This window comes from Bos grunniens, chromosome 5 (assembly GCF_055505025.1).
Source record: "Bos grunniens cultivar Pamir isolate PY7600 chromosome 5, Bosgru_T2T1.0, whole genome shotgun sequence".
Lineage (NCBI taxonomy): Eukaryota > Metazoa > Chordata > Mammalia > Artiodactyla > Bovidae > Bos > Bos grunniens.
Window position 1 is genome coordinate 43,231,800 of NC_141169.1, and position 1,049,854 is coordinate 44,281,653.

General features: G+C 39.5%; 5 protein-coding genes, 1 non-coding gene and 2 pseudogenes across 34 annotated transcripts; 5 read left to right on the forward strand and 3 right to left on the reverse strand.

Moving 5' to 3' along the window:
- Positions 1-137,336: 137,336 nt before the first annotated feature.
- On the forward strand, positions 137,337-413,109 carry PTPRR (protein tyrosine phosphatase receptor type R). Of its 3 annotated transcripts, XM_086399966.1 has the most exons (15): positions 137,585-138,042; positions 163,353-163,651; positions 177,857-177,918; positions 287,714-287,827; positions 292,083-292,238; positions 300,418-300,528; positions 313,107-313,369; positions 360,554-360,740; positions 363,679-363,763; positions 370,822-370,901; positions 371,328-371,465; positions 384,704-384,814; positions 386,128-386,285; positions 391,016-391,129; positions 411,928-413,109. In XM_086399966.1, the coding sequence occupies exons 3-15, from the start codon at positions 177,898-177,900 to the stop codon at positions 412,019-412,021; spliced, it is 1,632 nt and encodes a 543-aa protein (XP_086256092.1). In that variant the 5' UTR covers positions 137,585-138,042; positions 163,353-163,651; positions 177,857-177,897; the 3' UTR covers positions 412,022-413,109. The 3 variants fall into 3 exon arrangements, with proteins under 3 accessions (XP_086256090.1, XP_086256091.1, XP_086256092.1); XM_086399964.1 differs by lacking the exon at positions 177,857-177,918 and having other exon boundaries at positions 137,337-138,042; XM_086399965.1 differs by lacking the exons at positions 177,857-177,918; positions 287,714-287,827 and having other exon boundaries at positions 137,337-138,042.
- A 592-nt stretch (positions 413,110-413,701) lies between these two features.
- PTPRB (protein tyrosine phosphatase receptor type B) lies at positions 413,702-543,669 on the forward strand. 5 transcript variants are annotated; one of them, XM_086399958.1, is made up of 34 exons: positions 413,705-413,841; positions 415,082-415,477; positions 425,711-425,961; positions 449,716-449,989; positions 463,051-463,326; positions 464,007-464,258; positions 465,834-466,097; positions 469,333-469,602; positions 470,966-471,226; positions 475,982-476,248; positions 480,196-480,459; positions 484,937-485,200; positions 485,734-485,997; positions 486,806-487,069; positions 490,449-490,718; positions 494,402-494,665; positions 498,118-498,381; positions 499,348-499,629; positions 503,642-503,920; positions 504,452-504,601; positions 507,156-507,399; positions 512,731-512,837; positions 516,106-516,205; positions 517,533-517,616; positions 517,717-517,734; positions 517,855-517,936; positions 518,539-518,629; positions 519,346-519,422; positions 521,682-521,816; positions 523,927-524,049; positions 524,456-524,619; positions 526,150-526,285; positions 535,974-536,094; positions 538,297-543,669. In XM_086399958.1, the coding sequence occupies exons 1-34, from the start codon at positions 413,787-413,789 to the stop codon at positions 538,317-538,319; spliced, it is 6,636 nt and encodes a 2,211-aa protein (XP_086256084.1). In that variant the 5' UTR covers positions 413,705-413,786; the 3' UTR covers positions 538,320-543,669. The 5 variants fall into 5 exon arrangements, with proteins under 5 accessions (XP_086256088.1, XP_086256084.1, XP_086256085.1 ...); XM_086399959.1 differs by lacking the exons at positions 535,974-536,094; positions 538,297-543,669 and adding an exon at positions 531,357-531,686; XM_086399960.1 differs by lacking the exons at positions 413,705-413,841; positions 415,082-415,477; positions 425,711-425,961 and adding an exon at positions 449,055-449,311.
- A 22,171-nt stretch (positions 543,670-565,840) lies between these two features.
- KCNMB4 (potassium calcium-activated channel subfamily M regulatory beta subunit 4) lies at positions 565,841-647,949 on the reverse strand. Of its 2 annotated transcripts, XM_086399968.1 has the most exons (3): positions 646,998-647,631; positions 611,807-611,934; positions 565,841-569,270 (listed from the first exon to the last, which is right to left on the reverse strand). In XM_086399968.1, the coding sequence occupies exons 1-3, from the start codon at positions 647,331-647,333 to the stop codon at positions 569,102-569,104; spliced, it is 633 nt and encodes a 210-aa protein (XP_086256094.1). In that variant the 5' UTR covers positions 647,334-647,631; the 3' UTR covers positions 565,841-569,101. The 2 variants fall into 2 exon arrangements, with proteins under 2 accessions (XP_086256094.1, XP_086256093.1); XM_086399967.1 differs by lacking the exon at positions 611,807-611,934 and having other exon boundaries at positions 646,998-647,949.
- TRNAR-GCG (transfer RNA arginine (anticodon GCG)) lies at positions 588,311-588,382 on the forward strand. Its single transcript has one exon. It is a non-coding gene; the product is annotated as a tRNA-Arg (tRNA).
- On the forward strand, positions 640,716-643,050 carry LOC147371819 (protein Mdm4 pseudogene; annotated as a pseudogene). Its single transcript, XR_015163776.1, has one exon. The product of XR_015163776.1 is annotated as a protein Mdm4 pseudogene (transcript).
- Positions 647,950-661,490: 13,541 nt separating the features above from the next.
- On the reverse strand, positions 661,491-793,413 carry CNOT2 (CCR4-NOT transcription complex subunit 2). 21 transcript variants are annotated; one of them, XM_086399973.1, is made up of 18 exons: positions 793,366-793,413; positions 748,829-748,941; positions 745,649-745,791; positions 719,346-719,403; positions 703,564-703,686; positions 692,554-692,620; positions 682,964-683,111; positions 682,030-682,212; positions 679,716-679,795; positions 676,872-676,997; positions 674,966-675,090; positions 673,879-673,999; positions 673,626-673,782; positions 672,423-672,484; positions 672,284-672,333; positions 670,389-670,489; positions 668,526-668,670; positions 661,491-662,643 (listed from the first exon to the last, which is right to left on the reverse strand). In XM_086399973.1, the coding sequence occupies exons 4-18, from the start codon at positions 719,364-719,366 to the stop codon at positions 662,557-662,559; spliced, it is 1,596 nt and encodes a 531-aa protein (XP_086256099.1). In that variant the 5' UTR covers positions 719,367-719,403; positions 745,649-745,791; positions 748,829-748,941; positions 793,366-793,413; the 3' UTR covers positions 661,491-662,556. The 21 variants fall into 21 exon arrangements, with proteins under 21 accessions (XP_086256099.1, XP_086256100.1, XP_086256098.1 ...); XM_086399974.1 differs by lacking the exon at positions 748,829-748,941 and having other exon boundaries at positions 745,649-745,721; XM_086399972.1 differs by lacking the exon at positions 748,829-748,941.
- On the forward strand, positions 768,803-808,259 carry LOC147371821 (uncharacterized). Its single transcript, XM_086404319.1, has 5 exons — positions 768,803-768,847; positions 792,532-792,738; positions 792,855-793,679; positions 793,941-794,010; positions 806,321-808,259. Exons 1-5 carry the CDS (start codon positions 768,803-768,805, stop codon positions 806,419-806,421), a joined length of 1,248 nt encoding a protein of 415 aa, XP_086260445.1. The 3' UTR covers positions 806,422-808,259.
- A 63,321-nt stretch (positions 808,260-871,580) lies between these two features.
- On the reverse strand, positions 871,581-871,884 carry LOC147371822 (large ribosomal subunit protein eL36 pseudogene; annotated as a pseudogene).
- Between the last annotated feature and the right edge of the window lie 177,970 nt (positions 871,885-1,049,854).

Consider the following 1,049,854-nt stretch of genomic DNA (forward strand, 5'->3'; position numbering starts at 1 on the left):
GAATATCACAGCCTTAGATCAGCTCCTCAGAGGAGACACACACCACACCTGGGGCTGTGCCCTCATGGCACACCCAGGAAACTGAGCAGCCAAGAATGGGGAGGTGCATAAGACTTCACAGCCCACCTGGGACAGTGCGCTCATCAAGCACCCAGTTGCCTGAGCAGCTTGGACCTGGGAAGGGCGAAAATTGCCCAGCCCATCTAGATCTGTGCTCTTGTGGAGCACCTGAGAACCTGAGTGACTTAGACCTGGGAAATGCACAAAACTCAGGGCTCACTTGGGACAGTACCCTTGCAGAGCACCCTGGAGCCTGAGCAGGGTGGACCTGGGAAGCACACACCACCTTGGACTGTAGCAAACCCACTATAGTACCACACATGCCAGTGGTATTTGTTTGCAGAGTCCATCTCCACAGCATAACTGAACAAGTGAGCCTAAATAAGGGGCCACATTTGTCCCCTCTTGTGAGGGCAGAAATTAGACACTGAAGATACTTGCAAACAGAGGAATCCAAAATAAACAAATAAGGGTGAACTGCCCTGGAAGTGCGGAGAAGGCAATGGCACCCCACTCCAGCACTCTTGCCTGGAAAATCCCATGGATGGAGGAACCTGGTAGGCTGCAGTCCATGGGGTCACTAAGAGTCGGACACGACTGAGTGACTTCACCTTTCACTTTTATGCATTGGAGAAGGAAACGGCAACCCACTCCAGTGTTCTTGCCTGGAGAATCCCAGGGATGGCGGAGCCTGGTGGCCTGCCCTCTATGGGGTCGCACAGAGTCGGATACGACTGAAGCGACTTAGCAGCAGCAGCAGCAGCCCTGGAAGTAACAGGTGCAGCAGATTAAAACCCTGCAGTTAATGCTGGGATTATGCATTTAAGGGGCAACTATAGAACTTTAGAACAAGTACAAGCCAGAACAAGGGACTATCTGCCGCTGAATTGACCCCACACTTCCCACAACAGCTCCAAGAGAAATTCCTAGATATATTTTTGCTATTATCACTTTTTAATTTTTTAAAAATTTTAATGCTTTATTACGCCTTTAACTTTCATGTTTATAACCTACTATTGCAAGGAGATCCAACCAGTCTATCCTATAGGAAATCAGTCTTGAATATTCATTAGAAGGACTGACGCTGAAGCTGAAACTCCAATTCTTTGGCCACCTGATGCCAAGAACTGACTCATTTGAAAAGACCCTGATGCTGGGAAATATTGAAGGCGGGAGCAGAAAAGGACAACAGGATGAAATGGATGGCAGCACTGACTTCATGGACCTGAATTTGAGTAAACTCCAGGAGTTGGTGACAGACAAGAAAGCCTAGCATGCTGCAGTCCATGAGGTCACAAAGAGTCAGACACGACTGAGCAACTGAATAGAACTGATTACCTTTCTTAAAAAATAACCTTATTTAAAAAAAAAATCCAAATATTTTTATTAATCTTTGTGACCAATTTTGTTTTGTATTTTTATATTGTATTTTTGAGAGTCTAACCTCTATTCTAGGTTTTTAATCTTTGCTTTTTGATATTTATTATCAATTTTGTACCTTTAAAAATCTAATCTTCAGTATCCATTTTCACATAAGGATTTGATTACTAACTTGATTGTTCTCTTCCCTTTTGACACTCCATTTTCTCTTCCTGGTCACCTCTGTCTCCCCCCTCCCTCTTCTCTTCTCTTCTCTTCTCTTCTCTATGAATCTCTCTGGGTGTTCCTGGCTGTGAAGAGTTCTTTCACCATTAACCTAGGGGTTTTATCTTCAGTGCTGTATGGATGGAGAAGTCTCAAGGCTACTGTAAAAGGAGGACCAAAGCCCAGAGGCAAGAGGCTCACTCCAGAATTTTAGAACATCAGACAACTCCTGTCTATAGGGAGCATTAATAGACAAGAGCCCAAGCAAAAGTCTCCATACCTACACTGAAACCAAGCTCCTCCCAAGAGACAGCAAGTTCCAATGAAAGACACACCATACTAATTCTCCAGTAAAACAGGAACACAACCCTGAACATTAAAAGATGGGCTTCCCAAAGCCATATCAAAACCATATACAACCAAAAGTCACTACTGGACACTTCACTGCACTCCAGGGAGAAGAGATCCAGCTCCACCCACAAGAACACAGGCACAAGTTCCCCCAACTAGGAAACCTTGAGAAGCCACTGGTCCAACCCCAACCATAAGAGGCAGACTCCACAAAGAAGAGGAACCACAACCTTCTAGCCTGTAGAAAGGACACCTCAAACACAGCAATCTAATCAAAATGAAAAGGCAGAGAAATATCCAGTAGCTCAAGGAACATGATAGGTCAGTTCAGTTCTGTTCAGTCATCAGTCACGTCCAACTCTTTGCAACCCCATGAACTACAGCACACCAGGCCTCCCTGTCCATCACTAACTCCTGGAGTTTACCCAAACTCAAGTCCTTTGAGTAGGTGATGCCATCCAGCCATCTCATCCTCTGTCGTCCCCTTCTCCTTCTGCTCCCAATCCTTCCCAGCATCAGAGTCTTTTCCAATGAGTCAACTCTTCTCATGAGGTGGCCAAAGCATTGGAGTTTCAGCTTTAGCATCATTCCTTCCAAAGAACACCTAGGACTGATCTCCTTTAGGATGGACTGGTTGGATCTCCTTGCAGTCTAGGGGACTCTCAAGAGTCTTCTCCAACACCACAGTTCAGAAAGAATCAATTCTTCAACACTCAGCTTTCTTTAAAGTCAAACTCTCACATCCATACATGACTACTGGAAAAACCTTGACTAGATGGACCTTTGTTGACAAAGTAATGTTTCTGCTTTTTAATATGCTGTCTAGGTTGGTCATAACTTTCCTTCCAAGGAGTAAGCGTCTTTTAATTTCATGGCTGCAATCACCATCTGCAGTGATTTTGGAACCCAAAAAAATAAACTCAGCCACTGTTTCCCCATCTATTTGCCATGAACTGATGGGACCAGATGCCATGATTTTAGTTTTCTGAACGTTGAGCTTTAAGCCTACTCTTTCACTCTCCTCTTTCACTTTCATCAATAGGCTCTTTAGTTCTTCACTTTGTGCCATAAGGGTGGTGTCATCTGCATATCTGAGGTTATTGATATTTCTCTCAGCAATCTTGATTCCAGCTTGTGCTTCATCCAGCCCAGCATTTCTCATGATGTACTCTGCGGCTAAGTCGCTTCAGTCGTGTCCAACTCTGTGCGACCCCATAGACGGCAGCCCACCAGGCTCCGCCATCCCTGGGATTCTCCAGGCAAGAACACTGGAATGAGTTGCCATTTCCTTCTCCAATGCAGGAAAGTGAAAAGTGAAAGTGAAGTCGCTCAGTCGTGTCCGACTCTTAGCGACCCCATGGACTGCAGTCTACCAGACTCCTCTGTCCACGGGATTTTCCAGGCAAGAGTACTGGAGTGGGTTGCCATGATGTACTCTGCGTATAAGTTAAATAAGCAGTGTGACAATATACAGCCTTGACGTACTCCTTTTCCTATTTGGAACCAGTCCGTTGTTCCATGTCCAGTTCTAACTGTTGCTTCCTGACCTGCATACAGGTTTCTTAAGAGGCAGGTCAGGTGGCCTGGTATTCCCATCTCTTTCAGAATTTTCCACAGTTTATTGTGATCCACACAGTCAAAGGTTTTGGCATAGTCAATAAAGCAGAAATAGATGTTTTTCTAGAACTCTCTTGCTTTTTCAATGATCCAGCAAATGTTGATAATTTGATCTCTGGTTCCTCTGCCTTTTCTAAAACCAGCTTGAACATCTGGAAGTTCATGGTTCAAACCCACCAAACCAAACAAAATAGGGGGAAATAAGGAGTCCACCTGAAAAATAATTCAGAATAATGATAGTATAGATGACCCAAAGTCCTGAAAATAAAATGGAGTTACAGATAAATAGACTAGAGACCAGGATTGAGAAGATGCAATAAATGGACCTAGAAGAAGTAAAGATGAGTCAGTCAATAATGAACAATGAAATAACCGAGATTAAAAACGCTCTGGAGGGAGCCAACAGTAGAATAACTGAGGCAAAAGAGAGGATAATGAGGTGGAAGATAGAATGGTGGAAATAAAGGAAGCAGAGAAGAAAAAAGAGTAAAAAGAAATGAAGACAATCTCACAGACGTCTGGGACAATTTTAAACGCCTCAACGTTTGAAACATAGGTGTCCCAGAAGAAGAAGACAAAAAGAAAAGCCATAAGAAAATACTGGAGGAGATAATAATCAAAAACTTCCCTAAAATGGGGAAGGAAATAGCCACCCAAGTCCAATAAACCGAGAGAGTCCCAAACAGGATAAACCCAAGGTGAAACACCCCAAGACACATATTAATCAATCTAACAAAAATTAAACACAAAGAACAATTATTAAAAGCCACAAGGGAAGAGCAGCAAACAATACACAAGGGGATCCCCATAAGGATAACAGCTGATCTTTCAATAGAAATTCTTCAAGCCAGAGGGAATAGTGAGACACGCATGAAGTGATAAAAGAAAAAAACCTAAAACCAAGATTACTATAACTAGCAAGGATCTCATTCAGATATGAAGGAGAAATCAAAAGTTTTACAGACAAGCAAAATCTGAGAGAATTCAGCGCTACCAAACCAACTCTCAACAAATGCTAAAGGATCTTCTCTAGACAGGAAACACAGAAAGGGGTTATAAAAATGAATCCAAAGCAACAAAGTAAATGGTAATGGGTTCATTCAGTTCAGTTCAGTTCAGTCACTCAGTCGTGTCCGACTCTTTGCGACCCCATGAATCTCAGTACGCCAGGCCTCCCTGTCCATCACCAACTCCCAGAGTTCACTCAAACTCACGTCCATCGAGTCGGTGATGCCATCCAGCCATCTCATCCTCTGTCGTCCCCTTCTCCTCCTGCCCTGAATCCCTCCCAGCATCAAAGTCTTTTCCAATAAGTCAACTCTTCACATGAGGTGGCCAAAGTACTAGAGTTTCAGCTTTAGCATCATTCCTTCCAAAGAACACCCAGGACTGGTTTCCTTTAGAATGGACTGGTTGGATCTCCTTGCAGTCCAAGGGACTCTCAAACTTATCAATAATTACCTTAAGTATAAATGGGTTAAATGCTCCAACCAAAAGACAAATTCTGACCAAATGGATACAAAAAAAGACCCCTATATATGCTCTCTACAAGTGACCCACCTTAAACCTAGGGACACATACAGACTGAAAAAGAGGGGCAAAAAAAGGATATTTCATGCAAATAGAGACAGAAAGTAGGAATAGCAATATTCATATCAGATAAAATAGACTTTGAAATGACCATGACAAGAGACAAAGTAGGACACCACATAATAATCAAAGAAACAATCAAAGAAGATGTAACAATTATGGATGCAACATATATGCACCCAACTTAGGAGCGCCTCAATATGTAGTGAAATGAAAGTGGCTCAGTCGTGCCTGACTCTTTGTGACCCCGTGGACTATTCAGTCAATGTAATTCTCTAGGCCAGAATAGTGGAGTGGGCAGCCTTTCCCTTCTCCAGGGGGTCTTCCCAACCCAAGGATTGAACCCAGGTCTCGCTCGTTGCAGGCAGGTTCTTTACCAGCTGAGCCACAAGGGAAGCCCCATATGTAATGCAAATGTGAACAAGTATGAAAGGGGAAATTAACAGTAACAATAATAGTGGGGGACTTCAATACCACACTCACACCAACAGAGCAGAAAATTAGCAAAGAAACACAAGCTTTAATTAGTACAGTGGACCAGTTAGACCTAATTAATATCTATAGGGCATTTCAGCCAAAAACAATGGATTGCACCTTTTTCTCAAATGCACACAGAACATTCTCCAGGATAGATCCCATCCTGGGCCACAAATCTAGCCCTAGTAAATAAAAAATAAAAAATAAAAACTGAAATCATTTCAAGCATCTTTTCTGATCACAATGCAGTAAGATTAGATATCAACTACAGGGGGAAAACTGTAAAGAAAACATACATTTGCAGACTAAACAACATGCTTCTGAATAACCAACAGATCACAGAAGAAATCAAAAAAGAAATCAAAATATGCATAGAAACAAGTGAAAATGAAAACACAATAACCCAAAACCTATGGGATTCAGCAAAAGCGATGCTAAGAGAGAGCTTTATAGCAACACAAGCCTACCTCAAGAAATAAGAGAATCTTTAAATGACCAACCTAACTTTACACCTAAAGCAACTAGACAAGGAAGAACAGAAAAACCTCAAAGTTAGTAGAAGGAAAGAAATCATAAAAATCAATGCAGAAATAAGTGAAAAAGAAACAAAGGAGACTATAGCAAAGATCAACAAAACTAAAAGCTGCTTCTTTGAGAATAGGAATAAAATAGACAAACCGTTAGCCTGACTCATCAAGGAAAAAAGGGAGAAGAATCAGATCAATAAAATTAGAAATGAAAATGACAGAATCACAACAGACAACACAGAAATACGAAAGATCATAAGAGACAACTATGAGCAACTATATGCCAGTAAAATGGACAACTTGGAAGAAATGGACAAATTCTTTGAAAAGTATAACATTCCAAAAATGAACCAGGAATAAATACATAATCTGAACAGACCAATCACAAGCAAGGAAATCAAAATTGTAATCAAAAATCTTCCAACAAGAGAACAAGATGGCAGAGGAGTAGGTGGACATGGGGTAGGTGGACATGGAGTACATCTCTCTCCACGGATACATCAGGAATGTGCATTCAGACACAGAAGTGCATGCATGGAGAACACCAGTTGAAAGCGAACAGGAGTACCTGATCAGCGGAAAAGAATATATAGAACCAAGCAAAACTCGGTAGGATGAAGGGACTAGGGGGGAAAACAGGAGCGTTGCTAGAACTGGACCTGCCCTCAGAGGACTGGGGAACTGAAGGAGGGGTCGGATCCCTACATTGGGGCAATTGTCTGAGTCAGAGGAGAAACATTTAAGGCTAAGAGTAAAACAGCTGATCTGTGGCAGCCTAAATGGAATGAGAATTAGACAGACCTTGCCACAATCATACATACCCTGGACAGGGATGCAGGTCCCCTAGAAGGTGCAGTGGCTGGGAGCTGGAGCTTAGGGATTGTGGAGCAATCCCAGGGTGAGGGATGCTGTTGACTGCAGAGAGCCAGACCAAGGGGACATGAGGGAAGAGATGTGGTGGAAAATGCCTGTGGAGGAAAGCCAGGCAGCCATGGAAGCAAGGTGATACTGCTGAGTCATGTATATGGGGTGAAGCCATCACCATAACCTCTCTCTTCCCACATGCCAGCACCTGGTGGCTGAACAATGGAGAGGCTGGCCCACCAAACACCTGACACACTGATCTACAGAGTAGGACCCACCCAGGCAGCCCCTTTAAGTACCCAAGGCACTGATCTACAGAGTAGGAAGTCAGCCAGAAGGGCCCCTCTATGTGCCTGACGTGATGAACAGCAGAGAAGGACCCCAGGCAAGGGAGCCCTCTAAGTGCCTGAACAGGTGGAGCTACGGAGAAAGACTAGCCAAAGAGGCTAAGTCATGTCTGACGCTTTTGTGACCCCATGGACTATAGCTCATCAGGCTCCTCTGTTCTTGGGATTTCCCAGGCAAGATACTGGAGTGGGTTGTCATTTCCTTCTCCAGGGGATCTTTCAGACCCAGGGATTGAACCCAGATCTCCTGAATTGTAGGCAGATTCTTTACCACTGAGCCACCCAGGAAGTGCATTCATAACATATCACAATTTGCTGGATTTTTTAAACCAATGATTATTGGAGTTATTTTAAGCTTTAGAATATAATGAAGAAAACTTTAAGACTAATACTGTATATGACTTTTGATAGAAATATGCATCTATTTCTTTACTTGGTGCTTCCCTGCTGGCTAAAAGATAAAAAAAATCACAAGCCAATGCAGGAGACCCAAGTTCAATCCCTGGGTTGGGAAGATCCCCTAGAGGAGGAAATGGCATTCCATTCCAGTATTCTTTCCTGGGAAATCCCATGGTGAGCTACAGTCCATGGAGTCACAGAGTTGGACATGACTTAGTGACTAGACAGCAACAATTTTTATACTTGGCCTAAAATTATAATAAAATAGCTAAGCTACACTTCTTTTGCTAAATGTTCTCATGGTTTACATTGTTTTGCATTTTATTATTCAGTCTTTTGTATCTTTCCTTGCCAGGGTCCAGCCCTGGTGGATCCAGGGAATTCGAAGCGGGGACGGCGTAGACATCAATCAGGAAACAATAGCTTAATTAAATATTAACTAGAAATATTAAGAATGGTTAAGTAAGGATAGCTCAGTAGGAAAATTCAGTGGAAAAAAAGAGGCTGAATAACTTGGTTTACGTGGAAAGCCAGTAAAATCCCAAGACAAGGAATCTGCGTCACCTACGTAGGCCACAAGCGTCCTCCCGTTCTCCCGAAGGAGAGGAGACACTAAGGCCTCCCCGGTCAGATCTTAGAAGCCCAGGCATAATTAGTAGGCTTGACAAGCCTCCACGTTCCAGATGGGAATTCAGCCAGAAGGTGAGAGAAACAACAACATGGGGAGACCAAGCTTCGGTGAACAAGGCCCACACTTTATTTTCCAAAGTAGTTTTTATACCTTAAGTTGTGCATAGAGGATAATGGGGGAAGGGGTAGAGTCGTGCAAGGTCAGCAGTCCTTGATCCCTATCGAAGCCAGGCTTTCAAACTTATCATATGCAAAAGTTTAGGTGATTTACATTATCTTCTGGGCAGGAGGCCCATTAACATTTTAAGATCCTTTCTTCAGAAAACTTATTTTTCTCTAAAGGTGATTATTCTAAAGTCAGGCGCCACCCTCCGAAAGCATATCAAAAAGTTGCATTCCTATAGGGCAAAGGTGTGGTGGGCTATAACAAGAAAAGAATTAACTCAAGGATCCAAGGTTACAAACATTAAAGCTACTACTTACATTCTTATACACCAATTATATTAATCAGTACACTCCCAGGGACACAGTAGGTAAGGGATATGGAAATTTAGCAGCAAACATTGGCCCAACAAGTGAAAAACCCTTCACCAATACAATTTCTAATCAATCTTTTAACTGCTCAAAGGAATCTGCATTTTAGACAGTTTAGAACATCTCACGCCTCTCACGGTTGGGAGGCTGTGAACAATCACATGTGGCCGGAAGAACCTGTTCAGGCAGGCTAGAGGACTTCCAAAGGAGTTTGTAGGTTGAAACACTCTTGTCACGCCCGGGAACTTTATTAACTGGAGCTGTAAGTTAACTCTTTTTCAGAGAGAGGTGGTGGGGGACAGCCCCCCATAAAGTCAGAGGTGTAGGTGAGAGCACAAAGCAGTAAAGTAGGCAGACTCTGGTTTTGGGGATAGATGCTTGAGAATTTCCAGGGGGACTCCTGAAGCTCGATCCTGCCTTTGCGTATGCTGAGCCTCCTTCCTCATGACCTTTGCCACGGGCAGAGTTCCTCACACTGGCTCCTGGCATTTCCTTATATTTAAATTTTCTCTTTTAATATCAGTATCTACTTGGGTTTAAATTTGTGCTATTCTCAGTACAGGCTTTGAATTTTCAGTTGGGAGGCCTGCCTGGGTTAGTGCTGTGGATAGGTAATTCTTTCTAATTCTGAGATTAGGGAGTCCTCCTGCCGGAAGTCACTTTCTCCAGTGGGACTGATAATGTTATCAGTTATAAGGGTACACTTTGAGTTTCCAGATAAATACATTATGCTCAGTGAAGTTAAATTTCAGATATAAAATAAATGATGTTTTAGTATAAAGATGTTCCAAATATTGCATGGGACATGCTATGCTAAGTCACTTCAGTCGTGTCCGACTCTGTGCGACCCCATAGACAGCAGCCCACCAGGCTCCCCCGTCCCTGGGATTCTCCAGGCAATAACACTGGAGTGGGTTGCCATTCCCTTCTCCAATGCATGAAAGTGAAAAGTGAAAGCGAAGTCGCTCAGTCGTGTCCGACTCTTAGCGACCCCATGGACTGCAGCCTACCAGGCTCTTCTGTCCATGGGATTTTCCAGGCAAACTTATACTAAAGCATTATTTAATATTTATCTGAAATCCAAATTTACATGAGTGCCCTGTACTTTCACTTGATAAATCTGGCAACCTTAGGTATTTAGCCTGACAAACATATGTCTGTGTTTTGCCCATACTAATTATTGTAATTACTGATGTATTTAGATTAATATCTGCCATCTTACTACTTTTTAACATTTGTTCCACTCATGTGTATAATTTTCTGTTTTTATCCTTACTTGACTTGCTTTGAAGTGAAAGTAGCTCAGATGTATCTGACTCTTAGTGACCCCGTGGACTGTAGTCCACTGGGCTTCTCTGTCCACAGAATTCTCCAGGCAAGAATACTAGAGTAAGTTGTCATGCCCTCCTCCAGGGAATTTTCCAGACCTAAGGATTGAACCCAGGTCTCCTGAATTGTAGGCAGATTCTTTACCATCTGTCACCAGGATTTGCTTTAGATTAATCAAATATTTTTATTATTTCATAATAAAATTACCAATCTAATAGTCTCTTAGTAATATATTTTTTACTATTCTCTTAGTGTTCCTAGAGACTATGTTTCCTGATTTATTAGACTCTAAAGAAATTAGTATATATATGATATCCCCGCTAATGTCAGAACATAGACTCTTTTAACTTTGAACTTTTGTGATTTACTTGAAATGTACTGTAAGTCTACATATATGCTAAACTCCACAATAAACTGTGTTTATTTTGTAAAATTAACATTGTATTTACCCACAAATCTTTTCCATTTTTCTCTATAATTTTATGCATTTCTGTGTTTCCATCTGGGGCAATTTTCCTTTTGCCTTAAGAATTCTCTTTATTTTTTCCTTTATTGAGTCTGCTGATAAGCTTTTTTGTTCGTTTTTTCTCAGTTTTTGTTTTTCTGGAAAGGTCTTTTTATAATCACTTGTGGAGGGAGTTTTCTCTGTGCAAAAATGTTTAGGTTAACATTTTGTTGCTATTCTCCTTAAAGTGGTCATTTTATTGTCTTCTTACTTCCATTATTAAGAAAATAATTATCTAGAACTTATAGTTTATTTTTAAAAGTGATATGCCTCATTTACCACATAGAAACATATTCTTTCCTTTGGTATTCAGCAGTTTTACTGTGATGTTCTTAGGTGTGGTTTTCTTTGTATTTATTTTGTATGGGTCCATAGAGCTTCTTAAAATTGTGGATCAATATTTTTGATAAATTGGGGGAGATTATTATTTATTATCCATTTAAATATTGCTTCTGCATCATCCTTTCTCCCATTCTGGGATTTTTATTTACATGCCCTATATTGTGCCTCAGCTGGTAAAGAATCTGCTTACAATGTGGGAGACCTGGGTTCGATCCCTGGGTTAGGAAGATCCCCTGAAGAAGGGAAAGGTTACCCACTCCAGTATTCTGGCCTGGAGAATTCCATGGACTGTATAGTCCATGGGGTCACAAAGAGTTGGACATGACTGAGTGACTTTTATTTCATACATTATTATGCAATTTTTAAGTATACTCCATTTTTCTCTATGTACTTCTGCTGAATATTTTCTATTAATCTATTTTCAATTTTATTAATCTTCTCATGAGTCTAATTTCCTGTTAAATGTATCCATTACATTCACAATTTTGATTATTGTACTTTGTCTTTCCATTCAATTAGATTTTATAAATTCCAGTTGTTCCGTGAAAGCTTCCAGCATCTTCTCTATTGTTTGAGCATATTAACCACAGTTACTTTGAAGTTATCTGATAACTTTAAAACCTGGCATGTTGTATTTTTTGCTTAGTATCTTGACCTTACTTTTTATTTCATTGAAGTTTTCACTTTTCTCTTTTCATGCACTGGAGAAGGAAATGGCAACCCACCCCAGTATTCTTGCCTGGAGAATCCCAGGGACGACGGAGCCTGGTGGGCTGCAGTCTATGGGGTTGCACAGAGTCGGACACGACTGAAGCGACTTAGCATAGCATAGCATAGCATAGTTAATTTACAACGTTATGTTGAAACTGAACTGAACCGAACTGGTTGCTCGAGAAAAGAGGTGGACATAAAAATGCTGCCTCCTTGTGGACATTCCCTGTAACTACAACATGACCACCAAGGCTCACTGCCACCTCTAGAATTCTGTTAATGACAGCTATTCTCAGGTAATGTCCTGGAATGGGAACTGCAGAAATATATTCCAAATTCAACTGACTTTCAGGAAGCTAATTGCCAAAAGTAAGTTTTTTTCAAACCCTTTAAGGAGAAAAAAGAACTCAAACATTCACCACAGGACAAGATGCTCAGCATTCCTAATTGCTGTAGGAATGTCAACAAAATGACAATGAGATATCAAAACCCACCAGTCACAATGGACACACTCACAACAATTGTCTGTGGCAACAGCCAGTGTAATGGACAGTCTCTGAATGCCTGGGGTGGGGGGGAATGGTCAAGGGGAACAAAGCCTAGAATTTGCATTCCCACACTGAGGCCTATATAAAACCATCAGTGAAAAGGCACATGAACCCCAAGGAACACTACTACAGAACTATATCCAGTAGCTAAGACACACAACCAGCAAAATCTCCACCGAGAGATTAAAGCTCAGACTAGATGTGGTACAAGTATACAGTGAGCTATTTCTCATTCATAAAAAGCTGCCACTGAAATCAGGGAATTATGACACTGGTAGCCACAGGGATGAACCTTGAAGGATCATACACTAAGCATAGTCAGTCAGGCAGATGAAGACTATAGTATGTGAAGTACCTTCCAGGCAAAGTAAAAATAGACATACAAGGCAACAAATTTACAATCCAAAAAGAGATTCTGAAAATTCAAAGTCAAACAAAGGGTTCCCCAGCCCCAAAAAAGTGAAAGGCCAACCCACTCCAGTGTTCTTGCCTGGAGAATCCCAGGGACCGGGGAGCCTGGTGGGCTGCTGTCTATGGGGAAGCACAGAGTCGGACACAACTGAAGCAATTTAGCAGCAGCAGCAGCAGCAGAATGAATTAGGATCTCCAGACTAACATAAACATAGAAACCTGTATCTGTAATAGATAACCCATAAGAATTATCCTCTTCCTTTCTTCCTTCCACATATATACAAAAATCTGTATCGCTACCTATACATAGAAATCTGTATCTCTAAGAGATAATCTACAACAATTATTTTGTCCCTTTCTCCACTGTATACACAGAAAAGTGTATCTGAGATAAATAATTCACAAGGACCTGATGTTTAGCACTCTGTTCAACCTTCTATGGCAAAAAGTCCAAAAAAAAGGCTATCCCATGGATAAATGATACCTGAATTTGGTGTCTATACACTGAGCACAATATTGCAGATCAGTTATACTCCAACATAACATCAGCATAATGTTAAGGACAAAAAAGCGGTCCCTACTCTATTCCAACCTCCCTGACTTGGGCTGCCTTCCCATTCCTGGAGTCTGGGCAGGCTTGGGTTCCATGGCTGCACTTGAGTGGTGTCAACATGTCAGGCTAGGTGCACTTAGTTGAGCTCCCTCTTAAACCTGTACTGTCTGATTACCTCTCTGGGACCAGAGTACCTAATGCACCCAAAGGATGGTGCCCCGACCCTCTGGCCTTAAGGACCTTGGGGGAAAGTCACCCATCCTCAGTCCCCAGCTCAAGCCTCCTTCCTGCCAGTGCATCCTCCTAGGCACCTGAGCATACTAAGTTGGGTGCTGTGGCCCCGGTTGGAATGCACCTGCAAATAAGGTGTGAAACTTTATGGGGAAGAAATATGAAGACACAAACCTAGGCACATTCCACTCTATTTTGCAGCCAGGAAGCTGACTTTCCCTAAGGCTCTGGTTGCCCCAGTAACCAAAGCTGGTCATGAAGAATTGCTGCTGACTTGTGGACATTTCCTGTAACTACAATTTAACCACCACAGCATACTTCAGTTCAGTTTAGTCACTCAGTCACTCTTTGGGACCCCATGGACTGCAGCATGCCAGGACATCCCCTGTTTGGGTGGCAGTTACTGGGGCACAGTGGGCTGTGGGCCTTTAGAACACACCAGAGAGTAACCCTGGGCAGAGTTCCTCAGTTGTTTCTGTCATGCCGGGCATGGGTTGGAAAAGAATTTCCCGAAAGGAGACAGAATGAAAGAAGGATAAAGTTTATTAGAGTGGGAGACGCTATTAGAACAGCAGGCCAGCTCAAGGGAGAACTGATGTGAATGGGGGGTCCTGAGTCCACTTTTATACCCAGGGTACAAGGAGTGGGACAGGGGTCTTGTGGGTCATTTGCTGATTGGATGAGCCATGTATACTGGGTGGGGGGAAAGAGTAAGGCAAATACCTCCTCCCTATGGGGTAGGAGGGGAGACAGGTTATACTGCTCAGGAGGACCTGAAATCCATTAATTGTTACAACACGGGGGAGGGAAGGATGATAGGGTCTGGTTTTTCTGTTCCTGCATTCCAAGACCCTCCTTGGTTTTATCGGCTCTTTCATCCCTCTCTTTATTTTTAGGGCCAATTCTTTGGCCCCTTTAGATACCCTGTTCATGTCTAACTATCTACTTATTTCCCTTCTCAGGCATTTGGGAACCCAGTCTCAGGGGAAAAGGAGTGATGACCACTCTGGCTTCTTCAGGCTGTACAGAGGCCTTGTGGGGCTCTGGGTTGGTTCCCTTTGCCTGCTCTCTGTCAGGGTGAATTTACAGAGGGAGATGGGAGTGCATGGAATGATAAGATGGCTTGTTTCAGCATTGTCTGGGTGTTGGCCAGGGAATTTTCCTGTCGTACTACCACTTGGAGATTTGTTGTATTCTAGAAGAAACAAACTTAACAAGAAAGTTAAAGGTAGATGGGCCAAAGATTAATAGAAGTAGAAAAGCTGCTGAGCAGCTAGTCAGGAGAATCAGAACTAGACGTGGATTTGTGACATTAGTGTTTCTCTAGATATGAGAAGATGCAAGAATTTGGGCTCAAAAATCTTTACCTGAAAACATCTGATTATCTGAAGGCCAGTTCTCATGGGTTTCCTCCAGAGCACAGAGTGCCTTGTTTCTGATCTCCACCCTGAACTCCTTTCAGGGGATGTTGAAGGTCAGCAGCTTGCAGTGGTCAGGATGTAATCCTTGTAGAGGCAGCCAGCAAGTGCCAACTTCCAGTCAGCAGGGTCCTTTCAGAGCCACTTACTTGACCATGTTTGGGGGCATTTCATGGCCATTGTGTCCCGCGGTGCTGGGAAGGCTCATTCCCAGGTTTAACGAAGATTCCATTGACAGGCCACTCAGTGTACGGTTATTGGACCAGGCCTTGTGAGTAGCAAAAGTCTCTGGACCATACCTGTCTTAATAGCCTCTTGGTCCAGGAAAATGTTCCCTCTTGTTGCTTCTTCCCATATCTAGAGTTACATTATTACAATCATTAACGTCATATGGAAAAATCATTAACCTCATAAAATGCATATCAGCATTTTATCAGAGGCTCAGTCACACATTTGGTAATGTAAGAAACAATCTTCTGAAACAAGTGACATAGAAAATAATACAGCGAGCAGCTATTAGTAAGGTCACAAGCAAGAATTATAAGTCAAGACCTTTCATTGGGTAGAGCCCAATATACCCCAGGTCATCTGACTTCGTTTGTTAAATAGCTATGCTGTGCTATGCTAAGTCACTTCAGTCGTGTCTGACTCTGTGCGACCCCATAGACGGCAGCCCACCAGGCTCCCCCATCCCTGGGATTCTCCAGGCAAGAACATTGGAGTGGGCTGCCATTTCCTTTTCCAATGCATGAAAGTAAAATAGCCTGGTGTTAATCTCCCGGTTGTACATCATGGAGCATCTGATCTTTATTCAAAGATTGGTTACTGAGATAAGCTTTAGAAACAAACTTAGAGTGTCCTTTTTAATAACTTAATTAAGTCTTTTAGCAGTATAACATAACAACAGGGAACTAGCTCAGAAGTGAGCCTTAGTAAACGCTAGACCTTAATAATACTAGAAACTCAGTTTAACAATTAACAAAACTTAGTATTCAGTGAGACATGACATTTTTCATTATGAGGGCATTAACTCTGTAGCCAGGGAAGGCTTTAACTCATCAAATAAAAATGAGGTTTTACAGGGAGCTGTGAAAAGCCCAGCAGTCTTGGATTTCCCATAGACTTGATTCTTTGATTTACAGCTATTGTTCACCCATTTTTAATTCCCTGATTTAGTAGTAGAAGACTGTTGGCATGTTTTAAGGACTTCGGGATAGTAAAAGTCTAAGCATGAGAGCTTATTTTTGTAGAAGCAGAATGAACTTGTACCATAATGTATGTATGGTACATACATGTACCATAATCTTAAATAATGCTTCTTTACTTTACCAAAGTAACAAAAGATTTTAAAAACAAATATAAGTCACTTAAAGCCAAGGAAATTCATAATCTGTTGTTGAAAACGTCATTCTAAGAAAGCTTTGTTCTCTTAACAGTGAGTAGACTAAATTCCAGTCTATTACCAGTTTACCAGACAACAAATGAATGAAACGAATGAAACAAATGAAAATTTGTTTATCGCTTAATCTTAGAAAAGTCTTTTCCATAAATCTTGAAGTAGCAAAATTCTTGAAAAGGCATCAGAGTGAAACCATAGAAGGCTTGATTAAAATCCAACTAAACTGGTAATCTGGTCATTGCTATGACTTGTAACACTTTAACATGATAACTAGAATTATAACTGACAACATTTTATCAGGGCATATCAGATCTATATGAATTCCACATAATTTTAGGATATCTATATTAGTAACATCAACCATACAGTATAACCTGAAATGTTTCACCCCTTCAGTAGTACTTCCCATGTAATTTAACATGTCCAATGAACCCAGGTAGTTTAACAGCTCTTTGGGATGTCCCCGGGGCCCTCTGAAGCATCCCAAAGTTAGCCAGAAGTCAAGTTATTTAGAAAGTTTCGTTGATAAATATCAAAAGGGTTTATAACACTCAGTCAGATAGAATCATATAGATCAGTGTGAGACTATATATTCACTCAGCCAAAGCAACAAAGATTTCAAAGGTAAACACAGAACAGATCACTTCAGAGGTAAAGAAACTTAAAATCCATTATCAAAGGCAGTTCAATATCTCAAGAAAGCTTGTATTGATGCACAAAACTCTTCCCTTGGGGTGCACTTTCCATAGAACCTTCTCATCACTTTCTGTACCCATTACTTTGTTCTCCCATCCCAAAACAGCCACCTGTAAGTCAGACCTACTTCTTTTTCCCTTTATAAAATGTAATTTCATTCCTCATACCTTCTTTACTAAAAAAACACATCGTATTTTCCTTAAGCAACCAAGAACTGACCTTTATATTAGCATTCTATAGATTGGTGAACATAAATACGTGATAATTTCTAAAAACACATTTGCTTTCTTATAGAGAACATCTCAGGATGGCATCAAACGTTATTCTTTAATAGTCCAAAATCTTCAGTTTCTTTGTAAGAGGAAGTTCAATTCAGTTCAGTCTAGTCACTCAGTTGTATCCGACTCTTTGCGACCCCATGAACTGCAGCACGCCAGGCCTCCCTGTCCATCACCAACTCCTGGAGTTCACTCAAACTCACGTCCATCAAGTCGGTGATGTCATCCAGCCATCTCATCCTCTGTCGTCCCCTTCTCCTTCTGCCCCCAATCCTTCCCAGCATCAGAGTCTTTTCCAATGAGTCAACTCTTCGCATGAGGTGGCCAAAGCATTGGAGTTTCAGCTTTAGCATCATTCCTTCCAAAGAACACCCAGGACTGATGTCCTTTAGAATGGACTGGTTGGATCTCCTTGCAGTCTAGGGGACTCTCAAGAGTCTTCTCCAACACCACAGTTCAAAAGCATCAATTCTTCGGCACTCAGCTTTCTTCACAGTCCAACTCTCACATCCATACATGACCACTGGAAAAACCATAGCCTTGACTAGATGGACCTTTGTTGGCAAAGTAATGTCTCTGCTTTTGAATATGCTATCTAGGTTGGTCATAACTTTCCTTCCAAGGAGTAAGCATCTTTTAATTTCATGGCCGCAATCACCATCTGCAGTGATTTTGGAGCCCAGAAAAATAAAGTCACCCGCTGTTTCCACTGTTTTCCCAACTATTTGCCATCAAGTGATGGAACCAGATGCCATGATTTTCGTTTTCTGAATGTTGAGCTTTAAGCCAACTTTTTCACTCTCCTCTTTCACTTTCATCAACAGGCTTTTTAGTTCCTCTTCACTTTCTGCCATAAGGGTGGTGTCATCTGCATATCTGAGGTTATTGCTATTTCTCCTGGCAATCTTGATTCCAGCTTGTGCTTCTTCCAGCCCAGTGTTTCTCATGATGTACTCTGCATATAAGTTAAATAAGCAGGGTGACAATATACAGCCTTGACATACTCCTTTTCCTATTTGGAATCAGTCTGTTGTTCCTCATCCAGTTCTAACTCTTGCTTCCTGACCTGCATATAGGTTTCTCAAGAGGCAGGTCAGGTGGTCTGGTATTCCCATCTCTTTCAGAATTTTCCACAGTTTATTGTGATCCACACAGTCAAAGGCTTTGGCATAGTCAATAAAACAGAAGTAGATGTTTTTCTGGAACTCTCTTGCTTTTTCAATGATCCAGCGGATGTTGGCAATTTGATCTCTGGTTCCTCTGCCTTTTCTAAAACCAGCTTGAACATCTGGAAGTTCACGGTTCACATATTGCTGAAGCCTGGCTTGGAGAATTGTGAGCATTACTTTACTAGCATGTGAGATGAGTGCAATTGTGCGATAGTTTGAGCATTCTTTGGCATTGCCTTTCTTCGGGATTGGAATGAAAACTGACCTTTTCCAGTCCTGTGGCCACTGCTGAGTTTTCCAAATTTGCTGGCATATTGAGTGCAGCACTTGCACAGCATCATCTTTCAGGATTTGAAATAGCTCAACTGGAATTCCATCACCTCCACTAGCTTTGTTCGTAGTAATGCTTTCTAAGGCCCACTTGACTTCACATTCCAGGATGTCTGGCTCTAGGTGAGTGATCACACCATCATGAGTGTTTAGTAATTGATGTTTCAAAATCTTATTTTATTTGGAAATGACCTAGGTATTCAATAAACTTCTGTCACTTAGTTTAGCACAACCCTAGAAATTCAGGTTACCAAAATCTAGAGAGACTGTTTTAGACAGACATTTCTAAAATATAATTATTCTTAATAGAGTTTATCTAAAAGCTCATATCTTATTTATATTTTTTTTTGAAGTTTCTTCACTCAAGGTACTTTCCTTGCTGACAAACTTGTAACAGATATAACAATATAACAACATTTAACTTATAATAAACCTAGGCACAATGAAAATATGCTTAATGTTAATGACTCTTAGACATGTCAATATTAGATTAGCAAACAAACATTAATACTAGATATTTAATATCGAATATTTCCCAGTTCACGTGAATCTGATATTCATTTAGGTTAATTTCTCTTGTATTTAGAATTGTTTGATTTGTAAGTGCTAACTTTTCTTCAGGCCAATTAAATTAGAACTCATTTACAACTTTATCAATATTTTAAAAAGAGGGAAAAAAAAGCCAAAGACACACACTGAGACATACATAAATCCAGACAGATAGAGATCTCATAGTTTTCCACTTGAGATTTAAAATGTTTCTTTGACTCCCCATGCCGCCCCCAACCCCCTTTTTTTAAAGTTCTAATTTGCCCAAGGCTGAGGTCTCAGGCAAAGTGGGCTGTGTATTTCTGGGACAGGGAAAGGATTAACTTCAAGCTTTTCTTTAGGCAGGCTTTTTAACAAGCTAGTTGTTTTTACTTGCATATGCAAAAAGAACTGGTTTTGAAGCACAGAGGAGAGTTTTTGATCTTTCGGGCTTTTGAATATAGAAGGAAGACCGGGACCAAAGGGAAGCTCAGAATCCTTTCCTAGAGATCATGTGGCTATGAAAGGTCTAGGAGGGGTCGTCTAGGAAATCTGATGGAGAGAGACAGAGGGGGACAGGAAATAGGGAAGCAACAGAAAGACACAATGCAGCATGAGTCCCTCAAGTCCGGATTCTGACTGAGGACCATAAAGGACTGAACGTAAGGCAATGCCCTGCTTTTGGCAAAAGCTAGTGTGCCATTCAGAGGCCATTTGGTGGGGGGAGGAATCCCCAAGTTAGTATTGTGGCCAGGAAATTTTCCAGTTTCTGGGAATATAGAGGCTTTGGGATGTACCAGAACCCATCCTTAGCCTATATGCCAAAGAATGGGGGTACTGAGAGTCACTGACTGGCAAAAAGGCATCCCTTTTTGTCTCAGTGACATCTCTGTGCAACTAACGGCACAAAATGGCCAACCATCCCAACAGTCACATCCAACAGTGACAGGTGACCCCTGAGAACCGTGCAGCTAAGGCACCATGGGCAGAAAAAGACAGAGATTCCCAGGAGCAACCAGGGAACCTGACTCACCATTTGGCGATTCCCTGAAACATGGAAGGCACTCTTGGGATGGCTCAGAGGCAACATCTAGGCTCCTATAAATCAATCCAGACCAAAAGGGAAAGAAATGAAAGTGACAGGGAAGAAGGCTGAGGAATCCGCCTTACAATCCTATTGGGGAGGCGGTGGCCAGGGGCTGATGGTCTCTGTTTTGCTTCAACCACTATGCGCCTGACACGGTGCATGGAAGTTGTCTTGCTGGGGGTGGATGCCTTTGTGGCCTGATCTGTTCATATCCCCTTTTCCTCACATGGGAGTCTTCATGTGACAGGCTCCTTAATGGCTTTTAAATGCCTGACCCATACCCACATAATATTTGTTGGCTTAGTTCTCAGTTGGAAAGAAGACAAAGGAGACACCCTCACCTGTTCAGGCAGCAGCTACTGGGGCGCAGTGAGCAGTGGGGCCTTTGGAATACACCAGAGGGTAACTCTGACCAGTTGCTTCCACAGCACTTGCCTATTTGCAGAGGGTCCCTATGAAAAAGGAGAAGTGCCGGGGACCAGCCCCAGCTGATCCAGGGTATTCGAAGGAGAGACGGCCTAGGCGACTATTTATATGCTAATTAGAGATATAAAGAATAATAGAATGAGGATAGCTCAGTAGGAAAATTCAGTGGAGAAAAGAGGCTGAGTAGCTTGGTTTATGCGGGAGACCAATAAAACTTCAAGACAAGAAGTTTGCACCACTTACGTAGGCCGCAGGCGCCCTCTCGAATAGCGGAAGGTGCCCCACCCTAGACACCTTCTCGAGTGGGTCTTAGAAGCCCAGGCATAATTAGTAAGCGTGGTGGGTTCCGCGCTCCAGATGGAAACTCAGCTGGAAGTTAAAGGGAAGAATGACATGGGGAGACCAAGCGTTGGTGAGCAAGGCCCGTAGCTTTATTTTTAACAGGGGCTTTTATACCCTAAGTTACACATAGAGGATAATAGGGGATGCAAAGTCAGCAGTCTTTGATTCTTATCAAAAACCAAGGTTTCTTTCCTGCAAATTTATCGTATACAAATGGTTTAGGTGATTTACATCATCTTCTGGCCAGAAGGCCTACTAACATTTTATGACTCTTGACAAGGACTTATCAACAAAGACTTATTTTGTCTAAGAGTAATTATTTTAAGGTTTGGCACCATCTTCCAAAGATAAAATTGCATTCCTATAGGGCGGATGTGTAATGGGCTTACAACAAAGAAAAGAATTTATTACCTTAAGGGTCTAAAGTTACTAACACCAAGGCCACTACTTATTTTTTTCTATATACCAACTATTAATTAATACATATTCAAGGATACAATTTAGGGGATGTGAAAACTTGGCAACAAGCATTGACTCATCAATGAAATCCTTTACTAGTTTATTCTGACAGTTTCTAACTCTCTGAGAGGCTCTAAGCTATTTGAATATCTTAAGCTTCCCGTGCCTCTGGAGGCTAGGAGACTGTAAACAATCGTATGCATAGCTGCAGGAGTCCGGGTAAACTTGTCAGGCGAGTTAGAGAGCCATCTGAGGGGTTTGGATTTAAACACTCCTAATTGCCCAGGAACTTTATTAATTGGAGCTGTAAGTTAACTCTTTGACAGAGAGAGAGCGAGATGGTGGTAGGGGACAGCCCCCAGTAAAGTCAGAGGTGAGAGCACAAAGCAATAAAGTAGGCAGACTCTGGTTTTTTTGGGGGGGGGGGAAATGCTCGAGAATATCCGGGCGGACTCCTGAGGCTCGATCCCGCCTTTACGTATGCTGAGCCTCCTTCCTCATGACCTTTGTCACGAGCGGAATGCCTCACCGGCTCCCGGCAGAGAAGCAAGGAGGTAGGGGAAGAGACCCCAAGTTCCCTGTACAGGCCACCAAAAATGTCGTGGTCCGGGTGCAGGTTGGAAAAGAATTCCCAAACATGAGACAGAATGAAAGAAGAATAGTTTATTAGAGTGGGAGACACTGTTAGAACAGCAGGCCAGCTCAAGGGAGAACCAACGTTGACCTTAGTCCACTTTTATACCCAGGGTACAAGGAGTGGGATAGGGGTTTTGCGGGTCACTTGCTGATTGCATGAGGCACGTATACTGGGTGGAGGGAAGAATAAGGCAAATACCTCCTCCCTATGGGGTAGGAGGGGAAACAGATTATACTGCTCAGGAGGATCGGAAACCCATTAATAGTTACAACATGGGGGAGGGAAGGATGATAAGGGTCTGGTTTTTCTGTTCCTGTATTTCAAGACCCTCCTTGGTTTTATCTGCTCTTTCATCCCTGGGTCACCAGTTTCCACAGTCACTCACCATCACAGAGGGTTTGAGGAGAAAGAAATGAGAAAACTGTAGAGGAAGCCTTAGAGTAAGCAGTTAGTTCCAGATGTCTGCCCATTACCAAAGTAACCAGAATAAACCAAAACCTAGCCAGCCATAAAGTCACATTAACATGACTTTCCAGTCCCATTAAACCAGTAACCTTTCTCCAAACTGCCTTATAAACCGAGTTTCCCTTCACAGGGAGAACACCCCTAACTGGAGTCAAAGCCCCCACATGGAAGCCAAAGCTCCCCAGATTGGACAAAGTCAAAAAAGGCCCCAGTGGGACTGTGATATCAAGTTGTTCTGGGGAAAATGTTATTTGAGCATTTGATTCACAAAGGAGAGTAGTATCTATCACAGAGTCAATCAACTTGTTCCCCACTGTCAAAGTTATCCAGGGCTCCTGTAGGGGAAATTAGAATTGGATGCCTCATGTTCAAGGGAGCCTGCAGGCCTGTTCATTATCAGAGTGTTCCTCATCTTTGTGTAGCACTTCTGACTGCCAGATTAATTGTGAGCAATTGCACTTCTGATCTTAACATATCTAATATGCACCCCAAAGATCTTTCCTTCTGGATAGATGAAATATTTCCCATGTTTATAAACTTTGTAACACAAAAGACACAGACAAATTCCAACAAAGACACCAGCAAACAGATTCCAGCACTAATGCATCCAGATGAACCGATTCCCAGAGATGGTAAATAAATCTACCCCGTAAAATAAATAAACTAATTCCAACTAGGCTACCCACCCCCACAAGAACTAGCTCCCAAATGAACCGGTTCCAACTGGACCAGTTCCCAAAACAGGGAAATAAATTTACCCTACAAATGAGCTAATTCCTACTAGGGAAGGATTGCCTCACAAGGACTAGTTCCCAATGAACAGGTTCAGGATTGAGTCCAATAACACCTCCCCTCTTCGAATGGGTAGCCCAACCAATTTGACTTATCCTGTAAAAGAAAAAAGGGGAAAAAATGTTCCCGGTGTGCATACTGGGTGACTTACCCTCCAAAATCAAGCCCCTTGGCTTTTAACACAAAAGGACACACAAAACAAGCAAACTGGCTTGAACCAGCTATGGAGTTGGGTAGACTTACCCTAGAAACTCCGGGAGTTGGTGATGGACAGGGAAGCCTGGTGTGCTGCAGTCCATGGGGTCATAAAGAGTCGAACACAACTGAGCGACTGAACTGAACTGACTACAAGCAAAACTGAGTCCGTTGACTCTAGAAGTTTGTCAGTTCCTTGTCTCAACTGCCAAGAACTGGAGACAGCCGGTACCAATTCAGGAAATCTCGAAGCAAAGAACCTCAGGACGACAAATTGTCCCGGAAGCTGCTAGAGTCTTGCCCCAATATTCCCTCATCAGGGCTGGCTAGACAAGAGCCGCAAGGCTCCTGGCTGGCTAAGCCAAATTGTTACTGAGTCCAAGCACACTTTGCTCACCATAAAATAGGCTAATGAATCCAAGAGATGAACTGTTGAAGCAAGGAAGAGACTTTAATCAGGGAGCCAGCAGACAGAGAAGATGGCAAAATAACCATCTTATTGGGGCCTCGATGCTAAGTTCTTTTATAGGTCAGAGAGAAGCGACAGGAGCTAAAGTCAAAATGCTGAATAGAGAGGGAGATGCAGTGGGGAAGTAAAATAAAAGGGTCTTCAGTCTTGGAATGGAGAAGGCAATGGCACCCCACTCCGGTACTCTTGCCTGAAAAGTCCCATGGGCAGAGGAGCCTGGTGGGCTGCAGTCCATGGGGTCGTTAAGAGTCAGACAAGACTGAGCGACTTCACTTTCACTTTTCACTTTCATGCATTGGAGAAGGAAATGGCAACCCACTCCAGTGTTCTTGCCTGGAGAATCCCAGGGACGGGGGAGCCTGGTGGGCTGCCGTCGATGGGGTCGCACAGAGTCGGACACGACTGAGGCGACTTAGCAGCAGCAGCAGCAGTCTTGCAAAACATCTCCAAGGTAATGTCCAGCCTTCAGAAGGAGTGTGTTAATTTCTTCTACTCACAGATGAGCAGGGACAAACTATCTCTCCAAGAGCTGAACAAAGGCACTTTAGTTACAGTCAAGCAGAGGGCAGGGTCCTCCAGGCAAGCCATTGAGTATGATTACAATAATAAAAGCAAGTCAAAGAAACAGTTTCCATCATGGAGTCAGAATTGGCTTCCTCCCTACAACACCTTGGCGTACTCCTTTTCCAGTTTTGAACCAGCCCGTTTCATGTCTGGTTCTAACTGTTGCTTCTTGATCTGCATAGAGGTTTCCCAGAAGGCAGGTAACCCTGGTCTGGTATTTCACCTTTCTTTCTTCCTGTGAGAGATCTCATGGCTTCATTTAAAAGCTTAGTTATGAATTAGGAATTACCATATAAACTCATTAGTTTATAAGCAGTTGGTATACATTAAGGTTGCATGTTCAGATGACTGAGGCCAGCTATCTGTAAGCTTGGGTGAGGAACATTTTAGTCTTTTACATTTAAAAATGTCACTTTTATCCTGGGTTGCAGGTCCTTGAGGCCTATATTTATATTCTGGTTTAGACATTTACAAGACAAAGACACTGTTTACTTTTTCAAAGAGCAGTTCTGCTGCCTAGAGTTACTAAAATCAGGGACAAGATTTTTAATCAAACTGAAATTTACTTAAGGAAGTTCTATGTTCTATAACTTCAGAGTTAAATTATCATGCCTTCAAAGTTTGTATAAGGCATTCAGTACAAGTCTTTTTGAATTTATAAACTGAGCCAAAGCAAAATTCCTATTTTTTATATAAGAGGCTCTGGGATCCCGAGTCAGGTAGAACTAAGGAAGTCGGGTCCTTTTTGCCTAACTGTTCCAAAATTATTGCTGGACAGATATCTCAGTATAAATTTTTCTAGCCCGTTAAATATATAACTTAAAACTAGGATAAATAGAACACACACACTTATTTGGCTTTTACTATTGGGGACCAGTAAGGAGCCTCTCTTGGCTCATTAACTTTAGGTAGTGTAGTAATGTCAAATCTTGTTTTAATCACATAATGCCCATTCTATTTATCCCATACCAAATAAACATACAAAATTTTGTTTATTTATTAGTGGAGTTTTTTGTTTTTTTTTTTTACTTTACCTGTTTGCAATAATTGCTAGATTTTCCTTCCAAATTCTTCCTGTTGATATTTTTAATTGTTCTTAATCACACCTGTAAGAGACATTCAGGAGAACATCACAATGATACTTCCTAAACCAGTGTCTCTCCTTCTCAGGTTAATTTGACTTTTGCTTTATCAGTCAGTTCAGTTCAGTTGCTCAGTCATATCCGACTCTTTTTGACCCCATGGACTGCACCATACCAGGCTTCCCTGTCCATCAGCAACTGCTGGAGTTTGCTTAAACTCATGCCCATTGAGTCAGTGATGCCATCCAACCATCTCATCCTCTGTCATCCCCTTCTCCTCCTGCCTTCAACCTTCCCTAGCATCGGGGTCTTTTTAAATGAGTACGTTCTTTGAATCAGGTAGCCAAAGTTAGAGTTTCAGCTTTAGCATCAGTCCTTCCAATGAATATTCAGGACTGATTTCCTTTAGGATCAACTGGCTTGATCTATTTGCAGTCCAAGGGACTGTCAAGAGTCTTCTCCAACACCACAGTTCAAAAGCATCAAGTCTTCAGTGCTCAGCTTTCTTTATGGTCCAACTCTCACACTCATACATGACTACAGGAAAAACCATAGCTTCGACTAGACAGACCTTTGTCAGCAAAGTATGTCTCTGCTTTTTAATATACTGTCTAGGTTTGTCATAGCTTTTCTTCCAAGGAGCAAGCATCTGTTGGTATCGTGGCTGCAGTCACCATCTGCAGTGATTTTGGAGCCTAAGAAAATAAAGTCGGTCACTGTTTCCATTGCTTCCCCATCTATTTTCCATGAAGTGATGGAACGGGATGTTCGTTTTCTGAATGTAAGGTTTTGTTTCTTTTTTTAAGTTACTTTTAGTTAAAACTGTTACATATGTTAACATTCGTGTGTTCCAGTCTTTTTTTCTTTTTTTTTTTAATTTTATTTTATTTTTAAACTTTACAATATTGTATTAGTTTTGCCAAACATCGAAATGAATCTGCCACAGGTATACCCGTGTTCCCCATCCTGAACCCTCCTCCCTCCTCCCTCCCCATACCCTCCCTCTGGGTCGTCCCAGTGCACCAGCCCCAAGCATCCAGTATCGTGCATCGAACCTGGACTGGCAACTCGTTTCATACATGATATTATACATGTTTCAATGCCATTCTCCCAAAACTCCCCACCCTCTCCCTCTCCCACAGAGTCCATAAGACTGATCTATACATCAGTGTCTCTTTTGCTGTCTCGTACACAGGGTTGCTGTTACCATCTTTCTCTCTTACACTGTTGTGTAATACAGTGTAAACTAATTAGTGTAAACTAATACAGCCACTATGGAGAACAGTGTGGAGATTCCTTAAAAAACTGGAAACAGAACTGCCTTATGATCCAGCAATCCCACTGCTGGGCATACACACTGAGGAAACCAGAAGGGAAAGAGACACGTGTACCCCAATGTTCATCGCAGCGCTGTTTATAATAGCCAGGACATGGAAGCAACCTAGATGCCCATCAGCAGATGAACGGATAAGAAAGCTGTGGTACATATACACAATGGAGTATTACTCAGCCATTAAAAAGAATACATTTGAATCAGTTCTAATGAGATGGATGAAACTGGAATCTTTTTTTCTTTTTAAGTGTTTATTAGTATATGCATTCAGAGAAGGCAATGGCACCCCACTCCAATACTCTTGCCTGGAAAATCCCATGGATGGAGGAGCCTGGTAGGCTGCAGTCCATGGGGTCGCTAAGAGTCGGACACGACTGAGAGACTTCACTTTCACTTTTCACTTTCATGCATTGGAGAAGGAAATGGCAACCCACTCCAGTGTTCTTGCCTGGAGAATCCCAGGAAAGGGGGAGCCTGGTGGGCTGACATCTATGGAGTCGCACAGGGTCGGACACGACTGAAGAGACTTAGCAGCTATCACCTTCATCAAGAGGCTCTTTAGTTCCTCTTCACTTTCTGCTGTAAGGGTGGTGTCATCTGCAAATCTGAGGTTATTGATATATCTCTCGGCTATCTTGATTCCAGCTTGTGCTTCACCCAGGCTGGCATTTCACATGATGTACTCTGCATATGAGTTAAATAAGCAGGGTGACAATATACAGTCTTGTCATACTCCTTTCCCAATTTTGAATCAGTATGTTGTTACATGCCTGGTTCTAACTGTTGCTTCATGACCTGCATACAGGTTTCTCAGGAGGCAGGTAAGGTGGCCTGGTGTTCCCATCTCTTTCAGAATTTTCCTTAAAGACTTTGAGCTTCCCTGATTGCTCAGCTGGTAAAGAATCTGCCTGCAATGCAGGAGACCTGGGTTCAACCCCTGGGTTGGGAAGATCCCCTGAAGAAAGGAACTGCTCCCCACTCAGTATTCTAACCTGGAGAATTCCATGGATTGTATAGTCCATGGGATCGCAAAGAGTCACACATGACTGAACAATTTTCACTGAAGTATTTTCCACAGTTTGTTGTGATCCACACAGTCAAAGGCTTTACATAGTCGATGAAGCAGAAGTAGATGCTTTTCTGGAAATCTCTTGCTTTTTCTATGATATAGAGTATGTTGGCAATTTGATCTCTGGTTCCTCTGCCTTTTCTAAATCCAGCTTGAACTTCTGGAAGTTCTCAGTTCACATACTGTTGAAGCTTAGCTTGGAGAATTGTGAGCATTACTTTGCTAGCATGTGAGATGAGTGCAATTGTGCCATGATATGAACATTCTTTGGCATTGCCTTTCTTTGGGATTGGAGTGAATATTGACCTTTTCCAGTCCTGAGGCTGCGTGGATCATAACGAACTGTGGAAAATTCTTCAAGAGATGAAAATACCAGACCACCTTACTTGGCTCCTGCGAAACTTGTATGCAGGTCAAGAAAGGACAGTCAAAACTGGAAATGGAACAATGAACTTGTTCAAAATTGGGAAAGGAGTATGTCAAGGCTGTATAATGTTACCCTGCTTATTTAACTTATAGCAGGGTACATCATGCAAAATGTCAGGCTGGATGAAGCACAAGCTGGAATCAAGACTGCTGGGAGAAATATCAATAACCTCAGATATGCAGATGACACCACCCTTATGGTAGAAAGCAAAGAAGAACTAAAGAGCCTCTTGATGAAAGTGAAAGAGGAGAGTGAAAAAGTTGGCTTAAAACTCAACATTCTAAAAACAAAGATCATGACATCCAGTTCCATCACTTCATGGCAAATAGATGGGGAAACAATGGAAACAGTGAGAGACTTTTTTTTCTTGGGCTCCAAAATCACTGCAGATGGTGACTGCAGCCACGATACTAACAGATACTTGCTCCTTGGAAGAAAAGCTATGACAAAACTAGACAGCATATTAAAAAGCAGAGACATTACTTTGCCAACAAAGGTCTGTCTAGTCAAAGCTATGGTTTTTCCAGTAGACACGTATGGTTGTGAGAGTTGGACCATAAAGAAAGCTGAGTGATGAAGAACTGATGCTTTTGAACTGTGGTGTTGGAGAAGACTCTTGAGAGTCCCTTGAACTGCAAGGAATCAAGCTAGCCGATCCTAAAGGAAATCAGATCTGAATGTTCACTGGAAGGACTGATGCTGAACTTGAAGATCCAATACTGTGGCTACCTGATGCAAAGGGCTGACTCATTAGAAAAGATTCTGATGCTGGGAAAGATTGAAGGCAGGAGGAGAAGGGGACGACAGAGGGTGAGATTGTTGGATGGCATCACCCATTTAATAGATACGAGTCTGAGCAAACTCTGGGAGATAGTGAAGGAAAGGGAAGCCTGGTGTGCTGTAGTCCATGGAGTTGCAAAGAGTTAGTCGTGACTGATTGACTGCACAGCAACGACAAAGTTAATGACCCGTGAGGGACACCCTACTGGCCTTTAACATTAAAAGCTAAACAACTTTGTTTTATTTACCCCAGTTCCATCTATTTAAGGGACTAGAAAACTTTACACTGAGATATCTGACCAATTATTTTGGGACAGTTAGGCCAAAGGGCCTGACTTCCGGTTCTTTACCTGACTCTGGGGATAGGATATCCTGCATAAAAGTAGGTAAAATAGACAGGGAACAACGACAAGAACAACAAAGCCTTTTAAACTCTCTCCTATCTCCTATCTCCAATCAAAGGTTGGTGATTGGATCCTTATGAAAACTAAAGCTAAAGGTAAAGAATTTGGTGGAATTTAGATAGAAGTATATAAATTGGTATATTTAAATAGGCTTTATATAAGGTGATTACTGCTCTTAATAAATTATATTTTGGGAAAGACAAGGCATATAGATTGCCACTAAGGAAATATTAACTAAAGGTGCTGAGGATACCAATAGTTCCCTGTAAACTGGGAATTAACATGCAAGGGTTAATTTAAAAAAATAGTGGTTTTGCTTTGGTTTAATTTATAAACTCAGAAAAGTCTTTGCTAAATGCCTTATACAAACCTTTGAAGACATGATAAATTAAAACTCTTAAATTCTGAAACAGAATTTCATAAATTAAATTTCAGTTTTATTAAAAATCTTACCACTGATTTTAATAACTTTAGGTGACAGAACTGTTCTTTGGAAAGCTAAACTGTCTTTGTCTTGCAAGTATGTAAACCAGAATATGAATACAAGCCTCTAAGAGCTGAGACTAAAGCAAATTAAACAGGTAAGTCCTGGGAAACCAAGAAAAAAAATGGCAGCTTTAAATCAAAACTGCTGAGAATGCTCCCTCAGCCAAACCTTACAGATAGTAAGTCTTAACCATCTGAACAAGCAACTTGAAGGTATTTCAACTGTTTGTTAACTAGTAAGTTTATATCAATATTGTAATACCTGGTTCATATCTAAGCTTTTAGTAAGTCATGAGATCTCGTAAATCTCTGCAAATTGTAGCTCATGTACATCATAGCTACCATATAAAGAACACAACAATCGGGGGAATAACAGTAGGTAAGGTATTATTTTGGGGTTTCCCAGGTGGCACAAGTGGTAAAGAACCCACCTGCCCAAACAGGAGAAAAGAGATATGGTTTCGATCCCTGGGTTGTGAAGATCCCTGGGGAACACACAGTACAGCAGTTTGGTTTGCCACACTAGTAAAATCCTGTGTTAACTACACAACCCTCTGAGCTTCCATCTCACCCTCTAGAAAATGTGATTAATAGTGTCTACATCATAGATACGAAATTTGAAAGGGAGAACTACACAGAAAGCACACTGTGCTGTCTGGGAAGAGTATATACTCACTAATGCTAGTGCTAAGTGGCTTCAGTCATGCCCAACTCCCTGCTACCCTACGGGCTGAAGGCCACCAGGCTCCTCTGGCCATGGAATTGTCCAGGCAAGAACACTGGAGTGAGTAGCCATTCCTTTCTCCAGGGAATCTTCCTGACCCAGGGATTGAACCTGTGTTTCTTAAGTCTCTGGCATTGGCAGGCAAGTTCTTTACCACTAACGTCACCTGGAAGCCCAGATGCCCACTAAGTCATAATATAATTTGAATTCGGTTTTTTTTTTTTTCCTTTAGGAGCAAGAAAACATATTGAACCACTATTTCTAATAGATGGCTCACAAGTTCATTTTTAAAAACTTAAAGAAGTTCAAGAGGCTGCCTTTATCATCATTTTTATTTTTCACTCAGAAATCATGTTATTTCAGACCAATGGGATCAATACAGTAGCAGCACCATAACTAGAAGCACAGAGTGGAGCGCCTCATTTCCATAATGGCCATATTGACCCCCTACACTCAGGGCCACCAGGAAGAGCATGCCAAAGGGGGTGAGGTGGGTTGCTTGGGCAGAAAGAACTCTGACTGAGGCCTCCAGTCCTATCTAGTTTATATTAGTATTCTTCAGACACATCACCATTTTCTGTAAGCCTTATGTGGAAAAGGATGAAAGATGAGAGTTTCCATTGCAATTCTGCCTTTGACCAGTGGGACAGTATATGCATATTTGGAGAGAGAAGCCAGGATAGACTGATTATGAGGAATTGACCAACACAGGTATGAAGGCTTAGAAGCACCATGATGTGCCATCTGATTCTGGACAGCCAGGGAACTATAGAGCCGATGATGTAAATCCCAGTCTGAGAACAGAAGATGACATGAGATGAGCCAGCTCATCAGAGGAGGGAATCCTCCTTCTTCCATCTTGTTATAGTCAACCCCTCAATTGATTGGACCATCCCCACCCACAAGGAGTGAGGGAGGTTTACCAAGTCCACCAACTCAAACACCAGTCTCCTCTGGAAGCACATCGAAATAATGTTCAATCTGGGTAATGCATGGCCATCAGTTGCCCCATAAGATGAACCATCACAACTGCACATTGTTGATGGAAGTGTAAAATGGTACAATCACTTGGAATATTTGTTCTGCAGTTTGTCATAAGATAGGCTCAGCAACCCTACTCTTAGATATGTCCTCAAGGCATGTGAAAATATAAGCCCATAAGAAGACTATTACAAGAGTTTTTGATTCACAACACTTCAAACTGTTCAAAACACTGCAAATAGTTCAAAACTGGGAACAATTCCAATTCCATCAAACAGTGAGTGTATCTACAAAGTGTGATACAGTCGCATAGTAAAACACTGTGTGTGTAACAAAAAGTAACAGTAACAAGAAGGAATAACTGCACTCAGTAGCTGAGATGAACCTCAAAACCACTGCACTGCATAAAAAACAAAACAACAACAACAAAAAAAACAGACCTGGAGCAAACTCTCTGCCCCAAACGGTGTGTCACTCTCTACCTAAATGACCACTGGAGTGTCTGCAGGTGCATGCCCTCAGCCCAGAGCCTGGACCAGAAAGGCTGGTGGTGGAAGGGTCCCAGCACCCGTGTCCTGATACAGGATCTCCTCCATTACTGTCACATTCATCCTTCAAGGGCTTGCCTAAAGCATCTCTACTTCCCACCCTGCCCCCACCCACACCCCCTGTGATGGCTGACAGGCAAAGGGGACACTTCAGGGGGTGGATGGGGGAAGCAAAACGGGGGAAGCAGAGAGGAGGCAGAGGAACCCAGGGAGATAAGTGAGGACGGGGTCACGCAGTGCTGGCAGTCACTGGAATCTGGAAGGGGAGAAGGAAGCATTGTTCCAGGCTGGAATTTCAAACTCTTGTTCCCAGAGGGCTTGCGACAAGGACTAAGCTGCTTTCTTGCTTTACTCTATCTTCAGTGAGGGGAGGTGAAGGGCAGGGCTCTGGGCAGGGAAGGCAGCTCCAACCAGCCTTGCAGATTTGGAGGCATGGGGGGCTCGGGGCGGGGGCGGGGGTGGGTAGGGGAGGCTGGATAAGGCCCTCCATCTCAACGTTTCAGGGTCACACGCAGGCTTCTAGGGGCCAGCAGGTGACACCCCGAGATGTGAGGGCCCCTGGGGTGCGGGGGGTGTCTGTGCTCTTCCCTCCCTCCTTCCCCCTCCCCTCCTGTCCTCTAGCAGAACAGTTCAAAATTTGGGGATCTCAAACTGGGAAGGAATGTCAAAGAAGGGACAAAGAAAGAAGGACGGGTGATCCAGAAGGCTCTTTCTTGCTCTCCAAGTCGTGGTCCTGCCCAAAACAAGCTCTGATTCTTGGCAGGGTGGGTGCAGGGTTCATCGGTACCTTGCAGATATGTAGTCTGGAAGGTGCCATGGCTCGAGGAGCCCCAAGAAACGGCCAGCACCCCACTGCTGTGTGTAGATACATCCCTTTTTCTGTCCCTGTGGCCTGAGGGTCTCTGCTGGTGAAAAGCAAGCATCAACCCCGCGCCGACCCCCTACCCTGCATCCAGTAATAAGCCAGCACACCTCAGAATTGGGCAGTCAACACCTTCACCTTGTCATCCGGGGACCCACTAGGAAGATCCGGGTCGGGGTGGCAGGGAGGGTCGGGTCTGGGCTCTGGGAATTCTATGCTGAGCCTTCTGAGCCGCGGAGCAGGAGAGGGGAGGAGAGGGAGGAGCCTGCAGTGGACAGAGGGGCTCAGCCCAACCCGACCGACCGCATTCCCTGCTTCAGCTCCCTGAGGTTTCTGGAGCTGTGACCCCACGCCCCCTCGTCAGGATGCTTCCTTTGCCCAAGGTCATTCCCACCCACTCAGGGAAGATGGCAACCCTGACCAATCCATTGGGCTGTTCACCCACCCCTGACCGCTGCCTTTCCCTCTCAGCAGGACGCTGATTCCCACTGTATCTAGAACTGCGGAAACGGGGTGACCGCCCGGTGTCCACTTCCATTCACACCAGAAGGACGTGAACGCCTTTCTGGGCAGGAAGAGTCCCCACTCCTGCCCAGGGACACCTCGGCTACTTTGTAGTCTCTGCTGCCACAACCCGCAGACCCACCTCCCCGACTTCCAGACCCTCGACAGGGCGCCTGCAGGCGGCCACCTCTGCTCCTGGGACCCTTCACGCGAATTTTGCACAAATTCTGGTCTGTGTCTGCAGAACTCCAGCTGAGATGCGCGCGCTTCCACTTCCCAGACCTCTCCCCGCTGGCTGTGGTCACGCAGCTGTGACCCAGGGGACAGAAGTGTATCTGCTCCAGGGCCTTCCCCAGAACCCCTCAATCCTGTGGGGTTTCCTTGGTGCTGGGAGCGCCTTTGTTCTAATGAAGTGGCTTCAGGACACGGGGCGGCGCGGGGGGTCGGGGGGTGGTGGGCAGGGGGCGGAGGGAGGCGCTCCAAAATTACTGAGCCGGGATTAGAGGAAAGAGGCTGGAGGCTGAGTTCGTGATGGATCGTGACTGTGCCTACGTGATGAAGCCTCCATCAAAGCCCAAAAACTACGGGGTTCAAAGAGCTTCCAGGAGCGTGGGCATAGCCCAGCTCCTCCCGGCGGCGGAAGCTCCTGTTCGCTCCCCCCTCCCCACCAGACACTCCCAGACCTCACCCTCTGCGCCTAGTTATCTGACTGTCTGTATCCTTTAACCTCATCTTTTCTTGTATTAGGTAACAAACCGGTAAACGTAAGTACTGTTCCCTGAGTTCCATGGTTCCCAGAGCAAAATACTGAACCCAGGGAAGGGAGGATCCCGGGTCAGTCAGAAGTGGCAGAGAGGTCTGGGCTAGTGTGCGGAGTTGGACATCTGTGGGACCCAGCTCGTAACCACAGTGTCCCTCTCTTCATCCTAATTGTAATCCTCCAAAAAATAACCCTGCTGCTGCTGCTAAGTCGCTTCAGTCGTGTCCGACTCTGTGCGACTCCATAGACGGCAGCCCATTGGGCTCCCTAGTCCCTGGCATTCTCCAGGCAAGAACACTGGAGTGGGTTGCCATTTCCTTCTCCAATGCATGAAAGTGAAAAGTGAAAGGGAAGTCGCTCAGTCTTGTCCGACTCTTAGCGACCCCATGGACTGCAACCTACCAGGCTCCTCTGTCCATGGGATTTTCCAGTCAAGAGTACTGGAGTGGGCTGCCATTGCCTTCTCCAAAAATAACCCTAGTCTTTATTTAAAAGGAGATGTTTGCTCTGGAGAATGAGAAGGTGGTGAATTCTGACAACACCAAGTGCTAGCAAGACTAGGGCAGGGGCGGTGACTGGAATTCTCGTGTTGATTTTGCGGGTGCAGATAGAACATTTTATCAGGAACATCATCTGTAGTCTCATAAATTAAGCGTGTAATCTGATCCAGCAACTCCACTAGGTATTTATCCCGACTGCATAAAACGTGCATCTACAAGACTTGTACAAGGAGTATTCTAGGCAGCTTTATTCAAAACAGCACCTACGGAGAGACACCCCAACAGCAGGTAACTAAATAAACAAATCCTGTTACATCTATGCAGTGCAATGCTGTTGCTGCTGTTTAGTCGCTCAGTCGTGTCTGACTATTGCAACCCCATGGACTGGAGCCTGCCAAGGCTCCTCTGTCCATAGGATTTCCCAGGCAAGAATACTGGAGTGGGTTACCATGCCTTCCTCTGCTACCTGGTATTTTAAAAAGAACAACGTTGATAAATCTGAAAGAAATAAAATACCTAGACTTTCTATTCCCATGTATGTGAAGTTCTTGAACAGGCAAAAATAATCTTCAGTGAAGCCTAGGATGAGACGCAAGATCTGGGAGGAGCCCTGAGGTCATTTGGCTGTTGGAGATTTTGGCTTGGCAGCTGGGGAGCATTTGTGTTTTTCTAAACTCATCTCACTGTGCAATTAAAAGGGGCCCATTCATTTGATAGTACGCGTATTGTCCCTCAAAAGAGTCTTCCCCCCCACCCAAGGGAGTTGGATATCCAGGTAAAGAAGCAGAATTTGAAGTAAGTTTTGACATGATCGAAAAATACTGTGAATGTCCAAGTCCATCATTCCTTTGGGTTCTTTCAGACTCTCAAGGTTCTCCTCTGTCTTCTTTAATTGAACTTACTTGGGCGGGGGGTGGGGGGGAGCAGCAACATTTAATATAAAATTTAATAATTTGACAGAGCTTCCCTGGTGGCTCAGAGGTTAAAGTGTCTACCTGCAAAGTGGGAGATCTGGGTTCCATCCCTGGGTCGGGAAGATCCCCTGGAGAAGGAAATGGCAACCCACTCCAGTATTCTTGCCTGGAGAATCCCATGGACAGAGGAGCCTGGTAGGCTACAGTCCACGGGGTCGTAAAGAGTCGGGCATGACTGAGCGACTTCACTTTCTTTCACTTTCACTTTAAATAATTTCATGTTTATTTCTACTATTTTCAATTATTTTCACTTTGGGCTACTTGTGTGTATAGAAACAGTGTGTTTCATATTATAGTTCTAAATGCATGGTATTATAGCTTTGTTAGGTTTTGTGAGCTTGCCTGGATAGAAGGCAACAATCAGAGCAATACTGTCACAGATATTAACTTCATCTAAGGCTCAGGATGTGAAGTTCTGTGTCAGGAGCCACTCTCAGGTTAGGGACACTCAGTCCATCAGATTCTCCCCGATACGGTGCCAGTCCTCTGGCAAGCCCTCAGTAGCAATAGATTCAGTTTTCTTCCTACATCCAAAACCAGACCTTTAATTAGCTTTTATAATTTTTTACCTTTTTGGATTTCACTTAATTGTCCCCAGATTTAATCTGACTGAATTCTTCAATAAGCAGACAACAAAGAATCTATTCTCAAAAACAAAGAGCCCCGCCATTTCTAGCTCCTGGCCCCTAGTGGGTCAACTACAGCCAAGATTTGAAAGCATTTGTGGAAAAGCTATGATTCAGTGTGTGCTCGCTATATTGTTGTTTTCCGGTTTCCTTCCCAAGTGAAACTTAGGACAAGACCACCGTGTTGAAGATGATGAATAAAATGAAGACACTAATTTGAGGTGGGGAAATGATACCACTTTCTAAACTCTGAAACATTTCTTTCCTTTATTTGTACTACTATTTATTACTTGTATCACTATTTATTGCTTGTAGCACTATTATTTTCACCGAGGACTTGCTGAGAGATTCCATTTTGCCAGACACTGCAGCAAAGTGAAGCAGATTCCTATTTCATTTCTGCTGAAACTGGCCTCCAGTCCACTTCCCCAGTCTGCTCCCTTCTCCCTCCATGAAGCCTCAGTTTCTAGAGCATGGTCCAGCCCTTCTCCCTAAATCCACACTTATGGAGTCTCTTCCCTATACAAGGTTCATCACTGTCCTTCTTGCAGTCCACAAAGTGGAAGTACAGGGCTTGGTGAGTGGAGCTCTTGGATTTCAGCTGCCACAAGTCCCCTGTGTAGTCATCAATCTGCACATCCGAACAGGGCAGACCTGTGCCCTCAGGGCTCCCATCTAACTCCAGACTTAAGTCTTATCTGCTTTGTAGCCCCCACAGCCTGGCGGTTTCTTCTTCCTCTAAACTCCTTTGAGTCAGGTTGCTTACTTACGTGACACTCTAAAAAACATTTTAAACTTTGCTTGTATGAGTTTTAAAGCCACTTTTGTTCCTGAGATTCTGATCCTCAAAAATGCTGGCTGTCAATTTAAAATAAAAGATTAAGTCCAGGTATATTCTGTACTGGATTCAGTTGGTATATTCAGTTCCAACTCATTCAGTACTCCTCCGAGGTTGGATTATAAAGAAAGCTGAGCACCAAAGAATTGATGCTTTTGAACTGCAGTGTTGGAGGAGGCTCTTGAGAGTCCTTTGGACTGCAAGGAGATCAAACCAGTTCATCCTAAAGGAAATCAGTCCTGAATATTCATTGGAAGGACTGATGCTGAAGCTGAAACTCTAATACTTTGGCCACCTGATGCAAAGACCTGATTCATTTGAAAAGACCCTGATGCTGGGAAAGATTGAGGGCAGGAGAAGAAGGGGACAACAGAGGATGAGATAGATGGTTGGATTGCTTCACCAACTGGATGGACATGAGTTTGAGCAAGCTCTGGGAGTTGGTGATGGACAGGGAATCCTGGCTTGCTGAAGTCCATAAGGTCGCAAAGAGTCAGACACTAGTGAGGGACAGAACTGAACTCATCGGAGGCATTGCTCCGGGTTGCCATAGAAGAAGGCAGGCAGGAGACACAGTCTGTTTCCTCACAGAGTCTGTTAGTAGTGAGGCCAGGTCTCAACCTCACAAACCAATGTCTCTTGGTGGCTCTAGTCCCTTGATCAATGCCATGTCTAACACCTCCTTGGGGGCTCACCTGCCTGGTTTGGGGTGAGATGGTTGAGCCTGGATAGAATCACTGATCCTTTAGCTGGGTCCGCACAGACCTGGAGACCTTGTGATGTTTGGAGGCCTGGAGCCTAGTTGCTCCTGCACACAAGGACCACTAGGCACCTTTTTACAGTCGGGATTCTGGCCCTCCCCCGGCTACCTGTGCCTCCCAGGTTCCCCATGACCCCCAGGTTCCCCACACCCTGAGTCCCCACCCCCATGCTCTGCCTTCACACATCCATGCTCCCCCACGCCCTGCCATCCCCGGGTCCACATCCCCCCGCTCTGTGTTCCCACGTCCACACAGCTCTTGTCAGCTGTCAGCCACCTGTTTCCGGTCACTTCTCTGGGTTTCACTGAGTGAGGTGTTTTGGAAGCTTGTCATCCTTTCTCGTCGTCCAGTTGTGAATAGCCCCTTTCCGTGCTTCGCCTGTTTGTTTGTGTCGAACAAAACTAACTTGGTGATTCATTTGGTGATAAATTTGGAAGCGGGCTGAGAAGGAGGGGGTACAGGGGACTTCGGCCGAGGACTTGGCCCCTCACGGAGACCGAGAGGCCTAGCCTGAGCCTTGGGTCTCTCTGCTCCAGGGCCGCCCCCCAGATCCCTACCCTGTACCCTGACCTCCTGTGCTCGTTTTTGTTTTGTGGCAGAAAAGCAGTTTTGGTGTTCTGGTAGGAAGACGTCTTCTGGGTGTGTAGCCTAGTTAAAGAGACGCTCCTGTGCCAAGTCGTCTGATGGTCCTGACAGGGGCAGGGCTGGAGGCCGCCTGGAGGGGTTTGGAGACAACTGGGGAAGGTCTGGCGGCTGAGGGGCTTCCTGTGGGCTCAGGGGTAAAGAACCTGGCTGCCAATGCAGGAGAGGCAAGAGACCCAGGTTCGATCCCTGGGTCGGGAAGATCCCCTGGAGAAGGAAATAGCAACTCACTCCAGTATCCTTGCCTGGAGAATCCCCATGGACAGAGGAGCCTGGCGGGCTACAGTCCATGGGGTCGCGAAGAGCGGGACGGGACTGAGCGAGCACACCGCCGCTGAGGCTCTGGGGCTGGAGGCCCAGGCACTGGTGTTTGGTCTCCTGTGTTCACGTCTACGTCTGACTGTCCTAACTGTTGAGAATTGGCTTCTGGATTATTGGTGATAAAAAATGGCCCCAGATACTGTTTCTGTGCAAGAAACAGTTATCCAAAATGGTAATAAACTGAATACGCCCCTCAACTCTGAAAGAGATAAAGTTTAGTCAGGCGGTCCAAGGCCCTTTAAGGCGGAGGTGAACATTCTGGCTCATACTTTCCTTAAGCCTTGTGCACCAATGGATCTTGCCCTAGAAGTGGCTTTTCTTTAGGAGCTGGTGATCACACAGCTTAATGTCTTACTAATGGAAATGCTTATCTTAGGCTCTATATTAGTAATTATAATTGTAACAAATCTTGCCTGGGAATCTCTTTCTCAAGACTTGTACCCATGATTACACAACAGTATATCTTGCCCAGAGACATTGCCCGGAACCCGTTCTCCCTGGCTAATGTTGTGCCAAAGTTATCTCAGGATGTATATCTTGCAAAAGGGTCTGGTGGAACTCCTACAACCCTGAGGTATTCTTTTCATCTATTCTCAGTAGCCGGTTGAGAAGTATGTAATGCCCTGCTTAACTAGTGAGGGTGGATATCCTCCTACCCACTTCTGATGTCTATGTCATAAGCTTCTTCTGTCGCTTTCACTTTAAATAAAAATCTGCACAAAGCTGTAAGTGACTGAGACCTGACTTTGGTTCCAGAGTTAAATCTTCTCCTTTGGAGACCATGAATCCGGTGGCACCAAACACCTTAAGCCATCAACTCTAAGAAAACTATACAAATTAAGAAAATACACTTTAATCTGAGTGAGGTTGTCTAGAGTACAGAAGTGTGTGGATGAAAGGGCTGATGTGGAGAACTTCTTTTATTAATCTTTGTATTTGTGGATAACTGTTGAACAGTTGAAATAATACGGAGATCCTGTATGCCCTTTACCCAATTTCCCTCATAACACCCGTGAAAACCTATAGTTAAACATAGTAACTAGCATATTGACCCTGATACAGTCACATGCTGTTGCTTCAGTCATGTCTGACTCTTTGCAACCCCATGGACTGCAGTCCGCCAGGCTCCTTTGTCCATGGGTTCTCCAGGCAAGAATACTGGAGTAGATTGCCATGCACTTCTGTGGATCTTCCTGATACAGGGATCAAATCTGTGTCTTTTTTTTTTTTTTTTAGGTTCATAGTATATATATATATTTTTTTTTTTAATTTAATTTAATTTTTAAACTTTACATAATTGTATTAGTTTTGCCAAATATCAAAATGAATCCATCACAGGTATACATGTGCTCCCCATCCTGAACCCTCCTCCCTCCTCCCTCCCCATACCATCCCTCTGGGTCATCCCAGTGCACTAGCCCCAAGCATCCAGTATCGTGCATTGAACCTGGACTGGCATCTCGTTTCATACATGATATTTTACATGTTTCAATGCCATTCTCCCAAATCTTCCCACCCTCTCCCTCTCCCAGAGTCCATAAGACTGTTCCATACATCAGCGTCACTTTTGCTGTCTCGTACACAGGGTTATTGTTATCATCTTTCTAAATTCCATATATATGCGTTAGTATACTGTATTGGTGTTTTTCCTTCTGGCTTACTTCACTCTGTATAATAAATCTGTGTCTTTTATGTCTCCTGCATTGGCAGACAGGTTCTTTACCACTAGCTCTACCATGCAGTCACATACAGAATATTTCAGTGCCCGCAAAGATCTTCTTTCTTGGCTGCCTTTTAACAGCTACACTTGCTTTCCTCCTGTCCCTCCTGCTACCTCATTCATCCTTATCTCCATTTCTGTAATTTCCCCATTTCACAGATGCTGTTTATAAGCAATCATATGGTATGTAACCTTTGGCTTTTTTCACTCAGAATAATTCTTTGGAGATTCATACAGATTGAGGGCTTCATTAGTCTTTTCATTTTCATTGCTAAGTAGTGTATCATTGTATGGACGTATTACAGTTTATTTACCTGATGAATGACATCTGCATTGTTTCCTGTTTTGTGTTATAATAAATAAAATTTCTGTAAGAAAAACAAAATTTGATACTGGGGACTGAGCTTCTTGGTGACCGCGGCAAGGACCCTTACACTTCATTGCTGTGACCACTGGAAACAAAGCTTTGCAAGGTTCCCCCTTGTGATTCCCTTACACACACACAGACACACACACACCCCATCCTTTAGACTCCAACACACACACACACACACACACACACACACACACACACACCATCTTTTAGACTCCAACAGCCTGGAAATGGATTCTTAAGTTACAATACAACTTTTCAACCAGATTTATGTTGTAAACGGGAAGGTGAAATGCTTTTTTAAAGTCTCCTATGTTATATCAGAATAAACCTGTGCCAAGAAGATGTAAAGTCTCACAGAGAAGGAAAGAAACCTATTTCGCTTGGTCCTAATGAAAAAGAGAATGACTTTCTCTCAGTCAAACCCACCTGGGCACCCAACTGGGCCAGAAAGCTACCCAAACTCACGTGGAGCAACATCCATTAAGGCAGGTTCCTCTTGGGGGTGTGAATGTGAGGTGGATGGGATGGATCTGAGTCCACACTTCTGCAACTTTGGATTTATTTGGAAGAACAGTATGCCAACTTACAGAGATGACCCCAAGGGGATAGAAAACATTTTTTGAATCTTTTTTTTCCTCTTGTAACCTGCAACCTGACGTGGGCAGTTGTTCAAGGTGTATTAAACACCTTTCTCACTTCAGAAGAACATAGAATAGTGCAGAATGAAGCTCAAAAGGAGGCAGATGGGCTTCTTACAGAAACGCCTGGTGACCCAGCTTAGATTGCAGCAAGTGTAGCTGTGTTAACAGCAGATCCCAGTTGGGATATGAATGCTGAGGACAGCCTGAAACATGGACATGATAGAGATTGCATTCTTGCAGGGCTGTGAAGAGGGGGCAAAACAAAGAAGCCTTAATGAACTATAGATGGTAAAACAGAAACCGAAAGAGGAGCCTTCAGAATTTCTGGGCGGGGTCTGTAAAGCCTACTGGCAGTACAGATACAGACAATGAGGACCCAGAGAATTTCAAATGGTCCCTATGATTCTCATTGGTCAGAACAACTCTGACAAGCGGAAGAAGCTGCGAAAGATGGGAGGAGCTTTAAGGATGTCAATGTCCCAACTTGTTGGAATAGCCCTCAGTTTGTAATTGCAGGGACCAGTTTCAGGAGAAAAGGAAACCACGAAGGATAAAACAGGCCATTGTGCTGGTGGCTGCCTGAACCCAGGGAAGAGTAGACCAAATCGAGGCCCCAGTGAGGGGCTTGGCAAAAGGTAGGAAGCCTCAAACCCCAACTTGAAGGGGGCACCCAATAGTGGGACCACACTAATGTGCATACTGCAAGCAGGAGGGACCCTGGAATAGTGTCCCACACTGAGACTCTTAAAGAAAGTAAGCAGGCAGCATACCCGGTGCCCCAGGTAACTACAATGACAGTGACCAAGGGTGATGCTGCCTAGTCATCACTGCTCCCCACATGGAGCCCTGGGTGACCTGGCAGAGGGAAGTCACTACTTGGGAGTCGGGGAACTGATTTTAAATACCCAGCTTTCTAAACTTTCTTTTGAGACTGTTAGTAGCAAGGGCTGTCAGAGGACCCCAGGGAAAAGCTTTTCTCCAGTAGGGGAAGAGCCCTTGATGGCTTTCTCTCTATGCCTGATGGCCTCACTTCCCCTCTGAGGTGAGACTGACCGAACTAAGTGTCAGGGTAGCCTCTGCACCTGGATGCTGGGTGGACGTTAAAGCACCACCAGAGCAGTTCTGTGAGTGGCAGGCTCTACCGCAGTGGTTCTGGGAGAGAAACTCCAGAGGATGAGTCTGGGGGATGGGCAAATGGGGGTACTGGGAAGACGGAAACGACCACAGCTGTACAGGTCAGGCTCTGCAGGGGGCAGGCATCTAGATTTTATGCAGTATCCGTGAAAAGGAGGAAGCAAAGCTGGGGGTTGACTCCTAACAGCCTTCCTTCATTGTGACCCATATGCTCCTGCTGGTCACTTTGTGATTGGCTGGTCCGCAGCTGAGTGTTTGTACCTAACTGAAGAACACTCAATAGGTTATAGGAATACTTTGCTGTCCCTAACCAGTACTCTGCTCATGACTTTGTCCAGGGACTCCTGTCAGGTGACTGTTTTGGACTTGAAGGAGGCCTTTTCTGCACACTCTTGAGTTTTGAATCCCAAGTCTACTTTCGAGTGGGAAGATGGAGATAAAGGAGTTAGACTACATTACTGCTGGACAGTGCTTCCTTGGGGACTTACACACTCACAATACTTGAAGAAGTCCTGGCCAGACTCAGGAGACCTTGAACTAAACAGGGAGGCCCTGCTCCAGGACATGGACGATGCTCTGATTACCAGTGAGACAGAGGACACCTGAGACTAGGGTATAGGTTTGACTTCAGATTTCATGGCTGAATGAGGCTGTAAGGTGTCTAGGAAGAAGGCAGACTCTCAGCCCTTATTAAATATTTGGGGTTTTGAACTCAAGGACAGAGAGCTGCCCACTGACCTGGGAGGTGGAGCTCTAACCAGGATTGCAGTTGCCACCAGAAGACACTGTTGGGGTCCTGGGAGTGAACAGGCTCTACCACATCTGGACCCCCAACTTCAGACTCACAGAAAACCCTTCTAGTGATGCTTTTAAAGGAGGAGACAGGGAACCTCTAGGCTGGAATCTTGGAAGATGACCATCCAGAAGGCTGGCTCCATCCCTGCTGTGGGCCCTCAGGAGAACTGGAATGGCAGATGGAAACCATGCTGCAGAAGAACCTCGACCAAAGTTGCCCAAACCTTGCTGGTTCCAGCCCCGCCCCTGGCATTGGCTGCTCCCAGGGCGGGGCAGCTCTAACAGATCTCAGGTTGCTTTTCAGAAGCTACAAGAAGGGGAAAAAAAAGCTGAGAGAAAGAAACCGAAGTGAGTGGGTTTGCTGCAGTGGTGCTTTGTTCACGTCAGACCATTCAGACGGCAACGTAATGACTTGCTAGGTTATGAGGAGGATGTGTTATTTTGGGAGTCCTTTGTTTCTAACCTCCCAGACTTCATCCTGCTTTGGTAGAAATAGGGAATGATGAGGATTTCTGTTGCTTTGGTAGAAGAGGGTAATCTCTCTGGCAAGGGTTCTGTCTTCTAAAATCTGTTTCTGGACCAGATTGTGGTGACCCCTTGGTTGTGCTGGTCAACTTTCTGACCACAGCTAACTTCACTGACTTCAGATGTAACCTATCAATTGGTCTGATCACCTGTTTCCTCCTTTCCCTGGATAAAACCCCTAAACATCCTGAATATTAGCCATGGCTGGCATTCTGTGTGCCACTTGAGGGTACATCTGTGCAGTTTCAGTTACCAGCTTTGGGCCTGTGCCTTCCTTGACAGCTGGTGCACAGGAAGTATTTGTTTGTTGGGGTCAGTTTTAACATGAAACCAGAAGTAAGAAAATACACTCAGAAGAGTGCTGAGCAGTTTGACTCTTCAAGCCCTTGTTGGGTCTACTCCCCTTACAGCAGAAAGTAGCCAGAGCTGTCCTCACCCCTCTCCCCCAGACTGAGGCACAATCATAAGATGAGGGGAGGAGACTGAACCCATTCTACCTGCCATCCCTAATCAAGGTTGTGAAGGCTTGCATGTCCTCCAAGCAGTTTGGAATCTAATCAATAAGCTTTTTACTTGAATTGTCCTGTAGGAACTTGGAGGCGGCTCTGTGGAGTTTGGGCTGAGTTGGTTGACATGGGATAGGACCACCAACCCCTCACCTGGGTCTGCATGTGTGCTGGTGACCTTGTGAACATGCAGAATCCTGGAGCCTAGTCACGCCCATGCACAAGGATGGTTAGGCACCTTTTTAATCACGGTGCCCATGGGCCACTGTCCCATCAGTACCCCAGCCCCGTGCCTCCTGGGAGGCAGACCTGAGATTTGTTCTCCAGTCTCCTCGCTTGGCTGCCTCATGATAAGCCCTCTTTGCTGGTGACCTTGGCATCCCAGCGTCTTGGCTGGCTGTGCACAAGGAAGAACACACCTGCTCTATTAGCAGTGACAGTACTTTATTGTGACGTGTTGTCTAGGAGGGAGTCTGCATGCTCCATCCCCAGAAAGCCTCTGATGGGTAACCTGGTGCAGCTGGGCTCAGCATCCTCAGACACCAGGCCTTGCCAATCAGTCCTGAAGACCATGTAACTCGTTATCAGAAGTGGCTAGTCTTCCAGGTGTTCAGAACTTGGAGGCAGGTCTGTCTTCCTGAGGGGGGGTGGAAGGTCAGGGAAGCCCAGGGCAGCCGGAATTCTGTGTCCAGGATCCAGGGGGTGTGGACAAGTGTCAGTAGTGCTTTTCCAGACCCAGCTGTACAGAAAGGGTGGGATCTGAACTTGAAGGACAAGGGCCGAGTCCTCTGACCACTGTGGGAAATGCCCACAGTGTTTGAGGGGCCAAGCGGTGAGGGGCTGTCCTGCAGTGAGAGTGGATGCTCCTCAGGGGAACCTGGGTCAGTGAGCAAATGTCTCTCCTGAGCAGCTGCTGCCCACACTGGGGGTTTGCCATGGATGTAGACACCATCTGCTCTGTGCTCTGCAGATGCTGTTTCTTACTAATTGAAGGTTCGTGGCAAGCCTGCATTGAGCAAATATGGTGCCAGTTTTCCAACAGCATTTGCTCACTTTGTCATATTTTAGTTACATCTTGGAGTATTTCAGACTTTCATTATTTGATTTGTGATCAGTCATCTCACTGTTCTGACTTGGAAAGCTCAGGTGCTGGTTAGCATTTTTTAGCAGTGAGGTATTACGGTGTGTGCACTGTTCAGATTTAAGTCTATATACATAACAGACCAAAATGTAGTGTCAGCAAGCTGTATATGCACTGGACACCAACCAGGTCACATGACTCACATTCTGTGATCAAGTCCTGGTGATAGACTTGAACCCAAGTTCTCTCCCATGTTTGCTTGTCATTCGCCTCAGCGGGAGCCTGTGGAGTTCTGTGAGCAGGACTGGGGGTTCAGGCATACTGTGGAGCCCCCTCCACTGTGGAGAATGGACAGTCTGGGCCAGTGTGATGGTGACAAGTGGGCTGGAGCAGGGGAAGGTCACAGTCTCCCGTGGACCAGACTCTAGTCGGGCTCCTCTGAGTGGCTCCCAGCAAGGTCCTGACTCCTCAGGCTTCGGGGTCTGTCTCTTTATTGTCCAATTTTAGCAAGAGTCCTGTTTAGTCAGATTAGCCAGAGCTCCCCAGCCTCAACATTGACCACACTGCTCATCCACCTTCCCCCACTCATGAGGTCTGATCCCCTGTCTGCCCTCAGCATGAATCCTGTACGTTGGTTTAGTGGGGTCTTTCTGTTACAGTCTGAGGGTGTATCTCCCCCAAACTCAGGGTGAATCCAATTGTCCAGGGTGATGGTGTTGGCCTTAGGCGGGGTAATGACGTCATGAGAGTGGAACCCCCCATGAATGGGATCAGAGTGCCCCCAGCCCTTCGGCCACTTGTGGACAGAGGGAGATGGCACCATGTGTGAACTGGGAAGGGGTCTCAGCAGACATCGAGTCTGTGGCGCCTTGATCCTGGACATCTGTCCTCCAGACTCTGAGGACTCAGCTTATGGTTCTGTTGTTACAAGAGCCGGACAGACACTCCCACACCTGCTATTTCTTCTCATTGACTTCCTGTTGGTGGCCCCACCCTGCTCCTGGCTGTCACCCTCAGAGTGGGAGGTGAGCCTGACCTCACCCCTACGTCAAAGTCCACTGCAAGAATGAATCCCTCTTGCCTGGATCTTCTACTGTCCTGACAAGTACTGGAGGGTGGACAAGGATGGGATCCAAGGATGGAGGGGCGGCTGCCATGCGTCCAGTCTGGCAGCATCCTCACATGTCTGCTGTCAGACCGGTCGCCTCCTGACTTCACAGAGTGAAGTCAGCGTGGGGCTGAGATTTGCTGGGCTCTGTCCATGCTTGTCTCGGTTTTCATTTGTGCTGCTGCATTACTTCAGTCGTGTCCGACTCTGTGACACCGTAGACGGCAGCCCACCAGGCTCCTCTGTCCCTGGGATTCTCCAGGCAAGAATACTGGAGTGGGTTGCCATTTCCTTCTCCAATGCATGCATGCATGCTAAGTTGCTTTAGTTGTGTCCAACTCTGTGCAACTAGTAATCATTAAAATATAGTAAACCCATTATATTTTGGCATAACATTTCCTGTCTTATGAGAACTGCTTTCTAAAACCAACCATTCACTGATCTGTTCCTCTGCTTCAATCTGTTGATTTCCTCTACTGTATTGATTTCAGTTATATTCTTCACCTCTGGTGGGTTTTTAACATTTTCTGTTTAAAACTTCTGTCTTCTTACTCAGTTAATCCATTCTTCTCCTTAGTTCTTCAGTCAGCTTTATGATCATCATCCTCAGGTAGATTCCCTGTCTTCACGTCACTTCTACAAAGAAGAAGAACTGATTTCTTCATTTGGAACACATTCCTCTCTCTCCTCATGTTGCCTAAATTGCTCCCCTTTGTGTCTGTGATGTTTGGTTCAGTTTCCCAAACTTGGACAAGTGGCCCCTGTAGGAGACACCCTACATGTCCAAGAAGCACACTCCCCTCTTGCGGCCAGAGCTGTCTGCTCTAGGGTTCCCCCTGAGGGCTGCATTGGTCCTGTGAATAGTGTTCACAGGCTGAATACTATGGGTGGTCTGGTAGACGTGGCTGGCTGTCCCATCCATTTGGTTGCCAGGCCCTGCCTTGCACAGAGGTTGCTAGATTCTGGTTGGAGGGGAAGGTCCTGAGAAAGTGGCTGCAGAATCACAGGGGGTCCCCAGGGCTAGTGCTCACTCACACCGATGAGATGAGTCGGGGTCCAGGTGGTGACACCAGGTCCTGGGGCTAATGCTGACCCACTGGAAGAAAGGGTCTGGATGAGGGCCCATGGATCCAGTGGCTCATGTCAGACTGCTGATGGGTTAAGAACAGGCATCCTGAAGCTTGTGTTGGCCTGCTGGTGAGTGGGCTGGCTCCTGTCACAGCTGGCTGTGGCTGTCCTGGGGCTGGTGTCTGGTCCACTGTGGGTGAGGATGGATTCAAGGCTAGAGCAGGCTTGCTGATGGGCAGGACTTGGTCTGGGGTCTCTGGATACTGGGCTCTGGGTGTCCATGGTCTAGGGACTGTGCGCTGCATGTGTATGGGGTCAAGTCCTGGGGCCTGTGGTTGGGAGGGCCAGGGCCATCTGTGGGTGGGGTTCAGGGGGTGGAACTTAAAGCAGCCTGTCTAGTGGGTAAGGCTTGTCCCTGCTCAGTTGGTTTCAGAGCCTGAGGATACCAGTCATGGTGCCCACAGGCTGTTGGATAGGGGCAGGGCTGGGTCCTGAGGCTGACCAGCTAGAGGGAGGATCCACAGCAGTGCTGGCCAGCATGCATCCATGTGATAGAGTGAGATCCCAAATGGCTATTGCCAGTGGCTGTAAATCCAGGGCAACCAGTTTCCTGAAAGTAAGCCCCACTGGCCTTCAAAACCAAATTGTGTAGGGTCTTATATTCCTATTACAAGACCTGAATTTTGGGGAGCCTGATGGGGACCCAGACCTCCTGCTTCTTGGGGAGAACCTCTGCAACTGTAACTATTCTCCCATGTGTGGGTGACCCACTCTGGGTTCAGTTCAGTAGCTCAGCAGCTCCTGTCTGGCTCTTTGCAACGCTATAGACTGCAGCACACCAGTCACTGTCTCCCAGAGTTTGCTTAAACTCATATCTATTGAACGGGTAATGCCATCCAACCATCTCATTCTCTGTTGCCCTCTTCTCCTCCTGCTTTCAATCTTTCCCAGCATCAGGATCTTTTCTAATGAATCAGCCCTTTCCATCAGGTGGCCACAGCAGTTGGAATTTCAACTTCAGCATCAGTCCTTCCAATGATTAGGAATGATTTCCTTTAGGATTGACTGGTTTGATCTCCTTGCAGTCCAAGGGACTCTCAAGAGCCTTCTCCAACACCACAGTTCAAAACCATCAATTCTTCAATGCTCAGCTTTCTTTTCGGTCCAACTCTCATATCCATACATGACTACTGGAAAAACCATAGGTTTGACTAGACAGACCTTTGTTGGTAAAATAACGACTCTGCTTTTTAATACGCTATCTAGGTTTGTCATAGCTTTTCTTCCGAGAAGCAAGCTTCTGTTAGTACTGTGGCTGCAGTCACCATCTGCAGTAATTTTGGAGCCCAAGAAAATAAAGTGTCTCATCATTTCCTTGTTTCCCCATCTATTTGTCATGAAGTGATGGGACCAGATGTCATGATCTTCATTTTTTGAGTGTTGAATTTTAAGCCAGCTTCACCATTCTCCTCTTTCACTTTCATCAAAGGGTCTTAGGTTCCTGTTAGTTTTATGCCATAAGGGTGGTATCATCTGCATATCTGAGGTTATTGATATTTCTCCTGGCAATCTTGATTCCAGCTTATGCTTCATCCAGCCTATCATTTCGCATGATGTACTCTGTATAGAAGTTAAATAAGCAAGGTGAGAATATGCAGCCTTGACGTACTCATTTCCCAATTTGGAACCAGTCCCTTGTTCCGTGTTTTGTTCTAACTGTTGCTTCTTGACCTGCATACAGATTTCTCAGGAGGCAGGTAAGGTGGTCTGGTATTCCCATCTCTTTAAGAATTTTCCACAGTTTGTTGTGATCCACACGGTCAAAGGCTTTAGCATAGTCAATGAAGCAGAAGTAGATGCTTTTCTGGAATTTTCTTGCTTTTACTATGATCCAGTGCATGTTGGTATTGGAGAAGGAAATGGCAACCCACTCCAGTGTTCTTGCCTGGAGAATCCCAGGGACGGAGGAGCCTGGTGGGCTGCCGTCTATGGGGTCACACAGAGTCGGACACGACTGACGTGACTTAGCAGTAGCAGTAGCAGTGCATGTTGGTAATTTGATCTCTGTTTCCTCTGCCTTCTCTAAATGCAGCTTGAACATCTGTAAATTCTTGGTTCATGTACTGTTGAAACCTAGCTTGGAGAATTTTGAGCTTACTTTGCTAGCATCTGAGATGAGTGCAGTTGTGTGATAGTTTGAACATTCTTTCGCATTGCCTTTCTTTGGAACTGGAATGAAAACTGACGTTTTCCAGTCCAGTGGCCATTGCTGAGTTTTCCAAATTTGCTGGCATACTGAGTGCAGCACTTTATTGGCAGCATCTTTTAGGATTAGTAATAGCTCATCTGGAATTCTATCACCTCCACTAGCTTTGTTCATAGTGATGTTTCCTAAAAGGCCCACTTGACTTCACACTCCAGGATTTCTGGCTGTAGGTGAGTAATCACACCATTGTGGTTATCTGGGTCATGAAGATCTTTTTTGTATAGTTCTTCTGTGTATTCTTGTCACCGCTTCTTAATATCTTCTGCTTCTGTTAGGTCTATACAGTTTCTGTCCTTTGTTATGCCCATCTTTTCATGAAATGTTTCCTTGGTATCTCTAATTTTCGTGAAGAGATCTCTGCTGCTGCTGCTGCTGCTAAGTCACTTCAGTCGTGTCCAACTCTGTGCGACCCCATAGACGGCAGCCCACCAGGCTCCCCCGTCCCTGGGATTCTCCAGGCAAGAACACTGGAGTGGGTTGCCATTTCCTTCTCCAATGCATGAAAGTGAAAAGTGAAAGTGAAGTCGCTCAGTCGTGTCCAACTCCGTGCGACCCCATGGACTGCCACCTACCAGGCTCCTCCATCCATGGGATTTTCCAGGCAAGAGTACTGGAGTGGGGTGCCATTGCCTTCTCCAGTCTTTCCCATTTTATTGTTTTCCTCTGTTTCTTTGCATTGATCACTTAGGAAGGCTTTCTCATCTCCTTGCTGTCCTTTGGGTTAGTGATACCATATAGTATTTGTCTTTCTCTGACTTGTTTCTCTAAGCATAATATTCTCTAGCTCCATCCATGTTGCTGCATGGCATTATTTCATTTCAGTCTTTTTTTCCATTGTGTGTATGTACACATCCTCTTTACCCATTCTTATGATAATGGACACTTAGGTGCCTTCCATATCTAGGCTATTGTAAAAAGTGCAGCTATGGACAATGTGGTGCACATATCTTTTCAGATTAGTGTTTGTGTTTTTTTTTTTATTTTGAAATGAGCCCAGGAATAGAAATGCTGAATCATGTGGCAGTTGCATTTTGGGCTTTTTAAGGAACCTCTGTGCTGTTTTACATAGTGGCTACACCATTTTACTTTCTCATAAGAAGAGTACAAGAGTTCCCTATTCTCTACATCTTCCCTAACATGTATTATTTGGACATTGGGATAATACCTCATTGTAGTTTTGATTTGCATTTCTCTGTTAATTAATAGTCTTGAGCCTCTCTGCATGTGCCTCTTTGACATCTGTGTGTCTTCTTTGGAAAAAGTGTCTGTTGGAGTCTTCTGCCCATTTTTTGGATTGGAGTTTTATTTTTTTGGTATGCATTTTTACCAAAACTGTTGGTACATTTTAGATATCAACCTCTTGCTGGCCGTGCCATTCGCAAATAGTACTTTCCATTCAGCACTTTTTCCTTGTTGTTGATGGCTTTTGTGCAAAAGCTTTTATGTGTACTTTAGTTTCATTTTTTTATTAGTTTGTTTTGTTTACTTTAATTTCTTTTGCATTAAGCAAATGAATCAAGAAGTAGTGCCACCATTTATGTCAGAGATTCCTATGTTCTCTTATATGAGTTCTATGGTTTTATATCATACATTTAGATTTTCAAATAATTTTGAGTTTAGAATGTTCTGTCACTTCACATAGTAGAATAACCTTTCTTTTACATGTGGCCTTTCAGCTTTCCCAGCACCACTTGAAGAGGTGGTCTTTTCTCCACTGTATAGTCTTGCCTCCTTTGTAGATTAATTGACTGTAGGTATGCCCGTTTATTCCTGGGCTCTATAGTCTGTGACATTGCTATATGTGTGTTTTCCTACCAATACAACACTGGTTTGATTACCGAGCTTCATAGTATAGACAGAAGTCTGGGAGTATCATACTTCCAACTTTGCTCTCTTTAACATTGCTTTGGGAATTTGGAGTGTTTTTTAGTTCCCTGTCAGTTTGGGGATTTTTTTTCTAGTTCTGTGGATAATATTCTCACAGTTTGATAAGGATTGACTTAAATGTATAGATTGATTTAGGTATTATGGCCATTTTAATATTCTTCCAGTCCAAGAGCATGGGGTATCTTTCCATTTCTTTCGATTTGATTCCATATCTTTCAACAATGTTTTATATTGTTTTTCGGAGAAGGCAATGGCACCCCACTCCAGTACTCTTGCCTGGAAAATCCCATGGACGGAGGAGCCTGGTAGGCTGCAGTCCATGGGATTGCTAAGAGTCGGACACGACTGAGAGACTTCACTTTCACTTTTCACTTTCATGCCTTGGAGAAGGAAATGGCAACCCATTCCAGTGTTCTTGCCTGGAGAATCCCAGGGACGGGGGAGCCTGGGGGGCTGCCATCTATGGGGTCACACAGAGTCGGACACGACTCAAGCGACTTAGCAGCAGCAGCAGCAGCATATTGTTTTTAGCATATAGTCTTTTCACTGCCTTGTTTAAGTTTATTCATAGGGTATTTTTCTCAATGCGATTTTAAATGGGATTGGTGGTGATTGTTTGTTGTTTTTTTTTTAACTTTCGCATTCAGATATTTCATTATTAGTATATAGGAATACAACTTATTTCTGCATATTAACAAGCCTTCTGAATTCATTAGTTGTCATAGTTTTTAGGTGGAGACTTTAGGGTTCTTGATACAGTGTCATCTGAACATTTGCACCTCTTTGCTTCCAGCTGGATACCATTTACTTCTTACTGCATCTGATTTGCTCTAGCTAGGGCTTCCAGTACTGTGTTGAATAGAGCTGGTGACAGTAGGCATTCTTGTCTTGTTCCTGAATTTTGCAGAAAGGTTTTTAGCTTTTCACCATTGAGCAGTATGTTGACTGTGGGTTTGCTTTAGTAACCTTTTTTATGTTGAGACATGTTCCCTCTATACCCACTTTGTTGAGAGGTTTTAGCCTGGATGGATGGTGAATTTTATCAAAAGCTATTCTGCATCTATTGAAATGAAGATGAGGTTTCAGTCTTTCTTTTTGTTAGTATAGTTATCACACTGTTTTTGTTTTCATTTTGCATATATTGAACCATCCCTGAAACCCTCAAATGAATCCAGTTTGAGAGTGGTATTTGATCCTTTTTGTGTATTATTGGATTTGGTTTGCTAATATTTTGTTGAGGATTTTTGCATGTATGTTTGTCAAAGGTGTTGGTCTGTAATTTTCTTATTTCGTAGTGTCTTTGTGTCAGGATGATGGTGGCTTCGTGGAATGAATTTGGGAGTATTCCTTCTTTAGTTACTTGGAAGAGTTTCAGAAGGATAGATGGAAGTCCTTTGTGTGCCTGGTAGAATTCCCTTGTGAACTAGACTAGGTTAGATTTTCCTTGCTGGGAGATTTTTGTGAGGTTTTTTTTTTTTGCTTTTTGTTTTTTTAATTACAGATTGAGTCACTTCGGGTGATCAGGTCAGATGGTCCAATTCTGCTTGACTCAGTTTTTGCATTTTTACATTTTCTAAGTTGTCCAATTTGTTGGTCTATTCAACGAATATGATTTTTTTCTTTTTTTGGATTTTCATGGTACCTGTTATGTACCCTTTCATTTCTCTTTTTTTGGGGATCCTTTCTCTTTTTTGTGAGTCTGGCTAAAAATTTTTATCAGTTTTAACTCTTAAAATACTGCATGCTTTCTTTGATCTTTTATTTTCTCTCTGGTCTTCATTTCATTCCTCTGTTCATGTTGTGTTGTTTTTTCTTTTGCTAATTCTTTTAATTGGTAAGTTAACTTGTTTAAGTGTTTGTTGTTGTTGTTGTTTTTCCTTGAAAGTCTGCATTGCTATGAACTTCCCTCTTAGAACTAATTTGGCAGAGTCCAGTAAATTACATAGAGTTGTGCTTTCCCCTTCATGTGTCTGAGGTATTTCAGTTCTTTTTTGATCTCACTGTTGACACATTTATTCTTTTCAGCAGCATGTTTAGTCTCCAGGTGTTTGTTCTTTTTTCAGTTTTTTTCTTCAGTTGATGTAACAGTCAGAAAAATGCTTGATATAAGTTCTATCCCCTTATATTTGTTGAGGCTTATTTCTTGACCTAGTAGATGATCTATCCTGGGAAATATTCCATGTGCACTTCAAAAAAAATTGAAATTCTGCTTTGTTAGGTGATATAACCTACAGATATCAAGTAAGTCCAACTGATCTATTGTATCATTTAAGACTATGATTGACTTATTAATTTTTTATTGTCTTATCTGTTTGTTTGTTTTTGTGTCACTGGGCTGTTAGTCTCCACCTACTATCAATATCTGTCTTCATGTCTATTCACATTTGCTTTATGTATGTTGTTGATGTTTAGTTGTTAAGTTGTGTCTGACTCTTTGCAACCCCATGGACTGTAGCCTGCCAGTCTTCTCTGTCCATGGGATTTCCCAGGTAGGAATACTGGAATGGGTTGCCATTTCCTTCTCCAGGGGATCTTCCCAACCCAGGGATCAAAGCAGCATCTCCTGCATTGGCAGGCAGGTTCTTTACCACCTAGCCACTGCTGCTGCTGCTGCTGCTAAGTCGCTTCAGTCGTGTCCGACTCTGTGCGACCCCACAGATGGCAGCCCAACTGGCTCCTCTGTCCCTGGGATTCTCCAGGCAAGAACACTGGAGTGGATTGCCATTTCCTTCTCCAATGCATGAAAGTGAAAAGTGAAAGTGAAGTCTCTCAGTCGTGTCCGACCCTTAGCGACCCCATGGACTGCCACCTACCAGGCTCCTCCGTCCATGGGATTTTCCAGGCAAGAGTACTGGAGTGGGTTGCCATTGCCTTCTCTGACCTAGCCACTAGGGAAGCCCTTTTATATGTTACATGATCTTATATTAGATGTGTCTATAGTAACAAACATTCTCTTCTTGCACTGATTCTTCAATCATTATATAATGCTCTTTTTTTCTTTTTTGTCCTTTGATTTAAAGTCTGTTTTGTCTGATAGGAGTATTGTTACTCCTGCTTTCTTGGTTCCACTGGATGAAATCTTTTTCTATTGCTTTCTGTCTCTTTGTCTTTCACCATGAAATGAGTCTCTCGTGGGCAGCCTATTGAAGGGTCTTGTTTTTTTCAGTTCAGTCAGCCACTCTATGTCTTTTTGCTTTTCAAAGCTATTTTTTTAGCCACTAAAGAGCATATAGCTATTTACTGACAGTAATTAATTCAATGTACATAAAATGACTAAATTCCACAACTCTTGCTAGTTGTAACAGCAGAATGTGTTGAATAATGTTGATTCCAATTGTGCATGCATTGATGCATATTTTAAGTAGAATTGGCTTACCTGTAAATAAACTATTGCTGCTGAAGGTAAAAGAACATTATTAACCCAGGTCTCTTGCATTGCAGGCAGATTCTTTACCATCTGAGCCACCAGGGAAGCCCAAAGAATATAAAACAGCATCAATGTTTGGGCTTCTCAAGTGGCGCTAGTGGTAAGGAACCCACCTGCTGGTGCAGGAGACCCAAGAGATGTGGGTCCAATCCCTAGGTCAGGAAGATCCCCTGGAAAAGGGAATGGCAACCCACTCAGTATTCTTGGCTAGAGAATCCCATGGACAGAAGCCCTGGTGGGCTACAGTCCATAGGGTCACAAAGAGTCGGACATGACTGAAGAGTCTTAACACACAATATCAAAGTTAAAAGAATATAATGATTTGGGAATTTGGGGGCAGTTTTTCTTTTTCATTTAATTTTTTATATTCGGGTATAGTTTATTATCAATGTTATGTTAGTTCAGGTGTACAGCAAAGCATTCAGGTATACATACACATATATCCATCTCTTTCAGATTTGTTCCTTGTATAGATAATTACAGAGTATTGAGTAGAGTTCCCTGTGCTACACGGTAGGTCCTTGTTAATTATCTATTTTATATATAGTAGTTTATATGTATGTTAATCTCAAACTCCTAATTTATCACTCCCCTGCCTGCCTTGCCCATTGGGAACCACTAGTTTGTTTCCAAAATCTGTAGAAAATCCCATGCACAGAGGAGCCTGGCAGGCCAGAGTTCATGGGGTCACAAAGAGTCAGACACAGCTTAGCAACTAAACAACAGAAACAATTACAACCTTATTTACTGCTAAATGATATTTTTAGAGTAAGTAAGAATCTATATTTCAATTAATTTTCTAAACACCTTGGATTTTGACCAAAATTAATTATTCATTTAAGTGGGCAGTAAATTTTCTAGTTGCCATTGGACAAAAATCAAAGTATATTTTAAAATACACCTTAATCTGTGTATTTTAGTTTAAAGGACTGCTCTTTTAAGGAAATTTAATATATTATCTTAATAGTATGTCAGTATGTTTATTTTAAAGCTATGATTTCTAAATTTCTATACATAATTACATACATGCATGCAGAGGAGAGTAGATAGATAATAAATAGATGATAGATAGACAGATGATAAATAGATGATAGGCAGAGACAGAGTAGGAGGAGAGAGCCAGCACAGGTTGGGGGTCAGGAGGAGAGAGAAATGACAACACCAAGGCTTCACTGTGCTGTAAGCTGCAGAGAGCAGAATGTCAGTGATCTATAAAGCTCCTGTATTCTCAATTTGAAGTAGTAAACTAACTTTATAGTTATTTCCAACTCTTTTGCTCTATTTCCTTAGACACACATTTTTAGGCTACAATGGACTTACTAATGGACTAAATCCCATTTCACCACATGTCTGCCATGAGCCTGAAACACCAGCCAACACAGACTTTGTGAGCCATTGACCCTCCCTCCTTTGGCTACACCGTGGTATACACCTGCCATCTGGTATTCTTCCTCTGAGGTGGATTTGAGCACAGGACATGTAAAGCAGACATGAAATGGACAGGGAAGTCCCCTGTCTACAAAACTAAGTCACTGTTGAGAAGTGAGATTGGATCCCTGCAGAGCAGGATGAGTGTCAGTTGCCCACCAGGCTCATGTCCAGGTGGAAGACCCCAAGTAGTAACCTCTTGAAGGTGCTCTTGTCCGGCAACCCCCCACAAGCTCAAATCAGTGCTTGCTGTGTGTGAACTGTGTGTGAATATGTGTGCAATCTGTGTTGGATGCAGAGGAGGTACAGGCTAACGAGAGGTGCAGATCTCATTATTTGTAAATTACATTTTAAATCAAAGAGAATCTCACTATGAGTTAAAAGGAAAATAAAATACAGTATGTCTTTGGAAAAATGTGTTTTTTAATGAAATTGGGCAAATATCACCAGTGTTGGTGAATATATAACATAGGCCTGTTATTTTTGAGACCATAGCTATTTAGTGGTAGAATATAAGTTTGTGTCCTTGACATTGGTTCTGCTTTTTAAACTTACAAATCTATGAATACCAGAATGATGCACTAATGACTAACGAAGTTGTGTATTTACAAATAAAAGTAACACCAAGTCAGAGCTGACAGCATCACACCTTCAGCTTCTCCACCAAACCACGCTTATACCTGATGGCTAAGCAGCAGAAACAGACATGACAGAGTGTGACACAACCCATGCCTTTAGTGGTAGCTTCTTAGAGCTTCTTTTAGTTCTCACTTCTCAATTCTGAAAGAAAGGATTCTCCTTCTGTGAGTTAGAATGCAAAGATGGGCTCAATAAAGGACAGAAATGGTAGGGACCTAACAAAAGCAGAAGATATTAAGAAGAGGTGGCAAGAATACACAGAAGAACTGTACAAAAAAGATCTTCACAATCCAGATAATCACGATGGTGTGATCACTCACCTAGAGACAGACATCCTGGAATATGAAGTCAAGTGGCCTTTGGAAGAATCACTATGAACAAAGCTAGTGGAGGTGATGGAATTCCAGTTGAGCTATTCCAAATCCTGAAAGATGATGCTGTGAAAGTGCTGCACTCAATATGCCAGCAAATTTGGAAAACTCAGCAGTGGCCACAGGACTGGAAAAGGTCCGTTTTCATTCCAATCCCAAAGAAAGGCAATGCCAAAGAATGCTCAAACTACCGCACAATTGCACTCATCTCACACGCTAGTAAAGTAATGCTCAAAATTCTCCAAGCCAGGCTTCAGCAATATGTGAACCGTGAACTTCCAGATGTTCAAGCTGGTTTTAGAAAAGGCAGAGGAACCAGAGATCAAATTGCCAACATCTGCTGGATCATCAAAAAAGCAAGAGAGTTCCAGAAAAACATCTATTTCTGCTTTATTGACTATGCCAAAGCCTTTGACTGTGTGGACTACAATAAACTGTGGAAAATTCTGAAACAGATGGGAATACCCGACCACCTGACCTGCCTCTTGTGAAATCTGTATGCAGGTCAGGAAGCAACAGTTAGAACTGGACATGGAACAACAGACTGGTTCCAAAAAGGAAAAGGAGTACGTCAAGGCTGTATATTGTCACCCTGCTTACTTAACTTCTATGCAGAGTACATCATGAGAAACATGGGGCTGGAGGAAGCACAAGCTGGAATCAAGATTGTGGGGAGAAATATCAATAACCTCAGATATGCAGATGACACCACCCTTATGGCAGAAAGTGAAAAGGAACTAAAAGCCCCTTGATGAAAGTGAAACAGGAGAGTGAAAAACCTGGCTTAAAGCTCAACATTCAGAAAATGAAGATCATGGCATCTGGTCCCAGCTTTGTCCTCATCACCTTGTGGTCACAAGTGCATTTGCTAAAAAACACACTTAAGGAGACAAGCATCTTTCTTTCTACCTGCTGCTGCTGCTAAGTCGCTTCAGTAGTGTCCGACTCTGTGCAACCCCATAGACGGCAGCCCACCAGGCTCCCCCATCCCTGGGATTCTCCAGGCAAGAATACTGGAGTGGGTTGCCATTTCCTTCTCCAATGCATGAAAGTGAAAAGTGAAAGTGAAGTCACTCAGTCGTGTCTGACTCTTAGCAACCCCATGGACTGCAGCCCACCAGGCTCCTCCATCCATGGGATTTTCCAGGCAAGAGTGCTGGAGTGGGGTGCCATCGCCTTCTCCATTCTTTCTACCTAGGAAATCCAAAAATACAATCTGACCAGTTCCACTCACAGTGGATCTCATCCAGTTAAACACTTTACACATATCATGAGACGATTTAAAGCAGAGAGAAATTGAGTGCATTCACTGATGTAGATTTACATCAGTTTCCCTGTAAATTGTTATAGCAATATTGTAAAAAAAAAAAAAAAAAAAAGGCAGGATTTTATATATGTTAGCAGAAATGTGAAAAAGTTTAATTTTTTTTGTACCCAGTGAAAAGAGAGAATAGCTCAATAATCTTTGTAAGAAATCCCATCCCAGATGAATTGTAATGTTTTAAGAAGGTTTTTTGCCTTTTGTTTTTGACATTTAGTCTAGCTTTCTTACCAATTCTGGACTATTTCTTATAAGGGGGATTAGAGTAGAGCAGAAGAGCTAGATGAGAGATTGGCTTTACTTACAAAATAAAGACCTAGAAAAAATAAAGCACCTTTGTTTCTATAAGCTGGGTCTGTGCAGACAGAGTGGTGCTATGAAATGCAGGCTTTCTGAGGGCAGAAGCCCTGGCAGATGTCAGCTCCTCTGAGCCTCCTAAGTCTTCCCACAGTAAGTGGTCTTGGATATTGAGTGAAGGAGTGGTAGTGATTTTCCAGGTCAGCCTGACTGATGAGATCTTACCTAGTATCCGCAGTCCCAGATCACCATGCACCCTGGCCCTGCTGGATCTGGTAACACAGGTGCGCTGGGTCCACCCCAGTGACAGATGTGTGTCTGCATCTCACAGCAACCTGCAACCTACCTGCTCCTGGCTTGGCTCACCTGACTCCTATAAACTGCTGTGAGGCGACACGGAGACAGGTCATCTTTGTCGTCACCGTCACTGTCATGATGTCTTACTGAGCAATACTATGCCTCTGTGTATTAAAATATCTAAGTGTAATTGTTTGTGTGCTAATATTCATCTCTTTCCCCCTCATAGTTCCTTCAGATGTATTTTTCATCCTTTCAGTGTGGAAGGGATATTATGAATATTTAGGGAAAAGACAACCCGCGATCTTAACTCTCAACTGTTTCAACTCAACGAGGAGCAAGGAGAACCTGACCTTCACTGAAGCCTCCCAGTGGGAGCTGAAGTTGACAGGTAGGCACCCAGTGGTCTCCCTCACCAGACCCTCCCTCAGTCTTCTGACCAAGAGGGCGCCAATGCCGGGCCAGGTGCTGGCCGACGTCACCTGGGCTTTACACCTGCTCCCTCTCACTAGGTCATCTCAGTGACCGGAGCAGGACGGTCCTGTTTCCTCACTTTGAAGGTTACGAAACCAGTACAGAAAAGTGAATTAATTTATTCCAGATTACACACAAATCATGTTACATAATGTAAGATTTTCGTCCATATATTCACATCTCCAAAATTCAGTTTTGATATCCTCTCTCTGTCTTTCATTAAAGCTGTTTGCTCCTGGTGAGCTTTTATTGATGTGTCTCAATTTAGAAAAGCAATTAAAAAAAAAAAAAGCACCAGCTCTGGTTTATTTTTAAGCAACAGACGCTATTTTAAGTGCTTTATATGTATTGTCCTTTTCCTTCTTACATCAATCTTATGATTTAAGTATTATTATTAAACATATTTTTTTTTACTGGTTAAAAAAGAGAGACACCCTGGAAAACTAAGCAGCTTTCCTAAGTGACAGGACAGGAGTAAGATTTGAGTTCTGGGCTCAGAATCTCAGCAGTTAGAATCTGGAACCCACACTCTCAACCCACAGGACACAGAATCACCTTGAGACTGAATCTACTGCCTTCTGTTTTTGTTTTTTTGTTTTGTTTTGGTTTTTTAATTATCTCACTTTTTGTAACAATGTATGCTTTTTTATAGACTAACTCCTAAAGGGTTCAGTCTCTGAGTTATCCACAAGCCCCTGCCCTAGTTCTGAACATAAAGGTCCCCAGGGCCCTTTATGACTAGGCAGATGCATGGTTTAGCTCGAGCAAGTATGAGAGCTGCCCAGGACTCCTCCCATCCCTCATTTCTCACTTTCCTGCTTCTCTGTCTGGGGAAACATCTAAAAGTCGTGCACGTACTCTAGGTTTAGGAAAAGAAAAATAATTCATACTCACAGTTTTTTAACAGGTCCTTATTCATGAATTTATGCTCTAGGGTCCCCAAAATTGCCCTGCACCTTGACCCTGTGAATGTGTAAATGTGACAGACCAGGTGCTCAGATCTAATCCTGTGTCGGAATAAGCTGAGACTTTATAAAATATTCAGATTTCTTAAGCTTACCTAGGTCCTTTGGATAATATGTCTCTTCATGGAGTTAGGATTTATTTTCCCCAAAGGAAATGCTCTCCAGTGTGACTTTGATGCAATTAGGTTTGGATTTGGGAAAGAGGTTGGATCAAGAGTTGTTCAGATTGAATCCCAGTGGACAGAAGTCCCCCTGCCATGTACAGCCTGATTGGGAAGGATGTTAGAGGAGGAAGCGGAAGTCCTGCTCATGGAGGACCAGCCAGGACCTGGTGTCCTGTGGGGTGCTGTAATTTAATCACCATAAAAATCTTCTGAATACATGTATCTTACCTCTACTGATACACAGCCTGACCCCCTGGACAAAACCATTCAGCAGTCATTCTGAGGACCTTAGTCCACCATGCCATTCACTTCATTTTAATAAGTGCAGCTCATCTGTATAAGTAGCTATATTTGGGGCTATATTTATGGTCTCTCTCTTTTTTTATATTGAGAAATACTTGTTTTAAATTTTATAAGAATTTTGTACAAACTCTCCACGTTTTTGACATAGCTGTCTTTATGACAGCTTTTTAGTTATTCATCTTTTTTTTTAGTTATTCAGTATTTGTATAGATTAGTCTCCATTTAATATTATTATAAATATTTTGTATATTCCCCTGTGCTATATAATATATCCTTGTAGCTTGTTTATTTCATACACAGTAGTTTAATCTCCTAGGCTATGTCTGTTTTTCTTTCCTACAGTACATACCCCTGTCCTCAGAAGTGAGTAAAAACTGAATAAAAACATTGGACTTAAAAAATTAATATAACTGAACATATATTACTTTTGTTCCTTCTGTAGAATAAAAATGTTGAATTGAGTGAAGTAGGTGGTACTTACTCGAGACAGATGAGGACTTCAGTAAGAGGTGATTTTAGGAAAAAAGGATTGCAACTAAACTTTAAAAATAAAAACATTAATCTCTGTTATTGAAAACACTGTCCTCTCTGTATCATATTCCACAAAATGGGCCAAGTGCCTACTTCCCTGATCATGACCTTTCCTATGATGTAAGAATAACCCCTGATCCTTTCCTAGGTGTTTACAAGGAGGAGGAGGCCCACTTACTTCTGAAAGCTTTTCAGATTAAAGGCCCAGTGGGTATCTTCGTCAGCACCTTTGAGTTCAACAGCTGGGGACTGGCTGGTTATGTGAGTACTTCCTGGAGGGTTATCTAATCATCATGTCTGCACATGAGGAGGGTACCAACAGAGAGGTTCCTTCTAAGGCAACCTGGGTCCTGTCTGCACCATGAAAACTCAGGGCCCTCGTCCTGGCCTCTCAGCCACATCACCCCTTCATCATCTGATGAAAGAAAGCCATCTCTGAGATGAGGAAGAAACTGTCCAGGAACGACAGTCTGTTCCTTCTGGACACGCAAGAGCTTAGGTGCAGACCACACCGCACTGTTAGAGTGGGGCCAGACTCTTCGCAAGGCCATGGTAACCACCCTGCATACGCTGAGAAAGGGAGATTCCAGATGTCCCTTCATAGTCTCTTTGCAAGTTAACCCTTTGCTTCTGTGCTAATTCATCATCAAACTTGAGCATAAAGGGCCTCACGTGATACTCAAGAGACAGTAGCTGTGACACAGTGAGTTTTACATAATGTAGGCTCTGAAGTAATTCATACATGTGTCCCCCCTTTACAAAGGATACTCAACCTATAAATTTAGTGTTAAATTTACTACTGTTTTTCAGATCAAAATGAGACAGAGTTTGTTAGTTGAAGTTCAAGTCTGTATTTTTCAATTTTAACTGTAAATGGAAAACTCCAAAGAATGACAAATTTTTAAAAGAATTAACCATTAATGTCTGGGGCTTCCCAGGTGGTGCTAGTGGTAAAGAACCCACCTGCCACTGCAGGAGACACAAGATACGTGGGTTCGATCCTGGATCAGGAAGATCCCCTGGAGGAGGGCATGCATGATCTCATGGATTCTCTCCAGTGTTCTTGCCTAGAGAATCCCCATGGACAGAGGAGCCCAGCAGGCTGCAGTCCACGCGGTCTCGGAGTCGGACACAACTGAGGCAAGTTAGCATTAATGTCTAACTAGGAGAAATAATATTTATATCATGATAAAGGAAGAGGTTATGATTAATCCTTCTTTTCTTCCTGTTCATGTGTATCAAGTATCATCTGGACTTGAAAGGGGAGGGTTTACTTTGGGAAATTCAAACTGGAAAGGCATTGTATGCTGTACTTATATGATTTTGCAAAGCAAATTATCAGGTTGGTCTGCAGATGACTGAGCTGAGAGTGATGGAAAGGATGTGACACAAAAGAAACAGAAACAAAAATATGGGAGAGACTCGTGTATTTTACAACTGGCCGAAAAAAATCCCCTTCACTGGCAAGCAAATTGGAAAATATCAGCTGGCATAAATGCACTAAATATGCCAGACACAGAATTAATATCCTTAATTTACAAAGAGATATTATGAAAAACAGGGGAAAAAGCAAAGTGGAAACTCAAAGAATAAACTACATTACCCTAAGAATATAATTAATTATAAGTAATTAAAAATGGGCTAATAAATTATGAAAAGATCTTAACTTGAAAAATATGTATTATGACAACAAAGATCATTTTAAGCTATGAGAATATTGAAGTTTCTTAAAAATGATTTGGGGTGGATTAGAAAAAGCACCTGAGTGTTCATTTTTGGTGAGTGTGTGAGTAGATATGTACAATTTGACAACATTCTTTTATCAACAATTGTACCTCTGAAATGTTTCATCAGACAAGTGTGATCATTATTTTTTGCATATTCAGGTAAATGTATAGCAGGACTATTTTCAACAGTTGAAATTAGAAATAACCTGGGTATCTTACATCTATCATAAATGAATTGCTTCTTATATCAATCTTAGACAATGTGTTACATTAAATAGAAGACAGTTAATTCAGTATATGTCATTAGAGAACAAAGATGCATAATGATGTAGAAAGGTCTTCATGACGTATATATGAGAAAGAAGTTTGTTCTAGATAGAAGAGACGGATGTGTCTGCCTGCCTTCTTTCTGTCTTTCTCAAGCGCTAGACAAGAAAAATGTCTGAAAAAAAAACCCCTAGATGTGATGTTTACATCATCCACTTCCTAGTTTTGTGATCCAGGAGGAATTAAAACATTCTTGAGCCTATTTATTCATCTGAAATGTCAGTAGCGTTCCTGGTTGCTGTGAAGATTGAGAGTCAATGTGAGGGTTTGCTTTGTGCTAAAGCTCTTCTCACAGACGTCTTTACTCATGTTGGGACTAACACAGATGAGAAGAGGCATCTCTCATGGAGATGAGATGATGAGCACCACGTTTTGTAATGAGACGAGCACCACGTTTCTCTTGAATAGTATCGGCTACTTCCTACTTTACTTACAGAATGCTGCTCACATACGAATTGTACACACAGGGGTACTGCTACGTACAGTTTAACGCTGAGCAGCCTCTCATGAGTGTGTTACTTGGTGATGGGTGTCACTGATGTACTCATCTCACAAAACTTTATCAATATCCTGAGGGATTCCAAAGGAAATATATACCACCCTGGATAACAATCACACTTGAAAAACAAAAAACTTGACCGAAAAAGATAAGTAATCGTAAAGTATTCTAAACCCACCTTTCCAAACTAAGACCTTGTACATAGAAGAGTTTCAAATTACAATGTCAGCCATGGCCAAGATGGTGCTTTCAATGGGGTTATATTATTTTGAGATAATGAAAACAGGCCAGATCTAATATTGGTGAAGTTTTCTCTTGCTCTGAGCCAAATCCTGTGGTTATCTGCCCTCCTTTCTCCGACGCACACACTCTAGTAATTCTGTCTAAGGACACCCCAACCAGCCTTGCACTGTACTCAGTGAATGTCGGAGTTTACTGATCCAGTCAGCCTGACTGGAACCATCACTCTGCTGTTGAGAATTTTCTTTGCACTGCCCCATTTCTTTTTAATCTAACAAAATAACAGCTTGCTTTAACAAGTAGTCTTTCTTCTCATGTGATAATGAGCTTACTGTCAGGGAAAACAATCTGCCTCACAAAATAATTTGAATCACAAGCAAGTCTCCCATTCAACTAAGGAGAAAAGGCTATGTGTAAGTAATGCTTCAACAACAGCCATTCATTTCTGAGTCATGGCTATACTCTGTTTTTATGGATATAAATAAACAACCTCTTAATTGTCTCCAGTCAGTAAATAAACTGTAAAAAACAAAACAAAACAAAAAAACACTCAGTAGATAAATAGAAACTTTGTGCTCCAGGTTCCCAGGCTGAAAGAGGGAAAAGTTCCTATTTCAGGCTGGCAACTGTGGGCTGAAAGGTGAACATTGGGTCATTTCACATTATACTATTCCTGAAAACTGTACTTCTTGAGGGAAATTTATGTACATATTCGCATCTAAGTCAAAGTTGTCAGAAACACAGAGAAAACTGCCATAGGAAATCACATTTAAGTTCCATCTAAAATAAGACACAAATGGATTTACCTATGAAACAGGAAAAGACTCACAAATCCAGAAACTAACAGATGCCTGTGGGGATTTGGTTGTGGGTGTTGCCAGGTTGAAGCAGAAATGAAGAAATGAAAATCACTGTGTATAATGTAAGAAAAATAATAGGATATTGTATGCAGCAGAGAGAAATATAGCCATGATTTTTCAATATCCTTAAATGGTATATATTCCATGAAAATACTGATCACTCTGTTGTATCCCAAAGCAAACAGAGTAATGTGAATCAACTGTAGCTCAACTGAAAAACAAAGAGTGGATGGATGGCTACAAACACAAGAAATAATCAAGGATGAAGGTTCACAAAATAAAAATGGGAAAAGTTTAGGAATAAAAACTCCCATCAAGAAATTAATTTGGATGGGATTACCTAAAATCTCCATTGGTTCATCCACTAGAAAGCACAGCATGGAGGATCTTCAGAAAAAGAAGCATGGAAGTGCCGGAGGAAGCAGCAGTCACGCCTGGGCACACAGTAGGGGAAAGACACATTTTTTAAGAAAAGGGCACCCATGCCATCCCTGCAGGACCAGTTTCCAAAGGAAGGACACTGCTGCAACCTAAGTGCACAAGAACACAGAAATGAATACAGAAAATGGGTTCTATATACACAGTGGTAAATGAATCAGCCATAGGAAGAATGAAACAGTGCCAGGTTCAGGCACAGGCAAGAAGGTAGAGATGATCATAGCAAGTGAAGTGAGGGAGACAGGGAGCGACAAAGAGAATATGATGTCACTTGTAGGTGGCATCTAATAAGGGTTACATAGGCGTTCTTTGAGCCAAGATAAACCGTTCACAGACTTAGAAGAAACTTGTCTCCCTTACTGTTAGCAGAGAAGAAAGGTGTTGGGCACATACAAATAAGGTACTTGTGTGACATGTGCACACTACTACTTAGAAAATAAGCCCCAAAGACCTACTGGGTAACACTAGAAATGATACTCCACTTTCTGTCATAATCTGTACAGGAACAGTTCCTGAAATACAGCATGTACACATCAATGTGTGCGGGAATCAAGTGACTATGGATTAAAAAAAAAAATCCACTGCCTTGTAATTCACCTATATACTCAAGTTCAAATAACTAGGTAAACACAGCAAATATAGAAACATATGCTGACTCTATTCCCCTCATCCCATGGCTCTCATTTCTCTGGAGACTGAGCAGGCTTGGGTCCCAAGGCTGGATTGTTTTTGGGCTCTGGGTCCGGGAAGGATGTGGCAGGCAGTGTGACCCCACGATGTCCCTGGGGTGCCTCTTGCCCTCTGCGGGAGCCTTCAATCTCTACCTACAGGCAAAGTATATGAAGAGATTCGAATTAACGTAGACACACATATGGGTATGCAATAGATGATCCAAAACGACCTACTGAGTAGCAGGTGGAAGTTTATTGAATAGTGGAATAGGTGGAAGTTTATTCAATAGTTTATTGAATACCTAGAAGGGAACAAGAACTTGAAAGAGAATAGATAAATGTTCATCCATGAATGTATCAACTTCCTGTACACCTGAAGCACACGTAAGATCAGAAATCACTTCTATTCCAATATAAAATCACACTGAAATGACGGCCGGGGGCGGGGAAACTTGTGGGGCTGGGTAATGTTGCCGCCTTGTGGCCATTTTCTGTAACAACAGCTTGAAAACCTGTGCGGATGAGCATTGAGTATTCTCAAGGCCAAAAGGTCTGCAAGTCAAAAACTGCTGATCTGAACAAACGACGTGAAGGAGTCCTTGGGCCTAGAAAAGAAAACAGAGGGTCTCAAAAGCCCTTGTTGAATCATCTAACTTCGGAGAAAACAAAACCGAACTTTAATCAGGCCCTCCCTGATGCTCGGGGCCTGTTACATCTACCTGGGACTTATCACCCTCTGCCCAAAACCTCCCACCCGCTGTTCAACTACAAATGCCATCTCAACTAAAGATTACCCCAAACTTCCCACCTGGCTAACGTTTCCCTTATCGCTTCCACAAACCCACCTTTGAATATGAAGTTTCCCTGATCCCTCTCGCGCTCGGCCTGGTTGTCGCCCCTCCTTACCTGAATAAAGGTATCCTACCTCCATTGAGGTCGTCTCTCCTTTTCTGCCTCAGTCGAAACTATTCTCACAGGGGTGGTTATCAGAAAAGAATTTAAAACAGGGCTAAGTTACAGGAAGCTGCATTAAGAGGTAACATGAACTCACCCTTGAAAAGAAAGCACATGAAAAGAGGTCAGTTTCGCTAAATAAGAGAAATGCAAATCAAAAGAAACCACAGGAAGGAATCATATCACAGCCCTCAGAATGGCCATTGTCAGAAACTTGATAAACACTAAAGAATGGAGAAGGTGTGGACAAAAGGGAATATTCCTCCCCTGATGCTGTCCTCTTTCACTTTCATTAAGAGACTCTTTAGTTCCTGTTTGCTTTTTGCCATAAGAGTGGTCTCATCTACATATCTGAGGTTATATATACTTCTCCCAGCAATCTTGATTCTAGCTTGTGCTTCATCCACCCTGGCATATTGCATTATGTACTCTGCATAGAAGTTAAATAAGCAGGATGACATATACAGTCTTGATGCACTCCTTTCCCAATTTGGAACCAGTCTATTGTTCCATGTCTGGTTTTAACTGTTGCTTCTTGATCTGCATACAGGTTTCTCTGAAGCCAGGTAAGTTGGTATGGTAGTCCCATCTCTTTAAGAATGTTCCACAGTTTGTTGCAATTCCCTCAGTCAAAGGTTTTGGTGTAGTCAATAAAGCAAATGTTTTTCTGGAACTCTCTTGCTTTTTTTATGATCCAGTGGATGTTGGCAATTTGATCTCGGGTTCCTCTGCGTTTTCTCAATCCAGCTTGAACATCTGGAAGTTCTCGAATCACGTAGTGTTGCTTCGAAAATTTTGAGTATTACTTTGCTAGCATGTGAGAGGAGTGCAATCGTGCGATAGTTCGAACATTCTTTTGCATTGCCTTTCCTTGGGATTGAAATGAAAACTGACCTTTTCCAGTCCTGTGGCCACTGCTGAATTTTCCAAATTTGCTGGCATATTGAGTGCAGCACTTCCACAGCATCATCTTTAGGACTTGAAATAGCTCAGCTGGAATTTCATCACGTCCACTAGCTTTGTTCATGATGATGCTTCCTAAGGCCCACTTAACTTCAGACTCCAGGGTGTCTGACTCTAGGTGAGTGATCACATCATTGTGGTTATCTGGGTCATTAGGATTTTTTTGTATAATTCTTGTGTATTCTGTGTATTCTTGCCACCTCTTCTTAATATCTTCTGCTTCTGTTAGGTCCATAACATTTCTATCCTTTATTGTGCCCATCTTTGCATGAAATGCTCCCTTGGTATCTCTAATTTTCTTGATGAGATCTCTAGTCTTTCCCATTCTATTGTTTTCTTCTATTTCTTTGCATTGCAAGAAAGTCTCTACTTTCCTTTTCTCCTTTGCCTGTTGCATCTCTTCTTTTCTCAGCTTTTTGTAAGCCCCCCCTCAGACAATCATTTTGCCTTTTTGCATTTCTTTTTCTTGGGGATGGTCTTGATCACTGCCTCCTGTACAATGTCACAAACTTCCATCCATATTTCTTCAGACACTCTATCAGATCTAGTCCCTTGGATCTGTTTGTCACTTCCACCATATAATCATTAGGGATTTGATTTAGGTCATACCTGAATGGTCTAGTGGCTTTCCCTATTTTCTTCAATTTATGTCTGAATTTGGCAATAAAGAATTTAAGTCTGAATTTGGCAATAAGGAGTTCATGATCTGAGCCACAGTCAGCTCCCAGTCTTGTTTTTGCTCTCTGTATAGAGCTTCTCCATCTTTGGCTGCAAAGAATATAATCAATCTGATTTCAGTGTTGACCATCTGGTGATGTCCATGTGTAGAATCATCTGTGTTGTTGGAAGAGGGTGTTTGCTATGACCAGTGTATTCTCTTGGCAAAGCTCTGGCAGCCTTTGCCCTGATTCATTTTCTACTCTAAGGCCAAACTTGCCTGTTACTCCAAGTATCTTCACTTCCTACTTTTGCATTCCAGGCCCCTATGATGAAAACGGCATTGTTTTATGGTGTTAGTTCTAGAAGGTCTTGTAGGTCATCATAGAACTGTTCAAGTTCAGCTTCTACGGCATTAGTGATTGGGGCATAGACTTGGATTACTGTGATATTGAATGGTTTGCCTTGGAAATGAACAGAGATCATTCTGTCATTTTTGAGATTGCACCCAAGTACTGCATTTGGAACTCTTATTGACTATTCTTGCCCACAGAGGTAGATATAATGGTCATCTGAATTAAATTTGCTCATTCCAGTCCATTTTAGTTCACTGATTCCTGTAATGTCGATGTTCACTCTTGCCTTCTCCTGTTTGACCATTTCCAATTTATCTTGATTCATGGACCTAACATTCCAAGTTCCTATGCAATATTGGTCTTTACAGATAGGACTTTACTTCCATCACCAGTCACATCCACAACTGTGTGTTTTTTCTGCCATGATCTTAGTTTTTCTTATTAGTTTTAAGCCAGCTCTTTCACTTTCCTCCTTCACCCTCATCAAAAGGCTCTTTAGTTTCTCTTCACTTTCTGTCATTAGAGTGGTGTCATCTGCATATCTGAGGTTATTGACGTTTCTCCCATCTATCTTGATTCTAGCTTGTAACTCATCCAGCCTGGCATTTTTCATGATGTGCTCAGAGTATAGATTAAATCATCAGGGTGACAGCAGCCTTTCTCAATCTTGAACCAATCAGTTGTTCCATACAGGGTTCTAACTGTTGCTTCTGGACCCACATACAGGTTTCTCAGGAGACAGTTAAGACGGTCTGGTATTCCCATCTCTTTAAGAGCTTTCCAGTTTATTATGGTCCACACAGTCAAAGGCTTTGATATAGTTGATGAAACAGAGGTAAATGTTTTTCTGGAATTCCCTAGTTTTCTCTATAATCCAGTAAATGTTGGCAATTTGATATCTGGTTCCTCTTCCTTTTCTAAATCCAGCTTGGCCATCTGGAAGTTCTTGGTTCACATAATTCTGGAGCCTAGCATGCAAGATTTTAAGCATGATCATACTAGCATGAGAGATGAGTGCAACTGTCCGATGGTTAGCACATTCATTAGTATTACCCTTCTTGGGAATCGGGATGAGGATTGATCTTTTCCAGTCCTGTGGCCATTGCTGGGTCTTCCAGATTTGCTTGCATATTGAATGCAACACGTTGATGGCATCCTTCTTTGGGGTTTTTAATAGTTCTACTGGAATTCCATCACATCCACTAGGTTTATTAGCAGCATGTGCTTCCTCAGGCCCACTGGACTTCACTCTCCAGAACATCTGGCTCTGTGTGGCTGACCACACCATGCGGTTCATTTGGATCTTTTTTTATGCAGTGCTTCTGTGTATTCTTTCCAGCTATTCTTAATCTCTTCTGCATTTTTACTAGGTCTCTACCATTTATGTCCCTTATTGTGCCCATCTTTGGGCAAAATGTTTCCTTGATAGCTCCAATTTTCCTGAAGAGATCTCTGGTCTTTTTCCTTCTGCTGTTTTCTTCTAGTTTTATACACTGTCATTGAAGAAGGCCTTCTTGTCTCTCGGTGCTGTGCTTTGGAAATCTGCATTTAGTTGGATATGCCTCTCCCTTTCTCCCTTGCTTTTCACTTCTCTTCCATCTTTAGCTATTTGTAAGTCCTCCTCGGATAACTACTTTGCCTTCTTGCTTTTCTTTTTCTTTGGGATGGTTTTGTTCTCTGCCTCCTGTACAATGTTGTGGACCTCCAGCTATAGTTCTTCAGGCACACTGTTAACTAGAGCTAGTCTGTTGAATCTATTTGGTACCTCCACTGCATATTCATAGGGGATCTGATTTAAGTCAGACATGGATGCCCTAGTGGGTTTCTCCACTTTCTTTAGTTTAAGCCTGAATTTTGATATGAGAAGCTGATGATTTGAGCCACAGTCAACTCCAGGTCTTGTTTTTCCTGACTGTGTACTGATTCTCCATCTTCAGCTACAAAGAATGCAATCAGTTTGATTTGGGAATTGGCCATTTGGTGTCGTTGCATGTGTCTGGTGCTAGAAGTAAAGTATGGATTGGGGGCAGGAGGAGAAGGGGACGAAAGAGGATGGGATGGGCTGGATGGCATCACCGACTTGATGGACATGAGTTTGTGTAAATTGCGGGAGTTGGTGATGGACAGGGAAGCCTGGCGTGCTGCGATTCATGGGGTCGCAAAGAGTCAGACACAACTGAGCAACTGAACTGAACTCATGATGCTGTAAAGGACAATATTGCATAGGGACCTGGAATGTTAGGTCCATGAATCAAGGTAAACTGTGTCAACTACAAACTGGCACTTACCAACAGCATTGCCAACGAGTGAACAGCAAAGGCGTTTGCTGCCTGCTTCTATGGAGATTGAACCCCATGCTGCTATAGCTGCTGCCCTTCAACAACCCAAGAGGGTGTTCAGGGTGGACTGAGGCACTCTGTGCTGCAGGGAATCTGGTGGGGCAGGTCTTTAGATAGTTGGATGATTTTAGGAACAGATTTTGTGATCTCCATCCCTGCATCTTCTCATATCTAGAGAAGTACTAAATCCCTTCATGGTGACATCATGTCCTCATGACTAACAAAAAATCTTTTGTAAAATGAATGCTTCACGATACTGAATTTCCCCTTCACCAAAGCCTTATATATTGACCTTCCCCTGCTGCTGCTTTGGAGCAGTCTGTCACAGCTATCTGAGATGCTGCCTCCCAGTCTGCAGCCCTCATTTTGCCCCAAATAAAACTTAACTCACAACTCTCAAGTTGTACATCTTTTTTAGTCAAAAACTAGAAGTGGTCAAACAGGAGATGGCAAGAGTGAAAACTGACATTTTAGGAATCAGTGAACTAAAATGGACCAGGATGGGTGAATTTAATTCAGAAGACGATTATGTCTACTACTGTAGATGAGAATCCCTCAGAAGAAATGGAGTTGCCCTCATAGTCAACAAGAGTCTGAAATGCCAGATTACCTGCCTCCTGAGAAACCTGCATGCAGGTCAAGAAGTAACAGTTATAACTGAACATGGAAAAACAGACCGGTTCCAAATTGGGAAAAGAGTATATCAAAGCTGTATATTGTCACCCTGCTTATTTAACATATATGCAGAGTACATCATGTGAAATACCAGACTGGATGAAGCACAAGCCAGAATCCAGATTGCTGGGAGAAATATCTATAACCTCAGATATGCAGATGACACCACCCTATGGCAGAAAGCAAAGAGGAACTAAATAACTTCTTGATGAAAATGAAAGAGGAGTGTGAAAATGTTGGCTTAAAACTCAATATTCAGAACACTAAGATCATGGCATCCGGTCCTATCACCTCATGGCAAATACATGGGGAAACAATGGAAACAGCGAGAGACTTTGTTTTCTTGGGCTCCCAAATCACTGCAGATGGTGACTGCAGCCATGAAATTAAAAGATGCTTGCTCCTTGGAAGAAAAGTTATGACCAACCTAGAAAGCATATTAAAAAGCAGAGACATTACTTTGCCAGCAAAGGTCTGTCTAGTCAAAGCTACGGTTTTTCCACCAGTCATGTATGGATGTGAGAGTTGGACTATAAAGAAAGCTGAGTGCCAAAGAATTGATGCTTTTGAACTGTGTGTGGTGTTAGAGAAGATTCTTGAGTGTTCCTTGGAGCAAGGAGATCAAACAAGTCAATCCTAAAGGTAAGTAATCCTGAATATTCATTGGAAGGACTGATGCTGAAGCTGAATCTCCAATACTTAGGCCACCTGATACAAAGAATGGACTCAAAAAAGACTCTGATGCTGGGAGAGATTGAAGGCAGGAGGAGAAGGGGACGACAGAGGATGAGATGTTTGGATGGTACCACCGACTAGATGGACAAGAATTTGACCAAGCTCCAGGAGGTGGCGATGGACAGGGAAGCCTGGTGTACTGCAGTCCATGGGGTCACAGAGAATCAGACCCGACTGAGTGACTGAGCAACTGAACTGAACTGAACTGAACTGAGGGTGCGCTTGCTCCATGAGAACTCATTCCCAATGAATCAGTTCAGGATGGAGTCCAACAACACCTCCCCTCTGCAAATGGGTACCCAAACCAAACTGGCTTGTCCTGTAAAGGAAAAGCCCAGATTGAGGAGGAAAAAAATGTTCTTGGTGTGCATACCAGAGCGACTTACCCTCCAGAATTGAGCCCATAGGCTCTTAACACAGAAGGACACACAAAACAAATGAACTGGCTGAACTGTCTATCGAATTGGGTAGACTTACCTTACAAACCAAGTCTGACTCTAGAAGTCGGTCTGTTCCTTGTCTCGACTGCCAAGCGCTGGGGGCAGCTGGTGCTTCTTCAGGGAACCTTGAAGGAAAGAACATCAGGACAACAAGTGGTCCCACCAGCTTCTGGGTCTTGCCCCAATATTGCCTGTTCGGGGCCAAATAGCCACAAGTAACAACGCTTCTGGCAGGCTAAGCCAAATTTTTACTGAGTCCAAGCTCACTCAGATCACTGCATGACAGGGCAATGGATTCGTTGAGAGATGGGGTGTTGAGGCAGGAAGAGACTTTAATTAGGGAGCCAGCTGACTGAGAAGAAGGCAGGCTAGTGCCCCCAAATAACCATCTTGTTAGGGCCTGGTTGCCAGGTCCTTTATAGGAACAGAGATGGCAGGGAGGTGAGGTAACAAAGAAAAAAGACTATCCAGTCTTTGCAAATGTCCCCTAGAATGGCAAGCCTCAAGCAGGGGAATGTGTTAGTTTCACTCCTCCAGTCCTTCACAGGAGGGCGGCTCAGGTTGCAGGCCATTTTGTTTGCTTACAGTAACAAAAAGGGTTAGAGTCACAGAAGCAGATGCAGTGTCAATTTAAAATTAACCCTTCCGGGTTACAATTCCAATAGCAAAGACGCACAACCAGAAAAATCTCCAATGAGAGGTTAAAAGCTGGAACAAGACGTGGTACATATATACAGTAGACTATTTCTCACTTGTTAAAAACAGCTACTGAAATTACAGAATTAAGACACTGTTAGCCATAGGGACGGACCTTGAAGGATCATAGGCAAAGGGAAGTCAGGCAGAGGAAGACTATGGTATAGGGTGTACCTTCCCAGCAGAATAAAATTAGACATACAAGGCCAAAATTTTACAACCCAAAAAGAGACTCAGAGAATTCAAAGATAAACAAAGGATTCCAGGAGAATAAAATATGTGAATGGCCTTGAATGAATTAGGACGTCCTTACCCTCATAGACAAGAAACATGAATCTGTAATGGATAATCCACAAGGAATATTCTTTTCTCTCCTTCCATCTGTTAGGTAGGTAGAATAGGGAAAAGGAGTCCAAAATGGTGATGGCTAAAAGATAAGGAAGGGAAAAGCCCACGAAAATAGAACAAAGGAAGGTCCGAGGACCAGAGTGAGGACCTCAGGTAGAACAAACAGCACTCCTGGCTGGCCCAGTTACATAAGGCAGCCCAGGGAGAGATAAACATATAAAATGAGGAGCCAAAGCTAGCTGTCTCTCTCTCTTTCCCCCATGCGCTGGGGCGCTCTTCTCTTCTCATCTTTGGGTCGACGTGCCCTCATGCCTCGAAGATGGATTTTCCTGCTATCTTCTAAATAAAATAGAGCTGTAACACTGAGCTGTAACACTGTTTTGTCTAAGAGCCATAACATGGTCCATTTGAGACCCGAGAGCTATAACATGATCTATCCAAGACCTGAGAGCTGTGACAGGCCGAGGGGGCTTTAATGTCCATCACTCCAAATCTTTGTTGTGACATGATAAGGAACCGAGGAGCATACACTCACGTGACACATCCTTGCACAGATACACAGAAACCTGTAACTCTAAGAGATAACCCACAATAATTATCTCCTAAGTTTTTTCTATCAGTTCAGTTCAGTCTCTCAGTTGTGTCTGACTCTTTGTGACCCCATGGACTGCAGCATGCCAGGCCTCCCTGTCCATTACCATCTCCTGGAGTTTACTCAAACTCATGTCCATGGAGTCGGTGATGCCATCCAACCATCTCGTTCTCTGTCATCCCCTTCTCCTCCCACCTTCAATCTTTCCCAGCATCAGGGTCTTTTCAAATGAGTGCTCAAACTACTGCACAATTGCACTCATCTCACACACTAGTAAAGTAATGCTCAAAATTCTCCAAGCCAGGCTTCAACAGTACATGAACTGTGAAATTCCAGATGTTCAAGCTGGATTTAGAAAAGGCAGAGGAACCAGAGATCAAATTGCCAACATCTGCGGCATCATGGAAAAAACAATTGAGTTCCAGAAAAACATTTATTTCTGCTTTATTGACTATGCCAAAGCCTTTGACTATGTGGATCACAATAAACTGTGGAAAATTCTTCAAGAGATGGGAATACCAGACTACCTGACCTGCTTCTTGAGAAACCTATATGCAGGTCAGGAAGCAACAGTTAGAACTGGACATGGAACAACAGACTAGCTCCAAATAGGAAAAGAGAATATACATCAAGGCTGTATATTGTCACCCTGCTTATTTAACGTATATTCAGAGTACATCATGAGAAACGCTGGGCTGGAGGAAGCACAAGCTGGAATCAAGATTGCTGGGAGAAATATCAATAATCTCAGATATGCAGATGACACCACCCTTATGGCAGAAAGCAAGAACTAAAGAGCCTCTTGATGAAAGTGAAAGAGGAGAGTTAAAAAGTTGGCTTAAAACTCAACATTCAGAAAACTAAGATCATGGCATCCGGTCCCATTACTTCATGGCAAATAGAAGGGGACAGTGGAAACAGTGGCTGACTTTATTTTGGGGAGCTCCAAAATCACTGCAGATGGTGACTGCAGCCATGAAATTAAAAGATGCTTACTCTTTGAAAGAAAAGTTATGACCAACCTAGACGGCATATTAAAAAACAGAGACATTATTTTGCCAACAAAGGTCCATTTAGTCAAGGCTATGGTTTTTCCAGCAGTCATGTATGGATGTGAGAGCTGGACTATAAAGAAAGCTGAGCACTGAAGAATTGATGCTTTTGAACTGTGGTGTTGAAGAAGACTCTTGAGAGTCCCTTGGACTGCAAGGAGATCCAACCAGTCCATCCTAAAGGAAATCAGTCTTGAATATTCACTGGAGGACTGATGTTGAAGCTGAAACTCCAATACTTTAGCCACCTGATTAGAAAAACTGACTCATTTGAAAAGTTTTTTCTATGTATACACAGAAAAGTATAACTGAGATAGATAATTCAGAAGGACCTGATGTTCAGCACTCTTCTTATCCTTCTATGGCAAAAAAAAAAAAGAGAGAGAGAGAGATAGGCCACACCATAAATACTTATGCCTGCGTCAAGAGGCTGTATGCTGACAACAACCACAAGATTTCAAATTCAGTGTACTGCACTGCAGCATCAAAAAGATGGTAAGAAAAGGAGAGAAAAGCAGTGCCTACTCTCTCATCTCTGACCTCCCTGGCTTGGGATGCTATCACTTCCCTGGAGCCTGGACAGGCTTGGGTCCCACTGCTAAACTGGAGTGATTGACACCACCCGGCAGGGTGCTCTTAGTTGACTCTTTTAAAGGTCTACTGTCTCCTGCGTTCTGGCTGGGACCAGAGTCCTGCATGGCATCAAGGCCTCAAGCGATTTGAAAGCACATTTCAGCTAGCCTCGATCTCTCCTAATGCTGGGGATCCCCGCTCAAGCCTTGTTCCTGAGTGCAGCCTCCTAGCACTAGCACCTAAGCACCATCAGCAGCATACTGTGGTCCTGGAAAGATTCGCCAGGGCAGGCTGTTTGTGTGATGCTTCAGGGGGAAAGATTACTGAGACTCAAGCCCTTTCAGGTTAGCTCATGAGCACTCATCCCTATTTCGTTGCCAAGAAGCAAACTTTCCCTAAGGTTTTGGTCACCCCAGGAACCAAAGGTAGGCCTGAATAATACTGCCGCCTTGTAGACATTTTCTGGAACTGCATTTTCTCCAGCATTCACTGGCAACTCAAATCACGAGGGCTGGATTTCTGTTGATGACAGAAATTAACATTACCCACCTCAGGAAATGTCCTGCGGCAGGTAACGGAAAAATTCCAAACACAGCTGGCTTTCAGTAACCCAACTGTCAAAGGCAAGTTCTCCTGACAAGCTTTTAGGGAAAAAAGAAAAAAAAAAAGCCAAAACAACATCAAACCTCCACAACAGGACAAGATACTAAGGATCCCCAATTGCTGGAGGAATGCCATTCAAAACGACAATGGGAAATCAAATCCCACCCGTCACAGAAGTCATCATCAGCAATCTACAGCCACTAAATGTGGGAGAGAGCCGGAGGAAAAAGAATCCCCCTAAGCTGTCTCTGGGACAGTCAGATTGGCAACAGTCAGTATAATGGACAGTTTCTAAATGCCTGAAAAAAGACTCTCAGATTAAAACTAGGGTCTGACATTCCCACACCTTGGCCTATATCCAATGAGAAAACCATTGATCAAAAGGCTCGGACACCCCAACAAAGCTTCAGCACTGCTTCTTATAACCTAGACACACTACCAGCAAAATCTCCACTGAGGGATTAAAGCTGAAACAAGGTCTGGTACATATATACAGTAGACTATTTTTCACTCATAAAAAGCCATCACTGAAATTAGGTAATTATGACATTAGTAGCCACAGGGATGGTCCTTGAAGGATCACACACTAAGGGAAGTCTGTCAGGTAGAGGAAGACCATGGTGTATGAGGTACCTTCCAGGCAAAATAGAAGAAGACATACAAGGCAACAAACTTACAACCCAAAATGAGACTCTGAGAACTCAAAGTCCAAGGAAGGGTTCCAGAGAAACATAAGTGAGGGCCCGGGAATGAACTAGGATGTCCATGCCTGCATACCAGAGAAGGCAATGGCACCCCACTCCAGTACTCTTGCCTGGAAAATCCCATGGTAGGCTGGTAGGCTGCAGTCCATGGGATCTCAAAGAGTCAGACACGACTGAGCGACTTCACTTTCACTTTTCACTTTCATGTACTGGAGAAGGAAATGGCAACCCACTCCAGTTCTCGCCTGGAGAATCCCAGGGACAGAAGAGCCTGGTGGGCTGTCATCTCTGGGGTCGCACAGAGTCTGACACGACTGAAGTGACTTAGCAGCAGCAGCATGCCTACATACACAAGAAATCTGTATTGTAATATATAATCAACAGTGACTGTCCCCTTCCATCCTTTCTATCTTCCATATATAGGCAGCAATCTGTATCTCTAAAGACAGAAATCTGTATCTCTAAGAGATAATCCACAAAAATTATCTCCTAAATTCCTTTCTTTATGTACACAGAAAAGTGTATCTGAGATATATAATTCACAAGGACCTGGTGCTTGGCACTCTTCTCGACCTCCTATGGTAAAAAGTTCAAAAATGCAATAGAGATACACCATGAATATATTATACCTGAATCCGGCGGCTGCACACTGAGGACAAGCACAACACTGCGAATGTACTATCCTCCAACATAGCATTGGCATGATGTTAAAGAAAAAGAAAAGCAGTGCCTGCTTTATTCCCTCCCATCTCCCTGACTTGGGGTGTGATCCATCCTGGAGCCTGCGCAGGCTTGGGTCTCCAGGCTAGACTGCTATGTTTTTGAGACAGCCTGGCAGGGTGTTCGTTGAACCCTTTTTAAGCCTATATAGTCCGCTGTGCTCTGGCTGGGACCAGAGACCCGAGTGGGATCAAGTCCTCGGAGACCTTGGGGGCAGTAGTCACCTAACCTCCACGTCTGCTGATGCTGAAGTTCCCAGCTCAAGCCTCCTTTCTGAGAGTGCAGACTCCCTAGGCACTGAAGCATAGTCAGCAAGGTGCTGTGGCTCCGGTTGGGATTAGTCTGGAAGCCGTCTGTGTGTGTGTGTGTGTGTGTGTGTGTGTGTGTGTGTGATGCTTTAGGGGAAATAAGTAATGCGACACAAGCCCTTAAATGTTCGCTGAGGTACATTCCACTCTATTTCACAACCCTGGAAGCCGACTTTCCCTAATGCGCTGTTTGCCCCAGGAACCAGAGTGAGCATCAAAAGTGCTGCCACCTTGTGGAAATTTTCTGTAACTACAACTTGACCAAAGGCTCCTCCAATTCACAAGGGGGCGGGGGTGCTGTCAGTGACAGCTTGCCTCAAGAAAGATCCTGAGGTAAATATTAGAGAAATTGCAAACACGCCCAACTTGCAAGATGCCAATAGAAACGTAAAATTTCCACATATGCCTAACTAAAAGAAAAAGAAAGAAAAAATACCCTAACCACCATAAGACAAGATGCTCAGCATCCCTAATTATTGCAGTAAGAATGCTAATCAAAACAACAAGAAATCAAATTCCACCAGTCAGAATGGCCATTCTCACAAGTCTACAAATGATATATGTGGGAGAGAGCAGAGAGGAACAGGAAACCCCCCACGTGGTTGGCGGAAGGATCTACTGGCAACAGCCACTAGAACTGACAGCCTCTGCGCAGCAGGAAAAACAAAATTTAAGAGAGCTAACCCTAGGATCTGACATTCCCACATCTAGGCCTATATCCTGAGAAACCCCTTATTCAAAAATTCACATCACCCCAACATTCACTTCAGCACTACTTAAGAGCCAAGACAAAGACCCCGCAAAATGTCCACTGATAAATTAGCTTTAAAAAGGCCTGGTACTTATAGACAATAGATGGTTATTCAGCCATGAAAAACCGGCAATGAAATTATGAGATCATTCCACTTGTAGCGATAGAAATGGACGCTGGAGGATCACATACTAACTGAAAGCAGCCAGACAGAGGAAGACAAGAGCATATAACGGCCCTTCTAGGCAAAATTTTAAAAAAGATAAAAAGGAACTAAATTACAACACAAAAATTGACTCAGAATTCAAACACAAGAATTTTTTAAAAATAAAAAAGGAAAGGCCAAGGAATTAATTAAAATGTTAGGAATAATACATACACAGAAATTTGTGTCTATACTAGATACTCCACCAGGACCTGATGATCAGCACAGGGAACTATGATGACCTTCAGCAGAAACCTCTATGGCAAAAGAATATAAACAACAGATATGCTGTATGTATATGTCATAAATGAATCAGGCAACTGTACACGGACGGCAAACAGAAAACCACAAAATTAATATACTCCAACATAGCATAGACATGGAATTAAAGAAAATAAAAGCATCGCTTTGTTTATTCCCTCCAACCTTCCTGATTTGCACTGCTATTCCATCTCTGGAGCCTGAGTAGGCTTGGGTCCCATCACTGGATTGGGGTGGAGTCGAGACAACCAAGCAATGAGCCCTTAATTGAGACCCCCTCTTAAACCTCTTCTGTCTGGTTTTCCTGACTGAGACCAGAGTCCCTAGTGCTCCCCAATAATGGGGACCCAAACCTCTATCTTCCAGGATCTTGGAAATGTTACCTAGCCCCCAGGACCTCTGGGGCTGGGATTCCCAACTCAAGCTTCCTTTTTGAGAGTGCAGCCTCCTAGGCCCCTCAGCAGGGTGCTGTGGACCTGGTTGGAATGAATCTGGAGGGAAGGGGTGATGGAGTTTTAGGGGGAAGAAGTGAGACACAATCCCTTAATTTGTTGCTCAGGCACAGTCCACTCCAATTCACAGCCAAGGAAGCCAGGTTGCCCCGATTCTGGTTGCCTAAGGAGAAGGCAACGGCACCCCACTCCAGTACTCTTGCCTGGAAAATCCCATGGACAGAGGAGCCTGCAATCCATGGGGTCGCTAAGAGTCGGGCACGACTGAGCGATTTCACTTTCACTTTTCACTTTCATGCATTGGAGAAGGAAATGGCAACCCACTCCAGTATTCTTGCCTGGAGAATCCCAGTGACAGAGGAGCCTAGTGGGCTGCTGTCTATGGGGTCGCACAGAGTCGGACACGACTGAAGCGACTTAGCAGCAGCAAGGAACCAGAGGTGGCCCGGGGAAAGTGCTGCCATCTTGTGGACACTTTCTGTAACTACAACTGCACCTCCAGCGCTTGCCGCTGCTGCTGCTGCTGCTGCCAGCGCTTACTGGCACCTCTATCCTCAAGCGTTGGGGTCTGTTAAGGACAGCTGTCCTCAGGACATGACCTGAGGCAGGAATTGCAGAAATAAATTCCAAACACAACCGGCTTTCAGGAAGCCAACTTCCACAGGTAAATTTTCCTCAAACTGTTCACGGAAAAAAACAAAGACCCAAACTTCCACCACAGGACAAGATGCTCAGCATCCCTAATTACTGCAGGAACGCCAATCAAAATGAAAACAAGAAATCAAGTCCCATCAGTCCCATCAGAGCATCCTCAGTTCAGTTCAGTCACTCAGTCGTGTCCGACTCTTTGCGACCCCATGAATCGCAGCACGCCAGGCCTCCCTGTCCATCACCAACTCCTGGAGTTCACTCAGACTCATGTCCATGGAGTCAGTGATGCCATCCAGCCATCTCATCCTCTGTCATCCCCTTTTCCTCCTGCCCCCAATCCCTCCCAGAATCAGAGTCTTTTCCAGTGAGTCAACTCTTCGCATGAGGTGGCCAAAGTACTGGAGTTTCAGCTTCAGCATCATTCCCTCCAAAGAAATCCCAGGGCTGATCTCCTTCAGAATGGACTGGTTGGATCTTCTTGCAGTCCAAGGAACTCTCTAGAGTCTTCTCCAACACCACAGTTCAAAAGCATCGATTCTTCGGCGCTCAGCCTTCTTCACAGTCCAGCTCTCACATCCATACCTCAGGAGGCTACACACACTAAGGGCAGGGGAGCCTGAGGAAAGGGAACGCCCCTGCACAGCAGGTGGGAAGGCACACTGACAACACCCAGTATAATGGACAGTCTCTAAATGCCTAAAAGTATACTATCAAGACAGGCTAGGTCTAGAATCTGACATGCCCACATCTGGGCCTAGATCCCAAGGAATCCATCATTCAAAGAGGTACATGCGCCCAGACTAGCACTGAGACAGCAGAATCTTTATCGACAGATTAAGCTTTAAACAAGATGTGCTACATATATACGATGGACTTATTAGCCATAAAAACCAAAACTGAAGTAAGGAAATTATGTCACTGGTAGCCACAGGGATAGATCTAGAAGGATCATACCGTAAAGGAACTCAGCCAGACAAAGGAAGGTAATAACACAAAATGCCCCTTCTAGGCAAAATCAAAAAAGTGAAACAAAAGAAAGAGTTTACAACCTGAAGACAGGCTGAGAATTCAAATTCAGACCAAGAGTTCAAGAAAAAAGTGAAGGGCCTGGGTTGAATTAGGAGGTTGTGACGAATATATACACAGAAATCTGTATCTGTAATAGTAATCCACAAGAATTATCAGCTTCCTTCCTTCCTTCCTCCCTTCTGCATACACACAGAAATCTCTCTCACCTATAAACAGAAACGTGCATCTCTAAGAAATACTACACACAGACTATTTTCTTCCTTCCTTCCTCATATACACAGAACACTGTATGTGAGATAGATGATAACCTGCAAGGACCAGATGCTCAGCACATTTCTTGACCTTCTGCAATAAATTCTATGGGTAAAGAACCCCAAAAAAGATTAGATATACTCCGCGGATACGTCATACCTGAATCAGCCGACTGTACGCTGACGAGCACAGGGTGGCAGATTGCCTCTACTCCTACACAGCATCGGCATGAAGTCAAAGCAAAGGAGAGAAAATCAAACCAACTTTATTCCTTCCAACCTCCCACACTTGGGCTTCTATGGCATCCCGGGAGCCTGAGTAGGCTGGAGTCCCAAGCTGGACCGGGGTGGGGTCCAGACAGCCTGACAGGGTGCCCTTCATTGAGCCCCTTTTTAGTTTTATTATTATTTCTGAGCCCCTTGAAAATCACTGTCTCCTTGTCTTGGCTGGGACCAGAGTCCCGAGTGGGATCACAGCCTGGAGGACTGTGGAGGCAATAGTCACCCAGCCTGCACATCTCCTGGGCTGGAGCTCCCAGTTCAAGCCTCCTTCCTTAGAGTGCAGCCTCCTAGCACCTAAGTACCTTCAGCTGGGTTCTGTGGCCTCAGTTGGGATTAGTCTGGGGGTCAGGTGTGTGAAGCTTTAGGGGGAAGAAGCAGTGAGACACAAGGCTGCAGGTATTTTGCTCTGGCACATTCCACTCCAATTCACAGCCCAGGAAGCCCACTTTCCCTAAGCTCTGGTTGTCTGAGGAACCAGAGGCAGGCAAGAGAAAGTGCTGCCACCGCCTTGTGGAGACAAGGCGCACCACCTGTGCTTACTGGAACTTCTACTTCAAATGTCCTTGTTGTTCAGTCGCTCAGTCGTGTCCGACTCTTTGGAACCCCATGGACTGCAGCACCCCAGGCTTCCCTGTCCTTCACCATCTCCCAGAGCTTGTGCAAACTCGTGTCCATTGAGTCAGTAATGCCATCCAACCAACTCACCCTCTGTCGTCCCCTTCTCCTCCTGCCTTCAATCTTCCACAGCATCAGGATCTTTTCCAATGAGTCCGTTCTTTGCATCAGATGGCCAAAGTATTGGAGTTTCAGCTTCAGCATCAGTCCTTCCAATGAATATTCAGGACTGATTTCTTTTAGGATTGACTGTTTGGATCGCCTTGCAATCCAAGGGACTCTCAAGAGTCCTGAGAATGGGGACACCTTTTCTCTCGGACCTTTCTCCTTGCTTTCCCTCGCTCTTGTCTAATCTCCCTATGCGGCCGCAATGGGAAATTCTCAGTCCCTGTCCTCAAAATCTACTCCTCTAGGATGCCTTCTCCAAAACCTAAAAGCCTTGGGCTTCCAAGGGGAGTTTCGACCAAAAAGACTTATTTACTAATCTAACACTGTCAGACCACAGTACAGATTTGATAATAGGTCCCAGTGGCCAGAAAACAGAACTCTCGATTTCTAGTACTCTACAGGACCTCAATAACTTCTGCCGTCCAAACAGCAAGTGGTCAGAGATCCCTCATGTCCTGTGAATCCTGTTCTACGTCTCAAATACTCTTAGCCCACTCTGGGTGACATATTCCTAACACAGTATCTCCTGATCTCTGTTCAGACTTTTCTTCTTCTTTCGACCCTTCCGATCACAGCCCACCCCCTATCGCTCCCAATCCCCTTGCCGCCGCTCCAGATCTAGTTCGACAACCTCCACCTTATGTCCCCTCTTCCCTGTCTCCTCCTCTAGAGCAGGCCGCTGCTGCTCCCAACCCCAGCCCTAAGACCTCAGCCCCACCCTTTACCCCAAGGGTCCCAAGGCTTTACCCCAAGCTCCCTAGAGCCCCTCCCCATACCGGGTCAGAACAACTTTAAAACAGGAAACTTCGCAGCAGGACTGCGCTCCTTTTCCTGCTCCGCTTCCTAAGGGAAGCAGCCGGAGCAGGAGGCATTGTCCGGGTTCATGTCCCATTCTCCCTCACCGATCTATCTTAAATCGAAAAGCAGCTTGATTCCTTCTCTTCAGACCCTAATTATCTAAAAGAACTCAAGTACCTCATCCAGTCTTACAACTTAACCTGGCATGATATTTACATCATATTTTCCTCCACTCTTCTCGGAGAAGAGAAGGAACGAGTATGGCAAGCCTTGCAGATGCATGCTGATGAGATACACAGGACTGATGACACTAAGCCCATGGGGCCACGGCTGTCCCCCTAGATGATGCCAACTGGGATTATCAGGGGGGGAGACCTGGAACAGCAGTCCATAATCATATGGTTGCTTGCCTCATTGTGGGCCTTCAAAAGGCAGGACATGAAGCCATCAACTTTGATAAGCTCCAGCTAATAATTCAAGGACTAGATGAAAACTGGGCACAATTTTTAACCAGGTTATCAGAAGCCCTACAAAAATATACAAGATTAGACCCCACTTCAACAGAGGGCACCATTGTCCTTAACACCCATTTTATCTCCCAGTACTCCCCAGATATCCGAAAGAAACTAAAAAAGGTAGAAGAAGGCCCTCAAACCCCTCAACGAGACCTTTTAAATTTAGCCTTTAAAAAAAAAAAAAATAGTTCAGCAAACGTTAAAAAAAAAAAAAAAAAATTTCTATAACCAGGAAGAGCAGGCAAATCTAGAGAAGGACCAAGGAGATCAGGCTAATGTCATCTTTGGCTAAAAGCCACTGTCCTACATGGCTCCACATTTCCATCAACAAAGACAGGAAGCAGGTTCGATGCAGGATACAGGAGGCTTGGGGCTGGTGCACTGGGATGACCCAGAGGGATGGTATGGGGAGGGAGGTGGGAGGGGAGTTCAGGATGGGAACATGTGTACACCTGTGGCGGATGCATGTTGATGTATGGCAAAACCAATACAGTATTGTAAAGTAAAAAAGAAATTAATTAATTAAAAAAAAAAAAAAAAAACAGACAGGAAGCCACCTGGGCCCTGCTTCAAATGCAGCAAAGAAGGTCACTGGGCCCGCTCATGCCTAAAGCTGAGGCCCCCACCAGGTCTGTGTCCCAGCTCTGGCATAAAGCGACATTGGAAGGTCAACTGCCCAAATCTCCCTCTAGGGTTCTGGGCATCCTTTCCGGGTCCTGAGCAGGAGTCCTCTGACCCAGCTCTGCCCAGCCTTCTCAGACTCGCTGCTGAAAACTGAAGGTGCCCAGGGCCCCAGGCCTTGATGCTCATCACCTCTACAGAGTCCAGGGTAACTCTCACTGTGGCAGTTAAGCCAATCTCTTTTCTCATCAACCACGGGGGCCACTGCTATGCCTGCCCACTCTGGAAAAACCAAGGTCTCTCAGGTCTCTGTTATGGGGGTTGACGGTTTAATATCTACACAAATAACCGAGCCTCTACTTTGCACACTTCAAGATACCCCATTTTCCCATTCTTTTCTCCTACTCCCCAAATGCCCCACTCCTATTCTTGGAGAGACCTTCTCTCAAAATTCAAAGCCTCTATTACTATCACAAACCCACCTTCTGATCTGTAGCCTGGCTACTGCTCCTCAACCTCAACTTCTCTTCCCCCACCCCATTGCCTCCTGATCCATAAACCCCATAGTTTGGGATACAGACAACCCATCTGTCACCTCTCACCATGCTCCAGTTCATATCCGCCCCCAAAAGGCCTCTAAATCCCCCAATCAACCACAGTACTCAATCTCCCAAAAACTCAAGGGTTAAAGCCTATCGTCACTAAACTCCTACATCAGAGCCTCTTGCACCCAAGCCACTCTCCCTATAACACCCCTATCTTACCCATCAAAAAGCCAAATGGCTCCTATCAACTGGTTCAGGACCTGAGACTTATCAATGCAGCTTTTATCCCCATACACCCAGTAGCTCCAAATCCCTATACTCTTCTCTCTCTCATTCCCTCTTCCACTGCCCACTTCACTGTTCTATACCTCAAAGATGCCTTCTTTACCATTCCTTTACACCCAAACTCTCAAGACCTCTTTGCCTTTATCTGTACTGATCCAGACAATCATTGCGCCCAACATCTGACAGGGACAGTCCTCCCACAAGATTTTCGTGGTAGCCCTCATTTCTTTGGCCAAGCTCTAGCATCAGACCTAACCTCTCCTGACCTTACTCCGAGTACTGTCCTCCAATATGTGGTTGAGCTTCTCCTTTGTAATCCTTTGTTTACACACTCTCAACAGCACATTATACAACTCCTCAATTTTCTAGCTGATTGAGGCTATTGAGTGTCTCCCACCAAGGTCCAGCTCTCTCTTCCTAGAGTCACCCATCTTAGAGTCCTTTTATTACCAATCAAAAGATATACTACTACCGATAGAAAGCCCCTTATATCCACCCTATCAATCCCAACATCAAAAACAGAGATCCTGTCCTTCTTGGGGTTAGCTGGATATCTAAGCCTCTGGATTCCTAATTTCACCCTCTTGGCACAACCCCTATATCAAGCCACCCAAGGAGATCTTTCAGAATCCCTAGAGCTAAAATCAAATATCCATTCAGCCTTTAAGACCCTTAAGCAAACTATTCTCTCAGCTCCAGCTCTCACACTTCCTGACCTTTCTTGCCCCTTTATACTCTACACTACTGAGAAAGACAAAATTGCCCTAGGAGTTTTGGGACAAAATCAGGGCCCCTCCTTCACCCCTGTCACTTATCTATCAAAGCAACTAGATACCACAATTCAAGGATGGCCAGCCTGCCTACACACTCTGGCAGCAGCTGCACTCCTCACTCAGGAAAGTAAAAAGCTTACTTTTGGAGCATCCACAGTCATTCTTTCATTACATGACTTTAGGGACTTACTTTCTCACAAATCCATGACCCTTCTATCTCTTTCACTCATCCAACTAATTCATGTCACCCTTCTTGAATTTCCCGAGTTCTGCTTTGAATGCTGTCCTGCTGTCAACCCCACCACCCTTATCCCTAATTCTTCTGAGCCTCCCCATCCATACTTGCAAAGACGCATTAGAAGACCTGATGCCCCATTTCTCCCACATTTCCTAACCCCCTTTAAATAACCCTGACTTTACTTAGTATATTGATGGCAGTGCCTCTATGACATCAAAAGGAGAATGGTAGTTGGATGTGCAATTGTCTCTGACACCGAAATTATTGAATCCCAACCTCTTCCCTTGGGAACCTCTTCCCAAAAGGTGGAACTTTACCAGAATAATAAACAACCCAAACAAAAAGTGGGGAAAAGACCTAAACAGACTCTTCTCCAAAGAAGACATCCAGATGGCTAACAAACACATGAAAAGATGCTCAACATCACTCATATTAGAGAAATGCAAATCAAAATTATAATGAGATATCTCCTCACACCAGTCAGAATGGTCATCATCAAAAAGTCTACAAACGATAAATGCTGGAGAGGGTGTGGAGAAAAGGAAATGCTCTTGCACTGTTGGTGGGGATGTAAATTGATACAGCCACTATGGAAGACGGTATGGAGATTCCTTAAAACACTAGGAATAAAACCACCATATGACCCAGCAATCCCACTCCTAGGCATATACCCTGAGGAGACCAAAACTGAAAAAGACACATATATCCCATTGTTCATTGCAGCACTATTTACAATAGCTAGAACATGGAAGCAACCTAGATGTCCATCAACAGATGGATGGATAAAGAAGTTTTGGTACATATATACAATGGAATATTACTCAGCCATAAAAAGGAACATATTTGAGTCAGTTCTAATGAGGTGGATGAAACTAGAACCTATTATACAGAGTGAAGCGAGTCAGAAAGAGAAAGATAAATACCGTATTCTAATGCATATATATGGAATCTAGAAAAATGGTACTGAAGAATTTATTTACAGGGCAACAATGGAGAAGCATACATAGAGATTAGACATGGACATTGGGAAAGGGGAGGAGAAGGTGAGGTATATGAAAAGAGTATCTTGGAAACTTACATTACCATATGTAAAATAGATAGCCAACGGGGATTTACTCTATGGCTCAGGAAACTCAAACTGGGGCTCTGTATCAACCTAGAGGGGTGAGATGGGGAGGGAGATGGGAGGGAGGTTCAAAAGGGAGGGGATATATATATACCTATGGCTGATTCATGTTGAGGTTTGACAGAAAACAACAAAATTCTGTAAAGCAATTATCCTTCAATAAAAAGTAAATAAAATTTTTAAAAGGCAGAATTTATTGCACTAACTAGAGCCCTTACCCCCACAGCTAATAAGAGAGCAAACACATACACTGATTCTCAATATGCTTTCCACATCATACATTTCCATCCTGCCATCTGGAAGGAATGAGGCCTCCTATCTACTAAAGGCTCTCCCATAACTAACACTCCCGCTTATACTCCAGCTTTTAAAGGCAGCTAACATACCAACTGAAGTAGGCATCATACATTGCCAAGGTCACCAGGTGGCCTCAGATCTCATTTCACGGGGCAACAATACCACAGACAGAGAAGCAAAACAAGCCTCATTCCAATTATCAGCACAACAACTTGTAGTAATCCCCAACATAAAGCCCCTTCACCTCCCCGAAGAAAACACATGATTATTACCAAAGGGAGCACAACCACAAGGAGACTGTTTACAAAAACAGGGTGTTATATCCCTCCCCAATCTCAGGTCACACAGATGCTTACGGACATTCATCAGGCCCTACACATACGCACTAAACCTTTGTCATCTCTTAAGACCTCTTATGGCGTCACCACTTGATGGACATGAGTTTGAGCAAGCTCTGAGAGTTGGCGATGGACAGGGAAGCCTGGTGTGCTGCAGTCCATGGGGTTGCAGAGTCAGACATGACTGAGCAACTGAACTGAACTGAAGACCTCTTATCACCTACCCTAACCTTCTTTCACTCCTACAACAAATCACTCCCTTTTGCATTATCTGCTCCTCAGTCTCCCCTCAGAGAGCCCTAAAGCCTATTCCTTCATTTCCAACACATCAGGCTCGAGGGCATATCCCAGAAGAGAACTGGCCAATTGACTTCACTCATGAAAATTAAAACTCATGCTCACTTTCAGAGACACTTTCTCAGGGTGGATTGAGGCTTTTCCTACGAGATCAGAAACTGCCCCAGAAACTAAGCAACACAGTTTCTCATAGGAGCAACCATCCCTCGCTTTGGCCTCTCACTCTCTCTCCAATCGGATAATGGGCTAGCTTTTATCTTCCAAATCACTTAACAAGTAATCCAATCCCTTGGCATAACCTGGAAACTACATATTCCTTACAGACCCTCCCTATCCGACTAATTCATAATCGACCTAAATAGGCGATTCAATTCATTCCTCTGTTAATAACTATAGGAATAGCGGCTGGATTGGAACAGGGACAGCAGGACTCACAACTTCTTTAAATTACGACCAAAGGCTTTCTAAAGATCTCACCGAGAGCTAGAAGAAATAGCTACCAGCCTTATCACTATCCAGAGCCAGCTAGATTCCCTGGCAGTTGTGGTCCTCCAACATAGAAGAGGATTAGACCTTCTCATGGCAGAATAAGGGGGCCTGTGTCTATTTTTGGAGGAAGCTTGCTGCCTCTAGGCCAACAAATCAGGCACTGTAAAGGAAGAGAGTGAAAGTTGCTCAGTCATGTCCTTCTCTTTGCGACCCCATGGACTATACAATGCATGGAATTCTCCAGGCCAGAATACTGGACTGGGTAGCCTTTCCCATCTCCAGCGGGTCTTCCCAACCCAGGGATCAAACCCAGGTCTCCTACATTGCAGGCAGATTCTTTACCAGCTGAGCTGCCAGGCTGTAAAGGATGCAGCCAGAAATCTGACAAACAGGGCCTCAAGAATACATCAACACCCCAGTAATTCATGGGAAAACTGGTTAAGCAATTGGAATTGGATGCCTTGGGTCCTACTTCTTCTAGGCCTTCTTCCTCTACTTACCCTTATTTTAATTTTTAGCCCATGTTTCATGCATCTTTTTTCAAAATTTCTTCAGGACCGCTTATGAGCCTTCCCCAACTGAACTATCCATGAGCTACTTCTAACTCGCTCAAATTAACAAAAACTTTGACCCCACACAAATCCCCTTGACCCACGTTCCAGGCTTTTCTCATCTCACCTCCATGACACCCCTGTTCCATGGGAAGCAGTTACAGAAGATTGACCTTCAGCCCTTATCCCAGATCAAAAAGGCTGAATGATAAGGGTCTACATATGGGCTGATGGTAGATATGGCTCATGATGTTGACCTCGCAAACAAAGAATAAAATCGCAGTGACCCTTGAGACTGACCAAATTGCCCAAACAGCATTCTTTTTCCTGCTGATGCCTACCTTCTCAAGGCTACAAGACCACTGGATTCCAGACTTCCACCTATGTGACCACAGGACTCAACTACAGGCTAAAAATCAACCTCCTTTCAGGGAATTTTTCATTGGTGGGGTGTAAGAAAGACTCTGTCAGAAAGGGAGGACAATGTTCTCCTTAAGGGTCAGTTACCTTCCCGATTCCCTCCAATAATTTCCCTTTTCTTTGCCGGACTGCAAGCTTACTCTCTTTCCTCTGTCTGCACTTGCCTTACGGTAGCCACAGGGACAGATCTAGAATACTCATACACTAAGGGAACTCAGCCAGACAGAGCAAGACAATAACTCAAGATGTCCCTTCTAGGCAAAATAAAAAGAAAGTGAAAAAAGAACTAATTTACAACCCAAAGAGATTTTATTGAGTCCCAGATTGTTCTGCTCACCACAAAGTGATGTCTCCGCTTTTTAATATGCTGTCTAGGTTAGACACAGCTTTTCTTCTAAGGAGCAAGCATCTTTTAAATTCATGGTTGCAGTCACCATCTGCAGTGATTTGGGAACCCAAGAAAGTGAAATCTGTCACTCCTTCCACTTTTCCCCCTTCTATTCGCCATGAAATGATGGGACCAGAGTGATCACACCATCGTGATTATCTGGGTCATGAACATCTTTTTTGTACATTTCTTTTGTGTATTCTTGCCATTTCTTCTTAATACCTTCTGCTTCTGTTAGGTCCCTACCATTTTTGTCCTTTAAAGAGCCCATCTTTGAATGAAATGTTCCCTTGGTATCTCTGATTTTCTTGAAGAGATCTCTAGTCTTTCCCATTCTATTGTTTTCCTCTATTTCTTTACATTGATTGCTGAGGAAGGCTTTCTTATCTCTCCTTGCTATTCTTTAGAACTCTTCATTCAAATGGGTATATCTTTCCTTTTCTCCTTTGCTTTTTGCTTCTCTTCTTTTCTTAGCTATTTGTAAGCCCTCCTCAGAGAGCCATTTTGCTTTTTTGCATTTCTTTTTCTTGGGGATGGTCTTGATTTCTGTCTCCTGTACAACGTCTCGCACCTCCATCCATAGTTCATCAGGCACTCTGTTTATCAGATCTAGTCCCTTAAATCTATTTCTCACTTTCACTGTATAGTCATAAGGGATTTGATTTAGGTTATACTTGCAAAGAGTCGGACACGACTGAGCAACTGAACTGAACTGAACTGAATGGTCTAGTGGTTTTCCCCACTTTCTTCAATTTAAGTCTGAATTTGGCAATAGAAGTTCATGATCTGAGCCACAGTCAGCTCCCGATCTTTTTTTTTTCTTTTTTGCTAACTATATAGAGCTTCTCCATCTTTGGCTGCAAAGAATATAATGAATCTGATTTCAGTGTTGACCATCTAGTGATGTCCATGTGTAGAGTCTTCTCTTGTGTTGTTGGAAGAGGGTGTTTACTATGACCAGTGAGTTCTGCTTGGCAGAACTCTATTAGCCTTTGCCCTGCTTCGTTCTGTACTCCAAGGCCAAATTTGTGTGTTACTCCACGTGTTTCTTGACTTCCTACTTTTGCATTCTAGTTCCCTATAATGAAAAGGACATCTTTTGAGAGTGTTAATTCTAGAAGGTCTTGTAGGTCTTCATAGAGCCATTCAACTTCAGCTTCTTCAGCATTACTGGTTGGGGCATTGACTTGGATTAGCATGATAATGAATGGTTTGCCTTGGAAACAGAGATCATTCTGTCATTTTTGAGATTGCATCCAAGTACTGCATTTTGGACTCTTTTGTTGACTATGATGTCTACTCCATTTCTTGTAAGGGATTCCTGCCCACAGTAGTAGATATAATGGTCATCTGAGTTAAATTCACCCATTCCAGTCCATCTTAGTTCGCTGATTCCTACAATGTCCATGTTCACTCTTGCCATCTCCTGTTTGACGACTTCCAATTTGCCTTGATTCATAGACCTAACATTCCAGTTTCCTATGCAATATTGCTCTTTATAGCATCGAACCTTGCTTCTATCACCCGTCCCATCCACAGCTGGGTGTTGTTTTTGCCTTGGCTCCATCCCTTCATTCTTTCTGAAGAATGAAAGAGTCCTCACACTCACCTAGAGCCAGACATCCTGGAATGTGAAGTCAAGTGGGCCTTAGGAAACATCACTATGAACAAAGCTAGTGGAGGTGATGGAATTCCAGTTGAGCTATTTCAAATCCTAAAAGATGATGCTGTGAAAGTGCTGCACTCAATATGCCAGCAAATTGGAAAACTCAGCAGTGGCCACAGGACTGGAAAAGGTCCGTTTTCATTCCAATCCCAAAGAAAGGCAATGCCAAAGAATGCTCAAACTACCACACAATTGCACTCATCTCAGACGCTAGTAAAGAAATGCTCAAAATTCTCCAAGCCAGGCTTCAACAATATGTGAACCATGAGCTTCCAGATATTCAAGTTGGTTTTAGAAAAGGCAGAGGAACCAGAGATCAAATTGCCAACATCTGCTGGATCATCAAAAAAGCAAGAGTTCCAGAAAAACATTTATTTCTGCTTATTGACTATGCCAAAGCCTTTGACTGTGTGGATCACAATAAACTGTGGAAAATTCTGAAGGAGATAGGAATACCAGACCACCTGACCTGACTCTTGAGAAACCTGTATGCAGGTCAAGAAGCAACAGTTAGAACTGGACATGAAACAACAGACTGGTTCCAAATAGGAAAAGGAGTATGTCAAAGCTATATATTGTTACCCTGCTTATTTAACTTATATGCAGAGTATATCATGAGAAATGCCGGGCTGGAGGAAGAACAAGCTGGAATCAAGATTGCTGGGAGAAATATCAATAACCTCAGATATGCAGATGACACCACCCTTATGGCTGAAAGTGAAGAAGAACTAAAGAGCCTCTTGATGAAAGTGAAAGAGGACAGTGAAAAAGTTGGCTTAAAGTTCAACATTCAGAAAACTAAGATCATGGCATCTAGTCCCATCACTTCATGGGAAATAGATGGAGAAACAGTGGAAAACAGTGGCTGACTTTATTTTTAGGAGGGTTCAAAAATCACTAAAGATGGTGATTGCAGCCATGAAATTAAAAGACACTTACTCCTTGGAAGGAAAGTTTTGACCAATCTGGACAGCATATTAAAAAGCAGTGACATTACAAAGGTCAACAAAGGTCCATCTAGTCAAGCCTATGGTTTTTCCAGTGGTCATGTATGGATGTGAGAGTTGGACTATACAGAAAGCTGAGTGCCGAAGAATTGATGCTTTTGAACTGTGGTGTTGGGGAAGATCTTGAGAGTCCCTTGGACTGCAAAGAGATCCAACCAGTCCCTCCTAAAGGAGATCAGTCCTGGGTGTTCATTGGAAGGACTGATGTTGAAGCTGAAACTCCAATATTTAGCCACTTGATGCAAAGAGCTGACTCATTGGAAAATACCCTGATGCTGGGAAAGATTGAGGGCAGGAGGAGAAGGGAACGACAGAGGATTAGATGGTTGGATGGCATCACCAACACAATGGACATGGATTTGGGTAGACTCTGGCAGTTGGTGATGGACAGGGAGGCCTGGCGTGCTGCGGTTCACAGGATCGCGAAGAGTCAGACACGACTGAGTGACTGAACTGAACTGAACAGATGGGACCAGACGCCATGATCCTGGTTTTTTGAATGTTGAGTTTTAAGCCAGCTTTTTCACTCTCCTCTTTCACCTTCATCAAGAGGCTCTTTAGTTTCTCTTCACTTTCTCAAGTGAGTGGCTTATCTTTAGGAATGCAACCAGTGCGATTTATCACATTAAAGATCGGAGGGGGGAACCACTGTAATTTCTATCAAGAATTACACTTGAACCAGTGTAATTAGGCTACAAAGAAGAGATGAAAGTCGTAGGGATTGAAAAGTAAGAAATACAAAGCCATCATGTATTGTATACAATATGATGATGTCAAAAATCCAAACCATTTTTAAAATAAATTTGAATTTAAGATGATCACTGATTATAGGCCAGTGATCCATTGTGTTCCTTTATAAAAATAAAAAGAAACTGAAAAGAAAATAATTTCAAGGACAAACACCAATACAGTATACTAACGCATATATATGGAATTTAGAAAGATGGCAACGATAACCCTGTATACGAGACAGCAAAAGAGACACTGATGTATAGAACAGGCTTATGGACTCTGTGGGAGAGGGAGAGGGTGGCAAGATTTGGGAGAATGGCATTGAAACATGTGAAATGTCATGTATGAAACGAGATGCCAGTCCAGGTTCAATGCACGATGCTGGATGCTTGGGGCTGGTGCACTGGGACGACCCAGAGGGATGGTATGGGGAGGGAGGAGGGAGGAGGGTTCAGGATGGGGAACACATGTATAATTTTTTTTAATTAAAAAAAATAAATAAAGAAATAAAGAAAATAATTTAAAATATAATTTACCAAAAGTGTGTAAAAGACCAAACACTTAGGAATAAATCTAGTACAAGTTAGACTGCAAACTACAAAATACTATTTTGCACTAAGAAAATTAAAGGGGAAACATTTAAAGACATAAATAGAGGATATATCAGATTTGTGGATTAAAATTTTCAATATTGTAAAGCTATCAGCTGTACCCAGATTGATCCACAGACTTAATCTTAATTAAAATCCCTGTAGAATACTCCAGTAATTTTTTTTAAATCCCAGTAGAAGTTGTTGTGGAAATTATCAAGATGGCTGTAAAATCATATGGCAAGTCAAAGGGTTTAGCATGTTCAAGCAAGAACAAAGCTGGAGAATTTACATCATCATCTATGGAGAATTTTTATTATAAGATGATTAACACAGTAGGAAATTGGGAGAGAAAGCCCAACTAAGGGAACAGAATTGAGAATTTAGAAGGAAATACACACATACAGAGAATTACCTGATTTATGATAACAGAGACAGTGTAATGGAATGACTTTTTAATGATGGTTCTGGGTTGATTGGCTCACTATAAGGGAACAAAATGCCTTGAAACCCAGCATAAAAAAAATCAATGTCCAATGTATTCCAGGTGTAAAAGTGAAACATGGAATCATATGACTAACATCCTGGGAATATTAAATATGCCATAAACATTGTTGTATTACATTGCTTCTCCATTTTTGTTTATGAAGTGTGCATGGGTGCTCAGTCGTGTCTCTTTGAGGTACTTACTAACTACTTGTTAACTGCATGAAACAGTGGTTTAACTCAAAATATGAATTGAAGGATTACATTCTTTCTTTGTAGAAAATATTTATAACTCCAACTATAACATTATAAGTCTTTTTGCTATAGACATCTTTTCTGTGTGGTATTTAATGAGGTAAGCCATCCATTGATGTAACACCTGCAAAAGATAGGCATTCTACTTTAAATTACATGTTAATCACATTAGAATGGTTTAAGAGAAAAACGTTAATGCCTTTACAAATGTTGCCATTTTTATACGTTTCTGTACACTTAAGAGGAATTCAGGAATGCTGTATTTTCCCCATCTAGAAAGGTCTGCATTCTCTTATCCCTGTACGGTATCCAAGAAATCTATCAAGGTTATCCTTTCCTGAATAACATCAAGGAAATGATTTTTGCTTCCTCCCTGAACTTCTGTACTCTCTGTACTTATTGGTCACCTATTAAACACTGCCTCTCTTTGTTAGAAAATTAAAGTGTTAGTCTCTCAGTCATGGCCAACTCTTTGCGACCCCATGGACTATACCCTGCCAGGTTTCTCTGCCCATGAGATTTTCCAGGCAACAATACTGGAGTAGCTTGCCATTCCCTTCTCCAGGAGATCTTCCCAATCCAGGGATCAAACCTGGATCTCCCACACTGCAGGCAGATTCTTTATCAACTGAGATACCAAGTGTAGTATAAAGCTGTGTGGCTCCAGATGAATTTTAAACCCTTTTGCTGGAGATAGAAATCACACCTATTTACCAATAATCTAACATAGCATAATTTAATTAACTAGTTACAAAGACTGATCAAGATTGAGCTCTCTAATATATAATATATGAAACAAATCTTCAAATATTAAGAATAATATCTCTTGAAGATATAATAAAAGTTATAATTAACATCCAAGTAATGGAATTCGCAAGGAAGTCTGGGGTTGAAGAACAAAAACAAAACCTATTCAAGGAAGTCTGGGTTTAAAGAACAAAAATAAAATCTATTCAAAAACAAAGGTCTTGTAGATCTAGAAGGTCTTGTAGGTCTTCGTAGAACAGTTGAATTTCAGCTTCTTTGGCATTTGTGGTTGGGGTATAAATAAAACTGCTTATAAACCTTCAGAGATGGTAGAATGCTAAAATATTGTGAAAAATCAAACCTATTCCACTTAGTTCCCAACATATTCAGAAAAGGCAAAGAGGAGATCCAATAGTTTTCATCAACCAGTCAGTTGCTAAGCAACTCATCACTAAGATGGATGTAAAGTGCCTTGATAATGATAATGGGCATCAGGGGATGTCCTTGCAGTAGTCCAGTTACACAATCATAGGGAAATACAAAAATAAAGAAGGATAAAGCCAGGTAGCCCTCAGATGCTAACCTCAAACAACTGACCTTTGAAAAGGTCTTCTGTCATAACACAAACATAAGTACTGAACACTTGACCATTTCACAGCAGATATTCTTCATTACAGAAGTACTTCATGAGTCACAAGAGTACTACGAAAATAATCTGATTAATGATGTGCTTAAAATAAAAGAAAAATCTTCATTTTCATCTTCATTTTCATCTTTTCAATTTATGTTGTAAAGTAGTATGCTTAAAATTAAATCCCAAGTTCTCAAGTTATTATCACTGTCATTTTCACTGCTGATGAGTAAAATTTCATTTATGATTAAAAAAAAAGTTCTAAAAAGTACTAGTTGCATGGGAAGTTTCTTGAAAATGCACCAGGTACCTTTTATTAACTAGTGGCAATTAAATTTTTTATAATTAGACAGTCATGCAGAGAAATAAGAGCATACTGAAATTAAAGAGGATAATAAAATAGTAGAGGTAAAATAAAGTCCTAATTGTTGAAAATCTCAAAAATGACAGAATGATTTCTGTTCATTTCCAAGGCACACCATTCAATATCACAGTAATTTAAGTCTGTGCCCCAATCACTAATGCCGAAGAAGCTGAACTTGAACAGTTCTATGAAGACCTACAAGAACTTATAGAACTAAAACCAAAAAAAGATGCCCTTTTCATTATAGGAAACTTGAAGGGCAAAGTAGGAAGTCAAGGGATACCTGGAGTAAAAGGCAAATTTGGCCTTGGAGTACAAAACGAAGCAAGTCAAAGGCTAACAGAGTTTTGCCGAGAGAACACACTGTTCATAGCAACACCCTCTTCCAACAACACAAGAGAAGACTCTATACATGGACGTCCCCAGATGATTAATACTAAAATCAGGTTGATCATATATTTTGCAGCCAAAGATGGAGAAGCTCTGTACAGTTAGCGAAAACAAGACCAGAAGCTGACTGTGGCTCAGATCATGAACTCCTTATTGCCAAATTCAGATTTAAATTGAGGAAAGTGGGGAAAACCACTAAACTATTCAGGTATGACCTAAGTCAAATCCCTTATGTTTATATGGTGGAAGTGACACATAGATTCAAAGGATTAGATCTGATAGAGTGCCTGAAGAACTAAAGACGAAGGTTCGTGACATTGTACAGTAGGCAGGGATCAAGACCATCCCCAAGAAAAAGAAATGCAAAAAGGCCAAACCGTTGTCTGAGGAGGCCTTATAAATAGCTGTGAAAAGAAGAGAAGCAAAAAGCAAAGGAGAAAAGGAAAAGTATACCCATTTGAATGCAGAGTTCCAAAGAATAGCAAGGAGAGATAAGAAAGCCTTCTTCAGTGATCAATGCAAAGAAATAGAAGAGAATAATAGAATGGGAAAGACTAGCGATCTCTTCAAGAAATTTAGAGACACCAAGGGAACATTTCATGCAAAGATGGGCTCAATAAAGGAGAGAAATGGTATGGACCTAACAGAAGCAGAAGATATTAAGAAGAGAAGGCAAGAATACACAGAACAACTGTACAAAAAAGATCTTCATGACCCAGATAATGATGATGGTGTGATCACTCACCTAGAGCCAGACATCCTGGAATGTGAAGTCAAGTGGGTCTTAGGAAACATCACTATGAACAAAGCTAGTGGAGATGATGGAATTCCAGTTGGACTATTTCAAATTCTAAAACATGATGCTGTGAAAGTGTTGCACTCAATACGCCAGCAAATTTGGAAAACTCAGCAGTGGCCACAGGACTGGAAAAGGTCAGTTTTCATTCCAATCCCAAGGAAAGGCAATGCCAAAGAATGTTCAAACTACTGCACAATTGCACTTATGTCACACACTAGTAAAGTAATGCTCAGAATCCTCCAAGCCAGGCTTCAACAGCACATGAACCGTGAACTTCCATATGTTCAAGCTGGATTAGAAAAGGCAGAAGAACCAGAGATCAAATTGCCAACATCTATTGGATCATTGAGAAAGCAAGAGAGTTTCAGAAAAACATCTACTTCTGCTTTATTGACTATGCAAAGCCTTTGACTGTGTGGATCACAACAAACTGGACATCTCTTCAAACAAAAAAATCCATCTCTTCAAGAGATGGAATACCAGACCACCTGACCTGCCTCCTGAGAAATCTGTATGCAGGTCAGGAAGCAACAGTTAGAACTGGACATGGAACAACAGACTGGTTCCAAATTGGGAAAGGAATAAGTCAACACTGTATATTGTCATGCTGTGTATTTAACTTATATGCAGAGTACATCATGAAAAATGCTGGGCTGGAAGAAGCACAAGCTGGAATCAAGATTTCTGGGAAAAATATCAATAACTTCAGATATGCAGATGACACCACCCTTATGGCAGATACCAAAGAAGAACTAAAGAGCTTCTTGATGAAAGTGAAAGAGGAGAGTGAAAAAGTTGGCTTAAAGCTCAACATTCAGAACACTAAGATCATGGCATCTGATCCCATCACTTCATGGCAAATAGATGGGGAAACAATGGAAATAGTGACAGACTTTATTTTCTTGGGCTCCCAAATCACTGCAGATGGTGACTGCAGCCATGAAATTAAAAGATGCTTGCTTCTTGGAAGAAAAGTTATGACCAACCTAGACAGCATATTAAAAAGCAGAAACATTACTTTGCCAACAAAGTTCCATCTAGTCAAAGCTGTGGTTTCCATTAATCATGTATGGATGTGAGAGTTGGGCTATAAAGAAAGCTGAGTGCCAAAGAACTGATGCTTTTGAATTGTGGTGTCGGAGAAGATTCTTAAGAGTCCCTTGGACTGCAAGGAGATCAAACCAGTCAATCCTAAAGGAGATCAGTCCTGAATATTCATTGGAAGGACTGATGCTGAAGCTGAAACTCCAATACTTTGGCACCTGTTGCGAAGAGCAGACTCATTTGAAAAGACCCTGTTGCTGGGAAAGATTAAGGCAGGAAGAAAAGGGGACGACATGAGATAATTGGATGCCATCACCAACTCGATGGACATGAGTTTGAGCAAGCTCTGTGAGCTGTATGCACCTTTCCTCTTGATCATAAATTCTCAGGAGCTACAGATAACGACCCTCTACAAACTGATGACAGTAGATAATCTTGTGATTTTCCTGTTGGCTCAGATGGTAAAGAATCTGCTGCAATGCAGGAGACCCAGGTTCGATCCCTGGGCTAGGAAGATCCCATGGAGGAGGGTATGGTAACTCACACCAGTAATCTTGCCCTGAGAATCCCATGGACAGAGGAGCCTACTGGGCTACAGTCCATAATCTGGTTGTGTGAGCACACACCATTAATGTCATGAGCTGTTTCTGCTTTCAGGTTCAGCCCAGAGTGTTCTACATGTGAGTGTCTTATGTATAACAGAGCAGACTTCAAAGGGAAATGAATGGTACTCTTCAATTTTCTTCCTCTCAGGGTAATTTTAAAATTATGTTCCCTCTGTTTCATTTATGTCCTCAAAGTAAGTTAGACCATCTTACTACTGACAAGACTTGCCAAGAGCTACACAAAACAAGGTTGAAAAAAGTTGGGACTAAAAGAAAGTGCAATATTTTTTGACTAAATACCTTTCACTGAACGTTTTCTAAAAGTTACATTTGTATCTCAATTTCTGAAGATAAATTTTTATAATTTAACAAAAACCTAAATTAAAAGTAAAATGTCTTTGATAAATTCTATATGAACCCTTGAAATGCATAAAAGTGATAAGCTAGTTCATGGTGCTGATTGAATTCACATGTCAACTGTCAGGTGCGGTGTGAGTGGCTCTGAGCTGAGAGCTCTGTTGTTTTTCAGTCGTTCAGTCATGTTCGACTCTTTGTGACCCCATGGACAGTAGCTCCCCTGGGTCCTCTGTCCATGGGGTTCTCTAGACAAGAATACTGGGGTGGGTTGCCATTCTCTTTTCCAGGGTATCTTCCCAACCCAGGGATTAAACCCACATCTCCTACATTGGCAGGCAGGTTCTTTACCATTGAGCTACCTGGGAAGCTCCCCCCACTCACCCCAACTCCTTTAAGCCAAGGTTACTGGCCTGCTGTTTATTCTGTGGAAGCTGAAATAGAAACCACAGCCAGCTCCCTGCCCCTCCTCAGCACAGACCAAGTAGGCAGCTCACCCCTCCCACCATCATGCCTCACCGAGCATCCTCTGGCCAGTATTTTTCCAATGGAATCACTGAACAGGCCATTTTCATATATTCTGTGTAGATTAAGTACAAAGAGCATTGTGTACCTTCATTAAAATAGAAACCTAATTGTTCCGACATAACAAACAGAAATGAAGTGTTATTATTAACAAATAAAAAGACCAACACCTTTGGCAGTTGCCAAGGGTTTTCACAGATGTCTACCTTCAAAGAGTCAGTTCTTTCTCCTTTTCCACTCCATTTAATCAATCGGAAAAGGCAAGTCTGCTTTTTTTAAAAGCCACATTTCCCAATAGGAAGTCAAAAGCCCAGGAAACAACTATGGAAAATGGGGCAGAGCAAAATGCAACAGCCATTCATGCTGTTTAAAGTTTTCCTGAACATCCGGAACACGATAGATCAGTTTACAACAAAGCTGCTAAGGGAATACAAGGACAAAAATGGAAAATGTACGTATCAGCAACTCCAGATGACATGGTTTTGAAGATTAACTGATAGCCAAGAGAATAAAAACAATGGGTCAAATGACAAGCTAAAGGGAAAAGGGAAGTCACTGAGTCGTGTCTGACTCTTCGTGACCGCATGGACTGCAGCTTACCAGGCTCCTCCGTCCATGGGATTTTCCAGGCAAGAGTACTGAAGTGGGATGCCATTGCCTTCTCCCTTTGTATATATACCCCCAGGTAATTTTAATTTCAGAACTACTGGTATAGAAAATATTAATAACATTCTTTTCAACTCTAAGATACCAAGATTTTAACTAAGTGGATGTCTAATAATTGCTAATGCTTTAGAAGTCAAACAAAAACCAGGGGAAGTAGAAAACACAGGTTCAAAAAAAGAATCAATGTGGCAAAACAGAAAACAAGTTTATGGTTGCCAGAGAATGGGGTGGGGCAGACAATGATAAATTGGGAGACTGGGATGGCATATACACACTACTGTATATAAAACAGGTAACTAATAAGAGCTTGTTGTATAACACAGGGAACTCTACTCAATACTCTGTGATGGCCTATATGGGAAAAATTTTTTTTAAAAAAGAGTGGGTATATGTATACATACAACTGATTCAATTTGCTATATACCTAAAACTAATACAACATTGTAAACCAACTGTACTCTGTTAAAAAATTTTTAAAAAAGGAAACACGTACTTTTGGAATGACTATTAAATGCTTCCCCGCTAAAAAGAAAACAAATGAGAAATCCTGCTATACCTCTTTGAATAACTTGGAAAAGAAGCAAATAAGCAATAAAGGCCCAAGGGCCTTTAGTATGTTCAGCTATGCAACTTGTAAATAAGGAATCTTACAGTTAATACTGTTCACATATTAAAGCACTTAATATAATGGACAACATTGCTGATCTATCGATGTATATAATTATTGGGCGTTAGAAATTGGTCATATCAAAGTTTCTGGAATAAATTTAAATATGACCTTTTTTCTTGAGGTAGAAAATAAATTTATAGATTTTTAATGTCTGGAACCTCATGGGAAATAATAAATAATAAGATGCATGTTTAAGGAATGTCACTCCAGATAATTACCAATGCCTTTCTTTAAAAAAAATGATCTATCATAAAATGATGATATGAAACCTTTACTAATTGAGTATTGTATTCTACTGGAAATTAGGCAGCTCAGGTCACTTGCTGCTCATTATTATGCAAATTGTGCAAGTAACTTAACCTCAGATCAGATCAGATCAGATCAGTAGCTCAGTCGTGTCTGACTCTTTGCGACCCCGCGAATCGCAGCAGGCCAGGCCTCCCTGTCCATCACCAACTCCCGGAGTTCACTGAGACTCACGTCCATCGAGTCAGTGATGCCATCAAGCCATCTCATCCTCTGTCATCCCCTTCTCCTCCTGCCCCCAATCCCTCCCAGCATCAGAGTCTTTTCCAATGAGTCAACTCTTTGCATGAGGTGGCCAAACCTCAGTGAACCTCAATTTCCTCATCTATAAATGGGGATGATAAAAGTATTTGCTCCATAGCGTTACGTCAGGGAATAGCATTGGCAGAGTGCCTAGATCATGTCTTGTTAACATGAAACACTGGGTAAAGTCAAACTTTATGGACTTTGGTGTTATGGTTTTAAATATTGGCTTAAATATTGAAATGAGACTATTATAATATCAGTAGTTATCAGGAAATTTATAGAATCTGACCCAAGATTCTATGAAGAGTTCTTTTACCTAGTGGGAAGGTTAGGTTCAGCATAGGATAGTGGAGGGCAGCTACGAGAACAAAGAAATCTATTTCATCACAATACTTCAATGGACTTAAATTCTTCAGTCAACTTCTTACAAATCTGTTAAATTAATAAATGCTTTAAATAATATCAACTTATCAAGTTATTCAGTACCCCAAAGAATAAAACAGGTGCCTTAGAGAAAACTTAAGCTGTTCTTTAAAGAATATGTTCCAATTATACTTTATATGTTTCTGTTCTTTAAAAAGAAATGCTTAATTTTTTCATCTAGAGCATTGCATAATGACAGATGGGCATTTTTTTCTGTAATTATTCTGATACAGTATGAATAACCAACAGGTACAGAAATTAGTTTCACTCAAAGGGAAGAAATTTAAATTGTGGTAAGAAGAATGAAAATTTTGTTAATTTCCATTTTCTATTGAAAATAAGAACAAAAAAGTGAAAGCATCCAAAAAATTGCCATTGTGTCTTCTGCCACAGAGATAATTCTTTGAAAATTCTGTCTTGATAGCATTTATTCAACAGCATTCTCAGAACTTTGCACAGTAAATTCTCTGGAATATGGAAGCAAGGGAATGACAGTAATTTGCTGTACCATTATGTAAGACTCCCACTGTTAACAACAGCTTCTCTTCCCTTTCTTACTGGCAGAGAGTATATTGTGAGTTTTACTCACGATCCCAGTAATGCTTAGCCCACACAACCCTATTTCTTTGTAAACTCTGAGGAATAAACACCCTATTGACCCCCTCACATCAAGACTTCCTGCAAGAAAATCTAATGAAAAATAAACCATTGATTATTCTTTTAGTGTTATGCCAGTATCTCTGGTTCGGAGAAGGCAATGGCACCCCACTCCAGCACTCTTTCCTGGAAAATCCCATGGATGGAGGAGCCTGGTGGGCCACAGTCCATGGGGTCCCCAAGAGTCGGACACGACTGAGTGACTTCACTTTCACTTTTCGCTTTCATGCACTGGAGAAGGAAATGGCAACACACTCCAGTGTTCTTGCCTGGAGAATCCCAGGGACGGGGGAGCCTGGTGGGCTGCTGTCTATGGGGTCGCACAGAGTCGAACACAACTGAAGCGACTTAGCAGCAGCAGCAGTATCTCTGGTTATCTGTTTACAAAGTACATTGGCTAGTGGATTATGTCTTTCAGACTGTTTTTCTGAATGGCTTAATGGTTCAATCTGGCCTCGTTGAGGTGGATTCAAATCAAAGAAAATGTGAATTCAGATTACCATCTTTGTCAGTTTTTACATTCTCCAGAAATCGACTTTACGTTAGTGCTGATAGCATGTCTCGTTGCAGGGCAATTTCATGCATTCAAAACAAATTCTTAACCTTTGTCATAAAAATATGAAGGGCTACATATAAAACAAGTTAGCTTCGCTTAAGATCCTAAAGCTGGGATGAAACCATAATCAACCAGTCCTCAGAACTGATCTGAAAAAGGTAAGATCCTAATGGGTAAATAATTTTGTTAAGCTTCTAGGAATAAGAGATGCGGAAACTTCTGACACCACAGGAGCTTCTAAGTCTTAAGAAATCTAGATTTAGAAACATGGAAAAAAATCTGGTACCTGGTATCCATTAGTAAGTAAAGCATTCTAGGATGAAGTCTAGCCTAGATTAGGAACAGAATAGATACACATTAACGACACATGAATGCATGCTAAGTTGCTTCAGTTCAGTTCAGTTCATTTGCTCAGTTGTGTCCAACTCTTTGCAACCCCATGAACTGCAGCACGTCAGGCCTCCCTGTCCATCACCAACTCCTGGAGTTCACTCAGACTCACGTCCATGGAATCAGTGATGCCATCCAGCCATCTCATCCTCTGTCGTCCCCTTCTCCTCCTGCCCCCAATCCCTCCCAGCATCAGAGTCTTTTCCAATGAGTCAACTCTTCGCATGAGGTGGCCAAAATACTGAAGTTTCAGCTTTAGCATCATTCCTTCCTAAGGAATCCCAGGGCTGATCTCCTTCAGAATGGGCTGGCTGGAACTCCTTGCAGTCCAAGGGACTCTCAAGAGTCTTCTCCAACACCACAGTTCAAAAGCATCAATTCTTCGGTGCTCAGCTTTCTTCACAGTCCAACTCTCACATCCATACACGACCACAGGAAAAACCATAGCCTTGACTAGATGGACCTTTATTGGCAAAGTAATGTCTCTGCTTTTGAATATGCTATCTAGGTTGGTCATAACTTTTCTTCCAAGGAGTAAGTGTCTTTTAATTTCATGGCTGCAGTCACCATCTACAGTGATTTTGGAGCCCTGAAAAATAAAGTCTGACACTGTTTCCACTGTTTCCCCATATATTTCCCATGAAGTGATGGGACCAGATGCCATGATCTTTGTTTTCTGAATGTTGAGCTTTAAGCCAACTTTTTCACTCTCCACTTTCACTTTCATCAAGAGGCTTTTTTAGTTCCTCTTCACTTTCTGCCATAAGGGTAGTGTCATCTGCATATCTGAGGTGATTGATATTTCTCCTGGCAATCTTGATTCCAGCTTGTGCTTCTTCCAGCCCAGCGTTTCTCATGATGTACTCTGCATAGAAGTTAAATAAGCAGGGTGACAATATACAGCCTTGACGTACTTCTTTTCCTATTTGGAACCAGTCTGTTGTTCCATGTCCAGTTCTAACTGTTGCTTCCTGACCTGCATATAGGTTTCTCAAGAGGCAGGTCAGATGGTCTGTTATTCCCATCTCTTTCAGAATTTTCCACAGTTTATTGTGATCCACACAGTTGCTTCAGTTGTGTCCAACTCTGTGGGACCCAATGGACTGCAGCTTTCCAGGCTCCTCTGTCCATGGAATTCTCCAGACAAGAATACTGGAGTGGATTGCCATGCCCTCCTCCAGGGGATCTTCCTGACCCAGAGGGCAAACCTGCATCCCTTACATCTAACCTGCATTGGCAGGCAAATTCTTTACCACTAACACCACCTGGGAAACCCATGCTTTAGTGAATGAGATAGCAATTCTATGTGTTATACATAGATTACATACACAGAGTAGCATGCATTCAGTTACTCATTCATTCAACAAATATTCATTGACTTTATATCAAATGCCTTTCTCTCTATGCTGCATTAGGGCAATGCCAAGATATTCACCTTTGCACAATGCCTATACTTAAGAACTTAATAGTTGAGGAAAATAAAGACTCTGATGTACCTGATTTTAGTGTATCATTAAGTGCTGAAAAAAGTTACACAAAAAGAACTCTAGGGTAAACCATCTTGTGGGTCTCCATTCATAACAGCAAGGGATTGAGTCAGATAATCTCTTTTCTTTCAGCTCTCAAAATTCCATGATTTTGTTTTACATATACAAATAATCTGTAAGGCTGCAAACCCATTTTAAATCATAAAAATTATTTGTCCCAATTTGTTAATCATAGAATATGCCTTGTTTTTTTTTCAATGTCATAAAGATAATGCTTTGTAAAGCATTCCTCAATATCTTGTTATAAAGTCTGTTTGTATTCTTAATTATAGTTACTGTTTTACATAAGACTGTTTATTTTAATTTTGATATATGCTGATATGACTTCCCTCATAACTCAGTTGGTAAAGAATCTGACTGTAATGCTGGAGACCTAGGTTCTATTCCTGGGTTGGGAAGATCCCCTGGAGAAGGAAATGGCAACCCACTCCACTATTCTTATCTGGAGAATTCCATGGACAGAGGAGCCTGGTGCTTATATTGTTATCACTTTTAAAACCGATTGGTCCATTTAAAAATTGAAACTGAGAAATGTGTAGATATCACTGATCTTCCACAATTTTGGTTGAGCTTCCAGAGGGTGGGGTGGGGTGGGCAGGGTGGGGAGGCAGCATTGGAGGGCTCTTTCATTTCAGTTCAGTTCAGAGAATATCTAGTCTGGGTACTATAATAGGACTTGATATATAGTGACAATCTGAAAGATAATTATTTCAAAATGATAAGATACCTGTATGGCTAGTTCAGTTCAGTTCAGTTCAGTTGCTCAGTTGTGTCCGATTCTTTGTGACCCCTTGAACCGCAGCAGCCAGGCCTCCCTGTCCATCACCAACTGGCGGAGTCCACCCAAACCCATGTCCATTAAGTCAGTAATGCCATCCAACCATCTCATCCTCTGTCGTTCCCTTCTCCTCCTGCCCTCAATCTTTCTCAGCATCAGGGTCTTTTCCAATGAGTCAGCTCTTAGCATCAGGTGGCCAAAGTATTGGAAGCTTCAGTTTCAACATCAGTCCTTCCATTGAATACCCAGGACTGATCTCCTTTAGGATGGACTGGTTGGTATGGCTAGTAAGTCATTCTAAAAAACTACCTGCCCTTAGAGATTCTTGGTTCTAAGTTGAATCATTGCCTATGGGTACGTAGGTAAATAGACAAGAATCTGCCTGCCAATGCAGGACATGCTGCATTGTGTGGGTTCGATCCCTGGGTCGGGAAGATCCCCTGGAGTACGAAATGGCAACTCAGTCCAGTATTCTTTCCTGGAAAATGCTATGGACAGAGGAGCCTGGTGGGCTGCAGCCCCTGGCGTCATAAAGAGTCGGACAGGACTGAGCATGCACATAGATAACAATCACAAACTCTATTGAGACCCTCCTGTGTGCCAGAGAATTTGTCCACTGTGGATCATCAGGCTAACTATGTGTAAGCAAACTGCCAAGAGCGCTGCAGCATCCCACCGTGGGATGGTTTTTCAGCTTCCTCCAGAATTGATCCTGATTGATACCAATTTGCCTGTTCTGTCCTCCTGCTATTTGCACTCATCTGTGTAGTTCTGATTCCCATTTGGCCTTGGATCTTGGCTTCTCATGATTGGCTCAAGATCTCCTGCTGCTTTTAGACAAATTTCTGGCTCAAAATTTGCTGGTCATTTCCTCTCAAGGATGATTCTGGCATTTGTTCTTGTGACCTAAGTATTGCAAGCCACGGATAAAAGACACTATTGACATCTGCTGCTGTGCCAGGAAACAGAGAACCCTGGAGAAAGCCCTCCAGAAGGAGCTAGACTCCAGACATATTTGAATCACTTTTTTATACAAAGTGGGTCCCTGTTATCTTTCTACAGCCATTCTTCTACTCAACACAGCATGTTCTGCAGTGAAACACTGATTGTTATCCTCCTCATCTCCTCTCTATTCTTGTACTTCTGAGTCTTTGTGTATTAAAATGTTTTCAATACGGTCTTCTCAGTCTAGGGGTTTGTACATGTCTTTCAAAGTCAGCTCAAGTGTCATTTCCTCTTGGAAGCATTCTGACTTTGCCACACCAAGTGTGAGGTGATCCTCAATGATGACTCCGCATCAGCTGAGTCCCTGTTCAGTAACTGTTTGACTCCCCTGAGTGCTGTCACCTTATGCAGCATCATGTTCATCTCTGAATCCTCGGTGCCCAGGACAGGGACTGGAACAAAATACATGCTTCATTAAGTGTGGGTTGCGTGTGTGAACGCATTCTTAACAATGGCTCCTTGATTGCTAAATGTCACCTTCTTGGGATAGTATCACCTTGTGGAATAGTGTCAGGTTCAGAAATGTTTCATCTTTTCCATTTAAAGTTGAATTATATTTTCCTGCTGCTGCCTGCTTTTTTCAGGCTTTCATTAAGAATAAATAGTGAATATTTGGATTTTTCCCTCATGGTGCTTCGGGGATTTTTGTTGTTGTTTTGTTATAAACACTTGTTTTGGCATTTGTCTCTTCTGGTGGATTACCAGCATGCATCCAGTCAATACCTTTTTATACGAGGAAAGTATTTTTCAAAGTATCCAAGGACTGTATCATGATTGTTTACCCATTATTTTGACAATACCTTCTTTCTACCAACTAACTTTATCATATCTTCCACTGGAGTCCTTCAAACTTAATGTACTCCATTATTGTTGGAGATTTATAGTTTACTCTTAAAATCAGCCATCCTCATACATTAGCTTGGGGTTTCTCAATTTTGTTCAGGTGGCAGAACGCCTGGAAAAATGATGCATGTTGATGTAATGAACTCTTACTTAAAGGAGAAGCACTTTAAGTTACAGAAAATGTGGCTATATTCTATATACATGAAGTAAAAGTCACAACACTGAATGCACGTATCCTTGGAAAAGAATGAGGTTAGTGAACTATAATAATAAATAATTATTGCAGTAATTTATTTTTTCTTTCTTTCTTTCTTGTGGAAAAAAAATGCAAATATTCTACATTTTTCTATGTGAAGACTTAATACTTATGGCAGACCAGAATTTCTCCCTGGATGGAAGGTAGTTTGTGTCTTTCAGGGGGTGTTAATTACTCTGTATCTTATGAAGTGCCTTTTAAAACTATGTTTCTATAAAACACATATTTCTCCACTAAATTGAGTATAGACTTGATGTATAAATATATAGATATAGAATATATATATTTTATAATATTTTTTCTAATTTAAAATAAAGTTAATGAATATTATTTAGTCCATTTTTTGTTTTTCCCTCATTATTATTCTTTACTTAAAAAAATCTTTTTTATTGGAGTATAGTTGCTTTACAATGTTGTATTAGTTTTTTCTCTACAGCAAAGTGAATCAGCTATATGTAGATGTATATCCCATCTTCTTCGGATGTCCTTCTCATTTAGGCCATCACAGAGTGCTGAGTTCCCTATGCTACACAGTAGGTTTTCATTAGTTATCTATTTTATACATAGTATCAACAACATACATATGTCAATCCCAATCTCCCAATTCATCCCACCTCCCATCCTTCCTTGGTGCCATATACTTGTTCTCTATATTTGTGTATGCGTTTCTGCTTTGTAAATAAAATCATCTGTACCAGTTTTTTTCAGATTGCACATATCCATTAATATAATTATTTTTCTTTCTGACTTACTTCACTCTGTATGGCAGTTTCTAGGTCCATCTACATCTTTATAAATAACCCAATTTTGTTCCTTTTCATGGCTGAGTAATATTCCATTGTGTGTATAAATATATATGTCTCGATTATTCATTCCCCTGTTGGACCTCTAGGTTGTCTCCATGTCCTTCAGTTTTTGATTCTTTGCATGTCACCTGCTAGTAAATGACAAAATGAATTTACAAGTAGTGAATCAGTGTAAATTCAAACTCCATAATAATAATAACAATAATAATAATCCTGTAACCACTCTTAATCATCTGTTCTATATAAATTAAGCTGCATATTGGATTTTATTTATATTCATTATATAATGTAGTTCTCCTACTAACAACAGAGAATTCTACTTTGCAAATGAGGAAACTGAGATTATAGAGAATAAATAACTCATTTAATGACTCTTGAAGTTTCTGCTGCTTCTTTATTGTTCTCTTGCCCTGAATTTCACATATTCTTTGGGAATTCTATTGAAGTGAACAGAAAAGAATATTCTAATCAAATCTTTTTATGATATTAGTGTGATGGAAAAAATTAACCCAGAACTTTAGGCAGCGTTTCATAAAGCTTTCATTTTGTTTCTATTTTGATGGGGAGGGGCTCATTCTTACTTTTATAAGGTAGCAAGGTAGAAATTGAATACCTTTAACAATGGTCTGCTGCAACCAGGATTCTGTAGCATTAGAAGGTTTTCTCTGTGAATTTTCATTTGACCTACCTTTTCTCGAACTCTGAATCCATCACTGGTGTGGTGCTGACTTGAGTGGCTTTGTTCTAACATACAAAGCCTGAATAAAAAGCAAATACATTCAGAAATATATAAATTGGAACTCAGTTCATGGAATAATATAAATTCCCCCTTTGAAAGAAAAATACAGTTCTCTGGATTTATAGCCACCAAAGAGTTTTATTGACACGTTAATTTCTGAACATCATTTAGATAAATCACTGAGTCCTGCCAGTCCCGTCTTACGATTTGTGATGCTTTCCAGTGTGTCTGGGTCCAGAAATCAATGACTGCTTTGTGCTTATCAACATATGCCGTTCTTCATCTATGACAGACAGAGCATGGGAAATAGACTGTTGTTAATTTTTAATAAGATTCACAAATAACATCCCTTTGGGGGTACAGAAAAGAGTATAGCTGTGCAGAGACTTTAAGATACATTAAAAACTCACATCAAATATACATCAAGACACAGTATTAAGGTCCTCACAGGTATAGTCAAAACAGCCATCCAGAAGAGCATCAGTTTGCTTAAAATGTCTCAGGGAGAGTACACCCATCACGTACAGCTCACCATCTGTGACTTTCCATTAATTGCGATGGCATGACCTCTTTGGTAAGTGTACCTCCACAGGCCTGCTCTCTGCTTTCCCAGCATGACTGGAAAGGTTGCAGTTGTGAACAAATGCTCCTACTTCTTCTTCATTCTGTGATGCCTTATGATTTAGTGCACCCTTAGTGACTTACGGACAGTCTCATTTTTATGAAGCTATTTATGAGAAATAGGAACTGTGTGATGGCAAGGTATAAGAGGAAGTGAAAGTGAAAGTTGCTCGGTCACGTCCAACTCTTTGTGACCCCATCGACCATATAGTCCATGGAATTCTCCAGGCCAGAATACTGGAGTGGGTAGCCTTTCCCTTCTCCAGGGGATCTTCCCAGCCCAGGGATTGAACCCAGGTCTCCCACATCACAGGTGGATTCTTTACCAGCTGAGCCACAAGGGAAACCCAAGAATACTGGAGTGGGTAGCCTATCCCTTATTCAGCAGATCTTCCTGACCCAGGAATTGAACTGGGGTCTCCTGCATTGCAGGAAGATTCTTTACTAACTGAGCTATGAGAGAATCCCAGGTATAACAGAGAAATGTCACAAACGCTCACATTGAGCAACAAAATCTTACTGCCTAATGATGTTGTTGTCATTGTTTAGTCCAACCCCATGGAATATGACTGCCTGGTGATATTGGTTTTTGTTAGTGATGCTGTCTAAGACTTGACATTCATCTTACATTAATGCCAGGTAACGTTTCCCTCATTAACTCTCTTCTCCTTAATATTGATGTTACTCAGACTTCATTGTCTTATCCATTGCTTTTTGGTCTTCACATACTGCTCATCAGTTACCTGATTCAGTATGATGTCTTTATCCTTTACCTGTATGCTTTCGCCTTCAGCTTTAGCCTCTTCCCTGTGATTCAGTCATAGAAGTCTAAATATAGGCTGTACATTTGCACTTGACAGGACCCATTATCTCTGCTCTCTCTACTCTTGTTTTCCTGGTGGGTGCTCTGATACTCTCCAGGAGCACAGAAGTCATTTTTGACTCATCTCTCTCCTATATATCTGTCCTTCAATCCTTCATCAGGTGATACCAATTATATCTTCAGATGTTTTTTAGAATGTGCACCTTTTCTGTTCCACTGTATATCTACTTCTACTAACCAAGTAGAGGCTTTTATCATCTCTTCCTATACAATTTCAGTGGCTTCCTGTTTTCTTTTACTCCAGTCGTGCTCCAAGTCCGTAATCAATCCCTCTCACAACCGAAGTGATGTCCTTACAGTGTACACCTTAGCACATCACTCCAGCCCTCAAGACATCTACAAACTCTCCATTGACTGTGGGATGAAGTTTAAGTTCCTTAGTACATACATGCTCAGTTGCTTAATCATGTTCAACTCTTTGTGACCCCCATGGACTGTAACCTGCCAGGCAAATCCATGGACTGTAGCCCACCAGGCTCCGCTGTCCCTGGAATTTTCCAGGCAAGAACAGTGGAGTGAGTTGCCATTTCCTCCTCCAGAGGATCTTCCTGACCCAGAGATTAAACCCAAGCCTTTTGTGTCTCCTGCATAAGCAGGTGGATTCTTTACCACTGCACCATCTGGTGAGAGTGGCATGTAAATAATTATATGTCTTGATCCAATCTTCCTCCACATGCAATTTCTTTTCACTTTTAAGCTCATATTTCATACTCTAATTAACAAGCTTTATATTCCTTTAACGTTTTGTGTGTTCATTTGCTTTGATCCATTTAAGAAGGATGTCCATCTTTCTTTTCTTGGCTACTACTTACTCATCTTTCAAGGTATTATTTTCTTTTGGGAGTCATACATTAACCCAAGGTTGGAATAAGTGGTCCTCCATGCTCACAAAAATATCAAGTACACATCTGTATTATCCTTAGTACTTATGACAATATCCGATATGTCGTCTTACCCTAATATAAGCTTGTTAGGAGCTACCTGCTTATTTTATTCTTTGACTTCATTCTTCTAGCCAAGTGACTAGCATAGTGCCTGACAACTGTTAAGAGCTCAGTGTTTCCTGATGTGAACCGAGACGTATTTTGAATATCATTATGGACACATGAATCAAGACTTAAATTCTGAGGTTTTTCATAATTACATGTCATTATTCAATTTTCAAAGTGTTTAGTGGATTTATTTCTGATACTTTTTAGGGTAAGGATACAGAAGGAGGGTGAAGCATGGTTCTTAATCTGAAGGAACATACTAGTGCAACCAGTATACCAGGGGTATAAGATATTTCATAGTCTTTATTTAATTGCCTATATTGCATGTTTCACAAAATTCACATATATATTTTGTGAATTTGTATACATTAATATCATGTATAATGTATACATTCAGAAGATAGGTATGATTATTAATTATATACCAGGCATTAAGACAGGCACTGAGAATTTTACAGCTATAAGACATGATCCTTACCCTCAAAGAGTTTACAGTCTAGTTTGGGATTAAACTGAGCAGCGATCACTGATTCATAAGGCAGTGTGATGAGGGTTTTATGTGCACCAGGAACATGCATGAATAAAAGAGTGCACTTGCCCTTGATTTGAGGGGTTCACTCAAGAACTAGTATAGTGAATGGTGTATGCAGTTCAGGGGGGATCAAAAAGAATTAAGGAAGGAAGGGGTGACTATATGTTGAGAAGTGGGTAAAGATTTCATGCACAATATGGAAACTGAGTTGGATGTTAAGGGATTGGTTAGGTGGTGACTATGATCTGACTCATCAGACACCATTAAAATTACTCAGCATAGATAGGGTATAATTGTAATCAAATAGCAATATATATTTTTATTTCCTCTCTTATTTTGAGAAGGGAAAAACCCAAGTAATTTCTTGTTATGCTATGCCTATCATATGGTTATTTCCTTTCACTCATAGTCAAGTTTCATAAATGAAATTCATCTATAAAAATCATGCATGATATTTAAAGAATAGTTGAAACAATATTTCAAAGTTCATTATGGGGAAATACTGTAACCTGCCTCTGGCAAATTTTGTGCAGCAATCCATCTTACATATGAGAATTCTGGGAAGAGATTATCTTTACGATCCTTTAACAATAGGTGGGATAGGATGGGGAAATAAAGAAAACACTCAACATATCAGCAATGGAACATCAGCACCTACTTGTATTTATATTTCTTGGTTAGACTTTTCCTGGATTGTGGTTTTTTAGAACTTTGTAAAACATCACATCAGCAAATCTCAAAGAATCATAAGACATGAGTTCATTTTCCATCTGATCAGTGAAAATAGCATTTTAATCTTGAAACTTACAAAGCATTGAGGATCTCCAGTTTCAAGAATTTCAAAAATCAGTCCCTAAAGCATAAATCCAAATATCAAAATGCTAAACGGTCCTTTTACTCATTTAACAAGTTTTTTAAACCAAAACTCAAGATAAAACTTTCCTCAGAAACCTTCCTCAAGTAATGTGTAGTGTAACGCCCAACAAATGCCTACTTGTGAAGTGTTCCCAAATGACCAGTAGATTATTGCATCACACACTGAAGATCACAGTGGCTGCCAGTGGTCAGGTACATTAACCTCAAGGCAAGGCTCATGCTACTCTTTTTTCTTCCAGCTTTATTGAGATATAATTGGCTGCCAATGGTCAGGTACATTAACCTCAAGGCAGGGCTCATGCTACTCTTTTTTTCTTCCAGCTTTATTGACGTATAATTGGCTGCCAATGGTCAGGTACATTAACCTCAAGGCAAGGCTCATGCTACTCTTTTTTTCTTCCAGCTTTATTGACATATAATTGCCCTACAGCACTGTGTAATTTTAAGTTATATACAACATAATTACTAGACTTACATACATCATGAAATCATTATCACAGTAAGTTGCTAAACATCCAACATCTCATACAGATACAAAAATTAAAGGAACAGAAAAAAATTTCCTTATGATTAAAAACTCTTAGGATTTACTCTCTTAACCACTTTCCTATATTAACACACAGCAGTATTAATCATATTGTACACTACATCACTAGTACTTATTTATTTTATAACTGGAGGTTTGTACCATTTACCTGCTTTCATTCAATTCCCCCTCCTCCCTACTTCCCACAGGTGGAAACCACAAATCAGATCTCATTTTTTGTCAGTTTGTTTATGAAGCCCACTTGAACTACATCCTATGTTAGCTTATGTCACACAACATAGTGGTTCAATATTTCTATGCATTTTAAAGTAATCGCCATGATAAGTCTAATTATGACCGGTCAACATATAAAGATATTATATTAAATAAATATAACTACTGACTATAATCCCCACACTGTACATTTCATGTATGTGGCTCTTTTATTTAACAACCTGAAGTTTGTATCTCTTTATCTCCCTCCTCTGTTTCTTTTCTTCTCTTACTCCCTGCCCTTCTGATAAATACCTGTTTGTTCTCTGCATCTATAATTCTATTTCTGTTTTGTTATGTTTCTTCATTTTTTTGTTTTTAGATTCCACTTATAAGTGAAATTATACAGTGTTTATTTTTGTCTGTCTGACTTATTTTAATTAGCCTAACAGGTCCATCCATGTTTTATCACAAATGACAAGATTTCATTCTTTTTCATGGCTGAATAGTGTTCCATTATACACACCACATCCTTATCCATTCATCTATTGATAGACACTTAGATTGCTTACATATCTTGGCTATTGTGAATGATGCTGCAGTGAATATTTGGGGTGCATACATCTTTTTGGATTAGTGTCTTTGTTTTCTTTGTATAAATATCCAGGAATAAGATTGCTAAATCATATGGTACTGCTATTTTTTAACTGTCTGAGGAATTTCCATATGTTTTACATAACAGTGGTACCAAATTTACATTTCTACCAACAGTGCATGAAGGTTCTCTTTCTTTTCTCCATACTTTCACCAACACTTTTTATTTGTTGTCTTCTTGATAATAGCCATTCTTACACATGTGAGGTGATGTCTCATTGTGGTTTTGATTTGCATATCTCTGATAATTAATGATGTTGAACATCTTTTCATGTGCCTGTTGGCCATCTGTATGTCTTCTTTGGAAAAATGTCTGTTCAGGTCCTCTGCCCATTTTTAAATCCAGTTTTTTAATTTATTTTGAGTTGTACAAATTCTTTGTATATTTTGGATATTAACCACTTATTGGATATACTTTTTATGTAAGGTGATTACCCTGCTTTGAAAGGTTCTTCTCTTCTGGAAACAAAGTGACATTTTGTTGATCCATGTCTTCTTGCTTATGTGGTCTCCCAGTGACAAGAAACACACATATTTATGAAATAGCTGACAAAGGCAAATGATGTGTTTGTGGTGATAGAACAGAGAGAAACAAACTGGCAAGCACAGACAGTGAGAAGGGCATCAGAAAATCAAGTCCTGATTCACCAAAAGCGAGATCAGCATTTTGGTATATTTTATAGACATGGAATTTCACTTTTTAATAAAACAGGAATGGTAAAATTATGGAAGAAATACAGTTTAATATTGAGCATTTCCATCCCCCAAATAAACATTCCCAGTTATTTGCTCTAGATTTTGAAAAGTTCTTTGGCCTCTTTTAGCCAAACACACATAACTATGATTGCGTGCCTGCTAAGTCACTTCAGTCATGTCTAACTCTTTGCAACCCTATGGGCTGTAGCCCACCAGGCTCCTCTGTCCATGGGATTCTCCAGGCAAGAATACTGGAATGGGTTGCCACGCCCTCCTCCCGGGAATCTTCCGTTCCCAGACATCAAATCCATGTCTCTCGAGTCTTCTGCATTGGCAGAAGACACTAGCGCCACCTAGGAAGCCCACTATGATTGCAGTTATAACTAATTTTAGAAGCCATTTCGGGCCTACTAAATAAGCAGAAGGTAATGATTAACTGAGTTCACTTTTATATGCTTGTTCAGTGTATTTAGAGTTGTTGAGGACAATTCAAGAAGAGAAACAGTTCCTGATTCAGCTGCCTAATACTGAGTGAACTGTGCCTGATTTCATGCTAGTACTTATGTAACAATGCACTGCTGATGATATGAACTAGTGGTAAACCATGGTGATTGCACTGAGCTGTACCTATATGTTGCATTTTGTAAAACAGCATTTGGATAGAGGCAAAGACTTTTGTTTTAGTAGAAGTTATAATCACTAACATCATCATTATTATATTTTCTACCAAGTTACAATGCCTATTATGACAAATACATATGTATATATCTATATATATATATATATATATATTCATCTATGTATAGTGCTTCTGCTTTATAAGATATCTTTAAGATATCTGCTTTATAAGATAGAAGACAAAGATCATGTTCTCATTCTGACAGAATGATTGATTAAACTAAATTCTTCCTAATCCTTCTGATAGAAAATGCCTGGAAGTGATGAAAAAATTGTGACAAATAAATTTAAAGTACTACCAAATTTAAAATAAAGAAAGAAGTATCCCCAAAGAACAAAACTCAATGGGGAAATGGAAGTCAATGTACTAAGTACAACTTGACATTGGGAAAGAAGTTTAGAATGATGGTGGATATGGTGGTATGGAGTAGGAGGGAGATTAGGAATGTTATTATATTCTGCAGTTGGGCTTTAATTCCCAATATAGACAAATAATAAACCTTGAGTAAGACAATGAGTTGAAAAGTGAGAGATTGCTACATGTGTTTGGAACCACTGAAGGACTGTCATAAATACACAATGTAAAGATTCTGAGTTATGTTTCTGGTTTGATCCAGGTGTTACTGGACCACTGCTCTCACCGATACTATTAACAGTGAAAAAAGATGCAAAAGAAGTTGAATTTACAGCACCAAAGAAAAGATAAAACAAGGTATATTGTGGAAGAGAGGTGACATTTTGAAGGGAATGGCATAGACAGCATAAAGTACTCACTTTTGTAGCAGTTAGCAAAGAAGGCACCATGAACTCCATTAAGAAAACATGCAGTTCTTCTGGAACAAAGAACTACTGAGTGGAGTTTGCTGCTATAAAGTTACAGTAGAAAAACAGATACAATCTAAAGAACTGAGAGAAAAAAAAATATGAGCAGAACTTCAGGAAAAGTGAAAATCGTTCAGTCGTACCCAACTCTTTGTGACCCCACGGATTAAACAGTCCATGGAATTATCCAGCCCAGAACAATGGAGTGGTTAGCCTTTCCCTTCTCCAGGGGATCTTCGCAACCCAAGGATCGAAGCCAGGTCTCTGGCATTGCAGGAGGATTCTTTACCAGCTGATTCTTTATCAGGTGGATTCTCTATCAGGGAAATGTGGGGTCAAAATCAAAAGTACGAATATTCATATATTTGGAATTGCAGAGAGAAAATGGGTGCAGACAGTGTATATTAACAAATAATTGCTAAATTTTTCCTAAATGTGGACAAAATTATAAATTTATAGATTCAAGAAGCTCACTGTCTCCAAATATTATAAACTAAAACAAACAAAAAAACCTTTGCCAAGAACCATCATTGCTAAAATTCAAAAGTAAAGAAAATAATCTTGAAAGCAAGAAAAAAAAACAACGCACATTACTTAGAAGATTAACCATGAGCAGTTTTTTGTACATCAATTAAGCATCAGTAAAGCTGGGAGACAGAATGTGGTCCACTGGAGAAGGGAATGTCAAACCACTTCAGTTTTCTTGCCTTGAGAACCCCATGAACAGTATGAAAAGGCAAAGTGATAGGATACTGAAAGGGGAACTCCCCAGGTCAGTAGGTGCCCAATATGCTACTGGAGATTAGAGGAGAAATAACTCCAGAAAGAATGAAGGGATGGAGCCAAAGCAAAAACAATACCCAGTTGTGGATGTGACTGGTGAAAGAAGCAAGGTCTGATGCTGTAAAGAGCAATATTGCATAGGAACCTGGAATGTCAGGTCCATGAATCAAGGCAAACTGGAAGTGGTCAAACAGGAGATGGCAAGAATGAACACCAACATTCTAGGAATCAGCGAACTAAAATGGACTGGAATGGGTGAATTTAACTCAGATGACCATTACATCTACTACTGTGGGCAGGAATCCCTTAGAAGAAATGGAGTAGCCATCATGGCCAACAAGAGTCTGAAATGCAATCTCAAAAACGAATGATCTCTATTAGTTACCAAGGCAAACCATTCAATATCACGGTAATCCAAGCCTATGCCCCGACCAGCAACGCTGAAGAAGCTAAAGTTGAATGGCTCTATGAAGACCTACAAGACCTTTTAGAACTAATATGATGTCCTTTTCATTATAGGAGACTGGAATGCAAAAGTAGAAGCTCAAGAAACACCTGGAGTAACAGGCAAATTTGGCCTTGGAATACAGAATGAAGCAGGGAAAAGGCTAATAGAGTTTTGCCAAGAGAATGCAGTGGTCATAGCAAACACCCTCTTCCAACAGCACAAGAGAAGACTCTATACAGGGGCATCACCAGATGGTCAACACCAAAATCAGATTGATTATATTCTTTGCAGCCAAAAATGGAGAATCTCTATACAATCAGCAAAACAAGACTGGGAGCTGACTGTGGCTCAGATCATGAAGTTCTTATTGCCAAATTCAGACCGAAATTGAAGAAAGTGGAGAAAACCACTAGACTATTCAGGTATGACTTAAATCAAATCCCTTATGATTATATAGTGGAAGTGAGAAATAGATTTAAGGGCCTAGATCTGATAGATAGAGTGCCTGATGAACTATGGAATGAGGTTCGTGACATTGTTTAGGAGACAGGGATCAAGACCATCCCCATGGAAAAGAAATTCAAAAAAGCAAAATGGCTGCCTGGGGAGGCCTTACAAAGAGCTGTGACAAGAAGAGAAGTGAAAAGCAAAGGAGAAAAGGAAAGATATACCCATGTGAATGCAGAGTTCCAAAGAACAGCAAGGAGTGACAAGAAAGCCTTCCTCAGTGATCAATGCAAAGAAATAGAGGAAAACAACAGAATGTGAAAGACTAGAGATCTCTTCAGAAAATTAGATATATCAAGGGAATATTTCATGCAAAGATGGGCTCGATAAAGGACAGAAATGGTATGGACCTAACAGAAACAGAAGATATTAAGAAGAGGTGGCAAGAATACACAGAAGAACTGTACAAAAAAGAGTGTCATGACCAATACAATCACAATGGTGTGATCACTCACTCAGAGCCTGATGTCCTGGAATGTGAAGTCAAGTGGGCCTTAGAAAGCATCACTATGAACAAAGCTAGTGGAGGTGATGGAATTCCAGTTGAGCTATTTCAAATCCTGATATATGATGCTATGAAAGTGCTGCACTCAATATGCCAGCAAATTTGGAAAACTCAGCAGTGGCCACAGGACTGGAAAAGGTCCGTTTTCATTCCAATCCCAAAGAAAGGCAATGCCAAAGAATGCTCAAACTACTGCACAATTGCACTCATCTCACACGGTAGTAAAGTAATGTTCAAAATTCTCCAAGCCAGGCTTCAGCAATACGTGAACCGTGAACTTCCAGATGTTCAAGCTGAATTTAGAAAAGGCAGAGGAACCAGAGATCAAATTGCCAACATCTGCTGGATCATCAAAAAAGCAAGAGAGTTCCAGGCAAACATCTATTTCTGCTTTATTGACTATGCCAAAGCCTTTGACTGTGTGGATCACAATAAACTGGAAAATTCTGAAAGAGATGGGAATACCAGACCACCTGACCTACCTCTTGAGAAACCTATATGCAGGTCAGGAAGCAACAGTTAGAACTGGACATGGAACAACAGACTGGTTCCACATAGGAAAAGGAGTACGTCAAGGCTGTATATTGTCACCCTGCTTATTTAACTTCAATGCAGAGTATGTCATGAGAAACGCTGGACTGGAAGAAGCACAAGCTGGAATCAAGATTGCAGGAAGAAATATCAATAACCTCAGATATGCAGATGACACCACCCTTATGGCAGAAAATAAAGAGGAACTAAAGAGCCTCTTGATGAAAATGAAAGTGGAGAGTGAAAAAGCTGGCTTAAAGCTCAACATTCAGAACACTAAGAGCATCTGGTCCCATCCCTTCATGGCAGACAGATGGGGAAACAGTGGAAACAGTGGCTGACTTTATTTTTTGGGCTCCAAAACCACAGCAGATGGTGATTGCAGCCATGAAATTAAAAGACATGCTCCTTGGAAGGAAAGTTATGACCAACCTGGATAGCATATTGAAAAGCAAAGATATTACTTTGCCAACAAAGGTCCATCTAGTCAAGGCTATGGTTTTTCCAGTGGTCATGTATGGATGTGAGAGTTGGACTGTGAAGAAAGCTGAGCGCTGAAGAATTGATGCTTTTGAACTGTGGTGTTGGAGAAGACTCTTGAGAGTCCCTTGGACTGCAAGGAGATCCAACCAGTCCATTCTGAAGGAGATCAGCCCTGGGATTTCTTTGGAAGGAATGATACTAAAGCTGAAACTCCAGTACTTTGGCCACCTCATGCGAAGAGTTGACTCATTGGAAAAGACCCTGATGCTGGGAGGGATTGGGGGAGGAGGAGAAGGGGACAACAGAGGATGAGATGGCTGGATGGCATCACTGACTCGATGGACATGAATTTGAGTGAACTCCAGAGTTAGTGATGGACAGGGAAGCCTGGCGTGCTGTGATTCATGGGGTCGCAAAGAATCGGACGCGACTGAGTAACTGAACTGAACTCAACTGAACTGAAAGCAGGATAAATGGTATGTATCTGGGTAAATATAAAGGAATGTATTTTTTAAGATCTTTAAAACATGTATTACTACTAAAAGCAAAAATTATCATTTTTATAATGGATTTCAATATATATAAAAGTAATACATATGAGAATTAGAAGGGCAGGTTTAAGGAACCTATATGGGTATAAATCTTCTTCTGTACTTAAAATAGCAGCAGAATAATAACTTTAAGTAGGTTGTGAATGGAAGGTATGTGCATTTTACTACCTAGAGTAAGTATTGAAGAAATGATACAAAGAGAGTTAGCCAAAAGACCAGTGCTGTTGTTGAGTTGCTAATTCATGTCCAACTCTTTGTGACCCTATGGCCCACCAGACTCCTTTGTCCATGAGATTTCCCAGACAAGAATACTGGAGTGGGTTGCCATTTCCTTCTCCAGGGGATATTCTCGACCCAGGGATTAAATCCATGTCTCCTGCATTGTGAATTCTTTAATGCTAAGCCACCAGGGAAACTCTAAAAGGCCAACAGGTAAATTTAAAAGGAGTTTATATTTTAAAAATTTAAATAGAATATTAAAAATAGTTCAGTAATCCAGAAGGAAGAAGGGAAAGAGGCTTAGGCTCAGGTCAGTCGCTCAGTCGAGTCTGACTCTTTGTGACCCCATGAACTGCAGGCCTCCCTGTCCATCACCAACTCCCGGAGTCCACCCAAACCCATGTCCATTGAGTCAGTGATGCCATTCAACCATCTCATCCTCTGTCGTCCCCTTCTCCTCCTGCCCCCAATCCCTCCCAGCATCAGGGTCTTTTCCAATGAGTCAACTTTTCACATGAGGTGGCCAAAGTATTGAAGTTTCAGCTTTAGCATCAGTCCTTTCAGACCCAGAACTGATCTCATTTAGGATGGACTGGTTGGATCTCCGTGCAGTCCAAGGGACTCTCAAGAGTCTTCTCCAACACTGCAGTTCAAAAGCATCAATTCTTCAGCACTCAGCTTTCTTTATAGTCCAACTCTCACATCCATACATGACCACAGGAAAAACCATAGCCTTGACTAGACAGACCTTTGTGGACAAAGTAATATCTCTGCTTTTTAATATGCAATCTAGGTTGGTCATAACTTTCCTTCCAAGGAGTAAGTGTGTTTTAATTTCATGGCTGCATTCACCATCTGCAGTGATTTTGGAGCCCAGAAAAATAAAATCTGACACTGTTTCCACTGTTTCCCCATCTATTTGCCAAAATCTGACACTGTTTCCACTGTTTCCCCATCTATTTGCTGTGAAGTGATGGGACAAGATGCCATGATCTTAGTTTTCTGAATGTTGAGCTTTAAGCCAACTTTTTCGCTCTCCTCTTTCACTTTCATGAAGAGGCTCTTTAGTTTTTCTTCACTTTCTGCCATAAGGGTGGTGTCATCTGCGTCTCTGAGTTTACTGATAATTCTCCTGGCAATCTTGATTCCAGTTTGTGCTTCCTCCACTCAGCATTTCTCATGATGTACTCTGCATATAAGTTAAATAAGCAGGGTGACAATATACAGCCTTGACGTACTCCTTTTCCTATGTGGAACCAGTCTGTTGTTCCATGTCCAGTTCTAACTGTTGCTTCCTGACCTGCATACAGGTTTCTCAAGAGGTAGGTCAGGCGGTCTGGTATTCCCATCTCTTTCAGAATTTTCCACAGTTTATTGTGATCCACACAGTCAAAGGCTTTGGCATAGTCAATAAAGCAGAAATAGATGTTTTTCTGGAACTCTCTTGCTTTTTGAATGATCCAGCAGATGTTGGCAATTTGATCTCTGGTTCCTCTGCCTTTTCTAAAACCACCTCCAAGGTAAGGAGCAGCATCTGAGCTTTTCTGGAGCAGCTGTGAGGAGATACCCCATATCCAAGGTAAGTAATGGATATATCTTTTGGATATATATCCCATATCCAAGTAAGATGGTACGCACTGAGAGAGGGCATCAGAGAGCAGACAGACGGAAACCACAATCACAGACACCAGGCAAATCTGATCACACGGACCACAGCCTTGTCTAACTCAATGAAACTAAGCCATGCTCTGTGGGGCCACCCAAGATGGACGGGTCATGGTGGAGAGGTCTGACAGAATGTGGTCCACTGGAAAAGGGAATGGCAAACCACTTCAGTATTCTTGCTTTGAGAACCCCATGAACAGTATGAAAAGGCAAAAAAGATAGGACACTGAAAGATGAACTCCCCAGATCGATAGGTGCCCAATATGCTACTGGCGATCAGTGGAGAAATAACTCCAGAAAGAATGAAGGGATGGAGCCAAAGCAAAAAGCAAAAACAACACTCAGCTATGGATGGGACTGTTGATAGAAGTAAGGTTTGATGCTGTAAAGAGCAATATTGCGTAGGAACCTGGAATGTTAGGTCCACGAATCAAGGCGAATTGGAAGTGGTCAAACAGGAGATGGCAAGAGTGAACGCCAACATTCTAGGAATCCCTGAACTAAAATGGACCGGAATGGGTGAATTTAACTCAGATGATCATTACATCTACTACTATGGGCAGGAATCCCTTAGATGAAATGGAGTAGCCATCATGGTCAACAAAAGAGTCCGAAATGCAGTACTTGGATGCAATCTCAAAAACGACAGAATGATCTCTGTTCGTTTCCAAAGCAAACCATTCAATATCACGGTAATCCAAGCCTATGCCCCAACCAGCAATGCTGAAGAAGCTGCAGTTGAACAGTTCTATGAAGACCTACAAGACCTTCTAGAACTAACACCCAAAAAAGATGTCCTTTTCATTATAGAGGACTGGAATGCAAAAGTAGGAAGTCAAGAAACACCTGGAGTTAACAGGCAGATTTGGCCTTGGAATACAGAATGAAGCAGGGCAAAGGCTAATAGAGAGTTCTGCCAAGAGAACGCACTGGTCATAGCAAACACCCTCTTCCAACAACACAGGAGAAGACTCTACACATGGACATCACCAGATGGTCAACACTGAAATCAGATTGATTATATTCTTTGCAGCCAAAGATGGAGAAGCTCTATACAGTCAGCAAAAACAAGACCGGGAGCTGACTGGCTCAGATCATGAAGTTCTTATTGCCAAATTCAGACTGAAATTGAAGAAAGTGGAGAAAACCACTAGACCATTCAGGTATGACCTAAATCAAATCCCTTATGGCTATACAGTGGAAGTGAGAAATAGATTTAAGGTACTAGATCTGATAGACAGAGTGCCTGATGAACAATGGCCAGAGGTTCGTGACCTTGTACAGGAGACAGGAATCAAGACCATCCCCAAGAAAAAGAAATGCAAAAAAGCAAAATGGCTGTCTGAGGAGGCCTTAAAAATAGCTGTGAAAAGAAGGGAAGGGAAAAGCAAAGGAGAAAAGGAAAGATATACCCATCTGAATGCAGAGTTCCAAAGAATAGCAAGGAGAGATAAGTCTTCTTTAGCAATCAATGCAAAGAAATAGAGGAAAACAATAGAATGGGAAAGACTAGAGATCTCTTCAAGAAAATTAGAGATACCAAGGGAACATTTCATGCAAAGATGGGCTCAATAAAAGACAGAGAGAGTGGGACCTAACAGAAGCAGAAGATAAGAGGAAGCAAGATAAGAAGAGGTAGCAAGAATACACAGAAGAATTGTACAAAAAAGATCTTCATGACCCAGATAATTACAATGGTGTGGTTACTCACCTAGAGCCAGACATCCTGGAATGTGAAGTCAAGTGGGCCTTAGGAAGCATCACTATGAACAAAGCTAGTGGAGGTGATGGAAAGAGGCCTAGAGAAACATAAAAAGAGAGGAGAAACAAAAAATGAAAAATAAAATGGTAGTGCTAACTGCCAAGAAAAGATGTTTTAAAAATCAGATACTATTTAATATGTATTGATTTGGCAAAATAATTGGTAAGTATGACACTTATGTGTGGGTGTAGCAAAACTGTGGCTATAGCAAAATTGATTCTCATACATTGCTATTGTGAATGCAAATTACTATCAACGCTACATAGTGATAACCTGTACATGAGCAATTTAACTTTTATGTGTGTGCTTTAGAGAAACTATGGTAAACATGCTTGAAAAACATGTGCAAAGATTTATTGAAACATTTTTAAAAACTCATTTTTTAATAGAGGGAAAAATGCAAAAATATAGTTTTATAGAATTTAATTCTGACAAAATATTCAATATAATTCTGACAGAATATAGTTCTGACAAAACATGATGCACTGGAGAAGGTAATACAAACCATTTCAGTATTCCTGCCTCAAGAACTCCATGAACAGTATAGAATGTAATGCCAGTTAATTAACATTAAAATTTTAAAAATGCTGCCTATTGTTTATGGATACTACAGTAAGTTTAAAGCTCTGATTAGGAACTACAAAATCATGAGTGTCATCACATTTGAGCAGGAAGGTAATAAGCATGAGAAGGTAGCTATACTGTTCAGATTTTTAAAAGAAACCAGAAGCAAAAATAATTTTTTGAAATAAAGGAAATACACAATTACTTATAGCGCCTATTTATACAATTCACTTTACAGGCCTTTTTACCCCATAGTACTTTTTGTTATGATAATTTCAGTGTCAGTTGATTGAGTTATCCAGGGATAATGAAAAAAGGAACAAATACTGATCATTCATCTCCTGCTTTATTCATCATTCTTAGGAAAGGCAGTAGTCTGATTGGAATGTACACATTTTGATTCCTCCTAATTTGCTAGGGGTTGAAGTAGGACTCACAATCTGTGATGTCCCATTCCTGACACCTGGTTTTGACACTTTAGAATTTCCTTTTTTACTGGGGCAGTGGCTTAACCAGTGCTAGCACTGCCATGGCTGTGTTAGAAGTATTATAACTTTCAATCTCCTGTACATGTTTCCAAATATTTTACAGGTTAAGCAAGCATCATTTCTTACTCTCTAAGCAGCTCACAATAATTGAGGAAGAACTCTAAAAACTGAGAAGTCAAAAATGGAATGTCATAGTGCAATGCTATGCAACAATTAAAAATAATCACGTGGTAATATGCCCCCACGATACTATTAGGGAAAAAAACAGTGTCCAAATCCATAGTTTGATGCTACTGATGAAGAAATTTTGTTAAAGTTAGTAATAATTATAAACACCTGGATGCATAGATTCATATTTCCCCAGGGTGGGAGTGGAAGGGAACTCCATGTACCAAAATGTTACCTCTGTTTATCACTACTTAATGAAATCTATCAGAGAAGGCAATGGCAACCCACTCCAGTACTCTTGCCTGGCAAATCCTGTGGACGGAGGGGCTGGTAGGCTGCAGTCCCTGGGGTCGCTGGGAGTCGGATACAACTGAGCGACTTCATTTTCACTTTTCACTTTCATGCATTGGAGAAGGAAATGGCAACCCACTCCAGTGTTCTTGCCCGGAGAATCCCAGGGACGGGGGAGCCTGGTGGGCTGCCGTCTCTGGAGTCACACAGAGTCAGACCCGACTGAAGCGACTTAGCAGCAGCAGCAATGAAATCTATGACTACACCTTTTTCTTTCTTTCTGTATTGTCTATTGTTCAATGGATGCTTTTACTTTCATAATTTAGAATGTTCAACTCTAAAGACAATTAATTTAAACTTTATTTAAATTTAAATAAATTTCAGAAATTTGGTAAATTTCAGAAGTATGGCATCTGTTTTTACCCACTTCCTACAAATAGTGTGTTTAAAGTTAGATGCTGCTGCTGCTGCTAAGTCGCTTCAGTCGTGTCCGACTTTGTGCGACCCCATAGATGGCAGCCCACCAGGCTCTGCCGTCCCTGGGCTTCTCCAGGCAAGAACACTGGAGTGGGTTGCCATTTCCTTCTCCACTGCGTGAAAGTGAAAAGTGAAAGTGAAGTCGCTCAGTCGCGACTGACTCGTAGCGAACCCATGGAATGCAGCCCACCAGGCTCTTCCATCCATGGGATTTTCTAGGCAAGAGTACTAGAGTGGCTTGCCATTGCCTTCTCCGGAGTGCTATCTAATTGCGGCTAATTCAAAGATAAATTTAGTTCTATTTCCACATTTGTTATTGAGGGCTTCCCACGTGGTGCCAGAAGAAAAGAATCCACCTGCCAATACAAGAGACAGAAGAGATCCAAGTTCAAACCCTGAGTCAGGACGATCTTCTGGAGGGGAAGGAAATGGCAACGCATCCCAGTATTCTTGTTTGGAGAATCCCATGGACAGAGGAGACTGGCAGGGTACAGTCATGGGGTCGCAAAGAGTCAGACACAACTGAGCGCCTGATCACAGCACGTCTGTTATTGAATTTGGTTTTGAAAGGAGTATACTTTTCAATCTTTGTGATTATCAATTTAGAACAGATCAAATATAAAATTTGATTTAAGTTCTGCAGTCAAAATCTAGGCTAGATTATTTACTTTCTTTTCTAAAGCACAGTACTTCTAAGATCAGAGGATACAGATGATTTCTTTCAAGAGAGGTTATTTATATTTTTCTCCTTTTGTATTGACCATGAAGTAGTATTTGGATGAGCCCTTGTCATATGGACTTGAATGAAAAAGATATTTTATTAAAATGTAAAGTGAGGTTACCTTGTAGTCTATCTATCCCAAACAACAAAAAATCAAAATTAAGCTACTCTAAGAAACAGGACATTTGCAAAATCTTTATTCTCCAGCATTTGGATAGTATTTAGCTCAAGTATTTTGATACCATTTGCCAAGGAAGAAGCTGAGAACACAAAAATGCTTGCTAGGGTATTTTTCTCTTTTTTTTTCTGCTTAGATTTCTCATCCATAATACATTGGATTGATTCTTTTGTTGGTAGTCTAATATAAGGGTAGTTCACAAATTTTTTTCACTAAGTCTCTTAGGATAAAGTATCAACATATGCATTTCTAATTAATACATTTCTAATTAGAAATGCACCCACATTTCTAATTAATAAGATGTTTATTTTACACTAATAGCATGAAATAAAGAGTGGAATTTCATATGATCATGTCCATTGGGTAGTTGCAGTCTCTTGAGTTTTTGTTATTTGCAGAGTTATATTACTGTAATTTGAAATCAATGCAACTAGAATTAATTTAAAAATTCTTATGGAGAAATTTTCATTTCATTTAATTTTGCATTTTTCTTACTGTGTTTCTCTTTACATACATAGTATATTTAAAGGCATGCTGGAAAATTTTTTTGACCCAGTGTGGTTTTCCAGGTTGGTTAAGATATCTATGGAATTACAGAGCCTTTCACTAGTCCCTCCTCCTGGAAAGTTCTTTAACCAATTATCTGTTTTGATGACTCTTTCACCAACTTCAAGTCTCAGCTTCAATCTTTGCTCAGCTTCACCATGTGGCTTATCTTGAATATCCTATTAATTTGGTAAACTCTTTGTACTCATTTTGACCTCACCCTCACTCTCCTAATTTCCCATACTTCAATCTACATTTTCCTTCCCCCCAAGCACTTATCAACTTTCACCATATTATATAATTTACTTCTTTCTTATATTTACTGTTAAATGTGTAATTCTTCCACCTAGAATGCAAGCATTTTGAGGGTGGGAATCTTTGTCTTTGGGGCTTAATAATATATCCTAAGAACTAAAAACACCAGGATCATCACAGGTACTCAATGTGTGTTTTCTTTAAATTATTTGAAGTCAAATGAGGTATCAATGAAATATCAGCAGGTTATTTCATTGGGGAATGAATGTGATGCAGCCTATCCCATTGTAACTTGACTTTAAATACTGTTTCCTAGTATATTCACTGAGCAATGATCCTGGCACACTTGGATTCTGTTGAATAAGTCAAAATCATGGCCATGGACGGATGTCTGACTGCTTATTTGAGGACACTAATGGTCATATTACAGTCAGTTTTACCAAGCTTTCCTCTAATTCTCCCCTCCATGTGTGGAGGTGTAGGTTTTTTACAAAGGAATATTTTAATCTAAAAATGTTTCTCAACACTAAATCTTAGACTGATAAATTACCGTCTTCTCTTCTGTAGGCATACAGCTGCAAGAATGAGGGGAATAAGGAACTATAAGACAGAGAGAACCATGGCTTTTCACTTCTAAGAGTGAGCAATCAATGAGAAAGGCATGGAGGCCCATGCTTGGGAGATATTCTTTCACATCATCTTACAGTTATGGGAGAAAATGATTAACAGGGATGGAGTCGGATTAAATGATTTAACCAAGCCATAGCTACATTCCTTGAATCTTCTTAGTGTCTTGGGCTTTTGGGTGAATGAATTGTTCCAAAATGGCCTCATTCAAGGAAATCTTAAAGAATGATCAAACAATGTAGAAAATGTATTTGACTGGCCCCAAGTAGCGGGTCTAAGCTGACACTGGGGGTTCTCACATCTGTGTGCTGCTCACGATGATGGATGGGTAAGTGCATCCTGATTAGTGTCTTGGGATGGACAGAGAGCTAATGCAGAGAGTCAGCAGTTTATAAATCTATTACCGACATCTTGGCTGAATCTGACCTTTGTTTGCAGTGCCAGAGTAGATGACAGTACAATACACTGGTACCAAGGGCTAGCTCCCAGGAAAGCTTATACTTCATCTTGAATAAAATTTTAATGATGAACCAATAGCAGAATCTATCAGTACTTATAGCCTTTCTACTGTGACTTTTTGTATTATACTGGAGTGGGTAGCCATTCCTTCCTCCAAAGGAATCTTCCCAACTCAGGGATCAAACTCAGGTCTCATGCATTGCAAGCAGATTCTTTACCAGCTGAGCCACAAGGGAAGCCCATGTTATACTAAGACAGCTATAGATGACTATATATCTTATTTTGGGTATCTAATTTTTTCTTACAATACATATTGCTGTCTTTATGTATTTGTATATATGTGTGTATCAAACATTTGAAATAGCTAAAACTCAAAAAAACTAGAGCTCTGTTAAGATGTAACATTTAATTGTCATTAATCCTCTTGATGAAATCTGTTTCTTGAGATGTTCCCAACTCAGGGATCAAACCCAAGTCTCCAGTATTACAAGCAGATTCTTTACCATCTGAGCCACCACGGAAACCCCTTGAAAATACTACATTTTCCATTTAAGTTTTGAAGTTAATTCTTTCCATTAATCAGGGAATCAGTACAACAGAGTTGTTAAAGCCTGGTACTAAGGTCACCAGTCCTGAATTTTAATCCCAGCCATATCACTTACTAGCTGGATGACCATGGGTAAATTACTAGCCTTACTGAGTTTTGGTTTCTTCTTTCCTCAAAGAGGAGAATAACATCTCCCAGAGCTCTTGTGAGAGTGTGAAAATATGTATTTTGTAAATTTTAGTCATTTAGTCTTCATTCCTGGTGCCCTTTCTATCTCGCTATTTTCTTCACTGTGTGCTTACACAAAAGGGTAGATTGTTCTGCTTTTTCACAGTTGGAAAACTATTTTTAAAAATGAATGGTGAAGCCACTCATCTGAATGTACCTTTGCCCCAAAATTTCTACTTCCTTCTCTTGGATTCTGAGCCGTTCTACTCTGAATACAGCTTAATTCACCTCCAGTCCTTTAATTTGTAGAAATAAATTATTACTCTTCTTTTCCCCTCTCATCTATAGATATCTCTCAGGCAAAAGAAACAAACTTTGTGGCTGAAAAAATGACCATAAAGCATGGGGCAGGGTAAACACATTACAGATTTCAATAACATGTTGGTCACTGTCACGTGTCGCTCCTGTACACATTCAGAAGTTCCTTGAATTCATTTCACTACTTCATGTCTCTTCTCCCGGCTCACACAATCCCACAACCTCTCTCTTCATATAGAACAGTTAGAACTTATTTATCCAGCGAGACTTGGCTTATTTATTGTTTTCCACTAATAGTTTCTTGCCTGCTACACATCCTTGCCTCCACTTCCCCCCTTCAAGGAGAGATAATCTCTCTCCTACTCTACTTTACTGTAAGCATACTTCTTACGAGTTCTTCTAAGCGTGATTGTATGTATTGTCTATCTTTGTTCACTAGATGCTAGACCTTAGAGTCCACGGCCACAGCATTGCCGCATCGTTTGTAGACAATCTCCTACGGGGGTTTCTCGCTACAGAGCTTTACTGCCAGGTGTAGGATCAGTGTCTTCTGCTCTGGCCCTGATCTAATTCTAATGAGTCGACTACAACTGCCACTATTTACATTGATTATATGTGAAGTAGTATATTGTAGTGGTTTGGTAACAAATTATCTGATTGTACATCCTAACTCTACCAATTTGTCTTTTGGTTGATTACCTACTACTTGAGTTTGGGCAAGGTGCTTCTCTGATGTTTGTCTATGTGCGCTCAGTCGTGTCTGATTCTTTGCAACCCCATGGACTGTAGCCCGCCAGGCTCCTCTGTCTATGGAATTTCTCGGGCAAGAACACTGGAGTGGGTTGCCATTTCCTACTCCAGGGGATCTTCCCAACCCAGGGGTCAAACCCATGTCTCCTGCATTGACAGGTGGGTTCTTAACCACAGAGCCACCAACAAAGCCCTACCATCTCTAAACTGAGATGATGATAATACCTCCTTGTAGGGATATTGTAAAGTTTAAGTGGGAAATCCATATGCTTAGAATGCAGCCTGGTACATAGACGCACTAATCAAGGTTAATGCTCATATTTAAATAATAATCATAATCTAAATAATTTAAAGAAGAAACTTTTACAGTCAGTAGATCCAATTTCTTTAAAGTGTCCTAGGGAAAGATGGCCAGCATGAATGGTTTTCATCCATTTATAGACATGTTAATGTGGAGGCTCATAGTGGTTATATTCAGTTTGAGGGCATGTTCTGAAAGGCTTCTTTCCTGTATAAATTCTTCCTGACTCTCACCTCATAGGAAAAAGAGATGGTGCATTTTCTGGTGAAAAGATTTCACATGATAGTAATTTTATGTTTCTCTTTCAAAATGTAAATGATTTCCTTTAGGACACAGTTCTGTAATCTAGTATTATTAATAATTTGCCTGGCTCTCTCATAGTAATTTCCGTACTTCTTTAAGTTGGAGCTAATTTTCTGAAACTGGGTGTACTTTACTAGCACAGGCTCTTCTCTAAAACACCAAATTGCCTTCACTGGTGTTAGATCACCAAGTCAAGGGAAAGCAGCATCTGTGAACTCACAGAGAATCTGTCTCAAAGAATTAAGGGGTTGACTTTTCATTGATCGGCTGATTTACTTATTATACTCTGACTTCACATGTCACGGGATCAGATCTCTTGAAAGTATATTAGGTCAACTCACCAAGGAATATGAAATTTTTTCTCCTTTATCTTTTTCAAGTAAATTAATAATTACTGTCCAGTCACCAAAATTACATCTCACTTGAGGTTATTTTTACTGTACTGAACTATTCTAGCGGTATATCTTGAATTAGAAACTGGGAATTTTGCCGTGAAGGGAATTTTCATGCACAGTTTAGTAATTCAGCTACCTCCACCCCTGGGCAAAATAAATAGCTAGCTGAATGCTTGTTGGCAAAGTCACAGCGAATTATATTATTTGAAACTCTAAATATCCCCCCAAATAAATGTTGGAATTATCTGTGGGAAAGCAAAGGGTTCAGGGCATTACAGTAATATTGCTTCCTTACTGTACGTGCATTTTCTTCTTGGAGATCTATGGAGTTTGGTAATTTTTTTTATTGGAATAATAGAAGTACACCCATTGTACTCGGGCTGCAATTACTCCCCCTGACTCTCAGCCCTGCAGCAATTCTAGGACCTGATGTTGGATGGGAAGAGTTACTCCTCTGATTTTTAAACATAGATAAATAAGTTATCTCAAATATCTAGTAAGAATTCCAAAGAGTTGGGATAACTGTCACTATTGAATTTTATCAACTAGTTGTTTTTAATTAATTCATTTTTGAGCATTTATTTTGTGTGAGGCACTATTAGAGTCAGTTGGCATACATTAATGAATACAATTGTCAAAGATAACTGCCATTGTAGAGGTTGGATTCCATTGTGGGAAGGGGGTGGGGTTAAGGAAAGAGATAATGAATGATAGATGCCATTAGTAATTCTTTTGGTATGTTAGAAACCGATATATGCTATGGGAAAGGAGACAGGGGAAAAGTGAATCCGGAGTAAGGAAAGAGGTTGCAGCCTAGGGAGGTTTGGGGTGAAACAGTTATACCACAGAAATGGTACCTAACACACCCATGTGGGGAAGTGGTGGAGTGGGGAGAGTAAAGCTGCATAGAGCTCGATTTTCAGCACAGAAGTCCTGACAAGGTATCAAAAATACATTTCATTCTCTGCTTTTTTACAACTAATGGAGTGAATTCCTGGCCTCATCTGTCAGTGCTAGAGATGAAATAAATTATAAAGGAAATGATACTGCCCAGGCTCAGATCCTATGACATCCTGTCTAATTGAAACTCTTGTGGGTAGCATGTTTCCCATTAGTTGTCCCAGTTCACAGGGGATGGAGGAAGAAGGCATTGAAGAGATACGCAGTTCAATTCAACAAGCACTTATTCATACATCTTATTTACCCAGAATGACTTTATTCAATTTCAGTGATACAAAGATGCAGACGTTCTTAAGGCCCCTCAGCTGGGTTGTAAGATGAACCACAGATGAATGAATATAAAAGAAAAATATGTGATGTTGCTAAGCAAAGGTTGTGTATACATTCACATGTGGAAGAGAAATACTGTAATCTGGAGTTAGCCCAGGGCTTTCTGGAAAAATGAGATCAAGGTTAGACCTTAGCAAGCTTGAGTGTGGTAATGAAGCAAGTGGGAGTAATCCAGGAAGGGCCACAGTATCCCAAGACACAGAGGTAGAAAAGTCAGAGCTCCTGGGTTAATTAAGGGAGAGAAATCTGGCCAAGGGACTTCATGACCAGGAGTAATGAGCCCCTGGACTAATAGAAGGATTTCCACACTCAATGTCCTCAATGAGGGGGATCAACACCTATATTAGACAGACTGCTACAGCCTTCCTAGGGACTCAGACTTGGACAGGAGGAGCCCAGTTACAGTGGTGATTCCATTACATTTTACCTTAGTAAAGTGGAGACAAAGGATAATTATCTCTAAAAAACAAAAAGATGTCTTCTTCTCTTCTGTTACATGGATACATCCTACTAGTCTCTAAGTATGGCCTAACTTAGGTCACTACGGTGGTCATAGGCTTTGAGCTTGAGTCTGGAGAAAGTTTAAAAACAAGGACCCCGCTGAAGACACGGGAGACGGGGATCGTGTTAGAAAGAAGGCACCCCCAGGATGCGTGTTCACTACTTATACTCAGCAGGCTGCCTCATGACCTCTCCCCCTGGCAACCCTGCTCAGCGGAAGACACCTGTACTCTGTTCCCATGGGCAGCCTGGACAGGTTGGCCCTTGGAGGCCCAGAGAACGTCAGCTCCCGTCTATGAGCTATGTCCACGTGTAAACCAAGATTTGGGGAAGGGACAGGGTGAGTTGGGAGGCTGACACTTTCTTAGGCCGTCTCCTCTGGTTCCTCAGGTCGGGCCCTCATCTGGTCCCACTCCCAGGTTTTGGACAGATATTGGATCCCTGATGACAGCCTCAACATGCTTCCCCCACACCCCCGCGCGGTAGAGCCTGCTCCCCTCGCAGCAACCGCTAAGACCCGGAGGAGTGGAATTCCACTTTGAAACTCTGTGCGTGCGGCGCGAGGGCCAGCACCGGGCATGCTCAGTCGCCGCGACGCGGTGGGGCTGCTGCTCGCACAGCTCTGGCCCCGGGCTCCAGGGCTGGCTCCCTCCACCTCCTCCCCCGCTCCCCCCGCCCCGCGGCTGCGGAGCTTCCAGAAGGCCGAGCTGTAGCGGCTCCCCGCGATCTCGGCCCCCGCCCAGCGCCGCCCGGCTTGCCGCCGCCTCCCACTCCTCTTTCTCCCCTCCTCTCTTAAGGTGGAGAATCTGGTGCTTGCTTCTGTTCGCGCCACACACCGCTCTGCCAGCCCCAGCCCAGGACCTGCGAATGCCTCCCGGAGACCAGAGGACTCTCGGCGGGGGCTCTTTCCAACACCTCTTTGCCTGAAGTGGGATCGTGGCGGAGTTGCTGCTCCGCCGCTCAATGCAAACACTATGCGGAGAGCGGTCGGCTTCCCTGCGCTGTGCCTGCTTCTTAGTCTTCACGCTGCAGGTAAGGGGTTGCCCGGCAGAGCTGTGGATGCGCTAGGAGACTGCACATGCTCCAGGACTCTAGGGAAAGCTGGCTTCGCGAGGAAACCCTTAGAAAGGCAAAGCAGGACAGTGCTGAAACGGTAGGGGCGAGGGAGTCCAGCACCTGTTGGAAGACTGAGGCCGAAAACTTAAGCTAAAATCAGCCCTTGATTTTTCCTGACCTCGTATGAACATTTTCAATGCGAATACAGGTTTGCTTCTTCCACCCCTCCCCTCCATCTAGACTCCCAGATTTTGTTTCTAAGCTCCGCACTTGACTGCCCGTTTTTCAGGAGGGCAGACAAGACTCCCTACTGGATGTAATATTTTCTACTGCAGCGGCTACTTCCGTAAGGTCTCTCGGTTTAGCGAGAGCTTACAGGGATCCATTGGCTGTAACCTGATGGACCACATCTCTGCCCCAAAGATCGAAATACACGGTTCCCATTAGCGATGCCACTCCAGGATCCTTTGGCCCCAGCTCTTGTCAGTCGAATATTCTAAACCAGTAAGACGGACGAAAGCTTTAAAATAGGACCCTCTCGTCTCTTTCAGCATCATGGTCAGGTTCCGAGGGCACCAGACAGAAAACCAATCACAGTTTCAAAGCTGACAACCGCAGGGTAGGCACTATCCCTGGGACGGGTTTGATGAGGTATAGAAAGGAATGACAGTGAGACTGGTTCCCAAATATAAATATAGTTGATATCAGAACCAGTATCAGGTTTCGTTTGGAAGCAAACCTTGGGAAGTACCTGGGGAATTTTACATAAAATGTCGCTATACACCCTGCTTTTTGGATACAAGCAGCCTCGATCTGATGCAGGGACTTGCTGGACTGAATCCTTTATCATTTTTACACACACATGAACCAAAATAAAATATGGTAGAGAGATTTTGGGAGCCCTACTGCGACAGCAGTTGTCCGTGCAGTATCCCTGTAGCAATCAAAGACCAGGTATTTTCCCCGAGGTTGCCTGTCATCCGATCACACGTATTCATTCATTTTTCCAAGCAATATTTTATTGAGTATATACTACAGTCCGGAGATAGTGTGTAAAGATAATGGATACAAAATTGAAATTTTAGGGTATCTTTTAAAAAGAGTGTGGGTGAGTCCTTTTCTGTGTAGGCAATAGTGAGAGTGAAAGATGGTACCTCCGTATTTCTAGCTAATGCTATTTTAATGTATTGTGAATCTCTTGAACAAGTAATGTATAAGAACATTCAGGCTATAATTAAGTACCCATGTTAATTGTTATAATTATGATGTTATATTGTGGAATTTTCAGTAGTTCTTTAGCACTTTGAAAACTAGGATGTAGCTATGACATGGTCATTAAATTATTTGCAAACAGTTATAGTAAATCCTTTTATTACTGCATACAATTCTTTAATGTCAAAATATGAAATGAAAACATACACATTGGGTTGAATTTTATTTACATTATTGTTTTATTATACCCCTGACACAAATAGCTATTACCAAAAATATCCTCAGTTCCTATCAAATTTAGGAATGATTTGAACGGATCTATGAAAAATATTAGTGTTGTTATTTTTAAAACTAATATATAACATTTCTAAAGATAACATTTAATGTATCTTGAGTAATTATAACTTAAAAGCTATAAATAACCTTAAAACTAAGCAGGTGGAAAACATTTATAAATTTGTTGTAGGTGAACATTTGGGATGAGGAAATAGAGGACTTCTGTTCATCAAAAGAGAAACCTAAAAGTCTGTAGCCCTAGATTATACCTGGAGCTCTGCCAAAGGGTGTATTACCAAGACAAACCAATCCAACTCTACTTTGACTTCTTAATTTGAAGAAAAAAAAAAAAAGGAAGATGATTAATCAATTGAATTTAGTCACAAGGCATTGAAGGCTGTCTCCAGATTTAAGTTGCAAGATGCCATATAGAAATTAATTACATTCATATTTTTAATGTAGTGCTTTTGATAGGTGTTTTTTTCACAGCAGATTGCAAGTTTAATATTGTGGTTGTCTTGCCAGTTTCATTTTGAATGCATCTTAATTTAAACAGCAATTTGTGGGTCACAAGCTGTCATCAGATTAAAATTCATCACAGTTATCTAAATAACATTGTTAGGACTTTTCATTAGAACTTAGACGAATCAGCTTTCTAGATCTCAGCTCCTGTAGATTTGGGTAATAAAAAAGTGAGTGAGTGGAAGGACAAAGATCAAGAAGTCAGTGATAGTCTCTACTTGTTGAATGTCTCATTTGGCTTCTCTTACAGAAGGCTCTCTTCTCAGGAGGAAAGTGGGCTTTATAAAGAAGGAGAATGAATTCTATGTAGTCAAGCCTCTTTGGCTGAAAAGCTAATTGATCTGTTTGGTTGTGCCCCGGGTACCAGCCACTACTTTATGCTGGCAGAACTGATGATAGGTTAGACCTCTTTCAGGATGGGAGAAATTGGCTGCCAGGATGTGAGTGCTCTTCGTAGCTATACTAGAAACCGTTAACTTCCATAGTCATTCTCCTAATGGTAAAGTAGCAAACTGTTTTCACCTTGAGTGCCCTCTCCAACTGTTGGGTCATGATCGCCTGAGTCACTATGCAAGAAAAAAAAAAAAAAATTCTGACCAACCCTGAGTTCTGATGACTTAACAGGGACAAGTATTGCAATCTGTTTGCAACGTCTATGGGAGCAAAAAGAGGAAGAGGGGTACAATGCTGTGTAATTAACATCTCTAGGTAAGATAACTGTAATGAATTACTGAGCATGGAGTTTATCAGAGAACCTGGACTTAACTCTATCCATGGCAGCTGATTTTTGTAGACCTTCTTAACAGAAAAAGTGATAGTTATTGTTCATCCAGCTGCTTACTATACAGGGGAGAAAACTATGATTCAGTAAATAGTAGATATTATTACTTTAAAGTGCCAGTTAACAGTATAGTCAGGGTAAAAACCCCATGTTTTCAGGCCTGTGATTGCATTCTATATAAAATCCTACACTCTTTGGGAGGCCACCATTGAGATAGTGGTGCCAGATTCTTTTTCCCTAATTGTCCTCATTCCTTACACCTCTGTGAAGCAACATAACGTATCAACTTTACTAGAAAAGACAACTACAAGCTACCCAATGATTTGGATGGTAACATAATTATGTGGAAGAGCCACAGATAGCTTATTTCCTTCAGTGTTTCTTCTCTTTCTTTGCCCAAAGAACTATGGGAGATGATATTTATTGATAATATTTTAGTTACAAAGGAGTAAAAGTCTTGGGATATCTTGAAGATTCTCATGGGAAAGCTTTCTTTTACCTAGTGCATGTCTTGCTAAAAAAACACAAGTTGATTTCAATGCATTATTCTCTCTTCAAGCTCTGGAAATGGTTCTTTCAAATTTCTGTATGGTTCTTACTACCTGATTTTCTGGGCACAGGGACTACCTTCAATGTATATTCTGACGATGCTTCTTCATTCTCAGAGAAGTGCCTAGTCAGTTTCTCTAGTCTTTGAGAAGCAAGAGTTCCTGTGACGAAACTAAGAGGATCAGGGAAGTCATTGGCAGAAACACCATCCTCAAAAGAAAGGATAGGAACTTCCCTGGTGGCCCAGTGGTTAAGAATCTGCCTTGCAATACAATGAACATGGGTTCAGTCCCTGGTTGGGGAACTGAGATTCCACATGCCATGAAGCGACTAAGCCATGCACCGCAACTACTGAAGCCCGTGTGCTCTAGAGCCCCTGTACTGCAGCTAAGACCCAATGCAGCCAAAATAAACGAATAAAATATTTTTAAAAAAGAAAGGGTAGACAGATAGGAAAATGATATTTTAAGATATCTTTTCTCAATGAAGAGTCCCTTAGAGTTCCAGAATCAGTTTTTCACTCAATATAGTTCTTATACTGGCAAGGGGTCTGCTCTATCCTTTCCCATATTACCTCTCTGATATCTCTCTGCTTTCCTCTTTTTTGTCTCTCTCCAGCTACAATGGTCTCCTCCCTATTCCAAGAAGACAACAAGTGCTTGCCCATCCTCCCGAAAAGTTTTATTTCTTTGCCTGAACTATCCTTTCTCCATATTTCCATGGCTTAATCCCTCAATTTTCAGTCTTTGTTCAAAGATCACTTTCTCAGTGAAGCCCTCATTGACTATCCTAATTAATATTTCATCACCCCTGAAATCTTCCAATACCCTTCCTTGGTTACATTTTATTATTAATTTTATTGAAGTATAGTTGATTTACAATGGTGTGTTAATTTCTGCTTTATAGCAAAGTTACTCAGTAACTCATACAGATACTCTTTTTCATATTCTTTTCCATTCTGGTTTATCACAGGATATTTAATATATACAGTTAAAGTTCCCTGTGCTATATAGTAGGACCTTGGTGTTTCCCCATTTTATACATACTAGTTTGCATCTGCTAATTCCAAGCTCTCAATCCTCTCCCCCACATTCCTTCCCCCTTGGCAACAACAGATCCGTTCTCTATGTCTGTTTCTGTTTCCTACATATGTTCATTTGTGTCCTATTTTAGATTCCACATATAACCCATGATAGCTCAGTTGGTAAAGAATCTGCCTGCAATGCAGGAGACTCAGGTTCAATTCCTGGGTCAGGAAGGTCCGCTGGAGAATGGATAGGCTACCCACTCTAGTATTCCTGGGCTTACCTTGTGACTCAGCTGGTGAAGAATCTGCCTGCAATGCGGGAGACCTGGGTTTGATCCCTGGGTTGGGAAGATACCCTGGAGAAGGGAAAGGGCTACCCACTCCAGTATTCTGGCCTGGAGAATTCCATGGACTGTATAGTTCATGGAGTCACAAAGAGTGGACACAACTGAGCGACTTTCACTTTCACTTTTCATAAGTGCTATCAGGTTTTTTTCTATTTTGTTTACTGCTATTTCTATAGCAGATCCTGCCCATCCTAGCACTGGGAGAGGAGCAGTGCCTGGCATAAAAGCTGCTGAAGATTAGATAAATACATTGAATAAATAAAAACAACACAGTAATATTTCTAGTCTCCTCTTTTTGCATTTAATTTCTTCTTGGCACTCATGCAAGGCACCTAGTCAACTTAGCCACTTCCAGAATGGATTTCAGCAGAGCTCATTTACCCAAAAATTAAGTTGCTCCCCAGAAGTCTCACATACCCAAGGGACATACAATCTCAAGCAGACATTGCTACTTTGGGAAATGAAGAGCAACTGGGGATGGGCTTTAACTATTGATGAACTCAGTGGCAAAGTCCTTCCAACTGATTGCCAGATGCTGAAAGAGCCCAAATGCCTTGTTGATTGGCTATATTTTTAATTCTTTGTAAAGTGCTTTATACCTATGGGAATGACTATGGTAATGTCTGCATCTTTAGCATATAAGAAGATAGATGTATGTATATTTGAGACCACACATTCCTAGAACCATGGAGACTGCTTATTCTATTGGAAATCACACCCTGACTAGCACCTTGTAAAAATTCTGGGTTGTATTATCCACAACCCAGATAATGATAAATGTGTTATCTATCATTCAGATTTCTTCTCTGTTTCTCATCTACTTTTCTACCAACTTTAATCTTTTTTTTCTTAATTTTAAATTTATTGATTGATTGATTGAAGGACAATTGTTTTACAGGATTGTGTTGGTTTCAGCTGAACATCAACATGAGTAAGTCATAGATAAACATGTGTCCCCTCCCTCCTTCCCATCTTCCCTATCCCACCCTTCTAGGTTGTTACAGAGCCCCAGTTGAGTTCCCTGAGTCATACAGCAAATTCCCCAACTCTAATTATGGTTCAACATAGTTAAGGTGGTAATTTATCTTTTCCTTATCAATGAATATTGAGATTAGATTAAATCTAATTTTGAAAATTCTTCTCATTGATTCCCATGGATAGCCACTGGTTTCCTCAATAGCTTCTCTCTTATCTAACTAGTCATTTCTCAGTTGCACTTTTAGGTCTTTCTCTGAGCATTCTTTAATAGGTTAGTGCTCTGTAGACTTTATGTGTCCTAGGTCTTTTTTCCTCTCTTATCCCTGTATACTTTCTCTGTGGATGTTTATATTCAGGCCTACATAGCAAAGTTGAAATTCATATTTCTATCTCAGATATCTCTCCTGCTCTCCAGTCCTATCACTACAATTACCTAGGAGTCATTGGAGATCCCACAAGTATCAGGAATCTGGCTGTTAATGCTCAGCACTTCCCATAACAACTTCTTTTATTTCTATATATTCTATCATTGTGAATAACATGAGAGTCCCCCACAGTCACCCAAGCCTGGTAAAACTGGAAAAAAGCATACTTGATCACATTCTCACTTTGTATTCTCTAATACAGCCATTTCTTTTTCCCTTAGGGTAAACTCAAACTCATTAGCATGGGGAAGTCTTTTACTATCAGGTATTTCCCAACTCCATCCTTATTTCCTATCATCATGTTCTGCTTTGCCCACTGTTATACTAAAAGCAAATTTCATTGATTGGTTTGCCATGCCTCTCATCCTTTTCACATACTGTTCTATTTATTTTAAGTATCCAACTCTGCTTCGTTTTCTAGATAATTTTTCTCCAACTTTAAATCATAGTTGAGCATTGCCTACTTTGAGAACCCTTCCTTGAAGCCCATCTCATCCAACTAGCTTTCCTAGGTTTTCCTTTGAGGCCCTGTGTATTTCACTATTACTGCTCTTAACCTGAGTTTTTTTTGAGGACAATAAGAGAATTGTAGCTTTTATCTCTGTATACTAATAACATATTAATAGAACTGTGCATGTTATCCAGTATACCATCAATAAATGTTGCATTCAATAAATATATTCAGGATGTATTTGGCAAAATAAATTCTGATTAATTTATATTTACAAAGAGATTATATCTCACTTTCATGATCATAAAGAGTAGAATTGACTTTACTACTGCCCTTTCAATCCAATATATATTTACTGGTTACAAAGCAGGGGAAATGGGACAGAATAGCTTTCATTTAAACATATTCTGTTTAAGGTAAGTTTGTGTTCTGTGAGCATGATGCTTATTCTAGTGGTGTGTGTTGAACTCCTCCTAGATGGATAGATATTCCTATATGATTTTCTAGTACTACTTTAGGATGGGAGTGAGATGAATGAGTTTATTTTAAAGAGATAAAATAATTAGACAAGATACATAACATGATAGCTGTGCATTAAAGAATGAACCCAGAACCCCTAACTCTGATTACTGATCAGCTATCTTGAAATAACAAACATGAGCCAACTACACATTTAAAATCAGGTGGGAGTTTGAGGTAGTGTATTCAATAAGCAGAAATAAAAAATAATCCAACCTTCTTTTGCTCCCCCTACCAAAATCCAAACCATCACAGAAAATTTCTGAGTATTGGATGGTTTTATACAATTTTTCTCTTTTTTATGTATAGATAAAGTCTTTATTAAACCTTTATGGGAGCTATGCTTTTACTTGAAGAATGGAGAGTGGTTGATGAATAATAAAAAGTCACTTCTTCTGAGATGATGGGGTCACACATCAAAAACTCATTTATTGCCATTATTATTAGTGATAACATGGTTATGTTTCATTGTAAGTATATTGTTAAATCTCTTAAAAGCTATTTGTTAAGTCTAGTTCAAAAGGTAGAGAAAGCCATTTTTCCCTTTAAAGATCCTACTTGGCCATAAATGCATTCTTCATCTTCAAAGCACTTAAAATGCTGACACACTTAGAGTAGCTTTGATATTTCTCAACACAAAGGATTTTAATAGCTTGAAACATTTTAATGGTAAAATATTATTTTAAGATCAGGTTTCCTAATTCCTGCTCACCAAATAATGTAGCTATAAGTGTCTACTATTGAGATATTTGCCACAGAATGACAATTAGCAAATTTATGTTGTGGATAGTAGCACTTTCCATTTAGACAATTTTCTACTTATAATGACAATCTAGACTTTTCTCATTGATTTCATTTTATTAAGTTGTTGATATCCATGAAAATTTCAACCACAGGGACCAACAACAAAACAAAACTGTTTACCTGAAACAGCAGTCTAGATCAATGTGTCTAATTACACTGAAGTAGATGCTAAGTTCCGGAGAAGGCAATGGCACCCCACTCCAGTACTCTTGCCTGGAAAATTCCATGGACGGAGGAGCCTGGTAGGCTGCAGTCCATGGGGGTCGAGAAGAGTCGGACACGACTGAGTGACTTCACTTTCACTTTTCACTTTCATTTGTTGGAGAAGGAAATGGCAACCCACTCCAGTGTTCTTACCTGGAGAATCCCAGGGATGGGGGAGCCTGGTGGGTTGCCATCTTTGGGGTCGCACAGAATCAGACACGACTGAAGCGACTTAGCAGCAGCAGCAGCAGCAGATACTAAGTTCAGTAGGGGCATGAACTATTTTCTGTCTTAGTTCGGACGTGAAGCAATGTCCATTTACTGGCTATGCAGAAGGGCTTAAGACAGCCTAAACTACTGTTTCTTTGAAAAAGAGCAGTGAATGAGCACAGAGTAAGATTATCTCACAGTGATTTACTGGCCTATACAGCAACGTGTACAGAGTAAAACTCTTCTGCCATATCACTACAGTAGTGATTCAATTCCTGACTGAGACTGGAGGGGAAAATAGGCGATGTGTATAACTACACAAAGTCAGCTCCCAGTACTGGGATACTTTCACTTACCTGGGGAAGAGGCTCAATACAAACTATGCCAAACATTATATCATGATGAGTTAGTCCGCAAGGCCATCAATCTATAAATATAAATTTATAGTTTGTGATTTTAAAGTAATTCACTTTCTTGGTCTCTTGTTGATTTAAGACAGTATTTTTATTCTCCCTGGAAGAAAATGAAATAGCTTAAGCAGAAAAGTAAAGAGAAAATTGAAATAAAGGAGAAAATGCCATATTTTTAGATAATGCTTAGCAATGTACTGTAGCAGTTAAGAGCATGTATATGGTGATCAGTTTCAAATGCAGTCATGGTCACTTACTGTCTCTATGGTGGTTTAGTCCCTATTTTGTGTCTGACTCTTGCGACTCCATGGACTACATTTCCCAAGGCTCTGCCCGTGAGATTTCCCAGGCAAAAATATTGAAGTGGATTGTCATTTCCTTCTCCAGGGAGGATAGGATCTTCCTGACCCAGGATTTGAACCTGGGTCTCCTGCATTATAGGCAGATTCTTTACCAACTGAGCTATGAGGGAATCCCTACTATCTCTCTATAACTTGGAGTAAATTGCTTGATCTTTCCACATCTCAATTTCTTCTTTTAAAAATGGAGACCATGTATTATAGAGTTGTTGTTGTGTGTTAAATAGGATAATGTAAAATAGACTGTGCTGTCTTAGTAAGTGCCATGTAAGTGTTAGGTATTATTTGACTAGGGGTGGGAGAGGTCAGATGCTAAATGATCAACCAGTATCTTGGAGCAATTTCTCATTCTTTTTGTATTTGAGCCAATGCTAGAGAAGCATACATGCCCAAGAGAGATTCTGCATTCCAACCTCTTTTTCAGTTGGATCTTATCTGCATAGTTCCTCTCTCTTTGGTCTGAGCCTACTAATGGGCAGGTTTGTGATGGATTTTGAAGCTTCAAAGCATCCACCTATTTCTTCTGGCCACTGAGAGGCTGAAGAGAGCCTGGCCAGGCCCAGGATGTCAGATCTCATTCTCCTAGTCCCTCTTCTACACCCCACACCAAACCCCTCAATAAAATAGTTTAACATACTTCTCCTCCTCCAAATTCACCTCTCCCCTAAGTCTCTCTCCTAATGCCTTACCTATAAGCATCTAAATGTATTATCTATCTATCATGTCTTCAGCAAATCCTTATTTAAGTGAATATATTAGTAAAATGCAAATTTTGGGGGGCTTACCTCATGGTAATTGAAAATAGATAACCTTTTCACCTTTTCCTAAACACCATAGGTCTGAAATATCTAGTTCTTATTGCACTGTGTTGCTTAGCAGATAGCCCAGACTTGTCCTAGAAGCTGCCTCCCTAACTAGTCTCACTAGGCACAGATGCAGAATGAGAAGTTCAGACGTGTGACCAAGGCTGAAACTCATAGCTCTAAGAACCTCTTTTAGGACTGCTGCTCTAGTCTTTTAGGACTGCTGCTCAGAAGACTTCTCCTCTTCTGACTGACTGACACTCTCCTACTTGCTATTTGTAGCCTATGGAACTTCTAGATCACTGGGCTCTAGTCCACATGGAAGGCTGCCCATGGTTCAGTGGGCACTGGAGAAGATAGGAGTGTTTGAATGTAAAAGGAAAGCAAGCAGGGACATGGAGGTGGGAAGACCTTTTATTGGGGATTATCAAGCACAGCCTTCGCCTGTTCAAGGGACGACTCATCACTCCCTAATACCCCGACCTTGCTACCCAGACCCACTTGATCTCAGGATTCTATCCTGCTGATTTTATCTCAGGTGACCTACCATGTATAGCTCCAGTCTGGCTCCCTGGGAGAGCTGCAACCCATCAGAAAAATCAGAATTCAACTATGAAAACTTTTTCATGGTGCTAACCTCCGATATGCAAAGTTAGGTTCGTGGTGGGTTGGCTGTTTCAGTACCTCTGAACACTCCATGGCAGTTAAGAAGCTCCCTAGGGGAATTCTCACAGATGCTCACAGGTCTGGTCCAGTTGGGCAGGGCTCTTGGCATTCCTGGGTCCCTCTGTATCTACAGAGCATCAAGATTCCCCATCAGGTGTCCACTGGTCCTTTCTGAGTGACTTATTTCTTCAAAATGGGAGTGGCTGATTCTTAGAGAGCTTGGATTATAACATTTATCAGGCTGTTTGTAATTCCTAAATCTGAACATTATCTGAAGCTATGAAAATGTAACAAAAGGGTCTCCTCTCTAGATAAACATTGGATTTATAGGGAAGAGACAAATAGATTTCATTATAAGAAAAGAAGGGAAATACAAATGACTATTTCCTAAATTCCTGTGATGTGCTAAGTGTGAAAGTGTTAGTTGCTCAGTCATATCCAACTCTGTGTGGCCTCATGGACTGCAGCCCAGCAGGCTCCTTTGTCTGTGGAATTCTCCAGGCAAGAATACTGGAGTGGGTAGCCATTCTCTTCTATTGAAACCAGGTCTCCTGAATTGCAGGCAGATTCTTTACTGTCTGAGCCACCAGGTCTATTTAATCCCTATGACGTACCAATATCTATCCCAAATGCTTTCTATAGTATAATCATCTCACCCTTTAGGATAGAAAGTTTGTTTGAAACGGTATGCTTGTACTACAGAAACAGCAAAAATATACTCTAACTCATGTAGCAGAGTAAAAATAAAAAAGTTAAGCTCTAGAATCTGACTTCCTGGGCTGGAATCCCATCTCTGCTATTTACTGTTTAAATTCTCTGTGCTTCCCTTTTCTTATCAGAATAAAAGGCTAATACCATGGTAACTACCTCATAGGGTGGTTTAAGGATTTAAGGAGCTAATTCATAAGGCCCACAGCATGGGGCTGGAACACTGCATATATTCAACGGCAATAGTTGTGAGAATTAGCATGTGAAAACTTTCATTGGTCCTGTATTTCAGGTTCCATACTTGAAAAGGAAAAAGTGTGCACACTGACTATTGCCCATTAAAAAGAAATTCACTCTGAAGCCTTTTTTTGTGAAGAGTCCCTGCCATGAAAATCTAATTTTTGTACCTCCATTAAAAAGAAAATACTAATAGAACTTTTGCCTTATGAATTAAAAATTGCTCATAACTAGTAAGCTTGTGTTGGAAGCAATGAATGCTGTTTTCCAAACTGGAGAACATAAGAGAAAAATAACTCCATAGCCACCAGAGGTGCTGCAATTATGGGCAACCTCCCTTCTGGTAAAGACCTTAAGTTTTAGGTTTGGGGTAGAATTGGTAGTATCACCCCTCCTGCTGTCTCACTCTACAAACTATCTGAATTCACAACATCCAACAGGAGCCAAAATATCCCACTTCTAATGTTGAACCTTCTGCGTGTCCACGGACACCTTGCAAACTCTGTGCATTGCCTGGTTTCCATACTCCACTGTGAGAGCCTTGCCCACACCTTTGAGGTGTGTATGTGGGAGGGGAGGGAGTGGGCTTCATGAAATCAGATATGCATTCTGTGGATCAGGCAACCCACCTCCCCTAGCATTAAGTTCTGCTGAGTCGACCATAAATTCACCATGGGTACAGAGTCTGTGCCTCCAAACCAGTCCTGCCCTGAGCCTGAAGCAAAAGTGCTTTGGGTCTCCCATACTTCAGCCTAAGGCATCAGCCCCCGCTGCTGGCAGCCCCTTCCCTGCTCCCCGAACCCTGCCCTTGACGTCTTGAAGCTCACTCTCTGGAGCTCTGTGCTCAGGCTGAATCTCAACCTCCTGCCTTCTCCTTCCTCTCCACCCCAATTAAAGAGTGTTCTTTTTACTTCCCATTGCAAGAGAGGTCTCTCCTCCACTAGCACTATTTTAGGAAAGATGTGACACAGTGATCTACTCCTGATAAAAATAACTGTTAATTGTGTGGTCTTTCCCTAGCAAATGTTCATTTTTTTTCAAAGAACAGTGAAAAAAAAAAACAGTGTCTTCTGAGGAAGCAGTACCTTTGACCAGTGGTGTTAATTTCAAGTGATGGATGAAGGGACCAGGACAGGATGGAGTAGAGGTGTTGACCTGAAGGACCTACCAAGTGCCCTGTGCTCCTCAAATCCCTAAATACAGGCAGAGGAACACAGGACAAGATTTCTTCAAGTGGCCACCATGGACCTCCTTCCTTACTCTCTATAGTATCATTACTGGGGCTTCCTAGGTATAGCTAGTGGTAAAGAACCTGCCTGCCAATGCAGGAGACTTAAGAGACACAGGTTTGATTCCTGAGTCAGGAAGATCTCCTGGAGGAGGGTATGGCAAGCCACTCCAGTATTCTTGCCTGGAGAGTCCCATGGATAGAGGAGCCTGGTGGGCTATAGTCAGTGGGGTCATAAAGAGTTGGACACGACTGAATGACTGAGCACAGCATACGATAGTGTCATTACTATGAAAATATTGTAATTTTTATATGTTCTAATATTCATTTTGCTATTTTTAATATAATTCTTAATCTACTATGAGAATTATCCTTAAAACAGATATTTTTCTTTTTCTTGCAATTGAAGTACAGCTTTCAAGTCATTTGGAGAATTCTACTATAAAAAAGATGATAATAGTTTATAATCTCTATATTTATAAATAGCAATATTTTAAATGCTTGCATAACAATGAGGCATAAAAATTATATTTTACAAGTATATTTAGAGCTTTATCACTCTATAAATGCATATGGAACTCAATTTCTATGATTTCTGCAGAGGCTAGTGTTACTTAGCTTTCTAGCTGTATGATCATTTTTCCCCACTTCTGCATTTCCCAAGAGGGCATATCTTGATGAAGATCTTCTCTTAACTGCTGTGTAGAGTTGAAGAGATAGTAGCTTTCACTCTTGTCAACCTCTCCTCCAAGCATCTTTCAACTCAGTTCTTCAGGAACTGGGGAGCATCTGACTGCTTCTCTTGAGCCAATATAAATCTCACTTCCTCCAGCAGAGTCCGAGGCCGTGGTCTTAACCTCACTTCTTTATGACTTCTGTCTAGTCACACTGCCCCAAAGGGTGCTGTCCTAACTGTATTAAATTTCACTCTGTAATACTAATTTATCAGATGAAACATATGGCTACTAAAGCTGGGCAAAACCCAGGAAGCATGAAGTCCTTTCATTATAATTTTACCACGGGCACATGGCACACAGTGGATATTTGCTGAAATGACTGTCTATTTCTGTGGCTTCCAGATAGAGTTTTCTGTCGTGCAGCTCAACTTTGGATGGAAGAGATAAATAGGAAGAATGGAGGGACTCCCAGAGTAGTTACAGTGGGCTCTAAGTGGGAGTAGGAACCACATTAGTTCTAACAGGATATTTGAGGAAATATGAAGGAGTGTTTATATCAAAGAGCATGCAGAAAAAGTTGCAAGATGCCTTAATAAAAATCTTTCCTTATTGTTGTAAGATTCAGGCCCTTTCCTACATAGAAAAAAATAGAAGCAGTTCTATAAAAATAAGACGAGTTACTGTGGTGTTTTTTTTTTAATTTTTATTATTGATATACTAGATATATCACTGGTCAAACACTTGAAGCATTTAAATAATATTAGAAGAAGACATAGAGCTTCCTCATGGAATTATGTTTTTATATCCTAGAGACTAAGGCATATACTAGATTTTAGGAAAAAACATTTCTGGAAGGGAGTGTTCTTTTGGTAACAAGCTCTTTTACCGAAAGGGAGGGCCTTTTGGTAAATCATGGTAATCATGGGAGGGCCCATGATTGTTTAAAATTTTTATATATATAATTCAATTAAAATTTATAATTGTTATCTTTTAGAAACAATGGCTCAGTGGGTAAAGAATCTGCCTGCAATGCAGGAGACTCGGTATACACGAGTCTCCACCCCTGAATCAGGAAAATCGCCTGCAAAAGGAAATGGCAATTCACTCTAATATTTTCGCCTGGGAAATCCCATGGACAGAGGAATCTGGAGGGCTCCTCCATGGGGCTGCAAAGAGTCAGACACGACTAATAATGCAGCACGCACACATTATTTTACTTTTTATGATTCATTTACTGGTCTGAAGATGAACTTTTTTTTTAATCAAATTGATTATTTGGTATCAGGATACAAAACAAGTGTGTGCACATATAAATATATGCATACATAATATAACACGTGTTGTAAGAACATAACTAAGACACAAACTGAATTTTGCAAAATTAGCTTTATGTTAATATATATAGACAGAGCCACAATGGAATTTTCAAAACACTAATGTACCTTGCTAATAAGACATGAGTGAGTGCCTGTTATACCTGGAAGGTTATCCTAATGCACCTCAGTTGCCGCATCTTGGGAAGGCTGTGTTTGTTCACCAGGAAGATTCAGTGTTGGTACTGTGGGTGCTTCTAACTGGAGATCCGTGCCATTGTGACTTCACGGGTTAGCATTAACAGTAGTGAGTAGTATTACAGAACAACTGGAAGAATTGTTTTAATGTTAAACTCCTTCCATCCAAGGATAGCACTTCTGAAAATCCTCCTTTAAGTTCCCAAAGAGTCCTAGATTGTTCTTATGGAAAAACTTACCTCTTTAGAGAAAAATCAGTGCCATGTGAAATCTAACTGAATTGAGGCTCGCTTTAAAGAATGTACTGTACTCTCTTGTAAAGTACATTTCTAATCTGGTTGTAGACCTGTAATACAAGAACCACCTTCATTTTCTGATGAGAAAACAGGCTCAGAGAGGTTGAGGACCGTAACTCAAGTTCCGATAGACGGGGTGTGGTGGGTGTTAAAGATACAATCTAGGTCTCTAATCTCTTAAACCACTGCTTTTTTTTTTTTTTTTAAAGCATGTTTCTTTCCTTTCTCAGTTCTACTAATTGGCATTTTCTAAGTAAACTTTTACTGGTACTTATGTATTTTTAACTTTTCCTGAGAGGCATTTACAAATCAAATGAGAACCTTGTCATAGCTCATGTAGAAATTCCCAAGGGACTTCCTTGATGTTATCTATTTGCATCTCCTTTCTAGAGAAGAAAGTGCTGGCAATCTTTGAAAAACAACAATTGTCCTTTTACAAAGTAATCAGAAAACAAAGTTGCCCTTTTTTGATTGTTCACTTTTTCAGGTCTCTTTGGTGACCACTGTTTCATCCTTTGTTCCTTTTCCAAGTCACTGACACTGATTTAAACAGCTGCAATACATAGGACTTACTCTGAGAGGGTGTATGTGAGGCCATTCTACCTTATGCATCCAGAGTTACCAAAGTTGAATTTGAAATAATGAATCATAATGTACATAATCATAATATCACATTGTGATTTTACATATTTTCTCTTTCCTTTGTTATGCATCTCTTCAGAGATTATCAGGGTCATATCCAGAATGAAATTTCAATTGTGGAATTTTATGACCATCAAAATTGGTTATTGTCCTGTAAATGTCATTCTATGATAAACGTACTTTTATTTTAAATGCAGTTAAGTATCTTCGACAAGCTAGTCACTATTCTGTGAGGGAGCTCTGTCCCTTAGAAATTGAAAAAATTGTCACTGAGCTCTCAGTGAAGATGAGGAATCCTATTACTCATCTCATATCTACTTTCTTTTTCATTTCTTACAAGAAGTTTTTTCAGTCCTTCTCAGTTCTCCTGGAATCTCCAATCTTTGCTCTCTTATCCTCTCTCTGTTATGAGATAGCTTCATCTCCTTCACGGAGAAAATAGAAACTGTCAGAAGAAAACTAGCTCAACTTCCACTGCCAAATCCATTAACATCCTTCATCTTCCTGCCTCTCCTGTATCCCCATATTATAATGGAAGAAATACCTCCCTCCAATCCAAGGCTCATCCTTCTGACTACTCTGGATCCCAACTCCTCCAGTCTTCTGGGGAGGCTCAGTCTATTGATTATTCCATCTGTTTTTTCTTTTAGTGGTATTTCAAACCACTCCTTCTCAACTAGCTCTTTCCCTTTATGGATTAAATGTAGTCAGACCTCTCCTATAGTGAAAAAAAAAAAAATCCCTCAACCCTACTTTCCCTTCCTGTTAATACACTGCTACTCTCTTATCACACTGAAGTTTGTTGTAAGAGTTGTTATACATATTATTTCTCATTTATCTCCCACTTGATCCTCAATCCAATTACATCTAGCTTTCTTCCCCCTCAACTCTGAAATTACTTTCTGTACATTTATCAATCATTTGTGAATGAGATAGATAAACATTTAGTGATGAGAAAAGATGTTTTGATACAGTATTGAGTGAAAAGGTAGCTTACAAAGCATAATATAGCATAATCTATTGCCTTTATTTGGAATATAGTGCAATGAATTTTAACTTATCTATAGATTCATGTAATCATATCGTATACAGAAAAGTTCAGTCACTCCAAAGAACTCCTTCATTCTACTCCCCCTGCTTCTCAACTGATAACCTAATAATCATTGATCTAGTTTTTTCTTTTCAGTATTAGTTTTTGCTTTTCAAGAATGTTCTATAAATGGACTTTCTGCAAGTGTCTTCCTTTCCTCAGCCTAATGCCTTTGAGAGTAATCCAAATTGTTTTGCAGATCAATACTTCATTTTTTTAAAATTGATGAGCGATGTTCCATTGTATAGATGTATCAGTTTGCTTTCCATTCATCAATCGAAGGACATTTGAGTTTATTCCACTTTAGAGCAATTATGCATAGAGTTGCTGCAAAAGTTTGTTTACTATCTGAGTATCATTAGTATTTTTGATTTTAGCAATTCTAAGAGGTATGTAGTGTTATCATATCACAGTTTTAATATGCATTTCATTACTGGGGTAATATTCATGTGCCTCTTTGCCATTCATGTATCTTTGATTTTGTGTCTGTTCAAATCTTTAGCCTAGTTTTAAATTGGTTTGTTTTGTTTTCCTACTGTTAAATTTCTTGAGTTCTTTATTTTTTCTTATTACAAGTCCCTTGTTGGATATGTGATTTGCAATTACTTTTTGCCACTCTTTAGCTTGCTGTTTCATTCTCTTAACAGTGTCTTAAACAGAGCAAAAGTTTTTCTGTTTCAATCCAGTCCAATTGATCAATTCTTTTTCTCTTATGGATTGTGATTTTGGTGACATCTTTAAGAATTTTCTGCCTAACCCTAGTTATAAAGATTTTCTCCTGTATTTTATTCTAGAAGTTTTATAGTTGTATATTATATATTTGGATCTGTGAACTTTATTAAGATCATTTCTATGAAGTTTGTATAGAGATTCATTTTGTTACAAATGGATGTCTGATTGTTCCAATATGATTTTGAAAAAAACTATCCTTTATTGTTTTTACATCTTTATAAAAAAATCAAATGGTGACATTTTCTCTGGATCTGTTTTAATTAATTAATTAATTAATTTTAATTGGAGACTAATTACTTTACATTCTTGTGGTGGTTTTTGCCATGCATCAATCTGTTTTTGAACTCTGTTTTGTCTCATTATCTACCTCTTTCTTTGCTAATACTCCACTATATTGATTACTGTAGCTTTATCGCAAGTCCTAGAATAGGAGAGTAGTATTCTGTCACCGTTATTCTTCATTTAAAATTGTTTATTCTACTTTAGAATCAATCTATTATATGTGTAGAATTTTGCTTGAATTTTTATTGTCATTGGGGATAATGAAATCTTCATTATATAAAGACTTCCAATTCATGAACACAGTATGTCTATTCAGTTCTTCTTGTTTTACTTTCTCAGCGTTTTGTAATTTTCAGTATATATATTTTGTACATATTTTGTTAGAATTATACCTGAGTATTTTATTTTTTGTAACTGTTGTAAATATTTTTTAAAATTCAGTTTTCAGTTGTACATTGCTAGCTTGTAGAAATGCCATTGATTTCATAGGTTAATATTACAGTCTATTCAGTTGCTAAACTCACCTGTTGTATCAAAATTTTGATGAGTTCCTTAGGATTTTATACATAGACAATCATCCTTTCCACAAATAGAACAATTTTATTTTTTCTTCTCCACTATGTGTGCCTTTTACTTCTTTTCTTTGTTTACTGGCAATAAATAGGACTTGCATTCAGTAGAGTGTTATATAAGAGTGATGAGTGTCATTGTCTTGTTCTCTATTCTTAAGAGAAGGAAGATAAACCTGTTGTTAGCTGTGAGTTTTTGTGTAGGTGTCTTTTACAAGTTTGAAGAAGTTCCCTTCTATTTCTGGTTTGCTTTTTTTTTTCACTGTAAGTTGATATGAATTTTGTCAAATGCTCTTTCTGCATCACTTGGTATGATAATATGATTTTCCTTCATTAGACTGTCAATATGATGGATTAGGTTGATTGCTTTTTAAATATTAAAGCAGCCTTACATTCCCAGGATAAGCCTTACTTGGTTACGTATTATCTTTTATATTTCTGCATTCAATTTGCTAATATGCTCTTGAGGATTTTTACATATATATTCACAACCAATATTTGGTCTTTAGTTTTCTTTTTTAGTAGGGTCTCTTTCTGGTTTTGTTATCAGAGTAATTTTGGCCTCATAAAGTGCTTTGAGGAATGTTCCTTTTTCTTCTATTTTCTGGGAGAGGTTATGTATAAATGAAGTTAATTTTGTCTTTAAGTGTTTCAATTTGCCAGTGAAACCATTTGATCTTGAAGATTTCTTTTCCATAAGAAAACTTAAGTAGAAATTCAATTTCTTTTATAATTTTAGGACAATTTAGGTAACATATTTCATCTTGTGTGAGTTCCATTATTTTCTAGGGTTTCAATTGGTCATTTCATCTAAGTTGTTAAATGTAGATGCAAAGAGTTGTACACATTTATTTTCTCATTATCCTTTTCATGTCTGCTGGGTATATAGTGATATTGTTTCTTTCATCTGATGTTGGCAATCTGTGTCTTCTCTGTTTGTCAGTCTTGCTAGAAATTTATCAATTTATTGATGTTTTCAAAGAATAAACTTTTGTTTCATTGATTTTCTTTATTGTTTCCTATTTTCAATATAATTATTTCTCATTTTAACTTCTTAATTTATTTTCCTCTCCATTCTTTACATTTATTTTGCTCTTTTTTTTTTCTGGTTTCCTAAAGTAGAGGCTTAGATTATTGATTTGAGACCTCTCTTCTTTTCTAATACAAACATTTATGCTGTAAGCTTTCCTCTAGGCACTGCTTCAACTGCATCTCACAAATTATCGTGTTGTATTTTGGAGCTATCCTTGTCTATACTCTGGTGTACACTGTGGGTTGGCTAGAGAATACTGGAGGCAGGGAGAAATGGTAAACTTACTGCTGGTGTTGTGCAATTTTGAATTCTGTTCTTCATCCCTAATCGCTCTGCTACTGTTTACTTCCCAGAGTCCTCAGAAAGCTGTTTTATGCATTTTGTTTAGATTTTATAGCTCTGTTTATTATAGTTAACAAGGCAGAGTGAGTCTTACCCAGACTCAGAATCTTCCTTAACCTTTTAAGTCCTTAAAAATTACTTTATTTTTGTTTAAAGACTCAACAGTGGAGGATGGTTAGCTTTGTATTTCTAATGCTATACCCAGAGCTTTTCCATGTTGAGTCTGATGCTCTGAATATCCAGGGTCAGCTGTCCATTGATGAATTTTAGGTCAGTAAATCCTATGCAAGTGTTCAGAGTTGTTTCAACTCTCAGACTGTCAGTGACACTGGACACTGCCAATCACAGACTCCTTGGTACACTCTTTCCACGACTTCCATACTTCCACAATCTCTAATTTTTCTTCTTCTCCCGCCAAACATTCCTTTAATGTGGCTTCTTCTGGATCTTTGCTGTAGACTCATAGTTTTTCTCATTCCACAAGGCAGACTCATCATTCTGGCACTCACTTTTCCTTGAGTATGCTTATGGTTTTTCAGTATTTATCTTTAGTCCAGCACTTTCTCCTGGGTTCCATATAAATGTAATTTCTTTCTAGATGTTTCTGTTTCTATATATTGTAGGCACTACAGAATCACATTTCCCTGTCTCAATAAAGGACACCCCTATACATTGAATTGCCAACTAGAAATAGAAATATTCTTAAATATCCACTGTTAGTTCCTTCCTACAACATTAACTCAATTACTGAATTTATTCCTTTTTATTTTTGCATCAATCCCCATATCTTAAGGCTTCCGGAATTCACCTCTGCTTTGTCTTCCTACTGCCTGCCACCTTGTCTGGGCTATTCTACTGTCTTCTAAAATATTTTACCCAGTTCATTTGCACTTACTTTTGCTTCCTCCCAGTCCATTTTATTGTACAGCCAGAGTGATCTCTGAGAAATATAAATTTTACATTATCACTTTCCTCTCTAAATTTTATAAAATGTTCAATTGCCTAATGTTTCATTTCTTAAATGCTATTAAAGGTATTTTGCAATGTACCATGTTATCCTCAAAAATCACTCAGTCTCTTGGCATTAGTTTCCTATCACTGCATAACAAACTGCTATAAAATTTAGCAAATTAAAACAATACGTATTTAGTATTTCTTAGTTTCTGTGAGGCAGAAATTTGGCCATGGCTTACTGGAGACTTCCGCTTCAAGGCCTCTCATTAGGCTTCAGTTAAAGTGTTGGCCTGAGCTAGGCTCCTAGGTGAAGGCTCACCTGAGGACAGATTTGCTTCCAAGCTTATTTACATGATTGCTGACAGGATTCAGTTCCTTAATTGTTGTTGCAACTGAGAGCCTCAGTTCTTCCTTGGATTTTGGCTAGAAACCTCCTTCTTCACGTGGACCTCTCCAACAACTTGCTTCATCAAAGTCAAAAGGAGTCTCCTGGCAGCACAGAAGTCATCTTTTTTTAGCCGAATCACAGAAAGGACATCCCATCACAGGCGAGGTCTCACTCACTCTTAATGAGCATGAATGCCAGTAGGTATGGGTCTTAGAGTCCCAAAGGAACCTTCTTTTTCTAATTTCTTCTCTTAATTTCTCTGTGCTGCTTTCTGAATTATTACCTAAACTTTTCCAACTTACCAATTCTCTATTCAGTGGTGTCTAGTCTACTGTTTAACCCACATATTGCATTTCTTCAGTTACGATATTTTTCATTTCTATGATTTTCACTTGAAATGAAACATGCCAATTCTCTTTTCCTCAAATCCCTTATTCTTGTTTTCTTTTCTATTTGGATGTTTTAATTAACTTATTTTGAAGCCCCCTTCAATTTTCTCTTTCGTTTTTTTTTCTTAGTTAAGAATCTACCCACTTCTCCATCTTCTGACCATCTCTCATGGCAGTAATCCCTATGTGCTTTGTAATTTTTTTATGTCTATAAGTATGTCTTCAGTGGGACTTACCTTACTTGGAAACACATGGAAATTCCATTTATATTCAAGTTTCTAGAGACATCACTGTAAGATTGATTTATCAGTTGCTCCTAAGACCTTATAATACATACAGGTTCTAAAACATTTTCTTTCTTAATCTTCTAGGAACTACTCTTCCTTGGTTTTCCTCCTTCTTTACTACCATTCCTTCTCATTTGTCATTATTGGCTCTATTTCATTCAGCTTCTTGACTCTAAATATTGTAATTCTACCATGAGCTCTGTCCTATATACTCTTCTCTTTTCAAGGAATCTCCAGTCACTTGGCTTTAAATTTTATCCATACTGGATGATTCACAAATCTGTCTCTCTCCAACCATAAAGTATATACTTATTAAATTTCTAATTCAACATCTCCACTTTGATCTTTAATAGGCATCTGAATCTTAAAATTTCCGAAATGTTTACCTGAATATATTCATAATGTTGAAGTGAAGAGGTAACATTTGAAGACAAAAAAATAAAACTTATCCCAAAGTTAGGACCACTAACTCAGTGGTCCTCAACTTCAGAGTTGGAATGTGAGAAAATTTTGATTAGAAATCCAGATTTGTAAGCTACCTTTGCAAAGAGTCTGCTATGGTATTTCTCAGCTAAGATATGGGGATCTGAGTCTTAATATCCCAGGTAATTTTGATGCAGGGATCTAAGCACAACACTTTGAAAAACTTTTTCTTTCCTAATGTCTTTGGTAGGGTTCCTAATAGTGATGCCAACTTGGTTCTCATTACTCAGGGACAAGGCAGGACTGAGTCTTTTCACATATACAACTGGATAGGGCTGGAAATTCTAGTTGTGTTTCAATTGCACTTAAAATTAGATTTTTTTCATCTTTCTCTATAGGCCTATTTTCGTACAAGAGACCTTATTAGTTGGACTCACCTTTTCTATTTTTTGGGGATTGATATCACATGTTGTATGTTTAGCCACCCAGTCATGTCCAACTCTTTGCGACCCTTTGCACCATAGCCTGCCAGGCTCCTCTGTCCATGGGATTTTTCAGGCAAGAATGCTGGAGTGGGTTGCCATTTCCTTCTCAAGATCGAACCTGCATCTCCTGTGTCTTGTGCATTGCAGGTGGATTCTTTACCCACTGAGTCATCGGGGAAGCCTGATATCATATAAAAAGAAAGATTGAAGATAAATGTCTCAGGTCTTCATTAATTTTTCCCCTTCTCATAAATCCGTGTTTTCTGATCTTCTGAGCTACTTCGTTTTCTTAGTGAAACTCTTTGCCATCCCCTACCATGTTTTTTTTTTTTTTTCCTTTTTCCTCTTCTCAAATCTTGCAAGGACTTCCAGTCTTTTTTGCATGTTAATTTTTTAATTAACACGCCTATTTCTATAGCACTATCTTGTCAGATAGGGTTATAATCCCTCTTTTTGGTAGGAGATCCAATCCCTCAGGTGAGAAACGTAAATTCATTCAAGTGTGCAATATGCATTTCTGAAACAAGGGACCATCTTTAAGTGAGGCATGTTTACAAAGTCAGCTAAGATAAAAATAGTATCTCCATTCTGTTTCTTAACCTTAAGGTGACCACTCCGTTGTTGCTCTTTACAATGTCAGACTCAGTCCTGTAAGAGGGGAGGGAGGAAACTGTTCACCTATAGTATAGAAATACTGTGGGACAGTGGCCCCAGCCTTTTTGGCGCCAGGGATCAGTTTCGTGGAAGAGAGTTTTTCCATGGACAGGCCTGACAGGGGATGGTTTGGGGATGATTCAAGTGCATTACAGTTATTGTGTACTTTATTTCTGTTATTGTTACATCAGCTCTACTTTATATCATCAGATATTAGACCCTGGAGGCTGGGGGCCCCTACTGTAGGACACTACAATATAATTTATTAAATCACTTTTAGTAAAATTTAAACAAACATTTGTGGTCAGAAAGTTAATATATCTCTAAAACATTTTATCACCATTCTCCATTAATAAAACACAGCAAGAATATTAACAGTGGAGGACCATATTCATTTATATATGTTCCTAATGACAGTGTCATTTCCAAATCTGAGGAATTCCTACTTCATTCAGAGAAACAAAGTTTATAGTTATTTCAAGGTCACACTATCTAATCATCATTGTTGGTGAATGGTTATAGTAAATTGATTTCTTTTTCTAAAAAGTTACAGTCTATTCAGCATACTGAGGATTGAAGACATGAGGACTAGTTTCTATTACTGTCTCAGAATTCACGTAGAATTTAATTGTGATTGGAATGATCTAAAAGCCTAAAGGCACTGGGACCCAATGGTCTCCAAACAATTACATCACGGTGAATGCAGTTGAGCTTACTGAAAAAAAATAACCTGTCTTCTTATCCCTAAGTGAGAGTTGAGAGCATATTGGTAAAATAACGTTACTGAAAGTGATGTAAATATATGCTGGTCACAGAGGCTTGATGGAGGGGAAAGCTATAAAAACTAGAAATTTCTCTACTATAAATATTTGGTAAGAATTCAAGGCACCCCAGAATTCTTATAAAAAGAGGTAAGTCATCTTCTGGGGAGAGCATTTTTACAGCTTTTTGTTGCCATAGGCATCCTGAGGGAAAATCTGTGGTGCCTAGGTTGCCAGGTACAACGTGGATGGCATTATTATGTTGTGATCTGTTCAATCTGCTTGTCGTCTTATATAGAAGACCTTATTTGCTTTTCTATTTGGCATGTGACCTAGTGATACTCTTTAGACTTACATGTATATGTTATCTGTTTCCTTCTGTGGCCAATGATAAAAAGAATAAAAGAGCTATTCAAGTCAATGGATATTTACCTAACAGACAAAATAAAAGAGAATGTATTACTTTATCGGGATGGCTAAGTAAGAAGGGGAGAATGGATATTATACAACTGGGAGTTGCTACCACAATGAGTATACTCAGCCTTCTGCCCTTAGTCAGCTTCAAATAGTATACAAGTATTAAAAATTACACATAATTGATTATAGAATATCAGCAGGATAAAAGAAGTATGAAATAAGAATTGTATGAAATGCTATTGATTAAAGGGAGGAAAGCTTGAATATGATATAAAGGGTTGTCATTTGAGGAATAGGTAGGACATCCAGGAAGAGTTGATCAACAAGGTGTTAGAGCCATGCATTTAGATAAAGGAGGAAATTCCTGACTAAAAGATGCATTAGAATATCTGAAATATAGGACTTTTTCAAACTATACCCACTTCTGTGTACCCAAAATCTCTGACATGCCTCCATGCCACCAAGTGTGTTCTCTTTATTGGGGATAATGGAGTAGGGATGAAAATGGAGAGTAACTGATCTAAATCCTTCACAAGTCTTAAAGCTTTCTAAGAACAGGTAATTCTCTTTATCAGATAATCTATTCAGCTCAGTGAAGAAGGTCTTTGATTTTTGCTTCTTCTTCTTCCCCCTTTCAGGATGCCTTGCAAAAAATAATGATCACTTCTTGGCAATTCGTCAGAAGAAGAGTGGGAAGCCAGCATTCATTTATCACCACTCACAAGACATTGAGAAGAGCCTGGATATAGCTCCACAAAAGATACACAAACATAACTACCATTCCTCTTCTGAAGCTCAAATAGGCAGACACCACCAAATTGTTAATTCAGCATTTCCTAAACCCGCATATGACCCATCTCTCAATCTGTTGGCCATGGCTGGTCAAGACCTTGAAGTGGAAAACCGCCCAGTCCCAGCAGCAAATGTGATTGTGGTGGTAAGTATTGCATTTAACTGATGCTGATGCTTTCCTCTGTGGTTGATGCTTTCAAACAAATGAAACCTAATGGTGACAAGTTATCACTGGATCTCAATGACTATTTACCATAGCATTTCTTATTCTCTGGTGTTTCCTTTTTGTTAATTGATTATTATCTGTTGGCTTCCTCTTGAATGTAGGCCCATAAAATAAGAAACTCTGTCTGTATCTTCTCTGCACAGCCCAATGCAAGGTGCACAGTAGGTGCTTAATAATTTGAACAAAAAATTATATCAGGAAGTCTTTACTTATGTTGATTCATATCCTGCAGTTTTGGATCATATCCTGCGCTTAGCCTCCTGCCTTCTGTGATAATTTGCTCTAAGTAGATTGGCTTGAGTCTCAGTTTATATATATAAATTGTTGTTGTTGTTGCTTAGTTGTTAAGTCATGTCCGACTCTTTTGCGACCCCATGGACTGTAGCCCACCATGCTCCTCTGTCCATAGGATTTTCCAGGCAATACTGGAGTGGGTTGCTGTTTCCTTCTCCAGGGGGTCTTCCCAACTTAGGGATCAAATCTGCATCTCATGCATTGGTAGGTGGATTCCACCACTGAGCCACCAGGAAAGCCCATATATATACATAGTATTTATTAAAGATAATCTGGTCACTTGATTCAAATGGTAAGAAATGAAGGGACCCTGAAAGGGAAGAAGTGATGATGAAGGAGGGGAATTCTCTAACTGGAGTAGATAAAGTGGTTGGGAAGTAATTGATGGATAATATTCCTAATATCAGTGAACAAGCATCACCTTTTATTAATCAAGGTGATGTAGTGGGTCCATTGTTTGCATTCTTAGGATTTGTAACCTAGACCAGAGGGTCCCAATTTCTGGAAGTATCATAAACTTATGCTAAGGTTGACAGAGCATTTGGACTACAGTCCCTCTCAAATTTAAAATTACGATAGGAGGATTCACATTAAAACTACAAAGCAGTAGCTAAATGAGTGTTGGTCACATTTCTGTCTCCAAATATAACCAAGTATGTTGACTTTTAAGATGATTCAATGAAACCATGTTTGCATTTTGGCAACCTCTCTATAAGCCTAATGTAATGAAAATTAATAACCTTTTTTTCCTTTTCTTTACTTTTTTATCTACCACATATATGACAACTAAGTATGGAGAATCAAAGATCCATTCATTGATGTTTTCAACTAGCATGCACTTAATATTTATTATGATCCAGCCATCATTTTGATTATCTAGAAATACCCATCATTTGAGGTATCTACAAGTGAAATGGAGTCTTTTGTTTTGGTTGGGAAATGTCTGGGAGGAATGTTGGTAACCAAAAAAAAATCATAAATTGAGAACATAATATGAGCTTTTGTTAAGGAAAAATATGTGGGTCATTTTGCTGCTTGAAAAACTCAGACAAATTTTCTGCATTTACATGAGTAACAGATGTTCTGAAGGTAAAAGCCATGCACTGTGTCTATTGAGTGAAGACAAATGATATTAATGTTGCTGTATCTCTATATGACTGTGCTAATGCTCAGACTCAGGAGAGATATTTCCTCTAGTGACCATCATACACTCATCGTTATCAACTCTTAAAGTCATTATGAATTACAGATCAAGAGGTTTGTTCTATCTTCTGATGTCATGTACTGTCGAGTTAATTTAATATTATGGAGGATAAAAGGCATCAGTGAGGAATTCTGGCAGGTCATTTCACTTTTAGTCCATCTGTGGTTTAGAGATTCATGAAGAAGCTGTGCTTTTTCTTTGGGGTGATGATGACATGGAGGCAATAGGCAATTTTGCTGCATTAGCCTTCACTAACCTCTCTTGGTCTAGACTCTAACCATTCTGTGGCTCTGATAGCTGGCAACAACAATTACTAGTGCTAATGTTTCCTGTAATCCACTTACATTACTTATGCACATGATGATTTACTAGGAAAACCAGGGAAGTTGGGTTATTTTTAAATAAATCAATAATTTTCAGCTTGCTCAAAAAGCAGAGTGTCAACATTTAATCAACTATCAGCTGGTTTGATGGTTCATTCTATACAGAAAGGAGAGTTAGGAATGGAACATACGTAGTGAAAGGGAGATATTTCAGCTGCTAAATGACTTTGGTGGAGTAATTGGTATGTGTTTGCACACGTGTGTGTGTGTATGTGTATAGAAAATATTGCAGTGATACCAAAGAAATATTTTGTGGCTTAATTTATACCAAAATGAGTAGTATCAATAAGTATTCATTTCCTGAATTGGGGAAAATTATTGCAGTCTTTTTCAGCCAGGGTAAAAAACCTACTCCCAACTTCCAAAATATACATGTAAATAACTTTTAAGACTTCCTAGCTTAGAGGAGAGATCACTTGTTTCTTTCTCTCTCACTTATTCCTGACGTCTTTAAGACCATGAATTTTAAAATAAAAAATTTAACAAGGACTTGAAAGTTGCATGTATCCTTCTTATTTTCCTGATTCCTATTGTTGGCACAAAGCATTTCAGAAAACATTTGTCCCCATATGATTTTTTTTCCTTTTTTTCTTTCCTTTATAATCAGGAAAATCTGTAGTTTATTTATTCCAGGGAGAGGACAGCACAATTAAAATGTTTATCCTAAAGCATGCTAACTATGTTCCAGAAGCTCAATTAAGAAGCTGTTCTGATTTTTGTACAAAGAAGAAATATGAATATCCTCAAGGTCAAGGCTGTGGTAGGAGTTAAAAAAAAAAAATGGCTCTAGCCAAACATGTGCTGAGAATTCCATCAATATACATCAGGTCACAAGGCTACCATGTTAAGAAAGAGGGAAGTCAGGGTGTGAGGGAAAATGGAAGCGTAGAAGACGATGCAAGCTTTTCCAGTTCAGGAAGTTCAGCGTAGATTGCTGAGTGAAGAAGGCTTTAGCTTGGGCAAAATATGAGAAGACTGGGGAATAGGAAGGTTTTGGAATATAAAGGGTGAGGATTATATAGTAAGATTATAGCTTACTCCACAGAATGGATTTGAGAGAAGGAAAAGGGATAGGAGGAGGAGGAAGAGAAGGGGATGAAGAAGGAAAGGGAAGGAGAGAGGACAGGAGAGGAAGGAGGGGAGAAAAGGAGGGAAGAAAGGAGGGGAGGGAGGGAAAGGAGAAGGAGAAGAAAGTAGAAGATATAGCAGCAGTTCTTAGGGCAGTGGGAAGACTTTTGTGAGCACATAAGACCATGGAGAGTCTCCAGGAGCCCAAGATGGTCTCTATGGGATTCCTTGAATCCCAAAGCTTCTTGTCTCACTCACCACTCACCCAGACCATTACCCAGACTATCAACTAAATTAAGTTACTTACTTACTTCATCCATGAACGGTTTGTGGCCAGCTAATAAAATAAGGCACATTATCTCAAACTAAAACCATATGCCTCACCTGTAGAACATCCCTAAAAACCCACCATCTGTTTACAAGAGGGGAGGTTACCTGAAAAAACATTGGGACACTATTAACAAGTAAAGGCAGAATAGATGCCAGAGAGCAGCTAAATGTATGCAAAAGCAGAAGATCTGGACTTCAGTTTTTATTAAGATGTGATAGTGCCTTCAAGAAATAATGAGGATATGACAGCTTACAACTTGTCCTCAAGAATATGATTCTTGTACCAAAAAATATATGACTAAAGTCATACTGACAGTAGCCCAAACAAGCAGCAAATACACTCTGATACAGGATAAAATTAAATAAAGGTGCTTGGGCTATGTCCTAACACTCAGACTTTTTGCCTATGAGGACTACGATTTAGCGCAATCTTTTGGACCCAGGATATTTTATCCCAAGAAAGTTCTGAACTTATGAAAACCACTCTAGCCTGTATACTTCTTGGTGCATGTATGCATGCTTGGTCTCTCAGTAGTGTCCAAGTCTTTTGCGACCCCATGAAGTGTAGCCTGTCAGGCTCCTCTCTCCATGGAATTCTCCAGGCAAGAGTACTGGAGTGGGTTGCCATTTCCTCCACCAGGGAATCTTCCTAACCCAGGGATCAAACCCGTGTCTCTTGGGTCTCTGGGGTTGGCAGTTAGATTCCTTACCACTAGCACCATCTGAGAAGCCCATACTTCTTGATGTTGCTACTGCTGCTGCTAAGTCGCTTCAGTCATGTCCGACTCTGTGCGACCCCATAGACAGCAGCCCACCAGGCTCCTCCGTCCCTGGGATTCTCCAGGCAAGAACACTGGAGTGGGTTGCCATTTCCTTCTCCATACTTCTTGATAGTGACTGCTTATATGGTGGGGACCAAGATGGCTGCATTCATGCGTAGGCTAAGTGATTGCAGACAGTGGAGTGATGGTCATTGTGGGCAAGCTCACGGAAGGTGGGAAGCAAATGCAGGCTTTGAGAAAATTACGAATTATTGTGTGTCAAGCATATTCAGGATCTGACAGTAAGTACCAAGTCCAAAATATTAAATAGATGCAAGAAATAAGCCTAATGCAATGTAATGTCTTCCAATGCAGTCCTGAGAACTAGTCCCAAGTTCCTAAAGAAGATGAATATAAAAAACCTCAAAGAAAAATCTCTACCATTGTTTTTTAATGTTGAGCTTTTGTTACTTTATTTTTAATTGAGGGATAATTGCATTACAATATTATGTTGGTTTCTGCCATACATCAAAATTAATCAGCCATAGATATACATATGTCCCCTCCATCTTGAGCCTCCCTCCCACCTCCTACCCTATCCCACTCTTCTAGTTTGTTACAGAGCCCTGATTTGAGTTCCTTGAGTCATACAGCATATTTTTACCAACTATCTATTTTATATATGGTAGTGCTGTGTTGTGCTGTGTGTGCTCAGTGGTGTCCAACTCTTTGCACCCCGTGGACTGTAGCTCACCAGGCTCCTTTGTCCATGGAATTTTTCAGGCAAGAATACTGAGTGGGTTGCCATTTCCTTCTCCAGGTGATCTTCCCAGACAAGGGATCGAACCCATGTCTCCTACATTTCCTGCATTGGCCAGCAGATTCTTTACCAATGAGCCACTGGGAAGGCCAAAATGTAGTTACATATAGTTAATATAGTATGTTTTATATTATGTGACTTTTAATGAAATAAAATTTTTTTTTAAACGGGTTGCTAGGTCTTATCCGCCTTTTAATGGATAAAACTACAGAGGGCTTGAAATCACTGGAGACTGTCTTGGAGCTTGGGTGCCACAATCTTCAAAGCAAAACTGGAGTATCTTTTTATTACGCTATTGCTTATTATGTACTTCTACCTGTAAACTTCTGGGAACATGACATATAAACTTCAGGAAAGGTAGCTGTGTGCTAAAACCATATTACTGCAGAAATTGCATCATATATTGTAAAAGGGGAAGAAACTGTGTCAATAAAGAATCTTTGAGCCTTAAGAAAACCCTCATGATTGGTGGCAATTTACAGGCAAAAAAATCAAAACCCTAAATCAATGTTTCTCCAAGTTATACAATAACTAAAAGGTGCTACAGGCAAAATTCAAATTTGTCTGACTTTAAAACTCAAACATTTTCATTTTTAACAGAAGTTATTTGGTTTGCTTACTCCTTGGAAGGAAAGTTATGACCAACCTAGATAGCATATTCAAAAGCAGAGACATTACCCTGCCAACAAAGGTTCGTCTAGTCAAGGCTATGGTTTTTCCTGTGGTCATGTATGGATGTGAGAGTTGGACTGTGAAGAAGGCTGAGCACCGAAGAATTGATGCTTTTGAACTGTGGTGTTGGAGAAGACTCTTGAGAGTCCCTTGGACTGCAAGGAGATCCAACCAGTCCATTCTGAAGGAGATCAGCCCTGGGATTTCTTTGGAAGGAATGATGCTAAAGCTGAAACTCCAGTACTTTGGCCACCTCATGCGAAGAGTTGACTCATTGGAAAAGACTCTGATGCTGGGAGGGATTGGGGGCAGGAGGAGAAGGGGACGACAGAGGATGAGATGGCTGGATGGCATCACTGACTCAATGGATGTGAGTCTCAGTGAACTCCGGGAGTTGGTGATGGACAGGGAGGCCTGGCGTGCTGTGATTCATGGGGTCGCAAAGAGTCGGACACGACTGAGCGACTGATCTGATCTGATCTGATTTGGTTTGCTTTGGGAAAGTACTGTAAATTTTCCTAACAGAGATTGTGACTTTATGAATTACATTTTATTTAAGCTAATGATAATGTTAATTTTTATACTCTGAAAATACATTCATTGATAGCTAGATGTTCATGTTGGAGCCAGAGGTTAAAAGGTAAAAGATCCACTCCACAGATAATAATATAAAATGAATTATAATGTGACATTAGATTTTAAGAAAGTTTAGTAAAAGAAATTCTGCAGTCTACTTCAGATATTTAGTTAACTTTTTATTCTTTTCTGAAACAAAAGCCTTCATATTAAACTATAAGATCTTCTTACATAATCACCTTTCTTTTAAAATCCCAAACATTTGCATTTTGGAAAGCTTTGTGCCTAGATTCTCCAGATATTATTGTACCCCTGCAAAATCATCTTGAAGTAGAAATTCCATTCTCAAGGTTGGCACCCTGACAGTCACAGCTGTCACCATCTGTTGCTTTTCTCCATTTCTAGCTACTAAAGCAGCAAGGAGAATGCTGGAACACACTTTGGAAATGATAGAGGTCAAGCTTAGGCAACGTCTATGTGAAGTTTCAACACTGGGCCACTCAGTACATCTGTTTGTTTTGGATCATTTAGACCCAACATTAGAATGATGGGAAGTCTTACAGGAACTGATTTAATTATCATACTAATTGGACATTGGATATTTAGTAATGTTTTTGTTTTAACTCCAGAAGTAATGTATTTTCATAGTGTTTCAAAATATTTAGAAATATAGAGAAGGAGAAAAGAGGAAGTAACAATAATCCTTAGCAGATAACAGTGTTGTCTTGATATATGTATCTATCTATATGATCTTTTCAATATATATGGATATATATCTTTTTTATCAAATATGCAATCAAGATTGAGGGCAGAAAGAGAAGGGGACGACAGAGGATGAGATAGATAGATGGCATCACTGACTCAATGGACGTGAGTCTGAGTGAACTCCAGGAGTTGGTGATGGACAGGGAAGCCTGGCGTGCTGTGATTCATGGGGTCACAAAGAGTTGGACACGACTGAGCGACTGAACTGAACTGAACTGAAGATTTTGTCAAATTTTTTTGCTTAGTTTATATTGCATAAACTATGAAATTCCGTCGTATATCTTCATATTATTAACTATACAGCATTATTTTTGTTGTTGTTGTTGTTCAGTCACTCAGTTATGTCTGACTCTTCGCAACTCCATGGACTGCAGCACGCCAGGCTTCCCTGTCATTCATTATCTCCCAGAGCTTACTCAACCTCTTGTCCATTGGGTTGATTATGCCATCCAATCATCTCATTCTCTGTTGTCCCCTTCTCTTCCTGCCCTCAATCTTTCCCAGCATCCAGGCCTGCTAAAAATTCCATTGTGTAATAGATTTCACAGTTTTTATGTATTGATGTATATCCCCAATACATTCAGTAAGTTAAGACAAAAGGAGAGATAAATGTTGAGTATATCAAATATAGTACTTGTTTCCATTGCAACTGCCTCCTTAATAATCTTGAGAGAATTTTCAGAGTTTATCTTAAGGGAAACTGCTTTCTTTATGAACTCTATATGTAATTGTAATATAGGATCGATTTTTTTCCACTTGGCCAAATTATGTGTTCCATAGACCTTAAATCTTAAGCAAGGGAAATATTTAAAGCAGTCAATGAAGTTAGCAGGACAAAAAAAAAGGATCTCCTGTTAAGAGCATATTAAAAAATATTCTGTTTCAGGAGTTTTCATTGAGGAAGATGGAAAGTGCTGAGTCTCATTGTGTTGAAACCTAAAAACTCTTTTCGTCAGTCCAAAATTTTCAGTAATGTAAAAACAAATAGAATCTGCAGATGAACAAAGAGATTTATATTTTCTTTTGAGCAAATATTTACTTGTCAGGTCTCTCTCTAAGAATTGCCCTTTGGTTTTCCAGTTGTTAAGAACTGTGCTCTTGCACTCTCTGGGAGTGACTTAGTCCTTTTTTCTTTCTTTCTTTGTTTCTCTCTAATTATAAATGCCTATATATCATGCTTATTTGTGTGTTTGTTTTGTTTGTTTTACTGTACAATGCTTTATTTAAAATCTAACTGCTGATAGATAATTCAACTGGGCTTTCTGGGCATCTGGCCTTGCCAGTGAATAATGAGATTGGCCCCATTTAGCAAATGAGTTAGTTCTTTGACCATGATCCCTGTAACTCAGAGGGTAGAAGCAATTTGTTCCTTTCTCTTGTTTTAAGAAAACATAAGAGTTAAAAGTCTCTGGAAGGTTGTCTCCTTGAGCAACATTATGAAGCTTACTCATTGGTAACTCTTATCTTTAACAACTGAGCACAGAACAGCTGCTGCTTCATTCTGTGGGTGACCACATGGCCACCAGGGAATCAGTGGTCATTGTCCCCTGCCCTTTGATCCATTCCCCCCTCCCCACAAACCACATGTTTTTGTGAACCAGGACTGAAATGAAAAATCCCACTTTTTTTTTAGATTTTTTTTTAATGTGGACCATTTCCAAAGTTTTTATTGAATTTGTTACAATATTGCTTCTGTTGCTTATGTTCTGGTTTTTTGGCCAAGAGGCATGTGTAATCCTAGCTCCCCAACCAAGGACTGAACCCCCCCAACACACATACCTCACACTGGAAGGCAAAGTCTTAACCACTAGACCGCTAGGAAAGTGTCGTAAATCCCACTTTTAATATCAAAATGCAAAGGAAAAAAATCTTCCTCTGTTACTCCTCTACTCTTCACATTCTCAGTACTCTGGTTATGATATTTCTGGCCACCAAAACCGAGAAGAGGGCAGGTTTTCCACACCAAGCAATTCTGCAACACCAGCTGGGTGTCCTCCAGTTTAATTCAATTCAGACACTCTGTACTTGGAGAGAGCATCAGATCCCACAGGCTAAGGGCTTAGTCCTATAAAAGTTCAGGTGCCAATCACAAATCCAGGTTGTTACCTGTGTTTTGATCAACTGTCTGTGAATTTTCCTTTGAACCCTTTATTGGGTTTGATCGGTTTGCTGGAGTGGCTCATAGAGCTCCGTATGACATTTTACTTAGCAGATTACCAGTTTATTATAAAAAGATATAACTTGCGAAAAGGCAACTGGAAAGATACAAAGGGCAAGGTATGTGGGAAGAAATGCAGAGCTTCCCTGCCCTCTCTGGGTGCACTGTTCTCCAAGCACCAATCTCTCTGAACACTTTTCTTTGGGGTTTCTATAGAGACTTACGTAAGCATGACTGACTAATTCATTGGTCATGGGTAATTGATTGAACCTCCTAGCCTCTCTCCCTACCCCAGAGGTTTGGGAATTGGACTGAAAGTTCTATCCTTCTCTCCCTGAGGTTATTTCTTCTGGAACCTGCCTTCATCTTTGGAGGGATGGGTGGTCTAAAAGTAACCTCACTAATGTAAACCCAGGTGTGGTTTATATGAATAACAAAATATACACATTTCACATTTATAACTTGAGTTAGTTCAGGAACTGGAGACAAAACTAAATAGTGTAACAAAAGACGTTTCTGCTGCTCTTATATAGGGAACTGTAAGGGTGCCAGGAACTGTGGATGAAGACCAAATTACTTTTTCTTATTATAAATCACAATGTCACATCACCTTAGCCATTTATCATTGCACTTTCATCTTGTGCTTTATACATTTTTCCAGATTTTCTTTTTGAAGAGTGAAAGTACAACCCAGCCAGTATTCATATCCCAAGTTGTTCTTTCCTTACCTATCTGCTGTATTTGGACCATATGAATCCAGAAAAATAAACCAAGAGGAAATCATCAGCTTTACATCTTTCAATTTAGCCTGTGTTTTCATATAATTTAGTCATTTAACTGAAACAGTAAGTTAGCAACAGAAACTTCAAATAAAACTTGAAATAAAAAGAAAAAGACCCACTTTTGAGGGCTAGGACAGATGTTCACAGTTCCTAAGACTGCAGGAAAGATGTGTTTGTGAGATTTGTCTGCCCTTTTTTTTTCTGGAAATGGCAGTCATACGATACAAATTCCAAGAGAGCTGGAGAGAACACTGAGATATACATCAAGATAATCATGGCTAAGAGTCTTAATCCCAGATTTCCTGGATTGCATTTATGAATGTCATTCAATTATTTTGAATATCTTGGGGTTCTGTATGTTTGTGTGTCTGTAGTTCAAAAAGGCCTCTGATTTTCTCATGCTTTCATTATTGACCTAGGGAAGCTGCGCGGTTTAAGAATTTGTCTATTTTTCCTGCCTGAAAGCATGGCAACTAGAATTAAGTCTTTAACCAGAACAAGTTATTATAACATGTTGGTTTATTGTGCTTTAACCCATCAAGTTGCTTAGAGCTGGTCTGTATTTTAAATAGAAAGTATTGAGCAACAAATGGCAAAATTTGTATGAAATGGGCCTCTGTGCAAATTCTTTGAATTTAGACTTTTAGAAATCAGTGGTCTTTGTTTTATGGGCAAATAAATGTTTCAAAATTTCTTCATGTATGACAGGTGATGGTATCATCTTTGTACTTAAATGTAATTTTTAAAATTATAAGATCAAATTAATTAAATCAAATCTATAATAAGCTGGATTATGAAAAACAGCCAGTTACAGAAAGCGATATATTTCTCATAACTATTATAGTATAGGTAAGTCATGGAGACAAGAGAAGAGTAGGCAGTATCTGGAAGGAAATGAGAATAAGCAGGGGTAACTGGATCCTCAGACATGCAAAAGGTTTGAATGAACACCTAATGCTTGCTCCTTGAAATATTCATTCATTCAAAAAAATCACTGAGTGCCTCCTATGTCCTAGGCAGGAAAGTAGGCTCTGGAAATGCAAGAGTTGACAAGGTAAACAGTATCATTACAGCTGTGTAGCTCGCATTCTGATATGAGAAAAACAATAAAAACCAGTGAGCAATTGAACATATTTCAGATGGTGATAAATGCAGTGAATAAAACAAAATGAAGTTATGTGGCAGGGAGAGAGTGGTGGGACTAGACTGGACTGGACATTTAGGGGTTCTAGTGTATATCCAGAAATACTTAGGGATTGGATCAAAGTATAGCTCCCAAATGGAAGCTGCATGTTAGAAGCATAACTTTGGAGTCAGCAGAATGGGGTTGGAATCCCAAATTAGGTACTTATTAATTGTATTTCCTTTGGTGACTAAACATCTCTGTATTTCACTTTCCTCATCTGTAAAAAATCGATACTAACAATACCCATCTTATGGAATTCATGTGGGAATTGAATGAGATAAAACATTCAAAGCACTTTGCATCATGTCTGACACATAGTAAGATGCTTCATTCACCTAGAGCCAGACATCTTGGAGTGTGAAGTCAAGCGGGCCTTAGGAAGCATCAGTACAAACAAAGCTAGTATAAGTGATGGAATTCCAGCTAAGCTATTTCAAATCCTAAAAGATGATGCTGTTAAGGTGCTGCACTCAATATGCCAGCAAATATGGAAAACTCAGCAGTGGACACAAGATCAGAAAAGGTATTTGGGATTTCATTCCAATCCCAAAGAAGGGCAATGCCAAAGAATGTTCAAACTACCACACGATTCTACTCATTTCACATGCTAGCAGAGTAATGCTCAAAATTCTCCAAGTGAGGCTTGAACAGTACGTGTGAACCAAGAACTTCCAGATGTTCAAACTGGATTTAGAAAGGGCAGAGGAACCAGAGATCAATTGCCAACATCTGTTGGATCATAGAAAAAGCAAGAGAATTCCAGAAAAAACACCTACTTCTGTTTCATTGACTACACCAAAGCCTTGACTGTGTGGATTACAAGAAACTGTGGAAAATTCTTAGAGAGATGGGAAGAACAGACCACTTTACCTATCTCCTGCAAAACCTGTATGCAGGTCAAGAAGCAACAGTTAATACTGGACATGGAACAACAGACTGGTTCCAAATTGGGGAAAGAAGTACGTCAAGACTGTATATTGTCACCCTGCTTATTTAACTGTTATGTAGAATACATCATGCGAGATGCCAGGGTGGATGAAGCATAAATTGGAATCAAGATTGCCAGGAGAAATACCAGTACTCTCAGATATACAGATGACACAACCCTTATGGCAGAAAGTGAAGAGGAACTAGAGCCTCTTGATGAAGGTGAAAGAGAAGAGTGAAAAAGCTGGCTTAAAACTCAACATTCAAAGATCATGGCATCTGGTCCCATTACTTCATGGCAAGTGGATGGGTAAACAATAGAAACAGTGAAACACTTTATTTTAGATGGTGACTGAGCCATGAAATTAAAAGACGCTTGCTCCTTGGAAGAAAAGCATTGACAAATCTAGACAGCATATTAAAAAGCAGAGACGTTACTTTGCCAATAACAGTCCGTCTAGTCAATGCTATGGTTTTTTCAGTAGTCATGTATGGATGTGAGAGTTGGGCCATAAAGAAGGCTGAGCACTGAAGAATCGATGCTTTTAACTGTGGTGTTAGAGAAGATTCTTGAGAGTGCCTTGGACCGGAAGGAGATCAAACCAGTCAATCCTAAAGGAAATCAACCCTGCATAGTCATTGGAGAGACTGATGCTGAGGCTGAAACCCCAATACTTTGGCCACCTGATGTGAAAATCTGACTCCTTAGAAACGACCCTGATGCTGGGAAAGATTGAAGGCAGGAGGAGGAGGGGATGACAGAGGATGAGATGGTTGGATGGCATCACCGACTCAATGGACATGAGTTTGAGGAAGCTCTTGGAGATGGTGAAGGACAGGGAAGTCTGGCGTTCTGCAGTCCATGGGGTTGCCAAGAGTCAGACATAACTGAGTGACTGAGCAGCAACAACACAGCAAATTGTTAGTACTGGGCTTCTCAGGTGGTGCTAGTGGTAAAGACCCACCTGCCAGTGAAGGAGACATGAGACATAAGGGATCGCAAGTTCAGTCCCTTGATTGGGAAGATACCCTGGAGGAGGGCATGGCAAACCACTCCAGTATTCTTGCCTGGAGAATCCCAAGGACAGAGAAGCCTCTCAGGCTATAGTCCATAGGGTCACAAAGAGTTAGACATGACTGAAGTGACTTAACATATACACATTATTAGCATTATATAAAACAGTGGAGAAATACAGTTTTCTAATCAGTACCAAGAACACTTGTATTGCTCCTGAGCCCTTGGTTGGCTTATATCATTTAAATACTGTGAATCATATTTCCCTCTTTCTCTTGACAGCTGGAAAGCTGAGGGCCAAATTTGTGGTCCACCTCTAGCAAATAGAAGTTTATTGAGTGCCTTATTTATTTTGTGAACTAACCTCATTCTTGGCTGGATGTTTACTTTTTCTCACTCGTTTTCTAATCCAATTTCCTCATTTCCTTAGTTTTTATTCAATTTTATTTTGTGTTATTTGTGTTTTTGTAAGCTGCCATAAATCTTTTGTGTAATATATTGTCTCTAAACAAATAGTCACTACAAGGAAATAGCCAATCAGTATGGACCAGTTGAGTCTGAATGTTACATGTTCTCCCTTACAGGCAGAATTTGTTTAACCCTTCGGCTTGAAAATATAAGGAAATATAATTTATGTTAAAAATTATAATATGCATAATGGTCTGTTTGGCTCACTGCTCAGCAGGCCCTTAGCCTCAGCCCAATCCAATATCATGGGCCAATATTCATTCTTATCATGAGTGGCTTGAGCCAGTAGGAACACAATGCTTTTACTTTTTATTTTTTTAACTTTTCATTTTATACTAGAATGTAGTTGGTTAACAATGTTGTGTTTATTTTTAAGATGTCCAACAAAGTGATTCAGTTATATATATACATGTATCTATTCTTTTTCACATTCTTTCCCCATTTAGGTTGTTACATAATACTGAGCAGAGTTCCCTGGGCTATCCTTGTTGGTTATCCATTTTTAATATAGCATGACATGTGTACATGTCAATCCCAAACTCCCTGATTCTCCCTTCCTCCCTTAGAAGGAGATGTCCTATGTTTACATGACTGTTCTGCCACTGACCGCCATTGAGATCTTGGGCAAGTCAATGAACATTTCTGAGTCTCTGATTTTTCATTTTAATGGCAATTTTAATATGTGACCTGGCTACCTTCTTCTGCTTTTTTCCAGGACCAGTGAATGTATTGTGTAAAGCATAACACATTGTCATCATGTCTGCTGTTGCAATCATGGTAATGATAGTGATGGGATGATGATAATCAGTAGGTTGTCAGTTTTGTTGCTGATCTACTCTGATCTTGGGGTAAAATCCCAGTACTGTAATGGGCTTCTTGCCTTGCTATACAAACCTAGAAGGTATCCCTCACACAGTAGTTGAAGCCAACAGCATCACCCAAAGCTGTGCATCACACAGCCCACCCAGCCACATGTGGTTACCCTACCTTAACTTCCATTGCTAATTACCTAAGTTCTTGACATTATCTTCCTTCCCCGAGTGTCTGCTTTGTTCAGTCAACTGGTACTTCAGTTCCTCTGAGCCTGGAAACCTGTCATTTTACTAGGTTTGTCTTTCAACTCCAGTCTCTCAGCCAGCCCACACCTCTCTCCTGCTGGTAGCTTTTCATGTTGCCGTGGGCCATGTCTTATGAAACTCCCACCTTCTATTCTTATCTGCAGAAAGCCTAACCATCTTTTCTGTCAGCCAGAATGTGCTAACACCTGCTCCACATTCACCTCTCATCACCTGCTCCCAGATGCAGTGACTTCTTTTTGCCTAGAATTTTCTGAAGAAAATAATGTATTAATTGCCTTCAGGATCTTAACATTTGCTGTATTATCAGTAGTTTCTGTTACAGAAAAGATTTTTTTAAAGGTGTTATTAATCCAAATGCAGAATGATTTATTGACAAATTAATAATTTATTAATAACCTCATAATTTATTCCCAATTTATTAGGGAAGAACAGGTAATAAGGACTCCATACATATAAACACATACTCTAGGTAACTGAAAGTTACCTTTATAATTATTAAGGATGTGAATTTTTAAAATTTATATTATGCATTTCTCTATTTTTAATGGGTATATAGTGCTTTTAATTACTTTTTAAAAAACTAGGTCATACTCTAGAATTTGTTTTTCTTAACAGTAGCAGGTCACAGATATACCTCAAAGCCTTTAGATATAAATTTGACTAATTATAATAAATATTCTAGCTAGAAGAAAAATTCTAAATAATTCTAAAGTTTGAAAGTTGCATCTACCATATTTTCTTAAACTATGCCTCAGAGTCAGTGTACAACCAGTTGTTCTTTATATGTTTTGTATTTGCTGCAGCAAAATTGCTGCAATAAATGTCTTTAATATACACTCTTAGAGAAAAAAGAATATATAATATGTATGTGTGTATATAATATATTTATTATAATATGTATATAATACATGTGTTCTTATATATATAGTATATATTTAAATATATTTTGTTCATTTATATATATATATATGAGATTTTCAAAAGAGAGATTGTTACAAGAGTATTTTAGTTAATATATTATCAAATTATTATTTTCTGAATAATTGTAGCAATTTACCCTCTGACTAGTAATGTATCTTGACTGATTCAAAATCTCTCTGGTAGCAGTTGGTTGCTGAATTTTTTTAATTTTTGCTGACCAGTAGGGGAAAGAATTGCACCTCATGGTTGCTTTGCTTACATTAGCATTTCCATGACAGTGTAAAATATTGAGCATCTCTCATGTGTATTGATTATTTGGATTGCCTCTCATGCAATTGCTTATTTGTAACTTGTGTATCAAGTTAATTATCTTTTTCTTAACAATTTGTAGAAGCTCTGTTTATTGGAATATAATCCCTTTGTCTGCCATATGGGTTGCACAGATTTCCTTCTAGACTCTCATTTCTCTTTTTTATGATGTTTTTTGCTGTACAAATTTTTAATTGTTTTGCATTCAAACGTTTATGTTGGCCTTCTTTAAAAAATAACTTTCTTGTGGCTTTTTCTTTTCCACTTAAGAATATATCATGGTCATTTTTACAAGGCAGGTTTAATTTGTTCATTTACCTTTCCCTAGTTTCTTTGTATGGAATAACCTTATGCATGCATAGTTCTGTCTAAATGAGAAATCATTTCATTTTTTATTGTAATCATTCTTATTTAGGATTTTTGTGTCTTCCTTCTCCTCTCCTCCTTCTTTTCACCCACTTCGTCTCCTGTTGAACCTTCTTTTTCTCCTGGTCATTCATTCTAAGAACTTAGTGGGTGTCCTCTTATTAATTTTTTATACTCATAGAATTCACACACACATACATATGCATGCACATACACGGTCAACACATATATGTACATGTAGACATATACCTATGTTGAAATTTTTGTCATTTTATGTTCCACAAAAATGGTATAATGTTATAAATATTTCTTTGCTCTTTTCTCCCTTCTTTCCCACTGATAATTCATGAAAAACTTTTCTACTCCATGGTCATACTACTTCATGATGTGGTTATACCATAATTTATTCAGTCCTTCCTCTATTCATAGTAATTCACATTGTTTCCACCTTTGTTTTTGGCCCTATGAATAATGTTATAAAAAGATCTTTGTACATATGCTTCTACACCCTAGCCCTTTTATTTCTACAGACTAGATTCCCAAAAGTGATATTGCCAGGCTGAAGTAATGTACAGCAAGATTTGTTTCCCAAAAGACAATAGTAATTTGCATTTCTACCCATAAGTACACAAGTACCACCTTTCATCCTTATCAACAACAATGTTACCAGTCTTAATTCTTGTGACTGACAGGTATAAATTTATATCTCATTATTACTTCTGGTTTCTTAAAGAAGCTATCAAGTATAACTTGCCCTTTCTGGATGACTCCAGATCCTTTGACTTCCTTTATTACATGGTGTGATATGGTAGCTTTGTGAGTTTCCTGATTCCTCTCTGAATGTCTTGGAGTCACTGCCTGTGCCTGCTTCTAGGGGTCACGCCTCCACCCCACCTACTGGGTTGTCTCTGATATGTTTGAAAAGTTTGATTTAAAACCAAAAGACGGTATTTGCCTGTAATATTTAAACATCAGTCAATAAACTCTCAGTGAAGACCCAAAGAATACCATTTATGAATTTAGTTCGATACTTCATAATCATTCAATTCTTAAGAAAAATTTATTTTCCAAAAAGTTAGTTAATGAGGGTCAGTTAAAAAGCTTGGATTCCATGATTTTAAATTGCTGGACACCATTGTCAGTCTGCTTAGAGTATTAATAAACTCAGAACCTGCTTATCACCTAGCAAGAAAAATGTGTAACCTCAGGTCACCAGCTTAGAGAAGGATGATCACCTCCATCATGACATACTGACAGCTTCTTTAATGACAAATTCTGTTTGTCACTCACTCTTCCTGCATCCTGCCACTGCATCACTGAAATTTATAGACTCTGGTCTTTATATGTTCTGAATGTTCCTGTCTGGGAACATTTATTTTCTTTCCTATCATGTCCCTGGGATAGTCTCATGGTAAAATTGTAGCCTAGATAAATGACCTCCCCCCCACACACACCATGGAAGATAGCAAAGATGGCTCACAAAAGGAGAGAGAAGGCATGCTGGGAGTCACGGTCCTATACACCCAGCAGTCTCCCATGGAATGGAGTCTTTGTCAAAAGATTCCAAACATTTTGGTTCCATAGGTTCATGCATAGTTAGAAAATCCTTAAGCTGTCCTAAAGACTTTTCTTTTTTTCATCGATCATTTCAATTCTTTTTGCTTTGATTTTAGAGTCAATAAAACTGACTTCTGTTCAAGACTAGACCTCTCATCCAGCTTAACTACAGGATGCAATTACTCCAAAGAAAATGGTTTTAAGAATTCTAGTTCCCAAGAAATGTATTAAAAAAAAAAAAAAAACACAACAAAAAGGATTCTGGCTCCTATGCAATCAGCAATCACTTCCCTTTGTAAATTAAATCACTAGACACCCAGCTGTCCCAGGCTTCTTGATTGGCATGCATTCGCTCATGGTTCCATCACACTTAGCAAGAGGGAGTAAAATCTCAAAACTCCACAAGTTGGCAGCCTAACCCAGTGAAGTCTGAGTTATTTCAACCACTTGATCTTTAAATTTACACAAGTACTAGTAGAGGAAGTAGTCTTACACACTACCTACCTGTCTAACACACTTATTTCACAGATAGGCCAGAAATATGAGATGTCTTGCTGGAGACTTAAAGTTCATCAAGGACTAAAGCATCTTGAACCAGATCATCTGAATCTCAATTTCTCTCATGAAAAATTATGACATTAATGTCTGTTCTGTTTCCTTCACAAGGATTTTGGTGATGAGCAAATGAATCAATACGTATGAAAACACTTTGAAATAATTGTGTTATGCACAAATGTCAGATATCAAAAATTGTCTTATTTTTATTTTTTATTGATTTATTTTTTGTCCACATCATGTGGCATGTGGGATCTTCATTTCTTGACCAGGGATCAAACTCGCATCTCCTGCAGTGAAAGCAGAGTCTTAACCACTGGATTGCCAGGAAGATTCCCACAAAATTGTTTTAAAGTTGAGTGCTGAATTCCTTGTAGTAGGAATTTCTGGATGGATTATAATAGCCACCATTTATTGAGATGCTGTCTATGAATGGGCCCTCTACCAAACTTATTTTGAGATTTTTATTGTCACACCTCTAGGGTTCCCCAGGTTGTGCTAGCAGTAAAGAATCTGCCTACCAACGTAGGACAAGCAAGAGACACGGGTTCAGTCCCTAGGTTGGGAAGATCCCCTGGAATAGCAGTATACTTGCCTGGAAAATTCCAAGGGCAGAGGAGCCTGGCAGGCTACAGTTCATTGGGCTACAAAGAATTGGACACGAATGAAACCCTCTTCCCCCCGACACACACACATTGTCACACCTCTACCCTTACCCAAAAGGAATGGGATAGTTGATTTGTTAACATCAGGATGTTTCTGCCATCATTTTTTCTGAAAGATATTTAAGATGGGCAATATATCATGGAGAAAAGAGTCAAATTCAGGCAGATCTTTTCCAGTGTCTATGCACTGAACCCACCTGTCTCCATGAAGCCTATTTTATGTGCCACTATATGACCTACAGAAATAAGAGTAAATATTTTACAAACACAAAATAAAAATATTTATGTCTGAACATAGTTTTACTTATACCCACCTTTTAAATAATCTTAAAGAAATAAATCTAACTTAAAAAAATTAAATATCACTCCAGTCAATTCTGTTTATGGTCCTTATGAAACAGCTATATAAATTCAAATTTTTAAAAATCAGATTATTCAACTTATATCCATTGTTTTTCGTTCAGAAAGATGAAGTCTGTGTTTTCAAAAATAAGTGCAAAAGTGCCACTCTGAAAGCTCTGTTGTTACCTCTCTGAACTCTTTCAGGCTTCTCTACTGACCATTATTATTGTCTTTATGAAAATGAAGCCAAGGTGGTGATAGAAGGTGATAAAATAATCCCTCCTCCAAAATATATACAGTAGCATCTATCACAATCTACACTTCCACCAGTAGAAAAAAAAATTCTTTAATGCACTGAATTCCCAGGATATCTGGGGTAAATAATGTCTTGATATTTTAGCATTATGTAGGTAACTGAGATATTCCCCGTATACATTTTCTAGATAGCACCACCAAATAATTTATTTATGCAGCATGCTTTATTGATCCTGACTTGATGATGTATACTGCTGTACATGTGGGGCTGTGGATTCCTAGCCTTGACCTCGAGGAATAAATGAGGCTTCAAATACATAATCTCGTCCACAAGAGAGTGACCTAGGCTTGGAATATTCTTTTGTTGTTCTTCAGTCACTCACTCATGTCTGACTCTTTGTGACCCCATGGACTGCAGCATGGTTAGGCTAAAATGGGCCTTCGGTTGGGGAGGTCTGAGGAATCAGAATAGGAAGTACAGGTGTGGACACCTAAGAGGAGTGATGGTGATTTCTTGTAGGGGTGGCTCTGAAAACAAGTAGCCTTCTTTTCCTTTAGACTGAGTTTGTTACTGTTGACTTTTTAAGCAAACATCCGTTAGCCACAGGGGTCACGTGCTCCAAGTCTTTGAACTGAAGTCAGCCTAGAGAGGAGTCTGTTGGTTCCAGGGTTTTGATGGAAACCCCAGGGCAGAGCTTTCAAGCAGGATCTGCTGCTCAGTCTGCACCAAGTCCTGCAGATGGCAGGTCCCTCATCCTTAACACCTTGGGTTTGCTGCTTGCCTTCTAAAATCTTTTGGGTTTGTAACATTGATTTTAGATTTCCAGATCCACTGAACCTCTGTATCCCAAGTGTTGGTTGTATTTTTAATCTGTTCCAAAATTTGTTCACGTCCTTTACCTGTTTTTTTTCCAGCATCAAATCTGTGAGTGCACCCTGCTTTACATATCCTCTGCTCAGTTAATGCAATAAAACTGTGAAAACCTTGCTGGAAATGTCACTGTGAATCTTTGCAAAGCCTAAAGGCTGCTGAATGCCATAAGCATGTAGTCTGAAGCTGCAATAATTAAATCCTTCTTTAACAGGTGCTAGTAACACACTGTGTGTATTGGACATGATGGTTGTCAGGATGGCTTAAGGACAGTGGACTTTTCTAGAAGCCTCTCATGCTTCTAATATTCTAGTGACAGGAGGTTGTACTATAAGTGTACTATGTTCACAGTGATGGCAGTATCTGTTATCCCTGTCTTTGAGAGAATAGAGTATGAAGACCAGAATTAAAGTTTTTTGTTGTTTCTATTGAGCTGCTAGTTGACTAAGGATATGTAGAAAACTCAACGTTGTGATCATGATGAATCTAGAGAATATAGGGTAACAATAAAGGAATAACCATGTATTGGGCTCCCACTATTTGTAAGGCCATGGTAGAGGCTTTTCATCCCTCTCAGTTCAGTTCAGTCGCTCAGTCGTGTCTGACTGTTTGTGACCCCATGAATCACAGCACACCAGGCCTCCCTGTCCATCACCAACTCCCAGAGTTCACTGAGACTCACGTCCATCGAGTCAGTGATGCCATCCAGCCATCTCATCCTCTGTCGTCCCCTTCTCCTCCTGCCCCCAATCCCTCCGAGCATCAGAGTCTTTTCCAATGAGTCAACTCTTTGCATGAGGTGGCCAAAGTACTGGAGTTTCAGCTTTAGCATCATTCCTTTCAAAAAACACCCAGGGCTGATCTTCAGAATGGACTGGTTGGATCTCCTTGCAGTCCAAGGGACTCTCAAGAGTCTTCTCCAACACCACACTTCAAAAGCATCAATTCTTCGGTGCTCAGCCTTCTTCACAGTCCAACTCTCACATCCATACAGGACCACAGGAAAAACCATAGCCTTGACTAGATGGACCTTCATTGGCAAAGTAATGTCTCTGCTTTTGAATATGCTATCTAGGTTGGTCATAACTTTCCTTCCAAGGAGTAAGCGTCTTTTAATCTCATGGCTGCAGTCACCATCTGCAGTGATTTTTGAGCCCAAAAAATAAAGTCTGACACTGTTTCATCCCTCTAGTTCTTCCTAATTCTGTGTCATATTATTAATCTTATTTTACAGATAATGGCATCAAGGCTCACAGAAGTTGTCACACAGAACGTATCTCGTTTGACTTTTAAAGATAGTGTTCTTTCCACCATGTGGCTCTGGGTTTCCTCTCATCTGGGGCTTTGGGAAAGGTCTGATCAGGATTGGAGATGACTGGTAACTATCTTCCTTAGGCTTTAGCAAGAGAATTATTTGTGCAAGGAAAATCAAGGGCTTTCTAATAGATAGTAGGTTCCCTTAGTGCTAGGAAGCTCTGAAATTCATGACCTGGATCTGTGAAAAATTCCATCTCTAACTCTCCCACAGCATTCTCTTTGGTCCAGAAGAGAATGCCTGACTCCTTGGGAAGTTCCATGTTGCTGTATTAGCTGCCTATGGGTGCTGCAATAAATCGCCAAAAACAGTGGCTTAGAACAACACTCTTGTATTATCATATAATTCTGGAGGTCAGAAGTCTAAAATCAGTCTTACTGGGGTAAAGTCAAGGAGTCTACAGGGCTGGTTCCTTCTAGAGGAAGCTCTAGGGGAGAAATAGTTCCTTGCCTTTTCCAGCTTCTTGTGGCCACTTGCATTCCTTGACTGATGACCTTCTTCTAGCAATGGTATCTTTCTGACCCAGCCATCCATCATCTCATCTCCTGCACTTTCCTGCCTGTCTCTTATAGAGCTCTTGTAATTACACTGATCTCATCTGGAAAATCCAGAATAATTTCCCATCTCAAAATATTCAACTTAATCATATCTGCAAATAACCTTTTGCTCTGTAAAGTCGCATTCATAGGATGAAGATGTTGGCATCACCGGAGGTCCATTATTCAGCATACCACAGCCGCTATTCCTGGTGATTGCTCCACTGGTAATGATATCCCACTTTGGACAGCTCAGGACTGCCCCAGCATCTCGCAAGACACAGAATTCAGAGTTGCCCTTGTGCATACCTACTCAAGGCAACAATGTGAGTGGCGAAGCCAATTTGGGCTTCTTGCTGTCAAACAGGACTTGCAATTTGGCAACCTCAATCTGGATGAAGCTCATAGATAAATTTTGAATATGCATTTTTTTCTTAAGTTGGGTGTTCTTTACAAAAACTGGCGTTTTGAGTGTTTAAAAATTGGGAGATCTGGCATCACAGTGCCATGTTTTCAAATGGCTGTGTAATGGCTTACACTTTTCCACTTTAGACAGAGTATGTCTCGCCCATTTATCTTAGTCCCTGTCACTGTCTGATGATGAATTACACTGGCCTTTTCACTCATTTATTTTAACCACTTGGACTGTGCAGTTTGAGTATCTGAATGTACAATAATGATTCTCAAACCACAGCATTAACATACATATCAGAGAACTTCTGTTCAGTAATTTAAGGCAGGGAAGTAACTTTATTTGTACTAGAACACTTTGTGTTAATCCCTGGGTATCCATGCAAGGTAGAGAATGATCCTTGTCCTACAACAGCATCCTGACATTTGCAGATTGGTTGGATCCTCCCTTTGGATGTTTATTTTTTCAGCCTAACATGCAGCCTTTGATCCACCAACACCTGGGCCAAGCATTCCTAATCATCAGTTTAATATTTCCATTTCATTGGAGGCAAAATTTTCTACCTGTTACTGGGAAAAGTGACCCTCGCTTTCTTCTTCCTAATACTGTTTCATAAGTATATCAGTTTCTTAAAATTTAGAATCTACTTTATTCCACAAAAAGACTGTCATTCTCTTTATGTCCACAGTCTCAGAGAGTGGCTGGTGTATAATGAGTTATTTAGAAATATTTACTGAATGAATTAATAAATGATGATAATGAGTGACATTGATAATGATAGCTAACATTTATGTGAACTTAGTTATGAATGAATGTTTATATCTTTAATGAGTTTAAATCTTTAATATCTTTAATGAGCATCTTTAAATGAGTTAGCAATTGCAGTCCTGATAGAGACAAGTTCACTGTGAGTGCATGCCCTCCCACAGGCCCTGGAAAAGCTACCTTATTTATCATATGATGCTCTGTTCCTGGCTACAGATGATGGGACCACAGAAAGATTTCTAAGCCAAGGATTCCCTATCCTTAACCTGACCAGGAACCTATGACATGGCCAATTGCAAAGAGCATTCCCAAGAAATCAACCTAGCCCTCTAGGGTGTTTTTAAGAACTCAAATCAAGAGAAACAGTCTCTCTACAGTTGGCAGCAGATGCTGGAGCAAATGGATCATGCTGGGATTAGGGACAGACTCCCAGTCAGGCTACATGCAAGATGATTAGGCAGAAATAATGCAGCCACTGAGAGATGGAGGAGAATCTCAGTGCCTGCTTTTCTAGCTCCCAGTTAACATTTTACTGAGGCTTAGCTATTTTGGGAGGGCTCTGAAATTACCTGTTGTACCCTTACAACTTTGCTTCATCTGTCTTTAACCCAGAGAGACTATCATTAAAATACTTGCCCAGAATGTTGCCTTAATCTGGGATCCTAGCATGACAGCAGAATTTAATGAAGGAGGGATTGTCGAATAGCAGTGTGGCCAAAGTGAAGATCAAAGGAAACCAAGAATTCTGACAGCTTCAGGTGCTACAAACTCCCAGCGAGCAGAACTGGGACTCAACAGTTTTTAGTGTTGAATGTTTTTCAGTATGTGAATGTGCCTGAATCCTTCCATTCTAAATGGGAAAAAAAGTAATAAAAACACCTGGAGATACTTCACGCTATTATAAAGCAAAAAGAAATGATAGCAATCGGTTCATTAGATTCATTGGACTGAAAAGGATGTCAAATAAAAAGAAACTGTTAATATTTAATTGGGCATTTTAGGAATTAGCTTGCTAAATTTGTAAAGATTGCCTTCTTGGTTTTTTAAATATGCTTCCTGGAATAACTACCTTCAAAGTGGGTATAATCTTTATGCAATAGCCTTGGCATTAAATTTTTATGAATTAAAAACCATGCTAGGGGATTAAAGTAGAATAATAGATGTAACATTACATGAGAGTAGGACACTCATAAATCATTTATGACTTCCTTGCTCATCAGGACTTGACTTTTTGAATCTTAATTGAAAACTGGCATGGATTTATTGTTGAAAAAAAGTAAATTGGTAATTCTGATAGCAGACAACTTTCATTAGGGAGTTAATTAATTTTAGGAGGCTGAGAGCCTGGTTTTTTAAACATACACAGTCATGTTGAGTCGTGGGACTTTATTGAATTATAGTCATCTTCTGGTCAGTGCACATTTTTTATCTTTTATTTTCATTCTGATCAATGCTAGTAAGATACAGCATAAGCTATTGTGAGCTATAATTGTATAGAAAAACAAAAAAATAGTGTTAGGCCCCAAGTAATCTTAGATGTGCACATGTGCTCAGTTGTGTCCAACTCTTTGTGACCCCATGGACTGTAGCCCATCAGCTCCCCCTTTCATAGAGTTTTCTAGGCAAGACTACTGGAGTGGGTTCCATGTCATGCCCCAGGGAATCTTCCCAACCCAGGGATTGAACCCATGTCTCTTGCATCTCCTACACTGGCAGGCAGATTCTTTACCACTAGTGCCACCTGGGAAGCCCAGGCCCTAAGTAGGGCACAGGTCAATTGGTAGACAAAAAGACATCTTCTGTAGCAATCTTAACACTAGACCAGTCCTCATGCCATCATATTTCTATCTTCCTTTTATGTTTACTTACTCATCAATTGCTGTGATAAAGTTGAACATTTTTTAGATCCCAAATGAGATACTATTATAAAAGATCAATTAATTGATTTTTTAGAAAGAAAAGATCAATTAATTTCTCTTTTAATTAATTGATTAATTAAAATAATTTTATTAAGAAATAATACAATCCTTTGATAAATAAAGCAACAGATAGACTGGCTGGTATACTTTATTGTTCTGAAGTTAATTATGTAATTTCTTTAGTTTTTACCCTTTGAATTCCCTAACCATCTTAGTTCCCTTCTTTAATACAAATGATTATTCTACTAGTTATTGCACACTGAACAATGCTAGTTGTAATACTGTTGTAACACTAGTTATAATACTGTAATACTGTAATCTGTGAAAAAGGCATCACTCTCTTCATTTTACAGATGAAGAAACTGAGGCTCATGTATGTCACCAAAACGTAACTTTCCCAGGGCTGTGAAGTTCTGAAAAAGACTGCTTTTTTAGTAAGCCCTGGAGAGTTTTCAAGCACTTATAAATTTTTGCACACTGCTTCACCTCTCCCATGGGGACTGTGGACAATTGCCCTACTTTCTCCATCACTAATCATGAACTTTGTCATGCTGACTGGATTGGTGTGGGAAAGAAAGGTCCGATCATGAGCAATCCTGATTTATTTGCCTTGTGCCCCCACTCTCTGGCCAGATGTCATTCTGTTTAAAATTCTTCCCTAAAAGAGCATGACAGTCTGAGGATCACCCTATTCTGAATTTAAGTTTACAGCCTGGTTTTGAAATCCAAATTTTATTCCTTAAGAACTAGATTTGGAAGGCAGTAGCCAATTAAAGCCACCTGTTTATGGGCATAGTGATGTGTTTGGAGGAGTTCTTGTACAATGAGAGACCGATGGCCCTTCAACAGGATCATAACTCCTGTAGGCAGAGGACCATAATTTGCTTACCCAACCCCAGACTAAACAAAGGTCTCTGTGTGACCTAAAGGGGTTCAGTGTAACCCAGAACATAGCCCAGACTGAGATCAATCCCAGTCATTCCACAAGGCCTTGGGAGATCTGCATGGATGCCATTGGAATTCAATCTCCGCAAGGATATTTGGAGCAGAGCAGCCCAGCCTTATGGTTTTATAGATTTCACAACCTGACTGATGACCTCTATAAAAGCTTATCCTATTTTCCATTTGCCAGGCAGTTTCTCAAGCTCAACTTTAAAGACACTATATGAAAATATTTGAGAATTTCAAAATTAAATACTTATCAATTCCAGGAATGGGAAAGACTGACCACATGTGAAAATAATTTTACAGAAACCCATGGCAAGGAAATGGTTTAACGGTAATGTTAACAAATGCCCTCAGAGACTCTGCTGTGAGATCTCTTTCAGTCTTTCTTTCTAGCTGGCATTTTCTCCTCATGTGGATATCTCACCTTTCATTTCCTACTAGGCCAAGAGGAGCTTCTTGTATGGAACTTTCTTAGTTTGCTGTAGTCTTGTCCTAAATCCTACCACATCAGAGCTTCATTTATTTGATGAATATTTATAAAGCATTTTTATGTGCCAAGATGAATACACTGACCCCCTGTCTTGTCCCCCTGAAAGTAGGAAATAAATCTCTCCTGTGAAAGGTACCCTTCTTCACCAGGAGATAGAAATACATTCTTATCACCAGACAGATAGACAGTTCAAGGTCCAGAAGGCTGTGTTAATGAACTTCACCTAGATTCTTCATTAATGAGTACCCAAGCCTAAGTTTCTTTATCTTGTCAGTTCTTGACAAATGTATTATTCCTTTGTCTTAAATGTATAAAAGCTGCCTGCTTTGGCCATTTCTCTGTGTCTCATATTTTTACATATGAAATTAAAGTGTGATTTTTCTCCTATTAATCTGCCTTATGGCAATTTAATCTCTAGACTAGCCAGAAGAACGTAGAGGGGTAGAGGAATCATTTTTCCCAACAAGATTCTAATAAAGAAAGGAAAGCAATCATGAGAGGTGAAGAGATTAAGACTGAATCGAGAGAAAGGGGCTAGTGCAGCATTTCTGAGAAGCCAGCGCTCTCGGCAGAGGGTTTGTTCCTCTGTAGAAGAAAGAACCAGAAAAGGCAATGGCAACCCACTCCAGTACTATTGCCTGGAAAATCCCATGGACGGAGAAGCCTGGTAGGCTGCAGTCGATGGGGTCTCGAAGGTTGGACATGACTGAGCGACTTCACTTTCACGTTTCACTTTCAAGCATTGGAGAAGGAAATGGCAACCCATTCCAATGTTCTTGCCTGGAGAACCTGGTGGGCTGCCGTCTATGGGGTCACACAGAGTTGGACACAACTGAAGCAACTTAACAGCATCAGCAGAAGAAAGAACATGATTTTGATTAGAACCACTATAAAAGACCAAGGAGAGCCCACAGTGGATGATAGGGCACCAGTGTGGTAGGATAGTGGGATTCTGGGCGAGTTCTGTCTGATTTAATATCACTGATGAGAAGAGAACTTTTGAGAACAACAAAAGAATTTTAGAAATAGTCTTTGTGGAAAATTGGAGTGAGAATTAACTAGGAAACTAGAGTAAAAGAACAGAGCAGTTTGTAGGACCACTCCTGTGAAATGAGAGAGGGTAATAAGGCAAGATTGGCTAAGAAAAGCCTCAGACTGAAGTGCAGCTCTGAGAAAGGCTCAGCCAGGCTGATGGGGAATGAGCACCTGTAGAAAAGATTGTCTAGAGAGTGCCGTGTTGGACAGGTAGGGCCTGGCTTTTTTGCTCCTGCTGAGCTCAGTGGTTGATTGGGAGTGGTAAGGCAAGAAAATATCCTCAGCATGAACCTCTGGTGAAAGCACAGCAGCTGGAGACGGTCAGCAACAGGTTTTCTCTTGAAGGGAGATCTGAGCAGCACACCCCACAGCTGCCATGAGGTAAGTAAATGCCACCAACCTCTGGCTCCTTCTGGTCCCTCTTCTGTGCCCCATTGGCTTTTTTTGTTTTTTTTTTTTTAGTTTAATTTAATTTTATTTTTAAACTTTACAATATTGTATTAGTTTTGCCAAACATCGAAATGAATCTGCCACAGGTATAAATGTGCTCCCCATCCTGAACCCTCCTCCCTCCTCCCTCCCCATACCATCCCTCTGGGTCGTCCCAGTGCACCAGCCCCAAGCATCCAGTATCGTGCATCTAACCTGGACTGGCAACTCATTTCATACATGATATTATACATGTTTCAACGCCATTCTCCCAAATCTTCCCACCCTCTCCCTCTCCCACAGAGTCCATAAGACTGTTCTATACATCAGTGTCTCTTTTGCTGTCTCGTACACAGGGTTATTGTTACCATCTTTCTAAATTCCATATATATGCCTTAGTATACTGTATTGGTGTTTTTCTTTCTGGCTTACTTCACTCTGTATAATAGGCTCCAGTTTCATCCACCTCATTAGAACTGATTCAAATGTATTCTTTTTAATGGCTGAGTAATACTCCATTGTGTATATGTACCACTGCTTTCTTATCCATTTATCTGCTGATGGACATCTAGGTTGCTTCCATGTCCTAGCTATTATAAACAGTGCTGCGATGAACATTGGGGTACACGTGTCTCTTTCCCTTCTGGTTTCCTCAGTGTGTATGCCCAGCAGTGGGATTGCAGGATCATAAAGCAGTTCTATTTCCAGTTTTTTAAGGAATCTCCACACTGTTCTCCATAGTGGCTGTACTAGTTTGCATTCCCACCAACAGTGTAAGAGGGTTCCCTTTTCTCCACACCCTCTCCAGCATTTATTGCTTGTAGACTTTTGGATCGCAGCCATTCTGACTGGTGTGAAATGGTACCTCATAGTGGTTTTGATTTGCATTTCTCTGATAATGAGTGATGTTGAGCATCTTTTCATGTGTTTGTTAGCCATCTGTATGTTTTCTTTGGAGAAATGTCTATTTAGTTCTTTGGCCCATTTTTTGATTGGGTCATTTATTTTTCTGGAGTTGAGCTGTAGGAGTTGCTTGTATATTTTTGAGATTAGTTGTTTGTCAGTTGCTTCATTTGCTATTATTTTCTCCCATTCTGAAGGCTGCCTTTTCACCTTGCTAATAGTTTCCTTTGATGTGCAGAAGCTTTTAAGTTTAATTAGGTCCCATTTGTTTATTTTTGCTTTTATTTCCAATATTCTGGGAGGTGGGTCATAGAGGATCCTGCTGTGATGTATGTCAGAGAGTATTTTGCCTATGTTCTCCTCTAGGAGTTTTATAGTTTCTGGTCTTACGTTGAGATCTTTAATCCATTTTGAGTTTATTTTTGTGTATGGTGTTAGAAAGTGTTCTAGTTTCATTCTTTTACAAGTGGTTGACCAGATTTCCCAGCACCACTTGTTAAAGAGATTGTCTTTAATCCATTGTATATTCTTGCCTCCTTTGTCAAAGATAAGGTGTCCATATGTGCGTGGATTTATCTCTGGGCTTTCTATTTTGTTCCATTGATCTATATTTCTGTCTTTGTGCCAGTACCATACGGTCTTGATAACTGTGGCTTTGTAGTAGAGCCTGAAGTCAGGTAGGTTGATTCCTCCAGTTCCATTCTTCTTTCTCAAGATCGCTTTGGCTATTCAAGGTTTGTTGTATTTCCATACAAATTGTGAAATTATTTGTTCTAGCTCTGTGAAGAATACCGTTGGTAGCTTGATAGGGATTGCGTTGAATCTATAAATTGCTTTGGGTAGTATACTCATTTTCACTATATTGATTCTTCCAATCCATGAACATGGTATATTTCTCCATCTATTAGTGTCCTCTTTGATTTCTTTCACCAGTGTTTTATAGTTTTCTATATATAGGTCTTTAGTTTCTTTAGGTAGATATATTCCTAAGTACTTTATTCTTTCCGTTGCAATGGTGAATGGAATTGTTTCCTTAATTTCTCTTTCTGTTTTCTCATCATTAGTGTATAGGAATGCAAACTCATTCTATGAGGCCACCATCACCCTAATACCAAAACCTGACAAAGATCCCACAAAAAAAGAAAACTACAGGCCAATATCACTGATGAACATAGATGCAAAAACCCTTAACAAAATTCTAGCAATCAGAATCCAACAACACATTAAAAAGATCATACACCATGACCAAGTGGGCGTTATCCCAGGGATGCAAGGATTCTTTAGTATCCGCAAATCAATCAATGTAATACACCACATTAACAAATTGAAAAATAAAAACCATATGATTATCTCAATAGATGTAGAGAAAGCCTTTGACAAAATTCAACATCCATTTATGATAAAAACTCTCCAGAAAGCAGGAATAGAAGGAACATACCTCAACATAATAAAAGCTATATATGACAAACCCACAGCAAACATTATCCTCAATGGTGAAAAATTGAAAGCATTTCCTCTAAAGTCAGGAACAAGACAAGGGTGCCCACTTTCACCATTACCATTCAACATAGTTTTGGAAGTTTTGGCCACAGCAATCAGAGCAGAAAAAGAAATAAAAGGAATCCAAATTGGAAAAGAAGAAGTAAAACTCTCACTATTTGCAGATGACATGATCCTCTACATAGAAAACCCTAAAGACTCCACCAGAAAATTACTAGAACTAATCAATGATTATAGTAAAGTTGCAGGATATAAAATCAACACACGGAAATACCACTGGCTTTTGTCTAGCAGCCTATTGTCAAAAAACAGTGTTCTTGCTTTATAGGTTTTGAGTAGATTTTTTCCCTGTCTCCCTAATTTAAGTCTTATCAATTTAACTAGACTTTTATGTGTTCCCAAACTTTCGGTGACTCAGACAGAAAAAAATCTGCATGCAATGCAGGAGACATGGGCTCGATCCCTGGGTTGGGAAGATCCCCTGGAGGAGGGCATAGCAACCCACTCCAGTATTCTTGCCTGGAGAATCCAGCGGACAGAAAATCCTGGTGGGCTGTCGTCCATAGGATTGCAAAGAGTCAGACACGACTAAGGCAACCTAATACACATGCACATCTCCCTATTCAATATGATTTTCACTCAAGATGTATGGGTGTATATGTGTGTGTTCAGTCACTCAGTCAGGATAGAGTTTCAGTAGGAAGGTGAAAAATCTGGGAGATGGATGATGGTGAGAGTTGCTTGACAATATATCTGTACATAGAGCCCCTGAAAATGTACGGTTTGTTTAGTCGCTGAGTTATGTATGATTCTTTTGTGACCCTTTGGACTGTAGCCCACAAGGCTTCTCTGTCCATGGGACTTCAGTGCAAGAATACTGGAGTAGGTTGCCATTTCCTTCTCCAGGGGATCTTCGTGACCCACAGATCAAACCTGTGTCTCCTGTGTTGGCAGGCAGATTTTTTACCACTGTGCCACCTAGGGAAAGCCAAGATAACAAATTCCTATTTGCTAATGGCTCTCCAAATGTATGTCTCCACAGCAGATTCTTCTCTACAGCCCCAGAATGAACCACTGCTTACAATTATTTGATCATTCGACTCCTTCATTGAAATCTCCCTTCAGATGTTACACAAGCACCTCAAAGGTCGTCAGTCCCATGTATTTCTAAAATCATATCCCTTGTATTTCTCCCATTTTCCTATTATTCCCTGTTTTGATTTTTTTTAAAAATCCACTCAGTTGCCCAAAACATAACATAGAATGACAGTAGATTCTTTCTCTCTCCTCCCCACCTTGCTTGCTAACTCCATCTCACATTGAACACCAACCCTAAGTAATTCCAATCCATATATGCTTTGCCATCCTAACTGCAATTTTAATGGTTAAGGACTTATAATTTTCTGCTCATTTAGAGCTATAACCTTCAAACTGGCATTCCTGACTTCAGATATGATCTCTGTTATTGCTGAAGAGATTATTCTCATGGGCAATCTGTTCATATTATTCAAAAGTCTTCAGTAGTTCACCATCAAATACTGCTTATATACCACATGTAGCTTTCTACCATTTTGGCTCTGAAAACGTATCCAATTCCATCCCCTCTAAGTCTCACGTTCCTGTGCTCTATTTGAACTGAACTACTCATGGGGAGAAGCCATCACGCTCCTTTTTACCTGCCCTTTTGTATACATGGCTGCATCTACCAGCCTGGAAAATGCCTTCTCACTCTTCATACCCCAGGCAGGTTGATGTCCTTTCTCTGTGCTCCTGTTCTTTCTTTCATGCACCTTCACTGTAGCCATTGCAATTGGCCTGCCGTTGCTGGCAAAGCCAACGTCTGTCTCCTCACCATGCTGCTGCTGCCGCTGCTAAGTCACTTCAGTCGTGTCCGACTCTGTGCGACCCCATAGACGGCAGCCCACCAGGCTCCTCTGTCCATGGGGTTTTCCAGGCAAGAGTACTGGAGTGGGGTGCCATTGCCTTCTCCGTCTCCTCACCATAAATGACACTAATTACATGCAAATGTTATATCTTTTAATCAATATATTCCCAGAGCCTGGGCCTTTAAGTGACTCATGATACTTCAGTTTCAATGAGCACATGAATATGAATGAATTCAAAGAATTGAGTCTTGAAAATAATGTTTTAAAAGTATGTCTTTTCTTAAATTGTTTTAAAATAGTTACCTGAAGAGATAGCAGATAAAAAATATTGAGAGTGAAAAATACTGTAGGTTATGAATGAAAATTTTCCTCTTTTTACTGAAGTACACAGATTTCATTCTACTACAAGCAACTTCAGAGGATTATCTCCAACTGCCTGTCATAGCTTCGGTTGTATCAAGTATTTCCAGTGCAAGTAGGACATGGAAGTGTCTTAAAACACATTGTTCTAGAAGGTTTCCACAGGCAGTGCTTTGTTGTTGTTTAAGTGGAATTTGGCCTGAAATCCTTAAAAAAAAAACAAAACTATATTCATACAGTACTTAACAGTTGCCAAACCATTTTCACACCCTGATTTTACTTGATATTTAAAGCATCTCAATGAAGTAGTCAGGAAAAAACTGATCATCTCTTTATAGATAACAGATGCTCGGAGAGGCAGTGAGGCTTACTCAAGACTGACCGTTACTGGAGCTGGAATGCACGACTTCTGGTTGCTAAACCCATGTTCCTCCTCTCCAGCCTTGCAGCCTTCTTGGTGGTTTCTGTCTGCAGAGCAGATAGAGCTGTGGGCTGTTAGTCACTCCCCAGATCAGTTTGCATTCCTACAGTGTTTCTCATGGCCCCAAGGTTACCGGTCACTGTCGACTGTGGATGTTATAGAAGTTACTTCATTTCAAAAGTGCTTTTCCTCAACAGCTTTCCCAGCTGCCCTAGCTAAGGTTGGCACTGCCAGCTCCAGTTACACTAGCAAACCCCTTTACTGATATTACATAATGATTATTGCTCTTGGGTTGGTGTCTAAACTGCAACCCTACATTTGATGGTTTTATAGTTTCATCTTCCTGAATGTAAAAACAATCATCACAACAATTTTTTTAAAAGTTTAAACTGAAATTCTTTAATTCTGCAGAGGGCTAGAATATTTTTTATAGCCCTCATGGAAGAATTTATTAGCCCACATTTCTCTACACAAGGCTAAGTTTAACAGCAGATGTGTTTTGTTTGGATTTTACAGTGCTTTAAAACACAGTTAGAATTTGGAAGATTTTAGGAGAGTATGTACCCTTCAGTTTTTCCCTGGGCCCCCATCCTAAGTCCTTTATTTTAAGTTTCTGGCCCCAGAAGTAGTCTGAGTTTGCACCCCATCTGTATTAATATACATCATGGTTTAAAAATAACAGCTAATATTTATGTACTGTATATCTATGTACTGTTTTTTCAATATTTTACAAATATTAGTTTGTTTAATTTTCACAAGAGACTCTTGACATGTAGATAACTCTTAGCTGTAGGAGGTATCTCACCATCTGCATTTTATAAATAAGAGCATAGAGGCACCAAGAGTTAAGTAACTTGCCCAGTCATATAGTCATCAAGGGGCAGGGCTGAAACTCAGACCAGGCACTCTGGATCCAGAGGCGAGCCCTACACTCAAGGGACCAGATACAATGTCAGCTTTTGTATGATTCATAAAAGGAAAAACAGAAAACAAATCATTGGTTGGTAGTCCTTACCAAAGAAATGTGAGCTAAGGAGCTTGAGTAAATGAGCTGAGAGTGCTTTGTCTGCATATGCAGCAGTGAGCATATGCTTGCTTCTGTGGACATTGAAGACTCTGAGGGTCTCGTGAAGATACATCTACTACAGTCAAAAAGATGTAAAGGGCACTTGGCACAGAGTGGACCCATGAAATTGAAACGCAGTGTGTGTCCTTGTGCTACTCCGATTTTGTATAAATGTAGATTGCCAGATTACATTGGTAGGAGCAGCTGGTTTTGCTCTGCATTTTCCTTGTTAGTAATTCCACTTCTCTTTGCAAGCTTGTAATATCACTCAGTATCACACAGAGGTTGAATGAGATTCCTAAGAAATCCTTACCAGTCAAGCTGGGGAATTGTATGTAATCAAGGCAAGGGAAGGGGAGGGTAAGTAATTCCTTCCCAATATATGGCTACAAAATAATTATCACTAATCACCAGTATGCAATTTTATTAATAGAATGGAAAAGAACAGAAATGATTCAGATGTTTCCAAGTTTTAAGATTTGATAGAACTCTTAATTCCAGTAGTGATAGTAATGACATTTTAGCTACTGGAATTTTAGAGGTTTATTGTTGAATCACTCTGAAAAGACAGAGATGGAGAGAGAGAGAGTGAGCACTGTATTTTACTTTCTGATATACAAAAGTGAAGGATAGAAACACTTGTAAACTTGGAATGTTATGCTTGTTATCATCCCCCCTTGTTGGTCTATAGTAAATTTTGTTCATAAACCTATGTGATCAATATGTTTCATATTTGGTAAGGGCATTGCTGGCTGACTTGACTTTGGTCCTATAACAAGCCTGATAGCCAAGAACTGTCATGCTATGTTAGAAACAGAAGCCAGGGATCGGATAGAATGCCATCTTGTTCTGGGGTGAGCACAATGGACGACAGAGTCCTGTACAAGAAGCAAAAGCATAACTGGGTTTGGTGCAATGTCGTAAGTCAGGTCAGACACCAAAACTGAGTAAAGGTGGGTGAGAAGCCCAGTGTGTGCGCTTAGTCACCCAGTGGTGTCCAGCTCTTTGTGACCCTACGGACTGGAACCCTCCAGGCTCCTCTGTCCATGGGGCTCTCCGGGCAAGACTACTGGAGTGGGTAGCCATTCCCTTCTCTGGAAGATCTTCCTAACCCAGGGAGTGAACCTAGGTCTCCTGAATTGCAGGTGAATTCTTTACTGTCTGAGCTACTGGGGAATTTATATGGGAAGGCCAGAGACACAGACAAATTAGAAGGAGAAGAATGTGGTCTGGCAAGGAGGCAAGGCAGTATTGCTTAATAGAAGTTAAAAGTCTATATTTTGGAGTCAATTCTGAATTCCTACTTTTCTTATCATGTGTTTTAGTTGCTCAGTTGTGTCCAACTCTTTGTGACCCCATAGGCTGTAGCCCTCCAGACTCCTCTGTCAATGAGACTCTCCAGGCAAGAACACTGGAGTGGGTTGTCATTTCCTTCTCCAGGGATCTTTCCAACCCAGGGATCAAACCCAGGTCTCCCGCACTGCAGGCAGATTCTCTACCATCTGAGCCCAGGCTTCCCTACTTTTCTTATTAGTTGTCTGCCTATTTGTAAGCAGAACGTGCAGTGGGTGGGTACTAGATTCTGTGGTTGGATTGCTGAAGTTTGAATCCTGTTTCTTTACTACCAACCGTGTGACATTGTTACCAACCCAGGTTCTTGGACTCTTTATGCAGCAGAAATTGATAAGAGGCCAGATGAGAAATTCAGGCAAGGCTTTACTGGGACTCGTGCTATAGCACGAGGGAGGGAATCAAGTAACAGGTGCCCTCGCTCACTTCCTCACAAGGGGCAAACAAGACCCTTAGAGGGGGTGAGGGTAAGGGTGATAGGCAGTCAGATAGGAGGGTTGGCTTAAGTGGTCTGCCTAACACCTTCCTGGTACTGTGTGCAGCAATCATGCATGGTACCAGACTTTTACTCCTGGCACCTGAGAAGAAGCAGGTGGATTTTGGCCCTTTTGTGTCTTATTGTTCGTACTTTGCCCCCACTGTACATGCAAGCAGTTGCTTTTAGTCCCTTATAATTTCTTTGTATTTTGTTGCTCCAAGAGATGTTTGTCCAGGCCCCAGTGATTCAGTAAAGGGTGTCAGGTCCCAGGACCCAGCCTGTCTCAGATGAGTAGATTATTTAATCACTGGATGTTTCAGCTGTGAATCTGGGAATTAGAGAAGACCCTTCTTCTTCAGAGGCTTCTCTGGTGGCTCAGACGGTAAAGAGTCTGCCTGCAAGACCTGGGTTCGATCCCTGAGTCAGGTAGATCCCCTGGAGAAGGAAATGGCAACCCACTCCAGTATCCTTGCCTGGAAAACCCCATGGATGGAGGAGCCTAGCAGGCTACAGTCCATGGGGTCACAAAGAGTCAGACATGACTGGGTGACTTCAGTTTTCTTCCTCATAAGGTGGGTGTGAGCCTAGCAGGCTACAGTCCATGGGGTCACAAAGAGTCAGACATGACTGGGTGACTTCAGTTTTCTTCCTCATAAGGTGGGTGTGTTAATATATGAATAATCTTTAGTGCAGTCATTGCAGATAGTAAGCACAAATAATTGTTACTATCATTATTAATAATCTTTTTTTGTTTCTGCATCTCCTTTATAAAATGAAAGTCATAACACACTGCAGAGGGCTGTAGCAAGGAATAAATGAGATAAGGCGTGGAGGCAGCAGGCTCCAGAACAGTGGTCAGGAATTGTTATCAGGTCCATAGAGGATGTGTTTGCCAAGGTAATATCCCATGAGGACAGACCTTCTTTTAAGAGCCCTAAGATCCTACCAGTAAATCAGATAAATCATAAAGCATGTACTCCAAGCCTAGCATCTGACAGCAGCCACTTTCCTGCCTCTCTCATCCTGTAAAACAATATCAGAAAATTGAAGAGTGCTAAATGGAAGGGAATTTAAAGTCCTAAATTCAGTCTGTGCTTTGTATGAACAAAGGGACAGAAGCCCAGAAAGATAAGGTAATTTGCAGTGACACAACTAGCTTGTTATAAAGCTGCTCCTTGAATTTACTTATAATACTTAGACTCCTAGTCTAATATCTATTCCACTCCGCCACGCTGACTCTGCCTCTTCTCAATTCTCACAACCTAACTGGCACTTCCTCTGGGGCTGACTTGAGTTCCATGAAGGACCTTAGCTTAACTTCAATATGGAGTGAGCCTCTCCTGAGTAGGTCCCCAATTTCTGCTTAACAAATGCTAAGTATTTCTGATGGTAATCACGTGTCCGACTCTGTGCAACCCCACAGACGGCTGCCCACCAGGCTCCCCCGTCCCTGGGATTCTCCAGGCAAGAACACTGGAGTGGGTTGCCATTTCCTTCTCCAATGCATGAAAGTGAAAAGTGAAAGTGAAGTTGCTCAGTCGTGTCCAACTCTTAGCAACCCCACGGACTGCACCTTACCAGGCTCCTCCGTCCATGGGATTTTCCAGGCAAGAGTACTGGAGTGGGGTGCCATTGCCTTCTCCATTAAAGGAAATAATATACTATTAATCAGGAAAGCATTATGCTAGCAACAGGAAAGCTATGTTATGGTCACAGTTAACTATGTTATTTTTAAACACACTGTTAATTTCAAATTTCTCATTGGTATTTTTTCTTCCTGTAATAGGTAATGCCTTATTTGTTTGTTTGTTCTTTTTATATCTTTCACGTACCACATAAAACATCTTGAGTTCACATTGGTTAACTTAATATCTGTTGAATGAATAATTTGATTAGAGGGTTTGTCTTAAGTCTGACAACTCATTTTGATTTTTTTTTCAACCTCTTACATTTTTCTGATTCTCATTTTTGATTGAATTTTTCAACCCCTTACATTTTTCTGATTCTCAGGTTTGCCAGGTAGTTTTGGATACCGATTTGAAAAACCTAAGTATCCGCACACTCTTCAACTCTTTACCCCTTCACATTCACACACTCAGACATTGCCTATGGTCCTTCTAGAGCCTTCTGTCTTTCTTCAGAGGATTGAGTACAGCAAGTAATTTTGGCAGGGGGCAGGGAGGTAGTGGGGCGCACCACAAAGCATGGAAGATCTTATTTCCCAGACCAGGGATTGAACCTGTGCCCCCTGCAGTGTAAATGCGCAGTCTTAACCACTGGACCAGCAACCAACTTTTAAATCTAAACAAAAATAGTATTCCCACAACAATGAGACTAAAAGCTGATGGTCAGGCACAAAATATTTGAAAAAATAATGAAGAGAAAGTAAAAATTAGTATTTTTAAGAAATACTAAGAAAATGTTAACGTACTCAAACATTTAATTCTCTCAAATGGCTTCTTTTTTCTTCTCTATTCTGTCCATAATAATAAAATGGTGTTTCATCAATTTTAAGACATACTTTTTTACAAAACATTTCAACATCTCTAACATTATGATGTGTTTCCAACGTGATGGCATCGTGCATTTTATAATAAACACTTTTTCTATCAGGTTACACAAAAAATATGTCATTGTATGATGGAGGGCATTTTTAACATGATGAAATACAGCAATAACAGTATCAGTGCTATTTTGTGCTGGTCATCTTCTGAGTATTTGATACATATTAACTTCTTTAATCCTCACAAATACTTCCAGAGTGGGCTGTCTTATTATTCCTCTTTTTAGATTAGAGAAACAAGAGCAGATTAGAGTTAAGTAGTTGCCTATAAAGTTCCACATCTAGTCAGTAATGGATCTGGAATGTGAACCCAGACTCCTTCCCAAGACTGCATTCTTAACCTCTCTACCTGCTACATTTTTCTGGCTTTTCTTATAGGACTTTGAATGCTCTTCTTGTTTCCATCTCCTGGATTGTCTTTTAGAATACTTACATATTTTTGTAAAATAACTATACTATCCATTTTCATTCTCACTGGTATTTAAAATTAATTAATTTGTACTTTTGTGTCTGCGTGTTTTTCCAAAGGGCCATTAATACAGTTATGATAGATACAGTAGTTACAACAGCCATCTCTGGGACTGGAAACTACCTGAGTTCAAACACTGGCTTGGCCACCTACCAGTTTGCTTACCTTGGACAAATTACCTAACTTCTGTTTCCTCATTTTAAAAAATAAGTATTTAATGTTTTTAGAAATTCCACTTTATAAGGTTATTTTGAGTATTAAATCAAATGACTTATATGTATTTAGGACATAATACATATAATGTTGGGCATAATGAATGCCCAACAAATGTTAAATGATTTTTATAACTTTTATGAAATCAGTATATGAGACTGGAGTAAAAAGGGAGGGAATGAGGTTAAAATATGTTAGGAAGAAATACTCAGAAAAATTAGTAGTTTACTAACTTATTCATGTATTCTACAAAATACATTTGAGGTTGTATTTTGTCCAAAGCAACAAAGGGACAGTATCTTCCTTCCTATATCTGAAGATCTATAGAAGGAAGATACCTTGCCAAATACATTTGTGTTCTGCACAGAGCCTGCACTGAAAATAAATGAGTGAATGAGTGAGTGAGGGAATGAATGGATGGGAAGGAGAGGTACATCAATTCTTATTCCCCAAAAAAGTATAGAGTCATAGAGTTCTGAGTGCTCAAGGAAGGGTGAAATCACTCCCAGGTAAGATGGATGTGAAGAGATTCACTCACCATATATTTAAGTGCCTTCAGTATTCTCTCTTGTGGATACAGAGAATAGAATGTCAGGGGCTTCCCCGGTGGTGCTAGTGGTAAAGAACCTGCCTGCCAATGCAGGAGACATAAGAGACAGGGGTTCGATCCCTAAGTCAGGAAGATCCCCTGGAGGAAGGTAGGGCAAGCCACTCCAATATTCTTGCCTGGAGAATCCCATGGACAGAGGAGTCTGGTAGGCTATAATCTATGGGGTCACAAAGATCCATACAACTTAGCACATAGCACACCGCTCTCAAGAGTGATGCTCCTAGCACTGCCTTATTTATGTGTAGATATTACTGATGAAAAATATCACTAAAGAATTGGGTAGTCATTTTAGTTAGTAGAATTGGATTCATTTTATTAATTCAGGCAAGCTGCCTCTAAATTGCTGCTATCTTGTTCTTTCTTGAATGGTTACAAAATTACCTTATTCCCATAGAGAAATGTATTACTCTATTTGAATATTTAAATTAATTTCAAATTTATGAGAGCAAAAAAATCACATGAATAGCTCGGTAAAGACAAATTAAACAATTGTATTTATAGTTTAGACAATTGGGTATTTTCTGTTTGTGTGTATGCCATTTCTTCTGTGGAATGACTAAGCTTAAAAACACAAATCTTAATTGGTAGCCAAGAAGATTACATGCTTATGTTTTACAAGAACAAGCAACTCGTCCTCAAAAAGCCTAATTTGAATTGATGAAAGAAAAATTACTAAAAAGGCATTAATTCGATAAATATTAAAGGACTAGATGAAACAATTATCTTACCCAAATCACCTGATTATAAATAGTTATTGCTACAAAGGAAATCAGTCCTGAATATTCATTGGAAGGACTGATGTTGAAGCTGAAACTCCAATACTTTGGCCACCTGATGTGAAGAACTGACTCATTTGAAAAGACCCTGATGCTGGGAAAGATTGAAGGTGGGAAGAGAAGGGGACAACAGAGGATGTGATGGTTGGATGGCATCACCAACTCAATGGACATGAGTTTGAATAAACTCCAGGGGTTGGTGATGGACAGGGAGGCCTGGCATGCTGCAGCCCATGGGGTCACAAAGACATGACTGAGCGACTGAACTGAACTTGTAAACAGTGTATTTATATAGATAGATTGATAATTTTTTTCCATGGAAAAAATCAATGGAAATGTCAAAAACAGTTAAAATATGAATATGAAATTAAAACCTCTCTTCTTTTGCTTATTTCATCCACCAGATGTCCCTCTTCTTAAATGTGGTGATGTGTTACTACACAAGTAAGTGTCAATGCTATGTTAATGAAAATAACTGGTAGTTGAGTTGAATAAAATCCACAGACAATCCCAAAGGCTTATTCTGGCAACTGCAAAATGGCAAAGCCTTAGCAACTAAGTCTAAATGCTCTTTCCAGACAGAGTTTCTCTCTATACTGTCATTGCTAAGAGGCTATCTGGCCTGTTCTTAAGAATCTACTTCAATGGGGAGCCACTCCTATCCAAAGCAGTGGGTTTAACTCTGGTCAGCTCTGCCTGTTAGGAAATTCTTTCTTACTTTGATCAAAAATTTCCTTCTTATACTTATCAACTACTGTTTGAATTTCTACCTTTGGAAATTTTATGTCATAACTAATACATGTATTCCAATAACATGTAACTAAATAATTAAGTAGCTATTAAATAATATCTGTGTATTCTTTTCTTCAGGCTAAGTATGTTATGTCCCCAAAATTCATTGATGAGTTAGTTGTTTAGAATTAGAGGCATATTTTCATATAAGCACAAAATTATGGATGGTGATCACGGTTGTGGACTAGGTCACAAAATTTTATTTAACTTATACCAAGATGAAATAGTCAGAGGTTATCTTTATTCAGTAAATATTTGTGAAATACCTGATTAAGAATTCCCAATGAGGGTTATTTAATGTTAATTATATTTATTGAATGGACACTACACAGAAATTTATTTGAAAATTATTTTCTCAGATTCAAATCATAATTCTAAGCATCTACAACATATTCTGCCCCAGTGTTTTGATGTAGCTGTAAATAATCTGAATTGTAAATGATTATTTTACATTATTCAAACTAAGAGTAACTAAATAGCATTCAAAGTACATTTCCATTCTTAAATTATCAGACAAGTCTCTAATCTGATCATTACAATTTAATATCCATTAATCTGCATGAACACAGATGAGCATATAAATATCCAGAGGGAATAGTACTGAGAGAAGGAAATTTGATCACAGAACCGGGTAATTATTGCAAATGGAGATTACTCAGCGCCAGTACAGCTGTCTACACACTAAATCATTATATTTTATTTTTAAGAGTTGTTTGATGGTTGCTGTAGTCAACATCTGAACTCTGTTAATTTTAAAGACATTTTTCCCCATTATATGTAATATGAGTGGGCATTTCTTGTAACTCATTTAATGACCCCATGACACATATACATTTTTAGTTCTAGGTAATAATAGTTTATGATCACACTCATTTGAAATAATTTTCTCTTCAGAATCTCAGTGAAAGGATGGAGTACTCCAAAAATCAACTGACTGCAAATTATCTTCACTGAAAATCATTATGTTTATGCAAATCAAGTAACACAAATTACATGTTCCGACTATTTCTAAACTGTTCTTGGGGGAAAAAAATAGAACAAATACTTCTTAAAATGAAAATCCAGCCAAATTTCCCAGTTCTGCTGAGTCTTTCTAGGCTCTCGAGACGTCCATCCGGTACTTGAAGCCACAGAGTTTGAAATTCAGAAATTCTCAGCTTCCAAGCATTATGGTTGTGGGAGGTTTAGATCTAAAGCCCATTACTGACAAATCCTGTTAATTGGTGTTTCATCTCTTGGTGAGGCAGGAACAGGGAGGCAGATTCATAAGCTTATTCTAGAAAATCATAGAAAAGATAGGCCACCAGACAGTTCATCAGTGATGTTGACTCCACAGGGCAAGATGCCAAGATTAAGTGAATTGCTTTCTTTTCTTTCTCTACTTTCCATTTTTCTCTTAGCTCCCTAGGCTCTATTCATGTGGTCATTTATAGAACTACTAGGCACAAAGCCTAGGAGAAGGAAATGGCAACCCACTCCAGTATTCTTGCCTGGAGAATCCCATGGATGAAGGAGCTTGGTGGGCTATAGTCCACGGGTCGCAAAGAGTCGGACATGACTGAGAGACTTCACTTTCACTAGGCACAAAGCGCAGCACTGGATTTCATACTTTTCTTGGGCATTTTAGCCAGTGAAGACCTAAGATTCATGGTGTGGTTGGGGTAGTCCTTAAAGGAAATAGTGCACTTTTAAGGTTAATGGGAAAATATTAGCATTATGTGTGTGGGTGTGTGTGTTAAAGATAATTAAAGTAGAATACAGGTCATCCTCAAGGGATACAGAAAAGCATGCTAAATGTCATTGCTCTAAGCCCATAGATGAATCCTTTCTAAATTGTCCTGCTGTGATTCTGACTTTTCAGTCTCCTCTTTTAGATGATGTGTTATAAATATATATTCAGATTCTGTCCAGTGCAATCCCTATGATTCAGTTTTGTTTCTTTCCTTTTTTTTCCCCTTTGACTTGTTTTTCTAACCAAGATAAGTGCTTCCAATGTTTCCACTCATTTTTATTGTGAGCTCTGTGTTTGGGGGGAAATTTCCTGTGCACACCTACAAGTTGCTTTCTCTCTGCACCTTTCTATTCCTTCAACTTTCACCTCCCAGTGAAATTTTCCTAGAAGAAGGAAATGAGCTTCCTGAGCTTTCATGATCTGCTTTCATGATTTTCAGAACTTTAAATGAGAGCCTGAACCAAATGCATTCATTCCAGCTGGGCCCTTACTGCTCTTTCATATACTATCCTCACTTTTATGGGGGGCCACGCCATGCAGCACATGGGGTCTCAGTTCCCCGACCAGGGATTGAACCCGTACTCCCTGCATTGAAAGTGTGGAGTCTTAGCCACTGGAACACCAGGAAAGTCTCTAATATCCTCACTTTTACCTCTTGACCTTTGCTTTTCCAATTCCCTCCAGCTGTCTTCCCTAACTTCCCCAGTCTTCCTTCTTCACTGTCCAATTCAGATCCAACCTCCTTTTTGAAACTTTGTCTGATTCCAGTAGCCCACAAAGTCTTCTATTTTTTTCTTCTTTTTATTATGCTTGAAAAAATGTAACTCAGAGTTTTGTCCTCTGTGTATTGATTGTTGTTCTTTTTTATGTTATTGTTGTGGTCTTACCCTCAACTAAATTCTACTTCCCTAAAAGTGTACAACATGATTTATGCTGCTGCTGCTGCTGCTAAGTCGCTTCAGTCGTGTCCAACTCTGTGCGACCCCATAGACAGCAGCCCACCAGCCTCCCCCGTCCCTGGGATTCTCCAGGCAAGAACACTGGAGTGGGTTGCCATTCCCTTCTCCAATGCATGAAAGTGAAAAGTGAAAGTGAAGTCACTCAGTCATGTCCGACTCATCGCAACCCCATGGACTGCAGCCTACCAGGCTCCTCCGTCCATGGGATTTTCTAGGCAAGAGTACTAGAGTAGGGTGCCATCGCATTCTCCGAACATGATTTATACTTATCTGGTATTTTCCTACCATAGCTAGTAGGAAACATAGGTATGTATTGTACATATAAACTATTTACTTTTTATTTTGCATAAATATTTGTCTACTAGTTACTCTTTCCACAGGATTTGAATGAAAATTTTTTAAATCAACTAAAATTATCATGTAATTCAAGTCCAAATCTAGTATGAACCTTCTTATGTAATGTAATCAAAACTGATAATTGGTTAACTAATTTAGTTCAACTGCAGTAGATAATGATAAAAACGATGTACCTTTTAGTCTTATTTTATTTTATTTAGTTTCAACTTTATAACCTTAGACCATTTTTTATTATGAATATACTGATTAGGGTACAATGTCATCTTATAAAAACCATGCTCAAATTTTATATCTAATTTCCAATTTTAGTGTTTTTAAAAATGGAATGAAAACCCCATTTGCAAAAATAAACTCAAAATGGATTAAACACCTACCTAAATGTAAGACTGGATACTACAATAAAACTCCTAGAGAAAAACATAGGCAGAATACTCTTTGACATAAATCACAACAATACTTTTTTGGCTCCATCTCCTAGAGTAGAGTAACTAAAAACAAAAATAAACAAATGGGACTGAATTAAAGTTAAAAGCTTTTGCACAGCGAAGGAAACTATAAACAAAACGAGAAGACAACCTACAGAATGAGAGAAAATATTTGCAAATAATGTGACCAACAAGGGCTTAATTTCCAAAATACAAATAGCTTATACACCTTAATATCAGAAAAACAAATAACCCCCAAAATGGGCAGAAGACCTAAATAGACATTTCTCCAAAAAAGACACACAGATAGCCAATAGGCACATGAAAAGATGCTCAACAACACTAATTAGAAAGATGCAAATCAAAACGACAATGAGGTACCCTTCACATTGGTCAGAATGGCCATCGTCACAAAGTCTACAAATAAGAAATGCTGGAGTGGGTGTGGAGAAGAGGAAACTCTCTTACTGTTGGTGACAATGTAAATTAGTGCAACTACTATGTGAAAGAGTATTGAGATTCCTTAAATTTTTTTTAAAAAGTTACCATATGATCCAGCAACCCCACTTCTGGGCATATATCCAGAAAAGAAGAAAACTTTAATTCAGAAGGATACATGTACTTCTACGCTCATAGCAGCACTATTTACAATAGCCAAGACATGGAGCAACCTAAATGTCCATCAACAGGTGAATGGATAAAGAAGATGTGGTACATATATTCAGTGGGATATTACTCAGCCATTGAGAAAAAAGAAATAATGCCATTTGAAGCAACATGGATGGACCTAGAGATTATCATACTAAATAAAGTAAGCCAGGGAAAGACAAATACTGTATGATATCACTTATATATGTAATATTTAAAAATTATATAAATTTTATATAAATAATATATTTATTATTATTTATATATAATATATATTATATAAAATATATTATATATTTATATAATATATATTTACATATATATTATATATTTTTTAAATATATTATATAAATTATTTACAAAACAGAAATAGACTCACAGATACAGACAACAAAGTTGTGGTTACTAAAGGGAAAAGAAAGCGAAGGGATAAATTGAAAATTTGAGGTTAAGGATACACACTACTCTATTTACCATTATACATAAAATACATAAACAAGGACCTACTGTATAGTACAGGGGATTATATTTAATATCTTGTAATAGCCTGTAATGGAAAACAATCTAAAAAAGATCGTATCTCTCTATCTACCTAGTAACTATCTGTGACTGAATCACTTTGCTGTATAACTGAAACATAATAAATCAATTATGCTTCAAACAAAAAGGAGTGAGAACCTTAAAGATGTAATGTGAGTACAGAATCCTTCTAGAATTCTATAATTTTTCCTATTGTAGTACAATTGTCTAACCTAAACCTAATTCGACAGGGATTCTTTTTAGCAACATATGTGTCTTGAATCTTTCAAAGATTTCAGCGTAGTTTTCATAGAAATAACAGCTATCTGGGTTTCAGTGCTCATTTTAACCATCCTACATAAGAGTTCCTAAATTACAGCAGTAACAAGAATAAATGCATTTGGCATATACAGGTTTGGAAACACACCCAACTGACTTTTAGTGAGCAGACAATGAGTTGGTGTAGAATCACACAGATCTGCTGGAACCGAATCCACTTATCACCAGCATCTAGCAGACCTTGAGATTTGCTCCATATATTTTACAGAGCAATTGGGGAGTTTCTTGAAGAGCACTTAATTATGGAGATAATGTTTGAGAGCTTTTGTGAACACATAATATTCACATTGCCTTTTTAGACATTCATGTTCACCTCCAGAGAGGCCTAGCACTCAATTAACGTTCAATAAACATTAGCCATTCCATGTTTCATTAGAAAGTTAAATATTTTTAAATGTGTTAAGTCAATAAAAACTTTTATAGACTGTTTCAATTCTGTTCAGTTTCTCAGTCATGTCCGACTCCTTGCGACCCCTGACTGCAGCACTCCAAGCTTTGCTGTCCATCACCAACTCCCAGAGCTCACTCAAACTCATGTCCATCAAGTCAGTGATGCCATTCAACCATCTCATCCTCTGTCGTCCCCTTTTCCTCCAGCCTTCAGGCTTTCCCAGCATCAGGGTCTTTTCCAATGAGTCAGTTCTTTGCATCAGGTGGCCAAAGTATTGGAGTTTCAGCTTCAGCATCAGTCCTTCCAATGAATATTCAGGACTGATTTCCTTTAGGATGGACTGGTTGGATCTCCTTGCAGTCTAAGGGACTCTCAAGAGTCTTCTCCAACACCACAGTACAAAAGCATCAATTCTTCAGTGTTCAGCTTTCTTTATGGTCCAATTCTCATATCCATACATGACTACTGGAAAAACCATAGCTTTGACCATATGGATCTTTGTCAGTAAAGTAATGTCTCTGCTTTTTATTTATTTTTTTAAATTTTATTTTATTTTTAAACTTTACATAATTGTATTAGTTTTGCCAAATATCAAAATGAATCCATCACAGGTATACATGTGCTCCCCATCCTGAACCCTCCTCCCTCCTCCCTCCCCATACCATCCCTCTGGGTAGTCCCAGTGCACTAGCCCCAAGCATCCAGTATTGTGCATTGAACCTGGACTGGCATCTCGTTTCATACATGATATTTTACATGTTTCAATGCCATTCTCCCAAATCTTCCCACCCTCTCCCTCTCCCACAGAGTCCATAAGACTGTTCCATACATCAGTGTCTCTTTTGCTGTCTCGTACACAGGGTTATTGTTACCATCTTTCTAAATTCCATATATATGCGTTAGTATACTGTATTGGTGTTTTTCCTTCTGGCTTACTTCACTCTGTATAATAGGCTCCAGTTTCATCCACCTCATTAGAACTGATTCAAATGAATGCTTTTTAATGGCTGAGTAATACTCCATTGTGTATATGTACCACTGCTTTCTTATCCATTCATCTGCTGATGGACATCTAGGTTGCTTCCATGTCCTGGCTATTATAAACAGTGCTGCGATGAACATTGGGGTACACGTGTCTCTTTCCCTTCTGGTTTCCTCAGTGTGTATGCCCAGCAGTGGGATTGCTGGATCATAAGGCAGTTCTATTTCCAGTTTTTTAAGGAATCTCCACACTGTTCTCCATAGTGGCTGTACTAGTTTGCATTCCCACCAGCAGTGTAAGAGGGTTCCCTTTTCTCCACACCCTCTCCAACATTTATTATTTGTAGACTTTTGGATCGCAGCCATTCTGACTGGTGTGAAATGGTACCTCATAGTGGTCTTGATTTGCATTTCTCTGATAATGAGTGATGTTGAGCATCTTTTCATGTGTTTGTTAGCCATCTGTATGTCTTCTTTGGAGAAATGTCTATTTAGTTCTTTGGCCCATTTTTTGATTGGGTCATTTATTTTTCTGGAGTTGAGCTGTAGGAGTTGCTTGTATATTTTTGAGATTAGTTGTTTGTCAGTTGCTTCATTTGCTATTATTTTCTCCCATTCTGAAGGCTGCCTTTTCACCTTGCTGATAGTTTCCTTTGATGTGCAGAAGCTTTTAAGTTTAATTAGGTCCCATTTGTTTATTTTTGCTTTTATTTCCGATATTCTGGGAGGTGGGTCATAGAGGATCCTGCTGTGATGTATGTCAGAGAGTGTTTTGCCTATGTTCTCCTCTAGGAGTTTTATAGTTTCTGGTCTTACGTTGAGATCTTTAATCCATTTTGAGTTTATTTTTGTGTATGGTGTTAGAAAGTGTTCTAGTTTCATTCTTTTACAAGTGGTTGACCAGATTTCCCAGCACCACTTGTTAAAGAGATTGTCTTTAAACCATTGTATATTCTTGCCTCCTTTGTCAAAGATAAGGTGTCCATATGTGCGTGGATTTATCTCTGGGCTTTCTATTTTGTTCCATTGATCTATATTTCTGTCTTTGTGCCAGTACCATACTGTCTTGATAACTGTGGCTTTGTAGTAGAGCCTGAAGTCAGGTAGGTTGATTCCTCCAGTTCCATTCTTCTTTCTCAAGATCGCTTTGGCTATTCGAGGTTTTTTGTATTTCCATACAAATTGTGAAATTAGTTGTTCTAGCTCTGTGAAGAATACTGTTGGTAGCTTGATAGGGATTGCATTAAATCTATAAATTGCTTTGTGTAGTATACTCATTTTCACTATATTGATTCTTCCAATCCATGAACATGGTATATTTCTCCATCTATTAGTGTCCTCTTTGATTTCTTTCACCAGTGTTTTATAGTTTTCTATATATAGGTCTTTAGTTTCTTTAGGTAGATATATTCCTAAGTATTTTATTCTTTCCGTTGCAATGGTGAATGGAATTGTTTCCTTAATTTCTCTTTCTGTTTTCTCATTATTAGTGTATAGGAATGCAAGGGATTTCTGTGTGTTGATTTTATATCCTGCAACTTTACTATATTCATTGATTAGTTCTAGTAATTTTCTGGTGGAGTCTTTAGCGTTTTCTATGTAGAGGATCATGTCATCTGCAAATAGTGAGAGTTTTACTTCTTCTTTTCCAATTTGGATTCCTTTTATTTCTTTTTCTGCTCTGATTGCTGTGGCCAAAACTTCCAAAACTATGTTGAATAGTAATGGTGAAAGTGGGCACCTTTGTCTTGTTCCTGACTTTAGAGGAAATGCTTTCAATTTTTCACCATTGAGGATAATGTTTGCTGTGGGTTTGTCATATATAGCTTTTATTATGTTGAGGTATGTTCCTTCTATTCTGCTTTTTGGAGAGTTTTTATCATAAATGGGTGTTGAATTTTGTCAAAGGCTTTCTCTGCATCTATTGAGATAATCATATGGTTTTTATTTTTCAATTTATTAATGTGGTGTATTACATTGATTGATTTGCGGATATTGAAGAATCCTTGCATCCCTGGGATAAAGCCCACTTGGTCATGGTGTATGATCTTTTTAATGTGTTGTTGGATTCTTATTGCTAGAATTTTGTTAAGGATTTTTGCATCTATGTTCATCAGTGATATTGGCCTGTAGTTTTCTTTTTTTGTGGCATCTTTGTCAGGTTTTGGTATTAGGGTGATGGTGGCCTCATAGAATGAGTTTGGAAGTTTACCTTCCTCTATAAAATTGACAGACCATTAGCCAGACTCATCAAGAAACAAAGGGAGAAAAATCAAATCAATAAAATTAGAAATGAAAATGGAGAGATCACAACAGACAACACAGAAATACAAAGGATCATAAGAGACTACTATCAACAATTATATGCCAATAAAATGGACAACGTGGAAGAAATGGACAAATTCTTAGAAAAGTACAACTTTCCAAAACTCAACCAGGAAGAAATAGAAAATCTTAACAGACCCGTCACAAGCACGGAAATTGAAACTGTAATCAAAAATCTTCCAGCAAACAAAAGCCCAGGTCCAGATGGCTTCACAGCTGAATTCTACCAAAAATTTAGAGAAGAGCTAACACCTATCCTGCTCAAACTCTTCCAGAAAAATGTCTCTGCTTTTTAATATGCTGTCTAGGTTTGTTATAGCTTTTCTTCCAAGGAGCAAGTGTCATGGCTGCAGTCACCATTGACAATGATTTTGGAGCCCCAAAAATAGACTGTTTAGCTTGCAATATACATTTCTGGGGTAAGATAACCATAACTGAAAAGCGTTAAGACTATAACAGTAGTGAGACTGCAGGACATGTAAAGGCCTAGTTTATTCCTTATATTCCTTAATTCAACAATAAAGACAGTATTTTTTTTTAATAACTCAAACACATTAATTTTTTTGCCAGCCTCTGCCCTCAGTATAACTGTCAATTATTCAAAGACAGAAAATTGTCATATTTTAATACAAGTATTTCATCTTTTTTCATTAATTTTGTGAGTGATTTCTTTTACCTCCTGAAGTAAAATATGTTTTCCAAACTTAATCGAACAAATTTCTTTAAATATTTAAGTAGAGTATATATACAAAACTTTTTCTAGAATTAGTTCTAGTTCTTTAAACAAACTGAAAGAACAGTAAAATTATAAGGCAGAAGACTTAGAATATTTCAAGCAAAATAGATTTAAAAATCTGCCATCAAAGGCTAAATAATAGCCCTCCAAAAGATATCTGCACCAAATCTCTGAAATCTGTGAATGCTAGCTAATTTAGAAAAGTGGTCTTTTCAGATGTGATTAAGAATCTCAACTTGAGATAATCCTGGACTACCCTGATAGGCCTAAATCCAATGATAAGTGTCCTTGTAAGAGAAAGACAGAGGTAGGTTTGAGCCAGACAGAAGAGAAGACACAGAGAAGAGAAGGCAGTGTGACCACAGAGGCAAAGATAAGAGTAATCAGGCTACAAGTCAAGGAATGCATACAACTGCCAGTAGCTGGAGGAGGCAAAGAATAGATCATTGCATAGAACTTTTGGAGGGACTGCAGTCAGACCAACCCCTTAATTTCAGAATGCTGAACTCCAAAACTATGTGAGAATACATTTCTGTTGTTTTAAGCTACCAAGTTTGTGGTTCCTTGTTACAATAGCTACAGGAAATTAATATTCATAAAATAAATCCAGTAAGCATGTCATCTAATCCAACACTGGGAACAACTCAAGATTAAATAGATACTAAGGTCTTCATTAGATGAAGATTTCCCAAAGAATGGTATTTGAGCAATTCAATGATTTTACAGATCTGGTTATGTTCATTATAATCTGTTGTGCTCCTTATAGAAAATTATAGGGAAAAGGTAAAATATATTCATATAAAAAAGCAAAATTCAGAAGTCTTACATAAAAAGTGGTAGCAGTTGTTTACAAATACAACGTATTTTCATTTCCGTAGGAATTTCTTTGCTGTGCTTTTAAAGAGGAAATTTGGTTCTAAGTTCCTTCAGGGGAAATATTAACATTGTATTTTGTTTTTGAAAACTTGTAAAATTAAATTTGAAGCTAGGAGACTTGAGTATTGATAAAGAAAATTGCAATGCTAATACTAATAGAGCACCAGGGGAATGTTAACAGAAAGGCTTATCCGCAGAGTATTAGTAAATTGTTTTATAAATACTATGTGCCCATGCATATACTCTCATTAATAAAATGTTAATTGGATTTTAAATTTATGGTGAAAACTAATGCTGTGAGCAATTAAATGAGTAAGTAGTAATCTGGTATCAGAACTTTTTATTAAATTGGGAGGAAAGTTTTCTTTTATTCAGCTTACATGAAACATTTGGAATGTGAATGTTTTACATTTGAATATTTTAAGATATTATTGTGTTGTGTAAAAATCAGAATTATTTTACACTTTCAATCCTTACCTTATTTTCAATAGGCTTTCAACTCCATGACTAAGGTTTTCTTACTTTACCCAATCTTAAGCATCACATCATGCAATTATGTCCTAATTTTCAGCTTTTCCTATGGACTCTGGTACTCAGAATCAGAGTCATGTTGCAAGAGTTACCTTGTAGAGATACTAATAATTTGGGGAGATCACCCAAGTCATGGTTGAGAGAATCAGCCAAGGGATGAGGGATATTCAGTTTGTGATGCAAATGGAGATAAGTCTATGGCCAAAATGGCAACCCACTGCAGTATTCTTGCCTGGAGAATACTGTGGTCAGAGAAGCCTGGTGGGCTGCTGTCCGTGGGATCACACAGAGTCAGACATGACTGAAGTGACTTAGCATACATGCATACATTGAAGAAGGAAATGGCAACCCACTTCAGTATTCTTGCCTGGAGAATTCCAGGGACGGAGGAGCCTGGTGGGCTACCATCTGTAGGGTCGCACAGAGTCAGACACGACTGAAGCAACTTAGCAACAGCAGCATACCACCCTGAACGCGCCTTGTCTCCTCTGATCTTGGAAGCTAAGCAGGGTCGGTCTGGTTAGTACTTGGATGGGAGACCACCTGGGAATACCGGATGCTGTAGGCTTATGGAGAAGAAAATGGCAACCCACTCCAGTATTCTTGCCTGGAAAATCCCATGGACAGAGGATCCTGGTAGGCTACAGTCCATGGATAGTGTTCCACTATCTTCTGCCATTTTTGAGGTGGCTCAGAGGGTAAAACGTCTGCCTGCAATGTAGGAGACCTGGGTTCGATCCCTGGGTCGGGAAGATCCCCTGGAGAAGGAAATGGCAATCTACTCTGGTACTCTTGCATGGAAAATCCCATGGACGGAGAAGTCTGGTATGCTACAGTCCATGGGGTCTCAAAGAGACAGACACAATTGAGCAACTTCATTTTGGGCTTCCCTGGTGGCTCAGAGGTTAAAGCATCTGCCTGCAATGAGGGAGACCTGGGTTGGATCCCTGGGTTGGGATGATCCCCTGGAGAAGGAAGTGGCAACCCACTCCTGGAAAATCCCATGGACAGAGGAGCCTGGTGGGCTACAGTCCACGGGGTAGCAAAGAGTCGGACATGACTGAGCGACTTCACTTTCTTTCTTCTAAGAAATATGGAAAATTATGTGATACCTCTACAGGAAATTGAATTACCCGTATCATATTAATAAGTTTAACATTAGATCTTCTTGTCATCCAGCATATTGAGGCACTGCATCTTAACTCTACTGCTGATTCACAGGTAGTTCAGGTGAAGGGTGGCTGTAGCTGTTTATGCATTATGATATTTTGTTGGTACATTGCAGTCTGAGTCCAATTGAGCTGAGATAGAATTTCCACTGAATGGCTCTTCTGTGGCAGAGAAAAGGCTCAGTACAGGGATTTCTCTAAAACCAACCAAAGAAGGCTTAGTTACTGAGAGTACAAAAGAAGTTGATTGTAAGGGTCTCTTATCTCTGAGGTAAAACCAATTGTAAAAATTCGAGATAAGAAGATAATCTGACCATATTGATCATAGTATATTTGTATGCATAGTGACTTCGTGGTATCTCTGTTAAATCTAACCCCTGTTCTGATAATTCTGGTGGAGGAATTATGCTGGAATTAGATTAACCTTAATCTCCTGTTATGTAGCAGAAGTGAAAAGTGAAGGTGTTAGTCGGTTAGTCGCTTGGTCATATCCAACTCTTTGGGACCCCCATGGACCGTAGTCCATCAGGCTCCTCTGTCCATGGAATTCTTCAGGCAAGGATACTGGGGTAGCCATTCCTTTCTCTAGGGGATCTTCCCAACCAGGGATCAAACCCGTTCTCTACATTGCAGGCAGATTCTTTACCATCTGAGCCACCAGGGAAGATATGTGGTGAAGGATATTCAAATGCAGACACAAGGACAATGCCTGCCTCCCCCACAAGGCCTCAAACATTCTTAAGGGGGGAGGAATTTGCAGTGGGTTCTCCCCACAGTTTTCGACGATGACCCATGTTTCACTGTCCTGTGTGCTGTCACACCAATTGTTCAGAATCATGTAAATCTCTATCCTGTGTTGGAAAGACTCTAGTGGATGAAGCAGCTGGCTACAATCAAAGATTCAGAAATTAGTCCATTTAACTCAGAAATGCTTATGGTAGACAGAATAATACCTCAAAAAGTCCATGTCCTAATTCCTGGAACCTGTGTATGTGTTACTGTACATGGCAAAGGGGAAATAAAGTTGCAGATGGAATCAAGTTTGCTAATAAACTGACCTCAAGATGAGGAGACTATCCTGGCCAATGAAATCACAAGGGTCCTTAAAAGTGGAGGAGAAGCAATGTGAGAGTGTTACAGTGTGAGGAGGACTCAGTGTGCTATTGGCACCCTTGAAAATGAAAGGAGGAAACCACAAGACAAGGAACATGACATCCTCTAGAAATGGGAAAAGGCAAAAGAAATGAATTCACCCCAGCCCTAGCACCTGCAGAAAAGAATGTGGTCTGGTAGACACATTTTAGCCCAGTGAAACCCATGTCAGATCTCTGACCTACAAAGCTATACGATAAATTTATATTATTTCAGGCATGAAATTTCAGTAATTTGTTATGGCAATAGTATTACATGAATTCAGTGGCATTCAGGAACAAACAGAAAATCAGAATCCAGTGACTGTAGTTACTTAATTCACATTTCAGAATCCAAAGACTTGATCACTTTTTATGGGACAACAGACAAGCCAATAAGAGGGCATTAATATTGCAGGATGGCATAGGCATGTTGGTTTTGAATTGGTAGTGGTTTATATCTGCTTCTAGGAAAGATATTTTAAGTACCAATAAGAGTACCAACCAGTGTCCCAGTGGAGGGAAGCCAAACTCTATGCCTTGCTCACATGTGAGCACAATCAATCAGTCATCAAGTGGGTAAGCTCAGAACCATATCATAACCAGGTTCTTTCTACCTATCACAAGGTTGATAATTCAGTAATCACTTCTTTTACTCGCTAACTGTCCATGGTACTCTAATATCATTAAAAGAAAGGAGTTTGCAGACCATAAAATGATATCTCATGGAATGTTTTATCCCCCTGACTTAGATACCCCAAATCAATATCGACACAATTACGCTAGAGTATAATAGTTTAAAAATAGCCTGTATAGCTTCAGAGATGAAGCATGTGTTGCAATTACATATTCCTAAGGTTTTTCCCCGTAATCTTTAGCAATTTAAGCCATTTGACTTGTGGTAATCATGTTCAATGATCAATGATGTATCAAATGTCTTTTAGACATATATGTTCACACACACAGAATAAAGAGGAGTAAAAAAAGTTTGAGTGAATTAGGATATCAGTTCAGTGGTTTTACTTTTCTTTCCTATAGAAATCTAGCCTGATAGGTATATCAAGTGGGCAGAAAAGTTCTGATCTATGAGCTCATCTGAAAAATTGATGCTTTTGAACTGTGGGGCTGGAGAAGACTCTTGAGAGTCCTTTGGACTGCAAAGAGATCAAACCAGTCAATCCTAAAGGAAATCAACCCCGAATATTCATTGGAAGGACTGATGCTGAAGTTGAAGCTCCAATACTTGGCCCCCTAATGTGAAGATCCAGTGCATTAGAAAAGACCCTGATGCTGGGAAAGATTGAGGACAAGAGGAGAAGGGGAAGACAGAGGATGAGATGGTTGGATAGCATCTTCAACTCAAGGGATGTGAGTTTGAGCAAACTCTGGGAGATGGTGAAGGACAGGGAAGCCTGGCGTCCTGGAGTCCATGGGGTCCCAAAGAGTTGGACACGACTTAGCGACTGAACAACAACAACAAATGAGCTTATCTGAGACCCACGTTGTGTCTTTCTTGCCATCCCACCCTACTTTAGGAGATAATTCTATACATTCACATCACAGTGTCATAGCATCTTCAGCATCACAGTATCCACATTCTGGTCCATAAGCAGGGAATGAAGCAGAGGACAGACAGCTTCTGTTCAAAGGTATGCAGAAAGGTGCAGACTCTACTACTGACTTCTCATTAGCTAGAGTTGAGTCACATAGCAAAGCTGCAAAAGAGGCTGGGAAATGTAATCTGTAGACAGGTGGCTACATGTTCAGCTAAAATGTGAAGGATCCTATTAGTTAAGGCAAATGGAGAGTCTGGATATTGGGGGAGTAATCAGCAGTCCCAGTGCAGAGAGCTAGAACAATCCCTACCAGTCAAACTAGATTTGGCCCAGACCTTTGTATGTGTATCTTCACCTTATTCCTGTGCTAATGTGCCTGGTTTTTATCTGTTTCTGGCTGCCTGTTTCTCCCTTTGTATTCCTTTATGTATTTCTGTTTGTGTGTTGTCACTTTACTTGCCTTTGCTACCAGTTTACAGTCATTTTCCACTATATTCTTGGGATATCATTTTTGGTTTATGGTTGCCTACATTCTGTCTTTAAGTGGTTGCCTTTCTGGCCAACCAAATAATCTAGGATCTCAAATAGCCCAGAATTCTTCTCTTTCACTCCCAGATAATCTCAACCAATAATGTGTGACATAAATCACTTTTATGCAGACAGCATCCACAAGCTTTATCCTTTGCCAGAATGCATTAAGAAAGAATGACGTCAACAGGTTGTATGTTTTATTGACCTTTAGAGTAGATAAAACTTGTGCTAAATAGTTAGTAGCTCTACTTAAACAAATTAGATTGATTTGAGACCAAATCTACATTAGGTAGTCAATATGCAACCTCATTTACAATAACACATCAATCATAATGTAGGATTAGCAGTCATGTGGATGAACCTCTGAAGCTACCACCTTCCATGGATTACTTATTCTCGATATTTTTAAGATGTTTTGTTGGTATCTTGAAATTTTTTGTTTCTTTTTTAAAGGAATTTTGAGAAAATGAGGCCCAGACTCTAGGAACATAGTGAAGAAGGGGCATTTCCAAGTCAATAGCTTTCTTTGTAATAGTCAGCAAAAGAAATATATAAATTGAACTTATAATGGAGAAATCATAATATTCCATCAAATTAAGGCAAATAAAGTAACTGATCAGTGCTTAAAGACATCGAAAGTAACTGATCATGAAGGCAGTCAATGACTTCAGCAATGTAAAAGATAAAAAATAGAACACTCAGAGATTACATAGCCCAGCATCTTTTGTCTTACTGATTGAAAGACATATCCAAGTGGGGGGATTTTCACTTGAGAAAGCCAGAACTGGAACCAGGTATAAATGCTTGGGCAAAATACAGTGTCTTGGATTTCTGACTGACCTACATTTAGAGCTACATCTCTTTTTATCTCTTCTTACCTTTTTCTTTTCTTTCTTTTTTTTTTTTACTAACAAAGTTGCTTTACTTTGGAAAATGCTGAAGGAAATAAATTAAATACTCTGGTCATTTGGCTAACCAGTTCCACAAATTCCACATACGAGATGAGTTTGTACCAAGTCAGAGGAAACAAAAATACATGCATATTCATATACAAGAGTGGGCTTCTCTGGTCACTCATAATCTGCCTGCAATGTAGGAGACCTGGGTTCAATCCCTGGCTCATGAAGATCTCCTGAAGAAGGGAATAGCAACCCACTCCAGTATTCTTGCCTGGAGAATTCCATAGACAGAGGAGCCTGATGGGCTATAGTCCATTGGGTTGCAAAGAGTCAGACACAACTGAGTGACTAACACACATACAAGAGTAGAAAGAGAATTTTTAAACTTTTAAGACTTTCAGAAGTTCACAGATTGAAAGTCTTTTAGTAGTACAAAATTAAATGAACACCAATATGTTTTTTAAAGGTAGTGAAAAAAATAGTTCCAGGTCAATCTACTGACATCAGGTTGTGGTGAAGGGAAGTGCAGTGTTTATTACAGGGCACCATGCGAGGAATTTGGGCCTGTTAAGCACTAGTTACCTGGACTCCTTGCTTGGTGTGCTGCAATAAATGCTGTACTTTTCTTCACCATAACCCAGTGTCGGTAGGTTGGCTTTACTGCACACAGGCAAGCAGACTCCAGTTTGGTGTGGTAACAGTATCACTAGCTTTTGTTCTAGCATTGATCAAACTTACATATGAGCTTTTAGAAGGTGAATTGGATCTAATTCTTAGAAAATTTACTTTTCTGAATGAAAGAGGCCTGAAAGCAATAGGATTTCCTAAGTGAGTGGAGAAAAGTAGGGGAAAGAGGCCCCACATGTCTTCACTCAGGCTCCTTCTCTCTGTCTCCAGATTCACAGTGGGCAGAGCTCCCAGTTTCTGGCTTGTTTACCCAGGAGTAGTTAGCCAGATTCATAGGCTACTTCAGCCAAGGGTCTGTGGCCAGCTTCTCCAGGATGGTGCACAGTTCAGGGGCAGCCTTGTCTTTGACTACAAGCCAATGCTGTTTTCTCCAAGTCATCCCTGCAACTAACTATTGACATATGTTTGACTGTAAATTAACTTTTAGCATCAATTACTCCAGTAAGAGATGCTAAAGAAATATTTTCTAGCTAGGAAGCAAGTAATCAGGATAGATACCTTGTATGCAGAATGACAAATGTAATTTTCCTCCTTTAAAAATGTTCTTTTCCTATGGTTTACTTTTAAGGATTACCTGGGAGTAAATTCATTCTATTAGTTAACAACTGTACATCAAAGACCTGCTGGGTCCTAGGCATGATTCCAACCACTGAAGGAGCAGCAATGAATGAAAGAAAGGAAAACCCTGCCCTGATCAGTCTTACATTCCCATCACTTGAGTTCTTGTGGTTTGAATCACTCAAATAGTTAGGTCTCTACTAGGTGCCAACATCAAACTAATTTGAGAAAATGAGCTAATTCTGCACTTTACACTACCCATGTGATTTTGTCAGTTGAAAAGACTGAACAAAGATCTTCATGTATCAAAACTTTCAGTTAGATGGCCCTAGAGATTTGAGGATATGCAGAGAGAGATGGTTCAGAACATCGTCATTCAGTGGGGCTTTGCTACATACATATATAAGCTTGTCACGATAAAAATGGGGCAAAAGCTTGCAGCCCTACAAAACTTTAAAACATTTTTTAAATAAAATAGATTTTAAAAAATTATAAAAGATAATATCAGTAAATGTAAATACATTTTTTTTAGAAATACATTTCAAAAATATGGCGGCCATATTCTAAAGGCCGCCAAGGTGCTATGGAACTACTGGAGTCCCACAGTAATAGCATGGGGACATCTGGCGCCCCAGTGTCAGGTGATAATTTGCAGTTAACTTTAGCCCACGCTCCATGATGCTGACATCTGTGGCAGAAGACAAGGTTTCTGTTCCCCACAATGTGCCCACAATTTCTGAATGCAGACTCAAAAGTCAATAACTGCCTGAGTTTCTAGAAAGCCTGCTGATGGAGTCAAAGCCAAAATCATTGTACATCCTTTTCCTGGTGTGATAACATTTGTAGCTGCAGTGACTGTTTGAAGAAGAAATGCATGGGAGGGATTGAGCAGTCCCAGGAAAGCTTCTTCCATGTATTGAGTCTGTCCTGTCTGGGGCCTTTTCAGGGACCATTCTAGATGTCACATTTGTTCCATCAGGGGTTTTCCATTGGATTGCTACATGCAAAGTGAGCTTGCCACTTGTCAGCTTAGATATCCAAACCACTGCAATGTGTAGGGGCAGGGAAGCATTGCTTTCTCCTGCCTACTGAGGCTTTTTGGTTGTAGGATCCAAATCTTCAAGGGTACATGTGATGTGAGTAAGATGTCTTCATTGATTGTCTTCCTTAAACCCCTAAGACATCATCCTCAACTCCCCACCTTAAAGGCTGTTGTGCTCCAGCTTCTGATCCCAAGGTATTTCCTGTCTCACCCTCCACTCCCAGGACTTCAGGCAGTCTTTACAGTGATGTCTCCCCAGAAATTGTCTCCAGCCCACCTGAATACCTCACAGCATATCATACAGAACTTGTCAAAACCTGAACTTGTTACCTCCACTTCCCCACACCATGAATCCACCATGCTTACTCTTGTCCCCATATTTCCAGCCTCAGGGAATGACAGGAGTCACTCCCCACTCATTTTTCCAACCTAGAAACTTGACTGGCAGCCTGTGTCCTTGCTTCTCCCTCGTTACCACTCTGACCTTCTTCCTGCTGCTTCTCTTCCTACGAATTCTTAAGTCCATATGTCCTCTGCATCCCTGTGTATGTTAGATCCTCGACATGTTTCCCAGAAATGGTGTGGCATCCTCCTGACTTCTGCTCCAACCCCAGTTTTCTCCTCAACTCATCCTCTTAACCACTCAAATATAAAGGTGAATCTGCACCATATAACCACTAACATCCTTCCATATATTCTCATCACCTGCAGGATAAAATCCACGTGACTTTCCAGCCCACTTTCCATTATTGCCTAGCATGCACTACTCCCAAGTACATGAAATTGCTTTAATTTCAGACATACCACATTCTCTCAAATTCTCTCTGCCTATAAAGTCCTTTCCCCATAATATTTTTCAGCTTCAGGTAACACTGAAAAATCAGAGGCTTTCCAGACTCACAGACTTAGAGAATGAACTTATGGTTACCATCAGAGTGGGGATAGTTAAAGGGTTTGGGATGGACATGTACACACTGCTATATTAAAATGGATAACCAACAAGGTCCTACTATATAGCACAGGGAACTTGGCTCAATGTTATGTGGCAGACTGGATGGGTGGGAAGTTTGGGGGAGAATGGATACATGTATTTGTATGGCTAGGTCACTCTGCTCTTCACCTGAAACTATCACTACACTGTTAATTGGCTATAATATAAAATTAAAACTTTAACAACAAGAAAAAAATAGAAAAAATTTAAAAATAAAAATCAGAGATTTTCACAGTTTTAAAAATCTGAGTTTTAAACTTCTCTAGAAAAATCATCTCTGGCAGCATGGAGTCTGCTTTTGCACACAGCAACAATTGGCCAGAGCTCCAAGCTGCTGGCCCTGTAGCTAGAACCTCAACTCTGTTTCTGACTACTACTCTCCAGCCCTGCTCACTTTATTCATTGTTTTTACTTGTCTGCTCACTGTTGGCATTTGAATTTCCAACCCCTGATCTACAGAAATGCAAAAGCTTATGAATTCATTTACCAATGAATCATAAAGCTTCCAGCATATGGGACAGTTGCCTTGCCATGACTTAAATAAACAGTGTTGCTGTAGTGAGCAAGACATTCTGCCCTCTTATTCTATTCCAGGCATTGAGAATAGAAAATTTGGTAAGATAAGGTTATCCTGGCATGCCTATTACATTTTGTTTTATTACACTTTGCAGATACTCAAGTTTTTTTTCTTTACAAATTGAAAGTTTGTCGCAACCCAGCATTAAGCAAGCCCATCAGTGCCAGTTTTCCAACAGCATTGGCTCATTTTGTGTCTCTGTGTCACATTTTGGTAATTTTCACAATACTTCAAACCCTCCACCAGCAAAATGATTGTGACTTGTGGAAGGTTCAGATGATGGTTAGCTGCTGCTGCTGCTAAGTCGTGGCAGTCATGTCCGACTCTGTGCGACCCCATAGACGACAGCCCAACAGGCTCCCCCGTCCCTGGGATTCTCCAGGCAAGAACACTGGAGTGGGTTGCCATTTCCTTCTCCAGTGCATGAAAGTGAAAAGTGAAAGTGAAGTCGCTCAGTCGTGTCTGACTCTTAGCGACCCCATGGACTATAGCCTACCAGGCTCTTCCGTCCATGGGATTTTCCAGGCAAGAGTACTGGAGTGGGGTGCCATCGCCTTCTCCGATGATGGTTAGCATTTTTTAGCAATAAAGTATTTTATTCATTGAGGTAGGCATATTGTTTTTTAAAACATAATGCTATTGCACACTTAATAGGCTACAGTATAACATAAATACAACTTTTATATGCACTGGGAAACCAAAAAATCCATGGGACTCACTGCATTTCAATGCTTATTTTATCATGGTAGCCTCAAACCAAACCCAGAATATCTCTGAGATCTGCCTGTATCTATTTAGGTCTTGGAGGAGACGCTAAATTTGGGCAAGAAAGATTTTGTTTCAGAATGTGAGCATTAAAACTAAAATGTTGGTGAGCAAGAGCAGGCAGAGTCAGGTTTGAATGGCATTAGGGTGCTACTAGAAGAAACGTTGGGATTTAAGTGGGAAGATCCATGTTGGAAGACTTCCTGATCGTTAAGACTTTAAGAGATCTAGGAGGAGCAATGAGGTGTCAGGAACTATAAATATGACCTGAGAAAAGAAATACTTTCTTAAGAAACAGAAAGCTTCATGTGGCTACATGCAGGTGAGCCAAAAAGCAGGCCTGAAGTGACAGCTTGCCATCTGTCCTCCGAGAGCCAGCTTTGCAGAACACCAGCCAAAACGAAAATGGTACCACTTGTGTGGGTTGCTCTATTTTGTAGCATTTGTAACAACAGAATTCTTCACCCAGAGTGAAGCCAGAGCATTCCGCAGCTGAAGGGAGGGTTGGGAAACCCTCATTTCCTCTGATTCCATCTTCTCCATGGGTGGGCTCAGAGAACCTCCTTTCACTTTTCTCTGCAGTTTGGCTCCTTGTAACAGAGAATGCCAAAATAATATCTGAAAGAGCTCAACTGAGACTTTACCTAGGCTATTGATTGGTGATTATTAGCCCATTAAGTCTGCTGGGTCCAAAAAAATGAGATAGTGCCTTCTGGTGAATTGCCAACAGAACACATTTAAACCTACTCCTATCCCCCAATTCACAAATTTAAAGTGAAGAATTAATTAATATATTCAACATTTATCATTTTCAGCTTTACACAGTGGGGTTAAAAGTGTGGGCTTTCTTGATTCAAATCACTATTCATTAGGGGAACTCGAGGTTAAAGTGATTTAACCTGTCTGTGCCAGTCACCTTTTCCTCATCTGTAAAGTGGGGATAATAACAGTAACTTTTTCTTAGAGTTATGAGAACTTAAAAAAGCTAAAACAGGTGAAGTCTAAAAGGAGGCTAGGTGTGGATTAGCTATTATCAACACTGTATATATTAGACACTGTGCTAGGTACTGAATATCTTTCACAGAGCTTAGCCTAGTGGCTGGCTATGTGTAAAATGTTTCATAGTTACTTTGATTCGCCATTCCAGACAGTGCATTTGGATACAAAAGAGACCTTAGAACCCCTGATGACAGCTTTTTCTCTCTGGCAAAGTGATCATATCCTTGCACAAAGATGACCTCTGGCAGAAGCACAGAATGTTGACAGCCTGGTCAGGTGAGAGATCAGTGATTGCCTTTCAGATTCAGAGGTGCCAGTTTGGCAAAGTTGCTATCCATAGATGTTACAGTTTTAAAAGATAACAGAAGCTGCCCGAGCAGCTGTAGTAGACTGAACTACCCTTCAGGAGATTGCTTGCTCTTCCCTGGGAGAGTATTGGTGGCAGACTTGGCCATGCAACTTGCTTTAGGCGATATAATCCACTTCTGCTCTAAAGCTTTAGAGCCTTTGTACTGTAAATTGTGCTCTTTTTCTTGCTTCTGAGATTATGGAAGCATGTCACATGAAGCCTCCTTCAGCCTGGGTCTCTGAAATGTTATAATGAGCATCCTTTGTACATGGGGTGCATCTTTTGTACATGAGGTGCGTGAGTGATAATAGTTCTTTATCAATAAAGCTCCTGAACATGTGGAGCCCTTTGTTACTGAATCATCACCTATCCTACTTTAACTAATACATCATCCACAGTTATATCCAGTTGCTATGACGGCCAGAATACCCTACTGCATAGATCTTTTAACCTCAGGACGTCATGCTCCTCTTTTTTTCATTTTATGTCTTTGGTGGCTCCATTGGTACCTCCAGTCTTGCTGTTCCCTTGGAGGGAACACAGAGTGGGACAATGAGCACTAGACCCGAACCCAAATTCTGAGACCAAGGTCCAGCCCCTCCACTGTCTAACTTTGTGGTCTTCAGCAAATCAATTCATCAATCTGAGCCTTAATTTTATTTGCTTAAATAGGAGGAGTAAAATATCTGCTAATTGTAACACAACTTTGTTCTCCAGAAGCACATTATAAGTTTTATGATAATATACAAAATCATTTTTAGTTCTTAAGAAGTCATGGGTGAGACTTCTCTGGGGTCCAGTGGCTAGGACTTGCCACTTCCACGGCAGGTGACATAGGTTTGATCCCTGACTGGGAAGCAAAATTCCCACATGCATACAATACAGCTGGAAAAAATAAAATTCACACCAATTTTATACAATTTTTTTAAATTAAAGAAAAGAAATCATGGATAGGCCTGATCACCATCAACCCATGAACCTCTCAGTCAATACCAATTGACTGATAAGGGTGACCACAGAAAGCAGGGCACCTTAGAAGATTGGTTTATGAGTGAGAGGTCAAGGTCCTCATCTGTGTCCTTACTCAAAACACACTTCTCTGTCCAAAAGTGCCATTCAGAAAAGGGAGACTTGATGACAACTTTTCATAGTTTTTCAAGACACATTTTCTTATGCCATGTAATACTGCAATTGTCTTTGAAATGCAATATGTGAGGGAGAAAAGCTTAGACTCAACCATCGATATACACCGAATTCAGATTTAAAGAGAATGTAAATAAATGTATATATACCCAAGTTGTTCTCTTAGATGCTTACATCACCACACACAGTGGTTTGTGATAGCCTGAGGGTTTCCCCCAGCCCTGCATGACTCAGAGCAAAGTAAGAGCAGGGGAAGTTAGAATGTTCTTACCTATCATTCTTTCTCAAGATGACTCCTTCTCAATCTTCCTTCTAAGTAATCTTACTTGACTGCACAATCTGATTTAGATTAATTCATTCTATAATGTACTGTGACTATAATGTAATGTGACTATAATGTACCAGTTCTAGACACTATATACAGAATAGACAAGTCCCTGCCTGCATGGAACTTACATGCCTGAGGGGAGCTGACGTTCTGTGTTTCTATAGCTCCTGACACTTGTCTCCATCTGTCTCCATGTGCGACAGTTGTTGGTTTGGACTACAAGATCCTTGAAGATATGGGGAACACAAATCTCATTAGACTTTGTGTCTTCAGGGTCCCCAGCCCTGGTGCCTGGAAGACAGAAGGAATCCAAAAATGTTTCTTTCAAATGAGTAAATATCAGGAGTTAGAAGAGCTAGCTTTCAAGTTCCCAAAAAATATGAAAAATGAAGGATTTAGTCACAGTGCACAATCAATAGTTATCCTTAACTGGTTTGTTTTGTGAAAATTTATAACAAGATTAATGTTGCTTTTGGTGCCACTGTGCATTTGTTGACAGACTTAGAGGAGATCAAAGTGAATAAATGCAGAAAGCTAGCTACATTCTTCTAGGTTATAAAAATTGTTAGGAAGTACTTTGCAAACAGTAAGTGTCAGAAAGTACTTCAGTTCAGTTGCTCAGTCATGTCTGACTCTTTGCGACCCCATGAACTGCAGCACACCAGGCCTCCCTGTCCATCACCAACTCCTGGAGCTTACCCAAACCCATGTCTATTGAGTCGGTGATACCATCCAACCATCCCATCCTCTGTCATCCCCTTCTCCTCCTGCCCTCAATCTTTCCCAGCATCAGGGTCTTTTCCAGTGAGTCAGCTCTTCGCATCAGGTGGCCAAAGGATTGGAGTTCCAGCTTCAACATCAGTCCTTCCAATGAACACCCAGGACTAGTCTCCTTTAGGAGGGACTGGTTGGATCTCCTTGCAGTCCAAGGGACTCTCAGGAGTCATCTCCAACACCACAGTTCAAAAGCATCAATTCTTCGGTGCTCAGCTTTCTTTATAGTCCAACTCTCACATCCATGCATGACCACTGGAAAAACCATAACCTTGACTAGACAGACCTTTGTTGACAAAGTAATGTCTCTGCTTTTTAATATGCCGTCTAGGTTGGTCATAACTTTCCTTCCAAGGAGTAAGCGTCTTTTAATTTCATGGCTGCAATCACTATCTGTAGTGATTTTGGAGCCCAGAAAAATAAAGTCAGCCACTGTTTCCACTGTTTCCCCATCTATTTCCCATGAAGTGATGAGACCGGATGCCATGATCTTAGTTTTCTGAATGTTGAGCTTTAAGCCAACTTTTTCACTCTCCTCTTTCACTTTCATCAAGAGGCTTTTTAGTTCCTCTTCTTTGTGCCATAAGGGTGGTGTCATCTGCATATCTGAGGTTATTGATATTTCTCCCAGCAATCTTGATTCCAGCTTGTGCTTCCTCCAGCCCAACGTTTCTCATGATTTATTGTGCATATAAGTTAAATAAGCAGGGTGACAAAAAGTACTACAGACTAAGAAATAACACCAAGGTGGTCAAAGCTAAGCATGGGAATGCAACCATGTGAGCAATCTGTCCTGTGTACAGCCAGTGGTGTATGGGTGTTATGCAGAGAGAAAAAGAAAACCAAAGTGCATATTTGAAAGCACTTTCTTCTCCTGAGAGAGAGTCACTTAGAGATAAGCTGTGAGTACTGCAACAGTTATACAGCAAACTCTGTGGGCTTAAGAAATGTTTTCCCCAAAAGGCACTATTAGTTCAGAGTTGAGAAACTGTAAAGACAAGAGGAAATATGGGAGGGACTTCCCTGATGGTCCAGTGGCTAAGGCTTCCCAGTCCCAATGCAGGGACTGGGGTTCGATCCCTGGTCAGGGACCTAGATCCCACATGCCATAACTAAGAGTTCTCATGCTGCAACTAAAGATCCTACATGTCACAACTAGGACCCAGCACAGACAGATAAACAAATAAATAATTTTTTTTTTTTAAAGAGTAAGAAAGGGAGAAAAGAATGGGCAAAGGATGTGGAGACAGAAATGACCTTGTTAGTGATAGTCACATGCTAGGCTACTCTTACCCTCTTCATTTACTTCTGTGGCATATTATGTACCTTACAATGTGTTTAATTACCAAAGGAAAAGAGATACACCTTTATTTAGTCATTTATTATGCAAATATTTATCAGTATCTGCTCTTTTATCTTTGTTTCTTAGGTACCTATTTTGAATCGGATACTATCTTAGATGCTGGACAGAAAAGGACCCTGTCCCTACTGAAACTAACATTGTGATAGGGAAAACAGATAATCAACAAGTAACTATGTAAATAAGATGATCATAGGCCATGATAAGGGCCATGGAGGTGATATTAGAGGGCCATACCCAAGAAGGTGTCTGGAGTGGGGTGCGTTAGTGCTAGTTTAGAAATGGCTACAGAGGAAGACATCCTAAAGAGCTGATGATGAATCAAGGTCTGAAGTATGAGAAGAAGCTCACCATGAAAAGCTTCAAATAGCAAAACATTCTAGCCAGGGGAGAGAACAAGTGCCAAAGCCCTGAGGCAGGAATAAACTTGGCAAGTTCACAGAATAAAAAGCAGACCAGTATGACTAGAAGGTGGTGATGAAAGGGTAGAGGAGGTAGAGATCAGATCCTACCCGGCCTTGAGAGGTGTGGCAAGGATTTTAAGATTTTCTTTTGGACCTAATGAGAGTCATTGGAGAGTGTTTGGCCGAGAATTGAACATGATCTGGAGCAAAGAACTAGTGAACTCAAAGTGTTACACAAACCAAATAACACTGCCTTCACTGCTTTAAGGCAGCCCAGGCCTCTTCTCTCCATTAGCACTAAACCAAGGCCCATGCACCCACGTTTTAGATGGTTGGTGACTGATTCTGACCCTGTAGAATTATGAGGCATATATTTGAAATTGGGTGCAATTTTGTTAGTAACAAGATAATGCTCATTTCTTTAAGCATTCATGTGATCAGTCTATGTTGACTGTATTTTTTCTCAAATCAAAATTTTCGGCACATGAATTGACAAGTTTAAAGTATGCTTTTTTTTCAATAGCTGAGTAATATTCCATTGTATATATGTACCATATCTTCTTTATCCATTCATCTGTTGAAGGATATCTAGGTTATTTCCAAGTGCTAGCTATTGTAAATAGGTGCTGCCATGAACATTGGGGTGCATATGTCTTTTTCAATTATTATACACAGTGAAGTAAGTCAGAAAGAGCAAAACAACTATCATACATGAATGCGTTTATATGGAATCTAGAAAGATGATACTGATGAACGTACCTGCAAGGCAGCATAGGAGACAGAGACGTAAAGAACAGACTTGTGGACACAGTGGGGGAAGGAGAGGGTGGGACCACTTGAGAGCAGAACTTTGAGACATATATATTACCATATGTAAAACAGATAGCCATTGAGAATTGGCTTTATGATGCAGGGAACTCAAATCCAGTACTCTTGGACAGCCTAGAGGAGGTAGATGGAGTGGGAGGTGGAAGGGAGGTTCAAGACGGAGGGGACATATGTCTATATATCTATACCTATTGCTGATTCATGTTGCTGTATGGCAGAAATCAACACAATATTGTAAAGTAATTATCCTCCAATTAAAAAAATGATGTAAGTTTTGGAGACACTACATTTTGGAACGATCCCCAGTGTTCTCCCTACTTGCTACAAGTAAAAATAAAGCCTTCCTTCTCCCGCAAAAAAATAAAAATAAAAAAATAAAATAAAACGTGCTTTTGAGATCAAGAGGACAGAATATGTTAAATCGGAATCGTTTGTGGAAAACTTATTGTGCCTAGCCATATACATCTTGTTATGCGAAATAAAAAGACTGGATTCTTAGCTCTTTGTGATTTGTGGAAGGTGTTTCTCAAGTGTTATTAAACAGAAATTTCAAGGAGTTCCCAGGCAGGAGTCAGGGAGCAGATGACACAGAAGGGCTCATTAGTGCGAGCTGTTCTTAGTGTTAGCACCACCCCTATGCTGGTGTGAGAGAAGGGGGATGAGTGCCCAGCCCTTCCCACCCTCTTCTCACCTTCTCCTTTATCCCTGCTCCATTTGCACCTCACTCCTTCTCTTCCACACCCTATTAGCACTACTATTCCATTTCCAGATGAATTGATAGAAAGGTGTTACCAAAATTTCAGCCTCTTTCTCAATAGTAACCTAATATTTTGATACCACTGACAGTTTCTCTCTCCTGCCAATTCCTTCTCTCCTTCATCACCTCCTTCCTCTTCTTTTCACCTCATCTCTCCCACTCCTTCTTTTCTAGTAGGGATTCATCCAGGACTTCAGAAAGTCTCAGATGAAAAATATTTAAAATCCTTTCTGGTAGGAAAATAGTTTCTGAAGAACAAGATTGATCATTAATATTTTTAAATCAAGGGATATATACTTATAAAAGCTTATTATTTAAGAAAAAGAAATGAATGATATCTTTTCTATATTGAAAAAGAGCTGGGATTGCTAAAGTATCAACTATAAAGGTTATTTTGGGGGGACCTTTTGTGTGCCAAGCACAGTGTGAGACGATGAAGGAGATATACACACGCTGCCTGCCCTCCAGAACAAATATCCAACAGGGCAATGGGACCCCACGAGGGCCCACAAGGCAGGAGAGGCTGTAACAAGGTCTTTTACAGGGGTGTGGTTTTCCACGGTAGGACCGAGAATAAATGGGAGGTTTATTCCAATGGAGGTCTGATAGGGAAGGGATTTGATGAAAGACCAAATAACACTACCTTCCACTGCTTTATGGAGAAAAATGACAACCCACTCCAGTATTCTTGCCTGGAGAATCTCATGAGCAGAGGAGCCTGGCAGGTTACAGTTCATGGGATGGCAAGAGTCGGACATGGCTTAGTGACTAAACCAACCACTGCTTTAAGGCGGTGCCAGGCTTCTTCTCTCCATTAGCACTGAACCAAGGCCCATGCATCCACATTTTAGATGGTCAGTGGCTGATTCTGACTCTGTAGAATTATGAGGCATATATTTGGTACTGGATACAATTTTGTTAGCAACAGGATGATACAGTGATTTGTGAGTGAGCACTCTTAAACCAGGCTGTCTGGAGTGGACTGGCTGTCTAGAGTGAGTGCTGCCTCCATCATTTACTGTCTAGGTGCATTTAACCAAGTAACTTAGCCTTTCTGTTCCATTTCCTTGGCTGTAAAGTAGAGTAATAATATTGTTCATATTGTGTGCTAAGTCACTTCAGTTGTGTCTGACTCTTTGCAACCCTATGGGTTGTGGCCTGCCAGACTCCTCTGTCCATTGGATGCTCCTGGCAAGAATACTGGAGTAGGTTGCCATGCCCTCCTCCAGGGGATCTTCCTGACCCAGGGATCACACCTGCATCTCTTATATTTCCTGCATTGGCAGGTGGGTTCTTTACCGTCAGTACCACCTTTGAAGCTCATTGTTCATATAAATTCCATGAAAGGACTTATTACAATATTTGATACACCATTAGTCCTTGATGGGTCTTGTATATATGAGAACTAAATGCATACAATGCACTTAGAATAGTTGAAGAAAACTTAATAAACACTGAATGATGCTAGTGAGTGTTAATTCTAGTGGCCTACTGTTAGGGCTTTGAGTGAGAGCCATCTTTGGTCCTGAGGGAGTGGTGCTTTTTCATCTTTACTTGTGCACAGACGCCCCCTCGTGGAGGCAGAGCCAAATATTTGCGTCCAGTTCCTCTCTCCAGTTCTAGGAGGACATGAAAACAGTAAGACTCAGCAGCTGACATCACCAGCCACACTGCCACCCGTGGCTTCTCCCAGGCCAGGCCACCACTGAGATCAGGGGAGAGCCTACCCTAGGGGAAAGCCATCCATTTGGGAACCAATCATTGTGTGGAAACCAGGCTCAGTCATATACATGGGAGAGTACTTAAAACAGTATGTTCATTTTTTGAGATGAAAGAAAGTGAAAGTGTTAGTAGCTCAGTCATGTCTGACTCTGCGACCCCATGGACCGTAGCCCACCAGGCCCTGCTGTCCATGAAATTTTCCAGGAACGAATACTGGTGTGGATAGCCATTCCCTTCTCCAGGGGATCTTCCTGACCTAGGGATTATTTTTGAGATAATCAAATACAGTTTTACATAATACCCTTCATGGTTGCTTTTAGCCATGAAGGTTTCCCAATGGAAACATTAAAGTTTATTGTATGATCATCCCTTACCTTTTTTAAAGATTTAAATTACTCAAAGGTATGTATTCCATCAAATGAAAAAAAAATCTTTGCTGAGTAACTACTATATGCCTGGCACAGATGAGACCTTGGGGCACCAGAGAAAATAAAATACAGCCCCTGGTTCAAGAGACTCATCAGACAGTACCGCAGAGAATGCTGAGTAGTGAGTTAGGACTAAGCTGGAAAATACATTGTGGCTCAGATGGTAAAGAATCTGGCTGCAATGCAGGAGACCCAGGTTTGATTTCTGGGTCGAGAAGATCCCCTGGAGGAGGAAATGGCAACCCACTCCAGTATTCTTGCCTCGAGAATCCCATGGACAGAGGAGCCTGGCGGGCTACAGTCCATGGGATCACAAGAGTCGGACACGACTTAGTGACTAAACCACCACCAGGGACGCTATGAGGATGCAGGGGAAGGACATGGAACCGAGGAGTTGCTTGCAAAGGGCAGTTCTGTCTGGTATTGGGAGCTCCAGGGATGCTAAGGGTTACCGAGGACACTTGTGGAGGGAGGTGGCGTTAGCTTCTCGCCTGTAGAGGAGTGCACTGCTGTGTTGCCTCCACTGCTTGTCTCTCCACAGAGCCCTGCCCCTCATCCACATGGCCACCTAGACAGTGGAACTGGGGCCCACAGGCTGAATACTACATCCAACTCCTGACAGGACAGCAGGGCCAGCCCTTTTCTGGCTAGCCCTGCCTTCACTGGCCCTCTCTCAGGGGCTGCTGGCCTGGCCTGCTGGCCTCTGAGACCTCTGAGTGGTGTTATCTGTGCTGGGCAAGGCCCTGGCCCCAGACAGGCAGCCGCCACTTCCCTTAGGTGGGGTCAGGCCTCTCTGATCCTCTCCTGGAGATCCTGGCCTTCACCGTTGCCAGTGGGAACTAGAGGGAGGGAGATGAAGCTTCAAGCCAAACAGAGCTCGGAGAGAAGTATGGTAAGTGTAAGTTGTGGAAAAAAAAAACAAAACTACCAACAGAAAATAAATACGGGATGCTGTGGGAGTATGAAGGGAGGAGCTGATTACTCTGCCACTGGGTCAGAACTAGGTCAGGACAGTTTTCCTGCAAATCCCTTTTTCTATTTTCTTTGAGATACTGTGGTCCGTGAGCTCAGTTGCTAAGCCATGTCCCAACTCTTTGGGACATGAGGTCCCCCCATGGACCTCTTTGAGCCCGACAGGCTCGTGGAATTATCCAGATAAGAATACGGGATTGAGTTGCCATTTCCTCCTCCAGGGGATCTTCCTGACCCGGGATCGAGCCCTCATCTCCTGCATCTAAGGCAGATTCTTTACCACTGGTGCCACCTGCCTACTCCAGTATTCTTGCCTAGAGAATCCTGTGAACAGGGGTGCCTAGTGGTCTGCCATCCATAGGGCCGCACAGAGTTGGACGTGACTGAAGCGACTTAGCAGCAGCAGCGCCACCTGGGAAACCTTATGAGGCTGCAGGCTTTAGCTTGACAAGTGACAGCAAGGTCCAGGTTTCCAGACAGTGGTTTGCATCCCTGATCTGCCCCGTCGGTGGGTCGGTTTTAGAATGTGTTTCAGTACCTCACCATCCTTTTCTTTTGTCATATGCAATTACAGCATCACCTCTGCTGTCCCATTCTTTTTCTAGCTTAACAAATAGTCTTAAACGCTGGGGAATTCTATAGCATCAGCCATGTTATTTCAAAAACAAAACAACACCAACTCCGTATGTGTGTGTGTGTGTGGTTTTGCCAGTGGTATAGGCAGGGGGAGGGAAAATTAGGGTAAAAAGGAAGTGAGCTCAAAACGTTTTTACTTTATTATTTTTTTGAATTGGGCTTTAGGGGAAATCCTTTAAACCCAAGGATAAAAAAAAACACACACCCACAAAATTGGTCTAAAGAAGGATCAAGCCCCATGACCTTAATTTTATTGGTATTATGCTCTAATCAGCCAATGAATTAAGAGATGAGAGAACATTTCAGTCAATTACAGTCACATGAAATCGGTGCCTTTTTCATGGTGGCAGTTTTCTAAAGGCCAAAAGAGCATTTTTAAAATGCTTTTTTTTCAGAGACTATTTATTGGCAATCCTGCCTCGGTATTGATGGAGGAAGTCATTAAATTTCCTTCCTCTGTGTCATTCAGATGGGCTCTGAAAGGAGGGAGGAGCTAGTTATATAATCATGAACTGGAAGAAAAGAGGCACCACACTTGGCTTCTAATTGCATGCAGAATCCTGGCATCTCTTGCTTCATCCTCAGTTACATCCCCACCATGTGTCTGATACCAGAGACATGAAATTATGAATTGGCTCAGCCTTTACAGTGCATGACACATGTTTTTCATGAGCATTAAAATTCATCTTTTTTTAACTGAGAGAAAATTAAACCTAGGTTCTGGCACTAATCTCCACTTGTCTTTCTCCTGGCAGCAGGAATTGTTTATTTCTGTGATGTAAAAAAGCATAACTCTTGTTTGTTTGTTTTGCAAACTCCATGCATTTTCTAGGGAAACATTTGCTGTCTTTACCACTCACTTGTATGGATACCAATGGATAATTCAAGTCTGTTCAAGTTTTATGCCACTTCTTGGGCTCCAGTGTTATACTGTCACCTTGTCAAAAGCAGCCTTACCAATGTATTTTCTGCAGTGCTCAGCACCATGCCTTGTATACAGTGATGCTCAATGAATGCTTATTAAATAAGTGAGAGCTTTCTGGAATGTAAATATTGATTTTTCTATTAATTTTTGACACATTAACCACAGAAATCAGATATGTCAATAAATACTTTACTCAATAAATCTACAGATTTTCCCTTACTATTCTCCCCTCATCAAGTAAGCTCCAGCCTCACTAGTCTTCATGATCATTCTTAAGTATACCAAATTTATTATTGAGTCAGGATTAAAGCATTGAAAGAAGCAGTGATCTCTTTCAACATATTTTTCATGTATATGAGCAATGTTGACAAGTATTGAAATGTCTCTTAAAAGATAAAAATCTCCTCCTTTGATGGAAATAGTCTAGTATGGATAATGCCTGGTATCTTGCTTAATCTTTTTGAACTGACTTTTTTTTTTTTTTGGACTGTTAAAGAAAAAATTCTTCTGACACTTGGTAGAGCAGTTAAGGAAGACTCTATTTGGGACTACTGTGATACATGGCAAGACTATTGCCATAGGGGAGAGAAACCAGGCTCAACTCCACATACAGCCAAGACAACTGAGGATTTATGGCCACCAAGCACAGTGAAGAGTCAGTGGATAGAATGTTACTACTAGGAGACATCAAAGATAGAGGGACTCTTGCTAAACCTATTTAACAGGATTCTTGCTGAAGACGTTGTGGGGGTGAAAAAATGGATCAGATGCTGAGGGTGATGATGTATCAAGGGTGGGAATTCTCTCTAAACCGACACAACAGGATTCTCGCTAAAACTGGATGTGGCAGGCTAAGGACAGAGCCCAAGAATGAGGCCTAGCTGTAAAAGAGCCCAGAGGAGCTATGATGTAGAAAGTGTGCACATTTATGTTCTTGGACTGTTCAATTCTAATGCGACTGTACAATCTGACAGAAAGCAGACTATGAAGAGGCCGCAGGAACTCTCAACCATCCTTTCCTCTGTGGGTCTCTGAACTCTGTTTACTCCGGGGCTCCACCGAGTTCTTCCATCCTATTCCCTTAAGTGACCTGCACCTCCCCTATCAAACTGCCTTGGGCTTAAAATTCTCTTCTAAGATCATAAAGAGGAAAAGATTTTAATGTTCTTACCAGGGAATGATTACTAAAAGGTCTACATCCTATAAAACATTGGCATTATGTAGTAGAAACCTCGAGCAATGTGAAATAAATTGAAGTGACATTTTTAAACAATTCAAGTTTTCCAGGAACCCCTCTTATCACAGCTCATTGGTGTATCTGCTTGGATGGTGACACTACTTGTGACCTTGACATAAATACTTCTCAAAAATTACTGAAAATACTTTTCAAAAAGTATTGGCCAATGCCAAATTTTTTTCCTGCTTATTCTTTATCCTATTTCATTTTTCCTTTTCTGTAGAAGACTGTGCTCTCCTTGAAGTCAGGGTTCATGCCTCTTCATTTGTGTATTCACTACATAAAGGAGATCTTGTTCAATATATGTTTGTACAATTAAATCAAGTTGCAAGCTTGGATAAAGCCCTATCATGTCTCATGTTCAAAAGTGAAGAATAGGCAACTAATCTAAAATTGGTCTTTGTTTTACCAATCAGATCAATGAGGTATTATATTATTATTATTTTATTTTTATGAAAATGTCTTTAATACACATATATTAAATTCATTTAATATGTTACTTTTGGGATGGGGCTTCCCAGGTAGCAATAGTGGTAGAGAATCTGCCTGCCAATGCAGGAAACGAAAGAGACTCAGATTCGATCTCTGGGTCAGGAAGATCCCCTGGAGGAGGGCATGGCAACCCACTCAAGTATTCTTGCCTGGAGAATCCCATGGACAGAGGAGCCTAGAGAGCTACAACCCATAGGGTCGCAAAGGGTCGAACACGGCTAAAGCAACTTAGCATGCCAGCACACCCACACTTTTGGGGTGACGACACAGATTCTTGGTAAAGTGTTCCAAAGGCAAGATGAAACAGGCCTTAGGGCAGCATGAGGGCTATGAAGCCACTATAACCCCAATCACTGTAAGATGTAAGTAGAGAAACTTCAAAATCTTAAATCATAGCAACCCCATTATGTACCAGTCCCTCCTAGATGATCAGTTTCAGTCTTCTGTAACTATTCATTTGCAAATCATTTCAGATTTCTTGAAAAGTAGAACAGTGCTCACATATACCCTTCACTTAGTTTCCCCCATTGTTAACATTTACACTGACTTTATCACACGCTCTCTCGCTTCTCTTTCCTCCCTCTCTCTCTCTCGCTTACCCTCTCCTTTCTCTTTCTAGGTAGATAAACAAAGATATGTGTGTGATTCAAATATATCCTTTGAATCTATCTCCTTTGTTAGAGAACATAGTATTCTATGAACAGCCTGGCCGCCTTTAAATCAATCTGGCATTTGAACTGGCATTTCCTTTGAAATCCTCCTCAGTCTTTCCTCAGTCTAGCAGGCATCACTGTGTACCAAAACAATAGAAGAATGATGTCTGATGGTTATTTCTTTGAGCAAACAATTCATGCTAGTTTCAGTTGTAGATACAACTTAAAAAGATATTAAACTTCTTGGAGCCATTTTAGAATATATTGCAGTCATGTTGAACTCTTTAACCCTAAATAGTTCAGTATATGGTCTCTAAGAATAAGAACATTATCTTTCTTAATCATAGCCTAATTCTTAAAAGCAGGGAAAATAACATTAATACTATTACCTAATATATCATCTTATTCGTTGCTAAATAGGTCTGTAATGTTCTTTATAGCAAAGAAAGAAAGATGAAAGGAGGGAAGAAAGGGAGGAGGGAAGGAAGGAAGGGAGGTGGGAAGGAAGAAAGGAAGGAAGGAAAAGAAAGAAAAGAGGAAAGAAAGAAAAAGAAAGGAAGGAATCTTCAGACTAGTGGGCTTTTTATTGCTTTCCTTGGAAAACTAGGGCAGAGGGTCAACACGTCTTTCATTTTTGCTTTTTTCATATACTTTAAGCTTTTAAAATACATTTTAAACTATTTTTAAAGACCAGTACATATGCTAAATTTGACACTTTGCAGCCCACAATCGCATTAACATGTGCGGCCTGCTGGGCTCTTTTTGTGTAGATGTTAAAGTTTCTCCTGCTAAATCTGTTGAATTAAAGACATCCCGACATTCATTCATCCATGGTTCATCCACCCACTTAGCAGTGCCAGTAGTATTGAGGATCTACCAAAGACCTGTGCTGGATGAGATAAGCTGTTAGTCTGTGATCATTCATAGCTACTTGTCTACGAGTACTGCAAAATCCATAGAAATAAATCCAGAAGCTGAGACTGATAAAATGCTACAACTATCCATAATCCTTCACTTCAAATCAAATAGTTCCATCGGTTTCTTGATTGATTTTGTCAAAATCAAATGTTAGAATTTTTAAATTGGAAAATAAACAGTTTTTATTTTAATATGTTTAAAAATATTTATATTATCCTTACCTTTTTATTTGGGGGGTTTAAATATGCATTTGTATGAAAAAAAGGGTAATGGTTCTAATACTGTTTAAACATAACTTGTCTAGGCCTGAGTTTCCAAATATTTTTTGTCACACATCCATAAGTTTAAGAATTAATATATTCCCTGAGGTATGTTTATTTATATAATAGAGCTTTCCTGGTGGCTCAGCAGTAAAGAATCCACCTGCAATGCAGGAGATTTGGGTTCAGTCTGGATCGGGAAGACCACCTGGAGGAAGGCATGGCAGTCCACTCCAGTATTCTTGTGTGGAGAATCCCACGGACAGAGGAGCCTGGCAGGCTGTAGTCCATGGGGTCACAAAGTCAGACACAACTGAAGCAACTTTCACACATGCATATTTACATAATAAGTGTATACTAGTGTAGTAGTGTTGTATATATATTATACAACTTACCCAAAAAACAAAATTCTAAGAAAAAAAACAAGTAAAATGGATATAAATGAAATTCCTAGTAACCTCTTCCTTGACTCTGTTGGCTCATCTTGTTGATCCAGTTGACTCCACTGGATCCCTCACTCGTCCTTGTACTGTACTTTTCCGTACTTTGAGGCTGGACTCTTTCCTGCTTTATTATCTATTCTTGACTATCATTTTTATGGTGATGACTAGTACTGCACTGTAGAAGTCTGTTTAAAGGTCATTTTTCTTGAGGAATGCTAATTCATTTTCACATTTGTATATCACCTCTATAAAGGTCATTTTTTTAGGGTATGCTCATTCATGTCATACTTGTTCGTAAATATTTGTTCTCTCCCACATGACTATTACATTTTTACTTGTAATAAAATTTTAGATAAGAAGCTTCAGGAAACATTTGTGCTAGAGATAAAGAATGATAAATTACAGAAGTGACTGAGCAGAAAACTGTTTTTACCACAAGCAATACCACCCACCTCATGCGCCTAGAGAATGATTTCACACATTAAGAAGATATAGATAACTCAGGAAAAGAGCACTTCTTCTAAATTAGCAATAATTCCATGTTCAGTGCAATATGTGATAAGGAAATGAAGAAGAAACAGCTAAAACCGACATGTGTGTCTGTCAAACAATTTTAAAATTGTTTTAACCATAACACTTGGAAAGAAATTAGATTACTAGATCTCTGAGGACAGGGCTAGTGTTCATTTTTATGTATTCTTAATGTGCTTTTGCAAAAACAGAGCTCAAATGTTTGTTGAATGAATGTTAGTGGATTAATAAGCGACAACATTTCCGCAGCTTCAGTACCAATAATTTTGGTCAGAATTAGCAACCTGAACTGCTTAGCTCATACAAATTACCAGAATTTCTATGTTCCCCTTGAAGTCTTAATTTTCATGATGCTAAATCTGTATAAAATATACAGAGAATGGGATTAAAAGCAAATTAGACCAGGCAGAAGAATAGATTAGCAGACTTAAGGCCATAGCAATAGAAACTATCCAAAATGCAACACACAGAGAAAAAAAATTGAAAAAAAAAAAGAATAGAGCCTCAATTAGGTGTGGGACACCTTCAGGTGGTTTGATATTTAATTATTGGTTTGATATTTATTTATTGGAGTCCCTAGGGGGAGTCAGAAAAATATTCAAGGAATACATATATTTCATACCAGACACTGTAATTTTTTTCTCTAGAAGTGAGATTTGCCTCTTTTTTATACCTTCAGTTTCTGTCCTCAGAATGTTCATGCTGTCCTCTACCTGACTGTTGTTGAGTCACTAAGTCAAGTCTGACTCTTTGCAACTCTGTGAACTGTAACTAGCCAAGCTCTTCTGTCCATGGAATTTTCCAGTCAAGGATACTGGAGAGCACCTCCTAAAATCATCCCATGAGGGCTATGCATTTGGGGAGGAAGGGACCAAAATATTCAGTCCATAACACTGCACACTAAACAGACCTTTCCTCTCAGGCTAGTGTTTTCATCCTAAGAATGTCTCCGGCAAATGGCAATTAGACATAAACCATGCCTACCACATGGGATGGCCCATCTTGGTCAAATAGGGAGTGCAGTGAGGAGTTTTGTCTCTTGTTATGTAAGGATGTACAAAATATATTTGGTTTTGCCTCTGTCTATAAAGTCTAAAATATTTACTATGTGAACTTTAATAGGGAAAGTTTGTGGACCTTGATCCAAGACTAATCTTGCCCCACCGCTGAGGTAATACCATTCTAAATACTCTGTCCAGTTCTCAGTGTATTTTAAGGTTTTGCTGCTCTAGCTGGTGGAAACAGGAACTATTCCCATCCTGTGTGAGCTCTGAAAACTATTCCTCCTATGTTTTTATGGTGGTTTTTCCTTCTGCCTCAGGAAGTTTCATCCTTTCTGAGGTTCCACAAAAAATTAAAAATAGAGCTATCATATGATCCACCAATTCCACTTCTGAATCTGAAAAAAACGAAAACACTAATTTGCAAAGATATATGCATCCCATGTTTACTGAATCAGTATTTGTGATACCTGAACCATGGAAACAACTTATGTGGGTATTAGTAGTTATATGAGTAAAGACATTGTGGTATATGTATATATTATTCACCATAAACAAGAATGAAATCTGTCATTTGCAACAACATGGATGGATCTCAAGGGCTTCATGCTAAGTGAAATAAGTCAAAGAAAGAAAATACTCTATAATCTCTCATATAAGAAACTTAAAAAAAAAGAAAATAATAAAACACTAAGGTTATAGATACAAAGAACAGACTGATGGTTGCCAGAGAGGAGACGATGGGGTGGAATAAATGGGTGAATTGAGTGTGTATGTGTTTTAGTTTAAATAAATTGAGTAAAAATTTAAGTGCTCCAAATTATATCAAAGAATAGGCTGAAATTCTTTCTCCCAGATTCTAAAATTTAAAATTAATTTGTACCCAAATAATTATTTTTAGAAAGAAGAACATCTAAATAATGAAGCAATTAAACTAGGGGTTGATTTATATATGTATAACTGGATTGCTTTGCTCAGTTCAGTTCAGTTACTCAGTCGTGTCCAACTCTTTGCAACCCCATGAACTGCAGCATGACAGGACTCCTTGTCCATCACCAACTACCGGAGTTCACTCAAACTCATGTCCATCGAGTAGGTGATGACATCCAGCCATCTCATCCTCTGTCGTCCCCTTCTCCTCCTGCCCCCAATCCCTCCCAGCATCAGAGTCTTTTCCAATGAGTCAACTCTTTGCATGAGGTGGCCAAAGTACTGGAGTTTCAGCTTCAGCATCACTTCTTCCAAAGAACACCCAGGACCGATCTCCTTTAGGATGGACTGGTTGGATCTCCTTGCAGTCCAAGGGACTCTCAAGAGTCTTCTCCAACACCACAGTTCAAAAGCATCAATTCTTCCGCGCTCAGCCTTCTTCACAGTCCAACTCTCACATCCATACAGGACCACTGGAAAAACCATAACCTTGACTAGATGGACCTTTGTTGGCAAAGTAGTATCTCTGCTTTTGAATATGCTATTTAGGTTGGTCATAACTTTCCTTCCAAGGAGTAAACGTCTTTTAATTTCATGGCTGCAATCACCATCTGCAGTGATTTTGAAGCCCTGAAAAATAAAGTCTGACACTGTTTCCACTGTTTCCCCATCTATTTCGCATGAAGTGATGGGACTGGATGCCATGATCTTCATTTTCTGAATGTTGAGCTTTAAGCCAACTTTTTCACTCTGCTCTTTCACTTTCATCAAGAGGCTTTTTAGTTCCTCTTCACTTTCTGCCATAAGTGTGGTGTCATCTGCATATCTGAGGTTATCGATATTTCTCCCAGCAATCTTGATTCCACCTTGTGCTTCTTGCAGCCCAGCGTTTCTCATGATGTACTCTGCATAGAAGTTAAATAAGCCAGGTGACAATACACAGCCTTGACATACTCCTTTTCCTATTTGGAACCAGTCTGTTGTTCCATGTTCAGTTCTAACTGTTGCTTCCTGACCTACATATAGGTTTCTCAAGAGACAGGTCAGGTGGTACTCCCATCTCTTTCAGAATTTTCCAGTTTATTGTGATCCACACAGTCAAAGGCTTTGGCATAGTCAATAAAGCAGAAATAGATGTTTTTCTGGATGTTTTGCTTTGCTATACAGCAGAAATTAACAAAATATTGTAAATCAACAATATTCAATAAAATATTTAAAAAAAACTAAGACTGCAGCCAAGAAATTAAAAGACCCTTACTCCTTGGAAGGAAAGTTATGACCAACCTAGATAGCGTATTCAAAAGCAGAGACATTACTTTGCCAACAAAGGTCTCTCTAGTCAAGGTTATGGTTTTTCCTGTGGTCATGTATGGATGTGAGAGTTGGACTGTGAAGAAGGCTGAGCGCGGAAGAATTGATGCTTTTGAAGTGTGGTGTTGAAGAAGACTCTTGAGAGTCCCTTGGACTGCAAGGAGATCCAACCAGTCCATCCTAAAGGAGATCAGCCCTGGGATTTCTTTGGAAGGAATGATGCTAAAGCTGAAACTCCAGTACTTTGGCCACCTCATGCAAAGAGTTGACTCATTGGAAAAGACTCTGATGCTGGGAGGGATTGGGGGCAAGAGGAGAAGGGGACGACAGAGGATGAGATGGCTGGATGGCATCACTGACTCAATGGACGTGAGTCTGAGTGAACTCCGGGAGTTGGTGATGGACAGGGAGGCCTGGCGTGCTGCGATTCATGGGGTCGCAAAGAGTCGGACACGACTGAGAGACTGATCTGATCTGAAGGGCTGATTTTATAGATCCAGAAAGTAGGTGGTATAACTTTCTCATTGCTGACTCTATTCAGTGAATTTTTTAATCTGTCCATGATCTGAAAATGCATCTGCAATAATAATGGAGAAACCATTTAGCTCTAGTTTCATCCATGAGAAGGGCACTTTCTGAAAAGTATGCTTTTCTTACCCCTAACATAATATCCTTTGGACATATACACATACCAAACTGCCTCTCAAGCTGCCAACTCATTGTGATAGACTGCCAAGAGAAAGCCTATTTTCTTCTTGCCATTAATAGTTAATTGTTAGTGCGGTTTCTCAGATGGGAGATGTGGGTTACAGAAATCATATCCATCCTTTCTAAAAGTGCTGCGATATTATTAGAGGTGATCATGTAGCAGAAAATAAACCTGTTCCTTGGAGGATTAAATGTAGTGGGCTTGCAGATTTTTCTTTCTCCTCTCCTCTGAAGCACTTTAGAGAGTCACTCATTTTCACAAGTAGTCTGCCTGGGATACTAAATCAATGTTAATGTTCCATGAAAGCTCTCCTGTTCCGGAATGATTTGCATTGGTATATATATAGAGCTTGCCTTTTGAGGGGTAACATGCGTACCCATAGTAATGCTTCATGCATCACTGAAGCATCTCATTTACCCTCTCTGCTGCCAGGGTCTCTTATACAATTATACTGACATTTGGAACATCATTTTACAATACTGTGAGCCAACTTTTCTAATATATCACCTCTGGGATTCTGTGGCTTCCGTAATTGGGGAAAAGAATAAAACAAAAAGTGACCAAAAAAGGTTAACCAATTAAGAGAAGGAGAATTTTAAACTATCCTTAAAACACAGTACAGAGATCACTTTGATGATCCCTCACTGGACAATGTATCTTATTAGAGGATCTTGATTAAAATAAATTGAGCTGAAAAGCTAAAATGAAATAATGCCTAAAATAGGAAAATCTTGATGTAAATATTAGTCAATGCTAGATGAACCCGTTGAAATTTTGCTATATTTGCTGCTTTGCAATGAGGCAAATACAGGTTTTTTTAAAAATCAGCTAAAATTTCTGTAGGGCAATGTAATGGATAATGTTCTAGGAGCAGAGTCGGGCCCTATGTCCACTACTTATCGCTATCTGACCTTGGGCAAGTCATTCACCTCTACTTCATCTGTAGTTTCCTCATTGGCAGGGGGACATGGTAATGAAACCTGTTCAGTAGGAGTGTTGAGAAACTTCAGTGAACTAGTGCCTGCAAAAGTGAAAGTGAAAGTTGCTGTCATGTCCAGTTCTTTGAACCCCATGGACTGTAGCCCACCAGGCTCCTCTGTCCATGGAATTCTCCAGGCAAGAATTCTGCAGTGGGTAGCCATTCCCTTCTCAAGGGAATCTTCCCAACCCAGGGATCGAACCCAGATCTCCCTCATTGCAGGCAGATTCTTTACCATCTGAGCCATCAGGGAAGCAATGCCTGCAAAGCATTCCATGAATGCTAATATTGTTATTAATAATCAAAAATATTGAGCACAATCTACACTTGCTTCAATTATCTGGAAATATACAATGAAAATGGCTTGAAGACAAGAATTACCTAGGCTGACAAGCTAATATTTCTGTCATGTTTTGCATGGAGGCCAACCTCTACCTGAATTTTGCAATAATTTGCAGAAAGCTAAGAGGAACTAAAGAGCCTCTTGATGAAAGTGAAAGAGGAGAGTAAAAAAGTTGGCTTAAAGCTCAACATTCAGAAAACTAAGATCATGGCATCTGGTCCCATCACTTCATGGCAAATAAATGGGAAACAATGGAAACAGTGACAGACTTCATTTTCTTGGGTTCCAAAATCACTGCAGATGGTGACTGCAATCATGAAATTAAAAGACACTTGCTCCTTGGAAGAAAAGCTATGACAAACCTAGACAGCATATTAAAAAGCAGAGACATTACTTTGCCAACCAATGTCTGTCTAGTCAAGGCTATGGTTTTTCCAGTAGTCATGTATGGATGTGAAAGCTGGACTATAAAGAAAGCTGAGTGCTGAAGAAGACTTGATGCTTTTCAACTGTGATGTTGGAGAAGACTCTTGAGAGTCCCTTGAACTGCAAGGAGATCAAACCAGGCCATCCTAAAGGAAATCAGTCCTTAATATTCATTGGAAGGACTGATGCGGAAGCTGAAACTCTGGTACTTTGGCCACCTGATACGAAGAACTGACTCATTAGAAAAGACCCTGATGCTGGGAAAGATTGGGGGCAGGAAGAGAAGGGGACGGCAGAAGATGAGATGGTTGGATGGTATCACCGACTCGATGGACATGAGTTTGAGCAAGCTCTGGGAATTGGTGATGGACAGGGAAGCCTGGCATGCTGCAGTATATGGAGTCGCAAAGAGTTGGGCATGACTGAATGACTCAGTTGAACTGAACCTCTGCCTAACAATGTTGTTCAAATGGGAATACTTTATAACAGCATAGCATATGCTTTTGAATGTTTTCTAGGTAGATTCCACCCCCACCAAAATAAAAAAAAAACCATAGAAGTATATTAGAAAATGCATACTTTCAGTTATTCAGTCAGTCAAACTATATATATATATAATTTCTGTTTTCATTTTTCCTTTAAAGCTGCCTGAAGAATTTCACATTTGGGGGCAGAGTCACTGAACTTCTGACATAAAAACCAACCAAAATTAAATTGAAGATATCATATTTTGTAGGCACTTGCCAGTTCATACTAATGTCCCATGAAATTATTATTTCAGAGTAGAGCCTCTCATTATCAGTTTTGCATTGGTTCCAAAATGGTAGTTGTGTCCATCAAATGCAAATATCTCCCATCTATGCTGAAGATACCCTTTTCATCTTGTGCTTTTATTGATGTGAGGTTTAAATATAGTGAATCTTCATCTCCCCATCCTACTGTCTCTGACATATCTTAATAATACCGGGCACATTGACTTTTTTAAAGATGCCTCATTGCACATTCACTAACATCATTACCCTTTAGAAGAATAATACTAGTTAAAACTGACAAGATATGCAGTCATAGAATTGCCAGAGTGCATTTCAATTAAGTTTGATTTTCTTACCCATAAGGTCTTAAATCTAATTGGCTCAAAGAGCTTTTGTCTTTCTGTGAAAGACAGACACATAATTATGCTATTCGTTAAGGGAAAAGAAATATGCCTGGCACTGAGATTTCCATTGTCATTTAAATGATAAGTACTTTGTAACCACAAGACATTCTCATTAGACTTGAGAAAGTACTTAAATCCCAAATACATTGATCAGAGAAATGTTTTCTCAGCAACCATTTCCAGGCAACATGCATTTTGTATAGAGTATACAGTTCATATTAATTCTACATAAGAACAGCATTGTTGCATTAAGTCAACATTCAAGAAAACAATCCCTTAAAATGTATATTCAAGTAATTGTTGAAAAGTTAGATGATTATTCTAAAAGATGTTTATGTATTTTACCACTAATTTTTGTGCATACTTGGAAATGAAGGGAAAAGACCTCCATGGAAGTAATGATATTATATCCCTAATGACTAAATTTTTTAGTATTACTACTCAAAATTAGAAAATATACTGGGCAGTTCTCTCTTTGAAATTTAAAAACTGTTACAAAATAAATTCTAGGGACAGCATGTGCTTTGAATCATCCCATTCAACCACAGAAATTGTTCATTAATTTTAGATGATATTTTTATTGGAACAGAATCTGAAAATAACTTCAGCATGGATCCTTGGGGTTTAATGAATGTAGCAGATGCTTACCTGGATGTATGTATAGGGGAATACTGCAAACAAGAAGGAATTCCATTAAGAATGCCTCAGCAGCAAAAAACAAAACATTCAGCTTAACAGAGGCTCACACAATAAATCATTTTAGTTTCTCACATGTAAGAAGTTTATGGATAAGCAGTCTTGGTCAGACACAAAGGTTTAACAATGTCCCATCCCTTCACTTTGCCTTCCATGGCATATGTTCTGGCCTTGTGCTTCCCACCTCATGATTATAAGGTAACTGCCCCATCTCTGAGTATCACATCAATGTTCAAAGCATGAGGAGGACACAGAGAGCTCCCCTCTGGTGCCTCAGTCTTTTATAAGGAAGCATAAGGTTACTTGTTATGCAACCTGATTGTGTATCAGAAATATGCTCACTTAGCTGTACAGAAGACTCAGATACGAGCACTTAGTTTTTCCAGTCCCTCTGTGGGACGTGGTAGGGGAGAAAGAAGAGACTTGAGAATTGCTGCTGGGTCAGTCTCCCTATAATATCCCCACATAGACCAACTAGACACGGCAGACAGAAATCAGCTATAAGGAGAAGAAAAGAGCAATTTCTGATTTGGAGTAAGGATATCGTGAAAGTAGTACCTAGACCGGGACTTTTAGGATAAATAAGATTTGGTAAAGGAGTTGCAGGCTACAGAACAATTCAAAATAGAGTAAACAAAGGAAAGGGAAGAAGTACAAAATGACATGACATGTATGGGCATTGAGCAAAAAGTATGGATCTAGGGATGTGTAAATGTGCTGATTGGGAAGTTGTATGCTAAGAATTTACAAAGGGATTTTAAGATTCATTTATAAACTACCAAATAGTTTAACTTTCAATGGTTTCCCAGAACTACAAAATCAAAATCACTCAAACTGCATAGCCTGCCAGTAAGGCTCTCAGTTATTTGGACCTAACCTGCTTAGGTAGTACATTCTTTCCTTCCACTATACCTGCATATATGAAGATATCTTTGGTCAAACTGGATTTCTTAGCACATCCACCTGCTGCCCCCAAACAACATGCTCTTTCTATACCCATTAGTCTCCTGCTACAGATTCTACTGAAATCTTCTGTTCACCTCTTTCCAGACTGAAGTTCTACCCCTCAAGTCCCCTCCCATCAAGAGGTGTAGTGGGATCATCTCCAGTCACCTTAACTATATTAAGTCCCTCTTTTGCACTCTTGTGTGTGTGTGTTAGTCACTCAGTTGTGTCCAACTCTTTGCAACCTCATGGACTATAGCCTGTCATTTGTCCATAGAATTCTCCAGGCAAAAATACTGGAGTTGGTTGTCATTGCCTCTGCCAGGAATCTTCCCTACCCCAGGAACAAACCTGGGTCTCCTGCATTGCAAGCAGATTCTTTACCATCTGAACCACCAGGGAAGCCCACTATTTTAAATGTTGTTGACCTGTATTGGAAAGGATAAGGTAAGAGAGACCCAATCTCCTAGCCTACATGCAAAGACTGGCAAGAATGATGACTTCAACTCAATTCAGATTTGCTTTCATTTCAGAGAACTCCCAAGCAGGCAGTCAAGCAGATCAGGGATAGACACAGGATTAGGAAGCAAGTGAGTGGCCATAGCTCCCCAGTTTCTCCCTAAACCTTCATGAAATCATGTGTGTAGTTGTTGGTCAACTCAAGCCTTTTGGGGTAAGAAACTTACCAGATCTGAGGAGGCCAGAACTACAGGTTCAGTGCCTTTTATATGCTTAGCCAGGGGAGGGACCACAACAGCATCAGGATTTATTTATTATGTAAATAAATTTTGGCTTCAGACCAATTACAGTCCACATTCTATTTCTGGCCAGAACCTACACACACTATCTTACCACATATTTTTCTAACATTGGAGTTAACTGTGTATATCTGTTACACCTTGTATGTGTGTATCTATTACACATGTTTACTTGTTATTGTTCAGTCACTCATTTGTGCCCGGCTCTTTGTGATCCATGGACTGGAGCAAGCCAGACTTCCCTGTCCTTCATTATCTCCTGGAGTTTGCTCAAATTCATGTCCATTGAATTGATGATGCCATCCAACCATCTCGTATTCTGTCCCCCACTTCTTCTGCCTTCAGTCTTTCCCATCATCAGGGTCTTTTCCAGTGAGTCAGCTCTTCTCGCAAGGTGGCCAAAGCTGAGCTTCAGATTCAGCAACAGTCCTTCCAAGGAATATTCGAGGCTGATTTCCTTTAGAATTGACTGCTTTGATCTCCTTGCAGTCCAAAGGACTCTCAAGAGTCTTCTCCAACACCACTGTTTAAAAGTATCAGTTCTTTGGCCCTCAGTCTTCTTTCTGGTCTGACTCTCACACCTTTACATGACTACAGGAAAAACCATAGTTTTGACTATACTGACCTTTGTCAGCAAAGTAATGTCTCTGCTTTTTAATACACGGTCTAGGTTTGTCATAGCTTTTCTTCCAAGGAGCAAGTGTCTTTTAATTTCATGCCTGCAGTCAACATCCACAATGATTTTGGAGCCCAAGAAAATAAAGTCTCACTGTTTCCATTTTTGGCCCGTCTGGTCACCATTTATTACACATATGTATATCCATTACAGGGGGTGCCTGGTGTGCTGCAGTCCATGGGGGTCACAAAGAGCTGGACACGACTTAGTGAATGAGCAACAAATATCTACTACACATGGAGAAGGAAACGGCAACCCACTCCAGTATTCTTGCCTGGGAAATCCCATGGACAGAGGAGCCTGGCAGGCTACAATCCATGGGGTTGCAAAAGAGTCAGACATGACTTAACCACTGAACAGCAGTTACACACTGCAATGTGAAGGTTAAGAGCACAAGCTCTAGAGTCAAATTACCAGAATTTAAATCTCATCTCTTAGTGGCTTTATTTTAGGGAAAATATGATCTTAATTTTTTTCTTTATACTAATTTTTAATTATTTTACAATGACAAAAAAGCTTTCTTCTTGTGAATGCAATCATCTTGAAACGTCAGTTTTGGCAAACACAGCGCGATGGCCCGTGGTTCCCCGCCTGTTCACACATCCATCAGGGATGTCAACAGTCTGTCTTCTGATGTGGAGGTGGTGGGTGGTATGGTGAAAGCAAAGACCCAAAAAGCAGACTGATTCTAATCCCATTTCTGTTGTTAATTTTCCGTGTGGCCTTGAGCAAACTTTGTTCAACTGTCAAGACATACTGATAATCATATCATATTGGTATTAAGTGTAGGTAAATTTACTTTTTTTCTAAGTAGCTAACATCAAAGGTCTTCAGATGCTAAAATAAAATAGCTCTGACCCACCTAACTATAAAGAGCCTACTGCTAATTACAGACCCAGATTTTGAGTTAGGACACACACACACACACACACACACAGTGCCAGGTCCAGGGGCAGGCATGTGAGGCACTCTGGGCACAAAATGTAAGGAGACACTCATTCTCGGGGTCATGCAAGCTGACTGTCTGATTCTAAACCCATTTCTAATCCCCAAAATGCCCAATGCTTGACCTCAACTCAGCCCTGACTGTGAATGCCTCCTTATATTTTGTACCTTAAGTGCCTCTTACCCTAGTTTTGGCCATGCATGTAAGTGTACACACACACACACACACACACACACACTTTAATAGTAGTCAGAGAGAAGGATGAAAAATTTTTCTCTAGAATGCTTGTCAGTTCTATAAAGTTTATCAAATATATAGAAACAACTTAATTGCACTTAGAGAAATGAAACTACCCTGTTTTCTGATAGATGATAAGGAATGGTAGAAAAATCTCTCTTTACTCAGACAGTATCCTGTCCTTTTTTTCCTTCCACGTGATTCTCATTCTGTTTCTTCACAGCCATTATTGTCTGCTTGGCATGACTCCAGAATTCCCACATTAGAATCCATAGGAATAGTATTTTTTTGTTTTGTTTTCTTTCTGACCACACTGCACAGCATGCAGGTTCTTAGATCCCTGACAAAGGATCAAATCCATGGTCCCTACAGTAGAAGTATGGAGTCTTAACCACTGGACCACGAGGGAAGTCCCGATAGGAATTGGGTTAAAAGTATCTATCCAGTCATCCAGTGAATCTTCTGGAGATCTTACCATGAGGTTCAAGCTTCGCATGTGTGGAAAGAAATACATGTTGGCCTCTGTCTACTTTAATTTATATACTGCCTTTTCTTAGGGCTTCCATTTAGATTTAGTCTCCAGCTCTGGACATTTGAACATGCTTTATTGGCTATACTGAAGCCTTTGACTATCTGGATCACAATAAACTGTGGAAAATTCTTCAAGAGATGGAAACACCAGACCACCTGACCTGCCTACTGAGAAACCTATATGCAGGTCAGGAAGCAACAGTTAGAACTGAACATGGAACAACAGACTGGTTCCAAATAGGAAAAGGAGTACGTCAAGGCTGTATATTGTCACCCTGCTTATTTAACTTATATGCAGAGTACATCATGAGAAACGCTGAGCTGGAAGAAGCACAAGCTGGAATCAAGATTGCCAGAAGGAATGTCAATAACCTCAGATATACAGATGACACCACCCTTATGGCAGAAAGTGAAGAAGAACTAAAAAAAACCTCTTGATGAAAGTGAAAGAAGAGAGTGAAAAATTTGGCTTAAAGCTAAACATTCAGAAAACTAAGATCATGGCATCCGGTTCCATTACTTCATTGCAAATAGATGGGGAAACAGTGTCAGACTTTTTTTTTTGGAGCTCCCAAATCACTGCAGATGGTGATTGCAGCCATGAAATTAAAAGACACTTATTCCTTGGAAGAAAAGTTATGACCAACCTAGATAGCATATTGAAAAGCAGAGATATTACTTTGCCAAGAAAGGTTCGTCTAGTCAAGGCTATGGTTTTTTCCAGTGGTCATGTATGGATGTGGGAGTTGGACTGTTAAGAAGGCTGAGCGCCGAAGAGTTGATGCTTTTGAACTGTGGTGTTGGAGAAGACTCTTGAGAGTCCCTTGGACTGCAAGAAGATCCAACCAGTCCATCCTAAAGGAGATCGGTCCTGGGTGTTCATTGGAAGGACTGATGCTGAAGCTGAAACTCCAGTACTTTGGCCACCTCATGCGAAGAGTTGACTCATTGGAAAAGACCCTGATGCTGGGAGGGATTGGGGTAGGAGGAGAAGGGGATGACAGAGGATGAGGTGGCTGGATGGCATCACCAACTCGATGGACATGAGTTTTGGTAAACTCTGGGAGTTGGTGACGGACAAGGAGGTCTGGCGTGCTGCAATTCATGGGGTCTCAAAGAGTCAAACATGACTGAGCGACTGAACTGAACTGAACTGATTGACCTGGAAACTTCAAAGAATGCTTCTTTTGGATATTGCTTCATTATTCTTATCTCTGTGATCTGAAACTGCTAACTCCCCATGCCCAGAGTAATTATTTGAATTCTGTTTGTCAGAAGGTACATTTGCACAGTACTGAGTGACTGTAAGGACAAAGCAGCAGTTTAACATGACCATACTCCTTGGCACACAGGCAGACAGCAAGTGCTTCTGTGACAAAACTTCAACATGACCCCAAATCAAAAACTTACTTTTATAAGATATGATAGATATCCTTTCTAAATGTTTAGTTTGGAGACAAAATTAACAGTTTAGCCTTATGAAATTAGATTTTACTCTGTGTAGCTACGTAATATAAACCAAATCTGCATGGTGCTAATTCACCCAAACATTAATTCATTCGTATGAGTTGAAGTAGGTCATTTTGCCATATGTAGTTACATTTATATTTTCTATTTCAGGCTTTTTTTTTTTTGTAAAATAATACATTTTCATGCCTTATTTCTTAACTATTACCTAACAGGTATTTACAAAATGAATAACAGTACATGTGAAACTAATTGCAAATTCACTGCCCAGTCATTGCTGTTGACATGCAAATCCACTTTAAGTGTTGTGTCATATACCTAATTCCTATAACTATACATCAGTTCACAAAATATGGCTTCTTCTACACAACTCTTCAGTATAATTTGCTTATCATTGCTTAATGGAGTAAATGAAACAATATTTTGTCCATCATGAAGAGACATCTGTGAAAATATTATTCTTGGTAAAACTGTATCAATTTAACAAATAATGCTTGCAAAAGTTGATGTTGCTTGTATTTTGTGAGTAATTCAATAGTTGTTTAGTATTATTTAGTTCATTTCAGAGAGAAGCTCATGTAACCTAGTATTTTTTCTTTCCTGTCAGAAAAGTAAAGTAAAGGGCGACAGTTATTTTGGTTGTATAAGTATTCTGTTCAGCATTATGGGTTAAAGACAAACTGACTCTTACAGGTTTTTGATAAATATTCTCTCGGTTTGGTAACCACAATCTACTTTGCTACACCCCCACACCATCTGTTTTTATCCTCATAGTCAATAGGATGACAGCCAAAACTTTCTACAAACTCCAGGAGGATGTGCAAGAAAAAGTTCAATCATAAGAAATCTGAAAAAAACTTTTTTATCATTGAGTGTCATTGTTATTATATGGGTGTGTTAGTGGTGGGTTCTCTGGAAAAAAACCGAACCAATAGGAAGCATATCTAGATTTATTATAAAGAATTATCTCACATGGTTATGAAGGCCAGGAAGTTCAAAAATCTGAAGTCAGCAATCCGAGACCTAGAGGAGTTGATGGTAGTTCCAGAATGAATGCGACGTCCTAAGAACAAGGAAAACCAATGGTGTAAGTTCTAAACGTCCAAGTCCAGGTCCTAAAGCAGAAGATGACCAATGTCCTAGCTTGAAGCTTATAAGCAGAAAGAGCAAATGCTCTCTTACTCAGCCTTTCTGTTGTATTCAGGACTGCACTGGATTGGATGAGGCCCATCCATGTGGGAAAGAGCAATCTGCTTTACTCAGTCCACACATGCAATGTTAATCTCATCCAGAAACATCCTTACAGACATACCCAGGGTAACAGTCAACCAAATATCTGGGTACCTTGTGACCAAATCAAAATAACATGTAAAATTAACCATCACAATGGGTGATCTAAAAGTATAGAGTCAACTCTATCCATTTAAACCTAAGAAAACTGAACTCCAGAGATATAAAGTGACAAAGTGACTATCCAACTCATATAATTAGTGGGAGATCCAGGATTATAACCTAAGTCTTTATATTTTATAATATATAGTATTATATATATTCGACTATACCACAGTAGTTCTTTTTAAAAATTGCCTTTCAAACTAATTTAAATATAGTCTATGTTAATGAATCCCATCTGTGTGTGTGTGTGTGTGTGTGTGTGGAGAGGGAGAATATGCATGACTTAATAACTATGTGATCTTTGGGAAATCATTAATACTCTTGAGCCTCAGTTTCCTCATTAGTAAATGAGGACAATAATTGTACCTACCTCATGAGTTTATTGCAAAGATTAACTAGGTCACTGTATTAAGGGTAAGCACTTCTAGTTACTGGAACATAGCAAGTGCCACCTAACCATTAGCTATTATTGGTAATGTTGATATAAAACCTTGTATTGTCGAGTTTTGCCTTATTTCTCCCCTTAGCACCATCCTTCTCTGCCCTAATCACTAGGCCTCGTATGTCAGCTAGTTCCTGTTTCTCTATGATACTGTATCTCATTCGTAAGCACTCAAGGATTTCACAAGCAAACTGGACCGCCACAGCACGGAAAGAATAGCATGTCTGAAAAGTACTGGGCAAGGAGACACTGGTTTAGACAACTTTGAAGAGGGAGGCAGTGTTCAGGTATTTTATTATTCCTGTTCTTCTGTTGCTGAAGCTGAAGCTCCAATACTTTGGCCACCTGATGTGAAGAGCCAACTCATTGGAAAAGACCCTGATGCTGGAAAAGATTGAAAGCAAAAGGAGAAGGGGGCAGCAGAGGATGAGGTTGTTAGATAGCATCACCGACTCAGTGGACATGAATTTGAGCAAACTCCAGGAGATAGTGAAGGACAGAGGAGGCTGGCATGCTGCAGTCCATTGGGGTTGCAAAGAATTGGACACAACTTACTGACTGAACAACAACAGCAATTCTTTATTAGGTTTTGGATTTTTGCTTTAGCAAAAACAGCCAAACCAATGTGTGTAACCATATTCGCTGAAGTTTCCAAATGTGCAGTTTAGCAGCATATTCTAATCTGGGGATCATTTTCCAAATACTTGCTATACCTCCAAGTGGGTGGGTAACCTGGGCATTTAGAGAAACAAGAACTTATTAGGCTTTCCTTTATTTTGTTTGTATTGATGTGACCCTCAGCTTCTTCTTAATCACATGTTACAATGTTATTTACAATGAGCTGCTTGTTAAAAGGACTGGCTGAGTGATCTGATGAGCTGCTCTCTGAGATTTTGCCTCATGACAAAGTGCTCGTGACGTCAGTTATTTGGGGTGCTGTAAATTTACATACGAGGGCTTGAACTGGGTTTATTTTATGAAAACCTACCTCTTTTTTAAAATGACTTACATGTAAAATATTTGAATTTTTTTTTCTTGTCAACAAGGATATTTTCCAATGTTTATTTCTGACAAAGAGTTGACTTCTGATTACTTAGCAAAATGTTAAGATATTTATGAAACCTATACATATCCAGGAGAACATGTGTTAATATATCCATGGTATGAAAAAATTAGTGCTATATCATCCCTAGTGTGGAGAAGGCAATGGCACCCCACTCCAGTACTCTTGCCTGGAAAATCCCATGGATGGAGGAGCCTGGTAGGCTCCAGTCCATGGGGTCGCTAAGAGTCAGACACAACTGAGCGACTTCACTTTCACTTTTCACTTTCATGCACTGGAGAAGGAAATGGCAACCCACTCCAGTGTTCTTGCCTGGAGAATCCCAGGGACGGGGGAGCCTGGTGGGCTGCCATCTGTGGGGTCACACAGAGTCGGACACGACTGAAGCGACTTAGCAGCAGCAGCATCCCTAATGACAAAGAAATATAAATATCACACCTGGACATTGTTTATTAAAAGAAGTGCATATTTAATTTCTTCAATGGCTCTCAACTTCTTTCATACATGATCTTACTGAGATTCAATATACGAAGATAAACTTTTATTTTAGAGGGACTAAATTTGTGATGCTTGACCTCAGTCACAATCTTTAACTTCTGGTAAGGAATTAAGAACAACAATTATAAATAATACCTGGTGTGCTGTGTCTAGATTTGTGTGTGTTTTATTTAATGCAAGTGCATATAACATGGACTTCCCAGCTGGCTCAGTGATGGAGAATCCACCTGCAAATGCAGGAGACACAGGAGACATGAATCTAGGTTAGGAATATCCCCTGGAGGAGGAAATGGCAACCTGTATTCTTGCCTGGAAAATTCCATGAACAGAGGAGCCTGGTGGGCTACAGTCCATAGCGTCACAAAGCGTCAGACACAATTGAGTGACTGAGCATGCATGCATACACATATAACATATATGATGTGCATAATATTCACTACATATAGACACAGACTACATGGCTAAGTTGTGTAATAGGGTCTATAAGTACACTGGAGTGCTCTTTGAAGATAAAATTAGTGTTCAGGTGTGGTTAGAATGATAAATGGACCCTACACTTTTATTCTCCTGATTGAAAGTTTCAGTTCAGTTCAGTTGCTCAGTCGTCTCTGACTCTTTGTGACCCCATGAATCGCAGCATGCCAGGCCTCCCTGTCCATCACCAACTCGCAGAGTTCACTCAAACTCACGTCCACTGAGTCAGTGATGCCATCCAGCCATCTCATCCTTTGTTGTCCCCTTCTCTTCCTGCCCCCGATCCCTCCCAGCATCAGGGTCTTTTGCAATGAGTCAACTCTTCACATAACGTGGCCAAAGTATTGGAGTTTAAGCCTTAACATCAGTCCTTCCAATGAACATCCAGGACAGATCTCCTTTAGGATGGACGGGTTGGATCTCCTTGCAGTCCAAGGGACTCTCAAGAGTCTTCTCCAACACCACAGTTCAAAAGCATCAATTCTTTGGTGCTCAGTTTGCTTCACAGTCCAACTTTCACATCCATACAGGACTACTGGAAAAACCATAGCCTTGACTAGACGGACCTTTGTTGGCAAAGTAATGTCTCTGCTTTTCAATATGCTGTCTAGGTTGGTCATGATTTTCCTTCCAAGGAGTAAGCATCTTTTAATTTCATGGCTGCAATCACCATCTGCAGTGATTTTGGAGCTCCAAAAAATAAAGTCTGACACTGTTTCCACTGTTTCCCCATCTATTTCCCATGAAGTGATGGGACCAGATGCCATGATCTTTGTTTTCTGAATGTTGAGCTTTAAGCCAACTTTTTCAGTCTCCTCTTTCACTTTCATCAAGAGGCTCTTTAGTTCTTCTTCACTTTCTGCCATAAGTGTGGTGTCATCTGCATATCTGAGGTTATTGATATTTCTCCCTGCAATCTCGATTCCAGCTTGTGCTTCTTCCAGCCCAGGATTTCTCATGATGTACTCTGCATATAAGTTAAATAAGCAGGGTGAAAATATACAGCCTTGATATACTCCTTTTCCTATTTGGAACCAGTCTGTTGTCCCATGTCCAGTTCTAACTGTTGCTTCCTGACCTGCATATAGGTTTCTCAAGAAGCAGGTCAGGTGGTCTGGTATTCCCATCTCTTTCAGAATTTTCCACAGTTTGTTGTGATCCACACAGTCAAAGGCTTTGGCATAGTCAGTAAAGCAGAAGTAGATGTTTTTCTGGAACTCTCTTGCCTTTTCGATGATCCAGCAGATGTTGGCAATTTGATCTCTGGTTCCTCTGCCTTTTCTATAACCAGCTTGAACATCTGGAAGTTCACAGTTCATGTATTGCTGAAGCCTGGCTTAGAGAATTTTGAGCATTACTTTACTAGCGTGTGCTGCTGCTGCTGCTAAGTCGCTTCAGTCATGTCCAACTCTGTGCGACCCCATAGACAGCGTGTGAGATGAGTGCAATTGTGCGGTAGTTTGAGCATTCTTTGGCATTGCCTTGAAAGGTTAGGTGCCCTTAAAAGATGCTCTTGGAGCCTTTTATGGTTTCTATACCAAGGTCTTTAGATAACTGTTTGTTATTTTTTATTTCCTTTCACTCTTTGGTATCTACTGTTTGCTTCCATTTGTCTGCTTAACAAAAAAAAATGTTGAGTACCTACTTATGTGCAAGGAACTATGTGGACACTGGGTTGAACACAGCCAATCTGACTTACTCCTCAAATTTCTAACATTCAGACAAATATATAAAGTGAATACATAAGTGTAGTCATTAGAGATTAGAGTAAGACCTATGAAAGAAACACAGAGACTGTGTTGAGGATGAGAATGAAGGGCCTCTCTAGATAAGATGATGAAAATAGCCACCATGAAGATGGACACTTGAACCAGACCTGAAAGAGAGTAACTCAGAATTTCAAGATTTGGCAGAACAACATTATAAACAGAAGGAAGAGCCAGTAAAAAAACATCTGCAAAGCAGAGAGAATGCCAGTGTGGTGGGCGCAGTGAAAAAAGAGGAAGATGAGATTAGTGAAGTGAATTGAAGACAGTGTAGGGCTTGGTAGGCCAAGGTATGAAGTTGGAACTTTCTTCTGAAAAGAATGGGAAAGAAGCCCTAAAGAATTTTTGTATGGAATAGATGTGATCTTATTTAGAGTTTTAAAGATCTTTCCTGATGCTCTGTGAAGAATGAATTGGAAAGAAGCAAAAATGGGAACAGGGATATTATGTCAGTGTACTAACATACAGATAATGGAAGTTTAAACTTGGTGCTGACAATAGAGATAGATCAAAATGGGAAGATTTCTTGTGTATCTGGAGGCAGAATGGAGAGATCTTGAGGACAGTGTGTGTGGTGGGTAAGAAAGTATTCACAGGTTCTTCAAGGTGTTACCTTGTGCAATTGGATGGTTAGTAGTTCCAGTTACTAAGATGGGAAAGTTCGAAGAATAACAGGCTTAAGAACAGTCAGAATCTGAAATTCGGGATATTACGTTTCAGATTCCTTTTGGATATGCAGATGGAGACACTGGGTAGCAGTTAGATATCAGAGTCTGTAGAACTCAGGGTAACGAGCTGGGCCGGAGATAGGCATTTGGTAAACATCAACACATCAAGTGGAGAAGGCAATGGCACCCTACTCCAGTACTCTTGCCTGGAAAATCCCATGGATGGAGGAGCCTAGTAGACTGCAATCCCTGGGGTCACGAAGAGTCAGACACGACTGAGCGACTTCACTTTTACTTTTCACTTTCATGCACTGGAGAAGGAAATGGCAACCCACTCCAGTGTTCTTGCCTGGAGAATTCCAGGAACAGCAGAGCCTGTTGGGCTGCCATCTATGGGGTCGCACAGAGTCGGACATGACTGAAGCGACTTAGCAGCAGCAGCAGCACATCAAGAGTGTGCAAAGCCTAGGGCTAGATAATAGTTCCTAAAGGAAGAGTAAGATAGAAAATAGAAGGTGTCCAGGAAGGAACCCTAAGGTTCATCATCATTTAGAAGCTGGGCAGAAGAAAAGTCAGCAAAGAAAATGAGAAGGAAAATCATTGATGTTGAAGAAAAGTTGAGAGAATACGATGCCACAGAAGCTAAGAGAAGAAAGCTTCAAGAAGGAAAGAATAGTCAACTGTGCCAAAAAGCTTCTGAAAATTAGCTTAGGATATATAAGTGTCTATTAGACCTGACAATGTGGAGGTCGTTGATGATCTTAACAAGACTGGGTTTTTTCAGTTGTTGGGGTCAGTGTTAGATGAGAGCGTTTGAAGAATGAAATAGAGATAATAATGGGGCAAAGACTACAGAAGATTTGCTTGAAAGTATTGGGTTGGCTGAAAGATTCGTTCAGGTTTTTCCATAAGATTTTATAGAAAAACCCAAACAAACCTTTTGGCTAACCAATGTTTCATGTGATGGGGAACAGAGAAATGGGACAAGCAGTAGAGAAAGATATGGACTCTATGAAGATTTAATTTTCAGGATACATATTTCTATATATGTATCTTATACACATTTATATGTTTATAGGAAAAGTCCAGTACTGAGAAAGGAACTGATAATGCAGAAGATGGAAGAGGAAAAAAATTCTCAAGAACACAGCAGGGGATGAGAGCATAAGTGGAGGGATTTGCCTTTGGAGCAGGAAAGGACTGCGGGGGACGGAGATGGAGCCTTAGTGACCATCAGATGTCCAGCGTATCCAGTGCTTGGCATATGTTAGCAGTTCAGTAAATACTTACTGAGTGAACCAAGTAAACATCCGCCCTAAGACTGGGAAACCAAATAGGCAGCAGACGCAAAGACAAAGTGGAGAGAAAGAAAGCAAAGAGGACATGACACGTTCATAGTCCTTCATCAGTTATTGCTTATTTTATAATATGTTCTTTATGATTCAGGTTAGACAACTTAGCCAAAAATTTTAAGAATTAAACTAAAATTCTTAAAAGTGGAGACTCAGCCTATGTAGTGTTTAGCTACTTTAGTTCTTAGTGTACTTAGTGCCTAGTATGATCCCCTAACAATGTGAATTCTCAAATGCAAGAGGTGTGTTCTACCTCAGTAATTCATTTCCAGATGCGTGGCAAGAGCCTAACAAATTTGTTGTTCTGCATGCAGTTTCCCTTAGTTTTCATGATTGTCTTCAGCACTGATAAAATTACAGATCATATTGAACAAAAACATATTCATAAATCACATAACCATTTTTACTTTGGAGGTACAAATTGGCACTTCATAAGATCTAATTCATAGTCACAGAGTCAATGTTTTTCACAAGCCTAAGAAAACTGTCATAAAAAAATCTGTATACTCTGATGAGGTTCAAATAAACATATTTTTATTGTGCCTATGTCAGGATGTTCAGATGAACTAGAAGACAGATCATTTGTAATTACAATTTTTCTAAACACATTTTGAAATACAGGACTCAATAAAATATTTTTGGATATTTGTTGTTTAGCAGTTGCCATCCTCAAAATACATGGCAACCAGCAGTAGTCAAAAACAACACTATAAAGAAAGCACATCAAATAAGATACATTTAGTACTTCAGATTTTTGTTTTCTTTTTATATTAGGAATGATTCTTTTGATGTTAATAAATCATGATACTTTGTCAGTGCATTCGGAGTAAAGGAAATAGTAAATTTTGAGGTTCTCATTTTAGTTCTCTAATTTAACATAATGCAAACAAATTATATATACACTCTAATGAAGTGTATGGATAATAAATGATGTGGCTATATTTTTACCATATGATAAAAACAAAATTGAAAAATAATATAGTCAGAAGAATTCTGATGAGTTAATCACAAATATCAGGCTTCCCTCATAGCACAGTTGGTAAAGAAATCTGCTTGCAATGCAGGAAACCTGGGTTCGATCCCTGGGTTGGGAAGATCCCCTGGAGAAGGAAACAGCTACCCACTCCAGTATTCTTGCCTGAAGAATCCTATGGACAGAGGAACCTGGCAGGCTACAGTCCATGGAATTGCAAGAGTTGGATACAACTTGGCAACTAAACTTACCACCAATCACAAATGAGAATTTAGTCTCATACATTCAGTGGATGAGAATTTAGTTTAATTTATTCTGGAGTTACTGTGAAATTTTCATTTGTGGTCTGTTAGAAAATCATCAAAGATTTATCTCATCTCTTATTATTCTGTTGGAAGCTATTCCAACATACTGATTATTTGCTTGAACTTTCTAGAGACTTTGAGTAGTTCATTATAATAGTTGTCATATTTAGAAACAATTTCAGCCTGGAAAATAAGTTTAATTTAATTTATATATTTGGGGAGTGTAACAAAAGAACCCCTGAGGAAATATCACTTAAACTGAGATCCAAATGATGAAAAAGAGTGAAGTAATTGAAAAGTGACAGAGAATTGCATGTTGGAGTTTGTGGCAAAGCAAAAATGTCTGAAGAAACCTGTATTGCCCTCACCTTACCAGCACAGTGATAAGACCTGCATTATAACAGTGATAACAGAGATTACTGATATTGTACTTGCTGCTTGCCCCACCTTACACCTAAACTCTGACTACCACCTTAACTCCAATTTCTTCAGTTCTCCCACTTTCATATTTACTGAGACTCCCCAGAAGACATCAACGTTTTCTCATAAGTACAGTTCTTTTGGTTTTGCATAACACATGCAGGACAGATGTCTGCTGCCCTCACTCCTGGGGTCATCTGCTCTGGGGTTTCCTGGGCCTCCAAGTAGCCATAGCTGTTGGCAGTGGTGATATCTGCCTGTGTCTATATCGGGACTTCCTCTACTGATGCTGATGCCATTGATAGCTGCACTGAGGACGCTGTTGTCGGATTGCTACTGATACTTAAGGCCCCGTGTCTCTTGACTGAGGATGCGTGTGACCTGATTCGCTACATGAGCCCTCCGTGGGCTGAAGCTCTGTTCTGTGTGACACCAAAGGAAGGGGATTTCTATACTGCCTCTCTTCTACCATGTTTGTGTGTTCCTTGGTAATGTATGTGCCCAAAATGATGTTCTGTTTTGTTGTTGTTCAGTCACTAAGTCGTGTCTGACTCTTTGTGACTCCATGGACTGCAGCACACCAGGCTTCCCTGTCCTTCACCATCTCCCAGAGCTTCCTCAGACTCATGTCCATTGAGTCAGTGATGCCATCCAACCATTTCATTTTTTCAAGCTTAATTTCCCCAGAGTTCTGGAACAAGTCTGCCTAAATTCTTCTCTCCTCCTCTTTCATTTCACCCAAGTCCATTGCCCTTAAATCCCTCTCTTGAGACCCAACCCCCCTTCCCCAACTAAATGTTTTTTTTTTTTTTTTCCCAAGAAGCTTCTTAAGCTCTCATGTAAATAAAGAAGACACACAGTTATTTCTAACTCTTCAGTTTTCTCATTAAGCCAGATTTTCCTGAATCCTCAGATGCACACATCATTATTTGAAGCTGTGGTTCCTCTCATGTTAGTTCTATATTTTTGGCAACTAAGTTCCTTGACCAACATCTTCTAGAAAAGATTTTTCAATAATATGATTACATGTGGATTTTTAAAATTACATGTGTGCTTCCAGAATCCTCATTTGGTGCCTATGAAGTGATCTAAAGACAATATATCTGGTTAAATTAGTCACCCTCTCCTCCCTCATCTCTCCACTTTTAAATCTTTCATTAGTAAGGAAATGTGATTATCTTGTGAGATATTAGAGGAGTTAGTATGTGTATAAAACCCAGTATAAATTATAATCTTAATAAGAGATATAGCAAGAAAGTTAACAAAGAGACAAATCATCATTTTCCATAAGCAGAATTGATCTACCTTTGCTTGAGTCCTGTAGAACAGCCCCATGACATAATAATAGAACAATTGAGGTTAGAGTAGGAGGAAGTCCTGGCTATGAGCTCTGATTCTGCTACTTTTTGTTCATCATTTAAGTTTTTTGAATTTTAGTATCCTTACCTGTGAAATAAAGACAAAAATATCTGCTCAGCTTAAAAATAGCAAAGTAATTAATAGTAATATTTATTGAATGCCTACTGGGTTCCAGACAACATGATAATCATAGAAGCTTTATCTCAATCGGTCCCCTTAACATCCCTCTAGGATGGGTACATGGAACATAAAACGCTGCATATGAATGTTTATAGCAACTTTATTCATATTTGCCAAAACTTGGAAGCTAACTTGGAAGATATCCTTCAGTGGGTGAATGGATAAATAAAATTTGGTACATCCAGACAATTAAATACCATTTAAGCCTCCCCTAAATATAATTGCCTGCAATGCAGGAGACCCTGGTTCGATTCCTGGGTCGGGAAGATCCCCTAGAGAAGGGATAGGCTACCCACTCTAGTATTCTTGGGCCTCCCTGGTAGCTCAGATGGTAAAGAATGAGCCTGCAATTTGGGATCTCTGGTATCAATCCCTGGGTTGGGAAGATCCCCTGAAGGAGGGCATGGAACCCATTCCAGTGTTCTTGCCTGGAGAATCCCCATGGACAGAGCAGCCTCCATGGGGTCACAAAGAGTCAGACACAACTGAGCGACTAAGCACACACACACAGCACAGTGCTAAAAGGAAATAAACCAGCAAGTCACGAAGAGACATGGAGGAAATTTAAATTCATATTACTAAATGAAATAAGCCAATCTGAAAAGGCTACAGACTATGATTCTAACTATATGAGATTCTGGAAGAGGAAAAATATGGAGACAGTAAAAAGATCAGTGGTTAGGAATATGATAAGGATGAATGGATGAAGAACAGAGGATTTTTATAGCAGGAAAAATACTCTGTGATACTATAATAGTGATTTCATGTCATTATTCATTTGTCAAAACTCATAGAATGTACAACACCAAGAATGAACCCTAATGTAAACTATGGACTTTAGATGATAGTGATGTGTCAATGACCTGACTGACCTGCCTCCTGAGAAATCTGTATACAGGTCACGAAGCAACAGTTAAAACTGAACATGGAACAACAGACTGGTTCCAAAGTACATCAAGGCTGTATTTATCATCCTGCTTATTTAACTTACATGCAGAGTACATCATGCAAAATGCCAGTCTGGATGAAGCACAAGCTGGAATTAAGATTACCAGGATAAATATCAATAATCTCAGATACACAGATGACACCACCCTTATGGCAGAAAGTGAAGAAGAACTAAAGAGCCTGTTGATGAAAGTGAAAGAGGAGAGTGAAAAAGTTGGCATAAAACTCAACATTCAGAAAACTAAGATCATGGCATCTGGTTCCATCACTTCATGGCAAATAGATGCGGAAACAATGGAAACAGTAACAGACTTTATTTTAGGGGGACTCCAAAATCATTTCAGATGGTGACTGCAGCCATGAAATTAAAAGACGCTTGTTCCTTGGAAGAAAAGCTATGATCAAACTAGACAGCATATTTAAAAGCAGAGACATTACTTTGCCAACAAAGGTCCATCTAGTCAAAGCTGTGGTTTTTCCAGTAGTCATGTATGGATGCAAGAGTTGGACTATAAAGAAAGCTGAGCCACAAAAAATTGATACTTTTGAACTGTTGTGTTGGAGAAGATTCTTGAGAGTCCCTTGGATTGCTAGGAGATCCAACCAGTCAATCCTAAAGGAAATCAGTCCTGAATATTCATTGGAAAGACTGATGCTGAAGCTGAAACTCCAATACTTTGGCCACTTGATGGGAAGAACCGACTCATTGGAAAAGACCCTGATCCTGGGAAAGATTGAAGGCTGGAGGAGAAGGGGAAGAAGGGGAAGACAGAGGATGAGATGGTTGGCTGGTATCACCAACTCTATGGAAATGAGTTTGAGCAAGCTCCAGGAGTTGGTAATGGACAGGGAAGCCTGGCGTGCTGCAGTCCATGGGGTCTCAAAGAGTCAGACACAGCTGAGCGACTGAACTGAACTGAACTGATGTGGTCAATGTAGGTTTATCAGTTGACAATCAGTGTACTATTCTGGGGTTCAAGTTCAGGGGAGAAATGTTTTTAATTGGGGAAGCTAGGGATGTGTGTGGGAGTAGGAGATATATGGAAAATCTTCACCCCAATTTTGCTATGAACCTAAAGCTGCTCTGAAAAATAGTCTTAAAAGTACTGACCTTGATAGTAGTTAAGTCACTACAGCAAAGTCTTCTGGTTATTAAGTGGAAGAGCTATGCTTCAGATTCAGACCCTCTAACTCTGAATTGCTGTACTTATCTGGTGTGCTGTGCTGAATACGAGATAATGTTCAAATGTACATGAATGATATTAACTCTGAAATCCCTGTGGTTTTTTTCCTCTGAGATATGTGGCTGAAGCTAGTCATTTCTCAAAAAGAGCAACTGCATTTTCTGTAACCGTCACTGATGTCATTTCCCAACTACACATGGTGATTTTATATTTTAAAAATCTTGGGGATTAAGGATTTCAGTGGGTTCAGGGGAGGGAAGGCCTATTAAAAAATCTTGGGAATTAGTGCAACATTATAACTTTTTGTTCAAAAACCATTATTCACAATTATTTTAATGTCTTTGTACCACTTTACAAATCTTAACGTACTTACGTAGTTCTAAAACATACATACTTTGCATTTAGGGCTTCCCTGGTGGCTCAATGGTAAAGAATCCACCTCCAATGCTAGAGATGTGGGTTCGATCCCTGGGTCAGGAAGATCTCCTGAAGAAGGAAATGGCAACCCACTCCGGTATTATTGTCTGGGAAATCCCTTGGACAGGAGCCTGGTCCTTGGGTCCATGGGGTTGCAAAGGAGTTGAACATGACTTAATGACTAAACAACAAGAACATTTTGCATTTATGCTTATCTAATCTTAAATTATGAATCCGCTTTATTCATTCAAAAGATATTTATTGAGCTTCTGCCATAAGCTAGGCATTGTCTAGACTGTATGGTTAATCAGGAAGCAAAATAGCTATCTTGATTAATATTTCCTAGTTGGGAGAGAGTATTATATATCAATGATGAAAAGTGTTGCAAAATAAAAAGTAAGACAGGATAAGGAGGCACAAGTAACAGGCAAGATGATATTTTAAAATAGTCTGATTTAGGGAAGGCATCTCTGAAAAGGTAGTGTTTGAGTAGAGACCTAAGTAAAATGAGGGTGTGAGTCCTACATATATCTCAGGAAAAGAGTTTCTAACAGTGAGACAACAATGCAAAAGCTGTGAGCGGAGGAGGAGTTCTCTGTGTTGGGAGATCAGCAAGGAGATAAGAACGTCTAGGGTAAGATAAAAGGAAGAGTAGTAGAAGACGGCAGCTGGGGTGGAACAGATGGGGATGGAGGGGGGAGGAAGGTTGCTATTAGGGAGCTCAAGAAGGAACTCTAGACGGTTTTTATTTTTCCTCACAAATTTTTGGATGTATAATTGAAAAACTGCACTGCATAAGTTTAAGGTGTGCAACATGATAATTTGACTTACATACATCATTAAATGCTTGCCATAAGTTTAGTGAACACCCATCATTTCATATAGGTACAAAGTGAAAGAAATAGGGAAAAAATGTCTTCCTTGCAATGAGAACTAAGATTTACTCTCTTAACTTTTGCATATAACATACAACACTGTTAATTATGTTTACTATGTTGTATATTACACCCCTATATTATCTTATAACTGGAAGTTTGTACCTTTTTACTACCTTTATTGAATTCCCCCTCTCCCTGCCCTCACCTCTGGTAACCGCAAACTCAATCTCTTTTTTCATGAGTTTATTTGTTTTTTAAGTGTAGTTGACCAACAACACTATGACAGTTTGTGGTACACAGTATAGTGAAAATCGCTCAATTGTGTCCAACTCTTTGCGACCCCATGAATTGCTAGAGGCATCAGAGGGCAGACACACAAACCATAATCACGGAAAACTAGTCAATCTAATCACACGGACCACAGCCTTGTCTAACTAAATGAAACTAAGCCATGCCATGTGGGGCCACCCAAGACGGGCAGGTCATGGTGGAGAGGTCTGACAGAATGTGGTCCACTGGAGAAGGGAATGGCAAACCACTTCAGTATTCTTGCCTCGAGAACCCCATGAAGACAAATTAGAAAGACACAAAAGAGGGTGAGCTAATGATGCAGAAACTAGAAAGAGAATTATGCAATAATTACCTCCCATTGAGGTACCATAATATATTTATCCTTTTGCACCAGTGTTCATTTAAGTTGCTTCTGATTTTTTACTATAATACTGCAAAGAGGGCTTCGCCGGTGGCTCAGCAATAAAGTATCTGCCTGCAATGCAGGAGTTCCAAGAGACACAGGTTCACTCTCTGGGTTGCAAAGATCCCCTGAAGCAGAAAATGGCAACCCATTCCAGTATTCTTGCCTGGAAAATCCCACGGACAGAGGAGCCTGAGGGCCCTACTCCATGGGGTTGCAAAGAGTTAAACACAACTGAGGGCACACACACACATACTGCAAAGAAAATCTTTGTGTCTGTTTCTTTTTTATTCATGGAAATCATTTCCTTAAGATAAATATGCAGGGAGGGAATTACTGGATCAAAGATCATGAGCATTTTTAAGAACCCTGATGGTGCCCCATTGCTTTAAAAAATCAATTTCCTGTTCTACTCATAATGTATAAATGGTTAAGATTTATTTCAATCTTGCTTGCATTATCTTGTGGCCATAGCTCATGGAATCCCCATACTGTTGCAACAGCATTTTTTCTAACAAACTGTTAGCTTCTTAAAGACAGAGATCATACCTTAAAATTATCTTCATTCCCTCCTATTTTTTAAACCAAATATTTCACTTATAATAATAAAAACAATCATTTATCTGATATCCCTCTGCATAAAGGTCTGCATGTGGTATAATGGGAAAAAATAATCAGTTATGGAATCAGACCAACCTATATTTGAACACCACATTCATTACTTGGTTTTTTTTTTAAATCACTTTAATTTCCCTATCAATTAAAAGATTAATAACAATGCCTGGTCTCTAAGTCCTGGTGAGAGCTGAAATGAGATATCTATGAAGTCCCTCACACAAGTAGGAAATTTTACAGAAAACAGTGGAACTTTTAGAAGAACTTTCTCATGAAAATACCTTGTGAACATATATATATATTTTTAAGGGCAGAAAAAAATAAAAACCTTCATATAGCTTGTCTGTAGTCCATAGAGTTCTCATATTATAGTTTTGCTAAGGGTTATAAAAAAAAAATCCCTATGCATTTCATTCTTATAAACTGTTGAAACAGAAAGCACCTGAGGTATCTCTTGGGAATGTACAGGCTGCTACAGTAGGCCTGGGATCTGCAACGTCTCGAAATAGCGCCAGGCAGTTACCTCCAGGTGACTAAATGGGGCTTCCTCTCAGTACACCAGGTTAGAAAGCTTTGTGATTAGTCCGGCTCTCCGAGGTGAGGAAATAACACAAAGAGGAGTACAAATGGAAACCGAACTTAACACAGCATCAGGCCGATTTCCAAACAGGTAAGAGAATCTTTCGTGACATTAACAGTGCTAGGTTAAGAGGTTGAATATTGAGATTTCTGTCTGTAGCTGTTCTTGTGCATGCATATGAGTGAGTCAGCAGAGAATCTTTGTGATACCTAGGGAAATAGCTTTAGCCTCAAAGTTTGAAATTAAAAGAAAATCCTATGCAATTATTCAATATCTCTCAACAGTAAATACCTTACCACCATTACAAGAAATTTCTTATAAAAAATTTGTATCCAGACCAACAAGGACCTACTGTATAGCACAGGGAACTCTGCTCAGTGTTGTGTGGCAGCCTGGATGGGAGGAGAATTTGGGGGAGAATGGATACATGTATATGTATGGCTGAGTCCCTTTGGTGTCCACCTGAAACTCACAATGTTGTTAAATATCAAATAAAAAGTTAAAAAAATTATTAAGCTAAAAGCCTTTCCCTCAGTTTTAGATAATATTCTATGGGAAATACATATTTTCTTTATATGAAGTGATATAGAAAATAAAGATGTGTGTTTCCCCCAAAATATTGTGTCTATAATAAAAAGAATGGAATTACAAATACATCCACTTGGAAAATTTTCATAAAAGGTATTGAGTGGGGCAGCTATTTCCTTGGTTTTGCTTGGTGTAGTTCCCACACTGGGGAAAAAGATGACCCCTTGCATTTATGGTAACTAGAAAATAAAAGGCGAGCTTACAGTGGGTTTAGTCACTAAATCTAGACACATTATCATACTGCATTCTTGGGACCCTGCCTTTGTGTGCAGACTTCACGAAAAGACTAGTCAGTATCTTCCATTGTAATCGGATGTGGGGGACCAATAAACGACAGTTGGTGACAGGAGATATCCTCTGTCTAATTCCCAACCGGGACCTCAGCTTTGTTGTTTTCTACCAGTAAACCAAGAACCTTATTATGAAAGCCGGGCTGTCCTCATAAGAATTAGGGCTCTCATTAAAAATTATGTATGAATTCATTAGCTAATCTGTACAGAAAGTGCTATCCTCAGGTGAAAAGACTCACAAAATATTTAGTTCACTTAAGTTTATTTCAAAAAAATATGTATCACGTTCCCATTGTATTCTAAGCATTGTACAAAGTTCTGGGTGTACAAGGATTAAAAATAAGAATTTATGTTGAATGTTTAAAGATAATAGAGTGATTTTGGTGTTGGTACAAAATTATGGATTATTCTGATTTTATCTGTGGTCTGTGATGATGAATAACAATGTCAGAAAACAGTACATCTGGTGTTTCCATCCATCTTAATCATAAAATTGGATTAACTTCCTGTCTGATTCAATGTTGCAGAAAACAATCATCAAGACGCCCCAAATATATCATTTGATTCAAGAAATCAACCTTTATTTGCCACAAAATATAGAGCTGTCAGATTTTTTTTTAAAGTATGTTTCTAGCGTGAAACATGAGGAGATTATAATGCCGAACGATGGTTTGGCAATCATTTCAAAGAAGGATTTAGGGTTTAGCAGCAAGATTTTAGATTAAAGAGAAATAAAAGTTTTTAGTGATTTTCTTTTAATGTCTTCTAATACGAGGAGGATAACATGTTTAAATCTGCCATTTAATAGAAATTGAAGCTTTAAAGGAGACATGGCTTCTTAATTCTGCACACCAAAATATTGTTCCCTACAGCTTCCACAGTCCTAAATTTATATTTTAAATTGCTAGTGTGAATTATCCAGTTGATAATTGATGCTAGATTGTGTTGTATGAAATATAGAAATCAGCCGTTTCTATATTTAGCTGTAACAAGGAGGAATAAGATATATATAGTTTCCTTTGTTTTTCTGAACAATCCATGTACTTCTATCTAGCAATTTAATAATTAGTTCAGAGATATAACAATCCTAATAAATATCTGACCCCAATTATGCTTAAAGGGAAAAAAAAGGAGTATCACTAAGAAGATTGAGAAGTAATAACAGGATGAAATTGGCACAGTCATGCTGTGCATTAAAGTTATGCTGCAGACAACATCACTCAGAACCTTTATTTTCCAGAAATGAGATGATTCTCAGCATTCTAATCACCAAAATAACACATTGTGGGAAATTATATGCTTATTATTTTGCCATCTCCTTCCACAGATGAGAAAAAAACCACAAGAATATTGAGTAAAACTTATTCCACCTTCTCTCTTTATTCATTTTTAGTTATGCAGAAAATTATTACTTCCCACTGTGTCAGAAAAATCAAGATTCCCGAGAATAAAAGTTTTGAAAGAACACTAAATCATAGATTTTTTATTTGCATCCCAGAACACATGCCAATAAACCTCGCTTTATTTTACCATACTTCTTGGGAAATTGGGTGGTTCACCAGAAGAGTGAAAAACAGAATCCTGTTACAGTCATTGAAGTGAAACATAAACTACTTCATGGAGGGAATGGAAATAAAAGTAAATTTATAACATCCTTCCAGGGATGTTAGACCACAAACCACCCTGTTGATCAGACTGATATTTCAGAGCCTGTGTGGTCCTCCCTGCCACTCACAGCTCAAGATTTCACGTGTGAAAAAAGTCAAAAGTCCCCAAAGAATATATTCCTGTTGATTGCACATAAGCCCATAAAAATAAAAGGGGACAGTCTCCCTATTTAACCCACAGATGGATAAAGCACCCGGGGTCTATAACGATTGATAGTTTCTTCATTTTTTAAGATAATATTTATATGCTTGATGGCTTGGGAAGCATCACTTTCTGACTGGGAAGCAAAGTGCTTGAGGAGTTAAAGGATTATTACTTTGCCTGGAATGTCTATTTCCAAGCATTCCTAAATGCCACTTAGAAATCAGCCTGATCACAATTCTTACTGCATTCAGTGGTCAGATGTCTCCGTCTTTTCAGAAAAGCTGCGTGAATGGAGCGGTCATGGCTGTGATGATTAGAGTTCATCCTGACGGGGTTGAATGTAGAAACCTGAATTAGTCTGACCTCATTTTTCAGGCAACATTCGTCTGAGCATTGGGCTTTTGTCTGTAGAGTTTCTGCCTGGCCTTGATTCTAGCCATTTTCCATTCAAGCTTTTGGTTACTGTGCCTGCCTGTAGCATAAGAGATGCTGAAGGACAGGGAGAAGAAGTAACAACAGAGGGGAGATTGAAAGACAACACAGGAATAAGAATAATGGAGAAGAAATAATAATCAGTACAAGGTAGAAAACATTATCAGGGGAGTTGAATATGGAAATTTCTGTTGACTGGAGCATATAATAATGAGACTTGAAAATTCTGTTAAAAGCAAGTAACTTGCTATTATATTTGTTTACTGTACTCAGAGTAATATCTATTTGTGGATAAATCGTGATTTTTCTCCTGTCTCAAAGAACTTTGTGTTAAAACTGTATTTTCTTCTATCTTACCCATAGATGTGTCTGTGACTTTACGAGACAGCAAAAGAGACACTGATGTATAGAACAGTCTTATGGACTCTGTTGCAGAGGGAGAGGGTGGGAAGATTTGGGAGAATGGCATTGAAACATGTATAATATCATGTATGAAACGAGTTGCCAGTCCAGGTTCGATGCACGATACTGGATGCTTGGGGCTAGTGCACTGGGACGACCCAGAGGGATGTTATGGGGAGGGAGGAGGGAGGAGGGTTCAGGATGGGGAACACATTGTATACCTGTGGTGGATTCATTCTGATATTTGGCAAAACTAATACAATTTGTAAAGTTTAAAAATAAAATAAAATTTAAAAAAAAGAAATAGGTCATAAACCTGACCACAACAACAACAACAAAAAAATATTGTTGAGAATTTGCTGAATGACAAAAAAAAAAAAAAAAAAATTTTTTTCTAAGTCTAAACAGACACCAAGTCACAAAGTATAGGAATGATAGTATCATAAAAGTATATGAAGTGTTATTTTGTGATTTTGGGAAGCCTCATCTCCTCCATTGACTCAGAAAAGTCAAGACCTTCACCATTTTATGATTTTTTAAAATAGCTTATTATAAAGATTGGGGCTTCCTCCAAATTAAATAGAATTTAAAGTTTTAAGAACAATGTATTAAAATTCTGGAGGGTTCAGGATGGGGAACACATGTATACCTGTGGCAGATTCATTTTGATATTTGGCAAAACTAATACAATTATGTAAAGTTTAAAAATAAAATAAAATGTAAAAAAAAAATTCTTAACTTTATTGCTAAATTATAGGAGGCTTTTTTTTTCTTTTGGCCACAATGAATATGAAATGAAGGATCTTAGTTCCCCAATGAGTAATTGAACCTGCGCCCCCTTCAGTGAAAGCTCAGAGTCTTAACCACTGGACAATCAGGGAAATTCCAATAGTAGAGTCTTTAAAGGCAAAAGAAAAGATTTTTTTACAAGAATTTTATTAGAGGATGTGAAAAGGAACACTAAGTAAGAGATAATATTAAAATAGAAAAGGGTGATTAATGAAATGAAGAAAAAATTGGTTGTAAAAAGCTTTTCAAATGAGTAGGATAGAGATTCCAATCTAAATCACTAGATTCGACTGTTTCAATATTAATATTTAATTTGTAGTAGTAGACAGAGAAACAAGAAAAGGATCATGAATATGAATTTGATTCAGTAGCTATAAGGAGTCTTTTATACAATTTGGGTCTGAGTTGATGGTTCACACAACCATGGTTAGAGTGGAGTAGGGAGCGAATGAAAGTAGTGATTCTGAAATCAAAGAACCCTTCTTAAAATGTGCTATTTTAACCTTAAACCTCACGCATGTATTCTTCCAAAATTATGTCACTTTTGCAAAACCAAATTATTTGACCATTGCTTTTTCCTCTGACCTAGATTTCCTAATTGAGTTTCGGCCAAAGTCCTTTGATTGTTAAATCAGTAAATGTAAGCACTGAAAATCCAATCAGGCCACTTCTTAGTATATTAATATTATTACTGTTCCAGGAAATAAGTATAAGAACTTCATTTAGTCAACAGATTTGCTCCTCATCCATGTGCTGAGTATCCAGAGTAGATCACTTCGTTGTTTTTAACATTGATGTACAGTCAATCCATATTTTTAAGCAAAGTTTATGGAGCACATTTTATCTATCAGTTTTAGCTGTTTTATGTTTGATAACAGGTGATCTTCAAAAGCCCTGTGAAAAGTATGCCGTTAACAATCGATTTGACAGATGAGGAAACTGAGGCTCAGAGAGAGTTAGTAATTTGACCAAGGTCACTCAGCCCAGGATATATCAAAGTCTGTCTTACTAACCATGCTCTTAACTATTATATTATACTGTGGCAAAGTTTTCTTATTTGGTATTTGCTTACCTTTGTGCAACTTCCAAACTCACAATTATTTTAAGTCATATTCATTCTCTCTAGCTATTAGAAAACCGAGTACTCCAGAGCTTTTAAATGTGTGAGAACGTAATTCGAGAAGCTCTTGAATATCTCCCTGGTCCACAAGGTCTTTCCTTTCTAAATAAGAATTTAGATACATTTTCTCACTCTCTACCAATTTTCATTTAGCTCCTTCAGGAATTGCTTTAACTAATTAGCTAATCAGTTGTTTTAGCAGCCCATAGCTCTAACAGAGTCTAGGATGTGAGAAATTCATGAAGCTGGCACTGTAATTGTTTTCAAAATCTCACAAAACATTACTCTGCCTAAAAGTAGCATTGGCATGTCATGTGTTAAAAGAGGTAGCTCATCACAGTGTAGAGATCTTAAAAAGAAAGATTAAGTCACATGATGCATGATTGCTGTAGTATAAAGGTCAAAATTCTTACCACCTGAAGGGAAAAGATTTTTCTATTTACCATCTTGTCTTCATTGTTCTCAAAAAAAAAAACTGGCCTTGGTGTTTTGCCTGTTTTTTTCAGTATCCAATCACATCTTAACATCCCAGCTTCCCTACCAAAGTATCAGTATACACTCATAACACACTAACTTTAGTTTATGAGTATCAAATTGTACTAACCCTTAAAAACTCATTAAGGGACCCTTTAGGACAAAAGAGGGCTTCCCTGATGGCTCAGCAGTAAAGAATCTGCCTGCAATTCAGGAGATGCAAGAGACTCGGGTTCTATCCCTGAGTCGGGAAGATCCCCTGAAGGAGAAAATGGCAACCCACTCCAGTATTCTTGCCTGAAGAGACCATGGACAGAGGAGCCCGGTGGGCTATAGTCCAAAGAATTGCAAAGAGTTGGACATAACCGAGCAACTGAACACAGATACCTAGGACAAAAGAAAGTCTGTGGGATTGTACCCCAGTGGTCCCGCACTTTCAAATAAGTTCCAGTAAGGATTCACTTGGCCTCCCAATGGACCGTGGACCACATTTTGAGATTCATTACTTGAAGGTCACCAATTATTTCTCATCAACAAATCCAAGAACCTTTCCTTGGTCTGCATTTTTCTTAACCTTCAGCAGCATCCAGCAGTATTGACAAACCTCTTTCACAAACTGCTCTTGACTCCACAGCACCATATACTTGATTTTTCTTGAACCCTGCCACCCCTGTAAATATCCATGCTGAAATCAAGGCCAACTAACAAAAACAGTGGTTGAGCCTTTTTGCCTTTTGTGGGTGTGGGCAATGGGGTGCAATGTAATGTCTAGCTTTGATGCACCATGTATTGGTGTTTGAGGGGGACAAGAAATAGCATCTCCCTTCTCCTGCCTGAGGAAGACAGAGGAAACAGACCTGTGAAGATACAAAATGTAATTTTATTGCTGATGGAGCTGCTGGACTGTGACTTAGGAGCATGACAGTATACTTCCCTGCCTGCCTCTCCTTCTGTAGCAGATTCACCCACCAGCCACAAGAGTACTGGGCAACTGGGGCCTCTGGAAGGGACAGAGTCTTCCCAACTCACTTTGCTATTTGCAAAGAGTATACCAGGTTGTATTTACAGGTAAGCAGACCCCAAAAGGAAGTACAGAGCTACATATGCCCCAGTGTCTCATTCCAAGTGCACCAATTACATATCACTTACCCTCCCCTGGGGAGATTGAGGAGGGGAGGAACCAGGAATATTATATATTTGAGATGCCACCATACAGAATAAAACATCAGGGTTGGGGAATAGTGTTTCCTCCTAACATTATGGGAAGAGAAAAGGCATAGAGACATGGCAGTTATAGCATCACGTTAAAATGGATACATATTTGTATGATTATATATTAGATATATAATATATATTTGATTATATATTAGATATATAATATATATTAGATTATATATTAGATATACAATATATATTAGATTATATATTAGATATATAATATATATTAGATTATATATTAGATATGCACGTATATATATGATATATGTGCATATTAAATTATATTACCTACATGTTAGAAAAAAGCTAACACTAAAACACCACAAGCTTTATTTCAGGGTGATGGAATAAACTATTATGAATAATATTTATTTCTTTTTCCTAGTTCTTTTAAGTTTCTAATCTCCTATCATGAGCATATTTAGTTTTTATAATTAGAAAGATAAAATTTAAAACTCTTCAAATTAGTCACAAGAAATATACACACTGATTAAGTGCTGTTTACAAACAGTATAACACACAACTCAGGAAGCTGATATTGATTTTGTGCGTTAGAAACAAGTTTCAAAGAATTGGTTAGATGAAATAAACTGATTCTTCCCCCTCCTGAATGGTGCAGTAGTCAAAGTGTGTGTGCGTGTGTGTATGTGTGTGTGTGTGCGTGTGTGCTTGTGCGCGTGTGCACGTGAAAATCAAAGCCCACCAGGCTCCGCTCTCCATGGGATTCTCCAGGCAAGACTACTGGAGTGGGTTGCCATTTCCTACTCCAGGGGATCTTACCGATCCAGGAATCGATTCTGTCTCTAATGTCTCCTGTTTGGGCAGGTGGGTTCTTTACCACTAGCACCACCTGGGAAGCCCCGACATTGAAGCCCCACCCAATTACAGTTTTCGACCTTTGAACAATGTGAGGATTAGCTGAACCGACCCCAGTGTTCAGTTGCAAATCCAAATGTAACTTTACAGTCGGCCCTCCATACCTGAGGTTCTGCATCCTTGGATTCAACCAACCCTTGCTTTGTGTAGTGCTGTGGTGCATATCCAGTGAAAGAAATGAGTGTCTAAGTGGACCCATAACTTTCAAGTGAGTACTACTCATGGGCCAAGCATAGTAACTACACAATGTTGAGTGTGATGAGTTACATATTCCTTCACTTCACAAAGAGTTATTAAACACCTACCAAGTGCCAGGCACTATTCCAGGTCCTGAGGATATAACAGAGAACCAGAAAGGCAAGTTTCCACGAGGGCGGTGCTCACGTTTTAGTGAATGCATGCATACTAGGTCGCTTCACTCATGTCCGACTCTGTGACTTTATGGACGGCAGCCCGCCAAGCTCCTCTGTTCATGGGATTCTCCAGGCAAGATCACTGGAGTGGGTTGCCATGCCTCCTCCAGGCTCATTTTAGTGAAGGGAGGTATATAATAAGCAAACAAACAAACAAAAAAAAGAAGCAAGAAACTACAAGATAGTGAGGAATGCTATCCGGAAAATAAAGCAAGGTGATGTGATAGGGATTGGCCAGGTGGGACAACCCCTCTGAGGAGACGACACTTAACTGAGAGCAGAAAGATCAGAAGGACCCACCATATAGTGCTGTTGAATGACTATCCAGTGGGCAGGCAGATGCCATGGCCATGATGCGGGAATGAGCACAGCTTGTTGAGGAGCTGGAAAAAAGGGTGGAGTGACTTGAGGGAGAGATATGAGATGAAATTTAGAAGGAACGGGAGCCAAATAAAGTAAAGCCTGGTAAGCCATGTAATTGAATTTAATTCTAAAAGTAATAGAAAGTCATTGGAGGATGTTAAAAAAGAAAGGAAGCTGAGCTCTTTGGGAAAAAATAGATTTAAAAATGGATAGAGAAGATTAGGAAACTGTAAACGAAATTTTGTGCCGTTTCCTGTCTGAAACAGTTAAGAGAGAACGTATCTTATCTGAAGTATCGCAAAGAATACACTGACAGAACTCAGAAGATAAATGAAGATAATAAACATACTTTACAGAATCAAAATCACACTAGAAACCAAATAATTAGATTAGATTCTATTGAAAACACATAAAAACACAGAGTAGACCTGAGAAATTTTCGATGAACTAAAGATAAAGAAGTGGTAAGAAAAAACAAGTACATAAAGTGGTTAAAAAGAAAGAATATAAAATTGTATAATTAGTATCCTTAAAGTTGAACCAAAAAATATTTAGAAGAAAGATCATTCGGATGTGTAATAGGAAGAAATACTTCTGAAACAAGACATCTGGGATGTGTAGACATCAAGAGCATACTATGCTGCAAAAACTATCAAATCAAAGAAACATCCTGGTGAAACTTTTTAACTTTAAAAAATAAAGATTACTATGAGATTGCAGGCAGAAAAGCAAATTATCTACAAGACAGGCTGGCCTCAGGCCAGAGCATTTTTCACAGCAATTTTCAATGCCAAGAGGCATTGGAATAACAGCAGCAGAGTTCAAAGGCAAGAAATAAAAATGGGGATTGAATCAAGAAGTTAATATTCAGCCAAGTTGTAATTTATTGTTAAAGGCACCATAACTACATTTTCAAACACATAACATGGGAGGAAACATAGCGCTTATGAAGCCTGCTTTAAAGAACCTACTTGATAATGAAATACGGCTAAATAAGAGATACATCAAAATAAAGAATTCAGGAATGTATGCCCTTCTAAAAAAGAGCTGATAATGATCTTGACTATGAATATGTAACTAACACTATAGAGCCTTAAAATTTTTAATGACAGAATATATTCGTTAGTGTAAATAATGCTAAAACAATCCCAAGGGCTTCCCTGGTGGCTCAGATGGTAAAGCGTCTGCCTACAATGCAGAAGACCCGGGTTTGATCCCTGGGTCGGGAAGATCCCCTGGAGAAGGAAATGGCAATCCACTCCAGTACTATTGCCTGGAAAATCCCATGGACAGAGGAGCCTGGTAGGCTACAGTCCATGGGGTCGCAAAGAGTTGGACACGACTGAGCGACTTCACTTCACTAATGCAATAAAAGTTTGTTTTTAACTCATGTTGCTGTTTAACAGGGAGGATGGGACCCCTGCTTCATGCAGTGATCAGGTCCTAGGCATCTTCTTTTGTATGGCTCCATAATTTTATTACAGTCTTCAGAGTCATGCTGGACCCATACAGCTTATAGACAGGGAAGAGAGAGGGTAGAGAAGACTGCCTCAGACTGAAAATGTCACTTCACTTTAATTTACATTAATTGGTGAGCACTATTGCATGGCTCCACCGAGATATAAATGGGCTAAGATACCAGGAGGAAACAATAGGTTTAGTGAGTAGTCTCTATTACATAAAAACATAAATATCATCAAATATAACAATACAAAAATAATAATGTAATTATAAAAACTGGAAAATGATAATTGATGGGAAGAGATGTACATTTCCTCACTTTTCATAGCAGCAATTAATAAATATTTGTTGAAGTTTTCAAATCAAGAAATAAAGATTTAAATATATTATCATGCAATATGTATATTATGAACATAGGCACCTGAAGAAAAAAAATTTAGAATGACCAAAAAAGAAAAAAAAAAACCACTTAACAAAGGACAGAAAACTAAGGAGGTATAGAAACAAATTTTAAAAGATAGCATAACATAAAACACATTTAGATCTACTAAGCCACTTCAGTCGTGTCCAACTCTATGCAACCCCATAGACGGCAGCCCACCAGGCTCCCCTGTCCCTGGGATTCTCCAGGCAAGAACACTGGAGTGGGTTGCCATTTCCTTCTCCAATGCAGGAAAGTGAAAAGTGAAAGTGAAGTCGCTCAGTCGTGTCTGACTCTTTGCGACCCCATGGACTGCAGCCTACCAGGCTCCTCCATCCATGGGATTTTCCAGACAAGAGTACTGGAGTGGGGTGCCATTTAGATCTATTAAAATAATAAAAGTCAAAAGGATCAGCTAAACTATAGTAAGAAATTATTAGGTGAGACTCAAAATATTATATTTAATGACAATATATATTGTAAATACAGAAGTATATTTGGATATATTTAATAAATTAAATATAATTAAGTGGAATAAAGCAAGCTATGGACAATATGTGTATTTTAATCATATTTGTATTTAATAATAATAAACATGGTATATAATAAATATACATTATTTTACATTCTATACACATAGAAAATATTTGCAAGAGTACACAAGAAATAGCAATGTTGTGTCTGAGGATTGGAATGAAAAGTTAGGAGAAGGAAAGCATGCTTCCATTTTTCACTCTATATCTTTCTGTAACTTAAAATTTTTGTAATATGAATTTTTATTATTAAAATGTAAACAAAAATAACTAAAGTTCAACATAGAATACTGTCAGAGAACTGAAAGATGCAAGCAAAGGGAAGGGAAAGAGAGGTCATGGAAATCCAGCAGCATTATATTTTATTAAATATGGAAAGAGAAGTAAATTTGGTTGTGGATGAGGAGAGGGAAAAAGTTAAGTTCAGTTTGAGTAATATTGTGTTTGAAGCATAAATGGAACAATCAGGTGGAAGGCTGCAGGTGTAGGACTCTAAGAAAGGTGGGAGCATGAAATATGGAAATAAAAATGGTTAGTGTGTGAGTGACAGTAGAGGACAGCTCAGGGAGTTAGAAGAAGGGGTTGAGTGATGGTATAAATTCCTCCAATAGGTCAGGGTTTTCTTCTCTGTTCAGAGACAGAGAAACTTTTGCTTTTGTTCTTGGGAATCACTTGACATTCCAACTGCTGGTCAAAAAGGGAAAACTCCTTGCCAAGAATGAGCTTAGAGATCCTGCGGAGCAGTGAGCACACATTAAAGTTAGAAAGGGGAGAGTGGAGTCTTCCTGACAGGCTTGGTCCTAAAGGAAGCTGGGATCATTTGTGGCTGTTGGGAATTGAAACTGGACTTCTTTGAGGGCTTTGAGGACATCTCTTTGGCCCTCCTCTCCCTATTAGGGTCATTGGAGAAGGAAATGGCAACCCACTCCGGCGTTCTTGCCTGGAGAATCCCAGGGACTCGGAGCCTGGTGGGCTGCCGTCTGTGGGGTCGCACAGATTCGGACACGACTGAAGCGACTTAGCAGCAGCAGCAGCAGCAGGTGTGCTCCTGACTCTTACTGGGGGTGATCAGATGACAGACCAAGCTGCCTAATAGCTTCAAGAGGTGACGAACATTTAGAAAACCGACCCCCCCAGGCAAAAATAATTCAACTGCCCTTTAAATATAAATAACTAAAAGCCAGCCACATACTTACAACTTAAACATAATGCTGGTACATAAATTCAGGTGCTGCATTTTAATCAGTTTCCTCAAATTGATTTATATCTAAGACTCATAGGCTTCATATGCTTTAGTAGACTGTCTAGTGACCAAAGAAAGAAAGTCATATTACACAGGGGTATTTCCTTTGTGGGAAGAAGTAGACCTGGGGGAGGGGACATGGGTCCCAGATCAAAGGAACTGACTCAGGAATCTCTTTGCAAGGCGGAAGCCCAATAAATTTAAATACAAATAGAGCTTGAAATCTTTGAATTTTTACCATGTTCAATTTTTTATATGTTTAGATATTAATAATATCAATAATAATACTCAGTTGTTTGGGATAGTAACTCTATTTGCATCATTCATTACTGTGAAATGGCTTAACATTTGCACTTGAAAAGAGCATGGTAATTTCTTTTAAACTTAAAATTTTCAGTCATTTGTATGTTAAATAATAGAAATGACCAAATGGGTTTAGAATAAGACTGAAATATATCTTGCACTGTTATATGGTAACTTTGAAGTTGTGACACTGTTATTGTCATGGAAATTTATATTCTGTCATAGCTGTTATGATCTAACAGAATAGGATGAGAAAAAGCTGTGTGTTTCTAGCATCTCTCCAGAAGGAAGAAGTAACATATATTCTCTTATTATAAGAAGTCATATTTATTTTCCCTGAAATAAAATTTTCATTTTGCCTAGAACCCTTTCTTTTCCTCAAATTGTAATTGTATATAATGTCAGGCATGTATTAGGCTTTCCGATACATCTTTATTGTTGTTGTTTATGCTGTATTTTAGCATTACTGTTTCATGGTGAATAGTCAGAAATACATGCATGTGCTCTGAGATCAGTTCAGCTTTTCACAGGCAAGCAGAGAACTGAGGTAAATTATTCAAATATTTGATCCAATGAACCAGATGATTGGAGTTTTAACCAGTTACTTCAACTCACTTCTTCATTTTAGTTAGGGAGTCTAAAATTTCTGTTTCAAAGGCACAGTTTTACCTTCTTGGAACGTTGCCATCTTGAGTGATTTTAAATCTTGAGTTCCCATTTCACATCCATTTGCCATTTCAATCTGAGAAACTTTAATACTGTTTCCACAGTTACAAGCCTCAAGTTAATCATGGCCCTGGGAATTGAGCTCTCAAGTGTGTACACAACCCCCTTGGCTTGCAGTTCTCAGCATAGACTGTTGGCTCCAAATCATGCCCATGGGAATCAAGGGCTGTGCCTGCTTGCTCACCCTGCCTGACAAACACTGTTGGTGAGCCAGAAGTCGGTGGTTCCTCATCAGTGTTTGCAGTAACAGAGGAACCCATCTCTGGGCTTTCCAAAGGAAGGGGAGTAAACAGTCTCCAATACAAGGTCCAATATCTATTGGCAGCTTCCACAGCTTTGCAGAGCTGAAAGTAAGCTGTTAGATAAAAGGAAGTCTCTGTTTCTCAGAGCCACCAGATGGATTTAGTTTTTCTAATCTTTTGGATTTTCCATAAAGCATGTTTTCATAAAATATAAAGTGTGCTTAAAAGTATTAGTTTTTTCTCATTACTGCATTTCTATATCCTACTCATCCTTCAGTTTTACTTTCTGCATCAAAGTGTGTGCATTCAGTCACTCAGTCATGTCCGACTCTTTGTGACCCCATGGACTGTAGCCTGCCAGGCTTCTCTGTCCATAGGATTCTCCAGGCAAGAATACTGTAGTGGGTTGCCATTTCCTCCTCCATGGGATCTTTCCCACCCGGGGATCAGACCCGCATCTCTTGTGTCTCCTGCATTGGCAGGTGGATTCTTTACTACTGTGCCACCTGGGAAGCCACTGCATCAAAGTATATTTTTGTATATAGGAAACATTTTTAAACCATAGAAAAGCACAGAGAATAACATAACAAACAACTGTGAATCATTGAATGGCTTTCGTTTGATTTTTTTTTAAGTGTTACTGATGGCATTAATGTAGCTTTCCTACATACTCCCAGCAAAATTCTCCTTTTCCCCTCCCCAGAAGCAAGTTGTACCTTATAGTTGGGGTTTTGGATAGAGTTTTTCAATAGTTCTTCCCTTTTCTGGATTTCTGGTTTTTTTCCAGGAGTCTTCCAGCTACCTAACATGACCAAGCTCTATGGCCCCTGCCCCTATGCATGTGTTAAAAGACTCTAAGGTGCAAAAGCAGTACAGACTTCAGCTGGGTGTACATTTTGATTGGAAACCATTATACTTCTTCTGACCTCACCCACTCCCTTTGATTTCTGTGTATGTGTGTGCGTGTATGCTCAGCTGTGTCTGACTATTTGCAACCCCATAGACTATAACCTGATGTGAAGAGCTAACTCATTTGAAAAGACCCTGATGCTGGGAAAGATTGAGGGCAGGAGGAGACAGGGACGACAGAGGATGAGATGGCTGGATGGCATCATCCATTGAGTAATGGACATGGGTTTGGGTGGACTCCGGGGGTTGGTGATGGACAGGGAGGCCTGGCGTGCTGCAGTTCATGGGGTCGCAAAGAGTTAGACACGACTGAGCAACTGAACTGAACTGAACTGAGACTATAACCTACCAGGCTCCTCTGTCCATGGAATTCTCCAGGCAAAAATACTAGAATGGGTTGCCATTTCCACCTCCAAGGATCTTACTGACCCAGAGATTGAATCTACATCTCCTGCATCTCCCGCATTGGGCAGGCACGGTCTTTACCACTGCACCACCTGTAGCAATGAGTATTTGGTCCAGTTTCCAATCACTTATTTTGTACCAACTTTATGTATAGAGAAGTTACTATTTCCTAACAAAGCTATAAATTATTGAAGCAGTATTAATTCTTCTTCCACAGCAAACTGGGAGAAGGACCTCTAAGAGTTCTTACACTCCAGTAGATCACACTTAAAGCCAATCGCTTAGTCACAAAAGTGTGTACATAGACCTGCACCTCACTTTATAGAACAGATGGTATTGCAGTCATCTAACAGTTACCATTAATCTTCTATGGTCAAATCAGGGAATTAAGCGTTATAAAATAAGAAATGCCTAAAGGTTTAGTTTCCCCACTTTGCAAAGCATCTATTTCAAGTGATTATGATGCATTTTTGAAAATACATAGTTAACTAATTTTGAATGTATTAACAGCACCCATGGCTTAAATTAAGGATGTAGTATTAATTGCATACCTTGGTTTACATTTTAGGAATTTTTAAATAGTTAGTTGTCTTTTTCCAAAGCTATTTGAAAATTAAGAGTGCTTGCCCAAGCAATTGAATAAGAATTATTTACCTTAGACTGAATTATCAGTTCCATTGATTTCTTTACCAGAGTTTGAAAACGCATCATTGCAGCTCATTCTTTTGCCTTGCGCTGGCAGCAAATTGCTCTATAGAGAAACTGCCAAGTCTGGTGTTATGGAACTTACACAGAATCTTCCTCTCTGTGACTGTGTGTGAACACAAATTAAAGATGTCCTCTGGCTTGGATTACTGAAATGTACTTGGCTGCATGTTCCATTCTATCATCTGGACTTAAAGCAAAATAAATCAGTACACATTTCAGTGAAATTCTTTGTGAATTGATCATTCATATGAACTCTTGATTATAACTAGACAAATCGCATTGTTATACAATGTACCATCTTAACTAACACCATTTAAAATTTCACGTAAAATGTCCCTATAATTTTATCTCCATTAAAAATGAAATAAAGCACCACGACTGTGAATTTCTTAGAGTCACAGGAATTTTTGTGGTCAGTCATCCATCAGGAACTGAATGTTGAAAATCAAAGATTTACTATAATTTGAATTTTTTATTTTCCAGACACTGCAAATGGATATAAACAGGCTGAACATAACCTTGCTTCGGATATTTCGCCAAGGAGTAGCTGCAGCTTTAGGACTCTTACCCCAGCAAGTGCATATCAATCGCCTCATTGTAAGATACCTACATTTTGCATTTCCAGAGTATAAGCTTTGATCTTTATTGCAGGGCTCAAGAATAATGAACAATAATAAAGAACACCCATGCTGTAGTTTTATGGCCCATGAACCAAATCTGGCATAACACTTGTTTTTGTCAAAGAAGTTTTATTGTAACAAACCATACCCATTTGTTTACATATTGTCTAAGGTTTCTTTCATGCTACAATGGCAGAGCTGAGTATTTGTAACAGATCGTCTGTCTAAATTGAAAGTTAAAATATTTGTTATCTGGTCCATTACAAAAAATGTTTGTCAACTTTCTCATAGTTCAGCACTAGCTACCCTGGTAGGTATAAATAGAAAGGCCCTGAATACCTGTCTCACCAACCTGACACTCCTCCCAAAATATTCTCCCTAAGACAGAAATGTTTTCTATCAGGTAAGACTCTGTCTCCAGACAGCATCTATTAAAATCCCTTTAGGTATAAGAGGATGAAGGATAGTGAACACATAGGCAGAGGATTTTGAATAAAGAGTGAGTAAGAACCATCCTTAAGGACAGCAGTCCAAGGAAAATGCAAGCATAGTCTTGAAAAGTCAAGGGAAAACTTGGATGGGTAATCGAAGTGGGACGAAGTAAGCCCAAAGGATCTTTTCCATTAGGCCCACTTTAGACCTATCAATCACCCATATCCTTTCCTTTCCTCCTCTCCTCAATATTTAGGGACCTTGATATCATCCAACTACATGTTCCCATCTGTACTTGAAGGTGGGTGTGAGCAAACGCAAAGAAAGGCAGATTAAAATATTATGATTTTCTCTTTGTAAAAAGCATATTATCAAAGCTTCCTGTGAAAAGGGACTTTGGAATAATCTTTTACAGTTTTAAAGTTGTTCTTCATTTCTGCTGCCTTAGAAACTCAAGCAAGGACTTCTCATTCTCCTTGCCCTAAATTCTTAGGCTCCTGCTCGGGCTCAGTTTTATACTGCATCAATATCTGCATTTCCACGTATGGAGAAGAATTTGCTTTTAATTTTGGTTTAGAATTGTTATTTCTTTTCCTTTTTCCTGTGTGCCAGGTGAATTACTTTCATCCCCATAATAACTTTTATTCTGTGAGTCAGCTAATCTCTGGGACTAAGACTTTTTAAAAAACAAAGTTTTTAACAATGCCATAGAAGAAGAAATACAGCATTTCCCATTATCTTGAAAGAAGTTATTTGTATCCAGAGTGTACCTTACTCAAGTGAGAAGTGAGGTATTATAGATGTCTTAGATCTAGATTATATATATATATATATATATGTACTTAGATATCTTAGATATACTTTTATATGTGTAGATTTAAAGAGTATAATGGCTCTTTGAAAGGGTAAAAGAGGGGTTTGCCACACCTAGAGAGGGATATGCATATCTTCAGAGAATGTTAGCAGCATTTATGCATGTCTGTGTCTAAGAGTAGTTTTTGTAATAGTTTGAGTTATGATGGAAGAGGGTGTTTGCTATGACCAGTGCATTCTCTTGGCAAAACTCTATTAGTCTTTGCCCTGCTTCATTCCGTATTCCAAGGCCAAATTTGCCTGTTACTCCAGGTGTTTCTTGACTTCCTACTTTTGCATTCCAGTCCCCTAGAATGAAAAGGACATCTTTTTTGGGTGTTAGTTCTAAAAGGTCTTGTAGGTCTTCATAGAACCGTTCAACTTCAGCTTCTTCAGTGCTACTGATTGGGGCATAGACTTGGATTACTGTGATATTGAACGGTTTGCCTTGGAAATGAACAGAGATCATTCTGTCATTTTTGAGATTGCATCCAAGTACTGCATTTCGGACTGTTTTGTTGACCATGATGGCTACTCCATTTCTTCTAAGGGATTCCTGCCCACAGTAGTAGATATAATGGTCATCTGAGTTAAATTCACCCATTCCAATCCATTTTAGTGCGTTGATTCCTAGAATGTCGACATTCACTCTTGCCATCTCCTTTTTGACCAATTCCAATTTGCCTTGATTCACGGACCTGACATTCCAGGTTCCTATGCAATATTGCTCTTTACAGCATCAGAACTTGCTTCTATCACCAGTCACATCCACAGCTGGGTATTGTTTTTGCTTTGGCTCCATCCCTTCATTCTTTCTGGAGTTATTTCTCCACTGATCTCCAGTAGCATATTGGGCACCTACTGACCTGGGGAGTTCTTTCAGTATCCTATCATTTTGCCTTTTCATACTGTTCATGGGGTTCTCAAGGCAAGAATACTGAAGTGGTTTGCCATTCCCTTCTCCAGTGGACCACATTCTGTCAGCCCTCTCCACCATGACCTGCCCATCTTGGGTGGCCCCATGGGCATGGCTTAGTTTCATTGAGTTAGACAAGGCTGTGGTCCTAGTGTGATTAGATTGACTAGTTTTCTGTGAGTATGGTTTCAGTGTGTCTGCCCTCTGATGCCCTCTTGCAATATCTACCATCTTACTTGGGTTTCTCTTACCTTGGGCGTGGGGTATCTCTTCATGGCTGTTCCAGCAAAGCGCAGCCACTGCTCCTTACCTTGGACGAGGGGTATCTGCTCACCGCTGCCCCTCCTGACCTTGAACATGGAATAGCTCCTCTAGGCCCTCCTGCACCTGTGCAGTCACCGCTCCTTGGACATGGGGTTGCTCCTCCCAGCCACCGCCCCTGGCCTCGTGCATTGGGTAGCTCCTCCCAGCCGCCGCCCCTGATGCTTCTGAACTGTGGTGTTGGAGAAGACTCTTGAGAGTCCCTTGGACTGCAAGGAGATCCAACCAGTCCATTCTGAAGTAGATCAGCCCTGGGTGTTCTTTGGAAGGAATGATGCTAAAGCTGAAACTCCAGTACTTTGGCCACCTCATATGAAGAGTTGACTCATTGGAAAATACTCTGATGCTGGGAGGGATTGGGGGCAGGAGGAGAAGGGGACGACAGAGGATGAGATGGCTGGATGGCATCACTGACTCGATGGACGTGAGTCTGAGTGATCTCCGGGAGTTGGTGATGGACAGGGAGGTCTGGAGTGCTGCGATTCATGGGGTCGACTGAACTGAACTGAGTTATGATGGCACCTGAGGAAGCACAGTATAGTGATTAAGAGCAAGTGCTGTGGAGATAGACCCAGAATTCTATTTCATTTCCAGTTTGGCCATGTCCCAGCTCTATGACCTAAGGCAGGTTCCTTAGGTTCTTTCATTTACAACATGAAATGACCATAATACCTCTGTCCTGGAGGTAACAGCTTTAAGGCACAGGGGAACATGACAAGTACAAAACAAGGGTCTCTCCCTACTGTCGTTGCTATTAGATCATAAACTATTTGAATTATTATCCACATCTTTCACATCAGCATTATGTGATATCCAGTTGTTTTCTGTTGTTTCTGCAAACACAGAAACATTTTTTCCTGGATTGCTAGCTGTCCTCCATTTTATACCTGACTGAACATCTGATAAATTGCATTCAAAGAAAATATTCTTTAAAAAAAAGAAAGTTTTCTAGCAAGATAAAACCCTGTGTACTGAAAAGAAAAGCTAACCACAATTTTCTTTGTAAGTGTTTTGTGTAAGTTGTGAAAGAGAATCTATCAGTGACAGCATCATTTTGTGTAGCGTTTGTTTTTTATGGGTGTGTGGCACATCAGCCATTTATGGTAAGAAGTCCTCTCACCCTGCCTCAGCAAATGAGGTCAGACTAATAGGAAAGTAACATGATATCATTGCATAACACATGCATTTCTACCGAACAATAGATCTTTAGAGTGTGACATATTTAAGGTGAAAAACAGGATCAGGGAAGTAAGTTCAAAGACAGCATCACCTTCCTTAGTTAGTTCAGTCTTCACATTAATGCAAGTTATAAGATGGGGTGATGATGTCAAATAATTGTACTGTTAAATCAGATTTTGCTTAGTTCATTCAATTTTAAAATACTTCTTTAAACACAATTTCTCAGGAAACATCTGAACAATGTATCTCAAAAATTATAGTATCGAATAGAAAATAAACCAGCATCTAGTGAAATATAAAATTAGAAAACTAGACATGTTAACTCATTGAAAGAAGGCCATTTGAAGATTTGGGACTTTGGGCTGGTAATTTTAAGTGTACAAGAGAATACTTAATAAAAGTGATCTCCAAGATACCATTTAGGACTCTAAGGTTCTGGTTTTCTTTAATATTTCTAGAGGAAAAGCAAAAAATATTTTCCAAATTTGCTTCACATGTCTACTAACATATACAAATAATCTGCTTTTACTAGGAAAAGAAGAACAGTGTTGAACTATTTGTGTCTCCCATAAATCGGAAAGCAGGATTTTCTGATGCTCTGCCATCTGAAGAAGTGCTGCGTTCACTCAATATCAATGTTTTGCATCAGAGTTTATCCCAGTTTGGAATTACAGACGTCTCCCCTGAGGTAGGTTGTTGCGTGGAATATTTCATTTAAAATTTGCACAGTTAGTGTGACACAACCCAATTCTAGGAGACTTTGAGATGAAAGCTGTTGATTGTGTGTTAACTGATAATATAAAAATCTCCCTGAGGGTCAAAATTCTCTTCGCTCTGTGTATTTTTATTCCTTAAGGAAGTTCATTTTCATATCAAAGTTTCACTTTTTGACACTTTCTTCTCCAGTCTTTATGGCCTTATAATTTATTTTGACTTATTCAACAAAATGTCCAGAAGAAAAGTCATTTAGATATATTTGTCAATTGATTGCTTATTACTGAGCTGTTCCAAAAAACACCCTGATATCTTTCCTCCTCGACAGTTTTGCTTCTCATTGTTTTTGCCATCAAATGGTCAATTTTCCCCACTATTAAGTGAAAGTCACTCAGTTGTGTCTGACTCTTTGCGACCCCTTGGAATTCTAAATAAAATAAATTTATTTATTTTAGGCTGTGCTGGGTCTTTGTTACTAGACATGGGCTTTCTCTAGTTGCAATGCCTGGACCTGTCGTTGCGGTGGCTTCTCTTTTTGGGGAACACAGGCTCTACGTACATGGGCTTCAGCAGCTGTGGCTTATGGGCTCTAGAGCGCAGGCTCGGTAGTTGCCGTGCACAGGCTTAGTTGCCCCAAAGTATACGAATCTTCTCAGACCAGGGGTCAAACCTTTGTGCCTTACACTGGCAGTCAGATTCTTAACTACTGAACTACCAGGGAAGCCCACATGTATGTGAAAGTGAAGTGAAAGTCATTCAGTCGTGTCCAACTCTTTGCAACCCCATGGACTGTATAGTCCATGGAATTCTCTAGGCTGGAATACTGGAGTGGGCAGCCTTTCCCTTCAGGTCTCCCGCATTGCAGGCAGATTCTTTACCAGCTGAGTCACAAGGGAAGCCCAGGAATACTGGAGTGGGTGGCCTATCCCTTCTCCAGTGGATCTTCCAAACCCAGGAATTGAACCGGGGTCTCCTGCATTGCAGGCGGATTTTTTACCAACTATCAGGGAAGCCTACCTTGAAATTAATATGAAATGTGGTTTTTCAATTGGTGAGAAACCCAGTCTTTAGAACTATGAATATTTCCTTTACAGTGTTTTCTAAATTTGGCACTTTTCAGATTTCCCCTACCACCTCCACCATTTTCATTCCTAAATAAACCCAGTCTCATTTTTATTTCACCTTGCTGTGTCCCACTCTTAACTAACTTACTAGAATAAACATCATCCCAAATAAACATAATTAAATTCACAGAATCATAGAATTAGACCTTGAGAGAACACATGTGGACATTTCAAAGATACAGAGAGTAAGGCCCATAGAAATTAAGTGATTTCATCAAGATGACAAAGCAAGTGAAGTATTAAGCAGTATTTAGCATCTAGACATCTTATTCCTAGTCTATCTCCCTTGGCAGTGAAGCATACCCCCTCTCATTATACCAAATGTCAGGTGTGGTATAAAAAGCTTTGTTACAAGATTGAGTTTGAATCCCAAAGCCAGCATTTAAAATGTGTGTGTGTGACCTTGGGTAATTTAGTCTCTGTGAAATTCAGTCTGTCTTTACCTAGCATCAGCCTCTCTGAGACTCAGATTCTTCATATCCTACATGAGTATAGAGAAAGAAAAAAGAAAGAAAGAAAGGAGGGAGGAGGAAGAAAGGAAAAGGAAACAAAAGAAAACAGAAAAGAAAAAATTGGGTATAGTCCTCATCTTATAAACTTGAAATAAGAGTAAAATTTTAAAATGTAAGAAAGTACATGGAAGTCATCACACAGTAGATACTGAACAAATATAATTTGAATGCAGAATGAAAATGTATTTCATCACTGAACCATGACTGTAACAACAACCTCCAGCTGGTCTCCCTGCATTTAGTGTTGTTTTCTTCCCTGCTCTCTCCACCACCAACCCCAACACATACACACACACACACACACACACACACACACAGTGTTTTCTTTCTTGCCACCAGACTAATCATCCTAAAAGCAAATCCGGCCATGCCCTCCTAATGTCCTGATTCTCTGTCGGCTTCCTAAATCCTGCGGGATCAAGTCTGAATTTCTTACTGTGATATATGGTTCTTTGTGTACAGAGCTTTATTATTGTTGAACAACACTCTCTTTGGTTTACGCTTCAGCAAATCCAGACTTAATAGGCACCAGGACACCGCACACCATTTCTTCTCTCCATGGGCTTGTGTGCATGTTGATACGTCTACACATATTTCATGTTTCAAGATCAGTCTACTGTATGGTGAAGCCTTCCCTTGTGCCTCCACAGGCACAGCTGCTGGCTTTGTGTTCTCATTGCGTTTAGTACCAAGACGTATCCCCTGTTGGCCTGCAGGGCCATCTCTACACTGTTGTTCCTTGAGAGCATGTGCCATTTCATCTTCTGTGTGTATCCAGTGCCTTCATTCAGGGCCTGGCGTACAGTGGATGTAAAAATAGCCAAGAACTGGGCTAGGTGGTGTCCAAAGTCAGAAAAATAAATGCATAAGCAAACAAACACACAAATAAAATATGATTTTTGCTTTTGGTGAGTTCTATTCTTAACGGGTTGACAAGCAGATAAGGAGAATACAGGGCTACAAAAACATAACCGTACTGTGCTGTGGGGGTTTTTAGAAAGAAGAAGACACTTCATACTTCAGAGAGACCAGGAGAAGGAATCAACATGAGCTCAAACACCCAGACCCCTCCCCAGCCCTCGCACGTGACCCTGAAAAGGCTCCCTTTTATACATCAAACCAAACTCCATGCCCGTAGTCCAGGCCGCTCACAGACTGACTTGTACACATTTTGCTCTGAACAACTCATCTCTAAAATTTAAAAAAGACCATTAGATTAATTTATACCACTACCCATCCTGGGTTGGAAAGATCCCCTAGAGTAGGACATGGCATCCTGCTCCAGTGTTCTTGCCTGGAGAATCCTGTGGACAGAGGAGTCTGGCGGGCTACAGTCCATGGGGTTGCAAAGAGTCAGACACGACTGAGCACGCGCACGCGCCCACACACACACACACACACACACCCCCATAAGCTTTCAGTGAATAAGTGTGTTTCTTTTTGGTGCTTTATTCTGCATTTAAATGACATTCTGAAGGCTTTAGGAATATGGCAGCTTAGCGAGTCATCTAGATTTCCGAACCAAGGGAAGCTCACCATACCAAAAATTAGTTAAAGTCAAATATTTGAGGTGCAACACACCTCAGGCTGGTGAAGGCAAGCAGTCTAGCCTGAATGCCTGTCACAGAACTGTCAACTGTTAGTAGACCTCAAGCCTGTACTGCATTTGAATAATGAAAGTGTATTTGATGATCAAAATATGATATTGTCTGAAAGAATTGGGGGAGTCTAACAATCTAGGAAATCTAGAATATGGGAATTTTTATATTACAGGAGACTAGGATGTGTTTTAATTGGATATAAGGAACATTTCATCAAGGACTGGGGGATTGTTGCAGCCTTTTCTTCTGGCACTTCTAGAATGGGCCCAATGATACCCTCTGACCAGAAGCTCTAACTGCAGCCAGGAGAGAGCCATCTTCAGTGTTCACAGGCCCTTGCTGGGAGCTTCAGACACAAACAGTCCAAGAGGCTCTGCAAGAGCATTTGTTGATAGTTCTTTAAGCTGATAGGTATTCTGCGAATTTCCCCACTTCTTTATTCATCGTTGTGGTTCAAGTATAATAAACAGCTTAAGCCTCAACCCATTCTTTCACGTTTCTAATCCCCAAATTATAGCCCTGTTATGGTAACATGGTTACTACCAGAACAAAAAAAAGGAATACTGGTATTTGGGGTTTTCATCCTTTGCATTGATTACAGAACATGATGAATGCTGTCTTGAAGCATCCATTTTTACACTTTTATTAATTACTTCTAGGGAAGGATGTGTTTTTTTGTTGTTGCCATTTATTTATTTGTTTGATTTTATTTAAATCAGAAATGACCCTTGGGAAACATAGACAAATATCAAATAGAATTCCTCTCACTTATTCATCTGTGTTTATTTCGAATTTAAGTTTCTTGAGTGACAAAGACATTTTTCTTTTATATATTTTCATATGATACTTATAACATTGTAGGACCTCAAGTATTATTTAAAGATGTTCATAAAGATTGAAAACCAGACTTACTCTTTCCTAATAAGTTAAATAAAATTAAATTCAGGGAAATAAAATTAAATTCATTATTTTAGTTTCTATTTTTAAATGTGTTTATAAATTAATTAACTGCCTATTGAAGCAGTACATTCTGCATTGATAGTGAAAAAAATGATTTAAGATTTTGTTGTTATTCAATTGCAAATTACCCTAGTTTCACATGTCTTATATTTCAAAGGAGGATGTTACCTTCTTTAAATAAAAAGTCAAGGTAATGACTGATACCTTCTTGGAATGTTTACAAAGAGAAAAAATCATACCAAATAAATACAAAACCTAATTCATGAGTTTGGTGATTGTTCCTTTAAACATTAGCCAGTTGTCTAAACAGTTATATAGTCCTAGCCATACAGTGACAAGAAGGAATACAATCAGTGTTAACATGGGTCAGATCATGCATACCAAATTGTTTACCTTGTGCATGATATGGTGGAAGTTTGGCATTTATCTAACAAAACCATATTGTTATATGATCAGTTCAGTTCAGTCGCTCAGTCATGTCTGACTCTTTGTGACCCCATGGACTGCAGCATGCTAGGCTTCCCTGTCCATCACCAACTCCCAGAACTTGTTCAAACTCTTGTCCATCGAGTTGGTGATGTCATCCAACCATCTCATCCTCTGTCATACCCTTCTCCTCCTGTCTTCAATCTTTCCCAATTGGGGTCTTTTCTAATGAGTCAGTTCTTCACATCAGATGGCCAAAATATTCAGCTTCAGCTTTAGCATCAGTCCTTCCAATGAATATTCAGGACTGATTTCCTTTAGGATTGACTGGTTGGATCTCCTTGCAGTCCAAGGTAATCTCAAGAGTCTTCTCCAACACCACAATTCAAAAGCATCAATTCTTCAGCGCTCAGCTTTCTTTATGGTCCAACTCTCACATCCATACATTACTACTGGAAAAACCATAGCTTTGACTAGATGGACCTTTGTTGGCAAAGTAATGTCTCTGCTTTTTAATACGCTGTCTAGATTGGTCATAACTTTTCTTCCAAGGAGCAAGCATCTTTTAATTTCATGGCTGCAGTCACCATCCGCAGTGATTTTGGAGCCCAAGAAAATAAAGTCTGCCACTGTTTCCATTGTTTCCCCATCTGTTTGCCAGGAAGTGATGAAGTATTATATGATACATCTCATTAATCTGCCTAAGTCAATTAATTAACCAGCTAATTTGTAACATTTCCATTTTATTCTTACTCTGTATGCTTCACCTTTTTAAAAAGATATAGCTTTTAAAGTCTCTGTATTATCTCTCCTAGCAATGGAGATATTTCCCAGTATTTGGGGTCAGAATTGGTTTTTTTTTTTAAAAAAAAAAGGAAATTATAATGCATCAAATTATTAAACAGGATGTAGAGAAGTCATTGCTGTCAGTATAGGAAACCGCCCACTTTTTAAATAATCAAACCAAACAAAACCCAGCAGCTTCTTCCACTGCCACAGAGTTAAAGGGAAAGTGATATGGTTGTGAAATAAGACGTGAAGATAATACAGTATGTTGGTGTGACCTGGCCATGGAGCCTTTGAATCATTGAACCCTCAGTCCCCTGTCAAAATGTAAAAGGCATCACAGTAACCTTATACAAAGGTTAGACTGGAGATTTTGTGAATTACAATCTTATGATTTGTGGGATCTTAACTACAAACTTTTGCATTTACTACCCTGCCCTTATCAAGGTTTTTAGATCTCTGTACAAATATAGTAGTGCTCAGTAGGACCAGCATGACTCAAAGGAAATCTGTTTACCAAGAAAGTGCAGTGACTAAGTTCTAGGAGTTCAAAACATGTGTCCTTCTAACTAGGGGTAGGGGGATGGGAGGTGGGAAGTTCATTCCTCCATCATTACTGCTTTGGTTAAAAGAGAAATCATAATTGATTTGTCTTAAGCAGAAAAGAACATGTTGATGTTCCAGGAGGTGTTGAACTATAGCAGGAAAAAAATGAACCAAATCAGGTTAGGAACACAAAATCTCTTTCCACCCACCTAACCACTCCTTTTTAATCCAAATTTTATATGAACTAAAGCTCAAATCCTCACACTTAAATTTGACAAGTTTATGCTGCCTACTTGAAGGCTTAAGTGCTTTGCTTTTATAGCAAGTAATAGATGCTATTTAGTTGCCAAAAAAAAAGCTTATTTCCATATTTATACTTGATTTCTACAAGAGTTTTCTTTTCTATTAGTTTCTAGCTATGTTTACAAAGACATTGGAATAAAATATGGTCTGGCTAAGACAAGTTGTCACTTGAACCCAAGATTTCCTTTTTAGGAGGACATATGAGTTTCTACTTATCTGACAAATAAGCATTTTCAGATTCTCCATCAACTTACCACTCATGTATTTTTAAAACATGCATTAATCATTTCTTGCATCTATAAATTTGTCTCTGTCTTAAAGAAGGCAAGGTATTACATTGAATTTAAGTATATTTTACAAGCAAAAGAAAGGGAAAGTAAGCTACTTCAAGCAATAGAAGTCTTCCTCACATAGTTATCACCACAACTGAACTCAAAGATCCTTTCTGTTCTGTTTTGTTCAACTTGCCACCAAGACTCACTTGAGTTTCAGGACAGAAGTTTTTCATAAAATATTTTTCAAAAGGCAAATATTTCTTTTTGTCTAATTTACAAATGTGGAATGCATTTTTTAAGTCTTGAAAAATAATTAACAATGATTTCAAAATTCAGACACCTACAAGAACAGGTTTTGCTGAAGACTTTTTTTTTTGAGACAATTACTATTTCTTTCTCAGGATTCTGTAGGTTGACTAGGATCAGCTGGGTGGCTCTTCTTTTCCCCATAGTATAGGCTGAAGTCATCACAGTGGTTGCATTAAGTTGGGAATTCATCTGCCTCTGGAATGCTCAAGATGACCTCTCATTCTCCAGAGCCACTCTCTTTGTGGTTTTTAATCATTCACTATCCTATTGTTTAGGGCTTTCTTAATCACTGGAGACAGTTCAACTAAAGGGAAGAAAAATCAGACTTCAACAAAATGTAATTTTAGATGAGTGGGAGCATTCAACTTGATTTAGCTTTATATGTTTTTCCTATTTGTGGACCATTTGGTTTCCAGCTAAATTTTCTTTAACCTAAATCTGTAAATTTCACTGAATTATAAAACTTGTATAAAATTATAATTTATATAAATTATAAAACTCCATTGCATTATAAGATGTGATATTAGTAGATGCATTTTTTAAAAGAATAGGTAAAATTAAACTAAATCACTCATTGACATTTTATTCATGCTATTTCTCTACCCTTTCACCCCTCAAATAGTAAGCTAAGTTAATAAACAAACAAACAAATAAAACTATTTTCCTTTTATTACCTACCAAATAATTTTAGATATTTTGATGCTCCCTGTTGATTTCAGTAAAATATAAAGTCCTAACAATTTATATGGCTAAAGTGGTACATTCATCAGATTTTGACAAAATAGACTGGATTTTTAAAAAAAGATTTCATAAAAAAAGGAAGGAAATGATCTCGACATTGTTGCTCTGTTTATTAATGCATCATGAGACTGCACCTGTTTCACTTTTGTTTAAAAGTTGAGAGCAGTATTACAGCACATAAATCAGGGTGTTGGTGTTGTGGGAGGAGTCTGAAAACAGAGTAAGGAAAGCTTCAGAAACAATTTCCTCAACACAGAAAAGAGCAGAACTCTCTCACCTACGAACCAGGTAGTTTCTGAGAGAGAGCGTGAGGGACATTAACAAAGGCTGGGGCCCAGTATGCCATGCTGGGCATGCTTGCTCCTATACAGGAGATAAAATAGTCTTAATGTATGAGAACAGCAATCTGATGTCTCAGATCAGTTTGAGAAGCAGCTCTGGCAGCGGGGGATGTAGGTGTGTTCTACTACACTGGATGGAATCAAGCTAAAAATATGTTTAGTGTCTGATAAGAACGCCAGTCTCCTCAAGCTCTCATTTAACGTCGGACTTTCTGTTTTGCTTTCAAAGAAAAACGTTTTACAAGGGCAGCATGAAGCGGACAAAATCTGGAGCAAAGAAGGATTTTATGCTGTTGTCATTTTTCTCAGCATCTTTGTTATTATAGTAACGTGTTTGATGGTAAGTTTGTTTCTTTATATATTTCATCTTTTACTGAGCCCACCATTTGATATTACTGGATACACTGCCATTAAAAAGAATGTTGGAAAGACTGGGAGAAGCAAGGCTCTGATCCTGCTAGGTTGCAAATATTTCACATCTAACAGCAGAGTGAGAGCTAAAGGAAAACCTATGGAATTATGGATTCTGACCTGCAGAATAAGGCTATAATTGCACTGAGGCTTTTAGTAACTTGATCAACCCTGAGAATGAAGTTTCAGAAACTGATTTGCCGAGGTCACTGAAACCCTCAAAGTCATTTAAATCTCATGGGTGCACTTTGGGCTTGCTTTATTTCTTCTTTTATATCATCTTTATGCAACTTGGGAAAAATTTTTAAAGAAATATGTCTTAGGGGTAAATTTACTTCTTAATGAGAAAAATTAAGGTTTTCTTATTTTTAATGCACCTTGAAAGCACTTGATGAAATTCCAGTCATGAAAAGGAGATGATTATAGGCTACAAGGCTAAACAATCCATAATCAACTAATTCTTAGGTGAAAGAATAATGTAAAGTATAAAAGCATACACTGCAAATAGCTCTGTAAATGACAAGTTATAGATATGAAGCCTTTAAGAGTATATTTCAAAATTTTTAAAATAGAACTCCAAATAAACTTAAATACACTAAAACAGGCAGTGCGTCTTGGTGTTGAATGAATTAACAGTTACCTTTCTGACATAATGATAAAATATTCTGTTCTTTTGAAAATTCTGTGATATAACTTAAAATATTTGAAGTTTATAAATGGGTTTTAATATATTTTTTCCTATGTGCTACATTATTCTTAATTTTGCACATTTCTAAAAGCATTCCCTCCTTAGTTTTTAAATGCCCCCTGCAAAAGACATCACTCCAATTATGCTTGCGGCAGTCAACAGTGTTGCTGAGTGTCTTAATGGGTTTTGTTTATTTGTGCTCCTTGTCCTGGAAAGGGGTTTATATTAGAAAGATTAAGGCTCCGTTTGGAAAGATAGAGGCTGAGTGGGTCTCAACTTCAAGGATATAAAACATTAAGGCCTTAAATAGGCTAAAGATTGGCATATTTCCTAGAATCTAAGCTTTAGAAAGTAGCAAGTTTCCAGTCACCCTAGAGTTCCCATCATCATGAATTCAGCAGCATCTTCTATGGGTCAGGCAGTCAGAAAGAAAATTTCTAAAAATTGTGACATGATCAACAAAAGAATAATTTAAGAGTAAGAATGCAGATTTTTATAGCTAAATAGTGGAGATTATGGGTAAAAAAATTTAATGAAATTTGGAGGTTTTATGGAAATTTTGACAGACACCTCTGGACATTTTTTAGGTAGTATATGATATGGTTCTTGTTATGGTTAATTGAGTTTTAAAATATGTGGTTCTTTTTTTCTTTTTGTAATAGAGGAAATCTCAAGTGTTGTCCTCTGTCTTATAAGTCACAATTACAGTGTTTTTCTGCTTGGAACATTGGAAGGAAGAGGAAAATAGAAAGGGATACAGAGAGATTCAAGTGGAGATTGTATCATGTCTGACTCTTTGTGACCCCATGGACTGTAGCCCTGATAGATCAGTTGGTAAAGAATCCACCTGCAATGTAGGAGACCTCAGTTAAATTCCTGGGTCAGGAAGAACCCCTGAAGAAGGGATAGGCTACCCACTCCAGTATTCTGGGCTTCCCTTGTGTCTCAGCTGGTAAAGAATCTACCTGCAATGCAGGAGACCTGGGTTCGATTCCTGGGTTGGGAAGATCCTCTGGAGAAGGGAAAGGCTACCCACTCCAGTATTCTGGCCTGGAGAATTCTGTGGACTGTATAGTCCTTGGGGTCACAAAGAGTTGGACACAACTGAGTGACTCACTTCATTTCACTTCACTTCGGACTGTCGCCCATCAGGTTCCTCTGTCCATGGGATTTTTAAGGCAAGGATACTGGAGTGGGTTGCCATTTCCTTCTCCAGGATCTTCCCTATCCTGGGATCGAACCTGCATCTCCTGCACTGGCAGGCAGATTCTTTACCACTGTGCCGTCTGGGAAGCCGCCTTGTACAGCAAGTAAATACTTAAGATCCAGAAGAGCAAAGGCAAGGATGAAAGGAAGAAAGTGGGAAAGCAGATTCCTTAGCAGCTCGTGAGCACTAGAAGGCTGAGGGAGTCAGAGCAGAGGTTGCTATTAACTTGTTAGATATGCTCCAAATTCTGTATCTATAGCTCAGAGTGGATCCCCATGTATCCAACATGATTGGATAAATTCCCACCCTACATATTGGTCTCCAGTAGCAATAGAACCTGTAGTCACCACACATTAAACTACCTGGAGCCAGGGAACAACTGACCCCTCTTTTCCCAAAAGCTGCAAAGCATCCATGTAAAATCCAAAAATCTAAGTCTGCTCCAATGTTGCTGGAAGAAACCGAGAATGAAATGTTTCAAAAGTGTGTAGGCGATTGCTCCCTTCAGGGCTGGCAGGTAGATTCATCAATTCATTTAATCCAGAAATTCCTGCAGTGGGTTCACTGTGAGCCTGTTGGACCTTTGGGCAAAGGAAGGAACAAAACAGATAAGGTCCCTGTGCTCATGGTGCCTATTCTCCAGAAGAAGACAGAGACAATAATTTACTGTTTTAAAAAATTAAATAGTGTTCATATTCTATGATTCCTAGTATATGACATTCTGGCAGAGGCAAAACTATAGAGACAGTAAAAAGATCAGTGGTTGTCAGAAGTTGTGGGGGAGAGATGAGTAGTTCAGACTTTTAGGGTAATGAAACTTTTCTGTGCGATACTTTTACAGTAATGCATACATGACATTATGGATTTGTCAAAACCCATGGAACGTACAGCATCAAGAGTGAGTGAGCCCTAATCTACGTTCTAGACTTCAGTTAATGATAACATAGCAATGTTGAGTTAATTAGTAACAAGTATGCCACACGAATGCAAGATGTTAGTAATAAGGGAAGTTGTTGAGGGAGGTGGGGGAGGGGGCAATATGAGAGCTCTGCTCTCTGCTCAATTTCTAATAAACCTAACACCACTTCTTAAAAACAAAGTTTGCTTATTTTGTAAAGAATCAAAAGCATTAAGTGCCATGAAGAGTTTATGGTGAGATAATAGTGAATGAGTGGAGCAGAGCAATCAAAGACAACTGAGGTATCTGAAAAAGTAGGGACAGGGCCTCCCTGGCAAAGGATGTGACAGGTGGAGGATGGAATGGAGCAGCTGACGCTGAGGCAGGAGTCCTCTCTGGCTTCCAGGAGAAGGGCAGAAGCTGTTTCAGGCAGAGCTTTGATGTGATCTGATTTGTGAATTTAAAAGATCAGAGTCTCTGCTGGTGGAGAGCGGTTGGGGATAGAACTTGGGGTGAAGTGTTGGAGCAGCTATTGGATTAGCCTGATGAGAAATATGATGGTGGCCCTGAGTTAGGGGGTGGGGGTAGAGATGGAGAGGAGTGAAGGATTGGGATTTATTTGTAGGTGGAATTGAAAAGACTTGCTGTGTACTGATTCTCTGGGAGGAAGAAAGAGAAAAACGAAGGATGACTCTCAGGTTATTTGACTGATAATCCGGATGGTTGTGTTTCCATTTCCTGGGAGAGGAATCCATTCAAGATGGGGAGTAGTGAGACAGAAGAAACACTTTTGATTTGTATCCCAATAGATTTTGAATACATGAAAGAAAGTAGTAGAATGATATGTTTCAAACAGGATCTTCCATTTTACTGTGAAAGGGTCAATTTAAAAAATAGAAGGGGAATCAGCAGTATAGAAAGGAATTAATATTGATAGAAAAATAACTACTACCTGTTACACAGGAATACGATGAAGTTAAGTTTATCTGATACAACTTAACCACTGACAAGTTCACATGGAGGACTGGTCAAATGTGATTCTCTAAAATAAGCTTATCTTTGTACATGTTCAAGTGTTTTTGATAATGATCTTGATTTAAAGTAAGTTTTTTCCTCGGATCTCTCTGTAATAGTTACACTCTCACTCTTGTGACTTCCAAACAAATATATTCTGGTTTCTGTTTCCCATAATTTTGTTGATTCCATGGCAAAGGAAAAGATATAACTCAGAAATTTCCCTCTGGCATTAATTATATTTATGAAAGATCAAATGCCATTATTTGTGTCCAAGCCTTCCTCATATCATAGAAATGAAAAGCATGTGGTTTTATTATGAAATTATATAGGTAAATTACTGTCACGGAGGATTACATGCTCTGTAACAATAACATAAGGCTTGGCAAAATTTTTGAAATATGGCATATTGTTTACTTTCCTTAAAATTAAAAAAAAAAAGTATGTTGCCAGGCATAAAATTAGACACGCATGACATTTTCAAATGTGTGACTTATTTAGCACCTCTCAAATGTGAACGCAGAGTGGGTGGCGCAGCAAATAGACAAATACAATTTTCCAGGGAAAAACGTGTGGGCAACTTCCAATCCATTCAGTCTGTTTTAGGTGGAGGAATATATTACTGAGAAGAATTAAAACTGGAATAAATAATAGAAAGAATGTGGTTTATCACCTGCATTACATCTCCAGTGCACTTAGAAGTTTATTAACAAGTGCAGAAGTATTTATGGAATTAGGTAGAGCTGTCTACAGACCAGATTGCTACTGGAAAGCAATTTGATTTTATTTGTTTTTGGCTGTGCTGGATCTTCCTTGCCACATGAAGGCTTTCTCTAGTTGTGGCGAGCTAGGGCTGCTCCGCATGCTGGTGCACGGGCTTCTCATTCCATGGCTCCTCTTGCTGCAGAACACAGGTTCCAGGTGCTCCGGCTTCAGTAGTTGCAGCACATATGCTCAGTGGTGGTGGTGCACAGACTTAGCTGCTCTGCAGCATGTGGGATCTTCCTGGACCAGAGACTGAACCCACGTCCCCTGTGTTGGCAGGTGGATTCCTGTCCACTGCACCACCTGGGAAGTCCTGGAAAGCAGTTTTAGAAAACACATAAAAAGTAGATGTTTGGGTCAATAAAATCTCTGCCCGTGGAAGAGCCATCAATATGTCATTCAAAATGTTTGTCTAGTCATGGTCTTGGTAGTGGACAAAGCAAACTCTCTATTGGACTACCTAATGTAGCCTGAACATCACAAGGAAAATTCATGTCAAAGGTGAACATATACAGCCACACTTTTCTAATATGTTATAGGTAATTCCTAGTGGTTCAGGAAATGGGACTAGATTCCGAGCTGGAATGCTTTGGTTACAGAACCATTTTCCAAAGTAGACATATCTCTCAAACTAATTTTCTGTTTTTTTCTGTATTAATAGAAACCATTCAGCTCAAAATACAACCCTCTCAATAATAACAAAAATAATATAACAACTATAATAACTAGTTTCTTCCAGGCAGTACTAAATGTACTGCCTGGTACTAAACAATATATTTTTAACACACTTCATTGACATACAAAAATCTGTACATGTTTAATGTAAACAATTTGACGAGTTTGGAGACAAGCATACACCCATGAAACCATCACCATAATCTATGTCATAAATATATCTATCAGCTCCAGTAGTTTCTCTTTTCCTCTTTATTATGATTTGTGCTGTGATAAGCACACTTAACGCAGTATCTGTCCTCTTAGCAAATTTTAAGTATACAGTACAATAATTTATTAATTATAGACTTTGTATATAAACACAATGTATTTTAGTTTCCTAATTTTACTGACAAGGAAACCAAGATCAGAGAAGATAAGTGACTTGACCAAGAACAAGCAGTATGTGGGTGTCTGAGAGCAGAGGTGGGAATTCAAATCCAAGTCTATCTGGATTAAAAGTCTGGGTTCTTTCCCGTGATTTTATATGTAAAGGGATCACACTGTAGTTTCTTCAAATCCTGTCACTCTGTCTTGTGAACATCTATTTCTGGCCACGAAGGAGTCTAGAAATCAATGACAATGTCTGTGTTAATTAGAGACATTCAACTCAGGCAGACGTAATAAATGTGTACTACCATACCTGCTGTCGACACAGCTCTATTTTACACCTAGTGCCTTGTACTGGACATCATTTTTACACATCTGTCTCTTCTGGAAGCCTGTGAATCCCCAGAAGCGAGGACTGTGTGCTATCTTTGCCCCCACAGTGTTGTTCCTGCAATGTAGTAACAAGCGATTCACATTTTATTCAACTAAAAGAAATGAATGAACTGTTTCAGAACTAACTGTAAACTACTGCAAAGGAGAAGTGCTATGACTGTTAGTTGGTGGCATCCTCTTGAGATCTGAACATATTTTAATCCAAACAGATGTTTTTTGTGTTAGTCACCTATGAGTTTTATTGAAATGTATTTGATGTCTGACATTGCATAAGTTTAAGCTGTACAACTGAATAAGATTTTTAAAATGAAAATTATAAGCTGCAAAATAACTTTATAGGATTATTTTAAGCTTCCTCTCATTTGTTTCTCTGGTTTCTCTGGTTCTCTTCCTCCTGTTATTTTTTTGCTCCTGCAATAGTTTTGATTTTTACAGATTCTTTCATTCAATATTCCATTCTCTTTCTTTTTTCAAATGATCAAATGAGTGTGTTGATAATCCCAAGATTTAAACAGAAAGTTCTTAAAGGGAAAGTTATATTGACTTGCCACTCCAACAGCAAGCTTTTAGGTAGAGTTTGGAAACAAAGTCCATTCATATAGAGAAACATACATATGGTATATTCCAGATCTCGATCTGCACAGAGAAAAATTTCTGACAACACTTTTTCAGAGGCTTTGGGAAAAAGATGGGGAAGAAGATCTGTGGGGATTTAAAAGACACTGTAGTGGAGAATGATTATAGGAATACGTCAGGAAGCCTGGATTCTAAACTTCATTTCTAACTTGCCATAAGTCACTCAACCACGGATTTAAATGTGAAGTGACTGACTATACCAGGTGATTTTTAAGGTCCTTTATACCAGTTTCTCGACAGCAGCACTGCTAACATGTTGGCCTGGATAATTCTATCAGGAATGGGGGTTGTCCTGTCCATTGCAGGGTACTTAGCATTCTCTCCAGCCTCTGCCCCCTGGAGGCCAGTGTCCCCCTGCACACACCCTAGTGCACGCTGTATGTGTGTGCATGCTAAGTTGCTTCAGTTGTGTCTGACTTTTTGCAACCCCCTTGACTGCAGCCCACCTGGCTCCTCTGCCCATGGGATTCTCCAGGCAAGAATATGGAGTGGGTTGCCATGCCCTCCTCCAGGGGATCTTTCTAACCAAGGATTGAACCCGTGTCTCATGTCTCCTGCATTGGCAGACAGGTTTTTTACCACTAGCATCATCTGGGAAGGCCAGTACCATGACCAAAAGACATTTCCAGATGTAGCCAAATCTCCCAGGAGGGCAAAATTCCTGCTGGGAAGTGTTGGGAAACACTTCTGTAGAGCTTAATTCCATGACAACTGCTCTATAGGCCAAGTACCAACCTCTCCAGTTCTTTTCACATTTTGTCAGACAGACCAGCTCTCTCTGTTGAATATTTAAACAGTTCTTAGGAGTATTGTATATTCTCCAGGTTCTGCTTCCCCTAATTAAAGATGTAGAAATCAGCTTTTACACATACTGCATAGATATAGATTTAAAAAGTGACCTCTAACCAGAGATGAAGTAAAGAGATGATTGTAAAATATGTGGCGAGGTTCACCACCAAGAACATAAGCTCATGAATGGTATAGAAGGACTTTGAACCAGAGCTTGATCCAGCAATCCCACTGCTGGGCATACACACTGAGGAAACCAGAAGGGAAAGAGACACGTGTACCCCAATGTTCATTGCAGCACTGTTTATAATAGCCAGGACATGGAAGCAACCTAGATGTCCATCAGCCGATGAATGGATAAGAAAGCTGTGGTACATATACACAATGGAGTATTACTCAGCCATTAAAAAGAATACATTTGAATCAGTTCTAATGAGGTGGATGAAACTGGAGCCTATTATACAGAGTGAAGTAAGCCAGAAAGACAAACACCAATACAGTATACTAACGCATATATATGGAATTTAGAAAGATGGTAACGATAACCCTGTATACGAGACAGCAAAAGAGACACTGATGTATAGAACAGGCTTATGGACTTTGTGGGAGAGGGAGAGGGTGGGAAGATTTGGGAGAATGGCATTGAAACATATGAAATGTCATGTATGAAACGAGATGCCAGTCCAGGTTCAATGCACGATGCTGGATGCTTGGGACTGGTGCACTGGGACGACCCAGAGGGATGGTATGGGGAGGGAGGAGGGAGGAGGGTTCAGGATGGATTTTCTTTTAAAAATTAAAGAAATAAATCAAAAGAAAAAAAAAAATGAACCAGAGCTAATTTTCCACTAACACCTGTCAGTGGAACTAGGGAGAAGGCTGACATTTTCTTGGCTTTCTCATTTCCATTTTTAAAATATTTATTTATTTATTTGCCTGTGCTAAGTCTTTGTTGCAGCACGTGGGATCTTTAGTTGTGGTATATGAGATTTAGTTCCCTGACCAGGGATTGAACCTGGGCCCCCAGCATTGGGAGCTCAGAGTCTTAGCCACTGGCCCACCAGGGAAGTCTCTCTCATTTCCATTTTTGAAATATGCTTCTCCAAAACTCTAATGTAAACAGACAAGTGAATGTTTTGATTTATGTATTATAAGTGAAGTGAAGTCACTCAGTCATATCCGACTCTTTGCGGATGGATGGAGGAGCCATGGGATTTTCCAGGCAAGAGTACTGGAGTAGGTTGCCATTTCCTTCTCCAATATGTATTATAGTTGACTGTGAAAAAGCTTAGAATATACAATATATGCATTATCCTTGATTAAATAGATTTTTGTAAATATATGTCTGTTTCTTTTCTCATTCAGGAAAATAACTTACTATTAAAAAATGAAAAGCTGTCTCAAATTCTAATTTCTTCATCTTCAGTAATTACGTATTTATCTTAATACATACATGTCATCTAATTGATATTGTTCTATTGTGGGTTTTGTTTGTGCAGAATGTTGACAAAGTGCTTTTTGAAGGTTATAGAAACTGAAAAGAAGCAGCAAGTCGAAAAACATCTCCCCATCCTTAGGCATTATCTTCAGTATTTTCTATCCTACAGAAAGTAGTTACATGCCACTTAATATTGAACATCATTTTTCCTTATGCAATAATATTTGTCACAGGAATATTTAGAACCCATTGTTTCAAAAATTCAAGATTTAGCTTTACCGTTCCATAGTCAACTTTTATACCACCAGTATAAAAGTTACCACGTTATACAAAAGTGAACAGACATAAAAGGCAAGAAGGACTCTCCTTAATTTCCTGGCAGTTTGATTTATAATATGCATTTCTAGTTATACCTCATCTGTGCATAGTCCTTTTCCTTAAAAGAACTTTATTTTTTAATATTTCTATTTATTTATTTATTTGGCTGTACAGGGTCTTCATTGCAGGATGCGGGATCTTTAGTTGCAGCTGGATGGCATCACTGACTCAATGGACGTGAGTCTCAGTGAACTCTGGGAGTTGGTGATGGACAGGGAGGCCTGGCATGCTGCGATTCATGGGGTCGCAAAGAGTCGGACACGACTGAGCGACTGATCTGATCTGATCTGTGAACACTTAGGTGCAGCATATGGGATCTAGTTCCCTGACTAAGGATCGAACCTAGGTCCCTGGCATTGTGGGTGTGGAGTCTTAGTGACTGGACCAACAGGGAAGTCCCAGAGAGAACGTTCAGTGTACAAAGATGTACTCCTAGATTTGGTGATGTTCAAACCCATTGCTAGAATCACATGGGCAGCAGATGTGATTTCAGAGTTGATCTTTAAGAACGATGGTGTGGCAAAGAGCATGCACATAAGGGGTGGGAAGTGATCAGTCCTTTGAAGCAGAGGGGCCTTGAGTTTGGCTCTCCCACAACTAACTGCTGACTTTGGAGCAGCCACATTAGTTAGCTAAACTTCATTTTCTTTCATGTATAATTAGGTCAGAAGGACCTCTATTTTATATATATAAATATATAAAACCTGTATATGTGTTATTGACACACTGATAATGTTGCATTTAAGAGTTGAATATTGTGAACATGTAAATTATCTCATTTAATATTCACCAAAGCTTTATGGGATACTATTATAATCCTCATTTTATTAGTGAGTGATGACCCTCAGGTTGGGAGGGGTCAAGAAATGAATGTGCCCACTACACACAGCTGCAAGATACAACAGAGAGAGAAACATCAGGAATAAAGACTTTAAGTAAATCTTCCAAATTAATGTTGTGACTTGGGAGTAAAATGTTTGAGTCCCAATTCTCAGGTTCTAATATCATAGAGGTCTGCTCTAGATGTGAATCTCTACCATAATTTTGTGCAGTGAGGCTGGGACGGTGGTGACCTTTTCTTCCTTTTGCCCCAAGCACACAGGTGGGTGGGACAGCTGAGGTTCCGGACTCCTTGGAGGAGCCTGTAGCCAGAGAAAGAAGGAGGTCTTTCTTTCCTAACCTCCTAACGTCCTAACTTCCATTCCCTCTGTATCCCTAACTAAAACTATATTCATCCATATTTTTTTCTTTGCCCTCTTTCAACTTATTTCTTGTTATTACAATCTGAGATGTTGGAACTAAATAAATTTATTTTTCACTCTACATTTAAATAATTCCAGGGCTCCCTTTCATATTACAGTTTCTATTTCTTCAGTTCTTCATTTGGAGTCATATCTCTCATGACTCTGAGTAATGTTTTTTCAGGAAGGGTAGACAGGTAATATATCTTATGAAACCTTGTGTCTTTGAGAAATTGCTCCTGCTGGCTTTATTCACATGAATATCAGTTTATCTAGGTATGGGATTCATATGTCCTCTGTAATATGCATTTTTTCTCAAAGTCATAAAAATTGCTCCATTTTCTTCTCACATTCACTCTTCTTTCAATCGACATACTTTAAAAAAAAAACTAAGAATTTTTTTCATTCCATATCCCTAAATTCCATAGAAACAGGATACAGACTATTTTGTCTATTTTGTACTTCACACAAGGCACTGAAAAATAGTTTTGGATGACTTGCTTCTCTCTCTTATTCTGGTTTATTATTTACCATAACTCTTCTCTGAAGTCCATATCCCATCTTTTCTCTTGTTTTCATCTTCATTTGTTTCTCCTTTGCTATAGATTCCATGCAGACTCTCAGTTTTGTCATATCTAACTGATTGTATTTTCTGCATTCTCAGTTCTGTTCTTTATTGCTTAAAAGAAGATTTACACCCTGCTGCTGAGTTTTCAGTTCTTTGAATTCTTTTCTTCTTAATTTCAGTCTAATACTTTCTCATCTTAGATTGTTGTGTTTTTGTTTCATCCTGATTCTTTTTTTTATAACTGAAGTAGAAGAGTTATCATCAAGAAAGGAGAAAAAACTATGAAGCCATTATACTGTACATCTTAAACTTTAAACGTATACAATGTTATATGTCAATTATATCTCAGTAAAACTGAAAAAAGACTATATTAAAATATATAAAATATAAAATTAATATTTTTAAAAGAAAAGAAAAAAAAGGGGAAAGGGGCTTATAAAAAGGAAAGCCTGAGGACAGGAAGGACAAACCTTGATCTCTTCACAATTTGGTCCACTGGCGTGTCCCAGCAAAGTCAGTCCTATTCTTTTAAAAGTTTTAAAACTTTCTGAATTGAGTTAGCCATTCCAGAAAGAACTCTGAGAATGAAGAAACGTGACACTTTGGCTTTTTTTCAACACACATTAAAAATTTTAAGGAGCAAGAAGTAAATAAGAAAATTCTGATTGTCCAAATTATTCTTTAACATGGGCCCTAAATTTTAATTTTTTCAAGTATTTACTAGATACTCAAATTAATGTGACTAATGCATTTCTTACATTAAGAACTTGTGGCTTATTGCATTGCTATGCTTTAATTAATACTTTATGAGACTTTCTTCTTACACATTGTAGTGGTTGCAGATCTCTATTTCTATAGAAGTCATAAGTCTCTATATCATGGCTATTCTTTCTATAAGTTTTCCATGTCAGTCGTTTTAAATTAGAGTTTACATGTGATCAAACTGACATCTGATACTTTTATAAAATTAGCCATATTTGTTTTTGAGTTCTATTCGAAAAGCAGACTCATGTACATATATGTTTAATATGTTTGTACTCCTTGTGAGGGCATGTTTGCTCAGTCACTTCAGTCGTGTCTAACACTTTGCAACCTTGTGGACTGTAGTCCACCAGGTTCCACTGTCCATAGGATTCTCCAGGGAAGAATACTGGCACGGGCTGCCATTTCTTCCTCCAGGGGATCTTTCTGACCCAGGGATTGAACTCAAGTCTTCTGCATTGCAGGTGGATTTTTAAACACTTGAGCCACCAGAGAAGCCCTTTGCACTCCATAACTGGAAACAAACCGTATCTATTTGAAGAAAATCCTCAATAGTATAAAACTGAGAAATTTTCCTAGGAAGCTTTGCTCACTTACTTTGGTTTGTCTTCTAAGTTGGGATAGAGATCATATTCTGTTGTTGAACATGAAAAACTGACGGAAATTTTTTGTGTCTCCTTCCATAGATTCTTTACAGATTAAAAGAAAAATTTCAGCTTTCCCTGAGACAAGATAAAGAGAAAAATCAGGAGATCCACCTATCACCCATTGTGTTACAGCCTGCACATTCTGAGGACAAGACAGCCAACAGCATGGTCCAGCCTGAACAGGCTCCAAAGGTACTGAGTGTGGTTGTGGACCCTCAAGGCCGATACACTCCTGAGATCAAAGCTACCACCTCTGTCTGCCCTTCTCCTTTCAAAATGAAGCCCATAGGACTTCAGGAGAGGTAAGAACTTTTTCTAGATTCCCCTGACAGGTTGCTTTTTCTTTTTAAAGAGTATTCCTAACTGAGAAGGATAGAACTAGACACGATTGGCATACTGGGTAGAATCGTTCATCACCAAATGAACACTAGGAGGAAGTGGTTTTTGTTGTCCCCTAAAAGAGTCTAGCTGTGTTATCAATAATCTTTCAGTCCCATCTGATTTTGATAAGACTTGGGTCTGGTGTAGACCCAAGTCGAGTCTTCTTCAACTACAGGAGAGCTTCTATAATCATTTATTGAGTGCTTTTTTTTTTTTTCCTTGTTTTTTTTTTTTAATTTTATTTTATTTTTAAACTTTACAAATTGTATTAGTTTTGCCAAATAACAGTATCACGTTTAATTGTCATCAAAACTCTAGTAGATAGAAGGTATGGGAATAAGAATATTTATTAGACATAGTAGAGTATTTCCCACCAAAGACCACATTCTTGTAAGAAGGTAGAAAGAGTCTATACCACAAGTTAATTTTTATAAAGTTTTGCCTCTGCTTCCCTTGAGCCAAACAAACAGTAAATATCCCAAGCTTCATGACGTTATTTTTGATGTTTACCTGCCTTTGTGATATACTTGTACTGGTATGTTCCCATTTAAAGCAAATTTAAATAGGAAAACTAAAATATGCAAAATATTTAAATAAGGGGCTAATTCTTTGCTTCCTCAAAATTTTAAGTAAAGCTTTCCTGTGGTATGTCTTAAAATAAGAAGCTTTGTGCTTACATTTGAAATATGATTGATATTATATCCAACACTGCACATCAGGGTAGTGGGGAACTGAGAGTGTCTTAAGGTTCTTTCTCCCAGGTTCGTCCTCTGCTTGTTTCCCTGGGTCTCCATTTTCTATCACTGTCCTTGTTGTTGCCTTAGGTTTTTAGATCATGTATGTAAATTTTGCTTGTATTTTTTTATCACATGTGCACACATACACCCCACATTTCAGAAAATATATTTTGGGGCTTTAAGAATTGCAAAAGACCAAGTGGGTAATTCAAATTTCTTTGAAAATATTATCAAAGAACAATAAATGAAGTGAAAAGAAAGGAGTTTGTTGCAGTTATCTCCAACGTCCTATAAGAGTACTTTGACTCCATCATGGAAGGGAAATGGAGAACAATCAAGTCATTCTTCCTACCTCCTCCCCCAGAAGCCTTGGTTTCCTTATGAATCTACTTGGGTCTACATGGACCATTCTCTTACTTAGATGCCACCAAATTGCTGTCTGGGCTGCAATCTTAAAGGGCAGACAAGATGAACTTTCTCCCTAAGGCCAACCGGAAGAATGACTTCCAGACCCAGCTCAGCCATTTCTGGATTGAGTGATTTCTGTCTATCTGGGTCTTGCTTTCTTCTTCTGCAATATGAAGGAGCTAAACTTGACTTCTTCATTTCCTTCAGGCTCTTTTATGCTTGTTGCCTAAATTAGTTTCAGGCCTTTATGTTTGCTTCAAAGAGAAACCTTGAAGAAGGTGTCTGAGCAGCAGTGGTGTAGAAAGGACAGGGTGGCAGAAAAGATCTGGTCAGATGAAAGTGATAAGGGTGTCACAAAGATGATTTAAAGTTGATAATAAAACTGACTGAAAATCAGACTAATTTTTATTAGCATCATGCACCACCAGTTCTGAGCAAGGTCAGCAGTTTAGTCCTCTGGGGAGAATCTATTTCCAGTATCCTGCCCTTTGTTGGCTACTTCTGGGCATGTTTGAATTTCAAGGGGCAGAAGGTTAAGTATCCATTAATTCATTGAAATGAAGTGAATGTTTAAGAAAGGATTGCATAGTGATGGTGTCTTGCTCCTCTTTGTGGTCTACCTGGGGGACTCTGGAGAGTAAGTGTGTGATCCGTATTAAGTGGATTCCCTGCCTCCTGGTCTACAGACTTCCCTGCATCCCCACTCATTGCCTTCCACTTCCTGCCTTGAGCAGGAAAAAACTCTTCTCTCCACAAGGGCTCCAGCTCCTCCCTCCCCACCCTGATAACTTACTCTATCAAATTTCTTCGTCTATATTCAATGGCAACCTTTTTGCTGATGCAATGCCCTCAGCATGAAAATGGTTTTCTTTTGTATCAAAGAAACTCCCTTCATCCAGTCCCTCCTCTGATTTTTGTCTTTTCTTCCTTTCTCAGATGTGTCTTAAATAAGCAGTTTATTTGGTGCCTCTATGATCTTCTTTAAGTCTCCATCCTCACTGTTTCTCTCACATCTTCTTGCCAAGTATGTCAGTGGTCTAACCACCGAAGTCAGAGCACATGTTTTGTTTCTTTTTACATCCAACATTAACACCCACTTCCTGTTTGAAACTCTCTCTTCCTTTGGCTTCCAAGACATTAGTTTGCCAGTTCTTGAGTGGCTTCTTTTAGGCACTGATAAACTTTCTCCCCATAACTTCAGAGTTTCATCAGAGAGGTAGATTGAGCTGAAGATACTTCTTTAGGAATCAACCATGTAAAAGGTAGTAAGAGAAAAAGAGGAAGATGGTCTTGGATTACCTGTGTGTGGTTGAACTACCCAGAAAAGAGACAAGTGGTCCTGGGGTGAGGAGTGGAGGTAAGGAATAGGCAAGGGATATGGAGAAGGCAATTCAAGCATCGCTTTCTCTTGAAAGTCATTACCTCCTTCTGCTTCTTCCTCTCACTCACCTTCCAACCCAGATTCAGTTCCTTCTCCCCCATGCCCCTCTATCCTAGTCCCATAATCTTGTATGCATACAGTATTTATAAACTTCTTAGGTAAAATTTTTAATAATCTGTCTTACCCCATAAACTCTAAGCTTCTTTAGGGCACATATATGCTTTATTTGTCTCTTCCATATAAAACATAATTCCTAAAAAGCAAGAGCTCCTGTAAATAAATGCTGTAATGAATGTGTGAATGTTATATTGAATAAGCCTCAGGTTAACAGCCAGTTCTTGTAGGGAAACACCTTATTTATTCCATCATCCCTATTCTCATCCTGTGTTTCTACCATAATTCCCTTGCCAAGATGTCATAGTAATGAGGGTTTTAAGAGTGGTAAAAGATGAGAGATATACAGTGTTCCATATAGAAGAAACTTTTCTGAGAATTTTAAGCCTTAAAATATAATTTATGTTTATATGTTCTAATGGTGCCTTTAAAACAGCCTTGTGTTTTATAGCCTTCCATCTCCTGATCCCAGAGTGAAATAATAATCCTCTGTTTATTGCATGAAAGTCTGGCTTCATTAAAATCACCGTGAGATCATAAAAGCTGCATTATGAGTCATTTGTCCCCAAAAATCTTTTGGGTCATACCATATAAATCTCTCATCCCTTAGGGGGAGAATCTATCCCTCTGACATAATTGATAATAGAATATAATTTTAAATTAAAAATAAATAAAGGAAAATATAGAGACTAACTGAATATGCTTGACTGAGTACAAAGGGTATACCCTGAAAATTATGCAGATTAAAGAATTATAAGGGGACAGAGCAGTCCCCTTGTTTTCCTCTATTTCCAACTAGTCACCAGGTCATATGGATCCTTACTACTTGGATTTCCTCATTTTCAATTCCTCTCTTTGTAGCCATCACCCTGGAACTAGCTCTCATTACTTTATATTTACATTATTATGTCCTATGATTATAAAAATGGCATTAGGACTAATGGGATTATATATTTCACGTATATGACTTTATTTCATCATTTCTGTCTGATCTAATACTCTTCCCTCCCTCAGTTCATACTATACACTCTTCAGATTTATCTTGCTATAACAATACTTACATTATGTTACATTGCTGTGAATGAATCCTCAATAGCTCCCCTTTGCCTGCAGGATAAGGCACAGACCACCTTGATGAGCCTTAGAGGTCCTGTACCATCTGGCTCTGAATGTTCTATTCACCACAATGCCCCCAAGTAAACCCTGCAGTCTGTTCTCAGTGGGCCGTGTCCCTGTCTATGTGTGCGGCTTTGTTCACCTGGTTCCTCCTCATCCTCTTTACCGCTATCTCTAGTCTCCAGGTCCCAACATGAAACTTACCTTCTACCTTTGGCCATGACCCCTACTGAAGCCCACAGTGTTTTTTAACACCTCTGCATTCTCACATGTACCACACTTCTAGCAGCGATTTTAATTAAAAAATCATTCAGAAAAGGACTGAAATGGGTTTTTGATAGATTGTACTGTCCCCTCACCAGCTTGTGAGAGTCTTAACGACAGGTACAGGCTCAAGATATTTCTGTGTGTTTCATATTCCCGTGTGTTCCGTGGTTCCTGTAAGCACAATATATTGTAAACACTTGAAAACTATTATGGAGTTAATTAAGTAATGCTCCTTTACATATGAGGATCTCAAATATTTATTTTAAAAATTCCATAAAAACAGATAGTCTAATGATAAACTATGAGCTGGGTCTCTGTGCTAATACTACTTGATATTTACTAAAAAAGTGACTCAAAAGGTTAAGTCCTTTTGGTACAGTTTTCCCAATCTACAAAATAGGTATGATAGTATCTGTTCGACCTTTTTTCAAAGGATACCATAAAATTAACAATCAATATAGGGACCTTCCCTGGTGGTCCAGCAGTTACACTGCTTCCACTGCAGGGGGCGTGGGTTCAATACCTGACTGGGGAACCAAGATCCCATGTGCAATGTACTGCAGACAATTTATTTTTTTAATTTTTAAAAATTTTTTGAATAAAATTTAAAAAACCCAATCAATACAAAATGATATTCTTCTTTTAAGAAGGAAAATTAAATCTAGTACTGTTTTCATTTTTCATTCTCCGATCTCATTCCATAAGCCTGTATTAAGTGAGTTTTATTTTTGAACTTAAGAATGTTGAAACTTCTTTTAAATTGATTTGATACAGTTGAACCTGCTATCCGACATCATAAATATTTTTAACTGTTGCTTGACTTACAGGTTTTCTCATCCTGTTTATAAATTTGGATATTTAATACTATTTAATAATTATTAATATCAAATTAAATCAATTTTCATCTAACAAAGAAATTCATTTCCCACTTGAGTCCATGAATCTGAGAGCTACATTCAGGTGCTTGCTCCACACCTTCTACATGTATAACTTGCTTGTTCACCAGTGATGAGAATAGCACATGCTGTGCAAAGGTCTTGTGACAGTTAAGCCAGACAACCAATGTCACAGGCTGGCTCAGCAGGAGGCCACAGTTAGCTCCTATTCCTTCTTCCTTTGTCCCACTCCTGTCCTCCTCAAATTCTTCTCTTGTCCCTCTCAAGGAAACTGTATTTTATAGCTGGTTTTTGCCAGCTTCCAAATGCCCAGTAAACAAGAGATCACACTCAGACCTTAGAATGGTACACTTTCTTCTGTATGAAGACAGAGAACTTGTAAATAGAAGTTTCTGAAGATTTCCCCTTTAGGCTATTGTGTGACTAATGGAGCCAATTTTATAGGAAGGAAATCAACAGGTAGATTCACATTATTTCCTCATTTTTCTCATCTGATTTTCTATTAGAAATAAAAAGCGAGCAAAGGCAATTAGAAAACTGTCCAGAAAGGAAGGATGGACTCATTATAACAAGGCACTCTCACTCCTGACTTAAATTTGCCTCAGAAATGAGTGAATAGGCGTATGGCATTAATGAAGATTTTCTTCCTATCATAATCAAAGTCTCCCCAGACCTCCCAGGGTCACTGATACCCAATGACATTCATTCTCTAACTTTTCTTACACTGTACCACAGCATAGTTTGTTCTGGTGTCCATAAATACTGTGCAAATGATGAAAAAGCACCCAGGTATGTGAGTTTAAAGGTTTTGTTAGGGGTTGCAACCTGGCTGAGCCTGGGAGATTTCTTTCAGAGCTGGAAAGATGTCTGCAGTGGAGGAAGCAATGGAAATGCAGGCATCAACAAGAGAATGCTGAGTATTCTACACCTAAACTCAAAGCCTTTGTTTACTGTCATTTCCTTGGGGCAAGGGAAATGTCTTGACTTCCATTCCCCTGCCCTCCCTTACAAAGAGACATTTCAGTGCTCAAAAATTTTAACTTAGGAGCGCTGTGCAGTGTTTAGTTGCTCAGCCGACTCTTTGTGACCAGTCCATAAGGACTGTAACCTGCCAGTTTCCTCTGTCCATGGGGATTCTCCAGGCCAAGAATACTGGAGTGGATTGACATGCCCTCCTTCAGGGCGTCTTCCCAACCCAGGGATTGAACCCAGGTCTCCAGCATTGCAGGCAGATTCTTTGCCACAAGGGAAGCCCAAGAATACTAGAGTGGGTAGCCTATCCCTTTCTCCAGCAGATCTTCCCGACCCAGGAGTCAAACCTGGGTCTTCTGCATTGCCAGAGGATTTTTTTTTACCAGCTGAGCTACCAGGGAAGCCCTTAACTTAGGAGATACATACTTAATTGTTCCTCAACTGATCTCCCTTTGGAGATATAAAGTAAAGGAAAAAGTGTAGAATGTGTACAACTGAGCATCAGGGTACAAAGCATAAAAAATACTCTAGAAATTAATATCTGTATTCACCAAATGGACCCATGGGTGAAAGAGGGATTGAACTCCCTCATTTTCTGTTTAGTGAAACTGAGACCCAGAATCTCCTTTCTTAGTTGTTTCTTAGGTGTTAGATGAGGTTCCTTCCCAGGTAGCGCTAGTGGTAAAGAACCCGCTTACCCAGTGCAGGAGACATAAAGGACGCGAGTTCAATCCCTTGGTTGGGAAGATCCCCTGGAGGAGGGCACGGCAACTCACTCCAGTATTCTGGCCTGGAGAATCTCCATGGATGGAGGATCCTAGAAGGCTTTATGGTCCATAGGGTCGTAAAGAGTCAGACATGATTGAAGTGACTTAGCTATGCCCTAAAAGCAGCCTGAGACAAGGATTCTTGTCCCAAGTGATTTAGAGAAAGCTTCTGGGAGAAGCCTAAAGATAAGTAGGGGAAGCAAAGAGATGATTTCCATTGACGTCTGGCCTCAGCCTGATCACACAGGGAAAGCTGGAATGTGAGACGTTCCACCTTGAGGGCATCTGTACCCCCATGTCAGTCAGCCATTGACTTCAGGCCACCTGAGGATGGTGGAGGCGTTACTCCCCAGGTACTGCGGGACTAGGCCACTCCCACAGCCGGGGGCGATTCTCCAGAGAAGTGGCAGCTGCGTGCCATCCTCGGTCAATACTCCCAGCAGCGGGGGAGGAGAAGGTGCAGGCACCGGTCTAGTAAAGGTGATCTGGGTGGGGAACCAAAAGCATTACTCCACTCACCAAAGGTGATGACACCAGTTATAACAGAGCCAAGTTTATATTCCAGATTTCCTTGATCTTTCCAGGCTGTTGTGCACATACCATAAAGCCTCCTTCAAATAAACACTATTTGTTCTAGTGGAATTTAGAACCCGGCACCATGGAACACTATCAACCACGGTTCATTGGCCCAGCCTGACAATATGAGGATAATAATATAACAAACAACCCTTTAGAGATCAATCCTACTGAACTCCAAGTAACGTCAATGAAATTAACTCAGTGAGATGTAGTGACCCTTTATATGCACTTTCTCATTTAATCCTCACAAGGGACTTATTATCCCCTCCTTACAATCAGGAAACAGAATTTACATTATTGCCAAAATAGCAGAATAGTAAATTTCTAGGGATGAGAAAATGACAAACAGAATTCGAACCCATGCAGTCTGGCTCCAGAGAACGTTCTTCCAACTGGTACTATATTGTGGGGGCGGGGGGAAGAAATTTGGGGGGTGTGGCACATTCCTGTCTTTTATGGAAAATATGTGAAAAACATATTATAAATCAGTATGTTTATGGAGTGTCATGCTGTTATTCCTCTTAACAAATTTCATGCTTGGCTTTTGGAATGCTTTTTGGTTTCTAAATCAAGTAGAATTCAGCTTTATTGTGTATGCATGTATATATATATATATATTTATTGGCTGTGCCTTGGCAGTTTAAACATGGGACCTAATCACTGGACCACCAGGGAATTCCTCTAGATATCGGTTTTATGAAATTAAGTTTCAAAATGTTCAAGGCAGATAACGATCTCATGGCCCATCTAGAAACTCACTGTCAGCCGAAGGTTTTTCTCGCATCTGGTTGCTCCCACTCCAGAAGCCTGGTGGTAATCCAACATGAAGGACCAAGATGGTGGCAAACACAAATATAGTAAAGAAGGCAGTCTGAAAGGGAGACATGAGGCAGCAGCTCAGAAAATTCAAGTCAAAACTGCTCTCAAGGGTTGTGGCAGGGAGGTCTCTATTGTTCAAACAGCCTGAATAATAACTAAGTCCATGTCACCAGCCACTGTGCCTGCATGGGAAGAGAAGTTGAATAACGAAAGGTAGCATACTGACCACTCATCTACCACATGCTGCCTACCACCAGGCTAATGTATTGATTTCATCTCCTCCACTCTTCACAGCATCCCATGAGGCAGGTACTATTTTTATTCCTTCTTGCAGGCAAGCTAACAGAGAGAGATTGAATATCATGCACAATGTCACAAAGAAATAAAGATGGAGTGGAAGGGTTAAATCTGAACAGTCTGGCTCCAAAATCTGCACATATCCACTCTGTTCTACATCCTCCTAGATAATGCAGATGATAACACTTTAAACTTCTCTTATTTTATAATCATATCCTTACAAAATGTTTTTATGAGGATGTCCATGTTTGGGGAGGCTTTGGAAACATGCTGCAGCCCTTCATTAATGAGGAACATCAAGCAGGTTTTTTCTTTATTTGTAGGATAGGCACAATCACATTTTTCTAAAGGGGAATGAGATTCTGAAGGGTTAGAACAAAGCTTTATATGGTTCTTTATTATTTTTTTAAAAAAACACTGGAATTGAAAGGATGGAGGCGAAAGTTTTTAAATCTGCCTTAAATTTTTTATGGTAAATGAGGCAAGTTAATAGTGGTAAATGAAAGAAATGACAGTGGCTACAACCCAGGAAGAGTAGAACAGAAATCAAAATATATTTTTAAGGAATTAAATGTAGCAGTGTTCTGCCTAAAAAGGTTAAAATTGGCCATCACTTATTGCAAGCACAGACCTAGCTTCTCTCCAAGCAGACTGAAATGTTTGAGCCTGTGTGAATAAGTCCCGAGAGTGCAGACGTGGAAGTAGCTCTACTGACAATCACTATAATAGCTCCTTTCCCCTCTCCACCTTCCTTTCTTCCCCACTCATGGCCCTTGGCAGAGTAACAGAGTAAGTCCCATTGGGTCCTCTTACTGCCCTTTCTTCCACCAGACCACCCTTCCCACAGGTTGCCTCATCCTGAGATTCAAGTAAAAAGAGCTTCTCAGAACATCATCCCACCCCATTCTTCAACATCTATGAACTTGAAACCTGATCCTGACACTGGCTTCCAGCTTTACGAGGTGATCTCTGTGTCCACTCACACTATGGGATACAAATTTCAGCAGGCTTCTGGGAAGTCTTAAGGCCATTCTGTAGCGTCTGACCTATTTTTTAAAGAGAATTATGCACTTCCCCCAAACAGCATGATGATAGCATTTCAACAGAGTTCTTGTCCTGACCTTCAAGGAGAGGTTGTGTGGTATAATTGTTTGAGGTTCATATTGACCAATTCCTCTTTCCATGATTAAACTAGAATTTCACTGTGGAGAGTTCTAAATGCACTGCTTTTTAAAAAAATTTATTTTATATTGGAGTATAGTTGATTAACAATGTTGGCTAGTTTCAGGTGTACAGCAAAGTGATTCAGTTATACATATACATGTATCTATTCTTTTTAACCCTCTTTAGGGCTTCCTTTATGATTCATTTGGCAAAGAATCTGCCTGCAATGCAGGAGACATGGGTCCCATCTTTGAGTCAGGAAGATCCCCTGGAGAAGGAAATGGCAACCCATTCCATTATTCTTTCCTGGAGTATTCCATGGACAGAGTAGCCTGGCAGGCTGCAGTCCATGGGGTCACAAGAGTCAGACATGACTGAGTGACTAAACCACCAGCACTACCTTTCAAATTGCTTTCCGTTTAGGTGATTACAGAATATTGGGCAGAGATCCATGTCCTATACAGTAGGTCTTTGCTGCTTCTCTATTTATGTATAGAGAACTCTCAATCTATCCCTTTCCCCTACCTTTCTCCCTTGGTAACTGTAAGTTTGTTCTCTAAGCCTGTGAGTCTGCTTCTGATTTGCCTGATGAGACAAATAAGCTCATTTGTCTTATTTTTTTTAGATTCCCCATACAAGAGATAACATGATATTTGTCTTTCTTTAAAGTCAGATTTCTAGTCTTTGCTAGCAGACCATGTTACAGATCTTGGTGTACAGGTTGACAGAATTAGGTAAAATAGCCCTTTTTGGAGAAGTGTTTTAATCAGGGCAGGCACAGACAATTCCCAGAGTATTTGGCTTCCTATTTTGAGAGAGTCCAGCTCTGAATCTCGGTTACTGTGTCAGGAGATTTTAGCTTATAGGCAAAGTCGTTAGCTTTTGGAGTTATTTGAAATGTGTCATAAAGCTACAGTTCGGGGTCCTACTCTCTGCATTTAAAGGACTGTATGAATATTTGTTTTCCTGTAAGGTGATGTTCTACTCTGTTCTCATCAGATTTTCCAGCTCTTGATACATGACCTCTTTTAGAAACACACTGAAAAATCACAGATCACTCACAGGAGATGACTTTAGCAAAATTATTTTTCAACCGATGGATTGGTTTGGTTTTTCACCTGTAAGTATATTACAGACATAAAAGTGTCATTTCCATTTAGCAATTCATCATGATTTGTTGTTCAATCGCTCAGTCATATCCAGCTCTTTGCCACCCCATGGACTGTAGCACACCAGGCTTCCCTGTCCTGTACCATCTCCCAAAATTTGGTCAAACTAATGTCCATTGAGTTACTGATGCCATCCAACCACGTCATCCTCTGTCATCCCCTTCTCCTCCTGCCTTCAATCTTTCCCAGCATCAGGGTCTTTTCCAATGAGTTGGCTCTTTGCGTCAGGTGGCCAAGGTATTGAGGCTTCAGCTTCAGCATCAGTCCTTTCAATGAACATTCAGGGTTGATTTATTTAGGATTGATTGGTTTGATCTCCTTGTAATCCAAGGGACTCTCAAGAGTCTTCTCCAACGTCGTAGTTCAAAAGCATCAGTTCTTAGCTCTCACATCCATACATGATTACTGGATTATCTGGGTATAATTTAAACAGGGTAGCAAGGCTCTGTTTTCTGATAGGTTCTGAAGTCCGCCCAGTCCATCTGATTGTATTGATAGTACTATGGGGAAATAGTGCCCTCCAGTGGATAACTGCATGTTGAAGCAATTATTAGTCTCATCTAGTCTCTAAGAATTGGGCAGGACTGAGCGACTTCACTTTCACTTTTCACTTTCATACATTGGAGAAGGAAATGGCAACCCACTCCAGTGTTCTTGCCTGGAGAATCCCAGGGACAGAGGAGCCCGGTGGGCTGCCGTCTATGGGGTCGCACAGAGTCGGACACGACTGAAGCAACTTAGCAGCAGCAGCGGCAGGGAAAGGAAGCTGGCTCTTGTTTTTGTTAAAAAAAAAAAAAATCCATAATGACTTCAATGTCCTCTCTGTCAGATGAAGCCTAATCTTTTTTGGCAGATACTTTAGAAAAAGGTCTCTGTAACTTGAGAGCAAATTGGTGTGAACATTCTCAAATATGATATGCTTTCTAAAAATGCTTAGCTTCTAATCATTTTCATTTCTCATTAAATCCACAAGTAATTTTAAAGACAGTGTGTCAGATGGAATTATTATTGCCTACTATGTCTTATAATATATGAATTCTTATATTTAGGAGCCATTTCCCTCCCCTAAATCAGAGGTTTGAATATAAGCCTCAGTATTTCTTCCCTTTTCCAGCCTTTTCACCCTGCCTGCCTCACTCCTCATTCCCCCCCACCCCCTTTTTCCTCTGGATTCTGATTTCCCTACTTGGTGGTGTCGATAGCACAATGCCTGATACATACTACACGTTCCTTAAATATTTGTTAAGTCTCAATATGGAAAGGGCTTTCCTGGTGGCTCAGATGGTAAAGAACCCACCTGCCCAATACAGGAGACGCAAGAGACTCAGGTTCAGTCCTTGGGTTGGGAAGATCTCCTGGAGAAGGGACTGACTACCTACTCCAGTATACTTGCCTGGAAAATTCCACGGACAGAGGAGTCTGGCGGACTACAGTCCACAGGGTCGCAAAGAGTCGGACACAACAGAGCATGCATGCACAATGTGGAAAAAGAAATAAGTTCTTAAAATTAGGTTTATTCTATGGAAAGAAATACTTCAAAAAAAAAATAATAACAGATGATCCCCATCATTGCTCCATTGCTTCCAGACAGAAGTCCTCTGTGATTTCTGGCCTCATGAACCACCACGAGGGGCTGAGAGACTCCCCTTGTCTGTCCTGGATCTCACACTGCATCACAGGGCATGAACAGACACTTATAAAAACCCTCATTCTCCTGCTCTGAGTATGGTTTCCTGACTCATTAGTTTCACTCTTGTTACATTTTATTTGCTGTTGAATTTTGGTCCCTGAGTTAGCATCTTGTTACTAAATATTCAAAATAATATTCTTCTCCTGATAGAATCTTTAGTCTACCCACAGATTCTAAAAGACAAATTGGAATTTTAAACCCACTTGAAGCAATAATGTGAGTAGAAATGATTAAGTGCTAAAGGACCTATAAGAGTGAATACATTAAAAGTACAGCAAAGACCTGCTATATAGCCTGAAGGAATAGACCTCAAACCTGTATCTTTGGCCACGTTAGTCTCTGACAGACACTCAACACTGCATCCTTTTTCCAGTCTGTCTTTTTTTCAATCATTCTCTTTCTCATTCCTCAGGGCACCTTTTATAGATCTGTACTGTCCTCCTTCTCCACTCCAGTACTCTTGCCTGGAAAAATCCCATGGGCAGAGGAGCCTGGTAGGCTGCAGTCCATGGGGTTGCAAAGAGTGGGACACAACTGAGCGACTTCATTTTCACTTTTCACTTTCATGCATTGGAGAAGGAAATGGAAACCCACTCCAGTGTTCTTGCCCAGAGAACCCCAGGGACGGGGGAGTCTGGTGGGCTGCCGTCTATGGGGTCGCACAGAGTCGGACACGACTGAAGCGACTTAGCAGCAGCAGCAGCAGCAACTGTCCTCCTTAAATTCCCTTCCTTCTTCCCCCACTCTATCCACAGAAAAAAATAAAGACCTCTGGGAACAAAATATCTTTAAACATACCACACACACACACAGACAGACCCATATCGAATCTCCTAAGAGCTCATTCATCTGTTTCCTTACTTCCTAGTTTCACAGGTAGTAGGGGTTCTTTAAATATTGGTTACGTGATCCAATGTTAGCATTATTCATGTTTCAGCTGTGAAATGTCCCTTTAGTTCTAGAAAGCCCCAGCACTCGCCATTTCATTCTTGGTGCTTACTTTCTCCAACCACTTATGGTGACCAATGAGCTTTTTCAATTTTTTTTTTTTTTAGGCCTATCTGCTCCTGTTTAATGAAGAGTCTTATAAAATTAAAAAGATTCTATCCCAAACTTGTTATTGTAGCATAAATATGCATCAAAACACTTGAACAAGAAACATTATGCAGTTGAATGAGTCTACATTTGTGAAGTAACGGGTTACAAATCTGAGGGCTCAGATCACAAGATTGAAAGTTTTTCCAGGAGAGGCAAGATTTCTTCATCTTTGAATATTCTGTACAGCTTGGATGGGTGACTATCCTTATCCTTGTCTTTACTTTCTTATTGCACATTTTAAAATGCCAACCTTCTTTTTTAAAAGTAATCATAGGCATTTTGCAGAAGGAGGTGACCCTTATGATCTCAACCATGGTGATAATGGCTTGATTTGCCATCACTGTTTTGTAGAAGACAGTTTATTTCTTGAACCAGCCTTTAAAGTGTATTATCTTTTAAAATGTTTTATTGCCCACTCCATCCTCATAATTCATGGAGGGTTAAATATATCATGGGCAGAAACTAATAGGAAAAAGCTCTTATTTTAGCCAAAATTTGTACAAGAGAAGGACTTAGGTAACTGGAGCAGTTTAGAATAAAGTAAATTTCCTTCCAGTTGAATGGGTGAGAATTCAAGAATGCAAGTGATAAAGCCTTATGCATATGTAAGGTATGGGGGCAGATTTTATGTATTTTGTGATTTGGGCAGATTGAGTCCAAGAGCTTGGTTGGTACGTATTCTGGAAGAATGCACACAGAGATATTATTAGAGCGATTGGTTCCTCCATCAAATGTGAAATCCTTGACAGCCATGCTCTCAGCAAATGTGTGAGTAATGCCCCCAAATTTTCTAATTTCTGTTTTAAAAACCCTTCCATATATGACCTGTAGGGGGAGCACTGAAACAACAATATACTTACAGAGTGAAAATGTACTCCTCGGTGTATAATAGAAATTCCCAAGCAGTATTCTGCAGCTATACAGATCAAGGTGGGGAGGGTGTCTCATGAAATCTTGACTATGGTGTCAATAAGAGTCATTCCGAAATACGTTTGTTATGGGTTATCCTGCCCTGAGGTGGGAGCATATGCCCAAAGTCAATTGGCATTAGAACGTTAAAACCCTAAAAATATTAATAATAAGTAAAGTAATAAAACATGGCTTACACATGATTATATGACCCCACACATTATCATCCTTCAAAATACTACACTGTGTCGTTTAGTGAACGAAGCTGTAGGCTCCTTGGGATAAGGATGATGTCTTACATCATTAATACTTGTATTGCTTATCAAGGTACCTGGGGCACATTAGACCTTAACAAGGGCTGACTCCCCCCTCTCAGGTGATGCAGTTGGTAAAAATCTCCCTGCCAATGTGGGAGATGTAAGAGATGTGGGTTCCATCCCTGGTTGGGGAAGATCCTCTGGAGAAGGAGACGGCAACCATCTCCAGTATTCTTGCCTGGGAAATCCCATGGACAGAGGAGCCTGGCGGGCTACAGTCCATGTGGTTACAGAATCAGACGCGAATAAGCACACATGCGCTGAGCTGTGCTGTAATGCACCCCTCTCTCATCTCCACTCGCTGTTGGTGGTGGTAGTCATGTGGTAGGCATGGTGGTAGTCTGGAAGTAGGTGGTGATAATAGTAGAACTAGGGCATTCTTGAAAAATCAAAAATACCACATTTTAGAGTGGTAAACCTTAGAACAGTGGTTCCCAAACATAATTTTACATCGTATTCCCCTAAGGGCTTGCCAGGTAGCACTAGTGGTAAAAACCTGCCTCTCAATGCAGAGGACATAGAGACATGGGTCAGGATCCCCTGGAGGAGGGTATGGCAAGGCACTCCAGTATTCTTGCCTGGAGAATCCCATGGACAGAGGAGCCTTGCAGGCTACAGTCCCTAAGATCCCCTGGAAAAGGCAATGGCAACCCACTCCAGTATTCTTACCTGGAGAATCCCATGGACAGAGAAGCTGGCAGGCTACAGTCCATGGGGTCACAAAGAGTCAGACACGACTGAAGTGACTCGGCATGCAGTGTGCACACAGAGATGTTTATAATGAATATAAATCCAAAAATAACTCCTAGAAAAACTGTTGCTTACTCTCAGATACATTTTTCATTGGCCACTTGGAAACCTGATTGCAGTAAAAAAAAAAAAAAAAAAGTGATAATTTCTCTTAGAAGTTCTTTTGTGAAGTTTTCTTTTGTACTTCTTTATGATTAATTTTAATACATTATGTATCATTTATGCTGAGAAGTTAAATATTCTGATTTTTATCATTATAACCCATTCTAAAATTGACATTTTATCTTATCATTATAATTAAAGTCTTTAATCACCTTTTCTCAAAAGTAATTCAGTTTTTTAATGTTCAGCAAATACTCCTCTCCAGGAGGACTTTTATATCAATAAATGTCTGAGTGTTTTAATCTTCTGAGAAAGGAAAAATTAAGACTGGGACCCAGAACTCAATATCACCCAGCATGGGGCCCTTACAAGTTTATGAGACAGTTTCAAGATTTCTTCTTTACTATATTGCCACCTGAAGCCTTTTGTATGATCAAATATACAGCAATAAACATGTGGCATCTTTAACACCAGGTAGGAATTTTAATATATATATTATTTCTACCAAAAACCAATCCCACCCTGCCAACTCTTCCCCATGATCTTCCCTATATGTACCAAAATTTTGAAAAAAAAAAATTTGAAAAGAGGAAATGGAAATAGTAGGAAAGAACCTTATTTTTTAAATGCAAGCTATCCCACAATGACAATAGTAATAACAGTTAACATTATATTGAGTGTTTACTACATTCCTGGCACTGTTCCAAATGCTTTACGTGTGTAGCTTAAATAAAAAACAGTCCTGCAGTTATTACCCCTGTTTAACAGGAGGAACATGGACCCAAGAAGTTTTATCACTTGCTCAAGCTGGTCGTGGGAACCATAAAAAGAATATAGGTGATCTGGCCTCAGACTCCAAGCTGTCAACTGTTGTACATACATTTCTAGGGCATTAAATTTCTACCTAGATTTGAAGCCTGATTTTTGTGTTATAGTGTCTTGCTCACAACAGACACAACACATAGATATTTGTTGCATCGAATTGGATTTCTGATGAAATGTTCCTGAATTCAACTGACCAAAATACAAGCAAAAAGATAGAGTAGACCTTTTGAAAAAGAAGTGGAAGGATGAGGAGGGGGAGAGGGAAGCAGGGAGGGGTAGTGGGTTGGGGAAAGAGGAGAAGCAAGAGGAGGAGGAAGGGTGAGGGCATCGTTCCTTACTGGGCTTCAGCGTGGGTCCCCTGGACAGTGTCTAAAAGTTATGTTGAAAACATCACCTGTCTTCATGATCAGTCTCTGATATGAGTCTACACAAGAAGCAATACTATTTAATTATGATTTTCTTATTTAGGCTTTGGTCCTAGAAGACCCTACCTTAGCAAAGAGAGAGAAACTCATTGAGTTTGCCTTCAACCAGAGTTTTGTTGGAGTCCTGAATGGTGAATCCATTCATCCTAGAACTTAAGAGATAGTCCAGAAATAAAGTCATCATTTGACTCATCTGTCTCAGAGTCAGATGTTTAACCCTTTAATATTTAAAGTTTCAGGACAGTTGGTAAGGGAAACAATAAATAAAGTATTGCTATGTCATTATTATAAAAATAATCACTTTGTTCTGATTGTTTTCCATTCTTTCCCACCATTTTCTCTATTCTATTAAAATGGTTTGTACCACAAGGACAATTGTCAGTTTATATAAACTCACCCAACTTAGCTGTTGGTACATTTTTTTTTTTTAACCAGTATTCAGTTCCCAAATCAAGAACTGGGGAATCTGAAAATATTTAGTGACAGAAGCATAAAAATGTAATACATTGAAAAGATTTAGATTTCCTGACTAAAATTTAGAGCTTTTCCTAGATTTAGTGGATAATTTTACTCCATTGTCCTTTATTTATTCTTAGCATAGCTTGAGGGGATTGTTTTCAGGATAATGTCAGGATAATTGTTCAAAACTGAGCTATGGGCCAACCCAAGGGCATTCTCCTGGGAGCAGTTAAGCTAAAACATACAAAAGATCTCTCCTCCTATCAAAATTATCTCTTCTTAAAGATAAATGAGGAAAGGTTTGACATGAGATAAAGATAAAAGCAAAATAAATCAGTGACTAAATGTCTTATGTGATCTGAGGACATAGTTAGATGGCAAATACATTACGTGTCCCAGTCTCTTCATGCTGGCTTTATAACGGGATAATATATAAGATGTCTTTTGTACACAGTTGACAACCTTCCTTTCTCAGAAAGATAGTGTTGACCATGAGGCTGTGCAAAATGTTGGTAGATATGAGAAATCAATGTTTATCCAACTCATTAATTTTTTTCAATTTTTAATGTACTATACAAATAATATGTTCTTACTGCAGAAGTGTTGAAAGCATATTTAAGCCAAAAAAAAGCATAGCAGTTATTTCATGGTCAGTTCCACCACCAGAGGGAACCACCATGAACACTTTTTATATATCCCTCTAGACTTACATGCACACATACACATCCTCACACACACCAGACCTCTACTAATCGCTGGTAACTGTAAGAACAAGCATCAGCCGTAGTTTTAACAGTAGCAGTAGCAGTGTTAGCTATCAAAGGTGAGCTAGCAATATCAGTAACAGGAGAATCCATAACCACAGTAGTTGTAAATGCAGAGAAAGCTGTGATGATTGTAGCAGCTGTCTTGGCAATGGAAATGGCATCAGTAGCAGCACAGTAGCATAATAATATTAATAATATCAGCTAAGAGTTACGTAGCACTTACCATGTACTGAGCACTGTTCTAAGTGTTTCACATGCTATGCTATGCTAAGTCACTTCAGTCGTGTCCGACTCTGTGTGACCCCATAGACGGCAGCCACCAGGCTCCCCCGTCCCTGGGATTCTCCAGGCAAGAACACTGGAGTGGGTTGCCATTTCCTTCTCCAATGCATGAAAGTGAAAAGTGAAAGTGAAGTTGCTCAGTCGTGTCCGACTCCTAGCGACCCCATGGACTGCAGCCCACCAGGCTCCTCCATCCATGGGACTGTCCAGGCAAAAGTACTGGGGTGGGGTGCCATTGCCTTCTCAGAAGTGTTTCACATAGACTGTCTCAATTAATTTCCACAACAACCTGATGAAGTAAATGTATTAGTGTATCCCCATTTTTACAGATGAGAAAACTGATGTACATTCCAGTTAGAACTTGGCCAAGATCACACAGTCTTCATTTAATCTTAGCCAGAAGGCCAAGAAGAGATCAAGATCACCCAGTCTTAAGGGACAGAACCTGAATTTGATCCCCAGCCAGTCTGACCCTGTAACCCACTTTAACCAGGATGCTGGTAGTAATAACATGAATTCTAAGATATAGTATGAGTAGTATTTTACAATTTACCTATTTATTTATATTATGAATGGATGAATTTTGAGAATGATCCTGAAATTGGAAAAATAGAAGAGGAAGATATGAACTAGCTTCCCAAAAAACATCTCTTTCAACTAAAATGATCATTTCTTACAATTTTCAAAGTAAAGTGTCTTTCAAAGATAATATATTTTGCAAACATTTCTGCCCCCTTTTCCATTAGCCCTCAACAATCTGTCCCTATCCTTTTGGGTGCCTGTCTAACATTTTAGAGTCTCTGATGGCAATTTCTTAAAAATAGAAAGCAAATGAACCATACTGCCTAATTTGTTATATCCTCAGTTTATAGATGAGTCTCCATATATTTAGATATATGGAGATATATGGAGTATTTATGTTTAATAAGTATTTGTGAGTAAATGAATAAAGCAATAAGAAATAAAATTTTAGAATACACACTAGAGGCAAACAGAACTTTATTGGACCAAACACATACAAATGCAATAAGAATAATATTTAATGCTGATGGCAACAGCAGCCAAGGGAATGAGAAAAACTTACACACAAGCAGAAAAGGTAAATGACGTTGATGCTTTGGTTCTGAATTGACTCTGTTTCACCTTCCATAATTCCAGATTTTGGACATTTAAGTTACAAATAATATTAATATTTAATCTGCCTGTACACTTGGACTGTCCTTATAGAAAAGATTTCCTTTGCTCCCTGAAAACTATAAATATAAGTCAAGATAGAGTCAAAACTGAAGCAAAAATTGACTTTGGTGCATTAGTAAAATTTTATCTTTTGTATGATGAGAAATATTTAATCTTGGGCAAAATATATGGCCCCTAACATAAGTTTTCATTTTTGTGTGCTTTTTAATGGTTTCAAGCTGCCAGCAATGGCAAAACTGGAAGTCAATGTACTTCAAATATAAAGTAACTTAAAAGAAAAAACAATCCCCTCAAAAGTCATCTTAGGACTTTTCTGCTCAGAGTTTCAAGCTGAAGTTTCAGTGATATGACTTGATTTAATTTCCAAGACTCTTATCTGTAGTTTATTCTTGTTACTGCAGTTGCTACTGGTTTTTAACTTTGTACACAGGAAACCAGTGCCAATCAATTTTGTTCCCAAGGTGACAGGAAGCCCTGGTTGGTCAGATGTTGATTGTGCTTGCTGTTCATGCTCCACCCATCATATTTTATTCCCTTTTGGCTGAACTTAAGACAAATTAATCCGTGATCAACATCTGGCAGACAGTTTTGGTGTCTTCTCGGTGATTTGTTTGTTGACCTGCATGGTTAAAAAGTAAAAATCCAGTGCATAAAACCTGCAGACTCTAAAGAGAAATGCTGGCAAGAATCCCTTGTAAGGGCATGCATAGAAGGCCCATCTTTTGGCTTTTTCATTGAAAATGTGAATTTTCTCAAGTAATGAAACATCTGCTGAATAAATATTTCACCTTTTTTGTGATGGTCAGCTGCTTACCTCACCCTATTGTAAATTCCAGAGATGAAATGTGGAACAGGGAACAAGGAAGGACTTGGAGAATGGTAAGCTTTTTAGCAGGTCTCCGCTGTTGGTGATCAACCACCTGCATCTTTCCTCCATAGTAAGTCCTGTTCCATATAAACATACCCCTTATCACTAAGTACACTGAAAGCAAACGTTGGTACCCAGAACATGACAAATAACAGAACTCACAATTAGAAGCTAGGTGTAAAATCAAGCCCAGTGACCTTCCCTTCACTCAAAGCCTGTCTTCTTTGCAACTTCTTCTTTCAAACTCACAGTTTATGATTCTATGAAAAGAAAAATTGTCAACTGTCTACTTGCTTTGCAAACTGCTTTTTAGAAATCATTAAAGATGGCGATACTAAAATGGATGTCAGATATTATCATGTCTAGTAATAGTAAACATTTCTCATGAGAAATGTACAAGAAATTCTTTTTTTTTTTTTTCCTGTGCAGGAAAATGAAGGAAGGTAAAATGCAGGAAGGTGAGATTAAGATAAACCTAAAAAGGGCAGGTATGCTGGACCGGATAGGCATTTCCTGTTCCTAAAATGTCTTGTGTTCTTACACAGGAAAAGCATTCTTATCCACCCGAGGCATTTGCAAGTCCTAGCCACAAGACCTAAAAGTACCCTGGCTTGTGGTGGTAAGAAAGCAGGAAAGAAGTGGGTGGGAGAGGAAGTGTCCGTGGTAGGTCCATAACCAGGACAAGTTTCCCAAAAGGTAGAAATACATCCATGTCTCCTTTGAGAACAAATTCTGCTAGTTTGTGCTTTCCTAATACTTCCATACCAAAAATTGGATACTTTTAAAATTGGGGTTGGTTCAGGCAATTGAGTCACCACAGAATTGGTAAGCCTGCCCGTTGCGAGTTCACTCCCCTTCCTAACCCTCCCACTTCAATGTCTTCCAACTCCCCTCCCAAAGATTACTTTCCTGATGCATTAGCAGGAGGAGTTTCGATCCACTTGTTTTACTTTTTCACTAAAATATCTTCCTTAGAGAGGGTAGGTCTATGAAATAAAGTTGAAGGGCTAGAAATATTTTGCAGTGTTTTGAATTCTAACCATTTTGCAGAGTCATAATCCTGGTTTTTTACCAATAACCAAATAGAAGGAAAACTCAAGAAATTAAGTATTTTAAAGCACTTGCCAAGGCCCTGTAAGAAAGCTGGTTTTTGTTGTTTAGTTGGTAAGTCATGTCAACTCTTTGTGACCCCATAGACTGTAGCCTGCCAGGCTCCTCTGTCCTTGGGATTTTCCAGGCAAAAATACTGGAGTGGGTTGCCATTTCCTTCTCCAGGGGATCAAACCCAGGTCTCCTGCATTGGCAGGTAGATTTTTTTTTTTTTTTTTTTTTACCACTGAGCCACCGGGAAAGCCCCAGCTGGTAGAGACCCCTAATAGAATCCTGTGGCAAACCTAAAATGCATTTGAAAAGCATTTGCAATTCTCTCCCCTTTTGATTTGCATGACAGTCTAGTTGAACAGGAGCAAACTGCTGTATACCTGGTCTTCTTTCCATCTGCATTTCCAACAGCAGTGGAAAGGAGTGTGCCCAAGGGCGGAGGGTGGCTGCCCACAATAGTGTCGGGTGCCCCTCCTCAGATGCTAGATCAGGATAGAGGAGTGTCTATTCCTGGGCAGCAGTATCACCATGTACAATGCCAGCTGACTTCGACCATAATCAAAACAGTTCCCTTGGCTCTTTAGCATCATTTCTAACCTACTAAACTGGGAGCTTTAGGATGTTTGGCGTAGTGTGCATAAGTAAGAGCTTTTGTAAGGCATCCAAACAACAGAGATAGCGATGGGTAAATATCTGCAAATGCATTTCTTTTGGGAATTTATGGCAAGTGTGTTTTTCTGGATGATCCTGTTTACGTAACACATGCATTTTAAGTAACGAAACCTCTCTTGGCTTGCTTAGAATAGAAGTCCTATTGTGGAGTGGCTCTCTGTATAGGCAAACCCTAGCTAGTGAAGAACGCTACCTGAGCTTTCACCTGAACCAAGATAGAAAAAGTTGTTGTGGCAAAGATAAGGGGGTGGGAGAAGTAAGATCACTTACTGGATACATTTATGTATAGGATAACATTTCATGGTCTAATGTTAATATCAATTTAAAAAATATCCCAGAAACTAGAAAAGCCTGGATATGGCTCCGTCAATACCTCAGATTTGTTGAGCAGCTGCTACGTACTATGTACGTACAGGATGCCTCTCGACCATGTAATATCATTTCCTTCTCATGACTGTCTTAGAGAGGTGGGTTTTATGGTCTCAGTTTTAACTGAAACATCTGCATGTGCATGCTAAGTCACTTCAGTCATGTCCCGCTCTTTGTGACCCTATGGGCTGTAGCCTTCCAGGCTCCTCTGTCCACGGGATTCTCCAGACAAGAATACTGGAGTGCGTTGCCTTGCCCTCCTCCAGAGGATCTTCCTGACCCAGGGATCAAACCTGTGTCTCTTGCATCTCCTGCATTGGCATGCGGTTTCTTTACCACATGTGACACTTGGAAAGTCCTGAGATGCAGACACATAATAAATGTCATAGAGCCCACAAGCTGCAGAAATGGGACTGAGCCCAGGTCTGTGCACCACCACCAAAGCTCATGCTCTTTTTTATCACCTACCTCCCCTGATGCTCCAGGTATCCCGTAATTCTTCTGTTTTTGCCTTTTCTGTATTCATGGTTGGACTGTATTCAGTTTTGTCAGTGGAGAAATATAAACATTCTGAATCATTTGTTCCTCCCAGCCTTCATAAATGCATCCCACTTGGAGAAGAGCTGGTAGTGCCTCTTTCCACCCCTAGGTGGCACCTGTGTGCCACCAACAGACAGAAGAACATTCTGGGTCAATAGCAGGTTGACCTGCTCTTGCTTTTGTTCAAAGGACATTTAAGCAGATCATTTCTCTGTCTTCAAAAATCCTGCTTGAGGAATATGTAGCATTTTTTATGATTTTATTTTATTTTATTAAAGTATAGTTTATTTACAATATATGTTGCCATTTTAAGATTTAAAGCCAAATCAAATAAACAAGGAGAGGACCAGATCCTCTCTTTAGGATCATCCGACCCTAAAGCTTATGGAGTCTCAGCAGTCTTCCTTCCCAGAGGTACCTTATCACCTACTGTAGAAGGCAGTCCCTGAATTTGTTCAGACAGCAGATGCACTCAATAGGGTTGCCCAGCTACAGTGTCCATGACCTTTAACAGATTCTGGTTTGGAATTAACTGGAAGGGATTTTATTTCTTCTTCATTAGCAGTGATAAAGATGTGTGTTGTATGGAAGCAATAGAACGTGGATGCCTGTGCCTTTGAATTTTCTATTTTGAAAAAGAGAGGATGTGTTGCTCTCTCACACGACCCATCCAACAAAACAGTAATGCGATTAAATCTGGAAGATTTTCATGATTCATTAGGATTTGCATTTAAAAGGGATTTCTGCGATAAAAGCACAATTTCACTGTAGAAATGATCTGCAGGAAAAGATGGGGGTGGGAAGCCTTGAGAAGTTTGCATTTGTGAACCCTGGATTCCCGTAATGCAACAGGCCTTATCGAGGGCAGCCCAGGAGTGAATTGGCAGTACATTAGAAAGCATGATTATAAGAGGGAAAGCTGAAATGGCCTTCATGTCAGCTGTTTTCCTCCACAGGATACTGGGTGATTCCTGTCCTAAGCAGATACTGATTACTTAAAGCTTAGCCCAAGAGTTCTTGTCACAAATGATTTCCGTAGTGTATTTTGACTTGCTGAGGTCTGAAGAACTTTTGGAATTTGTTAGGTGTGGACCTGAACTCCAGGAACAGATTGTCTTAAGTCCCTCATTTTTATCTCATGACTGGTTTTCTGTCCTCATTTGACATGGAGAATTATTGATGGAAAATGCATACATTGATAATTCAGACAAATTACAGTTAAAAAAAAAGTTCAAAGGACTTCACATTTTTAAACAATATATCAAACAAATGCAAACTGCTTATAAATGTTTTAATCTACAAAATTATATATTCTTTTACTTCCCCATTATAATTGCATTTCTTATATTTCATAAATATTTCACTTCATCTATCATACTGAAATTCGAACTCAAATATTTAAATTGCTGAAGACTATTTTTAGAGTGAATAAATTTTCTTTTCATGAAGAACAAAGAATTAATGTGCCATCCATCTTTTCAAAATATTCTACCAAATATTCAACCCAAAATGGTAAGATACAAAAAGGGTGTATGTTTGTATATAAAGCAGTGGACCATTTGTCTTTTTTATATAACTCTTTCTTAGCAGTGTTAAGGCTTATAGTACTTTATAGTTCTAAATGTCCAACAGACAAGAATTCCAAATACTACAAATAATATAAATTCAAGTCAAAATAACAGATTTTCTAGAACTCATTCTATTCTGAGTCAAATAATTTGTGGGACATTTCAAGTACTTATAGCTGTGTGGGATTTTTAAAAAGAAGATTTTATTTTTCATTTCTTAGCATGGATCCCTATTGATATCAGAAATCAAGAAGCATTATTACAGGTAAATCAAGTTTTATATTATTAGGTTACAAATTTTATATTACCATTATTACATTTTATAATTGTTTAGAATACCAGCAAAAGCAAATTCTACTTTTTTTCCCTTTAAAATCAATGAAAAACATTATGATAAGTACAAAAAACATTTTGTTTCTAGCCAGTCTTAAAAATCTCCCAGTACTTAATTCTTATTTCCCTTCCCACATCTATAGATCTGACGTGCACAGAAGGGATCAATGGATGCAGACAAGGAACAGAAATTGGGTCAATTATGTTCTGCCCTGGTAGTGTAGGCAGGCCTTCTGTATATACAAGATATGTCCTATATTGTAATGTTTTTGTTCTGGGATCTTGTAGTAACTTTGTCAGGACACCCTAAATGTCAGTATCCATTTTTTTTTCATTAAACTACAAAAATTTGACAGTTAGAGCTATTTTTCAAATCTAATGGGCATCCTGTGTTTTCTTATTTGCTAAATCTGGTGACTTTATACCTTGTTATCCCTTGTTAAACATCTTTTAATGAGCAGACTCATTCATATGTTTCTTAAGTCCTCTCTAACCATTAGAAATGACCATTTTCAGAATAAAGTGTCACTGATGTAGGACCATTTAGCATGCTCAGATGACAGAGTTAGTTGGTATTTAAAGTCATTCGAGTCTTTTGCCATACTTGATCTATAGTAGACACATATTAGTTATACCTCTCATAATTGTTCCTACAAACACATTTGCACAAATAAACAAACATATAGTTCAAGATTGTCCATTTTAATATTGTTATTAATAGCAAAAAGAATTTGAGGTATCTATCATTAGATGTTCATCAATAAATCTATACCATTATATATTTATTATTTGTGAAATCCACATTGTTACTCTAGTTGGATAAGCTTTCTAATATATAATGGAAAATGGAAGAAAAATTGAAAAGCTATATGGAATTTTATGATTCAATTTATATTAAAAACCATACATGTGTTTATCTTTGTAAATGCATTGATAATTTCAGAAATCGTGTATAAGAACCTGAATAAGGGAGAGCTTTGAAAAGTAGATCCAAAAATTAGGAGATGGGAAGAACCAAGGAGGAAGGGACTTTTTTTCTCTTTTTTTATTTGAAAACTTTACTGTAAGTACACATTAATTTTATCAATATTTTAAAAATTAAAACAAATAAGTTATTGCTTTCTTTGAATTAATAGATATGTAAAGCACAGATAGTCTGTGCGTGCTAAGCTGTTTCAGTCGTGTCTGGTTCTGTGCAACCGCATGGACTGCAGCCTGACAGACTCCTGTCCATGGGGATTCTCCCGGCAGGAATCTAATTCAACATAAAATGAGTGTGAGTAAACAGTAACCACATTATTTGAAAAATAATGTAAGTAGACACAGCCTTTAAGACCCAGAAAATAACTTTGAGTGTCTACCTAAGAATAACCGAGCAATGACAAAATAAATTTCAATCTATGCCGCGTAGTGCTTGTGGCTCAGACGCTCAGTCGTGTCCAACTCTTTGAGACCTATGAACTGTAGCCAGCCAGGCTCCTTTGTCCCTGGGCTTCTTCTGCAAAAATACTGGAATGGGTTGCCATTTCCTCCTCCAGGGGATCTTCCCGACTCAGGGATCAAACCCATGTCTCTTATGTCTCCAGCATTGGCAAGTGGATTCTTTATCACTACTGCCACTTGGGAAGCCCCATGCCAAGTAGACACAGTTATAAGTTAACATCCCTCATGTGATTCTTGATATTACACTGGCTTCTTTATTAGGATATATTTCATTTACAGATGTATACAATACTACAATATGAACACCTATGAACATCAAACTTAGTTAATAAATCATTGTATTATAAATATCTAGGAATGTTGTTTGCTTTTAACTTATCTAATTCCTCTCTGTATCCCTCAAAGACAATCAGTATTCTAGACTTGATGTTTAATCATTCCTGTAGTGATTCTAATGCTTTTACTTAATATATATATACCTCATATAAAGCATAATGTATGGTGTATATTATAGATAATATGTAAATATGTAAACAGTGTGTAATATAATTTTGCATAAACTCTATCTATAAAATGGTGCCAAAGTATATATTCTTTTGCTTTACTGCATCTCAAATATCTGAATGTAAGAACTAAAACTGTAAAGCTCCTAGAAGAAAATATAGGTGTAAGTCTTTGTTACCTTGGATTAAGCAATGATTTCTCAGTTATGACTCCAAAAACACAACCACCAAAGGAAAAAAATATGTAGCTTGAACTTCATCAAAATAAAAGTGTTTGTGTTTCAAAGGAGACTTTATAAGTCAGGGTTCTCCAGAGAAACAGAACCAATAGGATGTGTGTGTGTGTGTGTGTGTGTGTGTGTGTGTGTGTGTGTGAGTACATATACATGTGGGCTTCCCAGGTGGCGCTAGTGGTAAAGAACTCACTTGACAATGCAGAAGACATAAGAGATGACAGTTTGATCCGTGGGTTGGGCAGATCCCAAGGTAACCAGATCCCCTGGAGGAGGGCAACCCACTCTAGTACTCTTGCCTGGAGAATCCCATGGACAGAGACGCCTGGGGTCTCAAAGAGTCAGACATGACTGAAGCGACTTAGCACCCAGGCATGCATACATACACATGTATTTATATAAAGAGATTTACTGTAAAGAATTGGCTCATGTGATTATAGAGCTGGCAAGTCCCTAGACCTGTGGGGTGAGCTGGCACACTGCAGACCCAGAGAGCTGACGTAGTTCCAGTATGTAGGCTGGCAGATTTGCAACCCACGAAGTGTCAGGGTTTCAGTTCAAGTTCGCAGGCAGGAAAATATTGATGTTCTAGTGCAAGGGCTGTCAGACAAGAAGAATCCTCTATTAACTGGGGAAGATAACCTGTTTGTTTTATTCATACCTTCAGTTGATTAGATAAGGCCCACTTACATTATGGACTTCCCTGGTTGCTCAGACAGTAAAGCATCTGTCTACAATGTGGGAAACCCATGTTCGAGCCCTGGTTTGGGAAGATCCCCTGGAGAAGGAATTGGCAATCCACTCCAGTACTATTGCCTGGAAAATCCCATGGATAGAGGAGCCTGGTAGGCTACAGTCTGTGGGGTTGCAAAGAGTCGGACATGACTGAGCGACTTCACTTTCACTTTCACTTTACATTATGGATGGCTATTTGCTTTACTCAGACAACTGATTTAAATGTTAGTCTTACCCTAGAACACTTAGAATGGTGACTGACCAAATATCTAGACATTCCCTGGCACAGTCGAGCTGACACATGAAATTAATCAGCACAGATACTGTCATACAAGTGAAAAAACAATTCAAAAAATAGAAGAAAATATTTGCAAATCATATATCTGATAAGGGGCTCATATCTAAAATACATAAACAACTTTTCAACCCAAAACTAAAAAAAAAAAATCCAATTTAAAAATGGGCAAAGGACTTGAATAGACATTTCTCCCTAGAAGATATGTAAATCACCAATAAGCACATAAGTAGATACTCAGTATCATTAATCTTTAAGGAAATGCAGTTAAAACCAAATGAGAGACCACTACATACCTACTTCAGTTCAGTTCAATTGCTCAGTCATGTCTGACTCTTTGTGACCCCATGAACCACAGCATGCCAGGCCTCCCAGTCCATCACCAACTCGAAGAGTCTACCCAAACTCATGTCCATTGAGTTGGTGATGCCATACAGCCATCTGATCCTCTGTTGTCCCCTTCTCCTCCTGCCCTCAATCTTTCCCAGCATCAGAGTCTTTTCAAATGAGTCAGCTCTTCGCATCAAGTGTCCAAAGTATTGGAGTTTCAACTTCAACATCAGTCCTTCCAATGAACACCCAGGACTGATCTCCTTTAAGATGGACTGGTTGGATCTCCTTGTAGTCCAAGGGACTCTCAAGAGTCTTCTCCAACACCACAGTTCAAAAGCATCAATTCTTTTGGTGCTCAGCTTTCTTTATAGTCCAACTCTCACATCCATACATGACCACAGGAAAAACCATAGCCTTGACTAGATGGACCTTTGTTGGCAAAGTAATGCTGTCTAGGTTGGTCATAACTTTCCTTCCAAGGAGTAAGCGTCTTTTAATTTCATGGCTGCAATCACCATCTGCAGTGATTTTGGAGCCCCAAAAATAAAGTCAGCCACTGTTTCCACTGTTTCCCCATCTATTTCCCATGAAGTGATGGGACTGGATGCCATGATCTTTGTTTTCTGAATGTTGAGTTTTAAGCCAACTTTTTCACTCTACTCTTTCATTTTCATCAAGTCGCTCTTTAGTTCTTCTTCACTTTGTGCCATAAGAGTGGTGTAATCTGCATATCTGAGGTTATTGATATTTCTCCCAGCAATCTTGACTCCAGCTTGTGCTTCATCTAGCCTAGCATTTCTTATGATGTACTCTGCATATAAGTTAAATAAGCAGGGTGACAATATATAGCCTTGACATACTCCTTTTCATATTTGGAACCAGTCTGCTGTTCCATGTCCAGTTCTAACTGTTGCTAACATACCCGCTAGGATGGCTTTAATCAAAACTATAGACAGTAACAAGTATTGGAAAGTGGGCAAATTAGAACTCTCATATATTGCTGGTTCAAATGTAAAATGAGGCAGCCACTTTGGAAAAACAGTTGACAGTTTCTCAGAAAGTTAAACCTAGACTTACCATATGACCAAGAAATGCCACTCCTACATGTATACCCAGGAGAAATGAAAGCATATGGCCACACACCAAAAAAAATTTTGAATGTGCCTAGCAGAATTATCCAAAATAGCCAGAAGTGGAAACTATCCAAATGTCCATCAACTGATAAATAAATAAATGCCATGTAGCCATACAATAGAATATACTGTGCCATAAAAAGTAATGAAGTACTGATAGTTACTATCAATACAGTATGGATGAACCTTGAAACATTTTGCTAAGTGAAAACAGTCAGATACAAAAGTCCATATGTTGTATGATTCCATTTATAAGAAATGTCCAAAATAGGCAAATTTCATAGACACAGAAAGTAGATTAGTGGTTTCCAGGGACTTTGGAAAAGGAAGAATGGGGAGTAACTGCTAAGTGCATAGAGGTCCTTTTGTGGCTGAGGAAAACATTATACACTTGACTACTGAATAACACAGATTTCAATTGCACAGGTCCACTTACACATGGATTTTATTTTCAATAAATACACGGATTCTCCTGTGTTGTTCAAGGGACAGCTGAAAAATTGATTTTTGTGCTATTTATACAACACACAAACTATACTAAAAACTACTGAACTGTACTCTAAACAAGTTAACTTTCATACTTGAAGTTTGAAAAGTATACCTCAATAAAAAAGGAGAAAATATATAACTTTAATTTTATATCAAAGTGTTGGTTATTTCTAGAAAATTAGTTAGATGGTGCTTCTGACATTTTTTCACTTTATTTGAATTGGTTGAAATGTGCTAATTTAGAACATTCTTATTTATGGAAAAGGAAAGGGATGTATTTCCTACCACAAGTATAAAAGTATCCTTTACATGACAAATTTCAGTTCACTCTTAAAAATGTGTATGGCATTTTGCATTCCAGAAATATTTATTTTTTACCAGTCCATCTGCTCCTTGAACATCATGAAGATAATAAAGCACAGTATCCAAAGAACTCTTTACTTCGTCTGATATGCATGATATCTCTTCTTGGGTGAATGGCTATTCTGTTTTTAGGCTCTTGCACTTACTCCATCTGACAGTAGATAAGAGAAGGCCCAGAAATAAAAATGAATTATTATGAGTGGCATCAGATCAACAAATCCCAGTTACTTGAAGGGGAAAGTCTTATTTTAAGTTTTAGCAACATGGTTCAATCACTGTTTTTCAGTCGCTCAGTCATGTTTGACTCTTTGCAATCCCGTGGTCTGTAGCACGCCAGGCTTCCCTGGCCTTCACCAAGTCCCGGAGCCTGCTCATACTCATGTCCATTGAGTTGGTGATGCCGTCCAACCATCTCATCCTCTGTTATCCCCTTCTCTTCCTGCCTTCAATCTTTCCCAGCATTGGGGTCTTTTCTAGTGAGTCAGTTCTTCACATCAGGTGGCCAAAGTATTGGAGCTTCAGCTTCAGCATCAGTCCTTTCAATGAATATTCAGGACAGATTTCCTTTAAGATTGACTGGTTGATCTCCTTGCTGTCCAAGGGACTCTCAAGAGTCTTCTCCAACACCACAGTTCAAAAGCATCAATTCTTCAGCACTCAGCTTTCTTCACAGTCCAACTCTCACATCCGTACATGACCACTGGTAAAACCACAGCTTTGACTAGATAGGCCTTTGTCAGCGAAGTAATGTCTCTGCTTTTAAATATGCTCCAGGTTTGTCATAGCTTTTCTTCCAAGGAGCCAGCATCTTTTAATTTCATGGCTGCAGTCACAATCTGCAGTGATTTTGGAGCCCCCCCCCCCAAATAAAGTCTGTCCCTGTTTCCATTGTTTCCCCATCTATTTGCCATGAAGTGATGGGACCAGATGCCATGATCTTCATGTTTTGAATGTTGAGTTTTAAGTCAGCTTTTTCACTCTCTTCTTTCACTTTCATTAAGAGGCTTTTCAGTTCCTCTTTGCCTTCTGCCATAAGGGTGGTGTCATCTGCATCTCTGAGCTTATTGGTATTTCTCCCAGCAATCTTAATTCCAGCTTGTGCATCATCCAGTCCAGCATTTTACATGATGTAGTCTACATATAAGTTAAATAAGCAAGGTCACAATATACAGCCTTGACAAACTCCTTTCCCAATTTGGAACCAGTCCATTGTTCCATGTCCAGTTCTAACTGTTTATTCTTGACCTGCATACAGATTTCTCAGGAGGCAGGTAGGGTGGTCTGGTATTTCCATCTCTTTAAGAATTTTCCACAGTTTGTTGTGATCCACCCAGTCAAAGGCTTTGGTGTAGTCAGTAAAGCAGATGTTTTGGGAATTCTCTTGCTTTTTCTATGATCCAACAGATGTTGGCAATTTGATCTCTGGGTCCTCTTCCTTCTCTAAATCCAGTTTGACCATCTAAGTTCACATACTGTTGAAGCTTAGCTTGGAGAATTTTGAGCATTACTTTGCTAGCGTGTGAAATGAGTGCAAATTGTGTGGTAGTTTACACATTCTTTGGCATTGCCCTTCTTTGGGATTGGAATGAAAACTCACCTTTTCCAGTCCTGTGACCACTGCTGAGTTTTCCAAATTTGCTGGCATATTGAGTGCAGCACTTTTTCAGCATCCTCTTTTAGGATTTTAAATAGCTCAGCTGGAATTCCATCACCTCCACTGGCTTTGTTCATATTGGTGAACAAAGGCCCACTTGACTTCACACTCAAGATGTCTGGCTTTAGGTGGGTGATCACACCATCATGGTTATCTGGTCATTAAAGTCTTTTTTGTATAGTTTTTTATTGTTAGTGACATTGTTCAATAATTTATTTTATTTTTGGAGGTTTTTTTTAGATCTTGTTTTTTTGATGTGGACCATTTTTAAAGTCTTTATCGAACTTGTTACAATGCTTGTTTATGTTCTGGTTTTTTGGCCATGAGACCTGCAAGATCTTAGCTCTCCGACCAGGGATAGAACCTCTACCCCCCGCACTGGAAGACAAAGTCTTAACCACTGGATTACCAGGGAAATCCCAGTTCAGTAATTTATATTTAAACATCTATCCTTATACTAGGCATGACTGATACCATAACTGTGTATTTACATTGGCAAGGATGAGATCATCGTGATCAAGTGCGACTCCTCTTCATTTCTCACTAACACAATGCTTCCAGGTAATCGAGGTGTTCCTTCCACCTGAGAAATGGTGACACTTTAGATACAGTCCATGGCCCCAGAGTAACCCTGCAAAGTCATTTACTCTTCTCTGGCCAAGAGGAAACAACTCCCTACTCCGAAATTCCAAGGTGAAAGGCCAGTGATTTTAGATGGCCACCGTCATCCTGGTTTATTCCTAGAACATTTGAACTGACCAAAGCCCATGACTGCATTGCTGGGTGGTGCACTTTTAAATGAACACTGAACAAACACAGGAATATATATTTAAATAAATTACTGTTCCTGGATAAACATTTGGGGAAGCTCTAGAGGCAGTAGATTTTCATAATTTTGACTGAGTTCACTTTAGGTAAAAAGAGACCATGATGGGTTCCAGTGAATGGTTTAAAACATCTGCTTCTTACATCAAATAACTGAGAAGGACTTCTGGAAGCTTTCAGATAGGCTTTAAATTTAATTACTTTTTCAATATATCTAATTCCTTCCATTAAATGTGAAGCTTTTCTTTGTGAAATTTCAATTTTACAAATGTTCTCCTCCAGTGATTAAAAAGAATTTCAAGGGTTTGGCATAAAGTAATGTGTTCTTAAATAAATATTTTCTGCCCCTAAAACTTCCTATGCATGATACTATTCCATAACAGACAGCAAAATATTTGAATATTCTATGTAAGTTTCTTTCCTGAGATGCACTATCAACATTCACTCTAGGGGACTTCCATGGTGGCTCAGTGGTAAGGAATTCACCTGCCAATGCAGGAGATGTGGGTTTGATCCCTGGTCCAGGAAGAGCCCACATGCCACTGTGCAACTAAGCCCGTGTGCCACAACTACTGAGCCCGTGTGCCACAACTACTGAGCCCGTGTGCCACAACTACTGAAGCACAAGTGCCCTAGAGCCCATGCTCCACAACAAGAGAAGCCAGCGCAACGAGAAGCCAGTATGCTGCAACTAGAGGGTAGCCCTCACTCTCGCAACTCGAGGAAAGCCCATGCAGCAACAAAGACCCAGAACAGCCAAAAGTAAAATAAATTAATTAATTTTTTAATTAGAAAAAAAGCATTCACTCTAGCTGCAGTCAGAAGTGAAAATACAGTCTTACTACATTTTTGCAGTTAGATTCTCTTACACACAGACTTAGCAGTGTCAGATATGTTGGTTTATAGTTTTATTTCATAGTGTACCACTGAGGTATACAATTATGCCTTCATCACTACTTAGAACTTAAAAAGTAGTCTTCAACTAGAAAGCAGCTGATTTCCATCAGGATTGTAGAGTTTGGTTTTTAAAACTTTAGGTTGAACCACCAGATGTTGTTTACCAAAAAAGCTGAAGATACTGAGAAGTTGTATATTTTTTGATGATTGGCATTTCAGCTGGGCTGAAATGGAATCATGTGGGTCATTTGAGATCTTGAAAGTAAGTGAATCTATTTAATTCAGTTGTAATGTTCTTTACTGAAAGAGTTCTTTGGTAATTGGTTGCTTTAAAGCGACACAGAGTTATTAATTGTACTATGTTACTTAGAAATCATCATTGTGTGAGCGTGTTGTGTGTGTGTGTTTTTGTACATAAATCTGCTAAAATTCAAAGAAACATATTTCATTTCAAAAAGAATGGTTTATTCATTGAGGCTTATTAATGTTTCCTCAGCATCATCTTTTTCTTAATATATGAGCTTGGAAAAACTAAACTTGGGAACTAAAATTAGAGCTACCATCATTTTGTTCTTTTGTTAAAAGGGAAACAGCCTCCTCACCATGAGTGACAGTCAAAACAATAACAAATGCCAAAAAAAAAAGAGTAAAAAAAATTAATCATACTTGGATACAAGACAAAGCACTACTTTTTTTTTTCTTTTCTACCAACAAAATCACCATAGCACATTAGGATATTAATGCTCAGACTTCATTGATATTCATTAAGACTCAAACTAAATATCTACTGTAATATTTACTGTACCTAGATAAGCTTGGCTTCTCCATTCTAAATTTTCAAACTCCTGTCTAACATGATTCCCCACCTCCTTTGTTTTCAGGGAGTTGGAAAAGCCAGGGGCGCACAGTAACCACACATAGCATTATCCTCACCAATTCACTTGCAATATTTACACAGGCATATGACAAACATGTTGCGTTCCATATGTTTAAGACTAGATACAGAGGGAAGAGTAAAGTCAAATTCTTTGCCCTCAAGGAATTCACACTTCAGGGGAAATCCTTTCCAGGGAATATAATATGACTAGAGACATTTTGGGGAAAAAATTTGTTAAGAGGATTCCAAGGAAACAGACCATAGCATTTGGGCAGTTGGATCTGAAACAGGTGGAGCAAACCCATTTCAGGCATAGAAAGCAGAGTTGTAGGTTGATTGACCTGCCTGGACCACAGATCTAGATAAGGATGCGAGAGGAGACGAGACTGGGAAACGCACAGGGAATAAATGAGAAAGCATTTTATGTCCAAGGGCAGCTATGTGTGGGTTTTATTATCATATTTTCAGGGTGTCAAATATCATTTTGATGAAATCTGGAAGAAAATATATTGGACTAGGAGATTTTAGTTAAGAAAGTTTGCTAGGAATCTACTACATAGATCAGAGCAAGCTATGAAGAGGGTCTGAGCTAATTCAATTAGCTCAGTGAGTGTGAGGTAATTGAGTGAGTGTGAGTCAGTCTTCATGCTTCTTCCATGTTCCTTCTATCCAGTGTTCCTATTTATCCAACCTCAGAGATTTTGAGTTAGTTTTTAAGGCTTCTTGACCTAAAATATAATCATGAAGTGAAGTGAAGTGAAAGTTGCTCAGTCATGTCCAACTGTTTGTGACCCCATGGACTGTATAGTCTATGGGATTCTCTAGGCCAAAATACTGGAGTGGGTAGCCATTCCCTTCTCCAGGGGGTCTTCCCAACCCAGGGATCGAACCCAGGTCTCCAACCTTGCAAGTGGATTCTTTACCAGCTGAGCCACCAAGGAAGCCCATGGAAATACACAAACATTAGATTTAAAGATGTTCATTTGCAGTCCAGTCTATAATGGTGAAAAACTGAAAACAACTTCTTGTCCAAAAACAAGGTATTGGTTAGAGAGAGAGAAGTCACTCAGTCGTGCCTGACTCTTTGCAATCCCATGGACTGTAGCCTACCAGGCTCCTCCTTCCATGGGATTTTTCAGGCAAGAGTACTGAAGTGGGTTGCCATTTCCTTCTTCAGGGGAATCTTCCTGACCCAGGGATTGAACCCTGGACTCCCACATTGCAGGCAGATGCTTTACCGTCTGAGCCACCAGGGAAGCCTCTGGAATTGGTTAAGTAAATTATTATACATCCATCCAGTGGAGTACTATGGAGTCTTTGCAATTAGTGTTCAAGTAAATTTGAAAACACAAGACATTCAAAATATGTTTAGTTAAATAAAAAGCAAGTCATAATGAATATGTAGACAAAAAAATCTAGACTTTTTCATGCATTTTACATGTATAAAACTTAAAGGACGGATACTTAAAATGTTATTAACAATTACTCTTAGTGTTGGTATTATAGGATAGTTTCCTTTTTGTTATTTATATTTTTAATTTTTATAGTGATTATGCATTATTTTTGAATCTGAAAAAAGTTATTAATTTTAATTTTAAGGATAGGAGGTAAGAATTTTAAGGGCTTGCAGAATGAAAAATGGTCCCAACTTAGGTGACCACTGACTTTGCATATGTAATGCTGCTACTGACTTTCCATCACTAACCAGCTTCCTGAGCTTACCTTCTTCAAACGTTAATCAGTGTATGCCATTTAGCTCCCAGGCAGTCATGGCATGGAGTGCAATAAGAATTCCCATGTTACCATTTTTGAGTATTATAGTCATTCATATATTATGTGCCAGTTAGTAGGCTAGAAATGTTTGTATATTTTTGCTTCTTTACCGTTTATCTTGTGAACCAATCCCATGTGTTTTATTATTATCCCCATTTGCAAATGAAGGAGTCTGAGGCTGAAAAAGCTTAAGTGAAGTGCAGAGCACAGATTGAAACTCAGATTCCAAGGTCAGTGCTCAAAGAACAATGTAATGAGTTCAATTTATTTTTTTTTACTGATTGTTTTGATTTTTACTTTTTATAATAATAAAAAAGGGTGTAGCAAACTTTGCCTCATGCTGTACATATGTAAAAGGTCAGATATCATTGTATGAATTAAAAATATTTATTTAATCCCTCAAAAAGAACAAGAATGTTCTACCTAGTGAAATAGGTGCTTTCAAGCAGGGAAATCAATCATTTCTCACACCAAAAAATACTCTCTACATTATAAGATTTTTCTTTTTACTTCAGAGCAAAAGTGATTTGTCATCTTCTTGGGTCTGGTGTCTTTCATACTTAACATATGTCTTTCCTTTGGGGAATTTTATTATAAATGGTCACAATACCTAGTCATTCATTTCAGCTTGTAGATATTAGTAATACTGTATTTAAGTCACCATTTAATTTTCCAAGAGCTTTGAATTTAATTCACAGTTTAAATTGGGTCAGGAAGATCCCCTGGAGAAGGAAATGGCAACCCACTCCAGTATTCTTGCCTGGAGAATCCCATGGACAGAGAAGCTTGGTGGGTTACAGTCTGTGGGGCCGCAAAGAGTCAGACACGACTAAGTGACTTCACTTTCACTTTAAATTAGCATTCCATATCCTCTTTTGTTTTTAGTTGCCTTCACAATCCAGGATGGGGGTTTTGAAGGTAAAGAGATGGAGGGAAACAGCAAACTATTCATTTAATATCATAACCCGTGGAACTTAAAAATCATAGAATCTGGAGTTTCAGAGAACTGTGGAGGCCAGTCAATCTAAAGGAATTCTATTTCTTTATTTCCATGTTTTCCTTTGCTATTCAAATGAGTTAAAACTTTTTTTTTCATCTTTATTAGAAATCTTCTTGAAAACTAAATATGTGGACAAATTTGATGAGCAAAATGAACTAAGAAAAATCAAGTTGGTGGTTATGGATCTTAAGATCACCTTTACAATCAAGCACAGTTTATTAGATTTGTGATCACTGTGATTATAACACATGACGAACAGATTGGCCTGAAGGTCTCAGACTCGAAACATTTCAGATTTGGAGAAGACTTCAGTGTTCAACTTCTTGCTTCTCACCAAGTTGAATTAGGTGTATATACTGATAAAGACAGCTCTGAAAAAAATCTTGCTTATTTTTGACAGGACTAAGAGAAAAAATAAGATTGAGAAAGCTCTCAAAGAGCTGTTTGCCTTCATTCTGTACTAAGTTCTTATAATCTTTTGATGCATATTTTTCCGTTCCCATTTCAAGTACTTTGAGATAAGCAGCTGCCACCATTTCCCACTGAAACATAATTTCATAATCTAGTAGTTTCAGAAGTACATCTTCCTGGACTCCAGGCAAAAGGATCACTGTCTCTTTTTGTTCTCTTACTCCCATTTCCATTCTTTACTGGGTATGAAATGAGGGACCGTGCTTGAAGTTTAGTGTTCTTGGTGGTCACAATACTCTTTTTAGAGCAGCCATATGTGAGGGGTAGAGTCATGGTCACAACACTGGAAACTAGCTTTTCTGCCTAAATCCAGCTTCTAAAATCCATCATATTGCCCCAACTACCAGGAAAATAAATGCCTAGTTTCTGAGTTAGTCCAACACTCAACTTCTTGTATTTTTAGCTTGTATTTTCTTTTCACCTCTTGGTCGTTAGGAGCAGCAAGGCAAAAATTGAAAAATCTCAACAGAGTTGTTTATATTCTCTTGTTGAAATGAATGTGTAGCTCTGGTCCATAATATTTATACAAGTTTTCCTTTTTACTTAATTGTAATTAACATGCTGTTTATTGCATTCCTTTTACCTTTCCTTAAGAATTTGCTTTTTCCTTCAATTGTTTGCATTGGTATCTTTTGAATTTCCTCCCTCTTATTTATTTTTTGGCATAAATAAAAATTGGTGCTACAGTGGGAGCTTGATAAAGCTTTTTATTATGTTCCCTTTTGTCCAAGAGCAATCATGAGACATAGAAAAGGTCTAAACAGTTTGTCCAGAGTTATGTTACAAAAAAAGAGACAAAGTTTTTAATAAGACTTTGTGTTCTTAGTTTTCCGCATCAGTTTTTATTAAAGGACCAGATTTCCTTCAGTTATTTCTGTTGATTCTGTTGATTTTTTTTTCTCTAAATCCTTTCGACTTTTTTCCTGTCCCTTAATTTAAATTTTCTTTTAATTTCTTATATCTGTTTTGTCTTCTTTTTGAAATGTCTTTCTGATTCTGGCCTCATGTCTTACCATTTGGCTTATGGATCCTGTGGAACAGATGTACATTCTCTAATTCAGTAAAGTGGTATTTTCTCTCTCCTCCAGATCATTAGTCAGGGATAGCTAGTTAAAAGGCTTCCCAGGTGGCTCAGTGGTAAGAAATCCACTTGCCAATGTAGGAGATACAAGAGACGCGGGTTCAGTCCTTGGGTCAGAAAGATCCTGTGGAGGAGAAGATGACAACCCACTCTAGTTCTCTCGCCTGAGAAATCCCATGGACAGAGGAGCCTGGCAGCCTACTGACCATGGAGTTGCAAAACAGTTGGACATGACTTAGGGACTCAGCACACAGCTGGGTAAAAACCTAATATTTGCATATTTATAAAACACATCCTTTCTCTAGATTGTTTAGTAAATTTTGTCAAAAACATTGGTAACCTATTTGAGGGGGGAAAATCCTAGGTTATTCTCACCTTTACCACACTTCAAAATCAATTACAAATAGATTAAATGGTTAACTTTTTAAAAAACAATCCAAACTCCCAGGAGAAGAATTTTTATGGATTTTAAATCAGTGCAAGAAAATACAAAAGAAAAGGGTAGCATCTTTTCCTCTTTAACTTGTTTTAATATTTAATTTATAAAATTTAATGTTGGACTAGATGTAAACGTACTTTTAAAAAATCCTTTGTAGTTTATGGTAACAATAAGCTGTGTATATGCAACAGATATGTCTGAGAAATAATTAATATCTTATATCATCGAAATCTGTAAGTACATTAATGCCAGAATATAAATTTAAGAAGAGCATGAACGGACAGTTGTCCAAGGTAAGGACCAATAAATGAACAATAGTCATATGAAAATGTGTTTATCCTCATCTCTAACCAAAGAAATAAAAATTAAAACAATGTCACTGCCCATACTGCCTATAAAATTGCAAAACTGAAACATCAGTTTAAATATTAGTGACATTTATATGACTGAGTCATTTTAGTTTCTTTTTTTAAAACCCCTAAATTTTAAATTTTCTACAATGAACATGTGTTACTTTTACAATAGAAAAATTAAAATAGATATGTATGCATATTTAATCTCTTCTCTCCAACCCAAGACATGACTAAGAAGTGTACACATTTTTAAGTTGATTCTATTGATTTTATTTCTTAATTCCTCTATATTTCAGTTGACCTAAATATTGTTTATTCCTCAAAGATAAGAATTAACCAAAGTAGAGATTTTTCCAAGCTTGTGACATCCTCTGGCAGTATTTTATGGCCAGGGTATAAGAGCCCTCATGATAAGGCCTGTGTTTTATGGAAAGTGTTGTCTATAAGGTCAACAACCTGTGCCAGTTTGACTCCATAATTAAACTTTGAGACATGTCTGAGATATTGAGGTAAAATGTTCTGGAACTGCTTAGGGTTCAGGGGAAACAGATTTACCATAATAAAATGAAATAAAGAAACAGGTTATCAAGAAAGATGTATTTTGCTATAATATAGATTCTATCTATTGGTTTCAAAATGTTAAAGTTAACCCCAGTAAAACAATTTTTGAGTTTTTGTGGTGATCTCTTAAAATGAATCCCTTAGAGAAGTATTAGAAGGTGAGAGTTATACAGAACTTTATTCATTATGACCCAAATTTAACACTGGCCAAGCATCTCTTTTTATAAGCAGTTTACTTAAGCTATCTGATTAACCCTTATAATAATCTTCTGAAGTTGGTACACTTAATTGTTTATTTCACAAAAGAGAAGGAAATTGAGATGTACAAAGTCTAGCCAGACCAAAGTCCAACAGAAGCTCATGGGAGAAGCAGGATTTGAGCCCAGACAAGCATGACTGTAAAGATTGAATTTGTGACTTGAAAATTATACTGTGTCCACAATATACATCAATAATCCTATCTTTGGGCTTCCCCCAGTGGTTCAGTAGTAAAGAATCCACCAGCAATGCAAGAGCCATAGGAGATGTGGGTTTGATCCCCGGGTCAAGAAAATCCCCTGGAGGAGGGCAAGGCAACCCACTCCAGTATTTTTGCCTGGAGAATCCCATGGACAGAGGAGTCTGGCTGGCTACAGTCCATAATGTCACAAAGAGTCGAACACCACTAAAGCGACTTAGCAGCAGCAATCCTAACTTTACTACCAACAACCGACCCCAACTCTACATCGGGCACTGCACAGACTAGCATAAAGTGCCCACCTTACCTTGCTTTTGTGTGGCAAAGCAGAAAGAGCTTGGATTCTATGTTCTAACATGGGTTGAATCTTTAGTCTGCTATCGTGTTCCTATTAGTTATTTCTTCACCTATGAAACGAGGGAAAATAAGACCTCAGAGAGCTGCTCTGAAAGTTGAGATATCATATGTGAAAGTGCTTAGAACAGTGCTTGGCAAGTAGTAGATGTTTAATAAATAGTATTTGTTTCCTTTCTTCCTTCCCTTGCCAAACAAAAGTCATTCTTCCTGACCAAGTCAGTTTGTATGAAAATGCTTTCTTGGCTCTCAGTTTATCACAGAATCCTTACAAAAATTTTTTTAATTTATTTATTTTTAATAGAAGGATGACTGGTTTACAATATTGTGTTGGTTTCTGCCATACATCAACATGAATCAGCCGTAGTATACAAATTTTACACATTAGATCAAAAGCACCTAAAACAAGGATCCCAAAGACTTTTAATCCTCCAGGTTTAGGCAGAGTATGCCGCAAGAAGCCAAAACAGAAGCTGATATAACTCGATGCTCTGAATTCTCTCTTTTCTGGATTTGGGCAGTCTTTTTATACTCTTGTTTCTATGACTCTTGCTTCTGTTTCAGCTCTCCTACATGACCCTGCCCCCCAGTTCCAAAATACATCTTACACAACAGAACTCTAGCTCAGACTGCTGATATATGATTTCTCAAAGATGCCTTATCATTTCCTGCTCCCACACTTTTGTTTTCCTGCCAGACTCTGTCTCTGAAATAACTGTCTACTCAAAATTTATCTTTTATCTTTAAGACCAAACTCAATTCATTCTCGTTCATACATCTGCTCTGATCACTCTTGATAGAAGAGACCTTGCTTTCTACTAAACCATCATCTAATAGCACTGAGTGTTCCTCAGTTGGCAGGTTGCAGATACTTCTGTGTTTTAGTGCTGAAAATGGACTGAACAGAATAGTGGTTTTAAATGGCGTCTGATTAGAAGTCCCTTAAGCCACCTCTCCCAGCTCCTTACTCAACTATCTGTGTAACCAGCAAAGCCAAATTCTTACCAATACAGTAAAATCTAAGGCCAATAGGCAAACTATTATCAGAATTAGGAACTTCTGCAATTTAAAGGCCAAAAGAACTGGACTGAGAAACTTTAAAAACCACTTTCCCACTAGAAATAGATTAAAATTCTTGGCCTGAATGTAGAACCACCCTTTGTTCCTCCTCAACTACTTATCTCCTACTCAGAAACACAGGAGGTCTGTCAGTCACCACTGCCAGGCACCAAAAAGGAAAACCTGGTGGGAGCACCATCCCTCTTCTCAGGTAGGTGATTATTTTATGGGGTGGCCATTATGCTATCCCCTAATGCCTAATACAATGATTCAGAAGAGTTAAAAATAATAACAGGAACTACAAAAGTTTTTTTAGGAACATGCTCAAAAAAGGCAGGTAGTCAATATTAAATTTTGAAGTCGGATGTGGGGGTTGGGGCAGTGTGAATTGGATCAGTTCAGTTCAGTCTCTCAGTCATGTCCAACTCTTTGTGACCCCATGGACTACAGCACACCAGGCTTCCCTGTCAATCACCAACTCCCAGAGCTTGTTCAAACTCATGTCTATTGAGTCAGTGATGCCATCCAACCACCTCATCCTCTGTTGTCTCCTTCTCCTTTCAGTTATAACATGAACATATACTAGGGATGTGATGTAAAATATGATGACTGTTAACACTGGTCTATGGTATATTTGAGGGCTTCCCTGGTGGCTCAGAGGTTAAAGTGTCTGCCTCCAATGCGGGAGACCTGGGTTCAGTCCCTGGGTGGGGAAGATCCCCTGGAGAAGGAAAGGGTAACCCACTCCAGTATTCTTGCCCGGAGAATCCCATGGACAGAGAAGCTTGGTAGGCTACAGTCCACGGAGTCGCAAGGAGTCAGACACGACTGAGAGACTTCACTTCACTTTTCACTGTGGTATATTTGAAAGCTTTTAAGAGAGTAGATCCAAGAGTTCCCATCACCAGGAAAAAACTTTTTTTGGTGTCTATTCGAGATAATGGATGTTAACTAAGCTTACTATTAATCATTTTCTAATATATGTAAGTCAAATCATTATGCAATATGCCTTAAACTTATATTAATACAATGCTATGAGAAGGGGACGGCAGGGGATGAGATGATTGGATGGCATCACCGATTCAACGGACACAGGTTTGGGTGGACTCCAGGAGTTGGTGATGGACAGGGAGGCCTGGCATGCTGCGGTTCATGGGGTCGCAAAGAGTTGGACACGACTGAGTGACTGAACTGAGCTGAACTGATGTATCAATTGTGTCTCAATAAAACTGGGGGGAAAAGTCAAATGTGAGGCTAGACATAAAATTAATGAGAAATTATTTATTTAATGTTGATAAACTTAGAGTGAAACTATATTTATGAATCTCTTCAAACAACATGGGCTTCCCTGGTGGCTCAGAGGTTAAAGCGTCTGCCTCCAATGCGGGAGACCTGGGTTTAATCCCTGGGTTGGGAAGATCTCCCGGAGAAGGAAATGGTAACCCACTTCAGTATTCTTGCCCGGAGAATCCCATGGACAGAGAAGCCTGGTAGGCTACAGTCCATGAGGTCACAAAGAGTTGGAAACGACTGAACGACTTCACTTCAAACAACATAATAGCTGAAACATATAAAGTAAAAATTATTAGAAATATAACAAGAAATAACAAACACAATTCTGTGACTCACTATCTATTTCAGGCTATGAGAAATCCAGTAGGAAAAAAGTAAGAAAAAAAATAGATTGAAATAGTATTTTTAATAATATATCAGAATATAATATATAATGTGATAGATATGTATATATGTACATAGATATGATATGTAGACATATTTATCAATAGATCCATGGATAGTAGCCAAACCAGCTGCCGGCAAAAGCATGTATGAAATATTTAGAAAATTTTGTTATAGTTTTTGTCTCAAAGAAAACATCAAGAAATTCCAATAATTAGAAATCTAGTCCATTCTGATTTCTATGTACATTTCATGTACTAGATATTAATAAGGAAAATGAGTGGGCAAACAGCTAAATTACCCTCGAGTTAAAGCAAGAATTAAAGCTACAACTACAAACCATTTAGAAATTAATGAAAATGACAGCATTATATATCAAAATGTAGAATGACACCAAAGCTGCAACTGGAAGCAGATTCGTAAGAGGAAAGAACTGATATATTTTTTGTTTAATGAATTTTTTGTTGTGTGTTCTAATAATTTTCTATTTCTTAAAATTAAGCCCTAACCACTTCAGTGTTTGTTGATGTAGTACTTCATACATGTTAAACACAATTTAAAGGAATTAATATGCTAGACTGAGCCAGACTTGCCTGTGAGTGTCCAGGAGTCGCTGGCAGAGACATGGGTCAACAGTGGCCTACTGCGGGGTCAGGGGCACTGAATACAGTGGTATGACTGAAGACTGAACTGAACCTGAACCGAACTATCTGCTTGTATTCTCTTTGCTTGGGTTTATTTGGGCTCGTATATGCCAGCTTTCCATTTTCCTGGGACAATAACCACTTGGCACCAAATTTGATCACCTGACACACACCTCAGTCCCCTTTAAATTTAAAAATTCTTTAAATTGACCCTCAGTCAGTTCAGTTGCTCATTCGTGTCTGACTCTTTGTGATCCTGTGGACTGCAGCATGCAAGCCTTCCCTGTCCATCACCAGTCCCCAGAACTTGCTCAAACTCAAGTCCATCAAGTTGGTGATGCCATCCAACCATCTCATCCTCTGTCGTCCCCTTCTCCTCCTGCCCTCAATCTTTCCCAGTCTCAGGGTCTTTTCCAAAGATTCAGTTCTTCACATCAGGAGGCCAAAGTATTGGACCTTCAGCTTCAGCATCAGTCCTTGCAATGAATATTCAGGATTAATTTCCTTTAGGATTGACTGGTTTGATCTCCTTGCAGTGCAAGGGACTCTCAAGAGTCACCTTCAACATACAGTTCAGAAGCATCACTTCTTCGGTGTTCAGCTTTCTTTATTGTCCACCTCTCACATCCATACATGACTACTGGAAAAACCATAGCTTGGACTAAATGGACCTTTGTCGGGAAAGTAATGTCTTTGCTTTTTAATATGCTGTCTAGGTTGGTCATAGCTTTTATTCCAAAGAGCAGACGTCCTTTAATTTCATGGCTGCAGTCACCATCTGCAGTGATTTTGGAGCCCAAGAAAATAAAGTCTGTCATTGTTTCCGTTGTTTCCCCATCTATTTGCTATGAAGTGATGGGACCAGATGCTATGATCTTCATTTTTTGAATGTTGAGCTTTAAGTCAGCTTTTTCAGTCTCTTTCACCTTCATCAAGAGGCTCTTTAGTTTCTCTTCACTTCCTGCCATAAGGGTGGTGTCATCTGCATATCTGAGGTTATTGACATTTCTCCCAGCAATCTTAATTCCAGCCTTCGCTTCATCCAGCCCAGCATTTCACATGATGTAGTCTACATATAAGTTAAATAAGCAGGGTGACAATATACAGCCTTGATAATATACCTCCTTTCCCAATTTGGAACCAGACCATTGTTCCATGTTCTAACTGTTGCTGGTTCTAACTGTTGCTTGTTGACCGGCATACAGATTTCTCAGGAGGCAGGTAAGGTGGTCTAGTATTTGCATCTCCTTAAGAATTTTCCACAGTTGTTGTGATACACACAGTCAAAGGCTTTGGCATAGTCAATAAAGCAGAAATAGATGTTTTTCTGGAATTTTCTTGCTTTTTCTATGTTCCAACAGATATTAGCAATTTGATCTCTGGTCCCTCTGCCTTTTCGAAATCCATCACGTATTGCTAAAGCCTGGCTTGGAGAATTTTGAGCATTACTTTGCCAGTGTCTGAGATGAGTGCAACTGTGTAGTAGTTTGAACATTCTTTGGCATTGCCTTTCTTTAGGATTGGAAAGAAAACTGACCTTTTCCAGTCCTGTGGCCACTGTTGAGTTTTCCAAATTTGCTGGCATATTGAGTGCAGCACTTCAATGTGCTATTTGACCCTCAACACATGCTATTTGATAGTTACTCCTTGATTCCATACAGCTGCTGTTATTAGTAAGAGGCACTCACACCTTCTGTTCAGGACACAGGGAGCCTTTATATGTTGGAAGAACCACACCTTGCCTCCCAACAAGAGGGAAATCACAGAGAGAGGTTCAATTGTAATTTAGCATAAGGGTCTGTGGTCTTCTTGTTGTAAGTTTATCACAGGATTAAATACATACATATGTAAGTACATACATATATGCATAGATACATATAGGACAAAACATATACATATGTATACAGAATGAAAAAGTTATCTTTTAAGAATTTACCAGAAACTATAAAAAAATACATTTTGAACTTTTAAATTCTATTTTAATGGCAATCATTTGAACTAAAATAAAGAGATTGTTTTTCTCCTCTGAGCTTCCTGTGTTTAATAAAATCATAAAGTATAGTATATTGATGTCAAAAATATTAGCTAGGGTGGGTACAGAATTTTTATACTGGACTCTCAGATACACAGATAAAGTAGGTTTGTGTCACATCTTAGTCCTCAATTCAAATGCTATGTTTACTTTTCCTAAATTTTTCACTTAATTTGTTAGCCATCTTATTCATTTATTAGCCATCTTATTATTTCCATAGCAGCTATATCCCTTAATAAACTATAGTTCATTTTCTCAGTTCAGAGTGGTTTCTCCAACAACAAAACTGTCCATTTGCTGTAGAGAAACTACAGTAATTGCTATCATCAATTATGGTACCCTAAAAGAAGGTCCTTATTTCTATCATAGTTCTCGTTGAATTATGTGTATATACAGGAAGACAAACTGATCTGCTGAAAACAATCCATACAGTGTTTAAACCTAATAGCATTTTCCTCCAATGTAGGCGAGGGTCCAACGTATCTCTTACATTGGACATGAGTAGCTTGGGCAATGTTGAACCCTTTGTGGCCATACCAACCCCACGGGAGAAGGTAGCCATGGAGTACCTGCAATCAGCCAGCCGAATTCTCACAAGGTCGCAGCTGAGGGACGTCGTGGCAAGTTCACACTTACTCCAAAGTGAATTCATGGTAAGCCTGCTGTTTGTTATTCACTCTTCAGGAGGCATTTTGATATTCTAGCCACTAGAGGCACATTCTAAATGACACTGTCAGCTCATAGTAAAATGGTTACAGTTCTAAAGGTTACCAGTGCAAAGATTTCAGGTCCACCCTGCATTTCATCAACTACTGGTGCGTGTTCAAACTAGGACGTGATACCTAAATTAAGGCAGAGGGTATAGAAGCTGGCCAGGCAAAGAAGTGGCACGAAGGAGCTGACCATTCCAGGATGACAGAGCAGGCTTGCTTGTCACTATTTGGGGAATTAAATTGTTCAGTTTGACAGGAGCATTAAAATTAAGGTGGGAAGTAACAAAAATTGAGCCTCAGACATAAAACAAATCTAAGACTTAATATGTTACTAAAGGTTTGGATTTATCTTGTGTTTAAAAAAGATTACTATCCAGTTAGGGAGTTTGGGATCGAGAGATACACACTGCTGTATTTTAAATGGAGAGCCAACAAGGACCTGCTGTATAGCACAGGGAACTCTGCTCCATGTTATGTGACAGCCTGGATGAGAGGGAGCTTAGGGGAAAATGGGTACATGTATATGTATGGCTGAGTCCCTTTGCTGTCCACCTGAAACTATCCCGACATTGTTAATAGGCTATACTCCAATATAAAATTAAAAGTTTTAAAAAATTACTATTGGCAGTAGAGTCTGCATTAGAAAGAGGTATTTTGGAGACTCTAGAGATTATCCTGTGAAGCTGTGATTAGTCAAAACTAAAGAAGTAGCAGTGAAAATTGGAAGGGTCTATAGGAGTCTATATTGGAGTCTATTGGAGAAGGAAATGGCAACCCACTCCAGTATTCTTGCCTGGAGAATCCCATGGACGGAGGAGCTTTGTGGGCTACAGTCCACGGGTTGCAAAGAGTTGGACACGACAGAGCGACTTCACTATAGGAGTTTACAAGAAGTGGCCTTAATGAGGTAAGTCTGCCAAGAAAAAGGGAAGGTAGGAACGACACTCCCATTTTTAGACTTAGCAACAGGGTACATATAGTTTCTTTTAATGAAATAAGAAACACAAAAGGAAGACTAAATGTAGGCTAAGAATAATGGTGAGTTTCATATAGCTAAAGATGATGATGACCCATCATTGTTGCTAGTGATAATACATAAAACACATTTTATCCAGAGAGCATGGAGACACATTAGACCTTCTTAAGTTGTCCAACTGTTTCCCAAGGGGAATATCCATTTTATAGAACCACTTGCATCTTAAAGCAGATGTACATTTCAAGCCATATCCGTTGGGTATAATAAATTGAACACTGAGGTGTTAGTCAGGTGTTTGCAACCACCCTTTCCTGAGCCAGCCATAGGTTTGATCTATTACTTTCATCACCTGTTAAGTATCCAAAGTAAAGTACTAAGCATGCAGTTGTAAAATTAGACTTTGTAGCATGTATTCTCTTTATGTATGAAGAAAATGAAACCTGGGGGATTAAACAAGCCAATCAATGGTCATGTAAGTGGCCAAAGGTTTGTTTCTCGAACTGCAGATAGCTCTTTGTTCAATAAGACAAGCCTTTAACATGGACTACTTCCCTGAAAGGGAAGATGAGGTCAGCAAGGAATAGAGAGAGAATGCTGGAAGATGATAAATTGTGTGTGTCAGACAACAAGAAAGATGGGAGGAATAGAGCTAATCACAGCTTTGCCAAAACAGACTAACCTGTTTGAATTACTAAGCATGAACAAGTGGTTTCTATTGAACAGTCAACAATTTTGCTTACTTTGGTAACTTGAAACTGTGAACTTATTCAGTTGGCGCAAAGAACAAGAATAAATTATAAATATCTAAAATAATGCAAGTTTCAGAAATGATGTTTTTAAAGTAAGCTACTCCTCTCTATGGACCGAGTCTTAAATTCATAGTATAGTCAGGCTTTTCTTGAATTTTCAGATCGCCTGAAAACAAGGACAATTTAAATACATTTGTAGATAAGTTCTTCCATTTCAATGAATCCTAGGCTGTCAAGTTTTATTTTCTTTTGAGAAAGTGTAGGTAACAAAAATATTGTTTTATGTGATCCAGGGATAAAAGGTATTTTAATTCACATTTATCTAAGCAATCCTTTGCAGAATTTTAAGTTAGAGAACATACCATTTTGTATAATCAGCTCCTTAAATACTTGTTTAGAACCTTTTGAAAACTTTGGCTTACTGTTTCCTTTGTTCCAGTCAGCATCAGATGCTCACCTTTTAGGTCTAATATATAGAGTGACTCCTGCTCTAATTGTTCCTTCCTCTATCATTTGGCATATATTCTGACTTAATAAATATATTTGTATTCTTGTTAATTGCTAGAAGACAGTGTCTAAATGCCCTTCACTACAAATATTGCACTTACAAACAGAAATGGGACAGTAAAATTAAAAACCATTTCTTAATACAAAAATGCATCATATCATTATTACTTAGATCAACAAAAATTCCCTTTATATTTACCATTTGAGGGGAAGTTTTTCATAATCCTAAAAGAGTCACAATTAATGTTAAGACAGAATCTATCATAATAAAAAAATTTAGTATTAAATCTACAGATTGGAAGAAATCTAAATACACTGTTGAAAAAAATTTCAGCCACCTGTTTATAAATTCCCAGCAATTATGTCAGAACAGGATTCTTAAAACCTAACCAAACTTTTCTATGTCTCTTTAAAAACTACATATCAAATAATACTATCTAACACACAAAGCCATTTCTTAGAGTCAGCTTGTCAGGGTGCAGCTGATGTGTTTAGGAAAGGAAGGGTGTTGGCAAATCAGAGGTGTTAGTCTGTTTTTTTATAAATGACTTTGAAGTCCAATAGAGCTCTGGATCAGATGGCCCCCCGTGAAGATTTTCTTTGTGGCAGCATTAGATACAGTATTTGATATCACTTATTTTTTCAGGAAATACCAATGAACTTTGTGGATCCCAAAGAAATTGACATTCCACGTCATGGAACCAAAAATCGCTATAAGACCATTTTGCCAAGTAAGTTTCTTGAATTAAATAGTTTATGTTGTACCCCTCCCTCAACATTTCCCATCCTCACAACTTCCATATACACACCAAATTTGGAATTGCAAACACAGCTCAAGACTAATAATCATTAAAGTGGAATTCCCTGGAGGTGGAGTGGTTAGGAGTCAGTGCTTTCACTGCTAAGGCCAGGTTTAATCCCTGGTCGGGGAACTAAGATCCTGCGAGTGGTGCAGCCAAAAAAAGAAAAAAACTAATAATCATTAGAATGGGCTAAGGTTAATAATTTTATCTTGTATTACTCTTATTACATTTCTCACAATTCCAGTAGACACATGGTTCTAAACTTTACATTATGGTCAATTAATTTTCACAAAGGGTGTCAAATAATTCAGGGGAAAAGAATAGTCTTTTCAATAAATGATGCTGAGACAACTGGATAGCCACCTGCAAAAAATAAAATGCCTCACACAACATACAAAAATTAATTCAAAATAAGATCAAAATGGATATTCTAAATGTAAGAACCAAAACTATAAAACTTTTCACATAAAACAGATGTAAATCCTCATGACCTTGAATTTGTCAATGGTTTCTTAGATACGACACCAAAAGTATAAGCAACAAAAGGAAAAAATAAATTGAACTTGATCAAAATTAAAAAGTTTTGTGCTTCTAAGGGTACCATCAAAAAACTAAAAAGATGACACTGACATAAAATGGCAGGAAAATTTATAAATTATACACTTAATAAAGGATTTGTATCTATAATAAATAAAGAACTATTAGAACTCAATTATAAAAAGACTAATAACTCAATTTTAAAATGAGCAAAGGACTTGAATAGACATTTTTCCATAAAAGATATACAAATAGCCAACAAACATATGAAAAGATGCTCGATACCATTAGGCATCAGGGAAATCAAAACCGCAGTGAGATACCACTTCATATCCACATGATTATAATTTTAAAAAAGACAGTAGAAAGAGTTGGCAAGGATGTAGAGAAATTGGAAACGTCATACTTTGATGGTAGGTACAGCTACTGAAGAACAGTCTGCTAATTCCTCAAAAGGTAAAACCTAAAGTTACTGTATGATTCAGATATTTTACTCCTAGGTATATATGTAAGAAAAATAAAAACATGTGTCCACACAAAAGCTGTACACAAATGTTTGTAACAGTATTAGTCATAATAGCTCGAAGGGTAGAAACAACCAAAATATTCATCACCTAATGAATAGATAAATAAAATGTTGTATATTCACATAATATAGTATTATTCAGCAATAAAAAGCAATGAGGTACTGATGCATGCTACGACTTGGATGAGCCCTGAACACATATACTAAGTGAGAGAAGCCATCACAGCCTCATATTGCATGAGGCCATTCATATGCAGTGTCCAGTTAGGCAAATCTGTAGAGATAGAAACTATAGTTGCTGTCAAGTGTTGGGAGGCATGAGAAAAGAAAAGAAAAGGGTATTGAGTTTGTTTGGGAGATAATGAAAATGTTGCCTTTGCTAGAAATATTTATCTCGCATCCTTACAGAAAAGTCTATAGGGCGCCTACAGAGCCAAACTGTTGGGGCTCATATCCAGCTGCAGCACTTACTCTATGGCCTTGGGTAAATTCCTTAACTTCATCTGTGAGATAAAAGTAGTAATATCCACCTCACAGGGCTGTTGTAAAGCCCAGTGCTTTGCACATGATTAAGTGCTCAGCGTTACTCTCATAACTCAGAAAGATATTATTGTTCCTTTCTTACAGAGGATTTGTAGATATTAAAGAAGCAAGATTCAAACCCAAACACATCTGCCCACATGCCTTTCATCACTGATGGCTGTACAACTTTGTGAATTAAACAAATAAAAATAAACTCTGTGATGGTACACCTCACACAAGTGAATTGTATGGTATATGAATTATGTCTCAAAAAAATGCTTTTACAGAAAGACTTCATTATGCATAGCAATCACCTGAGTCCTTGTTAAAAATGTGGCATCCTGTGCTCCACCCTGGGGATTCTGTTTAAATGGGTTCTGTTGGGCCCAGAAATCTGTACTTCTACCAAACAGGTGATTCTGATGTAGGTGATACCAGGACCACACTTTGAGAAACACTGCTTAGACTATTTTAAAATTAAATTTAACTCTGTGAAATTTCGGAGAAGGCAATGGCAACCCACTCCAGTACTCTTGCCTGGAAAATCCCATGGACGGAGGAGCGGTAGGCTGCAGCCCATTGGGTTGCTAAGTCAGACACTGCTGAGCGACTTCACTTGCACTTTTCACTTTCCTGCATTGGAGAAGGAAATGGCAACCCACTCCAGTGTTCTTGCCTGGAGAATCCCAGGGATGGGGGAGCCTGGTGGGCTGCCATCTATGGGGTTGCACAGAGTCGGACACGACTGATGTGACCTAGCAACAACAACCGTGAAATTTTTCGATGTCAAGCAGTGAGCTAAATGCCAGGAACCAGGAAAGAATAAGGAAAATCATATAATATCAAAGAGGTCATGGACCAGAGAAGACACATGTAAATGAGTAATTATGTCCAATGTAAGAGTCCATGGAGTTGCAAAGGACATGACTTAGCAACTAAACAACAACAACAGCCAGAATAGAAATGTTGCCCAAGTGCTGTAGGAGGATGGAGTAATTAATTCTGCCTAGAAAGACAAAAATACTTTGGAGAGGAAGCAATATTGTCAATACCTAAACAAACAGATGGAGTTGGGATCTTGACAAAGCCCATAGACATCTCAGGGCAATAACTCTGGAAAGATGGAGCCCCAAAGGTTTGTTTCAAAGTATTAACATGGAAATAGTAGAGTCTTCATAATTCAGTTAATTATTTCCTTCATAAACCTCCAAATTCTCCATATTTATGCTAATAGAGCAAGAATTACCATTAATAGTGTTCATGGAATTCCCCTTCTGTTAGAGTTGGAAACACATTGTAATAGTTACTTCACAGTAACATATTTTTAACTGGTCTTTATAGTTAAACCTGTTTACCTAAGATACAGTTATTGTTTAAAGATATTTTGTTAACTATAATTGGCTGAAGGGAATGAAAGTGCTGTGTGTTACATCTAGTGTCTCTTTCTCAGGCTTTTTCATCTCAAATTTACCAAACATAAGTAAATAGGGCATAAACATGCATTGCAATTATTATACTTAACCACCTAATCTCAGAAGGACTTGGAAATTATTAGGACTGTTTTAAAGTTCAGGCTTCTCTGTTTCCTGCCCAGATGCTATCAGACAACTGCTTCATAGTCCTGTGTCAGCTTTTCCATTCCCAGAACTGGGTGGGTCACTTGAACCAGGGCACCTGTGCTGACAAATGATGTTGCAAATGACGGATTTTCTGTTGAAAATGTCTGTAGCCTGAACACCCCACCCAACCCCCTGTCGTGCAAGACATAATCTAGTAAATATAGCATGGACAAGTCACATCATTGGTTGGAAAATCATCAGAAAAGATGGGAATGAATATGAAAATCTGCTATTTATGGTTTATTTTAGACTGTATGATGGGATAAGTTTGAAACATTGCATAAAATAATTTTTAAATGAATAAGCTTTTAAATATTATAATTGTTTTTATTTTTTAACCTACAATAAACTCTTAAGTTTAAAAGCTTCCAGCTTGTGCATATTAGTGAGACTGCATAATTTGGAGGATGCTTCGCAGCAGAAATATGGATGGCCAAGAACTAATTAAAATGTAGCTTTTTTTTTGTTCTATGTACAATGTCAGCCTGGCTCTGAATATTCTTAAGTGGCAGATTAAAGTGCTTATGTCAAATTTATATCAAATTATTTTATAATATAAACAAATATTAGTGATGAGAATATCTTTATGTCTTAATTGCAAGAGCAATGGGAAAAAAACTGATATCAGTGTGAAATTTTTTGTACAACAAAGAATTTTTATGTATATTTTGTCCATGCAGTTTATTTATACAACTATAGAACAATATAAATCAAATTTTAAAGTCCTAGTTACTCTAGTCTTCACTTTTTATTTAAAAATGTAAAGTCTAGTAATGTTTCCTACTTACATTATGTTTTCTCTTTTATTTTATTATGTGCCTAAAACAGAGTAGATATGCAAATCAGTGAACCACTCATTACGGCAACAAGTTGTATGACTCAAGCAGAATGTTGGAGTTAGACTTGATTTCCTATCCTGGCGAAAATATTTACAATTTATGGCAGGCTACTTCATTTTTCTGTGCCAGCCTTTCTTTGCCCTTAAAAATAGTAATAGTCATACTACCCTATAAGGCTGTTGAAAGAATTACATAATCATATGTGGAAAATGGCTTGGAAAGTTCCAACAAATAGTAAACCCTCAGCAAATGTTCGTTTCTCCTTTCTTTATCTTCCTAGTGAATTCATCATTAATCCCAGAAACAATTCCAGACAATAAGAACACTGACTATGGGAACATTTACAGTTTCAGAAACAGAGTACTAAAGAGCCCTGTTTTCACATAATAACCATCACTGCATTGGCAAAATCACCACTGTCCACAAAAGCTCTCTACAATGAGGGAAATGTTCCCTATCTCCCATGGATGCTGAGTGCTCAGTCACTTCAGTCTTCTGACTCTTTTGTGGCCCCGTGGACTGTAGCCTGCCAGGCTCCTCTGTCCATGGGATTCTCCAGGCAAGAATACTGGAGTGGGTTGCCATTTCCTTCTCCAGGGGATCTTCCTGACCCAGGGATGGAATCTGTGTCTCTTAGGTCTCCTGCATCGGCAGGTGGGTTCCTTAACACTAGCGCCACCTGGCAAGCCTGTGTCTCCCATGAGATAGTCATTAGCTGCATGTGGCAATAAGCATTTGAAGTAAAGTGAGTGCACCCAAGGAACTGACTTTTGTTAAAAAAGAAAGCAGCTTATTTTTATTTTTTAATATTTATTTAATTTGACTGTGCTGCATCTTGGGTTGCAACCTGTGAGCGCTTTAGTTGCAGTATGTGGGATCTAGTCCCCTGATCAAGGATAGAACCTGGGTGGCCTGCATTGGGAGCGTGGAGTCTTAGCCACTGGAGCACCAGGGAAGTCCCAAGGAACTGACTTTTAAATTTTGCTTTGTTTTCATTAACTTGAATTTACCTACACTTGGCTAGTGGCTACCATATTGGACAAAGCAGGCCTAGATTCTTCTCTCTCTTCCACAACAACCTTGAAGATGATTCCCAATCACCTTGAAGGTGTGACCAGTCCCTGCCCTTCCGTCCGTTTCCCACGTCTCCTGAATTCATCTCTGAGAACTATCCTATTCCTCTCATCTCTGCCTTTGTCCATCACTAGCAGTGATACACTTTTCCCTTATCTAATAGCTTCCTCTCTGACTTCAAACCTTAAACACATTTCTTCCTGAAGAGGAAATCTTCAGACCAGTATGTTGTTCAGTTGCTGTCATGTCCAACTCTTTGCAGCCCCAAGAACTGCAGCACGCCAGGCTCCTCTGTCATCTGTCTCCTCGAGTTCACTCAAATTCATGTGCACTGAGTCAGCCCAGTATAACCTTTGACAAAATCTGATGTGATTCTAATCAAAATATCAGGATCCATGTATCATTTTGTCTATTAAATAGAAGACTTAAGATCGCCAGAGGTAAAGAGATGGAGAAGAGGGCAGACTTTCATGTGCTCTGTACACCAGACCTATGTGTGTGTAATACTTTGTAGAGAGGAAAAAAGAAACAAGAAGGAAAGAAGAAAGAAGAAGAGAGGGAAGGAGGGAGGAAGGAAAAGGGTGTAAGGAAGAAGGGAAGGGAGAAAAGAATGAAAGGAAGAAAGCAAAGGAAATAAAAAGAGAAGAGCAGGAGAGAGGAGCAAATGTGATCAGTGTCCAATGTAACATTGAATTCATGCACTGCATGAATAAAATTATAACAGTAAAGATGAAAGCAATAATACATGATGACAGTAATGACAAAATTTTGCTTTTTAATACTTAGCTTTTTATTAGACTACACTAGCTTTAAAAAGGCTTCAGTTCATTTTCATTTTCTCCTATTCATCATATATTATATTCTTGGTTTTTTTTAAGTATTTCAAGATCTCTAAATATTTGGAAATACTGTAAATTATCAGTTTTCAACATAAATTTAGTTTAGCTTGACAAGAAACCTGCTTCTAAGCAATTTTGGGGTTGAGTTCCCAGTAAATAATATACATCATAGGCATTATAAAAACTGAAGGAAGTGGGCCTCTTTTCAAGTGTGAGTGGTTTAGGCCATTCGTGGAAACTTTTAATAATCAGTGGATACTGAAAAGAAATTGAAGTTTCTCGTCCCCTTTGCTATGAAAAGAGAAAAATCTAGAAGAAAAGCATTATTTTAACTCTTTATAATTGAAATTAATTCAATATTAAACCCACTCTGAGCCACATATCAAGTAAAAATCACAAAAGATATAAAAGTTAATTAAAGACAGTCTTTGTTCTCAAGGGGCTCATTGCAATCCATTGAGGGCAAGAAAGAATTGAAGCACTTAAAATACAAGATGTTAAATACTAAAATAAAGTTCAAGCAGCCTGAGCAAAGAAGAGAATGCCTAATTCTGCCAGGAAGACAAGGGAGGGCTTCAGGAAGAAAGTATCTCTTGAACTGAGCCCTGAAGAATGAGGACAACTTACCCATGCAGAGACGGCAAGGAAACAATATGTGCAAAAGCACAGAATCTGCAAGAATGTGGAGTAGTTGGGAGATTGCCCTCGACCCTTGTGACTAGAGTATGTACTCTATGTACACACAGAAAACTGATGATAGATACATGCGTGCTCAGTCATGTCTCTTTGTAACCTTATGGACTGTACCCTGCCAGGCTCTTCTGTCCATGGGATTCTCCAGGCAAGAATACTGGAGTGGGTTGCCCTTCCCTTCTCCAGGGGATCTTCCTGACCCAGGGGTGGAACCTAGGTCTCCTGCATTGCAGGCAGATTCTTTACCATCTGAGCCACCAGGGAAGCCCCACTGACATTCTAAGAAACTTAAAAGAGTAAATCTGGCTAACCTATTCTTTCTTGTTTTCTTCATTAGATCCCCTCAGTAGAGTATGTTTAAGACCAAAAAATGTAACTGATTCTTTGAGCACTTACATCAATGCTAATTATATTAGGGTAAGTAAATAAACCTAAATTTCTTTCTGATAAGCATGTTGATTTACTGTCTGGAATTGTTGGGGGTTTTTTTTCACCCCTCAGAATAGATTAATTTTGTTTTAACTTGGTTACCAGCAAGTTTTGTTTTGCTCACTTGGTCATAATCCATGTCGGTAAGTCTTCCTTTCCTGTGTGTCTGTGGCCACAGTGCTCCCTCTGAGGTGCTCTGGGGAGGACTGCACTTGACAACCCTCAGTACCATGTGCTATGCTCGACTTGTTGAGAGAATAACCACTAGAATGGTGGTGCTTGAATCAATGAAGCCGTGAAAGTATGTAGCTTTTGGACCTGCAGAATTGTTTTGTTTTGAAGATATTTCACCTAAACTTTCAGTGCAAGGCATGGACTTCAGAGCCAACATTTTTTCTTTTTTTCTCAAACTAGGGCTACAGTGGCAAAGAGAAAGCATTCATCGCCACACAGGGCCCCATGATCAACACCGTGAATGATTTCTGGCAGATGGTTTGGCAGGAGGACAGTCCCGTGATTGTTATGATCACAAAACTCAAGGAGAAAAATGAGGTATGACCTTTTCCCAAGTGCAGAACATTGTATTTTTTTCTGTTACTCTAGAACAGAGATTGTTTAAGGACAATTACCATATACTTCCTAACAAATTTAATGTTAAGACACTTAAAGGCTAGGTCAGTTTATGCTCCCCCAAAATGGTAATTGGTGTCCTATGAATGATAGCTTTCTTTCAGTGAAATCAATGTGCTTGGCATACACCATTCACGTTTGTATCCATGTATCTATGTAAGGAAATGAGGGGCCCTGAATCATCACTCTGATTTATAACAGGGAAATAAAAAATTGTTCATTTACATCATGAGCAATTTTTGAGCACCTACTAAGTGACAGATACTATTCTATTTACTTATTTATTTATGGCTGTGCTGGGTCTTCATTGCTGTGCAGGCTTTTCTCTGGTTGTGGAGAGCAGGGGCTACTCTATAGTTGCGGTTTGCGGGCTTCTCAGCATGGACAGAGGAGCCTGGTGGGCTACAATCTGTGGGATCGCAGAGTCGGACAGGACTGAGCGACTAACGCACACACACACACACATGCACACACTGTGGGGGTGTCTCTTGTGGTGGAGCAGGGGCTCTAGGGTGCTCGGGCTTCAGTAGTTGCAACTTGAGGGCTCAAGAGCGCAGACTCAACAGTTGTGGTAGACGGGCTTGGTTGCTTCACAGCATGTGGGATCTCCCTGGACCAGGGACTGAATCCACATTTCCTACATCAGCAGGTGAGTTCTTTACCACTTAGCCACCAGGAAAGCCCCAGATACTATTTTAGTTGCTGGCAGTTTATTAGTAAACAAACACAAAGATTCCTGCCCTTGGTAGATTTTAACTTTCTAGTGAGGGGGAGACAGACAAAAAGCAAGAAGCAGAATTTCATAAGAGTATAGCATATTAGAAGGGATAGATGCTGTAGGAAAAAACAATAGAGTGGGATAAGGGGACTGGGTGTCTGAGATGCAGGGAGCAGTAGGAGAAGAGCAAGCTGCAGTATTATACAGGGGGATACACCTCACTGAGAAAGTGAAATTTGGAGAAAGGTTTGAAGTTAACCAAACCAAACAACTTTCTCAATATTTTCATAAAACAAAATCTAAGAAAGAGACAAAATTAGACCCCACATGCATACTAGTAAACTTTTCTAAGGATCTAGCTTATAGAATATGCTTTCTGTATTTTGCATCATAAAAATAAAACTGTGTAATTCCCAAAGAGTGCTATCCTAGGCACTGCCTACATTTCATGACATCTTATTGAGATAATTTACAGTCTGATTTTAGCCAGCATTTGTCTTTGTTTTCTGATCAAAATGACTATGCCTGCATCTCACCCTGACAATAAGAATTTAAGAAAATGGAAATTTCCCTTTTACTCCTTTGGTGAGTTGCAACCACCAACCATAGTATAACCATGCTGCTAATGCAGAAAACTCAGGTACACAAACAGCAACTTAAAGTTCTTTTAAAGTTTTGTTGTTTTCTTCCATTTTTGCTACAATAGACAAAGAATCTTTTTCTGAAATTTATCCTGGGAAAAAAAGTATATTTTTGGCCAGTAGATGAAGTTGTATACTACATTAGCTATATGCTTACTAAATAAATGCATTTCTATGAATCTTATATGAAAGCCTAAAGTAGCATAATAAAATAATCCTTAATATTCTTAGCTATTTCACCCAATATCAACTTGTCAGCATAATAAGCCACTGACAAGTCCTGCACAGTTGTTTAATATCTGTGACAATTTACCTTCATGGCAGGAAAAAAAATTCTTCAAGTTTTAAAGGTATATTCTCTGTGTATTTATACACATGCATGTATACATAGAACTTATGTTAATATGGCAAGCTAAATAATCTGAAAAACCAGTCATACTGAGTGAAATACGATACGGCATGCATAGCAGAGCTTGGGGGAGAAAGTAAATTCTAGTAGTAAAAAACTGAATAAAATTCATAAAACCAGAGAATTACAGGTTATTTGTGTTTTCATGACAATATAAGAACTGGAGACAAAGCCTTGGGCTTGCAGGAGCTAGGACTTAGAACTGAGACCTTCCACGAAGTGAGCACCTGCAAGGGCTATACCTTCAGTGAAAGGGTGAACCACAGAAATAAACCTGCCTACCAAAATAGGATTATAACAGGAATTAATCTATCAAAGTCTGGCCTTCTCATGGGATCAATAGTAAGGTACTCTTGAGTATTCAGAATTCAAAAACCAGGAAGCACCAAGTGGTAAGTAATTAATACAAAATAGTATTTTTTAATGTATATAAATCATTTATAAACTAGTTTATATTCATTTAATTAAAAAATTAAAAGTAATACTGCATTGGTAAGGCACTTTACAAAAACAAAGTCTTCTGCTATCTGCACAGCAAACACTACACAGAATTTCAAAGGAAAAAGCCCAGCAAATATAAACCCAGAAGTCAAACTTCTGAGAAACACATGTAAATAACCAACATAAGTAAAAAGCAGAAACAACAAATAGTAGAAATAGACCTATAAGAAATTGAAACAATAGAAACTGTAAATATAGGCTTTTTTATAATTAAACATACAAAATATAAAATTAAAAACTTGACAAAAGAACAATTTACTATCAAAAAAGACTAGGAAGATTTAAAAACAAACCAAAGGGGCCTAGAAATAAATATTATACACATTAAAATGAAAAAACTTCATAAGTTGATTGGCAAGCTGGACACAGTTGAATAAATAATTACTGGATTAAAAAGCAGAGCTAAGGAAATTACCTAGAAGATCAAAATGACCAAAAATGTGAAATAGAATTTCAGAGGACAATATTTAGATGTCTAATATATGTCTAATGGATATTTTAGAAGAAAAGGGAGAATATAAAAAAAGAAGTAATATTTGAGGAAATACTGGCTAGGTATTTTCCAAAATTGGTGAAAGACTTGATCTCTCACAGTGAATCCTAGACTGGATAAATAAAATAAATCCACAGCTAGACACATCTGTGGAACTGAAAAACACTGCGGAGATTGTTTTAACAACCAGAGTGACTAACAATTGGCTTCTCAGTAGTAACAGCAGAAGCCAAAACTCGGTAGAATAATACCCACAAAGGAATGAGAGGAAATCACAGACACCTTAGAACTCACACAAGATTTAGCAATGCTTCCTGGATCTGAATAGACTGAACTACACCTGCCCACTTTGGTTGGAATTACCATTTTCTGAATAGATTGTCACGATGTATTTTCTCTAAGAACATTCATACCTTTATTAATTCTATTTCTTTTATTAAAAGTAAAATCATACAAAATTGGCATGGAAAAAGCACTGTGATTTATGCGATTACATAAACATAAGGATGTAAATGTTTTGAAACAAGTTTTTTTTCCACTGAAAACATTATTTGTTGCATATTTATTAAGGATAAATACTTGGCAAAGCATATATCCCACAAGGATCATAGGTTTAGTAACTGTGTAAGATAAATTATAATTTTTGTTGTCCTGAGCATTTCATTCCTCAAATGTTATGATATATTTGTTTCCTTAGACAAAAAGACAGAGATACGCCAATGGTGCTGTAACTTGTTCTTGAGTCAGGTTTCATCAGGACAGGACAGAAGAAGCCAAGATTGTTGGTTAGTGAGTAAGGATTCCCTAGAAGTTAAGTAGGATGTGACATATTTTAAAGGCCAACAGAGATAATATGAATAATTGGTGAATATGCCAAAGCCCTAACAGACAGTATTCTTCCCTTCTGTCCCCAAGACCAGAGTTTGTCATTATAAGAGAACTGCTGTATGAGATAAACATGTATTTCAAAGTGACAATGAGTTGGTTAACTGACTATGCTCAGACATCTCTGTTCTGAATGTGAATGTGCAAATAGAGCCCGTCTTGTTCTTTCCTTTTCAAGTGCATTAAACCTGAAGCTAATCTGTGGGCTTCCCAGGTGGCACCGTTGCTGAAGAACCCACCTGCCAATGCAGAAGATAGACAGGGTTGGATTTCCTGGGTCAGGAGGAGTCCCTGGGTCGAGAAGATCCCCTGGAGAAGGAAATGGCAACCCACTCCAGTATTCTTGCCTGGAGAATCCCATGGACAGAGCAGCCTGGTGGGCTACAGTCCATAGGGTCACAAAGAGTCAGACACAACTGAAGCAACTTAGCATGCAAACCTGTTGGTACCATTCTCAGAATTCTTGTTCTCTATAGGAGAGTCAAGTAGATCTGTTGAAAGCCAGAATTTTTGAAAAAATAATGTCCACATAAAGGATGACTGAGGTTTTTATTTTTCACTTTGGCTGCATAATTCAGAAATGGAAAAGGTATTATTTTTTCTTACCATTTTTAGCCTCTTGCCTTTTTAAGTGTCTGAGATATATATTCTGGAAATATCAAAGTAAATATTGATACATTATGTTACACTTCTGTGTGCAATTTGCTACATGTATTTTCCCATGGCCAGTCATAATTCCAAATATTGCAATAAAGATTTTGACTTCTGTTATTATTGATTACTCATTAAATTAAAATGAAAATTCCTTTCCATCCAGATTCTCTAAAGATGTACAAAGAATACTATGGAAGAAACTTTAATGTTTTACAAATCAAAATGATACTGAAAAGTCTGGCTCAAAAGAAATAGGCAGTAGACTTCACACTGCCAGGAAGATGCTGTTTACCAAAAATGTGCCAACTTTCAATTGTGTTAAGCGTCATTGTTTGAAATAGACAAAAATCATTTCCTCCAAAAATATGTGAGGGTGGAGTTATCTTTAGAAATTCCCAGGCTTTGTATTTTCATGAACCTTTCTACTTTCTAATAAATAAATAAAAGAATAATTGCCAGCTCTTATTAAATCATCACAATATTCTCATAGTTACTTTATTAAATAAGAATAGGCAAAAAATTTTAAAATAAAGCTGACAAATTAGTTCTCATCTATGGTGTGAAAGGAGAAGCCACTTTTATTGTTGGTAAGTTTGATTTCTTCATTTACGTAAATCTCATGAAGGAATTCCTCTTGAAAGAAATAAAACATTGAAAACACAGTGTTCAAACTTTTAACATGAACTATTGCTTAACTAGAGAAGACACAGCAGCTAAAACCTGAAAAGCTAGAGTAGGATGAGTCTAAACAGGACAAGAAGCATTTCTATATTTCCAAAGTCCTCAGACTAGCTCAGACTTTCTGCTAAGAAAGAAGTGGCTATGAATGTCGGTCATATTATGTGTACAGTGGAAACTATTTTCCACAGACTGCCATTTGTTGAATGTATATAGTACGCACAGTTCATATGTTAATTCAGTTCATTTTCACTCTATCTCTACAAAGCAAGATTTACTATACCTATGTTATGGATGAGAAATGAAGGTCAGAAGTTAAATCATTTGCCTATAGTCTCAAAGTTAGTAAGTGATGGAGTCCCAATTTTAGTCCAGGTTTATTTGATTCCAAAGCTCACATACTCATTATGCCCCAACATAATAAATGGGCTAAAGAAGGATGTAAAGTAAAGTAAAGTGGTAGTTGCTCAGTCGTGTCTGACTCATTGTGATCCCATGACTGTAGCTCACCAGGCTCTTCTGTCCATGGGATTCTCCAGGCAGGAATACTGGAGTGGGTTGCCATGCCCTTCTCCAGAGGATCTTCCCAAGCCAGGGATCAAATCCAGGTCTCCTACATTGCAGGCAGATACTTTACCATCTGAGCCACGTGGGAAGCTCATAAATAAAGATGCAAGACATTAAAAGACAAAGTACCCGTTGTTGGCTTCACGAAGGAATAAGACACCGAACTATGGTTCACGAAGTGAGAGCATTACTTGGTGATCTGGCCTAATGAAATACTTCTCTCGAGTACTTAATACTGCCATATTCTGTCTTAAAATTTACATCTTTCATCTGAGTTCACCTATGTGACTTAAATACTTAAAAAACGCATTTTGCCCATTGACCTATTCAGCACTTTGCAAGCGGTTTAACCTCAAAAAGCAAAATAAAGAAATTGTATTTTAAGTATTCCCCAATTTCATTTTCTTCCTTTCTCTAGCTGATAAAATTATGGATAAGATTTATTTTAATTACATTTTTTTGTCCAAATAGCTCTTATGTGCCTTACAGTTTTTCAGCAGGGACCTGCAGAGGAAGTAGGTGCACGAGGAACATAAACCTGGCGAAGCAACAGCACAGAGGCAGACACGACACCACAGAGCATGCTGAGCACTTTGATGTGGCCTGAGCATAGTAGGGAGCGAAGGGAGATGGGCCTGGAATGGTACATTTTGCTGAAGACTATAGAGAATGAAAGAGGGTTCTGTATTCTTTGTATATTCTGCTTTTAACATTATGAGTGTTCTCCGTATCATTAATAACTCATCAAAAACATGATTTTTAAATGACTGCTAGAATTTCACTGTATGGTTGCTAAAATGTATGTAATCATTTCCTTATTAATAGATAAAGTCATTTCCAATCTTTTTATCCACATCTTCCATTATTAATTTATAATTTTAGATGTGAAATGACCTAAGTGATAAGAACTTTTGAAAAAATATATTCCCAATGTTAGAAATACATCTAACAGTGTCATCATCTTTGAGCTTCCCTGTAGCTCAGGTGGTAAAGAATAGGCCTGCAATGAGGAGACCCAGGTTTGATCCCTGGATTGGGAAGATCCCTTGGAGAAGGGAATGGCAAACCCACTGCAGTGTTCTTGCCTGGAGAATCCCATGGACAGAGGAGCCTGGCGGGCTAAGTTCCATAGGGTCGCAAGGAGTCGGACAGGACTAAAGTGACTAAGCACTCCAATATTTTTGCTTGGAGAATTCCATGGACAGACACTACACTATTACCATTACCTTTAGCATCTAGAATTCTCCAGCTAACCTTGATGACTTTCAGTACTTAGTTCTTCTTTATAAAACATCCAGTGGTGTGTGTGCATTCATTCAACAGATATTTATCCACTATCAACCATCAAGCACCAGTGTAGGCACTTGGATTATATCTTTATTGACAAAATAGTCAAAGATCCCTCCTTTCATGGAGCTACAATCTAAAAGAGTAGACACGGTAAACAAGAAACAAAAATTTTTAATATTAGATATAGGTACAGTGTTAGGTCTTATGAGGAGTGGAGAAAACATATGGTAGAGTAAGAGAGATGGAAGACAGTTTACACCAAGATCAGGAGAGCATTTTAAAATTTATATATGGCAGCCTATAAGAATCTTATGAATTTATGCAAGTAATGACTTAAATCACAGCTACTATAGATGACTTTATTTAATTAAATACATCCAAAACAAGTGCTTCTTTACAATATAAATATTAATCAAGTATATCCCATGTTTACCTTAAGTTTCATTATGAAATCTGATGGGTATTCAGGTGGAAATGATTGATTTGTAAGTAAATTATAGTTAAAAATAAAGTAGATCTTTTTAAGCTGCACATTTAAAGAGAAAATAAATTTTCCTGATAAAACACTAGTAATTAAATTTAATTATACTATGTTATATTCTAAATCCATAAAATAAAAGTACATCTTCTCAACTATTTAAAATTAGCTAAAAAAATTAGAGTTAGATAATCTAGAAAGTTCATCAAATATACCTAGGAAGTGTAGAAACTGGGCTGTTTGATCTTCCAAGTAACTAATGTTTATTGAACACTAACAGTGTGCTTAGAAATTAATCTTTACAATAAGCTTATTTGTAAAACTCAGTGAAAGAACACACTGACGTCCAGGGCAGTTAAGCAACCTGCCCAGGCTAAACAGCCAGTGATCTGACTCCCAACTCCTCCTTCTCACCTCTCTACATACCCTCCTCAAGTCTTCTTCCTAGTTAAGGTGGGAAGGGAGAAAGTTCTAATCCAAGCAGTGATTGCGGCCAGAGAGCAGTACCTGGGATTGCTTACAGTCCTGGTTTAAAATCTCTAACCTTTCTAAGAAGGAAAGAGGGGAAGGATAAAGCATTTTGACTTAAAAAGTGTAAGGTCTGTTCGTTCAAAGTAGTGGACAATTTGAAAGTGTGGATTGAAACTGTGATGGGGGAGTCATGCTCAAGTTAGAGGTCAGTCTGTGAAGTGTGGGGTGGACAAGAGGATTCACTCTGTACCAAGCATGAAAATAAATGAGCAAAGTCCCATAGTCAGAGTGTCTGTCAACAAGGTCAGGGAGGGTCATGTTGAAGGACAGTGGAGACCCATTGACCGGTATTCAGCTGTTCTGGACGATCAGAATTAGATATTTGGTTTCTAGAGAAGCAGCCTGACCCAGCACTGCCCAGCACTGCCCAGCAGCCTCAGCTTATTTCCTGAATGACCGGGGGCTGGACAGTTATGCTGCACAAGCAATTAAGAGTGGCCAGGAATTCTGAGGCTGACAGTCCCTAAGAAATATTACTCACCTGTTCTTTCAAACATGCTTACATTCGAGGTATAATTCGGCACCCTAATTTGTAATTCAGCTGTTCTCCATTCAATTGCTGTAACTTGGTTTATTTCTAACTATAGTTAGAAGCCCTCTTATTTGACACATATAATCCAAAAACGTCGGAGTGGAGACTCAAACACAGCAAAAAGCTCTTTTATTTTGTCTTAAAACAGGTACAGTTGTTCCTATTCAGATTTGTTCATTATTTTATTATGGGACAGTCTTTTATTATTTTTAATATTGGTTCCAGGTCATGTAGTTTGTGTAATTCCTGCCCTTTATATATCATTAAAATGTCCCATTTCAGTTTCTTTAAAATGAGAGAACATAGAAAAGTTTATAAAACCATATGAATGCAGAATTCTGTCTGTATTTCCAAACTTTGCCCTTTTCTAAGTCTCACCTGTACCTGATTTGCATGCAGTTTTCTTTACTGATCCACTTCCCCCGCCCCCCATGAAAACCTAATTAACTCACACAATTATTTCATGGAAAAGTTCTTTTTTTCTTCTTACCCTCATGTTTCATGAATTTATGTAAAGTTTTCATTAAATGAATGCAGCTGTCCTTAAGAGGTTTGGATACAAATACCACTTAGAAACATACAGCTCAGCAGACAGTGACAGAAGTACTGCACTTAGTAAGAGAGTGGATGGAGGGCATTCAGTGTTCCATTGAGTATCAGTGTGTATTTCACAGAGGGAAGGGAGAGTATTGGTTAATGGTAATGAAAAGAGTTGGTTATTGGAGCAGAAATCCAAACACCAAAGCTTGGATTTATAAAGTGATATTTGCTCAAAGGGTCTTGGCTCCAAGAGAATGTTCTCAGAGACCCCTACCAAAACACCTGAGCTTCAGTATTCTCAGCTGTAAAATTATTAAAAAAATTATAACAATAACAATATCTACTCTCTTTTCTACTTAACACAAATGATCGTGGAAGGGATTCAATGATATATTTTGGTAAAGATGCTTTTAATATTAAATTCTGCATCTATGTTAGTAATATTAGGTGGAATACTAAGAATTAGAGTAACTAAAACCATAATAATTTTAGACAATCTGATCCATTCTCTTTTACGCAAATATAACCCAACTGCAACTAAGTATCTCTTTGTTTATATAGAGCCATTTCTTTTGTGATGATACATCTTTAGCTCATAAAGCAAAAATTTCTTTGATTTTAAATGCATAGAATTTTTTTAAAAAGTAACTTAAAAATAGATTTTCTTTTCAGGCAGCTAATATACTAGCTAGACTTGCTTCTTCTTTATACACAAATAACCCTAATGTGGTGAGAGTGAGAGGGATGATCAAAGGAAAAAAAAATAGATTACAAAAATATGGGTTTGCATTGCTTTGCACTGCATTCTACTTTTGCTGTAAACTGCTGATGATGAAAAATTGGTTGATGTCCAGGATCTTTACAGTCAAGGTTCACTAATTACTTGTTTGTACAAGAGACACATAACCTTCTGGAAACCTCTTTGTCCTCCAAGTTATGAATTCTTGGAATTAATAGACAATTTTACTGAAAGAACTGGCCCAGCTAACAGAATAGTGATGATTTGGGGTTATATTCTGCTACATAGCGTGCTATTTCGAATTACACACAATTAGTGTGATTTCACAATATTATCTTTAAGAGAGCACTTTCCTTCCTTGCATTTTTCTTTTTCATATCATTGTTAACACCACAATGAAGAAACCGTAAAAAGCTACTCACAAAAATAATTCAAATGTGAACTGATGCCCTTAGAAACAACCACATTTGCAGCTCTCGCTCACCTCATATTCAAAAGCACCCACACTTATCTGGTCTCTTTTTCTACATCCTCCTTAAAGAGGGGAAAAATGTATTCAGTGTGTAAAAATAAGCTATTGTATCTCAGAAAGGAGATGGGATGCTAATTAAGGGTTGTTTGAACGAACAAGTCACATTACATTGTCTACTGGGAGCCGGCTGCCAATTGCATTTTTGGTAAAGAGTCAAGAAAAACATTCGAGAGGGCCCCGGCAAGCTCAGGAGAGAAGCAAGCAGTGCTTCCATTTATCAAGTAGGTGCACAAGCCTGGATTGTATTGTTAAGAGTCAGGGTACAAGCTGAGAGCTCCTGCCTGGCAGTTTTTCTTATCAGTTTCAAGAGCCACCTTCTTATTGAGGGGCCTGCTACTCAGGCCAGATCCTGGACAATGGGGCACATATGCCTGACTGCTGGGCCACTGAATGCCTCTTTCTTTGTTCAATACCTTTTGCAAGATTCTTTGTCGCTCTTCTTGGATTCATCCAGGAGGCATGGGTTTTAAGTCACACAATAGTTCGGGTCTTGCAGCGAAATAATTGATGCTCCATTGAAAGCAACCAGGCAATTTGGTTAGTATGATTATCTTTAACAAATTGGGGAAATTTCAGACATTTGGCAATTCGTAAATGAGGAGGGAAAGAAATTGCTTTATTTTTTAAAGATTGCTATTTTTTTAAAAAATTTATTAAAATATAGTTGATTTACAGTGCTGTGTTAGTTTCAGGTGTACAGTAAGGTGATTCAGTTATACAGATATATGTATGATTCTTTTTTAGATTCTTTTCCATTAGAAGGTATTACAAGATTTTGAGTATAATTCCCTGTGCTGAAGGTTTCTCTTTTTTTAAATGTTAATGTTATATTAGCCAGACTAAGCTTGATAGCCTGATTGCTTGATAGTCTTGGGGGTGGGATAGCATGGAAATAGAGGTGAAAATGATTTACTTTGTTTGGAAAAGGACCAGAATGTAGAGTAGGCAAATGTGTTTTTATTGTAGTGGATGAAAAACAGTGATTCCACTAGATGAAGTGACTTCCTTGTGGCTCTGTCACATAGAGCATTTGGTGCTTAGCATGATAGAGCCCCAGAGGTGTGTTTCTGATATGTTACATGTCTTTTCCTTTAGTTCTGTAATTCTGTAATTTTTTTTGCTGTTGCTCTTTTAAATCTACAAGAACTTAACTATTTTATTAAATATAGTTAAGAAAATATAACTTAACTTTGACATAGACATAAAAAAACAAGCGTCCTGAGGACTGAAAGGTCCCTAACCGAAGGCAATAAGTGAAAGAATTTCTTTATCAATATGCATGTGTGTTTGAAAGAAAATGATGAATTCTGGTTAAACAATATTTCTAAAATTAAATTACTTCCCTGGCCACTGAAGATAAAGCATTAACTTTCACACTTATTCTTAGACATTAAAATATGTGGTAAAAAAGTAGTAGTTCTTTTGTGGTTGTTTAAAAGGCAAAAGAATAAATAATATGCATTTATATGTATGTTTGAAACTCATTTTGTAGTTTTTTAAATAATGTGATGATATCATAAAAATAATATATTTGATGCATGATCTAATGCATATTTAAGTAATGATCTAATCACTTTAGATCAAAAACCCATCCCATAATCCAGTATTGTAAAATATAATAACAATAATAATATCAAGTTTTGAATGCTTACTGTAGGCCTGGCTTTGTCCTAAGTGCTTTCCATGTATTAAATCTTGAGGAAGCTGAGGCCAGAGAGAGTTTTTGTTCCCTGTTTATGGACTCACAGATAAATGGTAGCACCAAAATTTGGTCCCAGGCTCTTAGACTCCAAAGCTTGCACCTTATCCATCATATTATGTTTTCTTGCTTGCAATATAATTGTTATTACTTCTATTAAACCCTTCAAAGAGGATCCTTCATAAAAACTTTAAAAATAATTTTGCTACACATTTATTTCAATGGATCCTGTAGGTGAAAAGGCAACTGGTCCTGGCAAATACAATACCACAGATATATTAATGGCCATTATGTCTACTTTACATACAGGGGAGACTGCATTCTGTGGCATCTAACACATTACAGATACTCTTACTAGAGACTTTAGTTTGATGGAGAAGGAAATGTGTGAAAAAGTGAAAGTGTTAGTCACTCAGCTGTGTCCCACTCGTTGCGACCCCATGGACTGTAGCCAACCAGGCTTCTCTGTCCATGGAATTCTCCAGGTAAGAATACTGGAGTGGGTAGCCATTCCCTTCTCCAGGGGATCTTCTCGATCCAGGGATTGAACCCTTGTCTTCTGCACCGCAGGCAGATTCTTTATCATCTGAGCCACCAGGGAAGCCCCAAGGAAATGTGACTTGCCTCAATCATAGGGGAGAACATTTTATTTTCACCTTGTTCATCTCATGATAAACTCTAATATTTGGATCTCCTAATTCTTAATTCAGTTCTGAATTAGCCCTTAATTTCTCTGTGGGGATTTGAGAAATTTTGCCTTAATTATTTTTTTGTATGGGATTAACAGCAATAGTGCTGGTTAAAAAAAAAAAAAAAAACTTGATTGAGGTATAATTTATACTATACATACTATGGGCTTCCCAGGTGGCACTAGTGGTAAACAAACAAACAAACCTTCCTGCCAATGAAGGAGACAGAAGAAACGTGGGTTCTATCCCTGGGTCGGGAATATCCCCTGGAGGAGGAAATGGCAACCCACTTCGGTATTCTTGCCTGGAAAATCCCATGGGCAGAGGAGCCTGGTGGGTTACAAAGAGTTGGGCTGCATAGAGTTGAACACAACTGAGTGCCACATGCATATATATATACTATAAAGTTTATCCATTTAAAATGTATAGTTCGGTGGTTTTAGCTCATTTACAGAATGTTTAAAATTGATACTTGATTTATTTTATTTAACTAAATAGAAACTTTTGAGATGCTTGAATGAAAAATGCTTCCAGGCCAATGAAAACCGTTAATATTTGCCGTGTTCTTCTTTCCCCTCCTCCAGAAATGTGTGCTTTATTGGCCAGAAAAGAGAGGAATATATGGAAAAGTTGAGGTTCTGGTTATCAGTGTAAATGAATGCGATAACTATACTGTTCGAAACCTTGTCTTAAAGGTAAGAATATGGAGCTGTAGCTGTCTACAAAGTGGAAGGTGTTAGAGGATTGCATTTTTATTTTGAACTTTTTTGTCCTAAGAACTGCAGATTCAATTTAAACAAGTTAAATAACGTCAAGATCAAGAAGAAATTCCAATTACTCCCTTATGTATTTTGTTGTCAGCTGCTATCACTCTGTGGAATAATTAATTTAAGTAGACATTAAAGAAATCCACTAAGTAGGGTGCTATGGTCTTCTAATTTGCATATATATAACACCTCTGATTTAACCTTTTGAACACCTTTAACTAAAGGACTAAAGGCTTGTGCTGGAGATGTTACCATGATTTCTTTTTTTAATGTCACTTTGTCTCAGCAGATTTAAGTAAGGCCTGGAAACTGTGAAAGGGAAAATCTGCACTTGTGGGTGGTTGTGGGAGGCAAGAAAAGCCTGAAGTGTTGTTGAGATCTTCCAAAACTTGGAGTTACAGTCATTTATAGGGACTTTCCCAGACCAGATTATGTCATAGAAAATTTATCTTATTTAAATTTTGGACAGCAAATGCTGAGGGATGTTGCCATGGTATTGTTGCTATTGTTTTTACTTCTAGAGAGCAAGCATCCCAAAGATTCCAGTCCTATCTAGAACCCCACTGCTGGGACAGAATCATCACAAAGAAGAAGAAAGTTGAGACAGAGCTGCATTGATGGGTTTTAATGGGAAATTCATGATAGGAAGGCACTTAGAGAAATCTGTTCTTCAACATGTATTCTCTAGTGCCTAGTCTACGCCAGGCCCCAACCTGGTTTTGAGATGATGTGCATGGACCCTCCCTTGTCACTCCTTTACTACAGGGATTCCTCACTACTGTTAAAAACTGGTATTTAGGGTGAGTGTAGAATCATTAGAGTGGGTATAAAATTAAGCATATGTTTATATGGTCAATATGTTTATAATAATCTGTCTGGAGCATTCAAAGAACAGGAAACACACTATATCCCAATTCTTGGCCATTTATTCATCTACCATTATGTTCGTGATCATAAATTACAAACATATCTAGCATATATATGTTTTCTATATTAAATATATATCATGTATATATTTCTCATTTAATTGAAGCAAGACTGTCAGATTTTGACATCAGCATATTTACAGTAAATTTTTCTCAGGTTGAAAGAATATTCTTCAAAAGTCTCCTAGATTTTATGGCCACCTAGAAGTGAGGAGCAAGCAAGATGGCAGTGATAGAAAGCGTTTAGTATTGTGGTTTGGATGCCTTTTAGTTCCACAAGTAAATGAAGCACTTGGTGGCTATTTCTATTTTCAGCAAGGAAGTCACACCCAACGTGTGAAACATTACTGGTACACCTCATGGCCCGATCACAAGACTCCAGACAGTGCCCAGCCCCTTCTGCAGCTCATGCTGGATGTAGAAGAAGACAGACTTGCCTCCGCGGGCCGAGGGCCTGTGGTGGTCCACTGCAGGTAAGGGATGAGCCGTCCTTGCTGCCTCAGCAACGGTCTATTCTTTGTAAAGTCATGCAGCAGGTGGCAGTTGGGTTTGACTTCCTGGTTCTGACTTTGCTGGCAAATTGAATAGATACTGAAACTAATTAGCCTCCCCCTTGATTCTTGACCACAGTGATACTTGTCAGAAATGAAGTGCCATGATTAGCATATTTTTAGCCATGGTACAGTGGAGAAAATTTCACTTATGAATCACTCAGGGAACAGGAGACTTATTCATTCAGTCCTCGACCTTGAAATGTAGGTGGATTCATTTAGTCTCATTAGGCTCATGTGTGCTAGGAAGGACATATGATTTTTTTAATTATCAACAGCTTTTTTCTTGTTTTGAGATGCCCCTGAACTTTTCTAGGATTGTATCTTGATAACATTTATTATTATTCGAATTTGGTGAAAACCAGTCAACTGTTCTAAAAGTTCCCTCATGAAAAACAGATGGAAATAAATTTATGAAACGTTAAATGGCAAGTGGTAATTCACCAAGAGGAAAACAAAGTGCTGTTACCAGAACATGGGGTCCTGGAGGCTGGGCTGACAAGAGGCACTGATGTTCAGTGGTTCCCTTGACTCGTGTCCAGTTTAAAGATCTTATCCTTTAACTTGTACCTCTTCCCTCTGTTTTCCTGCTAGTGTGCCCAAAGCAAAGTACAAATTTTAAAGTTATTTATATAACTGGTCATTTATTCTCCATACTTTCTCAAAAAAATTTGCATTACTTTATTGATCCCCTTATGTCTTATAAGATAGACTTTGGTGATATTTTTAGTAAACAAAGTATATTACTTTAAATTATGATTTTAGCCTTCTTTTGAACCTTTGTGGTTTAATTAAGAGTAAAATTTACTGTATGTCTATTTGCCCAACATGTCATTATCTAGTTTCTAACTTTAGGCCTTATCCTAAACGTTACTTACTTTAGAGCTGGAACTGTCCCCCACCCAAAATCATAAAACAGTCAGGATATCTAAAATGAACTAACCATTTCCCCTCTAAAACCAGCTCCCCTTCTGATTGCTATTTCTAAGAATGAGACCGTCTTTTTTCCAGCCACTCAACATCAAATGTTGACAGTTATCTTTGGCCCTTTTCTCAATTCCAGCCTCAGTATCTAATCAGTCACCAGATTGGCTTTCCCTTCAAAGCTTCTCCCATAATCATCACTTCCTGCCCAACCACCCAAGTTCAGGCCCTTATGACCTCATCCATGTATTTTAGAATTCAGCTAATTGCACATACACACCCCACTTCCCCATGTTCCACCCCCACTACAGTCTATTCTGTGTACTCCTCGTGGATGATGTGCCTAAAACCCTCTTTCATCACACAGAGTCTCTGCTCAAAGCTTCACACAGGCTTCCCATTGCCCAGAGCAAAATTTCTTAATCTTGGATTTGTGGATTAGCTACAGAGGCCAGTGAACTTGAAATGACTTGAAGAGATTTGAGTACATTAAGTTAAGTGAATTTTCTGGGGAGTAAAAACTCATTGTTTTTAACATATTCTCAAAAAAAAAAAAAAAGAGTACCATTCTTTTAGAGGATGAAGTCCAAAGTTCTTAGCTTTCCATAATCCTTTATAGACCCCACTGTACCAACCTAGATAGCATACTGAAAAGCAGAGACATTACTTTGCCAACAAAGGTCCGTCTAGTCAAGGCTATGGTTTTTCCTGTGGTCATGTATGGATGTGAGAGTTGGACTGTGAAGAAAGCTGAGTGCTGAAGAATTGATGCTTTTGAACTGTGGTGTTGGAGAAGACTCCTGAGAGTCCCTTGGATTGCAAGGAGATCCAACAGTCCATTCTAAAGGAGATCAGCCCTGGGTATTCTTTGGAAGGAATGATGCTAAAGCTGAAACTCCAGTACTTTGGCCACCTCATGCGAAGAGTTGACTCATTGGAAAAGACTCTGATGCTGGGAGGGATTGGGGCAGGAGGAAAAGGGGACGACAGAGGATGAGATGGCTGGATGGCATCACTGACTCAATGGAGGTGAGTTTGAGTGAACCCGGGAGATGGTGATGGACAGGGAGGCCTGGTGTGCTGCGATTCAGGGGGTCACAAAGAGTCGGACATAACTGAGCCACTGAACTGAACTGAACTGTACCTTCCCAGCCTTCTTTCCCACTATTTCTCTAATGTAACTTTCTCTTTCTAGCCAAACTAGTCTACTCATTGTCACACATCTTATTTTCTGTTCTGCTGCAAAATTTTCCCTATACCAGTATCACCTATGGAACATTCTCTCACATTGATGATAACCAAAATGCGTGCCATTCACAAGGTACAGTTCAAGTACTATCTCTTTACTGACACAAAGTCTCTATAGACACTTACACTAAAAGGGGTGCATTCCCCTTCTGAATTCCTCTGCACTCATACTCAACAGGAAACAAGTGCCAAGTCTGAGAAATAAGTGCTATTTGAGTGCTGCTGTTGTTGTTCAGTCGCTAAGTTGTGTCCAACTCTTTGTGACCCCCATGGACTGTAGCCTGCCAGGCTCCTCTGTAATGAGATTTCCCCGGAAAGAACACTGGCATGGGTTGCCATTTCCTTCTCCAGGCCATGTCCCCAACCCAGGAAACAAACCCACATCTCCTGCATTGCCAGGAGGATTCTTTATCACTGAGTCATCAGGGAAGCCCATATTTGAGTGCTGAAAGGGGAGCTATTCACTCAAACTATGAGATTTGAAGAAAGTCTCTAAAAGTTGGAATAATGCTGAGCAGGATCTTGAAAAAAGGACCAATGTTTGTGGTTTTAAAAGGTGGTAGGGTGGGCATTTCTGACTGGAGAAATATCATTAACTCAAAAAGGAAATTTCAAAAAGAAAAGGGTTTTATTTATTTATTTTTGCAAAGATTCAAATGAAAACAATGGCACAAAGGGTACAAAGTCAACAGCAGAAAGACAAAAAGCTTGAAAGTTCGTGCAGTCATACTACGTAAGGCGTGAATACCATGGAAGCGTGCTTAGACATTATACTGTGACCATCTGCAGTTTTTGCTGGTGCTCGTGTATGTTCAGTCATGTCCAACTCACTGTGACCCTTTGGGCTATAGCCCACCAGACTCCACTGTCCGTGGAATTTTCCAGGCAAGAATACTGGGGTGGATTGCCATTTCCTGCTCCAGAGGATCTTCCTGACCCAGGGATCGAAGCTGTGTCTCCGGCATCACCTGCATTGGCAGGTGGATTCTTTACCACCAAGCCACCTGGGAAACTCCTACAGTTTTTGAGTATTGAGTAATATGACCAGGTTCCTATTTCAGAAAGATGAACCTAGCAACTGTGTATATCATGAATTAGCCTTGAGCCTTGAGACTGGGAAACCATGATGAGATCATCGTTAATCATGAAGTAAGATTTCAAAAACGTGAGCACAGTTTATAGAAAGAAAAGCATGGATCCCAAAAGCTCAGTGGAGGTGGAAAACATAAGAATTGGTAACAGACTGGATGTGGGAAGTGAGAGAGGGGGAGATGTTGAAGACGGATCCAAGATTTCTAGGCTGGAAAACTTGTGGCTGCTTGGTAATGCCATTGAGGAAAAAGATAATTAATTCTGTTTTAGATACATTGAATTTAGAGACACTGAACTGCAGCAAGTGTAAAATAGCAACAGCAGAAGTGCCAGCTAGGAGGTGGAATGCTAATCTAGAGTTTAGGAGGAACTTGGGGAACTTATGTGTAGATTTGGGAGAAATTTACATAAAGATGGTTGAAATTGCTGAAAGAGAGAAAGAGACAGACAGACAAAGTTTGTAAAGTTGATAACTTGCCATCTAAAGAGATTCACGAGTAAACCTTCCATGACAGGTAATATTTCTGTTCAGCTGTTACCTTGATTAAAAAAAAAAAAAGACTTGGAAATATGTGCCTTTAGCCACAGCCTCTCTCCTAAACTAAACTGAATCTTCAGCTATTCACTAACATCTTTCACATCAGTATGTGTATGTGCTTGTCGCTCAGTCTTTTCCAACTCTTTGCGACCCCATGGACTATAGGGTGGACTATAGGCTGGACTATAGAAGACCAGCCTCTTCTGTGGAATTGGCCAGGCAAGAATACTGGTGTGGGTTGCCATTCTCTTCTCCAGGGGATCTTCCTGACCTAGGGATTGAACCCAGGTCTCCCGCATTGCAGGCAGATTCTTTACCCTCTGAGGCATGAGGGAAGCCCCAGCCACATTATTATATCCAGGACCAAAGCCCCCACTCTCTTCCTCAAATCTGACCTCATTCCAGAACTCCCACTGCATCTCCACGACACTGCCATTCTTCCAGTCCTCTGGGCAAGTCACCTTTGACTTTTTGCTTTTCTCACTGTTCAGCTCCACTCCTCCATGCTCACTTTTGTGATGTATGTAGGTCTTTCCCCTCCTTGCTACTGCCCATACCTTACTGAATTTCAGGCCCTAATTCTTCTTTGTAGAACAGCTGGTACCTTTTTCACTATTCTTTCCACCCACCACCTCCCTCCATCCCATTCATCCTACTTCTCAGATCTAAAAGGAAGAATGCTGTTGCAGCACTTAGCAGAGGGCCAGGTTTGTACACTCAGTACACGAGAGCTGCTGCTGTTATCATAATTATTATTATTGATCCTAATGGTTGTTTTCAATGTTAAAGGAATATATTTTATCTCTGCTATTTTTCCTGCACCTTTTAATTCACTGTCTGTTCTTTTCAGTGCAGGGATAGGCAGGACGGGGTGTTTTATTGCTACATCCATTGGCTGTCGACAGTTGAGAGAAGAAGGAGTTGTGGATGCGCTGAGCATCGTCTGCCAGCTGCGTGTGGACAGGTGAGTGTTGGCGGGATGTAACAAGAGACACTTCAGAGCAGCAGCAGCAGCACAACCTGATTTAATCACACGCCTAACTCTATAAAGATTTGTGTAAAATGCTTAAGAATGTACATTATATTAAAAAGTCATCAAAGAAAGTGTTATTTGCAACACTGACCCTCAGGAACTCAAAACCAAGAGCTTGTGCTTAACCCTCCTTGTCTCTGATGCAGGTTGTTTATAGTGGTAGCTCTTAGACTTCCACCTCTGTTCCTTCACAGGGACTTTGCATTTTCATTTGAATTCACTGAGTCCTTCACTTTAGGATCTTGCTCCTTTAGAATGAGGCATATGCCATATTACCAAGAGTCATCTTTTTTCTCCACTCATCCTTTTTTAATTGTGAAAAATGCACATGACAAAATTTACCATCTTAACCATTTTTAATAGCACAATTCAGAGTGTTAAGTATATTCATATTGTTGTGCAACCAGTCTCCAAACTCTTTTCATCTTGCCAAGCTCTGTGCCCATTTTCTTGGTAACCACCATTCACCTTCTGACTCTTTGAATTTGACTACTCTAGGGGCCTCATATAAGTAGAATCATACGGTGTTTGTTACTGGCTTATTTCATTTAGCATGGTATCTCCAAGATTCATCCATATTGTAGCATGTGTCATAATTTCCTTCCTTTTTAAGGCTGAATAATATTCCACTGTATGTATATACCATATTTTCTTTATCCAGCTACCTGTTCATGGACTCTTAAGTTGCTGCCACCTTTTGGCTGCTGTGAATAATGCTGCTTGAACATGGGTGTACAAATAGCTACTTGAGATTCTTTAGGGTATATACTCAGAAATGAGATGGCTAGAGCATACGGTCATATTTTTAATTTTTCAAGGAATGCCACACTGGTTTCCATAGAAGCTGCACCATTTACATTCCCATCAACAGCATACAGGGATTCCAACTTGTGTGTGCGTTGTTTTGTAGTAGTAGTCATCCTAATGGGTGTGTGGTGAAAGAGTCATTTTCAGGTATAGGTGATTTGATAACTTTTGTGATGGTCTCTGTTTATGCACTGAAAACAGAGCAAACAAGCAATTTCTTTTCTTGCTCGCTGCAAAACTAAACCTGGGGAAATGAATAGTTGAGGGAATGACAGGTGAGTGACCGAGAAAGTGAACAGATGCTCACTGAAAACAGGCACAGAGAGGAAGATGCTTGCAATCACATGAGCAGAGGACCTGCCTGCTCTGGAGTTCACTGTGCTGTTGTGGGAGAAGAGTTGTCCCCAGAGCTCAGCTGTGGGTTCTCTTCATTCATACGGCAAGTGTGTATCAACTTCAACAATGCCTTCTAACTGCAAGGCATTGTTCTGGATGCTGCAAGTACTGAAACAACATGAGTGAGGCGCTGCTCTCCTAGAGTTTACATGCTAACAGTGAGAGGGAAGAGATAATAAACAGCAAAGAAATAAACAGGATAACTTCAGACAGATAAATGCTGTGAAGTAATAAACCACGAGAGTCACAGAAGCTGAGCCTCCTGGAATTTAGCCCTATGACCTAGAGTTTCCTAAAAGTGAGACCACAAAAGTCACATTTTAAGAGTCACGCAATAAATATTTATTGAGCTGCTACTCTGTACTAGGTCCTGCAATTTCAATACAGACAAAAGAATTATTCTGAAAATTCAGTGAGAAAATAGATATAAAGTCACATAGGAAGCCTTCCAATAAATGTTCACTTTGTTACTGTCATCTTCATTATTACTAAAATCATCAATAAAGCCTCTCTGATCTCTAAAAATTAAACATTCAAATTCCCTTTCAGGATGAGGTTTTCCCTCCTCATCGCTATCCTTCTTTCTTTCCTTTTAAATAATCATTTCTCCATCTTTGTAAGTGTATCTTCCCTCTATTTTCCCTCTTAACTCTGACCGGCTTTAATAAGCCAGTTACCCATGGTGATTACAATTATGGACTCTGTAAACAGACTGCCTGGTTTTGCATCCTGGCTCCCACCATTGCCTGGTTGTGTGCCCTTGGGCAAGTTACAGGACTTCTCCTTGCCTTGATTTTCTCATCTGGAAAATGGAAGTAATAATAATATCTAATTCTTATGTTTTTATAAGGATTAAAAGGTAATCTGTAAAGTGGCTGGCACATAAGCATGTAACCAAGGTTAGCCACAGTTATTATCAATAGATACAGCGAGAACCTGGGCATGCATCTGTAAAATGGAAATAATAATATATATCCCACAGGGTTGTGGTAAGAGTAAGATGAGATTACACCTGTGATGTACTGAGTAGAACACTTAGTCTAGGTTTCTTTTTTTTTTTGAAATCTTACTGAATTTGTTATAATATTGTTTCTGTTATTTACATTCTGGTTTTTTGGCTGTGAGGCATGTGGAATCTTAACTCCCTGACCAGGGATTGAACCCACACACTCTGCATTGGAAGTCTTAACCAGTAGACCACCAGGGAAGTCCCCTAGTCAGGTTTCTTACCCTCTCTCTACCCTCTTCCTCACTTCTGCCTTTCCATGTGTGCTAAGTTGCTTCAGTCGTGACTTTCAGTCAAAGAGTCGTGACTCTTTGTGACCCCATGGACTGTAGCCCACCAGGCTCCTCTGTCCATAGGATTCAGGCAAGAATACTGGATTGAGTTGCCATGCCCTCATCCAGGAGATCTTTCCAACACAGAGGTAGAACCCGAGTCTCTCCTGTCTTTACAACTAGCGCCACCTGGGAAGCCTCCTATGTAATTGCTTCCAAAAATGTTTTTGTGCGTTAGATCAGCTCCAATTCTCTGTCCCCTCCTCTTATATTTACTGTCTCAGTTTCCTGAAGCCGCCTTGTTTCTATCCACTACTACCCACCCTAACTGGAATAGGATTCATTTGCTTCACTTCAGACTCTGGGACCTACCTTCACCAAGAAGAGGGACCCTACATTAGAGAGTGAGGGACAGCACCCACTCAGCCTGGAGGCGCTCCTGCAGTGACCTTAATCTCTTCTGCTTTGTGCTTCTGTAAATAAGGCTCCTTCATGGGACCCACAGATCCCTAGGGACTCCAGTTCATATCCGTGCACTGGATCTGACTCTATTTGAAACAACACCTTGAAAAAAGGGGGCTTGGTTTGTTCATTGTTTAGGCTCTTGTGCCTCTTAGATCTTGTCTAGTCACCCACCCCTATATCGCTCCTCCCCTACCTGCTTCTGTAGCCTGACATCCACCTTGGTTTCTACTTTCCAGTCACTTTACTCTGTCAAGTCTACCAAATTGTCCTCTAACTTTGAAGAAAATCACAAATACATTTTTTAAACCATATCACAAGGCCTCCTCTCATCGACTCCTTCCTTCCTAAAGCAAATAGGCAGAAAATTTAGCCTTGGCCTGCCATCAATACCAAGGTCTTCCCACAAGGCTTGTCATTTTGCCCCAGGTAGGAGTTTCAAAACATTCCACTTCTCTGCTGATCTATACTCTATAGGTTCCCTACCCCTTGGATTTGAATTACTGCCAATCCATGTCTCAAAATCATACTAACTGATTTATTCATCAAGATCCCTTCTACATAAATCCTAAACAGCTGCTTCTGTTGTTTATGAAGCAGATCATCTCCTTGAAATTTTCCTTGGAAAGTCTTTTCTTTGCCTTCCTTCCTTCGCAGGATTAACATTAGTTGGTTCAGTCGCTCAGTCATGTCCAACTCTTTGTGACCCCATGAACACCAGGCTTCCCTGTCCATCACCCAACTCCCAGAGCTTGCTCAAACTCCTGTCCATTGAGTCAGTGATGCCATCCAACCATCTCATCCTCTGTTGCTCCCTTCACTTCCTGCCTTCCATCTTTCCCAGCATCAGGGCCTTTTCCAGTGAGTCAGTTCTTCACATCAGGTGGCCAAAGTATTGGAGCTTCAGCATCAGTCCTTCCAATGAATATTCAGGACTGATTTCCTTCAAGATTGACTGGTTTGATCTCCTTGCAGTCCAAGGGACTCTCAAGGGTCTTCTCCAACACCACAGTACAAAAGCATCAATTCTTTGTCACTCAGCTTTTTTTATGGTCCAACTCTTACATACATACATGACCACTGAAAAAACCATAGCTTTGACTAGATGGACCTTTGTTGGCAAAGTAATGTCTCTGCTTTTTAATATGCTATCTAGGTTTTTTAAAGCTTTTCTTCCGAGGAGTAAATGTCTTTTAATTTCATGGCTGCAATCATCATCTGCAGTGATTTTGGAGCCCAAGAAAATGAAATCTGTCACTGTTTCCATTGTTTTCCCATCTATTTGCCATGAAGTGATGGGACCAGATGTTATGATCTTACTCTTTTTGATGTTGAGTTTTAAGCCAACTTTTTCACTCTCCTCTTTCACTTTCATCAAGAGGTTCTTTAGTTCTTCTTCACTTTCTGCCATAGGGTGGTGTCATCTGCATATCTGAGGTTATTGATATTTCTCCCGGCAATCTTGATTCCAGCTTGTGCTTCCTCCAGCCCAGCATTTCGCATGATGTACTCTACATATAAGTTAAATAAGCAGGGTGACAATATACAGCCTTGACAATATACCTCCTTTCCCAATTTGGAACCAGTCTGTTTTTCCATGTCTGGTTCTAACTGTTGCTTCTTGACCTACATACAGATTTTTCAGCAGGCAGGTAAGGTGGTCTGGTATTCCCATCTCTTGAAGACTTTTTTACAATTTGTTGTGATCCATACAATCAAAGGCTTTAGTGAAGTCAATGAAGCAGAAGTAGATGTTTTTCTGAAATTCTTTTGCTTTTTCTATGTTCAAATGGGTGTTGGCAATTTGATCTCTGGTTCTCTGCCTATTCTAAATCCAGCTTGAACATCTGGAAGTTCTCGGATTCACATACTGTTGAAGCCTAGCTTGGAGAATTTTGAGCATTACTTTGCTAGCATGTGAAAAAAATTAGCATTACTTTGCTAGCATGTGAAATGAGTACAGTTTGCACTTCCTTAGTTGTTATAAAAAGCAAAACAGAAAACCTCACTCCTTTCTTTGACCCCCATCCAACTTCTTCCAATACTTCTTGTGTCTTGCTTCATTATTTCATCCATTTATTGTCATATTTCTTTTCAAAATTCCCAATTTATAGGTGACTGCTGCTGTTGACCACGTTTTAACCTTATGCCAGTAAATGGAAAACTGGCTTTAGAAAATCTGAATGTCTGCCCTCCTGCTCTTCCAGCTTATTGTTCTTCATCAGTTCTTCAAACCTGTCTGCAATCCTGGTCTCTGTGGTCATCCTTACCTTCAGTTTGGAGTGTGCCTTCAGACATTCCCAAATGTGCTATTAATTACAGAGATTTATTTAAGCATGGCCATTCCACCATGGCCTTCAAAGCACATCTCATTTAACTTCAAAAATGAACCCAAGAGTCAGAAAAGAGATACTCTTTAGCCTCATTTTTTAAAAATAAGTAAACAAAAAATTCAAGATATAAAATATCTTGTCTGATAACATTTAGCTAAGAAAACTGACAAAGTAGACCTCTTTGGCATCTGAGACTTCTGATTTCTAACTCAAGGTATGACTCTTGATTAAAAGTAAATAAGTTTTTGGAATATGTTTATTGCAAAATTCTAGACAAAAACATAGCTCTTTGAAAATTCTTTGTCAATGAAAAATGCAGTGACACCACAATTTTTAAAACACTGGTTAACATGAAGGACAGCTGTTTCATGAATAGAGTGATATTTTCAGCAGTTGTCTTAATATAATATGAGGAACATAGAGATGTTGCCTCATTCCAAAATATCTATCTATAGACGGTGCCTAAAATGTCTCTGTGTGGCAAATGGCTAAAACACTACTATTAGAGAGACAATCTTTTTGTCTAAAGAGCTATTCTTTTCAAGTTTCTGGAGCCTAGAGTTGAGAGGTGAGAAGTGTGTATGTATTAGTCACTCAGTCATGTTCAACTCTCTGAGACCCCATGGACTATAGCCCACCAGCCTCCTCTGTCCATGGGGTTCTCCAGATAAGAATACTGACGTGAGTAGCCATTCCCTTCTCCAAGGGATAGTCCCAATTCAAGGATTGAACCCGTGTCTCTTGCATTGCAGGCAGATTCTTTAGCTTCTGAGCCACCAGGGAAACCCCTATATCTTCCTGGCTATTAGCACATTAAACAGGGTGACCTAGCCTTTTCCAGCTTAGGGTATGTTAGCTAGACAGTGTAAGTCCACACATCAGGAAGGCATTCAGAACTGAGGTTTTGATGAAGGGGAATTGAAGAGAGGGCCCCAGAAGAGGCTCTGCCATTGAAGAGACTGCCAGACAGCTCTGTGCACTGCGAAGGTGAGAGGCAGAAGACACCTCTGGCAAGAGCAGCTACCTGATTTGCAGGGACCAGTAAAAATGAAAATGTGGAGCCCTATTTTAAAAAATGATTAACTCAAGATGGTGACAGCAGAGCATGAAACCAATACAGGGTCTTCCCCAGCACAGGGAAAGAGGTTGACGTGACTGAGCGTGTCAAACCGATGGAGTCGTCCCTGTCAAGGGATATTTCAGGGTGGGTGTTTGTAAGTGGGTGTGAATTCTGTGTGCTGTGGAACATTCACCCAAGGTCTCTGCTCCGAGAAGTCCCCCTGAATCACACATGCGTTCATGTGTTTGACAAAGATTTACTGAACGTTACTGCTGAACATGCATCAGGTGCCTGGGGAGCATGCGTGCATGCTGAGTCACCTCAGTCGTGTCCAACTCTTTGTGACCTTGTGGACTGTAGCCCGCCAGGCTCCACTTGCCTGTCCATGGGATTCTCCCAGCAAAAATACTGGAGTGGGTTGCCATGTCCTTCTCCAGGGGATCTTCCCCACCCAGGGATCAAATCTGTATCTCTTACATCTCCTGCATTGGCAGGTGGATTCTTTGCCACTAGCACCACCTGGGAAGCCCCTACTTTGGGTAGAGAAAGATGGATTTCTTAACAGACTTTTCCAGACTGTGGTTCTCAGGGCCTCTTTTTTTTGGTAAAGTTTTTTTAAAATTATTTATTTTATTTTTGGCTGCACTTGGCCTTCGTTGCTGCTCCAGGACTCTCTCTAGTTGTGGTGGCTGGGCTTCTCATTGTGGTGACTTCTCTTGCTGCAGAGCACAGGCGTTAGGTGTGCGGACTTCAGTAGCTGCAGCACGCAGGCTCAGTAGTTGTGCTGCACAGGCTTCATTGCCCTGAGGCATGTGAAATCTTTCTGGACCAGGGATCGAACCATGTCCCCTGTATTGGCAGGCAGATTCTTAACCACTGGACCACCAGGGAAGTCCCTCAGGGCACATTTTAATGATTAGTTAAACTCTGAGAACCTGCTGCATGTCAGATTAGCTACAGTACAGATTAGCCTATATTCAGGCAAAAAATAAATAAATAAATAAAAGTTTCTCAATTTTGAGGGAAAAAATCTGTATACTATGTTTCTTAGAACCCGTCTCCACCTGGATAGTCACAAAAAGTATTAAAGTGTTAAAGGATACAAAGCATCCCCCAGCATGGTAATCCATTTCACTTAGTTGAAGCACTCTTTCACATTTATTTGACCACATGACACTTTCCGAGACTATCTAAATGAAAGGGAAAGAAGTTATAAAGTAATAAATATAAGCTGTTCTTTCCAAAGTTTGGTGCCAAAGAGAAAACTAGAGATGGCAGAGGAATGTGAGCCTGGGAGGAGACCATTAAAAAGGTGAAAGGGAAGGGCTGCTGCTGCTGCTAAGTCGCTTCAGTCGTGTCCGACTCTGTGCAACCCCATGGACGGCAGCCCACCAGGCTCCCCCATCCCTGGGATTCTCCAGGCAAGAACACTGGAGTGGGTTGCCATTTCCTTCTCCAATGCATGAAAGTGAAAGTGAAGTCACTCAGTCGTGTCCGACTCTTAGGGACCCCATGGACTGCAGCCTACCAGGCTCCTCCGTCCATGGGATTTTTCAGGCAAGAGTACTGGAGTGGGGTGCCATTGCCTTCTCCGAAGGAAAGGGCAGGACTGACTAATTGGAGCATCTAGCTTAGTATAATAAGGGCTACGAAAGATGGAGTTAATGTATCATAAAGCTAATATTTTGAACTCTTCAGAGTTCAAGCTCCACCAGATTTTTCCTATCTTCTCATACCCTTTTTAACAGCAGCCTCTATCCACTAGTGATCCAAAGCTGGACACTACATCTTCTTTATAGTTTATCCCCCACCACTTTTACCTGCCTCCTCTGAGAAGCCCAAGGCCTGGCTAACAGCAAAGAAAAACAGTGATTTAGATACTGGAGATGGGTTACATAACTGATAAATCAAGAGTCTGAGCATTGAGTAGGATCAAAAACCTAATCCAAAGAAAACAAAAAACAAATGACAATGCTTGATCATTGTTGTTCAAGATAACATAAACCGGCAATTTGTACTCAGATCACAAGTCTGCATTTTAGCAATAAATTCAAATGGTCTGATTTAGAAATGAGTGTGTTATGCTGAATGGATGCTTCCAGTGTAACAACAGTGGTGGATTCCTCATTCTCTGGCAAGACATTATTTTTATTGGCTTTTGGGCAACATCTATTAATAGATGCTATAGTTCTCCCTGAAGATTCATGAGTCTGTGATTCTCCTATTAATAATACTTTTGAGCATATTTTGAACTAAAATAGGATTTCTTTTTTTCCAAATAGGAGTTCAAATTCAGTGCTGGGCACCCACAGGTGTTTTATTTAGAAGTGCATTCATGGATCATTCCTTCATTGCCACTGTGTTCATTTTGATTAAAAGATAAAGTCGGTAACAGGCAACTGGGACAGAGCACTGGCTGGTGCATCTCAGGGCTTCCCGGGTAGCACAGTGGCAAAGAATCTGCCAAGGCAGGAAGACACAAGAGACAGGGGTTCTATCCCTGATTTGGGAAGATCCCCTACAGTAAGAAATGGCAACCCGCTCTACTATTCTTGCCTGGGAAATCCATGGACAGGAGAGGCTGATGGGCTACAGTCCTTGCGGTTGCAAAGAGTCAGGCACGACTGAGGGACTGCGCGTTTGTGTGCGCGCATGCACACACACACACACACACACACACACATACTGGTGAGACTGGGAAGCAGGCAACAACTAGAGAAACAGGTGGCAGGGATCGCTGGAGCAGATGTCAAGGAGCCTGAAGCTTGTCCTAGCTCTGCCCCTAATTTCCTGTGTGACCACTTGTCACTCTAGGCCTCTGAGTCTCCATATGTAGAAGGAGAAGTGGGGTGTCAGAGGTATCCAACCTGTTTCTGGTCCAAAGATCTCTTTTTAAGAGTAGAATGTTTCATGGACCTCAACCTGATGGTTATACTTTGAATCCGATAGTGCTTTAAATTATCCTATTTTATTACTTGCTGCTGCTGCTGCTAAGTCACTTCAGTCGCGTCCGACTATGTGTGATCCCATAGATGGAAGCCCACCAGGCTCCCCCGTCCCTGGGATTCTCCAGGCAAGAACACTGGAGTGGGTTGCCATTTTCTTCTCCAATGCATGAAAGTGAAAAGTGAAAGTGAAGTCGCTCAGTCATGTCCGACCCTCAGTGACACCTTGGACTGCAGCCTTCCAGGCTCCTCCATCCATGGGATTCTCCAGGCAAGAGTACTGGAGTGGGGTGCCGTTGCCTTCTCCAAGGGAAGCCCTGCTGCTGCTACTGCTAAGTCACTTCAGTCGTGTCCGACTCTGTGCGACCCCATAGACGGCAGCCCACCAGGCTCCCCCGTCCCTGGGATTCTCCAGGCAAGAACACTGGAGTGGGTTAGAAAGCCCTTATTATCTTATTTAGATATCACTAAATTGTTGTGACAATACCACCTAATTAAAAATTCCAGTTGCTATTAAAGCTAAACCAACCAGATTTCACCATATTTAGAGCCTGCTATAAGAGATTCATTTAGACTTGTTTATACCATGTTTTGGGCTTCCCTGGTAGCTTAGCTGGTAAAGAATATTCCTGCAATGCAGGAGACTCCAGTTGAGTTCCCGGGTTGGGAAGATTCCCTGGAGAAGGGATAGGCTACTCACTCCAGTATTCTTGGACTTCCCTTGTGGCTCAGCTGGTAAAGAATCTGCCTATAATGCAGGAGACCTGGGTTCTGTTCCTGGGTCAGGAAGATCTTGTAAAGAAGGGAGGAGCTGCCCACTCCAGTATTCTGGCCTGGAGAATTCCATGGACTATATAGTCCATGGGATCACAAAGAGTCAGATATGACTGAGCAGCTTTCACTTCATACAATGTTTTTGTGGTATGAGATAGTGAGGAAGGTCATTTACACATTGAGTATGAGAGATATTTGTCCTTTAAAAGAAATAATAATACATAGTAATAAAATGGCCTAGGATACTCAGAGACCGCCTCATATGCATATGGAGAATGACTAAGGAGCCATATGTGACCATCAGAAGACATCTAGGCAGGGAGGGAAGGAATGTGCTCCATTGCAGGCTGACGTCAGGCAATTTTTTCCTCATTGTATTTCTTTTCATCCCACTTGGCACCTCTGAACTCTGGAAGAACTTGAAAACAGAGTTTGGGAAGTGAAACACATAAAATAATTTGTGATCTCAAAGCCTTTTTTTTTTCTTCTTCCCCCTCTCCCCCCTTTTTTCCTTCCCCAGAAACAGGAAACAATCTGTCTAATCCTCCCTTTTGAGAGTCAGTAGTGAAATCTGCAGTTGTCTTTGTACATCCTTACCTTGGGGACCTTAAATTGTAATGACATCCAAAGTCCTTACTTGCGGCTTCCCAGACAGGATAGAAAAATGCTTCCAGTGTGCGTCATATCATTGTTTAAATGTTTTGATTAATCACTTTAGTTTGATGGGTTTTTTTAAACTATAACAACCTAAAAGGAGGAATACATATGCCATCAGTTTCCTTAGCTAATATGTGTCCCCAGAAAATTCTTTGTTTCCAAAACTTGGTTAAAATAATTCCAAAGCTAAAATTTCCACCTCTTGGTATATATTTTTTTTAATTAACTTTTGTCTTGCATTGAGCCATATCCTTTTACAATCCCGACTCATCACAGAGATCCCCTTAATTAGTGAATTTCAACAATCTCATTGGAAGATCAGGAATTGGACACTTTAGTTTACTTATTTTAAGAACACTTGAAGATAAAGCTTAAAAATTGGTTTGGATTTCCTTGACATCACAGTTCCTAGGCCGTAACAAGATGTCCTCTTGTAAAACAGATTACGATAACTGAATCTTCCAAGTGGTTGTCAGGACAACCTTTTCCTTCTTCTCAGCTAGGATTCAACTGAGTGTTAACCTGGATGTTCAGAAGAAAATTGACCAGCTTTAAGGAAAAAAAAAAAATATGGGCAACTCAAGATCTGCTAGGGCATTAAATTATCATTTGACTTGTATCATTTCAAGGACTGAGAATGTAAACTAAATGTTTTTTTTTTTTTTTTAAACTAAATGTTTTGATTGATTCTGACCAGGTATTTTGGGAATGTGGACATACTCTGTAGAGAAAATGTCCACATTCAAAATACCTGGTCAGAATCAATCAAAACATTTAGTTTACATTCTCAGTCCTTGAAATGACATGGTGTTTAGACATGGAGAAAACGTCTGTCCAAGATACCCCGAGTTCAGCTCCAAACGTTAGCTGTATTTGACTCATGCCCAAGCTATCGGAGCTTTACCCAGGAGGCACATTATCATCCACACCTTTTGTTCTAAATTTACTGTACCAAACTTTACCAAAAGAATTCCAGATTCGAAAATAATAAAAAGCCAAGGAGCGTCAGTTCCATTGTTAGCCCAGAAATGAGTCACTGCTGCAGAATTTCTTCTGTCTACTGATTAGACCGGATACGCGCTGGGCGGTACAGCAGGAAAGGTTTGTTGCTCTTTGTATGTGTGAGTTAATAGTCACAAAAGGTCACAATTTTAACATGTTAAAAACCAAATCTCTCTCCTGGGCATCTGGCAGGGTTTTTTTTTTTTTTCCAACACAACCTCCCAGGAGCAAAGGGGAAAAAAAAATATAGTTTTTTCCCTTCTAACCTGAGATTACTCTCTGCTGACATGGCTACGTGCTTTTGTGCACGGAGACCAAGATGACATGGATTTTTGTGTTTGGCGGGGCTGATGTGACTTGAGTTATCTGACATTTCTGGAAGAGCAGTTGGTCTGAGTTCTTTCTGGCCTGGCCAAGCACACTGTTCATATTCTGTGGCCACAAAGAAATCAGAGCCTTGCACCCAACACCATTTTTGCAATAGAAGTGACTTTCTTCCAAAGCATGAAATGGGGCATAATTAGAGTGAAAAGATAGTTTGTCTAAACCAACATACTTCTGAGGGTGAAAAGGAGGCTTTATTAATAATTAGACCAGGACAGCAGGAGTAAACTGGGTCTGTCCCAAGCAAACCAGGTGCATGATCACCCTAAGGGTTTGTGTTAACCAAGCATTTACCAAAAGAATATGAAATAGAATATGTGACATTTATTTAATACTCGCTGAGTGACAGCCACTGTGTCCACTAAAAAATACAGTCACAACCTAAAAGTAGATAGTTATTTTATTTGGTGGGAATGTTTAGGACTCCCAGCCCCACAGAGACAGAATCTCAGTAGCTCTGAGAAAACTGTTCCAAGAAGGTAGAAGGGGGAGTCAGGCTATATACAAGTTTACAACAAAGGGAGCAGGTAGTCCGAACATCAAAGATCAGATATCAAGTTAAGGAATTTAGCAATTTATATATAAGAAGATGCAAGCCTCTGCTGCTAAGTTACTTCAGTCATGTCTGACTCTTTGTGACCCTGGGGACCGTAACCCACTAGGCTCCTCTGTCCATGGGATTCTCCAGGCAAGAATTCTGAAGTGGGTTGCCATGCCCTCCAGTGGATCTTCCTGGCCCAGGGATTGAACCCACATCTCTTATATCTACCTGCAAGCCTCTGGGCTCACTGAATTCATTCCTTTATTATGCACCTCAGCTATCTGGGGCCAAATCCTGTTTCCTTGTTCATCTTAAGGAGTGGTAGATAGCTGCTTCTTGCATTCCCCCCAGCTCCTCAGTGGGGCAGGGAGTGAGGTGGGGGGATTGGCTAGGTCACAGTTTTAGGAGCCCTCATTCATATTTGGCTTCCTTGGTGGCTCAAAAGGTAAAGAATCTGGTTCAATCCCTGGTTTGGGAAGATCCCTTGGAGAAGGGAATGCAACCTACTCCAGTATTCTGGCCTGGAAAATTCCATGGACAGAGGAGCCTGGTGGACTACAGTCCATGAGGTCGACTAACACTTTCACTTTCATTCACATTTGGAGGCCAGAAATTGCTGTTGGCTATGATATTTCCTGTTTATTTATATGGCAGGAGATGTTTTCATTTCACAACTGTGCTAAGCATTCTATGGATTATCTCATTTAAACCTTGCAAATTTTGAAGCCTATTAGGTAAACACTCTTTGCCATGCCAGGGGTTTTTAAACTTTTGGGGGGGAAACAAAACGTTAGGAAGACAAAATCTTCCACAAAACACTGATAAGGAAAACCAATAACAATAATTTTAAGAAGAAAGAGTAAAGAGAAATGCCTTGGTCAAAACTGGGATTAGGAACCAGTCCAGGGACACCCTCCTTCCCCACACAGACACTGTGGTAGAACCTGGGCTCCTGGGAATTCTGTGAATAGCCTTTGGCTAGACGTTGACAGGCTCTGACTCATTTAATCCTCACGATCTTAATGAGGTTTGTCATTAACTTCATTTTACAGGTCAGGGAAATTCAGCTGTGTTAGAATAAGTGATTTGTTCAAAAGCGTGTAGCTGGTAGGTTCAAAAGCAAGGATTCAAACTTGAATCTGTCTGACTCCAGGCTTCCTTCTTTCTACTAGGTCATCTACCTCCACTGTAGGTGACTTCACTAGAAGGTGACTTCTAGGCTGGTTCATATTTAAAAACATATTTGAATTTTTCCATCTAGGCTTACCCACTCCAGTATTCTTGCAGAAAAAATCCCATGGATGGACCTGGTGGGCTACAGTCCAAAGGATCACAAAAAATTGGACATGACTGAGCAACTAAGCACATCTAGGCTTGCCCAGGCTGAGCAGTATGGCAGAGCAGTCTTCTGCCCGATGTGCTCTTAGTTCTGTAAGGTCCTCAGAGGACTCATTCCATAGCCTACCATCCAGCCCTGTTTGACCAGATAGCACCAAAGAATAGCTAACACTATGATATCTTCAAGTGCTTAGCTGTAGAGTAACAAATATTTTTAAATGGACTGTTCATTTATATCTCACAACAGTACTATAAAGCAGGTATGGTTAGATGATTATCTCATCATTTTGCAGTTGAGAAAACAGTGCAGCAAAGATTATGTAATAAGGGTAAAGCAGCTAATAAGTGGTGGAGACAATTTGTCTTGACAACAGTGTATGATGTCTTTTTACCTCTTAACGCTCTTTGGCCCCTACTGGTAATGAACCTGATGCTCTGGCATCTCAAGTTTTTTCAAACTCACAATGACTCTCATGGTTAACTGGGTTGCCTTGCCCTGCTTTTATATGCACTTACTCATTTTTGATAATCTAATTCCCATTTGGCAATAGGTATTGTACCTTAATGTGTTATACCCCCAGGAAAAGATTTGTATATAAACAGGATACTCCAAGGAGAGATAGTGTTTTAAATACAGTATGTTGGGTAATGGTGGTGATTTTGGCATGCTGCCTGACTGATGACAGCCTTTCTCCACTGAAGCATCATCTTGATCACCATGGAACTTTAAAAATCTTAACCTTGGTTGAGTTTTTAACTATGATCTGTTGGAGATCAAGGATTATTTAGTGCCTTGATAATTGAGTTTGCTTATGCCTTTTATGTGGTGTTGGAGAAGATGCTTGAGAGTCCTTTGGACTGCAAGGAGATTCAACCAGTCCATCCTAAAGGAACTCGGTCATGGATATTCATTGGAAGGACTGATGCTGAAGCTGAAACTCAATACTTTGGCCACCTGATGCAAAGAACCGACTCACTGGAAAAGACCTTGATACTGGGAAAGATTGCAGGTGGAAGGAGAAGGGGATGACAGAGGATGGGGTGGTTGGTTGGCATCACCGACAGGATAGACATGAGTTTGAGTAGGCTCCAGGAGTTGATGATGGACAGGGAAGCCTGGCGTGCTGCCATCCATGGGGTCACAGAGTCAGACATGACTGAGCAACTGAACTGACTGATGCCTTTTAACGTAATAAAAAGAAAATGTTGGATGATGCCTTTTAAAGTAATAAAAAGAGAATTCCTGCTTCTTACCTTTAAGAACCAGCTTTCTCAGAAACTTTACATCAGTAATATAGATCCAGACCTCAGCAAGTCCTTGGAGCCCTGTCTGACCCAAAAGGTACCTGCAATCTGAGTCAGAGTTCTCCTGGAGGCTGAATTAGTACAGGGCTGTCTTAAGGGTTCATGATTAATCTTGCTATGTTCATTTATTCCATAAATATATTTTGTTTTAGGCACTATGGTCAGCCTATAAAAGACTGTATTTGTCCCATATCAGGATAAATAAAACCTGCAGGTTAAATTATTAGAATTTAAGTTCTTACAAAGATCAGCAGTGTTCTACATACCAATATACGTAATTGGAAATAATATTTTAAAAGATGATTGTAATGAGTTCCTGATTTTGAGTCAACTTCCAGTTAATGCATTCTGTGATGCCTGTTCCCTTCTTTTAGCCTAGAGCTTATATGTTTTCATACTACATGAGACAGCCTGGCCTTAGTAACCTACTTGACAAGTATTTACTTCAGACTAGTAAATGTTTTCCACTTTTGCAAATATGCATAAACTGTAACATCATGCCTGCTCTCAAAGGACCTAAAACCTAGTTAGAAATAATTTTGAAATGGAATTAGTATATCACATGATATAAAATTACTTGTAGTCAAGACCCTGTCTTAGCCCTGTCTTTTTCTACCCCTTTATAAATGACAGATAAAAAGACACAAGGCATGCTTGTTAACTATCTGGGAGACACCAGATAGTTAGGGGATGAGAAATAAAGGCTAATATACTGAATGATAGAAATGGTGATGTCAGTAAATAAGAACTTTGTGCTGAAACCAACAAGTTGAATAGGAATAAACAAAGTTCTGCACTAAGTTTGAAAAAAATATGTACAGAATGAAAGAGAGCTGTGATTTCCACATTCAAAAATCATCCTGTGGGCTTTTTCTTTAACCCAAACCTTAACTCAATATCCTAAAATACTTGCCGAGCACCAGGCACTCGGTAGGCACTGCAGGATCTTTCTACCCAGTGCACCTGCAGAAGCAGACTCTTTGGCTTATAACATGCAGCTAGAGAAGGAAATATTCCCACTGACTTGATCTCATCTAGAGTAGACACAACACTCTAAGAAGGTCATACTTGATAAAACAGCCTATGGAAAGGGGAGGCTAGACTGGGGAGTGACAGGGAAACCAGGCTGCATAGAAATATTGAGTGACCACAGGATGTTTAGTCTAGAGAAGAAAAGATTACAGGACTTTGATGGTTGTTTTCCAACACTTAGAGAGCTATTGTGTGACTCTTAAGAGGAACCTTAAGGCTTTTAGGGTTATTTCAGTTTGACCAGTGGGGCGGGTGAAAGTTAAAGAGGAGCAGATTCATTCTGATGTCTTCAAAAGTTTTCCTGCCAACTTTGGCAAAGGCTAACTACTCCCTGGCAGAAACTAGCTGACCATCTACCATGTAGACCTCTCCCTCCTGGAAAGGCGACATTTTGTTGGCAGTTGGAATGCATGCCCTCTGAGGATCCCTCAGATGCAGAATCTTTCCCTTTTATTTTTCAAAACAAGTGAGAAGTAACCTCACTTTTCATACACCTCCCTTAAGCCTTGATATCCACAAGAGTTTTGTTAGTTTGCAGGTAATGAATTTGCTTCCACATCTTGTCCACCTTCACTGGCAGAAACAACATTTGACTTAGTTAACAGAATGTGATAGTAAGTATACTCCAAGCATTAAAATTACACTGCTGACTTTTCTGGGGTAAGATGGTGATTAAACCTAGTCTTCACCTTCATTCATTCAACAGTCGGACATGTAGATACCAATGTTCACCGGAACATATAAGAAGGGGAAAATCTTGTCTCAAAGTGAGGTAAATGGTGAGAGGAAATTCACAGACCAGAGTCCAGGAGACTGAGCACTTGTAAGGCTCTATAGACTGTCTGCAGCTTAAGGAGGGAGCCTAATGAGCTGTGCAGATGCCAAAGGAAGGGAGGTACCTCTCAACTCCCTAGAGCGGCCTCAATATTTCCTGTGGCTGGCTCTCCCAAGCCTCACAGTCAAAACCAGCATCTTCCGGACACCTGCTGTTTTGGGGTGTGCCCAGATGTCATCGTCCAGCTGAGAAAAGTCATCACCTCAGCTGGCCACTCCTGTTGTCGACTTAGGATCAAGGAACACTTTGACCAGAGAGCTGCCTTTAGTACAACAAAATGTGCAGTTCTATAGAAAAGCAATGATGATATATTTCTGCCAATGAGTTGCAGTTGCCAAAAAAATCATGTATTTACCTCTCTATTACCAAGTACATCATTTGGGCATCCCATTGATAAAGCGAGAGAGTTCCAGAAAAATCTATTTCTGCTTTATTGACTATGCCAAAGCCTTTAACTGTGTGGATTGTAATAAACTGTGGAAAATTCTGAAGGAGATGGGAATACCAGACCACCTGACCTGCCTCTTGAGAAACCTGTGTGCAGAACAGGAAGCAACAGTTAGAACTGGACATGGAACAACAGACTGGTTCCAAATAGGAAAAGGAGTACGTCAAGGCTGTATATTGTCACCCTGCTTATTTAACTTATATGCAGAGTACATCATGAGAAACGCTGGGCTGGAGGAAGCACAAGCAGGAATCAAGATTGCTGGGAGAAATATCAATAACCTCAGATATGCAGATGACACCACCCTATGGCAGAAAGTGAAGAAGAACTAAAGAGCCTCTTGATGAAAGTGAAAGAAGAGAGTGAAAAAGTTGGCTTAAAACTCAACATTCAGAAAACTAAGATCATGGCATCCGGTCCCATCGCTTCATGGCAAATAGATGGGGAAACATTGGAAACAGTGGCTGACTTTATTTTTCTGGGTTCCAAAATCACTGCAGATGGTGATTGCAGCCATGAAATAAAAAGACACTTACTTCTTGGAAGAAAAGTTATGACCAACCTAGACAGCATATTGAAAAGCAAAGACATTACTTTGCCAACAAAAGTCCGTCTAGTCAAGGCTATGGTTTTTCCAGTGGTTGTGTATGGATGTGAGAGTTGGACTATAAAGAAAGCTGAGTGCCGAAGAATTGATGCTTTTGAACTATGGTGTTGGAGAAGACTCTTAAGAGTCCCTTGGACTGCAAGGAGATCCAACCAGTCTATCCTAAAGGAGCTCAGTCCTGAATATTCATTGGAAGGACTGATGTTGAAGCTGAAACTCCAATACTTCGGCCACCTGATGCAAAGAGCTGATTCACTGGAAAAGACCCTGATGCTGTGAAAGATTGAGGGCAGGAGGAGAAGGGGATGACAGAGGATAAGATGGTTGGATGGCACCACCAACTCAATGGACATAGCTTTGGGTGGACTCCAGGAGTTGGTGATGGACAGGGAGGCCTGAGGTGCTACAGTTCACGGGGTCACAAAGAGTCAAACATGACTGAGCGACTGAACTGAACTGAACTGATTGACCTGTTTAGTGTTAGTTCTGAAGGATGAAGTGTTTCTAACTTAACACTATTGTTTAAGAGAGTGAAATCTTACTGCTTTTAATACCTTGTAAGCTTATATTTATAGAAGTGGGCAAGTAAACCTAGATATAAGCCCAATTTTAGTTATTACCATTAACTAGAAGTCACATTATAGTGAGGCAATATACCTCATTTTTAAAGTTGAAGTGCTGAAAGTCCTAAACACAATTATTTTGAATGGTAACAACAGCCACTGGGAAGAATTAATAAGTTTAAAATTGGTTGTAGTATTGGTTACAGAGTTATGTAGACTTTATAAGACTTCACATAGTTACTAATAGGGATGCAGTTACTCAGTGAACAGGAAAAATAACATTTATACAACTATAGTAGCTTTGCTAGGTAAAGGAACCATTATAAAAAAAATTCAATATACCTCCTTTATGTATAAATGTATAAGGAGCAGTGTTATTACTTCTCATGAAGTTAGGGACCTTCTAATTAGTGAAGATTAGACCTTCACTAATCTTAAACATATGGTACATGGAATAACTAGTGATGATAGTGAAGAGGGGAAAAGCAAGAACCAATTCTCTTTTTCCAACTCATTTAAGGATCTCCTGCTATTGTGTTTAAATACCCAGCACACCACACCCAAAAGCTGTTTCCCCATTAGTTCAGTTCAGTTCAGTTCAGTTGCTCAGTCGTGTCCAACTCTTTGCAACCCCATGAATTGCAGCACACCAGGCCTCCCTGTCCATCACCAACTCCCGAAGTTTACCCAAACTCATGTCCATCGAGTCAGTGATGTCATCCAGCCATCTCAGCCTCTGTCGTCCCCTTCTCCTCCTGCCCCCAATCCCTCCCAGCATCAGAGTCTTTTCCAGTGAGTCAACTCTTTGCACAAGGTGGCCAAAGTACTGGAGTTTCTTTTTTTTTTTTTTTTAATTTTATTTTATTTTTAAACTTTACATAATTGTATTAGTTTTGCCAAATATCAAAATGAATCCGCCACAGGCATACATGTGTTCCCCATCCTGAACCCTCCTCCCTCCTCCCTCCCCACACCATCCCTCTGGGTCGTCCCAGTGCACCAGCCCCAAGCATCCAGTATCGCGCATCGAACCTGGACTGGCAACTCGTTTCTTACATGATATTCTACATGTTTCAATGTCACTCTCCCAAATCTTCCCACTCTCTCCCTCTCCCACGCTTTAGCATCGTTCCTTCCAAAGAACACCCAGGACTGATCTCCTTCAGAATGGACTGGTTGGATCTCCTTGCAGTCCAAGGGGCTCTCAAGAGTCTTCTCCAACACCACAGTTCAAAAGCATCAATTCTTTGGTGCTCAGCTTTCATCACAGTCCAACTCTCACATCCATACATGACCACTGGAAAAACCATAGCCTTGACTAGACGGACATAACATACTCAAATAAACCATTGCAAGGTAGTTCTTTTAACTTGTAGAAAGAGCAACATTTTACAGTTCAGTTTTGTTCAGTAAACCTACATCAATCAAATCCAAGTGCATAAATCCGTATAACATATGAAGAATGATAAGGCACCCTAGAAGTAATACTAACACTCCAAATAGAAGTGAATTTATTTAACCCTAGCAATAATCCTGTGAGAATAATCCCGTTATTCTCCTACTTTAATAGCAGATGAAACTGAGACAAAAGCATTTTAAGGAACTTGCCCAAGATCAATTTGCCCTCGCTAAGACTAGGCATTGGAGGGATTTGAACTCAGACAGTCTGGTTCCAAAGTCCAAGTACTTAACCACAAGGCTGTACTGCCTCCCCAGTAATGATGTTGGTTAAATTAATCAAATGCCTACTGTGTAGCAGACACTGTGTTAATCCCTTCATATATATTAGCATATTAAAATCATCTATCAGGTCATCTGGACATAGGAAAGAGGGACAACAAAAGGATTACCATGCCAACTGTTCTGTGTGTCTTTGGCACAGCACTTTCACTTGAGTGTGGTCTCTGTGTTACTTGAGATGCTGGGATGTTAGCAATAAGTTATATTATCTCTTCCTTGCAGGGGTGGAATGGTCCAAACCAGCCAGCAGTATGAATTTGTGCATCACGCTCTGTGCCTGTACGAGAGCAGACTTTCAGCAGAAACTGTCCAGTGATTCTCTGAAGACTTACCAGACCTTTGATCTCTAGGGGTGATTAGCTGATTACCCACTCAAGGCTTCTGGAAGGAGCTTCCCGCAGTGGAAGGGAAGAGAAGCCATGAAGCCAAGTCGGGGCATGGATTGTGGAAGATGGCAACATATTCAAGTCCTCCAGCCTCTTGTGTATATGAATGCACTTGTAAGCATCCCTTAAATTATTTTGAAGGTCCTCTGCTGATGGAGGTATGGTCGATTTCTCACACTGCTAAGGAGGAATTTGTTTTGTCTGTATTGACTATCTGCCACACAGAATATATGTATGAAATATATGTCATCAGATGATACCTTGAAGAGCTGCTGAAGAAATTATTATTGTGTGTTTAGATGCTTTAATGTTTGCAAAATCTGTCTTGTGAATGGACTGTCAGTTGTTAAACTATTCCTGTTTTAAGTGCTAATTCCTTCTCAGTTACCAGAATCTTGCCGCTAAAGTTGCAAGTGATTGATGATGGATTTTTAACAAATAAGTCTGTGTTTTTGAAAAAAAATCAAAAGCAGTAACTATTTTATATGGAAATGTGTCTTGAAATATTACCTATTAAATGTGTATTTATCAGTACCTCCTATCAAACAATTACAGAGCACAATGATTGTCATTGGATATATATGTATTTACTCTCTACTATTGAACATAGAGGTGGTTTCTGCTCCAGAATTCTATCCACTGTATTTCTACATTGTGAGTCATTTTACTTTCAAAGGGAAAAACAAATTTGTAGCAACTATGATGTATTAAGAATTTTAAATACTTGTCTCTCTTTTACTAAGAAAGAATTTTTGAATACAATGTCTACCTAAAATCTCTCTCCCAGTAAAAGGCAGATGCCTTTGAAATTGATGTAACCTGTCCCATTTCCAGTGGTTCTTTAAAAGGATGCTGCCATGGATATCCTTAAATCTCTGAAACGATTTAATCCTCAAGAGACAAAGTTTTAAAAAACAATCTACACTCAGCAAACACTAGATGTTCTGCTCACATATGAATTTTTAATGCAGCTATGTTGATTTTGTTTCCTACTGCCAATAAACTACTCTTAATACTACATGTTGAGTAAGGCATATGCTTTTTTTTCTTATTTGGAAAGAGACCATTATCTTTTAGGGAAAGCCTGCAGTCAACAGTGTAATGGGTATAATTTTAGTCTGCCTCTCCCCAGTAGAGATGGCGATTTCAAAACGTAGTATTGTCATCACTTGAGTGATAATGATCTAGAACTGCCATCATTATGTGGTTTTCCTCGATAGACTTCCAGCTATCATTATACACACAGTACATGTTTATGTCTTCATATCCCTTGTCACAGACCCTCATAAATTACATGGTTGGTGTTTGTTCGGCAGAATCACATCACCTGAAGAGATGTAATGCTGTAGGAACACTGAATTACCTAAAATTACAATTCTTTTCTTCCTTCTTGAGCTTAGTCGTGTGGCAAAGGGATGGTAGACGAAAACTTACACATTTTATTCTGCTCCTGGGGGCTGGAATTTTTTTCGACATTAAAAAAAAAGAGAAGTAATCATAATCCCTTCTTTCTAAGGAAACAGACAAAAGGACAACTGGTGTAAAACTTCCCCCAAACAATTCAATAGGAGGAAGTGCTCGTCACTGACTTTTCCCCCCACCATGAAGGCACATTTCCTTCCTAGTCTTTGCTTCTCTTATCTGGGAGAATTTTTTTTTCCCCCAAGCAAAGCATGAACAGTCGTTAAGTGGAAAATGGAGGCTGAATTTTACATGGCGATTCTTACCTGCTTCATCTTCGTGAACTCAGGTGAGTGGGTCTGCCTCAAGTTTCCTGAGGCATTTCTTCAAATAGCCAGCAAAGGAGTCTCTGTCCTTAGAAAAGTGTGTGAAACAAAGCGGAAATGGAGCCAGGTCTCCATGGCAGTTTAGCCAGAGACGATGAGGAGGGGGAATAAAAGGAGCCTGTGATGCCCACACTGTTGAGATTTCTCCCTAAAAGAAAATAAATGGCCTCTTCTGGTGTCCTCCAAATGCCTCAGGCAGCTCCTGAAATGGCATCTGAATAGTAGAGACTAAAGCAACCCCAAGGTGGGGAAAACATATTATTACGCAACTGTCTGTGGCATCTTTCTGCTTTTTCTCTGTCAAGTTATAGTTTGGTTTCCTCTGTGTTAAATAAAGAAAACATAAGAAATATAATTAAAGGGAGTTGAGGAACTGTGGTGGGTTTTATTTGGAAGTTGTTATTTGGAACGTCTGAATATTTTAATAGAATGGCTGAGAAAATTAAGTAAAAGCACCTTGAAGATGGTTTTTGAGCCTGAATATTTCACTTTTTAATCTGATGTTTAACAACTGGGTATTCAGTTTTCTCTTATTAGCATTTGAAGGAAGACTGCAGATACTGTCACAAAATAGAAAAATACTTCTTTATAGTATTATAAAAATTTAATTTGTGATAATCAATACTTTAATTACTTACTATTAGCTAGGAGAATGTGCTTAGAAGAATGGAAAATTTTGTTTTATTTTGGGATAAATATACCTAATTTTCAAAAACTGTATTCAAACTCATCCATTTGTATACAAACACTTATTGCAGTGGTAACTTAAGAATTGGAAAATGGAGTGTTTCTTTAGAGTGGAGAATGGAGGTGAGGTGGAAGGAATGAAATGGTTAAAATGGGAATTGGATTTTATATAACTTTAGCATTTACATATTTGGGCTAAAATATCTCACCGTATTCTTTGGATGGTTTAGTTTCTTTTCCAAGCTTCCTTTCATTATTTCAGTGGGGGCATATTTTCTTCCCTAAACCATGTGAAAGGAAAAGAAAAGAAGCTAAGTGTGACATTTTTGCATTGTTTGTTTTGGGATTTTTAAATCACATGTGTTGACTCTGGAACTATTCACTTTAAATGATAGCAATTGCAAAAGATAAGTAAACCTTGTATTTTGACCAGGCTGATTTGTGGGTGGGTTGCTTTGCTTTCTGGTGGGTTTTATGGTTTGTTGCATAGCACTTGATGAGCTTCTCATCTTCCAGAGGGGTTTCAGATTGTCCATGTCCAGAAACAACAATGTCTTTTCAAAAATGGGAGAGTGGTCATGGACTTGTGCAATAGGACAAACCAGAACCAGCAGTGGATGTGGACTGAGGATGGAAAGCTCCTTCATGTTAAATCTGCTCTATGCCTGGGCATCTCCAATTCCTCTGGTGGCCCTGGCCGAGCCGCCATCTTTGCCCCCTGCTCCCAGGCTCCTCGATGGACTTGCTATGAGAAGGAAGGGTTCCTTGAGGTGGAAAATGCCTCTCTCTTTCTCAAGAAACAAGGCGTCAGGGTAGTGGTCAAGAAGGGCAGAAAGTACCTCCATAGCTGGATGAAAATAGATGTCAACGAGGAGGGAAAACCAGTCAATGAAAGCCTCTGCTCTAAAAAAGGTGAGTTCTTCCTTTCAGAATTGATTCTGAAAGTTCTGTTAAATATCTTGCTGTTTTGCATTTAAGGGAAGTCCACATGCTCCAACAAAATTCCAGTGGAAGATTCATAAGCTAATGGAAATGGATTGTGTGGTACACACCAACTTGGAAAACTTCATTATCTTCGTTAAAATAAGCCCAACTTTCCTTTTTCTGTCTATCTCTCATGCTTCCTTCCTTTTTTTTCCTTGCTTCTTTTATTAATTCAACAAATATTTCTTGAGCTTCTCTTTTGTGTCAAACATTAAGCACTTTGGCTAAATACTAGTAGATGTGGGAATGTAAATGTCTATACCATACACAGGTAATGACTAAAGGCAATGATAAGGAAATTAATAATTTTGCTGATGTAGACACTTCTGTTCTCGGATTATGAGGAGCTATTAGAACATCAAAATGGTGCTTTATAAGACTGGGAAGATAATAAGTTATGCTTTTGTAAATCTCTTGTACTAATGTTAGAGGTAGATTTTTTTGGAGGTAGTATCTTTGAAATGTTAAGAACCAATGTGCAGCTATAGAATCTTCTAATTTGTTGATCATTGATGAATATAACCTAGATGATGAACATATAAAAACTTGTATACACATGCATAAATTTCTGGTACAACATACAGTTCAGTCCTAGACTAGGAATATTTATTTGTCGATACAGCTTAATTTTCTATTTTACTTAATCATCTTATTGCTTATTTACTCCTTTATTAGAGGTTTGCTTTAGGAAGTCATGGAGGATAAAAGAATTGCTACATACTAGCTATAAATAACTGGAGAATTTTCTAGAAATGAAGCCCTTCCTTAAGATTAAAAGTTGCAAGGTAAAGTGAATTGTCCCAAATAATTAAATAGCAGAGGTATAGATTAGAACCCAGGGTTTTGGTTTGTTTGTTTGTTTGTTTTACCTTTCTTTTGTATTAGACTATAGCGGATTAGCAAACAGCATCATGATAGTTTCAGCTGAACAATGAAGGGACTCAGCCATAGATACACATGTATCCATTCTCCCCCAAACTCCCCTCTATCCAGACTGCCACATAACACTGAGCAGAGTTCCATGTGCTATACAGTATGACTTTGTTGAGAACCTGTTTCTTGATTCCTTGTCCAATATATGTTCCATTTTATAGTAGTTTCCACATGCTCATCTGTAGGATTCTTGCCCAATTGGCTACATTCAGAATCACCTGGTAGAGAGGAGTAAAATGAATTATTGCCATCATTTCTTCCTTTACTGTTGTTTCCAAGATTTGATTCCAAGAAATCTATATTTGGGCATGATACTGGATGCTTTTTAAAAATTTCCCCAAATAATTTTAATTCATAGCCTCATTTCAGGATCAGCATCCACTGTACATTTAACTCTTTTTATTAGGTCTTTATTTTTGAGACTTATATGAGTTTTTTCACCACACTGATCTTTGAACAATTTTACGTCACTCTAAGAGTCGGACACAACTGAGTGACTTCACTTTCACTTTTCACTTTCATGCGTTGGAGAAGGAAATGGCAACCCACTCCAGTGTTCTTGCCTTGAGAATCCCAGGGATGGGGGAGCCTAGTGGGCTGCTGTCTATGGGGTCGCACAGAGTCGGACACGACTGAAGTGACTTAGCAGCAGCATTTACTTTAAGTAGGTGCCAATTAAATGGGCTCTTCTATAGTACAAGAAGAATCTCTGTTCTAATAAAGACTTCTGATATGAGAATAAGATAAAAAAATATAAAATTTAATTATGAAATTCAACTTTATCAGGGAGAATACATCACATAGCACCATCCAAACTGTTCCTTTCCTGTAGTTCATCTACCTAGGCCTATCCTAAACAACACAGAAACATTGTAAATATTTTGGTTGTATGGTGTATGGTTATACCCAAGCAGGGAGATTCCTCCCCAACTCCCAATCAAACCTTAGAAAAATGTTCTTTCATTAGAACTTTTAAAAAGCACATATGAATTCAATAGATATGGATTATTCAAGATAGAAGATAATTCATGGAAAAACTATTTCTTTTAACCTTCACACAAAACATGTCTAATGATATACATTTCAAAAGTAAAGTAGATATAATAGACTACTTGCAGGTAACCACTGAACATGCCATATCCAAAATGCCTGATAATGTGTGTTGGGGCGAGAAAATGGACCTCTAGAAAAAGCAGAGTTAAAATTTGAACAATTCCAATACAAAAAAGTATCTTATATTTGAATATACATAGGTGCAACATATACTTTTGCCAACAGACTTTTTCCTTCTCTAACTGCACAGAATGATATTGGTTGACCCATAGCATGAACACTCACTGATTTTCTAGAGAGTTCATTGTGAAATGTTAAATTTCATGTAGATGTTTGTAATGAATGAACTCCAAATGCCTTTTCTTAAGAGTTAATAAATACTATACTTTTAAGTGGGCTTCCCTAGTGGCTCAGACGGTAAAGCGTCTGTCTGCAACGCAGGAGACCCGGGTTTGATCCCTGGGTTGGGAAGATCCCCTGGAGAAGGAAATGGCAGCCCACTCCAATATTCTTGCCTGGAAAATCCCATGGATCATGGAGCCTGGTAGGCTACCGTCCATGGGGTCACAAAGAGTCGGACACAATGCATGTTGTTCATGTAGAGGATATATTGTTTTTATTAGGCTCATCAGTAAAAGCATACTTGTGAAGGTCAAAACCTGGGCTATATATTTCATATTTGTTTCATAGAAGAAACATTCATAATACCATTCAAATATTTAAGTAATATTTCTCTACTACTACTAGGTGCCATAACTTGTGCTAGTAACTGAAGTACCCTACACTAGTGATTTACACCCAGGCTTTACATCAGAATACAATAAACGTGAAATAGTATTAATATTCTGGCTTCATCCTGTAGGTCAACTAACTCAGGAATTATATTTTTAAATACTTCCAATATGCAGCCAAACCTGAGAATCAGTAAATATGTCTTGCTCCTTAGGATAATGGGAAGGCAAATAAGGAAATAGTTATAATGAGTGTGAGTAGAAAAAAAATATCCCTTCCTCCAATATATATTCTTGCCAGTGTGTCACATTAAATGATAGTTTTTTTTAACTCGATACTTCTTAAATTTTTTAAACATTTCTTTGAATGTCCACTGAATTTTGTCATAGTTTAACTGTGCTTCATTTTCACTAAGATGTCTTTTTTCTTCTTCCTCTCCTTTACTCAAGCCCCTCTATAATAGGATGAATCAAATAGGTTTCCAAAGTGGGTCGAAATTTGATTCAAAAGTTAATAAGAAGGTTTTTAATAGAAGAACCTGTACTAGGGTCAGATTTCCTCAAATAATCAGTGCTACTGCAATGATTTTTATTAGGAGAGGAATGTAAAATTAACCTATCTTTTCAAATTTTCATATAATTTATATTTCTGTAAAACCCCTTAAAACAACCATTTAATGAAACAAATAGAATAGAGTTTGTGAGTGAAAGTTGCACAGTCCTGTCACTCTTTGCGACCCCATGGACTATAGAGTCCATGGAATTCTCCAGGCCAGAATACTGGAGTGGGTAGCCTTTCCCTTCTCCAGGGGATCTTCCCAACCCAGGGATTGAAGCCAGGTCTCCCACATTGCAGGCAGCTTCTTTACCAGCTGAGCCACAGGGGAAGCCCAGAATAGCGTTTAATGGGACATAATTCGTGGGAATTCAATTAAAAAGAATATATAGGTTATGTAGAACCAGGATCATAGTAGATTACCAAGTTAAATAAAAGATGGATTTAGATTTTTTACCATTCCCTCTGAATTTTAAGTTTACCCTTAAAGAATATACTACACAAATTCATTTTGGATCCCCTCCCCCAACAAAAAACATAATGTATATGGTAGACAGACTCTTATTTTTAAAAAAACTTTTAAGATCAATTTTTAAAATTAGAGCCTTATAGCTATTATTCTGAGTAGGGAGTAATAAAAAGCATTGCTTCCAAAATGCCAATATATCTGGCTGAAATGACAAAATTTCCTTTTCCCTATATATTCTTTTGTCAGTCAGTTGCCAGATATCCAGCTATCTGGAAACCATCTTACCTTTAGCAATGTGTCAATAAAACAAGTGATTGACAGATTCAAATATTTCCTCCAGATAGCCACATCTTTGGAGTCACTGTATTGAGTATAGCTTTTAGAAATATTTTGTGTATTGTTTCTCAGTCTCCATAAATTCACACAAGGCAGTCATCAATAAGGCAATAAGGAAAAACCAAATTTTATTCTATTCCCAAGCATATAGCAATTTTATATAATGACACATTTGATTTTTTTAAGATTATTATTGCTTTAAGAGTAAAAATGCATTCTGAGGTCCAAATTTCTAATTTACAAACTCTTGAAACATGGCACTCCTAAGGGCTTCCTGCTAGGAAAAATCTTTTAAGCTAAAGGGAAAATTATATCAGCCTACACTTTGGGGGAGGGGTACTTGTACATTTCTAGGAAAGTTCACTTAAAATTCAGTTAAACATTTTTTTTCTCCATGACTAAGTTGTTTGTATATACAGGAGATGCAAAAGAAAAAAAGTTAGAAAGACTCAACTATTATGCTATAAACCTCTTCAGAGCAGGAATCATAACTTAGAAATCTTTATCTCCTTTAAAGGTAATCTTGGTTCCCATGGTCAACAAGTGCGGCTAAATGTGTTTCAACTTCTAAAAGGTGTTAAATATCAGAATTACAGTGATTCCCAGGTGGCTCTTCTGTGGTAGAGAATCCAGGAGACAAGCATTTGATCCCTGGGTTGGGAAGATCTCCTGGAGGAGGAAATGGTAACCCACTCCAGTACTCTTGCCTGGAAAGTCCCAGGGATGGGGTCACAAAGAGTTGGACACAACTGAGTGACTGAGTATGCACATCAGAATAATAGGGAACAATTAAGGAAAGCTAAGGACTATTTTTATACCACTATTGAAGTCCTGATTATTGGTTTTCTCTTCTTCCCAAATCAAGCAGAATTTTTAAACCCACCAAGCCATTAACAGTTACAGTACTATCTATTCCAACAGGAAAAGTCTTATCCCCACAAACAGACAACACAGGTTATGGGGACCGAATTATTGACATTTTATGGACCTACACAATATGGAAAATAACCCATTCATTGGGCCCCCTCTTTTACATGAGAAACAGAGAAATCTTCTCAAAGGATATTACATATTTGCAAGCATATCTAAGCAAATAATCCTTAAGACAGGAAAATAAAAACATTCTAAACTTGAAAAGGGGTTCCACAACACCAGCACAAATCTATTGACTGTAGACCATACTCAAATAGTTCTAGGACTTCCAAATGAAGAGTACAAAATTCTGTCTATGGTTTGGATACCTATTCCAAGGAACTCCAAGTCTCCTTACAAGTATAAACACCCAGGATAACTGTCTAAAATTGTTACTTTCACTAAGATGTTTCATATTGTATGAAGAGTAACATTGTATATGTCAGCCAACCATTCAACATTTATTGCGGATCTGCTACAGATTCATTCATTCAGATTTCATTTTTTTGTCTGAGGATAAGCAAATTTTTCCAGACATATTTTCAAGTGTCCCTGATATGGCTGAGTTAGTAAAATTACTACGAGATCTCACTGCTGAAGTAAATCATACTGTTGGCTGGCTTGATATACCTGCTAGTTAAAGTAATTGTTTAATTGTAGTCATATGGGTGAGGGAATAAAATCCATAAGCATTGTAATAGGTAAGCAATCATATATGCTCTTGGGGCACTGAGTTTTAGCAGCTATTTCCTCTGGTGATTGGTAGTAGTGCTTGTAAATACAGACAGCTTGATGGGAAATGAACAAACCAAAACAGAAAGTGTCTTTGTATACACAGACTCTGACCAAATTGGCTGTCACAGACATTTTAGAGTTTCCTCCTTGCATCATTATAACAACATGGACTTTGCAATTAACCATTTATTTACATGATCATTGAAAATCGTCTGGTCATTGAGTATTAATATATGCTTTCTATGATCACTGAAAAACATCTAACATAGCATCCGGAGTTGCTCAACGATTTTCAGCCTGTGACACATCATTAAACTTATCAGGGCACACCCAAGGCTGCATATGACTTTCATGGGCCCTGTGCACATATCTTTGTGGGTTCCTTCCTCCACTTGGAAAAAAAATAAAATAAATTAATAGATTATCTTGGTCCTAGCATTCTCATTTATTCACAATGTGTGAAAAAAATTTAACATTTTATTTGACCCTGAACGTGAAGAGATAACCCACGCCCAAGGTAAGAGAAACCCAAGTAAGATGGTAGGTGTTGCAAGAGGGCATTAGAGGGCAAACACACTGAAACCATACTCACAGAAAACTAGTCAATCTAATCACACTAGGACCACAGCCTTGTCTAACTAAATGAAACTAAGCCATGCCCGTGGGGCAACCCAAGACGGGCGGGTCATGGTGGAGAGATCTGACAGAATGTGGTCCACTGGAGAAGGGAATGGCAAACCACTTCTCTTGCCTTGAGAACCCCATGAACAGTATGAAAAGGCAAAATGATAGGATACTGAAAGAGAAACTCCCGAGGTCAGTAGGTGCCCAATATGCTACTGGAGATCAGTGGAGAAATAACTCCAGAAAGAATGAAGGGATGGAGTCAAAGCACTGACTTGATGGACGTGAGTCTGAGTGAACTCAGGGAGTTGGTGATGGACAGGGAGGCCTGGTGTGCTGCGATTCATGGGGTCGCAAAGAGTCAGACACAACTGAGCGACTGATCTGATCTGATCTGAATGTTCTTTGTTAAAAATTATTTTCAAAGAAATTAAATCATTTCATGAACCCTAAAAATCATGAGCCCTAGGCAATGTTTGTGTTGTGCCTAACAGATGAGCCAGCCCTGGGCACACCAAGTTATTCACCCACTTTCCACCTGCTTTTGCCCTAACCTTGTTGAGGCTCTGGCTGAGCATGTCTCCCCCAAAGCCTCGTAGCCATGAACTAATAAACCATTCTTCTCCCTCCATCCTTCTACACCACCATTTCATCCTTTTCCAATGTTTGTGTGTGCATTTTTCCAAAAGAAAACGTGGGACATTAGGATAAACCAGGCTCATCGTCATATAACAAACCATAGTACAGTAGTTGAGTAGTAATTGGCTATTGAAAAGCATTTCTTTGATTGGCTAAACTTTCATTTTTTAATCTAAATTTTTTTACTATGCTATGCATTGATGTTTTACTATCCTATGTCTTGGTATCAATTTCCATTTATTAATTTTACTTTTTCCTAATCTTGCATCTTTTTTAAGTTTCTTAAAAAAAATTAACCCCTGATTATGCCTTCTTGGTTGTTATGCCTCCTATTGTTTGTAAATTCTCCATCTTTGGTACTCTTTTCAAAAATTTTTCACTTTCTAACTCACTTTTTCAAATTTTAGGCATGTGTATTTTTAAATGTATTCTTTATTTCATTGACTACATTCTCTGAAATTTTAATTATTCATTTTAACATTTCTAATAATTATTCAGAATATTATAATGCCCAGATCTTTCACTTTATTCTAGTCAAATCTGATTTAATAGATCTTTTATATTAATTTAAATATTTATGTATAAATATATATATATACAAATCATCATTTTTCTAAGGTATCTTCTGTTTCATTTATCTCTTTTCCAGATTGCTTTCCCACTTTTAAAGGGCATATTACATTTGGCATCTTCCTACAGAATAGAAAGTATCAATATAGTTTAAATTTTATATCTCCAAAATGAGTTTTATTCAAGTTTTTGCTTTCAATATGCTTGAACAGTTTTTTAATCATTTAAAAGAGGGAAACTAACAAATTGTGTATTGTCTCCACTATCATTATACAAAAATTCCATTTCTATTATTGATTATCTCTAAGGCAATCATAGATGAATTAATAAACTAAAATGCATATTGCTTTTTAAAGAAATGTATTTGAAATATGGTCTTGATATGACACAGTCATTGCAAATCATTTTATAGGTGAGCTCTAAGTGCTAAGCTTTGTTTTTTCTACATTAAGTACTAAACTTCTTAGATTGGACCTAGGATGGTCCGCCTTATTTTGAATTGTGTTCTAAGAGGAATTGTGTATAATGTGGAAACAATGTAATAGCAATGGTACAATAAAGCTTTTTAAAAATAGCTTCAACATATTGTTCCATTGTGTAGGAACTTTTCCTTGCATTTGTCAAAACACATCTTGTTCTTTCATAAACTGTAAAATATATATACCTTTAAAAGAACATCAGAAGAATTGTAGAACCCAGAACACACAGAGATCTACTAATTTTAGTATAATTTCATAACACCCATTTCAACAAAGAGTTCAGGCAATGGAAAGGTAAAATTATTTTAATCACCTTATATATTTCTATGATGGATTTTTCTTTCTTTTCATCTACTTCATAATTCTTCAATTCCCACATAAGACATGATTAGAATTCAGCTTTGGCTCATATTGTACATGTGGATAAAATTATATATTTAGATGTATATTACACCTGAGAAATGTATTAGAAATGCAGGTGCTAGATCCCACACCAGATATACTAGATCATAATTTGGGGGTAGGGAGTGGGGCAGTAAGGCTTCAATATTCCAACAAGCTCCAAAGGAGATTGTGATGCCTAACAAAGTTTGTTTTGAAATTCACAAAATTTGGAAATTAAATGTTAAGACTAAAGTTTCCTTCCTGTTTTTTAAATAGCACAAGTTAAAACATAGACACAAAATGAAGGGGTACCAGACTTGAATATTCTGTAGGTTCTTTCTTTGGAAAAAGGTGGTGTCCTAAACTGGAAAATGAACTTGTTTGGTTTAGAGTGTTTTAAAAATACATTTAGAAGGTTAATTACAGACAGTTACAGAAGAGTAGAATTTTTTCCATAAGATATCCCAAAGCTACTTGCAATGGTGATAAGCTATGTTATTTGCAAAAGAAATTTCAAGAGTGCTTTGATCATTTACCTAACTTGGGGAAAGTCTTGTTTCATCCATTGAATTAATTCTATAAACTGACTAAAAAAAATAGTTCTCAAGAAGAGAACTTACCAACAGCTTAGTGAAGAAGAGTAAACATAGGTTGACATGTGAAGACACATAATTACACGCTAGGTATATGGAAGCTTGTCTCTGCCCTCACCTCACCATTGAATCTTTTTTTTTCTGAAGATATGAGAGCTAAAATTGTCTTAGGTAGTAATCAACTCAGGGGATTGACATTGGCCAAAGCTCGAAATAGCCAAAATACTAATCTCCACGTATAGAATTTTTTGCATCCCAACAATAGATTAGTATCTGTGTAAAAGGACATTCTAGCACCTAAATCAATTAAGAATGCAGAATTAAGACTGCTCCTTGTAGTCTGTTGTAAAGGCATATTACTAATAGTACAGTTGGATCTGTCCTATAGAAGACATCCCAGGAATGAGTACATCTCTAGATATGCCAGGCACAATGGCAGTGATAGTTAGTGGCACCGAATTCAGGAAGATAAAAGCAGACAGAAATCAGGGAGAATGTCCAAACATTTATCAAAGCTTTAGTAGATGTACAGGTAGGGTTGCTGGATAAAATATACCATACCCAGTTACATTTGAATTTCAGATAAATGACAATTTTTAGTAAAAGCATATTCCTAACATACAATATAATATAATCTTTGTAATGTTGTATATTGGGGATATATTAAATATACTGAGTCTTTGGTCATTTATGTGAAATAGTAATTTAACTGGGCATGACATTTTTATTTGCTATATCTGGCAACCGCATATACAGGGTACCCTGAACAATCCTCCACATCTCAAGGAAAAGATGCTTAATGGTCATGGTTATTTTATTAACATTTAAGAGAACAGCTGATATTTACATCTTGCTAAATTATAAAAAGACCTTTTCCATCTTGAGCCTCTTTTTGTGCTTATCCCTGATAGCACAGTTTCCATAATTCTCCCTGCACCTTGTAAATTGGATAGATGGATAAAAGATAGGTGACACAGACAGGGCAAATGAGTATGGTCACACTCAAACTATCTTCTATTTTTCCTGTAACTGAAATTTATCTACATGCCTATTGTTAAAGCGGTCTTTTTCTAAGAAAAACTGTTTTTATATGAAGACTGTATAGAACATGAGGGTAATTTTAGCACCTGTCCTTTCTTTACCTCAGCTGGCCCGGGAACTGAAGTCTCAGTAAGGAGCATTAGAAACACAGCTCCTCCCCAGACCCCCACTACTTTTAATGCACTTCCATATAGCCTGGGACACCTTATTAGAAATACCACCGAGGCCTTCACCAGAAGTACCCCGGAAAACTACAGCCAGAACAGCAGCCAGAGTCAGCACCTCAGTCTATGGATGGCTGGAATGACATCTTGGGTTCCCTGGACTACTCCACCCTTCTCCAGCACCACGGAAGAGGTAAGTGAGGAGAAAGGAGTGCATGGAGTGTGTCTTGGGAAGGCCTCAGAAAGCCCATTGCTTGAAAAGACTGGCTTTGCTGGAAATAATGCTACTTAAGTGGGTGATGAGGCACTCTGTGTCTTTGTTGTTAATTGTACATGAAGGCATTTTGCATAATGAGAAAATCTTGGAGGTAGAATTTAAATGGCTACACCTTTATAAGCTGAAGATAATTATAACTCCTGTAGACTGGCCACATTTCTGAACTGAAGTCAGGGTTCATAGTCTTACAAGAATTAAAATCAGGAAGTAAAAATTACAGTCAGTAATTTGCAGGTCCCCCTGCATATAGGTCACAATCATTTATGCTTATAAGGGAGGGGAGAGAGTCACAAAGCAATGCAAGATTCAGGAATCATTATAACAGATTTGTAAAGATGGACAAGGATAAGCTGAGTCATATAAAATTCTACATCGGCGTCCACAAGACAGGGAAAAGGCTGAGAAGCAGCCAGGACACGGCTGTAGAATCTGTTCACATAGCGTTTCTGTTTCAGGTGTTCACGCCTTTGGTTTTGCTTTCCATTCAGGGTTTTAGGCCATCATTTTAGACAATAGCTGTAATTAAAGCACATTTTAAAAGCTAAGGTTTCATTTGGCAGTATTTAGCTGTTTCATAATAAGCAATCTGAGGGCTTCCCAGGGAGTGCAACAGTAAAGAATCCACCTGCCAATGCAAGAGATGTAGAGACCGCTGGTTCAATCCCTGGGTTGGGAGGATTCTCTGCAGGAGGAAATGGCAACCCATTCCAGTATTCTTGGCTGGAAAATTCCATAGACAGAGGAGGCTGGCTGCCAATAGTCTGTGGCATTGCAAAGAGTCAGACGTGACTGAGTACATCCACACACACAAAAGCAACCCAAGTAATTTAAAGGAAGTAAAAGCTCAACTCTATGCATGTGACTTAACCATTTTAGTGCTCTGTTTTCTTTTGCATTGTGCAGAAATTAAAATTGCACATGACTCCTGGCTAGTGAACCCATACCTCATTATTGATTGCAAAACAAATAGAGCCAGTGCTATAAATCTGCCCTCCAACCTATTTCTTGCCTTGTCTCTGAAGAGTTCAGAAGGCCTCATGACTTTCCTGGACACTCTTTAATCAATTTAAAGCTCAATATTCACTATCAGCCTATTAGCAAAAATACCATTTCAAGAAATAACCCAAACTCTAAATTCAATTGAAATGTTAGCTTCTCCCTTCCATCACCCCACCAAGCTTGGTCTTGAAATAGGGGAAAATGGAATGTGTTCAAATTCTCTCACATCTCACCAGCTATATACCCACCTCTCCAAGCTTGATCTTCATGGTTTCAGATATATCTGGGCTTGGAAAGTGGGAAGGAAAGACAGGAAAAAGGAGCAGGAGAGCTGTTACTTAATGATGTCATCATGAACTGGCCCTGTGGTCTCCCTAAATCTCCAAGCCCTGAGCCCTTTCAACCACTGATGTCAGGGAGAGTTTCACCACTTGCTTGTGAAATTGAACACTTCTTGGTGGAGCACCTTCTCATTCTGGCTGAATGTACCTTGACTAAAACTGCATTCTAACACCAGTTTATAAGAGGATTCTTATAGCTGAGCTTAAATATTTATATTTACTTTTTTTTGTACTGATGTGTGTATTTTGTGTATAGGTTGCTGTTGTTCAGTCCCTAAGTCATGTCTGACTCTTCTGAGACCCCATGGACTGTGGCACTCCAGGCTTCCCTGTCCTTCTCCATCTCCCAGAGTTTATTCAAACTCATGTCCACTGAGTCCGTGATGCTATCTAACCATCTCTTCATCTGACACCCACTTCTTCTTTTGCCTTCAATCTTTCCTAGCATCCAATGAGTCAGCTCTTCACATCAGGTGGCCAAAGTATTGGAGCTTCAGCTTCAGCATCAGTCATTCCAATGAAGAATCAGGGTTGATTTCCTTTAGGATTGACTGGTTTGATCTCTTTGCAGTTCAAGGGACCCTCTAGAATCTTCTTCAGCACGACAGTTCGAAAACATCAATTCTTCAGTGGTTACCTTTCTTTATGGTCTAACTCTCACATCCATACATGACTACTGGAAAAACCATAGCTTTGACCATACGAATCTTTGTCAGTAAAGTGATGTCTTTGCTTTTTAATACACCGTCTAGTTTTGTCATAGCTTTCATTCCAAGGTACGGTGTCTTTCAATTTCATGGCTGCAGTCACTGTCCACAGTGATTTTGGAGCCCAAGAAAATAAAATCTGTCACTGCTTCCACTTTTTTCCCTTTCTATATGTCATGAAATGATGGGACCAGATGCCATGATGTTAGTTTTTTTAATGTTGAGTTTTAAGCCAGCTTTTCACTCTCCCCTTTCACCCTCATCAAGAGGCTCTGCGTGTGTGTGTGTGTGTGTGTGTGTGTGTGTGTGTGTATTGATATCAGTATATATGTACTAATTTTTATCAGTATATATATAGGCTTTTTCCAGTAGCCATGTATGGATGTGAGAGTTGGACTATAAAGAAAGCCGAGTGTCAAAGAACTGATGCTTTTGAACTATGGTGTTGGAGAAGACTCTTGAGAGTCCCTTGGACTGCAAGGAGATCAAACCAGTCAATCCTAAAGAAAATCAGTCCTGAATATTCATTGGAAGGACTGATGCTGAAACTGAAACTCCAATACTTTGGCCTCCTGATGTGAAGAACTGGCTCATTGGAAAAGACCCTGATTCTGGGAAAGATTGAAGGCAGGAGGAGAAGGGGACAACAGAGGATGATATGGTTGAATGGCATCGCCGACGCTATGGACATGAGTTTGAGTAAGCTCCGGGAGTTGGTGATGGACAGGGAAGCCTGGCGTGCTGCAGCCCATGGGGTCACAAAGAGTCAGACGTGACTGTGCGACTGAACTTACTCAGAACTTATAGGCTTCCCAGGTGGCTCAAATGGTAAAGAATCTGCCTGCAGTACAGGAGACGCAGGTTAGATCCCTGGGTCAGGAAGAACCCCTGATGAAGGGAAGGGCAACCTAATCCGGTATTCCTGCCTGGAGAATTTCATGGACAGAGGAGCTTAGAGAGCTAAGTTCATGGGGTTACAAACGAGTTAGACACAACTTAGTGGCTAGACAACAACAACAGCAAGCATATATGTATATATATAGAGAGAGACAGAGAGAGAGACAGAAAGATCAGTACCAAAAAAAACCACAAAACTGCATCAAATAAAAAGCATGCCAAATAAAAACTATAATCAATAGAAACATATCTGCCTGAACACTATAAGGCTGTATTTTAGCAAAAAAGAATATTGCCTCATTTTTGCCCAAGTTTTACCATTGTGAACAAACATATAGGAAGCTCTTAGATGTGGCTGGGCTCTACCGGGATGGATCAAGGACAGCCAGCTCTAGAGTTCGAGGAGCAGCCCAGTCCTGTGTTACAGACCTCATGTGGTCCAGCCCAGAGCTGGGTTTGCAGCCTTGGATTGTGATAAATACTCTGTTGGGTTTTTTTGTCTTTTGAGTTTTAATTTTTTCTAAGAGGAGATTCATGCTAAGGTTTATATGAGCTCCCAGATGAAGCATCAAGTGTCTGAAGTTTGTGTGAATCTTGTTCAATATGTTTCTATTATATATATATATATATATATATATATATATATATATATATATACACATAGAGAGAGAGAGAGAGACAATTTTATTCAGGGACTAATTATATACACATACATATTTTTTTCCTTTGTAATTTCTCCTGTTTTATCTCTTAATCACTCTTCAACTCCCCACCCTCATCCACCAAAAAAAAAAAAAAATGACAGTCCAGTGACTTTGGAAAATGTTCATGTATTCAACAAATAATAATATTTCTTGAGAACTTAACTAGTATCAAAACACAATGGTTAAGAACTCAGGCTTTGAAGTCAAAGGCCTGAATTCCTCTTGCTAGCTAGTGACCAGCTTCAGTTTCCTCATCTATTAAAATGAACCTCTACCTCTTAGGGCTGTTGTGAGGACTGGGAGAGACAAGGCCTATAAAATGCTTAACACAGTACCTGATCCTTAGTAAGCGCTTAAGAAGTAATAGCTGTGGTTGCTGTATTTACTGGGACTCAAAGGTGAATGACAGGTTGTTGCCCTGAAGAAACTCACCATCTGCTGAGGTGCTGAGGGGGATGGAGATTACTTGGGTTTGGGTGGAATACAAAAGAGAGGTTCTTGACCTTGTGGAGGTTTTAAGTAATGTCTTCTGGTGGACAGAATATCTGATTTGAGCTTCACAGAGTACAGGAATTAACCCAATAACAGGTGGGGAGGAGGGAGGGAGGGATGGACATGGAACAGCTGAGATGGGACAGGATGGAAAGTTGGACATAATTTCAACTTTCACCCAAGATTAGTATTTTAAAGAAACTTGGGGATTATTATTGCTTCAGTCCAATCATGGATTCCATACTAATTCATTGAGCATCTACTATCTGCCAGACTTTGGGGGGAGTATGAAACCAAAGATGGTGTTACAGAGGCACATAGAGAGCATGATGTAGTCAAAATCATTGAGCACAGGATCAGTACTCTGTTGTTGTTATTCAGTCGCTAAGTGACTCTTTGTGACCCCATGGACTGTAGCACACCAGACTTTCCTGCCCTTCACTATCTGCTGGAGCTTGCTCAGACTCATGTCCATCCTGAGTTGGTAATGTTAACTAACCATCTCATCCTCTGCTGCCCCCTAATGAATAAATGACTTAGACAGTATAAGAAAGTGAAAGTGAAGTAGCTTGTGTCCGACTCTTAGCGACTCCATGGACTGCAGCCCACCAGGCTCCTCCGTCCATGGGATTTTCCAGGCAAGAGTACTGGAGACAGTATAAGAGCTCTGTAATAATTTTCACATGTGTGGAAGTTGGATGTATATTGATGAACATCTCACATTTTTAAAGCAGTCTTCATCCAGAAACAGACACTAGTTCCTACTTGTTATTTTAATTAGTGACATGCTTAGATTATCTGTCATTCCTCTTGTTTCCATACATATGTAGCCACCAGGTAGCAGTTAGCACACTTGACCTGAAGGAGATCTAGCAAAGAAAGAACAAGAACTGAAATATGAGATTTTTTGCTTGGAAAGGCAATGACATCACTATAACTCCCATTTATGAAGTGACCATATGTTCTAGATCTACAAGCAAAGGACGAGTTGGGGTTAGAACACAGGACTGGGAATGGAGAGTAGGGTGTCACAGAAAACTTAAAATGAGAAAGTGGGATGTTTTTGTGTTTTTTCTTCCATCAAGAGTTCCTTTGAGTAATGAGGAAGGAAATATGAAGAGATGCTATACTATCTGCAATGAAGAGAGTCCAGGGGATAACAAGTAATAGCTAAAATTTGTGTGCCAGCAACTATGCTAAGCACTTCCATATATTCTGGGAGGTGGGTACTTGTATTTATTTTCCATCACTGTGTAACAAACAACCCCAAAATTTAGTAGATTAAAACAATGAGAGCTTACTATTTATCATGGTTTTGTTAGTTGGAGGGTGGGGTGGAGGCGTCCTTTGCTGGTTTCACCCAGGCTCACTCTTGCAGTTGCCTTCAGCATGGGGACTCAGATGACTTGGAAGCTTCACAGTAGCCTCTTCCATGGCTAGCATTTTGAACTAGCTGCATGCTTCGGAGAAGGCAATGGCACCCCACTCCAGTACTCTTGTCTGGAAAATCCCATGGATGGAGGAGCCAGGTGGGCTGCAGTCCATGGGGTCGCTAAGAGTCGGACACAACTGAGCGACTTCACTTTCACTTTTTACTTTCACGCATTGGAGAAGGAAATGGCAACCCATTCCAGTGTTCTTGCCTGGAGAATCCCAGGGACGGGGGAGCCTGGTAGGCTGTCGTCTATGGGGTCGCACAGAGTCGGACACAACTGAAGTGACTTAGCAGCAGCAGCAGCAGCGTGCTTGCTTCTCTACCTGGCCACTCAACCTCCATTAGATACCAGCTTCTTTACCGGATGGTTTTGGAAAGCTTTGCAAGAGAGGAAAGGTGGAAGCTACAAGCCTACTGAGGCCTAAGCTCTGTGACCACACATTACTTCTGCCACATTCAATCAGTCAATGGAATCCTGAGCCAGGCCAGACTGAGGAGGCGGATAGGTAGAAATCACTTCTTAATGGGAAAGAGCTGCAAAGTCTCCTTGAAAAGGGGCATACGTATTGGGTGAGATGAATCTGTGGTCATTAAACAATCTACCATAGTATTTATTGGGCTTCCCTGGTGGTTCAGATGGTAAAGCATCTGCCTGTAATGCGGGAGACCCGGGTTCAATCCCCAGGTTGGGAAGATCCCCTGGAGAAGGCAATGGCAAGCCATTTGATATTCTTTCCTGGAGAATTCTATGGACAGAAGGGCCTGCTGGGCTATGGTCTATGGGATTGCAGAGAGTCGGACATGACTGAGTGACTTCACTTTCACTTTTCACTCTCATGCATTGGAGAAGGAAATGGCAACCCACTCCAGTGTTCTTGCCTGGAGAATCCCAGGGACGGGGGAGCCTGGTGGGCTGCCATCTATGGGGTCCCACAGAGTTGGACATGACTGAAGTGACTTAGCAGCAGCAGCAGCAGCTTAAAGAGACAAGGACTCACCCAAGGTCACATGGTTAAATAGTAGCAGAGCAAAGAGGAGAGAAGACACACACACATACACTCCTGCCCATCTAGTCACCTTATTCTCTTGCATAGAGCTCCTATTTATGAAGATAAAGGCCAAGAAAGAAATGATCTGAAGCCCTACATCACTCACTGATGCTCCTGCAACTGCTACTGCTAAGTCACGTCAGTCATGTCTGACTCTGTGCGACCCCATAGATGGCAGCCCACCAGGCTCCTCCGTCCCTGGGATTCTCCAGGCAAGAACACTGGAGTGGGTTGCCATTTCCTTCTCCAGTGCATGAAAGTGGAAAGTGAAAGAGAAGTCGCTTAGTCGTGTCCAACTCCTAGCGACCCCATGGACTGCAGCCTACCAGGCTCCTCCATCCATGGGATTTTCCAGGCAAGAATACTGGAGTGGGGTGCCATTGCCTTCAAGCTGTCCTAAATTGGCTCTTTTCAGAGCAGATTTTTCCCTACCCTTGTCCTTTTCCTTCTCTTTCCTCACATCCTCTTATGTCAGTTTGGAGGACTATGAACCTGAGCCAGTACTTGGCTTCAAGACTCTCTTTCTCTCATCCTGGACATGAATTAAGGGAATCAACCTGTATTACGTGCCTACAGTATTTCCTGGAAAATAGTGTTCAATTAATATTAGCTATTGCTATTATTGTTACCATTACAGTATTATGTGATTGTGCGTATGTGTTTTTGTGTGTGTCTTTACAAGGAAAAAGTTGGTGGAATAAGAAGCTTGCCTATGGTATGAGTCAAGAAATATCTAGCTCAGTGGTACTCAAAGTATGGAGCCCAGATCCAGAACTCGATAGGCATGCAGTGACTATGGCCCTACCATAGACCAACTGAATCAGAATCTCTGAGTGTACGGCCCAGCGATCTTTGTTTTAACAAACCCTCCATGTGACTACATGGAGGTACTTTTAAATTCCAGAACAACTGATCTAGATAAATCTCATCCTTCATCCACAATATCTCTCTAGTGGACTCACTAAATGCCTTATTTTCCCACCATTGATGGCACTTTTGTGCGTGTGTTATGACGGGGTGAGAGGAAAGTGAAAGTAAAGTGTTAGTCGATCAGTTGTGTCCGACCCTTTGCGATCCTATGGACTGTAGCCCACCAGGCTCCTCTATAGGATTCTCCAGGCAACAGTACTGGAGTGGGTAGCCATTCCCTTCTCCAGGGGATCTTCCTGACCCAGGGATCAAACCCAACCCAGGGATTGAAACCGACCCAGGGATCGAACCTGGGTCTCCTGAATTGCAGGCAGATTCTTAACCATCTGAGCCACCTGGGAAGTCAGTGGGTGGGAGGGGATGGTGCCATAAAAGTTAAATAATCAAGTAGCAGAATTAATGCATCTAATTTCAGTCTTCTGCTGTAACTTAGCAAAGTGTACAGTCTTGAAGGAAGGGGGCCCAGGATGGATAAGTAGAACCTGAGAAGATACTGAACTGCTGCTGGACTCCAGGTTCTTTGTGTTCATTAAAAAAAAAAAAAGGCATTTCCAGGCACATGGTTCTATCGGGCATGCATGAGGCTCCATATTGGAACATTGGCTGGATTTCAGCCCCTGCACATACCTTCATCCAGGCACCCCTGTGTGCCACATCCACAGAGATATACTCTGTCCTTGTACACAAGCCCAGTTGTAGATCAGGCCAGAGGTGGGTGTCAGAGGTTCACCCTTCGTGTATTAGCCATTTCCTATGGGCAAGGAGAGACAGGTAGGAGTGGAGGTAGCAGGAAGTCAATCTTCTGGGGCCCTGAGCATGGGGTGCAGGCGGAAATTACATGTGCAGAAATGGCCTCCAAAGGAAGAGAAGACAGGCCACGGAATTGTGTGTCTCTTCAAACTCTGAGCAGAGTTCATTTATCATTTGAGTCATGGGCTCTCAAGAAAGGACTGATCTGGATCATCTCTCAGCCATGTGACCTTGGGGGAGATGGTTTGAAAAAGTGATAAAGAGCCAGGGCTTTCGTGTCAGAGAAACCTGGTTTAAATCCAAGTGGTATCAACTAGTAGTTGCTCAAGTCATACTTGCTTCCTCTTTAAAATAAGGATAATTAAGGTACTCTATCTGCCACATAAAACAGCTGTGAAGATTGCAATCTAATTAAGAAAAGTGCTTAGTGCATTGTCTATACACAGTATGTATTCAGTAATGTTGACTAATTTAGAAATTAACACTAGCTTCTTGTTTTTGTCTCATTTTTGCTACCCTGCCTATGTCACAGGGTTGTGGTAAGAACCAGATGAGCAAGCATTATCACGTGACAATGCTTTCAAAGGAATGAAGTATTGAACATGCATTAAAAATGTTACTGGCTGGTTCTACTAAACACCCATCAGTTTTGTTTGGAGACACACCCCCTTCTTCCCCTCACCGCCATCCTGCCCTGGCCAGGCCTGCAAGAGGGCCCACGTTTCCTCAGTTCATGAATAGCCATTGTGGTGCTGGTGCAGGTTTAATGGCTCTGTGCTTCCTTTCATTTGGCCCTCAGAGACATCACCGCCCAACATGAGTCTCCAAATAATTGAGGAGACAAATGCGAAAAAAAAAAAAAACCCCACCCCTAGCAAGTCTGGGGTCAACTCCTTTATCATGTTACATAAACACAGGGACGTCTCCCCACTGCCCACTGCTCTGTGGCCAGAACTAAAAATGGGACAGCATTCCCCCTTTCTGAGACAAACACCTAGAAGCAGAAGTGCAAACACAACAGTAAAAAGAAACATTCCAAACCATCCCCTAATGATTCCTTGGGATCAAGAGAAGATTTTTAGATTGTCTAGAGTGAATAGGATAAAAGATAAACAGATGATAAGACTGGTCATAGCACAAAGAGTTCATGCAAGGGGGTGCAATATTGCGGGAGGGATGTGTCCTTGACAACCTTAATTTATAATTGGCATCATTTAAGTCTAATTCTGACAAAGGGCTGTAGTTCTCTCAGATTGCCCACTAACGTGGACTATTATGTGCCAATAGCATATAAAATGCAACCCATAAAACAGAGCGTGTGCATTGACATGGGCTCTTTCACCTCCCAGTATTTGTCTAACATGGGTTCCCTTTGGCAGATGAGGTGGAGCCCAGGTGAGGGTTGATGCAGAGGGGAGAGAATGTAGCAAAGGAAGGAAAATGAGATTGAAGGAGAAGCCAGGATGTGCAAATTGAGATAGGAAGTCTGTGGCTCTCAGTCCTGGTCTTACACACATCAGAATCACCTAGGAAGCTTTTTTAAAGATACAGATTCCCAAATTCTCCCTCAGACCTATTGAATTAGAATTTACCAACATAGGACCTCAGCATCAGAGTGTAAAAATCTTCTCATGGATTCTAATGTGCAGTTATATTTGTGATCCATTGGGAAATAATTGAATAATTAATCTGTTAGAGAAAAAACACTGAACCCAAGAGAAGAGGAACAGTTCTGTTGACAAGATACCTATAACTTGAATCTAATCATAAGGAAGCATCAAACAATTGCAAATGGAGGGAAATACATACTATAGAGATAACTGACTTATATCATTCAATGAGGTCAATGTCATAAGGATGGTTTTAAAGACAGGAAATGTACCAGATTATGGAAGATTAAGAGACTTGACAACTAAATATAACACAGAATCCTGGGTGGGATCCTTGTTAGAGAAAAAAATAGCAACAACAAATGCCAAAAAGAATGCTTGAGTCAATTGGTGAAATTGAAATATGGATTATAGATTAAAGCATTATATCAATTTTGCATTTCTTAAATTTAATGTCTTTATTGATATTAAACAATTCATTCAGGAGATATGCAGTCTACTCTGAAATTGTGGCAGAATGTTAGAAAAAGATAAATGGGTCTTGGTAAGGATATGTCATAGCACTCACTCTTATAATTCTTACAGCTTACCCATAAGTTTGAAATTATTTTGAAACAAAAAAAGTTTAAAAAATAAAAGGAGTGATTTGCTTCAGGGCTTGTATAGGGCAGAATCCAAGGGATGCTCTTGAGTTAGGGGTAAACCAGTGGCTCAGACCTAAGAAGATCTGTCCATCTTCTTCAAGGACCAGGAGGAGAGAGGGTTGGGTGGGGGGAGAGGATAGCAAACATCATGAGAAATGATGATGAATTTGCAAGAAAGAACAGTAAATCCAGGGGTCAGAACTTGTGGGTGAGCCAGCTGATAAGTATGAAGATAAAGATGCTCTGGAAAAGACTGCTAAGTTCTTTAAATCTCTACAATTTACCCCAGTTACATACTGGTTTTATTCACATGGTTCACTCACAGGATAACAGCTTTGAAAACCAATTATTACGAAATATGGCAAAAAGTCACTGAAAGGGGAAACTATGAATTCTAGGGAATGTCTCTGAAGGGAAAATTTTCTTGATTCTTCCCACTCTTTTCGTGAGCTGGCAACAGAATCCTACCACTGCTAAATCCAGACGAGGTCACCACTGGGGTACTGTCTGGGAAGTATACAGGAGGTACCTGTTTTCTCATCAGAGCTCTTTTTAGCTGGATCTCAAGTAGACCTGGGTCGATGAGCACACACTGCCAATGCATCTTTATCAGGTGCTTGCCCTTCATCTGTATCTGTGAACATTTACACTTGCGCCTCTTTGCACGAGGCTGTAATTCCAGCCCAGGACGGCAGAGTTGAAGAGAGAATGCCACGATAGATGATTTGCTAAGAGTTTTGATCTTGGTGGTCTGAAACCAATGACCTCTGGATAATTCCAGAAGAATTAGATCTTTCGTGGAGTCAAAGGTTGCTTAGGCACTAGTTTATCTGAAGGTTTAGGTACTAGGTATTCTTGAATTCTATCATGCTGAGGGTTCCACAAACCTCAACAAAAGAGTCCGAAATGAATTACTTGGATGCAATCTCAAAAACGACAGAAAGATCTCTGTTCATTTCCAAGGCAAACCATTGAATATCACAGTAATCCTAGTCTATGCCCCTTGAAGGTGAAGTTGAAGGTGAAGTCGAACAGTTCTATGAAGACCTACAAGACCTTCTAGAATTAACACCCCAAAAAAGATGTCCTTTTCATACAGGAGACTGGAATGCAAAAGTAGGGAGTCAAGAAATACCTGGAGTAACAGGCAAATTTGGCCTTGGAGTACAGAATAAAGTGGGGCAAAGGCTAATACAGTTTTGCCAAGAGAATGCACTGATCATAGCAACTCTTCCAACAACACAAGAGAAAACTCTACACAGGAACATCACCAAAATCAGATTGATTATATTCTTTGCAGGCAAAGATGGAGAAGCTCTATACACTCAGCAAAAACAAGTCCAGGAGATGACTGTGGCTCAGATCATGAACTCCTTATTGCCAAATTCAGATTTAAATTGAAGGAAGTATGGAAAACAACTAGACCATTCAGGTATGACCTAAATCAAATCCCTTACAATTATACAGTGGAAGTGAGAAATAGATTCAAGGGACTAGATCTGAGAGACAAGGTGCCTGAATAACTATGGACAGAGCTTCGTGACATTGTACAGGAGGCAAGGATCAAGATCATTCCCAAGAAAAAGAAATGCTAAAGGGCAAAATGGTTATCTGAGGAGGCTTTACAAATAGCTGTGGAAAGAAGAGAAGCAAAAGGCAAAGGAGAAAAGAAAGATATACCCATTTGAATGCAGAGTTCCAAAGAACAGCAAGGAGAGATAAGAAAGCCTTCCTCAGTGATCAGTACAAAGAAATAGAGGAAAACAATAGAATGGGAAAGACTAGAGATCTCTTCAAGAAAATCAGAGACACCAAGGGAACATTTCATGCAAAGATGGGCACAATAAAGGACAGAAATGGTATGGACCTAACAGAAGCAGAAGATATTAAGAGGAGGTAGCAAGAATACACAAAAGAGCCATACAAAAAAGATCTTCATGACCCAGATAATCACAATGGTGTAATCACTCACCTAGAGCCAAACGTCATGGAATGCAAAGTCAAGTGGGCCTTAGGAAGCATCACTATGAACAAAACTAGTGGAGGTAATGAAATTCCAGTTGAGCTATTTCAAACTACCACACAATTGCACTCATCTCACACGCTAGTAATGTTCAGAATTCTCCAAGCCAGGCTCCAGCAATACGTGAACCATGAACTTCCAGATGCTCAAGCTTGTTTTAGAAAAGGCAGAAGAACCAGAAATAAAATTACCAACATCCAATGGATCATCAAAAAAGCAAGAGAGTTCCAGAAAAACATTTATTTCTGCTTTATTGACTATGCCAAAGCCTTTGACTGTGTGGCACAATAAACTGGAAAATTCTGAAAGAGATGGGAATACCAGACCACCTGACCTGCCTCTTGAGAAACTTGTATGCAGGACAGTTAGACCTGGACATGGAACAACAGACTGGTTCCAAATAGAAAAAGGAGTACGTCAAGGCTGTATGTTGTCACACTGCTTATTTAACTTATATGCAGATTATATCATGAGAAATGCTGGGCTGGAGGAAGCACAGGCTGGAATCAAGATTGCCAGGAGAAATATCAATAACCTCAGATATGCAGATGACACCACTCTTATAGCAGAAAGTGAAGAAGAACTAAAGAGCCTCTTGATGAAGGTGAAAGAGAGAGTGAAAAAGTTGGCTTAAAGCTCAACATTCAGAAAATGAAGATCATGGCATCCGGTCCCATCACTTCATGGCAAATAGATGGGGAAACATTGGAAACAGTGGCTGACTTTATTTTTCTGGGCTCCAAAAATTACTGCAGATGGTGATTGCAGCTATGAAATTAAAAGATCCTTGGAAGGAACATTATGACCAACCTAGACAGCATATTGAAAAGCAGAGATATTACTTTATCAACAAAGGTCCATCTAGTCAAGGCTATGGTTTTTCCAATGGTCATGTATGGATGTGAGAGTTGGACTATAAAGAAATCTGAGTGCCAAAGAATCAATGGTTTTGAACTGTGGTGTTAGAGAAGACTCTTGAGAGTCCCTTAGACTACAAGGAGATCCAACCAGTCCATCTTAAAAGAGATCAGTCCTGGGTGTTCATTGGAAGGACTGATGCTGAATCTGAAACTCCAATACTTTGGCCACCTGATGTGAAGAGCTGACTCATTTGAAAAGACCCTGATGCTGGAAAAGATTGAAGGCAGGAGGAGAAGGGGACGACAGGATGAGATAGCTGGATGGCATCATTGACTCAATGGACATGGGTTTGGGTGAACTCCGGGAGTTGGTGATGGACAGGGAGGTCTGGCGTGCTGCGGTTCATGGGGTCTCAAAGAGTTGGACATGACTGAGCAACTGAACTGAACTGAACTGAAAAGATGATGCTGTAAAAGTGCTGCATTCAATATGCCAGCAAATTTGGAAAACTCAGCAGTGGCCACAGGACTGGAAAAGATCAGTTTTCATTCCAATCCCAATGAAAGGCAATGCCAAAGAATGCTCAAACTACCGCACAATTGCCCTCATCTCACATGCTAGCAAAGTGATACTCAAAATTCTCCAAGCCAGGCTTCAACAGTATGTGAACCGTGAACTTCCAGATGTTCAAGCTGGATTTAGAAAAGGCAGAGGAACCAGAGATCAAATTGCCAGCATTTGTTGGATCATCGAAAAAGAAAGAGAGTTTCAGAAAAACATCTACTTCTGCTGTATTGACTATGCCAAACCCTTTGACTGTGTGGATCACAATAAACTGTGGAAAATTCTTCAAGAGATGGGAATACCAGACAACCTTGCCTGCCTTCTGAGAAATCTGTATGCAGGTCAGGAAGCAACAGTTAGAACTGGACATGGAACAACAGACTGGTTCCAAATTGGGAAAGGAGTATGTCAAGGCTGTATATTGTCACCCTGCTTATTTAACTTATATGCAGAGTACACCATGAGAAACACTGGGCTGGAAGAAGCATAAGCTGGAACCAAGATTGCCAGGAGAAATATCAATAACCTCAGATATGCAGATGACACCACCCTTATGGCAGAAAGTGAAGAGGAACTAAAAAGCCTCTTGATGAAGGTGAAAGAGCAGAGTGAAAAGCCTGGCTTAAAACTCAGCCTTCAAAAAATGAAGATCATGGCATCTGATCCCATCACTTCATAGCAAATAGATGGAGAAACAATGGAAATAGTGACAGACTTTGTTTTGGGGGGCTCCAAAATCACTGAAGATGGTGACTGCAACCAGGAAATCAAAAGACGCTTGCTCCTTGGAAGAAAAGTTATGACCAACCTAGACAGCATATTAAAAAGCAGAGACATTACTTTGCCAACAAAGGTCCAGTTAGTCAAGGCTATGGTTTTTCCAGTAGTCATGTATGGATATGAGAGTTGGACTATAAAGAAAGCTGAGCACCAAAGAATTAATGCTTTTGAACTGTGGTGTTGGAAAAGACTCTTGAGAGTCCTTTGGACTGCAAGGAGATCCAACCAGTCCATCCTAAGGAAATCAGCCCTGAATATTCATGGGAAGGACTGATGCTGAAGCTGAAACTCCAGTATTTTGGCCACCTGATGTGAAGAACTGACTCATTTTAAAAGACCCTGATGCTGGGAAAGAGTGAAGGCAGGAAGAGAAGGGGACGACAGAGGTGGAGATGGTTGGATGGCATCACCAACTCAATGGACATGAGTTTGAGTAAATTCTGGAAGTTGGTGATATACAGAGAGGCCTGGTGTGCTACAGTCCGTGGGATCACAAAGAGTTGGACACAACTGAGCAAATGAACTGAACTGAGGGTTCCACATCTGCATTGGAACAACTGAAGAATACAATTATTTAAAGATTCCCCAATACTTAGCTGTGTCCTTGTTGAGTGGTGAGGTATGAATATTTACTGTTAGCTAAATGAACAGTCATTGAGTCCTAGAACATGGGCATGGGAAGATAACAAAGAGCCAAGACTTCGTCCTTCAAGAGTTTTCTAATGTAGCTGATGGTTTTATCATTGTATTTTTGAAAAACATGGTAAGACCCTTTGATTTTTCACTATGGTCACTGTCAGCTCCAACATTCAGAGGACTCTAAGATGCCCTGTGTCTGCCTCATCCAATAGAGAAGGGTGGAATGGGAAAGCTATATGGAAGAGGTGGGCAGGATCGGGGCCCAGCAAGCCTCCATTTTTAAATTTTTTTAAATGAAAAGTCAAAATTCAGACTTTTTACCATGAAAAATCTATTTTTCTCAAAATTATCTGCTTATGCCATTAAAAAAAAAAATTAAGATCACACTATAAAAGCAAAAAAGGAATATGTGCTGACTAGAGTCCTCTGTTTACAACCTCCAGAGAATTCTTGGGAAATAATGTTCTAACATGATGTGTGTTCAGTTGCTCAGTTGTGTCCAGCTCTTTGCAACCCCAAGGACTGCTGCCCACCAGGCTTCTCTGTCCATGTAGTTTTTCAGGCAAGAATATCCGAGCAAGTTGCCATTTCCTACTCCAGGGGATCTTCCCGACCCAGGGGTCAAACCTGTATCTCTTGCATCTCCTGTATTGGCAGACAGATTTTTTTACCACTGTGCCACCTGGGAAGCCCCCATACTACACTTGATCTTAGTCAACAGTCTAATATGATACACAGAAAAAAAGAATCTTTACCCTCCAATCATCCCTTTCTAAGGGCAACGAGATGTGTGATTTTTGCTTTTGTTCTCCTTTTCCTTAAAGCCAGTGTTAGCCATCTTTTGTTTATTTACTATCCTAGGGCTTGGATAGTCGTGAGAATCATGACCTAGCTCCTGACAGTGGAATGTATAGCAGTCACACCCATATAGACATCCCCACTGGCCACATTAACCTCTTGCTTTGGTGCATATGTGAGCCAATTCATTTGCTCGGGTGGGGGTGACAGCACGTGAAACGTGGGAATGAAGATGCAACAGATCGCTTGAGACTGGAAAAGTGATTCGTTTACAGTCACATCTGGTTTTAAGTCATTCTGTGTACAGTTATAAAGCTCTGACAAAAGCTATGCAAAGCCCATTTCCTCCAGATTAAAATTAAAAAGTGGGGGAAGGGAAGAGGGTGAGAAATTTATGTAGAGAAAAAAAATACCAGGAAACCTTAGAGATGTGTCTGGGAGAGATGGTGGGGCTGCTGCTAGTGACACATCCGGCACTCCCACCCCTCCCTTCCAGGATTTAAAAAAAATCTTGGCACGGCCAACAGTCAGAGCAGCCAGTGAATGTCTTTTGTGTCGATCTACTGGAGAGTTCCTCTTGGGTATGGGATTGACAGAGAGGGTAGTTTATTATTATTTGGATGTGCTCAGAAAGACATTCTCATTCATGGACTTTGTCATTCTCTAGCATTGCTGGGTGCTCAGCATCCATGATTTATTGCTTTCATATACTATTATTACTACTCACACTGTCTAACACTTGTGCCCTTTAGCCAGGGAAGTGCTATTCATAAAACATGTACCTTCTCATTTAGTCCACCCCCTCATTAAACCACCTCCAAATGTTTGTATTTGTTTCCATTTTCCTGGAGACCTATGACCTAGTAAGGTTACGATCTAGGAAGCTAGAAAGCTTCCTTGAAATGTATCCCAAAATAGTATCTCTAAATACAAAAGTCACGGTCCTTTTTAGAAAACTGCTTATCAAAATTATCTTACCTTAAATTTTTATAAATCCCTTTTAAAATGCATGACACCTGTGGCAGGTTAAAATTGTATTCACTTCTGCTGTCATTTACTTATAGAGCCAGTCCAAATTTAAACAGAGAAAAGGATTTGCCATCCTGTAATTGTTTTTAATTGACACATTCCCTAATTGCTAGGCTTTTTTCTTTTTAAAAATCTCTGAGGAAACAGACATAAGAGCTGCATAAAAAAGGCATCAGAATTGGCATGTCATCTATTGTTTGCTGCATGTTGATCATTTTCCCTTTAGCATCTGTACTTTATGGAGAAGTGTTAAATATCAAAATGTACATATAATACATATTGTAAATATACTATATAAAATATATACTATGTTATATATTATGTCACCACTTTACTTGACAACTTCTAAAACTGTTCAAAACCTTTTAAATCATCAATGTATTTCTTGTAACTGGAGAGCTCAGTGAAATTTAAAAGAATGAAGTATCATTAACTTTCTTTAATATAAAATGATCTGGTTCAGGATTCAGGGTTTGGGACTGACAATCTAAGACTTCTTACTGGAATTTGGATAGCTTTTTCTCACCAACTAAAGCAGGAAAGCTTGTTAAACACCACACACACATTATTGAGCTCCACCAGAACATTTCAAATTCTTCAGATTGTGGTAGAGCCGTAAGATTTTATGTTTCTAGCAGGTTCTCAGATGATGCTGATTCTAGCCTTTGAGAACCACTGTCCTAATCCCAGGGACAGGGGAGCCTGGTGGGCTGCCGTCTATGGGGTCGCACAGAGTCGGACACGACTGACGCGACTTAGCAGCAGCAGCAGCAGTCCTAAAGATTACTCCTTCCCTCCCCTTTCTTCTTTTTCTCCATTTTCCCTCCCACTCATCTTTTCCCACCTCTTTCTCTTCAAAATCAATCTTCTCTTCTTCTCTCCTCTCACCCTCTCTCCCTTTCAAGATGATCTCTGAGGTATACAGCAGGAACATGTCTAGAAGGGCTTGTTTAAAGTATTTATTCAGATGACATTATTTATTGAGCAGCTACAAAGACTCACTCATTCATTCATTCATCTATGCATTCAAAAAATACTTGTTGAAACTCCACCATACTGCCAAGTTCTGTGCAGAGAAGCAAGACAGACAAAGACTCTGCCCACAAGGAATTCTCTGCATAGCCAGAGAAGACAGATAGTATACAAATGTATAAATAATTAGATTATTACCAAGTGTCATTAATGTGCAGAATTAAATAAATGGATTGCTGAGATGACGATTGATAACGGCACACTTAACCCCAGGAGGTCAGAAAGGGTCTGGCCCCACAGGGATGTGTTTAGGCTGAGATCTAAAGACTGAGAAGATAGCTAAGCAGAGGCTGTGGGCAGGAGTGGTCCAAGAGAAAACTGCAAGCACAAAGGCCCTGGAGCAGAAAAGAGTCAGCTCCTTAGGGTGTCTCCATAACTTATACAAGTCTTGGCACACAGTAGGTGCTCAGTCAGTATTTGCTAAATGAATGAGTAAATGGATTATTAGACCCAGGGTGCTAGAGCATAAGAGCCAAGCAAGAGAGAGGCATGCGGTGAGCAGAGGCCAGGTCATGAAAGACCTTTTAGGTCATGAGTGAGAAGTTTGAATTAACCAATCAGATTTACCAATCCACTCTCCCTGCATCCCCTCAAACTTCTCTGCACCCTGCTCAAACTTGGATGTAAAGTAACAATTCTCAAAACCTGGCCCGGGACCCCTGATGATCAGTTGTATCATTCAACATGTATGTTCATAACATGAAAAGAATCATGCTATCATCTATGAATTCATAATTAATGAATGTCACTTAGAGAAATTATTCATTAATTGTTATGACTATTTGTTTAAAAGGCAGTTGTTTAACCATCAGTTTGATTTTAGACACATATCTAATAAAAAAAACAGCCCCACCCTTCCCATGCAGTCTGGAAAAGATTTCATAGTGGCAAAGAGAAGTTATCCTTGAAAAGTTACAGAGGCTGACTCTAAATTTCTGGAACGCAGTAACTTATAAAGCAAATGCAGTGGCATTAAACAGGATTTGTTGTTGTTTAGTCGCTAAGTCCTGTCTGATTCTTTGTGACCCTATGGACTTCAGCATGCCAGGCTCTGTCCTTCACTAGTGAAAGTGAAGTTGCTCAGTCGTGTCCGACTCTTTGCAACCCCGTGGACTGTAGCCCACCAGGCTCCTCCATGGGATTCTCCAGGCAAGAATACTGGAGTGGGTTGCCATTTCCTTCTCCAGGGAATTAAACAGGATAAATAGGTTCAAAAGAAGTTGAGGAATTCCAAACAACGATGAGAACAAAGAACAAAATGAATTATTTTATTTATACTTTGTACAGTAGTTTCAAATAAACTCCTTTTGTAAAAGATGTTATCTGGCAGATTTTCCCAGTCCCTTACTGCCTTGAATCTACTACACATCTCTCTAATTTTTCATATTCATACAAGTGTTTCTAAAAGGAAAATCAGCCTTTAAAATGTAATCAGTAAAAACCTGAGTTTAAACTTTCTCTCATTTCATAATATATTCATTCTTATGGGTTATTTAGGACCCACTAATTAATTGGGGGCTTTGCCATGAGCCTTAAGATTCTCAACAAAACAAAATAGTAATTATATATCTTTGGAAAAAAAAAATCTCTGACTCCTAGTCCTTCATAGATTGCTGTAATTCTTCATACACATTGGTATCAAAATAGATAAAAGACACACAATCTTAAATGTATAATGTCTCTCTGATAGATCAATAATAAAATCATTGTACTTAAAAAAATTGCTCCTCCTTTTCCTAATTCCTATCCCCAGGGTTATTATTAGCAGGTCACTATTAATTATAGACTTTAGAAGCATTTGAAGAGTGTGGTGGGGATATTTTGTTATTGCCTTGTTTGACTAGTCCTCTTCACTTCTTTTTGTGTGTGTAGTTGCCTCTATTATAAGGCAGTATATTGCATTATATTCAGACAGTATATTATATATAAAAAATATAATTTTGAAGTTAACTGATAGGGTACAGTAAGTTGGTAATGTAACATTAAAAAAAAAAAAAGAATGAGAAAGCTTGGAGAACAGAAAAAATAAGATTTAATGAAGTTTTGTGCAAAGGAAAGAGGAGTATTTAGTAAATTAGAGTGGAAAGATTCCAAACTGGGGGGCCAATCTATGAGGGAAAAAATGCAAAAACCTCACTGGAAAAGACAGAGAAGGATGGCCAGCAGAAGTTAGGTAAGTGGATCCTACGAAATGGATGAACTTAAAAAAGAGTGAAGTGTGTGATTTAGATGCAGTCTGTTACTAGGTTAACTGGCACTTGGACAGCACATTAAAGTTTGCAAAGGTGCTTTAAAATATGTAATCTTATTCTTCATAATCTCTCTGGGAAGTATTTAGAGTAGGCATTATTCCAGTTTTACAGACAAGGAAATCACATTGCTTTCTGAAAACACCAGAAAGGGAAATGGTGATGTTAAAAAGGAATAAAGCTGAAAAAGACTCCTGTAAAGGTCAAAGGCAGCTTGTAGGTTTACAGTATCTAAAGCAGAGAGAAGAGGAGTGTCTCTGATGATGCTGAAAGGCATGCTAGGCTGTGAATAGCCATTGAATTTGAGGGGTAAAATATGGAGGATAAAGCGTTCTTTATTAAGACCAGTGACCTGGGCAAATAAATAAGAAAGATTCCATTTTCCTTAAAATACATACATATTTTAGGTTTGACCTTCTTTGAGTATTTGTGACTTGAAAAGGAGATTTGAGATCTCTAGTCTAGCTGCTGGAGAAGGAAATGGCATTCCACTCTAGTACTCTTGCCTGGAAAATCCCATGGATGGAGGAGCCTGGTAGGCTACAGTCTATCGGGTGTCGAAGAGTTGGACAGGACTGAATAACTTCACTTTCACTTTTCACTTTCATGCGTTGGAGAAGGAAATGGCAACCCACTCCAGTGTTCTTGCCTGGAGAATCCCAGGGACGGAGGAGCCTGGTGGGCTGCCGTCTATGGGGTCTCACAGAGTTGGACACAACTGAAGTGACTTAGCAGCAGCAGCAGCAGTGTAGCTGCAGAGTAACAACCCATAGAATCTTCCAAGGAGTAGAAACTTCATTTTTTCATTAATTAAACAAAACAAAACATGATTTCTGAAAGAACTGAAATAATTTTCACTTCTTTACTTTTTTTCCTCAAAGTAGATACATTTGATATAGTATTCAATAATATACCTTTATGTATAATCTATTTGAAAAAGAAAAGAATGTCATCTTTCCAATTAATGTAGCTCTACCATTCTGTTTTGAAAATCTCCTCTCTTAGCAATTGAGAAGGCAATGGCAACCCACTCCAGTACTTTTGCCTGGAAAATCCCATGGACGGAGGAGCCTGGTAGGCTGCAGTCCATGGGGTCGCTAGAGTCGGACACTACTGAGCGACTTCACTTTCCCTTTTCACTTTCATGCACTGGAGAAGGAAATGGCAACCCACTCCAGTGTTCTTGCCTGGAGAATCCCAGGGAAGGGGAAGCCTGGTGGGCTGCAGTCTATGGGGTCACACAGAGTCGGACACGACTGAAGCGACTTAGCAGCAGCAGCAGCAATTGTCAGAGATGGCACCCAAAGAAAAGTAACCAAACATTAGAAGCTTGTTGCAATACTTTGCTACTATCACCTCAGTCCTGTCGGACTCTTTGGGACCCCATGAACTATAAATCCCCAGGCTCCTCTGTCCATGGGATTTCCCAGGCAAGAATACTGGAGTGGACTGCCATTTGCTCTTCATTTATTGGGAACTTTAAAAATTTTCAGATACATGATTACTCAGGTACTGAGGCAACTGCTAAAAGTTAGCACAAAGTTAGTGCTTGAAACTAAGTGAATTTTGCTTTTTTGTAATATATGGGGAGCTGGGCCATTAAAGGTATTTCCCTCAAACCAGAGTTCATATTGCTTTCTTATATTCAATTATAGATGAAAACGACTTTAACTACTGAACCGTCAGTAATGAAACTGCTTTGCTTGTGGGCTGAACAAATGGTGGTGATTATGTATGTTCTTGGTTAGGACTATTTGCATAACATTTGGGGAGGGCACAGACCTCTACACAAGAGAAAGTGGAAAGTGAATGGCAGGAAAAAATGAAGGCCAAGTTGACAATGGACACCACCATTTTAGGGTCTTTCTCTTGGTGGTGTCAGGGGGATGCGCGTTGAGACAAATGAATGCTTTGAGGTGAGAAAGGCAGTAGCACTCTAATAAAAGGCTTTAGGAAAGCGTGAGGCGACCTAGGAAAATCTGCTGTGGTCAAGTTTAATCCTGGGAAAAGAGACCCTGGAGAAAGCAGATGAGGAAGATAGGAAGGAAGACAGGGAGGGGAGGCGCAGGGTGTGAGGGGAGGCGCAGGGTGTGGGGGGAGGAAGAGGGCGGGGTGGGGAGCTGGAAAGTGAGAGGGGGCAGTCCAGATTGTGTGAAGACGGTGGGGTTGAGGACCACAGGGTGGGAAAAAAGTGAAATTCGCGCAGAAGGAGGCAGACCTCCGCGGACGCGGCCGGGACCCCTGGAGGGGGAGGCGGCGGCGAGGGGCGGCGGGGGTAGCTTGGCCCACCTCGTGCCCCCTTGGCAGCCTCAAGCCTTTGCTCCGCGGGGCTCCCTCCCTCGCCGGAGCATTGTTCCTTTGCCGGGAGACGAGGAAATTGCCTTTTGATTGCGGAAGTCCGCGGCCGGGGCCCGGGGCGAGGCAGCGCGGGTCAGAATGGCAGCGTGGGAAGGGCGGCGCGCTGCCGGCCCCAGCCGCCTCTCGCGTCGGCAGCCCGCCCGGGGCGGCAGCAGCAGCAGCGGCTGCGGCGGCCCCCGCGCGTCCCCAGCCCGGAGGCCGGCGCTCTGCGCCCGCGGGGCGCGCTAAGCGCGCACAACAAGTGGTCCGGGCTCCGCCGGCCGTCGGGCCGCGCGGCGCGTCCCAGCCCCGCAGTAGAGTTTGGGGGAACCGCCGAGCGCCATGCGGAGCCATGGAGCCGGGCTGGCCCTGTGGACTGCGCTGAGCCTGCTGCAGGTGAGGGGCCGCGAAGAGGTCCCCGCGGGCGGCCGCGCCCCTCCCCTCCGAGGACCAGATTCTCACTCCGCTCTCTGGTCTCCTGGGCTGCATTTTGGAGAGGGAGGTGGCAGAATTTCTTCCTCTGCTTGGGGAACGGTGATCCTCTTCTGAGTCCCCAGCCAGACTGACAACTCGTGCCACAGAAGGCAAAAAGCCACCTTCTCTCTCCAGCTGCTCGGGAGAAAAAGCAGTTAGGGGAAAAGTGGCCACGCACTTCTTTTCTCTTGACTGGAGGGCGAAAGGATGCATGGGCTGAGGCTGGGGCCAGGGGTGAGTGGAGGCAGCTTGGGGAGCTTGCTACGGACTCATCCCTGAGCAGGGATAGATGGTGGGCTTCAGCTATTGTTCTGGTTCCTTTGCAGACTGGACTGGGGGAGCCAGTGAGATGCAACTTCACCTTGACAGAGTCCAGGGTCTCCAGCCGGTCCGTGTCTCTCCAGTGGAGAACTTTGGCGTTCCCCTGTAACTTTAACCTCACCTACAGCAGTGACACGTCGGGGGTCGCGTGGTGCCACCCTGTACGGATAGACAACACCACCTATGGATGTAACTCCGAGGATTTACAAGCGGGAACCATCTATAATTTCACTATTATGTCTCTGGATGGAGAAAAGAAAACTATGGTCTTGCAAACAGGTAAAAAGTGACAGGTGCAGCTGGAAGTCCAGGCCACTCCTGGCTGAGACCTACCTTTTCAAGCCAATGCTTCCTTTGAGTTCCAGGCATACAAAATAATGATAATAAAGGTAAAAACATCTGTAAGATTATTGACAAAGATTTCTACTCTCCTCAGATCTGGCAAGAAACAGCTTGGCTGACTTTCAGAGATGTCCCTAGTGCTGAAAACAGCGGACTAGCCACTTAAACAGGGAGAGCAGCAGAGAGAATAAGTGGGCTGTGGAGGGAATTTGTTAAAGTGATGGGGTTTGAACTTCCAACACAAGAGTCAAGTCCTGGAATAATTTTAAGTCAGTGTTTTTAGAATAAATAACGGAAGTGCAATGATTAGGGATATGACTTTCCTCAACGTAGTTTTATTTTTGGAACCAGGACATGAAAATCATCAGGGATAGAATCATTCTTAGGGGGAAATTAGAAAAAGTCCCTCGAAATGAAGATATGAAATTTTTAATTTTTTTATCACTTGAGTAACTAAAACCATACAATATCAAAGAACATCTTTTGGTTACTCTGCAACCTAAATCAATCATTTTCTGTTCGCTTTTGGTTAAACCTTCCATGCATGGTAAGAGTATCTTTCCTGCCTCGGTTTTCTTATCTGTAAAATGAGAGTGTTAGACTTGGTCATTGAGGTCCAGGTTCCAACCAACAGCTTACTTAGGCGGGGGCTGTTGTGCGTGTTACCTCATTAATCCCCAGAGTCACCCCCAGATATGCTGTAAATCCGCTAATGACTTCCATTTTTTATGACCTTATTAGTCTTCCTTTTAACATTATCTTTATTTGTTGCCATAGAGAAGCCTGACTTTCATCCAGAAAGTCAAATTTAACTGAAAAATTCCAGAAGTTAAATTTAGAAATGTGTTGTGCTTGCTAGTCTTTCACTTTCATCCTGAACCAAGATCACTTCTTCAGCTATAGTTCTTTGAGAGGTGTGAGAATGGTGAGTTATCAGGGCTGTCACAACAGAGTCAGGAAATGTAAACAGATTCATATGATAAGCCAATTAATTATTCTCTTATTAAGAATGCCCAGTTACTTCAGATGAAAGATAATTTCTGAGATTTGCAAGAACCTGAATTGAAAAGAGACACCACTTGTTAAGAACACAGTTGTGTTCTTATATAGAATCAAAGAGAGTCCAAAATCATTGACATAATAAGAACATTTTACAGAAGTTTTAGTGGCCGGGTTTTTTAGTTATAAAGTTCTTAATTTCTTGGTATATGAAGGTAGTTCCATAAACACTCAGATTGCTAATATTTATGACAAAACTTCTAGATGTGTTGTTTACATTTGATAAGGTGTCTGTATTGAATGGAGCAGAATGATTTTTAGAAACAGATGAGCCTTCAGAAGCTTAAGGGAGAAAAAATGAAGACATTAAGCAAGAATACATTGATTTAACCCAGAGGTTTTACTTTTTTGAAAAACAAAATTGATAAAAATGAACTCACTGTGGTGTCACTAGTTAGAATAAGTTTAGAGTTAATTAGTGCGTGTGTTTCAAGTCCAGAGACATTTGTGAAATGTAAGAAATATTTGCATTTTATTGACTATGTTGAATTAAAAAAAAGACAATCAGCATTCACAGTTGTTAGCATTCAGTGTCTCATCATTTTCCTTAAGGATTCATCTTTTACAGTACTACAAATAGACTTTTCACCACAAATTTTATGAGCTCCGTGCCAAATGTGAAGAATGAAATTTGATCAACAGTGATGTTTGTATAATGATAAGTTTTTCATAGTTATTTGTATGATGGTATAACCTTAGTTAGGATTCTCTATATTTAAAAATAATTTACTTAACTAAATATTTTTTAATTAAGATATTTTTACAAATGTTTCAGAATATTTTTGGTTGATTATTTATTTTTTGTCAGCACTTTTTGTGCTTCCTATATTTTAAGGACATATGTGAGTTTTTATTCTAAGTTCAGAGAAAGTACTGGTATCCCTCTAGTATCAATTGGTAAGCTACAGAGATGAATGCCACAAATCATATTTTATTGTTATAAAAGTAGGATCAACTAGTCACATAATATTGAGTCTGAGATATAACTTCAGACCAAAAAAGTCATTCAGATATGTTGTCCTTTTCTTATTCCGTTATGCCTGTGTTATCATTACAGAGTAAAATAGAGTGAGAGCAAGGCATGATATGGCTGGAGATATAGCAGTTGCTTAGATTATCTCTGTGTCATTCCAAGTGGGATTTGTCTGGTTATTTTTCCTGGTAAATTATCTAAAAATAGTTATTTTAGTAATGTAGACATGACCTTAAAATAAAATTTAACTAAATAGGAACTATTTCAGCAACAGTCAGTTTTCACTCCAGATTTAAAATCAGAATTGGAAAACCTATGTGGATTCAAATTCAGTTCAACAAACATTTATCAGGCACAGATACTATAGGGAATTAGGCCAGGTAGTGATTAATAAAGATGACAAAGCATGGTCTCTGTCCTTGTAGTCTTCCATAGAGGTGAGAGAAGTTGAGGATAAGGGTGGTGACAGAGCCTTACCACTTCTTCCCGTTGAATACCCTGCTCTGCTTCTCTTGGATATATTTGGTCATAAACCATCAATGCAAGAACTGTAATAATTTGAAAGCCAAATTATCTAGTTGTAAATTATTAGAAACAGATTATAAATTTGAAAACCTCAACACTTCTGTTAATACTCTGTCCTCGAAATACAGATCAGAGACTGCAAACTGGTAGCCCCTGGGGTGTTGAAACATTACGTGAGCCAAACAAAATCTATTATTTAAGCTCCTTGACACCCCCAGGGGCCACCAGTGCACAGCCTCTGATATAGACTCTGAGGACCCAGTGTTCACAAAAGTGTGGAGGTTTTCAATATTTGTTATCTGCATAATTTATTTCGATAGATCTTGTTTGGTTCATGTAATGTTTGTGAAAAATTCAGATTATTTCACCAGCATTAAGCTGAAAATTCACATAAATACCAGATATATTGATTACCTTAAAATATTGGAAGATTTGGCAAAACTTGATCATTCTGCCTGGACCTCTCTAAAGCTGAATTGTGGCTTTTCTCCTTTCAGGTACCAGTTCCCCCGAATCCCCTGGACTGGGGATTATTTATTTCCTTACCTTAAAGTATCCTAAGGACATTAGTGTTTGCTTACATGAACCTGTAGAGTTTTCATTTAGAAATTTGGGGGAATTTTTATCTTTCCACGAATAAGAAGTAGTTCTTCAGGACCTAAAATGGCATCTAGCCCATGGTAGGTGTTCAGTAAATATTGATTAATTGGATGGAAAGATGGATTGATGAATGGAGAGATGAATGGGTGGACCTATGAATGAATAAATAGATGATAGACAAATATTAATAAATGAAATTAATACTTTAGGGGGAAAATGTATGTAAAGAAAGTGAAAGTGAAGTTGCTCAGTTGCATCTGACCCTTTGTGACCCCATGGACTGTAGCCTACCAGGCTCCTCTGTCCATGGGATTTTCCAGGCAAGCGTACTGGAGTGGGTTGCCATTTCCTTCTCCAGGGGATCTTCCCAACTCAGGGATTGAAGCCAGGTCTCCCACATCACAGGCAGAGGCTTTACCGTCTGAGCCACCAGGAAAGCTGAATGTATGTAAAAATATGGTCCATTTTCCTTGGGTTATAGGTAAGTTATGGAGCCCAGGGAAGTAATGTGATGGTAGGGAACTTTACTGATAGGAAGAATATCTTTGTGTCATATACTTTCTTGTTAGTCACTGTCAGGTTCTTATCAATCAGCCTAGTGTGCTTTAGTCCTGTCCAACTCTTTGTGACCCTATGGACTGTAGCCTACCAGGCTCCTCTGTCCATGGGATTCTCCTGGCAAGAATACTGGAGTGGGTTTCCATGCCCTCCTACAGGGGATCTTCCCAACCCAGGGATCGAACCTGAGTCTCTTAACATCTCTTGCATTGGCAAGTGGATTCTTTACCACTAACACCACCGGGGAAGCCCTGCTAGTCAGCCTAGAACAAAAAGGCAAAAAAATTAGCTCTTTAACGTTAGCTCATGTGTTTTTAACTTTTAAAAAACTTTAATTACCTAATTACTATGTCAGTTATTATTTCCACCTCAACATGTTTTATTAGTTTACCAGGGCTTCCATAACAAAATACCACAGACTGGGTGGCTTTAACAATAAATTTATTTTCTCATGGCTCTAGAGCCTAGAAGTCCCAGATCAAGTTGTCAGCAAGTTTCTTCTAAGGCTCCTCTGACTGTCTTGCAGATGACCACCTCACTATGTCCTTACTTGGTCCTTCATCTGTGTCGTCTATGATCTAATCTCCTCTTCTTATAAGGACACCGGTCATATTAGAGTAGGAAGCACCTTAAAGACCCCATTTTAATCAATTACCCCTTTAGAGATCTTATCTTCAAATACAATCACATTATGAAGTATTGGTAGTTAGGGCTTTAACATATGAATTTTAGAGAGATGCAGTTCAGTTCATAACACTCACGTAGCTCTAAACACAGGTCATTATTTTTCAGCACTGTCTGTAACCTATGGCATCAACATCTGTTGCAGGGTTTGTTATAAAAGCATATTGTTGGCTTCTACCTCATATGTGATGAATTTAAAAGTAGAGGGTGGGAAGATTTGGGAGAATGACATTGAAACATGTAAAATATCATGTAAGAAACAAGTTGCCAGTCCAGGTTCGATGCACGATACTGGATGCTTGGGGCTAGTGCACTGGGATAACCCAGAGGGATGGTATGGGGAGGGAGGAGGGAGGAGGGATCAGGATGGGGAACACATGTATACCTGTGGCGGATTCATTTTGATATTTGGCAAAACTAATACAATTATGTAAAGTTTAAAAATAAAATTAAAAAAATAAATAAATAAAAGTAGAGCCTAGGGTATCTGATTTTAAACAAATATCAAAGTGAATCATTGCATACTGAAGTTCAAGAGATAATGATATAGTTTTTCTATTATTCATTGGCATTAAGATTTTGGTAACCATTTCCTCTTATGCCTGGTTAATTCTATAATGCTTAGAAGTATTTATTGTCTTTCCCAAGAAGAAAATAATACTCTAATATTTGTCTTGTACTCCTGTAGTATTTAAAATACTTTCATCTACCTTGTTTCATAAGTAAAAGTATAAAATATATATATTTAACTGATTGTTTATATATATGTTACATATATTGTTTATATATATATTTAATATATTTAAACATATATTGTTTAATTATATCCACATGGCAATCCTGTGGAGGGAGTGTCATGAGGCACAGGTTACATAGTGATTTAGAGATGAGTTCTGAAAGCAGCTGCCTCCATTCCTTACTAACCAAGTTGCCTTGGCCTAGTTATTAACCTTTTCTAATCTCTAAAATCGGGACAATAATAAAAGTAATGCTCACTTCATAGGGTTTGAGGTTTTGATTCAGACATAAATTCTACAACCGTTTTTGTTACATACTAAGTGTGAAATGTTTCCTGTTGTTACTTTCAGGTTGGAGACGAGATTGATATTCATAAGAATTAACTAATCACAAATCCATACTGTTAACAAACATAGACCTCGAACCCTGACTTACTGGCCCCAACTCCTACTCTTATTCTTTCTATTACTCTGTAGAATGGATATAATTTTTAAGTTGGCTTTTGTTCTTTCAAATTACCTGTGATAGTTTGTTGTTACTTTTCAACTCAACTTTTAAAGAGAAGAAAATATATTACAAAATACTTTAAATCTATAGATACTTAGCCTACTCAAGGGTAGAATAATGATTAAAAGTGTGTTAGTGTGATGAAATAATATTGATTTTGATTGTGTTGTACTTCTGGTGATGGGCTTCAGTATTTAGGAATCAGCGATTTGCAAGGTATTTATTTCAGGAATTTTAAGGTCAAGTTGAGTTCCATATATGAAATGGACCAACCTAGTTCTCTGAATGTGACTTTGTGTGTGTTTGGAAGCTTCTGCCATTAGTCTGACTTCTGTAGGTGGGCATGGCATTCTGCACATTACCAAAAAGTAAAATCTAATTTGCCCAGATGAAATGGAAGAAAATTTATTATGTCTTCCATTCCCAGACACCAATTCCCTGGAATCCCCCTGGGGGATAGAGGATAATGCTGACTACTTTCTAACATTGTAGGAGAAGTCAAGGCCATTCTATATGTAGGAATGTATATAAACAAAGATGAATCTATGCAACTGAAATTAACATGGTAGATAGACATACAGATTTCCAGGGATTGGGGGTTTTGCTTTTGTTCTTATTCCTTCTAGACGGAAGAACCCAAATACATAAAAAATAAGCAGAATAGTATTATGAATGACCATGTACTTACACATTACCTACTGTTAACAGTTACCAACTGACAGACAATCTTGTTTCGTCTATATCCCCACTCACTCCCTAACCATGTATCATATCAACACAGCCCAAGTCATTATTTAATTTCATTTATAAATATTTCAGTATGCATTTCTGAATGATAAGCATTATTTTTAATATAACCACAGTATCAATATCGGACCTAACATTAACAGTAATTCCTTGGTACTAAGATGTCCAGGTTCAGAAGCACACATCAAGCAACAGCACATGAATTTCTACATAAGAGAGACTTCTGGGCAGCAGTCTGTTTGGAAGAGGAGGCCAAAGGACTTCCCTTTATACTGCATTTATATAATATTGAGAAAATCTCAATTGGTTTTGCTTTTCTGGCACACCGCGTGGTGTGCAGGATCTTAGTTCCCCGACCAGGGATCAAAACCAGGGCCCCAGCAATGAAAATACTGACTGTTAACCGTTGGACCAGCAGGGAATTCCCAAGAAAACCTCCACTGTTAATATCAAAGAGAAGAGTGGGACTGCTGAAGGATATCCTGGGCCTGAGGGTATTAAAGTCTCTATCAGCTGTCAGGGTCCCCTCGGTGTTGACACAGTTCTCTAACACTCGACGGAAATGAGCTTTTCAGTGCTGTAGTTCTTGCCTGGAGAATCCCAGGGACGGCGGAGCCTGGTGGGCTGCTGTCTATTGGGTCGCACAGAGTCGGACACGACTGACTTGACTTAGCAGCAGCAGCTGAAGCTTAAACTGCCCTCTCACTCTGCAATGGCCTCTCTTTGATTTCTAAATCCTGCTTGACCTTCCAACTTGCTCAAGTTCATTTCCTTCATGAAGCCCACCTCTGAGATCTTCATCCTTGAACGTCATTCCCCTTGTGCATTTTCAGCATTGACACTGACCTGTGTTACCCTGAACAGCAAGAACAGTAGCAGTGCTCACACCAAGTGGCATTTTCTGAGGCCTCACCACATGCCTAGGCTATACTTAACACTTTGCCTCCATTACCTCTTAACACTGCAACTCTGTAAAGCAGGTGTCCCATTTTACAGATGAGGAGACTTAGCCTCGATGCAGTTAAGTGACTTGCCTAAAGTCACTGTTTAAAGTGACATCGTTGGGATTTGAACACAGGTATAGTGTGACATCAAAGTCAGCCTCCCTGATAAGTCACCTCTGTGTTTACTTTTTTCACAAGTCCTATGTGCCTGAGTAAACTGTAGACTCTCAGAGGCCAAATATGGTGACCTGTAAAATAATATGGTATCCCTCACTGTTGTTAATCATGATGCAGTGATTGTCTAACCTGATTTAATTTCAAGGCTGTCAAAACTTTGAAAGTTCTTTGCTACCTGAACTTTATGTCTAATGTATAAAGTTGATAAATGAAATGTATTATTAGCATAATATGGTATACATCATCTTATAAATCAGAAAGCTGACTATAGTCAAACTGCAACAAAGTAAAATAAAATCGTTGTTGTTTAGTCACTAAGTCTTGTCCGACTCTTTTGCAACCCCTTGTGCTGTAGCCCAGCAGACTCCCATGTCCATTGGATTTCCCAGGCAAGAACACTGGAGTGGGTTTCCATTTCCTTCTCCAGTGGATCTTCCTGATCCAGGGATCGAACCCATGTTGCCTGCACAGGCAGGCGGATTCTTTACCACAAAGCTACCAGGGAAGCCCTTTGAAAGAGATTTGCCTCTCTATGCATGTGTGCTAAGTCACTTCGGTCGTGTCAGACTGTTTGCGACCCTATGGACCGTAGCCCGCCAGGCTCCTTTGTCCACGAGATTCTCCAAGCAAGAATATTGGAGTGGGTTGCCATGCTCTCCTCCAGGGGATCTTCCTGACCCAGGGATCAAATCTGAGTCTCTTATGTCTCCTGCATTGGAAGGTGGGTTCTTTACCACTACTGCAACCTGGGAAGCTCTTCCTCTTTATAAATGTATTTAACTACAGATTGTGAGAGCAGTGGCTTTCTCATTTTCTTCTTCTGCCCATTTTCAAAAACCCATACCAAGGAATGGTTTGTGGCTTTTGCCTCACCCTGACTGTGTTTCCATGATAAAATTCCCAATTAGTTTATATGAATAGTTGATGTTCACACCGTTTTATGTAGAGGGCTACTAAATGCAGCTTCTGGTCTCCTAGCCACCCTGCTTTTAACTAGAATAGTATCATAATTCCTGTAAAGGTACAGAAGTTGACTCTGTAATCACATAAAATCACATAGATCTCTTGGACTGAAGTTAGTGCTGAAACGTAAGGTCTGTGTTGGAGAGGTGGGTGGAGGATAGTATCCTGCTTGAGGAGACCTTGAGTTTCTGTGGAGAAATTCAGACTTCATCTCATGAAGAATTCTTGGTGCTTCCTAGGAAATCAGGATGGCAGATGGGAGAGATATACAAAGCAATTATTTGGCAATAGTGGGAGAAAGACAGAAAATAAGAAAGACACTTGGAGTAATCCGACACAACACAAGAACACCAGGTTAAGACAGTAGGAGATAAAAAGGAATAGACAATAAAAATAATTTTAAAAAATCGATAGAATGTTCCTGGATGTGGAATTAGATTTAGCTTTTATTAATGTTGTTATTCATTTATCTGTATTACAGTGTCCAAACCATCATCAAAGCTTCATCAAATGAAGCTTCTATAAATTTGTCTATTATTTTTCTTAGACATCTGGTTTGATTTTTTGTTATACTGACCATGAGACTCATGGTCATCATTTTCCACCCTGGAACAAGTAAGGTGTGATACAAAAGAACTCACTGGGAGCCAGATGTTAGAAGCTCAGCTGAATTACCTGTGTAATGTAAACGAGTCACTTAATGCCTCTTATCGTCTTCTCCAAAGCACATTGTAAATGACCAGATCCTATGCATGTATACTCTGTGCTATATGATTTCAAAAAAAGCTTTTGAAACTAACTTATGAATTGTCTGCTCTCTTGTTATAAGGCTAAGTTTATTTCCAAAATACATACTAACATTTTGAATTCTAAACACTCCTCAAATTCTTATAGCAATAGATAATAATGCTTTAATGGCTATACAAAAGAATTTTTAAAATATTACTTCCATTTTATACATGTGGGTTTTTCTCTATCCTTAAGTCAATTAAAAAAAAAAAAAAGGAAGAATCTGTTTTGGTTCAGGAATTTGACTAAACTTTATCAGAAAAAGCAAATCGACAGCAAACCTACTTATGAAATTCTAGGGCTTCCTGATAATGAAATTTACTGAAACTGAGCAGCTGAATACTGCAGAATTTGCATTTGGCACTCCACATTTCAGGTCTGTCCGGAAGCAAGAAATACAAACAAAAATATCTTAATTTTATGGCTAATGATAAATTTTGATATATTGGTTGAGATTAAATTATTGATTTATGGTTTCCAATAGTTCTCATAGCTTAATAATACTTCACTGGTTACTGTATGTATGAGAGCTGTGGATGGAAAAACAAGAAAGGCTATAAATGCACACATGTGTACATTGGTAACTTTTAGCCATCAGCATAAATTATATAAGTCAAGTAGGGTTTTCTAATTACATATGATCTTCATATGATAATATTACAGACATATGACTAAATTTTCAAATAGCATTAAAACTCTCTTTCATATGTCTATCTAGGTATCTAGATAGATACCTATCTACATAGGTAGATGATATATAGATGGATAGGTAGATAGATGGACAGACAGAGAAATCGTTGAAATTAGCATCCTGATGGAAGTACCTAATTTGTTTCTAATCAAATATTGAAAACTTTAAAAAATTTAATACAGCAGAATTTTCCTTGGTCTTAGACTGAAATGTCTGAAAACTATTGCACTCCTGCTGCATGCATAGCAATAGTGGATGTCTGCCAGCAAAGGCCTTTATCACAGCATAAATGGGGTTTTAAGTGTTTGTTTCCAGTGCAGGTTCTTGCAGCCCAGGCACTTCCCAATCTCATTGTTCCTTTGTTCTAGCGGATGTACAAAGGGTTGACTGTTTTGTTTTCTGGCTCAGAGAGATTAGATAAAGCCTGCATTTCTGAACTTCACCCTCTAGGCACGCAACCTTAAAATTCATTTTTTATAGCTTTTATTTTGCAAATTATGTATGTTTAGATCATAAGGATCATAACGTCACTTTCTTTAACCTTTACCTGGCTGCGCTGTGCATGTAGGTGACAGTATTGATTCCATTTGAACAATCACTGGAAAGCATCTCTTTCTCTCGTTCTTGTCCTTAAAATGCCTCTTCAGCAAAAACGCATCACCTCAGTTGGCTATGACAAGGTTGCTCTTGAGTTTCTCGGGTTATGAGAACCTCATGATAACAAGGAAACTTTCTGTGAGGGGAAATTGTGTTCTTTCCTTTTATTATGGCATCTATAATTGTAGACTGTTATGTAGGATAGAAAATTTAAATAATATTGCCACACATACACACAGACACAAACCCATACTGTTTTTCCTCAAGAACCCATAAATGAGAATCATCTTGGGAATTTTTTTATTTATTTTATCTTAAGGGTTAGAAAGTTAGTTCATGGGAATAAATTGATAAGATTTTTCCAAGTTTTTTTTTTCTTAAGAAAAGCGATTAATGCCATTATCAGTTTAGTCTCTAAAAAATATGGTATTCCAGTTTTGCCTCCATTCTGTCAGTGATTCGGAGGAAATTTCTTTTTTATGATCTCACAGACAGAATACGTTGTATATCAGGTGAAGTCTCTGATATATCTTGTTACTCCTCCAAACATTTAAGAATATAGGTACTGTTGTTATGTTCACCAGACAGGGGGAGAAATGGAGGCTTAGAAGGTTAAGTAACTTCCAGAGGGTCTCATGACTGATACATGAGGGAGCCAAAATTTGAATTGAGTTCTGACTCCAAAGCCCACTCTCTCTGCCACTACTTATATAACGAGATTGTCCCAACTAGAAGAGGAATAATAGTAATAATAGCAAACATTGAACACCACATGCCAGACACTTTTGTAAGTTCTCTAGATAAAATACTCAATTTCATCTTCATAACAGATCTACTGAAAAGATAGTATTGTTATCAGCATTGCATAGAGGACACAGCTGAGGCACAGGGACGTTACAGAATTGCTATACAGCTACAAAGCGGGAGACCCGATTCAGGACTCTAGAGTCTACACTGTTTAGGTGAACCTGTGCTGCTAGGGTATAAACCACAGAACCGTGTCCTCCTAGCTCACCTGTGCTGTGGAGTCCCAAAGTTTGCTGCCTTGACTTAGCTGTATTTAGCCTATGTGTGGCATCTATGGGGAATATAGAGTAAGATTACCTTGTTCCTATTTATATTTATGCTAATAACAAGTGAAGACTTTCTTAAAACATATACTGTTCTAGGAAGATGCTAGAATTTCTTATTTCGTGAGTAAAATATAATTTACCAGGTTGTAGATAAGAACTGAGATCACTATGCCATGCCACTAAAACAGTTAACCTGACTCTTGAAATTTAGTCTCCAGTATCTGGGGCTCATTTCTTAAAACAAAAGCCAGGTTGGATTTCTGAAAACTATGTATATGTTACTGTCAACATTTCTTCTCCCCATATTCAGGGTGAGGAGAGCCTCGTTGCTCAGATGGTCCCACAGCATCATCTGCTCTCTAATCTTATTGACTTAGTTCCTAACCTGGAGATGTAACAGTCATCCTAGTTCAAGTTCTACAGTGAAGATTCAGGACACAGGAAACAGGACTCCTCAAACTGACCCATGGCTTTGAGAATTGAAACTAAGTGCATAGCCAGGTGCAGGGCTAACCCATTCCCGTCTGCTCTAAGAGTTTTGGCAGCTCCAAAATGTCCCAGAACTCAAGTTTAAAAAAATCTAGGGACATAAGGAATCCCAATTTCTAAAAATATTTATTTGGCTGAGTTGGGTCTTAATTATAGCACATAGGATCTTCACTGCATAATGCGGGATCTTTCCTTGCTGTGCACAGACTCCCTAGTTGTGGGGCATGGGCTTAGTTGGTCCAGGACATGTGGGATCTTAGTTCCCCAACCAGGGATTAAACCCACATCCCCTGCATTACAAGCAGATTCTTAACCACTGGACTACCAGGGAAGTCCCAGGGAATCCCTGTTGTTGGGAGTATTCATTTTGGTGAACATACCTAACCTTGGCTTCATTATCAGGTTTGTATCTTTTGTGGCTTTCTGATACCTAAGAACAACCCAAAGTTTTGTAAATGTAACCCCCTAAGCCCCACAACCTAAAAAAGAGAACATTTAGCAGACATTTTAAAATTATTTCTTAATATCTTTATTTTCTGCTGAGATTTTCAGTATTTATCCAGGAAGAGCCTGGATGTTTGTCAGTGTTTGAAAAATGCAAAACCTGCAAGCCAAAGAAAATGTAACCTTGCTTGGATCTCCAAGCTCAGAGATGTCGTAACAAAAAAGTTTTATTAGAGAAAAAGGAGTTTATATGACTAATAGCTAAGGTAGATTCCTTTTTTAAGTACAGTGGTTTGGAAGTAGTGTAAAATGCCCATTCATATCATGGGCAGCAGAGTTCTGAAAGCGTTGAAGGAAACTGAGTCTGGATTGTAGCAAGGTAAGAGTGCATCTGCAAAAGTCCTCAAGCCACCTTCTCTTTTTTGGTTTTTGCCCCACAGATCCTTTACCTCCTGCTAGGTTTGAAGTCAGTAAAGAGAAAACTACTACCACCAGTTTGCATGTTTGGTGGACTCCTTCCTCGGGAAAAGTCACCTGGTATGAGGTACAGTTACTTGATGATAACCAAAAGATACAGACGGCCCAAATTCAAGAAAGAGCTTCACGGAATGAATACACATTTTTCAACCTCACTGCTGGTAATAAATATAATATTGCCATCACAGCTGTTTCTGGGGATAAACGTTCCTCTACAATGTATGCCAATGGATCAACAGGTAAGATTTGTTTACATGTAGTTGGGTATTTAATAGTCTATACTCCTTTTGAAGTTATATTAGATTCAGGAAAAAGGAGTAAGAATGCTGTGAGATCAACAATAGACAGACAGACAGACAGACAACGAAACTGTTTGATAATAGAGGAAAGACTGGACTGGAAACAAGGAGGTGGGATTGGGCTGCCCCCTTGCCAGGTGATTTTGAACAAGTTGTGGAACTTCTCTGGGACCGGAACTTTCTCCAGTCTTTGCTTGTACCCATGCTTCCCAGTATCTGTGGCACATTACCATTTCCTTCCATAACACACTGTCTTATCATTCACTCTCCACTGATTTTCTCTCCTGCTTTATTGCTCTTTCAATTTTTCATCTTCTATAGTTCTTTCTTTTCTCTTTTCCTTTTACTGCTATGCCACATCATACTTCATTGGCAAAATCTACCTTGATACCTGTTAAATGGGGGAGATAGACAGGTAAACTATGATGTAGCTTTAGGCTGTGGGATTTGAAAAGAGCGTTAATCCAGATCCCAGTAAAATGTCGAGGGTGCTATTTTCATTAGTTATTACACAAATTACAGAGAAGCAAAAATGAATGTGTGGTTTCAAATTAAACGTGTCTATATATTTTATAAGGAAATTATGAATAACACTTCGGAAATGCATTTTATCCCACTAGTGCCATCCCCAGTGAAAGATATTGGTGTTTTGGCGAAAACTAATTCGCTTCTGATTTCCTGGTCACGTGGCTCTGGGAACGTGGAACGATACCAGCTGATGCTAATGGATAAAGGGATTCTAGTTCATAGTATTGCCGTGGACACTACTTTCTACACTTTTCATGGACTGACACCTGGTCACCTCTATAATGTCACCATTGTTAGCGAGGCTGCAGGGCTGCAAAACTACAGATGGAAATCAGCCAGGACAAGTAAGTTTCCCTAGCTTTTCTGTACAGTAATAAGCTCAATTCAAGGAAATGTTTAATAAACAAGGTTTATTATTTGAATAGTGGTAGTATAGGACAAATTAAAATCCATAAATTATAAAGGACCTTAATATGTATCCATATTTCTACTTAGAGAAAGAGGGATTCCCTTTTATCTAAACTTTAGGCTAGCCCTTGGCAGCGTTATGAAATAGCAGAATTAATCATGGATATAGTCTCAGCTTCTCTTTTTGTTTAAGGATTTTTACTTCTCTTAAACCAGCATTACTGCCTTTGTGACATCACTCACAATGAACCAGGATTACTGTTCTCAGTGCTATACAAACACCTACTCCTGTGAACCAGCCATTTTCCAAACCTTCTCTTCTATGAAGCATCTACTGAGACCCAATTCTATAGCTGTTCTCATAGGCTGACATAGCAAGAAAGCTAATCTGTGCTATGCTAAATCTTAATGAATCGTGTATATACACACATACTCATTCGTTCTTTTAATCAGTATTTGTAAGGTGCAAACAATATACTCAACATTGTAGATACAACAGTGTCCAAGAAAGACAATGTCTTTGCCTTCATGGAGCTTCCATCCAAGTGGATTCTAATGCTTCTAGTCAGTCTACTGTATTAATAAATCCCCTCCTTTGGGAAGCTATGTAAGTTTAAGAGAAACTCTAAAATATGTAGTGCCTTAGACATTATTCTAGGGAGAGAGTTCCTGAAACTATAGGAGGTTGGTAGGAAAGATATTTGAAGACATCTATATATTTACATATTTTTATATAACACTTAAAAAATATGTATATATATATAGTAGCAAAAAAGTACCATATATCTTATTATTTATGTATATCAAGAGCAATTACATTTCTAATTGGCCTGTGCAAAAACAGTGTGCTATATCCATTATTTTAGTGAAACATGATTAATTTATATTGTACCATTAGTGAGGCTCAAAATTATAGCATAGGCAAAAGTTAGAAAAAATATTCACCAAAGTGTCTCTTCTTTGTAATCATTTCCTTTGATGAAATAATAGCACAACTCTTAAGCTTTAGCTTTATCATGATTTAATATGAAAAAGAAAGTACTTGCACAAAAATTTACGATACCCAATCAATCAACCAGTCTATTTATTATGTACTTGTTGTTATTAAATACATGAAAAAAGATGGGTAGAAATTAGGCAGATGACTGACTTCTTTCAGGAGTCCACTTAAAGAATTTCAGAACTGGAAAAGACCATTTTAAGTTTTTTTGACCCAAGCCATCATTAAGCTAAGGGCCCCTAGGCTTAGTGATATAGAGCTGTCCAGGGTTGCCCAGCCAAACTATGGCCAAATTTGAGCCAGAATCTAGGCTCCTGACTGCCATGTTTGTGCTCTCTCCACTAGCCAGACAACCTTTCTTTGGTTTTGTAGTATTTTTTTTAACGTCGTGAAGTCATTTTCTTCAGAGCAGAGACTGTGGCTTATAGAGATTAAAATACAGGTCAGAATGTGGCCATAAGACTGATATGACATCCTGAATTAAAATCTCTTTCCTGTTCTTCCTAATTAGCCCCCATGGAAGTCTCAAATCTGAAGGTGACGAATGAAGGCACTATGACTTCTCTAAAAGTCAAGTGGCAAAGGCCTTCCGGAAATGTGGATTTCTACAACATTACCCTGTCTTACCAAGGGACCATCAAACAATCCAGAACATTAGCATCCCAGATTACTGAAAGTCAATTTAAAGACTTGGCCCCTGGACGACTTTATCAAGTCACCGTCAGCTGTGTGTCTGGTGAATTATCTGCTCACAGGACAGCAGTGGGCAGAACGGGTGAGTCTAAGGCTCCACAAATTCCTTAGTTGCTCAAATCACTCTCTGATCCATCTTAGAATGGGATAAAATAGTTCAGTTCAGTCGCTCAGTCATGAGCACTCCAGGCCTCCCTGTCCATCACCAATTCCCGGAGTCTACTCAAACTCATGTCCATTGAGTCGGTGATGCCATACAACCATCTCATCCTCTGTTGTCCCCTTCTCCTCTCACCTTCAATCTTTCCCAGCATCAGAGTCTTTTCAAATGAGTCAGCTCTTCGCGTCAGGTGGCCAAAATATTGGAATTTCAATTTCAACATCAGTCCTTCCAATGGACATTCAGGACTGATTTCCTTTGGGATAGACTGGTTGGATCTCCTTGTAGCCCAAGGGACTCTCAAGAGTCTTCTCCAACACCACAGTTCAAAAGCATCAATTCTTTAGCACTCAGCTTTCTTTATAGTCCAACTCTCACATCCATACATGACTACTGGAAAAACCATAGCCTTGACTAGACAGACCTTTGTTGGCAAAGTAATATCTCTGCTTTTCAGTATGCTGTCTAGGTTGGTCATAACTTTCCTTCCAAGGAGCAAGCGTTTTTTTAATTTCATGGCTGCAGTCACCATCTGTAGTGATTTTGGAGCCCCCAAAAATAAAGTCTGACACTGTTTCCCCATCTATTTGCCATGAAGTGATGGGACCAGATGCCATGATCTTAGTTTTCTGAATGTTGAGCTTTAAGCCAACTTTTTCACTCTCCTCTTTCACTTTCATCAAGAGGCTCTTTAGTTCTTCTTCAGTTTCTGCCATAAGGGTGGTGTCATCTGCATATCTGAGGTTATTGATATTTCTCCCGGCAATCTTGATTCAGCTTGTGCTTCCTCCAGCCCAGCGTTTCTCATGATGTACTCTGCATATAAGTTAAACAAGCATGGTGACAACATACAGCCTTGATGTACTCCTTTTCTTATTTGGAACCAGTCTGTTGTTCCATGTCCAGTTCTAACTGTTGCTTCCTGACCTGCATACAGATTTCTCAAAATAAGTTAGAAGGAAAAATTTTTCCCACCTTGGGAAGTATAGTCTACATAATTCCTACATAGACTGAGAGTGTCTATGAGTGAGGACCCCCTGTGCAGAGTCAAGCAGAGGGTTGATTGCATTCATATGAGTTTTTTAAGCAAATGGATTTGGGTTCATTTCTGAACAATCTGTATTACTGGCTCTGCCCTGTGCTCTTTCATGTCACACTACTTAAGTAGCATAAATGAATTAGAACTGATACTAATCAATAAAATATTTCTGTTCAACTCTTATAATGAGGGCTTTGTTGTTGTTTATTGTTCAGTCACTCAGTTATGTCCAACTCTTTGTGACCCCATGCTTACCAGGTTTCCCTGTCCTTCGCTATATCCTGGAGCTTGCTCAAATTCACGTCCATTAAGCTGGTGATACCATTCAGCCATCTTGTCCTCTGTCGTCCCCTTCTCCTCCTGCCTTCAATCTTTCCCCGCATCAGGGTCTTAACCATGTTTCCCATAAATTATTTTATTATGCCACCAAACATTTATTCAGTGCCTTTCTTGTATAAATTATAGTATCATGCACTTTCAGAGTTATTAAGATGGTAGAGTTCAGCAAACTACATCCTTCAACCAAATATGGTCTGTGACCTTTTTTTGTGCAACCCCAAACTGAGTGGTCCTTACATTTTAAAGAGGCTTTAAAAAGAAAGAAAGAAAACAAAAGAAAAATAGAAATATATGGCCTGACAAATCTGAAATATCAATATTTACTTTGCTAACTCTTATTTTTAAAGAAGTTACATTTTAATCACATGAATGTAGAATATGCACACAATTTTAAAAAAATATTACATTTTAATGATGTAATTATATTGATGTTTCCATGGATCAGGCACTGACTGAACACTTTACAGCATTATTTCATTCAGTTTTCACCAAAATCACTAGAGGTCTTATTGTTATCACCAGTTTATAGATAATTCAGAGAGGTCAAATAACTTGTCCATAGTCATCCAACCAGTAAGTGGTGGGGTTTAAACCAGACTGTCTGATTCCAGGGTCCATTGTCTGTGTTGTTGGAGATGCCAGGTAAAAACCATAAATATGGTCAGAAAGAAATGAGAAGCTCTCTTTCAGAAGATCAGTAAAGATTTTGGGGAGGCAATAACCTTTAACTGGGACTTTTAAAATATGAAGCTCTTGCCAAGTTAAGAGGGAAAAGAGGGAAGGGCATTTGAGGTATGCTGCTGCTGCTGCTGCTGCTAAGTCACTTCAGTCGTGTCCAACTCTGTGTGACCCCATAGACGGCAGCCCACCAGGCTTCCCCGTCCCTGGGATTCTCCAGGCAAGAACACTGGAGTGGGTTGCCATTTCCTTCTCCAATGCGTGAAAGTGAAAAGTGAAAGTGAAGTTGTTCAGTCGTGTCCGACTCTTATCGACCCCTTGGACTGCAGCCTACCAGGCTCCTCCGTTCATGGGATTTTCCAGGCAAGAGTGCTGGAGTGGGGTGCCATTGCCTTCTCCTTTTGAGGTATAGGGAATAATAAAAACAAAGACACAGTGGCAGAGGAGCCCAGGCGATCTAAGGTCTAAGGATGAGAAACTGGAGGCCAGCGTTCAAGAGTGGGGAATGAGGGAGGAGCCCTGCATGGAGACTTCAGAATGAAGACTGTCAAGATCTGGGCTCTGATTTAGGAGAGCTACAAACTCTGCATCAAAGACTTGATATTTTATTCTGGTTATCTATATTTATCCAAGGTTAATGGAGAAACTTGAATGTTTTGAGCAAAGGAATAATAAGATCAGAGTTATATTGCTAGAAGATTAATCTTTTCAATTGGAAAAGAAAGAAAAGTTTTGTGACCACTGTCTTCCAAAAGATACCACATCCATCAATGTCACTGTCATTAGAAGCAACATCAATATTGTCTCTAGGGCTGTTGTATAATTAAAAAAAAAAAAAACAGAGCATTTGTATCACCAGGTTATTAATAGTGTTACAAAAGATCGCATTACTGATATATTGCTAAAATGATTTTAGCAAACATTTCTCACATGTCAGATGGCTCCAAATTACTCATTTGCAATTCACAAACATCAGGAGGAGATAGAAATGTTTTGAATTGCTAGTATTAGATTTCTTATCTACTGTTGCCCATGAAAAGTGAACAAGTATCCTTACCTTTGGATTTTAGTATCTCCTTGTGACATCATTTCACTATTTAGTTCCACAGAAAGTTGGGGACCTGGAGGCAAATAGCAATGGTTCTACGAAGTCCCTGGTAGTAAGCTGGTCGCCCCCTGCTGGAGACTGGGAGCAGTATCGTATCCTGCTCTGGAATGATTCTTCGGTGCTACTCAACATCACCGTGGGAAAGGAGGAAACACACTATGTCATAGATGACGTGGGGCTTATACCGGGAAGACGGTATGAGATAGAAGTCACTGTGGAGAGTGGAAATCTGAAGAATTCTACGCGTTGCCAAGGCAGGACAGGTAAGCAAATATTATGGTGTTAATGACTGACAGAACCTTAATTTGGACCTTCGTCCAAGTAACTCAGGTAACCATCAATATCTTACCCCAGCATTCCCTAGATTTGAGACATTTTAGGCTGGTAGACTGAAATAGGTTGGTAATGTTTAATTTTGTCAAATTAGAACAATAGAAATCACTTCCGCTAGTAAGTCCATTGTTGTATAAAAGAAAGACCTTTTTTAACATCAAAAGAATAAGGAAACAATCTGGGTGAATCCTCCCCACAAAGTAGATATTTGATAACTATTTCTTGGTAGTTAGTATTAAGAGAACCACTGGCTTGACCCACTGCTGACTAATGGGGGAGTTTCAGGTACCCCAGAAGAGTTGTTAAAGCAATGAGGGATATATTCAGATTTTAGGGCAGAGGAGAGTTTCTGAGACATGGATTTCGGTGTTCTTGCTGTCACCATTACACTGTAATTCCATGGGCAAGTCACAACCTCTCTGAGTCCATTTCCTCAATTCTCAAATAAGAAAGTTGACCTCTAAGCTCAACATTTCTATGCAAATCCCTGTGACATGGAATATGCCACACATAGAGTGAAATTCAAATATATTCTCTCCTAGTCTTGCCTGATAATAAGGAAATAACTACACTGATGCAGTGTTCTTAGAAGAATGTCAAAGAAAAGGACCAAGACATGTCTTTAGCTTGCCAACTGTGTCTTCCAGTCATCTCTTCATTTTCCAACTGTTAATATCTCCTGGATGATGATCGAAAATAAATGACCCAGTAATTTCCAAGAGTACTCTTTTGAATCCTTATTTCTGGTTATGTTACACAAACAATGTTTTTTGTGATTAGCTTTCTTTTTTTTGCTAAATGCTTATAAGTATTCAGAAAAGAAATGTTCGACTAGAACACTTCTGTGGATGGAAGGGAGCAGGTCTCTAAAGAATACTCAAATGTATCCGAGTAAATCAATGACCCAGACATTGCTGTTGTTCAGTTGCTGAGGCGTGTCTGACTCTTTTCTACCCCACGGACTGCAGCACACCACGCACTGTCCTTCACCATCTCCCAGAGCTTGCTCAGACTCATGTCCATTGAGTCAGTGATGCCATCCAATCGTCTCATCCTCTGTTGTCCCCTTCTCCTCCTGCCCTCAATCTTTCCCAGCATCAGGGTCTTTTCTAATGAGTCGGTTCTTCATATCAGATGGCCAAACTATTGGAGCTTTAGCACCAGTCCCTCCAATGAATATTCAGGATTGATTTCCTTTAGGATTGACTGGTTTGATCTCCTTGCAGTTTAAGGGACTCTCAAGAGTCTCCTCCAGCATCCAAATGACCCAAATGTCTACTGCTTTTTCCTCAGTCCCCCTGGCTGTCCTTCACCTCCGTGTCAAACATGCCAATGAAACCTCGCTGAGCGTCATGTGGCAGACCCCTGCAGCAGAATGGGAGAGATACATCGTCTCACTCATCGACAGAGACCTCTTATTCATCCATAAGTTGCTTCCCAGAGATGCCAGAGAATTCACTTTTACTAACCTGGTGCCTGGACGAAAATACATAGCTACAGTCACCAGTATTAGTGGAGACCTCAAAAATTCATCTTTAACAAAAGGAAGAACAGGTAATATTTTAAAATAAATTTTAGACTTTAAAAGTATCCTGTCTGCTGAATTATGTAGCATTCATCTTATAAATGTTCATTAAGAGCCTATTCAGTACTGGGCATACTGGGCATTGTGTGTGTGTGTATATATATATACATATATATACACATACATTCATGTTTCATGTTTTCCATATATTTGCTCTCTGGGCTATAGTCTGGATAATTTCCTCAGATCTTACTTTTAGTTTATTAATTCTTTTTTTCATTTTATCTGATCTGTTTGAAAGTCCACCCACTGAGTTTTAAATTTCAATTGTTATGTTCTTCACTTTTAAATATTTTCTTTGGTTGTCTTTCAAATCTGTTTTGTATTCTGTTGCTCTTTCCATTATCCCCCCTCTATTTCTTTAAGTAAATTAATGGCTTTTATTTTCAATCTATGTCTGATTAGTGCAATATCTGAAATCATCAGTTCAGTCCTGTTGTTTATTGAGTTGCCTGCCTTTGCCCATGGTGTTTACTTCTTCAAATGTTTGGGATAATTTACTTTAAACTCATATATCTTGGATTTTTATTTTGTGGGAATTTTTTTGAGATAGGTTTCAGAAGGAATTTTCTTTTCTTGAGATTCTTTCAGGTGCACAGGATTTTTAGCAACTCAGACATTTAATCATAATTATCAGCCTGAGGTTTTTGATCACCCAGGTTTTATGAAGTTGGGTTGCAAACTCACTGAAAATGTGATGAATTCTCAGTGGAAGTTTTTTTTCTCCCAATAGTAAGGAGGCTGAAGTATATGGGGAACAGGAAGGAAATATTTATTTCACTTACATTTAGAATGCAAGCTTTCAGGATTCAGTATTATGCAGAGTCACCTATGAGGTTCCTCACCCTGGAAAAGTCCTATTCATAGTTCCAGCAAAGCTATAAAATCAAAGCTTAGATTTATATTTGAAAGGTGCCCTCATGATGAAAGTCTGCTTCAGCTATCCAGTTACCTCTCTCACCTTATTATGGGTTTCTGAGAATTCATTACATCCTTGACAGCTCATTCATATATTTACATTTTTATGTTTTATCCAGCATGTGCATTTGTGCTTATTGAGGGCATTTTCATGGTTTGTGCCAGAAATGAAAGTGTTTTTGTAGTGATTTCCCTTGCTGTGCAAGAGCTTTTAAGTTTAATCACGTCTCATTTGTTTTTACTATTATTTCTCTTGCATTTAGGGGACAAATCAAGAAAAATATTATTACAATTTATGTCAAGAGTGTTCTGCCTATGTTCTCTTCTAGAAGTTTTATGATTTCCAATCTTACATTTAGGTCTTTAATCAATTTTGAGTTTATTTTTGTGTGTAGTGTGATGAAATGTTCTAATCTCATTTTTGTACATGTAGCTGTCTAGTTATCCCAGCACCACTTGTTGAAAAGAATATCTTTTCTTCATTGTATATTCTTGCCTCCTTTGCCATAGATTAAATAGCCATAAGTGTGTGGATTTAGTTCTGGGCTGTCTGTTCTGTTCTATTGATCTATGTGTTAGTATAATCTGAACTGTGGCTTGATATCTCCAGCTTTGTTCTTTTTTTCTCAAGATTGCTTTGATAATTCATGGTTTTTGTGATTCCATGTGAATTTTAGGATTTTTTTTTCTAGTTTGTAAAAAATGTCATGGATATTTTGGTAGTAATTGCTTTAAATCTATAGATTACTTTGGGTAGTATGGCCATTTTAAACATTATTAATTCTTCTAGTCCAAGAGCATGGGATGTCTTTCCATTTCTTTGTATGATCTTCAGTTTCCTTCATCAATGTTTTTATAGTTTTCAGACTTTATATTTCACCTCCTTGATTAAGTTTATTCTTTGATATTTTATCCTTTTTGATTTGTGGTTGTCATGGGATTCACATATACTGACCTATAATTATATCTACTTGGTTTAGACTGGTAGTCATTTAAGTTCTCATGCATTCTGAAAGACCTACATTTTTTACTTTCCTACCCCACATTTTGTGGGTTTGATACCATATTTTACATCTTTTGCTTATCCCTTAATTGTATATTGTTATTGTAGTCGCATTTACAATTTTTTGTCTTTTAATGTATGTACTGGTTTATTTAAGTGGTTGATCCTTCATTCTTATTATATATTTGCCTTTTCTAGTGGGAGTTTTTCATTTCCTATAGATTCTTACTTCTTTTCTATTTAGAGAAGACCCCTCAACTTTTCTTTTAGGGTATATGTAGTATTGATGAACTTTTAGTTTTTGCTTGTCTTTAGTTTTTGCTAATCTCTACTTGTATTTTAACTGATAATCTTGCTGGGTATTTTAACTGATAATCATCCAATCTTAGGTTGGATGTTTTTCCCTTTCAGCACTTTGAATGTATCATGCCACTGCCTTCCGGCCTGGAATATTTCTGCTCAGAAATCAGCTGACAGCCTTATAGGGATTCCATTGTGTATGCGTCTTTGTTTTTCTCTTGTTGCCTTTAGAATTTTCTCTTTAGCTTTTGCCACTTTAATTATGCTATATCTTGTGGCTTTATTTGGGTTCATCTTATTTGGGACCTTCTGTGCTTCCTGAACCTGCATATCTGTTTCTTTCTTCATGCTTGAGAAGTCTTCAGATGTAATTTCATCAAATACATTTTCAATCCTCTTTTCTCTCTCTTCACCTCTGGGACCCCTATAATGCAAGTATTGGAACACTTAATGTTATCCCAGACATCTTTTAAATTGCTTTCATTTTTTAAAATTTGTTTTTCTTTCTTTGTTCTGATTGAGTTAGTTTACATTATTCTGTCTTCTAGATCACTTATGTGTTCCACTAAGTCTGCTCCTCATTCCTGCTTAGTGTGTTTTTTTTTTTTTTCTTTTATTTCAGCTATTGAGTTATTCATTTCTGGTTGGATCTATTTTCTGGTTCCTTGTTAAAATGTTCTCTGTTTAGATGAACTTTTTCCCTAATTCAGTTAACATTTTTATTACCAATGTTTTTAATTCTTTGCCTGGTAAATTGTTGATTTCTGTTTCATTCATTTTGGGGGGGATTTACTTTTTCTTTTCAGTTGAGAGTAGTCCTCTGCTTTTCACTGTGCTCTCTGTCCTCTTGTTCTACCATCTTGATCTCCCCCTCTGGCTTGTCTTTTCCTTAATTTATTAGTGTGTCTTGCAAAACATGAGTTTTTAACTTTGGTGTCCAATTTGTCAATTTTTTATTTTATGAATATGCTTTTGGTGTCATATCTAAGAAGTCTTTGTCTGACACAAGGTCATCAAAATTTTCTCCTAGAAGTTTCATAGTTTTAGGTTATAAATTTAGGTGTATTATCAATTTTGAATTTTTGTATATATGTGAGATATGAGGCAAGGTTTCTTTCTTTGCACATGAATAGCCAGTAGTTCTAATCCTCTTTGTTGAAAAAGACTCTCCTTTCTTTACTGAATTGCCCTTGCATCTTTAAAAAAACATCAGTCTACATGGTTTATTTCTGGATCCTCAATTTTTTTCCATTAGTCTGTTTACTTTTTTTCCAACATCACACTGTCTTCATTACTGTAGCTTTCTAGAAGTCTTGAAATCAGATGATGTTAGTCTTTCAACTTTATTTTTGTTTTTCAAAATTATTTTGGCATATAATTTCTTTGCTTTCACATGTAATTTAGAATTAGAATTGAATCTTTCAATCCATGTACAGTAAACTATTTTACTTAATATGTTTATATTTTAATCAAAAAGTCAGTGATTTCTGAGAAAGGTTGTGCCAAGATTCTAATCCCTTTGCTTATCTCTCATAATTCTGGGAAGAGGCACAAAGGAAATGTTGATCAAGTGCCAACTTCAAGGTCTGTGTAAAAAGATTTGTTAATGGACAGGTTAAAAATCACAATGGTTGTTAATTAGGTAAGGGACACAGGCTCACAGGTGAGACAGATCAGGCCTTGGACCCCAGAATGACTCTTTCCTATCACTGTTGTATAGGCCAATTACATTTTTTGATAATTGATTCAGTTGTTATCATTATTATTATTATTATTTGATACTATATCTTATATTGTTGTAGCATTTTCATGTATAATAGGGCTTCCCTTGTGGCTCAGCTGGGAAAGAATCTACCTGTAATGCGAGAGACCTGCATTCAATCCCTCGGTTGCAAAGATCCCCTGGAGAAGGGAAAGGCTACCCACTCCAGTATTCTGGCCTGGAGAATTCTGGACTGTACGGTCCATGGGGTTGCAGAGTCAGATATGACTGAGCGACTTTCACTCACTCAAACATGTATAATAAGAATGGGCCTCTTGAGAATGTGCCAGTAAAGAATTACCAGTTTCCTACACTATAATCTAATCATCAGATTGAAGGGATTTCCCAGTACCACCCCATAACAACCATCCAGTAAATAATGTGACTTTCAGTTCTCATTGAGTAGGGACAGGTGAAATCCCATTAGGTAAGCAATTTTCAAAAATAGCACCCTTTATTATTTAAAATTTAAAATAAAAAATACTTAATAGGCATACATCTTATCCTTGGATATGAAATAATTTTGATTTTCCACATAAGCAGCTTTTTCAGAATGGTGGAGTCTCTCTAGGGGACTAGTTCTCCATATGTCACAGGATATAAAGCTGACTGTCTATATCAAAGTATATGTATATATTTTAGCATTTTCAAAACTGCCTCCATTTTTTACTCCTTTTTGTCACACTTCCTTAGGGTAATGAAGTGTCATCTGTTTTTTCTTCCCTCTCTGCTCTGTTTCAGTGCCTGCCCAAGTGACTGGTTTGCGTGTGGCCAACCAAGGGACAACAAACAGTCTGTTTACTAACTGGACCCAGGCCTTGGGAGACATAGAATTCTACCAAGTCTTACTGATCCATGAAAATGTGGTCATCAAAAATGAAAGTGTCTCCAGTGAGACTAGCGGATACAGCTTCCACTCCCTCAAATCAGGCAGCCTCTACTCCGTGGTGGTAACAACAGTAAGCGGAGGGATCTCTTCCCGACAAGTGGTGGTGGAGGGAAGGACAGGTAAGAAGAGTGTGACCTACAGATACCTGAGCACATGGTACCTCCAGAGTATATCCTAGAAGCCTTAAAACATCCTAAAGACAGACCCAACTCAGACCTTCCTAAAAGCCAAGTTTCAATGCTATTTAGATGGTACATAGTGATCTCCCAGGAATGGAAATTGGAGGATGAGTGAGAGAGGAGAGAATGAATACTAAATTTTCTAAAATCTCCAATACTTGTGTCAGAACTCCTAGAAAACCTTAATGATGACACAACAGTCATTTGCTGCCTAAGTTTATTCCTTCATCCAGCTGATTTTCTTTGAAATTTTTATGTCAGATTAAGGTAAGCAAGTCATAAACTTTAAAAAAAAAACAACCATATCTTCCATTCTTTTTCTTATTCTTAGTTTTAAGACAGAAAAAACAATGATCTCCAACTTCTATGGTTGAAAGTTAATAAAATTCCCTAATCCCATATATTTTCATGGGCAACATTAAACAGTGTTTAATACTGTATGCCCAGAGAAGGCAATGGCACCCCACTCCAGTACTCTTGCCTGGAAAATCCCATGGATGGAGGAGCCTGGTGGGCTGCAGTCCATGGGGTCGTGAAGAGTCGGACACGACTGAGCGACTTCACTTTCACTTTTCACTTGCATGCATTGGAGAAGGAAATGGCAATCCACTCCAGTGTTCTTGCCTGGAGAGTCCCAGGGACGGGGGAGCCTGGTGGGCTGCCATCTATGGGGTCACACAGAGTCGGACAGGACTGAAGTAACTTAGCAGCAGCAGCAGCAGCAGTAATACTGTATGCCACCTACAGTAAAGAGTGTTCCTTGACCTTAAAGAGCTCATAGTCAAATAGGGCAGAGAGCTAAGTAAGCAAATAAATATCTTATGGCAATATGTGTCAGACAGAGGTGTAGCACCAAAGAAAGGAATATAATTTTCTACACAACACAAAGAAAGAATGTAAATACAATATAAAATGTATGTTCTAGTTTCTTAGAAAGGAAAACAGTTAAATAAATCCAATAGAAGCTTTAATAATTATTAGTGACCTCAGATCAGGTCAGTGACTTTGCCTATTTAATTTCATATGATTATAAGAAGTTGGATGTCAGGCTCATCCCTCTATATTCCCAATGCTCAGATTCTGAGTATCAGCAGCCTATATCCACAGTTATGTCCTTTTCTAAAATCATGAATCTCATCTGTTTATTGAATCCAAGGACCATTAACTTCATTAACTCTCCCAAAAGATCAACTAAGTTGCTGAAAAGATATTTCTTGTCTAGGTAGAAACTCACTGATGTCTGCTCATTTCTGTCATTCTGTGGCAACTGTGGCCAAAGATGCTGTTCTTCCTGATATCTTCGTTCTTCTCCTTTAGTGATTCTTGGCACTATCCATCAGTGTAGCATAATTGGATTGGGGGACCCAAAAGATTAGTTTGGGATCAAGAGGCCTAGATTCTGGCCCTAAGTCTCCATTAACTTATCTCTCTAAGCTTCATTTTCTCTTCCATCCCCAGTAATTCATGCCAACACCAGGTATCAGAGTGGGGAAGGAGAAATAAGTTGAGGAGAAGAGTTGAGAAGGAATTTGCATCCATTTCCCATTGAGTTGCAGTCGCATTAGTCAGATTACGCTGACTTATTTCCTGCTTATACAACTGTACAATGTAGGTGTTCCTGATTGGACAACTCTTTTGGTTGGTTCTTCTCCAAGCAGTAATTTAGGGACCCAGGGTCCTACCATCTGTGATTCTTCCTTCCTCTAGATCCTCGGAGGTCTCTTCATTTCTCCAGAGGATGGAGGTTATAGGGAGGAGAAAGACTACCAAAGCTGGAAGTAAACACATCACTTCCACCCACATTCCTTTAACGGGAACATTTGTATGACTACACTGCACTGCAGGGAGTGGCTGGGCAATCTAGTCTAGCTGTGTGTCCAAGAGGAAAAGGAAATGGTTTGGTGAGCAAGTAGTCAGACTCTGCTACATAGGTTAATTCCATCTTAAAATACCCCAAGAGCTACCCAGCTTATTGTGCTATACTAAAATAGTTTGGTGTCTGAGATCACTTGATAAACAGGACTTGTAATTATTTTATACTGTATTTTAGTGGCAACAGAGGTATCAGTATTTGGCCAACATTATATAATAGAAGTATGCAAAAAATAGACAAGAAATTCTTTGAAAAATGATTGTAAAGTTTTGAGCAGAGGACAAGATATGAATAAATATAAGCATCAGTTATTTTATTCAAACACATTGAGTGCAGACATTATAATGAAAAAGGAGAAAAATGGAATATTACTATGGAAACACAATAATGAGAATTTTGAAAGGTGCTTTGGTTAGTATATTTTGAACATGGTAGATTGTAAAAATAATTCAGTGGCTAAAGCCTTGATAATCATTACCATCTACTCAAATTGCTGAAGTATTAGTCAAGGTTGAAATAATTCATTTATACTTCTACAAATTTTAAACATATATATATAAAAGCTCCCAGCTTAGATAATGTGGCAAAATATTTAAAATTTAAAATATTAAATGTATTTAACAAATCTAGTTATAACCTGAAAAAATGCTAATTCTAAAGAAAAATAAATTTTATATCTGTCTTTTAATTTTTTATATGTCTTCTTAAACATGAATTTATATTTTGGTAATATTTTTGATAATTATATCTTTTCTAATAAAATGTTAGTAGTTGCAAATTTTTCCAGCAGTTTTGAAAAACAAGCATAGTTATTTTGAGAGCTACCAAGGGATGTGAAAAAGAAGGAAGGGAAGAAGGAGGGAAGTCATCAATACACAAATAATATGGCTAAAAGTTCAATTTATATCTAGGAAATGTCCATATACATGGAACAGCATCAGCAGAATTATTCAATAGAATGCTGTTTATATCTTCAGTGATAGATAAGTGCTTATATAGATGTAAAAAATACTGGGGCTTAAATCACAAAGTCAGAGCATATTAGATAAGAAGGATTCTCCTAGGTCATCTAGCCAAATCCCAACAATTATATGTGATGTACAGATTTTATGAAATTATATGAAAATATTTACCTGAAGTCAGTCAACCAATGATGAAAACTGCAGTGGAGTTCATATATACTATAATATTTTATTCTGATACTCACTACTGACAGTACTATTTGTTGTGCACTTATTTCTAATACAGGGAATAACTATTATTCAGCATCACAATGATTAATTTCCAGACTGTACTAGTAGCTGGGGAACTCCTGGAAGGCATCCGCATCTTTCCTATTTTTGTACGATTATGGTGGACACCAGAGAAGTCATTATCTCCATGACAGGTCTTTGGGCCCGCAAGTCTGGTCTCCAGACTAGTTGCTTACGGAATAGATGTTTAAGTTTATTTCTCACCACTAGAGGGCAGAAAATGCTTTGCAAAGAGAAATACACCCCTTTCACTTGTGTTCATGATTAGACACCCCAGAAATAAATAACTTAATCACAAGAAGATCGAAGCTATCCAATGTCTGAGACTTTTAGAAAAGCCATTGTATCTTGAGTACCTTTCCCCTCAAGCTTCTTTTCTTTATCAATGGGTTTGGATTCAAGCTCATACATTTAAGATGTTAATGTTTGTTCCCTGTCCTACAAAGGAAACCTCCTGACACACTCACATATAAATGCCTCCACTTAAAATACTCTGCAAACAGTCACACCATGAAAATTCAATAGCAGTATCCTTATATTAATGAGGCATCCAAAATACTTCTTGCGTTTTCATTTTGGTTAGCCTTCTGAGGTAAGAACTCTGAGCTTCCCAAAGCTAACGTGAAATCCTTACACTTCCTTGACACTTCCTAGGTAATCAGATCTTCTGAGTCCATGCCGTTTGTGCTGACTGCAGTAAATGATTCACAATTTGACTGTACTTTTCTTTTTAAATATTCTCCCCCTCTTTAAAATCCCAGTCCCTTCCAGTGTGAGTGGAGTAACGGTAAACAACTCTGGCCGCAGTGACTACCTCAGCATATCCTGGCTGCCGGCTCCCGGAGACGTGGATAGCTATGTGGTGACACTCTCCCATGACGGCAGGGTGGTTCAGTCCCTTGTGATCGCCAAGTCTGTCGGTGAATGTTCCTTCAGCTCCCTCACCCCAGGCCGCCTCTACAACGTGACCATAACTACGAGGAGTGGCAAATATGAAAGTCATTCCTTCAGCCAAGAGCGGACAGGTGAGGCTTTCATGAGATACAGACTCTCTTAGAACCAGCCGCCTACGTGGTTCAGGGCATCAGGCATGCATGTGTGTGTGCTACGTCGTTTCAGTCATGTCCAACTCTTTGTGAGTCCATTGACTGTAGCCCACCAGGCTCCTCTGTCCATGGGATTCTCCAGACAAGAATACTGGAGTGGGTTGCCATGCCCTCTTCCAGGGAATCTTCCCAACCCAGGGATTGAACCCACATCTCTTACGTCTCCTGCACTGGCAGATGGGTTCTTTACCACTAGCACCACCTGGGAAGCTCCTCAGAACATCATAGATCTGCAGCAATTCTGTAAGGACGGGATTAAAGACTGCTGAGATCACAACACTGTTGCACAGTCCTCATATTTTGACCCAACAAGTTCCTTATGTGAGCAGATGATACCTTCAGAATAAGATGAACACAATTTTTGTGGCTAGAGTTCATAGTATAGAAGGCAATGGCACCCCACTCCAGTATTCTTGCCTGGAGAATCCCATGGGCGGAGGAGCCTGGTGGGCTGCAGTCCATGGGGTCACAAAGAGTCGGACACTTACTGACTTCACTTTCACTTTTTACTTTCATGCATTGGAGAAGGAAATGGCAACCCATTCCAGTGTTTTTGCCTGGAGAATCCCAGGGATGGCGGAGTCTGGTGGGCTGCCATCTATGGGGTCGCACAGAGTTGGACACGACTAAAGCAACTTAGCAGCAGCAGCAGCAAGTACTTCTGTTTAGGGAGTACTTTTCGGTTGCTAGACCCTGGCTTTATATATGTTCACTAATTTAATCCTTATAAAGTCCTTATTGAGGTGGTTGTTATTATTCCCATCTTACAGGTTGTGATAAGTGTTGAACCAAAGTCCAAGGTAACTTGCCCAGTTATTTAACTTGTTAAACAGCCGGGGCATTTCACATCCTGGATTTTAAACTCAGTTCTGAATGACCCAAGAGCCTATAATGTTCTCTGTCCTGAAATTCTTCCTGAAATGTCTGTTGGTCAAGACCACTGTTCATCCTTTTTTAGTGAAGGTGAAAATTTGAAACTTTATAGTTCTGCGGCTAGAAGCAAAATCTTAGCAAAGGCATTGAAGCCCTGGTCTTCAATGTGCTATAAAGAACTAAATTTAGACAGCTACCATTTTCCCAATTTACTTATACCTCCTGGGACTTACATCTGTGAGTACTGCTTAAGGTGCTGTTAATGTTCTGTCAAATCTTTCCTGCTGAGCTATGGGTTGATATTTACATTTTAAAATGTCAGTTTTCCATGAGGATCTGGGACAACTAATATCATTTAATGCCCCAGCACAAGATCTGAAGCCTAGTAGTAGGCACTCAGTGAATGTTTGAAGAATGAATAATCAGAAATCACTTAGACTGGAGGTTTTTACCTAGTGTTTCATTAGGTAGACTTTTGGAAAGTAGTACCCCCAAAATTTTCTGTGAAGTTGTTGGGGACAGGGGAAGTATGTGCATTTCTTTGGAAAGAGAGTGGATGGCTTTTTATCAGAGTCTTACAATTTCTATAACCTCAAAAAGTTAAGAACCACCAATTCACATTGTTGCAGCATGCTAGCTGCTAGCATTGAAGGTGTCCATAGAGTGGTCTAATTCCATCTCATTTGAGATAAAGCCCCAGAAAGAAACTGTGGCTTCCTAAAGGTCACATGGCTGACCAGTACCCAAGCTCAACCATACTCAAGGGCTGTTTCCATTACATCATGTTCTTTCTGAAAGCACTAGTCAGAGATATAAAGAGATAGTCCTTACCCTCAAATGATTTAAAGTTTAATTATGCTGATAGCACAATACTGTCTTAGATCTGAAAAGCAGATTTCTATTTACAAAGCAGGCTCATGTCAGCATTTTATGTTGATTTAACTTGGAGCCTAAAAATTGCCAGAAATTAAAGGATATGTCATCCAGTCACTCACCCTTTTCTTTCCCTTGGTGTTAATTCATGACTGTTCCCTGTCCACATGACTTTCATATTGCAAGGTCTTGTGCTCAGATTGTTTTTAAATGCAAGAGAAGTGAGTCTTTATTCAAAGCACCCTTTTGATTCTTTACCAGCATGAACTTGGATTTGGCGCATGACTAATCAAGGCAGACCATTGCCCCTGACAAATCAGTTTAACTGGAGTGTCGTGTCTGAGTTGTTGCCTTGTTGATTTTGGCTGATTGTCTCAATGCCCTTTTCCTTTTCTAATGCTCTTCTTCTACATTTCTGGTCATAATGTCAGTATTTCTAATTCTGTACCACATCATCTCACCACGCATCAAGGCAACTCTCACAAATTACCCTCAGTTCCACCTGGAGAGCCCCTTTTTTGACTTAGCATGGTATTCAGCCAAATTTTTCTCCCTGGAAGAGTTGCTTTGTCTTTAGTAAATTGCCCTGATCATCAACCTTTCTTAGCTCATACAATGGAGAAGGCAGTGGCACCCCACTCCAGTATTCTTGCCTGGAAAATCCCATGGATGGAGGAGCCTAGTGGGCTACAGTCCATGGGGTTGTGAAGAGTCAGACACGACTGAGCGACTTCACTTTCACTTTTCACTTTCACGCATTGGAGAAGGAAATGGCAACCCACTCCAGTGTTCTTGCTTGGAGAATCCCAGGGACGGGGTAGCCTGGTAGGCTGCCGTCTATGGGGTCACACACAGTCGGAGACGACTGAAGCGACTTAGCAGCAGCAGCAGCCCATACAAACAGTGTCACTCTGGAATGTATTCTCTGTAAGTCTGTGATGACTAAATTCTAGCAACATGCTGATTGGTTCCAGGTAAACATCTTGGGGAAAAAAGCATACCTGCTCTTGCTCCACATCTGGATTGTGATATATTCCAGTATAAAGCCCAGCACACATAAGCCAACAAAGGATAGTCTTGCACCTTGTCGATGTGAGAAGGATCATGAAAAATGTAGCTTAGATACCAAAATATTAAAGTTTCTGGGTCATTTCACGCTTGGGGAAATGTGGGAGAGAAAACCTGGACATAGGCTTAGCATGTGATCAGAGCAGAAATCCCTTGACATACACCAAACACAGAGATTGCCGAGATCCAGAGAACACGGTGGCATTGAGATAGAGCTTAGCACCCTGGATCCGACTGAGTTCATATCTCGTCTCAGTTCTCCTTCTCATTAATATTTATAAAACCCAGTTATGCCAAATAGTAATTCATCTGGGACCTACTTTTGAATTAAAATACAGCCCCAAATTAAAAAATAGAATATCCGTGATATCATGCTCTAAGTAAGAATTGGCTTATTTTACAGTGCTCCTGTTAACAAGCATTCATGGATTGATTGATCAATTGAGAGGAAAACTATGGGTTCATAGAATTGTTTATTTATATAGTTATGGGGAACGTCAGGTGCACAAAATTGAATTAATCGTAATTCTTGGCTCAGGGTCCTATGTGTCAGTTGCCACTTTGCCAGTTTTGTGTTTTAGGCATTTAATTAATAATTTTTAATAATTCAATATGTACATCAGAAAGCACTATCCAGAACAAAAGCTAGGGACTTAATAATCTACATCAGATCATGAGATTCCCTCCTCACTAATCCATCCCACAATAGCCATCATCTTGACTCCTATTTTTCTCTCTTGCCTTCCTTGTTGCAATTTTATTATTTATATAATCCTAAAATTATATATTTTTTAAATTTTCAGTTGTTTTGATATAAAATAGGTATTTTCATGCAATCTGTAATCTTCTGGGACTTAGATTTTTTTCACTTAATATTAAATTCATCCATATGTTGTGTTTTGCTATTAAGGGCAAGAAATCCGGATTTTTGTGTTTTGAGTTAAAGAATAACTAATTATGACTTCCATATACTGTTTCACTGTGTTTATTTACCAGTTCGTTCATTCAGTCTTCTGTGAATGAGCACCCTCTCTCACACTGGGTTTTATCAGGTTTTTAAATTTTGTCAACCACATGTATGTAAAATGGTACTTTACCACGGCCCTAACTAGCATTTCCTTGATCACCAATGATACTGAACATATTTTCATGTATCAATTACCACATGTCCTTCCTCTTCTTCCACTTTGTTTTGGATTGTTTATACTCATGTTGGTAACTTATTGTCATATATTGAGTTGCCAAGGTATGCTGGAATTATTAATGTTATCACCGTCATTCACATTAATCATCAGTTATTACATTTAATGTTCCATCTTGTACATGACACTTTGTATAGGCTAACAATAGGATTAGAATTCATTCATCAGGTTCTGTATAAAAAGATCCATTTAATCACTCCAAATAGTGTAACCATCTTTCCTCTCCAGAAATTTGTGATCTGAAGGTCTAAGATTTTTTCTTTTAAATGCACACAGTAAAAATCTACTCACTTTCCTTTATCATCTAAGATTGTCATCTGTGATCAGTGGCTCCCTCAGAATCATCCTATATCTAGCTGTTTTCTGTTCTCTTTTTTCAGTGCCTAACAAGGTCCAGGGAGTCAGTATCAGCAACTCGGCCAGGAGTGACTATTTAAAGGTATCCTGGGTACATGCCTCTGGAGACTTTGATCACTATGAAGTCACCATTAAAAACAAAAACAACTTCATTCAAACAAAAAGCGTTCCCAAGTCTGAAAATGAGTGTGTATTTGTTAAGCTAGTCCCTGGACGGTTGTACAGTGTTACTGTTAGTACAAAAAGTGGACAGTATGAAGCCAGTGAACAAGGGAATGGAAGAACAAGTAAGTGGAAAGATTGCAAAATGTGATGGTTGGTTGGGACTTTAAAGGTCATTGAGTATATAATTTATCTGAACCTTGCATTTTATCTACTTACTGATCAGTAAATTATATTCCCAGTTAGTCTCACTTGGAACTAACATCATTCAGCCAAGCCAGGACCTTGTAATCACAGAATATTTATTGACAGATAAAAGCAAGCATAGTGGACAAGCAGGAAGGCCAAATTTCACATTTTTCTTCCCTGTCCTCCTGCATCATGCATTTAAAGTTCTAGACATCTTATTTTATCTTATGATTGAAATCATAACTCATTTTATAATTATATCCTACCAACACTTAGCATATAAGATTTATGTAAGGAAAAAAATTACAATTTTAATAGTGGCTTCCAATTTTTCTTGTTTAATTATGCGTGAAGTTGCTGACGTGGTTTATTTGGGGAAGAGAGATGTTTGCCAGTTCTGTGAATGTGATTCATAAATTATTGTGGAGTAAACTCTAATCAGTCACTTTCTCGAAATGTCTTCTTGTAGTCCCAGAGGCTGTTAAGGATCTCACGCTGAAGAACAGGAGCACTGAGGACCTTTGGGTGACATGGACAAGAGCTGATGGGGATGTCGACCAGTACGAGATCCAGCTGCTCTTCAACGATATGAAAGTATTTCCTCCTTTTCACCTTGTCAGCACTGCAACTGAGTATCGATTCACCTCCCTCACACCAGGGCGCAAGTATAAAATTCTTGTCTTGACGATTAGTGGAGATGTCCAGCAGTCGGCCTTCATCGAGGGCTTCACAGGTAATTGGAAATTCAGCTCTCGAACCTGACTAGATAGAGCAGTGTATTTAGCATGTTGGGTAGCCAAGTATTTTGGTTGAGGATTTGAAGGGCTAAGGGGTGAGGAAGGAGTGGCAAGAAAGGAGTTTATCTCGATAGTGACAATGATGTTGTCCAAGCTGGTTTAACAAAACTGAAGTATAACGTAGGGAAGAAGAAAAAGTTTCTGAAAAAAAAAGCATTGAACTGATGTGAATAGCTGTTGCTGTGAGTCATACAAATTAAGTAGAAATAACTGGGTTGGTTGGTTGGTCAGTCGGTTGGTTGGTTGTGTATACCTTCTTTGGAATGCTATTGGGGGTGTTGCAATAACAGCTAACATTTATTGTGAGTTTACTGTGAACTGGACCCACAGCAAAGAACTTTATGTGTAAATTTTGTTCAGTCCTAACAATTTCATGGACTGGTTACTATAATTATCACTGCTGTTTTTCTGATAAGGAAATTGAAACTTACAGGGGTTGAGTAATTTGCCTATAGTCCTACAGCTAGTAAATAAGGAAACCAAGACTTGGGCCAAGACAGTCTCACCCTCTGTATAACTGGCATTCTTCATTTCCACTCACTGGCCCTAACGTCCCTCTAAATTTCCCCTATCAACTTTGGTTCAAGCAGAAAAGTCAGAGAAAAATGGTAGACTGATAGCAATTTTTTCATATGTATTCTTTCAGTAGATGCCAAAAGGTAGGAAGCATGAAAATTTTAGTTGAAAATTTCCACAACTCATTCTCTAAGTGATTTTTTTTTTACATTTACTGTCTTTTCTTAGTTCCTAGTGTGGTCAAAAATATTCACGTTTCTCCCAGTGGGGCGACAGATAGCCTGACAGTGAACTGGACTCCTGGTGGGGGTGATGTGGATTCCTATGTGGTGTCAGCATTCAGGCAGAATCAAATGGTCGAGTCTCAGACTGTCCTCAAGCACATCTCTGAGCACACGTTCCAGAGGCTGGAGGCTGGAGAGCAGTACCGGATTGTGATCGCTTCTGTCAGCGGGTCCCAGAAGAACCAGATCGATGTGCTTGGGCGGACAAGTAAGTGTCCACCTGGAAAAGGGCCAGGTAGTTCTCCAGGGCCGTTCACAGATGGACAATATCCAAATTCAAAACCACAAAATTTATACAGTTCAATGTGGTTTCAAGAGCTTTTCTCATATTTTTTCTTTTCATTTTCCTTTTTCAATAGAGATGTTCAAAGCAAATGAAAGGTAATTAGAAACCAAATCATATGAATAGATTTTTTTTCTCACTCAAGGAATATAAATAGCTGATTTTCTAACCTATGCATTTTTCAAAAGTTTACTCCTTTCTATAAATTCTTTAAAGAAAAATACACTTATGTCATCTATTTCATTTGTGATAAATTAAAAATATTCTGTTTATTTATTATTAATGCATGCTAAGTCACTTCAGTCGTGTCCAACTCTTTGCGACCCCATGAGCCATAGCCTGCCAGGCTCCTCTGTCCATGGCATTCTCAGGCAAGAATACTGGGGTGGGTTGCCATGTCCTCCTCCAGGGGATCTTCCTGACCCAGGGATTGTACATCTCTTACATCTCCTGCCTTGGCAGGCAGATATATTAATCAGTTCAGTTCAGTCACTCAGTCGTGTCCACCTCTTTGCAACTCCATGGACTGCAGCACACCAGGCCTCCCTGTCATCACTAACTCCTGGAGCCTGCTCAGATTTGTGTCCATCAAGTTGGTGATGTAATCCAATCATCCCATTCTCTGTCATCCCCTTCTTCTCCTCCTTCCTTCAGTCTTTCCCAGCATCAGGGTCTTTTCCAATGAGTCAGTTCTTCACATCAGGTGGGCCAAGTATTAGAGTTTCAGCTTCAACATCAGTCCTTCTGATGATATTCAGGACTGATTTCCTTTAGGAATGATTGGTTTGATCTCCTTGCAGTCCAAGGGACTCTCAAGAGTCTTCTCCAACACCACAGTTCAAAAGCATCAATTCTTTGGCACTCAGCTTTCTTTATTGTCCAACTCTCACATCTATACATGACTACTAGCAAAACCATAGCTTTGACCAGGCGGAACTTTGTCGGCAAAATAATGTCTCTGCTTTTTAATATGCTGTCTGGGTTTGTCATAGCTTTTCTTCCAAGGAGTAAGCATCTTTTAATTTCATGGTTGCAGTCACCATCTGCATTTATATTAATAACACTATTCATATAGTGCTTTCAAAACAAAAATAAGCTAGAAGCACCCTGTAAATACCAGGCATCTAAAACGATCCTTAGGGACTTTCCTGGTGGTCCAGTGTTTAAGACTTCACCTGCCAATGCAGGGGTGCAGATTTGATCCCTGGTCAGGGAGCTAAGATCCCACATACTTTAGAGCCAAAAAACCAAAACATAAAACAGAAGCAATATTGTAACAAATTCAATAAAGACTTTAAAGTGGTCCAGTCCACATCAAAAAAAAAATCTTAAAAAAAATAATAATAATGATCTTTAGCCACACTACAAAGTAGAGATCATTATCTTCATTTTATAGATGAGAACAGTAAGGCTCAGAAACTTTATGAAACATTATCAAGGATACATGTAATAAGACCTAGAACTATAATTCACATCTAAGTGTCTCTGACTCCAAAGTTCATGGTCTCTCCACCACGACACAATATGTGCTAGGTATCTTCTACCCTCATGACCATTTATTTAGTTGTGGGGCCTGGGCCTCTGTACTGTGCCCTGCCTGTCTCTGTTTCATATGTATCTCCAACTATATGTCAAGCACTATGTTAGAAAATGGAAACTTAACAGCATGATAGAGCCCTTGACCAAAGAAGTCTACAGTCTAGAGAAGGAAGCAGAGAAATGAAAAGGCAATTACAGTACAACACAATACTTGTTCAAATAAAAGTAAAAATGGGATATTATAGAAGCAAACAAAAAGAGTCAGGGGGACTTGCCTTGTGGTCCAATGGCTAAGACTCCAGACCCAGGGGGCCTGGGTTCAATTCCTGGTCAGGGAACTAGATCCTACATGCCACTACATGCCACAGCTAAAGATCCTGCATACTGCAACTCAGACCTGGCACAGCCAAATAAATAAATAAACATTTTGGGGAAAAGAGAGTCAGGGAAGGCTTCCAGGAGAAAGTAACATTTAAAAAGATACTAGGAGATTATCCTGGTGAAGTATGTTGATCTGGTTCAAGCAGAAAAGTGAAGGCCTGGAGGGAAGAGGATGCATGGCACATTTGAGGAGCTACACACCATTATTTCTAGAATAAAGATGTGAGCCATGTGGCCAAGTAGGTAGATGGACCTAATTGCCAAGGGCCTCATTGTTAAGGTTATAGAATTACAGAGAGCAATGAAGGGCCTTCAGCATTGTGTGCTATGAGAATCTGCCAAACACTGCAGTTTGGAGCAGTGGGACATGAGGAAACTCTGGTCAAGAGACACTTGCAGTGCTGTGAGTGAGAAAGGACAGTGTCCTAGGCTAGTGCAGTAGAGGAGGAGAGAAATGGAGAGACCCAAGAGATGTAAGATTTAAGGTTCAGGAATGACAGGACTCATGCTTGATTATGTAGAAGGCTGAGGGTGACACGTCAAGTTTCTGACTTGGACCAAGAGATAGAAACAAAGAGCACTAAGGAGGTGGTGGAAGGGCGATGAGGAGTTCGATTTGGGCATCTTGAGAGTTGGGAGTCTGTGGAACATCCAGAGAGGAATGTCATTTGCAATACTAGAAGAGAGATCTGAACTGAGTTTAAATCTGGGAGTCATCACCATATGGGTGACAATTCAAATCATGGGAGTGGATGAGATCTCTTGAGGAGATGGGGTAGAATGAGAAAAATATATAATCATAGAACACTAAATATTATTGATAATCAATACTATCTGGCCTTTCACATCAGAAGCCATAAGACAAAGACTGTTATATGCTAGTGCTTAGGTCAAGGCTTGAAGCTTTGACCTGAGTTAATCTTGGGAAGGAAAGTCTAAACAAACAACGTAATTCAGTCATCCAAACTATATTCATTGAATGTAAGTTTGTGCAGCGTTCTTCCACTTCGTAAATACTTAGATACGTATAACTCTGCATATCTCTTAGTGTCACTCTCACTAATTTTTCTACTTGTTTGACTTCAAGATCCTTTCTAAATCAGAGGGGGTAAAAATAGAGAATCTAAGCAGTTATATGGATAATTCAGGTCAAGAAATACTGGGTTGGCCCCAAAAGTCCATTCCATAGGGTGTTACAGAAAAAGCTGAACAAGCTTTTTGGCCAGACCAACACTTTGTCTGAAGGGCACATGAAGAGTGTCAATGCAACCATGAGGTATCATCTTCCATCTGCAGTTGATTTAGGGAAGTTTTTCTCAATTGATTACTTTGCCCTAAGTGATGGAAACTGCTTCTCTCTAATTTTTTTTTTTTTTTTTTGCAGTCCCAGCATCTGTTCAGGGAATAACTGCAGACAATGTATACAGTAGTCATTCCTTAATAGTAAGTTGGCAAAAAGCTGTTGGCATGGCAGAAAGATATGATATCCTACTTCTGAGTGAAAATGGAATCCTCCTAAGTAACACATCAGAGGCAGCCACCACGAAGCAGCACAAGTTTGAAGACCTAACACCAGGAAAGAAGTACAAGATACAGATCCTGACTGTCAGCGGAGGCCTCTTTAGCAAGGAAGCCCAAACAGAAGGCCGAACAGGTAATTCGCACAGCTTACTGTTTTGTGCAAGATACAGCCTTGTCTGCCATTCCTTAAGAACCGCAGACTCAAAGGGATGAAGTAACCTTGGGAGATGAAGTCTATTTCTTGGTACAGCAGGAACATGCACGGTGATCTTCCACTTCCACACCAGCTGGCCTGTTCACACAGCCTTCAGCTCACCACACTCCAATTCAAGATTCTTCATCAAAACTGGCTCTGTTCATTTCTTACTGTTGCTGTAATATATTGTCACTAACTTTGTAGCTCAAATAACACAAATACATCATCTTACAGTTCTGTAGATCAAAATCGGAAAATAAGCCTCATGGCGTCAAAATCAAGGTGTCAGGTCACAGAAGGGTTGTGTTTCTATTCTAGAGACTTTATGGGAAGAATCTATTCCTTGCCTTTTCAGTTCTAGAGGTCACTCACATTTCTTCCAGGAGTGACTCCACTCCAACTTCTCTGCTCTTCTACCTCCTTCTTCCATCTTTTACAGACTCTTGTGACTCCATTGGTCACCACCTGGACAATCCTGAATAATCTTGTCACCTCAAGATCCTTGACTCAATCACACTTGCAAAGTCCATTTTGTCACAGAAAGTAACATATTCACAGGTTCCGGAGATCAGGACATGGATGTCTTTGGGGGCCATTATTCAGACAGCACCACTGGTCTAATGATTATTTATTAAGTACCTAGTTCGGAAAGGACTTTCCTGGTAGCTCAGAGGGTAAAGAATCTGCCTGCAATGCAGGAGAGCTGAATTCGATCCCTGGGATGGGAAGATCCCCTGGAGAAGGGAATGGCTACCCACTCTAGTATTCTTGCCTGGAGAATCCCATGGACAGAGGACCCTGGTGGGCTACAGTCCATGGGGTCACAAAGAGTCGGACATGACTAAGCAACTTTCACTTTTCACTGAGAAGAAAATTAAAGCAGGAAAGTGGGTTAGCAAGTGTTAGAAGCTTAACATTTTAGATAGTACAGTCCTGAAAGGTTTTGTTGAGAGGGTGACAGTTGAGTAAAAATTAAAAAAAAAAAAATTGAGAAAGAGGATGGTATAGACATTTGGGGAAGAGTATCCCCAAGTAGCACCACCACCTGGGAAGCCCAGGCAGTGGTGCTGCTGCTGCTGCTAAGTCACTTCAGTCGTGTCCGACTCTGTGGGATCCCATAGACAGCAGCCCACCAGGCTCCCCCGTCCCTGAGATTCTCCAGGCAAGAACACTGGAGTGGGTTGCCATTTCCTTCTCCAATGCATGAAAGTGAAAAGTGAAAGGGAAGTCACTCAGTCATGTCCAACTCTTTGCAACCCCATAAACTGCAGCCCACCAGGCTCCTCCATCAATGGGATTTTCCAGGCAAGGGTACTGGAGTGGGGTGCCACTGCCTTCACTTGCATTGGCAGGTGGGTTCTTTACCTCTGGCAGGTGGTGCTAGAGGTAAAGAACCCACCTGCCAATGCAAGTTAGATGTAAGAGCTGCCGGTTCAATCCCTGAGTTGGGAAGATCCCCTGGAGAAGGGAATGGCAATCCACTCCAGTATTCTTGCCTAGAGAATCCCATGGACAAAGGAGCCTGGCAGGCTATAGTTCATAGAGTCACACAGAGTTGGACATGACCGAGCTACTTAGCCCATCCCCAAGTAGAGCAAACAGCAAGGCAAAGATCCTGAGGCAGGAGGGTGGAGGCCAGTTGGAGGAACAGTGATGAGGCCACTGTTGGCAGACAGTGAGTGACAGCAGAGTGGGAGGAGGTGGTTAGAGCGGTGACTGGGATCCTAAGCTGATGGCAGTCATAGAAACAATAAGGGTCCAAAGCTAAACTAACTCAGGGGCCTGAGGAAGAGTAGTAGATACAATGAAGAAATAGTCCTGTGTTAGATAAGATGGCACCGAGTGGCTGAGTGGAGTGTAAGAGGAGGAACAGAAGAAGATTCTAGAGTTTCTCCATGGGGTATCGGGTGGAAGATGATTCTGTTAACTGAGATAAGAGAAGCTGGAAGAGAGAGTGTCAGGGAAGAAGACACAGGGCTCAGTTCCGGATTGAGTTTGAGATGTCTGGATGATGTGTAGACAGAGGCGAGCAGTAGGTCATTGAAAATAGAGATCCACCTCAGAAAAGTGAGCTAAGGATAAAGACTGGGATAAAAATTCTAGTTAAATTCTCCATGTTTTAGTCTGTTCAGGATTCTGTACTGAGCATATCATAAACTAAATGGTTTGAACAACAGACATTAATGCTCACAGTTCTGGAGGCTGGAAGGTCAAGGTCAAGACTCCAACAGATTCGGTGTCTGGTGAGGGCCCATTTTCTGGCTTACACCTCCTCACTGTGTCCTCACGTGGCGGGGAGGACAAGAGCACCCTCTGAGGTCTTTTTCATAAGGCACTGATCCCACTCACAAGGTCTCTACCCTTAAGACCTAATTATCTCCCACTGGCTACACCCGCTAGGTTTCAACGTATGAATTTGGTGGGGGGAGGGAGGAGCACAAACTTGCAGACCATAGCAATCTATAAAGTGACTGGGATTGATTGCTGAGCTAATATTATGGATTATGAAGGGGACAGAGGATGATACCATGGGAAATACCAACTTTTAAGGATCTGGTACACTGCTACTGCTACTGCTAAGTCACTTCAGTCGTGTCCGACTCTGTGCGACCCTATAGACGGTAGCCACCAGGCTCCCCCGTCCCTGGGATTCTCCAGGCAAGAACACTGGAGTGGGTTGCCATTTCCTTCTCCAATGATCTGGCATAAGGAGAGGGGAAAAGCAAAAGAGCCCAAGAAAGTGTATGGAGTGGAGAACCCAAGAGAAACTGAGACAGGTGTCCTGTCTTACTTCCACTGGCATCTTAAGACTTCTTGGGTGTCAGGCAGCATCTGTGCCAACAGCCTGGAAGCAGGTTGTTTCTGGTGGCACTCGATCACCTTGCCAGCAGGTAGCATGGAAGGGCAAAGGGGTTGCAAAATCCTAATGTAAATCTTTATATATATATATATATATATATATAGTTTTGGCTTTTCCTCTTCCTTCTCTTTCCCTTTGTTGTTGTTCAGTCATGTGCAACTCTTTGTGACCTCATGGACTGTAGCACACCAGGCTCCTCTGTCCTCTACTATCTCTTTCCTATATCTCTAATAGAATTTTCTTCCTGCTTGATTTTCCTTTCCTTGTCCGCTCACTCTCTCCTCCACTCTGCCCTTCCCTCCAATGGTCACTTTTTAGCTCTCAGATGGCACTCAGAGATAGTTTTTTTTTTGTCTCTGATCTAGCTCTTAGTATGGGAAAAACATTTAGTTACACAGGTCAGACTAACATTTATTTTATAAATGTAATAAAATATATAAATATATTTAAATTATATATTATAAATATATATTTATATAAATATGAATATTAAAAATGTCTTTGAATATAGTATTCCATTAGTGTTTTTTTTCCTGTCCTCTTGAGGTTTTGTTTTTTAACATTAACAGTTCCAGCATCAATAATTCACAATATTCAGATTTATTTGCTTTGGGGTCTCCATGAAGTCAAGTGTTTTCAAAAGCAGGGACCACGTGTTTTGAGCTTCTTGTTGGACTGTGGCCATCCAGACGTCAGTCTGGGGCTGTGTCAGAAATGTGCCAAAACTCAGTCTCACTCTGTTGCTTCCTGATTTTTCTAGTCCCAGCAGCTGTCACCAATCTGAGGATCACAGAGAACTCCACCCGACACCTGTCCTTTAGCTGGACCCCCTCAGAGGGGGAGCTCAACTCCTACAACATCTTTCTGTACAACCCAGATCGAACTCTTAAGGATCGAGCTCTAGTTGACCCGCAAGTCCAGAGCTTCTCCTTCCAGAACTTGCTACAAGGTCGAATGTACAGAATGGTGATTGTAACTCACAGTGGGGAGCTGTCGAATGAGTCTTTCATATTTGGGAGAACAGGTAAGACCTGGACTCAATCTGTAATGAACTGCAGGGAAATTGTCACAGTACTCACTGGCTTTTCCTTGATTTGATTTTAGTTTCCTACTCTACCCAGGGTGTAGCTTTATATGAAATTTGTGACCTTTATATGAAATTTCTAACCCTAAATCAGACATTTGATTTATATGTCAAAATAGTTTCTGCATTGGTTTCTGCTTTGTTTCCACCGTGTGTTTACCTCATAAGAGTTTGGTGGAAAAATGAATCTGGCTCCTCCACTTGCCAGCAAACCACTACAAGAGGGTTATAATACATCAGGTTCAATTCAAACTGTGCCTTTCAGCTTTCTACAAGAAATAGATGGAGTGGGGAGCAGGTGCAAAGGAGGGCAGCTACAAACGAGACAAAAAGCAATGACCACTGTGAATCAGAAACACAGCACTAGATGCAGTGAACACAAGAGTTCCAGGAAAATGCAAAAGAAGCATCTCTGGCTTTCACATAAGAAACTGAATCTACTCTTTCTCCACTGTTGTTGTTCAGTGGCTCAGTCATGTCCAACTCTTTGTGACTCCATGGACTGCAGCATACCTGGCTTCCCTGTCCTTCACCGTCTCCCAGAGCTTGCTCAAACTCATGTCCATTGAGTTGATGATGCCATCCAGCCATCTCATCCTCTGTTGTCCCCCTTCTCCTCCTTCCTTCAATCTGGGAAAAGATTGGCTGTTTGCATCAGGTAGCCAAAGTACTGGAGCTTCAGCTTCAGCATCAGTCCTTCCAAAGAATATTCAGGATTGATTTCCTTTACGATTGACTGGTTTGATACCCTTGCAGTCCAAGTGACTCTCAAGTGTCTTCTCCAACACCACAGTTCAAAAGCATCAATTCTTCCACGCTCAGCCTTCTTTATAGTCCAACTCACATTCATACACGACCGCTGGAAAAACCATAGTTTTGACTATACTGATCTTTGTCAGCAAAGTAATGTATCTACTTTTTAATATGCTGTCTAGGTTTGTCACAGCTTTTATTCCAAGAAGCAAGCATCTTTTAATTTCATGGCTGCAGTCACCATCTGTAGTGATTTTGGAGCCCAAGAAAATAAAGTCTCTCACTGTTTCCATTGTTTCCCCATCTATTTGCCATGAAGTGATGGGACTAGATGCCATGATCTTAGTTTTTTGAATGCTGAGTTTTAAACCAGCTTTTTCACTCTCCTGTTTTACCTTCATTAAGAGGCTCTTCAGTTCCTCTTCACTTTCTGTCATAAGGGCGGTGTCATCTGCATATCTGAGGTTATCGATATTTCTCCCAGCAGTCTTGATTCCAGCTTGTGCTTCATCCAGCCTGGCATTTCACATGAAGTACTCTGCATATAAGTTAAATAAGCAGGGTGACAATATACAGCCTTGACATACTCCTTTCCCAATATGCAACCAGTTCATTGTCCCGTGTCCAGTTCTAACTGTTGCTTCTTGACCTGCATACAGGTTTCACAGGAGGCAGGTAAGGTTGTCTGGTATTCCCATCTCCTTAAGAATTTTACACAGTTTGTTGTGATCCACATAGTCAAAGGCTTTAGCGTAATCAATGAAGCAGAAGTAGATGTTTTTCTGGAATTCTCTTGCTTTTTCTATGATCCAGTAGATGTTGGCAATTTGATCTCTGGTTCCTTTGCCTTTTCTAAATCCAGCTTGAACATCTAGATGTTCATGGTTCACATATTGTTGAAGCCTAGCTTGGAGAATTTTGAGCATTACTTTGTTGGCATGTGAAATGAGTGCAATTGTGTGATAGTTTGAACATTCTTTGGCATTGCTCTTTTTGGGGATTGGAATGAAAACTGACCTTTTCCAGTCCTGTGGCCACTTATGAGTTTTCCAAATTTACTGACATTGAGTGCAGCACTTCCACAGCATCATCTTTTAGGATTTGAAATATCTCAGCTGGAATTCCATCACCTCCACTAGCTTTGTTCATAGTGATGATTCCTAAGGCCCACTTGACTTTGCACTACAAGATGTTTGGCTCTAGGTGAGTGATCACACCATCATGGTTATCTGAGTCATTAAGATCTTTTTTGTATAGTTCTGTGTATTCTTGCTACCTCTTTTGAGTCTATTGTCTCATTTTTCTATTCAACTCTCATTCTCAATTGATAATCATTTTTGAGCACTCTTGTGTGCCAGGCACTGAGCTCACTTCTGGACTAGGACAGCAGACAAGACTTACATGGGTCCCTGACTTCATAGGGGTCTTCCTTACCAAAGAGGGAGAAGGGGCAGGATGGCAGATTTTAAAGGCAGATGATTCTGGAATGCCTTCAATCCTCTGAAGGAAATATGCAGTACATTGTGATGGAGAGTAACTTAGCAAGACTAGACTTAGAGACCACTTTATACAGAGAAGGCTTCCAGCTGAGACCTCAAGGTGGGAGGAACCATGGGAAGAGCTCATTCTAGGCACTCAATAGGATTTCTCAGTCTGTCTTCTGAGGGAATGAAATAGAGCAGCAGGAACTTCCTGGTGGTCCGGTGGTTAGCAATCTGCCTGCCCGTGCAGAAGACATAGGTTCGATCCCTGGTCTGGGAAGATTCCACATGCCATGGGGCAACTAAACCCATGCACCACAACTGCTGAAGCCCACACACCCTAGAGACAGTGCCCTGCAACAAGAGAAGTTGCCGCCATGAGAAGCTCAAGCACTGCAGAGAAAGTGCACGTGTAGCGACAAAGACCCAGCATAGCCCAAAATAAATAAATAAATAAATAATTTTTTAAAAATAGCAGCAGATGAGCCATAAGTAGAATTGCCTAGGTGTTACTGTTTTCAGGGCCATCTGCCTATGCACATGTTCCCTGATCTGCCCGTTAATATTTAAAGTTCCTCCAAAAAGGAACAACAGTCTTCACTCTCCAAGGAATCATGAAACTTACATACCCATGGGACAGGTACCAGTCTGACTAACTTACGCTGTGGTAGAAATGACTGTCAACACTTCTTTTCCTAATTGAGTTTCCGTCAGGATAGGTTTTTGGGAAGAAAGAACTGAGAGCCTAAAAGAGGATGGAGAGGAAGTAAAGTGGCCCAAAGAAGGGTATTATGGGATGGTGGCCATGAGTAAGATGAGCCAGACGGGAAGAGGCAGGAACCTTTCATGAATACTTTCAGGGTCTTTGGTAAGCTAAGTTATAAACTATTTGACCTGTCTTAATTAATCATTTCTGAAAATTTATATGTTTATCAGAGGACATGTAGCAAGCATATATTAATAGAAGTCATCTCCTATTGTGCTTTTTTTAATTTGATTTTAATTTGTGCCAGGTCTCTAGACCACATGCTCTTAAACTCAGGTGACCTGAAATAGAAGCAAGATCTGACTCTACAATAGGTGCTGCTCATCATTACACCCAGCATAGCTCCTGTGTTCATCTGTTTGTTTTCAGTAAAGGTTTTCCCTCTGTTTCAGTCCCAGCCACTGTGAGTAACCTCAAAGGATCCAATCAGAACATGACAGACAGCCTCTGGTTCAGCTGGAGTCCAGCCCCTGGGGACTTTGACTTTTATGAACTGATTCTCTATAACCCCAATGGCACAAAGAAGGAAAACTGGAAAGACAAGGACCTGACACAGTGGCGTTTTCATGGCCTCGTTCCTGGAAGGAAGTACACTCTATGTGTGATAACTCACAGTGGAGATCTCAGCAACAAGGCCACGGGGGAGAGCAGAACGGGTAAGAAGCTCAGTTACCAGTGGCCAAGCACTGGCAGGAAATAGCTTCCACAGGCATGTTTTAATTGTGATCTTATTAACAAGAAATAAAATCAGTGATGTGCTGTGTGCTCACCCCTGAACTTGGGAAGGGTCTATGGTAGAGTGAATAAAGGAGATAGACTTCGGGTAAAAAACAGCTGGGTAGTTGACATAGCTCCTCCACTTACCTATGTGAAACTGGGCAGGTCACTGAGACCTCTAAGCCTCAGCTTTCTTATCTGTAAAATGGGGATGGTCATATATATCATCATTAGATTACTATGAGCAATGGTTTTTTTTGTTTTGTTTTGTTTTTTGGCTGTGCTAGGTCTTTGTTGCTGCACTCAGGCTTTCTCTAGTTGTGGTATGAAGGCTTCTCAGCTTCTCATTGCGGGGGCTTCTCTTGTTGTAGAGCACTGACTCTAGGGCCCACTGGCCTCAGGGCTTAGTTGCTTCTCAGCATGTGGAATCTCTGCTGACCAGCGACCGAACCTGTGTCCGCCTGCATTGGCAGGTGGATTCTTAATAACTGGGGAAGTCCAGCAGAGCTTTCTAAATATTTCTTGGGCACACACAGATAACATTATATCTGTGTGCCACCCTGGAGTCAATGAACAAGGCTCTCTCAATTGGATGTAATTGTTAACTCCAGCCTTCACTTTCACTTTCACACTTATAAACCATTCAGGGCACACTCATGCTCCATAGCACCCTGGTTAAAAAAAAAAAAAAACTGATTATAAAAATTAAACAAAATGTACATAAAACATTTGAGGACAGTATCTTACACATAGTAAAGACTATAAATGGAAGCTTTTATTATTATGGTATCATATTACCTCTTCCTACAAAGTACATTAAAAGTATGTCTGATGTCACTCAGCTATCTTATTTGTGTATGGTGCAGAAATAATTGCATGATTTTTTCACTTTCTCGTACATATAGCTCCAAGTCCTCCCAGTCTTATGTCATTTGCTGATGTTACAAACACATCATTGGCCATCACATGGAAAGGGCCACCAGACTGGACAGACTATGATGACTTTGAGCTGCAGTGGTTCCCCAGAGATGCCATCACAGTCTTCAACCCCTACAGCAACAGAAAATCAGAAGGACGCATCGTGCATGGTCTTCGTCCAGGGAGATCTTATCAATTTAGTGTCAAGACCGTCAGTGGTGATTCCTGGAAAACCTACAGCAAACCAATTTTTGGATCTGTGAGGACAAGTATGACATGTTTTGCTACTCTTGGTTCTCAAATGAAATGGGGAGGAAGTATGTGTTCCAGCATCTTATTGCATTGGGGCTTGGTTTAAATCCACATTTTTACCTAGAATTGGTTAGATTTGAATTCAGACAGAAGTCCTACATAGATTTATTCATTTATTCAGCTTTAACAAGAATAAATCATCTCTACCTTCATGGAGCTTACAACTCAGTGGGAGGTACTATCATTAAAAAGACATTTTGGGTGTGATGAAGCATTTGGCCCTGGAAAAGCACATAGCAAAGACATCTAACCCAATACAAGGGAACTTCCTAGAAGGAGAAGCATCCAAATCAAAACTTAAGGAAAGAATAAGACTTGCAGGTGGAGATGACGAAAGAATTAAAGAATATTCCAGGTAGAGAGAATAGAGATTCAAAAACCAGGCAGGAGACAGAAATAGAAAGGAGTTCAGTTGACCAGAAGATAAAAGGTGAGGATTAGGAAAATCAGGTCATGAAATGTCTTGTGAGTCATGGTAATGACTTTGAACCTCAATCCATTGGAGCCACTGAAGGCTTTTTGGCTGAGATATAATAGATTTGCATTTTATAAAAGTCACTGTGGGGGTGGTACAAAGAATGGATTGAAAGGGGCAAACTAGAAGCAGAGGGACTGGTTACAGCATAATGCTGTAAATTCTAAGGATGAAAATACCTCAGTGATAAAATATATATCAGTTTCTTCCCCAAGGCATTTTGAGATAAGTACCACAAATAAAGAAACAGAAGTTTTTGGTATAGGAATCTCAATCCAAATATTTATTGCTCAATGATACCCAGTAAATGTAGATTCAGAGATCAGGCCAGAGAGTTATTGGTTATTGATAAAATACAAAGCTGAAAATTAGAAATTTAAGCCAGTAGCTATTTTGTTAATTCAACAAACATTAATGCTACAGTAGTTTTAACTTGTGTTTTATATTTTATCCAAAGAGTAGTTTGGGATCAGATAACTGCATGTTGAGAGAAACATGTGAAAAAGAACTAAAACTTTACATTTATAGCAAGATCAGGAGGAGTTTTCAGTGGCTTACTGTCGGCTGTGGAATTGAATCCCAGGTGTTCAGACTAAGAACTCCAGTTGAGGCTGGTCTGGAAAGTTATATCCGGTCCTAGATGCTAGAATGTAAGAGAGGGATTTACCAAATGGGGCTTCCTCAAGAGGAGAGCAGCCAACACCAAGAGGGACTTGATAATGAGTTTTAGGGAGAATGGCAGAGTGAACTTTGAGGATTGCATTAGTTAGAATCAGGTTTGGCTGTGGGTAACAGAAAACCCAAGATAACAGAGGATTAAACAAAACAGACGTTGAGAATTCTCATGTAAAATCTTTCCAGTGCCCCATTTCTTGCAAAAACATTCCAGCCATGATAAAAACACTGCGCATGGCTCCACCAGCCATGCCTCCTAACCCTACCCTTGATGCCCGGGTTCATGCTTGTCTCTGCCTAAAATGCCTCTTTCCCAGTATCTTGGTGAAGTGTCATCTCTACCAGAAAGGCTTTGCTGAGTCCTGCCCAGCACTAATGCCAGCAACAGGAAGTTGTCTCTTACCCCACAGAGCATCCTCTTCCTCATCTCATTTCTACCTTGTATTATGTTTAGGACTCATCTCACTTTCCGAGAGGTTACAGCTAATATCTTATTCATTTCTATACTGTTCACAGACACAGAAGGGCACTTTGTATGCAGTAGATACTCATTTCTTAGTGAATTGGAGACCTGACCTGAGTCTTGGTAGACAAGCAGGATTTAGAGGAAGAGATTGAATTGAAACAAATTTCCATATACTTCCATACTTGGTGTAAATTATCAGAATGATGGATTAGGCTGGATGTTTTAAAAGACTTTCTCCAAAGCTGAAAGAGAGATGTCTTTAGATCTCAACTGTGACTTGGTTTGAAGGGAGTTCAAAGTTGTTTGCCTCAAAGGCCAATTCTTCCTCTATTCTGAAAAATTCTCAGTTTGATTGTTTTTTCCTTAAATCATCCTCATCTGACCTGCTGTGACTCAGCTCACATTTGTAGACTTTGATTGTTGTTGCTCAGTCACTAAGTTGTGTCCAACTCTTTGTGATCCCACGGCCTGCAGCACGCTAAGACCCTCTGTCCTTCATTATCTCTCAGAGTTTGCTCAGACTCACATCCTTTGAGTCAGTGATGCTGTCTAACCATCTCATCCTCTGCTGCTTCCTTCTCTTGCCTTCAACATTTCCCAACATCAGGGTCTTTTCCAGTGAGTCAGCTCTTTGCATCAGGTGGCCAAAGTATTAGAGCTTCAGCATCAGTGAATATTCAGGGTTGATTTCCTTTAGGATTGACTGGTTTGATCTCCTTGCTGTCCAAGGGACTCTCAAGAGTCTTCTCCAGCACCACAGTTCAAAAGCATCAATAAATAGGCCCTGATATGAAACAGGACTTCACTCAGTGGTACACCAATGCTGTGTGTTTATTGAGGACAAGAACTTCTGTAACAAATTAGGAGTCAGGGGAAGGTGGGCTGTCCTCCAAATCAGAGCAATGGGTGTGGCCATGGGAGTGCCAAGTTAGGTCTACACATAGTTCCCAGAAGATCTTATATAACAGGGTAGTCTTTGTTAATAACAGTTTGGTTATTAACCTGCACAGTTACATGACTGGTTTTCAGACTGAATCTTTCTTTATGGGTGTGTCACTCACAAGAACAGATAAAATCAGCTGCCATTCAAGTCCCCACTGAGTCAGGCACTGTGTCAGGCAGAAGAAAGTGGATGACCATAAGCACAGGGCTGTGAAACAGGGGCGTGGAAGAGTCTGGTGTATGCGGGGAAGCACAGGGGTTTCAGTGCCTGGAGTACGGCATGTGAGTGGGGAAGGGCAGGCAAAAGTGGAAGAGAGGGACAGAAGCCAGACATAGAAGGTAGCAAGGCGGCAATGCCATTTCTTACTGTCCTTATTGTAAGAACTAACATCTGGACTTCCCTGGTGGTCCAGTGCTTGGGAGTCCACCTGCCAACACAGGGCACATGGGTTTGATCCCTGATCTGGGAAGACCCCACACAAGGTGGAGCAGCTAAGCCTGTGCACTGTAACTGCTGACCCAGTGTGAGAGCAGCCACCACAATGAGAAGCCTGTGCAGCACAACTAAAAAGTAGCCCTCACTTGCTTCAAGGAGAGAAAGCCCGTGTGCAGCAAAGAAAACCCAGTGCAGCCCAAAATAAAAGAAATTCTTAAAAAAGAACTAGAATTTATTGAGCAATTACCATGCAAGCCCCTGTGCTAGGTGTCTGTGCACATTTGAACTCATTGAGTCATTCCAGCAAGCACATGAAGTGTTTGTTCTTTAGTTGCTAAGCCACGTCTGACTCTTTTGCAACCCTACGGCCTGTAGCCCACCAGGTTCCTCCATCCATGGGATTTCCCAAGTAAGAATATTAGAGTGGTTGCCATTTCCTTCTCCAGAGAATCTTCCTGACTCAGGCATTGAACTCACATGTCCTGCATTGGCAAGCAGATTCTTTACCACTGAGCCATGGTGGAAGCTCAACCACGTGAAGTAGATAGTCTTAACTTCCCCACTTTACAGATGAGCCACAGAAATGTTAAATCACTTGCCCAGGATTGCATCGCTGATAAACAGAATTTGAATTCAGGCAGATCGAGCTGCACTATTAACCTCTAGGCTACTCTGCCCCACCTTCTGTCTGACTCCTGCCTTCTATCTGATGCTTGGTTTCAGTGTCCCTGTTTACATTTCTGTTTGCAATCACATTGGCACCTGGTGGTTTTTTCTAAAGGGACAGCATTTTAACTTTCAGTGTTTCTCAAAGTGAGGAGGCCTAGTAGGCAGAAATTGCCTTGGAGACCTATGAAAAGCAGTTCACATGAAGATCGAGAGTTATTTATTTAGATCTCTGAGCTAGCTGGAGTCAAAGGAACTAAAAACGTGTCTCCCAGAGTTGTGAAGTGTCTCTCCCTCTCTTTTATTTAGAGCCAGACAAGATACAGAACCTGCATTGCCGGCCTCAGAACTCTACAGCCATTGCCTGTTCTTGGATCCCTCCCGATTCTGACTTTGATGGGTACAGCATTGAGTGCCGGAAAATGGACACTCAAGAAGTTGAGTTCTCCAGAAAGCTGGAGAAAGAAAAATCTCTGCTTAACATCATGATGTTAGTGCCTCATAAGAGGTACCTGGTGTCTATCAAGGTGCAGTCGGCCGGCATGACCAGCGAGGTGGTTGAAGACAGCACCATCACCATGATAGACCGTAAGTGTCCCTGGAGGTGTGTGCCTTCCTCTGCGCTCCCATCACCCTTGTTCACATGTGTATGGCTCATTTCCACATTAGCGAGTCCTGCTGTCACTTGAAGAGGACTAAAAGGCTCTGAGAAGTATAAACATTTCTCTGTGTAAAGCATCCTGGCAGCAAACAAGTTAAATGGTCTTAAAGAACCTGAATGAATTAGTGTTTAAATACATCTCTTTGCCTGATGTAGAAAGAGCCATAATAGAGCTTTTAAGGAATTTGATGCTAAAACTTCAGGAAATCCTGCTGAGGAGCTAGCTGCCTCTTTCATTATGTTTAATGTGCTACCGGCAAGTCACTTCCTCTGCCTGCTTCCCTTCAGGAGAGGAGGAGGTTTTCTTGATTCCAAGCATTAGAGACACACACACACACACACACACACAACACACGTGCAGCCTGATGTAGGTGAGTGAAGACCTTCATCTCACTAATATTTTATATTCAAAAGCATAATTGTGACCCTTCTTGGTTCCTTTCCCATCCTTCTTCCAGGCCCCCCTCCTCCACCTCCACATATTCGTGTGAATAAAAAGGATGTACTAATTAGCAAATCTTCCATCAACTTTACTTTCAACTGCAGCTGGTTCAGCGACACCAATGGAGCTGTGAAATACTTCACAGTGGTGGTGAGAGAGGCTGATGGTAAGTGATCATGAATTAACTCCAAAACACAGGATTACTTTCTCCAAAGTCAGCTGTGGGAGCTCCTTCTGTGACAAGTTTTTAAAAGAAGAAAACTTAATTTTTATATCATTTCACTGTATCTCTGCTGGATGCAGCGAGATGTAACAAGAAAAAGAAAACCTACTGGAAGCCTATTATTTGCAGGATTTAATTATTAAAGGGGTAATAATAGCAACTATATCAACAATCACAATAACCATCATTTACTTGTTGCTGTTGCAGGCACTGTTGAAAATGCATTGCGTTTGCTGACTCATTCAGTCTTTACTACTCATTCAGTCCCATTCAGCTCCATTATTCTGCCATTAAGCAGCAACGTGCTTTGTCTGTCTTCCCCACTCCCTGTCTCAAATCCCTCTACCAATCATATACTCCCAAGCCACTCACCAATTCACAAAAATGCTCAAATGCTTGAAAGAGGGAAAAACTGAGCATGAAAAGCATCCCTCCTTTCTGTACTGAATTTTCAATATGTTTCATTATCGAGTCTACTAAATTATTCAGTGTTACCTAACTCTTATGTAACAGGCAAATTCTAGGTGATTCTTATAATAACATTCCATTCAACCAAGTAAGAGCTCTAGTGCTTATGACATCAGCATCTATCAGATCATCCTCAGGAGTTTATATCTGGGGACACACATTTCCATATGTGTTTTTGCCACTGAGGTCCTGTGTGTTATTTCTCCACAACAGATGTTTGTGTCTGGAATGATATTAATATATCCTGCATGTCATATATTTTTCATAATTGTTTAAGATGCTGCACTGGAGTTTCTCAAGCCTCCCTGACTATTTTAACTCATTGGTGGGCAATGGGAAGGTTTAAACCTGCCATGACAAATGTTGGAGCTAAATGGTATTTTTAGTCTCGCTAGGTACTTTTAGGGCTTCTCAGTTGGCACTAGTGGTAAAGAACTTACCTGCCAATACAGGAAATGTAAGAGACATGGGTTCAATCCCTGGGTTGGGAAGATCCCCTGGAGGAGGGCATGGCAACCCACTCCAGTCTAGAGAATCCCATGAACAGAGGATCTGGGCAGGCTGCAGTCCATAGGGTTGCAGAGAGTCAGACACGACTAAAGTGATTCAGCACATGTGTACTTTTGTATTTTATTTAATTGTACTAAAGCCGGTTATGCATAATTAATTCAATAATTTCAAGGGTCAGTGTTGCATCCCAGATTTCCTCACACATAGTAGTTGGAGATAAGTAGGTGGACTGTGAAGAGATTTTAAATTTAAGTAGGCTGCAATGAAGATAGTGTTTTGCTACCTAAATATTTCAGCAGCCAAAAAAAAAAAAAAAACACCCCAAAATTTAGCCTTGTGTTCTCCAGCCAGGTGGGTTTTAATGACTGATGTCCATGGAGATGGGCTGTGCTCCCCTGGTGATCTAAGATAACAAACCGGCTCACATTAATGTCATTTATAGCATATATACTCTCCTTCAAGGCAACCTTCCTTTTAACTACATCCAACAAGATGATATTTCCAAGAGCCACTCATTTTGAGCAAATTTTATCAAACAAGAATCCAGGACGCAAAGAACCCCCACCATATCACTCCTTAGAGTTCACTGTACATGGTATCCAATCTCTATAATAGTTTTCTTCCTAATTATGCTTTCCTCTGGCCAACATCAAAGTGAGTTTGCCCTGCCAAAACACACAGCAGCTGGGTGGACAGGAGATGAGTTCTGGGAAGTGTTCTGCACAAGGGCCCAGAATTGAGCCAGGATTAAATTGTACTCAAGATAACAGAGCAGGACAAGGAGTAGTTCAGACTGGGCGTGGCGCAGGAAGCATGCATGTAGGGCGACTGCTCTGGCCTCAGGCCTGATTTCTCTTATCTTTTCCCCGTTTCCCAGGTCACAGGGATTTCCTTATTCGCTCAGCTACAATGGTTATTGGCAAGTAGAGAGCTTGTTGAGTGGGTTGACTTTCACGATGGGGAGTACCCAACTTTCTGGAGTTGTGGCACGTGACCATCTGATGCATGAGCCCCCCTTTCATATGTGCATATTTTATTTCCTAGAAAAATGATAATGTGCTGCTGCTCTTTAGTAGTTCAGTTGTATCTGACTCTTTTGTGACCCCATGGACTGTAGCCCACCAGGCTCCTCTGTCCATCGGATTTTTCAGGCAAGAATATTGGAGTAGGTCGCCATTTCCTCCTTCAGGGGGTCTTTCTGACCCAAGAATTGAACCTATGTCTTCTGCATTGCAGTCATATTCTCTACCACTGAGCCACCCAGGAAGCCCCTGTGTTTGGCATATGCATATATAAAATGTTGTATATACACTATTTATGTTTAATTTTTTATTTATTTTAGAAAAAGTGAATTAGATTAATTTCCCTGGGAGAATTTCACAACACCCTTGGGGATCACAGAGTCTGCACTCCAGGAATGACTAGGGATAGTGGGTGGGGAAGGTAACCTCAGAAACTAGTTAGAAATCCCTGAAGTCACAAGAAAGTCAGTCCCTCACTGTGGGTGTTCTTCCTCCAGGCAATGATGAGCTGAAGCCAGAGCCACAGCACCCCCTGCCCTCCTACCTGGAATACAGGCACAACGCCTCCATTCGGGTGTATCAGACCGATTATTTTGCCAGCAAATGTGCTGAAAGTCCTGACAGCAACTCTAAGAGTTTCAACATTAAGCTTGGAGCAGAGATGGAGAGCCTGGGTGGAAAATGTGATCCTAATCAGCAAAAATTTTGTGACGGGCCGCTGAAGCCGCGCACGGCCTACAGGTTAGATGTATTACCATGATTTCACCAGTAGGGACGTGCTCCATCACCGGGCGCTCAGCTGTCGGGGCGTCTGATGCACATGAGTTCCTGTAGATTAATAACCTATGTTACAAGAGTGCTCTGCATTTTACTGGCTAATTTATAAAGGTTGTATTCCTGCCTCCATTCACAGGGAATGGGTAAAGAGGGCCTTTGGCCTTGTACAAAAGCTGCATTCATTATGTGAAGAATTGAAGATTCTTAATAGGTTGTTCTTTCTCCTAAAACTTCTCTAGGATGAATCAGGTGATTTATTTACCATGTTAACACCTATGAAAATGTCCAAGTAGAAAGATTAAGTTTAGGGAGACTCAAGAAATATGAGATTTTTTTTTCCCACTTTTAGTGAGGACTGGAATTACACTTATTTATTTGCCTGCTAATAGGCATAACAAGATGGATATTCTTTTTGGTCCAGATAGAACTGTTGAAGGGAAAGGCCCCTTAATGAATGGAACCACCCTCTCCTCCCAGTAAGATGGCAGATGAAAAGGAGCAGCTAACTGGTTTGGCCTCAGGGAGTACTCCTGCAGCCAGCAGGCCCTTCCAGCTGTAGGAACTAGCAGTGCCCTTCATGTACACCGTGTTCCCAGAAAGCAGAATAAGTATACACAGCATCCCAAACCTGGGTCCCCAAGAGATAGAGAACCTAGGCTGCCATCTTGGAAACAAGGCTGCAGGAATCCAGGATTAGTGCTTTTGCAGATGATGTGCCTTCCATTAGGTGTCAGCAGACCTGGTGTCCAGCCAGATGGCAGCCAATCAGGTTCTCTATGGGCCAGTCTCCATTCTGGTTGGTCAGTGCCCGGTTCTTATTAACCCTTACAGGTTTTGAGTATTACCCCTGAACTCAGCAGACACCTTTCTGCCAGCTCCAAAAGGAGACAGTGACATGGCATCATACCCGAGAGCATTCTTCACCCCTCCCTTGCATCAACACAGTCAAGCCGACATCTTCCCTAAAACCGATGGCTCCCTTTGGACAGGAATTCCGCACAGATGCCTCCACCCAGGACTCACCGCATAAGTGCTACCGCGCCCCAAGGTTGGCACCTCCAGAGTGAACACACACAAACTCACTAGCGATGTTTGCTTCAAGAAGAAGCTATATGAGCCTACCTGAAGGTGACAAGATCTCAGAGCAAAGAGAAATATAAAAGAGATCAGAAAGCCAAGATACTTTAGTTCTTATTAGATTCAAGAAATGCCTCAGCCCCTTGGTCAACTGGGCTCCGGGAAATTTGAGGAAATCTCTCGAAGGGCTCTTTTCTCTTCGTGAGTTGGAAAGCTGAGCTGTTTTTATTTGTTTGCTTTTTGAGAGAGGAGAGAAGATGAGTGATTCCCACATTTAAGAAAGAGAAGAAGAAGCTAGAGAGAGTTCACGCATGGACCAGGGCCCCAGTTACCCAGCACACTCTTTCCTGTCCATCACAGCAGCCAAGGTCCTAGGAAGAGCCCCTGCACTCAGGTTCCAGTGTGGCCACTGCTTAGCTGTGTCACCTTGTAAACAGCATTTCAGTTCTCTGGTCCTCACTTTTCTCATCTGCAAAACTTCACAGGACTATCCTGAGGAGTCATATAGATGACAGATCAAACCTAGTCATGTCCCTTCTAGATTAAGTTCCTTCAGTGGCTCCCATTCACTTCTAGGAGCAAGTGAAGATCGCAGAGTAGGGTACACAAAGCCCCAGGCTTCTCGCTCCCATCTGCCCACCAGCTTTGTCCCCCACCATTCGCTCCAAGTATTGATACACTCCACCCATTTACTACTCCTCCCTCCTCAGAGTTCCCTGAAATCTGACGTGTCTCTCTTATACCTCTGAGCCTTTACACATTCTTTTCACTCTATTTGGGAAGCTTTCCACTCTCTTGTCTGACTGATGAATTCCTTCATACACTTGAAAAGCCAGCTCAACCCACAACTAGCCCTGAGCTACCCCTGTTAACCCACACCTGGACAGTGGGGCCCTCAGCTCCACTTCCAGTGTGCCCAGTCTCTGTGTCTGCATGCTAAGTCGCTTCAGTCATGTCTGACTCTGTGCAATCCCATGGATTATAGCCCTCCAGGCTCTTCTGTCCATGGGATTTTCCAGGCAAGAATACTGGAGTGGGTTGCCATGCCATCCTCCAGGGGATATTCCCAACCCAGGGATGGAACGCACATCTCTTGAGTCTCCTGCAATGGCAGGTGGCTCAGACGGTAAAGAAATCACCTGCAATGCAGGAAATTCCTAGATTCGATTCCTGGCTTAGAAAGATCTGCTGGAGAAGAGAATGGCAACCAACTCCAGTATTCTTGTCTGGAGAATCCCATGGACAGAGGAACCTAGCAGGTTACAGTCCATGGGGTCGCAATGAGTTGGACACTACTGTGTGAGTAACACTTTCACCTTCTTCACTAGACTGCAAAAGCTCACAGACTAAATCATGGAGACAGACATGACATTGGTTACAAAATGATATGGGAAGTACCTGGCACAAAAGAGATGCCATTAAATGTTTATGAGCAAATAAGGGAATGAGCCAAGATGTTCTATGAAAAGTTAAACATTCTGATTATAGCTTAATCAACTCCTGCTGCATTAATGTGTTTTCTAGGATACGGCTTTTCTCTCTCTGTATTTAGTTCACTCCTGTGAAAAGCATACCAGGCAGATAATACCTGATATGAGCATGGAGAACCATATGCCAAGCAGCCACCTGTGTGGTAGCTGCTGAACCCAGGCTCTGTGCAGGCAGAATTATGCCTGTCTCACAATGATAATCACCATAGTGACCCTCAGTGCTATCAGGCATCTTTTTCCCAGGGAGACTAGGTAGACAGGAAGGAACACGGAAAAAGAAAAATTAGGATTGCCAAGAAATGGAAAATGCTAGGTTTAGCTGATATGCAAGTTTATTATACCAACAAATATTTAACGTCTTCCTGTTCATTGTTGGGTTCCTGTTATCCGGGTATATAATAGTGTTGTTCCATATGGGAAGAGAATGGGTAGATCATGATGGGCGAGAAACAGCGCAGAGGTTGGGGAAGTGCTGATCTGGCTTTGTTTTCTATTCTAAATAGAATAGCAATGTGACCACGATCAGATAATCTGCTTCTGTTGACCTCATTTTCCTCAAACAAAGGAAATTGAACCACATGATCTATAGCTTTGTAGAATTCTGATTCTGGACATATTTAAAGTTGAAAAACTTACCATTACATATCAGTTCATTAAAATAATCTTATATGCATATAGAGAAGACCTGTCTATAAAATATAGCAGGAATGTTGAAGGACCTAAGAGGGCTGTAGGTAAATAAATGCTCTGAAGGTCCAAAAGTCTTCTTGAAGGAGGTATCATTTTGGCTGGCTACTGAAAAGTAGGGAAGGGTTTGCAAACGTGGATATAGGGGCAAAAGGAGATTCACGGTTCAGGAAACAGTCATAGTGCAGAGGCAGAAATACACAAATTGCTTAGAGAAGAACAAACCCAAATAATCCAGTTTCAAAGTGAGGGTCATATCAAGGGGTAGTAAGGAAGACAAAAATGAGAAGATAGGATGGGACAGGATTCCAGATGCGTGCTAAGTGCTGGGCTGGGGAATGTGGTTGTGACATCCATTACTGGAAGGGTTCTAAGGGCAGAGTTCCTGTTGATAGCCTAATTTTAAGCCAAGCCTACAGTAACTGCAAGAGCTGTAGTAAATGCAATGAGCTCTTGCATTATCTCCTTCCTGGGTTCCTAAAGGCCCTAATTCATCTGGACCCATTCTGTGTTTTGCATTTGCACCTTTGAATCTTAGAATTCCAGAGCAGAACCTGTCAAGGTTGTTACAGCCCCAGTGCTTTTATTTTCACAGATGAGAAAACTGAATCATAAAGAACTTTAGGAACCATTCATCTAATCAGCGATAGTGAGAACTAGACCTCAGACTCTCTGTTTCCCAGCCCAGGCCCTTTTACAGCCCTCCAACAGAAGTCACTGCTGTTAAACCACAATTAAGCCAAGAGAAAGAGATCTGGACTGCTGCTGCTGCTAAGTCGCTTCAGTCGTGTCCGACTCTGTGCAACCCCATAGATGGCAGCCCACCAGGCTCCGCCGTCCCTGGGCTAGGAGTCAGAAAATCCTGAGTTTGGTTATCTTTCACCAGCTTTCTTTACAGTCTTGAGTGAGAAATGCAGTCTTCCCAAGCTTCAGGTTCCAAATCCCTGAAGTAGTATCATAAGTTTCTGATACTGGAGAGGTTAGAGATGGTCAAATAGAATCATGTCTGTAAAAGTTCTTCACACTTACAAATCACCATACAAATAAAAGAAACTCTTTTCATTGGAGAGACTCTTTTCAATGTCCAAAGCTACGATACACTAGCAACGCCCACCAGCTCCTTCCCTTCCATGTAGTACGTGTTGACTGCTTGTTACTCTCCGGGGACATTGCATAATACCTCCACCAATAGTCTGTTATTCCTGGAAGTACCACTTTTGGCTTGGAAGGTGTCTTTTAGACGTGGAAATCATAGACGAGGTTGATCAATATAATCTTGATGATATTGAGGAGATTATACTTAGACCTAGACATGAGTTAGAAGGAGAGGGGAAAAGGTCAGAACAGTTTGTCCTGGCTGGCTAATGCTGGTAATAATAATGCTTCAGCATTATTACAGGATGTGCCCAGATACTTCTGGGTTAAGCAAATCTAGATTTCTTTTTTAAGGAAAAAAAAGAGACATTCATTCATTCTCATATGATTTAAATTAACCCTAGAAAAAGTTTCCCCCTATAAACCAATCCTGTTACTCTCAGTAAACCTACAGTCTGGAAAACTTCAGGTTAGAATGGGCTCAAGAGGTTGCTCAAGCCAATCTTTAACTTAGTGCCAGGCTGCTATCCTGCAGATCCCCTGAGAGCTGGTTCTCCAGTCTCTGCTTAAACCCCCTCAGTGACTGGGAGCTCACTACCTATGTGGCAGCTCATACTCTAGATGTTAGAAAGTGATTTTTTGTTCCCATGCTGCCCTATGACTTCAGCCTACTAAGCTCAGTTCTATATTCAAGAATGTAAACCTTGAGATGATAGGGATTATTCTTTGCAGTATATCTGGCTTCTGGACAGAGGAGGCTCAATTAATATCTGATGAATGATGTGTGAAGGCACAAAGCCAGGGCCTTCTGATTTCATAATTCATACCCTCTCCTACATGCATATCAACCAGATGACCACCCTGTTTCTCCTTGAAAACATTCTCCAGTCAGCCCTACTGTGGTCAGTCACTAATTTGTACTTAAACAAATTGGTTTTCTTTTCAGAATCAGCATTCGGGCTTTCACCCAGCTATTTGATGAGGACCTGAAGGAATTCACAAAACCGCTCTATTCAGACACATTTTTCTCTTTGCCCATCACCACTGAGTCAGGTAAGGCTAACCTTTTCATCCATCTGACATAGTCTGCCAACCACCACATCACCTACAAGAGCCTCTAGTAAGAGGCTAGACCTCAGACTCCCTGCTTCCCAACCCAGAAGAGATCGGGGGACTTGGCTGATGGTGGGAGGATCATTTATTTTTCCTTGGAATGTAATCTTTATATGATCATGATTTGATGTAGATTAGAGAAATTGTACAACTTCTGTAGCAGAGTGGACTGAAAGGAGTTATCTTGTCAAGAAGGTAGAAAGAGGTACCAGATTTTTTTATCTATTAAAAATGGATTTTTTAAAAAAATAGTGGATGAAGAACATTCAGATCAAGAGTTGACACAGGCCAAAACAGAAGTGGGTATAAAAAGCTTTCAAGTTGTAAATGGGAATGTGTATATGAAATATATACATAGAAATGCATAGGAAAAAAAAAAAAGACTAGAAGGAACTTTTTTCCTTTTGTTTATTATATGTTGCTTTTACATGATAAAAAAAATGTTAACTTGGCTTTACATAAATTTCTGAAAGAAACTTTTCTAAACTGTGTTGGAAGGAAAGCCTGAATAACGTTGTTTTTTAGTTGCTAAGCTGTATCCAACTCTTTTGTGATCTCATGGACAATAGCCCACCAGGCTCATCTGTCCATGGAATATCCCAGACAAGAATACTGGACTGGGTTGTCATTTCCTGCTCCAGGGGATCTTCCCGAACCAGGAATCGAACCTGTATCTCCTGCATTAGCAGGTGGATTCTTTACTAGGTAGCCACCAGGGAAGCCCCTGAATAATAATAGTAGCTAATACTGACTCTTTGTCCTCTCTGTGGAGCTGCAGTTTTAAGCATTGTGCTTAGAATAATTTATCTAATCCTCACTACGGCCTTTTGTGGTAGATACTATTACCATCCCCCATTTTAAAGGTGAGGATTTGAGATACCAAGAGTTTATGTAACTTGCCCAAGATAGCAGAGCTGGGTTCTAGCACTTTCTGCCTGACCTCTTAACTTCTGCACTGCACTGATTTGGAATAGTTCCAACATGCTGAGAATAGATTTATTTTTTAGCACATTGTTCTTTGGTACCATTATCTGTCCAGCCTTTCCCTGTACCCAGCCTTTCACAGTGCTTGGTCTCAGGAAGTTCTTCTTTAGAGCTAAAACAGTCTCTCATGCTGCATGACAAAAGATGACTCAGCTTCACAAACACTCCCATCTATTTATGCCAAATATAGGATAATCTCCCACTTTTCAGACCAAAAAGGAATCAGAACACAGTTAAGAAGATTTAGATGTGTTTGCTTACAAGTTAATGTTAAGTATGGGATTTGTAAACATTATTCTTCCCTATTTAAATTATTGTTATACAGCAAAAATTGAACATAGTCCAGTAAAGAAACATAGTAAACATATATCCAAAAAAAGGAATATTAACCACTTTAAAAGAAAGATGATTATGTTGGTTTGTTAAATCTTGAAAATCAACATTGAATAAACAAATTCAAGTGCTTAAAGTGCACTTCAAAAATGAATTACTGCATAGAACTAAATGTAAGAGCTAAAATGATCCAGCTTTTAAAAGAAAACATAGGAGGAAGTTTTTGTGACCTTGAGTTAGGAAATGGTTTCTTAGCTATGACACCAAAAGCACAAGCAACAACAACAAAACAGATAAATGAGACCTAATTAAAATTAAAAACTCCTGAGCTTCAAAGGACACCATAAAGTGAAACAAGATAACCCACAGAATGGGAGAAACTATTAGCAAATCTTGTATCTGATAAAGGTTAAGTATCCAGAATATATAGACCACTCACCACTCAATAATAAAAAGACAAACAACCCAATTTAAAAATGGACAAAGGGTCCAAATAGACATTTTGCCAAAAAAGATACACATAAGTCCAATAAGCTCATGGAAAGATGCTCATCATTAGACATTATCATAACTACAATAATATACCACTTCACACCCACTAGAATGACTATCATCAAAAAGATAATAACAAGTGTTAGCAAGGATATGAAGAAATCTGATCCCTTATACATCGTTTGTAGAATGTAAAATGATGTAGTTTTTATGGAAAACATTTTGCAGTTTCTCAAAATGTTACACCTTGCTCAGCAATTCCACTCTTTAGTATATACCCATGAAAAACGAAAACAAAAACTTGTATATGGAGATTCATAGCAGCATTATTTAAAATAACCAAAAAAATAGAAATACCCCAAATGTCCATCAATGGCTGAATAGCTAAAAAAATATAGAATGTTATTCAGCATAAAAAGGAATGAAATACTGACACATGCCACAATATGGATGAACCTTGAAAACATGCTAAGTGAAAGAAGCCAATTACAAAAAAGCATATGTTTATTGCTCAATTTATACGAAATGTCCAGAAAAGGCAAATCTATGAAGGCAAAGTAGGTTAGTGGTTGCCAGGGTCTAGAGAGAGGGAATGGAGAATGACTGCTAATGGGCATGGGGCTTCTCTTGGGGGTGATAAAAATGTTACAAAATTGAATGTAAAATAATTGAATTGTACAGTTTAAATTGGTGAATAGTATGGAATGTGAATTACATTTCAAAAAACTGTTTTTAAAATGGGCTACCTTCTTATAAATTCCTAGTGACAATATCAGATCATTTAATAAACCTGGAATTTCATTAAAATAATTGAGCAATTCACTGGATTTGCTAATGTCCCAGATGCTGTGTAACAAATGAAATAGCATATTAACCTTGATGGCAAACTCCTGGCCTTTACCTCAAATGCCCCAAGCTGTGCATACAAGCACAAATGAAGTCCCAATTAATGTATAAGCTGAACATCATTAATTTCAAAAGTATAATGACCAACCCACCATTACGTAGTAGTAGCTCATGTTTCATCTTTTCAGCTGTATACTCCTAAGCTTTAGATAGTAAAAGCCTTGGGCTTCCCTAGTGGCTCAGTGGTAAAGAATCTGTCTGACAATGCAGGAGATGCGGGTTTGATCCCTGGGTCAGAAAGATACCATGGAGACAACCCACTCCAGTATTCTTGCCTGGGAAATTGCATGGACAGAGGAGCCTGATGGGTTACAGTCCACGGGAAGTTGGATACAACTTAGTGACTAAATGACAGTAAATGCCTTACTGTGGGCATCATTTGAATTCTTCTATAATAACATCACTAGGGAGACGGGTTCCCCCAGCTGTCTTATTGGTTTTTTAACACTAATTTTCCCACCTGGGTTTCTTGTTGCCCTCTGGATCATTGTAGAGCCTCTGTTTGGAGTTATTGAAGGTGTGAGTGCTGGTCTGTTCTTAATTGGCATGCTCGTCGCTGTTGTTGCCTTATTCATCTGCAGACGGAAAGTCAGGTGAGTACCAAGTTCCCTTTGGTAATTGGATTCAGAATTTTAAAGATGCAACTGAAAATGCTCTTTCTCCTGAAAAGTAAGAAGGGAGAAATCATTTAATTTCTCCAGGTTAAGTCACTTTGTTTCTTAAGAAAAACAAGAAGTGAAGTGAAGTGAAGTTGCTCAGTCGTGTCCGACTCTTTGCGACCCCATGGGCTGTAGCCTACAATGCTCCTCCGTCCATGGGATTATCCAGGCAAGAGTACTGGAGTGGGTTGCCATTTCCTTCTCCAGAGGATCTTCCCAACCCAGGGATCAAACCTGGGTCTCCCGCATTATAGACAGATGCCTTACCATCTGAGCCACCAGGGAAGTCCAAGAAAAACGAGAGTCAAACCCTAAAACCATGACTCACTTTTTTGCATACCATTGCTGAATCTTATCCTTACCAAAGGAATGAGGGGCCATCTGTATCCTCATTTGAATGTGAAATGGCTCCTTTGGCACGGGGTGGGGGTGGGGGGTGGGGGGAATGTGTATGTGTTCAGTCACCTTGTGAAGACAGAGATGTCTATGAATTATGTTTCCAAATGCTTTTCTGAACTATTCTGAAAAGTATGGGTGCCATCTCAGTTTTGTGGTTCCTATCTGCCATGCTAAGCTAAGAAGGGAGCAAAAAGAACTAAACATATGTGGCCCCAGTGCCAAGCCCTCTTTCCTTAGGGAATTTCTTGTCTTTGGCACATTGTCCTCTCTTTTGCAGTCGTGTCTTGCATCTAAGGTTTACTGTGTGTGTGTGTGTCTTTTTTTTTTTTTTTTTTTAAGGAAAGCTTTATTGAGAGTGTAGGAAGTGATTATCACCTGTAGCCAAAAACAGAAGACACATCTTCAGCTATTGCAAAGATCTGTTTCTGAGTGGGGAAAATCTGTTTCTTTATGTTCTTCCTCTCTGTTCCCTCCCTCAAAGGGATGTTGGCTGAGTGTAAAATATACATGTACTGAAAAATCCATATTTGTACAAACATGCACACCCTTACCATAAGTGGAAAAATCTGGGCTTCCCTGATGGCTCAGTGGGTAAAGAATCCACTTGCAAGGCAGGAGATGCAGGAGACTTGGGTTCAATCCCTGGGTTGGGAAGATCCCCTGGATAAGGGGATGGCAATCCACTCCAGTATTCTCACCTGAAAAATTCCATGGACAGAGGAGCCTGGCAGGCTACAGTCCACAGGGTTGCAAAGAGTTGGACACAACTAAGCGACTAAGCAAGCCCAGCCTTACCATAGATGGAGAAATCTGTTTAAATTATTTCATAATTAAATTATCAGTCTTCTCCCTTGTGTTTCAGCCATGGTCGAGAAAGGCCCTCTGCCCGTCTGAGCATTCGTCGGGATCGACCACTGTCAGTCCACTTGAACTTGGGCCAAAAAGGGTGAGCACATTTTCCTTCACTTTATTTATTGAAAGAAGAGTTGATTGTCTTACATGAAATTTGCTAACAAGATCTTTCTACTTTTGGCTTCTCTTCACAGTAACCGGAAAACTTCTTGGTAAGAAAGAGCTCATTAATTACTATATTGTCTGCTTTTGAAATATAACTGGGGCTGGGTAAGGCATTTTCCCTGTTCTTCAGTAATTTTCTTCTCTTTCTGTTGTGTTTTTAACCATAGCCCAATAAAAGTAAATCAGTTTGAAGGGCACTTCATGAAGCTGCAGGCTGACTCCAACTATCTTCTATCCAAGGAATATGAGGTACAACTGAGATGCAATGATGTTTTAGCGTCCCTGGTTCTTAGCAGAATTTCCTTTCAGCCCTCACTATGGAATCACATCCCAGTTGGGCTCAGGAGTTAGAATGGCACTTAGGGTCTCACTGAGTGTTCTTTCATGCCCGAATCCATTCCCTGCACAATATACCACCTAGTCTCAGAAGCCAGTTTGATCTCCAGAATAACCAACAAAGTGCTACCCAGATCGGGTGGTAAGAAAGAATTAACAGACTTCAAATGCAAACTGATGCTGTCAGTTAGTTAACCTGGCCTTTTGCTTGCTTGGGAGATAATGTGGTTGGGTAAAAAGTGCCCAGGCTTTGGATTCAGTTCCCAGCTTTGCAACCTGTGTGACCCGAGGCAAATGAATTATCCTGACTGAGCCTCGTCTGTAAAATGGAGATGAGACTACCTCCTCCGGGGCTGTTGTGGGGATGACAGCCGATGCCCCTGGTCGAATAGGAGACATTCCACAAATGCAGCTAGTGTAACATATTGTTATGTTATTATGTATCTCAAGGACTGTCCAGTTTGCCATATTCTGTTTCACATTATTCACATGCAAACTTATTTTTGACCTAACAGGATTTAAAAGACGTGGGTCGAAACCAATCATGTGACATTGCACTCTTGCCGGAGAACAGAGGGAAAAATCGATACAACAATATATTGCCCTGTAAGTTGTGTGTTGAAATCTGTAATACCGCCTTCCTCTCGCCATTTCTTTCCTTTTCTGTGATTAAAAATGGGGCTAAAGCAACTTGGTATAGCTAGATATGGAAGACCTGAGGTTCTAAATGTCTTTAAAAACAAATGACTTGGACATTACTGTACTTCTTTCCAGAGGGTAACAACCAGCTGAAATTCTGGCTGGGAGAGAGAGACCTCTCATGCTGTTGACATTTCATCACGTGGTCCTGATGCTTCTTCTTGGAGGGTTAAGAGCTGTAACAGGGTTAACAGTAAGGGTCAACCTGGGTTTACTTAAAGTCTCTAGTTAGCAATTATTTCATATATAAAGATATATATTACATATATTATTCTTATTATCCTTACCCAATTGGGTGAAGCAATTGAAGGTAGCTTTTCTGAACTGCATTCGTTACAACAATGAAAAGGAGCTGGCCACTCCATCAGACAAATGTTGTTAGTGTTACAGAGGGAAGCACAGATGGACTTAGAAGAGCATTTGGCTCGTTTGCTTGGATGTTTCTGGGCTACTTGTGCAACTCTGTGTGAGCTTCACCTGCAAAATGGAGCTGAGACTGTCTCCCATGTGGGGTTGTGGTGAGGGTCAGAGCTAGCACACGTCAAATGCAAAGCGTTCTGTAAACAGTAGAAAAATCACCCCATGGCTCACTGATACATCTTTCTCAATAAACTTCCTTCCAGATGATTCCTCTCGAGTGAAGCTGTCCAACGTGGACGATGACCCGTGCTCTGACTACATCAATGCCAGCTACATCCCTGTAAGTGAACCCGGGGCCATAGCAACTGGGATGAGGCTTTGACAGGCGGTTATGCTGGAAACACCTCTTCTCCAACACACTCCCACTGTTCTCAGGTCTGGAAACATGAACATTTTAGAAGAAACAAAAAAAAAGGCCATGTCTGATTGCCATAAAATGCAGGCTGTCCTAGTCAATCCCTGCTAAGGCCCAGCTTTCACAATGGCTATAGTCACGTAGGATTATAATGGGCCCAGGAGGCATTTTCAAAGGTCATTTCCTCTCTGCAGCCCTTAGCCAAGATTAGAGCTCCCTAAGGAAGCTGAATCTCCACAGCTGAGGCGGCCTAGCTAGGGAAGCCAATTCAAAGTTATTTGGATTTCTGAAAACCACAGACACAACTCAAAGGTTGTGTCACACCTCTGGGCTCAGATTCTGGCTAGCTATTCACCAGCTTCCTACAGCACCTTCAGTGGAAAAGCTTCAGGTCAGGTAGATCCGTTTGAATCCCATCTGTGCCCTTTGCTGACTCTGGGATCTTGGGCAAGTTCTGTCAATCCTTTGGACCTTCATTTCCTTTTCCAAAAAATATAAGGATAATATTTACCTTAAATAATCCTCCATTCACTCCATAAACACTATATGTGTGGATGCTAAGTCACTTCACTCGTGTCAGACTCTATGCGACCCTATGGGCTGTAGCTCATCAGGCTCCTCTGTCCGTGGATTCTCCAGGCAAGAATACTGGAGTGGCTTGCCATGGCTTCCTGTGACTCCTGCATTGCAGGTGGATTCTTCACTGCTGAGCCACCGGGGAAGCCCTAAACACTATATAATGAAGTGCTAACTGTAAGTTGGACATTGTGCTTTGTACAGAGAGAGGGTCCGATGGAGTCCTGACCCCCTGGGAACTCTCAGCAGAGTTGGGACATCAGAAAATGACAAGGTGATGCCCTTGACAGGATAGAGCGGTTCTTCACCAACATTAACGCACACCTGCATCATCTGCAGGTCTTGTTAAAATCCAGCTTCTGATTGGGGCTTCTCTGGCAGCCCAGTGGTTAAGATTCTGCATTCCACTGCAGGAGGAGTGGGTTTGATCTCTGGTTGGGGAACTAAGTTCCCACATGCCAGAAGAAAAAAAAATGCAGCTTCTGATTCAGCAGGACTGGGTGGAACCTGACATTCTGAATCTCTAACAAGCTGCCTCATGACCCCCTGCTGCTGGTCTGAGGATCCCTCTCTGAGTAGCAAGAGGCTAGAGGTTGCCACAGGAGCTTCTGGGAAAACATTCTCCAGCAGAGATGAAGATAAAGGAAAGTTCAGCAGAGCAGGCAACATGCTGAGACTTGGAGGATAAAGAAGGATTCGCCAGAAGAGAGGCTGTGTTTGGGTTGGCGGGGTGGGGGTGGGGGTAGCAGAGGTGACAGAGCAGAGGCCCGGAAGAATGACAAGAGGAGAAAGAGCTTCAGCTGGGATCTGCAAGTAATACTGTAGTGTTGCTAGAATGCAGGATATGTGGGCGAAAATATCCTAGCTCATAGAGCTATGGTTACGATTCAGTAAGGTGCGTGAAAATCCTGACCCACAGCTTGTTATGGGTTTCCCTTGTAGCTCAGTTGGTAAAGAATCTGCCTGCGAGGCAGGAGACCTGGGTTCGATTCCTGTGTTGGGAAGATCCTCTGGAGAAGGAAATGGCAATCCATTCTAGTATTCTCGCCTGGGGAATCCCATGGATAGAGGGGCCTGGCAGGCTATAGTCCATGGGATCACAAAGAGTCAGACATGACTTAGCGACTAAACCACCACCAGAGCTTGTGATAGAGTAGATGCTCAATAAACAGTGGGTTCTCTTCTCTTCTCTTCAGTTTCCCTTGCATAGTATCTCTTACCAACATCCCAAAGCCAAGTATCCAAAATAAGTAAAACTGTTTGTTGAATAGGGCAAGAGCTTAGCAACGTCAGTTCCTCAGACAATCCACATTGTGTATACACACACATAACTGAGGGTGAAGTGTTTTCTAAATGATGGCCCAGGTCCTCCACTGCCTTTAAGAATAAACCCAACCTAATAAAAAAGACCTTGGCTCTTCACAATAGGTCAGTGTTCCGGCCTTTGTCCTTCCTGCTCCCAAGCCTTGCCATGCGTTAGTATCTCTTTTTCAAATCAGGGACCTGGCAAAGACTTACATCTCACCTAATCTACAGAGCTAACCCCTTTGTTTAGAGTTCTGAAGAGGCCCATTGTTTCTGAGTCCCCACATTGTAAATTCATTGCAGGGTAACAACTTCAGGAGAGAATACATCGCAACTCAGGGACCTCTTCCCGGCACCAAGGATGACTTCTGGAAAATGGCGTGGGAACAGAATGTTCACAACATCGTCATGGTGACCCAGTGTGTGGAGAAGGGCCGAGTGAGTACACGGTCTTCCTGTCATACTAACCTTGCTTCCCACCCCTTGGATGGAGTTTGACTCCCCGCCCCATAGAAATGAAACCCCGTAGGGACTTTCCTGGCTGTCCAGTGGTTAAGACCACACCTTCCAATGTAGGAAAATCTCTGGTCAGGAAGCTAAATTCCCACATACCAAACAGCCAAAAACCCAAAGCATATAACAGAAGCTATATTGTAACAAATTCAATAAAGACTTTAAAAATGGTCCTCATCAAAAAAAAAAAAATCTTGAAAGAAACCCCATGAAAACAAAGTAGGGATCATACAAGAACACTGTTGGTGAATTAAAGCCACCCAGTTATAAAAAGCTCTATAGTAAACCCAGGTGATGCTGTGTTCAGATGCTGAGTCTGAAGTTTCAGTCAAAGATGTTTCCACTGAACAAGTGGGATTATCAGAAGTGTCCAGGACACAGAAGGATTACCTAGCCTCTTGTCAGCACCATCCTCTGTTGTATGGGGAGAAGAGGTATGTTGGCAGAGTCACTGGCTCTACCCCTAGGAGTACGTCAAGGCTGTATATTGTCACCCTGCTTATTTAACTTATATGCAGAGTACATCATGAGAAATGCTGGGCTGGAAGAAGCACAAGCTGGAATCAAGATTGCTGGGAGAAACATCAATAACCTCAGATATGCAGATGACACCACCTTTATGGCAGAAAGTGAAGAGAAACTAAAAAGCCTCTTGATGAAGGTGAAAGAGGAGAGTGAAAAAATTGGCTTAAAACTCAACATTCAGAAAACGAAGATCATGGCATCTGGTCCCATCACTTCATGGGAAATAGATGGGGAAACAGTGGAAACAGTATCAGACTTTATTTTTGGGGCTCCAAAATCACTGCAGATGGTGACTACAGCCATGAAATTAAAAGACGCTTACTCCTTGGAAGAACAGTTATGACCAATCTAGATAGCATATTGAAAAGCAGAGACATTACTTTGCCAACAAAGGTCCATCTAGTCAAGGCTATGGTTTTTCCAGTGGTCATGTATGGATGTGAGAGTTGGACTGTGAAGAAGGCTGAGTGCCAAAGAATTGATGCTTTTGAACTGTGGTGTTGGAGAAGACTCTTGAGAGTCCGTTGGACTGCAAGGAGATCCAACCAGTCCATTCTGAAGGAGATCAGCCCTGGGATTTCTTTGGAGGAAATGATGCTGAAGCTGAAACTCCAGTACTTTGGCCACCTCATGCGAAGAGTTGACTCATTGAAAAAGACTCCGATGCTGGGAGGGATTGGGGGCAGAAGGGGACGACAGAGGATGAGATGGCTGGATGGCATCACTGACTCAATGGACATGAGTTTGAGTGATCTCCGGGAGTTGGTGACAGACAAGGAGGCCTGGCGTGCTGCGATTCATGGGGTCACAGAGAGTCAGACACGACTGAGCGACTGAACTGAACTGAACTGAAGGAGTAGTGAATTTTAGGCTGTGTCTGCAGACACAAAATAAAATAGTTATCTGAGTAAATGGTTTATATGGTTATGTTGATGGTTAAAAAGAAAGATTACGTGAAGTGCCCAGTGTCTGTGCTCAACAATTATACATGTTCACAATACTCTTTCTCCTGTCTTCACCTGTGAATGTGATTTTAGCTAAATGTTCTGACTTTTCAAAGATCACCTGGACCATGGCATTGAATCCAGGTTGAAACAACATAAAAACATGGACACAAAAAGGTCAGGGAGACAGTGCCTTCATCTTCCCAGCTAGATCTTTCTTCAGAAAACAAAACAAAGCAAAAACAAACAGTAAAAGAGCACAAGAAATTGTAAGACGTGGTTTATGTGTCCATGAAATTGAAAGGTTGAGAAAATCAACAAAAACTGAAGCCCCAGAACATGAACCTGAAAGGGAAACGAATCTAAAGGTGGGGGATTTGCCCCTTGACGATGTCTCTCCCTCACTGGGAGCCCATGAGCAGGTGAAGGCAAAGCAAATGGTCAAATTGCTTTAGCAGCTGACCCTGGATTCCAACTCAGGAAGACATTTCCAGGAGGGAAAGTTCAGGTTCATGGTAGAAGCGTGTTTCCAGACTCACTTTTTTTTTCTGCCTGTCTTCCTCTAGGTAAAGTGTGACCATTATTGGCCAGCGGACCAAGATTCCCTCTACTATGGGGACCTCATTCTGCAGATGCTGTCGGAATCCGTGCTGCCAGAGTGGACCATCCGGGAATTTCGGATATGCAGCGTATGTTTGTTCGTTTGACTTCATTGACTAACAAAGTTGGGAAGATGAAGTGTGTGCTAAAGTCGCTTCAGTTGTGTCCGACTCTGTGACCCCATAGACTGTAGCCCGCCAGGCTCCTCTGTCCATGGGTATTCTCCAGGCAAGAACACTGGAGTGGGTTGCCATGCCCTCTTCCAGGAGCTTTTCCTGACCCAGGGATCGAACCCACGTCTCTTCTGTCTCCTGCGTTGGCACGTGGGTTCTTTACCACTAGCGCCGCGTAGGAAGATGAAGAACACCTGTGAATCCGATTTCTGCTGGTGTCCTCTCCTGTAGCTTGGCTCCTAGGAATCCCTGCCTGGGCATGGTTTTCAGGTTTGAAGGTTTGCCCTGAGCTGTTCCCCTTCTTACCCCTCTGCTCTTCCAGGAGGAACAGTTGGATGCACACAGACTCATCCGCCACTTCCACTACACGGTATGGCCAGACCACGGTGTCCCGGAGAGCACCCAGTCCCTGATCCAGTTTGTGAGAACTGTCAGGGACTACATCAACAGGACCCCCGGAGCCGGGCCTACGGTGGTGCACTGCAGGTACTCCCGCCCAGAGCCAGCAGTATGGCAGCTGGGTGTCTAGGCGTGGGGAATGGGGTAGGTGGAGGGTCTGTGTGCCCAACCAGGCTGCTTGGGCCCAGGGGGTGTTCTTACGCCCTCTTCCACCCACGGCTCCCCAACCTCACTCCTTTGCAGTCTCTTCACCTCCCATTTTTCTCGCTGGCTCTCCATCCTTCTCTCCCTCTTGCTTTTTTCCCTACTGTATCCAATGCAAAGCCCTTATGTGACCTCCAGGTCCCTCATCATTGGGCCCCATCTCACCCCTCAATCCAAGTTCCCAGAAACTCCCGTCCCCCTCTAGCTGGGGAGGAGACTGCTCATGCTCCTCCCTGCCTCCTGCCATTCTTTCTCCTTGGAATGGCCCTCTCTCTCCCCCACCTGTATAAACCATAACCAGCCTTTAGCATCACAGCTCTCAGCTTCCCGTGGAGTAGCACTGCCATCTGTGGCAACCCACTTTCGCTCTTAAATTTCTGTTCTCTCTTGACTTCTCTTGGCTTCAGCCTGTACAACCATAAAATCAACCTAACAAGCAGTCTCTCGCTCTCTTTCTCCCTGGGGAGCCTAGTGTTTAGCTAATTAATGTTTGCAGAAACACTTGGATAGCCCTCACTGAACGGCACGAATAAACAAAGAGCAGGGAATTGCTACAGGAAGAGAAATGTCCTGTGCACTTGTTTCCTCTCAACCTGCCCAGCACCCTAGGAGCCCTGCTTTTATATGTCATCGGAACCATGATGCTTTTTATAGGAATGTGAGGCTTTCAAGAGTTTCCTGCCTTCTGAAAATGGCAGGCGTGTTCACCCAATAACACCGAAAACCTGTTTTTCTTTATCTTATAAATACCTGCATCAAAAACCCCCAGGTTATGCCATCACTTTAGGGAGCAATTTGACAATTCCTGGTGATGCTGAAGGTGTTCATACAATATAACCCAGCAGTTCTGCTTCTAGATATCAACCCTCGAGAAATCCCACACGTATGCACGATGATGCTCACTGCAACACAATTTGTAATAGAGAAAAACTAAAAACAATCTCGTTGTCTATCAGTAGGGAACGGTGGTTTATGACCTCTGTAAAAGAAATTATGTCTACATGTAACAAATGTAGACAAATCTCAAAAACAATATTGAGTAGAAAAGTTTACATAAGAATACATAAAACTTGTTTAGTACCATTTTAGTAAAATTTGGAAACACGTTAAATGAGTATATTGTGTGTAGATTTACATGAATGTGGGAAGAGTATGAAAGCATGCTTGAAAATGCTACGCAGAAAATCCTTACGCTTGATGGGTGGAGAGGTGGAGGAAGGAAGGAGAAAAGGACGGAAGTTCAGAACCCTGGGTTTCATTTCTTTGAGAGAACACATTGAGAGAAAGAAGTATCCTATATTCTTCTCTAACTTGGAAGGGAAGGGAAAGGAAAGACTGTGCCAGAGTCACGGGATGCAGTCCAGAAAGTCCAGTTTAGTGAAAAAGGTGGTCTTTCTTCACTCTCTTTTCTAGTGCTGGTGTGGGTAGGACTGGAACCTTTATTGCATTGGATCGAATCCTCCAGCAATTAGACTCCAAAGATTCTGTGGACATTTATGGAGCTGTGCATGACCTAAGACTTCACAGGGTCCACATGGTCCAGACCGAGGTAAGAGTTCAGCTGAAGGACACAGATCACCCTGTCTGTCTCCCTCCGCCCCCAAATGTTCAGGGCTTTAATCTGATAAAGGGAAAGAACTATGACTCATTAAGAGGAGAAAGAGAATTGAATATTGATGTTTTCTAAGACTTTTTATTTTAAAAGAAATTTCAGTGACCTTGAGGATGATGTGTATTCTTATCTTTACTGAACTAGTTGTCCATCTTCTTTAGGTGGGTAGGAAGAAAGATGAATTTTTAAAAAAAAATCAATATATGAACATGGGGGAAAACCAGCTAGTTCATCTTGAAGATCGTTTTAAGATAGGCTGGTGGTTGAGCACAAGAACTTCAATTAGTGAAAAGGAAGCAGATTCTAATCTCTTCTCTCCTCCAGCCCACCCCAGCTGCACCCCATCTCTGGAGACACTAAAGAGTATACATTAATTGTGGAGGATAAATGCTTGCATTAATATAATCCTTTGACATTTACAAGGTATTTCTAAACATGCCATCTCATTAGATTTTCACACACACACACACATAGATAAGAGAGAATTATTTTCCATTTCCAAAATAAAGAATAAATTCAGAGGCTAAAGGACTTTGCACAGCTACAAAGTAGCTGAGCGGGGACTTAACATCTGTTCTAGAGAATCCCAAGTCCCAAGTCCTAATTCCCAAGTGCCCTGGCCCACAGCCTCAGAGTCAGCACTGTGTCCCTGCACAGACCAAACCTCCGTCCCTGCATCATGGCCTTACCAGGTCCAAGTTCTCCTGCCCTTCTGTTTCCCAAGTAACTGTGCAAAATCTTCTATTAAAAAAAAAATGCCTGTGCTCAAAAAGGTGAAAAGTTCTGTGTGCTACTCTGCCCTGGCAGAGTCATGGGACACATGAAAACTGCCGGTGGCCACGCTCCACAGAATGGAGATGTCCCATAGCAAAGGTTCCCCTTGAGCTTTGTTGAGCCCACTGTTCCTAAAACCACCTTGACCCCCACATCCTCTTCTTGTGCAGAACATATTCATATCCTGCAGACCCTCATGTTATGTAACACATTTGGGAGAACACTGTCATCATTGCCTCCTATGGGCAGTGCCCACACCCAGGATCTTCTACCCCCACTGTCCTTTCATTATAATAATTATTGCACTATATTTTAAATATTTTATTATGTATTTTTTTTAAATACATGAAAGTAAGGAAAATAGTATAATGAGTTTCCATACCCAAACCCCAGTTTCTGCAGTCATCAGTATTCTTTGATCTTTTTCAATTCTTAGCCCACACACAGTGTTCCCCTACCCCATGACTTATTGGACTGTTTTAAAGGAAATCCTACTTATCACATCATTTCTTCCTTAAATACTGTGTATCTTAAAACATACATATTTAATAATACATATTCTATATATTATTAATAATATATATTTTATTCCATATATGTTTTACAGTTATATATATATTTTAAGTTAAGGACTTGTTCAAAAATCATGACCACAATACCATTATCATGCCTGACAGTTTTAATCATAATCCCTTAATATCATCCAATATCTAGTCAGTGTTTATCCCTAATTATCTCAAAAATTGCTTTTTACACTTGGTTTCTATTAGAATACAAAGTCCATACGTTGCATTTAGTTGAAGTCTCTTCTAAATTTCTTTTAATCTATAATAACCTTCCCTCTGATTTGTTTCCTATGCCATTTATTTGTTAAAGAAATCAGTTCATTTGTTCCATAGATTTTCCTACATTCTAAATGTGGCTGACTGCTTTTTCATAATGTATTCTATTTTTCATAATGTAAGGTGATATAATCCTCTATTTTCCATTATTTTTGTCAGCAGTTCATTGGATCTAGAGGCTTAATTAAGTCTCAGATCCTTTTTACCATCATATGCTTCATGGGTGGTACTGAGTACTTCCTGTTGCATCACATCAGGAGGCACTTCCTGTTTGTGTCCCTTCCTTATACTGATGAAACTGACAATGACCATCCACTATAACATTTCCAATCAGCCTTTCACTTAATGGTTTGGGCAGCCACTGATGACCACTGTCTAGTTCTGTTCTTTCATTAAGTGTTGTAGAATTACATCACATTATATAATAATTCTTTTCCTTCAACTTTCTGTACAAGACTACACGTTCCTAGAGGGTAGGAATTTGTTTCCTTTGCTCTAGCCTCAATATTCTTTTAAAATCTATTAAATGAACAAATATCCTACAGTCATGTTGCTAAAAAGTCAAGGCATCAATTTACAAATTTGTTTTCATTTTCAAAAACTCAGTTCAGTTCAGTTCAGTTCAGTCACTCAATCATGTCCAACTCTTTGCGACCCCATGAACTGCAGCACTCCAGGCCTCCCTGTCCATCACCAACTCCTGGAGTTCACCCAAACTCATGTCCATCGAGTCGGTGATGCCATCCAGCCATCTCATCCTCTGTCGTCCCCTTCTCCTCCTGCCCTCAATCCCTTCCAGCATCAGAGTCTTTTCCAATGAGTCAACTCTTCGCATCAGGTGGCCAAAGATTTGGAGTTTCAGCTTTAGCAACAGTCCTTCCAAAGAACACCCAGGGCTGATCTTCAGAATGGACTGGTTGGATCTCCTTGCAGTCCAAGGGACTCTCAAGAGTCTTCTCCAACACCACAGTTCAAAAGCATCAATTCTTCAGCGCTCAGCTTTCTTCACAGTCCAACTCTCACATCCATACATGACCACAGGAAAAACCATAGCCTTGACTAGACGGACCTTTGTTGGCAAAGTAATGTCTCTGCTTTTGAATATGCTATCTAGGTTGGTCATAACTTTCCTTCCAAGGAGTAAGCGTCTTTTAATTTCATGGCTACAGTCACCATCTGCAGTGATTTTGGAGCCCAAAAAAATAAAGTCTGCCACTGTTTCCACTGTTTCCCCATCTATTTCCCATGAAGTGATGGGACCAGATGCCATGATCTTCGTTTTCTGAATGTTGAGCTTTAAGCCAACTTTTTCACTCTCCTCTTTCACTTTCATCAAGAGGCTTTTTAGTTCCTCTTCACTTTCTGCCATAAGGGTGATGTCATCTGAATATCTGAGGTTGTTGATATTTCTCTTGATTCCAGCTTATGCTTCTTCCAGCCCAGCATTTCTCATGATGTACTCTGCATATAAGTTAAATAAGCAGGGTGACAATATACAGCCCTGACATACTCCTTTTCCTATTTGAAACCAGTCTGTTGTTCCATGTCCAGTTAAGCCATACTTAATTGTGATTTGGGGAGGAGGAGATCATCACATTATAAATCATCTTAAGAGGTGTTGGGGATAGAGGGCTCAGGCTCCATAGCTATTTTTAGAGGCTTCTTGGGCCATGTATCACTTCTGTACACCTGCCCAGAACTATGGAGATGCATTTTGGCAAAGAACAGGCAACCCCACCCCACTATAAATATCACTGGCTGACATCCAGGGCAGGGGCAACATAATGTACCAAAGCTTTCCCTCTTCCTCCTTGGACATAACTCCTCTTTTACCTATTATTTCCCCTTCCTCCTCCTAACCTCTCTGGGGATTCTGTGATTCTTATTCTTCAGCCTGACTTTTCAGTGTTCAAGTTCCCAAGAGTCTCTACTCAAGGCCCTACTCTTATTTCTCCCCATCTTCATTCTTCATATTTCTTCCATTCCCATGGCTTCAGGAACCACATACCTGCTCAGATCTCCCAGATCTCATTCTCCTTCCCCAGCATTCACCCAAGTACCTGCTTCATGGACAGTTCCACCAGAAAGTCTTATAGTCATCGCATCTCCAACACAAAACCAAATTCATTATTCATTTTTTTAAAAAAACAAACAACAGAAGCACTTCTGCTGTTTCTTCTTTTAGTTTCAGGTGATTGCCATTCATCTTGACCTTCACTTGTTTGCCCAGGCTGGGAATCTGACTGTTCCCAGAGACACATTCGAGCAATCATTAAGCCCTGTCCATTCTACCCAGCATCTTTCTCCTTGTTCTAGACTCTCTGCCCTTGCCTGGCCCTTTATCACCTCTCAGTGAGCCTTCACAGTAGCCTGCTCATGGCTCTCCTGCCCCCAGCTTCTGCTCAAACAGCTCTTTATCACCACTGCCACCAACAAAGTGCTCTGTCACTGTGTCAGCTCCCTGCATAAAAATTATGGAAAACTCTTCATTGCTTTAAAATGATTTTCAAGTTCTTCAGAACCTGGCTCCAACTTACTTCCCCGGTTTCATGTCATAATGCCACCCACCCCCACTCTCTTAGGGTCTGCCAAAATTAAGGAAGGTTTCCCTCTCTGGTCCAGAATCAGTGATTCTTTTGATCATGTTGAATAAAGATTTCAATAAGATAGAAATTTTTTCTTTCCTTTTTTCTCTATCAAACAAAATCCCAAACAATATCCAGACATTATCTGTCTTGCTTTAAGGCTCTGCTGAAGGTGGGCTCCTGCTACAGTCTCAGACACTCAGTCCCAGTACCGCTTACTTGGACCTGAGAGTGAGGGCAGAGGGGTGCAAGCCACAGCTGAGCTGCTGAGCCCGAGGGTGATGATTCCAGCCAAAGAAAAAGGACATTCTGACATCCCTTGTATTTTTTTCTGGGTCCACAGAGAGAGTCAGCATCAACTTTATTCTGCTTTATTTGGGAGACAAAGGGGTGTGGGCTTCACAAGTTTTGATCAATATATTAAAGAGCAAAGGCCTCTAAACAGGAGACATTAGACAAGGGATTTGTGAGTGTGACCCTCCTCCTTTTAGCCTAACTTGGGGCATGTTTCCTGCCTGATTCTGAGAGAGACATTAAAATGCTCTTGTTAAGGAAAAAGAGCTGATAGTCACCATCTGTCAATGTCATCTGCTTCCCCTGAGGAGGAAACAGTGGAATGTTGTGGGACTCAGTGCACATTTGGGGGATTCTCCTGGGAGTTTCCCATGACTTATGCACCCTACCTTTTAACTACACTAGACCGCTCACAGTTTCCAGAATATATGTACACTTTTGTGTTATTTATATCATTTGGAATGTCCTATTTCTTTGCTCAAATTCTTAACAAATGTCACCTTTTCTTTCTAGATCTATATTTTCCTCCTCCAAAAGTGAACCCGATGGCTTCTTCTCATGTATGAAGCTTTATAAACAATTCTGTCTTATGTTCATCACCTTACTTGTTCACATACCTGCCCTTCTGCTAAACTGTACACTTAGAGACCATGAAAGGCTCTAAGTACAATCCTATAAATATTATCTCATACTACAGATATTGGTGAAATTGAATGGAACTAAGGCTTCACCAGCTTGCTGGACAGAGGGGGGGAAATGAGCTTTTATGATGTGAAATTCATACATTAGACTTCGTCTACTTTTCATTAAGAATAAAGCGGGGAGCACATTAAAAATCTGAAAGGTTTTAGGAGTAATCATTTTCAAAGGGGTATTCTGTTGGGAAAAGAAGAATTTATATTTAAGACAAAGCAAATTAATGAATATTAACTGGTTTCAAAGCCCAGAGTAGATCATTGTTGAAAAACTTATTAATAAGGCATAGCATACGAGAACTCATTCACAGCCAAACTCCAAGGTCCCAAACTCATTTAATATCCCATTAGAATTGAAAATGTGATTTATGCTTTGGATGGGAGGAATGAGGGAAGTGTCAGTCTCTAATCTGGTAGTTTTCAAGATGAAGAAAATGACTGCCTGTACAAACAATCATTTTCAGGAGAGTACCCTTCTCAAGTTTTCAAGATCATAAGATACTCATAACAAGTAAGCTGAGTTTGTGAGCAGAATTGCAGAGAATAGTTATTAATATTAACACAGACGTCACTTCTGATTGGTTTGTTTCTCTGAAACGTTCTAATCTCATGATTATACCAGACCTACATGATGAGTTCCCTTGAGTAGATGACCATGCACCCAGGGATAATGCCTAGTGCCAACACATAAAAATAAATACCTGTCCACTTTTAAAGATCATTGATGAAGACAGATTTATAGTCTCCCTTTGTGTCTCAAACCTTGAAAATACTCTAAAACTGACACATGGATCACCTTAAACATAGAGTCCAGGAATGTTTTTCGATATCCATCTAATTGGCAGCAATACAAAATCTAATACAAATCTTTAATGGTCAAAAGAAGTTAGCTGTAGAAGAGACCCTTGCCGCCTTGTTTTACAGATGCAGAAACTGAGATCACTGTCTAGTGGTGGTGATAGATCCCTATCCCAACTGGTGGCAGACCGAAAGCCCAGAGTCCTCGTCTGAGGAGTACTGTGTCAGGAGGAGAGCCCAAGGCCGAGCGCCGACATTGCACATTCATTCCCTGATTACACAGCTTGGTTGGTAGTAAGGAAAGGAGCCAGTGCACGTGTTTAGCTGCTTATGGCTGAGCTTCTATGGTCAGTGAAGGTCTCTATGGTGTCCTTTTGGTCACCGAAACACTGACTCTTCCATATTTGTTTCTGTTTCAAAGGTAGTTTCTAAACCGCAGACAAGCTGCACCATGCTCCTGTACCCAAATGGTGATTCAGGGCACTAACAACCAACCCATATCATTGTGCCCTGGTCAATGGCACAGACAGACATCCAGAGGAGACCATTTGCTTTTCCAACCTAGAAGAGTCTGATTAGGCTTCAGAGCAACACAAAGTCTGTCACTTTCTCACACAAACATAATCATTGGGTTGGCAAAAAAGTTTGTTTGGGTTTTTTCATAACATTTAATGGAAAACCCAAACAAACATTTAGGCCAACCCAGTACGTTTTACTTGCTTTCATACAGGTTGAAATGACAATGTGCTGAATTGCTCCATGACTCTTTTTATGAAAATAATCTGATATATGACCAAATTTCCTGGCTTAAAATTTGGCTGAAATCTAATTTTGTCTTGTTCTTTATAACTCACTTTAAGCATTACATTTGGCTAACTTCTTGCTCAAATTCTGACCCAAGGAAACATGTCAAAGCAGATTAGAAATTTGAACTATAAGAACTCTTATCTCTTTAAACAGAACCATTATCAGCAGACTGTGAATAAAAATATTTCAAAATGTCACTGTATTTGTAAAGAATTTAAGCATTTCCAACATCTAAAATTTTTTTTAAAAAACTGCACAAAGGAGAACACAACTTCTCCAAAGAGACAGCAAAAAAAAAAAAAGTAGTTCCCAGATAGGTAACAGGTGGGGCTACTCTCACTGTGTAAGCCTTCTTAATGAAGTTGAAAGAGGGAAGTGAAAAGCTGGCTTAAAATTCAACATTCAAAAAACAAAAGATCATGGCATCCGGTCCCCTCACTTCATGGCAAATAGATAGGGAAACAGTGGAAGCAGTGACAGATTTCATTTTCTTGGGCTCCAAAATCACTGTGAATGGTACTGCAACCACAAAATTAAGACACTTGCTCCTTGAAAGAAAAGCTATGACAAACCTAGACAGTGTATTAAGAAACAGAGACATTACTTTGCTGACAAAAGTCCATATAGTCAAAGCTATGGTTTTTCCAGTAGTCATGTATGGATGTGAGAGTTGGACCATAAAGAAGGCTGAGCACTGAAGAAATGATGTTTTCAAATTGTGGTGCTGGAGAAGACTTTTGGGAGTCCCACAGCAAGGAGATCAAACCAGTCAATCCTAAAGGAAATCAACCCTGAATATTCATTGGAATGACTTGTGCTGAACCTGAAGCTCCAAAACTTTGGTCACCTGATGCTAAGACCTGACTCACTAGAAAAGATCCTGAAGCTGGAAAAGACTTAGGGCAGGAAGAGAAGGGGGCAGCAGAAGATGAGATTGTTGGATAGCATCACTGACTCAATGGACATGAGTTTGAGCAAACTCCAGGAGATGGTGAAGGACAGGGAAGCATGGCATGCTACAATTCAGAAGGTCACAAAGAGTTGGACATGACTTAGTGACTGAACAACCACAAAGCCTCTATGGTTTTCTGCAGTAAGCCAACATCTTTGAGATTCTTTAATGACTCAGACTCAGATACTGAGAACCAAGATATGCACATCTGTTGTACAACCTCTTTTTTCTCACCACACCACCCCCACCACAAAGAATGAAACAACACGGTATGCAGTGACATTATTTTCACATTCAATAATGCAATGATTTTAGGTTTCATCTAAGAAAATTGATGTAATGAAAAAAGTACGAAGTTTGGGCTCACATACCTGGGTTAAATCCTAGGATCTCATTTCTTAGCTGTGTGACCTTGGAGAAGTTACTTATCTTCTCTTAGTTTCTACTCATATGGATCATTATATCTACTATATGAGGTTGTCAAAGTAATTAAATGAGATAATTCATATAAAATGCATAGCACAGTGTTTGGCATTAATTTTGTATATTCAATAACTATTTGTGGAGGACCTACTATGGTCAGACATAGTTGTTGGCCCTCATAGGACATATTCTAAATATGCATGTACCTAAAAAAGATGAATAAACACTGCCTTTCTGCCTTTTTTCATCCTCTTCTCTGTGGTAAGGGAAAGTAGTCACTCTTCTACATACTAGAAGCCATTCAGTTCAGTTCAGTCACTCAGTTGTGTCCAACTCTTTGCAACCCCATGAATTGCAGCACGCCAGGCCTCCCTGTCCATCACCAACTCCCGGAGTTCACCCAAACTCATGTCCATCAAGTCGGTGATGCCATCCAGCCATCTCATCCTCTGTCGTCCCCTTCTCCTCCTGCCCCCAATCCGTCCCAGCATCAGTCTTTTCCAATGAGTCAACTCTTTGCATCAGGTGGCCAAAGTATTGGAGTTTCAGCTTTAGCATCAGTCTTTCCAATGAACGACCAGGGCTGATCTCCTTCAGAATGGACCGGTTGGATCTCCTTGCAGTCCAAGGGACTCTCAAGAGTCTTCTCCAACACCACAGTTCAACAGCATCAATTCTTCGGCACTCAGCTTTCTTCACAGTCCAACTCTCACATCCATATATGACCACTGGAAAAACCATAGCCTTGACTAGACGGACCTTTGTTGGCAAAGTAATGTCTCTGCTTTTGAATATGCTATCTAGGTTGGTCATAACTTTCCTTCCAAGGAGTAAGCGTCTTTTAATTTCATGGCTGCAGTCACCATCTGAAGTGATTTTGGAGCCCCAAAAAATAAAGTCTGACAATGTTTCTACTTTTTCCCCGTCTATTTGCCATGAAGTGATGGGACCAGATGCCATGATCTTCATTTTCTGAATGTTGAGCTTTAAGCCAACTTTTTCACTCTCCTCTTTCAAGAGGCTTTTTAGTTCCTCTTCACTTTCTGCCATAAGGGTGGTGTCATCTGCATATCTGAGGTTAGTGAAGGGTTATCATGAAATTTGCTAACCATTATAGAATCCCATTACTGTTGAGGTTTGGAGAGAGTCCCTTGTCTTTCTTTCTTTTTTATAAGTATCTTGTCTTTTGAAAATTTTTTTTAAAAACAATTTTATTGGAGTACAGTTGATTTACAACTGTTTGTGTATAGCAAAGCAAATCAATTATATGTATAGACATATCCACTGTTTTTTAGATTTCTTCTCATATAGGACATTACAGAGTATTGGGAAGAGTTCCCTATGCTTAATACAGTAGGTCCTTATTAGTTATCTATTTTATATATAGTAGTTTTCCTTAACTTTCTTATGCTTGAGAATTTGCCTTCCTCTGACATGTCTTCTGCTTTTTCGTAGTGTCAGTATGTGTACCTACATCAGTGTGTAAGAGATGTTCTCAGAGCAAGGAAGTTACGGAGTGAACAAGAAAACCCTTTGTTTCCAATCTACGAAAATGTGAATCCAGAGTATCACAGAGGTAGGAGCTTACTGCACTACTTTATAAGTTTATTTAGCAAAATACAGTCTATCTGGAAGCCATTAAAAACCTCAAGCTTTCCCAACACGCATTGATCATTTCTTCTCCCCAAAGGTTTGAGGGAAATGCCCTCAAAAAGTGGCAACAAGGAAGAGAGGCTGAGTGGGGAGGGAACCCCCCTGGTGGAGCACAGGTTTCACGTGGTCTCTCCTCCTAGGCTTGGAGTGCCCTCTGTTCAGGACTCGGCTTAATATTTCTAAGGAATAAGGCTTACTACTAAAGAGGATGCTTTGAAATAGCAACTGGGAGTTCAAATTGTAAAATCCCATTGGAGAAGAACTTGGCCATATGTATGAAGGTCCTTATTATGTTCTTGTCATCCAGTATTTCTATTATCACCCTAAGTACTGAAAAAGCTTCATGTGTGAAGCTTTTCATAGTTAAAGGTCTGAGTGAAAAAAACATAAATGTTCAACAGTGGAGGACTAAGCATACCGTGGTGCATTCACTGAGTAGAACACAATGCAGTCATTAAGAATATTTTTAAGGATATTATAATAGTATAGATTTTCTCATAAATAAGTAAGAAATGCAGAATGTTAAACAAACAAAAACAGCACATAGAGGAGAAAAAAAAAAAGACTGGAGAGAAATATGCATGCTCAGTCACTTGGTCGCGTCCGACTCTTTGTGACCTTGTGGACTACAGCCCACCAGGCTCCTCTGTCCATGGGATTTTTCAGGCAGGAATACTGGAGTGAGTTTCCCTTTTCTCCTTGAGGAGATTTCCCGATGCAGGGATCGAACCCGTGTCTCCTGTGTCTCCTGCATTGGTAGACAGATTGTTTACCACTGAGCCACCCAGGAAGCCAGAGAAAAATAAAGAAATATATCACAGTATTAAAGAAAATTTCTCTGAGCAGTAAAATAACATATCATTTTTCTTCCATTTTATGCTATTTCTGAATTTTATAGAACAAGTATGTAACATGTAATTTTTAAAAGAAAAATTCAGTAGAAGAAAATGTATAAACTTTGTAAGGCACTGCTTTGATCAGACAATAATTAATTGACATGTGAAGGGTCTGCTTTTTCCTACTCAGGACCATCATTAAAATCTATTTTATCACACTGGCTAATTGCAAATTTGAAGTTACATTGTAATTTATTTCCAGCTAACAAATTACCTCAAAACTTATCAGCTGACCTCTACATTTATTATGTCATAGTTTCTGTAGATCAGGAATTTGGAAGGGGCTTAGCTGAGTGGTCTGGTCCTGGGTCTGTCATAAGTCAAGACATTGGCCAGGGCTATACTCATCTGAATGGCCAGGGCTATACTCATCTGAAGGCTTGACTGGTGCTGGATTTGTTCATTCATGTGGTTGTTAGCGTAAGTTTCAATTTCTTGCCACATGGACCAATGTCTACCCATAGATCTTTTTTTTTCTTTTGGATAAACATTATTTCAGAGCTCTTTTATCTCCATTTCAAAATGCTCTTCAGTTTTATTTAGTTCTCTGTACCCTCTGTACCCACCCACCTAGCCAATATATTAAATATATATTAAATAGTTATTTAAATATATTAAATAGTTAATAATCTGTAAAACACACATACATGAGAGGGCTGCTATTTAAAGGAATTCTTTGTAAATCAGATAATCCTTTTATTTTGTAAATAATTACCCCCTAATTTATCAGGAGAGTAAATTAATAGGTTTTGCATGTGAGATTCTTTAAGAAGCCCAGGATGGAGGAAGCTCTGGGGGATCTTGGAGTTTCCTTGTCTTGTTTTGGCTTGTTTAAGGGTCTTTTTTTAGTGTGATCTTGGGTGCGCTTAAAGGAAGCTAATTATGGTATGGTTAGCTTCAGGCATCTGAAAGTTAGGATTCAGGTCCTAGCTCTGGAACTAGCTAGCATTCACAAGCCGTGTAACCCTGAGTGAATTTCTGAACCACTCTGGGCCTGTGAGCTCATCTGGAAAACCAGAGGGTTTGACTGGAATCACTAGTCTTTTCTAGTTCTAGTAATCTACAATCCTGAATGCAGTGACCTGGTCCCCACAGGGATGGTCTCATCGTAAACCATATTGAGTTTCCGTCATTTCTGCTAGTCTTTGCCATTCATCATTTTCATAAATAGAACAAACAACTATGACATACCCCGCTACAGCCTCTAATTCCAGTGTCTTTCCTTTCAGATTCGGGCTATTCAAGGCATTGAGAATGCACCCGAAGATCTCCTGGATCAAAACTATTCACTGTGTGATTTTATTTAAAAAAAAAACAAAACTTGCTTCATGCCCTATGGAGGTGCCAGCTATTTCTGTTGATATTATGTATAATTTATTAATCTGGAGAATTTTAAAGATTTTATGTAATTTAAAGGTAACAGATATTATTGTACATAGTTGTAATTTGTAGTTTCTTCTGTAAATATGTATTTTTCATAATGTTTAATATTAAGCTTTATATAATACTATTTTTCCACACCAAAGTGTTCATGGCTTGTTCTACCTAAACTAATTCAACCTGTATAACAGGACAAGTGGTAAAAAGTGGATGGAGGTGGTTGCAGGGGTGATCCCCTAGGCCATGGTTTTTTACCAGTTTTGATACCTACTGGGCAGGATACAGGGCAGGGCTGGAGAGAGCAGAGAGTACAGCTGGTTTGAGGGCATTGCTGGGACCCAAAGATGATCCAAAAGCAATTCATGTGTGTAACAATGTAATAATATAACAATCAAAAGAAAGGGTTGAAGAGATTAAGTAGCACCAAAGCTGAAGTAGGTGTTTGTGCCTCCTGGTTAGTGTCTCCCCTTTGTCCTGCCAGAGCTCCAAGCCAGCGTGGTCAGCTTAGGGGCCACGTAACTTGCAAGGCAAGTCCAGGCTGCCGGGCTGAGGGTTCTGAGAGAGAACGACCAGAACAGAAGTGATGAATGCCTCTTATCCAGAAGTGTGCCACCTGCTCCCCTGACTGGAAACACAGTCAACATGCAAAGCGCCATCTGCAGCCATGGGAGACTGTTCCACTGCATCCACAGTGTGCTCTGTGAGCATGCATCCCACAGTGGGATGTGTGTTTTGGCCAATGGACACATACTCATCTTTGTCTCATTGCTAGGAGGCTGCACTCCTGGAAAAGTCAAAATCACACTGGTCATACTTGGATTTCCCATTAAAAGAAGATTGTGGTGACGTATTATGCTACTGATCAAAGGGCCTAATGTTAATACCTCTAGAGAAATATCTACAAACATCATATATCACTAATTTAAAAAAATACTGAAACAAAAATTCAGCGGTGCCTAGTATAACATTTCTCAGACACTTTTTTTTAGTAAATCATTGAGGTCAAAATATCAAGTAGTCACCTTCAGTTGCATTTGATATAAAAGGCACTCATGCTCTGTCAAGTTGACCCATTTTGACTATCACAAATTTCAGTGAGTCAAAAAGTGAGCATTGCTCTCTCCAAGGTCCAGTTCCAAGGGTCTTCCTGGAGAAAATTTGAAACACACCTGTATGGTATCATCATGGCTACCTGAGAGATGAGTCGGGAATGTTTGCCTTTTTCTCACTGCAAATTTCTCTGTAATAAATTTAAGATTTAGAGATCCAGGTTGTTGGTCTCATAGCTTCATTTGCAGAAAGAGTATGTATCTTTTCAAAATATACATTTTTTGCTACAAACTGTAGAGCCCCATAAGTACTATAATGGGTATAATTGCCATAGTAAGTGGAAAAAGCATTAAATATACCTAATATAGTTGTAGTAAATTAAGGCTACACCCAAACTGGAAAAATTTCCAGGGCTTCTTGAAGTTTGTGGAAACAGGAAAAACCTTTATAAGAATGAATGGGAAGAGGATTCCAAATCTTCACAAGTGTTATCATACTCAATGCCTTGTGAAATGACAGTGTTAGAGTCTGATCCTGTTTCAGGAAACCAGACGGCTCTTCTAGAAATGAAAAGGAACAACATACATGTAAGTGTGGCAGAGTTACCACTGGGGAGAAAATAAAGATCAGAGATATATGAGACAATATGTCTATTAGGCATAACTTTCCCTGTATTAATAAGAAAAAGCAATAAATTTTAAAAAACCAGAATTTTAAGCCAACATCACTGGGTATGAAGCACATTCAACTACATGGAAAGAAATTCATTTTTGGCTTCTCACTCATTTAGAAAAGTGTAAGTGCCTGCAACTTGCTAGGCACTGTCCTAGAAACTACACACTTCTATTCAATAAAGAGAATACATCACAGTGATAACGGTGGGATTGTTGTTACTATTTTCAATTAAACCTGAAAGAGGGCCTCAGCAAGGCAGTGACATTACCCAGAAGCAGTGCAGTGGCAGCCTTCCTTGGGCCACAAACTGGCAAGCGCTGATTCTGCTTCTCTAGCAAATCTCTGGACCAAAAAGAGAAAGAAAGCAATTCATTGCACAGATCAAGAATTAAAACCATAACAAACCTACACGGCTGTCACAGTACATACCCTGGCATATCTGGGGTGGAATCAGAGTTATGGAAATGGACATGACAAGGGAAAACTGTATGTTCTTTTAGTCTAATGCAGGACAAATTTATTTCTACCCTCCACCTGTCTAATTTTAAATCTCCTTAGCAACAAATATTTCACTGTCTTCCCTCCCACCACCATCAAAGACTAAATACATAATCTAGTTGATCTATTTATTAAATTTAGGAGAAGGAAAAACAGGTTTCCTTGACATTCAGCTCAATTAATTTAATCCCGTCATGTGTTATGACTTGGTAAACCCTCCACTTCCTGTCGCGCTGGGCATCCTGGCTGTGCACCTGTGCAGTACTCTTTAATCATCAAGCCTTCAAAGTGCTTTTGAGCTATCAAATCTTGGAAGGTTCCTGTCTTGCATATTAATAATTATTTATCCAAGTCCTTTATAATTAACTCCTTTAATCTCTACTCATTAAATCAATTTCGTACTATTCTGTCTTTTCTGGATAGCAGCCAGTTTTTCAGCTCTTGAGTCAGATTTTTCTAAGGCTCCTCTCCCTGTCTGGGTCTGCACTTGTCCTAAGAAATTCAGCAGCACTTAACACTCCCAAACCCCTCTTTTTCACTACACTTCCCCTTCTCCCTTTTGAATATGTTTGCTTTCCCAGTAGAAGGTGATTTTATTTTCCGTTCATCTTATCTCCTCATACCCATTGGTATGTCATAGTCTTTTCTGGCTCCACATTTTAGAAGAGATGATAATGATTTCACTTTTGAACACTAAAATGGCCACAACACACAATATATTGGGGACAGTTTTATTTGGTAGGGTCTTTAATTAATTTTATTATCTCTTGGAAGAAAGCCCAAAATGATATTTGAAAATAATATGAAACCACTAAGCAGATGCCCAGCGATACAAAAATAGGCTTCACATCTTTTACTTCACACTCTGATTCTTCTAGTGTCTCAGGATCCAGGTTCTTGTATTTAAACACTCTCCTTTCTCTTGGAAGAAAATTGTCGACTATGCAGTAAATTCTCATTCACTTAGGCTTCTGGGTCTCTATGGTTGGAATCCTAAAGTCAGATCTGCCAGATCTGAATAACAGCAAGTAGCAGAATCTAAGCACCAACTCTGGGGTGCTCTAGAGTATTAGTTCACACACATGAGCCAGACAAAATCTGACCTGATGGGGAAAAAAATAGGTAATAAGCTGCTTGTTTGATGTAACAGTTCAAGGACTTTCCACATTCCATTTCATTGGGGAAATGGAAGTAATTGATGACTCACAACAGAGTGGCAAAAAGGAATGGCTGATCCTCCTGGAAGTGGCTATGAGCAAGGCTTCAAAGGTACCTCATTCCAGAAGAGACAGAGTGGAAAAGGCTATTATCAGCCCAAATGTTCTGTTAAGGTTCAGAGTGTTTTTAATCTGAGGTTCCAAATCATATCAAGTATTCAAAGATTATTTCACTCAAGGGAAAATCTATAAACCATGACTGCAGAAAATGAGTGAAATAATACAAAGAAGGAAAAATATTTGAAAAGAGGGTATCTAAGTAGACATCATTAGAAAGAAGAAACAGCATTCCTTTTGTGTCCAGACTGTTTCTTGGGGATGTCATATGCTTAAGATGCATTATCCTTTGAAGGATATCACTTTGACTATGTTGGCCAGATGATGTAGCTGATTAAGCTACATCATTTTGTGAATTTACCAGGTGTTTGACGAAACTGAGTTTGGAATTCTGAACACACTACCTTAGATTCTTTTAGTGGATGGTACCTTTGAAATGTTTGGCCATTTTACTTAAAATGCAGGGTAACATTTAATGCAGCCATGATAATAGCAAAAATCTGTTCTGTTCTAAAAATGTTTCTAGCAATGGAAATGTTTTTGACTAAAAGACTACTCTTGACTTGTAGGGAGGCTCCCTAGGAATAAATATATGACACAAAAATAAGGCATTTTATTTTTGTTTAAAGATTGTCTATATAGATGCATTCATGACATAAGAGAATGGTTGGTGAATGCTCCTAAAATAAAGGCTTATGTAATGGAAATAAAAGCTCTATTAACAGACCTACCAAAAATGATTTTTGTAACCTATATGCCAATGTACATGATCTTATGTAAGATATCAAAAGAAGCTGTTGAAATGGTGAATAATGTCAGACAAAAGTAGTATGTTTCTTCTAGAATATTCACAAGAAAGGTTAGTTATGGCTGTTTTCTGCAGTAAGTAATTTCTTTTAAGAAAAACTATCTTCATCCTAAGAGTAAGCTTTCTGTTATGTTGGAGATGTTGTGTTTTCATAACAGCTTGTGAGTGAGCAAGTAAGCCTTCGCACAGAAAGGAGAATACACAGCTGTGGCTTTCGGAGTGTCATAGAGTTGGGTGGCTTTCCCCTGCAAGCTGAAGTGAGAGTCTCCAGTGGCCTTCGTGAAATCTCCCAATCTCAAACACCCTGACAACCAGGTGCACCAAAGTTCTGGCCTGAAGGGTCCTCAATCTCTAGTTTCCCAGGTAGGACCCATCCGGCTTATCAATTCTGCAAGGATAAGAACCAAGTCTTTGATCTCTTTTATACTCCCACCTAATAGAAATTAGTACACAACTCATAGACATTCAACATATACCTTTTGAGTGGAAATTGCTCCTGGCCCAATACTTTGGGTATTTAGGTAGTCAGTATCTAATAATGCTAGTGTTCATGGAGCCTCATCTGGCTGTTCCTTGATTTGTGTGAAGCTTAAATAAATAAGGCAAATACATCTAGCAACTGAATGTGTTATATTCTTCAATAGAGCACTTTTTATGTTTTTTATATTATGTATTCTTTCTCTGCAAATCTAGTCATTTAAAATGGCAGTCGATGGTTCTGGTTTTTTCTTATGATAATACCTCTCCACACTGTTGTGTTTTCTAACCAACTCTGTTTAAAGAAAGCACTTCCATAGTCCTTGTATTTAATTTATGTATTTGCTTAATATATTTTCATACTGTAACTGTGGTCAAAAACAATCTATATAGTGTCATAAACAGCTTCCCACTAGTGAATAAAACTGCTATTTGTTGAAGGCAAGTGTTCTGTCTTCTATTTGCCTGTATCTCATTTATCAGTTTCTATCATCTGACTGCTCAGGAGAAAGGTCAGAAGTGACTGCTTCTAAATGAGAAAAATCTTGCAAGCCGTTATCATGAAGAACTTGGTTGTTGTAACCTTTGCTCCTGTGAAAGCCTGGTTGGTTACCTAGGGTATCGCGAACATATTGGTTGACTGTCTCCAGCTAAATTCTTGGTTTCAGTTCTCTAATTCGTTGCTAACCAAAATGTCATCTATCACCAACAGTGTCTGTGTATTCTCAGAGGCGCTGCCCCAGCTGGATCCCCTGAGCCCTTCAGAGGTACTTCACACATAAGCGGGTGGTGTGACATTTGGTTAAGAGCTGCTGTGTCTATTTCCAGAATCATTATTTTGCCTTTTTTTTACTTTTTCATATTTCAGTTGAAAAAACTCACTGTCCTTCACAACTCCAGTGTTTCATTTTTCTACAACTTACTTACAGAAATCTTCATTTTTAAAAAAAAAGTACCATAACAGATTTACATGTAAAACCATTAAATCAAATCCATCCTTCATTTTGAAACAATTTCTGGATTCAAATTGAGTTAGCAAAAATAATTGGACCTCTGAGGCTTGACCTTGTTTTTCCCAAAGTAGCTGTTTGTTTGATGGAATTTACTCCTAAAGGAAAAGGGAATATGACCATATGAAATTATCACTTATTAATTCTGCTGGAGTATCCTCCACAATCATGAAGTGTTAGAACTGAAAGGGCCACTTTAGGATGGACAATGATGGAAACCAAGACCAAGTTTAAGATGATAGAGCAAAATAGGACAACGCTAGAACCAAATCCTATCTTCCTATCACTTGTGGGGGTGGACCTGCCTAAATGTAAATATAGAAAAAAATGAAGAAGAATAATTCTCAGATCCGGGGCATGTAACTGCCATCTTGCACACTGAGACAGAACCCTCAGTGGAACTTTCAACATTTTATGTGATTATTCCTTTAATTTTGTGTTTGGAGACACTCATTTGCCAAACAAATCTCAGACTATGTTTTAGAGTCATACCTTAGCAAAAGTCATCACCATCTTAAAGCTGAAGTACCATTGAACAGAAAAGGAGAAAAACATGCTTTTTAAAAAACATAATACTATTATAAAACATTTTTTATTAAAGCTGATTAAATCAAACCACCTAAAACCCAAAAAATTTCTACCACTAGATTTGGAAAGAATTGGCAAAGCTTTTGATGTTGCCAGTAAAAGGAGCATTCATAATACAAGGATAAAAATTAACTGGTAAAATTCAAGCTTGAGTAATAGAGAAAACCATGCAGGGATGGTTCTGTGTAGGAGTTAACACTTGCCAAAGGCCAGGCTTAACTAAAATATCTCCCCAACCCAACATCTCTGAAAGAATATTGTATCATTATTTTAGAGAACTGTTGATCTAAATAAGGCTTGCCCTTTTTATCCTGGGGTTTATTGTAATGATATAAGAACTTTTGTGTAGAGTATCTTAATATTAAGTTATTTTGCTCTTGGAGCTCTTGACCCCAGGAAGAAACTTGGCATTTATTTCAGTCTTTAAAAAAGAACTAGCAATGAAATATGTTTCCTGTCTCTGTGACCCTGCTGCTAGCTGTTGGTGGCCAAGAAGTTTCTGTGTCTTAGGGTTTGCCAAGGAGCTAAGGTAAAAAAAAAAAAAAAAAGTAAAAACAAAAAGCTGACAAGACAACTATAGAAACAAAGGGCGTTTAAAGAGGAGAAGTTCAGAAGCTTGGGAGCATTCCTAAATCTAACCCCCATCAGAAAATACCACTTGTAGGAGTCAGAAATTAAAGATTCAAGCCATATTTCATTCCTAAAGAACTTTCAAATGACCCCTGATCCAGTCTTCACCCAAGTAGGTACTCCTTCCCCATTCATGACAGATGACAGGTCAGGGAGTGGGAGGGGTAGGGGGGGCAGAAGGGTGGGGTCAACAACTGTCTACCTGCGAAGAATACTACATCAGCAATAAACAAAGATGAACCAGGATAGAAGAGAAGTAACATGAATGAGCCCACACTGGTGGAAAACTGGGAGGAAGACAGCAAAAGTAAAGTGAAAGGTGAGAGCTATGAAGGTGCCATTGGGAGTCTTAGACCCCTTGCAGTAACAGACGATTTTCTCATTTAAGAGGAAGACATTCTAAGTTCTGTTTAAAGTGCTATAGACGGGGACTTCATTTTTTTCGCTTTTGTTTTTGTTCTTTTCTTTGCTGTGCTAGGTCTTCGTTGTGGTGTGCTGGGCTTAGTTGCTCCAGGGCATGGGGGATCTTAGTTCCCTGTTGTTGTTCAGTGGCTGAGTCGTGTCTGATTCCTTGCAGTCCCATTGACTGCAGCACCCCAGCTTTCCCTATCCTTCACCATCTCCCAGAGTTTGCTCAAACTCATGTCCATTGAGTCGGTGATGCCATCCAACCATCTCATCCTCTGTCGTCCCCTTCTCCTCCTGCCCTAAGTCTTTTCTAGCATCAGGGTCTTTTCTAATGAGTCGGACCAGGGATGAAACCCACATTCCCTGAGTTAGAAGGTGAATTCTTAATCACTGGACCATCAGGGAAGTCCCAGAGACTGCATGTTTAATCTTTAGGGTGTTACTTAAAGTTTGACTCCAGGCTATTATCTTAGTGAGTGCCTTCGCCCATCATATGCTATCAGTCAATGATTGTTTCCACTTTATAGATTAGAAAGCAGAGGCACAGAGAAGACCAAGATATTGCTCAAAATTTAGCAGAAGAATAGGAACAATAGCTAATGCATATGATGCACTAACTATAGTATCATCTAATTTAACTCTTCACACAGCCTAGTTATCAGACTTACATTGGAGATAAGGAAACTGAAGTTTAAAGAGAGAGTAATTTGCCCAAGGCCCCACACTACCAGCTACTTAGTTTCCAATCTGAATCTTTTTGACTTCAAAATGTGGCCACTTAACCTCTGTGCCCTGATAGGTCAGTGGTAAAAAATCTGTCTGCCAAGCAGGAGGCTGGGGTTCAATACCTGGGTCAGGAATACCCCCTGAAGAAGGAAACCACTCCAATATTCTTGCCTGGGAAATCCCATGGACAGAGGAGCCTGGTGGCTACAGTCCATGGGGTCAAAAAGAGTAGGACATGACTTGGTGACTAAACAACAAACCTCTCTACCAGAGTATTCCAAAGTTTGGTTCCCAAACCAGCAGCACTGATATCAGCTGGTTACAAATGCAAATTCTCAGACTCACACCCCTGTAATCCTATTGAATCTGAAACTCCGGGGGTGAAGCCCAGCAATGTGTGTATAACAAGCCCCCCAGGTGATTGGACACATGCTGTTCTGTGTGGAGCCTCTTTGCTTTGCAGCTTCTTATTAGTCAAATCTAATTCTAAGAAGAAATTTTGTCAAACCCTGTGTGACAAAGAAGAATAATGTGTAATGTTTTTTACCCCTAGCACATAAAAAGCACTTAATAAATGTTAGCAACTATTGTGTCCCAGGTAGCACTCTGTACAGCTTTACCTGTGATATCTCATTTAATTCTTGAAAAAGTAGATAAGGCAGGGACTACAATTATTCCCATTCTACAGATATAGAAACTGAGGCACACAGAGACTGAGAGACTCAGAGTAAATATCTGGACCTAGGTCACAGAGCTGGCGAATGTCAGAGCCTGACACTGAGCAGGGACAGAGTAATTCTGAAGCCTGTGTTCATAACCACTTCCTCCTACACCACAGGTTGGAGAAAACGCTGATTAAGCTCCACAGCTCAAATTCAATGTTGAGCCTCCAGCTCTCACTTCAGCTTCAAAGACTCATTTATGTGCTGCACGTCACTTTCCTCTAGCCTGACCCTGCTGACTCTTGCTCCAAGGATCATGAGTCCATTAGCCTTGACGTTTATGCCCCTCCCAGCTTTGTAGACTGAACGTGATAACACCATCATGGACTCTAAATGCCACCCTATCTGTTCCCTCTGGGGCCCAGGAAAAGCTAGTAAACAATTCTCAGGGTGGAAGTAAATTCTTAGGGCAAAGAGATACTGGCTGTCCCATGTAGAAATGGCAGGTCAACACAGAATGGGAGACACCAAGAACAGGAAGTCACCACAGGGAGGAATCCCCAAACAAGGTGGGAGAAATGGGAAGATGCCTTAAAAGGCAGCTGCAAACTCTCAAAGATTCTAACAACCAGAGGCTACAAAGTTCAGCCCTAGATGACTGCCGAACCAGCGAAGAACAGGAACAGGAAGAAGCAGAACAGGAACAGGCCTCTATGACACTGTTTATTTATTTATTTTATTATTTATTTAGTTTTTGTCTGTGCTGGGCTTCTCTAGTTGCTTCATGGAGGCTTAGTTCCCCCACGGCATGTAGGATCTTACTTCCCCAATACAGGACTGAACCCACATCCCCTGCATTGGAAGGCAGATTCTTAACCACTGAACCACCTATGATACTATTTAGAATAAGCAAGACTGAAAAAGCAAACATGTGAAGAGTGAGAAGGAATGAAAGGGAAGTGAAGACCTCAAAGGTGCCACTTCTACTCCGTCCCCCAAGCCCTAGCCATGAGCAAGGAAGGTGGGACTGAATGCTCACTCATCACCTTCACTTGGGTAAAGATAGCATCAGTCCAACAGACAGAGGTCTGGCAGGAAATGGAAGGCATACTCAACAAAGCAGAGCTCAACAAAGGAACCGATGCCTAAGAAGTGGACAGTGTTCCTGGCTCCATTGGAATTTCCCGGGGCCTCAGCACTCAAGGCCGTGCACACATTTGGTGGGACAACACGCCAAGGGTTTGGGGGTAGAGCAGTACACTGAGACCCACTTAAAAGCTGTGTGACTTTATTAAGCTTCAAGGACCATTTGTCTTCTCCATCCATACATCCAGAACAGGAAGTCATCAGCAGTTTCTCTGTGTGTTACTGTTTATATTAACCTTCTAGATAGAAGATAGCTAGCTAGCCCTTCTCTTGATCACTGTCTGTCTGGCTTCATATCTCATCACCCCAGCAGATGCAGAAGGCCTCTGTGTTGTCCCTGTGCCTCTGTCTGGCACCCCAGTCCCCCTTTACACTGCCATCTGAGTGACTGATCTAAAATATGAAAGTGACCATCTGGTGTGATGTGAAAGTCGCTTAGTCATGTCCAACTCTTTGTGACCCCATGGTCTAGTTCATGGAATTCTCCAGACCAGAATACTGGAGTAGGTAGCCATTCCCTTCTCCAGGGGATCTTCCCAACCCAGGGATCAAACCCCGATATCCCATATTGCAGGCAGATTCTTTACCAGCTGAGCCATCAGGGAAGCCCCAAACTGACCATGGTCCTCCTGAAATTGACCAGTGACTCTCAATTATCCACAAGATGCAGTCCAGACTCCTTGGTGGCCATAGAAAGTCTTTGATGACTTGGCCCATGTCTTCTTCCCCAGCTGCAGCCGTAGCCCCTCTTCTCCCTGCAATTTACATTTCATCCATTCAAACCCTTGTGGTTTCTAGGGTGCATGCTGCTGTTCTATACATTTTTGCTCTGATATATTCCTTTTTCTCCTCCCTGAAGTAGTTCTTACGTCTTCTTTGAAACCCAGGACCCAGCACAGGGGGCAAGAAGGTCATTAGCTCAGGCTTCACCCTCACAAAGGGTAGCAAACATAGCCCTTTGATTTATCTATGTGTCTGTATTTGTGTGTGTGTATGTGTGTGTGTAAGTTGCTTCAGTCATATCTGACTCTTTGCTACCCTATGGACTGTAGCTCACCAAGCTCCTCTGTCCATGGGATTCTCCAGGCAAGAATATTAGAGTGGGTTGCCATGCCCTCCTCCACAGACTCTTCCTAACCCAGGGATCAAACTTGCATCTCTTATGTCTCCTGAGTTGCAGGTGGATTCTTTATCTCTGAGCCACTGGGGAAGTCTGACTTGTCTACACATAAAGTTACATGTAGTCACAGAGATGCAGACAGGAATGAGAGATGAAAACAGGCTTCAGATAACTTTCAACTCAGGCCTGTTATTAGATCAATCTGCCTGGAGTGTTTTATAAAGAAATATTTTTAAATAAACCCTTTCATTATTTTGTGATTTAAACAATTTCTATAACTCTCTTTAGACATTTTTTTTAAAACTTAAAAAAAATTTTTTTATTATACCAGAAGTCTCAAAAACTGACAGTGACCTTCTCTTGACCCAGAGATGGCTGTTGACCAGTTCCCAACTTGTCTCCTGAAACTCAGCTCCAACTCAGGGTTACTTCTGTACCCACAGAAACATTTTCCATTTTTCATGCACAATGGCATATTATGTCAAAATAATTTGTTCTGTCTTCCCTCTGAGACTTCATAGTTTCCAGAACAGGTTCTCTGAGGCACCAAGTGAATGAATATGAGTTTGACTTCAGATGTTATTATAATAGTAATAATAATAATGCAATATGGCTCAACAGGTAAAGAATCTACCTACAATGCAGGAGATGCAACTTCATTCCCTGGGTCAGGAAGGTCCCTTGAAGAGGAAATGGAAACCCACTCCAATATTCTTGCCTGGAAAATCCCATGGACAGAAGAGTCTGGCAGGCCACAGTACCTGGTGTCACAAATAGTTGAACATGACTGAGCATGAGCATGGAATAATTATATAATAGAAAGAGACGCATTTCAACAAAGTGCTGGGCATCATTCACTGCTTTCTCACACATTTTAATTGAGTCAGTCCTCCCCAAAAACCCTGTGAGATGAGAAATCAAACCTTAATAATACAGCCAATTAACAGCAGAACCAGGATTCAAACCCTGACAATTTGGCTTCAAAGCTAGTGTCAACCACTCTACTGGCAGTTCTCAAACTTTGGAGTGGTGGCTCAGTGGTAAAGAATCCACCTGTCAAGCAAGAGACATGGGTATTATCCCTGAGTCAGGAAGATCCCCTGGAGAAGGAAATGGCAGCCTACTCCAGTATTCTTGCCTGGGAAATCCCATGGACCTTGGAACCTGATGAGATACAGTTCATGGGGTTGCAAAAGAATCGGAAATGATTTAGCAACTAAACCACCACCAGAATCACCTGGAGAAATATTACTAAAGCACAGTTTAACTGGGTCCTATTAACAGAGATTCTAAATCTATGCATTCATACTATGCTCTGGTGTTATGAAAAATAGTGAAGCAAAAATTTGAAAGCTATTTCATATAATTCTCTGAGGGTACTTTCATCTCATTAAGTAGATAATGATATTTCAGAAATAAGTTTGTAGCTTTTTAACAGAATTCAACTTTAAAAAGGACTTTGCAAAGATTGAGTTTTCATTTGTAGTAATTGGTCTTTTCTCTGGAAGAGCACAGAATTTTGAGACCAGTTGGGTTCAAGAACACCTACTGACAAGCTCTGCATTTGCACAACTTCACAATGAGGAAATGAGTTTAGAGAAATAAATAACTGACTCAAGTTGCTGAGCTAGCAAAAACCCCTCCAGAATGGCTGCCCTGAGAACAGGCTGAGCTCAGGACAGAACATTCTCCGATCAACTGTCTGCTGCTGCTGCCGCCGCTGCTAAGTCACTTCAGTCGTGTCTGACTCTATGTGACCCCATAGACGGCAGCCCACCAGGCTCCCCTGTCCCTGGGATTCTCCAGGCAAGAACACTGGAGTGGGTTGCCATTTCCTTCTCCAATGCATGAAAGTAAAAATTGAAAGTGAAGTCGCTCAGTGTCCAACTCCCAGCGACCCCATGGACTGCAGCCTACCAGGCTCCTCCGTCCATGGGATTTTCCAGGCAAGAGTACTGGAGTGGGGTGCCATTGCCTTCTCCAGATCAACTGTCTAGTCACACCATCACCAGCTCAGCCCACTTCCCCATACCCAGTTCTTTCTAGCCAGGTTTATTCCTCTGTAAAAATAAAAGTCCTTTTCTGCCTGGCATTTGTGATGCTTGCAAATCTGATGGATGGAACTCCTCTTGCAAAGGTCCACTTCTCCCATTATAACCATCTCTCCCCTACCCCACTCACCATTGGCAATATTTTTTTTTTTTCAAATAGAGTGCCTCCTCACCTAAGTCTGGATTTGTTTTGAACTTGATTCCAGTCTGGATTTGCTTCAAAATGTGTATGATTTCTCACCTGCATGCAATCTTAGATCCACAGTCATATTTTTATCCTCATTTAGTAGAAAGAATAATGGATACTGAAATATCCACTTTCTAATCCCTGAAACCTGTGAATATGAGTATGTTAGGTTACATGGCAAAGGCGGGGCTTCCCAGGTGGCACTAGTGGTAAAGAACCCGCCTGCAGTGCAGGAGATGCAAGAGACGGGAGTTCAATCCCTGGGTTGGGAAGATCCAGGGAGGAAGAAATGGCAATGCATTCCAGTATTCTTGCCTGGAAAATTCCATGGACAGAGAAGCCTGGTGGGCTACCATCCTTGAGGCTGCAAAGAGTCAGATGTGACTGAGCACATTATCTTAATTTAATTTTCATGGCAAAGGGGAATCAAAGTTGCCAATGGAATTAAGCTGTTAATCAGCTAACCTTGAGATGGAGAGACTGTCTTGGATTCTTTGGGTTGGCCCAACTACAAGAGTTCTTATAAATTGAAGATGGAGGCAAGAGAAAGAGAACCAGAGACAGCAGTGTGAGAAGTTGGCCTAATATTTCTGATTTTGAAGATGAAAGAAAAGGGCCATGAGCCAAGGAATGCAGGTGAGCTCCAGAAGCTGAGAAAAGAAATGGATTATTTCCTAGAGCTTCCAGAAAGAATGCAACCATGCTGACATTTTGGTTTTAGCACAATGAAGCCCATTCTGTGGAGTCTGACCTCAAGAACTGTAAGATAATAAATTTAGGTTGTTTTAAGTCAGTTTTCCAGTAGTCATGTATGGATGTGAAAGATAGACCATGAAGGCTGAGTGCCAAAGAATTGATGTTTTCAAACTGTGGTGTTGGAGGAGACTCTTGAGAGTCCCTTGGACTGCAAGGAGATCAAACCTGTCAATCCTAAAGGAAATCAACCCTAAATATTCATTGGAAGCATTGATGCTGAATTTGAAGCTCCAGTATTTTGGCCACCTGATGCAAAGAGCCAACTCATTGGAAAAGACCCCAATGCTGGGAAAAATTGAGAGCAGGAGAATGGAGCAATAGAGGATAAAATGGTTGGTTGGCATCACCAACTCAATGGGCATGAGTTTGAGAAAATTCTGGGAGAGAGTGAAGGATAGGGAAGCCTAGCATGCTGCCATCCATGGGGTTGCAAAGAGTTGGACATGACTGAGCGACAGAGAGAGAGAAGGCAATGGCACCCCACTTCAGTACTGTTGCCTGGAAAATCCCATGGGCAGAGGAGCCTGGTAAGCTGCAGTCCATGCGGTCGCTAAGAGTTGGACACGGCTGAGTGACTTCACTTTCACCTTTCACTTTCATGCATTGGAGAAGGAAATGGCAACCCACTCCAGTGTTCTTGCCTGGAGAATCCCAGGGACGGGGGAGCCTGGTGGGCTGCCGTCCATGGGGTCGCACAGAGTCGGACACGACTGAATCAACTTAGCAGCAGCAGCAGCAGCAGAGCGACTGAACAACAACAAAGCCACGAAATTCATGAAAATTTGTTACAATAGTGATGGGAAACTAATGTACTCTATATTACAGATAATGGATCTGAGATTTAGAGAGTTTATAAAATTTGTCCAAGGTCATACAACCAGTAAATGAAGAAACTAAAACTGAAGCTCAAGCCTCTATATTCAGAGCCCCTATTTCTACTACTATGATAATTTGTAAAACAAATTCTAATCTCTTTTACATGATGGCTTTTCAAATATTTGGAAGTAGACACCATGTCTTCTCTTAGTCTTCCCTAGGAAAAGCAAACGTTTCTGTAAGCCTCAGATGACCGTTGGAGGTACCCTGACCCTCCTGGAAAATATGGCGGCCAAGCTGAACAGGGTGCCAGTGAGGCTGAAGCACCAACTTTGTATGTTTCAAGTCGTCCTTTGAAAAGTGGCATTTATAACTCATAAAATTTAAGCATTACTCTTTGAGTTAGAAAAATGAGGTGGTAGTTTTCTTTTATTGACAAATTGGCTGTGAACTTAATGTTCCTAAAAAATGAGTCATTTGAATTGGAACATTAATTTATTTGAGCAGCTGGGTCCACATCACTCTGAGAAAATGCCATTGCTCTGTCCCTACACAGATCATCCCATAATGGTCCCAGCACCTGCCTATAGTAGTAATAGTTCAGGCTTCCTTCTTGCCCTCCCACCTGGAATCTCAGATGCTGGAGGTAATAACACCTTTTTAGAAGAGTGCATTTGAGAGTCCACCTTGCCACCTTTGCCCCACTTGGAGACATTAAGTTTTGCCTGCAACTGAGATTCAATAGTACCGCATGTTTGTATTAGAGACAAAGTCTGTCCTGTCTCTGTAAGATCCATCCTATAAGAAAAAGTGGGAGGAAGATCGAGCCTTCAGCTCTGAAATAACCAACAGGGCCAATAAGAACTGCAAATACGTCACGGCTGGGGAAGCATAGATAAAGGGACACACTCATCTCCCATAGAGATGCTTAGCTTGAGTCCACGGAAGCCAAATGTAAAGTTCTGAACCAGCTGTTAAACACAGCCATTATTAAAAATTATATAAGTTTGCAACTTTATAAATCATATTAAAAACAAAGGCAAGAAACACTCAAAGCTCATTGCTTCCTCATTATTTTACCACCTTTTACTATTATCCCTTCTCTTCAGGTTATTTCTGCTGCCAGATCTATATGATTGGAAAACTGTAAGAGTGTGCCACTGAATAGCTCTCTCAAATTCTGAGTTCAGCAGTGGCACACTGATGGCTTTACAATCAGCCATGGTGGGTGTATTTATTCCACAGATGTCAGTAAATCCTGTGAATGAGGGCATCTATCTCACCCCTGGCTGAGTGTCAAACATTTACCAGCACATCACCTCCCATCAGTACATCTTTCCACCCTGCACCACACAAAACATTGCAACCTGCTCACCTCGTGAAGACATGAAGACATCAGCTACATCATTTCATCCAATAATTATAAAGGGCAAAGTAAACCTCTCTAGGATATTTTTCTTTAAACATTTTTTTTTTTTGGCTTGGAAGGTTTATTCACACATTTATACATCATCTGTTTCCTCTTTAAATTTCAGAGTAACTTTGAATTTTATAACATGGAGTTAGCATTTAAGGTATGCTATCTCAGAAAGGAGAATTATAGGAACTAAGGAGAATTCTACAGTGTTGTTGGTGTTTTTTGGTCTGTGATGTATGGGACAGTATGGAAACCTCCTTGAGTATCCTCCTTTCTATACCACCTTTTATTTCCACAGTTCAGTTCAGTGCAGTTCAGTTCAATCGCTCAGTCATGTCTGACTATTTCTGACCCCATGGACTGCAGCAGCCCAGGCCTCCCTGTCCATCACCAATTCTCAGAGCTTACTCAAACTCATGTTCATTGAATCAGTGAAGCCATCCAACCATCTCATCCTCTGTCGTCCCCCTCTCCCACCTTCAATTTTTTCCAGCATCAGGGTCTTTTCAAATGAGTCAGTTCTTCGCATCAAGTGGCCAAAGGATTGGAGTTTCAGCTCTTGCATCAGTCCTTCCAGTGAATATTCAGGAATGATTTCCTTTATGATGGATTGGTTGGAGAGTCCAAGGGACTCTCAAGAGTCTTCTCCAACACCACAGTTCAAAAGCATCAATTCTTCGGCGCTTCTGCTAAGTCTGCTAAGTCACTTCAGTCGTGTCCGACTCTGTGCAACCCCATAGACAGCAGCCCACCAGGCTCCCCCGTCCCTGGGATTCTCCAGGCAAGAACACTGGAGTGGGTTGCCATTTCCTTCTCCAATAGCTTCCCTTATAGTCCAACTCTCACATCCATACATGGCTACTGGAAAAACCAGAGCTTTGACTACATGGACCTTTATTGGCAAAGTAATGTCTCTGCTTTTCAATATGCTGTCTAGGTTGGTCATAACTTTTCTTTCAAGGAGCAAGCATCTTTTAATTTCATGGCTGCAGTCACCATCTGCAATAATTTTGGAGCCCAAAAAAATAAAGTCTGTCACTGTTTCCATTGCTTTCCCATCTATTTGCCATGAAGTGATGGGACCAGATGCCATGATCTTAGTTTTCTGAACGTTGAGTTTTAAGCCAACTTTTTCATTCTCCTTGTTCACTTTCATCAAGAGGCCCTTTAGTTCTTCACTTTCTGCCATAAGTATGGTGTCATCTGCATATCTGAGGTTACTGATATTTCTCCTGGAAATCTTGATTCCAGCTTGTGCTTTGTCCAGCCCAGCATTTCTCATGATGTACTCTGCATATAAGTTAAGTAAGCAGGGTGACAATATACAGCCTTGAAGTACTCCTTTTCCTATTTGCAACCAGTCTGTTGCTCCATATCCAGTTCTAACTGTTGCTTCTTGACCTTCATACAGATTTCTCAGGTGGCAGGTCAGGTGATCTGGAATTCCCATCTCTTGAAGAATTTCCCACCATTTGTTGTGATCCACATACTCAAAGGCTTTGGCATAGTCAATAAAGCAGAAGTAGATGTTTTTCTGGAGCTCTCTTACCTTTTTGATGATCCAACAGATGTTGGCAATTTGATCTCTGATTCCTCTGCCTTTTCTAAATCCAGCTTGAACATCTGGAAGTTTACAGTTCACGTACTGTTGAAGCCTGGCTTGGAGAATTTTGAGCATTACTTTGCTAGCGTGTGAGATGAGTGCAATTGTGTGGTAGTTTGAGCATTCTTTGGCATTGCCTTTCTTTGGGATTGGAATGAAAACTGACCTTTTCCAGTCCTGTGGCCATTGCCGAGTTTTCCAGATTTGCTGGCATATTGAGTGCAGCACTTTCACAGCATCATCTTTCAGGATTTGAAATAGCTCAATGGTAATTCCATCACCTCCACTAGCTTTGTTCATAGTGATGCTTCCTAAGGCCCACTTGACTTCTTCAAAAGATGGGAATACCAGACCACCTGACCTGCCACCTGAGAAATCTATATGCAGATCAAGAAGCAACAGTTAGAACTGGATATGGAACAACAGACTGGTTCCAAATCGGGAAAGGAGTACTTCAAGGCTGTATATTGTCACCCTGCTTACTTAACTTATATGCAGAGTACATCATGAGAAATGCTGGGCTGGACAAAGCACAAGCTGGAATCAAGATTGTCAGGAGAAATATCAGTAACCTCAGATATGCAGATGACACCATACTTATGGCAGAAAGTGAAGAACTTAAGGGCCTCTTGATGAAAGTGAACAAGGAGAATGAAAAAGTTGGCTTAAAACTCAACGTTCAGAAAACTAAGATCATGGCATCTGGTCCCATCACTTCATGGCAAATAGATGGGAAAGCAATGGAAACAGTGACAGACTTTATTTTTTTGGGCTCCAAAATTATTGCAGATGGTGACTGCAGCCATGAAATTAAAAGATGCTTGCTCCTTGAAAGAAAAGTTATGACCAACCTAGACAGCATATTGAAAAGCAGAGACATTACTTTGCCAACAAAGGTCCATGTAGTCAAAGCTCTGGTTTTTCCAGCAGTCATGTATGGATGTGAGAGTTGGACTACAAGGAAAGCTAAGCACAGAAGAATTGATGCTTTTGAACTGTGGTATTGGAGACGACTCTTGAGAGTCCCTTGGACTCTCCAACCAATCCATCGTAAAGGAAATCATTCCTGAATATTCACTGGAAGGACTGATGCAAGAGCTGAAACTCCAATCCTTTGGCCACCTGATGCAAAGAACTGACTCATTTGAAAAGACCTTGATGCTGGGAAAAATTGAAGGTGGGAGAAGGGGACGACAGAGGATGAGATGCTTGGATGGCTTCGCCGATTCAATGAACATGAGTTTGAGTAAGCTCTGAGAATTGGTGATGGACAGGGAGGCCTGACGTGCTGCAGTCCATGGGGTCGAAAATAGTCGGACACGACTGAGCAACTCAACTGAACTGAAGGTGAAGGTCATGAGATAAATCTTGATAATTGCTCTTAATAAGGGAGCTTTTTTCCCCATTTTGGAGCCAATCCCTGGTATTTTGTAATAGATTTGTTTGGGGGGGTGTTGTTTATTTGTTTGTTTGTTTTGCTAATAAAACTTCTCCAAAGATTTGGCCTTCTACTGCACTATGGAAACAGGATTCTTAGATGTCTGTCTCTCATAATAACCTGGTAGTGCATTTCTATTAACCTTCAAATTAACCCCTTTTATATGCCATTCTACCTCCTTAAGAAACATTAGACCACTTTAGAATTTCTTAGTCTTTTAACCATTTTTGTTTGCTTTTCCCACCATTTTGTTTTGTTATTTCCAAAACATTCTACACCTCCTGCCATTGCTATTAACTTAACACTCCTTTTACTGCTCAATTGACAAGTCCTGGTGAGTACAATGAGTTCCACCTTCTCGTTGACTTTGGTTCCAATAAAAGGTCATTGGGAAAAAGGATCATTGGGCTTCCCAGGTGGCGCTAGTGGTAAAGAATCCACCCGCCAGTGCAGGAGACCTAGGAGACGAGGCTTTGATCCCTGGGTTGGGAAAATCCCCTGGAAAAGGAAACGGCACCCCACTCCAGGATTCTTGCCTGGAAAATTTCATGGACAGAGGAGCCTGGCTGGCTGCAGTCCATGGGGCCAAAAGGAGTTGATTGAGACTGATCACAAAGGGTCATTATTTTTAGGAGTGAGTTTAGATCTGTTTTTATATATCCAGCTTAATACTTTTCTTTTCTTTTCTTTTGGAAGGTATGACTTGTCAACAAACAAGGTTAACTCTTAGTTTTCTAGATGAGTTTCTAATCTATTTGTTCAGGGCATGGACTGGTCTTGGACAGAGGTTGCTGCTGCTGCTGCTGCTAAGTCACCTCAGTCGTGTCCGACTCTGTGCGACCCCATAGACGGACAGCGGTTAGGTAGTCATAAATTATTCCTTCTGACAAAAGAAGGAAATGAGCAGGATTTCAAGCATTACTATCAAGGAAGAAAATGAGTGAGGGAGAAAATAATAGAATTTCATGAGGTAAGTCTACCTGCTAAGAAATAGAGTGTCTTTTTGCTGCTGCTGCTGCTAAGTTGCTTCAGTCATGTCCGACTCTGTACAACCCCATAGACAGCAGCCCACCAGGCTCCCCAGTCCCCGGGATTCTTCAGGCAAGAACACTGGAGTGGGTTGCCATTTCCTTCTCCAATGCATGAAAGTGAAAAGTGAAAGTGAAGTCGCTCAGTCACGTCCGACTCCAGCGACCCCATGGACTGCAGCCCACCAGGCTCCTCCATCCATGGGATTTTCCAGGCACAAGTACTGGAGTGGGGTGCCATTGCCTTCTCCAGTCTTTTTAGTAGGTGACAATGATTGTATATCATGAGAAGGAAGGAGGACTTAGTTAGCAGTAGCCTTTACCAATTTCTTTCCTGGTGGCTGACAGTAAAAGCATCTGCCTAGAGTACAGGAGACCATTGTTCAATCTCTGGGTCAGGAAGATCCCCTGGAGAAGGAAATGGCAACCCACTCCAGTACTCTTGCCTAGAAAATCCCATGGAGGCAGAAGCCTGGTAGGCTACAGTCCATGGGGTCGCAAAGAGTCAGACACAACTGAGTGACTTCACTTTCTTACCAATTTAGCTGCAGTGACTATTAACTTACAACCAGGAAGTAGAACTTTTAACATAGGGTCAAGAGAAAAACTATAGAAAACTTTTCTCTGATAAATAACATGAAACTGAGTGAAAATCATAAAGGTTTGTCCAGATTGTTTATGCATGGTTATGTAGAAAGGCTTAAGATATTAAGCTGACCCAGTGTAAGAAGATGCCAAAAAGCTAATCACTTTATTTTTCTAAAATTTATTTTATTGAAGTATACTTGATTTACAATGCTGTGTTAATTTCTGCAAAGCAATTGAGTTGTATACATATGTGTGTGTGTGTGTCTACCCACATATTCTTTTTCATATTCTTTTCCATCATGGTTTACCACAGGATATTGAATATAGTTCCCTGTATGATACACTAGGACCTTGTTTACCCATCCTATATATAATAGTTTGCATCTGAAAAGCTAATTTTAAAATCACAAAATGCCAGCTCACATTTAGGTTCCAAGGCAGAGACCTGATTCCCAATAACTTGATCAAATCACAAAGAGATCTGGTGATTTTAGAACAGCTGGTAACTAACTGCCTGCAATAGCTATCAGACCTCAGAAACCCTCTTAATTTACTCTGAATTAAGTCTGAATAATTTTCCTGGAAAATTTTTGAATGGTTTTTAGTCTGTCCAAAATGAAGCTAACTCAGTAAATCCACATTAGGATAGATCTTGTCATAGGTGATGTATTTTGTTCTGACAAAATTATAACGTTCCTTCTAACTTAAAGCCCTTTTTGAGTTAAAACTCTTAAGAAGATTAATGAAATTAATTGAGAGAGCTCAACTCATCTTCAGAATCTAATAAGAGGTTAAGAGGTCATCCACGTATTGAGTAATAGAATTGCAAGGAAAGTTAAGATCCAAAATGTAGGGTCTTATGAAAAAAAAAAAAAAAAAAGCAGGAGGGCACTTCATTAAATCACTGAAGCATAAGTGTCAAGACATATTGCTGAGTTTTCCAGGAAAGGGTGAGTACGATTAACTATTTCAATCTAAACTAAGGAACTACTAAAGAAAGCAGATTTATACTCATAACACAGATTTCTAAGTCTAAAATATGTAAACCCATGATAAAATAGCACTTGGGTTGAGTATCACAGGGAAGTAAGGAAAGGCTATTTTATTTATGACTCCGAAGTCCTAAGCAGGTCTATATTCTCACCCACTGAATTTCAGCCTGGTATTGTAGCATCCAGCTGGTGTTCAGGATGTGCTATGGCACCTTGGCATATTAAGTGTCTTGAGATGAAAGAGTCTGAGAAAACAGCAGAAGCAAGAAGGTCACTCTGACCTCCTCTTCACTTGTCCTTCTCCCCTAAAAGCAAGATATAAATTTCCCTTATAAAAGGTACCCTCCCTGTACCAGGAAGAAGGAAAACATTTGGGGAAAAGAAATCTGCACCAACAAACTTTGTTAAGCTAACCCTTATCTTCCTAGTTATCATTCATCATTTACTACATTTAAGCCAAATCCCCTTGTCTTGTCAATTCTTCACAAATGAATTGTTTCTTTGTCTAAAAGCTATAAAAGCTTCCTACACTAGTCATCTCTCAGGCCTTCATTCCTTTGTGAAGGCTCTCAGGTACATGTAAAAATTTGATAAAATGTGTTAATCTGTCTTGTCAGTTTAATTTTCAGACCCAACCAAGGACCCTAATAGTGTTGAGAAAAACTTTCTTCTCCCAGAGTCCATTATCAAAAATTTCTTGGCAAAACTGTCATTCAATAGTTAAAGAAATTTCAACCTGTGAATTTAAGAGTAGAGGGCTAAATTGGTACTAGTTCCCCCTTCAGAGCATTTTGGGGCTTCCCTAGTAGCTCAGATGGTAAAGAATCTGCCTGCAGTGCAGGAGACCTGGGTTCGATCCCTGGGTTGGGAAGATCCCCTGGAGAAGGGAATGGCTACCCCCTCCAGTATTCTTGCCTAGAGAATTCCATGACAGAGGAGCCTGGCGGGCTACAGTCCATAGGGTCACGAAGAAACATGACTGAGTGACTAACACACTCAGAGCATTTTTATTACCTCTTGAGAAACCTGTATGTAGGTCAAGAAGCAACAGTTAGAACTGGATATGGAACAACAGACTGGTTCCAAATAGGAAAAGGAGTCCGTCAAGGCTATATATTGTTACCCTGCTTATTTAGCTTATATGCAGAGTACATCATGAGAAACGCTGGGCTGGATGAAGCACAAGCTGGAATCAAGATTGCCGGGAGAAATATCAGTAACCTCAGATATGCAGATGACACCACCCTTGTGGCAGAAAGTGAAGAAGAACTAAAGAGCCTCTTGATGAAAGTGAAAGAGGAGAGTGAAAAATTTGGCTTAAAGCTCAACATTCAGAAAATGAAGATCATGGCATCTGGCCCCATCACTTCATGGCTAATAGATGGGGAAACAGTGGCTGACTTTATTTTGGGGGGGGGGGTTCCAAAATCACTGCAGATGGTGATTGCAGCCATGAAATTAAAAGACGCATACTCCTTGGAAGGAAAGTTATGACCAACCTAGATAGCATATTGAAAAGCAGAGACATTACTTTGCCAACAAAGGTCTGTCTAGTCAAAGCTATTATTTTTCCAGTGGTCATGTATGGATGTGAGAGTTGGACTATAAAGAAAGCTGAGTGCCAAAGAATTGATGCTTTTGAACTGTGGTGTTGGAGGAGACTCTTGAGAGTCCCTTGGACTGCAAGGAAATCCAACCAGTTCATCCTAAAGGAAATCAGTCCTGGGTGTTCATTGGAAGGAGTGATGTTGAAGCTGAAACTCCAATATTTTGGCCACCTGATGTGAAGAGCTGACTCATTTGAAAAGACCCTGATGTTGGGAAAGATTGAAGGCAGGAGGAGAAGGGGACGACAGAGGATTAGATGGTTAGATGGCATCCCCGATTTAATGGACAATGGAGTCAGGACAATGGAGTTTGAGTGAACTCTGGGAGTTGGTGATGAAAAGGGAGGCCTGGCGTGCTGCAGTTCATGGGGTCGCAAAGAGTCAGACACTACTGATTGACTGAACTGAACTGAACTGAGCACTATCAAAAAGTTTATTCCTGGGACTTGGTGGCGGTGTGTGCCAAGTCACTTCAGTCATGTCCAACTCTTTCTGATCCCATGGACTGTAGCCCACTAGGCTCCTCTGTCCAAGGGATTCTCCAGGCAAGAATACTGGAGTGGGTTGCCATCTCCCCCTCCAGGGAATCTTCCAAACGGAGGGATTGAACCTGCGTCTCCTGCATTGCAGGTGGATTCTTTACCACTGAGCCACCAGGGAAGCCCCTCTCTGGTGGTCCAGTGGTTAAAACTCCACCTTCCAATGCAGAGGGTGCTTGTTTGATCCCTGGTCTGGGAAATAAGGTCCTACATGCTGCAGAGTGAGGCCAAAATTTTTTTAATAATAATAAAATTTAAAAATCTATTCCAGTGACTTCTTTGGAACCTTCTTCATGTTAATCAAAAAACACAGATGATTGAACTTTGCTCATTTTTTGTTCTAAGGTGCCCGTCTAATGAACAATTGTGTTATCAGAAGCTCCCCACTATCATTCTTCTGGACCCCTGCTTCTGAATTTATTCCACTATAACCCTAACCCATGCACTTATCTTTCTAAGTGGTGAGATTTCACCAGGAATAATTTAGAATTACAGTTAAGCTACTTCCTGATTCCTAACTTTCAGGAATGATATGAGATAATAAATACTTGTTGTAATAAGCTTCTTCAGTTTTAGGATAATTTGATAATGAATGGAGTGATTATTCTTCTTTTCATTTGTTTAACGGGTCGCATATAATATTTATATACAAAAACATTAGTGTATCTGTTTTATAACTTTTCATTTAAAGGCTAAAATTGCAACATTTATTTGTTTATTCATTAATTTTAATTTTTCCAGGGTTAATTATGCCCTGGGTACTATGCTAAACGTCTGTGCAGCTTTGATGAAGAACTTAGAAAGATGTTAGACAAGGCATTTAGACGCACATGGAAACCACTTAATAAGAGTTAATTGGGCATTATTATCATTGTTGTTATGGATAGAAAGATCAATACGTTTCTTGTTGGAAAGGACATGGAAACAATGTGTACAAAGGACGTAATGGATCTGGGGAGCACTTATTCATTTATTTAGCATCTTAATGTGTCAGGCACTATGCCAGTCGTGGGGAAAATTATTCCACCAACACTGTTCTTATGGATCTTATCATCTAACGGAAGAGAGAAAGAATAGATAAGTAAACAGATAAGTATAAGCAGTAATAGGTACCACAAAAGAAGAAAGAAGGATGGAGAGGAAGATGATGACAGGAGAAATCTACTTAAATAGGATTTAGGGAACGCTTCTAGGAAAAATCAGTATTTAAGCACAGATCTGATGAGTAAGAAACAGATTTACAAACATGGTGAAAAGCGAGGTCTAAGCTGTGGGACAGGACCGGTACATCTGAACTGTAGAGCATGTGCTAGGAACACTGAGATGTTAGGAAAATGTTGTTACAATGGATTGGTTTATTTCAGTAAATTTTCTGGACAAATTATCTGAGCCAGGAAATGGTTCCTTATCCATATGGTTTGGTAATATTTTGTCACATTGAAAGTGTTAGTTGCTCAGTTGTGTTGGATTCTTTGCGACCCCATTTACTGTAACCCAGCAGGCTCCTCTGTCCATGGGATTCTCCAGGTAAGAATACTGGAGTGTGTTGCCATTTCCTTCTCCAGGGGATCTTCCGACCCAGGGATCGAACCCAGGTCTCCTGCATTGCAGGCAGATTCTTTACCATCTGAGCCACCAGCATTATTTGTCATCATTGCATTGTCTACCCATCACTATGCTTAATAAAGAATGCATTGGAACTATTGCAAATACATTCAGAGCTCAAAACAGGAAAGGGCAGGAGAGAATAGATGTGGGAATCACCAGCTGAGATCATCAGATGAGACCACTCAGAAAAAGGCAATGTATGTCTGCGTCTCTATTCCTGTCTTGGAACTAGGTTTAACTGTACAATTTTCCTAGATTCCACATACACGCATTAATATACGATACTTGTTTTTTCTCTTTCTGACTTACTTCGCTCTGTATGACAGACTCTAGGAGAGAACAGATGTGTAGACACAGTGAGGGAAGGAGAGGGTGAAATGAATTGGGAGATTAGGCTTGACATATATAGACTATCATGTGAAAAATAGGTAGTGGGAAGCTGCTATGTAGCACAGGGAGCTCAGCTCAATGCTCTGTGATGACCTAGAGGGGTGGGATGGAAAGGAGGCTCAAGAGGGAAGGGGTATATGTATACTATAGCTGATTCACTTTGTTGTACAGCAGAAACTAACACAACAATGTAAAGCAACTATACTCCATTAAAAAAGAGAGAAAGGCAACGTAAATTATATCCCTGTCATAACAAAATTTGTGGCTATGTACTGTTGCCAGGCAGCAAGGAAATAGATATTACAGGATGGAAAATTAGAGACCCTTGTTGTGCTTTGGCTAACCATTAGATAAAACTGGTGCTTGTGATGACTTAAAAGGCAAACCTATAGCTTTGTGGCAAGTAGTTAGAAAAAAGCAGAGTGGAACTTCCCTGGGGTCCAGAGATTGAGAATCCACCTTGCAATGCAGGGGCCAAGGGTTTGATCCCTGGTCAGGGAAGATCCCACATGCCGCAGGGCAAGTAAGCCTGGGCACCATAACTACTGAGCCTATGCTCTGGAGCCCTCAAGCCACAACTACTAAAGCCCTCGCATTACCACTGGGGTAGCCCCTGCTCTCCGCAACTAGAGAAACCCTGCATGCAGCAACAAAGATCCAGTACAGCCAAAAATAAATCAATCGATAAATATTTAAAACAACAACAGTTAATTTAAAAAAAAAAAAAAAGCAGAGTGATGATGTGCATTGGCTGCTTTATTGCTGTTTTTTGGCAAGGAACTATGAAAAATAGTGAAACAAGAAAAATGATTTACAAGTAGGTAATTCAGCCTTGTTTTAGGAACTAAGACTATATCCTGCAGCCCAACCATTTCTATGCACCAAAAAGCAAATTATTATGCAGTCTCTCTAAAAGTCTCCACTGAGCATCCCAATATTACTGGCCAGACAAGGGAAGTCAGCTGAGCAGAAAAGACCAGCTAAAGGGTGCTGTATTCTCACTTAAACCCGGTTTTCCAGAAGGCTTCAAAGTGGCTGCGACTCAGTTGAGGGATGGAGACATGGGCCAAGCACAGAGACTGGGAAATAAGATGCCGCTGCCTTAAGAAGTATAACAAGAGGTAGCTCTTTGGCTATGAATATTTTTGTGTGAACTAACACAGCTAAAAGCAAAAAAACCAAAACCATGCTTTGATGAAATTTCATCACCAATGTTGTAAGCACCCCTTCAGAGGCCACATGAAAACCCATTACCCAAAATTTGGTTTGGATGTTGAGACTAATAACCATAGACACATCAAGAGGGTATGAAAAGGTTTATTATTCACATAATGAATGAGACTTTCTAGGAGAGTGGAGCAGTTCCCAAGCAGATCCAAAAATGACTTGACTGGGTTGGCTTTATTATTCTTAGGGTGTGGGGCAGGGAGAGGGTTCCTGCGAGCAGGCCAGGGATTGTATGACTTGAACTTCCCACCCAGTCCAAAGGAGGGGGTACCCAGGCTCACTAATCAGCTTGCCCAGATATGGAGCAGAAGGGGAAAGGAAAAGGGGAGCAGAAAGGGAAAGCTGTTAGCATCCCAACATCAAAAATAGAGTCAGACTCCTTACTGCAGTCAATTAAACATCAACCCTATAAACTTGAAAAATCTACATCTGTTCAGTCTCTAAAGAAATCTAGGTCTACTCTACAAATCTGCACCAGCAGGTGGGGGCCTGCAATAGCTGTGATGACTCCCAAAAGCTTCAGATGTGGCTATGGAGTCTGATGAGCAAGAATCTCCTAGAAGTCAAAGTGGAGGCCAGAGAGGACAGTGGACAAGGAAGTTTCTCCCAGAGAGAAGATTCAAGGTCTAACCAAGGACTGTACATCCTGCCAGGGCAACAGATCTTTGTCATCCCTGCCCAGATTTCCACTGTAGCATGGGCCACTGACAGCCGCGCATCATTCCTGTCTTTAATTCTAGTATCATTGTCCCCTTTTCCTTTTTACCTGGAGCTTTAATAGGACATATGTCCATCTATCTGGAGACAACGTGTCCCAGTCTTCCTTGAAGCTAGGTATATTTATGTAATCGGTATTCACGGATGGACTATGAGCAGAGTGATGGCTGGAACTTCCTTAAAAGGAAGCTTTGGGTTAGCCGAAAAAGCTTGTACAGATTTCTCCAAAAGGTTAACACCTTATGAACAAACCAGAATGAACTTTTGGTCAACCCAATAGCTAGCTCCCAAATTGCTCTCTTTTCCTGGTCTGCAGAATGGGTGTGTATCTTTGAGCCAGCTTTGACCATTAGATGAATAACACCTTTAGTAATGAGAGGACAAAGTAGACAAACTTGGGTTCCTTGATTACCTTAAGAAACAGACCTGCCCTCCCTGACCTGGATGACTTCTTAATTGCCTCTGGATTGCCATATGAGAAAGAAAGAAACCTCTGTCTTACATGAGTCATCATATTTGGGGATTTCTGTTCCAGCAGCTTATACCATTTACTAATTTATATTTACAAAAAAGAGAGTTGAAGTATTTAGAAGTTAAGCTTCTTTGTCTTCTGTGATCTTAAAAATGTTGTTCCACTGAATTTCATCTTTAATGATAAGTATAAATAAAGTACCTCAAATTTAACTGGCTACAAGCAAGGAAGACTTTAAAACTATATGTGAACTCAGTAATTCAGCATGCTTCTCCTTTTTTCCAAAAATCAACCTACAGAATATAACCAGGTATACTCTTTGAGCCTAAATAGAAGCATTTATTTAATATAAATGGATGAGTAAAAAACTGGTAAATAAAAACTCACATCAATATATATCAACTTCCCTTACCAACACGTATGTTCACGCACTGTTTTTATCAATTCCCTGTAATCAATGAATTACAGATTATTGGATTTAGATAAAATGGATAAAGAGACTTCACCTACACAATACATCTCCCACAACGTAATGCCAGGACGTTGACTTTCTCTGAGCCCCAGTTTCAGGTTATTCTGTGCTTCAGAATGGTTCACTTTGTTGCTGAGACAACAGGGATGCTGCAACAGAAAACTGGGATTGAAGTCAAGGCACTGTAGCTGCCTCAAAGGATGTCATAAATAGTGTGTTCAAGGCCTTTTTCACAGTGAACTCTGCAACACTTGAATTGGAAGAAAAATATCTTATTCATCCAACACCCTAGTCTTCCACAGATGACAATGGCTCTTTCAGTTAGTTGAGTTTTAAATTTAAGAAAACATTGCTATGTGGACCCAAAGTTAGGAAATCATCAAGCCACTAGTATTATCTTTCTTAGAATGCTGAGCAAAATAATTGAGGGAAGCTTGTCCTTACATTCCAATTTGGCTTTATTCTAACAGAAACGCATCTGAAGAATATAAGAAGAAAGCAAAGAGAGTGTATGTTGTCAGTTTTTCCTCAACCCCAAATTTGTACATCTCTTGTAAGCAAAGGTTTGATTCTACACAGTAAATAAATAGAGGAGCTTAGATAGTCACTTAGATGTGATTGATATTTGGAATCTGAGTTTATGAACAGATGCAAAGAAGTATCGTCTCCTCCATGAACTTTTGATAAAGGCACAGAGAGCTCAGCAGCAGAGTGATGTGAGCTGGCTTGCATCTCCAGGCTTGTCTAGGCAAACACTAACAACTGCAGCAATATTCTCATTTGAAAACTGAAAACATCAAGGCAAGGACAAAGAAAATAAAATTAACTGATTTTGATCATTTTTTTCCTGACCTAAAAGAAAAATGAAAACAGCATTTAACTAAGCTGAAATGTGTCCTTCACATCACGTACATTCTACTGCAGAGAGACAAAAATCCATCAAAAATAACCTGAACAGATGAATAACGAGGCACAGTGCTCTTAGAGCTAGGACAGGCCTTGTTCAGAATCACCTCCCTAACTTAAGAACTAATCTGGTGAGAAACAATGGAGTGTAGGGAGAATGTTTTCCTCTTTGAGGGTTCCTTGTTGGAGAGTCACAGAAGTGACTGGAGACTAATAATGCAGTTTTTCCTTTTCAAATAGGAGTCTAAAGGTACTCTTTCATACTAGAGACTGGGGGTTACATTGTGAGGTCAAGATTTGTGCAGGAATCCCTGTGTCCAAGTAAAAGTTTCACCTAGCAAAATCAAATGAAACCCATAAGACCCTTTTTTAAAACCCTGGTGTTCAAAGCATAAAAAAGGAAATAGAAAAGAACACAGACCACTCTATTTTAATATTTTTAGGTAGCATAAATCATAATAGTTTGTATTCTACACTGTACAATTATATACTGTTACTTCCCCGAAGAAAATTAACCTCTATAGGATTTCTGAAACAGATACTCCGTACAGCTCAGAGCTTGACCCTGCAGCTATTGCTACGACATGTGGAAAACAATCGGCGAGGTCCAGGTCTTCCAGTTGTGGTGCTTCTGCTGTCATTGAGGGGGAGCCTCTCGGAGACCTCTCACAGCCCCTTCCATCTCCTGGGCCGGGAAGCAGGCTCTGCAGGTAGATGTGTGCAGACGAGAGCAGCTGCTGGGCTTCACTTCCCACGAGCCGACTCCCCTTAAGAGAACTTGCGCTTCTTCATGGCTTCTGCCTTGACTGCTAGGCTCTTGGCACAGATGGTCAGGACCACAATGAGAACACCCACCACGAACGTCACCAGGGGCCAAAGGAAGCAATGCAGGAGGACTATCTCGTCATGCGTGCGATGCAGGAGCACGTCGTCTGGTCTGCAAGACAGTGGAGAAGAGGAAAGAAAGAGCAGTCAACTGCCGGGGCATGGCAGAACTCTTCACAAGTGGAGCTCAGCTTGCTTTCTAGCCCCAAGGGTATAACCATCCTCGAAAGTGAAGACTCCACGCTGGCTATAAATACTGTATTTTGTGCTTCAAATCCATTACAGAAAGGTCTAAGGTCCTGACTCAAGTAACTGGTGCATATTATTTATAATGTGATTTACATGTGAAATGTCAAAAGTTCAGCGATCTCTTTTTCTATTATTTTCCCCCATTCTAAGTTGCTTAACATATTCCATTTTCTCACTCATCCTTTAATGTCTGCTGACTCAGTCTAAAAATTACTTATGAGCTGGCGCGGTCAAACAAAACCAGACCCAAATGATGTTTTGCTTTTTACCCTTTCACACATTTTGCCCACCTCCCCAACACTCCACCTCTGGCAACCACCAATCTAACCTCTGAATCTATAAACTTGGTTCTTTGTTGTTTTTGTTGTTTATACGTGTTGATATATTTAGATATAATTCCACATGTAAGTAAAATCATATGACACATATACAGACATTTGTTTTTCTCTGACTTATTTCACTTAGCATAATACCCTCAAGGTCCATTCATGTTGTCTAAAAAGGCAAGATTTTGTGTTTTTTATGGATGAATAGTGTTCCACTATATAGTCTATGTAACATATATATATATAAAATCACAGTTTCTCTAGCTACTCCAATTTTTGGACACAGGCTGCTGCCATGTCTTGGCTATTGTAAATAATGCTGTAATAAACATGCCAGATGCATACATCTTTTCAACTTAGTGTCTTCATTTTCATCAGATAAATACCCAGGAGTGAAACTGTTGGATCATATGATAGTTCTAACCTTAATTTTTTGAGGAAATATTTCCATACTATTTCCATAGTGACTTCATACTGTTTCCATAGTGGCTGCACTAATTTACACTCCCCTCAACAGTACACAAACAGTTTTGGTTCCAATCCCAAAAAAGGGCAATGCCAAAGAGTGTTCAAACTACTGCACAACTGCACTCATCTCACACGCTAGCAAAGTAAAGTTCAAAATTCTCCAAGCGAGGCTTCAACAGTATGTGAACCTTTCCCTTCTCCACATCTTCACCAATACTTATTATTTTTGTCTCTTTGACTTATTCTGACAGGTATGAGGTGATATTTCACTGTGCTTTTGATTTGCATTTCCCTGATGATGAGTGATGTTGAGCATCTTTTCATGTACCTCCCAAATGATCTTAATTTACACAAAAAGTCAGCTAATAAAAAGGAACACATTTGAGTCAGTTATAATGAAGTGGATGAAACTGGATCCTATTATATAGAGTGAAGTAAGTCAGAAAGAGAAAGACAAATACTGTATGTGCTCAGTTACTTCAGTCGTGTCTGACTCTTTGCAATTGATGGACTGAACCCTTTGTCCATGGGGTTTTCCAGACAAGAATACTGGAGTGGGCTGCTGTGCCCTCCTCCAGGGGAATACTGTATGTTAACGTATATATTGGAGAAGGAAATGGCAACCCACTCCAGTGTTCTTGCCTGGAGAATCCCAGGGGCGGGGGAGCCTGGTGGGCTGCCGTCTATGGGGTCGCACAGAGTAGGACACGCCTGAAGTGACTTAGCAGCAACGTATATATATATGGAATTTAGAAAGACAGTTACGACGATCTTATATGCAGGGCAGCAAAAGAGACACAGATGTAAAGGACAGACTTTTGGACTCTGTGGGAGAAGGCGGGGGTGGGATGATTGGAGAGAATAGCACTGAAACATGTATATTACCATATGTAAAACAGATGACCAGTGCAAGTTCGATGCATGAAGCAGAACACCCAAAGCCAGTGCTCTGGGACAACCCAGAGGGATAGGGTAGGGAGGGAGGTGGGAGTGGGGTTCAGGGAACACAGGTGTACCCATGGCTGATTCATATTGATGAATGGCAAAAACCATTACAATATTGTAAAGTAATTATCCTTCAATTAAAATAAATAAGTTAACTTTAAAAAAGAAACACTTATGTAAGTGTACTAGAATCAAAGATTAGAAGCAATAATTATGCATCAACACTCTTACTCTCTAACAAAAATTTCACATAGATTAATAAAAAGTCAACTAAAGTCACTATTTGAATTTAGTCATGAAGACCTATGGTGTAGTCTTTGGGTCAGCTTCACCATGAACAGACAGTGAACAGTTGGATTTAATGCATTTTCTCATTTGAAACCACTGACCACTTTCTTGATAAATTTTGCAAAGTCTTAGCAACATAGCTTAAAATGTGGGAGTTCTTTTTGCAATTCCAACATTAGTCTCATTCCCATGAAGTAACAATATCTTCCACAAACCATGATATATCATCTTTGGCCACTTAGAAAGAGATATTGGGAATTTTGCTTTCATACAAGAGGTTTACAGTTTCAAGGTTTTGGATTGACCAAAAAGTTCGTTCATATTTTTCCATAAAATGGTACAGAAATGCCTGAGGGAACTTTTTGGCCAACCCAATATTTCCATTCATTTCATCCACAGAAAAGTTTGTTCCGTTATACTGGAATAGCAATGCTTCCACTAGAAAATAAAATGATGCAGTAAAATCAGTCCAACTGCCCTCAAGAACATCAGAAGCTTTAGAGTACAAAAGCAGTGCATTTAACAGAAGAAGGCATTCCTGAGGCGCTCTCACTAATCACTGCTCTCATAATTCAAGACCTATTTTCCCAGAAGACTGACAAAGAATGCTGGGTATGTCTCTCCTATCTACAATGCAGTCATCATGTAGCATTAATAAAAATGGTTTGGCAGATTGGCTTTGAAATTACATAATTCTTGCCCTTTTTTGTGCATAGTGTTTCAAATTCTGTAAACAAAGTGAGATTTTTATTGATATTTGATTTCAATTAGAATTTGAACTAAGTGAATGCAGAGTCATTGTAACAATTAGGCAAAAATCATTCCAGCTTGCAGAAGTTACTCCTTTTTCTGAATTCCTATACCAAAACATTGTCTTCAAGACTTGTGCTACCATTCAGAGAAGTCTGCTCAGTATTTCATAGCAGCATGGAGAGGAGTTTGGGAGAGAATGAATACATGTATATGTATGGCTGAGTTCCCTTTGCTCTCCACCTGAAACTATCAAAACAGTGTTAATCTGCTATACTCCAATATAATATAAAAAGTTTTTTTTTAGAAAAAGACTTCTGCTACCACTGAATTGTGATTTATATTAATGTATATATCCTTTGCTCCTGTAAGACCCTTGATTGTGTCATTGTCTGTTATTCTGCATATAGAAGGTGCTTAGTAACAGCTTCCCACTGATCAAGGGAAAACCATCCCAATTGCAGTCTTGCTATCCATGCAAAATTTCAATAAACTTCAAGCCTTCAATGTAAAAAATTAGAGACCTGGGTCCAAAAATAGGGTGCAACACAGTTTGAGTCATATTTTACAGTCTTTGAAATCCCACCTATAGCACTGCCATGGTTCTTTTTTCAGCTACGAGAGCTCATAGCTGTTCATAGCTGTCAAACTCTCCATCTAAGTGTGTAAGGCAAGTGAAAGCTAAAGCTATCTTGGGAAGACCCTCCTTCCTCCCCTCCTTCTTTTTGATTTATTTATGGCTGCACTGGGTCTTGATTGCTGCTTGTGGGCTTTCTCTAGTTGTGGCGAACTGGGGCTACTCTCTAGCTGCAGTGTGCGGGCTTCTCATTGTGGCGGCTTTTCCTGTTGTCGAGCACAAGCTCTAGGCACACAGCCTTCAGTAACTGCAGCACATGGACTCAGCAGTTGTGGCACATGGGCTCCAGAGCACGCAGGCTTCAACAGTTGTGGTGCATGGGCTTAATTGCTCTGCAGCACGTGGAGTCTTCGCAGACAAGGGATTGAACCCATCCACGTCCCCTGCACTGGCAGGCAGATTCTTAACCACTGGACCACCAGAGAAGTCCCTTCCCTTCCTTCGTACCTTTATTCCTACCTACCTGCCTTCTTACTTTCCTTTCCCCTCTACTTCCCTCCCCTTCTTTCTTGGGTTGTTCCACTCCTGCAGATTTGTACAAAGACGATCTAGATTTTTCATCAAAAGGTGAGTGTATAGTAATGTGAATGTGCTTAACACCATGGACTATGTAATTATACATGGCTGAAATAGTTAAAAAAGGGGGAGGTTGGTGGAAGGGGACTTGGATTTTTAATGCTATTTAATTAATTTGCATGTGATTTCCATAATTAATGTGTTTTGCAGCTAATTTTCTAGTAAAATAATTCAGTGAGTATCTTTTCTCTCCTTTTTCTAGACATTATTCTTGAGGTTGAATCCTTTACCACAATACAGGCGTCCCCTCCCCTTACCTGTAGTTTTGCTTTCCATAGTTTCAGTTACCTTGAATCAACTGAGATCTGAAAATATTAAATGGAAAGTCCCAGAAATAAACAATCCACAAGCTTTAAATTGTGTGCTGTGCTGAGTGTCATGGTAGAATCTCTGCCATGAGTAGTCATCCTGCTCTGTCCGACCCATGATGTAAATCATTCCTCTGTCCAGAATATCCTATCTGATAGTCATTTAGTGGCTGTCACGGTTATCAGGTCCACTGTCAGGGTATTGCAGTGCTTGTGTTCGAGTCACTCTATTTTACTCAATAGTAACCCCAAAGCATAAGAGTAGTGACACTTACTGTGTCTAATTTATAATTGTCATAGGTATTACGTATAGGAAAAAACATAGTATACGTAGGGTTCAGTTTGAAGTACTCCCCCCCTAGGAGTTTGGAACATATCTGTATAGGGTTCAGTTTGAAGTACTCCCTCACTAGGGGTTTGGAACATATCCCCCACCTGCAGGTAAGAGGCACCACTGTTCTGTACAACTGGGCCAGGAAAACAGGCACAGATGAAGGTGGTTGGAACCATTAAACCTATTTCTGAAACACAGTTTGAGAAACATTTACTAAAAAGAATGAATAAAAGGAGGAAAGAAACAATAATTGGAAATTGCTGGGCCCAGATATTTGCTTTATTTAAAAACTGTTTAGCATTCCACACCTACTAAAGCCCTTGGGGGAAAATTTGATTTTAATATTTCAAATGACAAAACAACATCATTCACTTGAGTTAGCCATGTTGAATTTATAAATGCTTCAAACGCCTTCTTTGAGGTAGAAATATTATATAAAAATGTACCTGGTTTCTTTAAAAATAACTAGTGTCTGTTTCCATTTCACACGGTCCTAAAATGCTCCACGGTCTCCTTCAATGGGAGTGAAGGGTACAGAATATCCTACTTTAGCATAAGGATTATTTTGAAATGAAGGCAACTGAGAGGAATCATATTCAAGGAAAGCTCTCCACACTTTCCCTGTTTGCCTGAAAGCAGGATATAAATTTGTAAAGGTATCCCCCGCCTTTCTCTTCCTGGAAGGACAGAAGTTAATCACTGGAGACAACTCTAGACCCTAATAGCCCAGGGATGGCACCAATGGAATCTATAAAATGAACTTCATTAACTCAGCATTTATCTTCTATTAGCTCCTCAAATATTTACCTCCCTACAATATGCTGCCCTAGAAACTCAAGGTCCTTCTCCTTCATCTTAAAGTGAAGTAGCTCAGTCGTGTCCGACTCTTTGCGGCCCTGTGGATTGTAGCCTACCAGGCTCCTCCCTCCATGGGATTCTCCAGGAAAGAATACTGGAGTGGGTTGCCGTTTCCTTCTCCAGGGGATCTTCCCAACCCAGGGATCGAACCTGGGTCTCCTGCATTGCAGGCAGACACTTTAACCTCTGAGCCACCAGGGAAGCCCAACTTCTCTAATCATTTATGACTTTCTTTTCTTTTTTTTTAAAGATGCCAAAAGCCCAAGTTCTAACCACCTCTTTGAATCTCATCTCTGAGCGCTCTCTTGTATACACATGGTGCGCATGTTAATAGACTTCTCTGTTTAATCAGTACTTTTTCAGTCTAATTTACAGGGCCCCAGACAATGAACCTCTGGAGTAGGAAATGGCAACCCACTGCAGTATTCTTGCCTAGAAAACTCCATGGGCAGAGGAGCCTGGTGAGCTATAGTTTATGGTGTCTCAAAGAGCCAGACAGTCTGAGCATGCACATATATACAAGAAAGGAACCTAAGATGGGATAAGGAAAAACAGTTTTTCTTCCACTATAGGAAAAACTTATTTCTCTGCAGAGTAATGCTTAAGTCCACATTCAGTTTTAGGTTTTACTGAGATTATCTCTAAATTGTCTTCATGATATAAAGTCTGGCTCTTTCAAACTGGGCAGTTACTGCTTTAATGGAAGGGAATCCCCAGCTCTGCCCCAGCTACCTGCAGTTTTATGAGGCAGACTTCAGATGAGTTATCAAAAATTTTTCCCCAGGGGATTTGGACTTAGAATTCAGCTTTCCATAATTCCATAATAGTGAGACTAAAGGGAAACATTGGAAAAAAAAAAAAAAGAATCATTCTTTTCAGCATTTGCAAACTAGATAAATGGCTTGATGAGATCTGAATATTATGTATTAAAATCAGCATGGTGATGAGGATATAGGCAATAAGCAAAAAAAAACAAAAAACAAAAAAGGATGACTACTTCGTATCTGAAGACTTCAAAGAAGTAAGCAAGAGATTTCTTTGGGGTTGTATAGAAATGCTAATGGAGAGCACTTCTATGCCCCGAGGACGGTGCAGACAAATATCATAAAATGAGAGTGAGTGCTGTCTGTGCGTTCCCTTAAAAATACTTTCCTAAGGGTTGGACTTACCCTGAATAGAGCTTTGAAAGTATATTGTGAAAACAGTAGCTAGCATTTATTATGTGCTTACTACCCTCCAGGTATCTGGTAGAATATTTAATCTGACTTCATCCTTAAAATAACCCTGTGCTGGAAGAATTTTTAATTGGAACTTTAGAATCAAAGAAACTGAGGCAAGGAAAAATTGGTTTTCCCAGACTTCCCTGGTGGCCCAATGGCTAAGACTCCACACTCCCAATACAGGGGGCTCGGATTCGGTCCCTGTTCAGGGAACTAGATCCTACATGCCGCAACTAAGACCTCGTACAGCCAAATAAATAAATATTAAAATAAAAATAAAGAAAGAAAGGTTAGTTTTCCCAAGTTTACACAACTTAAAATGACACAATGATTGAAACTCTATCTATTTGAAACTCTTTTAAACCTGTACTATTTACTCCTTGGCCAGCTTTTCTCAAATTGCAATCATCTTGCTTTTTTTTGAAATATAGCTTTCTGAGTTTTAATTCCTGGTTTACTATCAGAATTGGAGGTTGTGTTACTCAGAAATATGCATTTTTAAGAAGCTCTCTAGGGTTGGGGGGACAGTCCTTTGTTCTAATTGGTAAAAAAGCACCCTATAGCCTAGCAACTGACCTAGCGATACCAGACAGGAAGACAAAGATTTGGTGTGTATCATCCTCAATATAAAAAACTGATTCCCTTTGACTTTTTCTCACCAAAGGAGATTTCCACCCCACAATGCTTGTTCTGTTGGCTAAGAGGGAGAAAAAATGTTGACAATCTCTTTTGTTAATGGACTGGAAAATTTCTTAAACTCATCTTAACCAGTTCACATAAAAATCCAAACTGCATTATAATTTACTAACATCATATGATGGTAACAGTCCCCACTGAAAGACAAGACGATCTCCTTCAAAGTGCTTTCTCCATGAAGATCTTATAGGAAACAGAGATCTTTCTAGATTTACGATCACACATACTTCTTATCTGAGCACAGAAATTTCCTTTTCATATGGGCTGCTAGAACGTTAAAATTTTCCCATCTCCAGCAAGACTATGTTGACTTTTTTGGTGCCAATCAGACCTTTCATGCTTTGTCTTATTTTCTTCACACCTTTCTAATTTATCTTGCAAAATTCTGTGAGTCTTTAGAGCACTCATTAAACCTTTCTTAGAACAGGCATGTATCAATTATGTACAGTTACACATCAGGTATACAATAAACATTGGAAATTATTTTAGTTGCCAAGCTTTACCCATATTTTTATGAAAAAGAATACGCTACCTCACTACTGGAAATTGCACTTAAGTATTTTGATGAAATCTCATTTCAAAGTCTACAAATGCCTCATCATTATCACTATCACAGAATAATTCTGCAGGCATAATGTCAGTTCATATATGCCAGGCCTCTGGTAGAGTGGCATAGCCAAATGACATAAAAAAGGTCATGATTTCATCTTTTGAACCTTTTGAAGAGATTCTATCTATTCCTGCTCTAAATCTTGTTTATTATTGGTAACGTGACCTACTTTAAAAAAAAAATCTGAAACAGATAAAAATAAAAACAAAAAAACTTAAATACAATAAAATCTTTAAACTGACAGTAAAGAACAAGTACAATGTAATTAGGATAGAGATAAAACAGAAATTCCAGGCTAAGAAAAGCTCCTGCCTTAAAGCATAAGTGGAACTTACCTCTCAAGCATCCCAGTGCCCAAGGAAAAAAGAACAGAGATGAGTTACACATTGTCATTATAAAAAAAAAGGAAGTGTGTCAGTTCGCCAGACTGAACTTTTTGCTAGGGCTAACCTCCATGAATTAGGTTGTGTGCACTTTTACACAAAGCAATCTGTACAACACATTTAAAGGCCCTTAACAGCAGGTTTACAAAGCTGGTTAATGAAACCATGTTAGGGGTTTTCAAATACTGATTTCAAGGTCTCCGTTCTCCTGAGGTTTTAAATAAGTTTCCAGGCGAGGTTGATGATTACTCACATTTGGTAATACCTGACCTAAACATTATTTTACTCCCAGTTTTACTGTAGTATAATATACATACAACAAACCACACACACTTAAAGTACACAATCTGACAAGTTTCACAGTACACACCTGTGAAACCATCGCCAAAATCAAGCTGGTAGATGTATCCCTTGCTGCCAAAGTTTCTTTGTACCGTCTGATAAGCCCTCCCTGTCACTCATACCCACACCTCCTACCAACAATGCTTTTTAAATATCAAATGTATCAGTCTGGTTTTCCAAGTAGTTCAACAAGAGCAAGTCATTCAAGACTGAAATCACTGAAAAGCAGTCTTGGTTATGGGTTGAAAGGAGAGTCTTCTGTCAGGTTAGATTCCTGACATTGAAGTGACAACATATTTTATATCAAATACTGAAGAACCTGACATGTATTCATCCCCAGAGAAGTTTGTCTGCATGGAGTTGGGCTTCAGTGTTTGAAAGTTTTCTATAAAAGTCTCTAATGTATAGACAAATATTCAGTTGATATAACTCCCTGGCAGTTCAGTGGTTAAGACTTGGCCGGGCCCTGGGTTTGATTCCTGGTTGGGGAGTTAAGATCCCACAAGCTGCGCAGCATGGCCAAAAATAAATAAATGAATAAAATAAAAACAATCCAAATATTCAGTTGAATTGCCACAGGTGCGAGGTGGCTATGGCACACAAGATTTTCAGGTAGGAACTCTTATTTAATCATTGATACCTAATCTGGAAAAATTTGATGTGGGTATTCTTAAATGTTTCAGTTTGATGCCAGTATTCTTGAATGTTTCTGTTTTCAGCAACATTGAAACTCAAATGTTTCAAGTTTCAGAGCACATGGCTCTATACCCCTGCTTTCTAGAAGACCAAATTAAAATGCACCCCATGAAGACACTGACTTGATCCACTGATTAGTGATTTTTTAAAAAATTGTTTGCTACCTATAGATGTTGAAGATTAGCCAATAAAAACACTGAATTTGGTTTTGGCATAATTGAGCTGTCCTTACTAAGAGTAATTAACCAATGTGTTTATTTAGTTACTGTCTGAAGCAATCATAAGAACTTGGCAAGAGAGGACAGAAGCATGTTAATTGTCCTCTCTTATACAGGATTGTATATCTTCTTATACAATCACAGGAAGGCACCTGAACAGCTGATCCAGAAGCTCTATCAACTTATTGCTATAAATTACAGTAGGAAACGGGGACCAGAATACAGACCCTTTCTAGTATTCTTTAGGGTGATTTGCTGTATGGTGAGCCCATTATTGTCCACTTGTGTTCAGCTATGATATTGTGATATGGGCTTTTTTTTTTTTTTTTGGTTGCTCTGTATCTTCCTTCCAGAATGTGGGCTTTCTCTAGCCGCAGGGAGTAGGGAACACTCTCTAGTTCTGGTGCCCAGGTTTCTCATTGTGATGGCTTCTCCTGCTGCGGAGCACGGGCTTCAGTACTTACAGTGCCCGGGCTCTAGAGCACGGGCTCAATAGTTGAGGTGCACAGACTTCGTTGCTTCATGGCACGTGGAAACTTTCCAGACCAGGGATCAAACCCATGTACTGGCAGGTGGATTCTCATCCACTGTACTACCAGGGAAGTCCTGTGATAGGGGCTTTTAAAAGCTTAAGAGGTATTCTATTGACATCACGGCTTTATTCCAGAGATGGCATCTATTAGGGTGAAAGGTCGATTATAGGTCTATAAATGTTATAAACATCCTTATATTTTCTTAGCTGTTTTCTCCAATTAGATGAACTTAGAGGAGTAAATGTTTTATTTATTTTTAATTGGAGGATAATTGCTTTACAATGTTGTGTTAGTTTCTGCCACACAGCAACATGAATCAGCCACAGGTATACATATGTCCCCTCCCTCTTGATCCTCCCTCCCACCCCATCCCACCCTTCTAGGTTGTCTGGAGTAGTAATGTTTTTTTTTTTAATATTTATTTATTTGACTGCATGGGGTCTTAGATGTGGCATGAGGGATCATCGGTCTTCACTGCAGCATATGGGATTTTTAGTTGCAGCATGTGGGATCTAGTTCCCTGACCAGGAATCGAACCTGGGCTCCCTTCATTGGGAGCTCAGAGTCTTAGTCACTGGACCACCCGGGAAGCCCAATAGTAATGTTTAATTGTATAAGAGTTGTTCCTCAGCTTGCCTATTCTTCATGGAGGAAATTACATCAAGACCCAAACCTGCATTTTTCAGAAAGAAAAATCTGCACTGAGCCTTGGCAGGATATACAGCAAACTGGCAGGTGCAATATTTTGGAGCAATAAAGGGTTACATTAATTATAAATAGGAAAGATTACACTTTAAGTCCACCTTGATGGAGAGTTCTAAGCAATGCTGCAAATATAGCACCATCTTTCAGCATATGAACTTGAGTTAGAAAAACCTGGGCTTAAATATAGGCTTTACAACTTGCTAACTACACGGTCTGAGGAAAAATACTTAATACTTCTGAGTCTTAATTTTTTCACCTGTAAAATGGGTATAATAATATCTATTGTAAAGTGTTCTCCTGAAGAGTAAATGAGATAATGCACTTGAGGTATGTAGGCAGATAGCTGCCTAATAGTGAACATTCAACATTCCATAAGAGGTGGTATCATTAACGACTGTCATTACAAATTTGGGGCAGACAACTCAGAAAATGATTTTAAAATGTTGGCAGTAACATATCTTCCACAAATATCTTCTTCAGTCTAAGACTCCCAGGCTGAAGTCATAGCAAACTCTTTTAATCAAATTAGAACTCCTTTTGGTATAGATAACCTCATTTCCCTCAGGCTTCTTTGCCCCTTGTAGTCATCATTCCAGTCCTATACAGACAGGCTTAAAGGTAGCAGTGTGAAGAAAGAGGATAGAGGAAGACTTCCTTGGAGGTCCAGAGGTTAAGATTCCGTGATTCCACTGCAGGGGGCAAGGTTTCAATCTCTGGCAGGGGAACTAAAATCCTGCAAGCCATACAGTGAGGTCAAAATAAATTTTAAAAAAAGAAAGAAAAGAAAGAGAATTCGTTTAACAAGCTAATGATTTCAATTGCCCCCGAAAAGCTCAGGGCTTTGGGGTACTAATATCCACATAGTCAAAAATCCCTATATAATTTTACAGTTAGCCATTCTATCCCAAGTTGCTCATCCATGGATTCAGCCAACTGCAGATAATATGGTACCACAGTATTTATTGAAATAAAATCCATGTATAAGTGGACCTGTGCAGTTCAGACCTGTGTTGTTCAGGATCAACTATACTTTCCATTCTGGTATATGTATCTTGAATAGAGATATGCAAGGGGAAAAGGTCAGTAACATTAGTTGCTTGATTAGGAACACAAACAGAAGTTATCCCCTAAATTTATCCCAAGCCATCATTTAGCAACATTAAATTATTATAGTGGTTGGGCTTATTTAGCAAACATTTTCCTACTCATTAACGATGATTGTCCCTACAGATGCAGCCCAGACAAGTAACTGTCTCAATACAGTTCTTCTAAAGCAGAAGCCTAGGAAAACCATGGCAATCTTGTGCTCCCAGAGTAAAAAGCTTCTTTTAAGTTTTTATTCACACTAGGTAGTAATTATTTTTTGTACATCTGTCTGTTTTCCCAGCCTGAGTTTAAAAACCCTGAAGTCATTAGGGGTAATCCTTGCCTGAGAAAATCTCCCCTGCGTTTTCAAGAAAAAAAGAGGGAATACTGTCAAGACTTGCAAACCAAGAGGATCTTATTACTTTTTGCCTTTAAAAAGGGCAAATCAAGGAATTGATTTTATCCTACATTCAGCTTGGCATAATTATAAATCCTCTGTTTTTGTTGTTTGTTTTGTTTTTTAAAAAAACTTTTTGTTTTTGTTTTGGGGTGTAGCCAATTAACAATATTGTGACAGTTTCATGTGAACAGTGAAGTATGACTCAGCCATATATATACATGTATCCATTCTCCCCCCAAATTCCCCTCCCATCCAGAATGCCATATAACCTTGAGCAGAGTTCCATGCGCTATGCAGTAGGTCTTTGTTTAGATCCTTTGTGTTGTTCCATTTAAAAAATGGAAAAATAATTTAAACGAGATAGTTTCTAAGGCAGAAACCTAAGACTGCATTCCATTTGCATGAAATCCTTCCCTTTTCCACCCACCTCTGTGAATTGTTCAGGAAGAGTCACCTGTATCCGTGACTGTGACTGCTGGAGAGCATGACGTTCAGCTCCCTGACAAAGGAGGGACGAGCCTGTAAAGTGGATGACGGTTTCGGCCCAGTACTTCCTCTGAGCTTTTCCTACGAAAAGCTGTTCTTTGGGGGTAACTTGGCTTGTGGGCCTCTGAATTACCAGGTAAGCTATTTATTTCACACAGAGCTGTGTTTTCTGGCCAGAGTGCTTAAATTTAAGATTTAAACAGAAATAAACTAGAGAAAGGAAGACATCTACATTCTATTTAAGACAAACTATTCCCATAATAGTTCTTTCTTACCTGTGTACCCTACTTTGTAGTTCCAATTTTAAAGTGAAAATCTATACCATTTTTAAAAAATCAGCGTGGGCAAGATGGGTTATTCAATAAATTGTGTTGGGACAATACTGATCATTTGGGAAAAGGCAGTGGTTCTCCATCTTATTCTTTACCAAAAAAGAAAAGAAAAATTCCAGATGGACTGAAAACCATGAATGCTGTAGAAGAACACCTGAATGTTTAAAAATAACATTGGAATGAGAAAAACAAAAAGTCTTTGTAATGGAGTTTTTGATACAAATATGTCCCAAGTATTCTACTGGACTTACTTATACTAAAAAGTTACTAATTGTTTATCAGAAATTAAAATTTAACTGGGTTTCTTGTATTTCAGTTCACTACATTTAGCAACCCTAATTTCTAAGACATGAAATATAGAAACTATTGAGAAAATATGGATGATCCAATTATAGAAATGTATACATTTTGTATAGCCAAAAAACTCCACGAAGACCCATAGGTAAAATAAAAACAACTAGCTAATAAAAATAAATCACTTTTCATATGAAAAATATACTCAATTCTTTAATAAAAGAACAGGGTAGTGTCATTGGCTAAGATGGCAGAGTAGGAAGACCCTGAGCTCACCTTCTCCCAAAAGCATCCAAAATAACAACTATTTACAGAGCAACAATCCATGAGAACAATGTGAAGACGAGCAGAAATGATTTTCCATGGCTAAAGATATAAAGAAGGAACCACACAAGATGGGTGGGAGGAATGGAGCTGACACATAGTCAAGATCCACAAGCTCGGGTGCTGCTGCTAAGTCGCTTCAGTCGTGTCCGACTCTGTGCGACCCCACAGACGGCAGCCCACCAGGCTCCCCCGTCCCTGGGATTCTCCAGGCAAGAACACTGGAGTGGGTTGCCATTTCCTTCTCCAGTGCATGAAAGTGAAAAGTGAAAGTGAAGTCGCTCAGTCGTGTCCGACTCTTAGCGACCCCATGGACTGCAGCCTACCAGGCTCCTCTGTCCATGGGATTTTCCAGGCAAGAGTACTTGAATGGGTTTCCATTTCCTTCTCCGACAAGCTCGGGTAGACAACTCACAAACAGAAAGATAATCACAGTCGCAAAGACTCTTCCCAAAGAGTGAGAGGTCTGAGCACCACACTGAGCTCCCCAGTTTGGGGGTCCTGCACTGAGAAGACAAGCTTCCAGAACATCTGGCAGTGAAGACAGTGGGACTTGACCACAGGAGAGCTGCAGCACTATAGGAAACATAGACTCTGTGCTTAAAGATGCACAAGAAATATCATGCTCTGAGTGCCAGCACAGAGGCAGTGCTTTGAAAGGAGCCTAGAAAAACCCACTTGCTGGTCCTGGAGAGCCTTCTGGAGAAGAAGAAAGCAACTGGAACTACCCCTGGGGACCCCGACACTGGTAGGAGACATTTTGGGGAGCTCATTCTACCATGAGGACATTGGTGCTGGTGAGGGCCATTCTGGAGTCTTCCCTAGCCTATTACTGCTAAGGGAGTATGTCCCCACCAGCAGGCCAGGGCAAGCCCCGAGTCCTCCAAAGCAGGATGGCTATCTTATAAGGCAGGGTCTGACAGTCAGTTGGGGTGGGGCTAGCCCCACTTACCACTGCATCCACAGTAGTCAGCCCTATCACAGCAGATGGATATATGTAGCCCAGAGTATAGCTCTGGTGGCTAGATAGGGGTGTGCCTCATTAAACCTCATGGACCTCACAAGACCTCCTAAGACCTCTCTTCCATAGGATAGAATTTCATAGGATCAGAGGATCGAACCTCATGGGACGTCTCTTACATACTGCCATTTTTCCAAATCAGGAAACAACCCACCTACCTGGAAGTGAAAGTTGCTCAGTCGTTCCAACTCTTTGCAACCCACGGACTATACAGTCCATGGAATTTTCCAGGCCAGAATACTGGGGTGGGTAGCCTTTCCCTTCTTCAAGGGATCTTCCCAACCCAGGTCTCCCACATTGCAGGTGGGTTCTTTACCAGCTGAGCCACAATCAGGAAACAACCCACCTACCTAATACATACAAATAAACACAGAGAATGAGGTAAAATGAGGCAACAGAGGAATATGTTCCAAATGCAGGAATAAGATATAACCTCAGAAAAAGAACTTTTAAAAGTGGCAAAAGCAAGCTACAAATATTTAAAGGTAAATATTTAAAGGTAATATGATCATGAGATCAACAAACTCAAGAGAAGGATGGATGAACAAAGTGAGAATTTTAACAAAGGATTAGAAAACATGAAGAACCAAACAAAGCTGAAGAATACAAGAGCTGAAAGAAAAAATACACTAGAAGGAATCCACAGTAGAGTAGATGGTACAGAAGGCTTCCCTGGTGGTTTGGCAGTGAAGAATACACCTGCAGTGCAGGAGACAGAGGTTTGATCCCTGATTTGGAAAGATCCCCTGGAGAAGGAAATGGCAACCCACTCCAGTAATCTTGCTGGGGAAATCCCATGGACAGAGGAGCCTGGGGCACGGGGGCTATAATCCATGCAGTTGCAAAGAGTTGGAAATGACTTAGTGACTAAACAACAACAAAACGATACAGAAGAACAGATTAGTGAGTGACCTGGAAGACAGAGTAGTGAAAATCACCCAAACTGAACAGAAAAAATAATAATATTTTTTGAAAATGAGGATAGTTTAAGGGACTTCTGGGACAACATCAAGCAAACTAACATTTGCATTTTAGGAGTCTTAGAAGGAGAAGAAAGAGAGAAGTGGGGCAAACTTATTTGAAGAAATATTAGCTAAAAACAGCCTTAACTATAAAAGGAAACAAACATCTAAGTACAAGAATCACAAAGTCCCAATAAAAGGAATCCAAAGAAGTTCACGCTAAGAGACACTGTGATTAAAATGGCTAAAAGACAACTTTCTCATACCATAAACTCAAAATGTAAGACCTGAAACCTTAGAACTCCTAGAAGAAATCACAGGCAGTATGCTCTCTGACACGGATCTTAACAACACTTCTTTTGGATAAGGCTTCTCAGGCAAGGGAAACAAAAGAAAAACTAACAAATGGGACTACACCAAACTAAAGAGCTTGTGCACAACAACAAAAAGCCTACTGAATGGGAGACGATATTGCTAGTGATATATATGACAAGGGGTTAATATCCAAAATACACAAAGAACTTCTACAACTCAACATCAAAAACAAACAAAAACCCTGATTAAAAAATGGGCAGAGGACTTGAACAGACACTTTTCCAAAGAAAACATGGCCAATAGGCACATGAAAAGATGCTTGACATCATTAATCATCAGGGAAATGCAAACCAAAACCACAATGAGATGTCACCTTGGTAAATCTAAGTAAGTGTTTCCCTGCGTTCTGTGAGCCACTCTAGCAAATCAAGCCTGATGTGGAGGTCATAGAAACCTGATTTGTAGCCAAGTCAGATCCCAAGTATAGTTAAAGCTATGATTTTTTCCAGTAGTCATGTATAGATGGGAGAAGGCAATGGCACCCCACTCCAGTACTCTTGCCTGGAAAATCCCATGGATGGAGGAGCCTGGTAGGCTGCAGTCCATGGGGTCACTAAGAGTCAGGCACGACTGAGCAACTTCACTTTCACTTTTCACTTTCATGTATTGGAGAAGGAAATGGCAACCCACTCTAGTGTTCTTGCCCGGAGAATCCCAGGGGCAGAGGAGCCTGGTGGGCTGCCATCTATGGGGTCGTACAGAGTCGGACATGACTGAAGCAACTTAGCAGCAGCAGCAGCATGTATGGATGTGAGAGTTGGAGCATAAAGAAAGCTGAAATTGTGGAGCTGGAAAGTGCCTTGGACAGCAAGGAGATCAAACCAGTCAATCCCAAAGGAAATCAACCCTGAATATTCATTGGAAGAACTGAAGCTGAAGCTCCAATACTTTGGCCACCTGATGCAAAGAGCCAACTCACTGGAAAAGACCCTGGTGCTGGGAAAGATTGAGGGCAAGAGGAGAAGGGGGTGACAGACGATGGGATGGTTGGATGGCATCACTGACTCAATGGACATGAGTTTGAGCAAACTCCAGGAGATAGTGAAGGACAGGGAAGCCTGGAGTGCTGCAGTTCATGGGGCTGACTTAGAGACTGAACAACAACAATAGAGCCCAGCTAGTGCTAGTGGCAAAGAACCTGCCTGTCAACACTGGAGGCTTAAGAAACGTGGGTTTGATCCTTGGGTTCAGAAGGTCCCCTGGAAGAAGGCATAGCAACCTACTCCAGTATTTTTGCTTGGAGAATCCCATGAACAGAGGAGCTGGTGGGCTACGGTCCATAGGGTTGCAAAGAGTTGGACACGACTAAAGCGACTTAGCATGCACACACAGAAACTGTGGGTAACCTAGTTCAGTTTAGTTCAGTTCAGTTCAGTCACTCAGTTGTGTCTGACTCTTTGCAACCCTAAGAACCGCAACACGCCAGGCCTCTCTGTCCATCACCAACTCCCGGAGTTTACCCAAACTCATGTCCATTGAGTCAGTGATGCCATCTAACCATCTCATCCAGACTGGAAAAGGTCAGTTTTCATTCCAATCCCAAAGAAAGGCCATGTCAAAGAATGCTCAAACTACCACCCAGTTGCACTCATCTCACACGCTAGTAAAGTAATACTCAAAATTCTTGAGTATTACTCAAGGCTTCAGCAATATGTGAGTTGTGAACTTCCAGATGTTCAAGGTGGTTTTAGAAAAAGCAGAGGAACCAGAGATCAAATTGCCAACATCCAATGGATCATCAAAAAAGCAAGAGTTCCAGAAAAGCATCTATTTCTGCTTTATTGACTATGCCAAAGCCTTTGACTGTGTGGATCACAATAAATTGTGGAAAATTCTGAAAGAGATGGGCATACCAGACCACCTGATCTGCCTCCTGAGAACCTGTATGCAGGTCAGGAAGCAACAGTTAGAACTGGACATGGAACAACAGACTGGTTCCAAATAGGAAAAGGAACACATCAAGGCTGTATATTGTCACCCTGCTTATTTAACTTATATGCAGAGTACATCATGAGAAATGCTGGGCTGGAAGAAGCACAAGCTGGAATCAACATTGCCGGGAGAAATACCAATAACCTCAGATATGCAGATGACAGCATACTTATGGCGAAAGTGAAGAAGAACTAAAGAGCCTCTTGATGAAAGTGAAAGAGGAGACTGAAAAAGTAAGACCTACTAATAATTGGTATCTGAAGCGGTGTAGAAGCCATCTGGTGCAATTGAGCCCTTAACCTTTGGGCTCTGACTCTGTCTCCAAGTATATAGTGTCAGAACTGAGTTATTAATAAATTGTAGGACACCAGCTGGTATGGTGGAAAATTGCTTGATGTGGGGAAAAACCCACATACATTTGGTTGTCAGAAGTGAAATTTTTGTATGAAGAATAAAGGAGACACACAGGAAGGAGACTGAACTGAGATTTTCTATTAAAGCTTCAAACCAAGGCTATACCCAAGTTTCCTAGCTTGGAGAAGTCAATCCACAGAAAACAACAACACAGATTCAAAATCTTTAGAAACTTGGGGCAATTTAAAAGCTTTAGAATTGAAGAGAGGCTCACAGCCATTCATTGTAAAAGATAATTACACTTAATACTATCTACAGATTACAATAGTATGTTTCCTATTGCTGCTCTAACAAATTTAGCAGCTTTAAGGAGCCTGGTGGGCTACAGTCCACGGGGTCGAAAAGAGTCAGACTCGACTGAGTGACTTCACTTTCACTTTGGCTTCCCTGGTGGCTCAGATGGTAAAGCGTCTGCCTGCGATGCAGGAGACCCAGGTTCGATCCCTGGGTTGGGAAGATTCCCTGGAAAAGGACATGGCAACCCACTCCATTACTCTTGCCTGGAAAGTCCCATGGACGAAGGAGCCTGGTAGGCTAGAGTCCATGGGGTCGCAAAGAGTCAGACACGACTGAGCGACTTCACTCACTTCAAACAATGCAAATTCATTCTCTTCTAGTTCTGCAGGTTAGAAGTTTGAACTCTGATTCACTGTGCTGAAATGGAGGTGTTAGCAGAGCTGTTCCTTCTGAAGGCTCTGGAGAGAATCTGTTTCTTTGCCTTTTCCAGTTTCTAGAGGTTCACCGCATTCCTTGGCTCCTGGCCCCTTCTCAGCATCATTCCAATCTCTTGCTTCCATTGTCACATCTTATGCTACTCCTCAGATCTTCCATCTCTCTCTTATAAAGACCCTGTCCGTTCAGATCTACCCAGATAATGCAAATAAACCTTTCATCTCAAGATCCTTTACTTAACTGCATCTGTGAAGTCCCTTTTACTATACAAGGTAACATAAGGTAACAAGGTAAGGTACCATAAATCCATGGAGACTAGGATGTGGACATCTTCACATGTATGTGTGCTAAGTCACTTCAATCGTGTCCAGCTCTTTGTGACCCCATGGGCTGTAACCCTTTAAACCCCTCTGTCCATGGCATTCTCCAGGCAAGATACTGGAATGGGTTCCTATGTCCTCATCCAGGGGATCTTCCTGATCCAGGGATGGAACCCACATTGCTTACGTCTCCTGCACGGGCAGGCGGGTTCTTTACCACTAGTGCCACCTGGGAAGTGCTGTGGATATCTTTGGGGGCCATTATTTAGACAATTACATAAATTTTCTATTCCTTACGCCAATTAGTCATTCAGAATTCAATCATCAACAGAAGGAACTTTTTAAAAAGGCAAGGGAGTACTTCCCTGGAGATTCAATGGTTAAGACTTCAATGCAGGGAGCGTGGGTTCGATTCCTGGTCGGGGAACTAGGATCCCATGTGTCATGTGACACAGTCAAAAAACAAAAGTTGAAAACAAGACAAAAAAACTAAAGAATAAATTCTTTTCTAATATCCCAACTTGAATTATTAGAAAAATCTACTTTTTTCATTTTTTTCAACATTTGCTCTTTCATGACAAAGGCATTTAACATACAAAACACACATGACCAAAGATATTACAAAACACTTCTCTTTCCTTCATCCACACCATTTTCCTGCACTGTTTTCTCCTAAAGTTCCACCACATCCCTCAATACCCGCTGTTCCTAGTCATATCATTAACAGAGCTCCAAAAATTTCAATCCTCCACTTTAATCCTCCCTAAGAAACTGCCTCCTTATTTTTTATAAACTTTATTTTCTCTTAATAATACATTAATATAATACTACATTAACTAATACATTAATAATAATAAAATAATACATCTTTTCTATTTTCCTTTCAACTTTACACTTTATCAAAAGTGTCCAAAGATTCTTGATTCTTTACTCAGTCTTTCATGAAACAATGTCATGAGTAATTCTCTGTATTAATTTTAACTATAATGCCATACCACATTATAAATTTGACCCTCTTGAACATTTTCTCCATTATCTTTCCTTCAAATCTTTTCAAAGCTCTGAATTTTAAAACTGAGGTAGAATTTCCAGAGAAATTCAGAGATAATAAGTGCATAAGTTTAATCATGTCATGTTAATATTGTTGATTTCTGGTCCTTTTGCCTCTATTTTATAAAAACAGTTTCATAATTTCTATCCAATCAATTCTTAAAAGCATGCATTCTTCCATACAATTATTTTTCTCATATTTAACGATTTAATCTCATATTAAACAGATTTTAATCAGAAATGGGGAAGTTGAAGAGTGGACCTTTATGTTCCCAAAGGAAGTCTCTCAGAACCTATTTTCTATTTCAGCAATGCCTACTCCTGGAAAGAAATCCTTAGAAATTAGAAATGTTGATTTACAATACCAAAGCTCAAAATGCTCTTTGGCTTTTCAATTCCTTATTTAGAGTAACTAATACTTTTTAAAATAATTTTTTGATGTGGGCTATTTTAAAAACCTTTATTAAGTTTGTTACAATATAGATTGTAATGCAGAGACATTACTTTGCCAACAAAGGTTCATTTAGTCAAGGCTAGGGTTTTTCCTGTGGTCATGTATGGATGTGAGAGTTGGACTGTGAAGAAGGCTGAGTGCCAAAGAATCGATGCTTTTGAACTGTGGTGTTGGAGAAGACTCTTGAGAGTCCCTTGGACTGCAAGGAGATCCAACTGGTCCATTCTGAAAGAGATCAGCCCTGGGATATCTTCGGAAGGAATGATGCTAAAGCTGAAACTCCAGTACTTTGGCCACCTCATGCGAAGAGCTGACTCATTGGAAAAGACTCCGATGCTGAGAGGGATTGGGGGCAGGAGGAGAAGGGGACGACAGAGGATGAGATGGCTGGATGGCATCACTGACTCGATGGACGTGAGTCTGGGTGAACTCCGGGAGTTGGTGATGGACAGGGAGGCCTGGCGTGCGGCGATTCATGGGGTCGCAAAGAGTCAGACACGACTGAGTGACTGAACTGAACTGAACTGAACTGATATTTCGGTTTTTTGGTGTGTGGCATGTGAGATCTTAGTTCCTTGATGAGGGATCAAACCCACACCCATTGCATTGGAAGGTGAAGTCTTAATCACTGGACTGCCAGGGAAATGCCTAGAGTAACTAATTCTCAAACATCAAAAGATGCTTGTTGTGATCTAGCATGCCTGAGCATTCAGTGATACAAACAAGACTTCCTAGCAAGCCAGGGACTGGGAGGGACTAAAAACAATAGTACTGATTAACCAGGATATCTCAATATTCCTCCTGCTGACAGATAACAGGACTCTTTAGTCATTTTGTGAAGCCAATACCAAAGTAGAAAGATAAGCTTTCTTTATAGAAAAGGCTGTAAACGTTATATTAAAAAAAAAATCACAGATTTTATTAAGTGCCTTTTTCTCAAAATCTTCAAAAACAGGGTAGAGGCTCCCCTTTGAAATGAAATAAAATGATTTCCAAAGGCCTACAATTGAGCTAGTGTCTCCCAGGCCATCTGATTTCGTGATTCTGAGATCTTCATATTCAAACTTACTCCATTGTTTCAGGTAAAGGAAGACTTGGTTGCACCCAGCATAGTAACTGCACACCTAAAAAAGGACTCTTTTGAAAGATGACTTTAACAGCCATACTTTGTATCATTTCCCTAAGCTGAATCATATTCACAGCCCTCCCTCCAGGCAAAGAGGACATGAAAAGTAGCAGGAGACAGAATCTCAGATCACACACTTGCAACGTGGGTGTGAGAAACCGTTTCCAGGGAGAAGATGACAAACATTCTGATGCACCCGAGATATGCATATAAGCAGGGATCCCATCGGGTATTTGTAAGGCTGGCAAGAGCCTCAGAATTTGGTTCTCAAGGAAATGAGGCAGGTAAGGAATCTCCCCAAATGTCAATGTGTCTTCTTCCCATCTGAACACTGCTGGGCATACTGTATACAGTTTGAACTGTGGCATTTAAAGGGAGGTAGAGAAACATTGCCCCCATGATTTCTGATATACAATCAAGATGGCAGGGGTTCCTTAACTAGCAAAACTGAAGTAGAGGCAGAGCAACGAGGGCTCACTCACCCACCTTCAGTTCGAATGCAAACGCCCCCACAAAGCGTGATCTCGGTACGTCTGCCCCACTCAACAAAGCCTGGATTTTCTTCCAGTGGTTCCCACACCTAGAAGAGCGTGACACTGAGCTAAGCTCAAAATGAAAGCTCGGTAAATGTCAATGGAATAAGAAGGGAGTGAAGATCCAGCAACACAGAGTTTCAATTAAGCAAATCTGGGGGGACGGGGGGAATGGGGGGGATGGGGAGATGGGGGGCGGGATCCTAGACTTCATGGGAATTCTTTCAAAGGCCATGTACATTTGTTTGGAATTATAAATACCATCCATGTAGTTGCATAAACAGTCAAGTGTATTTGCTTGTATTTTTACCAACTGTGCCAACTATTTTCAGATAATTTCCAAGAGTGATCGTGTACGCTATGCTTTTTGTCATCACAAAATTTCTTTTCTTCTCTTCGTGCTTGGTTATTTAAAAATCTATCTCTAGACTGTCCAACCAACACATGTGCACGTAACTGCTGTCACTGGTGGTTCCTGTTCCCTCGACTCATCTGCTCCACCCTGCTTGGTCGCATTAGCCTTCCTGAGAAGCCTACCAGTGCTGCTGTTCCTATGACGCTGCTTCAGGACTAGCATGCTTGGAAATGCTGCCAGGACCTAATAAAGCCAATACCGGATGAGCCCAAGCAGATGAACAGACACTTTTCTTTTTCCAAACCTCGGAAGAAGATCCTGTAACTCATTTCACAACTTACTCTCAGGAAATCACTATTAATGTCTGATTAGGTGAAGTCCAATTCCCTGTAATTAGATCCTCAGTGAAGAAAAATCAGCCAGTCACCACAATTTCTTTTCCTTTCCACCCCTCTCCCATCAGCCTGGCTTCATTATTTTGGCAGTTTTGAAGAGAGGATCTGAAAAATACATCCTGGGTGGGGGAAGACTGAACTGCATGTCTTTCTGATTATTACGAAAGCTCGAAGGAAACAGGGTTACCGCCTATTATAATATTGGCATTCTAGAAGTTTCCCAATTTAAATTCCCAATTTAAAAACCCATTTCATTAAAATGTATTATGCACTAAACAGTTATTTTTTTAATTGAATAATTCAAAGAGGATCTATACTTCGCTGCTGCATGTAGGAAAAGAGAAACAGGCTAGCATTTCTATCAAGGCTAGCAATGATTCCTTCAACCCAACCCCTAAATTATACAGTAAAGAGTACATGAATAATAGCTTTACATTCTGTTTTGTTGCAGTCTGTAATGCAGTTATTTTTCTTGGTAAAAGTGCACTGAAGAGATATTGTAATACTTCAGCCCAGTAAAATTAGCTAAATTAATTGTCAAGCTCTTTTCCTAACTAGTAAATTGTTTACTATATATATATATATGTTTGGAGGACAAAAGGTTTATAAAGAAGTGTGTATAACAATGAAAGTGATGACTTACAGTACAATCATAGAATTTTTTAAACTTGAGAAATTAAAAAGACCCTATCAGGCAATCATAAAGTCTCTCTTGGATGTGCCAGTAACTTAACTTTACCTTGGTAGCAGGTGATATTCAAGATTCAAGAAAGTACACATACATAGCCATCAGACTATTGGACTGAACATGATAAAGAGTTTGAAAATCACTAAAAATTTTCAGCATGAGTATTCCTAAGGAAATCTGTTTTCTTTTCTTCTGCCACAAGACTAATATTAACATCCCAGAGAGGAGGGCACCCCTTCAGCTGGGGTCCTGCAGTGATAAAGGCAGGGGTTGAAGCTGCATGGGACCCCAGACAGACAGGTACCGTGAGCAGAAGATAAACTCTCATTGTTAAAAGCTACTGAGATTTTCAGGTTGCTATCCCAGCACAATTTAGCCTCAGCTGACTGAACGGCACAGGTACAGGCTGGGGATCCTAAAATTTCACCAAGTAAACTAGCGCTCTCTTAATCTCAAACACAGTTTGCAGGTGCACATCTGAGTATCTTAAATGAATTTCCCGGTACTCTGTCCCCTTCCATTCAGCCATTCAACAACACTGGCAGTAGCCACAGTGTGGCCAGCCCCAGGGCGGTGCCTGTGTGTCGGTTCTCATGAGTTAGCGGTAGGCCTGTGGGCTGAACACTGTCTGCTCCTGTATTCTCATTGACCGATGCCAGGCACACACTCCAGGTGCTCTGTAAATGTTTGTTGTTTGTTTACTGTTGAGATATATTTCAAAATGCATTTGTACAAATGCAGAGGCGATAAAAGGGAAGGAGGACTTCCATGTGTCTGGGGAAATAGAAGTATCTTTTGAGCAAACACAAAAGGAGTATGGAGTACAAGTTTCTTGGCAGAGGACCCAGCACATACAAAGGCACAATTTCCTTTGTCTGCCACGTCAGATTATTTTGCCACCAACAGTACAATTAAAGGATGTTATAATTGCAATGTCACTGATAAGATTCCATGGAGTACCTGATGTTATCCGACCTCAGTATGGGCTAGAATCCTGGCTGATGTCAGCAGGTGAATAGCAGAGTGCATAAGAGCCTGGGCCACAGAGGGAGACTGCATAGGTTTGAATCCTGGTTCTGCTACTTGCAGCTGTGTGATATGTGCAAATTGCCTTACTGCTCTGTGTTTCATTCCTTTATGCAGAATACGAAAACTATGAAAACAATGCTTTATATGGATGCTGTGCAGATTTAATGAGATTCAATGTGTAAAGCACCTAAACTGTTTCTGGAACAGAGTAAGCACTATATTAAGGCATTGTACTATTGGGTAAGGACAGAGGGCCAGATTATCAGGGAAATAGTCACATCTCTGCCTGTGACTCAGTATTTTCCAGCATTTTTATCAATAACTTGCATAAGGAAATTGAAGTCATTTAGATTTACAATTAGAATAACATTTTTCAATAGAAGAAATAACAACTGTATTCCAGAATCAAGATTTAAAATAATCGTAAAAGAATGGAACAAACAGGAAAACAGCAATGGTATGTATTTATATAGATATAAAATTCTTGCACTGAAATTCAGAACATCTTTCTTACAGAGAAATGTTAGAAATGAGGATAGGGAGAGACTTCAAGAGTAGCATGTATAAAATAGATGTGGGTCAAGTAAGTTTGATTAATCATAAGCTCTGTATGAATCAACAGTGTGTTGTTGCTGCCAAAATAATAATAATGCCACGTCAGGCCTCATTAACTGAGTTTTAGTCTCTAGATTGAACAATGGGGGCAGAAATGCTTTGCCTTCCTCTGTACAGGCCAGCTCAAAGCAATAGTAGGAACAGCATCACAAGCGGTGAGAACAAGTCTATTCTCCACAGCAATGGCATGTGGAATGGAGGACGCCTTAGGTCTGAGGGTCAAGGACTCGGGTTCAGATCCTTACTCTGCTCCTCCCAGGTAGTATGACCTTAAACGCTGTTTCTTCTTCTGTAAAATTCAAATAATATGGTCTACCTTCCTTCCAAGACCATAGTGTTAACCAAGATGAAGTTTTTGTGTGTGTGTGGTTAAAACATACATGTATATACATACATATATATATATGGGGGCTTCCCAGGTGGCATTAGCGGTAATGACCCTGCCTGCCAATGCAGGAGACATAAAGAGACACGGGTTCAATACCTGGGTCAGGAAGACTCCCTGGAGGAGCACATGGCAACCCACTTCAGTATTCTTGCCTGGAGAATCCCGTGGACAGAGGAGCCTGGTGGGCTACAGTCCATAGGGTTGCAAACAGTTGGACATGACTGAGCGACTAACACTTTACTTTATAAACACACATATATATGTGTTATATATATATATATACACACACACAATCTGCCTGCAACACGGGAGAACCTGGGTTCAATCCCTGGATTAGGAAGACCCCCTGGAGGAGGGCATGGCAACCCACTCCACTATTCTTGCCTGGAGAATCCCCATGGAAGGAGGAGCCTGGTGGGTTACAGTCCATGGGGTCGAAAAGAGTCTGACAACTGAGTGACTAAACACATATATACATACATGATAAAATTTGCCATTTTAAGTATACAATTTAGTGGCATTAACTCAATGGACAATGCTGTACAATCATCACCATTATCTATTTCCAAACAGAAGCTCTGTAACCATTAAGCAATGAGTCCCCTTTTCCTCTTCCCCCCAGTCCTTGATAAACTCTAACCTATCCATCTCTACTTATGTGCCTATTCTAGGTATTTCCTTAAATGAATTATGGACAACTAAAGACATTGGATGGAGAAGGCAATGGCACCCCACTCCAGTACTCTTGCATGGAAAATCCCATGGACGGAGGAGCCTGGTGGGCTGCAGTCCATGGGGTCGCAAAGAGTCGGACACGACTGAGCGACTTCACTTTCACTTTTCACTTTCATGCATTGGAGAAGGAAATGGCAACCCACTCCAGTGTTCTTGCCTGGAGAATCCCAGGGATGGGGGAGCCTGGTGGGCTGCCGTCTATGAGGTCTCACAGAGTCGGACACAACTGAAGTGACTTAGCAGTAGCAAGGACATTGGGAAATGGAGTGGCTTGCTTCAGGGGAGGTGACATATACTATCACCAAGTTGTTAGAGAATGGTAAATATTAATACCTTCCAAAAAATGGCCAGGGAGTCACTCTGGGTTGTAATAAATGGCTAGAAGATGTCACCTAGATTTGACACCCTCTACATGTAGGTGTTGCAAGAGGGCATCAGAGGGCAGACACACTAAACCATACTCACAGAAAACTAGTCAGTCTAATCACACTAGGACCACTTGTCTAACTCAATGAAACTAAGCCATGCCCGTAGGGCAAGCCAAGATGGGTGGGTCATGGTGGAGAGATCTGAGAGAATGTGGTCCACTGGAGAAGGGAATGGCAAACCACTTCAGTATTCTTGCCTTGAGAACCCCAAAAACAGTATGAAAAGGCAAAATAATAGGATACTGAAAGAGGAACTCCTGAGGTCAGTAGGTGCCCAATATGCTACTGGAGATCAGTGGAGAAATAACTCCAGAAAGAATGAAGGGATGGAGCCAAGGCAAAAACAATACCCAGCTGTGGATGTGACTGGTGATAGAAGCAAGGTCCGATGCTGTAAAGAGCAATATTGCATAGGAACCTAGAATGTCAGGTCCATGAATGAAGGCAAATTGGAAGTGGTCAAACAAGTGATGGCAAGAGTGAATGTTGACATTCTAGGAATCAGCGAACTCAAATGGACTGGAATGGGTGAATTTAACTCAGATGACCATTATATCTAGTACTGCCGGCAGGAATCCCTCAGAAGAAATGGAGTAGCCATCATGGTCAACAAAAGAGTCCGAAATGCAGTACTTGGATGCAATCTCAAAAATGACAGAATGATCTCTGTTCATTCCCAAGGCAAACCATTCAATATCACAGTAATCCAAATCTATGCCCCAACCAGTAACGCTGAAGAAGCTGAAGTTGAACGGTTCTATGAAGCCCTACAAGACCTTTTAGAACTAACACCCAAAAAAGATGTCCTTTTCATTATAGGGGACTGGAATGCAAAAGTAGGAAGTCGAGAAACACCTGGAGTAACAGGCAAATTTGGCCTTGGACTAGGGAATGAAGCAGGGCAAAGACTAAAAGAGTTTTGCCAAGAAAATGCACTGGTCATAACAAACACCCTCTTCCAACAACACAAGAGAAGCCTCTATACATGGACATTACCTGATGGTCAACACCAAAATCAGATTGATTATATTCTTTGCAGCCAAAGATGGAGACGCTCTATACAGTCAGCAAAAACAAGACCAGGAGCTGACTGTGGCTCAGACCATGAACTCCTTATTGCCAAATTCAGACTTAAATTGAAGAAAGTAGGGAAAACCACTAGACCATTCAGGTATGACCTAAATCAAATCCCTTATGATTATACAGTGGAAGTGAGAAATAGATTTAAGGGCCTAAATCTGATAGATAGAGTGCCTGATGAACTACGGAATGAGGTTCATGACATTGTACAGGAGACAGGTATCAAGATCATCCCCATGGGAAAGAAATGCAAAAAAGCAAAATGGCTGTCTGAGGAGGCCTTACAAATAGCTGTGAAAAGAAGAGAAGCGAAAAGCAAAGAAGAAAAGGAAAGATATAGGCATCTGAATGCAGAGTTCCAAAGAATAGCAAGAAGAGATAAGAAAGCCTTCTTCAGCTATCAATGCAAAGAAATAGAGGAAAACAACAGAATGATCTAGAAAGACTAGAGATCTCTTCAAGAAAATGAGAGATACCAAGGGAACATTTCATGCAAAGATGGGCTCGATAAAGGACAGAAATGGTATGGACCTAACAGAAGCAGAAGATATTAAGAAGAGATGGCAAGAATACACAGAAGAACTGTACAAAAAAGATCTTCACAACCCAGATAATCACGATGGTGTGATTACTGACCTAGAGCCAGACATCCTGGAATGTGAAGTCAAGTGGGCCTTAGAAAGCATCACTACGAACAAAGCTAGTGGAGGTCATGGAATTCCAATTGAGCTATTTCAAATCCTGAAAGATGACGCTGTGAAAGTGCTGCACTCAATAGGCCAACAAATTTGGAGAACTCAGCAGTGGCCACAGGACTGGAAAAGGTCAGTTTTCATTCCAATCCCAAAGAAAGGCAATGCTAAAGAATGCTCAAACTACCGCACAATTGCACTCATCTCACACGCTAGTAAAGTAATGCTCAAAATTCTCTAAGCCAGGCTTCAGCAATATGTGAACTGTGAACTTCCTGATGTTCAAGCTGGTTTTAGAAAAGGCAGAGGAACCAGAAATCAAATTGCCAGCATCTGCTGGATCATGGAAAAGGCAAGAGAGTTCCAGGAAAACATCTACTTCTGCTTTATTGACTATGCCAAAGCCTTTGACTGTGTGGATCACAATAAACTGTGGAAAATTCTTCAAGAGATGGGAATACCAGACCACCTGATCTGCCTCTTGAGAAATCTGTATGCAGGTCAGGAAGCAACAGTTAGAACTGGACATGGAACAACAGACTGGTTCCAAATAGGAAAAGGAGTACGTCAAGGCTGTATATTGTCACCCTGCTTATTTAACTTATATGCAGAATATAATGCTGGAATTATATTCCAGAGGAATGCTGGACTGGAAGAAACACAAGCTGGAATCAAGATTGCCGGGAGAAATATGAATAACCTCAGATATGCAGATGACACCACCCTTATGGCAGAAAGTGAAGAGGAACTGAAGAATTGACTCTGATGCTGGGAAAGACTGGAAAAGACTCTGATGCTGGGAGGGATTGGGGGCAGGAGGAGAAGGGGACGACAGAGGATGAGATACCTGGATGGCATCAGTGACTCAATGGACGTGATTCTGAGTGAACTCCAGGAGTTGGTGATGGACAGGGAGGCCTGGCGTGCTGCGATTCATGGCGTCGCAAAGAGTCGGACATGACTGAGTGACTGAAATGAACTGAACTGAACTGAACATCAGTTCAGTCGCTCAGTCATGTTCAACTCTTTTTGAGCCCATGGACTGCAGCATGCCAGGCTTTCTTGTCCATCACCAATTCCCAGAGCTTACAAAAACTCATGTCCATTGAGTCGGTGAGGCCATCCAACCATCTCATCCTCTGTCGTCCCCTTCTCCCCGCCTTCAATCTTTCCCAGCATCAGGGTCTTTTCAAATGAGTCAGCTCTTTGCATCAGGTGGCCAAAGTATTGGAGTTTCAGCTTCAGCATCAGTCCTTCTAATTCAGGACTGATTTCCTTTAGAATGGACTGGTTGGATCTCCTTGCAGTCCAAGAGACTCAAGAGTCTTCTCCAACACCACAGTTCAAAAGCATCAATTCTTCAACGCTCAGCTTTCTTTATAGTCCAACTTTCACATCCATACATGACTAATGGAAAAAACATAGCTTTGACAAGATGGACCTTTATTGGCAAAGTAATGTCTCTGCTTTTAATATGCTGTCTAGGTTGGTCATAGCTGTTCTTCCAAGGAGAAAGCGCCTTTTAATTTCATGGGTGCAGGCACCATCTGAACTGATTTTGGAGCCCCCAAATAAGGTCTCTCACCATTTCCGCTGTTTCCCCATCTATTTGTCATGAAGTAATGGGACTGGATGCCATGATCTTTGTTTTCTGAATGTTGAGTTTTAAGCCAACTTTTTCACTCTCCTCTTTCACTTTCATCAAGAGGCTCTTCAGTTCCTCTTCGCTTTCTGCTATAAGGGTGGTGTCATCTGCATATCTGAGGTTATTGATATTTCTCCTGATAATCTTGATTCCAGCTTGTGCTTCATCCAGCCCAGCATTTCGGCATATAAATTAAATAAGCAGGGTGACAATATACAGCCTTCACATACTCCTTTCCCAATTTGGAACCAATCTGTTGCTCCATGTCCAGTTCTAACTGTTGCTTCTTGACCTGCATACAGATTTCTCAGGAGGCAGGTCAGGTGATCTGGTATTCCCATCTCTTGAAGAATTTTCCACCATTTGTTGTGATCCACACATTCAAAGGCTTTGGCATAGTCAATAAAGCAGAAGTAGATGTTTTTCTGGAACTCTCTTGCTTTTTTGAAGATCCAGTGGATGTTGGCAGTTTGATCTCTGGTTCCTCTGCCTTTTCTAAATACACCTTGAACATCTGGAAGTTCATGGTTCACATACTGTTGAAGCCTGGCTTGGAGAATTTTGAGCATTACTTTGCTGGCATGTGAGATGAGTGCAATTGTGCGGAAGTCTGAGCATTCTTTGGCATTGCCTTTCTTTGGGATTGGAATGAAAACTGACCTTTTCCAGTCTTGTGCCCACTGCTGAGTTTTCCAGATTTGCTGGCATATAGAGTGCAGAACTTTCACAGCATCATCTTTTAGGATTTGAAATAGCTCAACTGGAATTCCATCACCTCCACTAGCTTTGTTCGTAGTGATGCTTCCTAAGGCCCACTTGACTTCACATTCCAGGATGTCTTGCTCTAGGTGAGTGATCATACCATCATAGTTATCTGGGTCATAAAGATCTTTTTTGTAAAATTCTTCTGTGTATTCTTGCCACCTCTTCTTAAGATCTTCTGCTTCTGTTAGTAAGAGGCTTATTCTGCCCCCATTTTGTCCAGGATGAAACTGAGGCAAGAGCTCTTCAGTAAGTAGCCCAAGGTCATCCGCCGAGTCACGAAGAGAGCTATGGATAGAACTCAAGTCTCCTGACGCACAGCCCTGCCCTGCATTCCACCCTCTGACGGCACTGCACTCTGTGACCTACTTGTCCTTTGGTTCCTGTAGTTTTCCTCCCAAATACCCTCAGGGCTTTGTTTAATAGCTGCATAAACTGTCTTAAATGAAAAGTGATTTAATAACATCAAATTCTTGACTTTACTGCCATGATGATAAAAACTGTTAGGAGATGAATTTGCAAGCATTAAGAACACTTTGAATAACCATCAGAAAACAGACTCTCAAATTTATATCCTAAGTAATGTACGGCCATTTGGGTGTCAGATTTTGGAAGAACACTGAAATGAATTCCATACATATTCTATAGCGTGCTGGAGAAACCACAGAAATCATTGTTTCTCTTTTAAAAAGTACAGGTTTTGAGACCAAACAGAGCTTTCAATTCTGATGTAATCTCTCTTAATATGGAACCAGACACAAATGTACACAGAAAAGAATACAGATTCATTGCTTTAGTTTTTAAGACTCAAGATGTATCATTGGACTTAACGTCTAAAAAGAAAGCCATATTCCTTAAAAAGAAAACTTTCAAATCAGTCTCTTATTTAATGAAAGATTATAAGAAATATTTTTCAGAGTAAACAGAAAACAAAAGTAAAAAGCTCTATTAAAAATTAAATTTTTGTTAAATAAGTCTGCTGCTGCTACTGCTGCTAAGTCGCTTCAGTAGTCTATGACTCTGTGTGACCCCATAGACGGCAGCCCACTAGGCTCCCCCATCCCTGGGATTCTCCAGGCAAGAACACTGGAGTGGGTTGCCATTTCCTTCTCCAATACATGAAAGTGAAAAGTGAAAGTGACGTCACTCAGTCATGTCCGACTCTCAGCGACCCCATGGACTGCAGCCTACCAGGCTCCTCCATCCACGGGATTTTCCAGGCAAGAGTATTGGAGTGGGGTGCCATTGCCAAATAAGTCTAGTATTTAGTAATTCATCCAAAAGTCAATAAAATTTCCCTATAGAATTTATTCAAAATATCCTTTTCCACATTTATATGCACATTTCTCCCCATTTGTACCCTAACGTAACCTAATGGGTCTACTTGTAAAAAAATGAAAGGAAAGCTTAGAAGCCATTGGAACAATTAAATTCAACCATAAATATATTAAAACGAAATCTGGTAGATTCTCTGCCAGTTCAATGGTTAGGACTTGGTTCTTTCACTGTGGGGGCCAAAATTCAATCTTTGATTGGGGAACTAAGATCCTGCAAGACAAGTGGCATTGCCAAAAAAAGAAATCTGGTTTTAGAGCTTCATAAGTCAAAAACAGATGCAAAGACATAGCCCAAATCAACTATAACTGACCAATCATGTTTCACCATATTGGTTATAAATGCATTCAGAGACATATGTATAAGCATGTATTATTAATCTCACATAATAAGAAATCCAGAGGTAGGTGGGCCAGGGCAGGGGCAGCTACTCAACGATGGTGTGGGAAAGCTGGCTTTTTCTATCTTTTTGCTCTACCCTTCATAACGTATGCATGCCCACCTTGATGCATATCACCTCAAAGTTGCAATATGGCTTCTGCACTTCTGCCATCAAGCCACTTCTATCCACTTCTCTGCCAGGACAAAAGTAGTAGAAACAGGAGGGGATGGTGCTTATATTAGGAAAGCAAAAGTCTTCCCAGAGACCCCTAATTGATGTTGCCTCCAATACCCAGGACAGCAAACCAGAGTCGTGCCATGCATCCTGCTCTGAATCTGACTCCCAGTCATGCACAGGTGTATCTCTAAGTCTGTGAGCTCGACTTCCATACAGTCTTATACCCAATATCTCCTTCGCTTCTCCACTAATTCTGCCTTTGCTCAAGCTCTTTTCATCCCTTGTTTAGACTGACTCAATAATTTCCAAATTGTTTAACCTTATATCCTATCTATCTTCCACGCAGTCACAAGACTGGTCTCCCTAAATCACAAACGTGAATGTTGCTCCTCTACTGCATACAGAGTAAAGTCTAAGACCTCAGCATACCATAAAAGCAAAGCATTATCTGATTTACCCTCTTCAAGTTCATCTATCACTTTCCCCCTAAATGTACTTTCCAAGAATATGTAGAGCCTTACATTTCATTCAGTTGTCTATGACATTTCAAATCTTCATGCCTCTGAACATTCATTATTTTACCCGAAATCTCTTTCCTTCAGTTCAGTTCAGTCACTCAGTCTTGTCCAACTCTTTGTGACCCCAGGCACTGCAGCATGCCAGGCCTCTCTGTCCAGCACCAACTCCCAGAGCTTACTCAAACTCATATCCATCGAGTTGATGATGCCATCCAATCATCTTATCCTCTGTCATCCCCTTCTCCCACCTTCAATCTTTCCCAGCATCAGGGTCTTTTCAAATGAGTCAGTTCTTCACATCAGGTGGCCAAAGTATTAGTTTCAGCTTCAGCATCAGTCCTTCCAGTGAATAGTCAGGACTGATTTCCTTTAGGAATATTCAGGACCGATTTCCTTAGCCTTCATTTATCTGGAAAATTCCTACTCATTTTTTAAGAAAATACAATTCAGAAAATACTCATTTTTTAAGAAAATACAATTCAGAAAATACTCATTTTTTAAGAAAATACAATTCAGACTTTCCTTTATGAAGGCTTTTCTCTCTCTACTCCTTTTCTCCATTCGAGTAGGTCCAAGCACTATACTAGTGTGTGTGTGTGTAATGATGGCACTTAGCACTGAATATGTTACATTTCAATTGTTTGTTTACATGTTGGTCTTTCATAGTACTCAGTGAGTTCCCTGAAGACATAAACTGTCTTATTATCTTTGATTACCATCACCTGGTGTAAAGCTAGTCATTAATAAATACTTGAATAAAAGAGTAATAGGGTATGTGTGCTCAGGTGCTCAGTCGTGTCCAACTCTTTTCGATCCCATGGACTGTAGCCCACTGAATTCCTCAGTCCATGGAATTTTCCAGGCAAGAATATTGGAGTGGGTTGGCATTTCCTCCTCCAGGGGATCTTCCTGACCCAGGGATAGAACCCTTATCTCCTGCAAGTCTCCTACATTGGCATGCAGATTCTTTACCACTGAGCCACAGGGGTAGTTCTAATTCCTAGTTTTTTAAGGAATCTCCATACTGTTCTCCATAGTGGCTGTATCAATTTACATTCCCATCAACAGTGCAAGAGGGTTTCTGTTTCTCCACAAACTCTCCAATATTTATTGCTTATAGATTTTTAAATGATGGCCATTCTGACCGGAGTGAGGTCACTCACGCATTACAATACCTTATTGTAATTTTGATTTGCATTTCTCTAGTAATGAGCAATGTTGAGCATCTTTTCACGTGTTTGTCATCTATGATAGAAACCAATACAATATTGTAAACCAATTATCCGCCAATAAAGAAAAAAATTTTTTTAAACAGTAAAAGACTAAAATGGTGGTAATTCAATGGATGAAATCCAGGATGCTGGCAAGGGTAATACCATGATAGAAGAGTGATTAGCTATTTTGTGGCAGGAAGATTTTGGACTCCCTAAAACAATATTGTTTATTTCAAGGGAAGGAGGTAGGTATTCACATAAGTGATTCTTCCAAATAATTGAGGTTTAACCTTTTAAGTTGAATAAAAACCAATACAAATATTAAAATATAATTGGTAACATCTTTCTAAAAATGCATTACACATTTCCTTACCTATTAAATAGAGTATATTGAACCAAATTTAACTTTTTTGATGACTCAATGTCATAATTATGAAACTCAATTACTATTGAGGTAGGACTCTTTGCTCCTCCACTTAATGGCTCCAGACTGTTAACCATTTGGTTCTTTGATAATTTTCTTTCTCTTTCACCATTAGGATTTGATCCATCATTTTAAGCCATTGCAATTGTACACACCTTCAGAATCAGGGAATTACAAAATCATAAAACTTGAGAACTTAGAGGACTCTTAGAGATCATTTAATCTATGAAATTTTGTAGGTAAGAAAACTAAGCCCTAAGTAAGTGAGCATTCCTTTTCTATGACTTTCATACTGTACTCTAAAGAGCTTTCTATTCAACTTTAGCTCAGACCATTATGTTCATCTTTGTCTAAAATGCTAAGGACAAATTTAATTTGGAAAATATATATCATAGGACAAACATACTCTGGGTGAACTTAAAAATTAGGATATATCTGTTCAGGATGAGAAGTACAACATATTTATCTTATTTCACAATAGAATTCTCTCCTTTGAGTTATTTTTGTATGTTCCATCACTTTGCTCATTAATCAAATTTCTGTTATGTATTCATTCAAGATCTCACTCAGCATCTAATCAGTGAATAATTAGGCTATGCTCTGATTAGTTGTTTCCACCATTAATGTTAGAAATTTACTGGGCAAGGAAAGAAAAGCATATACGTATACTAAGTACTAATTCTTGTGCAGATATGATCATTACCAAAATAAACAAATAAAAAGTAAAATCCTGAAGATAGAACATGTCTATCTTTGTCTCATCTTACAGATAAGAAAATCAAGAGCAAGAAGTTCCACAATTTACCCTAGGTCACATAGTTATTAAGCGGTAGAGAAGAAATGTAAACCAGACACCTAAGGCCACATGGTTGCTGCATTAAGGAAGTCATAACCTATCCAAGGAGAAAGATACATATTCAGCCAACTCTCTAACAGTGTGATAAAAGCAATCACACCCCTGTAGGAACTCAGAAGAGGGAGGGCCTGATTATACCTGAAAAGGTGAGAGAAGTTTACACAGTGGCCTTTGAGGCAAGTCTTAATAGTAACAAAAATAATAATGGCAAACACTTTCATAGGAATTACTCAGGGTTAGGCATGTACCATCTCACTGATAACCTCACAATAACCTTATCATTTCTCCCTTCTACAAAGGGAATGGGGCACACATAGGTCAGAGTAACACACCACATGTTAGAAAGTGGCTAGTTTCAGCCTTCCTACCACTGTAGCATGCTAATTCCTACAAAAGGGAAAAGGTGAAGGAAGGGGAGAGAGACAGCAAAGGCATGAATGTGTGTGTGAAACAGGGCATACTCTGAGGACTGGCCTAGGTGGAATGAATGTGTAAACCTTTAAATCAGGTCAAGTCACCACTCCCCATCACTGGCTACTCACCAAGTTTAAGAGAAATGTAAACCCTGCCTATTCTCTCCAGAATCAACACTCACCACTTTCCTTCTCCCTAACAGCTTCTCTGTCGTGGGGGCCTTTTGGGTCCTAAAACTCACCAAACTTTCTTGCCTCAGAACCTCTGCATATAGTGGTGTCTCATTCTGAAATACCGTTCCCCTTGTTTTTTGCCTACCTAACTCTTGACCATCTTCTGGTCTCCACCTAATTACAATTTATGCATACAGGCCTTTGAAATTCCCCACCTTGTTATAATGTCTCATAGCAGCACCCCCAGCTTTTCCTTCATGGTGTTTACTCCACTTTGTAATTATCTATCTAATGTGATGATAGGGTATAAGCTCCATGAAGGCATGGATCATGTCTGTTTTTCTTTTTCCAGCTTATAGACAGGGGAGTAAACAGCAGAAGTTGAACCTGGAATCAGAAGGGCATAGCCTTCATCCAATGAACAATAAGAAGTCAGAAAAATTTAATCAAGGACTGTGATAAAATCAAAGAAGACTTAAGTGAAGTACAACAAAACTTAGCCTAGTGTAGATGATTGATGAAAGAAAGGCCAGGCCTGAAAGACCAGTTGCGAGGCACTTCAACAATCTAGATGAGAAACAGTGAGGGCCTCAACTGAGGGAATGAATTCAAGGCTTCACAGGTGAAGTGGCTGGATCTGTTCATTTGACAACTGTGTGTGTGTGTGTGTACCTGTGGGTGTGGGGGTGCACACACATGCATGTGTAAGCCTGCTCTGTGCCCTCTGTGAACTAATATCCACTTAGGACAAAGAAATTAAGTATTAAAAAGTAAACCTGTATAGAAAAATACAATGCTTTCCTTAAGAGGAAAAGTTCAAAAACTAAGGACAGATCACTCTTCCTTGTCCTTAGATCCAAAGGGAATTAAGGAATGAGTAGCCATTTTCCAGGGACACGTCCTCGTCAAGGGGAAGCTGCGGAAGGCAAAGATGAGGGAGGAAAATTGTATGGAAAGACTGAGACTCAGAGATGTTTTCGAGCAACTGAATGGAGATTTCAAAACAAACTTGGTGGGCTTCCCTGGTGGCTCAGTGGTAAAGAATCCACCTGCCAATGCAGGAGACACGGATTCCATTCCTGGTCCGGGAAGATCCCACACACCTTGGAGCAACTAAGCCTGTGTGCCACACTACTGAGCCTGTGCTCCAGAGCCCAGGCGCCACACCTACTGAAGCCCGAGCTCTTAGAGCCCATGCTCTGCAACAGGAGAAGCCGCTGCAATGAGAAGCCTGTGCACTGCAACTAAAGAGTAGCCCTCACTTGCCACAGCTAGAGAAAAGTCCACGCAGCAACAAAGACCCAGCACAGCCAAAAAAAGAAAAAAAACTGTGGTAAGGGGGCATGGAGCCATGTGGGCTACAGTCCATGGGGTGGCAAAGAGCTGGACATTACTGAGACACTTTGAGAGAGAGAGAGAGAGAGAGAGAAGTGGGCATTTCTGGGGTTTTGCTGAGAAAAGATAAGCCAAGGAAAGGCTGCTGCTGCTACTGCTAAGTCGCTTCAGTCGTGTCCGACTCTGTGCGACCCCATAGAAAGAGACAAAAATATATAGGGAAAGTAAGTGTGACCTTGCCTATACCAAAGAGTGTAAAATTTTATGGAGATTATGGAGATTCGATGCTTCAAGGTTGAAGGAGTCATAGAGCCAGAAGGCTGTATGGGAAGATCCTGAAGAGAGGCAGCCAGGGCCTGGTTCCACAAGCCCTGGGCAGGAAGTCACCATGTTGTGGTTCTTGGGTGGCAGAGAAGGAAGGGGTGATTGCATGGGGACCATCCTTCCAGGGCAGGCATGGCTCCTGATGGCTGCTCTGGCCACTGCAGATTCCATTCCCGACTGTAACTCACCTAAATAAGCCTTCAACAATGGAAACCTAAGACTCCAATCATCTTTGTCTTAGATTTTTAAAATAACATCCTTTTCTTGAAAACGGAAACTTCTTGGTAACTTTTCTCCCCAATCCTGCATTTGAGTGAAATCTAAAGGTTACTTTAAATATAAAGTTCACCTTATCAAGAGCATCTGGGAGTCTTTACAGTGAGTCTATTTTTATTGCATATTTTGCAGTAGTAAAAAGTGTACTAAGAGTAGATGGCACCAAGGAGCTGCCATTTTTCACACCTCCAACCAGCACTCTTGTTTCCTCTTGCAAATGTCATGATAAAAGAGCCAAACTTCAAACTTCTGTTTTCTCGAAGTCACTTAAAATCATGTATGGCGTGCTTCTGAGTTGTGAGAGACCATCCCTACTTCTGTCTATACCCCAAAAGTTTGAAAATGGGACAGTGAGATGATGGATGGGGAATGGGTATCTGTTCTAAAGAAGGAATGATGAACTTAAATGTACCACTACTAAAGTTGATATACTATAATCGATATACTGTGTTGGCCAAAAAGTTCATTCAGGTTTTTCCATTAGATGTTACAGAAAAACCCCAAAAACTTTTTGGCCAACCCAGCATAATGCAGGGTGAGTTCTTTACAGATAATTCTCAGCATGCCAGGGAATGGTCCTGTTTGATCTGGTACCGAGGATATTCGGAGTTCGTGCCCTAGCAGAAGGCAGCCCTATTTGGAGGAGGCAGCCTTTAGAAAACTTGGTACCTGAGTGGGGAATGAGGGCAAGTTACCAAGATGACCAGCAGCTGGGTAGCACAGCCCGTGGGAGGGGCCTGCCTGCTTCCTCCTGCAAGCTCAAGGTCATGCACATTCGGAAACCAGCTCCGGGTCCAGGGGGTGGGAGCCTAAAGGGTCACCTGTTGCAGACCGTGGTGGGTTCAGTATCAAACTGTCTTGACTGCTAGTGCCTATTTCCTGTGGCTGGGCTCCCCGTCTCACTGAAAACCATATCCCCACGTCACCTTTGTATTTCATTTCTCCCCTGTTTTCCTCAGGGAGTGTTCCCTTTTTTCCTTATTTACTATGTGTAGTCAATATTTCCTTCTCCCTTGGCAGTTTTAGTCCATACTCCGTCTCATTTCTCTGTATCCATTCCTATTTCCCTCTCAATTACTCATCTCCTCCCTCCAATTCTTTTTCCAGTCACGGCAAACTTCTTGAAAAAGTAGCCTGCACTTGGTAAAACCTTCACAGGCTCATCTCAGCCCAAGACAAAGTGATTTCAACCCCTTTGCTTTGAGGCAGTACCTAAACTGTGTTCACAAAGATCACTTACACACTCGGAGCTGCCACAGTTGACTTCTAAGCAGTGCATCTTGATTATTCTTTTCCCCTTAAAACACTCGCCCTTCCAAATCTTTTCACTTTCCTCTCAACATCTGGCCACTCTCTCTCCATCTCCTCCCCCTCATACCAATAACACAGAGGATCCCAAGATTCTGTCAACATTTCTCTCCTCACTCCAGTACGCATTCTTTCCCAGTGTGCATTCTTTCTCTTTGCTTCAACCATGGCTTGGGTGCCAACGATTCCCAGATCCGTATAACACTGACCCGGACTTCTTACTCTTGAACTGAAAGTCTGTAATTCTACCTCTTTCTTTTGGATATTTTGAGACTCTCAGATTCAGCACAGTCAGAGCTAGACTATCCTCTTCTCACACTCAGTCAAATGTGATACCTCCCTTTTCCGCATCACTCACATGGCTGCTAAGTTCTGCTGACTGTGATTCTAAATGTCTCTTCTGATGTACCCCTCCATGGGCTACTGCCACTGCCACTACTCTCAAACTGGGATAAGAAGAGGGCTAACAGAAGGAGCTCAGGGAATCAGATGAGCTGGTTTCAAGCTGCATTCTGTTTTTTTCACTTCAAGACTTCCGCTGGAATCTTTAAGACTCAGTTTTCCCACCTGTCAAGCGGGGCCAGTATTTAGAACTATTATAAGAAATTTAGTGATCTAACCAAAATGTTATTCACAATGATTGGCAAAGGTAGCCACTCAGAAACACTATGTTTTTCACTCAGTACTCTCCTTACTCCCCCCCCAACCCCAATCTCTAAGTAAGTACTGAGCTAAGTACTAAGTACTAAGTAAATCTCTGAGCTAAGTACTGTGCTAAGTACTAGGGATACAAAGCCAAAGAAGATATGGTCCATACCATTAACCAGTAGGCAATCTAGTTGGGAAGATGGGCATACAAACAATTCCAGTAGAGGGTTATGGGTGAGAGGATAGAGCAGTGGCTCTCAATCCTGACCATATACTAGAATTCTTAGAATTGATTTTTTAAATGCTAATACCTAGGTTCAACCATCAAAGATTCTAAGTTAATTCATCTGTGATGCATTTTTTTTTTTAAAGTTCTTCTGGTATAGTTACGACAGTGAGGATTGAGAAAGAGCTCTAGACAGCACACAGAGGTACATCTTGTAGCTGGCACTTTTGGATGTTCTACAAATTGCCCCTTTTCTGTACCTCCTTCCTCTACATGAATTAGGAGACTCTGCCATATCCCTGCCTCAGACGTAGATCCTACCTGCCTGTTCTTGCTTCCAAGTTTAAGAAAGACAGTCTTGGCAGCAGTGTGGAGAATGTCCTGGAGTGGGGCAAAGGGTGGAAGTAGAAGGGCTAGTTAGAAGACTATTGTTGCGTTAATAGTTAGAAGACTATTGTTGTGTTAATAGTTAGAAGACTATTGTGCTCTCAGATTCATGAGAAATAACATGAATCTAAACTAAAACAGTGGCAGAGGGAAGACACAGAAGAGTTAATACAGGATAAAATCAACAGGATGATAAATATAGGTTATAGAGCATAAAGGAGAAAAATGAGTTAAGAATTACTCAAAGTTTCTAGACTCAGTAAATGAGTAGGCTATAGTGCCATTCACTAAGAGAGGGATTATGGGAGGAAGAGAAAGTCTGACCTAAGTGTGGAACACCCAAATGGAGAGGGACAGCAAAGAGCTGAGAATACTCAACATTTGATGAACAGATTACTATGATTAATCTGGGTGGATACTGGAATAGTCTAGTTCAAGGCACTGTTGCTGTATGCTATAACTTGAGTTCTCTCTAGGTCAAGTAAAGTTTTAATGATGGAAACATTTGAAGATATCTGGTCAGAATAGAAAGGAAAAAGAAAGATAAGATTTGATGCAGCCCAAAATGATGATAAATCTGAACGTTTTTCAGTTTGTGATCATTAATTACAAATGATTTGGGAGAACACTCCTAGTAAACAGTCCTCCTACCTAAAGGCATTTTCTTAGTGTATCCAGAGGGTAAACTCTATGATGCATGATACAGGTTCTCACCTTTTTTGGCTAGCAGGTTCTTCACATGCCCCCCATCCTATAGAGTAAGAAAGGGCTACCCTAACTACATGCTAGGAAGAGTCGAGACTATCTCTCTCCACATTGTATATTTTGTCAAGTGAGCACAATCTATGATTTATTAATATAATTAGCTACCAAGGCTACAAACAACTTTAATATGCACATGTAAATATTTGCTTACCTTTGAAATTGATTAAAATAGCAAGTAAATGGCTGGGAACCAATCTCATCTTTCCAGTACTGTTGCCAATTCATGACACTTTCCAAGTTCTTCTGATTTTCTCTCTTACAGGGAGGAATATAGGAGCACTAACAAAACAGAACACAGAAAGTAAACCTATTATTCTATAGAATATTGAAATATAGGCCGTTTTTAATAGATAGTTGGCATTATGCTTATGGTAAATCTAATTTGACCTACTCAATTTTCAATTTAACCAAATTGGAATTGCTAAACTATATTTCAAATTTTGAATTTGGCGCAATTACAGGAAGTATTCCAATAATAAAGATACAGCCAAAAATAACTTTCAGCCATTACACTGCAAAGATACTTTATAAACAATTAATTACAATCTACTAGTGGGTTGAAAGCATAATATGGGCCTGCTGATGAACAAAGGGAGGTAACACAAAAGTTGATTTTTATCCCCAGTCTCCAGCGGACTTTGACATTTTCCTCTTCTACTTTTAACTAACAAAGCAAGCACACAGCTCTCCTCTGATACTGATCTCAGCCGATGAAACTCGTTTTCTTTTCTTACATGTTCCTGAACAGCAAAATCAAAGGGAAAGTTCATCTCAATTACATAATCAACACATTTTGCTAACCGTTGTCCCTTTCTAGCCATGCCTCTGACAAAGTAGTTCTCCATGAAGGGACTTTATTACTTGAAGCAATATATTCAGCAGAGTTAGAAGACTGCTCTTAACCCTAGATGTTACAATTAACCCTTAGCATTCTAATCCATTTTTTCCATTTCAGTCTTTTATGATGATGATCATGGTGAAGATGATGCCAGTTTACAGCTATTGAATGTTTACTATGCCAGTTAAGTGGAAGTCCCTCAGTCATGTCCAACTGTATATAGTCCATGGAATTCTCCAGGCCAGAATACTGGAGTGGGTGGCCTTTCCCTTCTCCAGGGCATCTTCCCAACCCAGGAATCAAACCCAGGTCTCCCGCATTGCAGGCGGATTCTTTATCAGCCACAAGGGAAGCCCTTACTATGCCAGACATGGTAATAAATGTTTAATGGCCTTACCTCCGATCCTTTTTACAACAATCCTATAATGACCCCCACCTTACAGATGAGGAAACTGAGATTTCCGTCAGTTCTACAACTGGAAATAGAGTCTGGTGACTCATCACATTCCACTCTCAGATGTTGTATCAAGGTGTTCAGTATTAAGGAGCAGAGAAAAAATCCACTAGCTCTATAGTATAATTTGAGTCACATGATTTTAGAGCATCTACTTTCTCAATGTCTTCTAGTCATTTTTGGGTAAAATACAAACATTTTAGCAAACATTTTAGCATGATGTACAAAGCTCTCCATGATCTGGTCCCTGCCCGGTCCTCATTCTCACTCAAGCCTGGGATGCAGTCATACAGAAGCTCTTGTTCCCAAATCTGCCATGTGGAATCCACAGTATCATACTTGTCTGTTTCATGTCAGCCTCTCCAATTTGTTGGCAAGCTGGGACAAGGGTTATTATTTTCTCTTCTGTATCTTTAAACCTAGGACTGCAGCTAGTTAACATGGAAATTTCAAAAATGTTGGTAAAATTAATAGTAACACATGTGGATACATCTTTATTCAAGAAGAGGAAGATATTTTTTTACAGCAGTTAAATATTTTAAAGTATTCAGTTCAGTTCAGTTGCTCAGTCACGTCCGACTCTTTGTGACCCCATGAATAGCAGCACGCCAGGCTTCCCTGTCCATCACTAACTCTTGGAGTTCACTCAGACTCACGTCCATCAAGTCAGTGATGCCATCCAGCCATCTCATCCTCTGTCGTCCCCCTTTCCTCCTGCCCCCAATCCCTCCCAGCATCAGAGTCTTTTCCAATGAGTCAACTCTTCTCATGAGGTGGCCAAAGTACTGGAGTTTCAGCTTTAGCATCATTCCTTCCAAAGAAATCCCAGGGCTGATCTCCTTTAGGATGGACCGGTTAGATCTCCTTGCAGTCCAAGGGACTCTCAAGAGTCTTCTCCAACACCACAGTTCAAAAGCATCAATTCTTCTGCACTCATCTTTCTTTATAGTCTAATTCTCACATCCATACATGACCACTGGGAAAACCATAGCCTTGACTAGACGAACCTTTGTTGGCAAAGTAATGTCTCTGCTTTTCAATATGCTATCTAGGTTGGTCATAACTTTCCTTCCAAGGAGTAAGTGTTTTTTAATTTCATGGCTGCAGTCACCATCTGTAGTGATTTTGGAGCCCCCCAAAATAAAGTCTGACATTGTTTCCACTGTTTCCCCATCTATTTGCCATGAAGTGATGGGTAAGCCAACTTTTTCACTCTCCACTTTCACTTTCATCAAAAGGCTTTTGAGTTCCTCTTCACTTTCTGCCATAAGGGTGGTGTCATCTGCATATCTGAGGTTATTGATATTTCTCCTGGCAATCTTGATTCCAGCTTGTGCTTCTTCTAGCCCAGTGTTTCTCATGATGTACTCTGCGTAGAAGTTAAATAAGCAGGGTGACAATATATAGCCCTGACATACTCCTTTTCCTATTTGGAACCAGTCTGTTGTTCCATGTCCAGGTCTAACTGTTGCTTCCTGACCTGCATATAGGTTTCTCAAGAGGCAGGTCAGGTGGTCTGGTACTCCCATCTCTTTCAGAATTTTCCACAGTTTATTGTGAAATTTTATTTCATTTAAATTTTAAATATTTTTATTTAAAATTTTTAAAACTAAATTTTTAATTTAAAAAAATTTTAAATTAATTTTTAAAATATTTTTAAATTTCTTAGATTAAAATTTAAAGTTTTATTTATTTAAATGTAAAATATTTTTCTATTATATGTAACAAATTCTCATGTTATACAAATATTGTCTCAATGCATATTTACCCTCTGCATATATAGTTTCACTTCTACTAATAACAATAATATATAGCTAAAAAAATTCTGTGAAATTATGAATCCTGAGCTCTTCAAAGCAGCAGTTGGGCTTAGAAGCAATGGAGACCATTAGATAGGGTTCCAGTCTTATTAGTTGTTACATGTTTGGGCTTGAAGTAAATTACTTTTTTTCTAAATTTTATTTTCCCTAATCTGCTAAGTCTCCAAAATAAATTCTAGCTCTATATCTCTATGATTCTCTTCTTGGAGATACAGCAAGAAAGGACCCAGCAGAAGGCAGTACTGCAAACACTGTTGAGTATTTTCTCCAGAAGAGATCCTGCCCACTGGGGAGATGGCCAGGAAGCCTGATGAAACCACCATTCCAGCCAGCAAGGAGGACAAGTGTGGTTAGTCTTTACTTGGAGACATGTATTTTGCATTAGGAAAATGTTTATAAAGGGCTTCTGATTTTCCTGTTGCTTATTTCCTATAATGTGACAGATGTTTCCTTTCCTTCTATTAAAAATTCATTTTCTGTATCATGGTCAACTAGTTTATAAAGTGAGAGTAGTGTCAAATGACTGTGCTCTTTGTAGAGGGCAGAAATTTCTAGGTCTGGAGGTAGAAGCCATGAGGTGTGAAACGAAAAACTCATCAGAGGTCTTTTTGCAAGCCCCTCAACACAGGACTTCCCTAGTGGCTCGGCAATAAAGTATCCACCTGCCAATGCAGGAGATGCAGTTTCGATCCCTGGGTTGGAAAGAGCCCCTGGAGAAGGAAATGGCAACCCACCCCAGTAATCCTCCCTGGGAAATCCCATGGACAGAGGAACCTGGTAGGCTACAGTCCATGGAGTTGCAAGAGTTGGACATGATTTAGCAACAAAACAGCTGATACTCAAAACAAGAGGTATGCTAAACATTTTCAGGAATAACAACCAACAACCAAATGTAATTAAAGCAGATTTTTAAATTCTGTAATTATCTCAGTTTGAAAACTTTACTATTCAGTTTTGGGAGGAGGGGGAAAGAAGTGTCTCTACTGAATGACAGCTCTATAGTCTGACCAGGAGAATTACAGCTACACATTTCTGAAAAAGTCAGACTAAAAGTTTCACGGAGGGTGTAAAGTTTTATATTAGGTATGTTGTGATTTTATGTGGGATAAAAGGAATGTTTATTGCCTCTAGGAGACTTTGAGCTAGTACAGATGGATTTTTGGAAGCAAAGTACTCTCTCACATTGGGGAAAATAACCTGTGATCAAAATTTAAGTATTTTTTTCCAAGGACTGCATTCTTTCCAAAGAGTATCACAGATTAAATAATGAGTTTACAATACTCCAGCAGCTTCTAAAGTGCACATGTCCTTGAAAGGAAAATTGGGAAAATTGTTAAAAGGCTAAACTTTAAGGCCCTTAAAAATCATTATTATCTATTTTTTTATACCTTGATTGTCCATTTAATTGGTCTTTAAAATTTCTATGAAGCCTAACTCAGATTTGCTCTAGATTCTTTCTCAATTTAGTGGATCGGTGTAGATTATAAGAATTTTAAAATAAGGTATAAGTGAAAATTCAAAGCAGTGTTCCAGAAAAAAAAATTCAAAAATCAGTCATAGAGATTTTCTTTTCTGGGTTGTTCAAGTTGTTCAAGGTTTTCCTGGCACCAAATAGCTCCCTCATAAATCTCTCTCCTTTGGAGGAGGGGCACAAACAATGTGTGTCTTATCACCATTATCACTATCATCAGCATGGTTAACACTTATTGACTATATGTCAAACATTTCATTAATCCAAATCTCATTCAATTCAAATGAGCAATTATTATAATCACCCTCATTTTACAGATGAGGAAACTAAGGGACAGAGGGGTTTCAGAAAACCTTCCTTAGGGCTTCCCTGGTAGCTCAGCAGTGAAGAATCCGCCTGCCAATGCAGGAGACACGCGTTCGATCCCTGGTCCTACGTGCCATGGAGCAGCTAAACCCGTGTGCCGCAACTACTGAGGCTGTGCTCAGAGCCCAGGAGCAGCAACTACTGAGCCCATACACCTAGAGCCTGTGCTCCACAGCAAGAGAAGCCACTGAAATGAGAAATCTGCTCACTGCAACTAAAGAGTAACACCCATTTGTCACAACTAGGGCCTGAGCAGCAACAAAGACCCAGCACAGCCAAAAAAAAAAAATTTTTTTTTTAATCTTTTCTTAGATTACAAAGGCAAATGGAACAGCTGGGATTCAAACCGCAGAGAATTCTTTTTTTCCTGAGCTTCTTGAGTCATTTTATTATTTTTAGTTTAATTTTTTTTTTTTTTTTTTTTGCTGCCTGTGGGGTCTTAGTTCTCTGACCAAGGATTGAACTGGGACCCTCAGCAGTGAGAGCGCAGAGTCTTAACCACTGGACTGCTGAGGAATTCCGGAGAAGGCAATGGCAACCCACTCCAGTACTCTTGCCTGGAGAATTCCATGGATGGAAGAGCCTGGTAGGCTGTAGTCCATGGGGTCGCACAGAGTTGGACACGACTGAAGCGACTTAGCAGCAGCAGCAGCTGAGGAATTCCCTGCAGAGAATTCTCAACCACAGTGCCTCGCTTTAGGGCTTCCCAGTTTTCCCTTTTTGGAGCCCCCTGATTTGGTGGTCAGGGAAGTGGCCTGACTTCCACACCGCTCTCTTGGAGAACTAGTGTAATGTTTTCTTGGGAATGGACTTTGTGAAGTCCTCCTGTGGATTGGCGGGCTGAAGCTGTCGGTTGCAGCCCTTTGGTTTCCCGGTACATTCTCAGAGAAATGTATTGTAAGTCTTTGCTTGTTCCCTCCTTCTCAATTTGGCTTCAGGGTTGGTTTTTGGTGCCACAGATGTAATTTCACTTAGGTGAATTTATAGACACAACGTCTTCGGTCATGGAGGACAATGAGCCTTCCCTTGGAGAAACTTCTTTGTGCTGTTCTGACCTTTTCTTGTTTTTCATTTGCAAAGGCTGCCTTTCCCAACTTCTAATACCATTATCGCCCAAATAACCTTCACTAGAGGCTGTGTCATTTGCTGCCTAAAATTGCATGAAATCACTCTCTTTAAAAAGTCAGGAGAAAAAGAGGTACATGATAAAATATATTTGTTTAATGCCTATCTTTTAGAAAAGAAATTTGAGTTTTGCATTCATGAAGGAAATTGATGGAACTGAATGGGCTATTCTGAGTGTATTAATGTAAAAACTTTCAGAGAGTTTATAAAGGGAAGAAACTATCATCACTTGAAGTGAAATATCTGATTATGTATGCATTATCACTTACTTTACATTATCTTATTTTAGGGCTTATCAAGATTCATAACAGCATTCTTTTTCAGCCTACCACAATGAATTTGTATTTTAATAGAACACTTCTTGAGTGGGTTCTTTGTGATGTGTCTTGAGGATTGCGTTTCAATCATGTGGGCAGAGTAGGCAAAATTCACTTTCTTCCTTTACTGAGTAACTTTAAAAAACCACTGCACAAAACACACCATCTAGTTAACTAAACGCTGGGGGCTGGGTTCTATGTTAGGCATTCCTTAAGAAAGAGAAATGAAGACATTTTTTTGGTTCCAGTTTCTTTCTTGACTTGACTTGGTTAGGGAGGTAATTATTGAAAGACGTAATATTGGAATAGGTTTAGTAGATTAAATAATTTCCAAAGTAAATTTGGTTGTAAAATGAATTCTTAAAACATTATCTACTGGAACATAGATTTAATTATATTTTATACCATACTTTCCTATTTTCTGAAATCCCGTAAGACCTCTCTGTGTCAGCTCTGGTGTATAATTTTAATGACATTTCTGAAAATATAAACATACAATCAGAAAAGCACTTAAAACAAAGTGGGGGAATTCCTTGGTGGTCTAGTGGTTAGAATTCGGTGCTTTCACTGCCATGGCCCTGGTTGAGTTCCTGGTCAGGGAACTGAGATCCTGTACAGCCAAAAAGAAAGGAAAAAAAAAAAAACTCTGTAGAATAAAAAGTTTAACTGAGTCATTTATAAACCCTACAATATTTCACATGCCTCATGACTTCATTAATTGTTTGCAAACGTGTGCACTGAATGCAAACACATATTCCTGAGGAATGTAGGTTAACTGAGCAAACACATACAGAATTATATGTCAGCTAAGCTAAATTCTAGGGCAAGTGGTTCCAGTATGCACACCCACATCTCAAAGCTAAATGGAAATAATCTTATAGAAGAATCCGAAGGCCAAATAAATGGCTTAGAAAATGTGAAAAGTAGGGCTAAGAACAAAGGGGTGCTAAAATGAGCTCTTCAGAGAGAGCAAGCTGGACAGGTACAGAGAGGTGCCCAGCCTAGAATAGGGTTCGTCAAAGGATGGTCCCACAGACCCCTAGACTGTCAAAAGATCCACCCTTCTGAAAGTCTCACTCAGAGGCACTAGGAACCTGCATTTTTAACAGCTTTCTTTCTTCCTTGGAATGACAGGTTTGGGGAATTGATCATTTATGCACTAAACCATTCTTGATTGCGCAGTACAGGATACAAAGCTTAGATGTTACCCCCTAGCCCTCTTCTTCCTCCCTTCCCAGGAACATGTAGTGCAGTAACAGTAGCATATGTTAGAGTGCTTTGTAGTTACGAAAGAAGAAGTTAAAATTTTGGCTTTGAGGGGAAATAGAAGGCTTCACAAAAGAGAAACCATGATTGTGTCTTTAAGGTTGAATGGAAGTTTGTTTTTCAGAGAATGGGTTGGGAAGGGGACATTCCAAGAAGATGGAATGTGATGGATGTTCCAGAAAGACTGAATCATCTAATGTGCTTGAAGGTGAGGGACATGGGAGAAGACATTGGAAAATGCCCCAATTATCTGAACCACTCACTACCCACGAAGAAAAACAGCTCACCACCCACCACAGAGTATTCCCACCCGCCCCCAACTCTCCTTTAGTTGGACTGTATTATTACGTTTTGAGACCACATCTGCATTTTTGTAATTTAACATTATTTATTTAACTTCTGGATTCAAATAGACTGCTAAAGTTGGTGACATTATGAAAACTGAAAAAAGTTTGGAACAACATTCCACTTTCAAGAGAAAATAGTTCATTCAGCTGGAAAGTCAGGAAATAAAAATGCAGTGTCTTTGCCAAAAAATATAGGTTGAATCTCAATAGAAGTCAGACCAAAACAAGAAGTTTTAATCTGGAAGATGCTCAACAATAATTATTTATAATAAGTATGGCAGTATATGTGAAGATGTGTTCAATGGCTTATGATGATAATTTAAAATTCTTGAGATGGCCAATCCTCTTATGACCATATAGAACACTTAAATGAAATAAAATGTCTTAAATGCTCTTGCACGCCTTCAAAAATGCCTCATAATGTGTGTGTATGTGTGTGTGCTTGGTCACTCAGTCATGTCCAACTCTTTGTGATCTCACAGACTACCACCCGCCAGGCTCCTCTGTCCATGGGAATCTCCAGGCAAGAATCCTGGAATGAGTTGCCATTTCCTCCTCCAGGGGAACTTACCAACCCAGGGATCAAACCCACACATCTCCTGCATCTCCTACACTGGCAGGTGGATACTTTACTACTGAGCCACCTGGGATTCATTATATATGTGTGTGTGTGTGTATAAAATAAAATATTAACAACCATCATTTCTGCATGAATGAAAACAACAAGCCCTGTCTGTGGTAAGTCCCCTAGAACCAGAATTGATAGATAGTGGTGATGAAAAATTGATGCTTCCTATTTGTGGCAGAATGTATTTTTCCATAGATGGCTCCACCAATATCTATCCTATTTTACATGCTTTTACAATGTGACATTGACTCTCCTTTACTCAGTGTTGTGGGTTTCCCTTCCCTAGAATATGGATGAGTCTGTGATTACAGAGGAAGTGATGCTGTGTGATTTCCAAAGCTAAATCAGAAAAAGAGGACATAGTTTCTGTCTGCATCTCTCTCTTGGGAATGCTTGCCCTTGGAGTTCGGACACTATGCTGTGAGAAAGCCCAGAGTAGTCCATGCAGAGAGACCACATGGAGAGGCCTGTGTGGAGAGGAACCAAGGCCCCCCACTCAACAGCCAACTCAACTCAACTCTCTGATACGGGAGTGAATGAGCCTTCAGATGGTTCTTGCCTCCAGGCTTCAAGTATTTCACTAGAACCTCAAACATCACAGGGCAGAGATAAACTGTCCCCATTATGCCCTGTCTGTATTTATGATCCACAAAATTTGTGATCATAATAAAAATGATACACGCTCATGTGTAGTCGCTCAGCTGTGTCCGACTCTTTGTGACTGGACTGTAGCCCACCAGGCTCCTCTGTCCATGGGCTTTTTCAAGAGAAATACTGGAGTGGTTTGCCATTTTCCTCCTCCCGGGGATCGTCTCCACCCAGAAATCAAACCCAGGTATCCTATGTCTCCTGCACTGCAGGAAGATGATATCATGCTGATGATACACACTGCTGATATCAGAAATTGGGGAGTACAAAGTGTTCTAGATTCCCTGGTAAAGTACAGGTGTGCCAGAGAGTGGGAAATGCAGTGGTGTGTTATTTCAGTGATGCTTCTGGGGGTGTCATGGCACAGGGGATTTCTGGATATGTCCTCCAGAGTGAAAGAGATTGCTGTCCTTTTCACTCATTAAAACTAAGAGGCACAGTGCATGATGGACCCTTGACATTTTGGAGGGAACACTTACCCATATTTGGGACCCCACCTCTGATCCCTTACTGAGCAATCCACAAACCTGACTCCTTTCAGCGGCAGCCAGAGCAGGAGAACCTGCTCTTTTCACTGACTTCTGTGGCCCAGGACCTCGAATGGTATCCAAGCAGTGCCAGAGGGGAGGGATAGATGGAGTCTGTGGAGTTCTGATAGTGTAAATCAAACCCATGCTTTCTTTGACAAATTGCTATTCTCCTTTCAAGAAACTCTTGGTTTGTTACTGATGCCTAAGCATGGGACATCCAGTCACCATGTCATTCATTGTACATTGGGCTATTCGACCCACCTAGACACAGAGGTGGGGCTTTCAGGGCTAACGCAGCTCCTGCAGGCAAAAAGGATTAATAAATAAATGCTTCATATTCCTGACACATCTTCACTTTTGTACTATGGCCTTCTCAACTTATCCTAATGTTGCAGTTGTTAATCTAGACATATTTTTCTCAGACTAAGATATTCAGGGAGGCCTGGCATGCTGCAGAGTATGGGGTTGTGAAGAGTCAGACAAGACTAGGTGACTGAACAACAACAACATATTCATCGATCTAGGAGTACTCTGCAGTGTGCTTGAGAGTGCCTAAAGCCTATGACCAGTTCTGGTCGAAGAAAACATTTGAGCTCAGTTTAGCATAACTTTGAGCAGAACTTCTAATTGTTTATTTCTCTTAAAAGGAATGATGTTGGATGTACAGGCCTATATTGATTTATGGGCAATAAATAACAAATAATAAATTGCATTTTGAGTAAACTGATTAGAGTATGTTACAGCCTCAGAAAAAGAACTCTGATCAATACATAAGATTCAAAAATTGTATTTCCCATGCACCCTTTCTCAGGAAGCTACTTGAAGATGTATCTCACCAAAGAAAGGGTATATAGACAGTGGCATAGGGTCATGGAAACAGAATACCTAACAGAGGAGAGACACAGCAGGTCCAAGGTGCAACCAGCGCAGTTTGGGGCAGTAGGCTGAAGCAGTTCAGAAAGGAAAGTTTTTTAAAGGAGAAAAAAGTAGAATGAAACAGTTACACATTATGAATAAGTATATGGGCTCCCCAGGTATTGGCACTAGTGGTAAAGAACCCACCTCCCAGTGCAGGAAACATAAGAGACGAGGGTTCTATCCCTGGGTCGGGCAGATTCCTTGGAGAACTGAATGGCAACCCACTCCAGTACTCTTGCCTGGACAATCCCCATGGACAGAGGAGCCTGGCAGGCTACAGTCCATGGGGTCGCAAAGAGTTAGACATGACTGAAGTGACTTAGCATAGCACGTATATGAAAAACAGTATACAAAGGAGTCTTACAATTCTGTGGGAGAATTTTGTAAAAGTAAGGTAAAGGTACATAAGGAAGTAAGAAAATATTAAAAGAGCATGATTACTAGTGCAAAGAAAAAGCAGCAATAAAAATGAACATTATGTAGTTAAAGTTAAGCACTCCATGTTAATTTGGCCCAAAACTAAGATATCTGAGGGGTGAATGGCTGAAAAACGAGACGGAATGGGATGGTGTAAGAAAGTTAAATGCTCAGATTCAACCATTGGCAGGTGATTGTCTAAAATACATACATTGGAGAGCCTACTGTTTGAACATGAATTTAAACAATGGAAAAAGAGAAAACAAAAACAGTGAAATATAGTTGTCTCTGGACGCCAATGCTCAAAATTCTCCAAGCCAGGCTTCAGCAATATGTGAACCGTGAACTTCCTGATGTTCAAGCTGGTTTTAGAAAAGGCAGAGGAACCAGAGATCAAATTGCCAACATCCGCTGGATCATGGAAAAAGCAAGAGAGTTCCAGAAAAACATCTATTTCTGCTTTATTGACTATGCCAAAACCTTTGACTGTGTGGATCACAATAAACTGTGGAAAATTCTGAAAGAGATGGGAATAACAGACCACCTGATCTGCCTCTTGAGAAATTTGTATGCAGGTCAGGAAGCAACAGTTAGAACTGGACATGGAACAACAGACTGGTTCCAAATAGGAAAAGGAGTTTGTCAAGGCTGTATATTGTCACCTTGTTTATTTAACTTCTATGCAGAGTACATCATGAGAAACGCTGGACTGGAAGAAACACAAACTGGAATCAAGATTGCTGGGAGAAATATCAATCACCTCAGATATGCAGATGACACCCCCCTTCTGGCAGAAAGTGAAGAGGAACTCAAAAGCCTCTTGATGAAAGTGAAAGTGGAGAGTGAAAAAGTTGGCTTAAAGCTCAACATTCAGAAAACGAAGATCATGGCATCCGGTCCCACCACTTCATGGGAAATAGATGGGGAAACAGTGGAAACAGTGTCAAACTTTATTTTTCTGGGCTCCAAAATCACTACACATGGTGACTGCAGCCATGAAATTAAAAGACGCTTACTCCTTGGAAGGAAAGTTATGACCAACCTAGATAGCATATTCAAAAGCAGAGACATTACTTTGCCAACAAAGGTTCATCCAGTCAAGGCTATGGTTTTTCCTGTGGTCATGTATGGATGTGAGAGTTGGACTGTGAAGAAGGCTGAGTGCCGAAGAATTGATGCTTTTGAACTGTGGCGTTGGAGAAGACTCTTGAGAGTCCCTTGGACTGCAAGGAGATCCAACCAGTCCATTCTGAAGGAGATCAGCCCTGGGATTTCTTTGGAAGGAATGATGCTAAAGCTGAAACTCCAGTACTTTGGCCACCTGATGCGAAGAGTTGACTCATTGGAAAAGACTCTGATGCTGGGAGGGATTGGGGGCAGGAGGAGAAGGGGACGACAGAGGATGAGATGGCTGGATGGCATCGCTGACTCAATGGACCTGAGTCTGAGTGAACTCCGGGAGTTGGTGATGGACAGGGAGGCCTGGCGTGCTGCGATTCATGGGGTCGCAAAGAGTCGGACACGACTGAGCGACTGATCTAATCTGATCTGGACGCCAAAAGGCATTGGGACAGAGGAGTCCTCAATGTAGTTCTATTGAGATCTTTCTCTATTTCCTCCCTAGTAACTGGTCTACTTTGAAAGAGAAAAAAATCATTACTAGATTGTTTTAGTTTGGACGTTTGTATTAACCTAGAGAATAACCATATCATCCTATGGTTTCAAATCTACTAGCATAGTATTTCATCCACGTATTCAGGAATCAGTATAGAATAACAGGCAATTTTTTTTTCTTAACCATACCATGCAGCATACAGGATCTCAGTTCACCCACCAGGGATCAAACCCGTGCCTCTAGCAGTGGAAGCCCAGAATCCTAACCAATGGACTGCCAGTGAAGTCCTCAGAGAATTTATTTTAGAGCAATATTTCCTCTTATTACAGAAATAATGGTTTACAAATATCTGGACATCCTTTAGCCCAGTTAAGTTGACACAGGAAATTAACCATCACATCTCAGTCTTCCACTGAAGAGAAAGCCATTTATTGCCACAAGCTCTTCAAGTAATGAGTTTTGAATCACTGCTCTACCATAGTGCAAATATCCTCTCAAATTGGTCATTTTTTCTTTCAAATTTAATATTTTTGAAAAATATGTTAACTTCTTTCTTACTGTGTCATTAAAAAAGTGTATTAGTTCATAATATTTGCTCTTGCTTTAAAAGGCTTTGTCCAGTGACAAAATTATGTATATATTTACCTATATTTTTAGGACTTTCACAGTTTTTGTAAATTAAAAGTTCATCCCATCAAAATTACAATTTTATTTTAATTAAATATTTTCAGAATAATTTTGAGTATTTTGCAAATAAATTTTATTTGGAAAATTACTATTTTAAAATACATAACATTCAGAGATCAGATCAAAATAGCAGAGGTGTATGATACGGAGCTCCCCTTCTCCCTTACAGATACATCAAAAAATATCTACGTGTGTAACGACTCTCACAGAACATCTGCTGAACACCGGCAGAAGTCCTCAGACTCCAAAAGAGCAAGAAAATCTCCAAGTAACTGGGTAAGACAAAGACAAAAAAAAAAAAAAAAGACAGAGAAAGAAATTGGGATGGGATCTGCACCTTTGGGAGGGAGATGTGAAGGAGGAAAAGGTTTCCACACACTGGGAAGTCCCCTCACCGGTGGTGACAGAGAGAGCTTTGGAGCCTTGGAGGAGAGCACAGCAACAAGCGTGCTGAGGGCAAAGCAGAGAGACCTGCACAGAGCGTGGGTGCTGACCCACACTTCCCAGCCTGAGAGGCTTGTCCACTCAGCCAATGGAGTGGGTTGGGGCTGAGTACTGAGGCTCAACTTCGAAGGTCAAATGCCAGGGGGAGGACTGGGGTTCACTGTGTGAAGACCGCTAGAGGGGGCTAGGTTGTAGAGCACCACAAATGAGGGAGTCTGGGAAGAAGCCTCTCACTAGAGAGGCAAGGGACCATTGTTGGAGGGTGTGCACAGAGACAGGGGGGTCTGCCACAGGAGCTTCTTTCTCTGTGTGCCTACGGGTGGCAGGGCACTGCCTACACGAGCTCCAGGGAAAACAGAACTACCATATGACCTAGAAAACCCACTTATGGACATAAACCTAGAGAAAAATCTGTAAGTCAAAAAGATACATGTACTTCAAAGTTCACTGCGGCACTATTTATGATAGCCAGGATGTGAAAGCAGCCTAAATGTTCATCAACAGAGGAATGGATAAAGACGATGCAGTACATATACACATTAGAAACAATGAAACTGTTCCATTTGCAGAGATGTGGGCAGATTGAGAGACTGTCACACTGAGTGAAGTAAGTCAGAAAGAGAAAAACAAATATTGTATAATATCACCTGTATGTGTAGAATCTAGAAAAACGACACAGATGAACTTAATTTGCAAAGCAGAAATAAAGATACAGACATAGAGAACAAACATACGGATATCAAAGGGTAAAGGAGAGGTGGGATGAATTGGGAGATTGGGATTGACATATATACACCACTATGCATCACTTCATGGGAATAGATGGGTAAACAGTGGAAACAGTGTCAGACTTTATTTTTCTGGGCTCTAAAATCACTACACATGGTGACTGCAGCCATGAAATTAAAAGACACTTACTCCTTGGAAAAAACATTATGGCCAACCTAGATAGCATATTGAAAAGCAGAGACATTACCTTGCCAACAAAGGTCCGTCTAGTCAAGGCTATGGTTTTTCCAGTGGTCATGTATGGATGTGAGAGTTGGACTGTGAAGAAAGCTGAGAGCCAAAGAATTGATGCTTTTGAAATGTGTTGTTGGAGAAGACTCTTGAGAGTCCCTTGGACTGCAAGGAGATTCAACTAGTCCATTCTGAAGATCAGCCCTGGGATTTCTTCGGAAGGAATGATGCTAAGGCTGAAATTCCAGTACTTTGGCCACCTCATGTGAAGAGTTGACTCATTGGAAAAGACTCTGATGCTGGGAGGGATTGGGGGCAGGAAGAGAAGGGGACAACAGAGGATGAAATGGCTGGATGGCATCACTGACTCGATGGACGTGAGTCTGAGTGAACTCCAGGAGTTGGTGATGGACAGGGAGGCCTGGTGTGCTGCGATTCATGGGGTCGCAAAGAGTCGGACATGACTAAGCAACAGAACTGAACTGATGCATAAAATGGATAACTAATGAGAACCTACCACACAGCATGGGGAACTCAACTCAATGCTCTGGTGAACTGAGCAGGAAGGAAATCTAAAAAAAAGAGGCGGCATTTGTATGTGTATAGCTGATTCTGTATAGCAGAAACTAACACAACATTGTAAAGTAACTCTGCATGTGTGTGTGCTCAGTCGCTTCAGTGTTGCCCAACCCTTTTCAACCTTATGGACTGTATGTAGCCCTCCAGGCTTCTCTATCCATGGGATTCTCCAGGCAAGAATATTGAAGTGAGTTGCCATGCCTTCCTCCAGGGGATCTTTCCGACCCAGGGATCAAACCTGCATCTCCTGCATTGCAGGCAGATTCTTTACTGCTGAAGTCCTGTAAAGCAACTATACTTCAATAAAAATTAGTTAACAACAACAACAACAAAAAATCCCCTGGACTCCTACCACCCAGAACTCCTACCACCGAACTTTCTCCTTTGCCACCCTCCCCAACAGTTTCCCACAAATTATATCAAAGTAAACACTGTACTTCGCATTTGCTTCTCTCATTCACTATTAGTGAGTATACTCTGCATTATCCTTCTGATGGCGGTGCTTCTTGGCTGCATCTTCATCTATTTCACCTTCTTTAATCAACAGACATCATCTTCCATTTTTTTTAATCACTATATACAATGCTCATTAAATATTGTGCACAATCATTTTTGCTGACAAGTGTGGCACGGATTCTTAGGAGTAGAAATCCTACCTCAGGGGGAGGGGGGAAGGATAAATTAGGAATTTGGGATTAACAGGTAAACATGCACACGCTTGCTTAGTCGTTTCAGTCATGTCCGACCCTACGTGACCCTATGGACTGTAGCCTGCCATCTCCTCTGTCCGGAGGATTCTCCAGGCAAGAATACTGGCATGGGTAGCCATTCCCCTCTCCAGGGGATCTTCCCCACCCAGGGATTGAACTTGGGTCTCCCACATTGCAGGCATATTCTTTACTGCCCTTCTTATAGCCAAATAAAATTCCTTGCATGAATACAGCACATTTTATTTGTCCATTCATCAGTTAATGGACATATGATTTATTTACACTTTTTGGCTATTAAGAATAATGCTACTATGAATAGTCATGTACAAGTTTTGTGTGGACATGTGTTTTCATTTCTCTTGGGTATATACCTAGGAATGGAGTTGCTGGGTCTAATAGCAATTCTGTTCAACTTTTCGAGGAATTGTCAACTGTTTTCCAAAGCAGCTACAAATCTTTTACATTCTTATCAACAATGTATGAGGATTCTAATTTCTCCACATGGTCATCAAAACTTGTTACTGTCTTTTAATTTTTAATGGTCACTTAGTGGGCTGAAAAGGAGAAGGCAATGGCACCCCACTCCAGTACTCTTGCCTGGAGAATCCCATGGATGGAGGAGCCTGGTAGGCTGTGGTCCATGGGGTCTCGAAGAGTCTGACACGACTGAGCGACTTCGCTTTCACTTTTCACTTTCACGCATTGGAGAAGGAAATGGCAACCCACTCCAGTGTTCTTGCCTGGAGAATCCCAGGGACGGTGGAGCCTGGTGGGCTGCCGTCTACGGGGTCGCACAGAGTCAGACACGACTGAAGTGACTTAGCAGCAGCAGCAGTGGGCTGAAAGTATCTTATTGCAGTTTTGATTTGTGTTCCCCTAATGACTAAGGTTAGCATATCGAAAAGCAGAGACATTACTTTGCCAACAAAGGTTCGTCCAGTCAAGGCTATGGTTTTTCCTGTGGTCATGTATGGATGTGAGAGTTGGACTGTGAAGAAAGCTGAGTGCCAAAGAATTGATCCTTTTGAACTGTGGTGTTGGACAAGACTCTTGAGAGTCCCTTGGACTGCAAGGAGATCCAAACAGTCCATTCTGAAGATCAGCCCTGGGATTTCTTTGGAAGGAATGATGCTAAAGCTGAAACTCCAGTACTTTGGCCACCTCATGTAAAGAGTTGACTCATTGGAAAAGACTCTGATGCTGGGAGGGATTGGAGGCAGGAGGAGAAGGGGACGATGGAGGATGAGATGGCTGGATGGCATCACTGACTCGATGGACCTGAGTCTGAGTGAACTCCGGAAGTTGGTGATGGACAGAGAGGCCTGGTGTGCTTCGATTCATGGGGTGGCAAAGAGTCAGACACGACTGAGCGACTGAACTGAACTGAATGACTAAGGGGGCTTCCCTTGTAGCTCACTTGGTAAAGAATCTGCCTGCAATGCAGGAGACCTGGGTTCAATCCCTGGGTCGGGAAGATCCCCTGGAGAAGGAAATGGCAACCCACTCCACTATTCTTGCCTGGAGAATTCCATGGACAGAGGAGCCTGGCAGGCTACAGTCCATGGGGTTGAAAAAGTCGGACATAACTTAGCAATTAAACCACTATCAGTGACTAAGGAGGGCTTCCCAGGTGGCACTAGCGGGAAAGTATCCTCTTGCCAATGCAGGAGACATGAGACTAGGGTTCGATCCCTGGGTCAGGAAAATTTCCTACAGGACAGCATGCCAACCCACTCTAGTATTCTTGCCTGGAGAATCCTATGCACAGAGGAGGCTAGTTGCTACAGTCCATAAAGTTGCAAAGAGTGCACATGACTATGCACACTTTGGACATGACATAGTGACTTAGCATAATGCATGCAATGACTAATGATACCGAGCATCTTTCGATGTGCTTGTTGCTCATTTGTATACTTCTTTGGAAAAATATCCATTTCTAACTTTTGTCTATTTATAAATTGGGTTGTCTTTGTGTTACTGTTGTTATCGAGTTGTAAAGGTTCTTTATATATCCTGGATATTCAATCCTTACTAGATAGATAATTTGAAGATATTTCCTCTCATTTTGTGGTTATCTTTTCACTTTCTTGATAGTATCCTTCAAAGCACAAAACCATAAATATTTTTTAAAAAATTTATTATGTCCAATTATCTATTTTTCCTTTGGTTGCTTGTGCCTTTTGCATCATATTAAGAAACTGCCTAATTCAAAGTCATAAAGATTGACAACTGTGTTTTCTTCCAATAGCTTTATAGTTTTGCTCTTACATTCAGGTCTCTCATCGATTTGAATTAATTTTTGTATTATGATGTGGAGTAGAAGTCCAACTTCACGCCTTTGCATGTGCACATACAATTGTTCCAGCATACTGGTTGAAAAGACTTTTTTTTTTCCTATTGAATGCTCTTGACACCCTTGTCAAAATCAATTACTTATAAATGTATGCATTTATTTCTGGACTCTCAACGCTATTCCATAGATTTGGAATCTATTCCATATGCCAGTACCATACAGTCTTGATTACCGTAGCTTTCAAGTAAATTTTAAAATTGGAAAATGTGAGCGTTCCAACTTTGTTCTTGTTTTTCAACATTGTTTTGACTATCCTGGGTCCTTTGCACTTTTACCTGAATTTCAGGATCAGCTTGTCAATTTCTGAAAAAGAAAATCCAATTGAGTTTTTTTTATAGGAATTGTAATGAATCTATAGATCAATTCGGAAAGTGTTGCCATCATTACAATATTGTTTCCCAATTTATGAACAAAAGGTATCTTTATTTAGTTCTTTCTTTCAAGAGTTTTGTAGTTTTCAGGGTACAAGTCTTACACTGTTTTGTTAAATTTGTCAAATATATTCCTAATTGTTTTATTATTTTGATGCTACTGTAAGTAGAACTGTGTTCTTAATTTCACTTTTGGATTGTTAATTGTTACTGTATAAAATACAGGTATACATTTACTAAAAATACTGGCATTGTACACTTAAAATGGACGTATCCTTATGAAGATCTCAATAAAGCTATCATAAATCAAAGCTTTAAAAAAATAAAAATACAATTGATTTTTGCACATTGACCTTATGTCCTGCAGTCTTGCTAAATTTATTTGGCCCAGTAGCTTTTTTTTTTTTTGCTGGAGTTTTCAGGAGTTTCTATATACAAGATCATGTGATTTGTGAATATAGAGAGTTTTATTTCTTCCTTTCCAATATGGATGTCTTCGGTTTCATTTTCTTACCTAATTGTCCTGACCATAAACCTCCAGTACTATGTTGAACAGGAGAAGGAAGAATGGACATCTTCACCTTGTTTGTGATCTCAGGGGAAAAGTTTTCAGTCTTTCATCATTAAGTATGATACTAGTTGTGGGTTTTTCATAGTTCCCCTTTATCAGGCTGACAAAGTTCCCTTCAGTTCCTAGTCTATTGATGTTTTAAGTCATGAAAGGATTTTGTCAATTTTTTTCTGCATATATATATGCATGTGATTTCTGTCATTTATTCTATTAACATGCTGTATTGATTTTATTATGTTTAACCAAGCTTGCATTCCTAAAATAAATCCCACTTGACCATGGTGCAATATCATAAACTCTTCTAAAAAAAAAGAGAATACATCCCAATTCATTCTGTTACTATGATACCAAAAAGCAGACAAAGATATCATAAGAAAACTACAGACGAATATACTTTATGAATATAGATGCAAAAATCTTCAACAAAATGCTAGCAAACCAAGTTTTGGAATATATAAAAAGAATTATATATCAAAACCAATTTGGGGGAATTGGGAGTGAGAAATAATATGCATGAGATTTCCTTTGGGAGCAATGGAAATATTCTGAAATTAGCAAAGATGCTCGCACAACTTTGTGAATATACCAAAAAACTGTACACATTAAAAGGGCAAACATTACAATATTTGAAATATATCTTTTTTACAGGAAGCTGTCTTTCCTTTATTTTTCCTCTTTCATTCTTCTTTCTGCCCACAAGGCAGATGCGATGCAAATTAGGAAAAACATGTTAAGGGACATGTTAAGAGCAATAAGACAGTAAGAAACTGGGTGTTTGAATGACCTTCCAGATTAGAATGGTTTAGCCCCATAGACTGCTTACAAGTTCAGACATTTACAAAAGAAAAAACCTGCTGCTGCTGCTAAGTCGCTTCAGTCATGTCCGACTCTGTGCAACCCCATAGACGGCAGCCCACCAGGCTCCCCCATCCCGGGGATTCTCCAGGCAAGAACACTGGAGTGGGTTGCCATTTCCTTCTCCAATGCATGAAAGTGAAAAGTGAAAGGGGTTGCTCAGTCGTGCCCGACTCTTTGTGGTTCCTTAAATGGAGGAGACATGGGTTCGATCCCTGGGTTCGGAAGATCCCCTGGAGGAGGAAATGGCAACCCACTCCAGTTTCTTGCCTGGGAAATCCCACGGGTCGAGGAGCCTGGTGGGCTACAGTCCAGGGAGTGTCAGAGTCTGACACGACTGAAACAACTTAGGATGTGGTTCTTCCTTAGGGTTTTTCTTGTTTGTTTAGGTTACTTTTATTAGGCTCTTATTAAAGCATCCCATCCAATATCCTAAATCAGTTAGATTGGTCCTACTTTTTCACTACTACAAACAGTTCTGCAATGATAATCCTCACACACACTTCTTGAACGTGTGTTAGTTTTTTTAGGGTAAACACCTTTGAAGGGAAATTGCTGTCATTTGCTCAGTTGTCACAATGATTGTCAGGTATGCACAACTTGTTTCACATAGTATGTTTATTTTCCTAAGTGGTTGAACTAACTTTCCAGCAATAAGTTAGGATTTCACGTTTTCTCAAATCCTCACCGTTATTTGGTCTTATGAAGCATATTATGTTTTGTCAGCCTGATAGGTGTGAAATAGCATTCCATTATTGTTGTCATTCGAATTTCCCTAGGATTACTGGAACAGAGAATTATTTCACATTTATTGACCATTTGGGTTCTTTCATGAATTGACTGTCCATAACCTTCACTGATTTTCCCATTATGTCAAACATCATTTTCTTAATGATTTGTAGACATTTTCATAAATGTTGTTGATTACTTGTTTTTGCCATTATCTTCTACTTGTATATGGCTTACATTCTCACATTGTTTGCAATAATTTTAATCATATGTAAATCATTGTTTTAACATGCTCAAATGTATCAATATTTTCTTTTTATGATTTGTTCTTTAAACCTTATTTAAGAAAATATTTCTTAGACCTATGTCATAAAGATATTTTCCTATTCTAACTTTTGAAATCTTTATTGTTTTCTTTTCATTTTTAGGTTTTATTCCATTTAAAATTTGTTGTTATGGGTATGAAGCATGTATCAAATTTTATTTCTTTTTTATGTAGAGCTAATTGCTCAGGAATCATGTATTCATAAGCTCACACTTTCACTGATGAACTTCCTATACTATCTATGTCTCTCAGTAAAATTTAATCATTTCTACCTTAATTTCACTGAGGATATAATATTCATTATTTCACTCCTTTGAAATTTGTTAAGGCTTGCTTTATGGCCCAAATGTGATCAGTTTTTGGAAATATTATGTGGGCACTTGCAACCACGTGCACTGTGCTGCTACTGGATATATTAATTTATAAATATCACTTGGGTCCATTGTTAAACATGTTACTCAAATCTGTTGGATGTGTATTAACATTACTGTTATCTGAGTATTTATCAGTTAGAAACAGAAATGTCCTAAAATCTCTCATCATGATAGACATATATATTTCTCCCTCAAGATGTTTCTATATATTTCTGCTTTACTTTTTTGTTTTTATGTATTTTGAGTTAATATTTTAGGTACATCCCAGTACAGAATTGTTATATTTTATTGAATTAACTTTTATAACTATGAAATGTCTCTTTTTAGCTCTAGTGACACATTTTTGTTTCAAAGTCTCCTGTGTTTCATATTATACAAGTACTCCAGTTTTTCTTTCTTCATTTTTTTGATGGGGGTATTGATGTTTGTATAGTGTGTTTTCCAGTCTATGGTCTTTACCTTTAAATTGGAAGAGTTAGTTCATTTATATTCAATGTAATTATAAATTTGGGTTTAACTCTATCTTATTTTTTTAACTTTTTTATTTTTTATTGGAGTACAGACAATTAATGATATTATAATAGTTTCAAGAGGACAGCAAAGGAACTCAGCAATACGTATATATGTATCCATTCTCTTCCAACTCCCCTCTTATGCAGGCTGCCAAATAACATTGAGTAGATTATTACTTTTTAAAATTTATTCTACCTGTCTACAGTCTTTTTACTCTCTTTTATTGCATTCTTCTAAACTTATTGTTTTACATTACTTCATTTTCCCCACCTATTAGCTTGGTAATTATTTTCTGCTGTACAAATTCTTAGATTCCAACACAGAACTACTAAATCAGAAACTAGGGTGGAATCTCTGATTCAGTGGGTTTAGGATGGGTTTGAGAACATGCATTACTAACAAGCTCACAAATGATGCTGATGTTTCTTGTCCACTGATTACACTTTGAGAATCACTGATTTGAAGGAAGAAATTGACTAGAAAAAAGGGATTAGTGAAGAGACACTGTAATAACCAAAGCAAATTGTAGTATCTTTGACCAGAACAGCTCAGTTCACTTCAGTAGCTCAGTTGTGTCTGACTCTTTGTGACCCCATGGACCACAGCACACCAGGCCTTCCTGTCCATCAAAAAATCCCAGAGCTTACTCAAATTCATGTCCATCACGTTTGTGATACCATCCAACCATCTCATCCTCTGTCATCCACTTCTCCTCCTGCCTTCAATCTTTCCCAGCATCAGGGTCTTTTCAAATGAAAAGGTGGCAAAGTATCAGGTGGCCAAAATATTGGAGTTTGAGTTTCAGCATCAGTCCTTCTAATGAATATTCATAATTGATTTCATTTAGGATGGACGGATTGGATCTCCTTGCAGTCCAAGGGACTCTCAAGAGTCGTCTCCAACACCACAGTTCAAAAGCATCAATTCTTTGGCGTTCAGCTTTCTTTATAGTCCAACTCTCACATCAATACAAGACTACTGGAAAAACCATAGCTTTGACTAGACAGACCTTTGTTGGCAAAGTAATGTCTTTGCTTTTTAATACGCTGTCTGGGTTGGTCATAGCTTTTCTTCCAAGGAGCAAGCGTCTTTTAATTTCATGGCTGCACTCACCATCTGCAGTGATTTTGGACCCCCCAAAATAAAGTCTCTCACTGTTTCCACTGTTTCCCCATCTATTTCCCATGAAGTGATGGGACTGGATGCCATGATCTTCGTTTTTTGAAAGTTGAGTTTTAAGCCAGTTTTTCACTCTCCTCTTTCACTTTCATCAAGAGGTTCTTTAGTTCTTCTTCACTTTCTGGCATAAGGGTGGTATCATCTGCATATCTGAGGTTATTGATATTGCTCCTGGCAATCTTGATTCCAGCTTGTGCTTCATCCAGCCTGGCATTTCGCATAATGTACTCTGCATATAAGTTAAATAAGCAGGGTGACAATATACAGCCTTGATGTACTCCTTTCCCAATTTGGAACCAGTCTGTTGTTCCATGTTCAGTTCTAACTGTTGCTTCTTGACCTGCACAGAGATTTCTCAGGAGGCAGGTTAGGTGGTCTGGTGTTCCCATCTCTTGAAGAATTTTCCACAGTTTGTTTTGATCCACACAGTCAAAGACTTTGACATAATCAATAAAGCAGATGTTTTCTAGTATTCTCTTGCTTTTTCAATGATCCAGCAGATGTTGGCAGTTCGATCTCAAGTTCCTCTGCCTTTTCTAAATCCAGCTTGAACATCTGGAAGTTCATGGTTCACGTACTGTTGAAGCCTGTCTTGGAGAATTTTGAGCATTACTTTGCTAGTGTGTGAGATGAGTGCAATTGTGCGGTAGTTTGAACATTCTTTGGCATTGCCTTTGTTTGGGATTGGAATGAAAACTGACCATGACAGTGGCAGTAAAAATCAGACAAAGTATTAATACCAGAGAATAATGATACCATTAATAGAAACAAAAGATTCTAGAAGAGAAGCTGGTTTTAGAGAGATAAACATGATATTCTTTTGCCATTTTTATTCTTGTAACAAAGGAAATAGAAGATAATTATAATGAGAATAGAAGATTTTAGTCTCAGTAAGCATTATTATTTTCTGACTTTTTATTCTTGAGAATTATTTTAAAATTAAGTTGTGTTGATAAGGACAATTACATAAATTTATTTATACACAGGAAAAAAGTATTAAACTTCTGATATTATAATTTAATTTTACAGGATATATTGATGAGATGGTTGGATGGCATTACCGACTCAATGGACATGAGTTTGAGGAAACTCTGGGAGTTGGTGATGGACAGGGAAGCCTGGCGTGCTGCAGTCCATGGGGTCACAAAGAGTCAGACATGACTGAGTGACTGAACTGAACTGAACTGATTGATAATTTCCACTAATGAGATACAACATCAATAAGTGCTTCTACAATGTTGTTAAATTATAAGTAGTAAATTGGACATCAGATAAGGTTTCAAAGTCCATTTGGTCTATTGCATCAGTTAGATGAATGGGTATTTCTTCACATGTGCTTCAAGGTACAGAGAACTTTCAGTGACCCAATCTGCTGGATTCTGCTAACAAACCAAGCAAATACATGAAATAAATTTGTTTGATTAGTTTATTTACCAAAATGGTCACAGATTTAAATAATTTAATAAACATATGGTTTTCAATTTTATAACTGATTATTTTAAAAGAAAAGAGGATATTACCACAACTCAAATTACAAATTTTTACACATTAGTTTATGTGTCTTAGAGAATACCAAAGGCACAGCATGAGGAACAGTTAGAAACATATGTAATATTGAAAACCATTCTGTTCAGTATTATACTGTGAGTATCTATGGTAATTGTAATATAAATGTATAGTTTGTCTAGGAACTCAATTGTTAAAATTCTGCTAAAGACAGAGAAAAAAAATTTAAACCCAAGGTAAATAAAATGAGTGACATCGTCACTCATAAATGAGTATTAAAAACATTTCAGATAAACAAAACTGACAACTTATAAAAAGCTTTATAATTGAGGTAAGTTTGTAATAATGGAAAATATATGCATTTTCCCCAAAACTCAAACCGAAATATATTGTAATATTACAAACCTCTCGTGTAAAAGTAAAAAGTTTCTGATTAGAGTTTGAGATACATAATTTTGAGAGTTCTTACAAATAACCAAGACCTTCATAAACAGCATCCACAAATGGATGCCAGAGGTGGCTCATGGTTAAGTACTCTCAGGCAGGAAGATCCTAGCAGTCTGCAGAGTAGATTGTTTGCAAAGAGCTGTAATAGGTGGGCATAATCTGACCAAACTTTCAAATATCTAATCATATTAGTCACCTACTCAAAAGCCTCACTTGGCTTCTGTGTTAGTTTCCTATTGCTGCTATAGCAGAAACTTAGTGGCTCAAAATAAATGTATTAACTTGCAATTCTGGAGGACAGAATTCCAAAACGGGTCTCACTGAGCTAAAATCAAGACACCAGCTGGGCTATACTCCTTTCTGAAGCCTCTAAGAAAGAATCCATTTTCTTGCCTTTTCCCGCCTGCATTCTTTGGCTCATGTCCCTCTTCTGTATTCAAAGCTGCCAACAGTCAGTTGAGTTGTCTTCAAATCGCATCACTCTGACCTCCTCTTCCACATTTAAAGGTGCTTGTGATTCTAGAGCCCACCAGCACATCTCCCTATTTTAAGGTCAGCTGATTAGCAAATTTAACTGCGTCTGCAACCTTGACTTCCCTTTGCTGCATAACATAAGATATTCACAGATTCTAGGGATTAGTATGTGACCACCTTTGGTAGATGGGCATAGATTCTTCTTACTATGGGTTCCCAATGTTCACTAAACCCACACTGTCTGTCAAGGACCTCTATATTACTGGCCCCAATTTACTCTCCTGCCTTATCCCAGGTGGCACTAGTGGTTAAGAACCTGCCTGCCAATGCAGGAGACTAAGAGACATGGGTTCGATCCCTGGGTTGGGAAGATCCCCTGGAGGAGGGCATGGCAACCCGCTCCAGTACTCTTGCCTGGAGAATCCCATGGACAGAGGAGCCTGGCAGGATATGGTCCATAGGGTTGCAAAGACATGACTGAAGCAACTTGGCATGCATGCACACCTTTTCCCCAGACCTCTGCTCTTTGGCCCCTAGGTTCCAGCCACACCAGTCTATCTGCTGGTTCCCCAACATACCCCATACTCCACAGCTCCAGAGCCTTGCTCCTGGCATTCTTCTCTTCCTTGATGTTCTCTTCATTTCTCCTCATCTTCCCTCCCAAGATAAAAATTCTATTCATTCTCAAAATTTCATGGCAAATGCTTCCTTCTCCAGGAAGCATTCCCCCTAGTCATTCCCCTTTAGATGTTTGTCATATACCTCCCAGTAGAACTTGATGTTTTGCTTTGTTTGATAGTTATTGTGTTCTTATCTTGACTGCTAGGTAATGATCTCCTTGAGGGCAGAAACTCAAGAATTCATCCTCATGTGTACATCAGTTGCCGCCAAGGATGCTCAGTCATTTCCGACTCTTTGTAACACCATGGAGCGTAGTCTACCAGGCTCCTCTGTCCATGGAATTTTCCAGGCAAGAATATTGCAGTGGGCTGTAATTTCCTACTCCAGGGGATCTTCCTGACTCAGGAATCGAACCTGTATCTCCCAAGTCTGGCAGGAGACTGCACCACCGGAGAAGCCCATGAGTCATCTAGGCGTATCTAAAACTGAACACCTGCTTTTCATGCAGTGTGTTTGTGTGTGTGTGCTCAGTTGTGTCCAACCTCCAAAATTACTCCTCCTTCAGTTTTCCTGTTTATAATAATAAAACCACCTCCCTTTCTCAGTTGTGATTGCCACAAACCTTTGAGTCATCTTCATTCTTTTCTCCCTCATTACTCACATCCAGTCCATCAGCAGACCTTATCAATGCTACTCCCTGATCTAAGTCACCACCACCTTTTGTTTGTCCTACTGGACTCCTTGTTTCCAGTCTTGCCTCTGATGCTCTCACCTTGCACAAGTGAGCATGCACGTGTACACAAACACTCCTCCCCCCATACAAATTCTATCCTCATCTCAGCATCCAGATGGATCATTCAAATTGTTTAAAAGTCTAAGTCTGATTATATCTTGGTCCGGCCTAGTGTCAAATAACTTACCATCACACTTAGACTAGAATCCAAAGTCCTTATAAAGTTTTCTGAGACCCTCGTCTCTTCTCCCACTGTTCTCTATTCACTCACCGTCATCCTCACTATTCCTCACACTCGCCTCAGTGCCATTGTACTTGCTGTTCCTGGAACTTGTGGAACAGTCTTTCTCTGGAGAGCCACATGATTCATTCCTCTATATCCCTTAGGCCACTGATAATCCTCTCATGTCCTTTGGGTCTCTGTGGAAATATCACTTCATCAGAGCCACCTTCCCTGGCCATCCTATGTAAAAGAACAGCTCTCATTCCTTCCATAACTTTCTGTACCTTTACGCTGCTTAAATTTCTTTGCCCATCCATCATTACATGACAGTACATTATGAATTGATTTCTTGTCAGTCACTCCACTGAAATGTAAGCTTCAGAAATCTTCTTTTGATCTCTATTCCAGTCCTAAAACCTAGAAACACACCTAGAACCTAAGCAGGCATTTAATAAATATTTGTTAAATGAACTCATCTTTGTACACCCTCCCATTTCTTGCCCAGTTCTTTGATCATAATAGATGCTAAAGAAGTATTTGTGAATTTAAATTTGATGTACATCCCCAATATTACTTCATATTATCACCAGAGAAAAAACAACCACAGTAAGCCACTTTTTCATGGAGAAATAAAGGCTACAGATAAGTTGTCACAATTCAGATTAGCCTTTTATTAACTTTGATATGATGGACTCCCTATACCACAAAGTATATCACGTTGAACATTTGACTCAAGAATGGAGCTCGGAAATTAACCCCAGCAGGCCTTACTGTCTATACAGGGAGTGTGTGTGTTGGGGGAAGGGGCACACTAGAATGGATGAGAAGGGTACCAAGAAGGTGACTAAGCCACAAAGGCCTATAGTTAATTACATCCAATTTCAGGGGATATTCTTAAAGCCTGAAGCCTCTTCCAGTTCTGTTCTAAGTTTTTCTTCTCTTCAATGCATTTCTCTTAGGTTTTTAGTAGTACTGATTTCTTAGAAATAGACATTTGTCCTCTCTTTTTAGGTTTTTCTTATCAGAGAAAGAAAACTCAAAAATAAAACATACAGCCTCTAATCACCTACTTTCTCTGATCTCTCAAGAGGCCAGTTTTAATAATTCATCTTTTCTTGGCCATCCAATGTCTACAATGAGGCAAAGGCAAATGTTTGGAACTCCGTAAGTTCATTTCATTTACATTAAACTAATTTTAAAGGATTCTCTTCTTTTCCTTCAGAATTTGAGTCCTTCCTTTCATAACAACTCTCTATATTCAGTAGCATCAGTACCATCTTTTAATCTAAACACACAAATATTAATCATGATGAATCCTTTGGGTTCTTTTTTTACTTTTCTTGAACAACAGATGAAGACATTTTCTAAGCCAGTGTTTATTTTCACTCCGTCTATAGACTAGAATTACTTGTAGAACTTTTTTAAAATTACCAATGCCCAGGACACATCCAAGACCAAGTGTGAATCTCTAAAGGCTGGACGCAGGCATCCGAACTTATTTTTAAAGTTCCCCCAGACTACTCGCCATTTCAAAATGCTGCTAAGACCTTAGGGACAGTTCATTGATGCCCCCACACCCGCCGGGCTTGGCGGAAAGCGACTCATGGAACAGCAGTGAGCAGACTGCACATCACTTCACTGCCAAAATGACATCATTTTCCACCTCTGCCCAGTGTTCAGCATCTGACAGTGCTTGCAGGATCTCTCCAGAGCAAACCAATCAGGTACGACCAAAACTGCCTCTTTTGAAGATTTTGCAACCAGCAGGTGCACAAGGTGCAATGTTCACTGTTAAAGAGCTCTCTCTATGATATGCTAAGAAAGAATCTTGTCACATTAGCTACTGCTACTACAGATGCTGCTCAGACTCTCGCTATCGCACAGGAGCACAGTATGGATATTCCAAGTCAAGACCAACTGAAGCAAAGTGTAGAGAAATTTCCAATTCCAGGAAAAGAACTGAAGAAGGCAATATTCCCACGCTGCCTACCTCACAGTATAAATGCAGAAATTCTAGAGAAGATGAAGACTTGGTAGCAAATTTAACTCAAGAAGAGACGTCAAGACTGGACCTCAGGTTTGAGGAGTGGGATGTAGCTGGCTTGCCTTGGCGGTTTTTAGGAAACTTGAGAAATAACTATACACCTAGAAGTAATGGCTCAACTGATTTACAGACAAATCAGGATACAGGTACTGCCATTGTTTCAGACACCACAGATGACTTGTGATTTTTGAATGAGTCAGTGTCAGAGCAATTTGGTGTTGGAATAAAACTTAAAGCTGCTGATCCTGAACAGACAAGTGAAGAAGTAGGGAAAGTGAGAGACAAAAAGGTGATTTAAGTGGGAAAAAATGATGACCTTGAGGACCCTAAATCCATAAGTGACGATACTGATATAGAAGTTACCTCTGAGGATGAGTGGCAGTGTACTGAGTGCAAGAAATTTAACTCTCCAAGCAAGAGGTACTGTTTTCGTTGCTGGGCCTTGAGGAAGGATTGGTATTCAGATTATTCTAAGTTAACCCATTCTCTCTCCACATCTAATATCACTGCCATACCTGAAAAGCAAGAAAGGGAAGGAATTGATGTCCCTGACTGCAGAAGAACTGTATCAGCTCCAGTTGTTAGACCTAAAGATACATACAAAAGGAAAAAAGCTTGAAACATTTTGATCCTTGCAACTCGGTGGAATTCTTGGATTTGGCTCATAGTTCTGAAAGCCAAGAGACCAAGTCAAGCATGGGAGAACAATCAGATAACCTTTTTGAACAGAGAAAAGATACAGAAAACATGGAGGATTGCCAGAATCTTCTGAAGCCATGTAATCTGTGTGAGAAAATACCACAAAACGGGAACATTATTCACAGGAGGACAGGCCATCTTGTCACTTGTTTTCATTGTGCCAGAAGACTAAAGAAGGCTGGGGCTTCTTGTCCTATTTGCAAGAAAGAGATTCAGTTGGTTATTAAGGTTTTTGTAGCATAGCTGAATCAGTGAATTACAGACAGATATTAACAGAGCTGGTCATGTGTCCAAATATCAGTATTCAGCATCTCTACGCAGGGTGACCCATTTCATACTTTAATTTATTCATGTCCTTTTATGTTCTAGGACATTTTTACCTATAAACTTATAGAATTTGAGAATAAGTTCTTTAGAACTAGATTATCAATTTGGAGACTATTAACATTAAAAGAGAAGTTATTCATTCTGTCTTCAAAGATGAGGATTTGGGAGGGAGCAGTACAAATAGAAATACACTCATTTTTATTTAATTTAATTTCTTACTGTTCTTTTCTGGTAGGGAATTTTCTTGGGCATCAAAATCCAAGATGGCTATTAGAAAGATATTAGAGCTATCAATGAAAAAGCATAAGTAATTAATGTATAAAGTAGATTATGTTGTGTGGTTCAGAGAAACGATTATTATTGTAAAGAGCCTAGAACAGTGATATCCAACATTTTTGCTAACATACCTCAAAAAACAATTTTGAAAAAGTACATATGACTTTTTGCACATTTTAAAAATTGAGGTGTAGTTAGCAAACAATAAAGTCAATAAAGTGTTCCCTTCTGCTGAAAAAATAAAATAAAATTCCCCCAGTGATTCTAATGAATTGCCATGGTTGAGAACCAAAGCCCTTTGTGTACACAACAGCTAGTCACAAAGAGATAATTCAGTGATAAGAACCGTAGTCAGAGGAAGCTGACCCCAAATTTAGATTTTTTTTTTGCAATGTTCAACTCAAAGAGCAGATCACTGCCCTGTGGATAATTAGGACTTGACTTGATAATTAGGATAACTGACTTGAGTACTATAGTACATGAAGTACTACATTACTTGAAGGAACCAGAGATCAAACTGCCTACATCCATTGGATCATTGAAAAAGCAAGAGAGTTCCAGAAAAACATCTACTTCTACTTTATTGACTATTCCAAAGCCCTTTGACTGTGGGCATCACAACAAACTGTGGAAAATTCTTCAAGAGATGGGAACACCAGACCACCTGACCTGCCTCCTGAGAAATCTGTATGCAGGTCAAGAAGCAACAGTTAGAACTGGACATGGAACAACAGACTGGTCCCAAACTGGGAAAGGAGTATGTCAAGGCTGTATATTGTCACCCTGCTTATTTAACTTATATGCAGAGTACATCATGCGAATTGCTGGGCTGGATGAAGCACAAGCTGGAATCAAGATTGCCAGGAGAAATATCTATAACATCAGATATGCAGATGACACCACCCTTATGGCAGAAAGCAAAGAAGAACTAAAGAACCTCTTGATGAAAGTGAAAGAGGAGCGTGAAAAAGTTGGCTTAAAATTGAACATTTAGAAAATTAAGATCATGGCATCCAGTCCCATTACTTCATGGCAAATAGATGGGGAAACAATGGAAACAGTGAAAGACTTTATTTTATTGGGCTCTGAAATCACTGCAGATGGTGACTGTAGCCATGAAATTAAAACACACTTGCTGGAGGGAGGTGGGAGGAGGGTAAGGAAGGGGAACACGTGTATACCTGTGGCGGATTCATGTTGATGTATGGCAAAACCAATACAATATTGTAAAGTAAAAAAAATAATAATAATAATAATAAAGAAATGATAAATGGTTAAAAAATAAAAGACACTTGCTCCTTGGAAGAAAAGCTATGACCAACCTCAACAGCATATTAAAAAGCAGAGACATTACTTTGCCAACAAATGTCCATCTAGTCTAAGCTATGGTTTTTCTAGTAGTTATGTTTTGATGTGAGAGTTGGACTATAAAGAAAGCTAAGCGCCGAAGAATTGATGCTTTTTAACTGTGGCGTTGGAGAAGACCCATGAGAGTCCCTTGGACTGCAAGGAGATCCAACCAGTCCATCCTAAAGGAAATCAGTTCTGAATATTCATTAGAAGGACTGATGCTGAAACTGAAACTCCAAAACTTTGGCCACCTGATGTGAAGAACTGACTCACTGGAAAAGACCCTGATGCTGGGAAACACTGAAGGCGGGAGGAGAAGGGTACGACAGAGGATGAGACGGTTGGATGGATCATGGACATAATGGACATGAGTTTGAGTAAGCTCCGGGAATTGGTGGTGGACAGGAAAGCCTGGCATGCTGCAGTCCATGGGGTCGCGAAGAGTTGGACACGACTGAGCAACTGAACTGAACTACATTACATGACTGGATATAGTTTCTGTTTTGGAAACAAGGATACATTTCAAAACATAAGTTGAATAGGACTTAAAGATATTTTAAAGAAATTATTAGTCAAAGGTCAAATTTATTCACACTACCTCTTTAGTAGTCTGCAGCATAAGAAGTTATATATTTGCATTATTCTTTCCCCTTCCCTGCTTTTTACTATAACTAACGTAGTAAACTCATGGGAAAGGAGAAAGCCCTTGTTCTCTTTTTCTAAGAAGAGATCTCCCAAATGGCTTCTTGCGGCAGTGCGTCATAAAGCAGAGAAGGTTGGAGGTGATCAGGATCCCATACACTGTAGGGAATCTAGACATTCTGCAAAGAGAATGGCTGGGGAACCCAGGCCTTCAATAAAGAGGTAAGTTCTGGGTAGCCAAGATGCAACAGCACTTGGTGGTGGGTACTGCTTAACTGCAAGGGCACTGTGGAAACATTCTGCTTGTGTGATGGGCTCTGGCACAATATTTTGGTTACACTGAATTTTTCCATCACTAATTGCTTACCAGAATTTCCAAATTGAGCATTTCATTGCTCAAAAGTGGAAAGGTGACTGCAAAAGAACATGTCTAATGTTCTATAAATGGTCCAGTGCAATCATAATTTGGATAAAGAGATACATACTGCTTTGGCTGAGGAAACCTTGACTAAATCGAATGGGATGCTGTTCATCATTTTCTGTAACATTAATGTATCTTTCTCCAGTTCTGTCATTTCTTTAATGCTTTACTTTAAAAAAATCTTATTTTGTTCAGATATTTCTTCAAAGTAATCGTTGCCAGGATCCAAACTGGCATGGGAAGGAAACTGTTTATTTGCAACAAAAAGAGATAAAATCTTAGGATTACATATAAGCCATTACCACTCTTTCCAAGTGATTTAGAAATCTATGTCCTAATGATCCCAATTTACTTTTTCAGCCAAATTCTACAAAATTACCTGGAAACTGTGAAGCATTCTTTGTGTAGTAAATTCTGTCTTCTCAATGTCTTGATTAGGTATTAGCCACTTAGTGGAATATGTATATGTAATTTATTACTGCCTGAACCATAAGCTTAAACTAATCGCAATGTTTCACCAATTATAACACCTTCTAAATGCTAAACTACCATATCATTTCTAAATCACTACTGCTCCACACCTTTCTTTTATATTAATGGCTTAATCTTAAAAAAAAAAAAAAGTGACGTTCCTAATGCCTTGCAATTTGTTTCGAAATTCCTGAGCGTTGAGCTGCCTAACTTAAAACATCTGTCTTTGAGATCTGATTGCTTCTTCGAGACTTTGAAGTTTATACTCTAAATTCTGTATTTCTATACTTACTACTCATCTATTATCTTCATTTTTAAGATACTCTTCCTTTGTCAGCAAGAGCATCTTTTTTTTTTTTTTAAGAGAATTCATTCTTTTTTTTTTTTTTTTTTTAAAAAGAAGGAATTCTCTTAAAAATGTTTTCCAAATTCAAGAATTAACTATTTAGGAGACAAGAACAGGAGTTTTGCTGCAGAGAAATGATAAGCTTACTTTAAATACTTTAAAAATATTGATCTAGGATTCTTCTTTTGGATTGTTATAATTATATCCTGTCACATGTAACAAAAGTTTTCCTGTGTACACAAGACTCATTCCCTTTTGGACAGTTTTCTTGATCTTCAAGCACTGCTCTAACAAACTGGGAGGATGTCAGTAACTTTAAAGAAGATACATACATTTTCTTTGATAGCGAAGTAATCAGAAGAGTAAAAAAAGGCCAAGAGAAGAAAAAACAAAAGAAAGAAAAGACTTCTTGCAAAAGCAGGTGTACTACAAAGCTCAACTAGTTCACAGACTGAGGACACTGCTTTTTATAAGTTTTTCCTCCACTGGGAACGGTCTTCTGAGCCTCCCTTTCTCTGCTTTCCATCCCTCGAGTCCTAACCAGGTTTGTTTTTTTTTTTCTTTTTTGCTTGCGAGAATGGAAAAAGTTGCCAAGGCAGGCATATTCGGTACATTTCACGGAGGTTTTTCTATTTTCAGAAAGTTTTACCGTTCCCCAGATGGCTCCCAATTGTTCTTAGACACACGGAGAACCTAGGCTTCCTCTAGACCCTTCTGAAAATCTATTTCGTGACAACTAGGAGTCCACAGAACCCGCCCAAGATGGATCTCCACAGAATTTCGCATTTGATTCCACGTCGTTTGTCGACCCACGAAAGCTCATTTTTGTACCCCAAGTTAAAAACATCTGTCTAGAGTGAAAAGGTAGGGAAACCTCTAACACCTCTCAAAAGGCTAAAGGACCCCCTGCAATCTCCCAAGGTGAGTTCTGGATGCGGCCAATGGGAGCTCGGACCTTGACCATGCGCCGGAGTTGGTGGTATCCCCGCTACGCACTGGATTTAATCTGAGAAAAAGTTAACTTTCGGCTCCTCGCATTTCTGCAAAGCCCGTCCGGTAGGGCCCGAACCGAAGCTGGGCCAAGGCCTCAAAATCTGAGACCAGGCAAGACAGGTGTGTAAGGAAAGCCTCCGGGTACCAACGGGTCGCCGCACACAAACCCTCCTGAAGGACCGGGGGCCCCCGGGCTCCCCGGTGTACTTACTCCCGGTTTAAGCATAGTCCGCGACACCTTGTCGCCTCCTGGTAACGTCTGCATACTCCGAGCCACCCCGCGCAGGGTTTAACACTGATGCTCCCCCAAACCTCAGCATCTCCGTAGAAGCGAGGCAATCCTCCCGGGGCGTCCTTACCTTGGGGTTGGTCAGGAGCTGGTGCTCGTCGCTGTGCAGCAGCGCCCTGGAGTTGGACTCGGAGTTGTTCACGTAGACCTGGACGCAGGGGTACTGCGAGGTGCCCCTGCAGTCGGCGCCACAGGTGAAGGTGCACTCGAACACCTCGCCGATCTGCTGCACCGACAGCACCGTGCAGTTGGCCGCCGTGGCTTGCAGATCCTGCAGCGCGGGACTGAGCCAGCAGAAGCCGAAGATAAAGAGCGACACGACGCCGGAGATGATGAGAAACAAGCCGAGCCGGATGCTCTTGTCCTCGGCTTCCGTGTACTCGTAAGCCACCCGGAGCTTCGCCATCGCCCCCCACTCCCGGCGGCGGGCGCGCTCCCCCCGCCCCCTCCCGCCCCCGGCGCTGAGCCCGACTGCCTCGGCGGGAGGAGCCGCCGCCGCACGACAGCAGGGGAGTGGGCGGCCAGGGGGAGCGCGCGAGAACAAAGGGGCCGAGGCCGGCGACGCCCCCCGGAGGCGGCAGCGGCCCCCCTCCACCTCCCCGCCGCCGCCCGAGCCCCAGAGGCTCGCAGCGCGGCCGAGGTTTCAGAGCCTCCTGCACCCTCGGGCGCGAGGAGTGCACGGGCGGCTCCTGCCTCCAGCGCCCCCTGCCAGCCTCCGCCCCCGCGCTTTCCCCGCCTCCCCCACCCCGCCTCCTCTCGCCCGGTGGCTCCCAGTCTCCATCGCCCGCCGGCCGCCGCTCCGCGGACTCGCCTGGCAGCTGCCCCGAGGGCAGAAGCTGCAGGGCTGAGGCGAGCCCCGGGGCTCCCCCGCGCGGGAGGCAGCTCCGCCGTGCCCCACCCGCCGCCGACACGGGTCCTCCCGCCCCGCCCCGGGGCGTTTCCCGTGGGCGAGGGGCGGGCAGGCGCTGGGGATCGCGGCGCTGGAGCCGGGGATTCTCGTTACATTCCCCTGGGAGGGACATCCGCGATAAGAGGTTAGGATCAATATAACTTAACGAAGTGAAAGTTTAAAAAACAAAACAAAAAACAAACGAGGGAGATGGTGTCGTGCAAGTGGAGCGGCGGGAATTTTGAACTCCAAAGGGGGACTGGTCAGCCAGCGGCAAGCCAGCGGCCGGGAGGCGTGCGCTCTCGGGGAGACTGGCCGCCGGCACCAGGCGGACAGGGATGGAAGCCCCCGGGGCGAGCGGCGTGCGCCCGGGCGTGTGCCCCAGAGAGACCCGGGCCGCCGGTTCCCACGCTTGGGGCAGGCGCGTGCGCCGCAGGGCAGGAGGCGTTACCTGCCATCGCCCCCTCCCTTCGGGCGAGCGCGGTAACGGTCCGGCTTCACGGTCCCGGCGCTCCCAACTGCCCTGGAGCACCCACGATCACCCCCACCCCGCACACCGCCCACCTCGCCGGCCCCAGCCGAGGATGGAGGGCAGCAGGTCAGAAGTGAAACAGGCTGAGTCAGACGGAGTTTGCGGTGGAGGCAGCGCGCGTGGGGGGGCAGGAGCCTGAGACCCCCACCCCCACCCCCGCCCCGACCCAGGAAACTCGCTTCCTGGGTCCTGGGTGGACCACGCTGCAACGCAGGTCTTCGGGCGGCCGGGCCGACCCCAACTCTATGTGCCCAAGGCTGGGGCTGACTGAGTAGGGACCCAAGGGAGCGAGTGCAGAGGCTTACAGCCCTGGAAGGAGACACCATGTTCCCCATCAGGGCCGTCTTCTCGCTCCAAACCGAAAGCAGAATCCTCTCTGTTCTGGCTCCCTCAGGAGTCTTGTCACCGTTGGCCCATCTCGGAATTTGTAGATGAGCTTTCCAGGAGCGCTGTGCGAGGCGACAGCGGCGTGCCGACCCACTCTGGGACAGGTACCGTTTCTAGAGCTGCGTCCTGCTCTCCTAATTCTTTCTGCTGTTCCTTCCATGCCCCTTCCCCACCTCGCCTGTGCATACCTCAGTCTTTGTTCTTTTCTTGACCTTTAAAAAGGTTATCTTTTTAAAATCACACTGCTATCAAAATATCAAACTTGGAGAACTATTTCGACCTACATTTTGAAGCATCAGAGTATTCACTTGGCAAAACATATAAACATGTCTTTTTCTTGACTTGCAAATCCCAAATGAATATACTCTTAATTAAATTCAGTCATATATTCATATTCCGTTCCTGATGAATATGGAAACACCAAATCATAGAATTCTTGACTTCTCTTTCTTGGATTTCAAATGTTGGTTTACTGGTATAGTACTTTTCAACTGAGGTCCTGATCTGTTACTTTGAAGCACTCTTTTATGTTGTATTTCCAAGCAAGGGGTAAAAGCAAGTTTAATTATAGGAAGACCCCAAGTGTTTTTCTGAATAAATTAAGAAGATGCAGGGTTTGGAAATTTTCCAAGTCAGGAAGACTCTTTGTACTTTAATAGCTTTCAAGTTTTGAGAGACTATTTTATATTATTTTCTTCCCTTTCTGTTGGCATGAAGACAATTGTTAGTGATTACACACACTACCTGAAAGGAAAAGTGAGTTTATTAGTGGAAGCATATTAACCTAAGATTACAGATTTTCAGTGTGAATCTCTTTCCTACAGTAGATTATAAATATTTTCCTTTTCAAGAAGGCTAAAGCCAATCTAGGATCTGAGGCAGTAGTGAACAGATTAGATTTTTTGGATCTCATAGCTCTGATGTGGTGGTGAGCAACTAAACCTTGAGGCAGAATTAATTCCTATAGCTGTTCGTAAAACAGGGATGGGGTTGTTTAAAAATAATTTAATGAATATGATTCACTTTGCAATGATTCTAGAGCTCAGAGAGTTGTGTGAATGTAACCTTTGCCTCAAAACTGAGGCAAGATGGTCTTCCAAGTAAATCTAGAGAACAAACAACAGAAAATATTCTTATTTTAACCTAAATTCTTAAAGGCTTTTAAATTCATTTTTTTCAAGTTTTGCATTTAGTCACTTTCCTTCTTTATGATTATTCTAAAAGTATTTGAAGAAACTGTTGCCATCTAGCCTTCTGCTCTTTACTCTTTTTTCATGCTTTTTTGCCTTTTCATACTGTTCATGGGATTCTCAAGGCAAGAATACTGAAGGGGGTTGGCATTCCTTTCTCCAGTGAACCACTTGTCAGAACTTTTGGCCATGACCCGTCCATCTTGGGTGGCCCCACACGGCATCTACATTTCATGCAGAGATGAGCACAATAAAGGACAGAAACGGTATGGACCTGACAGAAGCAGAAGATATTAAGAAGAGGTGGCAAGAATACACAGAACTATACAGAAAAGATCTTCATGACCCAAATAACCACAATGGTGTGATCAAGCACCTAGAGCCAGACATCCTGGAATGCAAAGTCAAGTGGGCCTTAGGAAGCATCACTATGAACAAAGCTAGTAGAAGTGATGGAATGCCAGCTGAGCTATTTCAAATCCAAAAAGATGATGCTGTGAAAGTGCTGCACTCAATATGCCAGCAAATCTGGAAAACTCAGCAGTGGCCACAGGACTGGAAAAGGTCAGTTTTCAATCCCAAAAGTTCCAATCCCAAAGAAAAGCAATGCCAAAGAATGTTCAAACTACCAAACAATTGCACTCATCTCACACGCTAGTAAAGTAATGCTCAAAATTCTCCAAGCCAGGCTTCAACAGTGAATGAACTGTGACCTTCCAGATGTTCAAGCTAAGTTTCAAAAAGGCAGAGGAACCAGAGATCAAATTGCCAACATCTGCTGGATCATCGAAAAAGCAAGAGAGTTCCAGAAAAACATCTACTTTTGCTTTATTGACCATGCCAAAGCCTTTGACTGTGTGGATCACAACAAATGGTGGAAAATTTTTCAAGAGATAGAAATACCAGACCACCTGACCTGCCTCATGAGAAACCTATATGCAGGTCAGGAAGCAACAGTTAGAACTGGACATGGAACAACAGACTGATTCCAAATTGGGAAAGGAGTACGTCAAGGCTGTATATTGTCACACTGCTTATTTAACTTACATGCAGAGTACATCATGTGAAATGCCAGGCTAGATGAAGCACAAGCTGGAATCAAGATTTTCCAGAGAAATATCAATAACCTCAGATATTCAGATGACACGACCCTTACGGCAGAAAGCGAAGAACTGAAGAGCCTCTTGATGAAAGTGAAAGAGGAGAGTGAAAAAGCTGGCTTAAAACTCAACATTGAAAAAACTAAAATCATGGTATCTGGTCCCATCACTTCATGGCAAATAAATGGGGAAATAATGGAAACAGTGAGAGATTTTATTTTCTAGGGCTCCGAAATCACTGGAGATGGTGACTGCAGCCATGAAAAAGACTCTTGCTCCTTGGAAGAAAAGCTATGACCAAACTAGCTGCGGCTGCTAAGTTGCTTCAGTCGTGTCCGACTCTGTACGACCCCATAGATGGCAGCCCACCAGGCTCCCCCATTCCTGGGATTCTCTAGGCAAGAATACTGAAGTGGGTTGCCATTTCCTTCTCCAATGCATGAAAGTGAAAAGTGAAAGGGAAGTTGCTCAGTCGTGTCCGACTCTTAGCAAACCCATGGACTGCAGCCTACCAGGCTCCTCCGTACATGGGATTTTCCAGGCAAGAGTACTGGAGTGACCAAACTAGACAGCATATTAAAAAGCAGAGACATTACTTTACCAACAAAGGTCCGTCTAGTCAAAGCTATGGTTTTTCCAGTAGTCAAGTACGAATGTGAGACTTGGACTCTAATGAAAGCTGAGCGCTGAAGAATTGATGCTTTTTAACTGTGGTGTTTGAGAAGACTCTTGAGAGTCCCTTGGACTGCAAGGAGATCCAACCAGTCCATCCTAAAGGAAATCAGTCCTGAATATTCATTAGAAGGACTGATGCTGAAGCTGAAACTTCAAAACTTTGGCCACCTGATGTGAAGAACTGACTCACTGGAAAAGACCCTGATGCTGGGAAAGATTAAAGGCAGGAGGAGAAGGGGATGACAGAAGATGAGATGGTCGGATGGCATCACGGATGCAATGGACATGAGTTTGAGTAAGCTCCGGGAGTTGGTAATGGACAGGGAAGCCTGGGGTGCTGCAGTCCATGGGGTCTCAAAGAGTTGGACACGACTGAGCGACTGAGCTGAACTTACTCCTCTTAATTCTTATTTAAATTAGCTTGCTTCTCTTCTGAACCTTTCATTATTTCATGTGTTTCTTACTAAAAGTCAAACATATCAAAAAGACTTTCCATACTTCTATTTTATCCTTAATGGAATGCTGTGTGTTACCAGTTTCATTTATTTGAACTGGGGCTGCCTTTTCACATTTCCAAGAAAGGTTGGATATGTCAGCCCCTCAGTTTCTGAAAACAGGTCACCATCAACTCTCTTAAGTTAGGATAGTAGTAAGAACACTTAGGAAGTCAGAGATTCTGAGCTCTGAGGCCACTGAGCATCTTGTTTCCTGTGGAGGGCAGAGGCAACACAGGAAAAGGAAAAACTAGTCTTTTCTTTGCATAGTTGTCCACCAATTAAAATTGAGATTAAGACTGCAGTACTCAGGACCGGACTAACTTACTTGATGTACTTCTTTGTTTACAGCAATGTTTTCAGGAGAATCATGGTCAAGCCTTGATGAAGTTCTTTTTAAAAGAAAAAATAAAACGTATCTAAACAAGGACATTAAAACCATTGTTATTTATAGTTTGTTCTCAAGATCAATATTCCTCAAGAAGTCCTGTGACTGATGTTAAAGTTGCAATATACAATTTCATATGTATATATACCTTTATTAAAATGTAAAAAGAATGATCATAAGTAGGGCTAGGAATAGTGAATTTGGAATATGTTGGGAAAATGTTTATATGTGATTTTCAAAATTTGCACATTGTGAAGTTTTTCACACTGAAACTACACACTTGGATAGCTAAAATATAGGGGAGAAAATTAATATTGTGTCATCACCTTTTCTCATTAAAATTCACATGCTGCATAGGTTTTAGACATTTGCAATTCGAGAAGAGTAAATATGAATGAAAGCACGAGTGATCCAAAAACAAAAAATATATAGAAAAAATTTATCAAACTTTTTCCTTTAGTTATGTAAATTTAGATTTTGTTATTGTCACAGAAAATTAAGTTTTCTTTCTGTTTGGTCCTAACTTTAAAAATGCTTAAAGCTGTAATAAATCGTTTCCAGCTTGCTAATATTAACTTTCTTGCCGTGCTTCATTGTGAAAGTAAAATATTTGCTATTAGCGTCAGAATTTTACATTCTAAATAAATTTCCTGTGGCCACTGTCTTTTCTAATGGCTTTTATTTTTTCCTGTCTATAAACTTTACCTATGATATTGCACATAATTATTATTGAGAACATGACTTACTATTTTTAGATAGTTATAATCATGGTAGAACAGGAAGGGATCTTAAATATTACCTAGTTAAATATTAAGTAGGAAAAAAAGCTCCCAAAGACTTTGCATTTTGTTTTAAATAGTAAATAATTTTTAAAAATATTTTTTCAAAGTTCAAATTTATTTGTATACAGCCTCTATCTTTGCAACTGAAAAAGAAAAGCAAAAAGCACAGATAATCACTTCATATTAGTAAATTCATAATACTGTACTGGAAGTGCTGGTTGGATTTCCTAAATTCTTGCCACCTGTCAGTCTTTCATGTTAATGGAAGTGAACATCTATGTATATAAATACAAATGTAGTAAAAGGGAAATCAGCTTTGAAATTAGAAAGCAAGAAGCTAAGAAGTTTTGGTCTTAACATTAAGAATAAATAGTTTGACGTAACTGATGTTTCAGACTGGAGCATTTCATGACTTTTATTCCAAGTTGATTTTGTTATTCCCATGTTCTTTGAAAACTTAGGTATTACTCTCTTAACAGTTCCCAGTTCTGTTAAAAAGTCATTTAATAATTCCAAAATATGGAAAGTGCCTCCTAGTACCATGACTAACAGGGGGAGTGTCTGTCTTTGGAGAAATGGACCAACATCTACTGAACACCAACTATAAGCAAATGCTCTAATTTAATCTTACCATGAGATGAAGAGGAACAAAATTAAATACCTTTTCCAAAATTGTGCATGTGTTTATTATGGCATATTACATGGCCCATTCTTTTTTTCCTCTACTGGTGGTGGTTTAGTCAGTAAGTCACATGCAACTCTTGTGACCCCATGGACTGTAGCCCGCCAGGCTCCTCTGTCTGTGGGATTATCCAGGCAAGAATACTGGAGTGGGTTGCCATTTCTTTCTCCAGGGAATCTTTCCCACCCAGGGATCGAACGTGGGTCTCCTGTGTAGCAGGCAGATTCTTTACCACCTGAGCTACAAGGGAAATCCCTTCTACTGTACTACACCATTGCTAAGGAATTATTGTATTCAATACAAAAGAAGTGTAGGTGATACAAGTGGATTTAAAATGAGCTTATATACTTATATTCAAGTATGGTTAGCCTTGATCAAAACCCATATTGTGAAACCTGACTATGAAGCGGTGGTGGCGGGAAGGCAGTGGGTAGAGAATGCAGGAGTTGATGACTTAATCTGGTCCTCCTGTTTAATTTTACTCTGAAACACTTGTGTTGAAAACAGCTCATTTTTAGATGCATAGCAAATATCAGTAGTACTGTGTTATGCAGGAGAGGGAGATTAAGTGTAGTATTCAGGTTTCAGAGAGACTTGTCAGAACTAAATTCAAGCTATTCAAAGCTTCTATTACTGTAGAAGTAAACACAGGGAACGAGATGTTAACACAAATCATTAAATCATTTTAGGGTAGAAGAAAAGCCCGAGTGAATGAAAGGTCCTCAGTCGTGTCCGACTCTTTGCCACCCCACGGACTATACAGTCTGTGGAATTCTCCAGGCCAGAATACTGGAGTGGGTAGCTGTTCCCTTCTCCAGTGGATCTTCCCAGCCCAGGGTTCGAACCCAGGTTTCCTGTATTGTAGGCGGATTCTTTACCAGCTGAGCCATCAGGGAAGCCCAAGAATACTGGAGTGGGTAGCCTATCCCTCCTGCAGAGGATCTTCCTGACCCAGGAATCAAATTTTGGTCACCTGCATAGCAGGCAGATTCTTTACCAACTGAGCTATCAGAGAAGCCCCAGAAGAAAAGTCTATCTTCCTCTTAATGCAGGGAATCACCCAATACTTCTAATAGCAGCTTCCTTGCTTTTGCCTGGACACTTCCAGTGATGAAAAAGTCATTAATTCCTAATGCTATTCATTTGATTTTTGGACATTTAAAACATTTATGGTGTAGTATTTTCTTCTAAGTTGAAATCTGCCTTGCCATAACATCCATGTAAATATCCTTATTCTGCCCTCTGGTGTTACACAGGTTAGACAGTCTGTCTCACAAATGATAATCTGCCTTACAAATTTAAGATATGGGAAGACAACTGTCATGTCCTTAGGCCCTTTTTTCTTAGGCTATTCTTAAATTTCTTCAGTATTCTCTTTTGATATGGTTTAGAAAACTAAACCATAATGCTAAGAAAAATAGATAACTGGAGGTTGGAAACAAAAGTCTAAACCTTTCTTTTCCCTGTTTTCCTGCTGACAAACACTTCTGGGACAGAGGACATTGCTGTTCATTAATGAACACTATCACTGCAAAAAGATTTTGGCTCTATTCATTAGACAGAATTAGGATTCCAAAAAGTGATATGCAAGTCAACTCATTTAACATTCAAATATTAAATTGTTTAGAGTGAGCTGAAAAAAATTATTTTAAAAAACAGGTATGATTTTCCACTCAATAAAGGGACATAACTTGTTTTATATTTGAAGACTATTAACCATTTGAAGATTATAACCTAAAACATTAAAAATAAAAATGTCTGACTCCTAAGAGGAAAAATATTTAACAGCTCAAATTTTCTCTTAAAACAGACCATTTTTTCATGCAACTGTTACATATGGTAATTATATCTTAAAATAAATGTTCAGTATGTAACAGATTTAAAGGTAGCTTCAAAACATTCTGGCTGCCCTAAATCTTTATTTTTATACAAAGGATAAAACTATTTATATCATTCCTGCATGTAATTTTTTCTCATTGAGCTGTATATTTTTGAATAATCATCAATTTCGAAGTTCAACTTAGAAGTCTTTTCATTATAAATGAGTAACCATAGAGCTGGTCCTAAAAATAATTCCGTACACCCGGCCATTTGTTGACATCATAACACTCTTTGAAATTTGATGCATTTCTCCCAAAATGTTTAAAGAACCCTCAAGTGTTATTTCTAAAATTTTCTTCAGTATATACTAGAGAATAGATTGGTCTGGAAGAAAAACATCACCTGTTAAAAGTTTTAAAAATTAAATTATGTGATCAAAATGTTACTTAGGCTAAATACAAATGCATGTTAGCAGAACATTATGTTTCAGGGTATGCTTATGAAAATCGAGACTAGCTCTGATTCATAATAAAAATTTGTTTTCCTCAGCTAGTATCCTCAGTTGTTGCTTAAAGGAACTACCATGTGGGGCACAGGCTATTTTATCTCACCTTCTCTAACAAAAATGTCAAAATATATTTGTGGTGTGGTGGATGCCTTCTCGGAGAAGACAATGGCACCCCACTCCAGTACTCTTGCCTGGAATTTCCCATGGACGGAGGAGCCTGGTAGGCTGCAGTCCATGGGGTCGCTGAGAATTGGACACAACTGAGCAATTTCACTTTGACTTTTCACTTTCATGCATTGGAGAAGGAAATGGCAACCCACTCCAGTGTTCTTGCCTGGAGAATCCCAGTGATGGGGGAGCCTGGTGGGCTGCTGTCTATGGGGTCACACAGAGTCGGACATGACTGAAGTGACTTAGCAACAGCAGATGCCTTCTCAGGCCTTAGAAATGAAAACTCAGTTTTGCTATAGAGAAGATAAGTAGTTTATTAGCTAAAGTATTAAATATTTTGGCAAATGCCAAGTGGTGGCCATAAGCTGTTAAGACAATGCAATAATTTGGGTTTTCGACAGATAGGAAATTACGACAGTGAAAACTACCATTGACTTCTTGGCATTTTCAAGTTATTTAAATGACTGGATTAAAAAAAACTTTTCAGCTGATGGACATAGAGTTGATAGTGCACCCAACTGCCCTTAGCAGTTTTTACACATGTAAGTTGAAGTGGCAATCTAATGTCTAGCAAAAATATCCCAAGGAAATTGCTAACGTTAAAAAAAAAGAGAAAAAGCATCTTTGCTGTGTTGTACTTGGAAATGGATTTAACTCCCTTCGTATTCTGCTCTAGTAAATACTATTGTTAACAATGCAGTGTCTGTACTAGAACACTGGTTGATGCCCTCGATACACAGTAATGCATTATCCCAAGATCAACTTGGTTTGAGTTTCATCAGGATCTGAGGATTTTATTCTAGTTAATACTTATACAGTAGGCATAGAATAGTATAAGTGGTAGTTCACTAACCTCAGAAATGACTTGTGGTACTTAACTAAATTTTGTATTCTTGGCCTCTCCATAGATCCTCAGAGTATGTAAACATGAGACCTAAAATATATTTTTAGTATGTTCCCCAGTTGATTCTTGTGCACAGCGAGTTTGAGAATTACCTAACTAGAGGATAACTGGTGAGTTCCTGCAGCTGTCTCAATCCAAATTAAGCTTTCTATAATCAAATTTAATGATCAGTTTTCTTTATGAATAAAAAAATAGGATTATTGCTTCATCAAATTTTTATGATCACCAATGTGACAGAAAACAGATTGTACACTAATACAGTGTATGATTACAGGCTGAAATTCACCTCAAAATTTTAAAACTCTTTTCTCCTTTGAATGTAGAACTAAATACAAACATAAATAAGTCTGGGGAATATACACATACACATGATTTACTAGTGCTTTACCGTTTCATGTTCCTACTCCAAAATTAAAAATGCAAGTTGCCTTTTTGGATTAAATCTTTCCAAAGATACTGCAGTAATTTAAAGTAAACCTTACTTATGACTAAGAGAAGAGCACATTTTAGACTAATCAGTGTTTTCAGAATGTAATTTTTAGCCCTGATGACATCATGTTCTTTGACTTCAGATCAGGAAGAGTATCAACATATGAAAAGAGCTGAAGTTACCAAATCCAACGTCTTACTCAAAAAGATAGTTGCCTCAACATCAATTCTGACAAGTCATCTAGTTTCAACGTTTCTGCTTCAACATTTCTGTTGATGGAAATCTCACTTCATGAAGCATTTAATACTGTGGGATAGGCACCTTAATATAGAGAACAAAAATTTGTCTCAACTTCCACCCGCTGGTTTGAGACTTGCCCTCTTCATTTAAATCCTTCTTGTATTTGAAGACAGCTACTATGTCTCCCCATAGTTGTCTGCTGTCTCTCTTCCGAGGGCTGCATCTGATCAACTCAATTCTTCCCATATGTGACACCTTTGAAACTGCTAGGCATTTTGAAATTTGTGATTTCTCTAACTGAACTACTTTTGTCCCTTTGTGAATACAAAATAATGTTACCTTAAAATTGTTGGCAATTAGGTTTGCTTAAATACAGTAATTATCCCACTTAAACATGTTTTCAATCAATGACAGAAACTCAGTCATCCAGTTCAATTCCTTACCTTGTACACAGAACACTGTCCAGCCAGTCTCTCCTTGGTTACATCATGTGAAGTTGAATTTAATGCCTTACAAATCAACTCTTTTCAAAATCTTATCTCAGTTACATTTTAATATTGTGCCGAAATCTTATCGGTTGTAGTTCTGCCCTTCAGTTACACAAATTAGTCTTTCACTGACAGCTCAAGTTTGATACCTGAAGACAGATTATTGGTTCCTAAGTTTATTCTCTAATGCTACACATTCCTTCTTCCTGGTGGGTTTTTTTTTTTAATACTTTAACATATAATGAGGATATTCAAAAACCTTACCTCTGATGCTATGCTTAAGACAACATATTAATCCATGTAAAACACTTAGTGTGTTGCTTGGTAGCTAGAATGCACGTCACACTTTCTCCTGCCTTCCCTAGTCATGGTAGCTCTAAAAATACATCAAACTTTCCTATCTTGTTCTGAGCACTGTACTTGTGTTAACGTAGTTGAAGATTACATTAGTTGTTTTTGGCAATAGAATAACAATTTGACCTACATATGAACAACTTTTAAGCCATGGTATATCCCACCAGCCTTTATTCTTTTAATAGCAACCAAAGTGCAAAACTAAGTAATTTTTCTGGTGCAATGTATCCTATTTGATGTAATTTTAAAAGATTACTGGGTTAGATTGAGATTTCCAATTTTGACTTTTAATGTGTTTATTTGCTCATCTCCTAGATTTGTCATTTATTCATGGTATGATCTAATTCATTAGTGATGCTGTAAAACTAGCAGCAAAGAGAGAAACTTGACATGCCATTATGATATATGTTTTAAAGACATTGAGATATATTTGGCTTATGTCATTTTCCAGAGACTGTTTTAGAACCAGTTACCAGGTATTCCTGTATCTTCTTTGTTAACTCACAGACAAACCATGGTTAAGAGAACGTTAAACATGGACATCCCCTTTCTTTACACATATACACACTTAATTTCTCAGCAATTTTTTTGCAAGATTGATGCTATTAAGCAAATTTAAGTGAAAATAAGTGAGTCCTCCTTTGCAGCCATGCTCAGGTGCAAAAGAATGGAAGATCTATGGTTTTGGAATGAAGGAAGATTCAAAAGGATTAGCCAGAGTGGGAAAAATTTTACAGTTTTGAGAATTGAAAATACCTAAAAAGATTCTTTTAAAAATGGAACTACGGCAGAAAGTTATTTCAAAGCCCACTGCTTTATTTTCAAATTGGAATTATCCATTTATACCAATCAACATGTATTTATCAAGCACCTACTGTGTCCCAGGTTCAGTGGCAAAAAGGAAAAGACCAATGAAACTGGAAAAATTTATATACTGTGAGAATTTAAAATTTCATTTAATTAAAATGTTGTATCCAGTGAAACTATCTGTGCAGTGAAAAATTCCTAAAGGTGAAATTTATCATATTACAGTATCACCACAAGCAGCACAGAATATATCTGAAACTAAACAGCTGAAAGGACTTTCTTTTGCAACTAAGTAGCTTTTGTTTCAGAAAGCCAATTACAGTATAATCACAAAACTTATTTAGCAAATGTATGTGTCACTAGTTATAGAGGGAAAAGTTAACAGAATTAAATCTAAGGCAACTGGAAATATTAGTTTAGGTCAACTTCTGTCCATATGTAACCACAAATTATAAAACCAAGGAATATAACAGTGTGCTAAACAGTTTAGTATTTTAAAGATTTCAGATAGAATTTTTAAACTTGGATTTGAAGTCAAGAACATGGCAATTTCTGCTATCAACAAATTATAAAAAGTTTGTTTACATGTAAGAATTTTCTCATTTTGATGATTCAGAGTAAAAAAGAACTCAGAAAACTGGAAAAATATGCACTTAAAACTTTGCATATAGCAGTTAAAAACAAACAAGTAGAAAGCCAAACCACTTGATGAGCTATCTTGTTTTTGTGACTTATTCACACAGTCCCAATCGTGATAGTGGTATGTTTATACTTGTAAGAATAAAGAGCCCCTTCCATTTTTTTCTTTTTCTTTTGATTATGTAGGAAAAGTTACATTTTACATAGTATATTATTATGAAAAAATGTGATCTGCTTTTAAGAAATTGATTTCTGGATTTAATTCTTATTTATGCCAAGTTAGGTATGTGTTCTGTGAAGTTTTTATCTGCACAAAAGTTAAATTACGTAAGTACCATCTTCCTACATAAGAGATGCTTTGGTTTAAATGTAAAGATTATAAAATCTTGATACTTTGATGTCAGTTTCTCATATCTCAAAATACATAGAAAAAGGTAAGTCTTGAGTCATTTTATATTCAATATACAAATAAGTTTATGTTTCATTTTCAAACATGATTTAGTAAATGTCAATTAACTTTCATTCTTCATAGAAAAAAATTGCTTAAAATGAAAATTTTAAAGAAAAACTCATTGCTTTAAAAAAAAATTCCCATCTCTAGTTCTACTTTCATAACTTCAATATTTATCTTTAAATGGAAAAGAATCCATCAGCGTGTATGTGAAATAACCAGGCAAGCAAACTGAAGGGAAAGATGATTCCACTTCTCTTTGGCTTAATTTGTACATTATTTCTTTAAGATATATCTCAAAGGTCTATTAAATTTCTTATACACTTCTCACAAAAGCAAAGTGTTTTGATTGGGTGTCTGGAGTGTTCAGAAGTTTTATTTCTAATGCTGTTATTATTCACTTAAAAAATAGTTTTCTTTGTTTAGACTTGGTTAACACTAAGAATGTCTACATTTTTAACCTGCAAATGAAATGGTATATGGTTCCATTAAATGAGCTGTCAAAAGCAAAAAAAAAAAGACTGCATTTTAAATTGTTCAGTCATACCATTCAGTTGTAAAAGTTTTTCTTCTCTGTTTTTTCATGTTGAAGAAATAAGTTCACAATTTCAAATCAAAGTCAACACTGCAGTGAGGAGAGCTTTTCTACTTTATTACAAAGAGAAGAAGCCTTTATGTGGTCAGAAAATACAAGATTGATCTTTTTTTTCTCTTCCTATGAAACGCTGCTGTTCAAACAGCCAGAGTGAATTGTCTCAGTTCACGTCTTTAAGTCCCATCACATTCACTTGGGTATGGATGTCCTTGGCTGCTGAAAATCTGGCCCTTTAGTGCACAGGGCGACAAAGTCCCCTGACCAGCAGTTCCAGAATGTCCCATTTTCATATATTGCATCCATGCACACCTCCTAAAAATGAGGTACAGCAGGGCAAACATTTTCCAAAATAGATGTCATATATATAATATATACACATTCGTACATACATACCTTTATTCATGTGATGTCCAAAAATTTAAAAAAAATGTACACATTTATTACAAAATCGTAACAAAGACTGGACAGTGTTTTGCTCATTCTGGAAAGATGAAGCTCAGTAATAACACAACCCTGGAAACCATCCAGAGATTGTGGCAATATCTTTCTTCTAAACAGTCAGATATTCTTGCGTTAAGCTTGGCGAAACTGCCTTTCAAAAACAGAAGGGGAAGTAAAATGAAGGAAGCAGACCTTGCTCATCTTTCCAAATGAAATACGAGAAGGATCTTCACATAAAAATGCACAAACATTTGTTATTTTATTACCAATAGTGCTACAATGAACAATGCAAATTTTGTGGTCTAATTCTGTTGAGTCTCTTGTGGGTTTTCTTTTTTTACATTTTAGAAACTAAATGGTAAACTTCTGTCAGTGTACTTGCTTGTCTTTACAGACCCAAGTCTGTCTGCTGGCAAAAAAAAAAAAAAAATAAATGAAAAAAACTTCAGACCCTGCTCGAACTAGAGAAAAACAAATTACAAATTTAGTTGTTGGGCAGCACATAATTAGTAAGGCAGGACCTCAAATGGTGACCCTTTGCGTAAGCCAATTGCCAGATCCTCAAGGAATTAAAACCAGGGTGCCTGAGCCACATCAGTTCTGCAGTTATGTTGAGTATTGTGCTGAGACAGCCATACCCCAAGAAAAGGGAAGTCTTTTTTTAGAAGGCTTGCTGAGCAGGGTTGTAGTTGAAGGTGGATGGCAGGTGAGGCCGTTCTTCTAATTTGTCATATTCCAGATGGAACTCCTATAAAACCAAATTTAAAAATTTAGATGATTTCCTCTCTCTCTGATCTCAGATTTTTGTCAAAATATATTTACTATATGAACAAATAAAATACCTACAAGAAATACGAATGAAGAGATATACCAACTTTTTTTCCCCAGTAAGTAAAATATAGCTTGAAGAAAAATAATGTGCTGTAGTTTCTATCTGATAAATACAAAAATGTAGACTTTCTGCATAAAAGTCAGAGACTAGTCATGAGCATCTATTTTATGACACAGAAATTTTATGCATTTTTTTTTGCTCAAAAATAAAAGTTTGAAGGGAGCAATTACTGTATTGCTAATAAAAAGTATTAAAAATTATAATTTAAAGTAAAGCTACCTTCAATGAAGTATAAAACTTAAAAATCTTTTTTCCATGAAAAAAGTTTGGAAATAAAGGATTTCTCTATTTGTCTTATCACATGTTTTTTAAAAAACAAACATTAAAGTTATTTTAAGGTCATTATCTGGGGAAAACTCACACCTCTCCAGACTTTTCATTTCACAATCCTCAAATCCTGAAAAGATGTAACTGCCACCCCAAAACTGACAGTGCTTTTGCTACAGGCACATCTGAAGATGAACTATATATAGCTCATTTTAATTAAACTTTCAAAACACTACATGAGCTTTAAAATTTAAGAATGATAAAGCAAATTCTTCATACTTCACCAAGATCGAGAAGAGAGATGAAGAATATAACTTTGTATATTAAAAAAAAAAAACCACCTTTTTAAACCAAAAGGCCAGAGGTTCTAAAATTATTAATTCTACAACCTGTATTCAGGTAGCACAAACCATCTCAGTTAATCCCATTTAAAACATTATGAACCATTATATGCACTACATACTAAAGAAAGTCAAGTAATGTCAGTACCATGGCTTAATATATTTTACCTGTTTTATTTCAAATTAATTCATGATAGATATTTTCATTATTAAATTAAGTGAAAATTTCATTATTACAATGAAAACCTAGGTCATGAGTTATAAAACCAAATATTTAAAATTTTAGGATATTACAGTAAGAATTTATAGAAATAGCAGGTATCAGAAGCCTAGTATGTGTCAAAACTAGAGACAGAACTAGTTTTGTTCTCATCTTCATAACTGAAAAGTAGACATCATTATCTTCATATTTGCATTGGAGGAAAATGAAGCTCACAAGTAACCTGCCCAAGTCATACAATAACTGGCAGATCAAGGAGTAGGATCTAGACCTGTAGGACACCGAAGCCCATGATTTTTCCAGTATAACACACTATTTTTAGCCCGAGATCCAAAACTACTTAATTACACTTCTATCCAGAAATAATGTTGAAAAAATTCAGTCCAGTGATTGTAAGGCAGGCACACTGTGATGACTTTTAAGAAGTTCACTTTAGCGTTAACTAAGGCACAGAGCTTATTTGCTTATCAGTAAAACTTTAGCAAACACCAGCATCATCATCATACTCAAAATAGCCTTCCTAAAGCTTTGTGTAGGCACCTCTCCCTCTCTAGATACCCTGTCTAGGTTTTAAAAGAATTTATTGCCTGGCTAAAGATAAGTATCTAAATTAGTGGAGAAAGTATCTTCCCGTTGTATTATTCTTTAGAAATTAAAATCGGCTAACTTTAGATTCAAAATATGTATAGTTATTGGGTATAAAGTGTGTTTGTAGCTGACAAATCATATACTCCACTATCTGAGATATAGAAATTAAAATTATGTTCCATTGTCCTGTCCTCATCATTGTACACTGGTGAATTACACTGTATATTATCAGAATTTAAACTAGAGTAACTTCATCATATTAGAAGATCAATCTAAACCTAGGGAGTAAATATGATAATTAAAATCTCAAAGACTTTATATATCAGAGATTCAGAAATTAAAGAGATCAAATTTGGTCTCATTTTAAAAATCTTTTTGTCTATGTCTTTTTATTTTTCTTAAAAGACATAAAGACTTAAAAGACTTTTTCTTTGTTCCCTAACTTTACTGATATCTTTTTTACATATTTATCTTACATGTACACACATACCACACATCACATACACACTTTTGTATAATCTGTAGGGGCAAGAAGTGTGTCTGTTTTGTGTATCACTATCTACTGCCCAGAATACTGAGAATACTACTGAGTTGCCAGACTCCCAGCAGGGGTATAATTAATGGCTAATGAATAAATAAACATAAATTTTCATTTGTTTTAGGAACAGAACACTTAAAATTTTTAAATATTCTAAGATTAGGTATTCAAAGGTCTATGCATATAATTGCTTTAATGGAAAAAAAGATTTGTAGATGACAGTTAGATGGTTTAAAGACTAGAAAGAGTTCTAGGCACTAAAAATCACATTTATAGTAGGTTATGATATGATAAAGGATCCTAAACATTAAAAATCCTACTCAGTGTTGGACCCATAAGGTAAACTCAGCCTGAAAGAATTCTGACACTTTAATAAGTCTTTATAGTTTGAGAAAGCTATTTTCACCTAAAAATTCTGTGGATAAAATTATTTTAAAAATCTTACTCACTGAGACTATATATAACAAATTTTTAAATTAATAGGATATTTAATAATTCCAACTTAATTACATAGGACAGATCACACAGTGTGACAACAAAATAGATTATCTAAAAAAGAATAAGCAAATATGATGTAAAATTTTTTTTGCATATGTTTTTTTGGTTACAGTATCAAAATTTTTATGAAAATACATTATTGAGATATAGGAAATTCTTTATATAAATAATGGGGCTGTATCCTAGAAATCAACAGAAAATTTTAGGGGAGAAAGCATACTTCTGATTTAAATAATCTAATCCCTTACTTAAAGTATTAAGTAATTTGCAGAAGTGAAATACAAGTATGACTGAAAACATGATTACGGTCTCGATCAGGTCAGTATTTTTCAATAATACCATGATAACATCAAGCTATTAACTTATAATACTATTTCATACAGAAGGCTTCTTATCAGTTGATGCTATTAAATTCATGTTCTTTACCTGTGAATAATAAACCACAATCACTTTACAGATGGGGACTTTGACTTGGGACATGGCACATCAATGGAAGACAGTTTGCTGAAGTCTGTTAATAAATATACTATGGGATTCTTAATTCCTAATCCAATTTCTAGAAAAACAGTGAAAACATCCTTTAAAAAAACAAACCCCAGAAGCCTTTGTGAAAAGTTTATTCTGTGAATATAACATAAAAGTTTTAAGTCCATGAATTTTTAAAATAGAATCAAAAGAAGAGAGCTGCATATTAATACTTGATAGAAACCAGTATTTCTGCTTATTTTCATTACTATGAAGATAATTTTGTTGAAGAATATCAGTGCAAGTGGCCAACAAATTACTTTAATAAAGATTTCTCAAAAATAGTTTAATAATGATATTTCTCAAATTTTATTTTTCACTTCACAGCTAAACATTTTAAAGGTAAAAGTTAGGCAAATGCTCAACTTAGACAGGAGAGATCAGACAAAACTGGGTAAAATTATTACTTTACATACACACACAAACATATATAATTTTCTTTAACATGACATTTACCTGAGAAATTGCTTTCATGGGAAATTAGGGAATTTATTAATGTTCAAGTTGTTTCTGAATATTTCTCTTTCTGGAAAACTGGTTTTTTTTTTCATGTAAGTTGATTTCCTCACAGATTTCAAACTAAAATTCAACTAAAATTACACATCTACTGATGCAAATATCTATTTCTTTTTGCATGTATTTGGAATAATTTATGATCTTGAGCAAAAAGCTTCAAATGAGTAGAACAAACTTCAGTTATTTACTATTAGAATTTTTCCCTTCCAAAGATACTCCTCCTATAGAATGAGGTTCTCTAACTATGGTGTCAAGGACCAGCACAATCACTGGCATCACTTGGGAATTTGTTAGCAAAGCAACTTCTCATGTCCCACCCACAGACCTACTTGAACCAGAAACAAAGCAGGTTGGCCCAGCAACCTGCCAGATGATAAAACAAGGCCTCCAGATAATTCTGAAGCAAGCTAGAACCGCTGACCTAACAATAATCAGAATTTCTCCATCTTGGAATTATAGTAATCTATAATAATAACACTGATAAAAACAACAACAAACTACCACAACTACTCTCCCATATCAAATACCTAACGTATGCCAAGCAGTGCACTCAGTGTCTATGTGTGCCTGTGTAATCTCAATTAATCTACATGATAATCAGAGGCAAAAATCATTCTGATTTAAAAGATAAGGAAGAGAGAGAGAGAGAGAGAAGTTGCTCAGTTATGTCTGACTCTTTGTGACCCCCATGGACTGTAGCCTACCAGGCTCCTCCGTCCATGGGGTTTTTCAGGCAAGAGTACTGAAGTGGGTTGCCATTTCCTTCTCCAGGGGATCTTCCTGACCCAGGCATCGAACCCAGGTCTCCCACACTGCAGGCAGACGCTTTACCGTCTGAGCCACCAGGGAGAGGAAGCAGGTATGGAAAGGAAACTAGTACAAGGTCAAAGTATAAACAGCGGAAACAGGAGTTAAATTCAAATCCTGATACGACAGTTATGGTTTTACTTCATTATATTTATTAAAGAACAGGTAATATACACAATGTCCTGTATACTATTTGTAAGTAATTATTTGTATTTAACTAAAGGTTAGGTCATGAATCTACCTTTTAAAGTCAAGAGGTGCATATTAGAATTGTTAAAATAACTCAAGTACAGTGTAGAGTGGTATCTAGACTTGGACTGAGAAACAATGACACTTACCATTAGAGAAATACCCCAAAATATAATAATGAGAAAAGGTTTAACCTTTTGTATGTGTCGTCATCTTTTTTTTTTTTTTTCTCGCCGCCGCCTCTTTCTGCCCCCTCATCTTTTTTTTTTTTTAGCTCACCTTTTCAGTTTTTTTTTTTCATGTTTTATATGAAGTCTTTTAGGGATGTAAAATTTTGTAATAATTATCTGGTAAGCATCTTATCTTTTAAAAATATTTTACTCTTCAGTTTAGTAAAGCTGATTAAAAAAAAACACTAAAAAATTATTCAATGAAAAGAAGTAGTTTTTTCTGTTTAAATTTAATAAAACCAACAAAACTAACTCTTTAGTTTTTAATTCTTAAGATCTGTCAGTGGAAAGAACATTCAGAGAAATCCTGAAGTTATGAAATCAGACACTGTGAACTATATTTTCTACTAGGCAGAGTAAGTACCTACAAAAGGAACTAAACACAAATGTGTAATATGCCACAGCACTGATGAAAACTACATGTGGGACAGTTAGAAAGGTGTTTTTGTGAGGAAAAGTTGCAAACCAAAACAATTTTCCATTGGCCTCTTCCCCCCAGTTATTTCACATACTAGTCAAAGGAACAATCATGATTAATGCTTACAATTTTCTTTCTTTATATTTACTTGCAAATAAAAACTCAACCAAATTTCCTACAATGAGTGCAAGTGTTTAAAAAGTCTATGTCTATTTATATACTGGTTTTAAGAAAAAATCTCATATTTGCTTACTTTAAAGTAATAATAATATAAGAATACATGACCGGGATTGAAAGAGGGTATCTTTATTTTACAACTGAGCAGACACAAAAATATTTCAAATGTCACCAAGGCTTGTGAAAAATTACAAAATTTCTTACCAAGTTCAATCATTTTCCTAAACTACAGGTAAAATGAACTACTTCCAGATACTCTCCCAGAATTTAAAACAAGCCAAGGAGGTGGAGACAAAGGACTCAGCAAATATCTGGCACATTATTAGAATGGATGTACTGGTACATATAAACAGATAAAAGAAGACACTTCTTATTAAAATCTAGATTTAAACATTTACACATTTGCACACGGAAAAAAATATACCTTAGCTACTTTCCTCCAGTTAAGACAGTCAAAGAAGTAATATGTTCCCCTCTCATATGTATTGGTTTTCATTGTTGGCTCCATGCCTGGTGCCCTGGTAATCCATACTCGTTCTTCTTTGTGGTATCTCCAGTCACGGTTAAAACTTCAATTTTTAAGAGAAAAAGACAATTAATTTTTTCCTGTGGCTCATATCAAACATTTTCTACATCTTGTAAAACACTTTTCAGAAAATAATCAACACAATAACTATATGAATATTGATGCTTCTTTACCCTGATTTTTATTGTTATTAAATACAAACCTAGTAAAATAAATATAGGAAAAGACTTTTTAAATTTCTCCCAAAACCACACTCTTTAATTAATACACACATCTTTATTTTTATGCAAACAAAATGAGATCTTAAAAGCTCTACGAGCAATGTGATAAAAAATTTGGCAGACCAAATAAAGATCCAGTGTTCCAGAAACTTCACTCCTTTTTCATTCTTAATATTCAACAGAAATTGAGATATCTATTAAAACAAACAAAAATCTCAACTATTTGTGTTATTTTGTAAGAAACTAAATGCAAAGCCTATTTGAATTAACTAAATTCACATAAAATTTGTAACTAATTTCAAATTTTAAAATATTTAGAAAATTCTTAATGAGTGTATTACTTTTATTTTTTATTCAGATCTCATTGATCCTAAATTCTCAATAGCCCAAAGGATATCCATTAATATTCACATAAGAATTAATGACAGTTTACACCACCTGTAAACCAGGGAAGTAACATCCAAAGGAGGTAAATGTACCACAAAAAATGTCTCTGGTAGAACAAACCTCCATGCAAACAAATTCCCTCCTATCAATACAATGAGGAGTTACTTTAGACATATATTTTATATATGTTTATATATTTTTAGACATAAATAAGATATGAGACAGAACTGCCAGTGATGGATGAATGAATGACTGATGAATTTATTTATGTATGGAGTAAATCAAAAGGAACAAGTAACAAATGCTGTCTTACAAAAAATGAGGGAAAACATGGAAAAAAACAAATTCTCAACTGAGAAATTAAAAACAATTTATTACCAACACAGTGAATTTTACATTTTAAAAGTATCTGATCCAATGCCATTTATAGGAATGTTAATAATGTTAAATAATATGTTAATAATATAAAATACTTAACTCTATAAAAAGGTCTCCCAATCATTACGTCGTAAGTTTTTGCTAACAATTCACTTTATAGTAAACACGATTAATAGAATGTCTATTGCTAACAAAATGCTACCAACTGGACATATAAAAAAATGACACAGAATTTTTATTCTTAGAGCATCAGGTAAAAACAGAAATGCTCAGAAAAACAATATATTTAATGGACCCATTTCTTAATACTAGTTTATTTAAGTTGGCCAACCGGCTTCTGATAATAACTATGGAGTTCATTTTATCAATACTTCAAAATATACAAGAAATATGCATAGTGCCTTGCCCTTGTAATGCTGAATATATATAATAAATGATGAAATTCACTGTCATTAGCATTAAGTGGTTCCACAAGGAGAAAGATGACCCACAGTTGTGGACCGTATCTTATACTTCATTTATTTATAAAAATCAGATTTACCAAATGCACAAATCAAGCTGATCCTGACCTCTTACAAATTTAGGGTTATTTAAGTTTGAAAATGCTTTTTATGTATACAGCTAAAAGCAAAACAACTTTAATTTCTTGATGAATATTTCCATTCTAAAAACAAAGACAAAAGACAAAAACTACAGCCATTGTCATTAAAAAGAAAATCTTTTAGAACAAGATCTACCATAATAACAAAAGTTTTTAAAAATACTTTGAACATACAGCTCTACTGCAGCTAAAAGTTGTAATACGTCTCCTCCGTTCATGTAATAGAGATAGAAAAGAAGGTCTTCTCCGTATCGGCCAAGTTTTATTGCAGCCAGCTGGAAAAGATACATTATTCTGAAATGTAAAATGAGTTTGAAAATCCTAACATATAGCTGATTCCACTAAAGTAAAAATGTAAAGATAAAACAGAAACTCCTCTCTGCAGCAGATAACTGCCATTACATGATTACAGAGGTAAGTTATATAATTTTAAAGGGGAGTTTCATCATTTGAATGACTGAAGTCACTGAACAATTATTTCTGATATATCTATTTTATGTATTAACAGGAGGAAAAAGCTAAATAAAACTTCTGAGCAAGCTCTAATGCTGTCTTACTTGAGGGTCTATTAATAATCAACGTGGCAATAATAGTGGAACACTGTGTTCAGCAAAAAAGGACTTACATTCAAGTCCTAGTTTCATTACTTACTAATATGACCATATCCAAGTTCTGTAATGTGTCTGACCTTTCAATTATAAAACGTAGTCAACAATACCAACAAGAATTACTAAAAATGTAACTGAAATTAAGTGATAATGTGAATGCACTTTGTAGAGTGCTTGATACATACAAGCCTTAAATATTAACTGAATTTACAACTGAAAGTGATTCACAAAATGGTTATGTACTTTTAGCAAAACACAGATAAGTATAAAAATCATAAAGGGATACATTCTTTATTTTGTTTAAATGGATGACTAAAAGATGGCTACTCTATATGTCACTCCACAGAGGAGAAACAACCGCCTAACAAACTATCAAACACAAGTTCAATAGTCTCAAATTCTGACATTAAAAATAAATATTTTTTTATCTCTTTATTTACACTTGTATTTAAATGTTTGTTTAGTTATTGTTACACATTCTTGGAATGTCATTTTTCTCTCCTCTCATATTATCCCCATTCAAGCAACAGTCTTCAATGTGACAAATTATCCTAAGGCATTATTTCTTAAATTATTACAAGAAAAGGTTCTGGAACGCTCAGGTAATTGGAGCAATAAATGAGTGCTATCGTGGAAGTGGCAGCAAATCACATAATCCATAAACAGAAAAAACTAGCTCTACCTCATACTTCTTGTCTTCCATCTACTCAAGACATACTGACAAATACATGTTTCTCTTTACTTGCCTATCTGCAACGTCAATATCCATTTGACTACACAAACTGCGTGGTACAGATGCAGGACACTATTTATATATATTTATATTATACATATTTATACACGTAACACAAATATATAATTTTTAACAAATTATACGTATCCTTTCACATGACCAAAATCTAGTCCCCTAAAGCAGAAGTGTTTTCTTTCTTAGAATAATAATAAAAAGATTAAAGCTGTAAACTCTTAATAGTTACCTATTACTAGAAATTTAGGTAATTAAAAATAGAAAATAAGCCAAAAAAGTCAAAGATAATAGCTTTAAAATGTAATGTATTTTTTTCATTAAAAACATTGTAGTATTCATAAAGAAAAATCTTTCTTATTGATAGATACATAAAATGAAAATATCAGGAGGAAATTTTCAAATTTTCCATGTTACTTTGTTCCCATCAACTGTGGTTATGGTTACACCCTGTTATTAACAACGATAAAAAAGATTTTACTGGTCCTAACATTCTTTTTAAAATATTTAAAAAATATAACCCAGACCTCATCAAAACACAAGATTATAAACAAAAACAGAAATTAAATTGTTACATATAACAAAATGGACATACAAAAACATACCCCTGAGACCACTGCTAATTATTTCAAAAAACTATGCTGTCAGAATTGAAAAACAGTACCTAAAAACAGATAAATTCATGCTGACTGAGTAGAATAATAAACTACACTCACCTTATCCCTAATGTGAATGTTCGTTAAGTACTCAGATGGAACATGGAAGTCTGGATAATAAAATGAAAAAAGCCTTATTAACTGATTCTCAGTTATAAACACATTTTTTAAAGGTCTAAACAAAAATAGATTATCCTACCTATGTCTTGAGGTCGACAAGGTGAAGATGCCCAGGGTGATGCAAATTTGGGGTAGAGATTTCTGAATAAGGGGAAAAAAAACCATTCTGAAGTCCAAAGCAGAAAAAGAGATTTCTAATTTTATTTTAGGAAATCAGGAAAAACAATGACTTAATACATTAAGATGCACATCCTCAAACTTTCAATTTCTTTTCTTGGTTTTACTATGACTTACACAGCAGGAAACTGAAACAAGGTTAAAAAATATACTTCCATATGTGCACATTTGTATATATAAAAACTACTTCAACTCAGAATGCTTTAAATTCATTAATACTATGTATTCAAGTAAAATTACTTTCCCATTTTTATAGCCAGAAAAAAAGTAATTATTACAAACAAAAGTTCAAATTCAGCAAACATTTACAAAGTATCTATTATTATATACCTGGCACTAGGTGCTTATACATTAGCAAGCCTAACAAAGATCATCAACAACATGAAACTTACTTTCTGATTGAGGATGGTGGTTTGGGAGGGAGACAGACAAAAACAACTGAGAAATGAAAAACATGAAGCAGCATGGCAGCACAGACAATCTTACAGACAAACTGAGGTTACCAAAAACGACAAAGTCAAAGGGATGACTAGAGGTGAGCAGCTGAGGTATCGTGAAGAGTAAAATTTCTGGAGGAGAGAAATTCAAAAAGCTGCGATTTCAGGGTTTAGGAAAGACTGCTGCTGCTGCTGCTGCTAAGTCGCTTCAGTCATGTCCGACTCTGTGCGACCCCATAGACGGCAGCCCACCAGGCTCCCCCGTCCCTGGGATTCTCCAGGCAAGAACACTGGAGTGGGTTGCCATTTCCTTCTGTAATGCATGAAAGTGAAAAGTGAAAGGGAAGTCGCTCTGTCCTGCCCGACTCTCAGCGACCCCATGGACTGCAGCCTACCAGGCTCCTCTGTCCATGGGATTTTCCAGGCAAGAGTACTCCAGTGGGGTGCCATTGCCTTCTACTATATATGTGTATATAGAAACTGCCAAATTATAAGAGGAATATTACTATAAAGTGAGAGTGATACAGCAACTAACATAAGAGGGGATGACCCAGAGTCAGCAGATATCAGCAACTATGAGTGGTAGAAGATGATACAATTCGAACACATACATTAAAAACTGTAGGGAGGTATTATACACAAATATAGAAGAAAAGAAAAAAACTTACTCGGGAGAGTTCAAGTTGAGGCCTAATGTTGTTAAGTCACTTCCTAATGCAAGATGTACCATTCCTGGGTCTGTCTCTGCTGCCCTGATAAATGTTAACAGGCCAATCATTCCAAATTGGTCCGTCACCATCCCTTGGGGAATGTTAGTAACCCGACCTGGATAAGAAAAACATAGTCGTTTCTATCTTTTAGGAAAAAGGAAATAAATAAATAAATTCTATAGTATCTTTGATATATTCTATAGAGTCTCACCATCAGGTAACACCTGGATCCCTTTTTTCTGCTGGTTATTATTTTGTGTCGTTGAACTTTTATCTCCAGGGAATTTGGGTCCATCTGTACTTGAAGTTGTCTTGCCAGATGTATTCAAATTCTAACAGGATAAAAAAAATTAAATGTGACGTTAAAATCTGTTAAGTGTAAAAATTTCAAGTTCATATAGTAATACTTTTTTACTCATTTTTATTATATTTAAGTTGGCCGTAAATTATTGTCTATTCTTCAAGTTCTACATGAAATTTTTTGTCTCCACAATTGTTCCATGGTATACAAATAAACCCTGTATTATACACCTTTGAGCATTTAAAGGACAAGAAATATATGGAAAATATTATTTATCTCGGATCTTCAGTCACAGACCAAAAAATCCATCTCTCTATCTTACAACTATTTGCTACAGGATACACTTGAAGTTATATTTCTCAATACCTTTATTTAGAAGACAAACTAAACATAGTATATTACCTAAAATAGCACCAAAAAAACCTCCAAGGTAAATCAGAATATATGAATCTTTAAAATTCATATCTATTTTAATTCTTACCCAATAATCTTCTTTATCAATTATTTTAACAATATACACCTTCCATCACACACACACACACAAAAGCACTATTTTCATTGAAATGTGGAAGAAATAAACACAATCGTTAAGTCAGAAACAGGAAGCTGAGTTGGTTGAATCAACACAGGAATAAAAATGTGTATAAAGATTCTTCAAGGAGAAAACTTACTCAAGAAAAACACAGCTCCTTAGAAGGCTATAATATCAAACTTCATGGGATCCAGCTGACAGGGACTATAATAAAAGTCTACATTAACTCTGAGAAGTTCAACAGAAATTTGCAAACCTATATGAAATAGGAGAAAAATAGGCTATCTTCTAAGTTACAAAGGTTTTCCACAGTTTTCAGAAGTTATATTACTACAGATATTCAAAATAAATAATTTTCTAATAGTATTTAATGTGTCCTTAATACAGACTATAAAACTATTAATATAAGAGAAATCTGAAGGGAAAAAACTATGTAACTCACATAGATAATTCTCAGTTACTTACAGATTTACTGTCATCGTTACTTGATGTTGGATCTTTATAACTGGAACCAGGTAATGCTGGAAAATCTTCATTGTGTATTGAGAAGTCCTGGGATTGCTCATTTGCTGGTTTTGTTACCATTCCAACTATATAATGAAAATAATCCAGAGAATTGCAATTGATATTTATGAAATTTTGCTACAAATTATAAAAAGTTAACTTCCCTCATGATAATATACCAAAAGGAATTTTTTTTATTATGCTATGAAAACACACTTCAAAAAATTAGTATTCTGGATAACAATGAATAACTAAATTTTATATAATTGATTAATAACTAAAATATACAAAATAATACAAGGGAAATAAGTGCTAATCCCATAATTCTAATCTAATGTCACACATAGATGCTGAAAAAACATAATCTGATATTGGTAACAATTACTAAAACTTTTTGTTTAAAAGCTTGCTTTAAATATTTGACTAGTTACTATAAATACCAGTTAATTGTCAAATAGCAAATGAACAGAATAAATTTTAAAGAAAATGTCAGTATTCTACTTGAAAGTGACTTACAGAGTGAGCAAATTGCAATCAATTATAAAACAACTCCATATTATTTCAGATTTTCTTGGACTCCATGTAATAGATGTAAAACATGCAAGAACTGGGAAGTAATCCTCCCACTATACTTGGCATTAGTCAGGCCCTTATTGGAGAACAATATCCAGTTTGGGGCTCCACAATTCAAGAACGATATGGAGAAACTAGAGATGGTCCAAGGAGAGCAACGGGAATGATTAAAGGGATGAAAAAATGGACCTATGAGGAAAGGTTAAAAACATTAGAGTCTGAACTGAGAATCAAGTAGCTAGGTACTCAACTTCCAGGGCAGATCATTTTTGCTTTTTTGGTGGGGAGGAAGGCTAATTAGGAAACATCTGAAAGTGAATAATAAAGTTTTCCCTTCTTCACATATTATTATTTGTATTCATATTCCGAAAGTAACATAAAACCATGTTGGTTGAAAATGGGAAAAGCAAGTATCTTAGAACTGATGAAATGATCCCTTTAAGTTCATTGTTTTTGCTATTAGTCTTTATCACATTCTACCAAAAGGAAACAATTATGTGCAAAGGATACAAAAAAATATGGTTACATTGCTGTTACATAATTTCCATGTCTAGCCAAATCTCTTTTATTAAAGATAGTGAAAAAGGGTATTAGTGGTGACCAAGAGTCTACACAAACTATATATACATGACCCATAAGCAGTTCTCAACAGGAGGCGATTTTTTGTTTGCATGAGACATGTGTCAACATCTGTGGTTGTCACAATGGCTGGGGAGGAGGGGGGCAGGGAGGGGGGCGTGCACAAAGGGTGGGAGTAGGGGTTGGGGTGCTACTGGGCATTGAGTAGGCTAGGGCAGGAATGCTGATAAACATTCTGTATTGCACAGGACAGCCTCTCATTTACAAGAAACTATTCATATGTCAGTAGTGTGGAGGTTGAGAAACTGGCTTAGAAAAAATCATCAGTGTATGGTTAGTCATTATTAATTACTAGGAATGTGAGAATGTATTCTTAAAAAAAAAAAGTGTGATGAACTGAACAAAGGCAAACCATAGATTATTAAGGTGTACTAAGGCAGAAATGCCAGAAGAAAATAACTTCCGAATACCAATGAAGACTTCCTTTTGGGGTTTCTATACAAATTAAGTTTTCCCATTTAATTCTGCTATCATGGTATTCTGGGAAGAAAAAGCACTTTGCATTTATCGACTCTGACAAAACTACATTGCTCTGATTAGAAAACACATAAATCCGTGTGTGTACACACACATGCATGCAAATATACACATATGTGTGTGTGTGTGTGTAACAGAAAATTTTCACTAGCCATCCATAAAAAGCTTAATTAATTACCATAAGGAGCTCTTCCAGCCAAGGGGTTTATTAATGGAGTTGGGTTACCACTTCCTTCCCTTCTGTTTCGGTCTGCTAATGCTGGAAAATCTGAAAGGTCCAATCCTGTCACATTTTCACTTCCATCTAAATAAGAAGAAACAAACTAGTTACTGCTCTACAAACATTTTAAAGAGATTATTACTAACTATAATAAAATTTGAAATGACAGTGTCTTCTTCCTAAACAATGTACAGCACTGTACCTGGTATATGTAAATGTACAATAAATATTTGTGGATTGACTTCACGTGAAAGAATTTATGAACAACTCAGCAAAGCAGTATGTATCTACTACATAATAACAATCCCAAATCCTAGAGACTTAAGATAGATAATAAGGAGTAAGGTGGTACATTATTTCCCCTGTGAAAGATGGTACTCAAGTTATATAAGTACTCAACCTATAACTTGATTAGTAAGAGGGGAGACTGTTGTGATAAAATTGCTCTTTTCACTATATTCAAAAACAGAGGTTGTATCTGGAATGCTTGGAGCTTCATTTCTAACACTGGTGAAATGTTATGACATTTGTAATGACAGTGCCTCCTGCAAATGGTCTGAATCATATTTGAGGCACAAGCAATGGGAACAGAATCCCTAAGGATATTTTTGGTCTCTTTGGCCTATTCCATATACAAATGTGTATACATGTGAGTATGTGAGTGTGTGTGTTTTGCAGTTGAGAGTGTAAGTAGGGTGCAGAACATAGGATACATGGAGAGCTCCCATGTCTGGTGAGTGAATTGTATGAGAATATGACACAAAGCCCAGAAGTTTATATTACCTATTACACAGTAGGCGCTCAATAAATTGAATAAATAAAATATCTGTTCATTCTGAATTTTAAAATATCAGTTTCTTTCCTTTAAAAACTAAAATTTAATCCAACATTTCTATTTTGCCTATTTTAATCATTACTTTGATCTCTTCTCAATGTGTTAATTATTCTAATATTCTAACAATATTATATTCTTAATTTTTGAAGAATTTATTTTCTATCTTACTGTTAGTATGCACTATAGTTTTTCTTTGATTTGTCTCATCTAGTGTATTATAACCATTTTCAATTTATTTGCCCCCTCTTTAAGTTTATTTTAATTTTTCTCTAATTTTCATAACTAGAAGGATCTCAGAAAGAAACAACTAAGATTACTCTGTTCATAGAAAACAGTTACATAGAAAACAGTTCATAGAAAACAGTTCCAAGTCAGGTGACAATTTAAAATTATGAAGGGTAAAAGATAAAATAATTCAAACCCACTGCTTTTAAAGAAACTGCAGCTTATGAATTCTGAATTCTAAACATGCATTATATAAAAAGGCAACAATACATATCAATAGCTTATCTAGTACTTTAAAAAGTAATCTCTCTTGAATTACTTGATTATGAATTCTAACTATAAACTTACAGTAAGCATTAACTTTTAAGATGGAGTTTAAATTTGGCATATATTATTTAAAAATAACTAAAAACTATTAACTCACAAATTTTTATTTTTAGGGTAAGACTTGGAAACAACTTTCCTAGTGTAAAATATACTTAGTTAAAAATGACTTAAAAAAATAAACGTAAAATTTACGTAAGTGTATAAACCATATTTCAGAATATAAGATGGCACTGTGAGACACACTGTCACTTTACGGTTCATTTATGAGGGAAAAAACCTAGCTAATTAAATTATGATATGCATCCTAATTTCAGAGATACTTAAATAACCCACTCCAGTATTCTTGCCTGGAGAATCCCATGGATGGAGGAGCCTCGTAGGCTACAGTCCATGGGGTCGCAAAGAGTCAGAAACGACTGAGCGACTTCACTTTCACTTTAAACATGAAAAAAAGTGCTTCTGAGAAACAATGGAATATGGTACTTCATATCAAAACACAAAACTTTAAATGCAAAAAACTGAAATTCTGAAGTGTCACTTGGTCAATCCAGGTTGCTACTAAACATACAATAATGTTGAAAAATTAAAAGCCGATAGCCAGAACTATCATTTCAGTGCTAATCTTCTCATGCTTCCACACACACCCCGTTTCACTGATCATTCTTTCACCTTCCACTTCCTTTACTGTATTCCTCTCTCAACAATCATACTCATTTTTGCTCCTATGACAACATCCTTCATTTGCTTTCTCAGGAAAGGGTCTGGAGGCAAGTGTGGAAGAAGATAAAACCTGAAGCAGAATAGTAACAAAGCCTCCTGTTCTCTTCTGTCTGAAGCCAGCTGATAAAAGAAACCAATAGACTGCAAAAATTTGTTACTGTCAAAATCAGAATTGGCTTTCTATGTACTTAAATTTTGAATTTTACACATAAAACCGGATTAAAAATTTATGAGTTAAATGTAAAAATTAGTATTATTAAAACTATTAGAAAAAACTGTAAGTGCTCCATATAGTTTTAAAGGTTTCTTCAACCTGGGTCTCTATAGCCAGAATGCCACAACGCTCAACCTAGTTTAGACTACAGTAAAAGGAATGAGGATAAGAAAAGCTCTTGAAGCAAAGATTCTGAGGCACAAATATAGACTAAGTTAACATTCATGCTTTCTCCAGGTGTTAAGGAAACAAATCTGAGGTTTTAACACTGCTATACCATGCCAAGTGAAAAAATATATTTAACTATCTTTTAACTACTGACTGAATTAAATCCTATTTCCTGTCAAATTCTCCCCTAAATTAAGTTCTATCATTTAAACACAAAAATTCCTTTAATTATTTTAAGACTAGTATGTTGAACTGCTTTATATTTCAAGATCTATCATATTTTTATAGGGTACTAGCTCCAGAATAAGCTTACCTGTTCCATTAAAAATGTTACTTGATAAGGAGTTATTCATTCCAAATGCCTGATTCCTGTTCATTCCAAATCCAGACATACTGGGTACATAGAAAATAATTTTAGATATACAGTAAGAACACTAACTTTCAGATGAAGAAAAACAAGTGTTTACTTTTGATCTCCTCATATAAAACAACATGTCTAAAAACAAACACTAATTTTATTTTTGAGTTGAATATTTTTATTTAAAGGTTCCCTAAAATCCTTCCATGAACAACTGAGAACCAAAACGATCAGTTAAAAAACAAAAAGCAAAGAATTTATATAAGGCTTGAGGAAAATAGATTAAGGGTATCATTCTGTGTACTTGGCGAGTCAACTTACTGAATGTACTCAAAGAAGTAACTAAACTCAAAACAGGTGATTTAGTTTAAGACTATTCTTGAATATTTGTTTTTCTTTCACTACTGGTAAAATGTGCTATTATTACTTTTCATAAAAGGTTTTCATTCATATAGTCTGTCTTTTCCCAACTAGAATGGATAGAGTTCATGTCAGACACACGTTTGCATCTCTTTGCCCTTAGTATTCAGGAGGATACAAAAGGCACTCAATAAATGTTTAGTTGACCTGAATTAAATGGTGCTTTTCTTTAACTGAATTCAGTGTTCTAAAACACATCATTCTTATCAAGTGTATCTTTTAGTTATTTTAAAAAAAAATCTCTCCATAGTACCCTTAATTCTAAATTAAGGTACTTGGTAATAAATAGTTAATCAAAGCCTCCCTTTTCTACACAAGCCTAAAGATGGGAAAACAAACAAAAAATAAGGTTGAATTTAAAGTGAGGTCAGAGTAATTAAACACATCAAAAAGAACTGTTAATGCAAGTTCTACAATGAAAGAATGCATTTTTAACATCAAACAGTCTGATAAAAAGACAGTTGTATTAGTGTTATGAGTAAGGTTAAATCAAAGATGACAGGGTTTGTTTTTTTTTTGCCTAGATTTGGAAAACTAACTATAGCCAAAGCTAAACAATATTTTCATAAAATAATGCAGCTGGTGAAACAATACTCTAGGAGAAGAGCAGAAAAGTCAACAGAAAGTTTTGTTTAATAGCATATTAGAACTGCTGACGATAGAGCTACCCTCAAACATTGAATAAGCAGTAAGAGATGAAAACATTCCATAATAATACATCTTATCAATAGTACTAAGCAGGGCTTCAGAGACCCACACTTCATTGACAATTTATAAGAAAATTTACAAGCAAAGTATTTACAACTAGAATGTGAAAAAACATGGGAAAGCAAAAATTTAAATATACATTCAATGACATACTACAAGAATGCAGAAAGATGTGTTAAAGCCCAAGAAGTATTACATGATTAGGAAACTGTCAAGAAGATGAGTCTTGAGAACCCTTTACAGAAATAACTTTGGTAAAAATTAAAAGAGCAGCCAAAATTATAAAAGAAATGCTCATATAAGTCTTAAAGTAAGAACTGGAGGTTATGGGATGAACATTAAATTGGAAATGTGCTAATAACCTATTTTTATTCAGAATTTACAAGTACTAAATAAGAGAAAGTGAATTAAATGAGTATCATGATAGCACCTACATCCTTTACCCACTATGCTGCCCATTAAAAAAAGATCAAACTAAAATATCACTTTCACAGTAAAGAAAGCCCTGTATTACAGACATAATGCTCATAGAACTTATCTGAACAGCTTTAAAATCCTAACAAAATATGTAACTTTTTCATATTGTTAACTTTTATGCATAGCAGTATAACAGTGCAAAAAAAGGAGTGAAAAGCACAAATTCTTCTTTTTGTTTTAAATCCCAGGACATGACACTATTTCAAATACTACAGATGTAGTCTTCAAAAAGTCTTTGGTCAGTAAGTCTCCAAAGAACAAAACAGAAATTCGGTCGAAAAGGAACTTAACCAAAGGATAAATGAAGCAAGGCAATAATATTTCCAGTGCTATTCATAAATATGGAGCTCTTACCACACAGGTGACCAGCCTCATTTAATAGAGGAAGGACATTTCAACAAAAATTTTGCTGGTAGGCAACCTAACAACAATCCTTTTCTAACAACAGCAACAAAAAGCAAACTGATTCTCAGAAGAGTATGTCTTTAAGTTTGGGAGTTTAAATTGCTATGTGTAACAAAAAGAGAAGCTTTGGTCAAAATATATGATGAAACATACTTATGAAACAGAAGCCAAGACTCAAGAACAGAATGTTGAATATGAAAAGGCAAATTTGAAAATACCCAGAAATAACAATTATACACAGTATCAATAAATATCTTACCTGTTCACAGTAAAAGGTTGTCGAGAAGGCTGCTGCTTTGGCATACATATTATGCTCGGCGAGCTTCTGTTGGGGCTACCTAACCCTGAACTGCTCATGCTATTTGTCCTGCTAGGAATTCCAATGCCCTGACCAACCTGGGAGTGGTTCATCATATTCCTAGGATTCATAGGCAAAATACCCCTGAAAAAGAAGTCCAGTATACTAAATAAGCTCTCTATAATCACTCATTAAAATTCTCTGTAAATAATCAGTTGACCTAACCCTAGAATTTCAGATATACGTTCAAATTGCATTGTAAATTTTTATTCATTTAATTCTTTTATCTGGTCATTTGAAAAGAAAAAAAGCTTTTTGAAAAGTCAAAGTAAACAAACCAATAAGAAAGGGCAAATTATAGAAGAATATATGGTGATAGCAAAGATGAGAGAACTATTGGTGTGACTATCACATAAAATACAAACATATTTCACATATATATTTTGAATAATTTCATTTCAAATGTATGTCATTCTATCTTAATACTAATATGCATCATTTTTGTGATCTGCTTTATTTTATTCTCACTAGAACAATGGATGTGTGGTGAGGGAGCAATAAATAGAATCATCTGAGGAGTGATTTGAAATTGCACATTCTCCTTTGAGAAACAGAGTTTGCTTTTTTGAAAAAAAGCTCCCCAGGTGGTGATTAATCCTTGATACCCATCCCAGCTGATAACCAGTATGCTAGCTGCAAGATAAAAAGCATCCTACACTACACTTATCAATTTGCAATGAAATTAAATGAGCATAGGGTATCAACTTTCTTTTCCTCAGTGAAAGGCACTGAACCAGAAAATCAAATAAATAGTTACTTTATTAAAAAATTAAAAAGCTCGCTTACTCTACAAAGATACATTTTGAGAAATATTCTGGTCCATCAATATAAATACCTGCTTGGAGATGGAGGCGTGTGAAGTGACATTGTTGGTACCCCTGTTGTTGGCGTGACGTGGCTCGGTAACTGAGTGCCTTGTGATAAGCTGCGATTTAACTGAGGGGTATTGTTGCTCATCCCCCTCATTGGAAGGCCTAGTGCACCTATTAAAAAAATTCAGAAGAAGGAAATTCATTGCCATCAGGAATGAAATTGCTATCCATCTTCTGGAGTTGGTAATATAAAACATTTAAAAATGACCTAACGTAAAATAATATGCAAATTTTAAATGGAAATATTCAATTCACTCCAAATGGACTCTAATCTGATTTTAACAAAAATGTTCGTCTGAAATTTAATATTATGAATTTTCATATTGCTTTCATTTTTCTATTTTTCCTTCTTTGCTTTCATCTATCTTCTTTTCATATTTCTATTTTACAATACACTATGTCTGCCAATAACAAATTAGATGACTTGTTTCAATAAAAACATTTTGTACAAATATGCCTTTAAGAAATTTGCAATCTTGTGTTTTTATGTTTTAAATCATAACTGAGTTACACAGACATTAATCCCCACTTTGCTGAAGTAGTTTAAATTTTTATTTGATCCTTTCTAAATGCATTTAAGAAATAGTTTATTTACTACTATTTACACATACATATTTTTCAACATTACAATTTTTATAAACACAATATGTCAGCAACTGTTAAAAACTCAACCTGATATAGCTATGAGAAAGGAATGCATAATATTTCAAAAGATTTCAAAGTACAGTGACCTTCTATTTATCTACCATTGATGGGGCCAGATGTGAGGTTAGATGTGTTCAAATATGTGTACTTTTAAAAAACTATTGAGTTTACCACTCAGAAACAAAACATTAAAATAAAAATCAACCAATTGGGATAAATCGTTTCCTGCCTTGTGTTAATATAAAATGATATCAATGATTATTTTCTGAATAATTCAGAATAATTATCATAGATATTTAATGTCCTAGATGCTTTCCTCCCCTTTTATCCCTCAAAAGTAAGGATGTTCAGCTATCACTTATGTTGTCATCACACCTGCCTGTGAATGCCAATATGCCTCCTTTCCTCTATCCTCATACTTTTTGATGCCTTCTGTTTCTAGTCTGCTGTGGAATGGCCTATCAGTCAACCACACTTATTCTGAACTGGAGATTAAGTAAAAATGGCAAGATAGAATGAAAGTTAATGAATAAGAGGATTTTAGCACAAAGCATCAGACTCCCTCCCCCTCTTTCTGGTCGAACTTTGGGTTCAAGAATTTCAAAGACCTGAATATTTTGAAACTATGACTTCCAAAAATTGGAATATATTGTATATGTTCTGAATATTTTCCTTCAAATATCTTTGCAAATTTATCTTCTGGCATAACAGTGTACCACTTTGTAATTTGGGATACCAGTGAATCCCGAAGATTTAGCTGGAATCTGTCAGCTTCAGTACTCAGCTTGTAGCCTAACTGCTTCTCAGCTGAATGAAGCCAACAAATCCAATTTAATATAACTACTACATTCTATATATACTTATATTCCATGAAGACCTGAGCTTGATTCTGTTATTCTTTAAGTCACATACATAAAGGGAACTGAACTAGATTATATGTTGGTTTAGTCATTATATGTATGTCTGGTCACTACAAGTTTTGTGACCTTGAGTATACCGCTAGCTACAGCCACTTCCTCTGAATTTAGGATAAAATAAGGAGGAACAAGAGATTAAAAACCAGCCTACACAAGATTTCTTCGGAAGTCATAAGTCTTTGCCTTTTCTCAAGCACATTAGCTTTCCTCTAAGCCCTCTAGATGCTTCTCCCATAATGAACCACCAACGTGACACTTTTCACATCACTTACTAAGCAACCATCTATTGAGGGCCTAACGTGTCAAGCACTATGTGAGCTGTTGGGGATACGGCAGTGAACAAGACAGAAAAAGCTCACATCCTTCTCCCTAAATATGCTGTCCTAAAGTCAGCTATAGCTGTAAATTTCCCACAGGAATGTGTTTCTCACAGTTACTGACCACCAAGAAACATGCAATTTTAGAACTTGAAGGGACCTTAGAGATCACCTAATCCAATGTTCACATTTTACAGATGAGGAACCTGAGCCTCTGGTAAGTTAACTGACTTCTCCAAGGTGACTCAAAGAACCAAGATTAGAATTTAGATTTCTTAGCTCCTGGTGTTCTTAATTGGAACCCTATGGGAAACCAATTAAACAGTAAATGAGCACCCTTGTGAGTACTTACTGACTTGTAACACCCTTTATCTAGTCTTTTTCTCTTGCTTTCTTTTCCTGAACATGTTTACTTCTCTTCAAACGTTTTCTAAACCAATGTATCTTATCTCTCCCCTCCATTTACTTTCTCATCTTCTCTATATCTGTCAAGTTTCTTTTTCCTCTAGATTCACTTTCCCTTCCCATTTCATTCTCTCTATACCTTCATCATTATAAATAAACATACATGTTCAAAAGAACTGCACCCTTTTGGCTCTTCAGTAGGCTCTTCTAAAGACTCAAGAGATTTGTTTACTTCAACCCTTCATATACTATGCTGTACTATGAAAATATATAACTTGAGAAATATTGTCGAGACTGCAGATTATCTGACCATTATCAAAATAACTTCTGGAGAAGGAAACAAGAATGGGAAAGATAATTTATTTAATTAATTTTAGATAGGCACACTTGAATTAACCTACAGTGAGGAGAGCAGAGGAAGACAGTATGAAATCAAAGATTAGCATTTTATTTTTTCCTTTAACATTTTGATTTCATGAAAACAGCTAATAAATTCAAATGGTCTGAGCTGCATTTTATTGAGCCAGGTGGGTAGGGGAAGAAAATCAAAAGAAAAGAGAGAGGAATGCATCAATTTCAAACTGGATCAATAACCCCTGAATACTTAATAACCGAGTTACTTTAAATTCAACTGAATTCCTTTAAAACACATAGAATTAATACCACTGACTAGAAACAGAGATTTATTTTTAGGAACAAAACACATAGGCATTAAATTTGAGTTGCTTGAATCAAACTATTAATATTACAATGGGGTAGGGTCAAGGGAGGCAAAATTTTACTTTTACTAGTAAAATTAGAAACATCACGAAACATCATCTCTGCCCATGAATCTCCAGGCAAGAATACTGGAGTGGGTAGCCATTCCCTTCTCCAGGGGATCTTCCCAACCAGGGATAGAACCTGGGTCTCCAACATTGCAGGCAGATTCTTTATGAACTGAGCCACCAGGGAAGCCCAAAATATTATACCGGAAGACATATAAGCTGAAAGGGGAATAAAATATCCAGCTCATTAAAAAAAAACTTTATCTGACATGAAATAACTACAAGTAGAAAAGCTTAAATATGTACACTGAAGCTTGTGTACTGGAAGGACAGCAGAATTAAATAAAATATATCAAGCACCTAAGAACTATGTGAAGCACTATGCTACTTCATCTCCTTATAAAGTATTATAGAGAAGGCATTTATCCCTTTTTTACAGACAAGAAATAAAAGAACGAACTCTCACCCCCTCCAAAAAAATACCAGTTAAAAAGCAGTTTAAAAGGTTATAGATTTGAAGCAAATTTTTCTTTAATCTGACAGAGATAATAAAGTATAATACTGTATTAGAAGAAATACATGAACATATTCTACTAAGTAGATTCCTGTTATTTGGCAGGGTGCTAAACAAAAAATGGATTGAATTCTTTATTGATCATTTTTCAGAAATCCAAGATATCACCTAAGAAATGTTTCCATGAACTACTTCCATTGCACAAACTGGTTAACAGCATACTCCTTAAACAGTTATGGCATGATATGTCACACTTTATTCAATATTTTGCTAAAAATTAACAACATTAATGACATAAGTAGTAAGAAAAGAGGTAACAGCAACCAAATTCTTGAATACTCATACTTAAATAGAGTCTCCTGAATCTTTAAAGAGAAGGGAGAAAACTTAATCGATTCAAGAGGTCTTCAAGTATCCCCTTTCGATTCCCAAAGCAACTGGCTTCCTTAACTTACTGTCCTGCCCGCACAAAAAGGGCAACCATCTTCTTTCCTCCTACCTGTCCCCATATCCTCTTACCTCCAATTTGTCCTGCACTTATCTAGTTAATCTTCTCTGTATACTATTTCACTATGCCATTTCCTTCATTAAAATAAAAGAATTTTAGAGATAGAAAAGTCTCCAGAGATTATCCAATTAAGTTACAGATGAAGGTCATTCAACTTAATTTATAGATGAACTAACATTAGGTATTAAGTGACTTGCCCAAGATCACAATGAAGAATAAATACACTGATTCAATTTCTTGTCTCTAATTTCAACCAATCACACTTTCTGCTTCCTATAGTAGGCGCTAACCTTTGCATCATATGGAAAACTTTAACATCTGGGTACCTGCCCAGAAACTGTAACTTAGTCTGGGTCCAGCAATTCATAGGCGGTGGGATTTTTTTAACTCTGTGGGTGTTTTTTTTTTTTTTTTTTGGCGGGGGGAGGGGGGTAAGGGTTGAGAAACACTGTTGTATAGTTAAATCCAATCTCAGTTTGCTTACTCTTTAAAGTGCTCTGTCAAGACCAAAAAACATTCTTCTAGTCTTTATTTTTCCCAGCTTTACTGAGATATAACTGACATAATACTTTTCCAGTCAACTTAATATTTTACTCATCCAATACAAACTCTAGTTTCTAGACACCACATACTCAACTTACACTCTTCTTCATAATTTCCCTAGTCTTCTTCCCAAAATATACCCCCATATTTTTACTCATATCCTTCTCCCCACCTAGAATTCTTTCCCTCCTATTGTTCTACAGAGATAAAAGACTACTTAAATCAAAAAACCAAAACCCAAACTGCTATGATCAAGGTGTTTACATGCAATATACGTACAGTGTACTTGGGTGTATATGGAAGGTGCCTCTAACTCAAGACATGAAAGCAGAATGAATTTGGTATCAGAAAATGTTTGGTAGAGAATATTGTACATTAGCTGAATAAAGAAAGAGCCCTAGTCAGGCATTTGGTAGTGGTGCTAGGAGTTGGGGTTGGGTGAGGGGAAACTCCAGCACTTTGGCCACCTCATGCAAAGAGTTGACTCACTGGAAAAGACTCTGATGCTGGGAGGGATTGGGGGCAGGAGGAGAAGGGGACGGCAGAGGATGAGATGGCTGGATGGCATCACTGACTCGATGGACGTGAGTCTCAGTGAACTCCAGGAGTTGGTGATGGACAGGGAGGCCTGGCGTGCTGCGATTCATGGGGTCGCAAAGAGTCAGACATGACTGAGTGACTGAACTGAACTGTACTGAATTGAGGGGTGATGTAAAAATGTCACAGCAGTTCAATCTGAGAAAACTGCAAGATGTGTGAAAGTGTGGACAAGAGATATATGCCTGGTGGAAGAGTGGGATTGCTTCTGAGCACTAAAGATATATGAGAGAAGCATGGATGAAGTTAACCTGGCTTCAACATCCTCAACTATGAGAAGCTGCTATGTTAGAACCCAGCCACAGTTCCCAAACAATATTTGTCTGGATCTCCACAGCAGGTGGCACTCTATCTGTGGAATAAACTGTGTCAATCTCCTACAGATACCTTACACTTCTCCTCAACCCAAATTTGCAAAACAGATTAGTGGCACATTTTCACAAAGTAATGCAGGTCTTAAACCTTAGAGATCACCCTTGATCCTTCTCTTCTGTTCATATTCCACGTCCCCAAATCATATTAGCTGTATGTCCAAAATATCCCAAATCTAACCACCTCTCAACATCTCCATCGCTAATCCAAGCCACCCTATTTTCTTGCCTGGACTGCTGCAGTAATTGCCCTTTCTTTTTTCCTTATCACTTGGCCCACTTCCACTCAGTTCATTTTCTACATAAAAAGGTGATCTTTTAAAAAGGAAACTGTATCTTAAATTCCCTCCCACTAAACTTAGAATAAAATCCAAATCCTTTATCAAACCTTCACAAGACTCTATGATGTGCTACCCATTAACCTTCCACTTTCTTTGTTCATTATACTGGCCCTCTCATTCATCTTTTAACACATGAGGTTCATTCTTACATTGTCATGAATTAAGAATGTTTGCATTCACTGTTATCTGTACCTGAAAAATCTCTTACCCAGATCTTTCCAAGGACTTCCACTTCTCAACAGTCTGGTTTGCATTCAACTATTACCTTGTCAGAGATACTCTTTGCCTACTTGAAAACTGTTAATCCCATCCACTCATCCATTAATATGGTAATTTTTATAGAACTTATTACCAGAATATTATTTGTTCACTAAATGTCTGTATACTTATTCTATGTCTTCCTTCATTAAAATAAAAGCTTCATGAAAGCAGGAACTTTGTTATTTGCCACACTCTTCAATGCTGGAATAATTCTTCACTCATGGTATAACACAATAAATAAATAACTGCTATCATAATTCCTTAGTCAGTGGACTCTTGGAGTCTGTGGATTTAACATTTATAGTTTCTACTATGTGTAAATTGCCCTCCAGGGTCATGACATTCAGTAAGTAATATATGGCACCCAGGTTTCAAAGAAACTCATGTTCGAAAAGTTAAACTTGTAAAGTACGGCAATCTTGGCTCTACTACTTACTATCTTAGGCAAGTCCCTTAACCTTTAATAGGGTTACTGAATATCTTAAAATAGGGAAATTAATTTCTGGTTCCCTGTTCATTCCAATCCAGTACACAGCTTCAGGGAGCCCAGGGGTCTTTAAACCTAGACAATGTACCTAAAATATTACACACCAGTAGAGAACATCATGTAACTTTAATACAAGATTCCATTCACCAGCTTGTGCAGTTACCACTTGATGCACAACAGTCACACAAACCCTTGGACGAAAAGTTAATTACATATTTTATACAATTATACTATACTAGAACCCATGATCTCACTAGCCCCAAGTCCAGCGTTTGCTGGGTACCGTTATGTACTACACAATCACTTCCACCCAAATCTAGAAAAATCCACCTTTAAGCAGCTCTGTATCCATTCCAGGAAACACTCCTTCCCTTGTTTAAACTCAGTGAGTCTAAGGTTTGGAGAGGGCACTCTACCTTCTGCACCTTTTCTACCTCTAATCTCTCTAATCACCAAGAACAAAAACAGACAACAGACCTTCATTTTAATGGCTCAAATTCCTACTGAACTTTGCCCATCTGAATAAAGAGTTAATAGTGGTACACAGTCCACTTGGGAGGCAAAAGAACTTTGTTGTATCAAGTCCAATGCACAATTAAAATTAGCTGCCATAAGAATAGCATCATCAATCTATTCCTACCTACTTATTCTATCTCCCCATCCTTTATTAAGGTCAGCCCCTTAAGTTTTCTCTTTCTGATTTGTACTACTGAAGCTGTGATCCTCAAGTCCTAAATGGTAGCTGGTGTTCTCTCTGACAAGGTGTATGTTCAAACTACTTTGGCCCTGCTAGGTCTATCTTAACAGAGCCCAGGAATTCAGGCTCTGCTTTATTTTACTTTACTAGATGTAGCTTCCCGGCCTGTGCAATAGAAAGAACTGTTTCCTGACTCAAGACATTTCAGTTCCAGGTAACCTATGGTTCACTTTTTTATAAGCTAATACCTACAATGTCAAATTGAAAACGCTGGTTCTTCATTGCTACAGTAATATAGCCATTTATTATTTTAAACTCCAACAGGAAATATTTGTCCTATACGACTTCTTTTTAAATTAATAAGTACCTTAAAATACTTTCCTAATGAAAATAACTTTCCACATTTATTAATCTTTGTAAAACTATCAGCACAATCATGTACACAAATTAAGAAGTCAATAAATGTTTATCATACCAATGAAATAACTATATTCCAAACCTAGTCCAGGCTCTAACTTAGCTCAATTACAATTTCACATTTGCTGGTTAAAAAAATTAGGTCAGATTTTCAAAGTCCATACAGCTGACAATGCTGTAAAATAACTGATGCTCTCCTTCATTAAATAATCTTGGCTTCTCAAATTTAACTTGTTCCTTTCCCTTATTTACTTTCTGCTGTGATAAACTGTGGGCTTGAAAAGGAAAGCAACTTAAGAACTTTGTAGTGATTCTATAGAAACAAAAGTGAAAGTGAAGTCACTCAGTCATTTCCAACTCTTTGCGACCCGGTGGACTGTAGCCCACCAGGCTCCTCAGTCCATGGGATTCTCCAGGCAAGAATACTGGAGTGGGCTGCCATTTCCTTCTCCAGATAGAAATAAAGGGCAGCTTTAAAATAACTACGTATTTCCAATGTAAGGGTTACCAGAAAAGTGAAAGTAGTTGATTTCAAACAAAAACAGTCTAAACAAAACAAAACAGCTAGCTAATAATATTCTCATAATAATGAGAATGAATATTTGCTGATAAATAAGCAACATCTTTTTTGTGTAATAAAAGGCTTAAAAAAAATGTTTTCTACTTAACTAGAGGAAAACTGTTAATACCAGTAAGTGATTAATAATTTTCCTTACTAATTCTGCATTAACAAAAATAGGGCTATGAAACAAAAAGATGGAGAGAAAAAAATAAGATGGAAATTATAATGTATTTTTCTAACAAAATATGCTATTTCCCCCTAGTGAATTTCAATATAAAATTGAAGGGTAAAGTGGTATGACAAACTACTCTGATATCTATCAAAAATTTGCCTTTTATTGGGAAAGAGTTCAAAATGAAATATCTGAGTTTTATTTGAAGTTGGTTAAATTACTTGGTCATCATATTATCTGCTTCAGTTACTCTATTATTCTATAATTTTTCATGGGAATTTATATCCCTTTTAACACTCCCCTCCCACTAAAGACATGAGAAATCAGTAGTCTCTGACATTAAGAGAGATGATATACCTTATTAATAGATAAGTTTGGAAAATTAATTTGAAAAATTGGTGAAAATTTTTAATTTAGTTTTATAAAAATTTTATGTCATAATAATAGTTAACATTTATTGAGCGCTTACTATGCGCTAGGCACTGTGCTAAGCGCTATAAAAGTTATTACAACACAAAATAAGAAATAAAATCTTGTATATGGAAAAAGCATTGAACTATGAGTCAAAAACATAGATTATATATACCCAGACTGAGCTACAGTAAAGAAGTATTTGCTAAACAAAGAGAGCATTTCACAAACTGCTAGGTATGGGCTTACATTAATAATTAGGCCAAAAAACGTAAGCAAAACAACTCACTTAACTGACCAATCAAAAATCCTTTAACTTCCTCTAATTGAAAACACAGAGGATGTCTACTTTTAATTTGTTTAGCAAATCTTCTCCAAAACTACTGCAAAGGAACATACAGATATGAAAGAGGCAGAAGTAAATTTTGATCTATCCTATATCCAAATAATTTTGAATTAGCAAGGTCTGAAATAATGAGGTTTTGCTGAGTAAAATAAGGAAAACTGAAAATTAAATATCCTTCCTTTTAAATCCTAGGATAAACCCACAAGGGCAGCATTATTTTTTGAGTTACTTTTTTCTTTAAATAAAGTATCCCATAATAAATACAAAATTCTTACTTTGTTGCCCGTATAAACTTGCCCCAAACTGAGACAGCTGACCTGATGTAGATGGTGATGCCAGCATCTAGAAACAAATTAATTATATTAGAGCATAAAGAAAGTACACAGAACATTGCATTGACACTTTACATACAACATATCATAGTATGTGAGTCAAATCCACATTTCTTCTCAATCTTCAGAAAAACATAAACATTGCATAGTGAATTCCACATTAATTAAGAGCCTATCACACTGGATGACATCCAACTATGCAAATAAAATCAATTTTTGATCACTATAAAGTGTTTTTTCTCCAAATTACTCTAAATAAAACTATGACAGCATCACTACTTTACTTAAAAAAACAAAAGCAAACTAGGTTAATAAATACATGAAGGCAGTACCTCAAGTCAGTCTCTATAAATTTAACTAAAATTACTTGATTCTTAAATAATATATTAAGCTAAGTTCTAAATTCAGTTTATTATTTTATTTATTGAAAATGAAATTATCTAAATAGAAAGTTTTGTATTTTACAATAGCTACTGATTTTTATATAGAAATAATTGATGTGTATTAAGTGGGCAGAAAAATCTAACAGACATACACACACAACCATATACATGGAGACATGGTACAACACCAAAGGACAAACCCAAAATACTTACAAAAATATTTATATGTGGTATATAATGTACACTGTATGTACATGCATGGCATTTGTACACAATGCCCTTCAATCTACTGCATTATCTCCCCCTCCCCTGAATAAAACTCTTTGAAGGCATGTTATATTCATGGAACATGTCATTTTTATTTCCTCATAGAGACTAGCACTGCATGTAGCAGTGCTATAAAAAAGCTAGATGCTTAAACTGAGTAAATGAAAATGTGTATGCATAAGTGTATGTTTGTGTATTCCATGTCTTATATTAAGCAACCATCAAAACACCTTAATTAAATAACATATGAGTCATGTCATCAAGAGGGTTATAATCTAGTGGAAGAACAGAATGAATTATATTAATACAACTAATTATGTTCCAAGGCACAGTGCGGTAAATGCTCTAAAGGAAGTATAAAGCATCACTGGAGGCAAGTTATTTCTAAAAAAGGGTCGAATACTTTGTAGAGTGTTAACATCTGATGCGGGTACAGATGAGGGGTCTTCCAGGGAAAGAATATGAAGTGAGTGTGATAAAAGCTAGTGACATGATTAGAAAACAAAATACAAGAAACAACAGTGACTGAACAATAGAGTAATTAGGGAAAGGAGATAAGGCCCACCCTATGCACACTGGGGCACGGAAGAATGGGAAATAAAGAGTATGATGGGGCCAGATGTAAATGGTCTTCTTAAATGCTATGCAAAGATGGCTACCTACTATGGCAATAAAGAGAAAAAATAATTTTTAACACTTTCTTTGGGAGCCACATTGCGTGGCATGTAGGATCCTACTTCCTCGAGCAAGGATCAAACGCAGGCTCCTTGCTCTGGAAGCCCAGAGTCTTAACTACTGGCCTACCAGAGATATCCCAGAAAAAATAATTTTAAGCCGGGAAGTGACATAATCAAACTGTGTGCTTTGGAAAGATAATTCCAAGAGCATAACTGGGTGGAAATGGTAAGATACTAAGTTAGAACAGAAGTGGGACTAAAAAGGGGTCCTACTGAAATGGTTGAGGTAAAGGGGAAAGGAGGTGGATGGAGACTCATCAGACAGGGAACTATCAGGCCACTCTGGTTTCCAGTGAAGAACTGGGTCCACATTGACCACATTAAGAAAGCCAGGAGGAGAAATACTTTAACAGTAGAGTCTAATCCAATATACATTTCCTGCTATCTTCATGCTGAAATTCTGAATTGTTTTAATTATTCTGAAATTCAGGAAAGTTTTTATACACAGTAGTTTTACTAATGACACACAGCAGACTCTTTTGGGATATAGCTAAGTTCACACTAAACACCGTATTTAAATACAGCAACACATTTTCTAAAGAAGATCAAACCTTATAAATATTCCTTCTGAAATCTGAAGGATAAACAATATAAACAATTAAACTAAAAGAATATGCATTTTATGCCTAACCAAGTTCTTTTGTTAGGTACAATTATTGTTACTATTACCCACATAACCGCAAATATTTTAAGCACATTAAAACTTCGTTTCCAACTTGCAAGAAACAGATCAAAGAAAATGTATAATGAAGCTTTAGTTGGTGACAGAAGGCCTTAATAATCACGATTTTCTGTATCTTTATAATCTATGAACAAAAGTAAAAGAGAATAGTTTCTTCAGGTTTCACATATAAGATGCTGGCCAACATGAACCCATGACTTAGAATGATAAATAATGTAAATATCCTAAAATGGACCACTGAAATTTTACTTTTCCCAGAAATGTACATGCTTACTGTGTACATAACTCCAAAGAACAGACATTTTATCTACTTTCTCACAAAGGTTATACATTCACAATTGAGTATCACTCCTCTCAGCACTGAGAGATAACACAGAGGAGGAGACACACCATTAAGGTAAAGGAAGAATGGGTCCCTGGGCCAAAAATACTTGAGTCAAAGAGCAGTACGGTGACCCAAATACCAGTGTGACACATAAAATATTATGATTTTTCTCTATGTATGAGTACATGAGGAAGGTTAGTAAATGCTGTTTTACAGAAATATGAAAGTTTAATAGTTTATAACCTTACAACCATCCAAGTAAAATAAGCATTGATCAGTTAAACATATATTCAAATGACTTCAAAATGTGTCCAAAATGCAAATATGTAATTTCTTATGAAATCAATCCTATTGATCTGTGTTAGTCGCTTGGTTGTGTCTGACTCTTTGTGATCACATGGGCTGTGGCCCACCAGGCTCCTCTGTCCATGGAATTCTCCAGGCAAGAATACTGGAGTGGGCAGCCATTCCCTTCTCCAGGGGATCTTCCCAATCCAGGGATCAAACCCAGATCTCCTTCATTGCAGGCAGGTTCCTTACTGTCTGAGACACCAGGGAAGCCCAAGTGGTATGTATTTTTAAACTCTGAAAGCATGCTTCATGAAATATATTAGTGGTAAAAATAAATTTAAAAATAAATAAAAAAAATAGATTTAACACACAATGAAGGAATATGGGGGAGAAATGGTATTTGTAAGAACAAAAAAATGTTCAAAGAAATGTACACTGGCACAGAAATAACTATAACTAGCAGACAACAGAAAATTTACATAATTTTTTTAAATGGTGAAAGTTAACTATACATAGATAAATGTCTTAGAAAAATATAGAACTTTAGATCAAGAGACATACTTTGTTGTTGTTTAGTTGCTAAGTTGAGTCCGACTCTTGTGACCTCATAGACTGAAGCCTGCCAGGCCCTCTGTCCGATTTCCCAGGCAAGAATACTGGAGTGGGTTGCCATTTCCTTCTCCAGGGGATCCTTCTGATCCAGGAATTGAACCTGTGCCTCCTGCATTAGCAGGCAGATTTTTTCCCACTGAGCAATCACTAGTACCCTAGTTTTATATTCATTTTTGCCTAAGAAGAAAAGTTTATCAAACTAATTCTAGGTAAAATGTCACACAATCAACCAGTAAGTAGGTTACTGTGTTCCCAGTCTAAAACCATCATAACAATTATATTCTTCTTCATTTCTCAGTCTACAACACACATTTCAGTCAAAAAACAACACTAAAAGCCAGGAACAACCAGAGGAAATAGTAATGTAATTCAAGTCATTTCCCTCACTCAACAAAGAGCTCCTTTATCCTTTTGCTTAATATACAGAAAGCCAAGGAAATCAACAAGTAAGAAACTGTGTTTTTTAAGTCATTTCCACTGTTACTAGCTATAATTCTGAAAATCATGAACAAGTCTAAAATTATTTTGTTTTACAAAATGTGTACTTATAATAGGCAAATCTGGCTCCTTTGCCTAATAATAAGCAAAACTGCTCCAGCAATCCATAACAGCAAAGAAGTGTTAATTATTCTGTCCCCCTCATGCTTCCCAACAGTGACCACCTCTCACAAATATGCCCTCCAATAAATGTACCTTCAGTCACAAAACCTATTTTAAGAAACATTAAAATCAATTTGGTCAAGAAATAATTTTCTCCATAACAAATGACTTCAAAATACAACAAAGTTTTATTAAATAAAAACTCCATGACCATTAAATTTTTAAGTGTTCCTTAAAAATCCATTGTACAATAAACTTAAAGGTATGGTAACAATATAATTCTGAGCACTGTCATTTTTTTCTAGGACAAAAACAGCAAAGATATATGACTCTGACTATATAATATATACAAACAGAAAAAGAAACAAAGGTAAAGAAAGTTTTAAATCTACATAGAATCTGAAAAATATTTTAAAATTAAAAACAGTATGGTTAAAAAATAAGAAACCACTGAAGTCAGAATGAAATCTAGCAAACAAGAAAGAAGAAAGAAAACAAGTCTTTCTTTCAAAAAGAAAGACTATGAGAAAATAATACATTAAAAAGACAAACAGAAGAACGGGACAAAGGAGGGTGCAGGCAGAAAAACAAAACAGTCATTAAGTCATAGGGCCTCAGTAGTTTATAAATCACAAACCAATAACAAATTATGAGTTTATCAGGCATTTCAAGCAATTTTGATTAAAACATCAAGTTTTCAAGAATAACATTTTTTAGAAGTATAATATATGCTAAAATAGTCAATGTAATACATTCCAATTGAACATTTAACACTCAAAATCTTTACTAAAAAGAGTATGGCAATGAACATCTTTATATTGTCTAAATTTTAGGTCAGAGTCAAAGCACAAATTTATAGAGAGGCATGATAAAGGCTCTTAATATGCACTGCTAAACTGTTTTCTACAAAGTTTGTATTAATTACACTCCCACAGCAAGTTACTTCAATGTTCCCTTTCAGACAATGACTACTCTTCCACTTAAAAGCAAACAAAGAAAAAAATCAAAAAACAACAAAAGACCCTCTCTACCACTATGATAGAATAAAACTGTATTTTCTGACTATGGATTTTTATGATTGTTATTAATGAATAAACATATTACAATTACTTTTGTAGATATATAAAAATTTGTTACACCTTTTAAGTGTATCATTTTAACTCCCTTTTATAAATAGAACTTTATCTTTAAAATACAGTCTGAAGATTATTTAAATGCCAATGAAATTGAGATTTTAGAACATTCCCTTCAAATGATTTGATATTTAATTCTAATTTCTTCAGAGTCTGATTTATTTACATTTAACTCTACTAGGTTACTGCTGTCATATAAAATTTTGACATATTTATACACATTCAAATTTTCTATTAAAAGTTTTAAAGGTTATTTTGAAAGATTTTTAGGTAAACAATCATATCCATCTGCAAATAATGTTAGCTTTGTTATTTTCAGTATCAACTCATTTCCTTCCCTTTCTCTAACAAAGACTCAGTAAGAGCCTACTATCTCCTACACCTTATTGTAACTTCTAAGAACACAGCAGTGAACTAGAGGCAAGGTCCTTGCCTTTGTTAAACGAATTCTACCGCAGTAGACAGGATAACAATTAATAAATATATACATCAGGTAAAGATTGGTGTTATAACTGTTAAAATGCAAGAAAGAAGTTAGAAGGTACAGCAAGAGTAGTACTGATATATACAAGACTACTTAGGAAAAGAGTGATCAGAGAGGCTTCTCTCTGAAATATTTCATGTGAGGCTTCTCACGTGAAATATTTCAGCAGGTACATGGATGGAGTGAGAAAAAAAACTATGTGAAAACTGCAAGCTCCTGTGACAGAAACAAACTCAAAGAGCTGGAGAGTCAGCCAGCATGACTCCATATGTAATGAAATACTAATTATGAATATGACAACAGTAATGGTGATAGACAGTATCCTTATTTTAGACTAGATTTTTATAAACTATCGATTATTAATTGGCCTGAGAGAAATCCTAGTTGCCATAATTGCTATAGGCTAACACAAGTATGAAAGGTAGAAGTTCAAAATGGTTGCTATTTGTCAAAATGGGAAGTAACTTACTCTAATAGGTTTTAAGAGTTACCTTTTTAAAAGTAAGGACAAATAGGCGCTACATTTTGTATGTCTTTACAGCACATATTAAAACAAGGAAAAAGGGGTTCCCACAAGTTTGTGCTTCCAAAATGCTTATGCTTAAATAAGTTATCAAATGAGTGCAACAAAGACTTAGATTAGAAAATGTGAGCAATTTTATTACATTAGATGTATTTTTAAAGAAAACCCTAAATTGCTTAGATTATATTGTCCCCAAAGAGTTGTCTATTATGTTATATGAATATTTTTTCATTTTCTGTAAGTTCCCCCCGCCAGAACTGCCCAAAGTCTCAGAGCTAATAAATGGCAGCACTAAGATTCAAAAAAGGGAAAGGGAAAAATCAAGCTCATATCTGCCTATGATTTACTTAATCTTGTGAAAACATTTAAATAATGTGTCTCCAATATTTATAAAATTACTTTTATACCTTAAAACCAGGAAACTCAGCATTCTATAAAAGGACACATACACGTACAGGCATCTCTTGAAATAAAAGATCTTGGAAAATATGAAGTAGTTCTAAAGAAATATTTAGCAATTTAATCAGCACACAATCTTACAAAGAACACTTTCCCAAATACTTCTACAATCATGCATATGATGAAGAAACAACTTTCATGCTCTACAGTTAGGGCAGATAGGAATTAGTTAGGTTTTGGGGATCTTTTTGCTTCTGAGATTTTTTTGGATAGTTAGATTAAAGAATCATTCAACTACTGGCCAGTTTTCCTTTATCATACATTACATTTAAAAATTATTTCCTCACCAGGGAGGAAAAAAAAATTACAAAAATGTCCCAGTTATTCATTATGTTAAAATTTTTTCTTTTCAAAAGCCTTAAAAGCACAAAATAATCATTATCTGCAGATGATATATGCAACTACTGAAAAAAAACAAAAAGAATTAAATGGAATGTCATAATTATTCATATCAGCATCCACATTTAATATTTACTATTTGGTCTTTAAGTTTTGCATATAGCTATTCATTCAGTCCTTAAAACCACCCATGAGTCATGTATTATAGATGAGAAAACTCAGATACACAGAGACTGAGTAAATTGCCTAAGGACACAGCTAATAAACCATGTGACTGAGATATAAATTCATAATAAAGTAGAATTTCAAGAGTCCATAGTCTCAATCAAAAAATAATAAAAGAGTTTTGTCAGGTAGCTGGTTATAAAATATATATACATAACAACTATTCCATACATCAGTAAAAAGCAATTAGAAAATGAAAATGGCTACCATAAAACCCTACTTACTAAAGGGCATAAAGAACAGAAATAAAAGAAACACACATTTCTGAAACAAGGTAAATACCAGTATAAATGTGTAACAGTCAAAAACATTTTTGTGAAGGATGTGAAAGATCTTACCTAAAGATGTGAAAATTGCCTATAAAGCTATAGCAATTCAACTATATTGCAGTTCTTCCACAGAATCAGTATGATAAACAGAACAAGAGTTTAGGAACAGGCCAAACACATCAGATCTTAGTATATATTAAGGGAGAATTCCAATTAGCCTAAATGAATAGTCTAACTCAGGGGTGGCAATTTACTGAATGCAGGCCAAATCCAGTACAGTGCTTATATTTGTAGGATGCATAAATTAAGAACGGTTTTCCATGTTTTAAGTGGTTATATAAATACCTACATATTATCCTTTATTTAGCCTCTTGGAGAAGGAACTGGCAATCCACCCCAGTATTCTTGCCTGGAGAATCCCATGGACAGAGGAGCCTGGTGGGGTGCTGTCCATGGGATCGCAGAGTCGGGACAACTGAAGTGACTTAGCATGCATGCATGCATGCATTGGAGAAGGAAACGGTAACCCACTCCAGTATTCTTGCTTGGAGAATTCCAGGGACGTAGGAGGAGTCTGGTGGGCTGCCGTCTATGGGGTTGCACAAAGTCGGACACGACTGAAGCAACTTAGCAGCAGCAGCAGCAGGCCCACAAAGCCTAAAATATTTACTATCTGGCTCTTTATGGAAAAGTCTTCTAATCTGTGATCTAAACTATAAAAAAATGTTTTGGGACAAATGAATACCAGATAGCCTTAGTGGGTATGGGCAGCAAGAAGGGTAATCCGGCACTACAAATTCATACCTCTATCCAAAATACATTTCTAATGAAGTTATATATGAAGAATTAAGCATAAAAGTGCTAGAAGAAAGTAGTTGGGAAAAGTCTTCCAGAGGTATGACCTCAAATACAGAAATCATTAAAACCATAAAGTCACACAAAATGTATGAGTCAAATGCAATAAAAACGATAAATATTCTTATATTAAAAAAAAAAAACAGCCTGAAAGCAAAAAACTGAAAAAACAAAATTTGTAACAAATAACAGAAGGTTATAATCTTAATATATGGGAAACACTAACAAATAAATAAGACCTATCATTTCAATAGAGGAATAGAAAATGGCATAAAAGCAGTAATCCACAAAGGAAGAAATGAAAATGGCCAATTACACAGAAAAAGAATATCACTGGTGTGTAAGTGTGTGTGTGTGTGTGTGTGTGTGTGTAAATTCAGCAATATTTTAATGCACATTATATTAAAACAATGTTTCTTTTGTCTACTGGCAAAAATTTAAAGGTAATAGGTGGTATTCTTAGGGCGCTGATGACGGTAAAAATTGGCACAAACTTTCTAGTGAAAAATATGTCAATATGGCTCAGAGATTCAACTAAATATATTTTTAAATAAAAATACTTGAATTATAAAATCAAAAAGTTTAACAGTAAATTACTCCCAACTTGCACCATTACAGGTAATTTTTCTTCTCCCTGCTCCATGCATATTTTCTAAAATTTGTGCAGTATCTCTGTACTGTTTTCTAATGAAAAAAGATTCAGCAATAGCAGAAATTCATAAGTAGCCTACAGTATTACTATTTCCATTTTCAGATGAGAAAACTGAGGCCTTGAAAAAGTTTTTGCTAATAGGCAAAGCCAAGATCCAAACCCATATCTGTACTGTGTTAGAGCCCCAATTCTTAATCTCTATGTCTTACTTTCTTCTTAATTAATTTTTAAAAGAAGTTTTTTTTGAAGCAAATCATTCTGTTATTTCTGCGACAAACAAGTAACCTGGAGTAGTAACAAGCATATGTATATGCATGTACATAATAATTCTGACTATAAAATTTTAACATACAGTATTTCTGTTCCTTAGAAGACAGACATCTCTGTCATTCATTCTCTGCAAATGCTTTAAGAATTTCAGTTAGACACCTTCTTATCTTCCTGATCAAAATGAATGCTTTTCATCAATAAGCAATAGTGCACCACCATTTTTGCATCAATCTTAACTTGTACTGTACAATCACAGTAACACACCACACAAATCAGTTTCTGCAATGATGCTACCAGAAAGACAGCCTAAAGTATTAACTGTAATATCAAAACTTAACCTTAGAAATTTATGTAAAAAAAATTCAATTATAATTTACATCAAATAGCAAATAGCTAGAAAGGCAGTAAAATAACAGAAAATTAATCAGATGACACTATTCTGTGAGCTACTCAATTGCACAAAGAAAACCACCATTATTAGGACTTTGAAGAGTCCTAATAATGCGTTTAATAGTTAGTTGCCAAAATGACACAACTGTCAACTAAAAAGGAATAACATTAAAATAGAAAAACAAAACCAAACCCTATCAAAATTCTAGCTTAAACCTTGAATAACCTATTTGTAAAATTCTAAAAGATAAAGGAAGTAATTTACTAATGATTAACTTTAATGAAAAATGAGGGCATTTGTTACATATCTTGCTGCTGCTACTGCTGCTGCTAAGTCGCTTCAGTCGTGTCCGACTCTGTGCGACCCCATGGACTGCAGCCTACCAGACTTCTCCGTCCATGGGATTCTCCAGGCAAGAACACTGGAGTGGGTTGCCATTTCCTCCTCCAGTGCATGAAAGTGGAAAGTGAAAGTGAAGTCGCTCAGTCGTGTCTGACTCTTAGTGACCCCATGGACTGCAGCCTACCAGGCTCCTCCATCCATGGGATTTTTCTGGACAACAGTACTGGAGTGGGGTGCCACTGCCTTCTCCCATCTTAAAATTTTATAAGTGTTTTAAAACATCAGTAAGAATCTCATTAGGTTGATACCTAGAGTAAATTGCTATACAGATAGAGAAATTAGGAATAACAAGTTTATAAAAGTTTGAAAGGGGAGGAAACAGTCTGGCAAGTACAAAATACAAGAATGCAACTGGTTTGACTACAGTATACAGTGTATAATTTAAAGTAGCTTACCAGAATTTGAAAATAACAATGGAATTTATTTTAAAATACTTTATCAACTTGCTAATTATGGCTTGGCTGTGTTCTAAATCCTTTCATTTCAAATGAGATTACTGAACTGATAACCTTCCAAAGCATTTAATTCATATTTCTTTAATATACTATCTTCCATGTTGTGAATACAGTTCTTCAATATTTTCCTACTGCAGCATCCCTACAGCTAACAGAGAAGAGATGTCTTCCTATCTGAGGTCTAGGATTATAACCAGAATATTACAAAGCAAAGGAAGTTTCACTGAAGCCTGCCATTAAAGCTTTAAATCTGTACAAATCAGCTTTCTGCTCTTTATAAAAGTATTATTTTAATAGGAAAACTTATTTCGCAAATTTTTAAAATCAATGATCTAGAAGTAAATATCATGTTTACCTCATGTCTTGAATACTTCCTAGCACAGTATTACCATATCCCAATGGTATGAGAATCATATGACATTTTGTCTCCAATTAGAATGTTAGAAAGTTCATCATTTTGGTATCCCAAGGGCCTATCACTGTGCCTAAAACAGAGTCACTCAACCAAAGATGATATTCTGCAGTTCATATACTGCTTTCCAGGAATCAGAAAGAAACAGACATACACTATGTAAATACAGCTTAACCGATTAACTTACATCTTTTTCTGACCGATGTGGAAACATAGAAGACTGGCTGTAGTACATGTTTTCGTCATGGTAGTCACTGTCGACCCCCTCTACAAACTTCTTTCTTGAAGCACCAAACATGCTGTTTGTCACCTAAACAAAAATATTACTTTTATCAAGAATGATGTTTTGGAAAACGTCAAGCTTTACCTTACTCCTATGTAAAAAACATAAAATGAAGGGAATGTTGCTAAGATAAAGAAACAGGTCAACTAAGGATTAAGGGGACAGGTGAGAAACTTGCAACAATATAGTATTAAATGTTTATTTGCAGGTCCTGAAAGTAAGAGGAGAAACTTAAAGCTCTGTTGTATGCAAAGATTCCAATTCCTTTAAAAGAAAAAACATCACTATTCTTGAAAAATGGCAAACCAAAATATTTTCCATACAAAGATTTTTAAAAACATGTTTGGGTTTAACTATTCAAAATCTTCACATGCATCCTCACTATTATTCAATATGAATAATTATTATTCAGTATGAATAATCCTCAAGTATCTGAGGACTCATATCCAGGAGTGTCTCTGACATCACTATATCTACTTTCTAAACTAGCTGTTTTCCAAAGTATATCATCTTCACTGATAAGCTAAGTTTATTGAGGTAAAGCACTTTTGAGCCCATGAATAGCATACTGGGAATTTTATCTCAAGTCACAAGCTCTCATTCATGTTAACAGTAGGATAAACTTTTCATGCATCATCCTAGTGTAAATTTATGATCTTCACTAAATAATCTGCTTACTCTTGTGTTTTAAGTCTTTATCACATCCAACACTAGTAATTTTGAGCACTCATCATGGTAACTGCTAAATCTCTGCTAATTTTTTCCCCCAACATGACCTCTATGAAACTTCCAAAACTGACAGGTTATTTACTTAAGGTCAATGTGTCTATCCCTAATAGAACACTTTGTAATTCAAAGTCAACTGAAATGGCATGACAGGAGAGATCTGTAAAGACTTGAGAACATACAGTAACTACATGCTTTCACAAAAAAATTTGGGGAAAAATTCATCAAATTTGACATCCATCTGGTACACTATGAATAAGTATATTCTTTTGCCACTCTAAGTAAGAATAAATAATTTCTTCTCATTGCAAAATAAAGACTGTAGTTACTACCATTTACCAGTAGATATGATAAACTGATAAGACTGCAGGCTTCAAAAGCCAAATGTGATGTGCAAGTCTGTTGAAATCACCCAAGCTATTTAATAATCACTTAATATCTCAAGTTCCTTGTTAAATTTGTAGGAAACTGAAATGCTACATATTTGTGTTTTCTCTCCCTCTGGCAAACACCCAGGGAGTTTGGGTAAATTTGGTATTGATGGAAGAGAAACATTTTAGTCTTCCTCTGTCTAGGCATTTTACATGTTTAGTTTTGCTTTCAAAAAAGTAAAACCTCTTTGCACAATATTCAGGTTAGGTTCAGTTCAGTCGCTCAGTCATGTCTGACTCTGTAACCCCATGGACTGCAGCAAGCCATCACCAACTCCCGGATCTTGCTCAAAATTATGTTCATCAACTCGGTGATGCCATCAATCCATCAACCATCTCATCCTCTGTCATACCCTTCTCCTCCCGCCTTCAATCTTTCCCAGCATCAGGGTCTTTTCCACTGAGTCAGATCTTCGTATAGGTGGCCAAAGTAGCAGAGCTTCACCTTCAGCATCAGTCCTTCCAATAAATATTCAGGATTGATTTCCTTTAGGATTGACTGGTCTGATCTCTTTGCACTCCAAGGGACTCTCAAGAGTCTTCTCCAACACCACAGTTCAAAAGCATCAATTCTTCAGCGCTCAGCCATGTTTATGGTCCAACTCTCACATCCATACATGACTACTGGAAAAACCATAGCCTTGACTGGACGGATCTCCGTTGGTAAAGTAACATCTCTGCTTTTTAATATGCTACCTATGTTGGTCAGAGCTTTTCTTTCAAGAAGCAAGCAACTTTTAATTTCTTGGCTGCAGTCACCATCTGCAGTGATTTTGGAACCCAAGAAAATTAAGTTGTTTGCTATTTCCATTGTTTCCCCATCTAGTTGCCATGAAGTGGTGGGACTTGATGCCATGATCTTTGTTTTCTGAATGCTGAGTTTTAAACCAGCTTTTTCATTCTCCTCTTTCACTTTCATCAAGAGGCTTTTTAGTTCCTCTTCACTTTCTGCCATAAGGGTGGTGTCATCTGCATATCTGAGGTTATTGGTATTTCTCCCAGCAATCTTGATTGCAGCTTGTGCTTCATCCAGCCTGGCATTTCACATGATGTACTCTACATATAAGTTAAATAAGCAGGGTGACAATATACAGCCTTGACGTACTCCTTTTACAATTTGGAACCAGTCTATTGTAGAATGAAGTTTTTTATTCTGTACAATTAATTTCAGAATTCTAAGAGTCTATTAGTTAGTTAAATGTTATATCAGAATCATCAAAAGAAGAGTTCACTTTGCTCCATTTGAATTAACTTATGTATGTAAAATTGATGAAAGATATCCTGGTACTCTCCTGAAATTTTTTTGAATTCTGTAAGTTCCATGCCATTTTCCTGTGTTTTTCCTTTTTTAGAATTAGAACTCAGCAGTAATTATGATTTAAAGGGAAATAAATGTATCCTTAAGTTTTTTAAAACAAACCTTTTAAATTTCATGTGTAAAGAGTCTTAATTTGCAGACTATAAAGTGTTTTTTTCCACTGTCAGTTTGCTGAAACAAAACTCATTAAAAAAAAAAATCTTTTTTCCTTTTAGGGACTACTTAGGCGGTTGGTGGATAGGTGTATGGGATTCTAGCCCCTAAAATTACAGTCAGAGTTACAGAACAGCTTCAGGGAGTCTGCTGCCCAAAGAAGATTAAGTATGTTCTAACAAATTAGTCAGGCACTCTGTCTATCACGTCTAGTCCCTTAAATCCATTTCTCACGTCCACTGTATAATCATAAGGGATTTAATTTAGGTCATACCTGAATGGTCTAGTGGTTTTCCCTACTGTCTTCAATTTAAGTCTAAATTTGGCAATAAGGAGTTCATGAGCTAAGCCACAGTCAGCTCCCGGTCTTGTTTTTGCTGACTGTATAGAGCTTCTCCATCTTTGGCTGGAATAGAAGAATATAATCAATCTGATTTCGGTGTTGGACATCTGGTGATGTCCATGTGTAGAGTCTTCCCTTGTGTTGTTGGAAGAGGGTGTTTGCTATGACCAGTGCATTCTCTTGGCAAAACTCTATTAACCTTTGCCCTACTTCATTCCGTACTCCAAGGCCAAATTTGCCTGTTACTCCAGGTGTTTCTTGACTTCCTACTTTTGCATTCCAGTGCCCTTTAATGAAAAGGACATCTTTTTTGGGTGTTAGTTCTAAAAGGTCTTGTAGGTCTTCATAAAACCGTTCAACTTCAGCTTCTTCAGCGTTACTGGTTGGGGCATAGTACTGGATAACCGTGATATTGAATAGTTTGCCTTGGAAACAAACAGAGATCATTCTATTGTTTTTGAGATCGCATCCAAGTACTGCATTTTGACTCTTTTGTTGACCATGATGGCTACTCTATTTCTTCTAAGGGATTCCTGCCCACAGTAGTAGATATAATGGTCATGTGAGTTAAATTCACCCATTCCAGTCCATTTTAGTTCACTGATTCCTAGAATGTCGACATTCACTCTTGCCATCTCCTGTTTGACCACTTCCAATTTGCCTTGATTCATGAACCAAACATTTCCGGTTCCTATGCAATACTGCTCTTTACAGCATCAGACCTTGCTTCTATTACCAGTGACATCCACAACCGGGTATTGTTTTTGCTTTGGCTCCATCCCTTCATTCTTTCTGGAGTTATTTCTCCACTGATCTCCAATAGCATATTGGGCACTTACCAACCTGGGGAGTTCCTCTTTCAGTGTCCTATCATTTTGGCTTTTTATACTGTTCATGGGGTTCTCAAGGCAAGAGTACTGAAGTGGTTTGCCATTCCCTTTTCCAATGGACCACATTCTGCCAGACCTCTCCACCCTGACCCGTCCGTCTTGGGTGGCCCCACATGGCCTGGCTTAGTTTCATCAAGTTAGACAAGGCTGTGGTCCATGTGGTCAGATTATCTAGTTTTCTGTGATTATGGTTTCAGTGTGTCTGCCTTCTGACGCCCTCATGATCAGATCATGAACTCCTTATTGGCAAATTTAGACTTAAATTGAAGAAAGTGGGGAAAACCACTAGACCATTCAGGTATGAGCTAAATCAAATCCCTTATGATTATACAGTGGAAGTGAGAAATAGATTTAAGGGTCTAGATCTCATAGACAGAGTGCCTGATGAACTATGGACGGAGGTTCATGACATTGTACAGGAGACAGGGATCAAGACCATCCCCAAGAAAAAGAAATGCAAAAAAGCAAAATGGCTGTCTGAGGAGGCCTTACAAATAGCTGTGAAAAGAAGACAAGCGAAAAGCAAAGGAGAAAAGGAAAGATATAAACATCTGAATGCAGAGTTCCAAAGAATAGCAAGAAGAGATAAGAAAGCCTTCTTCAGCGATCAATGCAAAGAAATAGAGGAAAACAACAGAATGGGAAAGACTAGAGATCTCTTCAAGAAAATTAGAGATACCAAGGGAACATTTCATGCAAAGATGGGCTTGATAAAGGACAGAAATGGTATGGACCTAACAGAAGCAGAAGATATCAAGAAGAGATGGCAAGAATATACAGAAGAACTATACAAAAAAGATGTTCACGACCCAGATAATCACGATGGTGTGATCACTGACCTAGAGCTAGACATCCTGGAATGTGAAGTCAAGTGGGCCTTAGAAAGCATCACTACGAACAAAGCTAGTGGAGGTGATGGAATTCCAGTTGAGCTACTTCAAATCCTGAAAGATGATGCTGTGAAAGTGCTGCACTCTATATGCCAGCAAATTTGGAAAACTCAGAAGTGGCCACAGGACTGGAAAAGGTCAGTTTTCATTCCAATCCCAAAGAAAGGCAATGCCAAAGAATGCTCAAACTACCGCACAATTGCACTCATCTCACATGCTAGTAACGTAATGCTCAAAATTCTCCAAACTAGGCTTCAGCAATACGTGAACTGTGAACTTCCACATGTTCAAGCTGGTTTTAGAAAAGGCAGAGGAACCAGAGATCAAATTGCCAATATCCACTGGATTATCAAAAAAGCAAGAGAGTTCCAGAAAACCATCTATTTCTGCTTTCTTGACTACGCCAAAGCCTTTGACTGTGTGGATCACAATAAAATGTGGAAAATTCTTCAAGAGATGGGAATACCAGACCACCTGACCTGCCTCTTGAGAAACCTGTATGCAGGTCAGGAAGCAACAGTTCGAACTGGACATGGGACAACACACTGGTTCCAAATAGGAAAAGGAGTACATCAAGGCTGTATACTGTCACCCTGCTTATTTAACTTCTAAGCAGAGTACATCATGAGAAACGCTGGGCTGCAAGAAGCACAAGCTGGAATCAAGATTGCCCGGAGAAATATCAATAACCTCAGGTATGTAGATGACACCACCCTTATGGCAGAAAGTGAAGAGGAACTAGAGCCTCTTGATAAAAGTGAAAGAGGAGAGTGAAAAAGTTGGCTTAAAGCTCAACATTCAGAAAACTAAGATCATGGCATCTGGTCCCATCACTTCATGGCTAATAGATGGGGAAACAGTTGAAACAGTGGCTGATTTTATTTTTTTGGGCTCCAAAATCACTGCAGACGGTGACTGAATTTAAAAGATGCTTACTCCTTGGAAGGAAAGTTATGACCAACCTAGATAGCATATTCAAAAGCAGAGACATTACTTTGGCAACAAAGGTCCTTCTAGTCAAGGCTACATGGTTTTTCCAGTGGTCATGTATGGATGTGAGAGTTGGACTGTGAAGAAAGCTGAACACCGAAGAATTGATGCTTTTGAACTATGGTGTTGGAGTAGACTCTTGAGAGTCCCTTGCACTGCAAGGAGATCCAACCAGTCCATCCTAAAGGAGATCAGTCCTGGGTGTTCATTGCAAGGACTGATGCAGAAGCTGAAACTCCAATACTTTGGCCACCTCATGAGAATAGATGACTCATTGGAAAAGACCCTGATGCTGGGAGGGACTAGGGGCAGGAGGAGAAGGGGACGACAGAGGATGAGATGGCTGGATGGCATCACCAACTCAATGGACATGAGTTTGAGTAAACTCTGGGAGTTGGTGATGGACAGGGAGGCCTGGTGTGCTGCGATTCATGGGGTCGCAAAGAGTCGGACCCGACTGAGCGACTGAACTGAACTGAACAAATTAATACTTTCTTTAAAAATATCTTTCTATATTTATACCTGAAGAGATTTATAGCCTAAAAATATACAACAAAGCAGAAGTTGTCTTCAGACTGTAGTTCATATTTAGCTGAGTAGCTTTTGCTCAGACTTTAGCAGGAAGTAGTAAGGTCAGCTAACTAAGCTATCAGGCCTGTACCTCGAAAATGTTGGTTCATGTCCTTCCCGTAATAATAAACCCAATCATCTTTATCATTATTTTATCAACTATAATACTAGGAACTATCATTGTTATAATTAGCTCCTGTTGACTACTTATGTGAATTGGATTTGAAACCCAGGTTCAGTCCCTGGTCGGGGAACTAAAATCCTACAAGCTGCACAGTATGGCTTTAAAAAAAAAAAAAAAAGAAGAGGATTTGGGTGGCAGTTTAAGAGTGACATAATTTGGGATATTTTCTTTAAGTATACATTTAATATGACTGCAGCTAAGTTGTAAGGAATGGACAAGAGGGGATAAGAGTGGAAGCAGGGAAATAGGTCGGTGAGAGACGATGGTGGCTCAGAATACAGTGGTACGGTAGAAGTGATGAAGAAGTGTATAAACGGTATATTTTGAGAGAGTTCTGACATTAATGAGTATAAGAATGGATGGATATGAAAGGGTAAGATATTCACATTACCCCTGGAAGAGAATAGGTAAGAATCAAAGGAACCTAGAAATCTACTTTTTATCAAAGGGGATATGTCAACACTAGGCCAAAATATGTTAAAATTACTGGTTATATCATATATATTGAAGTCAACTCAGTAAACAGAAATTTTAAAAACTAATTTAAAAACAAAATCATGCTTCACTCTACATTACATATAAAATTTGTTCAAATATTTGGTACATGTAATTTTCAGCTTTTTTCAAGGAAACATACAAAGGGTTTACATCCATTTTAACTGACCACCTTCTTTCTCAACTCTCATACCAGATATTTTAACAAAGGAGAAGCTAAAGGTGAGATTTCACCGAGAAAAATACACAAAATACGTATCTACCAAAAACAATGTTTCTTAAGCCTTTTTGAACACAGATCTAAAACAGGTAACTAAGACATTTTTTATTTGCTTTGAATCCATAAGCACTAATCAGAATATATATATATATACCAGAGAAGGCAATGGCACCCCACTCCAGTACTCTTGCCTGGAAAATCCTATGGACGGAGGAGCCTGGTAGGCTGCAGTCCATGGGGTTGCTAAGAGTTGGATACGACTGACAGTCTTCACTTTCACTTTTCACTTTCATGCATTGGAGAAGGAAATGGCAACCCACTCCAGTGCTCTTGCCTGAAGAATCCCAGGAACGGGGGAGCCTGGTGGGCTGCCGTCCATGGGGTCACACAGAGTCGGACACGACTGAAGTGACTTAGCAGCAGCAGCATATATATATACACACACACATCAGTTCAGTTCAGTCGGACACATACATACATATATATATTACGTAGGTTAGCATACACTAGTTCTATCAGCCTGACACTCCCCCACTGCAAAAAAAAAAAAAAAGAGAGAGAGAGTTGCCCTCAAAATGTAGTAGAGAGGAATTAAACTGAGAAGCAGAATAGAAGCACTAAGTTGGCTGGATCTTCCCAGTAAACATCTTCATTACTTAATTAGGGCTAGCCATGAATTCCTAAGGTCTAACATTCCTAACATCTAAATATAATATTTCAAAGCCAAACTCAGTAAGTCAAAATAATCACAGAAGAATTCACAAAACCTCAAACGTGAGATAATCTTAACCAACAAACAACTTCAAAGACTGGTAAAGTGGCCCCTGATCCAGGTGCGATGAATGGTAATTACAAAAGGGAAGGAATAAGAGAAAAGGCCTGGAGCTTTTTAAACGGTCACAGAAACAACACTAGGACAAATACAAATGAAACTTTAAAAATAAAACTTAGATAGATACGAAACAGTAAAAACAGACCATATCCAAGGCAGGACAGATGATATTTAATCTTGCACAGTTTTCTTTCACCAAGACCTCTGGAAGGAACTTACTCTAAAATCATTTACTGTCTATGATGCTGGAAATGTTGGCTCAGGCATGTAATCCTATTCCCAGGGAATACAAACATAATCCACGGCAGAGTAGTCCTTTTCCTGATAGCAAACAAATGTAGCTTGATTTTGAAATCTATTTCCCAAGGTTCCAGCAGCATATTTTAAAGTTGTGCTAGGACATTTCTATCTGAGGAGAAGCACATTTTAATCAACTTAATCAGTAATATTTAAAACTGACTTTCCAAGTTGTTCTCTCCTCCTTTGTTCTGCATATCATCACGTTCTATCCATTCTTCACATGGTTTTCATGTTTTTTGCCATTCTTCCTATCACCTTCTTAGTTTAAGATCTGGACTAGTTTTTTAAGACCCCTGACTGATCTCTCTTTACATTTCAATGAACATGCTAACATATGAATTATGCCAAAAATTGTGCTAATGAACACAAAAACTGAGTAACAGCTCCAAGTCTTGAACAAGCTTACAGTCTAGCTAGGAAAAACACCTGTAAACAAAAAATTGTTCTATGAAAACCTGTATAGGTGCTCTGGGAACACAAATAAGGAAATATCTAACTTTAACTGAGGGAAAGAGACTTAAGATCTTATTATAAAGTAATATGTGAACATATATTTAAATTTGTTAATTTTTATTACAAAAAACACAAAGTGTGTGGGGTGAGTGATGCAGGAAACTGGCATCAGAGACAGCATGGATAAGTGCTCAGAAATGAGAGAAAGCCCAAGAAACAAAAAACTTTAAATACAGTCAACAAGGAAGATGCCTGGAAGGACAATGATAGGTGGTAAAGAAAAGTAGGTTAAATTTCATTGCCAGGTTAAGAGGGCATGTATACAGACAGGAAAATCAGGTATAAAAATCTAGGTGAAGACCTCCCTCAACCAATATGATGTCACATTCATAACCACTACACTGAATTTGTTACTTTCTTACTCTCATATTTCAGTTCAGTTTTTTTTTTTTTTTCAATTTTTCAGTTCAGTTCAGTCGCTCAGTCGTGTCTGACTCTTTGCGACCCCATGAATCGCAGCACGCCAGGCCTCCCTGTCCATCACCAACTCCCGGAGTTCACTCATATCTCTTTTTAATTTTACCTAAAGGATACAAACCAAGATTCCATAGATCATGACAGTAACACATAATTTTGCTGTAGTAATTATCTCAAAATTCAACACAAACCTTATGCCTCAGCTTAATTTGGTTCCTATTTGCTTTCTGCCATTAGAGTGGTATCATCCGCGTATCTGAGGTTGTTGATGTTTCTCCCACCTATCTTGATTTCAGCTTGTAATTCATCCAGCCCAGCATTTCTCATGATGCGCTCAGCATATAGGTTAAACAAACAGGGTGACAGCAGACAGCCCCGTTGTATTCCTTTCTCAATCTTAAACCAATCAGTTGTTCCATACAGGGTTCTAACTGTTGCTTCTTGACCTGCACACAGGTTTCTCAGGAGATAGGTAAGATGGTCTGGTATTCCCATCTCTCTAAGAGCTTCCCACAGTTTGTCAGGATCCACACAAGGGCTCTAGCATAATCAATGAAACAGAGATAGATGTTTTTCTGAAATTCCCTTGCTTTCTCTATAATCCAGTGAATGTTGGCAAATCGATCTCTGGTTCCTCTTCCTTTTCTAAACCCAGCTTGGACATCTGAAGTTCTTGGTTCGCATAATGCTGAAGCTTAGCATGAAAGATTTTAAGCATGGTTTTACTAGCATGGGAGACGAGTGCAACTGTCCAATGGTTAGCACATTCTTTGGTACTACTTTTCTAGGGGATTGGGATGAGGACTGACCTTTTCCAATCCTGTGGTCACTGCTGGGTCTTCCAGATTTGCTGACATAATGAAAGAAAAAACCTTGATGGCATCATCCTTTAGGGATCTGAATAGTTCTGCTGGAATTTCGTCATACCCACTAGTTTTACTAGTAGCAATGCTTCTTAAGGCCCTCCAGAATGTCTGACTCTGGGTGACTAATCACTAAGATCTTTTATATACAGTCTTCTGTGTATTCTTTCCATCTCTTCTTGATCACTTCAGGGTCTATTAGTTCTCTACCATTTTTATCCTTTACTGTGCCCATCTTTGGGCAGAATGATCCCTTATGTTTCTAATTTTCCTTAAGAGCTCTCCAGTCTTTCCTCTTTTGTTGCTTTCTTCTATTATTAAGCACTGTTCATCGACGAAGGCCTTCTTGTCTCTTCTGGCTATTTTTTGGAACTCTGCGTTTAATTGGATGTACCTTTTCCACTCTCGCTTGCTTTTTGCTTCTCTTTGTTCTGCTATTTGTAAAGCCTCCTCAGATAACCACTTTGCCTTCTTGCTTTTCTTTTTCTTGGGGATGGTTCCACCTCTGTACCTCTGCATAAGATGATACCTCTGCTTAGAATGCTCTTTCTCCCATTCTTTGAAACTCTCACACCAAATCAGAACCCTTGGATTAGACAGTCACTGAAAATACTGTATCATAACTATAATTACATAACTTTTATTGACCACCTACTATATGCCAGGAAATATATTCTAAATGCTTTTAAATGTATTTATATAATCTTCATAGTTAAAACTAAGATCATGGCATCTGGTCCCATCACTTCATGGCAAATAGATGGGGAAACAGTGGAAACAGTGTCAGACTTTATTTTTTGGGGTTCCAAAATCACTGCAGATGGTGATTGTAACCATGAAATTAAAAGATGCTTACTCCTTGGAAGGAAAGTTATGACCAACCTAGACAGCATATTAAAAAGCAGAGATATTACTTTGCCAACAAAGGTCCATCTAGTCAAGGCTATGGTTTTTCCAGTGGTCATGTATGGACGTGAGAGTTGGACTGTGAAGAAAGCTGAGCGCCAAAGAATTGATGCCTTTGAACTGTGGTGTTGGAGAAGACTCTTGAGAGTCCCTTGGACTGCAAGGAGATCCAACCAGTTCATCCTAAAGGAGATCAGTCCTGGGTGTTCACTGGAAGGACTGATGCAGAAGTTGAAACTCTAATACTTTGGCCACCTCATGCGAAGAGTTGACTCACTGGAAAAAACCTTGATGCTGGGAGGGATTAGGGGCAGGAACAGAAGGGGACGACAGAGGATGAGATGGTTGGATGGCATCACTGACTCGATGGACGTGAGTATGAGTGAACTCCGGGAGTTGGTGATGAACAAGGAGGCCTGGCGTGCTGTGATTCAAGAGTCGGACACGACTGAGCAACTGAACTGAGCTGAGCTATGTAACATGTATGTAATCCTCATGTGTTCACTTATTTAGTCTTTATTTTTAGATGAGAAAACTGAGAACTGCATCAGATATATGGTCATATATGACCCAAGGTCATATATCTGATGCACCCAAGGTTTTATATCTGATAAGTGCCAAAGAAGGGCCATGAACCCATACAATTTGCTAGAGTCCCCGATTTTAACCATGATAGTACACTGACTCTCAGACATTCAGCTAATAATTTAATGTGTGTATTCTCCCAAAACAATAAGCTTCATTATGGGAGAAGCAGTAATGGGCAAAAGAGGTAAGTAGAGGGTGCCACATCAAATATGTGTGCAAGTCAAAAAGATCCCGTTAGCAGAAGAATGAGAATGAACTGACTAGAGGTATGCGAAACAAAAGCTAGTCTCTATCAGACTGATCTTATCTCTTTTAGAGAAAGAGACAATTTTAGAATAAAATTATGCTTAAGAGAACATTACTACACCAATTAAAAAGTAATTACTGTTTCATATTCCAAATTAATATTTTTACTAACTTTCAAAATATAATGAACATAATTGAATCATTCAAGGAATTAAAATGGTTATTATAAAACTATATTTTTATTATAAGCTACTGAAATAGACACTGTAGCATTAAACAAGTAGAATACATTTATCAACTAGGTTAAAATAAGAACAAATACCTAATGGCAACATTTTCTTGGGGATTCCATTTCTAAAGTAGCTAGGAGTTTTTACTGTTAACATGCTGATACCTGTGACACATCACAAAATTAACTATTTAACAATATTAAAGTATGAAGACTTTTCTATAGCCAACAAATTTTCACCTTTAGCAACAGAGTCTGTAATCACCTTATATTATAAAGGATAAAGAGAGCCAAGTATAGGTAGTGGGTGTGAGTAACAAGACTGTTTTTTACTCCTGCTTCCCTAATGGAGACTTTACTAATTCATTCTGATTGCTGAACACAGAATTTGACTTCTAGCCTATTTTGCCCTCCCAATTTCATATTCACTATCAGAAAACATTTCATACACATGCATATACACGGAAGTTTTCTGTTATCTATAAAGTAGGCAGAAAATTAATTTAAAAAAACACAGTCAATTGCAATTAACATTTATCTGCCTTTACCAAGATGTAGTAAACCAAACTGAAACCAATCACAAGAAGCTAAGATATCTGAAATCTACTTATCTTCAATACTGGCCTTTAGGAAAAGTTGATAGGTCAAATCCATTAAGACACTGCCCAGATTCTATGAAACAAGAATACTGTGCACCTATATCAAATATATACTACCACCTAGAAATATTTACAACCCAAGGAACTTCTGTTCTAGTGGTATTTTTTGGTAACAGGATTCTGAACTACCAATCCTACTTCACAACTGTAATAAATAATACTAATTTTCATTCCTAGAAAAAACTTAAAAAAAAAAATTGAAACGGGATTAAATAAAAGGAGAGAGAGGTACTAACATTGGAAAAAAAATTAGCTTCTCAAAGAACAAAGAATTTAATATCTGGAAGTCTTTAGGGAAAAACAGGAGAAGGCAATGGCACCCCACTCCAGTACTCTTGCCTGGAAAATCCCATGGACGGAGGAGCCTGGTAGGCTGCAGTCCATGGGGTCGCTAACAGCTGGACACGACTGAGTGACTTCACTTTCACTTTTCACTTTCATGCATTGGAGAAGGAAATGGCAACCCACTCCAGTGTTCTTGCCTGGAGAATCCCAGGGATGGGGGAGCCTGATGGGCTTCCGTCTACGGGGTCGCACAGAGTTGGACACGACTGAAGTGACTTAGCAGCAGCAGCAGCAGGGAAAAACAAATGATCTTTCCTTCTATTAAAAAAATAAACTACTCTCAAAGTCCTACTAGCTCTAGAATACTGTGGCTTGATACTAATAAATAAATGTATAATGAATAGTTTAATAATCTGCTTAGGATGGATCCAAGAAAAGTGAAGATTTAGATACATTTTAAATTGATCATTTCTAAAATCATCAACTTAAATTGATAAGGAAATAAATAAAAGCAATTCACTTCACAGTTTTAGTAAATGCAAAAGGCCTGATAAATGAGCAATAAAAGCCTTAATGAATTCTGAAAAGGCAGCACAGGAAACTCTGGATGGAAACGTGATTCAGCAGAAAACCAGAGACTTATATGAACATACCCACAATTATCTTGGAGAGTAGTTAAATATTCTGGAACAAGATTTTTTACAGGAGTTACAGGAATACTTTGTAAGAGGTGCCACCCCCACAAAACAGGGTAGCTCACATTTCATAGAAAGACAGAGAGGGCATCAAGGGGAGATGAAAACACATCACTCTTTCTAATCCAACACCTGTTACTGCAATCTGGTATCTGAAGCTGCCTTACTAGATGACGTTCCCATGTCTGGTATGTACACCATACCTTAAGATGTGCCCCTCCCCCAAACCTACAAATTCTGTAGAGTATTACCAAAAAGTCTACAAATGCTCCTATCAGTCTGACTTTGATCTAGGGAGGATATGTTGTGCATGCTTCAATTTGAAGTAAAATAGATTTTGTGGTTTTCCCAAAATCTCAGTCGCTTGTATCAATATGCCTCATACAGATTCAAACTTTAACCATCAATATATAAGCTTTAAAAGATAACTGTATCATCCTAAAATCAAAATTCTTCAATTACTCAAAAAGTGCTAACAATCACATATTAACTAAAGAACCAACTATAACTGGTATGCCTTACCAGCAATAAGATTTGAGAACTCACACAATATGGACTAAAATTAAAATAAGCATTATTTTATCCTTGAATACAACTGGAAGAACATATAACAGTAAGCCTGTTAAGTTCAGAATATAAAACAAATATGAAAGAAAATTTTCAAATTAAGGTGGATATCTTAAACCAATGTTAAACATGGGGTCAGAGGTAGGGAGCTCTAAAAAAGGGGAGAGGAAGGGAATTCAAGATATTGGACATATGGTCTGCTTTGCTGGGAGATACGGATGTCTCTAAGCCTCCTAGTAGATTTAAGAAACCCTGGAACCTGAGATAAACTGTTGAGGATTCTGTATTTCAAGACCCTGCTCTGAGATGCGAAATGCCAAATACCTGGTGCCCCAACCTTTTTAAACCTGACATACTTTCTTTGAAGAAATGTTAGCAATCACAGGCCAAATTAATTTTTCCTGGGTATAATTTTGCACATCTTAGTATGTGCAAAAGAATTTAGAAATCAAGTGAATAAAAATCACGTGGTATAGATATGAGGGAACTAAAGAAGAATTTTTGAAGGCTTTCTGAGAAGCAAAAGCCTAAAATGATAATAAAGTGTAGACCCAGGGCTATACTGTCACAGAACTATTTCTAAAAAGTATGCATTAAGAAAAAAAGCTGCATTGTTAGATCATGATTTAAGATACAAGAAAGACAAGTAGAAAATGTCAAGAGTGTTGGCATTTTACACACACACACACACACACACGCACACACACACACACAATTTGGTGAACTTGCTCACTCAAGTGTTGGCTAAACTTTGTACTAAGTATTGTGCTGCTTCTATACTTATTTTTACTAACCTCAAACCTAGAGAGGGGTAGAAAAGTTTCAGTCTTCCTGTCTAGATTTCGAGGAAAAAGATGTTTCAAGTTTCTATTCCTGCAAATTTTAAAAATATATAGCTACCTGACTAAAACTTTGAAAAAGGGAAGGACAGCATGTCTACAGCTACCAGAAGGAAACTAAAATTTGCCTCCTTCTGATACCAAGCTAAACATGGCAAAATTTTAACTCTATGGATGTATGCTTTCCCTGACTTCTCTTAGCTTCTTTTCTGAAAATCAGTTTTTTCGGTCCTTCAATACTTTGTGGAGAATATGAAGTTTAAAACAATCTAACACCCTTCCTTTGCATTATAATATTTATGATTTATTCAGTTTAAGGTTGTCCCTCTTTCACATCCAATAAGAAAAAATTATTTCTTAGAACACATTAGGATTTTATTTAATAATTTATGAGGTAATTTTATGAAAAATAATTCTAAGAAGCATCGTATTTTTAAACTAACAAAATGACTCACTGGTAAAATGGCCCAACATCCACCCTTAAAATACTGATGACAGTACCATCTTTTCCCCCAGCCTTTCCCACCACATACTTACCTGTGCAACTTCTTTCAACATTTGCTACTCTGGGGATTGGAAAGCTCAGAGCAGGAGGCTGAAGTGAAGAAGGAAAGGTTGGAGGGTGAGCCATGACACCAGCCCCACACTAGGAGCTTCCCTGAGATACTACAGCAGGGTTGACACCATAGCTCTGAAGTTCAAACTCCAGCAAACGATAAGAAAGGAGTCCAACCAGAACATGATAAACGATGGGATTCTTCTGCTCTTTGAAAAATAAGGAAATCATGCTATAAAGATCTGAACGTCCAGTTTCAACATTATGACTCCCTGTTCACATCTTCATTATCCCCAACCCCAGATTCACCTCTCACACCGATTCGAAGTGCTCTTCAAAACAGAGGGTGGGAGGCGAAGTCCTACAAACTTATACACAGAAAATGAGGATAGGGCTTACCTGGCCAGCATAAAAACGTCCAGAACAATATGTTAAAATACTCTGCCTACCTGGCCCTTGAATATATTCTTGGTCTCCTAAGCGTTTAATATTTAAGGCTCTCAAACACATTAATATTAACACCATCAACCAGGAAAAATTTTTAAATGACAGCGGGGCTACTTAGATGTATTTAAATTCCTAAAAGTAGACTAGTGACCTTTTTAAAATCCAGGGATAACTTTTGGTATAAGGATATTCCTTGGAGGAATTTCCTGGCAGGCCAGTGTTTAAGGAGTTTGACTTCCACTGCTGGGGCCCCAGTTCTATCTCTAGTTGTTGAACTAAGATTTTACAAGTTGTACAGAATGGCAAAAAAAAATTTCTGGGAGGAAACTAAGTTCTTAAAAGTGTTCCATTCTGATAAAAGCAAATAAGGACCCCCCTTAACTAATATAACTCTAATCAAATTAGATGATAAAAAATTAGACTTTTAGAGAAATAAATCTAAGTATAGGACTTAAATGTGACTTTTATGAGAATAAGAATCCTCATTTTATAATATAGAAAGTAAACTATCAATTCAAAGGAAACTAGATTCTGATTATTATGACTAATAAAGCTAATAAAAGAAAATGTTCATTTCGGTTACTTAAAGATAACATCTATTTAGTAACATAAATATTACTGAAGGTGGCAAATACTATAAAACCGTAAACTAGGAGGAGGAAATGGCAACATACTCCAGTATTTTTGCCTACAAAACCCCATGGACAAAAGAACCTGGGGGGTAAAAACAAAACAAAACAAAAAAACACCAAAATTGTAAACTAAATTCACTGAAGATAAAGAATACCAAATTATTTTATACGAAGCAATTAAAAAGGAAAAGTATCCCTCTAGCAAGGGAACACAAGACCTTTAAAATACTTTTAAACAGCTTGCCATAACAGTAAACACCTACTATGTGCTAAATATTTACATTTATACCCTTAAATACTTTATCCATTAGATGCTCAGAACAGAGAACATCATAAATCAAAGCGAGTAAAGAAGAAAAACACATTTATAGTGCTCCTGTACTACTCTGGCCTCCAGGCCTTAGTGAATTTACCCTTCATTACCTCTAATCTCCCACCATTCCTGCAACACTGCCCTGCTCCCCTTGATATTTCCCAAACTCAAAGGTCATACTTCTGACTTCAGGCTTTTGTATTTGTATACTTCAGGAAAGCTTTCTTCTTAGGTAGCTACATGGCTTCGGCTCACTTTACTTCGGATACTGAGCCATCCTAGTGAGGACTTCATTGTCTATTCTATTTTAGATTATACTATCCTTTGTCCTAATCCCTTGGCACCCTTTACCCCTTTTCCTATATGTGTCAACATATAACACACAATGCATTTTATCTATTTTGTTTAATGTCTTCCTATGCTCTAAAACATCAGCTCCCTGAGAACAGAATTTATTTTTGTCTCTTTGTTCACTTATGTCTCTGCAGAATCTGGAACGGTGCCTGGCACTGAATAGGCCCATAACATGCATGTGTCCTCCTCTTACTCCACACATGCTATTACCTGTGGTATGTGACAGGAACCCATCAATGCAGTGCTTACAGCACATGTGAAAGTTTTATGAGGACAACAATTATTTTAAAAAGTAATGGAATTATTCAAAAATTAATTTTTAGATTTCTGAAACATACGAATAAAACTGTTTTAGGCCTTTTCCCACTGAAATTGACAACCACTTCCAAAATACCTAATAGACACCTTCAGTGGTTAGAATGCCATACCATGAGAAGTAAATAAAAACTTCAGGATTTAAAATTACTTTTCTATTTCTTAAACTTTTTCTCAAGTTAGATTGTCTTCTTAAAAAAAGTTGCTTCACAAGTATTTCAGATTTATCAGTTTAATACGATGAGACAATACATGTTTCTTTCCTAGCAAAAAAAAAAAAAAAATCCCCCTAGAAGAATTATACTACTCAGAGCCACTGGGTTGCACTGTAGTCCATGGGAATATATACTCCTTAAAGTTAGCTGAACCATTTACTGCTAGAACAGGGTAACACAGTGTGGGCCTGGTACAAATACGCACTAACATGTACTGAGTGTTTACTAAATGGTAAGCACGGCTCAAAGCACTTTATACATATTACCTCACTTAATCATAACAAAATCTCTGTAAGATGTACTTTTACTTCCAATTGAGGCACAGAAGGGTAGGGTCTACATACTCTCATCAGACTGAAAATATTTCTCTTTCACAGTTATTATGAATACCCAGTTCTTACAATTCCAATAAGATATGAAAGGCTTATTTTCCAGAAAAACCCAAGTGGATAGACTTCAAATTTTAGAAGCTGGCCAAAGTATAGGTAAGGGTGAGGCACTGGCTTGAAAATTGAGAGATGAAGTAAAGATCCACATTCTGAACTGTGGGATCCTCAGCTTTCTTTCCTTAACTTGCTTACAAACACCGTCAGATGTAAGCATCACCCCGTCCACTGCACCTTGATACTACCTGTGGAAAAACTGAATTGCTGCAGAGAAATAAATGTCACACACTAACAAAGTGAGGTCCGTCCCAATGAAAAGGCTAACTCAACTACATGTTAACACACTGTCCACAAACCCAGTAATCACTTTACTTTTTTAAAAATAATTTGAGTCACAAAAGAGCTGTTTAAAAATAGGACAGCATTCCCATATACCCCATTTTCCTCCAGTGGTAACATCTTCTTAGGACAAGTATCAAAACTAAGAAATTAGCTATTAACTAACAACTTCACCAGTTTCCCACTAACTTCCTTTTTCTGTACCAGGGTAGACATTATATTTAGTTTTATGCTTCCTTAGTCTTCTGCAACCATGGACTTTACGTCAGTCTTTCACAACACTGATGTCTTCAGTCATACCAGTGTGGCTAACACTACAGAATGTCCTGCAACTTGGGTAGGTCTGATGTTTTGTCATGACTAGATTGACGTCACACATTTTTAAAGACACATTACCACAAATGTGACATGTCCTCAAGTGCACCATATGTGATGGATATATTCCAATATATGCATCATGTGATGATAAAATGTCTTATTACAAGTGATACTAACCTTGATCTTGGTTAAAATGTGTATCTGCCAGTTTTCTCCATTGTAACTCACTATTTCCCTTTTGAAAACAGTAAACATTCTGAAAAAAATACTTTTAGAGCATGCAAATATCTGTCCTTAATTTTTGGCTCACTAATTTAGAGCATTCATCCATGGATACTACCTACAGCACCTTTTACTGTGATGGTTTAAGGATGATTTTCTATTTTCTTCATTTCTTTTACATTGTATTTGTTCATCAAAATGTTTCTGTAACTAGACAAATCATCTTTTAAAGATCTTATTCTCAAACATGAATACAAGTGTCAAAGATGTAACCTAACTGACCCAAAGTGATATAGACAGAAAGTGAAAAATAGTGTCTTAAAACCAAGAGTCTTTTAATCTATAACAATACATTCTTTCAGTTTCATTACACTACTCTTATCCCAGTAGAAAAGAGCACTTATAAATTCATATGCCCCAAGCAGTCTTTTTCACTTTCATCAAGAGGCTTTTGAGTTCCTCTTCACTTTCTGCCATAAGGGTGGTGTCATCTGCCTATCTGAGGTTATTGATATTTCTCCCAGCAATCTTGATTTCAGCTTGTGTTTCTTCCAGTCCAGCGTTTCTCCTGATGTACTATGCATATAAGTTAAATAAGCAGGGTGACAATATACGGCCTTGACGAACTCCTTTTCCTATTTGGAACCAGTCTGTTGTTCCATGTCCAGTTCTAACTGTTGCTTCCTGACCTGCATACAGATTTCTCAAGAGGCAGATCAGGTGGTCTGGTATTCCCATCTCTTGAAGAATTTTCCACCGTTTCTTGTGATCCACACAGTCAAAGGCTTTGGCATAGTCAATAAAGCAGAAATAGATGTTTTTCTGGAACTCTCTTGCTTTTTCCATGATCCAGCGGATGTTGGCAATTTGATCTCTGGTTCCTCTGCCTTTTCTAAAACCAGCTTGAACATCAGGAAGTTCACGGTTCACGTATTGCTGAAGCCTGGCTTGGAGAATTTTGAACATTACTAGCGTGTGAGATGAGTGCAATTGTGCGGTAGTTTGAGCATTCATTGGCATTGCCTTTCTTTGGGATTGGAATGAAAACTGACCTTTTCCAGTACTGTGGCCACTGCTGAGTTTTCCAAATTTGCTGGCATATTGAGTACAGCACTTTCACAGCATCATCTTTCAGGATTTGAAATAGCTCAACCGGAATTCCATCACCTCCACTAGCTTTGTTCGTAGTGATGCCTTCTAAGGCCCACTTGACTTCACATTCCAGGATGTCTGGCTCTAGGTCAGTGATCACACCATCGTGATTATATGGGTCGTGAAGCTCTTTTTTGTACAGTTCTTCTGTGTATTCTTGCCATCTCTTAATATCTTCTGCTTCTGTTAGCCTCTTGATAAAAGTGAAAGTGGAGAGTGAAAAAGTTGGCTTAAAGCTCAACATTCAGAAAACAAAGATCATGGCATCCAGTCCCACCACTTCATGGGAAATAGATGGGCAAACAGTGGAAACAGTGTCAGACTTTATTTTTCTGAGCTCCAAAATCACTGCAGATGGTGACTGCACCCATGAAATTAAAAGATGCTTACTCCTTGGAAGCAAAGTTATGACCAACCTAGATAGCATATTCAAAAGCAGAGACATTACTTTGCCAACAAAGGTCCGTCTAGTCAAGGCTATGGGTTTTCCTGTGGTCATGTATGGATGTGAGAGTTGGACTGTGAAGAAGGCTGAGCGCCGAAGAATTGACGCTTTTGAACTGTGGTGTTGGAGAAGACTCTTGAGAGTCCCTTGGACTGCAAGGAGATCCAACCAGTCCATTCTGAAGGAGATCAGCCCTGGGATATCTTTGGAAGGAATGATGCTAAAGCTGAAACTCCAGTACTCTGGCCACCTCATGCGAAGAGTTGATTCATCGGAAAAGACCCTGATGCTGGGAGGGATTGGGGGCAGGAGGAGAAGGGGATGACAGAGGATGAGATGGCTGGATGGCATCACTGACTTGATGGACGTGAGTCTCAGTGAACTCCAGGAGTTGGTAATGGACAGGGAGGCCTGGCGTGCTGCGATTCATGGGGTCGCAAAGAGTCGGACACGACTGAGCGACTGATCTGATCTGAAGCAGTCTCTATCAGTACTTCCAGCCCTAAATAAGAAAGATCTTTTCTTTTTCCTAAGAAAAAAAAACTTCCTATTTTCATTACTATACATCATTATACACATTTACTATAATACCTTTAGTCTACTGAGGCAGGTTAAACAATGAAGATATAATATTGTACGTGACAGAATAAGGAATTCTAATTAGTAAAATTATGACCTCAGTTAAGAAGATAAATGGTCATTATATTTACAAGTCTACTGTGATTCCCTGGTGGTTCAGTGGTAAAGAATTCGCCTGCCAATGCAGGAAATGCAAGAGACTTGAGTTTGACTCCTGGGTCAGGAAGATCTCCTGGAACAGAAAATGGCAACCACTCCAGTATTCTTGCCTGGAAAATTCCATGGACAGAAGAGCCTGACGGGCTATGGTCCATGGGATTGCAAACAGTTGAACAAGACTTTGAGACTAAGCACAACAACAATATTTACAGGTCTACTAGATTCCAGGGAATCTTAAGGGAGGGAACCGACAGGGAAATTTCAATTTTTAGATTTAGGTAAAATAGAATCGCAGCTCTGATGACTCCATATATGAATTGGAATTTACTGACTTGTACTGTTTGATGTTTCTTCACAAATGATGCTAAGTGCTGAGAACAAGTCTGATATTTCACTGGATTGCATTTCACATAGTGTCTTACACAATAAAAACTATTCAAGCCTTGACTGAACACTAACTTAAAAGCTTATTTTCTCAGTCTCAAGAATGATTTTTCATCCATCTTCTCAACCAAAATAAAAATTTGTTTAAAGATGAAACCTTTTAAGATTTAGTAAGACTTCTACTTCCAACCAAGATGGAGGAGTAGGGCTCCCCTTTTTCCCATGTCATCTGAAACAACTTTTAAAATGGATTTTAAAAAATGGGTAAAATACATTTATCAATGGTTTTCAGACATAGGACATAAAGCAGTATAAAACAAGAACCCCTAAGAGAAGAGAAAGAACTGATATGAGCCTTACAACTGCCCCTGCTTATTGAATGGGGGAGTTTCCAAGTTATAATACCAAGTTGCAATACAAGGAGAGGGAGTCGTGGTGAAGGCCAGAAATTTCTGTGAATTGAGAAAGTGTAGCTGAGAAGGCAGCTAGAGCACCAAGTAAGAGAGAGCTGCAAAGAGAAAGCATTAGAGAAATCTGGAAAGGGTTCCTCTTTGGTCATCTGTGCATATGCATGTATGCAGAGGATGGGAACAGAGACAGCACAAATAATCTCTAGGCTCACACAACTGTTCCCTAAGCCAAAATAGAAAAACATAGTTCGCAGGGCATCAGATAGATTACTCAGAAGAATACAGTCTCAGTATGTGGGAACAATTAGCCTAGACTAAAAGCTACTGTGGTCCTTTGTAACAAAACTTACCATTAAAAGGGGGAGTGGGGGGGAGGGGAAGAAAGGAAGAATGTCTCAAAGGGCTCAAAAAGCTTCTACGTAACTAAAAAAGCTCAAGAACACTAACAAATACAAAAAAATAAAAATGTATAGCACTAAACAGATTAAAAATTCTAAGAACTGGCATCCAAGCAGAACAGAAGTTTCCTGGCCAGGCAAAACAATAATAAAATACATAATGGGGAACCAACAAGAGAACAGACCCAAAAATGGTACAGGTGACAGAATTAACAATGACATTATAGAGCTGTTATGGTTTGTATGTAAAGGGAAGAATAACTGGCATGATGAAGAAAAGACTGGTGAACTTTTAAAAACACAGATATAAAAAAACCATCCTAAATACATGGAGAAAAAAAAATATTTTAAAAACTGAACAGAGCAACAGTAAGCTGTGGGGCTTCATGTGATTTAATATATGTATAATTGGAGTCCCCAAGGTTGAATAGGTACGGACTAAATATTCACAAAAATAGTAGAATAAAAATCTCAACTGATTCACTTTGCTATACACTTGAAACTAACACAACACTGAAAGTCAATTATACTCCATTAAAAATTCTTAATAAAAATCCCAAATTTGATTCAAAGAGTAATAAATTCACAAATTTAAAAGGCTCAGTGAATCTCAAGCATGAGACATGAAAACTATACCAAGATATATCATAGATAAATGTGCAAAAACAAGGCAAAGGAACCAGAGATTAAATTGCCAACATCCGCTGGATCATCAAAAAAGCGAGAGAGTTCCAGAAAAACATCTATTTCTGCTCTATTGACTATGCCAAAGCCTTTGACTGTGTGGATCATAATCAACTGTGGAAAATTCTTCAAGAGATGTGAATACCAGACCACCTGACCTGTCTCTTGAGAAGCTTGTATGCAGGTCAGGAAGCAACAGTTAGAACTGGACATGGAACAACAGACTGGTTCCAAATAGGAAAAGGAGTACGTCAAGGCTGTATATTGTCACCCTGCTTATTTAACTTCTATGCAGAGTACATCATAAGAAACGCTGGGCTGGAAGAAGCACAAGCTGGAATCAAGATTGCCGGGAGAAATATCAATAACCTAAGATATGGAGATGACACCACCCTTATGGCAGAAAGTGAAGAGGAACTCAAAAGCCTCTTGATGAAAGTGAAAGAGGAGAGTGAAAAAGTTGGCTTAAAGCTCAACATTCAGAAAACTAAGATCATGGCATCTGGTCCCATCACTTCATGGCAAATGAAACCGTGTCAGACTTTATTTTTTTTGGCTCCATATCACTGCAGATGGTGACTGCAGCTATGAAATGAAAAGACGCTTACTCCTTGGAAGGAAAGTTATAACCAACCTAGACAGCATATTCAAAAGCAGAGACATTACTTTGCCAACAAAGGTCCGTCTAGTCAAGGCTATGGGTTTTCAGTGGTCATGTATGGGTGTGAGAGTTGGACATAGGATGAGATGGCTGGATGGCATCACCGATTTGATGGACATTAGTCTGGGTAAACTCCAGGAGTTGGTGATGGACAGGGAGGCCTGGCATGCTGCGATTCATGGGGTTGCAGAATAGTAACACACGACTGAGAGACTGATGAGCAACTGAACTGAACTGAACAACCAAAAAAATTTTAATAGTAGCCAGAGAAAAAGTTACAGTATTCAAAGAGGGCCAAAGATAAAACAGCAGGTCTTTTGCAGAAATGGTCTAAATTAGAAAACAGTGGAGCAAAATCTTCAAAGCATTTAAACAAAAATCTGTCAACTTTGAATTCCAGATCCAGCAAAAACTTTATCAAAAATACAAGTGAAATAAAAACTTTTTCAGATAAACGAAACCTAAATGAATTCATCACCATCAGAAATGTATCACAGTCTATCCATCGGGATAGACTGACTTTTTCAGGTCAAAGTCTATCCCAATGGAGCTTTTTCTATAGATTAACATTGCTGGAAAATCCTCATGGTATAAATATGTGTTTTGTTTTACTGTTTGTAGGAAAGAATTATATGACGAGATGCTACTAAAAGTATGAAAGATCTAATAGTCAAATTTTCTTATCTTAAGATACTGGAATATCCCAAAGGTCTACCCTATGATAGGATGTGATTAGGGTGAATATGACTTGCATTAATACTTAGAGGGCATGTGAAATTAAGAACCAGGTAGATCCATTGATTCTGACCCTAAAAGTTGCCCTAACGTAAACTGCTTCAGAGTCCCCTGCACAGCAAGGAGATCAAATCAGTCAATCCTAAAGGAAATCAACCCTGAATATTCGCTGGAAGGACTGATGCTGAAGCTCCAATACTTTGGCCACTTGATGCAAAGAGCTGGCTCACTGGAAAAGACCCTGATTCTGAGAAAGACTGAGGGCAGGAGGAGATGGGGGCAACAGAGGATGAGATGGTTGGATGGTCATCACTGACTCAATGGACATAAGTGTGAGCAAACTGTAGGAGACAGTGAAGGACAGGAAAGCCTGGCATGTTCATGGGGTCACAAACAGGACACAAGCAGGACACAACTTAGCCACCGAACAATAACAAACTGTTTGAAGAAACTGGATCCTAAAGATTATAGGTAGGGAATTTTTGAAGTCATCAGTATGTTAATATTCAAGTGGAGATCAAAGAAGGTCAACTGAAAGAACTGTGAACTGACATGACAACTGTGGGTTAGGTGAGCGTTCTTTTAAAACTTTCAAGGAACTAAGGTAAGGTGAAAGGCAGTAGAAGGAATCACAACGTGCAAAATTCTTAAAAGCAAAAATTTAATGACTTTAATTTTGCCTGTGTTACACGTAACTTAAAAAGCTTTAAAATTTTTTAAAGTCCTTCAATTAGAAGGAAAATGATAATATTATAAAGAAGTGAAGGAAGGAAAAAGAAAAGAAAGGGAGTGAGGAAGGAGGCAAGCAAGGGAAGAAACTGGAAGGAAAAGCAGAGGGAAGTTAAAAAAAGAAGAGAAGCAACGGAAAGAGAAAGAATACGATGAAAATGGATCACCAAACATTTTCAATTATTGTAATAATAAAAAGCAGAAGTAACGCTAACCCCTCCCCACCAAATTACAGTAAACAATGAGAATATGTCACAGAAATTGAAACAACTGTTTCTCTTAAGGAGTGAAATTCCCACTGAGACCTAGAGAATGGTAAAGAAATATGGTTCTAGCAGTCTAGCAGACTATTAAAAAAAAAAAAATGCACCACTCATAACCAACTAAAAATGCTCCACAAAATACTCAGCCAACAACAAACATTAATTAAGCAGATACTAAGCATTATTCCCAATATTGCCAGGAGAAATATTAATAACCTCAGATACGCAGATGACACCACAAAGCCTCTTGATGAAAGTGAAAGTGGAGAGTGAAAAAGTTGGCTTAAAGCTCAACATTCAGAAAACTAAGATCATGGCATCTGGTCCCATCACTTCATGGCAAATAGATGGGGAAACAGTGGAAACAGTGTCAGACTTTATTTTTTGGGGCTCCAAAGTTACTGCAGATGGTGACTGCACCCATGAAATTAAAAGATGCTTACTCCTTGGAAGCAAAGTTATGACCAACCTAGATAGCATATTCAAAAGCAGAGACACTACTTTGCCAACAAAGGTCCGTCTAGTCAAGGCTATGGTTTTTCCTGTGGTCATGTATGGATGTGAGAGTTGGACTGTGAAGAAGGCTGAGCACCGAAGAATTGATGCTTCTGAACTGTGGTGTTGGAGAAGAGTCTTGAGAGTCCCTTGGACTGCAAGGAGATCTAACCAGTCCATTCTAAAGGAAATAAGTCCTGGGTGTTCTTTGGAAGGAATGATGCTAAAACTGAAACTCCAGTACTTTGGCTACCTCATGTGAAGAGTTGACTCATTGGAAAAGACTCTGATGCTGGGAGGAATTGGAGGCAGGAGGAGAAGGGGACGACAGAGGATGAGATGGCTGGATGGCATCACTGACTCAATGGATGTGAGTTTGAGTGAACTCTGGGAGTTGGTGATGGACATGGAGGCCTGGTGTGCTGCAATTCACAGGGTCGCAAAGAGTCGGACACAACTGAGCGACTCAACTGAACTGAACTGAACTGAAGCATTATTCTCAGGTAGGGATACAGTGTGAAGAAAATATTAGTAAAATCTAAAACAGAGATTACATTCTGATTTTTAAATGAACTTTGAACGTGGAAGATGGGGAAGAGGGAAATTCAGCACCCCAAAACGAAATGTTTACATTTCCAAACAGAAATTTGCTCAAGGTAGAAAGCTATTAAAGACATCTCATAAAGCAGGTAACTTAAAACCCCTTAGTGAAGAATGCATCAAAAATTCTTGATGGCCCTAACTAAATTTGATGCTGGCAGAAGCAGGTAAAGCAATCTCTTCTGAGAATCTATAGCCAAAGCAGCCCAAATTCACATTACCTGTATGGACTACAACTTCAAATCAACATTTTCTTTTGAATTGGGCCTGGATTTGGTAGTACCTTAGGCACTGGCAGAAGCATAGGCAAATCCCCTTGGGAAAAATGTCTTTTCACCCATTCCTCAAAGAAATCCTACAGATTTTTAAGAAACATAAAATGGTAACTAACTTACACACAAATACAAAGAATTAAGGTACCATAAGTGAGAACCAGCAGAAACAAGAAACATTAGAGTGATCTGCATCAACTTTCAACTGCTGGAGTCAAAATCTAAACAAAAAAATAAATAATGTTAAAAATGTGAATAATGATAAATATGCAGGCACAAAAGATATGGACAAGATTAACAAAGCTGGTCTCATGGAAACAAAGCAATATACCGGCCACCTGGTCAATATGCATTTTGTTTAAGTATATAAATAATTGATATCATACTGACCACATTCTCTAGCTACAGTGGAATACATGAGAAATCAGCAATAGGAAGATAATAAGAAAAATCTCGTAAGTTTGGAAAATTAAAAACACTTAAAATTAAAGAACAGTAAAACAAGCCCTAAAAGAATAAAAAGAAATAACTTAGTAAAGAGCATAAACTGATGAATATAAAACAAAAATAAATTTAAAAAACAGGTAAATGAAGCTAGAAGTTGATTACAAAGTGACAAATCCCTAGCAAGGGTGACAAATTAAGAGGAAAAGGCACACAATAAAAAAATCTTAAGGATAAAAAAGGTGTTAAAGAGAAAAAATATAAATAAGAAGGTAGCATTATGAGTAATTTCTTAATCCTAATAAAGCGTATCTACAAAAAAAAAAAAAAATCCTGCACCAAATATCTTATTTACTGACAACTTAAAGCTTGTAGGACAAGTAAAACAAGAGAAAAGAGTTCTACTATTTACACTTCTATTCAATATTGTATCAGAAATACAACTGAGTTCTGAAAAGATATCTGTCATAAAAAATATAAAGTATCAAAATTATAACCTACAGATGATATATTTATTTACACAAAAGACACTCAAAGAACCTACAGATAAATTATAAGAATAAAATTTCAGTAACATTAACTAATGGATACAATAATCAAGTTTAAAAGTCAAATGTATGTCAATATAACAGTGACATCTATAAAATATAATTTAAAAAATATAATTTACCAAAAAAAACAACAAAAAGTACTTATGTATAACCCTGACTAAAGATTTATAAGTCCATTGCTTAAAAAAATCTTTTGAAGTAAAAATTTACTGAGAGAAAATATAGAAGACCTCAGTGTATGAATTCAGAGAGGAAGAATATCATGAATATGTCAATTTTTCCCCAAATAAAAATGAAGGTAATAAAATTCCACTTGTAAACACAATACTTTTCTTTTCAATTCTAAATCTGTCATTGAACAAAGGCCAAGAAAGTTAAGACAATAATAAAAACCAAAGTGGAGAGACAGACATGAACATCTGATGCAAAGCTATAGTAAAAGAAAATGGGCTACTGGTGCAGGCAGAGACAAACACACCAAAGGAACCAAACAAAGACATAAGAAACAGATCCATGAATATAATCAAACTGATTTATAGCAAAGTAATGCTGATTAGGAGGAAGGGAGAACAAGATCAATACATGATGTTAATACAACTGATTATGCTAACAAAAGGAATTTGGTCTCCTCACACCATATAAAAAAAATAAATCAATCTCAGAAGAATATGGAAGACAAAACTAAAAATTTTTTAAAAGATATGACAATATCTTCATTTACTTAATTTCAATAAGGAAATATGTCTCCAGCACAATCTCAATAAATTTGAAAATTTTTAAATTTGACATTATTAAACGTCAGATCAATATAAACACTGTTGATGGGACTCAAAGTTGGTATAAGGACATCTAAACATATTCCTAGAAGATTGATTGTGAATCTAATTTTCATAAAATTTAAGACTATGACATGGTTCAGAAAACTTCTCTAACTTCATAAAGCTCCTTCTATTTTTATGCAGTCTCTAAAAGTACAATGGCATGTCTTGTAAGGTTTTCTTTTATCTCCCTCTCCCACTCTGTTCCCCTCTCCCACTTTTATCTCCTTTTCTTTCCTCTGTCTCTGTTGCCCCTATGCTCCTCAATTTTGGTCCCACTCTCAGAAACTTCTCAATGGGTCCTACAAGTGAGCATTAGCGGGTAAGTCTTGAGAGCTCAGAGCTGGGCGACTCAATCACTGCAGGCCTCAGCATAGGTCCTTTCCACTGATCCAGCCAGGCAGGCAAAAACTCCCCAATTTCAAAAGGCCTCATTACACTTTCAAACGGGTTGTTCACCACTTTGAGGTGCTTCTATGCTCAGGTCCAGACACCCCAATGCTTCTCTCTACTTTCTTATACATAAAAAACTGATAAATTTAAGTCTTTTGTTAATCTTTCATCTGCTTGTATCTTGAGGTTCATGGAGATACTTCATCTCTAGCTTTTGTTACAAATGTTTTCATGGGTTTTTATTTTCTATCTAGTTGTTCTATTTTTACGTGGAAATTCAGAAAGATAAAAAGCAAAAAACTAAGTTTCACTCTCAGTGCAATCACTCCAGACCTAAGTAAGGTCTGAGACTATATTTTATTTATCTTTTATTTTAATTGGAGACTAATTACTTTACAATATTGTGGTGGGTTTTGCCATACATTCACATGAATCAGCCATGGGTGTACATGTGTTCCCCATCCTGACTCTCCCTCCCCATTCCATCCCTCAGGGTCATCCCAGTGCACCAGCCCTGAGCACCCTGTTTCATGCATCGAACTTGGACTGGCAATCTATTTCACGTATGATAATATACATGTTTCAATGATATTCTATCAGATCATCTCACCCTCACATTCTCCCACAGAGTCCAACAATCTGTTCTTCACATCTGTGTCTCTTTTACTATCTCACATATAGGGTCATCGTTACCACCTTTCTAAATTCCATATATATGCGTTAATATATTGTATTGGTGTTTTTCTTTCTGACTTACTTCGCTCTGTATAATAGGCTCCAGTTTCATCCACTTCATTAGAACTGATTCAAATGCATTCTTTTTAATAGCTGAGTAATATTCCATTGTGTATATGTACCACAGCCTTCTTATCCATTCATCTGTCAGTGGACATCTAGGTTGCTTACATGTCCTGGCTATTATAAACAGTGCTGTGATAAACACTGGGGTACATGTGTCTCTTTCAATTCTGGTTTCCTTGGTGTGTATGCTCAGCAGTGGGATTGCTGGGTCATATGGCAGTTCTATTTCCACTTTTTTAAGGAATCTCCACACTGTTCTCCATAGCAGCTATACTACTTTGCATTCCCACCAACAGTGTAAGAGGGTTCTCTTTCTCCACACCCTCTCCAGCATTTATTGCTTGTAGACTTTTGGATAGCAGCCATTGACCAGCGTGAGATGGTACCTCATTGTGGTTTTGATTTGCATTTCTCTGATAATGAGTGATGTTGAGCATCTTTTCATGTGTCTGTTAGCCATCTGTATGTCTTCTTTGGAGAAATGTCTGTTTAGTTCTTTGGCCCATTTTTTGATTGGGTCATTTATTTTTCAGGAATTGAGCTGCAGGAGTTACTTGTATATTTTTGAGATTAATTCTTTGTCAATTGCTTCATTTGCTATTATTTTCTCCCATTCTGAAGGCTGTCTTTCACCTTGCTTATAGTTTCCTTCATTGTGCAAAAGCTTTTAAGTTTAATTAGGTCCCATTTGTTTATTTTTGCTTTTATTTCCATTACTCTGAGAGATGGGTCATAGAGAATCCTGCTATAATTTATGTCAGAGAGTGGTTTGCTTATGTTTTCCTCTAGGAGTTCTATGGTTTCTGGTCTTACATTTAGATCTTTAATCCATTTTGAGTTTATTTTTGTGTATGGTGTTAGAAAGTGTTCTAGTTTCATTCTTTTACAAATGGTTGACAAGTTTTCCCAGCACCACCTGTTAAATAGATTGTCTTTTCTCTATTGTATATTCTTGCCTCATTTGTCAAAGATAAGGTGTCCATGGGTGTGTGGATTTATCTCTGGGCTTTCTATTGTGTTCCACTGATCTATGTTTCTGTCTTTATGCCAGTACCATACTGTCTTGATGACTGTTGCTTTGTAGTATAGCGTGAAGTCAGGCAGGTTGATTCCTCCAGTTCCATTCTTCTTTCTCAAGATTGCTTTGGCTATTCGAGATTTTTTGTAATTCCATACAAACTGTGGAATTGTTTGTTCTAATTCTCTGAAAAAAACCATTGGTAGCTTGATAGGGATTGCATTGAATCTATAGATTGCTTTGGGCAGTATACTCATTTTCACTACATTGATTCTTCCAATCCATGAACATGGTATATTTCTCCATCTATTTGTGTCATCTTTGATTTCTTTCACCAGTGTTTTATAGTTTTCTATATATAGGTCTTTTGTTTCTTTAGGTAGGTCTACTCCTAAGTACTTTATTCTTTTCGTTGCAATGGTGAATGGAATTGTTTCCTTAATTTCTCTGTTTTCTCATTGTTAGTGTATAGGAATGCAAAGGATTTCTGTGTGTTAATTTTATGTCCTGGAACTTTACTGTATTCACTGATTAGCTCCAGTAATTTTCTGATGGAGTCTTCAGGGCTTTCTATGTACAGGATCATGTCATCTGCAAACAGTGGGAGTTTTACTTCTTCTTTTCCAATCTGGATTCCTTTTATTTATGTTTTTGCTCTGATTGCTGTGGCCAAAACTTCCAAAACTATGTTGAACAGCAGTAGTGAGAGTGGGCATCCTTGTCTTGTTCCTGACTTTAGGGGAAATGCTTTAAGTTTTTCAACATTGAGGATAATGTTTGCTGTGGGTTTATCATATATGGCTTTTATTATGTTGAGGTATGTTTCTTCTATGCCTGCTTTCTGGAGGGTTTTTGTCATAAATGGATGTTGAATTTTGTCAAAGGCTTTCTCTGCATCTATTGAGACAATCATGTGGTTTTTATCTTTTAATTTGTTAATGTGGTGTATCACATTGACTGATTTGCGAATATTGAAGAATCTTTGCATCCCTGGGATAAAGCCCACTTGGTCATGATATATGATCTTTTTAACATGTTGGATTCTGTCTGCTAGAATTTTGTTAAGGATTTTTGCATCTATGTTCATCAGTGATATTGGCCTGTAGTTTTTTTGTGGCATCTTTGTCTGGTTTTGGTGTTAGGATGATGGTGGCATCATAGAATGAGATTGGAAGTTTACCTTCCTCTGCAATTTTCTGGAAGAGTTTGAGTAGGATAGGTGTTAGCTCTTCTCTAAATTGTTGGTAGAATTCAGCTGTGAAGCCATCTGGTCCTGGGCTTTTGTTTGTTGGAAGATTTTTGATTATGGTTTCAATTTCTGTGCTTGTGATGGGTCTATTAAGATTTTCTATTTCTTCATGGTTCAGTTTTGGAAAGTTATACTTTTCTAAGAATTTGTCCATTTATTCCAAGTTATCCATTTTATTGGCATATAATTGCTGACAGTAGTCTCTTATGACCCTTTGTATTTCTGTGTTGTCTGTTGTGATTTCTCCATTTTCATTTCTAATTTTGTTGATTTGATTTTTCTCCCTTTGTTTCTTAACGAGTCTGGCTAATGGTATGTCTATTTTATTTATCTTCTTGAAGAACCAGCTTTTAGCTTTGTTGATTTTTGCTATGGTCTCTTGTTTCTTTTGCATTTATTTCTGCCCTAATTTTTGTGATTTCTTTCCTTCCACTCACCCTGGGGTTCTTCATTTCTTCCTTTTCTAGGTGCTTTAGGTGTAGAGTTAGGTTATTTATTTGATTTCTCTCCTGTTTCTTGATATAGGCTTGTATTGCTATGAACCTTCCCCTTAGCACTGTTTTTTCTGAATCCCATAGGTTTGGGGTTGTTGTGTTTTCATTTTCATTCATTTCGATGCATATTTTTATTTCTTTTTTGATTTCTTCTGTGACTTGTTGGTTATTCAGAAGTGTGTTGTTTAGCCTCCATATGTTTGTATTTTTAATATTTTTTTTTCCTGTAGCTGATATACTGCATTGTGATCAGAAAATATGCTTGAGATTATTTCAATTTTTTTGAATTTACCAAGGTTTGATTTATGGCCCAAGATGTGATCTATCCTGGTAGAAGGTTCCGTGTGCGCTTGAGAAAAAGGTGAAATTCACTGTTTTAGGGTGAAATGTCCCAAAGATATCAATTAGGTCTAACTGGTCCATTGTATCATTTAAAGTTTGTGTTTCCTTGCTAATTTTCTGTTTAGTTGATCTATCCATAGGGGTAAGTGGGGTATTAAAGTCTCCCACTATTATTGTGTTGCTGTTAATTTCCCCTTTCATATTTGTTAGCATTTGCCTTACATATTGTGGTGCTCCTATGTTGGGTACATATATAATTGTTATATCTTCTTCTTGGATTGATCCTTTGATCATTATGTAGTGTCCTTCTTTGTCTCTTTTCAGGGCTTTTATTTCAAAGTCTATTTTATCTGATATGAGTATTGCTACTTTTGCTTTCTTTTGGTCTCCGTTTGTATGAAATATCTTTTTCCAGCCCTTCACTTTCAATCTGTATGTGTCCCTAGGTTTGAGGTGGGTCTCTTGTAGACAGCATATATAGGGGTCTTGTTTTTGTATCCATTCAGCCAGTCTTTGTCTTTTGGTTGGGGCATTCAACCCATTTACATTTAAGGTAATTATTGGTAAGTGTGATCCCATTACCATTTACTTTATTGTTTTGGGTTTGAGTTTATACACCCTTTCTGTGTTTCCTGTCTAGAGAAGATCCTTTAGCATTTGTTGGAGAGCTGGTTTGGTGGTGGTGAATTCTCTCAGCTTTTGCTTGTCTGTAAAGCTTTTGATTTCTCCTTCATATTTGAATGAGATCCTTGTTGGGTAAAGTAATCTGGGTTGTAGGTTTTTCTCTCATCATTCTAAGTATGTCCTGCCATTTCTTTCTGGCCTGAAGAATTTCTACTGAAAGATCAACTGTTATCCTTATGGGGATCCCCTTGTGGGTTATTTGTTGTTTTTCCCTTCCTGCTTTTAATATTTGTTCTTTGTGTTTGATCTTCATTAATTTGATTAATATGCATCTTGGGGTGTTTTGCCTTGGGTTTATCCTGTTTGGGACTCTCTGGGATTCTTGGACTTGGGTGGCTATTTCCTTCCCCACTTTAGGGAAGTTTTCAACTATTATCTCCTAAAGTATTTTCTCATGGCCTTCCTTTTTGTCCTCTTCTTCTGGGACACCTACGATTCGAATGTTGGGGTGTTTAACATTGTCCCAGAGGTCTCTGAGGTTGTCCTCATTTCTTTTAATTTTTTTCTTTTTCCTCTCTGCTTCATTTATTTCCACCATTCTATCTTGCACCCCAGTTATCCTATCTTCTGCATCAGTTATTCTACTGTTGGTTCCCTCCAGAGTGCCTTTGATCTCAGTTACTGCATTATTCATTATTGATTGACTCTTTTTTATTTCTTCTAGGTCCTTGTTAAAAGTTTCTTGCATCTTCTCAATCCTTGCTGAGACTGTATTTTAAAAAGTAACTTTGCACCAATGTTTTCTTAGGTTAGTCTCCCAAAGCAAAATGAGACCTAATCAAGCTTGTAAGCTTTTACACACCAAAGGAAACCCTAAAATAAACAAAACAAAAAGACAACCTAGAGGCTGGGAGAAAATATTTGCAAATGATGCAACTGACAAGGGCTTAATTTCCAAAATATTCAAACAGCTCATACAATTCAACAACAAAACAATCCAATCAAAAAATGAGCAAAAGAACTAGACAGACATTTCTCCAAAGAAGACATACAGATGGGCAACAAGCACATGAAAGGATGCTCAACATCACTAATTATTACAATAAGGTACTGTCTCACTCCAGTCAGAATGGCCATCGTTAGAAAGCCTACAAATAAATGATAGGGATTCCCTGGTGGTTCAGTGGTAAAGAATCTGCCTGACAATGCAGGAGACATAGGTTCAATCCTTGATTTGGAAAGATCCCACATGTGGCGGAACAACTAAGCCCATGAGCCACAACTATTGAGCCGACATGTTGCAACTACTGAAGCCTATGGGCCCTAGAACCTGTGCTCCACAACAAGAGAAGCCACCACAGTGAGAAGCCCACAACTGCAACTAGAGAGTAGCCCCCGTTCACCGCAGCCTAGCATAAGACCTAAGAAAAACCGTGCAGCAGCAAAGACCTAGCACACCCATAAATGAATAAAATTATATATATATGCATGTGTGTATATATGTATTTATATACATATAAGAGTCTGCAAACTCTAAAAACAAAAATAATAAATACTGAATAGAATGCAGAGAAAAGGGAACCAACCCTCTCACACTGTTGGTGAAAATATAAATTGGTATACTCATATGGAAAACACTATAGAGGTTCCTCGAAAAACCAAAACTAGAGTTGCCATATGATCCAGGAATCCTACTCCTGGGCATATACCCAGACAAAACTGCAATTCAAAAAGATACACGCACCCCCATGTTCACAGTAGCACTATTTACAATGGCCAAGACATGGAAACATCTGTCCATCAACAGATAAATGGATAAAGATGGGGTACATATACATAAAGGAAAACTAATCAGCCATAAAAAAAAAAGGATGAAATAACACCATTTGCAGCAACACAGATACAACTAGAGATTATCATACTAAATAAATCAGAAAGAGCAAGACAAACACTACAAGGTATTACCTATACGTGGAATCTAAAGTATGACACAAATGAACCTATCCATGAAACAGAATCACAGTACAGAGAACAGCTGGTGGTTGCCAAGGGGAGGGGGTTAGGCGAGGGATGGAAAGGGAGGTTGGAATTGGTAGATGTAAGCTTTTATATACAGAATGGATAAAGAATAAGATCCTACTGTATAGCACAGAGAACTATATTCAATATCCTATGATAAACCATAATTAAAAAGAATATTTTAAAAAAGAATGTATATATGTATAGCTGAATCACTTTGTTGTTCAGCAATAATTAACACAACATTGTAAATCAACCGTATTTATACTTCAGTTTAAAAAAGGTAACTGCTTCTATATTTTCTCTGATTGACAGAAATATCTACATTAATGTTTTACTTTGCTATTTAATCATGAATAGATTCCAAATTCATGATTGGGGCAAATCACTTCAACGTAAAATGTATTTCTGAAAGAGAACACAATTATTTCATATGCAAAAACCTAGAACTAAGTTCCCAAAGAAGCACCACAGTGAACACATGGGGATGCTGCCAGGTATTTTAAATCTTCTTGGGAAACAAGGCAGTATCTGTCAGATACCATATGAACTATGTAAGTGTTTAGATCTAGTTATTTAATTGAACGAAACTTTTAACATGTCTGTTGGCCGAGGGGCACTGTGAAAAAATTACTAAGATACCATGGGTGCCATAAAACCACATATCTTAATGAAACTTGCCTTTTGGAAAGCAAATTTCACCTCATTTGATGATTTCATAAGATGAGTAAAAGAGTATCAGAATACACACATTCAAAGAAAGAGCAACACTGTTATTATCATGTAATAAGCCAACCAATGAGGAACCTGGGAATTCATTGGATGTCTTTGGTTGGCCAGAGGAAGAAAAAGACCCATAAATGATAAATGAATGTCAAAAATGTATTTTAAACCAATATTTAGGTTGTGGAGTCAAAATAACTTTTGTAGCTATTAATATGATCATGAAATGAACAGAAGCACTGCATTTTAAATGCAACTTCGAAAGCAATCTCATTTTAGCAGGAATTATATAACTGCAAATTAAGAGAACTTAATAGTCATGCAATTTGAGGTTTTTTACTCCCCGTCCTTCATCTGTAGCTACAGCCCTTCGTCTCCAAGATTTTCAAGAGCAGTGAACTGTGAACCAGTTCACTGGCTTCAGGTATTTTATTTATTTTTGAATGAATTCCTTCCTCAGCTCACTCTTGCTCACCTCAATCCAATGCCAAAGAGCAACAATGACTGAAACCTTCATCCTTCTGCTCTATGCACTATATCTGACAATTCTTCGCTAAGTATATTCATTTTTCAAAAATTCTTTTTTAAGTGTTCTTTATATTATGTATCTGTAGCATTAATATATCAGATTCTAAAATGCTTTGATGCTAGTGCTGTTTTCAATCATATAAGAAGTTATCAAGAAAAGGTTATAAGCTACTAGATGGCTCTAAGACACCATCCATTGTAAGATGCATCCTGATAGCAGAAAGACAAAAATTTCCAATACTGTGTTATAACTTACAATAAAGAAATGGAGTACACCACTGCTTACTTACATTTTCACTGCAGTAAATAAAAAAAAAAATTAATTTGTATTCAGTATTGTACAGTACTCTTGTATACTGAATGGAAGCTCACCTACTAGATGCATTTGTATGTGCACCATCAACTGTTAAATGATTAGGTAACTTGTGTTTTAAATGCTTTCCTTAAGCAGAATTGTCAGATATCTGAAATGCTGATCTGAACTGTCAGATACGTGTTGAGTGTTTTCTATTATAATATCTGGGAACTTGTTTATGGTTTGATGTGGGCTGGAAATTTTTTTTTTCTATTAAAAATAACAGAATATAGGGTACCACTTCTTAAAAAACGGACACACACTAAAGATGCACCTGTATACTGAATAGGTATGTAACAAAAATATAAAAACTAGTAAGTACTTACTGGGAAGGAGGCAAGTTGAAGGGTGGGGCATGGAAATATCTATATTAGGTACAATATGCAAACTGCTGAAATATGTATATTTGTTAAAAACGATAACAAATCATATTTGTACCTATAGAATTACTAGAAAAAACAGACACACTAAATTGTTAACAGTAAAATTACAAACTTTTACGTTCTATAGCTCTGTAATTATAAAATAATAAAATGGAAATAAAATATTTAATGGAAGGGGGAGAGAGGAGGAACCAGTAATACAATCACTGCCATCGTTTGTTCTCTGACATGACATATTTCACAAAGTTAATGTGGTATTTTAGATTATGAGCTATTCTTAAGGGACATACAGACTGGGATGCATTAGATCTAGTTTATAGATAATATACATTGAACTAGCCAACATATGGTATGATCAGCAAGCTCAAATTAAAAAAAAAGTAATATCCTAAAAATACTGGATATATATATGTAGCATTTCCCTTGGCACACTGTGCAATTTCTGTTAACTTCTTTCTTTGTTTAATTTTATTACAACAATGTGCCTTTGAACACCTATTATGTAACTTAAACCATTTGGTACTGCCAGTAGTACCAAAATATCAATAAATACGGCTCCAGTTTTCAAGAAGCTTAATATATAGAAACACTGTCCAATACAACTTTCTACAACAATGGAAAAAGTTCTATATCTGCACTGTTCAATATGGTGGCCATTAATAGCATGCAACTATTGAGCATTTGCAACATGGCTGACATGACTAAGAATTTAAATTATTTTATTTTATTTACGTGAATTTAAATACCACTTATGGGGCTAGTACCTATGGTATTGGACAGCATGAGGCTACAGCAAGACAAGGAAAAAATAAACATAACTTCAGTTTGTCATGGTACACACTAAACTAGAAATAGATACAAAGGTTATGAAAGCAAGGGAAAGGAATGCTAAAGGCCAGCACTTTGAATGGCTTCTGAAAGTACTGATGGAAGAAAAGGCATCACACACAGAGGAACCCAAACAACTAAAGGCATACATGTAAAAGTGCACTGCAGAGAGATTTAAAAGTAGTTTTATATTACTCATGGAAAAACTCACTATAAACAGAGAAGACAATGGAAATAAAGGCATGTGGGGCCACAATGTACTAATATTATATGTAAGGTTTAGGAGCTCATCTTTATTGTATTAGAAAGCGGAATAGGCACTGGTAAGTAAACCTGGTAATTAGTATGATTAGATCTGTGCTCACAGTTGGAATAAATTAGTGTAAATTAGAGGAAGATAAGAAATTCTAGCCAAAAACTGGAGTTACATTTCCTTAGAAGAAGCTTGGAGAAGGCAATGGCACCCCACTCCAGTACTCTTGCCTGGCAAATCCCATGGACAGAGGAGCCTGGTAGGCTGCAGTCCATGGGGTTGCTAAGAGTCGGACACAACTGAGCGACTTCACTTTCACTTTTCACTTTCATGCACTGGAGAAGGGAATGGCAACCCATTCCAGTATTCTTGCCTGGAGAATCCCAGGGACGGGGGAGCCTGGTGGGCTGCCGTCTATGGGGTCGCACAGAGTCGGACACGACTGAAGCGACTTAGCAGCGGTAGCAAGAGCAGAAGAAGCTTGACAATTCTTCTAAGAAGAAACTGTAAACCATTTATATAATTAAATTGTCCTGTCTGTATAGCAGTCTGTTCATCTAAATAAACTTCAAAGACTCTATTCAAACTTTAGGAAGAAACAAAACACAAAAAGTAGATAGCAGTGGAAAAATCAATACTTCAACCAACGCCCATTTGAAAGTCACTAAGTTTTAGCACAAAGCTGAGGAAATGCACCTTCCCAAATGAGTTCCTAAGTCTTTAATCAAGTCCACAATGAAATAAGAATTGGCAAAGTATTATCCTTTTTATTAAATTCTGGAACATTAGCTTATTATTATCAGAATGCTTAAATATCACTATAAGACATCAACTGCATTCCAAAAATAAAAGGCCTCAAAGATAAATTAAAACAAGATAAATTAAAATAGATATAAACATGAATACAAATAAATCCTACTTTATCCATGAAAAACAAATAAAATTCCAAAAACATGGAATTTAAAAAAATCCAAATCATTTCATCTCAGCATACATATACAGACTCTAAGTGCTACCAATACAGTAGTAATTTATCTACTGTTCCTTTGAATTTCCCATATGCAATTAGTATATCATAATTATCATACCAGAAATTATATTTCTATACATGTACTTTTCAGAAAAGTCTTTTAAAAATAAAATAATTTTACAATAGAAATTTAAACAACTGTTTCCAAGAATATTCCAACATGCATTGACTGTTACTAAGTAAAAAGAAAAGTGAAAATATTTTTAGGCAGAAAAACCCTAACTAAAAATGAATTTTCTGGTAAGCTAAAAAGCCTGGATTAGTTATAATAATGTGACTGAAACAGTGTGACTCAAAACAATTTTTTTTAGAGCAGAATAAACAGAAACTAGGAAATCTCTTCATGTATAAAATATAATCTGATTTTATTCCTAAGTGTAAAATTTGGAATTCTCTATTAATATGATCTCATAAAGTAAATTAATCACACTGTGTGATGATACAAAACTTCTATACTTACATTTTACAAACTGGATTATGAAAAGCCACACAATCTAGAATTACGATATTCTTTAAAAAAAACAACCAGCATAATCTATCAAAATACAGAACCAAGTAGTGTAACCAATGAAATCTTACATGAGTCAAGGTAGTTGGAAGTGGTTGTGAGGTAGGAGGAGTCACAGCTAGTGTAATTAATGAACAAAGGCCATGCTGATCAAGTCTATAAGAGCAATTCAGAGCAGGAAAGGTTACAGGGAGAACTGCTTCTGCATAGCCACCACTTACTCTGGCTTATTAAATTATAAAAATCTGGCAAGAAACTTCAGACATAAAATTGGGTCAAATTCTAGAAAGGTTAAATATGACTCTATTTTTCATTATGTATAGGACCTAAGTCTTGTGTTCAAAGGCTCTTTGTTACTTCACCATGAATTTCCTCCACTGTTCACTTTTTCAATCTGAGGGAAGAAAAGACTAACCAGACTAAAACTAATGATTAGAAAGATAAATGGTTAGTTAACAAAGCTGCTACTATCACACTAGTTGCCTTCACAGCCTGCAGAGAATAACACCTGGTGGTAAGGGGCAGAGGGAGGTTGGATATCTATTTGTGAAAGAAGCCTAAAGCTTATTCCTACTTGAGTTATGAACTATTGCTTATTCTAAATCACTACATAATTTGACATTAAATTATTAGCAAATTAATAAAACATTTTCTTTGAGAAAATTAAATTCAAATGTTATATGGGTTTTTTAAAAAAAAATCACTATTTAATAGTACTATCTTTAAAATTCACCTTCTTTTAAAAGCTCAGAAAGAAACAGGAATATTACATTTCAACTATCCTTTCAGCATCCTGACATATTTAGTAGAGGATGGATATTATTAACTACCTAAATAGAGAGCAAGAATCCAGTATTGTAAGGAAAGCAAACTAATGATAATAGATAAGCTAATTTAATACAATCTGAGTGTCTGAGTACCCTGATCTCTATTTCTTTTATACTCTAACCAATTGTGTCTACATCTCTGTGATGCTATAGTACCCTGAATATAGTCCAAGACTTCAGGCTTAGTCTTCAGGAAGAATATGTGTAAAGGCAATCAACATTTTATGGAATACTAACTCTGAATCCAGCCATGAAGTCATAAATTGTGTATTAGATAATCTAACTTTTGACATATATATACACACCAGGAAATTTATGCTCTGACACTAAAAGAACATATGCATATTTATTATATAAATACATGTACATCATTTGTAATAATATACATTTATTATAAGCATGGTTTAGTCTGAAAAACGTTCCCAACTATTTCAGCTGTATAAACCAACATGCATGTTTTTAAAATTATAACCCCAATTTTTTAAACTCAGGTGTATCCAACCTGCTGATTCCAATTAAATACAACATATTAAGCAGTTCATGTAACTATATAACCAATAGAAAATAAGAAAAAAAAAATGGATCTTACCTGGTAGTTTCTTTTCTCAGATAATGTATGTCCATCAGTCCTCACCATAGAGTCGTGTCCTTTCCTCACAGTACTGGAGGCAATCAAATAGAACTGTCACTCAAGGGTCGTGTCACAGGAAGGACCGCCCACCAGTTCTCCCTCTAGAGTGGAATTATCCAAAAGCCGTCATAATTACTAACATGTAAACATATGAACAGCAGCAAAAATATCCAATATGATACATAGAAAACAAAACCAAAAGTACTTTTAATATTCTAATTGATCTTCCTCTTAACCATCTAGGAAGGGCTGGACTGGCAGACATACGTTATTTGAGATAGAAGTTATTAAATATGAAAACCTTTTCCTTTGCAATTAAAACTGTCCGCCAGACCACACACATAGGAAGAAAGTTATAATGAATAAAAATGGAGTGAACAAATAAATGCAGCCCTGAATTGACATATTTTTTCTTTTAAGTAAACATTCTCCTGTTAATTTCAGAAATGTTCAGTTAATTCAGATCCTGTTATTTAATTTCAAATTCCTCTCCTCCAAATGCTTACTTATATAGCTGCTATTTATTCAGTTTATGAGGTTTATTCCTATGCCATAGGATGTGAATACATCATATAATCTTAGAATTGTAAACAGATGCAATAGTCCATTAAAATTTATCCCAATGAAGGGTAGCAACAAATGTCAACTTTCTAGATGCCTTGGTCGTTCAGTCCTCCAATTTCATGCATGCTCTAACAATTTGCTTTTTTACATCAGGGCAAAAAAATTAACATAGCTTATTTCTTAACCTGGCTAGAGATAAACAAGTCCATAAATGACTAAGCACTGTAAACCTCAGACACATTAAAAGGAAAAAAAAAAAACAAATCACTGAGGCAGAGCTACTAATTGCCAGAGATGTTAACTCAAAACTGTAAATTCAATATGAAAGACCAAAAATTCAAAAGCGGTATCTACAAAGAATTTGTAAACAGATGTTTTCAAAACACAAGTTTTACTTTTACCTAACTTTTAGTAAAATGTTTACTGCTTGCAATGTGGGGCACCTGCCTTCGAGCCCTGGATTGGGAAGATCCCCTGGAAAAGGAAATAGCAACCCACTCCAGTACTCTTGCCTGGGAAATTCCATGGATGGAGGAGCCTCGTAGGCTACTGTCCATGGGATTGCAAAGAGTAGGACACAACTGAGCGACTGCTTTCACTTTCACTTTTCCCCTAGGAAAGCAGTAAGTAGCATACATACAAAAGTCACAACAGTTGCTAACCACTAAAAATTATAATCAAATTTAGAGCAATCATTTAACATCAGACAAAATTCACTTTGGAAGAGGATGACATCTAATTTAAATTCACAAGAAGTATGAATCAATTTTATTAAAACCAATAAACATGCATATACACATACAGATGGATTACCCCTAAAAAGCAATCTAGTAAGAAGAGCAGAATATTTTTCAAGGAAAACATTAAAATTAGTATTGTTAGGTTTACGTTTTAAAAAGAATTCAAGCAGTAAAAACCTATTCGCCACCTCCCATTTTATGTTTGGTAACAAGTTACTGGGTACTTAATTGTGACCATCTTACATTGTAAATGTTTCGCTAAAATACTTCAAAGATGCCTGGCTCTACGGCAAAAATGTAACTGCACTACCAAATTTATATGTACTACTGGAATTAAACATCTCTTTTAAAAGTAACAAAGGAGAAAAGTTTTTTAAAGAATAAGTGTATTTATCACTATAAATATAATCCTAGCAACTGGATTATTCATAAAGAAAAAATGATCTAGTGAATTGGGGGGGTCAAGAACAGTTTAAGTGACATATTCAACTTCAATTTAAATGTTCATGACAACCACAAAATGAGAAGAAAAGTATATATTATGCATCCCACATCCCCGAAACAACATTAACCTTGTTTCAATGTATTTTATAATAAAATAGATTAAACCAGCACTTGTCTCATTAACATATTAATGACAACGTTGAATTCAGTGAACAGTAAGTGTGAAATTTCAGTTTTTTCTTAGGAAATTAAGCATGTTTTCCTTCTTAAGTTTAAAAATAAGTTGATGCACTATCCTCCATTTGTACTAGTTTAATAAAAGATATGTCAGAAATCTAAAGTCAGGCAAGGCCATCCCATTTTCAACAGCCTAACATTATACATATAAGAGATGATTAGGACTTTTTCTACTAAATAATACTATAATTAAAAATAAAAGTTAATATTTAACCTGTACATTCACCAGATAACAGAAAAATACTAATTTTAGAGTACTATGGATTAGTACAAAAGTAAAACTTGTTTCTTTTGTCTCCCCAGTGTGGGTAACATTAAGTATTTCACAGCTTAGGGTTTCAAACAACAGCCACTATAGGCACACCTCCAAGAACTGCAGGTCCGGTTCCAGATCACAGCAATAAAGCAAATATCACAGTGAAGCAAGTCATGCAAATTTTTCAGTTCCCCAATGCACATAACTATTTGTTTACACTATACTGTAGCCTATTAAGTGTACAACAGCATTATGTCTTAAAAAAAAAACAATGTACATCCCTTAACTTAAAAAAAAATTATTGCTAAAAAATATTAGCCATCTCTGGAACCTCCAGTGAGTCACCATCTTTTTGAAATACTAACATCAAAGATCACTGATCACAGATCACCAAAACAAATAAAACCATGACAAAGTCTGAAATAATCTGAGAATTCCAAAATGGGATAAAGATATAAAGTGAGCAACTGTTGGAAAACCACCACCAACACTTGTTTGATGCAGGATTACCACAAACCTTCAATTTGTAAAAACATCACAGAATTAAGCACAATAAAATGAAGTGCAGTTGTTAGGGGAACCAATGACTGAAACTACTCACCCTGGCCAGACATGCGAGTAACCGCTTAACAACAGGAGGTTTTGGTAAGGAGCACAGAACTAACAAGCTACCACCAACTGGAATAATTTGGGAGAGAAGACACCAGTCCACATGTCCCATCAAGCTTTCAGAATCCTTCTCCCTGGCTGAGTGACACACGTGCCACCAGGAAGGACCCTGAGTCAGAATGATAGGCCAGAGACAACCCTGAAACTAATCCCATGTCCATAAAAGCCAAGACTGCAAGCCACGTGGCAGAGCAGTCCTCCTGGGTTCCCTAACTACGCTGCTCTTACCTGGACGCCCCTTCCCAGTAAAGTCTCTTGCTTTGTCAGCACATATGTTTCCTTGGACAATTCACTTCTGAGTGTTAGACAAGAGCCCATCTTGGGCCCTGGAAGGGCCCCTCCTGCAACACAATGAGACAATAAGTGTGCCTGAATATGTCCTAACCAGTATAGCAATCAATATTCTATACCGAACAATAACTAAGAAGCATTATCTTCTTTTAGTAAACAAAGGAAAAAAGAAATGAAGATACTCCATTTTCTTCTAGGTAAACAGATAACATCTGTCAAAATTATCTTATATTAAACTAACATTTGTCACCAATATCTTATAGTAAATGAAAATGCTCAATAATAGACTGTGTTGATGCTCATATTAGGAATGGAAGGACAGTGAATAGATAAAAGAAAGTGTGAATAGATATGTAAGACAGAGAATGTGAAAGGAAGTAAACGTGAGAAAGAACATGTACCGTAGGTGCCTAAATTTACTAAAGTTTATAAGGAAAGATATAAGCATCTGAATGCAGAGTTCCAAAGAATAGCAAGAAGAGATAAGAAAGCCTTCTTCAGCGATCAATGCAAAGAAATAGAGGAAAACAACAGAATGGGAAAGACTAGAGATCTCTTCAAGAAAATGAGAGATACCAAGGGAACATTTCATGCAAAGATGGGCTCGATAAAGGACAGAAATGATATGGACCTAACAGAAGCAGAAGATATTAAGAAGAGATGGCAAGAATACACAGAAGAACTATACAAAAAAGATCTTCACGACCCAGATAATCACGACGGTGTGATCACTGACCTAGAGCCAGACATTCTGGAATGTGAAGTCAAGTGGGCCTTAGAAAACATCACTACGCACAAACCTAGTGGAGGTCATGGAATTCCAGTGGAGCTATTTCAAATCCTGAAAGATGATGCTGTGAAAGTGCTGCACTCAATATGCCAGCACATTTGGAAAACTCAGCAGTGGCCACAGGACTGGAAAAGGTCAGTTTTCATTCCAATCCCAAAGAAAGGCAATGCCAAAAAAATGCTCAAACTACTGCACAATTGCACTCATCTCACATGCTGGTGAAGTAATGCTCAAAATTCTCCTGCCAGGCTTCAGCAATATGTGAACCGTGAACTTCCTGATGTTCAAGCTGGTTTTAGAAAAGGCAGAGGAACCAGAGATCAAATTGCCAACATCCGCTGAATCATGGAAAAAGCAAGAGAGTTCCAGAAAAACATCTATTTCCGCTCTATTGACTATGCCAAAGCCTTTGACTATGTGGATCATAATCAACTGTGGAAAATTCTTCAAGAGATGGGAGTACCAGACCACCTGACCTGCCTCTTGAGAAATCTGTATGCAGGTCAGGAAGCAACAGTTAGAACTGGACATGGAACAACAGACTGGTTCCAAATAGGAAAAGGAGTACGTCAAGGTTGTATATTGTCACCCTCCTTATTTAACTTATATGCAGAGTACATCATGAGAAACGCTGGACTGGAAGAAGCACAAGCTGGAATCAAGATTGCCGGGAGAAATATCAATAACCTCCGATATGCAGATGACACCACTCTTACGGCAGAAAGTGAAGAGGAACTCAAAAGCCTCTTGATCAAGGTGAAAGAGGAGAGTGAAAAAGTTGGCTTAAAGCTCAACATTCAGAAAACGAAGATCATGGCATCCAGTCCCATCACTTCATGGGAAATAGATGGGGAAACAGTGAAAACAGTGTCAGACTTTATTTTTGGGGGCTCCAAAATCACTGTAGATGGTGACTGCAGCCATGAAATGAAAAGACGCTTACTCCTTGGAAGGAAAGATATGACCAACCTAGATAGCATATTCAAAAGCAGAGACATTACCCTGCCAACAAAGGTTCGTCTAGTCAAGGCTATGGGTTTTCCTGTGGTCATGTACGGATGTGAGAGTTGGGCTGTGAAGAAGGCTGAGTGCTGAAGAATCGATGCTTTTGAACTGTGGTGCTGGAGAAGAGTCTTGAGAGTCCCTTGGACTGCAAGGAGATCCAATCAGTCCATTCTGAAGGAGATCAGCCCTGGGATATCTTTGGAAGGAATGATGCTGAAGCTGAAACTCCAGTACTTTGGCCACCTCATGCGAAGAGTTGACTCATTGGAAAAGACTCTGATGCTGGGAGGGATTGGGGGCAGGAGGAGAAGGGGACGACAGAGGATGAGATGGTTGGATGGCATCACTGACTCGATGGACGTGAGTGTGGGTGAACTCTGGGAGTTGGTGATGGACAGGGAGGCCTGGCGTGCTGCGATTCATGGGGTCGCGAAGAGTTGGACACAACTGAGCGACTGAACTGAACTGATGCACTGTTTCCCCAGTAAATTTTAGAAAGTTATAAAAGACAAATATTTATAAAACTAAAATGAAGTTTTCTATAAGGCAGTGATGCCAAGACAGAAAAAAACAAACTGTAGTTACCTTTCTACCTTAAAAAACTAAAAAACTAGGAAAAAATATATCAAACAATGATTTTCAGAAACTTAATATCATCTCAGGCCAGAGATCAAGAGAAAAAACCAAGTGAAGTAAGGCTTTATTGCCTATAGAGTTATGAGGCTGAAACACAGGGAGGGGGTTAGGGGCTGGAACCCAATCTGAACCCCAAGAGTCTCTACGAGTTAAGGGGAAAAAAGAACTGAGTTAGGGGAACCACCAAAACAGTTAAATTTCCAGGGCAAATGGAGAGAAGGAAGCTGCAGACAAAGGGCTCCAAAGGTCTAGAGAGAGATTCTCCTCAATGTCTTCGCTAAATCTGTGCATGCATGTGAAAAAAGTTGTTAAGTCCGAAGAAAAAGTCTCTGAAAAGGAGTAGAGTAGTTAGAATAATCCCCTCAAACGCATGTTCCCATCAACCAGTTAAAGGCGCTCAGTCATGTCCGACTTTTTGCAGCCCCATGGCCTGAAGCCTGCCAGCCTCCTCTGTCCATGGAATTCTCCAGGCAGGAAAACTGGAGTGGGTAGCTTATCCCTTCTCCAGGAGATCTTTACACCCAGGAATCAAACCTGTGTCTCCTGCATTGCAGGCGGATTCTTTACCTTCTGTGCTACCAGGGAAGCCCCTCCCATCAACCAGAGTAGATCTTTTAACACAGGGGCTACTGAATACAGTTCAAAAAATAATGAAACCAAAAGAGCTTTAAACCAAAGAATGTTCTTGACCAGCACTAACACAGCTTAAAATCAAGCCTCAAAAAGATCAAACAATTGTAAATAACATTATACCCCAAAATAAAGCTGAAAAATATTTAAAATAATACAACATCAGCATTAAATAATGTAAAATTAAATGTCTGGCTTCCCATCAGAAACACTAGCCATGCAAAGAACCAGGAAATACAATCCACAACAAGGTGAAATATAAAAATGGAAAAAAAAAAACCAACAGTGATACAGATGATAGAATCAGTGGACAAGGAGGTTAAAAGGTAGTATAGATGTATTCTATGCTGCTGCTGCTAAGTCACTTCAGTCGTGTCTGACTCTGTGGGACCCCATAGACGGCAGCCCACCAGGCTCCCCTGTCCCAGGGATTCTCCAGGCAAGAACACTGGAGTGGGTGGCCATTTTCTTCTCCAGTGCATGAAAGTGAAAAGTGAAAGTGAAGTAACTCAGTTGTGTCTGACTCTTAGCGACTCCATGGACTATAGCCCACCAGGCTTCTCCGTCCATGGGATTCTCCAGGCAAGAGTACTAGAGTGGGGTGCCATTTCCTTCTCCGAGATGTATTCTATACATTCAAGCAAATAAAGAAAACTATGAACATAATAACAGAAATGCTAAGTATCAAACTGTATCATGCTCTTGGTGGTGGCGGTTATATGACTCTATACATGTGAAAAATACCACAGAATGATAAAAACATGAAAAGGTGAACGCATGAAGAAAATGATGAAGTGAGTTAATTTGCGTATCTAGTCAGTTATATTGACTTCTGGTTTTGAGACACCCCACTCCAGTACTCTTGCCTGGAAAATCCCGTGGAGGGAGGAGCCTGGTGGGCTGCAGTCCATGGGGTCACTAAGAGTCGGACACGACTGAGCGACTTCACTTTCACTTTTCACTTCATGCACTGGAGAAGGAAATGGCAACCCACTCCAGTGTCCTTGCCTGGAGAATCCCAGGGACGGGGCAGCCTGGTGGGCTGCCGTCTATGGGGTCGCACAGAGTCAGACATGACTGAAGCGACTTAGCAGCAGCAGCACTATAGTTATATAAGATGATATCACTGGAAGAAGACAAGTAATGGGCATCTGTACTATTTTTGCATCTTATGAATTTATAATTATTTGAAAGTCCAAAGATTCTTTAAAGGCCCAAACTGATCATTTTAGAGATAAAAATTTAATATCTGTAACTAAACATGCATTGGAATTCTTCTGGAGTAAAAAACATCTTAATGAATTTGAAAAGAAAGCCTTAATGAACTTGAAGATACAGCAGGGGAAAAAAATCCAAAATTAAACACAGTGAGAAAAGAAGGTGGCGGGGTGGGGGGAAAGGAACCACAGGACAATGAACTGTGAGTTAATATCAAGTGCGGCAGTGAACTGCTGAGCAACATCACAGAGTCTAAAATTAATCTAACAGTATCCCAGAAAGAGTACAAGAGCAAGAAGGACATTAAAAAAAGAAAAAAAAAAACACGCCGAATTCTTCCTAATTTCATGAGAACTATAAACTCAAAGATCCAGTAACTTCAACAACCTCTAAGGAGAACCAAAAAACAAGATTATTATTTGAGAGTCAAACTACTGAAAAATAGTAATAAGGAAATCATAAAGCAGTCAGCAGGAGAAAAAAAGAATATACACAGAGAAACAGAGACATAAATGATGGCCAACATGTCATCAGAAACAAGAGAAAAATTAACTTTTTTTTTGGATGGGGTGGGGTGAGGCTTGTGAGATCTCAGTTCCCAGATCAGGAGGGGCTGAACCCAAGCCACGGTAGTAAAAGCCCAGAATCCTAACCTCTAGGTCATCAGGGAATTCCTCTCAACATTTTTAAACTATAGAAAGAAAGAGGAAAATAAAACATTCAACCAAGAACTCTAAATCTATCTAAAATATCTTTCAAAAATGAAAACAAATACAGTCACTGTGGAAGCGTTTGGCAGTTTCTGTTTTGTTTTTTTATGAAGTTAAACATGCACTTAACATATATATAGCCCAGCAATTGTACCCCTGGGTATTTATCAAAGTGTACTGAAAATTAATGCTCATACCAACCTACATGTGAATGTCTGTACCAAGAAAGGTGTCCTCCAGTGTGTGTGTGCTTAGTTGCTCAGTCTTGTCCGACTCTGCAACCCCATGGACTGTAGGCCGCCAGGCTCCTCTGTCCATGGGGATTCTCCAGGCAAGAATACTGGAGTGGGTTGTCATGCCCTCCTCCAGGGGATCTTCCCAATCCAGGGATAGAACCCAGGTCTCCTGCACTGCAGGCAGATTTTTTACCATCTGAACCACAAGGGAAGGGATAAATAAAATGGTATATCTATACAACAGAATTCTATTTAACAATTTTTAAAAAGCTATTAATTCATGCAACATGGATGAATATTAAAAGTACTTCCTAAGGGAAAGAATTCAGACCAAAAAGGGCATATAGTGTTTCCATTCATATGACATTCTGGAAAGGCAAAGCTATAGAGACAGACAATAGATCAAAGGTTGCCAGGGAACTGGAGAAGGGTGGAGGAGTGACTGAGTACAGAGGAGACAAAGAGGGAACTTGCCTGTCCTGAAATCCAAAGAACTTAACCACATGAAGAGTAAAAGCTCAATGTATGCAAATTAAATCAACCAGGAGTCTAGAAATACAAATACAGTTACTGGCAAAGAGTAACTGTATTACAAATGTTTGGCATATCCACACTGAAGAGGGTATGGAAAATGGTGCTGACCTTAATAACTTTGGTAGACAGTATTCTGACTGGTAACTGTAGCAGAAAAAAAAGAACTGTATATGAACACTGTGTTCTGGTTGGTAAAGTGATTCCTTACAAGGCTACAGATTAGTGTAATGCTGAAACAACTATACATGTCTACTGAAGACAAGCAATCAGTAAAACAGATGCTGGCTGGTGGGAGCCAGATTTTCCACTTCAGGGAAGTTACAGGTAAGCAAGGAGGAAGAGCTGGAACAAACTATGCAGTACTGGAATAGAGTCAGAGATATCTCTACTGGTACCAGTTTGTTCTCAGCCATGAAACACTTTAAATAAGGTAATCATTCAGATTATTAGAGATGGATCATTTTACTGGTATGTTGTATGTTGCTTGAAAATAAGACTGTAAAATGCTACATATATCAAGCTTGATAAAGTAATATTTAAAAGATCTGTAAGCAATGTAAACAAAGCTGATTTTCTAAAGCCTCCATATTGTACTAAATATTTCCAAATAACTAGTTGAATAAGGATCTCCAATCATTTTAACAGACTGATATCAGAATTAAATTTCAAAAATGCAAAGCATGTAATACATATATCACTAGGGTCTACTCATGCAATAACTTCTATCATATTCAAGATACTTTTAGAATAAAGTTACTGAATATACCAGTAGAAATGATAAACATTTTATGCCTTAACTCCGTTAAAAACCCTTAAAATAGATTTAGTCATGTTATCTGCTTAAATTTGACAAGAAACCAGTAAAAGGGAAACTATAAACCAAATCTTACATAAGAAAAAAAAAAAAAGCAGGCTTATTCATCCTACGCCTTTCCCTAATATGAGGCTAACAAAAATTAAGCACCTAATATTCTCTAAATAAACGCAAACTGAACCCTGATTTTTATTTCAAAAAAAGATTTCTCAAAACAAGAAATTGGTTAATCAGTGGTAAAATTTCTAGAAAATTTACTTTATTAGTGAGGAGAAATAATCATTAACTTTAGTCTCCATATTCTATTAAGTTCTATATATCATTATCATACAAAAATATTATACCTTGAACAGAACAAGAACCAGACAATCTGAATTCTAGTGAGTATTAGCCTGACCAATCTCTTCTATGTCTTCAGTTTCCTAGTCTGTAAAATAAAGTCATCAATTTACATGAATTTTTTTTAATGTGTGCAGCTCCAATGTTCTGTGTCAAAGCAATCCATTTAGGAAAGTGGGTAATTACAGTTGATTTTTTCCCGTATTTTTTTCCTCTCACTTTATTTCTCAGTAGTACATCATAACACTGCCCAAACATTTTGGAGGTTGGGAATGATATCTAAAAGATTTTAATTTGGTAGTTATTACCACACTCAACTAAGCTACAATGTGAATTTGGTCAGGTTAAAAGAGTTGAACTTGTTAGGCAGGTTTTATTTTCTGATATAGAGGATATTTATATTCTAGATAAGGTATTAATTAGAACACATTACCAGATGTAACCAATTTCACTGAAGCTCAACAAAAGCTGAAGCAAACGCACACAGCTGTTATATTTTAAATCTTAGGCTTCTCAAATTCCAGAACTGTTTCAAAGAAACGTTTTCTTGTTAGTAGGTAGGCTGTAGTTACAAAGATTTTATAAACTATTTCTGACCTAATTTTTGGTTCGATCACATAGATAAATGTTTTCAAAATTCTGAATTGATGACTTATGTTATACACAAGAAATGTGGGCAGACAAAATAAAAATAAATAAAACTCAGGAATTTCTGTTTCATACCAAACTTAGTCTGGGAAAATGTCACATTAACTAAAAATAGTTTTTCCTGAATGTTTCAATAATACAGGTTTCATGGGTCTATGCTTAACATGCAAAGTGAAAAGTCACCAACAAAGAAAAACAAAATAAATCATTATTTATAAATAATAACCATTCTTTTAGAGATTCCCTGGTGGCTCAGAGGTTAAAGCGTCTGCCTCCAATGCAGGAGACCTGGTTTCAATCCCTGGGTCGAGAAGATCCCCTGGAGAAGGAAATGGCAACCCACTCCAGTATTCTTGCCTGGAGAATCCCAGGGACAGAGGTGCCTGGTGGGCTACAGTCCACGGGGTCGCAAAGAGTCGGACACAAAAATCCACTTACTACTGGTTGTTGTAACTTAATGCTTTATAACTTAATTTTGCGTGTCTTCCATTTTCTCCACTGGTACCATTCCTGACACACTACTTCTAACGTATCTGTGTAGTTATGTCACATATATTTCAAGGAGGCTATAGGTACCTGACACGTGCTGTGTGTGCTTAGTCACTCAGTCATGTCCGACTCTTGCAACCCATGGACTGTAGCCCGCCACGCTCCTCTGTCCATGGTGATTCTCCAGGCAAGAATACTGAAGTGGGTTGCCATACCCTCCTCCAGGGGATCTTTGCAAGCCAGGGATGGATAAGTTAAAAAATCAACAGTCTAAAGGCCCAGCATCTCAAGCCAGAAAATATCTACAACCAAGTCTTAAAAGTGCCAAATAAAATGAAATACTACTGAACGTAAATGACAAAAGTGCAATAATTTCTGAACCACAGGCTTTCAAATTAAACGCTCCTCATTTGTTTTAGTCTTAAATGAAATTGGGGCCCAAAATTAAAACAATCAGGGGGTCTTCCTCTGCCTGAAACTTACTTATATGTTTAGGTAAGGTGCTTAACCTCTGTATGATTCAATTACTTCATATAAAGGAAGTAATATCTACAAAGTCTAGCTCACGAGTAAGATCAAAAGTTTGAAATAAATTTACAATACAAAAACCTCATTTCAGTAAATAGCTGTTTAATTAGATCAGACTACCAGATGCATTTAACAATCTGAATGTGTAAATGGCCAAACTATTAGTACTTACTAATTTTCTGTGAAGAACTGAAGCATTGGAAAAGACACTGATGTCAGGAAAGACTGAAGGCAGAAGAAGGGGATGACAGAGGATAGGTAGTTGGATGGTATCACTGACTCACTAGACATGAGTTTGAGCAAACTCTGAGAAATAGTGAAGGACAGGGAAGCCAGGCCTGCTGCAGTCCATGGGGTCACAGAGTTGGACACAACTCAGCAACTGAACAGCAACAATTTTCTGCAAGTTTATAGCTAAATAAAGTTATCAGAATTAATGAAATGTTTTTGTACCATTCACTGCAGTTAGTTACAAATCCACAAAGGTTTCCAAGGAAGAAGCAGCTACCACCAAAGCAGTTCCTCTAAAATAAGACCAAGTAGTATTAGTCTCAGGACCTCTCTGGTGGTCCAGTAGTTAAGATTCCACACTTCTAATGCAGGGGGCACAGGCTCAATTCCTGGTGGGGGAACTAAAATCCCACATGGTACAGCCAAAAAATTAGGAAAAAAAAAAAAAAACTTACTCTCACAATTTACTAGAAGGGACTTACTGGTTCTATTGATTCAACAAGGAAATTTGTGTAAGTTATCATCTGTAAGTCAAATTCTTTAGAATATATAAGAGCTCCTTTCTTAATATTCTCCCTTGCAAAATGGCTGTACAGTTAACAAATAATTTTATTTTATACCAGCAACTCAATATAGCATATGGGACAGAAATCTGAAAACTACAACTTTAATACTAACAATTCTTATAAGTAATACATACATATTTTTCTCATAATTTATATAAGCTGTTCATTCTGATAGGGTGATATTAAAAACTAATTAGTTCATATCAACTATTTAGACTTAATTACCAAATTTGTAACAATTAAGCTCACCAAATTACCTTATTAAGATGCTGCTCTTAACATAAATATAGAAAGCCAGTTATATTTTAAAGCATGTATTTGAAACCTCAAAACTAATTTTTTCCAGGTTTCATAAGAATATTAAAACAAAGCTTAAGTAGAAAGCAGAGAAGAATAATCACAGCTCTCCATTTAAAGATAACATAGTCAGTGAACATTAACTAACAGATATTCTGCCAACTCCTCAAAGTTAATTTTTTGTAAAACACAAAGCTGCAGCTACTGGTCCTCTACTTTTTGCATGAAATACAAGGGAATAGCCACAGATGCTCTTCAAGGCACGGGTACATGATTGTCCAGGGCACTAACACAGACAGGAAGAGACAACAGGCCTATTTATACAGGACAGAAACAGGCTGAAGGATTTACACTGTTTTTAATCACAGAATGCATATCAGAATCACTGAGGGTTTTGGGGGGTTTTTGCGCTGCTGTTGTTTTTAAGAAATATTGATATACCCTTGCCCCTATCTTTGGAACCTGCTCATCAGTTTTTTGTTTTTTTCAAGTGCTCCAGATGATTGTAATGTATAGCCAGGGTTAAGACTTTATAGCAGAGTGAAATTAAAAAATGTTCTCACCTCAGTGTAAGTACTAGGCAAAAAAGAAACATTATATATATCGAGAGTAATGTATAAGAGCACTTTACATTTCCTATGCATGCCAATGCACCATTTCCTTGCCTCTTACTCTACCTCCTCTGAAAAATAATGGTGGGCCTAAAAGATTAATTTTTAAACTGCTTCTTAAAAGCACAGATTTCTTTTGTTAAAATACATACAATGCAAGTAAAGAAGAAAATAATCAGAAGTAGATGAAAAATTCCAGTAAAACTTCATTACGAGAAATTTCTAATAAAAAATTCTTCTAATATATACAATCAGTTCAGTTCACTTCAGCCACTCAGTCATGTCCAACTCTTTGCGATCCCATGAACCAGAGCACGCCAGGCCTCCCTGTCCATCACCAACTCCCGGATTTCACTCAGACTCACGTCCATCGAGTCAGTGATGCCATCCAGCCATCTCATCCTCTGTCGTCCCCTTCTCCTCCAGCCCTCAATCTTTCCCAGCATCAGGGTCTTTTCAAGTGAGTCAGCTCTTCATATAGAGTGGCCAAAGTATTGGAGTTTCAATACTTTAGGTTTAAAAATATGTCTACTATCTTAACATTTCTTCCTAGAAATGCAATATTAAGTATCATTTGTGAGGCATGAGGTACTGTGCACTTCAACTCTAAAAATAAATCTATAAGGCAGATATTACTGTCTACCTTTTTTTACAGATGAGAAAAAAAACCTCTGACAATAAGAAAATTACACAAGGTCAAGAGGTAGGTAAGTAAGCTGGATAAGTGCCATAATTTGAGCTCATATTCACTTGACGTGAATCTTGAAAGTGCTGCACTCAATATGCCAGGAAATCTGGAAAACTCAGCAGTGGCCACAGGACTGGAAAAGGTCAGTTTTCATTCCAATCCCAAAGAAAGGCAATGCCAAAGAATGCTCAAACTACCGCACAATTGCACTCATCTCACATGCTAGTAAAGTAATGCTCAAAATTCTCCTGCCAGGCTTCAGCAATACGTGAACCATGAACTTCCTGATGTTCAAGCTGGTTTTAGAAAAGGCAGAGGAACCAGAGATCAAATTGCCAACATCCGCTGAATCATGGAAAAAGCAAGAGAGTTTCAGAAAAACATCTATTTCTGCTTTACTGACTACACCAAAGCCTTTGACTGTGTGTATCACAATAAACTGTGGAAAATTCTTCAAGAGATGGGAGTACCAGACCACCTGACCTGCCTCTTGAGAAATTTGTATGCAGGTCAGGAAGCAACAGTTAGAACAAGACATGGAACAACAGACTGGTTCCAAATAGGAAAAGGAGTACGTCAAGGTTGTATATTGTCACCTTGCTTATTTAACTTATATGCAGAGTACGTCATGAGAAACACTGGACTGGAAGAAACAGAAGCTGGAATCAAGACTGATAGGAGAAGTATCAATAACCTCCGATATGCAGATGACACCACCCTTATGGCAGAAAGTGAAGAGGAACTAAAAAGCCTCTTGATGAAGGTAAAAGTGGAGAGTGAAAAAGTTGGCTTAAATCAACATTCAGAAAACGAGGATCATGGCATCCGGTCCCATCACTTCATGGGAAATAGATGGGGAAACAGTGGAAACAGTGTCAGACTTTATTTTTTGGGGCTCCAAAATCACTGCAGATGGTGACTGCACCCATGAAATTAAAAGATGCTTACTCCTTGGAAGCAAAGTTATGACCAACCTAGATAGCATATTCAAAAGCAGAGACATTACTTTGCCAACAAAGGTCCATTTAGTCAAGGCTATGGTTTTTCCTGTGGTCATGTATGGATGTGAGAGTTGGGACTGTGAAGAAGGCTGAGTGCCGAAGAATTGATGCTTTTGAACTGTGGTGTTGGAGAAGAGTCTTGAGAGTCCCTTGGACTGCAAGGAGATCCAACCAGTCCATTCTGAAGGAGATCAGCCCTGGGATTTCTTTGGAGGGAATGATGCTGAAGCTGAAACTCCAGTACTTTGGCCACCTCATGCGAAGAGTTGACTCATTGGAAAAGACTCTGATGCTGGGAGGGATTGGGGGCAGGAGGAGAAGGGGACGACAGAGGATGAGATGGTTGGAAGGCATCACTGACTCGATGGACGTGAGTCTGAGTGAACTCCAGGAGTTGGTGATGGACAGGGGGGCCTGGCGTGCTGCGATTCATGGGGTCGCAAAGAGTCGGACATGACTGAGCGACTGAACTGAACTGAACTGATATGTATATACACACACAAAGATGTAAGTGAAAGTGAAAGCTGCTCAGCTGTGTCCAACTGTTTGCAATCCCATGGGGTATACAGTGCATGGAATTCTCCAGACCAGAACACTGGAATGTGTAGCCTTTCCCTTCTCCAGGGGATCTTCCCAACCCAGGGTTCGAACCATTTCAGAGGGATTCTTTACCAGCTGAGCCACTAGGGAAGCCACAAGGAAGACCCAAAGACATAAACGTGGAAGCCACAAGGAAGCCCCAAAGACATAAACGTACACGTATATACCTCATATCAATTACAGTTTCATGAAGAAAAGGTGCTGTTTCTTCAAGAAATGTAACTGGTATGATGGATATCATATAAATATCATAGATATAACATATATCTAGCATAACAATTATGGTCAAGAAAAATGAAATCATTTTGGGAAATTCCAGCTGGCAAAAGTTTTACTCAAGTCTCACTATGATTCTAAAAGAAGGAAATCAGCAACAGGGTGACAAGTGACAGACATTTATCAGCTGGAGTTTCAAAGTTCTAGAATCAGGAAATAAAGTACCCACAATATCCTTTCAGACACAGGTTCAGACAACTAAGAGAAAAAACAGGCACTACGTCACAAGGCAAACTGCTAAACTGTTTTGTTAAGTTTTAAAGCTAGATTACTGTTGTCAATCTATGCTTTTGTGTCAACCTGTTTACACAGAAATCAGTAAATTCAATGTACCTTGCTGCTGCTAAGTCGCTTCAGTCGTGTCCGACTCTGTGCAACCCCATAGACAGCAGCCCACCAGGCTCCCCCGTCCCTGAGATTCTCCAGGCAAGAACACTGGAGTGGGTTGACATTTTTTGCATGAAAGTGAAGTCACTCAGTCGTGTCCGACCCTTAGCATGGACTGCAGCCTACCAGGCTCCTCCTTCCATGGGATTTTCCAGGCCAGAGTACTGGAGTGGAGTGCCATTTCCTTCTCCAATGTACCTTATCTTCATACAATTCTCTAGGGAAGCATCAAAATTCCTTAAGAAGTCCATTTTCTATGCCTTTCTGAATTTCTGCAAATGCTTTCTACCTTTTAAATTTTCTCTCTATAGCAGACACTCCTGGGTGACTCCTTAACAGTCCTCCCTGTGATTGCCAAGGTTGTTCAGTGGTTCAACCTTATCCACATGACTTAAGAGGAAATTCTGATTGGTCTAAGTTAATATGATAATACAATGCCCCCTCCCAGTCCCATTCAGTAAATGATTTATGTAAGGGCATTAGAACCAACTCTGGCCAGTGAAATACAAGGAGAAATCTGATTGTAGGGTTTTAGGAAAGGAGAGGGGGACAGCCCCTTTTGTTCCCCTAAAAGTTATTATCAGGCTATCACATTTAGAACTACTTACCGTACCATCTTTCAACCATAATGAGAGCTAGCTTGGGGAATTTTCTGGCAGTCCAGTTAGGACTCTGCCATCACTGCCAAGGGACTGGGTTCAATCCCTTATCAGGGAACTAAGATCCCACAAGTTGTGGGTAGTGTGGTCAGAACCAACCAACCAACCCTATAGAGAGCTAGCTTAAACAGAATCTCACATTTTAATAATGGCAGAACTTGCTCAGGAATTAACCCCAACTTGCAAACGGCCATTATTTCAAATATGGGAGAAAATACACTTTATGCAGTTGAACCCAAATCTTCCTAAACCTTGAGGCTTATCCACAATTAATCCTTCAGTAATCTTTAAATCATTTTATGTCAAGTCTTTCCAATGCATCCACCCTATTTTTCCAGAGCATATACACAAACAGCTTAAACAGCAGTTCTTTCTACCTCATTATTTCAGTAGCTTATAACTTAAGTTAGAAGTTGCATTAACACTGGCATAAAAACAGCTGATTCTTAGCATATACCTAGCCCAGTAGGGCAAACGGTACATAAGTAAGCTAGAATGGTTCTTTAGCTGTAAGTGTTCAGAACACTCTAGACTACAGGAATTGAAAGCAATGGTTTAAGAGCATGTCAGTTAAGTGGAATTTTGTTAAGGACACGTGTCACAAACACATTTCTGTATATGACTGATTATGTATTTAACAAAAAATATATTCTTTTTTTATGTGAAGTGGGGGATGGGGTGGGGAGGCAACTAAGAAATCCTACCAAAAAAAAAAACCTTAGACAAATGTTTCCAGGAGAGAAAATGGAAGTAAACCTAGAGTCAAGAAAGTATGAGTATGAATCTATTTAGTCTCAACTCCAGCCAAGTAGCACTGCAGTAAGAGAACAGACACTATAAAGAACCTTTACAACCTTTAGTTGTTCTACTGTTAATGAATTAAAAATGACAAAATCCCACAATTCAAAAAGTTCGGGCAATACACACAAAATGTATTATTTGCTTAATCTGCATAACAGCCAAATTCATTTTATCATGTTATATCAAGGCTAACTATAGTAGTTCCATTGACAAAAAGTATTTGTTTTCTCTTTTAAGAAATATTAGCTGGACAAATTATTTCAAGTAGAAATTTATCAGAGATTCTGGAACAACTATTCAGTATTAAAACAGCCAAATAATCTTGATATTAATAATCATGTTATTTTCTACTTCCTAGCAAAATATTTAACAAGCCTTACTATATCCCAAGACTTCCCTGGGAGCTCAGCTGGTAAAGAATCCACCTGCAATGCAGGAGACCTGGGTTCAATCCCTGGGTTGGGAAGATCTCCTGGAGAAGGGAATGGGTACCCACTCCGGTATTCTGGCCTAGAGAATTCCATGGACAGAGGAGCCTGGCAGGGTACAGTTTCATGGGGTCTCAAAGAGTCAGACATGACTAAGTGACTTTCACTCACTATACCCCAGGTAGTAAATAGAGGTTTCAATTAGAAATCCCCATATGAAGGACTTCACTGTGGTCTAGTAGTTAAGAATCTGCCTGCCAAAGCAGGGGACACAAGTCCGATTCTTGGTTCAGGAAGATCCCACACACTGCAGGGCAACTAGGTGCACATGCTCTAGAGTCTGCACCTCTAAATAAATAAATCTTTAAAAACAAAAAAAGAAAGAAAAGAAGGACCCATAAGAGGCACAGAACTAGAGATTTTATTTCTGGAATTAAAACTCCAATTTGTACAGATCTTGGGGTCAGAAACTATGTTTCCAAATTACTCTCCATAGAATTATAAAGCAATGAACAACACAAAGTTACAAATGGCAATAACATCCACATCTTTAACAGTAATATTCATTCATTAAGAAAAGCACTTAATGTTTATTAAACTCAGTTTATGTTCACCTAACACACTAAATTAAATGTCCTGGCAGACTAATAAGAGCAGGAGTTTTTAATCTGGATTTTAAAAATATTTAGTTTGTTCGAAATTCCCTGGCAGTCCAGTGGTTAGGACTCAGTGCTTTCACTGCTGTGGCCCAGGTTCAACTCCTGTAACTAAGAGCCTACAAGCTGTGCACTACAGCAAAAGTAATAATAATAATTAAAAAAAATCAATGCAGAATTTGTTGATCAAACACAAGTGGGTATGAAATTGGATGGGAAAAAGTTACATCTTTATTCTACTAATCTCTAATTGATATTTAGCATATCTTTAATTAAAAACATAAGCAATAATCATGAAAAAGACCACAAATAACAAGTGCTGGCAAGAATGTGGAGAAAAGAGAATCCTTGTACTCTGTTGATGGGAATGTAAATTTGACAGCCACTGTGAAAAAACAGTATGGAATTTCCTCAAAAAAAACTAAAAAGAGAACTACCAATGATCTACCAATTCCATTCTTCGGCATTTATCTGAAGAAAATGGAAACACTAATTTGCACTGATACCTGCACTTCCATATTTATAGCAGCATTACTTACAAGAGCCAAAATAAGCAAGCAACAAAAGCATCCATCAACAGATGACTGGATAAAGATGAAGTGGTGTGTGTATATACAACAGAGTACTATTCAGCCATAAAAAAGGATGAAATTTTGCCACTGGAAATAACATGAATGATGAACCTGGAGGGTATTATGCTTACTAAAGTAAGTCAAAGGAAGACAAATGCTGTATCTTATCACTTATTGTGGAACCTAAAAATAAAGCAGTGAATACAGCAATACAGAAAAAGACACAGAGAAGAAACTAGTGGTTACCATGCAACTCTGTGACAAGAGAGAAGGGAGGAACAAGAAAAGGACAGGGAATTAGAAGGTACAAACTACTACATATAAAAAACTACAAGGATATACTCTATAGTACAGGAAATATAACCATTATTTCAAATTCAAATGAAGTATAATCTATAAACATTTAGAATCACTATGCTATATAACTGAAACTAATAAATCAATTACACCCCAATTTTTAAAAAGTGTCAACAAACAAACAAACCAGTAAGCAGCAAGCCATAGTGGGATTATCTACAGCTGTGATTTTTTTTACCATTAGAAAATACAGATATTTTCAAAACACTTCAGCTGCTTCAAGTCTCAAATTCTCCTTTATGTGCATTACTAGCCTAAAAATTACTCTACACCATTGGACACTGTTGAGATGCACATCACTGAATTTACTTTTTAAAAGTAAACTTTTAAAAAATTTTGTTTTAAAGTTTTACTTAAAAATCATATTCTAACTGTGTCCTCACCAGCATGTATATTTAATTTTGCACAATTAAAATATTACTTTAAGAAAGGGTCCACATGTGTCAACAGAGAATCAAAGGCATTCATGGCCCAAAAAAGGATAAGAACGCCTGGGAGAGACTTGCAGAGCAAGAATAAGACTTTCCAGAGGATAACAAAGCATAGCAATTTAAGAACAAGAAAAAGCCTCAGAGCACATTTAGTTGAAACTCCTTGTTTCAGAGATAAAGAAATTGTGGTCTGGTGACAGCATCCCTGTTCAAGGTCACACACACAACTAATTACTGACAGAACCAGAGAAAACAGAATCTACTGTTTTCTGGCTCAGGATTCAAGGCTAAATTAACCTTGAGGCAACTTGGCTGTAACAAAGCAAGACAGGGCAAAGACGACTCTGCAAATACATGCCAAAATATTATTAAAGAGAGAAATTATATAGAAAGATGAGCTAGTTTGCAAAAGAAAAGGATAGGCTGAGGTGTGAAAGCATATTGAAGATAAATTCTACTACAGGGCATGCCAACACAAACCTTGAAAAAGACAAGAAAGAAAACAAAAAGGTGACACCTTCTTTGCACAGAATGCATAGGCACAGTTTAAATACCTAAATATTCCAAACGTTATTAAAATATATTGTCTCTCCCACTTTTCCTGAAACATATACTTCTTGGTCGTTTTTCCCACTTTATACAGGGACACGGGCAAAGTGAAATTTTTACTTTCCTCCTTATCTATGATAGTAAGTAAAACAGCATAAGCACAACAGCAAAAATCAAATAACAGTTAGTATCCATACCAAGGAAACAACAGAAAGAAGGTAGTTGCTACTACTCAACTCTAGCTAAATGCTACCAAGCAAAGAACTGTCACCTTAGAATTCTAGATGGAACAAAAGTATCCCTCAAAAAATGACGGTGAAATACATCTTCAAAGGAAAAAAAAAGACAAGATCATGAGACAACTTGTTCTAAAAACAGGAAGTTTCTTTGTGCAAACGTAAATAATGAAGCTTAGAATTTCTTGAATGAAAAACAACAAAAATAGCAAATACGTGGCAATGTATAATCGACCAGGAGATGGCAAACTTTTCTGTAAAGGGCCAGCCTGATGATAACAGCAGGTTAAGAAGCAACAGTTAGAACCTGACACAGAACAACATGCTGGTTCAAAATTAGGAAAAGAGTACATCAAGGCTGCGTATAGTCACTCTGCTTATCTAACTTATATGCAGAGTACATCATGCCAAATGCCAAGCTGGATGAAGCACAAGCTGGAATCAAGATTGCCGGCAGAAATATCAATAAGGTCAGATATGCAGATTATACCACCCTTATGGCAGAAAGATTTCCCTGGTGGCACAGATGGTAAAGCATCTGCCTACAATGCAGGAGACCTAGGTTCGATCCCTGGGTTGGGAAGATCCCCTGGAGAAGGAAATGGCAACTCACTCCAGTACTCTTGCCAGGAAAATCTCATGGACGTAGGAGCATGGTAGGCTACAGTCCAGGGGGTCAGTCAGACAGGACTGAGCAACTTCACTTTCTTTCACTTAAAACGGCAGAAAGGAAAGAGGAACTAAAGGGCCTCTGGATGAAGGTGAAAGAGGAGTGAAAAAGGTGGCTTAAAACTCAATATTCAGAAAACAAAGATCACAGCATCCAGTCCCATCACTTCATAGCAAATAGATGGGAAACAATGGAAACAGTGACAGACTTTATTTTTAGGGGGCTCCAAAATCACTGCAGATGGTGACTGCAGCCATGAAATTAACAGGTACTTGCTCCTTGGAAGAAAAGCTATGACAAACCTAGACAGCATTTTTAAAAGCAGAGACACTACTTTGCCAACAAAGGTCTGTCTAGTCAAAGCTATGGTTTTGCCAGTAGTCATGTACAGATGTGAGAGTTGGACCATAAACATGGCTGAGGGCTGAAGAATTGATGCTTTTGAACTGTGGGGTTGGAGAAGACTCTTGAGAGCTCCCTGGACTGCAAGGAGACCAAACCAGTCAATCCTAAAAAAAAAATTAGTCCTGAATATTCACTGGAAGGACTGATGCTGATGCTGAAGCTCCAATATTCTGGCCACCTGATGCGAAGAACTGACTCATTAGAAAAGACCGTGATGCTGGGAAATATTGAAGGTGGGAGGAGAAGGGGATGACAGAGGATGAGATGGTTGGATGGCATCACCAACTCAATGGACATGAGTTTGAGCAAATTCTGAGAGATGGTGAAGGACAGGGAAGCCTGGCATGCTGCAGTCCTTGGGGTTGCAAAGAGCTGGACAAAACAGCGACTGAACAACACACCAGGAGACGGCAAACTCTTCTATAAAGGACCACTGTGATGATAAATGTTTTTTAGGCTTTGCAGGCCAAAAAAATCTGTTGTAAATAACCAATTCTGCACTTGCAACACAAGAGAACCAACAGACAATAAACTAACAGGTGTGGCTGTATCTCAGCAAAATTTCCTTTACAAAAGCAGGTGGCAGGAGTATTTGGCCTGTAGTCATAGTCTAACAGGCTTCCCAGCTGGCATAAGTGGTAAGGAACCTGCCTGCAGTGCAGGAGACTTAAAAGATAGGGTTCAATACCCTGGAGGGGAAAATGGCTACCCACTCCAGTATTCTTGGCTGGAGAATCCCATGGACAGAGGAGCCTTGAGGGCTGCAATCCACAGGGGCACAGAATCAGACACAGCTGAAGCAACTTAGCACGCACAGTCTAACAATCCCTAGTCTTTTCTTTTCAACCTCTTTAAAACACGTGTGATAACTTAAAGCAAAATTTGCATCACTGTCTGAAGGGGTATGTGAGCCATGCAGATAGACAACTACAGCATAGATGAGTGTAAGGAAAGGGTGGTATGTGGGGACAAGATTATAAACTGTAGTAAGTGTAGCATGTTGAGTTGTGTACCAATAAAGATATATTCAGGTTCTAACCCCTGGTATCTCTGAATGTAATTATATTTGGAAATAAAGTCTTCACCAAGGCAGTCAAATTAAAAGAAGATAATTCTCGATTTGTGGGGGCCCCAAATCTGATGACTAGTATCTTTTTAAGAAAAAGGAGAGAGAAACATAGAGATATACAGAAAAGAAAGATAACCAAATGAAAATGGAGGCAAAAATATGAGTGACATAGCTGTAAGTCAAAGAACATCAAGGATTTCTGACAACCAGAAGGCAGAAAAGGCAATACAGGTTCTCTCCTAGAGCCTTGAGAAGAAGCATGGACCCGCTGCTACCTTGACTTCAGACTTCTAATCTCTAAAACTAAGACACAACATGAAAAGTCTTATATCTATTGAAAACATTGAATTCACACTTAAATTCCTCCAGGTTCAGACAGTTTCACCAGTAAATCTTCCAAAGATTTCTAAAGAAAGAATGCCAACCTGAGACAATGTCTTCCAGAAAAATAGAACAAAATTGACAGGAAATAATAATCCCTATCATTTTTATGACACTACCTTCACATGGATACCAAAACCAAAGACAATGTAAGGAGAAAAAAAAAAAAAAACCTGTAAGACCAATATCCCTCAAAAAAAAATAGAGTAAAAATCCTCAACAAAATATTAGCAAATCGAATTCAAGAAAATAAAAGACAAGCCTTATTTTGGGACTATATTTGCTCACCCTTCTCTCAGTTTCTTGAATAAGATAAAAACATATGAAATAACAACATACTGTTGAGTTTGTAAAATATTTAGCTGTCATATGTATAACAGCACAAAAAGGGAGAAGAGAGAGCTGTATAGGAATAAAATTTCTGTATCTCACTAGAATTAAAACTAATGTGTCTAGAGTAAATTCTAGTAAGAATACAGTAAGCCTGAGCGCAACTCCTAAGAAAATAATACAAAAGAATATGGTGAAAACAACATTAGAGGATCTAAAATGTCATACTAGAAAAACACCATTTGATGTAAAATTAGAAAGCAGTAGAGGCGGAACAAAACATCAGACAAGATATGAAAACATACAGAAAACAGCAAAATGGCAGATTTTATATCTTACTACATTAGTAGTAAGATATTACTACTACATTACTACTACATTACTATTACTACATTAGTAACATGTATATCTTACTACATTAGTAACATTTAACTACATTAAATGTAAACAATTAAAGAATCCAGTCAAAAGGCAGTGTCAGACTGCAAAAATATAAATAACACAATCTAAATGTTCATCAACAGAAGAATGGATAAAGATGTGGTGTATATACATATATATGTTTGTGTGTGTGTGTATATATACATATACATACATATATACATACACACATACACACACATACACCCTTCAAGATGTACAAGCTGGATTTAGAAAAGGCAGAAGAACCAGAGATCAAACTGCCAACATTCACTGGATCAGAGAGAAAGCAAGGAATTCCAGAAAAACATCTACTTCTGCTTTATTGATTATGCTAAAACTTTAGACTATGTGGATCACAACAAACTGTGGGAAATTCTTAAAGAGACGGGAATACCAGACCACCTTTTCTGCCTTCTGAGAAACCTGTATGCAGGTCAAGAAGCAACAGTTAGAACAGCTGGACATGAAACAATGGACTGGTTCAAAAGTGGGAAAGGAGTACGTCAAGGCTGTACACCGTCACTCTCTTATTTAACTTATATGCAGAGTATATCATGTGAAATGCCAGGCTGAATGAAGCACAAGCTGGAATCAAGATCGCTGGGAGAAACAGCAACAGCCTCAAATATGCAGATGACACCACCTTATGTAAGAAAGCAAAGAGGAACTAAGGAGCCTCCTGATGAAGGTGAAGGAGGAGAGTGAAAAAGCTGGCTTAAAACTCAACGCTCAAAAACTAAGATTATGGCATCCTAGTCCATCACTTCATGGCAAACAGATGGGAAAATAGTGGAAATGGTGGCAGATTTTATTTTCTTGGGCTCCAAAATTACTGTGGATGGTGACTGCGGCCACAAAATTAAAAGATGCTTGCTCCTTGCAAAAAAAGCCATGACAAACATAGACAGCATATTAAAAGGCAGAGATGTCACTTTGCCAACAAAGGTCCATCTAGTCAAAGCTAGACTACTGGTTTTTCCAGTAGTCATGTACGGATGTGAGAGATGGGCCATAAAGAAGGCTGAGCACCCAAGAATTAATGCCTTTGAATTGTGGTACTGGAGAACTGTTGAAAGTCCCTTGCACTGCAAGATCAAACTAGTCAATCCTAAAGGAAATCAACCCTGAATAGTTACTGGAAGGGCTAACACTGAAGCTGAAGCTCCAGTACTCTCACCACCTGATGCGAAGAGCCAACTCACTGGAAACGACCAAAAGACCGTGATGCTGCAAAAGACTGAGGGCGAGAGAAGGGGGTGATAAAGGATGAGACGGTTGGATGGCATCACTGACTCAATGGAAATGTAGTTGTTGTTCAGTCACTCAGTCGTATCTGACTCTTTGCGACCCCAGGGACTGCAGCACACCAGGCTTCCCTGTCCTTCGCTATCTCCCAGAGTTTGCTCAAATTCATGTCCATTGAGTGCTCAAATTTGCTCAAATTCATATCCACACACACACACATATCTGAGTCACTTTACTGTACACCTGAAATTAATTCAACATTGTAAATCAATTTTATTTCAATTAATACTTTATTGCTAAAAAATGCTAACCATCAGAGGCTTCAGTAAGTCATAATCTTTTGGCAATAGTATCATAAAAGATCACGGATAACAGATCACATAAGAAATACAATAACAATAAAAAAGTTTAAAATATTAAGATTTATTGAAGTCTGACACAGAGACACAAAGTGAACAAATGTTGGAAAAATTGGCACCAACAGATTTACTTAACACAGAGTTGCAACAAACTTTCAATTTGTAAAACACAAAATATCTTCAAAGCACAATAAAAAGGTATTGGTTGCTTCCCCTCAAGACCAAGTGGCTGACAGGGAGCTGCTGGTTTGCTGTTGCTGCTGCCCAGCATCACTAGTTTCCTACTAAATATCGCTAGCCTGGGAAAAGATCAAAATTCAAAACTGTAAATACAGTTTCTACTTGATTGCTTTTGTACCACTGCAAAGTTGAAAACTCAAATTGAACAATCATAAGTTGGAAACTTTCTGTAATAGATTTTATAACAGTTAGTAAATGAGTTCAGCAAGTTTGCAGAGTACAAAATAAATATGCAAAAATCAACTGCATTTCTAATCTGAAAATGAAATTAAGAAAACAATGCCATTTATGAAGCATCAAAGAGAATGAATTACTTAGTAATGAGTTTAACAAAAGAATTATAAGACTTATCTTCTGAAAACTACAAAACATTGTTGAAAAACCTAAAGATCAACTGTGTAAATGGAAATGACAGCACACAGATCAGAGCAAGTAAGATGCAATACTCCCCAACTGATCTGCTAACTCAAAACAATCTGGCTTCTCTGAAGAAAATGACAAACTACTTCAAAAATTCACATGGAAATTCAATGGACTCAGACTAATAAAAACTATCTTGAAAAAAGAACAAAGTTGAAGGATTCATTCTTCCAAACTTGAAGATTTCACAATGCAACAGACATACTGGCATGATGATAGATATGGCAATAAAGAAGAATTTAGTCTAGAAAAACCCTCACATTTTATAGTCATTTTGTTTTAGATGGGATGCCAAGATAATTCAATGGGGAAAAGTATAGTCTTTTCAACAAATAGTGCTGGGACAACTTAATACCCACACGGAGAAGAAAAAGTTGGACCCATTTTCTTAAATCACATACAAAATGTACTCATATGGCCCATAAACAAAAATACATAAGCTGAAACTCTGAGAAAACATAGGAATAAATATTCAAGACCTTAAGTTCTCAACATGAATGAACAACAAAATAATATGCTGTATTTCATCAAAATATAAAACTTTTCTGATGAAAATTATACCATTTAACAAGCAAAAATAAAACCCAGAGAATGGGAGAAATATTAGAAAAATTACATACCTAGTAAGGAATTTGTACCTAAAATAAAGAACTGCTACAACTGGTTAATAAAAAGACAAACTGGCTTAAAACTAATTTAAAAATAGACAAAGGATCTGGATCTGAATAGACATTTTTTCCCAAAGAACACACACATATTTGTGGCCAAATATGTACACACACACACAAAATTTGATGTCATTAACTACCAGGATAATTTTTAAGTGAACTATCTACATCATACACAGGAGGATGAGAACAATAAAAACACAAACAATAACAAGCATTTGCCAGAATTTGTAGAAACTAAAACCCTCACATATTGCTGGTGGAAATATATAATGGTACAGCAGCTTTGGATAACAGCCTGACAATTCAAGAAATTAAACAAAGAATCATCATTTGACCAAACAATTCTACTATGTATGTAGCCAAGAGAAATACATATACGTACACAAAAACTTGCACATGTTGTTCACAGCACCATTATTCATAATAGTCAAAAAGGAGAAACAATCAAAATGTCCATCAACTGATAAACACATAAATAATACGGGATACACCCATTCTGTGACATATTCTACAGAAATAAAAGGATTAAGATGCTAATAAATACTTCCTCATGTATGAGCTTTGAAAACATTATGCCAAGTGAAAGAAGCCAGTTACAAACGATCATATATTCCATTTATGTGCAATGTACAGGACAGGAAAATGTACAGAGACAGGAAGGAGATCTGTGGCTGCTTAAGTTGGTGGAGGTGGGGGTTGGAAAGAAACGGGGAGAGCCAGCTAAAGGGTATGAGTTCTTCTGAGGTGAGAAAAATGTTCTAAAATTAACTGTGGCGGTGGTTACAAAGCTATAAGAAAATACTAAAAACCACTGAACTGTACAATCTTACATGAGTGAGTTAAAACATGGTAGACGAATTGTAACTCTTTGAAACTGTTTACACTTTAAGACTGCAAATCAGGCAAGGATGTTCCAGGCAGTGCAATAATGCAAAAAAAAAAAAAAAAGAAAGAAAAGAAAAGAACAGACAAACAACAAAGATGGGAAAAACAGAAAAAACAAATCTTCCCTGTCTGCAGATGACATGGACTGCCTGAGCAAAATATGCTAAACCACCTATAAAAAAGCTCCTAGAATTACTATGTAAGTTTTGCAAGGTCAAAAGCATGATCAAAGTATGAACAAAATCCTATTTCTATATGGAAGTGAAAGTGAAGTGAAAGTGTTAGTTGCCCAGTTGTGTCCAACTCTTCGGGACTGTAGCCCACCAGACTCCTTTGTCCATGGGATTCTCCAGGCAAGAATACTGGAATGGGTAGCCATTTCCTTCTCCAGGGGGTCGTCCCAGTAGGTAATATATTATAGCTCCAAATAGTTTCCCCCAAATTAGACATTCAGGTATAAATATAAAATGCATAGTTATAAATTTATCAAAAGGTGAAAATTCTATATGCTTAAAGCAACAAAACTTTTAAAGACATACTATGTCTAAGGGTTGGAAAGCAGTATAATTAAGATGTCAACTCTCTCCTAATTGATCAACAGATCAATTAAATACAATGCCAAGCAAAATTCCCAAAGGATTTTTTTAATAAAGAGAAACAGATTTCCATCAGTCATTAGGAAAATCCAAGTAAGAACCACAATGAGCTCAAACACACAAGAATGGCTATATTCACACAAATAGACAAGTATTGGCAAGGAAATGGAAAAACTGGATTCCTTACACATTGCTGGCAAAATGTAACACTGCTCTAGGTGCTAGAAATAGTCAAGATACTAAGTAGAAATGAGGCAGGGAGATACCTGCTCTCACGGAATTTTCTTCTAGCTAACAAATAATGAACAGAAATGACTTTTTAAAAAAATATTTATTAAATTATTTGGCTGCACCTGGACTTATAGCTGAGGCACTGCACGATCTTCAGTCTTTGTTGCAGCATTCAGGTTCTTCAGTTGCGACAGGTGAACTCTTAGTTGCAGCATATGGGATCTAGTTACCAGATCAGGGATGGAACCCGGGCCCCTGGTATTGGTAGCGCAGAGTCTTAGCCACTGGACCATCAGAGAAGTCCCCAGAAATGATTTTTGATACTGATAAATGTTAAGCCAAACAGAGAGTATTATAATATTGTAAAAGGTAAACTGGATAAAAGTAATCAGGAATTACTTTTTGAGATTACAACTGAGAAGTCATTCAAAGGATGAGGGTGTATGTGTATGTGTGTATGTATAAAAAAGCTCACCGATTCAATAAGGACTCAAAATTATTTTCTATTTATCATCCGATTAAATAAAATAGCTTTTCTCTCTTTAATAAATACATGTAACTAACCAAGGTATTTTAATCTACAGAAAATGATCACTATTATCATAAACTGATATGCTGTTTATGAGAACCCAAGAAGACTGATTTTAATTGGGCTTGATTTTTTAAACAGTGAAGTAAAAAACACACTCCTATCTTCATTGACCCCATAGGGTATAAAGCACTCAGCATTAAGAACCACAAGCCTAAATGAAAATGTTTCTAGTCTACCTTAATGCCTAAAAACTAATACTAGTTTTTAAGGATCTTGACTCATTTTTTTTCTGTCTTCAAAGGCACAACTTAGTATCTGTCCCACTTTCATCGTCATGTGTATCCCCACTTATTTCCACTTTGTACCTGTTCTATTAACTTCTTTCTTTTACATGACATGTTTTCAGAATGAACATCCTGCTTTGTTTTCATGTAATATCTTTTCTCCTATTGATTGTACAGTTAAAAAGTTATCAATATCTGGTTTAAACAATTACCAACAAGACAATAAATCAACTAGACTTACTTTGTAAAAATTGTTTTTAAAAAATGTAACATATTGGCAAACTAAAATTTTGTAGTGGAAAAAAAAAAAAAACCACCAAAAGATATCCTTCAAAATTTGGCATCTTAATTCCAAAGTTTCTATATACTATATACAATTACCAAAATTTACTATTATTCCTCTACCATTTTAATTTTTTCTTTCCAAAGATCAAGCCTAATTTGATACAAGCATAATCATTGTTTATGGTCAAAATATAAGTTTTATTAGCCTTTTAATTATTTAGGTAAATTTAAAATTATCTTTGGCCATAAATACACACTGATTTAATTTGCTAAAAGCCACATTAACTCCTCAATTTCAAGACCAAATAAAAATATTATTGCATTCAACAAACATACAGGGGAATTAAAAATTAATAATCCACAAAGTGAATTATGTCTTAGAAAAGTATCTGGTACCTGCTCCTGCTGCTGCTGCTAAGTCGCTTCAGTCGTGTCCGACTCTGTGCGACCCCACAGATGGCAGCCCAACAGGCTCCCCCGTTCCTGGGATTCTCCAGGCAAGAACACTGGAGTGGGTTGCCATTTCCTTCTCCAATGCATGAGAGTGAAAAGTGAAAGTGAAGTTGCTCAGTCGTGTCCAACTCTTAGCGACCCCATGGACTGCAGCCTACCAGCTACCCTACCATGGGATTTTCCATCTGGTACCTAGTAGGCATTAATTAAAATTTGCTGAATGAATAAACTGTGTGTGAAAAGCACTTACTACAGAACATACTAAAAAAATACTAGTTTCCTGACTGCTTACTCCCCAAGAGCATATTACTCTTTGAAAAAATTATCCACAATAAGGAAGAGTTGATCTTATTGGTTTTTCCCCCTTCCCTATATTTTACTAAGCTTTCCAAGCTGTTAAAAAAAGTTCTACGAATTGTCATTTTTATTACAACTTTAATTAGCAGAAACCTACAGTTTTGTAACCTAAAGTAAACTAATCAAGACTTTAATCACTTTCACTATATGAAACTTTTTGCAAGCATAAACATGTGCTTCTTCAAGCCACTAATGAAGACTAATAAAAAATACAAAATTGCAACTCTGTGGGTTGGCACAATTGTTAGTAGATAAGAAGCAGATGTTAGACATCACCACCCAAGAATCATCACTTGAGTCACATTACCATTGTTACAAGAAGTCTACATACAGTGTTTACATATAACACCCTAAATACTACAGCAATATTCAAGTATAATTACATCCACTTTAGAAAAAAAAGGCAACTGAACTCCAGAAAGGTAAAGTAACTTGCCTATACTTATAGGGTGGGAGAACACGGACAAGGTTCCATGTCAGTCATTTAGCTCTAAACCCTCTGCATTTTTCACTATTAAATCACACCTTCACATAATCTATACATAAATTTAAGTCTAGCAATACACACAATCTGGAAGAGATTTTAGCATTCTCAAGATACAAGATGGAGAATGAAATGGCAACCCACTCCAGTCTTGCCTGGAGAATCCCAGGGACGGAGGAGCCTGGTGGGCTGCCGTCTATGGGGTTGCGTAGAGTCGGACACGACTGAAGCAACTTAGCAGCAGCAGCAGCATGACAGAAGAAATGCAGCAAAATTGTGGAGGAAGGGATACTCACTATACTAAATATCCATTCATTCAATCAATGAATTCAATCAATGTTTTTAGGCCCAGTTAGCACAACAGAAAACTATCCAAAAGAAATGAGTGATTGATACATGAAACAACACCAAAAAAATCAAAATGTTATGCTGAGCAAAAGATGTCAGACACAGAAAGAATGCATATTGTACAATTCCATTTGTTCAAATCTCTAAAAACAATTCTAATCTATAGGGACAAAAAGCAGATTAGTGGTTTGTCTATGGCTACAAATAAGGACTGCCTGGAATAATGAACTCTGGGTATGATGGGCATGTTTGTATCTGGACTGTGGTGACGCTTACACAGGTATATAAGTTTGTTAAAACTCTTTGTGGAAAAAAAAAAAAAAAACTTAAATGGATGTGCCTTGTATTACATGTAAACTTCCTTGACAAAGTTGATTTAAAAATACAAATGCCAAGAAAAAACCTGAAATTAAAAAATGGCAGTAGTTCCTACAGATATCAAAATGAATATCTTGCCCTGAGAAGGAGCAAAATCTTAATAGGAGATACATGTATACACATTTTAAATCTTTCTAAAATGTTCAGGCAGCGAATTAACATGCTTTAAAAAAAAATCTTAGTACAATAAACATTTGACAGAAATTAGTTGTGGTAGAACTTGCATCATTAGCTGCCTGGATGTAACTGTCCTGTCCTCTTACTACAAGATTTATTTTCATCCAACTAAAGTTTCCTTACTAAGTTATAGTTTTTCTACAAGGAATTTAAATCACACATGAACCTTCAAATGTTACATATATATTTTTATACTCTACTAACTGCATTACATCTTGCTTCCCAATTTAACAGCTAGTTCTATAGATACAAGGGCTTGTTTCCCTGGTGGCTCAGACTTTAAAGAATCTACCTGCAATGCAGGGGACCTGGGTTTGATTCCTGAGTCGGGAAGATCTCTTGGAGAATCTCCAGTATTCCTGCCTGGAGAATCCCAAGGACCAATAAGCCTGATGGGCTACAGTCCATGGGATCTCAAAGAGTTGGACACAACTGAGCAACTAATACTTTGACTTATTCACTTTCTATAGATATAACAAATGCTTCTTAAACAAACATAGCAGCTACTCTTAGCATAATTCCAAGCCAGAGAAATATGAACTTCTGGCATTCCAAAAAGACATGGTGCTATGATTTTAAACTATGTACTCTAACAGAGGGCCATGAAATCAATTCAGTGAGTCAAAACTAGCATGTTTAAAGACATGATATGTGACAGAAAACACCTGAATGCACCTTGCAGTAAGGAAAATATTTTCTGAGATTTGTTGTTCTTTTTTTCTCTCAGTCATATACAGATGCATAAACACTCAACCTAAATCCACACTACGGATACTGGTTTGAGGCAGCAAAAAAGTGAACGTCTCTAGAAACATGGCAGAGCAAGAATAATAGTGTGATGAAAAAGTAGTAAGCTTTGAAGTAAAAAAAAAACAAAAACAAACCCAAAGTTTTTAATCTTAGTTCTGCTACCCATTAGCTATATGAACTTGGAGAAGTGAATTATAGGTTGTCCTATAGAACCTTTACTTAATCAACTATAAAATGAGAGGTATTCAACTAATTTTGTATATATAATAATTGTGAAGAATACAGATAAGATCACTGTACGGAAAGCAAAAGCCAAAGAACTTTTGATGGTTTTATAAAATCTTCCCTGGCTTACCTTTAAATAAGTCATCCATCTACCTTTTCTCCATCTGTCTACCTTTCTCCTTTCTCACCACACCCCAGTCACATACACCTCTTGCAATTTTTCAATCGTAAGACATCAAATCATAAAACCTTTCCCAGGGCATTTGCTCCTGTTTTTGTCCCTTCCTGGAATCCCTTTCTCTTGAACATGCAGAAGATTGCTCCCCGACTCGCATCACCTTCTAGGGGAGGACTTCCGTGAACAGGCAATTTAAATATGCATCCCGTAGATATAGTCCAAAGCTCCAATACTTTGGCCACCTGATGAGAAGAGCTGACTCATCAGAAAAGACTCTGACACTGGGAAAGATTGAGGGCAGGAGGAGAAGGGAGCAACATTAGATGAGATAGTGGGATGGTATCACCAACTCAATGGACATGATTCTGAGCAAACTTTGGGAGATGGTGAAGGACGGGGAAGCCTGCTGCAGTCCATGGGGTCATAAAGAGTCAGACATGACTGAGCGACTGAACAACATATGTTATAGGCTTGATTTGATATCCATGGATGAATTGGAAAATAATAGGTGGTTTGCTAGTGGAGGGTATGCAAAGTACCATCATATGTTTGCTAACTTTATTTCTGTGAGAAATACCAACAACTTTTATTTGCCAGAAGAAATATCAACAACCTCAAATATGTAGAAGACACCACTTTAATGACAGAAAATGAAGAGCAACTAAAGAGCCTCTTGATGAAGGTGAAAGAAGAAAGTGAAAAAGCTGGCTTAATACTCAACATTCAGAAAATTAAGATCATGGCATCCGATCCCATCACTTCACAGCAAATAGATGAGGAAAAAGTGGAAACAGTGGCAGAATTTACTTTCTTAGGTTTCAAAATCACTGTGGATGGTGACTGCAGCCACAAAATTAAAAGACACTTGTTCCTTGGAAGGAAAGCTATGACAAACCCAGACAACATATTGAAAAGCAAAGGCATCACTTTGCCAACAAGTCTGTCTAGTCAAAGATACAGTTTTTCCAGTAGTCATGTACAGATGTGAGAGTTGGACCATAAAGAAGGCTGAGAGCCCAAGAACTGATGCTTTTGAACTGTGGTGCTGCAGAACACTCTTGAGAGTCCCTTGGACAGCAAAGAGATCAAACCAGTCAACCCTAAAGGAACTAAACCCCAAGTATTCATTGAAAGGACTGATGAAGCTCAAATATTCTGGCCATCTGATGGGAAGAGCTGACTCACTGAAAAAGACACTGATGCTGAGAAAGACTGAAGGCAGGAGGAGAAAAGGGTGACAGAGGATGAGATGGTTGGATGGCATCATCAACTCAATGGACATGAATTTGGGCCAACTCCAGGAGATAGTAAAGGACAGGGGAGCCCAGCATGCTGTGGTCTATGGGGCTGCAAAGAGTCAGACAAAACACAGTGACTGAACACACAACTTTGTCTCATATTTGTGTAATAATTATTTACTGAAACTCTTAATCACATTTTGAATAAATATTAGACAGTGGAAAATGTTTATTACATAAATGTTTTTAAAAAATCAGTAGGAATAGCCCAATTTCCCTGTAACAAAATGGGAAGAGTGATTGTCTCTGGATGGTTTTTCTCTTTTTATATACTTCTCCAGATTATCTAAAATTTTCACACTAACTTGTGTTACTTAAATAATAGGGAGTAAACACACACACAAAATGGAGTGCTTTTTAACACACATACAAACACGGTAAGTGGAAACAACAAACAATGTTCCTCTTCAATACACAATCACTTTCCAAATTCATTACTCTGTGATTCACTTTCCTGCTACTGCAGCTACTTAGTACTATTCACTTTCCTTATATGGTATTTATTTTAATGCTCCCAAACGCTAAGTATCCAACAGATCTTTAAAGTTACTCATACACATTACATAACGCAGAGAATATACAACAATTTCAAACTACTGTACTGACTTCTCAATGCTCTTAATCATAACTTACAAATGAATTTCATTTATAGGAAAAAAAACAGCATGATGTTCACAAAAATATGTTTGGCTAACAATGATAAGGAGAAAACATACAGGTTACAGAACCTAGGGGGAAAATATTCTAATTTGAAATCTTTCATCCTTAATGAAGAGGGAATGATGAGAAAGGTAGACTTCCTGTCATATATACGTACACACAGAAAGTATCAGGAATTCAGCATGCAAAAAATATCCAAATATTAACTGGCCTACTCTGAAACACAGCAGAATCATTTTTTCCCCACTCTTCCAACTCCCCAGTACAATAGCCAAATATTTAATTAAATAAAAATAAAGGACAAATCACATAAATACTGAAGTACCACAAGGTACAAGAAGTGAATGAATGAGTAACTGAACCACACAACTTAAGAAACTAGTTTCATTACAACCACTATTAATCAGGACTTTATACTTTCACATGCTTTATAATTTGTCAAACATTTTTGCTTTTAACATCTCAGTTCTCATCAGCAACATTAGGAGGTAAGTGACTAAAAGGTTGAAGTTATCCAATACCAACCTGCACAGGCATAGAGCTAACAAATTCATGGAACCCAGCTAGAACCCATCCTCTGAATCCAAGTGTTGTAGTCTCTTGAAAATAACATATTATCCCTCCATTAAAGATGAGCACATACTCAAACCCTGCTCAACTTCTAGAAAGTAAAAGGTGCTATGTTAAGTATTTCTTCTGAACTTCCTTCTCAGATTTCTGAGATAGGAACCAACACTGCTAAGAACCTATTGTCAGGTGTTTTGCACTATATTTAACCTTCTGCTGCTAAGTCACATCAGTCGTGTCTGACTCTGTGCGACTCCATAGACAGCAGCCCACCAGGCTCCTCTGTCCCTGGGATTCTCCAGGCAAGAACACAGGAGTGGGTTGCCGTTACCTTCTCCGATGCATGCACGCATGCTAAGTCACTGTAGTCGTATCTGACTCGGTGCGACCCTGGTGGACAGAAGCCCACCAGGTTCCTCTGTCCCTGGGATTCTCTAGGCAAGAATACTGGAGTGGCGTATTTCTACTTTATTGACTATGCCAAAGTCTTTGACTCTGTGGATCACAATAAACTGTGGAAAATTCTTCAAGAGATGGGAATGCCAGACCACCTGACCTGCCTCTTTGAGAAACCTCTATGCAGGTCAGGAAGCAACAGTTAGAACTGGACATGGAACAACAGACTGGTTCCAAATAGGAAAAGGAGTACGTCAAGGCTGTATATTGTCACCCTGCTTATTTAACTTCTATGCAGAGTACATCATGAGAAACGCTGGGCTGGAAGAAGCACAAGCTGGAATCAAGAGTGCCGGGAGAAATATCAATCACCTCTGATATGCAGATGACACCACCCTTATGGCAGAAAGTGAAGAGGAACTCAAAAGCCTCTTGATGAAAGTGAAAGTGGAGAGTGAAAAAGTTGGCTTAAAGCTCAACATTCAGAAAACGAAGATCATGGCATCTGATCCCATCACTTCATGGCAAATAGATGGGGAAACAGTGGAAACAGTATCAGACTTTATTTTGGGGGGCTCCAAAATCATTACAGATGGTGATCGCAGCCATGAAATTAAAAGAGCGCTTACTCCTTGGAAGGAAAGTTATGACCAACCTAGACAGCATATTCAAAAGCAGAGACATTACTTTGCCAACAAAGGTCCATCTAGTCAAGGCTATAGTTTTTCCAGTGGGCATGTATGGATGTGAGAGATGGACTGTGAAGAAAGCTCAGCACCAAAGAATTGATGCTTTTGAACTGTAGTGTTGGAGAAGACTCTTGAGAGTCCCTTGGACTGCAAGGAGATCCAACCAGTCCATCCTAAAGGAGATCAGTCCTGGGTGTTCACTGGAAGGACTGATGCTAAAGCTGAAACTCCAATACTTTGGCCACCTCATGCAAAGAGTTGACTCACTGGAAAAGACCCTGATGCTGGAAGGGATTGGGGGCAGGAGGAGAAGGGGACGACAGAGGATGAGATGGCTGGATGGCATCACCGACTCGATGGACATGAGTTTGAGTGAACTCCAGGAGTTGGTGATGGACAGGGAGGCCTGGCATGCTGCGATTCATGGGGTCACAAAGAGTCGGACATGAGTGAGCGACTGAACTGAACTGTGCCATTTCCTCCTCCATTTAACCTTCTAAATAAGTCTAAAAGAAGATATTTTATTCATTTTAAGGAGATGAAAACTGAAGCACAGCGAAGAAACTTGTTGTGCTGCTGCTAAGTCACTTCAGTCGTGTCCGACTCTGTGCGACCCCATAGACCGAAGCCCACCAGGCTCCCCACCCCTGTCCCTGGGATTCTCCAGGCAAGAACACTGGAGTGGGTTGCCATTTCCTTCTCCAATGCATGAAAGTGAAAAGTGAAAGGCTCAGTCGTGTCCAACTCTTAGCGACCCATTAACTGCAGCCTACCAGGCTCCTCCGTCCATGGGATTTTCCAGGCAAGAGTACTGGAGTGGGGTGCCATCACCTTCTCCGTGTTATAGATACCCTGACATAATTCAAGTCCTAAGTGGTAGACACAGTATGAGTCCTAACTCAGTGCTCTCCCTGTTAAGACTTATCCCATTTGCTGCTGCTGCTGCTAAGTCGCTTCAGTCGTGTCCGACTCTGTGCGACCCCATGGACGGCAGCCTACCAGGCTCCTCTGCCCATGGGATTTTCCAGGCAAGAGTACTGGAGTGGGGTGCCACTGCCTTCTCCAGGCACATAATAGGTATTTAATAATTTCTTTTGCTAAATGGGATTGGAGAAGGCAGTGGCACCCCACTCCAGTACTCTTGCCTCGAAAATCCCATGGGCAGAGGAGCCTGGTAGGCTGCCATCCATGGGGTCACAAAGAGTCGGCCACGACTGAGCGACTTCACTGTCACTTTTCACTTTCCTGTACTGGAGAAGGAAATGGCAACCCACTCCAGTGTTCCTGCCTGGAGAATCCCAGGGACGGGGGAGCCTGGTGGGCTGCCGTCTATGGGGTCGCACAGAGTCGGACACGACTGAAATGACTTAGCATAGCATAGCATAGCATAGCATATTATGTGCCATGCACCGTGCAAATGTGTCAGACACAGAAATGCTAAGATGGATCTATGTTACTCCAAGTATTACATATGACCCTTAACACAATGTCATCTAAACAAATTTCTTGGTAGGAAAAACATGTAAGAACAAAACTGCACTCTTCTAGTTTACATTTATGAATTCAATACAAAAAGAGCATAGAGCACTCTATGAAATAAATTGTGGCTAATTCTCATTTGCTTCAGAAGCATATCTTTAACTTGCAACCTCACTCCAAAAAACAAACAAAAAACCCCACAAGAGCCTTTATGCATTATATCAACCTCTGAGGTAAATACAGTTTACCTATCCACATTTTCCCAATGAGAAACCTGAAGTTTAGACAGGATAAGTCACACAGCTAATTTAAAACATAACTGCTGATTCCAATTCAGGCTGGTGAGTACCAGAGACTTCAACAAAATCATGTAAAATTCCAGCACAATATAACTCTCTTTAATAGGAAATAGTTAAAATCAGTTCCATTTTATTCAGTCAAAAACTCAACAACAATTAGGCAACTTGGGCAGCTGCAGGTCATCATGCAGAATAACATACTTCTGCTATGGAAAAAAAATAAAAAGGTACACGGTGTATCCATCAAAGTAGTAATTTGCTCAAATTGCATTCTTAGGGAATCTTTTTTATTTAAAAACAGTTCATTTGGGCTCTTTTTTAAATGTCAGAATTAATAATGTTAGCTACCTAAAATAAATTCATAATTTATGTACAGTATTTTGAAAAACACACACATTAGCATTGCAAAATAGGTACTGCTAGAAATACAATATAGGTGTAAGTTCCTAAGAATGATTATATCACTAATTTAGACTTTTTTAGTATTTTAATTTACTGAAATAATGTTAAATGTTATGCCTGTAAACAGAATCAAATAACATTCAAATTCTGCCTGCCCTAGAACTTACATAACAAATCCTATTCCATTCATTAACATAAAATTTTTCATTATGGACACTGGTTTATATATTTATAACAAGTTGTCTGGAAAATAACAGACTACAGAATTTCAAAGTTGTTAATAATTAAAAAAATCCTGCCAATATAAATACAGAATACGTTGTATTTAACAGAGGAAAAAAAATCCTTCAAAAGCTTCAGAAATACACTGAAACATCAAGTCTGTAATTTAATTACAAATCACCTGTGGAATCTAAAATTTCTCCCTGAAGTACAAATCTGATTTTCACTCACATTGTTCAAAAAAACTGGTTAATTATTCCTCATCATGTAAAAAAAAAAATCTCACACTATGGAAAATTCATTCCTTCAGTCAACTTCTCATGAGGTCCAAAGATTCAATCAAGTACTACAGATTACTCTGTCATTCTCTAAATCCAGTCTATCCTTCCAGACTTTTCGTATTTGCAGTGCTGATTCCGTATCCCCCTCCCCCACCTAACTGAACCACCAAATCACCCTTCAGAACCCAGTTCAAACATCACTGACCTGAAACCAACTCTTTCCTTTCCTCAGACAAGGTTGTTCTACTCTAGCATGTATCCACAGCATTCATCACAAAACCGAACTTCAAGAATTAATTTATTGCACCTGTAACAGTTCATGGCACATGGTAATATTTATTGCACTGAACAAGGAAATCTAAGTAAATGTTAAAATCATTACTGATTAGTTTCTAAGAAAAGTCTATCAAAATACTGCAAAGTCAGAATCTCTTAAATGTTTTGATTACCCTATGCAAACACAAAGTTTTAAGTTTGTTCTCCTTTATAATTTTCCACTAATACACAGAGATACCCCTCATTCCACCAGATCCAGAAAACATTATCATGACCTCTTACATGAACAGTAATTCCTCCTCTCTATAATTCTTCATAAAACATAAACTACTGGGTCTATCAAAACGTTTTCAGCAGTTGGAAGACAAAGATTTACGTCTGAATCATTTCTTTTTCCCTTTCGAGTTTGCCCCTATTTATGCAGAAAGCACTAAGTAACTACTGATGAAATTCCTTGTTTTCATCAAACATGAAAAACTTGACTCCATTTCAGGGTCTTCTTTCTGCACGGAAAAATATTACCCAGATTTTTGCATGGCTGTCTCCTTTCTCACTTTCTGTTCAAAAGCTACCGCCAGAGAGGTCTTCCCCTCATTACCCTACTTACTTAAAATAGTCTCCTCCTTCCATCCATAACCAATTGCTGTAACTGTACCCCCCTTTATCTTCTTCTTCATAATTGCCATCCTCTGAAGTTGTGTTTGTTTACTGTGTCTCCCCACCTAAGATGTTAGTTCCACGAAGGCAGAGACTTGTCCTGTTCACCATCATATATACCCAGCACTTACTGTAATATGTAGAAGAGAATAAACACTCAAATTATTAAAGGGTTTAGTTGAAAATGTCTACTCAAAAACAAGCAAATACTATGAGAGAAGACAAAGTCTTGATTTTTTAACAATACATAATCGTAGGTTGGAAGTGACTCTACATCAAGTTCAGAGGTTTTCAAACTATGTTTGAAACATCTTAATACAATCAGAGGTCAAATTTCCTGAAGCGCTGGACTATGTATAACTATTCTACACATATGTGTCTATTTTAGGATGTGTGACTCATAAACATACAAAACAGAACACAAAAGTGCATCAAGTATCAAATTTAAAATTTGGTGACTGTAATCTGCTCTGTCAGGTTAAATAGTTTTGCTACAGACCTCAAAGATTGACCTGGCATGTCAGTAAATATATGTACAATTTCTCTTAAGTGTGCATAGATTAGAAAAGTTCTATGGCTCTGAAATTCTTCTAACGTAAGGCCAGACATGCTCAGTCATAAAATTATAAAAACAATACCCTTAAAGCACTATTTTGTGTACTACTAAATCAAGACAAAGTTCAACACATGATCTCCTCAAAAAATAACTGTGCAATAGTAAGTAAACTTGTAAAATGTGGTGTCTGTGATACAGTATTATTACTTACTCTCATTATAACACAGGATTATCATTAAAAGTTTTGGTGCCTCTTGAATTTGTTTATCATTTTTTAAAATGTGAGCAGCTATGGTGTTCTGCCAAAAAGTCACTTGAAACACAAATTTCCTAATACTTCTCTTTCAAATTTCCATATTAAATGATCCTGAATCTTAAGGATGATCAGTTAAAAACACACCTTCTACTTACACCTACTTGATTTGATAAATCAGGATTTTCCCTATAGAGCAGCATTAAATTGAGAGAGACATTAGATGCTAGGTTCAATCTAAGGATAAAATGGCCTTCAAAATTCCCAATTACTAATTTTCATGCTAATCAAAACACATTGACTGTTCTATCTTTAAGTTAATGTTAAAATTTAACCTTTTATTAAAAAGTTTAAACTTATTTTAACTTAACATTAAAATGACACTATAAAATTATAGTGGTGTATTATGAAAGTGCTTTGCAGACTACCAAGTATTGTTTTTTTTACGTACATTATTAAGTAGTAAAACAAAGTCAAAAGGAATGAGGTCCTTTGAACAGCATGGTAAACTTAGTGATTATCATTATTTTACCAACCTATGAAGGACTCTTACAAACAGAAGATTAAGTACAAAATTTGTATGAATAGCATCATAATCTATAATGTAAAAAGTTAATATAAAAACACATTCTTGCCAGATATGACACAAAACCAAATGTTCCTCTCCCAAACACACTGTATTATTAATACTTGATCAGTCATTATATTTTGTCCAGATGTTGATACAAAATGGTTATGTTTCAACACCCAAAAATATAAATGGAAAATGATATATCAATATGTTTGAAAACAGGCAAATCTATTCACTGTTACCTAAACTGCCAGAACACAAATTTTTCTCTTATTTTATCATTTCTTGGCAAAGTAAATATGTACTGTGTATGCATTCTCATCTACTTTCACATAAGGAAAGACATTTCAATTCAGTAAAAGCACAGAAAAATTTGGTGTTCCAAGTACTAGAACAAATTCTCTCTGTATCTTTCATAGCTTTTTGTCATTAAAAAGTCAATGAAAAATATATAGGCAAATGAGGCATTTCTAAGATCTTAAGTCAAATGTTAACATCTCCAGTAAATGCAGTTCTGGAAGTCATTTACTGTTTTTATTTCTATAGCTCAAAAAATGAACACAAAATTGGTGCACAATCTCTTATTCAAACCCTTAAAGGCCAGATATTTCTCAGAACTGGAATTTGTCAGATTTTAGAAAGTTAAGATAGCATATCATGACCTAAAACCTCACAGGGTGGTCTAGGCAGCACTTGCAATCAAATACATTAATATTTCTACATAAAAATGAAAAATCAGGTTAAGTCAGATAACACTATGATTAGGCTACTAATTTCAGTTGGAATTTGCCATCATGTTTGCTTTTTAAAAAAAGTCCTTTAGAGCTTTTTGAAATTTAGACAGCCAATAAAAATACATTAAATCATCTCACCCAATTTTCATAAGGAGAACGGTATTCAAAAACTACAGAACTCTTACTTTTTACTAGGCACTGGGCCAGGCATTAGGAATAAAAAGGTGGAGAAAGGCAAGGACATAGAATCTAACTTCAAAAAGCCCAAATCCAACAGTATCTCATGGTTAAGCAACTGTAAATATATATTATGGGGTAAATACAAAATATCTCCTTCATGCACTGACCTTAATCATACAATACAGCAAGAAATGTAGACCTAGATACTGCCAGAAACATTCTGCTACTTTTTTAAGTCCTGTTCTTACTCCACACGCATTTCTCTACGAAGCTTGTTATAGTTTCCCATAGGTTATTACGAAGCAAAACTGTAAGAAACAATTCAAGGAAGTAAAGGAATACAGGATGCCCTTCTTCCCCATCCCCTTTTCTAATCTTCTTCCAAGGTGTGGACTGGGAAACAGCACAATGACACCACTAAGTGTCAAGTGACAATCTGGCACCAGTTCAGTTTATTGCATATTTATTGATAACCAAGTATCAATCACTTAGAAGGTGCTAGAAATGTAAATGTAAGTAAGACAAAGCCCTACCAGAAGGTACTAGAAATGTAAATGTAAGTAAGACAAAGCCCTACCTCTCAGGTGCTTCCAACCCAGCGGAGGTTATTATGGATGGTGGGGATGGACAGTAAATTACAATACAGTGTGATACACTCAATGATAGAAATCTGAGGAATAAAGGCAGTACAGCAGAAGGATTTGGGAAATCAGGAAAAGATTTCATTAAGAAAGTGACACTATAGGTTCATTAAGACAGTGGCACTATGTAGTTCTGAAAAATAAAGTTTGTCAAACAACTGAGAAGTGATGGTAAAAATATCACCACCACTACCCCATTCAAGCCCCACATAAAAACATAAGCATGAAAGGAAAAAAAAAAAGCATGCGGGATTTGGGGGGGTGGGGGCGGTGTGTGAGGGTAGGGGGGATACCTTCAGGGTAACTGGCAAATATGTCCAAAATATCAAGCTTTATCTAAACAGACTTAGATTCCCCAGTCTAAACATATACAAACCATTAAAGTGTATCCAGGAAAAAAATTTTTTTTCTTAGATAATTTATTTTGCATCTCATGATTATATAAGCTATGAGGTCTTACCAAAAACAAAACACTATAAAACATTTTATTAATTCACAGTACAGCATACCCCCAAGCAATAATATCAAGAGATTATCATCTGTATTTCAGAGAACTATCAGAAAAAATAAACCACTAAGAATTCTTTTTTCCAGGTCATTTCTAATAATACAGACAAAGTAAATAAATAAACAAGCCATATCAGCACTAGCCGTTATCAGACTTGTCACAAGAGGAGTTTTAAGAGTTTAAAAAAGGATGTCAAACAGAAAAGCTAAGGCAAAGAGGAAAAAAAAAAAATATATATATATATATATATAAAAGTTAAAGAAAGCAAGGTAAAACCAAGAAATAAAAAAACCAAGGTAAAAATTATATAATAATTTTTACAACTCATTAGTCAGTTCTATTTGTTTTCAAAAGTAGACTTCCTAAACAGACACCAATTTTAGTATAGATATTTCAAAAAAAATCTAGTAAAATTCACAAGGAAATTCTACTCCTTTAAGTATTTGGGGTAGAAATCATCCATAGTTAAGGAAGAACAATCACACCTATCATCAACCAGAATGATTCCTTTGTTATCAATACTATGGTATCAGTAGTGTGTGTGATTCTATTCCAACATTACCGTGCGACTCAGTTTAACTCTGCCTCTAAAGCTGCCCTACCTGGTACCTTGGTTTCTTTTGCTTCTTTGTGTCACAACATCTAGTAGAAGTCTAAGTAACAAATAAAATCTTAGTAGTATCTTATCCTAAGATTGTATCACTATTTGCGTAAGTTGTTCTCAAATGCCTAATAAGCAAGTACATGGAAAGTTTGCTTTTAAATATGTAATTTTAATAGAATGAACTTTCTACAGTTAAAAATGTTAAGACAAAAAATAGTTTAACACAGCTTTTAAAAGCAAAAAAAAAAGTTGACTTATTTTTATCAATCTATTAATGTCTAGTATTATTTCATATGTAAATATGAAGCATACTTTTTCTTTTCCCAATTAGAAAATCTTATGAAGCATATTTGTGAATGAAAAGGTAAACATATAATTTCCCAGAGGTTGCAAAAGATTCTGCAAAGGTCTTTCAAAACACAAATACTTTTAATACCAGTATCTACTGAAGAGATTAAAAACCAAAACAACTGGGTTAGAAGCACTTCTAATAAAATCTACTCATAAATCTAAGTATTTAATTACTTTTGAACAAAGAATTTTCAGATTATAACTAACTGTGAAGTATCTCTGAGAAGTCAAAGAATAAATTAAATATCTAAAGTTATTAAGTAAAAACATAAGTAACTAGCTCTCTTGGGGAGGAATATCATTCTGAACTTTATCTTCAAGATCAAGTAATTCGAAATGGAAGGGAACATAAATCACTCATGCATTACGCCCTCATTTTTCTGCCACAAAAATTTACTTTAAAACTAAAGGATTCCAGAAACTAAAAATCTTTAAAAGGTTGTATCTGTTGGTTGGTTAAATATATAAGCAATTCTAATTCCCCAAGAGTATCAGATTAGGTTACAGATATCTTTATACCGTATACTTATAATAAAAAGAGTTCTGCCAAAAAACGATGCTCACATTATTTTTATTGATGCAGCATTAATCAAGATGCCAAAATGTGAGTTTCTCAATTTCTATCTAAAATACAAAGTAATCACAGAAGTCACTGTACTTCAAGCCCTCAAGTGGGGGAAAAAATGAGAGAAAAGAACCTTTGTAAAATTAAATAAGATCTTACAAAGTCAAGAAACAAGTGGAGCACAAGTTCTTTTCTTTTTACATGTATCTTGTATTTTTCCTTTAGGTTTAATATTACACAAGAACTACAAACTGAAGAGATGTTCAACATGACAAAGTTAACTAAAGATCTTGATCCACTAAGGAGTATTTCAGGAAAAGAGATCTGAATGTACACATCAAACTGTCTGAATGCAGCCATTTAGTCATTTCAGGCCACTGCGATCTTAACCAACTCCTTACACCTAGGATAAAGTTATCTTCCAAAGTTGCAAGAAAGACGTGTTCACTGGTAACACGTTTGAGAACCTGTCAAATATACTAAGTATTTCCAAACAACATAAACCCGGTATGTAAACAAATATTTTCAAATTTCTATGCCCTGCCTCCATATTTATTACTTCCACTTAAGTTGTTTTAAGGGGCAAATAAAGCTGCACTTACGATTCCAGAGGTCTAGAAATTCCTAATATCAAGCATGACAGAAAATTTGTTCAGCTTTGAACTCTAAATTCAAGCAAGGCCTCCCTCGTGACAGATTCTAACTAGGTACTTCCTACCATTTCACCAAGAATCTAAGGGTTGCTATCAATGTATTTAATTGTTAGAAAACGACTAGAAGATTAAGAAAGGAGTAGAATTCTCTGACCAAGAGTTTTATGAAACAAAATGTATTGCATTCGGTCTTCTGGATGTTAAAAACTGAAGGCATCTGCTCGGATTCTAAGGGAGTTGATGCTTAGCTTCCTTTCGAGAGGGTGGCACCCGTATGTAAGACTTTTATGGTTGTAATATCGTACCCACAGGGCCTGGAATAAACGCAAATTTTAAGACCTTGGAAATGTTCTCATTAAAAACAAAAACAAAAAAACTCATATTCGCTAAGGACCACAGTTAGCAGGAGTTAGAGGCTTTCTCTCCTAAACGGACCACAGCCTCAACTAAGAACTAAGTTTTAACCCTACTCACTTCTTCCGTGAAACTTTTCAGTTAGACTCAAGACAGCAAAAGGTGGAGAGGCCCCGGCGGAAGTAGAAACCCAGGGCTAGCAACTTCACAGACCGAGGCGTTTCGGGTTCCTCCGCCGCCCCAGGACTCTCCGGACTCAGTCACTACCACACTACGGAAGCTTCACCCTCTGGGTGCGGAAGCAGAGGAAGCATCACAGTTGCACTCCTCCTTCCACCATACACAGCCTTCGGTACCCCAGGGCCTGGCAGCTCCTGAGACCCGTTAGCCAGTCCAGGGTCCCCCATCTTTCACATATACATACACAGAAACACAGACAAGTTGCAGATGATGTACGTGTATTGAGAGAATGTGAAATGCCAAAGACCGGGGCAACTGCTGGGAAGGCGGCAGCGCCGTCTAAAGCGGGCCCGGGGTCCTTGGCCACCGCCGCTGTCGCCTTCTCTTCTTCCCCAAGAAGCAGCGCGACGGAGGCTTCTCCGTGCTGGCGGGAGCCCGGGGGAGAGGAGTCTGGGGGAAGCCCCAGCGCCAGCCGAAGGGACCGGGCCTAGGATCCAGAACTGCCGCTGCAGCTACCCGACTACAGCGACGCTTTACGTCCCGTCCACCACCCTCCCCATACACACCCCCTCCCTCCCTCCACCGCCACCACCCCCCCTTCCCCGCCCGCTCCGCTCTCCCTCTCTCGATTGGAGCCGAGACAAAAGCAACGGGAAGCGGCGGGCCGGGACGCTGCCCGCGGACCCCGGGCGCGACCGGCCCGGCCCCGAGGCATTCCCCCGCCTTGCGAGGGCCCCGAATCCGCCGCTCCCGCCGCGCGCCCCGCTGCCAGACTTCCGAAATTTTGCCAAAAACTCACCGCATGAATTTTCTTGTCCCGCGGATCCAAGATGGCGACGTATCCACCGCGGAGGCTGCTGGGAGCAAGACCTTTACCCTCTGACCCCCGCCGTGACCCCCGCCGTTCCGACTTCCCTCCTGGCGGCGGCGGCGGAAGAGGGGAGCGGCGATTGCGGACCGGACAGAGTTGGCGGGTGGGTAGTCTGCTTCTCACGCGTTGGAGAGGGGACTCGGAGGGGCCCTTCACCCCCTCGCTTTCCTCCTCGCGGCCCCCACCTTCTCTCTCACCGACTCACCGGGAGGCTCGTAGCTACTCTGCAGCCGTTACAGCGAGTAGGAGATCTGCTGCCACAGGCTCCCCTGGGTTGCTTCGCGCGGGCCACGGGCCCTAGGTCCGGGGAGGATCGCGGGGTCCAGGGGCGGGGAATGGTGAGGTGGCGTCGGTCCGCCCTTCCCGGGGACTCGGAACGTGTTTGTGTTTGTGTTCAGCCCTTCGTTCGCCCCACCCCCACCCCCGTCGTCTGCCTCGTACCGGCCTTCCCTCCCTCTGCTCCCTGAAACGCATCTGATCGCTGTCCAGTTTTCTTCCTTCAGACCCCAAAACCTCCGGTGCTTGTGCACGCACTTCAGGGACCAGCAGCACGTCACCATCACTTTTTGAGAAGTGAGTGATCGTCAGCCGAAACCGTTGGTATTTTAACTCATCACGCTTCCTATTTTTTTTTTTTTTAACTTGTTGGGAGGGAGCATATTGGGGGAGGGGGCAGGTTTTTGAAACTCTGTTGGGTGAGCTTTCCTGAATCAGATTTATAGCATTTTCTCACTTTCACTCCCCAATGCCCACGTAAGCTGGAGTGACTGCCTGGGCTATCAGCAAGACCATCTGAAATTACGGTGGCTTTTTTGGAAACTTGAGCAGAGTCTCTGCCTCCCAGAAAAATAATTGTTACTCAAAGTAAAATTAGTTTTATTTTCTTTGAAATAATAACTCTCTCTCTATTCGTTTGTATATTGCTCAACTTTTCCCTTTTGCTTGATATTTTTGAACCTGAAAAAGAGCATTTGCATGTGTATTAGTAATCGTATGGTTGCATAAAGTGAAAATTGTTACTTCCTTTCTAGTTGAGTAATAGAATTTACTAATGTAAAGTACACTTCATTTGGGGTAAATAAAGTTTCTACTTCCCATGTTTCTTTTATAAAATCATCCTTCCAAAAACTGGCTGTAATCCAATTTAAAATTTATAACTGAAGGGAAAGGGACATATGTCAGTCAAAAATAGAAGGAAAAATAAGAATACTGTGAAATTATAGATGACTTCTATGTTCATAAGATACCAAGTATTTCGATGAATTAGTAGATGCTGTGTGAATTTATTTAAACACTTAGATGATGCTGATGTAGCCAGTAGAAAATGTTTTGCCTGGTTGTTAGTTTTATTAAACATTCTGCTTCATTGTGTTCTTTTTTACTTTAGGAAAATTCAAGAAGGAGCAAATCTTCTTATGTCCTTCCCTCCCTTTTTCCTCCCTTTCCCCCAACAGTTCCTTCCTGCCTCATCATCTTTCTCTTCAACTGTGTAAGATGGTGTGTTAAAAGATTAAATACCTTTAAGTATATGTGATACACATTAATACATATATCTGTGTATTACTGAGCTTTTTAATTTAGCTATTAATAAATTGAAAGTCTAACTGATATTTGGAATTGTAAGATAAAATGAGAAAAGTTGGAGGATATGTGTATGGTAACATCAAGTATCAGTTTGATTTATATATCAAATGTTGTTTAGTTGCTAAGTCGTATCTGATTCTTTTGTGATCCCAGGGACTGTAGCCTGTCAGGCTTCTCTGTCCATGGGATTTCCCAGGCAGGAATACTGGAGTGGGTTCCCATTTCCTTCTCCAGGGGATCTTCCTGACTCAGGGATCGAATCCACATCTCCTAAATGGGCAGGCTGATTCTTTACCACTGAGCCACCAGGGAAGCCCAGTAAAGAGCATGTGTGTGCACATACACACATGCATAGGACTTTGTTAAAGCCAAAAAATGACGCTTATTTGTATCATCTCATGTTTACTCAAAGCACAAGTTTTAAATTGTATAAACTTTGGGTGAAATTGAAGAAATCACTTACAAAAGGAGACAGGTCTAATTTGAGGGTTTTATTACCTTGGATATTTTACTGGGAAAGATAGAACAGCAGACATTTTCATCTTAAATGTGTATGGTAGCAGTGTTAGGGGAAAATACCTTGATACTATTGTTTTCTTGAGAACATATTTGTTGATGATAAATCTGCTTTAATCCTTGCTGAAGAACAAGTTTAAAATTGTTCTATTAGTGCTGTCCAATCTTTTATATTGGTAAATCTGTAAAATTTATGTAATACCTACCTTAGGGGTCAGTTCTAGATATTAAACAAGCCAACATTTGCCAAGGGCTTGTATTTATGGCTTTCTAATAAGCACTCTAAGTGGTACATTTTTAACATTGACTCTTGCTTCCAAAAGTTTGTCTTTATTGCTAACGTTGATAAATTCTGCCCATTTGATAGGTTGTGAGGTGGTGTTTTTTTTTAAGCTATTCACTCTGATAGACTGTCTTACTTGAAAACTAGCCCATACTGAGTGTGTGTTTTGTGTGTTTTTGAAATGTAAGGTGCATCTTATAGAAAAATTGCCAATTTGGATTGAGAAGAAAATTCCTTAGGGAAGAATGCATGTATGCATGCTAAGTTGCTTCAGTCGTGTCCAACTCTTTGATCCCATAGACTGTAGCCTGTGAGTCGTCTTTGTCCATTGGATTCTCCAGGCAAGAATACTGGAGGGGCTGCCATGCCCTCCTCTAGGAGATCTTCCGACCCAGGAACTGAATCTATGTCACCCAGGAACTGAATCCATGATACCCAGGAACTAAATCTATGTCACCCAAGAACTGAATCCATGTATCCTGTCTTGCCTCCTGCATTGGCAAGTAGATTTTTTAACCCCTCGTGCCATCTGGGAAACCCAAGGGAAGAATGACTTTATACATGACCATTAATAGTTGTCCCTCATAGCTCAGTTGGTAAAGAATCTGCCTGCAATGTAGGAGACCCTGGTTTGATTGCTGGATTGGGAAGATCCGCTGGAGAAGGAATAGGCTACCCACTCCAGTATTCTTGGGCTTACCTTGTGGCTCAGCTGATAAAGAATATGCCCGCAATGTGGGAGACCTGGGTTCAATCCCTGGGTTTGGGAGATCCCCTGGAGAAGGGAAAGGCTACCCACTTCAGTCTTCTGGCCTGGAGAATTCCATGGATTGTATAGTCCATGGGGTCGCAAAGAGTCGGACACAACTGAGCAACTTTTTCACTTTCACATTAATAGTTTTAGAAAAGGGAGACCTCCCATTGTTTAAAAGGTATAGACATTACTGAAAGTCTTACCATGGCAAAAAAATAAAGAAAAAAGACGTGTATCTCAAAATTAACATGTGCTGAAACAAAACATTTGAATCCAAACTTTTCCTGTAGTCTTAACCAATTTCCACAAACAATACTCCCAACAGTTCAGTCACTTGCTCAGGTGAAATAGTAGGAATCTTTGATTCCTCTCACTCTATTTATCAGTCAGTATCATCAGCTCTTCCTTGTATTTATTGGGCCTTCAACCACATCACATCTGATGCTACCACCCTGTCCAAGCCACCATCATCACTTAGACAGCAAAATCCAACTATTTCTGATTCCATTTTTCCTTGTACTTTTAAACCATTCTCTAGAAACCAGCCAGAGTGACCATTTTAAAAAACTTGATTTGATTATGTTACTCACTTGTTTAAAAGCCTCCAGTGATTTCCCTGAAATAGAATAAAGTCCAATTTCCTTACCATGGCCTTTAAAATTACATAATCTGACTAATTCTCCAAACTCATCTTATCCTCACCCTTCTCATTGCCTCCTTTCTGTTTCTGTCCTGTACCAAGCTTTTTCCAGTCTGTAGCAGACAAAGACTGTTGTCCCCTAAAATTTCTTTTCTTTTTTTTTTTTCTATAGTAATAGACATGGACGTATGGGCATCCAGAATAAAGACTATTTTCTAGCCTCGTGTAGCTGTGTGGTAGTTTTGGCCAATAGAGTATAAGCAGGTGTATGTGACTCCCTTCCAAAACCGTTCTTAAAAGATAGCTGCTGCACACCTTCAGTGCTTTCCTTTCTTTTTATATCTTGCATCCTGGAATATAGATGTGACAGCCATTTGACATACGCAAGCTCCCTTTTCCTGGAGGGGTGGCAGGACCTCAGCTGGGTGAAAATGTGGGTCCTTGAGATCTTTGTAGAGTAGTGTATCAGTCCTCCTTATGTACAGGTACTGATGTGAGGAAAATGTAAACTTTTATCTTGCTAGAGCCACTATTTCAGTTCAGTCACTCAGTCGTGTCCAACTCTTTGCGACCCCATGGACTGTAGCACTCCAGGCTTCCCTGTCCATCACCAATTCTCCGAGCTTGCTCAAACTCATATCCATCGAGTCAGTGAGGCCGTCCAACAATCTCATTTTCTGTGGTCCCTTTCTGTCTCCAATATTTCCCAGCATCAGGGTCTTTTCTAAAGAGTTAGTTCTTCACATCAGGTGGCCAAAGTATTGGAATTTCAGCTTCAGCATCAGTCCTTCCAATGAATATTCAGGACTCATTTCCTTTAGGATGCACTGGTTGGATCTCCTTGCAGTCCAAGGGACTCTCAAGAGTCTTCTCCAACACCACAGTTCAGAAGCCACTGTTTAGGGCATCTTATTCTCAGTTGAACTGATACTCTATCTCAAAACCTGTGCACTTCCAATTTTTTTCTGCCTGAGGTGTGTTTTCTCTATGTCTGTATGGCTAACTCATCAGCTTTTAATTCAGGTTTCATTTCTGACCAGCATTCCCTGGCCTCGTATCTAAAGTAGCTCCTTTTCCCATTTTTCTCACACATTGCCCTCTGTTTTCATAACAGCATTTGTAATTGTATCATTATCTTCTTTATTACTGCTTATCTGTTTCCTTTCACCCTGTTAAAAATGTAAGTTCTGTGGGAGCAGAGGCTATTTCTGTATTGTTCACTGCTTTATTCTCTTAACAGTATGCATTACATAAGTACTGTTGAATGAATGAAACAGTGAATAAAATTCATTGAATGAATGAAATAGGTCCCTATCCAAGATTAGGTAGATTTTTAAAAAATAGATGTCATAAATTTTCCTTCACAGGTAATGTATAAAATCCAAGATAGGAAGCAGCTAGGAGAAATAGTCTAAATTAATGGTATAGGCCCTTAATAATAAAGATATATGCCTTTTTTCTGGTATACATAATAAGGTTGGGCATCCCTGGTGGCTCAGATGGTAAATAGTGTGCCTGCAATGCGGGAGACCTGAGTTCAATCCCTGGGTCGGGAAGATCCCCTGGATAAGGAAATGGCAACCCACTCCAGCGTTCTTGCCTGGAAAATCCTATGGACAGAGGAACCTGGCAGGCTCTATAGTCCATGGGGTTGCAAAGAGTCGGACACAACTGAGTGACTAACACTAATAAGGTTATTACAGAAAAAGCTTAGGTGGTGAACCACACTGGCAAATCAAAAAGCACTGCAAAATAATAATCTGGGGCAGAAGCTCCCACTACATAGTGGTCTGATTTACTCTGTAACTTACTGGACCTTAGATTCTTCATCTAAAATATATGAAAGAATCTTAAGCTTTGAATCGTAATATTATAAAAGTTTAACTGTAAGTCCAACTTAAGAGTGACCTGACATGTTAAACATTAATTTGGTCTTCAGGTATTATTTTAACAGGTGATTGTGTCTTGATAATACTGGCAAGGGATCAGAGAAATAGGACTTGTTACACTGCTGAGAGTGTAAATTGGCATATCTCTAGTGTGCAGTTTGGTAATATGTATCAAAAGCCTTGAAGGTCTAGTATGCAGTTTGGCAGTATGTATCAAAAGCCTTGAACGTATACATTTGATCCTGCAGTTCCTCTTCTAGAAATGTATCATAGAAAATAAGGATATGTGTAATAATTGGATTGCAAGAATATTCATTATTGCAGTTTATTAGGATATTAGTTGAATTAAGCTCAGAAATAAAGGAAAACAACAGAATGGGAAAGACTAGAGATCTCTTCAAGAAAATTAGATACCAAGGGAACATTTCATGCAAAGATGGGCTCGATAAAGGACAGAAATGGTATGGACCTAACAGAAGCAGAAGATACTAAGAAGAGGTGGCAAGAATACACAGAAGAACTGTACAAAAAAGATCTTCACAACCAAAATAATCACAATGGTGTGATCACTCACCTAGAGCCAGACATACTGGAATGTGAAGTCAAGTGGGCCTTAGAAAGCATCACTACGAACAAAGGTAGCAGAGGTGATGGAATTCCAGTTGAGCTCTTTCAAATCCTGAAAGATGATGCTGTGAAAGTGCTGCACTCAATATGCCAGCACATTTGGAAAACTCAGCAGTGGCCACAGGACTGGAAAAGGTCAGTTTTCATTCCAATCCCAAAGAAAGGCAATGCCAAAGAATGCTCAAACTACCACACAGTTGCACTCATCTCACACGCTAGTAAAGTAATGCTCAAAATTCTCCAAGCCAGGCTTCAGCAGTACGTGAACCGTGAACTTCCAGATGTTTAAATTGGTTTTAGAAAAGGCAGAGGAACCAGAGGTCAAATTGCCAACATCCACTGGATTATGGAAAAAGGAAGAGAGTTCCAGAAAAACATCTATTTCTGCTTTATTGACTGTGCCAAAGCCTTTGACTGTACAATCAATTGTGGAAAATTCTTCAAGAGATGGGAATACCAGATCACCTGACCTGCCTCTTGAGAAACCTGTATGCATGTCAGGAAGCAACAGTTAGAACTGGACATGGAACAACAGACTGGTTGCAAATCAGGAAAGGAGTACATCAAGGCTGTATATTGTCACCCTGCTTATTTAACTTATATGCAGAGTACATCATGAGAAACGCTGGGCTGGAAGAAGCACAAGCTGGAATCGAGTGCCGGGAGAAATATCAATCACCTCTGATATGCAAATGACACCACCCTTATGGCAGAAAGTGAAGAGGAACTAAAAAGCCTCTTGATGAAAGTGAAAGAGGAGAGTGAAAAAGTTGGCTTAAAGCTCAACATTCAGAAAACTTAAGATCATGGCATTTCGTCCCATCACTTCATGGGAAGTAGATGGGGAAACAGTGGAAACAGTGTCAGACTTAGTTTTGGGGGCTCCAAAATCACTGCAGATGGTGATCGCAGCCATGAAATTAAAAGACGCTTACTCGTTGGAAGGAAAAAAGACGCTTACTCCTTGGAAGGAAAGTTATGACCAACCTAGATAGCATATTCAAAAGCAGAGACATCACTTTGCCAACAAAGGTCCGTCTAGTCAAGGCTATGGTTTTTCCAGTGGGCATGTATGGATGTGAGAGTTGGACTGTGAAGAAGGCTGAGTGCCGAAGAATTGATGCTTTTGAACTGTGGTGTTGGAGAAGACTCTTGAGAGTCCCTTGGACTGCAAGGAGATCCAACCAGTCCATTCTAAATGAGATCAGTCCTGGGTGTTCTTTGAAAGGAATGATGCTAAAGCTGAAATTCCAGTACTTTGGCCACCTCATGTGAAGAGTTGACTCATTAGAAAAGACCTTGATGCTGGGAGGGATTGGGGGCAGGAGGAGAAGGGGACGGCATAGGATGAGATGGCTGGATGGCATCACTGACTTGATGGACGTGAGTTTGAGTGAACTCTGGGAGCTGGTGATGGACAGGGAGGCCTGGCATGCTGCGATTCATGGGGTGGCAAAGAGTCGGACACGACTGAGCGACTGAACTGAACTGAACTGAAGCTCCATGCATACAACAGAACAGTATTCAGTCATTAAAAATGATATGGAAGAAAGTCTATTGACCTCATATATAAAGTACAAAGGGAAAGTTTTAAAAATATCCAATTTTGTAAAAATAAGTTTGTAAGTCTTACAAAGGCCCAACAGGATATGTGCAAATTATTAATTCAGTCCTTTAGAAGTAACTTAATTATTTTTGTTTCATTATTTCTATTTCTTAGTTTTTATTAACATTCATAGAATATATTTTTATACTAATTAAAATTCTCCCTTTATCTTTAAGAAAAAAGTGGATGATTTGGGGAAATAGTATCATACATATACCTGATACACAAGCCTGATATATCCTTTCTTCACCCATGCTCCACAACTAATTTCCATTTCTTCTATGGTTTACTTTCTAAATACTTCTAAGATCCTCCCTTAGCTCTCCATTCCTTCAGCCATTCTCTTAATCATTTCCTCATCATCCCTCATCTGAACTTTGAAAGAGATTTTGTTTAAATTGGTCTTCAGTAAGTTTTACCCCTCCTCAGTCTTCCAGACTACCACCAGACTTTACAGTACACATCTTAGGAGACCCCCTGCCTAAAATCTTTATAATGACATACCTCATCCACCACAAGTTAAAAGTGCAAACTCCTTTCCATGAGGCATAAAGCTCTTCATGTTATACCACCTTCCTATGTTTGTAGCCTTAGGTACTACTTGTGTGTCTATCCTAAAACATGATGCTTCATGCTTCGAACCTTGCAGTTTTCCTTCTGCCTTGAGTGGCCACTTCACCCCTCAAAATATTTTAAACCAGTATAGTCTTCTGTGCTGGTTTTAAAAACATGTCTATAAGGGAATTCCCTGGCAATCCAGTGGTTAGAACTCTGCACTTTAACTGCTGAGAGCATGAGTTCCATCCCTGGTCAGGCAGAGTACTAAGATCCCAAAAGCTGTGTAGCATGGCCAAAAAAAAAAAATGTCTGCAAAATATTTGATACTTTATTCTTCAGGATGTGGAACTACTTAATTCACCTCCTTCTAAGTGTGAGTTGAACATTGTGAATTTCTTCTAGTAAATAGAATAAGATAGAAGAGACTGTGACTCTGAGGCTAGATCATAAAAGGCTTTGAGTTCTTCCTCCTGCATATTCTTTTGAGTCACTCCAAGGGAAGCCCGCTGCCTTGTCATGGGACGTTCAGACAGCCTATGGAGAAGCCTGTGTGCCTAGAAATAAATTATCCCAGCCAACAAGGAAGCAAAGCCTGTGCACAACTCTGAGTGAACTCAAAAGCTAATCTTTGGGCCCCTTTGAGATGACTCCAGACCTAGCCAGCAGTGTAACTATTACTTCATAAGAGACCTGAACCAGAACCAACTAGCTAAGACCCTCCTGAATCTGAGATAATATTTGTTGTTTGAAGTTGCTACGGTTTGGATTAATTTGTTATTCAGTAGTAGAACCCATAAAGCTTCTTTTGGGACTCATCTTGTGTGAAATTTTTCTTCACTTCGTATAGAATTGGGTTTTGCCCAACTAGACGATGAATGCTTACAGGCAAGAACTATATTTGCTTTACCCTTTTTTCCCTTTTTCTAGCACAGTATTGACAAATGTTAAGTCCTCAAAAATTTTCTGCCAGAAGGAAGTGTAAAATTCTTTGACCAATTGTAAGCAACTTGAGGGTAGAAACCCTGTATTTTTATCATTTTATCTTCCTTTACACAGTATAGGAAAGCAGTTAAGCAGGTGCCCCAGAAAGATCTATGTGATAAATAAGGTTAGACCTAAGAATTTTTATGTATCAAGTGTTTTTACTATTAATATGCCCAGTCTTGTACTAAAAAGAGTTTCATGAGTAACATGATTTCATTAGAGAAAAATATAACTAGGAAATAGTAATAGCAACAGATAAAGCAAATACGTATACCCACAGGCACTGTTCTAAGCATCTTACCTGTATTAACTCATGAAATCCTTTTATGATTTCTACTTTATGTGCTAGAAATTGCTAGAATCTGTGGTAGAGTCTATATAAACTCTGCTAGATCAGTAAAGGGAAGTGAGGACAGACCGGCATGTGAGGAATAGCTTCACCATGTGGCTGCTTAAGTTTCATGTTCAGCGACATAGTTTGGATAGATCTGGATGAAAGGAAGAGACATTTTCACTGAGAAAGAACATGACAAAAGGCAGATTGCCACAACAGAGTACCAGTGACTAGGTGACTTGAACAAATTTATTTTCCCTGTGAGTCTGTCTCCAAATTTACTTTTTTTATAAGAACACCAATCATATTGGATTAGTACATACCTATATGGCCTCATTTAACCTTAATTACTTTTTAAAATGGCCTGTCTCCAAATACAGTCACATTCTGAACTAGCAGGGATAAGTGAAAATGAAGTCGCTCAGTCGTGTCCAATTCTTTGCGACCCCATGGACTGTAGCCTACCAGGCTCCTCTGTCCATGGGATTTTCCAGGCAATAGCACTGGAGTGGATTGCCATTTCCTTCTCCAGGGGATCTTCCCGACCCAGGGATCGAACCCAGCTCTTCCCTGGTGGCTCAGACACTTAAGCGTCTGCCTGCAATGCAGGAGACCTGGGTTCAATCCCTGGTTCAGGAAGATCTCCTGGAGAAGGGAATGGCAACCCACTCCAGTATTCTTGCCTCCCCAACTCCAAAAAGGGAGGTGGCGCTCAAAGCAGGAATAAGTACCTCATAAATTTGGGGGTGGGGACACAATTCAGGCCAACTCAGATGTTGAAATGAGCATGGACCAGAGGCAAGAACTGACCTAAGATAAACAGAGGGGTAGTGGAGTTTATGTAAATTGGGGAGTTTTTTTTTTTTTTTTTTTTCACAAGCTGGAGGAAGTCTTGCCAACATCTTGATTTTCCTCTTTCTTTTCCTCCTTGGTTTCTGATTGATTTAGAATTTTTCTTTTTTTTTTTTCTTAATTAATTTTATTTTATTTTTAAACTTTACATAATTGTATTAGTTTTGCCAAATATCAAAATGAATCCACCACAGGTATACATGTGTTCCCCATCCTGAACCCTCCTCCCTCCTCCCTCCCCATACCATCCCTCTGGGTCGTCCCAGTGCAAATGCCAGGCAGAAGAGTTGATATGGATGGTTTTCAACAAGTCACCAATAATCAATCCATTCCCAGGTTTTAGCACTAAAAAAATTAAATAGAACCCTTTATAGTATTTGTTTTCATTTTATCTACTTTTATCACTGCTGTTATCTTACCAAGCTAAGATCTTATCTGTGAATCTTCCCAAAACTAATGAGATGTAAGTTTTTACCTACTCAAATCAGTCCTAAAGTAAAAGCTGATTCTTTTGCAAGATGTTTCCCCACACTTGCAAGAGAGTCAACAAAATACAGTTGACCCTTGAAATATAGTTCAACCCTGAAAAGGTTAAATATAAATTTTAATGTTTCTAACATTACCTCTCATTACTTTACAGTGCTTGATAACATGTAAGTCTGGCATAAACTATTACACATTTGTTCAATGAATATTAGAAACAGTAGCTTTTGAAGAGGGAGCATTGGTTTCAAAAAGGAACCCTCTGTCAATTATCTGGTTAAACATGAATAGTTAATTTAGTTCACAAAGACTGCGTTGGTAATAATGTCTGAAAACAATACCAGTTTCATTTAAACAAAAGAGTTACCACAAGTCTGTGCAGTAAGAGTGACAAATATTTCAGTAATACATATACCAAAATGGCATTAGGTTACCAAGATTTAATAAAAGAAACCCATTACATTCAGTTCAGTTCAGTCGCTCGGTTGTGTCCAATTCTGTGACCCCATGAACCGTAGCATGCCAGACCTCCTTCTCCATTGCGAACTCCCGGAGTTCACTCAAACTCACGTCCATCCAGTCGGTGATGCCATCCAGCCGTCTCGTCCTCTGTCGTCCCCTTCTGCCCCCAATCCCTCCCAGCATCAGGGTCTTTTCCAATGAGTCAAGTCTTCGCATGTGGTGGCCAAAGTATTGGAGTTTCAGCTTCAGCATCAGTCCTTCCAAACAACACCCAAAGGACTGATCTCCTTTAGAATGGACTGGTTGGATCTCCTTGCAGTTCAAGGGACTCTCAAGAGTCTTCTCCAACACCACAGTTCAAAAGCATCAATTCTTCAGTGCTCAGCTTTCTTCACAGTCCAACTCTCACATCCATACATGCCCACTGGAAAAACTATAGCCTTGACTAGATGGACCTTTGTTGGCAAAGTAGTGTCTCTGCTTTTCAATATGCTATCTAGGTTGATCATAACTTTGCTTCCAAGGAGTAAGCGTCTTTAATTTCGTGGCTGCAATCACCATCTGCAGTGATTTTAGAGCCCCCAAAACTAAAAGTCTGACACTGTTTCCCCATCTATTTCCCATGAAGTAATGCAACCAGATGCCATGATCTTTGTTTTCTGAATGTTGAGCTTTAAGCCAACTTTTTCACTCTCCTCTTTCACTTTCATCAAGAGGCTTTTGAGTTCCTCTTCACTTTCTGTCATAAGGGTAGTGTCATCTGCATATCTGAGGTTATTGATATTTCTCCTGGCACTCTTGATTCCAGCTTGTGCTTCTTCCAGCCCAGCGTTTCTCCTGATGTACTCTGCATAGAAGTTAAATAAGCAGGGTGACAATATACAGCCTTGACGTGTTCCTTTTCCTATTTGGAACCAGTCTGTTGTTCCATGTCCAGTTCTAACTGTTGCTTCCTAATCTGCATAGGGGTTTCTCAAGAAGCAGGTCAGGTGGTCTGGTATTCCCATCTCTTGAAGAATTTTCCACCGTTTCTTGTGATCCACACAGTCAAAGGCTTTGGCATAGTCAATAAAGCAGAAATAGATGGTTTTTTGGAGCTTTCTTGCTTTTTTGATGATCCAACGGATGTTGGCAATTTGATCTCTGGTTCTTCTGCCTTTTCTAAAACCAGCTTGAATGTCTGGAAGTTCACGGTTCATATACTGCTGAAGCCTGGCTTGGAGAATTTTGAACATTACTAGCGTGTGAGATGAATGCAATTGTGTGGTAGTTTGAGCATTCTTTGGCATTGCATTTCTTTATTCTTTGCAGCCAGAGATGGAGAAGCTCTATATAGTCAGCAAAAACAAGACCGGGAGCTGACTGTGGCTCACATCATGAACTTCTTATTGCCAAATTCAGACTTAAACTGAAGAAAGTGGGGAAAGCCACTAGCCCATTCAGTTATGACCTAAATCAAATCCCTTATGATTATACAGTGGAAGTGAGAAATATATTTAAGGGACTAGATCTGGTACATAGAGTGCCTGATGAACTATGGGTGGAGGTGCATGACATTGTACAGGAGACAGGGATCATCTCCAAGAAAAAGAAATGCAAAGAAGCAAAATGGCTGTCCGAGGAGGCCTTACAAATAGCTGTGAAAAGAAGAAAAGTGAAAAGCAAAGGAGAAAAGGAAATAGAAGCATCTGAATGCAGAGTTCCAAAGAATAGCAGGGAGAGATAAGAAAGCCTTCCTCAGCCATCAATGCAAAAAAATAAAGGAAAACAACAGAATGGGAAAGACTAGAGATCTCTTCAAGAAAATTAGAGATACCAAGGGAACACTTCATGCAAAGATGGACTCAATAAAGGACAGAAATGATATGAACCTAACAGAAGCAGAAGATATTAAGAAGAGGTGGCAAGAATACACAGAAGAACTGTACAAAAAAGATCTTCACAACCAAGATAATCATGATGGTGTGATCACTCACCTAGAGCCAGACATCCTGGAATGTAAAGTCAAGTGGGCCTTAGAAAGCATCACTACGAATAAAGCTAGTGGAGGTGATGGAATTTGGGTTGAGCTATTTCAAATCCTGAAAGATGATGCTGTGAAAGTGTTGCACTCAATATGCGCATTACGTTACTAGTGTTCAACTCTGAAATCTTTAAAATATGAAAGGAATAAAGCCATTAGCTTGCCTTCCCAGTCTGACAAATTAAGTAGAATAAAAAGTGTTACTGGATCACAAGTTCAGCTTTACATCTATGGGGTCGCACAGAGTCGGACACGACTGGGGCTACTTAGCAGCAGTGGCAGAAGCTACATAGAATCATAAATGCATAAAATCTAAAACAAAATTTGAAAAAAACCCAGCATACTGTACATTAAATGAAGCATTCACCATTCTAAAATGAGAGTCATTATGATAAATTTATCATAAGACTGCTATCTTTCTGGGGAGGGGGACATGTTTTATTGTACATATTATTATGATCACTTTCTATGAACTTCCACACAGATTAGGGTTACTGTTTACTTATATAAGCATTTTTTAATGCTTGAGAATCTTTATTAAACTTCTTTTGTTTAATCTCATAATGATGAAAACAGTAACTCTTATCAAACACATAACCAAAATATCTTCATCTTCATCCTGTCACCTGTACATTTCATGAAATTTTCAATGCTGGAGAATACTATAATGACAATGCAAATAAAATAAAATTTGGACAGATGCTTAGAGTTTGTCATATAAAGGATTTCTATAATTGTGATTTTCTAAAGCTTTGCATTATTTTCATGGCATTTTTTCTGACTTCTGTAAATTTTCTATATCGTTTATGAGTTGTTTTCCAGATACGAGCATAAAAGTATGTTTTTAATATAACCAGTTTTGAAAATAATAGAGCAAATGCTTCATCTTAATAGGATATCTGTTCTGACTTGGTATTCACTTATTATTCATTATTCAAATGTGACTGAATCTCAATTTTGTACCCCACATTGTGTTTTATTGTCATTTAGTTCTCAAGAAAGTACATGATGTAGGTATAATAGTGTAATTTCTCCCATATTCTTGTATGCCACATGTATGTGGGAGACACCCAGTGTAAACTGCAAAGCCAGTCTTATCTTTCAGGTATCCTGTTGTTATATTGAATTTCTTTCTTTTTTATTATTCATCACCTTTGGAATTGATAGCAGCAATATTAAAGCCACTTAATATTCTCAGCTGAACATTAAAGATGTTATTACTCTCAAGTGTTTTTATGGGTCGTGCATGCATGCTCACCGCTTCAGTTATTTCTGACTCTTTGTGACCCACTGGACTGTAGCCTGCCAGGCTCCTCTGTCTATGGGATTCTCCAGGCAAGAGTACTGGAGTGGGTTGTTGTGCCTTCCTTTAGGGGATCTTCCCAACCCAGTGAGTGAACCCACATCTCTTGCATCTGCTGCATTTCAGGAGATTCTTGGCCACTGAGCCACTGGGGAAGCCCTCATGGGTCATTATCATGTAAAAAATAGGTGGCCTGAAAATAAAAGCCAAGCAACCAATAAGAAGAATATGAGATCCTTGGAAACCATATAGTGGCTGTGACAAACCAATCAACACAAGAAACCTCAAAGAAAAAAACTAATTAGAGATAAAATAGAAGGTCAGTATTGGCCTGAGAATTATTACAGCTACAACTTGGCATAAATTGCAAGCACCATAATTACATAATTTGGCTCAATCTGCATAAACTGAGATAGCTAGTGCTTTACAGATGGGAAATGGGGGCTTTAAGAAGCTTTAAAAGAGAGGCCTTAGATTACACAGATTGTTTCTAACTTTAGAGCCTGTCTCTTTTTTGATGTTAAGGTAATTTTAATATTGTATATAATATTTTTATATATCTTTTTCTAGAGTGGGGGCTTATGGGTATCATAAAATTCTCTAAGGGGTCCTAATGAAAGAAGTCTAAGAACCACTAAAACTGTGAGTTCAGTGCCATTACTGTGAGGAAGAGAGTAATGCTGAGAGAGTTTTGGCTGAGTCATTCAAACAAATAAAGGTGGAGAAGCTAAGTAGATTGTGAAAATTCTGATTCAACTAACATTTATTGAATTTCCATTTGCATCAGCTACACAGATTGTATTATACTTTCTCAACTTAAATATATAGAAACACCTTGTAAGAGTTGTGTATACCCAATGAGTTAAATTTGGAGAAGGAAATGGCAACCCACCCCAGTATTCTTGCCTGGAGAATCCAGTGGACAGAGGAGCCTGGCAGGCTACAGTCTATGGGGTTGCAAAAGTCAGACATGACTGAGTGACTAAGCATAATGTGAGAAATATTTTTATTATACAGTAGAAAGCTTGATTTAGGCCTGTGCTGATCAGTTGCTCAATCATGTCCGACTCTTTGCGACCCGATGAACCATTCACGACAGGCCTCCCTGTCCATCACCAACTCTCAGTGTCCACTCAAACCCATGTCCATTGAGTCAGTGATGCCATCAAACCATCTTATCCTCTGTCGTCCCCTTCTCCTCCTGCCCTCAATCTTTCCCAGCATCAGGGTCTTTTCAAATGAGTCAGCTCTTCACACCAGGTGGCCAAAGTATTGGAGTTTCAGCTTCAACATCAGTCCCACCAATGAACACCCAGGGCTGATCTCCTTTAGGATGGACTGGTTGGATCTCCTTGTAGTCCGAGGGACTCTCAAGAATCTTCTCCAACACCACAGTTCAAAAGCATCAATTCTTCAGCGCTCAGCTTTCTTTATAGTCCAACTCTCAGATCCATACATGACCACTGGAAAAACCATAGCCTTGACTAGACCGACCTTTGTTGACAAACTCTGCTTTTGAATATGCTATCTAGGTTGGTCATAACTTTCCTTCCAAGGAGTAAGCATCTTTTAATTTCATGGCTGCAGTCACCATCTGCAGTGATTTTGGAGCCCCCAAAAATAAAATCTGACACTTTCCACTGTTGCCCCGTCTATTTCCTGAAGTAATGGGACCAGATGCCATGATCTTCGTTTTCTGAATGTTGAGCTTTAAGCCAACTTTTTCACTCTCCTCTTTCACTTTCATCAAGAGGCTTTTTAGTTCCTCTTCACTTTCTGCCATAAGGGTAGTGTCATCTTCATATCTGAGTTTTTGGATATTTCTCCCGGCAGTCTTGATTCCAGCTTATGCTTCTTCCAGCCCAGCATTTCTCATGATGTATTCTGCATATAGTTAAATAGGCAGTGTGACAATATACAGCCTTGACGTGTTCCTTTTCCTATTTGGAACCAGTCTGTTGTTCCATGTCTTGTTCTAACTATTGCTTCCTGACCTACATACAGGTTTCTCAAGAGGCAGGTCAGGTGGTCTGGTACTCCCATCTCTTGAAGAATTTTCCACAGTTTCTTGCGATCTGCACAGTCAAAGGCTTTGGCATGGTCAATAAAGCAGAAATAGATGTTTTTCTGGAAAACTCTTGCTTTTTCGATGATCTCTGGTTCCTCTGACAATTTGATCTCTGGTTCCTCTGCCTTTCTAAAACCAGCTTGAACATCTGGAAGTTCACGGTTTACGTACTGCTGAAGCCTGGCTTGGAGAACTTTGAGCATTACTTTACTAGCATGTGAGATGAGTGCAATTGTGTGGTAGTTTGAGCATTCTTTGGCATTGCCTTTCTTTGGGATTGGAATGAAAACTGACCTTTTCCAGTCCTGTGGCCACTGCTGAGCTTTCCAAATTTGCTAGCATACTGAGTGCAGCACTTTCACAGCATCAGGATTTGAAATAGCTAAACTGTGCTGATAGCTGTTTCTAACTATTAATTTGGAAAAAATGGAAATTAAGCTAAAATATTTTAAATTAATTACATTGATTTTAATGTAACAGTATTGTTTTGTTGAGCCTAAAATCATTGGAAATTTATACAGCACATATTTGGTTTTGGGGTATACTTATATTGCTACATGGTAACTCAGTTTTCCCAGCCAGTTTTTAAGGCTTTGTTCCAGAAGCAAGCAGTCACAGCTTTGACCTTTTCCTGGCATGTATGCACCATTCATTTGTTCATTTCTGCTTCTTACTGTATAGCTCAGGGCATTTTAAGTTTTATAAATTGGCTCCAACTTATAAACACAAATGAAAATATGGCATTCAAATCAGGCAAAAGTATTTTATAAATTAATCTTCCCTGTGATCCAAAGTATAGTTATTAATTTTTAAATCATTTTTCAAATGAAATTTCAAAACCAAGCATTTTTGATGAGAAATCAAAGATATTTAAGAACATGTTAGTGAATTGCCAAGGATTTGAAAAGCAAACGTTAAGAGCTTAGGGTTTTAGAATAGCTCAGAACTGGAATTATACCCAGCTAAGACATAGGCAAGCCAAGTGGCCTTGGGCAAGGTGCTAACCTCACTAAGCCTCAGTTTTGTTACCTGAAAATTGTGTGTAGAAATATGCCTTTTCAGAATTAGAATTTAATTTTAAGAGATGATCTATCTAAATGCTTAGCATAATATATGGAATTAACCAAACATTCAAAAGTAACCTAAGGATGTCAAAGAGAGAAGCATAATTATTAATGTAACATCTGAAAGGAAAAATGAAAGAAAAGACTGTAAAAACAGACACTCACATTTGCAGCAACATGGATGCAACTATAGATGCTCATACTAAGTAAAGTAAGTCAGAAAGAGAAAGACAAATACCTTATGATATCACTTCTCTGTGGAATTAAAATATGTCACAAGACTTCACTAGCAGTGATTAAGAATCCACACTTCTGCTGCAGTCAGTCACTGGCCAGGGAAGTAAAATACCACATGCCTCACAGTGCAGCCAAATAAAATATGTCAGAAATGAACCTACCTACAAAACATCTGTGAGTAGACTCACAGATGTAGAGATCAGACTCATGGTTGCTGAGGGGAAGTAGGGGAAGAGAGGAATGGACTGGGAGTTTGGATTTGGTAAATGCAAACTATGTCATTCAGAATGGATAAATAGCAGGGTCCTACTGTATGGCACAGGAAATGGTATCCAATCTCCTGAGATAAGCCATAAAAAAAAATATTTTTTAGAATGTATCTATTAGGTTGGCCAAAAGGTTCATTCAGTTTTTTCCGTAAGAGAGCTGTAGTAGTGCTTAGTTGTCCTTCATTTGAAACAATTCTTATTGTGATAGCTGTCATAGCAGCATGCATTTTTGTAAAAAACTTAATCAAAATTTTGATGTGTAGCCATTCTAATACGAAAGATGGAAGAAAAACTTTCTTCATATTATGCTTTATTCAAGAAAGATAAAAACACAGCTGAAGCGGAAAAAGATTTGTACAGTGTTTGGAGAAGATGCTGTGACTGATCAAATGTCTTAGAAGTGGTTTGCAAAGTTTTGTGCTGGAGATTTCTTGTTGGAGGATGCTGCTGTATAGTCAGGTAGACCAGTTGAAGTTGATAGCACAATCAAATCAAGACATTAATTGAGAACAGGAAACATACCACAAGGTAGATATTTTGAGCTGACATCCTCAAAATATCCAAATAGGGTGCTGAAAATCATTTACACTAGCCTGCTTATGTTAATTGCTTTGATGTTTAGGTTCCACATAAATTAAGTGAAAAAAACAAAAACGACTATTTCTGCATGTGATTCTCTACTGAAACATAATGACGACATTCTGTTTTTAAAACAAATTGAAGTGAATGATGAAAAGTGGATATTGCACAGTAATGGGGCAAGTGTAATGAACCACTGCCAACCACACCAAGGGCTGGTCTTCACACAAAGAGGGTGATGTGTATATGGTGGGATTGGAAGGAAGTCCTCTATTATGAGCTCCTTCTGGAAAACCAAACAGTTCCCAATTCAACCAACTGAAAGTAGCACCTGAAAATTCCAGAATTAGTCAAGAGAAAAAACATAATCTTCCATCAGGATAACACAAGACCACATGTTTCTTTGATGACCAGGCAAAAACTATTACAGCTTGATTGGAAAGTTTTGATTCATCTGCTGTGTTCACCAGACATTGCACCTTTGGATTTCCATTTATTTCAATCTTTACCAAATTCTCTTAATGGAAAAAAATTTTCAATTCCCTGGATAAGAAGCACCATTCTTTGCTTAAAAAGCAAAGTTATGGGATGATGAAATTATGAAGTTGCCTGAAAAATGGCGGAAGGTAGTGGAACAAAACAGTTAATACATTGTTCAGTAAAGTTAGTGAAAATGAAAAGTTTGTCTTTTATGTTTGCTTAAAAAATTGAGGAACTTTTTGGCCCACCAGGTATGTGCATAACTGCGTCACTTTGCTGTACAGCAGAGGTTGCCACAACATTGTCAATCAAATACTATACTTCAATTAAAAAAAATTTTTTTAAGGCCACTTGAAAAAACAACAAACATAAATGTGCTAGCTGGCTGACAAATACTTTCTGTTAAGAAATAAAACTCAGGTAAAATGAGAAAGTGAAACATATTCTTAAATGATTGTATTTCATAGTAGCAATTTAGTTAATGTTTTGTTTTCATAATATTTTTTAATAGCTGGTTTTTAAAAGTAAACCAGTAGCTAATCTTTTTCATTTCTTGTGATATTGGATTTATATTCCTTCCACGGTTATTAACAGAATTTTAAAAGAACCATCACTTTTAAAAAACATTGTTTACGATCTCCCTGGTGGCTCAATGGTAAAGAATTCTACCAGTTCAGGAGACATGGGTTCAATTCCTGGTCCAGAAAAATCCTACATGCCATGAAGTATGCCCATGGGCCATAACCACTGAACCTGTGCTCTGGAGCCCATGCTTCACAAGAGAAGCCACAGCAATGAAAAACCCTTCCACTGCAATGAAGACTAGTCCCTGCTCTTGTAACTCGAGAAAAGTCAGCACAGGAACAAAGACCCAACACAGCCATAAATAAATAAATTTTTTAAAAAGACATTGTTTACAAGATTACAATTCTCAAATAATTTTACCTTTTTAATGTGGTTTTCAATTCTAAATGAAGTAGAACTTTTAGTCATAATTCAGGTATTTAAAAAACACTACCTAAAATATAGGTAAGCACAGTATTTCATAAAACACTTGTATTTTGATATGAGTGAAATTAGTTCCTTTTGGCTTCTGGATTTTAAAAGTTGTTACATCTGCTCCAGCTTTGACTGGTGAAGGTGGTCCTGAAGGTATATTATCCTAAAACCATCTCTTATCCTTTTAATGACGCAGCCTATATAATTAGGAACGAACTATGTTTTTCATAAACAACATATGTAAGTGGGCACAGGACAGTTAAGTCGCAGAACCCAGAAAAACAGTCAATTGATCACTTACAAATTCAGAAGCTATCCCAAGCAGATATTTTATAATGTAGTGCAAAAATAAATCATAAGATATAACACTTCTAATAATAAGAAAGACCTTTTCTGTTAGCCTCATCCCTAAAGCTAGTTTTTCCTGCCAAAAGCCAAGAGACCTTATTTTAAAAAACAAAAACCTCTTAACTACAGCAGCAGAAGGAAGAGAAAACCTCTTTTGAATGAAATGATACCAAATATATTATTATACTTCTTTAAGCTGAAGAACTTGGTGTATCTTTGTTGTTCCTTATGGAAACAAAAATTACAAAAAGGGGAAAGAGGAGGGAGAAGGGATCCAAACCAGGTTCCTCAGACCAGTTCTGTGAGATATTGGTAAATATTTTGTGGGAAAAGATTGCATTGTAAAATAGATGTAGGAGTTAGTTAAACCAAGTAAAAGAAGTTTTATGACTGCAGTGTTTGTTGAGATTTTTAATATGCAAATATATGTTCCTAAATGCCTTAGTCCTTATTTATTGATGACATCAGTTAATACCTCACAAAACCATGAACTATGTACATTTAAGGAAATACTGTGCTTGGAAGGTTGAATTTTGAGTTCCTGTAAACAGAGGATTCTCTCCTATCAACTTTCTTGGGATTTGAATGGCCTGTTACAGATGTTTGAACCAAACCAAACGAGATATTTTTGTATCCACTTTAGACTAAGTTTTACCAGTACTTTAAGCAAGGACTGGCAACATTTAAAACCAATGCTGTAGTTAGAGCTGAATATTTTTGTAGGCACATAGCTCCCTATAATTGTCCTATTAATTATGCCTCAAAACTGAAGATGAAATGCATGAATTCATCACATTGTAAGTTAAAATAACTTTAACCTCATGATATTAAATGAGTAAAGTCACAAGCAGTCCTGTCGCCATTGCCACAGCCACTCCTGTCCACTCTTGGTCAAAAGAAAAGTAAGAGATATAGAGGAGACCTGTTAAGAGAAAGCAGTGTTTTTTAGATAAGCTATTTCAAATGTGTAATTGGGGCGGAGGATGCTCAAAGAGATTCGTTTCTGAAGATGGGGTTTATAAAAGAAGTGGAGACATTTTCTTTGTTGGATGTTTGCTTGACCATAGAACTTGCTTGTCTCCTGAAGCTGAGGAAAGAGAATTTGAAGGATGATAGACAGGCCAGGACCAGGGGAATAGCCTGCATGGCCACCATTTAGTGTGGCAAGAATAATAGGGTCCCCAGGGATGGTGTGAATACTGGAGAGGGTAAGTGGGCTTGAGCCATTTTGTCAGTATGAGAGCTGACAACAAAAAGAAGGAAGCACTGAAGGTAGAGGAATGAAACATCTGGTAAGCTGGAACCCTGATAACCATCAGGAAAGTAAATAGTGGTAAACCCCTGAAGACTTACTGAAGATCTAGCTTTTTGGATACTGTCATAGATCTCAGAAATCAGTCAATGAAGACTGTGTTCCCCACCAGTCAAGTAAGGAAGCATTTACCCTTTTTTCACTCCATTCCCTCTGCCACAGGCCACGAGCACTAAGCCTGGAAGTGAAGCAGGAGGAAAAGGAGTTGTCTGAGAGCCAGATTTTCTCCCACCTCCAAGTAGGAAATGGCAACCCACTCCAGTACTCTTGCCTGGAGAATCCCGTGGAGGGAGGAGCCTGGTAGGCTACAGTCCATGGGGTTGCAGAGTCGGACACGACTGAGCGAGTTCACTTTCCAAGTACTAGAGCTTTACCTGTACTGGGGATGGCTAGATGGGAGGAGCAGACTGAAAGAGTTTTGAACTGAGTAGACATCAAAGCTTTCAAGTTGGTGGTTCCTTTTTTTTTTTAAGACTGATTCTTTAATTTTAGATTGTAACTGTTCTAATAAAATGACTAGAAATCAGCCATTAAAGGAGCCACCATTCTGGGAAATGGAAAGTTCTACCTTATATTATTGAGGATAGTTATTGAAAGAAAATAAGGATGTTTCTTGTCTCTCAACAGTCTGAAACATTTTAGTAAATAAATACTTTAAAACATTTTTATGCTTAAATTATCTAGTTCTTTTTTTTTTTTTTTTGATTGAGCAGCATGACTTGAGGGATCTTAGTTCCTTGACCAGGGATTGACCGCAGCCACGGCAGTGAAAGTGCTGAATCCTAACCACTAGACCACCAGGGAACTCCCTATCTAGTTCTTTTCAAAGTATGGTTTCCATAATTCATCCATTTCTTTTGTGAACTTTACAAAGTTTTGAAATGTAAAACATCTTTGCAAGTATCTAAGTTTTGCTGAAGATTCTGGGGCCCAACACCCTTTACAGGATAGTATTTTTATAACTCCTTTTTGCATTTGCTAAATCAGAAGACTTAGACACGACTTAATATGGTAAAGAGTCTGCCTGCAATGCAGGAGACCTGAGTTCAGTCCCTGGGTTGGGAAGATCCCCTGGAGAAGGAAATAGCAACCCACTCCAGTGTTCTCGCCTGGAAAATCCTATAGACAGAGGAACCTGGCAGGCTATATAGTCCATTTAGTTATTTTTGGGGGCTCCAAAATCACTGCAGATGGTGACTGCAGCCATGAAATTAAAAGATGCTTACTCCTTGGAAGGAAAGTTACGACCAACCTAGATAGCATATTGAAAAGCAGAGACATTACTTTGCCAACAAAGGTCCGTCTAGTCAAGGCTATGGTTTTTCCAGTGGTCATGTATGGATGTGAAAGTTGGACTATGAAGAAAGCAGAGCACTGAAGAATTGATGCTTTTGAACTGTGGTGTTGGAGAAGACTCTTGAGAGTCCCTTGGATTGCAAGGAGATCCAACCAGTCCATTCTGAAGGAGATCAGCCCTGGGATTTCTTTGGAAGGAATGATGCTAAAGCTGAAACTCCATTACTTTGGCCACCTCATGCAAAGAGCTGACTCATTGGAAAAGACTCTGATGCTGAGAGGGATTGGGGGCAGGAGGAGAAGGGGACGACAGAGAATGAGATGGTTGGATGGTATCACCGACTCAATAGACGTGAGTTTGAATGGACACCGGGAGTTGGTGATTGACAGGGAAGCCTGGCGTGCTGCAATTCATGGGGTCACAAAGAGTCGGACACCACTGAGCAACTGAACTGAACTAAACTGATATAGTCCATGGGGTCACAAAGAGTCGGACACGACTGAGTGACTAACACTAACACACTAGTGACTAAACAACAATGACAACCCATCACAATGATGAGCAGCTATGCCATTCAATCCTGATAGCCCCTCAGTCCAGATTTAAAAGAGAAAAGCAGAATTTAAAAGCAAAGCAGTATGAACTACTTCCACTCTTTTTTTTTTTTCTACTTCCACTTTCATGTTGGCCTTGCTCATGTTCTTAAATGAATTCCACAGAATTTTAGATATGTCTTTACTTCTAATTTTATCAAATTATAGTTCCACCCAGAAAAGGGCAAAGTAAATCTGAAACTTTAATATGATTTAAGATTTAATCTTCCAGATCAATATTAAATTTCATTGATATTTGGTGGAAAAGTATCTAGAATATATCTACTCAAACCTTTTAACCATCTTACTTGTTGTGCTTTAAAGCATGAAGAACAATTGCTGTTTGGTTGTTTGTTTATTAGTGAGGAACAAATGATTAACAAATGATACAAAACAAATGATTGCTGCGCAACTTTGAATCTGGAGACAAACAATTGGATCATTCTCATATGAAGAACAATATGAACGCATGCAAATTCCCAGTGTATTCAATGCTGACAAGTATTTACTGTGTGCCAGGCACTGATCCAAACACAGGGAAATTGAGCAGTAAGGAAAGTGTGTAATTCCCTGTTTTCCTGGAGAATATAGATAATAAATGAATATTCAAAATAATATTATGCAATTATAAGAATTATGAAGGAAATGAGGCAAGATAAGGGCTAGAGAATGACGAGGGGATGGTATGCTCTTTTAGATAAGGTGGTCAGTTGACTAAGGAGGTAACAGAGCAAGATATCTGCAGGAAATGAAGTTGCATCAAGTTTACTCGATAGACATGATTTAGATGTCAGGCTATGAGTTTAGTATCCCTTGCATGTTCAGTCACATCCGACTCTTTGTGACCCCACGGACTGTAGCCCACCAGGCTCCTCTGTCCATGGGATTTCCCAGGCAGGAATATTGGAGTGGGTTGCCATTTCCTAGTCCAGGGGATCTTTCCAACAAAGGGATCAAACCCAAGTCTCACATCTGCGTTGTCAGATGGATTCTTTACCACTGTGTCACGTGGGAAGCATGCAGTATTCCTTAGAGACACACACACACACACACACACACACACACATATATATATATATATATACATATATAAACCAACAACCCTATCCAAGAAACACAACTTTTTACAATGAATAGCATTAGGGATTTCCCTGGCAGTCCAGTGGTTAAGACTCCCAGCTTCCACTTCAGGGGGCATGGGTTTGATCCTTCCTCAGGGAAATAAGATCCCACATGCCACACAGTTGAGTTCAATTCAGTCGCTCAGTCGTGTCCGACTCTTTGCAACCTCATGAGCTGCAGCACACCAGGCCTCCCTGTCCAACACCAACTCCCGGAGCCCACCCAAACTCATGTCCATTGAGTTGGTGATGCCATACGACCATCTCATCCTCTGTCGTCCCCTTCTCCTGCCCTCAATCTTACCCAGCATCAGGGTATTTTCAAATAAGTCAGATCCTTGCATCATCCTCTGTTGTCCCCTTCTCCTCCTGCCTTCAATCTTACCCAGCATCAGGGTCTTTTCAAATAAGTCAGCTCCTCGCATCAGGTGGTCAAAGTATTGGAGTTTCAGCTTCAACATCAGACCTTCCAATGAACACCTGGGACTGATCTCCTTTAGGATGGACTGGTTGGATCTCCTTGCAGTCCAAGGGACTCTCAAGAGTCTTCTCCAACACCACAGTTCAAAAGCATCAATTCTTTAGTACTCAGCTTTCTTTATAGTCCAACTCTCATATCCATACATGACTACTGGAAAAACCATAGCCTTAACTAGACGGACCTTTGTCAGCAAAGTAATGTCTCTGCTTTTGAATATGCTATCTAGGTTGGTCATAACTTTCCTTCCAAGGAGTAAGTGTCTTTTAATTTCATGGCTGCAATCACCGTCTGCAGTGATTTTGGAGCCCAGAAAAATAAAGTTTGACATTGTTTCCACTGTCTCCCCATCTACATGCCACACAGTGGGGCCAAAACAAAAAAATGCAAAAGGTAGTATATTGCTTTGTACAGTTATATCTTCATAGAAACTAATTTTTATTTTTGATGCTGTTGCTTCTGGTCTCATTTCATTATTAATTAATTTTTTAAAATTTATTTTTGGCTGTACTGGATCTTCCTTGCTGCACATAGGCTTTCTCTAGTTGTGGCAAGCAGGTTTCTCATTGCAATGGCTTCTCTTGTTGCAGAGCATGGGCTCTAAAGCTTGTGGGCTTCAGTAGTTGTGGCACACGGGCTAAATTGCCCTGCAGCATGTAGAATCTTCCTGGATCAGGAATCAAACCAGTGTGCCCTGCATTGGCAGGCTGATTCTTAACCACTGGACCACCAGGAAAGTCCATTTCATTTCACTTTAATTCAGCAGATCTTTTTTGCCTGATTGCTATATTCCAGGCTTTATTCTAGGCTCTTGCAGTATGCCAGTGAATAAAACACAAAAAGATTCCTGACTATATGGATATTACATTCTAGCAGGGAAAGGCAGGCAATAAATATGTATTATATAAATATAATAAATTACATACTGTGATTGAAGGTGATTTGTAATATAGGAAAAAAGTAGACCAGAGACAGAGAGATGCATAAATACTGAGAGAGAGAGAGAGGTTTCATTAGTAAATAGGCTAGTCAGGGTGGGTCTTGAGATTAGACCAGAGGAAACACCTGAAGAGTTGAGGGAGTTAGCTAAGTGCCTATCAGGGGGAACAGCTCTCATTGACACATACATACATAACACACATGACACATACATATGCTTTTGCCTTCAAGGACGTTACTGTCTTCAACATGTAATTTTTAGCTTATAAAAATAGAGTAGTAGCTATATACAACCGCTTAAAAGTGTACATGTTATCTTTTATTTACTTAAAAAGATAGCCACTTTTATAGATAGATATGTTGATTTTTTTGTGATCAGATTATGAATCACTTTTAAAAGCACTGAAAAATAACATGATTAAAAATGTACATGATTTTGGACTTCTCTGGCAGTCCAGTAGTTAAGACTCCTTGTTTCCAATGCAGGTGATGCGGGTTCAATCCCTGGTCAGAGAACTAAGATCCCACATGCTGAGTGGCATGGCAAAAAAAAAAAATGTACATATTTTTATGTACTGGTATGTGTAGGTCACACAGCAATTATACTATATCTTTTATTTTTTTTAATTTGAAGTATCAAGTGTAAGTGTTAGTTGCTCAGTCATGTCTGACTCTTTGCAACCCCATGGAGTATAGACTGCCAGGCTCCCCTTTCCATGGAATTCTCCAGGCAAGAATAGTGGAGTGGGTTGCCATTCCCTTCTCCAGGGGATCTTCCTGACCCAGGGATCAAACCCAGGTCTCCTGCATTACAGGCATATTCTTTACCATCTGAGCCACCAGGGAAGTCTAGTTGATGTACAATATTATGTTTGTTTTGGGTATACAACATAATAATTTAATTTTTAAATACATTACAAAATGGTCAATAAGGTTAGTAATCATCTGTCTTCATATAAAATTATTACAATACTCTTGACCATATTTCCTATGTTATATAATGTATCCCTGTGCCTTACTTATGTTATGACTAGAAATTTGTATTTCTTAATGCCCTTTGCATATTTTGTCCAACCTCCCATCTTCCTCTGCTCTGGCAACTACCTCTGTTCTCTATATCTATCAGTCTGTTTTCATTTTTTAGTTTGTCTATTCATCTGTTTTCTTTTCTGCTGCTGCTTCTGCTAAGTTGCTTCAGTCGTGTCCGACTCTGTGCAACCCCATAGACAGCAGCCCACCAGGCTCCCCCGTCCCTGGGATTTTCCAGGCAAGAACACTGGAGTGGGTTGCCATTTCCTTCTCCAATGCATAAAAGTGAAAGTGAAGTTGCTCAGTCATGTCTGACTCTTAGCGACCCCATGGACTGCAGCCTACCAGGCTCCTCCATCCATGGGATTTTCCAGGCAAGAGTACTGGAATGGGGTGCCATTGCCTTCTCCGTTTCTTTTCTAGATTTCACATATAACTGAGGTATACAGTATCTGTTAGACTTAGCTTGATACTCTCTAGATCCATCCATGTTGTCACTAATGGCAAGATGTCACTCTTTTTTGCGGCTAATATTCCATTGTATATACATACCAAATATATTCACCTATATATGTATATGTATGTACATATATGTGTACGTATATACATATACATACATATATATGGCTTTCCCAGTGGCTCAGTGGTAGAGAATCCACTTGAAATGCAAGAGACACGAGTTCAATCCCTGGGTCAGAAAGATCCCCTGAAGGCAGGCATGGCAACCCACTCTGGTATTCTTGCCTAGAGAATCCTATGGACAGAGGAGCCTGGTGGGCTACAGTCCACGGAGTCACAAAGAGTCAGACACGACTGAGGCAACTGAGCACACACACACACGTGAATATGCATGCCACATCATCTTTAGCCATTTATCTATCAATGGACACTAAGATTGCTTCTGTATCTTAGCTATAATAAGTAATGTTGTAATGAACATAGGGGTGCAAATATCTTTTCAAATTACTGTTTTTGTTTTCTTTGGGTAAATACCCAGAAGTAGAATTTCTGGATGGTATGGTAGTTTTGTTTTTAATTTTTTGAAGAACTTCCATGCTGTTTTTACTAGTGGCTACACTACTGTATCCTTTCTCTTTTGTTCAAGGGTAATGATATTCTCAAAGATGTATTAGAAATCCAAAATAATTTAATAAATTTATTAATAAATTTAATAAATAAATTTAATAAATTGGAAAACATGGTAGATTAATTACTTCATGCTATAAATTGAGTGCTTGTAAACTAGCAAGCAAAATAATTTGTTAATATGAGTAGAAAAATGTACCTTTATGAGTTCTTTCAATAAAATTAGAACAATTTATAGTCTTTTACTTTACTTCATTCCATCTGTTTTCCAGTTATCCCTTTATTATAAATCTGTTTAAAGTCAACCTTCATCAATTTGCCTGTAATATCTGTTGTTCTGCAGAATTAAATAAAATCTTCTAATCTTTGTGTTTTTAATGCATAACTTTTTTAAAAAGTAACTAGACAATTACAACTAGCCATAAAGAAATAGTAACTAAATTTCTTTTCTATTTTAAAGTTGCTTTCTGTTTTAATTCTGTAAGAACAAAATTATATTTTACCTCCTTGGTTTGTACTTTTGAATCAGTATTGAATAATAGATGGTTTTTTATTTATATTATTTATTTATTAGCCAAACTTTTCAGGTTGTGGCATCTTAGTTCCCTGATCAAGAATGGAATGCACACCCTTGTCAGTGAAAGTGCAGAGCCCTAACCACTGGACCGTCAAGGAATTCCCAGCAGTCAATTTTTTATAACTTTTGGTACAGTGTCTTACTGAAAAAGGGCACAAATGTTTTATGAGCTTAAACATTTTGTATACTTCTTTTACTAATATGAAATAATATGTTTGATTTGCTAAAATGTTTTAAACTATTTTTCATAAAATCCTTCCTTTCCAGTCCAGTCCACAGTGTTCCTCTCATTCTTCAGAACAGATTTTTCTTTTTTTTTTCTTGCCAGCATTTAAGTATTTTTTATTTTTTAACTTTACAATATTGTATTGGTTTTGCCATATATTAAAATGAATCCACCACAGGTATACATGTGTTCCCCATCCTGAACCCTCCTCCCTCCTCCCTCCCCATACCATCCCTCTGGGTCATCCCAGTGCACCAGCCCCAAGCATCCAGTATTGTGCATCGAACCTGGACTGGTGACTCGTTTCATATATGATATTATACATGTTTCAATGCCATTCTCCCAAATCATCCCACCTTCTCCCTCTCCCACAGAGTCCAAAAGACTGAGAACAGATTTTTCTATACCACTTATTTCATACTTTATACAAGCTGTCTTGTGTCTGTTTTAGCTTCTAGAAATAGACTATACATTTTCCAAGGACAAAGATTCAGTTCTTATCAGTTAGCATAATGATTTTTCAAAAAGTAACTGTTCCACTAAAAGTTTTTGTTCAATACAAGTATAGCTTACGTAACTCAGAGTTACTATTATGATATTGTGATTTTTAACCAGAAACATAATTTGGTTTTCATCCTCATTTTGGCATAGATTTTGTGAAATCCATGGACTTTCTTAAGTGATGAGAGATAAAAAGGTACAATTCATAACAAGCTCTAGTCAACCACACCTGAGTTGATGTTAACAGTATGACTTTTAGACAGCCTCAAAGAATGGAGGCTTGTTGCCAAGGGTATCACCCACATTACTAAAGGACTGAAGTTTTCAGCTCACCACCCAACCTCTAGGGAGAGGAGAGGGGCTCGATGTTGAACCAATCACCAGTGACCAATGATTCAATCAGTCAGTAGTGCCTGCTATAATGAAACTTCCATAAAACTTAAAAGACAGGATTTGAAGAGCTTTCTGGTTGGTAAACATATAGGAGTGCTGGGAGGGTGGTACACCAGGAGGGGCATGGAAACCCTGTGCTTCTTCCCCCTGTACCTTCCCTCAGTCATATATTATTTTATGACAAACCAGTAATCTATTAAATAAACTGTTTTTCTGAGTACTGTGAATAATTTTAGCAAATTAATCATGAGGAAGCCTTGTGGGAACCCCTAATTTATAACCAGTAGGTAAAAAACTGGACTTCTGATTGGCCTCTGAAGTAAGGACAGTCTTCTGGGTCTGAGCCCTTACCCTGTGGGATCTGATGTTGTGTCCAGGTAGATAGTGGCAGAATTGAATTGAATTGCAGGATACCCAGCTTGTGTTTGCAGAGAATTGGAGAATTGCTTGGTGTGGGAAAGAATTCCACACATTTGGTGAGTAGAATTGGCAGAAATGGTGAGTGAAAAATACATGACATACTGTAGTATACAAAGTTATACTCAAATTGGAGTCTCTGTGAGTTTCAAAGTGTTTTTGTAGTATGCCACCCTAAGCTAAGGAAGGAGTCGAGTTTTCCACTATTCCTCATTTCTCTGTGGCAGGTGGAATTCTATTGTCAAAAATAATTGTGTACCCAAATTTGTAATTGCAAGCTTTTAGATGTAAAAAGTTGGTCATGAGCAGTGTTAGGGAGAAATAGTTTAGCCCCCAAATGTTTTTGTTTTATATCGACACCAAAATGTTTTTCTTTTATAGCAACACAGCCTGAAGATATAGAAGTTAAGGAAATGGGAGGGCAGAGTTCCATGTTTTCCACCTCTAACCTTCACAGATGTTAAATATAGCAGTGGAAACATTCTTGCCGTTAAAATATGAGCAGTATATTTTAAAACCAGCCATGAGAGTCCTACCATCTGATAAACTTAATCTTTGAATAACTAAGGTGACATGGTCCCTGGTTCTACCCAGATATACATGTCCTGAACTACTGATGCTAAACTGGATCATGTATAAGAATCAGTTTTGTCTAAGATGTCCTTGTGGTGGTGGTTCAGTTGGTAAAGAATCTGCCTGGAATGCAGAAGACTGCCTACAATGCAGGAGACCCTGGTTCGATCCCTGAGTTAGGAAGATCCCCTAAGAGAGGAGAAGGAAATGCCAACCTGCCCCGGTATTCTTGCCTGGGAAATTATGGGATTTTTTCTGTCCCATGGACAGAGGAGTCTGGCAGGCTTCTGTCTATGCAGTTACAGAGTCAGACATGACTGAGCACACACACAGCAGCAGCAAGATGTCCTTAGGAAAACAAGTTAATCTTTGATGCCTACCCCTTACTCACTTTAGATCCTTATCCCTCATGAGTACCTTTTTCCCTAAAGGAGTGCTCCAATTCCAGAGTAGATTGGGGAAAGGGAAAGATAGACTCCAATCTTAGAAAAATCGGGTACTGCACAAGTTATCAAGGCCTAGGAACCCAACCACTTTTACTAGAAAGTTGGAGAAAGATTAGCCAGTTAACCTAATGAAGAGAAAAGTGAGGTATGGACATTGTGCTTCCTAAGTTTTTCTTGACAAAGGACAACATTGACCTATTAGCTCTGGGAAAAGCTGAAGCTTCACATGAACTTCTAAGTTCAATCCGTAGGTTTAGTGAAGAGACTGAACAATCCACAGTGACTTCTAGTTTCCTAGAATTTTTTGATTCCCTATTTCTCCTCACCCTACCTTCTCTCTACTTGTACACATTCTGCATGGAAATTTAATTGTTCTGTATATGATCTCCTCATACGCAAAAAGTAGATCCAAGGGATCTCTACTTTTAAGGGCTGTCTGATAAAAGAGCCAAGCACAGAACCCTGTGGCCCTGCACAGAATGCATGCCCGTGAAGCTGGCCCTCTACATCAGTGTGAGTCATAGTGAAAATCCTTGAAGTCTGCTGTGACTAGCACAACTGCTGATCCTGTCTTCTGTAAGAGTCCTTAAGAGTACCTGTGCTTGGGACTTCCCTGGCAGTCCAGTGGTTAGATCTCCACACTTACATTGCAGGAGTTTCAATCCCTGGTCAGGAAACAGGTCACATGTGCCTGGTGGCGTGGCAAAAAAAAAAAATACTTGTGCTTTTTAAGATTTTATTTGGAAAATTATTTGATATCATAATTGTAAAGAGTTGTCGTTAGCATATTTTCTCATAGTCCAAATTAAAATGTTTAGTTATGTTAAAAATTCAAAAATCAGTATTGGTTAAACCATAGTTTTTGTTATTTTTCTCTGGTTATAAATTCAGATTTTCTAAGGAGAAAAAAAAAGTTATTTTTCAGTTCTGATAAAAGTGTGAAAAAATTTTAATAAGCAGTCTTAGGTCTTATTTTCTGTAAGTTGATAACATCAGCTTAAATTACCATAGTTTTAGTAGAATACTTTTTGGACTCATTAATCAAAAGTTATACTTAAGTGAAGGAACCCTAGTATTATGCCAAATAACTGCTTCATTAGCTTGATCATCAATAATCACTAGAAAAATAGCTAGAGGGTGGAAAAACACATTTGTCAGACAAGCTTATGACTTGAGAACTTAAAAAGTTCAGCAATTAAATTGCAATGTACTTAATCAAACTTGCTTAGTTTACATATTCCTATAATGTGGAAAGTGGAATTTGACCAAGAACCTGTCATTCTATTACAACAGATGTAATACCCTTTCTTTCTTTAAAAACTACAACAGTCAAGAAAGTCAAACTGACTTGATTTTTTTTTTTTTTAATTTTGGCTTGAAGTTTTAGGATGACTACCTGATTAGTGAATAAATTTGATAAATGCTGCTGCTGCTGCTAAGTCGCTTCAGTCGTGTCCGATTCTGTGCAACCCCATAGATGGCAGCCCACCAGGCTCCCCCGTCCCTGGGATTCTCCAGGCAAGAACACTGGAGTGGGTTAAATTGATAAATAGGCATTATTAATTCTCACTATGACAGTTCTTTTTAAAGAAAGTAGTGGCTATATAAATACAGAACTTACATTTCAACCCTTCTAACTTTGCTGTGTTGAATTTTACAGCTTATTCTTGGCTTTTAGAGATTGGATCACTGAATGAGACCTCTTCTTACACTACCCTCTCTAGCAATCTTTGTGCCAAATGGAGATAAAGCAGACCAAAGTCCCTGCCTCAGGGATTTTGGAACAGTAGAGGAACTGAAACAGTAGAGAGGGTGAGGCAGGCAATAGATGAAAATAACGTCAGTAATATTTGGTATGTTAGATGTGGTTAAGTAATAGGGAGAAAGAAAAAGCCAAGAAGGAATATAGGAAGTAAACACTAGAGTTACGGGAAGGAAAAGATTGTAATGCTAAACAGATTGAAAGGAAGTCCTCTCTGAAAAGGTGACTACAGAGAAACCTAGAGAAAGAATGAGTATGAGCCTTTGAATTTTGAATATTGTGGCAAGAGCATTGCAGGCAAGTTCATGGGTACTCAGTCTCATCCGGCTCTTTGTGACCCCATGGACTGTAGCCTGCCAGGCCCTTCTGTTCATGGAATTTTCCAGGCAAGAATACTGGAGTTGGCATTTCCTACTCCAGAGGATCTTCCTGACCCAAGGATCGAACCCCCATCTCTTGTGTCTCCTGTAGCTCCTGCATTGGTAGGCAAATTCGTTACCACTGCACCACCTGGGAAGCCCCAGAAGGGAACTGCAAATGCAAAGTCCTGATGTGCTCAAGGTTCAGCAAGAAAACCTAGAAGACTAGAAAGGAGTGAGCAGGTGGGAGTACAATAGGAGACAAGGTAAGAGAATGAGGTGAGGGCGGACAGAGTCCTTGGAGAATGGTACAGATTTCAATCACTTAGGTCACTGTAAGCTCTTTTGGCAACTTTTACTCTAGGTGAGCTAACAGTCCACTAGAGCAGAGGTGTGACACGATCCCTTTTATTAAGATCTGACAGAAGTGGGACAGGAAGCAGAAGAAAGAAGACCAGTTAGATGCAATAGCAATAGTCCAGATGAAAGAAGATGATGGGTTGGACAAGATTCTGAATACAGAATAAAGAGGTCCCAAATATACTTAGTTTGTCATTGATTGAAGTATTTTTTATAATCATTTTTGTTATACATTTCTGTGGTAAAATACTGTGATCATTTCCCATTTCTTTAAATATTCTCCTACCACATAATACTAGTGGCTGCATAGTATTATTTGGAGATAGCATAATTTAGCCATTCTGCCTCTTGAGAAATTTGTATGCAGGTCAGGAAGCAACAGTTAGAACTGGACATGGAACAACAGACTGGTTCCAAATAGGAAAAGGAACACGTCAAGGCTGTATATTGTCACCCTGTTTATTTAACTTATATGCAGAGTACATCATGAGAAACGCTGGGCTGGAAGAAACACAAGCTGGAATCAAGATTGCCAGGAGAAATATCAATAACCTCAGATATGCAGATGACACCACCCTTATGGCAGAAAGTGAAGAGGAACTCAAAAGCCTCTTGATGAAAGTGAAAGTGGAAAGTGAAAAAGTTGGCTTAAAGCTCAACATTCAGAAAACGAAGATCATGGCATCTGGTTGCATTACTTCATGGGAAATAGATGGGGAAACAGTGGAAACAGTGTCAGACTTTATTTTTTGGGGCTCCAAAATCACTACAGATGGTGACTGCAGCCATAAAATTAAAAGACGCTTACTCCTTGGAAGGAAAGTTAAGACCAACCTAGATAGCATATTCAAAAGCAGGGACATTACTTTGCCAACAAAGGTTCGTCTAGTCAAGGCTATGGTTTTTCCTGTGGTCATGTATGGATGTGAGAGTTGGACTGTGAAGAAGGCTGAGCGCCAAAGAATTGATGCTTTTGAACTGTGGTGTTGGAGACGACTCTTGAGAGTCCCTTGAACTGCAAGGAGATCCAACCAGCCCATTCTGAAGGAGATCAGCCCTGGGATTTCTTTGGAAGGAATGATGCTAAAGCTGAAACTCCAGTACTTTGGCCTCCTCATGTGAAGAATTGACTCATTGGAAAAGACTCTGATGCTGGGGGGGATTGGGGGCAAGGGGAGAAGGGGACGACAGAGGATGAGATGGCTGGATGGCATCACTGACTTGATGGACATGAGTCTCAGTGAACTCCCGAAGTTGGTGATGGACAGGGTGGCCTGGCATGCTGCGATTCATGGGGTCTCAAAGAGTCAGACACGACTGAGCAACTGATCTGATCTGATCTGATAGGTAGAATAATGTATTTAACTCTCCTCTGCCTAAGCACTTTGCAATATTTCTCTATTATAAAAACCACTAAAATGAACATCTACATCATTATATCTTTGCTAATATAATTACTACATAATTTAGGAATCTCTACTGATTTTAGGAATGGCTGCTTAAATTGTGCTAGAAAGACAGAAACTGGAAAAACAGACATATTACTATAAACCAGCAGCCTAGATTGGTATTTTTTCAGATATAATCATAGAAAGATTGTCTCTATCAGATGCAATTGATCTTAACATTGATAGAGTTTAAAGGACACCAAAAATATTTGAATATGAAATATTTATAAATTCTTACTCAAGATTAAATAAACAGTCTTGTATTTTAGAATTTGTTTTCTATTTCTGATAACCTTAATTATAACTAGGAAGAGAGGACCAATTAAAAGAACTGTCACCATTTTAACATTCTACATGAATTGTGGTCACAAGGATTTCTGGCACCTGAGCATTCACATCCATCTGTTTTTAGGGCACTCTGCCCATTCATGAGATTTATGCCAGTTTCCAAAAGTCAGGTATGAATCAAGATAGGCAATGTGTATTTTTAAGATATAAATCATCTATTATTTAATCTCTTTGAATTATGGTTTTAGAAAGAACTTTAGCTACTTACTGATTTGAGATAACTTTCAATTAGGCATGTATAGAAAGTAAAATATAAGTAAAAATTTAACTTTACTAAGTAATAAATAGAATACTAGACTTCTTTAGCATGAAAAAGTTGAAATCAGAAAAGTTGTTATAACAAATCTGTGAAAAGAGTTTTTTGAATATATTAATATTTGAGGCAAAGAAAATTTACATTTATTTGGTCATGCTGTGTGCAAGGTGCTCTTGCATAATTTGTTTATATAACTTGTAACCTGTGAAATAAGGATCATTATCCCTGTTTTGCAGATAAGAAACTGAAAGAAATGACTCACCTAAGATCACACATAGGAAATACCAAGATCATTTCAAGCCACTTCTATCTCACTCCTAAACTCATGTTTTCTCAGCTCTACCACACTATGTAAATGGTTGGAATCCAAATAGTAGGGCAAATTTACGAATCTGTGATGTTGATTGAAGATGGTTTTTAGACGTTAAAAAAAACCAACCAAACGAATTATTGCTTTACTCTTAAAGCTCAACTAAATATTCTAAAGTAAGTAATATAAATTAGCTCTCATTATCAGGAGGGCAAAACCAAAGAGCAATTGTTTCTTACTGTAAGAGAATACTTACTTAGATACAATATTTAAGAAAAAAAATCTAATGATCTGTTTGCTCAACTGTAGGTCAGTGATTTTCAAACTTACAAAAAAAATTTTTTTTAACTATTTCTTTTCCCCAAACAAAACTATATAAAACAAATGAAAAGGGTTGAAACAAGATTGCAAGTGGGAGGTGGTAGCTGTTAGCTCCCTCCTCAGTTTCCTCCTGCCATTTCCTCTTATAACCTCTGATGGTTACTTATAAATCTGAGGATGTCCTTTAAAGCCAATGTTTGGCTGGAACACTTGGTTAATTGGCTTACTTTCCCAATATTTAACTGATTCATTTTGGTTATCCACTGATTACAATAAAAGTGTAACTCAGAAGTGATGGGAAATTTCCTGCAGCAGTGGCTAAAAACATTTTATTTTAAACAATTTTCTTTCTTTCAGTCAGAATCAACTAATTCATCTTTCAAATGTGTTTTGAACATCAACTGAGTGCTTGACACTAAAGCTGGTTTTTACCTTCAGGAAACTTAGATTCTAGTTGAGAGACACAGATAACAAAGAAGTTAAATTAATTTGTGCTGTAAAGGAAATATGTATTTTTAATAAAGAATTGTTATGGTCTATTAAACTACTTTATTTTTGTATTATTGGTAAGAATTATTTGTATTGGCTTGAATGTGTTCCCCAAAAGTTCATGTGCACCCAGAACCTCAGATTGTGACTTTCGTGGAAATAGAGTCTTTGAAGATATAATTAGTTAAGATGAAATCATATTGATTTAAAGTGAGCCTAATTAGTGTCTTTCTATGAAAAGAGAATGTGGAGGAGACACAGATACACAGGAAATTCATATGAAGGAGGCAAAATTGAAGTGTTTTATTTACAAGCCCAAACCAATATTTGCCAGCAATCACCAGAAGCTAGAAAAAGCAAGGAAAGATTCTTCCTTAGAGTCTTGGGAGAGAGCAAGGCCCTGCCAATGCCTTGATTTTGGATTTCTAGATTCCAGAACTATGAGAAAGTAAATTTCTGTTGTTTTAAGGAGCCCAGTATATGTCAGTTTGTTATGGCAGCCCTAGGAAACTAAAATACTGTTTTAGATAGAGCAGGTAGGAAGGCTTCTGTTAGTAGTTGTAAAACATTCATTATTTTCTCCTTCACTCCAAATGCATTTTCTTTGCACAAAAAAAAAAAGATGTATGAAATAGATAGTATTATCCCTACTTTTCATATACAGCCCAAGGCAGGGTCACACACCTAGTGAGTGGTAGGTACCATCGAAACTCAGGTGATCCAACTTCAAGAGCCTAAACTTACCAGATCATACTGGCACTAACTTTCAAGTTTCAAGCACCATGCTTTCACTCTGTCCACAGGCTTCAGAGTTGCCCTTTTGTGATACTCCACTTTAATCAAGTCTTTTATGTGGAATGTAGTTTCTCTCTTTTGTCTCATACTTTTCATCTTCCTCTTTAAAGTAACAGTAACAGTGATGACAATCATGATTGCTAACTTCATTGAGCACTAAATATGCCAGCTCACTTAATCCAAGCAACAACCCCATGAGGTAGATACTATTGTCCCAAATTTTTTTAATATTTGTAAACCAAGGTATAACATATATAGTAAAATGCATAGTGCTTAAATAGAGAGTTCCATGAATTTTCTGGTGTCTTGTTTCTTTCTGGAGTCCTCAATTTTAGCCACCAGGTCCAACAAAATTGCCAGGTTCTCTGTCTTACTTCCCTAGGCTTTTATTAAGTAATCAATATTGATGATTTAATAAACTATTCTTTCTGAAATATTAGTGAGTGAATGTGGTTTGTTAGTTTTTTCCAGATAACTTATTAGTATTATAACTGGCCTTAAGCCTAGAAGAATAACTATTACGGACATTCTAAGCAGAGTCAGAGAGACTTTTTGGAAGGAGAATAGAGAGAAGATTTTGTTTCTTTCTTAAATCAGAACACATAATTGTTTAATGAGTACACTAATTGTGTACCTGTCAGTCTTTCTTCTAAAATGTAAATGCTATGTCTATGATTGAAGTTGAAATACTACAGAAGAAATCTTAGATGCATAAAAAGAAAAGTTAATATGATATAGAAAAATAAGCATTGAAGTTGTCAAAAATTTAAGATTCTGTTCCCTGCTCTGCAATTTACTAGCTCACTTAAATCACTGAATTTTTCTGACTCATCATAAAAACATTTGCCATGCCTGACAAGATTGGTGTGAAGATCAAATATGAAATAAGCCAATGCTTATTAAAGTACTTTATAAAATCTCATATATGATACTTGCCACATATATAAGAAAACTCTACAATCACATTTCCATAAAGCATAATGGGTATACATAAAATTGAATATTTGGACCATCTGGTATGTAAGAGGTGATAGGGAAATTGTTTTTGAAGAACTTTTAATTTAATAACCCAAACTGCCAATTGCTTGGTTCAAGTTTGTCAGATCTCTAAATGAATTGATTTTGGAAAACACAGTGATGTATGGGGGCTTCCCAGGTGGCACTGGTGGTAAAGAACCCACCTGCCAATGCAGGAGACATAAGAGATGCAGGTTCGATCCTTGGGTTAGGAAGATCCCCTGGAGGAAGGCTTGACAATCCACTTCAGTATTTTTGCCTGGAGAATCCCATGGAGAGGGGTGCCTGGAAGGCTACATTCCATAAGGTCACAAAGAGTCAGACATGACTAAAGCGGCTTATTGTGCAATCACGCATGGATGTGAGAGTTGCACCATAAAAAAGGCTGAGTACCAAAGACTTGATGTTTTCAGATTGTAGTGCTAGAGAAGACTGTTGAGAGTCCCTTGGACTGCAAGGAGATTCAACCAGTCAATCCTAAAGGAAATCAGTTCTGAATATTCATTGAAAGGACTGATGCTGAAACTGAAGCTTCAGTACTTTGACTACCTGATGCAAAGAGCCAACTCTTAGGAAAAGACCCTGATGCTGGGAAAGATTGAAGGCAAAAGGAGAAGGAGGCAGCAGAGAATGAGATGGTTGGATAGCAACACTAACTCAGTGGACATGAATTTCTGGGAGATAATGAAAGACAGGGAAGCTTGACATGCTGTAGTTCACACGGTTGCACGGAATCGGAATTGACTTGGTAACTGAACAACAACAACTATTTGCTTTTTTATTTTCTTAGATCTTGTTTTTATATTTTACCTCTCCTTGATTCTAAATTTTGTTGAATAGCAACACTGTTACTTTTAACTCTTTCCTTAGAATTTCTTGCAGGTTACAAAGATTTGTCTAGGGATTCTCCTTTAGCAAGAATTATCTAAATGCCATGTTAAAGCGACTTCACTTTCACTTTTTCACTTTCATGCATTGGAGAAGGAAATGACAACCCACTCCAGTGTTCTTGCCTGGAGAATCCCAGGGATGGGGGAGCCTGGTGGGCTGACGTCTATGGGGTCGCACAGAGTTGGACACAACTGAAGTGACTTAGCAGCAGCAACAGCATGTTAAAGTGTGAAGAATTTATTAGAAAAATGTGGAAGACTTTTCTCACTGAAAACCACTTACTAAGAATTCTATAACCAATGAAAGCAAGTTGTGGGGAGGGAGTTGAATAGGTGAGGGTGGGTAGTAATAGCCTGTTCAGCTTTATTTTGGAGTGCCACCTGCTGGTAAATGAAGTCCAGTAGGGTCTGACAAACAAAAATAAGAACTATATTGGAAGATTAGAACAATCAAATTGTTTTAAATAAAGTATATCTAATTATTTGAATCACTGTGGAAAATGCTGATTTGATTTTGTAACTGAATAATGCAATTATTAAAGAGATTTTTCTCAAAGCTTTTTGTGGGGTAATTTCTTTATTTTAAATTCTGAACTCTAATCAGAAAACTGAAAATTTATTTTGAAGGTCCATTATATTAGCTAATTCATCAAATATTTAAGTGTTTAAGTGTCATATTTTGCTAGACATGAGCTGTGGTGGAGAAAGGAGCAGATAGAATCTCCCTACCTTCATGGGACTTAGAGTTCAGAGTAAAGAGAAATAAAATGACAGGTTGCTAAAAGAGGATATGAATAAAACAAATAAGGAGCAGAGTGAGAGAGAGAGAGAATAGTGAGTGGCTGCGGGAAACAACTTAGGATGGGACGTTGAGGAAAGGTGTTTCTGATAAGACCTTTAAGGACTTGTTCTTTGCTATATTCCCAGCACTGAACACAATGCCCGGTGGGTACATAGTCAATATTCCGTGAACATTTGTTGAATGAAAGGGTAGATGACTCTAGATGATAACCTTGGACAGATTTGAAACATCATTAGCTTTTCTTTTTGTTCTGGTCATATATTCATGGTTCAGGTTGGTCTAATAATATAAAAATGTGGTAGAAAGAGAGTGGAGGAAAACTGCTGAAAATGTATGTAGCATACTCTTTTCCCCTTTGAGCTGGGCCGGTTGATAAAATCCAATCCAGGTTCAAAGATTGATGAGAATGATGACTCAGTTCAAGGCTACTTTCACTTTAGTTTACTGCTGAACTACCAAACAAGCAGTGCTAGGGATACAAGAAGTATTATGTGATATTTTTGGAAATTCTTTAAAAAAGGAGTGTGTGTATATTTTTTCCCTTCTTCCATCTTGCTGCTTGGAATACAGTTGTGGTGACTGGTGCTCCAAAATTGATAAAGGGTCAAGAGTTCAAGGGCTACAGAAATAAACCCATGCACCTATGGTCAATTAATCTATGACAGAGGAGTCAAGATTACACAATGTAGGAAAGACAGCCTCTTCAACAAATGATGCTTGGAAAACTGGACAGCTACATGTAAAAAAATGAAACTAGATCATTCTTTACCACTATACTCAAAAATAAGCTCAAAGTGTTTTAAAGGCCTGAATGTGAGACCGGACTCTATAAAACTCCTAGAGGAAAACATATGTTGAACACTCTCTGACATAAATCGTAGCAATATCTTTTTTGACCCATTTTCCAGAAAAATGGAAATAAAAACAAAAATAAACAAATGGGATCTACTTAAACTCAAGTGCTTTTGCACAGCAAAGGAAACAACAAGCAAAATGAAAAGACAACCACAGACTAGGAGAAAATATTTGCAAATAATTTGACCAAAAAAAGATTAGTCTCCAAAATCTACAAACAGATCATGAAGTACAACATAATCAAAACAGTCCAATCAAAAAATGGGCAGAAGACCTAAATAGACATTTCTCAAAGAAAACATACAGATGGCCAAGGGGCATGTGAAAAGATGTTCAACATCACTGATTATTAGAGAAATGCAAATCAAAACTACAATGAGATGTCACTTCATATCAGTCAGAATGGCTATAATCAAAAAATCCACAAACAATAAATGCTGGAAAGGGCGTTTATTTAGTTTCTTGGGCTCCAAAATCACTGCACATGGTGACTGCAGCCATGAAATTAAAAAGCACTTGCTGCTTGGAAGGAAAGCTGTGACAAACCTCAGTTCAGTTCAGTTCAGTCACTCAGTCATGTCCTACTCTTTGCAACCCCATGAACTGCAGCATGTCAGGTCTCCCTGTCTATTATCAACTCCCGGAGTTTACTCAAACTCATGTCCATAGAGTCGGTGATGCCATCCAACCGTCTCATCCTCTGTCATCTCCTGCCTTCAATCTTTCCCAGCATCAGGGTCTTTTCTAATGAGTCAGTTCTTCACATCAGGTGGCCAAAGTATTGGAGTTTCAGCTTCAGCATCAGTCCTTCCAATGAATATTCAGGACTGATTTCCTTTAGGATGGACTGGTTGGATCTCCTTGCAGTCCAAGGGACTCTCAAGAGTCTTCTCCAACACCACAGTTCAAAAGCATCAATTCTTTAGTACTCAGCTTTCTTTATATTCCAACTCTCACACCCACACATGACTACTGGAAAACCCATAGCCTTGATTAGATGGACCTTTGTTGGCAAAGTAATAATGTCTCTGGTTTTTAATATGCTGTCTAAGTTGGTCATAACTTTTCTTCCAAGGAGTAAAGCATCTTTTAATTTCATGGCTGCATTCACCATCTGCAGTGATTTTGGAGCCCCCTAAAAGTAAAGTCTGTCACTGTTTCCACTGTTTTCCCATCTATTTGCCATGAAGTGATGGGACCAGATGCCATGATATTAGTTTTCTGAATGTTGAGCTTTAAGCCAGCTTTTTCACTTTCCTCTTTGACTTTCACCAAGAGGCTCTTTAGTTCTCTAATGACAAACCTAGACAGCTGTTAAAAAGCAGAGATATCACTTTGCTGACAAAGGTCCACATAGTCAAAGCTATGATTTTTCCAACAGTCATGTACGGATGTGAGAGATGGACCATAAAGAAAGCTGAGTGCCAAAGAATTGATGCTGTCGAATTGTGGTGCTGGAGAAGACTGAGAGTCCCTTGGACTGCAAGGAGATCAAACCAGTCAATCCTAAAGGGAATCAGTCCTGAATATTCATTGGAAGGACTTATGCTGAAGCTCAAATACCTTGGCCACCTGATGCAAAGAGCTAACTATTTGGAAAAGATCCTGATGCTGGATCATGCAAAATGCTGGGTTGGATGAAGCACAAGCTGGAATCAAGATTGCCGGGAGACAGACAGAGATGCCAAAAAAAGAGAGAAAACTATAGGCCAATATCACTGATGAACATAGATGCAAAAATCCTTAACAAAATTCTAGCAAACAGTCCAACAACATATTAAAAAGATCATACATCATGACCAAGTGGGCTTTATCCCAGGGATGCAAGGATTCTACAATATCCGCAAATCAATCAATGTGATACACCACATTAACAAATTAAAAGACAAAAACCACATGATTATCTCAATAGATGCAGAGAAAGCCTTTGACAAAATTCAACATCCATTTATGATAAAAACTCTCCAGAAAGCAGGCATAGAAGGAACATACCTCAACATAATAAAAGCCATGTATGTTAAACCCACAGCAAACATCATCCTCAATGGTGAAAAATTGAAAGCATTTTCCCTAAAGTCAGGAACAAGACAAGGATGCCCATTCTCACCACTACTATTCAACATAGTTTTGGAAGTTTTGGTCACAGCAATCAGAGTAGAAAAAGAAATAAAAGGAATCCAGATTGGAAAAGAAGAAGTAAAACTCTCACTGTTTGCAGATGACATGATCATCTACATAGAAAACCCTAAAGACTCCACCAGAAAATTACTAGAGCTAATCAATGAATACAGTAAAGTTCCAGGATATAAAATTAACACACAGAAATCCCTTGCATTCCTATACACTAACAATGAGAAAACAGAAAGAGAAATTAAGGAACAATTCCCATCACCAATACAGTATATTAATGCATATATATGAAATTTAGAAAGATGGTAACGATTAACCCTATATGCAAGACAGCAAAAGAGACACAGATGTAAAGAACAGACTGTTGCACTCTGTAGGAGAAGGCGAGGGTGGGATGATCTGAGAGAATAGCATTGAAACATGTATATTATCATATGTGAAATAGATTGCCAGTCCAGGTTCGATGCATGAGGCAGGGTGCTCAGGGCTGGTGCACGGGGATGACCCTGAGGGACGGGATGGGGAAGGAGGTAGGAGGGAAGGTCAGGATGGGGAACACATGTACACCCATGGCTGATTCATGTGAATGTATGGCAAAACCCACCACAATATTGAACTGTGGTGTTGGACAAGACTTTCTAGAGTCCCTTGGACTCCAAGGAGATCCATCCAGTCCATCCTAAAGGAAATCAGTCCTGAATATTCATTGGAAGAACTGATGCTGAAGCTGAAACTCCAATACTTTGGCCACCTGAAGCGAAGAACTGACTCATTGGAAAAGACCCTGATGCTGGAAAAGATTGAAAGTGGGAGAAGAAGGGGATGACAGAGGATTAGATGGTTGGATGGCATCACTGGCCAGATGGACATGAATTTGAGTAAACTCTGGAAGTTGGTAATGGACAGGGAAGCCTGGCATGCTGCAGTCTGTGGGGTCGCAAAGAGTCAGACATGACTGAGAGACTGAATTGAATTGAACTGAACTGAACTGATTCTGGGAAAGATTGAAGGTAAAAAGAGAAGGGAGTGGCAGAGAATGAGATGTTTGATAGCATCACTGACTCAATGAACGTGAATTTGAGCAAACTCCAGGAGTTAGTGGAGGATAGAGGAGCCTGGCTCGCTGCAGTCCATTGTGTCACAAAGAGTCATACACAGCTTAGCGACTGGATAATAAGGGAGAGATAAAGGAGAGAGAATATAAAATGTTGGTAAAAGAATCGTTCAAAATGTATTTATTAAATGGGCTTGTGTTTGGTTATTAAGCTTGAACTTTCTTTTAAGTGGCATTTATCAGTGACCATTTACTCCCACGGTTCTGTCCTGCTTGCTCCTTCATTGAGAGAGACATCAAAGACCTTTGTAAAATGTACAGTCCTTAACTTAGGCAACATATGTGTGTTATTTTGCCTTCAAATTCCCAAGCGTTGCCTCAGTAATTAAAGAAATTAATACCCACCCAATAAAAGGACACAGTGAATGTACCAAACCCACAAAAAATATATATACTAGTTAACCACGGCCTTTTGGAAATTGTACCTCTTCTTCCTTGACTGTCACACATGCTGACAACTATTTATGATGGGATCTAAAGCCAGATTGTTGTGGATGTTTGTGCTAGATGGACCTTTCAGGGACCTTTAAGTCAAGTTGTATTGGAAGCCTCTGTTCAGTCTTCCATAGGACCAGTCCAAAGAAAGGAAGTCTTAAACACACACACATACACACACAAAGTCAGAGATTCAACATATGCAGAGATGTGATAAATTTAACTCTCTCATTGTACAGATTAAAAAACTCAAGTCTTCACACACACACACACGCACACACCAATATTATTCAACCATGAGAAAGAAGGAAATTCTACCATTTGTAAAAAAAAAAAAAAAACTCAAGTCTTGACAACTTGATTGTCTTACCCTGTAAGACAATTAATAGCAGAGCCAGGATTAGAACCAGGATTAGAGCCAGGATTAGAACCCAGGTCTCTTAGCTATAAAACTAGTGGACTTCCCACAATAACTAGTTGCCTCATGTCTAGGTGTTAGATACACACTTTCAGAACCCACAAAAACACCAAACAAAGCAAGGCAAAATGCCAAAAACCAGATCCTGCAAGTCTAACATCAAACACTGGGAGAAAAGGTATAAGTATTAGGTGGAATAGAATCTTAAGCCATTGCTTTTTGAAGAAAGTAGGTTGCATCAACTGTACTAAATGATTTTTTTTCCTACTAAAACTGCTAAACAAAAGAATAGAATATGGCTTGCTACTTATTTGGGACTTGAAACATTTTTTTAATATATAATATGATGTGTATCATTTGAAATTTGGCTTCAATAATTTGTGCAATAGTTATTAGCCATAGACAAAGAGTAAGAATGAGGCTATTGTGTGAAGATGCCTGACTGAGTGCAAAAGGAGTCAGAATAAGGTCATATTTATTCTACTGGACATTTTACTCCTTATCTAGACACTAGGAAGGCAAAAAGCATGATAATAAGGCATATTGGTAACCTAATTTGGGAGGCATTGTCAATGTGAATGAGGAAAGAAAAGTAAAATACATATATACAAGTTTAGACATATATGCCAGGGAAGATACAAGCAGGACTTCATTTCAAAGGAAACCTGACAACAGCTTGGAATGGAATTGTGTTCCAGAAACTCTAAGGATAGGAAAGACATAGAAGATGATAATGACTAAAAAAGAAATGGAATTTTAACAGTTTGCAAGATGATAGAACATTATAATACAGAGGAGAAAAGAATATACCCTAAACAAAGAAGTACAACTATGAATTTATGCACATTTACATAAATTTTCATCTCAAAACCTATGATTAAAAATATTTCTTTTATATTGGGGATAAAAACATTCTTGGTGTGGAAATGGACATGGTATCAAAATAACCAAGTAAAGGGATGAGTTGCTCAGAAACGGGACTGCAAATACAATGTGAAGGTGTTGGTACCATCCTCACTGCTGCTGCTGCTGCTGCTGCTGCTAAGTCGCTTCAGTCGTGTCCGACTCTGTGCGACCCCATAGACGGCAGCCCACCAGGCTCCTCTGTCCATGGGATTTTCCAGGCAAGAGTACTGGAGTGGGGTGCCATCACCTTCTCCGAACATCCTCACTATCCCATTTAAACTAAAGACAAGAGTAGAGAGCAAAAAGGAAGTTGCTGTGTGTACCTTATCTTGTGTATTATGCTTTTTTTTTTCTCTGTTGCTTCATGGAGAAAAAATTAAACAAAATTTTTTTCTTGTCCTTGTCAATTTCTAGGTCTAGAAAAGAGTAGCCAGGCGACTATAACACGTGGCAAGGTGGTGAAGCTGAGGCTCCTGCTATAATCCTAGGTGCACTCTTGATATCTCAGCCGACTCAAGCCAGTATTGCTCAATATTCATCATTCTCCCACATTTTTGGAATTTACAGGGTAAGAATCCTTTCAAAGGTCTTTATCAGAGCATACAACAGTCTGTTCCCCACTATATGAAAGTGTCCAACTCTTTGCAATCCCTTGGACTGTAGCCCTCCAGGCTCCTCTGTCCATGGGATTTCCCAAGCAAGAATACTGGAGTGGGTAGCCATTCTTTCTTCAGGGGATCTTCCCAACACAGTGTATAAGTAATGTTATAATGAAATTCAGCACATGTGATTACTATGTAGTGAGATTCTTTCAAAAATCGTATGCCATTGGACCAGAAATGGATACTCCTACTCAGCTGGATGAAGTACTGGGGTGTCCTTTTGGCAGATGCCTCTATTTCATGATAGAAGGTATCCATGAAAGATTGTAAGAGGTTTAAACTGAAGGCTGACTTACCCAGAAATATTAAATGATCCAAATACACAAATTCTCACCAATCTACAGGTATGCAGGGGTTTAATTGTTCTGCAAAAGTATAAGAGAAATGATAGATGACATATGATAAGTAAAAAGGAGACAGATTTATAAGAAAGAAAAGATACTTTAGCATGAATTTTAGTAAACATCCATCTAGCCTTCAGTTCTAAGAGGACAATCTGCCCGACAACAAAGTAGTCATTATTTACCAGTCAGGACTGCTGGGAGCCTAAAAACAACCTCAGATCATCTCCCAGAAGAGCTTTAGGAATGATCTGGATACCAGATTTTCCCTTTCTCTATTCTGAAATTCTGCCTGTTTAAAAATTTCAAAAGTAGCACAGCCATCAGAGATGCTCTACTCTTCCTCAGCCAGCACATAAGCTGCTTGGGGTCGTTTTCTTAGCCCGGCACACTATTTTGACAAAGAGCCCTGTGTCAGCATTACTTTACCTCACTATATCCTTTCATGAATCAATCCAGGGACTCCTAAACGACAGCCTCTTTCTTTTGCCAACTCAATTCTGTGTATCTGAAAGGTTTCGCTTTTAAAAAAACAAACTAAAAGAAAGGCCGCAACTCTTCAGATTTCTGGAACAATACCACATGCGCTGTCAGGGCAGTAAAAGAGGCTGCTCTACCTCTTTTTGTGCTCATCACCTCTGTCTGTGATGGCACAGTGATGATTATAAAGAATTTATTGAATGCATCAGATAAAAGTCATCATTGACAGAACTGATTTACATTCAAGGGCCTTAAAATAAGTGTTTCATGGCTGAGGGAAACCTGTTTCTGACACAACTAATATTTACAAGATGTATTTATGAATACCTGCTACATGGGTCAGGCACTTCATTTCAATCTTACTAAATGAAAAAGAAAAAGAAAATCTCACTGAATGCCAACTATTGTGTTTATGCTAGGAACACAGAGATTAATGAAATATAATTGTTTTCAAGAGATTCACAGTCTGGTAGGGAGAGAGATTCCAAATAAATATTAAATTAAATAGTCACATTCAGTAATGATACAGTAAGCATAAGAAAGAAACAAGCACAGAGGGCTGCAGAAGCAAGTAGGAGGCCTTATGCAAGGTTTTCTGCAGAAGTGACTTGTGAAAAGTCTTGAAGAAGACTAGAAAGAAGAAGCAGCTTGAACTAGGGCCAAGGGCTGAGAACCAGTGCTTGAGGGGTACTAGAGAATAGAGTAGGATGTGAGGAATTGAGGGCCAAATGATGGCCAAAAAGTTAGGCAGAGTCCAGATCATTCAGGGCCTCATGTGATATGTTAAGGAGCTTTCCTAGCAGACACAGGATGGAATATTTTATTCCTAGAAGGAGGATTCTATAGGAGGAAAAAAAGAAACTTTGGGAAACATGGGATCACAAAGACTTCTTTAGAGTCTCAAATATGTTACTGTGTATTATGACTCTCCGAACCAAGGGTATGCTATACAGCTTTTTAAAATGAAACACTTATAAAAGATCATTATTGGGGGTTAGAGTTCTGATAAGCACACTTTGGGAAGAAATGTACACATTTTGGGGGGGACGATTAAGAATTTTAAATAGATTGATGTTATGGATAGGTTTGCATTGTGGAACTCACTGGCAGCACTTCAGACCTCTCCAGCAGTTGTGTAGTCAACAATTGTAAGGGGACAAAATTGATGGCAGAGAGAGAATTTAGGAGATCATCGTTCCAGGGGAGCAAAAACAAGGGTCTGCAGTTAGGTAGTTGAAGGAAGATAAGGATTTTTTAAATGTTTAGGAGGTTGGAGTGACGAACTTGATCACGGATTGAATGAAAGAGAACGAGGGATAGGAAATACTCAAAATTTCTAATATGGGTGATTGAGTGAATGGGATGCCAAGAATTAAGTATTTTGTGGTCAAATTGATATTGAGGAAGTCTATCCTGTATCTGATGGCATTTTTAGGAGATAAACGGATATGAATATGAAGCTTCTGTTAAATACACAGATTTGGTAGTCAACAGTATATAGGTATAGTTAAAATTATGACAATATTAAAAATCAAATAGAATTAGGGGAAATATGGACTAAGGTTGGGAGCCAGGGAGAATTTTAATAACAGTGTTCGCATACCTAACAATTTCAAAACTTTAAGTCAACTCAAATCATAAACTCACATTGCTATATAAAACACCAACACCACACATTAGGTCTATTTCAATGATGACTTTGTTGTTGTTCAGTTACTCAGATATGTCTGACTCTTTATGATGCCATGGACTGCAGCATGCCAGGCTTCCCTGTCCATCACCAACTCCCAAAGTCTACCCAAACTCATGTTTAGTCAGTGATGCCGTCCAACCATCTCATCCTCTGTCATCCCCTTCTCCTCCTGCCTTCAATCTTGCCCAGCATCAGGGTGGTTTCCAATGAGTCAGCTCTTCACATCAGGCAGCCAAAGGATTGGAATTTCAGCTTCAACCTCAGTTCTTCCAATGGACACCCAGGACTGATCTTCTTTAGAATGGACTGGTTGAATCTCCTTGCAGTCCAAGGGATTCTCAAGAGTATCCTCCAGCACCACAGTTCAAAAGCATCAATTCTTCGGTACTCAGCTTTCTTTATAGTCCAACTCTCACATCCATACATGACTCCTGGAAAAACCATAGCTTTGACTAGATGGACCTTAGTTGGCAAAGTAATGTCCCTGCTTTTTAATATTCTGTCTAGGTTGGTCTGTCTAGGTTGGTCAGAGCTTTTCTTCCAAGACGCCAGTGCCTTTTAATTCTATGGCTGCAGTCACCATCTGCAGTGATTTTGGAGCCCCAAAAAATAAAGTCTGTCACTGTTTCCATGGTTTTCCCATATATTTGCCATGAAGTGATGAGACTGGATGCCATGATCTTAGTTTTCTGAATGTTGAGTTTTAAGCTAACTTTTTCACTCTCCTCTTTCACTTTCATCAAGAGGCTCTTTAGTTCTTCTCTTTCGGCCATAAGGGTGGTGACATCTGCATATCTGAGGTTATTGATATTTCTCCTGGTAGTCTTGATTCTGGGCTTCCCTGGTTGGTTCCATGGTAAAGAATCTGCCTGCAATGCAGGAGCCACAAGAGATGTGGGTTTGATCCCTGGGTCAGGAAGATACCCTGGCGGTGGGCATGGCAACCCACTCCAGTATTCTTGTCTGGAGAATTCCATGGACAGAGGAGCCTGATGGGATACGGTCCACGGGTCATAAAGAGTCGAACATGACTGAAGTGACAGCACGCTCGAAATCTTGATTCCAGCTTATGCTTTATCCAGCCCAGCATTTCGCATGATGTATTCTGCATATAAGTTAAGTAAGCAGGATGACAATATACAACCTTGCAAATTTAAGCAGAGATAATAAACTGAATCTCATAAAAGGTCAAAGCCGGTTCTTAAAAAAAAAAGTTATTTAGGAAGAAGAAAGACATGTAATAAGACTCAGTTTTGGAGAAAAGATATTTCATATTTTATTCTTTGTCATAAGAGATTAGAGTTTAGGAGTTTTCCTGTTGGCTCAGTGGTAAAGAATCTGCCTGCCAATGCAGGAGGCATGGTTTGATCCCTAGTCTGGGAAGAGTCCCACATGTCATGGAGCAACTGAGACCATGTGCTGAAGCTTATGTGCCTTAGAGCCTGTGCTCTACAACAAGAGAAACCACCATAATGGGAAGCCTGTGCACTGCAACTAGAGAATAGCCCCTGCTCTCAGCAACTAGAGAAAAGCCTGTGCAGCAACATGGACCCTGTAGTCAAAACTAAATAAAATTTTTAAAAAAGATTAGAGTTTAGGCATTAAAGCTGAAATTTTAGTTAATAAGATAGATGATTATATTAACTAATATTTCTTAGGAAACTTGGCTAATATTTCTTGGGAAATTCTTATAAAACCTGCTGTTACTGATAAATAATAAAATGTTTATGAGAACTTATCTCCCTTCCAGAGAGATGTCAAGCCCCTCTTTGGTCTGAGTTTTCTGGCTTCAAATTGCAAAGGAACCTCACAAGGTGTGAATCTGGAGTTTAAGAATGATTAAAAGGGAAAATTCTGAGTAGAAAGGCTAAAAAGAATTTCATGATCTTGAGATATTTCCCTGCCTCATTTCCAGAATATAAACAATCCCCAAAAGACCAAGGAAAATATAGTTGAGAGTCAAAGAATAGCAAAATAGTGTCAGTAGAGGAAATAACTAAATATTTTTCAGTCAGATATATGTAATGATTTCCTTGAGCCTTTATGTATCATATATACAGGTTTTATTTTTGTCACCTTATAAAAACCAGACCACATAAATGATGAAGAAATTCAGGCAGATTTTTTGGTGTTTTTTTGTTTTGTTTTGTTTTTTTTTGACCCCACAACTATGCTTGTGAGATCTTAGTTGTCCCACCAGGGATTGAACCTGGGCCACAACAGAGAAAGCTCCAAGTCCTACCCACTGGACCACCAGGAAATTTCCCCAGGCAGATGTTTGTGAAACAACCTTGATAGAGTTTCTGAGTTTAAATATGTGTTTTCACTTAATCCACATTTTAGTAATATAGAGGAAATTTATAGTAAATTATAGATTTGGTATTGGTATTTCTAGCCATATTTTCAATTTCAAGCAATGGCAGTTTGGAGTCATAATGTGCTTTACTTTCTGTTTCCCACATCCTCAGTTCAGTTCAGTCGCTCAGTCGTGTCTTCTCTCTGTGACTCCATGAACTGCAGCACGCCAGGCCTCCCTGTCCATCACCAACTTCCAAAGTCTACCCAAACTCATGTCCATTGAGGTGGTGTGCCATCCAACCATCTCATCCTCTTTCATCCCTTTCTCCTCCTGCCCTCAATCTTTCCCAGCATCAGGGTCTTTTCAAATGAGTCAGCCCTTCGCATCAGGTGGCCAAAGTATTGAGTTTCAGCTTCAACATCAGTAATTCCAATGAACATCCAGGACAGATCTCCTTTAGGATGTACTGGTTGGATTTCCTTTCAGTCCAAGGGACTCTCAAGAGTATTCTTCAACATCACGATTCAAAAGCATCGATTCTTTGGGGCTCAGCTTCCTTTGTAGTCCAACTCTCACATCCATACATGACTACTTGAAAAACCATAGCCTTGACTAGACGGACCTCTGTTGACAAAGTAATGTCTCTGCTTTTTAATATGCTGTCTAAGTTGGTCATAACATTCTAGGCAGATTCTTAATCATCTGAGCCACTAGAGAAGTTCCATAATTATATATACTCATGTAATATTTGGCTTCCAAAGTGTTCAGTTCAGTTCAGTTGCTAAATCATGTTCGATTCTTTGTGACCCAATGGACTGGAACACACCAGGCTCCTCTGTCCTCCACTGTCTCCTGGAGTTTGCTTAAATTCATGTCCATTGAGTCAGTGATGATACTGAACCATCTCATTCTCTGCCACTTCCTTCTCCTTTTACTGTCAATCTTTCCCAGCATCAGTTCAGTTCAGTTCAGTTCAGTCGCTCAGTCATGTCTGACTCTTTGCAACCCTAAGAACTGCAGCACGCCAGGCTTCCCTGTCTATCACCAACTTCCGGAGCTTATGCAAACTCATGCCCATTGAGTTGGTGATGCCATCCAACCATCTCATCCTCTGTCATCCCCTTCTCCTCCCGCCTTCAGTCTTTCCCAGCATCAGGGTCTTTTCCAATGAGTTAGTTCTTCACATCAGGTGGCCAAAGTATTGGAGTTTCAGCTTCAACATCAGTCCTTCCAATGAATATTTAGGACTGATTTCCTTTAGGATGGACTGATTGGATCTCCCTGCAGTCCAAGGGACTCCAAAGCATCTTCTCCAGCACCACAGTTCAAAAGCATCAATTCTTCAGTGCTCAGCTTTGTTTATAGTCTAACTCTCACATCCATACATGACTACTGGAAAAACCATAACTATGATTAGATGGACCTTTGTTGGCAAAATAATGTCTCTGCTTTTTAATATGCTGTCTAGGTTGGCCAGTACTCTTGCCTGGGAAATCCCATGGACAGAGGAGCCTGGTAGGCTATAGTCCATGGGGTCGCGAAGAGTCGGACATGACTGAGAGACTTCACTTTCACTTTTCACTTTCATTCACTGGAGAAGGTAATGGCAACCCACTCCAGTGTTCTTGCCTGGAGAATCCCAGGGACGGGGGAGCCTGGTGGGCTGCCGTCTATGGGGTCGCCCAGAGTTGGGCACGACTGACGTGACTTAGCAGCAGCAGGTTGGCCATAGCTTTTCTTCCAAGGAGCAAGCGCCTTTTAATTTCATGGCTGCAGTCACCATCTGCAGTGACTTTGGAACCCCCCCAAATAAAGTCTGTCACTATTTCCATTGTTTCCCCATCTATTTCCCATGAAGTGAAGGGACCAGATGCCATGATCTTAATTTTCTAAATGCTGAGTTTTAAGCCAGATTTTCACTCTCTACTTTCATTTTCATGAAGAGGCTCTTTAGTTCTTCTTCGCTTTCTTACATAAGGTAGTGTTATCTGCATATCTGAGGTTATTGATATTTCTCCCGGCAATCTTGATTCCAGTTTGTGCTTCATCTAGCCTGGTATTTTGCATGATGTACTCTGCATATAAGTTAAATAAGCAGGGTGACAATATACAGCCCTGACATACTGCTTTCCTGATTTGGAACCAGTCTGTTGTTCCATGTCCAGTTCTTTTTTTTTTTAATTAATTAATTAATTAATTTATTTTTAATTTTATTATATTTTTAAACTTTACAATATTGTATTAGTTTTGCCAAATATTGAAATGAATCTGCCACAGGTATACCTGTGTTCCCCATCCTGAACCCTCCTCCCTCCTCCCTCCCCATACCCTCCCTCTGGGTCGTCCCAGTGCACCAGCCCCAAGCATCCAGTATCATGCATCGAACCTGGACTGGCGACTCATTTCATACATGATATTATACATGTTTCAATGCCATTCTCCCAAATCTCCCCACCCTCTCCCTCTCCCACAGAGTCCATAAGACTGATCTATACATCAGTGTCTCTTTTGCTGTCTCGTACACAGGGTTATTGTTACCATCTTTCTAAATTCCATATATATGTGTTAGTATACTGTATTGGTGTTTTTCTTTCTGGCTTACTTCACTCTGTATAATAGATTCCAGTTTCATCCATCTCATTAGAACTGATTCAAATGTATTCTTTTTAATGGCTGAGTAATACTCCATTGTGTATATGTACCACTGCTTTCTTATCCATTCATCTGCTGATGGGCATCTAGGTTGCTTCCATGTCCTGGCTATTATAAACAGTGCTGCGATAAACATTGGGGTACACGTGTCTCTTTCCCTTCTGGTTTCCTCAGTGTGTATGCCCAGCAGTGGGATTGCTGAATCATAAGGCAGTTCTATTTCCAGTTTTTTAAGGAATCTCCACACTGTTCTCCATAGTGGCTGTACTAGGTTGCATTCCCACCAACAGTGTAAGAGAGTTCCCTTTTCTCCACACCCTCTCAGCATTTATTGCTTGTAGACTTTTGGATCGCAGCCATTCTGACTGGCGTGAAATGGTACCTCATAGTGGTTTTGATTTGCATTTCTCTGATAATGAGTGATGTTGAGCATCTTTTCATGTGTTTGTTAGCCATCTGTATGTCTTCTTTGGAGAAATGTCTATTTAGTTCTTTGGCCCATTTTTTGATTGGGTCATTTATTTTTCTGGAGTTGAGCTGTAGGAGTTGCTTGTATATTTTTGAGATTAGTTGTTTGTCAGTTGCTTCATTTGCTATTATTTTCTCCCATTCTGAAGGCTGCCTTTTCACCTTGCTAATAGTTTCCTTTGTTGTGCAGAAGCTTTTAAGTTTAATTAGGTCCCATTTGTTTATTTTTGCTTTTATTTCCAATATTCTGGGAGGTGGGTCATAGAGGATCCTGCTGTGATGTATGTCAGAGAGTGTTTTGCCTATGTTCTCCTCTAGGAGTTTTATAGTTTCTGGTCTTACGTTGAGATCTTTAATCCATTTTGAGTTTATTTTTGTGTATGGTGTTAGAAAGTGTTCTAGTTTCTTTCTTTTACAAGTGGTTGACCAGTTTTCCCAGCACCACTTGTTAAAGAGATTGTTTTTAATCCATTGTATATTATTGCCTCCTTTGTCAAAGATAAGGTGTCCATATGTGTGTGGATTTATCTCTGGGCTTTCTATTTTGTTCCATTGATCAATATTTCTGTCTTTGTGCCAGTACCATACTGTCTTGATAACTGTGGCTTTGTAATAGAGCCTGAAGTCAGGTAGGTTGATTCCTCCAGTTCCATTCTTCTTTCTCAAGATAGCTTTGGCTATTCGAGGTTTTTTGTATTTCCATACAAATTGTGAAATTGTTTGTTCTAGCTCTGTGAAGAATACCTTTGGTAGCTTGATAGGGATTGCATTGAATCTATAAATTGCTTTGGGTAGTATACTCATTTTCACTATATTGATTCTTCCAATCCATGAACATGGTATATTTCTCCATCTATTGGTGTCCTCTTTGATTTCTTTCACCAGTGTTTTATAGTTTTCTATATATAGGTCTTTAGTTTCTTTAGGTAGATATATTCCTAAGTATTTTATTCTTTCCGTTGCAATGGTGAATGGAATTGTTTCCTTAATTTCTCTTTCTGTTTTCTCATTATTAGTGTATAGGAATGCAAGGGATTTCTGTGTGTTGATTTTATATCCTGCAAATTTACTATAATCATTGATTAGTTCTAGTAATTTTCTGGTGGAGCCTTTAGGGTTTTCTATGTAGAGGATCATGTCATCTGCAAATAGTGAGAGTTTTACTTCTTCTTTTCCAATTTGGATTCCTTTTATTTCTTTTTCAGCTCTGATTTCTGTGGCCAAAACTTCCAAAACTATGTTGAATAGTAATGGTGAAAGTGGGCACCCTTGTCTTGTTCCTGACTTTAGAGGAAATGCTTTCAATTTTTCACCATTGAGGATAATGTTTGCTGTGGGTTTGTCATATATAGCTTTTATTATGTTGAGGTATGTTCCTTCTATTCCTGCTTTCTGGAGAGTTCTTATCATAAATGAATGTTGAATTTTGTCAAAGGCTTTCTCTGCATCTATTGAGATAATCATATGGTTTTTATTTTTCAATTTGTTAATGTGGTGTATCACATTGATTGATTTGCGGATATTGAAGAATCCTTGCATCCCTGGGATAAAGCCCACTTGGTCATGGTGTATGATCTTTTTAATGTGTTGTTGGATTCTGATTGCTAGAATTTTGTTAAGGATTTTTGCATCTATGTTCATCAGTGATATTGGCCTGTAGTTTTCTTTTTTTGTGGGATCTTTGTCAGGTTTTGGGATTAGGGTGACGGTGGCCTCATAGAATGAGTTTGAAAGTTTACCTTCCTCTGCAATTTTCTGGAAGAGTTTGAGCAGGATAGGTGTTAGCTCTTCTCTAAATTTTTGGTAGAATTCAGCTGTGAAGCCGTCTGGACCTGGGCTTTTGTTTGCTGGAAGATTTTTGATTACAGTTTCAATTTCCATGCTTGTGATGGGTCTGTTAAGATTTTCTATTTCTTCCTGGTCCAGTTTTGGAAAGTTGTACTTTTCTAAGGATTTGTCCATTTCTTCCATGTTGTCCATTTTCTTGGCATATAATTGTTGATAGTAGTCTCTTATGATCCTTTGTATTTCTGTGTTGTCTGTTGTGATCTCTCCATTTTCATTTCTAATTTTATTGATTTGATTTTTCTCCCTTTGTTTCTTGATGAGTCTGGCTAATGGTTTGTCAATTTTATTTATCCTTTCAAAGAACCAGCTTTTGGCTTTGTTGATTTTTGCTATGGTCTCTTTTGTTTCTTTTGCATTTATTTCTGCCCTAAGTTTTAAGATTTCTTTCCTTCTACTAACCTTGGGGTTCTTCATTTCTTCCTTTTCTAGTTGCTTTAGGTGTAGGGTTAGGTTATTTATTTGACTTTTTTCTTGTTTCTTGAGGTATGCCTGTATTGCTATGAACTTTCCCCTTAGGACTGCTTTTAAAGTGTCCCACAGGTTTGGGGTTGTTGTGTTTTCATTTTCATTCGTTTCTATGCAAATTTTGATTTCTTCTGTGATTTGTTGGTTATTCAGCAGCGTGTTGTTCAGCCTCCACATGTTGGAATTTTTAATAGTTTTTCTCCTGTAACTGAGATCTAATCTTACTGCATTGTGGTCAGAAAAGATGCTTGGAATGATTTCTATTTTTTTGAATTTACCAAGGCTAGATTTATGGCCCAGGATGTGATCTATCCTGGAGAAGGTTCCATGTGCGCTTGAGAAAAAGGTGAAATTCATTGTTTTGGGATGAAATGTCCTATAGATATCAATTAGGTCTAACTGGTCTATTGTATCGTTTAACGTTTGTGTTTCCTTGTTAATTTTCTGTTTAGTTGATCTATCCATAGGTGTGAGTGGGGTATTAAAGTCTCCCACTATTATTGTGTTATTGTTAATTTCTCCTTTCATACTTGTTAGCATTCGTCTTACATATTGTGGCACTCCTGTGTTGGGTGCATATATATTTATAATTGTTATATCTTCTTCTTGGATTGATCCTTTGATCATTATGTAGTGACCATCTTTGTCTCTTTTCACAGCCTTTGTTTTAAAGTCTATTTTATCTGATATAAGTATTGCTACTCCTGCTTTCTTTTGGTCCCTATTTGCATGGAAAATCTTTTTCCAGCCCTTCACTTTCAGTCTGTATGTGTCCCCTGTTTTGAGGTGGGTCTCTTGTAGACAACATATGTAGGGGTCTTGTTTTTGTATCCATTCAGCCAGTCTTTGTCTTTTGGTTGGGGCATTCAACCCATTTACGTTTAAGGTAATTACTGATAAGTATGATCCCGTTGCCATTTACTTTATTGTTTTGGGTTTGAGTTTATACACCATTTTTGTGTTTCCTGTCTAGAGAATATCCTTTAGTATTTGTTGGAGAGCTGGTTTGGTGGTGCTGAATTCTCTCAGCTTTTGCTTGTCTGAGAAGCTTTTGATTTCTCCTTCATATTTGAATGAGATCCTTGCTGGGTACAATAATCTGGGCTGTAGGTTATTTTCTTTCATCACTTTAAGTATGTCTTGCCATTCCCTCCTGGCTTGAAGAGTTTCTATTGAAAGATCAGCTGTTATCCTTATGGGAATTCCCTTGTGTGTTATTTGTTGTTTTTCCCTTGCTGCTTTTAATATTTGTTCTTTGTGTTTGATCTTTGTTAATTTGATTAATATGTGTCTTGGGGTGTTTCACCTTGGGTTTATCCTGTTTGGGACTCTCTGGGTTTCTTGGACTTGGGTGATTATTTCCTTCCCCATTTTAGGGAAGTTTTCAACTATTATCTCTTCAAGTATTTTCTCATGGTCTTTCTTTTTGTCTTCTTCTTCTGGGACCTCTATGATTCGAATGTTGTAGCGTTTAATATTGTCCTGGAGGTCTCTGAGATTGTCCTCATTTCTTTTAATTCGTTTTTCTTTTATCCTCTCTGATTCATTTATTTCTGCCATTCTATCTTCTAATTCACTAATCCTATCTTCTGCCTCTGTTATTCTACTATTTGTTGCCTCCAGAGTGTTTTTAATTTCATTTATTGCATTATTCATTATACATTGACTCTCTTTTATGTCTTCTAGGTCCTTGTTAAACCTTTCTTGCATCTTCTCAATCTTTGTCTCCAGGCTATTTATCTGTGATTCCATTTTGATTTCAAGATTTTGGATCAATTTCACTATCATTATTCGGAATTCTTTATCAGATAGATTCGCTATCTCTTCCTCTTTTGTTTGGTTTGGTGGGCATTTATCCTGTTCCTTTATCTGCTGGATATTCCTCTGTCTCTTCATCTTGTTTAAATTGCTGAGTTTGGGTTGTCCTTTCTGTATTCTGGCAGTTTGTGGAGTTCTCTTTATTGTGGCGTTTCCTCGCTCTGTGTGGGTTTGTACAGGTGGCTTGTGAAGGTTTCTTGGTTAGGGAAGCTTGTGTCGGTGTTCTGGTGGGTGGAGCTGTATTTCTTCTCTCTCCTTTCGAAGTCTTGGGTTGCTTTTCTGGGCGCCTGATGTCCTCTGCTGGCATTCAGAAGTTATTTTGTGGAATTTACTCGGCGTTTAAATGTTCTTTTGATGAATTTGTGGGGGAGAAAGTGTTCTCCCCGTCCTACTCCTCCGCCATCTTAGCTCCTCCCATGTCCAGTTCTAACCATTGCTTTTTGACCTGCATATAGATTTCTCAGGAAGCATGTCAGATGGTCTGGTATTCCCATCTCTTTCAGAATTTTCCAGCTTGTTGTGATCCACACAGTCAAAGGCTTTTGTGTAGTCAATAAAACAGAAGTAGATGTTTTTCTGGAACTCTTTTGCTTTTTTGGTGATCCAGCAGATGTTGGTAATTTGATCTCTGGTTCCTCTGCCTTTTCTAAAACCAGCTTGAACATCTGGAAGTTCATGGTTCGTGTACTGTTGAAGCTTGGCTTGGAATTTTGAGCATTACTTTGCTGGCGTGTTAGATGAGTGCAGTTGTGCAGTAGTTTGAACATTCTTTGGCATTGCCTTTCTTTGGGATTGGAATGAAAACTGACCTTTTCCAGTACTGTGGCCACTGCTGAGTTTTCCAAATTTGCTGGCATATTAAGTGCAGCACTTTCACAGGTTCATCATCATTTAGGATCTGAAATAGCTCAATTGAAATTCCATCACCTCCACTAGCTTTGTTCATAGTGATTCTTCCTAAGGCCCACTTGACTTCACATTCCAGTATGTCTCGCTCTAGGTGGGTGACCACACCATCATGGTTACCTGGGTCATGAAGTTTTTTTTGTATAGTTCTTCTGTGTATTCTTGCCACCTCTTCTTAATATCTTCTGCTTCTGTTAGGTCCATACCATTTGTCCTTTATTGTGCCCATCTTTGCATGAAATGTTCCCTTGGTATCTCTAATTTTCTTGAAGAAATCTCTAGTCTTTCCCATTCTATTGTTCTCCTCTATTTCTTTGCATTGATTGCTGAGGAAGGCTTTTTTATCTATCCTTGCTGTTCTTTGGAACTCTGCCATTAAATGGGTATATCTTTCTTTTTCTCCTTTGTCTTTTGCTTCTCTTCTCAGCTATTTGTATGGCCTCCTCAGACAACCATTTTGCCTTATGCATTTCTTTTTCTTGGGGGTGGTCTTGCTCCCTGTCTCCTGTACAGTGTCATGAACCTCCATCTATAGTTCTTCAGACACTCTGTCTATCCGATCTAATCCCTTGAATTGTCACTTTCACTGTATAATCATAAGGGATTTGACTTAAGTCATACCTGAATGGTCTAGTAGTTTTCCCTACTTTCTTCAATTTAAGGCTTCCCAAGTGGCTTAGTGGAAAAGGCAATGGCACCCCACTCCAATACTCTTGCCTGGAAAATCCCATGGGTGGAGGAGCCTGGTAGGCTGCAGTCCATGGGGTCGCTAAGAGTCGGACACGACTGAGTGACTTCACTTTCACTTTTCATTTTCATGAATTGGGGAAGGCAATGGCAATGGCAACTCCAGTGTTCTTGCCTGGAGAATCCCAGTGATGGGGGAGCCTGGTGGGCTGCCGTCTTTGGGGTCGCACAGAGTTGGACACGACTGAAGCCACTTAGCAGCAGCAGCAGCAGCAGCAGGTGGCTTAGTGGTAAAGAATCTGCCTACCAATGAAGGAGACACAAGAGATATGGGTTTGATCCTTGGATAAGGAAGATCCATTGAAGGAGGAAATGGCAACTCATTCCAGTATCCTATCCTTGCCTGGAGAAATCTCATGGACAGAGGAGCCTGGAGGGATATAGTCCATAAGGTCTCAAAGAGTTGGACATGACTGTGCAACTGAACCTATAATATTATGTAAGCAATGTTGAGAGTCCCTTGGACTGCAAGGAGATTGAACCAGTCAGAAATCAACCCTAAGTATTCTTTGGAAGAACTGATGCTGAAGTTGAAGCTCCAATACCTTGGCCACCTGATGTGATGAGCTGACTCATTGGAAGAGACCCTGATGCTGGAAAAGACCCTGACACTGGGAAAGATTGAAGGCAAAAAGAGAAGGGGGCGTCAGAGAATGAGATGGTTAGATAGCCTCATCGACTCAATGGACATGAGTTTCAGCAAACTACAGAAGACAGTGAAAGACAGAGAAGCGTGGCATGTTGTGGTCCATGGGGTTGCAAAGATTCAGACACAACTTAATGACTGAGCAACAAAGCAATAATAAAGCTTTGTTTTTGTTTAAACAAAACAACAATAAAGCAATGTTTATATTCATAATTACTATTTGTTATTATAGAAAGGACTCTAAGCTGTTAAATTTTAAATCTTAATTAGGCTGATATTTCTTACTGCCAGCAAATATTCTTACTTCTCTATCTTATCTGCTCCAACTCTCTCTGTAGCCATCTCTTCCAACTGCTGTTCTCATTCTATATTTCCCTGGTCCTACTGAATCCTGTCAGAATGACTTTGCCTCCGAAAGCATGAGTTCAAACACATATATATCTAGATTTGACAAAAGCTGTCAATAATATTTTCATTTAAGAAATCAAACACTCTCTAGAGAATCTAATTTAGGGTAGCATTCTCTAGAACGGACATTTAGCACATAGGGTTTGTGCAAGATGATCCATAGAGTGTGTGATAAAACTTTGGATGCTTCTGTTTCTATTTATGTTTTTTTGTTTTGTTTTGTTTTGTTTTGTTTTTTTACTGCACTGCACAGCATGCAAGATCTTTGTTCCCAACCAGGATGGAACCTATGCCATCTGCAGGGAAAGCGTAGATTTTCAAACCACTGGACCACCAGGGAAGTCCCTCAATTTATGTCTGCTAAAGCTGAAACTCCAGTACTTTGGCCACCTTATGCGAAGAGTTGACTCATTGGAAAAGACTCTGATGCTAGGAGGATTTGGGGACAGGAGGAAAAGGGGACGACAAAGGATGAGATGGCTGGATGGCATCACTGACTTGATGGATGTGAGTTTGAGTGAACTCCAGGAGATGGTGATGGACAGGGAGGCCTGGCGTGCTGCGATTCATAGGGTCGCAAAGAGTCGGACACGACTGAACGACTGAACTGAACTGAACTGAACTGATCCTCTTAAAATGTCAGTCTTCACATGTTTTACAATGTATATATATTCATATCTTAGGCTAGTAGAACATGTGTATAGAGCAGAATCCCGCCCCCCGCTCCCCTCCAAAGTTTGATGATGATTGAAATTACATTTTAATGTTTTTTTTTTCTTTTTTTTCATTGGTCTGTGCTGACCCAAGGTTCAGTCACTTGATTCAGAGAACCTTCGTAGAACCTAAGTAGAAAGATGCCTGGATGACAGTCTTTTTATATGGTCACTATAAAAAAAAAAAAGGTCAGTTTTAATTCCAATCCCAAAGAAAGACAATGCCAAAGAATGCTCAAACTACTGCACAATTGCACTCATCTCACACGCTAGTAAAGTAATGCTCAAAATTCTCCAAGCCAGCCTTCAGCAATACGTGAACTATGAACTTCCAGATGTTCAAGCTGGTTTTAGAAAAGGCAGAAGAACCAGAAATCAAATTGCCAACATCCGCTGGATCTTCGAAAAAGCAAGAGAGTTCCAGAAAAACATCTATTTCTGCTTTATTGACTATGCCAAAGCCACTGACTGTGTGGATCATAATCAACTGTGGAAATTCTTCAAGAGATGGGAATACCAGACCACCTGACCTGCCTCTTGAGAAACCTATATGCAGGTCAGGAAGCAACAGTTAGAACTGGACATGGAACAACAGACTGGTTCCAAATAGGAAAAGGAGTTCGTCAAGGCTGTATATTGTCACCCTGCTTATTTAACTTCTATGCAGAGTACATCATGAGAATCGCTGGGCTGGAAGAAGCACAAGCTGGAATCAAGATTGCCCGGAGAAATATCAATAACCTCAGATATGCAGATGACACCACCCTTATGGCAGAAAGTGAAGAGGAACTAAAAAGCCTGATCAAAGTGAAAGTGGAGAGTGAAAAAGTTGGCTTAAAGCTCGACATTCAGAAAACTAAGATTATGGCATCTGGTCCCATCACTTCATGGCAAATAGATGGGCAAACAGTGGAAACAGTGTCAGACTTTATTTTCTGGGGCTCCAAAATCACTGCAGATGGTGATTGTAGCCATGAAAAAAATATGCTTACTCCTTGGAGGGAAAGTTATGACCAACTTAGATAGCATATTCAAAAGCAGAGACGTTACTTTGCCAACAAAGGTCCGTCTAGTCAAGGCTATGGTTTTTCCAGTGGTCATGTATGGATGTGAGAGTTGGACTGTGAAGAAAGCTGAGTGGTGAAGCATTGATGCTTTTGAACTGTGGTGTTGGAGAAGACTCTTGAGAGTCCCTTGGACTGCAAGGAGATCCAACCAGTCCATTCTAAAGGAGATCAGTCCTGGATGTTCTTTGGAAGGAATGATGCTAAAGCTGAAACTCCAGTACTTTGGCCACCTCGTGTGAAGTGTTGACTTATTGGAAAAGACTCTGATGCTGAGAGGGATTGGGGGCAGGAAGAGAAGGGGACGACAGAGGATGAGATGGCTGGAAGGCATCACTGACTTGACGGATGTGAGTTTGAGTGAACTCCAGGACTTGGTGATGGACAGGGAGGCCTGGCGTGCTGCCATTCATGGGGTCGCAAAGAGTTGAACATGACTGAGCAACTGAACTAAACTGAAATGATAAAGTTCTAAGAGGAAGGGATGAAAAGGGATGAAAATGGACTCTGAACACTTGTGACAACTGATATGACATCAGACTTTTATTTCAGTCAATATGTGACTTTAGCATAAATGCATTTTAGAGAAATAGATAATGAAAATCAGATTCAATTAAATATTCATAAAGGGCCTAACATGCTTAACAAAAATATATTAAGTACCTTCTATGTACAAGACTTTACAAAATTCTGGGAGTGAAGTAGAAGGAGATGAAAAATAGTAGGATATATAGATGAAAAAGATATGATCCTTCTCCTCAGGGAAATTCCAGTCTGGTAAGAGCGATATACAAAGTAAGCATGTAAAATATGAAAAAAGCTGTGAGATGGTAGAAAGAAGACTAGTAGAATTGTATCTTAGGTATAAAGAATTGTATTTTCTCTTACTGATTTAGACTAAACTGACACCCAGCTAAAGTTGAATTTTAAGTAAATAAGGAATAATTATTCATTTAAAATATACCCCATTACACGGAACATACTTACACTAAAATTTTACTTTTTAAAAAAACTATGAACTTCAAATTTATCAGGGCATCCTGTGTTATTACCCCCTAAGTTTGGCAACCCTATTTTAGGCAAGCATGTTGGTTATTTATAGTCTGCCAGACTCATCCACCCTCTTCTGCCCTACTCTGTATGCCTCCTGGAGACCGACTCCTGAGATCTCTGTTTCCTGTGTTTCCTTGCCAGCTGGCTTCTTGTTGAATTCAGCCAGTGGGAGGGGCTGGGAGCAGAGTAGACAGCAGGAACAAGGAGAGGTCAGGTCTTCTTCCCTGCCTCTTCCATGCCTCAGTGAAGCTTCTCCGGTGGTGTCAATATTCCTGTACAGCAACAACTCTTGCATGACAGTTCCGCCTACATGCCTTTAGCTCTCCTGCAACACTGGCCACACTTTTTCCCTCCCATGGATCTTTCAGGTTTGGAAGTAGCAACAACTTCCCTTTGTTGCTAAAATCTGGATGCCTCAGCATTCTTTTTGGTTTCCCTAACTTTGCGTATATCTCTGTAAGTAGTCTGTTATAATCTTCTATTGAACTGAGTTTCCTTCCTGGTCCCTGGTTGGTAAAGCCAGTCTCTTTTTCTTTGAGTCACATCTCTTTATTTATGAGATGAGGAAAATAATACCTCTTTTATAAATATATATATGTATTTTGTAAGGAGATTATGTATATGGATATCATGGAGTTAGGGAGGGATCTCACATTTGAATTCATACTTAGCACACATTTTACAGCTCTGGTATAGCTGAGTGTTGTTGTTCAGTTGCTAAGTCATGTCTGACTCTTTATGACCCCATGGGCTGCAGCCTGCCAGACTTCCCTTTCCTTCACCATCTCCCAGAGTTTGCTCAAACTCATGTCCATTGACTCAGTGATGACGTCCAACCATCTCATCCTGTCACCCCCTTCTGTTCCTGCCCTCAGAGTTCCAACATCAGGGTCTTTTCCAATGAGTTGGCTCTTTGCATCAGGTGGCCAAAGTATTGGAGCTTCAGCTTCAGCATCAGTCCTTCCAATGACTGTTCAGGGTTGATTTCCTTTAGGGTTGACTCATTTGATCTCCTTGCAGTCCAAGGGACTCTGGAGAGTCTTCTCCAGCACAATTCAAAAGCATCAATTCTTTGGGACTCAGCCTTCTTTATGGTCCAACTCTCACATCCATACAGGACTACTGGGAAAACCATAGCTTTGACTGTATGTTCTTTTGTCAGCAAAGTGTCATCTCTGCTTTTTAATACGCTGTCTAGGTTTGTCACAGCTTTTCTTCTAAGGAGCAAGTGTTTTTTTAATTTCGTGGCTGCAGTCACCATCCAAAGTGATTTTGGAAATCAAGAAAATAAAATCTGCCACTGCTTCCACTTTTTCCCCATCTACTTGCCATGAAATGATGTGACAGGATGCCTTGATCTTAGTTTTTTGAATGTTGTGTGTCAAGGCAGGTTTTTTACTCCTCTTTCACCTTCATCAAGGGGCTGTTTAGTTCCTTTTCACTTAGTGCCATTAAAAAATGGAGTTGTTATTATAGTCACTTGAATGCAAACCCTTTCACCTCCCTCTCTTCCCACCATGAGCTAATTATATACCATTGCTGGCATTCCATTTAATCTCTTTGAGTCTCAATTTCTTCATGTGTTAAATTGAGATTTTACTTATTTCACCTGCCTCACAAGATTTTTATGTTAAGATCATTTTTGTTGAAGCACTTGTAAAACACTACAAATATTAGTTAGCATTATTGTTTATTTTGCAAGTTACTTATGTTATTTATATTTCTGTCTCAAATGACTTAGAATAACACTCAATGTTTTTCTGCAAGAAAACAGAGATGAAACTTCCACTCACATACGCACTACTTTCAGGTGTGCATTTTCTAGACATTATTCGTAGATTCTGTGATTGCGGGTATGGTGTAAGGTCCCACTAGCCCACTGATCTTTCTTCTCCTCTGTGCTGAGCTGCTCTCCTACTTTAACTGAAGTTTCTCAATACGGGTTTCTAGTAGGATAGACAAGAGGGTTCTAACTTCTGAAAACATGTTCATAGTTTACCTGGACAGGTAAGGCTAACTTAAGGGTTGAGAGAGGAGAGTATCTTCTGAACTTCAGTTAGCACAAATCAATTGATCAGATTAACCCAGAGTTAGCTAAAAATATCCAGATAGTAAAATGGGCACATTTCAGTGGAGGAGCAACACATGATCACAAACATCTAAGAATAAATAGCTCAACAAGCTTTCATCTATTTATACCCAACAGAAGGTGGCTGCTTCCCTAAGATGCCTCCCACCAGATGGTGACTTCTCAGTTCATTTTTTTAACTACCTGTAAAATCATAACACATGGCTCTGACTTCTTTCCATTTTACAATTCACCTTTCAGTACTAGATTACTATAGCTTCTGATTTCCATCTAGGCAAAAAAATTCCTTAAAAGGCAGGAGGTCAAAGTCACAGGCAAACACACATGCACGCAAACATATTTAGTTTTACAAAAAGAATCTTCATTCTCCATCTGTAATTATGGACAACTGATTTCTTGTTTCAGACCATGTTATCTTCTCTACCTACATAATAGCAGTTACCTCTGTTGACTTGAGAAATGAAAGCTGATTTTAAATTATCCTAGAGAAAATGTAATTACAAAGGATATTGAAAGTTTTCCATATATAGTGCATTCTAAACTCAATATAAAATTCCTTGAATTATCTGTATTAATCCTCATTCCCCAAATCTCCTTTTGTTAGTATTTATGATTGAGAATTGACAGCAGTTATACTAAACCTCGGAGAAGGCAATGGCACCCCACTCCAGTACTCTTGCCTGGAAAATCCCATGGACGGAGGAGCCTGGAAGGCTGCAGTCCATGGGGTCGCTGAGGGTCAGGCACGACTGAATGACTTCACTTTCACTTTTCACTTTCATGCATTGGAGAAGGAAATGGCAACCCACTCCAGTGTTCTTGCCTGGAGAATCCCAGGGATGGGAGAGCCTGGTGGGCTGCCATCTATGGGGTCGCACAGAGTCAGACACGACTGAAGTGACTTAGCAGCAGTAGCAGTATACTAAGCCTCTGGGATAATGAGGGTAAGACTTTCCAGTAATGAGGTGTCACTAGAGCTTAGCTACTACTCTAATCAATTACTTTGTTTTGCCTGAATTTATGACCCCATATTGCTTTCTTAAATTTAGCTGAGAGCAGAAAAATAGGTACTGCTGGTAGAAAGAGGTATGGAGCCAGTAGAAGGATTAGGATCTGCTCATCATCACTACTGGGAAAATAATTCACAATAACTCAAGAGTGGGCTAGTTTATCATTCTCAAATGTTGCTTTGGAGAAATGAAATGATGTCCTGCTCTGCCATCAAGTATAAATTCATCTCAGCTGTTTTGATCTTTATTTTCAGGGTGAGCTGATTATTGTACTGGGTACGATAAATGTGCTGTGTGCTTAGTTGCTTAGTCATGTCCGACTCTTCATGACCCCATGGACAGTAGCCCACCAGGCTCCTCTGTCCATGGGGATTCTTCAGGCAAAAATACTGCAGTGGGTTGCTATGTGCTTCTCCAGGGGATCTTCCCAACCGAGGGATTGAACCCAGGTCTTCTGCACTGCAGGCAGATTCTTTACCATCTGAGCCACCAAGGAAGCCCAGATACAATAAATAGGTTATGGGAAAAAGTCATATGTGTGTATGAAAAATAATATTCATTTAAAAGACACAATTAAATTTAAATAATCTTTAAGAACAGTTAAATATTCACAGCAAATTTGAGGAGAAAGTACAGAGAATTCCTATATATCCCCAACAATGACACATGCATAACCTTCTTATTATCACCGTCCCCCTTCAGAGTGGTACATTTGTTACAACTGATGAACCTACATTGATATCATTATTACCCAAAGTCCATAGTTTACATTATGGTTCACTCTCAGTGTTATACATTCTTTGTCTATGTTTGGACAAATACACAATGACATATATCCATCATTGTGGTATCAAAAAAAAACACAATAAAAATATTTATAGTCAGTAAATAAACAATGATAATCACTCTCAACATCACAGAGAATTTTCTGTTGTTGCATACTTTTTAAAATTTCAGATTTTATAGCATAGGATGTTATAGCTATTACCCTCCAAAAAACCATGAAGTTGGAACATTTGAGAATGACTAGTCCAGCATCCTAATTTTACATGGAAAACTAAAGCCCATATAGATTAGGTGAATTTCCCAAAGACACAAAGCTGGCTCATGGCAGAAGATTGTACCAGACATGATCCCACATCTTCTGACTTTTAGTTTTGCCTTCTTCCCACTTCTTTGCACACAGATATTTACTTCTATGTTAAAATTAAATTTATGCCTATAGTTAATAATTTTATTTTAAAAAGTGGTTCTCATCTTAGACACGATAAAATCACCTGGACTGACGTTTAAACTATCCATGCCAGACTGCATCCCAGATCATTTCCAACATGTATTGATGTGTGTGTGTGCTCAGTCACTCAGTTGTGCCTATCCTATGTATTTACAGTTAAGTGTAAATAAAGAAGCTATGTGCTGTTTGGGAAATGTTTGTTGTTGTTATTGTTGTTTTTTCTATGTGTGTGGGTGGAATGGGTGGGGTGGACAAATTATGGGTGTGAGAATTTCATATATATTCTCAATGCTTTGTAATAGATCAAGTTATGGAAAATAAAAAATTAAACATTTATACAGTGAATACTTACTATGCACTGTGAGGATATAGAAATAGAATATGTGAATTTCCTGTCCTGTGAAAATTCACAAATTTCTATAGGAGATAAAACATGTACACTCATTACTTTGAAAGGAAAAAGCAAGTTTGATTATATGTAGAAACTAGTATTATAAGCACCTTAGAAATTCAGAAAGAAAGGGAGAGAATGCACCATTCTCTAATCAGAAACACTCTATAGGGAAGTCAGGATTGGAGTTAGGATTTAGAATATGGGTGATGTTTTCTTGTGTGAAGACTAGATGGAGAATTTTTAGATTGAGCTAAGAGAACAGCAAAGTATGGAAGCAAAGAAGTATAATGTCAATTTAAAGAGAATACAGACTAAGACAATTAGATACACCAAAATTGTGTCACAGAGTAGCAGAAAGTTATATGAAAAGGTAGCTGGGTTTTAACTGATGTTGAATTTCTATTGGATCAGTTGGTTTTTCTTATTGATTCAATTGACTCTTTGTATACTATGAGCAATAATAATAGTTCTCAGCTAACCCTATTATTATCTCCATTTTATAGATGAATAAATTTGAGGCTCAAAGGAGTTAAGTAACTTGCCTAAGACCAAAAGACTAGAATATGGTGTAACTAGTATCTGTATCAGAGAAGGCAATGGCACCCCACTCCAGTACTCTTGCCTGGAAAATCCCATGGATGGAGGAGCCTGGTGGGCTGCAGTCCATGGGGTCGCAAAGAGTCGGACACGACTAAGCGGCTTCACTTTCACTTTTCACTTTCTTGCATTGGAGAAGGAAATGGCAACCCACTCCAGTGTTCTTGCCTGGAGAATCCCAGGGATGGGGGAGCCTGGTGGGCTGCCATCTCTGGGGTCGCACAGAGGTGAACACGACTGAAGCAACTTAGCAGCAGCAGCAGCAGTATCTGTATATGGCAATCTCATTCCTGAGCTTGTGCTCTTAAACATCACCTATACTGGTTTTATGTATCTATCATATGTGTTGCAAATATTTTCTCCATTTTCATTTATCATCTTAACTTTTTATATGATGTCTTTCACTGTTTAGACATTTAAATTTTCATATAGTCAAATTTTTAATATTTTAGAAAATATACTCAGTTTTGTTTTATACTAAGACGATGTCGGAGAAGGCAATGGCACCCAACTCCAGTACTCTTGCCTGGAAAATCCCATGGACGGAGGATCCTGGTAGGCTGCAGTCCATGGGGTCGCTAAGAGTCGGAAACGACTGAGCGACTTCACTTTCACTTTTCACTTTCATGTATCAGAGAAGGAAATGGCAACCCACTCCAGTGTTCTTGCCTGGAGAATCCCAGGGACGGGCGAGCCTGGTAGGCTGCCGTCCATGGGGTCACACAGAGTCGGACAGGACTAAAGCGACTTAGCAGTAGCAGTAGCAAGGCTTAATGTGAAGAATAATTAAAAATAGTCTGAAGTTTTATGATTTTTACTTTCAACTTCATGATAATTAATCTTGAATCTCTTACTGTGTGTGTCTATCATCTGAGGTAGGAGTCTAATTTCACTTTCCTACAGATGGCTATCCATTTATCTCCAAAATATATCTTTCCTCTAATGAGTTGATATCCCACCTTGATACAGTAGATGTTCAGAAATTTGCTAAATTACTGGACATTCTATCAATTAGTGTTTCATTCTGGTTAAAAAAAATTCTCGTAAAAATTCAACCTTGGAAGGGTTACTAATTAGAAATACTACAGTGCAAGTTAGATAATATTGAGTTCTTAATACATAGCTGAGATAAATGTAGCAAAGAACAGTAATTTTGGCTCTGGAGGTCAAATCTTCATGAAGAAGAAAGATGATGAAAGAAAAAAATTTAATTTTAATTTAGGTTATGGTGAAATAAACTGTTGCCCTCTTCACAATTTTGCCTTTTATAGGCAAGATTCTCACATTTTTTGATGACAATAATTTAAGGACACCTGGCAATAACTGAAGTAATGAGGACTTATAACCTGACATTTTTAGTAAGCAAGTGTTTCCAAAGTGTTCTATTATCTCCCAGCTTTCGACCAATGCAAAAGACATCAAACAAGATGACCATAATGATAAATAATCTAGTGAAGACCTTTTCTCTGGAAATGTAAAACTAAGATGTGCTTTGGGTGGAAATGCCAAAACTTTTAATTTCTTCCAGGCAAACATCATACATGTGTATCAGTGATTCTTCTCTGTAGAGTATTGGGAAATTCACATGCAATATATTGAATAGTTTCCCCCCATTTCACTATGTGCAGGCTCTGAACAATTAATGTCCCTACTTGCCTTCACAATGGTTCAGAGTGATCTAACACAGATTCAACCATCTGTCCATGTTTTGTTCCATTTGCAACATTTGTTCTTCCTGCTGATCTGACTGCTTCTTTTCTCTGCTTCCTGATTCAGATAGAGCAAGCTGTTCCAAAAATGTGTTTGTTAGCCAAAAGCAAGTCCCTTTGACTATAGAAATATAAAATTCACCCCAGCTAGTAATGTTTAAGAAAGGCATTGAGTTTTTCTTTTTTCTTTTTAAAAAATATATTGCTTAGAAAGCATTCAAGGTCTTAATGACAGAGGCTTTAGAATCTGTTGGCAAAATCAGATACAGGTGAATCTAAAACCATGGTTGGAAGAAATAAACAGTGTTTTCTTCATACATGGCTCTGAAGATCACTGGTGTCCTGTTTGAGTAAAGTTTCCACTTTCCTGCTTGATAGGTGCATCTCAGGACATCTTACTGGAATCACTTACTTTCTTATTGAAGTACATTCTTGAGTTGTTCCCTCAGTGAGAATCATTTAGTGGTAAATCCTCTTGGTTTTATTTATTTATTTATTTTGAATAGTGTATTTCATTTTCAGAAGGTCATTCTGATTATGTATTATTCCACTATGTTCTGGCTCCCATTATTATTAAGGCATTAGCTGCCAGTTTAACTATGTCTCCCTTGTGGGTAATCTATCTTTTCTTTCTAGTTGCTTTTAAGACCTTCTTCCTGTCTTTGTTGCTCTGCAGCTTTATTTTGTATGTAGGTATGGATTTCTTTTTATTTATACAGTTTGGCATTTGTTGGACTTCCTGAATGTGGTTATGTCTTGAATTGATTTTAGAAAATTCTTAGCCATTATTTTTTTTTTTCCTTTCTTTTTGGCTGTGCTACACAGCTTGTGGGATCTTAGTTCTACAACCGGGGATTGAACCCAGGACCCTGGCAGTGGAAGTACAGAGTCCTAACCAATGGACCACCAGGGAATTCCCTTAGTCATTATTTCTTCTCATATTGTCTTTCCTTAACTCAATTGCCTTTTGAGGAATTCTAATTAGCCCTTCTCACTCTGTACTTTATGTCTCCAAAACCCACTTTGGTGTTTTGCATCAATTTGTTCCCTCAATCTGCAATCTGAAAATTTTTTCAGTTCTAAAACTCATTCATTCTAGTCAGCTGTATCTAACCTGCTTTCTAATTCTTTGGTTGAGTTTTACATTTATTACATTTTCATTTTTATGAGTTCAGTGTACTAGCTTTCAAATCTTCCTGATCAGTTCCTATTACCTTTTTCTCATTCTCAGATATTTCAATCTCTGTTATATTCCTGGAAATACATCAGAGTAATTTTGTATGTTTATCTGATAATTTAAGTATCTGTAGTCTGTTTCTCTAGTATATTATTTATTCTATTTCTGATTTTTTCCTTTTGTGTTTGTAATTTTAAAATTATTATTAAATAGTTGGAACTCTATTTATAGACATTAAGGCTAACATAAGAGTATACTCTTCCAGGGAGGGTTTGTTTTCTTCTTCCAGGGGCCTTCTAGGAAACACAACACACCAATGCCACTTAAATCTCAACCCTCAACTACAGAAGATTTAGACTCCAGACCCTTGTGAAGATAGCATAATGGCCAACATTTTGTGGAGAGACTTCTTTTTTAACTTCCGCCCAGAGCCAATTCTGAGACTGCATCTACTTTACTATTAACACAGTCAAGTTTCTTTTTTTATATTTTGCTCTTTTTCTGAGACTATAGGTCTTAAAGCATTTCACTTTCATAAAGTATGATTTCTGGTTTACTTAAGTAAAAAGGTGTTTTTCAGAAGGATATTGAGAATCAAAGCAGCTCTGGGCATCAATTAACAAGAATGATAGGAGGAGTTATATTAGCACTATTTTAGTTAGGACACCCCCACTGAGATGAATGTATTTCAACTATTTTCAGTATCTTTACTAAGTCTGCTCAAGATTCAAATTTCAGGAGTTCCGGGAAGAAGGTGGCAGAGTGGCAGCAGAATTTTCTTGAATCTTTACATGAAAGTAAAGCGAGAAACTAGATAACAAAACCATCTGGAGAGCATTTATAATAGAATTAAATGAATAAGCTGTCCCTCCCAGCCCCAAAACACTGGTATCCTCAGGCTTGTATGTTATCACTGTCTTGGTGGAAGAAACCTGGAAGAAGCACTGAGGCATCTGACAGACCTAAGAACAAAATGATACCCAGAAATTTCCACTGGGATTAAAATAATAGTTTTCATTTTTCTACTGATATTTCTCTACTGCTATCTATCCTTTAATCCATTATGACAAAATTTCTATAGCTGTTTTGAAATCCTTGTCTGCTAATTCCAACATTTAGGCCATCCAGGATTGCTTTCTCTTAATTGTTTTTTCTCTTGCCCATGGGTCTTATTTTTCTGTTTCTTTGCAAATTAATCATTTTTATTGTATGCATGTGTGCTCAGTCTTGTCTGACTCCTTGCGACCCCATGGACTATAGCCTGCCAGGCTTCTTTGTCCATGGGATTTTTCAAGCATTTTTGTTGTATACTGGACATTATAGGGACACTGGATTTTGCTGTTTTCCTCAGAAGAACATTAGTTGTTTTTCCAGCAGTAGTTAACTTGACTGGATACAAACTCAGTTCAGTCTCCCTTGTGATAGACAGTAATTGAAATGTGCTAAACTCCTTCCCTCTTTCCACTGTTGTTTTCCATGGGGTTCCATAGAGTTTCCCTACAAGGGTATAGTTCTGTGATCAGCCAAAGACTCGGATGGAATTTTTATGCAGATTTTCAGACTTCTTTATTCTCAAGGCTCCCCATTCCGGGTGTTCCAGCAGCTCTACACTCAGTCTTATGATTCCTCATGCCACTAAGATCTCAGTTTTCTACTTGAGTTCTACCTACCATATGTCTCACAGACAAGGGATTTCCCTCAAGCAAAAAGACTTCGGAACACAAATATCACACAGTACATCCCTTATTTCAAGAGTCAACATTCCTTTAGTTTTTGCCTGTCTTTTTCATTCTCCAGAGCCTTCAACTGATTGGCTTAAACAAAAATTTTTTGAAACAAATGTTGTCCAGAATTTAAATGTATCATGTGCAGGAGAGTTAGCCTGATAACTGCTAAGTAGAACTCATTCTAGTAATCTTTGATTTCTCCTGAGTGGGTCTAAAAGCAATGAATGGTAGTAGCAGTGAGCATGTCCGAGCCTAGGTTTAATTGTAAATACCATTCTTTACATTTTTACCACTTCTGTGGTATTTCTGCCAAAAATATATAACCTGAATCTGATCATAAGAAAAGATCAGACACATAGATTGATGAAAGTCTCTGAATTGACCTGGATTAATCAATTGACATAATTCCAGGAGTGCAGTTGAGTGAAATAGTATGAACTGTGTGAATGCTGCAGATTTCCTAACTCTGTCTCTTTGTTATGCTGTGGTTCTCACTGAATTATGACCATTAACATCTAATCACCGAAAATATGAGGTTTCCCCCTCGAGGAGTAGCTCAAAACAAAAACATATGCTAGATCATAAAATATACAACTTAAGTGCTGAAAATAAAATATCTTCTTTCTAGAAAAAAAATTGTGCCAATAGAATACAGGAATCAACTGGAGTAAGCTTCTATTGCTCAAACATGACAGTATTTGAGCTTCAATGAGGATAAGAGGGTTTCCCAGAAGGTGCTAGTGGTAAAAAAATTTGTCTGCCAATGCAGGAGACCTAAGAGACTCAAGTTCGATCCCTGGGTCAGGAAGATCCTCTATAGGAGGGCACAGCAACTCACTCCAATATTCTTACCTGGAGAATCCCACAGGCAGAGGAGCCTGGCAGGCTACAGTCCATAAGGTCGCAAACAGTTGGACACTACTGAAACGACTTAGCACAAGGATAATGATTACAATGGATCAAAGTCCGTTAGATAAGTTTAAATGTGTGATAATGAATAATCATAATGACATTGGGGAAAAAAACAATTGGTCACCTTTTGAGGGTAGTCAGTTCAGTTGCTCAGTGTGTCTGACTCTTTGTGACCCCATGGACTGCAGCATGCCAGGCTTCCCTATCCATCACCAATTCCTGGAGTTTACTCAAACTCATGTCCATCGAGTCGGTGATGACATCCAATCATCTCATCCTCTGTCGTCCCCTTCTCCTCCTGCCTTCAATCTTTACTAGCATCAGGGTCTTTTCCAATGACTCAGTTCTTTGCATCAGGTGGCTAAAGTATTGGAGCTTCAGCTTTAGCATCAGTCCCTGCCAATGAATATTCAGAACTGATTTCCTTTAGGATGGACTGGTTGGATCTCCTTGCAGTCCAAGGGACTCTCAAGAGTCTTCTCCAACACCACAGTTCAAAAGCATCAATTCTTTGGCACTCAGCTTTCTTTATAGTCCAACTCTCACATCCATACATGACTACTAGAAAGACCATAACTTTGACTAGATGGACCTTTGTTGGCAAAGTAATGTCTCTGCTTTTTAATATGCTATCTAGGTTGGTCAGAGCTTTTCTTCCAAGGAGCAAGCATCTTTTAGTTTCATGGCTGCAGTCACCATCTGCAGTGATTTTGGAGTGATTTTTGAGGGTAACAGGGAACCAATTCATTTTCTTGAAAAGTAGAGAAAGAAAAGAATCATATATTTAATCTGCCTTTCCTATATAGACTGTACCATGGGGTAGCCAAGTAACATAAAATTATATCAGCAAATAAATGAAAATAAAATGATAAAATTAAAATGTAAGCATTTTTGCAATCTTCAGTGAATTAATGGAGCTAAGCATTAAGCATCAATGGCTTCTAGTATCAAAAAAGTGAGAAAACTGGATGTAGTGTGCTTCCTAACACATTTGATTAGTTGGCTGGATTTCAACTGCTACTTCATAAGAAATAGGAAAGAGGAGAATTTTACCTGCACCATGAGTGTGTAATCAGCAAAATCCAGACTTTGGAATACTCTATAGGTCAAATGGTTTTAGATTCTTCAAAAAATATATTTTAAGAAAGAGGAATAACGGAGAGTCTGCAGATTAAAAGATTCTTAAAAGACATATTAGGTTTTTTTTTTTTTAATTGAATTTTCTGCAATATTGCTTCTGTATTCTATTTTGGTTTTTGGCCATGAGGCATGTGGGATCTTAGGTCCCCAACCAGGGATCAAACCACACCCTCTGCATTGGAAGGTGAAGTCTTAACCACTAGACTACCAGGGTAGTCCCCATAGACTTTTTAAAAATGGGGCAAGACTAAACTGCAATGCCTAGAGACACTTACATGATTAAATCACAATGAAATGTAAAAATCAAACATTGTAAGAGTCATGATGGTGATTATTTTGTAGAAAAGGAATAGCCTTTGGGATGGGCAACATGAAGGGACTTCTGGAGTAGTTGCAAGGTTTCTTTTTCATAATGGGGTGGTGGTTACAAGGGTGTTGGCTTTTAATAATTCACTTTTATACATTTATTTTGTGTCACTTTCTGTATCTGTGCTTTATTTAATAATAAAAAGGTTAAAAAAAAAAAACATTCTAGAAAAGAAGTTTCTAATTGGCCTAGTATGGTGAACAAGGATATCTGTTGGTTAGGGAAATTACAGTCCCACCATATTGTATTTATAGGATTAAAAGCTATTTCCTAAAAGATACTGGAGTTGCTATAAGGATTGGGCAAAAGCAGCTAGGCAGCCTAAGCCCACTACCTTTTATTACAGTACAGTTACCTCAGAAATAATTCCATATTGCATATTAGCATTTGAACAGGGAAATCAAGATAGATTAGAGTCAAGATAACTCCTGGCTCCTGGTCCCCCAAGTGGTGTAAGCCAGTCATCCCCTCTGACAATTGATTTTCTTATAGGCCCTTGACTTTTTCTTCTCTCTCTCTCTCTCTCTTTTTTTTTTTTCTTTCCACGGGAAGGTTTTATTACGCACAGAGGGAAAAGGCTCAGTCCTTCTTCGCTACCACTTTCCTCATGGTGGCCAGGACATTGCTCAGCTCCTCATTCTTTCTCTTGGCAGGAACGTGTGTCCCCACCCTGTTCTTGATGAAATTGAGGGCCAACTTGTCCTTGGAGACTTTGAACAGTTCCATGAGCTGCCACTCATCAGGGGCGAAGCCGCACATGTCCTGCACAAACTTGGTGTGTTTGGTGAAGCGGTGGCAGCTATGTCTCAGTTTGCTCACTTCTTGTTCTTGGTCACCTGTGGCCCTTGTTGAGGCCTATGGCCACGGGATGGCACAGAGCCATGGCTGATGCTCTTCAGTGGCTGCCATGGGAAAAGCTACTTTTTCTTTTGTTATATTTGCTTGAAAGAATTTGAACTCAGAATAAGTAGTACTAATTGTCTTTGATAATATCAAAATCAGAAGTCAATACTGAACAAAACAAACCAGGTTTAGACATCAGCTATGTTGGCTAATTAAGGCAGTTGGATACGCAATCATTTGTTCATAAGGTACTCCCAACTTCTGCTGATCATTTATTGCTATTAGACAATGACTATCTGAATAACTATGGATGGTGTTCCTGAGAGCCTGCCTCAGAGTCTCTGACTGAACACATTCATTCATAAAATATTTATGGACTATAAATGGCCAATCAGAACCTGAGAAGATGCTCAACATCATTAACTGTTAGATAAATGCAAATGAAAACAACAATTAGATACCATTTCACACCTACTAGGATGGTTAAAAAAAGACAGATAATAGCAAGCGTCAGTGAGGATGTGAAGAAATCGGAAATCTCATTAATTGTTGGTGAAACTGTAAAATGGTTCAGCCATTTCACAAAAACAGTATGGCAGTCCCTCAGAATGTTCAACACAGAATTTTCATGTGACCCAGCAGTTCCACTCCTTGACATATCCCCAAAAGAATGTATCATATGTGTCCACACTAAATCTTATATGTGACTGTTCATAGCAGCATCTTCATAATAGCTCAAAAAGTGGAAAGAACCCAAATGTGCAGCACCTGATGAATGGATAAACAGAATGTGATATATTCATACAATGGAATGTTTTTCAGCCACAGTAAAAGAACGAGACAAGAAAAGACCACACATTATATGATTCCATTTTTATAAGATGTCCAGAATAGGCAAATCCAGAGAAAAATAAATTAGTGGCTTCCAAGGGTTGCGGGGAGGAAAGAGGATGACAAGTGTTAATGAGTGAAGGATTTCTTTTTGAGGTGATAAAAATGTTATAAAAATTATGAACTGGCGTGACTATACTAAAAGTGAATTGTGCACTTTAAAACAGTGAATTTTATGGTACATCAATTCTTTCTCAATAAAACTGTTACAAAAAATATTTATTGACTGCTCATTCTGTGCTGGAAAAATCTTCTAAGTTCTGGAAATAATGTAGTGAAGACATCAAAGACCCTGCTCTCAAAAAGCTTTGAATAAAGAGATGGATCTGCTGAGTCCAAACTTATGTCCCTGATAGACTGCACATAGATGAGGGTCCTATCACTTTTTGCCAAGGGAAAAATTTGTCAGGGTAGTTGACCTCAATAGTAATCTTCACTCTACCCTTTTCTGAAGCTTTTTCCACTAAGAAAATATAAAGAAGAAATTGTCAAAGAAGTAGAAAAGAAGAATAAACTATCACAGATTACAAGAATTTCAAGAAGGTGAGAGTGAAAGAAATCTAATGCTGCAGAAAGGTCAAGAAATATAAGGATCAAAAAAATAGGCTTTGGATTTGACAATTAGGATTTCACATGATAATCTCTTAGTACAGTTTCAGTGGAATGGTAGAGGCAGAGCAATTTTGTAATGGTTGTACATAGCCCAGTGCTGGATATAGAGTAGTTGCTAAAGAAATATTTGTTGGATTGAGAATAAGTATGCTGTGAGTTAAGTAAAAAAAATAAAGATAATGCTTATGACAAGTTTGTATGAGAAGGGAAAATAGGTAGTGGGTGGTGTTTGGGAGAATAAGAGTTAAGGAGTTAATTTTTTAGTATGAGAGAAATTGATTGTAGTCTGAGAATGTGTTGCTAGTAGGGAAGAAAAATTTGAATGTAATGGAAAGAGAGAAAGTAGCAAAGTCTGGAAGAGGTGGGAGGATCCCTCTGAGATTAAATTATTCCTATAGATGCAAGAATATTTTCAGAGATGGGAAAGAAGTTTAAGAAATATTATTTGATGACTTCAAGTTTCTTTATTAAGCAGAACGCTAAGTCATCTTCAAAAAGTGAGGTTAGGTAGTAGAGGACAAAGACGGGGCCTTGAAGATAGCAGTAAAGATGTGGAGAGAACTACAAAAAGTGGAATATAAATTTGTCCAGGACAGAAGAAAAGATTGCCAAGGCACGTTGATGTTTCACATGTAACTAATAAAATTATTCATAAATGTGCCCAAATGCTTGACAGTTTGAAGTTTTGGGGGGCTTATTTTCTTTAAATGTTTTTCAGCAGTTATTTAACTTCAGAGATAATAAGATAAAGAAGGCAAGTTAGTGCTATCCTTATGGATATTATTATTTTCAGAACTCAATTTAAGATTTCAGTATTTCAGATCGTAAACAATACTTAATATTTTTTTCTTTATAAAATGGTCAAACATAACATGTATAACTCAGAGGTCATCTTGGTTCTCTGGGGCCACCAAAGACATGGATGAGGTTGATTCAATCCATCACTATTCTATGGATTGTAGATGTTCATTTTCCTAGAGTTTTATATGTGTCCCTTGAGGTCTTGAGACCTCATAATTATTTCTGGCTCTAAGTTCCTGCTTCCATCTACTTAGTCTAGTTTACAAATTATGCATCTTCCTGTTCATGTTACCTGTTTTATGACATGTTAATCCAGCTGTAGACTTTGGTCTTTTCCCCAGTAGCCATTTAAAACATTCAAAGATTTTATATGTAGAGATGACTTTAATGAAGGTGGTAATGTGCAGGGATGCTCATCATTTCACAGTAACAGAAAACAGCCCAACTTGATGTCAGCCTCCTGTATTTTTCTTACTCTTGTGACTTTTCTTGTCCTCTCCTTTAAGGAACACAACTTCAATTTGTCCAACTCTATAGTGATAGAGTAACTTAGGTCTCCATGTCCCCTACTCCCAAACTCAGTTTTATACATCTTGGCCTGTCCAAGGCCGAAAAATGCTCACAGAATAAATGGGCCTTCTTTAGAAGTCTTTTTTTGCATCCCTCACATTAGTATTTAACCAGTTTCATTGGATTCCTTTTTGTATAACTGTCATTGTCTATAAAACATCTCAGGCTTTCAAAGCAGACTATATTTTTCACGAAGGCACCAAAGTCACACATAGCTTCTTCAGTGTTTTAATTTAAGCTGCGATATCATTGAGTTTTGTTTAGTTGCTCAGTCGTGTCTAACTATTTTGTGACCCCTATGGACTGTAGCCCACCAGGCTCCTGTGTCTGTGGGATTTTCCAGGCAAGAATACTGGAGTGGGCTGCCATTTCCTATTCCAGAGTACCTTCCCTACCCAGGGATCAAATCTGCGTCTCCTGCATTGCAGGCGGGTTCTTTATAGCCTGAGCCACCAAGGAAATAGGAGTGTCTAATTGACTATCATGGCACACCATCATTACATATTCTTTAAAATCCCTATGCCAGATTTACTAATCCTCCTTACCAAGAGAGAGAAAAAAACAGAATTTGCTTTGGTAACAGCTATACACCAGTTTTCTTGGATTAATTCAGCTTTCCTCTGATATAGCTAACAAGGTCCTATCTCTTTTCCTGAGGGAGGGTAGTTTTGAGCTGTGTGGGGAATCAAGAATGCTGGACTTTTGTCATTAAACCAACCACTACCTGTTCATATCAGTTAAGTGACATAACTGAATCTAATTGTTTGTTTATTGCCCCCTCACAGGGATGAATAAAGAAGAAAAGGGTACTATTTGAGAAAATTGAGAAGTGTAAAGTAAAATCTTTCATATAATATATGAAAGCAATGAAGTGGCCCAGTGAGTCCAAGGTGGTACTCTCGGGATCCAGAAGGAAGGAAGGTGATAAGTACATAATTACATGCTGTCTTCCCCAGTGGATTGGTATCTAACATACCAACAAGAGTAAACAGGAAGTAGTTAACAGGGCATAAGAAGAAACCCATAATTTGAGCAAGCCAATGTTTTTATTTCAGAGGAAAACACCCTCTTAAGACTTTTCAGATTCAGGGGCTTTTCAGATTTAGGGTGGTTCAGCTGTTACATTAATGCAGTTCTAGCTTAATAAAAAATATTTCACTCTATGACTACAGAATGAGACTAGAAATTGTTACAATAACATTAATGAAAGTAAGACAATAAAATGTCTGAGGCATGAATAGTCTTCAAAAAGCCATTACTAACAGCAGTTATCCACTGCTGTCATATGGAGTTGTAAGGACTAGAGAAAGTGGAGAAATCACCACCTGTATGAGCAGCTTAAGCTTAAGTGAAAGAGTCCTTGGGTTTTGTGAAGATGGGGAAAGGGCCAGCTAGAACATCAGAAGATTAAGAAACCTGGGGAGACTGCTCAGCAGGCAATAATACCAGTGGCCACACATGCAAGAACATCTTAACTAATACTCCGTGTGTTGTTTTAACTCTGTGAATGCCAGTAGCATTGTATTTCTGTTGTGGACACTGTAAATTATAAACATCGATGATCAGACTTTTTCTAGAACCTTCTGAGGAGTAAGAGAACACTTCAGAAACAGAAGACTGGAATTGATAATTGAAAACAAAAAACAAATGGAATATTGATTGAGCTTGAGATGTGTGGAAGACCAGTTAGTCACAACTGAATTCTGGATAATAATGATAGTAACTACAATTTATTATCTACCTTATACCAGGTACTGCACTATACATTTTACAAATGGAAACTCATTTAATTTACATAATAAATGAGGTATTTTCTCATGTTTACAAATGAAAAAAATTGAGGTTAAATAGATGTGTTTCAAAGACTAGAATCTGTAACATAAATGGAAAGTTCCAAGAAGACATGGTTGTACAGGAAAAGCTTAATAAATCCTAAGCCCAGGGACAGATTAGATGGCGTTATCTACTTTGTGCTTTGTAGCAGAGATTGACTTGAACCAAATTTGGGATATTAGTGGAGAAGTCATTAGTAAAATGACTTGCCTTGCTACCTTTTCAAGCACTCATCACTCACTGATATTACTATGCTAAACAAATTAATAGAATCTCAAATCTCAAATGGAATTACATTCTAGTGAAGGAAGCAGATCATAAACAGTAAACAAATATTAAAGTAATTTCAGATTATGGTATTGTATAAAGAAAATGTGATGGTGAAATGGGGATGGTTAAGTTTAATTAGGGTAGTACCCAAGGAGGCAAAGTTTGAGGCTGCAATTCATGGGGTCGCAAAGAGTCAGACATGACTGAGAGACTGATCTGATCTGATCCGCAAATAATTGAAGAAGTTGGCTATCTGAAGATCTGGCAGGAAAACATTTCAGATGAAGTAAATATTTGGGAAATCTTAAACTGTTTCAATATTTTGGTGAATAAAAAGCACTTCAGTTGGTCTTGGTGTTTCCTCTAAATCTTTTAGTATTCAAGCACTCGGTGGTCTAATTTGTGTCTAAGATCCCACTATAAATACATTTGGTGGCCTCCTAATGGAGGCCTCTTGTGACCTTCTCAGCTTATGTCTCAGCTTCTAGAGAAGAAAGGCTTTTAAATAATACATAGCTGAGGTAATTGTTTATAAAGACAACTGCAATGATTCCTTCCATCTGTGTACAAGTGTTTCTTTGCAACTATGACCTTGATACTTCTCTTATCAAGAGGTGAAAATATTTCTCCAGATCCTTGAATCTGGGTTGACCTTGCCTTCTTTACTTACAGTGGAACTTAGCACTGTGGTACTTCTGAGTTTAGGCTTCAAGAGGGCCTTGAAGCTTCTATTCTTGTCTTCTTGGAACACTGACACTATTGTACAAAAAAGTCTCAGTCTGCTTGAAAATGAAAGATCTCATGGAGACAGAGAGACCTAATCAAAGCCATCACTGACCACCAGATTTCTCAATTAAAAATAGTTTGGACCATGCATACTTAATGGCCTCCAGACGATAATTTCTACAAGTAACCATCAGCAAAATGAATGAGATTAGCAGAGGAACCACCCTGCTCAAATTTCTGACCCATAGAATTATAAGCAAATTGAAATGATTATCATTGTTTGTTATGCAGCAATAAAGCATTAAGAAACTAGCTAGATTCAGGCTTTGCTGCAAGAGCAGAGTGGAAAGACTAAGACCCTGAGCTCATCTCCTCTCATGGGCACACCAAAATTACAACTATTTACGGAGCTACTTTGGATGAGAAAGACAGGGATCTACCAGAAAAGATCTTCTACAACTAAAGATATAAAGAAGGAACCACAATGACATGGGTAGAAACAGTAGAGTCATAGTATAGTTAAGATCTACACCCCCCAGGTAGGCAGCTCACAAACAGGAGAATAATTACAATCACAGATGTTCTCCCCAAAGAATAAGGCAGCTGAAGTTCACATCAGGTTCTCCAGCTCAGGTGTCCTGCATCAGGAAGATGGACCCCCAGAATATTTGACTTTGAAAGCCAGTGGGGCTTACTTTCAGAGAAGGCAATGGCAACCCACTCCAGTACTCATGCCTGGAATATCCCATGGACGGAGAAGCCTGGTAGGCTTCAGTCCATGGGGTCGAGAAGAATCACGACTGAGCGACTTCACTTTCATTTTTCACTTCCATGTATTGGAGAAGGAAATGGCAACCCACTCCAGTGTTCTTGCCTGGAGAATCCCAGGGATGGAGGAGCCTGGTGGGCTGCCGTCTATTGGGTCACGCAGAGTCAGACACGACTGAAGTGACTTAGCAGCAGCAGCAGGGGCTTACTTTTAGGAGACCCAGAGGGCTGTGGGAAATACAGACTCCCCTCTTAAGGGTGCACACAAACTCTCCGGAACCCAGAGTAGAAGCAGTAATTTGAAAGGAGCCTGGGTCATACCTACCTATTGAGAGTCTCCCAGAGAGGCAGAAGGAAACTGGATCTCACACTAGGGATGTAGACAATGGTGGCAGCCATTTTTGGAAGCTCATTCTACTGCATGGATTCTGGTGCTAGCAAGCACCATTTTGAATTCTCCCTCTAGCTTATTAGCTTTGAGACTTAACCCTGCCCCTGCCCACCAGCCTGTAGGTACCAGTACTGGGATACTTCAGGTTAAGCAACTAGCCAGGTGGTTACACAGTTCTCACCACAAGAAGGCAGGTTGCCTTAAGACCCCCCTGAGCCCACAGCCACTCCTGGACATGGCCCTGCCCAACAGCAGATGGATACCAGCTACAGGACAACCATAGCCCCATAGCCTGCCATGGCAGGACCCAACCCAAGCACTAGCAGACCAGCACCAGCCCTGGGACATGCTGGGCCCCAACCCCAGCCAAAGCAATCTCAAGAGTGAAGTACAGAGTTGGAGGTGTCACGCTCCCTGACTGAAGATTATACTACAAAGCTACAGTCATCGAAACAGTATGGTATGGGTACAAAAACAGATGCATAGGTCTGTGAACAGAATAGAGATCCCAGAAATAAACCCATGTACTTATGGTCAATTAATCTATGTCAAAGGAAGCAATAATATTAAATGGGGGAAAGGCATCCTCTTCAATAGATGATTCTGAGAAATGTAAAAGCTACATGTAAAATAATGAAATAATGAAATTCTATAACACCATATACAAAAATAAACTCAAAATGAATTGAAGACCTAAATGTAAGACTGTAAACCATAAAACTCCTAGAGGAAAAAAGGCAGAACACTCTTTGACATAAATCAAAGCAGTTTTTTTTTTTTTTTTTTGGATCTGTCTCCTAAAGCAAAGGAAATAAAAGCAAAAATAAACAAATAGGACCTGATTAAACAGAAAAGCTTTTTCACAGTAAACTATTGACAAAATGAATGGGAGAAAATATTTGCAAATGATATGACCAATAAAGGGCTAATGTCCCAAACATAAAAACAGCTCATACAACTCAATATCAAGAAAACAAACAACCTGATTTGAAAATGGACAGAAGACTTGCATAGATACTTTAAAAAAAAAACACATGTACACCCATGGCTGATTCATGTCAATGTATGGCAAAAACCACTACAATATCATAAAGTAATTAGCCTCCAATTAAAATAAATAAATTAGTTTTTAAAAAAGAACATGAGAAAAAGAAGCTATGAAGATAGCCAACAGACACATGAAAAGATGCTCAACATCACTAATCATCAGAGAAATTCAAATTAAAACCACAATAAGATATCACCTCACACCTGTCAGAATGGTTATTATTAAAAAGGCAAAAAATAACAAGTGTTAGTGAGGATGTGGCAAAAAACCTTCATGTACTGTTGGTGGGGATGCAAATTGGTGCAGCCACTATGAAGAGCAGCATGGAGATTCCTCAAAAAACTAAAAATAGAACTACCATATGATCCAGCAATTCTACTCCTGGGAATATATCTGAAAAAAAAAATGAAAACATTAATTTCAGTAGATATATGTACCCCCATGTTTATAGCAGCATTACTTAACAATAGCCAAGATAAGGAAGCAACCAAAGTGTCCATCAAGAGATGAGTGAATAAAGAAGAAGTGATATATTCATATTGTTGTTGTTGTTGTTTAGTTGCTAAGTCATGTCTGACTCTTTTGCAACCCCATGGGTTGTAGCCTGCCAGGCTCCTCTGTTCATGGGATTTCCCAGGCAAGACTCCTGGAGTGGATTGCCATTTCCTACTCCAGGGATCTTCCCAATCCAGGGATATAATCCATGTCTCCTGCATTGGCAGGTGGCTTCTTTACCACTGATCCAACAGAAGAAAAGCTATGACAAACCTAGACAGCATTTTAAAAAGCAGAGACAATCACTTTGCCAACAAAGGTCTGTATAGTCAAAGCTATACAGTTTTTCCAGTAGTCACATACAGATGTGAGTTCAGTTCAGTTCAGTTGCTCAGTCGTGTCTGACTCTTTGTGACCCCATGAGTTGTAGCACGCCAGGCCTCCCTGTCCATCACCAACTCCCGGAGTTCACTCAAACTCACGTCCATCAAGTCAGCGATGCCATCCAGCCATCTCATCCTCTGTCATCCCCTTCTCCTCCTGCCCCCAATCTCTCCCAGCATCTGAGTCTTTTCCAATGAGTTAACTCTTCTCATGAGGTGGCCAAAATACTGGAGTTTCAGCCTCAGCATCAGTCCTTCCAAAGAATACCCAGGGCTGATCTCCTTTAGAATGGACTGGTTGGATCTCCTTGCAGTCCAAGGGACTCTCAAGAGTCTTCTCCAACACCACAGTTCAAAAGCATCAATTCTTTGGCACTCAGCTTTCTTCACAGTCCAACTCTCACATTCATACATGATCACTGGAAAAACCATAGCCTTGACTAGACGGACCTTTGTTGGCAAAGTAATGTCTCTGCTTTTGAATATGCTGTCTAGTTTGGTCATAACTTTCCTTCCAAGGAGTAAGCGTCTTTTAATTTCATGGCTGCAGTCACCATCTGCAGTGATTTTGGAGCCCAGATGTGAGAGTTGGACCATAAAGAAAGCTGAGCACCAAAGAATTGATGATTTCAGATTGTGGTGTTGGAAAAGACTCTTGAAAGTCCCTTTCACTGCAAGAAGATCAAACCAGTCAATCCTAAAGGAAGCCAACCATGAATATTCATTGGGAGGACTGTTGCTGAAGTTCCAATACTTTGGCCACCTGATGTGAAGAGCCAACTCATTGGAAAAGACCCTGATGCTGGGAAAAATTGAAGGCAGGAGGAGAAGGGGACAACAGAGCTGGATAGCTCAACTGGTAAAGAATATGTCTGCAATGCAGGAGACCTCAGTTCAATTCCTGGGTTGGGAATTTCCCCTGGAGATGGGATAGGCTACCTACTTCAGTATTCTTGGGCTTCCCTGGTAGCTCAGTCAGTGAAGAATCTGCCTGCAATGCGGGAGGCCTGGGTTCAGTCCCTGGGTTGGGAAAATCCCCTGGAGGAGGGCATGGCAACCCACTTCAGTATTTGTGCCTAGAGAATCCCTATGGACAGAGGAGCCTGGTGGGCTATAGTTTATGGGGTTGCAAAGAGTTAGACATGACTGAATGACTAAGCACTGCACAGCAGCATACATATATGTATATGCATGTATGTATATGCACACACACATACACACACAGAGCAATGGAACACTATTAAGCCATGAAAAGGATGAAAATTTTGCAATTTGCAACAACATGTATGGACCTAGAAGGTTTTATACTTAGTGAAATTAGTTAGAGAAAGACAAATACTGTATGTTATCATCTATATATGGAATCTAAAAAGTAAACAAATGAATATAATGAAATAGAAACAGACACACACATATGTGTATCCAGTAATTACCTGTGGGAGAGACAAGGGGCGAGGAGCACAGTAGGCAATTAAGAGATTCAACCTACTATGCATAAAATAAGTAAACTTATAAGGATATACTGTACTACACAGGAAACACAGCCAATATTTTATAATAACTTTATTTTTTTTTTTTATATATATATATTTTTTAAACTTTACATAATTGTATAAGTTTTGCCAAATATCAAAATGAATCCGCCACAGGTATACATGTGTTCCCCATCCCGAACCCTCCTCCCTCCTCCCTCCCCATACCATCCCTCTGGGCCGTCCCAGTGCACCAGCCCCAAGCATCCAGCATCATGCATCGAACCTGGACTGGCAACTCGTTTCCTACATGATATTTTACATGTTTCATTGCCATTCTCCCAAATCTTCCCACCCTCTCCCTCTCCCACAGAGTCCATAAGACTGTTCTATACATCAGTGTCTCTTTTGCTGTCTCGTACACCGGGTTATTGTTACCATCTTTCTAAATTCCATATATGTGCGTTAGTATACTGTATTTATGTTTTTCCTTCTGGCTTACTTCACTCTGTATAATAGGCTCCAGTTTCATCCACCTCATTAGAACTGATTCAAATGTATTCTTTTTAATGGCTGAGTAATACTCCATTGTGTATATGTACCACAGCTTTCTTATCCATTCATCTGCTGATGGACATCTAGGTTGCTTCCATGTCTTGGCTATTATAAACAGTGCTGCGATGAACATTGGGGTACACGTGTCTCTTTCCCTTCTGGTTTCCTCAGTGTGTATGCCCAGCAGTGGGGTTGCTGGATCATAAGGCAGTTCTATTTCCAGTTTTTTAAGGAATCTCCACACTGTTCTCCATAGTGGCTGTACTAGTTTGCATTCCCACCAACAGTGTAAGAGGGTTCCCTTTTCTCCACACCCTCTCCAGCATTTATTATTTGTAGACTTTTGGATCGCAGCCATTCTGACTGGTGTGAAATGGTACCTCATAGTGGTTTTGATTTGCATTTCTCTGATAATGAGTGATGTTGAGCATCTTTTCATGTGTTTGTTAGCCATCTGTATGTCTTTTTTGGAGAAATGTCTATTTAGTTCTTTGGCCCATTTTTTGATTGGGTCATTTATTTTTCTGGAGTTGAGCTGTAGGAGTTGCTTGTATATTTTTGAGATTAGTTGTTTGTCGGTTGCTTCATTTGCTATTATTTTCTCCCATTCTGAAGGCTGTCTTTTCACCTTGCTAATAGTTTCCTTTGATGTGCAGAAGCTTTTAAGGTTAATTAGGTCCCATTTGTTTATTTTTGCTTTTATTTCCAATATTCTGGGAGGTGGGTCCTAGAGGATCCTGCTGTGATGTATGTCGGAGAGTGTTTTGCCTATGTTCTCCTCTAGGAGTTTTATAGTTTCTGGTCTTACGTTTAGATCTTTAATCCATTTTGAGTTTATTTTTGTGTATGGTGTTAGAAAGTGGTCCAGTTTCATTCTTTTACAAGTGGTTGACCAGATTTCCCAGCACCACTTGTTAAAGAGATTGTCTTTAATCCATTGTATATTCTTGCCTCCTTTGTCGAAGATAAGGTGTCCATATGTGCGTGGATTTATCTCTGGGCTTTCTATTTTATTCCATTGATCAATATTTCTGTCTTTGTGCCAGTACCATACTGTCTTGATAACTGTGGCTTTGTAGTAGAGCCTGAAGTCAGGTAGGTTGATTCCTCCAGTTCCATTCTTCTTTCTCAAGATCGCTTTGGCTATTCGAGGTTTTTTGTATTTCCATACAAATTGTGAAATTATTTGCTCTAGCTCTGTGAAGAATACTGTTGGTAGCTTGATAGGGATTGCGTTGAATCTATAAATTGCTTTGGGTAGTATACTCATTTTCACTATATTGATTCTTCCAATCCATGAACATGGTATATTTCTCCATCTATTAGTGTCCTCTTTGATTTCTTTCACCAGTGTTTTATAGTTTTCTATATATAGGTCTTTAGTTTCTTTAGGTAGATATATTCCTAAGTATTTTATTCTTTCCGTTGCAATGGTGAATGGGATTGTTTCCTTAATTTCTCTTTCTGTTTGTTTTCTCATTATTAGTGTATAGGAATGCCAGGGATTTCTGTGTGTTGATTTTATATCCTGCAACTTTACTGTAGTCATTGATTATTTCTAGTAATTTTCTGGTGGACTCTTTAGGGTTTTCTATGTAGAGGATCATGTCATCTGCAAATAGTGAGAGTTGTACTTCTTCTTTTCCAATTTGGATTCCTTCTATTTCTTTTTCTGCTCTGATTGCTGTGGCCAAAACTTCCAAAACTATGTATGGAGCATAATCTATAAAGATTTTGAATCACTATGCTGTATACCTGAAACTTGTATAATATTGTACATCAGCTATGCTTCCATTTAAAAAAAATTACCCTTAGGTTTTATAGGTCTAATTTACAGATGAACCTTGTAGGTGTGGGTCTTTGCTACTGAGAATAAATCACCAAGATTCTGTATCCCATCCGCATTTTGGAAGATGAAAAACAGTGAATTATTAGTCTTGAGGATTCGCCTTTATTCACTTCCCACCTTTGGTTTCTCATTGGAAACTTGAGAAAATGTGGATTTCTTTACATTTGTTGGGGCCCTTCCTTAATGAGGAGGCAACTAGGAAAAAAACTAAAATTGGGCCAAAGGGGAGGAAAAAAAAACCCACCTAGTTAGACTCCAGAGTTCTCTTTACAGGTTTATATCATCTTGCTTTGACCTTGAAGTAGCTGACTGAAAGCTTCTTAAAGAGGTCTCTTGAAAGGTACCAGAATGTTAAGCTTTCTCTATTTTTCAAATTACCTCATTTATAAGTATATATCAGCAGATTTGAAAGATTATTTTTACTTTCAGTTAGAGCAAGGGTTCTTTGCTTATTATTCTGAACATATGACAGACATAGGATACTCCTAAACGTGAACAGATGGATTGAGTCCCTTTCTCATTGTTCCAAACTTCTGCTTTCTTTTAGCACATGCTCTAAATTCCTAGTTTAAGAACATGTTATATATCATGCTACTCACCAAGAATAAGTGTCAAGTGTCGTAAGCACTAGATCTTGACTACTGTCGGCTTTTTGATTCCAGGTGTTTCAAGCTCCTACCATTAGTGATCAAAAGGGCAATTTTGATTTGGGGTGCTATAAAGATACAACTGAGAATAATGGAGCCCATATTAATAAAGGAACATATGTGTTTCTAGTGCAACATGTAGCTCTGGCCTTAATTACTGCTTCATCCCCACTAAGATGGGGACGAAGATTGGTTACCATGTCTTTATGGTTTTTCCATTGTTCTGGCTGTGTTTATTCTATTTGCTGCTGAAAAGATCCAGGCTGAATAATTCTTTAATCACATTAGGATGCCTGCTACAGCTTCAACTAACTTCTGTTTATTTATTTATTTATTCTATTATGGTAGTTTTTAAGGATCCATGGTGTTTGATGAATAGTCACGTTCTGACATGAGTGTTCGCTAAAAACTCTTCCTGTTACTTATAATCCCACTACTTTATGGTTATTTTGTGTATAATTTAATCAATACCTCTTTTCTATTTTTCCATTAGCATGAGCTGTGGTGAAAGCTATCCATTTATTGACCACTGGGGTTTATGTGGTTTATCTATGCAGTGGCACTTACATGTAGATTGTACTTGTCTCTCAAATGACTTTCTCTATTGCCTGTGAAATACCTTGACCAGTTTCATTTTTAACTCTTAACTTTTCTTCATGGTGTCATATTCCTCTTAGTCCATGCTTTTTCTGTTTCCAGGTTTATGTTCCCTTCCTACTTCCTGTTGGAAGAATAGTTTTCTGTTTACAGTAGAAATAAATGGGATTTCCTGCGCTCAATCAGTTATTGGGACTACACTCCTATCAGTTCCTGGATTACGTATCCAGCTCTGCACACTGCACACGCCCATGTTCTTTCCGGAGTTTAACACATGTTTTTAAGAGATAATGTTTCTAAATGTCCGTTAGTTATAGCATTATAGTGCTTAAGACTTCAAACACTCTAAGATAAGAGATAGATAAATCCCATTAATGCTCTTTTTTTTTTTGAGGGAATAGCAGGTTTATAAATTGCAGCTTTTTGTAGACTTATAGATCAACAAAATTCCACATCAGGAATCTTTTCCTATGATTCTACTTTGTCAGTTTCTAAATATGAAAGGCCAAGAGCAGAATGAGGTTGTACAGGAGACAGGGATCAAGACCATCCCCAAGGAAAAGAAATGCAAAAAAGCAAAATGGCTGTCTGGGGAGGCCTTACAAATAGCTGTGAAAAGAAGAGAAGCAAAAAGCAAAGGAGAAAAGGAAAGATATAAGCATCTGAATGGAGAGTTCCAAAGAATAGCAAGAAGAGATAAGAAAGCCTTCCTCAGCGATCAATGCAAAGAAATAGAGGAAAACAACAGAATAGGAAAGACTAGGGATCTCTTCAAGAAAATCAGAGATACCAAGGGAATATTTCATGCAAAGATGGGCTTGATAAAGGACAGAAATGGTATGGACCTAACAAAGCAGAAGATATTAAGAAGAGATGGCAAGAATACACAGAAGAACTGTACAAAAAAGATCTTCACTACCCAGATAATCACAATGGTGTGATCACTGACCCAGAGCCAGACATCCTGGAATGTGAAGTCAAGTGGGCCTTAGAAAGCATCACTACGAACAAAGCTAGTGGAGGTAATGGGATTCCAGTGGAGCTATTTCAAATCCTAAAAGATGATGCTGTGATAGTGCTGCACTCTATATGTCAGCAAATTTGGAAAACTCAGCAGTGGCCACAGGACTGGAAAAGGTCAGTTTTCATTCCAATCCCAAAGAAAGGCAATGCCAAAGAATTTTCAAACTACCATACAATTGCACTCATCTCACATGCTCGTAAAGTAATGCTCAAAATTCTCCAAGCCAAGGCTTCAGCAATACCTGAACCGTGAACTTCCTGATATTCAAGCTGGTTTTAGAAAAGGCAGAGGAACCAGAGATCAAATTGCCAACATCCGCTGGATCATGGAAAAAGAAAGAGAGTTCCAGAAAAACATCTGTTTGTGCTGTATTGACTATGCCAAAGACTTTGACTGTGTGGATCACAATCAACTGTGGGAAATTCTGAAAGAGATGGGAATACCAGACCACCTGACCTGCCTCTTGAGAAATTTATATGCAGGTCAGGAAGCAACAGTTAGAACTGGACATGGAACAGCAGACTGGTTCCAAATAGGGAAAGGAGTTCGTCAAGGCTGTATATTGTCACCCTGCTTATTTAACTTCTATGCAGAGTACATCATGAGAAACGCTGGACTGGAAGAAGCACAAGCTGGAATCAAGATTGCCGGGAGAAATATCAATAACCTCTGATATGCAGATGACACCACCCTTATGGCAGAAAGTGAAGAGGAACTAAAAAGGCTTTTGATGAAAGTGAAAGTGGAGAGTGAAAAAGTTGGCTTAAAGTTCAACATTCAGAAAACAAAGATCATGGCATCTGGTTGCATTACTTCATGGCAAATAGATGGGGAAACAGTGTCAGACTTTATTTTTTGGGGCTCCAAAATCACTGCAGATGGTGACTGCAGCCATGAAATTAAAAGACGCTTACTCCTTAGAAGGAAAATTATGACCAACCTAGATAGCATATTCAAAAGCAGAGACATTACTTTGCCAAGAGAGGTCCATCTAGTCAAGGCTATGGTTTTTCCTGTGGTCATGTATAGATGTGAGACTTGGGTTGTGAAGAAGGCTGAATGCCAAAGAATTGATGCTTTTGAACTGTGGTGTTGGAGAAGACTCTTGAGAGTCCCTTGGACTGCAAGGAGATCCAACTAGTCCATCCTAAAGGAGATCAGCCCTGGGATTTCTTTGGAAGGAATGATGCTAAAGCTGAAACTCCAGTACTTTGGCCACCTCATGCGAATAGTTGACTCACTGGAAAAGACTCTGATGCTGGGAGGGATTGGGGGCAGGAGGAGAAGGGGACGACAGAGGATGAGATGGCTGGATGGCATCACTGACTCGATGCACGTGAGTCTGAGTGAACTCTGGGAGTTGGTGATGGACAGGGAGGCCTGGCATGCTTCGATTCATGGGGTTGCAAAGAGTCGGACACAACTGAGCAACTGAACTGAACTGAACTGAAGAGCAGAATGAGTTAGAAATATTTGTTGAACTCTGGATCTAAGCTTTAAGAGATTTAAAACAGTATGAAGCATGAAGTATTTATTAAATACAAGGTTCTTTTAGAAAAAGCTTTCCAGGTGGCTTAGTGGTAAAGAACCCACCTGCTGATGTAGGAGATGTGGGTTTGATCCCAAGGTTGGGAAGATCCCCTGGAGAAGGAAATGGCAACCCACTCCAGTATTCTTTCCTGGGAAATCCCATGGACAGATAAGCCTGGTGGGTTCCATTCCATGGGGTTGCAAAGGGTTGAACACGACTGAGTGACTGAGCATGCATTCACACACTCTTATAAAAACAAAACCTAAAATCTTAAAACAATATTTCAGATTCACAGGTATCATTTTGTCAGGGTGAAATTTTTAAATTATATTTTTTAATATAATTAAAAGTCCTACATAATATATCATTATTATGAAAAATTAATATTATACAGAAGCTTATGGAATAAAAACTGAAGTATCTCTTATTTTAGTTTGATGTTCCAAAAGCAGGTTCTGAGAAAATGACTTGAGTATAGGTACATCAAGGCTGCATATTATCACCCTGCTTATTTAACTTATATGCAGAGTACATCCTGTGAAATGCCAGGCTGGATGAAGCACAAGCTGGAATCAAGATTGCCAGGAGAAATATCAATAACTCAGATATGCAGATGACACCACCCTTATGGCAGAAAGTGAAGAAGAACTAAACAGCCTCTTGAAAGTGAAAGAGGAGAGTGAAAAAGTTGGCTTAAAACTCAACATTCAGAAAACTAAGATCATGGCATCTGGTCCCATCACTTCTTGGCAAATAGATGGGGAAACAATGGAGACACTGAGAGACTTTATATTTTGGGCTCCAAAATCACTGCAGATGGTGACTGCAGCCATGAAGTTAAAAGGCACTTGCTCCTTGGAAGACAAGCTATGACCAACCTAGACAGCATATTAAAAAGCCGAGACATTACTTTTCCAACAAAGGTGCATCTAGTGAAAGCCATGGTTTTTCCAGTAGTCATGTATGGATGTGAGAGTTGAACTATAAAGAAAGCTGAACACCAAAGAATTGATGCTTTTGAACTGTGGTGTTGGAGAAGACTCTTGAGAGTCCCTTGGACTGCAAGGAGATCCAAGCAGTCCATCCTAAAGGAAATCAGTCCTGAATATTCATTGGAAGGACTGATGTTGAAGTTGAAACGCCAATTCTTTGGCCATCTGATGCAAAGAACTGACTCATTTGAAAAGACCCTGATGCTGGGCAAGATTGAAGGTGGGAAGAGAAGGGGATGACAGAGGATGAGATGGTTGTATGGCATCACCAACTCAATGGGCATGAGTTTGAGTAAGCTCCTGGAGTTGGTGATGGATAGGGAAGCCTGGCATGCTGCAGTCCACGGGGTCGCAAAGAGTCAGACAGGACTGAGAGACTAAACTGAACTGATAGGTACTATGGGAGGCTCCTTGTTTTCGTCTGCTTCACCACTCATTGAATACTTCTGTACTCCAATGTGTGTGGGTTTTCCCGACTAAGCAATTCTCCAATTCTCTGCAGATACCTAATGTTTTACAATTCAACGCAATCCTGATATTATCTGCCTGGAGGTAAGTAGCATCAAATCCCACAAATTAAGGACTCAATCTCACAAGACTGCTATCCCACTGCACATGCCAGTTGCCAAGTCCAGGTTGCTACCTGGGCTTCTGACCGGCTGTAAAACAGAGGTTCCCACAACCCACTCCTCAGGTTTGATAATTTACTAGAATGGCTCACAGAACTCAGGACAAAAAGGAGTTTATGTACTAGATTACTAGTTATTACAAAGGATACAATTCATGAAGAGCCAGATAGAAGAGAAGCATAGGGTAAGATATGCAGGAAGGAGTGTGGAGCTTTCAGGCCCTTTCAAGGCATGCCACTCTCTCAGCACCTCCGTGTGTTCAACAACACGGAAGCTCTCTGCATCCTGTCCTTTTGAGTTTTCAACTTCTGCCCCTCTACCTTCCCCAGGTTATTTCTGCTTTCTTTAATGAGTAGTTTATTATTCAACCATTATATATATTTACACACCTATATATATATATGCATGTATATATATACACACACCACATCATCTTTATCTATTCATCTATCAATGGACATTTAGGTTGCTTCCATATCTTGGCTCTGTTGGGGTGCATGTTTCATTTTGAATTATAGACTTCTCTGAATATATGTCCAGGAGTGAAATTGCTGGACCATATGGTAACTCTATTTTTAGTTTCTTAAGGAACCTCCATACTGTTCTCCATAGTGGTTGTACCAGTTTACATTTCCACCAACAGTGTAGGAAGGATCCATTTCCCCACACTCTCTCCAGCATTTATTTATAGACTTTCTGATGATGGCCATTCTGACTGGTATCAGGTAATTGTAGCTCTGATTTATATTTCTCTAATAATTAGTGATGTTGAGCATTTTTTTTTCAAGTGCCTATTGGCCACCTATATGTCTTCTTTGGAGAAATGTCTACTTAGATCTTCTGGCCAGTTTGTTTTGATTGTGGTTTTCTTTTTGTATATTGAGCTGTATGACCTGTTTCTGTATTTTGGAAATCAGTCCCTTGTTGGTTGCATCCTTTGCAAATATTTTATCCCATTCAGTAGGTTGTCTTTTCATTTTGTTTATGGTTTCCTTTGCTGTATAAAAGCTCTATTGTAATTCTTTTTGAAGGCTAATAATGTTTACAAATTTTTTCTTCTATGTAATTTTTAGAATAAGCTAATCACAGTCCACTTTTAAAAAAATCCTGAGGGGATTTGGACCATAATTACTTTGCTTTCAAATATTGAGTCTTCCTATTCAGGAACATGGTGTGTCTCCATTTAACTGGTTGTTTTCTATGTTTGTAAAGTTTCATTTTTTTTTACATAGATTTTGTCCATTTCTTATTTCATTTATTCCTCAAAACTTTATAGTTCTTGTTGCTGCTGTGAATGGAATCTTCAAAAACATGTTATCGGCAATGTATAAGAAAGATAACCATTTTTGCATGTTGATATATATATAGCCATTTTTCTGGTTATTGACAGTCTCCTGTTTTCAAAGTTTTTTGTTAGCAATTGGAGACAGAAGTTGGCTGCTCTTTCCCTCATCTCTTATTCCTGGAGATTAAAGACAAGACTTCATTTTTATGTTTTAACTAGATTTTACTTCTTTGGGGATTGTGATTGTTGTTGTTCAGTCACTGGGTAGTGTTCTACTCTTTGCAATCCCACAGATTACAGCATGCCAGGCTCCTCTATCCTTCACTATTCCCCAGAGGTTGCTAAAATTCATGTCCTTTGAGTTGATAATACAGCTAATAAGGCAATCCTCTGCTTCCCTCTTTTCCTTTTGCCTTCAATCTTTCCCAATGTCAGGGTCTCTTCCAGTGAGTTGACTTTCTGTATCAGGTGGTCAAAGTATTGGAGATTCAGCATCAGTTCAGTTCAGTTCAGTTGCTCAGTCCTGTCTGACTCTTTACAACTCCATGCACTGCAGCATGCCAGGCCTCCCTGTCCATCACCAATGACCAGAGTTTACTCAAACTCATGTCCATTGAGTTCGTTATACCATCCAACCATCTCATCCTCTGTCATCTCTCCTCCCACCTTCAATCTTGCCCAGCATCAGGGTCTTTTCAAATAAGTCAGTTCTTCCATCAAGTGGCCAAAGTATTGGAGTTTCAGCTTCAACATCAGTCCTTCCAGTGAATATTCAGGACTGATTTCCTTTAGGATGGACTGGTTGGATCTCCTTGCAGTCCAAGGGCTCTCAGTCTTCTCCAACACCATAATCTGAAAGCTTCAATTCTTTGGTGCTCAGCTTTCTTTATTGTCCAACTCTTACATCTGTATGTGACTACTGGAAAACCATAGCTTTAATTATATGGATCTTTGTTGGCAAAATGATGTCTCTGCTTTTTAATATGCTGTCTAGTTTGGCCATAGCTTTTCTTCCAAGGAGCAAGCGCCTTTTAATTTTATGGCTGCAGTCACCATATGCAGTGATTTTTGGAGCCCAAGAAAATAAAATCTGTAATTGTTTCCACTTTTCCCCTTCTATTTGACATGAAGTGATGGGACCAGATGCCAAGATCTTGGTTTTCTGAATGGTGAGTTTCAAGCCAGATTTTCACCCTCCTCTTTCACACTCATCAAGAAGCTCTTTAGTTCCTCTTTACTTCCTGCCATTAAAGGGGTATTATCTGCATATCTGAGGTTGTTGATATTTCTCCTGGCAATCTTGATTCCAGCTTGTGATTCATCCAGCCTCGTATTTCACATGATGTATTCTGCATATTTTAAATAAGCAGGGTGACGATATACAGCCTTTTTGTACTTCTCTCCCAATTTTGGCCCAGTCAGTTGTTCCATGTCTGATTCTAACTGTTGCTTCTTGACCTACATACAGGTTTCTCAGGAGACAGATAAGGTGGTCTGGTATATCCATCTCCTTAAGAATTTTCCACAGTTTGCTGTCATCCACACAGTCAAAGGCTTTAGTGTAGTCAATGAAGCAGAAGTAGATGTTTTTCTGGAATTGCCTTGCTTTCTCTATGATCCAACGAATGTTGGCAATTTGATCTCTGGTTCCTCCCTCTTCTAAATCCAGCTTGTACCTAAGTCCACAAGCAACCTTAGGTTTAACCCAGGTTAAATCCATATATAGATTCCTGAAATGTTTATCACTGTAGTTACTTTAATATGATATATAAGAGAGATGGAAGATTAGTAAGAACTGAGACAGGCTTTATACTGGCTAAGATAGCTTTATTTCTTATTCTTTGATTTTATCTCTGTTTTTTTTTAATGTTACAACATTAAAATAGCAGTTTGATAGTAGTGAATACTATAATTTGGGGGATCTTATAATTTTCCAATGGGAACACTGAGTACAGCATTAACGTGATTTTCAGTAATGTGCCTCAGTCTGGCTCAGTTCAGTTAGTTCAGTTGCTCAGCTGTGTCCAAGACTTTGTGACCCCATGGACTGCAGCATACCAGGCTTCCCTGTCTATCATCAACTCCCTGAGCTTGCTCAAACTCATGCTCATCGAGTCAGTGATGCCATCCAACCGTCTCATCCTCTGTTGTCCCCTTTTCCTCCTGCTCTCAATCTTTCCCAGCATCAGGGTCTTTTCCAATGAGTCAGTTCTTCACATCAGGTGGCCAAAGGATTGGAATTTCAGCTTCAACATCAGTCCTTCCAATGAATAATCAGGACTGATTATTATTTATCACTACATTATTTTCTGTCTACTATTGTATATAATCAAGAAAATGAAGCTATATAAGCTTGAGTACCACAATTGCCCATATGCCTTGACTATATTAGTGGAATGTGAGCAGAAGCATGCCTATGTATTCATACTAGATATTTTATAACTTATTACAAACCATGTAGTTAGATTGACTATGTAACCACTCACTCCGATATGTTATACAATAATTATTTTGTATATTTGGATTTAATCTATATGGGAAAAATGTCACCAAGATAAAGCTTTGTCTAAAATATGATTTTATAGTTGATTCATTTAACTATCACTTCTCACTTTTATCCTTGTTTCACTATCACTTGAGCTGTAAGTTGAAGTGCTCAGAATCACCACTGAATTCATACCACATGACTCCAGCTGCACCTGAGAATGGATACTACCCTATCCTACTCTATAGAAGCAGTAAATGTGGTTTTTAAGGGTTTCACGTAAAGATTTTAAATCCAAAGTTTCCATTGCTTCCATTAACAGATGTGTCCACAGTTGGACAAATATGTTGGCCCCAAGGAATAATAAAATCACTTTTAGGAAAACAGTAAATCCTTTAAAGTAACCATTTTAAAGGAAAATGTCATTGTGAACATATCCCTGAGAAAATAAAATAAATTTTCCACACCATCATTAGAGAATTACTTTGCAGACAGAAATTTTCAAAGCTTTCCCACAAACATCTAAACCTTTGTAGTATGATATCTTTGTATTAACTTACAGCTTCCTCTCCACTATTCTCCCCCATGAAATCTCTGCTCAACCATTATGTTTTTCTTCCCATTTTCTGAAGATCCCATGAGCTTCTTGCCTCAGGACCTTTGCCTTCAAACTTTCCTCCCTCTACGCTTAGCAAGCTTCCATTGACTCTTCCTCTCCCCTATCTCTGCTCTTACTACTGTTAGTTTGTATTCAGTCTGATTCCACAGGGCATTCTGACATACAAATTATACCATGGAATAATTTCTTCCACTGAGCTGAGCAGACTGGTTCTGACACCTACATATCAAGCAGTCATCACCTGTGGGAAACCCTGGAAGGGACGGTGGAAGGCAGTTTGTGAGGGGTATGGAGCAAATCCTTGCAGGCCGGGCAGTTTCTGCTGGCTTAGGACAATTCTCTGGAGAATAGGACAGCTGTGTTGGCACCTTATTAGGTGGATCTGGTTGAGGCACCAACTGTATCCACTATAAAAGTGATTGCTAAAGTATGTTCTGTCTAACAGGATCAGCAAAACAATAACATGGTAGCAAAACAACAACATAACTTCTACAGTAGCATCATGAGTTACTGGATTTTATTCATTTCTGTGTATCAGAAGCTGAACTGAATTAACAAACTGATTAAAGAAACCTGTAGATTAGGAATTACTATAAAGGCTTAATAATCTGTGAAATAATGAACTAATTTTAGCACCCAACAACTTCCATTCAGCCAGTATTTATTGAAATCTTACTCTGTGTCAGTTCCCACACTTGGCACTGGTGATATAAGATTGAATCAAACAACTGTGCCACCCTCCTTCCAACAAGAAACCTAAAATATAGTGAGCTGATAAAATGTTGCACATCTAAAACACACAGATCTTGCATGATAGTTGGATATTTTGTCAGATTAAATAGACTCCCTTGCTATATGCTTGCAGTATTCTATGATAAGAAAATTCTCTTCCAATTTTAAGCTCCTGCACTGAAGTTTTTTTGTGTTTTGGTATAATGGATGACATAATGGAAAAAACGCACATGTTGTGATTAAACAGATATGTATTTAAATTCCAGAGTAGGACTTTAAACTTTTAAAGGACTTTTAATTTAAACTTTTGCAAGTTACAAAATAACTTTGAATTTTTGTCTCTTTCTCTCTCAAGAAAATGGCAATAAAATACTCATTGTGCAGGGTTAATGTGTGGTCTTTAAACAGTGTCAGTTCTTTCCTCCTTCCAGAAACTGTATGTTGAATATAAATTTCAAAATAGAGGAAAATGAAATAGACAGACTGCTCCCAATTACTATAGGATTACCTAACAATGGAAAACTCTGAATCTGTACAGTTTCTGTCCTGAATCTTTGTACTGCTACAGTTTCTGGCATGTGTAAAAGTTTCGGAAAACAAGCCTTATTTTTGGTAAATTGAAAAATATCAATCAACTTTTACTTTTCCTATTCAAGAGCTATCTGAAGGAAAAGGGCTTCCTAGGTGGCTCAGTGGTAAAGAATCCACCTGCCAAGCCAGAGACACAGGTTCAATTCCTGGGTCAGGAAGATCCCCCAGAGGAGGGAATCACAATCCACTCCAGTATTCTTGCTTGGGAAATCCCATGGATGGAGAACCCTGGTGAGCTACAGTCCAGGGGTCACAAAGAGTCAGACACAACTGAGCAGCTGAGCACATCTGAGGGAAAAGAAAGTCACTGATACAGATTTTCTTTTTCTGTAACTTTTTATGATCTTTCTGTAATCATCATGAAGAGAGAAACATTGGCTCACCTAAGGGCCCTGTAGAAAAGAACTAATCTTCAACTGCTTAGTAAATTCTTACAAATTAGAAGATTTAGGTGAAAGGCAATAGGACAAAAATGAAAAGTTTTATAAGCCCTATAGTTGGGTCAAGACTAGACAAAAATATGAAGAGGACAGAGTTTGTCTTTGGTGTTCCTGATCTCTTTTCACTCCTCCATCTTGAGTACACAGGGCTCTCCAGTGCTTTCCCCTTTCTCCTTTTATTGGAGGTTCTGTTGAATTAACTCTCATTTGTAAATGTATTACCTCCCTCAGGGGTATTTTCCAGTCAACAAGGAGGTAGGACAAAGTCAGAGGAATAAAGAGAAATATATGAATCTGTAAGCAGTATAAGGAATATCTTTAATGAACTCGAGGATTTCTACAATGAGACAGTTGGATGTGGTAAAATGAGCACTGGACAAGCATACTAGGCATAGGAGGTTTTTTTTCATCCATCCTCCCTTTTTGGGCAATAGCATAAAAGTATTACAATTTCCTTTTGTGGAATTACCTCTCCCTTACTAAATAAAACCTTTTTGATACCATAAATCAAGGTGCATGTCTCACTGACTGAGAAATGGATAGGTGATCCAAGAGCCAATCTGACTTTTTCTTACTAGTCCTTGGGCTCATTAATGGATTGATCCAGAATAAGGACAACTTATTGGTTCCTCATGTTCTATGATTTAGTTCAGTTCAGTTCAGTCGCTTGGTCGTGTCCGACTCTTTACGACCCCATGAATCACAGCACTCCAGGCCTCCCTGTCCATCGCCAACTCCTGGAGTCCACTCAGACTCACATCCATTGAGTCAGTGATGCCATCCAGCCATCTCATCCTCTGTCGTCCCTTTCTCCTCCTGCCCCCAATCCCTCCCAGCATCAGAGTCTTTTCCAATGAATCAACTCTTCACATGAGGTGGCCAAAGTATTGGAGTTTCAGCTTTAGCATCATTTCTTCCAAAGAAATCCCAGGGCTGATCTCCTTTAGGATGGACTGGTTGGATCTCCTTGCAGTCCAAGGGACTCTCAAGAGTCTTCTCCAACACCACAGTTCAAAAGCATCAATTCTTCGGTGCTCAGCTTTCTTCACAGTCCAACTCTCACATCCATACACGACCACTGGATTGCTCTCTGTCAAAACATTAAATACTTTCTGTATTTCAAGCTACCACTGTAGCTACCTGGTTTTGTACTTTCTAATCTTGGCACTTGAGACTTTGCCTTATCTGTGAGATCTCCACTATCTCCCAGCTAGTCCTTCATTCTTAGGATAGCCAGGGAGGCTTCTGTTTCTTACAACCAAAGGCTGACATCCAACTTAAGGTATTAGGAGACATGATGGCTCTGTGTGAAATACTAAGCATTTCTGGCTTTATTTTTCTCCTGTGTGAAAAGGAAGTGGTTGAACTACATGATTTCTAATTTCTTCTCTAACTCTGAAAAGAAATAAATATATAAGGCCAGCCCTCCTTAGAAGTCTTTAATAATTCTGAGCATATGCCTATTCCTAGATGAATAGATTGAGGGATAATGCACTTTCCCATTAACTGTGACTTCTCATTTGGTCTCTTAGCATGCCTTCAGCCTCTAGGCCCTGGAGTCCATTTAAGGTCATTTAAGCAGAGGCCACATCTGTGGTATCTGAATTATCTGGCTAAGCATCCTGAACTTGTTGGATATTTGCCAACCATATGCTAGATCAGGGCCTGTCAGAATGGCCTCATTTTGAAGGGCTATTTAAATGGCAAGAGAAATTACATCTGAGAGAAAGAAAAACATGGGTAAAGAGTACAAGGAATTGGCACAGCTGGGTATCATTAGCAATAATCAAACCTTATCCAAGATAAAAGGCAACAGGAAGTAAGATGGGGACAAAGTGCATATGTATGTGTATGAATATTTATGTATGTTTGTATATATGTATGTCTGCGTAAGAAAGTAAATGTGTAAGCATTTTTAAAAAATTTTATTTCTTCTGCCTGCTTTGCCCCCTCATTCCTAACTTGACTTTTCTTTCTACTGTGCTCCTGTGAGAGTGTTTGATGTATGAAATCATCTCAGAATTTCACAGTCTTTGAGGCAGTGACTTTGATGCTACAGACTCAGAGGAAGATTAAATAATTATGTCATTAATAAGAAAAAAAGTGCAAATATTAAACCGCTTTAGGAGAATTCAAGCAATGTGAAAAACATATCCATGAAAGATCCATATCCTTTTTCCTCCAATTATTGCATATATTATAGTGATTAATTTTCTGATTGTGAAATAAAACCTTTATTATAGAACACAATAACTTGAAAAATAAATGAAGTATATATAAAGGAGCAAACAAATATTACCTATACTTTTATCATCCAGATATATCCACTAATAATATAGTGGTGTATTTCCTTTCATTTGCAGAAAATGTTTTTTAATGAAATAATCCAAATTTCAGCCTTACTGAGTCTATAATTCTGAACTTTCATTTAGTTAGCAGTTTGCTAAATAGAGACAAGAGTTCCCTTAGCAGCTCTAAATTTAGCTTTAAAAATTTCTTTAAAAATGATTATTCTGCAGATTTTATTTTGAAGCTTAAATTTGACATTTTACATTTGCCCCTCCCCCAATCCCACTCCCTTTCAGTCTATTGTACTAATCCTTGCTCACCTTCAAGTGTAAGCCAAAACCCCTGCCTCACATTCACACAAATCCATAGGACATGTCAAAATGGGAAGAGAGAGTCAACAAAAATCATTGAACACATGGCAGGTGCCTTACCAATGACTTTTTGTGGGTCATCTCATTTAATCCTCACAAAGCCTTATGACAAAGACAGTATTAATAAGTTTATTTTATTGATGAGGAAACTAAATCTCAGGGAAAGTAAATGACTTGCTCAAGATGGTCATAAACTAGTTAGTGGCAAAGTTAACATTTCTGTTCAGGTCAACCTGATCTCAAAGCCTTTATGCTACTGTAGCATGTAAGGGCAAAGAAAACGCACACCTAGACAAAACTGTGAAGACAGAAGTCTATGATTAGTGCCCTTAATTCCCATCCAGTAGGAGCCCTTTTTAAAAAGTAGTCTTTGATGGGAAGATGGGTACTCATTAAGGGTTTTCTGTATTAAGGCAGATGAGATACTTTGAACAGTATGATGTTCACAGGGAACACTGACCTCTAGACCATTAGAGCTGGCATCTAGAGCTCTCCTAAGTATATCTAGCTATACTAAGTATGTGTGCACACATGCTAAGTTGCTTCCGTGTCCAACTCTTCATGACCCCATGGACTGTAGCCCACCAGACTCCTCTGTCCATGGGATTCTCCAGGCAAGAATAGGAATGGGTTGCCATGCCTTTCTTCATGGGATCTTCCCAACCCAGGGATCGAACCCACGCCTCTTCCGTCTCCTGCACCGCCAGGTGAGTTCTTTACCACTAGTGTCACCCGGGAAGCCCATGAATTAATTTAATTCCTTCAATTTACAGATAAAAAACAGAGGTCTGGGGAGGTGGGACTATAATTTCTTGGAAATAATAGGGTATGGCTTAGAATCCATGTCTCTTAGTTCTCTCAATCTAAAGCTTTCTGGTCACACCAAGGCTTCTTTCTTTCACAATGTAGATGAATCTGATGAAACAAAATGATTTTGAACGGACTTTGAAGAGTATTGTTTTTCCACCTGCTAGATGATTTTCTCTAGGTTCACATTTCTAAGGCCAAGGCCACATAGTGGCTAATATTTACTTTCAAGACTCTGTGTCTTTCTGATTTTATCAACAGAATCACATGAGATTCAACCATATTCCTAAGTTTTAAAAGGCCCATGTGAAACTTTTTCTGTACCATCTGTCCAATGTGTTGTTTTAATTTATATGGAACCACATAAGGCAGTAGTTATGTCTGAATGGTTTCATGACACAATGTGGGTTCTTTTTCTCTTTTTGGTTCTTTGTTGTAATTTTTTAAATGGAAAAACATGTCAAACACAAAAAGTCACCAAATGAAACAAAAGTATCAAACACAGTTCCTTCGGTAGTTTAACAAAAATAGTTTAGAAAATAAAAGGATAAATTAATGCACATAGAATCATTTCTATTTGAATTCTTATGATTGGTCTCAAGTCTACTAGGCTTGGAAGAGTCCATACTGAATTTTTGCATCATGAAATTCAGTGCTTCTCTTCAATCCAGAATTCAAGGCCATTATTGAAGCCCTTTTACTTTCAGTTTGGAAGACAGTTTCTTTCCCATTGGTTTTGAACTTAAGCTTGATCTTGAGCCTCTGAGTTTGACTATTTAAAATAATTAGATTGCAGAAATAACAAGAATATTTCTTATTAGATAGAAATGATGAAAACAGAAGGTCTACTTAGTTTTATTCTGATAAAGCCTGAGCTGAAATTCCCAGAAGCCTGAATAAGAGTAAATAGTGAGGGCAGATGTTTAGATTTGTAGGCTTATGAAGCAATTCTGTGAAATGTCATTTGAATAAGTAAATGTTTTTCAAAACTAAGCTCCATCAGCACCACACCCAGGGCGTTTACTACAGTATGCATTTCAAATAAGCACATATGGATTTTCTATACTGATGCTTTTTCTTTGTTTGCTAAAGGCTTGAGTTATGTTAAATGAAACAGAGAAGCAGAGGAGGATATCTAAATGCTGGGTGACAAGTGGGGTTGATGGATGCCTATAATTTATACATCTAGAAATCTAATCTATCATTACTTTGGGAAGAAAAGCATTTTATATGGTTAAGGATTGGCTACCTTTACAAATCTCTTTCATTTCAGAATTCCCATAAGTTAAAGTTCCATTTATATTTAGATATGTTATACAAAATGAATATTTGTACATTTTTAAATAGAAAAATATTTGGTATATCAGATCAGATCAGATCAGTTGCTCAGTCGTGTCTGACTCTTTGCGACCCCATGAATCGCAGCACGCCAGGCCTCCCTGTCCATCACCAACTCCCAGAGTTCACTCAGAGTCACGTCCAATGAGTCAGTGATGCCATCCAGCCATCTCATCCTCTGTCGTCCCCTTCTCCTCTTGTCCCCAATCCCTCCCAGCATCAGGGTCTTTTCCAATGAGTCAACTCTTTGCATGAGGTGGCCAAAGTACTGGAGTTTCAGCTTTAGCATCAGTCCTTCCAAAGAAATCCCAGGGCTGATCTCCTTTAGAATGGACTGGTTGGATCTCCTTGCAGTCCAAGGGACTCTCAAGAGTCTTCTCCAACACCACACTTCAAAAGCATTGATTCTTTGGCGCTCAGCTTTCTTCACAGTCCAACTCTCACATCCATACATGACTACTGGAAAAACCATAGCCTTGACTAGACGGACCTTTGTTGGCAAAGTAATGTCTCTGCTTTTGAATATGCTATCTAGGTTGGTCATAACTTTCCTTCCAAGGAGTAAGTGTCTTTTAATTTCATGGCTGCAGTCACCATCTGCAGTGATTTTGGAGCCCAGAAAAATAAAGTCTGACACTGTTTCCACTGTTTCACCATCTATTTCCCATGAAGTGATGGGACCGGATGCCATGAGGCATATAACATTGTGTAAATTTAAAGGATACAACATGTTAATCTTAATACACTTATATATTGTAGTATGATTGTTATTTTTTCGATAATTAGCACCTCTATCACTCTATCATTTCTTATGGATGGCTAGACTAATTAAATTCTAGTCGTTTAGCAAGTTTGATGATTATAATATAATATTGTTGTCTATATTCACCGTAATGAGCAGTATTAGATCTCTAAACTACTCACTGCAAGTTTGTACCTTTAAACAAAATATGTCTGATTCCATTCCTTCCCTCACACCCCTGCTAACCAACATTTTACTCTGTTTCTACGAGTTTGGGTTTTTAGATTCTACATAATGAGTGAATCATATAGTACTTATCTTTCTGTCTGATTTACCTCATTAGATAATGTCCTCAAGGTTCACTCAGGTTTTCACAAATGACAGCATATCCTTCTTTGTCATGACTGGACAATATTTGATTGTGTATATACACCACAACTTCTTAATCATTCATCTGCTGATGGGCACTTAGGTTGTTTCCATATCCTGGCTATTGTGATTAATGCTGCAATAAACATGGGAATGCATATATCGCTTCAATATCCTGTTTTCATTTCCTTTAGATATATACCCAGAAGTAGCATTGATGGGTCAAATGTTAGATCTGTTTTTAATGTTTAAAGGAATTTCCATATTGTTTTCCATAGTGACTGGACCAATTTACATTTCCACTAACAGTGTATATGCTTTTCCTTGTCTCCAGATCCTTGCTGGCAGTTGTTATCAACTGTCTTCTTGATGATAACTATTTAATATGTATAAGGTGGTATCTCATGGTGGTTTTTCTAATTTTAATTTGTTGACTGTTATAGCTTTTTGTTTATTTTTAGATCTTATTAAAACATCAAACACCTATACTTTCACTGTGGTTTAATTTGCATTTCCTGGTGATTAGTGATATTGAGCATCTTTTCATGTACCTGTTGGTCATTTGGATGTCTTTTGGAAAATGTCTATTTATTTCTTCTACTTATTTTTAATTAATTTATTTCTTTTTGTTGTTGTTATTATATGAATCTGTACCTTTTAATGTTCACAATTATACAGTATTTTAAAATATCCCATATCCTTATACAGAGAAGGCAATGGCAATCCACTCCAGTATTCTTGCCTGGAGAATCCCATGGACAGAGGAGCCTGATGGGCTATAGTCCATGGGGTCGTGGAGAGGTGGACACGACTGAGTGACTTCACTTTCACTTTTCACTTTCATGCACTGGAGAAGGAAATGGCAACCCACTCCAGTGTTCTTGCCTGGAGAATCCCAGGGACGGAGGAGCCTGGTCTGACTCTTTGCTGCTGTCTATGGGGTTGCACAGAGTCGGACATGACTGACATGACTTAGCAGCAGCAGCAGCATATCCTTATATACTGTACCTTCGGCACATGACTAAAAGAAAATTTATGCATCCAGAAATCACTGGATTCTGGATGAAATCTCAATTCCTTTGACAGTGGCAAAGACTGAAGGAAAAATGCAGATTTCCACATTTTTTATGATAAGCCCAATGTTGGGTAATGCTGCCCTAAATGGGGCTTAGATTAATATATTATCAGCTATTTTCTAAATGTCTACTCTATGCAGGCACTGGGCTACATTCTGGATACATAGTGGTGAATGAGATACACATTACCCCTGCTTCCTGAAATTTTCAGGAATAAATAACTTTCAAATAAACAACTACAAACTGTAAAAAGACTATAAAAGAAACAAACAGGAACTCTGCGAAGAGATGACCTTTAAATAGAATGCATGGTGAAGTAGGGTAGCAGTGAAGTGTTCTTTCCATCACTACCAATTTTTTGAGCTACAAAAGCTCAAAATTTTTGTGAATTTGTAAATTTTTGTAAATCTGAGCTAATTTTTTAAATGTATTATCTCTCACCTCTATAATATGATGCCCACATTAAAGATGAGCAAACTTAGACCTTAGTTACTAAGGTCACAAGGACAGTAGTAAGTGGAAAGGTCAGTCAGTTCAGTAGCTCAGTCATGTCTGACTCTTTGCAGCCCCATGGACTGCAGCACGCCAGGCCTTCCTGTCCATCACCAATTCCCGGAGTTTACTCAAACTCATGTCCATTGAGTTGGTGATGCCATCCAGCCATCTCATCCTCTGTCATCCCCTTCTCTTCCTGCCTTCAATCTTTCCCAGCATCAGGGTCTTTTCCAATGAGTCAGTTCTTCACATCAGGTGGCCAAAGGATTGGAGTTTCAGCTTCAGCATTAGTCCTTCCAATGAATATTCAGGACTGATTTCCTTTAGGATGAACTGGTTGGATCTCCTTGCAATCCAAGTGACTCCCAAGAGTCTTCTCCAACATCACAGTTCAAAAGCATCAATTCTTTGGTGCTCAGCTTTCTTTATGTGAGTCAACTCTTACATCCATACATGACTACTGGAAAAACCATAGCCTTGACTAGACGGACCTTTGTTGGCAAAATAATGTCTCTGTTTTTGAATATGCTGTCTAGGTTGGTCATAACTTTTCTTCTAAGGAGCAAGCATCTTTTAATTTCATGGCTGCCGTCACCATCTGCAGTGATTTTGGAACCCCCCAAAATAAAGTCTGTCACTGTTTTTGCTGTTTCCCCATCTATTTGCCATGAAGTGATGGGACCAGATGCCATGATTTTCTAAATGTTGAGTTTTAATCCAACTTTTTCACTCTCCTCTTTCCCTTTCATCAAGAGGCTCTTTAGTTCTTCTTCGCTTTCTGCAATAAGGGTGGTGTCATCTGCATATCTAAGGTTATTGATATTTTTCCTGGCAATCTTGATTCCAGATTGTGTTTAATCCAGCCCAGCATTTCTCATGATGTACTCTGCATATAAGTTAATAAGCAGGGTGACAACATACAGCCTTGACATAGCCCTTTCCCTATTTGGAACAAGTCTCTTGTTCCTTGTCCAATTCTGACTGTTGCTTCCTGACCTGCACTGACTAAATGTGGTCCTCTGGAGAAGGGAATGGCAAACCACTTCAGTACTCTTGCCTTGAGAACCCCATGAACAGTATGAAAAGGCAAAAATATAGGACACTGAAAGATGAACTCCCCAGGTCAGTAGGTGCCCAATATGCTACTGGAGATCAGTGGAGAAATAACTCCAGAAAGAATGAAGAGATGGTGCCAAAGCAAAAACATACTGGAGTAACAGTCATGGATGCAACTGGTGATGGAAGTAAAGTCCAATGCTTTAAAGAACAATATTACATAGGAACCTGGAATGTTAATTCCATGAATCAAGGCAAATTGGAAGTAGTCAAACAGGAGATGGCAAGAGTGAACATAAACATTTTAGTAATCAGCGAACTAAAATGGACTGGAATGGGTGAATTTAATTCAGATGATGATTATATCTACTACTGTGGGCAAGAATCCCTTAGAAGAAATAGAGTAACCACCATAGTCAACAGAAGGTCTGAAATGTAGTACTTGGATGCAATCTCAAAAATGACAGAATGATCTCTGTTCATTTCCAAGGCAAACCATTCATTATCACAGTAACCCAAGTCTATGCCCTGACCAGTAATGCTGAAGAAGCTGAAGTTGAATGGTTCTAGGAAGACCTACAAGACCTTCTAGAACTAACACCCAAAAAAGATGTCCTTTTCAGTATAGGGGACTGGAATGCAAAAGTAGGAAGTCAAGAAACACCTGGAGTAACAGGTAAATTGGCCTTGCAGTACAGAATGAAGCAGGGCAAAGGCCGATAAAGTTTTGCCAAGAGAATGCACTGGTCATAGCAAACAGCCTCTTCCAACAACGCAAGAGAAGACTCTACACATGGACATCACCAGATGGTCAATACTGAAATCATGTTGATTATATTCTCTGCAGTCAAAGATGGAGAAGTTCTATACAGTCAGCAAAAACAAGACTGGGAGCTGACTGTGGCATAGACCATGAACTCCTTATTGTCCAATTCAGGCTTAAATTGAAGAAAGTAGGGAAAACCACTAGACCAGTCAGGTATGACCTAAATCAAATCCCTTACGATTATACAGTGAAAGTGACAAATAGATTCAAGGGATTAGATCTGATAGACAGATTGCCTGAAGAACTATGGTCGGAAGTTTGTGACATTGTACAGGAGTCAGTGATCAAGACCATCCCTAAGAAAAAGAAATGCAAAAAGGCAAGAGGGTTGCCTGAGGAGGCCTTACAAATAGCTGAGAAAAGAAGAGACATGAAAAGCGAAGGAGAAAAGCAAACATATACCCATTCGAATGCAGAGTTCCAAAGAAGAGCAAGGAGAGATAAGAAAGCCTTCCTCAGCTATCAATGCAAAAAAATAGAGGAAAACAATAGAATGGGAAAGTCTAGAAATCTTGTCAAGAAAATTAGAGGTACCAATGGAACATTTCATACAAAGATGGGCACAATAAAGGACAGAAATGGTATGGATCTACAGAAGCAGAAGATATTAAGAAAGACAGCAAGAATACACAGAAGAACTATACAAAAAAAACTTCATGACCCAGATAATCATGATGGTGTGATCACCAACCTAGAACCAGGCATCCTGGAATGTGAAGTCAAGTGGACCTTAGGAAGCATCTCTATGGACAAAGCTAGTGGAGGTGATGGAATTCCAGTGGAGCAATTTCAAATCCTAAAAGATGATGCTGTGAAAGTGCTGCACTCAATATGCCTGCAAATTTGGAAAACCCAGCAGTGGCCACAGGACTGGAAAAGGTCAATTTTCATTCCAATTCCAAAGAAAGGCAATGTTAAAGAATGTTCAAACTACCACACAATTGCAGTCATCTCATATGCTAGCAAAGTAATGCTCAAAATTCTCCAAGCCAGGCTTCAACAGTACATGAACTGTGAACTTCCAGATGTTCAAGCTGGATTTAGAAAAAGCAGAGGAACCAGAGATCAAATTGCCAACATCCGCTGGGTCATCCAAAAGCAAGAGAGTTCCAGAAAAATATCTACTTCTGCTTTATTGTCTATGCCAAAGCCTTTTACTGTGTTGGCCACAACAAACTCTGGAGAAAAAGTGGAAGGGTAGAGGGAACAAAATCCTAGGTCTGACTCCAGAGTTTGGAATCTTTGAAACTCTGATTCCATTTCCAGAAAAAGTATGACAAAGGAATAACCAGAGATTCAAATACAAATTTATGGAAAAGGATGATTCTCTCAACTCATTGTTTTTCAAATTCCCACTAGTCTTTGATTTGGAGGATGAAAAGGGATTTCAGATGAAGTTATAATATCATTTAATCACACTCTTTATCTTCATTTTTAAATGATTTATATATTATAGGCTATCAAACAGGTAACCATCAAAATTCTAGAAAAGTGGTCAGATGTTATCAGGTTGTACTTGGAAAAAGGCAAAGAAATAGAGAGGGAAGGGCAAATATAAAGTGAAAAGGCAAGGAATAACCACAAGAGGAGTTGGGTTTTCAGTAAATCTTTGGTTTAGAGGTTAGCTCAAAAGACACTGTTTTTGCCCCACTATCTGAAGCTAATGAGAGCTCTAGGGTTACCCTAAATATAATTATAGAAGTCACTCTCAGACACTTTTCAGGAAGTTTTAACAGAGAATATTCACATATAACCCATGCACATCTCCATTACTCCCTTAATTCCATAGATTTGTACAAAATTAAATAGAAAACCTAGGGCAATATAAAATATATTTAGGGAATTTATATAGTTGGGTTTGAAAGTTATTGCACTTTTGATGACTGAGTACTAAATAAAGCAAACATAGAGCAAGAATCAACAACTCTCTTGGTCAATTAGAATTTTCATCCTGATCCATGAACTGGTTTGGACTCACCTAGATTACGGTTCTATAGAAGTAAGTAACACCATGACATGCCAGAAAATTTACCCAAAACTTGGAAATAAGGCCAGGGGGAAAAAAAAAGGTGGACACTCCTACACCTTTTGTAAAGCAGGAGCCAAGGCCACCCAAGGATTGTGTCGGGAAGGTACTCAGTTCATAACAATACTTAGTACTGATTAAAGGCCCAGACTTTAGTGACATGGCTCACTAACTCAGAGACTTTGTCAAGTGGAGATAGTGATGGAGTCTGCTAGAAAAGATAACCCCAGAGATTTATGGCCTATTGGTCATTACCAGTTTACATCTTAACCCAGGAATCTCATTCTAATATTTCTTTGTTAAATTTCCCCTAAATACCTCAGCTTCTTAAATTCTTTTTGAACTTATCTTACTGGCTTTCTTGTTAGTTAAAGAGTTAAAGAAAATCTTTTACATGTGTTAATTTTATATTTGCTTGAGAGTCATGATTTTACTTTTTGAAAATTATACTTTAACATGAAGGGTAAAGAATCTTTCTTTATAACTTGGTTTTATTGATGCTTGTGAAATGGGGTTATTTTTAATTTGCTATGAATATTTATTCCTATTACTTGATTTATAATTCACTGGGCTTCCCTGGTGGCTCAGATGGTAAAGAATCTGCCTGCACTGTGGGAGACCCGGGTTTGATCCCTGGGTCAGGAAAATCCCCTGGAGAAGGAATGGCAACCCACTCCAGTATTCTCGCCTGCAGAATTCCACGGACAGAAACTATAATCCATGGGGTTGCAAAGATTTGGACACGATTGAGTAACTAAATGTTCGTGTGTATATTTATGCCTGAAACCTCCATGGAGGAAATTTTATTCTTGTAAATTAGTGCTTTTGCAAGCAACTCCTCAAAAATTTTCAATCAGATGAAATACCTAAACTTAGTGGACCAGTTGACATTTGCAGTAGGAGCCTAAAGCCCACAAGAGATGAAGTAAGCTGAGGCCAGTCTGATGCTACAGCTAAAATGGAGATGAGATCATCATAGATCCTTCTGTACCTGATTTCCTCCTTTGCCTCCTTTTCCAGTAATCCTCTTGTACACACGTTGCAGGATATGTTGAGACAGGTATTTCAAAGAGCGATTAAGTGGGCCAGTATTTCATATCTGTTTGCCTGCCTTTGTTATTTGCCATTCAGTAAGGTGAATGGACGGAGAAGGAAATGGCAACCCACTCCAGTATTCTTGCCTAGAGAATTCCGTGGACAGAGGAGCCTGGTGGGCTGCTGTCCATGGGGTCGCACAGAATCAGACATGACTGAAGCGACTTAGCATGCATGCATGCATTGGAGAAGGAAATAGCAACCCACTCCAGTATTCTTGCCTGGAGAATCCCAGGGACGGAGGAGCCTGGTGGGCTGCCGTCTACGGGGTTGCACAGAATCAGACACGACTGAAGCAACTTGGCAGCAGCAGCAACAGCAAGGTGAATGGATACCCAGTTGCTAAGAGCATTGTTTATGCTTGGGTTCTATGCTTACAGTGTTCCACCAATTTAAAAGAATATAGATTCCAATTTGACAAGCAGTGCTCATTAATGGATTTCTCCATTTCTTTCACTGGAAGTTACTGACAGACAGTTAAGATTGCTTTGAATTAGGAGGAAGCTCTCTGATATGAATAAAATAGACTGATAACGAAGCACTCACTTTACTGACCACATCTCATTTGTCTGCATTCCATTAATCCTATATAACTCCATGCTCATTGACTTAAGGTGTTTTGTTTCTGTTATGCTGATACGCTGTGGAAATAACACCTTTTAAAATTTCCAGATCAAAGTATCCTACATAACAGTTGAATGTGGTAACTTGAGCTTTGAGGGAGAGGGATGCCGTATCACATCACCGGTACTTTTCAGTTTTGTAGAAAACAACGACGACAAAGTAGTTGAAATGTAAATGATCCAGCTCTGCCTGATTATTATGTCAGGTGATTTCCATTACTGATAACTGTTATATATAAACCGATTAGTCATCTCTGCACAATTGTAGACCAGGGAATTGCCACATTATTGGAAAAGAAACTAGAGGCTTCCTTTGTGTTTTATGTTCACTTGCTGTAGACAAGTTAAACTGTTGTTAGGTCCTGGATGTTAAAGTTCCAAATAAGTCTCACCGTGTCCTGAAACTTTAAACTTTTCTAGGACAATCATCTTGCTTTGACACTAAGTGGTGAAGTGATGCTTAGCAAGGCAGTTAACCTCTCTCTTCTAGGTTTCCTTATCGTGAAAAGGTGGTTATTGAAGCAAGTGACTGGAAAGATTTCTTTTCTAAGCGTTTTTGAGTCTTTAATGTGGGCTTTAATTTAATGAAACTCAGGCGTTTATAGGCTATTACTAATTGGTGAATTTTCTTTTAAAATGACACTCTACGTTAGTGTTTACAGTTTACATACGACTCTCAGAAACAGGTTTGTCCCCTCAAAACTAACAGCTTGTTGTGAGTAGTAAGTGCTTAGTATATATATTTTTTGTGAATTAATACATTCTACTACAAATGTTTAAACCTTCCTAGTGAAAGTTTGTGTTTTTTTTTTTCAAGTATTACAATAATAATAGGCTTCCCTGGTGGATCACACAGTAAAGAATCTGCTTGCAATGCAGAAGACCTGGGTTCAATCCCTAGGTTGGGAAGATCACCTGGTGAAGGAAATGACTGTGCACTCCAGTATTCTTGCCTGGGAAATCCCATGGACAGAGAAGCCTGGCGGACTACAGTCCCCTGGAGTAGGAAATCCCCTGGAGTAGGAGATGGCAACCCACTCCAATATTCTTGCCTAGAAAATTCCATGGAGAGAGAAGCCTGGCAGGCTCCAGTCCATGGAGTCACAGAGTCAGATATGACTGAGTGACTAAACTGACTGATTATAATAGGAGGTAAATATTTTCTTAAGTGATTTGCAATAGTCAAAATGTGGAAAGAGCACTGGATTTGTAGACAGAAGAACTTGTTTCTAGTCTGGTTCTGCAACTCAGTTGGACAATTCATATCTCTTATCTGTAAAGTGGGAATAATATCTCACAGTGTTGAGATATATAGTACTCCATCTGTGAAGTGCTTTGCAAATCTGAGATAGGCTCATTTTTGGATTAACTTATAAGAAATAGAGGAAAACAACAGAATGGGAAAGACTAGAGATCTCTTCAAGAAAATTAGAGATACCAAGGAAACATTTCATGCAAAGATGGGCTCGATAAAGGACAGAAATGGTATGGACCTAACAGAAGCAGAAGATATTAAGAAGAGGTGGCAAGAATACACAGAAGAACTGTACAAAAAAGATCTTCACTACCCAGATAATCACAATGGTGTAATCACTCATCTAGAGCCAGACATCCTGGAATGTGAAGTCAAGTGGGCCTTAGAAAGCATCACTATGAACAAAGCTAGTGGAAGTGATGGAATTCCAGTTGAGCTACTTCAAATCCTGAAAGATGATGCTGTGAAAGTGCTGCACTCAATATGCCAGCACATTTGGAAAACTCAGCAGTGGCCACAGGACTGGAAAAGTCAGTTTTCATTCCAATCCCAAAGAAAGGCAATGCCAAAGAATGCTCAAACTACCGCACAATTACACTCATCTCACATGCTAGTAAAGTAATGCTCAAAATTGTCTAAGCCAGGCTTCAGCAATACGTGAACCATGAACTTCCTGATGTTCAAGCTGGTTTTAGAAAAGGCAGAGGAACCAGAGATCAAATTGCCAACATCCTCTGGATCATGGACAAAGCAAGAGAGTTCCAGAAAAACATCTATTTCTGCTTTATTGACTATGCCAAAGCCTTTGACTGTGTGGATCACAAGAAACGGTGGAAAATTCTTCAAGAGATGGGAATACTGGACCACCTCACCTGTCTCTTGATAAACCTGTATGCAGGTCAGGAAGCAACAGTTAGAAGTGGACATGGAACAACAGACTGGTTCCAAATTGGGAAAGGAGTACGTCAAGGCTGTATATTGTCACCCTGCTTGTTTAACTTATATGAAGAGTACATCATGAGAAACACTGGAGTGGAAGAAGCAGAAGCTGGAATCAAGATTGCCAGGAGAAATATCAATAACCTCAGATATGCAGATGACACCACCCTTATGGCAGAAAGTGAAGAGGAAATAAAAAGCCTCTTGATAAAAGCGAAAGAGAAGAGTGAAAAAGTTGGCTTAAAGCTCAACATTCAGAAAACAAAGATCATGACATCTGGTCCCATCACTTCATGGGAAATAGATGGCAAAACAGTGGAAACAGTGTCAGACTTTATTTTTGGGGGCTCCAAAATCACTGCAGATGGTGTCTGCAGCCATGAAATTAAAAGACGCTTACTCCTTAGAAGGAAAGTTATGACCAACCTAGATAGCATATTCAAAAGCAGAGACATTACTTTGCCAACAAAGGTCCGTCAGTCAAGGCTATGGTTTTTCCAGTGGTCATGTATGGATGTGAGAGTTGGACTGTGAAGAAGGCTGAGCACCGAAAAATTGATGCTTTTGAACTGTGGTGTTGGAGAAGACTCTTGAGAGTCCCTTGGACTGCAAAGAGATCCAACCACTCCATTCTAAAGGAGATCAGTCCTGGGTGTTCATTGGAAGGAATGATGCTAAAGCTGAAACTCCAGTACTTTGGCCACCTCATGTAAAGAGTTGACTCATTGGAAAAGACTCTGATGCTGGGAGGGATTGGGGGCAAGAGGAGAAGGGGATGACAGAGGAGGAGATGGCTGGATGGCATCACTGACTCGATGGACGTGAGTCTGAGTGAACTCCGGGAGTTGGTGATGGACAGGGAGGCCTGGCGTGCTGCGATTCATGGGGTCGCAAAGAGTCGGACACGACTGAGCGACTGAACTGAACTGAACTGAACTGATACAACTCTACATAGTAGATTGCGTGCATGCGTATTTGCTCAGTTCTGTCTGACTCTTTGAGACTCCATGGACTGTAGCTTGCCAGGCTTCTCTGTCCATGGAGTTTTCCAGGCAAGAATATCAGAGTGGGTTGCCATTTCCTACTCCAGGGGATCTTTCCCACTTAGAGATCGACCCTGTGTCTCTTGAATCTCCTGCATTTGCAGGTGGATTCTTTACCACTCCCCCATCTGGGAAGCTCCATATACTAGATTAAGACCTCTTGATTTTTTTCCCCCAAGGTTGAAATGGAAAACTGGAAAGGTTGATGAATTTATGCTCAGAAAACCAAGTTGAAAAGCCAGGGCAGCTATGACAAGTTTGCGGTTTATCCATCAGAAGTGAATGAAACAGAAGGGAAAGCTTCCTAATCATTTGATCACCAGGATAATGATGACTGACCAATTAAATTAGTCATTATATACAGCATAAAAATGGCCATAACAGATGTGATCATCCACGCTGTAATTTAATGGAAAACAACAATCTTTAATAACACAAGACTGGAGGTAAGGAAACCTGGATTTAGACTCCCACCAATAATAAAGAATATGATCTAAAGTTAATCACTCAACCTTTCTGAGCCCTAGTTTCCACTTCTGTGATACTGTGCTTGGCAGTAAATGACTCATGTTTCCTATTTGACATCATTGCTGATTCCTGTTCCAGCCATGCCTTCCAGTGATAGAGTTGAGGTAGGTATTTCCTTTTTGCTACATTTCTATATCTTCTCAAATTTATATGGAATGGCATGTTAAACTATTCTTTATTTTGTGCCTACTGATCATTGCACTTAGATTAGTCAAAACATCTGTCTTGGCTTTTACTATTTGAAGTTTAGAAAGGATATTTCCAAAGGAAATTTAAAGAGGCTGATAATTAAATTTATCTCTTCACAATTCAGAGAATAAATTAGGCTGGCTCTTTTAATACCAAAAATTATTTTCTCAACACTGTCCAAATTAATAAAATGATTGCAGTCTAAGATTATGTATACCTAAATCATAAAATAGAGCTTCTGATTTTTTAAAAATCAGATCAAATAAGATTTTTCTTCAATAGCACATTATCACTCAAGCTTAAAAATATTTTGAAGGTAAGTAAAGCAATATTCTAAGCTCATATTTACAAAGAGAAATTTTTCTCAAGAGAACTAAACAAGTACATTGCATCATGACATTGAGACTGATAAGGCTGGTAATCAGTCAATCCTAAAGGAAAATCAACCCTGAATATTCATTGGAAGGACTGCTGCTGAAGCTGATGCTCCAGTACTTTAACCATCTGATGGGAAAAGCCGACTCAGTAGAAAAGACCCTGGGAAAGATCTGCTGGGAAAGATTGAGGGCAGCAAAAGGAAAAGAGGGCAACAAAGGATGAGATGGTTGGATGGCATCACTGACTCAGTGGACATGAACTTTGGCAAACTCCAGAAGATAGTAAGGGACAGGGAGGTCTGGTGTGCTGCAGTCCATGCTGTGCTGCAGACAGAGAATTGTACATGACTTAGCAACTGAACAACAAAGGTTGGTAACCTGTTTTCCACGGAAACTAGAGAAAGTAGTCTCCCTCGAGACATGTAAATGTGAATCAACCTGGTGAGGCAATTTATGAATCAACTTAAATAACTAAATGAAACAAAGTCTCTTTATGATACCATATACCTTGTCAACATTTGTTCATTTGCCTGTCAACCTTATTTGGCTGTTATAAAGGCCGATTAAGTAGGAAGTGAAAACTCAGAGAAATGACTGAGGACTGTAAGATTTTCTTGAGGTAGGATCAAGCAGGATGGGGTCTAAGCCCTGGGTCTCTGTAGCTGGCAAGTCTTTACCTCTTTGTTAGGGCATATTACTTTGGGGACATTGTTGCTGTTACAAAATCAGGGTTTTGTGCATGAAGGGGAGGAAACAGCTGTCTTCCATGCATATTGTCCAGTATACTAATATCTGATTGACTTCCTCTAAATGAGTACCTATTCAATCAGGATTTCCAACTTTCACTCCCTTTCTTCTAAGCTATGGAGCTTCTAGAAAAGGAAAAAAAAAGAAATCCAAGCAAAATAGAAAAACAAAACTAATGACTTTTTCTACATAAGCATTGCTGAGGTAACTGCCACGGAACCACAGAACTCTGAAGGACAGTTTGTAAACCACTGTACGAGTTTGTCAATTTTTTAAAAGTTGTGACATCCAAAAATGAAGACATAATTCAGGGCATGCACGAAGTTTGGCTTGCATGAAATTGGTCTGTCAACTCACTTGCTTGTATCTGGTAGATGTTTTTTTAACCCATTTTCTGTTTACCTATATGTCAGATTAACCTAATGTTTCTGTTCTGTCAGTAAAACTTACCCACTGAAGCCTACGTGCTGAAGACTCAAGGCGAGGGAAGCTATTCTCTCATATACTATGTGTGTCCTCTCTCCCAGTCGAGTGGCACACTTACCAAGACTCAGTTGAGCTTTTCTAAGTTGTTCATACAGTTGTACTTGTTACTGCAATAATGTAATTTGAATATTATATAATCAAAGAAGTATGAATGCAAAAATAAAAGTGCTATCTTCTGTTTACAATAGCCAAGAGATGGAAGCAACCTAAATGTCCATCAACAGAAGAATGGATAAAGAAGATGCAGTAGATATATACAATGGAATATTACTCAGCCACAAAAAAGAACAAAATAATGCCATTTGCAGCAACATGGGTGGGCCTAGAGATTGTCATACTGAGTGACTTAAGTCAGACAGAAAAGAAGAAATATCATATGACATTTACATGTGGGATCTAAAAAGAAATGATACAAATGGACTTACTCACAAAACAGAAAGAGATTCATAGACTTAGAGAAAAAGGCCTATGGTTGCCAGAGGGAAGGATACAGGGAGGGGATAGCTAGGGAGTTTGGGACGGGCATGTACACACCGCTATATTTAAAATGGATGACCGACAAGGACCTACTGTATCGCACACGGAACTCTTCTCAATGCTTTGTGGCAGTCTGGATGGGAGGGGAGTTGCGGGGAGAATGGATACATGTGTATGTATGGCTGAGTCCTTTTGCTGTTCACCTGAAACTATCACAACATTGTTTATTAATCAGCTATACCTCAATACAAAATAAAAAGTTTTTTAAAAAAAATAAAAGTGCTACCTTGTGAGAACTAGATTGACAAAAATTAAGTCAAAGAAGAAAATGTAGGAGACAATCTTTGAAACCTTGGCTAAAGCCAAGCCAAAATTTCTTAGATGGAACACAAAAAACACAGACTGAAAGAAAAAAATCAATAAATCAGACTTCATTGAAATGAAAACATTTTGATCTTTGAAAGAAAATGAGAAGAAAAGCTTGAACTGGGAGAAAACATTTGCAACACATATACTTGATAAAAGACATATGCACAATAATAAGGGATAAGTAAAGAACTCTGGCGTGCTGTGATTCATGGGGTCGCAGAATCAGACACGACTGAGCGACTGAACTGAACTGAAAGAACTCTTACAATTCAATTAGATTACACATATGTGTGTGTGGGTGTGTGTGTATATATATATATATATATATATATATATAACCCAATTTAAAAATGATCCAAAGAGTTGAACACATAAGTAATGGGTGGTGGATGAGAAGAGCCAGGTTTCTCCCTGTTGGAGAGGGAATGAACCCTGTGATACTGGATTAGAGCCTGAGACATCTTTTGAATTCACTAAGTAATCTTCCCAGGTGGCTCAGTGGTAAAAAATCCACCTGCCAAGCAGGAAACGTGGGTTTGATCCCTGGGTCGGGAAGATCCCTGGAGGAGGACGTGGTACCCACTCCAGTATTCTTGCCTGGGAAATCCCATGGACAGAGGAGCCTGGCGGGCTACAGTCTTTGGGTCACAAGGAGTTGAACACGGCTCAGCAACTAAACCACAACAACAATGTAGCTGGTACATGCAAGAACCTAATTCTATCTAAGAGGGCATAGGGATTTCAAGTATAGCTGGGCCTTATGAGAACAGGAAAGAGGTCTCCATAATGCAGCCTCCCAAGGGCTCGTCAGACAGCTTCTCTCTCTCTGATGCTCTCTCTGGTCACAAGGTGTCTTGGTTATCTCACCTAAAGCTTCTACACTCTCCATTTCTTCTTATAACTGGCCTTTTCCATCTATGAAACTCCATGCACATGGTTGCAACTTGCCACCAGCTTAAAGTCTACATTAACTAAGCTCAGTGCTTAGCACCATTGAACTAAGTTAATCTCTGTCTCTTAGATTTAGTTCTTCAGAGAGGATATCATTGGGCCAGCTTGGGTCACCTGTGTCTGGGGAGCAGGGTTACTTGTATAAACATGGCTGCTGGGCAAGAAACTTCATTGGTGTGCAACCTGTGCAATCACATGGGGTCCTGGGCTCTGAAGGACTCTCCAACCTCACTTTAAGGTTCCACTGTCACTATCGTAAAATTCTTTATATATACATATATATATATAATTTTATTTATTTATGACTGTGCTGTATCTTCGTTGTGCTTGAGCTTTTCTCTAGCTGCAGTACACAGGCTTTTCATTACAGTGGCTTCTCTTGTTGTGGGGCATGGCCTGGAATGGGCATGGGCTTTAGTAGGTGCAGCACATGGGCTTAGTAGCTGTGGTTCCCAAGCTCCAGAGCACAGGCTCAGCAGTTGTGGTGCACAGGCTTAATTGCTCCCAGGCATGTGGGATCTTCCTGGACCAGGGATCGAATCCATGTCTCCTGCTTAGGCAGGCAGATTCTTAACCACTAAGCCACCAGGGAAGCCCTATCATGAAATTCTTTATTTTCAAATGAGGGCACCGTAAATGATTTTGCCATTTCTGTTGCTGGACTCAGCCATGGGACAAGATGTGGTGGTGTGGATAGATTCTCTTATAAGCAGATACTGGCAGATAGGAAATATTTGGTGTATTTAGAGTCTTGATTTTCAAAACGAGGCTTCTTCCTTCTTTGTAGTCACATCCCTGCTTAGTGTCTCATTCATCTCATCAGAAAATTGTTGTTGTGTCCTTAAGTCATATCTGACATTTTTGCAATCCCATGGGCTGTCCATGGGATTTTTTCCAGGCAAGAATACTGGAGTGGGTTGCCATTTCCTTCCCCATGGAATCTTTTCGACCCAGGAATTGAACCCATGGCTCCTTCCTCACCTCCTGCATTGCACTGGGTTCTTTATCCCTGAGCCACTGGGGAAGCCCATATATATTGGTTCCTAATGTACTATTCTGTGCTACGTACTGAAAACACTCAGTGAAAAAGATAGATTTGGTTCTTTGTCATGGAACTTAGTGTCAAGCCAAGTTGACCCCAGTCCTAGAGTTACAGCCTTGTTCAGTTCTTTCTCAAGGAACTGGGATTCTGGTGGTAAGTAACCTCTGAACTTTGCATCCTGAAGCTTCCTGTCTGCTCTTGTCATAACTTGGATAAGTATAATTGAAAGGTATGTAGGGACCTTAGTGGCAGAGCCTGGTAGGGAAAAGAAGCCAGTAGTAAGATTTGTAGATTTGCCAGACTGAAGTTTCCTTTATTGCCCAACTTCAAGCACACTGAGTCCCAAGAGACTGATAGTCAGCAGCCTAATATGGCAAGTCCAAAGGGCAGACTAAGTTTGCCCCCAGCTGCCATTAATATAAAGGTTAGTCTTATCTGATAGGAAATGGGAGTGCAAGGCATCAGGGAGTTGTAAAACTCAGATGGGTAGCAACATTGTGGTTTTTAGTCCTGGATTTATTTTATTTTATTTTATTTTTTTTCAGAAAACTTTAAAGCACTTTTTAATGGTGAAACTTCAGCATTAAGGGTTTCTTTATTTCTTACTTTGTTTCATGTGTTAAATATTAACCTGAATTTTGTAAGAATTCAATTTTAACAAGTAGTTTTATGCTTTCCAATTAAAAATGTGTCTACAGTAATAAGTATCTCAAACATCCTCCAAATGACAAATATATTTCCATGGCATAGACTTTAGAATATGAAGAAATATCCTAATATAATTAGTGTGCCATGCATGATTATATAAGTATTCCACTTTTACTTATTTTTTTTTTAATTTTATTTTTTTTATTTTTATTTTTTTTTTAAACTTTACATAATTGTATTAGTTTTAGCAAGATAGTTAGCTAGCAGCTGGAACATAAGGAAACACAGCCTTTCTAGTGGAAAGTGCTGGAAGAAATAGGGAGGAGGTATGGCATGTCAAATATATAGATGCTCAGATATTAATAAAGATCAACTAAGGAAGCCAATGCAGAATACACCATAGAAAGTCTTAAGAGGAGGCTGAGATCCTGGACTCCTCGCAAATCCTGGTCAACACACCAGCACAACCATTTTCAGATCAACCAACTGCTGACTCTTCCTTGTACTGTGGAGAAGTGACTCAGGATCCAAGTGTGGCTGACTCTGTGGGTTGAAGATATCCGGATCTACAACTGATCAGATTTGCTTAAATGCATAAATTTGTGAATATTGTTAACTCTGCAATTATTCTATGCTGAAGATAGCTCAGAGGTAAAGAATCCGCCTGCCAGTACAGGAGACGTGGGTTGGATCCCAGGTTGAAAGGATCCCCTGGAGAGGAAAATGGCAACCCACTCCAGTATTCTTGCTGGGATAATCCCATGGACAGCTGCCATAATCCCATGGCAGGCTGCAGTCTTTGGGATCGCAAACAGTCAGACATGACTGAGTGACTGAGCACACGAAAGTAAACCACATTTTGAGGTATTCATCTACTTTGCTGTATACTTCTCTTATTCTGACAACTTCACTAGAGCATGCTTGATGATGTGTCCTGCAATAAAGCCATTTTGCTACGGCAAAAATTGCTAACCCTTCTTCCTGTTAGTAAGAGAACACCTGAATTTGGCTGATCACATGACTGTACAACTTTATTTTTCAGCACCCTAGGAGCAAGATGTGGCTAATAGAAGACTAAGCTTTGCCTGTGTGATATGACTGGAGATGATGAGTGCAACTTCAGCATCATTTCCTTAAGAATAAAACTGCTCACTTGGAACTACTACTTTCCCTTTTTATGCTGGCTGGATTTCCAGGCTACAACTGCAGCAGTGTCCTTGACCTGAAGTGCGGCAGAAATAGTAATCTGGGCCCCAGGATGACTCCACCAAATTAAGCACCCCCACCAATTTGGGACTGTTAAGTGATAGAAAAACAACTTTTTAACCCACTGTTTTGGGAGTCTCTTTACTGCAGTTATTGTAGCCTATACTCTAATTTGTGCTTCCCCATGGCTCAGCGGTAAAGAATTTGCCTTTGATGCAAGAGCTGCAGGGGACTTGGGTTCGATCCCTGGGCCAGGAAGACCCCCTGGAGAATGGCATGGCACCCACTCCAGTATTCTTACCTGGAGAATCCCATGGACAGAGGAGCCTGGCAGGGTGAGGTCCATGGGGTCACAAGAGTCTGACACAACTGAAGCGACTTAGCACATACTCTAATTCACCCATTTATTGAGGACTCCTTTGTGCCAGACACTGTGCTGTAAGCATTTGTATGTATTATCTCATTCAGTTCTGCCAATCATGCTGTCAAGACAGTAGAAACATCCCTATTTTATAGGTTGCTAAATTGAGGTTCAGAGGAGTTAAGCTACTTACTCAACATTTCTTAGCTACTAAATGGCATAGGATTCAAATTCAGGGCTGTTTGACTACATAGTCCGTGTATCTCCCATAATGCTACTGAGCCTTCTAGGAATTTTATTTCCTTTTCTAATGTGACATTGTAGAAATGTTGCTGCAGATAGTAAAACATTCTCCTCTCCATATTCCACTTCATCCACACAAAAACACAGAGAGTTTAATACACATTATTATTAAAGGTAATAAAAACAAGTGGGATGGGCCATTTCCAGTTATCTTGTTTACCCCTTTGCTTCTATCTTTATTTTCTTCTTGTAACATTATTAATGAGGTTATGACTCTATGTACCCCAGGAGTAATTTTCTGTAATAAGTTTCCTTTCCTGATATATAATTGAAGAGAAGCTCTGAGACTATTAGAAGAATTAACCTTTCAACTATATAAGAGTCTTACTGCTTGTGTATATTTTTTAATTATAGGAGAATGTCATCAGTAGATAAAATATAGTCTCTACCTCCATGTGCAACATAGTGGTGGGTATATTGCTTTTTTTTAAATTTAATCTGGGGAAGCCTCAGTTGCAGGAAGGGAATGAGTTAGGTAGACCTGAACCCTAGCAACGTTTTACTTTAGGATTTAAAACCAGGAAATGCTGAGATTAAAAGCACACTGATATCTTCAGGAAACAGTTGTGAGTGTGTGGCATGGGAGAAAGGATGCGGTCTAAGTCATATAAATAACAAATATTTGAGTTCACTAATTGTCAGGCACTACAGGCATACCTCATTTGATTGCACTTCACTTTATTGCGCTCCACAGATACTGTGTTTTTTTACAAGTCAAAGATTTGTGGAAACCCTGTGTCAAGCAAACCTATCGGTGCCATTTTTTCCAACAGCATTTGCTCACTTTGTGTCCCTGTGTTCCATTTTGGTAATTCTTACATCATTCCAGACTTTTTCATCACTATTGTATTTGTTATGGTGATCTATGATCAGTGATATTTGATGTTACTATTGTAATTGTTTTGGGGCACTATGAACAATGCCTATGTGAGACAGTGAACTTAATCCATAAATATATGTGTTCTGACTGCTCCATTGACTGTTCTCTCAAGTTTCACTATCTCACTATCCTTCACACACTTCACTGTGTGTGTGTGTGTGTGTGTGTGTGTGTGTGTGTGCCTGTATGTCTGTTTATCTCTCTCCTTGGGCCTCCCTATTCTCTGAGACACATCAGTATTGAAATTAAGCCAACTAATGATCCCATAATATCCTGTAAGTGTTCAAATGAAAGGAAGTGTTGTATGTCTCTCACTTTAAATTAAAAGCTACGAATGATTAAGCTTAATGAGGAAGACATGTTGAAAGCTGAGACGGTCCAAAAGCTTAGTCTCTTGGGTCAAACAGTTAGCCAAGATGCAAATACAAATGCTCATTGACAGTACACCTGGTCAGCCAAGAGCTTTGATGGAGATGCGCATTGAGATTCACGTTGTTTTCATGCCTGCTAACATAACATCCATCCAGCCACCCATGGATCAAGGAGTCATTCTGACTTTCAAGACTTATGATTTAAGAAATACATTTTGTAAGGTCATAGCTGCCACAGATGGTGATTCCTCTGATGGATCCAGGCAAAGTAACCTGAAAACCTCTGCAAAGCATTCATCATTTTAGATACAATTAAGAATAGTCATAATTCACAGGAAGAGGTCAAGATATCAGCATGAACAGGGGTTTGGGAGAAGTTGATTTTAGCCCTCATGGATGGCTCTGAAGGCTTCAAGACTTTGGGGAAGAAATAGCTCTGCATGTGGTAGACATAGAAAGTGAACTGGAAGTGGAAGTGTCACTGAAGATGTGATGGAATTGCTGCACTCTCATTCTAAAACTTGAACACATGAGGAGTCGCTTCTTATGGATGAGCAAAGAAAGTGATTTCCTGAGATGGAATCTAATCCTGGTGAAGATGCTGTGAAGACTGTTGAAGTGATCATAAAGGATTGAGAATGTTTCATCAATTTAGTTGATAAAGCAGCAGCAGGACTTGAGAATACTGACTTCAGCTTTAAAAGAAGTTGTATTGTGGGTAAAATGTTATCAAACAGCATTGCATGCTACAGACACAGAAAGCAAGAATCAACCAACACAGCAGATGTCATTGTTTAAGAAATTGCCACAACCTCCCCAGTCTTCAGCAACCACCACCTTGATCCACAAGCAGCCATCGACATTGAGGAAAGACCCTCCACCAGCAAAAAGATTAAGACTTGCTGAAGCCTTCAATGATGGTTAGCATTTTTTGACAATAAAGTATTTTTATATGTGTCCATTTTTTTAGACATAGTGCTATTATGTGCTTAATAGATTACAATTTAGTGTAAGCATAACTTTTATATGTACTGGAAAACCAAAAAATTAGTCTTTCTTTATTGCAATATTCACTTTGTTGAGGTGGTTTGGAACCAAATCTACAGTATTCCTGAACTAGGCCTATATACTCTGCAACAGGGATACAAAGATAAATAAGATATGGGTTTCATGTACATGGGATATTGCTTTTGCTTTTTAATTCATTTGAGTTATTATAAGTTTATTCCTTGGGTTTTCTGTATTGTACTCTATAGAAAATAAAATTTGCTTTTAAAAGACAGGATTTCAAGATATAATGAGGTTCTGACCTAGAACCAGTTCATCCCTCGTTAATATCACTAATCAAAACTACAATTTCTGCATGCATGATTCAGAAGATAGAATAAAAAGAGTCATAGGACCAGGAGAAAGGGACAAATGGACCTCAAAGTGCTTGCGGGGAGGAGACAGGGTTTTGCTTCACAACCTAGAATGAAATAGAATCTGAAACAGATTTCCTGAGTCAGAAAATTTGGGTTAGAACCTTGCCCTTGCTCTATAACTTCAGGCAAATTACTTCAATATTCAACACTTATTTCTTGGAAACTTGTTGTTGTTGAATCGCTAAGTCATGTTCAACACTTTTGCGACCCCATAGACTATAGCCCACCAGTCTCCTCTGTCCATGGGATTTCCCAGGCAAATATACTGGAGTGGGTTGCCACTTCCTTCTCCATATTGAAAACTGACTATGGGTCAAACACTGAACTAGGTGTATATTGTAGTGAACATTAGACAAAGTTCCTGTGTTTGTGTCAGTTTAGTGGTATGTATTTGACAAAATAGGACTTCCCTGCAGCTCAAATGATAAAGAATCTGCCTGTAAGGCAGGAGACCAGGGTTTGATCCCTGGGTTGGGAAGTTCCTCTGGAGAAGGAAATGGCTATCCACTCCAGTATTCTTGCCTGGAGAATTCCATGGACAGAGAAGCCTGGTGGGCTACAGTCCATGGGGTCACAGAGTCGGACATGACTGAGCGACTAACACACACATTTGACAAAATAAAGCCCATAAAGGAATAAAGTACTATTTTAGAAAGGGTGATCAGCAAAGACCTCTCTAAGAGGGTGTCATTTGAGGTGAGGCTTAAATGAAGCAAATATATTATCTCCTCTGAGCTTTGGCTTTCTCATCTATAAAATGAAAAATAATAAAGATCTGCCTTATGGGGCTGTTAAAAATAGACTGAGACAGTATATGGGGTTAATAAACCATAATCACTAATCCAGAGTGAGGTATTCTTACTTTTACTGTTACTGTTGTGTTTCTCATTGAAAATAATGTTCTAGGCATTTACAGATGTTGAGAGGAGAAAGGAGCAGATTATAGAAAATATGAAAGAGCATAAAAAGAAGTTTAAGGATTTTCTTGGTGATATGGTGGATAAGAATCCACCTGCCTATGCAGGGGAAGTGAATTTAATCCCTGGTCCAGGAAGATTCCATGTGCCACAGGGCAACTAAGCCCATGAAACACAGCTACTGAAGCCTGCACACCTAGAGCCCATGCTCTGCAACTAAGAGGAGCCCCAACTTGCCGTACCTAGAGAAAGCCCACACCCAGCAGTGAAGTCCCAGTGTAACCAAAAAATAAATAAAGAAGTTTAACCTATTTAATAATTTAGTATAGAGTATCTGTGGTACTTGTTCATCCTTTTTTATAATCCAGTCTTTAAAATCACAATTCTGTAAACAATTTATTTTTTGAAAGTAACATTTTTTCCCCAAATTTAAAAATAACTTTTCTTGAAATATACTTTGCATATAATAAAATGCACTTATTGCATACATAAGGCTTCCCTGGTAGCTCAACTGGTAAAGAATCCACCTGCAATGCAGGAAATCCTGGTTTGATTCCTGGGTCAGGAAGATCTGCTGGAGAAGGGATAGGTTACCCACTCCAGTATTCTTGGGCTTCCCTGGTGGCTCAGCTGGTTGGGAAGATCCCCAGGAGAAGGGAACTGCTACCCACTTCAGCATTATGGGCTTCCCTGGTGGCTCAGATGGTAAAGAGCTTGCCTACAACGCAGAAGACCCAGGTTCAATCCCTGAGTTGGGAAGTTCCCCTGGAGAACAGAATGGCAACCCACTCCAGTATTCTTGCCTGGAGAATTCCACTGACTGGTGGAATTACAGAGGAGCCTGGTGGGTTATGGTCCATGGAATTGCAAAGAGTCAGACATGACTAACACTTTTCCCCTATATTGTATACTTACAGTTCAGTGCATTTTGAGAAATGAATGCAATTAGGTAACCAGTACCACAAACAAGATTTAGAGCATTTGTATCACTCTTTGTGTCCTTTTCAGTTTAATCAGCTCCACCCTTGATCCCAGGAAACTATTGATCTGCTTTCTGTCACTATTGATTAATTTGCCTGTTCTAAATTTTATGCAAATTAAAGCATGCAGTATGAAATCTTTTGAGTCTTTTTTGTTTTTATTAAACATGTTTTCAAGACTCGCATGTATTGTTGCATGCATCTGAAATTTTTTTTTTGTTTTATTGCTGAGTAGTATTCCTTGCCATGGATTTAGAGCAATTTGTTTATCTAGTCACCTGTTGATGGACATTTAGGATGCTTCTAGTTGTGGGTTTTTATTAATAAAGCTGGTATAAATACTCATGTACAGACTTTGTGTGGACATGTTTTCATTTCTCTTGAGTAAGTATCTAAAAGTAGTATTACTAGGTTGTATGTATTTAACTTTATAGGAAACTGCCAAATTGTTTTCCAAAGTAGTTGTGCTATTTAAAATTTCCACAGGTAATATATGAGTGCTCCAGTTGCTCTGTATTTTCACTAACACTTTGTATTATCAGTCTTTCTAATTTTAGCCATTCTAGTAGGTTTGACGGAGAAGGCAGTGCACCCCATTCCAGTACTTTTGCCTAGAAAATCCCATGGACGGAGGAGCCTGGTAGGCTGCAGTCCATGGGGTTGTGAAGAATCAGACACGACTGAGAAACTTCACTTTCACTTTTCACTTTCATGCATTGGAGAAGGAAACGGCAACCCACTCCAGTGTTCTTGCCTGGAGAATCCCAGGGACGGGGGAGCCTGGTGGGCTGCCGTCTATGGGTTCACACAGAGTCGGACACGACTGAAGCGAGTTAGCAGCAGCAGCAGTAGGTTTGAAGTGGCATCTCACTGTGGTTCTGTTTTATTATTTTTTTTCTTAATTTTATTTTATTTTTAAACTTTACAATATTGTATTAGTTTTGCCAAATATCGAAACGAACCCGCCACAGGTATACCTGTGTTCCCCATCCTGAACCCTCCTCCCTCCTCCCTCCCCATACCCTCCCTCTAGGTCGTCCGGTTCTGTTTTATTGTATATATGTACAATGAGTAACGATGTTCAACTTTTTTCATATACCTATTGGATATTAATACATTTTATTTTGTGAGTTATTTATAATACTAATATTTAAATCTTTTGCCCATTAAACGTTTTCTTCTTATTTTTTGTTGTAAAAGTGTTTTGTATATTTTGGATACAAGTCTTTTGTCCAATGTATGCATAGTGAATATTTTTTACCCCATATTTGGCCTGCTTGTTTTATTTTTTAATTTTTTGCTTTTTTGATTTTTTAAAAGAATCTTTTTGAAGAGTAAGGTTTTAATATTTATTAAGTCCAATTTATCCATTTTTTTCTTTGATGATTAGTTTTATTTTTTTCTACTTCTATGAAACATTTATATAACCCAAGTCCATAAATACTTTCTTCTGTTTTCTTCTAGAAATATTTGTATATAATTAGAATTTTAGGAATCAGTGAACTAAAATGGACTGGAATGGGTGAATTTAATTCAGATCACCATTATATCTACTACTGTGGGCAAGAATCCCTTAGAAGAAATGAAGTAGCCATCATAGTCAGCAAAAGAGTCTGAAATGCATTACTTGGGTGCAATCTCAAAAACAGAATGATCTCTGTTCGTTTTCAAGGCAAACCATTGAATATCACAGTAATCCAAGTCTAGGCCCTAACCACTAATGTTGAAGAAACTGAAGTTGAATGGTTCTATGAAGACCTACAAGACCTTCTAGTACTAATACCCAAAAAAGATGTCCTTTTCATCATAGGGGACTGGAATACAAAAGTAGGAAGTCAAGAAATACCTGGAGTAACAGGCAAGTTTGGCCTTGGAGTACAAATGAAGCAGGGCAAAGGCTAACAGAGTTTTGCCAAGAGAATGCACTGGTCATAGCAAATAGCCTCTTCCAACAACACCAGAGACAACTACACATGGACATCATCAGATGGTCAATACCAAAATCAGATTGATTAAATTCTTTGCAACCAATGATGGAGAACTTCTAAACAGTCAGCAAAAGCAAGATCAGGAGCTAACTGTGGCTTGACATGAATTCCTTAATGCAAAATTCAGACTCAAATTGAAGAAAGTAGGGAAAACCACTAGACCATTCAAGTATGACCCAAATCATATCCCTTATGTTTATACAGTGGAAGTGACAAATAGATTCAAGGGATTAAACCTGATAGAGTGCCTGAAGAACTATGGACGGAGGTTCGTGACATTGTACAGGAGGCAGTGATCAAGATCAACCCCAAGAACAAGAAATGCAAAAAGGCAAGAGGTTGTCTGAGGAGGCCTTACAAATAGCTGTGAAAAGAAGAGAAGCGAAAAGCAAAGAAGAAAAGGAAAGATATACCCATTTGAATGCAGAATTCCAAAGAATAGCAAGGAAAGATAAGAAAGCCTTCCTCAGCGATCAAAGAAAAGAAATAGAGGAAAACAATAGAATGGGAAAGACTAGAGATCTCTTCAAGAAAATTAGAGATACTAAGGAAACATTTCATGCAAAGATGGGCTTGATAAAGGACAGAAATGGTATGGACCTAACAAAGCAGAAGATATTAAGAAGAGGTGGCAAGAATACACAGAGGAACTATACAAAAAAGATCCTAATGACCCAGATAACCGTGATAGTGTGATCACTCACCTAGAGACAGATATCCTGGAATGTGAAGTCACTGCAAACAAAGCTAATGGAAGTTATAGAATTCCAGTTGAGCTATTTCAAATCCTAAATGATGATGCTGTGAAAGTGCTATACTCAATATGTCAGCAAATTTGGAAAATTCAGCAGTGGCCACAGCATGAAAAAGGTCAGTTTTCATTCCAATCCCAAAGAAAGGCAATGCCAAAGAATGTTCAAACTACCACACAATTGCACTCATCTCACATGCTAGCAAAGCAATGCTCAAAATTCTCCAATCCAGGCTTCAAAAGTATATGAACTGTAAACTTCCAGATGTTCAAGCTGGATTTAGAAAAGGCAGAGGAACCAGAGATCAAATTGCCAACATCCATTGGGTCATTGAAAAAGCAATAGAGCTCCAGAAAGGTATCTACTTTTGCCTTATTGACTACGCCAAAGCCCTTGATTGTGTGGATCACAACAAACTGTGGAAAATTCTTAAAGCAATGAGAATACCAGACCACCTTACCTGCCTCCAGAGAAATCTGTGTGCAAGTCAAGAAGCAACAGTTAGAACTGGACATGAAACAATAGACTGGTTCCAAATAGGGAAAGGAATATGTCAAGGCTATATATTGTCACCCTGCATCTTTAACTTATATGCAGAGTACATCATCTGAAATGCCAGGCTGGAAGAAGCACAAGCTGGAATCAAGATTGCCAGGAGAAATATCAATAACCTCAGATGTGTAGATGATACCACCCTAGGGCAGAAAGCGAAGAAGTGAAAAAGTGACGATTTCATCATCACTTTGATGAAAGTGAAAGAGGAGAGTGAAAAAGTTGGCTTAAAACTCAACATTCATAAAACTAAGATCACGGCATCTGGTCCCATCACTTCATTGCAAATAGATGAGGAAACAATGGAAACAGTGACACTTTTCTTTTCTTGAGCTTCAAAATCACTGTGGATGGTGACCACAGCCATGAAATTAAAAGATGCTTGCTCCTTAGAAGAAAAGCTATGACTAACCTAGACAGCATATTAAAAAGCAGAGACATTACTTTGCTGACAAGGTCCATCTAGTCAAAGCTATGGTTTTTCCAGTAGTCATGTATGGATGTGAGAGTTGGACTGTAAAGAAGGCTGAACACCAAAGAATTGATGCTTTTGAACTGTGGTGTTGGAGAAGACTCTTGAGAGTCCCTTGGACTGCAAGGAGTTCCAACCAGTCTATCTTAAAGGAAATCAGTCCTGAATATTAATTAGAAGGACTGATGCTGAAGCTGAAACTCCAATACTGTGGCCACTTGATGTGAAGAACTGACTCCTTGGGAAAGACCCTGATGCTGGGAAAGACTGAAAGCAGGAGGAGAAGGGGATGACAGAGGATGAGACGGTCGGATGATGTCACTGACTCCATGGACATGAATTTGAATAAGCTGCAAGAGTTGGCAATGGACAGGGAGGCCTGGCGTGCTGCAATACACAGGGTCTCATAGAGTCGAACATGACTGAGCAATTGAACTGAATTGAACTGATTTGATTTTTTTTTTATATATTTACCTAATATTCTGTGGCCTTGGTAGACTCACATTTATTTTAATAGATTTTTGGAGATTAGTTTGGATTTTCTGTGTTAGCAACCATATTAATGAAGGGAAAAAGAGTTTTATATTTCCAGTCTGTATGTTGTTTATTTCTTTTTCTTGACTTATTTTGCACTGTCTATATTGAATATAGGTTGTGTGAATGAACATCCTTCCTTGTTCTCAATTGCAAAGGGAAATGTTCAATCTTTCACCATTAAGTATGATGTTATCTTTAGGTTGTCCATATATATCATGGATGATATTTTTTTTTCATGACAGATCTTGAATTTTGTTAACAGCTTATTCAGCATCTATTATAATGGTTATGTGTTTTGCTACTTTAGTTTGGTGAACTACATTGATTCATTTTTGAATATTAAACCATCTTTGCATTTGTACAACAAATCTCATTGTCAATATTTATTAAATTTTTTGTATGTTGCTAGATGTGAGTTCATAGTATTTTATTTAAAATTTTTAACTTTTGTCTTCCTGTATTACCTAGCTGATTTTGGTGTCAGAATAGTGTGGCCTCATAAAAAGATTTGCAAAGTGTTCTCCTGTTTTTTATTTCCTGTATTGTGTGGGATTATCTCTTTTCCTTTCTTAAATGCATATTATTCATCAGAAGATTCTCACCTCTGATCTCACCTTTTGTATTATTGTCACAGTTACACTTCTAACTTGAATTATTTTGAGTGTTAACTACTTAACCAAAGAGTGCTGATAAACAGATGCTGCCTGGGACCAATAAGTTAAAAGCTAGTTATAACTAGATTAGAAAAATGAGAATTTAGCTCACTTACATTATTCCTGTCTTTTTTCCTTTCTTCCGTATGTTTGATAATTGTATTATTTTTAGTTCTTCTACTGTACATCTTTATAGCTCTAATGTATATTCAGAACCATCTATTTCTTGTTCCATAAAGTTTCAACAATCTCTTTTAACTCCTATTTCTTTTAAGTTTATAACATGAATGCATCTATTTTATTTTTTACTTTTCATCCTGTTTCCATATCCTACCTCCTGTTAACTAAGCTTTAAATTTTTGCTGTCAGGGACCTTGAGATTTGCATTTGGTCTTAGAAACACAACTAGGTCGTCTATATTTTGCCATAAGTTAACTCTTAAAGTTAAAAAACAGTAGATGGTCTTTATTATCATGGTAAAATTTATTCAATGTCAGTTCAATTTACTGTGCCAAGATTGTATTTCTTTCTTTATAGATTCAAAGTAAAACTGGCCTTTTTGAAGAAAAATATTGCTTGTTTTTTAAAATTAATTATTTACTTATGTCTACACTGGCTCTTCATTGCTGTGCCTGGGCTTTTCTATAGTCACTGTGAGCAGGGGATACTCTGTAGTTGCAGTGCGCAGGCTTCTCATTAAGGTGGCTTCTCTTGTCGCAGAGCTTGGGCTCTAGGCACGTGAGTTCAGTAGTTGTGGCACACCAGCTCAGTTGCTCCAAAGCATGTGGGATCGTCCCAGACCAGGGATCAAACCCATGTGCCCTGCATTGGCAGGCAGATTCTTAACCACTGGACCACCGGGGAAGTCCCAAAATATTACATTTTAAAATTGAGGGTATACTCTTTGTTAAGCTTTTATTAACCAGTAGCTTCATTTTAATTTTTTTCTTAGTTAGACCATGTATTCCATGTGTTTTATTTTGTTTTTCCTGGGTTTCTGTTCTTTTTCTGCTTGCATTATCATGTATTGGTTTTCTACGGCTGCTATGACACATTACCATAAACTTGGTGCCCTATAATAATACACATTTATGATCCTACCGTTCACTAGGTAAGAAGTTTAAAATGGACTAGTTAGGGCTGCATTTCTTCTGGGTGTTCTAGGAGAGAATTTGTCTGCTTGCCTTCTCCAGTTTCTAGACACTACATGTTCCTATCCCCCTGACCCTGCACTACTCCAGCTTCTCTTTCTATTGTAACACCCCCTTCTCTCACTCTGATTCCCCTGTCTCCCTCTTCTAAGAACTTTTGTAATTACAATGGGTCTACCTGGTTAATCCAGTATAATATTCTCATTTCAAGATCCTTAATTTAATCACATCTGCAGAGCCTCTATTGCCAAATAAAATAACACATTCACAGGTTCTAGGGACTAGGTTGTGGCTGCCCTTGGGGAGCCGTATTCATATATATAGTATTTTACAACTTATCAATCATATTTTACTCTAGCAAAAAATAAACATGTAAGAGTACCCTGGGAATCAAGTTTTCTCCAGAATTAATTTCCAGTTAGTTCTTTCCTCCATGCTTTTCCTGGCACTAACCTTATATAGAGTAGGAATTTGTATTTTTCAACCAGATTACTAGGCTGTCATCCATCTTGGTTATTAGACAGAAAAAAACCTTTTGAACGAAGATACATGTGCTTCTTTCTCCATTTCTAATTTAACTGAAAGTTGTCCCCTTTTTGGAGAAAACTGCCTGAGGCCTCAAGGAAAAGTCAACGCATTATAACATCCAGGTTTGTCCTTCCAAGGCTCTGAATGTTGCATTTTTATTAAGCACACTGTCTGCATCACAAGATTCAACAGACAATTAACTAGCTGTGTGCTACAACATAATAAAGTAACACTTGAGTTTTTAGTTACAAGCAAAAGCCACTCAGTGTATATCACACCTAGTCACTGTGCTAATTCTACTGATGGATGTAATGATGAATATCATGGTTCCATGATGGTTTAATGAAACTCAATCTTGGGGTTTTATATGGACAACTAAAAATAGAATTTTTTTTTAAGGTTTTTGTACTGGTAGAGATGTCCTTTGGAGCTGCTGGTAGCCTTCTTGGTATCATAAAAGGAGTATCTATGTGAAAGAAAAACCAACAAAAAGAATAAGTAAAGCTGTGAATTGGAAAGACAGATAGATGGTGAGTCCCAGTGACAGTTGCTAAGCCCTTTGATCTAGTTACGGCTAAATCCAACTGTACATCTCCATTGTCTGAGATAATGAATTCTCTTATGTTAAGCTAATAGGTCTTAGTTTTTTATATTCTTTTTTAAAAATTGAAATACAGTTGACTTAAAATATTATGTTAGTTTCAGGTGTACTGCATAGTGATTTGACATGTGCATACATTATAAAATGATAACCATGAAAAGTCTTCTAACCATATGTCCCCATATAAGTTATTACAAGGTTATTGACCATATTTTTATGCTGTATATTACATCTGCATAGCTTATTTATTTTATAACTGGAGGTTTGTAGCTCTCAATCCCCTCCTCCTATTGTGCCCCCCAGGTTCCTCACTTCTGGCAACCACCTGTTTACTCTCTGTGTCTATGAACTTATTTTCATTTTGCTTTTTGTCAATTCATTTTGTTTTTCACACTTGTGAGATTCTGTGAGTGCCCTTTAGGAGCAGAGTTGCTATTTCCTGTAGCTCTCCACCTTTCTACCTCTCCTGAACCTAAGCCCTGCTGGTTTTTAAAGCCAGATGTTCTGAGGGTTTACTTTCCATGTTAGGATCTCTGGTTGAGAAGCCCAATGTGGGTTTCAGACACCTCACTCTCTGGGGAGGACCTCTACAGTTGTGATATTCCGCTCATTTGTGGGTCACTAACCCAGGGATGTGGATCCTGACTGTACTGCTTCTCTAACTTTCCTATCAATTATTTGTGATTCCTTCTTTATGTCTTTAGTTGTGGGAAATCTTTTCTACTAATCTTCAGGTCATTCTCACAGATAATTGCCCTGTAAGTAGTTAGAATTTTCATCTGTGGAAGAAGGTGAGTTCAGAGTGTTTCTATTAATACTCCTCCATCTTGGCCCTTTCTAATAGTCTTCATTTTCTTCACAACTTAAAAATAGCTATTTAGGTAAGAAATTTGTGAGGACAGAAATATGGATCAATAATTTACTCATTTGAAAATTTCCCTGAGACGATGTGAAACTCTGATCTAAAGCTTTTGTATTTGCAGTCTATATTCTCTTTTCTCAAAAGGAGCAGTAGAAAACACAGAATATTGTTCCATAATGGTAATTTCTGTTACATGTTTATTTACTCACTTCTCAGAATAAAACTTTGTAGTTGGAATTGAGTGGCTATGACTTTCTAATAGAGGAAAACAGAGTCATTTAAACTCTCTGAAATTCCCGATTCCTGGGCTTCCCCAGTGGCTCAGTGGTAAAGAATCTGCCTGCAATGCAGGAGCCCCAGGAGATGGGGGTTTGATCCCTGGGGCAGGAAGATCCCCTGGAGCAGGGCATGGCAACCCACTCCAGTATTCTTGCCTGGATAATTCCAGGAGCACAGGAGCCTGGAGGGCTACAGTCCATAGGTTCGCAAAGAGTTGGATGCAACTTAGCATGCACGTTAGCTTTTGGGATTCCCAGGTGGTGCTAGTTGTAGAGAACCCGCCTGTCAAGGCAGGAGACATAAAAGATCCCTGGGTTGGGAAGACCAGTGGAGGAGGCCAGGGCACCCCACTCCAGTATTCTTGCCTGAAGAACCCCATGGACAGAGGAGTCTGGTGGATTACAGTCCATAGAGTCACAAAGAGTTGGACACAACTGGAGTGACTTAGCATGTACACTCACGTTAGTTTTCATCTCTTGCACATATAGACAGACAGATAAACACATACACACACTCCAGAAAGAAACTAAAATACTCCACTGAATGTTTTAATAGTAAGGTTAAATCTATGTCCTTTTAATGATCAATCCTCTTTCGTGTACATAATTACTTACAAGGACAAAAAATATTTCATCCCAAACATCTGTATATTTAACACATAATCCCTCTGCTGGATTTACTTTGGATTTGGTTCTCAAAGATAGACTCTAATGTCTTTAACTGAAGCTTTAAAAAATAGATTTTAGGTACCCAGGTTCTAATCTGAATTCTAGGGAGAAGTCTCCTCAGTGCGTATCAGATTTTAACAAGAACCATCTCATCTTCTGATATCCACTTTAAAAAATATTTTCCATGCTCTTTCTGTTATCTGCTTACAAAATATTGGACTGGTTTGTCTAATGTTATTTGCAAAGGAGTGACTTTTGTGTTGCCCTCCCCCAAATCCCAGGATAATCCTCTCTGAAGGTCTGATAGACTTTATAGAATTAATATGACATTCAGAGTGCTCTCAAGGCTCTGAGCCACACAAAGTATTTTTCCAATATTGTAATTTATCTGTGATCTTTTTACTGCTGTGTCCTCTAAAATACTCAGGGAGACAAAGTCAACACAGCTTATTCTCTAGTACTTTTCATTTTGTTATAGGAAGACAATTTTTAAATGTGAGAGGTAGATAATGGTACAGTCATAGTTTCCTCTTTGGAAGTGAAAAGTATCATTGACTTTTCACCAGTGGGTTTAATGGCTTTGGATACACATAGCTTAGCTGGATCCTTTGTCACTCTCACAGTAACATGTACCCATTTCCCAGTACTGGGGGAATATGTGAGGTATCCAGGTGTATAAGCAAAATAAGCTTCACACTAGGTTTGATAAAGGATTCTTAGCTCTGAGTTTTGTTCTGAAATTGCTTCATAACCCTGCAGTGTCTCAAGTTCCTGAATTGTCTACTTCTCAGGAGAGATGGGGGTGTGAGTGTCGGCCCATAGAGTCATACCTAATCATTAGCTCTTTGGTGGGGAATTGCTTTATTCGTGAGCTATCATCTCAGAGCTCAGCACTAGAGAAATAGGATTCTGATGTGTGGGAGGTAAGAAGCATCATTTTGAAGCCCTGATCATTGCCCAAGTCTACATAGAGAACTATGAAGGGCAGTGCTAGATGCTGTCGAAATCTGAGTTACAAGGGATCAGGAGAGAGGAGAAAGGCTCAGAATTCAGATAAGTTTGTCTGTCTCAGTTTTGCCAAATGGTGGCTCTGTTTCAGAGCTCAACTCCAGGGGTTAGGGGGAACAAAAACTTTGAGTTTATTTTCCTCCCCACTTTGATGCTTGTTTTAAATTTTTTTCCTTTGTGGTCACATCTGAGTTTTCCTGACTTCTACACTCACAGAAACAATTTCATGCCGAGAATTGTGACAAAGCAGATCAGTGAATAAAAAATAAGCCAAACATTCACATCTAACGTCAAAACATTTATACTGCTCTGATAAAGACACCCAGTAATTTTCTCATTATTTAAATGGAATTTATGTCTATAAGACATTCCAAGAAACAATCTTCCGTGTAGCTACAGATAAAGGATTTCTTTGACCACTAGCTCTCTACAAAACCTCTATTAACAGAGCACAAAGTAATTATATTGTCTGGTTGTTTGGTAATATTTGGAAAAAGTAATTGTTTAAAAAAGGAGAATATGCAGACAGACTGATTTAATAATTTATATATCAATTTTGCCCTTTGGGTGGTTCTTATTAACATATAAATTAACTTATAAAGCATATTCTGAACAGTGCATAAATTCTGGAACAATTAGATAAAATAAAACCAGGCTCATAAAGTTTCCCTCTACACTCTAGAATTTCTCATAGTTCACAATGGAAAAATAACTCAAAATTCTGAAAACATGTGAAACCGCCTCACCGTGCTGTAGAATTTTGAATTGCTTCCAACAAAAGGCTTTCTTTAATATTTGGGCATAGATCTCTTGCCAAACAGGGCAGCAAAAGGTAGAAAATGCAAGCATTGGAAGCTCTTCCTATATGCCCCATTCAGTTATTGAATATTCGTACCCAACTTGTATGTTCAAAACAGGTACAAGGGTTCAGGGTGCAGATTCTGCCAGAAGTCCACTTGTGAATAGACTTTTTAAAAAAATTAATTAATTTTTGAAAGATAATTGCTTTACAGAATTTTGTTGTTTTCTGTCAAAACTCGGCATGAATCAACCATAACTATACATATATCCCCTCCCTTTTGAAATTCCCTCCCATCTCCCTCCCCATCCTACCCCGCTAGGTTGATACAGAGCCCCAGGTAGACTTTTAAAATCTACTCTAGTAAAGCCCAAAAATCATTGCAGCAGTTTATTCCATATAGTCTTAAATACTTTTGAAGCCCAGGAAGTGGATCATGCTTAAAAGGCCCAGGATAGGGTATTTAAGGATATTGTAGTATTTCTAAAAATATTATAAGTGGCCATGTGCACTAGATGGTAATTGATTCAGTAATCATTGAAGATATCTTTATAATTATTGTCCCCTAAGATCCTTCTTTCTGATCTATGAGATCCTGTTCTGAATACATTTATATTTGGGAGGAAATCTCAACATATAGAAAATGGAATGAACACCTTTTTACCTTTTCATACTGCTCATGGGGTTCTCAACAAAAGATCTTCATGACCCAGGTAACCATGATGGTGTGATTACCCATCTAGAGCCAGACATCCTGGAATGTGAAGTCAAGTGAGACTTAGGAAGCATCACTACAAACAAAGCAAGTAGAGGTGATGGAATTCTAGTTGACCTATTTCAAATCCTAAAAGATGATGCTGTGAAAGTGCTGCACTCAATATGCCAGCAAATTTGGAAAACTCAGCAGTGGCCACAGGACTGGAAAAGTCAGTTCTCATTCCAATCCCAAAGAAAGGCAATGCCAAAGAATGCTCAAACTACTGCACAATTGCACTCATCTCACAGGCTAACAAAGTAATGATCAAAATTCTCCAAGCCAGGCTTCAGCAATACGTGAACCATGAACTTCCAGATGTTCAAGCTGGTTTTAGAAAAGGCAGAGGAATCAGAGATCAAATTGCCAACATCCACTGGATCATTGAAAAAGCAATAGAGCTCCAGAAAGGCATCTACTTTTGCTTTATTGACTATGCCAAAGCCTTTGACTGTTGGATCACAATCAACTGTGGAAAATTTTTAAAGAGATGGGAATACCAGAGCACTTTATCTGCCATGGGGCTTCCTTTGTGGCTCAGCTGGTAAAGAATCCACATGCAATGCGGGAGACCTGGGTTTGATCCCTGGGTTGGGAAGATTCCCTGGAGAAGGGAAAGGAAAAATACTGCCCACTCCAGTATTCTGATCTGGAGAATTGCATGGACTGTATAGTCCATGGGGTCGCAAAGAGTCAGACATGACTGAGTGACTTTCACTTTCACATTTTACCTGCCTCGTGAGAAATCTGTATGCAGATCAAGAAGCAACAGTTAGAACCAGACATGGAACAACAGACTGGTTCCTAATAGGAAAAGGAGTACATCAAGGCTGTGTATTGTCACCCTGCTTATTTAACTGATATGCAAAGTACATCATGTGGAATGCCAGGCTGGATGAAGCACAAGCTGGAATCAAGATTGCTGGGAGAAATATCAATAACCTCAGATAGGCAGATGATACAACCCTTACGGCAGAAAGCGAAGAAGAACTAAAGAGCCTTTTGATGAAAGTGAAAGAGGAGAGTGAAAAAGTTGGCTTAAAACTCAACATTCAAAAAACTAAGATCATGGCACCTGGTCGCATCACTTCATTGCAAATAAATGGGGAAACAATGGAAACAGTGACAGACTTTCTTTTCTTGAGCTTCAAAATCACTGTGGATGGTGACCACAGCCATGAAATTAAAAGATACTTGCTCCTTAGAAGAAAAGCTATGACCAACCTAGACAGCATATTAAAAAGCCGAGATATTACTTTATACTGACAAGGTCCGTCTAGTCAAAGCTATGGTTTTTCCAGTAGTCATGTATGGATGTGAGAGTTGGACCATAAAGAAGGCTGAAACGCCAAAGAATTGATGCTTTTGAACTGTGGTGTTTGAGAAGACTCTTGAGAGTCCCTTGGACTGCAAGGAGATCCAACCAGTCTCTCTTAAAGAAAATCAGTCCTGAATATTAATTAGAAGGACTGATGCCGAAGCTGAAACTCCAATACTGTGGCCACCTGATGTGAAGGACTGACTCCTTGGGAAGGACCCTGATACTGGGAAAGATTGAAAGCAGGAGGAGAAGGGGATGACAGAGGCTGAGATGGTTGGATGGCATCACTCACTCGATGGACATGAGTTTGAGGAAGCTCCAGGGGTTGGTGATGGACAGAGAAGTCTGGCGTGCTGCAGTCCATGGTGTCACAAATATTCAGGCATGACTGAGCAACTGAACTAAATGAACATCTATGATATTCACCTTCAAAATAAACAAGTATTAACTTTCATTCCCTTCAATTGCTTTTTTCTTTTTTAAATAAAGCATTAAAATCTCTCTGTTTCCTTTGTCTTGGCTCATTCTCTTTTCTTTCCAAAGGTCAGTGTCATTTGTGTATGTATCCCAATTGTATTTTTGTACCATATTAATGTTACATTCTTTAACATAGTTTTTGTGATATTCTCCATAAATGTCTCAATTTTAAAAATTTGAAATGTATTTCCTATTTGTTATTGCTAGTGTTTAAATTGCTATTGCTTTTTGCCTGTCAATCTCAAATCAAATAATCTGAATTCTCTTAATTTTACAAGTTATCTGAAGGTTCTTTTGAATATTTTAGGATGGTAATTATATGGTTTACCAGTTAAAATTTTGCATCTTCTTTTCTAGCTCTGATATCTCTTTTCTTTTATTCCTTTGATTAGGAATTTCAGTTTGATTTTGCAGATATTCTCATCTCCTCCTGGTACTGGACATTTAGACTATTGTTAGTGTTTGATAGATTCTCTTGATTAGGTAGGAGAAGTTATCTTCCCGCACAGGCTGTGTGACCTTGGGGAAGTTACTTAATCTCTCTTCACCATAATTTTCTCACCTATAAAATGACAATGATTATAATTGTATCTACTTCATGGAATCATTGTAAGGTGTTTATTACTGCCCATAATTGTCAATTTTGATTACAATTAGAATGATTATTACCATGTCTTTGTGCAGGTACTGTGCTAAGTGCTCCCAGTTCTATCAAGTTTCCCAGCTTCCCAGGTGGTAGTATCATTACTTAGGAATGGTGGAGCTATGCTTGAATCCTCTGACTGTAACGCCCATATTCTTAGTCACCACCTTCCTGTGACTGGAGGTTTATGAGAGGATAAATCCAAGAAAGAGTTCGCAAATTCTGGCGCCATGCTACAATATCAGGTATCTGAGAGTGAAAAGCAAGAGGACTTAGGATGCCTTGTGACAATTCTCGTGTTGTCACCAATGTTGCTGCTATTTAGACCACTCAATCCTAATTGCAGTCTACAAGACATCCCACAAACTTTACAGAAAACACTTCAAGAATGTCACGCCTATTTTCTTTACCATGAAAAGGCCAACATAACTTAAACAGTTTTGTTTGGAAAAAGGATGTTTTTGGCATTGAACCATTTAGCATGAGGATATTTTATGGAACATCAAACATTCGATGATAGCTAACGATGCTAGTTTTGCTTAAATGAAAGCCAACATGAAGCAACCAAATTGTTCCACCTAGCCAAGAGCTGCAAGACTCATTAAGCCATGGGGGCATCTGTATCAAAGGGAAAGATTTCCCAGCTACTACTTAACCAGAATGTTCATCTCTTTCTGGAAAAAAAGCAAGGTAGAGGGACAATGAGAAAGAAGAAAGAGAAAAGGAAGTTCTAGTTATTGGGAACTAGCAAAACAAAGTACTCCAAGTGCCTTCATTTCATGAATAACAAGTTAGAAGTAGCACTGTTTAGAGGTATAAAATAGCATTGATAAGGATTCTGTAATTAAAGTTTGAATTCTGAGTAATTACATTAACATAAGTAATACTCTGTAAACCATTCTCCAGTTGAGAATGGGAACCTTCAAAGAGGGCCACCAAGCAAAGAAGAATAAAATAAATAAAGAAGAACATCTAGACAGGAGAGCTCAAGGACTCCCACTGTGATCCTCTCTTTCAGGATTTACTGGGGTAACAGGCAAATTTGGCCTTGGAATACAGAATGAAGCAGGGCAAAGGCTAACAGAGTTTTGCCAAGAGAACATGCTGGTCATAGAAAACACCCTCTTCCAACAACACAAGAGAAGACTCTACACATGGACATCACCAGATGGTCAACACTGAAATCAGATTGATTATATTCTTTGCAGCCAAAGATGGAGAAGCTCTATACAGTCAGCAAAAACAAGACTGGGAGCTGACGGTGGCTCAGATCATGAACTCCTTATTGCTAAATTCAGACTTAAATCAAAGAAATGGGGAAAACCACTAGACCATTCAGGTATGACCTAAATCAAATTCTTTATGATTATACAGTGGAAGTAAGAAATAGATTTAAGGGCCTATATCTGATAGATAGAGTGCCTGATGAACTATGGACGGAGGTTCGTGACATTGTACAGGAGACAGGGATCAAGACCATCCCCATGGAAAAGAAATGCAAAAAAGCAAAATCGCTGTGTGGGAAGGCCTTACAAATAGCTGTGAAAAGAAGAGAAGTGTAAAGCAAAGGAGAACAGGAAAGATAAAAGCATCTGAATGCAGATTTCCACCAAAGAAGAGCAAGGAGAGATAAGTAAGCCTTCCTCATTGATCAATGCAAAGAAATAGAGGAAAACAACAGAATGGGAAAGACTAGAGATCTCTTCAAGAAATTTAGAGATACCAAGGAAACATTTCATGCAAAGATGGGCTCGATAAAGGACAGAAATGGTATGGACCTAACAGAAGCAGAAGATATTAAGAAGAGGTGGCAAGAATACACAGAAGAACTGTACAAAAAAGATCTTCACAACCAAGATAATCATGATGGTGTGATCACACACCTAGAGCCAGACATCCTGGAATGTGAAGTCAAGTGGGCCTTAGAAAGCATCACTACAAACAAAGCTAGTGGAGGTGATGGAATTCCAGTTGAGCTCTTTCAAATCCTGAAAGATGATGCTGTGAAAGTGCTGCACTCAATATGCCAGCACATTTGGAGAACTCAGCAGTGGCCACAGGACTGGAAAAGTCAGTTTTCATTCCAATCCCAAAGAAAGGCAATGCCAAAGAATTTTCAAACTACCATACAATTGCACTCATCTCACATGCTAGTAAAGTAATGCTCAAAATTCTCCAAGCCAGGCTTCAGCAATACGTGAACCACGAAATTGCAGATGTTCAAGTTGGTTTTAGAAAAGGCAGAGGAACCAGAGATCAAATTGCCAGCATCTGCTGGATCATTTAAAAAGCAAGAGAGTTCCAGAAAAACATCTACTTCTTCTTTATTGACTATGCCAAAGCCTTTGACTGAGTGGATCACAATAAACTGTGGAAAATTCTGAAAAAGATGGGAATACCAGACCACCTGACCTGCCTCTTGAGAAACCTATATGCAGGTCAGGAAGCAACAGTTAGAAGTGGACATAGAACAACAGACTGGTTCCAAACAGGAAAAGGAGTACGTCAAGGCTGTGTATTGTCACCCTGCTTATTTAACTGATATGCAGAGTATGTCATGAGAAACGCTGGGCCAGAAGAAGCACAGCTGGAATCAAGATTGCTGGGAGAAGTATCAATAACCTCAGATATGCAGATGACACCACCCTTATGGCAGAAAGTGAGGAGGAACTCAAAAGCCTCTTGATGAAAGTGAAAGAGGAGAGTGAAAAAGTTGGCTTAAAGCTCAACATTCAGAAAATGAAGATCATGGCATCTGGCCCATCACTTCACGAGAAATAGATGGGGAAACAGTAGAAACAGTGTCAGACTTTATTTTGGGGGGCTCCAAAATCACTGCAGATGGTGATTGCAGCCATGAAATTAAAAGACACTTACTCCTTAGAAGGAAAGTTATGACCAACCTAGATAGCATATTGAAAAGCAGAGACATTACTTTGCCAACAAAGGTCCGTCTAGTCAAGGCTATGGTTTTTCCAGTGGTCATGTATGGATGTGAGAGTTGGACTGTGAAGAAAGCCGAGTGCCGAAGGATTGATGCTTTTGAACCATGGTATTGGAGAAGACTCTTGAGAGTCCCTTGGACTGCAAGGAGATCCAACCAGTCCATTCTAAAGGAGATCAGTCCTGGGTGTTCATTGGACAGACTGATGCTAAAGCTGAAACTCTATTACTTTGGCCACCTCATGCGAAGAGTTGACTCATTGGAAAAGACTCTGATGCTGGGCGGGATTGGGGGCAGGAGGAGAAGGGGACAACAGAGGATGAGATGGCTGATGGCATCACTGACTCAATGGACATGAGTCTCAGTGAACTCCAGGAGTTGGTGATGGACAGGGAGGCTTGGCGTGCTGCAATTCATGGGGTCGCAAAGAGTCAGACACGTTGAGCGACTGAACTGAACTGACTGAACTTATTTTTTTTTAACTTTTATTTTGTATTGGAATATTGCTGAATAACAAACAATGTTGTGATAGTTTCCGATGAACAGCAAGGGACCCAGCCATACATACACATATATCCATTCTCCCTCAAACTCCCCTCCCATCCAGGCTTCCACGCAACATCCAGCAGAGTTCCATGGGCTACAGTGTTACCTATCACTTTACAAGAAAGGATTAGAGCAATACCAGAAGCATCCTCTATGTTATTTGTAGTCTGTGGTGCTATGAATGGTTGCTTAGATTGAAAGTGGAGTAGCAATATACAAACATCAACATAAAGTCCTGAATAAAATACCTCCATCTCAGGCATTGTTTATGGAACTATGGAGGATTCAGCTGATAATAGCAGTGTAAGCTTGTTACCCATGCAATTTTCTCAGGGGAGAAAGGAAAAAACAGAGAAAAACAGAGTGAGAAAAAGAGAGAGAGATGAGAAATTAGCCCTAATGCCCTAAGACATCCATTGTATGTAATGAGTAACTTCCTTTGTATCTAGAATGTTACCAGTTATTCTATGCCACCATCCTTGGAAGAAATGATAATATAATATTCAAATCACTTTTTGATAGAGTCTAATTTTCTTGTGGAAGCTGCACTGAAAGAGGCTGCTAGAAAATGTTTTCAGTGGAGGCCTTGGCCCATCTGGATGTGTCAGAGGTTTCACTGATGTGTTGAGAGATGTTGAACTATTATTTCTTGTTACTGACACCTCACCCAATGGCATTAAAATAGCCTTTAAGTACTGACCTTAGGGTCTAGCAGGCATGGATTCAAATTCTAGGTCTTGCACCTCTAGGCTGTCTGATTTCAGGAAATTTATTTATCTACACCTGTGACATGTATTGGAGAAGGCAATGGCACCCCACTCCGGTACTCTTGCCTGGAAAACCCCATGGACGGAGGAGCCTGGTGGGCTGTAGTCCATAGGGTTGCTAAGAGTCGGACACGACTGAGCGACTTCACTTTTACTTTTCACTTTCATGCACTGGAGAAGGAAATGGCCCACTGTTCTTGTCTGGAGAATCCCAGGGACAGGGGAGCCTGGTGGGCTGCCATCTATGGAGTCACACAGAGTCAGACATGACTGAAGCAACTTAGCAGCAGCAGCAGTACATGTATGATATGTAACATTAGTGTCTACCTTACAGGTTGTTGTGATTTCAGGAGACAATGCGCGTAAAACAGGCTTCAGCACACTGAACACTCACCAGTGCTATTGTTAATCATTGGTTGTGACAATCCTGAGTACCCCCCACTGCATAGCTCTCCTCTGGGGGTGACCAAGAACAGCATAGAACCATTAGACCTGACTCCTACTGAGCCATCTGGCATCGATTTTTCAGCTGCACATTATGGGGACAAGCTGCATCTCACTAGGGCCATAAAATAAAGGAAGCAATAATTTTCCTCTGACCACTCAACTGCTAAAATGAAGGGACCTGGAATTTTACACCCTCTAGTTTAACACAGAGAAAGCCTTGTAATAGGTTACCCTGTTGCTGGTTTCAAGAATGTTAGCTAAATGGGAAGGGATATTTTGTATGCTAGAAGGCCTTCCATTATCCATTAGCATTGTGGTCTCTTTGAGTTCTTGTCATAACCTGCAGAGGTATTTTATGAAAGAATTAACCCCAAGTATCTTTGAAACCAATAAAATTATATTCTGTAGAAGGCTTATTCATCTTCTGTCTGTATTTTGCTGCTATGTAAAACATAGGGAGTGAGAAAATGGCAGAGAAAATGCATGGGGAGAGGCAGAGAGATGAGCAAAGAGAAAAGGAAGAAATATGTATTGATCCTATTCTTTTTCACTTTGACTAAATCTGTATTTTCTTTTTTAAATTGGAGTACAGTTGCTTTACACTGCTATATCAGTTTCTGCCATACAGCAAAGTGAATCAGCCATACATATACATATATTTCCTCTTTTTTTTTGGATTTCCTTCCCATTTGGATCACTACAGAACTCCAAGTAGAGTTCCTGGTGCTATACAGTAAGTTCTCATTATTTATCTATTTTATACATAGAAGTGTATATATGTCAATATATGTATATATGTCAATATATGTATATATGTCAGACAAGGGATTAATCTCCAAAATACACAAACAGCTCATGCAAATCAATGTCAAAAAAAAAAACACAAACAGCCTAATCAAAAAATGGTAAGAAGACCTAAATAGATATTTCCCCAAAGAAGACAACAAACACATGAAAAGATGCTAATAAAAACATCACTAATTATTAGGGAAATGCAAATGTGTATAGTGTATATATGCCATGCCCTCCTCCCTTCCTGCCTTGGTATTCATACATTTGTTCTCTATGTCTGTGTCTCTATTCCTGCTTTGCAAATAATATCATCTATACCATTTCCCCACTAGATTCCACATGTACGTGTCAGTGTATGATATTTGTTTTTCTTTCTGACTGACTTCACTCTCTTTGACATTCTCTAGGTCCATCCACGCATCTGCAAATGACATTATTTCACTCCTTCTTATGGTTGAGTAACTTCCCTGGTGGCTCAGACTGTAAAGTGTCTGCCTACAGTGCGGGCAATCCGGCTTCAATCCCTGGGTTGGGAAGATCCCCTGGAGAAGGAAATGGCAACCCACTCCAGTATTCTTGCCTGGAAAATCCCATGGACGGAGGAATCTGGTGGGCTACAGACCATGGGGTCGCAAAGAGTCAAACATGACTGAACGACTTCACTTTCACTTTATGGTTGAGTAATATTCCATTGTACATCCATACTAAAATCAAAAATAAACAAATGGGACCTAATTAAACTTAAAAGACTTTTCGTAATGAAGGAAACCATAAACAAGATGAAAAGACAACCCTCAGAATGGGAGAAAATATTTGTTAATGAAACAACTGACAAGAGATTAATCTCCAAAATATACAAATAGCGCATGCAACTCAATGTCAAAAAAACACAAACAGCCTAATAAAAAAATGGGCAGAAGACCTAAATAGATATTTCCCCAAAGGAGACAAACAAACACATGAAAAAGTGCTAATAAAAACATCACTAATTATTAGGGAAATGCAAATCAGAACTACAATGGGGTATCACTTCATACTGGTCAGAATGGCCATCAGAAAAATCTACAAACAATAAATACTGAATAGGGTGTGGAGAAAAGGGAACCCTCTTATACTGTTGGATTCCTGGTGGCTCAGCGGTGAAGAATCCCCTGCAGTGTAGGAAACTGCAGGAGATGTGGGTTCTATCCCTGGGTCGAGAAGATTCCCTGGAATAGGAAGTGGCAATCCACTCCAGTATTTTTGCCTAGGAAATCCCATGGACAGAGGAGCCTGGTGGGCTACAGCCCATGGGGTCTCAAAAGATTCGGACACTACCGAGCGACTAAACAACAGCAATAAAAGCTTACACAGTTGGTGGGAATGTAATTAAATATATATTTTCTAAGTCTCTTTTTCAGACTACAAAGTAAAAAGCAGAGCCAAGTTTTATTTTTTTTTTAATTAAAAACCGTGTTCTGCTTTTCTTTCTGGTTATATTCATTGGGCTTCCCAGGTAGTTCTAGTAGTGAAGAACCCGCCTGCCAATGCAGGAGACATGAGACCCAGTTTCGATCCCTGGATCGAATATGGTCTGGAGAATGGAATGGCAACTCACTCCAGCATTCTTGCCTGGAGAATCCCATGGAGAGAGGAGACTGGCAGGCTACAGTCCATAGGGTCACAAGGAGTCAAACACGACTGAAGAGACTTAGCACACATGCATAAATATTCATTATCAGTCAATAGAAAATATAAAAAGGATATTGAAAATAATACTTTAAATTTCCCATAATGCTATTAACCAGATGTAAACATTTATTACATTTTGGTGTATTTCCTGTCTAGTATGTTTTCTATGTATATTTGTGAGGGTCATATTAAACATATAATTTTTATCTTCCCTTTTTTACCCTAAAGGAAATCAAGCCTGAATATTCATTGGAACAACTGATGCTGAAGCTGAAGCTCCAAGTCTTTGGCCACCTGATGAGAAGAGGTGACTCATTGGAAAAGACCTTGATGCTGGGAAACATGGAAAGCAAAAGAAGAGGGCAGCAGAAGATGAGATAGACACCGTCACTGACTCAGTGGACGTGAATTTGAGCAAGCTCCGGGAAACAGTGACAGACACGGAAACCTGGTGTGCTGCAGTCCATGGAGTCACAGAGAGTCAGACACGACTCTTAGTAACTGAACAACAGTAACAAATAGACTCCTAGAAGCTGAATTACTGAGATAACACAGCACTTTTAGAACACTTTTAGTGTGGGATAACACTTTTAAAACATTTAATGACATATATTGTCAAAAAGCTTTGGGTAAGCTTCTATACATTTATTCAGTTATTCACTTATTTCACCTATGTTTTCATACCAATTTACAGTATTCTGCATGCTCACATCCCTCCTCAACACTGAAAATAAATTTTCTTAATATTTCTATATGTATAGGAATTTTATTACATTTTTGTTACTATATACATTGTATTAGAAAAAACATTTTCATATGCTTTCTAGCCATTTATTTGTTCTTCTAAGAATTTTCTATATTTTCTGCTTATTTTTAAGGATGTTGTGGGTTATTAATTGATAAGCATAATTTCTTTATGCAGAAGATAACACTTGGCTGCGTTTATCGCAAAGGAGGATGAATGGCTTAGCTGCTTGACTTTTAACTACACAGCCCTGGCCCTAATGTGCAGAGGAAGGCTTAGCAGGATACACTGAAGGTGCTACTAGGCTGCAAAAGCCCTGGTAAGTGGGGCTAGCTGAGTGAAGAATTAGATTATAGAGGAAAAAAAAAGAACATTTAAACAAGCATGAGGATAGGGAAAACCTTCCCAGGGAGCTATAGTTCACAGACCTAGTTAACTTCATGGCAAAAGGCAGTGGGAACAGCCCCTGGCATACTGGGCTGAAAGTACTCCCTCCCAAAAGACAGTGCGAGGCCTGTCTAGGTGGGACCTACTCTCCTTGTGGTATCTGGGTACCAGATGTGTGAGCATTGAGAGGCTTTGAATAGAGAAAATGGTAAATTTTATCAGTTATGAAGGTAAGAACACAGAATTATCTCAAATGCCATTCTCTGAGATAGGAGACAGTTTGCATAGTTAAATTTCACCATTCACCTCCATCTCTAATTCCAGCAGATGTGCTATTTATTTGCACAGGTAATAGATAACCAAATCTGACTGGCATTCTTGTGAGACTGAGATCAAGTTTTCTTCTAAGGCTTATTCCATCTTAGATGATATTGCTGCAAGTCTGCTACGCTCTTTGTCAATATCAAACTTTGAGATCTTGGGATTTTTCTTTTTTCTGGAAAAATGACTTTGTGTACTAGGTGATTACATTTTATTTCTTCATTGGGGGTTTGGGGAGATTCTGTGTCAATCTAGTATATTCTGTTAACTCTTCAGGAGGCTCATGATAAAGTGGGTCCCACAAGAGGCTTCTTTAGCTTCTGAGGCCCTGAAAGAAACATTCCCATTCCAGGAAAGACAGCTGAGGCTGCAGCAAACCAGTGAACATCGATTCTTTCTTGGCATTGCAAATGGTAGACTGAGCAGAATACAAAATTAGAGCATAATTTAATTTTTTTTGAACTTTAACTCATAAGAACAAGAGAATCTGATTTCAGACTTAAAAGTCCTTTAGATATTTATATCTTTGGATTCTAATATGCAAAGAATTTTTAACCTTTAGACTTAAATTTCTCCCCAGGAATTTGCAATGGAATGTTAGTTTATATAGCAATGTTGGGCGTCTCTATACTGGTATTTTATTCTTAGAGTACTTCAGTTGGCTAATCTCATTGCAAAGCCTCTGCTTGGATGTGATGAGCAATGTAGCTGGATATAATTTGGAATAGGAAGTAGAATGAGAATTTTCTTTTTCTATGAGGTTCATGAAAAATAACAATGCCCAGAATGACTGTTACAGGGCTCCTCCTGTCTCTTCCTTTACCTGCACCACAATCTAGGCTAGGTTATACTGCAGTAAAGATCAGCCATAAAATCTCAGTGGTTTAATAACAGAAAGCTTTTTTTCCCCTAACTCATCCTGTACATCTAGTGCAGGTCAGTGAGCACTGCTTATCATAAAACTTACTCAGGAACCCAAGCTGATGAGTGCTCCTTCTTGACCTGAGCTTCTTTCAGCATCATGGCAGAGGGAGGAGAACATGGTGAACTATAATCAGGCTTTTTAGCTTCTGCCCAAAGTAATACACATCACGCCAGCTTACACCTCATCAACCAAGAAAGCTGCACTCCAAAGAGGGTGAGATAATGCGATCCTACTATGTGCCTAAGAGAAGAGAACTAAAATAGTTGTCAACAGCTCTTCCACAAACACTTTATAAAAATCCCGCCTCCAAGTGTGTATTAATACACCACTATTGATTCCTCTCCGGAGAAGGCAATGGCACCTCACTCCAGTACACTTGCCTGGAAAATCCCATGGACGGAGGAGCCTAGAAGGCTGCAGTCCATGGGGTCGCTGAGGGTCAAACATGACTGAGTGACTTCACTTTCCCTTTTCATTTTCATGCACTGGAGAAGGAAATGGCAACCCACTCCAGTGTTCTTGCCTGGAGAATCCCAGGGATGGGGGAGCCTGGTGGGCTGCCATCTATGGGGTCGCACAGAGTCGGACACGACTGAAGCAACTTAGCAGCAGCATTGATTCCTCTCACTTAATACATTCAAGAAATTGAGTTTCTAAATGAATGTGGAAAATTAGACAACAGTTTGCATCAGAGAATGGTGCATAATGATCTGGATGTGTTAAAAGCCATAGCCTGTGGCCATACATTTTACTTATGGGTAAAGACCCTGAGGAGAATAGCCCAGAGACAGTCATGGGCGGGGGTTGGGAGGGGGAAATGAAGTGTCTTCTCACTTCTGTTCAGGCCAACAGTTTCCTCTGTGTCAGAAAAGAATGTATTTATAGACCATTGAAAATAGATTCTCAGTCTAGTTCCATCAACTTGTGGTTTGTGTCTATACTTGATTTTGGCAAACGCTGACTGTCAGTCTTAGATTTTAGTATTATTGTTATTGTCATAGTTTTTTCTGTATTGCTTCTAATTGTTTTAATGGGGAATTGGTAAAAGTTGCATTGGAAGCCATATAAAAATGTTAACTATTGAATTTTTATAGTATTGTTCTATGAAGTCTCATAAAGGATTTATTTTCATTTATATTGTTGATTTTAAGTAATGTCTATGGATAAGCTGTTGATTTCCCTTGATTTTGATCGGAGAATTTAATTTTTAAATAAGTGAAAGTTTAATAAGAATAAAATCTGAAGCCTCCAAGCTGGAAGACTTAGAGAATGAATACGGTTGCTGGGGTAGGGGGAAGAATGGGGGGAAGGGATAGTTAGGAAGTTCGAAATGGACATGTACACACTACTACATTTAAAATGAATAACCAATAAGGTCCTACTGTATAGCATAGGGAATTCTCCTTAATGTTACGTGGCAGCCTGGATAGGAGCGGAGTTTGGGGGAGAATGGATACAAGTATATGTATAGCTGAGCTCCTTTGCTGTTCACTTGAAACTATTACAACAGTGCTAACTGGCTATACCCCAATACAAAATAAAAAGTTAATAAATAAGTAAAACAAATCTCCCAACTAAACATTTCAGAGAAAGCTTTAGTCCTCATTCTTTTCTATATTAGTTTGCTGGGATTACAGTATCAAAATGCCAAAAAACTAGATGGTTTAAAGAACAGAAACTTACGTCTCATAGTCCTGGAAGCTAGAAATCCCAAATCAAGGTGTTAGTAGGGTTTGTTCTTTCTGGGGGCTGTTAGAGAGTGTATGTTCTAAGCTTCTGCCTAGCCTCTGGTGGTTTGCTGGCAATCTTTGGCATTCCTTGGTTTGTAGAAGCATCACCCCAATCTCTGGATTAATTTTCACATGGTGTTCTCCCTGTGAGCATGTCTGTGTCCAGATTTTTCCTTTTTATAAGGACATCTGTCATACTGGATTAGAGGCCCACCCCACCCCTGTATGGAGAAGGCAATGGCACCCCACCCCAGCTCTCTTGCCTGGAAAATCCCATGGATGGAGAAGCCTGGTGGGCTGCAGTCCGTGGGGTCTCGAAGAGTCGGACATGACTGAGCGACTTCCCTTTCACTTTTCACTTTCCTGCATTGGAGAAGGAAATGGCAACCCACTCCAGTGTTCTTGCCTGGAGAATCTCAGGGACGGTGGAGCCTGGTGGGCTGCCGGCTATGGGGTCGCACAGAGTCAGACATGACTGAAGTGACTTAGCAGCAGCAGCAGCCACCCCAGTATGAATTTTATTAACTACAATAGTGTACCCTTATCTAATCGGGAGATGCAATCCAAGACTGCCAGTGAATGCCTGAAAATGCACAGAGCACTGAACGCTATATATACCATGTTTTTTCTTATGCATACATACCTAAGATAAAGTTTACAAATTAGGCACAGTAAAAGATGAACAACAATCGCAAATAATAGACTTAATTATAACAGTATACTGTAATAGAACTTATGTGAATGTGCTCTGTCTCTTGCTACCTTCCTTGTTCTCTCTCTCAAAATATCTTACACAAATTTAGTGTCTTTTCCATGTTAACTAATCACTCAAGGCATGCTGGCCATAACTTTTGCAATCTGAGGGATGACAACAAAACTTTATGATTTTCTTTTTCCTTCTTCATGATTTGTTCTTATAATAGACCTCAGCAACCTCAGCATATGAAATTTTTCTTATAAGTCAAGAACTTTCTCCTTTTCACTTAAAGGAAGCACGTTATGGCTTCTCTTTGGAGAATATCCAAAATATCCAAATTGCCAGTAGCACGTCACCCGTGCTTTGGAGCTAGCATTAAGTAAAATAAGGGCTGGACGTAAGCACCGCGATACCATGACAGTCAGTCTTGTAACCCGGACAGCTGCTAAGTGACTCCTGGGCACGATGCGGTGGACATGCCACACGACGTGGGTGTGATTTATGTGCAGGGCAGGACTGAGTAAGATGGTGTGTGAGTTCGTCATTCTATTCAGAACAATATGCAGTGTGAAACTTGTGAATTATTTCTGAAATTTTCTATTTCATAATTTTGGACCATGGCTGACCATGGAAAACTGAAACAGTGCCAAGTGAAACTATAGATAATGGGGGAGGGGGACTGTTGTAAGTACATTTGCAACAACTCTTTTCAAATAGGTTCACATTCTGAGGGGCTTCCTGCATAGCTCAGTTGGTAAAGTATCCGCCTACAACGTGGGAGACCTGGGTTTAGTCCCTAGTTCAGGAAGTTCCCCTGGAGAAGGAAATGGCAACCCACTCTAGTATTCTTGCCTAGAGAATCATATAGACAGAGGAGCCTGGCAGGCTACAGTTCACGGGATCACGAGAGTTGGACACAACTTGGCACCATCTTTTTTTTTTTCACATTCTGAGGTATGGAACTTCAACATGGAAATTTGGTTAACTCATAATATATAGGAATATGAAAACATAATTTAACCCACAACATTTACTATATAATAAAGATCTACAAAAATAAAAATGTCTCCCAAAAATTCATTTGGCCACCTTCGTAAGGACAACATAATTGTAAGGGACAAATAAAAAGCAGGGGTAAGAAAGTGAAATAGCTTTCCCTGAACTCTTATAGTGTGTCAGTAAATATTTAGGCATTTGAAGCATATATCATTTAAACTGATATAAGTTGTATTAGGGAGATAAGTATAAATGACAAAAACCAAGTTTCAGTAATTAAATTACTTTCCTAGGATAAATTAGAAACTGGATTCACACTAGGATATGTCTGTCTGCAAAGCCCAGGCCTCTACTTTTTCCTTGGCTCTCTGCAAAACTAAACTATCAATAATAATGATATAGTAATAATAATAACAACCTCAACACATGTGAAAGTTTCACTAAAGCAATCATTTCTAAAATTAAAATGATTAAAACAATCAGTGTTACATCTGACAGGGTGATCAGCACTCAAAGCTTCAACTCTCCCTAAACATTCACAGCAGAATTTTCCTTCCTACAGCTGATTTATAGAAGCTAATTTCTAAGAAAAAAGAGGGACAAACAACAACAGAACACAATTGAAATATTTATGAATGCCAGAAATTAAAAACACCGTTTTCACATCTGATTTTTAAATCTTCAGGCTAATCATAAAGCCAATATTATCCTGAGAATTTCACAATGCAATAGCTGCTGCTGCTGCTGCTGCTGCTAAGTCGCTTCAGTCGTGTCTGACTCTGTGCGACCCCATAGATGGCAGCCCACCAGGCTCCCCCGTCCCTGGGATTCTCCAGGCAAGAACACTGGAGTGGGTTGCCATTTCCTTCTCCAATGCAGGAAAGTGAAAAGTGAAAGGGAAGTCGCTAGCAGTTATTACAGTTTCCTTGGGGTCGCGAAGAGTCGGACACGACTGAAGCGACTTAGCAGCAGCAGCAGCAGGTGCCAAGTACGTTTGCTTGTCACGTATTAACTCATTTAAACCTCACAACGATCTTGTGAATTAGGGATCAGATCATCTCCATTTTACAGATGATGGAACAGAGGAATGCAGCCCAAATTCAAAGCCTGGTTCTCAAACACTATGCCCAGATCTTTCTCACTATAGAAATGTTAAACCCTAAATGAGAGCTCTGTGTGATCAAAATTCTGCTTTGTAGCCAGATCTTTCCTAATGGAGAATTTACAGTGGTTAGAGCAAGAGGTTTGGAATCAGTCAGACCTGAATTCGAATTCTGGTTCACCTTTTATTAGGTACCTGATTTAGGCAAGTAGCTTAGCCCTCCAGGGCCTCATTTATCATTTTCAAAATTAGGATAACACTTTTGCCACAGGTTATTATAAAAATTAAATGAGGCAATGTACGCAGAGCACAATCACTGGATCTTAAGTAATAACTATCAAATTTATTATTATTATACATATGCTTTTGAATTATATTCAGATACATTTTCATGCCTTATAAATCTTGTCAACTGGCAACTTACCATTTAAAAAAGGGAGTTCAAGTGCTTCAGGAGAAAGATAGATATCTGTTAAATCAAAGAGATTATGGCTAATATATTTGCTTGAGATCAAAGCAAAGCAATAGTTTTAAAAGCCTCATTTTGCCAAGGAAGAAATGATTTAAAATTTTCTTTTACCTTTATTAGCATACTGAAAATTGAGCCTGAATTTCTAAAATGTAAATGTATTTGCTTGAGTAGGGCAAAGACTTCTGAAGTCTCTCTTGGCTGGCTTTCTGTCTAGACTGTAATGAGAACAGAGCATAGAGGAAATAGGAATTACAGTCAGAGCATTGCACAAGTAGATTAAGGAAGTCAACTGGCAGAGTCCTCTAGTAGCCCTTTCTGCTTAGGACTGGGAGCACCAGAAGGCACCTCAAGAAAGTTAGTAGAAGGAAGCATTTTCAGAAACACCCAGAGAATTTAGGAAGCATCCAGAAACATCAAGGTTTATGGCCAGCTTTTCTGGTCCGGGTATAATGTGGGAAGGCTGCAGGCATCTGGGAGAAGCCTAGCTTAGGACTAAGTGTTACATCCACATGGTGTGGGAGCAAGATCGTGGCGGTGGTGGTAAGAGAACACCAGGTCCATGGGGCTTAGCTGCACTCCTGGTTCCCTGGAGCTCACAGGTGGCAAATGCGTGCAGGAAAGTAAGCGGGAGCACTAAAGAGGCCACAGATCAGCAGAAGCCTAGGTTAGAGTGAAGAGCAGTAAGTCCCCTTCTAGGAACTGGTAACAGAAAATACAGATTCCAGTAATGGGTGCTGGCATGTACATGCTTACTTAGTCGCTTTAGTCATGTCCCACTCTTTGAGACCCCATGGACTGTAGCCCTCCAGACTCCTCTGTCCATTGCATTCTCCAGACAAGAATACTAGAGTGGGTAGCCAATTCTCTTCTCCAGGGGATCTTCCTAACCCAGGAATCGAACTTGTGTCTCCTGCATTGGCAGGCAGATTGTTTACCACTGAGCACCTGGGTGGGTGCTGCTATGCCTTCTTACAAACCGTGACAGTTCGAGCTACACCTCAGTGACCACCAGGCCAAGGAGCAATCTGAATCAGAAACTGCACAGCGGCGACTGGCCAGGGCTTTCCAACTATCTTTCCTCATAGCTAAATGTTAGCCTGTAGATCCTTTTCTCTTAGTACCAGCTTGGAAAGAGCAGAATAAAAAAGCAAAACTCTGAATGACTGGAAAATTTCCTGAGGCATCCAAGCAGAGATTATAGAAATTAAACCATAGGTCACACAGATATCACTGGATTGTTTTAAAATGTAGTATATTTTCTTCTGCTGCCTGGTGGGTTGGGTCTCCTGGGTTAGAACGGATAAGGCATAGGAGACAGGAAGTCCAGTTCCTTTGCACATCTTGCCTCATGTAAGAGCCTGTGAGTATACTTAAAAATCAGTGTATAGCTTTTTTCACACCAAGAGTTGATTATAACCTCTACTAAAATTAGAATGCTATGGTTTTTCCTGTAGTCATATACAGATCTGAGAGTTAGACCATAAAGAAGGTTGAGTGCCAAAGAACTGATGCTTTTGAATTGTGGTGCTGGAGAAGACTCTTGAGAGTCCCTTGAATTGCAAGGAGATCAAATTGGTCAATCCTAAAGGAAATCAACCCTGAATATTTATTGGAGGTACTGATGCTCAAGATGAAGCTTCAATACTTCAGACACCTGATGCAAAGAGCAAACTCATTGGAAAAGACCCTAATGCTGGGAAAGATAGCTGAGGGTAGGAGAACAAGGGGGCGACAGATGATGAGATGGTTGGATGGCATCATCAACTCAATGGACATGAGTCTGAGCAAACTCCAGGAGATGGTGAAGGACAGGGAAGCCTGGAATACTGCAGTCCATGGGGTCACAAAGAGTCAGACACAACTTAGTACCTGAACAACAAGATTAGAATGAAAAGTTTTCTTAAGGACCAGGCCATGAACCTATGAGAAAAACACGGGAGGAATTCAGACTGTCACATAGATATGCAGAGAGAAAGAAGGACCTAGTATATAGTTTCTGGTGTTCAAAATAGGCTTTTTGGATATGTACCATGATACTGAATTTGAAAGTCAGTCTTTTAAAGAAAGCCTTTGGAAACAGCTTACACAAGCTAGTTTCTATGTTGGAAAAAATGGCATTAGTGACAGATGACAAATGAAAGGATGAGTGTTTTCTGGAAATAAATGCTGAGACAGAGTTTGGGGGACAAGATGTTTTTAGGGATCAATACTTGTGAGAAAGGGGGAAGCAGTATTGGACAGAAAAAGAAATTGATGAGGTTGTCATGAGACTCAACAAAGCCTCAGCTAACCCAAAGGGAAACTCTAGAGTGAGAATTGCCCCCTTAGCATTGTTTTGCAATCTGCTGAATTGGTCAGGTCTTTACACCCCACCTCATGTAGGGTTGCCCTGGGAAGGGCATGACCTTGGCTGAGATGCCTTTTTATGACTGAAGGAGATCCTGAAGGAGTTGTAAGCCCAGACGCTATCTGCTGACCACTCTCTCAGCTGCCAAGGCAGCAGATCTTTTCTTGAAGGGGGATCTGAGCAGTGAGCCTTAGGTCTACCATCTGGGGTTGGAGACAGAGTTCCCAATATCCCTTTCCTGAAGGACTCTGAAGTATCTGTTAGTCCCAAAGGGGCATGCTCTGAGTACTAGCAGAGGGGACAAGCTAATAAAGTCCTGAGGTTATGATGGAGAGGCTGCTGGGAAGACTTGCAGAAAAATAAGGCCAGCGGCCCCTTGAGGAGTGCCACATGAAGGGGCATCCCTTTCCAGCCCCTGTACATCTAACACCAGGAGGATTCTGAGACCACGGTAGAGCTGAGGACCCCCGTCTAACCGGCTGAACTACACCTATATTATTCTGTACAGGCAGACACCACCTTGGAGTGGAACAAAAGGAGCAACAAAGCATTTAGTATTTACTGGGGCTAACTGACCAGAAATCGAATTCCCTAAAGAGATTTCAAATGAGTGGACCAGACTAAGGTTCCATATTTAGACCAAAATTTGGTTTTTAATTTTCCATTATCTACAAGGCTGAGAGATCATCAGAGAAAGAACATCAGTTAAGAAGTGCTCAGGGCTTCCCTGGTGGCTCAGTGGTAAAGAATCTGCCTGCAATGCAGGAGATGCGGGTTCAATCCCTGGGTCAGGAAGATCCCCTGGAATAGGAAATGGCAACCCACTCTGCTATTCTTGCCTGGAAAATCCCATGGATGGTGGAGCCTGGTGGGCTACAGTCTGTTGAGTTGCAAAGAGTCGGACACAACAGTGACTGAGCATGCACGCACATAAGGAAACCACATCTGCCCTGCACATTTGGGTGTAGTGTGAAGGACACTTTATATTTGCTGTTTTACCAAAGGAAAGTAGAGTAGAGTTGCTCAGTCGTGTCCGACTCTTTGCAACCCCATGGACTGTAGCCTACAACGCTCCTCCGTCCATGGGATTTTCCAGGCAAGAGTACCAGAGTGGGTTGCCATTTCCTTCTCCAGGAGATCTTCCCAACCCAGGGATTGAACCTGGGTCTCTTGCATCGTAGGCAGATGCCTTACCATCTGAGCCACCAGGGAAAACAAGCACCAAAAGTTCATTTCAGACTTGGAGGGCAAAAATGACACTGGAAGAGGGGTCAGGATTATGTTTTCTGAGAAAGTACATTACGCAATTGCTAGGTTTGGTGGGTGGACAGTGTAATCTTTCATTCTGGCTTACTTCCTATATGAAGTTCTGAAATATTAGGACCTTACTCATTCTCACTGGCCATAAAAGTTATATGTTAAACAAAGCCCAAGATTTAGTAACCTACAAATCACTTCTGACTTCCCGCTACTGTGGAAATCTACACTCAGCCAAAAAAAAAGGTTGTCATTGATCTAGTTGCCTATGAACATTATAAATACCAAAGTCAGCAGCCAGAGACTAAAGAAAATTAAATTCACACAAATCTCTTCATCAGCAAGTAAAACCCCAAAACAACACAGCTAGAACTCTGGAATCAAAGGATGGCAAGATGTGAGAAGCAAGTGGTATACTATCAGAAACCCAAGGCACAGCACAAAATTAATGAAGACAGCTTCAGATGAGAGAAGCCTGGCCATCCCTCAGCTGTGCCAGCCCCAGAAGCCACAGATGAAAATGTCAAACAAAGCCTGGAACAACTGGGGTCTTAATTCAGTCTAAATTTACTAATCCCTTGAAAATGCTCAAACGCTCAAAATAATCACTTTTATTATGGCCACAAAAGTCTAACTCTGAAAGGAGTTTTAGCCCCATTTCTAAACCTTTTCTTTTTGGACAATGGACTAGAACCTTGAGGCTTTATTGAGTAATATCATTATGTGTACTCAGAGATATGCTAACATATCTTTCCAACCCTGCTAAAAGATCTGTAAATGAACCTCTTTTTCTTTTTCCATCTCCCCTAGAGCTCCATCATGTTGTAAATAGGACTGATTTTTTTTTTAAATTTATTTATTATTTTTTTTTACTTTACAATATTGTATAGGTTTTGCCATACATCAACAAGCATCCACCATGGGTGTACACGTGTTCCCATCTTGAACCCCCCTCCCACCTCCCTGCCCATATCATCCCTCCGGGTCATCCCAGTGCACCAGCCCCAAGCTTCTTGTATCCTGCATCGAACCTGGACTGGCAATTCATTTTTTATATGATATTATACATGTTTTAATGCCATTCTCCCAGGTTTTTATAACAATAACAACAACTGACATTTATTGATCATTCACTATAGTCCAGGCACTGTACTCAGTGATACATTTTAAAATTTTAATTACAATCATTTTAAAATTTTAATTCCTCTGACTCTTCACAAGATAATCATTATTATTATCTCCATATTACGTTGAAGAATAAGAGGCTCAGAGAAATTAAGTAATTTTTTCAAAGTCACACATTTAGGATACAACTGAGTGAAAAGCCAAAAAAGTGTCCCTAGGTGAGAAAAACCAAAATTGGTGGTGAAATCGGCATAGTTTTGTTCATGGATCCTGTGGTGTTGTCTCAGCCTGTGTTACCCAGACAGCAGAGCTGGAGGCAGGGAGCTTAGAATACTTCTACTTGATTAGGGACTGCATTTCCAGCTTGGGGGACAAGAGGCATGAAGCAGAAAAGGAGGAGCCAATATAGGACCACATTACCAAACTGGCAGCTGTCAAGTGAGACTGACTGTTCAGAGCCACAGGATCATCCTTCAGGAAGTCCATAAACAGCATCTCAAAAGGGACCATCCAGATGGAGAAAGAGAGATGAGACTACTTTTTAGCTGTCTCCTTCTGCAAAAGTTTGCCTCGTGGGGCACCCAATCCCTGCACTTAAGGGCTTTACAAGCAGAATCCTGTAGTGCTCTTAATCTTGGCATTAACACCTCCCTGGGGCTGGAGATGAGAGGCACATGGTGCAGCCCAGTGTGAGACACTGTCAGCAGGAGCCCATACAGAACTGCTGGTATTAAAACAAGAGATAGGTAAGTCTGAGAGGCTCTGACACCTCTGGGGTGTCTGAGACATGTGTGTCCTTCTTTTTTGCAGGATAGAACTCAGTTCTAGAATGTTCCAAGTGGTTGGGATGCTTAATAATGACTGAAATATAGGAAGTTAGTTTGTAATCTCAGGTAGACACTGAAGCGAATTCTTATGCAGAGAATAAAAAAGCAGAGTCCAGAAAGCAGAGTCTCAAGGCATCTGGACAAAGAGCAGTTATAAAGCACAAAAATGGTCAAGGGTAGAGAAGAGGAATATAAGAAAAGCCACCTAGTCATGAATTCTTCCCAGAAAACTAACCAGTGGGGTCTAAATACACACATGGAGGATCTCAAGAAGTGCACCCTCTTTCCTGGAGGAAACAACCAACGCCGGTGTGATTCCATCTGGGCTGGACCACCTGTGTTGAGACCATTGGAGTGCTTAGAATACCATTGCACAGTTCCCTGACCTAGAGTCTGATACAGCATTTTGCTCTTAAGCAATGACTTCAGAAAACAAAATCCCCTTTGTTTTGGACTCAACAAGGTAATAGCCATAAGCCCACCTGGAACCTGTGATAGTTAAAATTTGTTTTAGTTAAAATTAAAATTTAGGTCTTTAGCTAAAATTAATGGTAAAAGCCCTTCGTGGATAACAACTCTCTATGTGCCAGAAGGGAATCCTCATCAGATCAGATCAGTCGCTCAGTCGTGTCCGACTCTTTGCGACCCCATGAATCGCAGCACTCCAGGCCTCCCTGTCCATCACCAACTCCCGGAGTTCACTCAGACTCACGTCCATCGAGTCAGTGATGCCATCCAGCCATCTCATCCTCTGTCGTCCCCTTCTCCTCCTGCCCCCAATCCCTCCCAGCATCAGGGTCTTTTCCAATGAGTCAACTCTTCGCATGAGGTGGCCAAAGTACTGGAGTTTCAGCTTTAGCATCAGTCCTTCCAAAGAAATCCCAGGGCTGATCTCCTTCAGAATGGACTGGTTGGATCTCCTTGCAGTCCAAGGGACTCTCAAGAGTCTTCTCCAACACCACAGTTCAAAAGCATCAATCCTTCGGCGCTCAGGCTTCTTCACAGTCCAACTCTCACATCCATACATGACCACAGGAAAAACCATAGCCTTGACTAGACGAACCTTTGTTGGCAAAGTAATGTCTCTGCTTTTGAATATGCTATCTAGGTTGGTCATAACTTTCCTTCCAAGGAGTAAACGTCTTTTAATTTCATGGCTGCAGTCACCATCTGCAGTGATTTTGGAGCCCAGAAAAATCAAGTCTGACACTGTTTCCACTGTTTCCCCATCTATTTCCCATGAAGTGATGGGACTGGATGCCATGATCTTCATTTTCTGAATGTTGAGCTTTAAGCCAACTTTGTCACTCTCCACTTTCACTTTCATCAAGAGGCTTTTTAGTTCCTCTTCACTTTCTGCCATAAAGGTGGTGTCGTCTGCATATCTGAGGTTATTGATATTTCTCCCAGCAATCTTGATTCCAGCTTGTGTTTCAGTCCAGCATTTCTCATGATGTACTCTGCATATAAGTTAAATAAACAGGGTGACAATATACAGCCTTGATGAACTCCTTTTCCTATTTGGAACCAAAATCCCCTTTGTTTTGGACTCAAGAAGATAATAGCCATAAGCCCACCTGGAGTCTGTGATAGTTAAAATTTGTTTTAGTTAAAATTAAAATTTAGGTCTTTAGCTAAAATTAATGGTAAAAGCCCTTCATGGATAACTCTCTATGTGCCAGAAGGGAATCCTCATAGTTCTAAGCAAAGTGGACCATGACGAGGAAGGTACTTCTGATTGCTGGAGCCTAGGCCACCTGACTGTACTAAGCTACAGGGACAACAGGGAAGGCATGTCATTTTCAACTAATATAGTGGATGGCAAACTTTGCCTGACAAATTATAAAAATTACCCAAACACAGAAAGAGGTTCAGGGCTCCCCAGGTGGTGCTAGTGGTAAAGAACCTGCTTGCCAATGCAGGAGACACAAGAGACGTGCATTCATCCCTGAGTCAGGAAGATCCCCTGGAGTAGGAAATGGCAACCCACTATAGTGTTCTTGCCTGGAAAATTCCATGGACAGAGGAGCCTGGCAGGCTACAGTCCAGGGGACTGCAAAGAGTTGGACACATCTGAGCAAGTGAGCACACAGGAAGGAGATTCAGATTCTAGGTAACCAAAAAGAATGTCAGATGTCTGTTTTTGTCCCCATTCCCTTTTCTGTTAACTGATTCTTTGCCTGATATCAATGTTCTCCTTGTAGCTAGGTCCCTGATATTTTCTGCTAGACTTCCTTGACAGCTAGTAAAGTCAAAAGAACAAAATCATGCCAGACATAACTCTGCAGGTCTGCTCAACACTCCCTGACTGGCCTTCCTCGGTTTTCCTGGTCCAACAGCTGGCCAAGCCCAGAACATAATGCTCTCATTACAAAACTATCAGAAAACCCTGCAACATGGAATCTGAACATTGGAACCACTAGTGGAAACAACCATGTTACACAATGGAATCCAACTCCCTGGTAGAGTTAAGGCTGATACATCGTGATACAAGAAACCTGGATGCAGCCCTTGCTCTCATATTAACCGACTATGTGACCTTAAAGAAGTGACTCAAATACCTCGGTTTTGTAATCTGTTACAGCTTTTTGTTTTGCTATTGTTTGTTGTTCTGCTGCCTCACCACATGGCCTGTGGGAATTTAGTTTCCCAACCAGGGACTGAACCTGGGGCCCAAGGCAGTGAAAGCATCCAGTCCTAACCAGTGGACCACCAGGGGACTCCCCCTCATCTGTTTTTTTGTTTGTTTGTTTTATTCAAAGGTTTTCAATTTTTTTTTTTTTTTAACAAACATACATGGGATACAGTAAAGGTTACTAACTGAAGGAGAGCTAACGCACAGATTCTCTGTGGCTTTGACACAACTTCTACATGATCAGCTAGCTAGTTAGGACTGTACACTTGGTACTTTTTGCTGTTGTTCAGTCATTCAACCATGTCCAACTCTTTGCCACCCCATGGACTGTAGCCCTCAAAGCTCCTCTGTCCATGGGATTTTCTAGGCAAGAATACTAGACTGGGTTGCCACTTTCTTCTCTGACCCTAATCTGTTTTTTATAAAGTTTTTTTAAAGAAAGACAGAAAAAGCCATTGGACTTGGGATAGGGAAAAGAAAACTAATAAATGGGAGTACTTATAATGTACAAGGAGTTTTATTTTCAGTCTTTACAGTAAGTTTCCTTGGACTAGCAGCCTTCTTCCCTGCTCATGTCATCATATATAACCACTCTTACCATTTCAGTGTACCTCCTGCCAGAGTTTTTCTATGCATTTAAACACTATGCATTAACCTTAGAAATCATATAATAGTGCTCATATATATATATTTTTTTCATGTGTATACTTTTCTATAAAAAATGATGCCATCTTTGTGCAGCTTGTTTTTTCCTTTAACAATAGGTCTTGGAGAGCTTTGGTTTTCCCAATGGCTCAGCAGTAAAGAATCTGCCTGCAATGCAGGAGATGCAGGTTGGATCCCTGGGTCAGGAAGATGACTTGGAGGGGGAAATGGCAACCTGCACCAGTATTCTTGCCTGGAAAAATCCCATGGACAGGGAAGCCTGGTGGACCATAGTCCAAAGGGTCACAAAGAGTTGGACATGACTGAGACACACACACACTTGGAGACCTAGGTATATGAGTACCTAGAGAGCTATCTCATTCCTGTTCACTCCTGCATAGTATTTCATAGTGTGGAGATAATTGGTTTATTTATCCATTTCCCTGCTGGTGGATATTTCGTTTGTTTGCTATTAGCCCATGTTTCTATTCCCATCTTCTATAGATGATTTCCCTCGTGGCTCAAATGGTAAAGAATCTGCCTGCAATGCAGGAGACTAGGGTTTGATTGCTGGGTCAGGATTCCCCTGGAGAAGGGAATGGCTACCCACTTCAGTAGTCTTGCCTGGAGAAGCCTATGGACAGAGGATCATGATGGGCTACAGTCCATGGGGTCACAAGGAGTCAGACACAACTAAGCAATTCTTACTTTCACTCACAGACTCTTCTAACTCAAAAATTCTGTGCCATGAAGGAAATGAAAATGTCTAAGGACATCATAATTCACTTCCAAACAACTCATTTATTTAAGCAGTGCATTAACACCAAATTGTGAGATATATGTTGCCATTAAAATAAAAGAGCTAAAGAGACCAAACAAAAGAATCTAAACAGGTCCAGGCAAGGATACTGTCTCTTTGGTAACTAGAGACAAACCAGAGTCTACTCTGTTCATTTAACCTTGTAACTCAAGGCTTTGTATGGATAATCTTGATTATAGCAGTTTATTCCAAAATACTTGAGGCTTAACAAGATACCATGCAATATACTGGATAGTACAGACATTATCTTTTTAAACCTTGATAATAATCCTTTAGAGAAGATATAATTGTCTTTGTTTTATTGATGAAACCCCTGAGGGGTTTAGACAAGCTGAGTAATTTTGCCCAAAGTCACCAACAGGTGACAGGACAAAGTTGCCAACCTAAATTCCCTGGCTCCAGAAGTCTGCTTCTTTCCACTATCATCAATTTCTTCTCTCTAGAGTCAGTTCAGAAAGACCTGCCCCTAAAGGATGGGTTCTCAAAAAAGGAAAAGAATATGTTCTCACCTGGTGTAACAGCTGTCAACACCCGGTCCTGTGCTTACCTTCTCAGCTCATCTCTCACTCTTTTCCCTGCCCTGGCCCTAAATTACTTAGAGTCTCCCTGAACACATTACTGTGAACTTTTACACATACTATTTTTCTTTTCCTGGAACACTTCTAATCTTTGTCCAGGCAACTCCTACTTATCTTTCAGCTCAAACATCACTTCCTCCAGGAAACTTTCCTTGTAGCATCCCCAAGATTAGGTTAGGACCTTTTCTTTAGGTTCCTAGGTTTCTAGGACCTGTGCTTTGTGTTTGCTTTTCATAGAGTATTTGACATAATTATAAATATTACAAGTTTATAAATATTTATAAATATTCATAAATTATACATATTTGTTACCTGCCTATCTCCCTATGCAGGTCAGAAAGCAACAGTTAAAACTGAACATGGAACAACAGACTGGTTCCAAATAGGAAAAGGAGTACGTCAAGGCTGTATATTGTCACCCTGCTTATTTAACTTCTATGCAGAGTACATCATGAGAAACGCTGGGCTGGAAGAAGCACAAGCTAGAAACAAGACTGCCGGGAGAAATCTCAATAACCTCAGATATGCAGATGACACCACCCTTATGGCAGAAAGTGAAGAGGAACTAAAAAGCCTCTTGATGAAAGTGAAAGTGGAGAGTGAAAAAGTTGGCTTAAAGCTCAACATTCAGAAAACAAAGATCATGGCATCTGGTCCCATCACTTCATGGAAAATAGATGGGGAAACAGTAGAAACAGTGTCAGACTTTATTTTGGGGGGCTCCAAAATCATTGCAGCCATGAAATTAAAAGACGCTTACTCCTTGGAAGAAAAGTTATGACCAACCTAGATAGCATATTCAAAAGCAGAGACATTACTTTGCCAACAAAGGTCCGTCTAGTCAAGGCTATGATTTTTCCTGTGGTCATGTATGGATGTGAGAGTTGGACTGTGAAGAAAGCTGGGCACCCAAGAATTGATGCTTTTGAACTGTGGTGTTAGAGAAGACTCTTGAGAGTCCCTTGGACTGCAAGGAGATCCAACCAGTCCATTCTGAAGGAGATCAGCCCTGGGATTTCTTTGGAGGGAATGATGCTGAAGCTGAAACTCCAGTACTTTGGCCACCTCATGCAAAGAATTGACTCATTGGAAAAGACTCTGATGCTGGGAGGGATTGGGGTCAAGAGGAGAAGGGGACGACAGAGGATGAGATGGCTGGATGGCATCACTGACTCAATGGACGTGAGTCTGAGTGAACTCCGGGAGCTGGTGATGGACAGGGAGGCCTGGCATGCTGCAATTCATGGGGTCGCAAAGAGTCGGACATGACTGAGCGACTGAACTGAACTGACTGAACTGAACTGTCTCCCTATATTACACAGTGAACTCCTGTGCACTGGCAGGCTGATTCTTTACCACTAATGCTACCTGGGGAGCCTTGAGAACTGATACCACAGCTTATTCATAATTAAGTCTCTAACTCTAGCACAGTGCATATTACACAGTTGTTTAAGTCACTAAGTTATGTCCAACTCCTGCCACCCCCTGGATTGTAGCCCGCCGGGCTCCTATGTTCATGGGCTTTCCCAGGCAATAATATTGGAGGGCATTGCCATTTCCTTCTCCAGGGTATCTTCCCAGGGATCTAACCCGCATCTCTTATGTCTCCTGCATTGGGAGGTAGGCTCTTTACCACTGAGTCACATAATACACGATAGGCATTCAATAAATGTTTGAAAACTAAATCTCATAGTGATGACGAAAGTGAACCTGGAAGTGGAGTTTCCAAGAGACCAAGGCAGTCACCTTAGTCTCCCCAGTGCCAGACTGTTGACCTTCCTGAACTTTCAGGAATTTTTTTCGGCATATGATAACAAGGGAATACTTGGGGTCAGAGGCCTGGGTTTAAGAAAGCTTGGGAATCTGAGAGATAGAGTCTGTAAAGACAAAGCAGCCCTTCCTTATGTGGAGTCCAGATTTATCTACAAAAGATGTTGCAGTCCTCTACATGAAGAAAGAAAAGAGAGCTGAATTCTACTGAAGAAAAAATAAATTGTAGAAGAAAAATAATGAAGATCCCCTGGGAAATGTCATGGAAAATATATCGTTCAATAGTTTAAAGAACAAGCATCAAAAAATCCAAACCAGAATATGTGAAACATAAACAGATTTTGCAGATGATAAATTGGTCTCTTGTGCACATTTTTCTCTTTTCAGTTACAGATCATTTGATGAAAAGAATTTGTTTAGTCCAAGTTTGCCGACAGAGTTTTTGTTTTGACAGTTCAAGGAATGTATCCACTTTCTCTAACTGCCTTTAAGCCCTCATGATGTAGAAATGCTGTGTTCTCAGTTCAGTTCAGTCGCTCAGTTGTGTCCGACTCTTTGTGACTGAGCAACTGAACTGAACTGAACTGAACTGAGAACACAAAATTTCTACATCTTTGTGTTCTAGACAATGTTTAAAAAGTATTCATGGAACTGGAACTTACCACTTGGGTTAACTAAATATTAGGAAGAAAAAATAGAATGTGGCACCAGAAAGAAACTGACCTACACTTCAGAAAGGGTTGACATCTTCGTTTGATTATTCAACTATCCTTAAAAGTAATAGGTAGTAAAGACTGGAGAAGGAAATAGCAACCCACTCCAGTATTCTTGCCTGGAAAATCCCATGGACAGAGGAGCCTGGTAGGCTACAGTCCATAGGGTCCCAAAGAATTGTACACGACTGAGCGACTTCACTTTCTTTCACTTTATCCTGACTTCGGATGGGGATGGATGGTGTAGGGTGGTGGTGCACAGATGATGTGGAGCCAACCAACACCCTCTGGGCAGCCCAGGAAGCTGGGTGGATCCTGCTGGCATCTATTCTACCCTCTGCCTCCCCTGCATCTTGAAATCAGTATATACAAAGGGGAAAAAAATTAATGAAGATAATATCTATATAATATAGCCAGCCTTTCTCTTTTCTTGAATTTGCCTTCAGTTCAGTTCAGTTCAGTCGCTCAGTCATGTCTGACTCTACGACCACATGAATCGCAGCACGCCAGGCCTCCCTGTCCATCACCAACTCCCGGAGTTCACTCAAACTCATGTCCATCGAGTTGGTGATGCCATCCAACCATCTCATCCTCTGTCATCCCCTTCTCCTCCTCCCTCCCAGCATCAGCGTCTTTTCCAGTGAGTGAACTCTTTGCATGCGGTGGCCAAAGTATTGGAGTTTCAGCTTTAACATCAGTCCTTCCAGTGAACACCCAGGACTGATCTCTTTTAGGATGGACTGGTTGGATCTCCTTGCAGTCCAAAGGACTCTCAAGAATCTTCTCCAACACCACAGTTCAAAAGCATCAATTCTTTGGCGCTCAGCTTTCTTCACAGTCCAACTATCACATCCATACATGACCACTGGAAAAACCATAGCCTTGACTAGATGGACCTTTGTTGGCAAAGTAATGTCTCTGCTTTTTAATATTCTGTCTAGGTTGGTCATAACTTTCCTTCCAAGGAGTAAGCGTCTTTTAATTTCATGGCTGCAGTCACCATCTGCAGTGATATTGGAGCCCAGAAAAATAAAGTCTGACACAGTTTCCACTGTTTCCCCATCTATTTCCCAAGAAGTGATGGGACTGGATGCCATGATCTTCGTTTTCTGAATGTTGAGCTTTAAGCCAACTTTTTCACTCTCTTCTTTCACTTTCAGTAAGAAGCTCTTTGGTTCCTCTTCACTTTCTGCCAGAAGGGTGGTGTCATCTGCATATCTGAGGTTACTGATATTTCTCCTGGCAATCTTGATTCCAGCTTCTGCTTCTTCCAGCCCTTCGTTTCTCATGATGTACTCTGTATAAAAGTTAAATAAGCAGGGTGACAATATATAGCCTTGATGTACTCCTTTTCCTCTTTGGAACCAGTCTGTTGTTCCATTTCCAGATCTAACTGTTACTTCCTGACCTGTATATAGGTTTCTCAAGAGGAGATCAGGTGGTCTGGTATTCCCATCTCTTTCAGAATTTTCCACAGTTTATTGTGATCCACACAGTCAAAGGTTTTGGCATACTCAATAAAGCAGAAATAGATGCTTTTCTGGAACTCTCTTGCTTTTTCCATGATCCAGCGGATGTTGGCAATTTGATCTCTGGTTCCTCTGCCTTTTCTAAAACCAGCTTGAACATCTGGAAGTTCACGGTTCACATACTGCTGAAGCCTGGCTTGGAGAATTTTGAGCATTACTTTACTAGTGTGTGAGATGAGTGCAATTGTGCAGTAGTTTGAGCATTCTTGGCATTGCCTTTCTTTGAGATGGGAATGAAAACTGACCTTTTCCAGTCCTATGGCCACTGCTGAGTTTTCCAAATTTGCTGGCATATTGAGTGCAGCACTTTCACAGCATCATCTTTCAGGATTTGAAATAGCTCAACTGGAATTTCATCACCCCCACTAGCTTTGTTCATAGTGATGGTTCCTAAGACCCACTTGACTTCACATTCCAGGGTGTCTGGCTCTAGGTGAGTGATCACACCATCATGATTATCTGGGTCATGAAGTTCTTTTTTGTACAGTTCTCCTGTGTATTCTGGCCACCTCTTCTGAATTTGCCTTAGTACCTGACAATTTCATAACCGGGAATCTTAATCTCCATTTGCACAAGTCCGTGTAATTTGAGTGGATCCTGACTCTTTAATATAGTTTTGAATTATTTCACATGTATTTTTGATTGCTGCACTCAGGCTTTCTCTAGTTGTGGGAAGTGGGGGCTATTGTCTACTTGTGGTGCGTGGACTTCTCATTACAGTGGCTTCTCTAGAGCACAGGCCTCTAGTTACACTGGCTTCGGTGGTTGTGGTACACAGGTTTAGGTGCTCTGTGGCATGTGGGATCTTCCTGGGCTAGGGATCGAACCTGTGTCCCCAAGATTGGTAGCCAGATTTTTGGTAACCACTGTACCACCTTGAGACTTCTTGAGAGAAGTCTCAAGAGTGAGTGTTTAACAGCATAAAGCCTGGTTTAACTGGAATGGGTAATAGCCCGTGTGACTTACTAGTTCTTAAGGATGGAGAGAGATTATCACATTTGGGGATTCTTCGTCTATTGCATAGGTGTGGGGTCGCACAGAATTGGATACGACTTAAGCGACTTAGCAGCAGCAGCAGCTATAAAGGTGAATTGTTGAAACTTGTCACAGTGAAACATTTTGACTTGCATTAATGCTTTATGTCCCTACAGTCATATTAAAAATCATCCACACAAATGAAAATTGGAAAACTGTCAATATCTGATTTTAGCTCCATGTTTTTCCACTTGGAATCATCTTAGGTACCTCCAATGCAGGAGATGCAAGAGATGCAGGTTCGATCCCTGGGTCAGGAAGATACTCTCAAGTAGGAAATGGCAACCAGCTCCAGTATTCTTGCCTGGAAAATTCCACGGCAGAGGAGCCCATAGGGCCTACAGTCCATGGAGCCGCAAAGAGTCAGATACACCTGAACACATACATAAATTGCATATATACATACGACCCCATGGGAAAACACTTAACACTCAGAACTACTTGTAACAGCATCAAAACAAGTTTTGAGAAGAAAGTGTTTCTCATTATGGTGGATTCCACCAGGCTTAAGGGCACACACATGCTAGTTAACTGCCCATGGTATCTAGGGTCTGTCTTCACTCTGAGCAACTTCCCACTGTCCACTGTTGTGAGCTGCTTAAGAGCAGACCTAGTTTGGGCGAGAGCTAAGTGGCTTCTGGATATTGCAGCTTGCCCTAATCAATCTTTGTTTTCTTTTTCTTTCAGAAAAAAAAAAAAAAGTAATAGGTAGTAACGAAAACAAAGATCATGGCATCTTGTCCCATCACTTCATGGGAAATAGGGAAACAGTGGAAACAGTGTCAGACTTTATTTTTCTGGGCTCCAAAATCACTGCAGATGGTGACTGCAGCCATGAAATTAAAAGACGTTTACTCCTTGGAAGGAAAGTTATGACCAACCTAGATAGCATATTCAAAAGCAGAGACATTACTTTGCCAACAAAGGTTCGTCTAGTCAAGGCTATGGTTTTTCCTGTGGTCATGTATGGATGTGAGAGTTGGACTGTGAAGAAGGCTGAGCGCCGAAGAATTGATGCTTTTGAACTGTGGTGTTGGAGAAGACTCTTGAGAGTCCCTTGGACTGCAAGGAGATCCAACCAGTCCATCCTAAAGGAGATCAGCCCTGGGATTTCTTTGGAAGGACTGATGCTGGAGCCGAAACTCCAGTACTTTGGCCACCTCATGTGAAGAGTTGACTCATTGGAAAAGACTCTGATGCTGGGCAGGTTTGGGGGCAGGAGGAAAAGGGGACGACAGAAGATGAGATGGCTGGATGGCATCACTGACTCGAAGGACATGAGTCTGAGTGAACTCTGGGAGTTGGTGATGGACAGGGAGGCCTGGAGTGCTGCGACTCATGGGGTCGCAAAGAGTCGGACACGACTGATCGACTGAACTGAACTGAACTGAACCGAATTATGGCTGCCTCATACTGAGTACTGACTATATGCCAGTGTGTGTTCATGTGTGTGTAGTTGTGTGCTCAGTTGCTCAGTTGTTCAGTCACTCAATCATGTCCAACTCTTTTCGACCCCATGGACTGTAATCAGGATCCTCTGTTGGTGGGATTTTCCAGGTAAGAATACTTAAGTGGATGTCATTTCCTCCTCCAGGGAGGCTCTTCCATAGCCAGGGATTGAACCTGCAGCTTCTGCATTGGCAGGCAGGTCCTTTACCACTAGTGCCACCTGAGAAGCCCCAACTATATGCTAGGCATGGTGCCAAATTATGGCAATGCAGTAGGAAGCAAAACAGATATGTCTTGTCCCTGGATAAGTTGATAGTAAACAGATCATTACACATATACATATATAATTCTGAAGGTTTGTAAAAAGAAATTTTTTTAAAAAAGAATAATAGAGGAGGACCTACTCTATATTGATAATCAGGGGAGACCACTTCAAGGAGACAATGTTTAAGCTGAGACATGAAGAATCAGTCAGCCAGGTAGAATTGTGGGGAAGTAATTGTAGGCAGGCAGTCCATGGGGTCGCTAAGAGTTGGACACGACTGAGCGCCTTCACTTTCACTTTTCACTTTCATGCATTGGAGAAGGAAATGGCAACCCTCTCCAGTGTTCTTGCCTGGAGAATCCCAGGGATGGCGGAGCTTGGTGGGCTGCCGTCTATGGGGTCGCACAGAGTCGGACACGACTGAAGCGACTTAGCAGCAGCAGCAGCAGCAATTGTAGGCAGAGGTCAAAGAATATGTAAATATCTTGACACTGGGAAGAGCTTGGCCTTTCCAAGGAATTGAAAGAAGGCTGTTGTTTTCCTGTTAGTGCCCAGATCAATTCCTTCCCCTGCCCCAGGAATGCTGGCATCACAAAGACCTGACTCTGCAGGTTGTTTTAGGCTGTCTTGCCAGATGACTCTGCTGAACAGAGCCAACAGAAGGGGCTGGTAGGAGACTGAGGTGAGCAAAAGGGAGAAACCAGGATACTTCTATCTCTTTTCCCTGTCTCAGGAAACCCTCTCCAGCAATGATGATATCTTCTCTGAGGCTTTAGAGGGTTTTGGCTTTGGGGAAAACATGATGATGAGCCCTTTCCTTTGTTTTAGGACTGGAATAGTTGGCTGGGGACACAATTCTTATAGTTTAATGGTGCCTCCTTGTGCGCAAGCGTGCAGTTGTGATTACAATCACCCAGTTGCTTCTGTTTAGAAGGTAACAAGTTTATAAGAAACGAAAAGGCTAAAACATTGCAGCACTCGCACGTTAAAACCCCGTCTTTCTATTTTCCCACTAAAAGAGAGAAAAAAAATACTGTGACCCATTTCTGGAACATCTTGCAAAGTTATCAGAATTTTGGTCAGGGCAGCCAAGGTTTAGAACCGTGACTCACATGATCAGTAATCCACATGGAAGCAGCTGTCTGAATTTTTTTTTTTTTCTTTTTTGGCTAACAGTAGGAAGTAGAAACGTCTACCCTTGTACAGGAAAATTGCATGTGACCCGGAGTGAGTTGACTGTGTTACTTATACATTTATCGTAGTAGTTACCAGTAATTGGACATTAATTCTGCTCTGGCATCTAGATTCTTTACATATAATGATACGTTTTCATGGTAGATAAAAATTACCCTTAAGATTGTTGGTATTATTACCTCCATTCTGTAGAAGAGAAACTGAATGTTGAGAATATTAGGAAATTTATTTAAGGTCAAAGAGATGGTAATCTGAACAAATTCGCGTCTGTTTGACTTTAAAATCCACATTGCTGTACTACAATAGTATCTCCTTTTTTTCAGCATCTCACAATAGCTCAGTTTCATGGTAGAATTAAGTATTTAAAAAATGTGGCTTCAATTGTATTCAGCTTTAAATATCACAAGTAACTGAGCCAGGACTGCAAATATGTAAATGGTGGCAATGAGGTAAAAGCAATAAGGCCATTAGATCCTATTAGCTAGCTAGCTAAGTCACTTCAGTCATGTCCAACTCTGTGCGACCCCATAGACGGCAGGCCACCAGCCTCCCCCGTCCCTGGGATTCTCCAGGCAAGAACACTGGAGTGGGTTGCCATTTCCTTCTCCATAGATCCTATTGGGCTATGCTTTTATTGAGGAAGTGAATAGATCTTCAAAAACTGTTTTGCTGCAGCTATTGTTTTAAATAAAATTTTGAGATGTGTTGCACTGGCTCCCAGCCAGTCTTAGATGCCCAGGACTCTTCCCCTTTGAGTATGATGATCAATGCCTTCTTTATCACAGCAGGCATGTATGAGGATGTTTGGTGCTAACTCTAACTAACTGCAGGGGTTTTCTGGAGTGCTGTGCAAAAACCTCAAGGAGTGAATCAGCAGAAAAGAGGGCCTTGACACCTCTGGAGTACTCTGCGGTACGATGAATGCATAGGGAAATTTATACTTGCAATTTCTGCCTTAGCAACCTATTGCTGATGTCGAGAAATGCTTTAATGCTTTGGGTTTCCTTCTACTACTGGACTTCCCAGCCAGTTCCTCAAACCCTTTCAAAACAAGTCATTATAAGATGTGATACTGGATGTATGGTTAGGGGAAAAGACATCTTTTTTTTCCTTTTTGTTCTTAAAATATGAGGCAAAGAAGAAGAAAAGAGGGGAGTTAGGTAATGTTTGCTGATAGAGCACACATGGGTTGAATGACCTGATATCACACACACTAGACCTGTGCCAGCATTTATTCAGAGAAATTAGCAGAACCAGGAAGCGAGCAGATGTACAGTTCCTCACTTGCCAGTTGCTCTCTGGGACAAAGCAAAGCCATCAACAGGACAGCCATCTACACTTTGGGCTGATAAGCTGCCTGCTTAAGGTAGTGCCTTCATCACCTTCGATATGATGAGGGCCTTATGTCCAAGCCTTGTGTTCTCCAGTCTCAGAATTTGTGGCTGGGGCAGCCTTTGGCATGAACAGCAGCTCAGGTACAAGCCTTGCAGTTTCAGATATCTGTGTGTGGAACCTTGGCCTCCTGTCCTATTCCACCACCTCAGTATTCTCTCAGGATATTTGCCAAATGGTCCCGCCCTGCAGGAAGACAACTCTTGCTCTGGGAGGCCTGCCAGGGGGAGGCCAGATAAATTAACCCTTACTTCTCACTGAAGCATAAACCTGAAGCTCTCTGAGGACCAGGTAGACTTGAGACCATTTTGTTAGCATGCTTTGTTGAGTTCTTTACCAATGCATCAAGTGTCTCAGCCTGTAGTACTTCTATTATCATCCTAATTGATCAAAAAAAATCGATCAAACCAAAAGCCTTCATTTTATGGGTCAGAGTCATTCCCTCCAACACTTCTCCTGTCCAAATTCTTGGTCATTTCAAATATGAGTTTTCCAATAGCTTGATACATCTGTTTCTTTGAATTCTTATTCTCTAGTGATTTTTTTCCTCCATCCTACCTCCCACAGTACTATTGTAAACCTTGTCATTACCAGCAACTGCCACTCCTTTGTTATCTCAGTTTCACATCCCCACCTTTTATCTTTCCAATTTCTGCCTTTTAAAGTTCAACTGTAACCATCTTTTGACCTGATCAGGGCTTCTGGTGCGTTGATCCCGTGTCATTTTCCCTCACCCTTCTTTCACATCCTTCATTTCTATCTTAAAGTCTATGATGACCTCATCATCATTTCTGTGCATGTAGAGAAATGCCTGTCTCTCATATTAACTTGGAGAAACACAACCCTGACTAAATCTAACTCTCCGCCTACTCTCTATAATATGCAGCTGAAGGAAGCCATACTACCCTTTGATTAGCCCCATTTTAAATTAATAACTGCCAACATCAAATGGGTCTAATACTGCCTGGAATATCACTGTATTACCTGGTCCATTTACCATTCAACTTTCCGAAACAACTCTTTTCCACCTTCTCCTCAAACTCTTTTTTTCTTTTTTTTTAATGTGCGGCTTTCTGCTTCCTTTGTTTCAGGTTTCTGCTCAAATGTCACCTCATCAGAGAAGCCTGCTGTCATAAACAATAATTGCTTTCACTCTTTGTCTCTTTGCACTGCTGCCTGCTCCCCGAGCACTAAAAACCATATGAGAGACATTATTTAGTTTACACGTTTGTTGTCTGTCCTCTGTCTTCAGGTAGATGGTGTGCTACTTGAGCACAAGGACATTCTCATTGTTCTGTTTAGTATTTATCTATTTATTTGGCTGTGCTGGGTCACAGATGTGGCACGTGGGATCTCTGATCTTCATGTGGTATGCAGAATCTTAAGTTGCGGCATGCAGGATCTAGTTACCTGACCAGGGGGTCGAAACTGGGCCCCCTGCAGTTTGAGTGTGGAGCCTTAGCCACTGGACCGCCAGAGAAGTCCCCCCAAACTCTTCGCAAACTCCCTCCTCCATCTTTGCCCTCAGATATAACCTTCCAGCCTACTGCTTTAAGAAAACTGAGGTACTCAGAAGAGTCTTTCTTTAGGCCTTTGCTATACTTCGCCCTGTAGTAGCATCTGTACCGTGTACACTGCCTTTCTGACTCTTCCCAGAGATGAGCTATTCACGCACCTAGCTAAGGCCAGCACCTCCAATCCCTTCCATATGCATGCAAAGATTTTACTTTGATAAATTTTTTTCCAGTAAATTGCTTCTCCTTCTGCAGCATTGTATTTTTCTTCCTCTCAGGGTTATTGCCATAGCTGCTAAACATTATATTGTTTCTCTCACTGAAAACAAAAAGTCTGTTGATTCCAGTCCCTCCTACAGTTACTGTTCCATTTCTCCTTGTTACTTTTAACAGCAAAATTCTTCAGAAGAATTGTCTCTTCCTGCTCTCTCTAATTCTTCTCCTCACCTTCTGTCCTGAATAACCCACTGCACTCAGGCTTTTACCCCCGTAATTCCATTCTAACTGCTCTTATCAACTTCTCCAGCGACTTTTACTTGGTTAAATGCAGTGGTTGATCCCAGAAGCATTTGCCATCCTCTCATTTTTCTCCCTAACATATATTCTTCCCTTAACCTCCAGGACACTACATACTCTTGCTTTCTTCACACCTCACTGGTGACTTCTTATTTCACCCCCACTCCCACCCCCCCTCCCCGATTGCATCTTTTTCTCTCCCCAGACTTTAAAAAAAATATGTATTTACTTGCTTATTTGGCTCATCAGGTCTTAGTTCTGGTATGTGGGAACTAGTTCCCTGACCAGTGATGGGTCCCAGACCTCCTGCACTGGGAGCATGGAGTCTTAGCCACTGAACCACGAGGGAAGTCTCCCAGACTTCTCAACATTTGCTATTGACAGGGTTCAGTCTTTGGAGTGCTTCTCTTTTCTATCTACATTTACTACCCTGATAATCTCATCTAGTCTCTGTAAGCTTTGTCAGCATGGATCTGGGTTGACCTATACTCTAAGTCTAGTTTAGTCCTTAAAAAGTAGATATTTTGAAGTCTTGACTGAATTCTCCCAGTGTCCACTCTGCCTCTCCATCTTAGTTAATTGGAACTTGAACATTTCCCAGCCAAGTGCAAGCTCTGGTAATTGTTCAGTTTGCATGTGTGTGCGTGTAGAGTTGCTCAGTTGTGTCTGACTCTTTGCAGCCCCATGGACTAGAGCCCCCCAGCCTTCTCTGTCCATGGAGTTTTCAGGCAAGAATACTGGAGCAGGTGGCCACTTCCTGCTCCAGGGGATCTTCCTGATCCAGAGATCGAGCCTGAGTCTCTTGCATCTCCTGCATTGGCAGGTGGGTTCTTTACCACTACACCATCTGGGAAGCAGTTTATTCTCCAGTAATTAGAGTTGCCAGATAAAATACAGTAAGTACACGTTGATACTCAACACTTATTTGCTGTTCACCTAAAATTAAATTATAACTGTGCATCCTATGTTTATATTTGTTAAATCTGGCAGCTCTAGCAGCATTTGGGTTTTGCCCTTCCTGTGGAATCTTACCCTGCATATGCATAACTTAGGGTTCAGTCAAAGACTCAAGGGACATCTCTGAAGATTTATGGAGATCTAGTTCTATAGGTAATTTTTCATCTATGTACTCTGTCCTACAAATTCCTTAAATTCCAGTCTCTGTCTCTTCAACAATAAAGACCTAGCTATCTGGGCGACCTCACTCTTTTCCACAGTCCTGAAAGGGTGCCAAAGTATGAAGCTGGGAGAATTGTAGAGCTCATTTAATTTGCTTTCCTTCTCCCAGGAATTCCAGTTCTAAACTGCCTATTGTCCAGTGTCTGAAGACAATTGTTTATTTTAGTAGTAATAGTGAAGTACCATCTGCTCCTTCACAGACAGAAGCAAAAATCCATCTTTTGTCTTTTGAATTTTCTGGTGGTTTTCTTTCTTTCTTGTCCAGAAATTTAAGAATTGTATAAAAAGTCAAATTTAGCAAACGTTTTGGTATCATTTAGTGCTATAAAAGACCCTTTCCAATAAATTACTATTAAATTTTCATCCATTTTCTTTTAATAATTGGTTTACTTTTTTACAGTTAAATCTTTGATTTCTCTGAATTTATTTTGATGTAAGGAGTGAAGGTTCAGTCAGTTCAGCTCAGTCACTCAGTTGTGTCTGACTCTTTGTGACCCGATGGACTGCAGCTTACCAGGCTTCCCTGTCCATCACCAACTCCCAGAACTTGCTCAAACTCATGTCCATCGAGTCGGTGATGCCATCCAACCATCTCATCTTCTGTCATTCCCTATACAGATTTTTGTTGTTGTTGTTGCTTTCAGCTACCTAGAGTAGAAAATTAAAGACATTGATAAATTCATAAATTTGTGGACCGCATTCCCAATGAGAGGTGGATTCTACTTCCCCTCTCCGTGAATCTGATCTGTCTTAGTGATTGCCATGGCCAGCTGAGAACAGCAGAGGTAATGCTTGCCAGTTCTCGGCTTAATATTTGACAGCAGTGATAACTTCCACCTTAGTTTCTTGGAGCTCTAAGTTGCCATGTCAGAGAATATTGCCATGCCTGTGGGAGAAGTTGTATGGAGGGGCTCTGGGGCTAGCTGGAGAGAGAGAGAGGAACCAAGAAGAACCCAGGCATCTAGCTGTTTCTGCCAAAGTTCCAGGCATATGAGTGACGCTCTGTTGGACATTCTAGACTAACTCAGCTATAGCTGAATATCACTAAGTGACAGTCACCACCATGTAGAGCAAAATAATCACCTAGCCAGATCCTACCCAAATTCCTGCCCCCAAAATCACAAGATATAATCAGTGGTCTCGTTTTAGCCATGAATTTTAGGGTAATCCATTAGGTAACAAATTTTTAGTTGTCCCAATAAGATTTTTGATTAATCTATTTTTTTCTATTCATGTGAATTGTCACCTTTATCAAACATTAAATTTTCTTTTGTAGGTTTTTTCTCAACTTTTGATTGTGCTTCAGTGATCTTCTCTTTATTATTCCTTTACCAGTTCTGCAGTGGTTTACTATATAGCTTTATGATATATGTGCAATGTGGTAGAGCTAACACTCTTTCATCTCTCTTGTTTTTCAGAATGCCTCTGCAATTTGTGCATTTTCAGGTGAGGTTTTATATACTCTTGACATGTAACAAAAAGTTCACTATTAGTATTTTTATTGGTACTAAATTATGCTTCAATCTACATTTAGAAAAAATTAACATGAAATTTAGAGAAAATTTTCATTTATTTACTTTCTTTTATGAACCTCATTAGTTTAAAGTTTTTTAAGTATGTAAGCCCTCTGCATCTTCTTGGAAATTTTTACATGAATGTTTGATCATTTTTGCTATCCTAAATAAAAATAAGTATTCTATAATTTTCCAGTTTATTATTGCTTGAAGATAGAAAAAAATGATTTGTATATTAATTAGAAATTATTCAATGGCTGAGAGTTCTTGTTTCTCATAATTTGCATTTGAAATTTGTGGTTTTCTATGTATATAGTTATTCACATCAAATCATAATTTTGCCTTTCCAAAATCAATCTTTACTGGTTTTATTTCTATATTGTAAGCTCCATGAGGGCAGGGGTTTTTGTCTCTTATGTGCTGCTATATCTCTAGTGCCTGTAAGTCTGATACATGGTAGACATCCAATACACGTTTGTCACTTAAAATTAAGAGTGTATAATTTCGAGCTGAAGTCAGAGTGCCTGGGTTTGAATCCCGGCTCTACTATTATTGGTGTTAATCGAAATTTCATAAAAGGAGACCTGATTAAAGTAGAAAAGTGTTTATTCAGGGTTTGTTAGGACTGCAGCTTGGGAGACACAGATTCAATGAGCACTTGAATTGTGTTCCGCCAGCCTCCATAATGGAGGAAACTTATAAAGGCAAAAAGCTGCAAGGCCAGTCAGTTACGTAAGTTGTTTGTCAAGAATTATAATTGGAGCTGGCAAGCAGTGACGGTGCCTGCTAAGCAAGGACTGGTCGGGGTTTGCAATGGTTGCATAGTTACAAGGGGAGACCTTGAGACCATAAAGTTGCAGCTGGCAGGTGTTGTTCTGAATATGCCTGGTGGTGTCCTTGGGTCTGGTACAGTTCAAAGAAAGTTCAAGTTCTCAGTGTGCAGGGACTCGCCTCAGACCAGATCCTCAGTAGCCACCCTACTCCATTTTTGTGTGCCTGAACTGTGATTACTCCATTATAATTTCAATTTGCCATCCTTGGATATGTTACTACATCTCTGAGTTAAATTTTCTTAGCCTCAGTTTCCTTTTTCAACAGCAATTTGGTGTTGGAATAGCACCTATCTTATAAAATTGTGAAGATTAAATGAATAATCATAAAAACATCTTAATGGAATACTTGACACATAGTAGGTTCTTGATATGTTTTTATCTTTCCCATTATTTCTCATGTCTAACTGTTCTTAGTTATAGAATACAATAAAGTAATAGTAATTATAGTAAATCACTTTTGCACAATTAGGAACGCTTACAGAATTTCACCATTAATCATAATGTCAGTTGTTGGTTTGACACAGAGATTTCTTAAATATGATAAGGAAGATTAGATATACAAAATCCTATTCTTAAGGTTTTGATTTAGAATATTTGTAAGATTTGGTTAAATTATTTATTGAAATAATCATGTTATTTCTTCTTTAACCATTTAATAGCATTTTAAAATTTTAATAGAGTTTATAGCACTGTAGTTTTTACTATTGAAAAATTATGTTCTTTAGGCATTAGGAATCCAAATAGATTTTCAGGACTAAGGTTTTAAAAAACTACACTTATCACAGAAACATGATTCTATGTACTTCCTTAAAAAGTAATAATCAGTTCTCACAATAACAAGACCTTTAACTGGCCTAATTTGTGACGCTTCTTAAGATTTCAGGGTTCTGGTGCAGATTCACAGTTCATGTAAAGAATCTGAGGTTACCACAACATTTATCTCAAAGAGGAGATTTTTAGAGGCAAGAGCTTGGACTTTCTGCATTTCCACAACAGAACTGTTGTGAAACAAAACAGAACTGTGTTTTGTTATTCTTTGTCCCAGATATTTCATATATCTTTCTCCCAATATTTTGTTCTGAAAATAATTCAAACTAAAATAATTTTTGAAAATTCTGTCAAAAATTGTATAGCAGCAACATATATTTGATGAATGATGAGTATGTATTTTATCTTTTGAAAAAATTCAGTTCTACTGAGATATAATTAATGTATAACATCGTATGTTTCAAGTGTATAACATAATGATTTGATATTTATATTTTTTACAAAATGATTACCACAATGAGTTTGGTTAACATAATTCACCTCAGATAATAATAATGTTTTCTTGTGATGAGAACTTTTAAGATCTACTCTCTTTAGTTCAGTTCAGTTCAGTTCTGGCACTTGGTCATGTCCAACTCTTTGAGACCCCATGAATCGTAGCACGTCAGGTCTCCCTGTCCATCACCAGCTACCGGAGTTTACTTAAACTCATGTTCATCGAGTCGGTGATGCCATCCAGCCATCTCATCCTCTGTCGTCCCCTTCTCCTCCTGCCCCCAATCCCTCCCAGCATCAGGGTCTTTTCCAATGAGTCAACTCTTCGCATGAGGTGGCCAAAGTATTGGAGTTTCAGCTTTAGCATCAATCCTTCCAATGAACACCCGGGACTGATCTCCTTTAGAATGGACTGGTTGGACCTCCTTGCAATCCAAGGGACTCTCAAGAGTCTTCTCCAACACCACAATTGAAAAGCATCAATTCTTCAGCATTCCGCTTTCTTCACAGTCCAACTCTCACATCCATACATGACCACAGGAAAAACCATAGCCTTGACTAGACGGACCTTTGTTGGCAAAGTAATGTCTCTGCTTTTTAATATTCTGTCTAGGTTGGTCATAACTTTCCTTCCAAGGAGTAAGCGTCTTTTAATTTCATAGCTGCAGTCACCATCTGCAGTGATTTTGGAGCCCCAAAAAATAAAGTCTGACACTGTTTCCACTGTTTCCCCATCTATTTGCCATGAAGTGATGGGACCGGATGCCATGATCTTAGTTTTCTGAATGTTGAGTTTTAGGCCAACTTTTTCACTCTCCTCTTTCACTTTCATCAAGAGGCTCTCTAGTTCCTCTACTCTCTTAGCAACTTTCAAATATACTACAGAGTGTTGTTAACTATAGTCACCATGCTGTATATTACACCCCCAGAACTTATATTATATATATGCATATACATATGTATCCTATAAAACTGGAAGTTTGTACATTTTGACCACCTTCACATAAACCCTTCTTTTGTATAGACCGTTCTTTCTTAGCAGTTTTCCTTGCTGTTTCACTTTACTTTCCAACTCAAACTCTTAGTGTCAGCCTACCCATCTCATTAGTAGTAAAAGGATCAACATTTATAACATACAGAGGCCATTAAAATGCCTTCCTGTTGATTTGGGTTCTGGCTACTATGGTCCTTAGAAGAAGCAAATCAAAGAACCACATTTTCCCCAAATCCCAAACCTTTAGCCTGATAAAAGTATTTTGCCCTAAACTTGTGAGTGTATTTTATATTAAAAAGTTTCATAAAAGTCAAATCATATTAAAAAAGAGTAAACTACATGAAATTGGGACTATTTCAGGAAACTTCAAATCCCCTCCCTAAAGTTTGAAATGTGCTCTTTCAATTCATTCCTGGTTTAATTTCCATGTATATATTGGCCTTTTATACTTTTGACTATATTAAAAAAATTTTAAACCTTGAATAGAAATATATCTCAGTGCCCTTGGATATGGAATTTCAAAGATCATCCTTTTCCCCCACAATTTCCCTCACGTTTATGAGTTTTTCTACCTGGATTCAGTGGATACTTGATCTTTTTTTGTGTATAGGTCCTTCATTTTTCAAATGTTCATTCCAGGACCTGAGATGATTGTGCTCTTGTATTGCTGAAGCTGGAGTTCCAAACATGTTGGGTGATCATTCTGAGGGCCAGTATATTGTTTCACCAGAGCCCCACATTCTGTGACTATTACTGCCCATGTGGTGAAGCTGACGGTGTTTTCTCCTCACTGATATCCCCAGTCAACCTAAAGCTACCCTCCAGAAAGCAGCAATAAAAGCTGTGTGGTTTATGGGTTTGTATATTTGCTTTGCAAGTGTTCTCCAGTGCCACATTTCTGGGTTAGTAATTTTCAAACATTAATTTGTTATGATAATATAAGACTCTTCAAATATCATCTTACATGGTAGTCCACAAGGTAAACTAGATGAAAAGGTTGTTGCTCTGGTTGATGAAGGGATAGGGCCTGGAGTCCTGTGAGCTCAGAGTTCCGCTTCTCCTGCTCGCTCATGTAGAACAGCACCTACAGTTCTCGGTAGAAGTCCTCATGTGAAGGTCTCAAGATGGCAAAGTCACAAATAATAGACCTTAAGAGAAATGCTTCTGTTAATGTGTTTTGTTTGACCTCTATAGTGTTCTTATTAACTGTATTTTTTTCCCAGCTGCTTTATTTTCAAAGAAATCACAATGAACTCTTTCAGCTGCTTAACTTGATACTTTACATTTCTAAATATTATGTGTTTACTGCCATTTTTTTTCTTTACTTTTTACTTTTTTACTGGTTAGTATTTATAAACATACCAAGAAGTTTGTGCAGGTATTCATGTAGGTTTGCATTTGTTAAATATGGACAATTACAATACACTGCTGCTGCTGCTGCTGCTAGTCGCTTCAGTCGTGTCCGATTCTGTGAGACCCCATAGACAGCAGCCCACCAGGCTCCGCTGTCCCTGGGATTCTACAGGCAAGAACACTGGAGTGGGTTGCCATTTCTTCCTCCAATGCATGAAAGTGAAAAGTGAAAGTGAAGTCGCTCAGTCGTGTCCGACTCTTAGCGACCCCATGGACTGCAGCCTACCAGGCTCCTCCATCCGTGGGATTTTCCAGGCAAGAGTACTGGAGTGGGGTGCCATTGCCTTCTCCCTACAATACACTACACTTGTTGAAATGCTGTCTTGGCACTTCACTTTTTCATACAAAGAGCCTCTCTGAGAAACCCCACATACTTTGGCTAAATTCATTATCCAATTTATACTTACAATTTTTTTCTTACTGCTGTCATTTGACTTTTAACATCTTTTACTTTTAAAGTCCATAAATATTTATTTTTTAAAAGAATATTTTATTATTTATCTTCTCCCACAGAGGGTTGCCCCAGGCCGTTTCCATCTGTCCCACCTTTTCCAGCCATGTTCTCAGCAGCTAATTAGAATACAGGTATTTAGCTTGCTGTTTTTGTTATTCAGTCATTAAATTGTGTTTGACTCTCTGCGACCCCATGGACTGCAGCACGCCAGGCGTCCCTGTGCTTTCTTATCTCCTGGAGTTTGCTCAAATTCCTGTCTATTGAGTTGGTGATGCTATCTAACCACTTTGTCTTCTGCCGCCTCCTTTTCCTCTTGCCCTTAATCTTTCCTAGCATCAGGGTCTTTTCCAACGTGTTGGCACTTCGCATCAGGTGACCAAAGTATTGGAGCTTCAGCCTCAATCCTTCCAATGAATATTCAGGGTTGATTTCCTTTAGGATTGAGTTTGATCTCCTTGCTGTCCAAGGGACTCTCAAGAGTCTTCTCCAGCACCACGGTTCGAAAGGATCAATTCTTTGGTGCTGAGTATTTAATACTTTTCAGATCTTTCTGAGATATGAAATTTTGCAGGATCGTCAGGCTCTCTTACCTTCGATTCTCATAGACAGACTGGGATTCTGACTTCGTTTCCCAGTCATTTCTTTCCCATAGCCCCACCATCCTTCCTTCTCTAGGGCACCTGAACTGCCTTCCAGAGAGCATATTTGTACCCACACTCAGTTTAGCAACAACTGTTGCTAATTAACTTATTCAGATTATTTCTTCTAGAAGAGTGATGTGAAAGTGAAAGTTGCTCAGTCATGTCCAATTCTTTGCGACCCCATGGACTATACTGTCCATGGAATTCTCCAGGCCAGAATACTGGAGTGGATAGCAGTTCCCTTCTCCAGGGGATCGTCTCAACCCAGGGACTGAACCCAGGTCTCGTGCATTGCAGGCGGATTCTTTACCAGCTGAGCCACAAGGGAAGCCCTAGAAGAGTGATGTAATGGCTTCTAAATATTGGACAGAACTGCTTTTGAGCACCGTGAAATTATTCAACTGGCAAAGTAAGCACTAAAATCAAAGTTAAATCACTTTCTCACCTACACTTAGGCTCTAGACTCTGGAGGAGGAAGGCCAGTAGGGCTACAGGAAGAGACGGTGGGAAGAGAGACTCAGAGAGACTCCAGATTGTCCCTGGAGTGAGAGCCCAAAGGCCCCTGGAAAGCTCCACATTTCAGAAAGGGAGTACTAAAAAGTTAGTAAAATATGTATATTCTAATCAACAATTGGACCTAGCTGGACCAGGTGGGATGTGAAAATGACCTGACAGCATAGGTAGGAAAACAAAAATAGTAAAACAATTGCAGAACTTGCAAAACAGAGAAGAGATGCTAAAAATTCAGTGACAGAAATAGTCAGCAGGTCTTCCCTGATGGTCCAGTGCTCAAGAACCTGCCTGGCAATGCAGGGGACACGGGTTCGATACCCAGTCTGGGAAGATCCCACATGCTATAGAGCAACTAAGCCTGTGTGCCGCTACTACTGAAGCCCGAGTCCTCTAGAGCCTGGGCTACACGACAAGAGAAGCCACCGCAATGAGAAACTCACACTACACAAGTCACCACGACTAGAGAAAGCCTGCGTGCAGCAATGAAGACCCGGCGCAGTCAAATAAAGAAAGAGCAAGCAAATGGACAATCTCCTTGCTTTCCTAATTTCAATTTTTCTTATTTTATTCATATCCAGGATGTAGTCTTCTCATTTTAAAGTACGTGGTAAACATTCCCTTCTTACAGACCAGATAGTGGTGTCTTTGGATTTGAATGTGTAAACTTGATAGGAAATTGAGGCCTTTTCATGGGAACACTGTGCCAGAGAGGGCCTCCTCCTATCTAACTGGGCTGGTGAGTAATGTGTTGAGCAAGATGAGCCTGCTTTTCACTGTTATTCATGCAGGAATTTGTTTTAACTGTGCTTCCCTCATTAGGCAGATCAGCGGCCTGTAGGTGGCTGAGTGCATGAGTAAATAAAACTATAATAATATGGAGGACTTGGCCTACCACCTCAAAGCTATTTTCAGACTGATTACATGACCTGTGATAAAGGGGCAGTAGGAATGGGAGGAGAGGAAAGTACTTTGCTGGGAGGAGGAAAAAAGGGTATAGGTCCCTAACAAATGGAAAGAATGAGACCCCTGGACCGTAGACTGATGGATGGGCTGCTCTACTGGGCCTGTGCCTCCCAGACATGTGTGCAGTTGTGTGCATGCATTATGTTTATATGCTAGCACTGCAGCTCTGTGTTTCTCTAGCCTCATGCCTTCAGCTTCTTATCTGTGTTCCACATGGCATCTCAACGTCTGGCCTCTGTGCAGCTCAGTCTGTTTTTTTTTTCTTTTCTTTTTTGAAAAAGAAGCCATTTGCGATTTTAAAAGATATTTTGATGTATTTATTTGGCTGCACTGGGTCTTAGTTACTACAGGTAGGATCTTTAGTCTCGGCATGTGAACTGTGTGTTGCTGCATGGTGATCCAATTCCCTCACCCAGGATAGAACCCAGGTCCCTTCATTGAGAGTGTGGAGTCTTACCCACTGGCCCACCAGGAAAGTCCCTCAGTCTGCTTTCTAGCCATCTTCCCACTCCCCCATCTTGTTTCTGTTAGTGGGCCTGGATATTTGATTAAGGGGTTCTGAGGACAATCCATTTCTTTACCCATCAACCCCCACCAATTCGTCTCATTATCTCCATCCTGCTTATCAAACCTGGTCCCAGAAGACCTGAGAAGCTGACTCCCCTTGAGGAGGCGCAGTCCCAAAGTGTTTGCATTTTTAGAGGCAACCAAGTGAGAGTGTTAGTTGCTCAGTCCTGTCAGACTCTTTGCGATGACCCCGTGGACTGTGTCCCACCAGGGTCCTCTGTCCATGGGATTCTTCAGGCAAGAATACTGGAGTGGGTAGCCATTCCCTTTTCCAGGAAATTTTCCCAGCCTGAGAATCGAACCAGGGTCTCCTGCATTACAGGCAGATTGTTTACCATCTGAGCCACCAGGGAAGCCCCTAAGAGGCAACAAACTTCATGTCAAACAAAGCAATCTCTAATTATATTGCTTTAGGCATCAGTAGAAAGAAAAATGCTCTTTGGAGAAGATTGAAGGGAGAGATCCTATGGGTGTTTAGAATTTTGACTGAATAACTAAATCACCATTTTTCTGTCTATAAAATGCAGATTATAATAATATATAACAGAATTTTTGAGGTTTAAAGTTAGAGTGCCTATATCAACTTCCGTGTCACATACAAAAATAAGTGTTTGATAAATGACTGCTGCTGCTTCTGTGGCGGCAACTATTCAGCTATGTCTCTGTACCAGGCACGGGTCCAGGCAGTGGGGAGACCACCAAATACAATAATAATAAGATCATTCTCCAGACCCCTAGGAGCTCAACCCAAGGAGAGATCATTAGCATTTTGACAGGCTAGTTCATTCTTCCCTAAAATGTTCTCATACATGTTACCTCACTCAACTCATTTTTTGCCAGGTATGTGTAATTTTCTTGGTTTCCAAGAGACTAGAAGATTCCAAATGACTTGCCCAAGTTCCACACCCAATGTGGAGCAGACTTTTTTTTTTTTAAGCGAACATGACTCAAAGCTATGTATATCACAGCAAAATACATTTATTACAAATAATCCTTACCACATTACTGAGCTCAGGACCATGGGAGGGGAGGACCCATGAAACCCAAGAGAAAATTCTGCAAATTTTTCTATTCAAAGCGTGCATCTGAGTTATGGCTCAGAAAATAGGACCAATGTAAATGTAACATTATGATAGGAAATCATCAAAAATGCTTCTTAAAACAGATTTTATTCATGCTGTCACACTGGATGACACTGGAAGAGCCACAGGCCAGTTCTCTCTCCTCCTTACCTTCTGTACGTATTTTTAAATGGGGTAGAGGTTAGTGGAGGGTAGCTTAGCATGAGTAGACAGTCAAATAAGCCCCGTGTTGCAGTATACCCTTCATAAAAGTGAGCACTTAATTCAGGAGCACACCTGTCACTTTAATTATGATTCTGTCAATAAATTTTAGTGCCTATGAGAGGTGCTAAAGTGAAATTACATTTCCTCTTTCCTGGCACAATAACGAAGGAGGACGAAATCTGCAGTCAATGACTCTATCCCCCCGGCCTCCATAGGGGACCTGGATACCAGAGCCAAGATCTAATTAAATCTCGTGGTTTGTTCCTATGAATTTCACAGCTTTGGTTGCTACTGTGAATGAGATCTATTTTTCTATTTAATGATGCATGTTAACATATACCATTACATTTTCATGGCTCATTTTGGCAACCCAAAATTTGATTGTCTCTTAAAGATCACTCTATTGCTCTGTCCCCTTGAAGATGGAAAGTTGACTGTGATGGTGATAGAGGAGGAGAATGTTGTGGGGAAGGCAATTTTGCATCAAGTGTGGGGTGGAGGTATCTGGGTCCTTCAGCACGGCATTGGAGGAACTCTAAGTGTGCAGCCCTGAGCACCATTTGCCTGGGAAATGGTGGCAGTAGGGTCTCCACTATAGGATCTCCCCCTTCAAAGTCTCACATATAGTGTGAGTGGGCATTCCTGGTTGCTTGGCTTCAGGCTCCACCTTGCTGTCCTCCCACAAATTTTGTGAACTGGCCAATATCCTTTCACATGTTCCTTTCTTATTTAAGCCAAGCCTAGTCCCTTACTCACAATTTGTGGATTGCTTTGTAAAAAGCAATTTGATAGGTTATACACACTGAATGGCTTCCCGGTGGTGTTAGTGGTAAAGAACTCGCCTACCCATGCAGGAGACATAAGAGACATGGGTTCGATCCCTGGATTGGGAAGATCTGCTAGAGGAGGAAACGGCAACCCACTCCAGAATCCCTGCTTGGAGAATCCCATGGACAGTGGAGCCTGGTGGGCTAAGTCCATGTTGTTGTCCAGTTGCTCAGTCATGCCCAACTCTTTGTGACCCCATGGACTGCAGCACACCAGGCTGTTCTGTCCTTCACCATCACCTGGAACTTGCTCAAACTCATGTCCATTGAGTCAGTGATGCCATCCAATCATCTCATCCTCTGTCATCCCCTTCTTTTCTTTCCTTCAATCTTTCCCAGCATCAGGGTCTTTTCCAATGAGTCAGTTCTTCACATCAGGTGGCCAAAGTACTGGAGATTCAGTTTCAGCATCAGTCCTTCCAATGAATACTCAGGACTGATTTCCTTTAGGATTGACTGGTTGGATCTCCTTTCAGTCCAAGGGAATCTCAAGAGTCTTCTCCAACACCATGGTTCAAATGCATCAATTCTTCAGCGTTCAGCCTTCTTTATGGTCAAACTCTCACATCCATACATGTGATGTGAGAAAACCCATAGGGTTGCAAAGAGTCAGACATGACTGAGTGACTAACACACATTGACAAGGCATTCCCAAAACATTATTATGTGATAAAAGCAAAATGCAGTATCACTGAACAAGGTGACATATTTCTTCATGTATGTGCATATTTGTAACTGTGTAAAGAACTTCTGAGGGATAGCAAAAGCAAACAGTAATAGTGGCCACCTCTGGGGAAGGCAGTGGGGGCAATAAGTGTAGACTTGTGTCTTTCACTCTGTATACTTTCTCTTGAATTTTTTACAGAAGGAGTGCTTTCAAGTACTGCTTATATATTCAACACAGCAAAGCAAAACAAACAGAAAAGATAAAATCAGTGGGCCTGAGTATAGCAAATAGAGAACAGGAGCCTCCAGCTCATTATCAGCTTGATGCCACTGAACAAATACTATGAGCACTGTGCCATGTACTGTTGCTGTTTAGTCTCTGAGTCATGTCCGACTGTTTTGCCACACCATGGACTGTAGCCCGTCAGGCTCCTCTGTCCATGGAATTCTCCAGCAAGAGAACACACTGATGTGTGTGTTTAGAATACTGGAATGGTTGCCATTTCCTTCCCCAGGCTATCTTCCCGACCCAGTGACCGAACCTGCAGCTCCTGCATTGGCAAGCAGATTCTTTACCACTGAGCCACCAGCAAGACTGTCAGTGAACCAGACAAACAGATAAATACTATACAGTGTTGTAAATGGGAAGATAACAATATGAAGAAGGTTTGTGGGGAGCCCCTGCTCACCCACCCCAGGAAGAACGAAAGAGGTAGGGCAAAAACTTCCTTGAGAAGGTGACACAAACTCTCCAAGTCTTGAAGAGCAAGAGAAAAGAAGAGAAGGAAGGGTTCAGAGTAGGTTTGACATTCTATGAAGTACAAGCAGCATTATAATTCTCCTGTATCTCATCCTCAGCAAAGCTGTTTTTCCCCACCACGTGAACAAGACAGCCAAAGCAGACCACATCAGAGAGAACTGTTAACAAGTAGCAGCACATCAGAGCATTCAATCTGAGCCCAAATAGCCACAGGCAGTACAGGCAGGTTCCAAGGCCAACTTGGAGACAACTGTCTCCATCACCAGGAGTAATGCAGAAACCAAGAGGCTTCCTTGGGGCAACGTTGTCATAACTATCACCGGCGTGTTTTCCAGGCAGTGTGGGGGCATTTACTGAGTGTTTACTGTGTTATAAACTATTGAGTCCTTTATACAAAGATCACAGCATCAGGTTGCATAAGCCCTGATGGATAAATAGTTAATGCTTATCTTCATCACCCCACACCCTAAACCTGTGACCTTGTCCCACTTTCTTGTTATCCACCTCATTCCTCGTTCCTTTCCCTCATGGTGCCTACTAGTGGCCACCCCCGTGCCTTTCAGTAGTCAGGACCTCCCAAACTCTTCTCAGTAACCCTACCTTTCAGCTTCTGTTTGAACATCCAGACTTTTCCTTTCTCAGCAGCCAATTTTTGACACTCCCAGTATGACTTGTCTTGGTCTAGCTGAGTCTTGGAGCCAGTCTGGTAAAGTCAGCTTTCCAGTGTGATGATGAAAAATGATGGCTTGATGAGTAACTCCTTCCAGGTAAGAGATGCATATTTTAATCAAGTCTCTAGGGCAAGCAATCTCTTAAGCCCAAAGAGGAAAACCAATACGTGGGGAATTTAACCACGGTATCGCCCCGCCCCCACCACCCCACCATTCTGGTCAGAATTAATCACCTGGGCTGTGCACCTACTGGTCTAGATCATCCTCTTGTCCAGCCCAGTTAGGTGCCTGTGACTATCCCCACTCTAGTCTGTGAGCTCCCTGAGGGCAGCCCTCAACATGAACCTCCTGTTGTAGAGCTCAATGAAAGTCAGCTTGAGCTCACTCATCCAAAGAAGTTTTGAACTCCATCTGTGGGTAAGAAGCTGCTAGTTCTGGGGACAAAAAAAAGAGAAATGCTCTGAAGGAGTCCACTGTATGTAGAACAGTTCTTCTTCCTGATTCATGAGGGTTTATATCCAATGGGAGAGAAGAGATGGTCCAGGCATAAATAAACCCACTGCAAAGCCAAACACATACAAGTAACAGTGTTTCTCACATCACAGCAGCAGTTAAGCCGAGTGAAATATATGGACAGGTCTCTGGTATTAGAAGAACAGTATTAACGTTCCAATAGAATGGTGGGTTTTTTCCCTTAGTTTTCTATTTTATTATGAAGCATTTTGAATAATAAAGATACCAATATAGAAAATATCTTTACAACTGAGCCACCTGAGAAGCCCAGAAGTTGTTTTAGGTTCTTTTAATTCATTAAATCTCTTAATCTTTACTACAGCCTTTCAAGAGACACAGTATTGAGTTGGCCAAAAGGTTGTTCTGGCTTTTCTGTACCATCTTACCCCAGGCAAACTATTTGGCCAACCCAACTTTTTGGCCAACTCAGGTTTGTATTTTGAGGCTATGGATTCTGGGATGAAGTAAGTACCCTAGCCAAGATGACAGAGCCAAGACATGGCAGAGGCAGGACTTCAGACCAAATCTCAGGGGCCTCCAGAGCCCACAGTGTTACACGAAGAGAGATGACACCCTCAAGAAAACACACAAAACTAATTTCTACCAAAAATTGTAACTTGAATCTCATCTAGAAAAAAACAAACCAAATTGAGGGACATCCTTCAAAACAATTGAAATACACTCTTCAAAAATATCGATGTCATGAAAGACAAAAACTAAGGAAACATTCCAGATGAAAGAACACTAAAGAGACATGACAGCTTAATGCAATGTGCTACACTAGCAGCGGAGAATGTTTTACAAAATATTGCTGGGGCTACTGGCAAAGTTAAGCAGATTGCATTTTAGATGATAGTATTGTTGTTGTTCAATCACTAAGTTGTGTCCAACTCTTTGCAACCCCATGAACTGTAGCACTCCAGGCTTCCCTTTCCTTCACAATCTCCTGGAGTTTGCTCAAACTCACGTCCGCTGAGATGGTGATGGCATCGAACCATCTCATTTTCTGTCAACCCTTTTGCTTCCTGCCCTCAATCTTTCCCAATATCAGGGTCTTTTCCAGTGAGTCGACTCTTCATGTCAGGTGGCCAAAGAATTAGAGCTTCAGCTCGAGCATCAGTCCTTACAGTGAATATTCAGGGCTGATTTACTCTAAGATTAATTGGTTTGATATCTTTGCTGTCCAAGCAACTCTCAAGAGTCTTCTCCATCACCACAATTTGAAAGTATCAATTCTTCAGTGCTAAGCCTTCTTTATGGTCCAACTCCCACATCTGTGCATGACTACTGGAAAAACCATAGCTTTGACTATTAAACAGATGGGGAAACAGTGGAAACAGTGGCTGACTTTATTTTTCTGGGCTCCAAAATCACTGCAGATGGTGATTGCAGCCATGAAATTAAAAGATTCTTACTCCTTGGAAGGAAAGTTATGACCAACCTTGACAGCATATTAAAAAGCAGAGACATTACTTTGTCAACAAAGGTCTGTCTAGCCAAGGCTATGGTTTTTCCAGTGGTCATGTATGGATGTGAGAATTAGACTATAAAGAAAGATGAGCGCAGAAGAATTGATGCTTTTGAACTGTGGTGTTGGAGAAGACTCTTGAGAGTCCCTTGGACTGCAAGGAGATCCAACCAGTCCATTCTAAAGGAGATCAGTCTTGGGTGTTCATTGGAAGGACTGATGTTGAAGCTAAAACTCCAATACTTTGGCCACCTCATGAGAAGAGCTGACTCATTTGAAAAGACCCTGATGCTAGGAAAGATTGAGGGCAGGAGGAGAAGGGGACGACAGAGGATGAGATGGTTGGATGGCATCACTGACTCAATGGACATGACTTTGGATAGACTCTGGGAGTTGGTGATAGATAGGGAGGCCTGGCGTGCTGTGGTTCATGGGGTCGCAAACAGTCAGAAATGACTGAGCGACTGAACTAAACTATTAAATGAACATTAAATTTTCTGAATTTGATCTTAGTCATGACAACTTTGAAGGAAAACATCTCCGTTCTTAGGAGAAACATTTCTTTCATTATTTGTAAGACTGATAACTTACTTCTAACATGCCTATAGATTACTTGTAATTCTTTTATGAATATCCTATTGTTATCTTTGGGCAAATTAAAAATGAGGATATGATATGACTAGATTAATTTCAGTTTTGTTTTTATCTAGTTTTTTAATGAAATTTACTGCCTGCATATTGAGTGGATCACAGAATCAAGGAATGAATTGGAATAACAAGGCTGGAGGAGAAAAGAACTAGCATTTGATAATGCCATTTTTAAGGAGTTGGTGGGTTTCTTTGGTATTAGGCCCCTGGCTCTTCAATCATGAACTGTTCTCTAGCGGGGCTCTGACTACATTCTACCTCATTAAGTGCCAATTACACTCTCAGACTTCAAACATGACACTTGTGCCTGAATTCAAACTGTCATTATACTAAAAATGCATTAGTATGCTTTTAATTTAAAACCTACAGCCTTTGACAAGTTTAGGGGTAAAACAGAGAAAATTCCATTACAAAACTGCCAATTAAATGGCTGTGGTAAGGGAGAGAAGTTTCAGTCAGGTCCTATAAATATAATCTTTTGAGACTCACCCCTAGGAAGACTTCTCCAGGAGGTCAGACTGGGCTAAGGCTGCTCGTTGGTAGTCCAGCAGCGTTTCTCTGGCACTTACTTAGAGCGTTTGATTATTGTCAGGGCCCGTCATGGGGGTCTGTCTCCCCTGTGAACTATGTGTGTCTCAAGGAAAGATAGACTTATTTCCTTTGACCTCAGTTATCTAACCCAGTTCCTGGCATTCAGAGGAAGGTCTGTAAAAAGTTAGTGAATTAATCTAAATTTATGTGTTTTTTTTTTTTTTTAAAGCATGTCCAAGTGCATTTATGTGTGTCTCTGCATCTATATCTAAGTCAGGGTCTGATGACTCCAGTGGTCACCTTGCTCACCCTTTTGTTTTATATAGAGTTCTAATAAGTGAATCTAGTTTCATGCCTGCAGTAAGAACCAAAAAATGGAACAGAAAAAAGAGGTTTTGTAGTCTGCTTCTAGAAGAGAACATTCATAGCAGCAACAAGTAATACCCCAACAGAGATGAGAAACAGAAAATTAGGGAAAGTATAAGTCTGGAGATATTTACTATAATTGATGTCTATAAAGACAATGCTGATTCACCAAATGATGATTAGATTGCACTACGTATACTCTGGTTCAGCAGACAGCAAAATATATAATGGTTTTAAAAGTTAAAATAAAAATTTTATGAAACGTTTAAAGTATGGATTTTTTTTTTGTGGGGGGAACACGTTATTCCTGTCCAGAGTTTAATAGATGGGGAACAGCTATACGTGCATCTTTAATTGTTGTTTTTACTGAATGTTCACAGGGCTCCTGCTTTTAATTTTAAAGAAGGTGAGTTAGAACATTTTGTATTTCTCCCTTCCAGAAAGACCCCACCAAAAATGAATTACTTTTGTGGCCCTTGACCAAATTTTGTCAGAAATGAAACATGACTTCCCTCAGGCACCTTTGCAACCTCCTGGAGGAGGGACAAGAGATGGGCCAGCCCCTTCCCTTCGTCCCACACACTTCCAGTCCTGTCAACACTGCAGCTGCCTGCGTGGCAGAGGCAGGTCAGAAAACAGGGCTTTCCCAGCCCTCGGCCCTCTTCCTCCACCAGGGTTCCCAGCCTCCCACCTTTCTGAAGGGTGACATTCTGAGTACAAGCAGCCTTTGTCAGTCTCCATTAGCACAGGGAGCAAACTCCTGGGAGCCGCTGGGGTGACAGACCCAGAAGCATCTACGCATGACCAGGGAGCGGTTCATCCAAACAGTTTCACGGGGGCTCCTCGGGAGCCCCTGCCTGCATTTCAGCGCTGCACACCGTGAGGTCCTTGTTTTCAGAGCTCAGAAACAGCTGTCCTGGCCACCCAGTTCCTAATTCCTTTGGCCAGAGGCCTTATACAGAACTCGCTGCCTCTGGAGATCAAGCTTCCAGCTCTCAAGGACAGGGCGGTGCTGCCTCCAGCCCAGCCCCTCTTGCTAGCTGGCTCACTGCCTCCCCCTCAGCTCTCAGAGCCCCACCGGGGAGGGGTAGCTGGGGGCTGACAAACTCTTTGGGTTCTGCCCAGTTTCTCAGTGCTTGGCCCGGCTCTAAGGAATCTGGCCTTATTCTTCTCAGCACACCCACCGTCCCTCTTTTGCCAGGGATCTGTGCTCTGCAGAGCACGGCAGACGCCTACTGAATTAGATTTATTTGTCTGTGTTTTCAGATAGAGAACCATAAACTGTTTCACTCATTCACTTAAAAAATTTTACAAACAAAGCTTCTGAGACTTGTGGAAAAAGAAGACAAAAACAGAACCTACCTTTGGGTCTACATTTTGGCTATTGATACGAAGGGAAATAGGAAGAAAAAAGAAGATAACAGAAGAAGAGAAAGGGGCCAGGACAGGTTAAAAAGATATAAAGAGATTTAGACAGCAAGGAAGAGAAGAGCAGACATTAACTCATTGAAAAAAAAGGACTGTCCACCTGCAGACCAGATGCGCCTGCAGAAAGAGAAAGTCAGAGGGAAAGAAAGCCACAGAAAACCAAAATACTATTCCCAGAAATAGAGCGGCTCCCTGAGGACAAGCACTGTGTCTCTCTCTGTTTCTGTTTCCCCCAGAACCAAACACAGTGCCTGACGTAGAGCAGGCACTCAAGAAATAGTTGTTGACTGTATAAACGAACAAATAAGACAAGCGCGTGGAAGGCAACAGATAGGGAAGAAGTTTGTGTAGTCACTAAGCAAAGGTGGACATAGGTTCTGATCTTGGCTTCGTATCTTCAGATTTGTGTAATTTGGGGTAATGCACTCATTACTTTTTAATATTTTTTGTGTCTCAGTGTCTTAATATGTCAAACACAATTCTGTTCCAGGTATTTCACTATTTTTTTCCTATCCCCAGACTACCCTTCCAAGTTCTGCTTTGTGTCTCTGGGGCTACAATGTTGCAAATCGCACTCTGGCTTTGCCAACTGGCTGAGAAGGAAGAAGAGATTTGCTCCTCCCATCTGCTTCCTGTTCCTGAGCATACCTTCCCCCAGAACTTCTTCATCACAGTAGTGGCAGTTCTTTCCTGTAGCAGCAACTAAACTCACTTTGCCATTTTCCTAACACCTGCAGAGTCAGCCCCCCTGGTGCCCCTCAGAGACCCCAGGCCCAGCAGAGGCCTGAGGTTCAGGTCTGAAGCTCTCCGCCTCTATATTTCTAAAGTTTAATAACTTCAGCCTCTTCTTTTGGTTCCCCCACCTCCAGGGTGGTAGCTGCTTCCTGCTGCCTCTTTAGTATTTAGAGTGCTCTTTCTGCCCTTTTAGTTGCTATGCTCTGCTTAGTCGCTCAGTTGTGTCCAACTCTTTTTGACCCCATGGACTATAGCCCACCAGGCTCCACTGTCCATGGGAATTCTCCAGGCAAGAGTACTGGAGTGGGTTGCCATGCCCTCCCCCAGGGAATCTTCCCAACCCAGGGATCTAACTCAGGTCTCCTGCATCGTAGGTGGATTCTTTACTGTCTGAGCCACCAGGAAAACCCAAGAATACCAGAGTGGGTTGCCATTCCCTTTTCCAGGGGAACTTCCCAACCCAGGAATCAAACCAGGGTCTCCTGCATTGCAGGTGGATTCTTTACCAGCTGAGCTAACCCAGGAGTCCCCACCCTTTTAGGTACTAGTTATCAATTTTATACCTTGTTAGCAATTATTTCTAATCCATTTTTTCTGTTTAAATGACTTGTACTGTTTCTGCCTCCTGCCTGAATCCTGACTGAAACACGGTAACACTGACATCATTGAATTGTGAGGCTAGCTATGTACAGTGCTTAGAATATGGCCTGGCTATAGTAAGAACCCAGTAACTATGAGCAGTGTAGTACATGGAGACATAGATAGCACATTTAGACCGTAATACTGGAGGTGACACAGGTGGGTTTTCATGGAGCAAGACATCGACCTTATGATCTTTGGAGACATTGACAGGTGTGCTCTGCCCTTACAGCTATGGCAGAGACAAAGTATCCAAGTCAAATCATTGAATCTAACACACCACTGATTGTCAAGTGAAAAGTGAAAGTGTTAGTCGCTCATTTGTGTCTGAGTCGAACCCAGTCTCCTGCATTGCAGGTAGATTCTTCATCATCTGAGCCATCAAGGAAGCCTGATTGTTAAATACACCATTCATTAATTATATGTATGACTAAGAAAATTTGAAAATCACTACCAATTAAACTAGGATTTTTCAGGTGGTGCCAGCGGTAAAGAATCAGCCTGCCAAGGTAGGACATGTAAGAGATGTGGATTCCATCCCTGGGTTGGGAAGATTCCCGGGAGAAGGGAATGGCACCCACTCCAGTATTCTTGCCAAGGAAATTTCATGGGCAGAGGAGTCTGGCAGGCTACAGTCCATGGGGCAGCAAAGAGTCGGAACACAACTTAGTGACTGAGTAGACAAAACCATTAAGCTGTGGTATATTATAGATTGTGAAGCTCATTCTGATATAGAAATATTAAAATGTGAAAAAAATGTGTGCCTTAGAGTTGATGAAACAGTAGTCAGCCCTCTGTATCTGTGGGTACCACATCCATGGATTCAATCATCTGTGAATCCAAAAAATTTTTTTAATTTGAGAAAGATCCAAAAAGCAAAACCTTAATTTTCTGTGTGCAGGTAACTATTTACATAGCATTTACATTGTATTAAGTATTATAAGTAATTTAGAGATGAGTTCCAGGATGTGCATAGGTTATATGCAAATACTACACCATTGTATATAAAGGACTTGAGAATCCACGGATTCTGGTATCCATGGAGGGTCCCAGAGCCAATCCTCTGTGGGTAACAAGGGACAACTGTATTCACATTAAACTCTGGTGAATTTTAGGTAACTGTTGAATAGATCTGAGTCATTCTTCAACCCTTAATCTATACCAGCATTAACAACACGTACATGCACACACACAATTAGGAGAGGTGAAGAAGAAGAAAAGAATTTCCTGGCCTTTCATGAATCATTATTTGAGGGTCCCTGAGGATGCCAACAGTTGGCGATTGGCCCCAACAAACCAGATCTTTTGTTTGGTTTAGTCTGCCTATTCTAACTAAGGTCTTACCTCTCTCGCCCAACAAAGCCTTCCAGTTTTCTGAGCAAAATAACCTAGTACACAAACCACAGACTCATCAGAAGTTTGTTTTCCGTTCAAACTGAGAAGGAATGAGAATCTAAAGTGGAAAATGTCCTTGCTTACTAGCATGACTAGTGGTACGAACTAAAATTATCCTGTGTTCAGATCATTCTGTGGGCTTTTATGCGTCATACTTAAGCTTCAGTCCAAGTATGTTTCTGGAGTATGGTTACAGTCAGAAAAACAAGGAATGCGAAAATAGCACCTTATGAGTCAATGGATTTCCTGGCCCCAAAGAGTTGTTACTATAGCTGGCCTCCACAGCCCCGATCACACTGGGGAACTGACTCCACATCAAGACCGCCTATCACCATATAAGACCATGAACTATAGAAAAGTGCTAAACTGATGGAACTTAAGGAAGGAAAGAGGAAGTAAGAGAGATGGATGAGTGTGAAACTAGTTGGCAGTTGATTTGAAGAAGGAAACAAACTAAATGCAAGCTCTTCGGACAGTGTCCATTGACGGAGGCTTATTTTCTTTAATTTTCACACACTCGTCAAACAGGGGGAACTGTAATCCATCTCTTTCGCTGCCTTCATCCTCTGACTTGATATGATGGCAGAAAATCACAGTAGAGACTCAGCCTCTTCTAAAGCTCTGTCCACTCTGCTGGCACACTTGTTTAAAAATCCTTTCCATGCCTCTCTGTCTCAGCTTGCAATTTTTTTTCCTGGGATGTGTAAGGAAGAAAATTCAGCACCACCAGGTAAGAATATTGGAAAGGAGGAAGTGTGGGCTGCAAAAGGGGGAGGAAATGAACCTACTGGGCTAGTGTTGTAAGATCCTCAGAAAGAATAAACAAATTGCTGGAAGAACACCAAGAGAAGACGCGGAGAGGGAGGTAGATTAATCAGCTGATATATGATGTGTGCTCTTTATTGGACATTTACTACATAACTAGCATTGTGCTGGGCCCCGGGGATGCAAAGACAAATAAGAGAATTCTAGCGCCTAGGAACTCACAGTGTAATCAATCAACCCAATACTTTCCAAAAGTTAAAAGCAGAGTTGATTCAGGGCCCACAAAAATGCCAGAGGAGGAAGTGAATTAAGAGGCAACACCCCCAGGACCTTTTAGTTGCTATTCTCTCTGGCTGGAAGTTCTCTCCTGAAATACCTTTGTGGCTCACCCAGTCAGCCATGCTCAGAAAAGAGCTGGCATCAAGGAGACAAGGATATGATGGGTGAATCTGTAGGGTCTGTGACACCCCTGAGATCCTCCTATCAAAGATCAGATCTCTTTCCATATTATTCAACAACATTTTGCTCATAGCACTTTCTTTCCCCACACGCGTGTCAACTTTCCTCTGTGCTAAATTTCTCAGAGATAGTATTTCTGATAATATATTCTGGGATAAGTCCCTAACAGAAAGGTAAGTCGAGCCCTCTCCTTGGTGACTCAATAGCAGTCATGGGCCCTGGACCTCCAGGTTGCACGGCAGTAGTGAGGTTCTAATTGGAAGTCAAAGGCATGCTGATGCTGGCTGGCATGGCTCACAAGAACAAAAAGACTAGAGTCTTAAGAATTTTGCAAACTGGTTAATCACATGTTTATAGCTTGAAATCAGCCATATGTGAGTATTAAAACCATAGAGATTAGCCAGCAGTATACACCAGTCTTTTCCTTCTGTGAGGCTGGTTGTTATCTATTTACTAGCACACATTGCTAAGGATGATCCTTCTGGATTGCAGGGAACAGATTTGACCAAATAGTTCCTTTAACAAAAACAAGACACAGCTTGTGAAAGGCAACAGAGAACAGTATCCTCCTTGATCCTGAGCAAGGATGAAAGTCCTCACAGGCTCCGTGCTCAACAACTCCTTGAAGCAGGACCGGCAAACTTTGTAAAGAGCCATACAGTTAATCTTTTCAGCTTTGCAGGCCATCCTGTCACTGTCGCTACTGTTCAGTTCTGCCTTTGTAGCGCAAAAACAACCAAGGACGGTACGTAAATGTTGGGGGTGGCAGTCTTCCAGCAGAATTTGTTTATGGGCACTGAAATTTGAATTTCATATCATTTTCATGTGTCTCAAAACATTCTTCTTTTGATCTCTTTTCAGTCACTTATAAGTGTAAAATCTACTCTCAGGTCACCATCTACCCAAAATCAGGCTGGATCTGGCCCGTGGGCCCAGTTATACAAAGTATAGCACCTGGGGCTATACTCTGCCTTGAAGTATCATCTTGTATGATACTGAATTGTATTGAAGAAGGAAAAGACATCAGCGTGTCTCAATGAATAGAAATAACAACTTTTAATTTTTTTTTATTTTTTTGGCTGTGCCAGGTCTTCACTGCAGCTCAGGGCTCTTCATTGCTGCACACAGTCTTTCTCTAGTTCTCTTTCTCGAGCAGGGGCTACTCTCTAGTTGAGGTGTGTGGGTTTATTGTGGCGGCTTCTCTTGTTGTGGAGCCTGGGCTTTAGGTGTTCGGGCTTCAGTAGTTGTAGCTCATGGGGTCTGGAGTGTGGCCTGACTAATTGAGGTGCCCGGGCTTAGCTGCCCCTCATCATGTGGGATCTAGTTGCCTGATTGTGGGTTGAACCCGTGTCCTCTGCACTGGCAGACAAATTCTTAACCACTGGAACACCAAGGAAGTCCCAACAACTCTCATTATCAACTAGTGTATGTACCAAGTGCTGTCCTAGGAAATCTATATACTTTCACTCACTTAATCCTTGATATGATCAAAAAATAAATACTATTATTGAGGCTCAGCGAAGAAAAATACCATGACATAAGTCCCACAGTGGGAACATGGCAGAGCTGGCTGAGGTTTAGACTCAATTTTTTACCTCATTTGAAACTTGTAATTTTACCTATACCACCCCTGTTTGGAATCCGGGGTCTCACCACTAGCTCATAGATCTTCCCTCCTTCATACGGTCATTTGTAGCTACTTCCGCTTTCCTTCTTTCGTCTCCATTCACAGGACCTAGAAGCCATCTGGCAAACTTACTTCAGAAGAATAAGAAGATGGGCAAAATCACTTGCAAGTGACTTTTTTCAAGAACTACATAAGATATGAAAGTAGATTGAATAGCATTTGCAATGTGTTTCTAAAACATTAGGCTAAAAAGAGGCCTCTGGGTCACACGAGGATGAAGCAGAGTCACTGGCTGGACCTCATCCTTGACTGACAAAAGGACCAGCTCATGTCTCAGGGGCTGGGAGGACAATGCTTCACACCATTTCAAAGAATAAGACAAAGAAAATGAATTCTTGAGAGGACAGTGACTCCTGGAGGGAAAAAAAATTATTTGGGAGCTGTATATGTATTTGTGTGTGTGTATTTATGGAAATAATATTCACAAATAAGAAAAAATGTAAATTACAAGGTTAAATTATTCCTAGGAGATTAAATATCATAATTTCTGTAATTATCTTACCACTACTTTAGTTAAAAAAAAATCAGATGAAGTTAATTTAAAATGTTAATATTTTTAGATCTAAATGAAATGTTTCACTATAACACAATTTTTAAAATGCATAAAATGAATAATATGACTGAATAAAAGATAGATTTTTATGTAGAACATAAACAACTGTTTAGCTGGAGTTCTAAGGTAAATCAGAGGGATGGTGACCTGAGTCCAATTGAGTGTTGTCCTGACAATGATTTTCCAGTTTAGGTCAGTTCTAACCACAGATGATCTTTCACTTGGACATTAATTTTAGTCAGCTTTGAAATAAGCCCAATCTATCTTTGCCAATAAAACTCAGAAATGCAGGCACACAGTTAAAGTGAACCTTTGGTTCAACCCTGAAGACCAGGATAAACATTCACTGGTTTATGGAGAAAGTTGATTTGTCTCCTTAGGAAGCCAACTCTTTAGATAATAAAATGCCATGCCTGCTTAACCTTGAAAAAGGTCAAGCTACTGGTGATGAAATCCAGGCTTCAAAAAAAAGAACGAGATCTCAGAATGGAAATGATCAAGGTGACAGATGGTATCTAGTGCTGCTGAGGATTTGGGGAAACAGGCACACGCATGTACTTTTGATGGCAGTGTAAACTGGTGCAGCCTTCCTAGGGGAAAACTTGACAGCATGTAGAAGAGCCTTTTTTCAAAAGTCTTTGACTTAGAAGTTCCACCCCTAGAAATTTGCCCTAAGCCAATAGTTGAATAAATGTGTTAGGATGAACAAGCAGGATGTTAATTTATATTTATGGTACTGATAAATTCAAAATGACCCAAATGTAATCAAAATAAATTTAGTTAAATGAAACCATGAAGCCATTAACTAGAATGATTTGGCTATATGTTTATAGACATGAAAATACAGATGTTTATATATTGCTAAGTGGGAAAAAGTGTCCTCTGATTCTATTCACTTTGCTATCCACCTAAGACTAACACAGCACTGTAAATCAACTATACATCCATGAAAATTAAAGATAAAATAAAAGTTAATTCTGAGCCTGTGCTTTTCATGACATCCGCTATTTGGTCCTCTAACACAGGCTTCTCAGAGGTTGAGATATTCAAGCAATTTCCATTTTTCTAGGGTCTTAGCATGAAGTGAATTGAAAGTTGCTCAGTCGTGTCCGACTCTTTGTGACCCCATGGTCCATGGAATTCTCCAGGACAGAATACTGGAGTGGGTAAGTTGTTCCCTTTTCCAGGGGCTCTTCCCAATCCAGGGACTGAACCTAGGTCTCCTGCCTTGCAGGTGGATTCTTTACCAGCTGGGCCACAAGGGAAATCCAAGAACACTGGAGTGGGTAGCCTATCCCTTCTTCAGCAGATCTTCCTGACCCAGGAATTGAACTAGGGTCTCCTTCATAGCAGGCAGATTCTTTACCAAAGGAGCTATCAGGGAACCTCTTAGCATATATGTGTATATATATTCACACAAATTTAATTTGTAGAGTACCACAGATTGTGTAGGCCTATAATAGGCCACAGGTTTAAAGTGGTATGATGAAGCTCTTTGTCCCAACCCTTTCAGGCTATCTCTAGGCCTGACTGTATGCTCCTTTGGAGATATCAGAAATCAAAATATCCAAAGTCAAAATTTGAGACCTTTTGGCACATATGCCTTGAGTCATATGGGCCTCCTGACACTCTTATAAGAGGCTCTCCCTCTGTCCCAAGCTGGACTACTTCAGTACAACAGCATACTCCATTCTATCCAGCCCCTACTTTTTCCTCATTCTGGTTTTTCTAGGCTGTAACCTGAGTCTCTTGGCCTACAGCTCCCAAAATATATTCTCCTCAGAGTACCTCCACCTAGTGGCTTTTACATTGGAGAATCTGGCCTCTTTCAACCCCCGTGTGAGAAGCGTGACTGCCAGCAGCAGCATAGAAAGGGCCCAACACCACAGCATGGTCTCTCTGTGGTTTCTCTGTTGCCTGAAGAACGCAAAGTTCTAGAAAGAGTGATTTGGGAGCTTGGCAAGACGACGAAGTCACTGATGGGGGAACCACAGTGCTAGGAGTAGACCAAGGAGCATTAGACACCTGCCTGTGTTCAGAGAGGGCAGATGTGCAGCGCTGGAGCCAGTGACGGCTGCGCAGTGCTGGAGCGGCCATGAGGAGATACCCCATGTCCAAGGTCAGAGAAACCCCAGTAAGATGGCAGGCACTGGAGCAGCTGTGAGGAGATACCCCATGCCCTGCCCAAAGGCAAAGGAGAAGCCCCAGCAAGATGGTAGGAGGGGCAGATTTACATGTAGAATCAAACCCCATTCCTGCCAGAGACACTCAGAGGGCTCAAAGAAATCTTGTGTGCACCAGAACCCAGGGACACCACAGAGACTGAGACAGAGCTGTGTTTGAGCGTCTCCTGTGGAGATATGGGTCAGCAGTGGACTGCCACAGGGACTGCCGGGGTCCAGCCCCAGCTGATCCAGGGTATTTGAAGGAGAGACGGCATCAACGACCTATTTATTTAAATATTCATCAAAGATATAAAGAGTAATAGAATGAGGATAGCTCAGTGAAGAAATTCAGTGGAGAAAAGCGGCTGAAATAAGGATAGCTCAGTGAGGAAATTCAGTGGAGAAAAGAGGCTGAAATAAGGATAGCTCAGTAGGAAAATTCAGTGAAGAAAAGAGGCTGAATAATTCAGCCAGAAGGTAAGAGAAAGAACGACATGGGGAGACCAAGTTTCTGTGAACAAGGCCCGCACTTTATTTTCCAAAGTAGTTTTTATACCTTAAGTTATGCATAGAGGATAATGGGGGAAGGGGTAGTCATGCAGTAAGCCAGGCTTTCTTCCTGCAAACTTATCATATGCAAAAGTTTAGGTGATTTACATCATCTTCTGGCCCGGAGGCCTGTTAACATTTTAAAAAACTTATTTTTCTCTAAAGGTGATTATTCTAAAGTCAGGCGCCAGCCTCCAAAAAGCATTGGATAGAGTTGCATTCCTATAGGGCAAAGGTTTGGTGGGCTCAATCAAGAAAAGAATTAACTCAAGGGACCAAGGTTACAAACATTGAGGCTACTACTTACATTTCTATAAACCCATTATATCAATCAATACACTGCCAAGGACACAGTAGGTAAGGGGTATGGAGACTTAGCAGCAAACATTGGCCCAATAAGTGAAAAACCCTTCACCAATACAATTTCTAATCAATCTTTTAACTACTCAAAGGACTCTGTGTTTAGACAGTTTAGAACATCTCCCACCTCTCACAGTTGGGAGGCTCTGAACAATCACATGTGGCCGGAAAAACCTATTCAGGCAGGCTAGAGGATTTCCAAAGGAGTTTGTAGGTTGAAACACTGTCACACCCAGGAATTATTAACGGGAGCTGTAAGCTAACTCTTTTTTCAGAGAGAGGTAGTGGGGGACAGCCCCCTGTAAAGTCAGAGGTGTAGGTGACAGCACAAAGCAGAAAGTAGGCAGACTCTGGTTTGGGGGGTAGATGCTCGAGAATTTCCAGGGGGACTCCTGAGGCTCGATCCCGCCTTTGCGTATGCCGAGCCTCCTTCCTCATGACCTTTGCCACGGGCGGAGTTCCTCACGCTGGCTCCCAGCAGTGATAGAATTCCAGTTGAGCTATTCCAGATCCTGAAAGATGATGCTGTGGAAAGTGCTGCACTCAATATGCAATATGCACTCAATATGCAATACGCCGGCTCCCGGCAAGGGACAGGGGCTCTGGGTACAGCAGACTTGAGTATGGCATAAGCCCTCTTAGAGGAGGTCACCATTAACCCCACCATAGAGCTGCCAGAACTTATACAGGACTGGGAAATAGACTCTTGGAGGGCACAAACAGAATTTTGTGTGCACCAGGACCCAGGAGAAAGGAGCAGTGGCCCCACAAGAGACTGACCCAGACTTTCCTGTGAGTGTCCAGGAGTCTCTGGTGGAGGCGTGGGTCGGTGGTGGCCTGCTGCAGGGTTAGGGGTACTGAGTGTAGCAGTACATGCATAGGATCTTTTGAAGGAGGTCGCCATTATCTTCATTACCTCCACCATAGTTTGGCCCCAAGTAAATAACAGGGAAGGAACACAGCTCCACCTATCAACAGAAATTTGGATTAAAGATTTACTGAGCATGGCCCCACCCATCAGAACAAGAATGGTTTCCCCTTCAGTCAGTCTCTCCCATCAGGAAGCTTCCATAAGCCTCTTATCCTTCTTCAGAGGGCAGACAGACTGAAAACCACAATCACAGAAAACTAACCAATCTAATCACGTGGACCACAGCCGTGTCTAACTCAAGGTAACTATGAGCTGTGTAGGGCCACCCAAGATGGATGGGTCATGGTGGAGAATTCTGACAAAACTGTTCCAAACAGTATGAAAAGGCAAAAAGACAGGACACTGAAAGATGAACTCCCGAGGCTGGTAGGTATCCAATATGCTACTGGAGATCAGTGGAGAAATAACTCCAAAAAGAACGAAAAGACAGAGTCAAAGCAAAAACAATACCCAGCAGTGGATGTGACTGGTGATGGAAGCAAGGTCAGATGCTATAAAGAGCAATGTTGCATAGGAACCTGGCATGTTAGATCCATGAATCAAGGCAAATTGGAAGTGCTCAAACTTGGGAGATGGCAAGAGTGAACATCGACATTTTAGGAATCAGCGAACTAAAATGGACTGGAATGGGTGAATTTACCTCAGATGACCATTATATCTATTACTGTGGTCAAGAATCCCTTAAAAGAAATCGAGCAGCCATCATAGTCAACAAAAGAGTCCAAAATGCAATACTTGGATACAATCTCAAAAATGACAGAATGATCTCTGTTTGTTTCCAAGGCAACCATTCAATAGCATGGTAATCCAAGTCTATGCCCTGACCAGCAATGCTGAAGGAGCTGAAGTTGAACAGATCTATGAAGACCTACAAGACCTTCTAGAACTAACACCCAAAAAAGATATCCTTTTCATTATAAGGGACTGAATGCAAAAGTAGGAAGTCAAGCAATACCTTGAGTAACAGCCAAATTTGGCCTTGGAGTACAGAATGAAGCAGGGCAAAGGCTAATAGAGTTTTGCCAAGAAAGCACCCTCTTCCAACAAGACATAGAAGAGAAGACTCTGCACATGGACATCACCAGATGGTCAACACCGAAATCAGATTGATTATATTCTTCGCAGCCAAAGATGGAGAAGCTCTATACAGTCAGCAAAAACAAGACTGGGAGCTGACTGTGGCTCAGATCGTGAATTCCTTATTGCCAAATTCAGACTTAAATTGAAGAAAGCAGGGAAAACCACTTGACCATTCAGGTATGACCTAAATCAAATCCCTTACAATTATACAGTAGAAGTGAGAAATAGATTCAAGGGATTAGATCTGATAGAGTGCCTGATGAGCTATGGATGGAGATTCATGACATTGTACAGGAGACAGGGAGCAAGACCATCCCCAAGAAAAAGAAATTCAAAAAAGAAAAATGACTGAGGAGACCTTACAAATAGCTGTGCAAAAAGAGAAGCGAAAGGGAAAGATATACCCATTTGAATGCAGATTTCCAAAGAAGAGCAAGGAGAGATAAGAAAGCCTTCCTCAGTAATCAATGTAAAGAAATAGAGGAAAACAAAAGAATGGGAAAGACTAGAGATCTCTTCAAGAAAATTAGAGATACCAAGGAAACATTTCATGCAAAGATGGGCTCAATAAAGGACAGAAATGGTATGGACCTAACAAAACAGAAGATATTAAAAAGAGATGGCAAGAACACAGAGTAGAACTATATAGAAAAGATCTTCACGACCCAGATAATCACGATGGTGTGATCACTCACCTAGAGCCAGACATCCTGGAATGCGAAGTCAAGAGGGCCTTAGGAAGCATCACTACAAGCAAAGCTAGAGGAGGTGATGGAATTCTAGTTGATTTATTTCAAATCTTGAAAGATGATGCTGTGAAAGTGCTACACTCAATATGCCAGCAAATTTGGAAAACTCAGCAGTGGTCACAGGACTGGAAAAGGTCAGTTTTCATTCCAATCCCAAAGAAAGGCAATGCCAAAGAATACTCAAACTACTGCACAATTGCACTCATCTCACACGCTAGTTAAGTAATGCTCAAAATTCTGCAAGCCAGGTTTCAAGAATTTATGAACCATAAACTTGCAGATATTCAAGCTGGTTTTAGAAAAGGCAGAGGAACCAGAGACCAAACTGCCAACATCTGCTGGATCATCGAAAAAGCAAGAGAGTTCCAGAAAACATCTATTTCTGCTTTATTGACTATGCCAAAGCCTTTGACTGTGTGGATCACAACAAACGGTGGAAAATTCTGAAAGAGATGGGAATACCAGACCACCTGACCTGCCTCTTGAGAAATCTGTATTCAGGTCAGGAAGCAACAGTTAAAACTGGACATGGAACCACAGACTGTTTTCAAATCGGGAAAGGAGTACGTCAAGGCTGTATATTGTCATCCTGCTTATTTAACTTATATGCAGAGTACATCATGAGAAACATTGGGCTGGATGAGGCACAAGGTGAAATCAAGATTGCCAGGAGAAATATCAATAACCTTAGATATGCAAATGACACCACCCTTATGGCAGAAAGTGAAGAAGAACTAAAGAGCCTCTTGATGAAAGTGAAAGAGGAGAGTGAAAAAGTTGGCTTAAAGCTCAACATTCAGAAAACTCAGATCATGGCATCCCCTCCCATCACTTCATGGCAAATAGATGGGGAAATAATAGAAACAGTGAAACACCATTTTGGGGGAGCTCCAAAATCACTGCAGATGGTGACTGCAGCCATGAAATTAAAAGGTGCTTGGTCCATGGAAGAAAAGTTATGACCAACCTAGACAGTATATTAAAAAGCAGAAACATTACTTTGCCAACAAAGGTTTGTCTAGTCAAGACTATGGTTTTTCCAGTAGCCATGTATGGGTGTGAAAGTTGGACTATAAAGAAAGCTGAATGCCGAAGAATTGATGCTTTTGAACTGTGGTGTTGGAGAAGACTCTTGTGAGTCCCATGGACTGCAAGGAGATCCAACCAGTCCATCCTAAAAGAAATCAGTCCTGAATATTCATTGGACGGACTCATGTTGAAGCTGAAACTCTAATATTTTAGCCACCTGATGCAAAGAACTGACTCATTTGAAGAGATCCTGATGCTGGGAAAGATTGAAGGAGGGTGGAGAAGGGGTCGACAGAGGATCAGATGATATCAGTGACTCAATGGACATGAGTTTGAGTAAGCTCCAGGAGTTGGTGATGGATGGGGAAGCCTGGCATGCTGCAGTCCGTGGGTTCGCAAAGAGTCGGACATGACTGAGGGACTGAACTGAACTGAATTGAACTGTGTTCAGAGAAACATATAGATACAGATGTAGACCAAGACCACAGCTGCCTTAACGTTGCAGCAAGCTCCAAACTAAAAGCAGTTTTTTCAACTCTTCTGCATAACTAAGAGAGAAGGCCCTGCCCAGATGCCGCATTTGAATGATTGAATAGACAAGGCTTCCGCATTCTCAAGAAGACAGAAATGGATCACTCACATTGATTTTCTGGAGAGGAATCAAATAAGTCAACTCGATGACATTCCTTGTTTGCCACATCCCCTTGCGAGATGGAGAGAAGTAGACAGACACTGGGATCTCAGTGTGTTCATGCAGTTACCATGGGCAGCTGAGAAAGGGTGACCATCTTGGAAGAAGAAACAAACGTAAGATACTCCAAAGCACCTCTGTAAGCTACGCGAGCATCAGGAATGGACACAACAGACAGACAAATCTGGCAAGTGGTGCCAAAGACAGAACAAATGCTCTGGAAAACACTTTTTTTTTTGGTTGTTTACTTTTGAACATTCTGTTCAGTTATATCAAAAGCCCACACAAGGCCTCTCCCTTATTTTACTGACAAATTAATTTATATAATAGATTATATTATTAAATAATTATTACATAAACTAATTTCCATTTATTCCCACCACCACCATCATGCTTTCACCATAGGCAGTCATTTTAATGTGTTTAGGGTAGATGTTTTTATTTGTAGGTCTTTTTGCAAAACATAATGCTTTGCGTTCATGCATTTTTTTTTTTTTTTTTTTTTGCTGTGTATGTGGCTTTCTGATTTTAGTTCCCTGACCAGGTATCAAACCCATGCCCTCAGCAGTGAAAGTTGTGGGTCTTAACCACTGGACAACCAGAGAATCCCCCATCAATTTTTAAATTACAAAAGTGGTTATGTTAAACATCTCATTCTGTTTTCTACCTTGTCTGCTAAATCACTAAATATTAGCATGGCTATTTGTTGGTGTATTCCATATTGTTGTATGTATATCTATTGACGTGTACATACATCTAATCCATTTTTAACTTCCACCTCATGCCCAGTCATGTACATTCACAGCATTTTACCCATCTGCTTTCCCAGTGATAGACAGACACTCACAAACTATATTGCAATTAACACTATCGTACATGTTCTCTTGTGAACCTATGTGAGAATATCCCTGGCATATGTACCCAGGAGCTGTAGTATTGGAACACTGGATGTGTGTATACTTAGTTTGATTTAAATTCTGCAAGACTGCTTACCAGAATGGCTGCACCAATCTCTACTTGCATTAACATTGTGTAAAAATTCCTCTCTCCACATCCCCAGGGCAGGAATCATTTACAAGACGTAGGTCACGCTATGGAGCCTTTCCCTTTTAGATAATGGACCCTGTGTGTCTTGCTCCCAGACTAAAGGCCTGAGCACAGCACTTGAGGAACTCCTGGGAGTTGGTACTGAGAATACTCATTGCTCAGGCTCCCTGGATGAAACGTGTATTAATGAGCCTCACTGCTGTTCAGTCATTTTTTGAGTGCCTACTAAAAGCAAAGCTCCAAGATAATGTAGAAAATCTCATGGGGTCTGTGGCTTTTTCTGGATTGAGGAATTAGTGGGGAAGAATGACATTAATTCACATTCCTACAAGTAAATAACCACAAGCTTGCAGTGTTATGAATGAGAATGCCGTGGGGAAATTTACCTAAACAAGAGTGAAAGTACCACAATGGAGGGAGTTTTTAATACTGTATATTAGCTGCTAGAAGAGTGCCTGACTCTGGTTGCCCTCAATAAAAGACTAAAAGAATAGAAAGTCATGGTCGAGGTAAGACTTCCCCAAGAACGTGATGTTTGAACCAAGCCTTGGAAGGTGAGCATGGGTTAGTAAGGGCAAGACGGTGGTGCTTGAGATATGTTATATTTATAAGGTATGTAATAATAAGATGTATTCTTGTAATGATAATAGCTAACTACTGCTGAACATATTTGCAGAGCTCTTTACATAAATTCTTTTTTTTTATTTCATGTATTTATGTCGTAGGATTTTGTGCACACAAAAGCACTTAGAACAGTGCTTGACACGAAAACACTCAAAAAATGTTAGATATTATCACACAAGTATCCTCACTTCATAGATGAGGAAACTGGCATTTGGAGGGGTTAAGTAACTTACCCAAATTCCCGTATCTAATAAATAGCAGTACACACTAACAAGTAGATAGGATCACACCCAATCTCAGCTTCATAATTTCACCAAGGGTGGTGCTGACACGCAATGGGTCTCAAAATACCTACCACCCTCTCTCACCACCCACCCCTCCATGGATCTTCCCACCTTCCTCCCACCCTCCCACTTTCCTCTCTTGAGTAGTAGTTAGCAATGAGGAGCTCCAGAAAGGTCCTCAAGAGTGGACAGAACTATTGGTGATAGCATGAGGCATCTAAGCATTCCTCTGTATACACACACACAAACACAGAACTTACAGATATTTCTGACAGGTGGAAGACAGGCCATAAGTATTGTAAATGGTCCTAGACAGACACAATAAAATGTGTCCAACTTATTTGGCAGCAGTCTAAACCTATATGACAAATAGCGGTAGATTTTATAAACCTCGTTTAAAATTGGAGGTAATTTAAATTAGAAGGTATTAAGTCATTTCCTCACTGTTGCTTGAAGAAACAGGAAATTTTCATGATGGTGCCTGACAATTACTATTTAATTTTTTCGGGGATCCACAATTGTGCTGAATCCTAAATTCAGAATCTAGGTTGCTGAATTCCAGGTAGTCACTGGTATTTTGTTTTAAACAAAATAAACCCAAGGCATGAAGAAGTTCAGGTATTCTGGAGAGAGAATAAATGATTTGAAATAGACAAATGGAAACCTGAAACATTCTTTATTCTCTCTCTTTGTGTATTTTATTTTCCAAGGAAGATTTAGCTCAGATGGAGTAATCTGTTTTCTGAGAAAGTCAAAGAATTCTCTTGGGATCTCTTGAGGATCTGGTAGAAGGTACAGTGATTAAGTAACTCAGTCCAGATGAAGAGCCAAAAGTTTTCTATCTACCTTTCCCAGGCTCCTTTCTCTTGCTCTCCCCTCCCACAGTTCTTCACGTTTTTAACCCTACGATCTCTCCGAGCACATGAATTTTCAAGAAGCATACTCACCAGAGACAAAAAGGATTTATTTTACAAGGTAATCTAAATATCTTGGGGTTTCCACCAGGCACAGAAATGACTTCTGACAGTGTGGAAATGTGCAGACCCAGGGAAGGGGAAGAAATCCTCAGACCAATGAGGAGTGATTCCTGACAGATTTGTGGAGACCTCAACCATGTTCTCAGGAAAAGGGATACGACTGAGTCTCCAACAAAGATTCATAGCATAACCATGCTAAAGGAAAACTGCTGAAAACACACACACACAAACAAAATGGGAGGAAAGGAAATGGAGGGGAAAATGTAGATGACTTAGACTAGGTGCGTGCATGCCAAGTTGCCTTCAGACTCTGGGACCCTATGGACTGTGGCCCACCGAGCCCCTCAGTCCATGGGATTCTCCAGGCAAGAATACTGGAGTGGGTTGCCATTGCCTTCTCCAGAGGATCTTCCTGACCAAACAATTGAACCTGCCTCTCTTCTGTCTCCTGCCTTGGCAAGCAAGTTCTTTACCACTAGTACCACCTGGGAAGCCCCAGACGACTTGGATTAGGTGCAGTTTATATTAATGACATGCTAGGAAGGACTTAAAGGAATTGTATGACAAGCTGCAAAATAAAATCTAAAAATAAATCTGAAAGAAGATACAGAATGTATTTTTTCAGGGAAGGTTTACAAACTAAGGAGATTGTGTTTCCTCATGAATAGAGATGGATTTCCAGCTGGGAATGATTCTATAGAACAAATTATCAAGAAATCCTTCTCTGATTAGGACACTCCCTTTTCTCCTGAACTGGAACACCACATACAGTGAAAGGTGTTTGTGAGTGTGTGTGTGTGTGTGTGTGTGTGAACTGTTATCTACATAAATGTGTACTATGTGTCATATTGATTTTCTGGTAGTTCCTGGCAAAGCATCCTGGAAAATTCCAGACATGCTTTTCTGGAAGGTCACAATCAAGTATTTAGAAATCCAACTATATTTCAAACAATTCTTGGATTCTTTTTAAAATCAGGAAACAGCAACCCTCTATTACTTTTCTCCTCTTCTGGTAAGCACCATTCATTAAACTGCTAGTATTTTAAAAATTTGACCTAATCCTCAAAATACCTCAGGAGGAAATGTGACAAGTGTTACCACTACAATTCTCCAGAGATTAAAGAGAATGCACTTACCAGGCCAGTGGTGGAAGTGAACATAAACACCGGATTTCGTTACTCACAGTTTAGTGAGAAATCCGTGATACAAGATCATTTTCTTGCCTCCAGAATTCAGAAATAAACTGTGCTTCATTTAAACTTTAAAACTAAGTTTTCTTTAGCAAAAATAAAAAGAAACTATACTGTTAGAGGAATCAGAGATCAAATTGCCAACATCTGTTGGATCATAGAAAAAGCAAGAGAGTTCCAGAAAAACATCTACTTCTGCTTTATTGACTACGCCAAAGCCTTTGACAATGTGGATCACAAAAAACTGTGGAAAATTCTGAAAGAGATGGGAATACCAGACCACCTGACCTGCCTCCTGAGAAAGATGTATGCAGGTCAAGAAGTAACAGTTAGAACTGGACATGGAACAGCAGACTGCTTCCAAATCAGGACAGGAGTATGTCAAGGCTGTATATTGTCACCCTGCTTATTTAACATATATGCAAAGTACATCATGAGAAATGCTGGGCTGGAGGAAGCACAAGCTGGAATCAAAATTGCCAGGAAAAATATCAATAACCTCAGATATGCAGATGATACCATCCTTATGGCAGAAAGTGAAGAAGAACTAAAGAGCCTCTTGATGAAAGTGAAAGAAGAGAGTAAAAAAGTTGGCTTAAAGCTCAACATTCAGAAAACTAAGATCATGGCATCTGTTCCCATCACTTCATGGCAAATAATTGGGGAAACAATGGAAACAGTGAGAGACTTTATTTTGGGGGGCTCCAAAATCACTACAGATGGTGACTGCAGCCATGAAATTTTAGAAGACGCTTGGTCCTTGAAAGAAAAGTTATGACCAACCTAGACAGCATATTAAAAAGCAGAGACAAAGGTCTAGTCAAAGCTATGGTTTTTCCAGTAGTCTCATGTATGGATGTGAGAGTTAGACTATAAAGAAAGCTGAGCGCCAAAGAGTTGATACTTTTGAACTGTGGTGTTGGAAAAGACTCTTGAAAGTCCCTTGGACTGCAAGGAGATCCAACCAGTCCATCCTAAAGGAAATCAGTCCTAAATATTCATTGGAAGGACTGATGCTGAAGCTGAAACTCCAATACTTTTGCCACCTGATGCGAAGAACTGACTCACTGGAAAAGACCCTGATGCTGGGAAAGATTGAAGGCGGGAGGATAAGGGGATGACAGAGGATGAGACGGTTGGATGGCATCACAGACGCGATGGACGTGAGTTTGAGCAAGTTCCAGGGGTTGGTGATGGACAGGGAAGCCTGGCGGGCTGCAGTCCACGGGGTCACAAAAAGTGGAACAGGGCTGAGTGACTAAACTGAACTGATACTGTTAGATTCCTTTTTGCACACAGCACCAAATTATTCAGTCAATTCAATGAAGAAAAAAGACAAAATCTCATTCAGTTGGCATTAAATAAGTAAAAATAACCTAAATTTGGGTCAGTTATGAGACAAAAAGTGCTTCTTCCACCTGAATACTCTTCTTCTTTCCCTTCTTGCCCATCTATGTTATTTGCTATAGAAATGGGTGTTACTTCTATCCCCATGTTACAGATGAGGAAATTGCCTTGAGAGTGTTGAGTAAATTGTGCAATGTCACAGGCCAGTAAATATGGAAGAACAGTGTCCACACCCAAGGCTGTGCAAAGCTCAGGTCTCTTTCATAGGCTCACAAACTGACCATCTGCTACCTCTTTCTTATAATTAAACTGTTCATCAAAGTCTGACCCCTTCCAGGCTTATCTGTGCTTCAGTAAGGACTTTTTTAGAATGTACACTCCATCAGGGTAAGGACTTGGTTTATTTTGTTCATAACTACAGGTTAGCAGTAGTAGATGCTCTGCAGTTAGTGAAACCCTCTCGGAAGAGCTCCACACTTGGGGTTAATGCTCTGTAGTCACCATCTTGAAATCCTTAATAATTTAACCTTTGAATTTTTGTTTTATGGATGATGACATCTGATGGGACAATGAAACTTGGGCAGGGCACTTGGAGTCTCAGCTCAGCTCATGTGGCGTGGCAGCCTTGAAAGACTGTGTGAAAAGTATTCAGAGGCCAGGCCAGAGAGGGCCAGGCTTCACATGCCTGAGTGTGAGTAGATATGTGAAAGCAGTCACATGTGAACCAGTGGGAATCATTGGAAACAGGTCAAAACTAGAAAATGGCATGTGGATTTCTAAAAGCAATCAAACTGACCCTTAAAAACTCTGTTGGCTAAATAATAACTATCTACAAGTAAACTTGTCCATTGAAGCCACAGTTCTCATGTGGGAGACATCACCTAGATGTCCTTAAAGTGGCCTATTCTAGCTCTGATTGTCAAGAAATTCGGGGGTATAGAGTATTTTCTTAATTCTAACCACATTCTATTGGTCTGGACTCAGTCACAAGGTGCTACTTAACTGCAGAGGAATTTGGCAGCTCACATGAACTTTTCCTTCTAGCAAGATCCTTTCTGAAATTCAGATGGGCATGAGATTTAAATACAGGCAACAGTCAGTGAATGGTCTGTTTTTGAGTCTATTGCCTACGTTTGAAATTTGTTCTACCCTAAGTTTAAATCCTGCAATGCAACTTTACGAGCTGTATAACTTTAGGCAACTTATTTAACCTTCCATCAGCTCGTTTCCATCTACCCATATGCCAAGAAAAAAAAAAAAAAAAAAGCAGGGATCTTGCTGCTGCATTGGGATAGTCTTTGCTATTACAGTAAAGATTGTGTAACTTTTTTTTTGTATATATGATGACTGGCACCTAGGAAGTATTCTGTAAATATTTTCCAAATTAGGAAAATAAATGAAGTGGTGTTAATTACATTCCTGTAGCAAAACAAAAGTTCTGATCTAAATATATTTAAATTGAGAGGACATGCTAAAAATAAAATAAGCTACAAGGGTATATTGTACAAGTGGGGAACATAACTGATGTTTTATAACTATAAGCAGAGTATAACCTTTAAAAATAGTGAACCACTATATTGTACACTCGTAACATATAATATTGTGCATAAACTATACTGCAATAAGAAAAAATAAAACGAGAGGTGGTGTTGTTTACAGAAAATGAGAATTCAAGGAGTTGACTGGAACTGTTGATTTGTGTTTGTTCTCTGACCCAGCAACTAAGTGGAAGATGTGTGTACAAAGTCAATCTTCTCTACCTCATTTACTTTTCCTCTTTTAGTGAATTGCTTTTCTCTGTATTAGATTCCTTTCTGTTTGTGTTTGTCCATTCTCCAAAGAATATGCCAAAGGTTTTCCAAATTTTGATCCTGCCCTTTTTGTGGTGTCATCAGTTGTCTTAAAAACACTTCTACTCTGCAAGATATTAATGGCTCAGCAGAGCATAATAAACTTCAGCTTGGATTTAGGACAAAACAAATGTCAAACGGATATAAACTTCAGTGACACATCTTTCATAAAATAAGCAGTCCCCTAAACAGGAAGAATACAAATGCAGTGCCCTTTATCCTAGTGGCAGACATTTACCTTAATCTATATATACTCGAGTGTGCCAGAATTATTCCCTTTGCATTTTCTCATTTCCTTTAAATCATTTTTATTTTTTCCTCTAAGTGTTCATTCTACTGTCTGGTGTGAAGTTTCATTTTAGACTTTATTGAAGCCTCAAACTGCTTCTGAGATAAAACCAGAAAGCAGGAGAATTCTTAGGACTCAGAACTGGGAGAGGGTCCTCTAATGTCTAGTTTATCCCAGTTTCCTCCTGAGTTCCTCATTGCTCAAACCAAAGTCCAGACGCTGTCGGCTTCGCTGTCATGTCTGTGCATAGGGCATCTTTGCCTGTGCTCAATGCCTCAGTGGTCCAGCCTTCCAGAGACCCCGTGTGGTCAACCCATATGGAGATTTGTCTATGTAGAGGTGTTCAGGGAGTTGAGGTTGGGAGTTGCTGGTAGTAAGGAGTACAATAAATGACTGCTAGTAAGATTTGGTGTCACTGCCTTGATTAGTTCTAAGGTACCATCAGTTTTATCCAGATTGTTTTTGCAATCTCAACATAGTAACTGTACAGGCAGACATCAGCTAAATTAATCTTGCCAAGGAGTTCTTTAGACAAACTCTATAGCTCCTAAGAATCTAAGTTCACACCGTGGTGAGAAGAAGTCTCAGTATAAACTATACAGTGTCAAAGCAGGGAAAACCAATGCCCACTGGGATGGGGTCAGCACAAGCCCAGCATGAGCAAGGAGCCTAAAGAACCTTTAACCTGGAACTTCCCTGATGCACCAGTAGTTAAGAATCCACTTGCAATGCAGGGGTCAGGTACAGCAACTCAGACCTGATGCAACCAAGTGATTAAATAAATAAATAAAAAAGAACCTTTTACCCAACACCTAAACTTGGATTCCATGAGTTCAATACTCCCACTTGCCTTTCTGCTTCATTTCACTCATTTGTCACAAGAATTACAATTATCCAGTTATATGACGTTACTGTTACCTAATCTAATTATGGTTGTCAGCTCTAAACACAAAAGTAGTAGGAACAGACTTCAGAATCTCAGACATTACTTTCTTCACCCACAAAATAAATGTGGCCAATTCATAAAGAGTCAAAACTACTTTTCACAAGGATGTTGGCTTTCAACCATTACCAAATGTTGTTGTGTAAAAAGCTCACTAAAATTGGATTTCACACCCTGGATCACTTAGTAGTAACAATAAGAACAATAGTACAATATATATAGCAAAGCAACTATACACAAGCCAATGTGGTAATCATCACAGCTCAGAGGAATAAGGATAAAATAGGGCTTCCCTGTGGCACAGTGGATGGGAATCTGCCTGCCAGTTCAGGGGACATCGGTTTGATCCCTGGTCCAGGAAGATTCCACCAGCCACACAGCAACTAAGCTCATGGGCCACAACTACTGATCATGTGCTGTGGAGTCTACACCCTGCAGCTACTGGGCTCGCGTGTTGAACAACTGAAGCCTGTGCGCCTGGAGCCTGTGCATTGCAGCGAAGAGTAGCTCCCACTTGCTGCAACCAAAGAAAATCTGCACACAGCAACAAAAACCCAGCTCAACCAAAACATTAATTAATTTTTTAAAAAATTATCAAATGAAAAGATAAAATAGCTTATTATTAATCCCGTTTTGTTGGAGGGGACCCTGAGAAATTATGTAATTTGTCCAATGTCACATATTTATTGGGCTTCCCTGGTGGCTCAGATGGTAAAGAATCTGTCTCCTGTTTTGGGGACCAAAACCCAGCTTTCAGTCCTTATTGTTCTCTGTTCATATGCATTTTGAATGTACTAAATGATATTGTTTTTATTTTCCCATTAGCTCAAGGACAACATCTTAGTAGAACATCTGCGTTTAATATTCTTTCCACAAACTCTTCAGAGTCTATTCATTAGAATACAGGTTTTTTTTGTCAACAGTTAACCCTTTGGACTGCCTCTCAGGAAAGCAAAGGCAAGCCAGAGGAATTGCTCTCTCTGTGGGATTTCCCAGGTAAGACTACTGGAATGGGTTGCCATTTTCTTCTCCAGGGATCTTCCCAACCCAGGGATCAAACCCAGGTCTCCCACACTGCAAGCAGATTCTTTACCATCTGAGCCACCAGGGAAACCCATTTCTTTTTTGGCTTTTTTTCAGCCCCTTGGTCTGCCTCTCAGGAAAGCAAAGGCAAGTTGGTACAGATTTGGAACTGACATTTTTTAGTAGCTAGGGAACAGAAATTACTTGGGATTTCTGCAGAATGAATCAATTGCAGTCAAGATAGACCACTGGTGCAAACTTCATCTATCTTTAAGCACCGGCCATTTTCAGAAAACAGAAAGGAGAAGAAGTCAGTTACTGAGATGCTATGTTTATGCCATAACCTTGATCACACATCAACAAGATAGACAAAGCTCAGCAAGTCCAGGATTCTAACCAGTTTTTAGGGCCTAACAAAGACCTGGAGTCTGAGCATAGTGGGAAGACCAAGGGAATATGTCTTTTGATGGAGAATGTGGGTGGAGGGCAATGCAAGGGTCATAGGTAAGTCTACAAACAGGCCTTGTTCAAGGAATAGGACAGCAAGATGGGGTGCATCATAAGAAAATGGCTTAAGCCAAGATCTCTGTCTTTAGCCCCTTACAGTCTATTAAGGAACATACGGCACAGGAAGCAGGTGTTACAGCCAGGACTGCAACATAAGCAATCTAGCTTCAGAGGTCCCTGGCACTTAATGGCCCATGGCATTGGCAAGGGCATTAAGAGAAGTGCTAATTGAGTACTACTCAGGAACAGAAAGAGGGAGAGAGGCAGGCTTAGGCCATTCTGCCTGGAAGGAATAAGGAAGGCTTCACAGAGAGTGAGATTGATCTGAGCTTGGATACTGAAGAAAATTTTGATCGATAGAGAATAGAATGTGAATAATGAAAACAGCCCACCTAAAATAGTTTAGGCAAAACAAAAGTGTTTTGGCTTGCATGTCTGAAAAATCTAGAGATAGTTTTGGCTTTGAGCTTAGCTTGATCAAACTTTCTAATAGTATTGTAGAGGAGGAAAAGAAAGCTTTTTCCTCTACTTCCTTAGGTTCTCCAGCTGGAGCCAACAAATTGGACTGAAGCACACATGCGCGCGTGCACACACACACACACAAAGATTAACAAGAGAAAAACAGAGTTTATTAATATGTGCAGTGTGCTTATAGTTGGTGAAACTCAGTGATGGGTAACTCAAAGGGGTGATTAGAACTTGAGGCTTATAGAGCATCTTAACAAAGAACAATGCATCTGTAGAGACGTGACAAGAAAATGGAAAAGGTTTTAGACTTCCAAGGGCAGCAAACTCTTGGAAGGTAAATATAGGGAAACTAATGGAGGAAGGTTTGTTTGTGCACGTCCATCTCGATGCCAAGTTTCCATCTCCTTCATGGCCATCAAACTTCCCCCAAAGAGATTTATGGCAGCTTTGTTTCTTAGCAGTTTCTGCCTTTAGTCAGAGAAGGTTTCTTTCAGCATGTGTTGACTCTCATTTTCCTCCAACTCAAAATAACCCTGATACCAAAATGGCATATCTGAAGATGGCATATTTTGATACCCCACTGTATCTTCGGGACCTGGTTTCTCACTCTGTCTCAATTTTGCTTTGGCCATCTTGACCCCACCCTCAGGGAACCCTCTTCTCCTAGTAGTAAGATGGCTGCTGCAGACCAATGGCTGGGCAGACTGTCTCCAGGACTGCATTCTTAATCACTGCACCAGACTTCCTCTTATGTAAAGGAGCCTAAACTATCCTGAGAAGAGAAGGTTTGGTGTGGAAATAATAAATCAATTGCCTATATGTTTCTGTACCCTAACATTCAGTTCAGTTCACTCGCTCAGTTGTGTCCGACTCTGCCACCCCATGGACTGCAGCATGCCAGGTTTCACTATCCCTCACCAGTGCTCGAAGTTTGCTCAAACTTAAGTCCGTTGAGTCAGTGATGCCATCCAACCATCTCATCCTCTGTTGTCCCCTTCTCCTCCTGCCTTCAATCTTTCCCAGCATCAGGGTCTTTTCTAGTGAGTCAGTTCTTCACATTAAGTGGCCAAAGTATTGGAGCTTCAGCTTCAGCATCAGTCCTTCCTATGAATATTTAGGACCGATTTCCTTTAGGATGGACTGGTTGGATCTCCTTGCAGTCCAACAGACTCTCAAGAATCTTCTCCAACACCTCAGTTCAAAAGCATCAATTCTTTGGCACTCAGCTATCTTTATAGTCCAACTCTCACATCCATACATGACTACTGGAATAACCATAGCTTTCACTAGACAGGCTGTCTAGGTTGGTCATAGCTTTTCTTCCAAGGAGCAAGTGTATTTTAATTTCACGGCTGCAGTCACCATCTGCAGTGATTTTGGAGCCCAAGAAAATAAAGTTTGTCACTGCTTCCATTGTTTCCCCATCTATTTGCCTAGAAGTGATGGGACCAGATGCCATGATCTTAGTTTTTTGAATGTTGAATTTTTAAGTCAGCTTTTTCACTCTTCTCTTTCACTTTTATCAAGAGGCTCTTTAGTTCCTCTTCACTTTCTGCATAAGGGTGGTGTCATCTGCATATCTGAGGTTATTGATATTTCCCCCGGCAATCTTGATTTTAGCTTGTGCTTCATCCAGCCTGACATTTTGCATGATGTACTCTGCGTAGAAGTTAAATAAGCAGGGTGACAATATACAGCCCTGACGTACTCCTTTTCCTATTAGGAACCAGTCTGTTGTTCCGTGTCCAGTTCTAACTGTTGCTTCCTGACCTGCATACAGATTTCTCAAGAGGCAGGTCAGGTGGTCGGGTATTCCTATCTCTTTCAGAATTTTCCACAGTTTATTGTGATCCACACAGCCAAAGGCTTTGGCATAGTCAACAAAGCAGAAATAGATGTTCTTCTGGAACTCTCTTGCTTTTTCCATGATCCAGAGGATGTTGGCAATTTGATCTCTGGTTCCTCTGCCTTTTCTAAAACCAGCTTGAATATCAGGAAGTTCACGGTTCATGTATTGCTGAAGCCTGGCTTGGAGAATTTTGAGCTTTACTTTACTAGCGTGTAAGATGAGTGCAATTGTGCAGTAGTTTGAGCATTCTTTGCCATTGCCTGTCTTTGGGATTGGAATGAAAACTGACCTTTTCCAGTCCTGTGGCCACTGCTGGGTTTTCCAAATTTGCTGGCATACTGAGTGCAGCACTTTCACAGCATCGTCTTTCAGGATTATGAAATAGCTCAACTGGAATTCCATCACCTCCACTAGCTTTGTTCATAGTTATGCTTTCTAAGGCCCACTTGACTTCACATTCCAGGATGTCTGGCTCTAGGTGAGTGATCACACCATCATGATTATCTGGGTCGTGAAGATCTTTTTTGTACAGTTCTTCTTTGTATTCTTGCCATCTCTTCTTAATATCTTCTGCCTCTGTTATGTCCATACCATTTCTGTCCTTTATGGAGCCCATCTTTGCATGAAATGTTTCCTTGGTATCTCTAATTTTCTTGAAGAGATCTCTAGTCTTTCCCATTCTGTTGTTTTCCTCTATTTCTTTGCATTGATCACTGAGGAAGGCTTTCTTATCTCTCCTTGCTCTTTTTTGGAACTCTGCATTCAGATGCTTATATCTTTCCTTTTCTCCTTTGCTTTTCACTTCTCTACTTTTCACAGCTATTTGTAAGGCCTCCCCAGACAGCCATTTTGCTTTTTTGCATTTCTTTTCCATGGGGATGGTCTTGATCCCTGTCTCCTGTGCAGTGTCATGAACCTCCATCCACATCTTAAAGACTTTTTAATGGGCCTAATCATTTTTTACCCCATTTTGTAGTAGTTTTGTTTCATCTACAAAGAAGAGCACCTGCCAACATTTTCTCACAAAAAAGAAAAGAAAATTTTTTTTGTGTTTCCACAAACAGGGAACCAGTTATGCCAAGTGTTAATGACACAGCTTCTGATCTCCAGTGGGCAAACCAAAGAGACAGGAATGACTGGTCACTATGGAATCACAGTTGAGAGTAAGTTCAAAGGCTTACTTCGGAATTTCAGAACATTCTTCCCCTCTTACTGTACTGAAAATCTGTCATCTGGCACTATGTGGTGAATTCCTTTAAACAATGATGAGTTTGTCCCTCACCTAACACTTAGAACTGGAATTTGCTTATAATCCTGGCTGTGTCCACAGAGAACTTCAGGGAGGGTGAAGCCTGCTCCTAGACTTACAGGAACTAGGTTTGATCCCGACTTCCACCACTTACCAGCTGTATAAACATGGCAAGTATCTCACTTCTTTAAATCTCGGATTACTGGAATATAAAATGGAGACTGAAGTGGCACCAGATGTAGCGGTCATTGAAAAATAATAAGGTGATAAGACTGTGCTGCCCCAAATATGTCACTTTGACAAAAGGATTATTTTGAGCTGAAGTCAGTTGAGAAAACTGACACAGAACAAATAAATCTCTTTAGCTTTGTCTAATTTGCGTGAAAGCAGGACATAAATTTCCCTCAAGACGGTGTCCTTCCTGCCCAACACTCTCATACCAGAAGGGGCAGAGTGGTTCTTAATCGCTAGAGATAACTCTGGACTCTTAGCTCACAGATAGCACTGAGAAGAATCTGCCTTACAAACCTTACTAAGATGAGCAACCCTTATCTTCTATTAGCTTTCTCAACTATTTACACCCCCACAACCCACTACTCCTGGAAGCTCAAATCCTTTTTTGGTCATGTCTCCACATTTATCACTCTATGTTAAGATGGTACATAAGCGTCCAGGTGTATGTGCCTCTTTGGAGCTTACACTTCGTTTCTGTGAAAAGTGAAAGTGTTGGTCACTCAGTCATGTCTGACTGTTTGCAACCCCAAGGAATGTAGCCCACCAGGCTCCTCTGTCCATGAAATCCTCTAGGCAAGAATATTGGATTGGGTTGCCATTCCCTTCTCCAGGGGATCTTCCAGACCCAGGGATCGAATCCAGGTCCCTTGCACAGCAGGCAGATTCTTTACTATCTAAGTTGTGAGACCTCCCCTACTCATTTCAAAGGTTCATAAAACATTTTCTCCTGCTAATCTGTCTTTTATCAGTTTCTTTTTTAGGGTCTCAGTCACCAAACCTAACAGGGTCTCAGTCACCAAACCTAACAGGGTAGAGGAAAATGTTTTTTTCTCCCCAACCAATATCTCATATTCAAAAAGTTTTGTTTTTATCCTGTAAAGGTATATGCTCAAATTTGCTGGTTTCTTCATGCTCAAGAAATACAAAGCATTGGAAATTTTAAAAATTAACCTTGATTCACTTCTGGCTAATGCTACTTTTTCCTAAAGTTGCCTCTAAATTGGCTTCAGCAGGCCTATGAAGCAAATTATCATTATCCCTTATAACCTTTTTTTATATTTAACATTTATTAGTAGCTTACTATCTGCTGAGCCATCAGTGTAAGTGAAGCACTTCCACTATCCCTATCTTACAGATGAGGAAACCAAGACTCAGAGGTGTGAAGTAACTTCCTCTAGATTGCGTAGCCTGCATGACTAATTATTCTGACAAAACGTGGTCCACTAGAGAAGGGAATGGCAAACCACTTCAGTATTCTTGCCTTGAGAACCCCATGAACAGTATGAAAAGGCAAAAAGATAGGACACTGAAAGATGAAATCCCCAAGTCAGTAGGTGCCCAATATACTACTGGAAAAGAGTGGAGAAACAGCTCCAGAAAGAATGAAGAGACAGAGCCAAAACAAAAACAAAGCCCAGCTGTGGATGTGACTGGTGATGGAAGTAAAGTCTGATGCTGTAAAGAACAATATTGCATAGGAACCTGGAATGTTAGGTCCATCAATCAAGGTAAATTGGAAGTGGTCAAACATAAGATGGCAAGAGTGAACATTGACATTTTAGGAATCAGTGAACTAAAATGGACTGAAATGGGTGAATTTAATTCAGATGACCATTCAATCTACTACTGTGGGCAAGAATCCCTTCGAAAAAATGGAGTAGCCCTTATAGTCAACAAAAAAATCCAAAATGCAGTACTTGGGTGCAATCAAAAACAACAAAATGATCTCTGTTTGTTTCCAAGGCAAATCATCCAATATCACAGTAGTCCAAGTTTATGCCCCAACCACTAATGCCAAAGAAGCTGAAGTTGAATGGTTCTATGATAACCTACAAGATCTTATAGAACCAACACCAGAAAAAGATGTCCTTTTCATCATAGGGGACTGGAATGCAAAAGTAGGAAGTCAAGAGATACCTGGAGTAACAGGCAAGTTTGGCCTTGGAGTACAAAATGAAGCAGGGCAAATCTAACAGAGTTTTGCCAAGAGAACACACTGGTCATAGCAAACACCATCTTCCAACAACATGGAAGAGAAGACTCTGCATGTGGACATCACCAGATGGTAAACACTGAAATCAGATTGATTATATTCTTTGTAGCCAAAGATGGAGAAGCTCTATACAGTCAGCAAAAACAAGACCGGGAGCTGACTGTGGCTCAGATCATGGACTCCTTAGTGCAAAATTCAGATAAAATTGAAGGTAGTAGGAAAGACCACTAGACCATTCAGGTATGACCTAAATCAAATCCCTTACAATTATTCAGTGGAACTGACAAATAGATTCAAGGGATTAGACCTGATAGACAGAGTACCTGAAAAACTATGAACAGAGGTTCATGACATTGTACAGGAAGCAGTGATCAAGACCATCCCCAAGAAAAAGAAATGCAAAAAGGTAAAATGGTTGTCTGAGGAGGCCTTACAAATAGCTAAGAAAAGAAGAGAAGATAAAGGTGAAGGAGAAAAGAAAAGCTATACCCATCTGAATGCAGAATTCCAAAGAACAGCAAGGAGACATAAGAAAGCCTTTCTCAGCGATCAGTGCAAAGAAATAGAGGAAAACAATAGAAAGGGAAAGACTAGAGATCTCTTCAAGAAAATTAGAGATACCAAGGGAACTTTTCATGCAAAGATGGGCACAACAAAGGACAAAAACGGTATGGACCTAACCAAGCAGAAGATATTAAAAAGAGATGGCAAGAATACACAGAACTATACAAAAAAGATCTTAATGACCCAGATAACCATGATGGTGTTATCACTCACCTGAAGCCAGACATCCTGAAATGCGAAGTCAAGCGGGCCTTAGGAAGCATCACCGCAAACAAAGCTAGGGGAGGTGATGGAATTCCAGTTGAACTGTTTCAAATCCTAAAAGATGATGCTGTGAAAGTGCTGCACTTAATATGCCAGCAAATTTGGAAAACTCGGCAGTGGCCACAGGACTGGAAAAGGTCAGTATTCAATCCAATCTCAAAGAAAGGCAATGTCAAAGAATGTTCAAATTACTGCACAATTGCACTTATCTCACATGCCCGCAAAGTAATGCTTAAAATTATCCAAGCCAGGCTTCAATGTTACATGAACTGTGAACTTCCAGATGTTCAAGCTGGTTTTAGAAAAAGTAGAGGAAGCCGAGATCAAATTGCCATCATCCACTGGATAATAGAAAAAGCAAGAGAGTTCCAGAAAAACATCTACTTCCGCTTTATTGACTATGCCAAAGCCTTTGACTGTGTGGATCACAACAAACTATGGAAAATTCTTAAATACCAGACCACCTTACCTGCCTCCTGAGAAATCTGTATGCAGGTCAACAAGCAACAGTTAGAACCAGACATGGAACAACAGATTAGTTTCAAATTGAGAAAGGAATACATCAAGGCTGTATACTGTCACCCTGCTTATTTAACTTCTATGCAGAGTACATCATGCAAAATGCCACGTTGGATGAAGCACAAGCTGGAATCAAGATTGCTGGGAGAAATAACCTCAGATATGCTGATGACACCACCTTTATGGCAGAAAGTGAAGAACTAAAGAGCCTCTTGGTGAAAGTGAAAGAGGAGAGTGAAAAAGCTGACTTAAAACTCAACATTCAAAAAACGAAGATCATGGCATCTGGTCCCATGGCTTCATGACAAATAGATGGGGAAACAATGGAAACAATGACAGACTTTATTTTCTTGGGCTACAAAATCATTGCAGATGGTGACTGCAGCCATGAAATTAAAAGACACTTGCTCCTTGGAAGAAAAGCTATGACCAACCTAGACAGCATATTAAAAAGCAGAGATATTACTTTGCCAACAAAGGTCTGTCTAGTTAAAGTTATGGTTTTTCCAGTAGTCATATATGTGAGAGTAGAACCATAAAGAAAGCTGAGCACTGAAGAATTGATGCTTTTGAACTGAGGTATTGGAGAAGACTCTTGAGAGTCCCTTGGACTGCAAGGAGATCCAACCAGTCTACCCTAAAGGGAAATCAGTCCTGAATATTCATTGGAAGGACTGATGTTGAAGCTGAATCTCCAATACTTTGGCCACCTGATGTGAAGAACTGACTCATTAGAAGACCCTGATGCTGGGCAAGATTGAAGGCAGGAGGAGAAGGGGACGACAGAAGATAAGATGGTTGGATGGCATCACCAACTTGGACATGAGTTTGAGCAGGCTCCAGGAGTTGGTGATGGACAGGGAAGCCTGGCGTGCTGCAGTCCATGGGATCACAAATAGTCCGATACGACTGAGCAACTCAACTGAACTGTCATCCCTGGTGATGAAGTAAAGATGGAAAGTGGAAGAAAAGATAAGAAAGGAAGCAAAGGGAAAGGGTCTATAGAAATGTTCTCTTGATGAACAACGCCTTGCATGTGGCCAGTACTTAAATATTTGCTGGGCTTCCCAGATGGTGCAGTGGTAAAGAATCTGCCTTCCACTGCCAGAGATGCAAGAGATGAGGGTTTGTTCCCTGGTTGGGAAGATCCCCTGCAGTAGGAAATGGCAACCTGCTCCAGTATTCTTGCCTGGAAAATTCCATGGACAGAGGAGTCAGTTGGGCTAGAGTCTACAGTGTCACAATGAGTTGGACATGACTAAGCACACACACACTTTACACATACCTCCTACATATTTGCTAGATTAATGACATACAGGAAATAAAAAATTAAAATTATATGAACAGCCAATGAGGTCAGTCCTTCTCCTGGCCACAGCTCTTTAGCTGTATGAATATTATGAGAAAGGTCAGCTGTTCATTCCACCCTGAACTCTGTAAATATTGATTTCCCATCCATTTACCTTTAAAACATCTTCTATGAGGTAATCACATGAAATTTCTCTGTGTGTCATATTATGTTTACAGCTTTCTCTTTCTTCTCACCACTATAATCTACATGATAGACCAGCTGGGTGAGTAGATTAAAATCCTTTTCAGATCCACTCTTAATGCAGCTCTATGGTTCTGTCCTATAAGCCAGATAGGATGGAGTGTTTGTGAAAAAGCAGTGAAATCTCTTGGAACAAAATGTGATCATTTTTGCAATCATTCTGCCCCAAAGCACATTTATAAGCCAGTAAGTTCCCTGTTGTTCATTTCAAATTCTCATTTCAATCAGCCAAGCACAGAGCTCTGGAAGATTAGATTATTTTAAAACTATTTGAATGTCATTTGCTGACGCTATGTGCTAATTTCCCTAGGCCAAGTGTTTCGAGTTCATTCAGATTAAGGATTTCCATTAGTAGGTAAGCCAAGTCTCCTGTCCTTGACCCCGTAATTGAGAGTGATGAGGCTGTGATCATGACCTCCATTTCATCCTAGGTCAGAATTCAGTCTGATTGTCTGAGGAACCTCTATAAATGTTAATAGAGAACCCCAAAGTTACTTCCAGTTCTCTGAAGAGCAATTTCCAACAGCATATGTCTTTGCTTGTCATCCTCAGGCTTGAGTCAGATCCCCCTTGGATCACAATTTGGCAAGTTACATTCTATTCAGGAGTCTTGCAGTTTTAGAGAGCTGAAACAGAGTGGTCAATCCAAGAAGTAATGTGGTCACTCCTGAATGTCCTACAAGTGGGGAAAGGTTGGTCATGTGGGCAGTGTCATCCTTAGAGCTAGCCAAGTACATCCCCTGGCCTGCGCCCCACCCTGGTGTTCCTCTGGGCAAACTCCCCTTCAAGTAATGAGGAGCCATGAAGCCAAGGAGATGTGTCCGCCCTGAAGCCAACCCCCAGCCCCAGATCACCCTTGCCAAACGGCCTGTAGCAAACGCCAGCCTCTTCCTTGAGTCCATCTCCTAAAGATAGCCATTGGCAAGTGCACACTCCTGAGCCTGAGATAAGGCCAAGGTGTGACCGTTGGGTAGGTAGCAGCTGGGCAGATTTTAGACTTGATAACTAGGGTGTTCTTATAGTTGCTCACATAAACAACTTTACCCCACCACCTCCCATTGTGATGGCCAGAGCCACCGGTGAGAAGAAAGGGGGCTTGAGTCCTCTGTTTGTACTTTTGCCCTGGGCTCTGCAAATGGCAGGAAAAGGACCATAGGAGGAGAGGGGAGTGAATTAGTTGGATCACCTCAAATTTGCTGGTTAATGAATCTGGTTTGTATACCATAATATGCTAGCTTGCTAGCAAACATGCCTCTCAAGAAGGTGGTACACAAATCAGTGGCCAGTTTTTCTGCAATGAGAACCAAAAATGCCAGGCCAACTGGGGTGTTCATGCCAGTTGATCAAATATTTGCTCGCTAGAGGAAACTCTGTATGGAAAACCAGATTATAGTCACATGTATTCTTATCAAATGTGGAGTCAGAGGAATGGGAGTCAAGAGCAAGGCCTGTGCTTCAGGTTGATGTTTTTTGAGATCCATCTCCAGGTTTGGGGATATGCCTCCTACATGGTCCCAGTGCTTACAATGCCAGCTTCTTAATCAAACATTTCTTTTCCTTTTAGACAAGCTCTGAATGCACTTCTCCTGGAGGAGGGCATGACAGTCCACTTCAGTTTCCTTGCCTAGAGAATCCCCATGGACAGAGGAGCCTGGTGGGCTACAGTCCATGGGGTCACAGAGTCAGATATGACTGAAGCGACTTAGCACATAGCACACATGAATGCACTTCGGGGTTTGCTTTCCCTGCTTGGAATTTATACCTCTTATGTATTTACTGTAATTTTTGGTTGCACTGGGTCTTTGTTGTTTCGCACAGGATTTGTCTAGTTGCAGCAAGAAAGGGCTCTTCTTCATTGCAGGGACTGGGCTTCTCGTGGTGGTGGCTTCTCTCTTTATGGAGCACAGGCTTCAGGCACATGGGTTAGTTGCTCCTCAGCATGTGGAGTCTTCCCAAACCAGGGATTGAACCTGTGTTCCCTGAACTGGCAGACAGATTCTCATCCACTATACCACTAGGGAAGTCCAGAATTTATACCCCTTAAAGTGAAATTTTCAGAAATAAAATCTCAGTTGATGCTTATTGGACTAAATACCAGTGATAAACTTGAAAGAAAGTGTAGGAATCTTCATCGGTCATGAGAAGACTGACAACTATATACATCATTTTAGAGTTATTCCCATCCTGAGCAAGGACATGGGAGATTCTCAGTTTTTTATTAAAATTGCTGACCAGAATTTTACTTTTCATGTCCTTTGCTCATAATCTGGAGTAGCTTGCATTGGTTATTCTAAACGATGTTTTCCTATATCCTGGATTTGAAAGCAAAAACACAGCAGGGATGGTCTTCAAGCTTTCCATCAGCCCTTCCCTGCCAATTCCTCCATCCATTATTACCTTTTCTATTTCCCTAGTCACCAAGAAACAGAATAGACATTACAGAGAGAGTCCCCGGTGGCTCAGAGGTTAAAGTGTCTGCCTGGAACGCGGGAGACCTGGGTTCGATCCCTGGGTCAGGAAGATCCCCTGAAGAAGGAAAATGGCAACCCACTCCAGTACTCTTGCCTGGAGAATCCCATGGAGGGAGGAGCCTGGTGGGCTGCAGTTCATGGGGTTGCAAAGAGTCGGACATGACTGAGCGACTTCACTTTCACTTTCTTTCACTTTCTCATCCTCATAGACAGGAATAAACATGACGTCTGGCAAGTATGTCATGTGATACCTCCATCTCAAAGTTTAAAAGGTGTTTGGATGTCTGTACTCAAGGTCTTATAAGAATCACAGAGGATTAAAATTTCAGAGCAGAGCACATAAAAAATGTGCATGTGTGTATATACGTGTGTTTTGTTGTTTAATCTCTAAGTCATGTCTGACTCTTTTGTAACCCCATGGACTGGCCAACCAGGCTCCTCTGTCCATGAGATTTCCCAGGCAAGGATACTGGAGTGGGTTGCCATTACCTTCTCCAGGGTATCTTCCCGACCCAGGAATCAAACCCAGGTTGCCTGCATTGACAGGTGGGTTCTTGCACTACTGAGCCACTAGGGAAGCCTGTATATGTATGTGCATGTGTGTGCATGGGCATTGATTCCCTTTGTGCTTGGTACTTCCAGGGATCTGTGATAGAAGCTGGAGTGTAACTGCCAGCAGATGCTTGGCTTTCCTCAACTAGTGATGAGAAAAGGAGGAGTAGGAAAACATTGTCAAAAGAACCTGCTGGTTAAACATGGGATGAGTGATTCCAAGTTTTGACAGGCAAAGAATGTGTTTCTGAATGGAATCGTTTTTCAGGCTGTCCAAATGTACACAGCATATTTATGAAGAGAATACATAACCAGCCCACTTGATTCTAAAGCTATCCCCTGATTCAGTGTCCACATTTACACCCTGGTAAGATTTTTGGCCACCTGATGTGAAGAACTGACTCATCGGAAAAGACCCTGATGCTGGGCAAGATTGAAGGTAGGAGGAGAAGGGGACGACAGAGGATGAAATGGTTCGATGGCATCACTGATTCAATGGACATGAGTTTGAGCAAGCTCTGGGGGATGGTGGTAAGGACAGGGAAGTCTGGAGTGCTGCATCCATGGGGTCACAAAGAGTTGGACATGACTGAGCAACTGAACAACAGCAAAAAGATTTTACAGCACACAGCATCTAAAGATCTCAGAAAACCCTTTCTAGACAATTGTGTGCTCAAGAATGCCTCTTGCCTTTATTTACATTCTTCTCTCTTCTTGCCTCCTTATGAATCTTAGGCCATTGTGGGACCTCGTATTTTGCTGCTCAATGAGGAAGCCAGAAGGAATCAATCTAGATGAATGTGCTGTCAAAAGGGGTGCTGGTCCTGGAGAGGTCTGTCAACCACTGCTGCTGCTGCTGCTACTGCTAAGTCGCTTCAGTTGTGTCCGACTCTGTGTGACCCCATAGATGGCAGCCCACCAGGCTCCCTCGTCCCTGGGATTCTCCAGGCAAGAACACTGGAGTGGGTTGTCATTTCCTTCTCCAATGCATGAAAGTGAAAAGTGAAAGTGAAGTTGCTCAGTCCTGTCCAACTCCTAGTGACCCCATGGACTGCAGCCTACCAGGCTCCTCCATCCATGGGATTTTCCAGGCAAGAGTACTGGAGTGGGGTGCCATCGCCTTCTCCTCTGTCGACCACAAAACCCAGAAAACTCTGATCATCAGCCTCACGAAGTAAGGGGACAGTCTGTTTGACGAAAAATACCTCAACAGCTACAGAAAACTGGACTCAGAAAACAGTAGTAACAGCAAAAATATTTACAGAAAATATAATCATACTTGAAGGCTTGGCAACGAATGATATTTCCACTCAGAATAATGAAAACGCACTTCTGAATTGTTATAAAACTTTGATGTAAATATATTGCAGGATGGTGTTGAGGGTAGGGGAGCTAGATCCTCACACACTTTAATGTCTACATGGATGAACGATAGTAGCATGTGTGTATTATTTAGAAAAATGAGCCGCATCCAAGAATCAAGAGCTTAAATAACAGAAAATGGTTGCCTCTAGAGAGTGACATGGGTATGTGTGAGAGAAATGTAGCTTTAGCAATAAGCTTACTGGTCCCATTCAACTTCTGAAATCACATTCATGTATCACTGTGATAAAACAACACTTTAAAAAATTGAACTTTGTCTAACTCCATATATCAATGCACAGGGAAATCAGCATTACTAACTTTTTATTCCCCGTGTAAAGGCAGAGGTCCACAGTTTGCACACTCCTCAGTTTGGAGCCTGCTCTGCCTTGGAGTCCAAAACCACTGTAACTGGGACAGTGAATTTCCCTGGGCTAGAGTGATTCTGAAGGTCTGTTTTCAACATTTCTGGCTTTCTGCACACACAGGCTTCCTATCAAGCCATATTATCGATAGTTTAGTTGAAGGAGGGCTTGTTAGATAACATAGAAATAATTTGCAAAAAGAGACAAATACTGGCAGTTAGAGGCTGCTTTTAAGGGAATGCACCCTTCCCATTGCCACTGGTGACCATACGTTTACATTCTAAATGAAGGGGAAAACAAAGTAGTGAAATGTTTAAGCAACTCTTGGTTTGAAGGGACAGTTAATAGTCCCTTGGGAGTTTACACCATTCCTCTCTAGAATTCCCTTGCGCTTTTTCAGTGTTTATTTGCACATACCTAGTTTCACAGAAGTCATAAAAGATATTTATTTCTCTCTGTGCTTATCTTTCAGTTACACACCAGAGGCCTTACCTGAAACTTGAACACTGGGGAGAGGCTGTTCCAAACAAAACTACCAGAGCTCAGAGCCAGAGTCAGACAAAGGCTTTTAAATCCAAGAGAAATGGAGAACTGCATAAAGCAGCAGATGGTCAGCTGTGAGCAGTGCCCTGCCACCCAACTCAGGGTAACCAGACTCCCTACTGTCCTTGGGGAGATAGCACCACCTTCGGCCAGGTAAACGATGCTGATTTGATTCTAAACCCAACCATCTCTGGGTGGGGGTGAAAGTTCTTCCTGAAGTGAACAATACCAAACAGTGACCTGCAGCAGCATTCCTGACGTGCATGCCAGGCACCGCGATAGCCAGCGCTGCAGTGCCTGCCCCTTACCTCCAGGGCTCCTGCCTTCCAGTCCATGCACCCAGTCTCAGCTCCTTTGTGTCAAGAAGACAAACAGGGACAGAGAGACAGTTTGGTGACCACTGCAGTCACTGCTGCTGGTGGAGCTGTTTGAAACTGATATCGAGGAATCATGACAGACCCAGAGTGTCAACGAGTGTGGTGAGCATACACTGAAGCATCATAATGGAGTAGAAATCAGAGGATCTGTGTCCAGTTATCAGCTCCACTAATTCCCATCTTACAACATTAGTCTAAGTTACCAACTAGTACATGTCGGCTACGAAGCAAAAACTCCTTAATTTTTTGTTAATAAATGTTGAAGTCACTTGAACTTCTTGGGCCTCTGTCGCTCTATATTAAAAAATAAGAAGGTTTCTATGTTGGCAATAATGATACCTGTTATTTATTGATCAATTACTATGTGTTGGGCACTGTTGTGAATTAATTAAATCCAATTAATTAATCTAGGTAATTAATTAATCCAATAAGCTAAGTTAATTAAAAGGCAAAGTTAAAAACCTTTTAACATACAAGGAAGGTTAAGTAACTGGCCCCAAATTATTCATTTGGTGAGAGACACAATCAACATTCAAGACTTCAAAGCCCATATGTTTACGCACTTTGCTTTTGTCAACTTCTAGCTGTATTATCATTAATATTATTCTCATTTTTGTCAATTGTTATCATCAATGGGAAAATGTTTAATCTCTTCTTCCAATTCTATGTATATTTCTCATATTACTTCTCATAGATTGATCCTCCATGTATTCATCAACACTTGAGCCTCCAAATGTCACTGAAAAGCGTGTATTTATAATCCAAATATGAGAAATAAGGAATTTTGTACCCATCTGTGGATATGGTGTAAAGTGGAGAGGGACAGCAAGTGTTTAGACAGAATCTCCAACCAAAACATGCTAACAGACAATATAAAGGAGCAGATATAACAGGATACGTGGACTGGGATTACACACAGCTGTGTACTTTCTGAAGTGGAAAGACTTGGTATGTAATTTCCCTAGGCAATGTTATGGGCCAAGAGCTGCAGTATGCAGAGGAACCCTAGTCGTGGAGGAAGAAAAGCACAGGGCTTGGATTTTGATAACTGAATGGCTACACAACCCTGGGCAAGTCTGTTTGCTTCATTGAACCTGCCTCCACTTCTGTAAACTGGGGTTGTGTCAGGTACCTCACAGGCTTCTTGTAAGGACTGAATGGGGTTTCAAGGGAAATGCTTGGCAAATTCTTAAAACTGGCTGTACAGTGTGGTGCCCACCACAGAGCAGTGGCTTCCTAAGCGCCACTTAGGAGTTTGTTCAAAAGGCAAATCTCAGGCCCCATCCCAGACCTACTGAGTCAGAATCTGCATTTTGAAAGGATGCCCAGGTTCGTCATAAGCACATTAGATTTGAGAAGTTCTGCTGGATACCAAATAAATGCAGCCTGTTGTAATTTGGGGCTCTGTTTTCCTTGCATATACTGCCAATGAAATATAACACGGCCACATTTCAAGGAATGGGCCTTCTCAAAGGCTTCTGCATCCTCCCTGCCTGGGTCCTGATGAATGGGCCTAGTATGCACGTGACCAAGCAGGTTATTCTTAGAGAGCAGTTCCATTTGTTCAGGAAAGGACCACCCAAGAGAGGCATTGCTTTGTAAAACCCTTGGTCATTTTTGAATTAGGAGAACCAATAAAATGCATATCCACATGTTCAAAACTGTCTCAGCCCTGGAAAGGTTGTTAAACATGAGATTGAAGGGGCGTGTGTGCTCAGTTACATCCGATTCTTTGTGACCCCATAGCCTACCCGGCTCCTCTGTCCATGGGATTTCCCAGGCAAGAATACTGGAGTGGGTTGCCAAGATCCTCCTCCACGGGATCTTCCTGACCCAGGGACCGAACCCACACCTCCTGCACTGGCAGGCAGATTCTTTACCATTAAGTCACCTGGGAAGCCCATGGTTGAAGGGGAGTAGCAACCAAAGTCAAGATGATGTAAATTTTAATCTTTCTTGTTCAGCATCCCTGAGAGCAGCAGCTAAAGGAAGCCACTCAGAGTGGGAGGGCTTCTTGTCATAAATGTGTCTTTTACTAGATCCCTGTTGTGTATGGGAGACACGGAACAGGTGCTTCATGCCTGTTAACATGGGTGGAATACAGTATCTATCAGCTTCTTACCTGTTAATACAATTGTGAACACATGCTGTCCTAAAACATGGATATTGAATATTTTAAACTGAAGGAATTTGAGAGAACAGCTGAACAGGATCTCTCCCCACTGCCCCACACTGTCCTTCTTCTCTGAAACATGGCACAGGAACCCCACATGAGAAGCAACCTCTCTAAACGCTAGGGAAAGGAGCGTCCTTGTATCAAAAACAAGGGACACTGCCAGGAGAATTCAAACAAACAGGTCTCACTAAGTTTTCCCCAGTTTACTACATTCCCCTCATATTTTTTGACCTAAAATATTTCTACATGACCACCTGCTCTTCATCAAACCCAGCATAAAGATAGTCAGGTTTAACCATTTCTTCGGGTCTTAATTTTATTAAGACTCCCATATCACATAAAATGTATAGTAAGTACATTTCTATGCTTGTCTTTTATTTGTCTTTGTCCGTTGAACTTTCAGACCCAGCCAGGGACCCTAAAAGGAAAATGATTTTTCCTCCCTTTCACTAGATTAACTCCATTTTATGTGTATAGATGCATGCTTACATCACCATTACTCCTTTTCACCACTGTGATCTTCTTCACCTTCCATTCTCCTGGTCAAAATTAACCAAGTGGACACATAAATTTTAATAACCTGTCAAAATATCATAATAGAAGTGGAATGATTCCATTTGTAAATCACTATTGACAAAAAATATTTCTGCATTTCAAAAGTGTTTTAAATAGATATCCTAAATTTGGTTTAAGAAACAGTCTGTTCCATAAAGACTATGACTAAGATATGAATGATGAACTAAAGTGAATTAATGAAGTATTAGTGCTCAGACAAATCATTGTTCATTGTTCTAAAATGTCAAAGGTCGGAGTCCTTTGCTGTGTAGAAGTGGGTCAGGGGAGGGAAAAACCTCCCAGGTGGAGAAAGTCTCAACTGGAGAATGTCCCAGTTGAGCTTATGTGTTCCTCAGGACTAATGCAATTCCAAATAGCTTCTTTTAGCTCCCATAAAAGAGCATGGAAGCAAGCACATTGGCACCCTCTCCTTGAGCAGTGATTGTCTGGTGTGAGGCATGGAAGTTGCCTGGGAGGACTTGACCATCAAGATCCTCCCAGGCCTTTAACATAAGAAAGCTGTGTGTGTCCTGGGACACATTTGCACTCCCCAATGTTTCAGCATGAGTTGACTTTATCACAGTGGTAGGATTATATAAAGCACTATTCAGTAACAATGGAAAGTCTGTCAGAAGATGCCTATACATACGCAAGTATTCATTTACATTTTGTTCTAAAAGCTCCATTCACTTAAGATTCAAGCAGCTCTATAATCAGATGGGGTGGGTCCTCAAGGTCTTTTAAAAGAGAGACAAAGAGGCTCATCCCAGGGGAAGCAAGTAGAGCCCCACAAGCTTTTTCTAGGACAAAAGCAGCCTCCTAGGAAGTGTTTTTAATAAAATCCAACTTTCAGATCATCCCCTGATCTATCTTCAAATCATGTCTGACTTCTCAGAAGAGGAGGCTGCCAAAAAAAAAAAAAGCTGCCTCAGCACAGCTTCCATGGAAGGCAAGTCCCTTGGTGGCAGTGGTGACAGACAGAGCTCTCAACACAGGCTTGGGAGGCTGTGAAGGCACAGACACCCATGGCCAGAATCAGCAGAACCTTCAGCGGCTATCTGGGGCATCAGCCACTAAATTTGGCGGTGCTGATGACCATGATAACAAACCAAGGAGCCACAAAAGAGAAAAGAAGAATGGCAGCTGTCACATCACAACCAAGGATGATGCTGTGCACAGTGTCAAACTCTCAGGGGCTCTGAGAACTATTTAAGGTGGAGTTTAAGTTGGGAATGGCGGGCTTCCCTAATAGCTCAGTTGATAAAGAAAGTGAAAGTGAAAGGGAAGTCGCTCAGTCGTGTCTGACTCTTCGCGACCCCATGGACTGCAGCCTACCAGGCTCCTCTGCCCATGGGATTTTCCAGGCAAGAGTACTGGAGTGGGGTGCCATTGCCTTCTCCGAGTTGATAAAGAATCCACCTGCAATGCAGGAGATTCCAGTTTGATTTTTGGATTAGGAAGATCCTCTGGAAAAGGGATAGGCTACCCACTCCAGTATTCTTGGGCTTCCCTAATGGCTCAGCTAGTAAAGAATCCTCCTGCAGTGCAGGAGACCTGGGTTCCATCCCTGGGTTGGGAAGATCCCCTGGAGAAGGTAATGGCTACCCACTCCAGTATTCTGGCCTGGAGAATTTGGAGGCGAGGGCCAAGTCCTGCACAGCAGGTCACATCAGAGACAAAGAAATACAACGAACTTCTGCTTCCCTTTCCCCAGTTCAAGACTGGTGGGATATGGGAAACAAAGGACAGAATACAAAAGTCCAAGTTTGTGGAAGTGCGAGCTATAAATCTGAGATTCAGTCATCCGTGCTTAGAGAAAGCCCAAATGGGGAAATTTTTTAACAACATGCCACTATACAGTTGGCAACATTCTCTACTCAAGCTTATAAATTATAAATTTTTTTGTTGGACTCAATTTTATTCTTAATTCTTTCTTCTCCCCTAGAATGGCACTGCTTACGTCGATAAATATTATATGCTAATTTGGTGCAACTAAAAATGATAAAATAATAAATCAGATAAAGTGGGTAGTACAAAAAATAGTAGTACTATAGTATTATCATTTGAAGGAAAAAATTTGGATTTTCCACCACCTCGGCTACTGCCAAAATCTCTGCAGCTGCTGATAAGCCCCACAGATGCCAAGAGCACAGCATCCACTAATTTCCAACTGTGTTTCCTGTTGAACTTTATCTGATAGAATTCTCACTCCTGCTCACTTCTTCATTGATGGGTAGCAGTGCATTCTTCAAGACCCATAGTTAGGTTAAATGGGGATAAGAATCAGTTCTATCTCTCAGAAATACAGGCATCAAATGAGACCAAGAGATTATGCTGATGATATATGTAAGTTCCTTCCCTCGCACATTTCCTGCTTTTAAAAATATAGTTTTATTTATTTATTTTGGCTCAGCTGGGTCTTTGTTGCTGTGTGGGCTTTCTCCAGCTGCTGCGATGCAGGCTACTCTAGTTGTGGTGCATGGGCTTCTCACTGCAATGGCTTCTCTCATTGTGTCGCACGGGCTCGTGGGCTCGTGGGCTTCAGTAGTTGGGGTGCGTGGGCTCATCAGTTGCGGTTCCCAGGCTCTAGAGCACAGGCTAGGTAGTTGTGGCTCACAGGTTTAGTTGTTCAATGGCATGTGGGATCTTCCTGGACTAGGGATTGAACCCGTGTCTCCTGCATTAGCAGGCAGATTCTTTACCACTGAGCCACTAGTGAAGCCCACATTCCCTTCTTTAGAGTATCTATTCACCACTACCCCCAGCCTAAAAGTAGTAGCCCTATAGGCCACCTGACCCTCTTCCCTGGCCTTAGCTGATGAAATGCCAGATGGACAGCCGAGCTAGGCTGGACCAGCCAGATTCTCTTTCACAGGAATTTGAGAGACTGAGTCACGTAGCCCTGGGGAACCAAGCTGGAAGATGATGGAGACTTGGGGTCCAAGATTATACTCAGGAGTAGCCCTGATGGGTGTAAGCAAGTGAGTGGACGGAGAAGCCAGCCCACAGAAAGAAGAATGAAGTGACCTTTCAGATAGAAACCGGCAAGAATCTGCTTTCCCCCGAAGAGGAGAGATAGTGGGAGAAACTTCTAGTAACTGTCTAGTTCCCATATGATCTCAGCTCAAAGGTACTTCCTGTATTTGGTGTATAATTCTTCTATGAGTGAGTGAAAGTCTCTTTGTGACCCCATGGACTGAGGCTGCCAGGCGCTTCAGTCCATGAAATTCTCCGGGCAGGAATACTGGAGTGAGTATCCATTCCATTCTCCAGGGGATCTTCCTGCCCAGGGATCAAACCCAGGTCTCCCGCATTACAGGCAGATTCTTTACCATCTGAGCTACCAGGAAGCCCAAGAAAACTGGTGGGTAGCCTATCCCTTCTCCAGAGGATCTTCCTGAATATTCTAATATAATAAACCTACTGTTCTTGTTTCAGTTTAGTTACTTTAAGTAAGTTTTTGTTGCCTGCAAAATATATATATATATTATATATATGAGGAGAGATAATTGTAAGGTCATAACATGGAAAGCACCATGTAAGATTAATTTTGTCTTTGAGTGTCATCTAGGACATAGCAGCCATTAGGGAAAGGCAAGAGCAGTCCAAGTACACCTTCCAGACCCCGAAAGTGACTGATACCCTCATAAATTGGGTCTCAGGATCTGGAGACAGCCAGAGGAACACCCTGTGTGGAAAAATGTTCAGATTCTTGCTAAGGGCTGGTATTCACCACGATTCTTGTTGGCTATGTGGCAGAATCCAAATGTAATCTACTAAAGCAAAGGGAACTGTGTTAGACCCCCAAATGCTAAGTCCATGGGAGGAGGCAAAGGGAAAGGGAGCCAGTATCAGGCTTGGAAATCTGTCCTATCTCAGCCCCACTTTCCTTTGTATTAGCTTAATTCTCAGGCAAGCAACCTACCATGACGATAAGACAGCCGGCTCCCGGCAGCTCCGGGTTTAGTCCTGCCAGCTTAGTAACTCCCACCAAGAATACCTCGTAGCTTATGGTTCCAGGCAGACTCCCAGGGATGGTTCTGATGGGCCTGATTTGGGTCATATGCTTACCCTGAGTCAATCGCAGTTGCCGAGGGAATGCAGTATTTTCTTTTCCTGGGCCCAGGGTGAGGGAGTGGTGCCAACCTCATCTGATTCACACGGACTGAGAGCTGGGTCAGGTAGTTCCCAAAAGAAAATCAGTGGGTGGTGTACCCAAAAATAAAGAGGAAGTCATCCCAGGAGATACCCTGAGCTTGAGCTTCTGAGACTTAAAAATGAGAAGGGAGCTTCCTTTAGAAAGGAAATCCTCTTTATTTTAAAATGGGCAGAGGGACCAAAAGACTGGTGGGCACTGGTTACATACAGCTGGCCCTTACCCACTGCACAAACATTTATGAAACTCCTACCACAGACAGAGAGAAAGAGGTACCTGTGGATGAGTCAGTCACTGTCCTGAGGCTCAGCCTCCCCACCCAGTCTCATCACCAGCTCCCTGAGTCATCCCATGCCCCACCCAGTGAGTTTTGCTTTTCCCACAGTTTTCTTGAACCTCCTGGGACAGATGGCCAGCTCTTGGAGCTGAAAAGGAAAAGGGGTGTCTTTCAGAAAGAGGAGTGCCTCTCCCATAAGCAAAGCTAGCAGAAGAGCTGGCTCAGATGGGCGGGGGTGGTAATTATTAACTTAGCAATTTCTGATGTATTTAAAATCAAATTTTCTCTCTTAGACTGATTCATAGGTAACTTCTGCCTTTTTCCATTTCTGTTTAAAAACACACACACAGAACACTTATCATCCTTTTAGATCCATACAGCTCAGCTATCTCTCCCTGCTTGAAGCCTCTCCCTTTCCTCCCTCCAGTCCTCTTTCTCATTTACCTGAGAGGCAGAATGCATCACCTCTTCCCTGTACTCTTACAGCACACTGTCAATGTCACAGCTACAGCACTTCTCATACTGTGTGATGGCTAGTCCCCCAGACGGTGGATGCCGCAGAAATGTCAGGAAGGATGCCAGGCTTTCCTTGGGCCCCAGCACTGTACTCAGAGTCTGGTACGTAGATAGTCCTCCACAGATGTCAGCGAGTGAAAATGAACAAACTTACAGAGCTTGGAGGTTGAATGGGTGGAAGAGCCTCTATCAGAGTGTTTTCTTAGAGGTAAATGGACCTCTGCGAAGTAACTAAGAAACTTTTTCTTCTTAACATAATCTCGAGTAGCTCTCTGTGGTAGATAATTCAGGGCCAAGAATATACACACTAAAAGGAAATGTTTTTCAGTAATTGTATAGGACGCGAAGCCTGAGATCTTACAACTCACTTTAGGGGAAAACTACAGCAGCTTAATTACTGTCATAATGCATTCAATGTTTGGATACAATATGAAACCCTTATTATACACTTTACAATTAATTTGCAATTAATTTAGATATGCAGTTGTGCTGTACAGAATAAAATGCACAAGTATAAATATAAATGATGAATAATAAGCCATAATGGACGATCAGGATCTGGAGTCCTCTAAAGTACAACAGGCCGTTTGACTTTCTAGTTTCTACTGGAAGTCATTTGGGGGTGTTTTAGATGTGTTTGGAGAATTAAAACACTCTATTATTCCAAATAATAGCAAAAAATCACAGTTAAAAAGGGAGAGGAATTCCAACCTCTTTCAGTATGTCATCTTGCCATTCTCCTCGGTGAATGAGAGGCAAAGTTCCCATTTACTCCCTTTCCATTTAACAAGTGTTGACTGGGCATCTATTGTGTGCTACATGTTTTCCAGGTGAAGAAGATGGTGGATGGAAATATAAGTAGCTTGCTCTAAGCATAATGGACTGAAGCTCATTAAAGAAAGTGAGAAGGACTTCCCTGGTGGTCTAAGGGCTAAGACTCTGCACTCCCAATGCTGGGGGCCCAGGTTTCATCCCTGGTCAGGGAACTAGATCCCACATGCTGCAATTAAGAGTTCACATGCTGTAACTAAAGATCCTGCTTGCTGCAACTAAGACCCAGTGCAACCAAATAAACATATATATTTTTAAATGAGAATTTCTAACTTCTTACTTACTCATTCAAAATAACATCTTCCCAGGGACCATTGCTAAAGCCTCTTGTCTTTGTACACTTTCCACTTTGCAACGAGGTTTTCCATAAATATCTCATGTAGTGTCCACAGTAACCCCTAGCGTAGATAGGACTATTATAGATTCAGTGTTGCAACTGGGGAAGTGAAATAAACTATCCAAGATGACACCACTGGTCAGTTATTGAGCCAGGACCAAGACCAAGGTTCCTGAGTCTAGCCCTTTTCCCAGTTATTCTGCGTTTAAACAGGAGGTCAGACTAGTGTAGCTAAAAATGGTTTTAGAATTCAACTCTGGCAAAGACATGCCATCAAGAGTCTTTCTCAAATGTGATCTCATCTGTATTTGTATGGGGCCATGCAGTGGCACCCCACTCCAGTACTCTTGCCTGGCAAATCCCATGGGCGGTGGAGCCTGGTAGGCTACAGTCCATGGGGTCATGAAGAGTCGGACACGACTGAGCGACTTCACTTTCACTTTTCACTTTCATGCATTGGAGAAGGAAATGGCAACCTACTACAGTGTTCTTGCCTGGAGAACCCCAGGGACAGGGGGAGCCTGGTGGGTTGCCATCTATGGGGTTGCACAGAGTCGGACACAACTGAAGTGACTTAGCAGTAGCAGTATGAAAAAATACCTGCCACCCACTATCTATTTTCTGGGCCTTCTCTGGTAACTCAGCTGGTAAAGAGTCCACCTGCGATGCAGAAGACTCCAGTTTGATTCCTGGAAGATCCCCTGGAGAAGGGATAGGCTACCCACTCCAATATTCTTGGGCTTCCCTGGTGGCTCAGACAGTAAAGAATCTGCCTGCAATGCGGGAGACCTGGGTTCGATCCCTTGGTTGGGAAGATCCCCTGGAGGAGGGCATGGCAACCCACTCCAGTATTCTTGCCTGGAGAATCCCCATGGACAGAGGAACCTGGAAGGCTACAGTCCATGGGGTTGCAAAGTATCGGACATGACTGAGTGACTAAGCACAGCACATGTGAAAAAATGGAAGGAGAGATTGTGGTCATTGGCATCCATCCCTTCCTCCAATAATATCTCTTAATAATTGTCAAAGACAATTCTTTCTCCATTCACAGAATCCAGCCATGAAAAGATGAAACCGTATGTGGAACACTGTTGATAAACTGGAGGCCCCTGAAGTTGTGCTTCTGCAAGCTTTAAACAACCACATCAAAAATGCACTAGAGTTTAAATCCTTGGATGCTTCTTAAGAGCTCAACCAGCAGACACAAAAATCAATGACATATGTCCTTGAAGAAATGAAAACCAAAACACTTTTAGCTTTGCCAAGTGAAGTTTTTCCTGAAGTGTTCCTTGGAGTGAGGTTGATATTTAGCATTCTCAAGTGAGCTGTTAAGTCCTGATGCAATATAAATAGATACAAGTTAGTGGCTGGTGACAGGGGATTTTACTCACATCTGTCCCTCTGCCCTCTGTCTAGTCTGTATTATGGCCAAACGGCCTGTAATAAATCCTATCCGCTCACAGGGCCTGGTGAGTGTAAGTATCTTACCAGAGCCATTAATGTGTTAGTACCTTTGAGGTAGGTCATTATCTGTGTTGGTGGTCTTTTGCAAACTTTGAAGAGTTGTGAGGAAAGGAAAAAATCTCCGAAGAGTAAGCGATGCAATTTTCTGAACTGAATTGTCTCACTGTTGAATTCATATTACTGAACCGAACGGGGGTCCGTCCATTCACCTGACATAAGCAAAGCCAACCTGACACCAGTTGTGGTGAAAGAAAGTACAGCGTTTATTGCAAAGCCAAGCAAGGAGCATGGATGGTTCATGCTCATAGATCTAAACTCCCCAGTGGCTTTTATGGAAGTGTTTTAAAGACAGTGTGAGGAGTAGGGTTGCAGGTGCCTGATCAGCTTGTGCACAATTCTCTGGTTGGTTGATGATGAGGTAACAGAATGACATTTCAGGAATCTCATGATTGACGATGAGGTAATAAGGTGATGTTTCAATAATCTCAACCATCAAGCTTCTGGTTCCAACCAGTTTGGGGTCTACAAGCTGATGGTCAGCATGTCGTTAACTTCTTCCACATGATAGGGATTTTATTATCTGCAAAACAGCTCAAGAATATGACTCAGGATATTATCAATAGCCCTTGAGGAGAAACTGAAGATCCTTGACTTGTTTTATGGCAAACTACTATTTTTGTCTTGATTGACAGTTTTCCTTTGTTTCTGTGTTTTCTCAGTTCTCTAAATTTGCTTTTTGGAACTCCAAGAAGGCCTGCTGCTGCTGCTGCTGCTGCTGCTAAGTCGCTTCAGTCGTGTCCGACTCTGTGTGACCCCATAGAAGGCAGCCCACCAGGCTCCCCCGTCCCTGGGATTCTCTAGGCAAGAACACTGGAGTGGGTTGCCATTTCCTTCTCCAATGCATGAAAGAGAAAAGTCAAAGTGAAGTTGCTCAGTCGTGTCCGACTCTCAACGACCCCATGGACTGCAGCCTACCAGGGTCCTCTGCCCGTGGGATTTTCCAGGCAAGAGTAGTGGAGTGGGGTGCCATTGCCTTCTCCACCGAGAAGGCCTAGGAGACTAAAACTCTTCTACAAACAAGGGGGACACAGGGAGTGGCCCTTCCCTTGAAAGTTTCCCTCGGGGTCCTGTCAGTTTTATGCTGAAGTCCAGTCCCTAATATGATGATGTTTGGAGATCTGATTTGGGGTGGTAGTTAGGTATAGACAAGGTCATGAAGATACGGCCCTCATGATGGGATTAGAGCCCTTATTTAGTAAAAGACACCAAAGAACTTGATTTCTCTCTCTCTCCCTCCCTCTATGTTCATGTACTAAGGAAAGATCATGTGAGGACAGAGCAAGAAGGAGGCTGTCTCAGCTGAAGGATACAGCTCTGACCAGACACTGAGCCTGCTAATCTTAGACTATCCAGCTTCCAGCACTGAGAAATAAATTCCTGTTGTTTAAGCCACTCAGTTTTAAATTTTGTATGATAGCCCACGCTGAATAAGATATGTGTATAGTGGAAGTGGATTAAATTTAACATCAGAAAACCTGGCTCATCTCTTATCCTCACTTAACCTCTTTGTGCCTTGGTCTCCTTATCTGTAGAATGGGGAACTACGAATAACTCTCACTCCCTGCATCACAAGGTCCTTTTTAAAAATCTTTTAATTTTGTATTGGAGTTTAGCTGATTAACAATGCTGTGATAGTTTCAGGTGGACAGCAAAGAGACTCAGCCATACATATACATGTATCCATTCTCCCCACCTCCTTGGGCTTCCCTGGTGGCTCAGTTGGTAAAGAATCTGCCTGCAATGCAGGAGACCTGGGTTTGATCCCTGGGTCGGGAGGATTCCCTGGGGAAGGAAATGGCAACTCACTCCAGTACTCTTGCCTGGAAAATCCCATGGACAGAGGAGCCTGGTAGGCTATAGTCCATGGGATCATAAGAGTAGGACATGACTTAGGAACTAAACCACCAAATACCCCTCCCATCCAGGCTGCCACATAACAATGAGCAGCTTTCCCTGTGCTACACAGTAGTACCTTGTTGGTTCTATTTTAAATATAGCAGTATGCATATGTCCATCCCAAACTCCCTAACTATCCCTTCCCCTCATCCATCTCCCCTGGCAACTATAAGTTTGTTCTCTATGTCTGCCAACATCAGAAGGTTCTTGTGAGAATCCAGTGAGGAAAGATTTGTAAACTGCCAACAAAATTGCTTTTTTGATCTTCTCTTGAGGATCTTTAGTTTCATGACTCAAATAATGTGTTGTTGAGAATCTGCCATTAAAGTTGAAATGGCAAAATTGTGTAGGAAAAATAAAAATGAAAAAAGAGATTAAGAGCTCTACAAAATATTTTTATTTTTAAAATGCTAGAGGTCTGAACCCATGCATGCTAATTGTTTTAAGTGAATGAATTTTTATGGTTTAGTTGTTTAAAAAAGATCTGAGCTAGTTTGAATTCCTGTATTAGAACTCAAGAAAAATCATTGTAATTCTATTTGCTATGTTATGCGTTATTTTACATTTTATAATATTTATATTTTATAGTATTCTTTAAGGTATTTGAAAGCTGACCCACCAAGCTCTTCTGTCCATGGAATTCTCCAGGCAAAGACACTGGAGTGGGTAGCCATTCCTTTCTCCAGTGGATTTTCCCGACCCAGGGATCAAACCCAGGTCTCCCTCATTGCAAGCAGATTCTTTACCATCTGAGCCACCAGGGAAGCCCTCTGAACTGAACTCATGTGATCACAAATGGCACCTTGTGGTATATGCGATATTTTAGCCTAGCTATTATGGACCGCATTTCTTACTTTTTTAAAGTATTTAAAAAATTTTTAGAACAAATTTAGATTTATTAAAAAATAAGGAAGCTAGTACACAGAGTTCCAATAAACCCCACACCTAGTTTCCCCTATTATCAATATCTTAACATTAGTATGATATATCTGTCACAGAAAATGGACCAGTATTGACACATTATTAATAACTAAGGCTATACTTTATTCAAATTTCCTTAGTTTGTATCTAATCTCCTTTTCCGGTTCCAGGGTCCCCTGTAGAATATCACATTACATTTAGTTATCCCTTTTTTTATGTCTTGAGAATTCTGGGCAGTGGTTAGTACTTGGCACTTTCACTACTGTGGGCTCAGGTCGATCTCTGGTTGGGGAACGAAGATCTTGTGGCACAAAGTTAAAAAAGAATAGTACTGGGTCAGGTATTTTGTAGAATGTCCCTCAGATGGGATTTGTCTGATGTTCTGCACATGAGTGAGGCTTCCAAGGTGGTGCTAGTGGTAAAGAATCCACCTGCCAATGCAGGAGATGTGAGAGGCATGAGTTCGATCCCTGGGTGGGAATGATCCCCTGGAGAAGGACATGGCAACCCGCTCCAGTATTCTTGTCTGGAGAATCCCCGTCCACAGAGGAGCTGGCAGTTTACAGGGTCATAAAGAGTTGGACATGATTGGAGCAACTTAGCATGCACACACACACTGCTCATGATTAGACTGCTGTTATGGGCTTCTGAAAGGAATACTGTTATAGACATTCTAATCACATGAATTTGGGGATACTCTAGTAGAGAGTCAGATGATTCTCTGGCATAAGGAAAAATCTTTGTCCTGAAGCACCATGGTCTGCAAAAAACATCTAACACCTAGAGAAGTGAGAAGTGTTGTCCTTACAAAAAGAAACCTACAGCAAGATCTATTCTAGACCTAACTAATCCCAAGAAGCCATAGATTGCCACAGGTCTGTTCACGACCTTAAATCCTCTTGTTCTGAAGTCTTTCAACTCATCTCCTGTAGTAAGGTTTCTGTGGGAAAAAGATTTTCAGTTTATTATGGAATTTAATGGGAAAGAAATATTCATTCATTTTCTAAGAATCATTACTCAACTAGATATCTGAAACCTCTATAGTATCCTGAACACAAATGAGTGAATAAGAATATTAGAATTATGTACTGAGAAGAACTCATAAGTTTGCTGCTGACAAGTATGTACCTATGTGTGCTAAGTCACTTCAGCTCTGTCTGACTCTCTGCGACCCCATGGACTGTAACTGGCCAGGCTCCTCTGTCTATGGGATTCTCCAGGCAAGAATACTGGAGTGGGCTGTCATGCCCTCCTCCAGGGGATCTTCCTGACCCAGGGATCGAACCCGTGCCTCCTGAGGCTCCAGGATTGTAGGTGGATTCTTTACCAGTGAGCCATGCGGGAAGCCTCAGGTACCAGCAGAAGAGTCAAATTAATGGTGTCTCTACCACACCAAGCACCTGGGACATTTTAAAAATGGAGTGGCAACTCCAGTATCCAGACCAACGTCATGCTGTGACAGGCTGATACTACCATTCAGAGAAGCAAGTCTAAATTTGAATCTAAGAAAATGTAGAAATCCTGAACTCCCAAGACTTAGCTACCTTACTTAATTTCCTATAAAGGATGTGCTGTTAGTAAAGGGAAAACAATTTTGCAAATATAGAAAAAAATACAAATGTTATATAGTACACATGCTTATGTTCTATCTGCAGTTTGATTTTTGCAGTTGACAGACTGTCTCCGTGTATGTGAGTGTTCAGTTACTCAGTCTCTTTATAATCCCACTGTAATCTTTATTCAGTTCTGTATAACAAAGCAGATTTATTTATTTATTTAGATTCTATCTGTGCATTATTTTATCTCATTTAATCCTATCTGTTGCAGATACTCACTGTCATCTTCTATAAAATGAGGAAATTGAAGCTTAGAGAAGTTAAGTAACTTGCTCAAGATACATAAATAAAGTCAGGATTCAGGACCAAGGCAAGGACTATTTGACTTCAAAATCTCAGCTCCTACTGGGTTAAACTATGTTTGTGTCCATAAGTTATTTCAAAATGCCTTCTGTGTAAGTAAGCCACATGTCTTTTCTTAGAAGCTCTTGAATTTCCATCCACATGGCATGTGCTTAATCATACTTGAAAATAAGGAAAGAGGGATTTATTATTCCTACTAATTACCACTGTCAAGGTAATAAAAAAAAATCCAATTGTCACATCATAACTGACTCATAGGCTAAAGAGGATTCTGGGACCCAAGTCCACTCTATGGAGGAGTCTTACCCCCACATTATCAAACAATTCTCAGACACCAGCTAGGTGCTCAACAACTCAACCCAATTCTGGTACCATCTGTCAGGAGACAGCTTCAGATTCCACAGGTTGAGGGCTGGGTACTATAGGACTCCCCACAACCCCCAACTTCAGATGCCAGATGCAAACCCAGATTATCATGTGTGCTTCTGACCTACCAGCTGTAGATTAGTATTTTCCCTGTACCCCCTCTTTGGGTTTGATTAATTTGCTAGGGTGGCTCACAGAACTCAGAGAAACATTTTACTTGCTAGATTATGTGTTTATTATAAAAGAATGTAACTCAGGAACAGCCAGATGGAAGAGATATCCAGGGTAAGGTGCAGGGAAATGGTGTCTTCTTCCCAAACCCCCCTGAGTTCACTGACCGATAAGCTCTCTGAACTCCATACTTTTATATTTTTATGGAGGATTCATTCCATAGGCATGATTAATTTAATTATGCCACTCATGACTGAAATCAACCTCCAGGCCCTCATTCCTCCCCAGAGATCATGGGTGAGACTGGAAGTTCAAATCCTCTAATCACGTGATTGGTTGTCCTGGTAACCAGGACATCCTTTGGTGCCATGTAAATGTCACCCCAGTGAAAAAACCAAAGACATCTTTATCTCTCTCAGCACTTAGGGAACTCCAAAGGTTTTAGGAGCTCTGTGCCAGGTACAAGAGATAAAAATCAAATATACATTTCTTATTATAAATTACAGTATCACAGATGCCAACAGTAAGATAAGGGAAAGCCAGTCATTCAACACCCTGTTACCTGAAGCTAGAGTGACTTGAACCTCCATATCCTAAAATATAGCGTATTAATGAAAACTCTGAGGTATATGGAGGTCAACAGACCAGAAGATGATCCCAATTGAAAGATAATTTGTTACAATTCCCAAGGGGACAGGATATGACACTAGGAAGCACCAGGGTCAGTCAGGAAGAGGAAAGAGAGGGAGAAACTGTAGGCAAAAGCCTTTGTGGTCATTTCCATGGAAGGAACAGGTGAGGCAGGGGAGACAGGCTTAGAACCTGCTAGTGTGAGTACTTTCAGCAGGCTCTGGGCAAAAGAGGCTGTCCCTAGTTGTACATGGCCCTGGAGCAATCAGGGCAGGGGGATAGTAGTCCCAAATATGAGAACTTGATAAAGTAGGTGGCTGGGGGTGGGGGCTCTGGGTTGGCTGGTTGGTATTTGAAAATCATTGGTGGGCAAGTTTACTATCTCTAGGAACAGCCTAAACTCAGGAGCTAGAATCCCATGATGGTCAGCAAGACCCTAAGATATCAAAACATCAGAAAACAGAAAATAAAAGATATAGTTAGTACACTCTAGCTACAGGATTTCCAGCTCTTCTAAGTTGGGAAGGGCATTCAAATCTACCCATAAGCTAAGTAGAAATATCCAAAGCTAATTCAGCTGTAAACAATGGAGATGGGTCTTAATGCCCTGTAAGAGAACCTCTTGCATGTAGAGGAAGAACAACAAAAACAAGGCAATGTGTCTCTCTTCCTGCCCTGCAGATAGGTTCATCTGTACCATTTCTCTAGATTCCATATATATGTGGCAATATACAATATTTGTTTTTCTCTGTCTGACTAACTTCACTCTGTATAACAGATTTTAGTCCATCCTCATCCCTACAAATGACCCAATTTTGTGCCTTTTTATGGCTGAGTTATATTCCATTGTATATATGTACCACATCTTCTTTATCCATTCATCTGTGATGACCTAGAGGGTGGGATGGGAGGGTTTGCGGGGCGGGGGGGAGCTCAAGAGGAAAGAGATTTATGTATATATATAGCT

What these genes read in the sequence shown, in the direction of transcription:
- PTPRB (XM_086399958.1), top strand. Translation starts at nt 413,787, where the DNA reads ATGGAGGCTGAATTTTACATGGCGATTCTTACCTGCTTCATCTTCGTG. An exon ending in AAGCCGCGCACGGCCTACAG is followed by an intron (nt 507,400 to 512,730) that starts GTTAGATGTATT and finishes TTTTCTTTTCAG; the next exon opens with AATCAGCATTCGGGCTTTCA. An exon ending in GGGAATTTCGGATATGCAGC is followed by an intron (nt 524,050 to 524,455) that starts GTATGTTTGTTC and finishes CTGCTCTTCCAG; the next exon opens with GAGGAACAGTTGGATGCACA.
- CNOT2 (XM_086399969.1), bottom strand. Translation starts at nt 745,696, where the DNA reads ATGGTGAGGACTGATGGACATACATTATCTGAGAAAAGAAACTACCAG. An exon ending in CAACCTTTTACTGTGAACAG is followed by an intron (nt 679,796 to 682,029) that starts GTAAGATATTTA and finishes CTATGTACCCAG; the next exon opens with TATGTCTGGATTTGGAATGA. An exon ending in TTGTCGACCTCAAGACATAG is followed by an intron (nt 672,334 to 672,422) that starts GTAGGATAATCT and finishes TTTATTATCCAG; the next exon opens with ACTTCCATGTTCCATCTGAG.
- LOC147371821 (XM_086404319.1), top strand. Translation starts at nt 768,803, where the DNA reads ATGCAGATAGACAACTACAGCATAGATGAGTGTAAGGAAAGGGTG. An exon ending in TCCACCATACACAGCCTTCG is followed by an intron (nt 792,739 to 792,854) that starts GTACCCCAGGGC and finishes GTGTATTGAGAG; the next exon opens with AATGTGAAATGCCAAAGACC. An exon ending in CTCTGCAGCCGTTACAGCGA is followed by an intron (nt 793,680 to 793,940) that starts GTAGGAGATCTG and finishes TTCTTCCTTCAG; the next exon opens with ACCCCAAAACCTCCGGTGCT.
- PTPRR (XM_086399964.1), top strand. Translation starts at nt 137,985, where the DNA reads ATGCGGAGAGCGGTCGGCTTCCCTGCGCTGTGCCTGCTTCTTAGTCTT. An exon ending in TTACAGACGTCTCCCCTGAG is followed by an intron (nt 292,239 to 300,417) that starts GTAGGTTGTTGC and finishes TTGCTTTCAAAG; the next exon opens with AAAAACGTTTTACAAGGGCA. An exon ending in TGCCAGCTGCGTGTGGACAG is followed by an intron (nt 391,130 to 411,927) that starts GTGAGTGTTGGC and finishes TCTTCCTTGCAG; the next exon opens with GGGTGGAATGGTCCAAACCA.
- KCNMB4 (XM_086399967.1), bottom strand. Translation starts at nt 647,949, where the DNA reads ATGTCCCTCCCAGGGGAATGTAACGAGAATCCCCGGCTCCAGCGCCGC. An exon ending in AGCTCCTGACCAACCCCAAG is followed by an intron (nt 569,271 to 646,997) that starts GTAAGGACGCCC and finishes ACTGTCTTGCAG; the next exon opens with ACCAGACGACGTGCTCCTGC.